At 40.8% G+C, this 1051129-nt stretch overlaps 7 protein-coding genes, 3 long non-coding RNA genes and 1 other non-coding gene across 30 annotated transcripts in view; 6 read left to right on the forward strand and 5 right to left on the reverse strand.

The window, feature by feature from the left end:
* Positions 1 to 24553: 24553 nt before the first annotated feature.
* Positions 24554 to 92154, reverse strand: PITPNB (phosphatidylinositol transfer protein beta). Of its 2 annotated transcripts, none has more exons than XM_063662671.1 (9): positions 92010 to 92154; positions 87153 to 87183; positions 83816 to 83961; positions 69428 to 70763; positions 67433 to 67516; positions 46588 to 46665; positions 32975 to 33085; positions 31244 to 31366; positions 24554 to 26546 (listed from the first exon to the last, which is right to left on the reverse strand). In XM_063662671.1, the coding sequence occupies exons 4-9, from the start codon at positions 69491 to 69493 to the stop codon at positions 26496 to 26498; spliced, it is 513 nt and encodes a 170-aa protein (XP_063518741.1). In that variant the 5' UTR covers positions 69494 to 70763; positions 83816 to 83961; positions 87153 to 87183; positions 92010 to 92154; the 3' UTR covers positions 24554 to 26495. The 2 variants fall into 2 exon arrangements, with proteins under 2 accessions (XP_063518741.1, XP_063518742.1); XM_063662672.1 differs by lacking the exon at positions 24554 to 26546 and adding an exon at positions 27737 to 27828 and having other exon boundaries at positions 92010 to 92123.
* A 121-nt stretch (positions 92155 to 92275) lies between these two features.
* LOC129023593 (uncharacterized) lies at positions 92276 to 98702 on the forward strand. Its single transcript, XR_008496854.2, has 3 exons — positions 92276 to 92385; positions 94850 to 95073; positions 97150 to 98702. It is a non-coding gene; the product is annotated as an uncharacterized LOC129023593 (long non-coding RNA).
* Positions 98703 to 109010: 10308 nt separating this feature from the next.
* On the forward strand, positions 109011 to 159946 carry LOC134739229 (uncharacterized). The gene is made up of 2 exons (XR_010125835.1): positions 109011 to 109052; positions 159249 to 159946. It is a non-coding gene; the product is annotated as an uncharacterized LOC134739229 (long non-coding RNA).
* TTC28 (tetratricopeptide repeat domain 28) lies at positions 151600 to 891774 on the reverse strand. 4 transcript variants are annotated; one of them, XM_054470478.2, is made up of 23 exons: positions 891502 to 891774; positions 846607 to 846885; positions 495654 to 495801; positions 485962 to 486234; positions 484574 to 484704; positions 343306 to 343813; positions 280776 to 282117; positions 278992 to 279515; positions 274908 to 275017; positions 272656 to 272785; positions 269907 to 270125; positions 267800 to 267965; positions 203862 to 204002; positions 187673 to 187817; positions 174894 to 175073; positions 172071 to 172791; positions 169700 to 169824; positions 166850 to 167081; positions 166150 to 166226; positions 164355 to 164378; positions 163441 to 163570; positions 158809 to 158916; positions 151600 to 157414 (listed from the first exon to the last, which is right to left on the reverse strand). In XM_054470478.2, the coding sequence occupies exons 1-23, from the start codon at positions 891601 to 891603 to the stop codon at positions 155784 to 155786; spliced, it is 7446 nt and encodes a 2481-aa protein (XP_054326453.2). In that variant the 5' UTR covers positions 891604 to 891774; the 3' UTR covers positions 151600 to 155783. The 4 variants fall into 4 exon arrangements, with proteins under 4 accessions (XP_054326453.2, XP_054326454.2, XP_054326455.1 ...); XM_054470479.2 differs by lacking the exon at positions 164355 to 164378 and having other exon boundaries at positions 891502 to 891738; XM_054470480.2 differs by lacking the exons at positions 846607 to 846885; positions 891502 to 891774 and adding an exon at positions 639808 to 642638.
* LOC134739228 (uncharacterized) lies at positions 172236 to 173328 on the forward strand. The gene is made up of 2 exons (XR_010125834.1): positions 172236 to 172369; positions 172962 to 173328. It is a non-coding gene; the product is annotated as an uncharacterized LOC134739228 (long non-coding RNA).
* Positions 421042 to 421109, reverse strand: LOC129023758 (small nucleolar RNA SNORD42). Its single transcript, XR_008496905.1, has one exon. It is a non-coding gene; the product is annotated as a small nucleolar RNA SNORD42 (small nucleolar RNA).
* A 7848-nt stretch (positions 891775 to 899622) lies between the features above and the next one.
* CHEK2 (checkpoint kinase 2) lies at positions 899623 to 954543 on the reverse strand. Of its 10 annotated transcripts, none has more exons than XM_054469839.2 (15): positions 954424 to 954542; positions 947106 to 947430; positions 938002 to 938126; positions 937736 to 937883; positions 932179 to 932269; positions 923760 to 923868; positions 921854 to 921907; positions 915405 to 915466; positions 911687 to 911786; positions 908766 to 908852; positions 907552 to 907715; positions 906969 to 907084; positions 905875 to 905960; positions 901010 to 901090; positions 899623 to 899865 (listed from the first exon to the last, which is right to left on the reverse strand). In XM_054469839.2, exons 2-15 carry the CDS (start codon positions 947422 to 947424, stop codon positions 899776 to 899778), a joined length of 1632 nt encoding a protein of 543 aa, XP_054325814.1. In that variant the 5' UTR covers positions 947425 to 947430; positions 954424 to 954542; the 3' UTR covers positions 899623 to 899775. The 10 variants fall into 10 exon arrangements, with proteins under 10 accessions (XP_054325814.1, XP_054325816.1, XP_054325818.1 ...); XM_063662674.1 differs by lacking the exons at positions 899623 to 899865; positions 901010 to 901090 and adding exons at positions 904867 to 905692; positions 950961 to 951192 and having other exon boundaries at positions 954424 to 954500; XM_063662675.1 differs by lacking the exons at positions 899623 to 899865; positions 901010 to 901090 and adding exons at positions 904867 to 905692; positions 950961 to 951092 and having other exon boundaries at positions 954424 to 954490.
* Positions 954544 to 954663: 120 nt separating this feature from the next.
* Positions 954664 to 974637, forward strand: HSCB (HscB mitochondrial iron-sulfur cluster cochaperone). 4 transcript variants are annotated; one of them, XM_063662680.1, is made up of 6 exons: positions 954664 to 954986; positions 956533 to 956629; positions 957253 to 957342; positions 958517 to 958661; positions 964037 to 964084; positions 974299 to 974637. In XM_063662680.1, exons 1-6 carry the CDS (start codon positions 954751 to 954753, stop codon positions 974400 to 974402), a joined length of 720 nt encoding a protein of 239 aa, XP_063518750.1. In that variant the 5' UTR covers positions 954664 to 954750; the 3' UTR covers positions 974403 to 974637. The 4 variants fall into 4 exon arrangements, with proteins under 4 accessions (XP_063518750.1, XP_063518751.1, XP_054325822.1 ...); XM_054469845.2 differs by lacking the exon at positions 974299 to 974637 and adding an exon at positions 969879 to 970319 and having other exon boundaries at positions 954668 to 954986; XM_063662681.1 differs by lacking the exons at positions 964037 to 964084; positions 974299 to 974637 and adding an exon at positions 961524 to 964026 and having other exon boundaries at positions 954665 to 954986.
* A 13274-nt stretch (positions 974638 to 987911) lies between these two features.
* Positions 987912 to 1003923, forward strand: CCDC117 (coiled-coil domain containing 117). Of its 2 annotated transcripts, XM_054468980.2 has the most exons (5): positions 987912 to 988304; positions 988989 to 989039; positions 996209 to 996433; positions 998124 to 998261; positions 1000730 to 1003923. In XM_054468980.2, exons 1-5 carry the CDS (start codon positions 988120 to 988122, stop codon positions 1000965 to 1000967), a joined length of 837 nt encoding a protein of 278 aa, XP_054324955.2. In that variant the 5' UTR covers positions 987912 to 988119; the 3' UTR covers positions 1000968 to 1003923. The 2 variants fall into 2 exon arrangements, with proteins under 2 accessions (XP_054324955.2, XP_054324956.1); XM_054468981.2 differs by lacking the exon at positions 988989 to 989039 and having other exon boundaries at positions 987959 to 988304.
* A 4958-nt stretch (positions 1003924 to 1008881) lies between these two features.
* On the reverse strand, positions 1008882 to 1014917 carry XBP1 (X-box binding protein 1). Its single transcript, XM_054468978.2, is given in 6 exon segments — positions 1008882 to 1010053; positions 1010368 to 1010451; positions 1010454 to 1010513; positions 1011405 to 1011533; positions 1013371 to 1013467; positions 1014632 to 1014917. Coding segments are annotated over 6 exon segments (1158 nt in total). The 5' UTR covers positions 1014862 to 1014917; the 3' UTR covers positions 1008882 to 1009495.
* A 100-nt stretch (positions 1014918 to 1015017) lies between these two features.
* ZNRF3 (zinc and ring finger 3) overlaps positions 1015018 to 1051129 on the forward strand; it is a 263907-nt gene continuing 227795 nt past the window's right edge. Inside the window, exons 1-2 of one of the 3 annotated variants that reach the window (XM_054468974.2) lie at positions 1015018 to 1015067; positions 1036326 to 1036532. The gene's annotated coding sequence lies outside the window, so the exon portion shown is untranslated. Of the gene's footprint in view, positions 1015068 to 1035749; positions 1036533 to 1051129 lie in introns of those variants that run through there. The other 2 variants (XM_054468972.2, XM_063663051.1) reach the window with 2 other exon arrangements.

Consider the following 1051129-nt stretch of genomic DNA (forward strand, 5'->3'; position numbering starts at 1 on the left):
GCTCACGCCTGTAATCCCAGCATTTTGGGAGGCCGAGGCAGGTGGATCACAAGGTCAGGAGATCGAGACCAGCCTGGCCAACATGGTGAAATCCCGTCTCTACTAAAAATATAAAAATTAGCCAGGCATGGTGGCAGGTGCCTGTAGTCCCAGCTACTTGGGAGGCTGAGACAGGAGAGTTGCTTGAACCTGGGAGGTGGAGGTTGCAGTGAGCCAAGATCGTGCCACTGCACTCCAGCCTAGGCGACAGAGTGAGACTCCGACAAAAAAAAAAACAAAAAAAAAAACACCAAATGCCACCTTTTGGAGGACTGGCTAGAAGTATGGAAGCTGGCCAGGTGCGGTGGTTCATGCCTGTAATCCCACTTTGGAAGGTGGGTGGCTGGCTTGAGCCCAGGAGTTCATGACCAGCATGGACAACATGGTGAAACTCCATCTCTACAAAAAAAAAAAAAAAAAAAAAATTAGCCAGGCATGGTGGCAGGTGCCTGTAGTCCCAATTACGGAGGAAGCTGAGGTGGGAGGATTGCTTGAACCCAGGAGGTCGAGACTGCAGTAAGCCATGATTTCACCACTGCATTCCACCCTGGGTGACTGAAGGACACTGAATCTCAAAAAATAAAAATATAAAAGAAGTATAGAAGCTGAGTCTTGGCTAGATACTTAGCAAGAAAGCCCCATGAACGCTGAACATGCATCTATCTGCACACAGTAGGTACTTCATCTGACATCATGCAGTGGTGGTCTATATTTTGGAGTCAGGCTGACCTGGATTCAAATCGCTACTCTCCAGTAATCAGTACACTGACCTTGAACAAGGGTCTTCCATTTCTCTGAACTTGATTTTTCTCCTCTGCAAAATGGGGATAATAAGAGGACCTGTTTGTGAGGAAGAAATAAGATAAAGGAGAGAAGTGTCTCACCTGGCACCTGGCATGTAGTAAGGACAAGATCACGGTGAGCTGTAATGATCACAGGAAAAAGCCCACCGCCGTTGAGGAAGCAGCCAGGAGACGGGGCCCCTGGAAGTTACACCAGGTCAGCCTCCAATTTCCTGTAACTCGGCGACTCCTACTCGCCTGGTAACTTTGGAAAATATTATCTTAGTGTTTGCAATTCTTGATCTGGGCCCAATACTGAAATTATTGCAGACTTTCTTCTTTTTTTCTTCTTCTTCTTCTCTTTTTTGACAGTTTGAGCAAAAGGAGTTGTTTTTGAACTTCAGGAGGGGAAAAACACACGCGCTCATGCACACGCCCCAAACAGCATCATTTTGCAGGACAAAATGTCCCCTGTGCTCCAGAGCAGGCAGCCCCAGCCCCACTTCAGCAGGCCTCACAAACACTTAGTGTCACTGCGGGTTATGTAAGCGTGGTTTGGGCCTGTGAGGTTGGACGTGGCCTTGGGTTTTGAAAGGAGGCAGGGGAGTTTGGGTGAGGAGCCGTTTGGCTCAAAATAAATCCAGGAACTCAGTGCAGAAAAAAAATAAATAAATAAAATCTCCTAGACTCTACTGAAAGGAATATTTAGATGTATAGTCTGGAGTGTCCAGAACCGAGAAAACACAAGCCAGACTGTGGCCAAAATGGCTTTCTTGGCCCCATCACGCACATGGGTGGGGCTGAGAGGTCGTGGAGTGTCACAGCGTGACCTGTGCTGTGGGGCAAGGGTAACATACAGACCACATCACTGCTGGAAGGAAAATGCCAGTCCTTAGTATTTTCAAAACTGGTTGGTCCTTTTGTTCCCGGAGTTCCCTGCCTTTCCATTGTGGTGCCGGATTTAGTGATTCCTACTGAACAGTGGGGTCAGGGCAGGCAAGCAAGATCTTTGTCCCAGGGAAAAGAAAGAAGGAGATGCAGGGTAACCAACTCATCCTGATTTGCCTGAGACCTTTCCCAGTTTCAAAACTGAAAGTCTCACATTCAAGGAAACCCCTCTGTCCTGGGCAAATGGGGACAATGAGTTGCCCTGCAAGACAGCATAACCCTAATGACCATCATAATCACTCTGGAGCCCTGACTAAGTGTCCCTCGACAGGGTTATATACATTGTCGCACTTCATCCCCCCAGCTGCCTTTCCAGGTAGGTTTCTCATACCCATTTTACAGACAAATGAGGCTCAGAGGAGGAAAACACATGGGGCAGTGGGGGAGAGAGGAAGATGCTCAGGGGTCTTATTAAAATCAGAGATTCGGCAGGGAATGGTGGTTCACGCCTGTAATCCCAGCACTTTGGGAGGCCGAGGCAGGTGGATAACCTGAGGTCAGGAGTTCAAGACCAGCTTGGCCAACATGGTGAAACCTTGTCTCTGCTAAAACTACAAAAATTAGCCGGGCCTGGTGGTGGGCACCTATAATCAAAGCTACTCGAGAGGCTGAGGTGGGAGAATTGTTTGAACCCAGGATGCGGATTTTGCAGTGAGCCGAAATCACGCCACTGCACTCCAGCCTGGGCAACAGAGTGAGACTCTGTCTCAAAAAAAAAAAAAAAAAAAAAAAAAAAAAAAAAAAGATTCCTGGCCCCCACTCCAGAGAATCCAGCCCAGTAGTTGGGGGGAACTGCATTTATAATGCACACTCCTGGTAGTTCTATGAGCAAGTAATTTCAATGTGCAAAACCCAACCCATCTCCATTGGAAATTACCTTGGAACTGAGCATGGAAGGTGAAGTTCAATGGGGACAGGCATTTGAGCTGAGGGAACAGCATGAGGAAGGGCACAAAGGTGTGGTGACAGGGGAGTGTAGAGCTGAATCTAATGTCCTTGATGGACAAAGTGGGAAAGGAGGCTGCCATTGACAGATCTAGTGCTTGAACACCAGACTAAGGAGTTCAGGCTTTATCCTGAGGGGACTGGGGAGCCTTGCACGGCTTTAAACAGTTGTGACAAGGTCAAATTTGTGTTGTGGAAAGATGATTCCAGCTCTTATGCAGCAGTTATGTTGCACAGGAGTATGAGTGGAGGCAATAGAACAGTCAGGAGTGACAAACCCAGCGCAAACTGGCTGACACCAAAATGGAAATTCATTGACTCATATAATTGACTCCTGCTTCAGGTATGGCTGCATTCAGGTGCTCAATTTAGAAACCAGCCTCTCTCCATGTCTTGGCTATGTTCTGGCTTCTTTCCAGACAGGCCCTCCTTCTGTGATGACAAGATAGTCTCCGGAAGCTCAAGGCTTGCCTCCTGTGGCTTAGCAATCCCACCAGAGAGAAAATCCCTCTTGCACAGAACTTTCAGCCAAAGTCTTAGAGCTGGCACTTGCTGGCTCTAATGGGCCCATCCCCCAGCCAATTACAGTGGAATCTTGTTGGCCAGGTCTGCATCAAGGCCCACCCCTAGAGTTAGAGAGTGAGATCAGCCCTATCCCAAATCCGCAGTCTGGAATGGGAGAGCGGGTGCTGGGCCCCAAAGGAAAATCTGGAGTCTGTCCCCAGGAACCTTGATCATGGACCATGTAGGGGAGAGAGCGAAGTGCCCCAGCTTGGGCTGGAACCCAAGGATTATGGATTACCATCACCACCTGCCTGAAGTGGAAAGACAGCGATGAAGTGAGTGGCAGAAGGACACACAGTGACAAAAGGGCATCAGGTCTCAAACTTCCTTCAGACAACCACTAAGGCCAGCAGTTTGTGATGGGGGCCCCTGCAGGGTGAGATTTCTGCACACTCCCTGGAAACAGAGCACAGAAGCTGCTCAGTGATTCTCAGAAACTTAAGAAGTAACTTCCACAGCTGCTATCTCAAAAGCCCCATTGCAATCTTTAATAACTGCAATTTTTTTTTTTTTTTTGAGATGAAGTCTTGTTCTGTCGCCCAGGCTGGAGTGCAGTGGCGCCATCTTGGCTCACTGCAACCTCCACCTCCCAGGTTCGAGCGATTCTCCTGTCTCAGCCTCCTGAGTAACTCGGACTACAGGCACACACCACCACGCCCGGCTAATTTTTGTATTTTTAGTAGAGACAGGGTTTCACCATGTTGATTAGGCTGGTCTCGAACTCCTGACCTCGTGATCCACCCGCCTCAGCCTCCCAAAATGCTGGGATTACAGGCGTGAGCCACCGTGCCCAACGTGTATTTTTTTTTTTGCATTAATTTCTTTTGATTGATTGAACGATTGAGCTAGGGTCTCACTCTGTCACCCAGGCTGGAGTGCACTGGTGCAATCATGGCTCACGGCAGCCTCAAACTCCCGAGCTCAAGCAGTCTTCCCACCTCAGCCTGCAGAGTAGCTGGGACCACAGGTGGGTGTCACCACGCCTGGCTAATTTTTAATTTTTTTTGCTATGTTGCCCAGGCTGGTCTTGAACTCCTGGGCTCAAGCGATCCTCCCACCTCAGCCTCCTGAAGTGGTGAGATTACAGGTGTGAGCCACCGCACCTGGCCTTTATATTTAATTGACAAACAAAAATTATATGCATGTATATACACACACAAGGGAATACTATTCAGCATTACAAAAGACAGAAACCCTGTCATTTGCGACAACATGGATGAACCTAGAGGACATTATGCTAAATGAATAAGCCAGACACAGGAAGACAAGTACGGCATGATTTCACGTATATGTGGAATCGAAAAAAGTCAAACTCACAGAAGCAGAAAGCAGGAGACTGGTTACCAGGGGCTGGGGGTGGGGCATGGGGGAATGAGGAAATGTTGATCAAAGAGTACCCAGCAATTAGGCAGGAGGAATCAATTCTACAGGTAAATATTAAAAGGGGAGAACCCTCAAGTAATCTCTGGTCTAAAGTCAGGATTGAACGGAACAATCATATCTCACGCAATGGCCTCTCTGAATTGTAAGGTCACCAGGGGAAGACAGAGCCAGAGGTTGATGGAGCTGGTTCCCTGAAGCATAGGATACCACGGTCCTTGCCCAGGCACCATTCATCCAGACATGCAGAGCCGTGGCTGCCTGGAGTGCGGTCCTCACAGCATGAGCCGGGGAGTCACCAGTCCTGAGCTTCCCCAGTCCCTAACCCTGCCTGGTACACTGTGAGACCCAACAAATAGTTGTCAGATCAATGGATTGCTGCCCCAATTGTCTTGCACACCTCTGGGCATGGGAGGCTCACTGCCACCCAAGGCAGCCTGCCCCTTTGTTGAACAGCCTGCTGGAAATGCCGCTCTTCACCCCAAATGGCAAAATTACGGAGCAGCATCCAGGGAACTCTGGCTTTGGAATTTATCCTCACGAGAGAATTCAAAAGCAGTAAAAACAAGTAATCAATAGGAAGGTGTTCATTCTAGTGTTGTCTATCATGGTAGAAATCTAGCAGTGATCTGAATGCCTCACAGATGACAAACATTCTCTCTCTCTCTCTTTCTCTTTCTCTTTCTCTCTCTCTGTGTGTGTGTGTGTGTGTGAGAGAGAGAGAGAGACAGAGACAGAGAAAGACAGAGACAGAGAAAGAGTGTGTGTTACTCCTGAGACACCACCACAATGAACAACCTAGCAACCATTAAAAACGTGAACTCTGAGAAGCATGTAGAGACATGAGGAACTGCAATCTAACGGAAGGTTAAGAAAAGCAGAATGCACATTGTACCTGCAGCCACGTAAGCTAAATGTGCACAGACAGGAGGGGGTGGAAATAAGCAGGAAAGGAAATAGCTGTGTGGTCAGAGTGGCTGCACCTTAGGCTGTTTTAAAAAGCTTATTTACAATTGTATCTCCTCATTTTCTATGTACCATTATTCCCATTTTAGAGATGAGGAAATCGATGCCCAGAGAACTGAAGCCATTTGCGCATAGTGGCTGCAGGGACAAACCTGGCAGTTGACTCTGAGCCCCTTTATGATCCTGTTTGTCATCCCCTACCTGGGCCTGCAAGTTCTGCAGCCCTTCTGAGAGCTGAAGGCAAAACCCTTGCCCCGAGAGCCTTGTCTTCTTCTCGATGACCATTTCTGTGCCCTCATGGTCCCCACTTGCAGACTTGGTCTCAATTCTCCCTATCACAGACCAAGAAGGAGACATGGCCAGAGATGCCTCCCCGATAGACAAGAATTGCCTGGAAACATTCATGCTACCACAGCCCGACCTTTGCATGAATCTCGGGAACAAAGACCCCTTGCGCCCACCGGGGCGACCTTGCCAGGCGAGCCAACAGAGTGATGTGTGGAACCACCCAGCATGGCCATCTGCTCTCCAGGATGCTATTAAATCTGACCTGGCAATTATAACTTTGCAATAGGTGACGGCCTCATAACCACAGTACATCCCTGGGCTCCAGGCTCTGGGCTCTGTGGAGAATTCTAGAGCGTCAAGGCCAGGTAAAGAGCCCCTTCTCTGAAGAAAAGTAGAAGACATAACCTACCTGCAGATAGAGCTGGCTTTGCTGAGCTATGTATTAGGTGGTGCCAAAGGAATTGCGGTTTTTGCCATTACTGTCAATGACAAAAACAGCGATTACTTTTTTTTTTTGAGACAGAGTCTCACTCTTGTTGCCCAGGCTGGAGTGCAATGGCACGATCTTGGCTCACCGAAACCGCCTCCTGGGTTCAAGCAATTCGATTCTCCTGCCTCAGCCTCCTGAGTAGCTGGGATTACAGGCATGCACCACCACACCTGGCTAATTTTGTATTTTTAGTAGAGACAGGGTTTCTCCATGTTGGTCAGGCTGGTCTCGAACTCCCGACCTCAGGTGATCTGCCCGCCTCGGCCTCCCAAAATGCCGGGATTACAGACCTGAGCCACCGTGCCCAGCTGTGATTACTTTTGTACCAATCAAACCACAATACTTTTTCACCAATCTAATACTTACCTCCTCTTCCTGACAACTAGCTAAGGTGCATGTTATTCTCCCTGTTTTACAGATGAAGAGCCTGAGGCTCCATAGGTGGGCAGCATCACTGAGCTTGCAAGAGCCATAGCTGGGCTCTGAACACAGGCTCATCAGGCCCCACAAACATGCCTCTTTCCTCCAGCCTGGACTAAACAGCTGAAACAAACACAACTCTCTTCCCTCACCCACCCCAGCCCAAAATTCTTTACATTTGAGCCATATGTTCAGGAGTTTCCTGAAGCCACCTAGTTAGACATTCACTTAACAAACATTCATTGGGCATTGATGGTATGCTAGAATCTGCATGCAGAGGTAGGTAAGCTTTCACAAACCAGAAAGCCATGGCCCCTGCCCTCTTGGGGCTCAAGCTAAAGGGAGAGGCCACCTCCAACAAGCACGTGAAGCTGTATAGTTGGAACAATGGGAAGGAAGGTTATGAGATGCCATTTGGATGTCAGGGTTCTGGAGGGCTTCCAGGCAGCAGAAACAGCACATGCAAAAGCCCTGTGGTGGGAACAAAATAGGCCAGTGTGGCAGGAGTATAGTGAGTGTTGGGGATAAAATACATTTTGATTAACTCCTCATACCAGTGGTTACAACATTGCCACATGGCTACTGCACACTGCCTCTGAGCTTCTTATACATAACCTCTAAATCCTTACAGTGCTTTCATGGTGAGGATATTTGCCCCCACTTCCCATTTTACAGGTGAAAGAAAATGGAAACTCAGAGAGACATTGAAAGTTCCTGAACCCAGCAACTGACTCAGCCTGCACACCCAGCCTCCGTGGTGAGGGTTTACCATGTGCCCGGCTCTGTATGAAGCACTTACACATCTTATTGCAACAAGTCCTTTCAGCAACCTGTGATGTGGAGACTCTTGCACAGACAAGAAAAGTGAGGCTCAGAAGGAGATACGACCCACAGAGCCCAGCAGCTACGGGGCTGGAATCTAAACCCAGGTGGGTCTGACTCCAAGCAAGCCACGGCTGTTCCCCAGAACCACAGTTGCAGCAGCTGAGGTGTCTCTCGGGGCCTCGGGCAGAAGCCAGCCCTACTCTGCACACAGACATGAGTGATGAATTCACCCGCAGTTCCTCGTCTGGCCACTGATCTGCAGCCTTGGCAGATCCCCGGGCTTAACAATCTCCAGCCACAGAACTAAGAACTCTCTTGGTGACTGGAAGCATCTTTCTGTGAGTCATCTGAGGGCCTGGCCCCCCTTTTCATCCTGTAGGTCCCCTTTATCATCAGCCAATCATTTGACACCTGCCACTACCTTGGCTGGCACCATCAGGTTGAACTCCACTTCACCACTGCCTCAGTCTGGGTTCCCCCAAAAGAAGACCCTCAGGCAAGGATTTCGGGGTGAGCCCTTTGTCAGGTAATTCCAGGAGTAGAGTTGGGAGTGGGGAAGTGAGAGAGGAGGAAACCAGCGAAGGATACATTAGGGAGTGGCTGACCACTGTGGGAAGTGGGCACAGTCCTGCTGGGGACCTCTGGGAGACTGTGCGCACTAAGCTGCAGCTGCCCCAATGGAGGGGCGAGGGAGCTGGGGTATTTACCCACCAGGACCCATCCCTCTCTGGCTGAGGGCTGCTCCTGGGGTCGGGCTGGGGGTGTTAACTCTCCAGCCCTTCTAGCCAGCCTGTCCAGTCACCCGGCCAAGAGCACAGGGACTATCTCTCCACAGATGACCTGCAGGGAGCCGAGACATGTGAGTGGGGCATTGATTAGGGGAAGTTCATCCATCCTTCCAGTCCGTCGGGCAGCAAACATTTCTACAGCTTCCATCCTGTGCCTGGCAGTGCTACCCCTGGAAGGGCAGAACAATCAAATGCCTACTATGCGTGAGGCACCACACTGGATACTTAAATATGCAATCTTTTCAAAATACATGTACATGTATAAGCGTCAACACCACCTCACGGGGCCATGTGTGGTGGCTTACACCTGTAACATCAACACTTTGGAGGCTGAGGTGGGAGGATCACTTGAGCCCAGGAATTTGAAACCAGCCTTGGCAACACAATGAGACTACAAACAATAAACAAAACTAGCCGAGCATGGTGGTGCGTGCCTGTGGTCCCAGCTACTCGGGAGGCTGAGGTGTGAGGATCACTTGACCCCAAGAGGCAACAGTGAGCTGTGATCACACCACTACACTCCAGCCTGGGTGACAGAGGCAGACCCTGTCTCAGAAAGACAAAAACAAAAGCAAATGCTTCAGCATATTTTGCATTCCCTACATACTGATTGTGACCAGTATGAGCATGTGAATCCCCCTTGGAACCCTGGCTTTGCCATCCATAAAATGAAACCCCATCTCCTAGGGTTGATGAGAGGGTTACATTGTAAAGTTCACGGACAGTGCCTGACACAGAGTAAGCACTCTTGTGCTTGGTAGCGATTGGTAGCTATTCTTCTATTTTTCTCTTCTTCATCATAGTTCACCAAATCTAAGACACCGCCAGCTGCAAACCACATCACAATTTTAGAGATGTTAAAATGACGGAAGAAAAGCACTTCTTAGAATTGATGGGATATGGTCTTGTTCCCATTTTCCAGATTAAGGCGTTATTGAGGCTTGGGGCAGGAATAGCACTGGCCTGTTTTCCCCCTATGATCCCTGCTTCCCGCCCCTGGGACAGGACCCTCACTAGATCACCCTGGTGTCAGGTTCAGGCAGACTTTGCTGTTCATGCTAAGCTACAGGAGGAGAATCAACACTTTTCAAGTGGTGGATTAACTTATTTCAGTGCTGTGTCAAAGAGAACCAGAAGTCTGGAGCAATTATGCTGATGGGGCCCACACCCACCCAACACCCTCGTCCCGGCCTCCACCAAGATGACTCAGCCCAAATTATCCCCCTAATTGTCTCAACCTGTGTGGACTCCAGCTGGGGCCCTCCTTCCCCCAAACCCGCATGACTGGATCCCTGAGCGCTGCAGACAGGCAGAGCGCTCCCCTCTCTCTGAAATGGAATGTTGCTTTCCAGGCCCTTCCACCATTGCTCATCAACTCAGTTTCCACTTCCCTCCCGCTTCAGCCCACCCTCCTCTGCGCACAGGCCTGGTTGTTGATGGTCTTTACGAAAGTTGCTGGGCCAGGCATGCACTTTGGGAGGCCAAGGCGAGAGATTGCTTGAATCTGGGAGTTTGAGACCAGCCTGGGCAACATAGTGAGGCCCTGTGTCTTTAAAAAAATAATAATACATTATTTATTATTATAATTTTTTTTTTGAGACGGAGTCTCACTCTGTTGCCAGGCTGGAGTGCTGTGGTGCGATCTTGGCTCACTGCAACTTCCGACTCCCTGGTTTGAGCGATTCTCCTGCCTCAGCCTCCTGAGTAGCTGGGATTACAGGCATGCGCCACCACACCCAGCTAATTTTTATATTTTTAGTAAAAACGCAGTTTCACCATGTTGGCCAGGATGGTCTCTATCTCCTGACCTCGTGATCCACCCGCCTCGGCCTCCCAAAGTGCTGGGATTATAGGCGTGAACCACTGCGCCCAGCCAATAAATTAATTTTAAATTTTAAATTAATTTTTAAAAAATTTAAAAAGTAGCCCGCATGGTTGCATATGCCTGTGGTCCCAGGCACCTGGGAGGCTGAAGTGGGAGGATTGCTTGAGCCCATGAGGTTGAGGTCGCAGTGAGCAGTGACTGCACTGCTGCACTCATCCTGGGTGACAGAGTGAGACCCTGTCTAAAAGAAAAAGAAAGGAAGGAAGGAAGGAAGGAAAGAGAAAAGAAAGAAAGAAAGAAGGAAAGAAGGAAAGAAAGAGAGAAAGAGAGAAAGAGAGAGAGAGGGAGGGAGGGAGGGAAAGAGAGAAAGAAAGAGAGAAAGGAGGGAAGGAAGGAAGGAAGGGAAAGAAAGAGAGAAAGAGAAGAAAGAGAAGACAGAAAGAAAGTTACTTCTCTAAATAGACCTCCCTTTGGAGATTCCTGTTTCTTCACGGCTGACCCTGCCTTACCCTGTTGCTAGGCCTGGGGGAGGGGAGTACTGAATTTTAAGTCCCTTGAGGGGAAGAACTATCTTGCACTGCCATCTGGATCCCACCCAGCAGAGGTCATGGCACAGAGATGATGTTCAAGGTAAGTGGGATTGGATGGAGAGAAGGAAAAAAAAAAAGAACCAAAGAAGTTTGATCATGGAAGAACAAAGGAGGCCTCTTAAGAAGGAGGGGATGTGCTAAGGCTGAATCAGCCTCCCTTAGCAAGAACAAGAAGACATAACAGCAAAAACAAGCAGACACAGTGATGTTCCACATAAACCAAACAACATACAGGATCTCCAGGCAGACGGGAGAATGCACTCAGGGGTAGATTTTTATATTCAGGATTCAAAAGAGAATTTTTTGTTGGCTAAGAAAGCTTTCCTAGTATGTTGATTTTATGAATGCAGAAGTCTCATGAATTGGACAGGTGTTTTTTGAAGACCCATTGGGGAGGCAGATTGGGAGTCATGGGCCCCTGGCCCAGGCTGTGTTCATTGCAGGCTAGGAGACACTGGGAAACTTACTCACTTATTTTAATTGGCAGGGACACAGGAATGAATTGACTCCCTCAAGGACACTTGTCTGTGAGAGGCTCAATATCATCATTGGTCTAGAGAGCCCCTCAAACCCAGTCAACTCCCCTCCCCATGGCCACAGACATGGGCCATCCTGTATTCAACACAGTTTTGTTCTTCCAGGCTATCTGCCACCCTTTTATGTACACACATGTATATATCCAAGAACTGCCATGGGTAAACAGTTTTTAAAATGAACATAAGTGATATTACCAACTGTGGCTCCTTTGCAACTTTCTTTTCTTGGTCAATATTAATTTTTAAGATTCATCCTTGCTGGTAAGTGTGGTGATAACTCACTCCTTTTCATTGCTGTATAATAATCCATTTTACAAATTATCCCTTTTAAAAAAAAAAGTTTAAGAGACAGGTTCTTGCTTTGTTGCCCAGGCTGAAGTGTAGTGGCATGATCATAGCTCACTATAACCTCGAACTCCTGGGCTCAAGTGATCCTCCCACTTCGGCCTCCCAAGTAGTGGGGACTACAGATGCACTACCACACCCGGCGAATCTTGTTTTTTAGTTTTTATAAAGACGGGGGTCTCACTCTGTTGCCGAGGCTGGTCTCAAACTCCTGGCCTCAAGTGATCCTCCTGCCTTGGCCTCCCAAAATGCTGGGATTACAGACGTGAGCCACTGTGCCCACCCAGTATCCGTTATTATATCTATCCATTTCCCCACAGATGAACATCTGTTTCCAACCCTGACCCACTAGACACTTCACTTCTTCCTTTCATGGTCTCATCTATAAAAATGAGATGCCACAGATGACTTCCAAGTTGCCACAGGCTGGCTGCTTCAAATGCAGACTTCACCCCCAGGAAGTTCACAGTTCAGTCAGGGAGACATGATTTGTACATAAGTGAAAGAAATCTCACTCCATGACTGAATTGGGTGATAACTGGCGTCTTAATCCTCATCTCTGTTATTGGCCTCTAAACCCTTGCCACCCTGAGAATGCTTTGCACAGTGTCTGGCACTCCTGGAAGAGTGGGTGAGGCCAGTGGGTGGTGTGGCATGGGTGAGAGAGGGAGGAGTGGGGTGCAGCTCCGCCAGTTGCATCAATTGCATCAGGGGGCCCTGCCTGGTGCATCCATTGCAGCCCAGCCTGGGCAGCTTCCTGTCCCAGCCCGGCAGGATGCACTTCACATCACACAGCGGGAATCCTCTTGCTGTTATTTACATTGCTTGCAAAATCCAGGAAATCATCCCTGAATATGTGGCCCAATGTCTTCAGATTAAATCCTTTTAGCAGGATTCTCTTTCTCCATTACTCTCCTGTGATCCAGACCACAGAGCCCGCCTGATGGTGGATCCGGATTTGATGTTACCAGGAACAAGAAAGAAACCGTGTTGCGAAAGCTCGGAATCAGATCTCCGGCCCGGTGGAAACACTGCCATATGCTTAATTGTGCTCCAATTACACAGAATGCTCCAGAATCGCTGCTCTGGGGTGGAGAGACGCTAATGGCCATCATTACATTTGGACAGCCCCGTTCAGCTTTATGTGATGTTTGCAACTACTGTGTGGTTCACTGAGAGTTGCTGGCCTATTTTAACACGGGAGAGACGGTGGAGTTCCTCATTTGCAAAAGCTGACTGAGCACCTAGGATGGACCAAGCCTGGTTCCAGGCACTGAGGACAGTGCAAACTAGGCTCTCATGGAACTTCTAGTCCAGTGGGGAGACAAGCGACACACACACAGACACACACACACACACACACACACACACGCACACTGCCCGTAGAGATAAGTGCCGTGAAGAATTAAGAGCTATGAGAAATGGGAACAGGGCCTCAACAGTGGTCCAGGGAGGCCCCCTGCAGACGAGCATTTGGGTACCTATGTGAGGTGAGGGAGGGAGCTGTGAGGAGGAGATCTGGTGGAAGAGCGTTCCAGGCAGCAGGAACAGCCAGTGCAAAGGCTAAGGGGACCTGCTTGGTGTGTTGGACAGCCGGTGTGGCTGGAGTGGGGAGAGGGACTAGAAGATGGGGAAAGGATGACACTGTGAGGGCCACAGTAAGGAATCTGCACTTCACTATGAGTTGCATGGGACAGCTTTGAGCAGAGGAGGGATGTGACCTGTTGGATACTTGGAGGAATCTCCCCCACTTTTATTTGAGACAAGGTCTTGCTCAGTTGCCCTGGCTGAAGTGCAGTGGTGTAATGATAGTTCACTGCAGCCTCAAACTCCTGGGTCTCAAGAAATCCTCCCACCTCAGCCTCCCAAGTAGCTGGAACCACAGGCATATGCCACTGCGCCCAGCTAATTTTTAAATTTTTTGTAGAGATGGGGTCTCACTTTGTTGCCCGGGCTGGTCTTGAGCTCCTGGGCTCAAGCGATTCTCCCACCTCGGCCTCCCAAAGTGCTGGGATCACAGGCATGAGCTTTAGTGCATGCATTTGAACAAGTATGATGACTGCCACTAAATCCAGTGGGTTCGATCCCTTGTTAAGGGGGTCACTTGGCTTCTTTTCCATTTGCAGACTCTATTCCTCACCTCCATTCTCTCTTGCCAACAAGAGGATCTTGGGCAGGGTGTGGGTCTAGGCCCCTGGGTCAACTGCAGTGTTTCACGGAAAGATAAAGCCCATTCAAATAATCCTGTATGTGTGCACCTACTTTGAAGCCTCAACTCAAGAGAAGAGAAGGGTCTTTTCATCTTCACTGCACAGACTGGAACAGAAGTGGCAAAATCTGCTGCTCAAGGCAACAGGGCAACTTGGAGTGATGGGGAGACAGTCAGGACCTGGGTGAGCCCTGTGTAAGTTGAGTGAAGGATCATGGTACTGCGATCCTGCTGGACCCAGACACTGGTTCCCACTCCCTCCCCATGGCTTGGCCTATTTCCCAGTTCCCACTGCCCGGCCTGGAGACCTCACACTTGAGTCCACCTTCATGCACAGCTGTACTGGAGGAGCTTCGAACTTTAAACATTTGAAAGCACTCAGGAATGTTGAACTTCATTAATCAGGTACAAGGGGTCTGGCTTCTTATTCATTCTGCCAACAGAAGCTCCCGTGACGATTAAGGAAGAGAGCAATTCTATCTCAGAACATTCACAGTTCTAGTCCATTCTGTCTTTGAATCTCTTAGATCTAATTCCTTATCTGTTCCATCTTAAAACTTTCAAGGTTTTCATTCCTTTGAAAAAATAGCCTAGATCAGATGCCTGCCCTACTAGAATTTCCGTGATCTAATTTCTAATAGAGTCGACCCCAGAACTTTGGAAAAGTGTGTGGCAAAGAATTGTGTGTCCCGTTCTCTACCATGAATATCTGCTTGTATCCAATTATTCCTCCAGTCAATCTTTCCTGAGTGGTGACTGCAAGCCAGGCACAGGGCTGGGAACTGAGAACAGAAAAGGGACCCAGACAGAGGGAGACAAACACCGTAAGTACATGATGATGGTGTTGTGTACTAAAATCATAAGAACGTCCTCTAAGTCCACTGTGTGCCAGGCACTGGAGAGAGATAGCATGGGTCCTGCAGGCACCTGTGGCTGATGGGTTTTAGAATCACCATCAGAATTACACATGAGAACAAATTAAAATGTAGGTCTTCAGGCCTGAGCCCTCAGAAGTTCTTGATCTGCCAGTCTGGATCAGTAGGTGGGTCCAGCTAGGGTGACCTATCGTCCCAGTTTGCCCCCAATCTAAGGGGTTCTACAGGAGGTGGGGCTTTCAGTGCTAAGACCAGGACAGTCCTGGGCAAAGTGTGGTGGTTGGTGCCCCCGAGACCCAAGAGTCTCTATTTTTAACACACTCCCCAGTTGATTCAGACACAGGGAATCTGCAGGGCCAGGTCAGGACAGAGAGGAAGCCCTGAGTTCTCATCTTCCCTGGGACACAATCTGAAATCCAGATGAGTTTGTGCGGGCAAGGCTGGCTGGCAAAGGATGGGTAATCCAGGCAGAGGGGGCAGCCAGGGCCCCCCGGAGTAAAAGTGCTGGTGAGGTCTAAGACCCCAGATCTGCTCACCTAGATCTGCTTCAGAGCATTCCCAGCACAGCAGACCAGTGTAAGAAGAAGTAAAAATTAAAAAGGATTTGATGAGCCTGAGCGGAGAGGTCGAAGCTTGCCCATACTGCCAGGCCAAATTTCCCTGCAGCCCCCAGCTGGGCACAGCTGAGCTATGGCTTCCGTGAACGGCAGGATATTTGGAATAAAGGCTCAACCTTGGAAAAGTACTAATGAAAATGTCACAGGCACTAAAGTCAAAGCAGATGTGAAGCCAGCTCCATGGGCAGACATAACTGATAAGAAACAGCCCAGGAGAGAACAAAACCTCTTGAGACTAGGTCAAGGGCAGACAAAAAAAAAAAAAAAAAAAAAAAAATGACATCCAGGGGTCCCCCATGGCAACTCGGAGGAACACTGTCGCTCCTGTGGAACAAGCTGACATTTTTGTGCTGCTGTGTTATATATTGACATCCCAACAGGACAGCGTTCAGAGGCCTCCACATCAGCAAATAAATATTACGTCTCCATCTTCAGCTAAGCAGAGCTGTGGTGCATTCCTATTACTTCATGTGGATTAACCATCTGGAAGTTGAATCAAGCCACAGAGTAAAGAATGAGCTCCAATTTTGCATTCACCAAAATAAGCCGTACTAGTCTCAATTTATGGCAGATGGTTATGCAGTCTCAGCGGGCCAAAAAATCTCTCTGCAAAAGAATAAAGTTTATGCCAATTACTGTAATAGGAAACAGCACAACAACTGTGTGGGGTTGACTAAGATCGCAGATATTGCTGTACAGCTCATAAACTGCGGGGGGCCAGGGGAACTGTGGGGACCCAGTTAATTCATTAAGATAACATGAGAGAAATGAGGAGCAGAGTTCGTCATAAAACAGAAATATTTCCCTGCAAAGGATGGGAGGGAATCAAGGTAGAGGGGCTCCTATCGGGGTGGGGCCTGGGTCATGCTGCAGGCAGGGCCAGGGAAATGGTTAATGGTCACAGGGAGGCTGCCTGGTGACCAGTGGGAAAGGTATAGGAAGAGAGCCATTAAACTCTGGGCTTCTCCACTCCATTCATTCAAAACAGGTCTGTTGAGCATGGGCTAGTCTGTGGCAGGCAATGGGCAGGCCTGGAGCCCACCGTGGCCAGTGCCCTGCACTCCTGGGATCTGCCCTTAAGGAGCTCCCAGCTTGGTGGTGCCCAGGAGGGAGGAGGGTCAAGTTGGAAGGTCCAGGGAGGCTTCTTGGAGGACAGGGCCCTGGGGCTGAGGATGAAGGATGAAGAGGAGGGAAAAGGGCTCCGGGCCTACAGGACATACTGCGGGCTTTGGTCTCAGAGAACCTGGAAGAAGGCTATCGTGGCTGCAGCCTGGTGGTGAGGGGCAACAGCTAGGCAAAGATGGAGAGGGTGGCTGGGCCTCTTGGGCCCAGAGAGGTTTGTCTGTGTCCTGAAATCAAAGATGGAATGATATGCTCTCTCTTCCTTTTGGATAGGGATCTTTGGCTACAGGAGCTCTTGACTCTTTGCAGCTGAGAGCAGCTTTTTAAAATTTTTTTACTTTTATTTTGAAACAGTCTCACTGTTGCCCAGGCTGGAGTACAGGGGTGTAATCTTGGCTCATTGCAGCCTCAACCTCCTGGGCTCAAGCTATCCTCCCACCTCAGCCTCCTGAGTAACCGGGACTACAGGTGTGCACCACCACACCTAGCTAATGTTTTATTTTTTTTTGTAGAGATGGGGGTCTTTCTATGTTGCCTAGGCTGGTCTCGAACTCTCAGGCTCAAGTGATCCTCCCGTCTCAGACTCTCACAGGGTTGATATTACAGGCATGGGCCTGGCCTGAGAGCAGCTTCCTGACCTATGTGTGCTCAAGGAGATGGGAGGGCAATAACTCCTCACTCCCCAGGGTGCTGTCAAGATGGAATGAGGCACTATAACACAGAGGAGGGATTCACTCTTTCTGCATCATCCTGCCTGAGGAAAGCGCTGCCGGCAACCTCCTGGCCAGCACCTCCTGGGATAACGGCTTCCATATAACCTGTTCCCCACCCCCACCCTGGGAACTTTCGTGCCCTGCTAGGACTCAAGTGGGAGGGTGTAGGCAGTTGGTCTGGGACACATCAGGTTTCAAAACAAGGTTGCCCGTTTCCTATACAATGTTGGTTCAGCTCTTGTATTTGTTTTTAAATGAATGCTGACATTTGGGGTTCACAATAGGGTGACCAACTGTTCCAGTTCCCCCAGGAATGTACTGGTTTTAGCACCAAAAGTCCAGCCTTCCAGGAAACCCTCTATCCTGGGCAAACCAGAATGGCTGGTCACCTTCGCTGAATAACAGACCAACCAAGAGGCAACCCCAGTGTTGCAGAGATTTCCACACATCACTGTGGCCATGCCTGTCGCACGGCCACATTGTGTGTTGGTATAACGACCTCGAGTTCCACCAGCAGGACACTGAGGCTCAGGGGGACTGCGACCACTTGGGGGCCCGTTGCTTGGTAAGTGGAGGCAGTGGGCTTGGAATGCAGATGTTGGATGCTAAAGCCCCAGCAGCAACGTCAGTCACGACCACCAAGCTGCACATTCTCGAGATAGGTTGACAAGTAATGGAACGAAGCTCTTCCCAATCAACAGCAATCCCACTGTTCCTTGCTTGGCCAGAGGTCTCTTCCCTGTTCCCATGAAGGCCTGAGCAGACAGAGGCCATCTCCTCTTGGTGGCCCGGAGCCAGGCTGGGGCTGGCTGCCTAGTCACCCACAGAGTCCCCCTCCTGCCCACCCCCCCATCCCCAAGGATACTGGGTGCCCTGCGGCACAACCTGCGGGGACAGTGGACCAACGTGAAGAGTGAATCGCAGGGCAAGTGGGAGAAGCCCCTGCCTGAGGCGGGGAGCTCCCCAGCAGGAATGCAGGAGCTGACCTCAATTGCACAAGTGGAAAATCTGAGCCTGTCGGGTTGGAAGAGGCCAGGAGCAATCCTGAAATACAGCCCCCACCCCCACATGGGCTTTCTGGCACGCAGCATGCGGAGGAAGGGGAGTGAGCTCATGGGCCATAAGATGCCAAACTGAAAAAATCTGATCCCCCGTGTTAGAAGGCACCGCTGGACAGTCACATATAGAAAGGGTTCTTGAGGCCTTGTGCCTTACAAAAAGTTTTAGTAAGATTCTCTTGTCAAGTAAAACACTGAAGACAGTTCTGGGGGTAAGGGAGGCGTCTACCCACGATCCCCCCACGCTAACAAAACCACCACAGAGGCTCCCTTCTGGATGCTGGCAGGCCGGGAGACTTCCTGCCTGGCCATGGCAGGAGTGGCAGGGCAGGTATTCTGATTTCTCACCCCGCTGCAGCACAGTTCCTGTCTCTGCATTTCATTATCATTAAACCTTGCCCTCCAAGTACTCTGAGGCGGCTTACAATAGGAGGCATGGATACAGGCGACCTGAAACCCTCGAGCCTCCTAGCACCATTGCAAAAACCAAGGATGCGGGGTGGGAAGGGGGAATGAGGAGTTACAGCAGAAAGCCTTGCCTGAGGAGGGTGTCTCGGTTGGATGTAAAATGCAACATGGGGGTTCCTGACACCAAGACTGAGGGGATGTTCAACACTGTCTAGGAAGAAATGTTTTCTTGGCTGTGGGAAGAATCAGCCACGGAAGTTTACTCCTAAGGGGTGTTTGGGAGCCTAGGGTGTCCATAATAGAATTTTTGTCATTAGGATCGCCCTTTGCTGAACGCCACAAGCATGGGGCTTTGCAGTTCTCAAGGACAAGGCAGCAGGATGAGCACCTCTGGAGCAGCCCTTGGATGACAGCCCTGGCTCCACCACTTTTAGTAGTAAAATCTGGGGCAAAATATATTAATCTGAGCCTCAGCTTCCTCAAGCATAAAAGGATAGTGACAGCACCCACTTCATAGGGTGATTGTGAAGATTAGAGGCCAATTATGTGCTGTATCTGACTTACAGTAGGTGCTAGCTATTAAGTGCTGGTTGGTACTGCTATTATTGTTTGCAATCTGATATGTTAAGAGGAATAACCATGAAAAGAATCTTAAAGCAGGGGTTTGGGAAACTGTGGCCCTTGGGCCAAATCTGGCCTGCTGCCTGTTCGTGTGAAGTTCTGTTGAAACAGCCATGCCCATTTAGGTAATGTCTATGGTTATTTTCCCACTATAAAGGCAGGGTTGAGTAGTTTAGTTGCAACAGAGACCGTATGGCCCACGAAGCCAAAATATTTACTATCCAGCCCTTTACAGAAAGTTTGCCGACCTCTGATTTAAGGGAATGAATGGATTGAGTGATGTCTATGCATGGCTGTTCTGGGCTTGATCCTGAGCCTCCCTCCAGCCTCACTTGGAAGAAGTCTCTCGTCCTACACAGCACCTCCCTTAGAATGACACTGGGAGAGAAGGCTATAGGACACATTGGGTGGGGAGCACTCGCGGCACCTCTTGGTAGGCTGAAAAGTTGTTTCAGGGACTCCCCGGGCCACGGGAAAGTGGAGACAGCGCTGACAACCTGGCATCAGTATTCTGGGCTGCAGAGAGCCAGCATGCAATGGGATGCCCAGAGGCGAAGCTTTTGTTTAGCACATACATTAATAAACACAGGAGGCCACTCCTTCGTTCCACTTCATGAACCTCCCTCAGTCTGGAGTGCAAGGCAATTCTGCTATTGACTGATTAGCAGGTGGTGTCAGAATATATAAGGGACCAACAAGGCGGAAGCATGTCATGGCACTTTACTGCTTCCTAGAAATCCAAGAAGTAAACAGATTCAACCCAAGGTGGAGTGTCACTGACTCGCAGAAACTCTGGGCTCATTTTCTAAGCAAAGGCCTGGCCTTAGCACATCCCATCAGAAGCCAAGATCCCAAGCCCAGGGTAAGGCGTTCATATAGGGAGTCGTATTTCAATCGTGGAAAAGGTCAGGATAGCTATGAGCCTTTTAATGAGTGTAGGATTTAGTTTAACAGCCACAGACAGCATTTTCTGGACAACAGATGTAGAGAGAAACTATGCCAGTTGAGAAGAGTTTAATCAGAATTATCTTCTTTTTTTTTCTTTTTTTGAGACAGAGTCTTGCTCTGTTGCCCAGGCTGGAATGCAGTGGCGCCATCTTGGCTCACTGCAACCTCCTCCTCCAGGGTTCACACCATTCTCCTGCCTCAGTCTCCTGAGTAGCTGGGATTACAGGTATGTGCCACCACGCCCGGCTAATTTTTGTATTTTTAGTAGAGATGGGGTTTCATCATGTTGGTCAGGCTGGTCTCCAACTCCTGACCTTGTGATCTGCCCACCTCGGCCTCCCAAAGTGTTGGGATTACAGGTGTGAGCCACCGCACCCAGCCTATCTTCATTCTATTCCATACATCAACTGCTTTTGTTAACCCATCATAGCTTTGCCCTTCAGCTTTCTGTGCTATTGGTGGGGGATCAGGTGCTTAGAGCTATTTCTGTGGTCAATGTGCATGTTTAGGGCAGCAGAGAAATCAGTTTGATTCCTTCCACCTGTGACTGGCCCTGTACAGGCAGTGAGACTGATGAGCCTCATTGGCTTCACTTTAAGAATGGCAGAAGGACACTGGCTTTGGCTGCAGTAGTTGTTTGGGCCTCAGGAAGTCATGCAGGTGTTCCAGAAGGGGCACAGCACCAAAGCTAACTCTGGCAGAGACTGATCATCCACACAATGCCCTAACCAACGCTTGGCAAACGAGGCATGGCCTCTCCAGTCAAATCCAGCCTGCCATTTCTTTGTGTAAATAAAGTTTTATTAAAACAGGTACAGTGCTCATTTACGTGTCTTCTGTGGATGTTTCTGCATTGTGAGGGCAGAGCTGAATAACTTGTAGTAGATCATATGGCCCACAAAGCCTAAAATCTTTTACAGGAAGTTTTCAGACCCCACCCTAGATGAGAGGATGGTGCATCAGAGCATAGTTTGCATTGGACCAGGACATACAAAAGGGGCAGGATTTCAGTCATTTGGGGGCGTTTTTTAGACTTAGGGGCCAGTTAGGATTTCTGGCTTGGGCAGCACAGGCAGTGATACAGTTAACCGATAGTAAATGCAGACAGTACATTTTGGGGAAGGAGGAAGGACTAAAAAGAGTTTTGCTTTAGATTCATTTAGTTTGCAGTCTCTGAAACCTCTGGTTTAGGTGCCTGGAAAGGAGGGAAATGCAGACTTGGAGCTCCCTCCTCTGTTCTCATCAAATTTTCTACAATCAGCTACCAAAACTACTACTTCCCTCTGCTAGTTGGTAGGCTTCAATTCTGAGGGCAGAAGTTACATCTTACTAACTTTTTGGTTATTATTCCCTCTGCTCGAACCCCAGGACTCAAAAGGGGCCTTGGTACAGGGCAGGCAGATATCTGTTACAGGTAAAAAGGAGCAATTTTCAGAGTCAGTTTCCATCAGGGAAAGTTACTTGGGGGCACAGCTGTGGCACCTACCTCTAAGGAGCTCCCAAACTCTTTGGGACACAAAACACACAGAGATCTAAAGATGACATCTATTAACCAAGGCATAGTCTATATGAGCCAAATGAGGGGTGTGGACTGCTGCAGAGGGAGTCATTCCAAGCTAAGGCCTCCTAGAGGAAGTGCCACTCGACGCCAGAGCTTTGAAGAATGGGTAGGGGAGAGAAGGCAGTCATCTCAATGATCTTCCAGGAAGAGAGAATGGGAATTCTCTTAGCAAGTTACCCCGTCCTCTGAACAGAGAGCACACCAAACCCAAGCCACAGAAAGACAACTGGTAGATAAGTGTTAAGTGATATTTTCTTTTCTTTTTTTTTTTTTAGACAGAGTCTCACTGTGTTGCCCAGGCTGGAGTGCAGTGGCACAATCTTGGCTCACTGCAACCTCCACCTCCCGGGTTCAAGCAATTCTCCTGCCTCAGCCTCCCAAGTAGGTGGGACTACAGGTGCCCGCCACCATGCCTGGCTGTTTTGGTTTTTTTTTTTGTATTTTTAGTAGAGACGGGGTTTCACTATGTTGGCCAGGCTGGTCTTGAACTCCTGACCTCATGATCCGCCCGCCTCGTCCTCCCAAAGTGCTGGGATTACAAGCATGAGCCACCGCGCCCGGCTGATAAGTGGTATTTTCAAAGGCTCCCCACATGGGTTCCCCACAGGGTGGAGGGCACAGGTTTACACAAACTGAATTTTTTCAAACCAGTCTTTCTAGCATAACAGAACTGACAAGAGATGAGAGTCCTGAAGACACAGTCTGGGTACAGTGAGAAGAGCCCAGAATGGAGGAAGCATTCTTTTTTCCTCTAGGGACAAATTTTAGTTCATGATTTAAGTCAATAGAAGAGAAAAATGTAAACGCCTGAGGAAGTCATGAAGCAGCGATTCCTCCTAAGAGGCTGTAACCCCCAGTGGGGAGTGTATGTGATCTTGAGGGAGTGGGGGAAGTAAAAATGAGTCCTAAAATATTTTTAAAACAACAGATGCCTTCCAGTGGGCGCCCTTTTGGATGGAAGAAAGGGATGGCCACCAAAGCATCAGGTATCCCAGCTGCTGAGTACTGCATTCAATATTTAGCCTGGCTTTGGAACTTCTGTGGGAGGCAGTTTTAGAAGAGCTGCAATCTCTGCTTTCCCAGGGCAATTTGACTGAAGAACCAGTTCTGAAGAGACCTGCTACTGCTTAATGTTTCCAAATCAGAAAACATAACCCCAAGTGACACTGGCAGGGTTCCTGGGAAGCACTCCGGGTTGGCAGGAGATGCTCCAAGCTCAGCGGGACAACTTTTTACCTGTTCTCCAGCACTCCCTCTCCCTCCCAATCATGCAAAGTCCCAAATCCTAACATTGGCAGTAAGTCTAACTTGAAGACATTCCTTCTGTATCCACAGAACTCCACCTTGCAATATTCTATGGCTCTCACATGAGAGCTGAGGGTCTAAGAACAAAGAACATTCTCCTTCCAAATGAGCAAGAACGGGAAATCCCACATGGTGCCCTTGTCAACTAAGCTGCTGAGAGGAGAGGTACAAAACAAATGTTAACAAATGTCTCTTATTTCCTGAGACAAGATTTGTGGAGGTTGGGCTGCAACGCTTTTCAATTCAGCAAGTTGAAGAGCAGACAGAAAGTTAACTTTAAAAGCCAGGTGTTAGGTCCACAAAGACAAAAGATCCAAGTGATTTTAGATCATTTAGGAGGTCATTTGGTAAATGAATGAAACAGGAGGGAAGAATCATCCTGTGCTAGAGGATATAGTGTCTCAAGTGATGCTGACCACCTTACAGCTGGGCATCATGGCCTCCAATTAGAGACAAAGAGTCCAAGACTCAGCCAGGAACCAGGAGGGCCCCAGGTGTGCCTAACCCCACACTGCCCAAGGACTGGCACCCTAGGCTTCTTGGGTCCCAGCTGTCAGGCTGCCTTGTGACTTTTGCTTTCTCATCTATACAATGAGGATGGTGTCTAAGATCTCTCTCAACCAACTCTCTACTCTTAATCACACTGCCTTGTAATTTACCTGTCCATGTGTCTATCTCCCACACTGGAATGTACACTGCTTTCATTCATCTTGGCAGAGAGACCCGAGTGCCCGCTGTATCCACGCTCAGATGGCCAAGTGCATGAATGATAGTGTCACCATAAACGCAAACACGATGTCTGAAACACAACACTAAGAAACTTACCTCAGAAAACAAACCACTAAGATATCCCAACATATAACATTATATATTAAATCCAACTATACAGCTGGCTACCTCTCCTTATGTTCAGCAGTTCTACAATATGAGCCAGAACCACAAGAATATGGTTGTGACATGCACAAAAAGAGCAGACTGGAAAGGACTAAATCCTAAAAGGAGAGGTAAAAGGTGACCCCGCACCAAAAAGCCCTAATCTTCAAACAATCAGAAACAAACAGCAAAATCCTAAGTGCTTTACAAATTCGATGGGTTTTCCCTGTTTTCCCCTTTAAAAATAAATCTAAAAACCGCTGAGACTAATAATATATAATCCTTTGGTTTACTGCTTAGCTTTTAAAGACAGAAAATTACTTAAGAAATCAAATGTAACCACTTAGTGTGGCACAGGTACATTTCAAGAATAAGAATTTGCAATTAAAACAAAACAATTTTCCCAGACTGGTAGTGCTGCGAATTACAGAATTCTTGAAAAACAGAGTAGTGGTCTGAGGTGTTTTGAACCAGACATGGCTCAGGGAAACAACCACTCAAGCACACACATGGCATTTTGTGATCAAATTTATTTTTTGTTTAAATTTCATTTACTTTGTTTTACTGTAATTTACACAAGAGACTGCCAAGTAAACTAGGTATTTTACATTCACCACACATTCCCTCAAATCTCCACAGTTGTTAGAAAAACATTAAAATCCATGCGCCGGGCTCTCATTTCCATGTGCGCCTAAGCTCCCAATGATACTACAGATGCCAGCGAGAGTTAAGTTCATTAAAAGGAGAGGGCTAGACTCTTTATTTCACAAAATTAGCAATAATCTTCCTCGCACCAAACACTTTGCAGACAATGATTATGCTCTGACAAAACCTATCTTACAACAGTGCCCAGAGAGTAAACATCAGTCTTTATCCTGAGTACACAAAGGATGTATGAAATGTGGGTTTTGTTGCTGAGGATAACAGGGTATTGCAATGCAGTAGTGATCCTACACATCCTTCCTTGTCTGATTCACTGAAATCACTCCAGTGGGGGAGGGACGCAGGACATGTGGGAAAACGAGGAGCAGGCAGGGCAGGACTGTCAGCAAATCAGATTACTAATGTGATTTGACTGCAGGGGTTGGCGTGTTTTAGGAGGGACAGGAGGTTAAAAAAGACAGTTTGTGACCTGAAGGCTTCGACAATATAATTCTATTCAAGCTTCCAGGACTGACAGAGGAAAAACTGGATTCAGACAGAGAAAGCTGATAAAAATCTTACCTAGCTATTGTTCCTTCCTTTAAATAAAAAATAAAACAAAATAAAAAAAGTGGCAGCCGTTTCTGACCAGCATTCTCATGATGCCTATTCAGAATCTGTTCTGATGACGTCCTACTTGAGAGCACATCCCACAGTCGGAGGTCCACCAGCCTCTTGGCGGGGCCTCCTCACTGCACACAGGCCAGACTCACACTGCATCTTAAACTGTTCCTATCTCAAAGTCACCATCTCCCCCTTGAAGTGTGTGTTTCCACAAGAAGAGCAAAATGTCATCACTAACTATATCCTATCATGTGAGCTCCGAGGAATCTAGACCATTTGCATAGTTTCCAAGCTGCAGTTACAGAAAACTGTCATCTTCAAAACAGGACTCCATGAAGTGCTATATTTCCAGCTTTTCTACACAGCCTACAATCCTATTAAGACTAATTTCTTCATCAATGTGTTTGTCTAACAGGAGCCTGAAAATTGTCTAGTGTTTATTATAAATCAGAAACCATCATCTCCATTTTTGCTAGGTTTGATGTAGAAAAATATTTGAAATTTAAAATACAAAAATCCAATAAAAACCAGAATTTTTTTTTAAAAGGATTTTTCCCTCAGGGCAAACAAGTAAAAACTGGCCTGTAACTTTGCTCCTTACTTTATATTGTCAAATTTGGCTATAAGATAATGACCATCCAGAAATAAATAGTTATAAATACATTCAGAGTTTACATCCCAGATTCACTGGAATACCAAAAAATTTTGAAGAAATTTTCTGTGGGAGTCTACTGCTTATGGGACTAAAAAAAAAATTTATAAGAGACTGACTTAAAAGAAGAGAAAAATAATAAAAGGCTATATATGTTGGTCCACAACTTGACATTTATGAAACATACCAGCTAGTATTACATTGCAGTCAATTTGTCCATTAATGGTATTACTCTGATAATTATTAAAATCTGTTCCAGGTATATATATTGAAAATATTTTCTTTTGCATTCTTGCTGAAGATAGGTACAGTACTTTGGAGAAATTGTACTAATCCCTTCAGTATGTCTGTATGTACATATATACACAAGTGTGTGTATCTGGATCTGTAGCTCTACATGCGCTTTATATACAGCTACAGACATATGCACACATACATATATACACACGTGGTTGAGAACCTGTGCATGTGTGTGTATCATCACAAGCACACATCTGGGAAACGTCAACACTGCAAGATACTGGTCAGATTCTTCTTCACTCATCACTGGCTGCGCTTGTTCCCCTCACTTGACCTTGATTACGTAACTGTAAGAAAAGTGAAAGACAGTGCAAAATGTGTTAAAATACAGAGACAGGAAATGTTAGACAGCAGCTTGTCACACACACTCTCCAAATGCATCAAAACTTTTGGCAGAAAATGTAGCCCAACTACTGCATCTTACAATTTTCATCTGTTTAAAAAGATTTTGGTCTTACTACTAATGCCACAATATATTGTCTCATCAGAGGGGAAAATAAAGTTGAGGCAGAAATAAATCACAAAAACTTAGGAGAGTTTAACAAAAGTAACAATAACTTAATTTTTTTTTTTTTTTTTAATGAACATGGAATTTAAAAGTGGGGGGAATCTTGTAAGAGTTACTTGATTCTTATTTGGCACAACTAGCTTTTCTCACAACTGAACATTTCATTCATCCCAATGTTCAAAAATTAAAGAGCAGGTAGCTCATGTGGGGCAGCAAAGAACTACAGTGGAGGGAGGGGAGTGCTACATCTCGTTCTCTTTATAATAAACATTATAGTTCAGTATAAACAAATGATGACAGCATACTGTTGATTTTTGTTTACCCACACTGGTTTCAATTTGTGAGGTAGATTTTGATTTTTTTTTTTTTTTTGCATTTCTGGGAAAATTTGTTATATGGGTATATAATGTGTTAGAGAAATAAGACCACAGAAATGTTTTACACCATAAATTAAAACTAAAGTGCATTTATGCAGAGTAAAGCTAACTGTAACAAATGAAAATGAAATATCAAGGAAGACTTTCTGGTGCACAGAAAATATTGCAGCCAAAATAAATTATTGAGGTTGGCTCGTATGGTATGGGATAGAGGATCTTTATTTGATCTCAAGTGACTTTGCATATTTCCTTACTAACCACAAATGGTTCTACAAAGAACCAGGTCAATTAACTCGGTATTGAAAAATCAGCTAGCTTCTACGACAATGTGCTACATGATGAGTAAGAGCACCTGGCAGCTGGGTTCTAACCCATAACACTAAAAACTAACCCAGGATTACTAAATTCAACCTGGTCCACAGGTAAAATTTTTAAAGACTATTAATAAGTGTTCACTATTAATTTCTAAAATATTTATCTCTTAAATTCTAAAAATAAAACCACATTTAACACTTAGAGCTTCTGCTCAGCAAGTTAACTGCCCATCACCAAAAAGGTATAGGTTTTGAAACATCTTTTTACCCAGGTCTTCACTTACACAGTTTGATATTGTCTCTGACCCTACAGGGGACTCATCTAGACATCAGCAGCCGACGTGCCTCGAACGGAACCCCTCTTACGCATCTAAATGTAAAATAAAATTGTGAGCTGCTGAAATCAGACTCTAAATAGGGGTTAGTAAGCAAGGGGAGAAAAAAGATCTAGAAGAGATTATGAAGTGACCGCTGACTGTTCATAACCATATCCACATTAAGAATGAAGTTCTGAGGCCCCTCAAATAACCTTGGTTGAAGGACATTCTTGCAAAAGGCTTTTCTTAGCACAAAAAAGGTTTATCTATCCTTAACTGTAAAAAACAAAAGCCTGCAGACTGATTAAAAAATTATCAAAAACAGCCAATGGGTAAATAAATTGTTTGCCAATATAATGTGAGAAAATGCCCCAAGGGTCTGGTCCATATTTGCATAGTCCCTAGGCCAGACAAGGAAGCCATGAGGGTGTGGGCCACACCTCTTTGCTGCTTCTGAGAACAGGGTCTCTTAGTGGAGTCCTTTAAAGGAAGTTTACTGAAAGGAGGGAGAATGAAAGGGAGAAAAGGCAAGCACAGAAACAATGTATGGCAAACCATGAAGGGCACACAGATGTATTAGAAAGGACAGGCATTCATAACAATAGCCTCCAGACAAGCGACACCACTCAATGAGAAAACAAAAAACCAAATGAACAGAAAACAAACAAATGCAATAAATACGTTAAAACTCAACACATCCTCGCCCCCACCCCCATAACCAGTTAAGAACAAACAGGCAAAATGTTAACCTAAAGTCCTCCTTCAGTTGCTGAGCCTCAACCCCAGGGCAGTTCCCTGCAGATCATAGGCAGGGGCATTCCTCGTGTGCCTAACCTCTCAAGATGCTAGTTCTCTCCAGGGCCAAAACCCATTTGAGAGAAATCCAATTATTAAAATATTTGTGAATTAAGAGCATCATAATGTCATTAAAATCTATCATCAGGTGTCAGGGGTCAGGACCTCAAGGAAAAAGAAATTCCTGTGTGTGAAGAGGACTCTAAAATGGGATGCCTCTTCAGGAGACAGGTGCTTTCTGGGTAGGCATTCTTGGCCTGCAGGCTTGATGCTGCCCAGATTCTGAGGATGCTTTCACAAAGCCACCATTAGGACTCAAAGCAGCAGCATCTTGATTGTGTGTGTGGAATCAAGCACTCCCCAATGACCTACAGCAAAATAACTTAAATGGGATTCAACGTTAAGATGCAGCACTTAATGGTGAAATTTGTCTTAAAATGTTTTTGAGATACTTGACAAAGCAACTGCTATGTACCCTCACTCTGAACCAATGATAGATTTTCCACCAGCTTTATGAGGGGGTTAATCAGTTTCAGCAATGTAGGTATAAGAATGGTGACACTAAGGAATTGGGCTTTTACTTATCTATCTTACACCTTCTTCTTGAGTGCAATTCCCAACTCACAAATAACTGATCTGCATGGAGCAGCAGCTGCACCTGCAGGCCCATTGCCATAGGTGAGAGCAAGAGTCACCAGCTCCACAGTGGAGGGTCACAGCGTGTTCAGGCTGGGACCATTCTGTGTTCAGGTATCGTGAGGCTGAGAAATTGTTAGGGAAACAAGAGCACTTCCCTGGGGGAAGAAATTTCAGTCAAGTTCTGTCCAAGGGGTCCAGAGATAGGTAGGGTTTAGAGTCCAAACCAGATAGGGCTTATCACCTGGTCAATGGTAACTACTCTTCCCCATGTGACACACAGTTCTTCAGCATAAAAATTAAAAACTGAGAGAAGGGCTCTCTCCCAAGGGTTGGAGCTGTTGGTAAATCCTTGTTGGAAATGCCAGCGCTGCATCATGGGCTTAGCGTGGATGGGTGTCTCTTGCTCCTTCTGTTTCATGTTCAGTGGACACCCACCAGCTGCTTGGAAGGGCCAAAGGCAGAGCTGGCAGGTATTCCTGAAGCCTTGTGCACTTGGAGGGAGTAAACCTGACAAAGCAAATGGGACTAAAACTGGATAGGGTATCAAGGGCCACAGGGGTGCTTGTTAGAATCAGAGAAAGGCACCTGACTCTTGAAAAACGGAACACAGAAGTGGGAGAGAGGCCTAGAAAGAAAGGTAAGAAGTGCCCATGACCTGCTCTTGCCTGTTTAAATGTTTTGCCTGTGGCTAGGCTAAAAATAAGGAATAAGGGGGGTATCTTCCACTCTTGCCATCTCATCACCCTATTCCCTATATCCAGAACTCAGAGTCCTAATATTAGTATGAGAAATTGGGGTCAAAGAGGCTTATGCTGGCTAGTCTAGAAACCGAACCCTAATTTATAACATTGTCTCTATGGGAAAATATGTTTCAAATTTCAAACAATCAACTTAAAATTTTTTGGAACAAAATCCATTCATAAGTTGGAGTCTGCCTATAGTTTACTTTATGTATAAGATAAGGTTAAAATATTTTATTGCCTTATAAAGAAAATATGTCCTAGTCCTCTCAGAAGGTTTATATAAAACTAATTAGAAGCAGATCTGCTGTAATCACCAAAAGTAAGCAATTTTAAACAGATTCTTTACGATGCTATGTGCCAGAAAAATAGGTTTCCTTTTGTGCCAAAGAATCTGATTTGCTGCCATTCTCCTGTGATTAAATGGAGTTTCTGCCTCACACGCAGGCATTTGTCAAACGCTCACACCTGCAGGGCTTCCAAAACTGGGCCTGCTGGCAGGACTCGAGTTGACCACATGGAAACCACTAGCAGGCCCTGGACATTCCTTGGGTTTGTTTCACCCATGGGGCCTTACTGCCAACTGAAGACAAGCATGGCCCAGGGCAAAAACAAAACCAGACACATGCAAGAGGAAGCCAGGGAAGAATCCATCCCGAGGAGAGAGAAGACGCCCACTGGCTGCCGGCCCTGCCCACTGATAGTGGGGAGCAGCTGGGATGGGCTGTAACACTGAACTGTGGCATGCTGACCTCCTGCCCAAGGATCACCTGAATCTGCCTAAAGCTTAGGAAGAAATAAGGATTCACTGCTAGTTGGGGGAAGCAGAGGAGGCATTTCCAGAATTAGTAACAATACCATTAGCCTTACCTTTTCTACAAAAAAAGCAAACTAAGACTTATTGTGTTAACATTTGTAAGCTTGCTGTGATACAAACTGAGCCAAAAGCAACTTAGTCTGACAAAGTGTCTAAAAGGACTGTGAACCAGGAACCAGCATACAGAACTAAAGCTAGTGTGTAAGAAAGAATACAGAACCATTAGATATTTAACAGGTAACAAATTCTAGACTGAGAAAACGCTAGTCTACCTTCACGCAAGATGCTCAACAAAAGAGAGATCAGAATATGTGAAGGAATAGCAGTGTCTAAGAAACTCCATTTTGATGAGAATAAGTAGAATAGGGAATGGCTTTTAACAACACTCTTCCTAATTCTAACTCTGTATTTACCAAGCATGTATACAGTTTTAGAAAAGGGAAAATTAGAGAATTGCCATAGAACAGCCAGTCTTACTGTTTCTAGTTCTTTCTGAGTCTCATCTTCCATTCTCCTAATGTCTTCCATCGTGAGATCGATCCACTTGTCAATCCAACAAAAAAGCTGGCGATGGAAGTTTGTAAATATCCGTTTTTCTTGCTTTTAAAACAACAAAAAAGTAGCATAAGATGACAAAAACCTAAGATTAATGACACATTAACTTTACATGTTCCAATTAACCCATGAAATTTACACATTTGGCTCAAAAAGACTACTCTGTAGATTTGTGGAAATCATAATTCCATTTAATTATCATTGTGTCCAGCAAAATTAAACAAACAAAAAAAAACTTTCCCTGTGAAATGAAAAATAATCTCCCAGGCAAAGGTGTCATGATCTAGTAGAAACTAAAAAAATGCGGTGTGTATGACCTAATCCAACACATTCCTGCTGGGCCTGATTTATTTTTACCTTTTTCTAAATGTCAATGAGCAAAGGTCAACTAGATTTCTTCTGCTATAAAACTATATATTGTCATTCTTAACATTCACTATGAGGTGGAATACAATAATGCATTGAAAGAAAAGAGTCCTGGGTTCTTTTACTAAATTAAGAATCATTACAAACTCTCCCTTAATTTTTCTACACAACATGTTGCTGCTACTATTATAAATATATTTTAAAACCATGTATATAATTAGTGGTTTCAATTGCTGGATTATTTAAGTTTTATTCAGCTTTCCCAAGAAGAGAGTAAAGTGTATGGAACAGTAAGTACTTCTGGACAATCTTCAACTTAAAAATCTTCTTCCATGAATAGAAAGGACTTTATCAATTACATATGTGACTTCTATTTATCAGAACTGGATTGTTAATCTATGATTATGATCCAAGAGGAAGGAAGAAGGCCAATATTTACAGAATGCCAACTGTAAGCAGGCCCATGAATAATCAAAGTTTCCAGCACTTTGAGATCCTTGTCTTATAAAATATTACAGCAGCTATAGCTTAAAAATAGAAAAGTTATGATGAAACAGACATAACTAATTGTGGAGATCTGAGATATAATGAGGGCTTCTTTATGATATTAACAGAATAAATATTCACCCTACAGGAAAAGTAAACACCAAGGAAATGTTTCAACATTCCTAGGTAGTAACAACCGTGTGCATTTATAAAATTCCAATTCTCCCCTCCTCCTAGATCTAACTTGCCCACATTACTTTCACTTTAATAAAGAAGACATAAAAAAGAAACAAGTAGAATCTGGATCCTCAGATTGTGTGCCTTAGTTCACAGTGTGCCTATTTTTCAGTAAAGACCTCTAAAGAAGACATCCCCTGTGACAGCACAAGGCACACATACATATTCTGAGAGATAGGGAGGGTAGGGGGAAGGAAGGGTCCAGGGAGTCCTTCAGCAGGCTGGGCCCGCTCTCTCCCTCCAGCCAGGATCAGAACACCAGGTCCCCTTGGGGACGTGCTGTATGGGGAAAGGGCTCTCTACAGAAGCGCTGGGCAAACCATAAGGTAAGCACTTTGAACAAAAAGCTGCTGTGCTTGTCCCCAAAGAAAGTCCCTTAAAACCTCTGCTGCCATCTGTCTTTGCTGCTTCGAGGTATAAAGAAGGGCTGAAATGAATTATGTAGGGACAATAATTTTCATATCATAAAGGAGGGAAAAAAGTAACAACAGAGAAGATATCCCATTAATAGCTAGCTCCGATCTCATCCTAAAACTAAGTTGCCACATTTTGAGTAGATTTTACCTTTTGAATGAAGTTTTCTACTTTGCTTTGCAGTCCCCACCACTTGAATTTGATGGTCACCAGCTTATAGGCACACATCTGGGGACAGTCAGGGCTGTTTGCCAGCTCCTTCTAGATGAGAAAAATTGAAAAGGAGAAATTATGACTTAAATATTTATGTTTTCATTAAAATTGACTGTTGTGTAACGACATCACAGACATACATGAAGAAAATTACAATCTCATGTGTTTAATTCAGATATTTGAAAGGTTGAAATCATTTTAGCAAAAGCCGCAGTATTCCCCTGCTGTAAACCCTCCTTCCACAGACCAAGTTACTTCCTAGCTCTAAAGTTTAATAGGTATGTTGCTCTGCCTCAAATTACACTATTCAGATTTCATATTAAATATCAAATTCTATTCACATCAAACCAATAGTGAGCCTTTAATACGTAAGAGTTCTCATAACACCATTACCGCACTCCCACTGTGGATGTGGTGAGGCACAATAAAAAATGACAAGGAAGTTCAGCCTTCTTCTGTATCTTCAGATATTGGCAAGTGGAGCCGTACTGTTTATTAACTGAGGTATTTTCAATAGAAGGGAGATATGAAAAGTGACGCAACAACAAAAATAATCTGTAATTACCAAATATTTGGAGGTAAATCCTATACATACAGACTTCAATTTCCACAAATGACTACACCTCACAGTTTAAATAGTGTAGTCAGGAATCAAATCAAGACTTGTTCTGGTAAACAAGGGAAAATAAACTATTTTTTTTAAAGAGCGAAGAGATGCTGGGCACACTGGCTCATGCCTGTAATCCCAGAGCTTTGGGAGGCTGAGGTGGGAGGATCACCTGAGGCCAGGAGTTGGAGACCAGCCTGGGTAAGATAGCAAGACCCCATTTCTGGAAAAAAAAAAAAAAAAAGGCCGGGCACAGTGGCTCACACCTGTAATCCCAGCACTTTGGGAGGCCGAGGTGGGCAGATCACTTGAGGTCAGGAGTTCAAGACCAGCCTGGCCAACATGGTGAAATCCCATCTCTACTAAAAAATACAAAAATATGCTGGGGGTGGTGGCGGGAGCCTGTAATCCCAGCTACCAAGGAGGCAGAGACAGGAGAATCACCTGAACCCAGGAGGCAGAGGTTGCAGTGAGCTGAGGTTACATCATTGCCCTCCAGCCTGGGCAACAGAGCAAGACTCCATCTCAAAAAATAATAATAATAAAGAAATAAACAAACTGGGGTGGGAGGTGGGGCACTGCAACCTATGTTATTATTGATGATTTCTGTGAGTCTTACTGAGGCTTTGCCTTACTTAGTGAGTTCAATATACTAGCATGTTTATTTTCAGGAAGGAGTGACTGGGTGTGAACCAGGAGCTTGCAGCATACATCAGTGACTTAAATATACAGGTCCACTTCCAAGGTGATGTGTGAAGACCAAAATACCTCTGAGCTGACCCAGAAAAGCCTGGAACAGGTTCACAGCAGTGAGCAAACACAGGCATGGTCGTGTCCTCAGGGGCTCAGTCTACTGCAGAAGGCACATATCAAAGCACCACAGACAGCAGAGGCAGACTGCAAGTATGGTCTGGGGAAAAGAGCCATTCTGTAAACTTGAAGCCCCAGTGTTGGTGTGCTTACAAGACGATTTAAAAAAAAAAAAAAAGGGACATCATCTTAGGACTGTTGTGAGGTTGTGCGGACTGAGTAAGGCAGTGTAGTAGGTGCTTAGTAGGTGAGACTGAAGGGCTTAATACACATTAGTTCTCTCTTTCCCTTGTTCTTTAATAAATGTTGTATTGACCACTATTGAATCTGCAAGACAGTTTTAAACAAATTGCCTCATAAGAGAATAAAGTCACTGCAACACGACGGGGACCCCTTTTATAAAAACTAAATCACTGAGTCAAAGGCCAAAGCAGCCTCTCCCACGGGCTCTTCCCTCTTCACCGCTGTCCCTGTCTTCACGCGGTGGTGCCCAGACTTCGCCACTGATCCAGTGATCAGTCCCACTGGGTGCTGCCACCACTGCTTGTCAGCTTCAACTCATCCCACTTTCAAAAAGCTGCGTGTGAGCAAAGACTCTTTCTCAAATCGGCCACATACATTCAAAACATGATTAATTTCTAGGTCTTATTCTAAACCTCAAGATAATTTTTCCTTTATATGACTGAAGCACCAGACTACATTTTTCCCCATTATCTACCATGGCCCAGTTTTAAGTTAATTCTAGGGATATACTATATGAAAAATTATTATCTTGGTTATTATTAATGCAACTGAATGTTCTATAGAGTCCTACATGATTGATCAACTTTTCTCAAGATATTTGTTCTGTAGTAACATTTCATCTTCTGAAGAATAACCTGATACATGGGCTAAATCAACAAGGTAACACCAGTAAGCAGTTAAATAAAAGTATTATAGTAAACTGTCCTATTGCAGGTGAGCTCTGTTAACAAAATATCTTGGCTAGCTTAGCTCTATTTTTCCATGACGTTTCCCCCATAAAACAGAGTACCAATGTGAAAATTCAGGATGTGCATGTGTATATGTATACACACATACAAACCCATATTTTAGTAATATAATTCAGCAGGTATTAAGTGGGCACCATTTACCCTTTACTCTGTGCTAGGTGCTGTCAGGGGACATAAATGTAGCTAATAGAGAAGAGGATAATTATGTAAATAATGCTGCCCTTGGTGTCAATATTCTCACCCCGGAAACATCCTCCTGTTGTGGATGCTGGCTTGGGCTAAAATCAAATATTTACATACTACTCCCCTTGCTCTGCAGGCCCCTGGCACTTAAGCTGGGCTCCTGGATGCAGAAGCAGTCAACAAGCCTTCCATAAGACACAGCTAGCTTCTAAGTGCCCAGCTTTATTGAAATGACAACAAAGTTGGTCTTTCACAGATTGTTTGATCAATAAACAACGAGCCAATGCTGAAGTACTTCCTAATCCAATGAATGTCACTGAAAATCCTCATATGCAATACAACTTGGGTATATGCAGAATATGGCACTTAATTGTGAGATATAGCTGCCAAACAGTAGCACTAGACTAGGAGTAAGGGGACTCGGGTTGCAAGGTAACTTCCTGTTTAACAAAGGGCAGGATCCTTAACCTCTCTCTGGGCCTCATTTCTCCATCTGTAACAGGAAAACTAGACTCTATCAGGACTTTTCATTCTCCACTGAGAAAAAACTAAAAGCAGGAGTGAACGAACTAAGGTCCTTGAGGGCCAGGATTGGTCTAGGGCTGTAGGTGGTAAACATTACATATCCTTGACATCCAATGACTTGTCCTAAAACTTCCTACAATTTTGTGTTTTATTCTGTAATATGCCTGGACTTCAGAAAATATTCCCCTGCCTGCCACCCACCCATAGTGAATTTCCTCTATGACTGAGTACCCCACCAAACCGCTGATGAACTCTAAGATACTTTCCAGATTGAACATTAGAAGGTCCTATTAATTATGAGCTCCTGAAAGCTTTCTTTTACAACTTCAAATCATTGGATACTTTGTACTAAATGAAAATCTTGGGTGTACCTAGAACACTGACGCTTCAGAATTCTCCAGCAATTTTATAAAAACAGTGGGATGAAGCATGGTTCTAATTAAAGGAGTAAGCTAAATGTAATACAAATATGCCTACACTAAACTTGAGCTCCAAGAACAGAGTACACATACGTGACTTCAACAATTAACCAAGTTTATTTCTCACATTCTTTCTAGTGACTCTGGCAAGCTGCTCAAATCAATTAATACTGGTAATTCATAAAGTAACATTGGTCTATAAAATTCATTTTAGAAACTATAAGCCACGGGACAAAAAGGAACCAGTTCCCTCAGCTGTCTTTTCAGATCTAAAATGTACATTCAGTCCCAATCTGATTTTTGTTTTCCATCCAATTTACAAGTAATTATTTTTTTAAAAACCCTTCAGAGAAGACCACGTACCCAACTAAAAAACAAACAACTAAACAGCGTGCTGCCTAAAAACATAAATATTACCAGAAGAAAGTTGAGAACGCACAAGCTATATATATTTTTTCAATCATTATTATTATTAATGTATACACGATATCTAAAAGTTCTCATACAATTCTCAAAATGATTTGTGGGAGTCATCTGTTAAATGTGAACTACAGTTTTTTAAAGTACTGATTAAGTTAAGAATATGGCTTTGAAAGTCTCCATACTTATGATGGCACAGAAAATAGTGAAAATGTCTGAATGTCGTACATTAACCTAAAAGAATCCTTTTGGTATCTTCTCTCTGGAGTGAAATCTGACACTAGGTAATAAAAAGTCTTAAAAGCTGTTCATATCCTACCCTGTACCCTTTAACCTGGTAATTCCACTTTCAGAAACATATCCTATTAATCAAGTAAAGAAATGATACCACAGATTTATCTGTTAACAGCAAAAATCTGGACTTATTAATTATTAACTGAAATACCCACTACAGGAGACAGGTGAAATACTTCATAGGCCTTCCATACAATGGGCTATTATGCATACAGCCATTAAAAAACATTTTTTTCCAGCCGTGCAGTGGTTCACACCTGTAATCCCAGTACTTTGGGAGGCTGAGGCAGGTGGATCACCTGATGTCAGGAGTTCCAAATCAGCCTGGCCAACATGGTGAAACCCTGTCTCTACTAAAAATACAAAAATTAGCTGGTCACGGTGGCGGGTGCCTATAATCCCAGTTACTCAGGAGGCTGAGGCATGAGAATTGTTTGCACCCAGGAGGCGGAGGTTGCAGTGAGCTGAGTTCGTGCCATTGCACTCCAGCCTGGGCAACAACAGCAAAACTCAAAACAAAAAAAAAAAAAAGAAAAAAAAGAAAAAAATTCAAATAACAGTCAACAATGTGGGAGAAAAAAAGGAGAATTAATATAAATAGGTATCTATGTATGGTATAAACATTCCTAACAAAATAAACTACAGGAATCAGAAAATATACCAAATAATAGTAATTAAATGAGACTACAACTAATTTTTTTCTTTTGTGTACAATTATTTTCAAAATTATCATTTAAAAATTTAAAAAAACCTAATACACTGAAAAACAAATTGACTCTAAAAAAGTTTTTTTGCCCTCAGCAGAGTATTTTCAGACAAAGACTGACTTTACCCTAAATTATCTGGGCACTATTTCAAGTCTTCATTCTTCTTTCACTATAAACAATCTGGCTTTTGGCTTCTTTTTTCTGATGTTTAATAAATTAAATCTAAACAAGGCTAAACAAAATCAAGTTAAAAGCTGAATTAAGATCTTTAATATGTAACTTTAGTCCAACCCATATTTAATTTTTCTTGAAAGCAATCACAAGGTATACTTGCAAAATAAAATGATCAACTCTTCTAGGTTATCAGCAACATGCTAGTGAAGAAATGTGTAACCTTCAAAATGTGAAAAATCTCAATGGGGCAAATATTTGGGACCCCACTCTCAGAGCAATGTTCTAGAATCCACAGGACCCAAAGAAGTTCCAGCGTCTCTGCCCAGCTCTCAAGAGGTTCACAGCCTGTGGCAAGGCAAAGCTTTCTCTCTGGCTTTAAAAAAATACAAATGTTGCACGGAGGGTGAAAGGAGGGAGAGGAACAAAAAAGATAACTATTGGGTATGGGCGGGGCGGGGCGGGCAGTGAGAAATACTATGTACAACAAATCCCCGAGAGATGTGTTTACCTACATAACAAACCTTCACATGTACCCCCAAACCTAAAATAAAAGTTTTTAAAAAATGTTTTCTGATTCTTTCTTCTTCATTGGCTAAAAAATAACCCCAAAGCAAATAAAACCAAAATCTGAATTAAGATCTTTAACACATAACTCCAATCCAGTCCAAACCTGACATTTTCCTCCTCTAAGGCAAAACAGTTAACTCTTTCCTAATCTGAGAATAAATAAAATGATTTTGCTAATAAATTGAGTTTTACATAAAGCATGAAAATTTAAAAGGACAACTTAAAAAGGTAAAGAATGGTTGATTACAAAGAGAACAATCAAAAGTTCTACAAGATGAACATCATGGGCTAACAAGAACCTCAAATTATGACTCACTGCTACGTAATTTAAATTTCATCTGAAATATAGTAAGCACTAGTTGTGAAATGTTTCCAAAATTGTATTTAAATAGTTGGTATATTCACTGAATTCCTTACATTTCATGTTTCTAACTGTAAATGAAACTCCCAAGCCTGAGTCATGTTTTTAATTTAACAACACATATTAGGTTACTCTAAGGTATGTGGATGAGGTCTTAGGGGGAGTAATGTATACTAGAGGCACACAATGTAACTAAACAAAACACAGTGTGTTTAACTGGAAGAGTGAGCAATCAGTACATGTTATCCACAAGAACTAGTTTCTCGAATCTGTGACAAACAAATATAAACAAACGTAAAAGAGATTTAACATTTTTTAAAAAGAATCCAAAGGCATTCTGGAAATGTATTTTCTAAAAATACAGTCCCTTCAGTTTCATGAGACTTGTCAAGTTTACACATACTTTTTCCTATTTAAAACTGTGTTGGGATGAAGATAGAATAGGTATGTGCTACACTGAACCAGAGTTAACGCTTTGCAGACACAGCAGTTTCTATAAGGCTCATAACTGTCTTCATATTTTCATTTTTCAATTTTAGGCAACGTGAATGCTTAATTTCAGCTGCTGATTTTGTGATGTTAAGTTTCCAACCCAGATTTCACCAAGAAAGTTAAAAATAAATGCACTGCTGGGAGTGCTGCCAGTGTGTGTGCATCAGTAAATATCAACACAAGATTACGAAATATATGTGACGTCTATGTACTGAAATTTCAAGCAGAACCCCATTCCCCAACTCAGCTATTCTCTCTATTTAGGTAACCTAAACTTTATTTAGGTAACCATTTATTTTAGTAGCCATTTGGACAGACCTACATTGGACATTATATTTCTGTAAATACATGGGAAGTCCAATATTTGATTTTTATTTGGTTTAAGGTAGTTAACTTGAATCTAGCAAATACTTACAAGTCCCTACTATGAGCAAACCTCCCTGCTTGGCACTGACCCATATCAAGGTAAGTCAGACACAAAGCCTATCGTTTAAAATTCAGTGTGAACAACAGGAGATGGAGGAGGTGGGGGAAAGGAAGACAGAGGGAATACATAAACCACTGCCCTGACCCAAGACACACTGGGAGCCATGAGAAGGTCATCGGCAAGACTCTAGTGGCATTCAAAGGTGGGGGAGTCCCATCTGGTGGGGCAAATGGAAAATATTAAATGGAAGAAGTAAACGTGAGATTAAATGTGAGTTTAAAAAGACTGAACTAATTGTATGTTAATCTAATTTCACAAAAATAGGGGAAATAAGATCCAGACAGGAAAGCTTACTGCCTGTGAGAGGATAATCAGTCACATTTTCCATGTTCCTCCAAACTTAATTTTTTGTGTGGCTCACACCCATTTTACTAAAGAGGACTATGTTAAATGCTTCTTGCTTGTGTGTGATTACTCCAGGAGTGACACTATTTTCAAGTAAAACCCCAAGTTCACCTTCAAATGAAACTCATGAAGAAAACTTTGTTTCTGGAAGTGTCTGGAAGAATCTGCAAGAAGCTCCCACTGCCAAATCACTTCTTGAACCTGAATAAGACATTCATTCGTCTGTGCCTGAATCCTTCAACTCTGTCTGAGAACAGAGACATTCCATAGCCAAGATAAGGTTAGAATTAATCAGTTTCACTCTTTGGGCACTTAGCTTCTTAAAGACATGGAACAGCTTTTTTTTGGTATCTTCTGTAGGAGTTAATATAATTAGTACATACTATGTGCTATACATTTATTTTAAAAATCAAATAAAAATGTAGTCATCAAACTAGATATTAAAAAAAAAAATCAGCCATGCTTGAAGGTCTGCTTTATTATACATAATCCAAAATGTGGTCTAACCAGAAACTAATTACTAAGCCTCTTTATGCCACCCACTATGGGGTTTCAAATGTGAGATTACAGGGAGGGAACATGTTTTCAAATGCTTCATATCCTCCCTGGACCTCAAAGACATGTCGAGGCTAAGAAACAAGAGAGCACCTCCCAGTCTTTCCACTAGGGCGGCTAACAAGTAAAAAACACTGCCCATAAGCCACTTGAGCCTCTGGGTGGCTTTCCTGCCACTCTCTATCTCAAAAGAGATTTCCACACCTGAATTTCAACTTCTCCCTCATCACTCACTTCTACTCCTCCTATCCCTGGCCAAAAAAATTTTGCAGTTTCCTTATCTTAGGTCACTGACACCAAGGGTACCAACATCTTTTCACAGACATGGGGTAGAAAAAGAAAGAAATCTTGGTAGCATGGCAGTAAACAAATTAACATCTCTATAATGCACAAACATGGTTTCCCTCCACTGGCATGAAGGATCCAGATGGCCTCTACGGCTGTTCTAGAATGAGTCTAAAGCTGACTGAGCAGCTAAACAGTATGAAAACTCGAAAGGCCAAGCTCGGACTGCTGGAGCATTTGCTCAGGCTAGAGTTAACACAGAGGACAAATGGGGCATGCCTTTATGATGAGAAAGAACATGTACGTAAAGATAATTTAAAAACCACCATAATTTCTGGATCAACTTATTTATTTGACCTGATCCCCTTATATATTCCGAAGTTCAGAGCTCTGGCTGAGACTTCCGAGACACATCAAGCCCTATAAGGAAGAGACGCTTTGACAAAGCCTTTTACAAAGACCTTTAGAGGCCTAATTATTAACTATCATGTATTTGTAGACACAGAAGCTTAAATCTTCAAGAGGTGTCTGGCTTAAATGAAGGAAGAAATGAGGCCTTGCCATGGGATAAAAATGAAACCATAATCTTCAAAGGTAGTGTTTCAATCTGTTCAAATGACAATTCCTCACCCAAATCAGAGAAGGGAAACTGAAAAGCTAAAAACAAATGGAAACAGGTACACACACACACACACACAAACACACGTGCACACAGTGCTATAGAGAAGCAAGACATTTACATCCATCAGAAATGCACAATTCTGCCTTGAAGCAAAAATCTTAATAGGTTATAAATCGCTTTCCTATTACTATGCACACAGTCACTTCATCAAGTGCTGAACCCTAAGTAACAAAAATATAATTTATGCACTCAGATTTTAAAAATTCTTTCTTCAGAGGGAAAATAAATATACAACTGAGGCCTGCATCTCTGGGTTTGTAGTTTTTTAAAAATAAAAGATATGTATCACATCATAGGCTAAAAAAATTGTCTGTACTCTTAACAATGTGGAAAATATGAAAATATATTCCTTAGCAACGTCATCATCCCCTGCAAATGAATCCTCTCTATACCGTGTGGCTCTCTGCTTTACGGATGATCAAATAAAATCACTCATTAAACATATATAACCATGAGGGGTAAAGACACGTGAATCCAGATGTGTTTAACAATCCCTAGATACCAGAATGAGGGGAACACATTCTAGAATGAGGGGAACTCTCTGGATACTAGACAGATAAGAATTATGCGTCATAAATACAGGGGCACATTTATAGATCTCAGCAACCCCAAGAGACGAAAGACAAAAGCATGATGACAATAACGGTTAACATTGATTGTGCACTTCTTCTGTGCTGGGAACTCAACATTATTTCACCCAGTCTTTACAACTACCTTCTGAGGTAGTTACTAAAATCGTTTCCATTTTGGAGATGTGGAAATCAAGGCTCAGAGTGAGGGGTTAAGTTACAACTTGTGTAGATTCCCAATGGCTTTTTAATGGATCTCCCTTAGTGCCTCCGACACTTACAGATTCCCTGACCATTGAAAACGTACCACTAGTGTAACAGAAATTATCAAATTCTGGCAAATACCATGAATAGGGTGTCACACAATTGCCAATGATGCAACAGGGCATAAAAGGTACAGAACGGTGATCTAGGAGTCACTGGATTAAGAGTTAAAATCTGCTACATCTCTATACCTTGCGCACTGCTGTAACTACCACCGAATCAGGTGTTCCAGAAATGGCAGACATTGTGCTGTTTCTCCAACAACTATTACGTGTGTTTCTCTGCCCAAGTTTCTCAACTATATAAAATAAAGCAGCTGAACTTACACCACAGGAAGGTTGTAAAGATTAAATGTAACCTTGTATAGTACCTGGTACCAAGAAAAAGTTTCTTTACCCCAGTCAGTCTGGTGCAGACAGGAAGTAAATACTGCAATAATTCAGGGGGAATATAACACCATCAGACAAGTAAGGAAAAGTTTCAAAGAAATCATAGGATTTGCATTTAGCTTTGAATAGGCTTTGGAATCTGTACTGGTAAGGCAGGTTTCTGCTGAAGGGTATGTGTGGGATGGCTCACGGAGGCCTTTTGAGAGAGAGACTGTGGAACTACCAGGCAGCTCTTCTATAAGAACATTCTTCCACACTACCCTAGTTAAGTGGGTCCACAATAAGATTTCTTCTTCCTTTAAGCCATAATTATCATGTTTGTTCCCTATTTCTTCCTTGCATTTCAGAAGTATAAAAATTTCCAACTATTATTGTTCCCTAATGCTACCCTCAGTGCCTCCACCAGGACAGTAATTGGCAAAGAGGGCCTGCTGAACATGTTTACAGAAGACACTGGTAAGATCAAGTCCAAAGGTTCCTATTTGCCTGTATGCCATATTATCAGCTATCTTCTTACTCTTTATTTCCCTCCACAGCAGCAAGTGGATGGCTTAATTATTATCAGTTATTCTTGACTGCACTAGTTATTTCTGAGATCACGGTAATTCACAGAAATTCAGTCAGGCAGTAGCTCAATTTATAAGAGTAGCTGGATCCACCATCATCTGGATAAAATGAACAATCAACAGGCAAATGGGCAGAAACAACCAGCACCCTACCAGCCTAATAAGTTACTGTTTAACACGGGGGAAAATGGAAAAAACTGCAGTTCTGCAATCTGCAGAAATACAAAATTCACATTATTTCTAAGAACTAAACCTATTCTAGAATTTCAATCATTAGTCAATAATAAAAGACAAAGCAATATCAGTTAAAAATCAGGCCAGACATGGTATATATTCCAAGTTCCTAAAAAGTTAGAAATCAGTACAAGTCATAGTATCAAACTACTTTTGCTGCCTGTTATAAAATCAGGAGTTCCTACAGAAAGGATCTGAGCCCAAACATAAAGCCCACCACATAATGTAGCATTGTCTTTTAATGTTTATACTTGAAAAGCTAATAATTTCAAGAAAATACAATATTTAATTCACCTCTGGGTCTCAACCTCATGCCCCTTTACTCCCTGTAAAAGTATTGTCAGCTAGAGCTACTACTCACTGGAACAAGATGTACTTTTTTAAAAGTTACAGCACCAGTGGAGGTAGCCACCATCTGGGCTGCCCTCTGGCATGGTGTCCTTGTTTAGAAGACCAGTATGAAATCTCAAAGGGCTTCTCCTCCAACTAAGATTGAGTTCTAAAGTCTGAAGCTAGAAATCTCAAAAAGGCTGGGGACATTTTCTAAATCCATTAAAGCAAATTTACATCAAGCAGGCTGAATTTGTTAATTTATAAGTGGTATATATCACTTTCTGGGTAATATAAATTTGTCCCTGCTCAAATCTCATGCTGAAATGTAATCCCCAATGTTGAAATGCAATCCCTAATGTTAGAGGTAAAGCCTCTAACAGGTGTTTGGATCATGAGTGCAGATCCTTCATGAATGGCTTGGGCCATCTCCTTGGTGATAAGTGAGCTCTCACTCTGAGTTCACATGAGATCTGGTTGTATAAAAGTGCATGGCACACTTCCCTGCCCCACTTCCACCATGTGAGGCGCCTGCTCCTCCTTTGCCTACCATGACTATAAGCTTTCTGAAGCCTCCCCAAAAGCAGATACCAGCACTATGCTTCCTGTACAGTGTGCAGAACCGTGGGCCAATTAAACCTCTTTTTTTTTTTGGGGGGACGGAGTCTCGCTCTGTCACCCAGGTTGAAGTACAATGGTGCAATCTTAGCTCACTGCAAACTTTACCTCCCGGGTTCAAGTGATTCTCCTGCCTCAGCCTCCTGAGTAGCTAGGATTACATGCAAGCACCACCGCGCCCAGCTAATTTTGGGATTTTTAGTAGAGATGGGGTTTCAACATGTTGCCCAGGCTGGTATTGAACTCCTGACCTCAGGTGATCCACCTGCCTCAGCCTCCCAAAGTACTGGGATTACAGGCGTGAGCCACCGCGCCTGGCCCAAGCCTCTTTTCTTTATATATTACCCAATCTCAGGTTCCTTATAATAATGCAAGATTGGCCTAACATGCTAAGTATTAAAACTGGGAGAATTGTGAACTAAACTCTACCCAGAGAACAAATGTGAAAATAATATAGTTATGAATCATTTCTTATAAACCAAAGTCAAATTCATTTTTCCTTTTAGTTGATGCACAAGACAGTCCACAAAACAGTCTAACACCCAGGGAGAACCATTCAATGAGTTCTCTGTGGGGCTGTAACAGTAATCCTCTATCTGCATGCAACAACTAGTACCTAGACATCATTTATCGATGACCTGTAACTGGCTTCAGCACAGACAGGTTGGTTACCAAGTAAGACCCTGTGAGTGGAAAATCTGCTCTGGGCATGTTTAAGTTTTTATGCTCTTCTCTTGTCAAATTAGCTGTAGTAACTTGCCAATAACACATTAAGACTTCTTTAAGGATCTGTCATTTAGTTTAGTAGATGTCTTTAAAATGCATTATATTTCTGTAACAATTTAAATTATTACCTTGACATTACCTTACTTCCATGAATAAAGTAAGGGTGTGCACTTTATTTAAAAACAACTACTAGCTGGGCGCGGTGGCTCATGCCTATAATCCCAGCACTTTGGGAGGCCAAGGCGGGTGGATCACCTGAGGTCGGGAGTTCGAGACCAGCCTGACCAACATGGAGAAACCCCGTCTCTACTAAAAATACAAAATTAGCCAGGCATGGTGGTGCATGCCTGTAATCCCAGTTACCCGGGAGGCTGAGGCAGGAGAATCACTTCAATCCAGGAGGCAGAGGCTGCAGTGAGCCCAGATTGCGCCACTGCACCCCAGCCTGGGCAACAAGAGTGAAACTCCGTCTCAAAACAAAAACAAAAACAAAAACAAAAACTGCTTGCCACAAAAATTGCTCGCTCGTGTCCTGCTTTCCAAAAATATAACTATTAAAAGTCCAGGAATATGAGCTTGGGTGAAGGGAGCTTGTTCAGTTTTTACTAAGACTAAAGTTAAACTATAAACCTTCATTTAAAATGGATTTTTATACTGCTTCAGGTCTCAAAAGAGAACATTACAATCCCCAAAGACTAAATCACTTGACTCTTTTAAGAGTTATTGGAGCAGCATTATGCTGAAAGTGACAGTCTGGCTCTGTTCTGTTTGTTAATGCAGCACAGATTTGCTGGCCAACTGCAACTGGCTGTAAGTCCTTATCGCAAATAAAACTATTTTTGTGCCACTTCTATTTTTCACTTAAACGTCACCAGCTCTTCAAGACTCAGGACCTGTCAAGTGTTCTGTTGCCAAGACTCTGCCTGTCAGAAAGGTCAGCATCCAGTACCTTCCAGTTGGGTCCCAAAGGGCCTCTCTTGGTCTTGACTGACTGGAATAATGCTGGGTCTTCATCAGCTTTGTAGTCCTGCAAAGCAAAACAAAATCAGAGGCAGAGAAGAAAACCAGAGAATATTCTTTAACCTTGCCAGAACAGCTCTTTGCAGCTACCAAAACACAGGACAGAAATCAATTAGACTCACTGTGCTTTTGCGTAAAAGTAGAAAAATGCTTCTTTAAGACATTGTTTTCAGTTTGGTTTCCTTTGCTGTAAACTTTTACCTTGGGCTAAATAACTACGTAATAAGAAATAATAAAAGTCCTGGACTAGCAATCCATTCTGACTGGTTACTGGACAGCTGTCTCCAATAACAAATCTTCCAACAGTTTTTTTTAATAATTCAAGCATTTTGATATATGGATAATCACATTCAAAGAATAAAACATACCCATCCCAGTTTTGACACTACAGGTAGATGATGACACTGGGCTGTTAATGCTGGCCAGAGCAACTACTGTGGCTGGGAACAAAATCAAAACTACCGATTCTGCAGCATTCCCCAACCTCTTCCTACAGTTGGGTCTGTGGTGGACATCTCAATTTCTTGACTGGCCTCTCCAAACCCTTGTTCAGAGAGCCTTGGGGTACACATGGCTTGGCTTCCTCATAGAAAGACTGCACTCACGTCAGCCCCTCACTGTCAAAGGAGGCGAAGGAGGGGTGTCACGGGACTGCCTCAGTTATATACCACAGGGGAAAGGCTCTAAAATGAAGGTTTTATTCAGGTTCTAGTGTGTGTAAATTCTGTTTCCCTTAGTATATCCTTTTCCTGACAGAATGGAGGAAATGAAAAGAGAAAATCTTTTAAAATCTATCTGCTTTACAAAAGTTCTCTTGTCATTACACACACACACACACTCTCTCTCTCTCCAGAAAAAAAGATAAAATTACTTTTGAAGAGCTAGAGCCCAGATTAATAATAATAAGAGAGACTTGCAACAATAACTTGACCATGGTTGGTTGGTCAGTTTAAAGCACTGCAAAGAAAGAGACAGGCAGGGAGAGTCCCTTCCTTCTTGAGCAGACTTTCTGACTCTCGGGTCCTTCATAGAATTCGTGAAGAGACCCCATACTTAGTGAAAAATGCCCAGATAAGTCAGATATGAAAACCTTAACTAAAAATCACTGTTCTAGAGATAAGGGCAGTACAAGCAAAAGCAAGAACTGAACATGCTCCACAGTATAATATGAACTTTCCACAAATCAAAAAACACAAAAAAAAACACGTTAGGAAGCAGTCACTCAAAACTCAACAGTTACTCAGTAAGTGCATATGCCATGTTAGTAATTCCTAAAGTTACAAATTATGTGAGGAAGGAAAAATGTTCAGTTCAGAGAGAAAACAAAACTTTAAAGAAAGATAAGTCTGTAAATATGTGACCCAACTTGAAGCCTCTCTAAAGGTTGTCTACAAAAAGGACCAACAATAAGCTCAAATGATTAAACAGCAAATAGGTCTGGCTATACTGGGTCTTAATGCTTTACAATATGCAATGTGGCATAGCCACAGGCATCAGCATTACCCAGGAATGACAAACTGGGATGGACAGTCTGCAAGGAGCTGGACAACTGGACTTACTTCCTATGTCTGGGTAAAGCAGCAGAAAGATCAGTTACTGTCAGCAAGTGTGAATTCTTAAACTACAATTTTGAACTGCGTCCTAAAAATGAATAACTCCACTTCTGACTGACAAAAGAATCAACTGTGTGTACAGGTGGTTTCAAGACCTGGATTCACAATGAGAAATAAGCTACTCTATTAACATAAATAAACCTGTAACACCATAAAACATTTTCTTCTAGGTCAGAGGCTTGGAATTAAAACCTAAAAGCAAGCTCATTTTTTTTTCAAACATTGCAAGTATTTAACATTGTATCAAATAATCACTTTCAGCATCATTTCCCTCAATCAAAATCTAGTTACTGAACAGCCACCATATAGAAGGTAGCGCACCAGATGTTATTAATAAGAGGTAATTCAAGGAAACAGATAAAGTAAAAGAGAACTAACACAGTTCTGGCTCCTAAAGAATCAGTCTAGTTGGGATAAGGAAAGAAGCAAGCAAAGAACAGGTAACTCAAACCCCAGGAAGTACCTGTTAACTGCCAACAGAGAATGGAGACAATTACTGTCAGAATCAAAACCAAACAAAACTGGCAAAGGAAACGCACTTTTAAAATGAATTTTAAAATCATGTTTAACAGGAGAAAAATGTGAACTATGGATTCACAGAATCATAGAAGTAAAGTGAACCTTAAAGACCACCCAAGCTCCTTCATTTGACAGATGCTAAAACCACAGTCTGACGAGGAAGTGGTAGGGCTCACCTACCCCAGCACTTCAACTCAATCCTCCTTAGCCTCAGTCCTGGGCACATTCTGGTACACCTCACAGGATGATGGCAAAAGGCGTCAACAAATGCCAGACAATCAAACCACATTTCAAAAATACCAAGAAGCTGCAGCACTAGAGATATCAAAGTAGATTTTCCTATGAAGCACAACTGTATGTAAAATATTATACACATATACATATGTATATATGAAATGAAGTCTTCCCTTCTCTGTTTTTTCTCCTCTTGAATACAAAGCAGAAAATATTAAAGATATTATACTGAAAACGTAACAAAACCCAATTATTAACAATAGCACTCTAACCTTGAAAGATAAGAATAATGAATCTTGTCAAGACCCAGGAATTTCTGTTTTACATTAGTTTGAATATGAAGAATACGTAAATGTTTAATCAGCTGAATTAAGTGGCAAGATATTAAGAAGCAGGAAGTAGCTTTTTAACAACCTCAGTTTTGTATTTCCACGACAAACACCTAATTTTTTGAACAGTATCTTCTTTGCTACATTTTCACTGTTGGGTATCTCGTTTGGTCTTGCTGTATCTGAAAACTGGCCAATTTATATCCGTATCACAATGAACAAATATATTCCTTCATGTATGACAGTTTCAGCATACAGAATGCAACCTCAGCTACCAATTATAGCTGCAAATGAGCAATAGTGTGGAATGAGACAGCCTGCTGGCTTTGTTAGTATTCTGTCTCCTTTGGGATCCCATGGGGAAAGGGGAGGCTCTGATGAAGAGAAGCCCTTGGCTCACGGTTTATTGTGCTTGCCACCAGCTGCAGACTTCTCATCTCATTAGTTCTTTCAGAATACTGTGGGTGAAGACAGCTGTAGCCTACTTGAGTCTTCAGCTCCTGGGTATTCTGAAGGCTGAATTTGCTATGCACTTTCTGTAATCCTTGGGAAAAAAAGAGAGCAAATTCACCAGGCCAAGGAAATGCATTTTTAAAATGGGTTTTAAAATCATGTTTAAAAGTAGAAAAATCTTATTGCTAAAGTGCACTGTGTTTAAAATTTTTTATGATTCAATTTTAATTATCTGTATAATGCCCAGAGGCCTGGCCAGGATAAGGGCTTAGTAAAACCATCATTATCAAGTTAGGTGTAATATCCCTAGACACTACTTGCTCCACCAATAATAGTGCCTGAACAACGAAAAAATACAATAGTATCAGCATAAGGTATATTCGGATTAGTGTTAATACAACTCTATTTAATTGAAAACTCTTATTTAAGAAAAAAAGGCAGGATAGCCTTCGAAGAACAAAATAAAATATAATATGGTAAATAAATGGATTACTGAGTCTCCACACTGGAGCCACAGAATACACTCATTAATTTCTTATAAATAACTGTTTTCTGTCACTGGAATACAAAAGTTGTGCTACCTCTCGGGTGTACATCTGTTACTACAGATCTCAACAGAAACTCTCAATAGAAACCAGATTCATTTTGAATACAAAGAATATTAGTTTCATGAATCTTTGAGCATAGTGGCTGCCCCCAAAAATGAAAGTACAAAATCTGTCTGTGCTGAGCCAAACTAAATGTCCCTGAGCCCAGATTTAACTCCTAATTATGAATGGGGAAGTGAGTAGGAGGTGGGGGGCAGGCTGGTAGGAGTTTCTTGACAGCTTGTGGAAAAATTGAGATGAGCTCCAGACACCAGAAACTACTTAAATAACCATGCATGGGTTACTAGAGGTGAGGCTAAGTGTAAACTAAGGAAAAGAGGACCCAAACCACAAGCATTAGCAACTCCTTGGCACCTGCTTATAAAAGATCAACCCCTATTTTCTATCCTGTGGAGAGGGGGTGTTTTACTGGGCAAACATAAAAGCTTGAGAGAGACATTAGGATCCTGCAGCCTGTTATATAAAATGCTTTCCTTTAGCGTACAATGATTAATTAGGTATCTATTAAAATAGCTCAAAGATAATCATTAAGTTTTAAATGCATGGGTATTGCAGTTCAACTTAGCAAGCCTTATTTCCTCTAATCACATCCTAAAAATAAAGCCCAGGATGGGGGATAAAGCTGAATTAAATATGAAGATAAATAATAAACATCATTTATTAGCACTGCCCTGAATTTTCCAGTATTGTGGCACCTAAATGAGTTCCTGGATCCTATCACTGTTGACCCTAATGCCAAACGAATAACTAACTCAAGCTGACAAAATTCAAGCGAGACTCCAAAGAGTAAGTAAGCCCATTAAAAAAAAGTTTGCACTAAATTTTGCAAAAGCAAATAACAGAGGTGTAAAGAGAAATAACATTTACTAACTTGTTTAAGAAACTGATTTCAACAGTTATTTTCAAATAAGCAGCTTTCTTTTCTATTTTTAATTACATCTCCCCAGTGACTCCTCAACCTTTCAGGTTCCCACAGAGTACCATTAATATAGTATAAGTAAATCTCATTAATTCAGGTCCTACTACCTTGGAATACATAATCATTCGGACAGGGGCTGGGCTGAAGTTTATCTTTGCACGATCTATGAAAAAAAGATTTGCTACACAAATTAATAGAGTAACAAGATCTCAGGAGGGCTGTTTAAACAGTTCAGAAGTGTTTTAGAGCAATTCAGAAGCATTCATTTGCATATAATTATTATGCTAATTACAAATCATTCTTATCTATTCATTAAAGCAGATTCCCAAAGGACCACTAATTGTCAATAACTTGTTGGCCTAGTTTCTGTTACTGAATGTACCTCAGAGGGACAAAACTGCATTAAAAAATATTCTATAATTCAGCCCTCTCATTAAACCTTACTGGCTTTCCACCAATGAATCCTAAAAGCTGAATTTTAAACAACTGTATTGAGAACTGAGAAATGCAGTCAAATCTACACCCCTGAACATTAACACTTTTTTTTTTGGTAATCTTTCTGATCTCAAAGAGACCCTCCATAGAGTCCTGAGATGGTGGAGGTGAGCCTGGCATGTGGGTGGTGGGAGCACTGCTAGGCTAGAGCACAACTAAACTTATCGCTCATTCCACTCTTTCTGATCTTATCCTTATCACCAACACTGTCATGTTTATGAAGGCAGACTCCTAAAGCCTTTGGAAGGATACAAATTAATAGAGAAAGAGAAAGAAATCAGAATTTCAGCCCCAAGAAAAGGTTATAAACAGATGGCTATGTGACACACTCCATATCCTACAACACAGCAAGGAAACCAAATAGCTGTGCTCCAGGATAAGATGAGAAAGTGAGGCCCAACGGAGCAAGCTCTTGAGATTCCTATATCCAGAGCTTCCTATATCCAGCTCCAGAGCTACTGGAGCTAGTGAGCTGCCTTAAGCAGCTGCCCATGGGCTACACCCCAGCACTCTCCTCAGGGGGAGGTGGGTTCCTGCTTTGGGCAGTTCATGCACAAATATAGAATATATTTATTATTGTAATATTGTATTTATTACTAGTATATGTTTATATATTATAGCACTTAAAAATGAAGATATTTCAAACTCTATTACCAATGAAATGAGTTTTAACAAAAAAGTTAATCCCATAAAGGTGCTTGTTAAACATTACATATTTTAAAATTATACTGCATATACCTGAAATGTAAGTGATACGTTTAGTTTTATTCACAAAAAGTTTTATTCACAAGAAGGCATGTTTCCTTAAATGACGATAAATCACTGAACATATTATATCAATTTCCTTAAACTGAAATGGGGGAAAACACCCTATTAAAAATTCAGAGTGAGCCCTCTCTCACTCTGAATGTTAGTTCATGATTTGGCCTTTAGCTTCTAAGTCCCAAGATTCCATTTAGTCCATTAGCATTAAGTTAACAAATATTCAACATGAAAAAGTTAAAATATGAAAAAAATTAAACATTTTTTTAAAGTAAGAACAAAATCCAATAAGCAACATCATTCCTGCTACCATTTTGAAGCACACACTTATGTGTCAGGCCCCCACATTCTCCCAGTTAATGCTCAAAAACTTGAAATAAAGGTACTGGACTATCACCACCACTAGGGGCAGGGAAGTGAAATTCTTTGCCAGAGTCCACCATCACTGAGCAGAAGAGCCAGGACTCAGATGCTGCCCTGTCTGACACCAAAGCCAACCATGATCCTTTATTGAAAAAATGTGATTTACATTCTACCATTTGATTAGACTCAAGTACCTGAAGGGATGCTTGCTCCCTCTCAGCCTAGACAGCCTTCCTTAAAAAAGAGTTTACACGGCTGAAAAGGGGCTTTTATAAGAAATGCACTTTAAAAACTTGACTTGGAGCTCTTTATGCTTATTTCTTTACAAATATCTGCCATGAGCTGCTCAAAAACATTTTCTGGCTCTCAGAGAATTTTATCCCCCACCCAAGGAACTAGAGCAAATCCTATTCACACCCCCATCACCTCCATTACCCTCCCCGCCTTTTTACTTTTAAAACATGGAAATTAGGAATAAACCTTAAATTAATAATGGTTTCCAGTGAAAAAGCATTTTGTACAAAACATGCTTGTACACACCGATTTTTTTTTTTTTTTTGAGACAGAGTTTCGCTCTTGTTGCCCAGGCTAGAGTGCAATGGCACGATCTCGGCTCACTTTAACCTCCGCCTCCCGCATTCAAGCGATTCTTCTGCCTCAGCTTCCCGAGTAGCTGGGATTACAGGCACGTGCCACCATGCCCAGCTAATTTTGTATTTTTAGTAGAGACGGGGCTTCTCCATGTTGGTCAGGCTGGTCTCGGACTCCCAACTTAGGTGATCTGCCTGCCTCAGCCTCCCAAAGTGCTGGGATTACAGGAGTGAGCCACTGCACCCAGTTAATAAAATTTTAAAATCCTTGCTAATGTTTAAGCAAGCACGACGTAAGCAATATGTTGTTTTCCCACAAGAGGGCACTATCCAACCATGCCTTTGAATATAGTGGACATTCTCTAAATCTACTACTGGAAATGATCTGAAAGCATGTGACCATGTAAGGCAGTGGAATAATGTAGGAAACATTTTCACATTTCTTTTTAATAGAAAACATGCCTACATTTATTTATATCTTCTTTGAAGATGGGGGAAAAAATCTCTAACTACAAAAGACCTTGACAACAGTCTGTTTCACAGTGCAGTAAAGGCAAGATGAGACAAGCGTTTGACAAACAGAAATTTCTTAAGCATAAGCAAAATCACTGCTACCACAAAACGTGTATTTGAGGTGCTTTCCCCCTAAGTTCAGGAAAGCTACTATCACATGCATTCATCTTGAGTTAGGAGCTGGGTCACAATTCTCATGTTTTTAGTATGCACACACTTCAATAAAGAGTTTTTGGATCACACACCCTAGTGATAAGTAACACATTTTTAAGATAGAAATGAACGTCTAGGTTCATTTTAACAGCAAAAAGACATGGTACTCTACTGAGATCAAGTGTGTCTCTGCTCATGCTGAAGAAAACAACCAAAGCAGCATTTGGCAACCATAGGCCCTGCTAGGACTGGCTGGATCTCAGCCACAGACTTCTAATAAACAAAAGCTCTTTTCAGGTCTAAAGAGCTGGGTAGCCACTGCACAGCTCCAAGAAGCAGAAAGCCCTTCTTAGGAAATAAGAAGCAGCAGTTGGAACAAATGTAACATCTAAAACACAGGAGCTTCTTGAAAGCTGTGAGAGAGAACCAAAAGGACTGCTGACCATTTAGGGTATCATCCACCAAAAATTACTTTGGAGGATATATTAGGTTGACCCATAAGAAAACGTCATTTTTGCAGCTCAAAAGCTTACAAATATTAACAACTTCACATGGCTTCAACCAATATTTAACTTTTTCTGGTCATGTTCCATCATTCTTTTTCATTTTGAAAAAAATTCTACTATTATAAAGATTATTTAGAGAGTGCAATTACGAAGTTTTTTCTAAAGGCAGTGCAGTGAAGCATGTGTTACCAAGACTATCTACTCAAGTATGTAACATCTGGGCGTTGTCTCAGACAATGTGTGATCAAAAGAAAAGATACACCAAATCCTTCTGAGAGCACAAGAGACAAGCACTGCTTAAGGTGTGACCAAATCTTACTTGCCTCTAAGATTCAATCCAAATAAATTAAACCAAGTTTCATCAGTTTGCCAACTTTTAGAAAATAATATGTTTAAAAAGAGCAAAATACCTTTTTTTTTAAACAATATATACCCATGGTTTAAAACAATTATGAAGTGTCAGATTGCTCACTAAAAAAACTCAAAAAATGGAATGGTATGTTCAAAGTGAAAAGAACTAAAGGTATGGAAAAGCAAATCATTTATGTTCATTCCCAAAGGCAACTGAAATTTCAAAAAAACAGGTACTGGCTTAGTATATTCCTGCCCTCAACTAAAACAGGACACTGTTCTTCCTACCAAGACGTACTCACCAAATAAAGAACAAGCAAAAAGTACAAACTTTAAAAACCAATTCAGTTTCTCTGACATCACAGTCCTTAAAAAGATTAACCTGAGACTTCTACAAGCTGCTCAGAAACAGTTTAGATAAGCCCAACAATCCCATTATAGTCCTTTGACAAGCAATTAAAATGTCTGTTCATTTAGTAAACTGCAAAACTCTAAAACTCGTGCCTCTGATTAGTCTTTGAACTTTGACTATGGCTGCAGCCTGGTGCCCAGCACTGGTCTGTATCAGCTGGCAAGGAAAAATAACCCTCTGGTGAAGGAGCACTCACATACTACACAACCAACAGTTGGAACTTGTAAGTCACTTAGACACACTTCAGCATGTCCGTGATTAAGAATCTCACTCTCTTTAGACAGATACAATTGTTCCTTTAACTGGAGAAAGATTTATCCACAGTAACACAAAACAAATAGTAAGTTCCAATAAATGTTTATTAAATGAACAAATGAGAAAATGTACGAGTGGTGTTCCCTGTAAGTACCCACACCAAAACACATCTTTGGGTGTCCAATCCTTTTACTCTATTGCACTATGCGAACTTCAAAATACATCAGAGTTCAGCAGTTGTGGGAGGAGGTGACCAAGACTATTACTGATAAAAACTGGGGTTTCAGGGGACTAGGGAAGAGGGATGGAAGAACAGCTGCTGCCTGTTTCCTTCAAATAAATTAAGAATGCTTTTAATCAACATATTGCAAAGGAAGAAACATCATACAGCAAAAGGTGTTCTAGAATGACAAAAATAAAGTCAGCAGCTCTGCAGTAGAGTCCTGGCTCCCCTTCCACTGCTTACATGGCTGGGGAGTTACAGCAGTTCCCTGGGCTACAAATTCTTTTAACAGTAAAAATAAAGGTTGAGGGGAATATTGTTGGACCATGGCCTCCAACTGAGATTCCTTCTGCTTCCAAAATCCTAGAAGGGTGCCTACACTACAATCTTCACCATTAATAATGTATACTAGAATGCAGCTTCTCAAAGGTGGGCATGCACAGGAATTGCCTGGAGGGCCAGAAAGAGCCTTGAGCCCTACTCCAAAGATTCTAAACACGGAAGGGGCAACAAATTTGCATTTCTAATAAGCTGCCTGTGGGCAGACCACACTTGAATGCAAAGGGACTCAGGGTTTTGGTTTGAGTCCTAATAAAGTCTGACAGGCAAGCTCTGAAGTTAGCTAAAAATGCTCCCCAGCAACCCTCAGGGGCTCTAAAAAGAACCACCTCTTAACTTCCAGGCAATCTTCAGAGAACTGGACTAGTGGACAGACCCAACCCACAACTGGAACTCATGCATGTACAGACCTGCCTAATGACCATGGTCTCCAAAGGAGACCAAACTGGGGACAGGACGGGGGAGGTGTGAGTGAGCTGGACTCAGCAGAGGTGATTCGGGTGTTGCAAAGGAGGCTGAGCTGATTATCAGCAGCCTCATCCTCCCACTTGGGAGTGCCTGTGTCCTCTGGGGTATTAAGAAAAAAAATGTGACTAGTGAGTGGACCCACAGCTTTGCTGCAGAAGCTGGTGCTGAAAAAGCTGCTTGCACGAAGTGTTTCTGCTGGAAAGAGATGTTGCAGACTGGTCCAGAGTCTCAGCAGCAGCAACAACCCAGGGACCACAGTGTAGGGAGGGAAGGCTGGCTGCCTGGGGCAGGCAGGAGGGCTGCAGTACTCGAAGCCCGTAATTATGTCCCCATTACCCCCTGGGGGGGACATCTGCAAATGAGGAAAGGTACCAGAAAAAAGGATGGAGATTGTGGGTAAATATGACAGTGGAAATTATATTCATGGGCAGATAAGGAAGACGCACATGAGAGTAACAACTAGGGTGAAGTTAAATAGGACAAAAAGATGAACGTGATATGAATGAAATCTGAGCTTTATCTTAGGAGCACAACAAACTTACTGCGTAGCCCACAAAACAGGGGTCCCTCCTACTCTGCAGGGAAGTTCCCTATCAATCAGAGCACACCCTGCACATTCTGTGACCCAAAACCAATATGGCACACGGGTTTCTAGCTATGTCTCTTCCTTTCAAGAACATCATCCTTCGTGATGCTGAAAAGCCATGGTCATGGCACTGTGGTCACACAATGCTAATGCTTGATCTTGAACCATCTCATTTAGGAAAAATTTCACCATGAACTGAAGCATTACACTCAAACATGCTGAAAGACGAGGGGAAAAATTTCATTCTCTCTTTAAATTTGCTTCAACATTAAATGGATCCTGATTTTTAAACTACATCTCTCAAACAATTTAATGCTTTCATATCATTAATATTTCCTTATTATTAACATGTAAAAAACACTCAGATGTTAAGGTGCATCACTTTTAGGTACGTAAGCCTTAAAATTTTGGATTAAACATTGTTTCTACTTAAAAAGTACCTTGAAAATTGTACAAATAAAGTCACATAGTATGTACTATAGAGGAAGGCTGATACAATCCTTTCTTGTTATACATAAATATCTAAAAATGTGGTTCCAATTTCTCTTTTTTTCTAAACCATGCTCATTTTCTTTCAAATTACTTCCAAAAACGAAGGTCTCTCTGATGTTAATCGTGTGTATACGTCAGCTTACACTTTAAAGAGTCTTCCTCTCCCGGGAAGTGACTTTTGTATACAAATCATGGAAAGCTACTTAGACAAAGTGCTGGAGATGATTAAAAAGAGCCAGATTCAAATTTATACCTTAAAAAAAAAAAAAAAAAAAGCAGAAGCAGATGTCAACTGACTCATTTGTGTATATTTTAGAAATGTGCTGAAGATATGCATGTGCATCTCATCAGGACATTTAAGGAATCCTAAACTTTTTACTGTGGTTGTGTATCAGTGACAACTTTAGAAATTAAAAAACTTTAAAACTTACACTGTGGTGTTTTATGCTGGATACTCCTGGCTCTTACTACAATTTGATCTAACCAAAACACTTTTTAATCTGACCAAAAAGGTATTTGCTCATTTAGAAACAACACTCAGAAATTTTATTTTCTTGAGACAGTCTCTGTTGCCCAGGCTGGAGTACAGTGGCATGATCATAGCTCACTGCAGCCTCGAACTCCTGAACTCAAGCAATCCTCCTGCCTCAGCCTCTCGAAATGCTGGAATTGCAGGCATGAGCCACTGTATCTGGCCAAAATTTTTAGAATTTAAGGCATATAATATATATCTTATCTAGAATTACTAAAGAAGGAATTAAAGTAGCATTTTATTTTTTCATTTACTATTTGAACAATAAAAACTTCAACTCCTCCAAAAAGCCTTTTCTTCTTCTTTTTTATAATACTAGACAGAAAAAACATTTGCAAATTCTCTCTGATCTACCAAACCTTTACGGAAGAGCTTACTCCACGCCATGCATCCAGCATCTTGCTAGGTCCTGGAAACAGAAATGATGAGTACAGTACAATCCTGACCGCCAAGAGGCATCTAGCTTACTGAGGAAGACTTTTAGAAGTGATGCCTGGGTTTAAAACAAGGGGCTCTGAGGACGGAGAGGGTGTGAGGTGTGTCCTGCTGGAGCATGGTGTACTCTGTGACCGCTGGGATGACTGGCAGACGGACGCTTCCCTCTTAAAGGACATAACACGTTAATGACACTTCACTACAATGTCACTTTCTCTTGAAACAGGAAATCCATTTCCTATGGTAGGTACATTCTGAAGGGACAAAAGATACTAAGTGAGGACATTATGCAGAAATCCCAGACTACTTGGCTTGTTTCATCAGGAAGTGATGTCGCTTCTAGAAAATTACAGAGAACAGTGGCTAAAGCAATAGTCATATATAGACTTCCCACAAGTCATCAACAAAAAGTCCTAATGACCCATATATTTAAATACATATGATTTCTGTAGCAAACTACCCTGTGACCCTGGGTCACACTGACAGATTTTTAAAACAAATCCTTGTTCCTAGAGTTATTGTGACAATGTCACCCTCCAATTATGTAAACATGTCAAAGTACCCACTCAAGTATTCAGTTACGCCATGAGTCAAATCCCATCTCTTCTCTGCATGGTGAAGTATAGTTCATAAACACTACCAAAGACAGCAAATCTACAAGAGTGGTATACAAGCCACCTGACAACCTAGCTGAGAGAGTTAAATCTTAAGAGTAATCAACAATCACTCTGAATTAAAATATTTGGGGCTGCATTTGTATTAAATCCACCTGCAGTGACAGAAAGCCCCCACCAGGTGGAGTTTCAAATTCTTGGTTTCTTGTACTCCCAACTATTTCATGTTTGTCCTGACTCTGAGGACTTGCCTACCGATCACTCAAATTTAATAATGCAGTTGTTTTCTTTCTTTTTAAAAGCAAGTAATATGAAAGAAACTCAACCATTTAACTTGTTTTTTTTTTTAAATTAGCTCACTCAAGAAAAACCAGAGGTCATTAAATACAGAATGAAAAATCACTGATTAAATCCGACTGAGACAAAAATCTCCAGGAGTCAAGGTGCCACAAGTACGAACGTTGAGGATCACTATACCTTCAGGTCTTCCTAATTTTCTTTTTCCAAATCACCACCAACACATTCATTTAAGGGAGAAAAGGTCATATCATGAACTTTTAAACTGGGTAAGACTATAGACAGTGATTTACCTGACTTCTGGATAGTCACAACTGCATAGGTAACCAGATTCTGCATATGAGGTGTTACCACCAAACAGAGGCGCATTAGAGGAACATGCATTCCCAGTAGTCACATGATCTCCCATTCAGAAGGTGCTGCCCTTTGGTCATAAAAATAGTGTTGAGAAAAACGCAGGTTCTAGCTACTGCCTCCTAGTACAGGCCCAGACATGATGGTGGTCTCATGAAAGGGGATCATTCCCTGTTTACAAAGCAAGAGAGTCAGGCTCCCAGCTGAGCTGCAGGGTAAGAGCTGGGGCTGACTGAAGGGGTAGGCTCTGGATCTGGCCATTAACCATTCCCCACCTAACCTGAGCCTCCACAAGCTGTCCTCTGGTCCCTAGAACAAGACAGACTCAGCAAATCTAGGAAGGAGATTCTGCTCCAATATCCCCACCCAACCCACCTCCCCAGGTCTAACAGGCGACCCAATCCATCGGGTGCAGCCCCACCCCCACTCAATCCCACACCCACTTGCTGGCCTATTCATAGTTACTAAGCTCTCAATTCTAGTGTCACTCCAATCCTTACGGAGCAAGTTTTAGGCACTAAACATTGACTGCTGGTATGGCAGATGCATCCTAAAGTGAACCCCTCCCCGCCATAAGTCACCCTCATATAATTCCTTCCCGTTAAGTGCAAGCAGAACCGCTAACCTGCTTCTAAGCCACAGACTGTGGCAAAGGTAATGGAGGCCATTCCCTTAATTAATCAAACTAATCAGTCACATTACCCAGCCACTAAATATGTAGTGACCTGTTATGCAGCAACAGAAACCATACAGTGGGTGAGAGGAATTTATCCCCTGATCCACTGCACACATCTCTGTCAGACCTCAACTCTTCCATCCCATTCCTGTCCTAAGGGAAATCACTATTAACAGCATCTTATGCATTCTTCTTGATAGTCCATACATAACTAAGCAAACTATTTTTCTCCCTTTTAATATAACAAATGGAAGCATACTACACATACTTCTTTGTCTTTCTCCCTCCAGGTTGTCTTGAAAAGACAACCTCCATCAGTACAAATAGAGCTCACTCCTTTTTAATGATCGCACTGAACTCCATCATATGAGTGTGCTATAATGTTTTTAATCAGTTCCCGATTGATAAAGAAACGCTTAGACTTCTGAACTTAGGTTTATACACCTGTCACTTTTCAGTGGGTAGAGTCAATTCCTAGAAGCAGAATTTTGCTGGGTCAACAGGCTATGTACACTTGTAATTCTGCTAGACTAGCACCAGTTCCACCAATTTATATTCCCACAGAAAATGTATGGGAGTGCCTGCTTCCTCATCCCTTGCCAACCCAGGTGTTATCAAAAGGACATCAAATTTGATTTTGTATTCCAGTACAAACTCTTGGCTCATAGTGTTTAGTTTCGTCATTATTCTCAAGCTCATCAGGTTCATCTGACCGATATTTATGAAGGGCCTACTCTGTAAAAAGGGAACAGGTTGCTAAACAAAGAGAACAAAACACACCAATGAAATGAGCAAAAGCTTCTGAAATTCAGCAGAGAGGAAGACTGATTTCAACTTGAAAGAAATCTCCCTGGAGGAGGCAAGCTCTGACCTACCTAGATCCTGAAGGACATGTCAACTTTGGACAGAGAGAAAGGAGTCCCAGAAAGGAGGTGAGAACAAGCAGTGTGTTGGAACAGGAAAGCACAGGGTATGGTCCATGGCACAGCAGTGTGACGAGAGGAAGACAATGCTCAAGTGGCAGCTCGAAGAGTGACTGCCCTGGCAAGGCCTGAGCTAGGGAAGAATCAGTCAGGTGATCTGAGAATTGGGATTTCCACTTTAGGCATTAGCTAAGTGATCATGAGAAATACTAGCTTACCTGGGCTTCAGGAGGTTAGCCCTGAAACCAAACTTTCTGTAGCTGCAGAACTGTGTGTTCAAAGTAAATCTTACAGTCAAGACTAACGACAAGTAAGCACAACCGTGCTGGCAGAGGGAACAGGAAGGAACTCAGCCCCTTATTCTAGTCGCTCCATCATGATAACCTGAGGGAGGAGGGGGGCAAGAAACTCTTAGGATTATGTGAAGCACAGTCTAAATGCAAGGAGGCCTAGGTAGCTAAGGTTCCCTTCAGCTCGAAAAACTACTCCAATTCAATGTCAGATGGTACACCTGTACCTTCATTTCTATTCTGCTTGCCTATGATTCATTTATTAACAGGAATTCACTGAGTACCTACTATATTTCAGACAGTGTTACAGGATCTGGGGAGACATGGGCTAAGGTTACAAAGACTCTTCCCTCTCAGGTTTAATTTCTACTTGGAAGGGAGAGAGAAAAATGAAGAAATAAACGTATAATGTGTCAGAGCAACAAGTGTAAGAGGAAAAAGTGTAATGACTGTTCCACTCATCAAAACTCTACACATCCTCATGTCAGGAGTCTTCCCTTCAGCCTTTTCAGCTTTGCATTCTTAGAGATCGTCTGTTCTCTTCTCTGAAATCCTACAGCACTTTGGACCATGCTATAAGCCTCTGCCACTTGTTAACTACTTCACTGTACTGGGCTTCTCTTGCTAAGACTGTAAGTCTCTTGTGGGTGCTATACAAATCGACAGCTACCACAGTGCTGCATGCACAGCACTGGTACACACTGCACAGGCATTCAGTACTATTGATTGCTACGACATTACCATTTTAGAATAGCAAATGTGTTGTGCCTTTTCTCTACACTGTAGACTATTCAAGTGACAAAATTACCTAAAAGGGCAGAATGAAATGAACAAATTAACAGAAAACCAAATTGGATCTGGTAAGAAGTAGTGACCTCCAGGTGGTCCAGGTGTTTGGGATAGAAGCTAATCCTAAAACACTAACTAGTCAAGGCCCAAACAATGGGGCGGAAATTAAAGGGATAGAGTGTAGAGGCAGCTGTCAATGCCTGTGAAAGTGGACAGACAAGGATGTGCAGAAGAGGAGACCCAGGGTCCCTGCACCACTGGATTTCACAGTCACCTCCTCCCTGAAATGGGGGTCTGGTCCTAGCTCTCCTGCCACCACCCATACCTGCCTTCAACACCGCCCACCCCCACACCCTCCATCCCAACCCTAGAAGCTCAATGCTCTGCTCCAGGCTTAAAAACTGTCAAGGGCACCTTTGCCACCAAAAAGTTCCTTTCCCTTTCTTTTTGTAACAGAGAAATATGCATACTGGAATTATTTTTTTTTTTCACATCAAAAGCTCTGATAATCCTTACGTAACAGTTCTTTAATTATCCCCAAGAGAGCACATTAGACAAAAAGCTCCTGTGACACAAAGGTCTACAGTAGCACTAGTCACAACAGCCAAGAGGTAGAAAAAACCCAAATGTCCATCAACAGACAAACGTATGAAGCTGGGCGCGGTGGATCATGCCTGTAATCCCAGCACTTTGGGAGGCTGAAGCAGGAGGATCACAAGGTGAGGAGATCGAGACCATCCTGGCTAACATGGCGAAACCCTGTCTCTACTAAAAATACAAAAAATTAGCTGGGCGTGGTGGTGGACACCTGTAGTCCCAGCTACTCGGGAGGCTGAGGCAGGAGAATGGCGTGAACCCCGGAAGCGGAGCTTGCAGTGAGCCGAGATCGCGCCACTGCACTCCAGCCTGGGCGACAGAGCGAGACTCTGTCTCAAAAACAAAACAAAAAACAGATGAATGCATGAACAAAATGTGGTCTATCCATACACTGGAATATTATTCAGCCATAGAAAGGAATGAAGTACTGACACACACTACGAAGATGAATCTTGTAAATCAATGCAAAGTATAAGAAAGAAGCCAGCCACGAGGAGGCTGTGCGTTGCATGATTCTATTTATATGAAATATCCAGAATAGGCAAATCCCAAGAGACAGAAAACAGGTTAGCAGTTGCCAGAGGTTAGGGGGAAGGATAATCAGGGAATGACTGTTCATGAGTACAGGGTGTCCTCTTGGGGTGATGAAAACGTTTTGCAGCTAGACAGTGGTGATGGTTGCAGGACCCTGTTAATGTACCAAATGCCACTGAATTGTACATTTAAAAATGGCTAAAAGGGTAAAATTTAGGTTATGTGTATTTTATCCCAATAAAAAATAGTTCCTGCAAATTCAATAAACTTTAAAATAAATTTATATCTTACTAATCTCTAAAACATAATGGGAAATTAGGAGCTATGAACATCAAAAAGCCACATATACGCAGGTTGTGGTTAGTCCCCAAACAATGCCTGGTGTGACCACAGACTCTCGGAACTCTTGTACAACTGGAGCTAATAATAATGATAATTATAGCTAGCATTTACTGAACTACACACTGGCTGTATGATAAGATCTGGCTCTGTGTTACCACCCAAATCTCATCTCAAATTGTAATTAACACATGTCAAGGGAGGGACCTGTAATCCCCATGTGTCAAGGAAGGGAGGTGACTGGATCATGGGGGCAGTTTCCCCCATGCTGTTCTGGTGATGGTGAGTTCTCACAAGATCTGTTTAGGAGTTCCTCCTCCCTCCTCCTCTCTCTCCTGCCGCCATGTAAAACGTGCCTGATTCCCTTTCCACCATGACTGTAAGTTTCCCAAGGCCTCCCCAGCCATGCAGAACTGTGAGTGAATTAAACCTCTTTCCATTATAAATTACCCAGTCGTGGGTAGTATCTTTACAGGAGTATGAAACAGACTAATATACTCTTAAGTGCTCACATTTAATCCTATAATTACTCTCATTTCACACAAGATAATACAGGCAAAGAGAGGCTAACCAACCTGTCCAAGATTAAATAGCCAGTAGGTGGCAGAGCCTCAGAATGGAAATCTGAAGCCCGCCTAGTTTCAGAATGTATGTTTTTAGTCAAAGCTCCATGCTTTGACTAAACACAGATCCTCCTCACTTGGGCTCAATCCAGTCTTTTTCACTAGCTATCCACCCCAAACATCACGATCATTTTCACACAGAGAACTACCTACTCAGCCTTTGCATGTGTGGTGCCTTCCACCTGGAGCACCTATCTCAAGTGCTGCTGTCATGCATCCAGTGCCTCCTCTCCTCTCTGAAGTCTGTGCTGAGGTGGAGGGGATGGGAACCAGGGCCTCCACAGTTCTTGTGCAATCAATCTGCCCTTACACTGCTCTTTCCACCAGCATTCATGCCTGTAAACACTGCCCATTTTCGCCTGAGGACAGGAACAAAGAATTTTTATGCCTCCAGCAAAACCAAAGGTATCTTGTACTCTGCTGGTGAACAACGTAGACTGAAAACCTATGGACCATAAGTCTGAGTCAGTCGAGCCATTTTGTTTGGTCATTATAGCATTTTCAAACACCAACAACATAATGGGAATGCCTTCCCCAGGGCACCCGATCCTGGTGTGGCATACTGTTGCTTGGTATTTTAGTGATGGGCAGCTCCAGGCTTGTAAGCTGTCCTGACCTAGTCATTAACTGACTCACTCATTACTCCCAATTACTTCTCTTCCCATCATTCTTTCACATATAGTAAATCTTAGCTGTAAACAATACCAAGAGAAATAAAAGGGCATAACAGAGACATCATTTCATTTCTACAGACTGAAAAACTCCCTATATAATTTCAGAGGTGGAAATATCCCTAAAATTGAAACAATTTCAAATCACATCAAAACTAAAATTTAAGAACTTCTAGAACAAAAGTCCTTTATCAGTGCTCACACTTCTAAGCAGGAAGGGGGCCCTAGCAGAGTTGGCCCAGCCTGGCACTGGGTCACTGCTGGCAGTCTCAACCCCAGCGACATCTGAGAAAAGGTCGGGGACCTTTGTTTAGGCAAGATTACCTTTAAATTTCAACAGCAAAACCAGACATTTAGTGTTTGACTTATTTCTGTTTCACTTACAACACTGCTCAAGTTCAGGGAATAAGCACCAAAAATAGAAATGGAAGGGGATGCCTACCGAACACACCGTGCTTGACCATGACAAAACAAAGGGTACCACTCTTATTCCAAAGCTTATAGCTCTCTAGATTAGAGGAAGAGGACCAGTGCTTGTATTTACACGTGCTGTGTAAAACCAAAGCAGCACTTAGCACATTATCAAGTAAGAACCACATTAATATTCACAAACTTTGGCAAGATGAGACAGTGGTCTGTTTTTTTCTTTCTTTTTTTTTTTTTTGAGATGGAGTCTCGCTCTGTTGTCCAGGCTGGAGTGCAGTGGCGCAATCTCGGCTCACTGCAAGCTCCGCCTCCCGGGCTCATGCCATTCTCCTGCCTCAGCCTCCTGAGTAGCTGGGACTATAGGCGCCCGCCACCATACCGGCTAATTTTTTGTATTTTTAGTAGAGAAGGGGTTTCAACATGTTAGCCAAGATGGTTTCGATCTCCTGACCTCGTGATCTTCCTGCCTTGCCCTCCCAAAGTGCTGGGATTACAGGCGTGAGCCACCGTGTCCAGCCTTTTTTTTTTTTTTTTTTTTTTTGAGACAGGATCTCGCTCTGTCACCCTGGCTGGGGTGCAGTGGTACAATCACGGCTCACTGCAACCTCAAATTTCTGGACTCAGGCAATCCTCCTGTCTAAGCCTCCTCATGTAGCTGGAATTACAGGCACATGCCACCACGCCCAGCTAATCGTTTTTTTCTTTTTAGAGACAGGATCCCACTATGTTGTCCAGGCTGGTCTCAAGCTCCTGTGCTCAAGTAATCCTCCCTCCTTGGCCTTCCAAAGTGTTGGGATTACAAGTGGAAGCCACTGTGTCCAGCCTAAGATTATTCTATTATGCTTACATATATAATCTTTATCTTGAGTCTTAATCTGGCATGAGGAATAAGCATCTTTACTTGTGAAAAAGAAATTTTTTTATTAAGTCAAAAGCCAGGAGTAGAAATATTTACATCTTAATAGGATTCAAAATAGAAAGCTAAACAACTGTTAAATTAAAATACTCTATACCTACTTCTGGAATCTAAAAGAACATTTTTAAAAAGATACTCTACACCAACCATTTTCCACAAATAACAACTGTAGCTGAGTTACTAAATACTTGTATGCAAATTAAATTTTTCCTTTCTTAATCACATTTGAAAAGTAAAAGGGACCTAGCTCGAGGGAGAATTATTTTGTAAACAATGTGTTTTGTTTTGTTTTTCAATGAAAACAACCTACATTTCCCAGGTATACTGGGATTTCTTAAAGGGATCACTTGCACAAAGCCAAAATCTACACAGAAAACAAATCGCCTTCTCTCTCACTCTGGTCTCTTTGCTGCACAGATGTACTAGACTACACTCCAAGCTCATTTCGGCATAGAAATGTAGGCTGTACAAGAAAGAAAGGAAATAATTTTTTTAACTTAATCCCAAATGTGATAGTAGAAAATAATTTTTAACTGTAAAAGGGAACAGGTTAAATGTCATTGAGTAATACTTACTGCTGGTTCAACTTGACTTCTATCTGCAATATCTATATGGACAATTTCAACAGTTTTCCATGTGTTTGGATCTAAACCATGTACCTACCAATGACAAAGAGAAAAGAAACAAAACAAACTGTAGATTATTCTATTATGCTTACACATATAATCTTTATCTGGAGTCTCTCAGGGTACATTATAGGGAATTAAAAGACCCAAATTATTATTTCATTATATTAGCTGTCTGACATTTTGCAGGATCTAGAAGTCTTTTATTACCACTTATAACTCCAAATAAGGAAGGAGAGAATGAGGATGCTGCCAAATGAATAGAAACCTGTCAATATTATCTTCTGACAGTCCTCACAGATGATTTATGTAACTAAATATACGAGACCTATGTTTAACCCAAATGATACACAACAAAGTACTTATAACCTTTGTAACCAACAAAGTCCTATACAAACATAAGGTGACATTACAAGAAGAATTCAAATGATGCACTGTATGGTCTAAAATCTCTCCAAAATTTGATTATCCTAAAGCTATTCAGTTTCAGTATGATGCCAACTCCTCTCTACTGCATGTTGATCAATCATTTATTTCTGAAATGCCATCTATGAACTAATTAGGAATTGTTTGAAAACTGCCAAAGATATGCCCGTTTAAAAGCTGAAAATATCAGATTAAGTCATACAGATTAATGCACACCAAATAATCTTATCTAGATTATAAATTACAGAGGATTACTATGAAAAACAACATAAAGGCCGGGTGCAGTGGCTCACACCTGTAATCCCAGCACTTTGGGAGGCTGAGGCAAGCAGATTACCTGAGGTCAGGAGTTCAAGACCAGCCTGGCCAACATGGTGAAACTCCATCTCTACTGAAAACACAAAAGTTAGCCAGGCATGGTGGTGCATGCCTGCAGTCCCAGCTACTTGGGAGGCTGAGGCAGGAGAATCGCTTGAACCCAGGAACCAGAGGTTGCACTGAGCAGACAGCGCATGATTGCACCCCAGCCTGGGCAACAAAGTAAGACTCTGTCTCAAAAAAAAAAACAAAAAGAAAAACAACATAAAATGTCAAATGATCACTTGAAAGAAAACTCAAGTCAAATACTACATATTAAAATTCAAAGTTCTATTAACTGGCATCAATAACATAAGAGCACAGTAATAGAACAGTAAAAACACAATCTGCCACAATCATTAACCTACTCTCCTGGAATGAATGCGCACCAGAAAACAGAAACTGCTGAGTCCCACCCCTAGAGATTCTGGTTCTTGGGTGAGGTCAGAGTATTTGCATTTCAAACAAGTCCTCAGATACTGTGCTGCTGCTGGCCCATCCAAAGACCACACTTTTGAGAACCCCTAGACCAAGGGCATCAACCTATACAACAGGACTTCCCAAGTTCCACGACAAACCTTGTCAAAAGTTAATGATTACATTTTTTTAAGTCCTAACTCAAAGATGTTCTTGAATCTTAAAGAGATAAATGTGAACCAACTTATATAAGTCAACAGCTTTTCAACATTTTTCTAAGTTATTCAAGTACTTTATCCCTCCTGCCTTTTGGCCATTTCTCTAACATGAGCCCATACCCTAGCAAAGCAGACAGGAGGTAAAAATTAAAGGAATCAATCCTGCTATGCAGAGCAGCTCTGACAAACACTCAGATATAAAAGCAATCTAATTAGCAAAACTAATGGCTAAAATTGGGCTGGGGATTATCTGTGAATTTTGTTTACTCATGCTCTCCTTGTCTCGGATAAAAAGAGTTGCTGATCAAAACAGCAACTTTACCAAAGTGTCAAGGAAAGGGGACTGACAGGGAAAGCCCATTTGGTTTCTGGCTGCTTGCCCACCTCATCTCAATTTGACACAGCTTGGTGCGGTCAGATACTAGTCTAACACAGGTGACATTACTTTGATGATGACAAAGTGAACTACATATAGTATTCTCGTTTCCAGGGGCTTCTGTACTAAAAGTGCAGAGTTGAAACTTACATTTTCTAATGTTCCCAAGTCTGGTTTGTGCCATGTTTCGATTTTAATGAAGAAATCATCTTTCATATATTCATTCTGCAGAAAACACAACAGGAAAATGACAGTGATCTTCTACCTGTTCCTTGGTGCCCACGTCTGAGGGAGCTTTTCCCAGTATAGGCATCCATGCTTTGACTCTACAAGGAGACTGATCCTCAAGTGACAAAGAATCATTAGCTACCGATTTTTATAGACTTGTCAGGCAAACCAAATGCTGCATGCTTTTAAATAAACAATTCTACTTGCCACGCGGCATACTGGGCTAATAAAGAAGCTGTGAGGTCTGATAAACAAATATGGCGTTTGAAGGGAGTAACAAAAGCAAAATAGAATCAATAGGGAAATTTTGAGACAAGGGTGGAAAGGGCCCATGAACACTGGGAACATGTGGTAGAGTATGGGGGCTGGTTGGCGGGACACAGGAAGGAACCATGCAGTGAGGGGCAGTTAGCAAAGAATGGTTGAAAATAATTACTGTGTAAAACAAAGTTTAAAGATAAAGAAAGTATGAGACACAAAAACAGTTTTACTCACCGTTACAACTGAGGCATAATGGAGAGGTAGGTAATGAAAGGAGAAAAATTTCAGAATATTAATTGGAGTCAAAACAATCTGTCCCAATACTTAATGTCACAAAGACTAAACTATCTGAAAACAGAACATTTATTTGGTAATTTATGTCTGCAAAACTGTTTCTACACAAGTGACACTACACAGTACATTAGATTATGGAGTACAAATAAAATATGAAGAATAATCTAATTTTAAAAATAATGCTAAAAAGAATAATAATGTCACAAAAGCAAAACATTATTTATAAGGTCAATTTAGCAAATGATAGGATGCTGTTTCAGAACTCTGTCCTATTCCTCCTCTATTATGTAGCAATTTAAGTAAAATACTGTTGAAACGCACCAAAACACCCTTCTGAGTGTAAACGACCTTTCTTTTGGCTTACCCCTGGAGCCAGCATAGTCAGCTAGGACTCCAAAGTGGCTGCCATGTGGGAATGAACTTATGCCTGTCACAAAGTTCTGAGGGGAAGAACCCAATGCAGCCCTTCCTCTGCCATCATTCTAGCAGTGACTATCCAAGAACCCAAGGAAGACCTTGCTCAGTGTAACCCTTCTCAAAGACAATGGTACTGGGAATCCCTTTCATTCTCAGGGTGGAGGGGTACAATGGCTGCTGGGGGCCAGGCTTACTTGTTCTACAGTAGGGGTACGCATTCCAGGCTTTCTCATGAAACACCAAGGAGCCCTCGGGAGCAATCATCCTCACGAATGCAGGAACTTTGCTGGGAGAAGAGATATACTAGATATATTTAACAGCACCATCAATTCTTTCTTGGTATCTATCAAACTGCTTGAAGGAGTATGGCAATCAAAGGTGACCACGTTCTAAGTCTGATGAACTAGTTTATTTCAATCCTAAAGTAATCCAGTAGAAATGAACACATAATTTTTTACATTTTAAATAAAAATGATTAAGAATATTTAGCTGGGTATGGTGGCTCATGCCTGTAATCCTAGCATTTTGAGAGGCTGAGGCAGGAGGATCGCTTGAGCCCAGGAGTTTGAGACTAGCCTGGACAACATGGTGAAACCCTGTCTCTACAAAAAATATAAAATTAGCCAGGCATGGTGGCACATGCCTATAGCCCCAACTATTCAGGAGGCTGAGGTGGAAGGATCACTTAAACCTGGGAGATAGAGGTTGCAGCAAGCTGAGATCACACCACTGCACTCTAGCCTGGGCAACAGAGCAAGACCTTGTTTCACAAGGAAAAACAAAAAAGTTAACTGTATAAAAGGTTTTGTGTGTGTGTGTGGTTTGTTTTTTTTTTTTAAATAGAAGCAATTATTTCTTAAGAACTTCTGATCTACTACCCCAATGTGAAACCTAAGAGTCAACAGCTATTCATCCCGCACGTTAATACAATGTAGTTCTTAGAGTTAGATGACATTATACTGTTTCTTAATGCAAAAGGCCCCAGAATAAGGAGATACCTCTGAATAAAAGTCTGAATACATTTTACAGAACAGACCTGAAGAAAAATGACAATGTAAAGGACCCATGCAGAAAATGAGAAATTAAAGCGTATCCAAGTATAAAATTTTGTAGGTACGGGAGATGAATGTCACTTGCCTCAAGTATATTCAGAGGAAGATAAACGTTCAATACATGATTAATATATGAGAAGCTTGTGCAAGCATATGATAATCAGAAACAATCCCAACATATAAAGGGGCAAAACTCATCCACAGGCCCATTACAAATAGAAAATGTTACTCGTTAACAAACAAACGGGAAAATCAGTCTTAACAGTCTTCAAATAAATGCAAATGAAGTGACTGATTTAGTGACTGGAGCCTACTGTAAAGAGTAGTTTTGTTTGCACAGACTTTTCACACACATCGAATTCAAATCCCAACATCACCATTTAGAAGCTGTGTGACCTCAGGCCTGCTACTTGGCTTCTCTGAAATTCCTCATGTGTTGAATGGAATTCCTATTACCTGCTCTGCAGGGTTATTAAGAGAATTAAATCAAATACTGGAATGTGTTTAGCACATTGCACAGTACAATGAGCTAAAAAAATGGTAGTTACTGCTTTTTAATTATAAGCTGACACGGAGGTGGGTACTTTCATATGCCTTTCTTCATTTAAATCTTCCTTAATGTCTTCACAGCCTTAAAAATGAAAGGAGCTAATTCTTTGTTCACTTATTTCTTTTTTCTTTTTTTTTTTTTTTGAGACAGAGTCTCACTCTGTTGCCCAGGCTGGAGTGCAGTGGCAGGATCTCGGTTTACTGCAAGCTCCGCTTCCTGGGTTCACGCCATTCTCCTGCCTCAGGCTCCCGAATAGCTGGGACTACAGGCCGCCGCCACCACGCCCGGCTAATTTTTTTGTATTTTTAGTAGAGACGGGGTTTCACCGTGTTAGCCAGGGTGGTCTTGATCTCCTGACCTCGTGATCCGCCCGCCTCGGCCTCCCAAACTGCTGGGATTACAGGCGTGAGCCACCGAGCCCGGCCTGATCACTTCTTTTCAAATGGTGGAACAATTCATTCAAACTTCAGAAACACCAAGCCAGGATAACTGAAAATAACATCACTTTAAAAGTCAAAGAGTATCTAGCTGTCCAAAAAATTTATCCCATTGCTAAAGAACTAGAACCAAAATCCCTTTAAGTGTGGGTGAGGTCTAATCAGGGTACAATGGAACACATGAGGATAATTTTTTAAGCCAAGCTACAAGACTACCTATTCATCTGAGAGTATGACAAACAGATCTATCAATGGTTCAGTTGGTCAACTTAGAAAAAGCAGGAGAGGCCAGGCGTGGTGGCTCACGCCTGTAATCCCAGCACTTTGGCAGGCAGAGGTGGGTGGATCACCTGAGGTCAGGAGTTCGAGACCAGCCTGGCCAACACGGCGAAACCCATCTCTACTAAAAATAAAAAAATTAGCCGGGCATGGTGGTGGGTGCCTGCAATCCCAGCTACTCGGGACACTGAGGCTGAATTGCTTGAACCTGGGAGGTGAGCTGAGATCATGCCATTTCACTCCAGCCTCGGTGATACAGCAAGACTCTGTCTTAACAAAAAAAAAAAAAAAAAAAAGAAAGAAAGAAAGAAAGAAAGAACGAAAAGGCAGGAGAAACAATTCTGTATTAACTCAGACACATATTTTAACTATCCATTTATTCCTATAGTGCCTGATATGTGAAGAACCTTAATATTCATAAAATGTTCTAAAATTTGCTGACTCAAATAGAAGGAAATTGGCATTTATCATTAAAGGCCAACATGAGACAAATCTATATGAAAATTTTACTATTTCTTTATCTCGCTCCCAAATGCCTACTATCTTATTTCTAAGATACTTTTCCCACCATGTGAATTCCAACGATTCATTTTATGTTTTGACTGAGTTAATAAAGTCCAAACCTATAAGCTAGATTTATTTCAAATTTACTTTTTTTTTATGTTTAATGTGAGAACATTATCAAATACATCTCTCCTCAATGAATCTAAGTAACTGACTAAACTTGAGGAAAATGTATATATGGAGTAAATAAAATTAAATTTCAATTCTACTTCAAAGGTTAGAAATGTTCATTAATGGCAACCTTAATATATTCCTAACATGGTAGTTCAAGTGTGCCAGGTATATATTATTGAGAGCATATACATCATTTTGGCACCACAGTTATCACTTAGCAAGATACTTTAGTAAAATGCAGCAGATTCCTGATTTGGAAGCTTAGAGAGCCTCCGAAAAGAACAATTATTAACTGAATGAACAATAGTAACGCCCTTTAGTAAAATGTAGTAGATTCCTGATTTGGAAGCTTAGAGAGCCTCTGAAAAGAACAATTATTAACCGAATGAACAATAGTAAGGCCCTTTAGTAAAATGTAGTAGATTCCTGTTTTGGAAGCTTAGAGAGCCTCAGAAAAGGAACAATTATTAACTGAATTAACAAAATGGGAGGTAGGCCTTCAAAAACAAACACGCAAAAAGGACAATCCTTCTCTTGTCCTCCCAAACTATTCACAAAATGGTGCTCCCTCAGGATAAACCAATACTCGGAACAGCGCTCACTTACCTCAAGGTAAACATGGCTACATTTCAGCTGCTTAAGAGTGAAGAGTTAAGAGTTACTCTTAGCACAACGCCCAGGACCATGAAGACTCTTCAGGAATACATACCCCTTCTCCCACTCTGAATAGTACTTTAAGACTATTTAACTTCAGGGTAAAATATGACCATAAGGTACACTGAACGCCTGATCTAGGCGCATTCCTTTTTTAATCCTATTCCTGAGATAAATAATACCATGGCAAATCATTTCTAACTGCACTTTTCCCTGGAAATTATTACATCTATCTGTAAACCACACAAGCAAGACAACTTTTCCCACCCTTCTCCTTCCCACTGCAGATGAACATCAAAACACACAAAAATATAGGGAAGAATTTGAAGACCAGATTAATTTACCATAAATAAACCAATTAATCTTTCATTTTATGATCAACTGAAATATCCCTTCAATACACTGTGATGCCTTCTCTTCACTAGTCAGGAAAAGCTCAGCTGAGAAGGCAAGAAAAGAAAAGAAAGGGCCAGGTGTGGTGGCTCACGCCTGTAATCCAAGCACCTTGCCAGAGGTCAAAGTGGGAGGATCACCTGAGGTTGGGAGTTCGAGACCAGCCTGGCCAACATGATGAAACCCTGTCTCTACTAAAAACACAAAAATTAGCTGGACATGGTGGCAGGTGCCTATAATCCCAGCCACTTGGGAGGCTGAGGCAGGAGAGTCGCTTGACTCAGGGAGGTGGACGCTGCAGTGAGCCAAGATCACACCACTGTACTTCAGCCTGGGGACACAGTGAGACTGTGTCTCAAAAATAATAACAATAAATATATATATACATACATACATAAAATACTGGGTACCTCATTCATTCATCCACTCAAGTATTTCCTGTGCCCACTGTGCCAGGCCAGGGGCTATATAAATAATGGTGAGTACACAGGGACAACTCCTACTCAGAACTTATTTCCAGGGATGGAGGCAGAAAACAGATTAGTACACAACAAAACACAAAGAGAATTACTTAACAAACAGTGCAGTGAAATTAAAGAACAGGGTACTGGGCAATCAGTAAGTGAAGCAAGGGTATTCGGGAAGGCCTCTCTGAGGAAATAATATTACAGCAGTGATCCAAGGGTACGGAGGCAGGGAACAGAACAGCAAGCAGAGGGAACAGCGTGACTACAGGTCCTAAGACAGCAAAAGACTTAACCTGCTTGAGCCATTCTTAGGCCTCCAGCATGGCTAGACTGCAGTGACCAAACATGGAAAGAGGGCAGAAAGACCACATGGGCCCCACCTTATAGGTCACAGAGTTTAGATTTTATTCTTTGTATGATGGGAAGCCACTGAAAGCTTTAAAAAGAGGAATGGCACAACCTGATTTCAGTTGTATGACCATTCTGGCTTTGTGTGAAAAAATTAACTGGACTGGGCAAGAAAGGATGGTTGCAAAAATTAACTCAAAATGGATAAAGACCTAAATAAAAACTAAAGCTATAAAATTCTTATAAGAAAATACAGATGTAAATCTTTATGATCTTGGATTGGGCAATGATTTCTTTGATGACACCAAAAGTATAAACTACAAAAAGAAAAAATAAATCAGACTTCATCAAAATCATAAACTATTTTTTTCTTTGGTTTTTTAAGAGACAGGGTCTTGCTCTGTCACTAGGCTGGAGAACAGTGGTGTAATCATAAATCACTGCCACCTCCAACTTCTGGGCTCAAGCGATTCTCCCACCTCGTCTCCTGAGTAGCTATGACAAACAGGTACGCTGTACTGTGACCGGGCTAATTTTTAAATTTTTTTGTAGAGATGGGGTTGCAGTATGTTTTGCTATATTGCCCGGGCTGGTCTTGAAATCCTGGCCTCAAGCAATCCTCCCACCTCAGCCTCTTAGGTAGCTGGGACTACAGGTAAACACCAAAATTAAAAACTTTTTAAGCTTCAAAAGACACTATCAAGGAAGTGAAAAGATAACTCACAGAATGGGGGAAAAATCTGCAAATCACCTCTATGATAAGGAACTAGTACCCAGAATATATAAATAAGACAACTTAACAAAGAAAACTCAATTTCAGAATGGACAGCCAGAGGCCAGGCGTGGTGGCTCAGGCCTATAATCCCAGCACTTTAGGAGGCTGAGGAGGGTGGATCACCTGAGGTCGGGAGTTCGAGACCAGTCTGACCAACATGGAGAAACCCCGTCTCTACTAAAAATACAAAATTAGCCAGGCGTGGTGGCGCATGCCTGTAATCCCAGCTACTCGGGAGGCTGAGGTAGGAGAAGCTCTTGAACCCTGAAGGCGGAGGTTGTGGTGAGCCGAGATCACGCCATTGCACTCTAGCCTGGGCAACAAGAGTGAAACTGTCTCAAAAAAAAAAAAAAAAAAAAAAAAAGAATGGGCAGCCAAGGCCAGTGGCTCACACCTGTAATCCCAGTACTTTGGGAGGCTGAGGCAGGAGGATAGCTTAAGCACCAGGAGTTGGAGACCAGCCTGGGCAACACAGGGAGATCCCCACCTCTACAAAAAAATAAAATTAGCAGAGCACAGTGGTGCACACCTATGGTCCCAGCTACTCGAGAGGCTGAGGTGGGGGGATTGCTTGAGCCCAGGAGTTCAAGGCTACAGTGAGCTATCATCAAGCAACTGCAGTCCAGCCTAGATGACATAGTGAGACCCTGTCTCCAAAAAAAAAAAAAAAAACTAAAAAGAAAGTGGGGGTACGAGATTTGAACAGATATTTCTTCAAACAAAGAAAATATACAAATGACCAAAAAGCACTTGAAAAGATGTTAACATCATTAATCACCAAGAAAATGCAAATCAAAACCAAAACCACAATGAGATACCACTTCACACACACTAGAATGGTTGTAATAAAAAAGATAATGAGGATGTGGAGGAACTGGAACCTTCACACACTGCTGGTAACATTATAAAGTGGTGTAGTTGTTTCGGGAAGCAGATTGACAGTTCCTCAAAAGGTTAAATACAGAGTGATCATATGACCTAGCCAATTTCAGTTGGAGAATTTCAGTTCTCCAAGAGAACTGAAAACATGTTCACACACACACAAAAAAGTATGTACAAATGTTAACAGCAGTACAAATGTTACTTGTAACAGTACAAATGTTACTTGTAACAGCCAAAAGTGAAAACAACCCAAATGTTCAACAACTGATGAATGGATAAACAAAATGTGGCAGGCCTATACAATGGAATATTACTCAGCAATCAAAGCAGTAGTGATACATGCTTTAACACAGACAAGCCTTGAAAACACGCTAAGTGAAAGAAGTCAATTACGAAAGGCCACATATTACATGATTCCATTTATATAAAATATCCACAGTACATCTACAGAGACAGAAAGTAGATCAGTGGTTGCCAGGCACTGGGAGGAGGGGGTAATAGTCAGTGACTGCTAATGAATACGAGATTTCTTTCTGGATTGTTGAAAATGTTCTGAAATTAAGTAACAATGGCAGTTGCCCAACTCTGAATATACCAAAAACTACTAAAGTGTGCATTTTAAAAGAATGAATTTTATGGCATATAAATTATATCTCAATTAATTTTAAAGCCAGAAAAAGAATGGATGGCAAAATATCAGCCAGGGGGCAAGTCTAAGAGAGAGAATGGTAACTTTGATTGATTAACAGTAGTGATGGAGATGGAAGAAAGAAAAGAAGATACATGAGGAGGGAAATTACAGAAATGATTTAAAACCCCAGTTTGTGGGAAGGGAATAAAATAATCAGACACAAAGTGCCTAACTTCTGGGAGACAAGAGACTCTAAAGTCCTGGAGAATTACAAAAAACAGAGAAAAGTATTTTTCACACAATAAAAGGGGAATAATAAATGAAAAATGAGATACACCATCAAGAGGAAACAATATATTTCAGAAAATACTTCTGATATTTTTCAGAAACAGCATCACTCTTGATTTGGAAAACTTTGAACTGTGAAAAATTTAGGACTAAACTACATATAATGACAAATAACGTGTCTATGATGGCTAATTCTTGACTCAAGAGCAAATTATATTTGGCTGATATTTATAAATTTTTCCTCTTCTTTTTTTGTTTGAGACGGAGTCTCACTTTTGTCTCCCAGGCTGGAGTGCAATCATTATCTGGGCTCACTGCAACCTCCGCCTCCCAGGTTCAAGCGATTCTCCTGCCTCAGCCTCCCAAGCAGCTGGGATTACAGGTGCCTGCCACCACATTCCGCTAAATTTTTTGTATTTTTAGTAGAGACGGGGTTTCACCATGTTGGCCAGGCTGGTTTCGAACTCCTGACCTCAAATAATCCACCCGCCTCGGCCTCCCAAAGTGCTGGGATTCCAGGCAAGCCACCGCACCCAGCCTATTAATTTCTTACATGTGCAAGATGCTCTCTGAATGTGAAGAAGTATATTACAATCAATCCTTTCATTTTCGGGTGATTTAAATTTCTCATTTTTAAACATAATTTAAGTTCCTGGCAAATGACTCCTTTTGCTTACAAAAATGTACTCTTACCTTGGAACCACATGAAATTTTAAAATAACGATTTTTCAATAAAAACCTCTTCTGTTTCGACCTTTGGGAAACAAGGTGGTTCTGGAGTTGGCAAAACTTTATAAATTCCCCATCAATCAGGACTGACTGAAGATGGCGAAAGTGTAACACTTATGCAGAATAAGGAATAATAAAGCTGACTTTCCTCAAGAAGGGTGAGCAAATAAACCAGCAAAAAGGACTCGTCAGTGTGTTCGTACAGTGAGGTCTCAGGAGAGCTACAAGCTTTTCTCTGAAATACCATCTGAAAGTTACAACACATTTCTTTGTCTTGCTCCAAAATTCTCTGCCCAGTAAATTCCTTCCTCTTTCACTACCATCCACTACTAAGTGAGTATTAAAGAAACAAACTTTAGTGGAAAATGGGATACAACAAGACAAACATGCACATATGGAAATATATGACTAGGTATCAAAATGAGTAGAAATGACAAATAGGATGGGTTTAGGGAAGAGGGATCTAAGTGAATAAAATCAGCCATGGAATGCCTCTACATAGGATAGTTCTGGGGTGTACTCAGAAAACCAAGCAGGTTATGAGAGACCCCAGCATAAGGGGCTGAAAAAAACACTCAGGGTGGGCTGAACAGTTTATGTGAGGAAGACAACAAAGAGACTGGCTTGCTTACAGCCAAGGGTTTTTGTTCTGGATGGACTTATACAATAGGGAATCTTAAATACCTTGTTAAGTTTAGCTTTATTTTGGAAGAAGACTTTAGATGTTAAAGACTTCAGAGAAAGTAAGAGATGGTGAAACCTGTGGTTTTGGAAGAATTTTTCTGTAAACTCCCAAGGAGTTAACTTCAGGAAATGGAAAATAACTCTTCCACAGGATTCTGACGTAGAGCAAAGTGGTTAGTTGAGCAAAGTGGTTAAGAGGGCAGGTTCTGGAGTTGGTCTGTGTTCAAGTCCTATCTCTGCTACCAAATAGCAGTGAGACATGGGGTAAGTTAAACCTTTCTGGACCTCAGTTTCCTCACTATAAAAAGCTGCTGTGAGAAATAAATAAACTCCCACCTAAAACACTTCCAATAACCCAGTGACCAGCACACAGTAAAAATACATAAGTACTAGATCTGTTCAGAATTACTATGGGCAAACACTCACTGTAAGTTATCAAACAAAATATGGACAAAATCTCATTATCCCATGAGATGATGTATCACCTGAGATTCAAGGAAACCAGACATTTCAAATGTCCCGTGCAATGAGTCACCAACTTTCGGATTTTGTCGATATTCACAAAGACTGTTTCTCAACCTTCTGGTTGAGATTAAGCGTATATATGCTACCAAGAAGTGTTTTGCTGAAATCGGAAAGCATACAGGTCAGGGAATCCAGAGACTTGAGTTATACTGGCTAAAGTAGATCTCAGAATTTCAAGTATCTCAAAAGTAAAATAAGGCCTTGGTGGCCTTAGTCAAGTTTATAGTTTTATTGATGTTATACAGTGACGGTGCACCCAGCTTAGGATAATTTATGGAGTAAATGTTGTTGAAAAAGCAAACATATTACCAGACACAAATTTAACTTCCTCAGGGAGAGCTCCAAAACTAGCTAGGGATTGTGGGTATGTCTTCAGCATGCTGAGCTGATGCCCTAAAGAAAACCGTAAGTCTGATGGGGCTGCACCTTTAGGCTTGCCTTGGGATGGAGGTCTTTCCTGCAGAACAGTGAAGGCCTCAGCACTTACTACTAAATGATTCTTTGCCCTTTCATAATATAGTTATCCTGTGGCTGATGTGCTTTCAATGTTGACACTGACAAATTCATCAGTGTGGACATCTGACTGCCCCATAGCCATTCCCTCCTCCAGAGGACAGCAAATGGGCCCTGTTTTGCCCAGTTTATTTACTATTGGTTAGGTTTTTGTTCCTCACTACTGTCAGAATAGTCATTATTTGCCATGCTGCCTGAGACTCATTACTGCCACCCTCTTGCCTTTTTCCCTTTCCTGTCTCATTCCTCTCTGTGCTTCTGCCCACAGCTGCCATCTTTGTGTGATAAGGCCAACCTTCTATGGGAATCAACCCTCGCCATCCCATCAGATCCCCTCTCCCCCTTCTCATGGGAGTGCCTTGTATTCATCAGCCATCTGGGACAAAAGGGTGTAGGATTTGAAATCAGAGCACCTAGGTCTCTGTCACCATTCTGTCACTTATTAGCTGTGACTTTGGGTAAATATGTGCCTTAGTGTCTTAGGTACAATATGAATATTGTCTGTTTCTCAGGATTGCAATGACAAGTAAATGAGTGCACGAGAGGGTAAAACCACAGGGTACCCCGCTCCTCCTAGGAATGGAGTTGTTCTAGAAGCCCAAATGTGCTGGAAGGTTGGCCACCGAGAGCCAAAATCTTCTTTTATTTAACCACTAAAAGCCTGAGAGGAATTCTGAACCTCATCCCCAAATAACCTCTCCGGAATAAGAATATCTCTTGCACTAACCATATTTATCTAGCCCTCTTCAACTTACGAGACTCCTTATTCATGACTGGAGTGTTACCTAAATCAACTGTTTCAAAAATCATATTTAACATTCCTTTTCTTTCTCATAAAAATGAAAATACAGAAGAGAATATTTATCACCTGGTAGTGGGATATGGATGATTTAAGTGGGATTTTTAAAATCACCCATATCCCACTACCAGGTGATAAATATTCTCAACATTTTAATGTACCTCTTTTAGGCTTTTTTTTTTTTCTGATTTTTTTCAAAACACATGTAACATATTATGTATTACATATTATTTCAAACTGTTCTTTTCCATGCAAGAATGTATCAAATACTTCCTCAACATTCCAACTCTTAGATTTCAACCAGAGGACATTTTGAATCTATTTCAAATTTATTTACTTATAGGATAGGGATCTAAACAGAACATCAGAGGCCAACAAAAAATTTTATACATCAAACTTTTTGGCTTATTTTAGAACCCCCAGGAAGAGTCCAGTGTCTTTAAGAGGAACTTTTATACGTGGTGGTATAATTCAATTAACAGGTAAATGCAAAAATGCTAGAAAAAGAAAGCTGAGTATATATAAGCAAATTCAAAACTTTTCAATATATATAGACTATACCATCTGGAATGCCAAAATCTTCTCTCAATAGACATATTTTTCAGATATACTTAGGGTACTAACAAATTAATAGAAACCATGAAAAGACCTTCTCTATGGATAATTGATTGATCAGAGTTACTGCCTTATTTCTCAAGTCAAACCTGCAACAGAAGCAAAGAAATGCTGTATTCTAAGACAAAATAATGATAAAATTTAAGTTTCTATAAAGAGATAAGATTATGTGTCACTATAAACCAAGGATGAATAGGTTATGGGTCACTGTAAACCAAGTAGCAGAGTTAAGCTGAGGAAATATAAAAAAAATCTGATCATGACAGCTACAACTTTAAGGAGTCCCACAAAACATAAGTATGATTCATTTCAATATGAAGAGAATAGAGGCAAAAGATCCCCCACCTGTAATTAACTAGGCAGACTAATGACAAAATGGACTCTTAAAAGCCATTACTGGTCTTCTGCCCTTAGATAAATACTGGTAGTACTTTTTTTTTGGCTTGTTTTTCCTTTTTGTGGAGATGAGGTCTCACTATATTGCCCAGACTGGTCTCAAACTCCTGAGCTCAAGCAATCCTCCCACCTCAGCCTCCCAAGTTCTGGGATTATAGGCCTGAGCCACCGCACTTGGCCAACATTTTTTGTTTTAAAATATTTATGCCAAAGATACAGATTAGACTGCCAAACTTAGGGGAATGTGCAAAAAAACTTCAACAAACCAGAGGAAAAAAAAACAATGAAGAAAGCATATGAAGAGTCAAAAGTCATACAAGAAATTCAAACGGTCAATTAACATAAAAAGACATTCAACCTCACTAATAAAGAAATACGAATTTTAACAAGAGACTATCTTTTGTCTATGAAATTAGCAAAAATTAAAAAGAAAAATATGGAAAAATACTATCAAACTCTTGAAGGGCAATTTTGGCAGCATCCGTCTTGTTCTTTCACCCAGGCTGAGGTGCAGTGATCATAGCCCACTGCAACCTCTAACTCCTGGGTCCAAGTGATCCTCCCACCTCAGCATCCCAAGTAGCTGGGACCATAAGCGTACACCACCATGCCCCGCTAATTTCTTTTTTTTTTTTTTTGAGACGGAGTCTCGCTCTGTCACCAGGCTGGAGTGCAGTGGTGTGATCTCGGCTCACTGCAACCTCCACCTCCCTGGTTCAAGCGATTCTGCTGCCTTAGCCTCCCAAGTAGCTGGGACTATAGGCGTGCACCACCACATCCAGGCTAATTTTTGTATTTTTAGTAGAGACAGGGTTTCACCATGTTGACCAGGGTGGTCTCGATCTCTTGACCTCGCGATCTGCCCGCCTCAGCCTCCCAAAGTGCTGGGATTACAAGCGTGAGCCACTGCGCCTGGCCAATTTTGTTGTTGCTATTGTTGTTGTTGTTGTTGTAGAAATGGGGTCTCCCTGTGTTGCCCAGGCTGGTGTCGAACTCCTAGGCTTAAGCAATCCTCCTGCCTCTGTCTCCCAAAGTGCTGAGATTAGAGATGTGAGCCACCACACCTGGCCAGAAACATTATTTATAACAGACAAAAACTAGAAAATATCTAAAATACCTAAATGGACTTACGATGTAGGGAATGGTTAAGTAAACTATACTACGTCCAGAAGAAATTTTACTTAGCTTTAAAAAGAATCACACAGATATTAAATAACAATATGGAAGATGTTCATCACAAATAAAGCAAACTGCAAAACCATTCATATGGTCCATTTGTTGTAGAAAACTAAAATTGATACAAGTAATACATCACTATGTTTTAAAAATTCCTTTGAATATATACAGAAAATGACCTAGAAGGATAAACTCTAAGCTGCTTCTAGTGTTTCTCTCTGTGTTACAAATATTTGATGGCAAGGAGCAGGGACTAAGTTTTTATCTGAATTTTTGTTATAAGCAGATATAATCCTTTTCTAATTTACAAATAAATAAAGGAGGAGGTTCTCTCAAAAAATTAAAATGCAATATATTATCACACTGAAATTAAAAATTTACTTCACATCTACTAGTTAAGTTAGCTAGTTACATGCATCATAAGTAAGCCAGGTAGTTACAAGGCGTCAAATGTGAACACCGCTTACCTCTTTAGGTGATAAATTTTGTGTGTGTACTGTCCCTTTTCTCCATCCTTCTCATAAGGTTCATTCTTTAAGACTTCAATTCCTTCTCCACCACCAGTCTCATTCTTACTAGCTTCTGCAACAGAGTAAAGCTGCCCAACCTGATACTGAAATTTCAAAGAACACAGAAACTGAGTAAGTCAGTAGTAACTGCAGAAATTTAGTATGCTAAAATCTTAATAATATAGACGATATAGAAAAGCATATCCAAACAATTCAGCACAACCGTGTTCAATATGAAAACACAACTCAAATTAGAAATTAATATGTTTAGGAAGACGAACCACAGATTATTATAGTTTTAAAAACCTGTATTTTATAGAACTTTCATTATTCAAAAAATTTGCCAAACACTTTGGTGCCTTTACACTATCCATTTATCAAGAAAATGTCTTGAAACTTGGGTCAACTTTTGAACAATATATATTTGTACTTTACAAAGCATTTTCACCTCTATTATTTCTCACTTAACTTCACAAAATTCCAAGAAAGGTATGGCAAAAATACAACTGGCACTTTGCCAACTAAAGCTGAGCAACCAGCATATCGTTCTTAATGATAAAGGGGAGGGATGTAAACTGTAATAACAAAGGCCTGGAGATTCAAAGAAACATAATAGATAGTCCAAATCTTAGTAGACTTCTGGGGTCATTTTTAACTTATGACTTATTTATGATACACCCAATTTGGTCCTTCTTCAGCTAACCAGAAACAGTATTGGGGGCCCAAGATCAGAAATGGTTCATTGTGAGTCCTCAAGTAAAGAGAATAAACAGAAACTGTTTTTAAAGTAATATAAATGTATACATATTACCATAAAAGGTAGGAAATTGCTGACAGTAGTTTCTATTTCATTTAACGTGAATCAGAAATCTCAGAGGCCTGCATCAATACCTGTAAGTCAACTGTATTTTATACGCCAATCTGGAGTCGCTAGTTCCAACAAATGTTGGAAAAAGTTCTCGTGTTCTAATTTGTTACAGTGACCCAACCATGGTACTATCTTCCATCACTTCAAATTTGGCTAAATTTCTTCCTTCTAATGAAAACAGCTTGAAGAAGTGTATTTCTTCTTTATAAGCATATTTTCAAAGAAAAGCTACAAAAATCTACCTCTAAGAACTGTAATTTCAAAACTAACATTTTATGTGAGGGACCAAAACAACAGGTAGTTTAAGCTCAGTAAACATTCATATCTACAAATCACATGGAGATATGATACTATCTTGCCTATTAGTTAAATTTAAAAACACACCCACAAACACACTCTTACTCAATTTGGAAGTGTTTGGGAAGTTGAAACCAAACATATTTCTTAAATGCTCCCAAAATAAATTTCTGTAGGGCCTGCAGAGAGGACTGTATTTCTCCTTTCGGCTTTCCATGATACAACACTAGGGTTAGTCTAATAATGCCACAATCCTTAAGTACCTTCAACATGCACTTTTAAACACTATCATATTCTAAAACAGGACTAAAATGAGTCTAAGTCAAAAGATAAATTTCATTTTCATCAGGAACACACAATAACAAAATTCAAATGAACTGTATCCAAAAAAATGTTAATGGACTGACATTTCATGGCATGCTACTTAGTTTTCTCTCATTCTCCTTTTTTAAGAATAAAAAATTAAAAAAAAAAAAAGAATAAGAAATAGACACAGAAGGCATGTTTTAAAAATGTGCATATAGGCCTGGCACAGTGGCTCATGCTTGTAATCCCAGGGCTTTTGGAGGCTGAAGCAGGTGGATCACTTGAGGTCAGGAGTTCGAGACCAGCCTGACCAATATGATGAAACCTGGTCTCTACTAAATATACAAAAATTAGCCAGGTGCGGTGGCGGGTGCCTGTAATCCCAGCTAATCTGGAGGCTGAGGCAGGGAGAATTGCTTGAACCCAGGAGGTGGAGGTTGCAGAGAGCTGAGATCGCAACACTGTACTCCAGCCTGGGCGACAGAGCAAGACTCCATCTCCAAAAAAAAAAAAAGGAGGGGGGGCGGAGTATAACAAAAAGCCGAGAACAGTATTTTCAGTGACAATACCAAGACTCAAAAAGATTTCGACAAGCTGATTCAACCAGCTGAAATCAAAAGAAAAAGTCTAACAGAAACAAATGTCAATTTCCACATTCAACTTCAAACAATCAATTGTGCAAATAGAGAATAGGGTGCCTAGCTTCTCTGGAGTGTTTTAATACAGTGAATCCTCCTGAGATATATACAACTGTGTTCAAGTCTACACTAAACAGTGCCAGACAGCTACTTTTTTTCACTTCCTGCATTTCTTTCTGTCTTCTGTCAACTGTCACTTCTTAGGTTATCAGTTTGTTTTGTCCCACTTCCAAGTCACTGCTTCTAATCTACTGTCAGCTCTAGGAAAACCAGATAACTGAGCAAATGGGAACTGTGTGCAAGTTACAGAAGAGCCTAGAGGGTTTTATGGGTTTTGCTATATATATCTTGATTTCTCAGAAGCTGTTTCTGCTCTTATCTTCATTCTTGGCTACAATACACATGGCTATAACTGCAGGACATACAAGTTCTGAATAGGTGATATATTTCTGTATCATGTCCAGACCGAGGAAAACAATAAGCTCTTACAGTTATGTGCTGGTCATACCATGTCTGGAATATTGTTTTCAGTTCAGATCAACAATTACAAGACATACAGTAATAGGACCAGCTGGTAGCAAGTCCACATATCATGCTGTATTAAGCCAAGTGAATGTGCTGGGAATGTTTAATCTTGAGACTTTCTAAGATGAAATAAAAGTGCTTGTGGGGGATGGGGTGGGCTGGAGGGGAGAGCTGCCATCAGAAAACCTGAAGGATTAACCACTGCAAGACAGAACAGGCTTATTTCCCATTGCTCAAATGGGATAAACTGTAAACAAGAGTCAAGCATTATAGGAAAAGCAGATTTTGATTCAAACACAAATGTTTAAAATGTCCAACAGTAAAGCAGGCTGCATCTCTAAGTAGCAAGCTACTTAACCTTAAAGTACTTAAGGCTGGAGCCTCATTTCTCTGGGATGTTGTAGAAAGAATTCCTGCACTAGACAGGAGGTTAAACTACATTCTTTAGACTCTTCCAAAACAAGGCAGTGTAGCAAGAAATTCATTATCATTCATTTAATTCATTTTGCAATTCATTGCAATTATCATTCATATAATTAATTTTGTCACATTAAGGTGGAATGAAAAGGTAAATCAATACTACGAAAATGTGAGTTTAGAGTAACATATCAAAGTACAGTACATATACCAATAAAATGATGCAGAAGCACAAAAAACTTACCTCCTGAACAGAACATGGCAAAACCACACGGCTAAAAAGACAAAAGAAAAAAATATATATATTACATATGAAATAGCTTTAAACACAGATCTCTGAAGAGGTTTTACCTTAAATCCAATGATAACAGAGACAGGTCTCTTAAATCAAAAAAATACAAGGGTGTCGTTTATGGAAGAGGGTCTTTGCAATGCCTACACTGTAATTGGGGAACTAAAACTATCATTCCTGGGTCTCAATGATCATTTGCATTTAGTGTTCCCAGGACCCCAAACAGCAGCTGCAGAGATTCTTGTGAGTAAAGAAAAAAGAGAAAACTCAACATTGAAAACTGCAGGGTACAGAACGTATTATTTGTAGATTGTCTGGTCAGGTTGCCCTGACTAAATTTTTAGTATGGTTTCATTCTCCACCTACATACTGTGCATTTTGTTTTTATGATGCTTCTTACAGAACACGTGTCTTGAATCTCACTGAATAAATGCTTCCAGAAACTGTTCCCCCACTATTCAATTATTCCTCCAGTTTACTAAAAGAAAAATAAGGAGTCTTGTAGAATTAATAAGAAAAATTTTACTATGGAAACTACTTGAACCTTATAATAATCCCTTCCAGCATATATACAATATAAGGTTGACATGTGTCTGATCCTGTCCAAGGGTTTCTTATTGTATATACCAAAAAGATGTCATTATAGCTCCATTGCAAGCAGTCTTAAAAGATAAAATCCAAAAACAGTATCATGGTATATTATTTTATCAAAATATTGCATCTCATCTCTAGATTTTATAAGAAGAGTCCTTAATTTATTTCCACCATAAATCCTGAAAACCAAGACCATCCCTGTATATCAATGGTCTCATAATTATAGTTGCTTCCAAGACAGCAACTTCCTTTTTTGGGGGATGAGGGTATACGATCCTTCTCATACTTTCCTAATCTTACCTGTCATTTTATGGAAAATTTTCAATAGTTTTCCTCATTCCAATTTCTTTTCAGCTATAATTTCTTTTTATTTTTTTCTTGCAGTAAGAGTCATTTAGTTTATTGTTTGTATTAGTGACAATCTTTTTGGCCTGGGCATTCTTTTTTAATAGTCTTTCTTATTCGTAAGTATGAAGAGAGTAATAGAACCAGATCATATCTAGTTTGCATTCCAGCTACACTTTCCATCCACTCCTTTCTCCCTACTCTCCTCAAACATCTATGTCTGAATGTTCACATTACCTCAATCTCCAACATGTACATGTCTGTTACTCCCTCCCCTTTGACTACTGAGTTACTCGCCACTCTTTGTCTTTCTGATAATGGTGATTCAAAAACAATGAACACTCTCAAACCCACAATGGTCACTAATTTCTACTCTCCATCAAGAATAAACTTCTTGTAAGTCCTTCTATACCTAGAAATTCCGAATCATTTTAGTTCTCTTCTCAGTACACACTAACTTGCTCACTGTCCCAGAGCATAAAATGGGGGAGGGGAAGACTAGAAAGCTATAGGTTGGGAGCAGATTATCAGGACCTGGAATACTATGGTAAGAAATCCATTAAATTCATTAGGCAATAAGGAATCCTAAAAGGTTGGTCCAAGAGGTAAGTGACAACTACATCTGATCTGAAGAAGTCATCTGCAGGTGGCTGAAAACACTGACAAGCAGGAGAAGTGGGGAAAGCTATCTTTTGGGAGGCTAGGCAAGAACTGTCACAAAGGCCTGAACCAAGATGATGGACTGCAGAGGGAATGGAAGGGAGGGATAGAGAAGGAAGAGTTAGTCTTCCCTTAAGTTTCACAAAACCAAAGAATCACTGCTGAGTAATTTTACACTCACTAACAGGAAGATCCCTATTTTTATTTAAGAACACTTTCAAGGAAATTTCTTTCAAAAAATGAAAGTGACTGATTAAGACATTCAGAACAATGAGTCAAGTAACTTCTTCAAGATTTGCTTAACAAGTAAAAGGGAAAAGGAACATACAGGCTTTGATTTTCTGTTGTTATTCTAAAAGCAGTATTCAACTTTTAGTGCCAATCGAAAATGTTCAAATGTCTGAAAATCCTCATAAAAATAATTTCCAAATGGAATCAATAACTAATTCTTTAAAACCAGGACTTTACATTAATGGTAACTTCATCTACTGCTTAAATAATAACTTGAAGGGAAAGAGCCCACCTCAAAAGTCATTTCTAACATTTTAATTCTTATAAAAACATAAATATAGGGCCAGGCGCGGTGGCTCACACCTGCAATCCCAGCACTTTGTGGGCGGATCACCTGAGGTCAGGAGTTCCAGACCAGCCTGGCCGACAGGGTGAAACCCTGTCTCTACTAAAAATACAAAAAATTTAGCCGGGCATGGTGGCGTGTGCCTGTAGTCCCAGCTACTTGGGAGGCTGAGGCAGGAAAATCGCTTGAACCTGGGAGGCGGAGGTTGCAGTGAGCAGAGATCATGCCACTGCACTCCAGCCTGGGCAACAGAGACTCCGCCTAAAAAAAAAAACCAAAAAATAAAAAATAATTTTATAAGACAACAAACATTTGCCAAAGTATTTTAGTTACCAATATCTGGCTATTCATTGCTCCTAACCAACAAGAATTTTAGAAGGTTGACTTGAGAGTAAGAAGCATCAATTTTTCATTGAACAACACTGAATACTTTAGAGCATGTTAGGACTAGATGCTGCGCTAGATACTGACATTACTTAAGAAACAGCTACTACCTTCAAAAAGTCTAGGAGGAAAAAAAAATCTAGGGGAGATACACATAAAGAGTTAACATCGAGAAACTTAATTTATAACTCTTTGGGAAAAATAATTAGACTTTGGGCACGTGTCAACATTCATTATCTGGGTACATTTAAATCTTCATAATGAAAGCAAATGTTTGCAAAAAGCACAGTGCGCAAATTCCCAATAGGAACTGCTTTCCAAGAGTTAGGGTTAGCTTCATACTACTCACATACTGTTAAAGGGATCTACTGAATACTGTTTGTCTGTAACATTTTTGGAGGGTGGAAATACTCCAATGAAAGAAAAATGACTGGATCTATTTAAAATCAGTTCTGCAACTCACTTCTGTGTAACTTGGTCCAAGTCAATTTCCTTCTTATTTTCTCCATTTGTTTTAGTGTCTGCCACCCATCTACCCACATCATACAGAAGTCAGAGTAATGAACACTTGTTTGATACACTGTATAAACGACTTGGAAGAAAAGTTTTATATAAACCCAATATTCAGTACTATAAATAAGCTTTAATTGCGAACTTTCACTCTACCAACAAAAGGCAAAATGTCTCTTCTCAAAATCCCTGTCACTGACCAAAGTTATCATTTTTCATCAATTCATTAACAAATATTTACTGAGCACCTATTACATGCGAGGGACTATTCTAAAAACTGGGGATATGAGAGTGAGCAAAACAAACTAACGGCCCTTACATGTAAAAAGAGAATACAACTAGTAGGAGAAAAAAATTAATAATAAATTGTATTGCATGTTGGATGGTGATAAGTACTATGGAGACCGACAAAGCAGGGAAGGCAAATACCACTCCAAATAGTGGGAACTACAATTAGGTCTTCAGAAAGGGATTCCCTGAGAAGGTGACGTCTGAGCAAAGACCTGGAAGGAGGTGAGTTAGTGCGCCAAGGGAAGAACACTTCAAGCAAAGGGAACAAAAGCAGGTGGAAAGGCCTTGAACTGAACTTATTCTAGAGTAGTAGAAGAACAGCAAGGAGGCTTGCGAAGATGGAATGGGCAAGGAAAAGGTAGTAAATGAGATCAGGGCAGGAAAAAAAGTGTAAAGCCTTGTAGCTGTTGCAGAGACTTTGACTTTTACTCTGGGTGAGACGGAGTCTTTGGGAGGTATTAAGTCTTAGAGAAGTGACATCAGTGACTTTTTAAAGGTTTAAGAACACTAAAAATAAGGTGTCTGAAGAAAGCTAAATTAAGCCAAAAACATTTCTAAGAATTTAAAATGAAGAATTTGAAAACCAACGAATGGGCCATACTCGACCTCCCTAGCTGCCCAAAGGATGCTGACGACACGAACCAGCTGTGACAGACGAACATTCAAAGGCAAGCGGATTTCCGTAATGTTTACAGTCCTTGCCAGTGGGAAAAGCCGTGACTTTTCAACAAAAATCACTTGGCCAGTCGGATGCACCTCGAAATCCCTCCATTTGACAGACCACGTGTTAACTTCTAAGAAAGTAGGTGGGGCCCGGGATGTCACCTCATCTTAAAACATGCGGAAACCAAAAAGATAAAAGGCTCTCCCGTCAAGTCAACGGAGCTGCCCAGCAGAGCAGAGGCTTTCCGGATTCCCGGCTCCACCACGAACTTCAGGGCGCCAACGTCCCACCGCGAGTACTGACACGAAGGCTGTCTTCAACCGGCAAGCCCATCTCCCGCTGGTTACCAGCGGACTCCACCCCGGACGACAAATCAGTCAGAACCAACGTGTCTCTCCCACCCTCGGACTGCGGCTCCTTCCCACCGGCGGGCCTGGGGGTGGGCCCAGACTCAGCCTGGGGGTGGGGGGTTGGGGAGAAGGCGGGTCCCAGCGGAAACTCCCGGCCGCGCCTTCCCGAGCCATGCGCTCGGGCCGGGACCCAGCCGCCTTCGCCCCGGGGAAGGGAGAGGCCGTGTTACCACGGCAATGCCTGGAGGACCGAGGGGCGCACTCGCTGAGGGGCTTCGAAGGGGCCGGGGGCGCGTGTCGGAGGGAGGGGGAGCCCGCAGGGAGGGGCTGACACAAGGCTGACTCCGATTTAGGAATATCCTGCCACTTCTCCATCAACAAGTCTCCCATCACTGCCGTCCCACGGCCTCGCTCGCGCCCACGGACCCACTCACAATTCTTTGATCAGCACCATCTTCCCGGAACCCCCTCACAGCTGCCGCCGATACCACCGCCGCCGCCGCCACCGCTACCGCCTCTCACAACGCCTGCGCGGCCCCGCCTCCCTGCCCCCCGAGCCACCATCGCGCCTGCGTGCTTACACTCTTCCGCCGCGACCAGTCGCGTCAGCGCGCGAGGGGGCCTAGCTCCGCCCAGTTTGGTGCCCCACCCCGGGCACACGAGGCCTCCACTGCGGTTGCGCAGCCCGCCGAAGAGCGTGCGACTTCTACTGCGGCTGCGCAAGCTCGACGCGCGCAGTCTTGTCTGCTTACCAGGGCTCCTCCCTTCATCTTTGGTCCCTCGGGGCGTCTGGGCAGCCTACGCTTTCCGGTGAGTTTTCCAGTTGGTTCTTTGGAAGCCGTTTTGCGGTGACCGGTTTTCTGCTCTCTCTTGCTGCTCTGAGTCAGGGCCCACCTCCTTGACCGACACCTCACCTCTATAGTCCACATAAAAGACTCCTGACAGGTTCTGGAGGCAGCCGACGCCAGCTTCTGTTCCCCTCCCCAGCCCTTGGCAGCTCAGGTTCCGTGGAAGGACGTTCACCTGCTTCGCGGTCTTGTGGAGGTCCGCCGGGGCGGAGAATCCTAAACCTCACCTGTGACTCGGCAGGATGAGCGACCAGCACTCCCGACGAAGGCCCTCTGGGGGAAAAGAGGCGCTTGGCCTCGAGCCCAGGAAAGGGGCTATTCAGGAGTTGGTTCGCGCAGTTACAGCGAAAGCGCCGTGAGCCTCAAAGCCGCAGGCCGGAGGTCGCTGGCTTGCTCTGTGCCAGACACGGTTCTAGCAGTGGGGATGCATCTAGAAGCAGACACAGTCCCTGTTCTCAAGAAGCTCACAGTCTAGAGGAGACAACTCACTTGGAAAGAAAGCAGGGAGAATTCGGGGTGGTGGGGAAGTGCTATGCTATGGATGCAGTGGAGTACTGGGAGAGGCAGAGGACTCAAGACAAGGGCTGTCTTAGGAGGCGGTGTTTGAGCCTAGCCTGTTAGGATGTGAGAGGGGCATTCCAGTTGGAGGGAAATAGGACCCGAGGATGGAATAAGCTTAGGGTGTTTAAGGATCAGCTAGAGGGCAGATGTGGCCAGAACATCCTAAGTGAGGGCGGGAAATGAGCTGGGACCAACTGGATCACTAGGCCATAGTAAAAATTTGTCTTCTAAGAACCATGAGAACCTGTTGAAAGGCTATTAAGACGATTAAAATATCACGAAAACATTTTTGTATAAACATCTGGTGTATCTGTTACTGGAATACATCTGTGGAGTTAGGGCTGCCTCCAAAAAAATAATGGAAATGAACTGACTCAGTGACTCCCAGGGACTGCCTTAGGAGAAAGTTTCTGGAATGTCAAAACTTCCAGAAACTTTCTCCTAAGGCAGTCCCTGGGAGTCACCGAGTTTCTCTTATGTGTGAATAATGCTAGTTATTGTGAGGGCAGAGATTTAAGAAAATGCACGCTCTTTCTTGCAAGAGTTGAACAAGCTTAGAATCCGCTTTGTTGATTGGACATTGGATTTTATGCCAAGTACTGTGCTGAGTAATGGAGATATTTTATCTCATTTCACCCTTAGAACATTATGAGATGTATTTTAGCATGCTTTACGAGGGGGAATAAAATGAGATTCAGGGAGCTATGTTAAGTGACTTGTACTAGCTTGTTTGCAGAGTCAGGTTTGAAATCCAGATTTTAAAAACTTCAAGGTCTCGTCCATTTATTTCACTAATTTCCTAGATGAAAGTTAAGTTGGGGCATGCAAACCATCTTTATGACAAATAATTGTTCTCAATTATGGAAAGGAGACTAAAGTCAAATTCTAGAAGATACTTAGAAAAATTAAGGGATTGAATACTATAAATCTGTATGCTTAGGGAGTGTTCTTTAAAGTCTAAGGAGGCGATATTAAAATTAATTGCCAAATTTGTGTGGTATGGAGTCATTGTATGTTGTAATCTCTCCCCACATGTTATGCTTGTTGAAAAAATATAACTTTAAACGTTGCAGATAAATTTATGGTTGACATGCTTTATCATTAAGAAATATGAGGACATTTTACGTAATTTCTCTAATTTTTGAAGTCTCCCACAAGTGTTTACTAGTTCTTTTGTCTGCATAACACAATTCTTCTCATAGTACTCAGATGTTTGTGAAATAAACGAGACAGTATGCTGGACGGAGCATACCTCCAAATCATTATACAATATAGACGGTGCCTCCCTTTCCTATTGTTTAAAAAAATTATTTGATGATGATACTTGTCCAAGTATAGTAAGGCAGACTTTATTCAGGACTTTCGAAATAAGTATACGGACCACTGTAATGGGATTTTGTAGTGGGGGAAAGAGATTGGGCTCGACTCTGAGCATAACATGGGCAAGTGAGAATTTATAGCCAAGGAGCAAGATAGTTGGGGGTAGGGCGATCAGTTGACGGAAAATTATTAAGAGGATACATCAGGGAGATTCTGGCTAAAGTAACCTAACATAATTCTTGCTGAAGACGTGATCAGACATCATCTGGGGAATGGTGGAGGATGAAGAACAGATACCAAGGATTGGGGAGGTTCTTGTTAAAACTAGATTTTTTAACTGTTGCACAGATAAGCCTGGGCTTGACTAAAGTTTGGTCGGGCAGTGTATCTTTGTCATAATCAAAAGATTCATATTAAAATACTCAATTGAGAAACAAGGATAGATAAAGTAACCAGTTTAGATGTATTTATTGACCGAAAGATTAGGTTGCTGGAAAACATGAAATCTATATAACAAAATAATCCTACATTACATCTATTTACAGGATAAAAATGGCAGAATGAAAGAATTATGAGTGGGACTAGAGAATAGGAAAGACACGAACCAACGCCCAAAATGAGAAAGAAGGACATATAAAGAAAAAGACAAATAGAAGTGAAAAAAATAGACTAATGGATTAACATCCCTGTTGTGTGACATTTTCTTGTATGACAGCTGAAGATGTTGAACCCTATGGTGCATTTTTGCAAATAGTCTATGAAGTGGGATGTAAGTTTTACCAGTAATTGTCTATAGATACAAAAAGGAGCCAACCTCTTTTTTTTCTCCTTTTAGTGTGATGTTCCTTGTTCTATCTTCGAACTCTCAAAGGTAGCCTTTACACAGATGTTCAGTTAAACTAATTCTACCAGTGTCATATGTCTACCAATCTCATTACTTCCCTTGTATGTACTTCTAGAGCAAAGAGCTCATTACAGTAAGAATGATGGTAAATTTTACTGAGGCAAACAAAGATTTCTGAACACGAGCAGTGTGTGAAACGCTTATGCACTAGCTGATAGCATAACTCTGGTCAAAGAAATTTGGTCACTTAAATATTATAATTGAATTTAGCCCCTAAAGTAGCCGTTCTTAACCTGGAATCTGAAGAAAGACCTGTCGGTGGGGCTCCCAGGGAATTTGTGAACCACTGAAATTATATACATAATTTCATGTCTGTGTACTGTATACATTTATTTTTCTTACTTTTTTTTTGAGATGGAGTCTCTGTTGCCCAGCCTGGAGTGCAGTGGCACCATCTCAGCTCACTGCAAGCTCCGCCTCCCGGGTTCACACCATTCTCCTGCCTCAGCCTCCCAAGTAGCTGGGACTACAGGTGCCCGCCACCATGCCTGGCTAATTTTTTGTGTTTTTAGTAGAGACGGGGTTTCACCGTGTTAGCCAGGATGGTCTCGATCTCCTGACCTCGTGATCCGCCTGCCTTGGCCTCCCAAAGTGCTGGAATTACAGGTGTGAGCCACCGCGCCTGGCCCTGTTTTTTCTTTTTTTTTTTTTTTTTGAGACAGAGTTTTGCTCTTTTTGCCCAGGCTAGAGTGCAATGGCACGATCTAGGCTTACTGCAACCTCCGCCTCCCGAGTTCAAGCTATTCTCCTGCCTCAGCCTCCCGAGTAACTGGGATTACAGGCACCTGCCATCACGCCCGGCTAAATTTCTTTTGTATGTAGTGGAGGCGAGGTTTCACCATGTTGGTCAGGCTGATCTTGAATGCCCGACCTCAGGTGATCCAGCCGCCTTGGCCTCCCAAAGTGCTGGGATTACAGGCGTGAGCCACCGCTCCCAGCTCATGTGTACATTTATCTAGGGGAGAGGTTTGTAGCTTTCATTTGCCTTGCTTTCTCTGCATTTTGCCATCCCATTTCTTTTTATCTTCTGCACATTCCAGAATGATCTTGATTGAGGATCTTTCTATGAAAACTAGAAGTATTCCCAAGAATGCTTTAATTTTGTTAAATATCAGGGCGTAGGTTATAATATTGTATCAGTCTGGGATGGACAGGGTTAGGCTTTGGAGTAGAAAGACCCTAGCCTCAATCCTGCACTTACTCTGCCACTTACTGTTCTGAACCTTGAGAAAATGACTTAATCTCTCAGAGATTCAGTTTACACTGAAACTCAGTTTTACACATCTGAAAAAAGAGGACTATTAATATCTGCAACAGAGTTAAGAACTAACAAATATGAAATATATAAAGCACCTATGTTATCTACTTTACTGGATACATAAGTGTTCAGTGAATGGGAACCATTTAAAAGCTTACAAAAAGCAGGAACAGTAATTGAAGATATCAATCTGTAGAGTAACCACTATGTTTATTCATTATTTGTTACTCTAATACATGCATAAGAATGTATATGTGCATTCATGCATGTATACATATTGGCCATAATTACCTTTTGTCTGTTGTGTATAATACAGATTCTTGTTCTTCTGTGTCATCACCCACATGTAATATTGTCAGAATTTTTATTTTTTGTCAGTTTATTGGTTTTAAAACTCTTGTGTTCACTTTGCATTCCTTGCAGGTTGAGGATGTTTTGTTTTCTGGTCTTATTCTCATTCTTCCTTCTTTTTCCTGTTGGTCTTGTTCTTTTCTTTTTGATTTGTAGGGTATATTAGGATGGTGCAAAAGTAATTGAGGTTTTTGCATCATTGAAATTTGTCATTTGATACTGGAATACCCTCTTAAACCTTCTTAAATGTGGTTATGTTATACATCATTTTAATGGGCAGTTCTCACTTTTTTTGCTAATGACTTATTACTTGCTGTTTATATTTATTTTAGACTATGGAAATGATATTAGACAAAAAGCAACTTCAAGGGATTTTCTTATTTGAGTTCAAAATGGGTCATAAAGCAGCAGAGACAACTCGAAACATGAACAGCGCATTTGGCCCAGGAACTACTAACGAACATACAGGGCAGCTGTGATTCAAGAAGTTTTGCAAAGGAGACTAGAGCCTTGAATATGAGGAACACCGTGGCCGGCCATTGGAAGTTGACAACAACTAATTGAGAGCAATTGTCGAAGCTGATCCTCTTACAACTACACAGGAAGTTGCCTAAGAACTCAACGTCGACCAGTCTGTGGTCATTTGGCATTTGAAGCAAATTGGAAAGGTGAGAAAGCTCAATAAGTGGGTGCCTCATGAGCTGAGCAAAAATTTTTAAAATCGTCATTTTGAAGTGTCGTCATCTGTGCAACAACAACAAACCATTTCTCAGTCAGATTGTGACGTGCAACAGAAGTGGATTTTATATGACAACCGGTGATGACCAGCTCAGTGATTGGACTGAGAAGCTGCAAAGCACTTCCCAAAGCCAAACTTGCACCAAAAAAAGGTCACGGTCACTGTTTGGTGCTCTGCTGCCAGTCTCATCCACTACAACTTTCTGAATCCCAGCGAAACCATTACAGCAGAGAAGTATGCTCAGCAAATTGATGAGGTGCACCGAAAACTGCAACACTTGCTGCTGGCATAGGTCCACAGAAAGGGCCCAGTTCTTTTTTTTTTTCTTTTTTTTTTCCGAGACATAGTCTCACTCTCACCCAGGCTGGAGTGCAGTGGTTCAATTTCGGCTCACTGCAACCTCTGCCTCCCAGGTTCAAACAATTCTACCTCGCCCTCCCGAGTACCTCAGATTGCAGGCGCCTGCCACCACGCCTGGCTAATTTTTGTATTTTTAGTAGAAACAGGGTTTCACCATGTTGGTCAAGCCAGTCTCAAACTCCTGACCTCAAGTAATCCACCCGCCTCAGCCTCCCAAAGTGCTGAGATAACAGGCGTGATTCACTGCGCCTAGCAGGTCCCAATTCTTCTCCATGATAATGCCCAACTGCATGTTGCACAACCAGTGCTTCAGAAGTTAAGGGAATTGGTCTATGAAATTTTGCCTCATCTGCCAGATTCACCTGACTTCTTGCCAACCAACTACCACTTCTTGAAGCATCTTGACAACTTTTTGCAGGTGAAATGCTTCCACACCAGCAGGATGCAGAAAAATGCTTTCCAAGAGTTTGTTGAATCCAGAAGCATGGATGTTTACGCTGCAGGAATAAACAAACTTATTTCTCGTTGGCAAAAATGCATTGATTGTAATGGTTCCTATTTTGATTAATAAAGATGTGTTTGAGCCTAGTTATAATGATTTAAAATTAATGGTCCAAAAATGCAATTACTTTTGCACCACGAACAACACACACACACCCCCCTATACATTCTGGATTTGAATTCCATGTTGATTATGTGCATTTGGAATATTTCTTTTCCATCTGTGGATTGTTCTATCACTTATTTTCTTTAATAAATGGGTTTCTGAACCTCTGTTGTATTGACGTTTTGGGTCAGATTATTCTTTGCTGTGTAGGCTGTTCTATGCCTTGTAGGATGTTCAGCAACATCCCTGGCCTCTATTGGCCAGGTGCCAGTAGTACCCCTCCAGTCATGACCATCAGCAATGTTTCCAGACATTGCGTAGTTTCTCCTGGGGGGCGCAATTGCCCTAAGTTGAGAACCACTGGTTATAGTGACTTTGTCGTGCAGTTATCCTGCTAACATTTTTTTGTTTTTATTATATGCCAGACAAGCCTTAAGTGTTTCATATGAACTAATCCTAACTCATTTACTCATCACAACAACATATGATGTAGATATTATTGTCCCTATTTTAAAGAGGAGAAATCTTATGTCCTCTAATATGCAGAAAATGTTAACTTTACCAAGCTATAACTTACATATAAAATGCACCTATTTGAAGTGTACAGCTGTAGGGTTTTGTTAAAGGTATACTCAGACTTCTCTAGAGTTTCGTATCATTTATCATATAGTGCTTTTTGTATCTTCTAGCATAACGGGTCTAAGATTCCTGAATGTGTGTCATTCAGACCTTTTCATTGCTCAGTGGTATTCCTTTGTGTGGATATACCAGAAATTTTTTATCCATTTACCTAGTGATGGATTTTTCAGTGCTATACAGTTTTTGGTCATCATAAAGTTGCCATGACTAGATGTATAGAAGTCTTTCTGTGGATATATGTTTTCATTTCTCTTGGATTATAAGGTAAGTGTATGTTTGACTCTGGGAGAAGTGGCCAACAATTTACAAAGTGGTGGTACCATTTTGCGTACCCAGCAGCAATGCATGAGAGTCCAGTTACTCCACCTCCTCATCAACATATTTTAGCCACTCTAGTGGAAATGTGGTATCTCATTGTAGTTAAATCTGCAGTTCTCTGAAAACTAATGATGTTGAGCACTTTTTCATGTACTTATTGGTCATTTGTACATCTTTTGTCAAGTAACTATTCAACTCTTGCCCATTTTCAAATTGTTCTTTTTCTGTTTTTGAGTTGGAAGAGTTATTTGAATATCCTACATATAAGTCCTTTCTCAGATGTTTGTTTTATGAGTATTTCCTCCCAGTCAGCTGCTTGCCTTTTCATCTTAGTGGTATATTTCAAACAGCAGAAATTTTAAGTTCTGATGAAGTCTAGTTTCTCATTTTGTTTTATGGTTTATGCTTTCTGTGTACTTCCTGAGAAATCTTTGCCTAACCCAGAGGCACAAAGATTCTTATTTTACTATGTTTTCTTCTAGAAGTTTTAAAGTTTTGGCTCTTACATTTAGGTCTGTGAGCCATTTCAAATAAGTTTTGATGTATATGTGAGGTAAGAATCAAGTTTGATTTTTTTTTCATATGTATATCCAATTGTAACCCCCATTATTAAAAAGACATTTCCTGTACTCATTTGTTGAAAATCAGTTTACTGTGTGTATGCGAGTCTATTTCATGAGAGTGTTCTGTTCCATTGGTCAATATGTTTATGTAATACCACACTGCTTTGATTACTATAGCTATATAGTAAGTCTTGAAATCGGGTGGTTTATTTCCTCCAGTTTCTACATTTTCAAAATTGTTTTGGCTCTTCTAGGATTTCATTTCATTAATTTGTTTAAAAAAGAACCCTGGTGGAATTTTTATGGGACTTTTCATTCAATCTATAGAACAATTGGGAAGAATTGACAATATTGAATCTTTATAAATGGTATATCTCTTCATTTATTTAGATCTTCAATGTTTCTCGGCTCTTGGCAGCATTTTGTAGCTTACAGGGTATAGGCTTTGCAAATATTTTGCTTTATCCTTAAGTATTTTGTGGTTTTTTTTAAAAAAAATGTAATTTTAAAAAATTCCTCCAGTATTGATAATATGTAAAGATAGACTTGATTCTTGTTTATTCCCCTTGCTGGACTCATTAGTTATGAGTGTTTTTGTGTGTTTTATAAGATTTTCTATATAACAGTCTCTGAGTAAAGACAGTTTCATGTTTTTTTCCAATCTTTATGATTTTTATTCTTTTCCTTTATGGCACTGGTTAAGAACTCTAATACTGTTGCTATAAGTGGTGAAATCAGTTTATTGATCTTTTTTTCCCACCAGCCCATGTAGAGAAAGTTTACCAATTGGATAGATGTTTTTACCCCGTTCTTTGATTTTTCTCTACTTATTTTCAATTTGATTGATTTTTACCTTTTATTACTTACCTCTGCCTAGTTAGTTTTGGTTTAATTTTTTCTATTTTTAGCTTTAAGATAGAAGCCCATATCATTGCTTTTAGACTTTCGTCTCAAATATAAGCATTTAAATCTATAAATTCATCTCTAAGTTCTGGTTTAGCTGCATTTATATTTTTATGTTTTCATTGTCATTCAATTCAAAATATTTTCTAATTTTTTTTTAACTTTGGACTATTTGGAAGTATATTAATTAGCAAATATTTCAATATTCTCCACATTTTTAAGTTTCAGTTTAATTTGGTTACAGTCCAAGAATATACCCTGTATGATTTTAATCATTTCAAATTTATTGAAACTTTTGGTCTAGTTTGTTCTTGCTTTGTGTATTTTGAGGTTTTGTTAGTAGATCCCTACACCTGTAGGACTTTTATGCCTTCTTGATCAATTATCCTCATTATAGTTGTGGCATACTTCCCTTTATCCTTGGTAATATTCCTTGTTCTGAAGCCTATTTTGCCTGATATTAATGTAGAGTTTCAGCTTTCTTATGATTTGTGTTTGCAAAGTAGGTATCTTGTTATTCCTTTTAACCTTTTTGTCATTGTAGTGATAATTTGTACACAACATATAGTTGGGCCTTGCTTTTTAATCCAGTCTGATACTCGACCTTTTAAGTAGAATGTTAGGCCATTTATATTTAATATAGTTATAAAATGGTTGGGTTAAATCTACCAATTTTTTTATGTTTACTGTAGAGCTTATAAGATGTATCTGTAACTTACCACAGTCTACCATTAACCCTTTTCTTAGGAAAAAAAAAAAAAAAAAAGGTGCAGCTCACTGCCAGCACTCATTTAATTTTACATAAACATGCTTTTTGAGGATGAAGCAAATCTGATTTCCAATGTGAAAATAAAATATAAAAACTGTTCTTGGAGTTATTTCTAAATAGAACTAACATCAGAATTGTATGAATCATTAGAATCATCTATTTCAGAAAAATTGGATTTATCAAATTTTTGGCCAACAACTGTTCAAGAACAATGTTAACATCACTCATAGGAATGCTGTGTATTCTAGGATTTGACATTTTCAGTGATTGAGAATTACTATATTTTATAAATGGAAATACCACTACTAAAAACAGAATGCTATAAATAGAATGATGTCTTTTGTTTCCAGAGTCAATATTACTAGAGCAATGCAACAATAATTATAAAAGTGAGATATTTTGTGGCAAAGGTATCTCACGGTAAACTGTAGCTACAAGTGCTGCCAGCAAGTATTCTTGGGGCAAATGGAAAAAGGGTTAAATGGAATTAAACTGTTTCACATAAAATGTAAGAAACAAGAGTATACTTTTCATGTCTCTTCTTGTTTTTACAATCTCACAAAACATCATTATTTTGCTTTAAAACAGTCAATTATTGGCCGAGCATGGTGGCTCATGCCTGTAATCCCAGCATTTTGGGAGGCCGAGGCAGGTGGATCACTTGAGGTCAGGAGTTCGAGACCAACCTGGCCAACAGGGTGAAACCCCGTCTCTACTAAAAATATAAAAATTAGCCAGGCATGGTGGCACCTGGCTGTAATCCCAGCTACTGGGGAGGCTGTGGCAGGAGAATTGCTTGAACTTGGGAGGTGGAGATTGCAGTGAGCCAAGATCATGTCATTGCACTCCAGACTGGGCAAAGAAGTGAGACTCTGTCTCAAAAAAAAAAAAAAAGAAAAGAAAAAAGTCAATTATCAACCAGGTACAATTTCTCATGCCTGTAATCCCAGCACTTTGGGAGGCCGAGGCAGGAGGATCACTTGAGGCTAGGAGTTTGAGACCAGCCTGGGCAATATAGCAAGACCCTATCTTTCAAAAATTTTTTAAATAAAACTGAGAAAATAGTATTTTCTATTCTCTTGCTAATATTTGTTCAGTATTTACTTTGTGCTGGGTATTCTAAGTACTTTGCATGATTTAAAACATTTAATCTTGTAAGCAAACACATGATGTAGGTACTACTATCTATTTTACAGTTAAGCAAAGTGAGAGACTGGTAATTAACCGAAATTTAGTCAACTAGCTGGAATATGAACCCAGCCAGTCTGGTACCAGAGCCTGAGTTTTTAACCACTTTGCTATACTACCTTCCTAAATTGGCCATGGCCTCCGGTATAGTTTCAAGCAGAACATATAAAAGTAGGCGTTTTTTTTTTTTTTTTTTTAAGAGACAGGATCTCCCTTTTTCACCTAGGCTAGAGTGCAGTGGCGTGATGGTAGCTCACTCTTGCCTCAAATTCCTGGACTGAAGGGATCCTCCCACTTCAGCCTCCTGAGTAGCTGGGACTACAGGCATGTACCACCCCACCTGGCTAATTTTAAAACTTTTTTTTTTATTACATGGGGTCTCACTGTGTTGCCCAGGTTGGTCAAACTCCTGGCCTCAAGTGATCCTCCCTCCTTGGCATCCGAGAGTGCTGGGAATATAGGTATGAGCCACCATGCTGAACTGGACTGGCATACTTATCTTGATCTCGACTTTAAGATGCTTCCAGAATCTAAGTATGTTTGCTACAGGTTTTTGGTAGCTGCCCTTTATTAGATTAAGGCTGTTTTCTTCCTAGCTTGAGTTTTTGTCATTGTTCAGTATTGAATTTTGTGAAATGCTTTTCTGTGTTGAAATAATGATGTTCTGCTTTGTTCTGTTCCTGTAATCTATTCCATGACTAGATTTTCTGATGTTGAGCCATCCTTGGATTTTCAGAATAAACCTTAGCCAGTCATCATTTATGTTACTTTTTTTTATTTTCCATTGGTCAGCTGTGATGTTAGGATGGGTTTGCTCAATAGTTCAGGAAATTAAAATTATGAAGATGAGACAGATTTATGAATAGTACTGATTTTAATTTCAAATAATAGATGAATGGCTTATTAGCTGGCTTAAAATGAAGATGGCCTATGTAAGATATATCACTAATTTTATTTGAGAAGTCTTCTTAAAGCACCTATTTTTGAATAGATAACACAATCACATTTCATAATTCAAATTGTATACAAGAATGTATACAGTGATACCCCTCTTCCATTCCTATCTCGACATCTCCAGAAACCAGTATTACCAGTTTTTTTGTCCTGGAGATTTTGCGTATATAAGCAAATATATTTATTTTCTTTGTCCCTCTTTAAAAAAAAAAAAAACATGAATTGCAGTATACATGCTATTCTGCATCCTGCAGTTTTTCTTGATCTTGAGGAATGTATGAGACAAGGTTCAGTCAGAGAAGTGGAGCTACTATGTGTGTTAAGACATATAGCATTTATCAAATGAATTGGCCTTTACTCAATTGTAGGAGTTGCTGAAGAAATGAAGGTCCAGAAGGGAGAGGTGGAGAATGAGAGGAGTCACTAACCAGGCTTTCTGAAAGATTAGTGTGGTGAACAAGTCAGAGCTTGTTAGGGAAATCTGGGAAACAGGCACATCCAGCTGCTGAGGTGAGATTGCAGAAAGGATGATTTGGGAAACTCTTGCCTCTGTTTAGTTAACTGGATTTGATAGCCTGGGGCTGCTGATAGTCTAATGGAGTATGCTTTCAGGAAGAGCAGGATGTGAAATGGAGGAGAGTGGGGACAACCTAAAACTTTCCACATACCTTTGTGAATGTCCATCACTATCCCAATCCTGAAATCTTCATTGAGTCACCTGTTGCATTGCTCCTGCCTTCTAAAATCTTGTGCAAATTCCTTTTGGCCAAATCTTACTCAGAGCCATACAAGGAAGGGGATTCTGGAAAACAGTTCCAAGCTTAACTTTACTAACCCAGCACAGTTCAGCACCAAGAGCATGCCGTATTGATATGTAAGGGCAGCTTTATCCCCCTGCCCTTTTTTTTATTGTGGTAAAATACACATAACATAAAACTTACCGTCTTAGCGATTTTTAAGTGTACAATTCAGTGGTTTTAAATACATTCATCATATTGTGCAACTGTTACCATCCATCTCCAGAATTCTTTTCATCTTTAAAACAAATTCTGTGCCCATTAACAATAATTCCCCATTATAAGTGGAATCGCAGCATTTGTCTTTTTGTGACTGGCTTATTTCACTTAGCATAATGTCCTCAAGGGTCACCCATGTTGTAGTGTTTTGCAGAATATCTTTCTAAGTTTGAGTACGATTCCATTGTATGAATATACCACATTTTGCCTATCCACTCACGTGGATGGACACTTAGCTTGCTTCCACATATTACCAATTACAAATAATGCTGCCATAAACATGGGTGCACAAATATCTCTCTGAGACCCTGATTTCAATTTTGGGGTATATATCTGGAAGGAGAATTGCTGAATCATAAGGTAATTCTATTTTTAATTTTTTGAGGAATTGCCATACTGTTTTCCCCAGTGGCTGTTGCAATTTTACATTCCCACCAGCATGGTGGGGATATGGATTACTCCACATCCTTGCCAACACTTATTTCTGTTTTTTTGATAGTAGCCATACTAGTGGTTGTGAGGTAGCATCTCTCATAGTTTTGATTTGCATTTCTGAAATGAACAGTGATGTTGAGCGTCTTTTCATTGCTTTTTGGCCATTTGCTTATCTTTGGAGAAATGTGCATTCAAGACCTTTGCCCATTTTTAGTCAAGTTTTTTTTTAATTGTTGAATTCTCTATTCTGGATATTGTTCCCTTATCAGATATATTATAAATATTTTCTGCCATTCTGTTGCATTTTTTACTCTATTGTGATTTTTAGATTTTATAAAATCCAGTATGTTTCTTTTTTGTTTCATTGTCTGTGCCTTTGGCGTCATAGCCAATAAGTTATTGCCAAATCCAGTGTCGTCACACATGTAGGCAATTATCCATTTCAGGTTTTGTTTTTTTTTTGTTTGTTTGTTTTTGTTTTTTTTGAGATGGAGTCTTGCTCTGTCACCCAGGCTGGAGTGCAGTAGCGCAATCTTGGCTCACTGCAACCTCTGCCTCCCAGGTTCAAGCAATTCTCCTGGCTCAGCCTCCCGAGTAGCTGGGATTACAGGTGTCTGCCACCATGCCTGGCTAATTTTTTTGTATTTTTAGGAGAGACGGGGTTTCACTGTGTTAGCCAGGATGGTATTGATCTCCTGTCCTCGTGATCCACCTGCCTCAGCCTCCCAAAGTGCTGGGATTACAAGCGTGAGCCACCACACCTGGCCTTTTTGTTTGTTTTTTTTTTAAGAGATGCGGTCTCACCCTGTCACCCAGGCTGGAGTATAGTGGTGCAATTATAGCTCACTGTAATTTGAACTCCTGGACTAAAGTGATCCTCTTGCCTCAGCCTCCAAAATAGCTGGGACTGTATTTGGGACTACAGGCGTTTGCCACTATACCCAATTAATTGTTTTTGTTGTTGTTTTGTTTGTTTTGTTTTGTTTGCTCTTTGTAGAGCCAGGATCTTGTATTGCCCAGCATTGCCTTGAACTCCTGGCCTCAAGCAATTCTTCCACGTCAGCCTCCCAAAGCACTGGAATTACAGGCATGAATCATGGTGCCTGTCTCATTTTAACTTTATTTTCGTATAGGGTATTAGGTAAGGATCCAGCTTCATTTTTTACCTGTGGATATCCAGTTTTCCCAGTGCCATTTGTTGAAAATTCTGCCTTTTCCTCATTGAATGGTATTAGATAAAAATTATTTGACCATATAGGCAAGAGTGTATTTCTGGGCTTTCTATTGTGTATATGCAGTGTGATTTAAATTGTCTCCTGTTGGTACCCACTTAGGCTGTATTCAATAGTTGCTATTATCAGAGTCCTGCAGTAAATACTCGTTTACATAGATCATTTCATGTAATGTATAAGTGTAACTATAGAGAAATTTCTGAAAGTGGAATTGTTAAAGGGTAAGTTTAACATATTGCAGTTTTTACATATTTTGTCTAGTTTTCCTTTAAACTGTACCAGTATACACTTCCACACACAATGTATGAGAGTACCCATTTCCCCAAGCTCTTCAACATCATGTTTTCAAACATTGTTTAAAACCTTTTGGTTGTATGATATAGTACTGTAAGAAACACACTCACCTGTCCAAACCCAAAGAATGGACTTAGAGGCACGAAGAACAGCGAAAGTGAGACTTTAATAACGATCTTGCAAGGTCGGGTGTCTGAGCAGGTACATCCAGGGAAGTCACAACAGGTAATTTATCTCCTAGCACACAAGTCCCTCCACCAGTTCTGCATTGGTTGAGTACTATGGGGTTACGATCTTCCAAGGCGTTGCCTAAGTTTCATGATCCCCCTTATAAGGTTATACCCTGTCTCTTTCCCTGCTTAAGTTTCGATTTCCTGATAACGAAACTTTCTTTCCTTTTATGGGCTGAACCCTCCTCTACATTCTGTTTGCTTATCGTGACCTAGGTGCATTAGCCAGGCGTTTTGTCACATTTGCAGGCTAGCTGCCAATACTTAGATTTATCATGCCTTGAAAATTGACCATTTAAAATGTTTTCTTACTGTACAAATACAAAAAAATTACATAAAATGAATTAGTTATTGTAGGGAGATCAACAGTTGTTACCTCCACCAGGTCAAGAAATAGACCTTTGCCAGTCTTTCCATAAGTCCTTCATGTACTCTGTTCTAGTCACAATTCCCTCTTCTCTAAAAGTAACTGCCTAGCCAGGCATGGTAGCTCATGTCTGTAATCCCAGAACTTTGGGAGGCCAAAGAGGGAGGATCACTTGAGCCCAGAAGTTCAAGACTAGCCTGGGCAACACAGTGGGACCCCATCTCTACAAAAAATAAAAAAAATTAACTGGGTGTGGTGGCATATGCCTGTAGTACCAGCCACCCGAGACAGGAGGATGGCTCGAGCCCAGAAGGTCCAGGCTGCAGTAAGCAGTGATGGTGCCACTGCACTCCAGCCTGGGTGGCAGAGTGAGACTCTGTCTCAAAAAGTAACTGCCTTCTTGACTTTTATGGGAATCACTTCCTTCATGCTTTTGATCACCCTACTGTGTAGCTCCTAAACTCTATAGTTTCTTGTTTCTTTTAACCTACATGTAATCCTGTTCTTTCACCCCACTCTCCCACCTACCATACAACTTGTTGAGGAAATCGAATTGTTTGATAGAATTCTCTGCACTCTGGATTTTGCTGCTGTTAGATCTTGTTATGGTTTGGCTGTGTCCCCACTAAAATCTCATCTTAAATTCCCACGTGTTGTGGGAGGGACCTGGTGGGAGATAATTGAATCATGGGGATAGGTCTTTCTCGTGCTGTTCTCCTGATAGTGAGTCTCATGAGATACAATGGTTTTATAAGGGGGAGTTTCCCTATATGAGCTCTCTTCCCTTGCCGCTACCATGTAAGAAGTGCCTTTCGCTTTCCGCCATGATTGTGAGGCCTCCCCAGCCATGTGGAGTTCTAAGTCCATTAAACCTCTTTCTTTTGTAAATTGCCCGGTGTCAGATATGTCCTTATCAACATCCTGAAAACGGACTAATACAGATCTACAGGCTTGACTAGGTCCAGTTGGAATATTTTTGGTAAACTTATTTCATAGGTGGTAATGTGTTCTGTGAAAACACATATATATATAGCCAAGACAATGGGAAAATTAAAAAAAGAACAACACATGTATATTGTCTCTGTGGTGATAGCAACCATTACTGCTAAATCCTTAGCTCCATTAATTTATTATGGACTGGAAAATGGTGACATTCCTAATCATTTCTTAATTTATTGGCTGGAATATTTCTGCAAAGAGAAGCTAGTCATTTACTAGTGCAATTTATATAAGAAAGGCAGAATAGACCCTTGATTTTTGTCCCATTATTTACCAGTTCTCAAAATGCAAATGTTTCCTGTTATCCTCAAAAGGTGATCAATTACTGTTTCTTAATGTGGACTTAAACAAATCTGAAATACCGATGTCAATTTCACTTACTGCTCTTACTGCTCTGAATGTTCTATCTTTGGCCAGTTGGATCCCTTCAAATTGTCTCCTGAATCCTGTTGGTGTGTTCCTGGTAAGTAGTCTTTGATAGCTTCATTGGTAAAACAAGATCTAGCACAAAAGCTTATCTCATATATTTTCTGTCATTGCAGACTGGAATCAGCCATTTTACCAAGAAAGTTGGGTTTCTTTTACTGGCAAATAGTACTTCAAGAGCACAGTCTTATGTGAGGTATGTCATGGCTTCTGGATTTGTCATCGTTTTTAGGCCTTTTTAGTTGCTAGGGCGAAAAAATTTTGTACACTTAAATATATAGATAATGCATAGGGATATTGATTGTATAAATATGACAGGAACACTTAATGTATTATATGAATACAGTTGACCCTTGAGCAACATGGATTTGAACTGCACAGATCCACTTATACGTGGATTTTTTTTCAATAAATATATTGGAAAATTTTTTGGAGATTCACAATGATTAAAAAAAGAAAAACTTGGCCGGGTGTGGTGGCTCATGCCTGTAATCCCAGCACTTTGCGGGGCCGAGGCAGGCAGATCACGAGGTCAGGAGATCGAGACCATCCTGGCTAACATGGTGAAACCCCATCTCTACTAAAAATACAAAAAAATTAGGTGTGGTGGCACACGCCTGTGGTCCCAGCTACTTGGGAGGCTGAGGCAGGAGAAGGGCGTGAACCCAGGAGGTGGAGCTTGCAGTGAGCCGAGATAACGCCACTGCACTCCAGCCTGGGCAACAGAGCAAAACTCCGTCTCAAAAAAAAAAAAAAACTTGCAGACTGTGTAGTCTAGAAATATTGAAAAAATTAAGTTTAGTACGTCATAATGCATCAAATGTGGATATTAGTCCATTGTATCATTACTGCCATAAGATATACACAAATCTATCATAAAAAGCTAATGTATTAAAATTTATACACACACAGATCATACATGATGCCATTTGCAGTTGAGAGAAATGTAAACAAAGATGCAGTAATAAATCATAACTGCCTAAAGTTAGCTGTAGTACATACTGTGCTACTGTAACAGTTTTGTAACTACCTCTTATCTTTATTGGTGTGAGCTCAAGTGTTGTGAGTATCTGCTTAAAATGTAATGCTAATCATCTCCGTGTGAGCAGTGTGTCCCAGTAAATTGCATATCATAGTAAAAAGTTATGCCTTGTGGTTCTCTAGTATTTTTTTTATCATGTTTGGTATAATACTGTAAACTTTGAGTAACACATTGCAAAGTACCACTAGTGATGCTGGAAGGGTTCTCAAGAAGCAGGAAAAAGTCATGACATTATAAGAAAATGGTGAATTGCTTGATGTGTACTGCAGATTGAGCTCTGCAACTGTAGTTGCCCACCATTTCAGACATATACTTCATTTTGTGACATAAACATATGGTATCAGTAAATACATAATTAATATTTTCTGTACCTAACTTTATTGTAAGAATACAGTATATAATACAGTATAAGAATACAGTAAAAAATATGTTAGTTATCAGTAAGGATTCTGGTCGGCAGTAGGCTGTTAATAGTTAAGTTTGCAGAGAGTCAAAAGTAATATTAACAAATGGATTTTTGACTGCACAGGGGCTGGCACCCCTATACCTAGAGTTGTCTAAGAGTCAACTATAAAATTTATATATCATCTAAATATGTGACTTAACATATTTTGTTATAAATAGGTATTATGTACAAATAGACCAAGCATACAAATTATAAAGTATATAAAAATAGCCTTTTTAAAGATGAAGTACTTTATGACTTTATACTGACTTCTAACTCAAGTCTAAGACCTCATGATTTTTTACTCAACCTGTTTTATATCTTCACCTTCTTTCCCCAACACTGAGAATCCTAGTCCCTTCTAAAGAACCACAATCTTGGATTTCTCCATTCCCCATCCTTCTTACAGTTCTCTTCCACAAAATTCTATAAATATTCAGCTTCATTATTTTCCATAATTTAAAGGACCAGAATTTTTGTAGCTAAATTATTTATTTGTGTGCTGTGAGACATACTAACTTAAAATCATAGAAGTTTTAAAGCTGTAAAGGGTGTAGGAAATAATCGCTTTGGGTTTTCCCAACTTGGAAGAGCAGTGCCACTTAGAATAGCCTGAGGGATCTTAGCAAGCTGGAGTGAAGGCAGAGAGATCAGCTGTAATGTTTTACATCCATGCATATAGGTTTTCATTTTTTCATTCAGGAAACATTTATTGAGGCCCTCGTGTATTCTAGGTGCTGATGACACTTTCATCCACAAAGGATGCAGATCACTCAGTATGTGTGGAAGGAAATTTTTATTTATTTTTGAAATGGATGTTGAATTTTCCACATCTCATATTTTATGGTAGAATGTGGCAGTATTGTGAGATTCAGGTAGTACTTTACAAAGAGGGACAAGTGATGCTTAGAGAATAGAAGCTTGAGATGGTTTTTTATTTTTATTTTTCCTGGAGGACTATGCTGAGATGAATAACCTCTGTGATCTTGTGGCTGTATGGTTGATGCTGCTTCTGTGGCTAGATCTAGGTCAGGCTTACCTGGACTGGACTCAAATACCATGTCATTTTTGTTGTATGTACACATCTTTTAAAGACTGGTGATCATCCTCATATATGCATCTGTACCAGCTCCCTCTCTTGACTATGTCTGTTAATACCCACATGTTACACAGTACTGGGAAGAATATTGGCTTTGGAGCCAGGAAAACTGGCTGCACTATTTATAGTATCTGAGACCTATCTTTGATATAGTAATAATATATACTTTAAAGATTAAATTATTTAAAGCATATTCCCAGCACTTGGGAGGCCAAGGCGGGCGGATCACTTGAGGGCAGAAGTTTGAGACCAGCCTAGTCAACATGGTGAAACCCCATCTCTACCAAAAAATGCAAAAAAAAATTAGCCAGGTGTGGTGGCACATGCCTGTAGTCCCAGCTACTTGGGAGGCTGAGGCACGAGAAATTGCTTGAACCCGGGAGGCAGAGATTGCAGTGAGCCTAGATAATGCCACTGCACTCCAGCCTGGGTGACAGAGTGAGACCTTGTCTCAAAAAAAAAAAAAAAAAAGCGCACATATAGCATATATAGGCACCATACAAAAGCTAGTTTTCTACTCATTGTCTTATGTTCCATATCTTTTTTTTTTTTTTTTTTTGTTGGAGACAGGGTGACTGCAACCTCCCAGGTTCAAGCGATTCTCCTGCCTCAGCCTCCCAAGTAGCTGAGACTACAGATGTGTGCCACCAGATCAAGCTAATTTTTGTATTTTTAGTAGAGATGGGGTTTCACCATGTTGGCCAGGCCAGTCTCAAACTCCTGGCCTTAGGTGATCTGCCGGCCTCGACCTCCCAAAGTGCTGGGATTACAGGTGTGAGCCACCATGTCTGGTGTATTTTCCATATCTGAAGAGATGTTAATTACTCCCACTTCCTCTTCCCTCTAACTAGGATTTTCTTTGTCGAGTTTCTCATATACCTTTCTTTTCTGTTTGCATGGGTACCATCTAATCCATTTCACCCTAATCCTTAATCTCATGAATGAACTGTTGTCATATATTGCAGTAGTAGAGATGAGTGTTTGTTCTGTCTCTTTTTATTCACATTTAAGAATTCTGGCCCCACACAGTGGCTCATGCCTGTAATTCCAACACTTTGGGAGGCCAAGGTGGAAGAGTTGCTTGAAGCCAGGACTTCAAGGCCAGCCTGGCCAACATAGTGAGACCCTGTCTCTACAAAAAATAAGAATAAAATTAGCTGGTCATGGTAGCACACACCTGTAATCCAGCTACTGAAGAGGCTGAGGCAGGAGGATCACGTTTACCCAGGAGTAGGAGACTGCAGTGAGCAATGATCACACCACTGCTCTCCAGGCCAGGTGACAGAGCAAGACCCTGTTTTGGGGGTTGGGGGGAGGAAGTACTTCTAACATAAGAGGTAAAAGACTAATATAATGGACATCTGTGCACATAATAGCTAAGAAATAAAACATTTCCAGTAAAAGTGAAGCCCCCATGCTTACCTTCCTGATGGCATCTCTCTCTCCCATTTCCTTCCCCCTCCTGCAAGTTTCACAATCCTGAATTATTTTAGATTAAGCTATCATTTCAAAATTAATACATGTCTCTGGCTGGGCGTGGTGGCTCACACCTGTAATCCCAGTACTTTGGGAGGCCGAGGCAGGCAGGTTGCTTGAGGCCGGGAGTTTGAGACCTGCCTGGCCAACATGGCGAAACCCCATCTCTACTAAAAATATAAAAATTAGCCAGGCGTCATGGTGCGTGCCTGTAATCCCAGCTACTTGGGAGGCTGAGGCCCAAGAGTCACTTGAACCCAGGAGGCAGAGGGTGCAGTGAGCCGAGATCGCGCCACTGCACTCCATCCTGGGTGACAGAGCAAGACTGTCTCAAAAACAAACAAAAAAAAGTAATACATGTCTCTGTCCTGAGGTCATAAAGCTATTCCATATTCTAAAAGTTTTAAGTTTCACATTTTATGTTTGGGTCTTCATCTGGATTTACTTTTTGTGTTTTTTTCCCTCACATGTATAACAAATAGTCTTAGCACTACTTATTGAGCAGTCTATCCTCTGACATAATGTACTAACTTGACATATATCAATTTTTTCCAGGTTCTCTGTGATATTTTTATAAATATTCCTATTTTTGAAAAAATCTGTTTTCTCTCATTTTTGAATGCAGTACTCCATCTATAACTGCTAGGTCAAGTTTATTGTGTTTGAATACTCTACCTTCTTAGTGATTTTGTGTGTGTATATACTTGATACAACAGTAACTGAAAGAGATGTGTTATAATTTCTCAGTACAGTGACTGATGTGGTTTTTATTCTTGTTCTATTTTTTTGCCATATATTTTCAAGACTGTGCTATTAGTGTGTAAAAAGTAGAACTTTCATATGTTTCAGGTTAATTGATCTTAGATGCCATGCCTCTCAAGATATGTTTTTGTCTTATGTCTGATATTCAGGGAGCTGTACCAAGTTATTTTGGGTCAGAATTCTCCTGGGATATCTTTTTTCTTTGCCTTTTTAAACTTGTTTATTATAAAAACAATGTTACCATATGCAAAACTAGAAGAGTGTAATGAATTCCCGTGTGTCCATCATCTATCTTTAACAGGTATGAATTTGGCATTCTCATTCATTCTCCCTCCCAATTTATTTCTTCTGGGGGGTATTTTAAAGCAAATTCAAAACATCATATAATTTCTTCTATAGGTATTACTAACTTTCAACTTTACCTTATGTTCTAAGTGTGGCTCCTGTTAACAGATTATAGGCAGATTGTGTGGTTAACATTGACTTTCTAGGCTTTTTTAATACGTTCTCATATTCTTTTAATTGATTGTCTATTTCATTTATTGTGGGCTTATTTCTACAATTAATACATGTAGTATTGTAGAAATTGTAGAAATGTAATACAAGTTTATATTCATTCCACATATTCCTTTTGTTCCCCTGTGTTATCTTTTTGGTTTAAGAGTTCTTCCCCCACGCCACTTACTCAGTTTTGCTTATCTATTTTGTTAGAATTCATATGCTTTTGTCTATTTTTTTCAATTATTATACTAGCTTTAGCAGCCATCCAGTCTGTCTGTCTTTCTCTCTTTCTCTTTCTCTCTCTCTTTCTTTTCCTCTCCTTTCCTTTTTTTTTTTTTTTTTTTTTTGAGACAGGGTCTCACTCTGTCACCCAGGCTGGAGTGCGGTGGCACAATCATGGCTCACTGCAGCCTCAACCTCCTGGGCTCAGGTGATCCTCCCACTTCATCTTCCCTCGTAGTGAGGACTACAGTCGGGCACCACCATGCCCAGCTAATTTTTCATTTTTTTTGGTTTGTTTTGTTTTTCATAGAGATGGGGGTTTGACATGTTGCCCAGGCTGGTCTCAAACTCCTGAGCTTAAGTAATTTGCCTACCTTGGCCTCCCAAAGTGCTGGAATTACAGTCATGAGCCTCCACACCCAGTGTAAAAATTTTTGTTGGGCTAGGATCTCAGTATGTTACCCAGGCTGATCTCAAATTCCTGGGCTTAAGCAGTTTATCCACCTCGGCTTCCCAAAGTGCTGGAACTACATGCATGAGCCCCTACACCCGGCCTACAAATTTTTGTTGAGATGGAGTCTCACTGTGTTACCTAGGCTGGTCTCAAACTGCTGACCTCAAGCGATACTCCCATCTCAGCCTCCCAAAGCGCTGGGGTTACAGACTAAAGCCACCACACCTGGCCTTCTTTTTTTAATTTTTAGAGATGGGGTATGTCTTTGTCACCCAGGTTGAAGTGCAGTGGCCTCCTGAGTAGCTGGGACTATAGGCATGCACCACCATGCCTGGCTAATTTTTTATTTTTATTTTATTTTTTAGAGATGGGGTCTCTCTATGTTGCCCTGTCTGGTCTTAAACTCCTGGCTTCAAGCAGTTCTCCCTCCTTGGCTTCCCAAAGCAGTAGTATTACAGGCGTGAGCCACCACACCTGACCACATGCATGATTAGTCTAAAAAACATTATTTTTACCCTCCTCATGAACAATGCAAAGACCTTAGAATGCTCTAACCTTGAACAACAATTTGAACAATATACTGGACTATATATTGGCCCCATCCTGTTTTTCTCTTAGAAATCAGGCATCTCTGTATCAGAGATGTTGTATCATACAACAAATTAGACATTTATTGTATGTTTTATACAATAAATATTTAGATTTGCTCACCATTCCCTTTTGTATCTCAGCCCTTACATCTTGGTTAATTTCATTTGAAATTTGTATTCAAAAGTTTAATGGGTTTAAACTTTTGAGTTTGCACAAAGGGCTTTTGGTGGTAAATTATGGGATCTTTTTGTCTGAAAATGACTCTATTTTGTCCTTATTCTTTAAAAAGTGCTTTGATACAGAATTCTAAGTTGAGATTTGTTTTCTCTTGGCATGTTTAAGATACCATTGTTCTGTCTTCTGTCTCTCATTGAAATAATCTAATACCTAGTCCTTTGTAGGCAATACAATCTTCTTTCTAGTTTTTAAAGAAAAGTTTTTACAGAAATATAACATGCATACAGAAAAGCACAAAAATTATATGCTTGGTACATTTCCAATAGTAAAAGCACTCAGGTAATCATACCTTGATAAACAAATAAATAAAGCATTATCAGAACCCCAGATCTACTTCTTTTAGGCCTTCCCAGTATTTACCACCCAAAGTTAATCAGTGTTTTATCTTATTCCATGGTAGATTAGTTTTTCCTTATTTTACACTCTTACATAAATGGAATGTTAAGATGAACATTTAACAACTGGCTTTTTTCTGCTCAGCACTACATGAGATTCATCTGCAATAGTTTATTCATTCTCATTGCTATCGAGCATCCCATTATTGGAATATACTACTATTCCATGTGGTACTATCACCATGAGGCGTGGTGGCCTGACCTCAAATGACTTTTTTTTTTTTTTTTTTTCCGAGAGGGAGTTTTGTTCTTGTTACCCAGGCTGGAGTGCAATGGCGTGATCTCGGCTCACCGCAACCTCTGCCTCCCAGATTCAAGCAATTCTCCTGCCTCAGCCTGCCGAGTAGCTGGGATTATAGGTATGCACCACCACGCCTGGCTAATTTTGTATTTTTAGTAGTGACGGAGTTTCTCCATGTTGGTCAGGCTGATCTTGAACTCCTGACCTCAGGTGGTCCACCTGCCTCGGCCTCCCAAAGTGTTGGGATTACAGGCATGAGCCGCCACCACGCTTGGCATTTTTTTTTTTTTTTTTTTTTTTTTGAGATGGAGTCTTGCTCTGTCATGCAGGCTAGAGTGCAGTGGCACGATCCTGGCTCACTGCAACCTCCTCCTCCCGAGTTCAAGGCATTCTCCTGCCTTAGCTGCCCGAGTAGCTGGGATAACGTGCACACCACCATGCCCGGCTAGTTTTTTTGTATTTTTAGTAGAGACGGGGTTTGAAATGTTGGCCAGGCTGGTCTCAAACTCCTGACTTCAGGTGATCCCGCCCACCTCAGCCTCCCAAAGTGCTGGGATTACAGGTGTGAGCCACTGTGTCAGGCCTCAGATGACTTTTAACAGTAAAGTGTTATCCCATCACTTTCGGAGGCCTAGGCTGGCGGATTGCTTGAGCCCAGGAGTTTGAGACCTGCTTGGGCAACATGGCGAGAACTCATCTCTACAAAAAATTTAAAAATTAGCCAGGTGTGGTGGCATGCCTCTGTAGTCCCAGGTACTCAGGAGGCTGAAGCAGAAGGATTGCTTGAGCCCAGGAGGTCAAGTCTGCAGTGAGCTATGTTTGTACCTGTGCACTCCAGCCTGGGCAACAGAGCAAGACCCTGTCTCAAAAAAATAAAAATAAAAGTCATTTGAGTTGTTTCCAGTTTTTGACTATTACAAATTGTGCTATTTGTCTTTTGGTGGCATTTGTGCTCATTTCTCGTGTATATACCTAGATATGAAATTGCTGGTAATAAGAAACTGCCAAATAGTTTTCAAAAGTGGTTGTGTCATTTTATGCTCCTACTAGAAATGTATGAGAGTTCTGTTTACTCCATAAAAACTCATCAACTATGCTGCTCTCAATCTTATTAGCTTTAACCATTTTGCTCGATGGGTAATGGTATCTCATTGTGGTTTTAATTTAAATTTCTCTGATGACTAATGTGCTTGTTGGCCATTCATATATCTTCATTTGTGCAAATCTCTCATTTTTAAAATTGGGTTATTTGTCTTCTTGAATTGAGCTATAAGAGTTTTTTTTTAAAAATATATTCTGGAGGCCGGGCGCGGTGGCTCACGCCTGTAATCCCAGCACTTTGGGAGGCCGAGGCGGGTGGATCACGAGGTCAGGAGATCGAGACCATCCTGGCTAACGCGGTGAAACCCCGTCTCTACTAAAAATACAAAAAATTAGCTGGGCGTAGTGGTGGGCGCCTGTAGTCCCAGCTACTGGGGAGGCTGAGGCAGGAGAATGGCGTGAACCCGGGAAGCGGAGCTTGCAGTGAGCCGAGATTGTGCCACTGCACTCCAGCCTGGGTTACAGAGCGAGACTCCATCTCAAAAAAAAAAAAAAATATATATATATATATATATATATATTTTCTGGATATGAGTTTATTGTTAGATATATGTTTATTTAATGGTGTTTTTTAAAGAAAAAAATTTAATTTTGATTAATTCCAGTTTATCAGTTTTTTAGATCTTATTAGATCTAGTTATAGTTCATGTCTTTTGTCTTCTAAGAAATCTTTTCCTACCTCAGAGTTGCAAGGATTTTTCTCTTACGTTTTCTTCTAGAAGTTTTGTAGTTTACTTGTTTTATTTAGATCTTCAGTCCCTTTCAAGTTGATTTTTATCTGTGATCTGAGGTAAAGGATGTGGTCATTTTGTTTTGTATAGGCATATTCAGTTGTTTCAGCGGAATACATACATATTCTTAAACCAAGAAGACAGCTTTGCTTACTCTGTTTATAGTAAGTCTTGGCCAGGTGCAGTCACTCAGGCCTGTAATCTCAGCACTTTGGGAGCCCGAGGCATGATGATTGCTTGAGCCCAGGAGCTCAAGACCAGCCTGGGCAATATAGGGAGACCCTATCTCTGTGAAAAATAAAATGATTAGCTGGGTGTGATGGCACACACCTGTGATCCCAGGTACTCTGGAGGCTGAGATGGGAGGATTGCTTGAGCCTGGGAGGTCAAAGCTGCAGTGAACCATGATCTTGTCACTGCACTGCAGCCTGGGCGACAGAGCGAGACCCTCGGGGGTTGGCAGGGGGTGGTAGAGGGAGAGTTTATAGTAAGTCTTGAAATCAGTCCTCTCTCGGTTATTTTTCAAAATTATTTGGCTGTCCATTTTTATATACATTTTAGAGCTTGTTAATTTCTACAAAACAATCCTGCTGGACTTTTGAGTGGGATTGCATTGAATCTGTTAATTTGGGGGGAATTGACCTCTTCACAGTATTGAGATTTGCATTCCACTAACATATCTCCAATTGTCAAGTCTTCTTTGATATCTCTTGGCAGTGTTTTATACTTTTTATTATAAAGGTCTGAAACATATTTGTTCCTAGCATTTTATGATTTTGGATGCTATCATAGGTGATATTTTATTTCAATTTCCAATTGTTATTACATATATACACAATTATGATTGCTACATCTTCCTCATGCATTGAACCTATTATGAAATGTTTTTATCTCTGGTAACATTTTTTGTCTTGAGGTCTTTATTATCTGATTTTAATATAGCTACTTCACTCATCTTGTTCATACTTTTGTTCTTTTGAATAGTAACCTTTCTGTGCATTTACATCCTGTCCTTATTTAAAGAGCATCTCTCACATCATCTTGATGGATAGGGTCTTTTTTTTTTTTTTTTTTTGAGTGGGAGTCTCTCTGTGTCACCCAGGCTGGAATGCAGTGGCACAGTTATATAGCTCACTATAAGCCTCCCACTCCTGGTCTCAAGCAATCCTCCCACCTCAGCCTCTTGAATAGCTGGGTCTACAGGCACAAGCCACCACATCCAGCTAGTATTTTTACTTTTTTTTTTTTTTTTTTTGTAAAGATGGAGTCTCACTATGCTGCCCAGGCTGGTCTCAAACTCCTGGCCTCAAGCAATCCTCCCACCTAGGTCTCCCAAAGTATTGGGATTGCAGGTAAGAGCCACCATGCCCAGCCTTTTTAAAAAATAAAAATTGATTCTGACAAATATCTGCCTTTTGGAGTGTTTAGTCCACTAAGTTTATGGAATTATCAGTACAGTGTTATTTAGTTGCTTTTTTGGTCATCATTGTTTATCTCCTTTGTTTTTTGTTCTTCTGCTTTTCTGTTTCTGCTTTGTTATTCTTCTGTGTTTTTTAAAGTGGTTGCTCTAGGAATTAAGTTGTATGAACTTATTCATAATCTACTTAGACTTAAGATTTATGTATCACAGCACATGAAATATACGAAACTTTTAGCCATACAGGCCCATTTATTCCATTCCCCTGTCCTTAATGGGATAATACACCTAGAAATGTGCTCAACCGCCATTATACAATGTTATAACTTTTGCTTTTATAGTCATATGTATGCTAATGAAATTAGTAGGAAGTAATAATGTTTTATATTTATCCTTGTATTTACCATTTATTGTCCTCTTCATTTCTTTGTGAAGTTCTGTGTTTCTATCTAGTATCCTCTGCTTTCTGCTTAAAGACCTTCCTTTAGCTCTTCTCTTTTTTTTTTTTTTTTTTTTTTTTGAGACAGGGTCTCGCTCAGTCACCAGGCTGGAGTGCAGTGACGTGATCTTGGCTCACTGCAACCTCCGCCTCCCAGGTTCAAGTGATTCTCCAGCCTCAGCCTCCCAAGTAGCTGGGACTATAGGCGCATGCCACCACACCCAGCTAATTTTTGTATTTTTAGTAGAGATGGGGTTTCACCATGTTGGCGAGGATGGTCTCAATCTCTTGACCTCGTGATCCACCAGCCTCGGCCTCCCAAAGTGCTGGGATTACAGCAGTGAGCCACCGCGCCCGGCCTCCTTTAGCATTTCTTGTAATGCAGGTCTACTGACAATAAATTTTCTTAGTTTTCTTTTATTTGAAAATATCTTTATTTTACCTTAACTCTTGGAGAATATTTTTACTAGATGTAAAATTCTGGTTTAATTTTTTAAATTCCCGTAGAACTTTAAAGATGTTTCATTGTCTTCTGGCTTTTATTGTTTCTGTTAAAAATCTGAAGACATTTTGAATCATCCATTCTTCCCTGTATGTTAGAGAACGTGTGTGTGCATGCGTGTGTGTGTGTGTGTGTGTGTGTGTTTCCTCCAGCTGCTTTAAGGATTGTTCTCTTTAATTCTTGCTTTATCACCTTGGTCCAGGCATATGATGTGCCCAGGCAAAGTTTTCTTTATATTTATCTTTCTTGGGGTTCACTGAGCTTACAAGTTTATGTTGTTCACCACTCTGAGTCAGTTTTTGGCCATTATTCATTTCTTTAAATATTTTTTTCTACTACCCTTTCTCTTCTCTTTCTGGAACTCCAGATTTGTGATACCTTTTGTTTTTGTTTTTGTTTTGTTTATAGTTGCATCAAGTCCCTGAGGCTCTGTTCATCTTTTGATGTATTTTTTTTAAAGTTGGCTAATTTCTATTGCTCTCTCTTCTTGTTCACATATTGTCTATCTTCAAACTGCACTAAACCAACCCAGTGGTTTTTTATTCAGATATTATAATTTTCTAATCTGAAATGTCCATTTAGTCATTTTATATAGTGCATATTTCTCTGCTGAGATTTTTAAATCTTTTCCTTCCTCATAAGTATGTTCTCTTTTATGTCCTTGAACGTAGTTGTATTAGCTGCTTAAATTCCTTGTATGTTAATTTCAACATCTGGGGTCCTCCCAGGGTAAGTATCCATTCAAAGTTTCTTGAGCATGGCTCACACTTCCCTGTTTCTATTTATGTGGCATACTTTTGGATTGTATCCTAGATACTCTGAATGAAGCATTGTAAAGACTTTGGATTGTGTTATCTTCTAAGAGTACTGATACTTTTCTGTTTTAAAAGAATTAAGTCGGCAGGGCATGGTGGCTCATGCCTGTAATCCCGACACTGTGAGGCCAAGGTGGGTGGATCACCTGAGATCGGGAGTTCGAGACCAGCTGTCTCTACTAAAAACACAAAATTAGCCGGGCATGGTGGCACATACCTGTAATCCCAGCTACTTGAAAGGCTGAGGAAGGAGGGTCGCTTGAACCTGGGAGGCAGAGGTTGTGGTGAGCCGAGATGGCGCCATTGCACTTCAACCTGGGCAGCAAGAGCGAAACTCTGTCTCAAAAAAAAAAATTATGTCATTAGGTTGGAGGAACTGGAACCTCTTATTCCCTCTACGGTAGGCAGCAGCTAAAATTTTAGTTCAGTTCGTTTAGCCTTACCTAGGCTACTTGGAGACAGTCCTTCAGTGTTTACAAATACAATTTGGGAATACTCCACTCTGACTCTTACCTTAATAGCATTTTCCTCCTAACTAGCTACTGTGTTTGCCCTGAAATCTGTCCTCTGGGACAAGAAAGTCAAACTATGGATTTTAAAACTGAGTTTTAACATCTATGCATGGCATGGATTGGAGTCTGCCCAAAGAAGAAAATGGAATTTATTCCAGTGCTCAACTCTGCCCCTCTCCTGCAAAATCTTCCTCCTTTGATTACTCTCCATTGGTAGTTTTGGGTTTTGTTTTTCATTTTTTGCTTTCCTATTTTGTTGAGGGTTTATAGTTGTTCTTTGTGGAATTATTATTCTGATAGTGGCTACTCAGCCACGATTAGAAGCAAAGTCGCCTGGTTCTTTTTGATGCATGCAGTTTTATAAATACTCATATGAGGACAGTGGTCCTCACAAGTCCCTATTTTAACATGTGAATTACATGACAGGTAGCATTAACATTAGCCATGACTACCCCGGGCTTTGGCTGTTAGATTTGGCTGTAGTAACTGGATCAGGAACCCTCTATTAGAGTTAGTTAGATCAAGTCAAGGTATTCCTCCAAACTGTGTGATGCGAACACTGCAAACATAGAGTGCCAGTACGTTTCAACAAGTCTTAGGTTTCATATCCATGTAGAGCTGAATACCAGAAAAGCCCAGTTCATGTGATCAGTAAATGTTAAATCATTATGATAAACAGCTTTAGTCCTTGTAAATGATTTTAAAATAATATATAATTTAGAGTAGTGATGGATTTGGGTGTGCCCAAGGAAAAGAAAATTGCCTACAGTATTAGGAAGTTCAAAATACATAACCATCTGTGACTTGATGGAGGGGGGTGTAACATAAAGATGTATGATGCCATTTGTAAAACTAATTTCTCTTTCCATTTAATCTCTTGTTGCCTAAGAAAATGCAGCTAGTAATTAAGATACCATTTTGGTCTTGCTTGTAAATGCTGTTGCCTTCATTAAATTTCACACTTGTGAAAAGGAGCTATTAAGAGACAGCCTAAGGTAACACTTTTGAATAGCTAACTTTGTTAAAAATACGTTTTCCAAATTTCTTGCAATAAAATGTAATTGCATTTTCTGTTTTCACTTGTGTAGAATCTTCTCACATATTATCTATTAGAGATAAGACTTGGTGCTAGAGGGAATATTTTGGCAAACTGGAGTAGTACAGTGACTTTTAAGTTCTTTCCTTGCCATTCATAATAAATAAAGTTTTCTGGTTTCTCTGCTAGTATTTCTTAACATTCACTTCTCATAAGGTTAAGGAGTAGCACTGAGAGGTTCCAGGATATATGCTATTTTGAAACAGTGTCAAAAATTTGAAAGATTTGTCATTAAGTTATGCAAAGTGATTAGGAGGCAGTCAATAAATAATCATTAAGCCTGTATTGCAACACCAGTGTACCTTGATAGCACAGCTACTGTGTTAAACAAAAAACAGGGTGGGGGAAGAGGAAAAAACTATGTAATCTTTTGTCGTTGGTAATACAAAATCATAGCCAATGAAAATATGTTCTATTTTACAAAACTGGATACATAGTAAAGGTGTTGCTATTGTATACATGAACAATGAACTTATGACATGTATTCTTTATCCTTTCATGTGTTTTAATATTTTCCATTGGATTTCTACGTCTTTATTTCTGTGACTGGTCTATAGCAAGACTAATATTAATAGATAAAAATGTTTTGAAGTTGATTGTATAACCTTTAAGCTTCCCGCATCAGTTTACCTTAAGACAGATCTTAATTCACATATCCTTATTAGTAGCTTAGTCATATATAAGAAACATTGAGTGCTCTTTTCCACTAATTTTAAGTCCCTTTCATGTATTTTCAAAGTGACAGTATTAACATGCTTGCTTCTAAAGTTCTTTTTCCAGATACTGATGTAAAGGTTCTCCTCTATCATACATTAATTTTAACCTCAAAAGATCACCTTGAAGAAAAAAATTCTAGTTTTATCATTTAGGTTTATTTTGGCCTTTGCCTCTTCCTAAAATTATTAATAGAATGTAGTTAGTGTGACTGAATTTTGTGATATGAATACTTTCTACAGAGAATAAGACCAAATCTCTAAATTTGCTTTGAACTGAAATGTAAAATGCTTTTGAATCCAACAATTTTTAATCTAGTTTGAGATCAAACTACTACAGATTGTGCAATTGAAAGTATGTTTTCTTCAAATGAATACACAAAAATCTATAACCTACATATATATACAATCAGTCAGTACCTAGAAGATACAATTTCAGTTAGAATAAACTCAAGAGCTCTATTGTACAACATGGTAGCTATAGTTAAAAACAACGTATACTTGAATATTGCTAAAAGAGTAGATTTTACTCACCAAAAATAAATGATAAGTATGTAAGTTAAGTACTAAATAAATAAATTATTTTTAATACTAATAGAAGGAAATACCTAGGAATGGAGTTAATGCACATACTTTAAAGTTATATAAAAATAACCTTCTACCATTCCTGAAAAATACACAAATGTAGACTTGAACAAATGGAAAGATAGTGTTCTTGAAAAGGATGTTTCATTACCACAAAAAATGTCATTTTCTCCCCATGTTAAAAAATAAACATAGTCCCAGTAAAAATACCAACTTTTTTTTCCAGGAGATAGAAAGCTTAATTATAAAGGCATGTATAAATAAGGAAGAATAACCAAGAAATCACTGAAAAACAACGATAACAGGTGAAGTGTGGCTAGCCCTAGTGGATGTTAAGACATACTATAAAAGCCTCCACAACTAGAAGAGAGTAATGTGATCACATTATAGACAAATCAACGAAACAGAATAGAAATTCCAAAAATGAACCACATACTAATGGAAATTTGGCATATAGATATGGCCATCTCAAATCACTGGAGGAAAATGGACTTTTAATAAGTAGTATTGAGATCACTGAATAGCAATTTGAAAAAAAATTGAATGTAAACCTCATATTGTATGCCAAATAAATTCAAGTAGGTCAGAGAGATAATATAAAAAATGAAACTATGTAAGAACTAGAAGGAAAGAAATGGGAGAATCCTTTATAGCCAGGGAGTGTCAAAAACCTTAAAAAAACACATATTCATCATTTATTTGCGGTGGGAACACTTAAAATCTCTTTTAGCAATATTCAAGTATACATTGTTATTAACTACAGTCACCATGTTGCACACTAGATCTCTTGAATTTATTCTTTCTAACTGAAATTTTGTTATCACTTCACCATCATCTCCCCAGTCCATACCTCCAGCCCCTGATAATCTTACTCTCTGCTTTTGAGTTTAACTTTTTTAAATTCCACATATTGGTAATATCATGCAGTATTTGTCTTTTTCTGCCTAGCTTATTCCACTGACGTTGTCACGTAAATGGCTGAATAGTATTCCTTTGTGTATATATACCACATTTTCTCTATCCATTTTTGTCTATTGATAGACACTTAGGTTGATTCCGTATCTTGGCTGTTGTGAATAGTGATACAGTGAGCATGGGAGTGCAGATAACTCTTTGACATACTGATTTCATTTCCTTGGGATGTATACCCAGTAATAGGATTGCTAGATCATATGGTAGCTCCATTTTAAATTTTTTTGTGGAACCTCTGTACTGTTTTCCATAATGGCTGTACTAATTTACATTCCCGCCAGCAGTGTGCAAGGGTTCCCCTTTCTCCACATCCTCTCCAGCACTTGCTGTTCATCTTTTAAGTAATAGCCATTCTAACAGGTGTGAGGTAATGGCTCATTGCAGTTTTAATTTGTTTTTCCCTGATGATTAATAACGCTGAGCATTTTTTAATATACCTGTTAGCCATTTGTATGTCTTCTTTTGAGAAATGTTTTTTATTCAGGTCCTTTGCCCATTTTTTTAAAAGACAGGATCTCTCTCTGTCACTTGGGCTGGAGCGCAGTGGTGTGATCACAGCTCACTGCAACCTAAACCTCCCAGGCTCAAGTAATCCTCCTGCCTCAGGCTCCCAAGTAGCTGGGACCACAGGTCTGCATCAGGCCTGGCTTTTTAAAAAATGTTTTGTAGTCTTGCTATGTTGCCCATGCTGTTGTTGAACTCCTGGCTCAATCAGTCCTCTCATCTCAGCCTCCCAAAGTGCTAGGATTACAGGCATGAATGTGAGTCACTGTGCCTGGCCTTTTGCCCATTTTTAAATTGAGTTGTTTTCTTGCTATTGAGTTGAGTTCTTTATATACTTTTTTATATTAACACCTTGTCAGATGTATGGTTTGCACACGTTTTCTCCTATAGCTTGCCTCTTCACTCTGCTGATTGTTTCATTTGCTGCGCAGAAGTTATTTGGTTTAATGTAACCCCATTTGTTTATTTTTGCTTTTGTTGCCTGTGCTTCTGGGGTCCTATTCAAAAACCCACTGCCCAGATCAAAAGCCTTTCTAACTCTGACTCAATCTAATACATTAAAGAAAAGGTTAATAAATGTGACTACACAAACATTAAAGAACATTTGTATCCAAATACTTTAAGGAGTAAACGTAAAGCATTTGCCATTTGTCTTTCTGTGCCTGACTTATTTGTGTCACAAGAAGATTATCTCAGTAACGTACAATAACATACAATACTCTTAATCTCAGTAACGTGCAGTAACATACAAGGAACTCTCACAATGTGAGAAGGATAAAAACTCAGAAACTTGAACATTCAGTTCACAGAAAGAGACAAATGGCATTTGAACATACGAAAAAATGCTCAGTCCCACTCATAAGGAAGTTCAAATTAAAGCTACACTATGATATCAAGCAGTGAAATACTACTCAGCAATTGCTGATGGCAATATAATGTTATGTGAAAGATGTCTGAAAAAGGCAATAGGCCAGAAATCAGCGGTTGACAGGGAGCAGAAATAGTGAGACATGAGGAAATGGGTTGCTGAACGTGTTCTGTGTCTTGGCCGTGGTGGTGGTTACATGAATATGTGTTTGTCGAAACTCGTTGGACTATACACCCCAAAAAGGGGAATGTATTGTATGTAAATTATACCTCAGCAAACCCGAGTTTTTTCTTTCTATCACTGTTTGATTGGAAATAAATCTAAATTTTAAAACAGTCAAAAGCCACACTATAGTATTCCTTACATATAGCTTAGCAAAAATTGAAAAGTTCCCAGCACTGTTGGAGATGCAGTGGAGAAACAGGCTCTATCATACATTACTGGTGGATATACATCTGTTAGGGAGGCCTGTCCTTTTTGATATTAGTGGCAAATATTTTTCCCACTTTGTCAGTTGTGTTTTGGGTTTGCTTATGTGCAAAATGTCACAATCCTTATCTGGAGGAATTTGACAATATCTAACAAAATTGCACATGCATTTATCCATTGGCCTATCTATTCTTTTTCTAGTCTATTCTACTTTTATTGCTGTCTATGTCCTACCTCATCCCACAAAAGAGACTACTGTTGTTGAGTATCAAGATTTTGTTTAATGCATATACATGTAAGTAGAAGTGAACATTCTTCCCCTTCCCCCTTTTACGCAGATACCTGCTCTACACACCATTCCATGACTTGTTTCCTTCACTTCTGAGATCTCAGATTTTTACATATCAATACATGAAAATCAGCCTCTCTGTGGGTTTTCTTTCAGGGGAGTAGGGAGTTAAGATTTTTTTTAAATTAACGGTCTAGAGTATATTTCACTGAGTGCATAATTTTTTATGTAACTAACCTTATAGTGGACATAAGATTGTTTACTCTTTTTCTATTACAAAGGATGCTGCAAGGCAGAATCATTATGTTTATTATCTCGTGTATGTATACTACATCTATAGGATACATTCTAAGAATTAGTATTGCCTAGTAAAATGGAAGGTACATGTGTAATTTTGAACGGTATTGACAGATTGCCATCAACAGGGTTTGTAGCCATTTACACTCTTAACCAGTGATGTCTGAGAATGCCTATTTCCCCTCAGCATTGCCAACATGTTATCAAGATTTTAGATTTTGACCAAAATCTTATTTTAGTTTTAACCTTTGGTCAGTTCTATATACTAGGAAGATTTGTCCTTTGTGATACGAGTTGCAAATATTTTTTCCCACTTTATCATTTGTTATCGTTGAGTGTTTTATTTTTCTGTATTTTTTCTTTTGAGTTAGGGTCTCACTCTGTTGTGTAGGCTGGAGTGCAGTGACACGATCATAGCTTGTTGGAACCTCCACCTCCCAAGCTCAAGCCATCCTCTCACTTCAGCCTCCCAAGTAGCTGTAACTATAGGTGTACACCACCAGACCCAGCTAATTTTTAAATTTTTTTGTAGAGATGAGGTCTCACCATGTTGCCCAGGTTGGTCACGAACTCCTGGGCTCAGGGGATCCTCCTTCCTCGGCCTCCCAAAGTGCTGAGATTACAGGCACGCACCACTGCACCCAGCCTATTTTTATTTTTCTTATGTTAAATATCTTTTCTTGTATGGTTTGTGGATTTTGAGGTCAGTTAAAAAGGCTATTCCCAGCCTAAAGTTATTAAAGAACTTTGCTCATTTCCTTCTAGTGTCTTTATTATTTTATTTTTACATTGAACTCTTGGTTCATATGGAATAGATTTTGATGTATAGTATAAGATATAGATCCAGCTTTATTATTGTTTTAAAGTAGTGAGTTGTCCAAATCCTAGAATAGTGATTTGATATACCATCTTTACCCTATATTAACTTTCTGTTTATCAGAATCTGTTTCTATTCTTTCATTTCATTGGTCTGCCTATTACGTGCTAGTACCAGCTTTCTTAATTGATTACTGTTTGGTATGACTAATCCCCCTGTTATAGTTATTTTTCCCCTTGAGAGTTTTTATAGATATTTCTACATTTTGTGTTTCCAAATGAACTTTAGAGTCACCGTATCTAGTTCAGCAACAATAAAAGCTTCCAAAACAAAACTCAGTACTATCCAGAAGCTTATTGTTATTATTATTTGTGTTGCCAGGCTAGAGTACAGTGGTGCGATCTCGGCTCACTGCAACCTCCACCTCCTGTATTCAAGTGATTCTCTTGCCTCAGCCTCCCAAGTAGCTGGGACTATAGGCGCATACCACCATGCCTGGCTAATTGTTTTGTATTTTTAGTAGAGATGGGGTTTCACCGTGTTGGCCAGGCTGGTCTCAAACTCCTGACCTCAGGCGATTTGCCCACCTTGGCCTCCCAAAGTGCTAGGACTATAGGCATGAGCCACCGTGCCTGACCTGGAAGCTTATTTTTTAAAATAAAACTACCTTAGATGTGTATATTAGCATCAAGAGAATTTATATTTTCTTCCCAAACAAGAGCATAGCATGCTGTAAACTTTCAATACTAGAATTTTGGCTTTGCATTTGAAAATTAAAATACTAAAAATAACATTAAATACTGCAGCATTAGTTTATAACGTCACAGTATCTGTAAAACCATTCACAATTATATTCACTAAATTGCTTTCAGCAATATACCCCTCTTTGACCACAGTTATTTACTTCTCTGAGTCTCTCATACATTCTCATGGAGCAAAGGTTATTTTCATAAACACTCTTAAGTGTTGGCCTGACATTATGATACAGTTTTTAACCTCCTACTCAGCATATTGTCTCCTTCTATGCTTTATCTCACCACTTGCTTAGGTCATATTGCAACAGATTAAACACAGATATTTTTTGGGTATTTTGAAAATCCAAATGAATAGAAAAAGCAGGAATATAGCCAAATATTAGCAAATATTTTAATTACTGTTTCTGTATGCTAGAAATATCAGTTTAGAAAATACAATGGGGAAAATGTCCCTTTTAAATAACAACAAAACTATAAAATACCTAGGAATACATTTAATAAGAAATATACAAGGATCTATTTGAAAAACATAAAATTTTAATAAAGGAAATGAGAAACATTTGAATAAATGGAGAGACATACTTGAATAAGAAGACAGTATCATCAAACTTCACTTAAATAACATTTATACTTAATGCAATTCCAACAAAAATAAAAACAGGACTATTTGGAAGTTTAAGAGTTTATTTCGAGGCCAAAGTGGGAAGATTGCTGAAGCCCAGGAGTTTGAGACCAGCCTGGGAAACAGTGAGACCCTATCTCTACAAAAAAAAAATTAAAAAATTAGTTGGATGTGGTAGTGCACACCTGTAGTCCCAGCTACACAGGAGGCTGAGGTGGGAGGATCGCTTGTAAGTGGGGGAGTTGAGGCTGCAGTGAGCCATAATTGTACCACTGCACTTCAGCTTAGGTGACAGGGCGAGACTCTGTCTCAAAAAAAAAAAAAAAAAAAATTGAAATTTTTAAAAATTAAATAGGATTTTTAGCTTAACACATTCATTTTGAAGTTCATTAAGAAGGAAGAACTGGCCGGGCACGGTGGCTCAAGCCTGTAATCCCACCACTTTGGGAGGCCAAGGTGGGTGGATCATGACGTCAGGAGTTTAAGATGAGCCTGGCCAAGATGGTGAAACCTCGTCTCTACTAAAAATACAAAAATTACCCGGGCCTGGTGGCAGGTGCCTGTAATCCCAGCTACTCGGGAGGCTGAGGCAGGGAGTTGCTTGAACCCAGGAGGCAGAGGAGGTTGTAGTGAGCAGGGATCGTGCCACTACACCCCAGTCTGGGTGACAGAGTGAGACTCCATCTCAAAAAAAAAAAAAAAAAAAAAGGGAAGAACCTTTAAAATCTTGAAGCAGCAGCATGAGGACTTGTCCTATAAGATATTAGAATGTAATATAAAACTGCAGTATTTAAAACTGTGTGGCAAGAACAGGTTTAATATTTTTTTTTTTTCCAGACAGAGTCTTGCTCTGTCACCCAGGCTGGAGTGCAGTGGTGCGATCTCGGCTCACTGCAAGCTCCGCCTCCTGGATTCACGCCATTCTCCTGCCTCAGCCTCCCAAGTAGGTGGGACTACAGGCACCCGCCACCACTCCCGGCTAATTTTTTGTATTTTTAGTAGAGATGGGGTTTTTCACCATGTTAGCCGGGATGGTCTCGATCTCCTGACCTCGTGATCTGCCTGCCTCGGCCTCCCAAAGTGCTGGGATTACAGGTGTGAGCCACCACGCCTGGCCCAGGTTTAATTTTTAAAAAGCAGAAGAAACCACTAAAGTACCAGAAATAAATGTGTTTTGCTCCACCATTGTATTATAAAAATTTGCAAAAGTACAAAGAAATGAAACCTAAATGAATGGAAAGACATTCTACGTTCATGGATCAGAAGATTCATTGTTGAGATGACAGTACTCTGTAAATTGATCTAAGATTCAATAGCAAAATTTCAGCTGGCTTCTTTTCACAAATTGACAAGCTATTCTTAAAATTCACATGGAAATTCAAAGGGCCCAGAATAGCCGAAACAATGTTGAAAAAGAACCTTGGGGGTCTCACACATCCTGATTTCAAAGCTTACTACAAAGTTATAGTAAGGAAGACAGGGTAGTACTGGCATAAAGATAGACATATGGACCAATGGAGTTCAATTGAGAATCCAGAAATAAACCCATACATCTATAGTCAGTTGATTTTCAAAATGGGTGCCAAAACAAGGATGCAGAAGAATGAATTTGGGCACCTACCTCACATCATATTCAAAAATTAACTAAAAATGGATTACAGACGATGTTAGCCAAAACTATAAAACTCTTAAAACGTAGGCATAAATCACTGTGACCTGGTGGTCACAATGTTGGTTTCTGAGATATGATACCAAAAGCACAAGCAACAGAAGAAAAACCGAATTGGACTTTATCTAATTAAAAACTCCTTTGCTTCAAAATAATCCATCAAGAAAATGAAAAGACAACCTACAGAGTGGGAGGAAAGATTTACGTTTGATAAGGGATTTGTATTTTTAATACTTAAACTCCCATAACTCAATAATAACCCAAATAAAATATGGGCAAAGGATCCAATATGGTCTGGCTGTGTCCCCTCTTAAATCTCACCTTGAATTGTAATAATCCTGGCCAGGTGCAGTGGCTCACACCTGTAATCCCAGCACTTTGGGAGGCTGAGGTGGGCGGATCACTTGAGGCTAGGAGTTCGAGACCAGCTTGGCCAACATGGCGAAACTCCATCTCTACTAAAAATACAAAAAAGTAGCTGGTTGTGGTGGCGCATGCCTATAATCCCAGCTGCTCAGGAGGCTGAGACAGGACAATCACTTGAATCCAGGAGGCAGAGATTGTAGTGAGCCGAGATCACTCCACTGTACTCCAGCCTGGGTGACAGAGCGAGACTCGGTCTCCAAAAAAAAACTCATATCTCAATAGAGCTATTATTAAAAAATCAATTTGCATGAGTTGCTCTATTAATAAAAAAAAAGTGACCATATTAGATACAGAAAAATCATTTGACAAAATCTTTTCTTTTTTTTTTTTTTTGAGATGGAGTCTCGCTCTGTCGCCCAGGCTGGAGTGCAGTGGCACAATCTCGGCTCACGGCAATCTCCACCTCCTGGATTCAAGCAATTCTGCTGCCTCAGCCTCCCGAGTAGCTGGGATTACAGGCACCTGCCACCACGCCCGGCTAATTTTTTGTATTTTTAATAGAGATGAGATTTTACCATGTTAGCCAGGCTGGTCTCCATCTCCTGACCCCGTGATCCGCCCACTTGGGCCTCCCACAGTGCTGGGATTACAGGCATGAGCAATCGCGCCCAGCCTCGTTTTACAAAATCTAACTTTCATGTTTGATAAAAATTATTAGCAAACTAGAAATAGAAGGGAATTGCCTTAACATATTAGAGGCATCTTCAAAAACCCTGAAGCCAGCATGATACTTAATGGTGAAAGACTGAATGCTTTGCTCCTAAGATTGGGAACAAGACAGGATGATTCTCTCCTCATCATAGGTCATAATTTCATGTTTCTTTGCATGCCTGATTGCTTTTTGTTGGATGTTATACATAGTGACTTTTACCTTTTTGGTGCTAGGTATTTTTGTATTCCTAACATATTCTTGAACTTGTTCTGAGACACATGTAAAATACTTGGAAACAGTTTCATTCTTTTGGGTCTTTGAGATCTGTTCGGCAGGACTGAGCTGTTGTCAGCCTTGAGCTAATTACTGCCCACTATTGAGGCAAGACTGTTGTTTACTTCACCCAGTGCCTCATGGAACATGAGTCTGGCTGCTGGTGGGAACAGGCACTTTTCTTGCCCTTGTGTGAGTGCTATGACATCTAATCCTTTCGGGTGGTTCTTCCCCAGGCCTCGGGTAGTTTCCTCATGTACATGTACGGATCACGAGTGACTCTGCCGACCTCTCAAGGTCTCTCTCTGGGCAGCTCCCTCCTCTCTGGCATTCTGCCCTTCGTATAAGTCATTCAGTCCCCCTCACACTCTCATTCAGCTCTGTCTCCTCAACTCCGGGAATCCTCTGGACTCCCTGTCAGAGGGAAACTATCTCCTGTGCCAGGTCTTGGAAACTATCCAGGCAGTAAGCTAGGGCAGTGAGAGCTCACTTCATATGTTTCCCATCTCTCAGGGTTACTGACCTTTGTTGTCTGATATACCTCAGGTCTTGAAAACTGTCGTTCCGTGTATTTTGTGTGTTCTCTGATTTCAGGCAAGACAGTAAATGTGGTCACTGTTATTCCACGTTGGCTGGAAGCACGTGATTTTTCTCTTTACAAATCTGACAAGGTAATTCAAAGGGGAAAAGCTGGTCTTTCCAACAGATGGTGGTAGAACAATTTGATATCCATATGCAAAGAAAGGAAAGAAGGAAGGAAAAGGAAAGAAAAGAGAACTTAGACCCTTACTTGGCACCATGCACTAAAATAAATTTCAAAAGGATTATTCATAGGCCTAAATGTAAGAGCTAAAACTATACAACTTCTAGAAGAAAAAATAGGAGAAAGTTTTTCAGCCTTCCGTAAGGCAGTGATGCCTGAGAGAGGACCCCAAAGCACAATTCATAAAAGAAAAAAAGTAGCAAATCAAACTTCATACCCAGCAATTCCACTCTTTGGTATATACCCAAAATGACTGAAAGAAGAGACTCAGATACTTTTACACCAATGTTCATAGCAGCGTTATTCATAATAGCCAAAGGTGGAAGTAGCCCAGATGTCCATCAACAGATGAATGGGTAAATAAAATGTGATCTATACATTATACAGTTGAATATTATTCATAAAAAGAAATAACATTCTGATAAATGCTGCAACTTGGATGAACCTTGAGAACATTACGCTAGTGGAATAAGCCACAGTGGACAAATACTGTATAATTACGCTTCTGTGAGGACGTGGAATAGGCAAATTCATAGAGACAGAAAGCAGACTACAAGTTACCAGGGGCCATTGAGGGAGTAATTGTTTCATCGTGTGTTCATTTCCTGGGCCTGCCATAGCAAAGCACCACAGATGGGTGATTTAAAATCTAGAGATTTATTGTCCCACAGTTCTGGAGAGTAGAGATCCAAAATCAAGGTGACAAAAGGGCCATGGTCCTCTGAAACCTGCAGGGGAATTCTCTTTGCCTCTTCCTCACTTCTGGTAGTTGGCGGGTAATCTTGGCTGCAGATGCCAAAAATCTGACTTGCAGATGCATCACTGTAATCCTCCATCTTCCCACGGGGTTCTCCCTGTGTGTCTTCCCTCTGAGTACGTCTGCGTCCAAATTTCCTTATGACGACACGAATCAGATCAGATTAGGGCCTACCTGCTGATCTCCATGTGACTACATCTGCAAAGACTCTGTTTTAAGATCCTGAGGTACTAGGAGTTAGGACTTAAACATACCTTTTTGTGTGTGGGATGCACTTTAACCCGTAACAAATAGGCACAGAGAGTCTCTTTGGGATGATGAAAAAATTCTGGAAATTTGTGGTGGTAGTGGTTGCATTACACTGCGTGCACTTAATGCCACTGAATTTTACACTTAACAATTATTTAAAAATTCACCACAGTAAAAAACAATGCCTGGAAAAATACTCAGCAAATGTTAAAAGTAGCTTTCTCTGGGTGGGGTGGGATTTGGAGTGATTTTCTTTCTTCTCTGTATGTTTATGTACTGTGTATAAATAGAAAATTTTAAAAATAGAGTTAATCCTGAAGAAGAGCATATACAAAAACCTATTTTTCTCTATTCAAAGTTCACCCTTTAGTGGAAAATTAAACCCAGTTACATGACCTCTAGTTTGATAAGATAGCGGCTCAGTGAGAGTTTTCCTGCCCCTAAAATGTTTGTTTTTGTTTCTCTATTTTAAGGAGTCTGGATATTTGTAATTCAAAACTCTGTACATTTAAAAACAATCTCTTTTTCAAAATGAGAAACAATTTTCTTTTAGGTGTTTGTAGGGGTTGCCAATTCGTGGGCCAGTGCACTATGTTAGAAAAACAAACCTAGAGATTATTGTAAAATTCAGCTCTCATTCTTTACATTTAGGAAAAACTGAGGGATACGCCAAATTTCTTTCATTCGGTTATGATGAATCCAACCTCTACATATGTAGATATGACAGACCCTACCACTACTTTGTGCTTGATTGTTCTAGAGAAGTGTTATTTAAAAATTGTCAGTTTTCATTTTCCACTGTCAATTTTCAGGCATAATTACTTTATTAGAATTAGAGAGTTGACAAAAATAAGATTTAAGGTAACGTCATTTTGATTTGGTTAGTTTTGTTTGTCTATATAAGCATTTATGAATATAATTTGATTCACAAAAGGAGTAAATATTGTTTTGAAGGACAGTGCTATCTCCCTTTCATGATCAATTGAGGAAAATTGATCAAGTCAGGTATAAAATGTCTGCTTTATATGAACTGTGGAAACCAGGCCAGCAAATCTCAAGTTAGGGAACCAGGAACAGTCTGGATCTTTCTGTAAGTCACACTGAATGTTCTTGTCTGCAAACTATTCTGTGATATTCTCTGAAAGGGATTCTAAGCTTATTTGGAAAATAGAAGTAGGGAAATATTTGTCTGTTAACCATATTCAAATCCTGATGAATTAAAAAAACTACCCTGCTATGTGAGATATAACTTTATAGTTCAGCTTCATTTTCAGAAAATGGAAAGTACGGATACTATTTATTGGCATTTAGCCCTTTAAAAAAACTTATTAATACAAGATTAGCAAGATATTAGAACCGTGGTAATTGGATGTCTTTCAGGATAATAAACCATTAAAGTTTATGAGTCATGTTAACAGAAAGCCTTCTCAGTTCCACCATTTCCCTTGATCAGTTCATTCTCCAATAAACATAAAATCCTCCTCCTGGAGTTCAGAGCACAGCAAGGGAGAAGAGAAAAAGCTAAAACAAAATCCAGAAAGCAGTAAGTGGGAAATGTTAATAACCTCCTGAACCTTGGGCTCGTGACAAAGGTCCAGGACTCAGGGCACTGCTGGCACCAGCAGGATTTGGCTGTGGGAAGTCTTCTTCACAAGAACTTAGTCCCTAGTTTGTGGTCTCAAGATTCTTGGAGACAATCAAGATGTGTTTTCTTGAAATCATCCCAAAGCCATCTTAGTAGTTAAAAAATAATAATAATGATTAAAAATAGTAACAGAGCAACATTAAGGGCTCTAGTCCTTTGTGTGGGAGGAGTCAGTTGACAGTTCCTTGATGTCTGGGACAGCTGCTGGAAGCCTCTGTTGTGTAGACAGAGCAGGGTGTGGACCCCAGGCCAAGTCTCTGAGCACAGAGAATGGATGCCATTTGTGGCTGGTGTGGACTCAGAGCTTGCCAGCAAGAAGAGTGCCACGCTCTGCCACTGACATCATCCCTACTCAGGGATGCCTTGGATGTGCGCTGGGGGAGCAGCTGTGTGGTTGATAATGGAACACAGTCTGATTAAAAAAACCCTAGTGTAAGTAACTCAGTTACTGTCTTCCTTTGCCCTTTCAATACTTGACTCATTTTATTTTTGTTTTTATGAGTTTTATGCTGTGCTTTTATTTTGAGCTCCTTAAAACCTTTATAGAAGTTGAAGAACATATATGTATATATTTCTGCATGTATTAGTGTAACAAAAATATCTGAGTTTACAAATAAAAATAGGTTTCTGTCATGACTTATGAAAAGCATTATGCAAGTCCTGTTGCATGTGAATTTTCTTTTCAAATAATTCTTTGAGGCTAGGCGCAGTGGCTCACACCTGTAATCCCAGCACTTTGGGAGGCCAAGGCGGGCAGATCACCTCAGGTCGGGAATTTGAGACCAGCCTGGCCAACATGGTGAAACCCTGTCTCTACTGAAAATACAAAAATTAGCCGGGCGTGGTGGCAGGTGTCTGTAATCCCAGCTACCAGTGAGGCTGAGGCAGGAGAATTGCTTGAGCCCGGGAGGCGGATGTTGCAGTGAGCTGAGATTGCGCCATTACACTCCAGCCTGGGCAACAGTGCAAGACTGCATCTCAAAAAGAAATTATTATTTGGTTACAAGTTTTCAAAGAAAATAAAGCCATTGTTTGCATTTACTATTCAAAAATAGTGTGCGAAATGCCAGAGGTTCTTTTGTGGTCAGGAAGATGTATCAAAAACAACATCCTCCTCTAGGAACTGCAGCATTCTTCTGTGAATTCTGAAAGTTTGAAAAGTCACATTTGCAACTGTGTAAGTGTCAGGATTCAGAGGGCTGGGCATGGGCATGACCTCAGGAAAGCCTGTGTCTACTTGATCAGTTGAGGCATTTTAGAGCCCTGTGCACTTCACTACTTTTAGTGAGTTTTAAAGATTAAAGTCAAAGTAACCATTCTTTAGCCTCCATAGTCAGCCTAAAGGAAATTTTCACTTCTCAAGGTTAGAAATACAATAAGGTTGGTGAGCTAATTTTCTTTGATGCAGTTGGCTGTGTATAGCTGTGTACAACTCCATGGCAAATAGCCTGTGTACTTATTACCAGCCAAGGCTGGTCGATAGGGTTATACCACCCAGTCTTTCAGAATGGTGAAAGCGTCATCAGGCCAGGTGCAGTAGCTTATGCCTGTAATTCCAACACTTTGGGAGGCCGAAGCAGGCAGATCACTTGAGGCCAGGAGTTTGAGACCAGCCTGGCCTACGAGGCGAAACCCCGTCTCTACTAAAAGTACAAAAATTGGCTGGACGTGGTGGCGCGCACCTGTAATCCCAGCTACCCTGGGGGCTAAGGCATAAGAATCACTGGAATCTGGGAGGCAGAAGTTGCAGTGAGCCGAGATCACACCACTGTACTCCAGCCTGGGCCACAGAGCAAGACTCTATCTGAAAAAAAGAAAAAAAAAACTTCATCAGTTACTCAAACTGGATTAATCAACTTGGTCAGGTTCCAGACAAATTTTTATTTTTGTTTTCTTGAGACAGGGTATCTCGCTCTGTTGCCCAGGCTGGAATGCAGTGGCATGATTACGGCTCACTGCAGCCTCAACAACCTCCTAGGCTCAACTGGTCCTCCCACCTCAGCCTCCTGAGTAGCTGGTACTACAGGTGCACACCACCATGCCTGGCGAATTCTTGTAATTTTCGTAGAGATGGAGTTTCACCATGTTGCCCAGGCTGGTCTCAAACTCCTGAGCTCAAGCCCTTGCCTGCCTTAGCCTCCCAAATTGCTGGGATTACAGACATGAGCCACTGCGCCTAGCCCCAGACAAAACTGACAGCCTTGCTACACTGTCAGAATTAGTCAAATGTTTTGGAAAAATTATTTGTTAATACAATGAAAGTTTACCTGACATTACCTTCATAGGACCTCCTTATGGGTACATTTCTCAGAAAACCAATGGTGTGCTAAAACAAAACTATTTTAGCCAAGTTTTTATTTTAACCGTTTTGGATGGAAAATTTTCAGCACAGATAATTAGCATTTTTTTTTTTTTTTTTTTTTTTTTGAGATGGAGTCTCGCTTTGTCGTCCAGGCTGGAGTGCAGTGGCGTGATCTCAGCTCACTGCAAGCTCCGCCTCCCGGGGGGTCACGCCATTCTCCTGCCTCAGCCTCCTGAGTAGCTGGGACTACAGGCGCCCACCACCACGCCCAGCTAATTTTTTTGTATTTTTAGTAGAGACAGGGTTTCACTGTGTTAGCCAGGATGATTTCGATCTCCTGACCTCGTGATCTGCCCACCTCAGCGTCCCAAAGTGCTGGGATTACAGGCGTGAGCCACTGTGCCCAGCTGATAATTAACATTTTTTAACCAAAGTGTTTCAGACATAAAGGTACAGAGAATAACAATGAAAACCCATGTGTCTACCATCTACTCTAGGAAATAAAACATTATAAATACAATAGAAACTGTTGGTATAGTCCTTCCAGATTGCCTTCTGTCCCCCAGGCCCACCCTTTATGTAAATGTGCTGTTACCCTTCTCATGCATAATCTGTAATAGATTCTTTTTACTGATCATTGTTGAGTGGATTTATCCATGTTGGGATGTGTGGTTCTAGTTCATCCATTTTCACCACTGTACATTTTGTCATTCTCTTCTTGGTATTTAACTTGATTTTAACATTTTGCTAGAGTAAATGATACCATCACGGACATTCCAGTAGGTCTCTTGTTCATATGTATGCTTTTCTCTTGACTGTGTACTTAGGAGTTGAAATGATGAATCATAGGGTATAAACATCTTCCATAGTTGTCAGTTACTTTCCAAAGTGTCTCCCCAGTTCACAGGTAAGTCATGTTTCAGGATGTCTTTCAATCTGGGTTTGATATTTCCTTATGATTAGATTCAGGTTGTACATCTTTAGCAGAAATATCACCAGTAAAGCTGCCATCTTCTCAGTGCATCCAGGAAGTACCTGTATAAAATTGGCACATGATTCCAATTTGTCCCATTTCTGATTATGTTTATTTTAGTCACTTCATTAAAATGCCATCTGCCAGGCTCCTATGTAAAGTTAAACTCTTTTTCTCTCTGTAATTGATAAGTATTTTCTGCAGAGGCACGTTGAAACAATGTAAAATCCCATTTTTCACATCCACTTCCAGCCACGAGGGAATTACAGGGACCAGACTTATCCTATGTCTTAAACAGTAACAAAAAACTACTGAGGTATAGGACACAGCAGTTTGCAGACACTGGAGGCTGGGCACCACCAGCTGTGGTGCCCTGAGCGGGGGAAGTGAATGAGGTGAGTGAGCCCCAGGAAGGCCCCCGCTTACCCCCTGGAGTGTTCAGGCCTCAGCGCTGGGAAGGAGACCGAGACTGAGCTTGCAGTTGTGTTGAGGTTGAGGATTTGGGGAGGTCAAGGTGGCAAGAATTAACAGGACAAAGACCAGAGAGGAGAAGGCGGTGCAGAGGACCTTCCTGGGGCTTCAGCAGGCGAGTGAGGAGACCACCTGAGGCCAAAGAGCCGCGGTAGAGGTGCAGGCAGGACAGTCTGTGGAATACAAAGAGATGGGAATAGTTCATGTTCCCAACAGCCAGAGTGGAGAAATCTCATGATATGTGGCATTAGACAGGGTTCCCAGAACGGCTCATCTCAGTGCAGGGGCTGGCTTAGCCCGGGCTAAAGGCTGCACCAGCTGGTCCCACCTAGCGAAGCTTACAAGCAAACCCTGCAAGATCAAACTGGAACTTAGCCATGTCGTAGAACAAAGCTCAGAAATATTTAAAAGAATACAAAAGATCAAAAACCCTGCACCCTACAATTTAAAAGTCACCGTGCCCAGCATCTAGTCAATAATTGCTAGAGTTGCAAAAAAGTAGGAACATATGAGCCTTAAGGAGGAGAAAAATGCATTAGAAACTGACCAAAATGGCACAGATGATGGAGACCTTGGCATTAGAAAGGCAATTATAAATACATATCATGTGTTCTAGGAGGTGGAGGAGCAGGACAGGAACCATGGAAATTGGGTTCAAAGAACCAAATATAATTCCCCCAGATGGACACTATCCTGTTCCTCACCCAACCTTCAATTAATTCGTCACTATGGACCCAGTTTCCTACTTTATTCGATGGGTTATAATTTGTTACTAATATTATTTATTTTGATACTCAAATTGTACCTGATTTGGCCAGTGGGAGCCCCTTCAAATTGTCACCTGTGCCCTTTTGACATGGCCCAGTCATTCTTTGAGTACTTCTTTCCTTCTGATATGCAAGGTGTTCCAGCTCTGCCTGAAACCAGTCATTTTTCCAAGGAGCCCTGGTTCCGTTTAGTGGAGAACAGTTTTTAGAAGCCGAGTTCTGGGTGTTGGGCGCTTTCTTACTATTGGGGCGTTGCTGCTGCCAGGCTCTCCCTGTCAGAGCTAGGGAACATATCTGTATGTCTAGATTGATTGATTGATTGATGCAAACCATAAGCTTATATCAATATTTCCAATTCTAATACATACCACATAGGGTTCATTCTAGTTCTCAACATTTGTAATGACTCCAACAGTGAGAAGCCTCACTCCCATGATGCATCATAGATTTGTGTATTTGAGCAGTCTCCTGTGTGTAATGCATCCCCATTGCAGCCACCACTGCCCTGTGGGGACCCTCCCTCACCCCACTCAGGCTTCCACACCACACACGGGTGTGGGCCACTGTCACTCCACATGGGCATTCTTCTCATCTTGCCTGTGCTCTGACATCCTGCACCGCCATCCCGACCCTGGGCAGGATGCCCTCCTCACCCTGGCCAGCCTCCATCATCCCTCCCAGGCTGCCACAGCTCCCCCACAACTCGGCTGCCTGCCTTGCTCACAGCCACCTAAGGGCTTTGTTCTGAATGTTTTGGGAAGGAGTAGAGGAAGTGCCTTTTGATGAACAGAAGTTCATCTTATTTATGGTTTGTGTGTATATTTAAGAAATCTTACTTTGAAATTATAACTATTCTATAAAGCTCATAAGTTTTATTTTTCATATTTAAGGCTTTCATTCAACTTTTTATATATGGTAAGAAGTAGAGATCCAGTTTTTCTTCTTTTGAAATGAATATTTCTTAAGAAATGGTTCTCCACATTATTTATTGAATAGCCGTATTTTTCCCACTGATCTGCAAATACCAACTTTACATACACTTGTGGGTCTAATTCTGAGCTATTAGCCTGATTTCCTGGGCTAATAATTACCACATTATCTTATTTACCATAACTTTGGAATCAGCCAGGGTCTACTCAGGAAAACTAACCTCTCTAAGTATGTCAAGCAAGACTGGACTCAGTGTGGCCAAACCATGGCCAGGAAGGAAGACACGGGAAAGTAACAGCTACTTCTCAGGTTTGCTTCTGACTTTCTGAGAGATGGGAAGATGGAGACACCACGGAAAAATCTCCGAAAAACCAAGCTGTCCCCAGTACCTAGGCCAGCCAACACTTTATTTGAGGTACTCATTCAGGTTGTTACACATTGCCATAAAGTATTTTGTTGTGTAAATACACTGTCATTAACTTATACGATAGTCAATAGTCCATTTTCTCAAATATTTTCTTTATATTTATCACTTTTTATGTCCCATTTAAGAAATGTTTGCTACCTTAAGGTTATGATGGTAGGTAGTCTCTTGTGTTTTTTTCTAAACAGTTTTCCTAGATTTTTCTGCCTTTTCACCTTATCTTTTATATTTAGATATACAATACACCAAGAATTGATTTTTTTTTTTTTTTTTTGAGATGGAGTCTCGCTCTGTTGCCCGGGCTGGAGTGCTGCAGTGCTATCTGGGCTCACTGCAAACTCTGTCTCCTGGGTTCAATTGATTCTCCTGCCTCAGCCTCCCAAGCAGCTGGGACTACAGGCACCCGCCACCACGCTTGGCTAATTTTTGTATTTTTAGTAGAGACAGGGTTTCACCATGTTGGCCAGGATGGTCTCAATCTCTTGACCTTGTGATCTGCCCGCCTCGGCCTCCCAAAGTGCTGGAATTACAGACATGAGCCACCGTGCCTGGCAAGAATTGATTTTTTATGTATGGTATGATATAGAGGTAAATATTAATTTTTTAAAAATGCATATTCAGTTAAACAAGCTCCATTTATTGCAAAGTGTGTTCTTTCCCCACTAGACAGCACTGTCATCTTTGTCATAGGTCAGGTGACCACATATGCGTGGGTCTGCTTCAGAACTTCCTGTTGTGTTTCATTCATCTGTCTTTTTATCCTTGCACCAGTTCTACTCTCTTAATTCTCATAGCTTTATACTAGAGCTTAGTTTCTGGCAATGTAACTTCTCCAGCCTAGTCGTTCTTCTAGACTGACTGCCTTGGATATACTTGGCCCTTCTGCATTTCCATATACATTTAGAATCAGCTTGTTAATTTCTACCAAAAACAAAACACTGCTGGGGCTTTTAATTCATTTATGCATAATAAAATGCAAAAATATTAAGGGTACAGTTTAATGAGTTTTGACAAATGCCTGCACCATGTAATCAACACTCTAGTTAAGATCTAGAACACAGTCATCACCTTAGAATGTTCCTTCATGCTCCTTTCCAGTCAATCCCCATTTCCTCCTAGAGGCAACCACTCTGTTGAAAGATTTCTGTCATCGTATGTAGTTTTCGATTATTCTAGGACTCTGTATAAATAGAAATGTATGAACTCTTGTTTTTTACCTATTTTGCTCAACATACGGTGTTTTATATTCACTCATGTTGGTGGGTATATCAGTTCATTCCTTGTTGTTGTTGAGTATTCCATTGTACGACTATACCAAAATTTGTTTATCCATTTACCTGATAATAGGCATTTTGGTTTTTTCCAGTTTGTGGCTGCTATTGATAAGGCAACTATGAACATTCTTAGATGAGTCTCTTTGTTGACATCTTTTTTCATTTCTCTTGAGTGAATACTTAGGTATAGAATTTGATTGGGTGATAGAGTGGGTGTATGTTCAATTTTATAAGAAACCATCCAGCTGTTTTCCAAAGTGGTTGCATCATTTAACACTCCCACTAACAATATGTGTGAATTCTAGTAGCTCTATATACTCATCAACATTTGATATGGTCAGTCTTTTTAATGTAGCCATTCTCAAGGTGTGAAGTGTTTTTTTTCATTGTGGTTTTAATTTGTATTCCCTGATAACTAATGAGTCTGAGCACATTTTCAGTGCTTGTTGATCATTTGTATATCTTCCTCTGTGAAGTTTTTGTTCAAATCTTTTGCCTTTATTTTATTGTTTGATATTTTATTGTTGCAGGAGTTTTATATATATTCCAGATACAGGTCTTTTGTCAGGTAAAGGTATCACAAAAATGTAGCACACATTTTGTCTTCTAAGCTGTGCTTTCCTTTTCATTTTCTTAATGATATCTTTTGAAGGAAGACAGTTTTAATTTTGATAAATTCCCATTTATTAAATTATTTCATGGTTAGTGCATTTCATGTCTTAAGAAATCTTTGCCTGACGCAAGATCAAAGACATATTTCCCTGCCTGAAGCTTTATAGTTTCAGCTTTTACATCTAGGTTATGATCCACCTTGAACACATTTTTGAGTATTATTTGAGGTAATTGTTAAGGTTTATCTTTTTCTAAATGATATGTAGTTATTTTCATGCTATTTGTTGAAAATATTCTTTCTTTGTTGAATTGCCCTGGAACCCTCTATTGAAAATCAATTGACTGTATGTTTGGACTCCATTCTCTCCATATATTCTGAACTCTATTCTGTCCTCTAAAATATTTGGTTATATGCCAGAACCACGTAACTTTTACATACCGTAGCTTTAGAGTAAGTCTTGAAGTCGTCCTCTTTGCAAGTTTGTTTTGACTTTTCTAGATTCTTTGCATTTCTGAATAATTTGATTTAACTTGTCAGTTTCTAGTGAAAAATCTGCTAAGATTTTTCCTGCTAATATTTTGATTGCAACTGTGTTGAATCTATAAATCAATTTGGGAAGAACTAACAGCTTAACAATATTGAGTGTTCTATCCATGAACATTGTATATCTCTCTATTTATGTATGTCTTTAATTTTTCTCAGCATCATTTTATAGTTTTCAAAGTAGAAATATTGCATGTCTTTTATTAAATTTATTTATATTATATATATTTTATCAACTTTGAGGTATAATTTACATAGTAATTTACAAATGCTCCCATTTTAAGTATACAGTTTATATTTTTAATCAATTTTTTTATGTTTATTGATGCAGTGGTAAACAGAATTGGTTTACATTTTATTTTCCAGTATTGTTAGAATATTTAAAAAATTACATTTACTATTGGATGTGATGTCTCTTCATTTTTTTACTCTTGAACAGTAAATATCCTCTATTTCTTTATGACATTGATGTGTTGAAGCAATCAGGTCAGTGGTCTTATTGTGTTGTTCATTACAGTGGTCATTAGGCACATATGGCCATATCCATGTAAATAAAATTAACATTAAAATTTTCCTTGATCACACTAACCTCATTTTAGTTGCTCAGCAGTCACATGTACCTAGTGGCTACTGTATTGCACAGCACAAATTTTCATTATTTCAGATAGTTCTATTGAAAAGCACTGTGTGGAGTGGTGGGGTGGCCCCACCTTCTGGATTTGCTTCACTGTTCTCTTATGGTGTTGTGTAACTCATTAAAATAATCCCTGTTATATATATATATATATATATATATATATATATAAAACAGTATAACAGTTATATATATATAAGCATATATATATATATGCTTACTTAGATCCAGATTAAACTTGTATTTCAAGACTACCTTAGGTGATACTGTACCCTTTGTACTGCATTACAAAGAACTAAGAATTAACCACTAGATTTTGCACCATGGATGTAGCTATTGGTCTTATGTGGGGCCAAAAACCTGATTTGAGGGGGTAGTTCAAGAAAGAAGGGGAAGAGTGGAATTGGAGACACCAAGTATAGACCAGTTGGGAGCTTTGTACTGAAAGGAGAACAGAGAAATGGAGTGTTAACTGGATGGGGATATAGTACTGAGTTGGAGAGCTATAGCGTATTTATGTGCTGATAGGAATGATTCATCTGAGAGGGAAAGCCTGACAATGCAGGAGAGAGAGAGGAGAATTATTAAAGCACTGTTCTGCAATAGGCAAGGGAGAGTGAGTGGGTCTGGGCTAGTGGACGTGTTGGCCATGGAGAGGGGCCCAGAGGCTCTGCCCACAATAATAGGAGGGAAGGCAGAGCATAAGCTGGTAAGAAGGGACATGGGACTTCTCTATTTATTTCATGTCATACTGTCCAAGACTGTACAGTACTGTAGTGGCCTTCATTATAAGGCCCCAGACCTTCATGTTTTGTGCGCCCTTTTATGACCTATGTATAGCTCTTCTTCCTTTGCTGTCATTTCTGTCTCAGTTTGCCTGACTCTACAGCCTTCCTCCCCACCCCATTTCTAACTTGCTTCTATTTATGCCATAGATTCAAACATCCACAACTAAGGCCATTAAATTACAAAAGAAAAAAAAAGACTGCCATGTAAGTTACCCTAACTTGGAAGTAGCTAATCCTGAAACTAGCATGGCGTGGAACTTGGCTACTTTGGAGACTTTCTTGGTCTCCCTCCTAGTGTCTTTGCATCTGTTCTGTCTTCCTCTTCGCTTCTCCTCTCTCTGCTTACGCACGGCTTTTGCACCTCTGTCACTCTGGGCTGCACATGGTCATGATGGCCTACTGACCTCAGTTTACGTCACCAGCTTTTGGGTCTTGCTTCAGCTGCAAATACTGGATCTTGTCAAGATGTTCTGGATTGAATTCATGAGAAAAGGAATCTGGTTGGCCAGTTCACGGGCATTTTTCTGACCTGTCACGGGGTTGGCTGGGCCATGCAGTCTGTTTCCTGCTCTTGCCTAGTCAGCTGCAGCTGGGAGAGTAGAGTCCTCCAGTAGGAAACACAACTGCCCGGGTTCACAACTCCCTAGGCTGGGCCGAGGCAGTTGTGGGAAGGGGTGGTGAGTGGGTGGGAAGGGGTACAGTGGTTGTGTTTTCATTCATCAAGGTGTTTAAATTGTATCACGAAGACAATGGCATGTAAGTGAAGTGCATAAGCGGTATTTTATGGACTTGCTTTTCTCTTTTTTTTTTTTTTTTTTGGAAACAGGGTCTTGCTGTCACCCAGGCTGGGGTGTGGTGGCATGATCATGGCTCACTGAAGCCTTAACCTCCCAGGCTCTAGTGATCCTCCCACCTAAAAGCCTCCCAAGTAGCCGGGACTACAGGAACAGGCTACCATGCCTGGCTTATTTTTGTATTTTTTGTAGACACAGGGTTTCACCATGTTGCCCAGGCTGGTCTCGAACTCCTGGGCTCAAGCAATTCCCTCGTTTTGGCCTCCCAAAGTGCTAAGATTAAGGTGTGAGCCATTGTGCTTGGCCTGTTTTATGGATTTTCTAACACCTGTTTTAACTTTATGCTTATTTTTTATTGGCTGCATTCTGCTTATCATAAACTCTGAGCAAATATTTGTGGAATGAATGACTTTTGAAATCACAGATAAGAACTGCCTTTTTCATTTTGACCACATATTAATTTTATTTTACTTTTGCATTTTTGGTTTAGAATGAAAATGGCTATAGTTCAAGAAGATCTGTATAGGAAAAAAAAAATTAGACTGTTGGCAAAATGCTGCCAGGCAAATCAGAATTCAAATCCCTTTACCTGTCTTAATTAACTGAAAGTATAGACTTTGAGTTCTGCTCCTGGGATTTAAAGTTTAAAACTTTTTATTTTAAGTAAATATATTGACAATATTTATATACTTAAGAATATTATTATTCCCTGAAGCCCAAATGCATAATTGCTACAAATTTAATAAATATCTTAAGATTGGATGAAATTCATTTGAGAAGCAAAATGTTTCCTTAATGCCAACGTGTCCCTTTAATGTGTTTGGCTCCAGATGTTTGGCCTCATTTGCTGGAGTGGATGCAGCATTAGCCTGTCAGTTCCCTGCTGTTTGCCATTATTTAGGAGTATTAGAGGCTGTAAGCATGCATGCTCATTGGGAAAGTTAAAGAAAGGCTTTAAATAGAGGAAGGTACCAAGCTGCGGCCCCTGTCCAGAATATCTGAGGTTAAAAGCAACACAACAAAGTGACTATAAATCAAGCATTAGACTCCTAAAAGTAGATGCAACAGCTAAGAGCAGTCCTACTTGTAACCATCTTTCATATTAGCTGTCAACTGAGATCCCGAAGCACAGAATCAAATCTTCATTAAGGGCCATTCTCTCCTTCAAAGGACGTGTCCAACAAAATATGTATTCTACAATGGAATATGCAAATTCTTTAGCAGTAACAGGGAACATAAATTGGATTTCCTCAAGTATTGGGGCCCACACTATTGTGCTCATAAATCCTTGCATTATGTCTCATTAACCTTTCATACTTAGATATAGTCTGTAGATTATTGTATTATACTAAAGTAAAAGTCTACTTTAATACCAATAGCAGGGTATAGTTCTTATACTGTGTCTTAAGAAATGGTAGAACCACTTGGAATTCCCTTTATATTGACATACAAATTTTATTTTCTTACAATGGGAAGATTAGATTTTGCCTCTTGTATAATTATAGTGTAAACCATAGAAATCATCCAACCCAGTTCTCAGGGTCATAATGTTTTCCAGAATTTCATGCTTATTATAAGGTTTTCCGCATATGAATGTGTTTATAGGTACCCGTTTAGGGCCAGAGCTCTGGTCCCTTAGGAATACCAGTTCTGTGTATATTAGCAAAGACCAACACTCCCAAGTCACTAACACATAGATCCACTTTTCAGTTTGTGTTTTCTTAGTTTTCGAAATACAGAGGTTTGCTGGGGGCGGTGGTGCATGCCTGAGGTCTCAGCTGATCCAGGAGGCTGAGGCAAGAGGATTGCTTGAGCCCAGGAGTTTGAGGTCAGCCTCGGCAACATAGCGAGAGCCCCATCTCTAAAAGTAAATAAATAATAAAATAAAATGCAGAGATTTAATGGCCAATATTTTCTTTAGGATTTTTATGTCTAGGTTCACACATGGGATGGTCCTATTGTTTTCCTGTACTCTTCAGTGGTTTCAGAATTAAGGATAGCATCATGAAATGATTTGGACATCATTTTATATTTTCTAAACAGTGCATTTTGAAAAGAGAGAGACTAGCTGAAAAAAAACTCCTAAAAGTTTGGTGAAATACATGTAAAACCGCCTGGGCCTGTTATTTTTTGCAGAGTTGGGTAAGGGCAAAGAGTTGTGATTACCATTTTAGTTTAAGTTTCTTTTCCTTCTTACATCAATTTTGGCATTTTATCTTTTTTCAAAACTTTTAATGTATTTTTCTAAAAGTTTCTGTAATCTAATTTATTATTGTATAATTGCTAATGATATTTTTCACTTGTTCTTAAATTTATTATGAAGTAGTTCAGATATATAAACAAGTAGAGTTGTAAGTCACAGTGCTTTGCGGTTGAAGTCGCCCACATACCACTCCTGACGCTAATTCCATCACCTTCCCTCCCGCACAACGGTACCACTCCCGCGTGTGACAGCCCTCATTCCCAGCATTTCTAGATACTTCCACTGCATGTATGCACCTGGACCCTGAAAGGCGTTATTTTGTATTTTCATATACTATTGGCATAAAATAGTTCATAGCGTTTTCATATTCTTTGATCTCGGCTGCATCTTCAGTTAGATAGCCCATTTTCCTTCCCTTTCCCTCTCTTTCTGACTCACACACACGCACGCCCACACCCATTCACACACGATTACCATTCCCAGAAATCAGTGTATTTGTCTTTTTGGCAAACTTTGCCCTTAACCTTCTTATATTGTCTTCTTTTATTTCTGACCTTTCTTATTCCCTCTTTTATTTTCTCTCTGGGTATATTATTCTTTTTCTAACTTCTTGAATTGGTCACCTAGCTCAGTAAGTAGTTTTTGTTTTTTCCTAACATACCTCAGTACTCTAGTGTCACAGCACCAGTGTCCTTCTTCGTCGCTTGGGGCTCTTGCAGTTACATAATTTAAATATTACCCTTGAATATAAACATTTAGGGCTATAAATTTTTCTTTAATATGTTGTATTCCACTAGTTTTATGGAATTATAAATTAATTTTCTTTATAATATAATGTATACATTTTCTGAAAATACCACGTAAGCAGAAATAAAAATAATTGTAATTTTATTTTATTGGGTGAAAGTGATAATGTTTGTAATCTACTGTGCAAATTCTAGGCGAGTATAGAATAAATAAGAAACACCACTGTCCTTAATAAAAGAAAACCTCAGATATTCCCAAGGTAGATCTGGAGGCATCCACCTGTTTTGATATGTTGTGTTTTCCCATTTCTATTTTGAGTTCTTCCATGGGTCATGTGCTATGTGGTCCATTTTAAAATGTCTAAGTGATTGGCTACTTTTTAGTTATCCTCGTTATTGATGCCTGACTTAATTGTATGGTGCTCTGATTATGTGGTAGTAATTCTTCGATATTTGCTGAGACTTGCTATGTGGCCTGTGCATGGTCTATTTTCATGAAATATTCCATGTGTGCAAGTGAAGACCGTGGATTCACTATCCGAGACTGGGTTCTCCTTAACCACATTTCAGAAGCCTGTTCACAGAATTGTTTAAACCTACTACATGCTTCCTAACTTTTCGTCTGCTTGATCTATCAAAAGAGTAGTGGCTTAAAACTTCTCATTATGATGTTTTTTCAAACTTGTAGTTCTGCCAATTTTCTTCATGAATTTGGAGGCTATGTAGTTAGCTGCATACAAATTTAGAATTTTGCCTTTTTGCTAAGTTTATCATTAGTAAGTGGATCTTTGTTTTTATTAGTGCCCCTTACTTTAATATCTACTTTGCCCGTACTTTTACCATCAGCCATTTGGGGCCCTTATGCTTTGGTGGTTTTCTTTTCAAATAGCATATAGCCTTTTAAAGAGCATGTGGCTTATTGCCATCATCTGTCAATCTACTGCTTAATTGTTTAGTTCACTTACATTTATAATGAATACTGATATTTTTCTTTTGTCTTATTTTTAATTGTTGTGGGAACATAGTAGATGTATATATTTATGGGGCACGTGAGATGTTTTGATCCAGGCGTGCAATTCGTAATAATCACATCATGGAGAATGGGGTGTCCATCCCCTCAAGCATTTATCCTTTGTGTTACAAACAATCCAATTATACTTTTAGTTATTTGAAAATGTACAATTAACTTCAGCTTATATTTGTCCTGCCTTTTAGATGGTTTTTGTTGTTCCTTCCTTTTTCTATTCCTTTACATCAACCAGGGTTTTACAAAATGAATCTGTTTCTCTTCCACTAACTAGTTTGGAAGTATAACCCTCTACTTCAATTTGTGTGTGTGTAACTACATATATTTAACTTACTCTAAAAATAATCTACAATTTGTTCCTAAACTTACAGCACTTTAACTCCCATATTTTACATATTATTGTCTAGTATTTTTTGTTAGCCAAATGAAACATTACTCTTTTTATAACAGCAATATTTGTGTTCATTTATGCACATTTACCCAGTTCTTCCCTATTCCTTCATGCTTCTCACACTTTTGCATATAGAATTAGCTTCCTTCTTTCTGAAATACTACCTTGGAAGTTTTGTTAGATGATATAGGGATCTGGTGGTGATGAACTCTGTTTTTGTTTGTCGAAATACGTATTCAACTGTAGAACTTTCTGGCCCTCCAACTATGAGTAGCGTCTAAATCACTCCCCACCAACAGTGCCCCCAGCCCAGAGACGTGCAGGACAGCTCTGCTGCATGCACGGTCATGCTCTCTGCTTGGCGGATGTGAGGCTATGGTGTAGGGATGGGGTTAAAACTAGAGAGATACGTGCTCAGTAATGACACACGGCCACTCCATGTACTGCAAAGAAACCTAGACAGTGTGGAAAGAGTAGAGAAAGTGATCCAGATACAGCACTTAAAACTGAGGGAACTCATGCTTTAATAGACACTGAAAATCACAAAGGAGGAAGGCCAAGTGCCTTAGCAATCTCAATAAAAATATGAAGTTCTTTTTACATGGTAAATTTCATAATATAAAAAGTTTAATGTCTGGAAACTGTGTAATTTACAAAAAAAAGTCCACGTAGGCCAAAGATGGCTAACACTGCATATAAGGAACATGAATGCCAGTGGGAAGGTGTCTGAGGAGGGGCAGGGCCACAGGTGTCCTGACAGGGAATATCTTTGAAGGATCTGGCACAAACAAGGGCCCAGTTCACAAACCACAGGTACACTCATTTTAGATAGAACAGCAGAATAGGTGATGAAAATTATACAGTCTTTACTTGTTGCCTACTTACTGAAAACAAACCAGATTATTGCATGGCATTTTCCAACCTGAACTGAAATTATCAAGGCTACAGTTCTTCTTGTGGGTCTGCAAGTGTGTATGGCTCGGGGGTGGCAGAATCTGGGCCAGGGACTGGCTGCAATGATCATATGCCGGAGGGTCACTGGGACACAGAGAGCAGGATCAGAACAGCGTGGATGACACCTTTGTCTCCTGCTAAAACCCAGCAAGTTTCAGTGTGGACCGTGAATTTTTAAAAAATGGAATGGAGGTGAAAACTTTCATTTTGTGTTACACATCAGTGTGGATCAAAATGTAAGTTTTAGTAGCAATTTTTCTCTTGGTATTTTGACTTAATTAAAAAAATCAAATTAGTTGAGTCATTTACTGGAGAGAATTAAGAAAGCTTTGACTCCCTTGCTCTGTGGTCCTGCTGAGGTTTCTAAGAGAGGGGAGTTGTACGGCTTATCGTCATTGTATTTACATCTGATGGAGTAGCAGAGGGTAGGGCATGCCAGTTTCCTGAGCTAAAAGGAAATATATGCAATGCTTTCTGCAAATGGTAAGCAAAAAATTGTTTTGTAAATATTACATCCATGGACTCCTCCCAAGTGGGACAAAGAGCCAAGGGCTATATGCAGGAGGCATTTGCCTCCATCCACATGGCCCTCACATACCCTGGGCTCCCCGGACGCCAGTCAGTCTAGCCACTACCTGACTTGCTCTTCCTAGACTGGAGAAACAAAACGGTATTCCATTTTCTGTCATCCATACCAGGAGTCAGGAAACTTCTTAAAAGGGCAGGTACTGGCTGGGCGCAGTGGCTCACCTGTAATCCCAGCACTTTTTGGGAGGCCAAGGCGGGCGGATCACCTGAGGTCAGCAGTTCGAAACCAGCCTGGCCAACATGGTGAAACCCCATCTCTACTAAAAATACAAAAATTAGCAGGGCATGGTAGTGGGTGCCTGTAATCCCAGCTACTTAGAGGCTGAGGCAAGGAGAATCGCTTGAACCCAGGAGGAAGAGGTTGCAGTGAGCCAAAATCACACCAGTGCACTCTATCCTGGGCGACAGAGCGAGACTCTGTCTCAAAAAAAAAAAAAAGGCCAGGTATTGAATATTTTATGTAGTGTGGGCCAAAGGCAAAATCAAGAATATGATGTAATTACTTATATAACCCTTTAAAAAGGTAACTTAGCTCATGGCTGTGAAAAACCAGACCGCTGACCAGACTTAGCCTGTGGGTCATAGTTGCCAACCCCTGATCTACATAAAGAAATCTTGGTGAATTATACAATTTCCCTTAATTCTAAGTGCATACTTTTTCCAGTGTAGCCTGAAACATTCACTGTGATTTTATGATTTTACATCCATTTTAGTCATACAGGAACACCAAGACTGACATACACAGAAAGTGGCGGTGACTTTACAGTGGCCTCTAGACTGTTCTATCATTTTATCACTTTTGTTTTCCCTTCCTTGAAACTTATATTTAAGACAGAATAAAACCACATAAACCATTGGCTCTTCAGTATGAAACCTAAAACAACAATGTACATGGGACTAAAACCAGGTTAGAGTCCGTGAGTAACTCCTAGCTGGCTCAATAACCACAGGAAGCGGCAGGGTGGTGGGGGTGTTTGCTAGAAAGGGCAAATAGGGCCACACCCTTCCCCTCACAGAAAGAGAGCACAGACCCCAGAGCTTTACTCCAGGGATCCTTGGCACTTGGGAAAGAAGGAGGCTGAGAGATTTGCTGAGAGGGACAGCCTAACCATCTGCATATGGATTTAGAAACTTGAGGTTTACTTTTCATTGTTAAGAACCTGATTTTGCTATCTAATGCACAGTGCTATAAATTTGGTCTTCACTTGCTACACTGGTACTTTTATTACCATTTTTTCCCCTTCTAACATAAAGAAACCCTCATAATTGCTGGCTACTTTAAAATAAAGTACTTCGCTTTCAATGTTGGGATCAGGGCTAGAATAAGACATGCTTATTGTTGGCTTTTGTCAACATGGCTGTTGGTTAAATTAAAAACCCCTAGGATGGAGCTCAGGAGAACACAGATTGGATAAATATTATCCTTTCTTCTTTTCAGAGGAGTACACTGAGGAACAGGTGAGATTGTCAGTGTATGCTCAGAAGCTGAGATCCCACCCATTGTTAAAACCCCCACCTGGGGATCCTGAGGTCAGTGCCCCCTGCCAGGCCCCTCAGGTCTGCTCCATGTGCTGCTTGTGGCCCAGGCCAGGTGGCCGCCCCCCTTCATGAGGAACCCTGTAGTGAGGTGGGTAGGATTTTAATTTTAGAATTACCTAAAAGATACTTATCTAAATTCTCCAACTAAACTCAGTACTAATACGACTTTCAGCATTTCCTTTCTTTATAAAATAAATTAATGGTTTCCCCTAACTAGATGATTCCCTTGTCTTGCCTCAAGCTGGCAACAATTTAAGTTACCGTCAGAGCTGTAGGAGAAGTCCACCTCCACTTTTTAAGATACATCTCCCTCTTCCCGGTTGGCCATAATCCAGGCATACATCCCAGCAAAAGGCCCTGTTTCTTAGGATCTGGACGTGTGGCTTCAGCGGTGGGGGAGGGGCCAGTCCTTCAGACAGCAGGAGCACAGGAGGCTGGCCAGGGCCAAGGTGAGGGCCTGGGGACAGCTCACAGAGGCAGGTGCTGGGATTGTGGGGACCTGGCAATGGATTTAGATGTTTAAGACAACTGAGGGACCTGGAGTTGGGAAAAGAGAATAAAATTCAGCAGCTAATAAAAGGGAACAGGAGCTGGAAGGCGGGATTCTGGTTAAATCTAGTTAGCCATGGAATTTTTTTTTTTTTTTTTTTTTTGCTTATAAGGAAACTGAGTCATTTCAATCTTTCCTTCCAAACTTGATAATTACTTATTGATGACTATTCAAAATTTGACATTTTAAAAAACGTTTTGAGCTTTTAAAAATAATAGCTATAAATGCAAAGTACTATTGATAATAAAACCAAGTTGTTTATCCATGTACAAAAAAGGTCAATAATGTTTTAAAAGCACAAAGTTGCATTTTAAATCGCAATTGCATAGTTCTAAAATGCCTGGATAAGAGTTACATAATTTTTTTTAAGAAAATTCAAGTTTGGTTGACAGCGGGACCCAAAGGACATTTGCAGAGCAGAGTTCAGAATGGAAGCACTGTTTCAATGTGAATTATTGCATTGTGGCTGAGATATTACACTATCATGAGACCAAAATTGCTACAATTTAATTACAAATCATTGGCATTTTAAAAACCATTTTTCTGTTTTGGCTAATATAACACTTTCCTATAGAATTCAACTGAAATTTCATATATCCCACCCCCAACCAGCAACTGAAAGCCTTAGAAAAAGCTCTATTTGTATTTCTGTGTATAAAAGGTACTGCATATATACCTCTTAGCAAAATATGTGCTCCCTTTCCTCTCCCCACCCCAGAACCATGATCATTTTTGTACAAAATCCTGGTGAAGAATCATATCAAAGATGAGAAGCAGGGAGTTCAAAGGTAAACAAACATTTGGTGAAGTGTGTAGGAAATTCCATGAGCCTCTTGTACCAGCCCCACAGAAGTTCTGGCTTTTGGTGAATGTGGCCCAGAAAAGCCACCAGTGTGTGTGGCAGCCTTTGGACGTGGTGGTGCCCCTCGCCTGCAGAGCACAGCATCATGAGGGTGCTGGTGGCTGTGGGCGGACTGCACTCAGGGAACGGCTGAAGCAAACGCCAGGCCCCCATCTGCAGGCTGCTCAGAGTCAGTGGGTATAAAAGATGCTTTAGCATTTGGAAGAAGGGAAAAATCTTCCTGGGGACAGGAACTTGTAGCCATTTCCAGAAGGAAGTCTCAAAGGGCGCGCAGGGGCTGCGGCGGGAGGGCCGGCAGGCAGCGGCAGTGTGCCCAGCGAGGTGGTCTGGGTGCGCCAGTGTCCGTTGGGAGGGGCTTTCGGGGGAGCTCCGTCATGCTGCTGCAGGGACAGCTCCTTCAGTTCAAGCTTATCCACTCCCTCCTCCTTCTTATTGTGCCGTGGTGACAAATTCAACAGACTGAGGACATCTCTTTTGGAAGTCATCGTGCCAGGAGCCCCCCGGAAGATCTTCATTGGCCCTGTGGAATGCTGGGGTGTGCTCTGCCAGAACATCTTCAGGTTATGGACAGCCTGCACCTTTTCATCAATGGCTGCCATTTTCAGTTTGTCTATGTCGGGAGCGTCTGCTGGACTTGAGCGAGCAGATCCAGCCGAGGAGTAGGAGAGAGCTGGGGAGGGTGCACTGCCAGCAGGAGACTGGTGGCCGGAGCTTGGGGACATGTTCCTTGGTGATTTGGAAATGTGAGCGCTGTAAGGAGAGCTGGGGTACTTCAGTTTGAAGAGAGGCTGGTCCAGCTGGGAAGTCTGTGAGTCGCAGCCGGGCGATGGCCGGCCACTGTGTTGGCTCGGGCTGTCTTTGATGGACGTCTCTGAGGTGGTGGGGCTGCTATATCCAGAACTCACCTTGGGCAGGGAGGAGCTCCTGGCTGGGGGCTTTGGTTTAACAGTGACTGGTGATGGCTGACTCTTCTGATGGGAGAGAACAGGCCTGCTGAACGCGCTGGTTTCTGACGCTCTGAAGACAGCAGTGCTGCTGGGCACCTGAACGCCATCTTCAGGGTTATTACTCTTGCTCACCTGGCCGCCGCTCCTCTGGAGACGCTCCACCGCAATGAGATGACTCTGTGTCTCCTCTAGAATTTTCTGGGCTAACTCTTGTGGATCAAGTTTTGGGTTGCTTTCTTCTTGGGATTTCACGGTACTGTCCGTTTCTGTGCTAGACTGGTCTGATTCTCCTGTATCTGAGCTTGCTAGTTTTCCCACCTTTTGGAAGGGTGAGTTGGGGCTGGGAATCAGAGTCATTTTCACTGGAGAATTTGGAGTGCTGATGCTTCCTTTGGAGCTCACCGAGACTCGCATGCCTCCGGCTGTCCCAGGTTGGGGTTGTTTGTGGTCTGGTGAGAAGCATGTGTTTCGGTTTTCTTGGTAGGTCGCCAAGGGCTCGTTACTGATGATAGAAAACCCTTCATATTCTTCTTCATCTTTGTTGCCTGCAGGGCGGGTCTGGGGAGGCAGCTGGCTCCGAGGCAGGGTGGATCTCTGCAGGTAAGCGTTCTTGGACCGGTCATGGTCCTGCCGTCCTCCGGGGCCTCCACCCTCTGATCCACCCTCGGGTTTGGAGACAAAGCTCATTGAGGAGGCAATGGAGCTCAGACTGTACACAGAGATGGCATCTGAGGCGATGCTGTCTGCACCGGTGGGAGAGAAGGGGGGTTGCTGGTAGCCCAAGGGCAGGGCGTTGGAAACAGACTGAGCAGAAGCAAGAGACTCCAGGGAGGAGGAGCTGTCAAGGCTGAGGCGCTTGGGTAGCTCAGTAGAATCTAAGCATAAAACACAAGGGCCCCAAGGGCAGTTAGAATTCTATATGGTTTTGATTTTTCTTTCAAAATTTACAACATCTTTATATGCATAGAAGCTAGCAAAGAATTACGCAAGAGCTACTCATATTAATCTTAACAATCCTCAAAAACATGGTCCTGTTAGAAAAAGTAAATCTAACATAGGGACAAAATCACTCTAGGAGAGCTCACAGCCACACCCACCCCAGACCCACCATGGCCCATCTCCACTCTGCTCCCTGTCGCATGTGGGGTCAGGGTAAGCAGCACAGGTCTGTATCCACCTTCCTCTGAGCAGGGCTGGCCGTGCTCCTGGGGTGGGGGCCCTTTGCTCAGCTGGGGCATGTGAGCAGTCTGTGACATCTCCTGCCCTCCTTTCCAGCTCCATCCCAGCAAGTCCCTCTGGCATCCTCTACACTCGCTCTCCACACTGCCTCTCCCCCATTCTCTCAACTTACTCCATTCAGGTTTTAGTCCCTATCAATCATTCTTATAAAGGTCACCAATGAGGTCCACACTGCCAAATCCAGAGTCCATTGCTCAGTTCTGCAGTGAGACACACCCTGCCCTCACCACCCCCTCCTCCACAGGCCCCTCCTCATCCTTGTCACTCTGAACCCTGGAATGCCCACAGGACACAATCTTCTTCCCCTCCGACCCGCATGCACCCCAGGTGATGCCATGCATGTTTCTGTCTCCATGCCAACCTCTCCCCTGAGCTCCAAACTCACATACCAGCTGCCTGCATGGATGCCTAATGGATATCCCCAAACCGAATGTGTCCCAGATGGAACTCAAGCCCATTCCTCCTGCCACTTTCCTGACCTCAGCAGACGGCAATCCCATTTTGGCAGTTCTTCCAAATAAAAAACAGGATACCACTTTGACCCATCTGTCATAACCTTCAGCAGACCCCGTTGGTTCCACCTGCAAACCATAACCACCTTCCAAGCCAGCATTTGCTCTTCCCACTGTAGCCAGCTCGGCCCTCAAGAACATCAGTCGCGCTGGGTGTGTCCCCAGGGCCTGGAAATCTCCCAGGTCCATGTGACCTGAGTGTCTGCTCCCGTCAGGCCCCGTAGCCCCATAGAGGACAGGCACACCTGTCGCCGCGTTCCCATCTGCTCTGCCACCACCCTCTCACTTCCAGTCCCTTGCCTTGCTTGAGCACGTGCCACCACCATGTACATTCCAAGTTCCATGAGAGCAGGGAGTTTTTGTTTCCTGCTCTTGAATAGTCCTTAACTGTTCCCTAACATACACAAAAAATGTTGATTCACTTTTCTTCTGCTTCCCAAAATGTATGTGCTGGTGTCGGCCCCCAGGGAGAGCGTGGCAGGCCCTGGTGGAGAACTGGTCTGAGGGCAGGCTCTTACCAAACAGAGACAGCAAGGACTGGAGTGCGAAGTGCACGGTCCGTCGATTAGCTTGCTTCCCAGTTTTCAGGATTACTTCCTCCTGACCAACTTCACAGAGATCAAAACCTAGAGGAACAAAGAATATAAGCATCTGCTTCCTTCGGGAAGATTCCAGATCTGAACATGAGCGCTATAGGGCTCCTTGTGTAACTTCATGGAATGCATGCAAGGCCCTTCAGCAAGCATTTGGGCCTGGGGCTTCCCCATGTCTGCACAGAGGTTGGTCATGTAGCAGAGGGGTCGGGCTGCCCCACCCAGAACATCCACTCTATGCAGCCCCCATTTGGCGTGTGTGTGGCTCTCACTGCCTGGCTCTCCTCTGTCCCTTCACGGAAAGCACTATGGACCACAACTCAGTAAGGCTCACTCACATGTTTTTTTTTCCATTTTTTTCACAGAAGTACAGTCTATATAAAGACTGTCCAGGACAAAAACTGGCCACTCCATTCAGCATTGACAGCAGTATTTAAAGCTGGTGCATGGTAAGGTGAAGTTTCTCAAGGGCAAAGACAATGCCTTCATGCATGTTCATTGTCTGCTCCCGTGGGCTTTGAAATGAGCGCTGACAATGGGGAATCTGCAGTGACTTCTCTGCCTCTGCCAAAGCCCAGGGGTGCTGCTCCCTAATTCTAAGGATTCTAATGAGACTCAGAGCAGGTGTAACACAGGGCATGGAGCTTCCTGAGAAAGAGGCTGGCTAACAAACTGTGGACGTGGTACTTAGATGCATTAAGAGACATTATGGGGACACAAGCAAGTATGTCTCCCTGGGGAGAAGCCAAGTGCAGATGCTATGGCCACAGATGATATCTTTTGGCTCTGTGTCCCCACTCAAATCTCATCTCAAGTTGTAATCTCTGGATGTCGAGGCAGGGACCTGGTGGGAGGTGATTGGATTGGTTCGCATGATAGTGAGGGAGTTCTCACGAGATCTGGTTGTTTGATAAGTGTTTGGCATTTCTCCTGTGCTGTCTCTCCTGACACCTTGTGAAGAAGGTGCCTGCTTCTCCTTCGCCTTCCGCCATGATTGTACGTTTCCTGAGGCCTCCCTAGCAATGCAGAACTGTGAGTCAATTAAACCTCCTTTCTTTATAAATTACCCAGTCTCGAGTGGTATCTTTATACCAATGTAAGAACAGACTAATACAGACGGGGACCACAAAGCAAGAATTTAGGGCCTGAAGAGTCTTCAGCATTGAAAATCTTCACTCACGATCCCTGGTCCCTGCATTGAGAGCACTGGGTAGATCACTGAGCTCCCCTGACAACACTGCAAAGTGCTGGGTACCTACGATGCCACACCCTCTCCTCTGACCTCACAATGTTAAAGTAAGGGGGCCCATAGTACACGATGTTACTGTCAGCATGCTGTGTGTCATGACTCAGCAACAGCATATTCACCAAAGGAGAAACCCCTCCGTCTCTCTATCTAGGCAGCCAGCCTTTTGACTTGTACTCGGGGATTTGGAGACTATCATTCCCTTAGGAATTAGGTTCACTAAAGGAGCATTCTGGTCACTATGGGACATTTTCCTCTCTGAATTTGAAAGTAAATAGCCCCTGAAAGCAACAGGAAGACATAATCAGAGAACTCAGCATTAAAAACCAATAATGAATAGTATCAATGTAATGCTTCCATTAGAAACCTCTACTTTTACCAAAATGATTTAAATGGGGTTGCTCAGAACTGAGTCCTCTCCATCTCTGACAGCCCATGCTGGGTTGTGAAGGTGTGTGCTTATTGCTGAGGACTGGAAAGGGGGCATTTCTTGGAGCCTTGGAGCCCTGGGAGCGAGTCAGCCACCTCTCTCCAGATGACAAGCCTGCCGGACACCACTCTCCTCCCTGAGCTGTATGTCAAAAGGCCATAAAGGTTGCAAATGCATGCAGACCGACTCGCCCCTTGAGTATCAGTGGCTCTTGGAAAATACAGAGAACAACTGGAACATCAACTAAAGTCCCCCACAATCCCAACACCAGAGACAGCCTGTGTTAAGAGTTTTTGGGTTTCCTTCTGTACTATTCTTGATGTATCTGGCAAAGGGACCTCAAAAGCAGGGAGTGTGCAGGGGAGGAAGGCTGGCTCCACCACCCCCACACCAAAGGGAGGCTCAGGCTCCATGAGGAAGAGAGCTTTTCCTTTATAAAGCAAGGTCTTGGCCAGGTGCGGTGGCTCACACCTATAATCCCAACACTTTGGGAGGCTGAGGCAGGTAGATCACTTGAGCTCAGGAGCTGGAGAACAGCCTGGGTAACATGGCGAACCCCTGTGTCTACAAAAAATACAAAAATTAGCTGGGTGTGGGTGGTGCGTGCCTGAAGTCCCAGCTACTTGGGAGGTGGAGATTGCAGCGAGCTGAGCTCGCACCACTGCATTCCAGCACCCCAGCCTGGGTAATAGAGTAAGACTCTGTCTCCAAAAAAAAAAAAAAAAATGTTGTGGTTGTGGCTTCATCTTGCTGACTCACTTGTGGCAATGCCCCCAGGGCTTGCCCTACGGCTTCTCACTGAAGTGACAAGAGAAGCATCCCGGATGGGAACCCGGCCCTTCTCAGTCTAGCCTCCATCTGCTGCTGCCTACATAGAAATTTACTGTGTTTACACCAGGAAAATGATGCTTTAAACCCACAGAAGAAAAGCATGTAGTCCACGAGCGGTGGCTCACACCTGAATCCCAGCACTTTGGGAAGCTGTGTGGGAGGGTTGCTTGAACCTAGGAGTTTAAAAAGACCATCTTGGGCAAAATGGTGAAACCCAATCTCTACAAAAAAAGTTAAAAAAAAATAAAAAACCAAGTAGTGCAACCTGTAAAGGATGCCAAGCTTCTAATCCAAGGGGATTCAGAACCCCTGTGAGGCACTGTAGCTCCCCACTTTACCTTCACAATAAACGATGTGTCTGAAAACACATGGAGCCAGCCTTGAGTTGAGGTGGTTGGGGAAGGTCATCCACAAAACAGGTTAGACAGTGGGACCCCGAGCGGGAAGAAGCTTTTTTTTTTTTTTTTTTGAGACAGAGCTTTTGCTCTTGTCGCCCAGGCTGGAGTACAGTGGCGCGATCTCGGCTCACAGCAACCTCCGCCTCCTGGGTTCAAATGATTCTCCTGCCTCAGCCTCCTGAGTAGCTGGGACTACAGGCATGCGCCTCCATGCCCGGCTAATTTTTCTATTTTTAGTAGACACGGTTTCTCCATGTTGGTCAGGCTGGTCTCAAATTCCCAACCTCAGGTGATCCACCCATCTTGGCCTCCCAAAGTGCTGGGATTACAGGAGTGAGCCACCACGCCCGGCAAGAAAGAAGCATTTTTAAGGATTCTCTGTCTGGCCATGTCTGACAGCTCATCCATATAACAGTGAGGTCAGACAGTACCATCTTCTCAAGGTTGTCCACTTCTCTCAGTTTAAAATTGAAAGGCCTTCCCTGGCATCACAGCCCACAGATCTGCCCTGCCCCCTACCCCACCCCGACCCCTCCGTGGCTGTTCCCTCAGCCTGGCACTTTCTCCTGCAAACATCCCAGTCTCTGTGGGCCTGTCCTGGCCCTGCCCCTGCCCCCACCCATCTGCTTCTGCCTGCCATGGTGCTCCCCGGCTTCCTAAGGCGTCCCTTAGACACTGTATTAGGTTTGTTCGTGTTCTCCCAGTAGAGTGCAAGCTCTAGGATGGTAGGAATTTAGTCTTTTGCTCACTGCTGCATCTCCCGTGCCTGGAACATTGCCTGGCACATAACAGGTGTTCAAAAGAAACCTGTGGAGTGAATGGTTCCCGAGCCAGTCACTGGGCCCCTAAGTGGGGCAGGAGGGGAGTGGCTCACAGCCTCTTGTGTTCTATTAGCAGATGCACTATTATAGGTACACAGCAATATGTCAGGAGTCACATCTGCATGTTACAAATGGTAAAAAAAGGGAAATCAAGTGTCCTGCACTGACTGAGGCCCCTGCTATGTGCAGTCCTAGGTACCCATGGTCTCTCAGAGGTGGTTTCAATAGTACTGTTTTCCTGCCAGTTTTGAGTACCCAGTGACAGAGGACAACACTGAAACCATCATCATCTTATGACTCTAATTTTAGTTTTCTTTAGCTCCTAATAACACTTGACCTCCAATAATACTAGAGTCCAGCAGGTTCATGTTAAGGTAATGGGCACAAATGACAGAGATGAAATCACAGTGCAGAGGAAATGGCACAAAGCCATTTGTGCCATTTGGGAATCCTGCTAAACCACTAGAATCTAAGTTAACTTTTTTTTGGAAGAAAAAGAAAGAGAGATCCTCCTGCCTCAGTCCTCCTGAGTAGCTGGGACTACAGGCATGCACCACCATGCCCGGCTAATTTTTTTAATTTTTGTAGAGATGGGGTCTCCCTGTGTTGCCCAGGCTGGACTCAAACACCTGGCTTCAAGTGTTCCTCCCCCTCAGCCTCCCAAAGTGCTAGGATTACATGCGTGAGCCACTGTACCCAGCCTGAGTTAACTGTTTTAAGATAATATTTAAGAAGACACGGAGATACTTTGCCCAACAGAAACCAGGAAGAAAAACAGAGATTTAAAAGATGGAATTCAAGAACCCATTAAGTCAAGGATGCTCTGCCTACCTAGAGCTGCCAGGAACTCGTGGCATCCCGGGAGCCGCCACAGCTGGACGCTGATGGAGACCTGAATGGGAGCTGATGCCAAGTCCTGCTCCTTCTCGCCAGCCTGGAGCTGAACCAGCACCTGGTGGAGCTGAGGAAGGGGAGACAGCGTGAGCACCCTGTGTCTCCTTCCCCTCCAGCCCACCTCAAGACTCGACCCATTATTCTTATGTCACCTGTCACTGACATCGCTAATGACCCTCTCACGAGTGTAGCATTTAAGACTCTTTTTCAGGTGCATTCATACCTACTGTCCTGCCGTCCTCTCTGTGGGAAGCTCATGGGGCAGTGGGGCAAGAGGCTGTGTGGCCTCCTGGGGCCGGGTTCTGCTTCCAGCCTTGTGTCTTCCCTCAGGCATGGGAGAGCCTCACAGGAGAGGCCATGGAGAGAAGGGGTGAGTTAGGGGACCAGCCACCTCCCACTTTCTTAAGTCATCTTTAGGACCTTGAGGTGGATGGCGAAGAGGAACCTGGTTACATCTTAGAGCCTCACAGCTCGAGGAATTACCCACATGGCCCACTCAAGTGTCCATTTCCTTTCAGATTTCAGGGTCTGTGGCCTCTCCTCAGGGGTCTGTGTGTGGGTTCACAGAGTGTCACTCACTTAAAGCTGGTTCTGCCCCTGCTGTTCTGGTGGACCTTAGGAGGTCAAATCAAGGACACAAGAAGGGTGGAGCAGGAAGAGGGGAGGCAGAGCAGAGAAGGGGACAGGCCGCCGGATCCAGCAGCAGTGGGCACCGGCCTGGAGCACCGCAGCCCGTGTGGCTCCATTTGACAGCACGTGCACCCCGAGCTCAGAGCCTGCCCAGGGGAACTCGGGGGTGGGTGGGTTGAGGGGCTCACCTGACAACAGTTGCTACTTAAAGTAGTACTCACCATTCCAACCATATTTTTAACAGCCTTCGGCCAGCAGATTATAAGAAAAAGAAAGAAAGAGAGAAAGAAGAGAGTTTAGACTCAAGCACAGGCTGTTATGCAACATGAGCTGATCACTGTTTAGGAAGCGCCACACCAGGCCTGCGGCTCTGACTGGGAGGGGAGAGGAGCAAGAGTCAGCAGGGGACACACAGGAGAACGGACAGCCACACCCAGGCCAGCCGCGTGCGGATCCAGGGGCTCAGGGGCAGCATCAGCCAGGCCTCCCTTCCCAGCCAGTAGAGGCTTGGGAGGGAAAGAGCACAGCGGGCGTTTATAGCCAGCTCAGGAAACCAAAGTTCCTGGTTCCTGAGTGACCCAGGAAAGGTCCACCAGCTGCCACCACTGGGGGCAGCCTCGGGACATGTCCCTAGGGCCCGACAGCGTATCAGGCAGAAAGTCCCTGTGCTCCCATCAAAAGCAAGAAATTAAGCAACTGGCTTTTTGGCCTCTCAGCACAGCCTCGCAAATGGAGTATAATTTTGGCTTTCAGATTTTGTAGAACACAGACCTCTAGACCGCCTGGGTTCAGGATGCTTTAATATGCAATGTTCTGGAAATGTCTTCCTGATGCTATTCAACGAGCAGGCGTAATACACTTATTACAAAATGAGCAGGGACTCAGCCAAGGGGACAGGTCACTGTTGGTTCTAAGTTCCAAATCCAGGTGGAAACAGCCCCAGGTAGCACTCAGCATTTCAGAGGCTAATAGTAGATGGAGCAGCTTTATTTCTCCATAGAAATATTTCCACTTCAGTAAAATTTGCTGGCAAATATCTCTAATAACAACATATATTACTTTTTCAAATTGTTACACTCCAAAATGGCCAGAAAAAGCAGCTCTGTGCTCTTCAAGGGCTGCTCCAGCCTCCAGAAGTGCTCCCACAGCTGTCCCTCAGGGGCTTGGTCCAGACCCTCACTGGCCAGAACGCAGTGGTACAGCATGGGTACTGAGAAGCTCCCAGGCCAAGCTGCAAAGGACCTACATGATGCTAAGAACTGGAACCCTCCGAACTCCTGAACTAGATCTGTATTTTCCTAAAAGAAAGCGCATCTGCTAAGCAGTATCTTGCATTAGAGTTGCTCCTGTGTTCACTGCTTTGTCTTGGTGACTATCTTGTTTCAGGCATGGCTAAGTACTTTGATCAAAGAAGTGTGGGAACACCTGCAGCCGTCCTGGTGGGCTGGCCCCACACCTGGTGGCTTGGGGAGGGTGGCTGTAACACTTGTCAATCAGCTGAAAAAGTTGGTGGTGAGCAGGACAAGTTTCAGGAGACCACCGAGTGGAGATTTCAGGAAATGTCCTGAGACCACAGGTGACAGGGGCCCCATAAGCATCCTCTGAAGGCCCTGGATGCTCAGCACATATGAGAACACTATGCAAACCTGCCCCTCTGTGCCCCCCTGAGTCAAGCACCCAGCTTCACCCTGGGGTTGTCCGCACAGCTTCATCAGGGCCACAGCTGCCCATGACAATACCAATAGCAGCCAGTGTCTGCCGGCACGACCTCCCATCATCCTGGTAAGGGGCAGTGCCGCTGGCACGGATGCCTTGGCATCATAAATGGAAACAGCAGGTAAACAGCACTTGCCAGGGAGGGCTATTCTCTTACTCCCGGCCCTCACCTTCTCCTTCGAATCACAAAGGCGGTGAGACTGCATTCACTTACAGGTTCCTATTTAGGGCCAAGTTGCTCTGCCTTTCCAAATCAGCATGGGCCTCAGGCCCTGGCTCAGCCCTCCAGGCTCGACTTACCCGGCTGATGAGCTGCTCGCCCGTCTCGGAGGCAGTGATGAGTTTGCAAAGGGCTTGGAGGGCATTATTGGGCAGGCCTAGACCAAGAAAAAAGGGTAGAAGTTATTCAGAAGGGCCTCTGCACCCAAAAGCCTGCCACCTTCCCAGGGGAAAGAACCCTAAATCCTTGGCATCGGTGGCATTTTTCAGAAGCTCAGCACAGCTAGACATGTATGTCTGTGTATGACTTGGAAAAGGACAGCGTGGTCTCCCAGGAAGGTGGGTGGAAGTGGGGTGAGTCCTGACCCTGCCACAGTCCTCTAGGCATGGCCGCACTCCCAGGACCCAGGCAGCACCACCCCGAGTCAAGCACCCAGCTTCACCCTGGGGTTGGCCGCACAGCTTCACCGGGGCCACAGCTGCTGATGACAATGGCAGTAGTGGCCAGTGTCTGCTGGCACGACCTCCCATCATCCCAGGAAGGGGCAGCGCCAGCGGGGCACAGATGCCTGCCATCACAGATGGAAACAGCAGGTAAATGGCACTTGTTTCCTCCAGGTGTGGAGATGCTTGTGTCTGGGACCTCCTGCCATTTCTCAGGACACCATCCTGCTCCTAGCTGGGAGATTCAGCATCCTCATGAATGCGGGGCCCAAGGCCACCAACTGTTCCACCTGCTGTCAGCCAGGCCTGTTGCCCCAGCCCTATACCCACAGCTCACCCAGCAGGGACTGGAGTGTGCTGCTGCACTGCTGGAGCCGGTCGCCCGGGTCGGAGGTTGGGAAGAAGACAGCCGCTGGCAGGCCGCTGGTTGGGGGGTCCAGCCGGAAGCCCACAGCGGTGAGGAGGGCCTGCCAGCCAGGGATGCCACCCACTTTGTTCTCCACACTCTGCTGGGATGTGTACATGGCATTGCGCTGCCCATTCTGGATGCGCTGCAGGGACTTCTCCACCTGGGGGGGAATTGGGGGTGAGTCAGAGACCCAGGCCAGCCCTGGTTTCCATCCGCATGGCTTTGAGGGTACACAAAGCCCCGGGGTGAAGCAAGGCTGACTGCTGCAACCCCACATAGCCCCTGTGGCCAGGCCTGAGGATGTGACACTGGGGCACTGACTAGGCATCTTGCAGGGGAGGGCACAGAAGGGAAGGATTTTACAATCAGAGCCCTCGAGGGCTGGTACAACAGAAGGATTCTGTCCCTCCCCTAAACCAACTCCTTCCACACTCTCCACAGACAGTAAAGCAATGCGTCCGAACACACAGGTCAGGGGCCTGCCTCAACCATGTAATGGCTCCTGTCCACTAGGATAAACCCTCAGGCCCTTCAGGAACCCCCTCACTGCCCACAGCCCAGCCCCATCATGGGGTCTTGGCTGGCAATGCCCTTCTTCCCCATTCTTCCCACTCAGCTTTGGTCCCTCCGCACTGGCCTCTGGAGCCTATACCTCCCTCCACCGGGAAGTGCCCTCCTGTCATCCAGGGCCTGAACAGGTGTCTGGCACTTCTATGCTGAAGTCACCCAAGTCACTGCTGCATGAACCACATGAGTGAGTGTTTTAACAGTAGTGCAGGGCCTCAAGGCTAAGTGGCGGCAGCTGAGAGGCGTGGTGGCTCACGTCTATAATCCTAACACGTTGGGAGACCAAGACGGGCAGATCACTTGAGTCCAGGAGTTCAAGACAAGCCAGAGCAACAAAGCGAGACCCCAGCTCTATACCCCGCCCCCCAAAAAAACACCAACAAACAGTAGTGCAAACAGCTTTCATCGGGCCTCCCTGGGCCTCTCTCTAGTGGAAACCCCTGTCCACTCTGGGATGTTGGGTGCCCTATGAGGCACATGTGCCCTCACCGGAGGGGCATGAGTGGTCCAAGATGTCACCTGAGGTTTTTTTTTTTTTACAGTAAACACTGGGATGCTGGAGCTCAGGCATCCCAGACAGGAGGAGTGTGTACTCACACCAGCCAGGAGGAAACAAGCCTGCCTGAGAGGACAGACGATCAGCCCTGGCTGTCCCTCGGGAGCGGGGGGCCTCCAAGGCACACTGCCTACTGGGTCAAGGAGTATCCAGGAGGAGTTAGAAGGTAGGGGCTGGGGAACTTGACCCATGGCCCCCACACCCACCCCAGGAGATAATACCAAGGAAAAAGAGGAAACCCTTAAGTGGGCCTGAGGGGCCTCAAGGCCATGTAGGGGCAGCTGAGAGGCCTGGCCTGGGAGGAGGTGGCTAATGAGTAGAGAAGGCAGTTCCACTTCCCCAAAAAAGCAGTGTGCAGTGGCAGCAAGGATGGAGCGACTTCGGGGGTGACGGGACCTGAGAACCGAAAGGCTCCAGACAGTTTCCAGATACAGGGTAACAATGGAGAGGGCCTCCCAGCACCCTGGGTGTTGGCCTCCTCGAGCCAACTGGGGGCACGCTGGGGGCTTGCTGGTCAAGTGTTCACATTACTGATTACTTTCAGGCCTGAGGACACCCTAAGCTTAAGAAATGTGTGTGACTCTATCCTCAGAAGTACATGTAGAGCTACCACGCCCAGGCCCAGGTGCCAGGGGTCTAGAGGGCCCTGTTCAGGCCCAACCCATGGGCAAGAAGTTTGCACAGCCCAGGAGACATGCTCACTCCCAGGCCTGCATCGACACTGCCCCCGGTCCTCCATCTTAACCATGGACAGAGCCAGGCTGTGCAGCAACCAGCCTGCAAGGAGGCCCTGGGGTCCGTGGCAAATTTGGAAGGAGCTTGGCTGTGGCATAACTGTTCACCCACACTGCATGGGCCCCAGGCTGGCACTGGGCTAGGAAGATGTGGGGTGGGCCAGGGCTGGTCTTTCTGGCACAGCACTCTAAATGATTTGAAATGGCCTTCCAGGTTGTTCCCGAGGTAGAAGGATGAAACAAGTTTGATGTCACTGCTTCTTGACTCAATTGATAACTTTTTTACACATGTAGCTGTGGGTCTTCCATTTGTGCTCTCACCTGGGCTCCACAGATGTTGGGGCAGGCTGATCAAGGGCATGATCAGACTTGGACTCATTAGGGGCAGACTGGTATCATCTGGTGGTAAAATAGGACTCTGCGCCAAGGACTCGCATTTTCTCAAATCCTCACGATAACCTCGAAATGTTCAACTTTTATCACCCTTTCCAGATGAGAACACTGAGGCTTGGAGAGCCAAAGTGACTTGCCCAAAGCCACATGGCCTGGAAGCTGCTAGGGTGTGGGTTAGTGTCGTCAGCTGCCCTTCCCCCAGGGTCCTGGCGAGTACTGCTACAGCCACCTGTATGGCACCACACACCATGCCCACCCCTCAGGCCAGTGGGCTCATCCCGGGGACGTCTGCAGAAGCACCCTGGGGATACTGCCCACTTTGTGCATCACGCTTTGCTGGGACACGGGTCTCCCAGCAGGCTTATCCCAGGGAGGTCTGTGGAAGCCGGTCAGTGCCATCCTGGACACGGCCCCAGTCATGAAAGTCCTCTCCAACTGCTCACATCCCAATGTAGGGAAACCCTTGCCTTCCCCTTCTCGCACAGCACTGCCAGCTCTCGTTGAGTGGAGGGCGCCCGACCCCCTTACCAGGTGCAGCAGCACTCGCAGGGCATCCCGCGCACGCTCCGGGTGCTGCAGGATCTCTGTGAGGGCCTGGCCGATGAGTGATGAGGGGCTGTTCAGCTTAACGTCACTCCCGATGAGCATGAACCCTGCAGAGAGCAAAGGACGGCACCTCAGCAGGGCAGCTGGAGACCCCCAGCCCCACCCCGGCTTCTAGGGCTCACTTATGCCTCGAGGTTAACCCAGCAGAAAGAGCAGGGCCTGGCAGGGGAGCAGCTCACAGGCTGGCCTGGGGCATCTGACTCACTGGACAGTGATGTGGCACCCTTTTGTCCCCTTCCTTTTAAGAATCAATATTGTTTAGCTGTTCAGGTTAGTGGGGCCTGCTATTTTGCAGAAAGGAGCCGAGGGAAGTGCAGTGGGAAAACCTGCCTTGTTTTCTCTGAAATTCATCTTTGTCCATCCTTAGGCCTTTAGGGGGGAACACGCCAGGAGAGGGGAGGTGTGCTCATCTCCTCCTTGCCATGGGGGCCATGGGGAGGCGGGGAGCATCTACTCCTCCAGTTCTAAACCAGCAAACCGAGTTCGGCTGGGAAAGACTTTCCACACTCCCTTCCGAAACAGGGCCTGGGGGAGCAGGTTCTCAAGCCCACGGGCAACTTTAGGACCAACCTGCCCCCAAATCATGTAGGGAAAGGGTTTTCTAAGAGAATGAGCTGTTTTTAAAGGTAACAAGAAAGCATCACTAAAAATGGTTTTATCCAGAACAAAGTTGTGACTTATCTATCAACAAAACTAAACAAACAAAGACCCTTTTCAAAATGCCATGCCCGTAAGCACACTGGGCAAACCTGCAGAGACAGGAAAGGGGCTGGGTCCCCACAAGCCCTGCAGTAGGTTTTGTGGGATGCTGTGGGGCCCAAAGCCCCTTCTGACTGCAAGGAGCAGGTCGCACAGGACTTGTATGATGAGGACAATAATGGAAACCACAGGGGTCACCTCTACTTTCTGCATCTCCTAAGAGCAGGAGGAGAAGCAAGTGAGCAGCCCTCTGTGCCTGCCTGTGCATGCTTCGCCTGGCAGAACCAAGGGACGGCCGTGAGGTGACTAGGCAGGGCAGAGTATGTGCCTGTTGGACCAATTAAATGCCTCTTTTCAGCCACATGAAGAAACAGGAACAATTCTATTTTGTTTTTTGAATAGCTCTGTGAAAAATACTACAGTTGTGTTTGTAAAGTAAGCAAAATGTTTCCATCTTTCAACAGCATGACCCATCCGCCTGGCACCAGCACCTGGGGCTGCCAGGCAGCCACCCCTGCAGCTGTGTTGACAGGGCCTGGCAGAGGGACTGACCCACCTTTGGAAAATGACACCAGCAATATCAGGATGTGTCAACTGGATTTATGTTAAGAAAATAGGATTTTTGGCGTTCCTCTGTTTCCCAAAGTTTGAGACACTTTCAGACACTCTGCTTTGCGGTTGTGGCCGATGTTACCCATGGGTGGGACTTTTGCTTTGCTCTAGATTTTTGTAATACCCTGGGGAGTTTCAGGGGCCAATGCTGAGAGAAGACCACAGGCTGACGCATCATGAGGTATGTTGGTAAAACAGTCCCGGCTGGCCGAGAGGCCACTGAGGGAACAGGCCCAGGGTTTGGTTTGTACTCTGTGAGTCTTGGCCTGGCAGGGTCTCCTGCACAGCAGAGCCCTCTGAGTGGGACCCCAGGGGAAGGAGGTTGTTGCCTGGAGCTGAGAGGCAGCTCTGTATTCAGGAGGGGTGCCTGCCTTCCCATCTCCCCTGTCACCAGATGTCACAGAAACATTCTCTCTTTACTCCCTAGACCCTCTGGGCAGGTCCACTAAGAGCATGTATTCTAGAACATGCAAGGCCTGAAGCTTCACAAGATACTCAGTACACTCCTTACAGATCCTCTCAAATGTGGACCGGGTGGTGTCATCGCACCACCATCATCCCCTTGTTACCCCTGAGAACACAGCTTCAGAGAGGGTAAGTAACCTATCTCAGGCCACACAGCCAGGACAGGGAGCTAGATCGATCCTAAGTCTTTCTACCACACACTCCTTTCCACAGTCATGGGTTAAATGAGGGTGCCATGGAATGGGTCATCCAGTGTACACTGACATCAGGAGGAGTTTCACATTCATACTCTCATGGCAAATGGTTCTGTTGCTCCATGGTCCAAAGATGATCTTAATAGTAGGAAAAACTCATTTGGTAGAAAAAAGACTCAGCACACAGGCTCTCTCCCTGAGTCTTCTATGGCTGGCCCTGCCCTGCCTTCCCCTCCCCAACCCCACTTGCAGAATAAAGTCGGGGGGCTGTGAGGACTGAGCCCCAGGCCTTGACAGGCACCCGCAGCCGGCCGAACTCCCACCTGCCCAGTTGGAGGGGTGCGAGAAGGCCTTGCTGCTCTGCACCACCTTCATGGCCTCCCCCAAGGCGGCGCTGGCTTTCAGGCCGTTCAGCAGGGATGAGTAGAAGGCATGGATGAACATCTTAGAAGCAGCCACTGGCACAGGCCACAGAGACACGAGGACACACTGAGCGCCGGCAGCCAGGAAGGCCCTTGTCAGCGCGATGACCCCATCGGCTGTGACTTTGCTGTTGGACTCCTGGGAGGAGCCAAGCACCACCAGCTTCACAGGCAGCTGCAGGTCCAGGACGTCGGCGGCGGTAAGCAGCAGCTCCTGCAGGGGCGGGCAGTCCGAGATGCTCTCCCCATCACTGGCATCGTCCTGCACCCGCAAGGACTCAGGGATTGTGTAGGGGTGGCCGAAGGAGCTCTTGCTGCTGGCAGGGTTGCCGTCCATGCTGGGCGTAAGGACCAAGGCCGACAGCTTCCAGGAGATGTGGGTGGCAAAGTGGACACATTCAGCCTGGGTCAGGGCACTCATGACCCTCTCCTTGGTGGCCACACTGCCCACTAGGGGCTGGCAGCCCAGCAGCTCGGACACCATGTAGGCCTCTTCCTCGGCCGATGGCATGGGCCCCCATAGCCACCTGTCCATCACGGCCGATGGTAGCTTGGGGTTGCCGATGACAGCCGCCATGGATGTGGAGCTGGAGTATGTGGGCGGGTTCTTCCGTAAGTGAGACTAGGAGGGGAGGGGACAAAGCAGACCACCCGTCAGACAGAACAGCCAGGCTGCCCGGCAGTGGTCGGCCGAGCACAGGGACGGCCAGCTCTCTGTTGGTTGAGCTTGAATCCACCTGTTTCCCCAGTCACCACATTCACTCTTATTTTTCAACATCTTTTTTGACACAGGTGCCTAACTTACTGAGAATCATGCCTGCTGTGATGCGCCCTTGAAAATCATCAGGACTGGATGGTAGGGGTCCTGAGAGGATTGGGGGAGGAGGCCCTGATATGACAGAGTGGACAGAGGCTGTGGAACCCAGGATGGCCAGCCTGCTCCACAATCCTCATCCCTACAGACCTTCCTGTGTGGCTCCTAAATAAGAGGAAACCCACTCCTGATAAGTCAGGAGCTTTGAAGAGTGATTTTGTTTAAATGGTGCAAACAAGCAAGCCAATCTTGGGGAGACAGGGCTAAACTAAGTCCTTTAAGAAGCTCTACATACTGACAAGATTCTAGTTCCCTTCCACCTTATATGCTGCAAAGTAAAAAGTATCACTGAATGAGAAAATCAGCATAAAGAAGCCCAATAATGTCTGCCTGAGTTTCCCCTATGATGACTTTTGGTACTTTTTGGGGAAACATTAAGTATGAAGTTATTTCAAAATAATTTTTTGGTGCCTCTGCTTGGTGATGCCTTAAACTCTGGGTAAGAGAAACACCAGGTGCCTGTCAGGAGATGGCCTCTTCCAGGTTTCTAGTTAGGCTACAAACAGCTAGCTGGCTGTTGTCATCAAAATAAAAGCTTTCTGAAGGTGGAGGCATCTGATACCCAGAGTGCTGCTATCAGCCGGCACGGTGGGCCGCTGGGTGGCAGGAGCGTCAAGAAGGCCAGCTCGCTTCCTATCTGGGATTCAGAATCAGCCATGGAAACTTGAGAGACCTAGAGAAAATAACTTCTTTCACTTTGAACTGATTCTTTGCTTCATAAGAAAAGTATTATCCAGCCACAAAAATGGTCAAAATTCAGATCTACAAAAACCTGTCAGGCAGAAACTGACCCCACTTAGGCCACGCCAATGAGCAAGTCATCAAAGCAGCCAAGACAGGTCCTGTGGGGGCCACCCATGCACAGGGCCCAGCCTAGGTTCCTAACCCCGCCTATGCTTTCCACCACCGTAAAGAGGCCCATCTAGGTAAGACCTGTCCTGCCTGCCATGGGGTATTAGGGCAGATGGGGTCTGAGGGCTCTGAGAGCAGCTGGCAGCTCAAGGGCATCCGGAGTTGGAGGATGGAGCAATCCAGGCCCTTGTGGTAAAGACAGTCCTGCAGCCGGGCAGGCAGGGATTCTGCAAGTGGAGTGCAAGGCGGGTGTGGAGCCCTGTGGGACCGTGGAGGGGTCAGAGGGAAGCCAGGATTTTGGGGTATCTGAGAGTTTGGAGAAGGGGAAGAAGATTAAAGCTTGTTTCAAAAGTTTCTAATCAGGTGGGCAGGGCCAAGGGTGGCTGTGGGGTGAGACCCATGACTCAGAGTGGCCCACTGTTACTCTCTTGATTTTGGGGCATTTTTTTTCCAAATTGATTATTCTTGCTGAATGAGACCTGAGTCCTTGACTGTCCCCTTAAAGCCACTTGACTTGTTTTCAGTTCCACTGGCCTGTCGAGGTGTTTTCCACTCAACTCCACTCTTGCTTGTCTGCCCTCCCTGCCTGGGGCCCAGCCAGCAGTCAGCTCAAGGGCCAGGTGAATTGGGTGGCTGTGCTCTGCCCACTGGGCATCGTGTGGATGGTGGGTGACCAGCCCCCTCAGGTGCTCAGTCAGGCCTCAAGCCTCGCTGTGTACCTCAGAGCAGCTCAGTACCCTGATGTCACAGCAAAGAAACTTAGACATGACACAAATTGGCTTCCTAAGGCAGCAAAGAATGGCCAGGGGTCATGAGGGCCGTGCCCCGCTTTTGGACAGACCTACTCTAAAGTCACGCTACCTGCGTGCAAATCATAAAATCAACACTTTTGAGGAGATCACAGCTATGTCTTAGTAACACAGCCCAGTCCGACCAGATAGACGGTGCCTCGTGACCCAAGAACAAGCCCCCAGCCCCCCACCGTGTGTGAGCCTTACCTTGGACTGCACACTGAGGGAGCGGATGGAAGGGACAGCAAGGAGGCCGAAGCGCTCGTAGAGGTACTCGTTGGAGGAGCTTCCCTTCAGGAGGGCGAAAGGAATGAGGTAGAGCTCCCCCTCCAGAACCAGGATGAGCTGCCGGTGCCGGCCCACGGGGCCACTGGAGTGCATCAGGCCCTATGGAGCAAGCACGGAGAGGCTGACATGGGTGGCCCAGCAGGCAGGGGTTTCAGGCACCAGGACAACCCTAAGCCCTAGCCTGGATGACACAAGCACGAGCAGGTGAGGCCTGTGGGTGTGTGGGGCGCCATGGGGTGTGGGGTGCCATGGGGCATGGGCCGAGTTGCAGCCCTGCAGGAGTGGCACCAACTGGCATGCTCGCTTGTGGACTGGCAAGGGCTGGCCTGGCAGCATCCATCTGCCTCACAGTCCTGAGAAGGTTAGAGGACAGTTTCTTGAAGTTCACACGAACCTGAAGTGGGTAGGAGACCGGTCTGTACCACACAGGCACCCTGAGAAGGGGTGGGAATGGCCCCTCTCAAAACAAGATCTGTTTTCCATTTCAATGGACAAGAGGCTAGAAAATCACAGTGAGGACGGGAGGTCTGGGGGTTGGCATGACAGCCCCTGTAGAAGGGGACGGGCTGGATTCCAGGACCTTTTGTGACCTCCTCTGAGAAAGAGTGGCCCCTTGGCTCTGGGCTTGGGAGGTGCTGTCCCCACTTGTTCCCTCTGGGGATGTCAGGGGACCCAATGCATGCATGACTGCCATCCCTCTTGAAAGGCCGAGCATGAGGACTCGAGGCAGGGTGCGCACGGGGCTACAGCAGACACAGGCTCATTCCCGTTCATTGCAGAACAAGGCAAAGGCCACGGGCATCTTAATGAGAGCAGCAGGCAACAATCCTGGAAGCTGGGTCCACACAGATTGAGGTGAACAAAGAGGTGGCGTGGAAGCTGCTGCTGCAGCCCAGAGCCCGCCAAGAAGGTCCCAGGTCCACAGAGCCCGCGCAACACTGGGTACCAGGGGCGGGGCTGGCTTGCCCCCCAACCCCATCTGCTGAGGAGTGGCTGACAAGCGGACACCCACCAGGGTGCCACTCGCTTGTGCCTGGGGAAGCAAATGTGCTCGCTTGACCCATCTGATGTGCTGCCGTGGGCACTTGACTGAGAGTGGCAGGGCACTAGGCTAACCCAAAGTGACACATGCCTGGCGGGACATTCAGTCTCTGTAAACCCCTATGTTTTTTTTTTTCTTTCTTTTAAAAAAATTTCTAGCTCCATCTGGCAAAAGCAGAAATATAAATTATTAGGCCAATTTGTTTTTCGTTTGTTTGCTGTAAGAGCTACAGTATGGGCCAGGCACGGTGGCTCACACCTGTAATCCCAGCACTTTGGGAGCCCAGGGTGGGAGGATTATCTGAGGTCAGGAGTGCAACATGGTGAAACTCAATCTCTACTAAAAATCCAAAATAACCGGGTGTGGTGGCATGCACCTGTAGTCCCAGCTACTCAGGAGGCTGAGGCAGGAGAATCACTTGAACCCAGGAGGCGAAGATTGTAGTGGGCCAAGATTATACCAGTGTACTCCAGCCTGGGGGACAGAGCGAGACTGTCCCTCAAAAACAACAACAACAAAAGAGCTACAGTATTTCCCAAGAGGAGGTAAATTAATCACTGTTCAATTGTGCAACCTAGACAGGAAGAAGTAGGGGTGTGTCAAAGTGACCCTGACACTGTCTGTGGATGAGCTCTGGGTTAGCACAGGGAGGAGAAAGAACTGTAGGCACCTGGGCCCCATGGCCTGCCATGGGCCACACCTGAGCTCCCTGGCCGGCTCCATAGGTAGAGGTGGCTCAGGGGGCTGCTCTGGAGGGCAGTGCCACCACACCGTGGAGGTGTGCCAGTGAACCTCGAACCAGCCGCAGTGGCACAGCTGATGCTGCCCTGACCCTGGTGACAGGGTCAGCAGCTGTGACAGTGATGACCACCTGCTGCTCAGTGGGAACTGTGCTGCCTGAAAATGGGTAGTGTGGGGCTTGAGCCACCTGCCATGTGCAAAACTGGACCCACCTCCACTGTTCTAGAGTCGCAGGGCTTTGTTGTGACAAGATGCCAGCCCCAGCTCCAGCCCCAGGCCTGCAGGTCCTCCCTGGGCTCCTGCTGCCTAGGCCCAAACCACAGTAAGTTTCTGTCAGATGTCATCCCACAGGCTACTGCCTTCACCAGGACACACGCCACTCATAGACAAGTCCCTGGTCATGACAGCACCTAACTGTGTGAACCGGAGGGAAGCTTGGCAAGCTGAAAAATGGAGAAGTGAGGCTGGAATCCACGCAGAGCAAACATTCCCTGGCAGCCCATCTTTGTAGAACTTTGCTAACTCTACCCACAAAACCTCATCTGCAGCAGAAGTCTGTCTTCTCCGACACTCCACCAGGGGTGGGGGGCATCTCCTGTGGCCCTATTGTCAGAAGTCTCCCAAGCTGGGCCTCAACTTTCCCATCAGCCACTGAGTGGTGTCCATCATGTGCCTACTGGGGACTGTAGGGAAGTCAGATAAATTTAGGACACGGTCCTTGCTTGCAGACTTATGATGATGTACTTAGAAAACTAAAATGCATACAAGAGGCCATTGCTGAGTGAAACTCAGTATTGTCAAATGTTAACACCTTTATGGCAGCATGGCAGCCCCAGAACGGGGAAAGCCTACCCAGGCTGACGTTGGGCCCACCCAGGAGGGTCCGTGAGGGCTGGGGAAGGCCTGGGCAGATGCTGTTGCCAGGTGAGCACAAGGCTAAAGAGGGACATGGGAGCCAGACTGTGGGGGTGCTGAAGATCAGGCAAGAAAGTGTGGTTCTTGTTGGCTGTCAGGACCTGCCATGCCTTCTCAAGCTGAGCCCTGCAAAGCATTGAGAGGCAGCCTGCCTGCCTGTGGGAGAGGGGGCTATACCCGGGAGTAATTCAGACCAGGGCATGCCCACCAAGAGAGGAGACAAGGAGACTTGCTGGGACTCAGTGAGAGTGACCTTAGCAGGTGAGGAGAAGTCTGAAGTCCAGGCTGGGAGATAGGGAGGCTGTTCTCTGAACCTCATATCCCAATTTGGAGGTCTGGGTCCTCCCTGCATCATGCCTAGGAGCTGGTACCGAGCTTGGCTCATGCATACAACCCTGGGTGAAGGCCCCCAAATGGGACCCCTGTCCAAACTCTGTGAAACGAGGCAGGTGGCAGCCACAGCTGTTCTCTGAAATGTGTGGGCTTGTGGGGAGACGGGTAGAACAGCAGGCTGACAGCTCCCGTTCAAAGGGGGAAACTGATTGGACATGCTAGAGATAATGCCCAGGAAACTTGTGAGCTCTGCCTCTGGTGTATGCGTGCTGTCCCCTTGCACTGAAAGATTAGCTATAATCCAACGTGAACTTGAAAAGGGGAAAGCAAGCGACATCTCTATTCAGCTTACATATCATCAGTCAGACTACAAAGGAGAGACATTCAAGGAAATACTATTCAGCACCTGGGCCTGTCAGCCTCAGAAAGGGAGTCCGCTGGCCTCTTAAGGCTTAGGGTTGAACAATAAAGTGGCTCACGCACCAGCCTTACAGCAGCAACTACCAGAGTCTCCAACAGATTCCATAAAAAACTCAGATGTTCTGACCTCTGCAGTTTCTAGTAATGGGATTTCTGAAAGCAGAAGATGACAGGGCCAGGTGCACTAGAATCTGTCCCTTCCCCAGGGGTGCCGCCCTGCGCTCTCACCAAGGGGCTGTGACCCTGACTGTGGCAATGTGAGTCCAGGCAGCAAATGATGCTTGAGAACTTACAGTGTTCCAGGCCAGGTGAGAGAAAAGGGGAAAGACACAGTGCTGGGCAGGCAGGCCATCATGCACAGCACTGTGGGGCTGCCCTGGGGCACGGTGATGACACGGGTACCGTGAAGGTGCAGTCTTTGTACAAGGAGAGGGTTGTTCCTTCTGACATGGTGGGCAGTGAGTGCACTGGAGGTGGCTTTGCGCGGCTGTTGTCAGTTTACTGCCTCTCAGGTTCTGAAGCCCTTGTCACTCTCCACTCTAAGACAGGCTGCATTCCTTCGGCTGTTTCTCCCACGATATGCAGGGTGCTGCGCTGTGTCAGTGGAGTGCACTGAGGAGGCAGGAGCCCTCCTGCTGGCCTGGGTCAGTGGTGGGTGAGGACATCCAGAGGGGCCTGCCCAGCCACAGGCCCAGAGCGCTGTCCCGTTGCCACCTTGCAGTCTCGGCCTGGTGATAATCTTCCCACACTCCCAAGGCCTCCTGCCTCTGCAGGTCCCTGGACTCCCTGGCACCCATCACCGCTGAAAGCTGATGGCTGCTCTCCTGCCCACACTCAGGGGGCTAGCGCTTGCCAGCAACTCCAGACTGGCTCTGGCCTGGCCAAACAGTGGACATATCTCTGTGTCCTGTGGGCTGAATCACACCTCCTCCCATGTTCATTCTTTACTAGGTACACACCCTCAGCCTTAGAGAACCACACAGCTTCCCTATATCTTACAGTTACTTGCCTCTCATAGGTAATAGTTCTCTATACTAAATGTCCCTGGTTAGCCTACGATGTGGTTTCTGTCTCCAGATGGACCCAGAGGATGAAAAGCCATGTCCAGTGGCCCAGGAAGAGATGCTGCATGCTGGGGAAAGAATAGGGGGTCTGAGGGGAGGCCCTGTCACGGAGTCTGGGTCAGCCTGCCAAGTCAGGGTGCTCCCAGCGTCTGGAATTGCTAGATGGGAGGCGAGGGGTGAGAAACCAGTAGGGTTGGGGGTAGGAGCTCTGCGCACTCCAACAAGACACTAACCTCTCTGCACCTTGGTTTCCAAACCCACAGGACAGCGCTAACATCCATTCCTCACAGGCCTATGAGGCCAAGGTAGCTGCACAGCGGGTAAAGCATCTAGCCCCATGCCAGGCACTGGTGTGCACTCCAGACATATTGGTCAAATGCGAATTTACAACTGTCTTCAGTGCTTGTAATAAAGTGGCACTGCCCCTATTATTTATACTATTCTTTTCTCCTGGCCCATAATCATTTTTCCAGTATTACTCATTCCCTTTCTCTCTGGCGTTTACAAACATTCATGTGGCTAAAACAGACAAATGGCTTCTCTGGAACATCCAGCTCCGAATTTTAACCCAGAGACTATGAGAGACAGAGATCGTCACATCCCCCTCACCTCATCTTCACGTCACCATCGCTATCCTCCACACCTACTTACTGAGCCACCACCAAGCAGTTACCCTGAAGTCCAGTTTCCAAGCCCACAGTTCTCCCAGGCAACCCCCAATGGATCCCGAATGTGTCTTTGGGTGGTGAATTCTGATTGGATTGCCGTTTCGGTCAGCGGGACCTTCTGTACGTGCCCTGGTGAGTACAGGTCGAGCTCTTCAGAAAGCACTCATAGCAAATGTTATGTTGATAATGTCCTAAGAAAGACGTGCTTCCTGTGTATCGCCAAGGTTAGAGGATCTGCAGGCAACCTCCACGGGGCACCGGGGAGTTTCCTTTTTACTGGCGGACACGGCAGGCCTCTCAGGGGTTCACAGTATCACAGGCCAGAGGAATGAAAATCTCTGATCTCCATGGGGGAGGGAAAGAAAATGCCTGGGTCCATGAGCTTTCAGACTGATTAGACTTGGGATGAAATGGACTTTACTGTCTACAGTAAGGATTCCAGAGGCAAAGGGCTGCAGGGTATCCAGATGCCCCAGAACTGTGTACAGGGCTTCACATTTTTTCCTGACTCATATTTTTGATGGAATAAATTTATCAAACAGAACTGTTTAAGGTAGAGGAACCCTTTCTGTGATGCTTCTGGGAAATCCTGTCATCATGGGTGGATACATACAGTTTTGGCAAAGATCACACACCTCCTGGAAATCACCCTCAACCATGACTTAAGCCCACCAAGACTGTAGATACTGTATTTCAGCCAGAAATGGAAAAGTGAACATTCAACCCATTCAACTGTATTCTTTGGCCAAACAACAGCCCACTGGTTTGCCTGAAGAACCTAAGAAGGTATTGGAGAAACGTGACCAATGGCCAGCAAGAGCCAGAAGGGCCTGCCTGAAACCCAGGGTCCAACTTCAGGCAAATCAGCTTGAAGGGACTGTTCAAGCTGCAGGAGCCTCTGTGCAGTGGGCAGGGTTGGAGGGGCGGAGGGGAGCCTCTCTCTCTATCTTGGCTGACCTGGTAAAAATGATCCCTCCACCCCTAGTGGCAGAAGACCCTGACCTGCCTGGAACCTGCCAGGGTAAGGCTAAGATGGCTGCTTGTTGAACACCAGCTAGAATACAGCCAGCACGCAGATGACACTCATGTAACAGCAGCCATCCAGGTGAGAATGCCACTTACCACGTGAGATCTTGCTGGTTATCCTGGGTGCTGCCACCACTGGTTTTAGTCATACAGACAGCTTGCAAGTAATTGCCTCCATTTTTCCTCCTCCTAATCAGTTGTGAAAATGCTTGTTGTCCTTGGGTGACGTCTGTCCTCATTTGAATATCACTACAGATGTCTCAATCAGAAATCAATTAGACAGCCTGATGGTGGGGCTGCCAGTCTCAAGGGCCTCATCCTCTACCTCATACTGGAATCTAGGTCTGATTGTTTCTAACGACAAAAATTCCCTGGCTATACCCAAGCCTCCCAATCTATTTAGAAAACAGGCAGCCACGTGGTCAGTCTCATTCCTGTTGCATCTGTTCTAGGAGAGGCCGACTTATCCTGCTACCTGATTTTGCAAGGGGTATTTTACAAAACACAAGGGAGTCCTTTCCCCCAGGGCAGTGATTACAGTCATGACCCAACCAAGGCCAAGCCACTCTCATGGCTGAGCCCTTGGCAGAGCTAGACCCCTGCTTTCACTCTTAGATGAGAAGTCTCAAGTGAAATCCCTGAGCTCCAGTGCTTGGAAAGCAGTTCAACAGCCTAACAGACATAAACAAGTTTTGAGTAAGTTTCTAGGATTTTAAACAGGTGACTCCACACTTCGTGAATCACAAGCTGAGGTGAATGAGATGTACTTTTCTTTCTGATCAAAGTCATTTGCTCTTGCTACCTGTCCTGGAACCTTGGTTTTTAAATTTAAATATAGGAAACAGGAATTTAAATAAAGGGAAATAAAAATAAGGATAACAGAGACTCTATAACTAGAGCAAGTCCAAACTCCAAGGATCCTGAAAGATCCCCAAATCTGGACCTTTGAAGAGTAACTTGACCAAACGTAAGGTATTCCTTAAATCTGGTTCCTTGATTATAGCAGCTGCTGGCTCTGGACGAAGGGCCCAACTGAAAACTGAGGGATGATTTGGGATCTGAGTGGACGAGTGGCTTTGCCTACAGCAGCCCTGCAGAGCCCTGCCACAAGTTTGCTGCTGAGGGAGGGACGCTGGAGAGAACTCTGAGGCAGCCCTGTGCCTTGGTGTGGTGGGGACACGACTGGTCCAGATCAGTCCAGGGCAAGAAGCAGGGAAGTCCAGGTCAGAGACATGGGTTACTATCCTTCACTCTAATTTGATTAAAAACTAATACCACAGACACAAACAGGTCCCAGTAGTCCCTTTCATGCTAAACACTTGCAACTTTTCTTTAGTGACATTTTCTCCTTCGGGGACTACACAGGATCTGACTTAATGTTTGATGATGGCTCGTGCAAATGCAACCGGGCCCTCCTCAAAGATAAGCGGACATGCTCGCCCCGTCCTGACAGCAAAGGACAGCATGGTCCCAGCAAAGGGCCACGACAGTGTTTCCCTTAGGCCAAATTAAATCACATACTGGCGTAAGGCCTATGGTAAAATATTATTCTGTTCCACTTTTCATACTGTCTGACCTAGTCCCTTAGCAATAGGACTGCGGCTAAACAAAGGCAGTTGTTCAAATAATTATATGCCCCATGTGAAGAGGCTAATCGTTTTAGTCTTGAAGTGTCAGTGATTCACAATCTTGGACTTTTGGCTTTGATGTGTATTCTCACTGAAAATGTGGAGAAGGGTCTGGCTCTGCCTGGCAGCTGACAGCAGCAGCTCTGGAGCCGGCTGGCAGTGTTATATCGCCCTCTTGTGGCCTCTGGAGCAGTGCGTGGGTGCTTGCAGCCAGAAGCAGAATGATCCAGGCCTCTCGCTCCATCTGGGCAGCGCAGGTGACGGGTGCCAGACCCTCCCGAGATGACAGGCACACTGAGGCTGACCAGCCACAATTCGGCATGGCCCACTGGCCTCGGGTGCTGGCCTCCATCACCACCATTAGCAGTCTGTGAGTGACCAGACATGAGAACACAGGCCCCTGGCCCAGATTTTCACCTGTCTTCCCCAGGTTTAGGACAGTGTGTGCCTGGCACAAGTCAGTAAATACCTGTTGAATGAATGGATAAAACTGGGGATGGAGAGGACTCCTAATTAGACTCCAACTTTTCAGTTAAGTGTTTTTACTGATACACAATGGATCATTTTAGTCAGCCAAGGAACAGTGCTTGCTCTGATGATTTACTTTAATATCTTTAAAAAGGTTTCACTCTCTCTCATTTAAAGCAGCCAAACTCCTTCCCCTGTGTTCAAATACCTGACTCACAAAAGATTGTATTTGTAGATATCAAGAACTAAGGATGTGCTTTCCAACTGCATGCCTCACCTCAAGATAAGACTGCAGCCTGCAGGCGGGTACAGGGGCCCCTTCACATTCTCCGCACAACCAGCTCTGAAGGGCAGCAGAAGCACAGGGTGCTGCTGGCAGCATTTCATTTTTTGAAATGCTGGTGACAGGGCTTTTTGCTTTTCCTAGTGTATAAAGGCATTATTCTGATCATTGTTCTAACTTGTTTGAGGCTTAAGTCCATAATCTTCCCCCTTCCTAGCACCCCTACAGGAAAATTAGGTTGTCCTGAAGCCAGCTACCACTAATCCTGATAGCATATTCTTTAAGTCAAGGGAAAGTCTGCAGGGAGAAAAACTCTAAAACACATGGCACAACTTTTATACACTCAGAGGACCCCTTTCCAGGATGACCTGTGACGCTGGGGAAGCACTGGGATGGGTCAAGGTAGGGCCACCTCCTGCCCTCCACCTCTTTGTGGCCTCCACCCAAGCCGATTTCTGCCTCAAGTACAGAGCCCACAATAGTCACTGCCTTCACCTGGCTCAGCGTGGATACCTCGGCCAGTGAAACCATGCTCAGGGGTGGGGCCTGCAGGCATGTCGACTGGAGCATGCCCCCACCCTGAAACCACTGTGCTGGCTGGCAGAGGCAGGGGGCTCACTAGATTCAAAGCTCCTTGAGAACAGGCCCAGCCCCTTCCTTCTGCTTCATCCTCTTGGGAAAGCCCCCAGGTTCAACCCAAGAGCGGCCATGGAAAGCCTATTGGCTGATTTCTAAGTTGGCTCTTCTGCTTTCTATGCCACTAGACCCAAAATGCAATGCTGCTTTGGACCCCATACCATTCCAGAAACTTTACTGACCGCCAGCGTGTACCAGGCCTTGTGACAGCTGCTGGGGACACAGAGATGAGGGGCAGTCTTTGCCTTCAGGGACTGTAGCGTGGGCAGCAAGCACAGAGCTAAGTCCTGAGTCCAATCAGGCACAGTTGCCTCTCTGTATCCCCCAGGACACCCCTCAGATACCAAAATCCTCAGATGCTTAAGTCCTTAGTATAAAATGACATGGTGTTTCCATTAACCTTCATACAACCTCCTGTATACTTTAAATCATCTGTAGATTATTTATAATCTAGATTACCTAACAGAAGGCCTACATGTCACTTCATTCACATGGACTCAGTGTAGTAGTCAGCAAGTAGCAAATTCAAGTTTGGCTTTTCATAACTTCAGGGAATTAAAAAATATATATTTTCGCTGGGCATGGTGGTTCACGCCCATAATGCCAACACTTTGGGAAGCCAAAGCAGATGGATCGCCTGAGCCCAGGAGTTTGAAACTAGCCTGGGCAACATGGTGAAACCCTGTCCCTACAAAAAATATAAAAATTAGCTGGGCGTGGTGGTGTACATCTGTAGTCCCAGCTACTCAGGAGGCTGAGGTCAGGGGAGTGCTTGAGCCTGGGAGGTCAAGGCTGCAGTGAGCTATGATCACTGCCACTGCATTCAAGCCTGGGGACAGAGCAAGACTCTGTCTTAAAAATATATATGTATTTTTTCAAACCATGGCTGAATCCAAAGATAAGGAACCCATGGATATGGAGGGCTGATTGTCTCAGGTACCATAAAAAACATCCAGGTATGCAAGGGGCCCAGTGGTGGGGAGGGGAATGAAGGGATCCAGGAAGGTAAGGAGAAGAGGCAAGGAAGGTTTCAAAGAGGAGGTGACACCTCAGCTGGGCCAGAGAGATGAGAGGAGCCTGCCAGCCCCAGATGACCTGAGCCTCATGGGGGCAGAAGTGGCAGTCACAGCCAGTCTCCATCTTTGCCCTCTGCTCTCCTCCTGGTCCCCAAACACCAATGCAACATTAATGGAACAAGTAATCTGGGGACCTGAATGCAAAAGGAGAAATGCAAAGGGAGACAGGCAAAGGCCTCAGAAGGCCCAAGTGGGTAAAGAATGGAGAGTCCAAATAACCTTCAGAGGAGCAGGGATCCCTGGGAAATGCAGGCCTCAGTGCGAGCAGGAGGGAAGGCTGGTAGTAAGTCACTGAAATGGTTTGCATGACAGTCAATAGCAGTAAAGAAAACTTGGAAAAGCAAGGGAGCTAGGTTTATATTTCTTCCTCCAAGGTATGGCACATAAATCAGGGTAAGTGATTATGGTATCTGAGAAGCTTTAAGCTGGAGAATTCTCTGCAGTTTTGGTCATCTCATTAAAAGGAGGACGCAGGAGAGGGTCATAATCCTAAGAAGGGAAGGACAACCGAGCACGTGCAAGGACTGCAAGAATGTGCATGCAAGGATGTGATCAGATCCGGGAGGCCCAGGAGCACAGGAAAGGCTTGGAGGGACAGTGGCAGTAACCCGGCACTCGGAAGAGGTATCTGGGCACAAGAAGCCACTGCTCGCCAGGCACACATTCACTGCTGCTGCTGCCTCAGGGGCTTTATGCACCTTTATGTTTTTTTTGAGATACGGTTCAGTTCTGTCACCCAGGCTGCAGTGCAGTGGTACGATCATGGCTCATTGCAACCTCGATCTCCCAGGCTTAAGCGATCCTCCTACCTCAGCCTCCTGAGTAGCTGGGACTACAGTTGTGCACCATCATGCCTGGCTAATTTTTGTGTTTTTTGTAGAGACAAGGTCTCACTATGTTGCCCAGGCTAGTCTCAAACTCCCGGGCTCAAGTGATCCACCCAGCTCGGCCTCCCAAAGTGCTGGGATTACAATCAAGAGCCACTGTGCCTGGCCAGGTGCTTTACACATTTGTCTAACCTGCTCTAACCTGTCGCATTGGGTGTTATCATCCTCATTTTCTCATGAGGAAACAGATACTCCAGGAGGGGAAGCAGCTTTGCCATTGTCACCCAGCCAGAAAAGGGCAGTGCCAGATGCAAATCCAGCTCTGCTGGTTCCCAAAGGCTCTGTGCTTTCCACCACACCCTGTCTCACCAAGCCAGAGAACATCCAGAGGGCACTGGCAGGTAGTGCAGCCTCCTGACAAATATTAGGCAAGACACATCCTTGGAAGGCCAGGCAGGGAAAGGTATAGGCATTTTCTGGGGACAAAGAAATCATTGTGCAGATGTGGTTTCCCGGGGATACATTTCACCTCCGTCATTTGGCTGGAGCAGAAGAGAGAGCTGCTGAAGGCCACTCCAACAGCTGTGAGACAAATCTCCCACCTGCCTGCAGACTGCTGGGAAGAAGGGGCTATGCAGCCTGGCTAACAGCAGCCTGCTCGCCTGCTGCAGGCTCCCTGGGCTTTCCTAACAGTCTACGCAAAGGCATCTGATGGGCTCACCACTGGGATTTGCCAAGATCCTGAGCCCTCCAGCACTCTCTGCTCAGTCAGAGGGCTGTGTTTGAATTAAAAAGTGATGTACAAAGACCAGGGCAGGTGAATACACACCACAGAAAACCTGTCTGTGGCAGATTATGCAAGGGTGTCTTTAACATTAGACTCTATGGTGGAGTCAGTGATTCCCAACAATATCTGAGGCTGAGGGAAAGAGGGATGTGGGAATTGATTCTCTGAGACTCTATCTCACCAGAAAGCATTGCCCTGGCTTGAAGTTGCTCAGACAAGATTCTAGGATGAGAGGTGGGGAGGTGGGGAAGCATTCATTCCCAGCAGGGTGTGGGCACAAGGTGCAAAGAAGCCCTCTGGGAAGGGCACAGCCACAGCCACATCCCCGAGGTGTCTGCTAGGTGGGAAAGGGCAGCCTCGGCCTCACACTGATTCACGGCCCCTACTGACAACTGCTTAGATGTGCACCTGCACCTCCCTGAGCCGCACCATCATTCTGTTGGGCAGGCTGGAAAGGGAGCATCATTTCATTTTGTACATGAGGTCACTGAGGCTGAATGTACCCGGCTTGTAGGGAGCAGAGCTAGGGCTTGAAACCACATTTGCAACTTGAAGCTCAAGGCCTCATCCAACCAACCAACCAACCAACCAACCAACCAAGTCTGTGCTCCACCTTATTTTTCAAATGCTCACTGAGAAGCTGGACAGAGCGGACTTGTGTTCTGGAAAGCCTCCGGTTGTCTCGGGAGCCCATTTTGGTGTCTAAGAGGGATACATGTGGGCGCTGACTGGTAAGCGATGTGTTCTGATGCAGAGGAGCCTCGTGCCCCCAGGAGGTGCTTACCCCTTCCATGGGCGCGATGAGCAGGTCATACAGGGCACGGAGCGGGGGCTTGGCGAACGAGCTCTGCCTCCTGGGAAGAGAGGAGGTCCCGTCCTGGGTTGGTGACACAGTGTTACTGAACAGGCTCGTCATGCTCTGGCAGCTCCTGGGGAAGGAAGGGCCGAGGGATCAATCAGGGCCACTCAGACAGGCAAAGACTCACCCTGGCCCTCCCAGCCATGCCCCTGTATGGAAGGCAGGCTAAGGCTTCACAGCAGCACCCCCGCCAGCCTCCCTCCCAGCTCCATTCCCTTCTCTTCCCTTTCAGGTAATTTTCACACTACAGTGAGCACTGTCAGAAACTGCAGGGTAAACCAGCTGCACACAACGGCTTACATTTCTATGGAGTTTTTCTACATAATCAAATGTCCCTAAGTGCTGTTCAAAGGATTTAATTACATCCTGTGTGGAGCAATTGTGTGCAGGCAAACGTGAGGACCATTAGGAATCAGCGACAGCCACCAAGCTGATGAGGACAGTGCCCCAATGCCAATTAATGTACCACGTGGGGGCTGCAGACAGAACCAAGAGCATGTTGGCCCCCACCTTGGGCTCAGAGCAACCGCTAAGCACCCACCTGAGCCCCAGCACGGGCTCTGTGGCAAGGCAGTAGAAACCCCTGGCCCCATGGCCTCATTGGGAAGATGCTATGACCAGGCAGCAGCTGCAGAGTGGGTCGGTTTGAGTATGGCTATGTAGTTTTGTTTTGCTTTTAAATTTCTGTTCCAATGTTTCCAGGCATAGTTTTATTAATACAGAAGCATTTTCAACCCCAAGGACCCCAAGCTTCATACTTCCAACATGGGATGAGAGCATTCACTGATTCATTCATTCACTCATTCATTTGGAAAATTTTCCCCAAGCGCTGGCTGTCTGCCAGGCACTGGTATAGTCTCTGGGAACCTACAGAGGACAAAATGCACAAGTGAGCAGAAGAGGTACAGGGAGGGGAAACGAGTCCATTTCCAATGCAGCAACAAGGCTGCCCACGCGCATCCTCTCAGCACCTGCCCTGTGGCCTGGCCACTGTGGCCGCAGCACAGCCATCAGTGACATTCTGTGCCTGATTATTGGACAGACAGTGATTTTTTTTTTTTTTTTTTTTTGAAACAGACAAGGTATCATCCTTCCTGTACGAGATAGCAAAAAAAAAAAAAAAAAAAAAAGACAAGGTGTTGCTCTGTGACCCAGGCTGGAGTGCAGTGGTGCAAACATAGCTCACTGCAGCCTCAACCTCCTGGGCCCAAGTGCTCCTCCTACCTCAGCCTCCTGAGGAGTTGGGTCCACAGTTATGTACCACAACACCTAGCTAATTTGTAAATTTTTTTTTTGTAGAGATGGGGTCTCACTGTGTTACCCAGGCTGGTCTTGAACTCCTGGGCTCAAGCAGTCCTCCCACCTTGGCCTCCTAAAGTGCTGGGATTACAGACGTGAGACACCACACCCCATCATCAGTGATCTCTTAACCTCGATTTAGACACTGTGCATAGTTTAAGAGTTTCTGCTACATATTCTAGGACCCTTAAGGGCAAAGACCATGCCTTAAACCAGATACACTACTGAGGTTCAGTAGTTACTCTGGCTACTGGCAGTGACAGCAACTAGATTGTTGCCCAAGAAAAACACAGAAGGCTGCTCCTCTCTGCTGGTCCAGGCCAGGAGCTGTGACATCAAAATAAATTATTTGAAAGATTCAGTGATGTGTTTTCCAGGTAAGGTTTCTACCCCTAGCTCTCTCCCACTCCTCCCAGTGATCTTGGCAATGCACCACTTGACCTAAATTCTAGGGTCATGCCAAGCCAAGCTCTCAGCACCCTCAGCCCCCAGCCTGGTGCCTGTGAGAGAAAAGCAGAGCAGCGGGACTTGGAGGGCCAAGGAGCCCACTCACGTCCGCTCCCTGGCCTCACTCACTCCGGAAACATGTAATGACAAGTGACAAGGGCTGCAGCATGTCTTTGCCATCAGAGCCAGTGAAGCACAGATAACCCTGGAGTGACACTCAGAGGCTCACTTAATTCCACAGAATACACTGCAAAGAGCAATTCTCCCCTCAAGGAGAGATTACCAAATTGCTCTCCCGAGGAGATGCTTTGGCACGACATGCGGTGTCTGTCACGGCACTGTTGGTCACCACACACACGTGTTCTCAGCAGACAGGCAGCACGGCCCCGAACAGCCTAGGCTGCCATCCAGACAGCAGATGGGCAGCAGCAGGAGCACTAGGTGCCCTCTTCCTATGTACCTCAAGTTTCACAATCTAGATGATGGTCTGGACTGTGGGCTCATGTACCCCCAACTTGAGGTGCCTGAGTCTGATCAGTCCAGCCGGGGGCGACCAGGGGGAGTGCCGTGCCCCCAGACAGTACTGTGGCCCAAGGTCCTCAAGATGACTGATGGGGACACTCCACAAACCTCAAGGCCCTTCGGCTTTGAACTAAAAAGGCTCCTACTAGAGAAAGAGACCCCAGCTCTAGGGAGTTCTCAGGACAGCCCCAGCTGTCCAGGGAGACCCAGGAGTTCCTTCAGCTGCTCCAAAGCTCGGCTACTTACTCCAACAAATCAGAACCAAACACCCGGCCCATCTGACCCCTCCCTGAGGAGCACAAGATGTCAGGTTGGGCAGTCCCTGGAGGTCTGGGCAGGGCACCCCTACTGGCAATGCTGAACTACACAAGGAAGTGCCAGGGAAAGGCTGGAGTCTGATGCCAGCCAGCAATTCAAAAGAAGAAAATGTCTGGAAGAAGTGGTGGACAGACCAGCTGAGCTCGAATCCCAGCCTTGGGCACTGCTTCATGCCCTGCAATCAGGGGCAGTGTCACCTAGGGGCAGGGAGTGTGGGGCCTGGAGAGGAAGGCTGCAGCGCATGGAGAGCCAGGCAAGGCTTGGGCATGTGAGCTAGAGACAGGCCTGGGGCGGGAGGGCAGAGACCAGGCTGTGGATTCCAAGGCCTAAGTGCTAATGGCGGTGGCATCTTTTTATTGAAAATGCCATGAGTGCCAGAGGCATCTAAGGGGCCCGGTGGCGCTAACCCATCCCACATATGTCACTGCCCATGATGTGCCAGGCACCATGGGTGCCACCCAGGCCACGGGCCTTTGCCCTGGGTTCCAATGGAGGTGGGGCAGCACCAGGGATAAGTCCCTGACTCCCACGGCTGGTCGGGCTGAGCTGAGGAAAGGCTCTTTGGGACAGCACCATTTGATCTGGGCTACAAGGGATGATTTGGTGGTACCCCACCTGGATAAAGTGGAGGAGGTCATTCCAACAGAGGAACAACATAGGGAAATAGAGACTGGGGTACTTGGGGCAGTGAGTGTGAAGAGTCATGTGGACAGAGGGCTGGGGATGCAGGCTGAAGAAGAAAGTGGGCCAGATGGGCCTGGGCACTGGGCAGAGGATCTGGGGTTATCTATGGGGAGAAGCAGTACCTCTTAACTCTTTAAACAACCAGGCTTGCCTGATTAGGAAGTTCCTCCCCCCAGGTGCTACCAGTTGTTTCCTAGGGGATGAGCATAAGGAGGCCACCTGTGTCGACACCCCTCCCCTGAGAACATTCCCCCCCCCGTCCCCGGGGCTGTGTTGCAGAGTAGCCATGAGCAGACCATATGCCACCCTCACCCTGGGCTAACTTCAGTTGGGAAGCCAGTCAGGAATCTTTGACCAGGGCTGGGAAACATGCAGCCATTCAAGGCACCTGTCTGATCTGGGAATATTTCCTGGAAGACCCTCTCTAGGCATCTGGGTATGTGCCCAGGCAGTGCAGATTCTTCAAGAACCAGAGATTAATGGGGTGGCCAGGGCACCCAAGCTCCAGTGAAGGCTCTGCCTCTGAGTCTCAGCTGAGCACCCCCTGCCTGGAACTTGATCTTGTCCTGCTCTCTCCAGGCTGCCAAGCCCACCTGTGCCCCATTGGCACTTGCTGGCCTCTGCCCCCCAGATGCCACATCAAGTGCTGGCTCTCAGCCTCCCACCCTGGCCCTTCTTGCAACCTGGCAGCTCACAGACCAACTCTCTCCGGAGCAACAGTTCCTGGGCACTGACCCTAGCCAGCCCAGTCTGGGTGGGCCCAGGAGGACCTGGCCATGGGGCCCCTTGCACTCAGGCAGGCGGTCCTTTGAGAATACTCCTCTGATCTGTGCTGCGTGTGTGTGTGTGTGTGTGTGTGTGTGTGAGAATACTCCTCTGATCTGTGCTGCGTGTGTGTGTGTGTGTGTGTGTGTGTGTGTGTGTCGGGGGGGAATCTGTCCCTAGAGAGATCCTTTTCAAAATAAAAACAAAAGCCTAGAAATAGTCAATTGATAATTATGAAACAACAAACCACTGAAACCGTGATTTGAGGTCAAAGTAAATCCATCAAGACTTTCTCCCTGAGCAGGAGGCATCTGTGGCTAGCCATCCGGCCCCGCAGCAGCAGCCTTCGCAGGCCTGCATCTGCTGGGCCCAGTGCTGCCTTCCCACCCACGCCTCTTCTTTAGTAGCTCTTCAGGCAGCAGCTGCCTCTGGTTTCTCCACGCTAGTGGCCCTGGTCCACCTTGACAGCAGCCACATGTGGCTGCTCCCCACTGGGGAACTGCCCTGGGACTGATAGGCTCAGGGGCAGGGAATGGGAGTCAGGGGTCAGGGGGATGGTGGGCAGGAAACCAAGGCCAAGAGCTACTGATGGTCCCTTGAACCCTGGGAGCCCTCCGCCAGAGGTGCGCATGGTGGGAGGGTGTCAAGCTGGCACTCAGAGGACAGGATGTGGCAGGACACAGCCCCTCTCTGGTTGCATGGGCAGACCCAAGGTTTCCTTGTCTCCACCATCATTAGTGCTGCTGCTGCCTTGTGCAGACTGCTGGGAGCTGGTAAGGGTGAGCTCCCTTTCACATGCAGTATCTGTTCTCACTGCAACAGTTAAAGCAACCTGCTGCAGTTGTCTTACTGGGATACCTCTGCCTAGAGATCTGCCTAAAGATATATTCCCAATAGATCAAAAGAGCAAAGCAGTCAGCTCCTTAGCCCTGAGCCTCACTGTTCACAGCTGGGAGTGGACCACCAGTTTGCCTAAACATGTCACCAAAGAGCTGTGACTCTGGCAAGGAATGTCACTTTCTACTTCCCTCTTTTCCTTGCTGGTAAAATAAAGGGTTGGGCTAAAGTTCTTGTAGGGCTTCTTCTAGGGTTTAAAATTTTTTTTTTTTTTTTACTGATGATCAATCCAACTGGAACTTCTAGTTTTAGAAAATGAAAAATCTCTATCTAGGCAAGCCCTCAACCCCTCTGCTGAACCTCAGCCCTTCCTGTGTCTCCTCTGTGTGGGCATCAGGCATGGGACAGTTAGGGTGCAGGCTCAGCTTTCTGGTGTTGTCATTTGCCCAGGAGAGTTGGCACTGCCAATACATGTCCTTGTGGTGGTGTGGTTTTGGGCCTCTGAGTCACAGCTGGCTGGCAGCAGGCACCCCAGGCTCTGAGCCCCAGGTGGCAGAATGCTCGCAGCGGCTAACAGGTGTTCACTGGAGTGTGAGGGATGACCTGCCCTCTGCCGTCCACCTTCCTGCACTGTCACGACAACCTAGTCCTTTGTAGAAGAACGGCCACAGAGGGCCGGGGGCTTCTCAAGGCAGGACTTTAGAGTATATATAGTATTGCTCTGATCTCCACGGGCCTTTCACCCTGGCTGACTTCTCTGCTTCAGCTCTCTGGGCTCTAGAGAACAGTGCTTTTCGCTTGCTAGAATGGGAGCTTTGAAAGGGGTGGAAACATGCTTCCCACGTGGCAGGAGCATGAGCCGCGGCAGGGGCTATGCTGCCCATTTAGGAATGAAGACAGCCCAGAGTAGAGCACACATGCACCCCTCTGCTGGCACAGCCAGGCCTGCCACGGCGGCCTCACCGGCTCAGGGCCTGTGAGGTTACTCCTCCTCTTCAGATGAGGAACCAAGGACCAGAGAGAGCAAGAGAACTGCACAAAGCCACCAGGCTGGCAGGGCATCAGGCCTCCCACTTGGCAGGATACGGGCTTTTGCTGTGCCCTCCCAGCCGCTGTGTCCCTAAAGGTGGTGTGACGGTGGGTGGCCTCTCCTGGGGGCTGCGGCTCCGGACTTCACAGCTGCACCACCCCGGGGCTCCAGCAGGTGGCACTGGCTCACTTTTCTCACAGCCTGTCCCGTGGCTGCCGGGACCCAGTTGGACTGACAGCCTAGCTCTCAGCAGAGGATCTTCTCACCTCACACTGTCTTTATTGGTTTATTCTTCAGATGATGTTTATTAACCTACTTCAGGAACATTTTCATTTTCTCCAAAGCACACAGTCTGTGTGGTGGCGGGAAAAGGAGAGGGCCCAGCATGCATGCAGAGAGAGGTGAGCCCACAGAGGGTCTGCAAAGAGCAGCCAAGGGGCAGAGGGGTCAGGGGCGTGGCTCATGTCTCTGGAATGATGACAAATGCCAGCTGGGCTGGGCTGCCCTCACTGCTTGCAAATCTCCCCTTCAGGGAGGATGAAGGGCTCTATTCCTGAGGCAGGAGGAAGCCAGCGCACTGCTCACACTCCTTTGGGCAGTCTGTGCTGCAGCAGTGCCTGCGAGCGAGGATGAGCCTGTGTGCAGCTGCTCCCTGGCTTCCCATCCACACTCGGCTTAAAGAGGGGAGTTAATTCATGGTGCAGACAGCAGCCTGGGCAAGTCCCCCTCCCCCAACACACACACACACACACATGCACACACACAGAGCTTTCTCAGGCTCTCACACTCTGAGGTGGAGAGTGAAATGCACCCACTCTGCTTGGGCCAAACAAGCTCTTTCAGGCAGCTGGGACCCGACAGAGCTCCCTGTGGAGTCTGCCTGCCCTGCCTTCTATGAGGCAGGCTCTCACCTCAACCCACTCTGCTCTGTCACCCCTCACCTGGCTTCCAAGGCAGCATTTCTGCAGCAGTCTGGCATTGAGGAATCAGGTCTCCCACATGAAGAACACAGCACTGCCTCCTTGGCAGAGAAGCGTCTACATGGGGTCAGCAGATGAAGAAACAGGGGCTTGACTCTCCCTCAGCCAAGGCTAAGAAAAGGGCTCTGGCTCAAGCCTGAAGATGACCAGGATGGCAGGGGCCCACCTAGCCCTGAGATTCTGGCCCTCCTGTCTCTGCAGTAGGGCTGATCAGATGGCTGGGAGGAGGGAACAAGCATGCTAGAGCTTAGTGCAATCTCGAAGAACCTCACTGGCTGGCTGGGGCTGTCTGCTCCACACACATCAACCCAGAGGCAGCCACTACCGTGGGGCCAGCACTGTGAGACTGCCTGGGGGAGGGGCAGCTAGGAAGGGTGCCACCTAAGGAACGCATGAAGGGGCGACCTGAGGGAAGGCTTTGCCCCTCACGGCACCAAAGAGAAAGGTGGTGCTCATTCGCCCATTCAACACGGGCTAAGTGCTTCCTTGGTGGCCCTGGGTGAGCCGCAAGGGGGGAATTCAGTGAACAGGGAGATTTGGTCCTTGCCCTCGTGGAGTTCACAATTTGATGAGGACCAAGCAAGGCCCAATAGCAGCTGTGTACATGTGTGCTCACATGTGTGCGTCTGATCTTAACGCTTGAACACAGGTGGCAGGACCAGGCCTCTGGGAGTGTCTTCCTTTCTGCCTCTTCTCTGTGTCCCGCCCTCCTGCTCCTCTGGGGCTCAATTCCTCACCAGGCACTTGGTTCCTTCATGGTCTGTCTAGACATAGGACCAGGAATGCTCACCCCAGGGCACATCTGGCCATGACATCTTTAGGATGGCTGGAAGGGAGGGGTGAGAAGGGAACTAAACTGATATGGGGCATCTTCTAGAGTATGGACATGGAATCTCAGGGCCAGGTGGGCCCCCGCCATCTTCTGGGCTGTGATGGGAGTACACCACTCGCATCCTCTTCCAGCCCTCAGCCCCATTCACTGTTACTAATGAGTAAACAAAGATGCAAGGTTAAACATCACCTCTAAGGCAGCGACATCAGGGGCAAGGCCCCACCACTCCACGCAGTCAGGCAGCAGAAAGCCTGTGGCCTGAGGGGGGGCCCTCTGCTCTCTGGGGAGCCACAGGCCTGGTGCTGTGTGGCATCAGGCCTTGAACCCTCATCTGCCTCATCTGGTTTGTGCCCTCTATCCCAGAAAGGCAGACACTGCACAGAGCACCAGTCCAGGGGCCATCTGTGAAGACCCTGTCCCCAGGTCAGAGTTCTACAGGGGTCAGGGAGGGTCCTCGGTGATGGCGGCTCATTCGAGGTGTGGCTGCCATTTTTCAGCCCGTCATTTCTCTTCTGATCAGACACACGGTCCTCACCTTCTCAGGATGTCTTTATTGCGCATATTCACCTGCCATGCCCTTTGTGCTGCTCTGTGGTCAGGCTGCCCTGGGGGGAATCCTGCTTCTGCCCCTCATTTGCTCACCTGCTCACACTCACTCAGGTGAGCCCCTCAACCCCTCTGGGCTGCAGCTTCCTGCCTCACAGGCAAGGACTGCACCTGGCAGACAGTGAGCTCCTGCTCTGCTGGGATTGAGCTACCTGGAAAATCCTTTGGTTCCTTCCTCCCTCAACTGAGCCCTAACCAGGATGCTCCTAAATCCCCTCTGGGGCTCTCAACTGAGCTGCATCTTCTGAGGTAGCTGGCCTGAGATTTGAACCTGAGTTTTAAGACGTCAATGGAAAAATTAATTGGCAAATACATTATATTCAAGTAACCAGAGATGCCTCAATTCAATTAAAAAACAGGATTCTGAAACCATTCAGTGACTTCCCTCCATGAACATCCTCACACGAAAGGTTGTCTCCTCTGGGAGGTGAACCTGGTGAACACTGCATTTTAAGTACTTATGCAATAAGCTGTGGGCGCTTCTACCTGTTCCCCTCCTTAACTGCCATGTGCCTGGCTGCTCCTCCAGAGAAGAGCCACAAGGCTGGGCAGGCGCAGGCAAGGACCCTGGCTCTTCTGGCGGTGCCTGGCTCCTCTCAAGCCCAGGAATGAGTCTGGGGCTGCATGTGGCTTCTCTCCCCTTGCTCTTGGACTCTCCTGGGCATGTTGGGTCCATGGTAGGTTCCCTGCCTGGGCTAAGGGTTATGGCACATGCCTCCACCAAGAGGGTCTGTACCTGCCCTCCCCCAGGAGCCACGGCAGCAGTTGCTGGTGCCCGGCCTCTGCCCACTCTGGGCATTGTGCTGTGGCCATCTGCTCTTTACTGTAACGAGTATGAGGCTCTAGGGTCAAGCCTGGAGATGCTCACCTTGAAAGAACCTGATGCCCAGGCCAGCCTTGCACAGGCTTTTCCTGCTGACCCCATTCAGAGATCAGAACAAAGGCCCGAGCCAGGCAGTCATTGGAGTGGGCTTCTCAAGTGCTCAGGGATGGAGAGAAGAAAAGACAACCTTGTGTGTGGTAGCCTGCCCAGCTGATGCATGTCCAGCAATACAGCAAAACCCTCTTCCAAAGGACTTTGCACTTTCAAGCAATTTGTGGGTCCAAGCCTGTCCCTGAAAACAAACCTATGGGGTTGAATTCACTTGTTCACAGAGAACCTCCAGAGCTGAATGAGTCAGAGTTGTCTGAAGACAGAATATGCTGCCTCAGGAGGTACTAAGCTCCCTGTCAGAGGAGGAATTCAGGCAAAAGATGAGTGATCACCTGGCAAGGGAGTTAGATGGATGAGGGCCTGTGGGGCTGGAGCACTGTCTTTGGAGTCTGGCAGACCTGGCTCCTAATGCTGGCTCTGTCATTTTCTAGCTGTGAGACCCTGGGCAACTAACTTAACCTCTCTAAGCCTCGGTGTCATCATAGTACCCCTCATGGTTGCTGCAGGGTTTAACTAAGATAACACATGTAAAGCACTTAGCACAGTGCTGAGTGCTGGGAAGTAATAAGCAGACGTGCACTGCTGTCATTATCATCTTTGTTATTGGTGTTATAGTTACTTAATTTCCTCCCTCCCTCCCTTCCTCCCTCCCTCCCTTCCTTCCTTCCTTCCTTCCTTCCGTGCCTGTACCTACTTAACACACGGCACCCTGCTAGGCTCCTTGGGGATACAGAGATAAATCAGAACTGACTGAGCCTTGGGCGAGTGCACAGCCTGGGAGGGGAGAGGGCATGGACACAGGTGACAAATGCAAGGTGCATGGTTGTGGCTCCCTACCCGCAGATAAAGCACCAGGAAGTTTTAGAGAAGGGAGAAATGTTTCCAGTAGGGGCAATCCAAGATGGATTTGCGAAAGATGCTGTGTTTGAGACAGTGCCTCAGGGGAAAGCCCTCTTTGGCCATGTCCCCATGCCCAAGTGAAGACCCTGAGATGTGAATGGGCAGGTCTGGGGTTCCTCTGGGTTAGGACAGAGGATGGGGGAAAAATGGAACAGGAAATGGGAAGAATGGCAGGGTGGGACTGTGAAGTACTCAGATGACAAGCTCCACACTTCCACCCAACCCTACTGGAACTCCTGTGACTCCTGTCGAGAGAGGGACACAAACAAAACTGCGCCCAAGCCAGAGGGGGGACAGCGATGACCGTCAGCCTGTCCCAGGTGGGTGGTAATGGGATCAGTGTGAGGGACAAAGTCACATCCAGTGAGGGGCAGATTTCATCTCTGCCACTGACAAGTGGGCAGACTTGGGGCAATTCACCTTGCTGAGCACCGGCAACCGTTTGAGGCTGTTGATAGGCATCAAGATAGGCAGGGACAGGACAGGGGCTCCTGCCCAAAGCCTGGTGACTGGAACCAACAGCTGCAGCAGCTGTTGGCAGGGAAGATCCTTGCCCAGAATAGTCACAGCGAGGTGAGTATGGGTGGATGGCAGCCATGGCATGCTCTACATGCCCACATTTAATGTGGCACAGATGACCTGGAGGTCAGAGATGGAGAGAACACTCAGCTCCTTATTGGGGCCAGAAGCTAAAGAGGCACGAACAAGGAGCAGGGGACAGAGAGGCAGGACCCCAGCCAGAAAGCTGGGTATGCAATCTTGGGGGTTCAAAGCCAGGGCTATAGCTGTAGCTGACGGCAGATTGGGTCATCACTCTGCATTTATTCAAGGTGTTTCCAGTGGCCCAGAGAGAGGTTGTAGCAGGAAGAAGCATCAATCTATCAGTTTCTTGGTGGAGATTTGATCTTTTGGATCTTTTGAGTGGTTGATTCACCCCTCAGAAAAGAGCCTTTGGTGCCATAGAAACCTCAGACTCAAGGTGGGGAGAGAAAGAAACTACTTACTACACAGCAGGATTGATCTTGTCATCATTACCCTTATTGCATCCTAGTAACTACTCTATGGGTAAGCAAATGTAAAAAGCTCAAGGTCACCTTAACAAAGGGCAGAGCCAGGTTTCAAATCAAGGTCTGGCTGGCCCCAGAGCCCAAGATTTCTCCTCTGCACTGTGTGTCTCACCACAGACAAAGGCCTAGACCTAGGAAGACAGTGATCAGCAGATGGCCGGCCTGCACTGGGCTTTTGTAGCACTGCTGCAGCACGCCTCTGTGTGGCCCTAAAGCAGGGTGGCCCACATGTACGTTCATAAAGAACCACAGCCTGGCCAGGTACAGAGACTCACAAGGATCCCAGCATTTTGGGAGGCTAAGATGAGAGGATCGCTTGAGCCAGCCTGGGCCACAAAGCAAGACCCTGTCGCTACAAAAAAATAATTTTAAAAAATTAGCTGGGTGAGGTGGTGTGCACCTGTGGTCCCTGCTACTCAGGAGGCTGAGGCAGGAGGATCACTTGAGCCCAGGAGTTTGAGGCTGCAGTTAGTTATGATGGCACCACTATAACCCAGCCTGGGTGACAGAGTGTGACTCTGTCTCTAAACAAAAAAAGAACTACAACTACACATCCATGCAGACGCACACACAGCAGGACACGTGTGTGCCAGGTCTCAGCTTACTGACCAGGCTGGCCTTGTGGAGATGGCTCTCCTCTCCAGTCACTGCTCTCCACTGTCCTGCTGACACTGTCTTCCCTGCGCCTTTAGGAAGTCCTCCTGTGTATTATAGTCACTGCATTCCCTCCCACCTCCACTGCGGGCCAGGCTTTCATGCATGGATTTGCAGGGCAGGGCAGGCTCTGGGAGCACTACTGCCTCTCCACTTTCAGGGCCTGACCCTCAGGTGTTGAGGGCAGAGGGGGAAGGGGGCAGGGAAAAGCTCTGCAGGGTTTCCTCTGCACCCCTCAATGTGGCAGCAGCTCTGGCTCCCCCAGGACCCCTCCACTCTGCCACTGGCTGCACACTCCATAATGTGTGGCTGAGGTCCCTGCCCAGCAGACAGCCTCCTGGGTGGGGAACCAGTAAGGTGCTGGGCCCATGTGACCCACCCAGCGGGACACACACACACACACACCCGTGCCACGTTAAATGTGGGCACGCTGAGCATTGTGGCCGGCCCACTCCTAGTATCCTCCCTACTTTCTTCTCTCCCTGTTCTATAGTCATGGAGGCTGGGCCCATGGGATGGAGAGGCCTCTTTTCCCATCTAGCAGGACCCCAGTTTTTGCTGGTGATTCTCTGGAAGGACCCCCAACCAAGCTGAGGTTCTCTCTTGCTGATTCCTTATCCAGTCTTCTGTGAGAGACCAGAAGTGTCTCTCACAGGGCACTAGAGGGAAGTTGTCTAGCAGGGCACTAGAGGGAAGTTGCAGAGACCTGAGGGTGGGCTCTGGCCCTGTTGTGCACCTCTCTTTAGAAAAAAGAGACTTACTTCTTTGTCCTCTGTTTTGGCTCTAGTCACTGCTCTCTGGACAATAAGAAAGTCCCTCTCCACATTGTGTCACACACAGATATAAAGTGGAAAATTAAAGACCTAGGATGCTTTGTTGCACCAATGGTGGCTTACAGAAGTCAGGAAACTTCTCTGGAATACTGGCCCTAAATGACTCTGGATGGGTGCACCTTACTTAATACCAAGGCAGTCCCTGTAGTCCAGGATCCAGGATGCAGTCAAAAGCCTGTCCTGTTCTTCCTTCTCTTTTCTACAGCAAATGTGATCTGCTGACTGACCCAGGTCCAGTCACATACACACATATCATGTATACATACCACACACAAACACACATACAAATACAACCCTGCACATACAAATACATACATACATTCCCACAGAACCTCCCCCGACACACACACAGACGCTTACATGCATGTGCCGGCCTACCAGTCCTCAGCGTCACTCCCAAAGGGTATAGGGTTGCTGCTCTGCCCTCTGGGGCTCACACTGAGGTCAGGGTGCTAGCCAAGGGAAGGGTCTTTGTTTTTCATTCAATAGTTGTGCCTACCCTGGGTTCAAAATGCAAATGTGTTTTCTTCCAATAGGCAAGAAGAAAAATAGTGATTGCAGAGACCTCAAAAATGACAGCAGAACAAAGAGCAATTCCTGAAGTGGCAAGGGAGAAAAACCTAAAGCCGAGTCTCACTTGACTCGCATTAGCTACAGAGGCCTCATTGCCAAATCAGTCCAGCAAACCACCCAGGAACAAAGGGGCCAAGGAATCCATAAAATCATCGAGCTGGAGAGCCCCTGGAAAGGGGAGCCCTTACTGCTCCAGCACACAACGCCCTACACACATGGTTGCTTCCATATCACTTCTGTTGGCTCCAGGGTACGAGCACTCTGCAAATGCTAGCCACTATCAGCAATCTGCAGAAAAGCCACTTCTAGCCGCTCTGTTCAGTCACAAGCCAGTGCACTCTTAGCCCAGATCCCTGGCCATACATGGGACAGAGAGGGAGGCCTGGGACCCCACAGCAGGGCAGGGACAGGCTGGCAGGGAAGCTGCGAGGCATGTTTTGGCACCTGTTCACGGGCAGATCTCCCTCCTCTCTGGCCTATGTGTGCTCAGCTATAAGATGTGAGGCTGCACTGAAAGTTTGCCAGGGAAGTTTGCACTGTTCTAGCAAGGATGCCTTTGCCTCCGTGGTTTCCTCAGCTGTAGCTCCACTCTCTTGTGGATGATGGATGAAGGCCAGAACCCCCCTTCCTGGCTTCTGAGAGAGGCACCAGAGAACACACAGTGTTGCAAACTTTCCTGGGCCTTAAGGGCTTACCACATTGAAGCGAGAAGAACGCCGGCTATTTCCCTCATCCAAAGGGTCAGGGTTGGAAGAGTCTGCAGAGACCCCTTCAATTCCTTTGCTTTTCTGAGGGTGGGACTGGGTTGGGTCAGACCTTGCCAAGGGAGCTGGGTGCAAGCTCTGGGGCTGTGGGCCTTGCTGCTCCCCACTCAGTCCCCAGGGCTGGGCACAATACTCAGCCTGGCTCAGGGCGGAGATTGTGTTGTATAAGCGATCCGATAAATTAATCTACAGCATTGTGCTCACTGGAGCTATTGCAGGGCTGCTCAGAAAGACAGACACCATCTTTCCAAAATGAGCACTCCACCATTCAAAGTGCATACCACCCCAAGCCCAGGGTTGATAAGCTAGGGCCTAGATATACCTGGCTTGACCCTTTTCTTCCATAGTGCTGAGGTCCTGGGGGAACTGGTTCCTGACTGCTGGAGTGCCTGCAACCAGGTCACCATGGATGCCTGACCATCTGCTTTGGCAGCTCTCTCACGTGAAGGACTTGAGGTAGGAAGGGAAGAAGGATGGGGGAGGCTACAACCCAAGATGGCCAACAGCTGCTGCATAGGCACACAGACGTCTCATCCCTTCCAAAGTTTCTCCACCCACGTTAAGAATTTAAGTTTAGCACTATTCTTCCCACTTTACTCAAAACAACAGAAACCCACCAGTTGTTCAGTGCCTTCCACACATGAAGTCGGTCAGTGTGTTATTTATACATTGGCTCCTTTATTCCCACATTACAGGAACCCTGCAGGGTAAGAAGCCATCCCCATTTCACAGATGACGAGACCGAGGCTGACAGAGGTGAAATTGCCTCCCTAGTGTCCTACAGCTCGTGAGTGGTAAGGCCAGAGGCTGCACTCTAAGCTCTTCACACTCTAGTTTATCACCACAGCTTGCATCACCTGGCGGAGGTAAGTGTCACCTGCCTTCACTGGCTGAGAAGTTGGCAGAGCAAGAACATGTGTCCAGGCCCAATCCCAGGCCTCCGCAAACCTGGTTGCATCCCTACATGAAACCAAAAGCCATGAGGGACACCTGTGAAGGTGGCTGGGAAGAAGGAACTAAGGGTGAACTAGCTTGAAGTTTTGGCCTCCTTACAACCAGGCTGCCAGCTCCTACATCCCCTGCCCTTGGCTCCCTTCCCGCTCAACTCAGCCCTGGGAAAGTCAACACACATTTGTCACCCTGACAGCACAATAATGAGAGGAAACCAGGGCCTGGAGTAGGAACAGACAGGGCACACAATGCCCTGCACAGCAGGGCTGCCAAGCAGAGGCTGCCTCCCACCCAGTGCATAGTCACTTCCCGCCTGTGTTCTAGGGTCAACCAGCTGCCCTTTAAAGGCAGGCCTTCAGGCTGTGGCAGGGACCTAGGGAGTCTGTGATGTCTTTCCAAAGAGGTCTATCAAAATGTACTCCTAGGTTGTTGCCAGGAAACCAAACAACAGTGGGACAGGTGTCCCTCAACCCCAACTGCCTGCCCTGTTTATCCGGACCCAGCTCGGGCATCACTCCTAAGAAAAAGACGAAGGGGTGTGCTGGCTTGGACATTTCAAACTCGATTCATCTTAAAGCCATTAAGGCCTATTTGGTCAAGTGACAGGGAACTGAGGTCTTGGCACAGACGGGTGAGCCTGGGTCTGGACGAATGCATTCCTAGGCCCAGTTTCTCCCTCCGACAGCACTAGCATTCTCACTCTCCCTGACCTCCCTGAATCTCAGGCCGGGAAGTCAGTGCAGGTACCTGGCCCATGAGTTACCTGCAGAAGCTAGCAAAGAAGTATGTGAAGTTGCTCTGGCTTCTGCCTGATGTTTGGAAAGTCAGCTCTGAGGCTATGTGAAGAAGCAGCCAACTGTCCCCTGGGACTCCTATCCCAGCCAAATGAGGATTGTCACGTCAAGCCTGTCACTGTTTTTTCGCTTGAGCTGGAGATGCTGCTGTGAAGCAGAGGCCCTGACGGGCAAGGGGCTGTGGAAGCATCATGCTTGCTGCTGCAAATGCATGACATGAGCCAGAAACCTAACCAGCCGGAAGGAGCATCCACTGAAAGCACATTATCTGTGCTCAGAGCACCCTGCCCTGCACTGGGCCTGGGGAAAGCGCCCCACACGCACCTGTTAAAGAGGTTATTGCGGCGAACCATCCGCAGAAAGCCAGTGGGGTCAGTGACCGAGTTGAGTTTGTTGTTCATCTCTTCAAATTGCTGGTCCATGATGTCTCCCGCTTCACTCTCTGTCTCACTGCTGGCACAGGCCCTGCAGGAAAAATTGCAGAAAAAGCCAATCAGAGAAAGGAAGCGTTGAGCTATGGAAGTCAGCTCTGAGGTCTTGTGCCATTCTGTCACCAAACGAACCTCTAGTACTGTTGTCTCCATCCTCAGTGTCCCTGAGGCCCTCTTCCTGAACTTCTTTTGTCCACTGCTTCTCAAGATGAACTCTGGTTGGTTGTTTATGGGCTGTCACCCCCCACTCTGCTGTGAACTGTCTACAGGCAGGAGCTGTGTCTGAATAAGAACTGTATTCCCAGCACCTAGCATATATATGACAGACTAGATGAGGTGCTGTCTGTGATGGGCTGGTCAGGCACTCTTCCCAGGGTACAGCTGAGGCAAGTGCAGCTGTGAGGCAGTCCTCCCTGCACAAGCTGCAGTCCAGTCCATTCCAGAAACAGTAACTAAATACCTACATTGTGTTGGGTACTGTCCTAGGCAAGGGGGACATGCAGCCTAAAATGGCATTTTCCAGATGAGGAGACAAACATGCTGACAAGTGGCTGAAATGCTAGCAGGGCAGGCACTGCTGGAAACACAAACTTGAGAACTGCCGCTGATTTGGCCCATTTTCCAAGCTCAGCATGAGGAGGTGACCATTTTTGAATTAATAAATTCATACTTCCCCTATGACAGACTTTAACAGAACATCTCACAATGTGTTTTAAGTAAACAGAAATACCCAGGAGTACCTTGATTCATCAGCATGATTAAAAAGGCAAAAGGCTTATTAAATGTAAAAGCCATGCACTGTGCCCTGATGAGACACGGACAGCCAGGCCGGGGCAAATGTCTGTGGGAGTGCCGCCAGCCTGCAGCCATCTTCCTCCACGCCACACCATGCCTCCCAACCAACTGAGGCTCACAAAGGCACATCTCTATGTTGAGCCCTCACCTATCCTAGGCATCAGGACCACATTCAGACTTTGCGGAGATGCTTACTGATACCTTGCCCCCAGATAACTCTAAGCCCACAGGAAAACTACTTTCAGACCTTCCTGCTAAGGACCGGTATGAAGAAGTGGAGGGCACCAGGGCACTGCAGGCAGCAGACAGAGTTGCAAGCCCCTCATGTGCTAGGCAGGTGGGACTCTGGAAAGGGGCAGACCTCCTGTCGCTGAGAGGAATAAGGCTTGGTGCATAGAGATTTGGGTTTAGGACAAACATGACCCACTTGAAATGGCCAAGCTGGCGACACCTGTGACAGAGAAGGGAAATAAGCCCCTCATTCTGGGGGCCAAATGAGACATGGCATGTAAAGCTGCTATGCAAACTTGAATGCTCTATGTGAACACCAACCCTCGTGTGATGGCTAAATTTATGTCAACGTGACTGGGCTGCAGGGTGCCCAGATATTTGGTTAAACATTATCTGGGGTGTGTTTGTGAGGGTATTTCTAGATGAGATTACCATTTAAGCTGGTAGACTTAGTAAAGTAGACTGCCCTCCCCATCGTGAGTGGGTCTCATCTGCTTATCCATTGAAGGCCTGGATAGAGCAAAAAAGTAGAGAAAGAGAAAATCTGCTCTTTCTGCACTGTCACCAACCTAAGGCATCAATCTTTTGCCTTCAGGCTTGGACTTGAACTGAAACTTACACTACTGGCTTTCCTGGGTCTCCAGCTTGCTGTGGCAGATCCTAGGGCTTCTCAGCCTCCATAACCACATGAACCAATTCCTTATAATAAGTTTCCTTTATCTCTTTATAAAAATAAATAAATAAATATACAAGCACATCCTATTTATATCTACTTAGTGTATATATATGTGTATATATATAGTGTGCATGTGTGTGTCTGTGTGTGTATATAGTGTGTATATATCTCTTTTATTGGTTCTGTTTCTTTGGAAAACCCAGATAAAAACATCTAGTAATTATCTCAGAACCACATTGATGACTGGTAAAGTCCTGGCTATTAGTCTGCTTTTCTTTCCAGCCTTCACAGTCTGGAAACGGCTCTTTCAACACAGCGCGGTACCTGGCATGCAGCAGGTATGCAATAGGGAATTGCTGAATGAATGAATGACGTATGCTGGAGAGAATTTTATAATGTGCAAAGTATTTTTACACAGATTTAATTTTATCTCTATGAAAACTCTGTGAGGTAGCTCTTATTATCTGTATCTTATATCTAAGGTGACAGAGGTTTGGAGAAGCCAAGGAACTGGGCTAAAGAGTATTAGGTGGTAGAGCTGGGTCTGAGTCCAGCTCAGATCTGTGGCACTCACTGACCTCCCTCCCCCTCCCCCTAAGGCTCTAAGCTTCTCACAGACTCTATGCTTCTCTCCTGGGGTTTGACTTCAACAGGCAGGGGCTGAATACAGGAATTAGGATAAACCAGGAAACTTCTAGCCTCGAAACAAATCACCAAGCTCCCATCATGCTGGAGAGGTTTTATACTCCTCTCACTGCCTCATGGACGTCAGCTGAACAGGCAAGCAGGTGAAGGCTTGAAAGGCTCCTTTGGGAGCTGAAGGCCCTTCACGGAGACCTTGGTAAATATTACTCAACAAGCTCCTCTGTCCAGGGACACATTTATCACCTGAATGCAACTGCCTGCTTGGAGCTGAGAAATCGGCTTGTCATTCAGTGCTTTGCAAAAGGGAGAAGAATTGCCTGGGATCGGTATCAGCCTCCATTATCTTGCAGCTCTGTTCTTACTATCAGCCACAGACTGAGCCCTCAGTACCTCCTGCTTAATGGGGTTGTTTCCTATTTCCTGACCCTTCAAAGTATTAACACTGAAGGGAAAAACAAACAGGCGATGTCATAGATAAAAGAATCTCCCATTTACAAAACAAGCCTCATATCTGTATAGTAGGAGTCCCTAGTGCCTTGCCACCAGTCCTCACAGCACACTCACTCTCCTGCACCCATTTCTCTGAGTGACTTTCTAGAGATGGCACATCTGGTCACCATAGGCCCTGATTCAATTCACATTGCTTCAACAATGATTACCGGGTAGGACCCATGTGTAAGAACTACAGGGGCTAAACAGATGAGGGTCACATTATAGCAGCCTTCAAGGCGCTTACTATCTGGTATGATTAGTATCCTTTAGTTCTTCCTTCTTACTAGCCAATCCCTTTTACTCCAGTCTCTATTAGATTTAACAATTCTTTATCTTAAACTATCTCTGTTCAAATTATTGTGTGGTTTCTTATTCTTGTTTTGATACTGACTGATACATACTGTATGTTAAATTAAAAAACAAAATAAATCCTGCTATTCCCAAATCCTGGGAGGAAGTCACGAAAGTAAGATAAGCTTTGGTGCCCCTCACTCATTCATGTGGTCATTAGGCTGACCAACCCTCAGAAACTCACTGTGCAACCAGTACATCCCAGACACTCAGCTGGGGCTGAGATTACTCAAAGGAGGAACACTTCTGCCCTGAGAAGCTGCTAGACAGGCACACTAATCTCTGCAACATGAAAAATAAATTATTACATAGTAGTACATGTATGTATATAGAAAGACTGAATGAACAATCAGTACAGGATGAGCAGGGCAGACAGCAATAAAAGAAAGAGAGGAGAAGGGAATGAAATATGAGAATGTGAATAAACAAACAGTGGCTGCGCAGAAAGAGCCCCTAAAGCATTTAGTCTCATGGCCTGATTTTAGCCACTGCTCTGATGGCCATGATCTGAAACAGAGAAGAAACAATAGAGACACATTGGCTTTGCAGACAAAACTGGTGGTCATAGCTCAGCAGCGGATAACTCGAGGGAGAGAGGGCCTATGAGCCGAGTGGCAAGGCAGGAAGAGTGGAAAAGGAGGGCACTCCTGGCCCACCAGCTGCTCAGCACTGGCAAGCTAGGGAGGCACCAAAAGCTAAGATTCCGCCTGTCTTTTCTTCCCAGTCTGCTTACGTTCCACTCCTGTCTACCCAGCTCTGGACCCTTGGCCCTGCCTACCTGTCTTGCCCTCCAGACTTGGCCACACGATCAATTTCTCCTTCCCTCGTGGTTCTCTGGGCCTGAGAATTCTGGCTCAGACGTCCTTCATGGGCCCTTTCTACTCCTGGACTCTGGAGGGTAAAAGAGGACTCTGTTCTTTTTCCAGGGGCCTGACTTGGCACTTGCCCATCAGCCAAAGTCCTGGCTGGACCCCGCCCTAGTCTTCTGCCGGAGTTAGGTAGAAGGTTGAGGTCTGGATTATTACGGTCATGGAGAACAGTGAGGGCAAAAGGTCAAAGTCAGTACAAGCTGGCCTAAGCAGAGAGCAGCAAGGTATACCTCCTGGCGAGGGCTGAGAGGGGAGGTGGAGAGAGGGAGCAGTCCAGAGGCAGGCAGTAGCTGCTTCATGGTACCCACCTGCCCTGCCAGCATCTGTTCCAGGGACCCTGTGAGAAGCCCAGATCCTGCCTGCTCTGGGGAATATAAATCATGCCGTCACCAGAGGCAGGTTCCAAAATGCTGTTCATATGCAGCTTTCCCCAGAGAGATGGAAATGGCTCATGAATCAAGCACCTCGGAGCTGTGCCAGAGCTCATCCTGTTCTTGGGGACAGGGCTTGGCAAGAGGCTCCAGATAGGATTTTCATTTGCAAGCATGGCCACCTGATCTCTCCAAGAACATACTTGCTCTCTGTCATTCCCCTGACAGTTGCAACTGAAGCTCCACAAGGCATACTTTTATTTATGCCTCAACATTCTTTTACTAACTCATTCTGTCTCCATTCCCCACCCCCCACTCCAGGCTTCTTGTGCTCTGATAACCAGTTACTTGCCAAAGACCAACCAATTGTGACCCTGAAGCTGAAAACGACAGGCGAGAAACTCCATCTTCAGTTTCTTGTGCACAGGGCAGTGAGATAGCTCCTACACCGCTGGCCCCACGCCCGGCGGGAGCAGATCAAATGCAGCAAAACGCTCCTTCTTTCAAAGCAAGGATCTTTTTGCAATTAAAACTTCAGAAAGCAAGAGTTAGTGAATTTGCAGCCACTGCCTATAATCATTTTGTGCCTTCTGATTCTGAAAGGCCAGGTCTAACTGTGCCAGCACCCTATGTTGGGGATTCACAACCAGGAAGCAGAGGGTATCTTTGGGATCTGAAAAGGTACACAGATGACAATACCATGGGCACTTACTAGGTTTTGCATGGGCCGGTCTGCCAATAGCTGAAAAGGCGCACCCATTTTTCCCAGTAGCCACTTAGCAAGAGTGCCAGAAAATGAAGACATGAGACTTTGGGAACTCTAGATTTCTGAGACCTTTGAAACTTTCCCGTGTGACTTACTTACCAGTTTCTGTCTATTTTTTCTTACTGACAATTAGTAAACTTTTAAGATGAAAAGAGCCTGGGCTAAAGAAAAAAAGCAGGGGTTGCAATCTTAGTCTCTGATAAAACAGACTTTAAACCAAAAAAGATCAAAAGAGACAAAAAAGGCCACTCCATAAATGGTAAAGGTATCAAGTCAACAAGAAGACCTCACTCTCCTAAACATATATGCACCCAATACAGGAGCATCCAGATTCATACAGCAAGTACTTAGAGACCTACAAAGAGACTTAGACTCCCACTGTCAATAATAATGGGAGACTTTAACACCCCTCTGTCAATATTAGATAGATCAACGGGACAGAAGGTTAACAAGGATATCCAGGACATGAACTCAGCTCTGGACCAAGTGGACCTAAAAGACATCTACGGAACTCTCTACCCCAAATCAACAGAATATACATTCTTCTGAGTGCCACATTGCACTTATTCTAAAATTGAATAATAAAATAAAATTGATTTACTACAAAATCGGTAGTAAAACACTCCTCAGCAAATGCAAAAGAACAGAAATCACAACAAACTGTCTCTCACACCACAGCGCAATCAAATTAGAACTCAGAATTAAGAAACTCACTCAAAACCGGACAACTACATGGAAACTGAACAACCTGCTCCTGAATGACTACTGGATACATAACAAAATGAAGGCAGAAATAAAGATGTTCTTTGAAACCAATGAGAACAAAGACACAACATACCAGAATCTCTGGGACACATTTAAAGCAGTGTAGAGGGAAATTTATAGCACTAAATGCCCACAAGAGAAAGCAGGAGAGATCTAAAATTGACACCCTAACATCACAATTGAAAGAACTAGCGAAGCAAGAGCAAACGCATTAGAAAGCTAGCGGAAGGGAAGAAATAACTAAGATCAGAGCAGAACTGAAGGAGATAGACACACAAAAAACCCTTCAAAAAATCAATGAATCCAGGTGCTGGTTTTTTGAAAAGATCAACAAAATTCATAGACCGCTAGCAAGACTAATAAAGAAGAAAAGAGAGAAGAATCAAATAGACGCAATAAAAAAATGATAAAGGGGATATCACCACCGATCCCACAGAAATACAAACAACCATCAGAGAATACTATAAACACCTCTACGCAAATAAACTAGAAAATCTAGAAGAAATGGATAAATTCCTTGACACATACACCCTCCCAAGACTAAACCAGGAAGAAGTTCAATCTCTGAAATAGACCAATAACAGGCTCTGAAATTGAGGCAATAATTAATAGCTTACCAACCAAAAAAAGTCCAGGACCAGATGGATTCACAGCCAAATTCTACCAGAGGTACAAGGAGGAGCTGGTACCATTACTTCTGAAACTATTCCAATCAACAGAAAAAGAAGGAATCCTCCCTAACCCATTTTATGCGGCCAGCATCATCCTGATACCAAAGTCTGGCAGAGAAACAACAAAAAAAGAGAATTTTAGACCAATATCCCTGATGAACATTGATGCAAAAATCCTCAATAAAATACTGGCAAACCGAATCCAGCAACACATCAAAAAGCTTATCCACCATGATCAAGTGGGCTTCATCCCTGGGATGCAAGGCTGGTTCAACATACACAAATCAATAAATGTAATCCAGCATATAAACAGAACCAAAAACAAAAACCACATGATTATCTCAATAGATGCAGAAAAGGCCTTCGACAAAATTCAACAACCCTTCATGCTAAAAACTCTCAATAAATTAGGTATTGATGGGACGTATCTCAAAATAATAAGAGCTATTTATGACAAACCCACAGCCAATATCATACTGAATGGGCAACAACTGGAAGCATTCCCTTTGAAAACTGGCACAAGACAGGGATGCCCTCTCTCACCACTCCTATTCAACATAGTGTTGGAAGTTCTGGCCAGGGAAATCAGGCAGGAGAAGGAAATAAAGGGCATTCGATTAGGAAAAGAGGAAGTCAAATTGTCCGTTTGCAGATGACATGATTGTATATCTAGAAAACCCCATCGTCTCAGCCCAAAATCTCCTTAAGCTGATAAGCAACTTCAGCAAAGTCTCAGGATACAAAATCTATGTGCAAAAATCACAAGCATTCTTACACACCAATAACAGACAAACAGAGAACCAAATCATGAGTGAACTCCCATTCACAATTGCTTCAAAGAGAATAAAATACCTAGGAATCCAACTTACAAGGGATGTGAACAACCTCTTCAAGGAGAACTACAAACCACTGCTCAACAAAATAAAAGAGGATAAAAACAAATGGAAGAACATTCCATGCTCATGGATAGGAACAATCAACATCATGAAAATGGCCATACTGCCCAAGGTAATTTATAGATTCAATGCCATCCCCATCAAGCTACCAATGACTTTCTTCACAGAATTGGAAAAAACTACTTTAAAGTTCATATGGAACCAAAAAAGAGCCCGCATTGCCAAGTCAATCCTAAGCCAGAAGAACAAAGCTGGAGGCATCAAGCTACCTGACCTCAAACTATACTACAAGGCTACAGTAACCAAAACAGCATGGTACTGGAACCAAAACAGAGATATAGACCAATGGAACAGAACAGAGCCCTCAGAAATAATGCCGCATATCTACAACTATCTGATCTTTGACAAATCTGACAAAAACAAGAAATGGGGAAAGGATTCCCTGTTTAGTAAATGGTGCTGAGAAAACTGGCTAGCCATCTGTAGAAAGCTGAAACTGGACCCCTTCCTTACACTTTATACAAAAATTAATTCAAGATGGATTAAAGACTTAAATGTTAGACCTAAAACCATAAAAACCCTAGAAGAAATACTAGGCAATACCATTCAGGACATAGGCATGGGCAAGGACTTCATGTCTAACACACCAAAAGCAATGGCAACAAAAGTCAAAATTGACAAATGAGATCTAATTAAACTAAAGAACTTCTGCACAGCAAAAGAAACTACCATCAGAGTGAACAGGCAACCTACAGAATGGGAGAAAATTTTTGCAATCTACTCCTCTGACAAAGGGCTAATATCCAGAATCTACAATGAACTCAAACAAATTTACAAGAAAATAACAAACAACCCCATCAAAAAGTGGCCAAAGGATACAAACAGACACTTCTCCAAAGAAGACATTTATGCAGCCAAAAGACACATGAAAAAATGCTCATCATCACTGGCCATCAGAGAAATGCAAATCAAAACCACAATGAGATACCATCTCACACCAGTTAGAACGGTGATCATTAAAAAGTCAAGAAACAACAGGTGCTGGAGAGGATGTGGAGATATAGGAACACTTTTACACTGTTGGTGGGACTGTAAACTAGTTCAACCATTGTGGAAGTCAGTGTGGCGATTTCTCAGGGATCTAGAACTAGAAATACCATTTGACCCAGCCATCCCATTACTGGGTATATACCCAAAGGATTATAAAACATGCTGCTATAAAGACACATGCACATGTATGTTTATTGCAGCACTATTCACAATAGCAAAGACTTGGAACCAACCCAAATGTCCAACAATGATAGACTGGATTAAGAAAATGTGGCACATATACGCCATGGAATACTATGCAGCCATAAAAAATGATGAGTTCATGTCCTTTGTAGGCACATGGATAAAATGCTGGAAACCATCATTCTCAGCAAACTACTGCAAGGACAAAAAACCAAACACCACATGTTTTCACTCATAGGTGGGAATTGAACAATGAAAACAGTTGGACACAGGAAGGGGAACATCACACCCTGGGGCCTGTTGTTGGATGGGGGGAGGTGGGAGGGATAGCATTAGGAGATATACCTAATGTAAATGAGGAGTTAATGGGTGCAGCACACCAACATGGCACATGTATACATATGTAACAAACCTGCACGTTGTGCACATGTACCCTAAAACTTAAAGTATTAAAAAAAAAAAGAAAACTAGAGAAGGAAGAGCAAACAAATTCAAAAGCTAGCAGAAGGGAAGAAATAACTAAGATCAGAGCAGAACTGAAGGAGATAGAGACACAAAAAACCCTTCAAAAAAAATCAATGAATCCAGGAGCTTTTTTTAAAAGATCAACAAAATTGATAGACCGCTAGCAAGACTAATAAAGAAGAAAAGAGAGAAGAATGAAATAGACGCGATAAAAAATGATAAAAGGGATATCACCACCGATCCCACAGAAATATCAACTACCATCAGAGAATACTATAAACACCTCTATGCAAATAAACTAGAAAATCTAGAAGAAATGGATAAATTCCTTGACACATACACTCTCCCAAGACTAAACCAGGAAAAAATTGAATCCCTGAATAGACCAATAACAGGTTCTGAAATTGAGGCAATAACCAATAGCCTACCAAACAAAAAAAGTCCAGGACCAGACAGATTCACAGGCGAATTCTACCAGAGGTTCAAAGAAGAGTTGGTACCATTCCTTCCAAAACTATTTCAATCAACAGAAAAAGAGGGAATCCTCCCTAACTCATTTTATGAGGTTAGCATCATCCTGATACCAAAGCCTGGCAGAAACACAACAAAAAAAGAGAATTTTAGGCCAATATCCCTGACGAACATCGATGCAAAAATCCTCAATAAAATACTGGCAAACCAAATCCAGCAGCGCATAAAAAAGCTTATCCACCACAATAAAGTTGGCTTCATCCCTGGGATGCAGGGCGGGTTCAACGTAGGCAAATCAATAAATGTAATCTATTACATAAATAGAACCAATGACAAAAACCACATGATTACCTCAATAGATGCAGGAAAGGCCTTTGACAAAATTCAACAGCCCTTCATGCTAAAAACTCTCAATAAACTAGGTATTGATGGAATGTATATCAAAATAATAAGAGCTATTTATGACAAACCCACAGCCAATACCATACCGAATGGGCAAAAACTGGAAGCATTCCCTTTGAAACCCGGCACAAGAAAACGATGCCCTCTGTCACCACTCCTATTCAACATAGTGTTGGAAGATCTGGCTGGGGCAATCAGGGAAAAGAAAGAAATAAAGGGTATTCAATTAGGAAAAGAAGAAGTTAAATTGTCTCTGTTTGCAGATGACATGATTGTATATTTAGAAAACCCCACTGTCTCAGCCCAAAATTTCCTTAAGCTGATAAGCAACTTCAGCAAAGTCTTAGGATACAAAATCAATGTGCAAAAATCACAAGCATTTCTCTACACCAATAATACACAAAGAGCCAAATCTTGAGTGAACTCCCATTCACAATTACTATAAAGAGAATAAAATACGTAGAAATCCAACTTACAAGGGATGTGAAGGACCTCTTCAGGGAAAACTACAAACCACTGCTCAACAAAATAAAAGAGGATAAAAACAAATGTTAGAACATTCCATGCTCATGGATAGGAAGAATCAATATCGTGAAAGTGGCCATACTGCCCAAGGTAATTTATAGATTCAATGCTATCCCCATCAAGCTACCAATGACTTTCTTCACAGAATTGGAAAAAACTACTTTAAAGTTCATATGGAACCAAAAAAGAGCCTGCATTGCCAAGACAATCCTAAGCAAAAAGAACAAAGCTGGAGTCATCAAGCTACCTGACTTCAAACTATACTACAAGGCTACAGTAACCAAAACAGCATGGTACTGGTACCAAAACAGAGATATAGACCAATGGAACAGAACAGAAGCCTCAGAAATAACACCACACATCTACAACCATCTGATCTTTGGCAAACCTGACAAAAACAAGAAATGGGGAAAGGATTCCCTATTTAATAAATGATGCTGGGAAAACTGGCTAGCCATATGTAGAAAACTGAAACTGGATCCCTTCCTTACACCATATACAAAAATTAACTCAAGATGGATTAAAGACTTAAATGTAAGATGTAACACCATGAAAACCCTAGAAGAAAACCTAGGCAATACCATTCAGGACAGAGGAATGGGCAAAGACTTCATGACTAAAACACCAAAAGCAATTTCAACAAAAGCCAAAATTGACAAATGGGATCTAATTAAACTAAAGAGCTTCTGCACAGCAAAAGAAACTATCACCAGAGTGAACAGGTAACCTATAGAATGGGAGAAAATCTTTGCAATCTACACATCTGACAAAGGGCTAATATCCAGAATCTACAATGAACTCCAACAAATTTACAAGAAAAAAAAACAACCCCATTGAAAAGTGGGCAAAAGATATGAACAGACACTTCTTAAAAGAAAACATTTATGTAGCCAACAGCCATATGAAAAAATGCTCATCATCACTGGCCATCAGAGAAATGCAAATCAAAACCACAATGAGATACCATCTCACACCAGTTAGAATGGTGATCATTAAAAAGTCAAGAAACAACAGGTGCTGGAGAGGATGTGGAGAAATAGGAATGCTTTTACACTGTTGGTGGGAGTGTAAATTAGTTCAACCATTGTGGAAGACAGTGTGGCAATTCCTCAAGGATCTAGAACTAGAAATACCATTTGACCCAGTGATCCCATTATTGGGTATATACCCAAAGGATTATAAATCATGCTACTATAAAGATACATGCAAATGTATTTTTATTGCAGCACTATTCACAGTAGCAAAAACTTGGAACCAACCCAAATGTCCAACAATGATAGACTGGATTAAGAAAATGTGGCACATATACACCATGGAATACTATGTAGACATAAAAAAAGGATGAGTTCATATCCTTTGCAGGGACTTGGATGAAGCTGGAAACCATCATTCTAAGCAAACTATCACAAGGACAAAAAACCAAACACCACACATTTTCACTCATAGGTTGGAGTTGAACAATGAGAACACATGGACACAGGGCAGGGAACATCATACACTGGGGCCTGTCAGGGGGTGGGGGACTGGGGGAGGGAGAGCATTAGGAGAAATACCTAATGTAAATGATGAGTTGATGGGTGCAGCAAACCAACATGGTTGTATACCTATGTAACAAACCTGCACGTTGTGCACATGTACCCTAGAACTTAAATTAAAAAAAAAAAAAAAGAAAAGAGCCTGGGCTTCCTTTTAGGGATAGCAAAGAAAGGCTGGGAGACATCCTACTCCATGGGCTGCCTCACATAGGAGAAGAACCCAAGAAACAGAGAAGCAATGAGAGTCTTTAAATCAGGAATACAAGCTACACGTTGGGGATGAGGAGAAGGGGCAGTGTAGTAGACAGCTTTGGAGCAAGCTCTGACCATAAACATTCTACTTCTAGAAATTGCCTCCCTGGGCCAGGCACGGTGGCTCATGCCTGTAATCCCAACCCTTTGGGAGGCCAAGGCAGGTGGATCACGAGGTCAGGAGTTCAAGACCAGCCTGGCCAAAATGGTAAAACCCTGTCTGTACTAAAAATACAAAAATTAGCCAGGCGTGTTGGTGGGAGCCTGTAATCCCAGCTACTCGGGAGGCTGAGGCAGAGAACTGCTTGAACCTGGGAGGCAGAGGTTGCAGTGAGCCAAGATCATGCCACTGCACTCCAGCCTGCGTAACAGAGTGAGACTCCGCCTCAAAAAAAAAAAAAAAAAAAGAAAAGAAAAGAAATTGCCTCCCCGATTCACAGGGTCACATATGGTGACCATCCTTCCTGCACTGGTGATTGTATCAGACGTGTATTACTGCCCTAAGCTAGGCCTATCAGATTCCTTTCCCCAAAATTTGTGCACTGGAATTCAGGGGAGCTGAATGTAACTTCCTGTGGCTAGTTCTATACGCTGTGGGTGAGCGCAGGAGCCATCCAGTGTGGCTATTTTCCCACTCTGGGATAGGAGCAGAGAGCAGTTTGCACCTCCAGCTGCAAACTGGAGGTCTGCAGCGGGAGGTGCCAAATGAAGCAGCTGAGCAGTGATGAGAACCAGACTGCCTCCCACAGCCCAGGGGTTCCCACAGCTTTCCTTTAGTGTTCCAAGTTTGCCCTTGGATGTCATGGGACTCCTCACCCATATAACCTGATTAGAAATCCCCCTCTTTGGATTAAGCCAGGTTTGTGGAGGACTGTTGTTGGGAGAGAGGATGGGCAGGGTGGAGATGCGTCCTCAGGGACCTGTGTGTCCTTACTGCCCAAAGCCACGGCTGTCTAATTGCTCTGGCATCATTCAAACTTATGGGCACGTTGGAGAGTCCGTGGGTAGAGAGAGTATGAGCTGCACACCAGAGCAAGATGTGCTAGAACGATCCATGACGGCAAAGACAAGTGAAAGCCATTCTTCTCAGAAAATTCCTCCCAGTTGGCCCAATATCATGCCAGAGAAAATGTGGTACTGCCAGCACAGTCTCTGAAGTCAGATCCACTGGTTCAAACCCACTGTAGGGGCTAGCAGTGGGGGCCCTTCCAGCATTTGCTGTTGACACTGCCCAGAGCTAAGAAGTTTCTCATCAGAAGGTCAGTCCCTATCATACATTCACTGGTCTCTCTGGAAATGCTTATATTTGAATGAGGCTAGATTTAATTCCTTTCTTTTCTTGTACATCACTTTAGAAATTGCTTTTCTCTGTATCCTCTCAAGGTTGTAATTTATACTATTATCTAACAGTTGTAATTTATAGAACAAACCTTCTGTTGGTCGGAAGGCAAACGATTACATTAACCTGCCAAGAATCTATACACACAAGAACACAAAACACACCTATGAACAGTCGATGAATTCTGTGTGCTTTGTTAAACTGATAAAAGTCCTCTTCCAAAATGCTTTCTTAAGAGCATTTGAATTTTCTTTTTTTTTAAATTATTATTATACTTTAAGTTTTAGGGTACATGTGCACAACGTGCAGGTTTGTTACACATGTATACATGTGCCATGTTGGTGTGCTGCACCCATTAACTTGTCATTTACATTAGGTATATCTCCTAATACTATCCCTCCCCCTTCCCCCAACCCCACAACAGGCCCCGGGGTGTGATGTTCCCCTTCCTGTGTCCATGTGTTCTCATTGTTCAATTCCCACCTATGAGTGAGAACATGCGGTATTTGGTTGAATTTTCTTAAAACAACAAAGCCTTCTGGCCTCTGGGATCCAGAACAATTGTGTATTTTTAACTCAGAAGCATTTTTTGTACATATCCTTTTTATCTCATGGCCTGGAATTATCTAGTCTATACTTAAGTGTTAAAGGAGAAATACAGGTTTTCCCCTAGCTTTTCTTTGTTAAAGGAGAAATACAGGTTTTCCCCTAGCTTTTCTTTTTTCAGTAAACACAGTGATCAAATAAATAAATAGGTTTCACTTCCGTTAGCTCAATAGTCTGTGTGTATGAATACACAAAGACTGTAATCGATTGGAAGGCCCCATTACTTGGTGTCTTATTTTTGAAATCTTTGCCGAGAAAGTGTTGGCAATGGAGTTTTCCCCTCATGATGTGGCTCTCAAACCCTCTCTTCCACCAATTAGGTTTAATCACATCAATAAGGCTCAACTCAACCAATATGAATGCTGTCTAGTACAGGTTGAGTATCCTTATCTGAAATGCTTGGGACCAGAAGTATTTTGAATTTTTGATCTTTTTGGATTTTGGAATATTTACCAGCTGAGCATCCCAAATTCAAAAACCTGAAATCTGACATGCTCCAATGAGCATTTCCTCTGAGCATCATGCTGACACTGTGAAAGTTTTGGATTCTGGAGCATTTTGGATTTTCGAATTTGGGATTCAACCTGTAGTAGAAAGAGCCCAAGCAAGGCCTGGAGTCTAGGATACATTCCTTCTGGACATCACCTATGGCACTCAGAGGAAGCAAACCTTTCTTCTTCATAGGTAAAATAGAGATAATAATAGGATTAATGAAATAATGTCAGTGTATATAGCACCTATCACATAGAACCTGGCACCTGCTAGGTGCTCAGTAAACTCAATGGACATTTTTCTTTTTTGAATTCTGTGAATGTGTTTTATCTAAGAATTAGATACGTGCACACTCACATATACAGATATATCCAATAAAGAAACATCCCGGCCAGGTGCAGTGACTCATGCCTGTAATCCCAGCACTTTGGGAGGCCAAGGCAGGCAGATCACTTGAGGTCAGGAGTTCAAGACCAGCCTGGCCAACATGGTGAAACCTTGTCTCTACTAAAAATACAAAAATTAGCCGGGTGTGGTGGTGCGTGCCTGTGATCCCAGTTACTCTGGAGGCTGAGGCAGGAGAATCACTTGAATGCAGGAGGTGGAGCTGGAGGTTGCAGTGAGCCGAGAAGGCACCACTGTACTTCAGCCGGGGCAAAAGAGCAAGGCCCTGTCTCAAAAACAAAAAGAAAGTCATCCCAACTATAAAGAACTGTTTTGAGACCCAAGCAAGAGCATACGTGAAAGCTCTTTGTAAAAGGCAGACTATACAAATGAAAGTTGTCATTGTGTTGTTATTAAAAGTACTTAATGAAATTTTTAGCTGTACCAATATTTAGTAGCAATGTGTGTTATCCTTAGTGAAAATGCCATAGGCTAGAAAAAAATAGTGTGGTAACTTAATCTACTTTCTTTTAATTCTGAAAGTAAAATATACTTGTGGCAAATACAGTCATATGCCATTTAATAACAGGAACATGTTCTGAGAAACACATCACTAGGCAATTTCATCACTGTGTGAGCATCGGAGAGTGCACATGCACAAACCTAGCTGAGACAGCCTACTACACACCTAAGCTACCAGCCTATTTCTCCTAGGCTACAAACCTGTACAGCATGTTATTGTACTGAATACCATAGGCAACTGTAACACAATGTTAAGTATTTGTGTATCTAAACATAGAAAAGGTACAGTAGAATACGGTAGTATAATCTCTTAGGATCACCATTGTGTATGATATTGTTGACCAAAACGTCATTATGTGGTACGTGACTATTTAAAATTGATTCTAAAGGTAACCAAGTAAAAAAGTAAAAGCCCCTCTCTCCTCCCACAAAGTGAGCACTACTACCACTGTGTACATAGGCTGCCTGTACACATATGCTATATACACGGCAATATATACACAGGCTGCCTGTACACATATGCTATACACACGGCAATATATACACAGGCTGCCTGTACACATAGGCTACACACACAGCAATATATACACAGGCTGCCTGTACACATAGGCTACACACACAGCAATATATACACAGGCTGCCTGTACACATAGGCTACACACACAGCAATATATACACAGCCTGCCTGTACACATAGGCTACACACACAGCAATATATACACAGGCTGCCTGTACACATAGGCTACACACACAGCAATATATACACAGGCTGCCTGTACACATATGCTACACACACAGCAATATATACACAGCCTGCCTGTACACATAGGCTACACACACAGCAATATATACACAGCCTGCCTGTACACATAGGCTACACACACAGCAATATATACACAGCCTGCCTGTACACATAGGCTACACACACAGCAATATATACACAGGCTGCCTGTACACATAGGCTATACACACACAGCAATATATACACAGGCTGCCTGTACACATAGGCTACACACACAGCAATATATACACAGGCTGCCTGTACACATAGGCTACACACACAGCAATATATACACAGCCTGCCTGTACACATAGGCTACACACACAGCAATATATACACAGGCTGCCTGTACACATAGGCTACACACACAGCAATATATACACAGGCTGCCTGTACACATATGCTACACACACAGCAATATATACACAGCCTGCCTGTACACATAGGCTACACACACAGCAATATATACACAGGCTGCCTGTACACATAGGCTACACACACAGCAATATATACACAGCCTGCCTGTACACATAGGCTACACACACAGCAATATATACACAGGCTGCCTGTACACATAGGCTACACACACAGCAATATATACACAGCCTGCCTGTACACATAGGCTACACACACAGCAATATATACACAGGCTGCCTGTACACATAGGCTACACACACAGCAATATATACACAGGCTGCCTGTACACATAGGCTACACACACAGCAATATATACACAGGCTGCCTGTACACATAGGCTACACACACAGCAATATATACACAGGCTGCCTGTACACATAGGCTACACACACAGCAATATATACACAGGCTGCCTGTACACATAGGCTACACACACAGCAATATATACACAGGCTGCCTGTACACATAGGCTACACACACAGCAATATATACACAGGCTGCCTGTACACATAGGCTACACACACAGCAATATATACACAGGCTGCCTGTACACATAGGCTATACACACAGCAATATATACACAGGCTGCCTGTACACATAGGCTACACACACGGCAATATATACACAGGCTGCCTGTACACATAGGCTATACACACGGCAATATATACACAGGCTGCCTGTACACATAGGCTATACACACGGCAATATATACACAGGCTGCCTGTACACATAGGCTATACACACGGCAATATATACACAGGCTGCCTGTACACATAGGCTATACACACGGCAATATATACACAGGCTGCATGATTGTTGTATGTGTGGATATACGTGCATGTGTGTGTTTGTATATGTGTGTGTACCTCTTTAATGGAGGTGTCAATGCAATAAATATCAGATACAGGCACTCTGCCTCACCTCCCCATGTCCAGATGCACATAGGAAATGGCTTTGAGAACCTGTCTCAGGACTTTTGGGTCTCCACCTAGATCACTGGTCAGAGATGGCCAGAGAGAAGGGAATGAGGAAACTGGTGATTACTTTGGAGAGAGTTACCACCATCCAGTGAGCCCCCATCCCAGCCCCTTTCGGAGAGGAGTGAGGGGGCACCATGTTCCACCTCAAGCCTCACAGGAGGTGTTGTCATGGCACCTCACAGGGGATACCACTCAGAGAGCTTGGAAATGTGCACCCTGAAGTCAGGGGAGAGACATGGAGAACTGAAGCCTGACCCTTGCTGAGTGGAGTCTCACTGTCCCGTCCTGCTTCTGCCCTGCCAGGAGGGTGAGGGAGGCTGGGGAGGGGATAGCCTATGCTGCTAGATTTCACTGGGGTCAGGGATACAAGAGTGCTTCCTGGGGACCAAACGTGAAAGAGCAGGCAAAGCTCATCTTGAGTTCTGTCCTGTAAAGTCACCTGGAGAGGCCATAGAAGGTGCACAACCAGATGCCAAGGGCTGAGAAGAAAAGTGGAAGACTAGAGAGGCACCTACCCGGGTCCAGCAAGCTGCAGGGCCCCTCTAAAGGGCCCACAAAAAGCAAGGTTCCACTTTAACCATCTAACAGGCCCAAAGTTCGCAAAGCCATGTAGCCAAGCAAGAATGATCCCGTCTCCCTCTATCCCCTTGCCATAGCATCAAGTGGGTGACAGAGGAGGTGGGCCTGTCCTATTACTCTCAGCAGGCTTCCAGCCCAAAGCAGGCCCAGGTGAGTGTGATGCTCTCTTCTCCTTGGCAACAATGGAACAAACCCTGGCTGCTGCATATGACCACATACAAGTGAAGCAGAAGAGGGATTTCAGTGGCCTCATAACTTAGTTGATAACAAGAGTATATCCTGGGCTCAGTTTTTTCTTCTGGTCCAGGAAATCATATTGCCAGTAGGCACGAAGGAAGGGAGGTAACCTTGTCCTCCTCCTGGATCCTTTCCTGGAATAAACCTGTTGCTCAAAGTTGTAGAGAGAACTGCCCTGATCCTTCCCACTCCTCAAAATGAGGCCCTGCACTCAGAGCCACCATCCCGTGCAATAGGACTCTGGGGCAGGTAGCCATTCTTGTCAACCTAGGAGGCTTTTTTCTGCTTGGGTAAATCCATGCATGATGGGGCTCCTGGCCTCTGAGAAGTGAAGGTGAGGAAGCTAAAGTGTCCAGAATGGAATGTACTCATTCACCCACATATCCTGGAGGCCCTGTAAAGTACAAGATGCTATAAGAGATCCCACCAAGTGTCAGAGTCTGTGCCCTCAGAAGTTCTCAGTCCTGGCGGGGAGCGGAATGCAGACAAACATGCCTCTAGCACAAGCCAGAAGCTAGCAAGTGTCCAATGCAGAGAGACACAGAGCTTTGGAGTGGGAGATGTGCCACCTAGTTCAGGGAGACCCTTTATGTCCTCTCAGAGGCAGCAGCAATTGAGACGAGTTGAAGAATGAGCCAGGATTGGAGCAAGTTAGTATGGCAGTGTAGGATATCTGGGTCGGGGTGGGGCTAAGAAACAGCTAAAGCAAAACCATAGACATGGCATTAAGATAAAAGACATAAATGCTTTCAAATTAATCTTCCAAGAACTAGCACATCAATTAGGCCTTAACTGCCTGAGTCCACATATGCTGTCCACCACCCAGAGGACAGTGCAGAGCCTGGTGTGAATACTGCTGTCATCTAGCACCAGTCTAGCTTTCGAATCTTATCTCCCATCAATGCCTGAGACAAGCCTGCTCCATCTAAGACAAGCACTCTCCATTCCACAAACACATCTTGCAGTGGGCCACCTTCCTGCCTTGCCTAGGCCATTCCCTTGACCTAGACTCTCCCTTCTCCATCAACCCTGACCTGCCATGCATGTGAAAATTAAGCCTCTCCCTCCAAGACAAGCTCAAATGCCTTCCCCTCTAGAAAGCTTCCCCTGAACACCTGTGGCCAAAAGGGAGCTCTCCCTTCTCTGTGCACCTCCAGCAGCACCTACTAGGTGAATAACTCCTTAAGATCCAGACCATAAGGAGCCTTCAGTCTGCCCATCTTTGCCCCTGATTGCATGGACAGGTGTGGAGGCACGGACCCTGTCTCATGTCTCTGATCCTCATAAGGGCTAGCATCAGGCCTTGGCTACAGCAGAGCTCAGCACAAGCTGGGTGGCCGTATAAGGACTCCTGAAGGCCTCCTTGACCTCATCACCTACACCTGGGAGACGTGCCACAGGAGCGGCACACCACCTTCAGAACAGCTGCAAAGTGGTTTTAAATCCCACCATACAGGTTAACTTCTGTCCCCTCCCAAGGAGAACTAAGTCAGTCACTGGAAAAATAAAATCGGCACCTTTAAGTAAACAGTGGCTTTGCAGCAATTGTAAAATGCCTTGCTTCCATTTCCTTTTTAGAACCTTAAACTTTCTTCCTGTGAGGCGACCAGAGAGAAGAGGAACTGTTACAGAAAGGAATTTAAAATTTTTTAAATTTTATTTTAGCAGGGGTGGTTTGGGGTCAGGTTTCTGAAGCAGCAGGGGACTAGTGCTCTTGGAGGCTGGTCCGAAATCCATGGCACCTGGCTATTCCTTCCCTTCCCCCAGCTGGTTGGGGACTGTATAAGGGGCCACGATGGCCCCACTGAACTTAATGGGGTGTGTGAGCACATACGCATAATGTGAGGTGGTAAGCATATGCAGCTGTGAAGGTGGGGTGTCTACAGTGTGGTAGTAAGGGCACAAGATGAGTGTGTGTGAGGGATGTGTGCAAGCACACTGGTGTGTGAGGGGGTGCAATGGGCTTGGCACGTGAGAGCTGTGTATGAGTGTATGTTCATGAAGAGTTGTGTAGGCGCAAGGGCCTGTGGGGAAAAGCATTCTATCAGGTGAGTAGCTCTGGGCCCTTCCACTGGGCCTCTGAAATAAAGTACCCATTCTGATCTGGTAGGGCTCTCCAGTTCCAAACCTAAAGGGCAACAGAGTTGAGACATGTTATTAATGACAGCTGAAGTCAATTACTGAGTGTCATGGTCCTACTTGCATATTACCATGAATCCTTATAGCTGGGACAGCTATACGGGTACAGCTGGGAGGTAGAGCTTATCTTTGTTAAAGATCCCTAAAGGGAGACTCAGAGGAGCTCAGGCACTTATCCAGGGTCCCACAGGTAATAAGCAGCAGAAGTAGGCCCCGGAGCCAGGTGAGCTTGAATCAGGTCTGTTCATTCCCCTGTCACCATCCCAGCCTCTAAGGGCTCAGAAGCTGCCTAATCCAGGAACACATTTTCTAAAGGCAATCAGGGGCTGAAAAGCTCAAAGTTCACAGAGGCATTTCCATTAGCACAGCCCTCCTTAGCAGCATCAGCTCCCATATGCTATGCATGCTTTTAAATTTCATTTGATTCTGTGTTCTTGTAGAAAACACAGGCTATTATAACTGAAAATGGCCTTCAAAGATCACCATGAGGTCCATTTCCCTTGTTCACTAAGAGCCAAGAAGGTCTCTGGAAAGAACATTTGCATATATTACGTACATGCTACATATTATTTAGAAGCATTTATACATCAAGCATTTATACATGGGTTGGAGACACATGATGGCAGAGTGTGGGGAGTATGGGCATAAATTTTACCAGCTGTTAGAGAGACTTGCCTGAGTCAGTGTTTAAAGATTTTTGTTTCCTACACATGCACTAATACAAGTTATATTAAAAAGCCAAATGACCCCTTTAACAAATGAAAAAGAGATGAGGGTTTAGGATAATGAGAATATTATAGCAAAACTCATACTGTGCCGCTTCTAATGGGAATCCTACAGCTAGACCTCCACATAATGCTTTGAGAATGCCCCCCTCAGAGTTGTTATAAATACAACAAACCCCAATATGTCATAATGAAAATGCATATTCTAACACAACATGATCTCCTTAATGAGGCAAACTGGAGGGGGTATGTGGTAGCTTTATTTATAATCCTCTAAATTTAGGTAAATTGCACACATTTTAAATTTCTATACAAATAGTGTCACCAAGAGCTATCAAACTGAGTCTATTTGGTCTGGATAAGAGACCACTTAACAGAGACAGTCAGGGTGTAACCAAATGCTAGGCAACAACCGGGGGGAGGGAAGTTATTTTTCATATGGGATATGGTCCTTAAAAGCTAGAAGTGACTTTTAAAATTATTCCCTATTCCCTAGATCTTTTGTAAAACCACCTGAAACTGAACAAGTCAGAGGGAGAGTGTGACTCCAAGGCTCCTGGCAGGAATCATGGAAAGCCTTTGCAATCCCCATCTCTGATGTTTTTTGAACAGTCATATTTGTTATTGTCTAAATTGAACTTTGGGTGAAAATAGTTTCCTGTTTGCCTGCAGTATTTATTTTCTGAGAGGATATTCAGAAACATCAGTTTTCTGAAACAAGTCAAAATAATATAGGATTTCCTTTGTTAATATCAAAGTCTTTTACCTCTGGGATAGAGCCTGTTTTCTCTTTCTCTCTCTCTCAGCAAAGCATATTTCCTTCTCTCTCTAATTGGATTTCTACAAGGATCTGTTTCCCCTTCTCTCTACCAGATGCTCGAGACAGAGCACTGTACAAAAAGCTGCTGGCTGATGTCGTTCCTGTCTTTTTCTGCCACATTAACCCAGTAGGGGGTTTAACAGCCCGAGATTTTGAAAAGCTGTTGTCAAGTCATGAAAGCCCCCAAACACAACTTAAATGGTTATTAGCTAGTGGGAAACGTTCCCTGCATTCTAATCCTTCCATTTAAATAACAATAATAAAGAAAATAATAACAATAAGAGTAAACTCCATGCCTTCGAAGCCATGATTATACCCTACCACCCATCGTCCACACTGTCTACAGCGAATTTATATGGGGCCTAAGGGTGAGGTGTATGGCTTTTGGCTTGGTGGGTACGTCTGATTTTGCAGCCAGCCAGCAGGGGTCGCCCAAGTCATCTAGCAGTTAAATTGGAGCTTCCATGACATCCTGGATAATTCCTTTAAAAAATCCAAGGCACAGACAAAAGAGCCAAGGGGGTTCCTTGCTGTATTAAAAGCCCTGAAACACATGTATTTGCCAAATAGAAAGGTGCAGAATTAATTGGAAAAGAGATGGAATTTGTATTTCCAGTTCCCTTTGGGGTTTTATAATTAATAAATATTTATTAAGTCTTTAATAAGTATAAAGTACCATATATGTGCAGAACAAAACAAGCTTTTGCTGGCATCAGAATGTGGTGCATTCTGTACTTGATCAAAAGACATAAAAGTTAAGAATAAGCAATGACAGCAGTGCCATATAGTGACCCTTTATCAGGCGCCAGGCATTTCCTAAATTTCCTCACAATGACCCATCATGGTAGATCCTACTATTATTCCTATTTCGTAGATTTTTGTTAAAAGCCCCACAAAGCTCTGCAAGATTCAGTAACTTGCCCCAGGAAGCCCAGCCAGTAACTGGAAGAGCCCAGATTTAAACTAGGCTTTATAGCTAATACATCTTCTCAACTCCCAAACTGATGTTCTTTCTACAGCCCTATTGTATAGCCAGCGTAACAAAATTTATGTATTCCTTATGCCAAGGATACTAAAGGAAATGCTACCACAGAAAAAAAGACCAGCCATTTTCAATAATAATTAATGAAGTACAAATTGTGTAGGTAATACAAAAAAATTGTGTTGGCTATGGGGCTTCTGAAATAATGTCTCGAGTGTTTTATTTCCTTATGTATATTCAATACTTTATAAAATGTCTACAGATGTGAAAATTATAGTAAATATGTTCTGCAGTCTTAATTGCTAAATGATTACAAAGTAACTAAACAAGAGGTGGCAGGTTGCCCTGTGGCTTTATTCATCTCTTTCTGGAGAGCAGCAAAATCATAAAGTCTTCTCCGACACAACAGGTTTCTATGGTTACAAGAGACGTAAATATATTATAAGTCCTGTGCGATGTGAAAGGACCAGCCAGGCGCTGTGTGTGCAGCAGACCCCCAGAGGGAGAGCACTCATGTGGATGGCACTCCACAGCCAGCTAAATATTTGTTTCTAGGTTTACAACGGGGTAGAAGCAGGAATAAAAGCTGTTGGTGCTAGAGAAACTGTCTACATAGCTCAGCAAATGTATCGGCATGTTGGCCGTAAAGAAATGCAAAGAACGAAATGGCTTCTGCTTTGTCAGCCTTGAAAACCAGTCCTTAGTGAGCTGTGTGAGGCAGAGGCTTTGTCCATCATCCCTTCTGGATGCAGGATGGCCTGTTGTCTCCTACTGCTGGGCATCTGCACAGAATCTACACAATCCAAATTATTCTGTTGGTGGTTTATGTATTTTTTTAACCTTAAAGAAGCATAATCAGATAGTGGCTACTGAGAAATCAAATAAGAAAAGTAGTTTCCATTCAAGATAGGATAGGGTCAGAGACCTCTGTCTGAATCCAGGATTTACTATATGTATCATAAGAAGTGACAAATTGCAATAATCTGCATCATTAAGACTGAAGACAGAATACTGGAAAATCCAAATTCAAAGAGCAAGGGAAATAACAGCTTAGATTTCTCCAGAGTTATTTTCATTGCATAAATTGTGAAGCAATGTTAAATGAAGAAATGCTGTTGTCCATTAAATAGAATCCCTAAAACCCTGAACTGTACCCTTTCCTTGTTTAATTCTGAAGTCTTTCACAGATCACCTGCCTTTGACTGCACATATTCCAGGAGCCCTGGAATCCAGAAAAGTAGTTACTGGGACAGCTACATTCCTTTTTTCTTTCTTTTTAATAATTAGAGAAAGGGAAAACAAGGACAGGCTAAAAATCCCTAGGAAAGAAAGAAGCAATCTCTTCTGGAAAGACAGTATTTACCTGAAGAAACTGTTCATTGGTATCCTTTAGAGCAAAAAATAATGACTGTTCCTGGCCACTTTTGCTTTTAAGGTTTTTAAGAACACATTACACATTCTTATTTTAAATATAAATGCATCCTGATGTTTGTTAGCTAAAGGAAGACCTAATAAATCCCTGATATGCTTAGTGAGTCAGAGGGGGTGATCTGGGTTAGGAAAACAGAATAACAACCCCATATGGGGAAGAAAGGGCACAAATGCTGGGTATCTGACCCTTCTCGAGAGAAAGTAAGGAGCCTGGTTTCCTGCAGCTATCCTTCATGATCCAGAAATGTGGTGAAGGCAAGAATGGAGAGGGAATGATGAAATGGACCAAAGGGAAGACTGTGGTGATCCCAGGATGGTCCCGCATGCAGCAGATTGCTTGACGAAATGAGGCTGCCTAATGAGTAGCTTGGATTGACTTGAAGACATGGAAATATCAGGCTGAGGCTGTGCCAATGGTCCCTCCCGGGGTTTGGGTCATGTCAGCTGGCTGCTATGTATGCCAAACACAATGCAAAACCAATATTTCCAGGCTGAAATGTAGGGTTCCAAATGTGTCATTTGGGTTTCATTTTAAAATCAGGGTTTGAGCCATGTCTTTGGCCCAGATAAAAGGATAAGGAGGTCAGGACAAAAATCAAGGATAAGAGAGGGGTGTTGCAAAGGACAGAGCAGAGAGGGAGTGGTGATGGCTTCCAACTCATCCACCCGCCATCTTGTCCCCTTTATGTAATGTGATAATCCTGATATACAGCCAACGCCCTCCCTGTGTGGGCTCCCCTCCACACATATCTGCTGCCATCTCCAATCCCCAGCTCATGTCACTCTACACCCTTGGAATGTTCCATCCTCTCTTTAGACAACCCACATCTTTCCCCATCAATAAACTCTGCTTAATATTTACCTCCTCCATGAAGGCAATCTCTCTGACTAATCCCAACTGGCTTTGAACATACAAATCCTTTTCATCACTTTTAGCATTCAAGGGTTTGGTTATATAAAATCAAACATCATTTCCAGCTCTAAAATGTTTAGTTTCACAGAATAGCTGAAAGAGCACTCACAGTAAAGACAAGTTCCCTGTCTTTGAGTCCAGTGTGTTTCTGGAGCCACACCCTGCAGCAGATCAGGGTTGGGCTCACACTATTCCATCTGTTTGGATAAGTTCAGCAAGTCTGGCAGTATATGAGGGATGGGTAAAAGCAATGATAAATCAGTGTGTTTATCAGACAGTACTGAGTTAAAAAGCAGTGAAAAACAGGTAATGTCTATTCTTTCATTCACTCATCAAATATTTGCTGAGCCCCCATGCAGCGAAAAGATAGGGAGTAACAGACACAGTCCCCACTCTGCTACGAGTCAAGAAAATACTGGGTAACAACTGAGCACAGGGATACTCAAAGCTACACTTTGAGTCCTCAATAACCTGTAGAACGATTAGTGAAAGAGCAAGATTGGTATACACAAATCAATACTTCTAAAGGAGCTCTATGTATGAGACAAAATGGGATAGAATGGAATGGCTAAAAGTGCTAAAAGTCTTTGAAACAAAGGAAAAAGATAGGTTGTTCTGGAGTTAAAGAAGTCAAGCCCCTTGAAGGACATCGAAGATTTAGATGAATAGAAGAAAAGAAGAAAAATAGACCTCCGCTTAATGTCTACCAAAGATTAAGAGCTGTGCTAGGAATCTCCCAGACACTATTTAGTGTTAAGGCTCACAACAACTCTATGAGGCAACAATCATAACCCCCATTTTATAGATGAGAAAAGTAGGTCTAAAGAATGTTAAACAACTTGTCCCAAATGACATAGCTAGTAAAGTGCAGGGCCAAGATTTGCCTCTAAGTTTAATGCTTTTCCATGCACTCACCTACCCCACTCCCTTTCTCCCCATGACCATCATTAATCCATGCAAGGCCATCTATATCACCACCCATCTGTCACTCATACCATCACCACTAGGCCCTACTCACATTCCTTTCCCCCACTGGCCACCATTCTAATGTGTTTATTGTATATAATTTTGCCTGAACTTCGCCCTCTAAATCTGTATATAGGTATTTTAATCATGTATATGATATCACCTTATATAGTTCATTCTTTCTTATTTTTCCATGACACCCTATATTTTTAAGATCAATATGTATATGCTGTTTTATATATTTTCCCAAAATTTTACAGTAAAAAGTGAAACATACAGAAAAATTTAAATAATTTTATAGTGAATACCTATATTTTACTGCCTTGATTCTATCATTAGCTTTTTTTTTCAGACATGAGGTCTCGCTATGTTGCCATGGCTGGAGTGCAGTGGCTGTTCACTATTCACAGGCATGATCCTACTGCTGATCCACACCAGAGTTCTCACCAGCTCTATTTCTGACCTGGGTCAGTTCACCCCTTCTCAGGCAACCTGGTGGCCCCTCACTCTCAGGAGATCACCATATTGATGCTGAACTTAGGGCGGACACCTGATCAGCACAGCACCCTACAGCCCACAGCTCCTGGGCTCAAGTGATCCTCCTGCCTCAGTCTCCTGAGTGACTGGGAATACAGGCCCATTATCATTAACATTTTAATAAAATTGCTTTATCACATACCTGTCCAAGTAGTTTTCCCTCTTTCCATTCATCAACTCATTTTGTGTTTGAATGTAATTCAATGTAAATTACAGGCTTCAATTAAGGTTCCCTTAAATACTTCAGAAGGCAATTATTAGCCATAATACATTTGTTTATGGTTTTTAATATAAAATTTATATACAATAAAAAATATAAATAACTATATAAAATGAACTGCACAAATCTTAATGTACATTAAGGAAGTTTTGACAAAGGCATGCACTTGTGTTCATAACTCTATCAAGATTTAGAGCATTACTTTCATCCCAGAAAGTTCCTTCACGATCCTTCCCAGTCAATTTTTGGCCCAGCCCTGGAGGCAACTCGCCTGATTCTCTTCCACCAGAGATTAATTAGGCTTGTTCTACAACTTCACATAAATGGAATCATACGGTATATGCTCTTCTGGGTAAGGTTCCTTTTAATTAGCAAAGTATTTTTCGGATTCATCCATGTTGCTGTTTGTATTTACAGCTTGTTACTTTTTACTGGTGGGTACCACGCCATTGTATGACCATAGCACAGATGAGTCATTCTCCTGCTGATAGACATCTATGCTCCTTTATAATTTGGAGGTATTATGAATAAAGCTGCTAATAACATTTATGTAGAATTCTTTTTGTGAACATATATTTTCATTTATCTTGGGTAAATACCTCAGAGTGAAATTGATGATCCATGGGGTAGGTATGTATTTAGTTTCATAAAACTGTTCAAACTTTTTCCAGAGTTATTACATATTCATAGTCACTCCAATAATACATAAGCATTTTAGTAACTCTACATCCTCACTAACATTTGTATTTTCAGTTTTTAAAATTTCATCCTTTCTAGTGGGAATGTAGTGGTATCTTCTTGTGGCTTAAAGTGGACTTCCTGATGACTAAATCATGCTAGATATTTTTTGATGTGCACACTCCCATTCACAAAACTTTTTAAATCAAGTGTTTGTTTAAATCTTTCCACGTTTTAAATTGGATTATTCTATTAATTAAATTTTAGGAGTTCTTTACAAATGCTGGGTACCAGTATTTTATCAGATATATGATTTGTGGCTTGCTTATCCGTTTTCTTCATGATGTATTTTGATGAGCGTAAGTTTTAAATTGCGATATCTAATTTATAATTTTTTTTCTTTTCTGGCTATTGCTTTTTATGACCTGCGTACCTCTAAGTCAGAAATATTCTCTTCCATGTTTTCATATAACAGTTTTATAGTTTTATTTATTATGTATAAGTCTATGATCCATCTTGAATTGATTTTCGTGCTTGGTATGAGGTAAGGTTCAAGACTGTTTTTTTCTATAGATATACCCAGTTGTTCCAGCATGATTTGTTGAAAAGACTTTCCTTTCCCCATTGTACTGTTTTGGTATCTCTGTCAAAAAATCAAATGACCATATAAGTGTGGGTCTATTTGTGGGCTCTCTATTCTGCTCCACTGATCTACTTGTCAATTCTTATGTGCCACACTGTCTTGATTACTATAGCTTTATAAGTCCTGGAGTCAAGCAGTGTACATTCTCCAACTTCACTTTTTTTTCCCCCCCAGATTGCTTTGGATATTCTAGGTCAAAGATCAGCAATGCTTTTTTTTTTCCTTAAAGGACAGATAATAAATATTTTAGGCTTATGGGCAATATGGTGTCTGTCCTAACTACTCAACAGTAGTGTTGTGGCATGAAAGTAACCATAAACAATATGTAAACAAATGGCTGTGGCTGTGTTCCAGTAAAAGTTTATTTACGAAACAGTAGCTGGTCTGCAGACCACAGTCTCTGAACTTCTGCTAAGCCTTGGGCATTTCCATCGTATTGTAAAATCACCTTATCAATTTGGAGATTATGACTGATATAGTGTTGAGCCTAGAAGTCAATTTGGGAAGAGCTGACATCTTAACAATGTTGAGTCTTCCAATATGTTAATATGGCAAAGTATACTGACTGATTTTTTAATGTTAAACCAGCCTTATATTTCTGGGATAAAGCTACATGGTCATGCTATATTTGATTTGCTAATGTTTTGCTAAATATTTTTATACCTATATGCATGAGTAATTTGGTTTGCAATTTTCTTTTTATCTAATATCATTGTTAGGTTTTGGTATTAGAGTTATAATACAAGTTTAATACAAGTGGAACTGGTTCCTCCTCTTCTATTTTCAGCAGTTTGTGTAAAATTGTAGGGTTTTTTCTTAAATATTTGATAGAATTCATTAGTGAAATCATCTAAACTTTGAGTTGTTGTTAAAAAGGTTTCTGATAATGAATTTAATAGATATAGGGCTATTCATAGTTTGCTTAATCTAGTATTAGTTTTGGTAAAAGGAATTTTTCAAGGAATTTTTTCATTTCATCTAAGTTGTCAAATTTATTGGTAAAAAGTTGTTCATAGTATTCTCTTATCCTTGTTATGTACATAAGGTCTGAAGCAATAAGGTTTCTTTCAGCTCTTATAGTCATAATTCATGTTCCATCTCTTTCCTTAGCCAGTATCACTGAGGGTTTGGTTTATCAATCTTTTGCTCTTTTCAAAGAAGTGATTTTAGCTTTATTAATTTTTCAATATTGTTTCTCCGTTTTCTCTTTCATGGATTTCTGTTCTTATCTTTATCATTTTCTTCTTTCTACTTAATTTTGGGTTTACATGCTCGTTTTCTAGCTTCTTTAGGCATAATTTTATGTCACTGACTTTCTACTTTCCTCTTTTTCTACTATAAACATTTAAAACTATAAATTTCCTTTTATCTATGCTTTAACTTCATACTTTAATATGTCAATTTTCTTTATCATTTATTAGAAACATATTTAAATTTCTCTTTGTTTTCTTCTTTGACCTATGGATATTTTAGTAGTGTGTTTAATTTCCAAGTATCTGTGGTCAGAATATGTACCCTATAGTATTTTAATCATTTTAACTTTTATCAAAAATGTGTTTTATAGTCTATTTGTTGACTGTATCATGAGCACTTGAAGAGAATATATATTCTTCAGTTTGGGGATATAATGTTCTATAACTATAATTAGGTCAAGGTGATTGGTGTTTTTGTATCATCTATGTTTTACTGGCTTGTATTTTTTCTAATTATTCTATAAATTTCTAATTATAGTTACTATTTATCAATACAGAGTGGTGTTAAAATTGCCAAATACAACTGCAGAAATATCTATTTCTCTTTTTAATTTTATCAAATTTTGCTTCATGTAATTTGAAACTTGGTCACTAGGTAAATATACATTTATGGCTTTTAATGTCTTCTTGGTAAATTGATTCTTTTATCATTAAGAAATGTCCCTCTTTACCTCTGGTAATACTCTTGGTGCTGAGGTCTGTTTCATCTGACTGAAGGCACTCCAGGCACCTCTATGATTACTGTTTACATGGTATATCTTTTTCTACCCATTTATTTTCAATCTATAGGTAAATATCAGAGATTTTGGTTCTGCTTTTTAAAAAATCCATTTAACAATGTCCTTTAATTGTACTATTTAGTTCCTTAATATTGTACTATTTAGTTCCTTAATATTTATTGAAAGTACTAATATTTAATAAAAGTACTCAACTTTTTTTTTTAAAAGATCCTTTTGTTATTATTATACTTTAAGTTCTAGGGTACATGTGCACAATATGTGCAGGTTTCTTACACATGTATACATGTGCCATGTTGGTGTGCTGCACCCATTAACTCATCATTTACGTTAGGTATTTATCCTAATGCTATCCTTCCCCCTTCCAACCCCACGACAGGCTCCGGTGTGTGATGTTCCCCACCCTGTGTCCAAGTGTTCTCATTCTTCAATTCCCACCTATGAATAAGAACATGCGGTGTTTGGTTTTCTGTCCTTGTGACAGTTGCTCAGAACGATGGTTTCCAGCTTCATCCATGTCTCTACAAAGGACATGAACTCATCCTTTTTTATGGCTGCATAGTATTCCATGGTGTATATGTGCCACATTTTCTTAATCAAGTCTATCATTGATGGACATCTGGGTTGTTTCCAAGTCTTTGCTATTGTGAATAGTGCTGTAATAAACATACGTGTGCATGTGTCTTTATAGCAGCATGATTTATAATTCTTTGGGTATATACACAGTAATGGGATGGCTGGGTGAAATGGTATTTTTAGTTCTACATCCTTGAGGAATTGCCACACTGTCTTCCACAATGGTTGAACTAGTTTACAGTTCACCAACAATGTAAAAGTGTTCCTATTTCTCCACATCCTCTCCAGCACCTACTGTTTACAGTTCACCAACAGTGTAGAAGTGTTCCTATTTCTCCACATCCTCTCCAGCACCTGTTGTTGACAGTACACCAACAGTGTAAAAGTATTCCTATTTTTGCACATCCTCTCCAGCACCTGTTGTTTCCTGACTTTTTAATGATTGCCATTCTAACTGGTGTGAGATGGTATCTCATTGTGGTTTTGATTTGCATTTCTCTGATGGCCAGTGATGATGAGCATTTTTTCATGTGTCTGTTGGCTGCATAAATGTCTTCTTTGGAGAAGTGTCTGTTCATATCCTTCATCCACTTTTTGATGGGGTTGTTTGATTTTTTTCTTGTAAATTTAAGTTCCTTGTAGATTCTGGATATTAGCCCTTTGTCAGATGGGTAGATTGCAAAAATTTTCTCCCATTCTGTAGGTTGCCTGTTCACTCTGATGGTAGTTTCTTTTGCTGTGCAGAAGCTCTTTAGTTTAATTAGATCCCATTTGTCAATTTTGGCTTTTGTTGCCATTGCTTTTGGTGTTTTAGTTGTGAAGTCCTTGCCCATGCCTATGTCCTGAATGGTATTACCTAGGTTTTCTTCTAGGGTTTTTATGGTTTTAGGTCTAACACTTAAGTCTTTAATCCATCTTGAATTAATTTTTGTACAAGGTGTAAGGAAGGGATCCAGTTTCAGCTTTGTACATATGGCTAGCCAGTTTTCCCAGCACCATGTATTAAATAGGGAATCCTTTCCCCATTGCTTGTTTTTCTCAGGTTTGTCAAAGATCAGATGGTTGTGGATGTGTGGTGTTGTATCTGAGGGCTCTGTTTTGTTCCATTGGTCTATATCTCTGTTTTGGTACCAGCACCATGCTGTTTTGGTTATTGTAGCTTTGTAGTATAGTTTGAAGTCAGGTAGCTTGATGACTCCAGCTTTGTTGTTTTTGCTTAGGATTGTCTTGGCAATGCGGGCTCTTCTTTGGTTCCATATGAACTTTAAAGTAGTTTTTTCCAATTCTGTGAAGAAAGTCATTGGTAGCTTGATGGGGATAGCACTGAATCTATAAATTACCTTGGGCAGTATGGCCATTTTCATGATATTGATTCTCCCTATCCATGAGCATGGAATGTTCTTCCATTTGTTTGTGTCCTCTGTTATTTTGTTGAGCAGTGGTTTGTAGTTCTCCTTGAAGAGGTCGTTCACATCCCTTGTAAGTTGGATTCCTAGGTATTTTATTCTCTTTGAAACAATTGTGAATGGGAGTTCACTCATGATTTGGCTCTCTGTTTGTCTGTTATTGGTGTATAACTCAACTTTAAGTCTACTATCTTTTTATTTATTTTATTTTATTTTTTTGAGAGTCTGCCTCTGTTGCCTAGGCTGGAATGCAGTGGTGAGATCTCAGCTCACTGCAACCTCTGCCTCCTGGATTCAAGTGAGATTCTCCTGCCTCAGCCGCCTGAGTAACTGAGATTACAGGCATGTGCCACCATGCCTGGCTAAGTTTTTTGGATTTTTAGTAGAGACGGGGGTTTCACCATGTTGGTCAGGGTGGTCTCAAACTCTTGACCTCAAATGATCTGTCTGCCTCAGCCTCCCAAAGTGCTGGGACTACAGGCATGAGCTGCTGCATCTGGTCTACTATCTTATTATTTTCTGTTGTGCCCTGTGGATTTTTTTTAACTCTTCATTTTTTTTTGAATTATTTGAATATTTTCTAGAATTCTACTTTATTTTGGCTTTTTATTTTTTAGAGACAGGGTCTCTCTCTGTCACCTAGGCCATAGTGCAGTGATGTCATCATAGCTCACTGTAGGCTTGAACTCCTGGGCTCACGTGATCCTCCTGTCTAGCCTCCCAAGAAGCTGAGAATGCAGACGCAAGCCACTGTACTTGGCCTGAGATTGATACTTTCTATTGATCTATAAGTTCATTCTTTTCTTTGTCATTTCCCTTATGTTGTTAAGCCTATCCAGTGAATTTTTAATTTTAGATATTATAATTTTCAGTTTTAGAATTTCCATTGTGTTCTTTTTTATAGTTTCTAGTTCTACTCTGACAAAATGCCCTATATTTTTATTCATTGTGAGCATAGTTCATTGAGCATATTTATAATTGCTTTAATATTTTTGTCTGCTAATTTCAACATCTGAGTCATTCATCAATGGTATCAGTCTTTTCTCTTAAAAATGAATCACATTTTTCTGGTTCTTTAAATGTGAAATAAATTTGCAATGTAACCTGGACATTGCAAAGGTTATGATGTAGATTTTGTTATACTCTTCTAAAGAGTATTTTTTTTCAAAACAAGTAATTAACTTGATTGGATTCAAATGGAAAACTCAGTTTCTTGAATGGCACCTCCAATCTCAGTTTAGTTCTTGTATCTTTAGCTAGAATCTGTCCCATGCATTTGTGGTTCAGGGTTCAGCCAGAGATATGGGCAGAGTTTATACACAAAATTTGAGTTTTCCACTCTCTAGGTCTTTCCATTCCAAGATATCCATGTCCCCCTCATTTTCCAGAGGCTGTGGTTGTCCTGAATGCTGTCATCTGGTTCTTCAGAACAGAAAGGCTGTAGTTTACTATTGGAGATTGAAATGCCAAATGTGGCCATTGGCCATGTTCAGACCTTAGGCTAAAAGCCATAAAAATGGGAAACATACTCTGCCATTCCTTTCTTCCATGTTTTGACACCCCTCCAGAATCTGTGTCCTTTAGGATCTTGTGTTCACGATCTAGGACCCTCAGGCGGTTGGTATTTCCCCCACCCCGCCCCACTGCGCACCGCAAAGAGTTTTTGCTATTTATGGGAAGGTTATCCTAGACGGAGCTTATTTCATTATACTGAAGTGAAACCATTGTAATATGCATTGCTGCATAATATGCCATGGCATGTATCCACCACATTTTACCTGTCCACTCTATCAGTGATGGATGCACAGCTCAGGTTGACTCCAACTTCCCATCCACACACATAACACAGTCCAGGGCCTTTTCTACCACATGTCTCTGTAGTGGGAAGGCATCTGGATGAAGATATTATCCCATGCAAAAGCCAAGAGGTAGGTGTGTGAACCTAGCATGTGAGGGAATGGAGAGAAGAGTAGCACAGCTGCAGGGTGGCCGAGCAACAGCTGATGTGAGGACCCACGAAGAAATTAGTCAATGAAGGTTTAATTGGGGGAGTCACAGGAGAGCTGTGTTTTAGGAGGGTTCTTGTATCTGCAGAGCATTTGTTGAAATGAACTGTAAAGAGACTGGGGTCCAGGAATCTAGTTTAGTGTCCTTTTTTTAACCCCATATTTGATGGAATATGAAATAGGATAAGCATGGCAGACAGGGTAGGGGATGGATATGAAAGAAGTGACATGTGCTTATTAACTTTCCTATGGATGAGGGAAAAGTGAAATACTGATGGTCACGTTATATTTAGTTTGCAAGGCTGCTCCTCAGGAAACTGGAGATGAAGGAATAGAAAGAATGCACTAGAACTCCACGTCTGTGGGTTTGCTGTCTTGGGAGGCTGGTGGTATCACTGACACACAAATCAGAGGGAAAAGGATGACTTCAGGTTTGGATGAAGTCTCTAAATAACCCTCTGGGCCTCCCTACTTCAAACCTCTCTGATTCTGTCTTTCCGAGTGTGGTTTTATGACTCCCTTCTAGAAAGTGGAAAACTCAAATTTTGTGTATAAACTCTGTCCAATCTCTGGCTGACCCCTGAACCACTGGACAGAAGAGCGTGGAAAACTCAAATGGGGATAATAATACCTGCTTTTGTTTATTTTCTATATAATAAAGGTAAAGTGAGATAATGGAATAAAAATATTTTACTACCACAAAAGATCATATATAATAATTTATTGTTAGATAGACCCAATTATACCCCTCCCCCAAATAACATCATACTTTGAGCATCAGCTCTACATTTAGAACTAAGAAGGCAAAGCAGTTTTACCGTATTTATTGCCAAACACTATTGCTGCCCTCAAGAAGCAAGGAGACAGACATATTAAATGAGTGAGACTATCTTGGAAAAGGTATCCAGTAAACTATAACACTGGCAACTCCAGGGAGGAAAATTAGGTGGTGAGAAAAAGAGATGGGAGGGAGACTGCTCAGCATTTTTTTCTTTTGAACCTTTGAATTTTGTACCATGTGCAAGTATCACTTATTCAAAAACTAAAAAATGCAAATAGTTAATGAGTACATGCACATTAGAGAGCTATCAGTGTATCGATGCATCATTTTGATACATTATACATAGGAATGCATGACTTTCCCTATAGCATCCAGAAACCAATAATGCCACTGGTATTCCACCCAGGCCACGCCCCTTGCATAGCGGCTTGGCAGCAGCTGCAAAACCTCATTGGGTCAGCCAGGACAGACTCTTACCATGCTAGGGTATTTCCTTTCAGTGATTATGGACACACGTTCTCTTCCCACAGTGGTATACGTAAGGATAATTATACTTCCCACCAACATGAGATTCTTCCAAAGAAGGAAGTGAAAATCCATGGATACTAAAGAAAGTATGGGTTACTCTGCCACAGTTCACAGTCTACATACTTAGTCCTCAATTCTTCTTTCTCCACTGACTTAGCGTATGCTTCGAGGTCACTGATAATCTTTAACCTAAGTGAGCTGACATTCTTTCCACACTGCTGTGCCATAATAACATTATTCTTCTTCATAAAATGGTCGGGCCAGCAAGAGTTAGGCATGCTAACTGTGATCATTTTTCATTTAAGAAAACACCCTATAAGGCCAAAATAATTTAAGAAAACATGTTTTCTATGGTTAAACTGAGGGCCAGCGAGCTCCTTTGACTACTCTACTGCTGCAATACTTAACACAGCTAAAGTGTCACAGCCTCAGGTGCCCTTCAGGAAAAGGAGATAATTTGTTTTCTTTTTTACTTATTTTGAATGATAGCATGACAAAATTATTCAACTTTAATTCTAATAGAAAATGGAGTAAAAAAAGAAAGAGTTCTACACCATTTCAGACTGTAAGCTTCCAATGAGTTAGGCTCTGTCCATGTCAGAAAGGTTTAGAGAAGGGATTTTGGCTTGGACAGTGCACAGCTAAAACCTTGTCTCCCTGAACATTTATTCATTAGGTAATTTTCTGCCAACACAATCAAAGACATTACTAGGAAATGTACATATTTCATACTTGATTTATTCTTATAGCATTTGCTGGACCAAACCAAAATATTAATTTTCTAGTTTTCTCTACAACCAGAAAGTGAGTCTTCTCCCTTGTACGCACAATATTTCTTGCTTAAAGGCAGATACTCAACAAGACTTTTAACTGTTGGCCAGGGTTTTTTATTAAGACAGAGATATCTCTATTTTTTTTCCCAGCCTTACTGAGGCATAATTAACAAATAAAAATTGTATATATTCAAAGTGTATGTAATACTTTGATATATGTATGTACTGTAAAATGATTATGATTACCACACTCAAGTTAATTAACACATTAATTACCTTACCTAGTTACCATTTGTGTGTGTGTGTGTGTGTGTGTGTGTGCACGTAGGACACTTAAGATCTACTGCACTGGCAAATTTCAAGTGTACGATACAGTGTTAACTATAGTCACCATGCTGGACATTAGATCTCTAGACTCACTCATCCTACATAACTGAAAGTCTATATCCTTTCACTGACTACTACTCATTTCCCCCACCCCCAAACCTCTGGTCACCACCATTCTACTCTCTTCTTCTATGACTTAGATTTTTATAGCCCACATATGAGCTCATACAGTATTTGTCTGTCCAGCAGGTTTTAAAAATGGTTCTTTATTTTCCCCTTAAAATTACAGACCTTGTGGAATATTTAACCAAAAAGACCAAGACAGAACAGGCAAAATGATCTTGAGGTGTCTCACTGGACAACTTGGAACCATGGGGTCTTTCTCAAATGCAAACCCGCCTATTCCACACTTCTGGCCCTGGCTGCAGGGTGCATCCCCTTAACCCCCTTCATGGCCTCCTGGGGTATGTCCCCAGGCACCTCTCCAGCCTGTTTCCAGTGGTGTGCTTGATATTCCTCCCTGCATCTCCCTAAGTGTGGCACTGCACCCCCTACCTTGCTTGTACTGCTCCTTCACCTGTGTTTGGCAGGGCAAAAACCCACTGCACTTCCCGCGTAGATCAAGCAGCCCTTTCTCCAGGAAGCCTCTCCTGACTGAGCCCTCCCCAAAGTACCAGTAGCCCCTTCCACCTCTGTGTGCCTGTGGGAACCCAAATCCTCCTTCCACTTTTCTCATAATAACCAACAGTGGCAGCAGCTACATTAGACTTCTTACATGCCCAGCTCTATCCTCCTGCTTTTCAGGTATTAGGTGTATTGTAACAAAAGTTCCATGAGATTAAATTGCTTGCTAAAGGTCATGTAGCTAGTAAGTGGCAGAGTCAGGATTGGGCATATTTGTTTATTTTTTTTCTCTCCTATTAAAGTGAGAACTTCTTATAGCAGGAAACATATTGGCTTCATCTCTGTAGCCCCAATACTCAGCAGAGGCCCAGGCATGTAGTATGCATCTGACAAACATTTCCTGAATGAATGAATATTTCAATAATTAGGTTTCTTGCAAGTTAGACTGATTGCAATATCTCTTATAACATGAAATACTGAAAATTCCAATGATAAGAAAATAAAAGATTTGGAAAATTGGGGGGCAAGCAAACTTGGTGCCCATCGTAAGACGAACGCTAGATGTTTGTGAAGCTTATGCTTGTGTTTCTAAGTGTCTTTACTCGTGACATCTACAAACCTACAAGCTCCTCAAGGAAAGGAACTGTGTTTTTGCTCTGAATCTTTGGGGCTCATCACAGCCACTGGCACAACAGAGATATTCACCAAATAGTTGCTAAGTGAATAAATGGGTTAAAAATAAATGAATACTAGATTTCAAATTCTATTTGGGTACAAGGCTAACTTACTTGGAAAAACGCTTTTAAAATTGTCTGTTATATTTTCATTATAGACACTTCACAGCTGTTCTTTTAAGCAGAGTTATATCACACTAAGTGATATTTTATTTATCTCCTCTTTGCTACCTGCTTCTTAGCCCATTTTGATTTAGGCAGCTTCAGATTTATCCTGGAATCTACATGCCTAAGCTATGTAAAAGGTGAGTAGACCAATTTATTCATATACTATTAACTTAAACTTAGTTCATCTCTAATTTAGTGTTACAGCAGCAAATAATTCAGAACTTCATTATTGCAGGTCAAATTCCATTTCTATAAATACTGTTATAAACCCCAGGCAATACCCACATGTCTCAAACATAGGAAAAACTCCATTACAATTAAAGACTTTTCATGAGTCTTGACAGAGCTCTAATAAGAGCTTACCCACAGTAAATGCTCACCTCTTAAGAGACATAAAAGGCTTGGTGGAAAAAGCGGTAAATTGGCACTTGGAGACCTGGGTTCAAGTTCTGACTCTGTCATCTTTAGCTGTGTGACCTAGGATAAGTCAGTCAGTCTTCTGAGACTCAATTTTCTTGTTTCAAAAAGAGGGGTCGTAGTTGTTCTGCCTCTCTCAAAGGACTGCCATAAGAATTAAACCAGGTACTATGTGCAAAAACGCCTGGTAGGTGTTAAAGCACCACTGTGTAACAGGTGATATTTTTATTGTTAGAGCTGATACTTCATTCCATTCTGGGCTCCCACAACTTAATCTCTTTTTTTTCCTGTTTTTTAGTCTCAGTGGGCAAGGAGTTTATATTCCGAGGTCTCTATTTCTTTAAAATTGCATTTCTCTTTCAAACGAAGTCAAATATGCAACAGATCCAAGTCTGTTTCAAGGTTGAGCTAAAATCACCAAAGCAATTACTTAGGGGGAGTTCAGGGAATTGTATGTAAGATTAAATGATCACTTTAATGTTTGAATAGAAAAATAGGTAAATTCTCAAGGACTGCTTGATTATTTCTTTCATGATGTGGCTTGATATGAATTATTTTTATTTCAAGAACTGTCCAGGGTAATGAAGGATTTATTTTTTGAAAATATTCTCCAAGCCAAAGGACTTTTATTTCTCAATGAGAAATCATTTCCCTTGCTCTCAAATTCACTACAGTAAGATTATTTAAATGATATGTCAGATTGCACTGTGACAGAAGATTTCTCTATTTTTCATCTCATATATATTTCTAAGTTTTTCTCTTCTCTGTTGTACTGCTGATGTCAGTGGGACTGGGGAATACCCAGTACTTAGAGACCAAAAGGAAGTTTCCAGAAGAGGAGGACAAAAGTCTACCAAAACCTCCAAAAAGACAGCAAAAGTCTGGAAAGGCAGTGAGTGAGTCATTTTCTTTTGATCTTTTTCTCTTCCTCAAACAAAATCATTTAAAAGCAATTTCAGAGCCCCAGGAGGCATGTTGGCACTCTGTTTTTGAGAAGTCTTTTTTAAGGGCCCATGTTTGTATTCTAGTTCCATCATTTAATTAAACATGAATCCTTGGACAATTCACTGAAGAGTTCTGAGCTTTGACTTTGTGCTACGTAAAACAGAGACCACAATCAGCACCTCAGAGGATGTTGCAAACATCTCGTGAGTTCATACACCTATGTCTGACACATGGAAAGTGCCCAAAGAGGTCATTTCTCTCTTCTTTGTCCAAAAATAAGCAAGCTGACAGGCTCTAATAGGAAGTGAGAGCTAAAATGTGAGAATTAACTTGGCATAACAGAGCACTCAGCAAAGCATCTTATATATCTTGGCTTATTAATATTATTCATTAGCATAAGATGAAATAAAAATTGTATCTATCTACTGAGAAATTCTGTCTGCCATGGGAAACCAAAATGACAAGTATTATATAGATTCTGGATTCTCTTGCCTGTTTGACTCATTTTCAAAGACAAATTAGACAAGTAGCTTTTTTTCTCCTTGAAACTTTCATCCAACTATTAATTATCTATCCCTTTTCAACCTAGCCACTTCTAACATTCAAAAACACCACATTCCAAAGTCCTTACTATAAGCTCCACAGAGTTTCTATTTCTAGGATTTAAAGCACAACACTGAACCAAAGTATGAAGAAGCAGACAAGAAGAAAAATACAATAAAGCATTAGCCTACACTAAATTGAAAGGTTGTACACACACACACACACACACACACACACACAAATGCTCCTTGTTCTTTTCCATTTTACTCTGGTATTAACCCAGGTTGCTCATTCTGTATCCTCCTTTGGAAATAAATTTTTTGCCTGTATATAGTCAGACCCATTCTAGCAATGATCAGAAAACTTCTAAGCTTCAGCTTTAACATAATTATAAATAAACAGTGCTTATATGGGGAAAAAAGGTAGAACTACTTCATGTAATCATTCAATGAATATTCCCTGAGGCCCAGCTACATTCCAGGTTCTGTACTGATGTAAATTGAACAGATCAATCTCTGCCCTCAATGGGCCTCCAGTCCAATGGGAGAGTGAGAAATTACAAAGTTAACCTCCACATAATAAATACTACTGTAATTAGGGACAGCCAAAAAAGGAAAGACACAAGGTGCTGAGATAGACAAAAACAGTAGAAACCCAAAAAAGTAAGACTACTCAAGCCTAACAAATAGCTTTTTTTTTTAAAACAACCCCAAAGAAATTTCTGTAGAGAACAGGGATGTGGTATCCAAAACATCATTAAAAGGCAAGTCTAGGTTGGGTGCAGTGACCCACTCCTGTAATCTCAGCATTTTGGGAAGACAAGGTGGGTGGATCACCTGAGCTCAGGAGTTTGAGACCAGCCTGGGGAACATGGTGAAACTCCACCTCTACAAAAAATACAAAAATTAGTTGGGCAAAAGAGGTGGTCTGGTGGTAAAAAGAGGAAAGTCTAAAAGAGATAATTTAAAGTGGATAATATCTAAAGGAAAGAAAATCAATGTTGTGTGTCATTCAGTCTTTCCATTTCATCTTCATCAGGAAAAGCTGTGTCTAACCTTGAGGTGATAATCAATATACGTGACACAGTTTCAACCTATTAAGCCTAAATTAATAAATATACATATTAACTTACAGTATAATTTTCAAGCTATCCCACAGCTATATTCTTTCGAGAGCACAGTATGTCAACCCAACTTTGGGCTTTAGCTGCAAGCATCCATTGCTACTCGATTCAACTAAGAGACAGGAGGTGAGGGAGCAGCAAAAGAACTAAAGCCTCTATGAGTAACACACTTGAGGAGGCCCTGGTGTCAGGGCATGGGAGGAGAATGAGTGCTGGACATCTGGAGGCCAAATCCAAGGGTGGGAAAGGTAGTCAGTCCTTTCTAAAAGCAGGAATCTTTTAGTAAGGCCACCAGAAAATGATGTGTTATCTCCTGACATCTCTAACTGGCAAGAGGCACACACAAAAATTAAGAAAAAGACAAGTTTACGATGACAACTTTGTCTCCACCAGCCAGAATATTTTTGGAAGTGACAGATCCTTAAATCAAGTCTGTCTCTCCCTGCTTATTAGCAGGAACTCCTCACTGCATTAGCATAAGCCTATCAAAAGCTAGGAAAGAACATCTCATCACTTGTGAAGCCTTAACGAGTCTTAATGTGTTACTAGGAATCGGAAGAGTTTCATAAGCTGGCCTTGGGGTCAAGTTTTGAGATGTGGATGTTAGCTCAAGGTCTGTCATTAACTACCTGATCTGGATTAAGTCCACCTCTTTGATCGTCCTGGACGATACTATATGTTCATGGCATTTCACAGGAGTGGAAGTGGGTAGGAAAAGGCTACAGAAATGTAGGAAATAACTATGAAATGCATGTTATCACTGAGTCACGCTTTGTCATGTAGATGATTACAGGCTAACCACACATTAATGATGCTATGTTGACCGTGTGTGCCAGAGAAGGTGTGGTTTATTCTACCAGCCCCCAGTAGTTTGTTCTCTCACACCCTTGCTCATCCACTCATCCAGTAAACATTCACGGAGGCCTCCTGTATACTAGGCATGGTCAGGAGCTCGAAATGCAGACATTAGGCATGATCACTGCTAAGTCATCATCTGGCCTGCAGGGACATTCATCAATGGGACTAAGTTCAATTGTCCATCTGTATTATTGAACTAGTTAACCAACAAGTATCCATTAGGGCGTTATGTATTGTGTACCCAGACTCTTCTAAATCCTGGTCAGGAGGCAGAGAAAGTGGGCAAACATGGGTGGGTCAGCTCTACAGCAGGTATCCTCCACTTCAGCCAGTTTGGCCCCCATTTTTGGCTCTTACCCACCTGTGTAAGCAATTCCTCCCTTCAATGCATACTCAAGACATCTAGGAAAAATGATGCCCCAGGGAATACAACTCCAGGGGATCCCATGCTATCAGAAGAAGAAAGTAATTGCAAGCTTACTAGAATGAGCATGGTGCAGGGGGAAGCCGGCTCCTGTTGGAACAGAGGGTTTATACCAGGAGACAGAGTGGGACATACAATGGGGCCTCATAGTCAACTTTATCTCCAGGCACTCCTCCGTCACTATCCTTCTCTGGGGCTGATGTGTGCAGGAGTGCTTGGATGACAGTGACCTCTTAGAAAATGCCTTAAGTAGCAGAAAGCCAGAACAACTGAAGGAGAAGAAGATAGGAGGCAGGCAGCCAGGCTAGTTCTGTGGGCATGTTATCATAAGAGCCCAGCCTGGTATGGGAGAAAAGAAGGGGTGATTCTAGAAGCAAATGGGTAATATCAAACAGAGGTTAGTGACTGATTAAATCAACAGCAATAAATGAAAGGGAGATTTAAGGACAAATGATTCAAAAGCCTCAAAACTAAGGAAATTGAGAGAGAAAGATGGAAGCTTTCAAATAAATGGGAATAAATATGCACCTGATTGAGGAACTGCATGAGAAAAGGTCTGATTTTGGATAGGCTGACTTTGAGGTGAATTCCAAGGGAAAGTCAAGCTTAGAAATCAAGGGAGACACTGAGCCAGGGACATATATCTGTGTCCTTGGGATAGATCAAATTTCTAAAGGAATGTCCATTAACCAAGAGTGCCCATAATTTTGGAGCAAAACGAAGATGAGAAGCCACGGAAGAAGATGGAGGAGTGCTTGCAGATGCTCACCCACACAGGGGTGTGTGCTATGTTAAGAGAAGAAAGATATAAGCAAAAAAATGGTCAGCCATCAGGTGCTGAAGGAAACAAGGAGCGTAAAGCCTGAGAGAAGATGATCCTTCTCTTTCTCCAGGTCTCCGCAGACAGTGGGTGTGAGTGGGAAACTGGATCATTGTTCAGCACACATCCACTCCTGTGGGAGGAATATATTCTCTGCCCTACTGATGTTGGGCTTGATGTGAGATTTGCTTTAGCCAATGAAATGTGAACGGACAAGAGGTAAGCAGAGTCTTGAAATGTGTCTCTTTATTTTGCTTTGTCTCTTGCAATCTTAACTTTTACCATCTCGACTTGTGGACACAGAAGGAGCTGACTTAAGCTTAACAGGCAGTATAAAAAACAGAACCACCCCAGTTTACCCACAGACCCAGAACAAGAAATACATGCTTGTGGTTAAATGTCTCTGAAACTCTGGGATGCTACATGGCATTATTGGAGGAAAACCTGGACAGTACTGTGTGAGCTGTGGGTCTGACACAGTTAAATGTGCTCCTTCAGGGATGGCACCCTCTGGGCCTCCTTATCACTGTGCTCAAATCATAAAAGTAACAAAGCCTATTTCAACCAGTTCAAAGAGGAACTTGGTGACTATATACTAGGGTTATTTTCCTCAAGCCAGAGAAGTCAAGAGTTACACATTAAATATCTTAAATATCGATTGTTACATAAAGTTTTATAAAATCAACCAGAAAAAAAAGACTGGGGAATTTTTTTATCTTGCCCTGGGGTAAAGTGCAAGATACACAAAGTCAAGGATATTGAGATTTGATAAGTTCAAATAATTTTTACAGAATTGGTTGTGGCAACATCCAGCTAGCAGCTGACATGGAACCAAGAGGGGAAGGACTGAATGTCTGAATTAATCAACAGATTCAGAATCCCACCCTGTCCCTTCTCCCTCCAGCTCCTGTTCTAATAGGAATGCCATACCAACCTTTGGGACCATGAATAAAGGATTTGGGACAAGAGATAAAAGAAGAAACATCTGGTGTTCAACAGTGCCTCTGCCAGGTGTTCAGGGCATCTAACAGATTGGTGTCTGCCCTATGGCACAGGTACAGAAGTGTCAGGCCCTGATACAAGACAGCCTAGATCATTCTGAATTCCAAGCCCTCACGCTTGCCCAGTGACAGGCTCATGACATTTTTCCCCATATCAATGTGGTCTGTTTTTTGTCTTTGGGCTGACACTACCATTCACCAGATTATCCCCCCCATGTACAATGGGATAACTCACACCTAGCAATTTCAAGAACTCTGCTTTTAAAAAAGGTCATGAGGCCAGACGCAGTGGCTCATGCCTGTAATCCCAGCACTTTGGGATGCCAAGGCAGGCAGATCACCTGAGGTCAGGAGTTCAAGACCAGCCTGGCCAACATGGTGAAACCCTGTCTCTACTAAAAATACAAAAATTAGCTGAGTGTGGTGGTGCACGTCTGTAATCCCAGCTGAGGCACGAGAATCGCTTGAACCCAGGAGGCAGAGGTTTCAGTGAGCCAAGATTGCACTAATGCACTACAGCCTGGATAACAGAGAGAGACTCTTGTCTCAATAAATAAATAAATAAATAAATAAATAAATAAATAAAATAAAAATTAAAAAGGTCATGAGAAACATAAAAGGAGATTCCATTTAGGCTATTTCAGAGGTCATTCAAGAAGACCAATTATAGTTATCCTCTTGCTAAGCTGCTGACTTACACTAAGAAGCTTACAAAAGCCTTCTGAACTCATTTTGTTCTCAGCCTTTCAGAAGGAGTAGAAATTCAAGAATCAAGAGCACAAGATGAGTCTACAGTGTGCCCCACTCATTCCAGCAACTTCATCTCTTTAGTGCTCTAGTCCCTAATGTGGCATCAACCTTTTTTTTTCCTCAAGCAGATACAGTTGAGCCTGAGTGAGTGACTTCACAGATAAGGCTATGCCTGCCTTTTGGAAGCCAGCTGTGGTAGGAGAGGAGGCCTCAACAAGACAGAACACAAGAGACTCAGCCAGGAAATCCCATCCTACTTGAGAAGGAGCCCAACTTTGCATCTTATAAGAAAGGGGTGAGCATCAGGAAGCAGAAGCTGGGAAACTGTGATGTAGCAAGCTACAATCTCTGCAGCAAAGGACAGACTATCTTCCTCCTGCAAACACCATTCAACATCTGGAATGTCTGGGCCCTTTCTTTCCTCCATGCCCTTGCCTGGTGAGAAACTCCTCTGCCTGGAATGGCTTTTCTCCCCTCACCCTTTAGGGCCCAGCTAAAATGTCACCTCCTTGGAAGCCTCTTGAATCATTGCCTCACCCCCCAAGTAGGCAGAGCAAGGCACAGGCCTCTTTGTTCCGACCTTTATCAGAGCACTTCTCAGGTGGTAGATTAATAATTTACACGTTTGTTGCATGCTCCACACCGTGAGCTACTGTAAGGCCAAGAATTCCAGCTATTATTCATGCATATATCTCCAGGCCCAGCAACAGCCCTGGCACAGACTACATGCTCATAAAATATTTTCAAAATGGCAGTACCCTAGTTTAGAATGAAATTGGAAACTCTTTGTTTTAAGGAATAAAATAAGTGCCAAAATATACTCTATCTACTTTTTATCCACAGAGTTCTGGAAAGGATTGGGGGTAAGAAAAAACATTTGTCTTGCAAAGTAAAACCTTATCAATTTGGATTAATTGGGAGGTCAGTCTCAATTAGCAAACAACCTTAATTAGAAATACCTATAATGATAATTTTAAATGTTCAAAGACCCACTGTACATTGAATGAGGCTAATGATGCAGCAATGGCATAGTCACCAGTGCATGGGGAGTGCTTTAAAGAACAGAAAGAAATAATTTGAATCAGTCTATCAACTGTTCATTTACATCGATATGTTAAAGATATCCTAGTTACAATCCTGCTTTTGTAATTCATTTGCTTAAAAATCCCTGCTTTTTTCCCTCTTTTTGGGGAGCTGAGGTAGGGGGGTAAAAGGGAATCTCTCTGGAATTGTATTAATCATACATAATCTTTGGATTGTGACACTCTTCCATCATGCACAACCTGTATTCATTCATGTATTCCTTCTTTCATTCACCCAGAGATGGGGTCTCATTCTGTTGCCCAGGCTGGAGTGCGGTGGCGCAACCATAGCTCACTGCAGCCTCAAACTCCTGGGATCAAGTGACCCTCCCACCTTAGCCCTGCAAGTAGCTGGGACTTCAGGTGTGTGCCACCATGTCACTGCTTTCATGCATTTATTTTGTAATTTTAAATAATATAATAAACATGCACAAAACCATTACCCAAAACAAAAGCCAGGATCTTGAGAATAACGTACTTCTAATCATTTGCTACTTCCCAGTGAGTCCATCCCCAGCCTGAGGTAGGTCCCATCCCTAATCCCATAGCAATCACTCCCTGGTTGTCCTTTCTATACAGGTTTTATTGCATCTATCTGTATTCTGAAAAGTATATTTTTATTTTTGTCTTTAACTATTAAAAAGATGTAATCCTGTAGGTAATGTTTTAGAATTTACTTTCTCACTTATTATTATAGTTCTATTATATAGCCACTATCTTAGGGTTCACTGTAGCTTATTTGTTGTTGAAACCTAATAGTCCATTTTAGGACTGCACCTCTATTTATTCATCTACTCTCTCACTAATGCCATCTGGGTTGTTTCCAGAATTTTGCTATTGTTTACAGCTTTGAAGATTCCTGTTCATGCACAAGACTCTCTCTTGGATATTACACCTCAAGTGTAAAGGGTATGTACATATGCGATCTACTTATTTATTTACTGAAACAGGGTCTCCTTCTGTCACCCAGGTTGGAATGCAGTGGTGTCATCATAGCTCACTGCAGCCTCAAACTCCTGGGCTCAGGTGATCCTCCCACTTTAACCTCCTAAAGTGCTAGGATAACAGGTATGAGCCACCTCACCCAGCTAATATTCAACTTTAGATGGTCATGACAAGCTTCTTCTGATGTGGTTATGCCAATTTACTCTTCGACCAGTCATTTAAAAGATACCTTGTGGACTGACATCTCCTCCAATACTTAACATAGTCAGACTTGTTAATATTTGCTACTTGTTATCAGTGTAGAATCAATGGGGTTGTCAGCACTATAAACAAGTATAATCTAAATTAATCGGTTTTTGATTACAAAAATAACTTTCACTGTAGAAAATTTGTAAATATAGAAAAACACCAAAAGGGAAAAAAATAACAGCTATAGTTTATCAAGGTTTAATATTCCTTTACAACGAAGGAACATTTACGCCATTAAAAGGGCAATCTACAATTGCAATTTATTTAAAACCCCTTGGGAGTGCTCCTTCCAGACCTGACCTACTACTGAACAAAGCCCTACCCGTCTTAGATTCCCTAAAGTGCCACTGCACCGTTCTAGGAGCCCAGGGAACAATTTACATACTGCAACATGCTGGCTAAATATCAGTGTTAAAAACTGAAGATGTGTTTTGAAATTCATAACATCTCCCTTATGGGAGGCTCATGTTCTACACAGTGGTTTCAATCTACACCTCTTTTGATCTGGGAGGAAGGGACTGGAAGTTCTTATTAAACACTTAATAAAAGCACTTCTTTTATTTTTAAATCCATTTTCAGAAACTCCTTTGTAGCATTTTACTTCCTTTCGGCAGCAAGATGCCATTAAGGAGAGCAAAAACAGTCTGCAGAATAACAAGGACACCATGGCTAGGCTGTGGGTAATTGAATAAAGGTGTCCCCCAAGGCATAGAGACTCAGTTTCTAGGGGCACAGTGCATTTTACAAACACTAGCCCAGCATAAACGGAGTCTGCTTACAGCACCTCTTCCGGTGACTAAATTTCAAACTTACTGATGTCTAACCATGTGTCAGGCACTGTGTTAGTGAGAACTCAGAAAGAAGGACACAGCATCTACCCTCTAGGGCGTCACCATCTGCTTGGAAAGACATACAAACTACATAAATATAAAACTGGAAAAAACAAAATAAGTGCTATTATTAGGTACACAGAGGGGAGCAAAGACCTGATTTGGATCAACAAGGATGGGAATAATTCTGATGAAAGCAGTGTGAAATATAAACAGAGCTCCAAAGGGTGATTAGACTATCTATAGGAAAATACAGTCTATAAAACAAATTCAGGCAGAAAGGAGAAGCGCTTCATTCGGAGAACTAGTCAGTTGTTCATGCAAACATTTCTTAAGCATCTACTATGTTCCTGAGCTGCCCTAGAGACTGGGAACACAAAGAGGTGAATGAAACTAACAATGGAGCTTCTGAAAGGCTTTTCAGAGAAGATAGGAATTTGAAGGATGAAAGGAACCAGTCACACCAAGAGCAGGGGGCAGAACTTTACTGAGAGAAGGAAGAGCATGTGGATAACTCTAAGCTGGGAAAGGCCTTGGTGTAAACTAGGAGGTGAAAGGAGGCCAGGGGGCCACATGGAAATGCCAAGCTGAAGAAGGATTATAGGTGCTGTTGAAGGGTGGGCAGAGGCTAGACCACACAGGCATACAGGTCAGCATAGGGAAAGTGAGCTGGAGTCTAAAGACCATCAGAAACTCTGAAGACATTTAAGTGTGTTTGGGGAGCTCTGTGGTGGGTAGGAGGGCAAGGAAACAGAATCCCAAATATATCTTTGAAAGACCACTCTGGCTAATGGGTTTGGAAAGCCATGAGAGACAGAAGGAGAAGACAGATCAGATAGGAAGTGGTAGCAGTGGTTTAGGATAGAGATGATGGTGACCTGCACTGTGCATGCAGCAGTGGTGACAGAAGTGGATTGATTAAATATGTATTTTTAAAATACTTTAAAAATTGTGATAAAAAACATGTCATAAAATTTATTCTCATAACCATTTTAAGTATATGGTAGTGTTAACTATATGTATCTTGTGTGCAACAAATCTCGAGACATTTTTCATCTTATAAAACTGAAGCCCTATATCCATTAAACAACTACCCTTTACTCCTCCTACCCATCCCTGAGGACCACCATTCTAGTTCCTGTTTCTAAGAGCTTGGCTACTTCAGATACCGTAATGTGAAATAAGCCAATCACACACAAAAAGACAAATATTACCAAATGAAATCATGTAGTATTTGTCTTTTTTTGTGATTGGCTTATTTCACTTAGCATAATGACCTCAAAATTCATCCACGTTATAGCATGTGACAGGATTTTCTTCTTCCTTTTCTTCCCCTAGTACAGAGTCTCACTCTGTCACCTAGGCTGGTGTACAGTGGCACAATCACAGCTCACTACAGCCTCGACCTCCCAGACTCGTGTGATTCCCCTACCTCAGCCTCCTGAGTAGCTGGTACTATAGGCATACGACAGCATCTGGCTAGTTTTAAAAAATTTTTTGTAGAGACAGGGTCTCACTGTGTTGCCCAGGAAAGTCAGGAACTCATGGGCTCAAGCGATCCTCCTGCCTCAGCCTCTCGAAGTGCTGAGATTATAGGCATGAGCCACCATGCCCAGCTGATTTTCTTCTTTTTTAAGGCTGAGTAATATTCCATTGTATACACCACATTTAAAAAATCTGTTTATCCATAGATGGACTTTCCGGTTGCTCCTACCCCCTGGCTATTATGAGTAGTACTGCAATGAATATGTGTGCCAATATCTCTGAGATCATGTTTTCAATTCTTTTGTGTATACCCAGAAATGGGATTGCTGCATTGAATACTAATTCTATTTTTATTTTTTAGAGGAGTGTCCATACTGTTTTCTATAGCAGATGCACTATTTTACATTCCCACCAACAATGTACAAAGGTACAAATTTTTCCACATCCTGGCCAACACTGGTAATTTTCCATTTTTTTTAAAGTGACCATCCTAATGAGGAAAAGGTTTCTCACTATGCTGTTGATTTGCATTTCGCTGATGATTAGTAATGTTCAACATCTTTACATATGCTTGTTGCTCATTTGTATACCTCTTTGAAGAAATGTCTACTTAGGTCCTTTGCCCCTTTTTAAATTGGATTTTGTTGTTGTTGTTGTTGTTGTTGTTAAGTTGTAGGAGTTTTTATATATTCTGGATATTATCAGATACATAGTTTGCAAATAATTTCTCCCATTCATAGGTTGCCTTTTCAAAATGTTAATTATTTCCTTTGCTGCATAGAAGTTTTTAAGAAGTTTGAAGTAGTCCCTTTTCTCTCTTTTTCTTTTGTTGCCTGTGCTTTTTGTATCATAACCAATAAATTATTGCCAAATCCAATGTCAAGTGGCTTTTCCTCTATGTTTTCTTTTAGGAGTTTTATACTTTCAATTCTTATGTTTAGGTCTCTAATCCATTTTGAGTTAATTTTTGTATCTCGTATAAATAAGGGTCCAACGTTTTTCCTTTTGCATGTGGATATCCAGTTTTCCTGACACCATTTACTGAAGGAATTGTTCTCTTCCCATTGTGTTGCCTTTGTACCCTTGTTGAAGATCATTTGACATACACATAAGGGTTTATTTCTGGGCTATTTATTCTATTTCATTGGTTTATATGTCTGTCTTTATGTCAGTATCATATTGTTTTGATAACTGTAACACAGAAATACACATGTACATATATATTTATATATTAGAATTATATATATAATATGGACATACATACATACACACACACACGTACACATATTTATGTACATATATATTTTTTGGAGACAAAGTCTCTGTTGCCCAGGCTGGAGTGCAATGGCACCATCTTGGCTCACTGCAACCTCTGCCTTCCAGGTTCAAGCGATTCTCATGCCTCATCCACCCAAGTAGCTGGGATTACAAGTGCATGCCACCACACCCAGCTAATTGTAATAATATTTTGAAATCAGGACGTATGATACCTCCAGCTTTATTTTTTTTTTCCTTAAGATTGCCTTAGCTATGTGGGGTCCTCTGAGATTCCAAATGAATTTTAGAATTTTTTTCTATTTCTGTAAAAGTATGCCACCAGGATTTTTTTTTTTTTTTTTTTTTTAGGTAGAGCCTCACTCCGTTGCCTAGGCTGGAGTGCAGTGACACAATCTTGGCTCACTGCAACCTCTGCCTCCTGGGTTCAAGTGATTCTCCCCCTTCAGGCTCCTGAGTAGCTGGGATTACAGGCATGCGCCACCTTGCCCAGCTAATTTTGTGTATTTAGTAGAGACGAGATTTCACCATGTTGGCCAGGCTGCTCTCAAACTCCTGACTTCAGATGATTCACCCGCCTCAGCCTCCCAAAGTGCTGGGATTACAGGCATGAGCCACTGAGCCCGGCTGCCACTAGGATTTTGCTAGGGATTACACTGAATCTGTAGATCACTTTGGATAGTATGGATGATTTTTAACAATATTAACTCTTGTAGTCCATGATCATAGGATATCTTCCCATTTATTTGTGTCTTCTTTAATTTCCTTCAGAATTTTTTGTAGTTTTCAGTATATGAGTCTTTCCCTTCCTTGGTTAAGTTTATTCCTGAGTATTTTGTTATTTTTGATGCTTTGGTAAGTGGGATTGTTTTCTGAATTTCCTCTTCAGATTGTTCATTGTTAGTGTATAGAAACACACTTGATTTTTGTTCATTGATTTCATATCCTGCAGATTTACTAAATTTGTTTATTAGCTCTAATAGTTTTTTGGTAGAATCTTTCGAGTTTTCTACATATAAGATCATGTCATCTGTGAACAGAGATAATTTTACTCTTTTCTTTTCAATCTGGATATTTATTTCCTTTCCTTATTTAATTGCTCTGGCTAGCACTTCCAGTACTATATTGAAGATATGACAAAAGAAGGCATCCTTGCCTTGTTCCTGGTCTTACATGAAATATTTTCAAATTATTGCTCATTAGTATGATGTTAGCTGTGCATTTTTCATATATAGCCTTCACCATGTTGAGGTAATTTCCTTTTACTAGCTTGCAGTGTGGTTTTTATCATGAAAGGGTGTTAAATTTTGTCAAATGCTTTTCTGCATCAACTCAAATGATCACGTGTTTTTTGTCCTTCATTCTGTTAATGTGGTGTATTATGCTGATTGATATTCATAGGTGAACCATCCTTATATTCCAAGAGTAAATCCCACATAGTCATGGTGCAGAATCCTTTTAATGTATTATTGAATTCAGTTTGCTAGTATTTTTTGGGGATTTTTGCATCAATTTTTATGATAAATATTGGTCTACAGTTGTTTTACTTGTGGTATCTTTGTCTGATTTTGGCATCATAGTAACTCTGGCCTCATAAAATGAATTTGTAATGTTCTTTACTCTTTAATTTTTAAAAAGAATCTGAAAAGGATTGGTGTTAATTCTTCCTTAAATGTTTGGTAGAATTCCCCAGTGAATACATCTGGTCCCAAACTTTTCTTTATTGGGAGATTTTTGGTTACTAATTTAATTTCCTCATTAGTTATAAATCTGTTCAGATATTTTATTTCTTCATGATTCAGTCTTGGTAGGTCGTTCAAAATGTATATTACAGAAATATATTTCTATAAATCTGCAAGATTAATTGATTAGAATGAGGAAAAGAGAAAATAATGGATGATGATTCATTTTTTTGTCTTAAGCAACTAGTTACATGATGGCGCAGGAACCAGGATAAAGATTAAAGTAGAAATGGAGACATTAAAGAGTTAGGCTTTAGGTGTTTTAGACCAGAGGTGCCTGGAAGATATTCAGATATAGATGTTTATTGACAGCTACACATACAGATCCAGAGTTCAGAGACCCCTGAGCTAGAGTAGAGAGACAGAAATTACAGGGTACATTTAGAGAGCAGAGAAGAAGGCACAGTGGTTGAAATACAGTATTCACCAAGAGACAAGAATGGAAAATAAACCCAGAATACCTTCCTAGAACTAGATTACAGTGACAGGCTCTGACACTGGGGTTTTATTCTCTGTAAAGTCAAATTACAAAAAGGTTTCTTCCCCCTTTTATATGACAGAATTGTTTATTCATGGCTATTTATTTCTCATTTAAAAGTACTATATGCAAATTCAGCGGTGGAGCCAAGACGGCCAAATAGGAACAGCTCCAGTCTACAGCTCCCAGCGTGAGCGACACAGAATACGGGTGATTTCTGCATTTCCAACTGAGGTACTGGGTTCATCTCACTGGGGAGTGCCGGACAGCGGGTGCAGGACAGTGGGTGCAGTGCACCATGCGTGAGCCGAAGCAGGGCGAGGCATCGCCTCACCCGGGAAGCACAAGGGGTCAGGGAATTCCCTTTCCTAGTCAAAGAAAGGGGTGACAGACGGCACCTGGACAATTGGGTCACTCCCACCCTAATACTGTGCTCTTCCAACAGGCCTAATAAACGGCACACCAGGAGATTATATCCCGCACATGGCTTGGAGGGTCCTATGCCCACGGAGCATCACTCTTTGCTAGCACAGCAGTCTGAGATCAAACTGCAAGGTGGAAGCGAGGCTTGGGGAGGGCCGCCCACCATTGCCAAGGCTTGAGTAGGTAAACAAAGCGGCCAGGAAGATCGAACTGGGTGGAGCCAACCACAGCTCAAGGAGGCCTGCCTCCCTCTGTAGGCTCCACCTCTGGGGGCAGGTAACAGACAAACAAAAGACAGCAATAACCTCTGCAGTCTTAAATGTCCCTGTCTGACAGCTTTGAAGAGAGTAGTGGTTCTCCCAGCACGCAACTTGAGATCTGAGAACGGGCAGACTGCCTCCTCAAGTGGGTCCCTGACCCCCGAGTAGCATAACTGGGAGGCACCCCCCAGTAGGGGCAGAATGACACCTCACACGGCCGGGTACTCCTCTGAGACAAAACTTCCAGAGGAACGAACAGGCAGCAGCATTTGCGGTTCACCAATATCCACTGTTCTGCACCCACCGTTGCTGATACCCAGGCAAACAGGGTCTGGAGTGGATCTCCGGTAAACTCCAACAGACTGGCAGCTGAGGGTCCTGACTGTTAGAAGGAAAATCAACAAACAGAAAGGACATCCACACCAGAAACCCATCTGTACGTCACCATCATCAAAGACCAAAGGTAGATAAAACCACAAAGATGGGGAAAAAACAGCAGAAAAAGGGGAAACTCTAAAAATCAGAGCGCCTCTCCTCCTCCAAAGGAACGCAGCTCCTCACCAGCAATGGAACAAAGCTGGACGGAGAATGACTTTGACAAGTTAAGAGAAAAAGGCTTCAGAAGATCAAACTACTCTGAGCTAAAGGAGGAAGTTCAAACCAATGGCAAAGAAGTTAAAACTTTGAAAAAAAATTAGACGAATGGATAACTAGAATAACCAATGCAGAGAAGTCCTTAAAGGACCTGATGGAGCTGAAAACCACGGAACGAGAACTACGTGACGAATGCACAAGCTTCAGTAGTCAATGCGATCAACTGGAAGAAAGGGTAGCAGTGATGGAAGACGAAATGAATGAAATGAAGTGAGAAGAGAAGTTTAGAGAAAAAAGAATAAAAAGAAACAAACCCTCCAGGAAATATGGGACTATGTGAAACGACCAAATCTACGTCTGATTGGTGTACCTGAAAGTGACGGGGAGAATGGAACCAAGTTGGAAAACACTCTGCAGGATATTATCCAGGAGAACTTCCCCAATCTAGCAAGGCAGGCCAACATTCAATTCAGGAAAGACAGAGAACGCCACAAAGATAGTCCTTGAGAAGAGCAACTCCAAGACACATAATTGCAGATTCACCAAAGTAGAAATGAAGGAAAAAATTTTAAGGGCAGCCACAGAGAAAGGTCGGGTTACCCACAAAGGGAAGACCATCAGACTAACAGCTGATCTCTTGGCAGAAACTCTACAAGCCAGAAGAGAGTGAAGGCCAATATTCAACATTCTTAAAGAAAAGAATTTTCAACCCAGAATTTCATATCCAGCCAAACTAAGCTTCATAAGTGAAGGAGAAATAAAATCCTTTACAGACAAGCAAATGCTGAGAGATTTTGTCACCACCAGGCCTGCCCTAAAAGAGCTCCTGAAGGAAGCACTAAACATGGAAAGGAACAACCGGTACCAGCCACTGCAAACACATGCCAAATTGTAAAGAACATTGATGCTAGGAAGAAACTGCATCAACTAATGAGCAAAATAACCAGCTAACATCATAATGACAGGATCAAATTCACACATAACAATAATAACCTTCAATGTAAATGGGCTAAATGCTCCAATATAAAGGCACAGACTGGCAAATTGGATAAAGAGTCAAGACCCATCAGAGTGCTGTATTCAGGAAACCCATTTCATGTGCAGAGACACACACAGGCTCAAAATAAAGGGATGGAGGAAGATCTACCAAGCAAATGGAAAACAAAAAAAGGCAGGGGTTGCAATCCTAGTCTCAGATAAAACAGACTTTAAACCAACAAAGATCAAAAGACACAAAGAAGGCCATTACATAATGGTAAAGGGATCAATTCAACAAGAAGAACTAACTATCCTAAATATATATGCACCAAATACAGGAGCACCCAGATTCATAAAGCAAGTCCTGAGTGACCTACAAAGAGACTTAGACTCCCACACAATAATAATGGGAGACTTTAACACCCCACTGTCAACATTAGACAGATCAACAAGACAGAAAGTTAACAAGGATATCCAGGAATTGAACTCAGCTCTGCACCAAGTGGACCTAATAGACATCTACAGAACTCTCCACCCCAAATCAACAGAATATACATTCTTTTCAGCACCACACCATACCTATTCCAAAATTGACCACACAGTTGGAAGTAAAACACTCCTCAGCAAATGTAAAAGAACAGAAATTATAACAAACCGTCTCTCAGACCACAGTGCAATAAAACTAGAACTCAGGATCAAGAAACTCACTCAAAACCACTCAACTACATGGAAACTGAACAACCTGCTCCTGAATGACTACTGGGTACATAATGAAATGAAGGCAGAAATAAAGATGTTCTTTGAAACCAATGAGAACAAAGACACAACATACCAGAATCTCTGGGACACATTCAAAGCAGTGTGTAGAAGGAAATTTATAGCACTAAATGCCCACAAGAGAAAGCAGGAAAGATCTAAAATTGAGACCCTAATATCACAATTAAAAGAACTAGAGAAGCAAGAGCAAACACATTCAAAAGCTAGCAGAAGGCAAGAAATAACTAAGATCAGAGCAGAACTGAAGGTAATAGAGACACAAAAAACCCTTCAAAAAATCAATGAATCCAGGTGCTGGTTTTTTGAAAAGATCAACAAAATTGATAGACCGCTAGCAAGACTAATAAAGAGGAAAAGAGAGAAGAATCAAATAGACGCAATAAAAAATGACAAAGGGGATATCACCACTGATCCCACAGAAATACAAACTACCATCAGAGAATACTACAAACATCTCTATGCAAATAAACTAGAAAATCTAGAAGAAATGGATAAATTCCTCGACACATACACCCTCCCAAGACTAAACCAGGAAGAAGTTCAATCTCTGAAATAGACCAATAACAGGCTCTGAAATTGAGGCAATAATTAATAGCTTACCAACCAAAAAAAGTCCAGAACCAGATGGATTCACAGCCAAATTCTACTAGAGGTATAAAGAGGAGCTGGTACCCTTCCTTCTGAAACTATTCCAATCAATAGAAAAAGAGGGAATCCTCCCTAACTCATTTTATGAGGCCAGCATCATCCTGATACCAAAGCCTGGCAGAGAAACAACAAAAAAAGAATTTTAGACCAATATCCTTGATGAACATTGATGCAAAAATCCTCAATAAAATACTGGCAAACTGAATCCCGCAACATATCAAAAAGCTTATCCACCATGATCAAGTGGGCTTCATCCCTGGGATGCAAGGCTGGTTCAACATGCACAAATCAATAAACGTAATCCAGCACATAAACAGAACCAAAGACAAAAAACACATGATTATCTCAAAAGATGCAGAAAAGGCCTTCGACAAAATTCAACAGCCCTTCATGCTAAAAACTCTCAATAAATTAGGTATTGATGGGACGTATCTCAAAATAATAAGAGCTATCTATGACAAACCCACAGCCAATATCATACTGAATGGACAAAAACTGGAAGCATTCCCTTTGAAAACTGGCACAAGACAGGGATGCCGTCTCTCACCACTCCTATTCAACACAGTGTTGGATGTTCTGGCCAGGGAAATCAGGCAGGAGAAGGAAATAAAGGGCATTCAATTAGGAAAAGAGGAAGTCAAATCGTCCCTGTTTGCAGATGACATGATTGTGTATCTAGAAAACCCCATTGTCTCAGCCCAAAATCTCCTTAAGCTGATAAGCAACTTCAGCAAAGTCTCAGGATACAAATCTAAGTGCAAAAATCACAAGCATTCTTATACACCAATAACAGACAAACAGAGAGCCAAATCATGAGTGAACTCCCATTCACAATTGCTTCAAAGAGAATAAAATACCTAGGAATCCAACTTACTAGGGATGTGAAGGACCTCTTCAAGGAGAACTACAAACCACTGCTCAATGAAATAAGAGGATACAAATAAATGGAAGAACATTCCATGCTCATGGGTAGGAAGAATCAGTATTGTGAAAATGGCCATACTGCCCAAAGTAATTTATAGATTCAATGTCATCCCCAACAAGCTACCCATGACTTTCTTCACAGAATTGGTAAAAACTACTTTAAAGTTCATATGGAACCAAAAAAGAGCCCGCATTGCCAAGTCAATCCTAAGCCGAAAGAACAAAGCTGGAGGCATCATGCTCCCTGACTTCAAACTATACTACAAGGCTACAGTAATCAAAACAGCATAGTATTGGTACCAAAACAGAGATATAGACCAATGGAACAGAACAGAGCCCTCAGAAATAATGCCACATATCTACAACTATCTGATCTTTGACAAACCTGACAAAAACAAGAAATGGGGAAAGGATTCCCTATTTAATAAATGGTGCTGGGAAAACTGGCTAGCCATATGTAGAAAGCTGAAACTGGATCCCTTCCTTACACCTTATACAAAAATTAATTCAAGATGGATTAAAGACTTACATCTTAGACCTAAAACCATAAAAACCCCAGAAGAAAACCTAGGCAATACCATTCAGGACATAGGCATGGCCAAAGACTTCATGTCTAAAACAACAAAAGCCAAAATTGACAAATGGGACCTAATTAAACTAAAGAGCTTCTGCACAGCAAAAGAAACCACCATCAGAGTGAACAGGCAACCTACAGAATGAGAGAAAATTTTTGCAACCTACTCATCTGACAAAGGGCTAATATCCAGAATCTACAATGAACTCCAACAAATTTACAAGAAAAAAACAAACAACCTCATCAAAAAGTGGGCGAAGGATATGAACAGACACTTTCCAAAAGAAGACATTTATGCAGGCAAAAAACACATGAAGAAATGCTCATCATCACTGGCCATCAGAGAAATGCAAATCAAAACCACAATGAGATACCATCTCACACCAGTTAGAATGGCAATCATTAAAAAGTCAGGAAACAACAGGTGCTGGAGAGGATGTGGAGAAATGGGAACACTTTTACACTGTTGGTGGGACTGTAAACTAGTTCAACCATTGTGGAGGTCAGTGTGGCAATTCCTCAGGGATCTAGAACTAGAAATACCTTTTGACCCAGCCATCCCATTATTGGGTATATACCCAAAGGATTATAAATCATGCTGCTATAAAGACACATGCACACGTATGTTTATTGTGGCACTGTTCACAATAGCAAAGACTTGGAACCAACCCAAATGTCCAACAATCATAGACTGGATTAAGAAAATGTGGCACATATACACCATGGAATACTATGCAGCCATAAAAAAGGATGAGTTCATGTCCTTTGTAGGGACATGGATGAAGCTGGAAACCATCATTCTCAGCAAACTATCACAAGGACAAAAAACCAAACACCGCATGTTCTCACTCATAGGTGGGAATTGAACAATGAAAACACATGGACACAGGAAGGGGAACATTACACACCGAGGACTGTTGTGGGGTAGGGGGAGTTGGGAAGGATAGCATTAGGAGATATACCTAATGCTAAATGACAAGTTAATGGGCGCAGCACACCAACATGGCACATGTATACATACGTAACAAACCTGCACAACGTGCACATGTATCCTAAAAGTTAAAGTATAATAATAAAAAAAAGGTACTATATGCCTGATTGTAAAAAAAAAAGTTAAAAATAAGGAAAAGTAAAAAGAATAAAATAACAAGCATCTATAATTCCAGCATTCATTTATAATCACCACTAAAATATGGCCTAGTCTCCTTCTGAGAATTTTTCTTTTCATATCCATATTTTGTATAATTACAAAATATAAATTATACTATATACAGTAATTCTATATCCTATTTTTTCACTTAATATTTTGTCTATGTGATTAAACATTTGGCTATTTGATTAAAAATTCTTTGTAAAATTTTAATTGCAACATAACACTGAATAGATATAAAATAATTTGTATGTAATTCAATTATTGTTCTATATTTAGGTTGTTTTCAATGTCTTCTATAATATATAAACCTAGGGCAGATACTAGTATGTACAGATCTTTGCTCCATTTCTATAATAAAGAATTTTGAGATCAAAGGGCATAAACATGTAAGAAGATTTTTTATACTACTGGCAAATTGTTTTTAGAAATGCAAAATCAAGGTATATCCCTACGATATGAGCCTGCTCATTCACTGCATCCTTACTCTCACTGAGCATTATGGTTTTAAAAAATATTTACTAAATTTATAGATGAAAAATAATATTTCAGTGAAATTTTCTTACTGTTTTCACGAAACTATGAGACAGGAATCGCTCTCACAAACACTCCATTCCAGTAAATTCAAACCACGCCAATAAAGTGTTTAATTTTAATATTATAATCCACAATATGAGTTTAAGCTCACAAAATATGAACAAATCTCTAACAAGAGGACTCCAAAGCAACAGGAAAAACCTTATTTCTAGCAGTCTAAGGGGAAGATCTAGGCTACTGAGGGCAGCCCAACAAAGTGATGCTGAGTGTCAAGCCACATAACCTGCTAGAGATCCTAAGGACTCATTAGAACTTGTTAGCTCTCTGTATAGAGCAGAGGGGAAATGGTTAACATGGGAAACATAAGCAAGTTGAAGTCTTTCCTCTCTCTCTGCCATTGATGAAGAGATGAACTATAACTCAAAGGACATTTTTCAATTCAAAAGGCACCTGGAAACAGAATTACTCAACCTCCAGTATCATAGAGAAGAACTGCTTAGCCACATGTATTTAAAGCTCAACCATGACATCCAATGAGAAGCATGGAAGAGTGAGACCAAGGGTAATCCTCTTCTTTCTCCTGGTGAACTTTAATCTAGATATCTGGAAATTTGGATTAGGTGAAATATACATTTTCATGCAGGCTGAGCCCCATGAATGTTTGGTTTAGACTGAGATGACTTGGATGTGGTCCCCACATTGCCATAAGGGAGAGGCCACCTTCACATACGCAGAGGTTTCAAATGGCAGGTGTCACATACCCAAGTACCTTTATAATCTTGGTGGCCAGCAGTAGAAACACGAAAAAGGGAAAGCTAGCAAGGCAGACTCTGGCAGTGCCCATTTCTAACACTATGGAAAGGAGGGAGAGTCTTGGCTTAGGGACACAAAGTCCCATCGGCAAGGCTGACCCCATGGTGGACATGTGGTCACCGTGCTCTCTTAGATCCCTGCTGTCCCTCCTCCCACAAGTATTTGAGTGCTCTCTCTATAAGGTACTATGCTAGAGATTAGGGATCCTGATGAATAAGGCAGACATAGCCCCTGCTCTCACAGAACTGAAAGAGAGTAAACAACAGAGTGTATAAAATCTTTTAATTAAAATTGTAGTAAGTGCTTAAATGAAAATGTCGGGTATAATGAGAATGTATAAATGGGCATAAGGGGTAGGGAAAACTATGTTGGGAGTTGTAGAGGCTTCCTTAAGGAGGGAATATTTGAGCTGAGCTCAGAGGATGAGGAGAATTAAACTGCCAAAGGCTACCCCAGGCAGTATGCACAAAGGTCTTCAGCAGCCTTTAGTGAAGATCTCTCAGATGGTCCTCCTGCCTTCCCTTGTTCAGGTCCCATGCTTCTTGTCAACCTTTCTAACTATCATTTGGTTTCTCATGTAAATATACTTGCAGATACAGAATGTACATAATACCGGCATTCTAGTTTGAACAACTTTCTTTGAGCTTCGTTAATGAAAGTTCGCTCCCAAGAGGCAAACCCTCTTTGGGCATGTTAGCAACATCGATCAGGTTTTCAAACTTAGAAGGCCACACTTCAGAGCTTGCCCTCAGTTCTGGGACAGTAGGGGCTATGTCTCCTTGTTCATCAGGATCCTTAATCTCTACCATAGTACCTTATACAGAGTGAGCACTCAAAATACTTGTGGAAGGAGGGACAGTGGGGGGACTAAGAGAACATGGCGACTGCATGTCCACCATGGGGTCAGCCTTTTCAACGGGACTTTGTGTCCCTAAACCAAGATTCTCTCTCCCTTTGATAGTGTTAGAAATGAACACTGCCAAAGTCTGCCCTGCTGACTCTCCTACTTTTGGGTTTCTATTGCTGGCCAGCCATGCCCCTCTAACTCTCACTTTGGACATGCAATAGCTTTGGTCAGGTTATAGTCTAATCACACTGGCCTAAATTTCTGTCTGCCGAAGCAGCTTTGTATACCTCTGGTCTAATGTCTAACCTAGTTTATTATGGTCATTTATAATTTCAATCTCAGAGGGCAGTCTTACTTCCAAGTTCTTGGGAGTTACCACCCTGTCAACCCCTGTAATTGCCAAACTGTTGCCTGGGTTGTTAAGGACAGGGATACTTCAGGATGCACAGCAGTCACAGGATAAATAAGATAAGCACGTGTGCATGTGGCTAAAGCCTGTTCCTACTTCATAAAAACAGAAGCTAGAAATGAAATTCTTATATTTGGCTATTTCCTCAAAATATGATATTAATTTTAAAAATTAAAAACAGAACAAGCACTGGCCTGGAAGTCTGGGTGAGATCTAGACTGTTTTGATCCTGGCTCTGACACTAACTTGGCTGTCAGCAAGTCCTATTTCAGTGTTAACTTCTGTTAAATAAAGGGGTTGGACTAGATGACTACTATAGCCCCTTCCAATATTGACATTAAATTATTCAATAATCATTTTTCACCTAAGAACTTTTTCTTCCCCAACTTAATAAGCACCCCAAAGATCAGTCCAGCTGCTGGCAGCAACCACTACATACTTGGAATCTGGGTGAAGCATCTCTAAACAAATCACAGAATTACCTAAGGATTTTCATGATTACAAATGAAATCATTCAGGAGATGACCAGAGATTCTTGGGACCTGATACAAGCTAACATAGCAGATTCTCTGACACACAGATCTTCCGAACCCTTGGTAATCACTGGATGGAGAACGGAGATGCCTGGGAAATCTGGTTACAACCCAGCTCTAAGGTACCCTCTTCCTTTGATTTCCCCTAGAAGCAGGGTGCTTGTGGAAATTATTTTTTTCATATGTAAAATAGTCAATCATTATGATAAAATATTTCCATAAGCTTATACCTTTTACAACCTTTGCAAAAAGCAGTTCCCTTATCTATTCTTCATATTTGAGAGTTCAGCTCCTTTCACCTCACCCCTCAGCTCACAGATCTGTGCACATATCCTGTCACTGGTACTAAATTACTCTCTCAAATAGGCGTTCAGCTATAGTACAAACAAACTCATTATAATTTGTTTATAACAAAAAATAATCTCAGTTTTAATTGGCCAGTATGTTAAATTCAAAGCCATGTTTATGTTTAAACAGTTTACAAATCCTGCTTACAGAATGGGCATGTCTGATGAGGCCCTTCCCCATCTGATGGAAAATCACCAAAAAGAATAAAGACAGACCACTAAGAGGCTTACACTCCAGAGACACATATTTGTTTCTGCTGCAGCAGCTGTGAACAGACTGAGCGCAACCACATGAATTCCAAAAGATTTCTTCTGTTAGCTCAAATAGGATGTTTACAAAAAATAATACCCTGAGATTTATCTGAAAATGGGCTTGGGGATGTTTTACTACCTACCTTGAGTAGTGAGACTCCACCCCCAGGGCCTCCCGGACACTGGCAATGTGCTGCTCCAGGGCTGAGCCGGTTGCTGTTGGAAGGGTTGCACTGCTGCTGGCCTGGAAGTCACTTGAGTTTTCCACTGTGTTCTCACCCAGGTAGTGTTCATGAAACTTCAGAATTCCTGAAGCAAAACAGGCACAGCCAACATTATACACAATTAGGGTCAGAGAAAGGAGAAGTTAAAGGCAGTGGACAGGAATGCCAATGTTATGTGACTTCTTTGACAAGCATGCCATCCTGCAAACCGTGTGAAAAAAATCCTGAAATCCAAGGTCTCAAGAGGGCTTTCTCTATTTTGGTCAGTATCCTTTTCACAGCTTTTAGCATTAGGTGTGGTGCTTGAAACCAGGGAATTCAAGATACAGCCTCAGAAGCTCCTGGAATTATCACTACTTCATATGTGTTTCAAAACAGATGCTTCTTAGAAGCACCAACTAGGGAAAGTCTCCTTTCAGGAACAGTGCATGAGTATGCCAAGATATATTCCTTATAGAAATTGAAATCCCAAAGAAAAATATAATTGGCCAAGTGGAAATTGTGTTCCAACAGAGCTTTCGTTTCAGAAAAGCAAATTATAATAAATATGTAGTATAAAGGCCAGATAAAAACATTTTAAACCATTTTTAAATAAGACTAACTGGTCAATGGTCATTAATTAATTAAAGGAGCAAAAAATGATGGGTGCATGAAATTGAGGCAGTCCACAGTGGTTTTCTGGCAATAAATAGGATATATTCTCAAATGGTAATGAGGTGTGTCAGCTCTGGAAAACGCCAGTCCTCTCTGATTGGATTAGCGCCCCCAGTGAAAGCTTCAGAGCCTCATTAAGAGCAAAAAGGAATGGAAAAAGAAACAATAGAAGCCTCATTATACATGGCTCATTATTACAGGAATTCAGATATACCACCTGTCAAATCATGTCCCCAAGATGTAACAACCACAGAGAGAAGGAGTTTGATACCTCCCAGTCATCAACTGTGTCCTCACAAGTATCAGTACCACTCTGGGAGCTGGGATCCACAAAGATTCCACTGTGGCCAACATTTATTAACCAAGTCACTGTAAAAATCACAATTTAAAACCTTTAGCATTAAAAAGGTCAGCTGTAAGAACATTCTTTGGGGAAGCCCATAAAGAACATGGAACTAAAGGGAAAAAATTATTAAAAACAATGCCGAGGCATAGAATGTATAGGCACAAATGCTCAGAGTCTAAAAGCATCTGGGAGCTGTCATCCAGCCATCATTTTTTTTTTTTAATCAAAGGGATAGAAACATAATCAAGAAAATCTTGTCAATTCTCGCTGGCAGTTAAAGTTTTTGAAACTGGCTTACAGATATTCAAGAAGCTCATTCGTTAAGATGACCAATTATAAGATCCACTTCCCCAGTCAATAAACTCTAATTGGATCTGGTGTGTCTCCAACTTGGTAAAGCCATCAGCATTTTATTATGCAAAAAATATGGCCCTAACAGCTAATTAGTGTTTCTGTATTTAGTGAAACTGTTACAGCCTGAACATTTAATGCTGATTTAATCAAAGGAGATTTTTACTTCTGAAATAGATTTACAGCAGAACTGGTTAAAAATGGGTTCTGTTAAACTCAGAAATTTCAAGCATAAGACTTATTTATAACCTGTGATAGAGTTGCCATTATCATTTTAGTCTCTTTAACTTTGCCATGACAAAGGGTCACAATTATTAAACCATGCCTAGAAAGAATTCATAAGGACTTGCAGTCATTGCTTTATTAGCTAATGAACAACAGCTGCCTACACACAGGGCTGCTAGTGAAATTAATTCTTCTGCTCTTAGTCTTCCTTGATAAATGCTTCCACATTTAACAGTGAGGAGCAGCAATTTCTTGGGGGAATGTGAAAGCTGGGCTGTCTTATTAATTGAATGTCCCACCACGGCATATCCACTGCGGCTGAGGTTTTGCTAAAATCTGACATCAGTTACTTAGTATGATCTATGATAATGCACCTATTCCACCTCTATTCATTAGACTTTCACAGGTCTAGTCTTCTAATTGCCCTGTTCTCACAGAAAGAGATCTTACCTGCCCCAGGAGCCAGCAGCCAGCTATACAGATAGCCTGCAGCCAGGGAATAGTAAAGCACTAGTCCCCTCTGGCCATTTACCATCTCTAAGATCTGATCAATAGTGACTGGGGAGTAGGGGTCGGAGTCTTGTTGTCCTGTTTGTCGTTCCACCAGAAGATCAGCAAATGCCCTTGTCCGTCCCCTTTCTGCCACAGCCAGGGCTTCATCATGATGGCCTAGGAGACAAAGAGATATGCTGAGGAGTCCATAGTGAGTGTGCTTACTTAGAGAGGCCTATCAGGGACGGCCATCAAATCCTGGGCAGAAACCTCACTGCCTCTGCTCTCAATATGTGACAGAATCTCAGTCACACTGCTTCAAATTCAATTCCCTTCCTCAGATGGTGGGTGCAGTGTCCTGCATGACTGATTCCACACTACCCTAAGCCATCAGGCCTTCGCCTGTCTTGCAGCCAGCACCACAAGAGAGCTGATCCAATTCAGTGCACTTGTCCTTAGCCCTGCTCCATCTCTGCTCAACCTCCTGAGTTGCTCCCTAACCTGGCTTTTTTTTTTTTGTAACCTCCTGCCTGGCTTCTGACACCAGGTTTATTGGTGTCACTTGGCTCCCTACGTGTCTTTTTTTTTTTTTTTTTTTTTTTTTTTTTTGAGATAGGGTCTCACTCTGTCTCCCAGGTTGGAATATAATGGCATGATCTCAGTTCACTGCAATCTCCGCCCCCCGGGTTCAAGCGATTCTCCTGCCTCAACCTCCCGAGTAGCTGGGATTACAGGCACGTGCCACCATTCCTGGCTAATTTTCGTATTTTTAGTAGAGACAGGGTTTCGCCATGTTGGCCAGGCTGGTCTCAAACTCCTGGCCTCAAGTGATCCACCCGCCTCAGCCTCACAAACTGTCTATGCGTCTTCTGACTCTCTCTCCTCCCTCCATGCAACCCCTCTATGCATAACATTGTCCAGCCTTATCCATTTCTCTCCAAATTATACCTCCATCCCTTTACGTATGCCATCCCTCTCCTGGGCGTGCCCTTTTCCCTTTCACTGGCCTTGTCTCAAGAAGAGGGATGCTAACAGTTGTCCTGCCTATCGCAAAGGGCTATTTTAAAGATTAAATGAAGCACTACATGTAAAGATGGCTGGCAGGCCTACTTACATCACCACATGTATAACAGGTAGTAGTAATGTTGTTGGAGCTGATATCTCATTCCATTTTGGGCTCCAACACACTTTTTTCCTTATCCCCATGGGCAAAGAGTTTAACCTCTCAGGTCTCTAGTTCTTTAAAATTGCTTCTCTATCTCAAGCTTTTCCCATCTTTTAATCGAATTTTGAATTCCACTTTCCTTAAGGAACTGGTCTATAATCTAGTTTAAAAGCTAATGTACCAATATGAAAGCACAAAAAATGTAAAGGAATTGTTTATAAGTGCGGATGGAACACAATGCAGAGGATTTACTTTTGTCATAAATGTAAATATGGAAGAGTTACTATAACCAGAGTCCAAAGAAAGCAGACAGAAGCAGACCAGATGCTGCAGCTGTGACAGCACTTCAAGGATGCCTTGCTTCCTGCAGTTTGGGTATCAGAAGCAAGTGGAGATTTGTATGTGTGTATGTAAATGTATCCTTTTACTCTATTAAGTTATTAACTGGAACAGCAGGGACAATTTCTGTGCCCACTGGAAAATCGGCCCCTAAGTGCTAGACAGACTTAACACTATGATTATAACAGATAATAAACTGTAATCCCAAGCAATGAACACATTTAATAGATACATTTTTCAAGAGGAAATTTGAGTCCTTCCTATACATACAGCAAAAGACAGGTTACCGAAAAGGCCTCAACATCCAAATTCAAAGCCTTTGTTAGTTCCAATAAATATCTCCTGGGAAGAGGCAGATGACAGGGAGCTGGAAGGGACTGGCTGACTAGTTAAGGCCCGTGTGAAAGAAGATGCATGCTGCCCCAGTGTGATGGGGCACATAGGCTTGGGAGAATCATCACGGACTATGCCACAGCCTAGGAGGCAGACCCAGGTGGCAAAAACATTTATTAGACAGCAACCTTGAAAGATGTGTGGATGAGGAAATAGAGAAGAGGCCAGGTGTCTTCTCAGGTACTTCCTCTTAGTCAGATGCTTGAACCACATGCTAGTGGTGAGAGGGAACCTAGGAAGGGCACACCTGGTTCAAGCATCCCTGTCTCAAGGACACTTTCTCTGGCTCCTGGACCCACCAGACAAGAGACTTTGTTTCAGGCTGGGTGTGACGGTTCACACCTGTGATCCCAGCCCTTTGGGAGGCCAAGGCAGGAGGATTGCCTGAGCCCAGGAGTTCGAGACCAGGCTGGGCAACACAGTGAGATCTCATCTCTATTTAAACTTTTTTTTTTTTTTTTTTAAAGAGACTTTATTTCCACAGCATCTGAGTTTATCCTAGTGCCAATCAGCACTGTACTGGATTCACTGACTTATGTCTCTCCACAGGCTAAGCTTCTTCGGGTCAGGAACCAGGACTTCTTGACTGTAACCCCCAGGGCAGGCACTCAGCACATGGTAGGAGCTCTACTAATCTTTGTTGAACAAATGGATGAATGTTCAATGACTGGTTGTAGTTGTGGCTTCACAGTCTGTTGTCACAACAAATCATACTTCTTCACCGCTGTCACTAAACAACTTGGACACACGGACGCGCACCCGTCCGCACTAGTGCACACGTAAGCAAGGAGTAACCCCGGCTGTTCTCACCTAGGCTGACGAGCACCCGCTGCAAGGCCTGGTAGGATGATGTCTGCAGGTCAAAGAGGGAGAGTTTGTAGTCCGTGCTCAGCTGCGCCTCATGTCGGATCGTTTCAAACAAGGCTGATGCCCTATAAAGCTGCAAGGAGGGAGGAAGAACATCATCCATTCCCCAGAAACCAATGTCCAGCTGTTTACAGACTAGAGACAACTTTTGCTCATATCTTTGTGCACAACCTAAATATCTTTTACAGATTTGAAAGGAAGAGTCTTATGTCCAGGTGTAAGGAAAAATGGACGTGCTGCGGTCAAGAATAGGCCGAGGCAGACATCCAGTCCAGCATGACCCAGTGAGTTTGGAGCACAAGCTCACAACTCCACTCATTATGTAATGACACCATGTGAGGCGCATTAGGTGATCACGCATGTGAGCTCGTGCTTGGCTCAGAGCCATTATTGTCTTTAAAAGGTATAATTACCCTGCTAACACCATATACATGGCTTGCGCCCATGGCTCGTGCCTGGGCTCACTAGCGTCCAGAGAGAGTAAAGCCATGGTGAAACTGTCTACGCTTCCTCGAGTGTTTTTCCAGCTACCTGCCACTCGCCCACTGACTCCCCTCGGACCTCAGTTAGAATCTGACACCAGGTAGGTCCTTGTGGACCTAAAAAGGCATCAGATCATGCCCAGTAAATTACAGTTTATATAATCGATTTTTGACAGACAAGGGGATCTAAAAGACAGGAATTATAGACTTACGGTCTTAAAGATATTAAAACAGATATTAATCCACCAAGTGCTGATTTTTATTAAAACAAAAAGCCTCTCCTCTTGTCATCAGGCAACCACAATTCACCACCCTCGCGCCTCATGGTGAGTAAGGATGGGAGTGAGAACAGGTATGGTGAAGGCATCCTGGAAATGGACGAGCCTGAGGGGAAGAGAGCGCCACACTCTCTGAAGGGCGATAGCTCTTTGCAGATGGTTCAGTGTCCCAGGGTCAGATCATCACTGGGCAAGCTCCTCAAGGAGCCATGCCCACTCACATAGACACTCTGAGGACCAGACAATTGCCATTCCTAACAGAGACACTGTCCTGATGCTCTAACGGGCTTCTCCATCAGTGAGGCCATCAGACTTTTCTGACTCTGATATTTTCTTTTTTTTTCCCCCTCATGCCACACTGTCTAAGATGACTCTGATATTTATATGCTGGAAACTCACTATCAAATTTTAAATTTATCCAAACTTCAGAATTCTAAGACTACTTGCTTCTCGGCCTTTTGGCTAAGATCAAGTACAGAATTCTAAGACTAAGAGACATAGACCCGGAGAGCGCTAAGAGAATGTGTTCCTAACTCTGCCACTAATTGGCTGTGTGACTTTTGGCAAGACTCAGAGACTCAATTTCTTCCTCTCTATAAAGAGGATAGTTTCTACCTCACAGGGTTATTTTAAGGATCAAATTCATTGAGCTATAATAAGTACTTTGAAAATTGCAAATCACAGTATCAACACAGGTCTTACTTTTTATAACCAGGAAATTAGAGAATTAATCCTTTACATTGTCTTTAATCATTTTAAAAGTACAGTAAAACACCCTAACATTCTAGAATGCTATGGTACAAATTCAGTCACATCTCTTCAACTCTTGTGAGCACCTCTGGATAGGAGTCTGGATGTCTTTATCCTTGTTCCCGTCTGCCTAGCACAATGTCCTCTGCCGTCACCACTCACATGCTCGCGATCTGGATGAGTGCGTGATCTTAGATGCAGCCATCTCACTACTCCTCCAACCTAACAGAGGAGGCCCATAACTCGAGGGATCTTTCTCCTCTCCAGGGCCAGCATGACAAGGGACTTTCCTTCAACTACTTGCATATATGCAGAAATATGGCCTTATTGTAAAAGAGGGAGAGAGAGAAGTTATATCTATTAATATATCTAGAAACATGAAATTTAATTATGAATTCTTGTTTTGTCATGAAATGAATATAATTTCATATTAATGTTTAATGGGGAGCAATAGCAGTTAATACAAGAATTCTTAAGAAATTGAGAAATCTATCACATGAGTGAGCAAAAATCTTTACTGATTGTTCAAATACTTCTGGGCTAGTACAGGCGGGAAATCATACACATTAGCTCAAGGGTAGAAGTCAGTGCCTCTTGTAAATGCCATCACTACTAGGAGAGTAATCCTAAGGTCTCCCATGCTTCTGGAAACAAAAAATCCACTTCAGTCAGGCGTTCTGCTTACCTGGTGTTGGGCCTCCTCCAAGTTTCCACTAGCCCAAAGGGAGAGGCCAAGGCCATGGCGAATTTTTGCCTCATCTTCTCTTCGGCCCAGTTGCTCAGCTAACCTTAAACCTGAAACCAGATAGAGAAATTTAAGGAAACATAGAAGATGGATAATTCCACTATCCTAAGGAGTCCTGAAGGGTCATTTTACTTTTGTGTTTTTGTTTGTTTTGAGACAGGGTCTCACTCTGTTCTCCAGACTGGAGTGCAGTGGCAGCTCACTGCAGCCTGGACCTCCCCAGGCTCAGGTGATCCACCTCAGTCAGCCTCCGGAATACCTGGGACTACGGGCATGGGCCACCACAACCCGGCTGGCTTTTGTATTTTTTGGTAGGGACAGGGTTTCACCATGTTGCCCAGGCTGGTCTCCAGCTCCTGATCCACCCACATCAAGTGATCCACCCACCCTGGCCTCCTAAAGCGCTGGGATAGCACTGCTCCCACCCAATTTTGCTTCAGGTGTCTATAAAAGATGTTAACAAGAGCTACTCAGGAGGCTGAGGGAGGAGGACTGCTTAAGCCCAGGAGTAAGACTCTAGCCTGGGCAACTTAGTGAGACCCATCTCTTTAAAAAAAAAAAAAGAATACTAACAACACAGCTAGATAAAATGAGGACAAGAGCTGAATCAGCCAAGGTAGAATAAGCATTCTCTTCAAATTCTGTGTTGGTAGCAACATTTCCAGGATGTTCCAGGATGCCTCGGCAAGAGCTCAGGTGATGGCTATCAGCAGGAGACAGGTTTGCTGGGCAGGCAGAAACACTAAAACAAGTGAAACTTAACCTGGTCACCCTCCTAAATTTGAAATCCATAGCTTTGCAAAGGAAAACTCCTGGCTGATACATTATCTAACCTGATTCTTTCGCTGGCAATGCTTTTCCTGATAGTTAAATACAGAAGGCAAAAGAATATTCTTCCTTTCTCACGTGCACAGCATCCAATGAGTGTTAATAGAAGACACATACGATGTTCTCCTGAAAGCAGAATATGAACACAGCCTGACCCTGCCTTCTGTTACTGATGTTACTGACACATTTCATGTCTGATCTGTTTTCCCTTTCAGTCTAAGACTTTGATGTGCCTCATCGGGGTTGCAAAACAAGTGCTATTATGAGGCAAAAGCCTTAAATGAAACCATCCTCATTTTAATAGCCTTCAGGTAGGCACCTGCAGTTTGGGTCACTTACCCACAGCAAGCTTCTGGGTTTCAGGACACCAGCAACCTCGAGGGCTTTGTGAGAGTCAAATCTGAAGGCAACCATTTATTGTATTGGTCACTAGGCAGTTCTCAGCATCACTTTGCCCTCATTGTCCTGCTCACTGTACATAGAAGCTAGCTTGTGCAGAGACAGCATGAAGGCTCCCACCGTACAACTGCACACACAAAGGAAGGACTTCCTTCTTCTAATCTAATTCAGGGTAGATGGAAGCCTGCCTCTGATCATGCTGGGCCTGTGCAATTTCAGACTTTTGAAAAGGAATTGAGTCTGTTGAGACGGTAAGAAAAGTGACACTCAGGTTCAAGGTCATAAATATACATTTCAAAATGCTCATAACTCAGAAAACTTAGAAACAACATTTTAAGTCATGTTATTGGATAACAAAAATATTTGTAAATAATTCACATTTTTAAACACCTCACAGAATAAAAAACATATGAAAGAAGATGGTTCTTGGGAGAAAACCAGAAGGATACTGATTGTTTAAACCTTCAATAAGCTAAACACATTAGTTCTTCAATACAGATGTCCCTTCTAGGTCAAGATCTATGAGTCAGAAGTAAAATTCATTGAGACAACTCCTGCTTAGAAGCCATGTTCTATGAGAACAGGGACTTTGCTTTGTTCCTGCTATATCCTCAGCATGTAGGACTCTAGCTGAGGTTCAACAATGAAGAGTTAAAAGCCCACTGGATAGACATGGTATCTGTCCTGCCCCAGCTTCTCTCTGCTTCTGCCTCTTAGGAACCTGACTCACCCATCCAGCTCTCCTAGAACCTATAGTTTGTCAGGGACTGGTTCCAGGAAAGTCACCAAATTGATCCATGCTCCCTTTCTTCATTTGCAAGAAGAAGAAGGGCTGGGTGAGACCAGTGGTTTTATCCAGAGGTGTCTCCCTCCACAGCACCTGGAGAGCTTGTTCAAAAGGCTCAGACCAGGCCCCACCTGTGAGAGTCTATTGCACTGAAGAAGGGTGATGCTGATCTACAAGGCCCCACAGACTCATCCCCTCAGAAAGCCAGGGGAAAGGGAGCAGTAGGGTGGTTTCCAGATAAACTAGTCCCTCCTTGCCAGAGGCTGCAGACCTAACTCAGAGCATTCGGAAAGCACCGTCCAGGTGTCCTCCACTCATGAGAAGAGGCATCTGGTTTGGCCCACGAGGAAAGCCATCAGCTGCAGACTCTCTAGTGGACACATCCACAAGACAGACACTGTAGAGATGCTACAAATTAAGAGTTTTTAGATCTCTGCAAGACTTAAAAAATTACAAGAAACAATAAAAATGAACTTGAGAGTTTTCCACAAATACAGAATTGTGTTGCAATGTCTCAGGCAAACCAGCTGTTTCATGGAAATAGTATTTCAGAAAGTACAAAAGAACACAGCTGAAAAGTTGTCATATGACTGAATTTAATAGTTTTTACAAATTCAACTGAAAATTGCTCCTTGTCTGTCGTAATTTTACCACAGTCAAGTTTCAGGAAATTAGAAGCCAACATTCTCATTTAATGCATTGAGGCAGAGCCCCATGTGGATAGAAGGGGAGCTAGATAAGGTCTGGGAAGTGGCTTCCAGACTCTCTGTAACCTCTCAGACTGCAGGCCAGCACAGTCCCTGTCTGTTGCAAAGGAAACCAGCGAATCATCAGCTCTCCACCCACTCTCCTCTTTGCTTCCTGCTTCTCTCTCTCCTGGCTTCCCAGTGGGGGCTCAGGAGTAAAAGGGGGTAGGATGCCCAACCCTACTCTGCAATTGTAAAGTTAGAAACAACTTCAGAGAGGATCTTGTGTGGTTTCTGGGTTGGAAAACTCGGGCTGGGCCCTACTCCTTGACTAACTGACTACATGATCAGGATCGAATCACTGTACTTCTCTGAGCCTCAGGTGATTCAACTGCAAAAATGGGAATAAAAAGATATACCTCACAAGACTATTGTGAGAATTGAATCAGCTTAAATAAACTTTATGTGCAAAGCCCCCTGGAAATGAGAGTTTTTGCCTGAAATCAGTAACCATTCCTTTTACCAGTGAGCTATCTGCCCTTTTTCCCTTCTAGGGAGAGAGGATCCACCTGTGTGAGGAGAAGGACTTTCAAGAGCAGAAAGCCTCATCTCAATGTAAAGAGGTGGAGGGCAAATACATTGCTATGGGACTTCTGCTTTCGGAGGAAGGAAGCATCCAAGGTCCAACTGTGCAGCCTTCAGTTTCTAAGCCTGCCTGGAACAAGACCCTACTGTGGCACCAGCCCAAGCATTGTAGGTGACAAATGCTGAGAAAGAGGCCTGGTTTACTGCTTGAGTGCCCCTCAGACTGATACTTCTGGATTAGACTTCAGCTGCCATGTCAGAACTGACTTCTATAAAGTTTTAATATAGTTAGTTTAGATATTCTCTAAAGGGACAACAGAATCTGGAGCAGATGGGCATTTTCTTCTGATTTGAACCCTTATAATTTTTTAGGATTACATCTTACTTGATTCATCTGTGTGAGAATGTGTTGCTCATTCCTCAGATGGTTCTGAAAAGCAAGGAGGGTATCAGCTCCTTGGGCAGCTGGCGAGCAGTAGATGCTGTCACCGGGAGAGTAAGACAATCTGGGTCCGAGAGAGCAGGGCAAGGTGCTATGGACAATGAAACACCTTAGTGCTATCAACGGACACCTGGTGGGGACACCGTGATTCTGGAGTTGAACTGACAATGTGGCCTCTGAGACCCTTACTCCACACAGAGGTGGCCAAACTGTGCATACTTCCCTCTGAGTCTTGAGTTCTGACTCTGAACTTGATTTCAAGTAGGCCAAGAGAACACAATGGGCCTTTTCACCTACCTTCCTGTAAGTACATGACTGCTTGGGAATAGTTCTGCAAGGCATGATGGGTCCTTCCAAGGCTACTATATGAGACCGTCTTGGCCACCAAGTCATTCATCTGTGCAGCAATGCTCAAGTGCTGTTCTTGATAGACCACAGCCCTCTCGAAGGTGCCCAGGGATTCATAAGTCAGGCCCAGGTTCCCATAGGCTCGGCCCTGGCACGTGGGGTTGTTGGTTTCCTCTGCTATCTGTAGATCAAGCTGGTGATACTGCAGGGCTGTGTCATACTCCCCCATCTGCTGGTAAACGCCCCCCAGGCCACAGGCTGCATCACTCTCCAGGGCTCGGTCTTTCATATCTCTAGCAATGTTCAGCTGGCGTTCAAGGCAGGAAATGGCTTGTTCGTAATTCCCTAATTGGCTGTGCAGACTTCCCAGCTCTCCATAGGCCTGGGCTTTATTGAAGGCCTCCCCAAGCTCATGGGCAACCACGAGCCTCTTTTCAAAGCACACAAGGGCTTGCTGCAAGCTCCCCATTGCCCTGTGGGGATATAGACAGAAAAGCAATGATATTATTTCGTGCAGGTGCAGACATGCTAAAGCCCCTGAGAAAATGAAAAGCATTTGTCACTGTCACTTACTATAGAAGCTCTTAAATCCTCTTCTAGCTAAAATCTATCATGTGCCCTTAGAGTGAGATGCAGAGGAATTTCATAATCTGGAAAGCAATTCAAAAGTCATCCCTTAGTGACCTTCCCAAGAGCTTGAGATTCAATGGGATATATACCCCAGAGGAAACATAAAATATATTAATAGGCACAATGATAGCAAGTGAACTGTTTGGTTCTTCAGGCTTCCCAATTTCCACTACCGCTTAGACTATGTTTTTGAAATCACTTTACGGTGGCTATAAATCTTTCACCCTGAGCTTCTCAAGAGCACTCTGTGGGTGAAGATTTAGTTTGACCCTTGCCCTTCCTCCACTCCAGGAGCCCTAATCCCCTGCCTCTCTGGTGGGGCCATATATTCTGCAGACACAGGCACCTTCTTGGGTTCCCCACATTTAGGAGAAAGTATCACCTTGACCAACAGTGTGTCTTTTTGTGCTGCTAAGAGAAGACACGATAAGCGTGGAAAGAGCATGACCAAACCAGTTGTGTGGGGCACATGAATTAGTTCCTCTGAGCCTCCGATTCTGGTGATAATAAATCCCACATCCCACAGCAGATGATAATAGATGTAGAGTAATACAAAACTGTTAAAACTATTAAGATATTTGTGCAAGGGACCTTGCACAGATGATGCATGCAACATAGTACATTTATGCATTCTCCTATTATCAGGTGGCTTTTCTGAGGAGCAACACAATGGGGTCTAAGTAATTGGTTAGGTGCAGATGTTGTATTAATAAACACATTCATATAACGTGGGAGGTATTCAGAAAAGATCAGTGAAAGTGACTCGTTCACCTTCCCCATCCCTATTATCCTTCTCATTCTAATGTAGTCAAAAGGCACTGCATTTGGAGTCACAGAGCCTTGGGTTTAACTCTCAGCTCTCCCTTTTAAGCTGCATAATCTTAGGCATTAACTCAATTTCTCTGGGCTTTAGTTTCTTTGTCCATAACATAAGGGTAACAACATCAACTACTTAATTCAAACAGTTGTTGGAGGAATCAGATGAGATATGTATGAAAATGTTTGTAGTTAACAAACTGCCATGCAGACATGAAGTTGCCTTTACTGTCACAGATGCTCTTTTTGCAGAACTATAAACCACAATTGTCCTTGGTCATTTTTACCTGTGTCCATTTCCCAGGCCCCGGTAAGCCTTGGCTTGGTCTTGCATGCGATTCAGACTCTGCGCGACAGATAAATATTGTTCATAGTATTTGATAGCTTCCTCATAGTCACCCAGGGCTTCGTAGCAATCCCCCAGGTTGCCATATGCCCGGCCCCTGTCGAGCACAGACTCATTTCCACTTAGCTGCTGCAGCATGGCCAACTGCTGCTCAAAGTAGCCAATGGCTTCTTCCATCACATTCATGTTCATCTTTGTGATGCCCATGTTGCCATAGACCTGGGCTTCCAGACTCGGATCCTTCAGCTTTTGCCCTAGATCCAGTTGCTCTTCATAACACTTGAATGCCATTGTGTATTTCCCAAGGGCCATGTAGACAGCAGCCAGGTGCCCATGAGCTCTGCACTCCCCTGGCAAGTCGCTCAGCTCCTGATATACCTCCAGTTCCTGTGTGTGATAACCCAGGGCCTTGTCATATTTCTGGATCATTCGGTAGGCAGTGCCCAGGGCTGCATATGCACTGGCTTCTAATCTTCTGTCCTTTACCTGGTGAGCTAAGCCCAGCTGCTGCTCATAGAATTTTATTGCACCATTTATATCTTTTTTACAGATGAATATATCGCCCAGGTTCCCTAGGGCTCGAAATTTAGCCTGGGAATTATTCAGAGATTGGGCTAGGGACAGTAGGTACTTCTGACACTCTTCAGCTTTACTGAAATTCAGCAGAGCCTTGAATGCTAGGCCCAAGTTGCAGTAGGCTTTTGCTTGGCTCAACTTGTCGTGAAGGTCTTTGGCCAGTGCCAGATCCTGTTCATAGTATTTCACTGCCTCCTGATAGTTTCCAAGGCAGTAATGGGCATAGCCAAGATTGTGGCAGACCTTCCCTTCTCCTTCCATGTCTTGAAGGTCGGGAGCAAGTCGGAGGTACTGTTCATAATAGGGGGCAGCCTGGACATACTCTCCCCGAGAGCAGTGGAAATTGCCCAGGTTGCTAAGGGCCCGGGCCTCGCTCTGGATGTCTCGTAGCTCCCGGGCGATGTTCAAGTGGTTCTGATAGTGTTGCAGGGCCCGGTCATGGGCACCCAGGGCCTGGTAGGCCACGGCAAGGTTCCCATGTGTGGAGGCCTGTGAGGCGCGGTCATTCACTTCCATGGAGATCTGCAGCTCCTGCCGATGGTATTTGACCGCCTGGTCGTACATGCCCAGGGCATTGTAAGCATTGCCCATATTCCCATAGGCACGGCCCTGGGCAGCATAATCACTCAGCTCCTGGGCGATGCACAGGTGGGTCTTGTGGAGTTTCAGTGCAGTGTCATAATCACCTTTCATCTGGTGTATGATTCCTGAGAAAGAGAATAAAAGAACAGACTAAGACTGAAATAACTGATTTGCAATGTAGAAATATAATTTGCATCTCAATTTATAGTAAAATCCAATCCAGATGAATTAAAGAATTCAAAATAACAGAAGGTAGAATTAAATATTTATCAGCTCTCCAGAGGGAGGACAGCTTAAGTTTCAAAGCAACAGAAAAAAACATTTACAGATTTTATTACAAAAATAAGAATGTTTGTACTACAAATACATATCTAAAATTAAAAGGCAAAACAATACTGGAAAATATATTAAACATAAATGAAAAAGTTCAATAGCCACTGCGTGTAAAGAGTTTATTTGGTTTGATTTTTTAAAAATGAAGATCCCAATTAACTAAAATAGGCGAAAACCTGTAAATGTTAGCAGACAACTCACATCCAAAGAAATACAAAGAGTAACCACAGGAGAAAATGCTAATTTCCTTTAATAATCAATGAAATGCAAAATAAAGCAACCCTGAAGTACCATGTTACTTCGGCTAAATTAGCAAACAAAAAAATTAACCACAACTCCTACACTGATGAGATTGTCCTAAAATTGGTAAACATACCAACTGCTGGGGACATAAACTGGAACAACCTTTTTGCATAAGCAGCCTGGCAAGAACCACAAACGCGCCCCTACTCTGACCCAGCAATCTTACTGAAGGGAAAGTATCCTAAGAAAATAATCTGACAAACACAAAAGATTGCATAACAATACACGTAACAACCTTCAATGTGGCACTATAGACTACTGGAAAATCAGAAACATCTTAAATGTGAAACACTGGGGGATTGTATAAGTACATTTTGGTATATCAACTCAGTAGAGGATTATGCAGTCATTAAAAAGATAATTATGAAGTCTATACTGAAAAATGGGAAACAATGTTCTTGTAATCATATTAACTGGAAAAATCAGGAAAAAATGCTGCATGCTCCCATGACAATAACTAGGAAAGTAAGTATGTCCATACATATGGACAAGCTTTTGACGGGGTTATACAAAAACAAAAATAGTTGCCTTGTTAGGCAGTGGAATTTCGGTAATTTTTGTTCTAAAATCTCTTATAATTCTGCTATACTGCTTTTACAATCAACAATAACAGTGCTCCAAACAAACCTCATGAACCATATTATAGCTGCTAAGCTAAACTATTGTTTTAACAAGCAGTTTAAAAAAATGAGTTACATCATACATATCATAACTATAAAGTGGTTTCAAATGAGGGACAGCATACTGGTAACTTGGGAGCTGGCTTTAAGGAGAGCTTCGTCCATCCCAGTTGGGGCTAGAGTGAGGGCCACCACTAGAAAAGGTGGAGAGAAGCTAGTATGCAAACAGGTTTCTCCTTGCCTTTGGTTTTGAACATGCTTTTCCATGCATCAGTCTGTGAGCTTTCCAGTGGTGACTAAAACCTACAGAAGCCCCAAAAGTCGAAAATGCCAAGATGTGTTCTGTTAAAACATCTGAACTAAAAATAGAGGCTCTGAGAAAGAAAGCTGTGAAAACCTAGCCTCCCAATTTGTGTATCTCTCTGACACTCTTTATTTATTCATTCACTTATCCAGCAGACATTAGCTGGGCATTTATTGTATCAGAACTTGTGGTGGGCAGCAGGGGTAGAGAGAAGAATGAAGACAGAAGTCTCTGCCCCCAGAGAGCACACTGAGTGAAAAGGCAGACAGTATGCATGATCAAGGCTGAAGTCAGGGCAGGGTAGGAGCGGGGGTGCAGTGCAGGGTGAGTCTGTGGGGGCCACTCTGCTGGTCCTGACTCCTCCCTTGCATGCTGTGGAGATCTGCCCTGCCACAAGAGTCACATCTAGTCCTGGGACCCAGCCATCTCTTTGACTTAACTGGACTTAGGGTAAATCATTTAGTCTTTTTGAGTTTTATGTAGTTCATCTATAGTTCATATATTTTCTCATCGATAAAATGAGAAAAATAATAAATATAACACCAACCTTAGGAGGTGATACTGAGGATCAAATGAAATAATGTATGTGCAAGAGCACTGTAAAACTGCAGAGTGAAATTGCAATATTAGTTATTGAAATTATTCCCTTCCAGGAAAGGAAATTCTTGAGGTGCTGGAAATGAAATAAGCCATGGTAATTCTTCTGTATATTTTTTATGAGTAAAATATTTCATAATTTAAAAATAACTACATAAATCATGGTACATTTATACAACGGAATAAACATGGTGACATTAAAAATGGTGAGGGGCTGGGCGTGGTGGCTCACACCTATAACCCGTCACTTTGGAAGGCTGAGGCAAGAGGATCGCTTAAGCTTAGGAGTTCAAGAGAAGCTTGGGTAACATAACAAGACCTTGTCTCTACCAAAAATTAAAAAATTAGGGGGGCATGGTGGTGCAAGCCTGTAGTCCCAGCTACTTGGGAGGCTGAGGTAGGAGGATCATTTGAGCTCAGAAGTTCGAGGCTGCAGTAGGCCATGATCGCACCACTGCTCTCCAGCCTGGGTGACAGAGTAAGACCCTGCCTTTAAAAAAAAAAAAAAAAAAAAAAAAAAAGTTAAGTTTATTGACATAGGAAGAAATTTACAATATATTAAGGGGTTATATGATCACAAAACAGTACATTTTAATACATACTTTAGTAGCATTGTGTATAGACATACATGTTTATATTTAAACATATAGCATAAAATGTATTTAAAGGTTAAGAATAGTAATATTTGGGTGGTAGAATTGTAGTTTTTTTTCTTTTTACTTACATGTATTTTAATTTTTTTTCTATGACAAACATATAACCCTTGGTTTAAAAACAGTATTTTTTGACTCCAATCCAATAAGAAAGTAACATTCCTGGGGACTGGGTCTGGTCACTTCCCTGGGTTAGAGATGTCACCAGGATCCTTGCTGGAAGGATCAGAGTTTTTCCGAATCTGTCTCAAGGTTAGAAAATCTAAGCTTCCTGAGAGGAAATAATACCTTAGCATCACCTAGAACCCTCTTAATGCTGAAAAATTATTAGTGACAGAAACGTTTCAGTTCTAAAGACCTGAATTTAACATGTGGTCCTAAACCACTTTTATCTAAAGAGAAAAATTTCACATTTCAAATTTCCAGGTTTCCTCAGAAGAAATTTTTTTTTTTTACATTTCTCCCTCTCTCCTCATTTACTCCCTCTCTCCTCAGTTTCCGTATTTTTTAAATTAGGGTCAAAATATCTGCCCAGCCATGAGTCAATAATTATGAACAGAGCCGGAGCTGGGGAGGGCAGTAGGAGTGCCCAAATCTCCCTTGGAGCACTTTCTCCCACAATCATGCCTTTACAGTGATTTTTTTTTCCCTCACAGCTTTTGGATTTTATTGCAATGATTTTCTTAAGCCAATATAATCACTTGTTTGCTAAGATGGGGGTAAGAGGAAGCAAGTGGTGAGAGGCAACTGGAGGCAACTGAAGGAAGCTTGGCTTTCCTATATGGCCCATCACCACCAAAGATAGGTCTCCTTGGATGCTCCCCACTCTCCTGCAGGGTGGGACTTACCTCATCCTACAGGAAACTGGCTAAGCATCAGAAAGGCACAATATAATAGAAAAGGCACAGGACTCTAAGCCAGAAGTACTGTTTACAAGCCTGGCTCCCACCTCATTCAGCTGAGTGTCTTTGAGACAGTCAATACCTCTGAGCCTTTGTTATTTTTTTAAATTGAAAATATTTTGGCAATTTTTGTTTTCTCACTAATAAGGTCAGATTATAATCATTTCAAAGACATAGCTTGAGAAACATAATAGTATGTATCAATATACTTTGTAAACAAAAGCACGGTATCTAAACATAGTATGACCAGTATTTAGAGAGTGAGAAAAAGGAAAGGAATTCTGTCTCTCTGACTCTCACGACCTTAAGAGTCTGGGCTAGTTAATAGGGAGCAGTTGGGATGATAATGGCTACCCAGGGTTCAATGATTTGTGAAAGAAACTGCCTGCTGGTTATGGCAAAATGATCTGATCTCCAGCCAGCTTCCCTATGCACTCTCCTGTTCTTCTCCTGTCCTCCTTATCTTACTTTTCCAAGGGCCTGTAAAGAATCATAAGAAGACTCTCAAAGGCTTCCTCACACAGACAAGAGTAAGAAGAGATGGATGGGGCCGAACTGGGAATTCTTCATCCTCCCTGTGTCTCTACTGTCCCAGCCACTGCCAGCCTGGGGAATTCTGAATGGAACATGACACAGTCTTGGCAGCCTTTCTCTTTGTTGAGGCAACATAAAAGCGGCCCCAGAGCTGCCAGCAGAGTGACTGCACATGCTGAGGAGATAATCTGCAGATCCCCCTTCCCTTTCGAGACCACAGCTTGATTTTCCAGGGCTGTCATTCAGATGAAGACTTACAGAGGGCCTGTCAGCAGGGGCGTGCTAGGTGACAACGTGCTGCAGGGAGGGGAATTAAATGAAGATTAGTGGGGCAGAAGATCCTCACAAAGCTGAGTTCACATGAGGGTGTGTGGAGAAAGGACACGTGGTTATGAATTTATACATCGTCACAGCAGGTCTCCACCTATGGGTCAAGAATGGTCACTGCCATGGGAATAATAATAGCTACTTCAAAGGGCTGTTGTGAGGGCCAATGCGATCATGCTCAGCAGAGGCTGGCCTAAGTGCCTCAGACATAGTAAGTGCTCAATACATTTTGCTGTTATTATTAGCCATTACCAGCAAAGACCAAGGGAGGTGTGAACTGCACAAGCCAAGCAGAAAAATTACTAAACATAGAATGCAGTTCTGGCTGCCTTTTCTCTTATGAATTTTGTGGAGGTAGGGGCCTCGGTGTACCGCCACAAACAATGGAAGTGGTCTTCTCATGTATTGAAAGTATTACAGTCATGATTATTAATAGCACACAACCCAAATGGGGCTTTAAGAGATGATCTATTTTTTCCTCTACTTTCAAACAAATTGTTTTCTACTCCATCCTACTCAAATCACCATCTATTCTCAGAGGCAACATAAGATTTGGGAACTGGAAAAGGGCCTCCCACGGGTTCACTTTCTAAATGATGTGACCTGGCAAAAGTAATGGAGATTTGTCTCCAGTGAGAGGAAGTGAGTTAGTGGCCTAACTGAGGCAAGGACTCTCAGACCCACTGCCCTCAGCAGGACCAGCCCATCTCTGCTTTCAGCACAAGCTGGAGACATGAAGTAACTCTTATTAGTCTTGCTGGGTGTGACAGAGGACAGTGGCTATGCTTTATAAAGTTCTCTTCCATTAGAAATATTTATAGAAGCATTTTCACATGAAACAACATGGTGTCTATGATTTCCTTTAAAAATTGTGTGTGTGTGTTTATGAAAATAGATGAAACAAGATCAGCAAAATGTGGAAAAATGGGTTATGAGTATGTGGGAGTTCATTATACCATTTTCTCTACCTGTGTGTTCATGAACATTTCAATAATGGAAAATTAAATAATAAAGGTATACATAAAAGTTTGCACTGCATATATTCTTCTATAATCTTTTTGGATCAGGAAACTGTTCCTTGCATCTAAGTCCTGACGTGGATGTTTAAGTCCACTTTTATGTCTATGGGACAACAGTAGAAAGAAATTGGGTTGGTCAACAGCCTCTGTAGCTGCACCAGCCTCCATATCCTTTTCCAGGCTGGAAAAAGAACATGTAGAGACTGAAAACTACACAGCACTTTGTTCTATTGCCTTGATTTCATTTCAAATGATCTTAAAGGATAGGTTGATATTTTGTCTATCAAAGAGCCAAATGGCTGAGAAATGGCTAAAATGGCTGAGAAAATCTGCTTCACAGAAAAGTGCTGTGTACTCCCAAGTGTTCCTTCCAATCCTCCTCCTCATTGGGAGAAGTGGTCCCAGGTTTTCCATAGGACCCATAATTCTAACCCTAGATATCTTCAGGTTCCCTGAACCTTCTCCTTCGCAAGTTTTCACATATAAGTTCTTCTATATTGTACTTAAAATATTGCAAAGCTGAGAGTGAGTAGGAGGTGACAGACCTGGTTAGTAAACAGATGGCTAGAATCAAAGGCATGAGAGCAAAGTGCTCTGTGTTAGAAGTGCAACCAATTGGATGTCTTATCTAACACACTTGCAAGTGACTATTTATTAATATGCACCTGGAGACAAATCTCCATTACTTTTGCCAGTGATGGACAGCAAAGGTATAGATTTTTTTTTTTTTTTTTTTTTTTTTTTTTGAGACAGGGTCTCACTCTGTCACCTATGCTGGAGTGCAGTGGCATGATCATGGCTCACTGCAGCCGCAATCGCCCAGGCTCAAGAGATCCTCCTGCCTCAGCATCCCGTGTAGCTGGGACTACAGCTGTGTATCACTGTGTCCGGCTAATGTTTAATTAATTAATTTTTGTAGATGTGGGATCTCACTATGTTGCCCAGGCTAGTCTCAAACTCTTGGGCTCAAGTTATCTTCCTGCTTTGGCCTCCTAAAGCACTGGGATTGCAGGGGTAAGCCAACATGACAGGCCAATACAGATATTTTTAAATGCAGGTAATTCCAAAAATATGTATCATTTGACTTCAGCTACAAGCAACTTCCTGATAGGTAAGCTTTTCTTGAGAACCTCTCTGTGCCTGGCTCTCTACTCCATGATCTCATTCATGCCCCAAAACAAGGTTGATACTGTGGTCTCAGAGCCCCAAAAGGTTCAAGAGCTTACTCAGGCCAACAAGGCTCTAAGTGGCAGGATTGGTACTAAAACCCAGGTTTTTCTGACTCAGAAGTCCATACTCCACGCTTTTTTTATTTTTTAAGAGACAGAGTTTTGCACTCCAGCCTGTGACCCGGGCTGAAGTCCAGTGGCACAATCACAGCTCATTACAGCCGTGACCTCCTGGGCTCAAGTGATCCTCCCACCTCAGCCTCCCAAGTAGCTGGGACTATAGGCACACACCACCATACCCAGCTTAGTCCACACTCTTTTACCTTCTCCCCTCATCTGGAAATGTCGTCCAGTAAAAGATAGGCATGATTCTGTGCCCATTTCCTTTCCCTCACCATATACACAAATATTTGCATCATGTGCCAATTTCTTCTTTATTAACATTAGTATACTGCTGTGGCAAACCAAGCTCTTAGCAGCTACATATGAACAGATTGATGGCCTGGCTAAATCTGTATCTAGAGAGCAGAGAAGTACACATTAGATACAAGAAAATCCTAAAAGATTAAGAAATGTAGTAGGAGGATGCAGATGTAATCTGTGTGGGCATCACCTCTGGAGAACTCTTGGGCTATCGCACGTCTATTCTGCCATCCTTTAACTTAATTACATCTGTCTCCTTTTTCTACTAAACCCACCAGGCTCAGCCTGTCCCTTGAAGGATAAGTGAAGTTACGAGCCTGTTATCTTCTTTTGCTTCAACAGCAGTTTAGGATGTCTTCAGTGACATTGAGAGTTCGGTGGCACTTCTGTCCCAGATCCCAATTGCCCTTCCCTTCTGTTTCAACTCTGAGGAGCCTGCTATAATAAGGCTGGGAAATCTCTGTACCACCTCTCCCTCCTATAAGCACACTCCATTGGATGCTATCTACCTTTTAAACCAACTTTGGAGGAAATAAAATGTAGTATTTTTGTAGAGACTATATTTTAGAGTTTAAATGTATTATTTATTTGCTATACATTTATTTCTCCAAATGCAGAGAAATAGGTTCTATTGCTCACCCTCACCCCTCAAGACTCCCCCTGATGCTGACTGGGAGCACGGTCAGTTCCTCTGCAGTCCCCTCCCACCACCATCCCAAAGGCTTGGGCTGAATGAGCGGTGACGAGCCCACTGGAACCCACAAATATTCACTGCCTTCATGCATAGCCCTCCTTCCCACTTCCCTTGGATAGGTAAAGACGAAGACTACAGGTGAATAGCTCAGAGATTCCCTGGGCCTGTGCCACTGTCAATCCTGAGGCAGTGGGGAAGATTAACTGTGCCATGAACTAAGGGAAGCAATAATTAAACCTATTAAAAAGGAGGTGGCTGGAGACGGGTGCTGGTGATAGATGATGAGGTAGGAAGTGCTAGGCACAGTCATCTCTAACGGCTATGGCCGGGCCACTGGGAGAGACTTGGTGGGAAGCCCGGAGCAGAGTGAAAAATATGCTGGGCCTGCCTGGCCAAGCCCCGCCATTAGTCACTGTTTGGAAAAGGCAGAGTGTGCCTGGTTTTCATTCTGGATCACAATAAGAGGTGGGAGGCAGCCTCATAAGTTAGCAATGCAGGGAATGTTACAAGGAGTTAGCTTCAGTATGAAAAAAACATTTGTTTAGAGGCATGGGATAGAATCACTGAAATGCTGAGACAGCTGCTTCTGCTCCTCCCTTGAGCTAAGACCCTGAAAGCTGAACCAGTACCATCTCCTTGGAGCACCTTCTGAGGGTCTCTCTAGCCTACAAAGTGTAGTCAAGTGGAATTTATGGGCTTTCCTGATTCAGCCCCAACCCAGTCTTCCTATGCCAGCCACAGAGCAGTCCCATACTCCCTTCTGCTCAACCCTACCCTGCCTCTTCTGCCTGTGAGTATCCTATTCACTTGGCTTGGATTACCTTTCTTGCCCATCTGAGGTAGACTTTACCAATGCTCCCTGCTATCTGGTTCTCTTCCACGTTCAGGTATGTATTTCCCACTCGTGAGAAGTTAGGCATGGCAAGTGACTTGCTTTATCCAGTGAAAAGTAATGAGAAATGATTATGTTACTTCCAGACAGAAGCGTTGAAGAGCTGAAGTGCAGTATTCCATGCTCTCTCTTCCTCTGTCTCATCAACTGCAGAAGCTATGTATTGTATTCCAGATGGTACAACTATAGGAAGATGGAGCCGTGGCAGGCCTAGATTAGTGTGTTGCCCCTAAGGATTGCAGGGACCTGTGGTAGGCTTTGTATGAATATAATACTTTGTTGTATTAAGCCACTAAGATTTATGGGCTGTTACTCTATTAGCACCTAGCACATCCTGATAGATGTGCCCTCCAATATAAACCCTCCCAGCCCTTGTCACAGCCTACGGTTACAAATCATATCCTAACAAAGTCTGTGTGAGACAGACGTCTATTAACAGGAGTTTCCCAAGGAGCTTTTGAGCCATCCATGCGTCTGGATACTCTAAATTCTAGCCCTGGATCTAGGGAGACCACAAAAACCTATAAACTTGAACCAAATTACCTTGGACCCACACAGAATTGTGGGTTATCATGGTGCCCTCGGGTTAGTTAATTTGCTTTTGATTAAAGATTGCTGTTAGAAAAAGCACACTGAAGTCTATTACAATCTTTGCTGTAAAATTTTATTGATACCATACATTTTGTCACCAGAATCCCCCTATTTAAGTTCTCTCTTGAGAAATTTCTTTTAGAATTCAGCTACCCTTTCCCTGAGGAATGCTAGGCTCCCATCTTTTGAATAATAACAATTATGAAAAAAATAGAATGAATAAAATCTAGTATAGTAGTTGATAGCACAACAACGTGACTGTAGCCAATAATAATTTAATTGTATATTTAAAAATAACTAAAAGAGTATAATTGGATTATTTGTAACACAAAGGATAAATACTTGAGGGGACAAGTACCCCATTTGCCCCATGGTGATTATTACACATTATATGCTTGTATCAAAATATCTCATGTAACCTATAATTATATACACCTACTATGTACCCATAAAAATACAAAATTAAATTAAAAAAAGAATTATGGGCTGGGAGCGGTGGCTCACACTTGTAATCCCAGCACTTTGGGAGGCCAAGGCGGGTGGATCACCTGAGGTCAGGAGTTCAAGACCAACCTGGCCAACATGGTGAAACCCCGTCTCTACTAAAAATACAAAAATCAGCTGGGCATGGTGGCATGCACCTGTAATCCCAGCTACTCAGGAGGCTGAGGTGGGAGAATCAGTTGAACCCAGGAGGCGGAGATTGCAGCAAGCCGAGATCATGCCACTGCACTTCAGCCTGGGTGACAGAGCAAGACTACATCTCAAAAGAAAAAAAAAAAAAAGAATTATGTATAGTCACGGACAGACACTCAGTCAATGACAGACTGTAGATACAACAGTGGTCCCATAAGATTATAATACCATATTTTTAGCATACCTTCTCTATGTTTAGATACACAAATATTTATCATTGTGTTAAACATTTCAGTACAGTACCCTCCTATACAAGTTTGTAGCCTAGGAGCAGTTGGCTATATACCACGTAGCCTAGGTGTGTAGTAGGCTATCCTATCCAGGTTTGTGTAAGTGCACTCTGATGTTCATGCAATGAAGAAATTGCCGAATGATGCATCTCAGAATGTATGCCTATTGTTAAATGACACATGACTATATTTCTTTCTTTCCTTCAGCCACCAAGAAGCTCTGACTTAAATATGAAACTCTACTATGACAACTATATTAGCCCTTATATGCTGCATGTTTGGGCTCTTTGATCTTGATTTTCTATTTCTATTATATCATCATTTGATATTAGAAGTTAAATAAATCCTTTATGGATTGAAACAAGTTACAAACAAGCAAGCAATCAAAAAATTTTATATCTGTTGCATGCTCAGCTGACTTTGCCTTGGTAATTGGTGTATCCCCTGAGCCTGCCATTTCTCAACTTTGCTGCCTAAGCTCTGCAATTTGTTTCATGGGTCTTATTCTACAAGATTTAATAATCCAGAATTGCCAGTTATGTGGCACAGTGCTTTATGGTTGAAAGGCACTGTGAGCAGAATCAGAAGATCCCTATTCCCGGCTCTACTACTTCAAGTCATGTGCTCTTAAGAAAGTTACTATTAATACTTCTTCTGGCCTCAGGTTTTCATCTATCTCAGAAGGCTATTATGAAGATCAAATGAAAAAGTTTCTAGGGTACTGGTATTATTCCAAACAGCTTCAATTACCATAGTCCTCAATATTACAAATAACAAAATAAAAAACTGCCACTCCCTCTAGCATTATTTTGCTAGAAAACAACTCACTGTAAGTCTTAGATGCCATCATATTTCCTAAGTAAGTATCAAAGGGAACTTGACACCAGATCATCTCACCTAAGGACAGTGCAAAATTGTGGGCTCTGAGAATATTATAGCGAAGCTCTGCTTACGTGGGGATGGAACTCATTTCCTTAAGTACCAGAGTGTGTAGGTAGGGGAGGAAGTGCCCTTACAGGGCTTTTGCAAATGTGGTGGGGGCATTTTTGGTTGTCAAAATATCTGGGAGACCACACTGGCAGGTCTGGGTGGGGCCAGGGATACTAAACAACCTTCACCATGTGGGAAAATCCTACACAATGAAAAGACATCACACCCAAAACCACAATAGCACCACATTGAGTAACACTGGATGCTCTGAGGTAATTTTACACTCTGGCACTACTAATTAATAACCTGAAGAAACAACTTCATTTTTGTACTGTCACCCAGCTGAAGTTGTTAAAATAAATCATCAAAGCTAATTAATTGGGAAGTCTTTTGGCTGGTATCCAATAATTTAAGCAAAAGACTGAGAAACTGAAAACCTTACTTTAAAAATCTCATTTACTGACTGATCCTCCTCACCAATTTATCTGTGAAATGTAATGCATTAAGAAGACAGATTAAAAAATACCCAAGTATGGGCTTCCTCCTAATTTCACAATGATTATTAATAAGGGAGAGGGGAACTCTTCCCAATAATAAAAAACAGTAGTAGCAATAATAATAATAATGATAATATATAAAATTCTCTTTTGGTGATCTCATAACACGGCACAAAGTACCAAGTATGTGACTCCTAAATAGGCAATTCTAGCTCTGAGTTCTCTCCTAAGCCGTAGTCTTATAAATCTAACTGCTTTCTGAATATGTCTACCTGGATATACCTCAGATACCCTAAAATTCAAAAGTGTTTGTTATATTGTTGAGCTTAATTAAATTTAACATTTTAGGGCTCTCATCTGCTTTCAAAGCCCTTGGACCTTCATTATCTTATTTGAGTCTAGGACAAAGGCAGGGTGGCTGGGTCTGCTTTTGAAGACACTCACAGAGGCCATGTGGTCACTAAGATTCAGAGCTAGGACCTGAACTCACACCCACCACCTCCCAGCGCAGCACATTTTTTTCCCCAGGTTACTTTGCCTCTCTGAGAGTCTGAGACAGTAACTGCTACAGAATTCAACTGTGCAACCCAGGGTGAAGACAAAGCCCATCCCCCAGAGCAGCATCATGCCTTCAGCCCAGGGAGGATAAGAGGACAGCATGGTCTGCCCAGACAAATAGAAAGCCCCGAAAATGAACAGGAAAAGGGAGAAACAGCAGAAGAGCTGGTCAAAAGAGCATCCCTTTAAAATGATTTTACCTTGCAAATTCAATTGCAAAGACAGATGGATGTTTTAGCAAGGCTGGAGAGCAAATTATGAAATCTGCGTTCCCAAGGCAATCGGGTCTGAAAAGCTTCCTTTTAAAAATTCACACTGGATGGAAAATTCAAACTCTATGATTGTGTGAAGTGTTCTAGCTAGATTAAGCATAATGCTATCAAAACAAGTGATTCACATGTTCTGCTCATTTTTCTATTAGTATATGGGCTTTTGGTTAGGGCAATTTCAAAAACACTGAAAAGAGCAAAATGGGATTAAAATTGTGAATCCATTTACTGCTTTCAGTTTTTCTTCCGTTTCTGTTTAATTGAGAGGAACTTACATAGGAAATTGGAGGCTCCTGAGGCTGGCTCACTTATGCACATCACAGAGATGCTATTTAAACACATTTTCCTAGAAAGCTCTTGTAATCCACTTTAAATCGGAAACCCCATTTACCTCTTTATTTGAGCTGTAGACTCACAGGATTAAAGAAACCTGTGAAAATCACTTGAACTTCGGCTTCCCAAGACATTTGCTGGTTCACAGTGAACCTCAACCCTACTACATACATCAGGAAGGGTGGGTTCCTTTGCCTAACTATTCTGCCAGACCTGCTTGTCTACACGCTTATCTCCAGTCAACCACTTCTTCCATGCATATATAAATAAAGAAACCACCCAGTTTTTCTCCCTCTGATCACTTACAGCAACAGTGAGGACACTAAGGCAGAATATCACTAGTCTCAAGACCTAGAGCAGACAACTTTATTGCTTCTGTGGCTTTCTTTTAGTTTTTTTTGTTGTTGTGCATGCTTTTGAATTATTGAGATTGTATAGCAAATTCAAAATTGAATTAAAATTGAAATTTAAAAAATTTCTGTTATGAAAATACTAAATTAAAAAATAATGCTTGTGGCAGACAGCAAAGGCTGGTGCACCCAATATTCATTTTCAGCTTCCTCCTCCTCTCCTGCCTGCCTCTGCCTGTGGGGCTAGAAAGCCAAGTATTTACCTTCCCAGCCTTTCTTACAGCTTGGGTTAGTCAAGTGACACTACTGTGATCAATTAGACAAAAGCAGAACTTTTTTGGGATTTTAGGGTAAGCTTTTGTTTTTGTTTTGTTTTGTTTATTTTGTTTGAGACAGAGTCTTGCTCTATTGCCCAGGCTGGAATACAGTGGCACGATCTTGGCTCACTGCAATCTCCGCCTCCCAGGTTCAAGCAATTCTCCTGCCTCAGCCTCCTGAATAGCTGGGATTACAGAAGCACGCCACCACGCCCAGTTAATCTTTGTATTTTTAGTAGAGACAGGGTTTCACCCTGTTGGCCAGGCTGTTCTCGAACTCCTGACCTCAAGTGATCTGCTGTCCTTGGCCTCCCAAAGTGCTAGGATTGCAGGTGTGAACCACCACGCCCAGCCTGCTTTCTTGATAAAGGGATACAGAAGCATTCCTTTTACTTATTCGAATGAGTCACGAGGTTTGGAGCTTCAGCAGCAATGATGTGACCATGAGGCATAAGAGGCGAGAATATAAGAAAGGCCAAGAGGACTGCAGAGAAATTGGTTTTATTATCCTCAAACCTCTGAACCAATGTCAGGTGCCTCACAATTATTGTTTTGTGAGAAAAATAAGCCCTTATTTGTTTAAGCCATTGTAAGCCAGATTTTCTGTTTCTTATAGTCAAAAGATTCAATGTAGAAAATAATAAAAAATACAGAAAAAATCCCTATGTATCTATCTTATCTGGTGACTGAAGATAATCACTGTTAACATTTTAGAGTAGTTCCTGACAATCTTTTTGGGTTTTGTTGTTGCTAGTGGTTTCATTTTGTTTTGGTATGGGTTGTTTTGTTTACATTATTGAAATCATATTATATGCACTGATTTCAAAACATAAATATAATAAGACCAGGTTCTTAAAGGCAGATAATAATAAAAAAGACTTTGATGACAACTGTTTGCCATTAGGTCTTTGCTTAGATTTAGATCATTCGTTATAGATTTAAGGGATGTATACAATCATTTTCTCAAAGTTTCTAGGTAATAAAAATGATCACTATATTGTTGTCTACAGCTGTTTTGTAGAATAAAAATTGTTTTAGTTTAGTAACTCTTCTAATAATATTCTCACCATGTAAAAATACCTAAGCCATTCTTAGGAAGTCCTGGCACAGAACCACACCAGTTATGGCTTTTGGTTGTATTACACTGGACAAGCGATTTTATTGAAATGGGGTATGAAGGATGTAGACAAAGAAACACATCTTCTGGTACTAACAAAGGAGCCAAAGAAGGGCAGCCAACGGGAAGAGCAGGCCCAAACTTCTCTTGGCAGCAAAAGCCATCTTACGACACATCAGCCCACTGAAATATGGGAGCAAGATGAGAAACAGAAGACCTTCAAGCCCAGTATCAATGCTTTCCATCCTTTCCTTCTCTTTGTTCTTTTCTTCTGTATTCTACTGATTCAGTTTCCCACTGTTTCAGGTTTTTTTTTTTTTTTTTTTTTTTGACACGGAGTCTCACTCTGGTGCCCAGGCTGGAGTGCAATGGCATGATCGTGGCTCACTGCAACCTCCGCCTCCAGGGTTCAAGTGATTCTCCTGCCTCAGCCTCCTGAGTAGCTGGGACTACAAGCGCATGCCACCACACCCAGCTAATTTTTGTATTTTTTGGTAGAAATGGGGTTTCACCATGTTGGCCAGGCTGGTCTCAAATCCCTGACCTCAGGTGATCCGCCCGCCTCGGCCTCCCAACATGTTGGGATTATAGGCGTGAGCCACCACACCCAGCCTCCCACTGTATCAGTTCTTCTCAATTCTACCTTTATTGCACACTTTACATTTTACGTTCCTTACGATCTTCCTTCTATCATCCATCTTTTTTTATTCAACCCCTTTCTCCCGTATCAACCTGCCTTCTCAATATTTTTACTTCTGGCTGGGGGCGGTGGCTTACGCCTGTAATCCTAGCATTTTGGGAGGCCAAGGTGGGCAGATTGCTTGAGCTCAAGAGTTTGAGACCAGCCTGGGCAACATGGTGAAAACCCATCTCTACTAAAATACAAAAAATTAGCCAGGTGTGGCGGCGTGTGCCTGTAGTCCCAGCTACTCGGGAGGCTGAGGCAGGAGAATTGCTTGAACCTGGGAGGCAGAGGTTTCAGTGAGCTGAGATCACGCCACTGCACTCCAACCTGGGTGACAGAGCGAGACGCCATCTCCAAAAAAAGAAAAAAATATATTTTTTACTTCTACTTCATGTCTTTTTGTATCCTACTAAGGATGCCAAACTTTTATACATTTTTCTCTTCATTCTTACAGCAAGCAATTTTTAAAGGTCTGCTTGTCTTCTGAGAATCACTGTTGCCTCTCCCTTATTCTGTAGCAATTTTTCACTTATCTCTTTGTTGTTGTTGTTGTTGTTTGTTTTTTGTTTTTTTCCTGTTTGACCTCAAAGAAAGCAAGCTGTATCTAGGCCCAATATTTACCCAAAACAAAGTATGTGGCTTGTGCTCCAATGGAGTTTGGCCCCATTCTCCAAGTGGTTGGGTGCTAGCCAAATCCCTGTCTCAGATTTATAGCTAGATGATAGAATGATAATATATATAGTGCTCAGCTCAATTCCCAGTATATAATAATATCCATTCTAATAGCTAAAATTATTGAAACCTATCTGCCAGGCACTATTCTAGGCATTTTACATTTGTTAATTTAATCTCACAAGTGGTTTGTTAAATGCTGTAATTATCCTATTATTTCAGATGAGTCAGAGATGCTACAGAACTTGCCGTAGGTCACACATCTAGAAAGGGCAAGCCCAGGAAGTCTGATTCTATAGTTCAAGCTCTTAACCAGTACACTCAAATAGCATTAAATGACATCTGGGCAATAAACCAAGGCTTCTGTGAGCAAGATACAGGTAGAGAAGGCAGGATTTAGGGAGACACTATCTATGTCCAGTGATTTACAAATCATCTCTAGATAGCTCACCTGAGACCTAGTCATGGGTCTCCAGTTATCTCAGGCTGTCACTTCATGCTCTTAGAACTTGGAGTTGAGGTAGAAGGTAGAGGTAATTTTTTAGGACAAAGTCCTATAGGTTCCCCAATTTAGAAAAGATGTATTCTAAACTGGGCTCACTCTGCCTAACCAGTTTCATTTTCCATGTCTCACCAACATGAACTCTCTACTCCAGCTAGCTTTCTTCTGTGTTCTTCAAGGAATAAACTGAATACATTGCATACCCTAGAAAAATAATAGTGGCGATAATGATGACTGAGTGTTACATATATCATTCCTCCAAAGAGCTCACCATGCTCTCATGCCTCCCCTTTATCATTACAGTATTACTTGGAGGGGTGCAAAGCTACTAATCGTTTGTTTTCCAGATGGAGAATTGAAGTACAAAGAAGGGTCACAATCTACCCAACATTAGACAGCTGGCTACTGTTGGTATGAACCTGTTTCTTAGCTTAGCTCCTTAGGATCAGGTTCTCTGAGTCCTCCAGAGTGAAAAATACCTTGATTTATTAATCTCTGTTGGCTTGGACTTAATTAAAAATGCCTTTATCATTCTTTCAACAAACATTTACTGTAGTACTACAGGGGGCATCAGGGATAAAAGATGATGAACACAGCTTCCTGCTCACAACCTCAAGGCAGACCCAATCACAACTCCGGGTAATAACTGTAGAAATGGAGGCCCAAACACAATATGCAACACCCCCAGCCATCGCTCACTGTAATTACCACCAATGCTGCCAAAGGCAAAAGAACAAAGAATGCTTTTATACCTTGAACTTTGGAAACACAAAACAGTACAGATCAATACTGTGTAGGCTAACAACAAAAGGATTCATATTTCCTTTACGATGTGCTTCTTATAGGCAGTAGTTCATAAAGATCTGCTTGAAAAAAAGAATTATCACCAATCATTAATAAGACAAGCCAACTGGCTGAACAGTGATTTTTAAAAATCATTAATAAAATTTATTCAGCATAGAAATATGTTCATAAGTAATTCAGTAATGCTTCATCTGTTAAATAAAAAAATGTTGCATAGCTCATTACAAAAAACTGGATAAGAGACAAAAGAATGAGTTTTCTCTTATGAGGCATCTGCATAAAGTAGGTGAAAAAAATACTACTCTAGGGGCTTAGAAACTGCACATACCCATCTACAATCCTTAGAGGATCTGGAAAAAATGGAAATTAGAAAGCGGCAAAGTCACTGTATTCTCTGTTACTGAAAGACACTGTACCCCTGAGGCAAAAAACAACATATGAAACAAGAGAGGATGTTTTGGTCCTAGAGAGGATTGGAGAGGGCTAAAGAGAGAGAATGAATTTGGCTCTGTGCTCCAAATAGATATGAAATAATTTACTGCAGCATTACATGGTTTCTCCATTGATAAGAGTCCCTCTCCTTAACATCATAAAATAATCGAACCAAAGAATTGTTTAATTACTGGGCTGGACCCTGGATATGTCATTCAGATTGATCAAAATCATCACAAACGTAACTATGGCTGGGCTTGGCCACGGAGAACTACGAGTTTCCAGTGTTTTATAATCCAGTGTTGGGTGGCAATTTCACAATCTCATGGTATTTGAGGTTAATCTATGCTCTTCATTCTTCCAATCCTGCTCTCTACAATGGTTCACTTAAATACAGAGTGACTCTAGTCTAAGTAGTTGTAAAGACTGTACTTCCACAGAAATGTCAATTCTCAAGGTCTGCTGGACTGAATACCCACTCTCTAATCCCCACTATGTTGATTTAGATGGAAAAAGGAGTTCTGTGCCTTATTCTTCTAGTGGGAAAGGCAGTCATTATACAAATATAGGGTCAGCAAAGTAACTGAAGTGATCTCCTAGTTCTGTGTTTTCTGAACCTTTCTCCACAGAGCAGCTGTGTCTCATAAGATGTTAATACTGCACATGTCTTGAGAAGTGTGTGTCTTCCATGGTCAAGTGAGTATGAAACACTGGATTAAACAAAGTTAATACACGACTTCTCAGAGCCCTTCATATGCTAATATGCAGAATGAATTTCCTGGAGAGGAATCTAGAATTCCAAATCATTTGATTGCAGGGATATGACAGCCTTATCCACATGTCCTGGAAGAAGAGTTCTATAGAACACAATTTGTGATTTAGCTTGCTCATGTTGGCCTCGAACTCCTGGGATCAAGCAATCCTCCTGTCTCAGCCTCCTGAATAGCTGGGACTCCAGGCCACTGTGCTAGGCTCCAAATTTTAAAAATATCTTAATAAATTAAAGCAAAACACTTATTGTTTAGATTGATTTTTAAAAGGTTTGACATAATTATAACCATTACAAAGTCAGGCCCTGTTAAAAATATTTGGTACAGACAGGAAGAATGAGGCCCTACTAAAAATATCTAATACAGACAAGACTGGGCCTTGGCGATACAAGTAGCTTTTCTGTATGCTAGGCTAGAAAAAGGCTGTCATGAATTGAAATCTTAGTCGTTTTGCTAAAACTTTGATATATCAGAACATTTATATCTAAGGGTCTCTAAGAAGTGTAAGGCATGATTTCACTGGGTGCAGGGATAAAGCCTGGGGAACACAGCATTACACTTACTCCAATGTAATGGTAGCAACAACCAACCATCCTCCCCTAATCCTTGCTCCCCTCAACAATAAGGAAGTTGTGCTTTCCTCAGTGCTTCTCTAGATAATACTGTCCAATAACATAGCTGAGCACTTGAAATGTGGCTAGTCCAAACTGAGATATGCAGTAATGTAAAACAGACACAGGATTTCCAAGAGTTCGTATGAGAAAAGGAATGTAAAATGTCATTAATTTTCATATTGATTACATGGTGAAATAATATTTTTTATATACTGGGTTAATAAAATATATTATTAAAATTATTTCATCCTTTTTTAACTTTTAAAATGCAGCCACTAGAAAAATTTAAATTACATATGTGCCTCACATTTTCTTTCCATAGGCTCTCACCTAGGCTGGAGTACAGTGGTGTGATTATGGCCCACTGCAGCCTCAATCTCCAAGACTCAAGTGATCCTCCTGCCTCAGCCCCTCTCCAAGTAGCTAGGACTACAGGTTCAAATCACCATGCCTGGCTAATTTTTTTTTTTTTTTTAGGGGCGGGGTTTCATTATATTGCCCAGATTGGTCTAAAACTCATGGGCTTAAGTGATCCTCCTGCCTCAGCCTTCCAAAGTATTGGAACTACAGGTATGAACCACTGTACCTAGCCACCTTCTTCATTTCTAGATCCCTGGAACTTAGCTCAGAGTCTGGCTCACATCAGAGCCTCTGTAAGTCTGTGTTGAACTAACTTAAATTTCAAGGGTTGGCTGTTCAGGGCTAGACCCTCTTTCCTGTTAGAAAGTGGAGTAGGCTGGGTGCAGTGACTCACACCTATAATCCCAGCACTTTGGGAAGCCAAGGTGGGTGCAGATCACCTGAGGTCAGGAGTTCAAGACTAGCCTGGTGAACATGGTGAAACCCCATCTCTACTAAAAATACAAAAAAACTAGCCAGGTGTGGTGGCGGGTGCCTGTAATCCCAGCTACTTGGGAGGCTGAGGCAGGAGAATTGCTTGAACCTAGGAGGTGGAAGTTGCAGTGAGCCGAGATTGCGCCATTACACTCCAGCCTGGGCAACAGAGCAAGACTCCATCTCAAAAAAAAAAAAGTACAGTAAAGAGAAAAGAACATGGGTTATTTTGAATTATTTTGAGTTGAATCACAGTTCTAGCAAACTGCTTAATTTCTGTGAACCTCAGTTTGCTCACCTAAGAAACAGGGTAAGGTAAGGATTAAATGAATAAGTAAAGCACAGAGCCAATTCCTGTTAGCAAATTATGGAGCAGGATAGAACTTTGGTATCTTTTTTTTTGAGACAGGGTTTTGTTCTGTCACCCAGGCTGGAGTACAGTGGCTCAATCTCAGTTCAATGCAACCACCGCCTCCCAGGCTCAAGTGATCCTCCTAACCTCAGCCTCCCCAGTGGCTGGGACCGCAAGCACATACCACCACGCCCGGCTAATTTTTATATTTTTTGGTAAAGATGGGGTTTCACCATGTTGCTCAGGCTCGTCTCAAACTACTGGGCTCAAACAATCTGCCCACCTCAGCCTCCCAAAGTACTGAGATTATAGGTGTGAGCCACTACACCTGGCCTGGAATTTATTTTACACAATTTATCTAACATTGAGACTCACTTGCAGACCTAAACACAAGATTTTAAGTAAGTCGTGCCTGACAATGAGAGCTAGACTGTGTAAGAAGTAAGACAACTGAGGAAATCATCATGTTCAGAGAACTGTGCTCATAAAGATTGCAAAAGATGCCTAACTGCCTTGGACATTTAGCCAGATCTAGACAGCCATATTCAATCTCTCTCTCCCTGAACACGATGTGATTGTTCCGTGTAACAATGCACCAAATGCTTTAGGTACTTATGCCACTACTCCCAGTGACAGCAATCTCAAAGTTTACCCATATAATAAGTGAACTGAGGCAGATGAACTGTTCCCGATGGGAATCCCATTAACAGGGGCAAACTAAAGTTTAGCCAGTCCATAAACCAGAAATTCTCAACCTTAGGGTAGACATTGGGATTGCTGAGAAAGATTTTTAAAATCCCAATGTCAGATCTAGATACCAGACCAATTAAATCAGAATCTCTGAGAGTGGGCATTCATGTTTTGTAATGCTCCCCAGGTAACGCCAAAATGCAGCCACAGCTGAAATCCACCTCTGTAATCCCTTTCTCATTCCAAGATGTTCTCAAACACTTGCAAAGAGCAGGAGCTTGGCGGTCAAGGATTTAATCTGGCTCTGGCATTTCCTGGCTGTGTGATCTTAAGCAAGTTACTTACCCTCTTGAACTTCATTCTCCTCAACTGTAAAGTGGAGCTAGTATTACCTCCCTCACGAGGTGTGGTAAGGATGAGGTGGATACTTATGTAGAGTGCCTGGCACACAGTGTGGACTTAAACAGCAGTAGTTGCTACCATTATCATTATTCTCTTCACCTCAGGGGAAATGATTCCTGCATGTGGTAAGGTTGATGTCACTTTTTCCTATGTTCGCACTACATTGGCGGGGGAGATGATGCACGTAAAAGTATTTTGTAGACAGAGGCTCCTCTGAACTTAATGTGAGTAAGAATCACAGGGGACCTTGTTAACATAGAGTGGCTGATTTCCTAGGTCTAAGGTGAGGCCAACGGAGATTCTGAATTTCTAACAAACTCCCAGGAGATGAGACGCTGTTGATCCATGGGCCACACTTTGAGTACCAAGACTATAGGTGGTAAAGCTCTTTACAGAAGTAAAGCACTACTATTATTTCCTTAATATGCTTTTGGGAAATGCCACCATATTACCTATTTTGTTAAATCTTCTGTTTATGAGACTTTATAGCAAGCTTAAAACCTACAAAAGAACCATCTAAATCAGATATCCTATATGGAAAATTCAAAGTTTAAGCAGATTCCTTTTAAATTATAGTCTTTCCTTTCTCTTTTTTTTTTGCCATTAGTCAACATTTGACTCAATTTAATGAACACATACCTAAATCACAAGAGTGTGGAAAACACACTTGTCTTCCCCCACTCCCCAAATTAAATATATTGCTCCCTTTGCTCCCAAGGAAAAGCAGAAGATTCATTACAGTCTCTTGGGAGCTTGAGGCTTCTTCCACCACTTTATAACAATAAACTGCCACTTTGATGATTCAGAAACTTCCTAGTTGTATCTTCATAATGATATGATGTTTCTCAATAATGTCAATAATTTTGTTTTAGCATAAAATTATTAGCATTATTAGCATAATCCTGTGAGTACCCTATCAGAATGATAGTGACATTTTGTTTTATACATATGTATCTAGCTTTACATATAAATATGTCTTCAAGAAATTGGGCATGAAACACTTCTGGGTGAATGCAGATGCAGAAAGAATGCAGATGCAGAAAGATAGCTGGCTATTTAAGGTTTTCTATGAAAGGTAATTTTGAAAACCAGCCTTGAAAGTCTTTTGGAAAATCTGGATATTCCTTTTGCTACATGAATGGACTGGATCACCTCAATTGTTGATCACTTCTATAAGGCTCCTTTCAGTCCTGTGGGTTCTGTTTTCTGGGTTTTTTGTTTGTTTTTTACTTTTTACTCTGGTGACAACTTTATCTGTCACCAGAGAAGAGCAGACAGGATAAAAATTAGTTTAGATACTTTTTTCCCAAACTACAATATATAATTCTAAAACATATATAGCTTCTGCCTGAGGAGCCAAACGTCATTTCTGTCAATTACTCAGAATATGCTCAATTATCCCTTTTATCAAGCCCTTCTGTCATGAGGTGATTCTGACTAACAATGGCAATAGCCAGGGTAGCCAGCAAATACTGGTGATGCCTACTATGGAAGTATGTATCTCAGTGCTAGGTGGTGGAGATGTTCAGGCAAGGACAGTGAATTCAGAAATCCAATAAGGCCTTTTTTATTTGAAAGATTTATCTATTAATTTAGCAATATGTTGAAAGGCTTGGTTCTGTTTCTAAATTAAAAACACATTTTTTTTCCTCTAAGGTACATGTTGTTGGCTGAAGATCAGTTCCCTATTTAATTTTGTGAGATACAGAGATGCTGCTTGACTTGAGATGGGATGTCCCAATGAATCCATCATAAATTGAAAATACTTTAAATCAAAATGGTCATTTTGTAGACAATGATGGGCTATGAAAAACAAAATACAATATCCAGAAATCACTGGCAACACACTTCTGTACACTGTAGCATGTTGGTTGTTTACCTTCATGATCTCACAGCTGACTGGGGGCTGTGGCTCACTGCTGCTGCCCAGCATCTCAAGAGCATATCATACCACTTATCACTAGCCTGGGAAAAAAATCAAAATTTGAAGAATGGTTTCTACAGAATGTATCACTTTTGAACCACTATGAAGTCGAAAAATCTAAGTCAAGTCATCCTAAGTTGGGGACTGTCTGTATATGTACTAACTCTGTGACCTTGGGTATATTATTTGCCCTGTCAAAGTGTCAGTTTCTTCATCTGTAAAATGGTGGTAATACCTATTAGAAAGGGTTGTTTTATGGATTAAGTGAGATCCAGATTCAGGGTTTAGCACAGCTTCTGGAGTGGAATCAGGCTCAACAAGTGGCTACTATTATAATTTTTATTATTAATATATAGCCTGAATATTCAATTGTTTTTAATGATTATTTTCTTCAGCCCTTGAACTAATCCCTAAAACAGCACTGGAGAGGACACCACTCATTGTTCAAAAGATTCAAAAAATTCAATTTCAGAAATTTAAGGCCATTATGCCAAGTAAGCCACAGGAAGACCATTAGTGTTGTGATACCTTGTTGACCACAATTTCCAACAGTCATACTCTAAGAAAAAAGAAAAATGCTCAGCTATCTGCAATAAAAAGAGACACAAGGAAGGAATGAGAAGATACAAGACAATGAACTACAAAAGTTGAGATCTTGGAGTCCAATATGTGAATTGCTACAGATACATATCCTTGAAGGTGTCCTGTTGGAGGCCATCACACATTATCAGATTTGTAGCTTCATAAAGTTACACATTTTAATAAGACAAATCTTTTGATGTGGAAAGACTAAATGGAGAGACACATTTACTACCAGTCATCCAGCAGTCTCGATATACTTCAATTAGCACAATTCTCAGCCTGGTGACTTCAACAGGACACTGATTATGGTATAGCAATATACTAACAGCCAGGAGAAATGTGTTCTCTTCTTGGCTCAGTCATAAATCTGTTGTGTGATCTCATGTTAGTCAAAAAGCCTCCCAAAACATTACTTTTTTCATCAGTAAAGTAAGAGTTAGACTGAATATTTTTCAAAAAAGCCTTTCCAGTTCCAACATTCCATGGTTCTAAGATTCTTTTAACTCTAGCTTACACTAATGTTCTGATTTTCTAACACAACTCTGACAATATCAGGAAGTACCCCACTGAGAGCTTTATTCAGATCATTGGCTAACTGTACTAAAGGAAAGAAGCTACCTGAAATCCTTCAGCAAATACAACTGTACCGTAACAAGTAGTGTAGTCAAACCACTTACACAGCAGGTGCTAAAATAACATTATTTCCTTCAATGCCATTTTGTTGATGAGTAAAAATAATTGGCTGCTTCAAACATTGTTTCTCTAAAAGTCACAGTTTCCAAGAACCCTATAGACAATGTTAAATAAGGACTTACTATATATGAGATAATATAAATATATGAGACATTTGTAATGGCCAGGCATGGTGGCTCACACTTGTAATCCCAACACTTTGGGAGGCCAATGTGGGCAGATCACTTGAGGTCAGGAGTTTGAGACCAGCCTGGCCAACATGGTGAAACCCCATCTCTACAAAAAATACTAAAATTAGCCAGGTGTGATGGCGCATGCCTGTAATCCCAGCTACTCAGGAGGCTGAGGCAGGAGAATCACTTGAACCCAGAAGTTGGAGGTTGCAGTGAGGTGAGATCATGCCATTGCACTCCAGCCTGGGTGACAGAGTGAATGTGACTCTGTCTCAAAAATAAATAAATAGGGAGTTCCAAGACGGCCAAATAGGATCAGCTCAGGTCTACACCACCCAGCGTGAGCAACACAGAGGATGGGTGATTTCTGCATTTCCACCTGAGGTACTGGGTTCATCTCACTGGGGCTTGTTGGACAGTGGGTACAGTCCACCAGGCGTGAGCCGAAGCAGGGCGAGGCATCACCTCACTCAGGAAGCGCAAGGGGTCAGGGAATTCCCTTTCCTAGCCAAGGGAAGCTGAGACAGATGGCACCTGGAAAATCGGGTCACTCCCACTCTAATACTGCACTTTTCCAACTGTCTTAGCAAACAGCACAACAGGAGATTATATCCCGCGCCTGGCTCAGAGGGTCCCACGCCCACGGAGCCTCCCTCATTGCTAGCACAGCAGTCTGAGATAGAACTCCAAGGCAGCAGCATGGCTAGGGGAGGGGCGCCCGCCATTGCTGAGGCTTGAGTAGGTAAACAAAGTGGACAGGAAGCTTGAAAGGGGTGCAGCCCACCATAGCTCAAGGAGGCTTGCCTGCCTCTGTAGACTCCACCTCTGGGGGCAGGGCATAGCCGAACGAAAGGCAGCAGAAACCTCTGCAGACTTAAATGTCCCGTCTGACAGCTTTGAAGAGAGTAGTGGTTCTCCCAGCATGCAGCTTGAGACCTGAGAATGGACAGACTGCCTCCTGAAGTGGGTCCCTGACCCCTGAATAGCCTAACTGGGAGACACCCCCCAGTAGGCACAGACTAACACCTCACGCGGCCAGGTACCCCTCTGAGACAAAGCTTCCAGAGGAACGATCAGGCAGCAACATTTGCTGTTCAGCAATATTCACTGTTCTGCAGCCTCTGCTGCTGATATCCAGGCAAACAGGGTCTAGAGTGGACCTCCAGCAAACTCCAACAGACCTGCAGCTGAGGGTCCTGACTGTTAGAAAGAAAACTAACAAACAGAAAGGACATCCACACCAAAACCCCATCTGTACGTCACCATCATCAAAGACCAAAGGTAGACAAAACCACAAAGATGGGGAAAAAACAGAGCAGAAAGGCTGAAAGTTCTAAAAATCAGAGCGCCACTCCCCCTTCAAAGGAATGCAGCTCCTCGCCAGCAATAGAACAGAGCTGGACAGAGAATGACTTTGACGAGTTGAGAGAAGAAGGCTTCAAGTAATCAAACTTCTCCGAGCTAAAGGAGGAAGTTCGAACCCATCACAAAGAAGCTAAAAACTTGGAAAAAGATTAGACAAATGGCTAACGAGAATAACCAGTGTAGAGAAGTCCTGATGGAGCTGAAAACCATGGCACGAGAACTACATGATGAATGCACAAGCTTCAGTAGCCGATTCGATCAAGTGGAAGAAAGGGTATCAGTGATTGAAGATCAAATGAATGAAATGAAGCGAGAAGAGAAGTTTAGAGGAAAAAGAGTAAAAAGAAATGAACAAAGCCTCCAAGAAATATGGAACTATATGAAAAGACCAAATCTACATCTGACTGGTGTACCTGAAAGTGACGAGGAGAATGGAACCAAGTTGGAAAACACTCTGCAGGATATTATCCAGGAGAACTTCCCCAACCCAGCAAGGCAGGCCAACATTCAATTCAGGAAATACAGAGAACGCCACAAAGATACTCCTTGAGAAGAGCAACCCCAAGACACATAATTGTCAGATTCACCAAAGTTGAAATGAAGGAAAAAATGTTAAGGGCAGCCAGAGAGAAAGGTCGGGTTACCCTCAAAGGGAAGCCCATCAGACTAACAGCTGATCTCTCGGCAGAAACTCTACAAGCCAGAAGAGAGCGAAGGCCAATATTCAACATTCTTAAAGAAAAGAATTTTCAACCCAGAATTTCATATCCAGCCAAACTAAGCTTCATAAATGAAGGAGTAATAAAATCCTTTACAGACAAGCAAATGCTGACAGATTTTGTCACCACCAGGCCTTCCCTAAAAGAGCTCCTGAAGGAAGCACTAAACATGAAAAAGAACAACCGGTACCAGCCACTACAAAAACATGCCAAATTGTAAAGACCATCGAGGCTAGGTAGAAACTGCATCAACTAATGAGCAAAATAACCAGCTGACATCATAATAACAGGATCAAATTCACACATAATAATATTAACCTTCAATGTAAATGGGCTAAATGCTCCAATTAAAAGACACAGACTGGCAAATTGGATAAAGAGTCAAGACCCATCAGTGTGCTGTATTCAGGAGACCCATCTCACATGCAGACACACACATAGGCTCAAAATAAAGGGATGGAGGAAGATCTACCAAGCAAATGGAAAACAAAAAAAGGCAGGGGTTGCAATCCTAGTCTTGGATAAAACAGACTTTAAACCAACAAAGATCAAAAGACACAAAGAAGGCCATTACATAATGGTATAGGGATCAATTCAACAAGAAGAGCTAACTATTCTAAATATATATGCACCCAATACAGGAGCACCCAGATTCATAAAGCAAGTCCTTAGAGACCTAAAAGAGACTTAGACTCCCACACAAGAATAATGGGAGATTTTAACAACCCACTGTCAACATTAGACAGATCAACGAGACAGAAAGTTAACAAGGATATCCAGGAATTGAACTCAGCTCTGCACCAAGCGGAACTAATAGACATCTACAGAACTCTCCACCCCAAATCAACAGAATATACATTCTTTTCAGCACCACATCGCACTTATTTCAAAATTGACCACATAGTTGGAAGTAAAGCACTCCTTAGCAAATGTAAAAGAACACAAATTATAACAAACTGTCTCTCAGACCACAGTGCAATCAAACTAGAACTCAGGATTAAGAAACTCACTCAAAACCGCTCACTACATGGAAACTGAACAACCTGCTCCTGAATGACTACTGGGTACATAACGAAATGAAGGCAGAAATAAAAATGTTCTTGGAAACCAATGAGAACAAAGACACAACATACCAGAATCTCTGGGACACATTTAAAGCAGTGTGTAGAGGGAAATTTATAGCACTAAATGCCCACAAGAGAAAGCAGGAGAGATTTAAAATTGACACCCTAACATCACAATTGAAAGAACTGGTGAAGCAAGAGCAAACACATTCAAAAGCTAGCAGAAGGCAAGAAATAACTAAGATCAGAGCAAAACTGAAGGAAATAGAGACACAAAAAACCCTTCAAAAAATCAATGAATCCAGGAGCTGGTTTTTTGAAAAGATCAACGAAATTGATGGACTGCTAGCAAGACTAATAAAGAAGAAAAGAGAGAAGAATCAAATAGACGCAATAAAAAATGATAAAGGGGATATAACCACCGATCCCACAGAAATACAAACAACCATCAGAGAATACTATAAACACCTCTATGCAAATAAACTAGAACATCTAGAAGAAATGGATAAATTCCTCGACACATACACCCCCCAAGACTAAACCAGGAAAGCTGAATCCCTGAATAGACCAATAACAGGCTCTGAAATTGAGGCAATAATTAATAGCCTACCAACCAAAAAAGGTCCAGGACCAGACGGATTCACAGCCAAATTCTACCAGAGGTACAAGGAGGAGCTGGTACCATTCCTTCTGAAACTATTCCAATCAATAGAAAAGGAGGGAATCTTCCCTAACTCATTTGATGAGGCCAGCATCATCCTGATACCAAAGCCTGGCAGAGACACAACAAAAAAAGAGAATTTTAGACCAATATCCCTGATGAACAATGATGCAAAAATCCTCAATAAAATACTGGCAAACCGAATCCAGCAGCACATCAAAAAGCTTATCCACCACGATCATGCTGGATTCATCCCTGGGATGCAAGGCTGGTTCAACATACACAAATCAATAAACGTAATCCAGCATATAAACAGAACCAAAGACAAAAACCACATGATTATCTCAATAGATGCAGAAAAGGCCTTTGACAAAATTCAACAGCTTTTCATGCTAAAAACTCTCAATAAACTAGGTATTCATGGGACGTATCTCAAAATCATAAGCGCTATTTATGACAAACCCACAGTCGATATCATATTGAATGGGCAAAAACTGGAAGCATTCCCTTTGAAAACTGGCACAAGACAGGGATGCCCTCTCTCACAACTCCTATTCAACATAGTGTTGGAAGTTCTGGACAGGGCAACCAGGCAGGAGAAAGAAATAAAGGGCATTCAATTAGGAAAAGAGGAAATCAAATCGTCCCTGTTTGCAGATGACATGATTGTATATTTAGAAAACCCCATGGTCTCAGCCCAAAATCCCCTTAAGCTGATAAGCAACTTCAGCAAAATCTCAGGATACAAAATCTAAGTGCAAAAATCACAAGCATTCCTATACACCAATAACAGACAAACAGAGAGCCAAATCATGAGTGAACTCCCATTCACAATTGCTTCAAAGAGAATAAAATACCTAGGAATCCAACTTACAAGGGATGTGAAGGACCTCTTCAAGGAGAACTACAAACCACTGCTCAATGAAACAAAAGAGGGCAGAACCAAATGGAAGAACATTCCATGCTTATGGATAGGAAGAATCAATATTGTGAAAATCACCATACTGCCCAAGGTAATTTATAGATTTAATGCCATCCCCATCAAGCTACCAATGACTTTCTTCACAGAACTGGAAAAAACTACTTTAAAGTTCATGTGGAACCAAAAAAGAGCCCGCATTGCCAAGTCAATCCTAAGACAAAAGAACAAAGCTGGAGGCATCAAGCTACCTGACTTCAAACTATACTACAAGGCTACAGTAACCAAAACAGCATGGTACTGGTACCAAAACAGAGATATAGACCAATGGAACAGAACAGAGCCCTCAGAAATAATGCCACATATCTATGACTCTCTCATCTTTGACAAACCTGACAAAAACAAGAAATGGGGAAAGGTTTCCCTATTTAATAAATGGTGCTGGGAAAACTGGCTAGCCACATGTACAAAGCCGAAACTGGATCCCTTCCTTACACCTTATACAAAAATTAATTCAAGATGGATTAAAGACTTAAATGTTAGACCTAAAACCATAAAAACCCTAGAAGAAAACCTAGGCAATACCATTCAGGACATAGGCATGGCCAAGGACTTCATGACTAAAACACCAAAAGCAATGGCAACAAAAGCCAAAGTTGACACATGGGATCTAATTAAACTAAAGAACTTCTGCACAGCAAAAGAAAGTACCATCAGAGTGAACAGGCAACCTACAGAATGGGAGAAAATTTTTGCAATCTACTCATCTGACAAAGGGCTAATATCCAGAATCTGCAAAGAAGTCAAACAAATTTACAAGAAGAAAAGAACCAACCCCATCAAAAAGTAGGCAAAGGATATGAACAGACACTTCTCAAAAGAAGACATTTATGCAGCCAAAAAACACATGAAAAAATGCTCATCATCACTGGCCATCAGAGAAATGCAAATCAAAACCACAATGAGATACCATCTCACACCAGTTAGAATGGCAATCATTAAAAAGTCAGGAAACAACAGGTGCTGGACAGGATGTGGAGAAATAGGAACACATTTACACTGTTGGTGGGACTGCAAACTAGTTCAACCCTTGTGGAAGACAGTGTGGCAATGACTCAAGGATCTAGAATTAGAAATACCATTTGACCCAGCCATCCCATTACTGGGTATATATCCAAAGGATCATAAATCATGCTGCTATAAAGACACATGCACACGTATGTTTATTAGGGCACTATTCACAATAGCAAAGACTTGGAACCAACCCAAATGTCCATCAATGATAGACTGGATTAAGAAAATGTGGCACATATACATCATGGAATACTATGCAGCCATAAAAAAGGATGAGTTCATGCCCTTTGTAGGGACATGGATGAAGCTAGAAACCATCATTCTCAGCAAACTATCACAGGGACAAAAAACCAAACACCACATGTTCTCACTCATAGGTGGGAATTGAACAATGAGAACACTTGGACACAGGAAGGGGAACATCACATACCGCGGCCTTTCGTGAGGTGGGGGGAGGGGGGAGGGCTAGCATTAGGAGATATACCTAATGTAAATGACGAGTTAAAGGGTGCAGCACACCAACATGGCATATGTATACATATGTAACAAACCTGCACGTTGTGCACATGTACCCTAGAACAACTTGGGGTATAAGAAAAAAAGTACAAGAAGAAATAAATTATATATATGTAAAAAATAAATAATGTCTATCTATCTATCTATCTATCTATCTATATATATGTATGAGAGACATTTGTAATGTCATTCCCTGGTTTTGGTATCGGGGTACTATTTGCTTCACAGAATGAGTTGGAAAGTATCCCCTCCCCTTCAGTTTCCCAGAAGAGATTGCAGAAATGGTGTTAATTCCTCTTTAAATGTTTGATAGAATTCTCCAGTGAAATCATCTATGCCTGAAGATTTTTTGGGGAGGATCTTAATTATGAATTCAATTTTCTTATTAGTTATAGCACTATTCAAATCATTACTCTTAAGGGAACTGGTCTGTGTTATTTCAGTTGTCAAATTTATGTCTGTAGAGTTGTTTACACTATTTCCTCATTTCCCTTTTCATATTTGCAGGTGCTACCATTATATTCTCTGTTTTATTCCCAATATTAGTAATTTGTGTTTTTTTCTCTATTTTTCTATCGGTTTTGCCACAAGTCTGTCAATTTTATCGATGTTTTCAAAGAATCAGCTCTTAGTTTTATTGATTTTTTCTGTTGGTTTTCTGTTCCTCTGTTGTTATTGTTTTCAGTTTCATTGATTTCTGCTCTTTTATTATGTGCTCTCTTCTGGTTGCTCTTTCTTTATTATTTTGCTCTTCTATTTCTAGTTTCCTCAGGTGGAAACTTGTATCACTGATTTGTGATTTTCCCTGTTTTCCAAAGAGCATTTAGTGCTATAAATTTGCCTTTCAGCACTGCTTTAGTTGAGTCCCACAAATTTTGATATGTTGTATATTTTTTCATTTCCCTTGAGACTTTTTCTGTGACTCAAGGATTATTTAAAAGCATGTTGTTTAATTTCCAAGTGTTTGGAGATTTTCCAGACTTCTTTCTGTTAATTCATTTCTAGTTTGGTTGCAGTATGGTCAGAGAACATCCTCATTATGATTTCAATTATTTTAAATTTGTTGAGGTTGTTTTATGGCCCAGAATACAGCCTATCTCGATATATGTTCTGTGAGTGCTCGAAAAGAATGTGTATTCTGCTATTGTTGGGTGAACTGTTCAATAAATGTGAGTTAAATCCTTTTAATTGTGTAGTTGAGCTCTTTTACATATTAGTAATAGGAAAGTCTACTGTATTTACCCATATTTTTGCTCTTACCAAGTTCTTCCTTCTTTTTTGATGCTCCAAAATTCCTTCTATCATTTCCTTTCTGTTAAGAGCATTTCTCTTAGCCATTGTTTTAGAGCAGGTCTGCTGGTGACAAATTATTTAATTTTCCCTTAACTCAGAATGTCTTGATTTCAATTTTTGCTGAATATTGAATTCTGGGTTGATACAGTTCTCTTCTTCTGGCACCCGAAAAAACATTCTGCTACTTCCCCTGGCCTCTATGATTTCTGATAAGAATTTTTCTACCATTCTAACTGTTTTTCCTCCACGGGTTTGTCTCTGGTTATCTGCCATTACTTTTCTGAAGTTTGACTCCAGTGTGTCTTAGTGTTCACTTCTTTGGGTTACTGGAGTTCACACAACTTCTTGAATCTATAGTTTATGTTTTTGCCAATTTTGGAAATTTTTCAGCTACTATTTCTCCAAATACCTGTTTAGTCTCATCTCCTTTCTTCTCTTTCTGAGATTCAAATAACATAAACATAAATGTTGGATTGTTTATAGTTCCACATGTCCCCAAGGCTCTATTCATTTTTTTTCAGTCTATTTCCTTTCTGTTGTTCAGATTGGGTAATTTCTGTAATTTCTATTGTTCTGTCTTCAAGTTCACTGATTCTTTCCTTTGACCTCTTTATTCTGCTATTGATGTCATCTGTTAAGCTTTTCATTTCAGTTACTGTATTTTTTTTTCAGTTCTAAACTTTCCATCTGGTTCTTCTTTATATCTTCTGCATCTTTGCTGAGACTATATTTCTGTGTGGAAGTTGTCCATTTTTTCCATTTGTTTCAAGCTTATTCATAATTGCTCACTGACGCATTTTTATAATGTTTACTTTAAAATCTTTGTCAGATCTTTTGAGCATCAGTATCATCTCAGTGTCAGTATCCATTGGCTGTCTTTTCTCATTAAATCTAAGATCTTCCTGGTTCTTGGTATGATGAGTGATTTTCTATTGAAAACTAGGTATTTTTGATATTATGCTATGAGATTTTGGATCTTATTTGAATGTTGTGTTTTATCAGGTCTCCTCTGACACCACTCTGTTGAGTGAAGTGAGGTAGGGGTGGGGGACTGCCATCTTGTTACTACCTTGGGGTGGAAGTCAGGTTCTCTACTTGGCCTCTGTTGAGGGAACTCAACACCAGCAAGCTCACCACTACGTCATTCTTTGGGTTCTCTTTTATGGGTAAGAAAATGCTTATTTATATTATAATAGGATTATTTACAAAATATGCACAATAACTTATTAAATCCATTAATGAATTAAATTTCAAAAATTTTACCCTCTAAATGACTTACGCATAGCTTTGAATAGGCAGAGTCGTTGAGAAGTAAAACCCCAGGGCTATAGAAGGCAAGTAAAGGAGAAATCCCAGGAAGGCTGTGTAGCAGACAGGAGAAGGAGTTCAAATAAGTCAAGTAAGAGGACAGGTCAACTGATTTGACATTTAGAAAATCACTGATGACTTTAGCAAAAATAAATTTAAAAGAATAGTGGTGGGGGGAAAGTCAGATTTCAGGCAGTTGAGAAGTAAATAGAAGTTGAGGAAGTAGAACTTTGTAAAAGAGTACCTAAGAGAAGCAGGAAGAACATGTGAAGCCAAGTTGGAAAGTGAACGGGAGAAAATACAGGGAATTCACATCTGATGTTTTCTCTTACCACTGTAATTGTTATTATGTTAGGGTCATTTCAAAAGAAAGATCAAGAAATCTTAGAAACAGAGTAGATATATGAAATTAATACAAAAAAATCCAAAATTAATTACTCTTATATCTTCCTAAGACTGATTTGAATGTACATATTATAAAGCAGTGCTCCTCAAACTACACTGATGAAGGGTCAGTTCTGGGGTTTTTTGTTTTTCACAATCAATTGCAGAATAATACTATTGTAAAACACAATAAAATATCACAGCAATGACCAGTTGCTATAAAAGTTTCAAAATGCTTACTGTCTATTTTTTGATAAAATAAAATTTCAAAGCAATGACTAGTTGCTATTAAAGTTTCAAAATGCTTACTTTTTATTTTTTGGTATGGGGTCTCCCTCTGTTGCTCAGGCTAGAGTTCAGTGGTGTGATCATAGCTCATTCTAGCCTGGAACTCCCAGACTGAAGTGATCCTCCCACTTCAGCCTCTCAAGTAGTTGAAAATACTGGCATGCACCACCACACCCAGCTAATTTTTAAAATTTTTCTGTAGAGATGAGGTCTCATTATGTTGCCTAGGCTGGTCTCAAACTCCTGGCCTCAAGCGATCCTCCTGCCTCAGCCTCCCAAAGTGCTGGGATTATAGATGTAAGCCATAGCACCCAGCCCAAAATGCTTATTTTTGATTCTGCACTTCTCTCCTCATGGACAGGTAATATATAGTTCATGAATTGGCACTGGCCTACACTTGGAGCAGTCCTCTTCTCTAAAGCTGAACTCAGGTTGTCCAGACTTTAAATTCAAAATCTAACTTCTCAAATAAGTTCTAGATGTCCAGGGAAATGTCTAACATGAGAGCATTCCACTTCTGTGTCCCTGCTTGAATTAGTCAGGGAAGGAGAGGTTATGGTGTCACAAAGAATGCTCCAGTCTCAAAGGTTTACACGTTTAATTCTTATTCACTTTGCATGCCCAAGGTGATTCAATACAAGGCTCTGTTCTGTATACCCATTACTTTAGTGGCCATAGCAGGTACACAGAGACTGGAGAACTGCACACATGCTTTCCATGGCCTCACATTTTATCAGCCAGAAGTAGTAATATGTCCTTGCCGAGGAAGCTGGAAAACTTGGGCGTACTGCTTAAATCATAAGCAACACAGAGGATGGACTGCTGAGGCTCCACTGGAAAACAAGTATAAAACTACTTTTCTCCTCACTCTTCCAGGGCGCTGAATTAAGGGGCATGGAAAGATACAAGTGACTCTTACTTAACCAGTATTCTCATGGCTGTTGCTGGCTGTTAGCCTCAAACTGACTGGCCACTAGCATCCAAATGCTAGCTGCATTTGCTGGAGTCTTGTATAAGTTCTTTGGAGCCCCTATGGAAAGACCTATCCATGGCACAATTCCCTGATGTGAGAACTCTCAGATCCCACCTGCAGAGTTACATTCCACAGTCTCATGCTGCTGAGGCTTCCTCATCCTGAGGCAGCGCTCTTGAGAAGTATTCTAGGGAGTTGTCTCAAGCTAACTTCTATACTGATTCACAGGAAATTCATGCATCCACGACTGTCCAAAGAGTGCCAGTTCTCTTTACTGACCTCTCTCTCTCTGCCTTTCCTCTCTCCCTTCTCAGAGGCGTACGGGTAGCAGACCAGCAAGTTAACTACATAATCACATCTCTCTGTAGAACGTGACTACCATTCCTGCAAGAACCTTAAACACTACGAGTAGTTCTCTTGGAGGGCCCTCTTGGTTTGGAGGAAGAATATCCCATTCTGTTCTCCACAGGAGCTTGAGCATCCTTACAACATGGTGGATGAATTCTGCCTGCCTGAATAATCCAATAGGAAAAGTGCCAAGCAGAAGCTGTGTCCTTGTTATGACCTCGCCTCAGAAGTCATATAATATCACTTCTGCTGCATTCTACTGGTTAGAAAATAGTCACTATGGGCCAGGCACGGTGGCTCACACCTGTAATCCCAGCACTTTGGGAGACCAAGGCGGGTGGATCACCTGAGCTCAGGAGTTCAAGACCAGCCTAGCCAAAATGGGGAAACCCTGTCTCTACTAAAAATACAAAAATTAGCAGAGCATGGTGGTGGGCACCTGTAATCCCAGCTACTCAGCAAGCTGAGGCAGGAGAGGCACTTGAGCCCAGGAGGCAGAGGTTGCAGTGAGCCGAGATCGCGCCACTGCACTCCAGCCTGGGTGACAAGAGCGAAACTCCGTTTTTTTTTGTTTTTTGTTTTTTTTTTTTTAAAAAAAAAAAGAATATAGCCACTATGTCTGGCCCACATTCAAGGGAAGGAGAATTAGGCTCTACTTTTTGAAGGGAGACGTGTCAAGGAATTTGTGGACATATTTTAAAACCATCATGCTCCTTAACACTTTCTAACAAGTTTAATTCATTCTGTGGAATGAACTACAGTATCAATCAGCCAGAGTCTGAAACAAACAAATGTCTGACACAGAAATCATTATAATTTTGAGATACTGTCGAAAGCTGTTAGAACTCTTTGTTTTTATGAATGCTTAATAATAGGTAAAGGGATGCACTGCTAGACTCTTGGGGAATGAGATCCAAAAATTTTCAAATGCCCCAATAAATCTCTTTCTGTCACATATTTTAAAAAACACTAAGCAAATGTTTACAAGTATTTGCACAAAGGAAGCTTTAATGACTAATAAAATAAGAGTTAAAAGTGTAATATTCCTTATCTTTTCTTCTACCCAGTATCACCATCAAGATGCCTATTCTGGCAGAAGCCCATTCCTCCATCTGCATGGATGATCAGAACAGAAAACAATCCAGGAATATGTTGCTGTTTAGAATTCTAAGTATACTGATTTGGTCAGTACAGCCCTGGCTTTAATAGTTTGGAAAAATCCTGAGGCTTATCAAGGCCAAACAACTTGTCCATAGAAAACCCCACAGGCAGTACGTGAGAGACCCTGTGCCCCTCTGCCTCCACAGCTAGAGTCCTTTATCACTAGGTGGCGTTTCCTCTCCAAAACACCAAACATTAACTCAATGTGTAGGAAAGATCTGAGGTGGCTTCTATTCCATTAAAAGGAAATCAATATTGTTGAACTGAACTCAGATACGAACAAAGAATCGAGGACAGTTCAAGTGAATAGAGAATAACAATGGCCACTAGTTCTCAAAATACAGATACTTAAAAAGACAAATATAAGCATAAATCACAAGGCTCCAAATTTTCCTGTCTGTTAACTATTAGGATTGTATCTTGATTTCTGAGGTGGGGGGATTTTTATCCTGATTTTGGGGGTTGGGGGGAGATGGGATGGAGTTGAAGCGATTGAAGGAGATGGAGTATAAACATGCTACCAAAACAAACACATTTAATGATGCCTTCTGTGGATCATACACTGTGCTGGAGGACACAATCCTGAGTCTCGAAAGGCCTAGTACCAGGCCTTCAGAAGAAATTCACAGCCTGGATGTGAGGAGAGGCATGTAGGGAAATAAGAACAATGCATTATAATACATGAAACAACAGAAAACAAAACACAGTTTGTAAGAAAGTAGCAACTGCTTCCAGGACCCGGTGAGCTCCACTTCTGTGGTACATTCATGAATTAAAACGACATTGGTAAGGAGGATAAGTCCACAGTAACAAGGATAGAATGGCCTTAATCACTGTTCTTATTATTTTGATTAAGGGCATTTTAATCAGGACTGCTTTTAGGAACCACGAGCACTAGGATGAACAATTTAAAAATATCAAACTGTCAAAATTTAAAGGGCTTTCCATTGCAGCAGGGAAAATAAGGAGAGTAAACCTGATACCAGGAAGGAAAATACTGCAAGGAAGGAAATGCTTTTGCCCCAGCATTAGAAACATCAGGCTTCTACAGTACTTGGTCATAAACCAGCTGTGATTTAAATCCCTTAGCTTCTCTGAGCTGAAGTTCCTTTTTTTTTTTTTTTTTTTCCTAAACATTAAGGGGACTGGAGTATACAATCCCCGCAGTCCCTCTCCAGCTCCAAAATTTGTAATCCTAATGATGTTACAAGGAAAATCTCTTTCCCCTCTGAAGTGCCATCTCTCTCTGCACAGCTCCCTTTGGCTTCAGGGCCTGAGTCAAATCTCCTCTCTATAGGCTGAATTCATACAAATGACTGGGTTCACAACACCAACTATAGTCACCCACATAATTTCTGTAGAAAGATCTGCCATGTGTCAGCAGCTCCCATGATGAGGAGGGTTGTCTTTCCCAGCAAGGTGGCCAAGGTAAAACACTTGCTTATGGGCTCAGGTCTGGGTATAGTCCTGGCTGCCTGGGTGATCTTGGATGTGTAAGTTCCTCCCCCATACGGTTGAGAGGGTCTGCTCTGACTCTCTGCAGAGTTGTTGTGAGGACAAACCGAAGTGATTCATAAAGCACTGTACAAATTCAGAGTATCACAGTGATGACTGAACACTCTGGATTCAGGAAATCCTTCAGCTGGAAGTCTTGCTAGGACAGAGGTATGTGCTGTATTGCTCCCTGAGAGGAAACCTGATGTAAAACAAACTCAGCCTCAAGGCTGATGTGCCTCTGAATCTCCCCTCAGAGCATCTAACGGCTCTAGAACTAATAAGGTCCCAGTGGACTTTTTCTTTAAAGAAGCTTTTAATGTTACCAGGAACTGACAGTAACGCTGTCCACATCAATCCCACTCAGACCCCAGCCTCTGGAAGACATGACCTTAGAAACTCTGACTGCAGAACTTTTCTGTCACTTTCCACTTAGGTCAACATTCATGCCACCCACTGTCCCATGTCGAGTTCTAAGAAGTTAAGATCTGTGCCTGTTAAAATGGACTTCTAGATTTCCAGAAAAGAGTTTCATGGGACTGTGGGCATTTCACATAGTTAAGCTATCCATGGGCCTGGCCTTTCCAGAAATGGTCAACTTCATGTAATCTTCTTATCCATAAAGGCAAAGATTAATTAAATGTGTAACTAAATGTAATTAATTTTTATAACTCTCTTACATATTTATTTAAATAAACCCATAAATCAGAAATGACGGTTTTTTTCCTCAGACTGATCTTCTTGAGACTTGACTTTTTTACTTGGAAAATATAGTTCCTGTAAATACTATAAACTCTGGTTAATCCGCATGTTCAGAGAATAGAAAGCTGTAGTAACCTTTTAAATGCAAAGGAAGAGGAGGAGGAAGAGTGATAATAAATATCAAATACATTAATACAAGCAGGTTTTATTAATTGTACTTTTAACAGATGATGAAACACATTCAGAGAGACCCAACAGCAAGTAAATTACAATGCCAGAATTAGAACCCAAATTTGGCTCACTCAGAAGCACTCACTCTCTGCTTCATTCAGGTTTCTGCTCAAACATTACCTCCTTACAGAGGCCTTCCTTGACCACACGACTGAAAGTGTCCCAGCTGTCAGCCTGGCTCCCTCCTTCCCTGCCATCAACTTGCTGTCCTTTTCAGTCCCCTTACCTGGCTTTAGTTTCCTTCATAGTACTTAGCTGTATGTTTGTTTAAAAACATGTCTCCTGTTTGATAGAATGCAAGTTAAGCAGGGATTTTAAATTATTCACTGCTTTATCTCTAATGCCTAGAATAGTGTCTGAGACATAATTGGTACTAAATGAAGAAATGAATAAAAGACCCTAAAATGCATGCATTTTTCATTATGTCTCACTGAAAGGGAATAGTAAGAAAGCGGATACATATATACACTGCATTATGTCATAATCCTTTCATGATCTGGGTGGTATGATTATAGAATAAAGGTTCAAATTGATTGTGGAGATCACTCATTAATATTTTTACTAAGGGAAAAGAGTAGCTGTCTCCTAGAAACTGAAGCAAACCTTTACAACTGTAGCAGTGTGCTCTTTTTCACACTAACAATCTCTCCTTCCTATCAACTCTGATACAAGAGTACACAGGACTCTTTTCACGACAAGTCCAAGAATTTGGTTAGATTATTTTTGCCATATAAAGGACAACTTAACACCAAAACAAACCCCCCACATCAAACAGTTAATTCCACAACCACGAAACCTCTTCTGACTCACCAAGAAAAGCCACATCAACACAGGGACAAGGGATTCATGTATTACACCAAAAGAGTCTCCAGTACTTCTTAAGTAACTATAATTTTTGGTCATTTAAATAATTTTGCATTTAATGTAAGCTCTACTTCCAGATTTTTCTGAAATTGATGGAAGACATACCTAATAAAAATGCATTTCAAGAAAAAGAAACAGTTTATGAACATCTCGTTTCATCTGGGTTTATGTGAGACTTAACATTCGCTATTCTTACCAGACATTCTCCCTGGGAAGGTAAAACTTTTTAAAAAAAGTAATGCCTCCAAGGTACATCGTGAAGGCAGACATCTGCTTTATTCAGGCAAAGTAAGTGCCCAGTAAGTGTTGGCTCACCAGATCATGTATGTCTTTCACATAGCAAATATTCCGAGTTCTAAGTCACAAATCTAATACTCAACAATTCTGCCTAGAATAGAGGAGTAACCATGTCTGTGGGAGGGGGAAGGGTTGGGAAGAGATCTGTTCTTCTTCCTGATACCCATGAGCAGAATACTGTCACAAAGACCTATTTCGTGTTTTTATAATTACCCAAATTCTCTTCTTTTGTCAGAATTCATTCTCAGTAACAGCTTGAGCAATGTAGCAATCGTGCTCTGAAATGACTTGTAAACCACAGACACAAATATTTGGGCCAAGAATGTGGAATCCATTGCTGTCACATTCCATTATTTCTGGTGGAGCAATTCACTAACATTTTGGAATCTAGATCATAAATTATGCAGAGCCTCAGCAAAAGAGCTGAGGAAACAAACTGCTGTAATAAAACTCCTGTTACTGGAGCCATAAAAACAGAACAAAGGAAAGGCAAAGAAGAAAAATCATGGTTGGACTCTTCTGACATGCCTTGTCCACCATTGTTACTGGTTTCAAAAATGATAATGTAACATTCGGAAAACCATCAGGCAAGCCAAAAATGATACAATAGGCATACTGTCATTCATAAACATCACCACCACCATGAGAGTCCCCAGAATAAAATTAGCTTTTTGAAGAATGCCTGAATGTTGACATAAATTAAAGTGCCTAAATGTACATACAACCAAGCCGTCTGTACATTTTTCATGACTCTCCAGGGGTGTGAAATGTCCTTCAACAATAGCACTTGGATAGTGGTCACATTTTCTGTTGGGACATATCATAAATGTCAGAGGAAGAAAGAGATCTGTGTCACATGTGAACTGAAGCAAGTCACTTTCCCTCTCTATGGAAACTGACTTAATGGCAGAGCTGGGACTAAAACCCACATCTCTTGACTCCCAAGATAAGAATGACTTTTATTTTACAGTATGATGCCTCCAGCATGGTAGGGGCTCAAAAATTACTTTGTGAACGGAAAAATGACAGAATGAATGGATAGGTGAGTAAATGAATAAATGGACAAATGAATAAAGAAGTAACAGAACCATTCCCTGTGGTTTGATGCTTATAGTCAGAAAAGGTCAAAAAGGGACATATCATTGAAATACTTTAGAAATAAAATAGAGAACTGAAAAGCCAGATGGTCCATGCTTAGCAACCATTCCAAAAAGCCACTGCTAACTCCAAGAACTCTTTCTTTTCAATTATAACATTGTGTTGGAGAGCACTGGTGTATCTATCTCAAGAGAAATAATGAATGTGAGAATAAAAATGGGTGAACATGTTTCTTAAATAAGACTGCTATAATTTAACACCCATTTAGTATGACTCCCTTTTTCAAGATTTACTGTAAATGAGGGAGAATAGAGAGGGTGAGGGAGGGGCCAAGGACAAAGAGGGACTAAAAGTCAGGCATGAGCACAGCACTGCTTGTGCAATTATTACAAACATATTTAGAAGAAAACAAAATGCTTTTCAAGATCACACAGAAGGTCTAAAATGTTAAAACAGGGAAAAAGGGCTCAGCAAAAGTTAAAACCATATAAGGGAAGAAAGTTATTTTTTCACCAGCAAAGGAAAAAATTTTTCTGCTAGTGAATCTTACGGCACAAAAGACACTGGCCTCAATCACCTGTTTAAGTCAGGAATCTTCAAATTTTTTTACGAAGAGAAACTACTTAAAATTTTCCCAGAGCCTTGACATTATTCAGAGAAGGAGGGAAAGAGAGTAGAGAAAAAGAAGGAAAAGAGCCTAGTGGTGCCAGTGGTACCCCCAAGGCAGAAGGAAGTTTCAGTCCAATACCAGCCACTATTTCCTGAGCCTGTACTGTGCCAGGCACCATGCAAAATGCTTCACATACATCAACTCATTTAATCCTCACAAGAGCCACACCCTTCATTGCTATCCTAGAGATTCTAGTCTTAATTCTGTTTTACATCTTACATAACTTTCCCCAGGCCACACAGCTCATAAATGGCAGAGCTACAATTCAAACCAAGGCCTGTCTAATACCAAGGCTCAGGTTTTTCTGTCTCCTGGCTGCCACAGACTCCTTCTGAGAGAACCTCAGGAAGCCAACCATGGCTTTACCAGGCTTAATAGTGGGAGATGGTTTGGAAATCTATCAGGTATACCGTCAAGTTCTTTCAAAAATATAATTGGAGATATGAGTTTCAGAAATCTGGGTTTACCATTACAAAACAACTGGCAGTTTTCTTTCTTTGGTAAAAATGTTCTGGAAAGCCAAAATTGCTGTGCTATGGTCATTCCTTAGACAAGTCTGCATTTTAACATCCAACTAATTGAGATGAGTGGAGACATCTGTGAGCTTATTTTAAAAAAGACAAATCTCTTGACGTGTAATAACAGCAGTACCATTTACTGAGGGCTTGCTATGTGCTAAGCACTACTTGTCAATTTACGTGGCATCAAAGATTAACAAGCTGAAAGCTAAGCACTAGGAATACAAATGCATCAAATGGGGAGCCCATAGCATAGCCTCTTTGGAGGCTTACAACCTTAATGGGGAGACAGGCAAGCAAGTTGACCACTGAAGGGGAATATGCGAAGGGTGCGCCTCACCATCTGGGCACAAAGCACTGCAAGGCGCAGAAAAGCACTGGTTTGGATTTGAAAAAGCTTCTTAAAGGAAGGGGTGTTTCCTCACAACGATCCTATGAAATTGGAAGGAACCTGATGGTCAGAAAGGTTAAGTAATGCAAAGGTACATAGCTATGAAATAAGTTGAGCCCAAGGTCACCTCACTTTGAAGCCACATTTTCCATCACTTCCTGTGGCATCACAGAAAAATAATCTCCTTAAAGCTCTTGCCACATGATTACCTTTACCTTACAGGGGAAAAAAACAAAACAAAAACTGACACTAACTTCTAGGTACTCCTTAGAGTCATATTAATATGGCTCTAGTCATTAAAGCATTTTCACATTCACACTTTCATTTGAGTCTAATGATCTTGTGAGAAGCAAATATATTATTATTGTTCCCCTTTTTAACACATTACAAAACTGAGGCCCAGGAAAGTAACATAACTTGTTCAGGGTCATGCAAAAGGTAAGAGCTCACGTTAGACCACTTGAATGTCTAACTCCTAGTTCAGCCATCTTGGCACCACTAAACATTAGATACACCACCTACTTGAGTCTCTCCTTGTTGGTACCTACAATTGATTGCCTTACTCCGAGATCAATGAACGGTGGGGGCAGAGTTAGAATCCGGGGTGGGTTTCTCCTGGTCAATGTTTTGATTTGGATTATTTTATGGATCTCTTTCATTTAAAATGTCTTGTCAGAAAAAATGTCAGCCAGTCATAATGGAGAGTTTGTCAGCAAGAGATGAAGACATCAAGTAACAACATGTACTTCTAGCCCCTGATAACCACCTGCAACTTTCAAGGGATCAGAATATTGTGAAGGATAAGAAATGTTATGTATTTCAGTAGCATTTTCACCTTTCTTTTAGCACTTGGTTTTGTGTGAACAAATGATATACTCTTTCCACATAAGATACAAACTAAAATGATAATAATGATTACAACAATTTTGAGTGTTTATTATGTGTCATTGTTCTAAGGGCTTTATACATACTAACTCATTCAATCCTCACAGCCACCTCATGAGATGGGTGCTATAATTGTCCCTATTTGGGGAGGATGAAGAAACTGAGGCAGAAATCAGCTAAGCATCTTGTCCAGGCTCAGGAAGCCAGAAAGCGGCATAGTTAGGATCTAAAGCCAGGCCATCTGACTCAAAGCTCACGTTCCTCACAGAATGCTACATGTAGGGGGATTCTATATCCCAGTGGTGTGTGGGGCTATCCCAATGGTGTGTGGGGCTGTCCCAGTGATAAATGATAAGGTCACCCTAGCTTTAACAACACTGTAAAAGCCCCTAAAATTGGCTTGTAGGCAAAATATTTGTTTACAGGCTTCTTGGTAATCAAAATGGAGAGAAATCAGCACTGAAATCCAGTAGTTTCTCTGCTACAAGAAGGGAAAAGAACAGTCCAATAGGATGTTTACACAGAATACCAGAGCCACAGGGGAGAACGATCATGAAAACGCTTAGTAAAGGATTTAGCACATAGGTGCTTCTTATTCCCTCTCTCCCATGCACAGTTGTGTGAGTTCTTCACTGACGAACTGACACAAAGAGGATGTCTTTCTCCATCAGGCATTTAAGAAGTACCAGGAGTTGTCAAGGCAGACATGCCAGCGCGCCGGATGGTGCCATGAACCGGAGAATGCCATCTGTTTTGTCAAGGTTGACAGTCTGAAATTTCTGGTTAAACTCCAGATCTCCTTGTGGTGAAGGGCTTGATAACTTTTAGTCCATTACCTTCTGTTTACTGAGTCACAGAGCATATTATATCTCCCTCTAGAGCACTCCAACAGCTGGGCCATGTTATAAGCTGTCTTTGTCTTATTCGGGATTAGATAATGGATTGGTGGAACGTTCCATTTGAATCAGGGAAACACAATTACAGAACAACTGTTGTTTCAAATAAGTGGCCAGCTCTGACAATCTGGCTCAAGAACACAAATCCATTACTTTTTTTTTTTTCTTCTTGCCACTGGGGCTGTTCTGATGAGGGCTTGCTTTACAAGCATGTTGGGCACATAACAAGAAAGCATTTACTTCACTTTTTAATTGCTCTTGGAAACATTTTAAATGGCACCAATGCAATGTTTACTAGAAAATGAAAGCATTCACCTCCAGAGTAACTTAACTCTTCAGTAGGATGGCATAAAGGACCACTTTCAGAAATCTGTTGAAAACTGAGAGCCTGTATTCAGGAGCTAACAAAGCTATTTGAAAGTCAAGTTGAGAACAGGCTTAGTCAGCAATATGAACCAAAAGTTGCATTCCAGCTTTCATCTAATTCAAGAAATGTATTTTCTGCTGAGTCAGAGACAGCCTTAAGAAGAATTTCTGGAACAACATGCAGAAACTGGTTCTCAGTAAAAAAGCTACTTTTGAAGTTACCATGAAATTACTAATTATGCTGAAGAGTCTTAAACACTTGCGTCTCTTGTGGATTTCATGCTGGAAAAGAGGGGAGACTTCAGGTGGCAGTGTATGAGCAGCCACGTTTCCACCTTGCATTAGGTCTGTATGTGTGCTTAAGTATAGCCGTTATGAAATAGGGATGAGTGAACGAGGATGAAAATAAGCTGTGGGTAAAGAGAAATGCTCAGTTTCCAATTACAATGTCACATTGTCCTACTCACTTAGAAATGCTAGAGCTTTATCTCTTTTCTCAATAATTTTAGCCATTTTCTTTAAAGAGGTGGTGTAACATAAAGAGCACTGACTTTTGATTCCGACAGCTCTGGGCTAACACCCCAGCTCTGCCACACACTTACTACGAGATCTTTGGCAAGTTAACCTCTCTGTTCTTTGGGTTTTTGATTTCTAAACAGGAATAATAAGCCCTATTCTTTCTGAATTATTAAATAATGAATCGCTGCATAAGAAGCTACACCAAGTATAGTGTTCACATACTGGAGGCATTCAATAAGTGTCATTCCTTTGTTATTATTATTGTGACTTCTAAGCTACTTCAAAGGTGTGTTGGAGAGATCACAAAGGCCTTTTCATATATTCTCAATGGAAGCTGTTACTTGAATATCTAGAAAAGTGGAACTGCATTAGTTTCCTAAGACTAGATGTTAAATACAGAGGAGAATAGACTATTAAGTTCATGTACTTAAAAGAAGAAACAGTGTGATATCCTAGTGATTTTCTTGTCCAAAAGTCATAAATATTAGGGTTCTTCAAACCTGCACAAAAGACCTCATTTTAGTCATGCTTTGTAAACTTCTTGGATGAAGATCCAAAAAGGTTAATATATTATTTAGTTAGCCTGCTAATCAGACTCTCATTTAGCTATAGGGCAAAGGACCATGCAAAGGAGGGAGAAAATTCTGCTCAATTCAGTCTTCCTACTAACTGTAAGGAGTAAAATTAAAATGATATCATAAAACCTAATCACTGCCTGCTAGCTTAACTATTTCTCAAGTTCATTATATTTCTGGTTCACGTAAAAGGCTTTAAGAATGAAGTTCTAGGCTGGGTGCAGTGGCTCACGCCTGTAATCCCAGCATTTTGGGAGGCCAAGGCAGGCGGATCACGAAGTCAGGAGATTGAGACCAACTTGGCTAACATGGTGAAACCCCATCTCTACCAAAAATACAAAAAATTAGCCAGGCGCGGTGGCAGGCACCTGTAGTCCCACCTACTCGGGAGGCTGAGGCAGGAGAATGGCATGAACCCGGGAGGTAGATCTTGCAGTGAGCCGAGATTGCGTCACTGCACTTCAGCCTGGGCAACAGAATGAGACTCTGTCTCAAAAAAAAAAAAAACAAAAAAAAAAATCAAGTTCTAGCTTCTATATACATTCTCTTTCCATGGAAAAAATCATAGAATTTTGGTTTTTTAGAGTAGTAAGGAATTTTAGGTATTGTTTACACCAATGAGAATGTCAAGGATAACATAAAATGTACAGAAATTGCCATTGCTCCCAGAATTAGTCTCCCTGGTCTCTGGGGTCAGAAGCAGCAGGAATGATATCTAGACTTAATGACAGTAGTAAGGCACAAATAGATGAACATAGTAAATATGAAAGATATGGGTAATTATTTGAACTTTAGACTCCAGTTATAAGTCCTAGCATTTCCCATAGTTCTTAGCTCTCACCATCCTTCACTCATTCAAGACATACACAGTAATTAATGAGTCACTTAACAATGAGGAATACATACTGAGAAATGTGTTGTTAGGTGATTTCGTCATTGTACAAACATCATCGAGTGTACTGACACAAACCTAGATGATATAGCCTATTACACACCTAGGCTAGTGTTCCTAGGCTACAAACCTGTACAGCATCTTGCTATATGGAATATTGTAGGAAATTGTAACACAATAGTAGATGTTTTAGCTGGAAGTCAGATCTGGTTTGGAAAGTTGGTGCACCATGGTGAAAACCACAGGCATGAAGGGGATCAGTATGTGGAGGAGATATCTGCACTTCCATGTTCACTGAAGCATTATTCACAATAACCAAGATACAGAATCAACCTAAGTGTCCATCATGGATGAGTGCATAAAAAAATGTGATATATATACACAACAAAATACTAAACAGTTTTCAAAACAAAAAATTCTGTCATTTAAGACAATATGGATGAACCTACGTAATGCTATGCTAAATGAAATTAGCCGGGCACAGAAAGACAAATACTCTGTGATATATGTGAAATCTAAAAACTTGTTAAACTTGTTAAAAACTTAAGACATGAACACACACATTAGCCTAGGCCAATGCAGGGTCAGAATTATCAATATCATTGGCTTTCACCTCCATATATTGTCCCACCAGATGGTCTTCAGGGGCACTAACACACATGGAGCTATCATCTCCTATGATAACAATAGAAGCAGACAATAGAATGGTGGTTACTAGAGGCTGGCAGTGGGAGGTGGGGGATGCAGAGAAGGGAGACATTCATCAAAGGTTGCAAATTTCCAGTTAGACAAGAGGAATAAATTTTAGTGATCTGTTGCACAGCATGGTGACTGTAGTTAATAATGTATATTTCAAAATTGCTAAAAGGGTAGATTTTAAATGTTCTCACCAGGAAAAAAATGGTAAGTAGGTGAGCTGATGAATATCTTAATTAGCTTGATTTAATCTTTCTGCAAGGTATACATATATCAAATATCACATTGTATCCCATAAAAAGAAATTTTAACTTTGTCAAAAGTTAAAAAGGAAAAAGAAAAAAGAAAGGCATATGATTACAATCCTACTCTGCCCCAGAGTGCATGTGTTTTTAAAATTAAGCCTTTAAATAGAGTATGTAATATTGTCAGGAAGGTATAACATCATAAGCGTAGAGCTCAACACATTTTCATAAAGTTGAGGACAGCTATGTAACCCTACCACTCAGATCAAGAAGCAGAACATTACCAGAGCCTATGAAACATACTTCTTCTTATCATCAAAGACATTTACTGCCACAATCATGTTGGTGGCTTAGAAACTTGGAATCTTCACCTCTAAATATTATCTTCAAATAGAATTCTCCATGAAGGAGAACCACAGAGGTGATCTGAATAATCGTTTGTTAAATCACCTCCAAATGTCTACCTAAAAGATCTGATTCTGATGCTCTATATTTTCTGCTGTTATTTTGATTTTCTCAAAAAAAAAATCATTCAAAAGCAAATTCCTCTGAAGTCACCCCAAAACAGATGGATTCCTTAAGGAATGAACATAAGACTAAAAGCAGAGCCAAATGATTCCAGAAGAAAGACCCCAAAGCTCAGTGCAGTCATGGCATAGGTCCAGTGTGCAGTGTCCAGCACAGATGGCAGAACCCAGGGTCACATCTGCACTCACCATTGCTGGCAAAGCAAAGGGCTACACAGGACCCATTGCAGATGGAAAGATTTAGGGACAGGCAGGTGTGGGAGGTGCCAGTGCCAGGTGTGGGTTCAGGAGCCAATGACTAACACCATTGCAAGGCTCCCAGGTTCAGGCAGCACTGCTCACAGAACATGGCCAAAGAACAGCTGAAGGTAGGGTGAGCACCAAAGTGGCAGTACCCCCAGGAAGTAGTGCCCACCTAGGTCTAGGAAAACAAAACTGTGTTCAGAAATAAATATTCTCCAAAGTGATCACTCAAATATTCCTTTCTGAAGTCCTAACGGAAGTGTTATCAATGCTCAGAACTGGGCTGCCTAATGGGAAAAGTCCCCATGGGGGTTTTTGACTCATAAACCTATTCAGTCTCATATGTTCATAATCATTTGTGTAAAGAAGAAAAAACCTCCAAGCACTAACTAGAAAGATAGAGCTGTTGTGTTTTCCTCCTGATCACCTTATCTTCTTTATTCAGTTCTTGAAGACTCAGCTATTAAAAGAAATTAAGTAATTCATCAAGCCCATTTCAATTACCTGCTGCTGATAACATCAGATTACAATTAGCATCTACAAATGAACCAAGTGCCAACTGCCAAGCTGAAACATAAGCTAATTTACTGCTAGACTCTGCCTGCTGGAGACACAACTCTGGGACCTGGCAGCAAGCATCTACTTCATTATTCCAGCAACAGTTTTGCAGCCTCTCTTGCAACAGTCCAAAGTGCAGCTCTGACCAAAATTTACTGCCCCATCTTCCTCTGCTCACATGTTTACAGATGCACCGTATCTGTAAGCAAATCACAGCTCCTTTTAAATAGCAATGTCTAGACAACCTGGGTGACAAATCTTGACCTAAAGGAGAGAATAAATATTATTAATATGTATTAGGCACTGATAGGTGTGGGGCACAGCACAGGATGTGCATGTCATAACCTTAATGAGGGTGTGAATCATTTTCTGCGAGGCCTCTGGTGCTTGGTCAGAAAAATCTCCTGCTTTGGTTGATGCTCTCCATTTCTCTTTTCTCCTTTTACATGGGGATAGGACATTCTCGTTCCTTTCTTTTAGAGGTCTAGAAAAATCTGTTTCAGGGCCTGTGACATCTCAATTTTTTACAGTTATATTTTCCCTTTTCATGGCCCTTAATAGGAACTGCTTTAGATGAAAAGCTGAGGTGTGCAGTTTGGCTTCCTATATCAAGGGCATTATTAGACTTTGACAATTTGTGTAGTCTTGTCTATGCCTCTCAAGTAGAAGAACTAACTGGTCAATAAATGTGTGGGGCTCTGAGGGGGCCCGCAGGCTGTAGCAAAAGACAACATGAAGATCTGAATTTGGATCCTGCCTCTGCTGCTTATAAACTGTATGAATTTGGGCCAGTACCTTTACTTTTATGCCTACCACATAGCTTTGTAGTGAGAATTACATGAAATAATGTTTGCAAAGTGCCTAGCTCAGTACAAGTAATCAATAGACAATAGCTTCTCTAGGAAAAGAGGAGAAAGGGCCGCTCCCTCTTGGTGGTGCATATACTTCTCTAGGAATGCTTGCTGTCTTCTCCCTGGGCATGAACAGGGACCACTGCCTCAGGGTGGCCCATAACTCTTCTAGTGGTGCTTCCTCTTTTTCATCTTCTTGTGGATGGAAGAAGGGAGAAGGAGCGTCTTTGGCCTTTAGCCCTAGCCCAGGTAATCCTAGCATGGCTCCCACTCAGATCCACAATGGGGATGTTCTCTTGTGGAAAGATCTGTGGACATGGAATCCAAGAACTGAAGTCTTATCCTGGCTCTCCCTCATACTCTATAATCTCAGGTGAGTCACAAATCTCTGAATCGTCATCACTAAAATAGAATAATAATGGTTTACCTCCCAGGGCTACTGCGAGAACAAATAAGTACTATAAAACACGAATATCATGGATACACTTCTATGTGAGGTCTCACAGACCTTTTGACATATTAAGAGGTTATTTAGAATATGACCCCATATATCATTCTGAGAATCTCCAAAGGAAAACATCCGGTTAGTGTACTGACTACCTACAATTAGAAACATTTTACCTATAAAGCTAGGCCTCTTTCCATAGAAAGATTCCATAAAATATCATCGGGTTTCCACAGATTTCCATAGCAAGAAAATCCAATGTATAACAATTAAAATGTAAAAAACATTAAAGAGAGTTATTGCTATATTATAGAAAAATTTTTCTCCTACAAAAGTAATTTTTTTAATTTTTATTTATTTAGGATACTAGGTTTTGTGTGTGTTCACAGTAATGATTTCATTCATAAACTCTATTTAGGAATAAAATATAGCTAAGGTACGATATGTATGTGTATTATATAGATAATATGTAACATTATTCCACCTGACCTTGGGAATCCAGAATTTTCTGATTCAGATTACCAGATTTTAATGTTCAAATATGATTTTATAAAAGTAATTTCGGTAATATTTCTTAAACCTTTGACTTAGAACAGCTGAGAGTCACCATTTCTGGTGACTATCATTTTGCTGCACTGTAAATAAGAGGAATAATACATAACTACCACAATTGCTACCAAACTTTTACTCCAACACATGACTCCCAGGATGGTTTGAAAATAGGAGAAAAACAGGCTAAGCATCATTTTATGAGATCTTAATGAGCTTTTTATGCTTTGGGTATCCAGAAACTCAAGGAATTAAAAAAAAAAAACAAAAAACTTGGTTTGTTTTTTTTTTTAAACTTACTTGGACCTTGATTTTTCTCATATGTAAAATCAATTAGTATTCTCAACCTCATAGGTTTTGAGAAGAATTAAATATGAAAATGAATATAAACATGTGACACTAAGTAGGTTTCAATAATTACTTGTTGAATGAAAAACCATAAGCTCTATGGGGGTAGGAGATATTAATATGTCGATTTTATTCATTAAAAGACAGCACAGTATCTACCACATAACTAATGTTCAACAAATATTTGTTGATCAAAAGAATGAATGAACAGGTGAACAAATGAACTAACACTAGTCTTGTTTCCCTTTTCTTCCCAAATAAGTTACTTTCTAGATATAAAATGTTTTTCTGACTAAAAAGAGACAGTTGTTTTTAAACTGATTGTTTTCCATAGATGAATTATTAGGTATCTGACCTCAGGCCTTGGTGGGAAGCACCTTCTACCTCTCGTATTTCATCCAATACTAGAGGCGATCAGGCCTGAAACTGATGTGTGTGGGAAGTGACTCCTGAAATGTACTCACCTTTGTATCTATTGCAGGTGTATACTAAGTCACCTTCATCCGAGAGAGAAAGAGAGAGGAGAAATTGAGTCATGATTCTCATTGTCTCCCTACTAACTTTCCTAATTGCAGTTCATCCTAAAGCGAGATGAGAGGTAATTCTGCCTGGTTTCCCAGTAAATAAGATTCATGGTTTTCAGTGTGAGAGGACTTTAACTGAGCCTTCAGTCTAGTAACCTACTCTGCAGCACATCTGAGGTTTGACTCCAAACTGCCTAAATTAGAATGAGAAAGAAGGCCACCAAAAACCAGAGGCTATAGAATCATTGTTATGCAACTACAGTTGTTTTGAATATAAAAGAAAAGATGGCCGGTTTTTTTTCCTTTTCCCTTTTTTTTTTTTTTTTTTTTTTTTTTTTTTTGAGACAGTCTCGCTCTGTTGCCCAGGCTGGAGTGCAGTGGTGCGATCTCCGCTCACTGCAAGCTCTGCCTCCCGGGTTCACCCATTCTCCTGCCTCAGCCTCCGAGTAGCTGGGACTACAGGCGCACACCGCCACGCCACGCTAATTTTTTTTTTTTTTGTATTTTTAGTAGAGACAGGGTTTCACCGTGTTAGCCAGGATGGTCTCGACCTCCTGACCTTGTGATCCGCCCGCCTCGGCCTCCCAAAATGCTGGGATTACAGGCGTGAGCCACTGCGCCCGGAAGATGGCCATTTTCTAAGCCAAAATTTATATTAACATTATTTTCACAAGAAGGACAGGCATAGAAAATAGCTAGGCTACACTTTATTGTTCATAAGAAATCTAAAGACTTTAAATCATTTTTAATTATTTTATTATAAAACAAATAAAAGGTGAATAACAAATATTAGTACATGCTGACCACCAAAGAACAAAGACTTCCTGTCATCTCTATCTTCTTTCTTTTTCTCCATCTCCACAAGTTCTAACCACTTCACCTTTACATGTGCACAGGAAGCTTCTATTGTCCAAAAACCTTCTTAGTGACTTAAATCTCATTTTCCTTGGCTTCTTTGATATAAATGTTACATTATCTACATCGTGGAAGTTCTCTTCTCCCTGAGCTCTCCCTGGATTCCCCCGACCCTCTGTGAGCCTGATTCAGTCTCCCTGGCTGGCTTTCCTATGTATCTCATAGATGTTATTAGGATGATGTTATCTTAACATTTGTTTCCAGTTCCATTTGCTTACATTTCACTAAGTGAAAGAAATACATACCAGGAGTATACAGAATCAAACAAATCATGTGCTTTCCCTAACTAGTTGCCCCTCTTAGCTTTTCTATTTCTTTCCAAAGGCATGACCATCTTCCAATTATCCCAATCACCGTGGCACAACATCGTGATATAAGCTTTAACTCATTCAATCTAACCATACAAATATTTTTGTGTAAGGAGTTACACTCATTGATATGGAAACCACAGAGTAGAACACAGTTCATAGTTCCAATGAACTTCAATTCAGCAGAGGTAACTATACAAGTATACAACTACCTATAATTTATGTTCAAATTAAATAGAATAAGAAGAGAATTTTAAAAGTGTTATTAGGGCTCAGACTAAAGAAGTTATATTGTTACTAAGAGAAGCTTCAAGTAGTGAATGGTATTTGGGATAATCCTAAAAAGATGGGTGAAGTTTAGACAAGCAAGACAGGAACACAGGAATTATATGTGGAAGAAAGCTTAAGGAAATGTATCGAAGCAGGAAAACATGGCCAATGTGGTGAGATTAGTGAAAATGGAACACCTCAGTTTTAGGTAAAGGGTATATACAAAGAAGTAGTGGAATTTAAAAATGGAAAATCAGACATGTCTGTAATCACGACAGCCTTCATTTAGGGTGAGGACTCTAACTATAATGTGGCATACAATATGTGGCAATGAATGACTTGAGTACAGCTTTAGGAAGATCAATCTAATACTGATGTGTGGGATGGAAGAGACATAGGAAGAAGGGAATGGTGATAAGGAAAACTCAACTAGTATGTTGATGCAACAGACTGGGCAGCTAGGATGGGGCAATAATAAAAAAATAATCTTCATGAGAAAATTTATTTGGCAACTGTTAGGTTGGGAGTCAACTGAAAAACAAGAAAATAAATCAAATGATGACTTCAAAGTTCTAAGTCAGGATGGTATGGCAGGCTGAATAATGACATCCCCTGCAATGTGTCTATGTCCTAATCTCCAGATCCTGTGAATGTTACCTTACATGGCAAAAGGGACTTTCCAAGTTAAGAATCTTGAGAAAGGGAAATTATCCTAGACCATCCAGGTGGGCCTGATGTAATCACAAAAGTCTTTATTGGAGAAACGGAAGTCAGGGTCAGAAGAGAAGGTGACGTGATGACAAAAGCAGAGACTGGAGTGATGTATCCTGAAGGAGGAAGATGGCAGCTGACAGGGGCAAAGAAATATATTCTCTTCTGGACTCTGAAAAAGGAACTAGCACTGCGAAGCTGATTTTAGACTCGTGACCTCCAGAGCTGTAAGAGAATAAATTTGTGTTGTTTTAAACTACTAAGTTTATGGTAATTGGTTATACAGGAATAAGAAACTAAGGCAGATGGCAAGAGGAGTGGGGCTGTCAAGGGAATTAAGAAAGCTAGGAGTTAACCTAGAAAAAAGGATGTTTCACACGTGGGCTCACTAACTTTAACAGATCAACCTCAAAACGGAATATCTACTAGGCAGTTGGAAATGTGAAAGTGATGCTCGGGCAGGAAAGAAGTCAGAGCTGGTAAATATAGAGTTGGAAACACTGTGTACTGGAGCAGTTGTCAAAGGCTGGGGGTACAAAACCTGTGGGATGCAGCAAAAGCAGTATTAAATTTATAGCTATAAGTGCCTACCTCAAAAAGGAAGAAAAACTTCAAATAAACAATCTAATGATGCATCTTAAAGGACTAGAAAGCAAGAGCAAATCAAACCTAAAATTAGTAGAGGAAAAAAAATAAAGATCAGAGCAGAAATAAAATTAATTTGAAATTAAGAAAATACCAAAGATAAATGAAATAAAAGTTGGTTGTGTGAAAAGTTAAACAAAATTGACAAACCTTTAGCCATACTAAGAAAAAAAGAGGGAAGATACAAATTAATAAAATCAGAAATGAAAAATGAGACATTGCAACTGATACTGCAGAAATCCAAAGGACCATTAGTGGCTACTATGAGCAACTATATGCCAATTAAGTTGGAAAATCTAGATGAAATGGACAAATTCCTAGACACATACAACCTGCCAAGTTGAACCATGAAGAAATCCAAAACCTGAACAGACTGACCACAAGTAATGAGATTAATGCTGTAATAAAGTTTCCCAGTAAAGAAAAGCCCAGGACCCGATGGCTTCATTGATGAATTCTAACAAACATTTAAAGAGGAACTAATACCACTCCTACTCAAACTGTTCCAAGAAACAGAGAAGAGAATACTTCCAAATTCATTCTATGAGGCCAGTATTACCCTGATACGAAAACCAAAGACACATCAAACTACAAGCCGATATCCCTGATGAATATTTATACCAAAATCCTCAACAAAATACTAGCAAACCAAATTCAACAATATATTAGAAAGATTATTCATCATGATCTAGTGGGATTTATCATAGAGATGCAAGGATGGTTCAATAAATACAAATCAATCAATGTGATACATCATATCAACAGAATGAAGGCCATTTCAATTGATGCTGAAAAAGCATTTGATAAAGTTCAACATCTCTTCATAAAAACGCTCAAAAAAATGGGATATAGAAGGAATATACCTCAACACAATAAAAGCCATATACAAGAGATCCACAGCTAGTATCATACTTAAATGGGGAAAATGTGAAAGCTTTTCCTCTAGTATCTGGAACACGACAAGGATGCCCACTTTCACCACTGTTATTCAACATAGTACTGGAGGTCCTAGCTACAGCAGTCAGACAAGAGAAAGAAATTTAGGACTTCCAAACTAAAATGGAAGAAATAAAATCATCCTTGTTTGCAGATGACATGATATTACACTTGGAAAAATCTAAAGACTCCATACAAAAAAAACCACTAGAACTGATAAAGTCCACAAAGTTGCAGGATACAAAATCAACATACAAAAATCGGCAGCATTTCTATATGCCAACAGTTAATAATCTAAAAAAGAAATAAGAAAGTAATCTCATTTACAATAGCCATACATAAAATTAAATGCCTAGGAATTAACCAAAGAAGTGAAATACCTCTATAATGAAAACTATAAAACACCCATGAAAGAAACTGAGGAGGACACCAAAAACTGGAAAAAATGTTCCACATTCATGGATTGGAAGAATCAATATTTTTAAAATGTCCATACTACCCAAAGCAATCTATAGATTCAATGCAATCCATATCAAAACACCAATGACATTCTTCAAGGAAATAGAAAAAACAATCCCAAAATTTACACGAAACCACAAAAGACCCAGAATAGCCAAAGCTATCCTAAGGAAAAATAAGAAAACTGGAAGAATCACATTACCTGATTTCAAATTATACTACAAAGCTATAGTAACCAAAGCAGCATGTAATGGTATAAAAACAGACACATAGACCAATGGAACAGAATAGAGAACCCAGAAACAAATCCACACACCAACAGTGAACTCATTTTTGACAAAGGTGCCAAGAACATACACTGAGAAAAAACAGTCTCTTCAATAAATGGTGCTGGGAAAACTGGATATCCATATGCAGAAGAATGAAACTAGACACTTATCTCTTGTCGTATCTAAAAATCACATCAAAATTGATTAAAGACTTTAAATCTATGACCTCAAACTATGAAAGTACTATAAGAAAACATTGGAGAAAATCTCCAGGATATTGGTCTGGGCAAAAATTTCTTGAGCAATACCCCATGAGCACAGGCAACAAAAGCAAAAATGGACAAGTGGGATCATATCAAGTTAAAAAGTTTTTGAACAGCAAAGGATACCGTCAACAAAGTGAAGAGACAACCCACAGAATGGGAGAAAATATTTGCGAACTACCCATATGACAAGGGATTAATAACCAGAATATATAAGGCACTCAAACAACTCTAGAGGAAAAAAATCTAATAATCTGATTTAAAAATGGGCAAAAGATTTGAATAGACATTTCTCAAAAGAAGACACATAAAAGGCAAACAGGCATAAGATCTGATCACTACAGAAATGCAAACCAAAACTACAATGAGATATAATCTCACTCCAGATAAAGTGGCTTATATCCAAAGGACAGGCAATAACAAATGCTGGCAAGGATGTGGAGAAAAGGGAACCCTAGCACACTGCTGGTGGGAATGTAAATTAGTAAACCACTATGGAGAACAGTTTGGAGGTTAATTAAAAAAAACTAAAAATAGAGTTACCGGCCGGGCGTGGTGGCTCATGCCTGTAATCCCAGCACTCTGGGAGGCCGAGGCAGGCAGATCACAAGGTCAGGAGTTCGATACCAGCCTGGCCAATATGGTGAAACCCCATCTCTACTAAAGAATACAAAAATTAGCTGGGCGTGGTGGCGTGAGCCTGTAGTCCCAGCTACCCGGGAGGCTAAGGCAGGAAAATCGCTTGAACCCAGGAAGCAGAGGTTGCAGTGAGCTGAGATCACGCCACTGTATTCCAGCCTGGGTGACAAAGTGAGACTCTGTCTCGAAAAAAAAAAAAAAAAAAAATAGAGCTACCATATGATTCAGCAATCCCACTGCTGGGTATATACCCACAAGAAAGGAAATCAGTATGTCGAAGAGATATCTGTACTTCTATTTTTTGCAGCATTGTTCACAATAGCTAAGCTTTGGAAGCAATGTAAGTGTCCATCAACAGATGAACAGATAAAAGAAAATGTGGTACATATACACAATGGAGTACTATTCAGCCATAGAAAAAGAATGAGATCCTGTCATTTACAGCAATATCAATGGTCATTATTTCAAGTGAAATAAGCCAAGCACAGTCAGACAAACATTGCATGTTCTCACTTATTTGTGGGATCTAAAAATCAAAACAGTTGAAGTCATGGACATAAATAACAGAAGGATGGTTACCAGAGGCTGGGAAGGGTAGTGGGGGCACTGCAGGGAGAGGTGAGAATGGCTAATGGGTATCAAAAGATAGAAAGGATGAAGAAGACCTATTATTTGATAGCACAACAGGATAACTATAGTCAATGGAAATTTAATTGTACATTTGAAAATAACTAAAAAAGTGTAATTGGATTGTTTGTAACACAAAGAATAAATGCCTGTGGGATGGATACCCCATTCTCCATGATATGATTATTTCACATTGCATGCCTGTATCAAAATATCTCATGTACCCCACAAATATATATACCTACTATGTACCCACAGAAATTTTTTTAAAAAGGTTGAGGGTAAAAATGATAAAAGGACATATACAAAGAAATAACAGAAAAGAATCAAGAAACAAAATATGACAATTCTCACATTTAACAAGTGGCAATACAATGGAAAGGAGCCATTAAAATAATGTAGGATATCTGAATAACGAGATAGAGGGAAGCCTAGGAGAGGAGGCAGAGTAAAAAAGGCAGCTTCAGAAAAGTATGTATGTTACAATCCAAGATTTGAAAAGGGAACACAATCTATACATGCATGTATATATTTATATATATGATTGCACTGACATGTGTTTATGAATATAGTAAAAAGGTCTGAAAAGATTATAACCAAATTATTAACAGTAGTTGACTCTGAGGAGTGGGACAAGGGAAGATATTAATGTGAGGAGGTGAGCCTCCTTTTTCTATTTTATACATTTTTATATGGTAAGAATTTTTTACAAAACTAAGTGCCACTTTTGTAACTTTTAAAAATTGTTTATTTTTTGAAGGGAGCATGAAAAGCCAATGCAGAAGATACAGAAGGAGCAGCCAGGAAGAAAATCAGGACAGTGGTGTTTCACAGAAACCTAGAGAGAAGAGAATTTCACAGAAAAATTAGCAAAGCATGTCAACTACTGATACTGATTAGGGAAATTTAGAAATGTCAAAAATCTTTCAACTCAGCCATGAGGAAATCACTGCTGATTTTCTGTCAGGGAAAAACCCCGAATATTTTTATATTAAACACTTCATGAGTCAAAGAGAAATCACAAATCAACTCAGAAGATTTTAAAAACTCAATAAAAGTGAACATAATACATAAAAAATTATGGGATGCAGGTCAAGCAGTGTTTAGAGAAAATTTTGTATCTGTAAATGCTTGTAATATAAAAAACAAAGAATCACCAAGTGCAGTGGCTCATGCCTGTCATCCCAACACTCTGGAGGCCAAGGTGGGAGGATCGTTTGAGGCCAGGAATTCGAGACTAGCCTGAGGAACATAACAAGGCCTCATTGCAACAACAAAACAACAAATGAAAATTAGCTGGGCATGGTGGCTGATGCCCATCATGGGCAGGTTGCTTGAGCCCAAGAGTTTCAGACCAGCTTGGGCAACATAGTGAGACCATGACTCTACAAAGAAAGAAAGAAATTAGCTGGTCAAGGTGGCATGCACTGCACCTATGGTTCTAGCTATGTGGGAGGCTGAGGTGGGAGGATCACTTTTGCCCAGGAGTTTGAGGCTGTAGTGAGCCATGATTGCGCCACTGTACTCCAGCCAAGGTAACAGATGGAGACCCTGTCTCAAGAAACAAAGAAAAGGAAGAAAAGGAAGGAAAGGAGAGGAGAGGAGGGGAAAAGAGGAAAGGAAAGAGGAAAGGAAAAAGATAGGACAGGACAGGACAGGAAGGACAGGACAGGAAAGGAAAGGAAAGGAAAGGAAAGGAGGAAGGAAGGGAGGAATGGAGGAAAGGAGGGAGGGAAGGAGGGAAGGAGGGAGGGAAGGGAAGGAAGAAAGTTAAGAAGTAAGGAAGAAAGAGGAAGGAAGGAAGGAAGGGAGGAGAGGACGAAGGGAAGGAAGGAGGGAGGGAGGGAGGGAGGGAAGGAGGGAGGGAAGGTAGCTAAGTTTTACATTCTGCTGCTACTCATATCTGATAAGCATAACAATAAGGTCACCTTCTCTTTGTCCTCTCCCCATCCTGAATCCCTATGGGCAAAGAACAAATCATGTGGTTCCAGGCACAGGGATAAGTTTAGCTCATACTTCCAAACACACCTTCCATTCATTATGTACCCACATCTGTTTGAATACAGGGATAAGATAATATCTTCTAAAACATTGCCAGTTACCAATTACTTGTCTCTTATCGCTACATATAAATTCCCCCAAATTATAAATGTTTTAATTGTAACCAAGTACTATCAAAACAGTGAATGTAAATTATCATCTTTAAATAGATCTTTCACAAAAATAATTTTGCATTTACATTAAAACTATCAATATTATTTTTTGAATACACATAATTTTGAGGAAAAAATGCATTTCCTGTGGGGTTAATTCACCAAGTAAAGAAATCCCTGTAAGCAAAAATCCTTTCATGTTCTCATCTATTGATGACTGCTTAGCAGCTTCTCTTTCATTCAAACCAAACATAGCCTATATCATCATTTCATGCCTCTTCTCTCTAATTAGATAAATCTGGTTGCTCTTCTCTCTCTACACATTAAAAGGTTGGGATGTTTTGTTTTTCCAGTATCTCAGAATTCTAATCCTTACAGCACTATGATGACAGGAAGAATTGTGTGATTTAGAGAAGGCAGGCTCCAAGGAAATATATCTAAAGAAAGAGGCCAGGCACAGTGGCTTATGCCTGTAATTGTAGCACTTTGGAAGGCCAAGGTGGGACGATCGTTTGAGCCCAGGAGTTCGAGACCAGCCTGGGCAACATAAGAAGACGCCTGTCTCTACAAAAAAATTTAAAAAATAGCCAGGTGTAGTGGCGTGTGCCTGTCGTCCCAGCTACTCGGGAGGCTGAGGTGGGAAGATCACTGCAGTGAGGTGTGGTTGTGCCACACCATCCTTGGCCTGTGTACTCCACCCTCAGTGACAGACGAAGACCCTGTCTCAAAAAGAAAAGGAAAAGAAAAGAGCACACATAATAAGGATATTCTTTTAAATATAAACACACAGATTCCTATAAAAGATAGTGATCTACTCCAGCTATTTCGAGCTCATGACTTTGACCTGGGCTCTTACAGGCAACCCTGTTCTTACCCAGATTGGAGGATGCTCGCCCCTCTGCAGCCCGGTCCTTGAGATCCTCAGCAATGCCCAGCTGCTGCTCATGGTATTGTTTAGCTCTCTCCAAATCCTGCATGCACCTGGCAGCATGGCCTAGTCCAGCATAGGCCCGCATCTCAATAGCCTTTTCCATCAACTCCTGTGCCAGCTCCAGGACGTAGTTATGGTAAGACATGGCCTTGTCAAAGTTCCTCCGGTAGTGATAGGCACTGCCCAGGTTGCTATAGGCCCGGGCCTCTTCTCGCTTGTTCCCCAGGTCCTTGGCTATCTTCAGATGCTGCTCATGGCACTGCACAGCATTCTCAAAGTCACCCATGGCAATATACACAGCTCCCATGTTGCCAAGTTCTCGGGCTTCAGAAAGTTCATCTTTGGATTGCTTGGCAAGAAGAACACACTGTTTGTGACTGGCCAGTGCATTGGGGTAGTCTCCAATGGCTGTGTACACGTGGCCCAGACTGCTCAAGGCTGATGAAGCTGCCTGGAGAGAAAAGGATAAAGTGGAGAAATGAAAACACATCGGAATGGTTTTGGTATGTTTTGGCAGATAAAATTTTACAGGTTGCAAGATGGCTGAATAGGAACAGCTCTAGTCTACAGCTCCCAGAATGAGCGACACAGAAGACAGGTGATTTCTGCATTTCCAACTGAGGTACCGGGTTCATCTCACTAGGGAGTGCCGGACAGTGGGTGCAGCGCACCGTGCATGAGCTGAAGCAGGGCGAGGCATCGCCTCACCCGGGAAGCACAAGGGGTCAGGGAATTCCCTTTCCTAGTCAAAGAAAGGGGTGACAGATGGCACCTGGAAGATCGGGTCACTCCCACCCTAATACTGCGCTTTTCCAATGGGCTTAACAAACGGCACACCAGGAGATTATATCCCGCACCTAGCTTGGAGGGTCCTATGCACACGGAGCCTTGCTCATTGCTAGCACAGCAGTCTGAGATCAAACTGAAAGGCAGAAGTGAGGCTGGGGAAGGGGTGCCCATCATTGCCAAGGCTTGAGTACGTAAATAAAGCAGCCGGGAAGCTCAAACTGGGTGGAGCCCACCACAGCTCAAGGAGGCCTGCCTGCCTCTGTAAGCTCCACCTCTGGGGGCAGGGCACAGACAAACAAAAGGCAGCAGTAACCTCTGCAGACTTAAATGTCCCCGTCTGACAGCTTTGAAGAGAGTAGTGGTTCTCCGAGCACACAGCCTGAGATCTGAGAACAGGCAGACTGCCTCCTCAAATGGGTCCCTGACCCCCGAATAGCCTAACTGGGAGGCACCTCCCCGTAGGGGCGGACTGACACCTCACACGGGCGGGTACTCCTCTGAGACAACACTTCCAGAGGAACGATCAGGCAGCAGCATTTGCGGTTCACCAATATCCGCTGTTCTGCAGCCACCGCTGCTGATACCCCAGCAAACAGGGTCTGGAGTGGACCTCCAGCAAACTCCAACAGACCGGCAGATGAGGGTCCTGCCTGTTACAAGGAAAACTAACAAACAGAAAGGACATCCACACCAAAAACCCATCTGTACGTCACCATCATCAAAGACCAAAGCTAGATAAAACCACAAAGATGGGGAAAAAACAGAGCAGAAAAACCAGAAACTCTAAAAATCACAGTGCCTCTCCTCTTCCAAAGGAACGCAGCATCAGCAACAGAACAAAGCTGGACGGAGAATGACTTTGACAAGTTGAGAGAAGAAGGCTTCAGAAGATCAAACTACTCCGAACTGAAGGAGGAAGTTTGAACCAATGGCAAAGAAGTTAAAAACCTTGAAAAAAATTAGATGAATGGCTAACTAGAATAACCAATGCTGAGAAGTCCTTAAAGGACCTGATGGAGCTGAAAACCACGGCACAAGAACTACGTGACAAATACACAAGCCTCAGTAGCCGATGCAATCAACTGGAAGAAAGGGTAGCAGTGATGGAAGACGAAATGAATGAAATGAAGTGAGAAGAGAAGTTTAGAGAAAAAAGAATAAAAAGAAATGAACAAAGCCTCCAAGAAATATGGGACTATGTGAAAAGACCAAATCTATGTCTGATTGCTGTACCTGAAAGTGACGGGGAGAATGGAACCAAGTTGGAAAACACTCGGCAGGGTATTATCCAGGAGAACTTCCCCAATCTAGCAAGGCAGGCCAACATTCAAATTCAGGAAAGACAGAGAACACCACAAAGATACTCCTCGAGAAGAGCAACGCCAAGACACATAATTGTCAGATTCTCCAAAGTAGAAATGAAGGAAAGAATGTTAAGGGCAGCCAGAGAGAAAGGTCGGGTTACCCACAAAGGGAAGCCCATCAGACTAACAGCTGATCTCTCGGCAGAAACTCTACAAGCCAGAAGAGAGTGGGGGCCAATATTCAACATTCTTAAAGAAAAGAATTTTCAACCCAGAATTTCATATCCAGCCAAACTAAGCTTCATAAGGGAAGGAGAAATAAAATCCTTTACAGACTTACAGACAAGCAAATGCTGAGAGATTTTGTCACCACCAGGCCTTCCCTAAAAGAGCTCCTGAAGGAAGCACTAAATATGGAAAGAAACAACCGGTACCAGCCACTGCAAAAACATGCCAAATTGCAAAGACCACCAAGGCTAGGAAGAAATTGCATCAACTAACAAGCAAAATAACCAGCTAACATCATAATGACAGGATCAAATTCACACATAACAATAATAACCTTCAATGTAAATGGGCTAAATGCTCCAATTAAAAGACACAGACTGGCAAATTGGATAAAGAGTCAAGACCCATCAGTGTGCTGTATTCAGGAGATCCATCTCACGCGCAGACACACACATAGGCTCAAAATAAAGGCATGGAGGAAGATCTACCAAGCAAATGGAAAACAAAAAAAGGCAGGGGTTGCAATCCTAGACTCAGATAAAACAGACTTTAAAGCAACAAAGATCAAAAGACACAAAGAAGGCCATTACATAATGGTAAAGGGATCAATTCAACAAGAAGAGCTAACTATCCTAAATATATATGCACCCAATAAAGGAGCACCCAGATTCATAAAGCAAGTCCTTAGTGGCCTACAAAGAGACTTTGACTCCCACTCAATAATAATGGGAGACTTTAAACCCCACTGTCAACATTAGACAGATCAACAAGACAGAAAGTTAACAAGGATATGCAGGAACTGAACTCAACTCTGCACGAAACGGAACTAATAGACATCTACAGAATTCTCCACCCCAAATCAACAGAATATACATTCTTTTCGTCACCACACCTATTCCAAAATTGACCACACGGTTGGAAGTAAAGCACTCCTCAGCAAATGTAAAAGAACAGAAATTATAACAAACCATCTCTCAGACCACAGTGCAATAAAACTAGAATTGAGGATTAAGAAACTCACTCGAAACCACTCAACTACATGGAAACTAAACAACCTGCTCCTGAATGACTACTGGGTACATAACGAAATGAAGGCAGAAATAAAGATGTTCTTTGAAGCCAACGAGAACAAAGACACAACATACCAGAATCTCTGGGACATTCAAAGCAGTGTGAAGAGGGAAATTTATAGCACTAAATGCCCACAAGAGAAAGCAGGAAAGATCTAAAATTGATACCCTAACATCACAATTAAAAGAACTAGAGAAGCAAGAGCAAACACATTCAAAAGCTAGCAGAAGGCAAGAAATAACTAAGATCAGAGCAGAACTGAAGGAGATAGACACACAAAAAACCCTTCAAAAAAATCAAGGAATCCAGGAGCTGGTTTTTTCAAAAGATGAACAAAATTGATAGACTGCTAGCAAGACTAATAAAGAAGAAAAGAGAGAAGAATCAAATAGACGCAATAAAAAATGACACAGGGGATATCACCACCGATTCCACAGAAATACAAACTACCATCAGAGAATACTATAAACACCTCTACGCAAATAAACTAGAAAATCTAGAAGAAATGGATAAATTCCTCAACACATACACCTTCCCAAGACTAAACCAGGAAGAAGTTCAATCTCTGAATAGACCAATAACAGGCTCTGAAATTGAGGCAATAATTAATAGCTTACCAACCAAAAAAAGTCCAGGACCAGATGGATTCACAGCCAAATTCTACCAGAGGTACAAGGAGGAGCTGGTACCATTACTTCTGAAACTATTCCAATCAACAGAAAAAGAAGGAATCCTCCCTAACCCATTTTATGCGGCCAGCATCATCCTGATACCAAAGCCTGGCAGAGAAACAACAAAAAAAGAGAATTTTAGACCAATATCCTTGATGAACATTGATGCAAAAATCCTCAATAAAATACTGACAAACTGAATCCAGCAACACATCAAAAAGCTTATCCACCATGATCAAGTGGGCTTCATCCCTGGGATGCAAGGCTGGTTCAACATACACAAATCAATAAATGTAATCCAGCATATAAACAGAACCAAAAACAAAAACCACATGATTATCTCAATAGATGCAGAAAAGGCCTTTGACAAAATTCAACAACCCTTCATGCTAAAAACTCTCAATAAATTAGGTATTGATGGGACGTATCTCAAAATAATAAGAGCTATTTATGACAAACCCACAGCCAATATCATACTGAATGGGCAACAACTGGAAGCATTCCCTTTGAAAACTGGCACAAGACAGGGATGCCCTCTCTCACCACTCCTATTCAACATAGTGTTGGAAGTTCTGGCCAGGGAAATCAGGCAGGAGAAGGAAATAAAGGGCATTCGATTAGGAAAAGAGGAAGTCAAATTGTCCGTTTGCAGATGACATGATTGTATATCTAGAAAACCCCATCGTCTCAGCCCAAAATCTCCTTAAGCTGATAAGCAACTTCAGCAAAGTCTCAGGATACAAAATCTATGTGCAAAAATCACAAGCATTCTTACACACCAATAACAGACAGAGAACCAAATCATGAGTGAACTCCCATTCACAATTGCTTCCAAGAGAATAAAATACCTAGGAATCCAACTTACAAGGGATGTGAACAACCTCTTCAAGGAGAACTACAAACCACTGCTCAACAAAATAAAAGAGGATAAAAACAAATGGAAGAACATTCCATGCTCATGGATAGGAACAATCAATATCATGAAAATGGCCATACTGCCCAAGGTAATTTACGGATTCAAGGCCATCCCCATCAAGCTACCAAAGACTCTTCGCAGAAGTGGAAAAAACTACTTTAAAGTTCATATGGAACCAAAACAGAGCCCGCATTGCCAAGTCAATCCTAAGCCAAAAGAACAAAGCTGGAGGCATCAAGCTACCTGACTTCAAACTATACTACAAGGCTACAGTAACCAAAACAGCATGGTACTGGTACCAAAACAGAGATATAGACCAATGGAACAGAACAGAGCCCTCAGAAATAACGCCACATATCTACAACCATCTGATCTTTGACAAACCTGACAAAAACAGGAAATGGGGAAAGGATTCCCTATTTAATAAATGGTGCTGGGAAAACTGGCTAGCCATATGTACAAAGCTGAAACTGGATCCCCTCCTTACACCTTGGACAAAAATTGATTCAAGATGGATTAAAGACTTAAATGTTAGACCTAAAACCATAAAAACCCTAGAAGAAAACCTAGGTAATACCATTCAGGACATAGGTATGGGCAAGGACTTCATGACTAAAACACCAAAAGCAATGGCAACAAAAGCCAAAATTGACAAATGGTATCTAATTAAACTAAAGAGCTTCTGCACAGGAAAAGAAAGTACCATCAGAGTGAACAGGCAACCTACAGAATGGGAGAAAATTTTTGTGACCTACTCATCTGACAAAGGGCTAATATCCAGAATCTACAATGAACTCCAACAAATTTACAAGAAAAAAACAAACAACCCCATCAAAAAGTGGGCAAAGGATATGAACAGACACTTCTCAAAAGAAGACATTTATGCAGCCAAAAAACACATGAAGAAATGCTCATCATCACTGGCCATCAAAGAAATGCAAAACAAGACCAAAATGATATACCATTGCACACCAGTTAGAATGGCGATCATTAAAAAGTCAAGAAACAACAGGTGCTGGAGAGGATGTGGAGAAATAGGAACACTTTTACACTGTTGGTGGGGCTGTAAACTAGTTCAACTATTGTGGAAGTCGGTGTGGTGATTCCTCAGGGATCTAGAACCAGAAGTACCATTTTACCCAGCCATCCCATTACTGGGTATATACCCAAAGGATTATAAATCATGCTGCTATAAAGACACATGCACACGTATGTTTATTGCGGCACTATTCACAATAGCAAAGACTTGGAACCAACCCAAATATCCAACAATCACAGACTGGATTAAGAAAATGTGGCACATATACCCCATGGAATACTATGCAGCCATAAAAAAGGATGAGTTCATGTCCTTTGTAGAGACATGGATGAAGCTGTAAACCATCATTCACAGCAAACTATCGCAAGGACAAAAAACCAAACACCGTATGTTCTCACTCATAGGTGGGAATTGAACAATGAGAACACATCGACCCAGGAAGGGGCACATCACGTACCAGGGACTGTTGTGGGGTGGGGGGAGGGGGGAGGGATAGCATTAGGAGATATACCTAATGCTAAATGACGAGTTAATGGGTGCAGCACACCAACATGGCACATGTATATATATGTTACAAACCTGCACATTGTGCATATGTACCCTAAAACTTAACGTATAATAATAATAAAATAAAATAAAGAATCTGATTAAATTTGGGAATTTTAAAATAAAAACAGGAAGCACATCGTACTCTTAAAAAAAAAAATTTTACAGGTTGCTTGTAATTATCCAATCCAATTGCTAATGGTACTTCTATCAGTTTTCCACAGACCTACGCAGAATTGATAAAGAACACATCCAAACAGCAAGTTCCTAATAAAAAACAATCGTACTTTAATCAGTAACTTTCTATACCTCATCTCCTAGAAACAAGTTGTATTACATATAGCCTTCATTTTAAAGACTTGTTGACATTTCTAACATTAATTATGATATTACATCTCTATTAATACCTATTAACCTCTGTCATATAAGAAAATCGAAATTGGGCCGGGCGTGGTGGCTCATGCCTGTAATCCCAGCACTTTGGGAGGCTGAGGCAGGCAGATCACGAGGTCAGGAGGTCGAGACCATCCTGGCTAACACGGTGAAACCCTGTCTCTATTAAAAATACAAAAAAAATTAGCTGGGCATGGTTGCGGGCACCTGTAGTCCCAGCTACTCGGGAGGCTGAGGCAGGAGAATGGCGTGAACCCAGGAGGCAGAGCTTGCAGTGAGCCAAGATCGCGCCACTGCACTCCTGCCTGGGTGACAGAGCGAGACTCCGTCTCAAAAAAAAAAAAAAGAAAAAAAGAAAATCGAAATTAATTACTACATATAACAGACCACAGGAAATTCACAGGAGAAATCCATGCTTGGCTTTTTGCACCCCTGGGAATATCTCTCTTCTTGTCTTCTTCCATGGTAAATGGATATCTTAATGGTAAGAGAGATGTTTACCATGATGACTGATGATTTTGTGACCGAAGGCTCACTGGAGAGGGTCCTGCTCTCTTATCTTTGTTCCTTCAATGTAACTTCATCAGTGTTGGTTACTCTGGAGGGCTTAGATTTGGATGAGTCTCAGAGGAAAAAAAATGGGTGGGTTACAACCTGTACTGCACTCTGAGTGGGGTGGTCTCCATTAAGCCTCACCACCCCTTCTCAGGCTCACGCTGGCTCTTCAAGCATTTCTTTTCCTGCCTAGAAGCGCTTCTAACCCCAGCCGCTCTGTGCGGAGAGATGCCATCTTCCTAGTCCTCTCACATTGCTTGCCACTCATTCTTTTTTTTTTTTTTTTCTTCTTATTTTGGCCAAGGAAAAGCATGCAAACCCTTTTTGTCTTAAAGGTTTTAATGAAACCTCTAGAAAAGGTAGCCATGTGGCTGCCTTTCTTCATGATGCTCCCTCTTAGTAAGTGAGCCTGTGATCCTGCCAGAACAAAGGGTGTACTCTGTTACACACAGAAAAGTAATTTTTCTAAGGGCCTCCTGGCTAGGGAATAACAATGAGGGGATGCTGTCCCTCCTGGAGTAAGGGCATTTCTTTACGAAATGTGTTCTATGTCTGTGCACTTCCAAATACTTTTATTAATATTTTACAGATATGAGTGATTTTCTACCCTATTTTCTTTGCCTGTTCTTGATCAAAATGACTGAGGAAACTTTTTTTAATGGTGCTTGCAAATGGTATATTCGCAAAAAAAAAGCCCCATATTGTTTTAAGTTGCTTTTATCATTTCACAGATGTTCTAACAAAAAGACTTAGAAAACAGAGAGGAAATAAATACTTAGAAATTTACTTTTCTGTTTCTTTTTTTCTGAGTGGTAGAGAGCAGAAACAATTCCACGCAAGTCACAATGCTGCAGCAGTGTGCTTCTGGCAGAAGCAGCAATGAAGTCAACAAAGAGCATGTCACTTGGATGTGTACTGGCCTCAGGTTCCTACTTTGTGAGCCTCTTTGGGGCTGAGGTTAGGACTTCAGGTCAGCACATTGTACAAGGAACTTTCTACTGCTTCCACCTCCACCCATATCCTATCCCCCAAATCTTTTCTTCCTCCTTTGCTTCAGGCCTAGAGACTCAGCCTCTTTCCTCTACTTCAGTAGTTGGCCCTCCCCACCTTATTCTTTGTGGGTTCTTCTCCACCACCTGGCTAGGGAGGACACAACCCACTCCCACCCAGAAATCTTTGTTAGCCTCAAAGCGAAACATGCAGGCTCTTTGACTATGGAGCTAGTGTAGCTTAGAATCAGATACACTTTGTTCAGAACTGCACTGCACTTTACTAGCTCAGAGAGCTTTAGCAACTTAACTTCTCTGAGCCTTGGTTTTCTAGATATTTTTAGGCCCAAGCAGCAAGCCAGGAACAGAGTATTTTCAAACCCAGCCATGAGCCCCTGTCAAATACGTAAACCATAAATAATTCACTAGATAATTCCAAATAGTAGATCTGGTTGGAGGCAATGAGCCTTTGAACACTGCATGGGATGGATTTATAAGTCTCAGGGCGGGCACAATACCCCAGGCTTCGCTGTTCTCAGGAACTTCTGGTTTATGGCAACTCCAAATGATAGCCCTGGGATCTTCTGCTTCTGGTTCTTCATTTCTCTAAATGCCAGGGAGACATAGGAGCTGCTTACTAAAGCTCTCTGAACATAAGGAAGGGAATATTTGGGCATTTCCCCTCCGGGGTATGGGAGAAAGAGGGAAAGACTATTACATTGGCTCTTTCCTGGCATCCTCCAGTTACCAGGCAGTGCTGTCAGGCTGGGACTCTTTGTGACGGGTGTCCTAGAAGTCAGTATCTCTAGAAAGGATGTAATTTATGAAGCACACATCATTGCCTCTGAAACTAGAGAGGCAGCTTGCTATAGTATAAGAATGGAATAGGATTTAGCATCAGAGGCCCTGGCTATGTAACACTAATAAGTATTTTACTTCTTCACTCCCGTTTTCTTTATTTGTAAAATGTTGCTAATGACAATACTGTACATACTTCACAGGGCTGAGATGGCATCAGATGAAGCAGTGCATGTGAGTGCCTTCAGTAAACTATAAAGTGCTCTGTGAATGCATCACTAAGGTGTGGATGGATGTTTTATGATTGCAAGATGGCTGGGCTGAGTTCTGTCACCAAGCAGAAGCTAGTAATGGCAACTGAAAACATCAATCATTATGACCAAACATCTATATTGCTGTCAGTTGCTACAGGAAATAAAGTCCAGTGTTTTACAGCCCCTGGGCAAATAACATGTGATGATACTTATCAACTAAGTGAATTACAAATTAATCACTTGTCTTTGTTCCTGTTCCTGTAGAATAAGCTTAGATCTGAAACATGGTTTCAGGCTGTTAATGAGAATCTGAAGACCCACTATCTATGGGGAATCACAGGCCCCACCTCAAGCAGATGCTGCATTTGCCACTAAGGTTCATGCTGCCTTTGTATATTAATCTCTTTGAGATTTCTGTGCTAAAATAGCAGCAGCTGCTTCCTACAGTGGAAATACTCTGTAACATCTGTATTTGAATACTAAAATGCATACAAACAGTTATGCTAACAAACTATCTGGTTGGAATAAGACAATACTTTTCTCTTTCTACAAGATATAAATTACTCATGTTCTTGCCAAAGTATAATTTCCAGCTGCAGATTTAGGCACACAGGAGTCAGTCACCTCTTGCTCTGTGACCTGAATATTTGCAGAAGAAGTGCATATGACAAGTTAGTTTCATGGGACATAAAACCAGAGTAAGAAATTTGTTCACATTTCTTCAAATCACCTTTAAAGGTTTTTAGTTTGAGAAATAAAGTTTAAACTACCCAAACTATAACCACATCGATGACACTACCATTAAATATTATGCTGAAGATTTAAACACGTTTTCCTTCCATCTAGCACGTTTTTCCCTTACCATATGTATTTTTCATAAGGGTTATATTTTGTGGGAGGATTACATGCTTATAGTGTTATACACAGAATATTCAATATAATTGCTGATTGATTCACTACATGTCATTGGAAAAATGGGAAATGTACCTGCGGCTAGTACCAGACATATTGCATTTCTTTTTTACTGCTCAAATCTACATGCTCCATGTATTCTCTGCCAGTTCAGCGCCCATAAACCCAAAGTCCTAGATTACCCACAACCCAATAGGCAGAGATACATAGAAGAATAAGGACAGACTCTGGAATCAGGCACGCACTGATTCAAATAACACACTGTGATAACACACATTTGTAACATCTTTGAGACTTAGTTTCCTCATCTGTAAAATGGGAATATTAATATCTCACAGAGCCTTCACGAGTACTAAATAATACAGTATTTATAATTACCCTGGTTCAGAACTCAGCAATAAGATGCTCAAAAATTTTAGATTTTAGTTTTTCTTCCTATCCCAACCAAGATAATACTCACTCAGCTTTTATTCATTTCAAAGATGTGATAGAAGATAACCAGAAAACAAACCATAAGGTTATGTCACCACAACTAAAAAGACAACACAAGAAGTTTGCCCCACTGATGGTCAAAAATGTCATCAACTTCGTATACTGAAGACCAGCATATGATTCATACTGCTCTTCTGCATATATATGCATAAGAAAATTCACCCTTGTAGCGCAGCACTACTGGTGGGCACCTGTAATCCCAGTTACTTGGGTGGCTGAGGCAGTAAGACTGTTTGAGCCCAGGAGTTTGAGGCTACAGGGAGCTATGATCACGCCACTGCACTCCAGCCTGGATGACACAGCGAAACCCCATCTCTTAATAAAAAGAAAAACTAAGAAAAATCCACCCTTTACTTAGGACATTTTGGAATCCAACACATATCCAACACATAATTCAACACATGTACAATTAGGTGTATATCCAACACATAATCTTGGTAAATACACTTCACTTCAAGCAGTGAAAGTTTAGGCCGGCATTGGAGTGTTTGGGGTCTGTTGGTTGGTTCCTTTGTTCATTCATTCTTGCATTCAAGAAAATTATCTAGGCCCAGAAATAAATTCATGTACCTATAGCCAACCGATTTTTGACAAAGTTGCCGAGAACATGCATTGGAAAAAAAGGTAGTCTCTTAAAAAAAAAAAAAAAAAAAGTGCTGGGAAAATTGAATATTTGCATGCAGAAGGATGAGACTAGACTCCTTCTCTTACCATATACAAAAATCAATTCTAAATAGATTAAGAACTTAGCTATAAAACCTGAAACTACGACACTGCTAGAAGAAAACAGTGAAAAAGCTTCACGAAATTAGGCTGGGCAAGGGTTTTTAAAACATGAGCTCAAAAGCACAGGCAACAAAAGCAAAAACAGATAAATGAGATTACCTCAAACTAAAAACTTTTCACAGCAAAGGAAACTATTAAGAGAGTAAAGAGACAACCTATACAATGGGAGAAAATATTTGCAAACTATACACCTGATAAGGGGTTAATATCCAGAATATATAAGGAACTTAAACAACTCAACAGGACAAAAACAAAATAACCCAATTAAAAACTGGGCAGGCCAGGCCTGGTAGCTCATGCCTGTAATCCCAGCAGTTTGGGAGGCTGAGGCGGGTGGATGCCCTGAGGTCAGGAGTTCGAGATCAGCCTGGCCAACATGGTGAAACCCCATCTCTACTAAAAATACAAAAAATTAGCCGGGCGTGGTGGTGCATGCCTGTAATCCCAGCTACTCAGGGGGCCGAAACAAGAGAATCGCTTAAGCCAGGGAGGCAGAGGTTGCAGTGAGCCGAGATGGCACCACTGCCCTCCAGCCTGGGCGACAAGAGCAAAACTCTGTCTCAAAAAAAAAATTTTTAAATGGGCAAAAGACCTTAATAGACATTTCTCAAAAGAAGCATACAAATGGCCAACAGGTATAAGAAAAAAAATGTTCAACATCACTAATCAGGGAAATGCAAATCAAAACCACAATGAAATACCAGTTACAATGTCTACTATAAAAAAGATACATGAAAACAAGTGTTGGTGAGGTTTTGGAGAAAAGGGAATGCTTATTCACTACTGGTGGAATTGTAAACCAGTACAACTATTATAAAAAACAATGTGGAAGTTCCTCAAGAAATGAAAACTAGAACTACCATATGATTCTGCAATCCCAATACTGGTTATATATCCAAAGGAAATAAAATCAGTATGTCAAAGAGATTACCTGCATTCCCATGTTCACTGTAGCACTATTTACAATGGCCAAGATAGGGAATCAACCTAAGTGTCCAAAAAGGGATAAATGGATAAAGAAAATGTGGTATACATATACAATGAAATACGATTCAATAATAAGAAGACTAAAATCCTGTCATTTGTGACAACATGTTCGAACCTGGAGAACATTGTGTTAAGTGAAATAAGCCAGACAAAGAATGACAAATTATGCATGATCTCATTCCTATGTGGAATCTGAAAAAAAAAAAAAAGTTGGTATTATAGAAGCAGAGAGTAGAACAGTCCTTGCCAGAGACTGGAGGGGAAGAAAAAAGGGAGGATTCTGAGGGGTTGGTTAAAAGGTACAAAGTTACAATTAGATGGGAGGAATAAATTCTGGTGTTCTACTGCACAGTAACGTGACTATGGCTAACAATAAAATCCTGTATATTACAAAACAGCTAGAAGAGAGGCTTTTGAATGTTCTCACCACAAATAAATGATAAATGCATGAGGTAATGGATACACTACTATGACTGGATTATTATACAACATAGGTATGTATCCAAACATCAAATTGTACATCATAAATATGTACAATTACAATGTATCCATTAAAAAGAGAAATACATTGTTTAATGAGAATTCTCCAGACTCACATAAATATAACTAATCTTTGACAGGGTACAAAGGTAGTTACATGGAGAAAGGATAGTCTTTTCAACAAATGGTGCTAGAACAACTAGACATCACATGCAAAAAAATGAATTTAGACACAGACCTTACACATTTAACAAAAATTAACTGGAAATGGATCAGACCTAAATGTAAACTGCAAAGCTACAAAATTCCAAGACAACATCAGAGAAAATCTACATGACCTTTAGATATAAGACCAAAAATATGTTCAATGAAAGAAAAAATTAAGTTGAACTTCATTAATATTTAAAACTGTGTTATGCAAAAGATACTGTTAAGAGAATGAAAAGTCAAGCCACAGACAGAGAGAAAACATTTGCAAAACACATAAATGATAAAACACTTGTATCAAAAATATAAAAGCTCAACAAGAAAACAAACAACTCAATTAAAAAATAACAAAATATCTGACGAGACAGCTCATTAGAGAAGATATGCAGATGGCAAGGAAGTATATGGAAAGATGTTCAACATCATATGTCATTAGGGAACGGCAAACTAAAACAACAATGAGATACCACTACATACATATTAGAACAGCTAAAATCCAAAAGAACTGACAATATCAAATGCTGACAAGAACATGGAACAATAGAAACTCTCATTCATAGTCGGAAGGAATGAAAAATGATACAGCCACTTCGGAAGACAGTTGGGCAATTTCTTAGAAAACTCAACATGGTCTTACCATGTGTTCCAGCAACTGTGCTCCCACGTATTAACTCAAATGAGTTGAACACATGTCCACACGAAAACCTGTGCATGACTGTTTATAACAGTTTTATTCATAATTGCTAAAAACTGGAAGCAAATAAGATGTCTTTCAAAAGGTGAATGGAGAAATAAACTGTGGGATATCCATACAATAGAATATTATTCAGGGCTAAAAACAATGGTCTATCAAGCTGTGAAAAGACATGGAAGAAATTTTAAATGTATCCTGCTTAGTCAAAGAGGCTTGTCTAAAAAGGCAACATATTGTATGATTTCAACTATATTACATTCTAAAAAAGTCAAATGTATAGAGAAAATAAAAAGATCAGCAGTTGCAAGGGAGTTGGGGGAGTGGAGGACAGATGGAGCACAGGGGATTTTTAGGGCGATGAAACTATTCTGCATGATAATACTGGACACATGACATTATAAATTTGTCAAAACCCACAGAACTGTACAATACAAAGAGTGAACTCTAATGTAAATATTGAACTTTAGTTAATAATTATATATCAATATTGGTTCATCAGTTGTAATAATGTACCATACTAATGCAGGATATCAATAACAGGAGAAAATGACTTGGGGAGAGAGAAAGGGTATGTGGAAACTCTATACTATTTGTTTAATTTTCTGTAAACCTAAAACTGCTTGAAGAAAAGTATATTGGGCTGGGCACGGTGGCACGCCTGTAATCCCAGCACTTTGGGAGGCCGTGGTGGGCAGATCACCTGAGGTCAGGAGTTCGAGACCAGCCTGACTAACATGGTGAAACCCCGTCTCTACTACTAAATGCAAAAAAAAAAAAAAATATTAGCCGAGCGTAGTGGTGCATGCCTGTAATCCCAGCTACTCAGGAGGCTGAGGCAGAATAATCACTTGAATCTGGGAGGCAGAGGTTGCAGTGAGCTGAGATGGCACCATTGCAAACCAGCCTGGGCAACAAAAGTGAAACTCTGTCGAGGGAGAGGAACAGGGAGAGGGGGAGCGGGAGGGGGAGGTAATTTGAAAATATATAAATTGGAGTTTTCCTCCTTGGGGGAATGGCTAATTCTAGGAAATGGAAACAGCATGAGCAAAGACGCAAAGTATGTCGGAGTGTGTTACGATTGGAGAATAAGAAGGCATTTATACCTGGGAGCAGGGGTAGTGGCTGGAGAGGAGTTTGTAAAGGTAAGTTTAGATGAATTCTGTCTGTCCACCAGTTTGTAAAATCTAAAGCATTTTTCATATATGTTGTTTCATTGATCATTATAATAAACTTTTTAAGTGTATGTTATTATTACAACCATTGGTGAGATAAGGCTAGACTCAAAGAGGCAAAGACTCAAGAGATAAAGTGGCATGCCTAAAAGTACACAATTAATAACACCACCAGAGTTCAGATCCATGTATGTCAGACTCTAGCCCTTGTGCTCTTTTGACTACATAGTTTAGCCTCTATTGATTTGCAATCCCCACAGATGGGGAATGGGAGCCACAAAAGGTTTCAGTGGGGAAGCGACATGACCATTTGTACTTTCACATATTTCCATGGAGTAGACGAAAACTAGGAAGATCTGTAATAACAACAATAAAATACTGTATACAATAATGACTAATTAGAATACAATTGGGTCTATTTTAAGCACTAATGGTACTTAAAGTAGTTTTTTTTGTTTTGTTTTGTTTTGTTTTGTTTTGTTTTGTTTTTTTGACAGAGTCTTGCTCTGTCACCCAGGCCTGGAGTGCAGTGGTGCAATCTCAGCTCACTACAACCTCCGCCTCCCAGGGTCACATGATTCTCCTGCCTCGACCTCCCAAGTAGCTGGGATTACAGATGTGTGCCACCATGCACAGCTAATTTTTTTTGTATTTTTAATACAGACAGGGTTTCACCATGTTGGTCAGGCTGAAACTCCTGACCTCAGGTGATCTACCCTCCTCGGCCTCCCAAAGTGTTGGGATTACAGGCATGAGGCACCGCACCTGGCCTAGCGCGGTTTTTAAGGCCACTCACAAAGGCTGACTTCTCTCTGTCCAGGCAGGTAAGATTGCACATTGCTGCCTGCATGAAGTCAGGTGTGGGCGGCTATGTGACCTGCTGTGGCTAATAAATAGGATCACTTCCAGGTAAAGCTTTAGAAATCAACGCACGTGTCACCACATTCTCTTTGCTACAGACTGTTCCAACAGAGTTGATCTTCAAGGGAGAATCATGGCAATGTGGAATAGATCCCTGGCTGATCTGTAATGAATATACAGTGGGCACAAGAAATAAATCCTTGTTGTTTTAAGTTACTGAAATATTGAGATTGTTATTATAGTATATCCTGGCCAATCCTGACCAATACAATACTAAGCATAAATTAATAATTTCATGCTCCAGTTATCATAGTTATAGTTGACACTATCTAGTGATTCTATATGTGCCAATTAACACAGATTTCTGGATGATAAAATTTTGTACATTTTTATAGAAAAAACAAATTTAAGAATTAGGTTCTAAAATCAGAGATTTAGCTAATCTTTGAAAACTTGTATTTATTAACAAAGGTCTGCCTGGTAGTAATTTATCTTTGCATAATTAAAAGAAAGCCCCCTGATTGCAGGGCTTTCATGGGGAATCAATAGCTACTCAAAAATAAACCTGTAGAAACAGAAAAATCCTGTTCTTGGAGTTTAGTCTTAAATGATATATACTCTCTATTTAATGAGTGTATTACTGCCTGAAAATCTACCCTTAAATCAGCAACTGAGCTGATGAAATAATTGTATATAAAAGATTAAATAATGTTCATAAACTTTGAGTTGCTTACTCAATAGTCACACAAAATTAATTGCACAACAATAACCAAAGAAATTTTATAATCTATATTGTTGAAGACATTGGCCATGATATCACCCAATATCATCTTTACAAAGATGATGGAAAAATTTTTCAGATCTCAGTGCTTCCACCGAGCAGCTACTGTGATTTTATCTTAAGAAAAATGTGAATCTTTGAAGAGATCACATTTACTTCTTTGTCGGGGACACCAGAAGGCTTGTGACCAGATGCAGAGCCTCCCTTTAACAACCAGATAGAATCCCAAAATATGTACATAGTCTGCCCTAGTTTCAGCCCATCATTTGATCCTAATCCCTTCATTATTCTGATCTCTCCCATTTTAGGATTTGCTCCCACCGATTCTTCTTGGATCAAAGTGGACCAATCAATGAAATACACACAAAAAAACACAATTAAATACTAAGAATCTTGGTAGGGAAAAAACTTCCTGAGTGGGATCTCTAAGAACTGTGAACTCACATCCATGGCCTACAAAGAAGAGGCTTAAAGACCACATAAACAGGGAAATTTTTAATTACATGGTCTTTAATGGTCTTAAATTATTTCCATACTGTATGTGCTCAGTAGCTGGTGTCGGGTTTACTACCATCAATCTAACCAGTTTGTTCCAATGCCTAAGCCTAGGGTTGGAGGGATATTTTGCAATCATTACTGAAAAGAAAACAGTGATTTGTACATATCTAAATTCTTTTCTACCTTAATAGTGGGAACAGTTGGTTTGATTCTATTACTCTAAGCTTAGAGAGCTGTTAGTGATAGTTACAGCTTCTCCATGGTAACCTGTCAGCCTTTTCTAATGCTGTGGGACTAGAGGAGCTTTCATAATAATTATTTTTATCAAAATTATATTAGGGTTGGAAGAACAATATGTCAGAAAGATCTATTACCTAGACCTAAGAGTTACTATCACAGGTGATAAATTATTTATAATGCACAGCATTAATACAGCAATGTTTTCAAATCAAGAATTTGTAAATGTCCTTTGCAGATGTAAATTAACAGATTAATAAGAAAACAAGCTTTCTGGTATGAGAAGCTGGAATGACAGATTAGCTATTAAGAGCAATTTATAGGTCATAAGATATGAAAGTTGGCAAGAAACACTATCTCTGCTGGCTCTATAAATAGTAAAACTGCATTTAGTTTCCCAGAGGTATCCTGTTAGACATTTTAATTACACCATAAAAACTGCCAGAATTTATAATGATTTCATTTTTTTTAAAACTTGATGCTCAATGTAAACTTAATGCAATACAACAGGCATCTGTGCTATGTGTTATAAATGCCAACTTGCAGCCAATGAAGAATGCATGCTACTTCCTCCTGAAGGACTATAAATGGTGAGGCTGAAGAAAACATCAGAGGAAATAAATGTTACTTCCTGACACCTCCTCCAGGATACTTAAGGATTCTCCTCTCTCACATGCTAACACCTTCCACTGTAGCCATGCTATCTATCTAGGAAGACGTTTACAAAAGACTGCCTTCTAGCTGGGCATGGGGAGGCCGAGGCTAGAAGGATTGCTTGAGCCCAGTGAGACCCTGTTTCTCAAAAACAAAAAACAAAAAACAGAAAACAAAAAATGAACTCCGTTCTATGTAGCTCTTTGGCCACAAAATGATGACCAAGTAAAGCTTCTAAAGACTTCATACTTCTATTAGGGAGAAACAACTGAGAACTTCTGGCTTCCATCCATGAAATATTAGGGAGTCGAGTTTGTTTGGGGTTAAATTCTCTCACTCACTTGAAATAATTAGTTAAGATTATTTTTGGAAATTTATTTCCTACTCTCAGTCTCACCTACATTTTCATTTTTACTTGGGGGAAGTGGAGGGTGGGTAACCTAGCTTCATAAGCATTTTCAATGACACAATTCACTAAAGTTTCCTATGGAATAATTTGACCTGGATTAGGAAACATATTCTATCACAATACTATCCAATCAAAACTGTTCCAGTCCACACTTGCCAGCCAACCTGAATTTCAGTGGGCTATAAAACATTATTCTGTAGGGGGTTGGAATGTAGTCAATCACCCTTCAAAGGCAGCATTTACACCAAATCATAAAATCTGGCTTTGGCAGGGCAGGATATATTGAAGAAACTCAGAGAGAGAGAGATGGAAAACACACACATGTACAAGTGCACATATGAGAGGCAGAGAAAACGTTTCTGGAAGGAAGAAACAAGAAACCTTTAAATTGGGTGGAATAGGATCCTCAAGGATCCTGGAGATATTTTAGAGAATTAAGAAACAACTGAGAACTTCTGGCTTCCATCTATGAAAGAATATCATTACAGCCTCCCTGCTAAAAAAGATAGCTCCTAACATAGGCTAAGACCTCCTGAAATGCATGGCTTTTGAATGTTCAGGAACAAATGACCCCCAATCTCAGCTCTCTGTACTTTCACTAATTCTAGCAGGTTTAACCTCTATCCCCTGTTGAATGATTCTAAACCCAGATTTCACAACAAACAAGAGACAGAGAATTTTATAGCTGGAGGAGGCCTTACAGATCACCTAATCCACAGATTTTCAAACTTTGTTTAAACCAAATTACAAATACATGTGATCTGTATTATTAAAAGTATAGCTGTTTAGGTGAAGTTGGACTAGGATCTACTTTTCTCCACAAGCAGCCCTTAAGGAAATCTGTGGCACTCTGTAGGACTCTTCAGAGCAGAATTTGAAAACCACTTAGCAATAAATCCCTTCAATGTCTTTTTTTTTTTTTTTTAATGTTGTAGAGACTGAGTCTCGCTCTGTCACCCAGGCTGGAGTACAGGGATGTAATCATAACTCACTGCAGCCTCGAACTCTTGGGTTCAAGTGATTTCCCCCATCTCAGCCTTCTGAGTAGCTGGGACTACAGACACACACCACTATGCCAAGCTAATATTTTTATTTTTGGTAGAGATGGGGTCTCACTATGTTGCCCAGGCTCGTCTCCAGTCTGGCCTCAAGCAATCCTCCCACCTTAGCCTCCTGAGTAGCCGAGATTTCAGGTGTGAGCTATCATGCTTAGCCCCTCAATGTCTTTAGGTGTAGAAACTAAGGACAAGAGAGTTCAACTATCTTGGCTGAAGGTCAGCCTACTAATGACCAGTGAAGGCAGGACCAGAGCCAGGTCTTCAGGACCCCAGCTGGTACCCTCCTCATTCTGCTTTGCTGACATTCTATCAGGCCATTTCCCTGTCACCTCAAATCAAGTCCTCATTGTCTTTGCCAAGTCTCTTCTACTCTTTTGGCTTCCATAACTAATATAACAAGCAAGTGCTGTCACTATTTCTTCCAGTCAAAAGCTCAGCATTATCATTGCCTTTTTCCTGTTCTTTGACACTTTCATTCAGCAGCCATCCAAGACCAGCTTTATTAGACTCCTGAAATTATAATGATACTAGTTTTCATTTAATTATATTTATTTTAATGCCAATTATCTATATGCAGGATCTATTTAGAATTTCTGACAGTTTTATTTTAAATAATAATTTAAAAAATTAATTTAACAATGTTAACAGATGGTATTTTAATACATTTTAAAACATAGTGCTATGTTCTTTAAAATCCCAGCCAGCTATTAGTGGCAAATTCAATGGCAAACTTAGATAACTTCAATTAAACTTTAGTAACTTTTCTAACAACTACTGATTCTGTTCCCTGCATAATAATGGACTTAGCAATCATAAGGTAATACAGTGATTAAAACTGCCTAAGTTTGAATCCTGTGTCTACTGGCTACTTTCCCTTAATTAAGGAAGTTACTCTTTCTGTCTTTGTTTCCTTATCTATAAAATGGGGGTAATGATATCCACCTTATGGGCTTGTTATGACCACATATTTAAAGAGCTTAGAATTGTGTCTGACACATAGCAAGTATTTAATCACTAGTAGCTATTATGACAGATAGTAAACACCAATAAAACTGAGTACATTGAGCAATTTTAAAGTCATATATTTATATTAATCTGTTTTGTACAATTTAACATTTAAATGTACCAAATTACTGCCCTCCTTCTTCCTCATTATATTAATAAAAAATCCTAGAAATGTCATTTCCCTTGTGTGGCATTTGTCAGTGTTCCTTTGGCACAGAAATTATTTGGGCATGCAAGCACATAAATATTCCTTTTGGAAATCCCCAAAGAAAGGAGTCATTATGCCAAGATCTTAAAATGGAACATAATATGTTCACTGAAGAAAAATTAAATTTTTAATTAAGATCCTAAGTTACATTTTTAAATTTTTCTTACCAATTTCCTCAAGTAATTCTGATACTAAAATTATTATTTTTGATTTGCTTACCATAAAAATATACAAGCTAACATTAAATATAGGTTATACTGATACAATTTCTAATTACAAGTATGATCAAATTATTCATCATATTAATTTTAAATTTTTCAGTGGTATGCTTGTTCTAAATGAAAATGAACACTAAAAATATGTGCTAAGTTTCAAAGGAAATATGTTCACTAACACAAAAGAAATGATTCATGTATATTCTATTTAACATAATAAGAAAAGGTATAGGGTACAGGTGAAGGGAAGGAGGCACAGCATGAGACAGATGAGATGGGAGCTTCCTGATGCCAAGGGTTGTCTTATTCATCTCTGTAACTCAAGGTCTAGCAAAATGCCTGGCACTTAGCAGGTGCTCAGCAAATACCTGAGGAATCGAATCAAAAGTCATGGGACTTTAGGTCTGAATAAGGATATAAAAGAAGAAAATTCCATCCCGCCAAAGTAAAAATGTCAGAATGAATATGTGGTACCAATGTCTTTCAACTCCTAGTCATCCTTAAGCAAAATTCAGTTACAAAAAAATTCACTCTTGTTTATTTTTCCCTACAGCTGCAAGAATATGAAACCCATAAACATAGGCTGTTTCTGAGTTGCCATCTTGTCTGTCTACACAGAACTCACGGTCCCTCATATCTGCTCTTGTTCTTCTACCCGCTGCTCTCCACACTCTTGATCAATCTTATGAAATCTATTCCTTTTCACCTTTGTACCGTGCATGAGGCATGAAATGATTAAACAGGAGCTGCTATTATGTTTGTTATAACGCTCTTTTTCCTAATAATTGTAATGGTATCCAAAATCATAGTCTGAGAAAATTAATACAACACAAATTCTTACTAGGTATAAATAAAATCTTTCTTAGAAAAAAAGGATCTAATACTAAGTATGACTACTATTCATTGAGCACCAGGCATACTCTGTATTTAATAAAATCAAAGTTGCTGTCAATTATAAGAATTTTACAATATGTACCACAAAGGAAAAAATTGTTGTAATTAAATCATTACAGTATGTTTACTTACAGATTATAAGACCATCCTGATTTCAGAGATATTAAAATGTTAAAAAAAGTATATCTGAGAGTCAATGAATTATGATATATCAGATGCTTTATTTACATTATCTTAAATACCCACAGGATCCTCAGAAGTAAGAATTTTACCCTCATTTTGCAGATGAGGAAAGAAATATTAAGTTACTGGTCCAAAGTCAAATAACTATTTAATAAACAGCAAGTTTGGGATTTAAATCCAGGCCTACCTGACTTTAAATCTGTGCATTTGCATCATATTGCATTCCTTCCTCCAGAAATCCCACAAGAAAAACAAAAAATGAGAAAGGCAAGGACATTTTCTCTAAAAGGACTCTATTAGCTCTATTTACAATTAAGTGCTTAGAATAGCTTAGCAAGCAAATGTTTCTAGTTTGTAATTTTTTTTTAAATAGTATTGTCAAATCCTATCACAAAATGGATATAGACTTAGAATTTTATTAAGACTAAGGAAGAAAAAATCTGCAACAATTCTATTACACTGATGTTTTTTAAGCAACATACAATTTTTTACTGCCTCCCCCATAGATATAAAAATTACCTGTGGAAGTCTTCAAGTTTGCCAACCTGCCCATAAGTGTAGAAAGAGATGCATGTTATTTGATTAATAGTATCCTCAGGATTATATATAAATGCAAAGATATGGAATGAAAAGCTTTGAGAATGTTCCTAGCCTAGGTCTGGTTAATGTGTCTGGCTTCCCTGAAAAATCCCTCAAAGCTGCACCCGAATGCCTGTAACTACAGACATTAAGAGGATGGGCTATATGCTTCAGGTATAAGTTTATTCCATTCAGGGATACAGATGGTTTTCAACAGTAACACTGGGCTGTAAGTTCAGAGGACCATTTAAATGTGCCTTAGTAATACATCTGTGATGGGAGCTCTACAGGAAGAAAGAATTAGATCAACTCCTAGAATGGCAGGGCACATTTCCAGAAGGCTCCATGCAAAGTATTATGGTATTAAATAGAGACTGCTGGAAATCATGTAGTTTTATGGAAACCTCAGAAGCCTCTTTCTGAAAAACTCCGGGATTAGGAATGGTTTACTTTGCTGCTAGTAAATGGTGAAAGGAGAGGTGATGACTGGGTCAGTATTAAAGAGAGAAATCAATGGAACGCAGAGGTGAGGTGCTGAGTGATGGTAGCTCTGATGGTGCCCCACTCCAGATGGGAGTAGGATACAGCCGTTTCCTGTTCTGGCTTCTTTCCAAGAAAGTAGCAGCACATTTTCCCCACAAAGCACACGTTGTATCATTTCTAATTACACCTAATCAGCTTATTAGCTTATTTTACCTAATTTTATAGTTCAAAACAGTGGGAGAGAGGGAATAAATAAAGAACAGGAGGGTAAATAAATCAGTTTTGTTTCCCAAATTCTAAGATTACGCTACTGGTAGTGACTTCATTCTGTAGTTGTTTATGTGGCTGTAATATAAGAAAAATAGGTAGAAATGCTGAACAGAGGAACTATCATTGAGCAAGAGTGACAGGAACTATCATTGAGGGAGGGTAAAAGGTTAAGGTTAACTTCTTATCTATAGAGAAATGCAAAATAAAGCCTGGAAAGAAGTGAAAAATACCAGTCCTAAAATACTAACCTATCAAAATAATTTGTCATAAATATTGAAGTATGATAATTTGAATTTCATTTAAAAAACACAGAATCTTTATTTGCATTTGATGAGCTATCAGAAAGACAGAACTTTGATTTTAACATAATTTTTGGTATAACAAAATTAAACCTCCTGAACCAGTGGTAAAAGGCAGAGGCCACTATACACAACCACTATATGCTATACACACTATACACAACACTATACACTGTAGGCTCCCCTCAGAATTTGTCACTGTTTCTCAGCACATTCAGATGTGTCCAGGTGGGTTACATTTCCCCCAGGATGCTTCTTCCAATATCATCTCTCTAACAAGATAAATAGTAGTCCTCATACTTCTCATGGGTGCCATCAAAGGCAAACCAGAGTACAGCATTAAACACATGTTAGGTACTTGAGAGCAATGTGGTGATTAAGTCAGCTGGGGGCATCAAGGATGTGCTTCAGGGGTTTGGTAGTAAGAGTCTGGGAGATATATTCATCATTGGATACTTAATAAAATCCTCTGCATAACAATGCCCACTGGGAGTGCTAAGTAACTTGCACATACTGTGAATACCAGCTGTGTTCAAAGGCGATCAGCCTCATCACAATGGCAGAATCTAGATTTACATTGTAAGCACTCTGCTTTAAGAAACATCAAGAAAACAAATGTTTGCAAAGCAAGGTTTATTCAGTTGATGTATTTACCACTCAACAACATTGAGTGCCTACTATGTGCTAGGTCCGGGAAATATAAAAATAAATGAGACAAGGTATCTGCTCCAAACTCGCTCACAGTTTAGGCGGAGGCAGACTAGAAAAAAGTAAGTGCAAGAGACTTCCAGGTAAATAGGGCAAATGGAAACCCCTAGTTTGCAACTTCTGCTAGAAACCCCAGTAAAATAATAGTGATAAAAAAGGTTTTAAGGCTATAAGCCCATAAAAACAAAAAGACTGAAAAAGATGACAGCAGATGAAAGACATCCACAGAATTTTGGAAGATGGAAAACAGATGGATAAATGGTAGCTAATTTAGTAGGACAGAGAAAATGGAAACCAAACTGCCTGCAAGGAAAGGTGCCAATACAAGGCAAGCCAAGCCCAGCTGCAGGACCCTGGAAAGGAGCAGGAATTGAGGCACTAAGGGCTTCTGAAGTTCAGGGGAAGGGGTACAGGTCTGAAAACAGAGGATAGGATATAAACTTATATAAAAAGCAACTTATATAAAAAGGACCCTAAGTCTGCTCCCCTAATCTGGCAAAAGATGGGGGCCAAGATGGGGGCCTACTGTCTGATGATGTTTAGAGATGAAGACGGAAACGAAATGCTACACTAAAAACAGGGCAGGGGGGTCAGTGAAAGTCTGCATCTTGAATGGTGAGATTCTCCTCACCCAGTATCCTTCTCACATTACAAGCCTCTTTGTTCTGCTCAGTTTCCACAATGCTGGCAGTCATGCTGGAAGCCCCTGTGGAAATTGGCCCAAAGAAAAGATGTGCACATACTAACATGAGGGGGATTCCCCAAATAAGAAAAAGTTCACCATCGTTTCAACCTGCATTGAAACCATCTGCGAACAAGACCCACCCAACCACACAGAGGCACTAATTCGTTTTTAGTACCTCACTCCTCATATGAGCAAAGATTACTAGACATTTGAGGAAAACTCTAATTTGAAAGACAGTGATCAAAATGAACAAACAGAAAAAAGAAACTCAGGGGGAAATGAAAGGGCTGAAAAAAAAGACCTTCAAAAAAAAATACAAAGTATTGCTGGGCACAGTAAGCACATGCCTGTAATCCCAGCACTTTGGGAGGCTGAAGTGGGAGGATCACTTGAGGCCAGGAGTCCAAGACCACCCTGGGCAACATAGCAAGACCTCATCTCAAAAATAACAAATACATATGTATGTAAAGTCTTCAGAGACATAACATACTATAACCATGCACCTTTTGAGTGCCATACAAAAGGAACATTCAGAAAACAAGACAGAAGTCTTCAGAATTTTAAATGACAGCATAAAATAATACATGAAGTAGAACAAATCCAAGAAGAATATTACCTCAAGGGAAATAGGATTTTTTAAAAATCCAAAGAAATCCTAAGGAAGGGGGAAGAAAGATAAAATGAGAGGATCGACCCAAGCAGCCTAACATCTGACTAATACGAGTTCTATACATAGAAAACAAAGAAAATGGTGAGGAAGAAATTATCAAAACCTTAAGAAATTTCTTCCTAGAAATTGAACACATGAGATTCTACGCAATGAAAAAAAAAATGAAAAGGAAAAAAAAGACCTTCTGTGAAATTTCAGGTCACCAGGGACAAAGGAAAGATCTCCAAATATTCCGGTAGAATTTGGCTTCTCAACAGTAACTGAAAGGTAAAAGACAATGGATAAAATACCGTCAAAATCCTGGGAAAATGGCATTCCAATCTAGAATTCTATTCCTAGCCAAACTACCAATCAAGCTTGAAGACAGAATTAAAGAATTTTAATACACTTAAAGTCTCAAAAACTTTACCTATATTTTGCTAAGGCAAAAAGAGAATATTTAAAGAAAAAAAAAGAGTGCCATCATAATTAGTCAATTAACTGAGTGTAGCACTCAGCTTTACTTTTCTTATTAGGAAGCTTAAGTAGTTTCAAAAAGATTCAACAAATCTACTTATTACTAGAGCATTGTGCTGGGCACTTTATAAGCAACAGAATTAAGAAGGTACTGTTATTCCCCATTTTACAGTTTAGGCATAAAGAGGTGAAGTAAATTGCCCATGGTCACCATGGTCACACAGCTGAAAGATGTCAGAGATTCAAAGCCAAGCTGGCTGTGCCCACAACCTGTTCTCTTACATGCAGTGTGCATTCTAATAACTTCTTAAAATAACAGTTACCATCTGCTGAGGGGGTATTTTGTGTTAAGCACTGGCCTAAACATTTTACATGTATTAATGCATTTAATCTTCACCACAATTCTCTACGACAGATACTATTTTCATCCCCACTTTATAGCAGAGAGGTTAAGTGACTTGCCCAAGGCCATCCAATTAGTAAGATGCGGTGCTAGGATTTGAGCCCAGTCATTCCAGCTCAAGATCTTATGTTCTGTCACCACTACGCCACATCACCTTCTCTGAAGTTATTTGGATTCCTCTAAATCTGTTTCCCTATATCTAATGATGAGTATGTATACTTCTGAATCTACCTCTGAGGTATGTTAGCGTAGCAAATGGTGGCCAACAAACATGTTTTATTTGGTTCACACAGTATGTTGTTTAATTAGGAAACTCACATGAAAATCCAGCTTTCCAATTTCCGTGGAAACAACAACAATAAAATAACAACAGATCTGACAACACTGACCCATATTCCCACATAGGAAAAGCCACCTAACTAAATAGTGGCTATCTCTGTTAGAGAGTATGTATGCATTTTCAAGTTCCCCACGGACCCCATCACTCCCCATATCTAAACACATTTCACTCTTTTTCAGTACTGCCTGGTTCCTTTGGGAGCTCGTGTTTTGAGTCCCCTGTTCTTATTTTGGGTCTGTCCCACTCTGGGCCTCTTTTTCTCTCACCTGCGTAACAGCCTCTACCCTCTCCATTCTTCTATTCTACTAATATTCCTAAACTATACCTCTGAACATGCCATCCCCTTGGTTCAGAACCTTTGATGATTTCCCAGTGCATATGAATCTAACCCCTGGGCCTGACAAATAACGATTTTCACAATGTGATTCCAACCTCCTTTTTAGTATCATCTCCCTCCTCAGAACCTAGACCACCTGGCATATTTGTTGTTCTCTGAACATCCACCTCATTTCCTGTTTCTAGGCCATGGTTCACATTTGCGTTAAAATTTTAATTAAAAGAAACATGTTTAAATGCAGATTTACTTGATTCAAATTATGCTAAAGGTGCCTTCAAAAATCCTGGTTATAAAATAAATGGAGAAATAAAGAATTACCAACTAAATACAGATGAAAACAACTGGCTTAGAAATTACACAGTTCTTGCGAATAGAAACAGCTCCAGTCTATAGCCCCCAGGGTGAGCGACACAAAAGACGGGTGATTTCTGCATTTCCAACTGAGGAGCCGGGTTCATCTCACTAGAGGTGTTAGACAGTGGGTGCAGGTCAGTGGGTGCAGCGCATCGAGCTTAAGACAAAGCAGGGCGAGGCATCGCCTCACCTGGGAAGCACAAGGGGTCAGGGAATTCCCTTTCCTAGTCAAAGAAAGGGGTGACAGACAGCACCTGGAAAATCGGGTCACTCCCACCCTAATATTGCGCTTTTCAAATGGTCTTAGCAAACGGCACAACAGGAGATTATATTCCGCGCCAGGCTCGGAGGGTCCTATGCCCACAGAGCCTTGCTCATTGCTAGCGCAGCAGTCTGAGATCAAACTGCAAGGCAGCAGCGAGGCTGGGGGAGGGGCGTCTGCCATTACTGAGTCTTGAGTAAGTAAACAAAGCAGCCAGGAAGCTCAAACTGGATGGAGCCCACCACAGCTCAAGGAGGCCTGCCTGCCTCTGTAGACTACACCTCTGGGAGCAGGGCATTGCCAAACAAAAGGCAGCAGAATCCTCTGCAGACTTAAATGTCCCTGTCTGACAGCTCTGAAGAGAGTAGTGGTTCTCCCAGCACTCAGCTGGAGATCTGAGAACAGACAGACTGCCTCCTCAAGTGGGTCCTTGACCCTCGAGTAGCCTAACTGGGAGGCACCCCCCAGTAGGGGCAGACTGACACCTCATACGGCCGGGTACTCCTCTGAGACAAAACTTCCAGAGGAACGATCAGGCAGCAGCATTTGCGGTTCACCAATATCCGCTGTTCTGCAGCCTCCGCTGCTGATACCCAGGCAAACAGGGTCTCAAGTGGACCTCCAGCAAACTCCAACAGACTTGCAGCTGAGGGTCCTGACTGTCAGAATGAAAACTAACAAACAGAAAGCACATCCACACCAAAACCCCATCTGTACGTCACCATCACCAAAGACCAAAGGTAGATAAAACCTCAAAGATGGGGAAAAAACAGAGCAGAAGAACTGGAAACTCTAAAAATTAGATTGCCTCTCCTCCTCCAAAGGAACGCAGCTCCTCACCAGCAACAGAACAAAGCTGGATGGAGAATGACTTTGACGAGTTGAGAGAAGAAGGCTTCACATGATCGGTAATAACAAACTTCTCCGAGCTAAAGGAGGATGTTCGAAGAAAAGAAGCTAAAAACCTTGAAAAAAGATTGGACGAATGGCTAACCAGAATAAACAGTGTAGAGAAGACCTTAAATGACCTGATGGAGCTGAAAACCATGGCATGAGAACTACGCGACACATACACAAGCTTCAGCAGCCGATTCAATCAAGTGGAAGAAAGGGTATCAGTGATGGAAGAGCAAATGAATGAAATGAAGCAAGAAGAGAAGTTTAGAGAAAAAAAAGTAAAAAGCAAGGACAACAGCCTCCAAGAAATGTGGGACTATGAGAAAAGACCAAATCTACGTCTGATTGGTGTACCTGAAAGTGACGGGGAGAATGGAAACAAGTCGGAAAACACTCTGCAGGATATTTTCCAGGAGAACCTCCCCAACCTAGCAAGGCAGGCCAACATTCAATTCAGGAAATACAGAGAACGCCACAAAGATACGCCTTGAGAAGAGCAACTCCAAGACACATAATTGTCAGATTTACCAAAGTTGAAACGAAGGAAAAAATGTTAAGGGCAGCCAGAGAGAAAGGTCGGGTTACCCACAAAGGAAGCCCATCAGACTAACAACTGATCTCTCAGCAGAAACTCTACAAGCCAGAAGAGAGTGGGAGCCAATATTCAACATTCTTAAAAGAATTTTCAACCCAGAATTTCATATCCAGCCAAACTAAGCTTCATAAGTGAAGGAGAAATAAAATCCTTTACAGACAAGCAAATGCTGACAGATTTTGTCACCAGCAGGCCTGCCTTACAAGAGCTCCTGAAGGAAGCACTAAACATGGAAAGGAACAACCGGTACCAACCACTGCAAACACATGCCAAATTGCAAACACCATCGATGCTAGGAAGAAACTGCATCAACTAACGAGCAAAATAACCAGCTAGCATCATAATGACAGGATCAAATTCACACATAACAATATTAACCTTCAATGTAAATGGGCTAAATGCTCCAATTAAAAGACACAGACTGGCAAATTGGTTAAAGAGTCAAGACCCATCATTGTGCTGTATTCAGGAGACCCATCTCACGTGCAGACACACACATAGGCTCAAAATAAAGGGATGGAGGAAGATCTACCAAGCAAATGGAAAACAAAAAAAGGCAGGGGTTACAATCCTAGTCTCTGATAAAACAGACTTCAAACAAACAAGTATCAAAAGAGACAAAGAAGGCCATTACATATTGCTAAAGGGATCAATTCAACAAGAAGAGCTAACTATCCTAAATATATATGCACCCAACAAAGGAGCACCCAGATTCATAAAGCAAGTCCTTAGAGACCTACAAAGAGACTTAGACTCCCACACAAGAATAATGACAGACTTTAACACCCCACTGTCAACATTAGACAGATCAACGAGACAGAAAGTTAAAAAGGATATCCACGACTTGAACTCAACTCTGGACCAAGCACACCTAATAGACATCTACAGAACTCTCCATCCCAAATCAACAGAATATACATTCTTCTCAGTACCATATTGCACTTATTCCAAAATTGACCACATAGTTGGAAGTAAAGCACTCCTCAGCAAATGTAAAAGAACACAAATTATAACAAACTCTCAGACCTCAGTGCAATCAAATTAGAACTCAGGATTAAGAAACTCACTCAAAACCGCTGAACTATATGGAAAGTGAACAACTTGCTCCTCAATGACTACTGGGTACATAACGAAATGAATGCAGAAATAAAGATGTTCTTTGAAACCAATGAGAACAAAGATACAACATGCCAGAATCTCTGGGACACATTTAAAGCAGTGTGTAGAGGGAAATTTATAGCACTAAATGCCCACAAGAGAAAGCAGGAAAGTTCTAAAATTGACACCCGAACATCACAATTAAAAGAACTAAAGAAGCAAGAGCAAACACATTCAAAAGCTAGCAGAAGGCAAGAAATAACTAAGATCAGAGCAGAACTGAAGGAAATAGAGACACAAAAAACCCTTCAAAAAATCAAGGAATCCAGGAGCTGGTTTTTTGAAAACATCAACAAAACTGATAGACCACTAGCAAGACTAATAAAGAAGAAAACAGAGAAGAGTCAAATAGATGCAATAAAAAATGATAAAGGGGATATCACCACCGATACCACAGAAATACAAACTACCATCAGAGAATACCAGAAACACCTCTATGCAAATAAACTAGAAAATCTAGAAGAAATGGATAAATTCCTGGACACATACACCCGCCCAAGACTAAAACAAGAAGTTGAATCCCTGAATAGACCAATAACAGGCTCTAAAATTGAGGCAATAATTAATAGCCTACAAATCAAAAAATCTCCAGGACCAGACGGATTCACAGCCTAATTCTACCAGAGGTACAAAGAGGAGTTGGTACCATTCCTTCTGAAACTATTCCAATCAATAGGAAAAGAGGGAATCCTCCCTAACCCATTTTATGAGGCCAGCATCACCCTGATACCAAAGCCTGGGAGAGATACAACAAAGAGAATTTTAGACCAATATCCCTGATGAACAATGATGTAAAAATCCTCAATAAAATACTGACAAACCGAATCCAGCAGCACATCAAAAAGCTTATCCACCACGATCAAGCTGGCTTCATCCCTGGGATGCAAGGCTGGTTCAACATACACAAATCAATAAACGTAATCCATCATATAAACAGAACCAAAGACAAAAACCATGATTGTCTCAATAGATGCAGAAAAGGCCTTCGACAAAATTCAACAATCTTCATGCTAAAAACTCTCAATAAACTAGGTATTCATGGGACGTATCTCAAAATCATAAGAGCTATTTATGACAAACCCACAGCCAATATCATACTGAATGGACAAAACCTGGAAGCATTCCCTTTGAAAACTGGCACAAGACAGGGATGCCCTCTCTCACCACTCCTATTCAACATAGTGTTGGAAGTTCTGGCTAGGGCAGTCAGGGAAGAGAAAGAAATAAAGGGCAATCAATTAGGAAAAGAGGAAGTCAAATCATCCCTGTTTGCAGATGACATGATTGTATATTTAGAAAACCCCATGGTCTCAGCCCAAAATCTCCTTAAGCTGATAAGCAACTTTAACAAAGTCTCAGGATACAACATCGATGTGCAAAAATCACAAGCCTTCCTATACACCCATAACAGACCAACAGAGAACCAAATCATGAGTGAACTCCCATTCACAATTGCTTCAAAGAGAATAAAATACCTAGGAATCCAACTTACAAGGGATGTGAAGGACCTCTTCAAGGAGAACTACAAACCACTGCTCAATGAAACAAAAGAGGGCACAAACAAATGGAAGAACATTCCATGCTCATGGATAGGAAGAATCAATATCGTGAAAATGGCCATACTGCTCAAGGTAATTTATAGATTCAGTGCCATCTCCATTAAGCTACCAATGACTTTCTTCACAGAATTGGAAAAACTACTTTAAAGTTCATATGGAACCAAAAAAGAGCCCGCATTGCCAAGTCAATCCTAAGCCAAAAGAACAAAGCTGGAGGCATCACGCTACCTGACCTCAAACTACACTACAAGGCTACAGTAACCAAAACAGCATGGTACTGGTACCAAAACAGAGATATAGACCAATGGAACAGAACAGAGCCCTCAGAAATAACACCGCATATCTACAACCATCTGATCTTTGACAAACCTGACAAAAACAAGCAATGGGGAAAGGATTCCCTATTTAATAAATGGTGCTGGGAAAACTGGCTAGCCATATGTAGAAAGCTGAAACTGGATCCCTTCCTTACACCTTATACAAAAATTACTTCAAGATGGATTAAAGACTTACATCTTAGACCTAAAACCATAAGAACCCTAGAAGAAAACCTAGGCAATACTATTCAGGACATAGGCATGGGCAAGGACTTCATGTCTAAAACACCAAAAGCAATGACAACAAAAGCCAAAATTGACAAATGGGATCTAATTAAACTTAAGAGCTTCTGCACTGCAAGAGAAACTACCATCAGAATGAACAGGCAACCTACAGAATGGGAGAAAATTTTTGCAATCTACTCATCTGACAAAGGGCTAATATCCAGAATCTACAATGAACTCCAACAAATTTACAAGAAAAATGCAAACAACCCCATCAAAAAGTGGGTGAAGGATATGAACAGACACTTCTCAAAAGAAGACATTTATGCAGCCAAAAGACACATGAAAAAATGCTCATCATCATTGGCCATCAGAGAAATGCAAGTCAAAACCACACCAGTTAGAATGGTGATCATTAAAAAGTCAGGAAACAACAGGTGCTGGAGAGGATGTGGAGAAATAGGAACACATTTACACTGTTGGTGGGACTGTAAACTAGTTCAACCATTGTGGAAGTTGGTGTGGCGATTCCTCAGGGATCTAGAACTAGAAATACCATTTGACGCAGCCATCCCATTACTGGGTATATACCCAAAGGATTATAAATCATGCTGCTATAAAGACACATGCACACGTATGTTTATTGCAGCACTATTCACAATAGCAAAGACTTGGAACCAACCCAAATGTCCAACAATCATAGACTGGATTAAGAAAATGTGGCACATATACACCACGGAATACTATGCAGCCATAAAAAATAATGAATTCATGTCCTTTGTAGGGACATGGATGAAGCTGGAAACCATCATTCTCAGCAAACTATCGCAAGGACAAAAAACCAAACACCGCATGTTGTCACTCGTAGGTGAGAATTGAACAATGAGAACACATCAACACAGGAAGGGGAACATCACACACCGGGGACTGTTGTGGGGTGGGGGGATGGGGGAGGGATAGCATTAGGAGATATACCTAATGCTAAATGACGAGTTACTGGGTGCAGCACAGCAACATGGCACATGTATACATATATAACTAACCTGCACGTTGTGCACATGTACCCTAAAACTTAAAGTATAATAATAATAAAAAAAGGAATAGAAATTACACAGTTCTTCAAAAACCAGATGGACAAAAAAAGATAAACATAAAAACTAGAAGCAAATATATGTGATTACTTCATCTCTAAATGGAGAAGGACTTTTAAAGCCTAAAAATGATAAAAATCACAAAGAATAAAATAAAATGATATGACTAAATAAAACTTTTAAATTTATGTCAAAAACATGAAAATATTGTTTAAAAAATTTAGTAGCAAAAAAATTTCCTGAAAAAAGTATCTTCCATAAATAAGGACTGGGAGCAAGAACAGAAAATTCACTAACAGTGTGGGTGTGCTGGCTCACACGTGTAATCCCAGCACTTTGGGAGATTGAGGTAGGAGGATCTTTCGAGGAAAGGAGTTTGAGGCCAGTCTGTGCAACACAGCAAGACCCTGTCTTTATTTTTTAAAATTCACTAACAGAATATTTAAAAAACCCATCAAACATATGGAAAAATTCATCTTCATTAGTGATTAAGGGGTCATAAAGGAAAATAAGATTTCACTTCACCTTTCAAACAGCAAAGTGTGAAAAAGATTTTAAAAATCTCACTATGTTGATGAAAATGGAGTGATAGAGGTACTCTCATGTACTGCTGGTAGAAATATAAACTGATGAAGCTTTTCTGACAAATTCGTCAGAACAAATCAAAAGTCTGAAAATGTCTTTTGATGAAGTAATCTTTCTAAATTCAAAACCGGGAATTTTCAACTTTGGCATTACTGAAATTTGGGGCTAGATAATTGTTGGTTGTGGGAGGCTATTCTGTGCCTTTTAGGTTGTTTAGCAGCATCCCTGTCTGACCTCTAATCAATAGATGCCAGTAACACACCCCCTCAAAGTTGTGACAATCAAAATGTCTCCAGACATTGCCAAATGTGCCCCTAGAGGAAAAATATTTCCCAGTTGAGAGCCATTGCTTTATACAAACAAAGTAATGAGAAAGATGGATAAGGATTTTTGCAGAAAAGTTGTCACATTATAGAAAAAAATTATAAAAATGTTAAATGCTCACTAATAGCAGAATGATTAAATAAATTATGGCACAACCATGTTATGAGATATGAAACATTTATTTAAAATAATATTTTTAAAACATTTAATGACATTTAAAAAATGCTCAATCAGTTAAGATAGTGCTAGCTGCTATAACAAGCACCAAAATTTCACTTAACACACAAAGAAAGTTTGGTTCTTGTTCATGAAACAGTTCAAGGTGGTGCCAGATTAACAGGGAAGAACAGGCTGGAGATAGGGCCCTGTTGCACACACGTATTGAGAGACTCAAGCTGCTAGGAGCTCTGCCATATTTATTTGGTAACTTACAAAGTTACCCTTAGTGTTGGTATCCACCTAGCAGTTGGAAAGAGCATGGATGATTACAACAGGGTGGTTTTTTATGTGCCAGGTCTAGAAGCAGCAAAAATCACTTCCACTTACATTCTATTGTATAGAACTGAATCACAGGCCACAAGTACCTGCAAAGTGGGCTGGGAAACAGTCTAGTCATGACTCCAGAAAAAAAGAGAAAACAGGTTTGGTAAACCAATAGTTCAGTCCCTGTCAGTGTCACAACATAATGTTAAACAAAAAGAGTAGCTTAATACAACTGTATGTGCAATGCAATCCAAATCTTTCTTTAAAAGCATATTTCTAGAAGTAATATCTTGTAACCCAGTGTTTCTATTTCTAAATACACTCTCTAGAGACATACAGAGGAACATGTACAAAGATATTTAAAAATCTAAGAAATGGCCTAAATGACCATAAAGGGAACTGACTGACTAAAATATTGAAAACTCATATTCTGGAATACTATGCACAGAAGAAATAAGGTAGAACTACATAAACTGAGTTGGAAATATCCCTAAGGTATACTGGTAAATGCAAAAAGCAAGAAGCAAAACAATACTTAAAGTATAATGCCACTTACATTAAAAATTATATATATATATATATATATATATGTAACTATTCCAGGAGTTCAAGGTTTCACTGACCATGATTGTGCCACTGTACTCCAGCCTGTGAAACAGAGCAAGACTCTGTCTCTTCAAAAAAAGAAATACATATATATATACACACACACACAAACAGTAAATTATTTGTGTGCCTGTGTGTGTGCATGCACTATGTATGTGTATGTTCATAAAACAAGCTCTGGAGGAGGGTTTGTGATAGTGACACTATTAACATTTTGGGCCAGACAGTTATCTGTAGCAGGAGATGTGTGGAGAGTTCTGTGCCTTATAGGATGTTTAGCAGCATCCCTGGCCTCCACCCACTAGATGCCACTAACAAGTCTTACTGTCTTCAGAAGAATATACACCAAATGAACAAAAGTGTTACTCTGGAGGAAAAATGGGAGAGAGGCAAAGGGTACATTCATTTTATCTGTAAAGTTTTAAAAATTTACGAGGAGAATCTATCCATGTATTTGCTATATAATTTTTACTTTTTAAAATGTCATAAGTAAAATACATAAAAACATTAACAATAATTATCTTTGAGCCATGAAACTATAGGTGACATTTGTTGTTCTCTATATATTTTCTATAAATATGTATTGTTTTAGAAAATTAAAAAGAAAACAAACTTTATTTTTATAAAATAAAAGAGAGACAGAGTCTCGCTATATTGCCCAGGCTGGAATACAGTGGCTATTCACAGGCATGATCATAGAGTACTACAGACTTGAATTCCTGGGCTTAAGAAATCCTCCTTGCCTCAGTCTCCTAAGTAGCTGGGACTACAGGTGCATGGCACCATGCCTGGCAGTAAACTTTATCATTGAAGAAAAGGACAAAGATTAAAAAAATACAAATTCTCAACAGTGCTTACAAATGGGAAATAAAATGACATGTCATTTTTGTTTGCCTTTGATTTTTGCTTTACAAATTTCCTACAACAGCATGTATTAATTACAATTCAACAAGTTTTATTTTCTTTGAAAAAATCCTAGTCTTAATACATCTGAATTAAAAAGAATGGCCCTAAAAGAATAAATTAGGACCAAATGGAGTGAGAGATAGTGTTGGTACCTGGCTCCCCTCCATAAGACCGCTGGAAATCCTAGCTACAGAGATCAACCACCATAGTTGGGAAAGAAAAGTTTAGAACTGGGGTTTAGAATCGGAGGGCTAGATAGATAGCTCCACTGAGAACATAAGAGCCATAGGAGAATGCTCATTACATGTGTAACAAACAGGTGGAATACAGTCTTGAACACCTTCTCCAACTAGCAAATAAGGAGCAGAATGGACAGAATGTCAAGTTGGGAGACTAGAAATGGCCTAGGAGCACTGCTAGGTAGGAGCAGGATTATAAACCTCTGCTGAGATAAGCCCCTGATAATAGGTTCTCAAAGACTTGCTATATACTTGGATTTATAAGCAGAAAGCTATATTGTGTGCTACTATCTAAATAAGTAATATTTTTGTTTTTATATTTAAAAAGCACACTTAGATTTCTTGGAAAATCTCTATTGTTCTTGTTTTCCCATTTACAAAGGAAAAATAGTATTCATTCAGTCCCCACTATGTGCCAGGCAGTTTATGTCCATTGGCTCACTTGTAACTCACAACACATTAGAGTTAGATAGTGTTATCTCACTTCAGAGGTTGGAAAACTGAGGGTCAATCAGGTCATTAACCAAGAACACACATTGAGAAAAGTATAGGAGAAGGACTTGATCAATCTTAAAATTCATTCATTCATTCATTCATTCATTCATTCACTCAACCAAACCAACATGTATTGAGCATCTATGATCTGCCAGTTAGGCTGCAGATATAAGTGACCATGATGCACTCTGTTTTCATTAAATGTGCAGGGCGAGAGTAGAGCACAGACTTCAAACACGAAATTATAATACAATGTTTGATGAAGACTGGAGAAGGGCAGGTGAGGTCAAAACACAGCAAGAAGACTTAACCTTCTTAGGGTGTCAAGGAAGGCTTATCAGAGAAACTGAGATTTAAAATGAAACCTGAAGAATCAGTAAGAATTAGAAAGGTTACTTAGAGCAAGGTGAAGGGGAAGAAGGACAAGAAGCAAGAGATAAGAGAGCATATGGAACTTTCAAGTTACTAAGGAAATTCAGTATAGGTGAGGCATGAAATGCAACTTCAGTTGCAGTAACAGTGGTGAGAAAGAAAATGAGAGAGGATGGCAGCAACAGCCAGGGGAGTTCTCAAAAGGGAATATAAAAGACTGAAATAAGCAAGGAAAAAAGAGTGTGGTCTAATTTGTGTTTGTGAAAGATCTGATTACAGAAAGCAAAAAAAAAAAAAAAAAGAGGGGAGCCAGTGTGAACAGAGAGAGAGATAAGTTAAGAGGCCATTTATGAGGACTAGGTGAAAGAGAGGAATACAGCCTGAACAGGGGTGATGGCCCTGGGAATACAGAGCTGTGAACAGACATGAGGAATATTTAGGACATAGAAATAAATGAAATTAATATTTGTACAGAGCTTCAGAAGCCAAATGAAATAACCTACTATGAGTACCCATCATATGCTTCACTCTTTACAGGTCATCTTTAACTGCCACAACAATCCTAGGAAGTTGTCTTATCCTCATTTCACAGAAGCAGCAGAGGCTCAGAGAGGTTTAGTAACTTGTTCTTAGTCTCAGGGTATCAAGTGGCAAGGCTGAGATTCAAATCTCAGTCAGTCTAACTTCAGAGCTCAGGTTCTTTTCAAAATATCATACTGCATTTGAGTAGATTCAGAAACTTCAAAATCATGCTTTTATTCAACAGCTTAAAAACAACAGAAACAAGGCCGGGCGCTGTGGCTCACACCTGTAATCACAGCACTTTGGGAGGCCAAGGCGGGAGGATCACTTGAGGTCAGGAGTTTGAGACCAGCCTGGCCAACATGGTGAAACCCCATCTCTACTAAAAATACAAAAATTGGCAGGGCATGGCGGCAGGCGCCTGTGATCTCAGCTGGGAGACAAAGGTTGCAGTGAGCCAAGATCACACCATTGCACTCCAGCCTGGGGAACAAGAGAGAGACTCTGTCTCAAAAAAAAAAAAAAAAAAAGAGAAACAAGAATAGGTAGAAGAATTTTCTTTGAATCATCATTCTGTATCTTAGATTTATAAAGCTATAAAGATGTCAAACCAGCAGGGACCTTGGTCATCAGAAAACCACAGAATTTTACAGCTGGCCTAGAGAGACCTTAGAGGTGCACGCACTGTCTAGCTCTTCCCTCCTTCCAATGCAAATGCCACCAAAGCTTTCTATCTGGTAATTTAGGCCTGATTTTGTTTTTCATCTTTTGAATGTTTCAAACAGAGAAAGTATAAAAAATAACATAAAATACCCATAACCCAGCTTTAACAAATTTTAACATTCTCCCACATTTGTCTCAAATTTTCTCTTCTCTTTTTTTTAAAGAAAAATAAACACTACGGATACAGTTTATTCCTTCCTTCCCTTTACAGAGTGACCAGAATGCTAAATTGGATGTTTACCACTTTTATGAACATTTGACATGATTATTGTATAGTATGAATACATAAAAATGGATAGTTTTTGTTTTCCAATTTTGTATAAATAATAACATACTGTATACATCCTTCTGTAGATTTGGTTTTCTATGCTTATTTGCACTTATTAAATTTTTTTAGTGGAAAAAAACATGGTAAAGTGAGGCAAACATGGACTTTAGAGTCAGTCAGAAATTGCGGCTTTTTCATGTAGGCCCTCAAGCAAGTCACTGAATCTTCTGGAGCTTATTTCTTGATTTGTAAAATAGGGGTAAGGACCTACCTTGCAAGGCTATTGAGAAGTAGAAGATAGTACCTATCTTCAGGCCTGCCACAAATATTCAATAAATGTTAACTATTATTTGTCACAAAAAATAGTACACACTCAATAAATGGTAGCTATTTTTACTGTAACCTGTAAATAATAGTTGTTCAGGAAATTAAGTCTTACAATGGCCCTAAGGTCCCCAGTGCCTGACTGTGCTCATATAAAAGGAAGTGTGATAATTTCCAGGTCAAGTCTTTGTGAATTTTTATGAACTCCCCTATCCAGTTGGGCTTGACTTATTTATTTTCATAGCAGAATTAAACTACCAATTCTTAGATTTCTACTGAATGCCATTCTATATCCCTGTGATCAGGAGTCTAACGTGCAGAAGATTTTTTAAAGCTTAACTGTATTCTCCAGCCCCAACCACTCCCACCCACCTGCCTCTGTGGATTAACACCTTCTCAGTACAATTTCGTTATCCATAAATTTATCAAGTGTTCATCTTAATTTTCAATAAAAATGCTAAACTCGGGCTCAGGAATGACACCAGCAGAAGCACCACTGTTTATGTTATCTCTGCCTCACTCATCACAAGGAGACTGATGTTGTGCCTTCCAAAGGTCTTTTGATTATGTTATTGTTATGTTAAAAACGAAAACACTAAAAAGCAAAAGAAAATATGTTTATTCATTGCCTTATTGTTAATACCTTGATCCCACTCCTTATACCTACCTCTGCCTGTCAAAACTTCACCCATTCTTCATGATTCCTCTCAAGTGTAAACTTTTTCATAAAATCCATCCTGACTTCCCCTTCCCACAGGGGCACTCTCTCTCTTCTGAACACCAAAGCATGTGCCTGTTGCATAGACTTCAGCAAATAGTTTATCCCTATGTATCCCGGATTAAACCGCAAGCTTCCCCAGAGAAAGACATCCCACTCTCTTCTCTTACAGGCACTTAGAACTGAACTCAACAACTATTAGGAATACACTGTGATAGGATATCAGCCAGTAGGCAAACCATCACTGACACACAGAGTACGGCAACCTGCTTATTTCAGCGGTCACACAGATTCAATATCTCTGTCTAAAGGGTAATAGTAACAGCTATCTTTATCAGGAGACTGTCCTGCCTGGTCCTTTACATGCAGTAGTTCTATTCTCATATTAATCCTGCAAGAAAAGTGAAATTGTGCACATTTTCCATATTGCACTAGAACTGTAATTCAAATCCAGCTCCATCTAACTCTGAGGCCTATGCTCTTTCCACACCATGTGTCCAATACAAAAAACAGTAGCCTGACTCTCATCACTCTGTGAAAGACTACCCTGCCACACAAGGAACATATTGAATAAGTAAATCAGGATGCCCTCACACACAGCCAAACAGTAATTCATAAAAAAAACACTTAATCTTTGCCACAGATTCCTAAGCCTCCAGTTATACCACCCCCCAGAGAAAATCCCAATCCATTTGGGATATTAATTATGATAAAAATGTATTAAATACTCATAAATGTTAGACACTACAGGGAACACTAGAGAAACACAGTCATGTATCTATGCTTTCATTCAAAGAAAATTAAATGTCTAAATGATGAGGACTCCTGGTAGCAGTAAATATACTTTATTACTTGCATTTTCTCTATCCTTGTCTTAAAGCTGCTTATTATTTATCTAGTCTCTTGATTTTTGGACCAAATGCCAAAATCTAATATATGTTTCAGGTAAAATACGATCTTAGCAGAGGAGCATACAACCAACTCACTATCAGCCTTATCTCCATCATAATGGTCCTTATGAAATATTACCTATAGTGTTTTCATGTTTCTTTACTCCCTCTTAGACTGAAACAGGGAATAAAAATAGCCTAAACCTTTTAGATGAATACAGTGAAGATAAAGAGATGCTCTTTTGTTTTAACGCAACACACACACACACACACAGAGACGGGGGGAGAGAGAGAGAGAGAAATGACTCCATTCAACCTCATTTACTTCTCCATAGTGAAGTTAGACATTTTTTCCTTATAAATATCCTCAAATTTCTATGGCCTATTTTTCTCAGAGCCTCTGTTGAAGGTGGTGCAGCACAGTCATTAATACACATGACCAAACCAAAAAAGATCATGGGCACCTGAAGCCCAGACTACAATTTACACCTGATGATAATTCTGCCAACTGCCCATACTCCAGGGTCAAGTTGATATTAAATTTCAATAAAATGACACTTTCATCTAGTGGCTTCCAAAGGACTGAGTGAAATGAGATTAACATAGAAAAATGTCAGACTGGTGAATGATTGACCTATTTGGCTAGTATGAATTAAATGAGAATTTTCAATGATGATGTCAAATGAACAACAGAATTAAACATTTGATGGGATAAATATATATAAATTAAACTTCTGAAAGCAGAACCAACTCTGAAATGAAGGTATGATTTCTCAGATAGGGGAAGGAGCCCACATAAACACAAACCTTTTCCTTTCCCCGTCCATGAATTCCTTTTACGAGTTGCATTTATTTCACCATTAGAGATCAGACTTAAATAGAAATAATACCCTGGAAGAAGTAGTACATTGATTTTCATGAAATAACATTGATTTCCACCATCCCTCCACAACTGATTCACACTAAGGTTTAAGTATCTGATGAACAGAAAAGGCTTATTACAGGCCCCGGCTGCACAAAACCCTATGTAGCCATGGGGTGTCAAAAAAAAAAAGGGGGACATTATTGAAAATTGGGAAAGGCAGAGGTTAGAGTCCTAGCATCTAAAGCAAAACATTAAAATTCTGCCTAAGTCCCCGGGAAGCCAGCTTGCAAAGTCTACTCCCATGATTATTCTAATTATGCACTGGGTCAGCTGTGAGATACTCTGCAGTAATTGCTAATTAAAATACAACAGCCAATGATCACAGACTGGTAAGTGATGATAAATGTATGCATTTAAAGGAAGAAGGGAGAAACTTAAGAAGGTTGTGGTTAACAAATGCTCTGGCCCCCTCAAATTTCTTCGTATAAAATATTCATTCACTATGGGCTCTGACACAAGTTATGGTCCTACACACCTCCTGATCTTCTGTTTAATTCTGTGGAGAAATGACGAAATATGTCCACTTTCTAATCATCTTTCAACTATAATAACATTAGATGCTAATTACAGTATTTGTGCTAGCCCAAGAAGCAGTTAAGTGTCCAGAGCCAGTGCAAGAGAACCTAGTTTATCACGTTGCTCAGACATTAGGCTATAAAGGAAAGGTTAGCCTACTTTGCTGATATACAAATCTGGTTAATATGTCCCTTGTAGTAGATGAGCTCTGATTAGTATTTTATCTGTTAAATCATTTAAGAACTAGGAGCTACATTTTGCCTTGACTAGCACTAGGGTTTCACGAACAAAAGAAATGGGTCCTCTCGTTAGGGGTTTGAAAAGTCACTGAATTTTAGCTATGGGAGGCCAGGAAAAGAAAACATGCATTTCTACTCTAGGAGCCACACTACATTCTAGTTGCCATCCTCATTAGTACTTTACTCAGCACTATGGAAAGAAAGCCATTCAAAAGTAATTTAAGTGCAACTGACTCACGTTGTTACAGATAATGGGGAGAAGTCCGTACCTACTCTGGACGGAATCAGGTCGGGGTGGGAGGTGGCAAAGACAATAAAACTCGAAGGACAAGACAGACTAGTCAGGACACGTAATTCATTCCAACATTTCAACACTGGATAATATAAAACGTTATTAGGAAGGTAAATTTGGGATAATCCCTCAAATGTAAATGACATTTAGATTGTCCCAGCTGAGGATTATCTATCACCAAGGTTATCTACAAATTGAATATAGTACCCTTAAGGGGAAAATACTGAGTGCAAATAACTGACAAGCCACTAAGCCCTTCAAAAAGAATGCCATTTGATTTCAAGGGGGCTAAGCAGATGAAAAAAAAAAAAAAAAGCACAAAAAAACAGGCCTTCAATAAATAGTTCTTTATAGCTGTGATATCATTGTGGGTTAATTTATCCTAAAAATCACTACAAGCATTCCACTAGAGGAACATAAAGAGATTTGAAAAACACTGACCCAAAAACACTATGCTTGGCTACATGGCAGAATAAAAAGGGCAAGGGGCCACCTTTGGAATTAGAAAGATGTAGAAATGAATCATGGCTCTACTATTTAATATGAATGACCTCAGACAAGTTACTTATCCTTCCGGGCCTCAGTTTATTTGGGCTATAAAATGAGGCCAACAATATCTGACTCTTACAGTTTCTTAACTATGTAAACCCATAATGGAGTACCCAGAACACAGTAAGTGTAGAGAAGAAAAAGATTTTTCTAAATTCAGTATTAGAACCATCAAAATCAGCATCAAAGGATGGGCTTTAGAGACACTGGAGAGCTAACATAGGGACATGATCCAGGGACACGTGGGAATGGTCTCTATTTTCTCTCCTTCAGGGAGGATTTGGCCTTGCTCACACTGATCCTGGTAGAGGATCCAGGAGAGCCCCATGTTTATAAACATGTACTTAAATGAATCACATAGACTGTAAATGTAAGCTCTTCAGAAACGGTGATAAAAAATCCTAAAAAGGGTGTGGAGTATGAGGTACTCAATATGGCAGAACTTGACTCGCATGAGGGTTGTCTCAAGAAGCTGGGTACCCTGTGGGCAAGGGGCAAGAAAAACTATATGCTGCATCTATGACTACTCTGTGCAGCTACCTTGTTTCTACAAGTCCTATACCCATGATCACTAAACCCAGAACCTATAGTAGGTATATGCTTTTAAGTATGCATGTAATCTCTTCCCACCATTTTGTAACCTGCCCAAAATGCTGCAAGGTGCTTGAATACTTGCTGAATGAATAAAGGACACATAGGTTTCCCCAGGAAGCACACACTAAATACACAAACCCTAATTTCATAATGACTAAAGGCAACGTAACTTAGTATTAGTCAAGCCTAATGGTGCCTTGCTGTGGTTCAGATCTCATTATCACACTTCACCAGCCCTGGTAAAACTCTACACTGCATTAGTCTCTTCATCCATATAGTATGCAACTAAAAGAACATAAATGGCAGAGACTCCTAGAATAGCTACAAACTTAAAGGGTGAGTTGGTGAAAACAGCACCACTCCAGAGGAATCAAGAGAACCAGGTTCAAGCCCTAGCTCTAAGTCTCAACAGTTTCTAACCTTTTTGTGACATGAGCCAGAAAACAAGGAAGTTCCAAGATCTGGGAATCTAGGAATAAAAATGGCCTCACATTCACATATGACCATATCTACCCTATGGCTTACCAGTCATAGCTATAGTCCTCACTCATACAATGTTAACTTGCCTTTTGCTCTATATAAATTACTATGCTATGAATTCAAGCTATCACAATCCATGGCCTTCCAAAATATAGTATTTTAACTATATATATATATGTATATATTTTTTCCAAACCTTCAAAGGTGAAGAAAAGTTGTGGCCAACACCTGGAACTGACTCTGAGACTTGATAGATCTGAAACCAATTTCGGCCTCTGGGAAGAAGTCTGTCAGAAAATTCTGTGCTCAGATTTTAGGCTGAAGTTGCTTATTCTCTACATATTAGAGGGTCAATCTCCAATCATTCAGAAGAGCAACTGCTCATTGGAATCATCTGGGATCTGCCAGAGAAAATTACTTGAAAACCACTGACTAAAAACAGGTCAGCTGAATTAAAAGGTTTTTCAAACATTCAGCCCTGCAAACAGCCTTAGCATACATCAAAAGGCCATTGTTCTCATAGTTTCAAATTTTCATACTCTATAGATCACCTACCACTAAACTAGCTCAGAGACTTTAGATAAGTGGTTGTACTTCTCTGCACTTCAGTCTCCTTAGCCATAAAAGAGAAGACTGGGATGGCTGCATAGGAACAGCTCCAGTCTACAGCTACCAGCGTGAGCGACACAGAAGATGGGTGATTTCTGCATTTCCAACTGAGGTACCGGGTTCATCTCACTGGGGCTTGTTGGACAGTGGATGCAACCCACAGAGTGTGAGCCAAAGCAGGGCAGGGCATCGCCTCACCCAGGAAGTTCAAGGGGTCAGAGAATTCCCTTTCCTAGTCAAGGGAAGCCGTGACAGACGGTACCTGGAAAATCGGGACATTCCCACCCTAATACTGCACTTTTCCAACAGTCTTAGCAAACGGCACACAAGGAGATGATATCCTGCACCCGGCTCGGAGGGTCCCACGCCCACTGAGCCTCACTCACTGCTAGGACAGCAGTCTCAGATTGAACTGCAAGGCAGCAGCGAGGCTGGGGGAGGGGCGTCTGCCATTGCTGAGTCTTGAGTAAGTAAACAAAGCAGCCAGGAAGCTCGAACTGGGTGGAGCCCACCGCAGCTCAAGGAGGCCTGCCTGCCTCTGTAGACTCCAACTCTGGGGGCAGGGCATAGCTGAACAAAAGGCAGCAGAAACTTCTGCAGACTTAAACGTCCCTGTCTGACAACTTTGAAGAGAGTAGTGGTTCTCCGAGCACGGACTTTGAGATCTGAGAACACACAGACTGCCTCCTCAAGTGGGTTCCTAACCCCTGAGTAGCCTAACGGGGAGACACCTCCCAGTAGGGGCCGACTGACACTTCATACAGACAGGTGCCCCTCTGAGACGAAGCTTCCAGAGGAAGGATCAGGCACCAACATTTGCTGTTCTGCAATATTTGCTGTTTGGCAGCCTCCAATGGAGATACCCAGGCAAACAGGGTCTGGAGTGAACCTCCAGCTAACTCCAACAGACCTGCAGGTTAGGGTCCTGAGTGTTAGAAGGCAAACACTGAGTGTTAGAAGGCAAACTAACAAACAGAAAGGACATCCACACCAAAACCCCATCTATACGTCACCATCATCAAAGACCAAAGGTAGATAAAAACTCAAAGATGCGGAGACACCAGAGCAGAAAAGCTGAAAATTCTAAAAATCAGAGTGCATCTTCTCCACCAAAGGAACGCAGCTCCTCACCAGCAACGGAACAAAGCTGGACGGACAATGACTTTGACAAGTAGACAGAAGTAGGCTTCACACGATTGGTAATGACAAACTTCTCCGAGCTAAAGGAGGATGTTCGAAGAAAAGAAGCTAAAAACCTTGAAAAAAGATTGGACGAATGGCTAACCAGAATAAACAATGTAGAGAAGACCTTAAATGACCTGATGGAGCTGAAAACCATGGCATGAGAACTACGTGACACATACACAAGCTTCAGCAGCCGATTCAATCAAGTGGAAGAAAGGGTATCAGTGATGGAAGAGCAAATGAATGAAATGAAGCAAGAAGAGAAGTTTAGAGAAAAAAAAGTAACAAGCAAGGACAACAGCCTCCAAGAAATATGGGACTATCAGAAAAGACCAAATCTACGTCTGATTGGTGTACCTGAAAGTGACGGGGAGAATGGAAACAAGTTGGAAAGCACTCTGCAGGATATTTTCCAGGAGAACCTCCCCAACCTAGCAAGGCAGGCCAACATTCAATTCAGGAAATACAGAGAACGCCACAAAGATACGCCTTGAGAAGAGCAACTCCAAGACACATAATTGTCAGATTTACCAAAGTTGAAACAAAGGAAAAAATGTTAAGGGCAGCCAGAGAGAAAGGTCGAATTACCCACAAAGGAAGCCCATCAGACTAACAACTGATCTCTCAGCAGAAACTCTACAAGCCAGAAGAGAGTGGGGGCCAATATTCAACATTCTTAAAAAAAGAATTTTCAACCCAGAATTTCATATCCAGCCAAACTAAGCTTCATAAGTGAAGGAGAAATAAAATCCTTTACAGACAAGCAAATGCTGACAGATTTTGTCACCAGCAGGCTTGCCTTACAAGAGCTCCTGAAGGAAGCACTAAACAAGGAAAGGAATAACCAGTACCAACCACTGCAAAAACATGCCAAATTTTAAAGACCATTGATGCTAGGAAGAAACTGCATCAACTAACGAGCAAAATAACCAGCTAGCATCATAATGACAGGATCAAATTCACACATAACAATATTAACCTTCAATGTAAATGGGCTAAATGCTCCAATTAAAAGACACAGACTGGCAAATTGGTTAAAGAGTCAAGACCCATCAGTGTACTGCCTTCAGGAGACCCATCTCACGTGCAGACACACACATAGGCTCAAAATAAAGGGATGGAGGAAGATCTACCAAGCAAATGGAAAACAAAAAAAGGCAGGGGTTGCAATCCTAGTCTCTGATAAAACACACTTCAAACAAACAAGTATCAAAAGAGACAAAGAAGGCCATTACATATTGCTAAAGGGATCAATTCAACAAGAAGAGCTAACTATCCTAAATATATAGGCACCCAACAAAGGAGCACCCAGATTCATAAAGCAAGTCCTTAGAGACCTACAAAGAGACTTAGACTCCCACACAAGAATAATGACAGACTTTAACACCCCACTGTCAACATTAGACAGATCAACGAGACAGAAAGTTAAAAAGGATATCCACGACTTGAACTCAACTCTGGACCAAGCACACCTAATAGACATCTACAGAACTCTCCATCCCAAATCAACAGAATATACATTCTTCTCAGTACCATATTGCACTTATTCCAAAATTGACCACATAATTGGAAGTAAAGCACTCCTCAGCAAATGTAAAAGAACACAAATTATAACAAACTCTCAGACCTCAGTGCAATCAAATTAGATCTCAGGATTAAGAAACTCACTCAAAACTGCTGAACTATATGGAAACTGAACAACGTGCTCCTCAATGACTACTGGGTACATAACGAAATGAAGGCAGAAATAAAGATGTTCTTTGAAACCAATGAGAACAAAGATACAACATGCCAGAATCTCTGGGACACATTTAAAGCAGTGTGTAGAGGGAAATTTATAGCACTAAATGCCCACAAGAGAAAGCAGGAAAGTTCTAAAATTGACACCCGAACATCACAATTAAAAGAACTAAAGAAGCAAGAGCAAACACACTCAAAAGCTAGCCGAAGGCAAGAAATAACTAAGATCAGAGCAGAACTGAAGGAAATAGAGACACAAAAAACCCTTCAAAAAATCAAGGAATCCAGGAGCTGGTTTTTTGAAAACATCAACAAAATTCATAGACCGCTAGCAAGACTAATAAAGAAGAAAACAGAGAAGAGTCAAATAGATGCAATAAAAAATGATAAAGGGGATATCACCACCGATACCACAGAAATACAAACTACCATCAGAGAATACCAGAAACACCTCTATGCAAATAAACTAGAAAATCTAGAAGAAATGGATAAATTCCTGGACACATACACCCGCCCAAGACTAAAACAAGAAGAAGTTGAATCCCTGAATAGACCAATAACAGGCTCTGAAATTGAGGCAATAATTAATAGCCTACAAATCAAAAAATCTCCAGGACCAGACGGATTCACAGCCCAATTCTACCAGAGGTACAAAGAGGAGTTGGTACCATTCCTTCTGAAACTATTCCAATCAATAGGAAAAGAAGGAATCCTCCCTAACCCATTTTATGAGGCCAGCATCACCCTGATACCAAAGCCTGGGAGAGATACAACAAAGAGAATTTTAGACCAATATCCCTGATGAACAATGATGCAAAAATCCTCAATAAAATACTAGCAAACCGAATCCAGCAGCACATCAAAAAGCTTATCCACCACGATCAAGCTGGCTTCATCCCTGGGATGCAAGGCTGGTTCAACATACACAAATCAATAAATGTAAACCATCATATAAACAGAACCAAAGACAAAAACCACATGATTATCTCAATAGATGCAGAAAAGGCCTTTGACAAAATTCAACAGCCCTTCATGCTAAAAACTCTCAATAAACTAGGTATTCATGGGACGTATCTCAAAATAATAAGAGCTATCTATGACAAACCCACAGCCAATATCATACTGAATGGACAAAACCTGGAAGCATTCCCTTTGAAAACTGGCACAAGACAGGGATGCCCTCTCTCACCACTCCTATTCAACATAGTGTTGGAAGTTCTGGCTAGGGCAGTCAGGGAAGAGAAAGAAATAAAGGGCAATCAATTAGGAAAAGAGGAAGTCAAATCATCCCTGTTTGCAGATGACATGATTGTATATTTAGAAAACCCCATTGTCTCAGCCCAAGATCTCCTTAAGCTGATAAGCAACTTTAACAAAGTCTCAGGATACAAAATCGATGTGCAAAAATCACAAGCCTTCCTATACACCCATAACAGACCAACAGAGAACCAAATCATGAGTGAACTCCCATTCACAATTGCTTCAAAGAGAATAAAATACCTAGGAATCCAACTTACAAGGGATGTGAAGGACCTCTTCAAGGAGAACTACAAACCACTGCTCAATGAAACAAAAGAGGGCACAAACAAATGGAAGAACATTCCATGCTCATGGATAGGAAGAATCAATATCGTGAAAATGGCCATACTGCTCAAGGTAATTTATAGATTCAGTGCCATCCCCATCAAGCTACCAATGACTTTCTTCACAGAATTGGAAAAAACTACTTTAAAGTTCATATGGAACCAAAAAAGAGCCCGCATTGCCAAGTCAATCCTAAGCCAAAAGAACAAAGCTGGAGGCATCACGCTACCTGACTTCAAACTATACTACAAGGCTACAATAATCAAAACAGCACGGTACTGGTACCAAAACAGACATATAGACCAATGGAACAGAACAGAGCCCTCAGAAAAAACACCACACATCTACAACCATCTGATCTTTGACAAACCTGACAAAAACAAGAAATGGGGAAAGGATTCCCTATTTAATAATGGTACTGGGAAAACTGGCTAGCCATATGTAGAAAGCTGAAACTGCATCTCTTCCTTACACCGTATACAAAAATTAACTCAAGATGGATTAAAGACTTAAATGTTAGACCTAAAACCATAAAAACCCTAGAAGAAAACCTAGGCAATACCATTCAGGACATAGGCATGGGCAAGGACTTCATGTCTAAAACACCAAAAGCAATGGCAACAAAAGCCAAAATTGACAAATGGGATCTAATTAAACCAAAGAGCTTCTTCACAGCAAAAGAAACTACCATCAGAGTGAACAGGCAACCTACAAAATGGGAGAAAATTTTTACAATCTACTCACCTAACAAAGGGCAAATATCCAGAATCTACAAAGAACTTAAACAAATTTCCAAGAAAAAAATCAAACAACCTCATCAAAAAGTGGGCAAAGGATATGAACAGACCCTTCTCAAAAGAAGACATTTATTCAGCCAACAGTTACATGAAAAAATGCTCATCATCACTGGCCATCAAAGAAATGCAAATCAAAACCACAATGAGATACCATCTCATACCAGTTAGAATGGTGATCATTAAAAAGTCAGGAAACAACAGATGCTGGAGAGGATGTGGAGAAATAGGAACTGTTTTACACTGTTGGTGGGACTGTAAACTAGTTCAGCCATTTTGGAAGACAGTGTGGTGATTTCTCAAGGATCTAGAACTAGAAATACCATTTGACCCAGCAATCCCATTACTGGGTATATACCCAAAGGATTATAAATCATGCTGCTATAAAGACACATGCACACATATGTTTATTGTGGCACTATGCACAATAGCAAAGACCTGGAACCAACCCAAATGTCCATCAATGATAGAATGGATTAAGAAAATGTCGCACATATATACCATGGAATACTATGCAGCCAGAAAAAAGGATGAGTTCACGTCCTTTGTAGGGACATACATGAAGCTGGAAGCCATCATTCTAAGCAAACTATCGTAAGGACAGAAAACCAAACACCACATGTTCTCACTAATAGGTGGGAACTGAACAATGAGAACACTTGGACACAGGGTGGGGAACATCACACATCGGGGCCTGTCGTGGGGTGGGGGGAGGGGGGAGGGATAGCATTAAGAGATATACCTAATGTAAATGACGAGTTAATGGATGCAGCACACCAACGTGGCACATGTGTACATATATAACAAACCTGCACGTTGTGCACATGCACCCTAGATCTTAAAGTATAATAATAAATAAATAAATAAAGAAGACTGGATCAGATGGTCTGCATGGTGCCTTCCAGCACTGAGTTTCCATGCTCACTCACAACTGCAACCTCTGTGCTACTACCTCACACACTATGAAAAGAAGGTAGAGGTTCCAACAATGGATCATATTAATTGGGTTTTGCTGTGAAAAATAATGCCTCCTCTGTCCTCTCTGTTCCTTGCCTCCTTATTTGGTGATAAATTTTCTTCTGTATAAAAATAACTTCATTATGGAATTCATCTCTATGGAAATAAAAGCAAGCTTATCTTGACAAATCTCTAAAATGATTTTAAAGCATGCACACATGGTGTGTGTGTGTGTGTGTACGTGTGAGAGAGAGGATATGTTTGTGAATGTAGGTAAGTTGGTGTTAAATCAGAAGACTAGGATCCTAGTGACGTTCTATCGTTCATATGCAAAATGAGGACAAAACCATCTTCCTTACTGATCTTATGGTTACTATAACAATCAAAGGAAATAAGCATGGGAAAATATTTTTAAATAATTAGGAATGGTGCAAATATAAGGCATGTTTGTATTAACTTTTCTTAGTCTTAGGTACAATGGTTTTCTTGAAATCAGAGAGAAAAAAGCCATATTTGCACAAAGTACAGGCTCATTAAATTTTGACTTGCTTAAAAATTAAATACCAAAAAGTACTGAGAATGAAAAGCATCCTACACCATGTAACAGACATTTGTTATGCCCTTACTATATAACAGAACCTATAGGGCTAGGCATTAGAGACACAATTGCCTAAATTCTGCTCCATCCTCAGCCCCCAGCAATGAGATAGAGAGGTACTCAACATTTGCAGAATGAATGAATGAGAAATGGTCTCTGTCTTTGAAAGGCTTAGAGTACACTATGAAGACCTGGCATATAACTAGTATAGTAACTATCATAGCTGATTTGAAAGAAGTCCATATCATCAGGGCATGAAGGAAGGAGTGGTCAATTCAACTTGGACTGTGTTCAATGAGTGGGAGTGCAAAGAAAGTAAGAAAAGCCTTCAAAGAGGAGGTGAGCTTGGCCTGAACCTTTGGTGCACAAATTCATTAATAAGTCTAACTCTCCTTTAGCCATAAGGTATTTGGAGTGAGAGACATGTTAACACATGAGTTATGTGTTGTAAATTGGGGAGTAGTAAGGAATAGATTGTGTTTATATCATCTTTGCTACATGTAATTCTAGTGAACTGAATTTACATGACAGTCTCATTCACATACAAAGGAAAGGTTAAAAAAATAAAGCAAGAGGCAGTCAATAAGGAGGAAAGGATATTGACAACATTTACAAAGGTGCAGCAATATCATAGTCATTATTGATCCTGAGGTCCTCTAATGATGTTGATGACAATAAATATTTTTTAGTTTGAAAAAAATATTTTTAGAGACGCAGTCTCACTCTGTCACCCAGACTGAAGTACAGTGGTGTGATCACATCTTACTGCAGCCTCAATCTCCCAGGCACAAGTGATCCTCCCACCTCAGCCTTCCAAGTAGCTCAGATCACAGGTGCATGCCACCATGCTTGGCAATTTTTTATTTTTTGTAGAGACAGGGTCTTCCTGTGTTGCCCAGGCTAGTTTTCTCCTGGGCTCAAGCGATCGTCCTGCCTCAGCCTCCCAAAGTGCTGGGATTACAGGCATGAGCCACTGCACCCAGCCTTATTTTCAATAATAAACATTTCATGTGATGAAACGTTTAGCTTCAGTGTGGGGAAAATAACAAATACCCTCAGATATAGGCAAGAGATTTGCTGTAGCAAGTTACAGCATATTCGTTAGGTGGTATTAAATGGTCCAAGTCAGAGAAGCCATCTCTCCTAATAGCTGACTGTTAATGACTACACAAGATACACATTGCATATCAAAAGATCTCATGTACCCTATAAATATACACACCTACTATGTACATGCAAAAAATAAAAATAAAAAACTGAGTGCCAGAAACATCTAGATTGCCAGAAAAATCTACAACTGACCTAACAATAAATTCAGACATGAATATCCAATGAGTTTTGCCATATACCTATTACATCAGTTCAGCCAAGTCACATCTAATTTATGGATTCCATTTAGTATAAAGGAATTGTGGTGATAGAGGAAAGTGATAACTGTATATAATCTCCTAATATCAGGAAATTTATTTTCCAACAGCAAAATCAAGGCTAACAGGATAAAGGCAAAGCACATTTATTGTCATTAGTGAAATGATATGCATCTTTAAAGTGACTTATCAAGTTAGTCTGCTTACAATATTTTATTTTAGTTTCAGCATAGGCATGTAAGAACAAGAAGCAACACAGTATAATGCATCAGTTCTAAAAACACTTTTTAGTCTCAGGATCATTTATATACTTAATAAGTACAATTCCAACAAACTTTTGTTTATGTGGGTTATGCAGTACATAATAATGTTTAATGTATAAGACATTAGAATTTTTGAATATTTGTTAACCCATTAGAATTATAAATCCTTTACATGCTTATATAAATAACACATTTTTATGAAAAGTATATCCTCTAAAACAACAACAAAATAAGGAAAGGAATGGCATCACTTTACACTTTTCAAAACCCTTAATGTTTTTGCTTAATAGAAGACAACTGGATTTTCTTATCTGCTTCTGTATTTAATCTGTTGAAATATGTTGTTTAGGTTGAAATATATATTTTTAAAAAACAGCCTCACATAGATATGTAATTGGAAAATAGATGATGTGAATATCATTCTTTACCATTATACCAAAACTTGACACACGCTTTTTTTTTTTAAGGTTAGCTGCAATGTGGAATTTAAGACTATATCAATGAACTTTCTGTACTCTGTTACTTTCAAATGCATTGGTTTATCTTGCACTTTCAGTGGCTCTTTTGCCCACTCATAATTTTATAACATTATGCATTGGCTATTGGAAAATATTGTTCAGTAAGACTACAGATCTTCCAAATGTTGACAATTTCATTATACAATATCAAAAACTCACCACCATTTCATCAAGAAAATAAGTGTTGGGAAGTTGTCAAGCTCTCACAGTCACGGTGGTAAATACAAGTTTCCCCAAACTCTATCTTTCCCTTAAAAGCATGAATTGGCAGCAAATACTGTTTTCCTTGAAGTGACAGGCACATTCATTCAGTTTTTTTCACTCATTCAGTTTTGATAACATTTCTCCAAATATTAAGTCTGGAAAAACCACAGTTTTCTTCAGTCATTCTTTCACATAAAAAAAAAGTTCTATAAAAAATACCCACTCAGTTCACAACTCAAGTGCACAGGCACCTTTTTTTTAGACAACCACAGTGCTTAGTTGGTATGCAACACAGGTGCTTTACATGTACTACCCATTTAATCACTATGAATACTAAAAAGATCTACTCAAGGGTTGAGATTTATTAAAATTAATGCTTATAATAGCTTCCTTGAGGACATTTTTAAGTCAAACTGGCTCTCCCACCTCACCCCACTCCAGCCCTTTTAACTTCAAGTTTATGGCAGTCAAAAATACAATGACTTCTAGTGCAGCTTGGTGCCACTGTCCAGATTCATGTTAAGGCTCCAGCAGTTTTTCCCACCATTGCTTTTATACCGTCAGTGCAAACAACAACACAGTAAAAAAAAAAAAAAGACAAATAATATCTTAGTATTATTATGAAAATAGTTGTGACCTCATGGATTCCCTGAAAGGATCTCAGGAGCCCCAAGGAATCCATGAACCATACTTTGAGAACCACTGATGTCATGGAAAGACATTTTTGAAGTCAGTGGGATTAAGTTCTGACTCTGAGACTTACTGGCTGTGTACTTAGGCACATTACTTAACGTCTCTTGGCCTTGGTTTGCTCACTTAACAAAAATAAAGAAAAAAAAATACCCATTTCGTCTGGGCGTGGTGGCTCACGCCTGTAATCCCAACACTTTGGGAGGCCGAGGCAGGTGGATTGCCTGAGGTCAGGAGTTTGAGACCAGCCTGACCAACATGATGAAATCCTCTCTCTACTAAAAATACAAAAATTAACAAGGCATGGTGGCAGGCGCCTGTAATCCCAGCTACTCGGGAGGCTGAGACACGAGAATCGCTTGAACCTGGAGGCAGGGGTTGCAGTGAGCCAAGATCTCGCCATTGCACTCCGGCCTGGGTGACAGAGCGAGACTTCGTTAAAAAAAAAAAAAAAAAAGAAAAAAAAATAGCCATTTCATAGACCTACTGTGGAGAAGCTCATTGGAGATGCAAAACAACTAGCAAAGTACTCAGTAGATGTTCACAAAATGTTATTTTTAACTCTCCCCTACATAAAATAAGAGATTATCCCATTTTGACACCTAACCAAAGATCAAGAGAGGTTAAATGACTGACGATCAAAAGAACAAAATGGGAAAATTAATATGAGAATGATGCATAAATAACAGATCAACCTAATACTGTTATGAAACTGAGAGATTTGAAAAATGCATTAGAAAATGTTTGTATTTTCTGCCAGTAAACCTTTGTAAAGTGTCTCAATTTCAAAAGGGATGATAAACATTCATCCTGAACCATTTATCACTACACTTTAGACACCACTGACACCTTTCGAACACTCTCAAGAAACTCTTTAAGAATTCTTTTATTTTTATTTCTTTTTGTCCTCTATTACATACAAGGTTACACTCAACAGAGTCTCTGTGATTCCAGAGTTTTCCTACTCCAGGTGCTGGATCCCATCTGGTGTCCTTTATCTAGGACACCTGTTTCAGGAATAAGACAATTAAGGTGATGAACCAATTCCATGTAGAAAATAGAAATTTCCCATTTCCTTAGGAATGTTAGTAGGAGAAAAAATGTTTGATAAAGCACAATTATACATCTAATTACCATATGGTAAGCATTTAGCCAGAACAGATATTCTAATTGCTGCATGTTGTTTTGCTCCACTGAGACATTGTATTAGTTATCTATTGCTGAGTAACAATATTTCCACAGTTTCAGTAGCTTAAAATAACACCCATTTATTATCTCACAGTTCTGTGAGTAAGGAGTCCAGGCATAGCTTCACTGGGACCTCTGCAAGGCTGCAATCATGGTGTCAGCTAGACCTGGTTCTCATGTGGAGGCTCAATTTGGGGAGGATCTGCTTCCCTGCTTGTGCGGTTGTTGACAGCATTCAGTTCCTTGCAATTGTAGAACTGAGAGCTTCAGTTTTTTGCTGGCTGCCAGAGAAGACTGCCCCCAGCTTCTCAAAGCCACCTGACGTTCTTTGCTACATGGGGTTCCCCAATATAGCTACTTGCTACCTCATAGCCAGCAAGGGAGAGAGAGACTCCAGCAAGATGAGGGCTACAATCTTACATAACATAATCATATACACAAAATAATGTATATTCTGTCACTTTTGCCATGTTCTATTGGTTAGAAGCAAGTCACAGGACCCATCCATACTCAAGGGAAACGGATCACACAAGGGCATGAAGAAAGGCAGGAATCATGGGGCCCACCTTAAGAGTATGTTTGCCACAGACATGCTGGAGCATGCAGTGTGACTAGTAGAGAATAGAAAAATTTGAAACAAGCCAAGAACAGGGTGAGGAGAATGAATGAGCTTGACAGTATGGAGAGAAGGAATACAGGCCTAGTATCATCTAAATCTATATCCATAGAGAGGCAACAAATGTGGATAAAGGTGAGATAGTACAGATAAAGAAGTCTGATTTGGTAGGTTGTATACAACTATAAGAGTTAACAGGGACTCACAACGAGCAGGTGACGATGGTGTGGCTCCAGGAAAGTTGTTAGTTGGAGAAGGATCCCAGCATGCAGCTGGAATATGGAAAGAAGAATACAGGCCCTAGGAGGAGGAAGAGGACTGATAAGAGACAGACTCAGTGTCTGGACTAGCTCCAGTACTGGGAATTGGAAGGCTAATCAGAAAAGCAAGCAAAAGCCCAGTCACAAAAACCAGGAGAACAAGGATAGAGTGAGGGTCCAGTTACTGAGCTCAGGGAGCTTATGAGAGTGTCTGGACATACCACAGTTTAGGGTAGCAAGACTAATTCTAAATTCCAATAGCTAATAACCCAGGGTTACCTTTGCTCCAGAGACTCACCTGGTCAGGGATTGACTAGGTGAAGCTTAACTTTAAGGTATTGGTGTTGGGAGCTAAGCAAGAGAAGACAGGAACTGGCTTTGATAGTTTCTCATTGCTTAGGACACTGGGTAGATTCTAAATCCACAATATGGTATGGACCCCATGATAACACAGCCTCAGTCTGCCCATCTAGTCTTGTCCCCCTGCATGCTTGACACTCCTTAGACTGAAACCACTGGAATACCCTGCTGTATCCTAAACATGGCACGGACGTGCATGCTTCTGAGACAACCTCTGTTTACCTTCCCTAAAGTGCCCTATCTCTTCTGCCTCTAACTAGAGAATTCTACTTAACTTCTCAGGACCTAGTCCACATGTTACTTTCTCTGTGAAATATGTCCACTCTCCAGACCTCTATTGTGGCACTTATCATCAAGTTATGATTATTTATTCTGTGTGTCTTCAACCTAACAGACTATGAATATGAGAAGCAAAGGACCATATCTATCCATTCAACTTTGTATCCTTTGAACCTGGAATAGTGGCTGGCATTTAGTGGTTACTCAATAAAAATTATTGAAACAAATGCAGGAAGTAGTTAAATAATGCTTTATTGATCTTGCCTTAGGAGCCTAATTTAGCTCCCCAACTCTCACCTCCATTTCCACCTGCTATACACCCACTTCTTGCAATATTGATGGGAGCTCTGTGTATATGCCCGGGTTCACCTAGCTGCTGCTCTTTAATGAGCATTGACGCAGCTGAAGCCTGACATAGAGGGCTGAAAAAACAGCACTAAATCTTTTATGGACAAACTGCAAATCTGTATGTACAGTCAGACATTTCCCCTGTTGACCTAGAGCTCTGATCACCAGATGTGAGAGGTAAAGCAGAACATAACACCCACATGTTTTCAAAAGAGGGAAAATCCCAGGTTTAGTTCATGGCTGCCACTGTGGGTAACCCAGAAAACCTACATGACCCGAAGGTGATTTTAAGTCCCTATCCTTTTGCTGAAAAGAAAAACATGTCTTGGCACTTGGTATCTTAATGTCTAAAGCTACAGTAAAAGTATTTCCTCTTTAAAATTCATTCTGCAGTGAGAATGGCTTCCTTCTGCCCTTGCATGTGAGACTTTAATGAGTAAACCTAATGTACACACACGAAGTTGGATCACAGATCCAGCAATTACTACTTCTGAGGCTGGCTATTGAGTTCTGCATTAAGAAATGTTCAGAAGCTATCCACCTCCTATTGGGTGAGAGAGAAAAGGGCTATTCATCATCCTCAGACATGCACAACAGTATCAGTCAATTGTCTTCTATGGTGAAAGATTTTAAGTTGAAATGAATCTTTCTAATCCAATTGTTCATACTCAAGGTGACCCCAACAAGGAGTGGCTAGAAACAAGGCCTGAGCTGATCTGTACAAGCCCTTTTCAGCCTTTTAATATGGACATTAAACCCTAGAAATGGGAACAAATTATGCACACATCTTTTCATTTTAGTTTAAAATATGCACAGATCCATGTTTTAAAATGGCTCTTTGGCCTAAGACAATGAAAGAACTCCATTCATAATGAGGGACAAGCATTAGGTATGCTGACAAAAAGGGAATTAATTTGCTTAATATGTCCTTAGAGTCAGACTTTTGGAGAGAAAACATCCAGGAACTGAAAGGCCCTTCTGTCCAGACGCTCTCAGCATGACACTGAACACAACAGTTGTGTTCCATGGAGAGGGGCAGCCAGAGCCAGCATGTCGTGCAGCATCCTGGCTTGTCTGCTTGCTCTTTGGTCCTTCCTTCTTTCCATCCCACAAATACTCATTGAGAACATATCAATGTGCTTACTGAAATAGGCTCCTTCCTTTCAGAGAAGAATTTATACAGTAGCATAAGAAGCAAAGGATGTGAAAAAGAAACTTTTACTCCACATTAGGTGAAGCCAGCAAAGTCCCTCTGGAAAGGATACTTTGGTTTCTTCTTCAAAAGAAGAAATTGAAATTGAGAAAATATTTACTTCTCCTATTCATTGTTAAACGTTTACAGGAAGCTACTATAATGATTTCAGCTTTTATAATCTATTTTGATGAGCTTCAAACATCTGTGTTTTAGAACGTAATTATCTGAACTGGATTTGATCTGTTTTTGCATCCTCACAGTTGGCCACAGCAGTGGAACATCCTGAATGATTATAGCCTGAACTTCCCAAAGAGATTTCTCTGAAAAGGTCTCACTGTTCAATAACAGAAGGTATTTTATAGTAAACAAGCACAATTACACAAGTGGCTAGGTTCAAGATTTAATGTGTACATGGTACCTACATGAATAAACATTTTTTCCACTACATCTCAAAAATGGAAAATGAAAAGAAATGGCTTTCCAAATTAATATAGTAAAGTTCACAAGAAAGTTATAAAACCTGACATTATAAAGAAATAAAAACTCACAAAAGCCTGATATTAAACCTACCCTTGTACATGGGCTTTGGATTTTGGAGGGCAAATCCCACGAGACTGACTAATATTTGTACAGATTAAAAGTATATAAAACACTTTATATGTTATTTCTTTTCATCCTCTACAGCAATGATTCTCAACTAGGGCAATTTCCTCCCTCCAGGGACATCTAGCAATGTCTGGAGACATGTTTAGTTGTCACAACTTGTGGTAGGAGAGTTGCTACTGGCAACTAGTGGGCAGAGGTCAGTGATGTCGCTAATCATCCTACAGTGCGCAGAACAGACCCCCACAATAAAGGAGGACCCAGGACCACATGTCAGCAGTGCTGAAGTGGAGAAACTCTTCTCTATAGCAGTGCTTCTTGAGCTTTAAGGTGCATGTGTCATGTTAAAATGCAGTAGGTCTGGGGCAGGATCTGAGATTCTGCATCCCTCACCAACTCCCAGGTGATGCTGATGTTGCTGGTCCACAGAATACCAAGGTTCCATAGCACATGTAGTATGCGATGTGCCTGTCTTATACAGCCCTTCTCAAGGGCCGCTCTGTTCTCAAACCCCTAGTGAGTAGGTTATATGACCACCCTTTCCTTCATGGCTCTTAATACCTTGATGGACCCCAGAACCCAAGTAAGCCAGTCGAATAACCTCTCAAGAATTTGTTATCAGGTCTCAGGAACTCTAGAAAGTTTCTGCTGAAAACTAGGAGCTGGCAATCAATTCTGGGAGCTAGAAACTGATATAGGGCTAGGTCCAGAATGGATATGTATTTGGTCCATATGCACAGAGAAACAGAATTTTCTGAGCTAAATGGGCTGGTGGAGGGGGTCATGGGGGCAGGGAGATGACTGATGAGAAGCAAATATAAGAAAGTGATCTCACCTTCATTCTACAGTTCCTCCTGAGGCCCCAGCTGAACTTCTTGCCCCAGCATTCATTAGAAACCTCTATATAGTGTGACTACATTCCCTTTTTTGCTTAAACTAGTTTAAGAAGGTTTATTCACTTAAAACAACTGATTCTTGACCAAAATATGTTCATAATGATTGTCCTCAACCCTGAGATACATAACTATCACTTAGAAATTCGGCAGCTTTCTCAATGTTAGTAAGAACCAGTAAATGGCAAAGCACAATTTTTTATGCCTCCAGATCCCATGCTCCTTAAACAGGCTATCCATTAACAATCAAATAATAAACCTTACAGACTACTGCCACATCTCACAGAAAAACAATGGTGCTGGCTGGGCGCAGTGGCTCACCTGTAATCCCAGCACTTTGAGAGGCCGAGGTGGGTGAATCACCTGAGGTCAGGAGTTCGAGACCAGCCTGGCCAACATAGTGAAAACCCATCTCTACTAAAAATACAAAAATTGGCCAGGCGTGATGGTGCATGCATGTAGTCCCAGCTACTCGGGAGACTGAGGCAGAAGAATTGCTTGAACCCGAAAGGCGGACGTTGCAGTGAGCCGAGATCATGCCACTGTACTTCAGCCTGGGCAACAGAGTGAGAGATTCTGTAAAAAAACAAAAAAACAAAAAAACAAAAAACAAAAAGAAGAGGAAGAAAGAAGAAAGAAGAAGAAAAGAAAAACAATGGTGCTACAAATTTTCATTCCATTTTCCCAAGTTACCCATTCCTGCTTCCACCAAGGGAAATGTCTCCAACTCTTCAAATTGAGATCAACTTTTCTGCCACGGACAAACAGCAACACAATTACAAAAAGAAATAATAATGACCTAAAGAAGGGTAGAATTGCACAGATAATTGAAAATAGCATGCAATTTATTTACTGAGGTAATTGACAAAAAATCAATAACATATATTGAAGTGTACAACTTGTAAGCTCTGACATGTGTACACTTGTAAAATCACCACAGCAGGCAACATAGTGAACATATGCCATCCACCTCCCAAAATTTTTCTCGTGCCCCTTTGCATTCCCTACTTTTTGTCCTACCTCCTTACCCCCATTACCAGGCAACCACTGATTTGCTTTCTGTGCCTACAGATTAGTTTGCATTCTGTAGAGCTTCATATAAGTGAAATCATTTTGTATATACTCTGTCTTTGTTGGGTTTCTTTCACTCAACATAATTATTTTGAGATTCAACCACGTTGTTACACGTATCAGTAGTTTGTTCCTTTTTATTAGTGAGAAGTATTCTGTTGTTTGGATATACTACCACACTTTGTTTATCCATTCACCTGCTAGTGGATATTTGGATTGCTTCCAGTTTTTGGCTATTATAGATAAAGCTGCTATGAATGTTCATGTACAAATCTTTGTGTAGACGTATGCTTTCTTTTCACTAGTGTAAATTTGTAGGAGTGAAACGTTTCGGTCATATGGTAGGTATGTGTTTAACTTTGTAGGAAACTGCCAAACTGTTTTCCAAAGTGGTGGTACAACTTTGCATTCTCAGGAGCAGTGTATGGGAGTTCTAGTTCTTCCATATCCTTGCCAAAACTCAGTGTGGTCAGTGTTTTTAATTTTAGCCATTCTAATGGGCATGTAGGCTTGCTCACTGTGGTTTAAATTTGCATTTCCCTAAATACTATTGATGTTGAGCTTTTTCTGTTCTCTTCTCTTCTTTTCTCTTCTCTTTTTATGAGACAGAGTCTCACTCTGTCTTTCCAGGCTGGAGTGCAGTGGTGCAATCTCAGCTCACTGCAACTTCTGACTCCCAGGTTCACAGGATTCTCCCACCTCAGCCTTCCGAGTAGCTGGGACCACAGGTGGGCGCTACCGCACTTGGCTAATTTGTGTATTTTTTGGAAGAGACGGGGTTTCACCATGTTGGCCAGGCTGGTTTTTAACTCCTGACCTCAAGTGATCCACCCGCCTTGGCCGCCCAAAGTGTTGGGATTACAGACGTGAGCCACTGCACCCGGCTGATGTTGAGCATTTTTTAATGTTGTTTTTGTCACTCAGTGCCATTATTTGACCAAGTATCTGTTCAACTCTTTTGTCAAGTTTTAAACTGTGGTATTTGTTTCCTTTTATTTCTCAATTATATCTTTCAAAGAGTAGAAGTTATTATTTTGATGAAGTCCAGTTTATCCATTCTACAGGACTATTCAGGTCATCTGTTTATTTTTTGTTTTGTTTTGTGACAGGGTCTCACTCTGTCACCCAGGCTGGAGTGCAGTAGAGCAATCATAGCTCACTGTAACCTCAAACTCCTGGCTCAAATGATCTTCCCACCTGAGGTTCTCAACTAGCTGGAACTACAGATGCACACCTCCATGCTCGGCTAATTTTTATTTTATTTTTATTTTTTTAGAGATGGGGTCTCACTATATTGCCCAGGCTGATCTCAAACTCTTGGCCTCAAGTGATCCTCTGACCCTGGCCTCTCAAAGAATGAAGTGAATCTTTACCTTACACCATATATAAAAATCAACTCAAAATGGATGAAAGACCTAAACTCAAGAGCTAAAACTATAAAACTCTTAGAATAAAACATTGAAGAAAAGCTTCATGACATTGGATTTTGCAGTGCTTTCTCAAATATGACACTTTAGCATGAGTGACACAGCTAAAAATCAATGAGCTGAACTTTATCAAAATAACTTTTGTGTATCAAAGGTCACTACCAAAGAAGTAAAAAGACAACACACAAAACGGAACAAAATATTTGCAAATATACCTAAAAAGGGATTTATATCCAGAATATGTAAAAAACTCCTACAGGGGGGAGGAGCCAAGATAGCCGAATAGGAACAGCTCCAGTCTACAGCTCCCAGCATGAGCGACTCAGAAGACGGGTGATTTCTGCATTTCCATCTGAGGTACCGGGTTCATCTCAATAGGGAGTGCCAGACAGTGGGCGCAGGTCAGTGGGTGCACGCACCGTGTGTGAGCCGAAGAAGGGCGAGGCATTGCCTCACTCGGGAAGCACAAGGGGTCAGGGAGTTCCCTTTCCTAGTCAAAGAAAGGGGTGACAGACGGCACCTGGACAATCGGGTCACTCCCACCCGAATACTGTGCTTTTCCGACAGGCTTCAAAAACGGTGCACCAGGAGATTATATCCCGCACCTCGCTCAGAGGGTCCTACGCCCACGGAGTCTCGCTGATTGCTAGCACAGCAGTCTGAGATCAAACTGCAAGGCGGCAGCGAGCCTGGGGGAGGGGCGCCTGCCATTGCCCAGGCTTGCTTAGGTAAACAAAGCAGCCGGGAAGCTGGAACTGGGTGGAGCCCACCACAGCTCAAGGAGGCCTGCCTGCCTCTGTAAGCTCCACCTCTGGGGGCAGAGCACAGACAAACAAAAAGACAGCAGTAACCTCTGCCCACTTAAATGTCCCTGTCTGACAGCTTTGAAGAGAGCAGTGGTTCTCCCAGCACACAGCTGGAGATCTGAGAATGAGCAGACTGCCTCCTCAAGTGGGTCCCTGACACCTGACCCCAAGCAGCCTAACTGGGAGGCACCCCCCAGCAGGGGCAGACTGACACCTCACACGGCCGGCCAGGTACTCCAACAGACCTGCAGCTGAGGGTCCTGTCTGTTAGATGGAAAACTAACAAACAGAAAGGACATCCACACCAAAAACCCATCTCTACATCACCATCATCAAAGACCAAAAGTAGATAAAACCACAAAGATGGGGAAAAAACAGAGCAGAAAAACTGGAAACTCTAAAAAGCAGAGCGCCTCTCCTCCTCCAAAGGAACGCAGTTCCTCACCAGCAACGGAACAAAGCTGGACGGAGAATGACTTTGACGAGCTGAGAGAAGAAGGCTTCAGACGATCAAATTACTCCGAGCTACGGGAGGATATTCAAACCAAAGGCAAAGAAGTTGAAAACTTTGAAAAAAATTTAGAAGAATGTATAACTAGAATAACCAATACAGAGAAGTGCTTAAAGGAGCTGATGGAGCTGAAAACCAAGGCTCGAGAACTACGTGTAGAATGCAGAAGCCTCAGGAGACAATGCGATCAACTGGAAGAAAGGGTATCAGCGATGGAAGATGAAATGAATGAAATGAAGCGAGAAGGGAAGTTTAGAGAAAAAAAGAATAAAAAGAAACGAGCAAAGCCTCCAAGAAATATGGGACTATGTGAAAAGACCAAATCTATCTCTGATTGGTGTACCTGAAAGTGACGGGGAGAATGGAACCAAGTTGGAAAACAATCTGCAGGATATTATCCAGGAGAACTTCCCCAATCTAGCAAGGCAGGACAACATTCAGATTCAGGAAATACAGAGAATGCCACAAAGACACTCCTCGAGAAGAGCAACGCCAAGACACATAATTGTCAGATTCACCAAAGTTGAAATGAAGGAAAAAATGTTAAGGGCAGCCAGCGAGAAAGGTCAGGTTACCCTCAAAGGGAAGCCCATCAGACTAACAGCAGATCTCTCAGCAGAAACTCTACAAGCCAGAAGAGAGTGGGGGCCAATATTCAACATTCTTAAAGAAAACAATTTTCAACCCAGAATTTCATATCCAGCCAAACTAAGCCTCACAGGTGAAGGAGAAATAAAATACTTTACAGACAAGCAAATGCTGAGAGATTTTATCACCACCAGGCCTGCGCTAAAAGAGCTCCTGAAGGAAGCGCTAAACATGGAAAGGCACAACCGGTACCAGCCGCTGCAAAATCATGCCAAAATGTAAAGACCATCGAGACTAGGAAGAGACTGCATCAACTAACGAGCAAAATAACCAGCTAACATCATAATGACAGGATCAAATTCACACAAAACAATATTAACTTTAAATGTAAATGGGCTAAATGCTCCAATTAAAAGACACAGACTGTCAAATTGGATAAAGAGTCAAGACTCATCAGTGTGCTGTATTCAGGAAACCCATTTCACGTGCAGAGACACACATAGGCTCAAAATAAAAGGATGGAGGAAGATCTACCAAGCAAATGGAAAGCAAAAAAAGGCAGGGGTTGCAATCCTAGTCTCTGATAAAACAGACTTTAAACCAACAAAGATCAAAAGACACAAAGAAGGCCATTACATAATGGTAAAGGGATCAATTCAACAAGAAGAGCTAAATATCCTAAATATATATGCACCCAATACAGGAGCACTCAGATTCATAAAGCAAGTCCTGAGTGACCTACAAAGAGACTTAGACTCCCACACATTAATAATGGGAGACTTTAACACCCCACTGTCAACATTAGACAGATCAACGAGACAGAAAGTTAACAAGGATACCCAGGAATTGAACTCAGCTCTGCACCAAGTGGACCTAATAGACATCTACAGAACTCTCCATCCCAAATTAACAGAATATGCATTTTTTTCAGCACCACACCACACCTATTCCAAAATTGACCACATGCTTGGAAGTAAAGCTCTCCTCAGCAAATGTAAAAGAACAGAAATTATAAAAAACTATCTCTCAGATCACAGTGCAATCAAGCTAGAACTCAGGATTAAGAATCTCACTCAAAACCGCTCAACTACATGGAAACTGAACAACCTGCTCCTGAATGACTACTGGGTACATAATGAAATGAAGGCAGAAATAAAGATGTTCTTTGAAACCAACGAGAACAAAGACACAACATACCAGAATCTCTGGGATGCATTCAAAGCGGAGTGTAGAGGGAAATTTATAGCACTAAATGCCCACAAGAGAAAGCAGGAAAGATCCAAAATTGACACCCTAACACCACAATTAAAAGAACTAGAAAAGCAAGAGCAAACACATTCAAAAGCTAGCAGAAGGCAAGAAATAACTAAAATCAGAGCACAACTGAAGGAAATAGAGACACAAAAAACCCTTTAAAAAATTAATGAATCCAGGAGCTGGTTTTTTGAAAGGATCAACAAAATTGATAGCCCGCTAGCAAGACTAATAAAGAAGAAAAGAGAGAAGAATCAAATAGATGCAATAAAAAATGATAAAGGGGATATCACCACCGATACCACAGACATACAAACTACCATCAGAGAATAATACAAACACCTCTACGCAAATAAACTAGAAAATCTAGAAGAAATGGATAAATTCCTCAACACATACACCCTCCCAAGACTAAACCAGGAAGAAGTTGAATCTCTGAAATAGACCAATAACAGGAGCTGAAATTGTGGCAATAATCAATAGCTTACCAACCAAAAAGAGTCCAGGACCAGATGGATTCACAGCCGAATTCTACTAGAGGTACAAAGAGGAGCTGATACCATTCCTTCTGAAACTATTCCAATCAACAGAAAAAGAGGGAATCCTCCCTAACTCATTTTATGAGGCCAGCATCATCCTGATACCAAAGCCTGGCAGAGACACAACCAAAAAAGAGAATTTTGGACCAATATCCTTGATGAACATTGATGCAAAAATCCTCGATAAAATACTGGCAAACCGAATCCAGCAGCACATCAAAAAGCTTATCCACCATGATCAAGTGGGCTTCATCCCTGGGATGCAAGGCTGGTTCAATATAGGCAAATCAATAAATGTAATCCAGCATATAAACAGAACTAAAGACAAAAAACACATGATTATCTCAATAGATGCAGAAAAGGCCTTCGACAAAATTCAACAGCCCTTCATGCTAAAAACTCTCAATAAATTAGGTATTGATGGGACGTATCTCAAAATAATAAGAGCTATCTATGACAAACCCACAGCCAATATCATACTGAATGGGCAAAAACTGGAAGCATTCCCTTTGAAAACTGGCACAAGACAGGGATGCCCTCTCTCACCACTCCTATTCAACATAGTGTTGGAAGTTCTGGCCAGGGCAATTAGGCAGGAGAAGGAAATAATGGGTATTCAGTTAGGAAAAGAGGAAGTCAAATTGTCCCTGTTTGCAGACGACATGATTGTATATCTAGAAAACCCCACTGTCTCAGCCCTAAATCTCCTTAAGCTGATAAGCAACTTCAGCAAAGTCTCAGGATACAAAATCAATGTACAAAAATCACAAACATTCTTATACACCAGTAACAGACAAACAGAGAACCAAATCATGAGTGAACTCCCATTCACAATTGCTTCAAAGAGAATAAAATACCTAGGAATCCAACTTACAAGGGATGTGAAGGACCTCTTCAAGGAGAACTACAACCCACTGCTCAAGGAAATAAAAGAGGATACAAACAAATGGAAGAACATTCCATGCTCATGGGTAGGAAGAATCAATATCATGAAAATGGCCATCCTGCCCAAGGTAATTTATAGATTCAATGCCATCCCCATCAAGCTACCAATGAGTTTCTTCACAGAATTGGAAAAAACTACTTTAAAGTTCATATCGAACCAAAAAAGAGCCTGCATCGCCAAGTCAATCCTAAGACAAAAGAACAAAGCTGGAGGCATCACACTACCTGACTTCAAACTATACTACAAGGCTACAGTCACCAAAACAGCATGGTACTGGTACCAAAACAGAGATATAGATCAATGGAACAGAACAGAGCCCTCAGAAATAATGCCGCATATCTACAACTATCTGATCTTTGACAAACCTGACAAAAATAAGCAATGGGGAAAGGATTCCCTATTTAATAAATGGTGCCGGGAAAACTGGCTAGCCATATGTAGAAAACTGAAACTGGATCCCTTCCTTACACCTTATACAAAAATCAATTCAAGACGGATTAAAGACTTAAATGTTAGACCTAAAACCATGAAAACCCTAGAAGAAAACCTAGGCATTACCATTCAGGACATAGGCATGGGCAAGGACTTCATGTCTAAAACACCAAAAGCAATGGCAACAAAAGCCAAAATTGACAAATGGGATCTAATTAAACTAAAGAGCTTCTGCACAGCAAAAGAAACTACCATCAGAGTGAACAGGCAACCTACAAAATGGGAGAAAATTTTCACAACCTACTCATCTGACAAAGGGCTAACATCCAGAATCTACAATGAACCCCAACAAATTTACAAGAAAAAAACATACAACCCCATCAAAAAGTGGGCGAAGGACATGAACAGACACTTCTCAAAAGAAGACATTTATGCAGCCAAAAAACACATGAAAAAATGCTCACCATCGCTGGCCATCAGAGAAATGCAAATCAAAACCACAATGAGATACCATCTCACACCAGTTAGAATGGCAATCATTAAAAAGTCAGGAAACAACAGGTGCTGGAGAGGATGTGGAGAAATAGGAACACTTTTACACTGTTGGTGGGACTGTAAACTAGTTCAACCATTGTGGAAGTCAGTGTGGCGATTCCTCAGGGATCTAGAACTAGAAATACCATTTGACCCTGCCATCCCATTACTGGGTATATACCCAAAGGATTATAAATCATGCTGCTATAAAGACACATGCACACGAATGTTTATTGCGGCATTATTCACAATAGCAAAGACTTGGAACCAACCCAAATGTCCAACAATGATAGACTGGATTAAGAAAATGTGGCACATATACACCATGGAATACTATGCAGCCATAAAAAATGATGAGTTCATGTCCTTTGTAGGGATATGGATGAAATTGGAAATCATCATTCTCAGTCAACTATCGCAAGAACAAAAAACCAAACACCGCATATTCTCACTCATAGGTGGGAATTGAACAATGAGAACACATGGACACAGGAAGGGAACATCACACTCTGGGAACTGTTGTGGGGTGGGGGGAGGGGAGAGGGATAGCATTGGGAGATATACCTAATGCTAGATGACGAGTTAGTGGGTGCAGCGCACCAGCATGGCACATGTATACACATGTAACTAACCTGCACATTGCGCACATGTACCCTAAAACCTAAAGTATAATAATAATAAATAAATAAATAAAAATTAAAAAAAAAGAAATAGAGAAAGGGTTCTGGAACACAAATGATGAAAAGAAAACCTGTTTTCTCTGTTAGAGCACCATTAAATTAACTATTCATTTAAATATCCAAAAAAAAAAAAAAAGAACTCCTACAACCCAACACAACCCAATTCAAAAATGGACTTAGAACTTGAAGACATTTCTCCAAACAAGATACATAAATAGCTAATAAGCACATATTAAGTATCTATTTAATATCACTAGTCATTAGGAAAATGCAAATCAAAACCACAATGAGATACCACTTCACACTCATTAGGATGTTATTACAGATTTGAAAAAAAAGAAAATAAGTGTTAGCAAGGATATAGAGAAATTGGAACTCTTGTGCACTGCAAGTAGGAATGTAAAATGGTACAACCATTGTAAAAAACAGTACGGCAGTTCCTCAAAATGTTACCTATAGAATTACCATATGATTCAGCAATTCTATTCCTGGGTATATACCCAAAAGAACTGAAAGCAGGACCTCAAACAGATATTTGCACTTCCATGTTTATAGCAGCATTATTCACAATAGCCCAAAGGTAAAAGCAACCCAAATGTCCATTATAGATGAATGGATAAACAAAATGTGGTATATACATACAATAAAATATTATTCAGTCTTCAAAAAGAAGGAAATTCTGATGCATGCTACATGAATAAACCTTGAAGACATTAAAAGTGAAATAAGGTAGACACAAAAGGATGCATACTGTATGATTCCACTAATACGAGATACCTAGAGTAAACAAATTCACAGAGACAGAAAGGAGAATGACGGTTGCTAGAGGCTGAGGGGGAAAGGAGAATGAGGAGTTGACTGTTTAATAGGCACAAAATTCAAGTTGGGAAAATGAAATTGTGCTGGAGATGGATGGTGGTAGTAGTTGCAAAACAATGTTAAAATATTTAATGTCACTGAACTGTATAGCTAAAATGGTTAAAATAGTAAATTTTGTTATGTATGTTTTACCACGATAAAACTAAATTTTAAAAATACACGTTTGGCCAGGTGTGGTAGCTCATGCCTGTAATCCCAGCACTTTGGAAGGCCGAGGCAGGGGGATTACCTGAGGTCAGGAGTTCAAGACCAGCCTGGCCAACATGGCGAAACCCCATCTCTACTAAAAATACAAAAATTAGCTGGGCGTGGTGGTGTGTACCTGTAATCCCAGCTACCCAGGAGGCTGAGGCAGGAGAATCGCTAGAACCCTGGGGGCAGAGGTTGCAGTGAGCTGAGATTGCGCCAATGCACTCCAGCCTGGGCAACAGAACAGGACTCCATCAAAAACAAAAACAAAAACAAAAAACACACACACACAGTTTAGACTTCACTCAAGGTCTGAGGAAGGTCACTCTAAGACACTGAAGATCCTTTTATTGGTAGGAACTTTAAAAATTTTTTCTTTTTTTTTTTTTTATTATTATTATTATTATCATTATTATTATTATTATTATACTTTAGGCTCTATGGTACATGTGCGCAACGTGCAGGTAAGTTACATATGTATACATGTGCCATGCTGGTGCGCTGCACCCACCAACTCGTCATCTAGCTTTAGGTATATCTCCCAATGCTATCCCTCCCACCTCCTCCCACCCCACAACAGTCCCCGAAGTGTGATGTTCCCCTTCCTGTGTCCATGTGTTCTCATTGTTCAATTCCCACCTATGAGTGAGAATATGCGGTGTTTGGTTTTTTGTTCTTGCGATAGTTGACTGAGAATGATGATTTCCAATTTCATCCATGTCCCTACAAAGGATGTGAACTCATCATTTTTCATGGCTGCATAGTATTCCATGGTGTATATGTGCCACATTTTCTTAATCCAGTCTATCATTGTTGGACATTTGGGTTGGTTCCAAGTCTTTGCTATTGTGAATAATGCCGCAATAAACATACGTGTGCATGTGTCTTCATAGCAGCATGATTTATAGTCCTTTGGGTCTATACCCAGTAATGGGATGGCTGGGTCAAATGGAATTTCTAGTTCTAGATCCCTGAGGAATCGCCACACTGACTTCCACAAGGGTTGAACTAGTTTACAGTCCCACCAACAGTGTAAAAGTGTTCCTATTTCTCCACATCCTCTCCAGCACCTGTTGTTTCCTGACTTTTTAATGATTGCCATTCTAACTGGTGTGAGATGGTATCTCATTGTGGTTTTGATTTGCATTTCTCTGATGGCCAGCGATGGTGAGCATTTTTTCATGTGTTTTTTGGCTGCATAAATGTCTTCTTTGGAGAAGTGTCTGTTCATGTCCTTCGCCCACTTTTTGATGGGGTTGTTTGTTTTTTTCTTGTAAATTTGTTGGAGTTCATTGTAGATTCTGGATATTAGCCCTTTGTCAGATGAGTAGGTTGCGAAAATTTTCTCCCATTTTGTAGGTTGCCTGTTCACTCTGATGGTAGTTTCCTTTGCTGTGCAGAAGCTCTTTAGTTTAATTAGATCCCATTTGTCAATTTTGGCTTTTGTTGCCATTGCTTTTGGTGTTTTAGACATGAAGTCCTTGCCCATGCCTATGTCCTGAATGGTATTGCCTAGGTTTTCTTCTAGGGTTTTTATATACATTTTTTTCAGCACCACACCACACCTATTCCAAAATTGACCATATACTTGGAAGTAAAGCTCTCCTCAATAAATGTAAAAGAACAGAAATTATAACAAACTATCTCTCAGATCACAGTGCAATCAAGCTAGAACTCAGGATTAAGAATCTCACTCAAAACCACTCAACTACGTGGAAACTGAACAACCTGCTCCTGAATGACTACTGGGTACATAATGAAATGAAGGCAGAAATAAAGATATTCTTTGAAACCAACGAGAACCAAGACACAACATACCAGAATCTCTGGGATGCATTCAAAGCAGTGTGTAGAGGCAAATTTATAGCACTAAATGCCCACAAGAGAAAGCAGGAAAGATCCAAAATTGACACCCTAACATCACGATTAAAAGAACTAGAAAAGCAAGAGCAAACACATTCAAAAGCTAGCAGAAGGCAAGAAATAACTAAAATCAGAGCACAACTGAAGGAAATAGAGACACAAAAAACCCTTCAAAAAATAAATGAATCCAGGAGCTGGTTTTTTGAAAGGATCAGCAAAATCGATAGACCGCTAGCAAGATTAATAAAGAAAAAAAGAGAGAAGAATCAAATAGATGCAATAAAAAATGATAAAGGGGATATCACCACCGATCCCACAGAAATACAAACTACCATCAGAGAATATTACAAACAACTCTATGCACATAAACTAGAAAATCTAGAAGAAATGGATAAATTCCTCAACACATACACCCTCCCAAGACTAAACCAGGAAGAAGTTGAATCTCTGAATAGACCAATAACAGGAGCTGAAATTGTGGCAATAATCAATAGCTTACCAACCAAAAAAAGTCCAGGACCAGATGGGTTCACAGCCGAATTCTACCAGAAGTACAAGGAGGAGCTGGTACCATTCCTTCTGAAACTATTCCAATCAATAGAAAAAGAGGGAATCCTCCCTAACTCATTTTATGAGGCCAGCATCATCCTGATACCAAAGCCTGGCAGAGATACAACAAAAAAAGAGAATTTTAGACTAAAAATTTTTTCTTTAAATCAGTAAATGGAATATAAATATTTTCTAGATTGTTTAAAAAACTACACCCCGGCCAGGCGTGGTGGCTCACACCTGTAATCCCACCATTTTGGGAGCCTGAGGCAGGCAGATCACAAGGTCAGGAGATAGAGACCATCCTGGCCAACACAGTGAAACCCCATCTCTACTAAAAATACAGAAAATTAGCCGGGCGTGGTGGCACACTCCTGTAGTCCCAACTACTCATGAGGCTGAGGCAGGAGAATCGCTTGAACCTGGGAGGTGGAGGTTGCAGTGAGCCGAGACCGTGCCACTGCACCCCAGCCTGGGCGACAGAGCAAGACTCCATCTCAAAAAACAAACAAAAAAACTACACCCTCTCCAATAGGAAAATAAAGTCAATTTCAAGGGAAAAAGTAAGCTAATTTTGTAGTTCTGGGTAGAATACCTACTGTCTTTAAAAAATCACAGACAGAATAAATAAGTTCTCCATTTGGCTTTAATAATACAAACCAAAAAAATTAAGTGAAGCCAGCTAAAATAAAGGGGGACCAAGTGGATCAAGAACATCCTTAACTTTTAACAGCTATCATAATGAACTGCTATCAACCGTTGCCAGCAAAAAGCTAACTCCAAAACTATTCAGTTCAACCTTATAGACCTATTCTAGTGTAGATAAATAAAATATGGAAGCAACGAGCTTGTTCAAGTACTCCAGATTCAACTAATTTCACTATTTTGTTATCCTTCTATTTTAATAATATATTTGAGGCTATGTAAAGTCAAGGGAGGTCCTCAAAACAATGTTATACACTAGTAATATGGAGGCAACAAGCAGCTTCCTAAGAGCTGCTAGTCTTAAAAGCTTATTCCCCACCACCCCTTTCAATTCTACAAGCATATGAATCAGGAATTAAGAACAGTCATCCAGCATTCAGAGTAGTAACTCAAGCCTCATTCTGAGCTCTGTGGGTTAGACACAGCATAACTGCCCAGAAATGTCCACTGCTACCAGACAGAAATAATGATGTGTTCCTTTCTCTATGAAAGGATTTTGAGAATTACAGTTCTTTAAAACATTTTGAGATGCTTAAATTAAAAAAAAAAATCTAAAAAGGGCAGAATTCCATTTCTAATGACCGCTTCATGAAGTGGTAACAAATAGAATGCACACATGCAACGTGTCTGGTCTCCAAGCAGAATATTTGAATAGTGGGAACCTGCTATCCAGTTTGGTCCCCAGCTGACAGATACCAGTTGGAAATGAAAGAGTGGAAAAAGCCATTGTGGCAGTAGTCTGCATCCTGCAAGAGTAGATTCTGACTGGCGTCACTTCCACAGTGAAAGGTAACAAAATCTGACAAAGAAAAATTCAGGCTCCTTTTCTACTTGTAATTGTCACATCAGCCCAAGTGGAAGTATGTTATACGAGAGATACAGCAAAGAATGCAAGCAAATATCACTGGCCACAGAAAGGCCCCTCTCAGCCAAACCAAGGCAGAATTTCTCAAGGATGAGCAGTATTCCACAGAGAGATCTGTTGGCTGTAAAAAGCTTATTGATCCTGCTGAAGCTTTCTGTCGATTATTAAAATTCAAGAGATCCAGATGAGATTTGTTACAATCCATTCATAGGTGACTACAACATAAGACTGAGTCTTCACATAGAGGGGAAGGGTCTTTGTCTTCTTATTGCCCAGGAAAGAAAACAACCCTTTTATTCTCCTGGACATCAGAGGAGATTCTTCAAAAGAGGTTCCTCCACATTTCCTTTACATTCCATGCCAGATTCATCCAGGCGCCTTCCCTGAATTACACTGATGTTTTAGAATACAGAGAGAGACTGGGGGAGGTTCGAGAGAAATAGGATATTTTCCCTTAGACGTATATCCTATAGTAGCAGCTGGGAAGGGTCTGAACATTAAGTCAAGTGTGAGTTGAACCAAAATTTTTTCTGTATGGGCAGAAAAATTTTCTATAATTGTAAACTATTGAGTTCTCATTCATTCCAATTCCAGGATTTTAATCCTCCTCAGCCAAGAGAAATGAACTAATAGGAAGTCTAACCTCATTACTCAGTTCTGTGTGTGAGGTTTTGGCAAAATGTTTAAGAGAGATGTGTGCACCTATGTGGGAAGCCTGTACTGATGAAAAATGTATCAAGTGTTTTATGGGTATGAATTATAATAAATACTAGTATATAATTTGGGTGATGCCCAAGTTATCCCCAAGTACCCCCAAGTACTTATTTAGGTATGTTCTAAAGTTAGCATCTTTCAACAATCTTTTCTTTTCTTTCAACAATCTGTTCACGCCACAACTACTGACTACATATCTAGCACGTATAGGTACTGTGCTAGAAAGAGAAGCTGGAAGGTGGGAATACATAGATAAATTAAACATAGTCTCTGCACTTGAAGAACCAACAGTCTACAGCAGGAGATAGATATGTAAACAAATGCTTTAACACATGGGATAAATGCTTTAATACATGGACTGAATACATGGATAAGTTCTTTAATACATGGAAACACAAACAGAAAATCAACATCTAAGACTAAGGTTTGTTTGTTTGGTTTTTGTTTTTTGTTTTGTTTTGTTTTTGTTTTTAAACACAAGGCAGGGGATTGAGCCTGGAGTCCTATTTTTAAATTTTAAGTCCAAATCCCTGAAGAGGTCAAAATATACAATTTGCATTTATAACTCTTCTAATTCCTCCTACAGTCACAAGATAAACCTAATACAAGAGTGGCTCATGTCTGTAGATCACAGCAGGGAACTGCTCTTTGTTCTATTTGGTTTACAAGTCCTATGTGGGTTGTGGAATGTTAGCAGTTTACACATGGCTGGTGAGGAGCAGCTATGCAAGAGTTGTCAGGAACTCAGCTGTGATAGACCAGGCATGGCCATTAGGAAAGCACATGAAAATAAATGTCTGGAAGGAAGACAGTTGTTGTTCCAAAGAATCAAAGTCAAACATCAGGTCATTTGTCCATCTAAACATACACTTATTCCAGCTTTGATAACAGCAAGAAAACAACTGACAATGGTTTATTAATATGAAACAAATAATCAATGGTGTGAAGATTTAAGGGATGTTTTCTTTCTGATTTGATACAAGCCTTAAATACTTCATCTAGACTTACATACCTAGGGGCCACAGTAGTTCATAATGTTTGAGAAAGTATCCAGCAGAGAGTTGGGAATTATGGATAATTTTTAGAAGGATTACCCTACAACCATGGAAGTCAGGTATTAGCTTTCTTTTATCAGACAGTGATGGGGAAATGCCAGCCCACAGCCTTTTTTAAGGAAAACCACTTCTTCATCCCACCCCTGCTGAGAGCCATAGCTGCTCATGAAGTACCACAGGATTTCAACCACTCCAGCACAGCTGTTTGAGTCAGATGTGGGCATCTGACTGAAAGCCAATCAATTGAATGATCAATAACATATTTTGTGACCTGGAATGAAGAAAAGAGCTCCAACCAATCAGATTAATCTACTTTCAGGAATTTAATAAATATTAAAAGAATGTGGCTGTTAAGAGTGATCTAAAGCCAAAAGAATGCAAAAAAAAGAGGCCTCATGGGGCAGCCTTTCAGGCATAGGAGCTCATATCAAAGCCTAGTGGTAAGGGAATAATCCTCAGCAAGCAGCAGCAATCTTGACAGAGAGACCCTAGGTGGTCCATTACATAGAGAAAGCTGCTGGTCCTTGCTGGAGTTTCCATTCCAGGGTACACGTATCCTAATAATATGCTCCCTTTCTCTTAACATTTGTTTTGCAAATGTCTGTTTGAAACCAACAGAACCCAACTATAATGTATATCTCATAAATGAAAAAAACCACAACTCAATGTAATTAAATAATCAGTTGAGTGGTACACCAGCTAGAATCCTGTACATGGCTCAAGACAGAACAGATGGATGGATGAATACATAAAATAACTAGTGTCTCTTGCAGGTTTATGAATAGTTTTTATTTCTCTTACTTAGGGTTCCTTTGATGACATCACATTGTCTAAGTAATTTTAAATTTTTTCCATTTTAGGGCTGGGCACGGTGGCTCATGCCTGTAATCCCAGCACTTTGGGAGGCCAAGGTGGGTGGATTGCCTGAGGTCAGGAGTTCGAGACCAGCCTGGCCAACATAGTGAAAACCTGTCTCTACTAAAAATACAAAAAATTAGCTGGGTGTGGTGACGGGCGCCTGTAATCCCAACTACTCGGGAGGCTGAGGCAGGAGAATCGCTTGAACCTGGGAGGCAGAGGTTGCAGTGAGCCGAGATCACACAATTGCACTCCAACCTAGGCAACAAGAGTGAAACTCTGTCTCAAAAAAAAAAAAAATTTCATTTTAATTTGCAATTGCTTTTCCCTTGTTGCTTTATAATTATTCATTCTTCAATATTATTTGAGCATTAAAATTCTGGATTTTTTTCAGTGATAATTTTAAAGAAAATCAAGTACACTGGTAGAAAGAGTAGTCTAAAGTTCTCCCAATTCAGTTATATTAGAATTCTAGATAATTTTTCTCATAATTTACTGCTTTTAAATTTGACCATATATCTTCACGTAATTTTGCTCATATTTTAATTATTTTCATTTCTCTTCATTACAGGGAGATATCTCTATACCTCATAAAATGTACACATTTTTATTAATGCATTATTTATACACTCTTCTAGAATGCTGCCATATTGTTTAATATGTGAATATCTGTCCATTATACAACTAGTGAAATAATGAAAAATAAAATAAAATGATAAAAAATAACCCAGAGGTTGATTCCCCAGTTAGACATATGTATTCCAAGTATTCTTCAGACATTACAGACTCACCAGCAATACATTACACCACTCAAAGGCATGTATTGCATTTGTTACAAGAGCATAATAAGCCATAACTAATGTGCATACTACAGTCTAATAGATCACGAGTTAAATGACAATGGAAGAATTTACTAAAATTATTAGAAAAAAAGGACCTTTTTTGTTTTTTGGAGACGGCGTCTCATTCTGTCGCCCAGACTGGAGTGCAGTGACGTGATCTCAGCTCACTGCAACTTCTGCCTCCTGGGTTCAAGCGATGCTCCAGCCTCCTGAGTAGCTGGGACTACAGGCACCCGCCACCACACCTGGCAAATTAATTTTTTTTTTTTTTTTTTGAGACAGAGTCTTGCTCTGTCGCCCAGGCTAGAGTGCAGCGGCATGATCTTGGATCACTGCAATCTCTGCCTCCCGGGTTCACGCTGTTCTCCTGCCTCAGCCTCCTGAGTAGCTGGGACTATAGGTGCCTGCCACCATGCCCCGCTAATTTTTTGGATTTTTTAGTAGAGACAGGTTTCACCGTGTTAGCCAGGATGGTCTCGATCTCCTAACCTCGTGATCCGCCGGCCTTGGCCTCCCAAAGTGCTGGGATTACAGGCGTGAGCCACCACGCCTGGCCAAATTTTTTGTATTTTAGTAGAGATGGAGTTTCACTGTGCTGCCCAGGCTGGTCTCGAACTCCTGAGCTCAGGCAATCCGCCTGCCTAGGCCTCCCAAAGTGCTAGGATTATAGGCGTGAGCCACCACTTACCAGGACCTAAAATTCGACTTTCTATTACATTAGCCTCATCTTCTAATTTTTTTTGTTTGTTTTGAGAAGGAGTCTCCCTCTGTCACCCAGGCTAGAGTACAGTGGCACGATCTCAGCTCACTGCAACCTCAGCCTCCTGGGTTCACGTGATTCTCCTGCCTCAGCCCCCTGAGTAGCTGGGATTATAGGTGTGCACCACCACACCCAGCTAATTTATGTATTTTTAGTAGAGATAGGGTTTCACCATGTTAGCCAGGCTGGTCTCGAACTCCTGACCTCAAGTGATCCACCCACCTCCGGCTCCCAAAGTGCTGGGATTACAGGCATGAGCCACTAACGCCTGGCCTCATCTTCTAATTTAAACACTATACAGAATTAGGGAGAAGCTGAGATCCCTTGAAGTGTTTATCTATATATAGTCAAATAAGGGTGTGAGTAAAATTCCTGAACCCTCAGAGGCATACTAGGTAAGTGGCCTCCACTATGCCCCACAAATAGAATTTACTTCTAAACTAGAATTGTGATGCTAAATTGTTCCAGTGGGAATGTGAGCTTATACACAATAAGCTCCTAAAATATACTCACTGATAGACAACCAGCTAATGATTACCTCCAACTTGAGTTGTGATCTTTTATGTTATTGCCAAGGAAGGGGACTTTTTGATACACAGAATTATGAGGTTTAGTCATATAATATTAGAAAAGGAAAGACTGAGATGTTTAATCTAGCCCTCTTATATGGCAGTTGGGAAATTCAAGCCCAAAGAGATGAAACAGCTCTCCCAGAGTCACAAGAAATGTCAGTGGCAAAACTGCTACCAGCCCTCAGATCACTTTCTTTTAGTCCAGACTTTACTGCTCTTTGAGTTATTCTCATAATGTCCTTATTGTTTTGTTTTTATTTTTTTATTCTAAAATAGGCAAGATGAAGAGACCGGAGAAGAAAGTAATATTTGTACTAGCATTTGATGCCTGGTCTGTTGCCTTCCCTCAACTCCATCTAGGAAAGAATAATTACCTTCACCTTCACTAAAACTCCATAGTAATCAGTGGCAAATCTAACTGGCCTCTAAATCTCAGATTTCTCCTTTCCATTAATAATTCCTAATATTCAAGGTAAAACACTGCTGTAAGTGAGGTTCTAGCAGTCTTATCGACTGCTTCCTGAGATAAGAATGGGGTTTAAATACAGGCTTTTAAACTATAAAGGAAGACTAGCCCTGTCAGATAAGAAAACATTTTATAAAGTTTCTAGAATAGAACAACATGGTAGTAGTGTCTGAACAGACAAAAAGAACACTGGAATAGAAGATGAAGTCCAGAACACACACAACTACATAAGGAAATTTAGAATATGGTAATGGTAGCGTCTCAAAGCACTGAAGCAGATTTTAATAAATGTTGATGGGGAAAACTGAATAGTCTTTGGAAAAAGATAAAAATTAGATCCATACCTCCTACTATACACAAGGATAAACTCCAAATGGATCATAGATTAAAATGTAAAAACTGAAACCATGTAACTGTTCTACTGTTAACTTCGTTGAGTTGGAACTACAATTCCTGGAACCCTCTTCTTTGTATGGGTTCAGGTTAGAATATGCCAAAAGAGGAACTTTTAAGAAACTTGGGAGGTGGAAGTGAAATAGTAGCTACTGCTTTCTAAGAGTCTTCATTGACTAATATGATGGTGCCTGGTAAGTTCCAGTTTTTCATCTTTCTCCAGGTGACTGCTGATCTTGCTGACCTACAGCAGTCCCAGGTCCATCACCAAATGCCTCATAATGATTACATGGAAGCAACATCTTCCCCACAGATTCCCTCCCCACCACCTTCACAATCCTAGTTCCGCAGCTAGACATGCTTGGCTTCTCAGGTTTTTCTGCCAGCTCCAGTTTGTCCACTTGCACCAGCTTCAGGAAGAGAGATTGGTGACTTTTGCATCGATCCTCCAACACCCTCTTTTGGACTTTCATTTCTTTAGCTATTCCCACATTTGCATAATGTCTATCCTGTATTAAATTCCTTATCCTGTAACATGCATAGTGAATTTGCTTGCATGAGCGATATAATTATTGGCCTTCGGAGTAGAGTTCCAAGGTGAAGAATGAAAAGGATGGGAATCTGGAATTGGTTCTTTGATCTGCCTAGACTTAAGTCTTTAAAGGCATTCGTGACCCCATTGATAGTGATAAATAGGACACTGGTGATAGGTGGCAACAGTGGCAAACAGATAATACAAGTATTGCCTCTAGTCACCTGAAGTCAAGTGCCAATAAACTGCAAAGCTTCGGGTGACCAAGACGCTGATGCCATTGTACAACAGTACATGTTAGTGGAAATAGAGTTTAAGGATATGGGCTTGGTCGACTGCTTCCTAAGCATGCTGGAGAACTTGAGGAAAAGAAAATTATTATCTCAACACTTTAAATTCCAGCGTACGTTCAGAGAAAGGAACCAGAAAGCTTCTCTATGATTGTCCTGAAAGATGTCCTTATTTTCTGAAGCCACAGGTTCAAGATTTCAGAAAACTAATTAGGAAATAGAAGGAACGGAACTCTGAAAAATAGGATAAAGACATACAAGCAAATTCTAATGAAGCTGAGGACCTCAAACCCCTAAAGGTTAATCTTTCCTTGCCTGAGAACCTATAATGGCCTCTCCCAAAGTAATTACCTGATTAAAGTAATGGCTGACTAAAACCTGGAACTCCATTTCTCCTTTGTTCCTTTTTCCCCTCTTTATCCTGCCTTCTTCTGGATCAAGTGAGCATTTTTTTAGGATCTAATTTTACCTCCTCTATTGACTTTGTGTTCTTGTTCATGTGCTCTCGCTCGCTGGTGCATTCTCTCTCTCTCTCGCTCTCTCCCCACCCTTTTCTCTCCCTTTTTCTTTCTCAATGGTTGCTCTCCACAGCCCTCTTCAACTGAGATTCTATGATAGAATTAAACAATAATGTCCTAACATGTCCACTGTATGTAATGATCTAACCCCTCTCCCACGCATCCTAGAATAGTACTAGTTACATTCCATTCTTAGGAGAATTGAGACAGCAGTTACTCAAATCATTTTCTGTGTTTCATGGTTGAACTCCAGTTGAGAAAGACTGCTAGGGTTTACAGTACACATCTTTAAATTAGTACAGTCTACCTTTAAATAATATTAACTGCTTCGTGTATAATGTAAGAATATTACAACGGTATGTACTTTCATTTCTCCCTCTTATACTTTGAGCTATTATTGTAATGTATTTTTTTTAAACATGTTATAAGCCCCACAATACACTGTTATCACTGCTGTGTTACCTAGTCAATCATCTTCTAAATAAAATCTTCAAAATACATGAAAAAATGAGGGCTATCACTTATATTTATCTACATATTTACATTTTGGCCTCCCTTCTTTCCTTTGTATAGAATCAAGTTTCTGGTATCATTTTCCCTCCACCTGAAAAAATTCCTTTAATAGTTCTTCAGTGCAAATCTGCTGGCAGTAATTTTTCTCAGCCTTTGCTGAAAATGTTGACTTCACCTCTATTTTTGAAGCAGATTTTTGCTAGATACTGAATTCTGGGGGGAGAGTTTTTCTTTTAACATTACCAAGATGTCATCCTACCATTCTCTGGCTTGTATTGCTTCTAATGAGAAGTCAGTACTCATTCTTATCTTTGTTCCTCTTTAGGTAACGTAGTTTCTCCGGCTGTTCTTCAGATGCTCTCTTTTATCATTTATTTTCAGTAGTTTGATGATGTTGTGCCTAGTTGTGACTTACTTTATGTTTTTACTGCACAAATGGGGTTCACAGCTCTTTGGGTATGTAATTTTCATATTAGGAAATTCCTTCATCATTATTTCTTCAAATATTTGTATGCCCACTTTCTGGGAATTCAATTACACATATTCTAGTCTACCTAATAGTATCCAATGGATCACTGAGGTTTTATTAATTTTCCTGGGTCTTTTTTCCTTTGCTTCAGTTTGGATGTTTTCTACTGATGCATCTTTAGGTTATCTGATCTTTTCTTCAGCTGTATCTAATCTCTTATTAAGCCCATCCAGTCATTTTTCATTTCTGAAATTGTATTTTTCCACTCCAGAAGTTTCATTTGGTTCTTCTATCAAATGTTCTCTTCTAAATCTTTGAAAATGTTTATAATATCTGTTTTAAAGTACTTGTCTGTTAATTCCATCATCTGTGTCATTTACTTGCAAATCAGTCTATTCTAAGACTTGTTTTTAAGTTTTTTAAGGATGAGTCGAGCATAGCCTTTACCAGGGCTGTTTAGTTCTACTCCTAAGATACAGCCTTTTTAGGGTCTCTATTAAGTGTCCTGGGTGTTCAACAAGGTCTTTCCGTCTGGCCATGTGGTAGTTCTGGTAGTTGTTCAACTCCCAGGTAGTTGTTCTTTCCCTCAATAATTATTTTTTGCCTGGCTTTGTGGAAACCAACCTCACACAAGTATAGCACAGTATTCACCCAAATAGTGAAGAGGACTCACATATAGATTTCTGGAGGTCTTTATCTTTGTTGCCCCTTCCTGTCTCTGTTCCACAAATTCCAGATGGTTCAGACTCCCCAAACTAATATCTATTTTTCCTCAACTCAATGAAACCATTGTGCTCTATGAGGTTCCTCTCCTTACGACATGACCTGCAAAGTATTCTAGGTAGAAACAGAGTAACTGTAAGGTTCAATGCTCTATTTCCCTTCTGTCAGGGATCACAGTTCTGCGTGATTTGCTCAGGTCTGAAAACAGTATTTTCATATATACTGACCAATGTTGTAGTTGTTTACAGTGGAAGGACTAGTTATTCCATCATGAACAAAGCAGAATTTTTACTCTTTTTCTTTCCTTTTGCTTCAATTTCCCTTCTATCTAACAGTCCTGTTCAACGGAACTTTCTGCAATAATGGACATATTCTATAATCTTCTTTGTTCAATATGGTAGCCAATAGCCACATGTGGCTATTGAGAACTTAAAATATGACCAGTGACTTTTTATTTCAGCTTGGAAATATAAAACTGGAAAGAGCACCACTCTACCGTACAAGAAGAAAAAAAGCTGGACAAAGTACAAATCAATGACTTTTCTTAAATCAATCAGAGAAGTGAAGTCACAGGGTAGACAACTAACCTAAAATATATAGAGAAGCAAGCAACTACAGACAGAATGAGCATTTGCTTACCTGAGATAGGTGCTGCTAAACATCATAAAAGCCAGTAGGAAGATTGAACAAAACAGTTTTACCAAATGCCAAAGGTTTAACATAGTCTAGCATGAGAGCATGAAGCCTATGGAGAACACAGACAAAGAGAGGTTATTGCTCTCATGTAGGTTTTTTGTTTTTTTTCCCCAGGAACTCTACCAGCTCTCACAGGAAACACTGATTAGAAATGAATGGGACTTGAAAAAAGAGATGGAGACATATGGGCATATTCTGATGAAGATGAGGACCTTGAGCCCCCAAGATCTCTACTTGCCTAAGAATCTGTAACAGCCTTTCCTGAAGTAACTGTCCTGAAGGAGATCTAATCTTCTTTAGACTTACCTCTCATTCCCTCATCATCTCTCATTGCTTCTAGACCAGGGTTTCTCAACAATGTCACTACTGACATTTGGGAATAAATAATTGTTTGTTGTGGGAGCTGTCCTGTGCCTTGTAGGATGTTTAGCAGCATCCCTGACCTCTATCCACTAGACGACAGAAATGAATGAATCTGACTGTATTTCAAATGAGTAATAGAATCATATTAAAGAATAAGAACTAACCCAAGAAACTTTTCAACCCAGTATTTTGACTATGTGCCCTCAGGCAAAGACAAAAACAATCCTTAGGAAATACTGAATTTGTTAGGGAGTTTGTTTTACAGTGGTATGAATTAGTACTTCTGAAACCATATTCTGTATATTAGAGGACTGAGATAATATACAGAGAATAACAGAAAGTCATGTTCCTCACTGTTGGAGAAGCGAATGACAAATACAGAAAGAAGAAGACTAGAAAGAATTCTGCTGTGGTATTAAATTGGAATTGGGGGTATCTATAAGGATTCATAATCTTTAATACTTTTTAAAAATATAATACAAAAATAGCTACAGATATATGTATATAAATGGTGTATACATACATGTATATATAAACATGTATCTATAGGTATACATATGTATATATCTGTATACATCTATATACACACAGATACATGTATACATGTATAAATATATATATTTTCCCTAGCTTAATCTCCAGAGAGGACCCCAAAACATTGATACCTCATTAGAAATGAGCATACCTAGCACAGAGATCTTGATTTCTAAACCATTCTCCCTTAAAGGGAACCAGGGCTAACTAAAGAAATGGCAGCTTGTGGGACCTGGGCAGGGAAGGCAAACCATAAGGCCGGAATATCTTGATGCACCACAAAGTAAATAAATGCTCAAAGAATAATGGAGACAAGTCAAAAGAATGTAGTAATTAGCTTAAAAGGACTCCCAGTCTGGGACAATTTGAGTAGCAAATCAAATTAAATAACAATAGAAATAGTCCTTTAACCCATTTAGCAAAATAAGAAATAAAATAATTCATGAGATCACATTGATACAAATGAATAAATAAATGGTGGAAATGGGAAAGCTCTTTCTGGTAAAACATCAATATAGAAGGAATGAACAGAAAATGCACAAAGTCTAGTCTCAAAATGTCTCCCCACAAATAACTTATACATTACAAAAGAAAAAAATAGTAACTTCACGGTAGAGAAACCCGGCAGACCCCACCTGAACCACATGATCAAAGTTCATTTCCCCAGGTATGAAGTACCCCAATACCATGTGTCTCTTGATAAGATGTACTGAGAAGAATAAGTATCACTTCTGTAGTATTTTTGCCCCAAAATGGAAAACGAGGATCTAATCATGAAGAAACTTAGATAATCAAATTAAGGAACATTCTATAAAATAAATGGCCTGTATTCTTAAAAAGTGTCAAGGTCAAGGAACATAAAGAAAGGCTGAGGTTCTAAGCTGACATGAAAACTAAATGCAAAATCTAATCCTGGATTGGATCCTGGACAAGGAAAAACAGCAGGTCAAACATTTCTGGGATAATTTATTTAATATTAATATAAAATTTGAGTACGAGCTATGGATTTGATAACTGGACTATGATTATGTAAGAGAATACCCTTATTCTCAATAAATACAAATTTAAGTATCTCAGGGCAAAAGGGAACTGTATGTAATTTACCTTCAAATGGTTCGAGATTAAAAATATATATAGAGAGAGAAAATATGGTAAAACAAATAGGGAAAATAATTATTGAATCTGGGTAAAGGGTACACAGGAGTTCTTTATACTAATCTTACAACTTTTTTGTAAGTTCAGAATTATATAAAAATAAAAAGTTACAAAAATAGGCTTCTTACTCCCTCATGCTTTAGGTATGGGACTTAAAGTAGTTTGGTTATGACAATGTAACAAAGTGATAATGAAATTAGAGGAAGTATAGAGAAAGGGAAATAAAATAATTAGGATGTGTTTTGTGGTTATACACTAAAAAATATCAGGCTTTTTTGTAAATAAAAATGCTAAGTGAGGATATAAATGAAGCATTTCTAATCATAAAGAGACGGCCAAAAAAAGACTCATTCAACAGAATTCCAGGAGTACTACAAGAAGCTTAAAAGTGATACTTTGAAGATAAGAAAAGAAGCATTGGTAAGTAAAATGACATAGCAGAAACTATTTCAGGGGATCTTCGTAACAACTCACAGAGAGCCGCTGCTTTTTGTTCCCTCAGTGGAATACACTGCCTGTGCCACAGCACACCAATTACCTGTGACTACTGTCTACTCTCCAGCATTCCCCGGCCCTTTACTCCTTCTAATGGAGTGGGTGGTACACTTTACCAAGAGTCTGTTATGACTGCTCCCAAATAAGTTTATATCACATTTACTCATTACAGTAATTATGCCATCTGACAGAAACTGATGAACTACAAGTGCAGGAAAAAAGCTCTTGTTTCTCTAAAAACTACAGTGAATACTTTCGAAAGACAATGAATCTGAGGCAAATTTGATATAGAAAAAGCCATAAAAATCTAGAGAGGTTGTGCACTTAGATTTCTTTTTAAGTGATGCACTCAATTTTTACAACTCTTTGAAGAAAATGAAATTGTAAATGGACGTGGTTTATGCAGGAATTATTTTACAGAACTCTAAGCCTTGAATTAAAGAAAAGTCATTTGTTCTATATCTTAAGGTTATTGGGTCAGTTTTTTTAATGTTTAATTGAAATAATATGTTTGAATATGTATATATCTTTGTTATAATTTCTATTTTAAATGATTTTTTTCCATTAACCAACTAATTACTGGTGCTGACTGGATTAAATAAGTTTCAATTTTACTTAATGTCTGTGACCAATAATATGAAAGAGGCTGGAAGTAATAATAAGCAGATTCATTTTAGAGGACATGTTAAAATTAAATTGACATCGAATTGGGCAGGCATGACCTGATACACTGCCTCTCAAACTATGTAGAATGGTGCTGATGTGCAAACTATTACTGGTCTGTGACAAGATAGGTACAGAAAATGAGAGTAAATATTTAAAATCCTTTACAAATCAATTTGACAGAGTCATTTTAATCTATTTAATCTAATAATTAAAAAAAAAAAAAATGGGCCAGGCGCAGTGGCTCACACCTCTAATCCCAACACTTTGGGAGGTCAAAGCAAGTGGATTGCTTGAGCCCAAGAGTTTGAGACCAGCCTGGGCAACCTGGCAAAACTCCTTCTCTACAAAAAAAAAAAAAAATACAAAAACTAGCCAGCCACACTGTCACACACCTGTAGTCTCAACTACTTGGGAGGCAGGAGGATCGCTTGAGCCTAGGAGGCAGAGGTTGCAGTGAGCCATGATCGTGCCACTGCACTCCAGCTTGGGTGACAAAGGGAGACCCTGTCTCAAAACAAAACAAAACAAAACAAAAATCTGGAGTTTTCATACTTGGCTCCTTTTTTTCCCTTTTTTTTTTTTCATTTTTCTCTGTGTTTTTATTTGTATTTTACAAAAGTGCTAATCTATAATTTAAGACTGATGTTTAACCACAGGGAGTTTGAAAAGTACTCCCCTTATACTGTGTGAGTTTTGATGCTATCATGAACTACAGACTACAGAGCTAGATAAAGTAAGATCTGGCCCAGCAGCGAAATTCTTAAGAGTTTGAGGCTTGAGTTTTAGAGAACGTGGATTATATAGCTACTGTAAGCCTCACTCCTTTAGTGGCATGTGGGGTGGGATGGGGTCCAGGCATAATGAGAATGTCCTCTGACACAGAAAAAACAAGCAGGCAAAAGGTAAAAGGAGTGGAAGGTGGGGAGAGGACATAAGGATAGAGAAATAAATGTAGAATAGCTGTCCTCCAACTTCCTTGAACACAGACAGTTCATTTGATTCATTCAACAAATATGTACTGAGCACTTACTATGTGGTAAGCACTGTTACAGGCACTAGAAATACAGAACGCACAACATGAAGAGAAATCGTTGTCCTTATGGAGCTTAGATTTTAGAGGTGAGAAAAAGACAATAAGGAAAATAAATTATACATATTTATTTTGCAGAATCTAAGATGTCATTGATTATTAGATACATCGATTTTAGAAATGCTAAAATGTGAAAAATATATATGCCAAGAATCAATAAACATGGCAATAAGTTAGACCAGGGTAAGATCTGAGGGGAAAATAAAGTAGTAAGGAAGGAGGATAAGCAGAGTTGGGTGGGTTTGAGTAAAAGCCTGAGGGGAGTGACAGAATGAATTAAGCAGATCTCTAGGAGAACAGAGGGAAAAGGGAAAGACTAGATGGAGAGAAGCCACTGCTTTAACACAGAGAATGCTTTCATAAAGACCACATGGATTCCACTCAGTGAAACCTCCTTCAACCACTACATTTACAGCTATCCTTCGTCTCCTTTCAAATATGAGGAAAATAATTTACTGAGAAATAATGTATCTTGATTTTCTAATCAGAAGGTAGGCCAAGGATGATTCAACTATAGAGAAGGAAAAAACTCAAGAAAACACACTGTTATATCTAAATCAGTGAACTGATAGGCAAGTGCTCTTGAATGATTTAACTGACTTCAGAAATTGTTCTCTTGCTATCAGGGTATAAAGAAGGCAAATAAGCTTCAAAAGAGAAACCTAAAGCTCTGTATTTTCTCTTCCCCGAGTACTAAACAGCTGCTCTGAATTCTCAGCACCTCTGCTTCCAGGGGCTTTTGATCCATTATTCAATGTTTTTAATTCATGACAAATTACATCTAAATTTTCTTGCTCATGTTCATTTATGGGACATTTTTATCTTGTCATCTTTTTTCATGCACCGTGCAAGCAAGAAGAAAATATCCAGCACAACATACCCTTCAGAAACAAGCTAATGGCACAATTTGGTGTCAATTTCACAGCTCAGTGAAGTGAAAGTGATCTAGCTGGTCATCCACATACACCTAGAAGGAGGTCTACTGCAAGTGCCCAGCCTTCATGTTGCTTGTGTCATGCCTACAAGCAAGATAAGTTCAAGTAGAAACACTATGTATTCAGAAAGAAAGCAGTTATCATTCAAATGCCCTTAGAGCTAGCTAGAACAGAACGTGGAGAGATAAAGCAGAGCCAGACTTTCATTTTTATATTGTGGAGAGTTGTTTTTCAGAAGTCATGCCTATATTCACAAATGGTAGGGAACAGTAGCTTCCCTTTGGGATTCTGATAATGTTTAGAAGCAGAAATTTTATTTAACGGATGCATGAAAATTGAATAACTATCTCAACAGTTTCTCATGCTTTATAATGGAGGCAAAATCACAGACTTTCAACTAATATAAAACCAAAATGCCGCAGGAAGAGTATGCAGCTCCTATTATTAACAATTACAATAATACCAATATCATTATTTACTAGCACATTGTAATGACTCTATTTCATCCTTAGGCCAATTCTGTAAAGTAAGGCGGTACATACATATTAATGATTTTCCCAGTTTTATAGATGAGGAGGCTGAATCTAAGGTCACACTGTTAATAAATGGTATAGTCAGAACTTAAATCCTATTTTTTAGGGTGGACTCCAAAATACCACAAAAGAAATGAACATCTCACTATACTTCAAACTTATGAGCTATAATTACAATGTTCTTAGCCAAAGTACCCTATGCATTTCACATGATGCACTAAAATAAATGCAATTCACAAATAAATGTTAAACACTGTAGTCTTTCGCATTGGCACTTTTGTCTTTAATGTTGGATCAAGCTAATGAGACTGCTTTCAGTGACTTACCACACTACAGACAAATTAACATTTACCACTGCCTCTAGAACAAAGGTCAAGCTCTTCAACCTGGCCAGTAAGACCTTTCACAATCAGGCTCCTTTCCAATCTTAGCTTCCTATACAGACTTTTCACTGCAATCAAAGAGTGACAGTAAATATTCATGAATATGTCTTGAATTTTCCTGTTTCCTAACTTATGCTATTACTTCATCTGAAATGCTTCCTATGTTCTTCTATCAAACTCTTACCCATCCTTCAAAGGGAAGCTTAAGTATACATCTTCCATGAAGCTAAAAGTAAATAGTGAGCTGTGTTCTTATTATTTACTCTTAGCTTTAATGGTAGAAAAACTTCCTCTTTAAGAGCCCAACATTGTCCCTTACACATACTACACATTCATATATTTGTTAAACAGAAGGAACACAATGTTTAATAATAGAAAGAACATGGCATTTGTACACAAGAGACCTGGGTTTAAATCCTCCTTTTCCACTTACTGAGCAGATCATTTGGCCTCATCTCTAAAATAGGGAATAGAAATATCTACATCAGTGCTGTTTTGAGGTTTGAATGAGTTATGATATGCCAACACACCACCCCAAGGTCTGGCATAAAACAGGTGTTCAAGAAATGTTTGCTGAATCTGTAAAATAAAGAGGCTAGACTAGATGGACTCTAAGGCTTTTTTCTGGTCTATAATACTCTGTGATTCTTTGAGAAGCTAATCTTAATACTTTTCATGTAATATCTTATATTGCTACTTGTTTCATGTGTCAGTATTTTATGCAACTATGCTAGGAATAGACCCTAGCATAGCTGCATGTGGTAATGATCACAGTGACCAAGTATTTGGCACCTTACATATGTAAATTATCTCACTGAATCCTCATACCAACTTAATGACAAAGGAACTATCTTCATTTTCAAATGAGAAAACTGAGGATCAATGGTGCTAAGTAACAGACCGAAGACCACAGTCTAGTAAGTGGTGTAGTTCAGCTTTCACCCCAGGTCTCTGACTTCAAAGCTCCTATTATTCTTAGTGTGCTATGGGGCCTCTTGAAAAAATGTCAAGGAGAAGGAAGACCCAGCATCATAAATTAGTAAAAATAAGGCAGATTAAGAGATGGGGATGTGCTACACTTCAATGAAAATGGCTTTTTAAAGGAAGATCTATACACCCCAGCACCTGGTTAGGAAAAAAAAAATGCATTTCTTGAAAGTAAACAGCATGCAAGCTCACACTGAAGCAATGGGAAACTTTTACTAGAGCCCTACCTGAGGGCAAGATCTGTCTGACCCTGGGCAGTTATGCCAAACATAAAAGAAAAATTATTAAGATCAAGATACGTGGCATTCTTTCTAAGACACTACTTTTTTCATAAGTATAAGCAATAGATGATGCTGCTGCTGGGTGCCTGCTAGGACTGCCAGGGACAACACTCAATAAAGAGTGTCTCTAGTGACAACACTCAGGAAGGAAAACAGACTGTACAGTTTGTATATCTGGGCTCTTCAATCATAGAAAATTGAGGGAGTCACACTGCCAGCCAGCTCTTCAGTATGAACTTTCTCATGGTGTGGGTGTGTAAGTCACTGGGATAAGGAATATAATGAGAATCATATGTGACTGCCTGAGTGAAGCTGAGAGTTGCTTACAGTTCAACTCAGCTCAAGAATCACTATTGGCTGCCCCTATGCTGCTTGAGGCACTGGGCTGGGCACCCAAGAGCAGGTGAGAAAAGAGATGAAGTCGAGCCTTTAGGCTGCTATACCATGAGACAGAGGTGGAAACAGATTGCTTCACTACAGTGGGATCAGAGCTACCTATAACAGACGACATCTCACCATTCTCTGAGCACACAGAGGATACCAAGCCCAGACTGGGGGAAGAGAAATAGAGAAGCTTTGCTGGGGGAAAGGGAGGTGATGTCTGACCTAAATCTTACAGAATGAGAATACTTTACCTTGACAAAGAAGGCAGAGAAAGGCCTTGTCAACAAAACAAACAGAGGTCAAGAAAAGGCTAAAATGTATATGATATATGTGGAGAACTAAAAGCAGTTAAGCTTTCTAGAGACAACAGAAGGGGATGAGGCTGCAGAGAAGGGAGGATCCCATCTTGAATGGTTTTGACTACCTACCATGAGTCATTGAAGGGTTTAAGTAAGGTAGGCGCATGGTCACATTTGCATTTTTAATACAAAAAAAATCCCTTTTAGAAGCAGCTAGTAAACCCCTTCTTTGCAAATGAATTGTGAATTGTTAAGAAACAATATCATAGTATGATAAACATTCTAAAAGAACTCAGTCACACTGTTTGCTGCTTACTCGTAGCAGGGCCTGAAGCCCAGTCAGTATTAGTAAGTGACCTATGATAAATGACCCATTCAACTCTGCAGTAAGGCTGGGGACAGAGAGGGGTCTGAAGTGTCCCTAATGGAAACAGCATGTGTTCTTGTATTTGTATTCACTGAACACACCACATGTGGTGCCCACACATGGCTGAAAACTCCAGGAAACCTTAGAGCCCCTATCTATCTCCTTGACAGTTCTCACTGTAGCCAGCCTGGAAACTAGGGGCCAGGCTGGGGGCTGAATTTACCTTATTGTCCGCTACTTTCTCAGGCTCTTCTTCATCATGGAAAAATAAGAGTTAATTCCAAAGGTGCTCTTAAATTAAGGAGGATATTGGAATTTAAAACAGAATACAATTCTTAACACTGACAACTAAAAAAATATTGTGAAGATAACCAATATACACCCTACATCATACACTACCTAAATAAGTGGCTAATTTTTTTTTCCAGTTCAATAGTTAAGAAAGAGGAGGAAAAACTTGGAATATGATACCACTTTGCTGATTGCAGCTCTGTCCTTCATAATACAGACCTACTGAAACCACAATGGAGTTGCTTACTCAAGGAGATAGAAAAGATCCTGCCCAAAATATCTTGTAAAACTATAGGGCTAATCTATGGGGCCAAGAATAAAGGTCTACACTCTTATTTCAAGTCATCGTTTTTCGCAAGTTTATTTCCTACCTCTTTCCGTGAGGGCTTGGTAATTCACTGGCCTAATTTCTCCCCTTTTCCACATAATAAGAACAAACTAAAACTTAAAGCAGTATTGGGGCATTTAGCAGGGGGGGGAATCCAGAACCATACAAACTGCTTCCTTGTATAGCAGCTTTATCATGTGAGTAAATACTTACTGTACATGTTAATTAATAACAGGTAGGACTCAGAGGAATAGCATTAATTCCTTAATCCTCCAAATCCCTCGATTTGTACTGTATTATATAATTCTTTATATACCCTAATAATAATGTATCCCCTGAAGAGAACCACAATAAGAAGACAAAGCAAGTACCATAACTGGAGGAGGCAGAATAACCCAGAGGTCGAGAGCACAGCTTTTAGAGGAAGACAAGCCAGCGTTTCAAATCCCCACTCTGTCACTTGGGAGCTGTGACCTTGAGTCTTCTTATTTGTAAAATGAGGACAAGAACAGTATCTGCCCCACTGGGTAGCTCTGAGGATTAAATAAGTAAATGCACAGAAAGTCTTTATTTCAGTATCTGGCACGCAGGAAAAAAAAAATGCTCAATATATGTAAGCTCTAATTATCATCACTTCTCATAGGATAGCAAGGCAACTCACTATCCCTACAGATCTTAGGAATAGGTAGAACAAAATCTCCCACAGGTAATTTTTAAAAATCTTTAAAATTAATTTTTAATTATACTAGTAGTACATGAGGACATTCTCCTTTGCCAGAGATAATTTAAGTGAATTCCTACTTGGAGTCAGAGGGCTGAATGAGATAATGTCTTGCAATCTCTAGTAGCTCTAGGAACTGATGAATTTCCCAAGGACAAGGGCAAAAGGTCAGCACCTCCACCAGGACCTGTAATGCAACTGGGATTCAGCCAAGCTTCACTTCCCCCTGAGGCAGGGTTTCATGCCCTCCGCGTTGCCTTGAGCTCTCCCTGAGACAGGCAGACCCTTAATGGTAAACACATTGTCCAGCAAAATGAGAGGATGGATGTGTTTCCAGCTCAGGAAACTTAATAAAAATTCTTTATCTATTTTATTGAAAACTCAGTTCTGAGACATTACCTCAGAGGTCAGGCCTGAAGACCAGCCATTCATTGTTTCAAGTTGAGACCAATCCACTGTTCCTCAGAGCGGCTTCTTTGAGGATTTCACTCCTCTTATTGTGATTAAAATGAGGACTCTCAGCTACTTACATATAAAATTTCAATTAACACCCAACTAAAAAATTAATTCTACACATCAGAGAGGTGTCTAATGTAAGCAAGTGGCAAATCTCAGTCCCAGGACAGTCATGGAGATACATAAACCATTTTCAATATTTGAAAAGGAAATATAGTTTCTCTAGGAAAAACTATGCAGTCTAACAAAAAGTCACATTTCTTTGCTGTTCCCAGAATTCTATCAGCACAGTACAGCCATTCTGATTACTCACACTGATCACTTCAGTGTGAGGTTTTTCTTTTTAATGTCCTGGACGACATAAATTGAAAAGACTATTTAGGCACTCTTTGGTTTATTTATCCATTTGTTATATTCCAAAATTTAAAACTCTACATCTCTCATAAGATTTTTAGCCTTACTATTCTTAAAAGAGGGATTATTATAATTTAAATACTTTAATCTACATTCACAAATGTAATATATTCCAGTTAGTCATCCTTTGGTATCCGTAAGAGGTATCCGTGGTATCTGTGGGAGGTTGTTTCCAGGACTTACCAGCAGATACCAAATTCCAGGATGCTCAAGACCCTTGTATAAAATGGCACAGTATTTCCATATAACCTATGTATATCCTCCCTCCCTTCTAAGTCATCTCTAGATTACTTAAAATACCTAATTTAATGTAAACTCCATATAAATAGTTTTTATGCTGTATTGTCTAGAGAATATTAGCAAAGGAAAAAAGTCTGTACATATTTAGTATAGACACAACCATTTGTTTTTCCCTCAAATATCTGCAAACAGCAGTTGGTTGAAGCCACAGATGCAGAACCCATGGATATAGTGGGCCAACTATATTCTAGTTATCTGACTGACAAACAAACCCTTAAGGGACTGGAAACAGTGGCTGAGATGCAAGCCTAGAGATGCAGACATCAGAGAATTCATCTCATAACCTGATGGCAAGGAAGGCCCCTTTCTGTGGTTGGCATGTAACATGCTACAGAAGCTAAAGAAAGAAGTGGTAAAGTAGCCGAGAGTTATATAATTTTCAAGTCATCAGCTAGGTGGCTATGCCCTTAATAAGAAATTGAACTCTGGGTATCACAAAGCTACTTCTGACTCAATGATCACAGCTTTTAAGAAGGATGGCTATGACTGGTTTTGGCTATCATTTATTTACGCCTCTAATTAATTAAACATGGGAGTATGCACTTATTATAATTCAATATTGAGTTTGTTTCAAAGTCCAACTTTCAAAACATGGGAGACTGAAAGGAGACACAGATGGGAACGATAAAAGGCCTTTTGTAAGGAGCAGTTTGGAAGTTAGTGGTTTAGAGCAGGAGTCAGCCAAATCATACTCACCCCTATTTTTGTAAATAAAGTTTTATTAGAACACAGCTGTAGCTATTTATTTATTATCTATGGCTGCTTTCATACTACAATGGCAGAGTTGGTTAGTTGTGTCCATTGGGCCTGAAAAACCTAAAGTATTTATCATCTGGCCCTTTACAGAAGAAGTTTGCTAACACCAGGTTCAGAAGTACAGCTACAAAACTGGAAATGTGAGAACTGGACTCTATACCTGGCTCTATCACTATTAGGAGAAACAAAAATAGGATATGTATGAATTACTAACTGAAGTGTAAAGTGATTCGCAAATATAGGGTGGCATATGATTAGTAATTAATTTGTGATCTTAAGCGATTTATTTAATCTTTTTGAGCCATGTACCACAATCTAATGTGTGGAATGTTAACATTTATCCTAAGCAATCATATGAAAACCTGAGAAAATGTATGTTTTGAAACATTAAAAGGGCTAAGAGATAGGGAAGTTTCATTTCACTCTCCATTAAAAAGGATCCTGAATCAGAAACTCTCTCTCTCTCTCAGTATTCCATATTCCATGTGATTAAAACCAAAATATACAGGACTACAAACATTTATCCTAGATCCCTAAATCAACTGATTATTAGCCATGTCAACTAGCTACAAGACATTCTCCATTCAGCTAATAATTTTTTTAGAAGAGGAAATTTAAGTTGTATTATATATAGTGGGGACATAACTCAGGAATAGCCACAAAATTATTTGGTATCATAATTTGTGCATATGAGATGGCTACATGGTAACATGCTATAACTGCCTTTCCAGAACAGCCCTGGGCCAATATGGAATAATTTCTATCTTATGCTCCAACTCATTTGATAGGGCAATTCCAACAGATTTTCAACAGCTCCTTTCCTATTATCCAGGAGTAGCCATAGCCAGTGGGAAATATCAGCTATAACTCCCTCACAAAAACAGAGCTTTAACATTTCACTGTGAGAAAAAATGAAGTCTCTAATCATCATTTTAACCTGATACACCTGTTATTCTCTATTCCAACTACTGAAATGTGCTCAGCTGAGAATGGCTGCAAGATCAAGAAAGGAGGGGAAGAGGTAGATGATGGTATATATTTCTACAAAACTGAAGCCAGATAGTTAAGCTGTAACTACCATGATTAAATTCATAAATGCAAATGGTGTTGTCTCATCTTCCAAGAAGCATTTATCTAAATGAAACAACTGAAACCAGAGAGAAGCCGTTTACTTGCAATAAGTTAGATGCTAGGATCCTTTTTTCTTCTCATTTCAGACTGCCAAGTTCATCTCCATTAGCACTACCAGAGTCTTTTAAAGATGTGGACATTATGGGAAAGACTCGGATTTGTGTTCAAAGGCCACAAAAGACCTGGCACCATCTTCTGGCAGAACTTGACTATGGGGACAGGTGTGATGGTAGTTAGCTCACCCAGCAAGCCTAGATCAATGTTCTGCCGCTCCCCCAGTGAGAGTTATTAATTACATGGTTCAGCTGCTGGTTTTAGAAACATGTTGACTGATTCATTACCAAATGTAGCAGGCCCAAAAGAACAGCATAAAATGGGTAAAAAGACACCCAAATATACATCCTTCCTGTCAAATACTGAGATGGGATTTAAGTACTCCAGTATTCACTCAACTCAGTAGCTATAGTTTGTTTTTTTCCTGAAACACTCAAATCATTTTAAAGACACCTATAGAAAGGTTACACAGATATTTCAGAGAATGGACTGAAAATAAAATATTATATGAAAAGAAAATTATAAATACTCTTGAGGGGGAGTATATATTGAGTATATATTTCCACTTCTGGGACATTTTCTAAATATAGCTTAAATAAAAAGCAATCATATAAAACAATGTATGCAATCAAATTCTTTAAGGAATATATTTCAACAATGTAATGGAAACAATTGTTCAGACTTCCAAATCAATTGAAGTAAATTTATTTTTTGCACATATAAAACTCAGATAAATAGTTATAGTTCTGGTATTTAACTTTAATTATAGATGGAACCTTCAAGAGAGATTTTATTCACATTCCAATAAACAAAGACTGCAAATTGCCTAAATCACCACTAGGTGACAATGTGAAATGTTACTGCAATGCACTAGCTTATTTTCTAACATCATATTATACATTATATATTTATTTGTTTGCTCTCTCCTACATGCAAATTAAAGCTCCATGGGGTCAGGAACTTTGCTGTATTAGTCACAACTGTAACCTCAGCACCAACCACACAGTACCTGGCACATAGTATCCAATATATACTTGTTAAATGAATAATGATGACTCAACTATGTATTATGGTAGGAACAGGAAGAAGATTACTCCACATAGGGAGGAGCTAGGTGTCATATTTAAAATATTGAGGCGGTAACACCAAGTCCTGGTATCTGAGTAGAAGAGGGACTGCAGAAGAGGAGTCCAGGATGATAGGGCAGGTTTCCTATCTGAGTGACCAGGTAAATGATGGTATCATTAAGCAATATAAAGAATTTATGGGGCCGGGCACAGTGGCTCACACCTGTAATCCCAGCACTTTGGGAGGCCAAGGTGGGTGGATCACTTGAGATCAGGAGTTCGAGAGCAGCCTGGCCAACATGGTGAAACTTTGTTTCTATTAAAAATACAAAAATTAGCCAGGCATGGTGATGCATGCTTGTAATCCAGCTACCTGGGAAGCTGAGACAGGAGGATTGCTTGAACCCAGGAGGCGGAGGTTGCAGTGAGCCGAGATAACACCACTGCACTCCAGCCTGGGTGACACAGTGAGACTCTATCTCAAAAAAAAGAAAAAAAAGAATTTGAGTTTTGAAAGGAAAGTAATGAGTCCACAATTAGATAACCTTAGTTTGGGGTACCTAAATGCATGTGTCCAGCAGGCCACTGAATATATGAGGAAAGGAAAGGATGAGGCTGGAAATATACTTTTGGTAATAATTATAATCATGAAAATATATGGGATCACACAAAGAGAGAATGTAGAGAAAACCACAATGGAAAAGAACATAAACTTGAAGAACATCAACATTCGGTGAGTGGATATATTTGGGAAAGCCCCAGGAATTAAAGTGAAGAAGCAATTACAAGGTAATAAAGAATCAGAAAAGTCAAGGAAGAAGAGCACTTCAAAAGAAGTGTTTATTCAGGAATACTTAATGGTGCAAAAAAAAAAAAAAAAAAAAAAAGTCTGGTTAGATAAGAGGCTGAAAAGAATTCCTGGGATTTGATAAAATGAAAGTCAATTAGAAGCCATTGGAAAAAAAAAATGCTTCACTACGGTTGGGGAAGAAATGATTCAAGAGTGACTAAAGCCTAGATGTGGACTCCCTCCCACTACAACACATATTAATGTCGGATATAACAGCATGTTAAAATCCCTAGGTGCTAGAAACAAAGAGGGAACTCAATACCAAAGCGTCAAGTATGAGAGCCAAAAGAGTAGTGGCTGAGGAACCACACATGAATGGGGAGGAGGAAACCTGGTTCACAGAAGGCAAAGAATCAGAATTGATATTCCCATATAAAGCAAGGACCCTGGAAAGGCCTGCCTCCTCCATGAAACCAGGACCAGGAAAACTATCCCTGGAAAACACAAGAAACCTTGTCATCTGCCTTCTGTATAGGAACACTGTATCCAGTGATAAATTAAAACCCCAGGCCTATGTGATGCACAGATGTGGAGTCTGAATTTATATACCACAAATTATACAGGATCTCAAACCACAAAATAAACATTAAGAACAAGTCCTCAACTGGTGAAACCCCTGAGTTTCTTCACCAGAAGAAAATGCAGAGCCATTTTGTAGGAACTCTTCCACAATCATGCCCAGTAAAAATGACCTTGCAATTTTTTTAAAAAAAGCAAAGACCACCCGAGAAAGCCATTCACCAAGAGGGAATAGACGCAATAAATTGAGAATTAGCACCCTGAAAGGGTGACATAACTGTGGCTATCATTAGTGCAAACACTATTTTCAGCCCTTTGGGCACCTAAGATTACACCTCTTGGCCCACTTGAGGGAGGAGAGCTAGATGAACAACATGTGTATGACTTGTATTAAAAAGACAAGCAGCCCGGGCGTGGTGGCTCACACCTGTAATCCCAGCACTTTGGGAGGCGAGGCGGGTGGATCATCTGAGGTCAGGAGTTCGAGACCAGCCTGACCAGCGTGGTAAAACCCTGTCTCTGCTAAAAATACAAAATTAGCCAGGCGAGGTGGCACGTGCCTGTAATCCCACCTACTCAGGAGGCTGAGGCAGGAGAATCACTTGAACCCGGGAGGCAGAGATTACGGTGAGCTGAGATCATGCCATTACATTCCAGCCTGGGTAATAAGAGCAAAACTCCATCTCAAAAAAAAAAAAAAAGGCAGGTTCTAGTATGAGATGCTCTTTTCCTCTAGTATGGCAACTGGTGATGCTTAAGATGGTGGCTGACTTCCCAGTCTGGGTCCCTGAGTGACTATAGTGAGCAGAGGCTTTGATGACCTGCAAAAAAAAAACATACATTAATAGCATACATAAAATATGCACCTTTGTTCTTCCAAATGACTATTTTTGGATTGTTTGTTATAGTAGGATAAGCTAGCCTGTCCTGTCTGATATTAGAATAATTTAAGATCATTTATAAAATGTTATATATGTTTAATATGACTACATATATTTTTTTAAAAAGGAAGAGTGACTAGTCAGGAAATGTCAGTCATAAGTGTAAGTTATGTTTTCAAAAACTGTGGCTCACATTAGTAGCAAAGAAATAGTATAGTGGCTAAAAGGGGACACAAGGTTGAGGCCTTTAAAAAAAAAAAATAGTAGAGGCTGGGTGTGGCGGCTCATGCCTGTAATCCCAGCACTTTGGGAGGCCGAGGCAGGCAGATCACCTGAGGTCAGGAGTTAGAGACCAGCCTGGACAACAAAGCGAAACCCCGTCTCTACTAAAAATACAAAAATTAGCTGGGTGTGGCGGCAGGTACCTGTATCCCAGATACTCAGGAGGCTGAGACAGGAGAACTGCTTGAACCCAGGAGGCGGAGGTTGCAGTGAGCCAAGATCATGCCATTGCACTCCAGCCTGGGCAACAAGAACAAAACTCCGTCTCAAAAAAAAAAAAAAAAAAAAAAAGGAGAGACTTGAACATATGCAGAGGCTGATGGTAAAGAGAAAGAGATTAATGTAAGAGTTAAAGAAAATAAGGATTCAATGCATCTCTATCAAAATGCCAATGACATTATTCACAGAAATAGAAAAAAAACTCCTAAAATTTAGATGGAAACAGAAAAGAACCTGAATAGCCAAAGCAATTCAGGGTAAAAAGAACAAAGCTGGAGATATCACATTACCTGACTTCAAAATTTAGTATAAAGCTATAGTAATCAAAACAGCATGGTACTGGTAAAAAACAATGACAACAACAAAAAGCAAAAAAACAGACACATAAGACTGGGCATAATGGCTCATGCCGTAATCCCAGCATTTTGGGAAGCTGAAGTGGGAGCATTGCTTGAGGCCAGAAGTTCAAAACCAGGCTGGGCAACAGAGCAAGATGCCATCTCTACCAAAAATCAAAAAAATTTGCCATGCATAGTGGCACATGCCTACAGTCTCAGCTACTCAGGAGGCTGAGGTGGGAGAATTGTCTGAGCTCAGGAGTTTGAGGTTACAGTGAGCTATGATCACACCACTATACTCTAGCCTGGGTGATGGAGTGAGACCCTGTCTCTAAAAATAATATAAGGAATAAAATACAAGAAAATGACTTGTATTAAAAAGACCGGCAATAACAGATGCTGGTGAGGATGTAGAGAATGAGGAACCTTTGTACACTGTTGGTGGGAATGTAAGTAAGTACAGCCACTTTGGGGCAGAGTATGGAAGTTCCTCAAAAAACCAAAAATAGAAATACCATAAGATCCAGTAATCCCACTATTGGGTATATATCCAAAAGAAAGGAAATCGATATATCAAAGAGATACCTGTACTCCCATGTTTACTGCAGCACTATTCACAATAGCCAAAATATGGAATCAGCCTAAGCATCCATCAATGGATAATGAATGAGTAAAGAAAACATGGCATATATATACAATGGAATATTATTCAGCCATAAAAAGAAGGGAATTCTGTAATTTGCAGCAACATGGATACAACTAGAAGACATTAAGTGAAATTAGCCAAGCACAGAGAGCTAGATATTGCATGTTCTCATTCATATGTGGGAGCTATTAATAAAAAAGCAAATCCCATGAAAATAGAGAGTAGGTTGGTGGTTATCTGATGCTGGGAAGGGGAGAGTGAAAAGAAGAATAGGAGGATGAATGGAGAAAAAAAGAATATAAATATATTTATTACCACTGAACTAACTGTATACTTAATAATGGTAAAGATGGTAAATTTTATATATATGTTCTACTTCAATAAAAAAGAAAAAAAATCCAGCTTTGTCACATAAAAAAGACAGAAAAGAAAGACTACATATAGTTTATTAACCTTACCTAAGCCCTTCAAGCAAATCCTACAAAAACCATCAGTTGATTTTTATCACCACTGTCCTCAGAAATCTTACTCCCTTTCTTTATACTAATGAAAAAACTATGGAGTAAAAGGCCCTCAAAATTTCCCCTAAAGAATAAAATATTTGCCCTCTGAACTTTGTCAGTCCTCCTGTCTTCTATCTTCATAGCAGAAACCAACTATAATTTTATAAACATACTATAGTTGGGATACTGAAGTGGCGAACATTACTTGGCAATGTCCATGTATTGGTCCTTCAAAGAGCTGTGCCTGACTTTTGATGCGTAATTTGTTCTTCAAAATGTGAACAGGTTGAACGTGCACAGGTCACACAATGGAATTTCATGTTATATAAGGAATCCTGTTAGGATCTTCACAGATACATTTTCAGGATTTGCATGTTCTTCAGTCTTGTTATTTTCCTTCACTTACCAGCAGAAGTCAAAGAAATATTAAAACTGACAGTAAAGATGTACTATTTTGGGCACACCAATAATTTTCTATCTTTATCTCAACTGTATTAGATTATTAGACCTACATATCTTTTTGCTACTATTAGTACCTTTATATTTAAATTTCCCAATTATTTTTATAAATAAGGGAAAAAATGCAATAAAATATACATATAGCTGCACAAACTCACAACAAAGATGGAAATAAGAAAGATATACCAATGTCTAAAACCGGCAAGTTATCTGAATCCCAGAGCATATCAGAAATGCCTGCAAATAAATGGGACAGCAACCCCAATAAAAAATGAGTCACACTTTACAGAAAAGGGAATTCAAAGGCTAAGAAGCATATGAATAGATGTTCAAATTCATTAGTGATGAAATAAATGCAATTTAGAACAACAATAAGGAAGTATATTATACTTTTTAGACCAACAAAAATTTGAATGCTGAAGAATGTCAAGAGCTGATTAAGAAGAGGGACATAGAAAACACATTTGTTGAGGTGTAGATTGATATATCCACTCTAAAGGAATCTGGCAGTGTTTGGTTAAAGAGTGTGTGTGTGTGTGTGTGTGTGTGTGTGTGTGTCCTACAACCTCACACTTCCAACCCTGAGTATATATTCCAAAGAAATTCTCACACAGGTATTTCAGGGAAAAAATACAAAGGTGACCTCTGAAGTACTGCTGTGGTAGTGGGAAGCTAGAGAAATCTGGTTGTCTATCAGTGGGGAAGTCATTGGCAAAATATGGTGGATGAGCATATATGATGAATATGCACGCAACAGTTCTTTTGAAGCAATTTGTTATTGCTGTAATTATAATTTCTCCATTCGCTCATCCACCTTTTTCTCTGGACTATGAGCTCTTCAAGGGCAGAGATTGAACCTTGTTGATCTTTGTTTCCAAGTCATCATAGACTGTTCCTAGCCATAGTAGGTATTTATTAAATACTTAATAAATGAATAAAAATGGATTTAATAAAGCTTTTAAGATGAAAAACCAAATAGTGTATACATAATATGAGAACACAATTTTCACTTCTAAGTAAAACAACAATTTGACAGTAACTGCAATAATGGTGGCAGTTTAACATTTTTCTTCAGTTTGGACTTACAGAGTACTAGAGATAACAGAGTAACTGATGTTAGCCCAGAAATGCTCGGGTATGTTACAAAACTATGAGAAATGGCTTTATTTCTAAAATATAAATGCTAGAAAAATCTAGTATGGACTACTGTAGATAACCTCAGATCAATGTATGTTTCTATGAAAAAATGTGTCGCATGTTCAATGGATGAAGCATTAAATATGAAAAGACAGCTCAATGGTTTGTATTATTTTTTAAAAAGAATTGGCTAGCCACATTTATGTATGATGTTTAGAATCCACTCAGAGCAGCTATAATGGAAATGTCAGTTGAAACTACTTCACTATTTGCCTTTAAAAGTGTTGTACTGCATTTTAAAGACACTTAGATATTTGGCATTAAAAACTATAGTGACATGGTCACATGATTTCTCTCAGAGGAAATTGCAAGGAGAGGAGGAAAAGGACAAAAGGAGACACTGGCAGTAGAGGCAGAAAGTCAGTTTTCGGCTCCAACCCTCTGCTCCTGAGTTTTTCCTCTAATCACAACAAGTCAACTGTCTATGCATTTATCAGGAAAATGTCTTCCCACAATTCTTATATTTTCAGTTGGTGCTGTGTTCTCTTGGATGAACACTTCAGAGAAAAGACGGGAACAGATGTGAAAGATGTAATAATTTATTAGGAACTAGTGGAGCTTGTGCTTTGTTCAGGGCAATCAGATGTCCTAAAGCATAATATCACAGGACATAAACATGCCTCTAAACAATTCACTTTTTATGAAGCAGAAGTGGAAGAAGTAGAAAATCAGTAGTAGTTGTAATTTTGTACTATAACATTTTGCATTAAAGGGGACACATTTTGAACTAACTCCAAGATACTGCTATATCCATTCTATTTCGCTAATGGAACAGGAGTCTATTTTAACCATCTAGAAAAGAATGGGATTAAAAGTCTTTCTATTACATATTTTTATAAATGCGTGATACTAGAGAGGAACCTTAACAGGCCAGACATCTGGGGAAAAAAACAATTCCATATTTTTGTGACAAGAACTACAGTTATTATTATAGTACTAAGTCTTCAACCTAGCCTTCTACTATTCTTTTGAAAGAAAAAAATAGAACTCATTTTTAACATGATAGATTCAGAAAATAAAAGGTGAAATGATCAAAACCCCTAGCCAAATCCACAAACTTTGCAAAACAAAACAATCAACAGCAATAAAACCTTTCACTAGAAAAACAGCATCACCAAAATTAATCTGCTCCTTGTGTAACTTGTTTGGCATGATTTGGCACCCAGTAAATCTGTACCTAAAGAATGATAGGCCAGTGATTCCTGGACTCAGTACCAATTCGGCTCTAGACTAATGGGTCACTGTCAGGCCAAGCCAGAGGGCTGCCCTTGTCCTTTCATGTAACACTGGTTATAATTCCAGAATAATGTAGCACAGTAAGATACGCACCATCACCTACTCCTACTTCCTCTTCTCACCCTCAGTCCTTAAAAGGAGACTGTTACCACATTTATTGTACAAGATCATAATAAGACTCCAATTTTCTCATACTTCCTCTAGGAAATCCTCCTACTCTGCTTGTGCCTCTGTCCCACTGCCTGGCCCACTCAGGATGAAGGAGGTAAAAACCTGTACCTTTCTTCCTAGCCTTAGGTGTATCACCCTAATTTAGGCTCTTTTGATTTCTCCCAAGGGCAATTAAGCTCATTCAACAAAGTTATAGAGTGCCTACTATGTACAAAACAGTATTCTAGGTTCTGGGTATATAACATAGAACTAAATACACAAAAAAGTCTGTCATCATAGAACATTCTAGTAGGAGAAAACAGACAATGAAAAAATTAAGTAAAGTAATGATATAGTTAGTACAGTAGAAGGCTGAAACCTGTGCAGGAATCGGGAGAATATTAGCAACAGGGTGATCCCTGGAGGCCTCAATGAGAAAGCCCAAGCATGGTGGAAGTCGCAGGAGAGGAGGTTAGAAAGAGAGAAGGAGCTCAAGCTCCGAAAAGTCTTGTAAGGCCACTCAAAGGATCTTGGCTTTTATTCTATGTGAGATGAGAAGCTACTCTGATAGTTTTGAGCAGCAAAGAGGCGTACTCTGTCTGACTTACTATTTTAACTGATCCTTCTGATAGATGTTAATAGGTGTTCCACATAAAAAGAATTCAAATAAATTTGAATAACCCTCTCTACCGAATGCCTCCCTTTATGATTAACAAAATGCCTTAGCACATTTAAAGCTCTCAGAGGTCCTGCAGAAAGAAGTCAATGCTTATTTATTTATTTTTGTGACTGGGTCTCGCTATATTGCTGAGGTTGGTCTTGAACTCCTGTGCTCAAGCAATCTTCCTACTTCAGCCTCTCAAGTAGCTAGGATATCATACATCTAGTCCCATAGAATCATCTCACTATTGGAACACCTTTTAACATCTCACAGAATATAGTTCAGATCTAAGGCCAGGAAACACTGGCCTAGATGCTTTGAGATCTAACATTCTAAGACTCTGTATCAGAAACATTTAATAGAAGACTCCTAACTAAACTGACATTATATAGGGCCAACAAAGTTTGTTATGAAAAATAGATAACTTCAGGCTTTAGATGTCTATCCTTTCTCTTTCTCTCTCTCACTCTCCCTCTCTCTGTCTCTCCAGTGAAATAATAACAAAGAGAAGGAGAAGGGAATCAGGAATACCTGGAAGCAAAGTCAGGCTAAAATATCCCTCAAAAGACTGTGATACCATGTATACATATGTAACTTACCTGCACGTTGCGCACATGTACCATAGAGCCTAAAGTATAATAATAATAATAATAATAATAAAAAGAAAAAAAAAGACTGTGATACTAGGCAAAATAAAAGTTAAGGTCATCAGTTCAAGCAGAGACCCCTTGGTGTCTCATTTGTCACATAAGAGTAGTTCAACAGCTTGAACTGTTACAACTAACACAACCCTGCAGCCATTTATATCCGATACAATGTTTATTCATCTCAGCTACTGACTTTATAAATTAGGCTTTATGCAAGCAATAGTTCGGAGTTGCTAATCTAGAAAAATAGTTTTCCATATGGCGGTATGGCTTCATTAAAGTTACATCTTTTAAAGCAATATAGTCATCATCCAATTTGTTTCTTTGATCTTCTCTTATTTACATCAAAGTATCTCAAATAAGTTTCCTATGTCCATAATATTTCTTAGTCACTGAAGCTTAATATAAACTAACAGCCGATTTCTATAGCTTCCCCTGTGATATAATCAACTACGAGATTTCTGTCTTAAAATGAAAAAATATGAATAAAATAAAATCAGTGCTAATGAAGAGACTAAACTGACAGATCTAGGAGTAGGATTGCTATTTGTTGAGTTCCCCAAGGAGCAGTGACTGACTCTCTCATTTATTATACACATAAAGAGGGCAAATGTGTCATCCCACAAGGCCCAAGTAGAAATGGAGAACTAGGGCTTTCCTTATGGGGAGCAGATGGTTCCTACGATGAGAATAACTACCAGAAGCCAGACCTTTATGAGACTACCAGAGGTCCAATGTGGTTGACAGAGAAGCACACCAAGAACAGAGTGGAAGCGAAGCTACAGAGCCCAACAAAGGGGTGAGAGGCATGGGTGGATCATGAATTAAAACTAGCAAAGACCAACAAGAGGAGACCAAGCAAGCCAAGAAGGCAGTCTGGAAGAATTCTAGAATCAGACTTGAAAAGTCCAAAGTGGTTTTTAAGAAAGCCCTAAAATTGGCTTTCATGGTGAAGCTTTACGTGAGGTGTTGACTGAGATGAATAAGAGACAAATGACAGTTTTTGACATCAAAAGATCAATAATAATAATGACTAGCATCTATTACATCCTTACTATATACTATACATGATGTTAATGTGTTACATTCATTTAATCTCTTTAACAGGCCTCTGAAATATGTTTTAATCCGCATTTTACAGAGGAGTAAACAAAGGTTTAGAGAGATTGAGCAACTCAACTTTTTAAAAACAGTAAAACTCTATTGCATTTCTGATTCACATATTATAATACATTACATACAACAGCCCAAAATTAACATCTCATGCCAGTGACACAAAAATGAATAGCAGGCAAAAAAAAAATCAGCAATAAGTACATTATTGCTTTCTTTAATTATAAACATTCAATTCTGAATGAAGACAATTTACTACATACTGATGCAGTTTTCTTTTTATTTCATATAATCATCCTACTCTCCTATACCTACACTATTCAGTACATTCCTGTGGTAATTCTTACACATGTGTGGAGCAAAATGATAATAATAGTATAGTATTTTGCATTTTTAATGGGGTGATATTGATAGATCAGTCCTTAGAGTCTGTATGGCAAGGGATCACGTTGATGAAGCATTTAGAGAAGGCTGACCAGACAGGACAAGCTTGATCTAAGTTTTGATCTCAAAACAAAAGGAGTAGGGGGTTAGTCAGGATAGAGGATAGGATCCACAAACAGAGGAGCAGTAAATGATAGTGGAAAGGCAATTAGGAGCTGGATCACAGACGGCCATGGCTAAAAAGTTTAGACTGATTTGTGGGTTATGGTGACTTGTTGGTAGATTTGATACAGGAGGATGCTATGTTTAGATCCGCACTTTGAAATTCTACTCTAAGATCTTAGGGAGAATGGGTTAAAAAAGGGGGTGGGGAGGCAGAAAGACCAATTCAGAGGTTATTGTTATGGCCATGTGGTATGGTTTGGCTGTGTCCCCACCCAAATCTCATCTTGAATTATAGCTCCCATAATCCCCATATGTCATGGGAGAAAGCTAGTGAGAGGTAACTGAATCATGAGGGCAGATTTTTCCCATGCTGCTCTCATGAGAGTGAATACATCTCACAAGATCTGATGGTTTTATAAAGGGGAGTTCCCCTGCATATACTCTCTTGCCTGCTGCCATGTAAGACATGCCCTTGCTCCTCCTTCACCTTCCACTATGAGTGAGAGGCCTCCCCAGCCATGTGGAAGTGTGAGTCCATTAAACCTCCTTTTCTTTATAAATTACCCATTCTCGAGTATTTCTTCATAGCAGTATGAAAATGGACTAATACACCATGCCTCTTCCATCATGTGGGAAGCAACACAGAACATAAATTAAAATGTTTAAATGTGTTCAGGAGAAGATGATGAGGGTGTCCATTACAGGCTCTGGGAAGGAGAAGAAAGGATATTTGGAAGAGGGAGATACATAGATATTTCATACATATGATATATAGATATAAATAAATATATGCACATGTATGTGTGTGTACACGCATACACGCATACACGCATGCACGTGCGGGCACGTGTGCTTAAATGAGGTCTGAAGACTGCCTTGGTTGTGGAGAATGTTAAAAACTGCCAGGTTTCTGCATGGAGCATCAGGGGAGTCAGAATGACCACATGGGAGGGAAAAGAGATGAAGAACACAGGTTTAGACCTGCTGAATTGAAAGTACCTGTGATATACACTGAAGACTGCGATATGAGTGTAAAGTTTAAAAGCAAGATCCAGGGTGAAGGTATATCTCTAGAGACTTCCGAATGATTCCTTATTTTCCCCCAGAGATAACAGTATCGAATATTAGGCTGAACTATACGGAACTACCAATATTCTATGTTTTCGACCTCTAAAAATGACAATTTCAATATGAGAATCTACCTTATACATGAATTCCTTGAAAATAAAGCAATATGTAAATATATAAGTATTTCTAAAACAGAATCCACAACAGATAAGTCACAAATATCCTGGAAGAATAAAGAATAAATAACATACATGTATGAATCCTGTGCTCATTGTTTTTATGTGGTTTTGTAAAATTATTATGAAAATTTGCATATTTTACACAATTAATAGAACTATAAGACTGATGTATTGCTCGATTGTAATTTCAAGCAATTGTCTTTTGTGGGGTCATGCACACCATGTATCCATCCCACGATTTTCTGCCTATGTGAGGAACTAGTGATTATAGTTTTTCAAATGATTTATCAGTGCTCATTAGTTCACTTACTCCCAACCAGTCTTTGTAGAGGGAGAAATGAGAAGAGGTGGGTACCAGATCACCAATGGAAATGTTTTCTCTAAGAAGGCACCTCAGTTTCCACATCTGCAAAGTAGAGGCAATATCACTTGTACCTGCGGCTGACTATAAGGATTAGAGGAGATATTGCACGTACCGCATGGGACACAAGAGACGCTTAGTAAATGGGTGCTTTTGTTACTATGTCAGTGTTGCCAAATGACCAGCAGCAACTATTCAAAAATCATCTCCTATGTCAGGTTGCTGATGATTGACTATACAAGCTTGTTTATACGCTTAAAATTCTTGGGACAAGAATTCAGTGAAAGCAATGTTGACACAAAAGCCAGCCATAGTAAATAAGACATACATTCAGAAAAACTACGTAGTAACCATTGAATCACAAAGATCTTAGAACAGAAAATGGCCTTTAGAAGTTATCTCATCATTATTCCTTCAACAACACCCAGATAGAGGTGAGGAAGCCTAAATAATTCAGGGATGGAAATACTTGTTACAATTATTTTAAAAGTTTCTGCTTTTTGCATGGTATGGTGGCTCACGCCTGTAATCCCAGCACTTTGGGAGGCCGAGGAGGGCAGATCACTTGAGTCCAGGAGTTCAAGACCAGCCTGGCTAACATGGCAAAACCCTGTCTCTACTAAAAATACAAAAATTAGCCAGGCTTAGTGGCGTGCACCTGTAATCCCAGCTACTCAGGAAGTTGAGGTAGGAGAATCACTTGAACCTGGGAGGTAGAGGTTGCAGTGAGCCAAGATCACACCACTACACTCCAGCTTGGGCAACAGAGCGAGACTCTGTCTCAAAAAAAAAAAAAAGTTCTTGTTTTTGTGGGGCTTAAATTAAAAAATATGTATGAAAAAGTTAGCTGATTCTAGTTACTCTTAGTCCCGTTTTCCCTTCTGACAACATGGACAGCAAGTTTATTACTTTCTCAAAAGGAATCATAGGAATACACATTAAGGTATCTTCAACCTGTGTGTATCATTTTCAGTCATGCTCATTTATCAGATAATTAAGCCACCACACTGAGGTATAATGATTGCACTGATAACCCCAAATCTTCACTGCTTCCAATAGGGATGTGGGTTGACTCTGGGTTCAGCCTCGTTCACTTGCCTAGACAAATAGATGTTAGCAAATGTGATGCTAGCATAAGATTGACAAGCACTTGCTCCTTGTTTTCATCATAATAGTGCGACCAAGGTGATCTGTTAGAGGATGACAGCCTGGTGGGCACTTGTCCCAGGGAGGCCTCAGATATGCAAGAGAGGCTGAGCATAACCAGGGAAATTGCCAAGCCACTGACTTCAGCTGACTACAGACAAGTAAGTAAGCCCCATGGAACCCAGCTCAGGTCAAAGATGTATAAGCAAAAATAAATGTGTATGGTTTTATGCTACCCATGTTTTGTGGTTATTTTGTCACAGAGCATTATTATAGCAATATAAAACTGATACAATGACCGTTAAGCATCCGAAAATTGTCTACTTACTAACCCTATAAAAACCCAGACTTCACCAGAATGACTACATACGGCATCTCAATGACAACGTGAGTTGTATGTACAAAAACCACTGTTCTCCAGGTGTTTATAAACAGTCTGATTTTAATACAGAGTTAAATATGGAAGCTTTCCAATTATACCACTTTTAAACTCAAAATTAGAAGGCATCAACAATATTGAATTGCTAGGATTATATCCACTTGAGAAAACTGAGTAACAGTTGATCTCTAGGTGCATGTGGGGGACTAGTAGTGTATTGTACTACACACTGGGCTAAGTGACCTACAATATGTTTCCTATGACCAATTTCTGTGATTTCTTACTCTATATCTTGAAAGAAGCTAGTTACCTAACTACACAGAAACACTGGTTTCTAGTGAGAAGAAAGAACAGTTGGATTTCTATTCCTGTTTCCTGGCAAGGTTTCTCCAGTAGGTTTCTCAAGAGTCTAATCTTGGCATATCAGTGTGGAAGAAAGTTTATAAGCTGGTAAATCTATTCCTTTTAATAGTCACTCAGGACACTAAAACAGCTAGGTGCCAGGGCAAATCACTCTGTAGAAAATGGGAACAAGACAAGCCTAGTATCTGTTTCTGGAATTTGGTGGGAGAAGGACCAAAGTCACTGCCTTCTTTTGATCCTTTACCTAGGTCAATTCTTTTGTAAACAAGAGAAATAAAATGTAACAAAAAGTAAATATGGATGTCTGACCGTCATAATACTGAATATGCTAACATGTATAAAACATTTTTTAGTTCTTCACAGGAAGATCATCCTATAAATTAAACCTAGTACTATTAATCCTATTATCCAATCAACACACATGAATTAAACCTGCAGTACCTAATTAGAAGTAGGCACTCCCTAGATATATTAAAGCCAATAATATCAATTAGAACATTTATAAATCCAAATGTCTTTGCTCAAGTGTTCAGTAATTATTTTTGTAGTCTCTCTAAAATGATTCATATGTCACATTCCAATGTAATAGGACAGGACAGAGATCAAGTCTTTTGGGACTATGACTGGTCAGCTGCACTGAAATCCTTTTACTGACATTTTCAAAGTTTAATATCAGGTATTTTACCTTATTTAAACCTAAAGAGTATGTCAACACCTAGTGCACCATCAAGAACAGGCTCTTTATTGTCCTATTAGGGTGGAGATGCATACTCTGTAAAGAGATTAAAAGCAAATGGAGGATATGAACCAGATTAATGGTCTGGTCCCTGCAGCCTTACTGGAGAGTTTACTTAAAATGAAAGCTTTGGATGCTGATCCAACTTTTTCGATTTAATTAAGGTTTTTACTTGAATGGCTCTCATAACAGCATTAGTACTGAAATCCTCTAGCTCATTCTTTCCAGGGCTTCTAGAAAGAATATTGCAGAGAAATGTGATCCAAAGTACCGCCTGCAGTGGGCGCAGGAAAGGAGTGCTACAAGTTCAACAGCAGAGACAGTGTGGGGCGTGTGCCAACAAATGTCCTTTTAAAAGACTGATTCATGAGGTTATGTAAAAATCTTTTCATCTAGGTCACTGAAAAACATCCTTGAAGGCAGACTGACTTCGAGACACATCTATGTTAATGATATATGTAGGAACAAAAGCCAATTGCCACAGTAATGCATACTTAGTAGTAAGAACCATTGAACCAGAGCGGGCTCTGTGACATACTAGTTTGGAAATATCTGATTCTAAAAGAGAATCAGTTTTCCTTTCAAGTGGTAATGAGAATTCCAGATCTTCTATAAGTATGCATTTAATGGGAAATGCAATGATCCTCACCATACCTTCATGTCTAATTCCTACTTTTTTCCCCTTTGCAGATTACCAGAGAATTAGGTTTTTGGTTGTTGTTCCTCATCTAGACATCTAGTTTCTCAGATGTTAGCTCCTAGACACCCTTCACTTCATCATGGTCTTTTTGAGAAATGCAGAAATATTTCCTCTTCAGTCAAAGTTATTTAATTTCTACTTCTATTTTGGTGAGAAAGAGTAACGTTTATTATGACAATCTATTTTTTCTGACACATTTTCTATTACTTAAAAACTTTCTGCACTCACAATCATAAAGAAAGTACGCTATATCTTTAATAACATGCCTAATACAGGTCTCAATGTGCTGGCCAGTGAATGTTTGAATACTGCCAACACCCAGCGGCCTTCTGGCAGCACTGGGCCTTCTAAAAGCTGTTCTCTGGCAATAGTCTTTCACGCAAGCACTAATTTTATTATAGCTAGTTTATGATTTTCCCTCATTTCCCTGCTATTTTTAAATGTGGGGCTGTAATAGGAGGTGTCTAGAGGCCTAGGAGATGAAGGAACCATTACACACTGTTGGGTCTCTGTGGTATCAGTGGCCTTTGGAAGCTAAGGATTCAAATGCGATGTCAAAGGGTATTTGAATACAGGGTCCCTTGGGAACTGTGCCCAACGAGAAACACAGTGCTTTGCTCTCTTTATTTTACTTTTAATTTCTGCTTTCAAGTTGTTGTGGTGTCTCAACACTCTTCCCAGTTTTGTTCTTCAGAGTTATTTTTGTACATTGCCCACTCTAGCCAGACCTATTTAGCAACATTTAGCAACACTGTCTTGGGAGATGAGTTTTTGACACCCAGCATGATGTACCAGTACTGACTGCTATAACACAATGTTAAAACAGCTCGTAATGTAAATAAAACCCTGCATGAAAAAATATCAATTTTACTTGATGTTATTCCACATGTAACCCTGGGCTGCAAGTTTTCAGAAAGACTGGCTAATCAGAAAAAAAAGTTTGGAAAATTAGTTTGCAAGGATGGTTTACTGGGATGAAGAAAGACATTTATGAAACAGGAGAGGAGGGAAGCCATGTGCTTTTCTTAAATTAGGCTTACTGCTGATAACTGGGATAAACAAGTCTCACATAAGAAGGGGACAACTAGTGTTCTGGATCCAAATCCAACCTGTACCATCCCAATCAACCTCTATAGTCAGAAGAGTGAAGGGAAGAAAGAAGCACAAGATAGAACACAAGCAGTACAATGATAAAGATGAAAACACCCTCACTTTAAGTTGCAAGAAAACACATGCAAAACAGTGGGGACCACTGGTAAGAATTGTGGACAAAAAAGCCAAACTCTGTAAAATATTTGAAGAGACTTATCCTGAGCCTAATGTGAGGACCATGACCCGTGACACAGCCCCAGGGGGTCCTGACAACATGTGCCCAAGGTGGCTGCGTCACAGCTTGGTTGTATATGTTTTAAGGAGACATAAAACATCAATCAATGCATGTAAGGTATGTATTGATTCAATCCGGAAAAGCAGGACAATTCAAAGGGGGAAAAAACAAAAGGCCGATGACAAAAAGAGACACATTGGGAAAGCATTTGAATCCTAAAACTGTATTTTTTAAAAAGAGCAAATATTGCAAATGTGACTATTCAGGGTTACATTCATGCTAAAAACAAAATAAAGAGAGATAGGAAAAGTCACAAGCACATAAAATGATGGCTCTAGCAATACTATTAAATAGTAGCAATCCCTAGATCAGACATTGCCTAACAAATGTGCTTTACCTGAAGAAGACTGAGAACCCAAAGCAACTCTAGACTTCTTTTTCAGATTGTCATAAATGCAGATTACACTCTGATATTAAAAAAAAAAACCCACAACTTTAAAGTAGCTTTAATATGTACAGAGGTCACTCAGCAATATTTATTCCCCATTAATGTTCTTTTCTATTAATTTATTTCCATATGTGTTTCACTTTTCCTAACATAAAAACTAAAGGGCAAAGATAGGCAACCCAGTCATACATCCTTGTACAGTATGAGACACCAGGTAATCAAGCTGTGTTACCATAAAAGTCACTGTCAGCCAGATCCAGTGGCACATGCCTATAGTCCCAGCTACTCAGGAGGCTAAGGTAGGAGGACTTCTTGGGCCCAGGAGTTTGAGACAAGCCTGGGTAACAAAGCGAGACCCTTGCCTCAAAAAACAAACAAACAAACAAAACAAAAGCCACTGTCAATGGCTCTTCTATGGGATCCATAAACCAGATCAAACTCTTAAGCCAGAGTCAGCTCCATTCATTCAATAGTGTATCCTCTGAATTTACAAATATGTTTATCTCTTTTTTATAAAAGAAGCTATCAATTTGACTGATAAGATTACGACTATCCAAGCATTCTTAAAGTAAATTGCAAAAATCCAAGACAATATTCTTTGTGGTTTTTTCAGTCTTTTTTTTTTCTTTTTAATAAAAGGCAGGTCTCACTATACCACCCAGGTTGGTCTCAGGCAACTCTCAACACCTTAGCCTCCCAAGTAGCTGGGATTATAGGCATGCACCACTGCACCCAGCAAGACAACATTCCTTGGGTTAGACTGCATACTCTTTGACTGTGTGTTATTCCACAATCGTATATACTGTACCTTATTCTTCTCTGGCATGCTCATTAAGTTGAGCTGCTCTAGTTAATAAATACTTCTTTAGAGCACTATAGATGAACATAATCTGGCAGTATTCTTTATTAATTAACCTCTCTAGATTGGAAAAAAGAAAACCCTTTACATGTAGTTACATGGTTTGGCTGTGTCCCCACCCAAATCTCATCTTGAATTGTAGTTCCCGTAATTCCCATGTGTTGTGGGAGGGACCCAGTGGGAGATAATTGATTCATGGGGGTGGTTTTCCCCACACTGTTCTTGTGATAGTGAATAAGCCTAACAAGATCTGGTGTTGTTTTTTTTTTTGAGACAAGTCTCGCCCTGTCGCCCAGGCTGGAGTGCAATGGCGTGATCTTGGCTCACTGCAACCTCTGCCTCCTGGGTTCAAACGATTCTCCGGTCTCAGCCTCCCGAGTAGCTGGGATTACAGGTGCCCGCCACCATGTCCAGCTAATTTTTGTATTTTTAGTGGAGACGGGGTTTCACCATGTTGGCCAGGCTGGTCTCAAACTCCTGACCTTGTGATCTGCCCACCTCGGCCTCCCAAAGTGCTGGGATTACAGGTGTGAGCCACCACACCTGGCTGATCTGGTGTTTTTATAAGGGTTTCCCCTTTTGCTTGGTTTTCATCCTTTCTTGCCTGTTGTTACGTAAGACATGCCTTTTGCCTTCCACCATGATTGTGAGGCCTCCGCAGCCACTTGCAACTGAGAGTCCATTAAACCTATTTTTCTTTATAAATTACCCACTCTGGGGTATGTCTTCATCAGCAGTGTGAAAATGGACTAATACATACAGAGTCTAACAAAAGGGATTAAAAAACAAACCTTAGAGTCTTGAATGTACATGTATTGTCTAGCACAGATGGGGCTTCACAGATGTTCCCAAAATTTGACAATGTTAGCACAACTTCAAAATGTAAGCTCCATCAGAGCACTATTATCACTCAACCAAATCAAGGTTGAATTGATTTTATAGAATGCTGGTTAGACATGGTTTATGACCTCAGGAAGTGAGTAGAAGACACAAATACTACATTATCAGTGATGCAGTGTAAAAGCCAATGGACTACAAGTTGGAAGCCCTGATATGAGAATAGTCATTAATTAGCTGTATGTCCTCAGGTAGGTATCTCTATCAGAGCCCTAGCTGTCTCAGCTATAAAATGAGGGCAAGGTGCTCTCTAAGATCCTTATCTGATCCAAAAGGTGTAATTCTAAACAAATAAATATCAGGAATCAAAATATTAATAAAAATCACATAAGAAACTACTTCCTGTTATGACAGACTAGTCTGTAGCAGAAGAATTCATTTGCCAAAAACAACTTTTAAAATTGTATAATTTTAAAAAATCCATTTAAAGGCATTGGAGTGGTATCAAAGTATCTGGGATGGAAGGGACCAAATCCAGCACAGGGGAACTCACAGAAACTTAGCAGAGCTTTCAGCAATCCCCAGGACTAGGGAGATAAAACCTGAAGTTCAGAGCTACCAAGGAAGCCAAGATTTGACATGCCATTACAGAAACATGAACTCAAGTGTCTGAGCCACCACTACCTTCAAGACACTATTTTATAAGTACCATACACCTAGAGGAGAAGAAGACAAATAGAAAGTAACTGCAATAAATCAAGTTATTGGCCTTCTCATGGTACTAGAAAGATAAAAGCTAAAGTTCACAGTCCATCAAGGTGGTGGGACCTGGTAAGTACCTCAGATTTAAAGCTGAGACAATTAAAGGACTAAAGCTTAAGAATAAAGTTGAACCAGAAATTGGTTTAAATGAAACCCAGCTTTGAAATACCTCATTCTTGACTGGATTAAGATGATCTACTCCTACTCTAAATACCTGCCAGATATTAAAGGAAATTTTATCTAGAGGAAGATAATACCATTGAGATTCTCATAACATATTTTATATACAATGGTCAACATTCAGTAAGAAACTGAACCATGCACAACCAACAATAGGACTAAGAGAAGAAATAGAAAATATAAACGAACCCACAAATTATTAGACATAGAATTTAAAATAACTTATTAATATATTCAAGGAAAAATGATAAGCTAGAGAATTTCATCAGAGAACTGGATTCTATTAAAAAAAAAGAAATTGAAATTCCAAAAAAATAACTAAAATTAACAATGTGATATATAGGCTTCATAGCAAGTTGGACATAGCTAAAGAGAGATCTGTGATCTAGAATATAGGATAGTAAAAAAAAAAATTTAAGCTGAAAGACACATAAAAAGGATAAAAAATCCAGTACAAAGTATAATGGACATATGGAACATGGTACAAAGGTATAATATATGCAGTTAGAAGACCTAGAATAGACAGGAAGAAATGGAGCAGAAGCAGTATTTGAAGAGATGGTAGCCAAGAATGTTCCAATACTAATGAAAAGCATCAAGCCATAAATTCAAGAAGCTCAGTGAATCTCACACAGAATACACAGCAAACCACACCTACACTATTTTACAGTAAAAGTGTGGAAAATCAGGCAAAAGAAAAAGCAAGAATAGAGGGAAAAAGATACTATCTTCAATAACAACAACAACATTGAGACAGTTTCCAATAGAAAAAAATGGAAACAACCCAAATGAATACATAAATAGTATATATATTCATTTAACAGAACACTATACAGAAATGAGAATACATGAATTACTGGTATAGCCATCAACAATAATAAATCTAACAAACATAACAATGAGCAAAAGAAACCAGGTACAGAAGAGGATATACTATATGAATCCATTTGTATAAAGTTCAAAAATAGGAAATACTAGCCTATGCTGTTGTAAGTCAGAATAGTGGTTATCCTTTGAGTGTGATTAATATTGGAAGGAGGCAAGAAACGCTAATGAGTTACTGGTAACTCCAGTTTCTGATATGCAGAGAGGGTAAAAGGATATATTTACTTTGTGAAAATTCATTTAAAAATTATTTGTGTACCTTTCCATATATAATACTTCAATAAAAGTTTATTTAGACACATATACACATCAATGAATAACAGCAGTCTTTAAATTGCAAATTCATTTTACAAATGATTCATACACAACTTCTTTCCTTCTTTCTACTCACTGCTTAATGTATCTTCCAACTACTCCTTCTTTGGGTTCAAAAGACACTAAGGGACGGGATAGTCTCAGAAATAGGAGCTTAATTTATAGTACATTTATAGATTATTAAGTAAGAACCAGGCTGGGAACTTGGTCTCATTTAAGACATTTCTGTGGTGAACCAATTTAAACACAAGCAAAACAAAAACAATCTAAGACAAGAGAGATTGTTTCTTAAGAGTGACCAAAAAAGAAGTATGGATTGCCAGATTGCAGAAAAGATGCTATTAAGAATGCATTAGGCTGGGCCTGGTGGCTCACACCTGTAATCCCAGCACTTTGGGGGCGAGGCGGGCGGATCACCTGAGGTCAGGAGTTCGAAACCAGCCTGGCCAACATGGAGAAACCCCATCTCTACTAAAAATACAAAGTTTGCCAGATGTGGTAGCGCATGCCTGTAATCCCAGCTACTCAAGAGGCTGAGGCATAAGAATCACTTGAATCCAGGAGGTGGAGGTTGCAGTGAGCTGAGATCCCACCACTGCACTCCAGCCTAGGCAATAGAGTGAGACTGTCTTAAAAAAAAAAGAGAGAGAGAGAGAGAGAAGCATTAGGAATTTGATAGAGTAGATCAAGAAAATAAATGTAAATACAATATCTTGAATCCCACAGCAAGGAGCCTGTTTGTGATAGATTAAACATTTAGCAATCACTGGAAGAACCAGAAGAACTTTAAAATAGGACAGACTATTCAGTCCGCATTACGGAAGTTCTATAAGAAATTTTACACTTCTAAAACAACTCAAGAAAATCCATCAGTCTGGTAAAAGCTTTGGCAAAGATTTTTCCAACTTCATGCATGTTTCACCTGAAATAAGGAGAGAAAGCCCTCAAATTTCCATCACTACCATGAGTTTGCCTCAAACATTAAGACCATTACATAGTTTGTGGTACAGTCTGTTAATAAAACAATCTTAATAATTTGGTAGTTGTTTTTCTTACAGGATCTCATATGCGGTGAAGGTGGCTTTAAAACAAATTGGACAATGTTAGGAACCAGGAAGCTAGTCCAGGTTTTACAGTATTGTATATTTTTTCCATTCCAATAATTCTGCAGACTCTGCTGAGCCTTTGGAAAGACAGTTGCTGATACAAATATGCATGTTTGAACTTATAATTGTTTTACATGAAAGTGCCCTTTTCCTTATCTCTTTTGTGAAAAAAGATACTCCAGCTGCTTTTTTGGAGAGAGTAAAGGCATTCAGCAATAGAGTAAAGCAATCATTTTTTTTTTTAACTCACAGTAGGAGGGAGGAAAGGGGACAAAGTTTAAACAAAAAAAAAAAGAAAAAGAAAAAGTGTTTTTCTAACTATGCCGCCTACCCCTACACTCCATTCTGATGCTGAAATGGTGAGATGATTGTCAGTCAATGGGCATGTGGGGTGGGAGCTGGTAAGTTTGATTTCCAAAGAGTGGCTAGGTGATCCTGACCTCCCAGTTGAAACAGCATTGGACTAAAACTGATCTACAGAAAGTGACAGGCTTTAGAGGACAGTTTTATAGATGACTAAGAGATAAACAAAATAATGACTGTCACCAGTAATTTTTTTTTTTTTTTTTTTTTAGAGAGGGCCTCACTGTCACCCAGGCTGGAGTGCAATGACTTGATCTTGGCTCACTGTAGCCTCGAACTCCAGGACTCCAATGATCTTCCCACCTCAGCCTCCTGAGTAGCTGGGATCATAGGCATGCACCACGACGCCTGGCTAATTTTGTGTATCTTTTGTAGACACGGGGTTTCGCCATGTTGCCCAGGCTGCTCTCAAACTCCTGAGCCAAAGTGATCTGCCTGCCTCAGCCTCCCAAAGTGCTGGGATTACAGGCGTGAGCCACAGCACCTGGCCCACTATTTTTATTATAGGAACCCTTCTTGGTTAGCATAAACCATTGGGATCATGAGCTCATGACTAAAGTAACAGGATAAAATTGTATATCAAAGGAAAAATAACTACCTGACTGATTTGGATTCAGGAGAAAGATGGATCTGAATTAGTAATAAGATTTGATTAGATAGATGGGTAGAGTTATGCTACTGCCAAATATATACAGTAACTATTAACAGAACTTCTCTAATGGCTTTCTTGGCTAGGGGAAGAGATTAGGGATGATAGTCATGGCAGCAACTGCTGTGGCAGCTAAAACTTACTGTCTACATGCTTTATGCTAAACACTGTGCTAAATACTTTATTGCAGATTACCCATTTTATGGATTAGGAGACTCAGGCTTAAAGAAGTTTAATAACTTACCTAAGATCACAAAACTAGATTAAGTGTCAGACTGAGGACTCAACCAAAGTCTATTTGATCTTAACTATGATCTTAACCACATTCTGCTTATAAATTCTGATCAACATAGTTAACTCCTTATATGTCTAATATTTCTGGAGAATCTATGAATACTTATTAAAATACTTAATAAAATACTTAAATTATATTAGTATTTTATTCATCCTGTAATCATTTTTAGCTTCTTGATTTGCCTAGGCAAGCCTCCTAAAAAATAGTTAAAAGGTAAAATTTAGACTCAATCAATTACCACAAATTCTAACTAAAATCAGTAAAATTAATTAGTGAAGTGTTATCAGAGACTAAAATAATTTAAAAAATTTAGAAAGTTCTTGCCACTCTCAATCTCTATTTTCCAAGAATGGGTGAAAGACATGTTCTAACACACCTCCAAAAAGCAACGGACACCTGGTTAGCGAGTCTGCAGAAGAATATGTATTATGAAATAAAAGCAATAAGCAATTCAATGGTGATTTCTTTGCAATGTGATTTCCTTGTAGAAAAGGAGAACTTTGGGATTCATATATGTTGCATGGTAATTAGAGAAAAGTACCTTTATTCAGGGAGAATAAAAGATTCTGATTACTGCTTAGAAAACAGACTGTTTTTAGTGAGCTAAAACTGAAATAAGAAAGGATTCCTAATTTGGATCATCTGTATCAGTGAATGGGAAGGGCATTGTTCTACAAACTATTTTAATCAGATTTTAATTATTCTAAGCCACAATGACAAAAATTAAACAAACCTCAGTGATGGTTTTACAAAATTAAAAAGGACTGTAGGAAATTATCATTTCTGTTGTTTTGTTTTGGAAATTATCTTTCTAAAAACTGGACACACGGTAGATTTTGTTTCAGCAAGGATAACTCCTTTGTATCAATCATATTCCAAGTAGCTAGCAGAACATATTTCACGTTATCTTAGAAAACCATAAGTATAACACTTATTATTAGCTGTGTAATGTTATGAAAAATCATCCATTCTCTTTAAACTTTAGTTTTCTCATCTACAAAACAGAAAAACTACCATTAATTTGCTTCAGTTTCTCCAATCTGGCCCCGAGGATCCCAAAGTTAAAAATCAGGAAAGTGCAAGCTTACCTAGCAGCTGTTCTGGTGGGGCAGGCTGCCACCCATTATACCAGAATGACAGCATCTTAGCCGCAAAAATCACACTCAGCCTTACAGATTGTCATTAGTATCTTTAGGAACAATACCACTCAAACTCCTCTCAGTCCCTGAATGATGCTGCAGACTCTGGTATGTCAGGTTATATGTTTCTCAGTCTTTTAATTTTGGTTCTTTATGCTTAACTCTTAGCTATTGGTTCAATCTACAGTCCCTAATATGGGTGTAGCATATGCATTATCAAGCAGAAGGCTTTTGGTATATCTCAGGAAGCCTGTTTCTCTGGGAAACTACTGAATTATATCAAACTACATAAAAATCCACTCCTGAAATCCAAATACCTGCTCTGGGTTTTTGTGGGAATGACATGAAATAATGTACACAAAAATGAGAAATCTATTTGTCAATGGTAAATATTAATCACATGCAAATCATCCATTATCAATGGTAATCACTATTTTAAATGACTAGGATCCAGTTAACATTCTATAAATTGTATCATTATGGGTAAAATAATTAATGTAGGATCTTTAGAAGTCCTAAAATTATGACAAAAGAAAACTACTTTTAGATATAACAAATTGAAGCAAGTCACTTGATGATGGTCAAATCATATCATTCCTACAGGCTTCCTATTTTTCAGGATAAAATTAGAGGGTCAGCCCTGGTGATTTCTATTAAATTGCATAAAGTACTTTCTCCATGGGACCTATATCTCATTCTCTGCTTCATCTTAGCACTTTCTTGCAAGAGAGAGGTGACTCCCCACGGCAGATGCTGTAAGAAAAGGCTCTGGCCATACAAATCAAAAAGCACTGCCACCATTGCTAAAGCAAAGAAAGACAATGAGTCTGCCACCTCCTCCATCCACTCATGCCACCCAAACTGCACTTGTAGGATAACATGCACTTCATTGATTTTGGACATCTAGTTGAACCGGGTTTCAGCCATATATGAACATGTTGTTGTGATATCGTTCTAGGATATGCGGGGTACGTACAGCCAGGAAAGAGATGGGAATTGTGAAGTGGTTTTGTTTTCATGGCATAGGGAGGCAGAGCCAGGGCTACCCAGTGAAATTTCTTCCACATGGGTCAGCTCTCATCAAGAATTCAAATCACTAGAATTATTGCTCATCCTTCTTTCACTACCAAGACTTTTATTTTTTATTTTTTCTAAAATTTTATTGTGAAAATTTACAAAGATACAGTCAAAAGAACTGTACAGTGAATAACACAATCCATAGTAAGATTCTACAACTCCTAACATTTTGCTAAATGTGCTTTATAACATATCTATATATCTTTTCATCAATCTGTTTTTTTGATACAATTTAAAGTAAGTTTTAGACATTAGTATAGTTTACCCCTAAATACTTCAGCATGTATATCACTATTTATATTTTCAGATAAAATTTATAAATAATAAAATGCACAACTTTTAAATATACCATTTGATGACGTTCTGTTTGTTTGTTTTTTAAACAGAGTCTTTCTCTGTCACCCAGGCTGGAGTGCAATGGTGAAATCTTGGCTCACTGCAACGTCCTCTTCCTGAGTTCAAGCGATTCTCCTGCCACAGCCTCCTAAGTAGCTGGGATTACAGGCATGTGCCACCACGCCTGGCTAATTTTTTGTATTTTTAGTAGAGTCAGGGTTTCACCATGTTGTCCAGGCTGGTCTCGAACTTCTGATCTTGTGACCCACCAACCTGGGCCTCCCAAAGTGCTGGGATTACAGGCGTGAGACACCACAACCGGCCCATTTGATGAGTTTTGACACACACATACACCTAGGTAACCCAAACACATATTAAGAGATGAAACATTCCCATCGCCATATAAAGTACCCGTATATCCCTTCCTAGTCAAACCTGTCCTCACCTCCGCTCCCAAAGACAACCACTGATCTGACTGTTTTCACTACGGATTAGTTTTACCTGTTCTAGAATTTCTTATTAATGGAATTATAAAGTATGTCCTCTTTTGGTATCTGATTTCTTTCACACAGTCTAATGTTTTGGAGATTTATTCCTGTTGCTACATATATTTTAAAATACACAGTTTTTACATCCATTCTTCCATTGAGAAACACTTGGGCTATTTTCAGATTTTGCTATTATGAGTAAAACTGCCATAAACATTCTTATACAAGCCATTTTATGGACACATGTTTTCAATTCTCTGGAGTAAATATCTAGCAGCAGACTTGCTGGCCACAGGGTTAGTGTATGTTTAGACTTTAAAGAAATGCAAGACTTTTTCCAACATAGTTGTACCATTTCATGCTCCCAACAACAACATATAAGAATTAAATATAATACATAGATGTATGCTGTAAATCCTACAATTCAATTGTATACTTTTTGCTTCAATTAGCCATATGCATTTTTTAAAAATTAAAAAAGAAAAAAGTAAAAAAAAAAATTTTTTTTTTTGAGATGGAGTTTTGCTCTTGTTGCCCAGGCTGGAGTGCAATGGCGCGATCTTGGCTCACTGCAACCTCCACCTCCACCTCCGCCTCCTGGGTTCAAGCGATTCTCCTGCCTCAGCCTCCCAAGTAGCTGGGGTTACAGGTATGCACCACCATGCCCGGCTAATTTTGTATTTTTAATAGAGATGTGGTTTCACCATGTTGGTCAGGCTGGTCTCGAACTCCTGACCTCATGTGATCCACCTGCCTTGGCCTCCCAGAGTGCTGGGATTACAGGCAAGAGCCAACGCGCCCGGCCAAGAAATCTTTTATATTTACCAACATACTTATTATTATCTCTGCAGTTTCTCCTTTTTTTCCCTTGTAGGTCTGGGTTTCCATTTGATGTCATTTTCCTTCAGAATGGAAAATCTTCCTTTAGCATTTCTTATAGCACAGGTCTGTTGATAATTTTCTTGGTTTTCCCTATTTTTAAATGTTTTTATTTTGTCTTCACTCTTGAAAATTATTTCTGCTGATTATTGAATTCTGAGGTTGACACATTTTTTTTTCTTTCAGCACGTTGAAGATTTTCTCCCACTGTCTTCTGGTGGTCTCCATTATTTCTGATAAGAAATCGGCCATCATCTGTATTATTGCTCCCCCTCTATCTAATGTGTCATTTTTCTCTGGTTGCTTTCAAGATTTTCTCTTTATACTTGGTTTATAGTAGAATATAAAACATTTAGGTATTGTTCTCTTTGTATTTATGCTGTTTGAGAGTAGCTGAGGTGTTAGAATCTGTAAATTTATTTTTTACTAAATTTGGGGAAAATTTTAGCCACTATTTCTACTAATGCTCTCTTTTGCATCATTATCTCTGTTTATCTTTTTGTAACGTGTATATAATTATACATATGTAAGACCATTTGATATTGTCCCATAAGACACTGAGGCTCTTTTTATTCTTTTTAATCTATTTTCTCTCTGATTTTCAGATTGGATACTTTCCATTGATCTGTCTTCAAGTTCATGTCTCTTTCTCTGTTATCTCTAATGTTTTATTAAGCCCATCAATGACTATTTGATTTTAAATATTATATTTTTCCATTTTATTTTCTTATAGTTTCTATTTCTCTGTTGAGATTTCCTATCTACTCATTATAAGCATATTTTATGTATTTGGACATAGTTACAGTAACTTTTAAAACTCTTTTCTATTAATTTCAACATCTGGGTTATCTTGGGGCTGGTTTCACTGAATGTCTTTTTTCTTTAGTATGAGTCATATTTTCCTGTTTCTTCATATGTCTAACAACTTTGGACTACATCCTGGACATTGTGAATGATACACTGTATACACTTGAAATTTTGTTATATTATTCTATACAATATCAACTTTTCTGTTTCAGCAGTTAACCCTGATGAACTCAAACACCCAACTGTTTCTCCTGAAGTGGGCAGCAGGTGAAATCTCTATTTAGTTCTTCCAGCCTTACCTGAGTTGCTTGGAATCTGTCCTCATATGCCTAGGAGCTACCTAGAGATCTGATCAGAGTTTATACATAGAATTTGGGACTCCCCTACACGGCTCTCCCCTTTACAGGATTTCCCACCTCACTTTCTGGTTGTTTTTGTGGCCCATACTCTGCCCTCTGATTCCTCAATCAATAAGGCTACAAGTTTCTATATAATTTTAATAGCACTGTGAGGACTGGGGCCTACACTCTTACGAAACCAAACAAAAAATATAAAACCAAGGAATTCACTCAGTGTTATTCTCTTTTTCCAAGTGTTAATTCTCTTCCAGTTTCTGCCTGTTTGGTTATTCTCTAGTACCCTCATATAGCTGTTTGTTTTATATTTTGCCCACAGTTTATAATTGTTATGTGGCTGTGCTGATATGAGCGACTTTGCCAGAAGCAGAATCTTCTCTCTTTCCTTTGTGTAGCTACAGGGGATAAAAATGATCCTAATATAAATAGCATATACTATATAAAAATGAAAATAGTCTATGATTCATATTGCTGCACTTTTTGTCTTCTGATTAAAGAGTCAATGTACAAAAGACTCTGGAAGCACTATCCAATAGAATTTTCTAAGATGATAAAAAAAATTTTCTGTGCTGTCGAATATGGCCGCTACTAGCCACATTAGTCTATTTTTGCACTTAAAATGTGGTTATTGTGATTGAGAAACCAAATTTTTTACTTTATTTAATTTAATATAACCACATGTGGCTAACAGCTACTATACTGAGCAATCCAGCTCTAACAATCATGTAATCTGGTCTTCCTGTTTTACAGGTGATGAACTAGCAGCCCAAAGAGCTTCCACAAGAGGTCTATCCATGTATACATATGTAACTAACCTGCACATTGCGCACATGTACCCTAAAACCTAAAGTATAATAATAATAAATAAATTTTAAAAAAAAGAAGGCCTCTAGTGGCAAAACCAGGATTTGAATTTAGATCTCCTAATTCCTAATCTCAAGTTGCTTCTACTCTACATATGAAGAAACTACAAAATGTTATGACTGAAAGAGGAGAATGAAAAATATAATAGATGGAGTGACGATAAAGTAGAACTTTGAAAATTACAGTTGGAAAAGATGAAACAGCTGAGGGCAGAATGATTTCCAAACATTATCATACATTACACATATATATACATATATTCCCTGCGTGTACAATTTCTTTTGAGGTGGTAATTATTTTATCAGCAGAAGAAAAATAGCTTTTTATAACTCACTACAGGCCCAAAAAGTCAGACTCAGCCGATTTATAATACAAAGTACAAAGAACACAATCAAGAAATTGATGTCCTGTCTCCACTCTTCACAAGCATTTCCAAGTCCTACAGTCTTCAGTGATTTGAGAGTTACTGTTTAGCAATCCTATTTGTTTCTCAAAAGCCTGTAAGATACACACCCCAGAAAAGTTGCCAAGCCTTCCCCTCATGAACTTAATACTCCCTAAGAGGATTTGTTTCTCTGCTAAAATGGAATGCTTTTACCTTTTAACCCACTCTCCTGTACTATTAGAAGTAAAATAATTACCTCAACTACATTCTTTCTCTCTTACACACACACACACACACACACCCCCCCCACAAGCCTTTGTATGGATTTCATATTAGCATTATTGCAAATTATATAATAAAACATATAGTGTAGAAAATGTCTGCAAAAAGGTCCAAGAAAAATAGCACTGTTTTCAGAGAAAGTGCTGTGGTCAGGATGATGTCATCAAAAATCATCTAATTAATTTCCTGTAGCTACATCCTAAAGGAAATCCAGAAGGCTCAATTTTCTCACAAAGTCAAATAGTCTTTTCTTTTGGTCAGTAACTGTTCATGCAAACCCACAGGTGTCAAATTGATAATGATTATGATTCACCTTTATTCTTCACAATCACAAAAAATGAAATTTCATTTTAAAAGATTTTTCATGTGAAAGGCATCATCAGAATATAAAAAATATCCTTTATTTTAGAGATAGGGTCTCACCATGTTGCTCAGACAGACCTTGAACTCCTGGTCAAGCAATCCTCTCACCTTAGCCTCCCAAGTAGTTGAGACTATAGGTGCATGCCACTACATCTCATTGGAAGTATCCTTATTGAATGTGAATTTTAGATTTTAGTTACTAGGAGCAAAGTAACTGCAGAAATGACCAGATGGTTAAAGTGAGTTGGTATTTACTACTTGGCTTTATATGATAACTTCTCCAGCTCTGAGTAAAATAAAGATTATCACTCATAAGAACCAAGGAGAGAAGAGCACTTTTTACCTACTACCACCCTCAATATTCTTCCTCCAAACCAACAGGCATTTATCATGACTGGCCTGGAATACCATAGGAGGTTTGCCAGGAGATGTGAGCTCCTCAAAGGCAAGAATGATGGCATATTCATCTTTATATCCAAAGGCATTACAGCACCTGGTACATAGTAAGCACAAGCATGTTGAATGGATAAATGGATGAGATTATTAAAATAAATAAACTGTGCCCCTTTCCCACCAGAAGCTCCCAATTCTACAGTGGGGGGAAGAACACCATTACAAACAAATATATGGGAAGTGCTGTAACTAAGGGATCACCGAGGGCCACAGTTTGTCAATCCAGTTGAAAAAACAAACTAACAGATTGATATCAAGTGCTAAGGTGTTTAGAGCACCCTTTCTGGTAAGCAATTTGGGTAAATCTTTTAATTTAAAATATGTATTGGATATGACACCGAAAGCATAGATAACAAAAGAAAAAATAAGCAAATGAGACTACATCAAACAAAAAGCTTCTGCACCGCAAAAGAAAACAATCAACAAAATGAAAAGGCAATCTACGGAATGGCAGAAAATTTATAAAATACATATTAGATAAGGGAATTCATACAACTCAATTGCAAAAATAAAAATAAAAATAACCCAATTAAAAAAAAGCAAAGGACCTGAATAACATTGTTACAAAGAACACATATAAATAGCCAACGGGATTATGAAAAAGTGTTAAAACATCACTAATCAATGAAATGCAAAACAAAACGATCATAAGATATCACCTCATAGCTCTTATGATGGCTATTATCAAAAACAAGAGAGATAACAATTGTTTGCAAGGGTGTGCAGAAAAGAAAATGCTTGTGTACTGTTGGTAGGAATGTAAATTGATACAGCCATTAAGAAAAATAATATAGACATTCCTCAAAAAATTAAAAAACAGCTACATTATGATCCAGCAATTCTACTTCTGAATATATATCCAAAGCAAATGAAATCAATGTCGAAGACATGTCTGAACTCTGTTCACTGCAGCATTATTCACAATAGCCAAGATATGGAAACAACCTAAGCGTCAGATGAATGGATTCAGAAAACAGAGTGTATGTGTGTGTGTGTTTGTGTGTGTACAGACACACATACATATACACATACATACAAAAATATATGTACAATGAAATATTATTCAGCCATAAAAGGAAATCCTGCCATTTGTGAGACAGCAGAGACAACTCTGAAGAACATTATGCTAAGTGAAATAAGCCAGAAACAGAAAGACAAATACTGTATGATTTTACTTACATGGAATTCCACTTATATATGAAACTTTTAAAAAGTCAAAGTCATAGAAGCAGAGAGTAGAACAGTGGTTGCCAGGGCTTGGGGTGAGGGAAATGGGGAGATGTTGGTCAAAGAGTACAAACCTTCAGTTATAAGACGAATAAGTTCTGGGGACTCTAACACACAGTATGGTGACTATAGTTAATAATACTCTATTGTTTACTTAAAATTTGCTGAAAGAATGGATCTTCAGTGTCTTCACCACCCCCAACTCATACAAACGATAACTAAGTACAATACTTAATTGTTAATCAATTTGATTGTGGTCATTTCACAATGTATACATACATAAAACAATTACATTGTACACCTTGAATACATATAATTTATATTCAGCAATTATACTTCAATAAGGCTGAATAAAATGTTTTAAATAATATAATGTGTAAGACACCTGTTGACCCAGCAATCCCACTTCTCAGATGCTATTCTAGTTCTAAGTGTATACAAAGAGACTTATATATGGTTTTTTACTGCAACCATGTTTGTAATGGCAAGAAAACAACAACAACAACAAAACCCAAACAACTCCCTGAATTTCAACAGTGGATGAATGGCACACCCATAATACATACTAGCACACAGTACAAAACAATGTAGTTGATCCATGTGTGCTCACATTAAAAGAGGTTCAAGATTATTATTATTTTTTTTTTTTTTGAGACAGAATCTCACTCTGTCACCCAGGCTGGAGTGCAGTGGCGTGATCTCGGCTCACCACAAGCTCTGCCTCCCGGGTTCACGCCATTCTCCTGCCTCAGCCTCCAGAGGTTCAAGATTATTAAGTAACAAAAAATCATTTGGAGAACAATACCACATTCCCATTTATGAAAAATAAAACAATACATTTTTAGACATGTATATTTAAATCCATAGAAAATGGGCTACCACCCCACTAACAGAAAAATAATAAAAGCCACAAATATAATTTAAACTTTCTAGTAATCCATAAAAATGTAGAAAGTAAAATTAACCTTAATAACACATTTGAATACAATGTAGTCAAAATATTATCACTATATTAAACAATATAAGAAATTAATGAGATACTTTACATTGTTCATTCTAAGCGTTGAAGTCCAGAGCGTATTCTACATTTACAGCACATCTCAATTAAAACTACCCACATTTTAAATGCTCAATAGCCACATGTGGAAGTAGCTACCACAATGAGCAGTATAAATCTAGGAGAATACATTTCAAACTGCTAACAGTGGTTACTTCTGGAAAAGACAGTTTTTAAATCTTTTACATCAATAACTAACTCATACATTACTTATGTAATGATAAAACTATAACAATAAAAAAACAAGTAGTATGGGAATACAGATGGCTGAGCAAATAACACTGTCCCCAGGGTTGCTGAATATCTGGATCAAGGAAGGGAACCAGGGAAAAATAAAATTTAAAAATACCATTTACAATAGTGAGGATGCACACACACACATATACACACACACACACACACACACACACAAAACCTAAGGATAAAATTAAGAAATGATATGCAATAGTTCTACACTGAAAAGAATAAAACACTGTTGGAAGAAATTCTACAAGGCCTAAATTAATGGAAAAATATACCATGTTTATGGAATGTAAGATTAAAATATATTTATAGATTCAATGCTAACCCAGTCAAAATTCCAGCAAGATGTTTAAGCAGAGGAAAGGAGAACTGACAAGCTAATTCTAAGACATACATATATGTAAAGAACCTGAAATATCTTCAGCAATCTTGAAGTAGAACAAAGCTACAAAAATTACATTATCAAGTATCCAGACTCATTAAAAAGCTATAATAACTAAGAAATTTACTATTGTCATAAAGATAGACAAAATTATTAACAGAGCAGAGTCTTTATATGTATACCTTATATCTTACCTACGACAAAAGTAACATGCAGTACAGTCTCATGAATATAGAGTGCTGGGTCAATTGGATATCCATGTGGAGAAAAAACATGAACTTTAATTTCTACCTCAATGCAAACAAGTTAATTCCAAGTGGCAGTAAATCTAAATGCAATGACCTTGGGATATACAAACATTTTCTTAAACAAGTTACAAAAGGCCCTAACTAATAAACAAAAGTACTGATAAATTGGACTTAACTAACATTTAATATGATATTAGGTAGAGAAGATGAGAATTGAGAAAGAGAGCTTCAATGTAGCAGAAATGACAACTAAACCTGAAAAAGGAAAATGTTGCTAAGGAGTCAAAGATGAGGCCTTCTATGCAAAGAGACCAGAAAGAGCAAAGGTACAGAAGGGTAAAAGCAGAAGGCCAGTAGACTTGCATAAACAGATTAACAGGTGTACAATATACAGAGTAGTTGAAGAAAAGTAATAAGAAAAGGTTATGAAGGGGTTTGGACTTTATCTTGGAGGGAAAAGGAAGGTGTCAAAGGCTAAATTTAAGCAGGCTTTTTCTGATGATGTAATTCATGATCAGAATTGAATTTTAGAAGGATAACTCAAAGAGCTTATAAAAGATGGACTAGATCAAGAAGAAACTAGAATCAGGACAGGGTTAAAACAGGGCTTCATAAATTAGAATATTTATACACCCCAGTGTGACAAGAGGTATGCAAAGCTATCTAATAAAATCTACAGCACTTTTTCAAGGAGTATCTTGTTTACTTGAATATTTAGGGAAAAACAACTTCACACTAAAACAAACACTGATATAATGTAGTCATATGCAATATTCATATGAGTAAATAATGATGACAATAACATCAATAATAACAATAGCATCCCTTTTGCATCCTAATTATGTCTAAGGCACTATCCTCATCAAGCACTTTATATGAACTAATTTAATTCTCACAACAATAAGCAAAATAGATCACTTTTTGATCTAAGCAAAATAGCAATAAGCAAAAAATAGATCTAAGCAAAAAATAGCAATAAGCAAAAAACAGATCTAAGCAATAAGCAAAATAGATCACTATTAGAATCACTTCCTCCATTAAACTACACATACAGAGTTATGTGCTCAGATGTGTGTTTCCATATACCTTTTTCTTTTTACTTTTTAAATTTTGTAATTAAGGTTTAACAACTCTTTACATTGCTGATGATATAACTTGGTATAACCACTTTGGAAAACTGGCAAAAACTTCCTAAATCTAAACATCATATGTATGACCAAATACCTAACAGAAATAAGTGCTGATGCTCATCAAAAGATATTCACAAAAATTTTATAGCAGCATTTTTATAACAGCCCCAAACTGGAAACAACTCATGATTCCATCAGTACACTTAAAAGAGTTATACGGGCTGGGCGCGGTGGCTCATGCCTGTAATCCCAGCACTTTGGGAGGCTGAGGCAGGCGGATCACGAGGTCAGGATATCAAGACCATCCTGGCTAACTAACACAGTGAAACCTCGTCTCCACTAAAAAATACAAAAAAAAAAAAAATAGCCAGGCGTGGTGGCGGGTGCCTGTAGTCCCAGCTACTCGGGAGGCTGAGGCAGGAGAATGGCTTGAACCCAGAAGGCGGAGCTTGCAGTGAGCCGACATCACACTACTGCACTACAGCCTGGGCGACAGAGTGAGACTCCGTTTCAAAAAAAAAAAAAAAAAAAGCTATATAATTTTTAGGTCACATGGTAATAAATGGCAGAGCCAAAATTCAAGCCCAAGTTTGTTGAATATCTAATTTCACACTCTCAACCACTATCCTATATTGGAAAGAAATTATCTACTCACGGCAGCAGCTTCAGACTTTGCTCATAGGCCCAAGTAGTATACATCCTTTCTCCTCCACTTGCATAAGAATATCTATTAAAAGCTGTGAAAAGTTCTTAGAGGAGGGTACTGCAACAGTCTAGGTAAAAGAGATGGGAGGAGGCAGGAAAGAGATTTCTAATACAGAAGAAGAGAATCGAGTAACTAAGCAAATATGAGAGTGAGGGGAGGAGGTAGTTTGGGCAACAGGACAGTGGTGAATGCAGAAATAGGCACAGATTGAGGGCTCAGTCAACAGAGTTGAAGGTATTTATCCAGGAGGCAGGTGGGTAGAGAGTATGAAGCTCAAGAGACAAATTAGACTGATAAAAAATACTTTGGAGTTACCAGCATATTTGTATATCAGATTTCCTGAATAGAGAACACTATCTCTAATCCTATGTAATTTATGTACTCTTCTGACAATTCATATTAACTCATAGGAAGGCCTCTGTGGGCAATTAAAATTAATTTTGAAACCATTAAAGTAGACAGAAAGTTAGTCAGAATAAAAAAATCCTGTGGAGAAGATACCACCTCCCCTATTAAGTATCTGAGAGCAACAGTAGAAAAGAAAACCTATTAAGCTATGCATTGGTGTGCCTGTAGTCCCAGCCACTCAGGGGGCTGAGGCAGGAGGACAGGAGTTTAAGGCCACAGTGCACTATGATCACACTTGTGAACAGCCACTGCACTACAGCCTGAGCAATGTAGCAAGACCTCTGTCTTTAAAAAACAATAAAATTTAAAAAAAATTTTTTTTTGGCCAAGCACAGTGGCTCATGCCTGTAATTCCAACACTTTGGGAGGCCGAGGCGGGTGGATCATCTGAGATCAGGAGTTCGAGACCAGCCTGGCCAAAACAGTGAAACCCCATCTCTACTAAAAATAAAAATTAGCTGGGCGTGGTGGTGCGCAACTGTAATCCCAGCTACTTGGGAGGCTGAGGCAGGAGAATCGCTTGAACCTGGGAGATAGAGGTTGCAGTGAGCCGAGATCGCGCCATTGCACTCCAGCCTAGGCGACGGAGCGAGACCCCATCTCAAAAAAAAAAAATTGTTTTTTAAAGAAAACCTATTGCTTTTTAAAGGTAGGCAGACAAACTACTTTCAGGCTGCTATCTAGCTACTTTGGAAAATCCTAAAACTTATTATAGCCAAAGATGCATGAGGTAGAAAGATGCAGTTTAGTATCCTTCCCACGCATAGCATTTACAGTATTAATTTTTGCTTCAAAAGGAAGTTTACTGTATTTTACTTCACTATCAAAATGATGCAAAAGGGCAAACAAGGTATAATATAGGATCACAGGTACAATGTAAGAATAGGATAATCATAAAATCTGTATTGCCTGAACTTATAAAAAACTTATATAAAACTTATATAAAATTGAAGATGGTAAGACTGCTGCTTGGGAGTGTTCTAAAAGATCTAATTAGTGCAATAATTAAGAGGAAAAAATAGGAGTGTAACATAAGAACAGAGATGTACAAAATTATCATTATCTTCAAATAATTTGTATTACAAGAGAATCAACAAAAAATTATGCACTAATATAATTTTCATATGATAATTTTCATGACAAAACATGCAAGATGAACACCCTTCCTACATACCATCAAAAATTATTTTTTTAAAAAATCACAATGAGGGCCTGGCGTGGTCGCTCATGCCTATAATCCCAGCACTTTGGGAGGCCAAGGTGAGGGAATTGCTTGAGCCAGGACTTCGAGACCAACCTAGACAACATAGTGAGACCTTGCTCTACAAAAATTTTTTTCAAATTAGCCAGGCATGGTGGCATGCGCCCGTAGTCTCAGCTACTTGGGAGGGAGGATCAATTGAGACCAGGAGGTCAAGGCTGCAGTGAGCCATGATTGTACCACTGCACTCCAGCCTGAGTGACCCTGTCTCAAAACACACACACACACACACACAATGAAAAAATATCTCATTTCCAATAAGATACATGAAGTGTATAGGAAAAGAAAATCTCCCTAAAAGTGTAGATCAGTGAGGGGACATGTAAGAATAAATGGAGAGACAGACCAGGCAACTAAATGGAAGACTAACTATTGAAAATACATCAATTTATTCATAAGTAATATGTAAATTCAATACAATTCCAATAGACACCCCAATGAATGATTCTCTAAAATCTAACAAAATGATTTTAAAGTTCATTTATGGGGCAAGGGGACAAGAATATCCTAGACATTAAAAAAAAAGAATAATGGTATAGGACTTCTCTAGCAAATACAATGTATTATAGGGCAATAATAATTAAACCTGTGTGTTATTCGAACACAAAGTGCCTAACAGCTCAGTGGGATGACACAGCAATGCCCAGAATCAGACCAATACAAAATAACCAATACCACTATAGAAGAAAACAGGTTAAGAGTATTAAAGTTCTTTATAAAGGAAATATAAACATAAAGCTCTTTATAAAAGAAATTTTAAAAAACAGTTGACCCAAGTAGTGATCAAAGAAATGCAAATTAAAACAATAAGATATTACCTTTTTCTTAACCTATTAAATTGACTTTTGGTTTTAATATTAATGTCCAGTGTTGGCCAGGGCAGGGAAATGAAACCTCTGATACATTGCTGATAGGCCTGAAACAGATGCAGCTTTCCTGGGAGCAATCAGTAATAAGTATAAGAAGCCTTACTATGTTTATTCCAAACCAGCCCACTTCTAATAATTTAACTAAAGGAATGATAAAAGATGTGTTTAAAGATTTACCTACAAGGATATTTTTCCAGATTTTATAATACCAAAACTTTTGAAACAACCTAAATATATAACAGTAAGAAAATAGATGAAATGAATTAAGAGAAAGTCATAAGAATTTCAGTAGAACACTTAATAAAATGAAGAAATGTGTTATAAGTGGAAAAACATAAGTGCAAAAAATTATAAAACAGCACTCCAAGAGGATTTCCATTTTGGTTTCAATAAATATAAACAATTATAATTACAAATATGACTAAAAGAGCATACCAAAAATATTAACAGTATGATAGGCTTATAATTAGTTATTTTCATGCAATTGTTATGTAATTGGATAAAACTAATAAATATTAACTTTTTTTTTTTTTTTTTTGGAGACAGGGTCTCTCTCTCTCTTGCCCAGACTGGAATACAGTGGTGTGAACTTGGCCCACTGCAACCTTGGCTTCCCGGGCTCAAGCAATCCTCTCACCTCAGCCTCCTGAGTAGCTGGGATTACAGGCATGTGTCACCACACCCAACTAATTTCTGTATTTTTTGCAGAGACGGGGTTTCACTATGTTGCCCAAGCTGGTCTCAAATTACTGGGCTCCAGTAATCTGCCCACCTCGGCCTCCAACTCCTGGGCTCAAGCAATCCGCCCACCTTGGCCTCCCAAAGAGCTGGGATTATAGGCATGAGCCACTGTACCCAACACTATACTAACTTTTATGAAAAACAAGATTCTGTGACTATATTGAATAGGACTGTGGTAAATATCTGGTTTTTGCTAAAGCCATGAACTCTCTTATCACTCAGCAAAACATGACTGATACGCTAACCAGAGCTTAGGATCACATTCCAAGTTTCACCTGTTTCACAAAGCTTCCTCAAGTTTATATCAGTCTCTGCCCCTCTAGAATTCCAGAATTTCAGCAGTGATTAAGACAGCATTCATCATTTATTGCTGAAACAATGTTTTAATATTTTCATGTATTAAAGCTTGCCTCAAAAAGAAAGTAAGTCCCTCAAAGGGAGTAACCCCACACCACACTACCCAGACCTTGAACCCTAAGCACAGTATTAGGTGCCTTATGAGAAGACATCACACCTAACTGAATTAAATCTCAGAATGGCCAACTAAAACCCTGAACCTAGATAAAATACATATTGCTGAAATAGTTCCCTTTAGATATTTTGTACATTCCTGTAAGTTCTAAACCAATATTAACTCCAGTCTTAACAATTGGTGGCTGGTTTCAGGGATACAGGGATAAAGATTTCCAGTAAAACATGGGCAGGTAAGAAGCAGCACTCAAAAACAACCTTAAAAATTAAAGAAATGCTCTTGTTCACTGCAGCATTATTCACAATAACCAAGATATGGAAACAACCTAAGTATCTATCAAGAAATGAAAGTGTAAAGGAGTTATAGCTCACACACACAGACACAAACATATATTGGAATGTTATTCAGACTTAAAAAAGAAGGAAATCCTGACATTTGCAACAACATGAATGAACTTGGAGAATATCATGTTAAGTGAAATAGGCCAGACACAGAAAGAAAATTACTACATGATCTCACTTATATATGGAGTCTAAAATAGCTGAATTCATGCAAGCAGAGCATGGACAGAATGGTGGTTACCAGCGGGGGTTGAGGGAGAGGAATGGGGAAATGTTGGTTAAAGGGTATACAGTTTCAGTTATGTAGGATAAATAAGTTCTAGAGCTCTAATGTATACCAGGAAGCTACAGTTAATAAATCATATTGTATACTTAAAATTTGCTAAAAGATTAGATCTGAAATGTTCCCCCCACCCAACAGAAAGTTAAAAAGAATTACTGAATGCATACTATGTATCAGATACAGGAAATAAATTTATGAATAAAAAACTAAGAAAAATACATTAATTTCTCATGAAAATGAATGGTACTTTATAATTCCAGAAGCAAACACAATAGAAGAAACACAGTAGGAAAAGGGAAAATTCCATAGGTCAGTCAAGGAATCAGATAAACATGCTTGAGCAACATCAAGCAGGAGCATGGGCTAAACAGGAGGAACAACTCAGGAGGCCTCTGCAATAGTTGAGCTATCTATGGCTGACAACCCAAATGGGCCACTGTGAAAAGGGAATGGCCAGAAGAGGTTGATTATTAAACTCTTAATAATCAGAAACTTTGAGGAGAATATTATTAAGCTTAGAAAAGGAATGTGGTAGCTGGACATACTCTCCTCACATAAGGGAAAAAAGAAATTCTCCTCAGTGGGAATTTTAAATCAGCCCTGGAGTCTATTACTTATACATAAGGAGAATATCCCAATAGGCAGGCTTGTGCTACTGCAGTAGCGGCTATGCAAAGGGCAATTTTGGAAGGGCTTAGTTAGAAGTGACTGTGGTAGGTGGCAAACCTAAGATGTGTAGGTTTGGGGAAGGAATGGGTACCAGTATTACTTCAGGGTCCCTTCTATCCTCATAATTCAATGATTTCTTAATAACATATTGTACAGCAGAGGTTATAAAACATGACATAAATGACACTATTGAGAAGAGGGAAGGCAGAAAAATCTCATTCCTCCTGTTTAACATCTATAATATAACATCTATGATATCATAGAGAATGTCCTACAATGATATTTCTTTACCATTATGATTCAGATATCTTAAAAGTCTTTCTACCCTTTGTAGTAATTGGGCTAATACATACACCTTGAAGGTTAGGAAAAAAGAGTATAAATGCAGCTCTTGCCTTTTTTTTTTTTTTTCTTTTCCCCCAAGATGGAGTCTTGCTCTGTCACCCAGGCTGGAGTGCAGTGGCGCAATCTCAGCTCATTGCAACCTCCACTTCCCGGGTTGAGGCAATTCTCCTGCCTCAGCCTCCCAAGTAGCTGGGATTACAGGCACCCACCACCACGCCCGGCTAATTTTTGTATTTTAAGTAGAGACGGGGTTTCACCATGTTGGCCAGGCTGGTCTTCAACTCCTGACCTCATGATCCGCCTGCCTCAGCCTCCCGAAGTGCTGGGATTACAGGCGTCAGCCACCGTGCCTGACCAGCTCTTGACATATTTATAGCAATCTGTCCCTTCACTAAATGGACCTATCTGGGCAACTATGCTGTTTTAGTTCTTAAACCTGGCTCTCACTTCTTAATGCCATTAGTATATCTGTCTCTAGGAGTCTGATCTCTCATTTCACTCCCTGAACATCAAGAAATCAGATCATCTGGCTTATAAGAATTGTTTGTAATGTTAGTTATTTGGGCAATAACAAAAGTGTTCAGGTAACTCTCTAGAGAATAAAATTGCCCAAAGTCCATGGCCCTTCAATAGTCTGTTTTGGTGGCTTTCAAAGGCTTTTCTTCCCCAATTCCTTCCTAGTGCCTGACCATGTTCCTGAGACACGTAGTTGCTGGATCATTTAAACAATATAATTAATCTTTATAAGGTCCCATAGTAGAATTCTTAGATGTAAACATGACTAAACATATTTCTCAACACATAGATTGATTTATAAACTTATTGTTGCCTCTGCTATTAACCTTCTCTTCCCTATTAATAATATTATAATAAAAGCTATCATTTATGGAATTCCTTTGTGGAATGCCATTATGGAAATCCTGGCACCATGCTGGGCACTTTACATATATTATTTATAATCCTACCACAACTGTGTTTGGAATAAATAGAATAATGATTTCCTGAATAAGAAAACGGAGGAAAAAAAGAAGAGTTAAGTTATAACTACCCCCAAGATCCCACAGCCAGGAAGTACTGCAGCTGGGATTTAAATCTGGGCCTATCTGACACCAACCTCACCTTCTTTCCACTCTGCAGACAGTCTCTAATCATGTTACATCTACTGAATATTAACTCTTTGAGCATATTATAGTTCATCTCTTTAATAAAGACTATGATGATGTTTCTTTACCAGTATGATTCAGATATCTCAATCAAACTCAGTATGCTCCTGAGTTGAAAATCCACCAAAGCAACAATGTAAAGAGTTTGCGGTAATAATATCTGATCTAAAAAAACAATGTTTGCTTTTTACAATTTAATGAGTATGGCATAATGACATAGCTTTTTTCTAATTTTACATAAACTTATGCACATTTGAACATAATAAGAACAAAGCATCTGACAAAGCTGTTAGATCATGAGATCAAGAACAAAGTCTTATCTATTTCTATATATCCAAGGACTATGCTTGGATATATAGAACACTCAATTGTTGATGAAAAACAGAATCAGTAAGTCTCAAGTAATACTTTCTTCTGAAAGTAATATTTTAAGATACCTGAAACAGTTTGTTTTTTAACAGAAAATAGAGCTCCACATTTCCAAAAGAAAAAAAAATGTTTTTGGTCTGCAGATAAACTTCCTACCTCTCGATCTTTGAGTTTCATGGCGAGTACCAACTGATGCCTGTGGTTAGTGAGAGCCTCCCGGTAATTTCCTTTGGAGAAGAATGCAGAGCCCAGATTCCCATGAGCTCGGCATTCTCCTGTCTGGTCACCTGGATTGAATTGAGAAAAAAAAAAAGATAAAATTTCTCTAAGTTATAATGTTATTTATAACATATAATGGTCATCTTAATTTAAGAGCCACAGATTTATTAGCTAAGATTTCACTTATCTTCTTTTAGAAAAGTATTTGTTTCTTCCACAAGACCCTATGTGGGGAGTTACTGTCCTAGAATTTAAATCTCTGGATAACAACTGCTATTATTGTCATAACATACAACTGCAGACAGGGACTTAGGTGTCTTGGAAACAAAAGGTTAAAGACCTTAACACAAACTAGCTGCTGTTTGAGTCCTCATTGCCCTGCTAATGACCTTTGATTCTAAACAACCATCAGCTTGTTGGTTCAGTCATTTGACTCCAAATCTACAAAAAAAAATCTTTACAAGTATGCTGGTGGTAGATGCACCATATCCCTTCTCTTACTCCAATCCTGTAAGTCCTTGAATAATCACCATAATGACCATCATAATCATAAGCCATACTTATTTTACAAATGAGAAAACTGGGTCACAGAGAGGTTAAGAAACTTGCCCCAAGTCACACAGCTAGTAAGTGGCAGAGCCAGGATTCTAAACCCAGTAGTCAGGCTCCACAGTATACACTCTTAACCTCTATACTATACTATCTCCTTCAACAAAATGATGATGCATCCTAATGAAGGAAAAAATTAAAACTAAGATGAAAGATTCACCCAACAATGTTATCATTTGACATATTTTGTAAGCCCAAATCTCTGAAGAGGGCAATGAGTATGTTATTCCACATCTCTCGGCCTTTTGGGAGTGCTGGCACCTTGTTATATGAGAAAACTGTAAAGACCTGAATAGTCTAAAACAGAGAATGTTCTAGAGGCACTCACTTTTTTTTTCTTTGTTTTATTTTTTGTTTAAGAGACAGGGTTTTGCTCTGTTGCCCAGGTTGGAGTGCAGTAGCATCATCATAGCTAAGTGTAACCTTGAATGCCTGGGCTCAAGCAATCCTCCCACCTCGGCCTCCAGAGTAGCTAAGACACAGGTACACCACACCCAGCTTTTTTTTTTTTTTTTTTTTTTTTTAGAAACAGGGTCTCACTATGTTGCCCATGGTGGTCTCAAATTCCTGGCCTTAAGCAATCCTCCCAAAGCACTGGGATTACAAGTGTGAGCAACCAGGCCACCACTTTTCATTGCACATTATTCTCATTCATGTCATGTTACTCAGCTTTCTTTGTTCCCTTTCTGCACTGAAATAGAGAAGCATCACTCTACCTAAGGTCTTGGCTACATCCAAGTCCTGCTGCATATATCCGGTGCTCTTCTCTGTATTTCCAAGAGACCAGTAAGCACTGCTCAGGGCAGAGAAAACAGAACCTCTCAGTTTGAGGCTGCAGGTGCCAATCTTCAGTGCGGCTTCTAAGACAACCACAGAGGCCCCATGATGGCCAGCTGTCAGGAGTTCCTGCCCAACCACAGACACGACCACAAAGGGACTCTTGTCCAGTTTCATTTTCTGAAGCTGCTGATAAGTGGGCTCGAGGGAGTCTGAAAATAAACAACAATAACAGCAACATAATAGGAGAATGTAGGATGATACAAAAACAATCTTTTCTAATATGCTCTAGAAGCAAACGTTTATCGTATCTTTTGTGGCTTATTTCAAGTATAAACTCTTCAACCTTTATTCTAGCACCACCCTAACTGTCCACTTATCTCTTTGACTAGTATCACAAACCCCAGTCCAGTAATTTCCTTCTCCTCACTTTTGCATGTATATGTCTTATCCTTTCTTTTGGCCATTGTGATCATCATGTGCCACTTTCCCTGAATAGTTCCCTCTCTTCTGTCCTGTTCCCCTCTCAAAATATTACAGGCACATCCCTCAAGTCCTACTTGTACTGGGAATATCCCCAGGCCCTCCTCTGGCATACATTAATCTGTGTATCCAAACTTGTGCTGCATTTTAATAGTATTGCACAGTTTGGTCATTAACTATTTTAGAATTGTTCTACACATATTAATTTTTTAAATATTTTTCCAGCTAAATCTAAAGACTGCTATAGGACTACCGTAACTCCATAGCAAGTGGCACAATGTGGATACTCAGAAAACTCATCATGAATACAGGTGAAAGTCCCTAACATGTCTGGCATTTGATAAGAGGTTTGTTTGTGACAGGTCTTGCTCCGTCACCCAGGCTGGAGTGCAGTGGCATAATCGTGGCTCACTGCAGGCTCAACCTTCTAGACTCAAGTAAATCCTTCCACCTCAGCCTCCCAAGTAGCTAGGACCACAGGCACACACCATCGTCTGTGGCTAATTTTCAAAAAATTTTTGTAGAGATGAGGTCTCATTACATTGTCAGGCTGGTGTCAAACTCCTCGGCTCAAGCGATCCTCCTACCTCGACCTCCCAAAGTGCTGAGATTACTGGTGTGAGTTACCACGCCCAGGCTGATAAACTTGAATCTGAATGACAGATTAATAAACCCTGTCCATATTTCTTCCTAGAAGATGTAATAAAAGCTCTCCCAACAAAACCCTTGTCATTCTCACTGGTAACCCAGTATCCACTGCTGCTTCTGAGACCAGTAGCCCCCGACTAGAAGAATATTATGCATTTTTGTTGTGGTCATAAATGAAACCATAAAGAAATCATCTGAATTTGTTTATTAAGATGGAAGATAAAATTAATGTTGGTCTCATTTTATTTTCATATGGTATTAAAAGAACATAGATGGGGTCAGTAAGCCACAGGAGATTTTTTTCCCATTTGAAGCTAAGTTTGAATGTAGATAAGCTCCAAGCTCCTTCTCCCAACTCTTTTCTTCTTTAAAGACAACTGCAGAGGTATTAATGATAGCCCTACAACGAGATGGCATTTAAAAAGCATTTATTATTAGCTTTCCTGAAAAACTATTTCACATTAGTTTTTCCACTATGCACATGTAAAAAAAAAAAAAAAAAAACTATAAAAGGGGCGGTCTCTTTAAATCTTGAGTCTCCTAGCCAACAGCACTGCATTAAAATGTAATTTTTACAATTTATGACTTTGAATCTAAAGTCCCCACTAAAAAGCTCTTGTCTGAATCAACAATGCCACAGAAATCTTGAAACCTGGAAACCTGGAAACCTGCGGGTGCCTAAAGCATTTTTTTCCTTCAATCAGATCACTAACAGAGAACAAAGAACATTTTTACATCTGTCATGATTCAAGCCGTGCAGAGTGCTGGTAAACACTAGCTAACCAATGGGGTTAAGTACAGGCACAAGAACCCAGGAATTGCTAGAATACAAAAGCACAATACCATAATGAAATACTGTGAGCAGAATTTTGGTGGTGTCTGCTGATGAGTTTGGCAGTCAATGTTGATTACATCAGCATCCCACTGGCCAATTAGCAGAAACAAAAATAACAGAATTTTAGAGTTGAAAAGACTTTTAAAATATGCTCTCTTAGAAATGAAGAATCTGAGTATTTAAGTGACTTACCCGAAGTTGGAAAGCTTGGGACATAACCAAGATAAGAACACACTGCAGGGCTCTAAGCCCAGGTTCTATGACATCACACCAGGCAAGATTCTTAGTTGCTAGCAACATCACCAATCTTGGCTGCTTGTAAGCAGAAAAGAAACACACTGGTGCTGGAGAGGATGTGGAGAAATAGGAACACTTTTACACTGTTGGTGGGACTGTAAACTAGTTCAACCCTTGTGGAAGTCAGTGTGGCGATTCCTCAGGGATCTAGAACTAGAAATTCCATTTGACCCAGCCATCCCATTACTGGGTATATACCCAAAGGACTATAAATCATGCTGCTATAAAGACACATGCACACGTATGTTTATTACCGCATTATTCACGATAGCAAAGACTTGGAACCAACCCAAATGTCCAACAATGATAGACTGGATTAAGAAAATGTGGCACATATACACCATGGAATACTATGTAGCCATAAAAAATGATGAGTTCATGTCCTTTGTAGGGACATGGATGAAACTGGAAATCATCATTCTCAGTAAACTATCGCAAGAACAAAAAACCAAACACCGCATATTCTCACTCATAGGTGGGAATTGAACAATGAGAACACATGGACACAGGAAGGGGAACATCACACTTCGGGGACTGTTGTGGGGTGGGGGGAGGGGGGAGGAATAGCATTGGGAGATATACCTAATGCTAGATGACGAGTTAGTGGGTGCAGTGTACCAGCATGGCACATGTATACATATGTAACTTACCTGCACATTGCGCACATGTACCATAAAACCTAAAGTATAATAATAATAATAATAATAAATTTTAAAAATCTTAAAAAATAAATAAATAAATAAATAAATAAAAATAAAAATAAAAATAGCTGGTCAAAAAAAAAAAAAAAAAAAAAAAGAAACACACTGACTGACTACTGGGAAAGGTGGAAAACCAGGCCTCCAAACCCTCAGTCAAAATCATACCACAAAATCTGCCTGGTGAAGGCAACATAACCATTGCAACCAAACACAGGACACCACAGTTTACCATGCTCCTTCCCACACCACCTCACTGAATGCCACCCTTGGAAAATGAGTGTCACCATTGCCACCTCCACCACCAGAACAAATTCTGTGCTATCCTTTCTTCTTTGAACCTTTAGCTTCTGATTCAAGGATGGGGTCCCAGCTGCTAGGGAGAATGGGAAAATTAGGATCTGATGCTTTCAGCTTTTATTATAGACGGCAGAAGCAGAAGTGTATGATGGAGAATGCCCTAAACTGACAGCCCAAATTGACAGATAGCTAGCAAAGACACTATGCTTTACTTGGTGATATCTTTTCCCATAGCAACCACAGCTAAGTTAGAGAAATAATCATCTAATTGAGCCTCTAAAATTCTACAACAATGGTAGAAAGAAGAGTGAACATTGCCACAGAAAGAAATATCTGGAAGATTCCCAAAAGAGAAAGAAATCTTTAATTGTACACATTTTCACTAGAGGAAAATGAAACTGATGAAAGAGAAGTAAAAGATAAAATTTCCCTTCTCGGTATATAGGAAATACACTTCAAAAGATAAATTATAATGCAAAGATCAATGCAAGGATAATATACAAAACATGCTATAAGAGTTTGGAAAAGGGAGGGATTATCAGGGGCAACTGGAAAGCTTCATGGAAGCACGAATTGATCTCTTGAAAAAAGAGTAGGGCTTAGACAAGTCTTTGCTATTTTCTGAGAGTAGAAGGCATTTTATGCAGAAGATTTGTCCTAACAGAAGTGCCAGAGAAGATAGATACATGAAATGACAGGGATTGCTGAATAGGCCAGCTTGAACTGACCAAAGAATACTTGTAGGGAAGGAAGTTGATGTGAAATAATGGGGAAAACACTGAGCTAAATACATACAGACACCTGTATTTAAAAGTCACATAGCCTCAGTCTCTCACTTGGTCAAATGTGTAGGTTGAAACTGGTGATTGTTACACAAATCTATTCATGTATATATGTATGTCAATGTGTACAGATATACACACACAAAAGTCCATTTCACTGTATATAAATTTAAAAATTTTTTACTATCAAATTTCTCTGCTTGGGTTGTAATTATGTCTCATTGGTCCACAACCACAATCAAAAGCTCTAGATATACAAGCGGTAAGATAAGTTTTCTAAATGTTTAGGTGATCACTACAATTATTTCCAACTCTATTATTCTAACTCCGATTTTAGAGTAAACTTGGGCTATTAGCAAAGGAACTAATTTTGTGATTTTATCAGGCTAGGTGAAACACAGTTTTGGCAGCCTATAGCTATTAAGATGCTTTTCTTTGTAGAGCCTATGGATAATACATGAAATAGGCAATGTCAAACCAACTCCATAAGAACATAAAGCCCTTTGCAACATCAATTCATCAACCATTAAGTGTTTTTGAAATGTAAAGGCTTTAAAAATTTAACATGAACAAAATCATATTTCCTAACACTTGAAGAGCTTGTAGGAATGTAGCACAGGCTAATAATAAGCAAAATCACACTCAACTAAGAGATATACTGTATTTCATCAGTTCAGAGATGCACATTTATTCACATATTAACAATCTCTGAATTTGGGATTTAATACCTCTGAACTCAACAGTGCTATGAAATGGTGTGTCACTTTTATATCTAAAGGGGCCTAAAAGAGCTCTTTCGGAAAACATAAAATAAAAATATGTGTCATCATAATAGTCGGTAGTTTTTTTCTTTCTTTGTAATACATAAAATAATGAGACCAGGCATGGTGGCTCACACCTGTAATCCCAGCACTTTGGGAGCCAAGGCCAATGGCCCAGGAGTTCAAGACCAGCCTGGGCAACATGGTGAAACCTCATGTTTATAAAAAATACAAAAATTAGCCGGGCGTAGTGACACAGACCTACAGTCCCAGCTACTCAGGAGGCTGAGGTGGGAGGATCACCTGAGCCCGTGAAAGTCGAGGCTGCAGTGAGCCATGACCATGCCACTGTACTCCAGCCTAGGTGGCAGAGTGAGATCCTGTCTCAAAATAATAATAATAATATAACTTTTAATCCAGAGTTCTTAGAAGTGGTAAAATGTGCTATGGGACCCCAAAAGAGAAAGTTGTTATTAACTCTATCAGGGTAGGTCTGGGAAGGCTTCCCAAAGGAAGTGGTACCTGAATAGAAATCAGAGACGGAGAAACCATAGTGTTTTCTAGGAACTGCAGGTAGTTTTAGTTGAGAATATCTGGAGATAAGAAGGAAAGAGAAGCAAGGTCTTTTCTACTAAGGCTTGAGAGAAACTTCTCCAGTGAGTGCTCATAAAGAGGACCTTAGGTACTACGTAGTGTTCCTTCCACATCCACACCACTATGCCTGCCCTAAACATAAGAGCAATTTGTACTGCTGCTGCTTCCACTCCTCGGTGAGAAGAATGGCAACACACTGCAGAGGAAAAAGCATCCTACAGAGGCCTGCCTTTAGACGCTAGTTCTTGACCTTCAAAACAACATTAGGAGATGGATATTATAATTTCTCTCTATGGATACAGACTGAAGTATAGAGAAAGGAAGCAACCTTGCTCAGCCAATGGACTAGCAAATGGCAGTGCTGGAATTAGAGTCCAGTCTTTTGGGGGAAGAAGCCTATGTTTTTGTTTTTTGTTTTTTTAAGACGGAGTCTCACTCTGTCTGTCACCCGGGCTGGTGTGCAGGGAGACGATCTCAGCTCGCTGCAACCTCCGCCTCCCGGGTCCAAGCAATTCTCCTTCCTCAGCCTCCCAAGTAGCTAGGATTACAGGTGCCCGAGCCTATGCTTTTAACATAACATTTCAGAAGGAAGCCTCCTGTGAAAAGTGACTCCCACCTAAAAGAGAATCAGAGGGAATGAGCCCACTTAGGGTAGACAATTAGGCAAATAAAAGGTGAGCCCCAACTTGACCCTGCAAGAAAAGCTTATACATTTAACAGGCATTTTCCATCAGCACTTCATAAAATCAGCTTCCCTGGGTCCCCAGGAGCTGGTGGAAACACCACAACAGGTGATAGACCATAAATGTAATAGTTTTTAGATTGCCAAATTAACAGGAAGAGACACAATATACACAAGAGGTCCTCAGCAAGAAGCAGCCCTAGCATCTTTAGAGGAACAAATAAAGGTAAACTCAATCTCACTTGGTAATTACATTAATAAATCCATGGTTGGCAGTAATAGTACGCTACAACACCCAAATTTGCTTAAATGTTTGTAAGATACAATAAACTGAAATTGCTGAAAGATTATCTTAAAAAAGAAATAGAATATGGTAAAAGGATTACTTGAGAAATCACATATAAGAAAGTATCAATTTATATTTATTTTATATTTTCATTAATGATTTAAGAGAAATACATCATATAAAATAATGTAAGTATACCCACAGGAGAAAAGGTTTAGCTGATATCTGATTTGTGTGCATGAGTGAAACTAAAAAAATAAAGTAAAACAGATTTAATCAGTTAGAAATACAGGTAACAATAATAAAAAATCAAATGAGCATCAGTGTGGAAAAATGTATTTATATGGGAGAAAGGGTATATTAATATAGATTGGCCCTGCCTTAAAAGAAATAAAATCTTAAAACTTCCACAAAGACCAAACCACAGGAACACTGTGCAGGTCATGAGAGTTTTGTCTGCTTGTAGAAGCACCAGGACCAGTTTTCTCTGCTGCATTCAAGGATTACAAAACAGGCTGGTCTGAGTGCAATAGTAGTTACAACTAACTGATCACAACCAGTTACAGATTTATCCTTCTCCATTCTCACTGCTTCACTTGACTAGCCTTTAAAATACAAAAAAAAAAAAAAAAAAAAACAAAAACAACTGACATAACAGATCAGACGTATATGTAAAGTGACCCAAACTGCACAGCTCTGCAACAATGGCAAAACTTAGGAAGCTGCACGAGGCTAAAATAAACAACGGCTAAAAAAGTGGGCAGCAGCCGGGCGCGGTGGCTCACGCCTGTAATCCCAGCACTTTGGGAGGCCAAGGCGGGAGGATCACGAGGTCAGGAGATTGAGACCATCCTGGCTAACACGATGAAACCCCGTCTCTACTAAAAATAGAAAAAATTAGCCGGACGTGGTGGCGGGCACCTGTAGTCTCAGCTACTCAGGAGGCTAAGGCAGGAGAATGGCGTCAACCCGGGAGGCGGAGCTTGCAGTGAGCTGAGATGGCGCCACTGCACTCCAGCCTGGGCGACAGAGCGAGACTCCGTCTCAAAAAAAAAAAAAGTGGGCAGCAAATGATGAGAAATTTTGTCAATTACAACCATATGACAAAAAGAGAGGTCATTAAGATGTGGGATGATGCACAGAACAATACTGTGCAATGTAACATACTCCATAAATTGTTGGTAAGAAAAGCCCACCTGGAATAGATACAGTGGTAAAGACAATGCTAAAAATAAATCAGATAAATTAAATTGCCTTAAGGGAAGAGAAGAAGATATTGAAGCACTCCAGGCACCAGTAAGAAGGTGCTTTCTCCAGGTTCAGCCTTAGGTCACTTACATAAGATGGGAAAGAACCTGGTAGAGAAAACCCTAAGGGTGACAGCAGCTCTGAGCTATTTCCAGCAGCGCAGGGAAGATTTCCCTACATTTATCTAAATAGATCGCTTCAAAGGCAAAATGGTAAGTATGATTCTACTGATCTCAGTACATTCACTCCAATATTCTAAGGCAGCAGCAGAAGCACCTCAGAATAAAGAGGTAGTATCTTCATGAACTAAATAAAAAATGTTCCATGTAAATTCCTTGTGGAGGGGTGTAGGGAGAGAACAAGAAAAAACTAGAAAATGGAAAGGAGAGATAGGATGATTTTTTTCTTATTGTCCATTCTGCCCCTGCTCCCTAAGCCCTGGAGCTCCAAAATGCATCTGCTCTAAGTCAGAGTTTGTTTATTATTTATTTATTTATTTATTTATTTTGAGATGGAGACTCACTCTGTCAGCCAGGCTGGAGTGCAGTGGTGCAATCTCGGCTCACTGTGACCTCCACCTCCCAGGTTCAAGCGATTCTCCTGCCCCAGCCTCCTGAGTAGCTGGGATTACAGGCGCGCACTACCACACCCAGCTAATTTTTTGTATTTTTAGTAGAGACAGGGTTTCACCGTGTTGGTCAGGTTGGTCTCAAAATCCTGACCTCGTGATCTGCCCACCTCAGCCTCCCAAAGTGCTGGGATTACAGGCATAAGCCAACATGCCTGGCCAGTCAGAGCTTATTAACAGCAGGTCCCCAGGAGGTTTCAGCCTGTGGCAAAACCTCAGCTTTGTAGAGTTTATAAAATCGCCTGAAGAGAGAGGTTTTCTTAACACTTTCTTCCTAAAATATGAAATCCCTGAATTTCAGGAAAATATTTTTTATAGCTATGAATTACCCAGAGACCAAATGAGTACCGTTTAGTTTAGCAAACTTTTATTTGGCACATACTTTGAGCCAAGTATAATACTAACTAGTATATTAAAAATATCTAAGGCTGCGAACATTTTCAAAACTAGATAAAATGTTGAATGATGCTGCCATCAAAAATTTTAGGTTCATTTTTCCATATGAAAAATTCAAAAACATACCACTTCAGACTGAAAAACAGAGTTCTGCTTGACATACCCTGATTAAAATGAATCATTATTAGCTGTCTACTGTCTACCATAAATCTGCTTCGGTGTCTCCATCACTCCCCAAAGATAGCAATTGCTATACATACTTTTAGTCAAATCTTCCCAAGAATTCATTCCTCAAAAATCAACATTCCTCAAAATGAAGCCAATCTGTTTTGGGCCTCAGAACTCCTCCAACCTACAGTACCATTTTCAATCCATTCTTTTGCTTGTTCCAGAATACCAACCAGTGTAAAGTAGAAGTAAGAACAGGGAGAAAATATGTAAACTGGTATCTGTCTTGTTTCTTTCTTCTTTTAATTCAACATAATCTTTTAATGCTCCTCTGAAAAATTTGAGACACAGCCTACAATTAGATATGTATTTCTTTTATGAAATATAAGAATGTCAAATGTCTTCTCTTATTTGAGTATTTCTAGAAGGCATATGTTGGTCCATCTGAGAATCAATTTCCTACTAAAAGTGTTGTGGTTTAGAATTACAGAATTTCAGACTACAGAAAAACTATAAGGGTTTTTAAATAATCCCGAAAGCCAGAGAAGTTGATCCATTTACCCACTGTCATACAGTTAGTTAATGAAAAATTTAAGAATGTAATATAGGTCCACAAACTTCTAGGTGAGTGGCCCTTCTACCATACTATTCTGCCTCATTAACATCACTTGTTGACAGTGATTCTTGATCTTCCTTGGTCTAAAATATCAAATCTTAGCAAATTTGATAACCTATCAATTCTCTGTGCCTGAGCCTAAAGTCTTGGAAGGCTAGAAATGATCTTCTTTAAATTAATGTTATACCAAGTACTTTTATCATATTTACCTCTCATGGGAGATTTCATGGCGGCTTCCACCATCCCCACCAGAAGCTGGAGACTCTTGGGGTCTTGAGCCAGTCCAGATGCAAAGGCTGCCAGGGCATCGGCATGACGTCCAAGGTACTGGAGGGCAACACCCTGTCGGAAGTACGCCTAGAAATAAAAGATATAATGCATGTTTTGCCTGTGCTCCAACAAGGCTGATGGTGATTCTTTACTAGAACAACAGGTCAGAAGAACTAAGATTGAGATGTACTTGATTTAACAACCTAGTGAACAGTTCGTAATGAAATGAACTAACTTCTAACATCATAAGCATACTTTTATCAGGCAACTTCTATTTAAAATTTTCATCTTTTCACTTCTAAGACACATGAATTTTATCACATTCTTTGGTATTTATTCACACGTTACATTTATTGTTTTTGAAGTATTTTTAAAATATTTCTTATCCCACCTTTAATGCCATAAGCTCCTCAGGAAAGGGACTTGAAGATTTCTTTATATCTCACCTAAGTATCTAGTACAGTGCAAAAATAAATGAGATGAATTCTACTTATTTTCTATTTCCCCCTCTTAAATAATTACAAAGGAACAAATGAGTGTGTGATTACTGTTAAGATAATTTTAATAATGAGTAACACAACATGGCTACTTACTTTTAATGTGTTGTTTCACACATAATATTTAAAAGCAATTACCTATATGTGTGCTTTGCTTAGAAACCAAAAGAATTCTTTGTATTCTTTAAGTGAATTATTTTAAAAACTAGTATTATCAATTGTGATTACAGGAAAACATTCCTCCTTCTAACTAACTGCAGAAAAGACCAGAGAATTAGTAAGATATTTAAATACTTAAATTTTAGAATTTTAGAATAGTTTTAAGAAACTGCCATTTGTTTTCTTTTCTCTTTTTCATTCTTTTAATAGACAGAGGGTCTCACTCTTTCAACCAGGCTTGAGTGCAGTGGCGCAATCCTAGCTCACTGCAGCCTTGAACTCCTGGGCTCAAGCGATCCTCCCACCTCAGCCTCCCAAAGTGCTGAGATTACAGGCATAAGCCACTGCACCCAGGCTGCAGTTTGTTTTCAACTACACAGAGTAAAACCAAGCAGGTGACAAAGTGTTACTTGTATACAACCAGCAAATTAGGTGTGTACCTAATTAAATAATACATACAAATAACATATAATTAACATATTCATTGCTTATATGACAACATCTTCTTCTAAAATACTTGGTCTCTTATTCAACTGAAATATTCTTACAATTCTATTTATAACACAAACTTATTTTTTTTCAACCCAATATACTTAGAAATTGTCACAAATTGTATTCATGGGATCTAAATGAAGTTTCAAACTCTTAAAACTACCACTCAATAAAAAATACATAATTTAAAAATTTTATATTACAAATGCATATACACAGAGAGTGAGAAAGCACCTTTCGTGTTTACAAGATATATTTACTTATCTTATTTTTATAATGACTATTTAAGGTAATTTAAGAGAGGCAACACCATTCAGTGTTTCTATTAAAAAACAATCCATAAACAGAATGAATACTCAAATTATTACAGACTACTCAGGCTTCTATTAAAGTACCAGCAGCTGTTAAAACTCAGACCCCAGTAAGATAATAACCTGTAAAAGCACTTTCATTACTAATTCATAGGATCACTTCCCTTCACTGGACTCAGCCACTGTTTTAATCTTTAATGTGTTTACAAACATTTTTCATTACCTTTTTCATTTCACTTTTTAGGTAGTTTCTATATTGCAAGAGGCAACAGTATATTCCAACTAAAAATAACTATAGTTTACATAAGTACAGAAATGCTATATTAAAACTAAACTAAAAATATACATATTTATGTTTTTATATACAAATATGCCAAATAACTGTAAACTTATTAAGAGACACAAAAAATGTCTTAGTTACTGATTTCACATATTATAAGAAAAAAATCTTAAGTTAGTATCAATGAATTCTGATAACTTCTTACATATTTGAAGCAAAACATTACTTACTTGAGAGGGCAACTAATTTTCCTGTCTGCCAAATAAAAGCACTGAAAAGTATGATTTACCTACTGCTAGGGAGGTAGGTAAAGTTCAGTGTTAAATGCAAGCTTTGGTCTCATATTCACACAGGAGCTCAAGGAGAAGGTGCATGTTTTGTTTTCTTAGAACGCTTATAAATTAGATAAGAAAAGGTAAGACTGGACCATGCCTCCCACAATCTTGGTTTCCTTCCTTCAAGAAAAGATTTTAAAAAGTGGTAAAGGAGAGAAGGTTCAAAGGTCATCTTTGGTCTTCCCTTATGCCCTTCCAGAATCCCTAATCCAACTTTGTAAGATTTTACCTGTTAAAAGCTTAGGGTTGTATCCCTGTAAAGATAGCATAATGAGTATAGCTCTGACAACTCCCTGTTCCAAACTCATAGAGTGGGGCTCTCCCAACATTTATCCATGCAATATTCATTGCGTGTACAAATGGCTGTTGAATAAAAAATGAGTTCTTTATACTTTTGTGAGAGATATGCCACTATGGAGTTCAAGCTGATGATAAAACCTAGATTGTGAGTTATTGAAATAGAATAAAGAGAATCCAGTACAGTACTTGGCAAAGAGTTAAGCACCCAATGAAATTAGCTATTTTTGTTATTAGCTAATGGGAAAAGAATCTTAATAAGAACACATAATTATAGACTAACAGAATACAAGAGAGTCCAATAAATATTTTAAATATTTTAGCATTCAATATAATATTATTCAATTTCTATCACTGTCTCATTCATTCTTTCTCTTGTTCCATAAAAGACTAAGAGCAGTCAAGAAACTATATAATTGAGAATTCTCATTGCTGTAAGGCTCCCAGACAAAATCTAAGCCACCTGACTAAAATAAATTGGTATTACCAAGTTCTGAGCTAGATAACAGCCACCCATAGGCTTGCCAGCCTTCTCCAAAGCAAAGGTCAGGATATGTTGAGATTCACAGCTGTTTATCCAAGCTTCAGGAAAACTGATGTGACCTGCCAATAGCCTATCTGCTTCTCCTTCTATGGGTTCCAGCTACTAATGTTTATCTTATTATCACAGGTCTCACAGAAAGCCACTTCATCTGAGAGAAGTACAAACTTATATATACAGAGGCAGTATATGTGCAGCATGCCAAAGATGGGGGTCTCTAGGGCAATGTTGAATACTTGGTGCCCAGTCAACATCAGATCATATACACACTTACTTCATGAACTCACCAAACATACACCACATGCTGGTCATTGGTTTGGGAGCAGATGGAGAAGAAAGGGCAACATGGACTAACTGTTGAGAACACCTATACCCTAAGTACAATGATTTTAGGCTGAAGCGTTAGCCAAGAAGAAGAGAAATGTATAGGGAGCTAGTTAATACACTGGACTAAAAAGTGGGATGCCTAGATTTTCAAGTGTTCCATTCATTTATTTTCTTGTTGGTCACCACAAATACACCACAGTGATTATTCCATGCATATTACTAAATGACTTCACAAATCATATAAAGACAACTGGATTACAAGAATAAGTTTCCATTACTTCTTTCTCTCAATTAACATTCCCTAAAAATCAACAGTGCCAGGCACTGTGACACATAACACACACACACACACACACACACAAAGAAAACAAGACAAGAGCACCCTCAAGGTGCTCACAGTCAAGAGGGAAAAAATATAAAAAGCTCTAAGTGTCTTGACTGCTGGCTGCAGTAAATGATAACTAAAAGTAATTAATGCTGTAAAATTTCAGAGGTAACAAAAATGTAATTAATGACCAAAGTATTTATGCCCTATTGTTAAAATTGTTAGTATTATTAGCATTTGCTTTTTACTAAATGGCATTTCTCTCACCCCAGAGGGTTGAAATAAAAACACTGAAAGGCTAAATAAGTGAAACAGTAAATGATTCACTCAGCAAGTACCTCCGGAAGCAAGGAAAGACCTTTAGTCTTTACTTTCAACACATCATTCCTGGTTCAGAATTCCAAAATGTCACTGAACCAAACAATAACCTAATATCCTACTCTCCCTTGGCCTAAATGAGTAACGAGGTAAACTACTATGTTCACAGGTACTTGTGTATAACAACATATGTAATAAATATATGTAATATTTAATGATACATAGAATAGTATATACTCATATGTACAATGCATAACCTAGTACTTATTTCAAGTATTTGCAAATAATCTGCCTTTGATTTTATCTATATTTTCAAATGTTATACTTTAATATTCTTTTTTTTTTTTTTTTTTTTGAGACAGTCTTGCTGTCACCCACGCTGGAGTGAAGTGGCACAGTCTCAGCTCACTGCAACCTCCACCTCCCCAGTTCAAGTGATTCTCCTGCCTCAGCCTCCCAAGTAGCTGGAAGTTCAGGTGCACACCACCACTCCCGGCTAATTTTTGTATTTTTAGTGGAGGCAGGGTTTCACCATGTTGGCCAGGCTGGTATCAAACTCCTGACCTCAAATGATCTACCCACCTTGGCTTCCCAAAGTGCTGGATTACAGGCATGAGCCACCGCGCCCGGCCTACTTTAATATTCTTAGTCCATATTTCAAATTTGGAATTTGAACTTTTAAAATCTCCTGAAGAATAATTATTTCTAATTATAACATGGTTTTACATCTTCTAGTGAATATATGCTTTCCATATAATCACTATCTTTGTTCAATGTTCAAGTATACTTGTAAATCACATGACTTTTTTACTAAATTTTCCCTTTATTTTAAAGATGATTAGAAATGGGGAAAATAGAAATGCTGATGCTAGTTTTTAAAAAGCAGCACCACTGATTAATAATTTAACATAACTGGGTCAAAAGCAAAAATGATTATAAGAGGCCAAAACTAAAAATCTTTAATATCACTGTATGTATACAAAACAACTTTGTTCAATTGTGATGGAAAAGGATAAAATTAGAGAATATGTAAACCTTGGATTTAAAAGAAAAACTGATTTTTGAAAACTTTGTATTTTTAATTTTTACAGGTACACAGTAGGTATATATATTTATGGGATACATAAGATAGTTTAATACAAGCATACGACGCATAATAATCACATCAGAGTAAATGGAGTATCCATCACCACAAGCATTTATCCTTTCTGTGTTGCAAACAATCCAATTATACTCTTTTAGTTATTTTTAAATGTACAATAAATTATTGTAGACTATGGTTATCCTGTTGTGCTACCAAATACTAGATCTTACTCATTCTATCTAACTATATTTTTTTACTCATTAACTATCCCACCTTACTCGCCCCCACACACACACTACCCTTTCCCAGACTCTGGTAACCATCATTCTACTCTATCTCCATAAGTACAATTGCTAAATGCCCCCCAATTAAAAGACACAGACTGGCACATTGGATAAAGAGTTAAGACCCATCAGTGTGCTGTATTCAGGAGACCCATCTCACGTGCAAAGATATACACAGGCTCAAAAGAAAGGGATGGAGGAAGATCTACCAAGCAAATAGAAAGCAAAAAAAAAAAAAAAAGCAAAGGTTGCAATCCTGGTCTCTGATGAAACAGGCTTTAAACCAACAAAGATCAAATGAGACAAAGAAGGCCACTATATAATGGTAAAGGGATTAATTCAACAAGAAGAGCTAACTATCCTAAATATATATGCAACCAATATAGGAGCACCCAGATTCATAAAGCAAGTCCTTAGAGACCTACAAAGAGACTTAGACTCCCACACAATAATAATGGGAGACTTTAACACCCCACTGTCAATATTAGATCAACGAGACAGAAAATTAACAAGGATATCCAGGACTTGAACTCAGCTCTGGACCAAGCGAACCTAATAGACATCTACAGAACTCTCCACCCCAAATCAACAGAATATACGTTCTTCTCAGCAACACATCGCACTTATTTTAAAATTGACCACATAATTGGAAGTAAAACACTCCTCAGCAAATATAAAACAACAGAAATCACAACAAACTGTCTCTCAGACCACAGTGCAATCAAATTAGAACTCAAGATTAAGAATCTCACTCAAAACCACACAACTACATGGAAACTGAACAACCTGCTCCTGAATGACTACTGGGTACATAATGAAATGAAGGCAGAAATAAAGATGTTCTTTGAAACCAATGAGAACAAAGGCACAATGTACCAGAATCTCTAGGAAACATTTAAAGCAGTGTGTAGAGGGAAATTTATAGCACTAAATGCCCACAAGAGAAAGGAGGAGAGATCTAAAATCGATACCCTAACATCACAATTAATAGAACTAGAGAAGCAAGAGCAAACAAATTCAAAAGCTAGCAGAAGGGAAGAAATAACTAAGATCAGAGCAGAACTGAAGGTAATAGAGACACAAAAAACCCTTCAAAAAATCAATGAATCCAGGAGCTAGTTTTTTTAAAAGATCAACTAGAGAGACCACTAGCAGACAAATAAAGAAGAAAAGAGAGAAGAATCAAATAGACGTGATAAAAAATGACAAAGGGGATATCACCACCGATCCCACAGAAATACAAACTACCATCAGAGAATACTATAAACACCTCTACGCAAATAAACTAGAAAATCTAAAAGAAATGGATAAATTCCTCAACACATACACTCTCCCAAGACTAAACCAGGAAGAATTTGAATCCCTGAATAGACCAATAACAGGCTCTGAAATTGAGGCAATAACTAATAGCCTACCAAACAAAAAAAGTCCAGGACCGGACAGATTCACAGGCAAATTCTACCAGAGGTACAAAGAGGAGCTGGTACCATTCCTTCTGAAACTATTCCAATCAATAGAAAAAGAAGGAATCCTAACTCATTTTATGAGGCCAGCATCATCCTGATACCAAAGCCTGGCAGAGATACAACAAAAAAAAGAGAATTTCAGACCAATATCCCTGATGAACATCGATGCGAAAATCCTCAATAAAATACTGGCAAACCGAATCCAGCAGCACATCAAAAAGCTTATCCACCACGATCAAGTCAGCTTCATCCCTGGGATGCAAGGCTGGTTCAACATACGCAAATCAATAAACGTAATCCATCACATAAACAGAACCAATGACAAAACCACATGATTATCTCAACAGATGCAGGAAAGGCCTTCAACAAAATTCAACAGCCTTTCATGCTAAAACCTCTCAATAAACTAAGTACGATGGAACGTATCTCAGCATAATAAGAGCTGTTTATGACAAACCCACAGCCAATATCATACCATTCGGGCAAGAACTGGAAGCATTCCCTTCGAAAACTGGCACAAGACAGGGATGCCCTCTCTCACCACTCCTATTCAACATAGTATTGGAATTCTCGTCAGGGCAATCAGGCAAGAGAAAGCAATAAAGCGTATTCAAATAGGAAGAGAGGAAGTCAAATTGTCCCTGTTTGCAGATGACATGATTGTATATTTAGAAAACCCCAACATCTCAGCCCCAAACCTCCGTAAGGTGATAAGCAACTTCAGCAAAGTCTCAGGATACAAAACCAATGTGCAAAAATCACAAGCATTCCTATAAACCAATAACAGACAAACAGAGAGCCAAATCATGAGTGAACTCTCATTCACAACTGCTACTAAGAGAATAAAATACTTAGGAATACAACTTACAAGGGATGTGACGGATCTCTTCAAGGAGAACTACAAACCACTGCTCATGGAAATAAGAGAGGACACAAACAAATGAAAAACATTCCATGCTCATGGATAGGAAGAATCAATATCGTGAAAATGGCCTTATTATCCAAAGTAATTTATAGATTCAATGTTAATCTCCATCAAGCTACCACTGACTTTCTTCACAGAATTGGAAAAAACTACCTTAAACTTCATATGGAACCAAAAAAGAGCCCACATAGCCAAGACAATCCTGGGCAAGAAGAACAAAGCTGGAGGCATCACGCTTCCTGACTTCAAACTGTACTACAAGGCTACAGTAACCAAAACAGCATGGTACTGGTACCAAAACAGATATATAGACCAATGGAACAAAACGGAGGCCTCAGAAATAACACCACACATCTACCACCATCTGATCTTTGACAAACCTAACACACACCAGCAATGGGGAAATCACCCACCTTCTGCATTGATCTCGCTGGGAGCTGCAGACCAGAGTTGCTCCTGTTCAGCCATCTTACCAGCCACCCTCCCTATTTCTTTATACGAAAATTTAAAATATTAGTCAGATGTAGTGCCATGTGCCTGTAGTCCTAGCTACTTGGGAAGCTAAGGTGGGAGAATTGCTTGAGCCCAAGAGTTCAAAGCCATAGTGAGCTATGATGGTTCCACTGCATTACAGCCTGGGAAACAGAGTGAGACCTTATCTCTAAAAAAAAGAAAAAAAAATTCTCCAAGTTTGTACAGATTGGCTGTGTACTGGGGACTATCTGTAGTCTTCTGTATAGGTTGCTGGGGATTGTTTGTTTGCATTACAGTGTTTTTGAGGAATATTTGCTGCTTTTCTTCCCTGAGGGAATTTTGAGGTAGGTGAAACAAAGGCAGATACCTTGCATTAATAATATAGGTAGTCCCCAGACAGGTTAGATCAGATAAACACAATTATTTGAAGATAAAGTTTGCTCTGCTCCCTAGAGAACCAGAGACCTAGTTCTCACTATAGGAATGCAGAATGTCAAGTTTAAGACTGTCAACAAGCCAGGGAGGAGGATGGGACAAGGTGAAGCTAAAATGTCAAAGACTTTTATGCCATTTTGAAGTTGCTTTCTTCTGGATTTGGATTATTTTTTTTTTAACTGGTGTAAACCTGTGACTGTGTTCTACAGTTCTGACAAAGTTGGTATTGACAATTTTTCTTTAGTTTTTTATATTGCTTCAGAGGGACAGGCCCTTGGAGCTATGATATCTACTTCTCCATTTTTGCTTAGATTCCTCCTTGTTACCATGTTTAAGAACTTTTTATCTAACCCTTGGTTACAAACATTTTCTTCTAAAATTCTTATAGTTTTACTTGTTCACATTTAGATTTGTGGTCCAGTTTGAGTTAATTCTTATATAAGGTGCAAAACAGTGTTTTAGGTTCATTTTTATTTATATGAATGTCCAATTGTTCCAATGCCATTTATTGAAAAGAGTAAGTTCCTTTCTTTTTTAGTTCCTTTTCCACCTTTGTAAAAAAATCAATTGTTCATAGTTGTGTGGGTCTATTCCTAGACTCTCTTCTGTTCTACTGATATGTATCTACCCCTTCACAATATTACTGTTACAGTCTCACCAATGCACCACAATGTAGCAGTCTCAGTTGTGAGGTATTACCTAGAGTTCTTTATCTCATGACCAAGATAATTAAGGAGCATGGACACAAAGGATGAGGTTGGAGTGAAAGTTTCATAAGTGAAAGAAGAAAGCTCTCAGCTGTGGTGAAGGGATCCAGAAGAGGGGTGCTGTTTTTACAGTTAAATGCAAAGACTTTTATAAGAAACTGATGAGGGCTGGGTGTCTTATTTGCATAAGGCACGAAGTTCTGGTAGTTCCATCCCATTCTTTTAATGCGCATGCAGGCCCTAAGCTTGAGTTACTCCATATTGCTTTATTCTGCTTTCTGCACATGTGTCAAGGGATGGAATTTTCCATTGCAGGTGTGTTTGGGCAAGTCACCTGTGCAGCCTTTCTTATCTGTGTGGCTATGGGCATGTCTTAGGCAAGTCTGACTGTGCAAGTTCCCTTATCTATGCCTGCAGGCTGTTCTTTTGCTTGAAAGAATTCAACAGAGGACCTACCCTAACTGCCTGCCTGACCTGTTTCTTCCTTTCTCCTCTCTCATTACATTGTGTTGATTACTGTAATTTTTTAGGAAGTTTTAAAATTGGGTTCTATGATGCATCCAACTTTTTCTTTTCAAAATTGCTTTGGCTATTTTAGTTTCTTTGCTTTTCCATATAAATCTTTTTAGACTCAGATGTCTATATGTACAAAATATCTGTTTGATTTTTATCGGCATTATGTTAAATCTATTTGTATTGGTTCAATTTTGGGAGAACTGGCATCATAACTATATTTAGTCTTTCAGTTCATAAACAGGCTATGTTTCCCCATTTATGTTTTCATTTTGATTTATTTCATGTGCATTTTTTTAGTTTTCATTGTAAATCTCTTACACATATTTTGTTACACTTACATCTAAATAATTCACTTTTTGGAGCTATTATTTTTGAAAGTTCAGTTTTCAGTTGTTCCTTGCCAGTATGAAATATGATTGAATTTTGCATGCTATTATTATTAATTTTTTTTGAGACAAGTTCTTACTCTGTTATCCAGGCTGGAATGCAGTGGTATGATCATGGCTCACTGCAGCTTTGAACCCCTGAGTGCAAGTGATCCTCCCACTTAAGCCTCCTGCATAGCTGGGGCTACAGGTATGCACTACCATGCCTGGCTAACTTAAACTTTTTTTTTTTTTAGAGAGAGGATCTCGCTATGTTATCTAGGCTGGTCTCAAACTCCTGGGCTCAAGTGATCCTCCTGCTTTGGCCTCCTAAAGTGCTGGGATTATAGGCTTGAGCCACTGCACCCTGCCTGTTCCTGTACTTTTATGTTTTAAAACATTTACTTATTCATTTTTATATCTTTTATTTCTTTTCTGAGTGTTTCTGTCTTTCCATTTGTTATAAGGGTTGCCTTTACTTCTTAGAGAATGGTTGTAATAGCTACTATTAAAATCTTTGTGTGATAATTTTAACCTTTATGTCATCTTAGAGTTGGTGTCTATTGACTGATTTCCTTGTGAGTTGAGATTTCCTTGGTCTTTCATAGGCCAAGTAACTTTGGTGTTTATATTCTGGATATTTTGTTATTATCTTATGAATCTTTATATCCTGTTTATATTTTAAGAAGAACGTAGTTATTGTTTTAACAAACAATTTACCTAGTTAGATTCAGGCGATAAGTTTCAACACACATTTTATAGACTTTATTCCCAATGTCAGTTTACTTTTCACAGGTTTTGTTGTTCTACTAGGACCTGTCCTTCATATGCACCACTGAGTGTTCTGAGAACTGGATAGTGGCCTATCCTATACTTTTCACAGCCTTTGGCATGCTATTTAGGGCAAGAACCATACACCACATAATGGGATTGCTCTCATGAGCTCACTCCTATATCTGATATCTTCAACACTTTCCAGCTCTCTGACTGTCTTCCTTCCTATCTCCAGCCAAAAGGTAGGACTTTAGTTTCCCTGTGTTGCCATACATATCCTGTAATTATGTCTACATAAAGTATCAAGCAGTGAAAATGCAGAGAGAGGAAAAAAGTATTGTAAATCAATCTGTACCCTTAAGACCACAGCTCCTATAGTCAGAGAGAAGGGTCTCCTTCCTCAGAATTCAGATTCCTGCCCATTATACACCACTTTTGCTTGTTGTTTTGGGGTCTTGCTCTGTCACCCAGGCTGGAGCACAGTGGTGTGATCATGGTTCACTGCATCCTTGACATCCTGGGCTCAAGTGATCCTCCCAACTCAACCTCCCAAGTAGCTGGGGGTACAGGTGTGCGCCACCACACCCAGCTAATTAATTTTTTTTTTTAAGAGATGAGAGTCTTACTATGTTGTCCAGGCTGGTCTCAAACTCCTGGACTCAAGTGATCCTCCTGCCTCGGCCTCCCACAGTGCCGAGATGACAGACATGAGCCACTGCCCCGGCTGCCTCCACCGCTTTCATGATCCCCATTACTGCTGACTTGCCTGGAGTGTGGATTGTGAGAGAATGTTAAGAAAACCAGATTTTCTTTATTCTTTCTGACATTAAGAGTTCCCTTTTTTGCTTCTCTGACCAAAGAGAAGGCTTTTCTTGGCACACTTTCTGTTTGCACCCAGTAAGTGCATCCTCATTTGAAGCTGCCTTTGAATCCAAGCTGGTAACACCAGATGGGAAAGAAAAACCAAAACAAATCAGGAAACCCACTGCTGGCTTGTTGCTGCTTTGAATTCTGTTCTCCTCCCTTGAGTCACCTGCTACCATTTACTCTTCAGAGTCTTCAGAAAGCTGTACTATGAAGTCTTTTCAGGGTATAGTTGTGTTCAATGGAAAAGATTAAATGAAATGTACTTGTTCCACCTTGCTTAGAACTGGAAACTCTTTTTGAAAAGATATAAAACATGTTGTATTTTTATACTAGTAAGTATTGAGAGGCAGTCATTTTTCTTTTCTTGTTTTTTCATTTTGATACATGGTACCCTACACACGTCAATGCAGAAAGAGCATATAACATGGGACGGAGAAAAACGTAGGCTGGGAAGTGTATTCTTTTTTTTTTTTTTTTTTTTTGGACAGAGTCTCGCTCCTTTACCCAGGCTGGAGTACAGTGGTGTGATCAAGGCTTATGAAAGCCTTGACCTCATGGGCTCAAGTTAACTTCCTGTCTTAGCCTTGCAAGTAGTTAGGACTACAGGTGTGTGCCACCATGCCTGGCTAATTTTTAATTTAAAACATTTTTTTGTAGAGACAGGATCTTGCCATGTTGTCCAGGCTGGTTTTCAACGCCTGGACTCAAGCGATCCTCTCACCTCAACCTCCCAAAGTGCTGCAGTTACAAATGTGAGCCACCACTCATGGCTTCTAAATTTATTCTGTAGAAAAATGTGTGAAATATTTATGCAAGTGTTTTTGGGCGTATATTTCTGCCTTTCTGCCCTGTTCTCATCACTTACTCATGTCACCCTGTTCAGGTCCCTTCCTCAGATGCATGTTCTTTTCTGGAGACTCTTACTACTCACGAGCAATTGAAGCAACTAACAAAGGTATTAGTTGTCAGTAAGCCAGCAATATTTCTTGAACTTTGCTTTCCCAAACACCTAAAGTCAGAAGAGAGGGACTATTCCAAGAATTGGGGCTATAGGAGGAGTAGAGATGGGCATTTCTTTGTATTTCCTCTTTTAAAAAATTGTGTGAACTCTTCATTTTATTCTATAATTTTTATATTAAGATAATCCTCTATAGATTATAACAAATAATGTAACACTGTGGTGTAGGATGTCAATAATGGGGGAGGTTATACACGTATGAGGACAGGAGTATATGGAAACTCTCTGTACTGTCTGCTCAATTTTGCTAAACCTAAAACTGCTCTAAAAATAAAGCTTATTAATTTAAAAAATTCTCTTCTCAAAACTTCAAATAACTTTGACATTTCATGAGATGTGTCATATTAGCGTATTGCTTTGCTCTTCTTTCTGGTATAATGCTAGAGAATTCCATTTGAATAATTTGAAGGGAAAAGAAAGAGCTGATAGCCAGAAAGATCAAAAAAGTAAGTCATTAATGGTAGAATTTCATCTGCCTGAAGAAGCCTTATGCAGAGTGCCCATATCTCAGTGTATATCTACTTAGAGTAATAATTTTTCATAGACTGCTTTCTGGAAGGAGTAGATATCTGACATGGTTTGGGTGTAGTTACATTACGGTAGGCAAGATGCCACGTGTTTTTTTCAACAGTTGGTGAGAATTTTGGCTGCTTTAATTCCCGTGTTTTTGGCTTCACTGTTTTTTTCCTAATCCACCATTCTCGCTGCTACTACTATTTTTTTCCATTCTGCTTCTGTCTTACCATATTGCTCAGGACCAGGACCAGGCTACGTGTATAAAAGCACACATTCGCTGTGTTCTAGGGTCGGGAGAGGATTGGTAGGGCAGGGGCACAGGACTCATGCCAAAGACAGATGATTTCTTGGAGAATGTTCAGGTAATTCTCTAGGTTTTTTTTTTTTTTTGGCATGACTTTACACATTTCCTACACTACACCCATAGAATGAAGGCACAAGATATGGAAAATTCAGAACCATTGCTCTAGGGGACTGCAAACTTCTTTCATTGTTTAAAGTTTAGAAGAGAGAAACTCCAGTGATGCTATACACATTTTATAATCTGACATAAATTGTACTTCGGGATTCCCGCCACTGCTAGAAAATGACACCTACTTAGTTATTTAATTCCTGGTTGGCATTTTAGTCTTTTCTTTGGCTTCTTATCAAATTTCTAATTCCTTTTTAAAATATGATTTTCTCATAAACCTGTCACCTTAATAACACTTTTGATACAATTAATTTAACATTAATTTTGGGAAAAGAGTAGCTGATATATGAAACAATCAGAACTGAGAGCAGGTTTCCTTTAGAAATTGATTCTAAATGTACCAAAAGTCAACCTAAGAGAGAGAAACAATTCACAGCTGCAGATTTGGCTAGAACATTTATGTTTAGGGCATTTGGACCTCTGATTCTGGGTTCCAAACTAAATAACGGTGTTTTCTAAAATAGCTCCCAATCCTTTTGCATGTGCTTTCAGCATACAATATGACAGAAAATAGAAGTGAAAAATAGAAGTGTAGTTTTCTGGAGAGGTAGGAATATTTACTCCCAGCTGATCAGGTAAAACACATGGTGACATGAAGAATGTGTTCTTTGCTGATTCTCAAGGTTTTATTTTATTTTTATTTTTAATATAAACTGTCAACAAATAGAAGCAAGAGAAAATTCACTTGAAAATATCAGAATATAAAAGAAATATAGCAAATTATACTGCTGGTAAAAAATCCATTTTTAGGTACCAAACAAACAGGCATTGGCTGAGAAGCTTGCTGATGGCTTCTTTTGTTTCTCTTTGATTTAAAGCCTTATGCCTGTAATCTAATTAACATTGAACTGAGTTGCAAGTATAGTGGCCTGTTTGGTTCAGTAATAATACATTTATATGAAAGGTTAATGAAATGAATTTTTCCTCCATCCAATTCATTAAAAATTGTTCTACAATCAACGGTTGCTACTGGAATAGATATTAAATATTCATGTTCATAAATTTTCTGTGTCATTTCTGATTTTCCTTCATTTCTGCCTCCATATGTTGAATTTTACAAGTATAAGATTTTTAAGACAAAAAGCTGATTTAGAGGTTAACTGCACACCATTAATTCTTTTATCAAGGAAGCAGTGTGGAAAGTGGAGAGAGAGTATGACAGTAGACTTGTCTCACTTTGTAGCTCTGTGATTTGGGGCAAGTTTTGTAACCACCTCTTGTGTGCGATAGTTATCATAAGAACTTCTTGCACGGTATTGTGAGGGTTAGTGATAAACTATGGAAAGCACCCAGCACAGTGTCTAGTACAGAGTAGCTATCCCACAAATGACAACTTGGAAAAAGTTTTGGAAAATAAAATACCTAAATATATGCAGCAAAACTTAGGATCATTTATAGTGGCAGGAATGATATGACAATACTGGACTCTTTAATTCTAAAATAGTATCACGTTTGGGCCTTGGAAAACCCTGTAATAATTATTTTTGAGACTGAGTCTCACTCTGTCACCCAGGCTGGAGTGCCATGATCTTGGCTCACTGCCACCTCCACCTCCCGGGTTCAAGCGATTCTCCTGCCTCAGCTTCCTGAGTAGCTGGGACTACAGGTGCCCACCACCACGCCCGGCTAATTTTTGTATTTGTAGTAGAGACGGGGTTTCACCATATTGGCCAGGCTGGTCTCGAACTTGTGACCCTGTGATCCGCCCGCCTCAGCCTCCACAGGTGCTGGGATTACAGGCGTGAGCCACCGCGCCTGGCCAATAATTCTAATAATCAGTGTATCAGTATAAGTCTCTGATAGGAAGGAGTGTTTCATGTGCCTTTAGACAGATTTTTGTATTTCTGTTTTCTGGCACCTGTTTTTTTCTTTTCCATTCAAGCCAAAGGACATTATTTAACCTGCATTTAATGTCTTTTCCAAATAATGAACTTACTAGATAACTGCAGCCTGCCCAGTCAACTGCCAAAGTATAAACATTAAAACAAATTTTTTGACTGAAAAGTTTCCCTGAAACGTATTATCTATTATACAGGCTTTTGAAACAGAAAGTAACAAACATAAATTAACTACTTCCTCAATGACTCAGGGAGATCATTATGATCATTAATGTTTATTTTGTGCCTAATTTTTGTCACTCCCTTACCTACTTTACAAAAGGTGACTTATAATATGTGAGCTGGTGAAGAAGATGAGCCAACTCAAAAAATAGAGCGTAACAGTGAAAGAATCCCTTCTGTTCAATATTAAAAGTGCCTCGTCCATCAGCCCTATTCTGGCACTGAAGATACTGAGCAGGAGCATTTCCTAGGCACATTAGTTATATTTTGCTAATATAACAAATGATCAGAAATTTAGTAGCTTAAAACAACACACATTTATTCTCTCACAGTTCTGGAGCTCTTCAAATGCCCAAAATGAGTCTTACAGGGCTCTAACATCAAGGCATCCATAGGGCTGCTTCCTTCTGGATCCTCCAGAGAAGAATCTGTTTCTTGCTTCTTCCAGCTTTAGAATCTAGCTGCATTCCCTGGCTCATGACCACTTCCTCCCTTCACTTCAAACTTACGCTTCAGTCTTCAACATTTTCTACTGCTCTCTCTTATAAGGACCTATCTGATTACATTGGGCCCACACACATAAGCCCCCAACTTAAGATTGCTAATCACATTGACAAAGTCCTTTACCATGTAAGGTAACATTTCTTACAGGTTTCAGGGATTAGGGCGTGGACATTTTTGGGGTGCCATTATTCAGCCTACCATGCTGGGCAATCTCAGGCTAGTCACTTAACTTTTGCAAGCCTAGAATAAATACTTAACTCTTCAATGCCCAGACACTGATGAAGATCCACAAGCATCAAGATCATCCAGGAAAGTATGACCTCACCAAATTAACTAAACAAGGCACTAAGGGACCAATCCTGGAGAGACAGGGATATGTGACCTTTCAGAAAGAGAATTCAAAATATTATAGCTGTTTCGAAGAATCTCAACGAAATTCAAGATAACACAAAAAACAATTCAGAATCCTATCAGACAAATTTAAGAAAGGGGTTGAAATAATTAAAAAGAAGCAGAAATTCTGGAGTTGAAAAATGCAATTGATATATGAAAGAAGGCATTACAGTCTACTAACAGCAGAATTGATCAAGCAGAGGAAGGAATTATTAAGCTTGAAGACAGGCTGTTAGAACATAGAGAGACAAAAGAACAAAGAATAGAAAACAGTGAAGTGGGCTTACAGGATCTAGAAAACAGTCCCAAAAGGGAAAATCTAAGAGTTATTAGCCTTAAAGAGGATGTAGAGGGTGAGATCAGGGTGGAAAATTTATTCCAAGAGAAAATAACAGAACTTTGCAAACCTAGAGAAAGATATCAATATTCAAGAACAAGAGGGTTATAGAACACCAAGCAGATTTAACCCAAATAGGACTACCTCAAGGCATTTAATAATCAAACTACTAAAAATCAAGAATAAGAAAGGATCCTAAAAGCAGCAGGAGAAAATAAATAACATACAATGGAGCTCCAATACAGCTGGCAGCAGACATTTGAGTGGAAACCTTACAGGCCAAGAGAAAGTGGTATGACATATTTAAAGAGCTGAAGGAAAAAACTTTTACACTAGAATAGTATATCTGGTGAAAATATCCTTCAAACATGAAAGAGATATAATGACCTTCCCAGACAAACAAAACCTGAGGGATTTCATCAACAACAGGCCCATTCTAAAAGAAATGCTAAGGGAGTTCTTCAATCTGAAAGAAAAGGACATTGATGAGCAACAAAAAATCATTTGGGCTGAGTGGGGTGGCTCATGCCTGTAATCCTAGCCATTTGGGAGGCCGAGGTAGGTGGATCACTTGAGCCCAGGAGTTCAAGACCAGCCTAGGCAACATGGCAAAACCCTGTCTCTGCAAAAAATTCTACCACAGGCACACAGAGGAACTGGCACCACTCCTTCTGAAACTATTCCAAACAACAGAAAAAGAGGGACTCCTCCCTAACTCATTTTATGAGGCCAGCATCATCCCAATACCAAAACCTGGGACAGACACAACAAAAAAAAGAAAATTTCAGGCCAATAATCCCTGATGATCATTGATGCAAAAATCCTCAATAAAATACTAGCAAATCGAATCCAGCAGCACATCAAAAAGCTTATCCATCACGATCAAGTCATCTTCATCCCTGGGATGCAAGGCTGATTCAACACACACAAATCAATAAAAGTAATCCATCACATAACAGAACAAATGACAAAAACCACATGACTATCTTCAGTAGATGCAGAAAAGGCCTTCGATAAAATTCAACACCGCTTCATGCTAAAAACTGTCAATAAACTAGGTATTGATGGAACGTATCTAAAAATAATAAGAGCTATTTATGACAAACCTACAGCCAATATCATACTGAACGGGCAAAAACTGGAAGCATTCCCTTTGAAAATCGGCACAAGACAAGGATGCCCTCTCTCACCACCTCGTCTTCCTTATCTTTGGTCTTTGATGTTGGTAACCTTTGGATAAGGTTTTTGTGTGGACGTCCTTTTTTGTTGATGTTGATGCTATTCCTTTCTGTTTGTTAGTTTTCCTTCTAACAGTCAGGCTCCTCTGCTGCAGGTCTGCTGGAGTTTGCTAGAAGTCCACTCCAGACCCTGTTTGCCTGGGTATCACCAGCAGAGGCTGCAGAACAGCAAAGATTGCTGCCTGTTCCTTCCTCTGGAAGCTTTGTCCCAGAGGGGCACCTGCCAGATGCCAGCCGGAGCTCTCCTGTGTGAGGTGTCTGTCGGCCGCGCTGGGAGATGTCTCTCAGTCAGGAGATATGGGGGTCAGGTACCCACTTAAGGCAGTCTGTCCCACAGCAGAGCTTGAGCGCTGTGCTGGGAGATCTACTGCTCTCTTCAGAGTTGGCAGGCAGGAACATTTAAGTCTGCTGAAGCTGTGCCCACAGCCGCCCCTTTCCCCAAGGTGGTCTGTCCCAGGGAGATAGGAGTTTTATCTATAAACCCTTGATTGGGGCTGCTGCCTTTCTTTCAGAGATGCTTTGCCCAGAGAGGAGGAATCTACAGAGGCAGTCTGGCTACAAGGGCTTTGCCGAGCTACAGTGGGCTCCGCCCAGTCTGAACTTCCCAGTGGCTTTGTTTACGCTGTAAGGGGAAAACCGCCTACTCAAGCCTTATTAATGGCGAAGGCCTTTCCCCCAACCAAGCTTGAGCGTTCCAGGTCAACTTCAGACTGCTGTGCTGGTAGTGAGAATTTCAAGCCAGCAGAACTTAGCTTGCTGGGCTCCATGGGGGTGGGATTCACTGAGCTAGACAACTTGGCTCCCAGGCTTCAGCCCCCTTTCCAGGGGAGTGAACGGTTCTATCTCACTGGCATTCCAGGCGCCAATGGGGTATGAAAAAAATCTCCTGCACCTAGCTTGGTGTCTGCCCAAACGGCCGCCCAGTTTTGTGCTTGAAACCCAGGGCCGTGGTGGCCTAGCTACCTGAGGGAATCTCCCGGTCTATGGGTTATGAAGGCTGTGGGAAAAGTGTAGTATCTGGGCTGGAGTGCACCGTTCCTCACAGCACAGTCCCTCACAGCTTCCCTTGGCTACGGGAGAGAGTTCCCTGACCCCTTGCACTTCTGGGTGAGGCAACACCCCACCCAGCTTCGGCTCACCCTGTGTGGGCTGCACCCACTATCTAACTAGTCCCAGTGAATTGAGCCGGTTACCTCAGTTGGAAATTCAGAAATCACCTGCCTATTTAATAAATGGTGCTGGGAAAACTGATAGCCACATGCAGAAAACTGAAACTGGACCCCTTCCTTACACCTTATACAAAAATCAAGTAAAGATGGATCAAAGACTTAAACGTAACACCTAGGACCATAAAAATCCTAGAAAAAAACCTGGGCAATAACACTCAGGACATACGCATGGGCAAAGACTTCATGTCTAAAACACCAAAAAACAATGGCAACAAAAGCCAAAATTGACAAATGGGATCTAATTAAACTAAAGAGCTTCCGCACATCAAAAGAAACTATCATCAGACTGAACAGGCAATCTACAGAATGGGAGAACATTTTTGCAATCAATCCATCTGACAAAGGGCTAACATCCAGAATCTATATGGAACTTAAACAAGTTTACAAGAAAAAAAACAAACAACCCCATCAAAAAGTAAGCGAAGGATATGAACAGACACTTCTCAAAAGACAACATTTATGCGGCCAACAAAACATGAAAAAAAGCGCATCATCACTGGTCATTAGAGAAATGCAAATCAATTACCACAATGAGACACCATCTCATGCCAGTTAGAATGGTGATCATTAAAAAGTCAGGAAACAACAGATGCTGGAGAGGATGTGGAGAAATAGAAACACTTTTACACTATTGGTGGGAGTGTAAATTAGTTCAACCATTGTGGAACACAGTGTGACGATTCCTCAAGGATCTAGAACCAGAAATACCATTTGACCCAGCAATCTCATTACTGGGTACACACCCAGAGGATTATAAATCATTCTATGGTAAAGACACATGCACACATATGTTTACTGCACCACTGTTTACAATAGCAAAGACTTGGAACCAACCCAAATGCCCATCAATGATAGACTGGATAAAGAAAATGTGGCACATATACACCATGGAATACTTATGCTGCCATAAAAAAGGATGAGTTCATGTCCTTTGCAGGGACATGGATGAAGCTGGAAATCATCATTCTCAGCAAACTAACACAGGAACAGAAAACCAAACACTGCATGTTCTCACTCATAAGTGGGAGTTGAACAATGAGAGCACGTGGACACAGGGAGGGGAACATCACACACCGGGGCCTGTGGGAGGTGGGGGGTTAGGGGAGGGATAGCATTAGGAGAAATACCTAATGCAGATGATGGGTTGATGAGTGCAGGTAACCACCATGGCACGTGTATACCTATGTAACAAATCTGCATGTTCTGCACATGTATCCCAGAACTTAAAGTATTTAAAAAAAAAAAAGACATAGGGAGTATCACTTCAGAGACAGAAATTGTCAAAGGAACCAAAGAGAAATTGTGGAGCTAAAAAGTATAATAACTAAAATTAAAAACTCACTAGAGGGTTTCTATGGCAAATTCGAGTAGGCAAAACAAACCATAAGTGAAATTAAAGACAGGTTAGTTGAAATACAGTTTGAAGAGAAGAAAGAAAAAAGAATGAAGAAAATTGAACAATGCTTAAGAGACCTGTGGGACACCATCATAAATACCAACACAGGCATAATGAGAATTCCAGAAAGCAGAGAAAAAAAATGGATCAGAAGAATATTTGAAGAAATATGGCCAAAAACTTCCCAAATTTGATAAAGATCTGAATCTATATATTCAAGAAGCTAAACAATCTCCAAGAATGATAACTACAGAGAGATCCACACTGAGACACACAGTAATCAAATTGTCAAAAGTGACACAAAAAGAGAATCTTGAAAGCAGCAAGAGAGAAGTAACTTGTCATGTATAAGGGATCCACAATAAGATTAACAGCAGATTTCTCATCAGAAAGAATGGAGGCCAGAAGAGAGTGGGATGATATTTTTAAACTGCACAAGGGAAAATCTTTATGACCTTGGATTTGGCCATGTGTTCATAGATAAAACACCAAAAGTATAGGCAACAAAAGACAAAAATACATAAATAAATCAGACTTCATCAAAATTCAAAACTTTTTTATATCAAAGGACACTATTAAGAAGGTAAAAAGTGAATCTACTGAATGGGAGACAATATTCACAAATCATATATATGATAAGGGTCTAGTATCCAGAATGTATAAAGAATTCTCACAACTCATTAAGAATAAGACAACCCAATTAAAACATGGGCAAAGTATAATTGATCTGAATAGACATTTCTCCAAAGAAGATATACAAATGGCTAAAAAACACATGAGAAGATAGTAAACACCATTAGTCATAAAGGAAATGCACATCAAAACCACAATGGGATACCACTTCATACCCACTAGGACGGCTGTAATAAAAATGCCAAATAATTAATTTTTTAAATGACATAAAAATATTGGCAAGGGTGTAGTGAAATTGGAACTCTCATGCATTAACGGTAGGAACACAAAATGGTTCAGCCATTGTACAAAAGAGTGTGGCATTTCCTTGAAAAGTTAAATATAAAATTACCATATGACCCAGCAATTCCACTCCCAGGTATAGCCCCAAAAGAATTGAAAAAAGGAACTCAAATACTTTTACATCCATGTTTATAGCAGCACTATTTACAACAGCCAAATGGTGGAAATAATGGTGGAATAAACAAAATGTAATATATAAACAATTAAATACAGTCATGTGCTACATACTAATGTTTCAGTCAACAATAAACTGCATGTATGACAGTGGTCCCATAAGATCATAACACTATTTTTACTATACCTTTTCTATATTTAGATATGTTTACATACATAGATACTTAACACTGTATTACAAGTGCCTCAGTATTCAGTACAATAACATGCTGTACAGATTTGTAGCCTAGGAGCAATAGGTTATACCATACAGCCTAGACATGTAGGAGGCTATACCATACCTAAAAAGATGGGTTTGTGTAAATACACTCTATGATGTTCACATAAAGATGAAAGCAACTACAATGCATTTCTCAAAACATATCCCCATCAAGTGATGTATGACTGTATTATTCAGCCATAAAAAAGAACAAAGTACTAATACATATCACAATACAGATGAATCTCGAAAACATTATGCTAAGTGAAAGAAGCCAGACAAAACACATAACATATTATATTTAATTATATGAAATATCAAGAATATATACATCCAGAAAGACAGGAAGCAAGTTGGGGTTGCCAGGGTGTAGATGAATACGGAAAATTGGCAGTAACTGTTCAGTGGGTGTGGCATTTTCTTTTGAGGTGATGAAAATGTGGACTAGATAGAGGTGGTAGTTGCACAACATTGAGGATGTACGAAATGCCACTGAATTGTTCACTTTAAAACACTTCATTTTATATTATGTGAATTTCTTTTTTGTTGTAGTTGTTATTTTTTTATCTATATACTTTAAGTTCCAGGGTACATATGCATAACGTACAGGTTTGTTACATATGTATACATGTGCCATGTTGCTGTGCTGCACCCATTAACTCATCATTTACATTAGGTATATCTCCTAATGCTATCCCTCCCCACTCCCCCAACACTACAACAGGCCCCAGTGTGTGATGTTCCCCTTCCTGTGTCCAAGTGTTCTCATTGTTCAATTCCCACCTAGGAGTGAGAACACGTGGTGTTTGCTTTTTTAGGCTTGCGACAGTTTGCTGAGAATGGTGGTTTCCAGCTTCATCCATGTCCCTACAAAGGACATGAACTCATCCTTTTTTATGGCTGCATAGTATTCCATGGTGTATATGTGCCACATTTTCTTAATCCAGTTTATCATTGATGGCCATTTGGGTTGGTTCCAAGTCTTTGCTATTGTGAATAATGCCGCAATAAACATACGTGTGCATGTGTCTTTATAGCAGCATGTTTTATAATCCTTTGGATATATACCCAGTAATGGGATGGCTGGGTCAAATGGTATTTCTAGTTCTAGATCCCTGAGGAATCGCCACACTGACTTCCACAATGGTTGAACTAGTTTACAATCCCACCAACAGTGTAAAAGTGTTCCTATTTCTCCACATCCTCTCCAGCACCTGTTGTTTCCTGACTTTTTAATGTTTGCCATTCTAACTGGTGTGAGATGGTATCTCACTGTGGCTTTGATTTGCATTTCTCTGATGGCCAGTGATAATGAGCATTTTTTCATGTGTCTGTTGGCTGCATAAATGTCTTCTTTTGAGAAGTGTCTGTTCATATCTTTCATCCACTGGTTGATGGGGTTTTGTTATTTTCTTGTAAATTGGTTTGAGTTCTTTGTAGATTCTGGATATTAGCCCTTTGTCAGATGAGTAGATTGCAAAAATTTTTTCCCATTCTGTAGGTTGCCTGTTCACTCTGATGGTAATTTCTTTTCCTCTGCAGAAGCTCTTTACTTTAATTAGATCCCATTTGTCTATTTTGGCTTTTGTTGCCATTGCTTTTGGTGTTTTAGACATTAAGTCCTTGCCCATGCCTATGTCCTGAATGGTAATGCCTAGGTTTTCTTCTAGGGTTTTTATGGTTTTAGGTCTAACATTTAAGTCTTTAATCCATCTTGAATTAATTTTTGTATAAGGTGTAAGGAAGGGATCCAGTTTCAGCTTTCTACATATGGCTAGCCAGTTTTCCCAGCACCATTTATTAAACAGGGAATCCTTTCCCCATTTCTTGCTTTTGTCAGGTTTGTCAAAGATCAGATGGTTGTAGATGTGTGGTATTATTTCTGAGGGCTCTGTTCTGTTCCATTGGTCTATATCTCTGTTTTAGTACCAATACCATGTTGTTTTGGTTACTGTAGCCTTGTAGTATAGTTTGAAGTCAGGGAGCATGATGCCTCCAGCTTTGTTCTTTCGGCTTAGGATTGACTTGGCAATGCGGGCTCTTTTTTGGTTCCATATGAACTTTAAAGTAGTTTTTTCCAATTCTGTGAAGAAAGTCGTTGGTAGCTTGATGGGGATGGCATTGAATCTATAAATTACCTTGGGCAGTATGGCCATTTTCATGATATTGATTCTTCCTGTCCATGAGCATGGAATGTTCTTCCATTTGTTTTTATCCTCTTTTATTTCATTGAGGAGTGGTTTGTAGTTCTCCTTGAAGAGGTCCGTCACATCCCTTGTAAGTTGGAAGCAATTGTGAATGGGAGTTCACTCATGATTTGGCTCTCTGTTTGTCTGTTATTGGTGTATAAGAATGCTTGTGATTTTTGCACATTGACTTTGTATCCTGAGACTTTGCTGAAGTTGCTTATCAGCTTAAGGAGATTTTGAGCTGAGACAGTGGGGTTTTCTAGATATACAATCATGTCATCTGCAAACAGGGACAATTTCACTTCCTCTTTTCCTAATTGAATACCATTTATTTCCTTCTCCTGCCTGATTGCCCTGGCCAGAACTTCCAACACTATGCTGAATAGGAGTGGTGAAAGAGGGCATCCCTGTCTTGTGCCAGTTTTCAAAGGGAATGCCCATTCAGTTATGATATTGGCTGTGGGTTTGTCATAAATAGCTCTTATTATTTTGAGATACGTCCCATCAATACGTAATTTATTGAGAGTTTTTAGCATGAAGGGCTGTTGAATTTTGTCAAAGGCCTTTTCTGCATCTATTGAGATAATCATGTGGTTTTTGTCTTTGGTTCTGTTTATATGCTGGATTATATTTATTGATTTGTGTATGTTGAACCAGCCTTGCATCCCAGGGATGAAGCCCACTTGATCATGGTGGATAAGCCTTTTGATGTGCTGCTGGATTCGGTTTGTCAGTATTTTATTGAGGATTTTTGCATCGATGTTCATCAGGGATATTGGTCTAAAATTCTCTTTTTTTGTCGTGTCTCTGCCAGGCTTTGGTATCAGGATGATGCTGGCCTCATAAAATGAGTTAGGAAGGATTCCCTCTTTTTCTATCGATTGGAATAGTTTCACAAGGAATGGTACCAGCTCCTCCTTGTACTCTGGTAGAATTCAGCTGTGAATCCATCTGGTCCTGTACTTTTTTTGGTTGGTAAGCTATTAATTACTGCCTCAATTTCAGAGCCTGTTATTGGTGTATTCAGGGATTCAACTTCTTCCTGGTTTAGTCTTGGGAGGGTGTATGTGTCCAGGAATTTATCCATTTCTTCTAGATTTTCTAGTTTATTTGCATAGTGGTGTTTATAGTACTCCCTGATGGTAGTGTGTATTTCTGTGGGATCACTGGTGATAATCCCTTTATCATTTTTTATTGCATCTATTTGATTCTTCTCTCTTTTCTTCTTTATTAGTCTTGCCAGCAGTCTATAATATTTTATATTATGTGAACTTCATCACACTAAATGAAAATTTTTAAAAATTAACACTGAAACACGGTCCATAAAGGAAGTTTTACAAGCTGGGCTTCCTCAAAATTAAAAGCTTCTGCTCTGTGAAAGACATTTTTAAGAGAATGAAAAGTCAAGCTACTTTTCTAGAAGAAAATATTTGCAAAATACTAACACAAAAGAGGATGTATATCCTTTATATACAAAGAATTGTGAAAACTTACTGGCTAGAAAACACAGAACCCAATTTTTAAAATGGGCAAATAGATTTGAACACACTTCAACAGAGAGGATATTCAGATAGCAAATAAGCACATGAAAAGATGTTCAAAATCATTAGCCATTAAGAAAACACAAATTAAACTATAATAGAATACCACTATGTACCTATCAGCAAACAAATAAAAAAGGAAAAATGACAATACCAAGTGCTAGTGAGGACAAAGAGAACCTGAAACTCTTATATATTACTGGTAGAATACAAATTCTAGAAAACGATTTGGCAGTTTCTTGTGAAGTGAAATTTAGACTTATCATATGACTCAGCAATCTCACTCCTAGGAACTTATCTTAGAAATAACAACCTATATTCACACAAAACCAGTATATGAATATTTATAGCAGCTCTATTCATAACTTCCCCAAACTGGAAACGATCCAAATGTCCTTCAATGGGTGAATGGATAGACATGCTGTGATACATCCATACAATGAAACACAACTAAGCAACAAAAAGAAACAAAACTATTGATGCATGTAATATGGGTGAAACTCAAAGGGATTATGCTAAGTAAAAGAAGTCAGTCTACATACCATATAATTCCATTTATATGACATTTGAAAAAGGCAAAAGTACAGCAATTAGTTGTTGCCAGGGTTTTAAAGGTAGAAAATTTAGAAGTGATAGAACTGTTCTGTATCTTAAGTCTAGTGGTAGTTAAATGAATGTATACATGTGTTAAAATTCATAGAACTACACACACAAACAAGTCAATCTGACTGGAAAAGTTTGAGTAAATAGTGGTAACGATTATATGACTTTATGAATGTAATTCATGCCACTAAATTGTACACATAAAATGGTTAAAATGGTGACTATTACATTATATATATTTTATCACAGCATTGGCACGTGAACTTGTTGTTTTCACTAAACGAGTCAGTTAAGATGGGAATGCTTGTTTTATAATTAAAGAGTGAGAACAAAAGACAGATACCTTTTACTTGGAGATATTATCAGAAGAAAGCATTGACAGTTTTATGACAGCAAGGTCAAGGCATCTGCTAAAAATGTTATAAACCGATTTCTTTGCAAAGTCTGCTTTAACTTTTTATTTTCCAAGTCTGATTTTTATTACTAGCATTTAGCCCATTTGCCAATTTCTCCAAACTGAGTCAAACTATAACTCAGATAAAATCAAGCAATGAGTATATAAAGATCAATCCAGGGTTGTGAGACCTGTGGAAGACTGTTTTAAATATATTATATTAAAGGTGTTTTTAAAAGTAAAATAGTACTTTGGACATCTCAATGAAAAGCATACACAAACACACACACACACACACACACACACACACACACAAAGAGCAAGCCCTATTGTGAAATAAAAATAATACATAAAAATGAAATGTGCTTTGTATTCAAAAAGTGCCAAAAACCACCGTGGAAGAAGAGTTACTCATATGCATATTACACTTATGTAAATGTGTATTATTTAAAGCCCCAAAATTAAATTATGTGACTAGACATAAATAATGAATAGAAATATGTGCAGCTGATCTTATTATTCACAGATTCTGTGTCTGTAAATTCACCTAATTATTAAAATGTATTTGTAACCCCAGTTCTCATATTGTAAGGTATCCTTTTTGTTGATTTCACTGCTTAAAATGACCCCCAAGTATAGTACTAACATGTTGTCTAGTGTTTCTAAGCTCAAGGAGGCTGTGATGTGCCTTACAGAGAAAATACTAGTTTGGTAAGCTTTATTCAGCCATGAGTTATACTGCTGTTAGCCATGAATTAAATGTTAATGAATCAACAATATATATTAATCAGATACCTTTAAACAGAAGCACATATAAAAGAAGGTTATGTATTGATCAGTTGACAAAAAGGTTGTGACCAGAGGCTCACAGGAACCTAACCCTCAAACAGTTCAGTATTTGCTAACTCAGTATTTGCAGCAACTTCATATAAAATAACTACCGTAAATAACAAGAATTAATTGCATGTTTTGATTAGAGGAAAAGGAAACCATTTTCCCCTTGGCTTTGATTCCCAGTGAAGTGGCAAATGTGTAGGTGCCTACTGTTCACTGCCCTCTCCTAGAGCTCTAAAGCAGGAAGCAAAGAGTAGATACCTGCATCTATAAGTAGAGGTATAATATCTAACAGTAACCGTATCAGCTACTAGTCATTAAATGTCTCCAAATTTACCAACACTCTTCCAGGTGTTTTATATTCATTCACTCATTCTTTAAACAACTATGTGCCTGACAGCTCAGTGGTAGGCATTGTTCCAGTGAAAATTCAAGAGAGAAAAGATAAACGTGGTCCCTTGTCTACCTTAAAGCTCAATATCTAGTGCAAGAGACAGGGAGTAAACACACAGTTAATACAATAAAATAAATTGTAAAAGTGCAATAAAGAAATAAAACATGTAATAAAGAATTAAGGAGAAATACCTTATTTAAAAACATGCTCTGGGCTAGGTGAGGTAGCTCATGTCTACAATCCCAGCATTTGGTGAAGCCAAGGCGGAAGGATGGCTTGAGTCCAGGAGTTCAAGACCAGCCTGGGCAACATAGCAAGAACCCCACCTCTACAAAAATATAATGATTTAAAAAAACAGCCAGTCATGGTGGTATGCACCTGTAGTCCTATCTACTCTGGAGGATGAGGCAGGAGAATCGCTGGGCCCAGAAGTTTGAAATTACATTAAACTATAATCACACCACTCCACTTCAGCCTGAGTGACAGAGAGAGGCCCTGTTTCTTTAAAAAATATATAGAAAAATAAATAAATAGGGCCAGGCGTGATGGCTCACGTCTGTAATCCTAGCACTCTGGGAGGCCGAGGCAGGTGGATCACCCTAGGTCAGGAGTTCAAGACCAGCCTGGCCAACACGGTGAAACCACATCTCTACTAAAAATACAAAAATTAGCCAGGAGTGGTGGCAGGCACCTGTAACCCCAGCTACTCAAGAGGCTGAGGCAGGAGAATCACTTGAACCTGGGAGGCAGAGGTTTCAGAGAGCCAAGATCGTGCCACTGCACTCCAGCCTGAGCCACAGATCGAGACTCTGTCTCAAAAATAATAATAATAATAATAATAAATATGTTCTGAAGAGGTATAAACTGAGAACTAAGAATGATAAGCTAACCAAAGAAAAAGCACTTACAGAAAGGAGGTACAAAGGCCTGAGACTGGGAAAGGTATGATTAGGTTCATGGAATTCAAAGAAAGCCACTACATTAAGAAAGAATGGCATGAGATGAGTCATTTAGTTCCCATTTTCAAAAAGAGAAATCTGATTTCAGAGAGGTAAAGAAACTTACCCAAGTTGCACAGATAGTGGGCAAGAATTCAATCTCAGGGTAGATTGGTTCAAAACTCTATGTTCTTTTACCTACGTCATGCTGCATCCGACTTTCTTCCTGCTGTCCTATAACTTACCCTCAATAACTCTCCTGTAATTGTGTATATATACATATATAATGTACGTATAGATATATGTATGTATGTGCATGCATATATATATATAGTATTATACACACATGCAGACACAAAGCTTAAAGAAAAATTGGCATAGAAACCCAATAAATAGGACTTGATGCCAACAAGTACAGTTGAAATACACTGTTTCTCTGTCAGTGTACATCCCAGGATCTTATGTACTTTAAATAGTTACATCATACTGCTGACACATGTTCAGTAATTACATTATCATCCTCATTACATCTCTATAACCACTTAATGCCAGGGCTTTCTCTCAATCACAAGCTAATATAGCTTTCCCCTATGAGACAAAAGGAAATGGCTTTTATTTTACAAAAATAAGGTAAAGAAAGGTTAAATTTTACAATGTCTTCCTCTTAGCACTTTACAGTTGTCCTAACAGGCAGTTCTGTTTTGCACTTTACAGACACTTTAATGCTGAAATGTTCTGTGCCAGGGACTCAGGTTTCCCATTTTCCTTCTTTGTTTTTGTTTTTTTAGGTAGTTATTTATGTGACTGTCCTCCTAACTAAATGGACCAATCTGGGCATAAACCATTTTCTCATTTTCTCTGCTTATAGAAAGGAATGCTTTATTTCAGCAGTGCAGATAACATCTTGAGGTCTCAGGAGGATGACAAATTGAAACAGTTTCTTTCTTGCCTAACATTTCTTACCCAAGAGTCAAGTGATGATGGTGGGGAAAAAATCTCTCTTCTCCTGACAATTTGCACTTATTTTCTTAATAGCTCTGCTAAAATTCAGTGAATTTCATTTTGCTTAGAGCCTACTTAGTCCCTGCCAACAGGCACAGGAAGCTTTCATTCATCAGCACAATGGTCCTACTGGTGATGCATTCCTATGAAATTATGACAGCAATTCCAAAAACAAAACAGCAGGGATGGGGCAAATGAATTCTTTTTCAAAAAGAGCCATCAGAATAGCAAAGCAGTTCCTATATAACTGGAAACTTAATAAATAATTTTGATTGAGAATTGTTTAGAAATTTTATTCAGGTATAATATCAATGTAGCTAAAAGTGACCTATTCCCTAGTATTACCTATATTTCACAAAATCATTTGAAAACAAGCACAACCACGAAATACAACTGCATAACTCTTTTCATAAATTCAGGTATTGGTAATGCTGCACAAAGACAGTACCATTCACAGACAACTGGGGCCTCGATTGGCTGAACAGCTCCAGATTTATGGTCTTCTTTGACTTGTTAGGGTCCCTTGCACCACATGATTATGGTGTGCTATTTGACAGATACCTTTTGTGCATCAATGATGTGACTCCATACCTTTTCCAAAGACTGCAAATTGCTAACATTGTTCCCTTTGTCATTTAAGCTCTCTTTCTATAAAACGTAAATTAAAACTTACTATTTTCTAGTATTATTTGTTGACAAGTTTTAAATGGCAGTATCAAAACGATTTCCTATTTTTAATGAAAGGGATCTTTGGCATCTTATCTATAACAATTTCACCTTACATCAAGACTGTATTTTCTACCTATTATGTACAAAGATTTTCAGTGCAAAGGGGGTATATAAGAAAAGATAATATCAGCCAAAAAGCATATAATTAACTTGGGGAAATATATAAATGTGCACATTAACAATTAAAGAGTTGTTTCAAAGCAACATAAGAACAAGTGCATGTAAAAATTTAATGTGGGTCTTCCCCAGCTTACAAAGGAACTGTATTCCAAAATTGTATTTTTAGGTCAGCTATGTGGAATGTTTTAAGCATTTTTTCCATTTAAAAATTATGCTGTAAAGATTGGTTATATTCACCAGCCAATTCTAATGGCCTAGTTCATGCAAAATGTCACTGAATTATAGGACTAGCAATATTACAGAAAGGAGAAGAAATGGAACTGAAATTCATTGGTAAACTACAACCACCTTCACACGAGTAATCTTATTTAGTCTTAATAATTCTGCAAGGTAAATTATTATGTCTTCCTTTAAAGGTAAGGCTCCTGAAGCTGATAAAGGTTAAGGACTTGCCTAAGCTAAGAGCTTGTAAGTGTCAGAACAGAGATTCAAATCCAGAACTGTCTGCCTCTGAAGCCAGGACTCCACTCCTAGAATAAAGCATATATAAGGAAAACCTTTTTCCATATTCCAAATGAAAATGTTAGGAATATGCTCCACAGCCCCAAAGATTCTGGAGTACAGAAACAATGCCTTTTCATCTTTCTGTCTCCAGCACAGGGTTTGACACAGAATAGGTAGCCAATGATTACTGAATAAATAAAAAAATTAACAGGAAATGAGTTCCTCCAAAGTCAGGGTCATCTTTTATCCATATGTATATACAGCCTAATACAGATACATAATCTAACCATCAATAAATATTTATTAACTAAAGAATTCCATCTTACTTGTACACCTCCTCTCATTCTGCTTTTTATAAATAAGCACTCCTGACCACTTCCAAATGTATTAATTAAACTCAGTGTCTTTCAAACTCTCAGTTCCTTTCTCCCTCCTTGCCTTCAATGCTGAAATCCAGAGAGAATAAATCCATATTTACATCTTTTATGTGGCTAAGCATGCTCCCCAGCTAGGACAGAAATGAATCTAACCTAGCAAGCTTTACCCATAATACTCTTGGATCTCTGAGCTTGAAAAAGATGCACTACCCCTTGGGGAAAAATTATCCAAACTAATATCAATGAAGTGGATTTATCCTGTCCAGAGGAAATGCAAATGAAATTTGGTTGCATCAACTTTCTGAAACTACACTTCTAAAGCAAATTAAGAAACCCATTTCAAGCTATTTGAAAGGAATGTTGGCTGACACTTGCAAATGAGTCTTCCACAGAGAAGTAGCTCTGATTCTGCAGCTTATCATTTCAAATGGTTTTAGAGATGAATATTCAGATTTCACATCAATTTTTAATGTAATAGAATCCCAAATTCTTAAAAACTAGGTTCCACTTCATAATCTGTCATCCTCTCTACCTTCTTTCAGGATACATTAATTTTTTAATAAGCTCTTTTAACTTAGCTCCGAAGATGCATTTTTTAACCACTACAAGTAAAAAACAATGCATAAGGTCCCTAATTTAATTAATATCTTATGTAAAGAATCCTTGTTAATTATAAAATTGTGACCATAATGAAATAAAAATATAGACTTAATAGAAAAACAAGTTCTGAATTTCTCACATTAAAAGCCCTTGGAAAAAAAGTCAAATCATTCTCTTAAGCTCACAGATGACTACATTTAATGCCCTACAACAACCATGTTGATTATTTTCAAAATTATTATGAATATTATTAATGGCAAATGTTAAAATACCAAATATTCCGCAATACTGGTAAGTACTCTCTGAAGTCATGGCTCAGCAATTTCAGTGTAGACACATGGTGAAACAAGAAAACCAAGAACAACAAAATCTTCATTCACTTCAGTACAATAGGCTCAGAGCAATGAAACAGAAATACTCATTTGTAAAACATACTTTATCTCCACATTTAAATGCCTAATTAATCCTAACAATTAAATGCAACCACTAAACGTTTCCTTTGCAAGATATCTTTTTCATTTCCATAAACTTGAAATCTAATGGAAATCATTGTGTCATTATGGCTAGGGCAATAAATGCCTATTGGTCAATAAGCTCTGAACCTTAACAGGCAGTTAACTAATTCAGCTGGAAATAAGACCAATAGTTCTAATGGCTCCTAATTTCACTGGAAGAGTATACCTTTATGAACTATAGATGGTTTTCATGAGCTCTTCCTACAGCAGAGAACAGCAATTTAAATGTAAAAAACATGCATTTGAAATTCAAGTGCTTACACTGATTTCATTTGCCAGGGAGACCACAGATCAAAAGAGGTACTTCAAATATTTAAGTTAAACAGGCAAGACCAATGCAAACAAAAATAAAACAATTTTAAATTACAAGGACCGATTTAGTCTATTTCAAAATAATTCAGATTTTCTTTTGCTTATTTCAAACAATCTGAACCAAGTTTTAAAAAAACTGGACAAATGTAACAACTGTAAATACACCTTGTAATGAAAACAAAAAGGGAGGTTTAGAAACCTGATCTCTTCCTGCTGTATCACTCCTCTTCCCCTGAGAATGAGGGCCTCTTAATTTCAACATAAATAGATATAAATAACTTAGTATACAGATATCAGTACACTTGAAATCATAATAGTCGGGAGACATCAGTATCCACTCAAAATCTGATCCCTTCAGCTATATATCTCACATTGCAACAGCAGAGAAAGCATTTCAAGCAATCAGGTAAGAATGTCCCTTTGCTCTGTGATGCCAGGGAGTAACTTCAATATGAAAATGAACTAGGTTATATTTACTGTTCTGCCAATATTCAATTCTGAACTGATTATTTTGTGTTTCTAACCACACTTCTATAGCAGCTACACCAATTTCCACAAATGTCTTAAATTACACATTTCAGCTCCTCCTTCCAAATGACATTTAATTTAAAAACCATTTTGCATATGAAATTTTAAAACCCTATATTTATTAATCAATTACTTTGTTAATTATGGTGAAAAAAGTTAAATCAAAGTATTGTAGCATAATTTTGTACCAAACTTGTGACACACCTAAGGAAAATAAATCACTGTATTTTCTTTTTTTTTTTAATTTTTTATTATACTTTAACTTTTTTGTTGTTTGTTTTTCTTTTTATTATTATTATTATTATTATTATTATTATTATTATTATTATTATACTTTAGGCTCTATGGTACATGTGCACAATGTACAGGTAAGTTACATATGTATACATGTGCCATGCTGGTGCGCTGCACCCACCAACTCGTCATCTAGCATTAGGTATATCTCCCAATGCTATCCCTCCCCCCTCCCCCCACACCACAACAGTCCCCGAAGTGTGATGTTCCCCTTCCTGTGTCCATGTGTTCTCATTGTTCAATTCCCACCTATGAGTGAGAATATGCGGTGTTTGGTTTTTTGTTCTTGCGATAGTTGACTGAGAATGATGATTTCCAATTTCATCCATGTCCCTACAAAGGACATGAACTCATCATTTTTTATGGCTGCATAGTATTCCATGGTGTATATGTGCCACATTTTCTTAATCCAGTCTATCATTGTGGGACATTTGGGTTGGTTCCAAGTCTTTGCTATTGTGAATAATGCCGCAGTAAACATACGTGTGCAGGTGTCTTCATAGCAGCATGATTTATAGTCCTTTGGGTCTATACCCAGTAATGGGATGGCTGGGTCAAATGGAATTTCTAGTTCTAGATCCCTGAGGAATCGCCACACTGACTTCCACAAGGGTTGAACTAGTTTACAGTCCCACCAACAGTGTAAAAGTGTTCCTATTTCTCCACATCCTCTCCAGCACCTGTTGTTTCCTGACTTTTTAATGATTGCCATTCTAACTGGTGTGAGATGGTATCTCATTGTGGTTTTGATTTGCATTTCTCTGATGGCCAGTGATGGTGAGCATTTTTTCATGTGTTTTTTGGCTGCATAAATGTCTTCTTTTGAGAAGTGTCTGTTCATGTCCTTCGCCCACTTTTTGATGGGGTTGTTTGTTTTTTTCTTGTAAATTTGTTGGAGTTCATTGTAGATTCTGGATAGTAGCCCTTTGTCAGATGAGTAGGTTGCGAAAATTTTCTCCCATTTTGTAGGTTGCCTGTTCACTCTGATGGTAGTTTCCTTTGCTGTGCAGAAGCTCTTTAGTTTAATTAGATCCCATTTGTCATTTTTGGCTTTTGTTGCCATTGCTTTTGGTGTTTTAGACATTAAGTCCTTGCCCATGCCTATGTCCTGAATAGTATTGCCTAGGTTTTCTTCTAAGGTTTTTATGGTTTTAGGTCTAACATCTAAGTCTTTAATCCATCTTGAGTTGATTTTCGAACAAGGTGTAAGGAAGGGATCCAGTTTCAGCTTTCTACATATGGCTAGCCAGTTTTCCCAGCACCACTTATTAAACAGGGAATCCTTTCCCCATTTCTTGCTTTTGTCAGGTTTGTCAAAGATGAGAGAGTCATAGATATGCAGCATTATTTCTGAGGGCTCTGTTCTGTTCCATTGGTCTATATCTCTGTTTTGGTACCAGTACCATGCCATTTTGGTTACTGTAGCCTTATAGTATAGTTTGAAGTCAGGTAGCGTGATGTCTCCAGCTTTGTTCTTTTGGTTTAGGATTGACTTGGCGATGCGGGCTCTTTTTTGGTTCCATATGAACTTTAAAGTAGTTTTTTCCAATTCTGTGAAGAAAGTCATTGGTAGCTCGATGGGGATGGCATTGAATCTATAAATTACCCTGGGCTGTATGGCCATTTTCACGATATTGATTCTTCCTACCCATGAGCATAGAATGTTCTTCCATTTGTTTGTGTCCTCTTTTATTTCATTGAGCAGTGGTTTGTACTTCTCCTTGAAGAGGTCCTTCATGTCCCTTGTAAGTTGGATTCCTAGGTATTTTATTCTCTTGGAAGCAATTGTGAATGAGAGTTCACTCATGATTTGGCTCTCTGTTTGTCTGTTATTGGTGTATAAGACTGCTCGTGATTTCTGCACATTGATTTTGTATCCTGAGACTGCTGAAGTTGCCTATCGGCTTAAGGAGATTTTGGGCTGAGACAATGGGGTTTTCTAGATATACAATCATGTCATCTGCAAACAGGGACAATTTCACTTCCTCTTTTCCTAATTGAATACCCTTTATTTCCTTCTCCTGCTTGATTGCCCTGGCCAGAACTTCCAACACTTTGTTGAATAGGAGTGGTGAGAGAGGGCATCCCTGTCTTGTGCCAGTTTTCAAAGGGAATGCTTCCAGTTGTTGCCCATTCAGTATGATGTTGGCTGTGGGTTTGTCATAGATAGCTCTTATTATTTTGAGATAATGTCCCATCAATACCTAATTTATTGAGAGTTTTTAGCATGAAGGGTTGTTGAATTTTGTCAAAGGCCTTTTCTGCATCTATTGAGATAATCATGTGGTTTTTGTCTTTGGTTCTGTTTATATGCTGGATTACGTTTATTGATTTGTGTATGTTGAACCAGCCTTGCATCCCAGGGATGAAGCCCACTTGATCATGGTGGATAAGCTTGTTGATGCACTGCCGGATTCGGTTTGTCAGTATTTTATTGAGGATTTTTGCATCAATGTTCATCAGGGATATTGGTCTAAAATTCTCTTTTTTTGTTGTCTCCGCCAGGCTTTGGTATCAGGATAATGGTGGCCTCATAAAATGAGTTAGGGAGGATTCCCTCTTTTTCTATTGATTGCAATAGTTTCAGAAGGAATGGTACCAGCTCCTCCTTGTACCTCTGGCAGAATTTGGCTGTGAATCCACCTGGTCCTGGACTTTTTTTGGTTGGTAAGCTATTAATTATTGCCTCAATTTCAGAGCCTGTTATTGGTCTATTCAGAGATTGAACTTCTTCCTGGTTTAGTCTTCGGAGGGTGTATGTGTCGAGGAATTTATCCATTTCTTCTAGATTTTCTAGTTCATTTGCATAGAGATGTTTATAGTATTCTCTGATGGTAGTTTGTATTTCTGTGGTATCGGTGGTGATATCCCCTTTATCATTTTTTATTGCATCTATTTGATTCTTCTCTCTTTTCTTCTTTATTGGTCTTGCTAGCGGTCTATCAATTTTGTTGATGTTTTCAAAAAACCAGCTCCTGGACTCATTGATTTTTTGAAGGGTTTTTTGTGTCTCTATTTCCTTCAGTTCTCCTCTGATCTTAGTTATTTCTTGCCTTCTGCTAGCTTTTGAATGTGTTTGCTCTTGCTTCTCAAGTTCTTTTAATTGTGATGTTAGGGTGTCAATTTTAGATCTTTCCTGCTTTCTCTTGTGGGCATTTAGTGCTATAAATTTCCCTCTACACACTGCTTTGAATGTGTCCCAGAGATTCTTGTATGTTGTGTCTTTGTTCTCATTGGTTTCAAAGAACATCTTTATTTCTGCCTTCATTTGGTTATGTATCCAGTAGTCATTCAGGAGCAGGTTGTTCAGTTTCCATGTAGTTGAGCGGTTTTGAGTGAGTTTCTTAATCCTGAGTTCTAGTTTGATTGCACTGTGGTCTGAGAGACAGTTTGTTTTAATTTCTGTTCTTTTACATTTGCTGAGGAGTGCTTTACTGCCAACTACGTGCTTAACTTTGGAATAGGTGTGGTGTGGTGCTGAAAAGAATGTATATTCTGTTGATCTGGGGTGGAGAGTTCTGTAGATGTCTATTAGGTCCGCTTGGTGCAGAGCTGAGTTCAATTCCTGGATATCCTTGTTAACTTTCTGTCTCGTTGATCTGTCTAATGTTGACAGTGGGGTGTTAAAGTCTCCCATTATTATTGTGTGGGGGTCTAAGTCTCTTTGTAGGTCTCTAAGGACTTGCTTTATGAATCCAGGTGCTCCTTTATTGGGTGCATATATATTTAGGATAGTTAGCTCTTCTTGTTGAATTGATCCCTTTACCATTATGTAATGGCCTTCTTTGTCTCTTTTGATCTTTGTTGGTTTAAAGTCTGTTTTATCCGAGACTAGGATTGCAACCCCTGCCTTTTTTTGTTTTCCATTTGCTTGGTAGATCTTCCTCCATCCCTTTATTTTGAGCCTATGTGTGTCTCTGCACGTGAAACGGGTTTCATGAATACAGCACACTGATGGGTCTTGACTCTTTATCCAATTTGCCAGTCTGTGTCTTTTAATTGGAGCATTTAGCCCATTTACATTGAAGGTTAATATTGTTTTGTGTGAATTTGATCCTGTCATTATGATGTTAGATGGTTATTTTGCTCATTAGTTGATGCAGTTTCTTTCTAGCCTCGATGGGTTTTACAATTTGGCATGTTTTTGCAGTGGCTGGTACTGGTTGTTCCTTTCCATGTTCAGTGCTTCCTTCAGGAGCTCTTTTAGGGCAGGCCTGGTGGTGACAAAATCTCTCAGCATTTGCTTGTCTGTAAAGGATTTTATTTCTCCTTCACTTATGAAGCTTAGTTTGGCTGGATATGAAATTCTGGGTTGAAAATTCTTTTCTTTAAGAATGTTGAAAATTGGCCCCCACTCTCTTCTGGCTTCTAGAGTTTCTGCCGAGAGAGCCGCTGTTAGTCTGATGGGCTTCCCTTTGAGGGTAACCCGACCTTTCTCTCTGGCTGCCCTTAACATTTTTTCCTTCATTTCTACTTTGGTGAATCTGACAATTATGTGTCTTGGAGTTGCTCTTCTCGAGGAGTATCTTTGTGGCGTTCTCTGTATTTCCTGAATTGAATGTTGGCCTGCCTTGCTAGATTGGGGAAATTCTCCTGGATAATATCCTGCAGAGTGTTTTCCAACTTGGTTTCATTCTCCCCATCACTTTCAGGTACACCAATCAGACGTAGATTTGGTCTTTTCACATAGTCCCACATTTCTTGGAGGCTTTGTTTGTTTCTTTTTATTCTTTTTCCTCTAAACTTCTCTTCTCGCTTCATTTCATTCATTTCATCTTCCATCACTGATACCCTTTCTTCCAGTTGATCGAATCGGCTACTGAGGCTTCTGCATTCATCACGTAGTTCTCGTGCCATGGTTTTCAGCTCCATCAGGTCCTTTAAGGACTTCTCTGTATTGGTTATTCTAGTTAGCCATTTGTCTAGTTTTTTTTCAAGGTTTTTAACTTCTTTGCCATGGGTTCGAACTTCCTCCTTTAGCTCAGAGTAGTTTGATCATCTGAAGTCTTCTTCTCTCAACTCGTCATTGATCATCTTAAGCCTTCTTCTCTCAACTTGTCAAAGTCGTTCTCCATTCAGCTTTGTTCTGTTGCTGGTGAGGAGCTGCATTCCTTTGGAGGAGGAGAGGCGCTCTGATTTTTAGAGTTTCCAGTTTTTCTGCTCTGTTTTTTCCCCATCTTTGTGGTTTTATCTACCTTTGGTCTTTGATGATGGTGACGTACAGATGGGGTTTTGGTGTGGATGTGCTTTCTGTTTGTTAGTTTTCCTTCTAACAGTCAGGACCCTCAGCTGCAGGTCTGTTGGAGTTTGCTGGAGGTCCACTCCAGACCCTGCTTGCCTGGGTATCAGCAGCAGAGGCTGCAGAACAGCGGATATTGGTGAACAGCAAATGTTGCTGCCTGATCGTTCCTCTGGAAGTTTTGTCTCAGAGGAGTACCTGGCCATGTGAGGTGTCAGTCTGCCTCTACTGGGGGGTGCCTCCCAGTTAGGCTACTCGGCGGTCAGGGACCCACTTCAGGAGGCAGTCTGTCCGTTCTCAGATCTCCAGCTGCGTGCTGGGAGACCCACTACTCTCTTCAAAGCTGTCGGACAGGGACATTTAAGTCTGCAGAGGATTCTGCTGCCTTTTGTTTGGCTATGCCCTGCCCCCAGAGGTGGAGTCTACAGAGGCAGGCAGGCCTCCCTGAGCTACAGTGGGCTCCACCCAGTTCAAGCTTCCTGGCTGCTTTGTTTACTTACTCAAGCCTTGGCAATGGTGGGCGCCCCTCCCCTAGCCTCGCTGCCGCCTTGCAGTTTAATCTCAGACTGCTGTGCTAGCAATGAGCGAGGCTCCGTGGGCGTAGGACCCTCCGAGCCAGGCACGGAATATAATCTCCTGGTGTGGTGTTTGCTAAGACCGTTGGAAAAGCGTAATATTACGGTGGGAGTGACCCAATTTTCCAGGTGCCATCTGTCACCCCTTTCTTTGACTAGGAAAGGGAATTCCCTGACCTCTTGCGCTCCTGGGTGAGGCAATGCCTCGCCCTGCTTTGGCTCATGCTCAGTGGGCTGCACCCACTGTCCTGCACCCACTGTCTGACACTCCCCAGTGAGATGAACCCGGTACCTCAGTTGGAAATGCAGAAATCACCCGTCTTCTGCGTCACTCACACTGGGAGCTGTAGACTGGAGCTGTTCCTGTTTGGCCATCTTGGCTCCCTAAATCACTGTATTTTCTAACCTCCAGTTCAATCATAATCACACTTCCTGCAAAACATTTAGACTGTTCTCCCTAATGACACTAGACACAGCATAAGAAACAAACCTTGGGCTGGTCCTACCCTTATTATGGACCAGTTACGTGAACCTCAATTACTTTCCTTCTCTTGGGCTTGGTTCCATCATTTCTAAAGTGAGTGGTTGGAGTAAGTGACCTCTTAAGGTGCTTTACAACTGTAACATTCTAAAATCACATTTCTATGAAATATGATCTTCTTTGCCTTTAATTATTTATAGAGTGGGTAACTGCTAAGGCATCCCAAACGTCTCCTTATTTCCTCCAAATTCACTATAATTTGGGACCTTGTGATTACCACACTTGGTTTCATTTCAATGTCAACTTCTTTCCTTTTCAAACATTTTTTCCCTAAAAAAAAAAGAAAGAAAAGGAGAACACCTAATATAAAAATCTTGGATAAGTAATCTGTCACCACCATCCTCCCAAAGCAGGGCAACCTTCTCCTTTTAACAAAAACACATGTGATTGGCAACAAGGGTATAAGCCAGGCTATTTCTTTCCATGTGTTAATGAACTTATTGCCAAATGGAACTCTTTCCTTAATTCCAGACCAGCAAACACCATTTTCTGATGATGTAAAATGACAAAGTACTAATTACAAAGAACCTAATCTGAGTCACAATCCTCTTTAATTGGAAGTTACTGCAGTAATTATTAACAAGTCACATTATCATTAGACCAAAGAAAAAGTCCAAATTGATTTATACATACAGGAACCTCTAATAAACAGGGTCTACAATGAAGGTCCTTTATAAAATGACCAAAGCAGAGAAAATAACATTTTACATTTTAATATATGCTCCACATTGGTTGTTGCTCAGATACCTTTTTCCAGCATTAAAGATACCCTGAAATACCAAATTAAACTAGATGACTAGGAAGAAAAATTATTTTAATTTAAAGTCTCCAAAGGGTACAACATGTAGCATCTTTTGAGAAGCCTAAAACAATGCCAAAGATGACTAATGCCCTAAGGATCCTAAGATGCATCTATCTCTAAGGTCAAAAGGATATTGCCTTTGTTCCAAGTTCACTTGTTAATTAAGATGAATTGAAGATAAATGTAAACAGGAGTTGTGGGCAATTGGAGACAAATATATCAAAACAATAGAGGAAGAAAAAACTGCTCCATTAATTGCAAGGCCATAATAACAGGGGTAAATGTCTTGTTTCTTTTGGAATTTATTCAACTTCCTGATTCTTTTCTTACAAGCTTTTGCAATTTTGAATGAGCTCAGCTTATATTATACAGACATTTTTAGCTGGGGGTAATGCCTGTAATCCCAACACTTTGGAAGGTGGATGTGGGAGAATCACTTGAGGTCAGGAATTTGAGACCAGCCTGGGCAACACAGTGAGATCCCATCTTTACAAAAAATAAAAATTCGGCCAAGCACAGTGGCTCATGCCTGTAATCCCAACACTTTAGGAGGCCGAGGCAGGTGGATCACTTGAGGTCAGGAGTTCAAGACCAGCTTGGTCAACATGGTGAAACCCCGTCTCTACTAAAAATATAAAAATTAGCTGGGCGTGGTGGCATGCCTGTAACCCCAGCTACTTGGGAGGCTGAGGCAGGAGAATCGCTTGAACCCGGGAGGCAGAGGTTGCTGTGAATCGAGATTGTGCCACTGCACTCCAGCCTGGGTGACAGAGTGAATGTGACTCCGTCTCAAAAAATAAAATAAAATAAAATAAATAAATAAAAATTAGCCAAACATGGAGGTGTACGCCTGTAGACGCAGCTACTTGAAAGGCTGAGGTGGGAAGATGGCTCGGGCCCAGGAATTCAAGGTTACAGTGAGCTATGATCATGCCACTGCACTCCAGCCTGGGTAACAGAGCAAGATCCTGTCACTTAAAAAAAAAGAAAAAAATTTAAAAAATATTTTAATGTTAGTAAATTTTGCTATTTATTTGTAGTCTGAACATGTTTAAAACTCTGTAATAAAAAGTGATCTATCTTTGGGTTTCTAAGAGCTAAAATTGTTTTTTGTGTTAAATTTCCTAATTGCTACATGTGGTCTGGGTTAGAAAACTATGTTCTAAGTGCATGATTAACATGTTTCTGTAATGTTAAATAAAAAGCTAATATTACTTTAAATTATTTTACAGTTAAGCTTGAGATTCAGACTCAAATACTTTATGCTGATATATTTGTTGCTTTCATTAATCAAAAACATATCTATCAACTGAAAGAGAGTAAGTTAGATTTCCACTGCATTTATTTTAAGATTTATATTATTCTGATTAAATAATATATGTTCATTCTAGAAAATTTAGGAAAATATAAAAACACAACCATTGCCCAGAGACCATCACTTTCATTTTTGCTTATATGTTGCCAATATTTTCTATTCTGACATATGTTATTTCACAAAACTTGGAATTCATCTAAACTTTTATTTTCGGCTTAAATTGCTTTAAAATATTTTGTTACATAATTCTCATAGATAAAAATGGACAAAGCAGGATGAAATACATATGTATGATACACAAAAAATGGTGGTATATAAAATGCACATACATATGCATATATGAAAAATCATGTGTTAAGAGCTCATCTTTCATACAGATCCAATCAAATTTACATTTTAGAACTGAAATATCATAATTCTACCAAATAAGCATATCTACACAGTATGTCTAAGTCATAAGCTCTTGATCACATTATAGCCACACAATGCAGACTAACCAGACAAGAGAAGCTATAATAAAGTATAAAACATTTTCCAAATAAGTCTGAGAAATTAACATAAGCATGCACAGACCTAGACTAAAATTTTTATTAGATCCACGAGAGGAAATTACAAACCTTTCAATTCACATCAGTCTTTGCTACTAGAGAACCAACTACTCTCACAAAATAAAGTGAAAAGAAATATTTTCACTATGAAAACATCTACTTGGTGGCAGAAGACAACATACACACATAATGAAAAAGTATAACACCTTATGAACAATGCACACAAAATGTATTGATTTACCTAATATTAAGAAGTATCTCCAAAATGTATAATCCATGAAATTGTTTAAAAATAGAATAAAATAAAATACAATGGAGATTAGACAGAAAAAAATAGATGAGAAAATCAGATGTAACTTTGAAAGCTTCTGATACAGGCCAGGAACAGTGGCTCACCCCTGTAATCCCAGCACTTTGGGAGGCCAAAGCGGGTGGATCATTTGAGGTCAGGAGTTTGGGACCAGCTTGGCCAACATGGTGAGACCCCATCTCCAGTAAAAATACAAAAATTAGCTGGGCGTGGTGGCAGGTGCCTGTAATCCCAGCCACTCGGGAGACTGAGACAGGAGAATCACTTGAACTCGGGAGGTGGAGGTTACACTGAGCCAAGATCATGCCACTGCACTCCAGCCTGGGCAACAGAGTGAGACTCTGTCTCAAAAAAAAAAAAAAAAAAAGCTTCTGATACAAAGGGATAACAATGTCCTCTGCCTAATTCAAAAATTTCAAAGGATTACTTTTATGGAGTACAAGTAAGTCCTTTAAGTGAGATTTGTAGAATGTGACACTGAAGATAAATATACTTTAATCTGTAACATGTGAAAACATCTATAAACACCTACTGGAGCCTGTTCTGCCTTGCACCAACATTTTCATTGAGTACGTTCTGCCTACCAGATACAGCTGCTCTACAGCTTTCAAGGGCTGGTATAAAACTAGCTTTTACCTATTTTTTAAAATTACATGAATAGTAAAAACTTGGATTAACCCAGTATTCTGGTATTTTCAATTTCCTTGGGAGTTTAGAGGAAGGACAAAGAAAATGATTCTTTATTTCAACATCAAATATACGCTATTGTTTACATATGAAGATAACCACATATATGTATAAATTCAGTTACTTTTTAGCAATACTATAAAATCCAACAGAAAAAAATAGCATTTACTATTTTTAAAAAGTCTCATTCTTACAGTTATTTGATATCCGGCCTATGCCTGTGAAACAATGTATTAATCACACATATACCAATCCTATAATCACTAGTCTAGCAATCTAGTATGGTGTCTGGAAACACAACTCAGAAATTAAGCTATATTCAAAACAAGTACCTTCAAATTGTGTCTTGAAGCAGTGCTACTCACCGAAGAAGGAAACATATATTCCCTGAAGCAGCATTACCACAAAAAACCCAGCAAATTCAACAAGACGTCTGTTAAAATATTCTCAACTCAATAAGCTTTCTTCAGCTTTCTTTCCTGATGCAAAGGATCTGATATTAAGATCTTTTTGAAATATGCTTAAGAACTAAGACATGACAAATACCTTATTGTTAGTATTGAACCATGACACTGACACCACTAGCCAAATCCAAGAATATGAAAGCATTAAGGAAACTGTAGGAATGGATCTCTAACATGCTGAAAGATCTAGAAAGTTTAAAAGAAATATAATTGAAAATATGTATTCTTTTGATTGTTATTAAAGAATTATAACTAACAGGCACTACATTTATGCCCCAACCCAAAAATTATTTTATATTCATCCTAATTCTATAATCTGCGTGCAATAAGATAGAGTCCACTGTTAGGATAGTAAAGTTTCCTGAAGGTATCAGAAAACAAGTGTCCCTAACCTTAATTAGGAAAAAGAAGGAAGAGTTTTTCTCTCCTTTCATCTCCGAAGGAGCTCCTAAGGCTCTGTCCCCATGTGAAACCGGAGGTTAAATCATTCTTTGATTAATAAGGAGTGAAAGAGGAAGGAGAAGAAAGGAGGAGACTAATATGAGCAGACCTTTACATATCAGACATTTTACATAAATTAATGTTCTCAGCCACCCCAAAACATAAGAATTACAATTCATTATTTTCAGTGAAGGAGATAAGATTCAGATAGTAAGCAGCTTCCCTCACGTCACATCACACACATTTCTTACGCAATTGAGTTAGGATTCAAACTCAGATCTGACTTCAAAGCCCCCACTCTTTCCACTGTAGTATGCCGCCTCCCTGACTGAAGTTTTATTCAGCAAGGTTTAGTCATAATACCATTCTGTATCAAAATAAATAACTTTAACCAGCTGGTCTTAATATCATAGAAACTGAAATTAAAAAGAAAATACCACAACAGCCACAAATATTTGGAACCACAAAGGAATATGTCATACTACAGCCAATAAAGTTCTAGTTAATAGAACATCCAAAGCTAGACCCCCAAAATAAAAACTCACAGGAAGGAGAAAAAAATAACTGCTGCCAAAATGCTAATAATCACCCCCTAAAAATTCTTATACAGTGCATGGGACTATTGAATCCTCAAGTCCGGAACCATCTCCTTTCCAAGCCCTCCTTTTTTCCCATTCCCTTGGCCCTGCTCTTGTAAGAGAGCTAAGGAGGCTGGGTAGCTGAGGTGCCTGCGATGACCTTTTATGGATCTGCCTGAGCTTGCTCACAGAGCCCAAGGCAAAGCAACTTTGAGGGTTTGGCAAAGAAACTCAATTTTAGTTGTTTTTATTTTTAAAAGAAAACATCATCACAAAAACACTGATGCTCTGGTTACAAAAACAAGAAATATTTCTAATGAGGCTCAGTCTCCTTTTCAAAGACTTTTATTGAATAGAAATCAGAACTTAAAACCTAGGAAGGCATATTATATTGGTTTTACAAAAACAACAAAGAATCATGAAATTACAGGGCTTGAAGGGAGCCTGAACAGTAACGTAGTACAACCTCTTCATTTCAAACAAACTGATATTAAAGTATTTAAAATAAATGGGAATTCATTCAATATTAAAACATCTCAGAAAAAAAGTCACAGGTAAGAAATTATTTTCTATAAGTAACCTGAATCACTCAGTCTACCTTACAAATCTGTAAATTTTTATTCAGTCTTCAGAGTAGAAGTTGGTGGAGATGGTGGTTTGTATGAAAGGAAGGAAAACAAATATTATCAAATGTCAAGGCCCTATCCTGGATGCTTTTTTATATATGTTTTCACTTATTCTTGATAACAAACTGTAAAACAAGTACTACTAGCCCATTTTACTAAGCAGAAATTGAGATTCAAGAGGGTAAATAAATTGCCCAAGGCCATAAGGTAGTTCATAAGGTAGTTAAGATTTGAGACATTAATTCAGTTCTGTCTAACTTCCTACATGTTGGTTCATAGTTCATCATTCTTTATACCAGTTATCACCAAACTTGTCAAAACGGGGTACTAAAGTGTTGCATTACTTTCATTCTAATGTATCAGATTGGATTAGGGACCACAGCTTGAATATCTGGGGACAAAGACATGTACTGGCCAACAGCTCTTCTTTGAAACATTGAGGCTACTTTACGTTCACTGGAAAATTCTAAAAGCTAAGACAGGTGACACCAGCTCCAAACTCTCACTAGAGTTTGGCAGCAGGAGATCCAAGCTGGCTAACAATGAGCCACAGAATACCAGGGAAAGATCCAAAAGCTGTCACCACCTGTTAGGGCAAGTGACTGATAATAGCTCTTGCCAAGTGACAAGGAGTTGGACTTGTGGACATAACTTTCTTGCGTATACACGAAAACTGCCTAACAGCTATCCTTGGTGTACATTTAATAGATCTCCAATCTCTGTAACGCAAGACTCTTTACATGCAGACAATGTGTACATTTAGAGGAAGGGGAGCAAGGAAAGGATAGGATGAAATAAAGATGCCTGAACCATTGTTCTGGGAGATAGGGTAGGAAGTAGAGGAAGGCTGTGGTTAAGCACATTGCATTGCACAGTAATAAAGGAAGCAACTTAAATCAAAGGGGAAAAAATTGTCAAGGTACAAGCAAGCAAAAACAAACAACAAACAATATTCAGTGAGGAGATCAGGGTAGAAACAAATTAAAGCTTTTAAAGGAAAGACTATGGCCGGGTGCAGTGGCTCATGCCTGTAATCCCAACACTTTGGGAGGCCGAGAAGGGCAGATCACTTGAGGTCCGGAGTCCCAGATCAGCCTGGCCAACATGGTGAAATCCCATCTCCACCAAAAAATACAAAAATTAGCTGGATGTGGTGGTGTGCACGTGTAGGCCCAGCTACTTGGAAGGCTGAGGTGGGAGAATTGCTTGAACCTAGGAGGTGGAGATTGCAGTGAGCCAACATCATACCACTGCACTCCAGCCTAAGCAACAGAGCGAGACTCTGTCTCAAAAAAGGAAAAAAAAAAAAAAAGAAAAAGAAAAAAGAAAGGCTCTTGAAAGTCATTGCCCTTTTCTCCTCAATATATGCTCCTTCAGTTACTTCTACTCCTCTCCACTTATGGTGCACTCTATTAAATTTCATATTTCATCCCTAGAGTTTTGTTGATAGATTTTCATCACAGATAGCTTGAGAATGATCTGTATCTTACTCATTCACAATATAGATATATAAGCGCATAAAGTACCTAAAGCCCTGAGATCATCGCGTTTACTCCTAACCCCTGTAGGAGCAGGTAAGTCGCACTGAAAAGGGTGGTAGAAAGAATAGCACCTGGCTGAGCGCAGTGGCTCACGCCTGTAATCCCAGCACTTTGGGAGGCTGAGGCGGGTGGATCACTTGAGGTCAGGAGTTCGAGACCAGCCTGGCCAACATGGTGAAACCTCATCTCTACCAAAAATACAAAAATTAGCCAGGTGTGGTGGCAGACCACCTGTAATCCCAGCTACTCGAGTGGCTGAGGCAGGATAACTGCTGGAACCCAGGAGGCGGAGGTTGCAGTGACAGTGAGCCGAGATTGTGCCACTGCACTTCAGGGTGAGAGAGTGAGACTCCGTCTGAAAAGAAAAGAATAGCACCTACGCTGTCTTATGTATTTTGAGGAAGGAACTTAAAGCAGTGGGGTTTTGGCATCTCCCTTCAGACCTACCAGACTGGTATCAACCAATCAAAACCAAAAGCAGACTGGCTACTCAAGTAAGAAACAAGAAAGAAACAGCCTGGCACATGCCCTTTCTTCTACTGTTCCAAGTCAGTCTAGGATCTTCACCTTGGTTTCAGACAGTCAACCTAGTGCTTAGGGCTGTTATAGAAGAAGATTCCCCGTAGGGTAAAATTTGTAGAAGAAAACGGCCATTACTCTCTTAGACACTAGAACAATGGCAGAACTCACAGATGTGGTCTAAAAATAGGAGATGCAGCTCCAGCCATTGCCCACATGCATGGAGGCCCTCAAGTCTTTTCATATGCCTCTCATCCTTAAAAGATAGAATGAAGCTAAGGGACTAAAGAAAACAGCTGCTATCCAGGACTCCCTGGGGCTCTCAGAGGGTACTATGTGCAAGCCTACCTAGGACGCCTCCAGAGGCTAATTCTAAGGATCCTGGAAAGATCCTGGGGCGTTCCAAGATAAGCCAAGTGTGCTGAGGAACTGAGCTCAAAATAAAGCATATAGATGTTATAACATCCGTGGAATTAGCATTCACCTTAGAGGAGGTGAGGCTTCTCTGCAGCTCAGTTGAGCCAGACCTACTTCTCCATGCCTTCAAAACAGGACAGACCCACAAAGGCTACAGAAATATCCAGTTGTTTGGGAGCTGCCTCACAAACATGCGGACCTTTCATTCATGACCAAATGCTACTTAAGAGTTATAGACTACTGCTAACCAATCGATGGCTTCTGATCCCATACTCCCTGCTCAAGTGAACACAGAGAAATGAAATGTCAGGCTCTTTAAACATGTCAACTGGAAATCAAAGTGAAATGCTGAAGGAGAAGTGACAGGTCAGTGTTTCTCTCTAGTATAAATTCCCTGATGCTCACTCTTAAAAGAATCGTCCTTTTAAGGAAACAGTCCTTTCCTGTTTGACATTTCCTTCCTAGCTCAAGCTAAAGTGAGTCCTGTGCATAATCACTGATGAACTAAATGCCCACAAGACCACCTCAAATGACACACATAGTGCCCTGACAAAAAACAAAATCAATAATCTGCTGCTCTGTGTCACATGGAAATCCTGACTGCTGTCAGCAGACAGGAGAAGGAGGCTTGGGGGTTGCAGTAGAAACAATTAGGGCCTTTGGAAAAGCAGAGCAGAAGGTAATGAAACCTTCCCAAGTTCATCAGTTACACACACATGCACGTGCACACACACACACACAAACATGTACACACACATAAAATGAAAAGGCCATGTAGCCAGAGGTCATATTTTTTCAGCCTGCTAAATTGAAATGATTCAAAACCTCTGTAATTACATAGAAACAGATGAAATTGTTATCTTAACTAAATTGTAAAAGCACTTTAAATGTCATAAGTTTTGATGCAATTTAATATTTTAAATGGACATTGCTCAGTATAGTCACTGATTTTCGACCAAACAGATGGGAACATAATCCATGTCCATTACCAAGACTGAACAAATGCCCATCCATCTGCCTGAATGGTACTAAAGAATACTGCAGAGAAAGCAAAGAGCAAACTCTCTCAGACTGAAGTTACAGAAAAGAGCACTGGAAAGGAGCCAAGAGGCTTGAGTTCCCATCTCAGTTTCTATACCTTACTGTGACTTTAGGCAAGTCACAACCTCTCTGGACCTCAGTTTCCTCTTACACAAAATAGAAATAATCCCTGCCATATGTGTGTCACTAGTTACTGTGATACAATGAGATTGAATAAATTAAAGTGTATTGGAAATATTACATATAAACATAAGAAAGTATTATAATTTTGTGATTATGTATTGGGGCAAAATATAAAACTCATCATTTCTTACTGTAACCTAAAAAACATTTGAATTAACTTTATACTAACAAGTTGGCAAAAAAGCAAATGAATGACATGATCCCAGTGCGCTCCTTGTAACCCCGAGTGCCCAACACTTCTAAAAGAAATTAACCCAATGTTATGCTACAGTGAAGATGAGATAGTAACATACAAAACTCATGTACAAAATTGGCACAATTGTCCAGTGTGTATCTAGAAGGCTGAAAGAGTAAATGTACCTCTTTTCATATCTAACTCATTAGTAGAGAATGACATAAGCACTGGAGAGAAACAGGTCCATTATCTCTCACCTTTCTTTGTCCCTTCCTACACATATTTTACATAAAATAGCAACTAAGGAAGGCTATAAGAGCAGTACTGAAGTCGCAAGTTGAAATATTAACCACATTCCAGATAAAGTACATTTTTTTCTCACAGCTATATTGACTTATTTTCCTGTGCATCTAGCAGATTTACTAGCAATTTTAGGAACAGAATGTACTGTGTATATGAATTAATATTATAAGAAAATTTGGATCTTTATTCTTAGTTTTTAGCTTTTTTCAAGGACTAATGATAGCCCTTGAATTAAGTTATTCATCAAAAAGTTATTTTTCATGGTTTAATGTGTTTTGCTCAAATCCTAAAATTTGCTTTGGGGTCAATCACAGGAATGAAAAGTTTTAGCTTTGATGGAATACTTTTTGAGGTCTAGTTTAGGTTACACTAGAAGACATTCCATACTTTGAGCTGTAAGGAACTCCCATGGATGGAACTGTATTTCTGTAATCAGTTTATCTTGTAACCGTAGGCTCTAACAAACTGCTAAAGGGATCCATGGCATGCACGCACACGCGTGCGCACACACACACACAAGCTTAAGAATCCCTGAATTAGTGGAAAGCCATCACAACAATGCAATCAGAAACAAAGAGGGCAGGAGTTAACACACAAAAGTAGAAAAACAGAAAATAACCTAAGAGATATTTAGGAGACCCCCTTGCCTGACTTTAGATCTTAAAGTGCCAATCTATGCACACGTAGAAAATCCAATTAATCTTTTACAGTAAATAAAGTTTGAGAATCACTGTTATAATCCTTAAGAAACACTTCTCGGCCGGGTGCAGTGGCTGACACCTCTAATCCCAGCACTTTGGGAGGCTGAGGCAGGCGGATCACAAGGTCAGGAGATCAAGACCATCCTGGCTAACACGGTGAAACCCTGTCTCTACTAAAAATACAAAAAAATTAGCTGGGCGTGGTGGTGGGCGCCTGTAGTCCCAGCTACTTGGGAGGCTGAGGCAGGAGAATGGCATGAACCTGGGAGCGGAGCTTGCAGTGAGCCGAGATCGTGCCACTGCACTACAGCCTGGGTGACAGAGCGAGACTCTGTCTCAAAGAAAAAAAAAAGAAACACTTCTCCAGAGCTATCAGGAAAGGACTGGCAACACTGCACATAGAGAGCATCTCCTGACAACATGCATTCTACAAACAAAAGAGCTCACTCTCATAACAAACAGATCTCAGCTTTATGTGTGTAAAGAAATGGCATTTTAGTCCACCCAAAAAGAAAAATACTACCAAAACAAAAAGAAGATCATATCTTAATACAGTCTTCTATTGTTTCAGCCGTGGGCTCTCTTGATCTCAAGAATCCCATATATGCTTTGAGACATGAAAAGCCTTTGTGAATAATTGAAGACAAAATAATGAAACCCTAGAATGTCAGAGACATATTATAGTTTTGTAGAATTCATCACGGAGCTTTTAAATTCCCAAATACTACATGCTGAATAATTTATTCCTGTGTCAATATGGGGCCAGCAGATGTTCATTCAGAGCCAGTGTTAACCCTCCTCAAGCTGAAGAGCAGGAAAATGGTCTCTGCCTGAGATAGAAGAAGGCACTTAGTCTAAGTGAGATTACCTTGGTGTTTATGAGAAAATTAAAGTAGCTCTGGAAGTCAAGAAACAACATACTAGTCAGCAATCTTTTATCAAAGTCTGCTTTAAAGATAAGGAGGAGAATTTCACGAAGAGACACAAATGGTTCATACATAGGGAGCTGATAACACTGCTCTCTCCTTTCAGAAGGGTCCCTGGGGATTTTTCACTGATTCTGTCTAAGAATATCTTTTAGTGGCTTATTGATACTTACCTCCCTCTTTGGATCACTGATTCATGATACAATTTTGCATACTCTGCTGTGTGTTTGTTTCTAGATATTCTCCCCTCTACAACCCACCCTCTAATTCAGTTCACTTTAATTAACAGGTTACACAGAATTCATTTAAGAAGAAAAATAAGGCAGAAGAAAATTGCAAAATTAAGCAATAATAAAGTTTAAAGTTTCACCAATGATCTATAAACTTTCAAAACTGAAAACCAATGCCTTAGATCTCATCTACTTATCCCTTATTTAATAGCTTGTTATTGAATACCAACTATGTGCAAAGTAATATCCTAGGGCTGAAAAAAGGACCTGATTAATCAAATATTCTAAAAACCTATTAGAGATATATACATATATATATGTCCCGGTAAGTGCAGAGGCTTGCAGTCAGTACAGCAAAAATGGTTTATAGGGCTATTGTGGAAAGGCACAGCTCCAAATCTAAAAACAAAGAATGAGCAGAATATATGAAAATAATCTTAGGCTACATTTCGGAGCTCATGTTCAAGAAACGGAAATTCCTAAGTGCCAGAAACAATGAGGAAATAAAAGTCAGAGAGGTAAGCAGGAGCTGGAGCCAATAAAGCTCCCAGGAAGCAGTAGGACTTAGAGTCAGTCATTAGCCTCAACCACTTCGGGGTAGCCCACTGATACCCTCGCAGCAAGAGGTACCCAGGCTGCAGGCTTCATGCAAGCTGCTTGGTAGGAATGAGCCACCTGAATAAAACCAAGAGTTACCAAGGTCTGCCCATCAAATAGGGACTGGAAAAACTGTACCTGTCAACCAGGGCAGTGATGCAGATGGGCCAATTTGCACCACAAGAGTTAGATATAATTTAACAGACTAAAAAACAGTTTAAAACAACTATGTTTAAAACAACCATGTTTAAAATGTTGAAGGAGATAAAGAAAGGAAGAGAGGTAATAAGGAGAAAAAAAGGACAGCATGAAAAATAACAAGGCAGATTTGAAAAAAGAATCAAATGGAAACTCTAGAAATAAAAAAGAGGGGACTTCATTGGGGTAGGGAACCTCAACAGGCAGTCCAAATAATACACAGCTGATAACTAGTGGCTGGGAAGATTAACCTAATAAAATCATAATGGAAATCCCAAAACACAGGACAGACAAAGAGGTAAACACAGAAAATACGTTGAGACAAGAAAGCTAGAATAAGATGGGTCAAAAAGCATCAAACAAGAGTTCCAGAAGAAGTTAATAGAGAGAAAAATGTATTGCCTTATATGTTGCAAGCCAATGAGGCCTCAAGGATTGTATTTTTGGACTACTCACAAATTTTTTCAAGCTGTTATTTTTAAAATTTAAATGAATGTATGTATAAAAAGCAGACAGAACAAAAAGCCATCCTAAAACTCATATGGAATCTCAAGGGACCCTGAATAGCCAAAACAATCTTGAAAAAGAAGCGCAAAGTTGGAGTACTCATACTTTCTGCTTTCAAAACTGACTATAAAGCAATGGTATCAAAACAGTTGTTATAATGGCATAAAGACAGACATTGACCAATGGAATAGAACAGAGAGCCCAGAAATAAAGCCACACATATGGTCGACTGATCGCTAAATTTTCAACAAGGGTACAAAAGACCATTCAATGAAGAAAGGACAGTCTTTTCAAAAAATGGTACTAAAAAACTGGCTACCCACATGCAAAAGAACGAAGTTGGACCCTTACCTTATACTATATATAAAAACTCATTTTTGCACATCAAAGGGCACTATAAAGAGAGTAAAAAGACAACACACAGAATGGGACAAAATATTTGCAAATCATATACCTGATAAGAGATTAATATCCAGAATATATAAAGAACTCCTATAATTCAACAACAAAAGAAACAAGCAACCCAATTTTTTACATAGCCAAAGGACTTGAAGAAACATTTCTCCAAAGAAGACACACAAATGACTAACAAGCAAATGAAAAGACGCTCAATGTTATTAGTTATTAGAAAAATGCAAGTCAAAACCATAAGATATGGTCACTTCACACCCATTAGGATGGCTATTATTTTAAAAATGGGGGGAAAAGGTGCTGGTGAGAATATAGAGAAATTGCAACTGTGGTGCACCACAGGTAGAAATGGAAAATGGTGCAGCTGCTGTGGAAAATAGTTTGGTGTTCCTCAAAAAGTTAAACACAGAAATACCATATAATCTAGCAATTCCACTTCTAGGTATATACCCCTCAAAATTGAAACAGGGACTCAGGTAGTTATCCACCAGTGTTCATAATAGCATTATTCACAATAGCCAGCAGGGAGAAACAACCCAAGTATCCATCATCAGATACACAGATGAATACAATGTGGTACGTACATACAATGAAATATTATTCAGCCAAAAGAAATGAAATTCTGATACATGCTACATCATCACTGAACCTTGAAAACATTATGCTAAGTAAAATAAACCAGATACAAAAGGACAAATATTTTATAGTTTCCCTTATACAGGGTACCTGAAATAGGCAAATTTTTATCAACAGAAAGTAAAAAAGAGGTTATTAGGGGCTGGGGGAGGAAGAATGGAGAGTCAGTATTTAATGACTAGAGAGTTTCTGTCTGGGGTGATGAAACAGTTCCAGAACTGCAGAGTGGAAGGTGTTTACAGTTACGTATGTACCTACTACCACTAAATTATACACACAAATGGTTAAAATGGTAAATTTTATGTTATGCATATTTTACCACAATAAATAAATAAAAGAACAGATAAGAAAGCAAGCAGACAGCACTGGCACGTGACTCAATGTTGCCTCTTCCTAATGTTACTGATATATATATATCAACATGTCTTAACCATCTTCAAAAATAAAGAATACTCTTTACTACCACAAATATGGGTATAAGTACTTAAAAACACAGGATCTCTAAATAATCTCAAAATAATATGCAGTTGAAGAAAATAATAATTACTGTAATATTTATTGAGCACTTACACTGTGCTAGCCATCATTCTCACATAAACTTCATACAAACACTATGCTATGTATTATTATCCAGACTTTACAGATAAGAAAAGGATGATCCACAGAGGTTAAAATCTACTTGCCCTTGTTTAAATGAACACTATGGAGGAAAATATTTCTAAAAAATAAATTGAAGATATTTTCTCTGCAAAAGTATTTTTCCCCCTTTGGAAAAGGAGTTATCACAGAAAGCTTTATTTCGGTGTTAATCCCATCTAGCATATTTTACAAGTTTACATTGATTTTATGACCATCTCTGGTGCATCAAGGAAGGTATATCTATACAATACTTACCTTTTTAAAAAAGAGGAATCAAGATGAAAACTAATAATGTGTCAAACATCTAATCATGTGCCAGACATTGCACTAGGCATTTTACATATCTAATTTAACCCTTTCAACAAACTTGTGAGGTGTGGATTATTATCCATTTCACTAATAAACAAAAATACAGTAAGTCTAAATACTCCCATTCACTACTTGCAAGTTCTAATAAATATTCTATTAAAGTGGAAGCCAATTCATTCCAATTCCTCAAGGAATCAAAAAATAGTAGTCACGGCCAAAAGCTGTCCAGATCCCAGAAAGAGCCAATGTGACAGCTGCCCCCAGCATGTTGCATGGCTGAGTATTCAAAAGCCCAACAGATCTCACACCCAAATAGTGCTCAAGGGCAGAAGATCACCCTGCTTTACTATGGAGTCCAGAACAACAAATTATGTGGCCTTCTGCTCCAGCACCAGCCCACTGCAGCGGGGAGAAGATAGCCAAATATGGCTGGCCTTGAGCCACATTAAAGGGGCTCACACTGCCCTCCCCTATTTGGGTATAAAGAATAGAATCTAAGGCACTTTCTGTTGCTTTGGAAAATGAAAACTTTTGAACCTCAGTTCAAGTGTGAATAGCAAAAATGATATGATAGATTTTCAGTAAATATTCTGCAAATGACTATATTTAACTTTTCCTTCCCAACTAACCTCATCATATTAACATATAAACATGTTCAGTTCTTTCTAAAAAAGGAAAGGCAAATCAACCCCTCGCTCTATCTTCTACTCCAGCTACTACTCTCTTCCCTTCTCTTCAAGGCCAATCTTTTTAACAAGGTTTGTGTCAATTGCTGTCTACACTTCCCACTTCCTCATTTTTCACTTACTCTCCATCCACTGGATTCTCCTCTATTCTATCCCTACCAAAAGCCCTAGTCAATGTCATTATTACACAGTCCATGGGGTCCCTGAGAAATCTCTAGGGCTCTGAAGAGCAGAGCCAGTTATTTATTTCATAGGGCAGCCACATAATTTGGCTAGTGCAAAATGAAAATAAGGGGCTTCTTGTTCAAAAAACAGGAAAAACTTTTTCATTTTTCCCCATGGTCACGCTCTCTACAAGTTATACTTTTTAAAAAATATTTGCTACTTAATTTGTGCTCCCTCAGGCATGAGGATACTTGAAGGGCACTGTGGACTTTCACAGGCACCCAGGATACCACACATGACTTTGTGTGCAAGGTGCACACCCAAACCTACTCATTTTGTGTCCAAACCCAAGCCCTGTCAGGGGTGGAGAGTGGCAGTAAGTCACTGAGGTAGGCACAGGGGAGTGGGCAGCTGAGAATCTGTTGCAAGTAAGTAGGGACTGACAAAAAGCTGGCTCGTAGCGGGTTCACGTCCCAGCACATGCTCCATTATCTGAATTCAGTTAAAAAATATAAATTCAAAAAAATTATCATTCAGAATGTCAAGACAGCAACCATATTAATTTCCCAGCATAAGACCTCCTTCTGAGCATGAGACCCCATGCAACTACAGTGGTGGCATGCCCAAGAATCTGGCCCTGGCCATGCTATATAATAATAATAATAATAATAATATTAATAATGTCTGCATAGAACATCATAGTCCACAGAATAACTCCAATTTCATTTTAGTCTCACAATAAATCTATAAATACACATAAATAGGTATCCTCATTTTACAGATTAAAAAACTGACTCAGAAAAATGAAATGCATTGCTCAAGGCATGAAAGAGCAGATGCTAAACCCATGCCTCCTGGCTCCAAGTCCGGGATTCCCCACTATAATGTACCTCCCCAAATAAAGGGTAGATGGGAGAGGACCAGTATAGTGACCATTTCTCTGCATGAGCCACTGGTTTAATCATTAGGTGGAAATCACTTTTATCAAATTTCTTATTTTATTTTATTTTTATTTTTTATTTTTTGAGACAGAGCCTTGCTCTGTCAGCCAGGGGTGGAGTACAGTGGTGCAATCATAGCTCACTGCAGCTGTAACCTCCCAGGCTCAAACAATCCTCCCACCTCAGCCACCCAAGTAGCTAGGACTACAGGCATGCTCCATCAGGCCAATTTTTTAACTTTTTGTAGAGATAAGGTCTCACTATGTTGCCCAGGCTGGTCTTGAACTCCTGAGCTGAAGCAATCCTCCCACCTTGGCCTCCCAAAGTGCTAGGATTACAAGCATGAGCCACCAAGCCCAGCCACTTTTATCAAATTTCTGTCAATTCCACACAGATTTTGTTAAGTCAATTGAGTTTTTTACATTCTAAAATTCAAAAGCTTTATATAAACATGTAGTCTAAGAGAACAAAAAGAAAGATTAACAGATGAAAAGGTAGTTTTCTTCCCCAGTGTTCCCCAACCAATACACACACCTTGACCCACCAATGTGGACCCCTAATCACCAGGGGTGAGTCACAAAGGACTCCAGAGCAGGAGGCGACACCACGCTACACTGGGATGCAACATGACAGCTGATTCATCGATTTAGTTGGGGAAAAGTTCATCAAAATGCCAGATAGATAGTAAAAACAGGTAAGGTAGCAAAGTACTTGGCTAGGAAATATCAAAATCAAAGAGGGAGCTATTTTCTTTAAGCTCTTTTTTACCTTCATTCCACACACTTTATATAATTCAGTCTTCCCAGATAATGAAATTGTTGCTAAACTTCTTCATGTTAACATAAAGTACCTTATTTTGAGAATTAAACTCTCAATTTATTCTCAGTTTCCTAACTTGGTTATTAAACAATCTCCCTGAAAGCAAGAATAGAGCATTTTTTGGTTGAACTAATATGCATGTGTTACAACCATCCACAGCATCAACCCTTCACACTGGCTGATCACCCAGAAAATATCCAAGGAAAAGGAAGTGCAACTGAATGTTAGATCCAAATAGCACAATCTCTCAGCTCACTAGAGCAGAATCTGTCTCTAATACACTGGTCACAGGCTCTATTACTAGCTCTTTTTATCCATCTCGAGGTAGAAAAGCCATAATTTAAACTGACAGCATTACTTGTCATGAAGTCTGTGGGTTTACAATTTCTAAATGTCAGTTTGAACTTCTGACTAGTTCCTTAGAGCACTACACTTTGTTTCTAAATGAGGCAACATGTCAGCTCTGCATACATAAAAGCAGTTAATCAGCAATTTGCAGTGCAACACAAGAGGAATCAGCTGGTATGCTAATAGTCCCACAAAGCACCTTCAATTAGGAAAGAAAGCCTTGTCCTAAGCCAGTAATACCCTCATATATCACAAAATTCATTATTCTTCTACTTAGTAGATGAAACATTTCATGCCAAGGGGAACTTACTATTTTGAAGCAATTGTCTGCATTCAGCCTGAGGTACCCATGTGTCCACTGGTCTATAACGGAGGAGCTACAGGCAGTGGGTGAATGAGGACCACTATGATTCCTGACCCTCCTCACTTGTGACTTTCATTCAGTTTCCAATGGGTTCTTATTCTTTGCACTGTCCTTCTTTACTATCCTGCTCCTCCCTTTTCTATATAACCTTCACATCTCCTGTCTTCAGCTAAGTAATATGGGGATGGGTTCTTACCTATGAAGTACTTTGGTTCCCTTACCTCTCTAGAACATTACTGAACTATGTAACAAAATCAATTCCCAAGATATCACTAGTAATAACTTTAAAAATGAGATTACGTCATTAATAAAAACATTCCACTCCACTATAAGGGTAAAAACAGTTTGGCATAATTTTTAATTATCAATAGGCTTAAGTTTATGAACTGAATTCTAGAATATGTGTTGGAATAACTAAAATTAAATAGCAAATAAAGAAAAGAAGTAAGAAAAACTGTTTAAGAAAACCTCTTCCATTACCCCTAGTGGCTATCTATCTTAGGTATCATATAAGAATCATATAAGAAGAAAAAAATGGTTTGTTTGACTGTAGTCATGTACCTCACCCATTTACACAACCTTTGTCTGTGATAGCCTCTCAAATCAAATTTTAAATTGATCAAGCAAATTGGTTTAGTGACTGGGTCAAGGAAAACAGCTACCCAACTTAATCTAATAATCCACTTAGCCCAAATCCAATAATCCATGTTCTTCATATGAGACATATTTTATTGAAGTTAGAAAATAAATGCCTCTGTATATGCTTCAGAGTTTTTCTTAGTATCTAAGACATTTGGAGGAAAAGAAAAATCCTTTCTGGATTCAGTGGCATTCACCTGGTGTCAAGTAACAAGTGGTAAGTATATATGGATATATATAAAGAAATGTAACCTGGCTCATGGTAAGTACAAGCACCATCTGCCAAATGCCAAGCAGGTGCATGTTGGTAACAACAGAAGCTGTGTTTATAGATCACAATAGGCTACCCTACTGGGCATTTTGATTAATTCTGAGACACAGGAAAGATGTCTTATCAACGTCAGGATTAGATAACTCTTCACAATATCATTTGGCCTGGGGATGTGAGAGTGGCAGGGTCAGGGCACAGAGCTCAGATAGCTCCATTCCAAGCAATATACATGACATTATAAAAATACCATACACTTTGAGATAATCTACTTTAAACCTTCCTTACCCCACCCCACCCTGCCACATCTCTAATTAAGAGAAGAGAAAATCAAGGCCCAGAAGTAATTTATCCAAGATGACATAGAGCTTGCAGAGTCAGGTCTCATTCTAAAACATCTGAGTACTAAGCCAAAATATTTACCTCTCTTCTTTCCCTCTCTCCTCTCTTCTCCTCTTTCTCTCTCTCTCCTCCTTTTGTCTTTATCATCATCATCATCTTGAAGCAGGCAAGATCTTTCTTCAAACAAAATCTCAACCACAATTCCAATATAAAAAACAGATTAAAAAGGGCCTGCTTAGATGCAAACAGAGAAGAGAGGCAGAGCACAGTGCTAGAATCCTGCTCACTTAACTAAGCCTGCAGCTTCCTCTGGGATCCTGGGTAGAACACTGTGAACAAGGCACTTGAAATCAGGAGACCTACTTCCTTGATAGCCTGCAATAAAGCTATCTTGAAACATTAATTAGAATATTATTTTTACACAAATTTAATATTTTATAAAGCTTTAATAAAAGATATGTTGGAATGGCAGTTGCTTTTTTTAAAGTTATTTTCTTTGGTTGTTTTAAAAGCAAAGTACAACATTCTCAAAGCTGAGTACAAGGGTATCCTTCTCACTAAGACAACAATAGTAAATCTGAAACACAGAAACACTAATTTTCTTTTATCACCAGTACACATGAACAACTCTGGTGCGATAATTTAGCTGATATTCAAAATTGGAAAACAAGGTCATGAAATGACTGATTGTACAGGCATACTTTGTTTTATTGCACTTTACTTTATTGTGCTTTGCAGATACTGCATATTTTACAAATTGAAGTTCTGTGACAACCCTGCATTAAGCAAGTCTATTGGCACCATTTTTCCAACAGTGCTCACCTAGTGTCTCTGTGTCACATTTTGGTAATTCTCACAATTTCACACTTTTTCATTATTATTATATCTCTTATGGTGAACTACGATCAGTGATCTTTCATGTTACTATTGTAATTGTTTTGGGATACCACAATGCCTGTAGAAGATGGCAAACTTAGTCAATACATGTTTTGTGTTCTGACTACTCCACCAACCAGCCATTCCGTTGTCTCTCTCCTTCTTCTCAGGCCTCCCTATTGCCTGAGACACACAATATTGAAATTAAGCCAAGTAATAACCCTGTAACAGCCTCTAAGTGTTCAAGTGTAAGAAAGAGTTGCACATCTCTCACCTTAAATCAAAAGCTAGAAGTGATTATGCTTAGTGAGGAAGGCAGGTCAAAAGCTGAGATAGGCCAAAAGCCAAGACAGGCTAAAAGCTAGGCTTCTTGCACTGAACTGCCAAGTTATGAATGCAAAGGAAGAGTTCTCGAAAGAAATTAAAAGTGCTACTGTGGTGAACACAGGAATAAGAAAGCGAAACAGCCTTATTGCGGATATGGAAAGTTTTAGTGATCTGGATAGAGATCAAACCAGCCACAACATTCCCTTAAGCCAAAGTCTAATTTAGAGCAAAGCCCTAACTATTCGGTTTTACAAAGTCTGAGAGAGGTGAAGAAGCTGCAGAAGAAAAGTTAAAAGCAAGCAGAGCTGGTTTATGAGGTTTAAGGAAAACAGCTGTCTCTAAAACATAAAAGCATGAGATGAAACATTAAGTGCTAATGTAGAAGCTGCAGCAAATTATCCAGAAGATCTAGTTAAGATCACTGATGAAGGTGGCTACACCAAGCAATACATTTTCAATTTAAGTGCAACAGCCTTCTATTGGAAAAGAAGCCATCTAGGACTTTCATAACTACAGAGGAGAAGTCAATGCCTGGCTTCAAAGCTTCAAAGAATGGGCTAACTCTCTTGTTACAGGCTAATGCCGCTGACGACTTTAAGTCATTTTATTCACCATTCTGAAAATCCTAGGGCCTTTAAGAATTATGCTGAATCTACTCACCTATGCTCTACAAATGAAACAACAATGCCTGAATGATGGCACCTCTGTTTACAGCATAGTTTACCGAATATTTTAAGCACACTATTGAGACCTGATCAAAAGAAGATTGATTTCTTTTCACTGACAATGCATCTGGCTACCCAAGAGCTCTGATGGAGATGTACAAGGAGACTGATTAGTGTTGTTTTAATGCCTGCTAACACAATATACATTCTGAAGCCCACAAATCATGGAGCAATTTTGGTGTTTCAATATGGTGTGGCTGTGTCTCCATCCAAATCTCATCTTGAATTCTCATGTGTTGTGCAAGGGACCCAGTGGGAGGTAACTGAATCACGGGGGCAAGTCTTTGCTGTGCTGTTCTCATGACAGTGAATAAGTCTCATGAGATCTGATGGTTTTATAAAGAGGAGTTCCCCTGCATAAGTTCTCTCTCTTTGCCTGCTGTCATCCATGTAAGATGTGACTTGCTCCTCCTTGCCTTCTGCCATGATTGTGAGGCCTCCCCAGCCACACAGAACTGCAAGTCCATTGAACCTCTTTCTTTTGTAAATTGCCCAGTCTTGGGTATGTCTTTATCAGCAGCATGAAAATGGACTACTGCAGTAAATTGGTACCAGTAGAGACGGGTGCTCCTGAAAAGATAACCGAAAATGTGGAAGTGACTTTAGAACTGGGTAACAAGCAGAGGCTGGAACAGTCTGGAGGGCTCAGAAGAAGACAGGAAAATGTGGAAAAGTTTGGAAAACCCTAGAGACTTGTTGAATAGCTTTGATCAAAATGCTGATAATGATATGGACAATGAAATCCAGGGTGAGGTGGTCTCAGATGGAGATGAGGAACTTGTTGGGAACTGGAGCAAAAATGACTGTTGTTATGTTTCAGCAAAGAGACTGGCAGCATTTTGCCCCTGCCCTAGAGATTTGTGGAACTTTGAACTTGAGAGAGATAATTTAGGGTATCTGGTGGAAGAAATTTCTAAGCAGCAAAGCATTCAAGAGGTGACTTGGGTGCTCTTAAAGGCATTCAGTTTTATAAGGGAAGCAGAAGATAAAAGTTCAGAAAATTTGCAGCCTGACAATGCCATAGAAACAAACAACAACAACAACAACAAAAACACATTTTCTGAGGAGAAATTCAAGATGGCTGCAGAAATTTGCATATGTAATGAGGATCTGAATGTTAATCCCCAAGACAATGGGGAAAATGTCAGCCCTGGAGAAAGCATGTCAGAGTCTTCATGGCAGCCCCTCCCATCACAGGCCTGAAGGTTTAGAAGGAAGAAATGGTTTCATGGGCCAGGCCCAGGGTCCCTCTGCTGTGTATAGTCTAGGGACTTAGTGCCCTGTGTCCCAGCTGCTCCAGCCATGACTAAAAGGGGCCAGGGTACAGCTCAGGCTTTGCTTCAGAGGGTAGAAGCCTGAAGCCTTGGCAGCCTCCAAGTGATGTTGAGCCTGAAGGTGCACAGAACTCAAGAATTGAGGTTTGGGAACCTCTTTCTAGACTTTAGAGGATGTACAGAAACACCTGGAAGCCCAAGCAGAAGTTTGCTGCAGGGGTGAGGCCTTCATGGAGAACCTCTGCTAGGGCAGTATGGAAGGAAGGGAAATGTGGGGTCAAAGCCCCCACACATAGAGTCCCTACTGGGGCACCGCCTAGTGGAGCTGTGAAAAGAGGGCCACAGTCCTCCAGACTCCAGAATGGTAGATCCACTGACAGCTTGCACCACGCACCTGGAAAAGCCGCAGACACTCAATGCCAGCCCATGAAAGCAGCTGGTAGGGAGGCCATACCCTGCAAAGCCACAGGGACAGAGCTGCCCAAGATTATGGAACTCTTGCATCAGTGTGACCTGGATGTGAGACATGGAGTCAAAGGAGATCATTTTGGAGCTTTAATATTTGACTGTCCCTCTGGATTTCAGACTTGAATGGGGCCTGTACCCCATTTGTTCTGGCCAATTTCTTCCATTTGGAATAGCTGTATTTTACCCAATGCCTGTACCCCTATTATATCTAGGAAGTAACCAACTTGCTTTTGATTTTACAGGCTCGTCGGAGGAAGGGACTTGCCTTGTTTTGGATGAGACTTTGGACTGTGGACTTTTGAGTTAATGCTAAAATGAGTTAAGACTTTGGGGGACTGTTGAGAAGGCATGATTCTGTTTTGAAATGTTAGGACATAAGACCTGGGAGGAACTAGGGGCAGAATTATATGGTTTAGCTGCGTTTCCACCCAAATCTCATCTTGAATTCCCACGTGTTGTGGGAGGGACCCAGTGGGAGGTAACTGAATCATGTGGGCAGGTCTTTCCTGTGCTGTTCTCATGATGGTAGATAAGTCTCATGAGATCTGATGGTTTTATAAAGAGGAGTTCCCCTGCACAAGTTCTCTCTTTTTGCCTGCTGCCATCCATGTAAGATGTGACTTGCTTCTCCTTGCCTTCCACCATGATGGTGAGGCCTCCCCAGCCATGTGGAACTGCAAGTCCATTGAACCTCTGTCTTTTGTAAATTGCCCAGTCTCAGGTATATCTTTATCAGCAGCGTGAAAATGGATTAATACAATATTTAAGTCTCATTATTTAAAAAATACATTTTGTGAGGCTATAGTTGCCATAGATAGTGATTCCTCCGAAGGCTATAGACAAAGTCAATTTAAAACCTTCTGGAAAGGATTAGTGATTCTAGATGTTATTAGAAACATTCATGATTCCTAGGAGGAGGTCAAAATATCAACATTAATGCAAGTTTGGAAGAAGTCGATTCCAACCCTCCTGGATGACTTTGAGGGGCTCAAGACTTCAGCAGAGGAAGTATTAACTGCAGATGTGGTGGAAATAGCAGGAGAACTAGAATTAGAAGTGGAGCACAGTGAAGATGTGACTAAATTCCTGCAATCTCATGATAAAGCTTGAACAAATGAGGAGTTGCTTCTTATGGATGAGAAAAGTAAACGGTTCCTGAGATAGAAACTACTCCTGGTAAAGATGCTGTGAACACTGTTGAAATTACAATTAAGGATTTAGAATATAATACCAACTTAGTTGATAACGAAGCATCAGGGTTTTAGAAGATTGACTCCAATTTTGAAAGAATTTCTACTTGTGGGTAAAATACTATCAAACAGCATGGCATGCTACAGAGAAATCTTTTGTGAAAGGAAGACTCAATCAATGCAGCAAACTTCACTGTTGTCTTATCTTAAGAAATTTCCACAGCCACCCCAACCTTCAGCAACCACTGCCCTGATTAGTCAGCAGCCATCAACATTGAGACAAGACCCCCCACCAGCAAAGGGCTGAAGGCTTGATGATCATTAGAATTTTTAGTAATAAAATATTTTTAAATTAAGGTATATACATTGTTTTTTTAGACATACATTTGCACACTTAACAGACTACATTACAGTGTAAACATAACTTTTATATGCACTGGGAAACCGAAAAATTCATGACTTGCTTTATTGCAGTATTTGCTTTATTGCAACAGTCTGGAACTGAACCTTCAATATGCTAAGGTATGCCTGTAATGAAACATAAGCATCATTACTAACAGCTTAGCTACCAGGAAAAAAAGCACATGAACCTGAAAACACAGAAGCAAGCTTTGGGAAATTATTTGTAGCAAAAAACATACATGAGATTACCATATGCAAGCATAAGCCATCCATCTTACTCCCTTGGGTGACTCTTTTCATTAGTGCTAATGGGCTCAGGGCCCTGGTTTAGAGGCTGTTTCTGCAAATGCTGGAAGAACAGAAATCTTGTTCTCTTTGGTGAAGCCCATTCTTGTAAATAAGAAAAGAATTAAATCTGTGTGCTGATATTAACACATGTACACATGCATATTTGTCTGTGGATTACTTCTAATCACTTCTCCTTTTAATTTGAATTTATTAGTCTATTAGAAATATTGCCAAACATTACTAGTGAATGATACAATATAGAAATAGTACCAAAATTGGAGCCAGTGCACATTTCTAATTAAATCCTTCTCATAGAGATTAGGAATTTTTTAAAAATGATGTGCAAAAAGGCAGTAGCATTGAATGTCACTTACCACAAGTTGCTTAAAAGCAACACAAAATATGGTACATGTCGAATATTTATTAAACATCTATTTGCACATGGCTAAGTGCTAAATACTATGTAAAACTGAACACAAAAGGAAAGAATGTGCTACAACTTGGCAGCGGTTAGCTCAACAACTTCTTTCTTCTTTCTTTACATGTATGCATGTTGAAAATACCATTCTATATTCCTCTATCATTTACTAACTACATCTCACTATGTAAAGAAACAAGGCCAAATTTCAAATAAGAATCCTGTCTTGTAGGGTTTCTGTGGAGAGATCCACTGTTAGTCTGACGGGCTTCCGTTTGATGGTAACCTGACCTTTCTCTCTGGCTGCCCTTAACATTTTTTCCTTCATTTCAACTTTGGTGAATCTGACAATTATGTGTCTTGGAGTTGCTCTTCTCGAGGAGTATCTTTGTGGCGTTCTCTGTATTTCCTAAATCTGAATGTTGGCCTGCCTTGCTAGATTGGGGAAGTTCTCCTGCATAATATCCTACAGAGTGTTTTCCAACATGGTTCCATTCTCCCCGTCACTTTCAGGTACACCAATCAGACGTAGATTTGGTCTTTTCACATAGTCCCACATTTCTTGGAGGCTTTGCTCATTTCGTTTTATTCTTTTTTCTCTAAACTTCCCTTCTCACTTCATTTCATTCATTTCATCCTCTAGGGCTGATACCCTTTCTTCCATTTCACCGCATCGGCTCCTGAGGCTTCTGCATTCTTCACGTAGTTCTCGAGCCTTGGTTTTCAGCTCCATCAGCTCCTTTAAGCACTTCTCTGTATTGGTTATTCTAGTTATACATTCTTCTAAATTTTTTTCAAAGTTTTCAACTTCTTTGCCTTTGGTTTGAATATCCTCCCGTAGCTCGGAGTAATTTGATCGTCTGAAGCCTTCTTCTCTCAGCTCGTCAAAGTCATTCTCCGTCCAACTTTCTTCCGTTGCTGGTGAGGAACTGCGTTCCTTTGGAGGAGGAGAGGTACTCTGCTTTTTAGAGTTTCCAGTTTTTCTGCTCTGTTTTTTCCCCATCTTTGTGGTTTTATCTACTTTTGGTCTTTGATGATGCTGATGTACAGATGGGTTTTTGGTGTGGATGTCCTTTCTGTTAGTTTTCCTTCTAACAGACAGGACCCTCAGCTGCAGATCTGTTGGAGTACCTGGCCGGCCGTGTGAAGTGTCAGTCTGCCCCTGCTGGGGGGTGCCTCCCAGTTAGGCTGCTCGGGGGTCAGGGGTCAGGGACCCACTTGAGGAGGCAGTCAGAAGAGAGTGGGGGCCAATATTCAACATTCTTAAAGAAAAGAATTTTCAACCCAGAATTTCATATCCAGCCAAACTAAGCTTCATAAGTGAAGGAGAAATAAAATCCTTTACAGACAAGCAAATGCTGAGAGATTTTGTCACCACCAGGCCTGCCCTAAAAGAGCTCCTGAAGGAAGCGCTAAACATGGAAAGGAACAACCGGTACCAGCCACTGCAAAATCATACCAAAATGTAAAGACCATCGAGACTAGGAAGAGACTGCATCAACTAACGAGCAAAATAACCAGCTAACATCATAATGACAGGATCAAATTCACACGTAACAATATTAACTTTAAATGTAAATGGACTAAATGCTCCAATTAAAAGACACAGACTGTCAAATTGGATAAAGATTCAAGACCCATCAGTGTGCTGTATTCAGAAAACCCATCTCACGTGCAGAGACACACATAGGCTCAAAATAAAAGGATGGAGGAAGATCTACCAAGCAAATGGAAAACAAAAAAAGGCAGGAGTTGCAATCCTAGTCTCTGATAAAACAGACTTTAAACAAACAAAGATCAAAAGAGACAAAGAAGGCCATTACACAATGGTAAAGGGATTAATTCAACAAGAAGAGGTAAATATCCTAAATATATATGCACCCAATACAGGAGCACCCAGATTCATAAAGCAAGTCCTGAGTGACATACAAAGAGACTTAGACTCCCACACATTAATAATGGGAGACTTTAACACCCCACTGTCAACATTAGACAGATCAATGAGACAGAAAGTCAACAAGGATACCCAGGAATTGAACTCAGCTCTGCACCAAGCAGACCTAATAGACATCTACAGAACTCTCCACCCCAAATCAACAGAATATACATTTTTTTCAGCACCACACCACACCTATTCCAAAATTGACCACATACTTGGAAGTAAAGCTCTCCTCAATAAATGTAAAAGAACAGAAATTATAACAAACTATCTCTCAGATCACAGTGCAATCAAGCTAGAACTCAGGATTAAGAATCTCACTCAAAACCGCTCAACTACATGGAAACTGAACAACCTGCTCCTGAATGACTACTCAGTACATAACGAAATGAAGGCAGAAATAAAGATGTTCTTTGAAACCAACGAGAACCAAGACACAACATACCAGAATCTCTGGGATGCATTCAAAGCAGTGTGTAGAGGGAAATTTATAGCACTAAATGCCCACAAGAGAAAGCAGGAAAGATCCAAAATTGACACCCTAACATCACAATTAAAAGAACTAGAAAAGCAAGAGCAAACACATTCAAAAGCTAGCAGAAGGCAAGAAATAACTAAAATCAGAGCAGAACTGAAGGAAATAGAGACACAAAAAACCCTTCAAAAAATTAATGAATCCAGGAGCTGGTTTTTTGAAAGGATCAACAAAATTGATAGCCCGCTAGCAAGATTAATAAAGAAAAAAAGAGAGAAGAATCAAATAGATGCAATAAAAAATGATAAAGGGGATATCACCACCGATCCCACGGAAATACAAACTACCATCAGAGAATATTACAAACAACTCTACGCAAATAAACTAGAAAATGTAGAAGAAATGGATAAATTCCTCGACACATACACCCTCCCAAGACTAAACCAGGAAGAAGATGAATCTCTGAATAGACCAATAACAGGAGCTGAAATTGTGGCAATAATCAATAGCTTACCAACCAAAAAAAGTCCAGGACCAGATGGGTTCACAGCCGAATTCTACCAGAGGTACAAGGAGGAGCTGGTACCATTCCTTCTGAAACTATTCCAATCAATAGAAAAAGAGGGAATCCTCCCTAACTCATTTTATGAGGCCAGCATCATCCTGATACCAAAGCCTGGCAGAGACACAATAAAAAAAGAGAATTTTAGACTAATATCCTTGATGAACACTGATGCAAAAATCCTCAACAAAATACTGGCAAACAGAATCCAGCAGCACATCAAAAAGCTTATCCATCATGATCAAGTGGGCTTCATCCCTGGGATGCAAGGCTGGTTCAATATACGTAAATCAATAAATGTACTGCAACATATAAACAGAACCAAAGACAAAAACCACATGATTATCTCAATAGATGCAGAAAAGGCCTTTGAAAAAATTCAACAACGCTTCATGCTAAAAACTCTCAATAAATTAGGTATTGATGGGACGTATCTCAAAATAATAAGAGCTATCTATGACAAACCCACAGCCAATATCATACTGAATGGGCAAAAACTGGAAGCATTCCCTTTGAAAACTGGCACAAGACAGGGATGCCCTCTCTCACCACTTCTATTCAACATAGTGTTGGAAGCTCTGGCCAGGGCAATTAGGCAGGAGAAGGAAATAATAGGTATTCAATTAGGAAAAGAGGAAGTCAAATTGTCCCTGTTTGCAGATGACATGATTGCATATCTAGAAAACCCCATTGTCTCAGCCCAAAATCTCCTTAAGCTAATAAGCAACTTCAGCAAAGTCTCAGGATACAAAATCAATGTACAAAAATCACAAGCATTCTTATACACCAATAACAGACAAACAGAGAGCCAAATCATCAGTGAACTCCCATTCACAATTGCTTCAAAGAGAATAAAATACCTAGGAATCCAACTTACAAGGGATGTGAAGGACCTCTTCAACGAGAACTACAAACCACTCCTCAAGGAAATAAAAGAGGATACAAACAAATGGAAGAACATTCCATGCTCATGGGTAGGAAGAATCAATATCGTGAAAATGGCCATCCTTCCCAAGGTAATTTACAGATTCAATGCCATCCCCATCAAGCTACCAATGACTTTCTTCACAGAATTGGAAAAAACTACTTTAAAGTTCATATGGAACCAAAAAAGAGCCCGCATTGCCAAGTCAATCCTAAGCCAAAAGAACAAAGCTGGAGGCATCATGCTACGTGACTTCAAACTATACTACAAGGCTACAGTAACCAAAACAGCATGGTACTGGTACCAAAACAGAGATACAGATCAATGGAACAGAACAGAGCCGTCAGAAATAATGCCACATATCTACAACTATCTGATCTTTGACAAACCTGACAAAAACAAGAAATGGGGAAAGGATTCCCTATTTAATTAATGGTGCTGGGAAAACTGGCTAGCCATATGTAGAAAGCTGAAACTGGATCCCTTCCTTACACCTTATACAAAAATCAATTCAAGATGGATTAAAGACTTAAATGTTAGACCTAAAACCATAAAAACCCTAGAAGAAAACCTAGGCATTACCATTCAGGACATAGGCATGGGCAAGGACTTCATGTCTAAAACACCAAAAGCAATAGCAACAAAAGCCAAAATTGACAAATGGGATCTAATTAAACTAAAGAGCTTCTGCACAGCAAAGGAAACTACCATCAGAGTGAACAGGCAACCTACAAAATGGGAGAACATTTTTGCAACCTACTCATCTGACAAAGGGCTAATATCCAGAATCTACAATGAACTCCAACAAATTTACAAGAAAAAAACAAACAACCCCATCAAAAAGTGGGCGAAGGACATGAACAGACACTTCTCAAAAGAAGACATTTATGCAGCCAAAAAACACATGAAAAAATGCTCACCATCACTGGCCATCAGAGAAATGCAAATCAAAACCACAATGAGATACCATCTCACACCAGTTAGAACGGCAATCATTAAAAAGTCAGGAAACAACAGGTGCTGGAGAGGATGTGGAGAAATAGGAACACTTTTACACTGTTGGTGGGACTGTAAACTAGTTCAACCCTTGTGGAAGTCAGTGTGGCGATTCCTCAGGGATCTAGAACTAGAAATTCCATTTGACCCAGCCATCCCATTACTGGGTATAGACCCAAAGGACTACAAATCATGCTGCTATGAAGACACATGCACACGTATGTTTATTGCGGCATTATTCACAATAGCAAAGACTTGGAACCAACCCAATGTCCAACAGTGATAGACTGGATTAAGAAAATGTGGCACATATACACTATGGAATACTATGCAGCCATAAAAAATGATGAGTTCATGTCCTTTGTAGGGACATGGATGAAATTGGAAATCATCATTCTCAGTCAACTATCGCAAGAACAAAAAACCAAACACCGCATATTCTCACTCATAGGTGGGAATTGAACAATGAGAACACATGGACACAGGAAGGGGAACATCACACTTCGGGGACTGTTGTGGGGTGGGGGGAGGGGGGAGGGATAGCATTGGGAGATATACCTAATGCTAGATGACGAGTTGGTGGGTGCAGCGCACCAGCATGGCACATGTATACATATGTAACTTACCTGCACATTGCGCACATGTACCATAAAACCTAAAGTGTAAGAATAATAATAATAATAATAATAATAATAATAATAATAAAACAAATAAGAATCCTGTGAAGTTGATAAACCCATGGACAAACATGCAATCTTATCTAAGATTTCCTATAGCCCATGTGACATTCTGCCCACAAAGGCAAACCAAATCTAACACAATATATTTTCTTCTCAACAAGTTTTTCTCTTAAAATATTCACTTCTTCTGATTTCCTCTTTCTTCTCTCAATCACCCATTCTTTTAACATTTTTCTTACTTAGTGAGTTCTAGTTACTGGGATATAAAGATGAATTAGTCATAATCCTTGTCCCTGCTTTCTTAGATCATAGCTGTTAGGAAAAAAAAGATATGCAGATAATCACAATAAAAAGTAATAAGTACTTAATAGAGATCTGTCTATAGTGTTACAGTGGTGACGAGAAAACAAATGACAAAATGGCGGGAGTAAACCCCTACTTATCAATAATAACACTGAACGTAAACGAACTAAACTCTCCAATCAAGACATAGAGAAGCTGAATGGTTGAGAAAAACAAGATGCAATGATCTCTTGCCTACAAGAAACACAGTTCACCTATAAAGATACACACAGACTAAAAATAAAGAGATGGAAAAAGACATTCCATGCGAACATAAAAAAGACCAGGGTTAGCTACCCTTATACCAGACAAAATAGATTTCAGTACAAAAACTGCAAGAAGAGATAAAGAAGGTCATTATCTAAAGGCAAAGGGGTCATTTCAGCAAGAGGATATAACACGTGTAAATATATATGCACCCAACACCAGAGCACCAAGATAGAAAAAGCAAATATTATTAGAGCTAACAAGAGAGATAGACCCCAATACAATCATAGCTGGAGACTTCAACACCCCACTTTCAGCAGTGGACAGATCTCCCAGACAAAAAAATCAACAAAGAAACACTGGACCTAATCTTTCCTATAGAACAAATAGACATAATAGATATTTACATAGCATATCATTCAACAGCTGCAGTGTACAAATTCTTCTCCTCAGCCCATAGGTCTTTCTCAGGGATAGACCATATGTTAGGTCAAAAAAGAAGTCTTAAAATTTTCAAAAAAAAATTGAAATAATATCAAGTATCTTCCCTGACCACAATGGAATAAAACTAGAAATCAAAAAGAGGAATTTTAGAAACTATACAAACACATGAAAATTAAACAATATGCTCCTGAATGACCAATGGGTCAATGAAGAAATGAAGAAGGAAAATGAAAATTTTCTTGAAGCAAATGATAATGCAAACATAACATATCAAAACTTATGGGATACAGCAAAAGCAGTACTAAGGGAAATTTATGACTATAAGTGTTGACATCAAAAAGAAGGAAAACTTTGAATAAATAACCTAATGATGCATCTTAAATAATTAAAAAAGCAAGTGCAAACTGAACCCAAAATTAATAGAAGAAATAATGAAGATCACAGCAGAAATAAATGAATTTGAAATGAAAAAAAATACAATCAATGAAACAAAAAGTTGGGTTTTTGAAAAGATAAACTAAATTGACAAACCTTTAGCCAGACTAAGAAAAAAGAGAGAAGACTCAATTAAATAAAATCTGAAATGAAAAAGGAGATATTACAACCAATATCATAGAAATTCAAAGGATCATTAGAGGCTGCTATGAACAACCATATGCCAATAAATAGGAAAATCCAGAAGAAATGGAAATTCCTAGACCCCTACAGCCTACCAAAATTGAGCCATTGAAGAAATTCAAAACCTGAACAGACCAATAGCAGGTAATGAGATTAAAGCTGTAATAAAAAGCCTCCCATTAAAGAAAGGCCCGGGACTCGATGGCTTCACTGCTTAATTCTAACAAACATTTAAAAAAGAACTAATACCAAATATACTCAAACTGTTCCTAAAAATAGAGAAGGAGAGAATACATCCAAACTCATTTTATGAGGCCAGTATTACCCTGATTCCAAAACCAAAGACGCATTGAAAAAAAAAAAAACTACAGGCCAATATCTCTGATAAATATTGATGCAAAAATCCTCAACAAAATACTAGCATATTGGATTCAACAAGACATTACATATTGGATTCAACAATACATTAACAAGATCACCATGACCGAGTGGGATTTAACCCAGAAGTCAATCCATGTGATACATCGTATTAATGGAATGAAGGCCAAAATACATATGATCATTTCAACTGATGCTGGAAAAGCATTTGATAAAGTTCAACGTCCCTTCATGATAAAAACCTTCAAAAAACTGAGTATAGAAGGAACATGCCTCAACATAATAAAAGCCATATATGACAGACCCACAACTAGTATCATACTGAATGGAGAAAAACTGAAAGCCCTTCCTCTAAGATGTAGAACATGACAAGGTTGCCCACTTTTACCACTGTTATTTAACATAGTACTAGAAGTCCTAGCCAGAGCAATCAAACAAGAGAAAGAAATAAAGGGCATCCATACTAAAACAGAAAAAGACAAATTAGCCTTGTTTGCAGATGATATGATCTTACGTTTGGAAAAACCTAAAGACTCCACCAAAGAACTATTAGAACTGATAAACAAATTCAGTAAAGTACAGGATACAAAGTCAACATACACAAATCAGTAGCATTTCTATATGCCAACAGCAAGCAATCTGAAAAAGAAATCAGAAAAAGTAATCTCATTTATAATAGCCACAAATAAAATTAAATACCTAGGAATTACCCAAAGAAGTGCAAGATCTCTACAATGGAAACTATAAAACACTGATGAAAGAAATTGAAGAGGACACCAAAACATGGAAAAATATTCCATGTTCATGGATTATAACAATCAATATTGTTAAAATGTCCATGGTGCCCAAAGGAATCTACAGATTCAATGTAATCCCTATCAAAATACCAATGGCATTCTTCACAGAAGTAGAAAAAACAATCCTAAAATACCAATGGCATTCTTCACAGACGTAGAAAAACAATCCTAAAATGTATATGGAATCAGAAAAGGCCCAGAATAGCTGAAGCTATCCTGAGCAAAAAGAACAAAACTGAAGGAATCACATACCAGACTTCAAATTACACTACAGAACTATAGTAACCAAAACAGCATGGTACCAGCATACAGACACACAGACCAATGGAACAGAATAGAGAACCCAGAAACAAATCCATGCATCTACAATGAACTCATTTTCAACAAAGGTGCCAAGAACATACATTGGGGGAAAGGACAGTCTCATCAATAAGTGATGCTGATAAATCATTAAATTATTGACTATAGTCTCCCTGTTGTATCATTAACATGTGTCAACTACAGAAATCTTTGAAAAAGGTTATCCACTGAATGATCAGTCATCATAACAAGTATTATAATTAGATTAGTAACAGGTCATTCAAAATAAAAGACTGGTGTTAAAATACGAAGACTCCTTTCTTCATATGATCCACGTACTTCAGAGCATTGGTCATGTTTTTAAAATGAACTGGCAGGTTCTTCAAAGATTCATGCTTCATTTAAAATATCTTTCATCACCTTAAAAAGAAATGTCAACACTACCAACTAGTTCATCTCCTTTCCTTAAATATAATAAATGTTTACAGAAGTAAACAAAATCTAGAGAACAAGTTGAATTTGATGTTCCCGTTTATATAGAACTCCCTTTTTTTAAAGGATTCACACAGCATGGTGAAAATTACTATCTATAAAAAACTTTCAGAATAAATGTGTAAAATATATACATAAGAGTAATAGGAATATACAGTAGACATGAGATGAAATCATAGATATGCTTCATTTTACATTAAGACTGAATCCTATCTGTAAATCAAAATGTATCCGTTCTGTTCTAAATATGCTCTTTGCATAAACCCCACCCTCTATATCCAAACCCTGCCTTATCGCCTCCCTCTGTATACCAGGAAGCCAACCTATACAGACAACTGCACTCTCTTGCTCTGTGGCTTTGGGTGGGGCTTAGCCAGTGAGAGGCACTGGCAAGAGTTAAGAATGCAAGGGGACAGAGAGCTATCAAAGTATTTACTCCCCATCCCTTTCCCAAGACGCCTTACTCCCTCCCTACTTCACTGCAATTGTTTCAGTGGCTTCATTCCTCTGAAGCTACAGCTTCTATCACACAGTCCTTCTTAACAAGCTCTCATTAGACTTCAATCATACTATTTCCTCCTTTCTCCTCTGACCTAGAGAAGGTGGTAACTGCTTCCTTGGTGGGTGAGCTAGTCCCAGATATCTTACCATCCTGTCAGTTTCCTTAACCCTGCTCAAACCTCTATAAAGAGCACCTTCATTATATTCTCCTCAGTTAAACACCGAATTCCTACATACTGTATTTCTTTAAAGTGACATAATACCCATTTTGATAGGCAAATGAACATTTTACATAAAAACTATTCTATATCTTGTCCAATCTCATATTATCCATCTATCTGAACTCTCACTGTAATACCAATGACTGAACATAGACCAATCTGCATATATGACTACATTTATAATAGTATATTTATCCAAAGACTTCCCTGAAAAAAATTAAGACATCTCAGAAGAAAGGCAAAGATACAGAGAAGTAAAGACAGAAATAGTGAAAGAGAGTAGTAGAGAGAGAGAAAGATGGAGACACCCATGGTTCAAGAAACACAGAGAAAGAGAGAACTATAGAGAGAGGAGGGAGTAAGAGAAAAGGAACACTATAAATCCTTGCTTTTCAATGCTGTCCCTGGCCCAGCAGCATTAGTGGTGCATGACTTTGTTAGAAGGCGGAAACTCAGACCTTGCCCCAGATCTAATGAATCAGAATCCAACTTTTAAAGAATATCCCCAGGTGATTCAGGTGCACTTTAAAGTTTGAGAAGCACTGACACTAGAGTTAACTCAAGGTCATAGTAACCATTATAAAAGCAGTGAAACTGTTGCTCCTACATACTAAGCCATGAGGTTCCAACACTTAGAAACCCAGGACACACTCTTCAACCTCAGGACAGGTAGCTTGCATGTCTGTACAGATTCAACCTAACTATCTTTGCTACCAGTTTTTTTCACAGTGGGGTCACATGTAAGGAGTTAGTAACGGAACCATTTGTTTCCATACAAATTTTCTTTCAAGAGTTCAGAAAACAGATTGGCCAGGCATGGTGGCTCATGGCTGTAGTCCCAGCACTTTGGGAGGCTGAGGCGGGCAGATCGCTTGAGCTCAGGATCAGCCTGGGCGACATGGCAAAACCCCAGTTCTACCAAAAAAAAAAAAAAAAATTAGCTGGGCGTGGTGGCACTTGCCTGTACTCCCAGCCACTGGGGAGGCTGAGGTGGAAGGATCACTTGAGCCAGGGAGGCAGAGGTCACAATAAGCCCAGATTGCACCACTGCACTCTAGCCTGGGCAACAGAGTGAGACCCTGTCTCAAAAAAAAAAAAGAGCTCAGAAAACAGACAAGCTGGGGCAACATGGCAAAACCCCATCTTAACAAAAACAACGAAAAAAAAAAAATTTTTTTTTTTTTTTTTTTTTTTTTTTTTGAGACAGAGTCTCACTCTGTCACCCAGGCCACTGATCTCAGCTCACTGCAACCTCTGCCTCCCAGGTTCAAGCGATTCTCTGCCTCAGCCTCCCGAACAGCTGGGATTACAGGCACCCATCACCATGCCCGACTAATTTTTGAATTTTTAGTAGAGACGGGGTTTCACCATCTTGGCCAGGCTGGTCTTGAACTCCCGATCTCGTGATCCACCCGCCACAGCCTCCCAAAGTGCTGGGATTACAGGCATGAGCCACTGCACCCGGCCTCAACAAAAATTTTTTTAAAAATTAGCCAGACGTGGTGGTGTGTGCCTGCAGTCCCAGCTATTCGGGAGGCTAAGGTGGGAGGATTGCTTGATTCCAGAGTTTCAGGCTGCAGTGTGCTGTGATTGTGCCCATGCACTCCAGCCTGGATGACAGAACAAGACCCTGTTTCCCCCTACCACCTCCCCGCCTTAAAAAAGAGAGTTCAGCAAACAGGAAACCTTCAACAATGACAGATGATAGATTTAATCAGGTAACTCTGAATTGATCATCCACAGTTGGAAAACTTCTGAACAGCTACTACTAAAAACATCTAATTTCCTTTTTTAAAAAATTTAAGAGGTAGTACCCATCCCATGATGATATATGTATTTAAGATATGCTTCATTTCAAATACAGAGTAAATATGTAGTAATTTCGCTACAGGATATTTTTATTAAACAGCCAAGCACATAATTACAGAACTTTCAGTGTAAAATTACTGCTGCTTTGAAACTGCAGCATTTCACTCACCCACATGGCAATGTTTTTCTTTCCCTACAGTCCCAGCCATGCTCCCTGAATCCTCCACCAGCTTCCATTTTCCCTCCCCACCTCCCTATTGTTCATAGTTTATCCTTTTTTTTTTTTTTTTTAATTAGAAGGAAAGAGGTAGAAGACACTGATGTCTATTTGTTCCAAGATTACGCTCTTTGTGCTACATGCTGGGTGACAATAACCGTTCCCAACTAAAGGGCCAGGCCAGGGACTCGTAGATGCTGATGGTCAGCTTTTCCTTCTCCTTTCTTCTCAATCAATCTCAGTGGCCCCTAACCCCACCAACGTGGCCCAGCTGGCAAACATCTAATGTGGGGGAAAGCAGCAAGATTTGTGCTATAGGGGAATAAACACCGAAGTCAGAAGAATGGGGCCATAAACCACACACTGACTGACCAAATGACCTTGGACAAATCATTTCCAAACCTAGAAATGCCTCCAACAGTAAAATGTGGTTAGCTAAATCCCTTCCAGAACAGTATATGTTTCTAGCTGAAGCTTGCATTTAGCTGAACTCCTCTTTTCTTCTAATATATAGCAGAGGGATGAGGGGCAAAGAAGGCCATAACAGCAGGTTAGAGGAGCAAAAAGAGCAAGAAAAGAGAGAATGAGAGAACAATGGATACTGGTGACCTCACCCCTAAAGATAACTTTATACCTTGGAAATATTGTCACCTTATTCACTGAATCCTTTCATTTTTCAAATAAAATATATTTAGCAAGCACACCAGGTACTATGCCAGATGTTCGAGATAGAGAGGAGATAAAAACATAAGGAAGGTTTTATTCCTGTTTTACAAATGTTTAAAAAAAAAGACCCTGGAGTTTGGCTTTCATTTTTACTCCTTCAGATACTTTATGAGGCCCTTCATATGGTACACAAAAGTTTAATTTCTTACAAGCATCCAATGTTTTTTAAGAAATGACCAAATCAAGGGGAATATGCTAGGCTGCTTTGCTTATACAGTAACACTTACTATCCTAGGGGCTATTAGCAGAATTCATCTATTGGATATGAGACAGTGAAGAAGTTCAGAATCTACAGATTGCAACCGCATCTTCAAAACTACCACTGTTCAACATATGCACTCACTAGATATTTTAATTAATTAATTAATTTAATTAATTAATTAATTAATTAAAATATCTAGTAGATTAAAATATCTGTAGATTTATCATTTACAGTGATAGGTTTTATAAACAAGCTTGTTTAGTAGGTAATTATGAAGACTATAATCATTAGCTAAGAAAATATATAAGAATACTACAAAATAACTATACGAAGTTTACAGAGTGATGTGACCAAAACTAGCTTCTGAAAATGACAGTAATCCTCTGTCAGTAATCACTGCCCCAAAGAAAGTTCTCTCTCTGTAAGCATACTATAGTATAGGTAAAAAACATAAAATAACAGTTAAGGTATTTTGTTTCGTTTTGCTTCTGAAAGCAAACATGGAAGAACGAAGCCATTTTCAAAATAAGGACTATTTTTCAGAAAAAAATGGGAAACGTCCATCCTTTGAAACATCCTGCCTCCCTTCTTTGCTTTAAATTCCATATAAGCTATTTTGAGCTTACTGCTTTGATCAGATTTAGCTGTAAGTAACTATATTTAGTCATAGACACCTGATCTATAAATAGAATCTACTAGAGGAATTACTATAACTTCCTTGAAATTGGCAAGTAGCAGTTCCATTTGATGTGATTCTAGGAAAGCTTTACACCGAAAAGAAAATGCAGTAAATTTACCCACAGAGAAGACATTTGCTTTCAAAATTACAATCTCTCAAGAGTAAATTTACACAACTATGTTTTGAAGAAAGAACTGTCATTCAACAGTATCTTAACAAACATGTATTAATTACTCAATAATCACGCTCAATTTGGGGAAGTAAACAGTAACAGAAAAATTATGTTTTTCCTTTCATAGATATCATGTAAATAATACCTATATATTGAATGCTCACCACTAAGTGAAACACAAAGATAGGGTTCCTCATTATCCTTGCCTTGAAAAAATATAAAGTCTATTGTTGGTGAACAGTATTTAAATGTAGACACAAATAAAATATTTCACTGGGAAGCAATGTGGGTAGTGTAAAGAACACTTAAACAGGAGTTCCCAAATCACTGATCTAGTTGTGACTCTGTCATTCACCAGCTATTTAGCCTTGAGTTCATTGCTTCTCTTCTCTGACTCTGTTTCCTCATTGGAAAATAGAGACAAAGATTCAGACATCAAATTCTATAAAGTGATATACAAATATTATTAAGTTTTTTGTTTGTTTGTTTGAGATGGAGTCTCGCTCTGTCGCCCAGGCTGGAGTGCAGTGGCACAATCTCGGCTCACTGCAACCTCCGCCTAGCAGGTTCAAGCGATTCTCCTGCCTCAGCCTCCCGAGTAGCTGGGATTGCAGGCGCCCGCCACCATGCCCAGCTAATTTTTTTTTTTTTTTTTTTTTTGTATTTTTTTAGTAGAGATGGGGTTTCGCCATGTTGGCCAGGCTGGTCATGAACGTAAGTTGCATATTAAAAAAAAAAGGTGCCGGGAGCAGTGGCTCATGCCTGTAACCTAAGCAACTCAGCAGGCTGAGGCAGGAGGATCGCTTGAGCCCAAGACTTCCAGGCTGTAGTAAGCTATGATCCTGGCACTGCACTCCAGCCTGGATGGCAGAGCAAGACTCAAGAGTCTAATTCCTTGAATAAAAAAAAATAATAAAAGAAGAAGAAGAAAGAAAAGGCCACAAAAAAGAAAGGAAAGCATACCCTAGAGTTGGAGTTAGGGTCATTTCAGTCTTAGATCTCCGAAATGAACTTTAATATAAGTAAAGTTAATAATTACTACCATTTATTATGCCTGAACTATGTGACAGGCACTGTGCTGAAGGGCTTCATATGCACTAACTTATTTAATTCTCTCAACAACCCTATAAAGTATGTGCTGGCATCTCATTTGTAAAACTGAGGATTAGGAAGACAGAATAACTTTGCTGCAGATTAATAAAAGGGAAAGCAAGAACTTCAATCCAGACTGTGCTCCTAATTACTATACTATTCTGACCTAGAACTACAACAAAATGGTTTTAAAGAAAATTACTGCCTTATACATGATTTAGACTATTAAGATTCATGTTTTAGCCCTGGTAAAAGTAAATAATTAGGAGAGGGGAGGAAAGGGTTAAAAACATTTCCACTAATAGCTCTTGCTTTTTAATACTGCTGTGATGGCTAATTTTAGGTGTCAATTTGACAAGATTAAGGAATACCTAGAGAACTGTAAAGCCATTACTTCTGGCTGTGTCTGTGAGGGTGTTTCCAGAGAATATTGGCAGGTAAGTCAGTGGACTGAGTGGGGAAGATCTGCCCTCAATGTGGGTGAACCATACAAATGGCTGCAGACCTGGAGAAAACAAAAAGGGAAAGAAAAGGATTTCCTGTTTCTCTCCAGGAACTGGGATAGTCCCTTCCTCCTGTCCTAGGACATCAGAACTTCAGGTTCTATAGCCTTGGAACTCCAGGACTTACTTACACCAGTACCCCTTAGGTTCTCAGGCCTTTAGCCTTGGACTGAATATTATTACACCATTGGCTGCCCTGGTTCTAAGCCTGGTTCAGACTTGGACTGAACTACACTACCAGCATCCAAGGGTCTCCAGCTTGCAGACTGCCTGTCATGAGACTTCTTGGCCCCCATCATCTCATGAGCCAATTCCCCTAACAAATCCCTTCTCATCTATCTACCCACCTACCTACCTATCTACCTCTCTATCTACTATTGGTTGTGTCTTCCTGGAGAACCCTAATATAAATCAGAGAAAGTGAGCCAAAATGAAATAAATTGGCTCCTGATCCTAGTTGCTCAGACTGGCGTAAGCTATGCTCTCCTCTTTTTTGTGCCAACAATATATTGAGCAACTAACATTTACTGAGCATTCAGCATGTGCCAGGAACTATACTAAGTGCTTTGTGTGTATTATCTTATTCAATCTTCACAAACTCAGAGTATTATTTTCATTTTATAGATGAGTAAACTTGAACATAAGGAGATTAAATAACTTACTTAAATTCTGCTTCTGGCCAAGATGGAGTAACAGGGCAAGATTAACATACGTAATAACTTAAACAACTATAAAATTCAGGAAAAATATATAAAAAAAAATCTTCAGACATTGGACAAGGGGCAACAAAGGACAATAATCCTGAGAGAAGGGGAAAAAAGGGGTAAGCCCTACCTCTAAGTGCACTGCCTAGAGAGTTTTCAGGCTCCAGCTCTGGGAAGGGGAAGCAAAGAAGAGCCCACTGGTCTTAGTTGGGAAGGCAGAGTTGAGAGCTCAGAGAAGCCAAAGTGCCTAGAGTTCACAAGGCAAAATACTGGAATGGAGACAGCTGCACTGAGAGAAAACTGTAGAGATCCTCAGAGAGTCCCCTGACCTGACGTCTTCAGCTGAGAACCAATCAGCACATCCAGGTGAGAAAACTACCCAAGGCTGAGGAAAGAAGCACCAGAAAGAAACAGGCAGAACACTCTCCAGAGCTCACAGAAACAGGAATGGTCTTCTCGCAAGCCAGAGTGAAAAAAACCTTGTCATACATAGGACACAATAAATTCTAAAGTAAAAACAAAAACCTATGTAATACATAGGACGTAATAGATTCTAAAGTTAAAAAAAAAAAAATGTAATACACAGGACATAATAGATTCTAAAGTAAAAAAACCCATGTAATACATAGGACTAGGACATAATATATTCTAAAGTAAAAAAACAAACAAAACCTTGTAATACATAGAACATAATATATTCTAAAGTAAAAAAAAAAAAAAACATGTAATACATGGGACTAGGACATAATATATTCTAAAGTTAAAAAAAAAAAAAAACCTTGTAATACATAGGACATAATACATAGGAATTCCTGGGCTCAAGCGATCCTCCTACCTCAGCCTCCCTAGTTGAGATTACAGGCATGAGCCACTGCTTCTGGTGCCCTTTTTTTTTTAATATTCAACTTACTTTATAATATTTGTATATCACTTTATAGAATTTGTGTCTGAATCTTTGTCTCTATTTTCCAATGAGGAAACAGAGTCAGAGAAGAGAAGCAATAAACTCAAAGCTAAGGAGCTGGTAAATGACAGAGCCACAACTAGATCAGTGATTGGGGAACTCCTGTTTAAGTGTTCTTTACACTACCTATATTGCTTCCCAGTGAAAACTCTTCCCACTATTCCCTCAACAGTGGGGCAAAATTAATGTAGACCAAAGGCTACTCTGGTCCTATCTAACAAACATTAAAAGCAAGTCTGAAAAGGATCAAACCATTTCCAAGTAACTTAACAGCAACAAAGCTCCACAACAAAATTCAAAAATATTTCATATATATAAGAATATCTAGCATCCAACAAGGTAAAATTCACAATGTCTGGCAGGCATGCAAACAAGGAAAATAAAGCCCATAAAGAGGAGAATAATAAACCAATAAAAATGAAACTAGAAATGACATAGGTTAGTAGACAAGGATATTGTCTCCTAAAACAGTTATTATAACAATATTCTACATGTTCAAGAAGCTAGAAAAAAACATGAGCATGCTAAGGAAAGATTGGAAGACATTTTTCAAAAAGACACAAAGCAAAAAAAATGCAATGTCTCACATTTAAAAATGCAAAGGGGGCCAGGTGAGGTGGCTCACGCCTATAATCCCAGCACCTGGGGAGGGCCAAGGTGGGCAGATTATTCAAGGCCAGGAGTTCAATACCAGGCTAGCCAACATGGCAAAACTCTGTCTCTACTAAAAAATACAAGAAAATTAGCCAGGCATGGTGGTGCACACCTGTAATCTCAACTACTTGGGAGGCTGAGGCATGAGAATAGCTTGAACCTGGGAGGCGGAGGTTGCAGTGGGCCAAGATCATACCACTGCACTCCAGTCTAGGATACAGAGTGAGACTCTGTCTCAAAAAAAAAAGCTAAAAACCAGAGGAGCTGGGCACAGTGGCTCATGCCTGTAATCTCAGCACTATGGGAGGCCAAGGTGGTAGGATCTTTGGGCCCAGGAGTTTGAGACCAGCCTGGGCAACATAGGGAGACCCCATCTCTACAAAACAATTAGCCGGGCATGGTGGCATGAACCTCCCAGATACTAGGGTGGCTGAGGCAGGAGGATCGTCTGACCCCAGAGGTTGGGGCTGCAATGAGTTATGACTGCCACCACGCTCTACCATGAGCAATAGAGCAAGATTCTGTGTCAAAAAAACAACAAAAAAAAGCAGAGAGGATAGGATTAATAGCAAATTAGAAACCAAAACAGATTAATAGATTTGAAGATATACCAATTGAAACAATTTAAAATAAAACAGGACAGTGTTTTGATAGAGAACCAGTGAGCCAGGAGCAAGTTCAAGCAGCCGAATATACAAGTAATTGAAGTCTCCAAAGGAGAAGAGAGACAGGAGAGGGCAAAAAAATATATTTGAGAAAATAAGACCTGAAAATGTTCTAGGTTTAATAACTGTTATTGTTTAAATAAAAATTAATAAAAACTATACCAAGACACATCATAATCAATTTTTAAATACATTAATAAAGAAAAAAATCTTAAAAGCAGCCAGAAAAAAAATACAGATTTTACAGAGAGAAAGCTAAAAATGACAGCTGACTTCTCACTAGAAACAATATGTGACAGGTAAGTGGAGCAACATCTCTAAATTTCTGAAAGAAATCTCTAGACCTAATGAAAATATCTTTCAAACATCTAAGCAAAAAAAATATATAATTTCAGACATATAAAAGCTGATTTGGAAACAGTGTGATGGTTCCCTGAAAATTAAAAATAGAGTTATCATATGACTCAGCAATTCTACTTATGGGTATATACCTAAAATAACTGAAAGCAGGGACTCAGACATATATTTGAATACCCATGTTCAAAGCTGCCTTATTCACAATAACCAAAGGGTGGAAGCAACCCAAGTTTCTATTGAAGAATACATAAACAAAATGTGATATATGCATATAATGGAATATTATTCAGTTTTCAAAAGAAAGGAAAATATGGCACACACTACAGCATAAATGAACCTTGAAGACATTATGCTAAACGAAACGAGCTAGTCATAAAAAAGACAAATATTGTATAATTCCACTTATATGAGGTAGCTAGAATAGTCAAGTTCATAAGGACAGAAAGTAGAATGGTAGTTGTCAGAAGTCGACGGGAGGGGGAAATGGAGAGTTGTTTAATGAGTACCAAGTTTCAGTTTTGCAAGATGAAGAGTTGTGGAGATTAGCTGCACAACAATGTGAATACATTTAACACTACTGAACTACACACTTAAAAATGGTTACAATGGTAAATTTTATGTTATGTGTATTTTATCACAATTGGAAATAAATAAAAAGATTTTTTTAATGTGAAAGACTTCAGCAACAGCAGACCTTCACTACAAGAAATGTTACAGAAAAGACTGACAAAATCATGTATCAGAAGTGACTTAAGGAGATACCACAATTAAATGCAATGTGGAATCCTGGATTACATCTTAGAACAGAACAACGACATCCACGGGAAAACTAGAGAAATTTGTATGGGCTACAATTTATCAATAATACTGTATCTGTGTTAATTACACTATGCTTCTTCAAATGTTAACATTAAAGAAAGCTAGGTGAAGGGTATACAGGAAATCTCTGTTCTAGTTTTGCAGCATTACTGTAAATCTAGTATTATTTCAAAATAAAAAACTCAAAAAAGAAGAAGAAAGCCTGACTAGCATAGCACTTCCGACAAGAGCTGAAAGCCCCACTGTTAATATAGGTGAATAAACTCCAAGATGAGCACATTTTAGGTCTAACTCATAGGAAAGAGAAGCAATTGTGTTTTGTCTGTTTGTTTTAATTAAACAAGAATATACAAGAAAATAAGGGCAACAGACAATGCTGGAAACTATTAAAACTCACAGCCTACATATAACAAAATCAAAAATATCTCTTTCTCAAAGCTGTGACACATGTGACAGTGAAACAAATCCCAAAATAATCCAACAAATGTAGGAATTTAAGTATATAAAACATGTCAGAGGCATTAAGAATAAGGAATATGGTAATACAGGATTGGTTTGTGTAATTCTTATGTTGGGTACAAAATCCAGTCTCTTATAATCAATCCTTTATGCTGATGAATAATAATTTTCTGGATCAATTTCCATAAGAAAAAAGCATGTTTTTTTCTTTTACTGTTCCTGTCCATTGACATGCAAGTATTTCAATCTGAAGAGGCAGTTTTATGGAACAGAAAAAGCATGAAACTCAAATTACTATTTGTTGATCAGCTACTCTGTTCCAGGTACTGTTCTAAATGCTTTATACATGGATTATCTGATAATCTATTTAATCCTCACAACAAACCTAAGCAGGATGTGCTATTATCACTATTTTTACAGATGAGTGCTTGTCTTGGATCTTCCACTATGTCTCTGGAAAAGTTTACAGGAATCATAACCTCTCTAGGACTTAGGAAATTAACACCTATAAAATTTTACTTCTAGCATTTATTTTATGCCTGCTGTTTTGCCTTACCTACTATGAATTCCTACAGGAAGGGGCAGTATTTATCTTGGTATTAGACACATACATGTACTAGGTTTACAGTTGTTAAAAGAGAAAATGTCAGTGGGGAGGCTGAACTAGAAAAACAAGCCACTGAGGTTTCTTACATTTCCATCACATTCTCAAAAAAAACAAAAGTGTCAGGAGACCCAGTAGAAGGAATAGACTGGAAATGAGGAATCTGAGGTCTGCCCCCAGCTCTACTGATTGGCAATTTGGCCTTAGGCAACTCACAGATTTCTCTCTAACATTCTCAACCAGTCCAATAGAAATTATAATATCTGCCCTTGATTCAGCAGATTACTGAGAGGAATGAATGAGCCTACCTTAGAGGCTTCTTGCAAACCTAAAAGAGATAAAATGTGTGAAGCTCCTGGTATAAGATCAATGCCCAATGATAGCAGTTCCCTCCCTTCCAACAAGTATTCAAGGATGGAGCTGCCCTATTAGTAGATGGTGCCTTCCTGTCTGCTGCATTTTAGTAACCTGGCATTTTTACTCTGATGATATTTTTTGTGGTATCCTACAAATGTTAGTATAGAGAATGATTCATCATGTAAACTAAAATCACTGCTTGCAAGTAACTGCAAACTGCAAATTACAGGGAGAACAGAGGTTTAAAAATGTACTTTAAAATAATAAAAACTCAAGTGAAGTCACTTAATCCAGTATTTTATTGGAAATTGGACCAACTCCAATTCTCTTAAGGGTACCACAGTTTGGTAACCAGATGTTAATACTGTTCTTCTGCCAAAGAAAACTGCAAGATTTAAAGGGTATTTTTTCCTTTAAAAATTATGTTCTATTTATATTTCCAAAACATATATTTCTCTGATAATCCAATAGATTAGAGTAAAACCTAATTGAAGTATCTCTTCAATCTCCATGCTACTCTAAGATATATTTGAGGCGCACTGAGCACTGGAAGAGAAAGTGCCGATTCCTTGCAAATAGGCTAAAGGGTAAAATGGACAACAGTAGATAGCTAGCCCAACATTCAGATTTACAACTAAAAGACAAGCATTGTGGAAGCAGCCCAAACCCAATAGTAGAACTTAATTATTCCATTGTAACTAGCAACATGAGCCTCATTAAGGGATGGGAACAGTAGTCATGAAGAAATGTGACTGTTGGTATGATCCAAGCTGTCAAAAGAAATAAAGTAAACCCTCATCCAAACCAATCAAATTTCAAAGTAAAGTAAATTCTCTGTATTTTTCCCTCAAGATACAAATATAAGTATACTAATCTACAGTATCATAATAAAAATTATGACAACTATACAAAGAGCATTTTATTATTCTCTATTAGACTTGGCAAGAGCTCTAAGCTGCTTTCTCCATATCATCACTTGAGTATTCCCTGGGCCTCAAAGCTGTTTCTGATATAAATGAAGCACAGCAAATATGATATTCACCTTGTAACATATTCAAAGTGTAGATAATAGAGATTTGATTCTTTGGCAGCATTATCCATGGACTTGACCTTTGGTAATTGTTCACAAATTAATCAGTTATCCAATACAAGTAAATGATCAAATGAACAGAAAAGCTAGAACGCAACAACATTAGATCAAATCCATATCTTCTGTGTAAACACCTTCAACATACTATCTTAATTATCAAAAGAGATAAAAGCTAGAAAGCACAACACTAGACCAAATTGACATCCAAGTGGCTACAGCAAGTAGCTATAGTAGTATAAAATAAAGTAGACTGCAAAACAAAAGTAGAACCAGAGTTTATCTACATTTACAATTATAAAGGGGCAAATTCAACAGAAAGACATATCATCATAAATATGTATGTATGCCCCTAATAACAGAACTTCAGAATGCATGAAACTATTTGTACCATCACTATTTGGTCTCCCACTTTCTTGAACCACCTTCACCTAAATTCCTCTAAACAAGATCACAAATGACCTCTAGTATTGTTAAAAACGATGACCAATTCTCAAGCTCATCTTACTTGACCTATCATTTACTCACCTTCAAAAGACTGTCCTCTTTTGACCTCAATGGCTTCATTCTTTCTCCATTCTTCCAAAGTCTATCATAATTCCAGGTAAGAAGTACTGTACACAAGAGACTGGATGTAGACAGAACAATTCTATTCATGTATTCATTCACTGGCCATTATTTCTCAGTTTCGTTTCCTAATTCTTAACCTGATCTTTCTTTCTCAATATTGGAGTGCCCAAGATGTGGTTTCCAGACCTCTCCTGTACTTATTACATCTATTGCTTTATACCTACGTACTTTCTTTGGTGAAAATGGCATTGTTGAGTTTGAGACACTTTCCTTTGTCCACAGCAGCGATATGTTGATCCCAAATTGTCCCCTCACCCATTTCTACTTATTATTTGTGACTTCAGGGTAACTGGCTATGGTTATAATATACATCTCACAAATTTACAACTCAATTGAATTACAAATGTATACTCAAATCTCCACTTGGATATCTAATAGACATCAAAAACTGAACTCTTACTTCTAATTCCCTTCCCCCAAAACCTTTATCCACATTATTTCTCTACTCAATAAATGGCAGTTTCAGTCTACCAGTTGCTCAGGTCAAATGACTCTGCTGTGTTCTTTTTCTCATATCCCACATTCAATACTTTAGAAAATTCAGTTAGTCCTACTTTCAAAAAGATATCTAGAACGCACCTTTTCACCACACTATTGCTACCACCTTTGTCCAAACCATCATTTCTCTTGCCTAGATTACAACAAGGGCCTCCCAGTTGGAATTGGCCTCATGTATCTGGTGTCCTCACAGCCTATTCTTCACATAACGGCTAGGATGATCCTTTTGAGCATTAGTCTGATCATGTCAACACTTTGCTCAAAACCTCTGATGTCCTCCTATTAGAGTAAAATCTGAAGTCTTTACCATGGCCTTCAAACCCTATATGATCTGCCCTCCCCTAAACAACTTATTTGACTTCATCTTCTTCATTCAGCCCAGTCAAAACAAACCGTTCTCTTTGTTACTCTGTGAGCACAGTAAGCACATCCCCTCCTGTGGGTTTTTACCCCTGATGGTCCCTCTGCCTAGATTACTCTTTCCCCAAAAGCCACACGGCTTTTTCCCTTATTTCCTTCAGGTCTCTGCTTATACATTACTTCTTAAGAAACACCTTTATGTTCTATCCAAGATAAAATTGCACCCCATCCTCTTCATCACTCTTTTTTTTTTTAATCTTTTTTTTTTTTTTTTTTTTTTTTTTTGGTAGAGACAAGGTCTCATTATGTTGCCCAGGCTGATCTCAAACTCCTGGCCTTGAGTGACCCTCTTGCCTTGGCCTCCCAAAAGACTGGGATTACAGGCCTGAGCCATGGCACCTAGGCCCTTCATCACTCTTTATCTCTCCTCTTTACTTACTTTATTTTTCTTCCGAGTACTTATCATCATCTTCCATACAGTATGTTTACCATCTCTTTGTCCCATACTAGAACATAAGCTCCATGAAAACAGAAACTTTATTTTATTCATAAGCTCCATGAAAGCAGAAACTTTATTTTATTCAGCAACAAGTCCCTATTGCCTAAAGCAGTATCAGTTACATAGTAAGTATGCATTCAATACGTGGTGATCAAACAAAGGTATTCTCCCAGTTAACTGGGTATCTTCAATGCTTCCTCTGCCTTGTGACCCACATCCCATTAGTCCCTAAGTTCTTTCAAGTCTATAACTAAAATACTCCTTTACATCTCTCCATTTCCACTACCACTGCTAGGTCAGCCCCTCATCATCTGTCTTCTGCAACAGACTTATCACTGCACTTTCTGTACCCAATCTTTGTCTACTGCATTTCCTAAGTAGAAAGATGACAGACTTTAAAAATTAGACAGGTGGCTGGGCATGGTGGCTCATGCCTGTAATCCCAGCACTTTGGGAGGCCAAAGGGGGCGGATCATCTGAGGTCAGGAGTTTGAGACCAGCCTGGCCAACATGGTGAAACCCCATCTCTACTAAAAATAAAAATTAGCTGGGCATGGTGGCATGCGCCTGTAATCCCAGCTACTTGGGAGGCTGAGGCAGAAGAATTGCCTGAACCCAGGAGGCGGAGGTTGCAGTGAGCCGAGATTGCGCCAATGCACTCCAGCCTGGGCAACAAGAGTGAAACTCTGTCAAAAAAAAAAAAAAATTACACAGGTATAGACTTTACTTGAGCTGTCATTTCCAGCTATGTGACCCTGAACAAATTATTTGCAATTTTCTTTTTTTTTTCTTTGAGACAGAGTCTCACTCCTTCACCCAGGCTGGAGTGCAATGGCGCAATCTCGGCTCACTGTAACTTCCACCTCCTGGGTTCAAGCAATTCTCCTGCCTCAGCCTCCCAAGTAGCTAGGATTACAAGGCTTCAGTTTCTTCACTTGTAAATGTAGATAATAATATCTACTTTTAATAGATGTTAATTTTTTTAATATACTTTTTTACAGTTTACATTTTTACAGTTTTAGGTTCACAGCAAGATTGAGTAGAAGGTACAGAGAGTTCCCACACCCTCTCTCCACACTTATAATACCTACTTTTCAGGATTATCATGAGGAGTAAATAAAATAATATAAAATATATAATTTTATTAATAGTAGAAGTATACATAATAGGCACTCGCTTATTGTGAATTTTTTACTTTCCAAATTCCTCTGATCAGGTTATTTCATGCCTCAAAATTTTAACTGGCTTACCTCTATATAGGGAATGAATCAAATTATTTAGTCTGATATTTAAAATACTACAATTTGGCTCCATCCTAGCTTTCCAACTTTATCTTTCACTAAATATCCCCATCCACTAGCCCATATGCAATCTTTACCCACAACTCTACTCACTATGTCTGATCACATTCAGCATTTTCCTACTTCTGTTCTTTGCTCCACCTCTGCCAAAAACACTTTTTCCCTCCAGTAAGTCTGCCAAAATCTCCAAACTTTCTAAGCCCAGCTCGAGTCCCATTTTCTATAAGAAGGCTTCACCAGTTTTAGCAGTTGGCATTCGTCTCTTCTCCAATACTTTCACATTACTTTGCTTATGCCTTTTTTTCCTGCTGTCTCCTGATGGGCAGGGACCACATCTTATTCAGCGATTAGTACAGTGCTGTGCAATCCTTGGCATTCAGAAAGAGTCTGTTGAATTAAATGAATTAAATTTAATTTGCTGACTATACAATCACAAGTTACTCAATAACAGATGAGAAAGCTAAAGATTCATCCCTAAAATATTTGTCCTTGAATGGGTATAGGGTCAGACACAGGTATTTCTTTCTATACTATTACTCCATAGGGTCTAAGAGCTTTAAAAAAATGCCTTGGGGTAAAAGGGAGAAAGGGAGGAAGTAAAAGGGAGAGAAGACACTAAATATTTAACAGCTATAGAATCTTGATAATCATATACTACTGCATTTTGTCACTTCCTGCAGTGTTTCCTTGAGACATTTTTAAACTTTCATCATTTAACCTTAACTTTCTTATAGTTTTTTTGTTTTGTTTTTTGTTTTTGTTTTTGTTTTTTTTTTTTTGAGACAGGGTCTTGCTCTGTCACCCAGGCTAGAGTGTAGTGTTATGATAAACGGCTCACTGCAACCTCGACCTCCTGGGCTTAAGCTATCTTCCCACCTCAGCCTTCCGAGTAGCTGGGACCATAGGTGCAAACCACTATACCCAGTTAATTGTTTTATATTTATTTTTTGTAGAGACGAGGTCTCGCTGTGTTGCTCAGGCTGGTCTCAAACTCCTGGGCTCAAGCAATCCTCCTACCTTGGCCTCTCAAAATTCACATCTGGGAATACCCAGATGTGAGCCACCAAGCCTGGCCCTTCTCATATTTTCAAACTAGATGATCAGTTCTACGTAGGCAGAGTTCACATCTAGCCAGATCTAGCACTTTTACCGTCGATTCTTTTACAACACAAGCTTTCTACAGTACCACTTAGCTCATGTCAATAGCACATATTGTATTGGTTCATGGGTGTGATTTTTTTTTTTCCTAGGCAAGAGGAGCTAGAATAGAACAGAATTCAGAAAGAAAAGCAAAACAGGGCCAGATGCGGTGGCTCATGCCTGTAATCCCAGCACTTTGGGAGGCTGAGGCAGGAGGACTGCTTGAGCGCAGGAGTTCAAGACCAACCTGGGTAACATAGTGAGACCTCGTCTCCACACAAAAAATAAAGAACTAGCCAAGTATAGTGGTGCATGCCTTTAGCCCCAGCTACTAAGGAGGCTGAGACAGGAGGATCATTTGAGCCCAGAAGGTCAAGGCTGCAGTGGGCTGAAATCATACCACTACACTCCGGCCTGGGTGACAGAGGGAGATCCTGTCTTAAAAAAATAAAACATGAAAAAAAAAAAGCAAAACAGCTTCAGCTTGGCTATTGCACATACGGGCTCTTCATTTTATTTAAGAAAAATTCAAAGTGAAAGCTTGTATACAAGGCTAAAAGAGGTGTTAATTCTTGGTTCTCATCTTGGAGCAAGCCTTATTTCCTTCTGTGCCCACCTTAATGGCAACTCCACTGGCTCAGAGCTCCACTTACCTTTTTGTTTTTGTTTTTGAGATGAGGTCTTACTATGTTTCCCAAACTGGTCTCAAACTCCTTGGTTCAAGTAATCCTCTTGCCTCAGCCTCCCAAGTACCTGGGAGTACAGGTCCCACCACGCCAGCTCAGGGTTCACTTCCAAATAGCTCCACATTTATAAAAGCCAGCATTTTTTTACTCTTTTTTGTGCATTTTTAACTTAATATAATCTATGGCAACCTCCACCTATGCTGAGCTGCCTGCCTGGGCTGTCCAAGCCCTTGTTTTCTGGGTACCATGGGTCAATGTTGCACAGATTTTGAGTGGTCTGCACCCAACCCTATTTTTTAATAACCCATTATTTTTAGTATACAATTTTATAGAATGTACAAGTATCATGTTTTATTAAATATCTGTTTATCCAAAGCCACTAGCATAGTGCCTTGAATATAACACTTAAAAGTTTATTGGAATCGATTTGAAAACAACTAAAAACATTTTATTTTGCTATTGTTCCCCTGATCTTAAATCTAAAATCAATTTGTCATCTCCAAACTCTGGGATTCCTAAAAACTCTCAGCCCCACATAAGGAGTACTTCCCTGCTAAGGTTTCCATTCATCACACCAAAATCACTACTTAAACAGCTTCTGCTAATACAAGATTCAATTTACTGTTATAAAAAGATCTAATCTGCAACAACATCCGTATGACTGTCAAACCCCAATAAGCAAGGTGACCTCTCTGCTTGGTGATTCAAACTTGGGCCAAAATGAATTGAAAAGCTGAGACAAACAGAGACGGTTTTCTATTCAGTTTCACAGCTGCTTGGGCTACTGCCCAGTCTCCATAATGAGGGTGGTCTCTTGCTTTGTTTTCATGAAACCTATAGCATGTAGAACACACAGCATTTCAATAATGTACGAATTTCAGCCTTCAGGATATCATATTGTCCCCAGTTGCTTGATATTTTGTCTCTCTCCTCCTCAGAATAGTCAGAAACACACTGGAGCACACACATAGTAACACTATGACTATGTGCTCCAGAACACACATAGTAATACTATGACTTCTACTTGAACCAGCTTAAATGATCTGCTTATTGTCTACACAATGAAAAACCAATATACCATTTTAAGTGAAAGCCTCCATACCTTTATCTTTAATTTCAAATCCCCAGACAGGAACATGAGTTTCTATTTAAAAACCTGGAGATCAAAAGTACATTGTACTGTATGTCTAACGAGGGCTGACAATGCTCCTTTAACCCAATTTAGAGATTTGCATGCATATGTATGTATTTTCATGGATATGGCAACAGGATTTGTTTTTAATACATACAAATATCTGCCATATATAATTTTTACAAAGAGAGAGCAAATTAATCTTCCTCCCTTCCTTTCTTCTTTCTTTCTCTTCCCTGCCTCCCTACTTCCTTCCCTCCTTCTTCTTCTATCCCTTCCAGGGAGGCAAGTGTGGTACTAGAAAACATTTTCCTTATAAAACAGCAATAATCGGCCAACGTGGCCGGATCAGGAGGTCAGGAGATCGAGACCATCCTGGCTAACGCAGTACAACCCCAACTCTACTAAAAACACAAAAATTAGCTGGGCGTGGTGGTGGGCGCCCGTAGTCCCAGCTACTCGGGAGGCTGAGGCAGGCGAATGGCATAAACCCAGGAGGCAGAGCTTGCAGTGAGCACTCCAGCCTGGGCGACAGAGCAAAAGTGCGTCTCAAAAAAAACAAAAAAACAAAAAACAAAACAAACAAACAAAAAAAAACAGCAACAACCCCAATATTCATTGTTACTGTGTATTTATATAAACTTTGTGTAAACAGCCCACACATCCTTGTAGGACTGTTTTACCCCTGACATATGCTGCTCAACCTAATTATTTACATTACAAAATATATTCAAATAACAGCAACAATATTTTTAAACACCATGCACCCAAGGCCTAATAACCATTTGGATATGAACTATGGCTTATCTTTCATCAAAGCAAGCAAAATCAGGAAAGGCATTTATAAATTTCATATAGAAGCCCTAAGAATGTGAAAAATACTCACAACTATGACTAATGCAGACAAATAATAAACTCGGAGAGGTTAAGTGGTTTGTCCAAGATCACATAGCCATTTGGTAGCAAAGCTTATTTATCATTATTATCCAATGTTCTTCCCATTATTCCACATTGTTCTCCTCTGCTAATAGGTCAGGAAATATACTACTTAAAATAGTAATGCTAGGCATCAGATAAACAGTCTAAAAGAAAAACTTGACTTTGGGCAAACAGAATTTCTAAAGAGTGACACATCAAAGAATGAAGTATGTGTGTAATTTGGTGATTACATTTTCCAGAAACTGGCAGAAGAGATTTCACTAGTTCAAAGAAAGCCAAAGCCAAAGGTTACACTCTCCGTTAGAAAATAAGAGCGATTTCACTAGTATTGAAAGGCCCAATCTGACAACTGGTAGTAAAAGCAGTCTGTCCACTGGCTGTCTGTTCATACTAGGCCACGTAGCTCAATTTGTAAAGGTTGTAATTCTGAGTTATCAGTTTGTAGATGTAAGCCTTAAGCAAAGCCCAAAGCAGCAGCCCAGATCATTTCCTCTGTCCCCCTCTCCAACCCCTTTTTAATGAAGCCACAAATTCAGTGGAGTCTGGAGATTTAAATTCTAATCATTTTCCCTTTGCCCTTTAACATTGGTGCTCCCAAGGGAACCTTTACTTCCAAGCATTACTATTCTAGGACCCTGAATCAATAACCCACAGCTCTAAAAGGCAAGAATGCCAAGTAAATGCTGTTTTCTTCCTCCCTCCCCATCCCAATTAAGGAAAATGAAATTTATAAGGCTGTGGAAGAGTCTCCAATAGAGACACTATAATAATAAAACCACTCAGAGTATCTCAAACCAGACTAAACAAAATGCTGCATTCAACTTGCACACAGCAACCATGTGATAATCCACTTGACTACATTTAGGAAGAATGCTTCCCAAAAGAGGGCACTTCCGACTATGATTGTCTTTCTGTCCCTGCTCTCCATCCAAAACTACCAGGCACCAATACTCACCTTATTCCTCTGTACACAATGAAATCTACCAGACCACAGCTCGATACTGCTTTACACAGAGAAGGCTGGCTGTGCGGTAAACCAATCCAATATTAAGAATAAAAACAATAATTTTAATTTTCAATTTAATGAATATTTATTGAACATCTTTTATATAGCAAACAGTGAGCTACATGCTGGCGATAAAAGTTAAAAAGAAAAAAAATCCAGTCCCTGATCTCAATAATCTCATTAACTAGTAAGATAAAGAGACAAGGGAACAAACAAAAATCTAACAGAAATCCCTTAGAGTTCTATATAGCCCTTCATAACTTTCATAAAACCTTTGTATCCTTTAAAACTCATTGATCCTCACAAGAGTCCCGATGTAGGTAAGGCAGTTCTTACTGTCCTCACTTAACAGGTGAAAACACAAATTCACTGTATGGAATTGTCATGAGTAAGAGGCAAGAGTAGTAACACACCACAAAGCTAGTGCTCACAAAGAATGAGACTGTATTTAATGAAACCACACACACTGCCGCATCCTAATTACATGAGACAGCACAGGCAGAGAGTGAACAGCTCTTACAGCAAAACAGTGCTGAAAGGATGACCAAGTAAATAGTATACAAACCACGGATGCTTCTGATAGACATCAAGACTCTGTGATACTCTGTAACTCGACTGAACCATTACTGATTTGTTAGTTCTATTTTGAGTCTTTTATTTCCTTTAATAATGTCACCAAAATTCTAGTATTAGAAAATGTGCCACAAACATGAAAAGCTAAGAAACACTGACTTAAGAACATAAAGCTAATACATGGTAGTATAAAATCAAGTCTTTGATCCCACATTCTATGTCCTTTCTCCTATAAAATACAGCCCCAGACTGTACAAAGGAAATCCAGGTCATATGAATTTCACTTTGGAAAGGAATCCTTCAACACTCCAGAGGGCTTTGAGTCCAGAATCCCTGGGTGTATCCCAAGTCTCAAGTAGCCGCATAATAAGCCCTAGAATCCCATATATACTCAGAATGTATTAATTAGGTCTGAACATTTTAAAGGCACCAGATCAGGCTGGATCCCCCAAGAGCCTAGTTCAGATCTAATCTTCAAGGTGACACATGTTGCCCCCAGACTGACTCCTGAAACATAGGTACTGTAAGTTGCAGTATAAACGTGGTCAAGCTAGAACACTGGTCCCCGCCCCATTCCAAATCAAAGAGGATCTGGTTAAGTGCCTGAAACTGTCATCCTGAGAACTATGGAGCCCAAGTGGTTACAGCACCCCCACTTCTGTGGTCAGGAGAGATGAAGAGGTGGCCAGGGCTTGTGCTCAGGGGAGACAAAGAGGGGGCCAGAGGGGGCCACTGTGGATTAAATACAGTGGCCCCGCTTCTGTGCTCAGGAAAGATGGAGAGGGGGCCAGGGCCTGAGCTCAGGAGACACAAAGAGGGGGCCAGAGGGGGCCACTGTGGATTAAATACAGTAGCCCCACTTCTGTGCTCAGGAGAGATGGAGAGGGAGCCAGAAGAGGGGAAAGAGAAACAGACAAAATAAATACCAAGAAGAGAGGCAAGAAAACATGGGAACAAAAATTAGAAGCATGAGCATAAAGAAGGGATGAAAGATGTGAATCTGCTCTTCCTTCAGTCAGCCTCCATTTCTGTGAGCCTCTCACAGTGTGAACACTTTGACAAACTGAGGGTGACTCCAGCATGTAAGACATTATTCCTCTCTAAACATCATGGCCCCTAAATGCAAGCCAAGTATATCTAGGGCTCAACCAAATAAATGGTGCTTTGTTATAATGCTGCAGAAAAACCTGCTGTGCCTGCTGTGTTGAATTTACTGATCTCTAATATGGAATCTCTAAATGGATTTTTCAAGGTAATTTTGACTATTCCATTTTTCACTTTATATGCTAACTTTGGAACCTACCCCCCAAATAAGGTATAGCTTCATAATAATATTTTTCTCAAGGTAAACATGACCTATCGTGTGAGTATTGCCAATCTTTTACCATTAATCTTCTTTCTAATTTCCAGTTTATCACTTCTATATCCTTCTCGTTACTTCAATTTAAAATAACAGGACTACAATAACTGGTCCAGATATATGTGTTTTTAAACTTAAACATGGACTACAGAAATCAAAACAGTTGTTTGGGGGGTTTTTTTTGCCTTTTTTTTTTTTTTTTTTTTTTTTTACATTTCTAACTGTAGTGATCTGGCAATGAACATTCACTGCATCGGTGATGATCCTAATATATGATGTACTTCAACTCTACCAGACTTTTTCATTCTCCAGCCAACTGTCTCCTGTCAGCCTTTGTTTCAAATTTCTTAACTTCTGGGGATTGCTGCCAAACTCTTAATACCATGAACCCTGCATTATCTCTGAAAAATTTAAATCCCTGCCTGTATACTCCAGCTACCCAGCTCATTTCTGAGCCCTATCTAGTACAATCTTTGTATAAGCTGAGACTAAAGCCTTTTTTTTTTTTTTTTTGAGACAGGCCTGCTCTGTCACACAGGCTGGAGTGCAGTGGCACGGACATAGCTCATTGCAGTCTTGACCTCCCGGGCTCAAGTAATCCTCCCTCCCATCTCAGCCTCCCAAGCAGATGGGACTACAGGCATGCACCACCATACCTGGCTAATTTTTTTTCAGTAGAAACGAGGTTTCACTATGTTGCCTGGGCTGTTCTCAAACTCCTGGACTCAAGTAGTACTCCACCTTGGCCTCCCAAAGTGCTGGGATTACAGGTGTGAGCCACTGCGCCCAGCCTAGAAACTTGTATTATCAGCCTAAAACATAACTAGAAAAGTAAATTTCTATAATCATACAAACTGATAAATTTACCTTAAATACTATCAGTTCAAAGATAATAAGTTTTTAATTCTTGTTATTTCATATTATCAAAATCACTGTATTATTGGTCCATACATTATCCTTCAAAGCACTCCATCCCTTGCCTTGCCTCACGTAGCCTCACAACAATCTGATAAGCCATCCTCATCTACAACCAAGAGGAGAATTCACCAAATATTCATCTTCAACAGGCAATTTTTAAAACAGCCTTCCATAATAACAACAGAAATATGCACACTGTAGAAAATTAGAGAATACAGATGAGCAAAAAAATCTTAAAACACTTCATATTCCCATCATCCAGAAAGATCAGCACTGTCTGTATATCCCAGTAGTCTTTTCCCCCATCCCATATACACATATTTTTAAATATGCATTTTCAACAAAATATTTCACTCTACATACTTCTGCAATCTGATTTCCAAAGCCAACAATCTTCACCTTTCCATTTCAGTAACTTTTCATCTTGTCTAACTCCTAGATGAAATTCGGTTATTCAAGATGGACTCCAGCTGGTATGTTCAAATTTATACCAAACCTATAACCATCATCAACCAATTTTTACTTAAAGCCCTGTCTGCCATGCCAGGTATGACCTGTCTTCTTCCCTTTGCCAGTGTGTACAGCTCCAGTCCTGCTCAGCATCTCAAAGAGTGCCAGGACTCTTCCTTTTTAAAAAGATACAAATACATATTCATCAAGCATTGAAAAGGCACATATTCTATTCTTATTTTAAATTAATCTTTTAGCTTATTTAATTCTTGTTTATATTTGAATTGAGAAAGAAGATGGGGTATTAAGGGCAGGAAAGACCCAGTGCACATATAGTTCTATATAGTAGTGGTAGTAGTAGCAGTGGCAACAGTAGCAGCAATAATACCATCACCCTGCACTTGGAAATGTCTCCTTATCCCACACATACAAAACTTAAAGCAAAACAAAACCGTTTAAGTTTGTAAGCAGCCTTTCCCAATCTGGAAAAAAACAGAACCTTCAAGTTAGAGGCCATATTGTTCAAACTGATTGAGAGATATATGAATTTTGTGACTTAATATGTAAATATTGGCTAAAATATTTAGGATAGCCCAGATGGTAACAGCAATAGTGCCAATTCTGCAGGCCACTTTTTAATTCATTTCTAGTATTATTATTTTAGTCTTTTATATTCTAAACAAGTATACATAAGAAATCCAACAAGAGTCCAATCTAATTTCTTCAACTCTTAGATTCAAACATTTTTTAAAATATACAAATATATATTCATTGAATACTAAAAAGGCACAAATTCTATTCTTATCTTAAGTTGATGTTTTAGCTTCTTTAATTCTTATTCATATTTGAGTTGAGAAAGAAGATAGGAGTAGTAAAGGCCAGAAAAATGGAAATCAGGGAAGTATGATAAAGATGGTACAGAGCTGTTTATAGTCTAAAAAGGAGAAGTCTAAGAAGGAGAAGGAGGAGAAGGAGGAAAAGGAAGAGGAGGAGAAGGAAAAGGAGAGCAGGAGGAGGAGGACGACGACAACGACGACGATGACAACAACAACTACTAACTTCTTCCAGCTGAACTATTTTCAGCGGGCTAAAGTCTCCTAATAAAGACACATTCATTAAAAAACTAAACCAGGCCGGGCATGGTGGCTCATGCCTGTAATCCCAGCACTTTGGGAGACCAAGGTGGGCGGATCATCTGAAGTCAGGAGTTTGAGATCAGCCTGGCCAACATGGTGAAATCCCGTCTCTACTAAAAATACAAAAATTAGCCAGACCTGGTGGTGCATGCCTGTAATTCCAGCTACTCAGGAGGCTGAGGCAGAAAAATCACTTGAACCCAGGAGGTGGAGGCTGCAGTGAGCCGAGATCGCACCACTGTACTCCAGCATGGGCAACAGAGCAAGACTGTCTCAAAAAATAAAACAAAATAAAAAACTAAACCAGGTCAGGCACAGTGGCTTACATCTCTAATCCAAGTACTTTGGGAGACTAAGGCAAGATGATTGCTTCAGGCCAGAGGATTGCTTCAGGCCAGAGGATTCCTCCAAGCCAGACCAGCCTAGGCAACAAAAGCGAGACCCCATCTCTACAAAAAAAAAAAAAATTTAATAGAAAAATTAAAAATTAACCACTAGGCTCACAGGAGAGCACAGACATAATCAATTAATTTACTGATTGATGATGCCAGACCTAAATATTAACTTGTTGGAAAAAGTTCTATGCATTTAATTCACAACTGCTATGTTTCAGACACATGATTTTTAAATTGACCCTTTTCTTAGATAAAACCCAAGCTCTCCCTCCCATCTGTTTACTGGTCAAGTTCCCCTACCCTTGGTCCAAATTTAAAGTCTGACTTCAGCACTAATTACACTTAAATAGGTACTCCCAAAGAATACATCTATCAGTAAAGGCTGATGCACTGGAGACTGAAGTCTTCTCTTTAATCCCAGAAATGGCAGAATAGTAATAGCAAATACAATACCACCATTTTATGTGAGCTTGTCAGAGAAAACTTTGGTATGGTAGGCCTAGGAGGACACGTTTCCAGTAGCAGTGGCAGAGGGATGACACAGAAAAACAAGCTCCTGGTGTCCACACTGAATAATGCCTTACAAGCACTGTTATTTTATAAAGCATAGAATGTCAGTTCACTAAAAGTCCTGTGGTGGCACATGCAATAAATAAGACCTATTAACACTTTTCTTTACCTAAAATCACCCCCAGAGAGTTAGTTAAGTAACTCACTTCTTAATTCACGTTGATCATCACGTGTCATTGGTTTGTGATCTTTGATAACAAGCGCTTTCTGGACTTCTGTACCTTAAAATTTTTAGGCACTACTTTTTTTTAGGCCTATCTGTAATTATTTCTCATTTTAAAGTATCCAAGTATAGAACTGAGCAGCACATCTATGTCAGACAGATCCAGTTTCAAACTTCAGATCACTATGTAGTAATTCTGTGATTCTCGTCAAGTTACTGACCCACTCTTAAGACTCAGTTTCTTCCGCTGTCAAACAGTCATTCTAAAACTCTCACAGTACTGTTAAAATGTAAAGCAGTGTAGGCTTTGCACACAGGACACACTCAGTAAATGGTAGCTGTTGCTATCATTAGTGTTGACAACTTTTCTCCAGTAAGTCTATGCCTCTGTTTAACTCCATCTGTGAAACTAGTAACGAATTTCGAAAGTTTCATTTCGGTAGCCCCAGCTACTCACTCGGGAGGCAGAGGCAGGAGAATGGCGTTAACCTGGGAGGCGGAGCTTGCAGTGAGCTGAGATCGTGCCACTGCATTCCAACTCCAGTCTGGGTGACAGAGCGAGACTGTCTCAAAAAAAAAAAAAAAACCTCTCCCTCTCCCTCCCTCTCCCTCTCTTTGGTCTCCCTCTCCTTCTTTCTTCGGTCTCCCTCTGTTGCCGAAGCTGGACTGTACTGCTGTGATCTCAGCTCGCTGCAACCTCCCCGCCTCAGGCTCCTGTGATTCTCCTGCCTCGGCCTGCCGAGTGCCCGGGATTGCAGGCGCGCCGCCATGCCTGACTGGTTTTTGTATTTTTGGTGGAGACGCGGTTTCACCATGTTCACCGGGCTGGTCTCCAGCTCCTGGCCCCGAGTGATCTGCCCGCCTGGGCCTCCTGAGGTGCTGGGATTGCAGACGGAGTCTGGCTCACTTAATGCTCAATGTTGCCCAGGCTGGAGTGCAGTGGCGTGATCTCGGCTGGCTAAAACCTCCACCTCCCAGCCGCCTGCCTTGGCCTCCCAAAGTGCTAAGATTACAGCCTCCGCCCCGCCGCCACCCCCTCTAGGAAGTGAGGAGCGTCTCTGCCTGGCCGCCCATCGTCTGGGATGTGAGGAGCGCCTCTGCCTGGCCGCCACCCCGTCTGGGAGGAAGTGAGGAGCGCCTCTGCCCCGCCACCCCATCTGGGAAGCGAGGAGCGCCTCTACCTGGCCGCCCCGTCTGGGAAGTGAGGAGCGCCTCTGCCTGGCCGCCCCGTCTGGGAGGTAAGGAGTGCCTCTGCCCGGCCGCCACCCTGTCTGGGAGGAAGTGAGGAGCACCTCTGCCCAGCCGCCCCATCTGGGAAGTGAGGAGCGCCTCTGCCTGGCTGCCCCTTCTGGGAAGTGAGGAGCGCCTCTGCCCGGCCGCCCCGTCTGGGAGGTGAGGAGCCCCTCTGCCCGGCTGCCCCGTCTGGGAGGTGAGGAGCGCCTCTGCCCGGCAGCCCATCGTCTGGGAGATGAGGAGCGCCTCTGCCCGGCCGCCCATCGTCTGGGAGGTGAGGAGCGCCTCTGCCCGGCTGCCCATCGTCCGGGAAGTAAGGAGCGCCTCTGCCCGGCCACCCCGTCTGGGAAGTGAGGAGCGCCTCTGCCCGGCCGCCCCGTCTGGGATGTGAGGAGCGCCTCTGCCCGGCCGCCCCGTCTGGGAAGTGAGGAGCGCCCCTGCCTGGCCACCCTGTCTGGGAAGTGAGGAGCACCTCTGCCCGGCCGCCCTGTCTGGGAGGTGTACCCAACAGCTCCGAAGAGACAGCGACCATCGAGAACGGGCCATAAGGACGATGGCGGTTTTTTTGAAAAGAAAAGGGGGAAATGTGACGAAAAGAAAGAGAGATCAGATTGTTACTGTGTCTGTGTAGAAAGAAGTAGGCATAGGAGACTCCATTTTGTTTTGCACTAAGAGAAATTCTTCTGCCTTGGGATGCTGTTGATCTATGGCCTTGCCCCCAGCCCCGTGCTCTCTGAAACATATGCTGTGTCAACTCAGGGTTAAATGGATTAAGGGCGGTGCAAGCTGTGCTTTGTTAAACAGATGCTTGAAGCAGCATGCTCTTTAAGAGTCATCACCACTCCCTAATCTCAAGTACCCAGGGACACAAACACTGCGGAAGGCCGCAGGGACCTCTGCCTAGGAAAACCAGAGACCTTTGTTCGTGTGTTTATCTGCTGACCTTCTCTCCACTATTATCCTATGACCCTGCCATATCCCCCTCTCCGAGAAACACCCAAGAATGATCAATAAATACTTAATAAAAAAAAAAAAAGAAAGTTTCATTTCCAATCATGCTCTTACCGCAAGATTTAAGATGTCTTTTTTATTATAAGTCTAATTACTCTTGGGTCAGAAATCAGCAAGAGGCCTATCTAACTTCTATACAATCTCCCAGTCCCCAGAAGGTAATTTAACCTACGGAAGTAGCCAATCTCAAAAGCTAAAGATGCTGTGCTTTTGTATCTCCTTACTGGGCTTAATCTGTTAATTAAGCAAACCAGGAGAAGTACACAAAAGTTTACCTCAACCAACTCTTGCCAGACTTATAGAGGGAATACAGAACATGATCACCAGTCTTTGCTATTGGCCAATAGTCTATTGTAACCAGCGCTAGAGACCCAACACGACTATCTACAAGGCTGACACATGGAAAAACGATTGGTCCAAAACATTTTGTCTTCATCACAGATGATTCCATTATGAATAAAGCCGTTTTCCTCCTCAGAATATTAATAATACTGATGTCCAGAAGAAGATGTGGCTTAGAGAATGGGCAGGTGGATTCCATAGTGACAGTTCAACTCATAAAATGAACAATGGCCCTGCACCCTTGTTTAAATATGACGCCAGGATCTAAAGTCAAAGCTTTGCTAACATTTATTCATCTTACCTTCTGTTTTAGGTCCTCTATACAGATACCACCCTTAGCCTGATGTCTCCATGAAGGCTCATTTTGCTCTTCCTTCAGCTCCCTTACCCAAGTGCTTCAGGAGAAATATTAAATTGATGCCTTCAACTTCCAACATACCTGGCAGCCCATCAAAGCTGCCTCTTTAACTGTAAATGATATCCTGTCTCGCAAATGCCCATTTTGTCTGCTTCATGTATAACAAGGGTGTGAGAGGCTACAGGAGAGTATTAGACAGGTTTTACTCGGTTTCTTGCCATCAGAGGTAAACAGTTTTGTATTGTTCAAAACAGTCATGGGTCTCATTTCCTCATAAAAACAATCTCTACAGCTATTTACACCATAGGGCTAAGGAGGTCAGTCAGTGCTGGAAATGCAATTAGGGAAGACAGACTTTTTTTAAGTAAAGAAACATCTGCCCAAAAAGCTTAAGTAACAAGCCTCCATCATCATGTGGCTGTGGCTTGGCTTTTGATCTCTTTTCTCAAATGACAGGCTCTAGAGGCAAATGACATATAGCTACTAACAAAAAGACATCCTAAATATTAATTTAAAAATCTTTAACTAGAATATATGTTTTTTGTTTGTTTGTTTTTTGTGAGACAGAGTCTTGCTCTGTTGCCCAGGTTGGAGTGCAGTGGCACCATCTCGGCTCATTGCAAGCTCCGCCTCCCTGGTTCACACCATTCTCCTGCCTCAGCCTCCCGAGTAGCTGGGACTACAGGTGCCCACCACTACGCCCGGCTAATTTTTGTATTTTTAATAGAGATGGGGTTTCACCTTGTTAGCCAGGATGGTCTCGATCTCCTGGCCTCATGATCCGCCCGCCTGGGCCTCCCAAAGTGCTGGGTTACTGGCGTGAGCCACCGTGCCCGGCCTATATGTGTTATTTTTTAAGATATACACACAAAAAGCAAACGGTGTTGTTGGTAGATGTGGACCACTGTTCTACACACACTTGTTATCCTCTCCAAGCACCTGCCTATGTGTCAGCCCATCTGATTCCCTCCTCTTCTGTTTCTTACTCATGGCCTGCATCCCAGGACTTAACCTCCAGTTTCTTCTCTCTCTGTATCATTCTTTCTATCACCGCTTTTCCATTCACCCCTGATTTTCTCACTATCTTCTCAGGTGTACCTCTATGACAACTTATTACTAGAAGCATTAACAATGGCTTCACCATTAGGTGTCAAAGTCTCAACTTCATTTTATATATCTCAGAAGGGCAGAGTTTTAAGGGAGATGAAGTTTGGAGAAGTGAGGATGATAATGATCACCACCAAGGGTCAGAAAAGCTGGGAGAGAGCAGAAATTTGTTTTGAGTCATACGGGGCTGGGAATGACCAATGACTGATGGCAGCAGGGCTTGATTATGTTACTTTCTAATACCTCCTGAAATGCATGGTATTTTTCCTGTTTGCCCATTGGTTCACTATTTAATAGTGTGCATTGTTCAGACAAGAGATTTTATTGACAGCTCGGAGCAATTAATAAAGAATTCTATCTTCACACAGGGTTTTCTTGAAGAAGGCTCAATTTACTTGGTATTCAGTCTATAAGATCATGTTGATTCTGCTAAAAGGATCATATGTCAGTTTTTACTCATACACAATTCATCATGCAGAAGTTTTTTTAAATGATTTTGACAATGTTTTTGAGATTTAAAAAATTAAAACATCCTATATACCTAAAAATAATTTCTAAGTTCCTTCTTAAGACTATGATTATGATTGCATTAAAAATATTAAAATCTATGGTAAAATGTTATTTCTATTTGTCATTCACTCAACAAATATTCCTGAGCAAACCACAATGTGCAAATGATTGCAGTGGGCCCAGTGGAGACAAAAGGGTGGTCACAGAGCCTTCCTTCAAGGAGAAGCATTTATAAATGTGCATATACAAATAGCTATAGCAGAAGGTAGAAAGCATGACCTACCACAAAAAGGATACAGTAAAGCACTCAAAGTACAGAGGAGGAAGAGATCCATTTCAACTGAGGGACTCATGGAAAAGATAGTAATGGTGAGTAGTTCAGACAAGAGGCTAACAATTTTACTGTGTAGTAGAATTTCAATTTCTGTGAATTTCTCTGGGAAGCTAAATTTCCCATGGAATTTACAGGTACTATGTCTCTCTGAGGTAAGGGGCAGGACTCAACTCTGGACCAGACTAAAGACTGGCTGAAACAGGGAAGAGGTGCTGAAAGCACCTCTCCATAAGATACACCCACCAGCACCATGACAGTTTACCATTGCCATGGTAATACCCAGAAGTTACCACCCCCTTTCTAGAAATTTCTGAATACACCACTTCATTTGCATGTAATTAAAAGTGGGTATAAATATGACTGCAGAACTGTTCCTGAGCTGCTGCTCTAGGCACACTGCCTATAGTTTAGCCCTGCTCCACAAAGAACAGTACCTCTGCTGCTGCTATACACTGTCACTTCAATAAAAGTTGCTGTCTAACACCACCAATTCCCCCTTGAATTCTTTCCTGGGTGAAGCCAAGAACCCTCCTGCGCTAAGCCCCAATTTTGGGGCTCGCCTGCCCTGCATCTTGTTCTTAGTATTCCTGTCTATTACATCTCTCCAGTTACCTCTTCCATTCACTGAAATGAAAATATAAGGAAAAAACACAAAGATTTAACTCTTAAATTACAATGAATTAGTGAAGGGAATAAAATACAAGCATAATTCACTCAGCTAAGCCTTATGCCCTTTGTATTTGATAGCGATAATCCCACAGTAACTAGAACACACACTTATCTTATTAACAAGACTAGAATTATTTTAATTAGGTATCTCCACATGCACCAACTGTTAGAAATCAGACTGTTTTGAAACAGTTGTTAATGACTTAACACGGCAAATGTTTTCCCGAATTTCAGGCTGAAATCTATGTTTGAGACAGATGGGGAAGAGCCTGGCCCTGCTGTGTAGCGGAGGAATAGCCTGATGGGCCTAGAGATGCATTTTCTACTGGGATTCAGCTAAACAATCCTAGGGACACATAGAAAGATAATCATAAACTTTGATAACATCTGTTACATTAAAAGTTTGAAGCCTGGCACTAGTAAACACCTAAAAATTGGGGAAAATGCTTTATTTCAGAAACAAGTCTCTAAATTTCAAAATTTCAAAACACCTAATGAGAACATCAGAAGTCCAAGCTCTAATCCTAGTCTTCTGGTTAACCTGGGTGAGTCTGTGCTCGCCCTTTAACAGACCCTCCTCTTAGACAAGAATCAGGACTCATATGGAGTTCCTCTCTATGCTTTACTTCCTCTGGGAAATGATTTTGTTTTCAGTTTATTGTTAATTAATGGAAAAGCTTTAAAATTTTGGAAAGGCTATTAACAAATTTACAAAAAATTTTACTGGACCAATTTTGGCCCTCTGAGGAGGCACAAGCCCTAGAAATTCTAACCTGCCTTAAAGAGGTATGTGGCCTGCCTGAAGCAAGATCAAGATGTGTTGAAAAGCAGTAATTATAAAAGGAATAAATTTTATGTTTTGACAACTGGATAAGTTATATTCTCTTGGTACTTCTTAGAAGGTAAGTCTCCAACTGCCTATGGACAGCAAACAAGTTAAAAAAAGCGGGGACACAATAGTGGACATTTATTTATTCTGACTTATTTTAACCTAATTAGGGAGAAAATAAATAAGAGTTCCCTTCCAACCTGTCTAGTCTTTTCCTAGACCAAGACAAAGATAATTCTGGAGAAAGCAGGAGAAGAAAAGCAAACACAAGCACAGCAATACTAACTTCCAAGGCTTATGGTATTTTTGTGTCTGACGTTTCTCCAAGGTTCTACTGAACAAAGGCCTTTCCCCGACATGCTTGTCCAGTATGCCTAGGTTCCCAGGTTTGGGAATATGGAAGAATTGTTACACATACACATATACACACACACACGCACACACACACACACACAGAGTAATGCCTTATAAAAGGTTTTAGTGTTTAGATTACACAGATTGTCTTGATTTTCTATACAGCTGAGAGTCAAAGTAGGTATGGCTTAGTAATCCACTTAATTGCTTTACTGCCTGATTAAATTTGTCAGAGCACTAATCTTATTTTATAAGAAAGAAAAACATTACAGTTGTTACAAGTGACAATAACATTTAGTCTAGGTATTTTTGCAGTATTATGGGCTTTGTGACTTGCACATATAATGAATACAAGGATAGAATCACTCGCTGACAAATTCTTATCTCTCCTATTTTTCTAGTTCTTACATGGCCAACCACTTCTATTGGAACATAATGATCAAAGGGCCATTCTATTGGATCTGGCATTATGCCAAGTATACAACTCTAGGAATTAAATTGAATGTCACATAGTCAACATCCTTTCTAAGGCCACAGGATATCAATTAATTCTTAGAATGACAATACTCTGGAAAAAATTGTTTATAACTTCTTCCTAACCTCTCTTATATTTTAGTAATTTCTCTTATATTTGGGTTACATTATGGGACTAATGACTGTGCATTCAGCTTTCTGTTTTCTCCTTTTTTATAAACACATTTTTATAGAGTAGACTTAATTAATAAGATGCTAGGAAGCCGACTTCCTAAGAGTTGCACAGGACTGAAAAAAAAAACAATAAATAACATTTCTAAAACATCACTATTTTATGTGGCATACATACAACTTTCCAATCCCATTCCTCAATGAGTTGTTTTAGTTCCTCAGGAAGAACGAACCATGTGTCTTCTAAAGTCTGTTCTACCCAGAAGATTTCATATAATTCTCAAAGTAATGTTTCACTTCATAATAAACACAATTAGAAAACACTATGATGAAAAAAAGTCCCAACTTTCATTTTTTTTTTTTTTTTTTTTAGACAGAGTCTCACTCTGTCACCCAGGCTGAAGTGCAGTGGCGTGATCTTGGCTCACTGCAACCTGTGCTGCCCAGGTTCAAGCAATTCTCCTGCCTCAGCCTCCCGAGTAGCTGAGATTACAGGTACCTGCCACCACGCCCAGCTAATTTTTGTATTTTTAGTAGAGACAGGGTTTCACCATATTTGTCAGGCTGGTCTTGAACTCCTGACCTCATGATTCACCTGCCTCGGCCTCCCAAAGTGCTGGGATTACAGGCGTAAGCCACTGCATCCGGCCCCAACTTTCATTTTAAAACTCAATCTTAAGCCAGTGCTTTTCTACAGATGCCTTACAACGACTACAGGCCACCAACATGTGTTGGAAAGTAACCTGCAATTAAAATGAGCTCTTCAAATGAGTCTTGAACTACCACATCTGAAAGAGAGGTGAACAAAGTGAGCTACTTCTCATGTAGGACAGATGGTACAGTTACTCAGAGTCACTTAAGAACTAGGCAACAGTGTATCTTGCATAGAATTTTTTCAGATCATGTTTCATTACTCATTAAACTTAAGGCTGAATCTCTTCTGAGCTACTGCAGCATAGCGGAATCAGTTCCAAGCTTCTAGCTGCAATTTATGACCCTCATCCTTGCTTCCTTGTCCTCCTTGTAATGTTATACAATATCCACCTTCAAAATGTGGGAGTTTTACTCTGCCCTTTTCCTGCTGTGAAAAATTAGTGATAATCACGAGAAGAAAAATAACAATTCTTAAATACTACAGTTCTTAAACTTAAAACTAAAAAAGAGATCACTCTCATAATCATGTCTATTGTTTACTGACTCATATTATTAAAGAGCCGAGAGAAGTGCATCTTTCAGAGACAAAGAAATTCAACCTAGCAGTCATCTAATTCAATCTCTTATTTGAAGCCAAAATCCCATCAACAGTAACCCTACAATACAGAGCTGACCATGATGGAAAATCACAACTTCCATCAGCAAAGCATCATATCCTGAGACCATTCTAACTCTTTGAAAGTTCTTCTTAAATAAAACGAATAAGCCAAAACATGTTTCTGTCATTTCCATCACCTGCTCCTTGTACCACTTTAAAAAATGTACACGTTAATATATATTATATATACATATATATGTGTTTATAAATGTTATATATAACATATAAAAAAATATGGAAACATATATATGTATATATATAATTCATATGCCATAAAATTAATCTTTGTGCTTTTTTTTTTTTTTTTTTTGAGATGGAGTCTCGCTCTGTCACCAGTGCAGTGCAGTGGCACGATCTCAGCTCAGCGCAACCTCCGCCTCCCGGGTTCAAGAGATTCTCCTGCCCCAGCCTCCCGAGTAGCTGGGACTACAGGCACGCAGCACCACGCCTAGCTAATGTTTTGTATTTTTGCTAGAGATGGGACTTCACCATGTTGGCCAGAATGGTCTCGATCTCTTGACCTCCTGATCCGCCCAACTCGGCCTCCCAAAGTGCCAAGTGTTTTCTTTTTTTGAGACAGAGTCTCGCTCTATCACCCAGGCTAGAGTGCAGCAGCATGATCTCAGCTCACTGCAATCTCCACCTCTTGGGTTCAAGAGATTCTCCTGCCTCAGCCTGCTGAGTAGCTGGGACTGCAGGCATGTACCACCACAACCCGGCTGATTTTTGTATTTTTTGTAGAGATGGGGTTTCACCACGTTGGCCAGACTGGTCTAAAACTCTTGACCTCAAGTGATCTGCCCACCTCGGCCTCCCAAAGTGCTGGGATTACAGGTGTGAGTCATCATGCCTGGCCTGTGCTATCTTTTAAGACAATGCAGAACAAAGCTAATTCCTCTTCCATATGATAATCTTTCAATGACTTGAGGAAGTTATTATATTCCTCTTCTTCTTACTATAAACATAGGCATTTCCCTCTGTCATTCCTCATTTGAAATAATTTAAAATCACCTCTCTCATCCACTCTGTTGGCCTTGGTGACTATTGTGAACATATTCTGGTTTATCTATATTCATCTTAAAATTACTTAGGCTTTATCAGAAACATGCTAAATAATGAATAAAAATAAATTATGGAACTGTAGTAAATATTTCATTGTGAAAAGGAACATAGATCGTATTAGTGTGAGAGAGAAGAGGAAACTGTGAATCCTAAGCACAGACCTTAGTAATCAACAGAAGATGTGTGGGATTCAGAAAGAATGAGGTCATTCAAAAAGGGGGAATAGCCAAGTAGGCTGAAAGGAGCCCAAGAGAGACTAAAGCAATACGAGGAAAACAAAACTGGTATTCAGCAAGATTACAATCAGAAAGATATTTAAATGATGAATTTAGAATACATTTGTGAGGATGAAAAGATAAAATGCCTAGAAATAGAAAAAAATAGTAATTTAGTGAACCAGCAAATAACATGAATTTATAAGGCAGAACTCTATTTTTCAACCTTTTCTAAAGAAAAGAATTCCATCTTTAATGATGTAAAGTTCAATATACAATATTTTTCATTAATAATTCTTACCTTGGATGAAATTAAAACAAAACAAAACACAAAGATAAACTGAACAACTGTTTCTAAAATGGTAATTTGAGAATGAAAAAAATGAAAAAAAGACTTCATTTTTATTCAATTCCTTTATTTTCAAGTTTGCGTAAGAAACAGATGGACTAAGTTCTCTTGCTAAACAGGTAAAGCTTTTATATTCTAATGAACACCTGTTCAGTAGGTATTATTTTTTAAAAAATCGATACCCCAGAACGAATTCTTCTAATAGGTTTTAGATTAAAGCAGTGCATCTTTGTAATGTTTTGTCGCCTTCAAAAATTTCTCTCAAGTCCAGCTTTCAGAGTGAATAACAGAAACACTTGGAGAGCCTAGCTATCTGGTGCCAAGAAAAGCAACTCAGAGTTGTTCAACTCTTATGAAAAGGCATTCCTACTCACAGAATAGCCATGTTTATCACATCTAGAGATCTAAAAGAAAGCTTATTCCAAGAGTCCATTCTTAATATGTAGTCTTGGAAAAGAATTCTGATTCAGAAGAACGTTCTTATCCTTCCTCAGAAACTCAGGAAGAGGTTCTGCAAAGAAGATCTGAAAAAATTCATGAGAAAGCAATGCTTATAAGATAGTACCATGTTCCCTGACAACTAAATGAGAACTACATCCTTTCCAAAAAGGCATAGGATGAAATAATGCCTGCAGGAAAGTACTGGTTTCACAGCAACAGTTATAATGTCAGTTTAATAGCTTTTACTATTGATGATCTCTGTGCTTGCATAGGCAGTGAAAATAGTGCCTTAAGAAGAATAGTTCCAATCACTATATACCTAGCAGTGTATAAGGAGAAACAAATGTACTACCTGAATTATTCAGGTTTTCCTCACAAGAGATATGAGAAACAACCAAAACCAAAAATTCCTTGTTGCCATTCTGAGATCTAGCCAACAGAATCATAACATACAGGTTTGAGGATCCTGCTCTCCAGAAGTTCTATACCCTGCTGGTTGCCTAAAATAAAAACCCTACATCATGTTATTTCAAAATAATCAAATACTTTAAAGTATTACAATTTCAATGTAATAAAAATACTATGGTCACCAGAAGTAATGAACAAAGAATAGTAAGGCAAGTTCTATAAGTGGATTGACACGTCACTGATGCTTATCCCGTTTTAGTTGGTGAAGGAAGGTGGGATTACACAGGTTCTCCAAATATATGCCTTGCTAAAGGACACAAAACTGCCTTCAGATATCGGAAGATCTGTTCTTTAGAAGATGAATGGAGGCTGTGCCAGATGGCCACAGCCTTTGTCACTTCTTGGTTACAACTATTACAAACTGCCTCAGATTGCTTAGCAGACCTTCCTGCTACCCTTCTCCACAACAGCTCCTTTCCAGTTCATCCTCCACCATGCAACCATGCATCCTCCACTATGGGGAGGGGGGAGAGGGCAGAAGTGGAAGAAGAGCTCATGATTCTCTGCCGAGTTTGGAAAATGTCTGTTGAATGTTTGCTGGCTCCTAAAAACCAAAACTCTTTAGCCTGACATACCAGTCCTTCACAATATGACCCTATCTAGTTTTCCAGCCTTGCCTCCTTATGACTTCCAATCAAATGTATGATGATCCCACTATAATACTCTTCTCTCCCTACCAGATATACCAGGTGTTTTCACAATTCTGTGCTAGATATATGCTTTCCACACCCTTCTTCTATTTGACAAAATTTTACTCCTCCTTTAGTGCCAGCTCTGCTCTCAAAGTTAAAGTTTGTTAGTGTACTGTTCTTACGTTCATTTCACAATTTTAGCATGGACTGTGTTTTTATGTAGTTTGTGTATTTAGGCATGGTGATGCTTAGTGACAGAAAAGGGAGGAAATGGGGCAGGTGGGCTGCAGAGACAGGAATGTAAAACAGAGTGGTAGGCAAACTTTCTCCATTTAAAATATTTTATCTAAACCCTTGGCTATCAGCTTTACGATTACTAAGGTCTGTGCTTAGGATTCAGTTTTCTCTTCTCTCTCACACTAATACAATCTATGTTCCTTTTCACAATGAAATACTTACTAGAGTTCCGTAACTTATTTTTATTCATTATTTGGCATGTTTGTGAAAAATCACCTCACTCGCTGTGTTATTTATATATCTAATGCCTAGGAGCACATTCAGGTGGGTTTCTATGAAGAATCCAGGCATCGAAATGCCTAATCACTCCTTTCAGATTGGAAACTTTCTAGTCGTCTCGGCCGGGCGCGGTGCCTCATGCCTGTAATCCCAGAACTTTGGGAGGCCAAGGCGGGCGGATCACGAGGTCAGGAGATCAAGACCACCCTGGCTAACATGGTGAAACCCCGTCTCTACTAAAAATACAAAAAAAAAAAAAAAAAATTAGCCGGGCGTGGTGGCAGGCGCCTGTAGTCCCAGCTACTCAGGAGGCTGAGGCAGGAGAATGGCGTGAAGCTGGGAGGCGGGGCTTGCAGTGAGCCGAGACTGCACGACAGTCAGACTCTGTCTTAAAAAAAAAAAAAAAAAAAAAAAAGGAAAGTTTCTAGTCGTCTGATGTACTATCAAAAAACAATGTAAACTGGATTTTATTTTCATGAAATACTAAGCAATAAAATTGGATTTTATTGCTTAAATGTTGCAACGAACTCTGGTACTTACACCAATACCAGAGGCAGCTTGGAAGGCAGCCACAGGGGTTAAGGAGAATTAATTTTGCTATAGAAAAACATAACTTATTTTAAATTTATAATGCAGGAGAAATGCCTTACATTTAAAAACACTCTGTCAAAAATTATTTAGAATGCTGAAGAAATAAATCTATGTTTTCAGTAAATTTCAATTAAGGCTAAAAGTTAAAAAAAGGTGGTAACTTTCCACCACCAATGACATGGGCTGTGGGCCATATCATTAATGATGATACAGCAAAATAAATGAAGGAGGACTTTACTTGCTTTGGGCTGTGAAGAAGCAAAGTGTAATGACAGCTAAATGACATTAAACCCAAAAGAGAGGTGTAAACTATGTGATCTTCAAGCTTTGTGGAAAGTATTATAAACATGAAGAGAAGAATGAACAATTCAAACTCAGAAAAAAATTCTCTGTTTAATCCATTATGAAACCTAGACACATGTCAAAGCTTAGATGAGCTTAAATATTATTCTTTTCACCTATTTCTGTCTGTCAATCATTAATATGTCATATCATCTAATTTTGTGTGTTGTACACACGTTTGAAATAAGTCTTCATTTCTCTTCCAAGTAAAATGAGTAAGTACATAACAGAAAGAAGGCTGTACTCTGGCTTGATCTCCTTTGGTTGGAATTCACACCAGGAAATGACCTTTCAGAAACAAACACCCTGCACAGATACAGCATAGCTCTCTTGAGAGTAATAATAAATCTGAAGTTGATCAGACTGCAACTGAGGAGTGCCTGCAGGAAGGAATATTTGAAACATTTGGGATGCTAACTGCAACCCTCTAAAATAATGTAAGGTGATGGTGAGTATAAGGAGAGCCCAGTGTGTCATGTCCTAGGGAGATGGTTCTTGTCAGACTGAGATGTCTCAGGATTCTATCAACTGAGAAGTCAGTTCTGAGTTGAAAACTGCAGCAGAGTTGGCCTATGGTGGGAAAAGCATTCTGACTGGAGACAAGCAACCCAGAGACATGTGTGTCAGAGATGAAGTGGCAATGTAGATAATGAGAAAAAAGCAGCAGAAACAAGTATCTCAAAACCATAATTTTCTATCCAAGCATTTTTATTAGTGAGTGGATATGGGGAAGAATTGAAGAGGGAAGGACAGGACAGCGATGTAAGACAGTCCCTGAGGGAAGAAAAGTGAATACGCAATGATCTAAGAACCAAAAAAGGAACAATATTCTGCTAATTGTCTAATAAATTCACAGTCTGTATAATTCAATTTCTAATTTTGCATGGAAACTTCAAGAACTATCATCCTTTGAAATAAATGGAGTAATAAGCAATAATCAATGCAATATTTACAACTTTTAAAAAATTTGTCATGAGGTTAGACAGATTTGATTGGTCTACTTTTAATATTTTAATCGCATAATTTTTTCAATTATGGGAAAAAACCAATGATCTAATACTGTATTCTAGTAAAGTATCTGAGACAGGTTCTTACCATCTAGCTCACAAGTTTAATTAAAATTGGCCCAATATGAGCACTGCCAGATGGATTGGAAAGTGGCTCTGAGATCATATAGGAAAATGATCAAGGAAAACATGTCAAATGAGAGGAGGGTCTGCTGTATGTGCCAAGGTTGGTATTGGGTCTGAGTTTAACAAAATTCTTAAATGACAAAAAGATATTATCAGATAAATGGAATTCCCTTGAGATAAATAAAAGAAATTTTAAATGAAAAAAACAGTTAAAGCAAAGTGGAGACTATCCCTTGGAGGCATGCAGGTAAGCAATTACAATTTTTAATAGACAAAAAAAATGCAGTACAGATTTAAGAGAAAAATCATGTTGTTAAATCAGAGTGAAACATATTTTCAATGTGACTAGAATTATAGTAAGATCCTATTTGGAAATTAATAAAAAGAAATTTAAATACAGATTCACTTAAAATAGACCATAGTAATCAAAAGGTAAATATGATTTGAAACGTCCTTTTAGAGATAGAATAATGTACTGCTTTACACTTTCCCAAATGCTTTCACATATATTATCCCTTGAGATGTACACAACATTCCTCTGAGACAGGCAAAGTTCTATCTAATTTTACAAATAAGAAGCCTGAGGCTTTGAGTGGGTACATAATGGATACACAGCAGGAACACAGAAAGACCACCAGCAAACCTAAATTTGCTAACTTCTGTTCCAATGAGAGGAAAGGGATCACACCACTGTATAAAAAGCTTATGCTACTACAGTTGTACATCTTCCTTCAGTGCTTTATCAGGCATTTCAATCTCTCAAAATGGGCAAAATCTAAATAATGATACAACTTACTAAAAAAGGCCAAACTAATTTCATAAAATTTTTAAAATACTAAATGTATATGTTTTCTCCATTTTGCAACCTTCAATAAAAAGTTTCAGAATGTGTTTATCTAAAAAAGGCATTGAACTTTCAGAAAAGCCCTAGAGTAAGAAAGCTTAAAGGCTTTCTTTTAAAGAGGCTCCAACATTTCGACATTAAAATTGGAATTTTCCTAAAATTTTCCCTATCTATTCTATAAAAATTGCCTGATTTTTCTTTACACTGAACTCTAAAAAACACATGGAGAAGCCAATCTCATGGTTACAAGAAGTACATTCAAGAGTCTTATGCTCCCACCTCTGGTTCCATTAACTTCAGTGTACTCTATCACAATATTCTATGGATTGATTTGGGGTTTTTCTCCTTTACCCTTTGAAAGATTTCCTCTCACCAAAACTATGTATTAATTAAGAGGATATTAGAAGAAAATATCATACCCACACACAATTTCCTACACAATTCTGAACAGTCTCAGAAGATACTGATCCTCCATGTGTCAATCTGATGTGATGGAAATTATTTCAATATCATGTGGTTACTACCTACTGAATACAATCTCCCCACCTCCATCCCTAAAGAACTTTATACTTTGCTAGTGACAAATCAGAGGAAGATTTACCAGGCTGTAAAATGGAACTTGTTGTTGTTATTGTTGTTGTTGTTCTCCTAGAGATACTCTTTTCTTATGTCTATCAATCTTACTGCTTCAATAAAACATGACCCATTAGGGTGAGCTCCACCAACACGACTTGGCTCAGTTTCGTCACTCCAAGATTTTAGATTACCCTTACCAATCTTCACAAGCCATTTGGGAAAGCATAGCACACAACACTGAAACAAAAGGCTCAACGACATAGTAACATACTCTGCAAAGAGACTGGGAACATTTAAACAAAACCGCAAGACTACGGAGAAAACAAAGATCCAGAACTCCTATGATAAAACTTTATTACATTCATTTAATCAACAAATATTCACTGAGTACTTCATCTCTATATAAAGAACATATTCATAGAAAATGCCACATCCATAGCCTATCCATAATATTAATAACTTTCCATAAACAATTTTGCAAACAAGTGTCTTTTAGCACAGTTATTTTTTCCCAATTTAGACAGAGTTCAGAAACAGAGGTTTGCTTGCACAATTCCAATGAGAAGTATCTTATGCTGACATGGACCTTTGGAAAAATAATAAAATCACTGTTGAGGCACGGTGACTCACACTTGTAATCCCATCACTTTGGGAGGCTGAGGTGGGAGGATGGCTTGAGCCTAGGGGTTTGAGACCAGCCTAGGCAACAGTAATCCCCACACTTTGAGAGGCCAAAGTGGGAGGATCACATTAGCCCAGGAGTTGTAGCCAGCCTGAGAAACATAGCAAGACCCTATCACTACCAAAAAAAAAAAAAAAAAAAAAAAAGGACAGGTGTGATGATGCACACTTGTAGTCCCAGCTACGTGGGAGGCTGAAACAGGAGGATTCCTTAAGCCCGGGAGTTCAAGACTACAGTGAGCTATGAACATATCACTGCACTCCAGCCTGGGCAACACAGTGAGACCCCCATCTCAAAAACAGAAAAAAAATAAGGAAATCTGAAATCACTGTATTCTATGTCGGACAGACATTCTAAAAAGGTAGACGACATATGGCTGACTTAGACGGCTCAGGAATTTACAAGGTTTAGATTTTATCTATCTACCAAACACTGTGGTAGACATGTTCACATAGTTTTATTACCAAGGCATATGCACATGCATTTTCATTACATTAGTAAGTTACAATACCCCAAGTCAAGCAGTCAAGCTTCCTGACAGAAAAATGGCACATTTAATTACTAATCTACATATCAGGCAAAGCTGTGGAAACCCTAATAGCTCTGAGCCTAAATCTTCAAGTCCTCCCAATACATAGATGAAGGCCATTGTATGAGTCTAAACCCAGAAATCAAAAGCCAGCAATTACTGTGGCTTTGAAAATATTAGCCATCTCTTGCTCTGAACAGTACACTACTCTTTGGTTTCTCTAAAATACAGCCAACTTCTTATGGCACTCCCAATGCACTAAAATACAGATCTTTTACCTTTTGTCTGACTGTAACTAAGAAAACCCAGTTTTAAATAGCATACAAGTATAACCTACAATGGAGGCAATCTCTCAAGATTTGAGCAAAGAAGAATGAAGAGGGAAAACCTTGAGAAGACAGTAATTGGGCCATTGGAGTTTCTTCTCACTAATTATCCCAGAGTGGCCATTAGCTATGTAACCAAGGAGGAAAGTGTGTCAGACTTCAGCAAAGCTGTGTCTTCAGCATCTTATGGAATGCACCCTAAAGCCACTGTGTAATTAACTGCCAGGAAAATGCTGAGCAAGTAGAATAAAGAAGCTATAACAAATCAAATATACTGCACAGTTCAACCCCCAATGATGGCAGTTGAACTGCTTAGAACTTCAAAATACTCAATCAGCATGCATTCCCTTTTCAGAATCTCTAGAAATTAGATTGTTTGAAGAAGCAAAAATACATGCTACAAAAAACGCTTAAACTTACATAAATTCTCAGCAATATGACTTGCTTTATCTAACTGCCCTTAATAATGGTATAGGAACTTAGCAATCAGTGATGCTCAAAGTGTGGGTCACAAACAACCTGCAGGGCTTTTCTAAAAGAGCTTCATATACTGGAGTCAAACACAGAACAGACAAAAAAAGAGGCACACAGAGAGAAAGAGTCTCTTAAAGGAATTTACTGTGTAGTACTCTCCAATATAACCTTGAGATTTTTTTAGTATATTTTTATCTATTTAACAAATATTTATTAAATATTGAGCACCTACGTGCCTATCAATAATAGCTAACAACAAACATCAATATCACTTGAACACTGAAATTTCAAGGATCAAATAACTAAACATAGACTGAAACATGTCCATTTGCTTTGAATTTGGAATTGGGAAAATCAGAAGAAGAAAGGGATTTTTGTGTAAACAATGAAAGCTCATGCAGAAGGTTATCTTCCAAACCTGGCTGAACAAAATCAAAGAGCTTAAAATCAGAATCTGGAGCCCTACTCAAGATTTACTGAGACAGACTCCGTAAGAGCAGAGTCCGGGAATATGTATTTTTTAAAGATCCCTAGGCCTAGATTATTATAATGACCAGACAGGTTTAAGTATTAACATTTTGTTGAATCTGAGAGCCAAAAGAACCCAACAGCCAAAGGTTCTCTTAAGAACCTAAGAGCCAAAGAACCCCTATTACATAAGGAATCATAACTAAGAATCCTGTATAACTATCTGAAACTGCAATTTCTCACTCTGTCAATATTTCCTCCATATCTACTTGTTAAAATTCTATCCATTTTTCATGACAAATTAAGATACTATCTTTTCCAAGAAGTCTTCTCTGATTCCTCAAGCAGGAATTGTTCCCTCCTCCGTGTTCTACAGTACTTTATAATATGCTTCTCATATTCTGCCTTGTATTACACTAGGTTGTTTGCATTGATCATCTGATAAGAAGTTAACCTCTTTAATAAATAAAACCTCTCCTATTTAAATATCTGTATCCATTCCAGCCCTAATTCCTTGCCCAAAGTAGATGGTTCATTCATACTTGTTTAATTGAACTAAATGTACATACCAAAAGAGAACTTTAGTATTTTCTTACTGAGGGCATTATTAACAAACTGCTGATTTAGAACTCTTGCTGAAAGCATATGATGCTAAACAGCCTATCGACAATCTAAATAAGAAAACAACCACCTTTGAGGCATGGTATGTCTACGTGCTGATTAAACTAGAGCGCTCAATTATGAGCAAACTGATCATGACAAAAGAAACTATTTCACTTTAAATAAAAATCTCAGAATCATATTCTAAGTACAAGACTATATAGTTTCTCTTTCTTTTACTTCTTCCAAGTAACATAAATAGCTAGATACCTGAGAATGCTATTTTCCCAACAGAGGCTCTAAAATGAGACTAAGACTCACTGCTTCTCAAGAAAAAGGACTACAGATGATTGTAAATAAAAGGAAAAGGTCTTGAAATCCATATTACAGGATATTAATTCACAGATTTATCGGAATTTAAACAATTGAGTTACCAATCTTATCATGAAAGGCTGATTTTTTTCCTATGCAGCAAGTTTGATTTTGAAAAGTTACATTTTTGATTGCTTGGCAGCTGCTACCAGTGTTTGTACAGCCCTTGTCATCACCCCAGATGACTGCTGATTGACAGAACTAATAGACTTTGTTTTAATTATAAAAGAAGACAGATGAAAGCTTTTGGCTGGATGACTAAATGTTCATCTTGAGTAATAAACACACCTATTTCTCTACCTCTGTATAAAAAATCTACTTTTAATTCACAATTTAATAATTAGGGCTGCAGTAAAAAAGAATTAGTATAATACGAAAGTCCAAGCATATCTCTTTGAAAAATAGTTTTATTTTTCTGACTTTAATATCAATGAAAAATTACTAAACACAAATGCCACTTGAAACTTAAGTACTTTTCTGGTAGTTTCTCTTCTCTGTGGCTACAATAATTCTCAAAAACACACTTAAAGAGAGAGACAATGTAAGCTTTAACTCTTTGACCTTTTGTTTCTTTTTTCTCAAGCAGTTGAAAGAAAGCAATCCTAATTCTGCCTTTGTAGCCATAAAACTAAAAAATGCAAAAAAAAAAAAAAAAGTGGGTTTTTTTTCTGATTTTTTTTTTTTTTTTTTTTGAGACAGAGTCTCGTTCTGTTGCCCAGGGTGGAGTGCAGTGGCACGCAATCTCAGCTCACTGCAACCTCCACCTCCTGGATTCAAGTTATTCTCGTGCCTCTGCATCCTGAGTAGCTGGGATTACAGGTGTGCGCTACCACGCCCAGCTAATTTTTGTATTTTTTAATAGAGATGGGGTTTCACCATGTTGGCCAGGCTGGTCTCGAACTCCTGACCTCAGGGGATCTGCCTGCCTTGGCCTCGAAAAGTGCTGCGATTACAGGTGTGAGCCATTGCACCCAGCCAGAAATGCAAAATTTTAAACGCTATTTTAGCTGAGACACACTTGGAAAACAGATGTCTTCCCTCTTTCTGCAATATTTTATATTAACTAGTACATATTCATCCAAAAAGTATAATTATGAGTGATCTAATAAAATGGTCTTTCCCTCAAAATGATAAAAGCAAAAATACCTTATTCTGCTATAGAGTTGCAACCTGTAGAGACTGATAACTAACATGGACCCAAATTGTGCTCCCATATTTTAAGTATTTCTTTCTACCTCTTTCCTTTTATCATGGTTCAGCTAACTACAGAAAAGGAATCGAATGTACAGTACCCAATTCTGTTCCATCCTTATATGCATACATCCAAAGGCATGCATAACAGATATCTTGTATTTCAAAATTAAACAAATAAAACCACAACGCTGGAAAACTGATTTGTCTCAGTCTTGGAAAAAACAAATAACGAAGTGAAATCTTTACAAAGAATTGTTCTGATTCCATTTGTATGGTAATTAATTGACTTTTTGAAAAAAATTGCAAATCATTGTATCATCAAAAGACACCAGAGCCCCCAAAAAGGTATATCACATTTCTCTGATGACTAATGAGATTGGAATGTTGTCTTTCCATATATGTATTAGTAATAATTATCAATTAATGGATAATTATCTATTTAAAGATGAAGTTACCATTTATAGAAGAATTGATGAAATTTTGTGACTGTTTAAGACATTTAACAAAATGTCAATAATTGCTACTTCGGATCAAGAAGAGTTATGGGCCGGGTGTGGTGGCTCACACCTATAATCCCAGCACTTTGGGAACCCAAGGCAGGCGGATCACGAGGTCAGGAGATCAAGACCATCCTGGCTAACACGGTGAAACTAAAAATACAAAAATTAGCTGGGCTTTGTGGCACATTCCTGTAGTCCCAGCTACTCGGGAGGCTGAGGCAGGAGAATCACTTGAACCTGGTAGGCGGAGGTTGCAGTGAGCAGAGATCGTGCCACTGCATTCCAGCCTGGTGACAGAGCAAGACTCTGTCTCAAAAAAAAAAAAAAGAAGAAGACTTATGATAAATACCTAGTTAGGAAAGAAAAACAAAGAGTAAGAAATATAAGCTTTGAACAGATTTGATGGGGATGTTATGGTCTTCGGTGCATTTCTCTTTTAAAAAATTCCAGTGATAATTGTTAAAATGAAAGGAGAGGAGTAAATGAATATAAGTATCTCTGCTAAATCAGCAGAGCACAAAATGTTATACTCAACACAATAAAAGCAACAGTATAATGTTCAAAAACATGGAAAGAAGGCTGTCTTCCTCTCACTTTATACTTGAATGGTTTCCCTGCTAAATGGCTTTGACGAGGAGTAAGGGATTCTATATATAAATGGGCATGTGTATGAATGGCTTTTTTGAACCTACATAACGCAATACCGCAAACACTCTGATCTTGTCATCTTGTCACTTGTGATTTAAAACTTCAAGTACCTCTAAATTCTACACAGTCTTCCTGTCTTGCTATTTAATAACATTAAATAATTTTTTTTTTTTTTGAGACGGAGTATCGCTCTGTCACCCAGGCTGGAGTGCAGTGGCGCGATCTCAGTTCACTGCAAGCTCCACCTCCCGGGTTCACGCCATTCTCCTGCCTCAGCCTCCCAAGTAGCTGGGACTACAGGCACCACGCCCGGCTAATTTTTTGTAATTTTTTTTTTAGTAGAGATGGGGTTTCACCATGTTAGCCAAGATGGTCTTGATCTCCTGACCTCGTGATCCACCCACCTCGGCCTCCCAAAGTGCTGGGATTACAGGCGTGAGCCACCGTACCCGGCCAAATAAGTTAATTTTTATTCATACCTCTATAAGAAGTTTAAAAGCATTTTAAAAATCAGATGAATTTCTTATTTTGTATACACCAAAAGCCTAATTTTTATTTTAAAAATTAATGATATATTTTTAAATATGTATTGTTAACATTATTAATAATTCCTAACAATCAATGGATGGTATAAATTGCCATCTTCTTATTTCCAGTCACCTACTTCCTCACTTAAAATAGTGAAAGCAGAGTTTGGTTTTTTAATGAAGAAATACAGATAATACATACCATGTATCTGTCATGTAAAAGTTTTTAGATTAACAGTCAAAAACTACTGTAGATTCTTGACATTCCTAAAGATCTCTGGACAATTCTAAATCCCTGGGCACCGTGGCTCACACTCATAATCCCAGCACTTTGGGAGGCTGAGGCAGGCAGATTACGAAGTCAGGAGTTCAAGACCAGCCTAACCAACACGGTGAAATCCCGTCTCTACTAAAAATATAAAAATTAGCCGGGTGTGTTGGCACGTGCCTGTAATACCAGCTGCTCAGGAGGCTGACGCAGGAGGATCGCTTGAACCCAGGAGGCAGAGGTTGCAGTGAGCCAAGATTGCCCCACTGCACTCCAGCCTGGGCGACAGAGCGAGACTCCGTATCAGAAAAAGAAAAAAAGAAAAAAGAAAACAACAACAACAACAAAATCAAATTTGCCAATGATACTACAGCACATAGCTTTCCCCACAAAATTCAGTAAAGTATGACAAAATTTTAAGTAATCTGTTTCAGCCCTCTATAGTTCTATAACACTACTGGACTAAAGTAATTTATAATGCCACTAAAATAAATCTAGGCATGCAAATAAACTCTAAAGTCCATTAAGTTACATCATTACAGTAGTTACATTAACCTTACCTGCCTGTGCAAAATCAGAGCAATGCTTCCAAGTGCTGATGACAGTCACTGTATAGCACACAGGCCATTATGACAAAGAGGAGGATGATGGGTGGTGCACAGCAGGCAGAAGTTGGATTACACTAGCAGTAATCCAAATGTGGGCATAGTTATAAAATGGTTTGATATGAGGTTGCTGGGGAGCCAGCTATGTTCACTCATTAAACAACTTACAGTGTATGCTTCAGCAAAATCACAAATTTTGGGATCACTAGAGCAATTTAAATCTTGAATGCTACATCTGGAAAGGCCAAAATTTTTTAAACCACTCAACTCATATGAATTAACCTGATGAAATAACTTGGAAAAATACATGCACATAGAAAGGTACTATAAAGACCCAGGAAATACATTTTCCTGATTTATCATTTTTGGTACTATTTACATCAAGGAATACAGGAAATTAGGCTGTTTTCTAGGCAATTCCAGTATAATTGGCGAATAGAAATTGTATATATTTAGGGTATACAACTTGATGTTTTGATATACAAAATAGGCTCTTAATAATTACTTGCCCATAACACTTTACACTCCCACAATAAACAAACAAATAAGTAAATAAATAAATGTGTTCTATTGTTTCATACCTTCATGCCTTTGTCTATGGTAATGCCCTGCCTGAAACAAAACCCTCTACTCCTCTCCATGGGGCAAATTCCCACTCCTCCCTCAAGCATGGGAAACCTTCTCTACTCCCTTCACGTTCTTTTCTCAGTGTTCTCAAGATTTTACTACATACTTCTATTAGAATACTTGGAACATTGTATTATATTTAAATATTAATATATGTTTCCTAACTATACTCTGACAGAGATGATGCCTTTTTAGGTCCTTTTGAGGTATTATCTCTTTATCCAAGTCATAGTATAAGCATAATAACAGCTTCCTTTGAATACAGTACCAGGTAAAAGCATCTCATACCTAATTCTGTGTCAGCGTCGTAGTTGTTTCCAGTAAAGTTCTTACTATTTGGCTTCAATATGAGGTCATTTCTCACCTCTGGGCTTTATTATACCAAACTATAACCACATTTAGTCAAACATTTAGATCTTTGCTAATTTCCAGTTAGCCCCTATCCATATGTTCCTGTTTCACAAACCTCCTGGATTACATCAGTCAGGAATAGCTGCTGGCAGCTGTTTGCCATTCAATTTTGCTACCACTAAAGCATGTGAATATTTCATTGTTTAGGCGTTGTAGAGACTCTCAGCAAACATTTACTCTGGGTTCTTGGATTAGAAGAACATTTGTGGTAGGCAAAAGGTAAATAATAAACCACAATGCTACTCAACCAGTGACCTAAAAGCCTTTTGACATTTGACTCTATTGCTTACTAAGTCACTGTACATATAAACAAAGATCCAATCCTTTGTTTCTACTACAAATTTACATTTCTAAAACACAGTTCTTCAGTTATTTGGTTTATTTAATATAAGCTAAAGTAAGGCACAATAGTTCAGTGGCTTGCAAACTAACATAAAAAGTATCAGAATATGAATTAATCTGTTGCTGACATACTAAATACAGCTGGATGTGTCATTTAATATAACCTGTCAGAACTCTGTTTTCCTCCAATACAAGCCTATTATACAAATGTCAAATGATGGACCAATATCCAAGAATCTTCAGTTCTGCATGTGTCAGAAACAAAAACAAATATATTCCAAGGCACTGGCTAAATGCCTTTTACAAGTCAGGCACTATGTTGGGCATATGAGAGAAGATGAATAAGTGCCCATTACTGTGTCCTTCAGGGGTTTAAGATCAAGTGGGAGAAACCAATATAAACAAGCAAAACGAATGCATGATTAGCTCCTTGAAGACAGCGATAGAGTCTTACTCATCAGTACCCTCTCTGATATATTGAATGGCTCATACATTGCGTGTAATGAAAACATGTTGAATCAATAAACCAATCGATTCATTGATCAAGTGATCAAACTGCAATAATTGCTCTAATGAAGGTAAAAATAGTGCAATTAAAGAAGGGATTAATTCCAACTTGGTGAATCTAGGAGAGCCTCACCGTGAAGAGGCTTGGGCAAGGCCTTGAAGAATGAGTTCAACTTGGGCAAGCTGTGATGGAATGAGGGACTTTGGGAACACAGTAAGGGCAACTCTTCTGCCCTACAGTAGGGCCCAACAATATCTCCTCAGTCTTGCTCTCCCTCGAGGTCCATTTACTTTGACAGTGGCTGTCATCATCTCACTAGCAGCTAGCTTCCCTCAACAAAATTTTGGCTGAGCGCGGTGGCTCACGCCCGTAACCCCAGCACTCTGAGAGGTTGAGGCAGATGGATCACTTGAGGTCAGGAGTTCAAGACCAGCCTGGCCAACATGGTGAAATCCCATCTCTACTAAAAATACAAAAATTAGTCAGGCATGGTGGTGTGTGCCCTGTAGTCCCAGCTACTCAGGAGGCTGAGGCAGGAGAATCACTTGAATCCAGGAGGCCAAAGCTGCAGTGAGCTGAGGTCGCAACACTGCACTCCAGCCTGGGTGGACAGAGTGAGACTCCATGTCAAAAAAAAAAAAAAAAAAGAAAGAAAATTCAAAAGGCACTTAGTAAATATTTGTTCAATGAATGACCCAACCTAGTGGGGGTGGAAAACAACAACAAAACCTTCCTTTGGTTATCTTCAGTACAGCTGGTAACATTTTCAAAAACACTTAAAATGCCAAGGTTAACAAAACTAAACAGAATATTTAAACACACACAAAGTCAGGCTTACATAGTCCATTTTCTGAATCTATCTTTATATAGTTAGTTGGTTTGCTCAGGAGTTGGATCAGACCATTCTAAATTCCTAAAATAGCTACATTCTAACCCCAAGAGATCTATCTGTACAGCTTCCCAAGTTTTTTACTTCCTAGTTCCTAAGGCTGCACTGGCATAAGGGAAGCACTCGGTGATCCACCATGTAAGAGCTAACTAGTCTATTTTGACAAGACTTAGATCATGCTCTTTCCCCTCAGTATTCCTCTTCTTATCTAAGCTAATTGGCAAGACAAGGGCTGAGAAACTCAATGACCTTCCTTGACTTCTCCTCTAATCAAGTTCAGAAATGGCCTTTTACTTCCCCATTAGAGGTCCAAAAGAATAACAGTACCCCATTAAAAAAGTAACCAAGCAAAAATCCATACTTTCATTCAATACCTAGAGATGTTCTACTACAGTTCACACTATCACAGGCAGCATCTCACTTAGAGATTCTTTTCATACCACCTCAAACTTAACTGCCCTTCAACAGTCAGGAAGGAAAAATGCTTTCCCAATTGTGAAATTCACCAAGGGAACTATGCCCTCTTATCTAACTTTATATTGTTAAAAACGCTAGTCCTTTAATAATAAAGTGAAACCTACAGATAACATTTTTCAGGAAAAACGGTAATAATGTTCTAAGCACTGTAAAAAATTAAATGTGAGAAAAATACTTTGGCACTTAACAATATTGTCATGTCTCTGGGGAAATATTAAATTCAGAAACCTGATAAATGGATTTTACTACATCACATTTTAGTAACATTTTATAATTTTACAAGATATATTTTCTTTTTACCTTTCTGCTGCTATTAATATTTTTCTCTTACATCTTTCTGTTCCTATAGTCTTCTCATTTGATTTACTTCTCTTGCCTCCTTTCTTTCTTTCCAACTAATTTCAACTATAAGAGGAAAAAAGGCCGAGCGCAGTGGCTCATGCCTGTAATCCCAGCACTTTGGGAGGCCGAGGAGGGCAGATCACCTGAGGTCAGTTCAACACCAACCTGCCTAACATGGCGAAACCCCGTCTCCACTAAACATACAAAAAATTAGCCGGGCTTGGCGGCGGGCGCCTGTAATCCCAGCTACTTCGGAAGCGCTGAGGCAGGAGAATCGCTGAACCCAGGAGGCGGAGCTTGCAGTGAGCAGAGATAGCGCCACTGCACTCCAGCCTGGGCGACAAGAGTGAAACTCCATCTCAAAAAAAGAGGAAAAGAATATTTCCATATTGATTATGTGTATAAATTATTATATCTAATCCAAAAACAAAAATATGTTAAGAAAGCAATTCCCCAAATACAAATGTTTATGTTATCAAAAAAAAAAAGAAGTCAAATTCAGGTAAATTAAAGTCGAATTCAGGTAAATTAAGTCAAATAAAAGTAGCCTCTCTTCTCCTCCCCTCCTACCTTCCTTTTTAATTGTAGGACTTCTCAGAACCCTCACAATGTGCTAAATGAATCTCCAAGAGGGAGACAATATGTACACCTCTTCTAAACTTTTTTAACCATGGAATTTTTTCTTCCTCAGTAAATCATGTGGAGTATACTTTAAGAACTGCCTTCCTCAATTTAAAAAATGAAGAAAAAACAAATTAATATAGGTATAATCCTCAAAAGGTTTAAATATTAAAAGTATTGCAAAGAAAGAACAACATCGTACCATAAGACAAAAAAAAAGAGGTAGCACTCATTTTATTAATAATCTAACTGTGAAAACTAATCAGAGGTGAGTATGTAGGAAAATGCCCATCTACCTTGCAGAAGTATTTCAGAGAAAATCAAGCTATGGACAACAATATAATACCAAGAAAATATACGAATTTGGAATGGCAAATCCCTTTATTTTTGAAATCACTCTAGTAAAAATGAAGGGATAAATAAGTCTGTACTATGAAAATACAAAGTGGTTATTAACCTAGACAACTTCTACACATAGTTCAACGCTTAGCTCTTATCATTTCCTCCTCCTTTCTCCTGCTTTTCAATGTTTCCATAGCACCCTATCTGTGGTACCATTGTTATTGTACTGTATTGCAATAATTCATTTTCTATTCTGACTTCCTGTCTAGACTGTAAGCTCATTGAGAATAGGGATCATATTATATCTGAATCTGCATCCCCCAAGTTCTAACATTTCATGAATTATTTTTTATTTTATTTTATTTTATTTTATTTTATTTTTTGAGACAGAGTCTTGTTCTGTCGCCCAGGCTGAAGTGCAGTGGCACAATCTCAGCTCACTACAAGCTCTGCCTCCCGGGCTCACGCCATTCTCCCGCCTCAGCCTCCCGAGTAGCTGGGACTACAGGCACCCGCCACCACGCCCTGCTAATTTTTTTTGTATCTTTAGTAGAGGCGGGGTTCCACCGTGATAGCCAGGATGGTCTCAATCTCCTGACCTCGTGATCCGCCCGCCTCGGCCTCCCAAAGTGCTGGGATTACAGGCGTAAGCCACCGCGCCCAGCCCATTTCATGAATTATTAAAAAGCTTATAGTTACTAAATTAAATTCAGTAAACATTCATAAGGGTAAACTGAAGTATCCCAAATCGTGAAATAGTGGAGTCATCATTAGTGTTACTCAATTTGCCTCCTCATTATGATATAAATAGCCAGCACCTGGCACATAGTAAGCCCTCAGTAAACGCATATAGAAATAATTATTCAATCAATTAATCAAAGTTTGACTACAAATTCAGATCTTAGTGGAATGGAGCTACACACTTACAAATCAAAGAACAGCTCTCGAGTCACTTGCAGCTTTTGTATCTCACTACTTCTGCCTGATCCTACCTAAAAGCTGCTGTACTGAAGCATGGCTTCTGATCGCTGAAAAATGATGGCCAAAGCTACCTTTCTCCCTCCCAGGCCTCAAACACAGAAAAGTGTCTTCACAATGCAGAGCACTGCACCTGGCATCAAGGGACATAGAAATTCTAGCACTAAGATACTTGCCTCGATTTACTGAAGCCAAAGAAATTCTTATAAAATGTGAACAAATAGGTGCTAACTGAAAACTCAGAAATTTTAAAACCCCAGCAGCTCTGAAAATCTGAAATCATTTATTTTTGCAGACAATCATAGCCTAAGTTAATTTTCTATACTTAGTACCTTTGTCTCCAATCTCGACATACGTCCATCATTTCTTTTTCAATATTCTTTCCAATTAATTGTATTATACTGTAAACTCATTCTTCCCACTCAATTTCTCTCTGTCTTAACCTACACATGGCTTACCTTTCCCAGATGGTATAATTGAATACTTAAAAATTAAAAAGTAGACAGAATTCTGTCTTCACAAAAATGCCCAGAGACACAGCATTCCTTTTAAGCCACAGCAATTACCAATCAGCCTAAAGGCCATCTAAATTTTAAAGTCTTCAGAGAATAGCATGACAGGAGAATGCTCCAAGTATGAGTTAAAGATTCTTTTCACCATCCAGACTATGACTTCTCTGTGGGTTTATTCTCCCACAAGAGAATGTGGGATGTATTATTCTTTTACAATTTGCTTAGGATGGATGTGTAAGTTCTTTCCAACAAGGGCTCTGGAATATGATTTTTTTTTTTTTTTTTTTTTTTAGTGAAGACTGCATTTAGCAGAAATTCAAACAGAAGCATGAATTAAGGGGTAATTTCAGATGTAGTGAAAAGCTGTAATGTCCATTCAATGTAATGAAGGCACACGGCATTAATCTCCTAAAAAGATTCACATGCTATGAGTAGAGCAATTTTTTTTCTTAGTGGGAACAAATTAAGATGATTTCCCTTACAGAAATTGCCATAATTACAAGTAATTATCTTGTACTCTCTAAATTTACCACTATAGCACATTCTGCAAATATCATTCCCTTCAAAGACTTTATTTGGAAATACAGGAGAGACTGTTGCTCTGTGAATTGTGCTACAGATCTCAAACTGATTGTTTAACAGTACTACATAATATATGTAGTAAAGACATGGCATTCTGAAGTTGGAAGAGCTTGGAATTCCAAATACAGGAGAGTCCCTTCATCAGGTAACTAATATTACCCAAAGGAGTGCAAACAAAATGAGAATGGCAAACATTCAAAGATAAACTAGTCAAATGTGGGCTTATGCATGAAACAATGAGCAGAATCATTCTGATATGCATGGGGCAATCATGAAAAACATGTAAACAGCTGCTGTAGTATTTATAAAAATCCTTGCAGAGCCAAATAAAATCCCATCATTTGCAACCTACTCAGTTTTTCATTTTCCTTTAATAAGAAAATGGGAGAAAAACCAGTTACTCATTGGGCATTAAGAGGAGAATAAGCATGTAAAAACCTAATTTCACCATCTTTGAGGCCAATCACCGTCTGGATTTCAGCTGGCATTTGAAGTCTATTCTCCAGCCAAACTGAGATTCCTTACCATTGTAAAAGAAAAAAAAAAAAAAAAAACATGCCCAGAGCTTGCCTTTCCTCTTCTTGTTGCCTAGAATGTACTCCCTCATCTCTGCCTGGTAAAAACCAGCCTACCCTTCAAGTCAAGTTAAAATACTACTCTACCGTGAAGACTCTCTTGGTCCACTCATTCCTACCCCCAATTCCAAATACTTCTTCATCTCCCATCCAATCTAGCTGTGACCTCTCCTTTAATTCACTCTCCAGAGAACTTTGTGCCTCTCCGGTGATACTTAACATATGCCACCTCATATTTCAGGTATTTGGGGACTTGCCTTATCCCCACGACTAGACTGTAGCCTGAGAAATGCACTTTATTCATATTTGCATCTCCTGTAGCTATAGTAAATGTTTAATAATATGATCACTTAAGATCAATTTGATTTTTAAAATTATTCTAATTTAGAAGCATGTCATTGAAACAGTCTCTAAAATAGCTACACAGTCTATTAAGGAATAATACATATTTTAAACTCTAAACAAATATCCGGTTTTATTTAACAAAAACTGTACAATTTCATATTAATGTTTAAAACTCATCCATGGTAAGATTATACCTCTGTGCCTATTAATCTTACCTAGTTTATTTGGCCAATATAAATAGTAACTCTACTTGTACATGTAATTACACACAGTCAATAATCTGTTAACTTAAGATCCCTCCTTTAACTGATATCTCTTACAGTTAGAATTTTTATGCTTACATTTTAAACAAAAAGATAAAGAAATCTACTAAGTTTCTCCATATTTTCATCTTGTTTCAATCAATGTTTAAATATCAGTAGTACAGGCCAAGCGCAGTGCCGAACGCCTGTAATCCCAGCACTTTGGGAGGCCAAGGCAGGCATATCACTTGAGGTCAGGAGTTCGAGACCTGCCTGGCTAACATGGTGAGACCTCGTCTCTACTAAAAATACAAAAATGAGCCGGGCATGGTGGCATGCACCTGTAATCCCAGCTACTTGGGAGGCTGAGGCAGGAGAATCACTTGAACCCAGGAGGAGGAGGTTGTAGTAAGCTGAGATCATGCCACTGCACTCCAGCTTAGGCAACAGAGTGAGACTCTGTCTCAAAATAAAATAAAATAAAATAGGCCAGGCGCAGTGGCTCATGCCTGTAATCCCAGCACTTTGGGAGGCCGAGGTGGGCGGATCACGAGATCAGCAGATCGAGACCATCCTGGTTAAAACAGTGAAACCTTGTCTCTGCTAAAAATACAAAAAAATTAGCCAGGCATGATGGCAGGCGCCTGTAGTCCCAGCTACTCGGGAGGCTGAGGCAGGAGAATGGCGTGAACCTGGGAGGTGGAGCTTGCAGTGAGCTGAGATCACGCCACTGTACTCCAGCCTGGGTGACAGAGCGAGACTCTGTCTATAAATAAATAAATAAATAAAATAAAAATATAAATATAAATATAAAATATAAAATAAAATAAATATCAGCAGTAAAATGTATTGATTTGTTAATACTTTAAAAATTAGCTTTAGGAATTTTACATTCTCATTCATTCTTAATTCATATGAGACAATGCAAAGATATATTACAGATTCACCTTAAAAAATAAAGTCACCGAGTTCTGCTCAAATTAGCACAATTTGCCCACATTTACAGTTATTTACTGGAAATATTGGTTCTATAATAGCCCAGTTCTTCTAAATTGCTTGTTTCGTGAATACTATGAATAGTACAGCATTTATATAGTTCATTAAAATTTCTTGAGAACCACACTAGCATCAGAAATAATTAGAACAATGACAAGCATATGCAGTTATGATTTACTTATCAATGAGATCTATTTTGTATTTGTGTAAACTGACAAACTGCTTACTTTTCACCTAAGTTATTCTACCTTTATTGATAGTAGTCATTAATTTTTCTTCCCTTCTCTTGGTCCTTTGCATCATCTACAGTAACCTAGAGCTAATCCTCCCTTGAAATTATAAAGTATGTGAAGTTTTTGGTCAACATCCTCTATCTCCATTCTCAACTATCTTCTTCTCCTGTCCCCTCAAAACACAGACCCCTTAATGTTGTTTCTTGACTACCCCGGGTCCCCACCAAAGTGGGCCTGTCAAAACAGTTCACACAGTCACTATGGTCTTGATGTTTCATGAATCCTCCCTACCAGCTACATCAAGTGGTTATATGGATCTTGTTTCTCAACATCTTGCTGGATGACTGGCCAGCAAAGATAACAAAGAGCACACAAATGTTACTACCAAATTTGCATTTTACTATGATTTTTAAAGCCTCAGCACAAAGGAATTTTAGAAAAATAAGTTATAGAAAATGTATCTGAAAGCAAATAAATTTCTCGGTATCTTCAAAATATACAATCTATAAAACTGTCTTGTCTTTTATTTATTTTTTATTCTTTTGAGATGGAGACTTTTCTTATAAACAAACCGAACCCTAGATTGCAAACTCCTAAAGAAGCAGGAGAGAAGCCCTGTGGATACAGCCCTCCCCCTTAAAGTACCCAGGTCAAGAGCCAGCTTCTGAATAGCTATGTGATCCCAAGGGATCCAGTTTACCTTTCTGCTACTCTGCTTACTAGTCTGCAAAATCAAATGCTCCTTACGGTTCTTTTTCTTTTAAAAATGTTTTAGTCTAAGTATTATAAATACTATCTAGCAAAAGCCTAGGCTAAAACAAGAAGGATTCTCTAAAATAAATAATATTTGTGTCACTAAAAATAACATTTTAGTTAGTTAATATAGAACTAATTAATATTTAAATAAGTATTAATTATGTATTAATCACATGGGTTCCTTGGTCATTTCTTCTTAAAAGCAATTGCATATGCTCTCCAGGATATGTAATTCTACCCTTCACATAACCCTCTAATACTCGTTCCTTCCACCATGGTTTTGTATTGTGTGTGTTTGTTTGAATAAGTTATTGGGGGAAAAAAAGGCAAGTCAGATACACCAAAGCAAAAATCAGAAAAGGGGAAACTATAGTGGCATTTAGCCAATCATTCAAAATGTTTTCAGTCTCTGACACTGCATCCTCAAATATATCTAATTCTTGGTCATCAATACCACAATAAATATTATCTTATTTATCAAAAGGTCACTTATTTAACTACCTCAACTATTTAAAACATAGCCTAAAACCAGAAAGTATAAAGAGAGAACAAATGTCAAGCTTTTTGGGGTTTCTCAGTTTAATAAGTAGATAGTTGATGAATTTACATGACAACAGTATTACCTTCAGCAACATGGAAAGAAAAATAAAAACCATATAAAGAAGACATAAAATTATTTTAAAAGGAATAAAACATCAATCTGGGATCATTTAGTATAGAAATAAATAATTCTACATTCCTTAAAAGCTCCTAAAGATTTATTGTGTTAGAGCAGTAGAATAATTCATGCTTGTGATAATAATACTGAGTAATCAGGAGAAAGTTAAATCATGCTTAGTACCTTCTGTTTAAGAAGGCAGAAAATATGTAATATATTTTAGAACACTTCACCTAAAAAAATGGCAGGTATGGCGCAGTAGTAGCTCATGCCTGTAATCTCAGCACTTTGGGAGGCCGAGACAGGCCGATCATTTGAGGTCAAGAGTTCGAGACCAGCCTAACCAACAAGGTGAAACCCCATCTCTACTCTCCATTCCACCCTCTGTTGGGGAAAAAAAAAACAAACTAATTATTAAGCAGTAAAGACTCAACGCCTACCAAAATGATCATGTATCCACCATCACTCACTGTGACATTTTCTTTTCAAAAAAACAACAGTCTTACTTATGCCTGAAAATCTCTACTTCATAAACACAGCTCCCAAAATATCTAATACTGCTGGATTTCATCCTTCCCTACTCCCCTCTACTATCTTTATAGGTTCAAGCCTATATACATTGAGTGTTTGGAAGAGTGTGTGTCCAAACAATCAGTTCCCACAAAGACCTCCCGGCTCCCAACTCTACCAGGCCCCTATTCTAAATGTCAACTGCTCCACAACTCAGGCTTGCCTCAACATCTGTGCTTCTACAAGTCTTAGGCCCCCAATATGATGTAAATCTAAAATATTACCTCTCACAAAGTAAATGGTGCTGGAAATATGGGTGCATTCATGAATGACCATTGGCTTACTAACCAGATATAAGATAGATAAATTTCATTCTTTAATAGTTCAAATTGAGAGATATCTACCAGCAAAAAAAGCTTATATGCGGCTTTGACAACTGCCATCAAGCTTATTTCACAAGACTTCTCTAAAAATGCTGTTTAGTATACAGAAGGTGTAAGTCAAAGAACATAATTTTATGTCTTTTCTTAAAATGCATGCAAAAAGGACAGAATACTCAAAATAACAATGACAGAACACCCTAACAGAATACTCTAAATGGCAAAATATGCTGAAAAGGGAATACAGTTACAGAATTCAATCATGTGAGAATGTGAGAACTCCTCTTAGCTAGAAGAACCTAAAAAGGGTGGACTAACAAGGAAGTTCAGGACAAAGGTTTCCTATAAATCCTGAAAATGTCAGTTAAATGATATAATTCTTATAGCTTTCAATAAAATGACATGGTTTTAGCACATCAATAAAAGCAAAGTCTTAAAGCTGAGACATACATTGTTATTAATGATATAATGAATTCACTGTAGAAGCTAAAGCTGACAGGGCCAGCCGGGATTTCAGGTTTTCCACAGCATGTCATCACTGTGACTGACTAGCAAAATGAAGGTGGCTGCTGGTGCCCTTTCTTGAAGTTGGGCCAATTAAACTCTGTAGCCTCTCACACTGGCAATGTTTACTGGCTAGCTCCTGAATAGTAAAGGTGCCAACTCAGATTTCTTCATCACTGACTTCCTTCACTTCTTGTCAAGTCTATCAACTATTCCCAGCTTCTCAAATGTTTCTGGAAGTAGTTTTCTACAGATGACCATTCCCTACCAATTTTACAGAATCAAAAATATTTAGGACTAAAAGGAATAAAGATTTAGTCTGGTGATTTACAACCATGGCACTGCTGCACTGATATCACATGATCAGTTGTGAGCTGTGTCACAAATAACTGTAACTTTCCCGTCTCCTCCCCGTTTTTAATTGAAAGGAAGCTCACATAACATAGAGTTAACCATTTAAAGTATTAAATTCAGTGGCGTTTAGTACATGCACAATATTACACAACCACCACCTCGTAACTGTAACTTTAATTTTAATAGGTGCATAGTTAAGATTATCCCTTTAATGAGTCACCCTCATTACTAATGAATAAGTCACCCTCACTTATATTCAATATTGCATTTCTGAGAGGTTGATAAATGGATAGAGATAAATTTGCAAGCTTAGCATTTCTAATAACTGGCCAGTCAGAATACCTTGCCAACTGGCTGAAGATCACTGTGCATCTCATCCCATAAATATATTCATCATTTATACATTCATTCATTCAGCTTCTCTTCTGTGCCTATGCCCTCAAAACTTTAAACTGATAGAGACAGACTTACTGACAGCTTCAGTACCGGGCTACAACTGTGGCCTATAAAAATATAGTCAAAGGAGGGTATGGCCATCTATGCCTGGCGATAGAAGAACTGCTTACAGAAGGATTCACTAAGGAGGAGAAGGCTGAGTTAGTTCTTAAAGTATAACCAGTAACAAAAGGAAGGCAAGTTAAGAAGAACATGAGGAGAAGGCCCTCTAGAAAGGGGAAAGAAACTTAGTGAGCCATGTCCAGCTAGACTATAGAGTATTATCATACTACGAGGAAAAACATATTAAGTTTTTATATGCAAGGAACTCTTGTAAGCATTTTACATTATAACCACAGAGTCACACTAAGAGCTAAGTGCCATTCACATTAAATAGCTGAGATCTCTGAAGTACAGAGAAGTTAAGTAACTTGGCTACACAGCTGCTGAGAGGCTGGACTAGAATTCAAGCCCAGGCAGTCTAGCTTCAGAGTCCATCCTCTCTATCATGCTACAACCTATACCACAGTCTTCTTTTTCATCTTCTTCTTTTGGATAAAATTAATTGTTTAAGGTGGGTATTTTATGATGTAAACTACAATACGCCACAACACACTGAAAGTGAACAAATGACTTTAACAGTGAGTGGGCACCACTAAGAATCCCTTTGACCTTTCAGCAAATGAAAGCTCAAGTGACAAATCATATCAGAAGATCAGTAAAGCTTATTTTATTTCTTATTCTTTTAATTTTTTTTTTTTGAGACAGAGTCTTGCTCTGTCACCTAGGCTGGAGTGCAGTGGCATGACCTCAGCTCACTGCAACCTCTGCCTCCTGGGTTCAAGCGATTCTCGTGCCTCAGGCAGCTGAGTTGCTGGGATAACAAGCGTGCACCACTATTCCTGGCTAATTTTTGTATTTTTAGTAGTGATGGGGTTTCAATATGTTGGTCAGGCTGGTCTCGAACTCCTAGCCTCAAGTGATCCACCCACCTCAGCCTCCCAAAGTGCTGAGATTACAGACATGAGCCACTACACCCAGCTCTTATTCTTTTAGAATATAAAAATACATAAAAACATAAGCTCTCAGATTTTCCCATATCATCATTTTCCTGCAACCATCCCTTCTCACCCCAGCCCAGTTTATGCTTATCCCACTTTGGAGAACATATACTAGACAAGGAAGAAACAGGGTAGGGCTTTAAGAAGGTGAGTAATAGCAACAGATATGCATTTTTTTTGTTTGGGAGTTTGTTTTTTTGTTTTGTTTGATACAAGGTATTGCTCTGTCACTCAGGCTGGAGTGTAACGGCACTATCACAGCTCACTGCAGCCTCAACCTACTGGGTCCAATCAATTCTCCCACCTCAGCCTCCCGCATAGCTGAGATTATAGGTGTGCACCAGTGAACCTGGCTAATTTTTGTTTTTTTGGTAGAGATGAGGTTTTGCCATGTTCCCTAGGCTAGATGTGTGTTTTTTTAAATAATTATTTGGAAGGATTAGAGGGGGAAAAAAGAGGCCAGAAAAAGAAAATTCATTAGGATGACATTTGCAATAAATCCAGCAAGTGATAATAATGAGGCACTAACTATAACAGTGGGGAGTCAAATGTGAAAGATTAAGTGACTCCCCCAAGGCCAAGAGTCAAGAGATCCGCCAGAACCAAAACCTGGGTCTCTTGGTTGCACTGATCTGGGAATGGAGTATAGAATGGATTTGAAGAAAGACTACTATCATGAAATTTCTAAGACTTCTCTGTATAACTACTTTTGTCCACAATACTTATTTTTAAAGTCTGATTTTATACGATTAAATAAACTATGGCCCAAAATGAATAATATAATAATACCAACTAGCACAGCATTCTGGCAAGTAACTAAGTAATTTAGTATAGGCATATTAAAATGTAAGACTTAGCCTTATAATACAGAAACAAACTACTCCATCATAGAGAAAGCGTAGGGACTTGAAATACTTCTTTTGTAAAAGTAATAAGCTATTCTAAGACACAAATCTACAGGACATAATCCTCACAAATGAGCTTCCAAACAAGGCTTTTAAATGGAACTCCATCAGAGAAATCATTTGAGAAGCCAGATTCACATTTCATTAATGTGACAAGTATAACAAGATAAATATATCATATGACTCTCAAATGACATAATTAATGTAGCTTATGTCGACATTTTCCTGTTAATGGTCTTTTATTATGTGTGAACAGTAAAATAACATTAGATAAGCAATGAAAAAATCCAATCAGCAGCAGCTTTCCTGAAGGTTTTGACTACAGTCTTATTTACACAGTGTTATCTGATACTAATCCTTGGATCTTAAACAGTAGAAATAGCTTCAGAATTATAAACAAACATGTTCCTATGAGATGAGCATTTTAATTACTATCATTTCTGCAAATATAAGATAAAAATGTGATGCATGATATAGTCTCTTGACTAAAGGTAAAAACGGGAAAGTATATTTTTCCAGGCCAATAAGGTTATATGAATAAAAGAATCATGACACTGGATGGGGTACCTGGTTGACAGAGCCTGGTACTATGTTTTAACCATGACTTTCACTGAGATTTTGCCGAGAGTGTGATTTCCCCCTCCCTACTATTGTCTACAAAAGATTAGAAATGAGTGACAAAATATTCTGGTATTCTTTAACAATCCACTACAGTCTGCATCTATCAATCAACTGAAATATAAGAAAGCCTAAAAATATAGATTTTAAAAATATTTCTGATTTACTTTTATAACAAATAAGTATATATTGAGCAACTATATTATCCTTGGCACCAAAAAAAGAGTTGTAAAATATGGTTCCTGAACTCAAGGAGTTTTAAGTGTAATGAGGAGGCAAGATATATACACAAATAGAGATATATGCACAAGGAGACCAAAAGATTACAACCAACAAAAGACAATCCACTTACAGAGGCACAGACTCTAAATGCTCCAAGAATTCAGAGGTGGGTAAAATCACTATGTTTTTTTTTTTCTCAAGAGGAAAGAGGAATGGGAAGAAGAGCACCTTGGTGCTAGTATCTAGAAGTGACGGAGCAAAGCTGTGGCTAACTTTCATTTATTGGGATCATCTCAGCTTTATCTTTCTTGGATAAAAATCCCTGGTCAGAAAAATTCCCAAGTATAATGGTAAATAACACATGTTTTGAAGTAAATAAGGCCTGGTCCAATCCTAGCTGTGATCCTACCAGGCTATGTGACTGGGTAAGTCACTTCACCCCTCTAAACCTCAGTTTGCTTATCTGTAAAATGCAAATTATAACACCTACCACCTCACTGGATAAGAATTAAATAAATACATATAGAGCAATTAAAGATGACTAGCATAGAACAAGTGCTTTTAAAATTATAGCTGTTTATTTGTATGATATTAAATGCCATTCTTACCATGACAAGATTGGGTTAACTGCTCAGAATCTTGCTTTTTTATTTTAAACCACTTTTTTGTGGTATGATTGACACAGAAAAAGCTGTACACTTTTTTTTTTTTTAAACAGTTTCGTTCTTGTTGCCCAGGCTGCAGTGCAATGGCGTGATCTCAGCTCACTGCAACCTCCGCCTCCCAGATTCAAGCGATTCTCCTGTCTCCTCCTGAGTAGCTGGGATTACAGGCGCCGTCACTACGCCTGGCTAACTTTTTGTATGTTTAGTAGAGACGGGGTTTCACCATGCTGGCCAGGCTGGTCTCGAACTCCTGACCCCAGGTGATCCGCTCACCTTGGCCTCCCAAAGTGCCAGGATTACAGGCATGAGCCATCACGCCCAACCAGCTGTACACATTTAATTTATACAATTGAATGAATTTGGACATATAAGTATATACTTGTGAATCTTGCTTTTTAGGGCAATTACATGGCTCTTGGTGGGAGACCTATTGTACTCTAGAAGACTGGGACCTAAGGTCCTCATTGACACTGGGGGCAGAACATGATTAATTTTGTTCTGACAGTTTCTTTGTGAAAAGGTTGCAAACCCTAACTGAATATTACAGACTCACACCTTTAAAAAGCTTGTTTTAGTATTTAGATTAATCCAGCAGGTAAGCAGAGAAAAGAGAGGAGAGAGCTCCCGTTCAATCATATACCCCAGCTGCATGCTCCGTTAGAAACAAAGAAATCTAGAATCTATAATCACTCTCTTACAGTGAGCCTAGGATTTAGAAAAGCCGAAACTAGTAGTGACTGACAGGACACCATGATAGCAAGCTACCACAAATGCTGCTTGGGGCAGCACTCTTTGGATGATCTTCCTAGCTTTGTTAAAATCACATCAATGCAGTATCACTTTTCATCTGTAGGGTAAATGGTTTTTATGAAATTGTTTGGTAAAACACATGGCATGTGACTGTACCACTACAAATGTGTTAGCAGACCGAGCCAGAAACCATAGCAATGATCTGATCATGTGAGTATTCTGGCAAGAGTAAGAAATTAAATCTAATCTTTGTAAAGACTTACTGGTGCCCTACCAGAGTTGGATATCTAATCTCTTCCAAGGGAGCTCCTATTTCCAATGTAGAAGAAACAAGAATTGTTGTCAAGCTACCACCAAATAAGCATATGGTATTTGATGGCTCAGCTTATTTTTTAATCTTCTATGAACTCTGAAGAATTGTATCTGGATCTTTACAACATGATGATATGAGATTATGAATACAGTGAATAAATACAACCTTCTGGTACTGCAATTTAAGCATCACAGAGTGAGTAAATACTGCAGAGTGAATCCTAACACTTGAAACAGAATCTTCCAGAGTCCAGAAATCCACCTGACTGCCAAGAATAATACTTCCGTGGTTCAAGCAATACCAGTACCCAGAGGGGTTTCCACAGACATAACCACATGAGTTACTGCATATTGGGTAAAATAGAAAAAGCAGACGTTTACGAATGTAGAGTTTGCAGACATCTTAAAACTACTCATAAACATGCAATTACAAATATAGAAGAAATGGGGGACTTTAGGAATACGCAGCATCTGTTTAAATTGCTTAATTATATGGTTTCTTCTATGAGTTTTCCTCGTTCTGTCTGTATTGGGGTTGGAGGTGGGGGTGGGGAATATATGGGTCTCTCAACCAAAGTGAATGGAATCAATCTCACTGAAAGAAGCTCTGTGATGAGAACTATTATAATATATGAGAGACTCTTGACTTCAGGATGAAGTAGAAAAGACACAGGGTCAGAGGACAAAATCCCATCAATTAGATATCAAAGAAAACCTTTCAATTCACCAGGCTATGCTGAGGCAGGGTTTGTTAGATTCTCTAGCAATAAAACAAATGCACAATATCTTCTCATGCACCTCACACATGATTTCTATTTCAGTTCTGATATAAAACACGGTATCACACATCGTGCCACAAAGAAAAGAGTCAGTTTAGCTAGTTCAAGTAAAAACCAGGCAGCTGCTAACAGAGACAGGTCAAGGCTGGGGAGGACCACAGTACATTCAGTTTGCTATGTTTTCCTTCAGAAGAATGTCAATAAAAACCACGGCCAAATGAGGTATTTGAAGTTTAAAAAAAAAAAAAAAAAAAGTCCTGTTATGCAGTGAACAACCGGGTTCACCTAACAGTTAGGGGCAGTCAGACAAGTTGGCAAAAAGGAGCCCTAGCCAAATGTACAGCGGCCAACAACTTGAAGAAAGCTGTCTTTCTCCCTCGACGTCCTAGGGTAGGGACCAGTCCCACATTTAGAAACGTTATTTCTGGGACCAATAGCAATTTATTTTGATAGAACCGCTGGATTTTTTTTTCTTGAGTTCTCAACAAAGGAGCCATATTAGGAAATAATCTCGCAAAAAGCAAAGTGCCCCCTCCCCCTTTTCCCCATGATCGATTCACACACGCTGGTGCACGCTGACACGCACAGACACACGCCCGTGCACAATGGCCAGTGCAGGCAATCGCACGGGCCCGCGAGGCCTCAGGAGCCCCGCAGGCTGAAGGCCCGGCTATGGCCAGCCCCAGGCGCTCAGGCAGGAGGCTCCTCGGCCCGCCGCCCCGGAACCAGCTGCTGGGCTGGTGTGCTGGGGCTGCTCGCCCCCCAGCGGGGCCCTGGGGAAACGGCTGCCAGCGGCTCAGAGCCTTTTAACCCCTTGAGGAAATAGGTGTTATAACACCACCTGCGGGGCCTGTGTCAGGGGTGCAGCCTCAAATCCACTCCCGCCCCACGCCCCGCCATGGGGCAACACCTAGTAGGTCTTGGCTGGCTCCTGCAAAGCTAATCGTGTCGCTGTCTGCACAGGACTTCTAAAGCAAATGGGTGTTTCCGAGCTGTCACCCCTGGGGGTCCAGGCATATCACGAAGGGAAAACTTAGAGGGCAGTGGATGCAGACCAGATTTGGTAACTCGTCCCTAAGGGACTGATGCAAGTCCCAAAGGGACCAGGGCTGTTTGGACCAGCTGGCCCAGCAAACTACGGAAGGGGTGGAGAGACCTGAAGGTAACCGCCCCGTGTCACCCTTCCCCGGGTCGGGCTTTGGGGCCCCGTCCCCTCTCCAGGACACTTACCTTCTTCCGGGGCTGCCATTTCATCATATTTGTAAAGCCGATACGTGGAACATCAAGATGTTGGCTGGGGGCTGGGGGCAGATGCAGGGCAGCAACGACTGCAAGTCATGCTGCCTCCCTCCCACCCCCTAATTCTTTCCCATATTCACTGCGAAGGGAAAAGCCCCAGGAGAGTCCAGTCTTTTCGCCTTCAGTTCAGTGAAAAGTATCCCCAAACCACGAACACACTTCCCACCAGGCTAGGAAGTCCCAGCAGCCACCGGCGTACTCCTGCCAGAGCGGGGCATTTTCCCGGCCGGCGCCTGCAAAAGGAGCCTGCAGCAGGGGGTCTCCAAGCTGGCTGCAGAGGCCCTCCCTCAGAGAAGAGACTGAGAACGCGAGCTGCTACAGAATCCCAGCCGGGCTTCTGCCATCCAAACCCCTTTTGGTGAATTCTCCTCTTCTCAAAAAAGATTAGACAAGCAATCAAACCCTCACGCGCAGCCTGGAGCAATTCCCACAATTCTGGGTGTATTTCTCGTTTGTAAAATTTAGCAAAGAAAATTCCAAAGATCTGTAATCAGAGCTTCTTTACGCTGTTTTCGCTTCCTTCTTGGATAACTTGGGAAAAGGACCTGCCCTTCTCGAAATGCCTACCTTCCCTGAACACTGTAAATAGGAAAACTTGGTTTGTGTGTTTAGATTTTTTTTTTTAATTCCCAAGAACCTTAGTGGGGAAAGGCTGGAAGGAAATCCTGCAAGATCCCAACTCCACAGCTCAGTCTGCACTAATGACTTCCTTCCCTTCAGTGCGAGCACAGCCAGCCCAGCTCCAGCCACACAGAGCAAACGGTTTCTGGGTCTTAGTGCCACGACATCTGCTCCAACACAAAAAGTAAAGCATGCAGTTTCAGAGGCACCCAACGGCTCCTAAGGAATCAAAGCCAAAAACACCTAAGTGGTCAGGAAATCATTTCAAAAGACATACTTAGACTTGTAAGGCAGTTATATCTAGAGAAAAAAAAGGAAAAGGAAAGTACTCTAGGCCAAAATCTTAATTTCTGATTTGAAGAAAAAAGATATGAAGTATCTGACAGAATAAAATATTTTAATCAAGAATTTTACCCCCAATGAACTTTAATAGATTCCATTTCCTTCTCTAAATTTAGCACTAATTTCATTACTATAAAAAATATTTCTATGGGGATTGAGTTTCATTCATCTTCTGTGAAATTATTCCATCCTATTTAAGGAGATACATCTACAAATATAAAAATATTATATAATTCTACTATTTATCATCCAACATGTCTATCAACTAAACCACCATAAAGCTGTTTTGATAGCTGGGAATATAACAGGTAAACTACTAGAATACCAACTGATATGCATAGTAATAGTAACTGATGTACCAATGTTCCAACAATGTTTAACTTATTACCCTCAGACTTCTGTATGCATTCCCAGAATTGGCTAATGTGGGAGATTATATGCAGATTGATCACTAACTATATCAGTATAAGTAAGTCATTAAAACACCCAAAACAATTAGTTAACTCAAAGGGACTGCTTTTGAGTTCTTTTCCAAGCCTGAGAATCTGAAATTCAATAGAGGGCATTATCTTTATAATAATGATATTAACAATTTTAGCTGAATGAACAGGTACTATTTATTGAGCCACTAGTCTATGCTAGAACCTATGCCTATATTCATTATCTCACAGCCCTGCAAGGAAGGTCTTATAGTTCCATTTTCCAGACACTGAGATTCAGAGTGCTCATTTACTCAACCAAGACCACACATGTAGAGCATAGTAGGGCTAGAATTCAGACCCACAATGACCCTACTAGAGCTTATGCCTTTTCTAGGACATGCCTCATAGCTACATGCGAACTTCTCGTCTCAAAAAACTTACTAAGTACTACTGACTTAAGCACCTATTATTTCGCTGCCAGTCCCTGTTCCAAGTACTAGAAATATGAGTAAGATGTTGTCCCTGCTCTTGAGAAGATTACATAACTGCAGGCGGCAGTCACAAGTAACTCCAATACTTTGTATATGTTTGACATATCAAAATCATTCTGGACAACTTTACTTGGATATGCTACTAGCACAGAAAGCTAAATAAATTTTAAACCAAATTCATCAATCTACTCCAAAATCGGCTTCTTTTCCCAACTTTCCTTTCTCTATCTACAACACCATTATTATTCCAGGATCACAAACTAAAACCTAGACATCATTCCTTATGTGTAATCTATCACCAAGTCCTCTCTTTTTTCTTAGACATCGCAAATTCCTACTGCTGACATCTGAAGCCAGAGCCTCACAAAACAAACATACATTAAGTACCAACTAGATACAAAGCATCACATAGGATAGAAAGGTATAAGACTAAGTCCTTATGCTGGAGAAAGTTACAAAGAAGTTAGGACAGAACCAAAAACCTATAAGAAGACAACCAGGCACTCACTGTTTAGTCAGTTGAGCAACAAATGAATTAGGTGGTCAATAATTTCAGGTTCTCCAGGAATTACCAAGGATAAATCATCAAAAACTGGGATGGTCAAGGAAGATTTCACGAAGAAACTTGAAGTAAAAATTCAGAGGAGACACAGCTTAGTCTGGAGCCAAAAGCCAAGGTTCTTACCATGGACTGTAATGCCCTTCAAGATCTGGACCCCTCCACCTTTCTGAGCTCACCTTTTACCCTTTTCCTATTCCCTTACTCAGCACCTGCCATACTGCCCTCTCACTGTCCCCAGAACATGCCAACCATACGCTTGTGCTCTTTGCCTGGATTACTCTTCCTCCAGATGCCCTCTTGGCTGCCTCCCTAAGTCCCTTCAGGAGTCTATTCAGATATCATATAGAAAGGCTGTCTCTCACAATCTCACCTAAGATAATACACACTATGACTCTCACGCTGTTCCTTTCTACCCTACTTACCCTGTTACATTTTCCTTCATAGCCCTGATGACATATATATATCTATATACACACACACACACACACACACACACACACACACATATGTATTTCTAAAATGTTCATTCACAGCACAAGAACATAAATTCCAAGGGAGCAGGGACTTGACTGTTATAATACCAACACCCAGTGAACAGTGTCTGACACACAGCAGGCAATCAATCAATATTTGTTGAATAAAACAATAAAAGAAATAGAAAAAAGATAATGAAGAGAATAGTGTCAGCAAAGGAGGCAGACATATTTAAGATGTGTTCAAAATACAAAATAAAAATACCGAGCCGGTATCTAAAATACAAGTATGGGAATGTTAGAGGCAGGGACTTTGTCTTGTTCAACTTTGTAATCCCTACTGCCTAGAACAGTACCTGGAACAGACACTGGAACAAATACTCAATATTTTTAAGGCAAAAGAATGAATGGGGTGTGGGGGTGGGAGGATGGAGAATGAATAGTGAATAAATTCCATTCCATTCCATATAAAGATACTTTGGCAAGGTATGTTGGAACCAAATGGCTGGGAACGCTGACTGTAAGGCGATATAGTTTGAATGTTTATCCCCTCCAAATCTCATGTTGAAATATAATCCCCAATGTTGGAGGTGGGGCCTGGTGGGAGGTTCGGGTCATGGGGCTGGATCCCTCATGAATGGTTTGGTGCTGTCCTCACTCGGAGTTCACTTGAGATCTGGTTGTTTAAAACAGTGTAGCACCCCACCACCTCCCCCCATCTTGTTCCCGCTCTTGCCATGTGATGCACCATCTCCCCTTTTGCCTTGGGCCATGATTGTAAACTTCCTGAGGCCCTCACCAGAAGCAGATGTTGGTACCATGCTTCCTGTATAGCCTGCAGAACCATAAGCCAATTAAACCTCTTCTCTTTATAAATTACCCAGTCTCAGGTAATTTACAGCAATAAACAGTCCTGTATAGCAATGAAAAACAGACTAACAGATAAGGCAAAGAAATTTGGACTTTATCCTGTAGGATGCAGAGCACTGAAGCTATAAACAGTAGGAAAAGGGTAGAGTTGAAACTGCATTTTTAAGCAATCTAATATATAACAAAATATTAACTATGATTTTATAGAGCTGTTTTTTCTGAAAACTCTGTGCCTGATTAAAATGCTTATTATGACCACTTGACAGAAAACAAAACTGAAGTTCAGAGGACCTAAGTAACCTGTGCAATGCCACGGAGCCAGTCAATGGCAACAGAAGAGCTAGAATCCAGGGTTCTTTCTTATAAACCACTGCCTGGGTGATGGGGCTAGGAACCTACAATTGCTTTAAGAGTTAAGAGAGACGTTTCTACTTTCTTTACTTCTGACTTGCTATATAACAAAAGTTTTCAGAAAGGGAAGGCAAGTAACATAAATAAGTGAAACAGAGACAGGTTAAAAAAAAGGGAATTGTGAGGATTGTAAATCTAAAGATAACATGAATCATGTTAAAAGGGGCAACTGCTAAGCAACTCAATTGATGTCCTTTAGAAATATCAATTCAGCAATATCAGATCCTCTAAATTTTCATGAGAAGCTAAAAATTTCCTAATTTTTAACTGTTTGCTCAAAAATTCTAAAGCATCCTAACAGGCCAAACAAAACATGCCTATAGGGCTAAATTCCATCTGCAAGTCCTAATTTGTGACTGCTGATTTAAACCACTCAAGGCTTCGGTTTCTCATACGTAAATTAAGAGACCCAGTAGTTCCTAATCTGTTGGGGTGGTTTTTCTGAACGCATCTGTGAATCCATATGCATACCACACACGGTCTGTAGACTGAAGTCTCAGTCTTAGGCTCAGATGTTGCTGGACTTAATAAAGTTATTTAAACTGGGGGTGGGAATACAGAATCTGAGAACAGTAAACTGTATCAACAAGGGACAAAATATATTTATGTTTCTGTAGAAATAATTAATCTAAAACTTCAAAGTGATACAAGGCTTTAAACTGGTTTTCAATTTTTTAGGTATATTTCCTTTGGGTCGCTTATTTGTGATCTGTATAGCACTTCTTTCCCTGCTGTCTGGCTTTCGTTTAATAGGTACCACTCGACAGAGGACTATTACCTAAAGCCTTTAAATACCCACACCATCTTAAATCACCGTATTTTTTCTTCTTTCTTTCTTTCGCTTAATCCAAACTGAACCTGTATTTACACCTGAAATATTTACAGAATTACTATTGTATCAATATTTTTTCATTAGGAATGATTTATATAGAGCTACTAAGCCAGCATAGTTCAGAATGTTAAAATTTAACATTATTTTTCAAAGATCCAGCATCAAACAGTAATTACACGTTTTCCCAGGTCTGTAGGTATTTTTATGTCCCCTTCATTTTTTAACATAGCACTTTGCAGATCACTTCTCTAAATGCAAATACTGAAGAACAGTCAATTAAAATAGTATTTTACTAAATAACCACTTCCCTATTCAAATCCGAACAAAACGAAGAAAGAGAAAATGAAGAAAACACACCTTTTTCCATTGTAAATTTCTTCAAGATTTCCTAAGGAATGATGTATCTGACATTGATCAAAGGGTAAATGACTGAAAAGGCTAGCCTCATACTTATTTATATTTATTGTGTTTTAGGAGTAGAAATTTGAAAAATTTGTTCAAATTTTGAACCAATTCAAAATGTGTTCAAAAATTAACATATTTGAAAAATATGTTAATTTTCCTACAGACCTCTAAATTATGTTCAAGTATCTAAGGAGGTGTTAGGAAAATAAAGGGACAAAGGTAGAAGTGTATCTGACACCAAAAAAATCTTGCCTCATTAGTGACATTTCACACAGTTGGGTAATCCGAGAATCTCAAGGCTTCACTTTGCTAGAAAAGAAATTTAAAAAACTGTTGCAGGAAGAATTCTGCCACACAGCCCATGTGATGCAGGACCATGCTCCCATTCCCCTAGCAGAAAACTGCTACAGATCACTCCACAACATTCAAAGCAGATCACCTCTGACCTTACCCATCTTACTTCCTTCCACTATCAGGCAGCTCCAGACAGGCTAAAGTTCCACCCTTTAAATTCAACACATTTACTGAGTACTCGTTATGTACAAGGGAGTGTTGTAGACACTGTGAGAAAACAAAAATGAACCAGATGATTTTGCCCTTGAGGAGGCAGGAGTCTGGTGGAGGTCAAAAGAGAAGACAGGTACACAACTAATAAAAATAATAATAACAATAGCAGCTAACACTGACTGATCTTGCTATTTATCTGACTCTTAAGAGCCCAACTCTTAGCCCAAGCTAAGTGCTAGAAGAACGGGAATAATTAGTGGCATATTCTCTCATTAAGTCTAAGGAAGCCCTAAAGAGTAATTAGGTCTGACTGTAGTAACTGAGAACGGTTTCACAGGAGAGGTGGCACAGTATTCTCTCAACAAGCAGGGAACACAGCATGAGCCAAATCATGGAGGTATAAAAGTGTGAGCTACATTAGCAAGCATCTAATAGATCTGAAATCTATAATGCAAGCCAAGCTGTAATGACCTGTGGAAGGCTGTGAATGCTATTCTCTTAACGGTACAATAATAGCTATCATTTATTGAGTATGTGCCAAGCATTGAAATATTTTAACGTTTTTTATTTCATTCAAATAACATCTTCCTAACACTCTTATGTAGAGGAACTATTATTATGCCCATTTTATAGGAGAGGAAGCTAAGGCTAAAGAATTAAGCAAATTCTCAACGTATCATGGCTAGAAAGTAGAAGAAAGGAAATTCAAGTCAGTCAGATCCAAAGCCTTGCTTTTCACTTCTGACTTAGAATACAATGATTAGCCAGAACAAGATTTTAATTAAGGTATTGACAAATCTATCTGAGTTTTATGCTGATAATTCTGCAAGTATTGTGGAGGATAGAAAGAATAGGAAAACAACAAAGACAGGAAGGCCAAATAAGTTTCTGTTGCAACAGAACAATAAGGAATGAAGAGGCCTTGAATTAGGGCAGCAGAAAACAGAAAAAGGACCTTTCTGAGAGACATTTTACAAGTCAAACAGGTCCTAAGAGCCTGTTTCATGAAAGGAACCAAGAAGGATTTAAAGGTGATCCCCAAGTGTTTCACCATCAGTTAGAAAAAGAGACACTCCACTAATTGAAGTATAGATCACAGAAAACAATGTTGGATACTGAATTCTGTTTAAGACTTGTAGGATCTAAGGTACTTAGAGGCACAGGGATGTGAAGTTAAGTAGGTGGAGGTATGATCTACAGTTAAGGATATATATAGATGTAGATATTGATATAGATATCGATAAATAGAGCTATAAAGAGATGGGGGTCATTGACATGATGATGATGACATATATATATAAAGCCTTAGGTTAAAAAAATTCTTCCAGTGATGAAGTCTGGAGCAAGAAGAATTTTAAAAGGAGAGAAAAAGAGAGATCATAAAATTGAGTCTTGAGCAATACCATACTTCTAAACACAACCGACTTCACTGCTCAGATGGAATGTGAGACTTAACCAGTTTCCTGAGGCAGCAATTTTTATTTGGCCAATAATGCCTGGTTCAAACCCTAGATCCACCACTTACTAGCTGTGTGCTCTTTTGTTACTTAATTTTCCTGTACCTCAATTTCTAACTCTGTACATGGATATAATAATAACACCTACCTATGATTTTTGAGATTAAATTATATATGTAATTATCCACACACAAGCACACACACAATATATCTCATACATATGATAATCCTATATGTTTAGTATTGTAACTCTACTTGTTTTATTGCGCTAACTCTGAACTTTTTTCCTCTTTCATCATCACACCATGGACTTTTTACAAATTATAAGGGCTGCAAAGTACCAGAAATAATGCTCATGTGTTTCAGTGGTATAATCATTTTTCTAATGGGACTTCTGTTTCTGTCTACGACACAACAACTGGGACTAGGCTTACTCTCCTAACATAACTAAAAAACTGGATAAAATAAAGGAAAAATACTGCTTTCCAAATGTTTCAGACAATAGGCAGCACGGTACTATGAACCTTAAGACAAGCAAAACGAATGACATAAGCCCTATGATCACTCTGGCTTTCTGCTTGGAGGCACTTTCCAGACTACAGGGCAGGAAAGGGATCCCAAACAGAGCACGAGGATCTTGCTGAGCTGAGAAAACAGAGATCAGTGTTTAAGGAGGATAAAGTAGCTAGAACATTCATAGTACAGAATTGGAGCAGGCTACGCAGACATGGAGCTCCAGAAATCAGCACAGGAGTCCTCTTAAGTTTTGGCTGAACACTAAGTTGCCAAAATATGGTGAAACTCCACAAGGCAAACTTGGAGCCATAAGCTGAACAACTGCCAGAGCTCATCAGGACTGCAAGACTTCCAAGTGTCAACCAGACAGAGTGACGGGATATCATTGAATACCTGGGACATTCAGTAGAGACCTCAGAAAGGTCATGTCTTCGCAGAAGGGGTAAACTAGCCCAGACTAAAGTGTACTCTTAACTCACTCTAACAAAGCTTACAAACCAATCTTAAAAAGTGCAACACTCTTTGAAGGAAAACAACAAAATCCAGCACTCAATGAAAATGTCCAGCATTCAGTCATTTTCCAGTGATGCTTATGAGAGAACACAGGTGTTAGCCTGAAAATACAGTAAGTCTTCACTTAATGTCATAGATAGGTTTTTGGAACTACAACTTTAAGGAGAACAACATACAGCAGGTCCTCAAATAACATCTTTTATTCAACATCATTTTTATAATGTTAACGAAAAAAAGAAATTTGTTTCATTATACATTAGTTCACTAAAAGTCACAGTTTCCATGAACCTATCAACAATATTAAGTGAGGATTTACCGTACTTACTTGTTATCTCTTTGGCAGGCAGTTAGTCTTCATCATAACAATGCTATGACTATGTTATAAATTTTCTTATATAAATCAGGTTAATGGTTTGTAATACCTTTGGCTACAATCTTTTCTCTACCAGGTAGCCACAGCTATAGTGCATGTGTAATTTTGCTATTAAATAATTAACTGGGGGAAATTTCAGTATGTCATACTTAATTAAAACTTATCCGGAATAGATTCAGTGGTCACATATTTGGGCCAGAATATACAGCTTTGAAGTTATTAACTTTCCCAAAGAAACCCTGAGTATTCAGTGGTAGTGACTGTGTGTATATGTGTGTGTGTGTGTGTGTGTGTGTGTGTGTGTGTGTTTTAAATATGTACATTTCATTAAAGAAAGATGCTTGAAGTGGGGGCTTATTGACTTGTGTAACCAAAAGAGGCTGGCCAGGCACGGTGGCTCACGCCTGTAATCCCAGCACTTTGGGAGGCCAAGGCGGGTAGATCACAAGGTCAGGAGATCCAGACCACCCTGGCTAACATGGTGAAACCCGTCTCTACTAAAAATACAAAAAAATTAGCTGGGCGTGGTGGCATGCACCTGTAGTCCCAGCTACTCAGGAGGCTGAGGTAGGAGAATCGCTTGAACCCAGGAGGCAGAGGTTGCAATGAGCCGAGATTGTGCCACTGCACTCCAGCCTGGGCAACAGAGCAAGATTCCATCTCAAAAAAAAAAAAAAAAAGAGGCTGTATTTCTCTGGCTATGGTGAAAGAGACATAGGGAAAGTGGGTCTTTTCTTAATCCTCGAGGAGAAAACAGATCATGGGAAAAGAAAGTCAATAAGGATAAAATATTCTTGAAGTGCATCTGGAGGCCCTCTAATGACTTGTTGCTTAACTCTATACTTATGAATTCATAAGCAATCAAGTGCATTATATTCACAGAGCTAAAATATGGACGTGGCATGAGAGAATAACCATAGTCATTTTGTGGGGGAATGGGATGGGGGTGGTTAGGGAGGTACTTTTTACAGTTGTTAAAATGCCTAGCATCAGAATTGCCATACTCTGTTTTGGGGAACTTCCCGATTATCTGAGTCATGGTGGAATATAAAGAATATCTCATGACAGCAACCAAAAAGTTCAGATAATTACTTTCCCCTACCATCTGAGTTAGGATGAAGACACAATACCTAGCCCCAGTTCTTTACCAGAACATTGAATGTAAAGCAAGTGACACGAGGAATAGTGGCAAAGAGAACTTGCTCTGGAAGTAGCCACAGCAACATCCAGTTTCTAGGGTCATCAGTGCCAGAGGATCTCATGGGGTATCCTATATCCAGTTCCAACAGTGATGACTCAAGTTCTGGTAGCCAGGGTACAACAGTTGCTGTATACAGTTATGGATGAGATCCAGGTACCTGTTTTCCCTTGGATTCTGTCCATTATCTAAACCTGATTTGCCAGCCACCTTAATGATTCTATGAGCCACCCAAAATCTTTTCAATAAAGTCTCCTTTCAACAAAAACAGTCACAGTTGCTTTCTGTTACTTGTAACTCAGAACTCTGACTGACTAGCAAGACACATTAGATTTTGTTCATATTAAAACACAAATTTTTCTTGCATGAACATATCCACAGGTCTTCTGCCCTCTATTCTGTCTATAATTATTCCTCAAAGACCTCAGCCAGTCTCAAACCGCTAACTACCATCTCTTAATTCATGACTCCCATATTTATGCCTCAAAAACCTACTTCTCTACTGAGCTCCAGACTTGTAACTGCCTACCCAACATCTCCTCTAAGATGTCTAACACACATCTCAGACTTACACAGCCAACAAATCTGGTCCTTCTTCAATTTTATTTTATCTCAGTTAATGGCATCTCTATTCATCCAGAAGCTCAAGCCAAAAACTTTATAGTCCCCTTTGATTCCTCTCCTTTCCTGGCCTCAACATCCAGTCCACTAACAAGTCCTCAGCTCTCACCCAACAAAATCTAATCCAAATCTTGCCACTTTATCATCATCTCTACCCTTTCTCTTTAGCAACAGATGCCATCAACATCATCTGGTCTACTACAATATCTTCTGCTCTGCCTCTTGTGACCCAGTCTCTTAGCGTAGCCAGAATGATCTTTCTATAAATTGGGTTGTACATTTCCCCCTGCTTAAGATCCGCTTAAGGCTTCCGTTTGCACAAAATATAAAATCCAAAGGCTTTAACATGGCCTACAAGGTCATACATGATCTAGCCTCTACTTTTCACCCTCATTTTTTTACCATACCTTCCCTTAACTGTGCTGCAGCTATACCTGCCTTCTTATGCTTCCTTTATGACCTTGTTAATTGCAGTTATGTCTACCTGGAATATTCTTCCTGAGGGATAGGTATTTCCTTTTCCACATTCAAGTTTCCTGTCAAATAGCAAGTTCCCAGAGAGGCTATCCCTGACCAAAATTAACCCGCCCCCCCACTCCAAATGATTACATACCCTATTACTTTAGTTTGTGTTCTTCAAACCACTTATTACAATTGGAAATTACATTATTTCTCATTTAACCTCTGTGCATCCAATAGCTTATAAGCTCTATGTAGTGCTATCTGCATTTGTTATCCAATCCTTAAAACATTTCCTAGCATATTAGGTACTCATTAAATATTTATTAAACAAATAAATAAATATAATGTTGGTTATATGATAAAACTAAATATATAGAATTTCCTTTTGCAATAAAATGTTCAGCATGGCATTTATTCACTTGTCAAGGGATGCCTATAAATACCTTCATTCTTGAAAAATATACTCTCCCAAGTAATACAAAAAGAGGTCATTGCCCTTAAGACAGTTTTACACCCAGGAGTAAGTCAAAAGATACTTAACTGAAAGAAATATGTTTCTGAAAAGTAAGCAGTAATTATTCTGGAAATAATTATTGCCCAATAATGTCTTTTATTGCAAGAACTCCAATAGTATCACTTTCTGTCTTCATTTACACTGATGAGAATCTTGTATAATCCAAAGATGGGTAGATAAAATGATCTTTAGATAGTTTAACAAATAAATTTAACACACTTTGAAATTTTTAGACGAAGTACAAATCACTTGTCAAAAGTACAATCTTATTTGTCAAAACATGAAAATGAAAAAAGAGACGACACAGAAATAACAAGCTCAGAGCTGCCAAACTGACAGGCAGTCTTAAGTGAGATAGTCAAAACATACATATGCTAATTTTTAAAGTGCTGTCTATCTGGCCACCCATATGAAAACATGAGAAAGCTTTTTCTTCGTATTTCAAAAGTACATAAATGGGTCAGAGAGTGGACACTCTGATTACCACATTAAGCAAGAGAAATTAAGAGCATAAAGAATTTTCCATTTAAGTTCTGAGTGCACATATAAGAAAACTATTAACTGAATTTCATGGGAAGTAATTCAGAAGATCCAACCCCCACAAAAATATTCACACCACCTATAACATCTAACACAATCACTGGCAGTGTTCTGGGTATAGAACACAGTGCAAGAGATAACTTTCCATGTTAGCAGCTGAGGTTAGGTACATATCATAAATGGCAAAAATCATGCTTCCAAAACACTACTGAAATTGAGTTAAAGATTTAAATAAAATGTCCAGATATTATTTCTAATTATTTTCCTTCTTCATTTAATATAATAAAAGGTTTTCTTATTAACATTTCTCCTAAGCAGTCCTCCCTCTTGCAACACTACTGATTCTAAACAAAAGAGCATCATGGCCAGGCGTGGTGACTCTTGCCTGTAATCCCAGCACTTTGGGATGCCGAGGTGGGTGGATCACCTGAGGTCGGGAGTTCAAGACCAGCCTGGCCAACATAGTGAAATTCCATCTCCCTAAAAATACAAAAATTGGCCAGGCATGGCCTGTGCATGCCTGTAATCCTAGCTACTTGGAAGGCTGAGGCAGGAGAATCACTTGAACCCAGGAGGCAGAGGCTGCAGTGAGACAAGATTGCACCACTGCACTCAAGCCTGGGTGACAAAGTGAGACTCTTTCCCAAAAAAAAAAAAAAAAAAAAAAATAGCATTTCTTTGAAATGTTCCCTTCATTAGGCTGATGAATTTGCCATCATATCTACACTTACGTCTCACCCACTTTCTAAGATGTGGAATTCAATCTAGTGATACAACTAACTTTCTGCTCAAATTTGCTTTGTAAAGAATGCTGGACCAAGTATGCTGGGTCATACCTGTAATCCCAGCACTTTGGGAGGCAGAGGTGGGGGGATCACGAGGTCAGGAGTTGGAGACCAGCATGGCCAACAGAGTGAAACCCCGTCTCTACTAAAAATACAATAAATTAGCTGGGTGTGGTGGTGGGCACCTGTAATCCCAGCTACTCGGGAGGCTGAGGCAGGAGAATCACTTGAACCTGGGAGGTGGAGGTTGCAGTGAGCCGAGACTGCACCACTACACTCCAGCCTGGGCGACAGTGCGAGACTCTGTCTCAGAACAACAACAACAAAAAAAATGCTGGTATTTCTAGATTTGGATTCTGATATTCCGCCACTAAAAAAGAATGTGGCCATGTATAATCCGATCCCATTTACATAAAATGTCCAGAATAGGCAAATCCATAAATACAGAAAGTAGATTAGTGGTCACTGGGGGATGGAGGCAATGAGGAGTGACTGTTAATGGATAAGGGGCTTCTTCTAGGGGGAGATAAAGATGTTCTAGAATTAGATAATGGTGATGGTTGCATAATTTTGTAAAAATACAAAAAAAGTGAATTGTAACTAAAATATACAAATATTATTCTTAATTATTATCCTTCTTTATTCAAAAGGGTGTATGTGGTCAGCTTTCCCCAATTCCTCCCCAAAAAAAGGTTAATGTATAATTCTCTCTACTTAAAACTTTTTCTCTCATAATTTTTTTTTCTTTGAGACGAAGTCTCACTCTGACTCCAGTTTGGAGTGCAGTGGCATGATCTCAGCTCACTGCAACGTCCACCCCCGGGATTCAAGCGATTCTCCTGCCTCAGCCTCCTGAGTAGCTGGGATTACAGGCGCATGCCACCATGCCCAGCTAATTTTTGTATTTTTAGTAGAGAAGGGGTTTGACGATGTTGGCCAGGATGGTCTCAATCTCTTGACCTCGTGATCCGCCCACCTCGGCCTCACAAAGTGCTGGATTACAGGCGTAAGCCACCGCACCCGGCCCATAAATTTTTAAAATATGTGTCATGAGCTACCACTTGTCCTCCATACTAGACAACAAAAATAAACAACTAGCAAACTAATGTCAGCATAAAAAGTTGAGAAAACAATCTTAGTTGAATGGTTTATTTATGGGCATGTACTGATGCTATGAATTTATTATAAGTAAGACCACACAATACATTTCTATAATTATCATTGTCTGTAGCTCATTTGTAAGACAAAATAAAATATGTCAGTATTTCACAGCACTCTATTCAGAACACCACGGCTCTTACAGTGTCTTGTTTAGATACATCTGAGCCGATGAAATGGAACAAAGCTAATTAGGCCGAGTAAGATGAAACTAATCTTTTTCTTAATAACAGTATGTGTTACACTAACCTAATATATCTCAGCTATGACCATGAACTGTTTAAAAAACATCAACAACCAGTGCACAACCCTTTTCTCAATACCCTCAACCCAGGCCAAAAAAAGTAGGTGCAAAGGTTGTTTCATATAATCCTCAACAATTTTAGCACCACCACTTCAAAGATAAAATTTTAAAGTCTAATCTTAAAATACAACGACAATCCTATGTGTTAAAATCAGTTCCAACCTACAAGAAACTTAAAAAGAAAACCTCTGCTTTATGAAGCACGGTCATAGCTCATTGACAAGTAACAGTCACAACTTTTACACTGTATCTGAAAATCCCAAACCCATGTTGTTTATAGCAATTTCTAGCTTATCATAGTTATTTTTATGACTATGAAATTTAAAGTCTCACCTAATAATCAAATCAAAGAGTATCATACTGCTTTAATTATTGGTTTTTTAAAATTATCCTTTATTATGTGGTAGGATTAATCCCCTCTATCATTAGCTTTATTTTTTCAAAATAATCTTTCATATTTTTATCTATTCATTCTGCCACATAAATTTCAAATTAATCATGTCAACTTCCAAGAAAAATGTGATTTGATATTCTTATTAACATCGTATTGTCCAAAAATAGTCTTGGGCAGAATATATGTCCATTTATTCAATTCCCTTTTATAACTCTAAATGAAGTTTCGCCGTTTTCATTATCTAAGATTATACATGGTTTTTATTTAATTATTTTTAAGCAATTTTTGCATATTATAAATGTGTATCTTTTTTCCATTTTATTTTCTAACTTAGAATGCTAAGTGAAATGCTGCTTATTTTATGGAACTCTTATTTTTTCTAAAATCTCAGTCAACTTATTTGGATTTACTAGGTATAAAATATGTTTGCTGTGTTTTTACCTTAATTTGATATGAAAATCTGTTTTAAAGTTTGACTTCAAAAAGCTTAGAGTACAACCCAAAATAATAACAAAATACATTTAAATGAATATGAGAGCAACATCTGAGGATTTCTAGAGATACAAAAAAAAAAACAAATAAAGTAATAAATTCATCCAAACAGAAGTTCAAAACTTAAGAAAGTATATTTTACCTTGAAGGTAGTATGTACTTCATTTCAAATTTATATCTACAAACCACTCTGAAATGGGTCAATTTGAAAAATCCCAAATGTATCTAAGCCTATTTTTCAATAACTTCCTAGATAATCTCTCCTGAAATAGAAGTTGTTACACAAATCAGAATGTGGTAAAGATAAAAACATCTAAGATATGTTCCTGAATATGAGGCCTAATCTTTTTTAAAATTGGTTTCTGAAAGGTAATATAAAAATATTTACCAAAATAGGCCGGGCGCGGTGGCTCATGCCTGTAATCCCAGCACTTTGGGAGGCCGAGGTGGGTGGATCACGAGGTCAGGAGATTGAGACCATCCTGGCTAACACGGTGAAAACCTGTCTCTACTAAAAATACAAAAAATTAGCTGGGCGTGGTGGCAGGCGCCTGTAGTCCCAGCTACTCGGGAGGCTGAGACAGGAGAATGGCTTGAATCTGGGAGGCAGAGCTTGCAGTGAGCCGAGATCACGCCACTGCACTCCAGCCTGGGCGACAGAGCGAGACTCCATCTCAAAAAAAAAAAAAAATTTACCAAAATAATAATACTAATACCAATGTGCTCTAGTTTTATCAGATCATGAATGCATCATGCATCCCAATAAAAGATTATTGAACATAACATCCAGAGCCCAAAATGTCTCCCAGCTGCAGGGGTGGGTGTGTGGGTGTGTGGGTGTGTGGGTGTGTACCCGGGTGTGTGGGTGTGTGGGTGTGTACCCGGGTGTGTGGGTGTGTGGGTGTGTGTGGGTGTGTACCCGGGTGTGTGGGTGTGTACCCGGGTGTGTGGGTGTGTGGGTGTGTACCCGGGTGTGTGGGTGTGTGGGTGTGTACCCGGGTGTGTGGGTGTGTGTGGGTGTGTACCCAGGTGTGTAGGTGTGTGGGTGTGTGGGTGTGTGGGTGTGTGGGTGTGTGGGGGGGTGTGGGGGTGTGGGGGTGTGGGGGTGTGTGGGTGTGTGTGGGTGTGTGGGGGTGTGTGGGTGTGGGGGTTTGTGGGTGTGTGGGTGTGTGGGTGTGGGGTGTGTGGGTGTGTGGGTGCGTGGGTGTGTGTGGGTGTGGGTGTGTGGGGGTGTGTGGGTGTGTGGGGGTGTGGGGGTGTGTGGGGGTGTGGGTGTGTGTGGGTGTGTGTGGGTGTGTGGGTGTGTGGGGGTGTGGGTGCGTGGGTGTGTGTGGGTGTGTGTGGGTGTGGGGGTGTGGGTGTGTGGGGGTGTGGGTGTGTGGGGGTGTGTGGGTGTGTGGGGGTGTGTGGGTGTGTGGGTGTGTGTGGGTGTGTGGGTGCGTGGGTGCGTGGGTGCGTGGGGGTGTGGGTGTGTGGGTGTGTGGGTGTGTGGGTGTGTGGGTGTTGACAGAGGGGTAGTGGTAGTATTAAGTGTTTGGGTTTGAGAGTTTTTCATTCCTACTCCAAAGATCCTAATCTCCTTTTTTTCTAAAAGAAAGCCTGGGCCAGGCACAGTGGCTCATTCTATGCCTGTAATCCCAGCACTTTGGGAGGCTGAGGCAGGTGGACTGCTTGAGCTCAGGAGTTCGAGACCAGCCTGGGAAACATGGCGAAACCCAGTCTCTACCCAACAAAACACAAAAATTACCCAGGCATGGTGGTGCACACCCGTGGTTCCAGATACTCAGGCTGCTGAAGTGGGAGGATCACTTGAGCCCCAGAGGCAGAAGTTACTGTAAGCCAAGATGGCACAACTGCACTCCAGCCTGGGTGACAGAGTGAGACCCGGTCTCACAAAAAAAAAAAAAAATTAAAGAAAGAAAAAGAAGGCCTGAGGAAGGTGAACAGAAGCAGGCAGAAACTGCCTTGGTCTTAAACCCTTCAAAACAGAATCAAAGTGCCACCAACTTCCCTCCTTCAGGTCAAAGCCACCCACATCCCAAGACCAGTTCTTAATTTTCGCAGAAAGCATATATCAGCAGTCTGCTTTCCTTCTTGTTACTACCGTTACTCCACATTAACAATGCAGCTATCTTGCCTTTGTCCTCAGTCTTCTGGGCTGAGTCCTTACCCAAGTTTTTTTTATTCCTTGTCTCTGACTATCCAGAAATCAGAGTCAATGCCTGGCTCTTGCCTTCAAGAACACCTTGACAGCTGACCTAATACCTGGCTCTGATCTTTGGTATGTGTCTTGTCTCCTATTCTGGACTGTCCTCTGGTCTCAAACACTCCAGGGTTGGCTATAACTATCATTTTCAAGGTTGTGCTTTTAGGAAATGTTGGTTGTCCTGCGGAGAGAGAATGGGGAGCCAGGGAAACATATTCACTGAGAAAGTGCTAAATAAAAACAAATACATATACACTTAAAAATAGTTAAGATGGTAAATTTTATTTTACGTGTATTTTACCACAATATAAAATTTTCGGGAAAAAAAAATAATAGAAGTGAAACTCAGAGTCGACAGAATAGCTATTTGTCTATCTAGTTTTATCTAGGAGATACAACTAGGATTATCAGAACAAAAGTTGAATAAGCAAAAGAAGCCAGGTCGGACTCAAAGTATCTTAACATGAAGATTTTAATATCAGGATGTTTGAGTCCAGAGATAAAGTCGTGGGTAAAGGTTGATTGTGGTGGGATGCTTTTGTTGTTTAACTAGTTTTGTAATTACAAAGTTAAAATATATTGTGGTAAAAATGCAAGGAGATAGAAGGATATAAAATAAAAATTAAAAGTCGTTCTTCCCATCACCACCAGTCCTACTCCTCTTTTTCATACACTCCCTAAACTTTTCTATGCGTATACATTTTTTTCCAACTCACATGAGATAATATTTTATGTACAGACCTGCAACTTGCTCTTCTGCCCAAAAGAATATCTAGGACATCTCAGGAGCTATCTAATATGTATGTATATATGTATGTATGTATGTACATACATATAATAGATGGATAGATGATTAATGATAGACAGATAGATACACAGATAGATAGATAGATAGATAGATAGATAGATAGACAGATAGATAGATAGGCAGGCAGATTGAGATGGGGTCTCACTTTGTCACCCAGGTTGCAGTACAGTGGTGCAAAGAGGGCTCCCTACAGCCTTGACCTCCTGGGCTCAAGCAATACTCCTGCCTCAGCCTCCTGAGTGGCTGGGACCACAGGTGTGCATCACCACACCTGACTAATTTGTAAGTTTTTTTGCAGAGACGGGTTTCGCCATGTTGCCCAGGCTGGTCTCAAACTCCTGGGCTCATACTCTCCTCCGACCTTGGCTTATCAAAATGCTGAGATTACAGGCATAAGCCACCACACCTGGCCTCTTGTGATTTTAAATAGCTGTATAATCTACAAAATACAATAACTTAATTGACCCACTAGTAGGATCTGTTTATCTATGGTCTGCCTGTGAAAAAATATCTGGCATATGCCCATGCTTGTTCCTCATTGTGGCCTTCTTGCTTATGGTCATTATTTCATTTTCTATATAGTTACCTTCTATTTTTCTAAAACTTTGTTAAAGTCAGAATGTCTATTGTTTCATCTTTATATTCCCAGTATGTGCAGTGGTACATAGTAATACTAAATACTTGTTGAATGAATGACTATTGACTTACCCAAAGATAAATACCTAATAAATGACAGAAATGCCATTATACTTCTCAGTCTAGCTCTCTCTTTCCATTAGACTGTACGGTGTTGTAGACTATCCTTAAAAATTGATCAATTTAACACCCTACCACATACAATATCAAACCCACAATTCTTTCATCATTTTTTTTTTTTTTTTTTTTTTTTTGTCTTTTGAGACAAAGTCTCACTCTGCCGCCCAGGCTGGAGTATAGTGGTGTGATCTTGGCTCACTGCAGCATCTGCCTCCTGGGTTCACGCAATTCTCCTGCCTCAGCCTCCCAAGTAGCTGGGATTATGGGCACCTACCACCAGGCCCGGCTAATTCTTAATAGGGGCGGAGTTTCACCATGTTGGCCAGGCTGGTCTCGAACTCCTGACCTCAAGTAATCTGCCCACCTTGGCCTCCCAAAGTGCTGGGATTACAGGCATGAGCCACTGTGCTAGGCCTTCCTAAGGTTTTTGTTCCTCCATGATCTGGCCTATCCTCTCTCACCAATCCTGTCCTCCTTGACTTCAAAATAAGGCCACCTTACTCCATACATTGTGCTCTCTTCTCTGTCTTTCCCACCAGCCATGCCAAGCCCCACCCAGGTCATGACTTAATCTGTTGCTCTATTCTGGAATTCCTTCCCTTCTCAGGTCCTTCCGTCCCAATTACACCCATCATTCACCAACCAGCTTGTCTCAGAATCTTCTCTTCTCTAAACCCATGTCATAATTTTAGTATATATATCGTCTGGTACTAGCTGTTCTCTGATTGTTTCGTATTTGTTAGAATTTCCTCTCCTATTATCTTTTTAAGGTAGCAACTATATTTTAACAATAATAGCTACAATTTATTATGTGACTGTGATAGCTCATACTATTTGTTCAAAATATTCACTGCTTTTCTGTATCTAGCCCATTTAACTTCCCTTTGAGGTGAGTATACTTCCTGCTCCAGTGATGTCAGGCTTGGCCATGTGACTAGCTTTAGCCAATAGAATGTGAGTACAAGTGTTATATGCCACATCTGAACAGAATTTTAAGAGCCATAATGTGGTTCCATCATGCTTCTTTTCTCTCTGTCACGAGGCTGGGATCTCTCAGATAAGGGTGGGCCCAGTCTAGGTCCTAAAAGAAAGAAGTTGTGGAACAGGCCTACAATTGACCTACAGTCAATGTGAATAAGTAATGTAAGTGAGAACTAAACCTTTGTTCATTGAGATTTGGGGATTGTTACCCAGAATAATGTAAGCAAATAACTTTCATCTTGTTGCTGCTTTCCCCATCCCCACCTTTCCAACCTATACAATAATAATAATGACAACAACCACAACCTAAGAAATTTCAAGAAGTTACTTAGGAAGTTCTATGGCTTTCCTTACCTCAAGTCAAAGTGGGACTAGGGGCTTCCAAGAAAATTAGTAATAAAAATTGAGAAACCTGTAGTAAGAGAAGATTGGCATCTCATTCCCCATTTGAATTATGAGACCAGCTGTTCTCAAATTTTAGCATGCAACAGAATCACCTAGATGGCTTATTAGAACACAGATCATTAGGTCCCACTAGGCCCAAAAATTTTACATGTCTAACAAATTTCCAGGTGATACTAATATTCCAGTCTAGAGACCAGGCTTTGAGAAATACTAGGTTAGGCAATGAATATTTGATCTTCCATTATAACTTGAGAGAACTGGCAGAAAGAGGGACAACAGTACAATAGCTTAAATGCCCATAATTTGATATAGCAAAGATATGCAAATTTCCAAAACTTAGGCACCACAGATGGCTTGGGACATCTTCCTGGTATCCTACCCAAGAGGACTGCCAGAAGGCAAGTGGATTCCACAGAAGGAGGCTTTTGGCCGTGCCACTTGATGTGGATGCTGAAAGAAGTTGAAAGAAACAGAGCTGGAACTTACTATCTCACATTAAGAAATTGCAATGGTAGCGTGATGCCTCCAGCTTTGTTCTTTTGGCTTAGGATTCATTTGGCAATGCGGGCTCTTTTTTGGTTCCATATGAATTTTAAAGTAGTTTTTTCCATTGGTGGGACTGTAAACTAGTTCAACCATTGTGGAAGACAGTGTGGCGATTCCTCAGGGATCTAGAGCTAGAAATACCATTTGACCTAGCCATTCCATTACTGGGTATACACCCAAAGGATTATAAATCATGCTACTATAAAGACACATGCACACATGTGTTTATTGCGGCACTACTCACAATAGCAAAGACTTGGAACCAATCCAAATGTCCAACAATGATAGACTGGATTAAGAAAATGTGGCACACATACACCGTGTAATACTATGCAGCCATAAAAAAGGATGAGTTCATGTCCTTTGTAGGGACATGGATAAAATGCTGGAAACCATCATTCTCAGCAAACTATCGCAAGGACAAAAAACCAGACACCGCATGTTCTCACTCATAGGTGGGTATTGAACAATGAGAACACTTGGACACAGGAAGGGGAACATCACACACCGGGGCCTGTTGTGGGGTGGGGGGAGGGGGAGGGATAGCATTGGGAGATATACCTAATGTAAATGACGAGTTAATGGGTGCAGCACACCAACATGGCACATGTATACATATGTAACAAACCTGCACGTTGTGCACATGTACCCTAGAACTTAAAGTATAATTAAAACCATATATATATTAAAAAAATAAAAATTAAAAGAAATTGCAATGGGAAGCCACCTTAAAGGGTTAATATACATCATCTCACGAGAGAACTATCATTTGGATACCTGCCAATGTCAACCCTTAAAAACTGCAACGACCAACAGTGAGTAAATTACAACAGCACCAGTAAGGTAAGAGACATTTAACCCTTTCCATCATCTTCCTTCACATACTAACACATTGGAAGAGCTAGAGACTCAGAAGAGAGGGGGAGGAGACGTTTACAAAAAAGTTCCCTGCTAATGAAGTCTGGGCCACTGTCTCTGGAGAAAAGGGAAAGAAGGACTTTGAACTGGATGTGATATTGGAGTTTTAAATTTAACCGGAATTAATTTTTAATACCAAAAGTATGCAGAAAGTTATGGAATCTGGAATCTTCCCAGAAAGAGGGACTTGGCAAAGCATGGTTGAAGAAAGTGTTTGTAGGAAAATTAAGTCATGTATTTATAGCCCCATAAGACTGGTGAGGAAGCATATGTATATTTACCATTATCAGTAGCTTCATTTTCCTGATTACATCCATATTTTTTAAGATTTCTTGATTTTTATTTTTCAATTTTCTTTAGGAAAGGTTTTTTCTATCTATGAAAAATACTAAATTAAGTGGTGATAAAATTCTATCTGTCTTCACCTCCTCACTTTGGAAGGAAAAAAATCTTAAGCGCTGAATCTTCTTTAGAACAGAACTTAAAATGCAATATCCTCTTTCTCTCTCAGTATCAGGACTTGTATTTTATCTCTACTTTTTCTACTATCTCTTAAGTTTTTCCGTCTGTTATCACTTCATTTTCAATACTGGAAAAGATGATACTTACCCCAGTGTTAATGCTCCCAGAATTTTTACATCTATCTAACTGAACTGCAGCATTCTTCACTGCTTTAATGTCCTCTTCCAGAACAGAAGGAAGCAATACTCCTTGAAAGCCATTTATATTAAGCCAGATTTCAACTCACAAAAGAACTTGAAATGACCTGATATTGTGGTCTTTTACAGACTTCACACCAGATGCTTTCCATTTTTATAGACTCCCCCAAAACTTCACTTTCTTACTGGATTTCTGTACCTCTGTGTGTCCAATGATCATATATAACAAGCAGAACTATAAAACATCATAGATTTACATTTTCTGGTTACTAACTTAGGTTTACAAACTGGTTTGTCTCATTTGGTAGAAAAATATTTTCTTCAGCTAGCTTCCTAAAACACAATCAGGATAAATTCTGCATATAGGCAAACAGCCAGAGTACAATAAGTTAGACCTAGATAAGGAGAAGAGAACCAGAAGTTCAATTTTAATTTTTAAAAAATCTGAATTCCAGAAATGGTCAATTCCCCAACTTTATAGGAGGCACAAAATTATGCCTTATCCTGGACCGGGCACGGTGGCTCACTCCTGTAATCCTAGCACTTTGGGAGACCGAGGCAGGTCGATCACAAGGTTAGGAGTTCGAAACCAGCCTGACCAACAAGGTGAAACCCCGTTTCTACTAAAAATACAAAAATTAGGCAGGCGTGGTGGCGCGTGCCTGTAATCCCAGCTACTCACGAGGCTGAAGCAGGAGAATCGCTTGAACCTGGGGAGTGGAAGTTGCAGTGAGCCTAGATGGTGCCACTGCACTCCAGCCTGGGCAACAAGAGCGAAACTCCGTCTCAAAAAAAAAATTATGCCTTATCCTGATTATATTAATCAGGGTTAGATTTAGGTCCTAAATAATTCAAAGTAATAGTGGCTTAACATATGGGAGAAGTTTAATTTTCTCTGATATTAACAAAGACCAGACATCAGGAATCCAAGGTTGATATGCTATCTCAACTATCATCAAAGACCTGTTCCCCTATTCTCCTGCCCCATCTTCGACATATAACTTTCAATTACAGTCCAAGATAGCTACTTAAGTACCAGCTGTCATATCCATATTCCAACCAGGAGGAAAGAGAAAGGAAGAAAGGCACATTCTTCCCTATAAAGATATGTTCAAGAAATTGCACTTGATACTTCTGCTTCTATCCCACTGACCAGAATTTCATTTTATTCCTCTATACTAGCTGTAAAGTTGGAAAATGTAGCCTCTATTCTGTGTGGCCAAAGGTCTAGTTAATAATTACAGAGTTTATTGCTAAAGAAGAAATGGAAGTGATTATTGGGGGAACAGCTAGCAATTTCTGCCACAGTGATTATCACATTTTATTGTTTCTGAGCCCCAGGACTTAACTTGTTACCTCAGGCAAGTCAATTTACATTTTTCTAACAAAAGTCTCCCAATACTTCGCATGAAGAGCATCCACTAGAGAAATGCCAGAAAATACAGGGTTATCCTAGGAATGCCAAGAAATTCTCAACATAGAGGCAGCAGTAAATTTACTAAGAATTTTAGGTAGCAGTTGAATAAAACAATGCTGAGTTGATGCTCTCTGTTTCCTCTTTCCCCTTGAGATCCTTCCTCTATATTGCAGGTGCAGACAGCAAAAATTTCTATTACCTAGCATTAATACTATATAAGATATGGTATGCCAAACCAAAGTAATAAATCTAAAGAAATCACACACAGTACCAAGAATGTGAAATGTGACTTGGCACTAAGACTAGCAAAGAGCAGCACAGTGTGTGATTAATTCTGCATGGCCACATTTACATCTCTAATTTGCTCATATAAATGCATTAAGCCAGATGGTTTTAGAGACTAGCACTCACATATACTCGTGGGTCAACACCCACGTCTTATGTACTTTATGGGTGCCCAGGCTTGGGCAATACCCACCATTCACCCTTCACTACTTTCCTAGCATAAGCCCCCTTATTTTTCTCCGCTTCCCATAATCAGTATTTTCACATTATATACATACATACACACACACACACACACACACCCCTATGCCAGTATCTGTTGTGACCTTGCTAAGTAATACATCAGGAGGATATGAAGAGGCAACTGTCACTTTAATTTAGAACACATTAACAAGATAATTTTTTAAGTGGGCATTCTATTCTATTTGTGAAGAATTAGAACCCCTATCCAAAAATGGAGTCATATACTTTGTTAATATAAATCATGTTCCATCTACTAAAGAATAATCCACACTAATAACTGGAATTCTTGAAAATGTAATCAAATTCTAAACGAATGCCTTTATTTGTTAAATTTTAAAACTTACCAGGCATGGTGGCTCACATCTGTAATCCCAACACTTTGGGAGACCCAGGCAGGAGGCTCACTTGAGCCCAGGAATTTGAGACCAGCCTGGGCAACATAGTGAGACCCTGTCTCTACAAACAAAATAATAAATTAGCCAGGGTTGGTGGTGCACATCTGTGGTCCTAGCTATTCAGGAGGCTGAGGTGGGAGGATCACTTGGGCCCAGGAGATCAGGGTTGCTGTGAGCTGTGATTGCACCACTGCACTCCAGCCTGGGTGACAAAATGAGACCCTGTCTCAAAAAAATACATACACTGATTTCTAATTATTACAATAATTCTATATTTATTGATTTGTTGGCATCTACCTCCAACCAGACACATCATGTGAGCCTATTCAGTGAGGCAGCTATAGTAGCAATTTGTTTCTAGACTAACAATATATTGTTAAATATGGTCATTTTCTTCTATCTCAAGTGCTAGCAATTGACAGATTCTCAACTAGTCTTCACTATGGAATTGTAATATTAGGAATTGTACATGACAAGCAAATATAAAACTAAGACATGCCTCAGGCATTAGCAAACTTAGAATTTTTGTTATATCAGAAAAGTGAAATAAATCTGCAACATCTGAGAAGAGATTTTTTTTTTTTCCTTGAGACAGAGTCTTACTCTGTTGCACAGGCTGAAGTGAAGTGGTACAAACATGGCTCACTGCAGCCTCTACCTCCGGGGCTCAAGAGATCCTCCCGTCTCAGCCTCCTGTGTAGCTGGGACCACAGGCGCATGCCACTGCACCCGGCTAATTTTTTTCTTTTTTTTTTTCTTTCGTAAAGACAGGTTCTCACTTTGCTGCCCGGGCTGGTCTCAAACTCCTGGGCTCAAGCGATCTGCCTACCTCAGTCTCCCAAAGTGCTAGGATATTACAGGCAGGAGCCACTGTGCCTGGCCCATAAGAGATTTTTTTATTTCAGAGAAATAAGGTACAAAGTAAGAATGCTATGAAAATATGATCATAAGTTCAAAAAGAAAACATCCTCAAAGAATGTGAGCATGGTATGGGGGCAATGAACACAATCCTCTCTGAGAAAAAGCTGAATGGATCCCTGCAGCACGTCTGCAGCTGATCTACAAATGCTGGGAGCAGTTATAGGAGGGGATCTTCAAGTTCACAATGCAACTAGAAGAGGCCCAGGCTTGCAATCCCAAGACCCACAGAATCTATTTATTTCAGTGATGACAAAAGCTACTTAAATCAACAATCTGAGGGGAAACAAACAGTAAAGATACACAAGAATCTCATTCTCTACGTCTCCTCTCCCCCATCTAAGCTCAGGTTATCATTTCTTTCGTCCTCCATTTCTTTCATACTTATAAGAGTTCATCTCTCATAATGCTTTTTTTTTCTTTCTTTCTTTCTTTTTTTGAGACAGAGTCTCGCTCTGTCGCCCAGGCTGGAGTGCAGTGGTGCGGTCTTGGCCCACTGCAAGCTGCAGCTCCCGGGTTCACGCCATTCTCCTGCCTCAGCCTCCAGAGTAGCTGGGACTACGGGTGCCCGCCACCTCGCCCGGCTAATTTTTTTTTTTTTTTTTTTTTTGTATTTTTAGTAGAGATGGGGTTTCACCGTGTTTGCCAGGATGGTCTTGATCTCCTGACCTCATGATCCACCCGCCTCGGCCTCTCTAAGAGCTGGGATTACAGGCATGAGCCACCGCGCCCGGCCCATAATGCTATCTTGCGGGTTACAATTATAAGACTGGCTCTCATTTGGTTTTAAGAGCAAAGGGATGATAATCATTGAATGTCTAATACTACTGGTTAGATTCACCCTGCCTGGTGCAACCAAAACTCTCCAATTATTATTTTCAAGAACATGCATTTATTCTGCCTCTAATTATAGCTAAATTAGCAACTTTAATTACTCATCCTTTCTTCTCTAGAAACTGCACCTCCTCAACGACTGTGAAGTCTGAGGTCATGTTTGTTCTGCATGAGCCTTCCCCCTGGCCTAGGAAACTTAACCAGGGTTGGACACTTGACCAAATTAGAGTTTCAGACTACCTCTTGTGGGAATCTGGAACTGATACTCAACCATCTTGTTAGTCCGAAGTATTCTCTTGTGAACCCAGGACCCAAGGCCATCATTGTTGGTAATATATGCTTGGCACCTGTATGCCAAAGCAGAGAAAGCTAGTCTTCAGAAAAAGAGAGAACCATGAAGAACTGCAGAAAGAAAAGTAGCAATAAGAGACTATGGTAAACTAAATAACAGCCCCCAAAGATATCCAAGTCCTAATCTCTAGAATCTGTAATGCTGGTTTATATGGCAAGAGGTACTTTGCACATGTGATCAAGTTAAGGATCAAAAAAATCAAAAAATGGGGAGAATATCATGGATTAGCCAGGTAAGCCCTAAATATAATCTTGTGACCTTATAAGAGGGAGACAGAGGGAGATTTTACTACAGAAGAAGAAGGCAATGTGATAACTAAAACAAAATGCCATACTGCTTTGAAGATGAAGGAAGAGAATATGAAAAAAGGAAGGCAAGAAATATAGCTCTATATAATGGAAAAGGCAAGGAAACACATTCTCTCCTAGAGCCTCCAGAGGGAACACAGCCCTGGCAAGATACCTTGATTTGAGCCTAGTGAAATTAATTTCGGACTTTTGAGCTTCCAGAACTTTTAATTTCTAATTTTTTATTTCATTTATTATTTTATTTACTTATTTATTTTTGGAGACAGGGTCTCACTCTGCTGCCCAGGCTGGAGTGCAGTGGTGTGATCACAGTTCACTATGCACCTTGAACTCCTGAGCTCAAGTGATCCTCTTCCCTCAACTTCCACAGTAGCTGAGACTATAGGCATGCACCACCACATCCAGTTAATTTTTTTCTTTTCCTCTTTTTCTTACAGATGGGGTCTTGCTATGTTGCCCAAGCTGGTCTCTAACTCCTGGCCTCAAGTGATCCTCCTGCCTCGATCTCTCAAAGCACTGGGATTATAGGCATAAGCCACCACACTCAGCCTAGAATTTTAGAAGAATAAATCTAAGTTGCTTAAGCCATTAACTATGTGTTAATTTATTACAGTGGCAACAGGAAACTAATATAGAGACAATGTGGCCTTAAACAGAGAGACTAAGAGGTGGCTGGCTGGGTTCCTAACTACTTTCTATTTCATTCTTTCACGTTTTCATGCAGCTTAGCCTGAACATCTTGCCACTGGGCTTCATGAGATACCAGTGTTTCATGACAATAAATTCAACATTTTGCTTAAGCCAACCAGAGTCTTAGCTAAGATATAAGCAAGCCCAAGAAGAAGCTATGCAATGTAATTTGAAAAGAATCATAACTCACAGTCTCCAAAAAAAAATGCATCTGCCTCCAAGGTCTAAAACAGTGCCCCAAATTTCAAACATAGGAGTCACCCTTGTAGCTGTAGGTATTGTATGTAGAATGCCCTGTCTTAAAGTGTAACTTTATTTTTACCCAATAATAGAATTCTCTAATATAATTGCATAAACTGAATCAACATGCATTTTTTGACAAAATAATGTAAGAAAAACTTATATTTTGCCCTAAAGAATTGGAGCCCAAGAAAAGTACATTTGTAACAAGGAAGTTACAAGAAACTAGAACGTAAAACAGCCATCTGAGAAGGCAAAAATCAGTAAGGCAATAATATAGAAAGAGGAGGTTTTAGCAGGTGAAGAACAACACAAGAGAAGTGAGTACTAAGAGAAGGTTAGACTCGAAATGTGGAGATGACAAGCACAGATTTTGCCCACATTTCAGCCGAAGGCCTACAGATTTAGAGGATCAACAGAGAAGCCAAAATATGCTTCACAAATCAAACCTCTCTTAGACGCTCAGTACAAAAACTATACTCTACCAACATGAATCCCAGACCTTAACAGAATGAGGAAAGCAGTCCATTTTCAACAATGAAAAATGAGCAGGTTCACCAATACTTTCATCTTTCAAAGCTTGGAAAATTGTACTTTTGTGAATAATTATTAAAAGTCTACCAGTCTTTACTTTTCATAACAGTATGCAGAACAACTCTTTTCCAAAAAACCATTATCCTTCCATGTAGTACCTTTATGGAATAGGTCATTATGTGCTGGAACTCTTTGTACCTCAATCTTCAATCCACATCAAAAGGCAAAATGTCATTAAAAACTTTGATTAGCGATGCAGAAAAGCAAAATCCCAGTATAACAAAAACCTAATCCAGATTGAAATGTTACAGCTAAAATCATCAGAAATAAAGATATAATTTCCTAGAACAGTCTCTGTGACAAAAGACCCAGGAGGGAAAAATGCATGTTTAATATAAACTAGGAAGAGCTTGTATTATTTGGTGAAGAAAATGTAGAGTGTCCTGAACAATAAATAACTAAAGTATCATTTATCACTTGGAAACAACAGAGAGCATGAAAGGGCACAACAAGGGAGCAATCACCCAAACAGGATTACTCATGAACTCCAAATGCTCATCACTAATTACAAATTATCCCATAATACTCTGAAATGATCAAATAGGCTAATATAGGATTTGAATTAATCTTCCTAGGTTTAAGATTTTCCTCTAATCCACTGAACCTTAGAAGCAGTGGAGTGTGATTTCTGTATAACAAGAGAAAGAACACTAGGAACATTAACATAATATTCCAATCTTTGGCCAGGCCAGTATCAGATTCAGCTCTTTTGCGAGGGTAAAAACTTAATGCTTCATGTTCTGACCTTTATTAGGATATATCTCTTAAAGAAAGGTCTATTCGAAGCCAGAGAATATCTTTGAGTCTCTGGAGGGCAGTGACTGTGCTGAAAGCATCTTTGAATCTTCAGCATTTAATAAATGATGTATGATTGACTGATAAATGAATGATACAATATCACAAACCTTTCTTCAAAGATTCTGCCTTTCTTGAACAGCTAATAAAAGCCCCTCAATAAGACACCATACACTAATCAAACTAAGAAACACAAAAGAGCATCTATTTATATCTATTATTCTATTAATTTACATCAAACATTATATCTATCTATCATGTTTCAATTCTCCACCTTGTATGAGTTTCTTCTTGATTTCCCTATCACTCTTCTTTTTAAAAATACATTGACATTTCTTTAGTTAAATGGTTGCTATTATCTTTATAAAGCATAATGGTAAAGACTGACTTGTGTAACCATTCTTTAACAGTGAGAGTTATGAACCTTAAGCGGTGAAGAAATCATTCTTGGGGAGATAGGAGGCAAAAAGGAGAGGATAGAAGAACTGCACTTGATGACTTGTCCTGGGTGGTATTAATAGTTTCATAGACATTTGCTTACTAATAGATTATTGAATTATACATTTTGTTTTGTATACCTTCATGTTTCTAGATTACTTTTTGACAAAAAGAAAATGTGTGTGTGTGTGTGTGTGTGTGTGTGTGTGTGTGTGTGTATCCTCAAATATATAAAGAATGAAACTCCAACCGTAAAATAAGAACAGGTTACTTTTAAATTCAAAGACCAGTTCAGGAAAGTTATATCTGCATAACAAACATTCCTAAAAAAGGGAACAGAGAAAACAGGGAGGAAATGATCAAAGAAATAATTCCAAAAAATTCCCAAAGGACACTGTTTTCTAGATAGAAAAGGCCCACCAAGTGACCAATACCATGAATGAACACACACTCACATCAAGCTATAGTAACAAGAAGTTTCAGAACACTGAAAATCTTACAAGCTTCTAACAAAAGATATTAAAGGATTTAATATCAGAATGGAGAAAGAAAGGATTTGGAATTAGAATGGCTTTAGACTTCTCAATAAGAACACTCTATTTAAGCTAGTTTAGGCTTCTTGGTCCTTCCTAAGGCAAGCAAAAGAGCCTTAGCTAAAACATGATTAATCTCATTGTATTTGGAAAATGCATAATCCAAAAAAATAAAAAGAGAAGTTGGCTCATAATTATTCCTATAAACATGAAAGATTTCTTTACACTATAATGAAATAAAAATGAAAAAGGTATGCAGGCTGAAAAATAATAAAGTCAACTAACTTAGTAACTGTCAAAAATATTCTTATTATAGGCTGAATTAATATGTTGCAGTCCTAATCCTCAGTATCTCAGAATGTAACTGTATTTGGATATAATGCCTTTAAAGAGATAATTAAAGTAATTTCGTAAAATGAGGTCATATTGAGATAGGAAGTAGGATTCAAATCTGGAGGTGGGGCTTGAATTCGGGACCAGATAGAGAACTAGCTAAAACAAGGAAGAGGCAAAAACACCTCTCCATAAGACACGCCCAATGGTCAGTTTACTATTGCCATGGCAATAACTGGAAGCTACCACCCCTTTCCATGGCAACTACCTGGAAGTTGCCACCTATTTTCTAGAAATTTCTGAATAACCCACCCCTTGATTTGCATATAATTAAAAGTGGGTCTAAATATGACTGCAGGACTGCCACTGAGCTGCTACTTGGGAAACACTGCCTATGGGGTACCTCGGCTGCTGCTGTACACTGCCACTTCAATAAAAGCTGTTAACACCACTGCATGCCCTTGAATTCTTTCTTGGGCAAAGCCAAGAACCCTCCTGGGCTAAGCCCCACTTTGGGGGCTCACCTGCCCTGCATCAATATGAGTGAGCCCTAATCTAATATGATTGTTGTCTTTATAAGAAGAAGAGATTAGGGCACAAACATACCTGGAGGAAAGACAATGTGAAAGAAGCAGACCATCTAAAAGCCAAAGAGAGAAGCCTCAAAATAAATCAACCCTCCTGACACCATGTCTTGGTCTCCTATCTTCCAGAACTATGATAAAATGAAATTTTTTGTTGTTTAAGCTACCCAGTTTGTGGTACTTTGTTACAAGAGCCCTAGCAAACTAATACAATTCTATTAATACCCTGCCAAAATAATTACTACTGGTTAAACATGACGGATTAAACATGAATTTAGATCTTCTCTCTTCCAAAATCCCACTAAAATGACATTTTAAAAATATTATCAATGATATAAACTCACAAGGAAAAAAAGATCAGGAGAAGAGGCAAAGACAGCAAAGTTTTAAAAGTTAGAAAGCAGATGAACAAGTAGTAACTGACTTAGCAGAACCAAAGAACTGACTTGGCAGAAGCAAAACTTAAGCCAGTGAGGAAAGCTAAGAAGCAAACCAATGTATTTATATGTATATCAGAATCCCTATAAGGCTCAGAAAGTAGAAGTACCATGTACCTCTGGAACCTGAGATGAAGACAAGGCTAAAAACTGGAAGAGAGGTTCAAAGTCTGTTTAAGAAGCAGTTACACTCCCAGGAGACTCCTCCCTCTTATTGCAAAGCCTGAAGAGAGGAAAACAAAGTTCTCTGGGCTGGGAGATATTAGGTGTGGTTAGAGGGTTCCATAATGAAAAACATGTGGATGAATTAAAGGCTTACATGTTTGGCCCTCAGAACACTGACATCAAGCCAAACATGTACCCTCAGGCAGAAAAGCAGAAGAGTTGGTGCTGGAAACTGACTACATCTAAGGTAGAACAAAAGACTCAAAAGGATTCTATCAGGCATTCTCTAAGGATATCGTGCAGCCAGATCACCATGTGATAAACAGCGTTAGTCAATTGGCCCTGCCCTTGCTCAGAGAGCTTGCATTAAGTTTTATTGTACCTCACTCTTGAACAGAAGCAGAAAAGTAAGAATGACAGATGTTTTCTGGAAAATATCTAATATAAAAGGCAGGCACCAAAGCAAACGGAAAAAAAGTAATTTGGGGAAAATGGAGAATATGCACATATATGAGAATTTCAAAAAGCTAATCATTAATATCCTCAAGGATAATAAGAGAATCATGTTTGAATGAAAAAGGAACAGGCTTTACTAAAAAAGAACATTCAGAAAACAAAAGGAGATACATACCACAACATGGATTAACCTTAAGCACATTATAAGTGAAAGAAGCCAGAAATAAAAGGACATACATTACATGATTCCATTTATATTAAATGCCCAGAACAGGCAAATTCATAGAGGCAGAAATTAGATCAGCAGTTGTCAGGAAGTCAAGGATAAGGGAAATGAAGAACGACTGATGAGTAGGAGTTTCTTTTGGGGATGATGAAATTTTTCTGGAATTTGATAGTGGTGATGGTTGCACAATTTAGTTAGTATACTAAAAAAGCACTAAGTTGTACAGTTTTTTAAAATTAGTGAATTTTATGGTATGTAAAGTATATCTCAATAAAGAAAAAGGAATTATTGAAATTTAAAAAATAATAGAAGAAATTAAAAACTCAATAGAAGATTTGAAAGATAATGTTGAGGTGATGTGCCAGAAAGTAGAGTAAAATGATAAAAAGATGAAATTAGGAGAAAAAATGTAAGAAAATTAAAGGACAAGTCCAGGAGATCCAAAATCCCAGTAACAGCAATTCAAGAAAGGAAGACTAGGGAAAAGTATTAATCGAAAGAGGTAAACTGTCAAAGTTCAACCGTAAATGCTATTAAAAAATACCTGAACACAAGAAAATCAAAACAGATCCATATTATGGCATATTGTCGTAAAACTGAAAAATGCTGGGGATAAAGAAAAGATCTTATAAGCTTCTGATGGAAAAGGGGTAAAAAGAAAACTGTCATACAAAGGATCAGAAATCAAAAGAGCACTGATCTCAATTGTAACCGTGAAAACTAGAAAACAATGAACAATGAATCTATCTATGACTTAAAATTCTTAGGGAAAATAACTTCTAAACCAGAGTGTAAGTTAATTGTGAAGATAAAATACACCACTTATGTTCCCTGTCTTAGATACTGGAGAGTGTGCTCTACCAAACTTAGAGAGTACACCAAAACAAATGAAGACACGGGATTCAGGAAAAAGAATATACAAAAAGGTGAAAAGCAAATTGATCCCAGATGATGATAAAGAGAAATCCTGGGACAACAACTACGCAGCAGAGGTAAAACTAGTAAAAGGGAGAAAAAAAGCCTTAAATTACAAAGTGAAATACAATAAATCCTCACTTAACATCATCAACAGGTTCTTGGAAACTGTGGCTTCAAGCACATCGACTTACAACCACAGGCTAATTTATATAAACAAGAGTCAAGTTCCAATAGCATATTTCTTGTCACAAAAACATCACCAAACTTCTAAATAAAGACCAAAACATTTCTAATATTAAACATTGGGATAAATGTGAGCTATATTTACATTTAAGAAAGATTGATAGGCCGGGCGCAGTTACTCACGCCTGTAATCCCAGCACTTTGGGAGGCCAAGGTGGTCAAATCACGAGGTCAGGAGATCGAGACCATCCTGGCTAACATGGTGAAACCCTGTCTCTACTAAAAATACAAAAAATTAGCCAGGCGTGGTGGTGGGCGCCTGTAGTCTCAGCTACTCGGGAGGCTGAGGCGGGAGAATGGTGTGAACGCGGGAGGCAGAGCTTGCAGTGAGCCAAGATCGTGCCACTGCACTCCAGCCTGGGCGACAGAGAGAGACTCCATCTCAAAAAAAAAAAAAAAAGAAAGAAAAGAAAAGAAAGAAAGATTAATAAAAACAAGTAAGATAATTATTTAGCTGTTTATTCCAGTTCAGGGCTGCAGGTGGCCTGAGGCTATCCCAGCAGCTAGGGTCACAAGGCAGGAAACCACCCTGGACAGGATGCCCTCCCATGGCAGGGAACACTCACACCCACACTCAGACTGGGACCATTTAGACACACCAATTAAACTAATGTACACATCTTTGGAAATGGGAGGAAATCTGAGTACCTGGAGAAAACTCACACCGACATGGGGAAAGCATGCAAACTCTATCCAGTGGGCCCTGCCAGGAATCCATTTTTTTCCCTCATCAACTTTGTAACCAAACAACATTGGAGCAAACGATGTTACTCAAGGATGCACTTTAATGCTCTTCCTGGTTGACTCTTGTGTATGTGAAGAGTCAGGCTTAGTTAATCAATCCATCAGTAAAGATGTATTCTTATTTATATTCCAAGTAATAACATAAATCTTGTAATTAAGGCAATGCCAATCAGACACTGAATAAATGACAAATTAAATGCTATAAATGTACTTTAAGTAAATTATTTCCAAGTTTATAAATGCCACAGTAGTCATTAATGGAAATTTGGACCTACACACTGAAGTATGAATGGGAAATCACTAACCCAAAAACCATAGTGTACAGGATGGGTTGCCAAGCCCATCCACTCTTGTAAAATACAGCGTTCCTTTCCAAGGAAAAGGCTTACACTAGTTTTCTTCCTACAATAATTGCAAAAATTTCTGCTTTGAATGAAATCAGTCCCTCTTTTGCCTCATTTTGTCTCCATTGTTCTACACAAAAGCCAGAGTAGCTTTTTAAACTGTATAATCTTTTAAAATATGATACTTGACATACCAAGAGACACATTGAAGGTTATATTAAGTTATAAAGCAATCCAAGACCAGGACATTACCAATAACTTGTTTCTACCTCTCCCATGCCATCTACCTGCCTCCTGCCTGAGAAAATATTATTCTTAATGTTGTATGTATCATCTCCTTGCCTTTTTTGACATAGTTTTATCACATTATGCCTGAATAAAATATTATTTAGTTTTGCTTGTTTATTAACTTTATCAATGATGCATGTAATTATAGTTCATTCATTTTCCCCTTATGTATAACGTTGTGTAATATGTGATATGCACTGTTTATTCTTTATCTTGTCAATGGACAACTGGGTATTTTCCAGTTTTGTTCCTATTACAAAGTGTTGCTTTCAAAATTCTAAAACATAGCTCCTAGTGCGCTGGTATAAGAATTTTCCTATCTAGAAGTCAAATTGCTGGGTTATAAAGTTAAAGTTCAACTTTTAAAATATTGCCAAACTATTTTTAAAATCAGTTATTCCAATGTATGTTGCCACTAGCAAGATATGACAGTTCCTAGTCATCCCCCACAAAACTGTGTTAAATGGAATTTCTATAAATCTACTAGGTGGATATAGTATCTCACTATGGTCTTAATTTGCATTTTCTTGACTAGTAATGAGGTAGTACAATTTTGAAATAGAGTTTGACAGGTTCTTATAAAATTGAAATACACCAAGCCATATGACCCTGCAATTACACTCTTAAGTATTTGCTCAAGAAAAATAAATATATGTTTAAAAACAGACTTGTATATGAATGTTCATAACAACTTTATTCATAATAGTAAAAAAAATGGAAACAATTCAAATGACCATCAACAGGTGACTAGTAGTAAAGTCAAACAATTACATATTATGCAGCAATAAAAATAAATGAATTGCTAGTACCAGAAATAACATGGTGAATTGTACAGACATTATGTTGAATGAAAGCAGCCAGAAACAAAAGAATATATTCATATAATTCCACTATATAAAGTTTTGGAACAGGCATAACTAATTTATATTTGTAGCTGTACAACTCCCCATCAAAATCAGATCAGTGGGGAGGAGCAGCTGACTACAAAGGGACACGAACGCACTTTATAAGGTGATGAAATGTTCAACATCTTACTGAAGTAGTCGTTACATGAGTATATACATTTCTCAAAACTCATCTGTGTATTTTACTACATGTAAACATAATTCAGATTTATCAAAAACAAAACAGAAATCAGACCATGTCATTCCTGAGCTCCAAACCCAGCATGACTTCCCAACTGCTCTTAGAATAAAACCCAAACTCCTTCCCATGATCCATAAGACACTGAATGAATTAGCCTATACCCTCCAAATTTCACTTATCACTCTATCCCTCATTACCACATTCCAGCCACATTGGCCTTCTCAATGTTTGTTAGAAATGTCAAATTCTCTTTTAAAAAAAATAAAATACAAGGAAAAAAAGACATGAGGGCGGAATCTAGAAAAAGCAACTAATCACAATGTGTGGAGTTTATTTGGATTCTGATTCAAAACAAGATGGAAAAGAAAATCATTTACATCATTTGTGGTAGATAGATTGCATTAATAGATCCAATGAGTGGCCTTCCTGAATTCACCCAACTTTCCAGCATCTTTGTAGTCACTTCCCACTCTGACTTACTTTGACCAATGGGATGTCAGCAAAGGTAAGGCAAGCAGAGGCTTGAAAATCACTCATTCTTTCCCACCTGCCCTCTCGCACAACTGGTCTTTGTTCTTTCCCTTCTGCCTTCACCATGAAAACATGCCCAACACTGCCTGCTTAAGGAAAAGACATGTGGGACAAAATCAAGTCAGTCCAGTTGAAGCCCAAGATGTAGGAGACAGACAAACCAAGATTAATAAAAAGCATCTAGTCCAGCTGCAGGACTCACATGAGTGAGTCCCTCCAAGCTCTGCTTATAGCAACTGGACCACCCAGCTGACCCCTAGACTTCATGATTATTCTTGTATACCTCTCAAGTTTTGTGGATGTTTACTAAGGTGTGTAATTGCGACAACAGATAACATAAAGCACTTATGAGACAAGTGGAAGTTTAAACACAGACTAGACGTTTGGTGATATTAAAGAACCATTGTTAATTTTTTTCTAGCTGTAGTAATGGTAGTCATATTTTTTAAAAATCCTGGCCATGTGCGGTGGCTCACGCCTGTAATCCCAGCACTTTGGAAGGCCGAGGCAGGTGGATCACCTGAGGTCAGGTGATCAAGACCAGCCTGGCCAACGTGGCGAAACCCCACCTCTACTAAAAAATACAAAAATTAGCCAGGCGTGGTGGCATGTGCCTGTAATACCAGCTACTCGGGAGGCTGAGGAAAGAGAATCACTTGAACCTGGGAGGTGGAGGTTGCAGTGAGCCGAGATCACACCACTGCACTCTAGCCTGGGCAACAGAGTGAGACTCTGTCTCAAAATAAAATAAAATAAAATAGTCCTTATCTTTTAGACATTCATGTTGAAATATTTTTAGATAAAATACTATGTCTACAAAATAACATGATGCTAAAATACTATGTGGGTGGGATGGGGTGGGAAGGTTCATCAATGAAACAAGATAGGCTATGAGTTGCTAATTGTTAAAACTGGTGGTGATGAGCATATATGTTTGAAAATTTCCATAATACAAAGTTTCAAAAAAATCCAATCCATCCAACCTCAGGGCCTTTGCACGTGCTACTATTCCCTCTGCCTTAGCTCACTGAGGTCTCAGTTAAAATATTACTTTCTCAGACAGAACTTTAACCACCTTATCTAAAACAGACTCTCTCCCCAAGTCACTCTTATACCACATCACCCTCATTTATTGTCTTCTCAGGACTTAACACTATCTGAAATCACCTTGTTCATTTGTTTATGTTCTGTTTCACCACCACCATAATGCCAAATTATAAACTTCATTTGAGCAGGGACCTATCTTGCTCACTTCTGACTTCCCAGCATCTAGCACACATCTGGCTCATTGTACGTGTTCAAAGAACAAAAAAAAATCAAGCCACAGCTGACCAGACCAAGTTTCAAATGCACAAGTGAAAGCAATGTAGATTGGTTAAACACACCTCTGATATGTCTTCACAGAACAACAATTAAAAGAGGTACCCAATGCAGAGTAGCAAGCTAACCCAATCAAATTGTCTTTCTTGAAAATAGATACACAGCAGGTGGAATGAGGGGGCCACTTTGGATTGTTAACTATAAACAAGTTGGTTTATCTATAACAACTACCATCTTTCCAATGTTTGCATCAGAAATGACTACAAACCCATTATGATGACTTCCAGTACTCTGCACACATATCCTCACAACTAACTCTCAAACCAAAAATAGTAAGTATGTCTTTTCCTTGGGACTATAAAAATCCATCTAATCACAGAGGATGACAAATCTGAACCTTAATATGATTTTACACTAGTGACTGCTGTTGCATGTAACAGAATTTCCATTCTTGTAGATGCTCTGATTTCTCTATTTGGAATGAAACCTCTAGTTATTAGAGCTGATTAATCATAATTAATTAATAAACATTTTCACGGGAGAGTAGATAACAGGTGACAATCAGAATCTCAAAGCTTACATGAGCATAAGTATATATTCACTGATACTAACCTCAAAATAATCTTCCTTGTTCTCTCTTCCCATTCTCCCCTACCCTTAACTCCACACCCTAGTCTCTTCATCTTTGCCGTTCTACCATGAATTCTCAATTTATCTCTCCTTTCCCTGTTTTCTGTTCCACCATACTTATTCCAATCCTTGTCATATGTGCTCATTCTTCCCTTCCCCTGCAAGCCTCCATTAAAATGAAACTGATTCATATTTTTAAAACATTTATTGAATATATAAGAAATGAAAAATAAAACTATAAAGAGATACCATTTTTACCCATCAGACTGAGCATCTGCTTGCTGAGGGAGAGAAAAAGGCAAGCAGCAAGCTCCTATCACAGAAGATGAGGCAAAGCCAAATGGGGGTTATCAACATGCAGATTTTACAAGTCTCCAGATGTGAACTGTCAGTCACAATGATTACCACAGCAATCCCACAATGGCTATATAAGAGAAACAAGAGTGCTGCTACAAGCATTCATTCTAAAAGCATTTGTTTAATGAGAGTTGGGGAAATTTTTGCAAACATATCCAACATTTCTCTTTCTCTTGTTTTTCAGACACTTGTTTCTCATGTAACTAAGCTATACATAGATCCTAATGTTTCATGCCAACTATCTTGCCATAAAACTAAAATTTTACACTTGTGACCTCATCACCAACTTCTTGGCACTAATCTCAGGTCACAAACTCTACAGAAAGGCTCAGGAAAATAAACTCAGTAGGAATCTTGAAATGTTCAGAAAATTAATTAGTATTTGGCATGCTGTTTTTTAAAAAAGCCTTTCGTTCTAATTCTGTCAAAAGCAGTCTGGCACATTTCTCTAGTGCACTAACAATCTGATGATTGAAATCAATGTTTTATTTACATCCCTTCTACAGCTTTTCAGTGTTTCATTTGCATACATATGTAAGAACCAAGTCAAAAGCTGAGGTTCCAGAAGCTCGAGGAGGAAAGGGCATTTCATTAGCAGGCTAATTCTTTCTAAGACTGTTTCCTATCAAATGAAACAACAGTGAGAATAGCTAGAAAGAAAAGCAAACCAAGAAGGAAAAAAATACAGAAAAAAATACACTTTACTGTGTAAAGTGTTCACAGCTGATAAAAGAAGGTAATTTGCGTATTTTCTATTTTCAAAATCATTAATTTCAAACAATAATCACTTCTGACTGTATGTGAGGCCCTATTTTTAAAGGGGTTTATTATACCAGATAGGTTGATCATCCTCATTTTATAAATGAAAAAACTGAGGATTATCAAGGTTAAATGACTCCCTGAAGGTCACACAGCCAGCAAATAGCAGAGATGGGATACAAGTTCAAGTCTAATTCCATAACCCCATGCCTTAACTACTATGCTATTCTGTTATTCTATTATTTGTGATATATTGCATTACATATATAAAGTCAACTCAACATAAAATCAAGCTATTTCAAGACAGATACTTTTAAAAGAATGAAATGTTTCTTTTTGAACTTTTATTCCTGTCATTTATATGACAGAAGACATACCACAGAAATTTTGGTTGTTCATTATTAATTTACACAGAAAAGCAGTTACAATCTACATTTCAGAGTAACACTGGGCTTACTGTTAGATATTTCCCCATTTTCAGAGATGCCTATAATACAGAAACCATTGCTAATAATTAATCATATGGGGATATAAACTGAAAAGAGAATATGAGTAAAACTCAAAAGTTGTGTTTTTTTAAACAATGACTCTGTGTACTTTGTAGAACATACATAAAAGGATATACTTTAGTATGGAAAACACCAAGTCTGGATACTTGGTTATAATTTACAATAGTCTAAATTTTTCTAGATTCTGATTAACAAAATGCAGAAAGTCTTCATATGACAATCATTATGAAGCCCAACAAACTTACAGAATGAGATTAGGTGAATAGATGAGAATTGGAAATTTGTTCTATTTTGAAGTACAAGCTTTTCTGCTTGATGAGGTAAATGAGTAAATTCAAATGTTGAGATAGGATTTGGATTAATTTCTTGGTATTGTTCTCCTCCTTCATTCCTCTAGGAAGAAAGATCATGTCACTCAACAGCAATACTTCCAGCCAATTAAATGTTGGTTTTGGGCTGCAATGCTTCCACACCACCCCCAAGCTGGAAGGATTTCAGCTGTAATGTAGGATCCACAATAAGGGTAAAGTAAGGAAAAGCAGGTAAAATGAGCTCTGTCATACAGGCAGTCAGCCCCATGGGAAGGAAACAGCCAAAGGATTAGCATTTCTGAACTTGACAAGTGAATTTATATGCACACAGACTCCATATGCATCAGCTATCTTATTCTGCTCTGTCCCTCACATTACATTAGGTTTTAGCAACTATTTCTAAGTGTGTTCCATGTCAATCAAATATTTTTCTTCTCCCATACGAATCAACTAGCGCAGCAGATACTCTAGTCTAATCATTGCTTGTTCCCACTTCTCCATTTTGCTTAGCTAGTAGAGATAGTAATGGACAGTCTTTTTTTTTTTTTTTAGACGGAGTCTCACTCTCTCTCCCAGTGTGAGGTGCAGTGGCGCGATCTCGGCTCACTGCAAGCTCCGCCTCCAGGGTTCACGCCATTCTCCTGCCTCAGCCTCCCGAGTAGCTGGGACTGCAGGTGCTCTACACACCCAGCTAATTTTTTGTATTTTTAGTAGAGACGGGGTTTCACCATGTTAGCCAGGATGGTCTCGATCTCCTGACCTCGTGATCCGCCAGCCTCGGCCTCCCAAAGTGCTAGGATTACAGGCATGAGCCACCGCGCCCGGCCAGTAATGGGCAGTCAAACTGATCATATTCCTTAATCAAGCATTTTAAAAAATAATTTATTGAAGTAAAACTCATGTAACATAACAACCATTTTAAAGTGAACAACTGAATGGCAGTTAGTAGATTGTGCAATGCTGTGCAACAACCACCTCTATCTAGTTCCAAAACACTTCCATCCATAAAGTAAAATCCCATACTCATTAAGCAGTTTCTTCCTATTCTCCCCTCTCCCTTTGTTGCTGGAAATCACCAATTCATATTATGTCTCTATGGATTTATCTATTCTGAACATTTCATATCAATGAAATCATACAATATGTGACCTTTTGTGTCTGGCTTCTTTCACTTAGCAAGATGTTTTTGAGGCTCATTCATGTTATAGCATGTATCAGAACTTCATTCCTTTTTATGGCTGAAAAATTTTCATTATAGGTATATACCACAATTTGTTTACTCATCCATTGATGGATATTTTGGCTGTTTCTACCTATTACCTGTTGTGAATAGTGTTACTATGCTATATATTTGTTTGAATAGTGTTCAATTCTTCTGTATATCTAAGAGTGAAATTGTAAGGTCATATGCTAATTCTATGTTTAACTTTTTGAGGAATGGCCAAGCTGTTTTCCACAGTCAAGCAAGCATTTCTGAGCACCAGACATGTATTAGATAAAGTCTCTGCTCTCATGAAGTTTACATTCTAACGAGAAAAAATAAACAAGTAAATCATTAATTATATTATATATTTAAGCATACAGACATATAAGTGTCATGTCAGATGGCAGTAAGTACTATGAAAAGAAAAGCAGAGTAGGGTACAGGGAGCAATGAGAAGATACTATTTTATATAGGGTGGTCAGGAAAGGCCTCTCTGAAACATGAACAGTATGAAATTAGATAATTAAATAGTGACTCAACAGTCAATGAAACTTTTTTTTTAATGAAACATTATTTCTTTCATGACATTTTCCAAAGCACTCTCATCTTTCTGGTTTGAATAATGTTCCCTTTGTGACATTTTTCTGAATGTTAATTCAGACTGGTAACTTTACATAAAGATCCTTGTTATTTATTTTGTACAACATAAAATAAAACCCATCTGGTGAATTTTCTTGGTCACCAGTATACTCTGTGGCAACCCACCTACTTTTCTAATATGATTACAGTTAGAGGTAATCATCAAATAAAATCTTGTGGAATGTCAGGACTCTATAAATCTCAAACCATCAATTTTCCAAAAATAGCTCAAAGTATTAAACCCCACATGTGTGGCAAATACACTAGGCTAAGGGTTAAGAATCCCAGTTCTAGTTCCTGCTTTACCACCTTGGGCAAGTCAGTTACTTCCTCTGGATCTCAATGTTTGGCTTTACATACAAAAGTAATCTGAATATATACTGCTTTAAAACAGAATTGTTAAGTAGGTAAGAGGGTTGCATTTTTTCATAATTTATAATTCAACTTCGTAAAGATTGATAAAAATAGCTTTTCGTCTTGCTCTCTGAAGGCTCTGCTACAGTCATCTCCCATCACTCCCAAAGTTTTTTTTATTTTTTTATTTTGGGGGTTTATTTTGTTTTTGTTTTGTTTTGTTTTAGGTAGGGCCTGGCTCTCTGTCACCCAGGCTGAATGCAGTGGTGCAGCTGTGATCTCCCAGGCTTAAGTGATCTTCCCACCTCAGCCTCCCCAGTAGCTGGGACTACAGGCACATGCTACCATGCCAGGCTAATTTTTAAGATTATTTTTTATATGGATGGGGTCTCACTATGTTGCCCAGGCTGGTCTCAAACTCCTGTACTCAAGGCATGCTCCCACCCTGGCCTCCCAAAGCACTGGGATTACAGGCATGAGCCACCACACCCAGCCCCCAAAGTTTTATTAAAAGCTTTATGACTCCATCACTTCAGAATGTCAAACTTATTTGTACAAACAGGCAAACCCCATATTTGTCATTTTTAATATTTAGAGCTCTTCTGATCCCTCCCTGGAAGCCTCCAGGGTAGACAACCTCAACAAAACATCCTATGTACTCATCATAACCTAAGTACGCCTCTATAATTAGTCTCTTTCCCTGTTCCTCAGATCCTCTACCAAAGATCTCTCCCATGAACACTAAACTCATAATAAACAGGGCCAACAAGGAAAACCCTCCATAACTCCAACCCCAAAACAACCTAGAATGACAAAACTACACAGACTTAAAAGAGGAATAAGCAAGCAGAATCTGAAAGAATAGCCAATCAACCTCGTAACTATTCTCTGAAATCTAAAGACTCTTCTGGGTTATCTCTAGAATCCTCAAACATGATTGATATGCCTCATCTGTCTCCTCAGCTTGACACAAAGTACACCAAATAGCATAGCATCTGTAAATCTCCCTAATGAAAGTATCCATAAACTGCTCTCCCTAGAATGGTCCTCAAAGTCCAGTATATTTCTACTATCTTGTCAGTTTTCTTCCATGATATTATGACAGGGTTATTTCATTTTAAAGGTTACCATCCCTTCAACTGCCAGATATCAGCTATCACAGGGGCAAATAATGGAATATTTCTATAATCTACATAGAGTCAACACTTTTTAAAAGGTTGTGAGCGAATGAAATTATCCTAATGATTCAAAAACCTAGTTTGATGAGAAAATTAGAAGAGACTACAAAATCTCAGGAAAAATAAAATCCTTCCAACTGTTAAATCAGTAATTCACATCACAGCCGAATCAAGCCATTTCATTACATTTCATTTTTAGTTACATGAAAGTCAATATTCTATACATATTATAAAATAATCTAGAGACCAGAGTAATCTATAACAGTGATTTTCTCTTGCCTTTCTTTAATCTTAGTATAAATATATAAACTGCTATCTTAACATAAGGTATTTGCCTAATTCCTACTTAACTTCACTTCTATCCTGTATTTTCCATATCGTTTGTCATTCAGTTGACTTTAAATATATTCACATGCCAATTCTCCATGTCCTCACCAGCATGATTAAAAAAATTTTATACAGCATTGGTATGGGAGATGATTGATAACAATCTTACTCTTCTTAAAGTGATTCCTTGCTGGGTCTGTGGGGTGGGGAAAAAATGTTAAAAGTGATTTAAAAGCCAGATTTTCTAAAATCCTACTTTTTCAGATGAATATCAAAAGAGAAAGAAAATGAGCATGTAGTCATTCTACATTTAAAATGAGAAGTCCACACTGTGAAAATGGAGGAAAATATATTCACAAAGATTGAGTAACAAACTACTCAAGCCATTTCCTGAAAAGAAATTGCATTTCTGGTTATAATTGTTAAAATTATAGAAAACAATTCCTGTTCTTCAAAAATCACTCAAATGTGGCTCCAAAATCATAGGTATTATTATTTTTTAAAATGTAAAGGTATTAAGAGCAAAATTTTGGTGTTGATAAATTTAAGTAAGGAGCTATTGTGCTAGAAGATAATCTTGGTAAGGATACACAGTACTAACCCATCTTGCCAAAAAGAAGACAAAGAGTAATAAAGACAATTACAAGGGAAAATTGATTACATCATTTTAAAAAGGGCACTGGTACCTGTGAAATTCCTAGGAATTTTCTTCCTGTGGGATATTGTACAAATGATTTTGTCTTGTCTAAAGTATACTAAAATTACAAATACATACTCACACTAAGGAAAATTGCTTTTACTTATCAGGTTGAAAGAAACAAGGAAGGCTTGAAAAACAGATATTTCCAGGGAAGAAAAGTAAAGCAGAAAAATGAAGGTATAATAAAAGGACTATAATCAGAGATATGGAAGGAAGACAAACTGCATTAATTAATTTTCTTTAAGAAATGAGACTAGCTGTACACTGAGATGAATTGTCTCATTTGCCAAGTGTCCCAAGTGGCAAAATCAAACAAATAACTCCGTAATTCTTCATTAGTTTTTCATCAAATTTAACCATTTGCAGACTGCCAAAAGTGGGGGGGGTGGTATCCTTAAAATCTTAAGAGAATTATAACTAATCAACTTTCACGTGTATTTTTCAATACCTTCCTTTGTTGAAATAACCAAGTGCCAAATGAAAATGGTATAAACACAGAGCAAAGTCAAATAAGATAAACAGCAGGAAGGGTCTACTCTTCATGGGAGGCCAATTGTAAAGTGGACAGAGCAAAGCCTTTCAAATTACTCAGAGCTGGGTTTAAACTCTGACTTTTCCACTTCCTCGTTAAATGTCTCTGCCTCACATTTAATCTCTTGCAACTCCATTTTCACGTAGGTACAAAATGAAGGATACAACAGCACCAGGGTCGTTGTGAGATTAAAGATCATTATGACATTAAATACCACATATATAAAGTATCTGGCTCTTTCCTTAATAAATACTAATTCCTCTAATAAACTACATAAGTCAGGCAAATATTTAAATGTTTGAGATTTACTGTTAAATGATCAAAAATCTGAGTACACTACGAGACCTTCTGATGCCAAATGATCCTCACTTAACATTTAGTTGAGCAAGTGAGTGGAGGCCATCCTCAATTTTAATGTACTTTTACCACAGAGGTAAGACTTATGGAAAGATCGATGGTGAATTTTCTTTTCCTTTGGACATAAGCATTTTTTCCCCCTCAGCCCTACTAAAAGATAAATTTTTAAATCAAAATCTAGTTTTTATAGCACATGGGACTTTTTTCCAAAATGAATATAGCTTTATCATTTTTTAATAATAAGATTAATAAATTATCTTTGTTTTTAAATACTGGATATTATTAAAATGTCATAAAGAATACATTTTTAAAAATCCCTGGAAATCTTGCCACCCAGAGATAATAGTGGTTAAGATTTCAATATATAAATATACACATAAACACATATATCTTAGACTTCTTTCTCTTTATAAATGCACATATAAATTTTAATAAAAACTATAAAATTAATAAATGTTTAATAAAAACTGAGATGTTAATGCTCGTTGAGTAGATTTTGTGTATATTTCATTAGCTGTACAAAATCATGAGAATAACATTAGGATAAAACAAATAAGACTTTCACAATCCCTAACGCTAAACTATTTTTATTCTTGCCATGTCCATTTCTAATGCTTGCCATATGGATATATAACTGACATAATTATAACATAATTATAAGAGACATAATTTCATATTCTTTTTTCATCCATTGTAAGCATATTCTATGTTGCTGCATGAAAATATTTAAGTCAAATACAACAAATGAGATACTAATAATATGTACCAATATCAAAATACCCTCCCTATGACTTATAAAGCCAAGTCCTCATTTTTGGAAATGACAAATTTAATAGCAAACATACCTACCTTTTATAAAGGATTGAATATTTTATTGCTATGGAGATAAAGTGAGATCATGTAACCGAGTATTTTATATTCAAAATGCATTTTGAAACATATTTTTTCCTTTCTTGCTTTTAGCCTTGAAACATACTTTAAAACTTGGTTCCCCTCCTTTTCCACCAGACGCTCCTGCCCACAGTGCTCGCTTATCTAATTATGTGCTTGCTTACAAATTCCAGGGGCTAATTTTGAAACAATCCAGGCATAGAGAACCAGCTGCAAATCCTCTGGCTTAGGGGGAGTTACGAACAATTAGTCCACCACTACCAAGAAGTAGTCAAGATGATACCAACCGGACCACCAGACAGGAGGTTGCTCAAGATAGTCTACATGTCTCTGAACAATAAATGTAGATCTGCACCCTTCAGCACCACTCCTGCATATTTCTCACAATAAATTTTCCTTATTAAACCCTCCACTCAGCCCAAAAAGCTGGAATGGACTTTTTAGGGAATGTGCCTGGCCATTCCCCAACTGCTAGCATTTGAATAAAGTTGCTTTCCTTTCACCACATCTCACTTCTCATGTTCTGGCCTTCAAGCAGTGAGTAGCTAAACCTGAGGCAGTTACAGTAAGACTTGCTGAAACTCTTGGTAAACCTGCATTATATAAACACATCACACAACATTATTATCAATGGGTATGTTATGAATGAATATTGCAAATATATATGACATTTCTCAATATTCTCAGAAATTTCTTTTCTAGGACTTTTGCTTGAAGCAGAAAAAATAAGACTTTTCCTCTATTATACAACTAGATCCAGGACACGCTATTAAAAAGCATTTTAATATATTTATGGGCTTGTAGGTAAGGGAAAGCTCTAAGGGTGTAAAAAAGAAGTCTCAGGTCTATAGATCCTGGCTTCTGACAGAAATCAGTGCAAATCCTCCCTGAAATAAATAATCTCCAATTTAGGCCATTAGGATTCTCACAGATTAAGTTCAACTAAATATGTACTTGGTATTTTTTTAAATCACTAAACCGTGTAAGGAGACAAGCCACCATGAGCAAGAGACAGAATAAAAAACGAAACCCCAACACATTTAAACTTCCAAGCGTATTGCTTTTCCCAGGAGAGCAATATAGCGTCCCTCAACATTAAAAAATCATTACTTGGCCAGGCATAGTAGCTCATGCCTGTAATCCCAGCACTTTGAGAGGCTGGGGGGAAAGGAATGCTTGAAGCCAGGAGCTTGCGACCAGCCTGGGCAATAAAGCAAGACCTTGTCTTTACAAAATATTTAAAAATTAGCTGGGCACAGTAGGGCATGCCTGTAGTCCCAGCTACTCATGAGGCTGAGGCAAGAGGATCACTTGAGCCCAGGAATTTGAGGCTTCTGTTAGCTATGATCGTGCCACTGCACTCCAACCTGGGTGACAAACCAAGATCCTATCTCTAAAAAACAAATTAAAAATTAAAAAAAAAAAAAAACACACATTACTCTGCCTCCATAAGTCAGAATTCAAAAGCTTTATTTCTGTTTCCTATGATACAACCATAACTATCAAAGATGTGAAGACATATTCCTCAAAAATCTCACCCTGAAAGCATTTTAGAATTGCATCCTTTATAAACTGAAGCTTGACTTTTAAAATAGCCATAAAAATTTTTTCAAAATTAATCATCCATATCTTTTTGTTCTTAATTACCCAGTTGCTAGCATAGGAATCAGAGAAAACAGTAGGATATTTTTCTTAGAAACTAAGTAGTAACACTTATATTCACTCTGTATTAGTCAAGACAGGCTAGCTTAGCTAGGTACGGTGGTGCATGCCTGTAGTTCCAGCTATGTGGGAGGCTGGGGTGGGAGGATTGTTTGAGCCCAGGAGTTCAAGAGCAGCCTGGGCAATGCAGTGAGATCTCATCTCCCAAAAGGCAAAATAAATAAATACAACACATACATTAATTTAAAAAATAAAAAAACAGGCTGGGTGTATTAGGGTTCTCTAGAGGGACAGCACTAATAGGATAGATAGGTATATAAAGGGGAGTTTATTAAGTATTAACTCACTTGATCGCAAGGCAAGCTAAGGAGCCAGAGAGCCAGTCCAAGTCCCAAAACTGAAGAACCTGGAGTCCGATGTTCGAGGGCAGGAAGCATCCAGCATGGGAGAAAGATGTAGGCTAGAAGGCTAGGCCAGTCTAGTCTTTTCACGTTTTTCTGCCTGCTTTATATTCTACCTGTTCTGGCAGCTGATTAGATAGTGCCCACCCAGATTAAGGTGGGTCTGCCTTTCCCAGCCCACCGACTCAAATGTTAATCTCCTTTGACAACACCTCACAGACACACCCACGATCAATACTCTGCATCCTTCAGTCCAATCAAGTTGATACTCAGTATTAACCATCATACTAGGTTACACCAAAGTGATACAATCCCAAAATGTCATGGCTTTAAGTAACAACATTTTTTTTCTTGATCTCATTGCACCCCCATTGCTCTGCTCTGTAGTCGTCATTCAGGGATGCAGGCTTCAGGAGTCTGTATCACCTGGAACAACCAATGCAATGGAATAGAACATGGCAAATTGTGTGCTCATTCTTTCACATTCCTTTGATCAGAACAAGTCGTATGACTACTCGTAACTTCAAGGGAGTAGAGAAGTACAAGCCTACGACATGCCCAGAATGAAAAGAACCAGAAATACTGGTGGACAGAACTAAAGGCCACCACACACACTTATTTGGACTATTCAAATAGTAAGATAAACAAATAAATGCTGAACTGAATGCAGCTGAAAGTTTATATAATAATTCCACTGCTAGACTTTAATAGAGGACCACAAGATGGTCTCAAAGAAGTATAGGCCTAAAACTGGCCGTGGAGCCAAGATGGCCGAATAGGAACAGCTCCAGTCAACAGCTCCGGTCTACAACTCCCAGCGTGAGCGACGCAGAAGACGGGTGATTTCTACATTTCCATCTGAGGTACCGGGTTAATCTCACTAGGGAGTGCCGGACAGTGGGCACAGGACAGTAGGTGCAGTGCACCGTGTGCCAGCTGAAGCAGGGCAAGGCATTGCCTCAGTCGGGAAGCACAAGGGGTCAGGGAGTTCCCTCTCCTGGTCAAGGAAAGGGGTGACAGACGGCACCTGGAAAATCGGGCCACTCCCACCTGAATACTGCGCTTTTCAGACAGGCTTAGGAAACGGTGCACCAGGAGATTATAGCCCACACCTGGCTCGGAAGACCCTACGCCCACGGAGTCCGGCTGATTGCTAGCACAGCAGTCTGAGATCAAACTGAAAGGTGGCAGCGAGGCTGGGGGAGGGGCGCCCGCCATTGCCCAGGCTCGCTTAGGTAAACAAAGCAGCCGGGAAGCTCAAAATGGGCGGAGCCCACCACAGCTCAAGGAGGCCTGCCTGCCTCCGTAGGCTCCATCTCTGGGGGCAGGGCACAGACAAACAAAAAGACAGCAGTAACCTCTGCAGACTTAAATGTCCCTGTCTGACCTTTGAGGAGAGCAGTGGTTCTCCCAGCACGCAGCTGGAGATGTGAGAACGGGCAGACTGCCTCCTCAAGTGGGTCCCTGACCCCTGACCCCCGAGCAGCCTAACTGGGAGGCACCCCTCAGTAGGGGCACACTGACACCTCACACGGCCGGGTACTCCTCTGAGACAAAACTTCCAGAGGAACGATAAGACAGCAGCATTCGCAGATCACGAAATTCCATGGTTCTGCAGACACCGCTGCTGATACCCAGGCAAACAGGGTCTGGAGTGGACCTCTAGCAAACTCCAACAGACCTGCAGCTGAGGGTCCTGTCTGTTAGAAGGAAAACTAACAAACAGAAAGGACATCCACACCAAAAACCCATCTGTACATGACCATCATCAAAGACCAAAAGTAGATAAAACTACAAAGATGGGGAAAAAACAGAGCAGAAAAACTGGAAACTCTAAAAAGCAGAGCACCTCTCCTCCTCCAAAAGAACGCAGATCCTCACCAGCAACGGAACAAAGCTGGATGGAGAATGACTTTCACAAGTTGAGAGAAGGCTTCAGACGATCAAACTACTCCGAGCTACAGGAGGAAATTCAAACCAAAGGCAAAGAAGTTGAAAACTTTGAAAAAACTTTAGACGAATGTATAACTAGAATAACCAATACAGATAAGTGCTTAAAGGAGCTGATGGAGTTGAAAGACAAAGCTCGAGAACTACATGAAGAATGCAGAAGCCTCAGGAGACAATGCGATCAACTGGAAGAAAGGGTATCAGTGATGGAAGATGAAATGAATGAAATGAAGCGAGAAGGGAAGTTTAGAGAAAAAAGAATAAAAAGAAACGAACAAAGCCTCCAAGAAATATGGGACTATGTGAAAAGACCAAATCTGCATCTGATTGGTGTACCTGAAAGTGACGGGGAGAATGGAAACAAGTTGGAAAACACTCTGCAGGATATTAACCAGGAGAACTTCCCCAATCTAGCAAGGCAGGCCAACATTCAGATTCAGGAAACACAGAGACCACCACAAAGATACTTCTCGAGAAGAGCAACTCCAAGACACATAATTGTCAGATTCACCAAAGTTGAAATGGAGGAAAAAATGTTAAGGGCAGCCAGAGAGAAAGGTCGGGTTGCCCTCAAAGGGAAGCCCATCAGACTAACAGCGGATCTCTCGGCAGAAACTCTACAAGCCAGAAGAGAGTGGGGGCCAATTTTCAACATTCTTAAAGAAAAGAATTTTCAACCCAGAATTTCATATCCAGCCAAACTAAGCTTCATAAGTGAAGGAGAAATAAAATACTTTACAGACAAGCAAATGCTGAGAGATTTTGTCACCACCAGGCCTGCCCTAAAAGAGCTCCTGAAGGAAGTGCTAAACACGGAAAGGCACAACCGGTACCAACTGCTGCAAAATCATGCCAAAATGTAAAGACCATCGAGACTAGGAAGAAACTGCATCAACTAACGAGCAAAATAACCAGCTAACATCATAATGACAGGATCAAATTCACACATAACAATATTAACTTTAAATGTAAATGGACTAAATACTCCAATTAAAAGACACAGACTGACAAATTGGATAAAGACTCAAGACCCATCAGTGTGCTGTATTCAGGAAACCCATCTCACGTGCAGAGACACAAATAGGATCAAAATAAAAGGATGGAGGAAGATCTACCAAGCAAATGGAAAACAAAAAAAAGGCAGGGGTTGCAATCCTAGTCTGTGATAAAACAGACTTTAAACCAACAAAGATCAAAAGAGACAAAGAAGGCCATTACATAATGGTAAAGGGATCAATTCAACAAGAAGAGCTAACTATCCTAAATATGTATGCACCCAATACAGGAGCACCCAGATTCATAAAGCAAGTCCTCAGTGACCTACAAAGAGACTTAGACTCCCACACATTAATAATGGGAGATTTTAACACCCCACTGTCAACATTAGACAGATCAACGAGACAGAAAGTTAACAAGGATACTCAGGAATTGAACTCAGCTCTGCACCAAGCGGACCTAATAGACATCTACAGAACTCTCCACCCCAAATCAACAGAATATACATTTTTTTCAGCACCACACCACACCTATTCCAAAATTGACCACATACTTGGAAGTAAAGCTCTCCTCAGCAAATGTAAAAGAACAGAAATTTTAAGAAACTGTCTCTCAGATCATAGTGCAATCAAACTAGAACTCAGGATTAAGAAACTCACTCAAAGTCGCTCAACTACATGGAAACTGAACAACCTGCTCCTGAACGACTACTGGGTATATAACGAAATGAAGGCAGAAATAAAGATGTTCTTTGAAACCAACGAGAACAAAGATACAACATACCAGAATCTCTGGGATGCATTCAAAGCAGTGTGTAGAGGGAAATTTATAGCACTAAATGCCCACAAGAGAAAGCAGGAAAGATCCAAAATTGACACCCTAACATCACAATTAAAAGAACTAGAAAAGCAAGAGCAAACACATTCAAAAGCTAGCAGAAGGCAAGAAATAACTAAAATCAGAGCAGAACTGAAGGAAATAGAGACAGAAAAAAACCCTTCAAAAAATTAATGAATCCAGGAGCTGGTTTTTTGAAAGGATCAACAAAATTGATAGACCACTAGCAAGACTAATAAAGAAAAAAAGAGAGAAGAATCAAATAGATGCAATAAAAAATGATAAAGGGGATATCACCATCGATCCCACAGAAATACAAACTACCATCAAAGAATACTATAAACACCTCTACACAAATAAACTAGAAAATCTAGAAGAAATGGATAAATTCCTGGACACACACACCCTCCCAAGACTAAACCAGGAAGAAGTTGAATCTCTGAATAGACCAATAACAGGAGCTGAAATTGTGGCAATAATCAATAGCTTACCAACCAAAAAGAGTCCAGGACCAGAAGGATTCACAGCCGAATTCTACCAGAGGTACAATGAGGAATTGGTACCATTCCTTCTGAAACTATTCCAATCAAGAGAAAAAGAGGGAATCCTCCCTAACTCATTTTATGAGGCCAGCATCATCCTGATACCAAAGCCGGGCAGAGACATAACCAAAAAAGAGAATTTTAGACCAATATCCTTGATGAACATTGATGCAAAAATCCTCAATAAAATACTGGCAAACCAAATCCAGCAGCACATCATAAAGCTTATCCACCACGATCAAGTGGGCTTCATCCCTGGGATGCAAGGCTAGTTCAATATAGGCAAATCAATAAATGTAATCCAGCATATAAACAGAACCAAAGACAAAAACCACATGATTATCTCAATAGATGCAGAAAAGGCCTTTGACAAAATTCAACAGCCCTTCATGCTAAAAACTCTCAATAAATTAGGTATTGATGGGACGTATCTCAAAATAATAAGAGCTATCTATGACAAACCCACAGCTAATATCATACTGAATGGGCAAAAACTGGAAGCATTCCCTTTGAAAACTGGCACAAGACAGGGATGCCCTCTCTCACCACTCCTATTCAACATAGTGTTGAAAGTTCTGGCCAGGGCAATTAGGCAGGAGAAGGAAATAAAGGGTATTCAATTAGGAAAAGAGGAAGTCAAATTGTCCCTGTTTGCTGACGACATGATTGTATATCTAGAAAACCCCATTGTCTCAGCCCAAAATCTCCTTAAGCTAATAAGCAACTTCAGCAAAGTCTCAGGATACAAAATCAATGTACAAAAATCACAAGCATTCTTATACACCAATAACAGACAAACAGAGAGCCAAATCATCAGTGAACTCCCATTCACAATTGCTTCAAAGAGAATAAAATACTTAGGAATCCAACTTACAAGGGATGTGAAGGACCTCTTCAAGGAGAACTACAAACCACTGCTCAATGAAATAAAAGAGGACACAAACAAATGGAAGAACATTCCATGTTCATGGATAGGAAGAATCAATATCGTGAAAATGGCCATACTGCCCAAGGTAATTTATAGATTCAATGCCATCCCCATCAAGCTACCAATGACTTTCTTCACAGAATTGGAAAAAAACTTCTTTAAAGCTCATATGGAACCAAAACAGAGCCCGCATTGCCAGGACAATCCTAAGCCAAAAGAATAAAGCTGGAGGTATCAAGCTACCTGACTTCAAACTATACTACAAGGCTACAGTAACCACAACAGCACGGTGCTGGTACCAAAACAGATATATAGACCAATGGAACAAAGCAGAGCCCTCAGAAATAATACCACCCATCTACAACCAACTGATCTTTGACAAACCTGACAAAAACAAGCAATGGGGAAAGGATTCCCTATTTAATCAATGGTGCTGGGAAAACTGGCTAGCCATATGTAGAAAGCTGAAACTGGATCCCCTCTTTACACCTTGTACAAAAATTAATTCAAGATGGATTAAAGACTTAAATGTTAGACCTAAAACCATAAAAACCCTAGAAGAAAACCTAGGCAATACCATTCAGGACATAGGTATGGGCAAGGACTTCATGACTAAAACACCAAAAGCAATGGCAACAAAAGCCAAAATTGACAAATGGGATCTAACTAAACTAAAGAGCTTCTCCACAGCAAAAGAAAGTACCATCAGAGTAAACAGGCAACCTACAGAATGGGAGAAAATTTTCGCAACCTACTCATCTGACAAAGGGCTAATATCCAGAATCTACAATGAACTCCAACAAATTTACAAGAAAAAAACAAACAACCCCATCAAAAAGTGGGCGAAGGATATGAACATACACTTCTCAAAAGAAGACATTTATGCAGCCGAAAGACACATGAAAAAATGCTCATCATCACTGGCCATCAGAGAAATGCAAATCAAAACCACAATGAGATACCATCTCACACCAGTTAGAATGGCGATCATTAAAAAGTCAGGAAACAACAGGTGCTGGAGAGGATGTGGAGAAATAGGAACACTTTTACACTGTTGATGGGACTGTAAACTAGTTCAACCATTGTGGAAGTCAGTGTGGCGATTCCTCAGGGATCTAGAACTAGAAATACCATTTGACCCAGCCATCCCATTACTGGGTATATACCCAAAGGACTATAAATCATGCTGCTATAAAGACACATGCACACGTATGTTTATTGCGGCACTATTCACAATAGCAAAGACTTGGATCCAACCCAAATGTCCAACAATGATAGACTGGATTAAGAAAATGTGGCACATATACATCATGGAATACTATGCAGCCATAAAAAATGACGAGTTCATGTCCTTTGTAGAGACATGGATGAAATTGGAAATCATCATTCTCAGTAAACTATCGCAAGGACAAAAAAACCAAACACCGCATGTTCTCACTCATAGATGGGGATTCAACAATGAGAACACATGGACACAGGAAGGGGAACATCACACTCTGGGGACTGTTGTGGGGTGGGGGGAGTTGGGAGGGTTACCATTAGGAGATATACCTAATGCTAAATGATGAGTTAATGGGTGCAGCACACCAGCATGGCACATGTATACATATGTAACTAACCTGCACATTGTGCACATGTACCCTAAAACTTAAAGTATAATTTAAAAAAAAAAAAAGAAGAAGTGTAGGCCTGACAACAGCCTCAGGCATTGTTTCCAGATCCTAGGCTCCCTTATTAATTGAGTAAATGGTGCAGTTGTCTTCTAAGCAATTTACCCCACTAACTTAATATTTCTCTAGTCAGAGAAAAAACTGGCTGATATTCCACAACAGACAGAAGTCAAATAAAAATTACCATTATATACTATGCACTTAAAAAAATTCCTCTGATATCACTAGAAATGCCTCTTTGCCTAAAGCCTAAGTCAATCATACAGTAGTTTAAGCTGTTTATTCAAGAAGTTTTGTGATATTCAAGAAGTTTGTTTATTTGAGAAGTTTTTTGTGGGGAAATAAAACTATCAAGCCTTTAAGCTTAGGAATAATCTGTGAAATCTTCAACTTTGTCATTCCTTCTTGTCCACCTGCTTCTCTCCATCCCATCTCCCTCCCTCTCTTCCTCTTCTTACTGAAGTTAGGTGACAAAAGATACTTTTAGAGAGTTTCTCTTAAAGAGAGCACTGCCTTGGTTTAAAACAACAAAAGCAATGGCAACAGAAGCCAAAATTGACACATGGGATCTAATTAAACTAAAGAGCTTCTGCACAGCAAAAGAAACCACCATCAGAGTGAACAGGCAACCTACAGAATGGGAGAAAATTTTTGCAACCTACTCATCTGACAAAGGGCTAATATCCAGAATCTACAATGAACTCCAACAAATTTACAAGAAAAAAAAAAAACCCCATCAACAAGTGGGTGAAGGATATGAACATACACTTCTCAAAAGAAGACATCTATGCAGCCAAAAAACACTTAAAAAAATGCTCATCATCACTGGCCATCAAAGAAATGCGAATCAAAACCACAATGAGATACCATCTCACACCAGTTAGAATGGCAATCATTAAAAAGTCAGGAAACAACAGGTGCTGGAGAGGATGTGCAAAAATAGGAACACTTTTACACTGTTGATGGGACTGTAAACTAGTTCAACCATTGTGGAAGTCAGTGTGGCGATTCCTCAGGGATCTAGAACTAGAAATACCATTTGACCCAGCCATCCCATTACTGGGTATATACCCAAAGGATTATAAATCATGCTGCTATAATGACACATGCACACGTATGTTTATTGCGGCACTATTCACAATAGCAAAGACTTGGAACCAACCCAAATGTCCATCAATGATAGACTCAATTAAGAAAATGTGGCACATATACACCATGGAATACTATGCAGCCATAAAAAAGGATGAGTTCATGTCCTTTGTAGGGACATGGATGAAGCTGGAAACCATCATTCTCAACAAACTATCACAAGGACAAAAAACCAAACACCGCATGTTCTCACTCATAGGTGAGAATTGAACAATGAGAACACATGGTCACAGGAAGGGGAACATCACACACCAGGGACTGTTGTGGGGTGGGAGGAGGGGGGAGGGATAGCATTAGGAAATATACCTAATGCTAAATGACGAGTTAATGGGTGCGGCACACCAACATGGCACATGTACACATATGTAACAAACCTGCACGTTGTGCACATGTACCCTAAAACTTAAAGTATAATAAAAAAAAATTAGCTGTCTAAATAAACCAATTAAAAGACAAAAAAAAGAAAGAAAATAGCTTAATAGATGCTCTGAACAAAGTGAAATCAAGAAAGCCAAACTGTTGCTCATAAGAAATTAATGAATGGATGCCTTCTAGTTAAAGATAACAATTAAAGCTAACAAATTAAACATAAGTATTTAGCACAAACTGTAAAAATAAAATGAGATATTTTATTTAAAGTCATAAACCAACAAGGACCAAAAAACAAACAAACAAAAAAAAAAACAGGAAGGGAAAAAGGGGCAATTGTTGAAGCTGTAAAGTCAATGAATGAGTGATAATATACCATGCAGATTCAAGAAAGTTAAGTCAAAAAGGAGAAAGCTATGAAACAACCAATTCACATTTAAGAATCTCCTAAAGTTTTGGGAAGTAGCAATAGCAAGTACCTCTAAAAAAAGATGAGGAGATAGGGCTAAAACTAGGTTTGGTTTAAAGTTTATTTAAGAATCAATTAGCCCTTAGCATACAGACTGTGGTCTCTAAATTTCCTTTCTCCAAAAATGAACAAAATTCTTCTAATGAATAGTTGATTCCAGGTCTGAAGCAGAAAATACACGAAATGTTCCCAAAACATCTTGTCATTCCAAAAAGTAAAATAGTTTCCAAAGACCAGGGGAGTCACATCAAAATGACTCAGAAGTCCGCTTAAAGAGGCTTAATGGCCCAGAGATTGAGCACTGAAAAGGACAATAGATTCACACACCAAATCCATTTAAGTCCAAGGGTTCACGATACTTAAAAAAAAAAAAAAAAAAAAAATTTTGGCTGGGTGCAGAGGCTCACACCTGTAATCTCAACACTTTGGAGGCAAAGGCAGGTGGATCATTTGAGGTCAGGAGTTCAAGGCCAGCTTGGCCAACATGGTGAGACTCTGCCTCTACTAAATATACAAAAATTAGCTGGTCATGGTGGTGGGTGCCTGTAATCTCAGGTAGGCTGAGGTAGGAGAATTGCTTGAACCCGGGAGGCGAAGGTTGCAGTGAGCAGAGATAACGCCACTGCATTCCAGCCTGGGCGACAGAGCGAGACTGAGTCTCAAAAAAAAAAAAAAAAAAAAATTAAACTAAATTTTAAAAATCACTGCTCCCCTTTGAAGGATGTAAAGAAACCAATTCATTACTGTGAAAACCGGAAAATAAGGGAAAAAAACATTCATTCTGTCTTTCTACAGGAACCACATCACAAGTAACCAAACAGCTGGTGACATTGTTTTGTAGATGTTTTCCATCTAATAAATGCAGATGGAATGAAATAATTAGAATATCTTCATTTTGTAAACACAAATTAATTTTAGGATCTAGGCAATGGTCATCCGTGGCAACTAATATCACAAAAAGAAAAAACAAGATATTAGTGTCTCGTGATAGAAGTACAACAATACTTCTGAGACAGTGTTGTCTTCCCTCTGCTCCCCACCCAAAATATTGCAATTATGATTCTGACAAGGCATCTAATTTCCCTATCAGTTTCTAGGAAATAGAAAGGACACCACAACACATTAAATGGCACCACAAGGATGCAGTCAGTGAAGTCCAAACAGTGAAACACCACATCATTGATCCTGTCTCTTCAACAAGTAATTTGCGAAGGGAAAGAGAGAAAGATAGTATAAAATTTAAGACATAAAGCAACCAAAACAAGGATCTTAATTTAGATTCTAAGTCAAACAAACACACTGTGGGGTGAGAATGGAGAACCATTAATGAGACAATCAGGGAAATCTGAACACTGATTAAACTATCTGATAATACTAAGAAATTACTGTTAATTATATCTAGGGGTGATAATGGTGCAACCATATGGCCTTTGTTCTTTAAAAATGTCTTTTTCCTTTAGAGATACATATTGAATGTTTATGAATTAAATAGTGATGTCTGGGATTGTTTCAAAATCATAGATAAAACAAAACTGGCCTGGAGTCTGTACTCCACTCTTAAATATTAGACAAAAATCAAGGATCATCTGACATTTGAGCTGTTACAATAATTAACTGGGAGGCCATCAATCTAAGATGGTTCCAGCATCCTGGGTTCCTACTTACACAAACCAAAACTCAACTCCATGTAAATGGTCATAGTCTAGGCCAATTAGAAACTGTCAACTAATCTCTACCTAGGAACTTTCCCCTACTTAAGCTTAACTAATCAGAAACTGCCAACTACCCCTCACTAGAGACTTTCCACCACTTCAACTTAACCAATCAGAAACTGCCAACTAACCCCTCACTAGAGACTTTCCACTGGAATGAATTATTTGCCTTACTTCCTTGTTCACCCTATAAAAGCCTTCCCCTCATGCCCTTTTTGTGAAGCCCTGTACTGATTGCATTCTGGCTCTGCACAATTCATGAACTGTCAAACTCATGCTCAAACTCTAAAATTCTAATAAACTTCAGTTTATCTTTTAACAAAGCAATGCATCTGAATATAAAAGACATAGACTTAACATAGAAGGAGGAAAGAAAAAGAGGAGGAGGAAAGGAAGGGGGAAGGGAAGAGGAAAGGAAAGAAAACAGGAACAAACTGACTCAAGAAGAAAAAAAATTCAAAACAATTATAATACCCTCAGAGGGATGAGAAAATATTGCATTGATGAAACAAGAATGGGATACTAAGGAAAAAAGGAATAATCAAAGAGCAAAAATTTCAGAAATAAAAAGATAGGAATAAAAAAAGTAACCAGAAGAATTCTGGTTGAATATTAAAATTGAAGAAATGTTGCAGGAAACAGATTAAGTAACAAGAGAGGTGGAAAATGAGAGAGATATGAGAAAATTATCTCCTGAGATTCAATATCTGAATAAAAGTAGTTCAAGGAAATCAGAAAACAAATAAAACTGTGAAAATGAAATCATTAGAGAAATCATTCAAAGAAATTTTTCTAAATTAAACAACATGAGTTTTTAGATTGGAAGTTGTCCATTAAGTAACCTGCACAAATGATGAAAATAAAGCCTCCCTAGAGCATACTGTTACATTTCAGAACACTGAAGACAAAAAAGATTCTATAAGCTTCCAGAACTAAGAAGGTTTTCATATAAAGGATCAAGATTTTAAAGTGCATCAGAATTCTCAACAGCAAAAAGAGAACAGGACAATGGCTGAATCTCTTCCTCCAAAATTCAGAGGGGAAAATTATTCCCAACCTCGAGTACTACAATCATTCAAACTATTCATCTCGTTAGAGTAAAATAAAGACATTCTCAGACATACAAGGTTTTAAAGTTTTTCTTCCCATGCTTCATTTCTCACAAAACTGCTAAAGAATATGTAACTCAAAAACAATAAAGAAACTATGGGATACAAAAAATAGTGAATTAAATATAAGGGAATAAAAGGTATTCCTTGTTTGATGGTAAATGAAGATCTCAGGACAATAGTTGTGGAAATAATTCATTCAAATTGGAGCAGATCAGAAGGCTCCAGCCCAGAGAGATTTCTTCAAGAAGATAAAATTGTTCAAGTGCCTCCTGTGTTTGAACATATTAATGTAAGTTTAACACAACTGGGTAGATTTGGAGGACTTAATTCATAATATACTCCTCATCTCCAATTTTCTCTTCCCATCATCTCTTAAACGCACACCAAACAGACTTTCACCTCACCACTCCACCAAATCTGCACCCATCAATTCATAAGCTCCATGCTGCTAAATCCAATAGTCAATCCTCAGTTCTCATAATAACTGAATCCATTATCAGCATCTTATAGGCTGATTGCTCCCTCCTCCTTGAAACATAGTTTCACTTGGTTTCCAGGATACACCAAGCTTTCCTGGTTTTCCTCCTACATCACTGTTGGTCTTTCTCAGTTTCTTTTGCTGAATCCTCCTCATTTCCCCAATCTCTTCACATGTGAGTATTCCAGGTTTCAGTCCTTGGGCCCCTTTACCATTTATACTCCATTCATTTGTGTTTATTCACTTTATATGAATCTATAAATGCATATCTCTGGCCCTGTCATCTCCCTGAACTCCAGATTGCTATATCCAACCTCTCCCCTTAGGTGTCTAATAAATATCTTAAACTTAACATGTCCAAAACCAAGCTCAGATCTCTCTCAAAAACATCTGCTCCCCTGGCAGTCTTTGCCATTTTAATTAGCTAAAAGCCCATTCCTCCAATTATTCATGCCAAAAACCTTGGAGTCACCACTGACCCTTCTTCTGCTCTCACATACCACATCCAATCCATCAGAAAATCCTGTTGGTTCTACCTTTAAAAATATTTCCAATTAGTTAATATGGTAGCTAAAGAAAAAATTTCCCAGAACTTGACCACTTTTCACCAATGCCACTGCTAATTACCACCCTTGTCTGGGTCATCATCATATCTTGTGTAAGTTCTGCCTTAGCCTACCAACAGGCTCCTTACTCTGCCCTTGCCTTCTCCAGTCTATTCTCCAAGCAGAAGCCAGAGAAATCTTTTCAAACCCTAAGTCAGATAAAGTCACTCCTCTGCTTAGAAGATTATAAAGACTTCTCATCTAGCTCCAAATGAAAGCCAACATCATGACAATAGCCTCATAAGGTCTTACCCAGTCTAACCCTTGTCCTCCTCCTCACTTGCTCCAGACACACTGCCTCTGTCTACTCAAGAACATGATGCAGGATCCCACCTCAAGCCATTGCACTTATGAATCCCACTGAGAATCTCAAGCCATTGCACTTATGAATCTCACTGAGAACACTTTTACCCCCAGATATCTGTGTGAATATCTCCTTCATAGCCTTCAAGCCTTTACTTAAGTATCATCTTCTCGATAAAGTCCTCCCTAATGACCCTATTTGAAATTGTAATCCCACCCCACTTCCAATATTCTTTTGTCTCCTTTCTTGCTTTATTATTCTCCACAGAACTTATCGACATCTAATATATTATGTATTTTATTTAGTTTACTGTACATCTTCCCCCTTAGACTCTGGGAGAACAAGGAGAATTTTAATCTGCTTGTTCACAGCTATATCCCTAACACAGAGTAGAAGTTCAACATACTTTTACTGAACGTATAAAAAGGTACATAGAAAACTAAACAAATACAAAATAAATTATTTCTTAACACTAGGGGGAAAATATGAGCAAGAAAGGAAAAGTAATGACTTACTACATAGCTCAGCTATGCAAAGCATTTACACAGTCGTAATAAATACTGATTTATTTATTATTTACTCAGTGGTTCTCAAACCTGGCTGCACATTAGAAGCAACTGAAAACTTTTTTAAAAACACGGATACCCAGGATCCTCCCCAAAACACATAAAGCTGAATCTGTGAGGGTGAGTCTCAGGTATCTAGATTTGTTCACTCAAGTTTGCTAGTGATTCTAATGTACAGCCAGAAATGAGAAGCACTCATCTAACCAAAATTACAATATAACTACAGTGGGCAGCTAGGGAATCAGAAATACATATGTAGGTGTTAGATACAAGAGGTATGAGTTAAATCTTAAACTTCAGTAACTAAAAATCAATAGATAACTGCTAAAACTGAAAAATCAGTAACATCATAATTCAAATAGAACAAGCTACAAGAGTTGAAAAATGTTTGCTTCTGGGAGGAGTGAGGAATAGGGCTGAGGATGGCTGCTTTTTAAAAGTCAGGTTGAATAGTTTATTTTAGACTCCAAATTCATATAATTTTCAATTAATAAACTAAATTTATAATTTTTAATGGTAATGTTGAAGCTGGAACAATTAGCAAAAGAAGAGAAGAGTGGGGGCTGAGTAACTGGGGGGAGGGCTAGAGTCTTATAAAGACACAAATTTCCAACGACAGAGTAGCCATGGTTTTCACAGAAGAATGATTAATATTCCATCTTAAACTGGCTGTTGTCAAGGAAATAGAACATTGACCTGAGCCTTCCATTAAAAAAAAAAAAAAAAGGCAAAAAAGGTAGGAAGTGGTGGTGGTAGCAAGAAATTGGTGGTAATTCTCCTCACATCAGGAGCCTATCTTCTTTAAAAAAACAACGAACAGATCAACCACAATAAGTTTCAACCCTATAGAGGTAACATGACTGTTAGCAGCTATGACTACAGCAAATGCAGTTCACTTTGTTTGTTTTCTTTGTCCTTACACAGGTGACAAAGTAGAAAAATTTAAATTATGAAATCTCAAACACAGTCTAAAATGTGTTCAAATGTAAGTTGAGATAAACTATTTTGGAGTACTCCCTAAACAAGACATAAATAGGGACAAGGAGAGCATCTTCAAGGAACAGCTCATATGTTAATCCTTTATTTCTACTGTATTTTGATAGAACCTAAATCCAGGTTTCACTTGAAATGATACTCAATGTTTACCGAAAGGGGCTCCCTTGGTTTCACAATAAAATGATTAGATTGTAAAAGTCCCATTTGTTCAAAACCATTTTTTGATCTGAGGGAACATGAGCATGTTAAGAACATCTAATCATAATTCTGGGTCCCAAAGAGCCCCCAGAAAAGTCCCTACAATATTCCAGAATAAGCATACATTTAGTAGGAGTTCATTCTTATTGATTCACCATATGGGCAGTTCCAGTTGTAAACTTCTGTAAGAAATGTAGAGAAGTGTAATTTCTCTCTTTACTGGGCCAATATATTGACAATTTATTCATAAATAAATTTATTTACTGAGTGCAGTGGCTCACACCTGTAATCCCAGCACTTTGGGAGGCTGAGGTGGCAGGATTGCTTGAGCCCAGGAGTTTGAAACCGGTCTGGGCAGCACAGTAAGACCCCATCTCTACAAAAAAAAATTTTTTTAATTACCCAGGTGTAGGCACACGCCTGTGGTCCCAGCTACTTGGGAGACTGAGGTTGGGGGATTGTTTGAGCCTGGGAAGTTGAAGCTGCAGTGAGCCATGATTGTACAACTACACTCAGCCTGGACAACAGAGAGAGATCCCATCTGTAGAAAAATAAAATAAAATAATATATTTATTCAATACATGTTTTCTGTCTCCCTTGCAAGATTACTGGTCAGGAAGATGTGACTGTGAAAAAATGTGAAAATAAACGAGAAATTTCAGAATGTTTCAACAGTTTCAAATATCTAAAAGAAAAAGTAAACTTTGCACTTTAAAATTAACTATGAAAAAGTAAGAATTATCAGAAAACTAGGTAATTTTCACATCCTTCATTAAACAAGTTTATTGACTAAAGTTTGCTACCTTTCTCAGGGCAGGCAGACAAGTTGACAGTCTCTTAGTCCCATCTTACGATTACTATTTCTATTACAACAAAAAAATACCTTATTTCCTCTGGAAAAAAAAAATGCAGATTATAGCAATACAGTAAACTAATGGTCATCCTCATTAAACAAATGTTTACTGGAGTATATCATATAGAGAGATTACTAGGGCCTCAAAATAAAATGAAGCACAAATTCACTGCTTCTGTCTTGAAAGAAATAGCGTGTGAATTAAAATATAGTATGAAGATAGCATACATGAATTAAGATAGCATAGACTGCAGGCCTAAATTAGCTTACTGAGTAAACTCCAACACTATAATTTTTAATCTTTTTAATATTTTTGCAGAGTTTTTTAAATTGGCATACAAAAATGTACATATTTATGGGGTACACAGTGACATTGCAATACATATAACGTATAGTGATCAGATTGGGGTAATCAGCATACTAATCATCTCAAACATTTATCATTTCTTCATGTTGTGAACAGTCACTATACTACTTCTAGCCATTTGAAATTATATATTACTGTTAACTATAGTCATCTTACAGTACTATAGAACACTAGAATTTGAATAACTTTATTGAGATATAATTCACACACCATAAATTCACCCTTTTATACAATTCAGAGATTTTAGTATATTCACAGAATTGTACATCTATCACCACAATCAATGTAATTTATTTATCACCCCTAAAAGTTCCACATCCATCAGCAGTTATTCACCATTTCCTCCTACCCCAAGCTCCTGAAAACCACTGATCTACTTTCCATCTCTACAAATTTGCCAGTTGTGAACACTTCATATAAATCGAGTTATACAATATGTGGTCTTTTGTGTCTAGCTTCTTTCACCTAGAATGCTGTTTTCAAGGTTCACTTACCTTATAGCATGTATTAATCAGACACATTAATGTATTAAGATCATTTGTTTTAACCCTTATGTTCATATGGCTTTATCCATTTTGCTAACAAAACAGCAAGTGAAAAATTCAAAAGTGATGTTGAGTACATGTAATAATTTTTCAAAAATATTTTTCTTATACAAGAATCCATAATTACAGTGAGAAAATGATTACAAAATAGTAACAGTAAAACCAGTCTAATCTAGGTCTACTTTATCCTTAATATTCAGATTAATCTTTTGAATAATATACAATCTTGCTAGGACATAGCTAATTACATTAAAGACTACGATATGCAGAAAGCTTAACATTTATAATAGACAATTCTGTATCACAGCAATCCCATAATTTTCATTAGCAGTAACAATTTCTACTTATTAGCAGTAACAATCTTCTGTGTGATTCCTGACAAACTGAGTTTCATAAAGCTGTACAAAAAATAAAGATGTGGTCAGTAATTTCACAAAATGAGGCAAGAGCAAGATAAACTAGAAATGTATCAATCACTTGAGATGCTGCATTCTTCAGTTAGAATAAAAAAGATGTTGACTTCTCTATGATATTTGCCCTTAATTTGCTTGCAAACTTGCAAAACAGGACATCTAATTTGATAAAACATCAGAGTCCAGAAGGATATTTCTTAGTGGCATGAAGTTTGAACATCTTGAACAATATTCCTCAGTTTCTCTTTCTAAAGCTTGAGAAAAACTCATAAAATGAACATCTCTAGAGCACCTACTATATGCCAAGCACAGCATTATGTACTAGGTGTACACAAAAAGGAGCAAAATGTAACTGTTCTCAAAGAATTCACAATCTAGTGGATGCAGTAAATATAATTATTGGAAAAAGAAACATTTATTGAGCACTATCCTGAGACTGGCACTATATTAAAAGCTTTAGATGAATTCAAACCTAGGCTGCCTGACTCTGGAGCCTGTTATTAATTATATGAAGATGTGATGTGTAAGGTGTTCCAGGCAAAGGAAAGCAAATGAGTGTAAAAGTAGAAAATGGTATGACGTGTGAAGGAAACTGTGACGAGTTTGATGTAGTGAAAAAAGAATTTAGAGGTAAAAAGTAGCAAGAACTGGGGCTAAAAGTTTAGCAGAGGTCAGATCATAAAGGTTCTGGAATGTCATTCCAATGAAAAATTAAAGAAGATCTAAGTAAAGAGAACTTGAAATGTTCCCAACACATAGAACTGATAAATCCTCAAGGTAATAGATATCCCAAATACCCCGACTTATTCATTACACATTCTAGGCATGTAACAAAAAATCTTATGTACCCCATAAATATGTAAAATATTATATATCAATGCAATTTTTAAAATTATGAATTAATACCTAAGTAGTTCTTTTTCAAGTAAAATTAAAACATTCACATTTTCATGATAATGCAAGTAAATAGGACAGGAGTCTTTTTGCATTATGCCATTCTTTTTGCTTTTTAAACATAATTATGCATTGCTGGAAAATATACTTTTTAAAAATCAAGATTTGCCTATTTGTTTTTTATACCTATTCTCTTTTAATGCAAAGAATTTTTTTAAATGCCATTAAGTTTGAGGTTTTAACGTGTGTTCTGATGTTTTAAGCTGAAAAGCTGATTGGTACTAAAAGCATTCTCTAGTATCCATAAAAGCATGTTTTTTCCATCCTATCTTTATAAGACTTACATGGTTAATATATGACTCTCATACATATTGCTCAAATGAAACAGAATAGAATTACTATTTTTGGTGATGGTCTATAACTAAAGCCTTGGAAATCCAACTGATACCCGTTAAGAGATAACAGCTGTTTCTACAATAAAGTACCAATATCTGCCTCGTATAGCATAATCCCCATTATCCCTGCACCTGAGAGGCTTGAAGCTTGGAAAATGTTCATGAACTGATTTCAATATCACTAGATATCATTGGCTGGCTAGCAACACAGTAGGAATCGTGCAGGATCCTTTCTGAAGAAATTATAACAGAAAATGGGCCGGGCGCAGTGGCTCATGCCTGTAATCCCAGCACTTTGGGAGGCCGAGGAGGGTGGATCATGAGGTCAGGAGATCGAGACCATCCTGGCTAACATGGTGAAACCCTGTCTCTACTAAAAAAAAAAAAAATACAAAAAATTAGCCAGGCATGGTGGCGGGCGCCTGTAGTCCCAGCTACTCGGGAGGCTGAGGGAGGCGAATGGCGTGAATCCGGGAGGCAGAGCTTGCAGTGAGCCAAGATCGTGCCGCTGCACTCCAGCCTGGGTGGCAGAGCCAGACTCCCTCTCAAAAAAAAAAAAAAAAGAAAGAAAGAAAACGTAGAGGCAGCATCCTGAAGTCCTTCTAAAGAGCTTTCCTCAAGATTCTGACAATAAGGCTGTCAGTGCAGAAATCCTGGATACTGCAAAGATTCTCCAATTTTCACAAAAGTGAGAGGAAAGGCCTTAAATCCTTAAACCAAGGATTAAAAACGAGCATATCCTTGTTTGGGCTACATATCTTATTAATAAAAATTCATCATCAAATGCCACACTACCCACAAGAGTCCATAACTAGCTTTGGCTTTTTTTGGACACTACCTGACAGATTTTTTTCTAATTTAGGTTGAATGTTTATATTCTTTCATACTGCATCACATAATGCCTCATGGAAGGTAGGCACTGAACAATTTGTTGATTTTTTTCTACTAAAAAGAATGAAATTCCCTGACTACCTCACTAGACATCTTTACTACTCATTCTTTGTGTTCCAAACACACCTGCCTGATTTCAGTTTCTAAACCTAACAATATGCCTTTCCCCTCAAGCTGCATACGCCGCTCCCTCCACCTGGAACGCTCCCTACATCCTCTACTTTCTTCAGAACTCAGAGAGAATGAAATATTTCCTCAGAGAACCTCCGCAATAGGGCATGTCCTCCTGTCACATGCTCTCATCCCCAGTTGTACTCCTTTGGACCACTTACCATATGTAATTAAATAAATAATTATGTGATTGATTAGTTTAATATCTGGCTCTCCCTTAGGATATATGTACCATGGGTTTTCATATCTTTATCCCCAGTGCCTTTCACAAGCAAACTAAAGATGAATGTTTGTTGAATAAATGAACAAGTTTGAAAACTAGCTTTACAACTTACTAGGTAAATTTGAAAAACTCAATGTCATTAGGCTTCAGTTTCTGTTCAGTTTCTGTAGCTATGAAAAGAGAATAATAAAAATGCTACCTCACTGAGTTGTTGGGATTTATGATGAACTCTAAACTTCAAAATGTTACATAAAAATATTAATCTATTATTATTCTCAGCAAGGACATTTCACATTTAATATTGTCTTTAGCCAATCTTAATAGTATTAGCTAAGAACTTTAACGCATATTACAGATTATCAAGATGCTGATAAATAATGGAAGTATCTGGCAAAAATTAATAAGTAGTCATTAGCTCCAGTCAGTAGCAGCCTGTGACAGATTCCAAGAACTGATCTCACGATTGTCAGTTTAATAATAATAGTCCATCTCACAAGAAAGCATGTCAGGCCTACTGTAATTCATGCTTCAGAAAAAAGTATTTCCTATGGAGTTGGGCTCATGAACAAATACACCAGCTAAAGAATGGATCAACAGTGAAAGATGAGCTTCTCCAATTCACTCACAATTATGATTGAGTCAATAGACTAATGTAAATCAATAATTTATTATATTTGCTACATTTACAGACTTTGATCTTTAATATAAATCTGGCAATAAAACAACATACATTTCTTTTCCTATGTTCTACAGTAATCTGATCATGAATATGGTAAAGGAAAAAAACTATTTTCTCTCTCATCTGTGTAATAAATCTAAACCAAATTGTTCAGTAACCTCTTTCAGGTATATCCTTCTAGTAACTGTCTTCATAAGCATATTTTTTAAAAACAAGTAAAAGTGAGATATATAACAGGTAATTATTAATCACAAGTAATTTTGAGTTATATAGTTTTCCTAGGTATTCCTATACTAGCCTATATAGCTATGTGTGTGTATGTATGTGTCTGTTTGTGTAGCCATATATACACATATATACACATTCATCTCATAAATATACACACATATACACATACATACACATACATATATGTGTACATGTACACACACACCTATATATATATGAAATTCCACACTTCCTCTATTGTATTATAATAATGTAGTGTTTACCTGTAACCTCTCCTAGAAAGACAGCTCTTTGAAGGCATGGCCAATGTCCTTTAAATCTGTACCCTCAGCACCTAGTGCAGTATTTCAACGTGATAGGCATTTAGTGAGTGCTTGCTAAATAAACTGCACAGTCTTTTGCCAACATAACATTTTTCTGATGCCCGACTCACACTACCCAACAGCCAACTTTTGAGGTTGTCCATTCCCAGCTCTGAAGAAGATATGCTCTTAATAAAAAACACTTTCTTGATATAATGTCAGTTATTTGCTTCAAAAAAAAAATCCAGTGGGAGTGAGTGGGTACAGAGATTTAGCGGTGAAATAAGACTGTCTATGAGCTACAATTTAAACAATTTTTGATATAGGTTCATTATACAATTCTCTTTTTTTACATATATTTGAAATTTTTCATAAGTATTTTTTCTTAACTGGAAAAAAGTTTTAAAAGTTGAAAACTTTAGGCCGGGCGCCGTGACTCACGCTTGTAATCCCAATCACTTTGAGAGGCCGAGGTGGGCGGATCACAAGGTCAGGAGATTGAGACCATCCTGGCTAACACGGTGAAACCCCGTCTCTACTAAAAATGCAAAAAAATTAGGCAGGCATGGTGGCACATGCCTGTAATCCCAGCTACTCGGAAGGGTGAGGCAGGAGAACTGCTTGAATCCAGGAGGCAGAGCTTGCAGTGAGCCGAGATTGTGCCACTGCACTCCAGCCTGGGCGACAGAGCGAGACTCCGTCTCAAAAAAAAAAAAAAACAGTTTAAAACTTTAGAAGCTTCTCTTGCAAGATGGCCAATTAGAAGCAGCTGCGCTCTGCGGCACTCCGAAAGGAATGAAAGCAGCGAGTGAATTCAGCACCTTCAGCTGAAATATCCAGGTCCTCACAGTGGAACTGTCTAGGCAACAACTCGATCCAAGGAGGACCACAAAAAGCAGAGTGGGGTGACAGCCCACCCGGGAATGGCACAGAGCCAAAGGAACCCCCACCCCCAGCCAAGGGAAGTAGTGAGGGAACCACACTTCTCCCATGAATCTTTGCAACCCGCAGATCAGGAGATCGCCTCAGGAGCCCAGGATACCAGGGCCTTGGATCCAATACACAGAGCTATGTGAAGTATCTGCAGAGCAGCCACTCAGGCACACAGAGAAACCCAGAAGTTTTACCTACTTCAGCCCCAGAATCCCCCGCAAGGCAGAAGATCCAACCATGCATACCCCTAGGAACTGGGGCTGAATTTAGGGAGCCAAGCAGTGTCACTCTGCAGGCCCCACTTCCACGGCACGTCACTGGAAGCCAGTTAAGACCCACTGGCTTGGAATTCCAGCCGCCAAACAGCAACAGGCTGGAGTCGGCCGGAGTTGGAACGGAGTTCCCGGGGAAGAAGGGTGGCCACCGTCTCTGTGGTTCAGTAGATTCAGCTGTTCCAGCCGGCTGGCTTTGGAGAATACAAACAGTCCGAACTAGGAAGGGTCTCCCACAGTGCAGCACAGCTGCCTTGCCAGATCGTGGCCAGACTGCTTCTTTAATTGCGACCCTGATCCATTCCCCCTCACAGGCAGGACCTCCCTGCAGGGGTTTCAGTCACTCCAGCAAGGGTTCTACAGACAGTACTCTGATCTCTCCCTGGGACAGAGCTCCCCAGGGGGAGGGGTGGCTGCCATCTCAGCAGCCACTGAGTTCGGTAGACTCAGCTGTTCCGGCCTACCAGCTTTGGAGAACACAAACATTCTGGACAAGGAAAGGTCCCCCCCGAATGCAGCACACCTGCTCTACCAAAAAGCAGCCAGACTGCTTCTTTAAGCAGTTCTCTGATCCTATTCCTCCTGACTAGGTGAGACCTCCCAACAGGGGTCTCCAGTCACCTCCTACAGGCATGTTCAGGCCAGCAACAGATCAGTAATCCCCTGGGACACAGCATCCAGAAGAAGGAGCAGGCTGCCATCTTTGCTGTTTCACAGCTTTCACTGGTGATACCTCCGGGCATGGGAAAAGCCCAGGCAACTAGGGTCTGGAGCAGACCCCCAGCAAACTGCAGCAGCCCTAAAGAAGAGTGGTCTATCTGTTAAAAGAAAAACAAACAGAAAACAACAACATCAACAAAACAGACCCCACAAAAATTCCATTCAAAGGTCAGCAACCTCAAAGACTGAAAGTAGATAAACCCACAAAGATGAGAAAGAATCAACACAAAAATACTGAAAACTCAAAAAGCCAGAGTGCCTCTTCTCCTCAAATGACCCCAACACCTCTCCAGCAAGGGCACAGAACTAGGGTGAGGCTGAGATGGCTGAATTGACAGAAGTAGACTTCAGAAGGTGGGTAATAACAAACTTTGCTGAGCTAAAGGAGCACGTTGTAACCCAATGCAAAGAAGCTAACAATCATGATAAAATACAGGAGCTGATAGCCAGAATAGCCAGTTTAGAGAGGAACATAACCAACCTGATGGAGCGAGCTGAAAAACATAACATGAAAATCTCACAATGCCATCACAAGTAACAACAGCAGAATAGACCAAGCCAAGGAAAGACTCTCAGAGCCTGAAGCTATCTTTCTGAAATAAGACAGGCAGACAAGAATAGAGAAAAAAGAATGAAAAGGAACAAAACCTCAAAGACATATGACATTATGTAAAGAGACTGAACCTATGACTGACTGGGGTTCCTGAAAGAGACAGGGACAATGGAACCAAGTTGGAAAACATGCTTCAAAATATCATCCAGGAGAACTTCCCCAACCTAGCAAGACAGGCCAACATTCAAATTCAGGAAATGCAAGAACCCCGGTAAAATACTCCACAAGAAGACCAACCCCAAGACATATAATCATCAGATTCTCACAGGTCAAAATGAAAGAAAAAATGTTAAGGGCAGCTGAAGAGAAAGGCCAGGTCACCTACAAAGGGAAGCCTATCAGACTAATAGCAGACCTGTTAGTGTAAACCCTACAAGCCAGAAGAGAGTGGGGGCCAGTATTCAACATTCTTAAAGAAAAGATTTCCAACGCAAAATTTCATACCTGGCCAAACTAAGCTTCATAAGTGAAGGAGAAATAAGATTCTTTTCAGACAAGCAAATGCTGAGGGAATTCGTCACCACCAGGCCTGCCTTGCAAGAGCTCCTGAAGGAAGCACTAAATACGGAAAGGAAAACCACTACCAGCCACTACAAAAACACACTGAAGTACATAGACCAGTGACACCAAGAAGCAATCACATAAACAAGTCTGCAAAATAACCAGCTAGCATCATGATGCCAGGATGAAATTCACACATAACAATACTAAACTTAGATGTAAATGGCCTAAATGCACCAATTAAAAGACACAGATGGAAAGCTAGATAAAGAGCCAACACCCATCAGTATGCTGTCTTCACATCTCACATGCAAAGACAAACAGTCTCAAAATAAAGGGATGGAGGAAAATTTACCAAGCAAATGCAAAACAGAAAAAAACAGGGGTCTCAATCCTGGTTTCTGACAAAACGCATTTTATTTATTTATTTAGTTTTATTTTATTTTATTTTATTGAGATGGAGTTTCTTCTTGCCCCGGCTGGAGTGCAATGGCAGGATGTCAGCTCACTGCAACCTCTGCCTCCCGGGTTCAAGAGCTTCCCCTATCTCAGCCTCCCGAGTACCTGGGATTACAGGCACCTGCCAAGATGCCCAGCTAATTTTTTATATTTTTAGTAGAGACGGGGTTTCACCATGTTGGCGAGGATGGTCTCAAACTCCTGACCTCAGGTGATCCACCCACCTCAGCCTCCCAAAGTGCTGGGATTACAGGCGTGAGCCACCATGCCCAGCCCACAAAACACACTTTAAACCAACAAAGATCAAAAAAAAGACTAAGAAGGGCATTACATAATGGTAAAGGGTTCAATTCAACAAGAAGAGCTAACTATCCTAAATACATATGCACCAATACAGGAGTATCCAGATTCATAAAGCAAGTTCTTAGAGACTTACAAAGAGACTTAGACTTTAGACTCCCACATAAAAATAGTGGGAGACTTTAACACCCCACTGACAATATTAGATCATCAAGACGGAAAATTAACAAAAATACTCAGGACCTGAACTCAGTTCTGGATCAAGTGGACCTGATAGAGATCTACAGAACTCTCCACCTAAGCCAGGCACAGTGGCTCATGCCTGTAATCCCAGCATTTTGGGAGGCCAGGTGGGCAGATCACTTAAAGCCAGGAGTTCGAGACCAGCCTAGCCACCAACACAGCAAAACCCCATCTCTACTAAAAATAGTAAAATTAGCTGAGCACAGTGGCATGTGCCTGTAATCCCAGCTTCTAAGGAGGCTGAGGCAGGAGAATTGCTTAAACACAGGAGACGGAGGTTCCAGTGAACTGAGATTGCGCCACTGCACTCTAGCCTGGGCGACAAAGTGAGATTCTGCCTTCAAAAAAAAAAAAAAAAATACTTTCTACCCAGAAACAACAGAATAAACATTCATCCCATCACCATATTGCACTTACTCTAAAATTGATCACATAATTGGATTTAAAACAGTCTTCAGCAAATGCAAAAGAACTCAAATCATAACAGTCTCTCAGACCACAGTGCAATCAAATCAGAACTCAAGAAATTCACTCAAAACCATACAACTACACAGAAATTGAACAACCTGCTCCTGAATGACTCTTGGATAAATAATGAAACTAAGAAAGAAATCAAGAAGTTCTTTGAAACTACTGAGAACAAAGAGACAATGTACCAGAATCTCTGGGATGCAGCTAAAGCAGTGTTAAGAGGGAAATGTATAGCATTACACGCCCAAATCAAAAAGCTAGAAAGATCTCAAGTTAATAACCTAACATCTCAACTAAAAGAACTAGAGAACCAAGAGCAAACAAACCCCAAAGCTAGCAGAGGACAAGAAATAACTAATATCAGAGTGGAACTGAAGGAGATGGAGACACGAAAAGCCCTTCAAAAAACAATCAATGAATTCAGGAGCTGTTTTTTTTTTAAATAATAAAATAGATGACTGAAAGCTAGATTAATAAGAAAAGAGAGAAGAATCAAATAAACACAATAAAAAATGATAAGGGGAATATCACCACTGACCCCTCAGAAATACAAACAACCATCAGAGAATGCTACAAACATTTCTATGCACATAAACTAGAAAATCTATTAGAAGAAATGGATAAATTCCTGGACACATGCACTCTCCAAAAACTGAACCAGGAAGAAACTGGATCCCTGAATAGACAAATAACAAGTTCTGAAATTGAGGCAGAAATAAATAGCCTACCAACCAAAAAAAGCCCATGACCAGACAGATCCACAGGCTGAATTCCACCAGAGGTACAAAGAAGACCTGGTGCTATTTCTACTGAAACTATTCCAAAAAATTAAAAAGGAGGGACTCCTCCCCAACTCATTCTATGAGGCCAGCATCATCCTAATACCAAAAGCTGGCAGAGATACAAAACATCAAGTCAATATCCTGATGAATATCAATGCAAAAATCCTCAATAAAATACTGGCAAACCGAATCCAGCAGCACATCACAAAGCTTATCGACCACAATGAAGTTGGCTTCCATCCCTGGGATGCAAAGTTGGTTCAACATACACAAATCAATAAATGTGATTCATCACATAAACAGAACTGAAGACAAAAACCACATGATTATCTCAATAGATGCAGAAAAGGCCTTCAATGAAATTCAACATTGCTTCATGTTAAAAACTCTCAATAAACTAGGTATTAAAGGAACATACCTCAAAATAGTAATAGCCATCTATGACAAACCCACAACCAATATCATACTGAATGGGCAAAGGCTGGAAGCATTCCCTTGAAAACCAACAGAAGACAAGGATGCCCCCTCTCCAACATAGTACTGGAAGTTCTGGCCAGGGCAATAGAGCAAGAGAAATAAATAAAGCATATTCAAATAGAAAGAGAAGAAGTCAAATTATCTTCGTTTGCAGATGACATGATCCTGTATCTAGAAAACTCCACTGTCTCAGCCCAAAAGCTTCCTAAGCTGAAAAACAACTTCTGCAAACTCTCAGGATACAAAATCAATGTGCAAAAATCACTAGCATTCCTATACACCAATAACAGGCAAGCAGAGAGACCAATCATGAATGAACCCCCATTCACAACTGCTACAAAGAGCATAAAATACCTAGGAATACAGCTAACAACAGAGGTGAAGGACCTCTTCAGAAAGAACTACAAATCACTGCCCAAAGAAATCAGAGAGGACACAAAAAAATGGGAAAACATTTCATGCTCATGGACAGGAAAAATCAATACTCATGAAAATGGCCATACTGCCCAAAGTAATTTACAGATTCAATGGTATTCCTATCAAACTACCAGGGACATTCTTCACAGAATTAAGAAAAACCATTTTAAAATTCATATGGAACCAAAGGGGAGCCCAAATAACCAAGACAAGCCTAAACAAAAAGAGCAAAGCTGGAAGCATCATGCTACCCAACTTCAAACTATACTACAAGGCTACAGTAACCAAAACAGCATGGTACTGGTACAAAAACAGACACATAGACCAATGGAACAGAATACAGAACTCAGAAATAAGCCTGCACACCTGCAACCATCAGATCTTTGACAACCCTGATAAAAACAAGCGATGAGGAAAGGATTCCCTATTTAATAAATGGTGCTGGGAGAAATGGCTAGCCATATGCAGAAAATTAAAACTGGACTCCTTCCTTACACCATATACAAAAATCAACTCAAGATGGATTAAACACTTAAATGTAAAACCCAAAACTATCCTGGCCAGGGAAAGTGGCTCATGCCCGTAATCCAAGCACTATGGGAGGCTGAGGCAGGTGGATCACGAGGTCAGGAGTTCAAGGCCAGCCTGACAAACATGGTGAAACCCTGTCTCTACTAAAAATACAAAAATTAGCCGGGCATGGTGGCGCACACCTGTAATCCTAGCTACTCAGAAGGATAAGCAGGAGAATTGTTTGAACTCAGGAGGTGGAGGTTGCAGTGAGCTGAGATCATGCCACTGCACTCCAGCCTAGGTGATATAGCGAGACTCCGTCTCAGAAAAAAGGAAAAAAAAAAACAAAAAAAACCAAACCTATAAAACCCCTAGAAGAAAATCTATGCAATACCATAATTCAAGACATAGGCATGGGCAAAGATTTTATGACAAAAACACCAAAAGCAATTCCAAGTTTAATTAATTAATTAAACTAAAGAGCTTCTTCACAGCAAAAGAAACTATCATCGGAGTGAACGGAAAACCTACAGAATGGGAGAAAATTTTTGCAGTCTATCCATCTGACGAAGGTCTAATATCCAGAGTCTACAAGGAACTTAAATTACAAAAAAAAAAAAACCCATTAAAAAGTGAGCAAAGGACATGGACAGACACTTCTCAAAAGAAGACATACATGAGGCCAACAAACATATGAAAAACAGCTCAGGAGGAGGAGCCAAGACGGCCGAATAGGAACAGCTCCTGTCTACAGCTCCCAGCGCGAGCGACGCAGAAGACGGGTGATTTCTGCATTTCCATCTGAGGTACCGTGTTCATCTCACTAGGGAGTGCCAGACAGTGGGCGCAGGTCAGTGGGTGAGTGCACCGTGCGCCAGCCGAAGCAGGGGCGAGGCATTGCCTCACTCGGGAAGCGCAAGGGGTCAGGGAGTTCCCTTTCCAGGAGTGACAGACGGCACCTGGAAAATCGGGCCACTCCCACCCGAATACTGTGCTTTTCCGACGGGCTTAGGAAACGGTGCCCCAGGAGAGTATAGCCCACACCTGGCTCAGAGGGTCCTACGCCCACGGAGTCTCGCTGATTGCTAGCACAGCAGTCTGAGATCAAACAGCAAGTCGGCAGCGAGGCCGCGGGAGGGGCGCCCGCCATTGCCCAGGCTCGCTTAGGTAAACAAAGCAGCCGGGAAGCTGGAACTGGGTGGAGCCCACCACAGCTCAAGGAGGCCTGCCTGTCTCTGTAGGCTCCACCTCTGGGGGCAGGGCACAGACAAACAAAAAGACAGCAGTAACCTCTGCAGACAAATGTCCCTGGTCTGACAGCTTTGAGGAGAGCAGTGGTTCTCCCAGCATGCAGCTGGAGATCTGAGAACGGGCTGACTGCCTCCTCAAGTGGGTCCCTGACCCCTGACCCCCGAGCAGCCTAACTGGGAGGCACCCCCGAGCAGGGGCAGACTGACACCTCACACGGCGGGCCAGGTACTCCAACAGACCTGCAGCTGAGGGTCCTGTCTGTTAGAAGGAAAACTAACAGAAAGGACATCCTCACCAAAAACCCATCTGTACATCACCATCATCAAAGACCAAAAGTAGATAAAACCACAAAGATGGGGAAAAAACAGAGCAGAAAAACTGGAAACTCTAAAAAGCAGAGCACCTCTCCTCCTCCAAAGGAACGCAGTTCCTCACCAGCAACGGAACAAAGCTGGACGGAGAATGACTTTGACGAGCTGAGAGAAGGCGGCTTCAGACAATCAAATTACTCCAAGCTACGGGAGGATATTCAAACCAAAGGCAAAGAAGTTGAAAACTTTGAAAAAAATTTAGAAGAATGTATAACTAGAATAACCAATACAGAGAAGTGCTTAAAGGAGCTGATGGAGCTGAAAACCAAGGCTCGAGAACTACGTGAAGAATGCAGAAGCCTCAGGAGCCGATACGATCAAATGGAAGAAAGGGTATCAGCCCTGGAAGATGAAATGAATGAAATGAAGCGAGAAGGGAAGTTTAGAGAAAAAAGAATAAAAAGAAACGAGCAAGGCCTCCAAGAAATGTGGGACTATGTGAAAAGACCAAATCTACGTCTGAATGGTGTACCTGAAAGTGACGGGGAGAATGGAAACAAGTTGGAAAACACTCTGCAGGATATTATCCAGGAGAACTTCCCCAATCTAGCAAGGCAGGCCAACATTCAGATTCAGGAAATACAGAGAACGCCACAAAGATACTCCTCGAGAAGAGCAACTCCAAGACACATAATTGTCAGATTCACCAAAGTTGAAATGAAGGAAAAAATGTTAAGGGCAGCCAGAGAGAAAGGTCGGGTTACCATCAAAGGGAAGCCCATCAGACTAACAGCGGATCTCTCGGCAGAAACCCTACAAGCCAGAAGAGAGTGGGGGCCAATATTCAACATTCTTAAAGAAAAGAATTTTCAACCCAGAATTTCATATCCTGCCAAACTAAGCTTCATAAGTGAAGGAGAAATAAAATACTTTACAGACAAGCAAATGCTGAGAGATTTTGTCACCACCAGGCCTGCCCTAAAAGAGCTCCTGAAGGAAGCGCTAAACATGGAAAGGCACAACCGGTACCAGCCACTGCAAAATCATACCAAAATGTAAAGACCATCGAGACTAGGAAGAGACTGCATCAACTAACGAGCAAAATAACCAGCTAACATCATAATGACAGGATCAAATTCACACATAACAATATTAACTTTAAATGTAAATGGACTAAATGCTCCAATTAAAAGACACAGACTGGCAAATTGGATAAAGACTCAAGACCCATCAGTGTGCTGTATTCAGGAAACCCATCTCACGTGCAGAGACACACATAGGCTCAAAATAAAACGATGGAGGAAGATCTACCAAGCAAATGGAAAACAAAAAAAGGCAGGGGTTGCAATCCTAGTCTCTGATAAAACAGACTTTAAACCAACAAAGATCAAAAGAGACAAAGAAGGCCATTACACAATGGTAAAGGGATTAATTCAACAAGAAGAGCTAACTATCTTAAATATATATGCACCCAATACAGGAGCACCCAGATTCATAAAGCAAGTCCTGAGTGACCTACAAAGAGACTTAGACTCCCACACATTAATAATGGGAGACTTTAACACCCCACTGTCAACATTAGACAGATCAATGAGACAGAAAGTCAACAAGGATACCCAGGAATTGAACTCAGCTCTGCACCAAGCGGACCTAATAGACATCTACAGAACTCTCCACCCCAAATCAACAGAATATACATTCTTTTCAGCACCACACCACACCTATTCCAAAATTGACCACATACTTGGAAGTAAAGCTCTCCTCAATAAATGTAAAAGAACAGAAATTATAACAAACTATCTCTCAGATCACAGTGCAATCAAGCTAGAACTCAGGATTAAGAATCTCACTCAAAACTGCTCAACTACATGGAAACTGAACAACCTGCTCCTGAATGACTACTGGGTACATAACGAAATGAAGGCAGAAATAAAGATGTTCTTTGAAACCAACAAGAACCAAGACACAACATACCAGAATCTCTGGGATGCATTCAAAGCAGTGTGTAGAGGGAAATTTATAGCACTAAATGCCCACAAGAGAAAGCAGGAAAGATCCAAAATTGACACCCTAACATCACAATTAAAAGAACTAGAAAAGCAAGAGCAAACACATTCAAAAGCTAGCAGAAGGCAAGAAATAACTAAAATCAGAGCAGAACTGAAGGAAATAGAGACACAAAAAACCCTTCAAAAAATCAATGAATCCAGGAGCTGGTTTTTTGAAAGGATCAACAAAATTGATAGACCGCTAGCAAGATTAATAAAGAAAAAAAGAGAGAAGAATCAAATAGATGCAATAAAAAATGATAAAGGGGATATCACCACCGATCCCACAGAAATACAAACTACCATCAGAGAATATTACAAACACCTCTACGCAAATAAACTAGAAAATCTAGAAGAAATGGATAAATTCCTCAACACATACACCCTCCCAAGACTAAACCAGGAAGAAGTTGAATCTCTGAATAGACCAATAACAGGAGCTGAAATTGTGGCAATAATCAATAGCTTACCAACCAAAAAAAGTCCAGGACCAGATGGGTTCACAGCCGAATTCTACCAGAGGTACAAGGAGGAACTGGTACCATTCCTTCTGAAACTATTCCAATCAATAGAAAAAGAGGGAATCCTCCCTAACTCATTTTATGAGGCCAGCATCATCCTGATACCAAAGCCTGGCAGAGACACAACAAAAAAAGAGAATTTTAGACCAATATCCTTGATGAACATTGATGCAAAAATCCTCAATAAAATACTGGCAAACCGAATCCAGCAGCACATCAAAAAGCTTATCCACCACGATCAAGTGGGCTTCATCCCTGGGATGCAAGGCTGGTTCAATATACGCAAATCAATAAATGTAATCCAGCATATAAACAGAACCAAAGACAAAAACCACATGATTATCTCAATAGATGCAGAAAAGGCCTTTGACAAAATTCAACAACCCTTCATGCTAAAAACTCTCAATAAATTAGGTATTGATGGGACGTATCTCAAAATAATAAGAGCTATTTATGACAAACCCACAGCCAATATCATACTGAATGGGCAAAAACTGGAAGCATTCCCTTTGAAAACTGGCACAAGACAGGGATGCCCTCTCTCACCACTTCTATTCAACATAGTGTTGGAAGTTCTGGCCAGGGCAATTAGGCAGGAGAAGGAAATCAAGGGTATTCAAGTAGGAAAAGAGGAAGTCAAATTGTCCCTGTTTGCAGATGACATGATAGTATATCTAGAAAACCCCATTGTCTCAGCCCAAAATCTCCTTAAGCTGATAAGCAACTTCAGCAAAGTCTCAGGATACAAAATCAATGTACAAAAATCACAAGCATTCTTATACATCAATAACAGACAAACAGAGAGCCAAATCATGAGTGAACTCCCATTCACAACTGCTTCAAAGAGAATAAAATACCTAGGAATCCAACTTACAAGGGACGTGAAGGACCTCTTCAAGGAGAACTACAAACCACTGCTCAAGGAAATAAAAGAGGATACAAACAAATGGAAGAACATTCCATGCTCATGAGTAGGAAGAATCAATATCATGAAAATGGCCATCCTTCCCAAGGTAATTTACAGATTCAATGCCATCCCCATCAAGTTACCAATGACTTTCTTCACAGAATTGGAAAAAACTACTTTAAAGTTCATATGGAACCAAAAAAGAGCCCGCATCACCAAGTCAATCCTAAGCCAAAAGAACAAAGCTGGAGGCATCACACTACCTGACTTCAAACTATACTACAAGGCTACAGTCACCAAAACAGCATGGTACTGGTACCAAAACAGAGATATAGATCAATGGAACAGAACAGAGCCCTCAGAAATAATGCCACATATCTACAACTATCTTATCTTTGACAAACCTGACAAAAACAAGAAATGGGGAAAGGATTCCCTATTTAATAAATGGTGCTGGGAAAACTGGCTAGTCATATGTAGAAAGCTGAAACTGGATCCCTTCCTTACACCTTATACAAAAATCAATTCAAGACGGATTAAAGACTTAAATGTTAGACCTAAAACCATAAAAACCCTAGAAGAAAACCTAGGCATTACCATTCAGGACATAGGCATGGGCAAGGACTTCATGTCTAAAACACCAAAAGCAATGGCAACAAAAGCCAAAATTGACAAATGGGATCTAATTAAACTAAAGAGCTTCTGCACAGCAAAGGAAACTACCATCAGAGTGAACAGGCAACCTACAAAATGGGAGAAAATTTTTGCAACCTACTCATCTGACAAAGGGCTAATATCCAGAATCTACAATGAACTCCAACAAATTTACAAGAAAAAAACAAACAACCCCATCAAAAAGTGGGCGAAGGACATGAACAGACACTTCTCAAAAGAAGACATTTATGCAGCCAAAAAACACATGAAAAAATGCTCACCATCACTGGCCATCAGAGAAATGCAAATCAAAACCACAATGAGATACCATCTCACACCAGTTAGAATGGCGATCATTAAAAAGTCAGGAAACAACAGGTGCTGGAGAGGATGTGGAGAAATAGGAACACTTTTACACTGTTGGTGGGACTGTAAACTAGTTCAACCTTTGTGGAAGTCAGTGTGGCGATTCCTCAGGGATCTAGAACTAGAAATTCCATTTGACCCAGCCATCCCATTACTGGGTATATACCCAAAGGACTATAAATCATGCTGCTATGAAGACACATGCACACGTATGTTTATTGCGGCATTATTCACAATAGCAAAGACTTGGAACCAACCCAAATGTCCAACAATGATAGACTGGATTAAGAAAATGTGGCACATATACACCATGGAATACTATGCAGCCATAAAAAATGATGAGTTCATGTCCTTTGTAGGGACATGGATGAAATTGGAAATCATCATTCTCAGTCAACTATCGCAAGAACAAAAAACCAAACACCGCATATTCTCACTCATAGGTGGGAATTGAACAATGAGAACACATGGACACAGGAAGGGGAACATCACACTTCGGGGACTGTTGTGGGGTGGGGGGAGGGGGGAGGGATAGCATTGGGAGATATACCTAATGCTAGATGACGAGTTGGTGGGTGCAGCGCACCAGCATGGCACATGTATACATATGTAACTTACCTGCACGTTGCGCACATGTACCATAGAGCCTAAAGTATAATAATAATAATATTAATAATAATAATAATAATAATAAAAAAGCTCAACATCACAGATCATTAGAGACACGCAAATCAAAACCACAATGAGATATCATATCACACCAGTCAGAATGGCTATTATAAAACAGTCAAAAAACAGCAGAGAAAAAGGAACACTTTTACACTGTTGGTAGAGTGTAAATTAGTTCAACCATTATGGAAGACAGTGTGGCAATTCCTCAAAGACCTAGAGGCAGAAATACCATTTGACTCAGCAATCTCATTACTGGGTACATACCCAAAGGAATATAAACCATTCTATTATAAAGATACATGTATGCATATGTTCACTGCAGCATTATTCACAATAGCAAAGACAAGGAATCAACCTATATGCCCACCAATGATAGACTAGATAAAGAAAATGTGGTACATGTACACCATGGAATACTATGCAGCCATTAAAAGGAATAAAATAATGTCCTTTGCAGGGACACAGATGGAGTTGGAAAGCATTGTCCTCAGCAAACTAACACAGGAACAGAAAACCAAACACTGCACATCTCACTTCTAAGTGGGAGCTGAATGATGAGAATATATGGACACATGGTGGGTAACAACACACACTGGGGCCTGTCAAGGTTGGGGGACAGCATCAGGAAGAAAAGCTAACAGATGCTGGGCTTAATACCTAGGTGAAGGGGTGATCTGTGCAGCAAAGAACCACGGCACATTTTTACCTATGTAACAAACCTGCACATCCTGCACGTGTACCCCTGAACTTCAAATAAAAGTTGAAGGAAGAAGAAAAAAAAAAGAAAGTTCTCTTTTGAATATTTTAACCTGGATTTTTTTTTTTTTTTTTTTTTTTGAGACAGTCTTGCTCTACTGCCCAGGCTGGAGTACACTGGTGTAAACGTAGCTCACTATAAACTCAAAAGCTCCTGGATCAGGCGATCCTCTCACCTCAGCTTCCCAAAGCACTTGGATTACAGAAGCATGAGCCACCATGCCTGGTCTGGAAATTTTTTAATACTCGTACTGTAAGTAGTGCTTATTAACCAGCCCATACTTTGAATTTTTAATGAACAGTCCGGAAGATATTAGCTCTTGCTTTATACCTATACGAGTCATGCCCAAATGCAGAATGAAAAGAGCCAATGTAAGAGTTAATGTGTCATAGTGATAGCTTCAGCCACCTCACTATTTACTTCTACCCACTGCATCCTTGGTTAAAATTTTAGGAGCTGAAATGGACGTGGTATATTGACTTTTTCTAATCCAAAAAGCAGTATTTCCTTTACAAAACAAAAACCCCTTCCTTAAGGCCAGGCTCAATGGCTCACACCAGCAGTAATCCCAGCACTTGGAAGGCTGAGGCAGGAGAAGCACTTGAGCCCAAGAATTCGAGGCTGCATAAGCTATGATGGCACCACTGCACTCCAGCCTGGGGAATAGAATGATACCTGTCTCTAAATTTTAAAAAGTTTGTTTAATTAAAAAATTCATTCTCCATTAAAAAGGAGATTTCTAAAAACATTTTAATGACAGGAAAACATCAAGTTAGATTATTAAGTAAAAATAGCTGAGAAAAGTTAAAGAGTATTTCCAAATTTTGTAAAAATAAAAATATACATATATCTATACAGACATATATGTTTCTTATATGTATATATGTGTATATGTATATTAAAAATCTAAAATGAAATATCAAAATGTTAACAGAATTGCTATAACAATATATTTTATTATTCATATTTCTAATGTCCTATTATGAAGGGCAAATATTGCTTTTATTTTTAAAAAATTACTTAAAATCATACTGTTATAACAGGCAGTCTGTACAAAATACAAAAGAGATTAAGATTTAAGATAGCATCTATTCAAGCTTAAGAAAATGACATTTGACTTTTAGTAAGGACACTGATTTGCTAATAAAAATTTAAGAGTAAAATAACTGGCTACTTTACATTTTTATATCCCCATGTATTCTTCTACTCTATCTTATATGTCATAAATTTCTAATAGGAATCAATTGCTTTATTTATTTGACATATCTATTAGTGTAGCATTAGAGCATAATGTCTTAAATAATAGTAATGAGAATAATTACAACAATTATATTCTTTCTGATATATTAGTAAGTGTTACAATGATTAGCAGTATGAGTCTCTCTGATAAAACCCAACTCTACTGGGAAAGAGAACAATTTGGCAAGTTAGCTAAATCAATTAATCATTTCCATCTGCTGCAAACCATGCACACTAAAATATTCTCCCAGCTTTACTTTAATGGAGAAAATGGAACTTTCATTTGGTGTTCATATCATATCAAGAAAGAACATGCTGAATAAGGCCTTCTGAATAGACTACTTTTGAGAGCCAACAAAAGGCCGGAAGCTGGAGAATTAAGAAGAGAAAACCTTACACGGAGTGTTCATTCTTGGCAGCTACTGGTGATCTGATCAGGCTCAGGACAGAACATTCTTGTTTTACTTCTCTATATTTTCATAAAAATGATTTTTCCATTCCAACACTTACATATGCCTGTGCGCAGCAGTGAGAATAGCATTCACTGGCTCTCAATACATATGGTATGCATTCAATGACATCACTTACCACTACATTTGCCAAGTTGAACCTTTCCTATAGACCACCAAAACACTGTTTCACAGTCTCTGTGGGGCTAAGAGAGTAGTTCCAAAGCAATAGGTCAGTCTTGCAGAATACAGAGGTTATTAATGTTTCATCCCATATATACCATACCCTCCCTATCCCCTAATAAATAAAAATCTTTGTAATCCTGTAATGTATTCAGCTTTTATTAACTCTTTCACTGTTGTTTTGAATAACGAAGTGAATACACACTTGATGGCTCTTGTTGCTACAGTGCTCTGGCAGGTGCTGTTTACTTCTTTTTATAGAAGAGATTACAGAGTGAATTTTTATTATGGAGATGTATGAAAATTACTATGCAAGTTGTAAATAATAATTCATGTAACTAATATTTTAAATTAATTATGAAATAAAAAAGCAATTTTTCTATTAAAGAAAAGCTTTCAATAATGTTGTTTTTCCTAATTTAAAGTTAAATATCCAATTTAAAATACTTAAAAATTACTATATAGTGGATTCTATGATCTTTCAAAATAGTAAAAAACCTTCATAATTATTTTCAAAGAGGTATTAAAGGCTCTCCTTAATTATTTTTTAAAGCAGTGAAAAATTGGAGGAAAAAGCAACATTACTCACATCAAATTTTTTTTTCCATTGGTCTATAATATAAAACCACACGTGGGCATATAGGAAAACCAAAATTAAAAGATATTGCAGAAAGGGCTCCGGTGGGGTCTTGCTTCACAGCATGCTGTTTGCTAAAGTAGTTTAGCAAATAGCAGAGCTCTCGAGCACAAACTGTTCAGGGTTTTAACGTAAATGTCAAGAAATCTAATCTTTGGGCAATGCAACAGAGTAGAGCACTCACTTTGAAGGGCCTCAGCATCTCTTCATTTAGCCCTTCTCACATGAGGGTGGGATACCAGCTAGCCACTATACATGGCATATGCAGTGGGGTCTGAAATTTTATAAATTACAAAATAAATCAGGTATCATATAACTTAATACATCTTTTTATAAAAATGGATAGTAATAATTGCCATTTGCAAAATATTATGTTAAATACCATAAATGTATAAAATTTTCAAAAAATTTCAGTGACTTCGGCCGCGTACAGTAGCTCATGCCTGTAATCTCAGCACTTTGGAGGCTGAGGTGGGCAAATCACCTGAGGTCAGAAGTTCAAGACCAGCCTGGCCAACATGGCGAAACCCTGTCTCTACTAAAAAATACAAAAATTAACCGGGTGTGGTCATGTGCACCTGTAATCCCAGCTTCTCAGGAGGCTGAGGCGGGAGAATCATTTGAACCCAGGAGACGGAGGTTACAGTGAGCTGAGATCCACCATTACACTCCAGCCTGGGTGACAAGAGCGAAACTCCATCTCAAAAAAAAAAAAAAAAGCTGAGTGAATTCATGTGATTTGGAAAATAAATGATTTTATTATCCATATCTTAACATTTTTAAATAGTAAACTAATATGGTAATGTTATGAATTTTCTGAGGCATGAAATTATCTACTAGACATTGTGATGCTTCTTAAGAATTATTTAAGTATTTCAAAACCAAAATCTATCTAAAAAGTAAAACACAAGAATAATTCTGAAAAATCAATTCAATTGTAAAATAGGTGCCATGCTTTAGGATAATATAATGGTTTTCAGGTGTTATTAAGAATACTCATCATTGAGTTCATATCCTTTGCAGGGACATGGATGAAGCTGGAAACCATCATTCTGAGCGAACTATCACAAGGACAGAAAACCAAACACCGCATGTTCTCACTCATAGGTAGGAATTGAACAATGAGATAATTTGGACACAGGGCGCGGAACATCACACACTGGGGCCTGTCAGGGGGTGGGAGGGTTGGGGAGGGATAGCATTAGGAGATATATCTAATGTAAATGATTAGTTGATGGGTGCAGCAAACCAACATGGCACATGTATACCTATGTATCAAACCTGCATGTTGTGCACATGTACCCTAGAACTTAAAGTATAATAAAAAAAAAACAAAAAAGAATACTCATCATCACAAAAAATAATAAGCATGTGAAGTAACAGATATGTTAATCAGCTTGATTTAGCTACTTCACAATGTATTCATATACATATGTCAAAACATTATGTTGTATACCATAAACAGATAAAATTTTCATTTGCCAGTTGAATGTAAGTAATAAATAAATGATACTCACTACAACTTACTACTCTGTAGTGAGTAAATAATACTCATTATAACTCCTGTTATACTTGAGGAACTTAGACTCAGAGACAATACTCTCTTACCCAGCATTGCACAGTTAGTAAATCGCAGAGCTAGGTTTTCAAACCAAGCGTTTCCAAATCTAAAGCCCACCAGCTTTCCTCTACATCAAACTGATCAAACTGAAAAAGACTTACAATAAAGGTATAAAGCTCAAGTTAGAGCATGCGTGAGAACATGTGGTGTTTGGTTTTCTGTCCTTGGGATAGTTTGCTGAGAATGATGGTTTCCAGATTCATCCATGTCCCTGCAAAGTTAAAGCTAGAGATAAAATTGTTAGAGCTAGAGATAAAACTGTCTTTCCAAAGGTAAAAATTAGTAAGTCCTAAATACTAAAAAAATCAAGTTGCTGAAGAGTAGCTTCCAGTCAGCTTTTGCCTAACTATAGGCTACACAGAGCATCATTAAAGATTTGGCATACCCAGCATTATTAGGAATCTAAAGAGAAAAAGAAAAATCTTTACAAAAGATAGTCAAGTACTCCCCTTCACCCTCAAAAAATGGAATGCAGACAGAAAACTCTAGGCAGATCCTAGGAAGACAGAATTATGGCCAGTGAACTTCCAATTAATTCAGTATACAAGCCAATGGCAAGGCTATTTTCGTGGTAAGAAAACTTTTAAGCTACAGAATGTCTCAGTCTTCAGACTTCAAGAATTTCTCTTCCCGATGGAGTCCTACAATTCATCCCAACTGAAAAAAAACTTCATAAAGTCATTTAAATTTCTTGAATATGTTTACTAAGTACTTATTAAAGCAACATTCTGACTATTCTAATTAGGGCTGTAGGGTGAAAATATTTACAACTCTTTACATCAATATTTCATAATATATTAAACGCAAACGCATTCAAAGTGATTATTAAGCAATTTTTCTCTTTTCCGAAGTTTTAATTTTTTTAACATTTTTTAAATTTTTATTTTATTTATTGTATTTTTTTTTAGATTCAAGGTCCCACTATGTTGCCCAAGCTAGACTCAAACGATTCTCCTACCTTAACCCAAGTAGCTGGGATTACAGGTGTGCATCTTTTTTCTGCAGTTTTTAGAGAGGGTTTTTCAAATGTTTATTAAGCATTGATGGCATATCTACTATAAATACTAGATATATTATGCTCAGCAATTCTTAGCAGAAATTTTAAAATGTTCCTATCATTGGCTTTCTCTGCACAAAAATTTCAGATTCATGAAGACTGCTTTAGTGTTGAGCTGCATGGGGTTTGGAGAACTGAGATGTTATCTGGTTTGTTTATATTAACAAATACCTATTCTCAAATCACAGATGATAGACTTAAATTTTTGAAAATGAGTATACAAAGGCCAGGCATGGTAGGCTTGCATCTGTAATCCCAGCGCTTTGGGAGGCCCAGACACAAGGATTGCTTGAGGACAGAAGTTCAAGAACAGCCTGGGCAACATGGCAGAACCTCATCTCTATGAAAAATAGAAAAATTAGCCAGGGATGGTGGCACACACCTGTAGTCCCAGCTACTCAGGAAGCTGAAGCAGGAGGATCGCTCAAGCAGTGAGGTTACAGCGAACTATGATTGACCACTGCACTACAAGCCTACGTGACAGAGTAAGACCCTGTCTCTATTTTTTAAAAAAAGAATTACTATATAAGGCTAAATAAGTATAAACACCTACGAAGAATTAGTATATAAGATTAAATAAGTGTAAGCACACAAACAAACTTATGTGGAAGTAACATGTTTGGCAGAATTCATCTATCAATTAGGAAGATAGTAAAAAGATAGAATTCATCTATCAATTATGAAGGTGGTAAAAAGGTCTTCATGACTAATATGCTGTACTCAATACAGTCTCCTAGGCCGTCATTCAGGGACTAAAAATTTTAAATGATGAAAAAAATTAAAGACTATAGTACAGTACATAGAAGATTCTGTTTTTCTTGTCAAATGTGTTGACAGGCTGTGCATGTGCATTGGGCAAGTCACTTAATTTTTCTGGACCTCAATTTCTAGCCACCCTCTGAAATCCTAAGATGGTATTCTTATTTTTTTAAGATAATTTTTACAACCCTGGTTATGAAGTTTTCTAAGCAATAGCAGATCAGAAATAGTCAAAGAGAGAGAGCAGGGAGAAGTGTAGCAGGAAGCAAGCCATTGATAACATACTAAGTGGAAGGTAACAAAGAAGATGACTGAAAATTTTTAACAATCAGATCCAGGAACCGTCACAGTAACCTGGGTCCATTAGGAATAGAAGAACATATCTCTTCTATCTATGGATAATTCAAAGGTCTTATTTCTCTTCTGGCACTTCAATTTTGCTTTGGTCATTTTACTGAACTGGAGGATGAAGAAAAACAAACAAGACATGAAACTATGCCCCTAAAGAGTTAAAGACACCAATGACTAACAAATGGTTTGCAGGATGGCAGACAAAAAAAGAAACAACTTGCTGAAATGCCGAAACTCTCTCTACTTATAAGATAAAACTGGCTGAAATCAGTTGAAACCAATATGGCCAACTGGAGTTTGCACAGAAATAACTTGCGGACATCACGGTGTTCATTTCTACCAGATGTTTCACACTAACTCTCCCCCCATTTGCACATGGGACCCATGAGGAGGCATGAAGAGGTAACTGTGCATGCCTGAGGACTTTACCAGACCTCCTCTTTACTTTCACCAATCACCTGCTAATCTCAGCATCTACCCCTCAGCCTTTTCTTATAAAATTACTGCCTTAAAGTCAGCATGAGGAAACACATTTGAGCTGGACTCCTGCCTCCTTGTTAGTCAACTTGCAATATAAAGCTTTTCTTTTCTCAAAACTTGGTGTCACAGCATTGGCTTCTAGTGCATTGGGCAGCAAGCCCCCTTCTCTTTGGCTGAATAATAGACACAAGTAAAATGTAACACATTCAAGTGTTGACAGTTAAAGCAAAACACAAAACAATTTGTGAGCTTTACATTCTACTTAGGACAAAGTAAAGAGAGAGAGAGAGAGTCCTTTGAGTATATCTGTAAATAATACACTATTTTACAGTTCTAATATTTCATAGTAGGCAATAAGACAAATTGATTTACACAAAAGCCAGTTTCTATAGTTCCAAATGGATGCAGATGGGAAAAAATACTAGATGTGGTCTCATACAATCTAGGTTTGAGTCCCAACTTTACCCAAAAGCAGCAAATAGAAGACAGAAGGCAATAGTCTTTCCTAACTCAACTCTTAATTGAAGATAATAATGCTTATCCTTACAAAATTGAAAGGACCTAATGAATTAACATCTGTGAAAGTGCTTTATAAGTCTGTAAAGGCTTTTCATAAACTAATGTCTCATGTACACATCTTATGAATCTCCAAAACTGTCCCCTCTTACAGTGAATAACTGGAGATCAACTGCATATGTATGAATAAGCTATAAAATCTAGTGAGTTCCTCTGACCAACACTCAACTCACTCAAAGGCAAAAGCAGCAAGATCATCCAGTTAGGTCAAACTACTGATTTCAGGTAGGATGGAATCATTTGTGGCAGACCAACTCACCTATCAAAACTATCCTCCACAGCCTGGGTACCATCATGAGACCTTGTCTCTACAAAAAGTAAATGAACAAATAAACAAAAAATCAGCCAGGCGTGGTGGCATGTGAGTGTGGTCCCTGCTACTCAGGGGGCTAAAGTAAGAGGATTGCTTAAGCCCAGGAGTTCGAGGCTGCAGTGAGATATGATCACACCACCGCATTCCAGCCTGGGCAATAGAGTAAGACCATATCTAAAAAACAAAACAGGGCCTGGCAAGGTAGCACAAGCTTGTAATCCCAGCAGTTTGGGAGGCCGAGGTGGGCAGATCACTTCAAGTCAGGATTTCAAGACTAGCCTGGCCAACATGGTAAAACCCTGTCTCTACTAAAAATACAAAAATTAGCCAGGCGTAGTGGCACGTGCCTGTACTCCCAGCTACTTGGGAGCCTGAGGCAGGAGAATCACTTGAACATGGGAGGCGGAGGTTGCAGTGAGCCAAAATGTGCCGCTGCACTCCAGCCTGGGCGACAGGGCAAGACTCTATCTCGAACAAAACAAAACAAAACAAATTCCTCCAAAAATCCAAATAATATATATTTTAAAACTATGTTGAGGCCAGGGGCAGTGGCTCATGCCTATAATTCAGGGATTTGGGAGGCCAAGGCGAGAGGATAGCTTGAGGCCAGGAGTCCAGGACCAACCTGCACAACATAGCAAGATCCTATCTCTACCAAAAAAAAAAAAAACTAAAAAAAATTAACTGGGCATGGTAGTGTACACCCGCAGTCCCAGCTACTAGGAGGCCAAGGCAAGAGAATCACTTAAGCCCAGGACTTTGAAGTTATGATGAGCCGTGACCAAGCCTCTGCACTTCAGTCTGGGTGACAGAGGGAGACCCTATCTCTTACATTAAAAAAAAGCCTATCTGTGTAAAGGTGTTAGAAAGAGCTGATTAAGCAGCTACAATTAGAAAAGCCAAGATTACAGAGAGGAGAAAACAAAAGAGCTGAGCAGATATTCTGCTGCTCCTCTTTCTCTTGGGACATTGCTGATTCTGGGAAAAGGTCAAGAGGCTGAGAATCCATCTAGGCTCTCCCCCAGCCATAAGATTGCTTCTGGAAAACATAAAACAAGCAGAGCTTTGGTTGTCTCTTGGGGATAGTAAGACAAAATTAGAAACTTGAGGGGCCAAGATCCCAGGGAGTAGAGAGAGGTAAAGAACAAAGCCTGACATACAGCCAGCTTTTCCCTCAAGATATCTGTCAAATTGTGCAGGATAGGAGGCTGAGCAGGAAATCTTTGAAAAGCAAGACATTTTCAGCAGCCTCAGAATGCTGAGGAGACAGGAATTGGAATTCAGAACCTATTAGGGCTAGAGCCCCGGTGAACACCCAGAGCTCTTTATGGAAAGCTCTACAAGCTAGTCCTTAGCTCAAGGCTCTGATTGGATTAAAGTGATCCACCCAACACTCTGCCTAGTAGAAGGTAAAAAGTGGACTTCTCTAGAAGATAACACTGTCTGTTAACTCCAGAGCTTTTATACACAATGTCTATATTTCTGTAAGATATGCCAAGAAAGAGAATAATATGACAGACAACTATGAGAAAAAACAAACAAGAGAATCACAGGTAACTAAAAAAGTAGACTTAGTAAATAAGAACTTTCATAGTACCATGATTAATACGTTTAAGAAAACAGAGAGGCTGGGCGCAGTGGCTCACGCCTGTAATCCCAACACTTTGGGAGACCAAGGTAGGTGGATTACCAGAGTCAGGAGTTTGAGACCAGCCTGGCCAACATGATGAAACCCTATCTCTACTAAAAATACGAAAAATTAGCTGGGCGTGGTGGCGAGCACCTGTAATCTCAGCTACTCAGGAGGCTGAAGCAGAGGAATCTCTTGGACCCAGGAGGTGGAGTTTGCAGTGAGCCAAGATCGTGCCATTGCACTCCAGCCAAACAACTACTGAAATCTGAACTCAATAGATGGGTTTAACAACAGAATAGTGATGAACTAAAAAGCAGATCAATGGACAATAATGAACTGAAGCACAGCAAGAATAAAATACTAAAAAAGGTATGAAGTACTAATACACACTACCATATGGATGAACCTGAAAAACAATCTAAGTAAAAAAAAAAAAACCAGGTACAAAAGCACAGATATTGTATGATTACATTTCTGTAAAAAGTCCAGAATAGGCAAATCCACAGAGACAGAAAGTAGATTAGTGGTTGTTACAGGCTGGAAGGTAAAGGCAGGGGAGAGGGAGAATGGAGAGTGATCGTTAATGGGTAAAGGGTTTCTTTTTGGAATGATAAAAATCTCCCGGAATTAGATAGTGGTGATGCATGCAAAACTCCATGAATACATAAAAAAATCACTGAAGTATGTACTTTATAAGGGTAGACTTTATGGTATGTGAATTATATCTGAACAAAGCTGTTATGGAAAAAAGTAAAACCCAATATGTGACTTGTAAGAGATATACTTTAAATATAAAGACACAGAGAGATCAAAAGTGAAAAAACAGCAAAAGATGTAACATGTAAACACAAACCAAAAGAAAGCTGGCATAGCTACATCAGTATCAAACTTTAACAAAAGCAGCATTACTAGGCAGACATGCATAGTCAGAGCAATAATTTAATAGAAATAATTAAGAATAGTAATAAGAATAATAGTCACCGTGATAACAGTATTTCAGAATAATTCTATAAGTTAACTCAGCAAAAGGATTTCACAATTCTAAATCTATATACATTCATATGATAAATTAAGTTATTAAACAAATGGGAGTAGGGCTGGACTAAGATCTCCCATACTCACTCTGGGCAGTCATGGGGATCCACCGTTGAGCCCTTAACCACCGTTGAGCCCTTAACCAGTCAGAGCTCTAGTCTGCTCTCTCAGGCTTTCAAAGGGATGTCAAGGGAGGTGGAGACGAGGAAAAAAATCAGTATTTGAGAGCCTTCCATGTGCTTGGCCCTTTTTATATATTGTCTCAACAAGCCTCAAAATAGCCCAGTGAGAGAGATGCATCATCATTTCAATTTTATAAACAAGGACACAGACTCTCAGAAAGATTAAGTTATTTTTTCATGTACACACAGTTAGCAATGAACATAGTAGAGCCTGATTCCAGAATCTAAATAGCTTAAGATCTTTAAAAGTCAGGTCCTAAAGAAATCCAATAGAAAACAGGTATGTTTTAATGTTAATAATAATAGCAGTGGCAATAATAATACGTTTTATAAAATGCTTAATAAATGCCAAGCACAGTACTAAGAGCTTCACATTAATAATCTCATATTTTTCTTCCTTTTCCTCCTTTCAATCCCTTTTCCTCCTTTCTCCCTCTTTTCTTCCACCCCCTTAAAACTTACATGAAGGCAAAGTAGTACTTAGTAGGAAACTCTGGAGGAGAAAGACTGTGAAAAGGCAAATTCTGAGTAATTCACGATTTTACCAAAATTTACTTATATTAAAAACTATTTTTAATAGTCTGAATTTTTTAAAAGTCATTTTTTGAAGGGTGATGAGTAAACCTAAGTAGGTAATTATGCTCAAAAAATTAACGATCCCAGCACTTTGGGAGGCCGAGACGGGCAGATCACCAGGTCAGGAGATCGAGACCATCCCGGCTAACACGGTGAAACCCCGTCTCTACCAAAAATACAAAAACAAATTAGCCGGGCGTGGTGGCGGGCACCTGTAGTCCCAGCTGCTCCGGAGGCTGAGGCAGGAGAATGGCATGAACCCGGGAGGCGGAGCTTGCAATGAGCCGAGATCGCACCACTGCACTCCAGCCTAGGCGACAGAGCCAGACTCCAGCTCAAAAAAAAAAAAAAAAAAATTAACGGTATCCAGACAGGCACAATGGCTCATGCCTGTAATCCCAGCACTTTGGGAGGCTAAGGCGGGAGAATCACTTGAGCTCAGGAGTTCAAGACAAACCTTGGCAAAATGGTGAAACCCTGTCTCTACCAAAAATACAAAAAAAGTATTTAAAAAAATTAATGGTATCCAACAAATATATGCAAAATGTCACCCTTACAACAAATCAAACTAATACAAATTGACAAAGAAACCATTATTTACCTCATAAAAATAGGAAGTTTTTAAAATTATAAATTCCAGCATTGTCAAATGCACAGTGAAACAGGCACTCTCATATGTTGATGATGAAAATATAAATTCAGGTATATATTTTTGGAGGGCAATTTGGAATTACATATCATTGACAACAAAAATCATACTATTCTTTAACCATGTAATTCTAATTCTAGGTAAGAAATAATCACAGGCAAAGATTCATGCAACAATGAATTATTCCAATTCATATTTTGTTAATTTCAATAACCATAAAATGTGTTCAAGACTTATTATTGATAGAAAAAAGTTCATTGGGCTTACTGCTGGGGTTATATGAATTGTGATTTTTCTTCATACTTAGTATATCTTTAAAATGATCTGTGACTAAAATGTGCCATTATTAAAAATTTCTTTTAATCCAAAGTTTGGGTTTTTTTTTTTTTTTTTGGTTTTTTTTGTGTGTGTGTGTGTGAAACGGGTCTCACTCTGTCACCCAGGCTGGAGTGCAGCGGTGCAATCATGGCTCACTGTATGTACCTCGACCTCCCAGGCTCAACTAATCCTCCCACCTCAGCCCCTCGAGTAGCTAGGACCACAGGTGCACATTACCACGTCTGGCTAACTTTTGTATTTTTTTGTGGAGACAGGTTTTCACCATGTCGCCCAGGCTAGTCTCAAACACCTGAGCTCAAATGGATCCGTCTGCCTCCACTTCTCAAAGTGCTGGGATTACAGGTGTGAGCCACCTCATCCAGCCTCCTACGTTTTGTTTTTATTAGTTATTCCCTAGTACAAATCTTTCAGGCAGAAACACTCACGTCTTTTTAAACTAGATGACTGAAATTAAGATCACTCTAGGGAAAGGTGAAAATTTTTGAACTTAAGAGAACTTCATTTTTTCTTTTATAAATAAGTTTGTTTAAATAGCCTGGTTATCTATACTCCATGAGGCTTCCTAAAAATAGGACATAAATACTACAAAATGGAGTCTGTGCAGGTGCCACAAATATAATAAAATTCATTCTTGTATTCTGAAAATTAAACCCTATGGGAACATGAAAAAAGTCTGAAAACTAACAAAATACATATTTAAGAATCAACTGACCTATTAAAAACCTAAAAGCACTGTTATTTAGTAACTCCATAAGTAACAGGACTTAAAACAATTTGTATGGCTTTTTAGATGGAAATAAATCCATTTTAACAAACACTCTCTATAGTATCTACTATTTTCCAAGTATCACATGAATTCATCACAAAAATGAGATGGCACACCATTTCTGCACTTAAAGAACTAGAATTCTAGAATTCTAATGAACAAGTCCAAACAATTATAGTAAAGCTATCAACAAAGTTGTGCTTAGTACCATGTCTGTAAGTATGGGACGGGGCTGTGGAGTGGGAAACATTTGCAATCAAATACTAGCTCTGCTGTATATCTTAATAAAATAAGAACCTCTTCGAACTTCAATATTCTCATCTATAAAACTACTAACAATAATAAGTATCTAGTCTTAAAGCTGAAATAAGACAAACTATCTCATTTGATGTATAAATGTTCAATATTTCTTGGATATAATTATTCTAACATCTTTCACAGCTTTAGATTTTTTCGATAATAAAATGCAGTTTCCACTTCCAATAATGGTATAGTAGCTTATAAAGATCTTCCCAAAGATAAACATTACAAATTCTGAACAAAGTATTAAAAAATAACTATTTGAAGGCAAAGAATAACCAAAATCAGACAGAAAACAGAAGTGTCAAATCTTGAAAAAAGAGAAATGCAGTGGGCAAGTATAGCATGTATACAGCTATTTGAGAACACACCCAGTCCATGCAGTGTAGAACAGCTAGAACCCAAGTAGAACGCCACAGTCTTACAGGCCTGAGGAGTTAGAGCATGAAGGTTCTGTTCCAAACCCACCTTTCAATATCTGCTCTGTAATCCTCTACACAATGAACATGATATTGAGCTTTCTTCATAGAGGACGCTGAAGGATCACTACAGGAGAGAGGAAGAAGCTAATCTGTTTTTTTTTTCATTTTTTATTTTTTATTTTTGAGATGGAGTCTTGCTCTGTTGCCCAGGCTGGAGTGCAATGGTACCACCTTGGCTCACTGCAACCTCCGCCTCCCAGGTACAAGTGATTCTCCTGCCTCAGCCTCCCAAGTAGTTGGGATTACAAGCACTTGCCACCATGCCTGGCTAATTTTTGTATTTTTTAGTAGAGACAGGGTTTCACCATGTTGGTCAGACTGGTCTTGAGCTCCTGACCTCAGGTGATCCACCCGCCTCAGCCTCCCAAACTGCTGAGATTACAGGCATGAGCCACTGCACCCAGCCTATTCTAGGTTTTCTACCGGTTGCACAGGGAATCAGTAGTGTAAATATGAGGACACCAGTGGGACTCTGCCCCAGCCAAGTGCTGAGAACATATAGTCCATCAGCAAATTCACAACCGCAGCTCAGCCTGATGATCACCTCCCTATGGCCCACTCAACACAGATACTGCACATTTCAGGATTCCTGCCCACACTGGTGCCCCAACTCCCTCTACTCACTCCTTCCCCCAAAAGTTTGTCTCCTTCAAACTTCCTGATGCCACAGCCATACCAAAATGAACACCACATACTCCAGGCCTCCTGCATGCATTAATGCCGCCTCTTCCTCTGCACTCCCATGTGAGTCACGAGCTGAAGTCTGCCTGTGCCCAAGAGAGTTGCTTCAAGCTTGCCTAGCTACTGCAAAACAGTTCTGGCCTATGCAAACCAGAAACTTCTCTGCCATCAAATGGGCTCCAACTACATCTTCTCCAACAAGGTTTCAGATGTTGGGGAAGGGGCACTCTTTCCTGGGTACTCTCCCTAAGCTTTAGGATGCCCTACAGAGTTCTCTTAAATGTTACAGACACACTTATATAATATACTAAATATTTTTTTGAGACAGGGTTTTGCTATGTTGCCCAGGCTGGAGTGCAGTGGCACAAACACAGCTCACTGCAGCCTTGACCTCCTGGGATCAAGTGATCCTCCCACCTCAACCTCTTGAGTAGCTGGGACTACAGGCACATGCCACCACATCCAGGTAATTTTATTTTTTGTAGAGATGGGGTCTCACCATGTTTCCCAGGCTGGTCTTGAACTCCTAGCCTCAAGCGATCCTCCCACCTTGACCACCCAAGGTTTACAGGCATGAGCCGCCACCACCATGACATAGCAGGAGGCATCATATAGCAAGACAGAGCAAGTGTGCACGTAAGCTCAGGTCTCTTTTCCTCTTCTTATAAAGCAAACAGCCCCATCATGGGAGGCCCCACCTTGACAACCTTATCTAATCCTGATTACAACATATGAATTTAGGATTGTATTTCCAACACATGAAATTTGGGGGGCACATTCAAACCATAGCAATGGAGTAGAATGAAAAGCACAGGAAATGAGACATTTGTGAGTAAATATTTTTAAAACGATTATCTTTTCTTCAGTTTCATAAAAGACATATGAATGCTTAAACCAAAAAATTAAAACACTATTATGGAGTTTATAATTATGATGTAATATATATAACAGTAATAGCACAAAGGATAAGGGGTGGTAAATGAAACAATACTGTTGCAAAGTTCTTATCTTTTACTTGAAGTGGTTCCATATTACTTCTCAGTAGATCATTAAGGATGCATATAGTAATCCCTTGAATAGCTTTTGCAAAGAAGTCAGCTTAAAAACCCAGTGTAGGCCAGACACAGTGGCTCATGGCTATAATCCTAGCACATTGGGAGGCCAAGATGGGTGAATCACTTGAGGTTAGGAGCTCTGGACCAGCCTGGAGAACATGACAAAACCCCATCTCTAATAAAACTACAAAAAAAAATTACCCAGGAATGGTGGCATGCACTTGTAGTCCGAGCTACTCAGGAGGCCGAGGCACGAGAACTGCTTGAACCCAGGAAGCGGAGGTTACAGTGAACTGAGATCACACCACTGCATTCCTGATTGGGCAACAGAGCAAGACTCTGTCTCAAAAAAAAAAAAAAAAGGAAAAGAAAAGAATGAAAACTGAGAGGAAGTAAAATTATATTTGCAAATAATAAGATTGAATTCCTGGAAAACACAAAGAAATTAACTAGATGACTGTTTTTAAAGGCAATAAAATTAACATGAAAAACAAATGGACATCAGACACACAAACAACTATTTAGAAGACAGAAAAGAATGGGGAGGTTCCAAGATTGCCAAATAGGAACAACTCCAGTCTATAGCCCCCAGTGTGAGCAACACAGATGGGTGATTTCTGCATTTCCAACTCAGGTACCAGGTTCATCTCACTGGGGCTTGTCAGACAGTGGGTGCAGCCCTCGGAGTGTGAGCCAAAGCAGGGCAGGGCATTGCCTCACCCAGGAAGCGCAAGGGGTTGGAGAATTCCCTTTCCTAGCCAAGGGAAGCCGTGACAGACGGTACCTGGAAAATTGGGACACTCCCACGCTAATACTGTGCTTTTCCAATGGTCTTAGCAAATGGCACACCAGGAGATTATATCCCATGCCTGGCTCGGATGGTCCCACGCCCACGAAGCCTCGCTCACTGCTAGCAAAGCAGTCTGAGATCGAACTGCAAGGCAGCAGCGAGGCTCGGGGAGGGGCGCCCACCATTGCTGAGGCTTGAGTAGGTAAACAAAGCGGCCTGGAAGTTCAAACTGGGTGGAGCCCACCACAGCTCAAAGAGGCCTGCCTGCCTCTGTAGACTCCACCTTTGAGGGCAGGGCATAGCTGAACAGAAGGCAGCAGAAACTTCTGCAGACTTAAACATCCCTGTCTAACAGCTTTGAAGAGAGCAGTGGTTCTCCCAGCACAGAGTTTGAGATCTGAGAACAGACAGACTGCCTCAAGTGGGTTCCTAACCCCTGAATAGCCTAACTGGGAGATACCTCCCAGTAGGGGCCGACTGACACCTCATACAGCCAGGTGCCCCTATGAGATGAAGCTACCAGAGGAAGGATCAGGCAGCAACATTTCCCATTCTGCAATATTTGCTGTTCTGCAGCCTCAGCTGGTGATACTCAGGCAAACAAGGTCTGGAGTGGACTCCAGCAAACTCCAGCAGACCTTCAGCTGAGGGTCCTGTCTGTTAGAAGGAAAACTAACAAACAGAAAGGACATCCACACCAAAACCCCATCTGCACATCACCATCATCAAAGACCAAAGGTAGATAAAACCACAAAAATGGGGAGAAACCAGAGCAGAAAAGCCGAAAATTCTAAAAATCAGAGCACCTCTTCTCCTCCAAAGGAACGAAGCTCCTCGCCAGCAACAGAACAAAGATGAACGGAGAATGACTTTGACGGTTGAGAGAAGAAGGCTTCAGATGATCGGTAGTAACCAACTTCTCCAAGCTAAAGGAGGATGTTCGAAACCATTGCAAAGAAGCTAAAAACCTTGAAAAAAGATTGGACGAATGGCTAACTAGAATAAACAGCGTAGAGAAGACATTAAATGACCTGATGGAGCTGAAAACCATGGCATGAGAACTACGTGACACATACACAAGCTTCAGCAGCCGATTCGATCAAGTGGAAGAAAGGGTATCAGTGACTGAAGATCAAATGAATGAAATGAAGCAAAAAGAGAAGTTTAGAGAAAAAAGAGTAAAAAGAAATGAACAGAGCCTCCAAGAAATATGGGACTATGTGAAAAGACCAAATCTACATCTGATTGGTGTACCTGAAAGTCATGGGGAGAAAGGAACCAAGTTGGAAAACACTCTCAGGATATTATCCAGGAGAACTTCCCCAACCTAGCAAGGCAGGCAAACATTCAAATTCAGGAAATACAGAGAACACCACAAAGATACTCCTCAAGAAGAGCAACTCCAAGACACATAATTGTCAGATTCACCAAAGTTGAAATGAAGGAAAAAATATTAAGGGCAGCCAGAGAGAAAGGTCGGGTTGCCCACAAAGGGAAGACCATCAGACAAACAGCAGATCTCTTGGCAGAAACTCTACAAGCCAGAAGAGAGTGGGGGCCAATATTCAACATTCTTAAAGAAAAGAATTTTCAACCAAGAATTTCATATCCAGCCAAACTAAGCTTCATAAGTGAAGGAGAAATAAAATCCTTTACAGACAAGCAAATGCTGAGAGATTTTGTCACCACCAGGCCTGCCTTACAAGAGCTCCTGGAGGAAACACTAAACATGGAAAGGAACAATCGGTACCAGCCACTGAAAAAACATGCCAAACTGTAAAGACCATCGATGCTAGGAAGAAACTGCATCGAGTAATGAGCAAAATAACCAGCTGACATCATAATGACAGGATAAAATTCACACATAACAATATTAACCTTAAATGTAAATGGGCTAAATGCTCCAATTAAAAGACACAGACTCGCAAATTGGATAAAGAGTCAAGACCCATCAGTGTACCATATTCGGGAGACCCAGCTCACCTGCAGAGACACATATAGGCTCAAAATAAAGGGATGGAGGAAGATCTACCAAGCAAATGGAAAACAACAAAAAGCAGGGGTTGCAATCCTAGTCTCTGATAAAACAGACTTTAAATCAACAAAGATCAAAAGAGACAAGGCCATTACATAATGGTAAAGGGATCAATTCAACAAGAAGAGCTAACTATCCTAAATATATATGCACCCAATACGGGAGCACCCAAATTCATAAACCAAGTCCTTAGAGACCTACAAAGAGACTTAGACTCCCACAGAATAATAATGGGAGATTTTAACACCCCACTGTCAACATTAAACAGATCAACGAGACAGAAAGTTAAAAAGGATATCCAGGAATTGAAATCAGCTCTGCACCAAATGGATCTAATAGACATCTACAGAACTCTCCACCCCAAATCAACAGAATATACATTCTTCTCAGCACCACATCACACTTATTCCAAAATTGACCACATAGTTGGAAGTAAAGCACTCCTCAGCAAATGTAAAAGAACACAAATTATAACAAACTGTCTCTTAGACCACAGTGCAATCAAACTAGAACTCAGGATTAAGAAACTCACTCGAAACCACTCAACTACATGGAAACTGAACAACCTGCTCCTGAATGACTACTGGGTACATAACGAAATGAAGGCAGAAATAAAGATGTTCTTTGAAACCAATGAGAACAAAGACACAACATACCAGAATCTCTGGGACACATTTAAAGCAGTGTGTAGAGGGAAATTTATAGCACTAAATGCCCACAAGAGAAAGCAGGAAAGATCTAAAATTGAAACCCAAACATCACAATTAAAAGAACTAGAAAAGCAAGAGCAAACACATTCAAAAGCTAGCAGAAGGCAAGAAATAACTAAGATCAGAGCAGAACTGAAGGAGATAGAGATACAAAAAACCCTTCAAAAAATCAAATGGAGGAGCTGGTTTTCTGAAAAGATCAACAAAATTGATAGACCACTAGCAAGACTAATAAAGAAGAAAAGAGAGAAGAATCAAATAGACGCAATAAAAAATGATAGAGGGGATACCACCACCGATCCCACAGAAATACAAACTACCATCAGAGAATACTATAAACACCTCTATGCAAATAAACTAAAAAGTCTAGAAGAAATGGATAAATTCCTGGACACACACACCCTCCCAAGACTAAACCAGGAAGAAGTTGAATCCCTGAATACACCAATAACACGCTCAGAAATTGAGGCAATAATTAATAGCTTACCAACCAAAAAAAGTCCAGGACCAGACGGATTCACAGCCGAATTCTACCAGAGGTACAAAGAGGAGCTGATACCATTCCTTCTGAAACGATTCCAATCAATAGAAAAAGAGGGAATCCTCCCTAACTCATTTTATGAGGCCAGCATCATCCTGATACCAAAGCCGGGCAGAGACAACAAAAAAAGAGAATTTTAGACCATTATCCTTGATGAACATCAGTGCAAAAGTCCTCAATAAAATATTGGCAAACCGAATCCAGCAGCACATCAAAAGGCTTATCCACCACGATCAAGTGGGCTTCATCCCTGGGATGCAAGGCTGGTTCAACATACGCAAATCAATAAATGTAATCCAGCATATAAACAGAATCAAAGACAAAAAACCACATGATTATCTCAATAGATGCAGTAAAGGCCTTTGACAAAATTCAACAGCCCTTCATGCTAAAAACTCTCAATAAACTAGGTATTGATGGGACGTATCTCAAAATAATAAGAGCTATTTATGACAACCCACAGCCAATGTCATACTGAATGGGCAAAAACTGGAAGCATTCCCTTTGAAAACTGGCACAAGACAGGGATGCCCTCTCTCACCACTCCTATTCAACATAGTGTTGAAAGTTCTGGCCAGGGCAATCAGGCAGGAGAAAGAAATAAAGGGTGTTCGATTAGGAAAAGAAGAAGTCAAATTGTCCCTGTTTGCAGATGACATGGTTGTATTTTTAGAAAACCCCATCATCTCAGCCCAAAATCTCCTTAAAGCCGATAAGCAGCTTCAGCAAAGTCTCAGGATACAAAATCAATGTGCAAAAATCACAAGCATTCTTATACACCAATAACAGACAAACAGAGAACCAAATCATCAGTGAACTCCCATTCACAATTGCTTCAATGAGAATAAAATACCTAGGAATCCAACTTACAAGGGATGTGAGGGACCTCTTCAAGGAGAACTACAAACCACTGCTCAATGAAATAAAAGAGGACACAAACAAATGGAAGAACATTCCATGCTCATGGATAGGAAGAATCAATATTGTGAAAATGGCCATACTGCCCAAGGTAATTTATAGATTCAATGACATCCCCATCAAGCTACCAATGATTTTCTTCACAGAACTCGAAAAAAACTTCTTTAAAGCTCATATGGAACCAAAACAGAGCCCGCATCGCCAAGACAATCCTAAGCCAAAAGAATAAAGCTGGAGGCATCAAGCTACCTGACTTCAAACTATACTACAAGGCTACAGTAACCACAACAGCACGGTGCTGGTACCAAAACAGATATATAGACCAATGGAACAAAGCAGAGCCCTCAGAAATAATACCACACATCTACAACCATCTGATCTTTGACAAACCTGACAAAAACAAACAATGGGGAAAGGATTCCTATTTAATAAATGGTGCTGGGAAAACTGGCTAGCCATATGTAGAAAGCTGGAACTGGATCCCCTCCTTACAACTTGTACAAAAATTAATTCAAGATGGATTAAAGACTTAAATGTTAGACCTAAAACCATAAAAACCCTAGAAGAAAACCTAGGCAATACCATTCAGGACATAGGTATGGGCAAGGACTTCGTGACTAAAACACCAAAAGCAATGGCAACAAAAGCCAAAATTGACAAATGGGCTCTAACTAAACTAAAGAGCTTCTGCACAGCAAAAGAAACTACCATCAGAGTAAACAGGCAACCTACAGAATGGGAGAAAATTTTTGCAATCTACCCATCTGACACAGGGCTAATATCCAGAATCTACAAAGAACTTAAAACAAACTTACAAGAAAAAATCAAACAACCCCATCAAAAAGTGGGTGAAGGATATGAACATACACTTCTCAAAAGAAGACATTTATGCAGCCAACAGACACATGAAAAAATGCTTATCATCACTGGCCATCAGAGAAATGCAAATCAAAACCACAATGAGATACCATCTCACACCAGTTAGAATGGTGATCATTAAAAAGTCAGGAAACAACAGGTGCTGGAGAGGATGTGGAGAAACAGGAACACTTTTCCACTGTTGGTGGGACTGTAAACTAGTTCAACCATCGTGGAAGACAGTGTGGCGATTTCTCAAGGATCTAGAACTAGAAATATGATTTGAACCAGCCATCCCATTACTGGGTATATACCCAAAGGATTATAAATCATGCTGCTATAATGACACATGCACACATATGTTTATTGTGGCACTATTCACAATAGCAAAGACTTGGAACCAACCCAAATGTCCATCAATGATAGACTCGATTAAGAAAATGTGGCACATACATACCATGGAATACTATGCAGCCATAAAAAAGATGAGTTCATGTCCTTTGTAGGGACATGGATGAAGCTGGAAACCATCATTCTGAGCAAACTATCACAAGGACAGAAAACCAAACACCGCATGTTCTCACTCATAGGTGGGAATTGAACAATGAGAACATTTGGACACAGGATGGGGAACATCACACACCGGGATGTGTTGTGGGGTCGGGGGAGGGGGCAGGGGTAGTATGAGGAGATATACCTAATGCTAAATGATGAGTTAATGGGTGCAGCACACCAACATGGCACATGTATACATATGTAACAAACCTGCACGTTGTACACATGTACCCTAGAACTTAAAGTATAATAATAATAAAAAAAGGAAAGATGACAGCTCTAGGAATGCAACGGTTACTGTCCCTTAATAAAATCTGTGCCAAGTATATAAAAAAAAGTAATCTGGGAATTTTTATGACTCATGACTTTATGGTTGGTTGATTTAGGCAACCATATAGCTTTTGTTTCACTTATTTAATTTAAATCTAATTTATGGACTTGTAAGGGCATAAATATTAATTTTACAGCTTGATTTTGACACAAAGCAAGATACTGAACATTAACAACACCACAGAGGCCTACTTTGTGCTCCTGTCCCTGTTGTTACTTCCTCCAAAGGTAACCACAGCACAGATTCTTAGTACTATAAATTAATGTTGCCTGTTTTCGAATTTTCTTTAAATGAGATTACATAGTATATACTCTTTTTGTTGCTAAATTTTATATCTTTGAGATTTATTAATGTTTTTATAGATAGACAAAGTTTTCTTCATTGCTAAATTGTGTTCCATTATACACATATACCACAATTTATCTATTCTATTGTTAATGGGTCATATGGTTTGGCTCTGTGTCCCTACCAAAATCTCATGTCAAATTGTATCCCCAGTGTTGGAGGAGGGGCCTGGTGGGAGGTGACTGAACCATGGGGATGGACTTCCCCCTTGCCGCTCCTGTGATGGACTTCTCACAAGATCTGGTTGTTTGAAAGTGTGTAGCACCTCCCACTTCACTCCCTCTCTCTCCTCCTGGCCCTGTGAAGACTGTGCCTGCCTCCCCTTTGCCTTCCACCATGATTGTAAGTTTCCTGAGGTCTCCCCAGGAGCAGAAGCCTATACAGCCTGCAGAACGGCAAGCTGATTAAATCTCTTTTGTTTATAAATTAAAAAAAAGACTTAGGCCGGGCACGGTGGCTTACGCTTGTAATCCCAGCACTTTCGGAGGCTGAGGCGGGCAGATCACGAGGTCAGGAAATCGAGACCATCCTGGCTAACACGGTGAAACCCCATCTCTACTAAAAATGCAAAAAACTAGCCAGACGTGGTGGCGGGCGCCTGTAGTCCCAGCTACTCGCGAGGCTGAGACAGGAGAATGGCGTGAACCCGCGAGGCGGAGCTTGCAGTGAGCCGAGATTGCGCCACTGCACTCCAGCCTGGGCGACAGAGCGAGACTCCGTCTCAAAAACAAACAAAAAAAAACTACTGAGAAGCACTGAATAAATGTAATAGTCTGTCCTTTCTTGGACCGAAAGACTGAATGCCATAAAGGTGTCAATTCTCTGATCTATGACTTATTGTTTTACAAATGTAATGCAATCCCAACAAAATACCAATAGAATTTTTTAATTAGGCAATTGGATTTCAAAGTTAACAACAACAAAAAAACATGTAACACTGCGAAGATACTAGAAAAGAGAAATGGTAGAGTACTAGCCCAACTCAGATATTAATTTATAGTTACATATTGTAACTATATTATGTATAATTTAATATATTAACATTATAATATGTATTATAATATATAATGTAGCATAATTATAAGTATGGTTATGATGTAAGAATAGACAAATCGACCGGGCGCAGTGGCTCATGCCTATAATCCCAGCACTTCGGGAGGCTGAGGCAGGCGGATCACGAGGTCAGGAGATCGAGACCATCCTGGCTAACATGGTGAAACCCTGTCTCTTATTAAAAATATAAAAAATTAGCCGGGCGTGGTGGCGGGTGCCTGTAGTCCCAGCTACTCGGGAGGCTGAGGCAGGAGAATGGCGTGAACCTGGGAGGCGGAGCTTGCAGTGAGTCGAGATTGTGCCACTGCACTCCAGCCTGGGCGACAGAGCAAGACTCCGTCTCAAAAAATAAAATAAAATAAAATAAAATAAAATAAAAACAAGAATAGGCAAATCAATGAAAAAGAAGAGAAAGCCCAAATATGACACAAAGACATATGAGAATTTAGAATACAATATTGTTTCTCAGTAGGGAAAAGATGAATGGGTAGCCATCTCAGAAAAAAGTGAAGATAGATCCTCTCATACCAAAAAAAAGTTCCAGATTGATCAAAACTTTAAATACAAAAGTAAACATTTTTAAATCTTGGAGTAGGGAGAGGCTGTCAAAGAATGAAGGAAAGACCAAGAAGCATAAAAGATTGATAGATCAAAATGTATAAAAATTGAAATTTTGTACATGTTTAAAAAAATAGCATAAAAAATCTAAAGTAAATTTAAATTTTACAAGGAAATATATTCGTTATATCATTAAATGTAACAGCAAAAGCTGGTAAACACTCCATTAACAAAGAACTGTTAAACTACAATACATCTATATGTTCGCTATCAGACAGCTAATAAACTAGGGTAGTTCTCTATAAATACATATAGAAAGAAATTAAGACAAAGAAGCTGTGTGCAGTGTACACTTTGTTGCCCAGCTATGGGAGGCTGAGGTGGAAGGATCCCTTGAGCTCAGGAGTTTGAGACCAGACTGGGCAATATAGCAAGACACCATCTCTTAAAAGGAAAAAAAAAAGATATAGAAGGAAAGAAGGACATGGGACAGAATAATGTAGATAATATGCTATTCAGTATGTGTGTCATTGCATACATATCTAATTTTAATATTTATAGGTATATCTCTTTTAGATTATTTTAAGAGAGAAGGTCTCACTCTGTTGCCAGGCTAGAGTACAGTGGCATGATCATAGCTCACTGAAGCCTCGACCTCCCAGGCTCAAGTGATCCTCCAGCCTCAGCTTCCTGAGTAGCTGGGACTACAAACACATGCCACCAAGCCTGGCTAATTTTTTTTTATATTTTGTAGAGACCTAGGGTCTTGCTGTGTTGCCCAGGCTGGTCTCGAACTCCTTGACTCAAGCGGTCCTACCATCTCGGCCTCCCAAAGTGCTGGGATTACAGGCATGAACCACTGTGCCTGGCCTATAGGTATATCTTTATATGGATAGACTATCTGTGGTAGTATAAATAAGAAACTGGTAATGCGTGTTGCCTTTGAGAAGGAATTCTGAAGAAAAACCAGATTGCTGAAAGTTGGGTGTGGTGATGAGAAGATAAACATATTTCACTGAATTCCCTTTAGTACCTTTTTTTTTTTTTTTTTTTTTTTTTTGAGACAGAGTCTCTTTCTGTTGCCTAGGCTGAAGTGCAGTGGCACAATCTCGGCTCACTGCAACCTCGGCCTCCCAAGTTCAAGCAATTCTCTTGCCTCAGCCTCTTGAGTAGCTGGGATTACAGGGGTGCACCACCACATCCAGCTAATTTTTTTGTATTTTTAGTAGAGACAGGGTTGCACCATTTTGGTCAGGCTGGTCTCGAACTCCTGACATCAAATGATCCACCTGCCTCGGCCTCCCAAAGTGCTGGGATTACAAGCATGAGCCACTGTGCCCAGCCAAGTACCTTTTTTATTTGGTACTATGTGCATGCCTTACATAATCAAAAAGTGAATATTTTAAAGAACTTGTGCGAACTTTTTTTTGACTACCTGCTTCTCTGCTCAGTGGGTGCAAATAACTGAGGTAGATTCACCCCAATACATTATGGATTGTCTACTGTGAGACTATGTGAAAGGAAGGTCAACTTGCCAGACAGACTGCCTGTTGACAGGCCCAGGCTTCAGTCCTGCCTGAGGTCAAGTTCTGCAGAAGGTGGTAAATTTGATTGTGAACATACTAAATGTGATGCAACATCAGATTGTCCTAGTGGAAATGTCTGGCAGGAAGTTAGGAATTGAGGACTGGAGCTCCGCAAGGAGAGGAAGGTGGGGGCTGACAGGCTGGGGGGTAGATTTGAACTGGATGAGCTTACGGGTGCTGAAATGTAGAGGTTGCTAGGAGATAAAGTGTCAGGAATAGATTCTTGAGGAACACCTACATGGGCGGAGAGGCCAGGAGCAGTGGCTCAAACTTGTAATCCCAACACTTTGGGAGGCCCAGGTGGGTGGATCGCTGGAGCCCAGGGGTTCCAGACCAGCCTGAGCAACATGGTGAAAACCCATCTCTACAAAATATACAAAACTTAGCCAGGCGTTGTGGCATGCACCTGTACCCCCAGCTACTTGGGAGGCTGAGGCGTGAGGATTGCTTGAGCCTGGGAGGCTGAGGCTGCAGTGAACCGTGATTGAGCCACTGCCCACCAGCCTGGGCAACAGAGTGAGACACTGTCTCAAAAAAAAAAAAGGAAAGAAAGAAATAGACAGAGAAAGAGGAGATGGAAAGGACAGTCAAATGGGGAGAAGAATCAGAAAAGAACAAGCCACAAAGGCCCAGGGGTAGAGTATCAAGAAGAAGGTGGTCGACAGTGTCAGACCTTGCATCAGGACAAGAGGGCTGTGTGAGGCCGTTCTTGTGTTGCTATAAAGAAACACCCGAGACTAGGTAATTTATAACAAATGAAGCGTGACTGGCTTGTGGCTCTGCAGCCTGTATAGGAAGCACGGCACCAGCATCAACTTCTGGGGAGGCCTCAGGAAGCTTTTTTTTTTTTTTTTTTTTTTTTTTTTTCTGAGACGGAGTCTCACTCTGTCGCCCAGGCTGGAGTGCAGTGGCACGATCTCGGCTCACTGCAAGTTCCGCCTCCTGGGTTCACGCCATTCTCCTGCCTCAGCCTCCCGACTAGCTGGGACTAAAGGCGCCCGCCACCACGCCCAGCTAACTTTTTTGTGTTTTTTTAGTAGAGACGGGGTTTCACCGTATTAGCCAGGATGGTCTCCATCTCCTGACCTCATGATCGGCCCATCTCGGCCTCCCAAAGTGCTGGGATTACAGGTGTGAGCCACTGCGCCCGGCCCAGGAAGCTTTACAATCGTGGTAGAAGGCAAAGGGGGAACAGGCACATCACATGGTGAAAGCAGAAGAGAGAGAGAGTTGGGTCTGGAGGCAGATGTCACATATTTTTAAATGACCTGGTCTCACGAGAACTCCTTGGGTGAGAATTTTTAATGAGGATTAAGAATTTAATATCTATATATTCAGTGTGCTTCTCCCTGCAGGAAGTTGTTTCTAAATGAGGTCCTATGCAAACTCACAGATAACATAACAGCATTTTACCATCTATTTGCATAAAACACTGTCAGAGTATACAATATTTATGAATAAATGTCCTTTGTACTATAAAATCTAATACTTTAATACTGTTTTCATCCCTGATTTATTATTTAAGTTGATCAAATTAGGAGCAAATTTTACCAGAGCCAAAACCCATATTTTTCATTTTAAACAATGTTTAACTAGCTTCAGAGCTTAGCATTCAACCTTCAGTATCATTTATAGATTATAATATAGAATCACAGTATTTTCACCAGAGTAAGACTTCAGATCTTAGGTCAGTCTAATATGCTTCCTTCATTTTACAGGGGAAAAAATTGATATCTGAATAGTTTGGAATGTCTAAAACCACACATAAGTCAATGGACAGGTGAAATTGAATCTTTCCAGATCCAGTCGTCACTCTTTATAGCAAATGGAATCATCTCACTCCTGATTCCATTACCATAAAATAAGGGAGACTAGCCAAAAGGCAACAAGAAAAGATCAAACTATCTTACAGACTTTTACTCAAAACAGATCTGTATTAAAAATTATACTTGATATACTTGTTATTTACCACACCCTCCAAAGTGTTATGAACTACATGAAAACCAGTGGTGGCTTCCACTTTTGGCCATGATGGAGCAACAGATACCACATCTAGGCTCTGCCACAACAATAGAAAAATGAACAACATGTATAAAACAACTGTTTTTAGAAACTGAACAATAGGCAGCACAAACGTGTGATGGCTGAGAGAAGGGATACAAATGAATTTAGCCCCATGATTGCCCTGGCTTCTGCCTTTTAGGACTTGCTGGGCCATAATGCATGAAGGGAAATCCAAAACAAAGGACAGAGGTCTTGCTGGGTTGGAGGGTCAGAGGTCAGAGTTAGGAAGACTAAAGCAGTTCAAGGTGGCAGGGCAAAGCCTCCAAAAGAGGAAGCTACTCAGGAAAAGAGCTCAACAAGTATGCAAATAATTGCCTGCCAGAACAAAGCCAAACACTTTCTAAAGGAAAATAATAAAAACCAAATGCACAACAGGAAAACATCAACAATGTCCACAATTTAAATTTTTTATTCCAAAAATGTGAAAAAGTAGAAGAATGTAAAACATAACCCGAAGAAAAATTAATAAAGATTGCCAAAATGACTGATGATAAAATTAGCAGACAAGAAAATTAAAAGTTATTGTAACTATGTTCAAGTGTTTTTAAATATATATATATATATATATAGAAGAAAGAAGACACAAGAAAGAGTGAAAAGGAACTTCTAGAGATGAAAAATACAATATCTGAAATATGAAATTTACTAGATGGGCCAGGCACATTGGCTCATGCCTGTAATCCCAACACTTTGGGAGGTCAAAGCAAGATGATCTCTTGAGTTTGAGACCAGCCTGAGCAATATAGCAAGACCCCCATCTCTTAAAAAAAAGGTCTTTCAAAAGTCAGCTGGGCACAGTGGTGCACACCTGTGGTTCTAACTACTTGAGAGGCTAAGGCAAGAGGATCACTTGAGCCCTGGAGTTAGAGGCTGCAGTGAGCTATAATCATGCCACTGCACTCCAGCCTGGGTAACAGAACAAGACCCCATCTCTAAAAAATAAAAATAAAAATCCCAAAGTGCTGGGATTACAAGCATAAGCCACCATACACCAGCCATAAAAAATTTTTTAAAAATAAAAAATAAAAATAAAACTCACTAGATAAATTAACCACAGAATAGACATGCAGAAGATCACTAAATCTGAGGATGCAGCAATAGAATCTATAGAAACCAAAGCACAAAGACTGGATAAAAATAAACAGAGCATCAGCAGTCAATGGAACAATATCAAGCAGTCTACATATATATAATCGGAGCCACAGAAGGTGAGGAAGGAGGGAGGAACAACAAAAATCTGAATAAGTAATGGCAGAAAAATTCTAAATTTGATAAACCTGTAAATCCATATATCCAAAAAGCTCTATGAACCTAAACCAGGATAATCATGATAATTGTTACCTAACTATGTGAATGGACTTAATGCCACTGAACTGTAAACTTTAAAATTGTTAAAATGTTCAATTCTATGTTATGTATATTTTAACATAATTAAAAATAAATAATTTATTAAAATATTACATTAGACATCAATAATAAAGAGCTTTCAGGTTAATCCTGAAGTATCTGAATTAAAACACACTTTAGTAATCTAAGAGTCAAGGAATAAACATAAGAGATAACAGAAAAGATTTTGAAGTAGTTGAAAATGAAAACACAATATATCAACATTTATAGAATGCAGTTAAAGCAGTTCTTGGAGGGAAATGCATAGCTTCAGATGCTTATAGGAAAAAAAGTCAAGTCCAAAATCAATGATAGAAGAACAAAGTAAGTAGAAAGAAAACATAATAAAAATAAGAACAAATATCAATAAAATTTAAACAAAAAACAAATTCAACAATATTCATTCATGCTAGTAATCAAGAAATGCAAATTAAAGCAATGTTGAGAAATGTTTTGCACATTACCCTAGCCAAAAATATTTTTTAAAGAACTAATTCAAGGACAAATAGAGGCCAGGTGCAGTGGCTCACTCCTGTAATCCCAGCACTTTGGGAGGCCAAGTTGTGAGGACTGCTTGAGTCCACGTGTCTGAGACCAGCCCAGGTCTGAGACCAGCCTGGGCAACATAGCAAGACCCGATCTCTACAAAATAAAAAGTAACAAAAATAGCCAGGTATGGTGGTGCTCACCTTATAGTTCCAAATACTTGGGAGACTGAAGCAGGATCACTTGAGCACAGGAGGTCAAAGCTGCAGTGAGCCATGATTACACCACTGTACTCCAGGCTGGACAACATAGTAAGACTCTGTCTCAAAAAAGAAAGAAGGAGAAGAAAGGAGAAGAGAAAGAATAGGAAGAAGAAAAGAAGATGAAGAAGACGAAGACGAAGACGACGGAGGAGGAGGAAGAAGAGGAGTAGGAGATTAACAACAACAGGAGGGGGGAGGAGAGGGAGGAAGAGGAGGAAGAATAATAAAAAGAAAGAGAAAGAAAAGGAGAGAGAGAAAGAGGGAGGGAGGGAGGGAGAAGAGAAAATCTGAAGAACCTTATATCTATTAAAACAATTGAATTCATAATCAATTTTCCTATGAAGAAAACTCCAGGCCCAGACAGCTTCACTGGACAATTCTATCAAATATTTAAGGAAAAAATAACAATCCTACACAGACATTTTTAGAAAAGGTACTAAGAGGAGACATTTTCAAACTCCTTTGATAATGTAGCGTTATACTGACAATGAAAGCAGACAAAGACATAAGAAAACTACAAACCAGTATCTTTAATGAACACAGATGAAAAAATTCTAAATAAAATTGCAGGAAATCAAATCCAACAATATCTAAAAATAATAATAATACACCATGACCAACTGGGATTGATTCTCAAATGTTAAACAAACCTTGTGGCTGGGTGCGGTGGCTCACGCCTGTAATCCCAGCACTTTGAGAGGCCAAGGTGGGTGGATCACCTGAGGTCAGGAGTTTGAGACCAGCCTGGCCAACCTGGTGAAACCCCATCTCTATTTAAAATACAAAAATTAGCCAGGCGTGGTGGTGGGCACCTGTAATCTCAGCTACTCGGGAGGCTGAGGCAGGAGAATCACTTGAACCTGGGAGGAGGTTGCAGTGAGTTGAGATCACACCACTGCACTCCAGCCTGGGCAACACAGTGAGACTCCATCTCAAAACAAACAAACAAACAAACAAAAACACCTTGCATTCCTAGAATATTTCCCACAGGTGGCTTAACATTTGAAAATGAACCAATGAACAACAATCAGAATAACAAATAAAACCATGTAATCAATTAAACAGATATAAAAGAAAGCATTTGATAGTATTCAAGATCCATTCATAATATACTTTCTAACAAGTCTCATCAAACTAAGACTAGAATGAAACTTTCTTAACATGATATAAGGCTTCTATAAGAAAACAGTTAACATTGTCAGAGGCATTTGACCCAGAGCAACTCCATCTTGATTAGGGGATGGGTAAAATAAGTCTATGACTGGCTGGGCTGCATTCCCAGGAGGTAAGACATTCTTAGTCACAGGATGAGATAGGAGGTCAGCACAAGATACAGATCACAAAGACCTTGCTGATAAAACAGGATGTGGTAAAGAAGCCAGCCACAACCCACCAAAACCAAGATGGCCCCAAAAGTGACCTCTGGTCATCCTCACTGCTCATTACATGCTAATTATCATGCATTAGCTACTAAAAGACACTCCTACCAGTGCCATAACAGTTTATAAATGCCATGGCAACATCTGGAAGTTACCCTATATGGTCTAAAAAGGGGAGGAACCCTTAGTTTCAGGAATTGCCCACCTCTTTCCCAGAAGTCTCATGAATAATCCACCCCTTGTAGAGCATATAATCAAGAAACAACTGTAAGTATACTCAATCGAGCAGCCCATAAGGGTGCTCTGCCTATGGAGTAGCCATCCTTTTATTCCTTTAATTTCTTAATAAATTTGCTTTTGCTTTACTCTATGGATTCGCTTCAAATTCTTTCTTGTGCAAAATCCAAGAACCCTCTCTTGGGGTCTGGATCGGGACCCCTTTCCAGAAACATCACACTTATTAGTAATAGTGAATTTTCTCCTGAAGGTCAGGAACAAGGCAAGTATATAAATTATCATCACTTCACCGTACTACAGATTCTAGCCAATGCAACAAGGCTAGAGAAATCCCAAGAAATCTACAAACAAATTTTAAAAACCAATAGAAGTGGCTGGATGAGGTGGCTTACACCTATAATCCTAGCAATTTGGGAGGCCATGACAGGAGGATCGCTTAAACTCAGGAGTTCAAGACTAGCCTGGGCAACATAGTGAGACCCTGTCTCTACAAAAAAAAAAAAAAAAAAAAAAAATAGCCAGGCATAGTGGCATGCACCTATAGTCCCAGCTACTTGTGAGGCTGAGGCAGTAGGATCACTTGAGCCTAGGAGTTTGGGGCTACAGTGAGCTATGATTGTGCCACTCTTCTCCAGACTAGGTGACAAAGGAAGACTGTGTCTCTAAAAACAAAAAATAAAAAAACTAATATAAATAACAGGTGAATTTAGCAAAGTCATAGGATATAGGTTCAATATATAAAAATCAATTGTATTTCTAATACTAGCAATAGAAAATTGGATATTTAAATTTAAAAAAATATATATCGTTCACAATGTTATCCAAAAACATGAAATGTTTAACAATAAATCTAACGTAATACATGCAAGACTATATAAGAAAAATTACAGAATACTGCTGAAAGAAACTAAATAAGATATTTAATTAGAGAAGTATACTATGTTCACAAACGGGAAGACTCGATATTGTTAAGATGTCAGTTCTACACAAATTAATCAACAGAATTCAATGCAATTTCAATCAAAATTCCAACAAGGTTTTTTGTAGAAATCAGTAAGCTGATTCTATAATTTACATGGAAATGTAAAGAACCTAGGCTAGCCAGAGCAACTATGAAAGAAAAGAACAAAACTAGAAGACTTATGCTACCTGATTCTAAGACTTACTATAAAGCTACAGTAATCAAGATACTGTGGTATTTGCATAAGGATAGGTATGTAATAAATCAATAGAACAGAAGAGAAAATCCAGAAATAGGCCTCAAATATATGGTCACCTGATTTTTGACAAAGGTAACAGGTGCGGTGGCTCACGCCTATAATCCCAGCACTTTGGGCCTGGCCCAACATGGTGAAACCCCGTCTCTATCAAAAATACAAAAATTAGCCAGGTGTGGTGGTGCACACCTGTAGTCCCAGCTACTTGGGAGGCTAAGACAGGAGAATCGCTTGAACCCGGGAGGCGGGGGTTGCAGTGAGCCGAGAGGGCACCACTGCATTCCAGCCTGGGTGACAGAGCAAAATTCCTCTCAAAAAAACAACAAACAAACAAAATTGAAGACTGTCAACACCATGTGTTGGAGAAGATATCAAGTAACTGAAACTCTATATTGTTGGTGAGCATGTAAAGTGGTACAAACACTATGGCAAACAATACTGTAGTTTCCTTGAAGTTACCATGTGACCCAGTAATTCTACATCTAGGTGTTTACCTAGGAGAAATAAAAACTCATTTACACAGAGACTTGCACTTGAATGTTCATAGCAGTGTTATTCATAATACTAAAAAATAAAACTAACTCAAAGGTCCATCAACAAGTAAATAGATAAATAAATTGTAATATATCTAGAATACCACAACAGAATACCACTCAACAATAAAAAGGAGTAAATTACTTATATAAGAGCAATATGGGTGAAACTCAAAAACATCACAATGAGCAAAAGAAGCCAAACACAAAAGATTCCATGCTGTGCGACTCCAAACATATGAGATTCTAGAAAGGACAAATCTGATCTATAGTGACAGAAAGCAGGTCAGTGGTTGCCTCAGGTAGGGACAAGGGATGGAGTGACTAGAAAAGGGCAAAGGGAACTTTCTGGGGTCATGGAAGTGTTCTATATCTTGACTGCACAGTCAAAATATATAAATCTGATTGCACGGGTTCATTTGTTAGGTTCATTGAGCATTGAACTATATATTTTAAATGGATGTTTTATAATATTTGCATGTCAATTATACTTCAGTAAAGTGATTTTTAAGATCTCTCTGCGTGTGTGTGAGTGTGTGTGTGTGTGTGTGTGTGCCTTATGCACACATACACATGGAACATGGCAGTAATGCTACAATATTCCATGGCTCTGTGCAGTCCAGTGATTGGGACTGCCAAAGTTTTTCCCTGCACAAATGCAGGCAAAGATTCATTTAAGCACGAATCGTCCTCCTATACTTCAGCTAAATGAATGAAGGTGAAGTGGTACAAGACTCTACACTTTTCATTTCAACAAAGTGGTTCTACCATTAATAAACGATGTAAAACTACACTTAAGATTTTTGTCTCTCCCTTATAAAGTATGCAAAACATTTTCTGCCTCTCATACAAAGTGTCCTAAAGTGTCCTCTTTCTACCCCCAGTCAATGAATCTAGTATTCTGAGTCACAATTTTATACTGCAATCAAATCCAAGAAGCTGTCATTTTTTATTTAACATCCATGGGCTGTAGTCATGAAAAATTTACTCACTGTAATACGGTCGCATTCCTTCCATAGTCAGACTCTTAATGATATGATGCAATATTCTTAAGGACATTTTAATGCTGAAGCATGTTAAAGAAAAGTAGCATAAAATAACTCTACAGACACGTATCATTTAACTCTCCCTAGTTAAAAAAAAAAAAAAGTAAACAATGCAAAACCAGAGCCAACAGTTAAATACTCGCTAAAGATTAAATAATTTTAAGTAAAGACATATTTAATCATAGTTTCTTAGCACTACAATCACTCCATCAAGAATACTAGATACGAAAATTGTGGGTCATTAATCTATATTTCTAACCACCCAATACTGCTGCTCTCTTTTGGAACTCTCTTATGTCACATAATTCAAATGCACTAGTTTTTTATTATTATCTAAATATCATCTAATAAAAGACAAAAGCTCTATCAAGTGACATTTAATTTTCTACCCATATCTAAGCACTACATGTTTTTGACAGTGACTTACAGAGTGAGGGGAGTACAATTTGTGTTCACCCTGAGGGATACAGCCTAGCCCCATATCATCTTAGAACAAGGCCCCAAAGCAAATATGCATTTATAGCAAGCTGAGCATGAACCTTCTCTAAAAATACGTTTTAACCATGAGCAAAGAAATAATCAATTCATTCTGGTATCTCAGGGTGTTGAGGAAGTATGAGGTAGGGTAAGCGGAGAGACCTTCCAGCCCAGTATCAAACCAACATGGCAATCTCTGAACAATAAGGCAAGCCCAGCGTCTCCCACACCATTTAAAGTTACATTTTTTTTTTAATCTAACATCACCGCAAATCATCAGTTATAAAGCTCAAAGTCACACTGGTTTGCTAGCTTTCACAAAGGGCAGCTTTACTGACATTAACAGCACCATTTCTTACTACCTATGCATCTGTCAAACCATCTGAGCAAATAGCCGAGAGGCAGTGTGCCAGGCAGGCTCCTGGCAGATGGATGTGGCTGGAAGCATTCAGCAGATCAGTTTGGTGGTGAATGGTAAAACTGCCATTTGGAAATTTGAATTGTCTGCCTAAACACCACCTATCAATCCAGCATTATTAGAGTTTAAAGTTTTCCAAGAAGGCCATTTTTCTCATTGGCTCATAAACATGTTTCCTTACCCCCATGTCAGTCATGATGCTCCCCTACCTGTGATGGCTCTTTTATTCACATCCAAATCCTACCAATCCTTTAGGGCTTGTTCAAGTCTCACATTCTTTAAGAGGACTTCACCTGACTTTACCACTACAATAAGTTTTGTTAATAGTAGTCCAAATACCATGTTTGAAAACTATTTTAATGTTTCCTCCAAATTCTAACACCTCTAAATTCTATTTTTTTCTTTTTTCCTTTTTTTTTTCTGAGATGGAGTCTCGCTCTGTCACCCAGGCTGGAGTGCAGTGGCACAATCTCAGCTCACTGCAGCCTCTGCCTCCTGGGTTCGAGAAATTCTCCTGCCCCAGCCTCCCGAGTAGCTGGGATTACAGGCACCCACCACCACACCCAGCTAATTTTTTATATTGTTAGAAGAGATGGGGTTTCACCATGTTGGCCAGGCTGGTCTCAAACTTCTGACCTCAGGTGATCTACCCGCCTCAGCCTCCCAAAGTGCTGGGTTTACATGTGTGAGCCACCATGCCTGACCTCTAAATTCTAATTATTGAGCACACTATTATCGTCTATTGATCAGTCTGGTTTTCTGTACATTCATCTTATTATATTTAAGGGCTCTAAGTTTCTTGAGGGCAACTATCAGGTCCTTCTTTTTCACTTACTCATTCAACTAACCTTTAGTAAATGTCTACTGCTGCCAGGCCCTGTGTTAAACATCACGAATGTAAAAAATAAAAACAGTTCTCAAAGGATTTGGATTCTCTCCTTTTTAAGTCTATCTTAATTCTTTGGTACTCATTACAATGCCTAAAGTTAATACATAATGATTAATCAACTCTTTGCCAATTAATTGAACAAAAACATCTTTAAATTTTAAAATACATAACAACTATATTCTGTAGTTTAGATCCCTTTTCAAAAGAAGAGCTATGTGGTTATATACTTTTTACAGTTGAGACATTTGCAAAACAAAAAATGTGCTTGATTTGCTAACTGGAAGAGATAAGTCACTGTAAAATTCATGGTCTTCAATGTTTTTCTTCAATCTAAAGATTGGAGATCACCGATTTCACAAAATACAATTGTAAATTATTATATCATACCTTAAATCTCCAAACTTCTAAATTGAAAAGTCAAAGCTTTTAAGTTTCTTCTGCTCACAATCAAATAAGATCTGTACTTTAATTCCCAACAATTTTAGTCCAGTGAGGGTTGTGATCAATCCATTTTAAGATCAATGATAACCATTTTCTCTATGACTGTTTAGTGAAAAAATATCTTCTAGTGATGAGATGCAACAGTCTAACAGACAACATTTCCCATTTTCAAAGAGGTACTCCTCCCTACATCCCTGAAAAAAGAGATAAATGGTATTATTGACATTTTGTAGAAGTAGATCTTAAATTCTTTAAAAGAATTTTTTAGGGACAGAGACCCATAATTTCAGAATTGTGGCTACAATTCATTTTGAAATTTTAGCCAAAGCAGTTTAAGATCCCATTTCCCCTTGAAAGCATAAAATGTCAGTAAGGTTTATCTACATTACTATGGTTTCATTATCCTCATTCAAGCTACAAATCTTTAAAGACAAGACTATTTTAGTTTATTTCATCAAACACAAGAATCCTAAATGCCTACTTAAATAACTCAGTGGTCAGGGATTAACTGTAACTGCAATATACTATCCCTGTAACCATCACTGTTAAAGACTAATCAAGTATTCATGCTCTACTTCTATCAGGAGTGTGCGTCTATCATTTGTATCAGTAGCAAAGCTAATATAAAAAATTATCTCCAATGTTACTTTGCTCTACAAAAAACTATAAAAAGAGAAAAATGAAACATTAAAAAGTACCATAAATTCTATTTTATAGTATAATGACATAAATGCGAAGGTTTAATAGACTAGCACTGCAGCGAAACATTTGATAAGTCTTGACAGAATTTTATCTACTGTTCCAGAATCAAAAAATAAAAATTAAAAACTAGAAAAAAATTTGAATGGAGTTATTTTAAGTGATTTCCAAGGACTCACATAAACTTAAGGCAAAGGGGGTGGAAAAAGATATTCCATGCAAACGGACACCAAAAGCAAGCAGGAACAACTATTCTTATATCAGATAAAGCAAACTTTAAAGCAATAGCAGTTAAAAAAGACAAAGAGGGACATTATATAATGATAAAAGGAATAGTTTAACAGGAAAATATCACAATTCTAAATATACATGCACCTAACACTGGAGCCCCCAAATTTATAAAACAATTACTACTAGACCTAAGAAATGAGATAGACAGCAACACAATAATAGTGAGGGACTTTACTACTCCAGGAGATTGATAAATCCCTGGAAATATACAACCCTCCTAGATTAAACCGGGAAGATACAGAATCTCGGGACAGACCAATAACAAGCAGCAAGATTGAAATGGTAATTTTAAAATTGTAAACAAAAAAAAGTCCAGCACCAGGCAGATTCACAGCTAAATTCTATTAGACACTCAAAGAAGAATTGCTACCAATCCTATTGACACTATTCCAAAAGATAGAGAAAGAGGGAATCCTTCCTAAATCATTCTATGAAGCCAGTATAACCCTAATATCAAAACCGGGGAAGGACACAGCAAAAAAAAGAAAACTACAGACCAATATCCCTGATGAAAATAGATGCAAAAATCCTCAACAAAATACTAGCAAACCAAATCTAACAGCATATCAAAAAGATAATCCACCATGACCAAGTGGGTTTCATACCAGGGATGAGGATGGTTTAACATATATAAGTCAATAAATGTGTTATACCACATAAACAGAGTTGAAAGCAAAAATCACACGATCATCTCAATAGATGCAGAAAAAGTATCTGATAAAATCCAGCATCTCTTTATGACTAAAACCACCCTCAGCAAAATCAGCATAGAAGGGACATACCTTAATGTAATAAAAGCCATCTTCGACAAACCCACAGCCAACATTATACTTAACAAGGAAAAGTTGAAAGCATTCCCCCTGTGAACTGGAACAAGAAAGGATGCCCACTTTCACCACTTCTATTCAACATAGTACTGGAAGTCCTAGCGAGAGCAATCAGACAACAGAAAAAAATAAAGCACATCCAAATCAGTAAGGAGGAAGTCAAACTGTCACTGTTTGCTGACGATATGATCATATACCTAGAGAACCCTAAAGATTCATCCAAAAAGCTCCTAAAACTGGTAAATGAATTCAGCAAAGTTTTAGGATACAAAATTAATACACACAAATCAGTAGCTCTGCTATACACCAACAGCAACTAAGCTGAGTATCAAATCAAAAACTCAACCCCCTTCACGATAACCACAAAAAAAAATAAAATACCTAGGAATATACCTAACCAAGGAGGTGAAAGACCTCTACAAGGAAAACTACAAAATACTGCTGAAAGAAATCACAGATGACACAAATGGAAACACAACCCATGCTCATGGATGAGTAGAATCAATATTGCGAAAATGACTATCTTGCCAAAAGCAATCTACAAATTCAATGCAATTCCCATCAAAATATCACCATAAATCTTCACAGAACTAGAAAAAAAATCCTAAAATTCATATGGAACCAAAAAAGAGCCCGCATAGCCACGTAAGACTAAGCAAAAAGAACAAATCTAGAAGTATCACATTACTTACTTCAAAGTATACTATAAAGCCATAGTCACCAAAACAGCATGGTACTGGTATAAAAATAGGCACATAGACCAATGAAACAGAGTGGAGAACCCAAAAAGAAACCCAAATACTTACAGCTAACTGTTCTTTGGCAAAGTAAACAAAAACATAAAGTGGGGAAAGGACAACCTATTCAACAAAAGGTGCTGGGACAACTGGCAAGCCACATGTAGAAGAAAGAAGCAAGATCCTCATCTCTCACCTTATACAAAAATCAACTCAAGATGGATCAAAGACTTAAATCTAAGATCTGAAACCGTAAAGATTCTAGAAGACAACATTGGAAAAACCCTTCTAGACACTGGCTTAGGCAAACACTTCATGACCAAGAACCCAAACACAAATGCATCAACAAAATAAGATACATTGATGGGACTTAATTAAACTTAAAAGCTTCTGCACAGCAGAAGAAATAATCAGCAAAGGTCTGGCACAGTCACTCACACCTGTAATCCCAGCACTTTTGGAGGCTGAGGCAAGTGGATCACTTGAGGTCAGGAGTTCGAAACCAGCCTGGCCAACATGGTAAAACCCCGTCTCTACTAAAAATACAAAAATTAACCGGGTGTGGTGGCACACACCTGTCATCCCAGCTACTAGGGAGGCTGAGGCAGGAGAATCACTTGAACCCGGGAAGCGGAGGTTGCTGTGAGCCGAGATTGTACCACTCTACTCCAGCCTGGGTGACAGAGTGAGACTCCATCTTTTAAAAGGAAAAAAAAAGAAAGAAATAATCAGCAAAGTTAACAGACAATCCACGGAGTGAGAAAAAGTCTTCACAATCTATATATCCAACAAAGGACTAATATTCAGAATCTATGAAGAACTCAAACAAATCAGCAAGAAAAAAAAAATCCCATCAAAAAGTGGGCTAAAGACATTAATAGACAATTCTCAAAAGAAGATATACAAATGGCCAACAAGCATATGGAAAAATGCTCAACATCACTAATTATCAGGGAAATGCAAATCAAAACCACAATGTAATACCACCTCACTCCTGCAAGAATAGCCATAATGAAAAAATAATAGATGCTGGCATGGATGTAGTGAAAAGGGACCACTTTTACACTGTTGGTGGGAATGTAAACCAGTACAATCACTAGGGAAAACAATGTGGAGAGTCATTAAAAAACTAAAAGTAGATCTACCATTTGATCCAGCAATCCCATTACTAGTTATCTACCCAGAGGAAAAGAAGTCATTAAGCAAAAAGATACTTGCACACCTATGTTTACAGCAGCACAATTTCCAATTGCAAAAATACGGAACCAGCCCAAATGCCCATCAATCAATGAGCAGATAAAGAAAATGTGGTATATTTTATACCATGGAATACTACTCAGCCATAAAAAGGAATGAAATAATGGCATTTGCAGCAATCTGAATGGAATTGGAGAATATTATTCCAGGTGAAGTAACTCAGGAATGGAAAACCAAACATTGTATGTTCTACTCATATGTGGGAGCTAAGCTATGAGGACACAAAGGCATAAGAATGATACACTGGACTTTGGGGATTACAGGGAAAGGGTGGAGGATGCCGAGGGATAAAAGACTACACTTTGGGCACACTGCTCGGGCGATGGGTGCACCAAAATCTCAGAAATCGCCACTAAAGTACTTATTAATGTAAACAAACACCAACTGTTCCCCAAAAACCTATTGAAATAAATTTTTAAATGCAATATTTTAGTTATGTCTTTTTTAATCCCACAAATTAGATGTTACTCTTTTATATAGATAATTCTTCTTTACATTTATCCACGTTTACTAATTTTGTTGCTCATCATCATATATCAGACTTTTCTGAGATCATTTTCCTTCGCCATAAAATATACCCTCTAGTGAAGGGTTCATGGCAAACTCAGTTTTGGTTTATTTAAAAAAAAAATGCCCTATTTTTCAGCTGGGCACAGTGGCTCATGCCTGTAATCCCAGCACTTTGGGAGGCCAAGGCAGGTGGATCACATGAGTTCACGAGTTCGAGACCAGCCTGGCCAACATAGTAAAACCCTGTCTCTACTAAAAATACAAAAATTAGCTGGGCATGGTGGCACATCTTGTAGTCCCAGCTACTCAGGGGGCTGAGGCAGGAGAATCACTTGAACTCGGGAGGCAGAGGTTGCAGTGAGCCAAGATCGCACCACTGCACCCCAGCCTGGGCAACAGAGCAAGACTCTTTCTCAAAAAAAAGCCCTATTTCTCTTTCATTCTTAAAAGATCATGTTTCTAAATATATAACACTAGGCCAACTGATACTTTCCTCCACACTATGCATGCAGATACTAGTCTCTAGTTTCCACTTTTGCTATTGAGAAATCTAACATCAGTCCAAGTGTTATTACTCTCTAAGTAATCCATCTTTTCTTTCTGGTTACTTTTAAGATTTTTCTCATTGTCTTTGATGTTCTTTAGTATATTAGGTATCTAATGCTGCATGAGAAGTTATCCCCAAAACATAGTGGCTTAAAACAATAAACATTTATTATCCCACAGTTTCTATGGTTCAAGAACTCAGAAGCAGCTTAGCTGGCTGATTCTGGCTCAAGGTATTTTATGAGGCTGCAGCTGAGATGCTAGCTAGAGCTATAATCATCTGAAGGGCTGGCCAGGGCAGAAGGATACACTTCCAAGGTAGCTCACTCATGCTTCATAAGCTGATGCTGGTTATTGGCAGGAGGGCTCAATTCTTCTCCAGTCAGGCTTTTCCAAGGGTTGCCTGAGTGACCTCATAACATGGTGACTGGCTTCATCCAGAGTGAGTGATCCAAGAATGGGCAAGGTGGAAGCCACAATGCCTTTCATGACTTAACCTCCAACGTCACACTCCTTCATTTGCACAATACCCTATTAGTTATGAAAGTCAGTCCCATTAAGTGTGAGTGAGGACAATATAAGGGTGTGAAAGAAAGAATCATTCTGGATCATCTTGGAGGCTGGCTACCAGACACAGTTTCACCTACAATATCTTCAGGTGTGGGTTTAATTATTTTGCTTTGTAAAAGTTGAGCTTTTCTATATCTATAAATTCAAGTCTTTCAATAATTTTAGAAAATTTTCAGCCATTATCTCTTCCAATATTGTCTCTCCTGCATTTTCTTGTCTTGCTTTCTGGGATTCTGACTAGAGACCTGTATTAAACCTTCATATTCCATTTCTCTTAACCTCTCCGTCATATATTCCATTTCTCTGCCTCTGTGCTACATTCTATGTGATTTCTCCAAACCATCTTCTAGTTCACTAATTCTCTCTGAAGCTCGGTTTAATCTGCTATTTAACCAACCTGGAGGTTTTTATTCCAACAACTACATTTTTCATGTACAGACATTCTATTTGGTTCATTTTCAAATCTTCTTGGTCATATTTGATACTCTCTTGCTGCTCGCTCATTTTTGTGAGTTCCTATCTTGTATCTTTAATATTTTATGCATAATTATTTAATATTCTATATCCAATCCCTTCAATATCTTAAGTTCTTGGGGTCTGTTGTATTTTTCGGCCAACTCTTTAATAATGATTTGTTTCCTTCTGTATTTGATCATCTTGGACTGTGACTTCAAATCTAGTTGATCTTAAACAGAGAATCCTAGGTGGTAAATGAAGAAAGTTTTCCTTCAGAGAGAGAATTTATATTTGCTTCTTCCAGGAACTATGGGCTCTATCAATCTTCTCTGGCTCCCTTCAAGTGTCCCTGGCTTAAGGCTAGAATTTCATATTCAGCTTTCTTATCTTGTTACCTACCTAAGGCTTAGACTCCCACTGCCATGCTGATATAAACATTTACCTCCAAGGCTACCTTTCATGATCATTTTTTACTGTTCCAGTCTTAGTTCATAATTTTTAGCTGTAATTTTGTCATCGTTTTTACTTTGATTTTTTTACTTTTGATAAAATTGTATAATTTCACTTAATTTCTACAAGTCCAGCAATGCATTCGTCAGTGGTTTGTTGTGAAAGGTTCCTATAACCTAACTTGTCTGTTATTCTTCTGAAGGTGAAATACTCAAATCCTTTCCTTATCTATGCTCATCTTTTACTTGATAAATAATTCCAGAGGAACTATCATGGACTAATTTAACATTTATCATAAGTAATTTGTTATTCAGAGTTCATTTACATGGTAAGATGTAAACTGTCACCAAGAAACCAAAACTGTTGGGGTATTTTTGTCAAGTAGTACCTCACTGATGTGCATAAAGTGAGGATTCAGCATGTCAAAAATATTGGCCAGGCGCAGTGGCTAATGCCTGTAATCCCAGTACTTTGGGAGGCAGAGGCAGGTGGATCACCTGAGGTCAGGAGTTCAAGACCAGCCTGACCAACATGGTGCAACCCTGTCTCTACTAAAAATACAAAATATTAACTGGGCATGGTGGCGCATGCCTGTAATTCCAGCTACTTGGGATGCCGAGGCAGGAGAATCGCTTGAACCCGGGAGGCGGAGGTTGCAGTGAGCTGAGATCGCACCATTGCACTCCAGCCTGGGCAACAAGAGTAAAACTCCATCTCAAAAAAATAAAAAAGAAAAAAAGAAAGAAAGATATATTGCAAATACTTAATAATAGATTATCCTAAAGAATTTCCGTTTCTGGCCGGGCACAGCGGCTCACGCCTGTAATCCCAGCACTTTGGGAGGCCAAGGCAGGCGGATCACCTGAGGTCAGGAGATCGAGACCAGCCTGGCCAACATGGCAAAACCCTGTCTCTACTAAAAGTACAAAAATTAGCTGGGCATGGTGGCGGGCACCTGTAATCCCAGCTACTCAGGAGGCTAAGGCAGGAGAATAGCTTGAACCCAGGAGGTGGGGATTGCAGTGAGCAGAGATCACACCACTGCGCTCCAGCCTGGGCAACAAAAGCGAGACTCCATCTCAAAAAAAAAAAAAAGAGAGAATTTCAGTTTATTTATTTCCAAGTGAATGATGACCCAAAAAGAGCTGATATGTAGAGGGCCTGCTCAAAAATGACTGCTTGAAAATGGTTCACATGATTTCACTAATCATGCATGCCCCTAGATATCTTTATCTTATCCATATGCTTAGAAACAGTTTTTCTACAAAGATCAATTGATATGCCCTAATCCAAAATGTTGGTTAAAATGTCATTAGTTTCACTTAGCCAAACTTGTATAACCAAGATCAGTTCAAATAATACTAAAAACCTCAGTCTCCAAAGAATCCGAAGGTACTCCAGCCACAGTAACTTCAGTTTTTTGTTTGCTCATTCAAGTAGTATAGTTTTTAAAGTTCAATCATTTATAAAGTTAAACTTAAGACCTATAACATTCAGCCCATACCCAATTACCAAGTCTACTAATTCTGCCTGCTGAATTTATCTACCACACTCCATCCCAACTGCCACCACCCCGGCCTAAGACAATATTTATCATCTCTCCCCTAAGTAGGGCAACAGCATCTATTTCCCCACCTACAGTCTTGCCTCTCTGTAGTCCATCATCCATACTATAACCAAAGTGGTCTTTCTTCAGGACATAATCTTAGTATTTGACACAATGGGTCATTCCCTCCTTCACTTAGCTTCTAGGATATCACGTTCTCCAGTTTTTTCTCTTACCACATTGGCTGCTCCTCCTCAGGCTCCTTTGCTGATCTCCCCATCTTTTCCTAAATTCTGAATGTTGAAGTGCCACAAGACTCAGTCCTCAGTCTTCTCTCTTCTATACAAACACTTTCTAAGTATCTCATCAAGTTTTATTATGGCTTTAACTACCACCTATGTGCTGGCAAATCTCAGATTTATAGCTTGAGCCCTGATCTCTCCCATGGGCCCGAATACCTATTTGTCTTCTCCAATTGGATGTCTAAGAGGAATCTCAAATTTAATATCTAAAACAGAACTCTTGGCTTTGTATTACTCCCCTCCAAAAAAAGAATTTCTTCTTCATTCCTTCCTGTCTCAGAACTGGCATCAGCATTCACCCAGCAGCACAGGTTAAGGACCTCTGAGTCATCCTTGATTTGTCTCTTTCTTTCACAACCCAAATTCAAATCCATCCAAATCCTACTTGATGCTATCTGGAAAACATATCCTAATCCAGCTGTTTTTACCACCTCAACAGTTATCACCCTAGTCTAAGTTATCATTTCTTTCCTGGATTGCAGCAACAGCGCTCTAATTGATCTTCCTGCTTCTAGCCTTACCCACTTTGTACTTTATTCTCTGCCAGCCACCAGAATGACCTTTCCAAAACATAGGTCACTTTGGTTCTCTGCTCAAAACTTTCCAATGGCTTCCAATCATATTTAAAATAAAATCCAACATCTTATCATGGCTTACAAGGTCCTGTAACTTATGACTTGGGCCCTCCTACCTCTCTGACCTCATCTCTTATCTCTCTTCTCACTCACAAACTTTCTGCAGTTTTTCCCATACATCATCATTCCCATCCAAGGAACTGTCTGTTTTCTCTTCTGGGGACATGCTTTCCCCAGATCTTCATATGACTTCATATGACATTCAGGTCTCCACTCAAATGTTACCTAATTAAAGAGGCCTTCTCAGATGACCTCCTCAGGGTGAACTTCCCTGACAGTTCTACCTAAAATTGCTACCTCTCCTTCATTTTCTTTTTCTTTTTTTTTTTTTGTTTGTTTGTTTGTTTGAGACAGAGTTTCGCTCTGTCACCCAGGCTGGAGTGCAGTGGCATGTCTTGGCTCACTCCAACCTCCTCCTCCTAGGTTCAAGTGATTCTCCTGCCTTAGCCTCCCAAGTAGCTGGGACAACAGGCACCCGCCACCATGCCCAGCTAATTTTTGTAATTTTAGTAGAGATGGGGTTTCACCATGTTGGCCAGGCTGGTCTCGAACTCCTGACCTCAAGTGATCTGCCCACCTCGGCCTCCCAATGTGCTGGGATTACAGGCATGAGCCACCATGCCTGGCCTCTCTCCTTCATTTTCTAACTCCTTACGTTACTTTGTTTCTTCTATAGCACTTAAGGTTACTGAAAATATACTGTATATTTATTTGTCTGTTTCCTGCATAGAATGAAAATTGCAGAAGGCAGGGACTCTGTTATGATCACTTCTAGATCCCGTGTCTAGAACAGCACTTGACATGCGGTAGGTATTTAATAGATATAATGTCATTCCCCTGTGAAAACCCCCTCAACAGTTCCCCATCGCCTCTTAGGTAAATTCCAACCTATTTAACATGAATTATAAAACCCATTGTGATATGGTTCCTGCCTCAACTGGAACCACTGTCTTCACACTCTCAATGCTAAGCCTGGAACACTCTTCCATATCCTTTCCTCCTCATACCTAGCTAACCCTTACTTATTCTTTCAACTCTCGTCTTAAATAGTACTTCAGAAAGGCTTTTTTTTAATCACTCAACTAGGTTAACTATGATTAATCCCCTTGCCATATTTTCTTATGGTAGTTTGTCTTTTCTCTATCATAAAGTATTAGTTTTGTAATTACTCAGTATGTTGGCCCTGACAAAATACATATTCCTTGAAGGCAGTGACTATGTCTGATTTGTATACCATTTTATCTCTACTATCTAACACAGTATTTAACACATATGGCATACTCAAATACTTATGGAATTCCCAAGTGAATTATGAAAATTTACACTCACACAAAAAGGTGAATTAGACAATTAGATCACCTTTAAAATACTAAAGCATAGTAATTAAGTACTTTGAATATAAGTAATGAGGAAAAAAATTGCATGGAAAACAAAATTATGTAGTACATGGAGAAGACAATAAAAAATATAACCACTCTCTTTCAGGCTAATGAAAAATGGCTTCCTAGAGGATTAGCCATAGCAATGCTTTCAATTTCTCCATTATAGATGCTTTCAATTTCTCCATTATAGATGTATAAAAATATAGGTGTTTGAGCAAAACAAAAGTTATTTTTCTGTTTCTGATGTGTAAAGGTGAGTTTTAGAGACACTGTCATGAAGACTAGCTGGTGCTGGTATTTCTGAGAGGACAAGGTAAGGCTGGGTCCAAGGACAGTAAAATACAGAGTCTCAAACCAATTGCCACTGCCAGGGTGAAGAACCACCATAGAAGTGAAACCAACACACAATAAGTAAACAAGAATGAGCATGTACCTTCTCCTACTTTTTGACTTCATTATCTAAGCACCTTGTACTGGTAGAAGGGAGCAGCTGAAAAAAAAAGAAATGTAGTTTGTCCAGTCCCACACCAGTAACATAAAGAGAATAGAAGGGTAGGTTTGGAGCTGACAAACAATAGCTAAACAACCAGCTCACAAATCTTACCATCAAAAATTGCCAAAAGCACAAAAGAAGTCTTGCCTTCTGACATGAAAGTCAATTACTTCATCAGAGGAAGGGTTTTCAAGTGTTTTAAGGTAGACAGAAATGGGCCAGCACAGTGGCTCATGCCTGTAATCTCAGCATTTTGGGAGGCTGAGGCAGATGGAACACTTGAGTTCAGGAGTTTGATACCAGCCTGGGCAACATAGCAAAACCCTGTCTCTACAAAAAATACAAATATTTGCCAGGTGTGGTGGCGTGTACCTGTAGTCCCAGCTACTTAGGAGGGTGAGGCGGGAGGATCGCTTGAGCTCAAGAGGCAGAGGTTGCAGTGACCTGAGATGGAGCCACTGCACTCCAACCTGGGTGACAGGGCCAGACTCTGACTCAAAATAATAATAAGAAGAATAAGATAGACAAAATCTACAAAAATAGAATCTACAGAAATATTTTAAACTAAAATTTTTATTTTATTATTATTAAAGTTTTAGGGTACATGTGCACAATGTGCAGGTTAGTTACATATGTATACATGTGCCATGCTGGTGTGCTGCACCCATTAACTCGTCATTTAGCATTAGGTATATCTCCTAAAGCTATCCTTCCCCCCTCCCCCCACCCCACAACAGTCCCCAGAGTGTGATGTTCCCCTTCCTGTGTCCATGTGTTCTCATTGTTCAATTCCCACCTATGAGTGAGAATATGCGGTGTTAAACTAAAATTTTTTTAAAGTTTTTTGCTCAATGACCTTACATTGAAAATGTATATTTGTCATCCCTTTCTTACTGCCACAGACAATGTCAATGATGCTATGAACTTGCTAAAGATAACCTGATTGACTTGAGGAAAGAGAAATTAATACAAAATAAATTTAAATCAAAAGTCTTCTAAATTTCTTGGATTCCTTCATATAAGGTAAGTAATTCTTGGCAAAGCAAATAAGAACTGCAGTGATTTGCTGTGCAACCATATACTTGTGTGAATCAATTGTAAGAACTGCTTAATAATTCTTATAATCAAAACCAAAGATTAATCCAAAGAAAATAAACAAACAGCAACAAGCACATGAAATGATGTTCAACATCATTAGTTGATTTGCATCAATCAATGCAAATCAAAACCACAATAAGGTACCACCTTACACCTACTAGACTGACTATAATTTTAAAAATGGAAAATAAAAAGTGTTGGTTATGGAGAAATTGGAACCCTTGTAGATTGCTGGTGGGATGTAAAATGATGCAACTGCTGTAGAAAAAAGTTTGACAGTTCCCCAAAGAGTCAAACATAGAATTACTATATGAGTCAGCAATTCCACGCCTAGATATATACCCAAAAGAAGTGAAACTCAAACAAATACATGTACATACATGTTTATGACAGCATTATTATTCACAATAGCCAAAAGGTGAAAACAGCCCAACTGTCCATCAGCGAATGAATGGATAAATGAATTGTAATATACACATACAAAGAAATATTATTCAGCAATAAAAAGGAATGTAGTACACTATAATGTACATGAACCTCCAAAACATTACACTAAGTGCAAGAAACCAGATACAAATAATCACATATTACATGACTCTGTTTATATTAAATACCCAGAATAGGTAAATCTACAGAATGTAGATTAGTGGTTGCCAGGGGCTGATGGAAGAGGAAATGGGGAGCAAATGCTTAATGCATATGGGACATCCTTTTGAGGCGATGAAAATGTTTTGGAACTAAAAGTGGCTGTTGTATAATATTGTGAATACACTAAATCCCATGAATTGTTTACTTTAAAATGATTAATTTTGAGCAATGTCAATTTTACTTCAATTTTTTAAGTGTAAAATTTTTTAATAAATAATATCTTAAACTTAAGGTTGAAATCAGATAAATGTCAAAGATCTTACAAGATACCACATCAAACTTCAGAAAATACTCTTTAATTTTAGTGACTTTTCCACCACTAAATTCAGACTTTTGTTTTATTTGTCCAATTTGGTTTTATTTCAATATAAAGAAAGTTACCATTAATTTACTAATTTTTACATTATAATGACACTAACATATTATAGATAGTTGTTATATTTTTGTCTGTGATAGTAGTATTCCATGGTTTTCCACCCCACTCTGAACATCTCAAAAATACTACACAGTGCATTGAGAATAGTGGCTCACTGTAACAATGATTATCAAATATCTAGGTATACCTATCTAACAAGATATATTAGAATACTTCAAGGAACCCCAGATCATTCTGATCCCTCTCCTCTCCCCATGTTACACACCCCCCAATCATCTTACCTGGCCCCACCTCTGCTATCAATCTTGAGAACCACTGGTCTCAATTTATATATAATTTATAATTTTTTATATATTTATATATTTTTATATCTAAATTTATAATTTATAATTATATAAATAAATAAATTTATATATAATTTATATATAAATTATATAATTCCAATGCAAAAAACTAAAGTAAAAACAAATGTGTTTATGTACTATTTGGGGGTGGGAGGAGGAAGGCACAGGAAGGGAAGTGACCAATAGCCATCATCAGATTCTCAAAGAGGAATATGACTCCCTGCCAAAAGTGAAGATCCCTACTATATTCGATGAGGCTCATTCATATACAGTACAGTTCTCTAGGTTAATAACTTAATAATCTACAGCAGAAACCAAGTATTATTCTCATAAGCTGGGAAGACAATAGAAACAATATACCTAGGTAGGACATGGCTATGCTCCCTATGTCCCCAGAAAAAAAAATTAAGAAAAATTTTAATCTACCCAAGTTTCCACATGAAATTAAACTGCACCAAAATGTACCAAAGAGGCTACTTTATGATACCTGAAAAGGATATTAAAGAAATAGTAACATATAGTGCTTAGAGTGTTTAGTCCTGAAGTGCTAGAACACTATCAAAAGGGATTCCTTGATTACACATTTTGATATATTCTTCACACACATATTCACATAATCCATCTTTCAAAGAACTAGATCAAATCCAAGAGTTCCCAAATGAAAAACAGCTATAATGAAATCTGCACTTCCAAGCCAAGCTCTGGAAATGTCATAAGACTATAAAAAGAGTTCTTTACTAACTGCTTACTAATTTCAAATTTTGTTTTCAGATTACATTTCACAAATCATAACTGAGAATGGCTGATTCAAGTTTGGAAAAGTATATTTACTATTAAAGATGGAAAAAATTAGAAGTGCTGAAATCATTTTTAAAAGAGATGACAAAATTTTTCCTGCTATACAATGAAATGATTAATAAATATAACTAGAATAATATTTTTAGATTTTCCTTTAATGGAAAATATTTTTCCTTATACCACATCTGCCATTATGTCTCCAGTTAGGGGGCTGGGACAAACACTACTTTGGAAAAGAAAGGGCTATGAAATAAAGGACCTTCCAAACACAGGGGGGAAGTGGAAAGCTTACTCCATTTATCCCTAGTAGGTAAACAACGGAAAAATCAAAAGTAGGGGAGACTTTTGCCTAGCTCCACATGTGAAATACTGCATCTAGACCATCATGTAGGATGGTCCCGGGACACTATGGTTTGGGGGGAGGAATAACAGCCTTAACAGAGGAAACAAATGGGCTTGGGTCAATACCCCTGCTTTTGTATGGCCTCCATATATAGACAGAATCCATTAGTTCTATATGCTCCTAAGGGACAGAGAAATCAGTTCCATTTAGGCAGTCAAAACAGTTCAGGACAAGACTAGAGAAGCTTTGTAGAGCACATACTCCTTAATGACTGGCCACAATTCCAAGACACACTCTATCATCATCACAAAATCACATAGGGACTACCCTGTAGCACTTAAACAGCACCCTGAGGCACAGTGGAGGGAAAAGGAAAGGGAGGATACCTGAAAGACTGAGCGGATACCTGAAAGACTGAGCATATACCTGAAAGAAGCTGAATTCCCTAACGAGAAAGACATTAACTGGCAAATTTAAGCTAATACCTTAAGCCTCTCCTTGCCTACCACTACTCTAACTGAGTAAGAGGCTTTTGAAAGATTAGAGCCACTACAAAAAATAAGGAAGCTATATTTTCTTTGAACTTTGAATGCTCGAAGAGAAATTTTCAACTGTGCTGCATGAACAATAAGTTCATTGATTTCTCTTTCATTCCCTTTACACATCAATCAAGATTTTAAAATACTATCATTAATATCCTCAGATAAGACACTGCATCAATAAAACGAGAGTAATTTTAAAAATAAAAAAAGAGCAAAGAGAAAAAAAGTTCTTGAAAATCAGAAATAAGAAAGCAAAAATAAACTCAATAAAAGGACTGGAAGATAAAACAGATAATATTGGCCAGGTGCAGTGGCTCACACCTATAATACCAGCACTTTAGGAAGCTGAGGTGGCAGGATTGCTTGAGCCCAGGAGTTCGAGACCAGCCTGGGAAACATGGGAGACACCATCTCTAAAAAGGTAAAAATATAGGCTGGGTGCAGTGGCTCACACCTGTAATTCCAGCACTTTGAGAGGCCAAGGCGGGCGGATCATGAGGTCAGGAGTTCGAGACCAGCCTGGTCAACATGGCAAAATGCCATCTTTACTAAAAATACAAAAATTAGCCGGGCATGGTGGCGGATGCCTGTAATCCCAGCTACTCGGGAGGCTGAGGCAAGAGAATAGCTTGAAGCCGGGAGACAGACATTGCAGCGAGCCAAGATCGTGCCATTGCACTCTGGCTTGGGCGACAAGAGCAAGACTCCATCTCTAAAAAAAAAAAAAAAAAAAAAGTAGCCAGGCATGGTAACACACGCCTACAGTCCCAGCTACTCAGGAGGCTGATGTGGGAGGATCAATTGAGCTCAGGGGGTCAAGGTTGCAGTGAGTCATGATTGTGCCACTGCACTCTAGCCTGAGTGACACAGCAAAACCCTGTCTCAAAAAAAAATATATATATACACACACACACATATATATACACACATATACATACACACACACACCACACACATATACATACATATATATTATATATATATATATATATGTGTTTTTACCTATTAATGATTAGGATTCAGAACAGCTTGCAATTGAAGAAAAGGCAACCAAGGCAAAAACCAAGCAACATTTGAAGGAAAATTATTTCTAACCTAGCATTCTATAACAAGTCAAACTATCAAGAATTAGGCAGAAGAAGAAGGTATTTTTCAGACTTGTGGCATTCCCATTCACCCTTTCTCGGGAAGCTGCTTGAGAAAGTATACCGCCAAAACAAGGGAATAAATAAAGAATGAAGAAGATACGGAATCAAAAACCAGAATTCAAAGCAAAACATAGGCAAAGGGAATTTTCAGACTGATGAGGAAGGGAGATTTTAAGATGAAAAACTGTGCATAAGGGGAACAAGCGCTCAATCTGAATTAAACCCAATCAGAAAAGGTGTCATCAAAAAGATGACATTTACAAAATACTCAACGTGTTTCAAATGTAATGAGAGGGAAATTTAGATAATTGGGGAACAATTTAAAAATGAATTTGTGATAAATACATAGAAAACAAAAAAGGGGGAAGAATGATTATTAACTCAGGGGAAAACAAGGTTTTACAAGAAAGGAAAAGTTATCACGGTATACCAAATGATTCAGCTGTGAACTGCATTTTCAGAGTAATACTAATATAAACAATTCTAACAAGAATTATGATATAATTGTATTGGGAGAATGAAAGTACAGAAAGTGTGCATATGTGCCAGAAAAGGGGAAGAGAGTTAAATCCTCATCATTCATTGCAGGAAGACATTGGATAACACTTTAAGAAGTAACAGCAAAGGTGGTGATTGTTGCACAATAATGTGAATATGGTTAATGTCCCATAAACTTTAAAATGGTTAAAAGGAAGTCCTAGCCAGAGCAGACAAGAGAAAGAAATAAAAGACATACAAATAGGAAGAGAAGTCAAACTATCTCTCTTCACAGATGATATGATGCTATACCCACAAAACCCTGTAGTGTCTGTCTAAAGGCTCCTAGATCTGATAACTAACTTCAGCAAAGTTTCAGGATACAAAATCAATGTTCAAAAATCGGTATCATTTCTATACACTAACAATGTCCTAGCTAAGAGCCAAATCAAGAATGCAATCCCATTTACAAAATGGGATAAAATACCAAGGAATACAGCTAACCAGGGAGGCAAAAGAGCTCTACAATGAGGATTACAAAACATTGCTGAACAAAATTAGAGATCATACAAATACATGGGAAAACATTCCATGCTCATGAATAAGAAGAATCGATACTGTTAAAATGGTCATACTGCCCAAAGCAATTTACAGATTTAATGCTATTCCTATCAAACTACCAATACATTTTTCACAGAATTAGAAAAAACCTATTCTAAAATTCACATGGGCCGGGCGCGGTGGCTCACGCCTGTAATCCCAGCACTTTGGGAGGCCAAGGCGAGCAGATCACCTGAGGTCAGGAGTTCGACACCAGCCTTGCCAATATGGTGAAACCCCATCTCTACTAAAAATACAATAATTAGCCAGGCGTGGTGGTGCACACCTGTAATCCCTGCTACCCGGGAGGCCGAGGCAGGAGAATCATTTGAACCAGGAGGCGGAGGTTGCAGTGAGCTGAGATTGCGCCACTGCACTCCAGCCTGGGCAACAAGAGTGAGACTCTGTTCTGTCTCAAATGAATGAATGAATGAATGAATGAATGAATGAATGAATAAATAAATAAATAAATAAAATTCACATGGAACCAAAAAAGAGCCCGAATAGCCAAAACAATCCTAAGTAAAAAGAACAGAGCCAGGCAAATGACATTACCCAGCTTCAAACAATACGACAAGACTACAGTAACCAAAACAACATGATACCAAACCACATGATACCGGTACAAAAACAGACACATATACAATGGAGCAGGTTAGAGAATCCAGAAATAAAGCCACACACCTACAACCATCTGATCTTAGGCAAAGATGACAATAACAAGTAATGGGAAAAGGACTCCCTATTCAATAAATGGTGCTACAGTAACTGGCTAGTCATATGCAGAAGACTGAAAGTGGACCCCTTCCTTACACCAAATACAAAAATCAACTCAAGATGGATTAAAGACTTAAATGTAAAAGCTAAAACTATAAAAACCCTAGGAAAAAAACCTAGGAAATACCATTCTGGACATCAGTCCTAGCAAAGATTTCATGATGAAGACTCCGAAAGCAATTGCAACAAAAGCAAAAAATTGGCAAGTGGGACCTAATTAAACTAAGGAGTTTCTGCGCAGCAAAAGAAACTATCAATAGAGTAAACACACAACCTACAGAATGGGAGAAAATGTTTGCAAACTATGCCATCTGACAATGGCCTAATGTCTAAGATCTATAAGGAACTTAAATCAACAAGCAACAAACAACCTCATTTAAAAATAGGCAGAGGACATGAACAGACACTTTTCGAAAGAAGACATATACGTGACCAACAAGCATATTAAAAAATGCTCAACATCACTGATCATTAGAGAAATGCAAATCAAAACCATAAAAAAATGCTCAACATCACTGATCATTAGAGAAATGCAAATCAAAACCACAGTGAGATACCATCTCACACCAGTCAGAATGGCTATTATTAAAAAGTCAAAACATAACAGATGTTGATGAGGTTGCAGAGAAAAGGGAATGATTACACATAGTTAATGGGTATGTAAATTATTAATAGTTCAGGCACTATGCAAAGCAGTTTGGAGATTTCTCAAAGAACTTAAAATAGAACTACTATTCAACACAGCAATCCCATGACTGGGTATATAACTAAAGGAATACAAAGTTCTAACATAAAGACACATGCACATGTATGTTCATTGCAGCACTGTTCACAATAGCAAAGATATGGAATCAACCTAGATGCCCATCAATGGTGGACAAGATAAAGAAAATACAAACTCCATACACCATGGTATACTATGCAGCCTTAAAAAAAGAATGAAATCATGTCCTCTGCAGCAACATGGATGGAGCTGGAGGCCATCATTCTAAGCAGGAACATAAAACCAAATACCACATGTTCTCATGTATAAGTGGGAGCTAAACACTGAATACACATGAACACAAAGAAGGGAACAATAGACACTGGGGCCTACTTGAAGTTTGAGGGTGGGAGGAGAGTGAGGATCAGAAAACTACCTATTGGGTGCTATGTTTATTACCTAGGTGATGAAATAATCTGTAAACCAAAGCAATGTGACATGTAATTTACCCATGTAACATGTACACCCAATCCTAAAATAAAAGTTGGAAAGAAAAAAAACTTTTAATGGTTAAAATGATATATTTTATGTTATGTATATTTTACAATAAAATTTAAAAGTAACAGTAAAAGCATATGGACGGTAAGTTCCAAACAAAATGCTAAAAAAGTTGAGCCTTGTTGCCTCGAAAAATCAAGAAAGCTAGATGGTTAAGGGGAGGTCAAGGAGATAAAAGGCACTACAGAGGAGTGTGGGAATTCCTTGAGCCTTTGTATATGCTTAACTTTGACAAAAATGAAAAGTAAATTTAAAAAACAAATAAGGAAATTTTAAAGCTGGCATTTTCTTTCCTGACCGTAAGATTTTAGACTACTCTTTAATTTGCCCTTTAAAGTACAACACACAAAATGACAGTATGTTTAACATCTGAGGAAAGCATATGTCCTGAATAGGTCAATGCTCATAAAAATACATTTATGCCTATTCCTCAGTGCCAAGTATATGAGGCTATGTGGAATTTTGAACAGTTGCCAAATTAAGCAAAGTAAATCTTTGCTGAGTAAATCTTCGGCACCACTTCTACCTGACTAAACTTTCTACATCATAACTGAAGCTGTGTATATCTACTCTCACAGAGAGAAACAATCTAAATAATTACACATGAAATTACACAAACTCTCTATTGTATTTCCACTAACAATTCAAATACCACCAATTCAGAATTTATAATTCAGAAAAGACAAATTATTAATTTTAAGAATATGTTTAAAAATTAAGAATTTACTTTGCTCTCAAATCAAGACTCCACCATAAATATTAGAGGTTTAAGTAGTTAAAAATGCGCTGCAACTCATCTGATTGGCAAATAATTTAAATTGTGATAACCAAGTGCTGACAAGAATGTACAGCAATAAGAACTCTCTAATTTATCCTGAAGGGCAGCAGGATAACCTGAAACAAATCTTTGAAACATAATTTCATATTATGTAGTAACGGTTAACATAATGTACACTCAGGCTGGGCACCATGGCTCACGCCTGTAATCCCAACAGTTTGGGAGGCCAAGGCGGGTGAATCACCTGAGGTCAGGAGTTCGAGGCCAGCCTAACAAACATGGTGAAACCCCATCTCCACTGAAAATACAAAATTAGCCGGGTGTGGTGGCACATGCCTGTAGTCCCAGCTACTTGGGAGGCTGAGGCAGGAAAATAGCTTGAACCTGGGAGGCAGAGGGTTGCAGTGAGCTGAGATCACACCATTGCGCTCCAGCCTGGGCAACAAGAGCGAGACTCCATCTCAAAAAAAAAAAAAAAACCGATAATGTATACTCTGCCACCCAGCAACTTAACTTCAAGAGAAACTCGTTGTATAAAGAATTGCTCGGCCCAGAGCGGTAGCTCATGCCTGTAATCCCAACACTTTGGGAGGCTGAGGAAGGCAGATCACTTGAGGACAGGAGTTGGAGAACAGCCTAGCCAACATGATGAAACCCCGTGTCTACTGAAAATACAAAAAAAAAAAAAAAAAAAAAAAAAACCAGCCAGGCATGGTGGTGCATGACAAAGTCCCAGTTACTGGGGAGGCTGAGGCACAAGAATCCCTTGAACCCAGGAAGCAGAAGTTTCAGTGAGCTGAGATTGCACCAACAGAATGACACTGTCTAAAAAAAGAATTGCTCATAGCAACACTGAGAATATTCATGACAGCATTGTTCGTAATAGGAAAAACTATGTAAACAATATAAATGTTGAAATTACATAAATTATATCTATGTCACCTGAATTCTATAAAGGACTGAAAATGAACAAATTATGACTATATCATCAAAGTAGATGAATATTAAACATGGCCCTGACCTAAAGATGGAAGTCTCAGAAGAATACTTAGAGGATCATTCAATTTATTAAAAAATTTTGAAAACAGGCAAAAGTAGGTAATATTAATACATTGTTTAGGGAATCTACATATAGCCAGATGGCAAAACTATGAAGAAAAATAAGAGAATGTTTTATTACAAACATAAGAACTATTTATCGTATTAGGGGAGTGAGATGTGTGGGGAAGAACAGAGCATCTAAGGAACTGGTAATATTCTATATTGTTTTGGGATTGGTTACAAAACTGTCCACTTGGTGATTAACGTTTAAAGCTATGCCTGTAAGTTTTATGTACAGTTATGTAATGCTTCACAATATTAAAGGGAGGCCAGGTGCAGTGGCTTACACCTGTAATCCCAATAATTTAGGAGGCCAAAGTGGGAGGATTGCTTGAGGCCATGAGTCTGAGACCAGCCTGGGCAACACAGGGAGACCCTATGTCTACAAAAAGTTAAAAAATTAGCCCAGCTACTTGGGAGGCTGAGGTGGGTGGATCACAAGGTCAGAAGATCAAGACCATCCTGGCCAACATGATGAAACCCCGTCTCTACTAAAAATACAAAAATTAGCCCAGTGTGGTGGCATGCACCTGTAGTCCCAGCTACTCGGGGAGGCTGAGGCAGGAGAATCACTTGAACTTGGGAGGCAGAGGTTGCAGTGAGCCGTGATTGCGCCACTGCACTCCAGCCTGGTGACAGAGCGAGATTCTGTCTCAAAAAAATTAAAAATAATAATAATAAATAATAAGAGAAGCAATAAAGAACAGAAAAATGCACTGAAATTAATGTGAGACTTGTGAACAGTAATTTTTTTCAATTTTTATGGGTACATAGTAGGTATACATATTTACGGATACATGAGATATTTTGATATAGGCATATAATGCGTAATAATCACAGCAGGGTAAATGGGGTATCTACATCACCTCAAGCATTTATCCTTTCTTTGTGTTACAAACAATCTAATTATGTTCTTTTAGTTATTTTTAAATGTACAGTAAATTATTGTTGACTGTAGTCACCTGTCGTGCTATCAAATACTAGATCTTACTCATTTTATTTAATTATATTTGTGTACCCTTTAACCATTCCCACTTCCCCCCACCCCCACTACCTTTCTCAGCCTCTGGTAACCATCATTCTACTCTATCTCTGTGAGTTCAATTGTTTTAATGTTTTTAGCTCCCATAAATAAGTGAGAAGATGCAAAGTGTGTCTTTGTATGGCTTATTTCACTTAACATAACCTCCAGTCCTATTCACGTTGTTGCAAATGACAAGATCTCATTTTTTTTTTTTTAACAGAGTCCCTCTCTGTCACCCAGGCTGGAGTGCAGTGGCACAATCATAGCTTACTGCAGCCTCAACCTCCCCAGGCTCAGGTGATCCTCCCATGTCAGCCTCCCAAGTAGCTGAGACCACAGACGTGCACCACCATACCCAGCTAACTTTTTTATTTTTTTGAGACAGGATTTCACTATGTTGCCCAGGCTGATCTCAATCTCCTTGGCTCAAGTGATCCACCTGCTTCAGCCTCCCAAGGTGCTGGGATTACAGGCATGAGCCACTATGCCCAGCCAGGATCTCATTCTTTTTTGTGGCTGAATAGTACGCCACTGTGTGTGTGTGTGTGTGTGTGTGTGTGTGTGTGTGTGTGTGTGTGTTCGTTCCACATTTCCTTTATCCATTCATCTGATGATGAACATTTGGGGGGTGTGTGTGTGTGTGTGTGTGTGTGTGTGTGTGTGTGTGTGTTCCACATTTCCTTTATCCATTCATCTGATGATGAACATTTAGGTTGCTTCCAAATCTTGGCTAATGTAAATGGTGCTGCAATAAACACAGGAGTGCAGCTATGTTTTTGATATACTGATTTCCTTTCTTCTGGGTGTACACCTAGCAATGGCATTGCTATATCATATGGCAATTCTATTTTTAGCTTTTTGAGGAAGTTCCAAACTGTTCTCCAAAGCAGTTTTACTAATTTACATTCCTACAGTGTATGTGAGTTCCCTTTTCTCCATATACTCAACAGCATTTGTTATTGATTGTCTTTTGGATAAAAGCCATTTTTACTGGGGTGAAATGATAGCTCACTGTAATTTTGATTTGCATTTTTCTGATAATCAATGATGTTGAACACCTTCTCATATGCCTTTTTGCCATTTGTATGTCTTCTTTTGAGAAATAGCTATTCAGATTGTTTGCCCATTTTTAATTCAGATTACTAGATGTTTTTCCCATAGAGTTGTTTGAGCTCCTTATATATTCTGATTGTTAATCCCTTGTCAGATGGATAGTTTGCAAATATCTTCTCCCACTCTGTGGGCTGTCTCTTCACTTTCTAGATTGTTTCCTTTGCTGTGCAGAAGCTTTTAACTTGATGTGATCGCATTTGTCCATTTTTACTTTGATTGCCTGGGCTTGTGGAGTATTACTGAAGAAATATTTGCCCACTCCAATGTCCTAGAGAGTTTCCCCCAATGTTTTCTTTTAGTAGTTTCATAGTTTGAGGTCTTAGATTTAAGTCTTCAATACATTTTGATTTGGTTTTTGTGGCAAGAGATAAGGGTCTAGTTTCATCCTTCTCCACACGGATATCCAGTTTTCTCAGTTCCATTTATTGAAGAGTATCTTTTCCCCCATTGTATGTTCTTGGCACCTTTGTCAAAAATGAGTTCACTGTAGATGTATGGATTTGTTTCTAGGCTCCCTATTCTGTTCCATTGGTCTATGTGTTTGTTTTTATGCCAGTGCCATGCTATTTTGTTTACTATGGCTCTGTAGCATAATTTGAAGTCCTCCAGTTTTGTTCTTTTTGCTTAGGGCAGCTTTGGCTATTCTGGGTCTTTTGTGGTTCCATATAAATTTTAGGAGTATTTTTTCCATTTCTGTGAAGAATGTGATTGTTATTTTGAAAGAGATTGCACTGAATATGTAGACTGCTTTAGGTAGTATGGGTGTTTTAACAATATTGATTCTTCCAATCCATGTACATGGAATATCATTCCAACTTTTTGCGCCCTCTTCAGTTTCTTTCACCAGTGTTTTACATTTTTCATTGTAGAGATCTTTCACTTATTTGGTTAAGTTTATTCCTAGGTATATTATATGTAGCTATTGCAAATGGGATTACTTTTTTTTATTGCTTTTTCAGACTGTTTGCTGTTGGCATATTGAAATGTTACTGATTTTTGTATGTTTATTTTGTATCCTGCAACTTTACTGAATTTATCAGTTCTAATAGTTTTTGGTGGTGTCTTTAGGTTTCTCCAAATATAAAATCACATCATCTGTAAAAACAGATAATTTGACTTATTCCTTTCCAATTTGGATACTTTTTATTTCTTTCTCTTGTCTGATAGCTAGGACTTCCAGTACTATGATGAATAACAGTGGTGAAAGTGGGCATCTTTTCCTGTTCTAGATCTAAAATGAAAGTCTTTCAATTTTTCCCCATTCCGTGTAATACTAGCTGTAGGTCTGTTGTACATGGCTTTTATTGTGTTATATTCCTTCTATACCCAGTTTTTTTTTAGTATTTTTATTATGAAGGGATGTTGAGTTTTATCAAATGCTTTTTCAGCAACAATTGAAATAATCATATGGGTTTCGGCCTTTGTTCTGTTGATATATCACATTGATTTATTTGCGTATGTTAAACCATTCTTGCAACACCGGGATAAATTTCACTTTATCATAATGATCTTTTTAATGTGTTGTTGAATTTGGTTTGCAAGTATTTGGGTGAGGATTTTTGCATCAGTATTCATCAGGGATGTGACTCTGTAGGGTTTGTTTGTTTTATGAACCTTTATCTAGTTTTCGTAGTGGTAATATTAGCCTCATAGAATGAGTTTGGAAGTACTCCTTCCTCCTCTATTTTTCAAAATAATTTGATCAGGATTGGTATTAGTTCTTCTTTAAATGCTTGGTAAAATTCAGCAGTTAAGCCATCAGATCCTGGGGTTTCCTTTGCAGGGAGACTTTTTATTACAGCTTCAATCTTGTTCCTTGTTATTGGTCTGTTCAGGTTTTCAATTTCTTCATGGCTCAATCTTGGTAGGCTATATGTGTCTAGGAATTTATCCATTTCTTTTAGGTTTTCCAATGTATTAGCATACTGTTGCTCATAGTAGCCTCTAATCCTTTGAATTTCTGGAGTATCAGATGTAATGTCTCCTTTTTCATCTCTGATTTTATTATTTGGGTCTTCTCTCTTTTTTTCCTAGTCTGGCTAAAGGTTTGTCGATTTTATCTTTAAAAAAAAACTTTTCATTTCATTGATCTTTTGTATTATTTCTTTCACTTCACTTTCATTTATTTCTGCTCTGATCTTTATTATTTCTTTTCTTCTACTAATTCTGGTTTGGTTTGCTCTTGCTTTTCTAGTTGTTAAAGATGCATTGTTAGATTGTTGAAGTTTTTCTAAATTTTTGATGTAGACACTTATTGCCATAAACTTTCCTCTTATTACTGCTTTTGCTGTATCCCAGAGATATTGGTATGCTGTGTTTCCATTTTCACATTTGTTCTGAGAAATTTTTTAATTTCTTTCTTAATTTTTTATTGACCCACTGGACATTCAGGAACATAGTATTTAATTTCCATGTATTTGTACAGTTTCCAAAATTCCTCACTATTGATTTCTAGTTTTATTCCATTGTGGTCAGAGAAGATACTTGAGATTATTTCAATTTTTTTGAATCTTGTTAAGACTTGTTTTGTAGCCTAACATACAGTCTATCCCTGAGAACGATCCATATGCTGAGAAAAATGTGTATTCTGTAGACACTGGGTGAAATGTTCTGTAAATACCTATTAGGTCCATTTGGTCTACAGTGTAGATTAAGTCCAATGTTTATTTGTAGATTTTCTGTCTGGATGATCTGTCCAATGCTGAAAGTGGGGTGATGAAGTCTCTAGCCATTACTGTATTGGGATCTATCTCTCTCTTCAGTTATAATATTTTCTTTATATATCTGTGTGCTCCAGTGTTGGGTATATATATATTTACAACTGCTATATCCTCTTGCTGAATTGACCTCTTTATTATTAAATAATGACCTCCTCTGTCTCTTTTTATAGTTTTTGTCTTGAAATCTACTTTGTCTGATATAAATAAAGCTATTCCTGCTCTTTTTTGGTTTCCATTTGCATGGAATAACTTTTTCCATCCCTTTATTTTCAGTTATGTGTGTCTTTATAGGTGAAGTGTGTTTCTTATAGGTAACAGATGATGGTGTCTTGTTTTTTTATCCATTCATCCACCCTATGACTTTTGATTGGAGTGCTTAGTCAACTTGTGTTCAATGTTATTATTGATAACTAAGGACTTACTCTTGCTATTTTATGTGTTTTCTGGTTGTTTTGTGGTCTTCTCTTCCTTCTTTCCTTCCTTCCTATTTTCCTTTAAGTGAAGGTGATTTCCTTAGGTGATACTTTTTAACTTCTTGCTTTTTATTTATTGTGATCTACTGTATATTTTTTTATTTGAGGTTACCATAAGGCTTGCAAATAATATAACCCATTATTTTAAACTGAAGAAACTGATTGCATGAACATACAAATAAATAAGCAAAGATAAAACTATTGAAAACTCTACACTTCAGCTCCTCAATTTTTAACTTTTGTTGTTTATATTTGTATCTTATTATACTATGTCTTGAAAAGTTGTAGCTATTATTTTTGATAGGTTCATCTTTTAGTCTTTCTACTCAAAATATGAGTAGTTTACACCACTGGCATACAGTATGTTCTCAGTAGTTGTTGAACTGAACAAATTATTTAATTAAAATTAAAAAGAAACAAGAACTAAAGGAGGGAGCAAGATGGCTGAATAGAAACCTCCAGTGATCCACCCCTCCAACTCCACCACTACAGGAACACCAAACTGAAAAACTATTCAAACAAAAAATCACCTTTGTAAGAACCAAAACTCAGATGAGCAGTCACAGTATCTGGTTTTAACATCATATTAAGGAAAAACGTACTGAAGAGGATAGGAAAGACAGTCCTGAATTGCCTACTCCACCCTTCCCTTATCCCCTGGCAGTGCCCATGTAGCATGGAGAGAAAACATGTTTTGGGGGAAGGGAGAGTGCAGTTATTGTGGAACTTTACATTGAAACTCAGTGCTACCCTGTTACATTGGAAAGCAACACGGGGCAGAACTCATCCAGTGTCCACGGAAGGAACATTTAGACCAGCCCCAGCCAGAGGCAAATTGTCTATCCCAGCTATTGGAACCAGAGTTCCAGCAAGCCTCACTACCATGGGCTAAAGGGCTCTGGGATCCTAAATAAACTTGAAAGGCAGTCTAGGCCACAAGGGCTGCAATTCCTGGGCAAACATATATATACAAGTACATATATGTATATATACTATATAGCTATATATGTAGTTATATGTTTAGTTACATGTGTATATAGCTATACATACATACATATAGCTATATATATGTATATAGCTATACACACATACATATAGCTATATATATGTATAGAGCTATTACATACATATAGCTACATGTATGTATAGTTATATATACATACATATATATACACATACATACATACACATGTAGCTACACATAGATATGTATAGCTATATGTAAGTATAGCTGTATACATATATAACCATATATGTATATAGCTATATATATGCATGTATGTATATAGCTATTCATACATATGTATAGCTATATACATAACTATACATATAACTACATATATAGTATACATAGCTATATACATATATAACTATACATACATATGTATAGCTATATATAGTGTATATATGTATAACTATATACACAGCTATATATTATTAATTATATATAGTTATACGTATAGTTATATATAGTTATATGTATAGTTATATATAACTATATATTCATTTATCAATAATTATATAGTCACATATACAAATGTGTGTGTGTATATATATATATACACACAAAAATTATATAGTCACATATACAAATGTGTGTGTGTGTGTGTGTGTATAAATACACATATATACACACTCAAAAAAAACCTAAGGGCTGAGCACGGTGGCTCATGCCTATAATCCCAGCACTTTGGGAGGCCAAGGGGGAGCAGATCACTTGAGGTCAGGAGTTCAAGACCAGCCTGGCCAACATAGTGAAAGCCCATCTCTACCAAAAAATACAAAAATTAGCCAGGCATGGTGGCACACACCTGTAGTCCCAGCTACTCAGGAAGCTGAGGTGGGAGAACCACTTGAACCCAGGAGACAGAAGTTGCGGTGAGCCAAGATCGCGCCACTGCACTCCAGCCTGGGTGACAAAGTGCGACCCTATCTCAAAACAAAAAAAAAATTATACACACACACACACATACACAAACACATATACACACATATATATATAAAACTAGATAAACAGATCATTTCAATGTATTGTGTTGATAAAGTCAGCAATAAGGACACATACAGGAAAATAAGTAAACATAAAGAAGGGGCACTCTACCCAACCTGAAGATAGTTATTGACTTATTATTCCTTCTCTGCCAAATAACAGGTGATTATACAGGCTGAATGGATAACTGCACCTTCCTAATTTTCTCATTATAGGGTTGTGTCTTATAATATGATTCTTCAAATCTTATTAAGGTACCATACCATCTTTTACTATCTCCTTTACCTCCCTACAAAGATGTCCTTTATGCTATTTTTAATTTACTTTTTCATGAGTCCCATGAATTCATCTGTCTGCTTAGAACTAATTTTTAGTTGTATTTTTTTAAACTTTAATTAAAATAGAGGCAGGGTCTCACTATGTTGCCCAGGCTGGTCTCAAACTCCTGACCTCAGGTGATCCACCTGCCTTGGCCTCCCAAAGTGCAGGGATTACAGGCATGAGCCACCACATCTGGCCAACTAATTTTTAGTTTTTTTACACAAATTTCAAACATAGCTATATTTAAAGTAAGCATTTACTAGAGAAATTATAAAAATATTTACCAAATACCAGTAAGATACTAAATACTACGCAAAATCTAGGATTAAACATTCTTCCTACTGAATGTAGAATTATAATTATTTTTATCTGAATCTATTTGCTTTTGTTTGACAAATCTGGTATTAATTCCTAAAGTAATTCATAAAATCTGATATTTTGGGAGAAAACCACTGACTCTTCAGATTTCAGCTATCTATCTCATTCTGAAAGTACAGCAAAGGCTGTCTCAGAAAGTTAAAATCTCAGAAGTTTCAAACTATATCCTTTGAGACTAAATGAAAATCAGTATTTATTTAAATCAAATACTCTCATTCTATTATTACTTGACTTTGCAAAGGCTCTCTTCCTTAGTTAAGAAAAATATATTTATAAAAAATAAAGTAAAATTAATTTTAATAATTTTATACATCCAATATGGTTTGGATTTGTGTCTCCACGCAAATCTCATGTTGAATTGTAATCCCCAAATGTTAGAGGAGGGTCCTCGTGCGAGGTAACTGGATCAAGGGGGCAGATTTCCCCCTCGTTGTTCTTGTGATAGTGAGTACTCAGGAGATCTCGTTTAAAAATGTGTAGCACTTCCCCTTCACTCCCTCTTCCTCCTGTTCCAGCCATTTAAGATATGTCAGCTTCCCTTTCACCTTCTGCTATGATTCTAAGTTTCCTGAGGCCTCCCCAGCCACGCTACCTGTAAAGCCTGAAGAACCAACCTCTTTTCTTTATAAATTACCCAGCGTTAGGTATTTTATAGCAGTGTGAGAACAGACTAACACGACATCCTTTGAGATAATACACCCTGTAATGTCACAAAATAGGGATGTAGTAATGAACTAATATTAGGAGATTCCAAAGGATAAATAATACATTTTAATTCAGTGAAGAAAAGTCTAAAGTAATGGAAGTATTTAAGGAAGATAATTATCATGAGTAAATATCAAACACATACATACAATTTGAAATTTCAATCAAGTTAGGAGTATGATACCACTAATAAATAGAATTCAACAATTTTTATCTACAGATATCACTGCAAGAATATTTCTTCCCTCTTTGGGAGGCCAAGGTGGGACGATTGCTTGAGCCCAGGAGTTCAAGACCAGCCTAGGCTGGTGAGACCCCATCTCTACAAACAAACAAACAAAAGAACATTTCTTCCTTTTGTAATATGGCTTTTTTCATATGTATCTATGTTACTTGGCATAATCTTACAAATAAATCATATATCTGTAAGCTTGTAAACGATACATGGATATATGTGGTATATCAAATATCTAATACAAGGCCTTAAAGTTAAGGACTTTATAGACTTTTGAAAGAGTGTATTATTTGGAACACTTTGGCAAGCACAATGTTTTATCTCAAAATATTATTAAGTGGTTTCCTTTTGTGAAAAAAAGCAACATTACTATAATAATTTTATGACCTATAAAGCAAAAATTCAAACCTATAATTATCAAACATTTTTCTTAGATAATAATAGACGATTACTATACGTTTTCAAATTTATCTTACCAGAATATATTGGGATGATTAACTGACCAAGCTCTGTCTAGTGTTGGAACTTAGAATGCCTTAAATATTGCTACAGCATTAAGGGGTGATAGGGAGAAGAAGATCCCAAAACACAGAAGCAAAAATATTTATTTCTTAGTGCCACCAAGAAGACATAGTAGAGCTTAAAAGTAGAGCTTAAACAGAACAACTTTGAAATTACACATAGATTATGTCTCACAGAGGATAAGTAAAATGAACTAAATAATCCAAGATGTTGAAAATTCTTTCATATTTCTTTCAAGGAAGACATGGCTGGTAACAGTACTGTATAAAAACAGTCTAACAGCTGCAACTGTGTATTACTTAAGGAGGACTAAAGACACCATCTAATTATTTTTTAATATCAAAATAGTAAATATAAACATTAAAATGAGAAAAGGAGATTGAAATCCATGAAATGATATATGAAAAATTTCAGGGTAACCTAACATGACTAGAAAACTAACGAATCCCAAAAAAATCCATTAAACAGTTTTATGTCTGAAAAATTGGAATGCATCTTTTTTGCAAATTAAAGACAGATTGTAAAGGAGGGTTAGAGTTGGAAAGTTCTCTGCTCATCAAATTAAAACCAAGAACTCTATTCATAAAAATAAAAAAAATACTTATGTGGTCAAGTCACATTCTTTGTTTTAAAGTTTTTATATGCAACTTGGGGTAAACATTTTACTTGTGATTCATAATGAGAAATGATCAGTATAATGGGGGTTCCTAGAACACATGGGTACATTCCAGGTGATATGTAAGTAGCCATTTAAGATACCATAGGAAAGGAAGAAACACACCCTTAATACCCAGAGGAAAGAATGTGTTCACATGATCAACAGCTGGACTTGATTAAAAAGAAATACCAGGTTAGGCTAGATGGTGGTTCTTCCACAGTTACATGACGACACAAATGAGAAATGCTGCATTTCTCACAGCCTGTTGCCCAGCGATCTCAATGCCTGCCCCTCTACCCAACCCCGCAATGCAACCACCTCTTCTCCCTTTCTTCCTCTACAGCATTTCAGTATTTTTCTCATTTTATAAAATCATTTTTTTAAAAAATGAGGACATCATAAAAAAGATTGATGTCACTTATGATTTGTGATTCATTTTCATTTTCATAAGCAGGATAAATAGAAACTGAAATTTTTTCTTCAAGAATTAAGTAAAAGTTATAAATGTGTATAATATTGCTTTAAATAAAATAAATTGCACTGGGACAGTAGAATTCCTGCTTTCTGAGGATTGAAAGTTAAAATGCAGGATAAAAAGCAGATGACTAACAGTTCATTCTTCCTTAAAATCAGCTGTGCAATACAACAGAAGGTTAAGACAGAATGTAGTACTAAGGAAACAACACAGTTTTATGGAACTGTGAACTAAAGAGTTACATTAAATACCCATAATTCCTTGTGAAAATCTCTTTGTTTTTCTGCTTGTCAGCATCTGCATTTTACAGCTGCCTCTTTCAGTATGGACCATCTTGCAGAAGTTCAGGAACTTAAAACATTAATATCCAGGAGCTTTAAAAAAATCACAGCATTAATAACTTAGACAGGAGTAAAATAGTTAACAAAATTCTTGACTATAAGCTGAGCAGAAAATAAATCTGAAGACTGGAGATGACTATTTACAGAATATAAGAATAAAAATATCTCTTTCAACTTGGCGAAAGCATTTATACATGCAAAATTCTTTTAAACCCAAAAAAGCAGATGGGTCAACACCAGGTCTGAGGTATTATTTACCACAAGGTTAAAATCCCAAAAAACTAGTTATTCTTATAAATATATTCTACTTATCTCAATCATGTATTATTTTCTCTCTTTCTCTGTTTTTTTTTTTTTTTTTTTTTTTTTTGTGGCACAATCATAGACAGCTGACTGCAGCCTGAAACTCCTGGGCTCAAGCGATCCTCCTACCTCAGCCTCTCAAGTAGCTGGAACTACAGACACATTCTTTTCTCAAATGAAGACCATGTTTTTTTCTTCTGAAATAGCCTGATGCAAGAAACAAAATTCCAGCAGTATTCCATTTCTTTATTTCAACCTAATTCCTTTTCTTCCTCATTATTCCAACATAATGACAAAAGTAGCTCTCACATCTCCTGATACCACCATTGCTCCTACTGCTCATTCAAAATATTCGTCATTTCAAGACAGGCTTCTCCCCAGGAACCTGGACTCTGTAGGTTAACAATAGGATCTCTGTAGCATCACCACCTTTACTTCCTTTGTCCAACCTAGCTAAATCTGGTGTAATTCTAGTCTGTCTCTCTCATTTTTTGATACCTTGGATCCATATCAGCAATGTCCAATAGAACTTCATGTGATAATGGGAAGATTCTATATCTAAGCTGACTAATAAAGTAGCCATTAGTCACATGTGGCTATTGAATGTTGGAAGTGTAGCTAGTGTAACTAAGAGACTGTTTTTTAATATTGTATTTAATTGTAATTAACAAGTTTAAATTTAAATAGCCACATATATCTAGCACCTACCATACCGGACAACACAGATTTAGATTGAGACCTTTTATTCCACCAGAAATTATTTACTTCATTTTGCAGGTGATGGAGAGTTACTAAAAAGTTGGATTTATATTTTAGAAAGCTGTTTACATTTGGAAAGCTTTCTCTGTCTGCTTTACAAGAGAATGATTTTAAGAGTTGGAAAGAAAAATAAATGAAGAAGTTCTGAAAAGTGCTCATCAGATCTGACAATTAGGAGATCAATGGTAAACTTGGACTGAGAAGTTATAGAATAGTAGAGGTAGAAACCTAGACTTCCAGTAGTGACTACAAATATAGACTATTCTTTTAAGAAGTCTGGCTCTGAAGAAAGAGAGAAAGGAAGTGGGGAACAAACATCATGGAGAAACTATCCTGTGAGAGAATTTGAAATAAGGACCAGGACCTCAAATTAATTACTCTATTTAACTTTTTATCAGTAGTCCCCAACCTTTTTGGCACCAGAGACTAGTTTTGTGAAAGATAATTTTTCAATGGACCTGGGGTTGGGGAGATGGTTTCGGGATGATTCAAGAACATGAACATTTATTGTGCACTTTATTTCTATTATTATTAAGGTGTAATATATAATGAAATAATTATACAACTCACCATAATGTAGAATCAGTGAGAGCCCTGAACTTGTTTTCCTGCAGCTAGACGGTCCCATCTGGGGGTGATGGGAGACAGTGACAGATCATCAGGGATTAAATTATCATAGGGAGCACGCAACCTGGATTCTGTGCATGCGCAGTTCATGATAGGATTCAGGCTCCTTTGCGAATCTAATGCTGCTGCTGATCTGACAGGCGGCAGAGCTCAGGCAGTAATGCAAGCGATAGAGAGCGGCTGTAAATGCAGATGAAGCTTCGCCCACCGCTCACCTCCTGCTTAGTGGCCCAGTTCCTAACAGGCCACGTACCAGTATCAGTCCGTGGCCCAGGGGTTGGGGACCCCTGCTTTACATGATCCTCAAAACAAACCTGTAGTAAGCCTTATCTACATTTTATAGAAATTAAGCCTCAGAGGGGCTAGTTGATTTGTCCAAGGACACTGTAGTGGGGCTGGGATTTCAAACTAGGGTCTTTTTCATGCCAAAATTTATTGTCTTAAAGGTCAATAAAGAACTGAAGAGAAAAACACAGGATTAAAACAGTAAATAATCTGTAGAAAGATGGGCAAGGGGAAGGATAGCATTAGGAGAAATACCTAATGTAGATGATGGGTTGATGGGTTCAGCAAACCACCATGCCCCATGTATACCTATGTAACAAACCTGCAAGTTCTGCACATGTATCCCAGAACTTAAGGTACAATTAAAAAAAAAAAAAAAAAGAAGCCGGGTGCGGTGGCTCACACCTGTAATCCCAGCACTTTGGGAGGCCAAGGCAGTCAAATCACGAGGTCAGGAGATCAAGACCATCCTGGCTAACACGGTGAAACCCTGTCTCTACCAAAAATACAAAAACAAATTGGCCGGGCGTGGTGGCAGGTGCCTGTAGTCCCAGCTATTCGGGAGGCTGAGGCAGGAGAATAGTGTGAACCCGGGAGGCAGAGCTTGCAGTGAGCCGAGATTGCACCACTACATTCCAGCCTGGGCAACAGGCAAGACTCCATCTCAAAAAAAAAAAGAAAGTAGTAAGAGATCAATTTTAACTGTGTTTTAGTTACATCTGTATTGGACACAGTTTTACAAATAAAAGTAATAAAATCAATAATATATAGATTTTTAAAAAGAATCTATAGAAAGATTAAAGATAGAGTGAGAGAACAACTGATGGGGCAAGACTCCATAGATTTCTATCTATGGAAAGATAGACATCAAGTGAATACAAATGTGAGCATATTTACAGTATAAGGGGATGACAGGAAACAGATGAAATTAAAACCTGATGATCTTTCTTTTCCCTGTAAAGCAGAAAGCAAGACCCTGTGTAAGAGGATGAAAAGGAAAAGGAAAGTTTAAAGATTGATGTTTTGGCATAGTCACTATGGGAAACAAGAGGAATGAACCTCATACCTGAAAAATTATTGCCTGTTTATCACTAGGCCTTGGATCTTGATGTTTAGCTAATAATGCTGAGTACCTGACACATTTAAAGCATATATAGAAAGTGCTTCAACCAATATTTTTTATATGAGATCAAAATTCTTTGGATATATATATACAATTTTCAGCTATTTTGTATAAATAATACAAATATATGAAGTGTCACCTTTCATTGGACTTATTACAAATCAGAGGAAACTAAATGTGATTAATAATTTTATAACTGGCAGGGTGGTAGCTCACGTGTGTAATCTCAGCACTTTGAGAGGCCAAGGCGGGCAGATCACTTGAGGCCAGGAGTTCAAGACCAGCCTGGCCAACATGGTGAAACCCTGTCTCTACTAAAAATACAAAAATTAGCCGGATATGGTGGCGGATGCCTATAGGCCTAGAACTTTGGGAGGCCGAGACAGGTGGATCATTTGAAGCCAGGAGTTCGAGACCATCCTAGGCAACATGGTAAAACCCCATCTCTACTAAAAAATACAAAAGAATTAGCCGGGTGTGGTGGCACACATCTGTAATCTCATCCACTCAGGAGGCTGAGGCATGAGAATTGTTTGAACATCACTTAAACCCAGGAGGTAGAGGTTGCAGTGAGCGGAAATCGTGCCACTGTACTCCAACCTGGGTGTGAGAGTCTGTCTCAAAAAATAGTAATAATAATAATTTTATAATTAATAATGCTAAGACCATGCATTTGTACCACAATTTAAATTTTTATACAGGCCTTTCAGATCAATCATCTTGAATTCTGAACTCTAAAAGAATCTTCCTAATTTTTATTTATTTTATTTATTGAGACAGAATCTCGGTCTGTCACCCAGGCTGGAGTACACAATCTCAGCTCACTGCAAGCTGGGACTATAGTCGTACACCACCACGCCTGGCTAATTTTTCTATTTTTAATAGAGATCAGGTTTCACCATGTTGGCCAGGCTGGTCTCAAACTCCTGGCCTCAAGTGATCCCCCCAACTTAGCCTCCCAAAGTGCTGAGATTACAGGTGTCAGCCACCACGCCTGGCCTCAATCCTCTTAATTAAAACATTCGAAGTCAAATAGCTTTTTAACCTCTAAAGTGTTGGTGATTTTCCTGAAAATTATAAGAAAATGCACTTATAAAAACATGCTGTTATTATGGCCGGGCACAGTGGCTCAAGCCTGTAATCCCAGCACTTTGAGAGGCCGAGGCAGGTGGATCACGAGGTCAGGAGATCAAGACCATCCTGGCTAACATGGTGAAACCCCGTCTCTAATAAAAGTACAAAAAAATTAGCCAGGTGTGGTGGCAGGAGCCTGCAGTCCCAGCTACTCGGGAGGCTGAGGCAGGAGAATGGCGTGAACCCGGGAGGCAGAGCTGGCAGTGAGCTGAGATCACACCACTGCACTCCAGCCTGGGCGACAGAGCGAGACTCCGTCTCAAAAAAAAAAAAAAAAAAAAAAAAACATGCTGTTATTAACAGTAAAATATAATTTAAGATATATATATAAAGCTGTAAACTTCAGTAATTAAACATACTTTCTGTCATCAGGAACTATAATTTACCTTTAAATGTCATTTAAGCTTGGCTTTGATAGGAACAAAGCTTAAAATTTTAAAACACTACAACACTTTGGATGTGGAATACTGGAAATAGGGTTACTCCCACCCTTACAACAAGAAAAATGTAAATAATCTGAACAAATATAATTTTCTAGAAACCATCAGAGGGCTGAGGTTGCAGGACAATCAACTATCCTCAAATTTAAAGAAAGGCAGGTGTCTCCACGGAGAAATGGGAGAGGAGCACTTGATTACTGGAAGCAGACACCACTTGCTATGCATCTCACAGAAAAAAATGCAGCTAAAATTTATATCAAATCACTAGAGCCAAGTGTGGGCTAGCATGAAAGCAGTAACTTCTTTCTTTAAAAGGATTTCAGGTTCAATAGCATACAATACCAATTCATGGCCAACTTCTGGCTTTGGAAGGGATTTTCCTTTGCTCTGCAAATGAGTCTGTCTAGCCTCCATGTCCACAGTCAATATTCAGTCAAACCAAACCATCAGAATCTCGAGTACTACTTTGCTGGTTATCCACAGGACACCTGACCCTGACAGCCAATTTTGTTATAACATTTCAATCTAAGCCTCAACAGGAAACACCTCTTCTGCTATATTATCTCATCTAACACTGTTCTTGTCATTAATTTTTAACACATAGAACTCCAGGCCACCAAGATCAGATCCTAGAGGAAAAATTACCACCTTTCATTGAGTATCATACTTAATTTCTGTATATTGTATGCTTAAGCCTTCTTAGCCCTCATTTCTCTTTCTGATCTCACACAAGGAAAAGAAAGTAGCATTGAAGTACTCTGAAATGAGACCCTCCAATTCTTACCTCAAGCATTCCTAAATTCTAAAGATAGAACTACCAGTCCCCTATCTTCCAACCTCTAGTTTATCCAAATAATCCTGTTGTACAATCTTAGTGACTATTCTTCATGTTAAATAAAATTTAGAGGAGGCCCTTGATTTGAGCTGAGCTCTTGTACTAGACCCTAATAGACCAAACAGAAATGGAGTCACTCATGTTTAAGTTCTACATCGACAAACTGAACTACAACTAAGCTGTTTATCTGACTGTTCAAGAAATCAGGAGAGAAATAATGGCCAAATTCCCAAACAAGCTAGCATTAGCCACCATGATAAGGAAGTCCCCTCTACTTTAACCCTTACAAGGAAATTAACTTTAAAAGGACCCATCTGCTTTTTGTTCCTTATTTCTGCTTTCTTCAGCCTTTTCCTGTCTATATTCACTGCCCACATTGTGGATGGGAGCTCTCTGAACCTGTTCTGGTTTTGAGGGTTGCCTGGTTGTGAGTCATTCTTTGCAAACTCTGTTGAATTTATTTTGTCTAAAGTTTTTATTTTATCACTCAAGATTGTTATATGTAAATCTACAGCTATGGAGTCTAATGAGGTTTTTGGTAACCCTGCAGTTACCTCTAGTTGAATTATAAAAATAACAGAAAACGGTCGGGCATGGTGGCTCATGCCTGTAATCCTAGCACTTTGGGAGGCCAAGGCGGACAGATCACGAGGTCAGAAGTTCAAGACCAGCCTGGCCAAGATGGTGAAACCCCGTCTCTACTAAAAATACAAAAATTAGCCAGGCATGGTGGTGGGTGCCTGTAATCCCAGCTACTCCGGAGGCTGAGGCAGAGAACTGCTCAAACCCGGGAGGCAGAGGTTACAGTGAGCCCAGGTCATGCCACTGCACTCCAGCCTGGGCAACAGAAAAAGACTCCGTAAAAAAAAAAAAAAAAAAAAAACAGAAAACCTGAAAGTATAACTTCCTATTTGATTTGATCTCATGGGCTTCTTCCAATTTCTAATTTTTTTTTTTTTTTTTTTTTTTGAGACGGAGTCTCTCTCTGTTGCCCAGGCTGGAGTGCAGTGGTGCAATCTCAGCTCACTGCAAGCTCCACTTCCCAAGTTCATGCTATTCTCCTGCCTCAGCCTCCTGAGTAGCTGGGACTACAGGTGCCCACCACCACACCCAGCTAATATTTTTTGTATTTTTAGTAGAGACGGGGTTTCACCGTGTTAGCCAGGATGGTCTCGATCTCCTGATCTTGTGATCTGCCCACCTTGGCCTCCTAAAGTGCTGGGATTACAGGCGTAAGCCACCACGCCCGGCCTCCAATTTCTAAATCTTACAGGAGGCTTCAGTAATACCCTCTGGCTGGGTACAGTAGCTCATGACTGTAATGCCATCACTTTGGGAAGCCAAGGCGGGAGGACTGCTTGAGACCAGGAGCTCAAGACCAGCCTGGGCAACATAGCAAGACACCCATCTCTACAAAACAAAACAAAACAAATGTAATATTCTCCATGAAAAATTTAGAACAAATCTGTAAGAAGTCCTAATCTTTACAGCAGTGATCCAAGATATTCACTTATATCACAAATTAGCATAATCAATGAACTTTTATAAAACAATTACAGACAGTGGCTCAAGCCTATAATCCCAGCACTTTGGGAGGCCGAGGTGGGTAGATCACTTGAGGTCAGGAATTTGAGACCAGCCTGGCCAATGTGGTAAAACCCCGTCTTTACCAAAAATACAAAATTTAGCCAGGCATGGTGGTGGGCACCTGTAGTCCCTGCTACTCAGGAGACTGAGGCAGGAGAATCGCAACCCGGGAGACGGAGGTTGCAGTGAGCCAAGATTGCACCACTGCACTTAAGCCTGGGCGACAAGAGGGAAACTCTGCCTCAAAATATATATATATATATATTACAGAATTGTGACATTTTGTTGGGGGGAATTATTTTTTATTTGGAGACAGGATCTCACTCTGTCACCTAGGCTAGAGTACAGTGGAGTGACCATGGCTCACTGCAGCCTTAACCTTCCAGGCTCAAGTGATCCTGTCACCTCAGCCTCCCAAATAGCTGGGACCACAGACACGTGCCACCATGCTCGGCTAATTTTTTTTTTTATGTTTAGTCGAGATGGGGTTTCACCATGTTGCCCAGGCTGGTCTCTGACTCCTGAGTTCAAGCAATCCTCTTGCCTCTGCCTCCCAAGGTGCTGGGATTAGAGGTATGAGCCACCACACTTGACCCAGAAGTTGTTATTTTTAAATCTTTAATTAAAGGACATTTATAGGCCAGGCACAGTGGCTCAGATCTGTAATCCTGGCACTCTGGGAGGCTGAGGTAGGAGGATCACTTGAGCCCAGGAGTTTGAGACCAGAGTGGGCAACATGGGGAGACTCCACCTTTACAAAAAAATTTAAAAATCAGACCAGGTGTGGTGGCTCACGCCTGTAATCCCAGCACTTTGGGAGGCCAACACGGGCAGATCAATTCAGGCCAGGAGTTTGAGACCAGCCTGGCCAACATGGCAAAAGTCCGTCTCTACTAAAAATACCAAAAAAAAAAAAAAAATTAGGTGGGTGTGGTGATGCGTGCATGTAATCCCAGCTACTCAGAAGGCTGAGGCAGGAGAATCACTTGAACCCAGGAGGCGGAGGTTGCAGTGAGCCCAGATTGCGCCATTGCATTCCAGCCTGAGTGACAGAGTGAGACTCTGTCTAAAAAAAAAAAGAAAGAAAGAAAAAGGAAAACAGCCATGTATAGTGGCATGTGCCTGTGTGGTCCCAGATACATGGGAGGCTGAGGCAGGAGGACTGCTTCGGCCCCAAGAGGTCAAGGCTGCAGTGAGCCATGTTGGCACCACCGCAGTCCAGCCTGGGTAACAGAGAGAGACCCTATCACAAACATAAAAATAATGAACATTTACAGAAAGTGATCAGCAACTTCCACATCCACTTAAATTACACCTAGTACTTTCAGAAATTACAGTTACAAAGCATCTTTTAATATATACATTTTCAATATCTTGATCAGGCTCATGCCTAATTGATCCAATGATATTACTGTTTCCAGGATGCCACACTTCATTTCTATATCACTATTACTCCTCCTCCATTTCCTTTGCTTGTTGTTTGTCTTCTCCCTGCCCTCTGAATGGTAGAGTACCTCCAGACTCAGTTCCTAGATGTCTTTTTTCTGTCTACATCCCCTCAGTAATTCCATCCAGTATCATGATTTAAAATATAAATGTATTTCATATTAGAACTTAGGCCTCTTTCCCAAACTCTAGATTCAAATATTTAACTGCCTACTCAACATTTCACTTAGATGTCCTTTAGGTATCTCAAACCCAACAGGTCCAAAACTGAATTTATGATCTTCTTCCCAATCCAACTCTAACTGCAACTTTCTTCATCTCAGTTGATAGCAAATCTAGGTTATGCTGAGGCCAAACACCTAGGAAGCATCCTTGACTTCCTCCAGACTATCAGAAAATACTATTGCCATTATTTCAAAAGATATTCAGAATTTGACTACTGCTTATTACCATGATCATCTCTCATATGGATTAGTTCAATGGCCACCTAACACCTCTCTGCTCTTTATCCTTGACTCCCAAAGTTCAGTCTCAACACAGCAGCCAGAATATTTCTCTCAAAAGGTAAGTCAGATCATGCCACTTTTCTGCTCAAAACCCTCTAATGGCTCCATATTTACTGAGTAAAAGTCAGGGTCCTTACAATGGTTTAAAATGACCTACATGATCTAGTCCCTATTAACTCTCCCACCTAATGTCCTATTACTTTCCCTTTCGTTCACTCCATTCCAGCCATATGAAACTCCTTCCTCAACTATGTTAGGTTGTCTCTTGCCTGATGGTCCGAGCAAGGCCAACGGCATAATTAAGAACACTTTCCAACCTGGAGAACATAGTGATACCCTGTCTCTACAAATAAAAAAAAATTAGCCAGGTGTGCTAATGGCCTTGCTCTTCCCCCAGATAACCTTCATGGTTAACCTCCTCACATCCTTCAACACTTTGCTCAAATGTTACCTTCTGCATAAAACCTACCCTACTCCACTTCTCCCACCAGCACTACCTTTACTTTGCTTTTATTTTCCCCCCAAGCACTTAACACTTTTTAATGTATCATATATCTCTTTCTGTTTTATCTCATTAGAAAGCTCCATCTCAGTTGATGCAACTTTTTCTTTGGGGTCACAGATATATCCCAAGTGCATATAACAGTATTCAACATTCAATAGACACTCAGTTAACATTTGTTAAATGAAAGAACCAAATCTCATATGCCAGTGGCCTGTCAGTGGCTAAGGACCACAATATTGCTAAGAGCCATGAGGCCCTATTCCTTTTTGTTCAATCTAGCCTAATAAATAAATTATAAAACCTACTAGCCTTGCAAATAATGAAAAGCCTGGCAAACTATGGATTCAAGCTATTGTTCCTAAAACAATAAAAACATAAATATAATCCAAAGGGAACCATACCCCATTGCAAGTTTTCGGTCTACACATAGTATTGAGAGTACACTTATTGTTTGCAGGTAAAACAAAGTTTAGAAGAATTATAACTTCAGAAAGTAGAACTGAAGTTCAAAGTGATTTTAATGAGTTTGTGAAATGGTGTGTTAAAAAAAATGACCCTTAATAGGTAAAAGTATTCCTTTTATTCCTTGAGGGTCTCGCTCTATAGCTCAGGTTGGAGGGCAATGGCACAATCACAGCATCAAAGCTCACGGCAGTCTCGACCTCCTGGGCTTAAGTGATCCTCCTACCTCGACCTCCCAAGTAGCTAAACTGCAGGTACACACCACCACACCTGGCTATTTTTTCTTTTTATATTTGTAGAGACAGGGTATCGCTATGTTCCCCAGCCTGGAAAGTGTCCTTAATTATAAGAAGTATACAATTTTAAATAAAATTTACATAGAGCTCTGCTGTCTACAAACTGTTTTTATAAAGAATCTTGTTTGATTCTTATACCAAGCCTGTGAGAGATGTTACTAACCTCATTTTGTAAATATGGTAACTGAAGCTAACAGAAGTTAAATGACTTTCCTAAGTGACTCAGCTGGTAAATAGAGACTCCGAGACTCAATTCCAGGTCCATGTGCTTTTTAAAAATTTTTTGAAATAATTATAGATTCACAAGAAGTTATAAAAATAGTACAAATGACCCATGTACCCTTCGCCCAGTTCCCTCCAATGGTTTCACCTTATATAGATGTAGTAAAACCTCAAAACCATGAATTCACATTGGTTTCTATACCTTTTTTTATAGTGTCTGGGAATGAAAATGGACTACAAACAATATGACTCAAAGATTTTTTTTAATTCAGGTGAAGACAATTTACATATACGAGCTAGGAAGTAATTTCTAGGGATACACTATTTTGCTCTAAGAATTGTGGGAGTATTGAAGATGGCCGAATAGGAACAGCTCCGGTCTACAGCTCCCAGCGCGAGCGACGCAGAAGACGGGTGATTTCTGCATTTCCATCTGAGGTACCGTGTTCATCTCACTAGGGAGTGCCAGACAGTGGGCGCAGGTCAGTGGGTGAGCGCACTGTGCACCAGCCGAAGCAGGGGCGAGGCATTGCCTCACTCGGGAAGCGCAAGGGGTCAGGGAGTTCCCCTTCCAGGCGTGACAGACGGCACCTGGAAAATCGGGCCACTCCCACCCGAATACTGTGCTTTTCCGACGGGCTTAGGAACCGGTGCCCCAGGAGAGTATAGCCCGCACCTGGCTCAGAGGGTCCTACGCCCACGGAGTCTCGCTGATTGCTAGCATAGCAGTCTGAGATCAAACAGCAAGTCGGCAGCGAGGCCGGGGGAGGGGCGCCCGCCATTGCCCAGGCTCGCTTAGGTAAACAAAGCAGCCTGGAAGCTTGAACTGGGTGGAGCCCACCACAGCTCAAGGAGGCCTGCCTGCCTCTGTAGGCTCCACCTCTGGGGGCAGGGCACAGACAAACAAAAAGACAGCAGTAACCTCTGCAGACTTAAATGTCCCCGTCTGACAGCTGTGAGGAGAGCAGTGGTTCTCCCAGCACGCAGCTGGAGATCTGAGAACCGGCTGACTGCCTCCTCAAGTGGGTTCCTGACCCCTGACCCCCGAGCAGCCTAACTGGGAGGCATCCCCCAGCAGGGGCAGACTGACACCTCACACGGCCGGCCAGGTACTCCAACAGACCTGCAGCTGAGGGTTCTGTCTGTTAGAAGGAAAACTAACAGAAAGGACATCCACACCAAAAACCCATCTGTACATCACCATCATCAAAGACCAAAAGTAGATAAAACCACAAAGATGGGAAAAAAACAGAGCAGAAAAACTGGAAACTCTAAAAACCAGAGTACCTCTCCTCCTCCAAAGGAACGCAGTTCCTCACCAGCAACGGAACAAAGCTGGACGGAGAATGACTTTGACGAGCTGAGAGAAGAAGGCTTCAGACGATCAAATTACTCCGAGCTACGGGAGGATATTCAAACCAAAGGCAAAGAAGTTGAAAACTTTGAAAAAAATTTAGAAGAATGTATAACTAGAATAACCAATACAGAGAAGTGCTTAAAGGAGCTGATGGAGCTGAAAACCAAGGCTCGAGAACTACGTGAAGAATGCAGAAGCCTCAGGAGCCGATGCGATCAAATGGAAGAAAGGGTATCAGCCCTGGAAGATGAAATGAATGAAATGAAGCGAGAAGGGAAGTTTAGAGAAAAAAGAATAAAAAGAAACGAGCAAAGCCTCCAAGAAATGTGGGACTATGTGAAAAGACCAAATCTACGTCTGAATGGTGTACCTGAAAGTGACGGGGAGAATGGAAACAAGTTGGAAAACACTCTGCAGGATATTATCCAGGAGAACTTCCCCAATCTAGCAAGGCAGGCCAACATTCAGATTCAGGAAATACAGAGAACGCCACAAAGATACTCCTCGAGAAGAGCAACTCCAAGACACATAATTGTCAGATTCACCAAAGTTGAAATGAAGGAAAAAATGTTAAGGGCAGCCAGAGAGAAAGGTCGGGTTACCATCAAAGGGAAGCCCATCAGACTAACAGCGGATCTCTCGGCAGAAACCCTACAAGCCAGAAGAGAGTGGGGGCCAATATTCAACATTCTTAAAGAAAAGAATTTTCAACCCAGAATTTCATATCCTGCCAAACTAAGCTTCATAAGTGAAGGAGAAATAAAATACTTTACAGACAAGCAAATGCTGAGAGATTTTGTCACCACCAGGCCTGCCCTAAAAGAGCTCCTGAAGGAAGCGCTAAACATGGAAAGGCACAACCGGTACCAGCCACTGCAAAATCATACCGAAATGTAAAGACCATCGAGACTAGGAAGAGACTGCATCAACTAACGAGAAAAATATCCAGCTAACATCATAATGACAGGATCAGATTCACACATAACCATATTAACTTTAAATGTAAATGGACTAAATGCTCCAATTAAAAGACACAGACTGGCAAATTGGATAAAGACTCAAGACCCATCAGTGTGCTGTATTCAGGAAACCCATCTCACGTGCAGAGACACACATAGGCTCAAAATAAAACGATGGAGGAAGATCTACCAAGCAAATGGAAAACAAAAAAAGGCAGGGGTTGCAATCCTAGTCTCCGATAAAACAGACTTTAAACCAACAAAGATCAAAAGAGACAAAGAAGGCCATTACATAATGGTAAAGGGATTAATTCAACAAGAAGAGCTAACTATCCTAAATATATATGCACCCAATACAGGAGCACCCAGATTCATAAAGCAAGTCCTGAGTGACCTACAAAGAGACTTAGACTCCCACACATTAATAATGGGAGACTTTAACGCCCCGCTGTCAACATTAGACAGATCAACGAGACAGAAAGTCAACAAGGATACCCAGGAATTGAACTCAGCTCTGCACCAAGCAGACCTAATAGACATCTACAGAACTCTCCACCCCAAATCAACAGAATATACATTTTTTTCAGCACCACACCACACCTATTCCAAAATTGACCATATACTTGGAAGTAAAGCTCTCCTCAATAAATGTAAAAGAACAGAAATTGTAACAAACTGTCTCTCAGATCACAGTGCAATCAAGCTAGAACTCAGGATTAAGAATCTCACTCAAAACTGCTCAACTACGTGGAAACTGAACAACCTGCTTCTGAATGACTACTGGGTACATAACGAAATGAAGGCAGAAATAAAGATGTTCTTTGAAACCAACAAGAACCAAGACACAACATACCAGAATCTCTGGGATGCATTCAAAGCAGTGTGTAGAGGGAAATTTATAGCACTAAATGCCCACAAGAGAAAGCAGGAAAGATCCAAAATTGACACCCTAACATCACAATTAAAAGAACTAGAAAAGCAAGAGCAAACACATTCAAAAGCTAGCAGAAGGCAAGAAATAACTAAAATCAGAGCAGAACTGAAGGAAATAGAGACACAAAAAACCCTTCAAAAAATCAATGAATCCAGGAGCTGGTTTTTTGAAAGGATCAACAAAATTGATAGACCGCTAGCAAGATTAATAAAGAAAAAAAGAGAGAAGAATCAAATAGATGCAATAAAAAATTATAAAGGGGATATCACCACCGATCCCACAGAAATACAAACTACCATCAGAGAATATTACAAACACCTCTATGCAAATAAACTAGAAAATCTAGAAGAAATGGATAAATTCCTCAACACTTACACCCTCCCAAGACTAAACCCGGAAGAAGTTGAATCTCTGAATAGACCAATAACAGGAGCTGAAATTGTGGCAATAATCAATAGCTTACCAACCAAAAAAAGTCCAGGACCAGATGGGTTCACAGCCGAATTCTACCAGAGGTACAAGGAGGAACTGGTACCATTCCTTCTGAAACTATTCCAATCAATAGAAAAAGAGGGAATCCTCCCTAACTCATTTTATGAGGCCAGCATCATCCTGATACCAAAGCCTGGCAGAGACACAACAAAAAAAGAGAATTTTAGACCAATATCCTTGATGAACATTGATGCAAAAATCCTCAATAAGATACTGGCAAACAGAATCCAGCAGCACATCAAAAAGCTTATCCACCATGATCAAGTGGGCTTCATCCCTGGGATGCAAGGCTGGTTCAATATACGCAAATCAATAAATGTAATCCAGCATATAAACAGAACCAAAGACAAAAACCACATGATTATCTCAATAGATGCAGAAAAGGCCTTTGACAAAATTCAACAACCCTTCATGCTAAAAACTCTCAATAAATTAGGAATTGATGGGACGTATCTCAAAATAATAAGAGCTATTTATGACAAACCCACAGCCAATATCATACTGAATGGGCAAAAACTGGAAGCATTCCCTTTGAAAACTGGCACAAGACAGGGATGCCCTCTCTCACCACTTCTATTCAACATAGTGTTGGAAGTTCTGGCCAGGGCAATTAGGCAGGAGAAGGAAATAAAGGGTATTCAATTAGGAAAAGAGGAAGTCAAATTGTCCTTGTTTGCAGATGACATGATAGTATATCTAGAAAACCCCATTGTCTCAGCCCAAAATCTCCTTAAGCTGATAAGCAACTTCAGCAAAGTCTCAGGATACAAAATCAATGTGCAAAAATCACAAGCATTCTTATACATCAATAACAGACAAACAGAGAGCCAAATCATGAGTGAACTCCCATTCACAATTGCTTCAAAGAGAATAAAATACCTAGGAATCCAACTTACAAGGGATGTGAAAGACCTCTTCAAGGAGAACTACAAACCACTGCTCAAGGAAATAAAAGAGGATACAAACAAATGGAAGAACATTCCATTCTCATGGGTAGGAAGAATCAATATCATGAAAATGGCCATCCTTCCCAAGGTAATTTACAGATTCAATGCCATCCCCATCAAGCTACCAATGACTTTCTTCACAGAATTGGAAAAAACTACTTTAAAGTTCATATGGAACCAAAAAAGAGCCCGCATCGCCAAGTCAATCCTAAGCCAAAAGAACAAAGCTGGAGGCATCACACTACCTGACTTCAAACTATACTACAAGGCTACAGTAACCAAAACAGCATGGTACTGGTACCAAAACAGAGATATAGATCAATGGAACAGAACAGAGCCGTCAGAAATAATGCCACATATCTACAAGTATCTGATCTTTGACAAACCTGACAAAAACAAGAAATGGGGAAAGGATTCCCTATTTAATAAATGGTGCTGGGAAAACTGGCTAGCCATATGTAGAAAGCTGAAACTGGATCCCTTCCTTACACCTTATACAAAAATCAATTCAAGATGGATTAAAGACTTAAATGTTAGACCTAAAACCATAAAAACCCTAGAAGAAAACCTAGGCATTACCATTCAGGACATAGGCATGGGCAAGGACTTCATGTCTAAAACACCAAAAGCAATGGCAACAAAAGCCAAAATTGACAAATGGGATCTAATTAAACTAAAGAGCTTCTGCACAGCAAAGGAAACTACCATCAGAGTGAACAGGCAACCTACAAAATGGGAGAACATTTTCGCAACCAACTCATCTGACAAAGGGCTAATATCCAGAATCTACAATGAACTCCAACAAATTTACAAGAAAAAAACAAACAACCCCATCAAAAAGTGGGCGAAGGACATGAACAGACACTTCTCAAAAGAAGACATTTATGCAGCCAAAAAACACATGAAAAAATGCTCACCATCACTGGCCATCAGAGAAATGCAAATCAAAACCACAATGAGATACCATCTCACACCAGTTAGAATGGCAATCATTAAAAAGTCAGGAAACAACAGGTGCTGGAGAGGATGTGGAGAAATAGGAACACTTTTACACTGTTGGTGGGACTGTAAACTAGTTCAACCCTTGTGGAAGTCAGTGTGGCGATTCCTCAGGGATCTAGAATTAGAAATTCCATTCGACCCAGCCATCCCATTACTGGGTATATACCCAAAGGACTATAAATCATGCTGCTATAAAGACACATGCACACGTATGTTTATTGCCGCATTATTCACAATAGCAAAGACTTGGAACCAACCCAAATGTCCAACAATGATAGACTGGATTAAGAAAATGTGGCACATATACACCATGGAATACTATGCAGCCATAAAAAATGATGAGTTCACGTCCTTTGTAGGGACATGGATGAAACTGGAAATCATCATTCTCAGTAAACTATCGCAAGAACAAAAAACCAAACACCGCATATTCTCACTCATAGGTGGGAATTGAACAATGAGAACACATGGACACAGGAAGGGGAACATCACACTTCGGGGACTGTTGTGGGGTGGGGGGAGGGGGGAGGGATAGCATTGGGAGACATACCTAATGCTAGATGACAAGTTGGTGGGTGCAGCGCACCAGCATGGCACATGTATACATATGTAACTTACCTGCACATTGCGCACATGTACCATAAAACCTAAAGTATAATAATGATAATAATAATAATAATAATAAAAGAAAAAAAAAAAAAAGAATTGTGGGAGTATTACATTCCACTTTGATATTTATATTTAATAATGTAAACAACATAGCTGAAAAGTATTTGAAAATATGAATAAAAGATGGTAGAGGGCGGAGCTGGGGGGAGGGTGGGCCTGAATGAAAGAGACTGTCATGCGGCCGTCCAAGGGGCCACCAAGTGGAAGGGTAGGGTGGGTAGACTACCTAGGTGGAGCAGAGGCAAGGGCAAGTTGGGCATGGAAGGGCAAGGCCTGCACAAAGTTGGGTGTGGTAGGACATGAACTAGGTTATGAAGAGAAGCTATGAGTGGGGGACCTGCAGAGACAGGGTCTAGGGGGCCTGCTGTCTAATGAGTGGGATTTGCTAGGTGTGGTGGTGAGCACCTGTGGTCCCATCTACTTGGGAGGCTGAGGAGGGAGGATAGCTTGAGCCCAAAAGTGTGAGGCTACAGTGAGCTATGATCACACCACAGCACTCCAGCCTGGGCGACAGAATGAGACTTTGTTTCTAAAAAATTTAAAATTAGGCCAGGCACAGTGGTTAATACCTATAATCCCAGCACTCTGGGAGGCCAAGATGGGAGGATCACTTGAGGCCAGTAGTTCGAGACCAGCCTGATCAACACAGGCTTAAATTAAATCTGTAATTAAAAAAATAAATAAAGGTAAAGTGGGCCTAAGTTGATTTGATAAACTTCTCTTCATTTATGTGATTGGTTACATCACAAGATATCTCTGCTCTGGCTAGTTCATAAAAACAACTCTTGAAACTCATGAATGACGATCCTTCCATTTCAAACCCAGATTTTTTTTCCTCCTCCCTTCTGTATTCATGACAGTATTGTTACAATTAACTGCTTCATTCTTGTGGAAACTTTCCTTCATTGGCTTTTAGGACACTGACTCTCTTGATTCTCCTTTATTCCATCTTTTCTGTTTTCTATTACCAATTACCCTTTATCAAAAACCTACCCTTTTCTTAGAGCACAAGTAAGAATCACAGTCACATTTAGGACACAGCAATTTTTCCAGGTCAAAAATATTATTGACCACCATCTGGGCAACTTAGCACAACCATCCACTCTTCTAAGGTCTCCTCTATATTTCCCAGAATCCCTTTTGTTGTTTAGATTTGGGTTAGATTTTGCTAATGAAAGGAACCAAATAAGATTTGGAAAGAGCAGAAGCCATTGTTTTCTGAAGGTGGCTGGAGGCAGAGAAGCAAACATTAATTTCATAGTAGCTTTTGGGTAAGTCCTTGAGAATCACCTGCTTATTGCTATAGCCCTAAATATATGGCAGAAGCCTTCCCAGAGATGCTTCATAATTGCAGCAGTTTTCCAGTGAGCTTTTGAGAACACTGAAAGTGTTCAGTGTTCGTGTTCAGTGGTCTTCAGCTTTTGAGAACACTGAAAGTCTTCAGTGGTTCGTGTTTCAGTTGTAGCTTCTCTAATTGTCCAAAATGACTTATATGACATTCACTCCCCTAGCTCTTCCAATATTTATGCAATCCCGAATTCCCAGACTAAAACTTATTCCCAAAATATTTTAAATGCCTCTTTTTGCTGTCAGTTGCAGACTCTTAGCAACCAGATAGACAGACAGGTAGGTAGATAGGTAGGTAAGTAGGTGGATCGATCAATCGATCAATAGATGAAGAGTTTAGATTAATTGATTGGTTTATATGTTCATCAAATACCCCAGGGAGGATACAAAATAATCTAGTAATGGCAATTGCCTTTGGAGGGGAAAACTGAATGGCTAGAAGAATAGAAGGAAAACAGTTTTTACTGTACACTCTTTTTGTACCTTCTTAAATTTTATTGTATAAGTATGTATCAACTATTCAAAAAGGAAGTAATTATTTAAAAGAATATATTCATATAATTTTTGTTTTATTCCTTTAAGGGCCACACAAACCCAGAGGATTTTTCTATCCATGGCCATTTACTAGTTCTACTACATCTTAAATCCCTGTGCAATAGGTAGTGGTGGAGTAGGGAGGGGAAGAATGACTTTTCAGGAATGAGGTATTTTGCACTCTTAAGGAAAAAATCAGCTATAGAGCTATGGTCAAGGCTTCTTGAGTTTGGAAGAAATTGTTTTATTAATTCACTGGTACGTTAAACAACTACTCATGAAAGATACAAAGACGAAAACAAAAAGTTCCCAGGACTATAATTAAGGCACAGATAAAGTACTAGAAGCTGTGATGAGAGACACAGATGTTGAACTTAGAACTCTGAAGACAAAATGAATTTTAGAGATTTAGCCTCCAGCATTATTTTTAAACTAAATAATAAGCTAATCTTGTCTCTCATTCCCTAAGAGAACTACAATTAAATAAATAATAATTGTTTATTAATATAATTATATTTATTAATATAAGAATTAATTATTTATATTATTTATTAATAGCAAATAATATTATTTTTATGGCCACTAACCCTAATTCTGTAAAGATGCCTAACCCTAACTCTCCAAAGTAGTACTCTTTAATTAGATAATGTAAAATGAAACCTTCTGAGGTCTGGGGAAAAACTGCCATAAATTGAGAATCACTGAAGCGGCAAGCCACTGTTAGGATTTTAAGTTTACTTTATCCTTTGGTACCCTGGGGCAGAAAAAAAGGTTGAGACTCATTGTCATAATTCATTTTAAAGTAACATTCAATTTATAAAAATTTTCACCTCTCTATAACTTTCTAGAAAAATCTGTAGTACAGGACAGTAACAGTATAATATAGTATAAAGTGAGGTGCTCCTATGTGTATAACAATGCCTAGATATCATTGTACTCCAAGTACTGAAATAGATAGGATCCTCTCTTTGAGGAAGGAAAACTCTTGAATACAAGATAATACAATTCTATAGGAAAAGGAAAGTCAAAATATCTCTTGAAATCTTCACCATCTGATCAATAAGAAGGAAAGTCTCTGCATGTTAAACTGCCACTAATCACTAACAGACTTGCAGTGCTGTTTAACATGCCTAAGCACACAATCTTCTTGGTATACTACTGCCTCCTGGGGGTTACAGTACATTACTACTCTTCTGAGAAAATAATATCGGAGTGAATAGACAGTACAGATATTCTTTTCTTCTAACAATACAATGCAAAAAGTCCATGTTGTAGGCCTTTTAATAACAAGGAGGCCTTTCATAAATAATATTTTTTTAAAAAAGCATAGTTATTTCTAGCTGAATAATCGGGAACTAAGTACACAATAAAACTTAATTATAGAAAGTGGTTGTTAATATGATTGAGGACATCAGGGCTTATACAGCATTTTGCATTTTCAAAGCACTTAGCCAATATTAAATGATTAATCTTTACAACATTCTTGAAGGCAATATTACCACCATCTTTTTGCAGAAAAGTAAATGGCAAGGTTAAGTAAAGTATTAGAAAGTCAAGAATTGGTCAGTAACTAATCAGCAAAGTGCCTCAGGAGAATGGTTTAATGTAAAATATGAAGCACTAATACATTAATTCATCTCTAATAACCCTTGACCTACTTCTAGGAGAAATGAATTCTTTCTTATTTGTGACCCCGTAGCATTTTCTATATTCCTTTATTATAAAACCTAACACTTTTATATTATAGTTATTGGATTGTCAGTCTCCCTGACTAAACAGTGCCTCCACAAGATTTTGCACAGTGTCCAGCACATAGCAAGACACAACAATGAATCATTCAATCATTTGTTGAACAAACGATTACACATCTTTAATAAGTAATAATATGTGACCACGTGTGGTGACTCACGCCTGTAATCCCAGCACTTTGGGATGCCGAGGCAGGCGGCTCATGAGGTCAAGAGATCCAGACCATCCTGGCCAACATGGTGAAACCCCATCTCTCCTAAAAATACAAAAATTATCTGGGCTTGGTGGCACGCGCCTGTAGCCCCAGCTACTCGGGAGGCTGAGGGAGAAGAATCGCTTGAACCCGGGAGGCGGAGCTTGCAGTGAGCCGAGATGGCGCCATTGCACTCCAGCCTGGCGACAGAGCGAGACTCCATCTCAAAAAATAATAATAACATGTAAGTCCCTGTTCTACACACAGGGGATATGGTGGTGAATAAGAAAGCCAAGCTCCCGACTCTCATGGAGCCTGCATTCTACAAAGGAAAGGCAGATGACCAAAAAACAAAAACAATCTGATTGTAAAAAGAGCTTAAGAGGAAATTCAAATAGAATGATGTGACTAAAGGTGGCTAGGTGGTTATATCAGATTAGGCAGTTATATTCAAGCTGATCTCTGAATTGTAAGAAAACAACCAGTCATAATCACATGGAAAAAAGACAATTCCAGGTGTCAAGTACAAAAGAACCAAAGTGGGGAAGAAATGCAAATATTAAAGGAATGGAGGGGGGGGAAAGGCTGGTTAGAGTATAGTGGGCAAAGCAGTGAGTGGTAAAAGATGATTATCACAGAGGTGGGCAGAGACCAGATCAGGGTTTTCTTCGGCCATGATAAGAATTTTATTCTAAAAGAAAAAGAATTTTATTCTAAGTGAGATGGGAAGTTATTTAAGGCTCCATAATACTTATTCCTTATCTGAATTGCTGTATTTGCCTAGTAGGTGGCACTAAAAGGAAAATTAATACTTAGAAATGAAAATTACTATTCTATTGGTTAGGAAGCTTTTCTGTTTAATAAATTACTTTTTAGTGAAAAGTTATTTTATAATTAAATGTTCAGACTAAAAGATAAAGCAGCAGTGTCTACTAACATTTTAATAGAAGTTAGAATAATGAGATTTTGACAGTCATTATTGGAAGAAATTGAAGAGCTCCTGCATAAACTACTGTACATTATAGATGACTGTACTAGGATCTTATGCTAATCACTTATTAATTTTGCATAGCCTAAGATATCTCCAAATAGCTCATGATGAGTGCCAGCCAGACATCTGGAGAGGAGGCTCCTAAGTGAAAGTATGGAAGTGTCATTAAATATAATAAATCTCTTCCTCTTACCAAAGAAACCAGAATGAAAAAGTAACATATATTTAGAAGCAAGAACACTTCTCACCATATTAACTGAACAAAATACAGCAATAGCCTAGAAATTAAGGTCAGGTTCATATTTTACCTGGGATGATATAGGTACTACCGAAGCCTCAAGGGTAATACCGAGTCATACCATCAAGATTTAGTTAAATTTAATCTCACAAATAATCACTCCAGAGAAAATATTATCATTTGCTCATTCTAGGTGGCTTGAACATTTGTTGTATTAAAGTTTGTGTATTTTTTGCCTTTAATGTGTTTTTTAGTAGTCATAAAAAAACATAACACCAAAATTTACTATCTTAGTCATTTTTAAAGGTTCAGTTTAGTGGTGTTAAGTATATTAACATTGTTTTGCAACAGATTTCCAGAACATTTTCATCCTGAAAAACTGAAACTCTACACTCACTGAACAACTATCCATTTCCCCCTTTTCTCAGTCTCTGGCAACCACCATTCTACTTTTCTATATAACTCTGTTTTTTAAATCATAATGTTACATTGTAACAACACCCAGACCCCTTCAAAAGAAACTATGCACATAAGCATCTGAATTGCTGTTTTAGTTTTTGTTTAAACACAATTTCCTAAACCAAAATGTGTATATTGGAAAGGGCTAAGAATTGCCTCTAATATAAACAGGAATACAGAAGTGACTTAGAAATACACTGTAATATGTACTGCACTATTTCCAGTCCACCATGAATATCACCAATTATTATAGAGAAGCACGGTTACTGGTAACTAGCAGTAAGGCAGCTAGCCAATATATGATCTATTTATATGGAAAAAGTACATAAGGAGAATGAATACTATTTTAAAAAACTTAAATTTGAGAATAGCATAAAAGAGATTACTAAAATCCTCTTACCTTTTGCGGGGAGGTGAGGAGGGACAGGATTTTGCTCTGTCACCCAGGCTGGAGTGCAATGGCGCAATCATAGCTCACTGCAGCATTGAGCTCCCGAGCTCAAGCAATCCTCCTACCTCAGCCTCCCAAGTAGCTGGGACAATAGGCACATGCCACCACACCTCCTGAGCTCAAGCAATCCTCCTGCCTCAGCCTCCCAAAGTGCTGGAATTACAGGCATGAGCCACTGTGCCTGGCCCATTTTTAGCCTTTATATTTTAAAAGGAACTTCCACATACACGAATTCATTTAGGCAAGTCACAAGCCCTCCAGATCTCAGTTTTCTTAAATTGTTTTCTGTAAAACAGGGATAAAAATATTCGCCATGCTGACCTCACAGGGTTAAACCATGGAAAAACTGCAATAACAAATATAAATGCAACTTAAAAGTGACAAGCAGGCTGGGCACAGTGGCTCACGCCTGTAATCCCAGCACTTTGGGAGGCCGAGGTGGGTGGATCACCAGGTCAGGAGTTCGAGACCATCCTGGCTAACATGGTGAAACCCCATCTCTACTAAAAATACAAAAATTAGCCAGGTGTGGTGGTGGGCACCTGTAGTCCCAGCTACTTGGGAGGCTGAGGCAGGAGAATGGCGTGAACCCGGGAGGCAGAGCTTGCAGTGAGCTGAGATCGCGCCACTGCACTCCAGCCTGGGCAACAGAGCGAGACTACGGACCCCCCACCCAAAAAAAAAAAAAAAGTGATAAACACTACTGCATGGAGGTAAGCTACCTGAAGATCGCCTGAAGATAAATTTTTAAAATGCATTACTTCTAACCAACGAATAGTTACACATTTAGTAAACAGTGACGACATATATGGCAACAATTTATGTCAAATGATTTATAGATTATCCTGGATATAAAGAGTTAGTAAAATTTCCTCTATCCATTTGGGGTATAGGAAACAAATTCTCTTAAATCTGCTAATGGTGAGGTCAAAGTTAAAAGAAGATGAAAATATAAATCTACATACTACATATAACAAGAATGACAAGGGAGTACACTTTATTCCCATCGCATTAAGGATTCAAGACTATAAGTATAGTTATTCATGATACAGAGCAGCAAATCTTTAGAGAATTAGTGATGTGGTAGATTACAAAACTGTGAGTGAAATGCTTGTTCAAAGAAAATTACAAGAGCACAAGCACAGGCAAGATTCTTACAAGACAAACACACATCAAAATCAAGAACAAAACTACTTCTCTGTGCGCTATATAGTATAAAACTCTGGGATTTACATGAAGAATACTACATCTCACTCCTCAGAAGTAGATTGTATTAAATTTGAGAATATAATCAAGAAGGTCATATAAAATCCCTTCAACTAGTAAGGATTAAAGAAAAAGAATAGCCATAAATGGCAAGTTCTTTATCCCTACTTCTAAACTGTATAATTTAGCCTATATTTTGCCTATACAAATCAAATGTAGGAAGGACGATTTTATTATTATCAGTGAGCAGGTAAGGCATTATCAAATTCTGAACCTTTGGTAACTAATTTTTAGAATAAACTTTTTAATCCCTCCCCCATCTGAAAGAAATGCTTTGCTATGACACCATTTGCTGAATGTCTACAATCAGCTTGGCACAATGGCTCATGAACCTTTGGCAAAGCTGATCTGATTATGATGGGATCCACAAAATCCAAGTAATTCAGTCTATGAGCAAGCTGGGTGTGGTGGCTCATGCCTGTATTCCCAGCACTTTGGAAGGCCAAGGTGGGAGGATCCCTTGAGGCCAGGAGCTCACGAACAGCCTGGGCAAAATAGCGAGAACCCCATCTCTACTAAAAATAGTTTTTCTAAAAAAAGTAACTTAGTCCATGAAGGGTCCAAATAAGAGTAGCCCTAGTACCATGCCAATTAGAAGAAGGCTCTAGATTGAGACTTTAAAGCAGTTATGAGTACGATGAGGTATAAAGGTCCTATTTTCAATAAAATACTGACCCAAAGGTTAAAAGTCATTTGTTCCCCAGGTTCTTTGGAACCAGAGTAACAAACTCTGGTTGTTATTGGGTAACAAATTTGTCCCTCGGAATACAGCAATTTGGCAACCATCCAACTAATTTCATTTCTTTCAGTCCACAAAAAAATATGGGTCATCAGCCATAATTCTTCCATTCTTCCTTTCAACAAATATGTATTGAAGGTTTACAATGTGCTAGGCACTTAACAGTTTGATCAGCCAACATAGCTTACAACTGCCATAGAAACTTCAAATAACTGCATAATTAAATCTTGTTGCTTAGTCTTTAAAAAATAATTTATGGGAGAAGCGCGGTGGCTCACATCACAATCCCAGCCATTTTGGGAGTCTGAGGCAAGAGGGATGCTTGAACCCAGGAGTTCAAGACCAGACTAGGCAACAGAGTGAGACCCTATATCTACAGAAAGATTGAAAACAAAAAAAAAAAAACAGCTGGGCATGGTGGTACATGCCTGTAGTCCCCACTACCTAAGAGGCTAAGGTCAGGGGATTGCTTGAGCCCAGGAGGTTGAGGCTGCAGTTAGCTGTAATCACGCCACTCCACTCTAGCCCGGGCAACAAAGCAAGACCTTGCTTCAACAAATAAAACTAAAAATATGTTCGAGGACATATATCTCAATGAATGCATGCATTAAATACAACAAAAATTGATATAGAGCATGCAAAAGTAAATGTAAAAACAGAACCAGCTGAACACTTAACATTCTTTCCAATTGTGCAGTTCTACAAAGATGCTGTAAGACTGTTAAAATAATAAGACTGGATAATATGTATTGAATATTTATCATTATACTGAAAAATGTATAATATCTTCAGAGAATACACATATAACAACCAACCCATCAACCTACACAAGACTACCAAAAGCCACATAATGTAGAATAATCTTAACTATAAATTAAACACAAGAGGGCGCACAAGTCTGCAAAATTCTTCATAAAACCAAAGGCAAATTGCATTTTACTCAACAATTTGCAGCTCTTAAAGCATGGTCACAAGGATTTATAAAAGATTCTTCCTGCATGTACTTAAGGCCAATTGTACTAAAAATATGTCCTTTTCTCAATGTGCTTTCTAGAAATCAGATCACTGCTTCTGTAATATCTAAAATTCCAGGTCTAAATTGACTTTAAACCTAAATTAGTATTTTATCATCAAGAAAAATTATGATTCTTACTCAGTTTATACCATTTTTATGTTAACTTCTCCTTGGAAGACCTACTATTAGGAAATTAACCAACTCTTAAAATATTTATTTTCAAATATCACTAGAGCTTACCCATTGAATTATAATAAACGTGTTTATTATAAAACTAATGATCACAATAAACTTGTAGGAAATCTACAATTTTTAGAAATTTATGCAAATCTATATCAGCTGTTTAATTCTTGAACAGTGAATATTCTATTAATAATATTCCATTCCAAGAGTTGCCAACTGGTTACAAATGGTAGCCCATGATTTCATTAGTTCACTCCCTCATGAAATAACAAGACCACCTGAGAAGATTACATACAATAGCCCTCCATATCCATGGGTTCTGCATCTGTGGATTCAACCAGCTGTGGACTAAAAACCTTTTTGAAAAAAAATTTCAGATGTACTGAACATACAGACTTCTTTTCTTGTCATTATTCCCTAAGTGATACAGTATAACAACTATTTACACAGCATTTACATTGTATTAAATATTATAAGTAGTCTAGAGATGATTTAAAGTTTGTAGGAGGACAGAAGTAGCTTATATGCAAATACTACCTTATTTTATATAAGGAACTTAAGCATCCACAGGTTTTGGTATCCATAGGAGGTCCTGGAACCGATCTCCCAAGATACTGAGAGATGACTATACTAAGATTATAGAGCCTATAGGCAGAAGCATAATCCAAATAATTTAGAAGCACATTCTGCCTAGCTAACCCAAGATTCACAGCAGAGTAAACCCGAGACACACACACACACACACACACACAGAGAGAGTTCTGGGTATGTAGCTCTCTCCAGTTTTATATAGCACTAATGCTGACTGTTATATGTGAAATTATTCTAATGCCAACTCCTATTCTGATATATTCTGCCTTATTCCTATACAAAGAGACACCTGGCACAAGGATCTCTGGTAGACACAAGCACAAAAATATTAGTTATCCCTTACATATTATCAACCTAGGGAAACAAAGCAAGGGATGGACTGGATGCTAGGATCAAGAGAGTCAGGCAAGCAGTCCAGACTAGCAGCAATGAACTGCAGGTTAGGTACTATGGGCAAAGGCTGACAGTCCAAAGGAAAGCACAGGGAATATATTACAGTGGTCAAAGGTCAAGGCATCAAACAAGAAAATAACAATCAGGAACCCAAGAGTGGTCAAAATCCAGTCACCCAAATAAGTTGCCTGTAATGTGGGCACCTGGTACAGATCTGATACTACAGCTTAACTATATAAACTAGAGACTCCTAATATACTTCTTGCCACGTAATAGATCCTGGACCAGAAAGGAAAGGGTGTCTATAAAGGACATTACTGGAGCAATCATTCAAATTTCAAGGGGGTCTGTGGTTTAGAAAGCAGTACTGTATCAATGATAATGTTCTAATTTTAATGGTGGTACTGTGGTTTTATATCAATGTTACCAATACATACTGAAGGATTTAGAGGGTGATTGCACATCATGTCTGCAACTTACTCTCAAATAATTCAGAAAATAACAGTAATAATAGTAGAAAAAGAATTACAGGACAAACATGATAAAATGTTAACAACTGGGGGATCTAGATAAAAGATACACAAAAGTCCTTTGTACTAATCTTGCAAATTTTCTCTAAATTTAACATTTCCAAAGTAAAAATTTTAAAATATACCAATAAAATGTTAAATGCTTTGACAATGAAGTATAGTATATTTTAAAAGAAATATCTAAACTGTTCAACACAAGAAATTATTTCAAAATGAGAAGGTAAAAAATAAATGACATGCTTTAGCAATAGAATACATCGCAAAAATTAACTAAACTAATAAATACACAGAGCGTTTCTAACTTTAGTTCTTTTTATTTTTTGAGACAGAATCTTGCTCTGTCGCCCAGGCTGGAGTGCAGTGGTACGATCTCGGCTCACTGCAACCTCCGCCTCCCAGGTTTCAGCGATTCTCCTGCCTCAGCCTCCTGAAGTAGCTAGGATTATAGGTGTGCACCACCACTCCAAGCTAATTTTTGTATTTTTAGTAGAGACAGGGTTTCACCATGTTGGCCGGGATGATCTCAATCTCTTGACCTCGTGATCCACCCACCTCGGCTTCCCAAAGTGCTGGGATTACAGGCATGAGCCACCGTGCCTGGCCTCTAACTTTAGTTCTTAAAAGCCTTGCTGGACTTCAATGAACAACAAATAATATTTCATCATTTGGAAAGAAATGGGAGAAAAAAGAAGAAATAATATTTCCACTAAATTAAATTAAAAGGCACTCTTTCCAGAGAATTGAAATTAAGGTAATAACATAAACATTCTAGAAAGTTATATACAGGTTAATTTTCTTTTTTTTGTTGTTTTTTGTTTTGTTTTTTGAGACAAGACTTCATTCTGTAGCCCAAGCCAGAGTGCAATGGCACAATCACGGCTCACTGCAACTTCAGACTCATAGGCTCAAATGATCCTCTTGCCTCAGCCTCCCGAGTAGCTGGGACTACAGCTACATGCCACCATACCAGCTAATTTCTTTTTTTAATTATTTTTTATAGAGATGGGGTCTGGCTTTGTTGCCTAGGCTTGTCTTGAATTTCTGGCCTCAAGCGATTCTCCTGCCTCGGCTTCCCAAAACACTGAGATTACAAGTGTGAGCCACCATGCCCAGCCCACAGGTAGCTTTTTCAATATAATGTAAAAACAATCCTTGTAACAGTCCTCTTGAAAACTGAAAACAGTATAATACTTCTGAAATATTAGTAAATCTCTGTAAGAAAAAAAAATCACGAAATTTAACCAACGACTAAATTTATTCAATGACTTCAAGTGTTGCTATAACAAAATATAAGAAGAATGTTTCCATTTTAGTAATACTTCAATTTCCAAAAGAGACTAATTTTATTTAAGTATATTGGTCATCTATCTTATCACTTTAAAAACGTTTTGGAAAAAACTATTTCTTGGCCAGGTGTGGTGGCACACATCTGTAATCCCAGCATTTTGGGAGGCCAAGGCAGACAGATCACCTGAGTTCACGAGATCGAGACCAGCCTGGCCAACGTGGCGAAACCTCATCTCTACTAAAAATACAAAAATTAGCTGAGCGTGTTGGTTTGCACCTGTAATCCCAGCTACTTGGGAGGCTGAGGCAGGAGAATCTCTTGAACCTGGGAGGCAGATGTTACAGTGAGCAGAGATCATACCACTGCACTCTAGCCTGGCTGACAGAGCAAGACTCAGTCTTAAACAGAAAAAATATATATATATATATAATAAAAATATATATATTAAAAAATATATATATATTTCTTTACCACTATTTCTGGAGTAGCTTTCATAACTTTTTATCTGAAATGTTTTTTGAGAATATTAAAAAATGTTTCTATAAAAAGACTCTGGAAACTCCTGGGATAATTTTCTCGTTTCATTAAGATAGAAAATGCTGGCCGGGCACGGTGGCTCACGCCTGTAATCCCAGCACTTTGGGAGGCCAAAGCAAGCAGATCATCTGAGGTCAGGAGTTCGAGACCAGCCTGGCCAACATGCTGAAACCCTGTCTGTACTAAAAATACAAAAATTAGCTGAGCATGGTGGTGGGCGCCTGTAATCCCAGCTACTCAGGAAGCTGAGGCAGGAGAACTGCTTGAACCCGGGAGGCAGAAGTTGCAGTGAGCTGAGATCTCATGCCACTGCACTCCAGCCTGGGCTACAGAGCAAGACTCCAGCTCAAAAAAAAGAAAGAAAGAAAGAAAACAAAAAGAAAATGCTGCCAAATCTTTATTACAGGAGACAAGACTAGTAGAAACCTTTAAAAGTTGTGTCCTGATACATTTTATATATCACCCACAAAGCACCTATCTACATTTTAATCAACGTCACTGTCAAGTATATATGACAACAAAACTCTCACTTCATTTTAAAAAATGCATCCACACTCCTTAGTGATAAACATACATCTGAGAGTTGGAAATGAAATTTATTACTTAACATATGTTTATAACTTAGTCATTAGAATGAAACATTCTTAAAACAAATTAGGACAAACCTGAGAACATAAATAATTGAGCTCCTATTTTCTGAATTTCCTTCACAACATGATTTCTCTTCTTGCCAGACTTCCTGAATCACTTCCTAAGGACACAGCATCCATCTTAAAGTAGTTGTTTCTATCCCACTAAAGCCTGGTTTCCAAGGAGATGCTACGGACTCTAACATTACTTTAGGCTAACATTTATGAGAAAAATCCCTTTTGGCAAAAACTCTTAGATAAGAAATTCTCCTCTTAGATCAACAATAGTAAAATAAAAACTAAACGTACAAATAAGTAAGCAATGACCAGTGGCCTTAAGAGAGTTATTTCAATACCAAATAGAAAAGTTACCAATCAAATGGTGGCAGCTAGAAAACATACTTTTGTTTGTAGTTTTTTCTTGAATAACAAAGAAACAAACACTTCTTTGTGCCCTCTAACATGTACCCAAGAAGAGACAGAAACCTTTCAATCACTTTTTTATCTCATCTCTTATAACAGCACACTCAGTAAAAGAGGATGATTTTCCCCAACAGAGAAGGACAGTCCTCTGATGAAAGGTATAGAAGTAACTGCACTCCCCCTGCTAGAACCACCAAACAAGGGCTAATCTCATATTATAGATTTTTATCTTCTTTTTAAGTAAAAACTAAAAAATGTTAAATTGGTATAATCATAACATGAAATACTGTGAAGCTGTTAAAAGTAAATTATGTGTAAATTGCCAGAGAAAAATAAGCACATTGCAAATCTAACATTTAAAAAGTATCCCCTTTTAGGAAGATGTTGATCCAAGGATATAAAGTTTCAGTTAGATTGGAGGAATAAATGTTAGTGGTCTATTAAACTGCATGGTGGCCACAGTTAATAAAAATGTGTAATTCAAAATGCTAAAATAGATTTTTAATGTTCTCACCACAAAAGAAATATAAATTTGGTAAGGCAATGTATGTGTTAATTATTTTGACTGAATCCTTCTATAATGTATACATAGATCAAAACATCACATTGTACTCCATAAATATATATAATTGTGAATTCTTTTTTTTTTTTTTTTTTTTTTTGAGACGGAATCTCTCCCTGTTGCCCAGGCTGGAGTGCAATGGCACGATCTCGGCTCACTGCAACCTCCACCTCCTGGGTTCAAGCGATTCTCCTGCCTCAGCCTCCCGAGTAGCTGGTATTACACGTGCACGCCACCATGCACGGCTTTTTTTTTTTTTTTTTAATCTTTAGTAGAGACGGGGTTTCACCATGTTGGCTGGGCTGGTCTCGAACCCCTGACCTCGCGATCCACCTGCCTCAGCCTCCCAAAGTGCTGGGATTACAGGCATGAGCCACCACACCCAGCCAATTGTCAATTTTTTAATTGTTCTAAGTATCTCATTTCTTTAAAAAGTATGCAGGGGTATGTCTGTGAGTACATGTTTTTATGTGTATAAAGTTACAGATATATTGTAAAAGGTCTCAAAAAATATTCAAACTGAATAAAAATAGTTAACTCTAGGGACTGGAATGGGGAATGAGGTGAGCAACAGACATGAGGGAAATATAATTTTTATTGTTTGAAATTTTTCCAAAAGTAACTTTGAGTTACTTTTGTAATTTAAAAAATTTATATGGGTGTGTGTATGTATATACATGCAATGTACAGACTGACCAAAAAGACCTGAGCATAGATTCAAATGCATACAAATTATAAGCCTGTCATAAAATCATGTCTTTAACACATATAAAATAATGGACAATATAATAACAATAAACCATTTATTGCCAAAGATAAACAGGTAATAACAATTGTTCTGGTAATGAAATCCATAACATGAAAAGAAGTGCCCATTGCCTTTGATGGATTTAGCTTATGGTGATGACAGGTAGCTACTCCAAAATGCGGCACCTAGGCATATCAAATATTTTAAGCTGAAGTAACGAGAAATGGTAAGTGCTGGAAGAACTCTCTGACCTTCCTCTGAAGCAGCTCGTAAGACCCTCCTTAAACCTGATGGAAAGGAATATCCTTCTCTGTGAAGACAGAGGGATACTGAGAAGAGCCCAAACAGGCCTTGATAAGTTTCTCCCCAGTTTATTACCTCTAGCTCATACCCGCATTGTCCTGTCACATTTTTTCACAACTTTCTACTCCTTATCAAACCTAGCATAAAAATGCTCAAGCTTAACTATTTATTTGGGTTTTCATTTCCTTATGAAGGCTCTCATGTCATGTAAAACTTGTGTTAAATACACGTATAAGTTTTTATCTTGCTAATCTCATTTGTCATAGGGGCCCCACTTGAGAACTTGGAAGTGTAGAAGTAAATGTATTTTTTCTCTCCCATAGTTAGAATATAAACTTTTCCTTAAATTTAAAGAAAGCATCACTTTCTTACATATGAAAAAACTCCCTTTCCTGATTATCATTCCATCTATACAAAGCTGAAAAACTGAATTTTCATCTCCTTAAAAACAAGACTAAAATTATGCAAATAATTACATACGACAATTTTATTGTAAATATTTATTCTGAATACAGTGTTTGACTCATAACTGATTTTTTTAATGTCACAAAACAGCATGAACAGATGTTAAGACTTTTGGAATAGGTAAGTAGACGTTCTAATTCTGATTTTTTTTTCTCACTCTGTAACTCTGGGCGAACTACTTAAATCTCCCTAAATCTTACTTTACCTTTAAAATACAGATAGCACCACCTATAACAGATGATTGTTATGAGGATCTGCCTTTCACTCATGAAGTTCACTAAGTCTTTACAAAGCATATCCCAAATCCCTCAGGTTCTCTCTATTCCTACCACCACTACTCTAGTCCAAGTTAGCTTCATCATTAGCCTCCCTGCTTCTGCTTTCACTCTCCTACTTTCCATTCCCTCACAGTAGTTGTTTATACTTTCCCATAAATTAAACTGTGGAAAAGCACTTCCAAAATGGCAGAGAAAGCCTTCCAAAAATCTGCTCTTCCACAAAAGCAGTGAGAACACTAACAGAACTTGTCAAAATCAACTTTTTCAGGATTTTGGAAATTAACCAACAAACTGTACCAACCCAAGAAGTGTTTCTTCAAAAGAAACAGCTGAGTCTCAGTCAAAGCAGCAAGCTTTGTGGGGTTTTTAACTTGCACTATTTCTATCCCTTTTTCCCCACTATGTGATCGACTTGAAAAACAGCAGCCTTCTCACCAAAATGGGTATGAAAACCAAAAGCTTAGGAGTAAACAGAGGGGTCAAAATTGTTTGGACCTCTTCAAAATAACCTACCCCCAGAAAATTACCACTATTTTACCTGTCTGGCAGCTTCCTAGAGAAGTTCCATTCATAAGACTGTATTCGGCCTAACTCAGAGGTAGCTGTGTGAACAACCCTCTTCACAGGGCATCTGTCAAATAAAATCAGTGGCAACTGCTTAACATCACAACTGCCTGATGCAGCAATACATATCGGGTAAACAAGAGTTTAATGAAAAACTTTAAAAGAAAAATCTGGATAATGAGATGTCTCTAGGGGACTTTTAAAACTCCAAAATATCCCTGGGAATCTAAAAATGTGCAGTACTGTGTGCATACCCAAGAAGGACCTAAGAAGCTCCTAATCTCTCATCTGGCTGTCCTTGAGGTTCTACACAAATGGGAAGTGAAGGCTAAGAGTTGTAATCTACCAGAGTGCTGAAGGTGTGCCCAAACACACACAGGGAACTCTTTGGCAAAGGCTGGGAAACTTAGTAGTTCAAGGCATTTAAGGAATCTCTATCAAGCTGAGGACTATGCTACCTGAGCAGACTTCAGTAGATACACATGACAAAGACAGAGATTTTAAAGACTTAGTTTAGGAAAGTCACTAACACACAAAAGCCAATAACAACAACAACAAACTCTGGGAGAGGGGGAGATCTGATTTCCAAAGTTGCCACATTATATTACCTAAAATGTCCAGTTTTCAACAAAAAAAAAAGATGAAACACAAATAGAAACAGGAAAGTACTGCCCATACACTGGGGGAAAAAAAGCAGTAATAGAAACTGTTCATGATAAGAAAATCAAGATACTGGACTTACTAGACAAAGATACTAAATTAGCCATTAAAAACATGCTCAATGGAAACTATGTCTAAAGAATTAAGGGAAAACATGAGCAATATCTTACCAAATGGAGAATATCAATAAAAAGAAAGTATGTTTTTTGAAAACCAAATAATTCCAGAATTAAAAAATACATAATAAAAAATTCACGGGGATTGCTGGCAAGATGGCCGAACAGGAACAGCTCTGGTCTGCAGCTCCTAGCAAGATCGATACAGAAGGCAGGTGATTTCTGCATTTCCAACTGAGGTACCTGGTTCATCTCATTAGGACTCGTTGGACAGTGGGTGCAGCCCACAGAGGGCAAGCCGAAGCAGGGTGAGGCGTTGCCTTACCCAGGAAGCACAAGGGGTCGGGGAATTCCCTGCCCTAGCCAAGGGAAGCCATGAGGGACTGTGAACAGTGCACTCCAGCCAGATACTGCACTTTCCTCATGGTCTTTGCAACCCACAGACTGGGAGATTCCCTCCGATGCCTACGCCACCAGGGCCCTGGGTTTCGAGCACAAAACTGGGTGGCCATTTGGGCAGACACCAAGCTAGCTGCAGGAGTTTGTTTTTTTTTTTCCATACCCCAGTGGCGCCTGGAATGCCAGTGAGACGGAACCATTCACTCCCCCTGGAAAGGAGGCTGAAGCCAGGGAGTCAAGTGGTCTGGCTTGGTGGGTTCCACCCGCACGGAGCCCAGCAAGTTAAAATCTACTGGCTTGAAATTCTCACTGCCAACACAGTAGTCTGAGGTCGACCTGGGACACTCAAGCTTGGTGGGGGGACAGGTGTCCACCATTGCTGAGGCTTGAGAAGGCAGTTTTACCCTCACACTGTAAACAAAGCCACCAGGAAGTTCAAACTCGGTATAGCCCACCACAGCTCAGCAAGGCCACTGTAGCCAGACTACCTCTCTAGATTCTTCCTCTCTGGGCAGGGCATCTCTGAAAAAAAGGCAGCAGCCCCAGTCAAGGGCTTATAGGTAAAACCCCCATCTTCCTGGGACAAAGCATGTGGGGGAAGGTGTGGCCATGGATGCAGCTTCCGCAGACTTAAACGTCCCTGCCTGACAGCTCTCAAGAGAGCAGCGGATCTCCCAGCACAGCATTCAAGCTCAGCTACAGGTCAGACTGCCTCCTCAAGACGGTCCCTGACTCCCATGTGTCCTGACTGGGAGATACCTCCCAGTAGAGGCCAACAGACATCTCATACAGGAAAGCTCTGGCTGGCATCTGGCGGGTGCCCCTCTGGAAAGAAGCTTCCAGAGGAAGGAACAGGCAGCAATCTTTGCTGTTCTGCAGCTTCTGCTGGTGATACTCAGGCAAACAGGGTCTAAAGTGGACCTCCAGCAAACTCGAACAGACCTGCAGCAGAGGGGCCTGACTGTTAGAAGGAAAACAAACAGAGAGGAATAGCATCAACATCAACAAAAAAGGACGTCCACTTGGAGACACCATCAAAGACCAAAGGTAGATAAATCCATGAAGATGGGGAGAAACCAGTACAAAAAGGCTGAAAATTCCAAAAACCAGAACACCTCTTCTCCTCCAAAGGATCACAACTCCTTGCCAGCAAGCTAACAAAACTGGACAGAGAGTGAGTTTGACAAACTGACAGAAGTAGGCTTCAGAAGGGGGGTAATAACAAACTCCTTCAAGCCAAAGGATCATTTTCAAACCCAATGCGAGGAAGCTAAGAACCTTGAAAAAAGGTCAGACAAATTGCCAACTAGAATAACCAGCTTAGAGACGAACATAAATGACCTGATGAAGCAGAAAAACACAGCATGAGAACTTCATGAAGCATACACAAGTATCAATAGCTGAATCGATCAAGCAGAAGAAAAAATATCAGAGATTGAAGATCAACTTAATGAAATAAAGTGAGAAGACAAGATTAGAGAAAAAAGAAGGAAAAGGAATGAACAAAGCCTCCAAGAAATATGGGACTATCTGAAAAGACCAAATCTATGTTTGATTGGTGTACCTGAAAGTGATGAGGAAAATGGAATCAAGTTGGAAAACACTCTTCAGAATATTATCCAAGAGAACTTCCCCAACCTAGCAAGACAGACCAACATTCAAATTCAGGAAATACAGAGAACACCACTAAGACACTGCTCGAGAAGAGCAACCCCAAGACACATAATCGTCAGATTTACCAAGGTTGAAATGAAGGAAAAAATGTTAAGGGCAGCCAGAGAGAAAGGTCAGGTTACCCACAAAGGGAAGCCCATCAGACTAACAGCAGATCTCTCTGCAGAAACCTTACAAGCCAGAACAGAGTGGGGGCCAGTGTTCAACATTCTTAAAGAAAAGAATTTTCAACCAATAATTTCATATCCAGCCAAACTAAGCTTCACAGGTGAAGGAGAAATAAAATCCTTTACAGACAAGCAAATGCAAGAGATTTTGTCACCACCAGGCCTGCCTTACAAGAGCTCCTGAAGGAAGCACTGCATCAACTAACGGGCAAAATAACCAGATAGCATCATAATGACAGGATCAAATTCACACAAGATTAACCTTAAATGTAAATGGGCTAAATGCCCCATTTAAAAGACACAGATTGACAAATGGGATAAAGAGTCAAGACCCATTGGTGTGCTGTATTCAGGAGACCCATCTCACATGCAAAGACACACATAGGCTCAAAATAAAGGAATGGAGGAATATTTACCAAGCAAATGGAAAGCAAAAAAAAGCAGGGGTTGCAATCCTAGTCTCTGATAAAACAGAGTTTAAACCAACAAAGATCAAAAGAGACAAAGAAGGCCATTATGAAATGGTAAAGGGATCACTGCAACAAGAGAGCTAACTACCCTAAATATATATGCACCCAATACAGGAGCACCCAGATTCATAAAGCAAGTCCTCAGAGACCTACAAAGAGACTTAGACTCCCACATAATAACAGTGAGAGACTTTCATACCCCACGGTCAATATTAAACAGATCAATGAGACAGAAAATTAACAAGGATATTCAGGACTTGAACTCAGCTCTGGACCAAGCAGACCTAATAGACATCTACAGAACTCTCCACCCAAAATCAACAGAATATACAATCTTCTCAGCACCACATCACACATCACACTTATTCCAAAATTGACCACATAGTTGGAAGTAAAACACTCCTCAGCAAATGCAGAAGAACGGAAATCATAACAAACAGTCTCTCAGACCACAGTGCAGTCAAATTAGAACTCAGGATTAAGAAACTCACTCAAAACCACACAACTACATGGAAACTGAACAACCTGCTCCTGAATGACTACTGGGTAAATAATGAAATTAAGGCAGAAATAAAGATGTTCTTTGAAACCAATGAGAACAAAGACACAATGTACCAGAATCTCTGATATGCATTTAAAGTAGTGTTTAGAGAGAAATTTATAGCACTAAATGCCCATGAGAAAAAGCAAAAAATATCTAAAATTGACACTCTAACGTCACAATTAAAAGAACTAGAGAAGCAAGAGCAAACAAATTCAAAAACTAGCAGAAGACAAGAAATAACTAAGATCAGAGCAGAACTGAAGAAGATAGAGACATGAAAAACCCTTCAAAAAATCAATGAATCTAGAAGCTGGTTTTTTGATAAGATCAACAAAATAGACCGCTAGCCAGATTAATAAAGAAGAAAAGAGAGAAGAATCAAAAAAACGCAATAAAAATTGATAAAGGGGATATCACCACTGATCCCACACCTCTATGCAAATAAACTAAAAAATCTAGAAGAAATTGATAAATTCCTGGACACGTACACCCTCCCAAGACTAAACCAGGAAGAAGTCGAATCCCTGAATAGACCAATAACAAGTTCTGAAATTAAGGCAGTAATTAATAGCCTACCAACCAAAAAAAGTCCAGGACCAGATGGATTCACAGCCAAATTCTACTAGAGTTACAAAGAGGAGCTGGTACCATTCCTTCTGAAACTATTCCAAACAATAGAAAAAGAGGGAATCCTCCCTACCTCATTTAATGAAGCCAGCATCATCCTGATACCAAAACCGGGCAGAGACACAACAAAAACAGAGAATTTTAGACCAATATCCCTGATGAGCATCGATGCAAAAATCCTCAATAAAATATTGGCAAACCGAATCCAGCAGCACATCAAAAAGCTTATCCACCATGATCAAGTGGGCTTCATCCCTGGGATGCAAGGCTGTTTCAACATACGCAAATAAATAAATCCATCATATAAACAGAACCAAAGACAAAAACCACATGATTATCTCAACAGATGCAGGAAAGACCTTCAACAAAATTCAACACTCCTTCATGATAAAAACTCTCAATAAACTAGGTATTGATGGAACGTATCTCAAAATAATAAGAGCTATTTATGACAACTCACAGCCAATGTCATACTGAATGGGCAAAAACTGGAAGCATTCCCTTTGAAAACCGGCACAAGACAAGGATGCCCTTTCTCACCACTCCTATTCAACACAGTATTGGAAGTTCTCGCCAGGGCAATCAGGCAAGAGAAAGAAATAAAGAGCATTCAAATAGGAAAAGAGGAAGTCAAATTGTCTCTGTTTGCAGATGACACGATTGTATATTTAGAAAACCCCATCATCTTAGCCCATAATCTCCTTAGCTGATAAGCAAATTCAGCAAAGTCTCAGGATACAAAATCAATGTGCAAAAATCACAAGCATTCTTATACACCAATAACAGACAAACAGAGAGCCAAATCATGTGTGAACACCCATTCACAATTGCTACAAAGAGAATGAAATATCTAGGAATACAACTTACAAGAGATGTGAAGGACCTCTTCAAGGAGAACTACAAACTACTGCTCAAGGAAATAACAGAAGACACAAATAAATGGAAAAACATTCCATGCTCATGGATAGGAAGAATCAATATTGTGAAAATGGCCCTACTGCCCAAAGTAATTTATAGATTCAATGCTGTCCCCATCAAGCTACCATTAACTTTCTTCACAGAATTAGAAAAAACTACTTTAAATTTCATATGGAACCAAAAAGAACCCACATAGCCAAGACAATCCTAAGCAAAAAGAACAAAGCTGGAGGCATCACACTACCTGACTTCAAACTATACTACAAGGCTACAGTAACCAAAACAGCATGGTACTGGTACCAAAACAGATATATAGATCAATGGAACAGAACAGAGGCCTCAGAAATAATGCCACACATCTACAGCCATCTGATCTTTGACAAACCTGGCAGAAACAAGCAATGGGGGAAGGATTCCCTATTTAATAAATGGTGCTGGGAAAACTGGCTAGCCATATGCAGAAAACTGAAACTGGACCCCTTCCTTACACCTTATACAAAAATTAACTCAAGATGGATTAAAGACTTAAACCTAAGACCTAAAACCATAAAAACCCTAGAAGAAAACCTAGGCAATAGCATTTAAGACATAGGCTTAGGCAAAGACTTCATGATTTAAACACCAAAAGCAATGGCAACAGAAGCCAAAATTGACAAATAGGATCTAATTAAACTAAAGAGCTTCTGCACAGCAAAAAGAAACTATCATCAGAGTGAACAGGAAACCTACAGAATGGGAGAAGATTTTTGCAATCCATCCATCTGACAAAGGGCTAATATCCAGAATCTGCAAAGAACTTAAACAAATTTACAAGAAAAAAAACAAAAAACCCCATCAAAAAGTGGGCAAAGGATATGAACAGACACTTCTCAAAAGAAGACATTTATGCAGCCAAAAAACACATGAAAAAATGCTCATCATCACTGGCCATCAGAGAAATGCAAATCAAAACCACAATGAGATACCATCTCACACCAGTTAGAATGGTGATCATTAAAAAGTCAGGAAACAACAGATGCTGGAGAGGATGTGGAGAAATAGGAACACTTTTACACTGTTGGTGGGCTGTAAACTAGTTCAACCATTTTGGAAGACAGTGTGGCGATTTCTCAAGGATCTAGAACTAGAAATACCGTTTGACCCAGCCATCCCATTACTGGGTATATACCCAAAGGATTATAAATCATGCTGCTATAAAGACACATGCACACGTTATGTTTATTGCAGCACTATTCACAATAGCAAAGACTTGGAACCAACCCAAATGTCCATCAATGATAGACTGGATAAAATGTGGCACATATACACCATGGAATACTACGCAGCCATAAAAAAGGATGAGTTCATGTCCTTTGCAGGGACATGGATGAAGCTGGAAACCATCATTCTCAGCAAACTAACACAAGAACAGAAAACCAAACACTGCATGTTTGCACTCATAAGTGGGTGTTGAACAATGAGAACACATGGTCACAGGGAGGGAAACATCACACATCAGGGCCTGTAGGGGGGGTGTGGGGCTAGGGGAAGGATAGCATTAGGAGAAATACCTTATCTTGATGACAGGTTGATTGGGTGCAGCAAACCACCATGGGATGTGTATACCTATGTAACAAACCTGCACATTCTGCACATGTACCCCAGAGCTTAAAGTGTAATTTAAAAAAATTCACCAGAGGGACTCAAAAGCAGACTTGAATTAGAGAAAAAAATCAGTAAATTGCAATATCAGACTCTGGTTTATATTATAGGAAACTAAAATTGAATAGTCTCTGCAACATCATTTGGACATATTGGTATTAGAACTTGAAAGAGAATTCTGGATTCTCGAGTTCTTACACAATGGACTCCTTTGTCCAGGGAAGTAGTATGGTATAGTAATTAAGAACAAAGTCTTCAGAATCACATCAACCTGTGTTTAAGTCCAAATCTTCCAGTTACTAACTAGATGTCCTAGACAAGTATACAATCTCCCACTAAGTATAAATGTTCTCTTTTATAAAGTAGTGATAAAAATAATATCTACCTCATAAGATTATTGTGAGTATAAAATTGGTATCGCAAATAAAAGGATTTGAACTAGCTTGTCATAATAAGCATTCAATAAGAGCTATTATATTTTATTACTATTATAATACTAGGTAAACCAAAGGGAAACATGAGGTCAAGATATGTTTAAACATTTTTTCTTAGTGTGACACTGTCATCAGGTATAATACTTGACAGATAAAGTATAATATTCTGTATTCAGGTATTATACCTGATGATAGAATTCTGTCATCACAGACAGACACAGTGGTTCATGCCTGTAATCCAAGCACTTTGGGAGGCCAAGGCGAGTGGACTGCTTAAGCTCAAGAGTTTGAGACCAGCTTGGGCAACACAGTGAAACCCCGTCTCTACAAAAATACAAAAATTAGTCGTAGTGGCATGCACCTGCAGTCCCAACTACTTGGGAGTCTGAGGCAGAAGGATCACTTAAGCCTGGGATGTAGAGGCTGCAGTGGGCTGTGATCATGCCACTACACTCCAACATGGGGGACAGAGCAAGACCCTGTCTCAAAAAAAAAAAAAATCTGTCATCAGGTATAATCAATGAACAAGAATACAAAAAAAGCTTTAAATCCATGCAGAAAGAGGAGGTATTGTATCATGCACTTTAAAATTAATAGGAGAGTCCCACTATGAAATCTTCCTTTATGTAGTGTTATACCATATGAAAATTCACCATTCCTTTGGGTTCTTTTCCACTGATACCCTTGAAGATATCCTTGAAGAACATAACCATTTCTGTAACTCATTATTCACACTAAAGTAATAATAACTACTTCGCAACTGACTTATCTGAAAAGATAGGATTCAAGAAAATTCCAAAACAGAAAGATAAAGGATAAAAAAGTAAATTAAAGTAGATATAATTAAAAAGGGGTATGAGACAGGTCTTGGTGGCTCACGCCTGTAATCCCAGTACTTTGGGAGGCCAAAGCAGGAGGATCACTTGAGCCCCAGTGTTCAAGACCATGGGTAACACAGGGAGACCCTTTTTTTTGAAAAAAAAAAAATTAAGTTAGCCAGGTGTGGTCCTGTGTGCTAACAATTAGCACACACTGTAGTCCCAGCTACTGTGGAGACTAAGGTGGGAGAATCCTTTGAGCCTGGGAGTTTCAGGCTGCAGTGAGCTGTGATCACACCACTGCACTCCAGCCTGGCTGACAGAGTGAGACCCTGTCTCAAGAAAAGAAATAAAGGGGGCATATGATATGGTCTACAAATGAAGGTACATGAATATGTACCTTAATATGCATATGAACTGACAAAGAATACTGAGGTGAATTATAAGAACAGTCACAAATTCTTCCTCTTCTGCTTTGGGCTTGGCCATATGAATTGCTTTGGCCAACGGAAGAATAATAAATGTAGTACAAACAGACTTTAATAGAGCTATGCAATTGTGTTTGCATTCTCTTATGGTTCTTGGAATTTGACAACTGCCATGCAAAGAACCCCAGCAAAATCTGCTGGATGATGAGAGACACATGGCCCAGTTGCCACTGTTCTGGCCAAAAGCACACCAACTGCCAGAAATGTGAGACTGTCCTAGATATTCTAATCACCAGTCAAACTTCTAGTTTACCTGAAACACATGAGAAAGACCAGCAGAGATCAGTTGAGTCAGCCCAGTCCAGAAGAGTCACTCAGCTGACCTACAAAATCTTGAGCTTAATAAATGGTTGTTGTTGGCCAGGCATGGTGGCTCACACCTGCAATCCCAGCACTTTGGGAAGCCGAGGCAGGTGGATCATCTGAGGTCAGGAGTTCGAGACCAGCCTGGCCAACATGATGAAACCCCATTTCTACTAAAAATACAAAAAAATTAGCCAGGCGTGGTGGTGGGTGCCTGTAATCCTAGATACTTGGGAAGCTGAGGCAGGAGAATTGCTTGAACCCAGAAGACAGAGGTTGCAGTGAGCCAAGATCACGCCACTGCACTCCAGCCTGGGCAACAAGAGCAAAAACTCCATCTCAATCAATCAATCAATCAATCAATGGTTGTTATTTTAAGCCACTAAGTTTTGGAGTGATTTTTTATAGAGCAAAAGTTAGTGGACACAAGTGCAAACCAAAAATACATCTAAATAAAAAAATCGGGCCGGGCGCAGTGGCTCATGCCTGTAATCCCAGCACTTTGGGAGGCTGAGGCAGGTGGATCACCTGAGGTTAGGAGCTTGAAACCAGCCTGGCCAACATGGTGAAACCCTGTCTTTACTAAAAATATAAAAATTAGCTGGGCGTGGTAGTGCACGCCTGTAATCCCAGCTACTGGGGAGGCTGAGGCAGGAGAATCGTTTGAACCTGGGAAGCAGAGGTTGCAATGAGCTGAGATCGTGCCACTGCATTCCAGCCTGGGTGACAGAGCAAGACTCTGTCTCCAAAAAAAAAAAAAAAAAAAACATAGCAAAGAGGTAGGATATGGAAACAATGAAAAAGCTCAAAATGCCAAATTAATAAGAAAAAAAATCAACTAAATACCATTACCAGAGAAGACAGCAGCAAAATAAACAGTGCTTGCTTATAGTAAATGCCCAATCGATGTTTTTGAATTGAAATAAAGAAAATATATCACACATATTAAACAGCGAGCTACACTTATAGGATCCTATATTAATAGGATCTGATAAACTATTCACAAGCATATATATTCTATATATGTGGTGAAAAATAATTCTTCCTTTTCCCTCTGCAACAGAAATACCTGAACAGAATGCTTTATCCATTTTGGAATCAACACATTAAAAAACTTATAAAGCTAATCAATAGGAATTTTAAGGATTCAGAAGATTACTGAGATTATTATAAAGGAAAGAAAAATGCTCAAAAAATAACTGGATAGTTTTACTAAAAAGCATGTGTATATAAATACAGAGTGATTATTATCATCATGATGATCATCACATTAATAACCATGATGTATTAAATAACTTGTATATAAAAAACTCTGTGCTACGTGCCTAACATTTTATTTAATCCTCACTACAACACTTCAAGATATGTAATGTTAACCCAGATACAAATGGAAAAATTGAGGCTTAGGGAGGTATAGCAACCTGTCAAAGACCTCAGCTAATAAGGAGGAACAAACCTAGATTGAATTCCAAAGTACTAGCAGACCTCACTTCACATGTGTATTATGCCAATATACATGAATTTCAGTTATCACAATTAAATAACACCAGTCCCCTAACAATACAATTCAAATTTCAGTTACCACTGTACATCAACTGACATAAAAGAGGAGGAAGAAAAAAAAAGGAAAAGGAGAGCATGTTTGTCAGCAGAGTAGTAAGAAATACAAAGGGTCTTCAAAAAACTCATGGAAAATGTGTATTATGCAAAAACTATGCACGGATTTCAAAAAATTTCTGCATCAAAATAAACTCAAACTAACTTGTTATAACATGTCTGAACAGGATCTAGTTTGAGGCACTATGAAGAATAAAACATAAGTTTAGAAACAGTCCCTATCAGAACAACATAAATTCTGCTAAAATCAAAGCAAAGCAAAACAAAACAAACATCGAATTTATAGTAAAGCCAGGGTGGAAAAATGGTAAAATAATAGATGCTTTATAAAGAAGTTATGGGGACCATGCCCAAAGAAATCAACAGTTTACAAATAGATAACTTATTTTAAGAAGAGACAAGACCACGTTGAAGATAAAATCCACAGCAACAGATCATCTGCATCAATTTACAATGAAAAAAACCATCTTATTCCTGCTCTAATTGAAGAGGATCAACAACTAGCAAGAGAAACAATAGCCAACATCGGCCGGGCACAATGGCTCACGCCTGTAATCCCAGCACTTTGGGAGGTCGAGGCGGGTGGATCACGAGGTCAGGAGTTCGAGACCAGCCTGACCAACATGGTAAAACCCTGTCTCTACTAAAAATATAAAAATTAGCTGGGTGTGGTGGTGCGCACCTGTAATCCCAGCTACTCAGGAGGCTGGGGCAGGAGAATTATTTGAACCAGAGAGGCAGAGGTGGCAGTGAGCTGAGTCTGTGCCACCGCACACCAGCCTGAGCAACAGAGCAAAACTCTGCCTCAAAAAAAAAAAAAAAAAAAGAAAGAAAGAAACAATAGCCAACATCATAGACAGCTCAACTGGTTCAGTTTACATAATTCTGACTGAAAAATTAAAGTTGAGCAAACTTTGCACTCGGCAGTGCCAAAACTGTTGTACCAGATCAGCTACAGACAAAAGCAGAGCTTTCAATGGAAATTTTAAACAAGTGGGATAGAGATCCTAAAACAGTTCTTTGAAGAATTGTAACCAGAGATGAAACATGGCTTTACCAGTGTGATCCTGAAGACAAAGCACAATCAAAGCAATGGCTACCAAAAAGTAGAAGTGTGGTCCAGTCAAAGCAAAAGCAGACCAGTGAAGAGCAAAGGTCATGGCAACAGTTCTTAAGGGTGCTCAGGGCGTTGTGCCTGCTGACTTTCTACGGGGCCAAAGAACAATAACATCTGCTTATCATGAGAGTGTTTTGAGAAAGTTAGCCAAAGATGTAGCAGAAAAATGCCTGGGAAAGCTTCATAGAGTCCTCCACCGTGACAATGTTCCTGCTCATTCCTCTCCTCAAAAGAGGGAAATTTCTCAAGAGTTTCAGCTGGAAATTAGGCATTTACCTTAAAGTCCTCATTGGCTCCTTCTGGCTGCTTTTTGTTTCTTAATCTTAAAAACATATTTAAAGAGAACCCATTTTTCTTTAGTTGATAATGTAAAAAAGACTGTTTTGACATGGTTACATTCCAGAATCCTCAGTTCTACAAGAACAGACTAAATGGCTGGTATCACTGCTTACAAAAGTGTCTTCAACATTATTGAGCTTATGTTGAGAATTAAAGTTTGTACATTTTGTGTTTATTTTTTAATTCCAATTTTCCACAAACTTTTTGAACACCCCTCCTAAAGGAAGAAATGTGACCACTGGAGCAGAATCTTGACCATCAATCCAACTGACAGCACTGTGCAACAAAAGGTTTTGAACAAGAACAATGTTACAATAAAAGGTTATCACAACAAAGTAAGAATGAAACTATAAGAACCTGAACTATAATACTGGCTCTATTAGGTTGGTGCTAATAGAAACAAACTGTGTAAGATATATATGAAATACATTTAAGAAAAAAGGCTGGGCCCCATGGCTCATGATTATAATCCCAGCACTTTAGGAGGCCAAGGCAGAAGAATCATCTGAGCCCAGGAGTTTGAGACCAGCCTGGGCAACACAGCAAGACCCTACCACTAAAAAAAAAAAAAAAAAAAAAAAGTTTAAAAAAATAGCTAGGTATGATGGCACATGCCTGTAGTCCCAGCTACTCAGGAGGCTGAGGCAGGGGGATCACCTGAGCCCAGGAGTTCAAAACTGTAGTGAGCCATGATGGCACTGCTGCACTCCAGCCTGGGTGACAGAGCGAGGCTGTCTCTTAAAAAAAAAAAAAGAAAGAAAGAAGAGAAAAGAAAAAGAAAAAGAGTATGAAGGAATTATTTACCAGTTTGATGCAGAGAATGAAAATGAAATAAGATAAATATCTTAAATGTATGAGACTAGCTAACTGGAAGCAATGAACCTAGTGAGAGAACTCAAAACATCAAGAGAAGCATTAAATCACTGAAAATATATCACTTTTACTTCCAGTAGAGACTGGCTAGGCAAGATCCAGCTGGACTCACCCCAACCCAGAAAACAACTGTAAAGTCTAGACATAATATTTTAAAAAGCTACCTGAAAGTACTAACGAGTGAAGAGAAGCAGGCAGATTTTGGAGGAAGAGAGCTGTAAAGTGAGTCCCCATTTTCAAGGTGCAAGGGTCAGGTACTGTAAGAATGGTAAGAAAGGGTACAGAAATACTGGTAGAAAAATAGTTTTTCTGGCCTGAGGAACTAGAACAGTGAAGGTCAGGAAACCACAGCCGTTGGCCAAGGGGGAAGGGGATTCCAGAAAGAAAAGAATCAGAAAAGAAAGACTCAAATTCTGTCTACTCACATCTTTGGCTAACCGCTGAGTCACACATGTACGGAACAAATTTCAAAGCAGTTCAACAAAACACAAAATATTTTAACTGAGACCAGAGCTTCCACTTAAGAAACAGAGTTTGCAGTTCTAGTCTAACCAAGATAATTACCTGTCGAACATCAACAATTGAAAACTTTCTCAAGAGAAAAAAAAAATCAACTCTAGAAAGTATTCAAATAAACCAATAAATAGCATGAAAAGAATAACAGAGGGACAAAAACAGAGAGGACAAATTAAAAAGGAATAATACAATGGTAGACGCAAAGTTAAAAGCAATAATTGCATTAAAAATAAATGAAGAAAAACATCCAATTTTGGCAGAAATTGACAAACTTGATTTAAAAAGCAAGACACAACTATATGTTGTCCAAAAGAGATGAATTTTAAATGTAAAGGCACAGACAGGTTGAAAATATATAAACAGAAGAAAATATGTAATGCAAAGAGTAAGTAGAAGGCTGGAACATCTATATTAATATCAGACAAAATAGATTTTTTTTTTTTTTTGAGACAGAGTCTTGCTCTGTCTCCCAGGCTGGAGTGCAATGGCACAATCTCGGCTCACTGCAACCTCTGCCTCCTGGGTTCAAGCGATTCTCCTGCCTCAGCCTCCCGAGTAGCTGAGATTACAGGCGCCTGCCACCACGCCGAGCTAATTTTTGTATTTTTTAGTAGAGACGGGGTTTTGCCATGTTGGCCAGGCTGGTCTTGAACTCCTAACCTCAGGTGATCCACCCACCTCGGCCTCCCAAAGTGCTGGGATTACAGGCATGAGCCACCATGCCCGGCCCAAAATAGATATTTTTTAAGAGACATGATCTCACTATGTTGCCCAGGCTAGACTCCTCAGCTCAAAGAATCCTCCTGCCTCAGCCTTCCAAGGAGCTGGGACTACAGGCATGCACCACCACACCCAGGTCAGACAAAATAGTTTATAATACAAAATTTACTATCACAGATAAAGAGATACATTGCATAACGATAAAAGGATCAATTTATCAAGAAGATATAATAATGTTATGTATATATGTTAATAATAGAGCTTCAATATATATGAAGCAAAACTTGACAATATTAAAGGGATAAATAGCCAATTCCAAAATCTTAGTTCAAGATTTTAACTTCTTCATTCCAGCAACTCATAGAATAACAAGACAAAAAAGTCAGCAAAGACACAGAAGATATGAGCAACAAGATTAAGCATCTGGACTTCATTGATATCTATGGAACTACACCTCAAAACTATAGAATACATGTTCTTTCCAAATGTTCGTGGTATATTTCCCAGGATAAACCACATGCTAGGCCATAAAACAAACCTCAGAAAATTTAAAAGCATTAATATTATAAAGAGTATGTTATTTGACTACAATAAAATTAAATTAGAAATCAACAAGATAACTAAGAAAACACAAATATTTGGAAATTAAACAACAAACTTCTAAATAATCCATGGATCAACAATGTGTTTACAAGGAAAATTGGAAAATATGGAACCGAATAATAATTAAAATACATGTCAAAATTTGTAAGATGCAGCAAAAACAGTGCTTAAAGAGAAATATTCAGCTATAAATGCTCATATTTTAAAAAAAAAGAAAGATCTAAAGTCAATGGCCTATGTTCTCTTCTTAAGAAATGAAAACAAAGAGCAAAGTAAATGCAAAATAAGTAGAAAAAAGGAAATAATAAACAGCAGACATCAGTGAAAGATAAAATTCACTACAATACAGAAAATCAATGAGACTAATAACTCATTGTCTAGAAAGATGAATAGAATTGATAAATCTCTAGGTAGACTGACCAGAAAAGGGCAGATTAACAATATCAAGAATGCATCCTGGCTAACACGGTGAAACCCTGTCTCTACCAAAAATACAAAAAATTAGCCAGGCATGGTGGCAGGTGCCTGTAGCTCCAGCTACTCGGGAGGCTGAGGCAGGAGAATGGCGTGAACCCGGGAGGCAGAGCTTGCAGTGAGCCGACATCATGCCACTGCACTCCAGACTAGGCAACAGAGCAAGACTCCATCTCAAAAAAAAAAAAAAAAAATCAAGAATGATAAAAAGAACATCACTATGGATTCTTCAGATATTAAAAAGGATAATAAAGGAATATTAACAACTTTATCCCATAAAGTTGACAACCTAGATTAAATGAAAAGTTACTTGAAAGAAACAATTACCAAAACTGATCTAAAAAGAATTAGAAAATTTGAATAGCCCTACATCAATCAAAGAAATTGAATTCATAATTAAAACCTTCCAACAAAGAAAAGTAGATAAAGATAAAGATGGCTTGACTGGTGAATTCTATCCAATACTTAAGGAAGAAATAATGCCAATCCTACACAAACTCTTTCAGAAAATACAGAGAGAATACTTTACAACTCATTACATAACGGCAGAATCACTTCAATACCAAAACCAAATACATCATGAGAAAAAAAAAAAAGGCTATAGATCAGTATCTCTCCTAAACATAGATGCAAAAATTCTTCACAAAATTTTAGCAAAGCATTTCCAACAATATATAAAGAGAATAATACATAATGACTACCTGGAATTTACCCCCATGTTAAAGCAAAGTTGATTTAGTTGATTTAATATCCCCAAATAAATCAATTTAATTTACCATATTAACAGCTAGCTAAAAAATTATAATTTCAATAGATGAAGAAAAAATAGACAAAATTTGATACCCACTCATAATAGAAATTAAAGGGAATATCCTCCACCTGATTAAGGACATCATGCTCAACAATGTGAAGCTCAATGCTTTCCCACAAACATCAGGAATGAGTAAAGGAAGTTCACTCCCATGACTTCTAGTCAACATTGTACCAGATATGCTAACCAGCGCAATAGAGCAAAAAGAGAAGAAAAAGAAAGAGAAAGAAAAGGCATACACAAAAGAAAAGAAGAAGCAGAATTGTGATTACCTGCAGACATTATCATGTGCATAGAAAACCCCAAGGAATCTGCAAAAATCCTACTAGAAATTAAAAGCAAATTTAACAGGGTCACATGACACAAAGTACAGAAAATACATTGTATTTCTATAGATTCTCAATAGAAAGTTAGAAAATAAAGTTAATCCATTTATAATAGTATCAAAAACCAAAATACTTAGAAATAAATTTAACAAAAGACATGCAAGATCTGAACACTGAAAACTACAAAAAGTTGCAAAGGTAATAAAAGAAGGCCTAAGTAAATGGAGGAATACACCATGTCATGGATTCAAAGACTCAATAACATTAAGATGGCAATTCTCTCCAAACTGGTCTAATTCAGTGTAAGCCCATTAATTTCCAGAAAGGTTTTTTGAAGAAATTGATAAGCTGATTCTACAACTTATATAAAAATGTAAAAATATAGAATAGCCAAAACAACTTAGAAAAAAAAAAGAACAAGGTTGGAAGACTTACAATACCTAATAATCAGACTTACCATACATCTATAGTAATTAAGGCATTATGGTTAAGGCATTGAGGTATATACACAGAAATCAGTGAAATAAAATAGAGAATCTAGTAATAACTCCATACTTATATGGTCAAATGGTTTGTGACAAAGGTGCCAGGATAATTCAATGTGGAAAGGATAATCTTTAAAACAAATGTTGCTGGATTATGGTTACCATTATCTGGAAAAAAATTAACTTTGACTCTTATCTCACACAATACCAAAAATTAACTCAAAATAAATCATAGGCCTAAAGGCAAAAAACATAAAAATTCTAGAAGAATATCTTTGTAACCTCGGCGAAGACAAAGTTTTCTTAAATAGGACATAAAAAGAAGAAACATAAAGATAAATCAAAGAAAAAACATCTAGCATGCAGTTGGAGATAAGGTATCCACAGACTGAACTCACTGCTTGTGTGGGTTCCCATAGTGCTTTGTTCATACCTCTTTTACAGCCCATATCACATCAAAATCATTTTTTCATTTAGATAAAACAGACATGTATAAAAGATTCTCCATCTAGTCTCTGGAGCCTTGGGATCTTTACATAAAAAATTAATACTTACGGAGAGAGACAGAAATTGGAAGGTAGCTTTTCACACATCAGACTAGACAAAAATATTTCAGATAAAGACTTTAGAAAAGCAAAGCATTATAATAAAAAGTCAGAGTAGAAAAGCAAAAATTAAAAGAAAAAGGAATAGACAAAATTTCACCAGATATACATTTATAACAAGAAAATGTAAGTGAATCTTCTTTTACCTAATGAGTATATGCCTAGAAAAATAAGTATAAAATCAAGTTTTTATAAAAGGAAACATTCTTTTGCAGTACTGAACATTTCTTTATAAATTAATTTTATTATCATACTACCTCAAAAGAACCTTTTGTGATTTCAATTTTGAACTCTATATTTTATATACTTTAAATGCTCCTAAATTAGGTTTGCTTAAAGCCAAATATAGAACTAAAATATTAATGTAAAATGGACTATACAATAACTTCACTTACTGTGAAGAGAAAAAATCAGAAACCAATAATATAAATTATCCTAAAAGGGTGTTTTTTTTGTCTATAATAATAAAAGTACACTTTTTAAAAGCCATTTTTGGGGTGTAGAAGTCACAAGAAGTGCCAGGAGAAAGTAGAAATGATAAAGAAAAATGAAAAAGATAAAAGTTTAAAGGTGTTCACAAATATAGGAAAAACACAAGTGGATCAAAAAAGGACAAGAATTAATACTTAATTTGAAAATTAAGCTCTCCATATTTATAAGGCTCACTGCATCAATTAGAGGTTTAAAGAGAGAGAGAGAGAGAGAGGCAGATATATATGCAAAACCTTGCTAGAATAATCTACTAATTCAAACCTTCAGTAAAAATGTCACAATCATAGCTATTACTTACCAAACATCTACTATGTACAAGTTACAAATTATCTCTAATCCTTAAGCAACAATCTTCCAAGATAGGTATTATTATTATTCCCATTTATCTTAACTTCAGAGAGGTTAAGAGATTACTCAAAACCATATTGTCATTAATGGAGGAACAGGAATGTGAACCTAGGTTTATGCTTTGAAAATAGCATTCTAGTTCGCAAATGGTATCATACACAATTTTTCTTTTTCTTTTTTTTTTTGAGACTCTTCACTCTTGTTGCCCAGGCTGGAGTGCAGTGGTACGATCTCAGCTCACTGCAACCTCTGCTTCCCGGGTTCAAGCAATTCTCCTGCCTCAACCTCCCGAGTAGCTGGGATTACAGGTGCCCGCCACCACGCCCAGCTAATTTTTGTGTTTTTAGTAGAGACGGGGTTTCACCACGTTGGCCAGGCTGGTCTCAAACTCCAGACCTCAGGTGATCCGCCCACCTCAGCCTCCCAAAGTGCTGGGATTACAGGCGTGAAGCCACCGTGCCCAGCCCATATACAATTTTTCTCAACAATTTTTTGTTTCATTTAGAATGATTATGGTTACAAAAGTAATCCTTTAGGGAATTACAGAATAGTAAACCATTCACAAGGCAGCAGCAATACTAGAAATTCCATTAAATGAGGCCAAGAAGACCTATCAGAGTCAAAGGATAAAGTACTATCTCTTTTATTATTATTATCTGAGACAGGGTCTCATCCTGTTGCCCAGGCCAGAGTGCAGTGATGCAATCATGGCTCACTGCAGCCTCTACCTCCCAGGCTCAAGCAATCCTCTCACCTCAGCCTCCCAAGTAGCTGGGGATATAGGTTCGTGCCACCATACCTGGCTAATTTTTGTATTTTTTGTAGAGACTATGTTGCCTAGTCTGGCCTCAAACTTGTGGGCTCAAGGGATCCTCCCACCTCAGCCTCCCAAAGTGCTCAGATTATAGGCATGAGCCACCATGCCCAGCCCTTCAGCATATTATTAATAAGACATTAGAAAACTATTTTAAATCTCTAGGAAATATCCATTAACCTTTGTTAATGGGATGAAATGGTTTTGTGGTTCTAGAGAAAATATCTCAAATACTTCAATCACATCTCTTTTTATTGTATGTATTTAAGGTATACAACATGATATTTTTGTTTACTTATATGAAGTGAAGTAAGTATTGTAGTCAAATTAATATATTCATCATCTCACATAGTAACCCTTTTTGTGTGTGTTTGTGTCATAAGAGAATCTAAAATCTACTCTTAGCAATTATCCCTAATATAATACAATATTAACTATAGTCCTCATGTGGTGCATTAGATCTCTAGAATTATTCATCCTATATATCTGCAACTTTATATCCTTGGATCTACATTCCCCCATTTCGTCCCTCTCCTATCCCCCACCCTCTATGCTTCAGGAGCATCTTAAGAAATTGTTTCTGCTAGGCAAGGTGGCTCACACTTGTAATCCCAGCACTTTGGGAGGCTGAGGCAGGCAGATTGCTTGAGCTCAGGAGTTCGAGACCAGCCTGGGCAACATGGTGAAACCCTCTTTCTACAAAAAATACAAAAATTAGCCGGGCATGGTGGCACATACCTGTAGTCCCAGCTACTCAGGAGGCAGAGGTTGCAGTGAGTCAAGATTGCACCACTGCACTCCAGCCTTGGTGACAGAGTAAGACCTTGTCTCGGAAAGAAAAAAGGAAAAAAGAAAAGGAAAAGGAAAGGAAAGGAAAAGAAAAGAAAGGAATTGTTTCTAAAAGAAACTAGGGGTTAGGTTAGGAGTAGGCACACTGAAAATAAAGTATATATAATAAAAAACAAAGATAGTAACTTAAGGGGACTATTCAAGGGACTACAGATAATTACAATGCTTTATTAGAAAAAACAGAAATTTCCATGATTTAATACCATTCTGAAAATAGTCATTGACAGAGAATAAAATTAATTATTTTAAATTGAAGGAAAGAAACATCATCATACTTCATCTAAAATATTCATTCAAAAAGAGATGTTCCAAAACCTATATAAAGAACTAGAATGTATCTTACTTATCAAGTGGCACAGAGAAAAAATAATTTAAATCTCACACATACAGGAAAAGAATTAAACTTGCACATGGAAAGCACACTACAAAAAAACAAAGGAAGCTTTTCACTAGTGTACCAGCTCAAGGAAGTCATTTTATATTTTGCTGAAGTACAGATTATTAAAATATTAGTAAGTACACTAAATCAACAAAATATTAAAGTAAGAGGCCAGCACAAAAGATTCTATGAAAATAAATAAAATTTCTACCTTTGGCCATTTGGGATTGAGAAGTCGAGCTTTGATTGCATCATCCAGTGCCTTGTCATACTGCTGGATTTTCATGTAGGCTGCAGATCTGTTGCTGTATAAGATGCAGTTCTGAGGGTCAACAGCCAGGGCTTCATTATATAGAACAATAGCTGTGTGGAAATCTCCATCATGACAGGCCTTATTACTCTGACGAACTTTCTCAACAAATTCAGCTTTGCTCAGTACCGGTCCATCAGGACTTCTCTGGCCAATAGTGTCAGCACCAAAGAGAGGAATCTACAAACAAAGAAACTTTATCAGACAAAGTTCAGATAATTCAGACAGGTTCCCCATCTGCTAAGATTTGGATGTCTCTCCCCTCCAGTTGCACATTAAAATGTGACCCCAGTATTGGAGGTGGGGCCTAATTGGAGGTGTTTAGGTCATAGGAGTAAATCCCTCATGAATAGATTAATGCCCTCCCTTGGGGGTGAGGGAATTCTTACTCTATTATTTCCAGTGAGAGCCAGTTGTTAAGAGACCTGCCACTAGCCCCTCTCTCTCTCTTGCTTCCTCTCACTTTGTGATCTCTGCATGCACAAGCCAGCTCCCTTTGCCTTCTGCCATGAGTGGAAGCAGCTTAATGCCCTTACCAGGTACAGATGCCTAATACTGAACTTTCCAATCATCAAAATCATGAGCCAAATAACCCTTTTTTATTTATAGATTACTCAGCCTCAGGTATTTATTTTTTACTCTTATTTTTTTTCAGATGAGGTCTCACTCTGTAACCCAGGCTAGAGTGTAGTGGCACAAGTCACTGCACTGTTGAGGTTCACTGCAGCCTCAACCTCCAGGCACAAGCAATCTTCTTGCCTCAGCCTTTTGAGTAGTTGGAAGCAGAGGCACATGCCACGGCATGCAGCTAATTTTTTTTGTTTTTTGTTTTGTTGTTGTTTTTGTAGAGACAGGATTTCACTATGTTGCCCAGGTTGATTTTGAACTACCAGCCTCAAGAGATCTTTCCACTTCAGCCTCCCAAAATGCTGGGATTACAGGCATGAGTCGCTGCACCTGGCCAAGTATTCCTTTATAGCCACACAAAACAGACTAAGACATCATCTGAACCTCAATAAACACAAACAGTCTTCATGATCTGCTCTACATTATATTTAACTTTTGTGCCCTGGAAGATAATAATCTTCTCTCAAAGCAGCCAACAAAGGGCCTTGCATGCATATGTGTATATGTATGTTTAATAGTTACATACATGTATATTTGTATTTGTATTTGTTGAATGAATAAATGCAAAAGAGTACTCAGGTTTTTCCTTGGCAATTTAAAGTTATATACTATGGAAAAAATAAAATACAAACATATATGGACACTATAATCTCAACTATGTTAAGACAATTGCACTTAAAATAATGCTGAAAACCCAGGAACAGTGGCATGCACCTGTAGTCCCAGCTACCCAAGATGCTGAAGCAGGAGGATCACTTTAGCCCAGGAATTTAATACTATAGTGTGCTACAACTACACCTGTGAATAGCCATTGCTCTCCAGTCTGGACAACATAGTGAGACTCCATCTCTAAAAATAAATAAATAAGTAATGAGAGAACAAAATCAAAATATTAATCATACTAAATTATCTCTACAAAAGGTTGTGGAGCATTTTAATTTTCTTAAACTTATGCAAGTTTTAAAATAAAAAATAAGGTTTAAAAAATGTTTTCATGTACCAATGAATCTTTTTGGACTGGCAAATTTGGTGACTATAATTTGGCTACTACCATGAAATTTCAAAGACAAACACCAGTTTTTGAAGACTAGCAAAAACTATTCAGCTGTAACTATATTCTGGCAATTTAAAATCTGTTTTTGATGTTGATTTTTCAAAATTACTAAGTTTTCTATAATTTTATAGCAGCAGTGCAGTGACCTTAAAATCAAAGGAAGCAAACGTGTCAAGTGTTTTTGTTTGTTTGTTTTTGTGGTTTTTTTTGAGACAGGGTCTTGCTCTGTCACCCAGGCTGGAGTGCAGTGGTGTGATCAGAGCTCACTGCAGCCTCAAACCTCCTGGGCTCAAGCAATCTTCCCACCTCAGCCTCCCAAGTTACTGGAACCTCAAGCATGCACCACCCCGCCTGGCTAATTTTTTTATTATTTTGTAGAGACGAAGTCTCCTCATGTTGCCGAGGCTGGTCTCAAACTCCTGGGTCCAAGCAATCCTCCCGCCTTGGCTTCCCAAACTGCTGGGACTACAGATGTGAACCACAGCACCCAGCCTGTTACTCATTTTTAAAACATAAAAATTATGAACTGTAGAGTACGAAGGGAAGAAATTTAACACAGTAGTATCAAGGACAACCATTTTATACTTCTAAGCAAGCTTGCCCTAAGTGAAATTAAAACAAAAAGTATTTTTTTCCCTGTCTTCCTATAAGATCAAGTCCAGTACCTCCATTCAGAAGAGGATGCATCTGATTTGATGCAATAGGCCAACATATACAAAGAAATAGACTCCTCAAAGAAGTATTTTTATTAAAAAAAGAAAAAATTCCCCAAAGAAGGAAAGAAAGGCAGATCTAATCACACATATGAGCGACTGTTCTTCCTCTGCTCACAAGGATATTATATCCTGATTTCCAGGACAATTCAAAACATTAAAGGATTCTGTAAGTTTCAAATATCAGTGTCCAAGTTATATTCAACTTTTTTTTTTCTTTTTTTTTTTTTTTTTGAGGAGAAGTTTCACTCTTGTTGCCCAGGCTGGAGTGCAATGGCGCAATCTCGACTCACTGCAACCTCTGCCTCCCAGGTTCAAGCAATTCTCCTGCCTCAGCCTCCCGAGTAGCTGGGATTACAGGCATGCACCAATATTCAACTTTCACATACTGGAAGTGACCAACCAATAATGCACTTAAAGGTTTTTTAAAAAATTATGATCGTGAAACATATTGCTTGAAAGTAAATGTACTATGTAACATTTACCAAACAACCAGAATTTTCAGTCTTTGTTTTTAATTATTACAATATGTAAGACTTATTTCATTTTGGAAAATATGATCATCATGGTTCTGCTTAAGGTCAATACTAATAAGTTATAGAAACAAATTCTGTATCTGAAAATTCAGGGGCATGACATAAAAATAGCAACTAAAGACTTTTAAAGTAAGATAAATTGTTAGGTTCATAAGTAGCCTGTAAGTTATTAAAAAAAAGAAGAAGAAGAAGAAGAAGAATCCTACTATTAAGTATTCCCTACTTCTCATAAAGAATTGCAGAGTAGGCTGGGCTCAGTGGTTCATGCCTGTAACCCTAGCACACTGGGAGACTAAGATGGGAAGACTGCTTGAGCCCGGGAGTTTGAGACCAGCCTGGCAACACAGCGAGACCCTGTCTCTATTTTAGAAAAAAAAAAAATTATTTAAAAAATTTGCAAGGTAGGGCACCGTGGCTCACACCTGTAATCCCAGCACTTTGGAAGGCTGAGGCGGGTGGATCACCTGAGGTCAGGAATTTGAGATCAGGCTGGCCAACACGGTGAAACCTCGTCTCTACTAAATATACAAAAATTAGCCAGGCGTGGTGGCGGGTGCCTATAATCTCAGCTACTCAGGAGGCTGAGGTAGGAGAATTGCTTGAACCTGGGAGGCAGAGGTTGCAGTGAGCCAAAATTGCACCATTGCACTCCAGTCTGGGCAACAAAAACGAGACTCTGTCTCAAAAAAAAAAAAAAGAAAGAAAGAAAAAAATTTTTTTTTCCAAAAAGAATTGCAGAGTAAGCCAGGTACAATAGCTCATGCCTGTAATCCCACTTTGGGAGGCTAAGGTGGGTGGACTGCTTGAGCCCGGGAGTTCAAGAACAGCCTGGGCAACAAAGCAAGACCCTGTCTCTACAAAAAAGACAAAAAATAGCTGAGTGGGTGACACGCACCTGTAGTCCCAGCTACTTGGGAGACTGAAGAGGGAGGACTGCTTGAGCCTAGGGGGTCAGGGCTGCAGTGAGCTGTGATCGTGCCACTTGCACTTCAGCCTGGACAACAAGACTCTGTCTCAGAAAGAAAATAATGGCAGAGTATAATTTTGGTTCAATGCCAACACAGGTAAGAATCAAACTAAGAAGAGAAATCATCTTCATTCTATTACCTCCATGTACAGTAATATAAAGTAACATTTCCCAAAATATATTCTAAGGAAACTTTAGGTCCTCAGGAGACTAGGATGAACAACGTTAAATAAATCTCTTCTTTAGTGAAATATCTCTCACAGATCTTATTTTGCACACTGTGAATCTGAGAGGGGGAAATACCATACATTATAAGATCAAATCACCCTTATAGTGAAGGATCTGGCAAGTCCAGAAATTGCTTGAAACACTGATGTAAACCATTACTAAGGCCTCTAAGAGCAAAGAAAATACCATGGATGAGTCAGTACTAGTGCAGAAAGATTCTAAATACTAGAGGAGAACTCTAGTATTTAGAGTTAGTAGTAGTTAATCAAATGTTCACAAAACACCATCAAATGTTCACAAATTTAAAAGAAAAATGCACTGTAGTAAGTGCTCCACAGAAGCTTCTAATTTGTCGAAATATATCTGCGTCTACTCAGCTGGATACTGTGTGGTTGTTAGAAAGCTAAGAAACAGAAATTTCTGGCCGGGCGCGGTGGCTCACGCCTGTAATCCCAGCACACTGGGAGGCTGAGGCAGGCGGATCACGAGGTCAAGAGATCGAGACCATTCTGGCCAACATGATAAAACCCCATCTCTATTAAAAATACAAAAATTAGCTGGGCGTGGTGGCACAAGCCTGTAGTCTCAGCTACTCAGGAGGCTGAGACAGGAGAATTGCTTGAACCCGGGAGTCGGAGGTTGCAGCGAAAGATCGCCCCACTGCACTCCAGCCTGGCGACAAAGCGAGACTCCATCTCAAAAAAAAAAGAAACGGAAATTTCTATGTATGGCTAAAAAGAATAAAGTCCTTTTCTTTTTTTTCTTTTTTATTTGAGATGGAGTCTCACTCTGTTGCCCTGGCTGGAGGGCAGCAGAGTGATCTTGGCTCACTGCAACTTTCGCCTCCAGGTTCTAGCGCTTCTCCTGCCTCAGCCTCCTGAGTAGCTGGGATTACAGGTGTGCACCACCACACCCAGCCAATTTTTGTATTTTTAGTAGAGATACGGTTTTGCCATGTTGCCCAGGCTGGTCTCGAACTCCTGACCTCAAGTGATCCACCCACCTTGGCCTCCCAAAGTGCTGGGATTACAGGCATGAGCTGCCACGCCCGGCCCCAAGTCCTTTTCTATCTTATCTTCAATTGATAAACTTGACAGAGAAAAAAGACCTTTGCATATATTTTTCAGATTACATATATGTTGTACTTAAAATAACCAGCCATATTAAATTCAGGAACTAATTTAACGAGTTAGAATAGTACTCTGTAAGGGCCGGGCACGGTGGCTCACACCTGTAATCCCAACACTTTGGGAGGCTGAGGCGGGCGGATCACGAGGTCAGGAGATCGAGATCATCCTGGCTAACACGGTGAAACCCCGTCTCTACTAAAAATACAAAAAATTAGCCAGGCATGGTGGCGGGCACCTGTAGTCCCAGCTAGTCGGGAGGCTGAGGCAGGAGAATGGCGTGAACCTGGGAGGCGGAGGTTGCAGTGAGCCAAGATCGCGCTACTGCACTCCAGCCTGGGCAACAGAGCGAGACTCCGTCTCAAAAAAAACAAAACAAAGCAAAACAAAACAGAATAGTACTCCTTAAGGAGATAATGAAAAATCAAATGTTTAATTACTCATTTACTTAGATTAACTATTATTTATTCCCTCATGAGTTCCAAAATAGAGGAAAATATTGTGACTGAATTTCGTATACATATAGCATATGGATGTCAACATATATTAACACTGCTGATATTTTCCTCTGATCCTCTGACAAATTCATCTTAAAAGGGTAGAGGGAGTGTCAGTAACATGTGAGCCAAATGGGCTCAGTATATGCAGCCACATATAATTACTACATACATGGTATAATTCCAGTCCTGTTATAAATTTTTCTAGCTTTATTGAGGTACAAATTGACCAATAAAGTCATATATATAGAAGGTATATAATGTGATGTTTTGATATATGTATGCATTGTGAAATGATTACCACAATCAAGCTAATTAACATATCCATCACCTCACAGAGCTATCTTTTGTGTGTATATGGTGAAAATACTTAAGATCTACTCTCTTAGCAAATTTCAAGTATATATTAACTACAGTCACCACGCTGTATACTAGGTCTCCAGAACTTATTTATCTTATAGCTGAAGATTTGTACCCCTTGACCAATGTACCCCATTTCTCACACCCTTGTCCCCTGATAACCACCCTTCTACTCTCTGTTTTTATGAATTCAACATTTTTAGATCCTACATATAAGTTAGATCATACAGTATTTTTCTTTCTGTGTCTGGCTCATTTCCTTTAGCATGACATCCTCTAGGTTCATCCATATTGTTGCAAATGTCAGGATTTCCTTTTTTTTTTTTTGAGACAAGAGTCTCGCTCTGTTGCCCAGGCTGGAGTGCAGTGGCACGATCTTGGCTCACTGCAAGCTCCGCCTCCTGGGTTCATGCTATTCTCCTGCCTCAGCCTCCCAAGTAGCTGGGACTACAGGTGCCCACCACCATGCCCGGCTAATTTTCTGTATTTTTAGTAGAGACGGGGTTTCACCGTGTTAGCCAGGATGGTCTCGATCTCCTGAACTCAGGTGATCCGCCCGACTCGGCCTCCCAAAGTGCTGGGATTACAGGCTGGATTTCCTTAAGGTTGAATAATATTGTATTTTGTACATGTGCATTTTTTTTATTCATTCATCCATCAATGGACACTTAGGTTGTTTTTATATCTTGGTCATTGTGAATAATGCTGCAATATACATGGAAGTGCAGATATCTCTTCAAGATAGTAATTTTATGTCCTTCAGAGACATATCCAGAAGTGGGATTGCTGGATCCTGTGGTAGTGATGTTGAGCAGCTTTTCATACCCCTGTTAGCAGTTTGTAGGTCTTCTTTGTACAAATTATATTCAGGTATTTTGCCCATTTTAAAAATCAGGTTATTTATTTATTTGCTATAGAGTTGTATGAATTCCTTATATATTTTGGATATTAACCCTTATCAGGCATATGATTTGCAAATATTTTATCCCACCCCATAGGTTACTTTTTCATCTTTGTTGACTGTTTCCTTTTTTGTGGAAAAATTTTTAGTTTGATGTAGTCCCATCAACTTTTTTTGCCTGGTTTTTTGGTGTCGCATCCAAAAAATCATTGCCAAGACCAATATTAAGAACTTTTTCCCCCATGTTTTCTTCTAGGAGTTTTAGAGTTTCAGGTCTTAAGTTTTTTTTTTTTTGGTTTTTTTTTTTTTTTTGGAGACGGAGTCTTGCTCTGTCGCCCAGGCTGGAGTGCAGTGGAGCAATCTCCAATCACTGCAAGCTCTACCTCCCGGGTTCACACCATTCTCCTGCCTCAGCCTCCCAACTAGCTGGGACCACAGGCACCTGCCACCATGCCAGGCTAATTTTTTTTGTATTTTTAGTAGAGACGGGGTTTCACCATGTTAGCCAGGAGGGTCTCGATCTCCCGACCCCAGGTGATCTGCCTGCCTCAGCCTCCCAAAGCGCTGGGATTATAAGCGTGAGCCACCGCGCCCGACCACGTTTAAGTATTTAATCTATTTTGAGTTTATTTTTGCGTGTGGTGTAAGTTAAGGATCCAATTTCACTTTATAGCCTGTGATAGCCAGTTTTCCCAGGACCATATATGTTGGAAACTATCTTTTCTCCATTGTGTATCAGCTTAAAATAGACTGCTATAACTATGTTTTATGTAAGCATCAAGGTAACCACAAAGCAAATACCTATAGCAGATATACAAAAGATAAAGGAACCAAAGCATACTATAGAAAATCATCAAATCAGCAAGGAAGACAAAAAAGGAACAAAAGGTTTACATAACAGTCAGAAAACAATTGACAAAATGGCAACAGTAAGTCCTTACCTATCAATCATTACTTTAAGTGTAAATGGAGTAAGTTCTCCAATCCAAAAACAGAATGATTGAATGGATAAAAATTCAGGACACAATAAAATTTTTAAATTAAAAAAAAAACAGGACCCAAAGAGATGCTGCTACAAAAACTATATGCTGCTTACAAAAGACTCACTTCAGCTTTAAGGATGTGCACAGACTGAAAGTGAAGGGACAGAAAAGATATTCCATGCAAAATGGAAACCAAAAGACAGCAGGGATAACTATACTTAGACAAAATAGACTTTAAGTCAAAATCTATTAGCAAGAGACAAAATAATTTTTTAATTATAAAAAGGTGAATTCATTAAGAGGGTACAATTATAAATACATATACACCCAAAATCACAGCACCTATATATATGAAGCAAATATTAACAAATCTGAAGGGAGAAATAGACAGCAATACAGTGACAGTGGGAACTTCAATATGCAACTTTCAACAATGGACAGATCATCCAGACAGAAACCAATACAGAATACATCAGACTTGAACTATACTTTAGACCAAATGGACCCAACAGACATGTACAGAACATGCCATCCAACAGCAACAGAATATAAATTCTCCTATTATAAATTTTGATTATTCAAATGATATATAAAAAAACTTATCACCTCTATATAAAAAATCATAGGTAATTCAAATAATTAAATATTTTGAAATAAAATTATAAAATATTAAAAGGAAAGAATATTTTATTATGTAGAACTGAGTCCTAAGTACAACACATAAGCCACAAAACAGAATAGAAAAGACAGATAAATATGACAACATAAAAAATTTTAATGTCTGCATGGAAAATATGGAATAAGACCAAAAAGATTAGTAACAAATCAGTTAAAAAAATGCAACACATGATAAATGGCTAGTTTTCTTAGTATAGATAAAGCTCCTACAAATCAGTAATAAAATGGACAAACAATTCAATGGAAAAAATGGACAAAGGACATGCACAAATCACAAAAAAAGGAACTCCATGTGGCTTTTAAACACATTTTTTTAAATGTGTGACCTCAGTTAATTCAAAAGAAAATTAAAACTTAAAGACAATATTTTTTTTACCTCTCCTACTAACAGAAATAAAAATTAGCAATACATTTTGTTGGTTAAGGGGGTAAGGAAAAAGTTACACCCACACATTCATACATTATTGGTAGAAGGGGAGGTCTCGCTATATTGCCCAAGCAGGTCTCAAACTCCTAGGCTCAAGCTATCCTCCCACCTCTCACTACCTAAGAGTTGGGATTACAAGCCTGAGCCACCAAGCCTGGCCTGATACAATTTCTTACAGAACAACTTGGGAATATCTACAAAAATGTAAAAGTTGCATAAACTTTCAATTCTAGAAATTTTCTCCACTTCTGGTAATTTATCCTATAGATGCACTTACATGTGTAAACAAAATAACATATATTAATACAAGGATAGTCATAATAGCATCATTTGTATTAGCACGATGTTAGAAATAATTTAAATGTTAGACAACAGGAAAATGGATAAGCACAGGGCTTTGCAAGGCATAAATAAGTTTTATTAGATCCATGTAATTATTATAAATCCAGCCAAAAGAATAAGAAAGATTTTATATGCTGATATAGATAGAAAAAAACAAAAGGCAGAAGAAATTGTATCAGTTTACACTTCTACCAACAATTTATGAGTGTAACTTTTTCCTTACCCCCTCTCCACTCACCAAGCTATTCCTACGCCTAGAGAGTAGGATCTTTTTCAAATTCACACAAAGATGCCATATGGATGAGCAAAGGCATATGTTAGTTGTGTACTGATATGGTTTGGCTGTGTCCCTACCCAAGTCTCATCTTGAATTCCCATGTGTTGTGGGAGGGATTCCGTGGGAGGTAACTGAATCATGGGAGCCAGTCTTTCCCATGCTGTTCTTGTGACAGTAAGTCTCACAAGATCTGACAGTTTTAAAAATGGGAGTTTTTCTGCACAAGCTCTCTCTTTGCCTGCTGTCATCCATGTAAGATGTGACTTCTCCTTGCTTTCCACCATGATTGTGAGGCCTCCACGGGCAGGTGAAACTGTGAGTCCAATTAAACCTCTTTCTTTTGTAAATTGCCCAGTTTCAGGTATGTCTTCAGCAGCAGCGTGAAAACGGACTAACACATATATTTTCAAAGCAAACAAAATAGATGATAAGAGAAAATTTCACCAGAGAAATGACCATGTAACAAAGAATTCAATGTACAAGACTAAAATATATAATACATGAAATTAAGAACTGTGTGAATGGATTTAGCAAGATTTGATACAGCTAACAACAAGTTAATAAACTGGAAGATAAGAAATAGAAAAATCCTCAAAATGATGGCCAGGTGCGGTGGCTCAAGTCTGTAATCCCAGCAATTTTGGAGGCCGATGTGGGTAGACTGCTTGAGCCCAGGAATTCAGGACCAGCCTGGGGAACATGGCAAAACCCCACCTCTACTAAAAATACGAAAACTGAGGTGGGAGTATCACCTGAGCCTAGGGAGGTTTAGGCTGTGGTGAACCGTGATCACACCACTGCACTCCAGCCTGGGCAACAGAGTTAGACCCCATCTCAAAAAAAAAAAGAAAAAGAAAATCCCCAAAATCAACTATAGAGGAGAAAAAAAGTAAAAGGGGGGGAAAAGATGAGCACATAAGAGACCTAAGTAATACACCCAAGAGGTCTGATACACATATAATTAGAATTTAAGAAGGGAGAGAAGAGAGTTAGAAACAATATTTGAATACCAATGACAAAGAATTTTCTAAAACTGATAAGAGACATCAACTCATAAAATATTGAATCCATAGCTTTCAGATTTTCATTCAACTCCAAGATACCACAAAGAAAATCACACCTACATCTGTCATAGTCAAACTGTTAAAATAATAATAATAATAATAATAAACAGAGAAAATGTTAAAGCAGACAGAGGGAAATAAGACACATTACCTTGAAAGGAGCTACAACCTGCATACTCAACAGAAATGACGGAAGCTGAAATACCACCTAACATAAAATACTCAGAGAAAATACTCTTCAAAACTGAGAGTGAAATAGGAATATTCATACATTACTCGTGGGAATATAAAATGGTACAACCACTGTGGAAATAGTATGGCAGGTCCTAGAAAAGATAAACATAGAGTTACTATATGATCCAGCAATTCTACTCTTAGGTATCTACCCAAATGAACTGAAAACCTGCCCATGGAAAAACTAGTACACAAATTTTCATAGCAGATTTATAATAGCCAAAAAGTGGAAACAACCAAAATATCAATTAATTAGTGAATAAACAAAATGTGGGATAACCATACAATGGAATACTACTCAACCATAAAAAAGTAATGAATAGGCCAGGCACAGTGGCTCACATCTGTAATCCCAGCACTATGGGAGGCCGAGGTAGGTGGATCACGAGGTCAGGAGATCGAGACCATCCTGGCTAACATGGTGAGACCCCATCTCTACTAAAATGCAAACAATTAGCCGGGCATGGTGGCGCGTGCCTGTAGTCCCAGCTACTCAGAAGGCTGAGGCAGGGGAATCACTTGAACCCCGGAAGTGGAAGTTGCAGTGAGCCGAGATCGCACCACTACACTCCAGCCTGGCGACAGAGCAAGACTCCGTCTCAAAAAAAAAAATAAAAGAAGAAATGAATAAAACACACATTACAACATGGATGAACCTTAAAAATATTATGTTAAGTGTAAGAAGCAAGTCACAAAAGGCCATATACTGTATGATTCAATTTATTAAATCTCCACAGTAGACAAATCCATTGATATGGAAAGCAGATTGGTGGTTGTCAGAGGATGGAAGGAGAGGAACATGAAGATTGACTCTTAATGGCACCAGATTTCTTTTGAGAGCGAGGAAAATGTTCTAGAATTAGATAGTGGTATGGTTGAACAACCTTGTGAAAATACTAAAAACCACTGAATTGTATACTTTAAAATGGTGACTTTTATGGTGTGAATTGCATCTCAATTAAAGAAATGAAAACTGAGGGAATTAATAAATAGCAGGCCTACACTAAAAGAAATATTAAACAAAATACTGAAAGAAAACTATCCCAGACAGAAGCAGAGGAATGCAGGAGGGAATGAATAATACTGGAAAGAGTAAATATATGAGTAAATATAAATGAACATCAGCTATACAAAATAATAAGTTTAAAAATTTATAACACAAAATGCAGGAGATAATAAATGGAGCTAAAGTTCTCTAAGAAAGTATTTCCCAAACCTTAGTGTACGTATAAATTACCCATTCTGATTCAATAGGTTTGGGACAGGGCTTGAGATTCTGCATTTTAACAAGCTCCTGATGGCTTAGATGTTGCTCATCTATATGTCACACACCGTAAGTATCAAGGTTTTAAGTTTCTAGCAGAATCTGTTAAGTAGTAAAACTATTACTTTTATTAGACCATACTGAGTCAAGAAGGCATGTTGTAATCACTAAGGAAATAACAGGAGTAAAAAACAAGTTAATTTAGAAAAATAAAATCATTTTTAAATTTGATTAATCAAAAAAAAAAAAGTAGGGGGAGGAAAGGGAACATTAAAACAAGTGGGTAATGTAAAAGCTAAAACTCCTAAAAGAAAATAGGAAAAGTTTTGTCAACTTAGGTTAGGCAAAGATTTCTTAGCCAGAATACAATAAGATTATCTGTATGCCAGGCACTCTCCTAGGCACTAGAGATAAAACCTGTGAATAGATAATAACAGTATAAGCTGTTCGCCATTTAAAAAAAAAAAAAAAACACTAGCTTCACCTGTGAAAGGCCCAGGCAGTTTCTTTTACCTTGCAAAGCCCTGTGCTTAAAAGGTGAATCCTCCTAACTAGGTGGCAACTATTCAAACCAGTGATCCCAACTGGGATCCTCCAGATCAAAGAAAGATGGCTAATCAAAAGAAAGTAAAGAAGTTGGCCATGCAGATAGATATGGAATTAGGTCTCTAGAGAAAACAAAGTTAAGGCAATAAGGACCAGGCATGTTTCAGAAACAGCAAAGAGGTCAGTGTGAAAGAGGTGAGGGTACAAAGTAAAAGGTCAGAGAGGTAACTGTGGCCCAGTGTGTTTAGATCTGCACTGCCCAATACAGGAGCCATTAGCAATATGTGGCCGTTTAATTTTTTATTTTATTTAAATAAAATTAAAGATTCAGTTCCTCAGATGTATTAGCCACAGTGCAACTGCTCAATAGCCACATGGTAGCTAGTGGCTACCAGACTGTAGAGTGCAGATAGAGAACATTTTTTATTCTTATTTTTTTTTCCTAAAGAGACAGGGTCTCAGCCCAGGCTGGAGTGCAGTGGCGGCTATTCACCATTCACAGGTGTGATCCCACTATTGATCAGCAGAGGAGTTTTGACCTGTTGTTTCTGACCTGGGCTGGTTCACCCTCCTTAGGCAATCTGGTGGTTCCCGCTCCCAGGAGGTCACCATATTGACGATGAACTTAATGTGGACACCATCATAGCGTACTATAGCCTGCAACTCCTGGGTTCAAGCAACCCTCCTGCCTCAGCCTCCCAAGCAGCTGGGACTACAGGCACGTGCCACTGCACCCAGCATAGATACAGAACATTTCTATCATCACAGAAGGTACTATTGGACAGAGCTGGTTTAGAGCTTTTGTAGGCTATCATAAAGATACATAGAGAGGCTAATATAAGAGTGTAAGAGAGAACTAGACACACAACAAGAGGTTAGCAACTCTCAGAATGGCCAAACCCTAAAGCAGAATTGCCAATGATCCTTCAATAAATTCCCAGTCCTTGGGTCAATTAAGTGAATACTTCTCAAACGTTTCCTTAAAATTATCTTAGTAGGCATCCTTGAAAAGGTATTCCATGGTCAAACAATTTGGGGAAAATTAATGTAAATTATTTGGGAGCAATTCCTCACCCACATCTTTGAAAAAATTATTTCTTAAGATTTGAAGCTTCTTTTAGCTGATTCTAGGTCAATAGTTGCCAGTTCTTTCAAATAATTACTAAGAAAACAGATTTTGTTACTGTAGGTCTTCCTTAGAGACTTTAATATGTTAATGTATATTGTGAGTCTCCAAGAATTACATAGACTATACACTGCATCCAAATAAGGATAAGAATTATTATAATTATTGAGTACTTAATATGTCCCTGGCACAGTTCTAAGTACTTTACATATGTTAGCTCATTTACTCTTCACAAAACTCTATAAGATAGGTACTATTATTATCCCTAGTAGGGGAAGAAACAAGGCACAAAAAGGTTAAATAACTTGACTATCAAAAGGGGAGGGTGTGAAAGTGTGACAGGCTAGTATGCAGTAGAGGTGATTCAAACCCTTGTGCAGGCTGGCTCTGGAGTCCATGCTCTTAACCATTTTATACTTCTTCTCAGAATTATTTGAATATCTACTATGATAATACAGAACTTGGCCAGGCACGGTGGCTCACGCCTGTAATCCCAGCACTTTGGGAGGCCGAGGCGGGCGGATCACGAAGTCAGGAGATCGAGACCATCCTGGCTAACACGGTGAAACCCTGACTCTACTAAAAATACAAAAAATTAGCCGGGCGTGGTGGCAGGCGCCTGCAGTCCCAGACTCGGGAGGCTGAGGCAGGAGAATGGCGTGAACCCGGGAGGCGGAGGTTGCAGTGAGCTGAAATCACACCACTGCACTCCAGCCTGGGTGACAGAGCAAGACTCCGTCTCCAAAAAAAAAAAAAAAAAAAAAAAAATACAGAACTCTGTTCCTACAGTTTGGGAAATGCTAAATGACTACTTAGGCCTGTCTTTCTTGCAACCTGAATGAGCCATGCTAGAACTATATCCAAAGTTACTTTTGCCCATCTAAAAATGTTCCAGGCTGGGTGCAGTGGCTCACGCCTATAATCCCCAGCACTTCAGGAGGCCAAGATGGGCAAATCACTTGAGCTCAGGAGTTCAAGACCAGCCTGGACAACAAGGTGAAACCCCATCTCTACTAAAAATACAAAAATTAGCCAAGCTTTGTCACACATGCCTGTAGACCCAGCTACTTGGGAGGCTGAGGTAGGAGGATCGCCTGAGCCCAGGAGGTCAAGGATGCAGTGAGCCGAGATCGCACCACTGCACTCCAGCCTGGGCAACAAAGTGAGACCCTGTCTCAAAAATTAAATTAAATTAAAATTTTTTTAAATGCTCCAGTTCAGTGGGGCGCAGTGGCTCACCCCTGTAATCCCAACACTTTGGGAGGCTGAGGCGCGCAGATCATGAGGTCAGGAGATCAAGACCATCCTGGCTAACACAGTGAAACCCCATCTCTACTAAAAATACAAAAAATTAGCCGGGCGTGGTGGCAGGCACCTGTAGTCCCAGCTACTCGGGAGGCTAAGGCAGGAGAATGGTGTGAACCCAGGAGGCAGAGCTTGCAGTGAGCTGAGATTGCGCCACTGCACTCTAGCCTGGGCGACAGAGTGAGACTCCGTCTCAAAAAAAAAAAAAAAAATGCTCCAGTTCGTGCTGGGCAACAAGAGTAAAACTCCATCTCAAAAAAAAATTATAATAATAATAATGCTCCAGTTCAAGGGCATAACCAAAAAAGAAAACTACAAACCAATATCCCTGACGAACATAGATGCAAAAATCCTCAACAAAATACTAGCAAATCAAATCCAACAGTACATCAAAAAGATAATTCAGGCCGGGCGCGGTAGCTTATGCCTGTAATCCCAGCACTTTGGGAGGCCAAGGCGGGTGGATCACAAGGTCAGGAGATCAAGACCATCCTGGCCAACATGGTGAAACCCCCCTCTCTACTAAAAATACAAAATTTAGCTGGGCGTGGTGGCATGCGCCTGTAGTCCCAGCTTCTGAGGAGGCTGAGGCAGGAGAATTGCTTGTACCTGGGAGTCTGGGGGTGCAGGGAGCCAAGACCAAGCCACTGCACTCCAGTCTGGGCAACAGAGCGAGACTACATCTCAAAAAAAAAAAAAGATAATTCGCCATGATCAAGCGGGTTTCATCCTAGGGATGCTGGGATGGTTCAACATATGTAAGTCAATAAATGTGACTCATGACATAAATAAAATTAAAAACAAAAACCATATGATCATTTCAAAAGACACAGAAAGAACATTTAATAAAATGCGGCATCCCTTTGTGATTAAGGGGATGTGATCTCGGCTCACTGCAACCTCCACCTCCTGGTTCAAGTGATTCTCGTGCCTCAGCTTCCCATGTAGCTGGGATTGCAGGCATGAAGAAACACACCTCAAAATAATAAAAGCATGTATGATAAACTAACAGTCAACAACATACTGAATAGGGAAAAGTTGAAGGCATTCCCCCTCAGAACTGGAACGAGATAATGATGCCCATTTTCACCAATACAGTACTGAGGATCCCAGTCAGAACACTCAGGCCAGAGAAAGAAGTGAAGGGCATCCAAGTAGGAGGGGAGGAGGTCAAGCTGTCTCTGCTGATGATATGATAGCATACCTGGAGGACCATGAAAACTCCTCCAAAGGACTCCTAGATTTGATAGGGTTTCAGGTTGCAAAATCGATGTACACAGATCAGTGGCACTGCTATGCACTGGCAACAATCAAGCTGGGAATCAAACCAGGAACTCAGTCCTTTTTACAGTGGCTGCAGAGAAGATAAAATACATGGGAATATACTTGACCTGGGAGGTGCAAGATCTCTATAAGGAGAACTACAAAACACTGCTGAAAGAAATCACAGATGATGCAAACAAATAGAAAACTATCCCATGCTCATGGATTAGAAGAATCAATATTGTGAAAATGACCATACTGCCCAGGGCAATCTGCAGATTCAATGCAATTTCTATCAGGATACCAATGTCATTTTTCACAAAATTAGAGACAGCAACCCTAATATTCTTATGAAATCGACAGAGGGCCAAGTACGGTGGCTCACGCCTGTAATCCCAGCACTCTGGGAGGCTGAGATGGGGGGATCACTTGAGGCCAGGAGTTCAAGATCAGCCTGGCCAGCATGGCAAAACCCCATCTCTACTAAAAATACAAAAATTAGCCTGGCATGGTGGTGTATGCCTGTAATCCCAGCTACTTGAGAGGCTGAGGCATGAGAATCACTTGAACCAGGAGGTGGAGGTTGCAGTAAGTCAAGGTCACACCACTGCAGTCCAGCCTGGGTGACAGAACGAAACTCTGTCAAAAGAAAGAAAGGAAAGAATGGAAAGAAAGAAATCAAATCAAAAGAGAACCCAAACAGCCAAAGCAACCCTAAGCAAAAATGGCATATCTGGAGGCATTACATTGTTGGACTTCAAATTGTACTACAAGACTGTACTAAATGGAATGGCATGGTACTGGTATAAAAGTAGACACATAGACTAATGGAACACAATAGAGAACCCAGAAATAAAGCCAAATACTTACAACCAACTGATCTTTGATAAAGCATACAAAAACAAAAACTGGGGAAGAGGACGCCCTGTTTGGTATATGGTGCTGGGAAGACTGAATAGTCACATGTAGAGGAGTGAAGCTGGATTCCCTGTCTTTCACCATATACAAAAATCAACTTGAGATGGATTAAGGACTTAAATCTAGGACCTGAAATCATAGAAATTCTAGAAGAAAACCTAGGAAAAACTCTTCTGGACATTGGCCTAGGCAAAGAATTTATGACTAAGACCCCAGAAGCAAAAGCAACAAAGACAAAAATAAATAAATAGGACTTAAACTAGTGAGCTTCTGCACAGCAAAAGAAATAATCATCAGAGTGAACAGACAGCCCACAGAGAGGAAGAAGGCATTTGCAAACTATGCATCTAATGTCAAGAATCCACAAGGAACTCAAATAAATCATCAAGAAAAAGACAAATAATCCCATCAAAAAGTGGGCAAATGGGCCAGGCGTGGTGGCTCACGCCTGTAATCCTTGGGAGGCCAAGGTGGGCGGATCATGAGGTCAGGAGATCAAGACCATCCTGGCCAACATGGTGAAACCCCGTCTCTACTAAAAGTACAAAAAATTAGCTGGGTATGGTGGCGGGCGCCTGTAGTCCCAGCTACTTGGGAGGCTGAGGCAGGAGAATGGTGTGAACCCGGGAGGCGAAGCTTTCAGTGAGTCGAGATAGAGCCACTGCACTCCAGCCTGGGCGACAGAGTGAGACTCCATCTCAAAAATAAAATTAAATTAAATTAAAATTTAAAAAGTGGGCAATAGACATTTCTCAAAAGAAGATATACAAATGGCCAACAAATATATTTAAAAATGATCAACATCACTGGGCATGGTGGCTCACGCCTGTAATCCCAGCACTTTGGGAGGCCGAGGCGGGCGGATCATGAGGTCAGGAGACCGAGACCATCCTGGCTAACACAGTGAAACCCCGTCTGTACTAAAAATACAAAAAATTAGACGGGCATGGCGGTGGGCGCCTGTAGTCCCAGCTACTCGGGAGGCTGAGGCAGGGAATGTCGTGAACCCAGGAGGCGGAGCTTGCAGTGAGCCAAGATCGTGCTACTGCACTCCAGCCTGGGCGACCAAGCGAGACTCTGTCAAAAAAAAAAATGCTCAACATCCGTAATCATCAGGGAAACGCACATTAAAACCACAATGAGATACCACTGTATCCCAGCTAGAATGGCCATTATTAAAAAACCAAAAAACAACAGATGTTGACACAGATATGGTGAAAAGGAACACTTATACACTGCTGGTGGGAATGTAAATTAGTACAACATCTATGTAAAACAGTATGGCAATTTCTCAAAGAACTAAAAGTAGATCAATCATTTAATCCAACAATCCCACTACTGGGTATCCACCCAAAGGAAAAGAAGTCATTATATCAAAAAGACACATGCATGCATATGTTTATTGCCCCACAATTCACAATTGCAAAGATACGGAACCAACCTAAATGCCCACTGATGAGGGAAAAAAGAAAATGTGGGCCAGGCACAGTGGCTCATGTCTGTAATCCCAGCACTTTGGAAGGCCAAGGTGGGTGGATCACCTGAGCTCCGGAATTCGAGACCAGCCTGGGAAACAGGGTGAAAGCCCGTCTCTACTAAAAATATAAAAATTAGCTGGGCGTGGTGGCCTGTGCCTGTAGTCCTGGCTAGTTGGGAGGCTGAGACAGGAGAATTGCTGGAGCCTGTGAGGCGGAGGTTGCAGTGAGCCGAGATCACGCCATCGCACTCCAGTCTGGGAAACAGAGTGAAACTTTGTCTCAAAAAAAAGAAAGAAAAGAAAAGAAAAGAAAGAGAAAGAGAGAGAGAGAGAAAAAGAAAGAAAGAGAAAGAGAGAGAAAAAGAAAAAGAAAGAAAGAAAAAGAAGGAAGGAAGGAAGGAAGAAGAAAGAAAGAAAGAAAAAGAAAGAAAGAAAGAGAAAGAAAGAAAGAAAGAGAAAAAAAGAAAGGAAGGAAGGAAGGAAGGAAAATGTGGTATGTATACACCATGGAATACTACTCAGCCGTAAAAAAGAATGAAATAATGTCTGCTGCAGCAACTTGGACGAAGCTGCAGGCCATTATTCTAAGTGAAGATGATTCCATTCCAGAGTCAGGGAATGGAAAACGTAATCCCACATGTTCTCACTTATAAATGGGAGCTAAGCTATGGGTACACAAAGACATATAGAGTGGTATAAAAGACATTGGAGACTCAGGAGGCAGGAGGTGGGACAGGGCTAAGGGATAAAAAACTACATATTGGATATTGGGTACAATGTACACCACTCTGGTGATGATTGCACTAAAATCTCATCCATGTAATCAAAACTGACTTGTACCCCAAAAGCTATTGAAATAAAATATATATAAATAAAAATTTTTAAATAAATTAAAAATATAAAATGATCCAGTTCCCAGTTTATAGTTTTTATAACCTGCTGAGGTTTTAAGAAAGGCTAGGTCATATCACCTGCAAACTGCATTGACTTGTTAATTTCCATAGTTTCATGCCCATGAATAATAGAATCTTAACTACAAACTATTCAATATAAACTCTAATTTGGAGATTTACCAAAACCTAATTGTGATATTCTAGCCTTTGTATCTCTACATTGTTCTCTTGAGATGGTTACAAATAAGTCACTACCATTTTATTTGGTAAATAGCCAACTTCTTTTAAGGCTAATGGAGAAAATCATTTGGCTTGTTCAGTTATAATGACGGATATTCATATATACAAGGTCAAAATTAATTATTAAAATTTCAAATTCAACCAAGTTACAAATACATGCAATTTGAACGCTTAACACATAAGCATGAATAATTTATGTTATATGCCATTAAATTTTAAAAGCATTGTTTTTCAGCTCTTATGATAAATAATAAAAATCCCTGAGGCAATTACTGATCTCTGAACTTATTGGTACTGTCACACCTTCTTTTTTTGATAGGCTTTGTGAGAGGAGAACCAGTGAAATAAAAACCACTAAAGGACCCTGTTCCTATTAAAATATCAATTTTTGTAAAGGTATAATCATGACTGTCATACAAGCGTAAAATGAACACACATCAAAGACTTTAACTCATTAATTAATGAGTGATCCAGTAAGATATTACAACTAGTTCAGAGGAGAAGTCCAAGTACCACACATGAAAAGGCAATCAGGAACGCTGAAATGAATTTCTAAATACCAGATGCACAACTGGCCTTTGCAGGGGAGAAGAAAAGGAAAATTGATCACCCTTCCATTTGGAAAGAGTAATTTGCGTACCTATGGATGAGAATCACTTATACTGCTATCAGTTATCTACAATGTACAAAAATAGAAAATAGCTCAAAGACAATGAAAGGTGCAGACCTCTTAGAATTGGATAAAACAGAAGGGTAAACTGCATTCCAGACCACCCAGTTTTCCACTGAAGATACCCAGTAATCTTTTTGAGTGTTTCACAGTTTTTTCTGATGGCCTCAAAGTGCAATATACTAGAATCAGGGAAAATAAGCTATCTTTTATGAAATAAATATGATCAAAAGAAACCTGCCATGAGATAATTAGAAGGAAGTCGTGCTAGAAATGAACACAAACACAAAACACAGCAGGAACCTAGGAATGCATAATTAATGCAAATATAACTATTTTTCAGCATCATCCAAGAGAGAGAGAAACCTAGGTCTAACTATACAAGTATAGGATTCTAAACTTCACAGTCACCAGCGCTCTTACAAGACCTATATTTTACACCAATATAAGAGTCAAGGTTGGCAGCGATGATCTATGATCTCCTGACTGTTCTATGAGGTATAAAACAAGGTAGTAGTCTAACCTCTCCTCTCATTCCCATTTTTTAAAACTTAGGTCTTAGAATCTGAAACAACTTTTAGAAGATCTAGAACAGGGGTCAGCAAATGTTAGGTGTGAGTCAAATCTAGCCTGCTGCCTGTTTTTGGAAATACAGTTTTACTGCAACACAGCCATATCCATTCAGTTACCTGTTCATCTATGGCTGTTTTGTGCTACAGTGGTGGGACTCAATAGCTGCAACATAGACCATATAGCCCACAAAGCATCATCTAGCCCTTTATAGAAAGTATGCCAACCTCTGATCTAGCTCAACAGTTGCCAATATGTACTTTCAAGTCTCTTGATCTCTTTTGTTTGTTTTTAATTAGAAACAGAGTCTCACTATGTTGCACAGGCTGGTGTCAAACTCCTGTCCTCAAGTGAGTCTCCCACCTTGGCCTCCCAAAGTGCTGGGATTACAGGCATGAGCCACTGCACCCAGTCACTCTGTCACTCCTTTTTTTTTTTTTTTTTTTTGAGACGGGGTCTTGCTCTGTTGCCCAAGCTAGAGTGCAGTGGCATGATCTGAGCTCACTGTGACCTCAACCTCCCAGGATCAGGTGATCTTCCCACCTCAGTCTCCCAAGTAGCTGGAACCACAGGTGCTCTTTCGCCTAGGCTGGAGTACAGTGGCACAAGCATGGCTCACTGCAGTCTCGACCTCCTGGGTTCAGGCAATCCTCCTGCCTCAGCCTCCCATGTAACTGGGACCACAGGTGTATGCCACCACACCCGGCTAATTTTTTATTTTTTTATAGATATAGTCACTTTGTTGTCCAGGCTGGTCTCAGACTCCTTGGCTCAAGTGATTTTCCCACCTCAGGCTCCCAAAGTGCTGGGATTACAGGCATGAGCCACTGTGCTTGGCCCTTGCCACCCTCTTGACCTCTCTTAAACATAAAAAAGTTTTTCTGATCCCTTAATTATACATTTTAAGACAGCTAACTGAGAAAATACAAAGAAATAGCAAAGGCTACTGTGAATTCAGTTTTTGTTTGGTTTTTTTTTTTTTTTTTTTTTTGAAATGGAGTTTCACTCTTGTTGCCCAGGCTGGAGTGCAACGGCACGGTCTTGGCCCACCACAATCTGCACCTCCCAGGTTCAAACAATTCTCCTGCCTCAGCCTCCCAAGTAGCTGGGATTACAGGCGCTCTCCACCACGCCTGGCTAATTTTTGTATTTTTAGTAGAGACAGGGTTTCACCACATTGGCCAGGCTGGTCTCGAACTCCTGACCTCAGGTGATCCGCCCACATCGGCCTCCCAAAGTGCTGGGATTACAGGCATGAGCCACTGTTCCTGGCCTGAATTTAGTACTGTCTTTAAATACATTATATTCCATGCATCAAAACTGTATCTATACATATTTTAAAAAACAGAAGCATATATGTGAAAAAGTTATTTTATTTACCCAGTCTACAGATAATGCTTGGTGTACATGTGAACTGAATCATGGGCTCTGTTTGGAGTCCCCAAAACGTAGGAAGCAGTAATCTGGTTCAAGTTGCCTTGCTACAGAGAATAAAAGCTTATGCTGGTTAATCAATTCTGCAATCTAATTCTAATTGCTATCAGAAATAATGGCTTGACAGCAGCTACTCTACTGTTTTTGCCAGACATCTTCAAAAATCTTAATAATCTTAGTGTATTTAGTTATGTAAAGGAACATCAATGATAATACAATGTGACAAATTCAAAGGGAAGTTATATTGCTCAGAACTAAATGTCTATGGAAACATTTTGAGATTTTGTTCACCAGGTAATACAGATGTCTGGTAACACCTGTCTAGAAATTTTTCAGACCAAAATCTTCTTAGCTATGTTTTTATTGCAAAGCTTTGAGAATATAATTTGTTCCAGGCTGAAACAACAAATATTTCTTCAAAAAATTCTAGTTTTGCCTGCAGGTACTCCCTGAACCTGTTCTGTAAGCCAGCAGGATGGTCCTTCAATCAGATGAGACACCAGGTTAAGCATCTCAATATTACAAAAGGAAACTGACAGCATCTTTACCATTTGCCCACCTGATCCCTATTGTATAAATATGCACTCAGTATACACCACAGAATACCTATACTCCAAGCCCTCACCAGAAAATACCACTTTATATTATTTCCTGTTCTGAAAGGTTTTCCTTTCATTTACCTAAATCTGCCTCCCTAAAACTCCCATTGATCTGAGTTTTGTGCCTGTGTGGACTCACCAGGAACCCCAAAGTTAGTATGAAAATTATTTTAAGCTGAAGGCATTTGAAATTCCACAGATAGAGGAAGATTTCTCAGAGCTTCCCTGACTAAAAGCAGTGACTTCTGGGAAATAAGCCTGCCATAAATTCCCTCTTTGGAGCAGGTCTACTCCCAGGAGGAAGAATAAAAATAAACATACCATATGCTGAGCACGGTGGCTCATGCCTGTAATCCCAGCACTTTGGGAGGCCAAGGCAAGTGGATCACTTGAGCTCAGGAGTTCCAGACCAGCCTGGGTAACATGGTGAAACCCCATCTCTAATAAAAATACAAAAAATTAGCTAGGCATGTGTTGTGAGTCCGTAGTCCCAGCTACTCACAAAGCTGAGGTGGGAGAATCACCTGAGCCTGGGAAGTCAAGACTGTAGTGAGCTGAGATGGTGCCACTGCACTCCAGCCTGGGTGATGGGGGTGAGTCCTTGTCTTAAAAAAAAAAAAAAAAAAAAAAAACCAACCCTACCATAAATCCCGTCTTCCAGGAGTTATATGGCCCTGGAGAAGATGGAGAGACCGCTCATACCTGTACAGAATAACATTATCACAAACTTTCTTATCTCTCATTTGTTCTTCTAGAAACCCATTTGTTTTTCTGAAAGAAACCTATTTATTCCTCCCATCAAAGCTGTTTCTCCCCACTTCCCTTCCCATACTAGGTATATAAGCCTTTAACTCTACCCATCTAATAAGCCAGCTACTCCTTTTGTCAGCTCCCTCATACATACCACAAACTCTTTTCTCCCGTTAATGTTGTGTCAGTTTAATCTGCAGGGCCCCAGACCGTAAACATAAGATAGTAGAAGAAATTTTTTCCTCCCTTACATGTCCAAAAATGACGTAAGAAGACACTTAAGTCTTCTGTCTTCAGATACTGTGCACTCTCAAATGTCCTGTATGCCTCTGTAACATCTATGGTTTAGACTATTGTGTGCTGAACTTCCATTCTTGCAACATTTCTTTTTCACTTGGGAGAAAAAATGAGAGAGAAGAGAGAAGGATAGATGAGGACATTATAAAGGGATTGGCTAGATAAGCTAATCAGAGTACCTGTTCATTTGTCTTTGATAAGCTGTAGCTCTCCCACCATTTCTCCATTTAAAAGCCCAAGTGCCCTCAATTACTTGTTAGGGCTAAAAGGCAGCAATCTAATAAGTCCTTAATTAAGGACTATCTACACCCAAACCAGCTTATGCCTTCTCAGAACTGAGATTCTGCTAAGGGCCTGGTCAGGAACTGCTCAGAGGCGACACAAGGCTTAAAACAAAATTTTTTTTTTGAGGCGGAGTCTCACTCTGTCACCAGGCTGGAGTGCAGTGACGCAATCTCAGCTCACTGCAACCTCTGCCTCCTGGGTTCAAGCGATTCTCCTGCCTCAGCCTCCCAAGTATCTGGGATTACCGGTGCCCGCCACCGTGCCCGGCTAATTTTTGTATTTTTAGTAGAGACGGGGTTTCACCATGTTGGCCAGGGTGGTCTCGAACTCCTGATCTCGGGTGATCCACCCGCCTCGGCCTCCCAAAGTGCTGGGATTACAGGCGTGAGCCACAATGCCCGGCCTTAAAATAAATTATTAAATGCCCACTCTTTCTTTCCCTTCCCTCACTGTGAAGTGTTATCTTACATCCTTTAGGATGTTATCACAAATTTGTCACTTCAACCATCTTCAGTGGACCAGCAACTCCTTAGGTAGGAAGTGGGAAATGTTTCCTTAATGTTTCCTTTCTAAGCTAAATGCCCTAACTTCCCTCAAATGTTCATCATATGACCTAGTCCTTTTTAGGATGCTCTCTACTTAATATGTTCCTCTAAAAATATGATTCCTAAAACTGGACTCAAATTCAAAATAGAGCAGAACAGCTTTTTAGACCATAACACTCTATATTCATTAATGAATACTAGGACTATATTCTTTAGCTTTTTAGAGATTAAATATGGTTAGTTCATATTATACTTACAGATAACCTCAGTATCTTTTCCTATAAATTACTGATGTTTATTCATATGTATTTGAACGTAAATGCAGAACATCACTTATAACTGATGAATGTTGCCTTGATTTATCAATGTCTTCAACTATTGAGCACATGTGCTCTGTGCCAGGCATTTACTGAACATTGAACATAATAAAAGAAAATAAACATGGTCCCTACCCTATAGATTACAGACTATCTTGGTGATTTCATATCATTCTAGTATATCAATATATCTTAGAATCCTAAATCTTTCCATGTATTATCTATCCATTTCATATTTGTGAAAACTACAAATCCAATAAACTTGCCTTTTATGCCTTCATATAGGAAACTGTACTATTAAATAAGACAAGATTTTTTAAAAATAGTCCTGTGTCTTGGTACAGACTTCCTGCAAATTTCTATGAACTTTACGGTAGTCTAGTTCAATAACTTTATTATCATTGTCTATAAAATTCACATTATCCCTAAGATGTTACTTTATCAAATTATTTCAAAAAAACAAGATACACTATTTCATCTTAGAACTCCCCCGACCCTAGACCGGGCGTGGTGGCTCACGCCTGTAATCCCAGCACTTTGGGAGGCCGAGGCGGGTGGATCACAAGGTCAGGAGATCGCGACCACGGTGAAACCCCGTCTCTACTAAAGATACAAAAAATTAGCCAGGCACCGTTGTGGGTGCCTGTAGTCCCCGCTACTCAGGAGGCTGAGGCAGGAGAATGGCGTGAACCCGGAAGGCGGAGCTTGCAGTGAGCCGAGATTGTGCCACTGCACTCCAGCCTGGACGACAGAGTGAGACTCCGTCTCAAAAAAAAAAAAATTCCCCCACCCTCAAAATAGGTAATGACAAGTTCTTAAGTGAACCCAGGTTGACACCTACTCCTTATTACCTCTATCTCGTCAGGATTCAGTTAGAAGACAGAAACTACATCAGTTATTTGAACAGATAAAATGTAATACAAGAATTTGTTAACTGAGTTTGAAATTTTTAAGTAAAAAGCTGAAAGGACTCAAAGATAACACAGATAGCAACTGCAGGAAGCAGCTACCACCCCTAAGGCTGAGTTAACAAACGCTCAGAGGAGGGGCCCAGGGAACTTAGACTTCTGAGAGGGCACTACTCAGCTGTGCTGGTTTTTCTAATTTCCCAGGAGAGGCCCAAGGAGCCTGGGACTCTAGTGGTCTCTAAAGGAAGCTTGATAAAACTGGTCCTCAAATGTTGGGAAAACTGCTAACTGGATCCAGTAACTGCTACAGGAAGGTACTGCTGCTGCAGAGATAAAGAAATGTCATTAAGGCAGCACTCACAGGAACAGCAGAGAGGAAGGCCATGACGAGGATACGAGCAAATCCCTCTGCTTCTTCTAGATCTTTACCACCCACCACTCGCAACAGGGAGCAGCTGGCAAAGCAGAAATGTTGCTTGCAGAATCTCAGCCCCAGGATCACAAAGCAGAATACATAAGATATCTTTGCAGCTAAGAATAAACAAGATGGATGGATATGGAGCAATAATTTAACTGGCAAAATACCTTCTGTTCCAAGGACACACAAACTACCTGTTTAATAATCTACAATTTTGTGCAAGGGATGAAAATCAGTGACGCCAATCTGTATCCAACACTTAATCATCTCGTGCTACTCTGAAGTGTAATAATAACAAAAACAATATCTCATTGTTCAATTCCCACCGGCCTGTCGTGGGGTGGGGGGAGGGGAGAAGGATAGCATTAGGAGACATACCTAATGTAAATGACGAGTTAATGGGTGCAGCACACCACGACAGGCCAGGCCGGTGGGAGGGGGGAAGGATAGCATTAGGAGATATACCTAATGTAAATGACGAGTTAATGGGTGCAGCACACCAACATGGCACATGTATATTTATGTGACAAACCTGCACGTTGTGAACATGTACCCTGTAACTTAAAGTATAATTTAAAAAAAAAAGGAAATACAAAAAAAAACCAGTATCTAACGTTTATTTAACCTTATTTCATGCCTAGAACTGTTTAAATAGTGCTTACGTATTGCCTGATACTTTATTATGCTACACACACAAAAAAAGAAAAAATAGTATATGGGTATTGAATTCATTTAATGCTCACAACAAACCTGCGAAGTAGACAACCTAGTATTTTTACTTTATACATGGGACAATAAGATGCAGAAAAGTTAAAGGTTAAACTGTGTGACTTTTGCCCAAAGTCACACAGTTGTGGAGCGGCTTAGATTAAACCTAGGGAGTCAGACTCCAGAGTCCATGATTTGACCACTACATACGCCTCAATGCCACAATACACAACCTTCTCTAAATCTAAAGTAGCCTTTGAAATGTAACTCTTGTTGAACACAACTTGTTTACATCGTTTTTAAATTTCATATCTGGATTTATAGCTTCACAGAAAAGCAAACTCTCACAGATGGAGGTATTTTTACTCTCTACTGAGAACATCCAACCTGACAACACATTTCTGGTACCCTAAGCAACACAGAATAAAGTGGGCAGAATAAAGGCAACAAAATAATCTTCCACACTGCAAAATAAAACTACTACCTTCACTACTGTCCCACTCACAAATCAGAAGTAAATCAATTCATAGATGTGTACAATTTATTTTCTAAATTATTATTTCTGGGCTGGGTGCGGTGGCTCACACCTATAATCCCAATGCTTTGGGAGGCCAAGGTGGGCGAATCACTTGAGGTCAGGAGTTCAAGACAAACCTGGCCAAAATGGTGAAACCCCATCTCTACTAAAAATACAAAAACTAGGCGAGATGGCGCACACCTATTGTCCCAGCTACTTGGGAGGCTGAGACATGAGAATCGCTTGAACCTGGGAGGCAGAGGTTGCAGTGAGCTGAAATCACACCACTGCACTCGAACCTGGGCAGACAACAGAGCAACACTCCGTCTCAAAAAAAAAAAAAAAAATTATTTATATTGATTGAAGCTCAAAAATATGCTGGGTTTGAAAATACAAAATTAAAAATGGTCCATGTTCCTTAATATTAGATATTTGCCTTACATTAAAACTTTGTATAAATGGAAATTTAGTAAAGAATTTTTTACTTTCTTACAATATTGTTAAACATAATAATACGCTTTTCTAGTGTCATGATTAAGGATTCAGAATTACAAAAGGCCAATGTTAAAATACTGATGCATCTGAAGTTACTATGCACAAAAAGTAATAAATTACACAAGAAAAATTTTCAAAAAATTTTTTGAGCCAAATGAGTTCTTTTTCACAACTCCCTCTAAAATTAATCAAAATGTAATGACAATTGTGGGAAACCAAGCAAATTTGAAAAAGTTCTGACCAGTAAATATATGAAATAATTCTAACTCTTCCAACCTCAACTAGAAATACGTACTCTAAAGCAGAAGAGTAATCATATTTCATTATAGCTGCTAACATGTTTACAACCCATCTTGCAAGGAGTAAAAAAATCTTCATTAAAAATTTTTCTCTAAATTGCTTTGGGTTCACAAACAGACATGATTTGAAACATGGCAGCGTAGTCAAAATCATCGAGATGGAAAATAGAATGGTGGCTGCCAGAGGTTGGAGAGAGGGGATAGGGATTTTGTTGTTTAGCGGAGAGAGTTTCACTTTTACAAGATGAAAAGAGTTATAGAGATGGATAATGGTGATAGTTGCACAACATCATGAATGTATTTAATTCCACTTAACTGTACACATAAAAATGATTAAGATGGTAATTTGACATACATTTTACAATTTAAAAATTGAGTGCCGGGCGCAGTAGCTAATGCCTGTAATCCCAGCACTTTGGGAGGCCAAGGCGGGTGGATCACCTGAGGTCAGGAGTTCCAGATCAGCCTGGCCAACATGGTAAAACCCCGTCTCTGCTAAAAATACAAAAATTAGCCGGACATGGTGACGCACATCTGTAATCTCAGCTACTCAGGAGACTGAGGCAGGAGAATTGCTTGAGCCTGGGAGGTGGAGGTCGCAGTGAGCCAAGATCATGCCACTGCACTCTAGCCTGGGTGACAGAGTGAGATTCTGTCTCAAAAACAGAAAAAAACAATTGAGGAAAAAAAAGAGATGATCTCCCTATCATGTAAGAAAACAGCAGGAAGGTGTCTGTCTGCAAAGCAGACAGTGGGCCCTCACCAAAACCAAAATGACTGGCACCTTGACGTTGAACTTCCTAGCCTCCAGAACTGTGAGAAATAAATGTTTGTTGCTAAAAATAAGAACAAACAAAAAATAACTCCATCACAGTATAAAAATGTCTCTAAACATTCAACTGTTTCATCTCTTACAAGGGTAAGAAACGGGTTCAAATAAATTTTTTTTTTTTTTTGAGACAGAGTCTTGCTGTGTCGCCCAGGCTGAAGTGCAGTGGCACGATCTTGGCTCACTGCAACCTTCGCCTCCAAGGTTCAAGTGATTCTCATGCCTCTGCCTCCCAAGTAGCTGGGACTACAGGTTCATGCCACCATGTCCAGCTAATTTTTGTGTTTTTAGTGGAGACGAGGTTTTACCAGTTGGCCAGGCTGGTCTCAAACTCCTGAACTCAAGTGATCCACCTGCGTCAGCCTCCCAAAGTGCCGGGATTACAGGTCAAAATTACTATTTATTAATAACTACATTTCTAGCTGCACCAGAAATTCCTGCTCAAGTAAAGAATATGCCTGGTGTGGAGGCTCATGCCTGCAATCCCCACTACTTAGAAGGCTGAGGCAAGAGAATCACTTGAGCCTAGGAGTCTGAGGCTGGGGTGAGCTATAATAGCACCAACGAACTCCAGCCTGGGTGACAGGGCCAGATGCTGTCTCTAAATTTTTTTTTTAATTTTAATTTAAAAATAAAATCTGAAATGCATTTTTTTTTTCTTGAGACAAGGTCTCTCTCTGTCACCCAGGCTGGAGTGCAGTGGCATGATCATGGCTCACTGCAACCTCAACCTCCTGGGCTGAACTGATCCTCCCACCTCAGCCTCCCAAGTAGCTGGGACTACAGGCACACACCACCACGCCCAACTAATTTTTGTATTTTGGAGATGGGGTTTCATCATGTTGCCCAGGCTGACCTTGAACTCCTGGGCTCAGGCGATCCTCTCATCTTGGCCTCCCAAAGTGCTAGGATTACATGTGTGAGCCACCACACACAGCCTGAAATGCATTTTTTTAACAGCAAAAAAATATTTTCAGGAAATTATATATTTATTTCACAAACCTGGTCTAAAACTAAAATTTTGAATCAAAACACAACTTATAGTACTAACACATTTTCTCTTTAACTTTTATTTGTACTATAAAAATTGATTCTTCCTCATCGATAACCAAGGAATATACAAGTAGTGATTTTCTTTATCATTTCTTTCATCAGCACAGTAAGAAAAGGAAATTTTTTTTTTTTTGAGACGGAGTCTTGCTCTGTTGCCCAGGCTGGAATGCGGTGGCATGATCTCAGCTCACTGCAACCTCCACCTCCCAGGTTCAAGTGATTCTTCTGCCTCAGCCTCCCAAGTAGCTGGAACGGCAGGCACACACCACCACACCCGGCTAATTTTTTGTTTTTGTTTTGTTTTGATTTGGTTTGGTTTTTTGAGATGGAGTCTCGCTCTGTCACTCAAGACTGGAGTACAGTGGCGCTATTTGGCTCACTGCAACCTCCACCTCCCGGTTTCAAGAGATTCTTCTGCCTCAACCTCTCGAGCAGCTGATACTACAGGCATGTGCCACCACACCCGGCTAATTTTTGTGTTTTCAGTAGAGACGGGGTTTCACCACGTTGGCCAGACTGGTCTCAAACTCCTGACCTCAGGTGATCCACCCACGTTGGCTTCCCAAAGTGCTGGGATTACAGGCATGAGCCACCGCGGCTGGCCAGTTTTTGTATTTTTAGTAGAGATGGGTTTCACCATATTGGCCAGACTGGTCTCGAACTCCTGACCTCATGATCTGAGAAAGGGAAAAAAAAATTTTAAATATATAATTCCCTTTATTTCAAAGTTGCATAGGAAATTAGAATCATTCTTTTGCTATCTTAAAAACTATTGCTTTTAAGGCCAGCCCAGTGGCTTACACCTGTAATCCCAGCACTTTGGGAGGCCGAGGTGAGCGGATCACCTGAGGTCGGGAGTTTGAGACCAGCCTGACCAACATGGAGAAACCCCGTCTCTACTAAAAATACAAAGTTAGCCGGGTGTAGTGGCACATGCCTGTAATCCCAGCTACTTAGGAAGCTAAGGCAGGAGAATCCCTTGAACCCAGGAGGTGGAGGTTGCGGCGAGTCGAGATCGTGCCATTGTGCTCCAGCCTGGGCAACAAGTGCGAAACTCCATCTCAAAAAAAAAAAACAAACTATTGTTGCTATGTAGCCTCATTTCATATAATCCCTTCTTCATTATCTAATTTCCATCATCCAAGAAACATTTACATCAGGTACTGCATTAAGTATTAGTTTAATAACAGCTTTATAACATTCATTTATTCATTTATTTTTAGAGATTGGGTTTCATTCTGTGGCCCAGGCTACAGTGCAGTGGTGCCAACATAGCTCACTGTAGCTTGGAACTACTGGGTTCAAGGGGTCTTCCTGCCTCAGCCTCCTGAGTAGCTGGGATTACAGGTACATGCCACCATACCCAGCTAATTTGACTGATCGACAGATAGTTTTGTTTTGTTTTTTTGAGACAGAGTTTCTGTCACCCAGGCTGGAGTGCAGTGCCACGATCTCAGCTCACTGCACCCTCTGCCTCCCCGGTTCAAGCGATTATCCTACCTCAGCTTCCCAAGTAGCTGGGATTACAAGCGCATCACCACACCCAGCTAATTTTTGTATTTTTAGAAGAGATAGGGTCTCACCATGTTGGCAAAGCTGGTCTCGAACTCCTGACCTCAGGTGATCCACATGCCTCGGCCTCCCAAAGTTCTGGGATTACAGGCATGAGCCACCGCACCTGGCCTAAAAAATATATTTTAGAGACTGGGTCTCACACTATGTCACCCAGGCTGGTCTTGAACTCCTGACCTCAAGCAATCCTCCTACTTCAGCCTCCCAAACAGCTGAAATACAGAAAAGAACAACCATGCCTGGCTCAGTTTTGTAACTTTCAATACATAAAGAAATTACACTGCTCACATTGTAATTAACTTCATCTTTTCATTAAATTAATAGATAATAAAATTTGATAATAAACTTAATGTCAAATACTGCTTGTTCAGTATTATAGAGACAAATTCCAGAATGGTGTAAATAATAAAATTTGATAATAAACTTAATGTCAAATACTGCTTGATCAGTATTATAGAGACAAATTCCAGAATGGTGTGCCAACATAACTTTAAACCTCACAATAAAAACTAGGTTTTAACAATATCCACAGGGAAATTATGTTATTTTCTGGCAACAAGTCTAGCATTTAGTAGCAAAAGGTAGTTATAATTGATCACTATTTGCTTAGTGATCATACAAACCAAAGACAGTCTAATGCAAATGGTTAAGAACAGATTCCAGAGCCAGGCTGCTAAATTAGAATCCAGGGCAACTCAGTTTCCTAGCTGGATAGTATTGATAAAGTTACTTAACCTCTCTGTACTGCACTTGTCTCACATGTAAGATGGGGATAATAGTGCCTACTTCATAAAGTTGTGAGAATTAAATTAGTTAATATATGTAAAGTATTTAAACAGTACCGACACAGAGTATGCACAATATAAATGCTAGTCTAGCTATAATAATCTCAAACACCTATACTTACAGAAGGAAGAGTGCTTCCACACAAATACTCTATAATTTATATGGTTCTTCCAAATAAGTCTAATGAAAATTTTATTTTTCATAAAATATATTTGGAATTTGTGGCCAATTTCTTGAACAATTATTATAAATGGTTTTCATAAATCTTTGTGAATATTAGGAAGCAATGGATTCAACAAAAGCATTATGTGACAGTGGAGCAATATTCGAAAATCCTGTTGCTACACAAGCCAAAAATGACATGGAGACAACTCAAAACAAAAATATTACACATAGAACAGAAGCAACTGTACAGTATCAGGAAATGCAATACACTTTTTCTAGTGATAAGAAACTTCCACCGGGTGCGGTGGCTCACACCTGTAATCCCAGTACTTTGGGAGGCTGAGGCAGGCTGCTCGAGGTCAGGAGATCGAGACCATCCTGGCTAACACAGTGAAACCCCATCTCTACTAAAAATACAAAAAATTAGCCAGGCATGGTGGCGAGCGCCTGTAGTCCCAGCTACTCAGAAGGCTGAGATAGGAGAATGGCGTGAACCCAGGAAGCAGAGATTGCAGTGAGCCGAGATAGTGCCGCTGCACTCCAGCCTGGGAGACAGAGCGAAACTCCGTCTCAAAAAAAAAAAAAAAAAAAAAAGAAATACAAAGAAACTTCACATGGGGCCACATGTCTAATAAAGGTGACTGAATCCCAAAATTATATTGGTAACATGGAAATTCCTGATAGGGGAAGAATATTCCCAGAAGTGTGACCAGTTAGGGCCAAAATAAAAGGTACAATTTACCCAATTATTATACCTAAGTACCTGGCTTTATTAAATATATGTTCCTCAATATCAAATTGTACTAAAAATCAGGAAACTAAGCTCCTAGTAGAGAACTGGTCAAAGGGAAGATCTTTGTGGAGTCAACAGTTTCCTCTGTCCTACAATTTGGCAAAATAATCTCATAAGCACAAGAAGGTTAATATGCTTGCATTAAAAATGTTAAGTTACTTATAATCCAATTTAAATGTAAGTTCAGATACCTTAACATGTTCACATTACTTTTTTTAATTCACAAAAACGTTCTTATCTATCTTTATTTTAAGATGTTTTCCACATACATGCTTAGTGAATTTTCTTTTAGGAGATGTAAGAGAGTCTACAAATCTTTATTCTACTATTTCCCAAAATATACCCAATTACTGGCAAAAATGTTAATAATTATTAAACTGATGAGAAAATATAAAGGTTTATTACTGAATTAAATACGTTTTTCCATATGCTTGAATTTTTTATACACACAGTATATACTCTATTATATATATACACAGAATACAACTCTATCAGTATTGAACTTAGTTTGTCATTCCATAAAATGGCCATAGATGGCCAGATCAAGTAATCCTACTCATTTTACCCTGTATTACTGAAAATAAAAATGAGAGGGGGGAGGCAAATAAAGACTTTAATATCTTTAATGATGTTTTTTAAGGGTTAGACTTTCATTTTCTGACATTTTTCTACACCTCTAATGAAATACATTTCACATATCGTAAAACTTACCCATTTAAAGAATCCAGTTCAGTGTCTTTTGGTGATTTATTCAGAGTTTTGCCACCATTACCACAATCTAATTTTAGAATAGTCTCATCACCCCATACCCATCAGCAGTCATTCCCTCTTCCTCCCTACCCAACGTTCGTGACAAACACTTATCTTCTTTCCCTCTCTATGCATTTGTCTACGCTTAACTATTTCACATAAATAGAATCATTACAATATGTGATCTCTTGTGACTGGTTTCTTCCACTTAGAATGTTTTCAAGGTTCATCCATGTTGTATCATGCATCAGTACTTTTTCCTTTTATGGCAGAATAATACTCCACTGGAAAAAATACATTTTGTTTATCCAGTCAACAGTTAGTTGCACTTGTGGCTGTTTTCACTTTTTGGCTTTTATAAATAATATAGCAATGAATATTCATGTCCAAGTTTTTGTGTGAACAATTGTTTTGATGTCTTTAGGATATATATATACACACACATATACACAGGTACATATATACACACACACATATACACAGGTACATATATACACACACATATACACAGGTACATATATACACACACACATATACACAGGTACATATATACACACACACATATACACAGGTACATATATACACACACACATATACACAGGTACATATATACACACACACATATACACAGGTACATATATACACACACACATATACACAGGTACATATATACACACACACATATACACAGGTACATATATACACACACACATATACACAGGTACATATATACACACACACATATACACAGGTACATATATACACACACACATATACACAGGTACATATATACACACACACATATACACAGGTACACACACACACACATATACACAGGTACACACACACACACACATATACACAGGTACACACACACACACATATACACAGGTACACATACACACACACACACATATACACAGGTACACATACACACACACATATATACACAGGTACACATACACACACACACATACACAGGTACACATACACACACACACACATACACAGGTACACATACACACACACACACATATACACAGGTGTATATATATACACACACACACACATATACACAGGTGTATATATATACACACACACACATATATACACAGGTGTATATATATACACACACACACATATATACACAGGTGTATATATATACACACACACACATATATACACAGGTGTATATATATACACACACACATATATATACACAGGTGTATATATATACACACACACATATATATACACAGGTGTATATATATACACACACACATATATATACACAGGTGTATATATATACACACACATATATATACACAGGTGTATATATATACACACACATATATATACACAGGTGTATATATATACACACACATATATATACACAGGTGTATATATATACACACACATATATATACAGGTGTATATATATACACACACATATATATACAGGTGTATATATATACACACACATATATATACAGGTGTATATATATACACACATATATATACAGGTGTATATATATACACATATATATATATACAGGTGTATATATATATATACATATATATATATACAGGTATATATATATATATATACACCACCTCAACCAGCCTGTTTATTTTTAAATTGGGTTGTCCTTTTATCATTGCATAGTAAGTTATTCATATATTCTGAATAATAAGTCCTTTAACAAATATATATTTGCAAATATTTTCTTCCTTGGCCAGGCGCGGCAGCTTATGCCTGTAATCCCAGCAATTTGGGAGGCCGAGGCAGGTGGATCACGAGGTCAGGAGATTGAGACCATCGTGTCTAACACAGTGAATCCCCACCTCTACTAAAAATACAAAAAATTAACCAGGCATGGTAGTGGGCACCTGTAGTCCCAGCTACTCAGGACACTGAGGCAGGAGAATGGCGTGAATCCAGTAGGCGGAGCTTGCAATGAGCCAAGATCGTGCCACTGCACTCCAGCCTGGGTGACAGAACAAGACTCCATATCAAAAAAAAAAAAATTTTTTTCTTCCATTATGTGGGTTTTGTTCTCACTTTTTTTTTTGAGACAGAGTCTTGCTTTGTCGCCCAGGCTGGAATGCAGTGGCCCAATCTCAGCTCATTGCAACCTCCACCTCCCAGGTTCACGTGATTCTCCTGCCTCAGCCACCCAAGTAACTGGGATTACAGGCACCTGCCACCATGCCTAGCTAATTTTTGTATTTTTAGTAGAGACAGGGTTTCACCAGGATGCCCAAGCTGGTCTCGAACCCCTGACCCCAAGTCATCTGCCCACCTCAGCCTCCCAAAGTGCTGGGATTACAGGTATGAGCCACTGCACCTGGACAAAATAAGGCTTTTATCAGAAAATTAAAATAGAAATAAACCCTTTACAACTAAAACTAAAATACTCTTTTTTTTTTTTTTTTTTTTGAGACAGAGTCTCACTCTGTCACCCAGGCTGGAGTGCAGTGGTGTGATCTCAGCTCACTGCAACATCCGTCTCCTGAGTTCAAGTGATTCTCCTTCCTCAGCCTCCCAAGTAGATGGGACTATAGGCTAATTTTTTGGGTTGTTTTGTTTTGAGACGGAGTCTTACTCTCTCGCCCAGGCTGGAGTGGATTGCAGTGGGGCCATCTCGGCTCACTGCAAGCTCCGCCTCCCGCGTTCAAGCAGTTCTCTGCCTCAGCCTCTGGAGTAGCTGGGATTACAGGCGCCCGCCACCATGCCCAGCTAATTTTTGTATTTTTAGTAGAGACAGGGTTTCATCATATTGGCCAGGCTGGTCTTGAACTCCTGACCTCGTGATCCACCCACCTCGGCCTCCCAAAGTGCTGGGATTACAGGCATGAGCCACCGCGCCCAGCCAATTTTTTGTATTTTTATTAGAGACGGGCTTTCACCCTGTTGGTCAGACTGGTCTCAATCTCCTAACCTCATGATCCACCCGCCTCGGCCTCCTAAAGTGCTGGGATTACAGGCATCACCACCACGCCCAGCCTAAAATATTTATTACTAAAAATCAATAATATTTTCTTGCTGTTGAGAAAGAGAAAGCAACAATAATGTCCTTCTACTCTTTAACTACCAGGAATTATTTTGCCAGACACCAAAAGTAGTATTTGGAGAACTGAAGAGGTAATAATAGTAACTGGAGAGTAGAACAGAAAAAGAGGGCAAGTAGGTGTTGTAGTATGGCTGTAATTGGCCTCATTGTGACCACTACAGAAAAAACCCTTTTACATCATAGCTATACTGCCCCTAGGCAAGGATGTGAAGAACATACCTTATTTTACAAGATTAATAGCGTAAAACTAACATATAGTAATCTGGAATGTGATTTTTTGAGATCCCACTTGATAAATAATTGATTGTAATGAGGATGTGGTTTTATTTTGTGGATAAAGAGTAGGATTGCTAAGAAATAGCAAATAGTCTAAGCACAACAAACCTGACTTTGTGTTGTGGTTTTGCAGGAGTTAAAAAAAGAAGTTGGCCCGGGCACGGTGGCTCACGCCTGTAATCCCAGCACTTTGGGAGGCTGAGGCGGGCGGATCACGAGGTCAGGAGATCGAGACCATCCTGGCCAACATGGTGAAACCCCATCTCTACTAAAAATACAAAAATTAGCTAGACTTGGTGGCAGGCACCTGTAGTCCCAGCTACTCGGGAAACTGAGGCAGAAGAATGGCGTGAACCCAGGAGGCGGAGCTTGCAGTGAGCCGAGATCGCGCCACTGCACTCCAGCCTGGGCGACAGAGACTCAGTCTCAAAAAAAAAAAGTTAACTGTGAATGTTAAATAAGAGAATGCATTATTATTGCATGTAGTTTCCCCCCTTACCTGGTACATACTTGGCATTTCCATGCCATAGTGGAAGTCAAAAATCACCATGATATTGTTTCAACATACTATGGACGTAGTTCAGAAAATGTTAGGACAAATTTGATATCAACATTCTTTGCACTCACAGAATTGCATAAAGAGTATCACTTTGGTAAAGATGAAAATTACTAAGATTACTGTCCTCTAATGTCAATCATCATAAAATGAATATCAAATTAGCATTGATACTCATATTTTGCTAAAACATGCCTATAGAAAACTGATTAGTGTTTGTTTTTGGAAAACTATAGATAATACAGTGTGAATATACAAGAAACATGAGATGTTCCAAGCATCATATTTGTATCATACTATGTCTCTAGTTTCTCTTCTTAGAAAATAACAATGCATCCAGCTGCTGAAGAGACACCAAAATAAATGTTCTACGAAGTTTAAGTTCAAACATCAGGCTTCCCTCTAACAGTTTTAAAAATAGCAATAATTTAAAGGAAGAAAGATTGTAACCATGAAATTTAATGAAAAAACATTGTTTCTGCTTTCAGGAAAAAAAGTAGTGAAAAAACAGCACACAAAACAAGAATCGTAGAGTAAAAATAAAGAGCTTTCAATTATACTTTTATTATTTTTAATATTTAAAATTCACTGTCAAATGTTCTATATAGCAACCTTGATTTCACATGCATTTGCAATACAACTACGTGGTATGAGAGACTTGTCTTCTTCAGTGGTTCCTCAAGCACTCACAGGGATTTCTTGGGTCGTAGAAAGGTGATGGGGACAGGAAGAGGCTTGGGGTTTCTGTTTGTGGTTTTTTCTTTGCGGTTTTTTTTTTTTTTTTTTTTTTTTTTTTGGTCTGTGGTTTTGGAGTTTTTGTTTTTCTTGGTTTTTGATTGGGTTTGTCTGTTTTTTGTTTTGTGGCTCACTTTTAACTGGAATTAATTAGCAGAAGAAGATAAACAACAAATATCAAATCCCTACAACAGGCAAGGCATTGTTCTAAATATATACCTACATCCTCTTTTATTTAACAATTCTTTGGAATGGATATTACTATGCAATTATACATATGAGAACCATAAGATGCATAAGAGTTAAGACCTGTTGGCTGGAGCAGTGGCTCATGCCTGTAATTCCAGCACTTTGGGAGGTCGAGGCGGGTGGATCACTTGAGGTCAGGAGTTCAAGACCAGCCTGGCCAACACAGTGAAACCATGTCTCTACCAAAAATACAAAATCAGCTGGGCATAGTGGTGCACATCTGTAATCCCAACTACTCGGGAGGCTGAGGCAGGAGGATCGCTTGAACCCAGGAGGCAGAGGTTACGGTGAGCCAAGATCACACCACTGCACTCCAGCCTGGGCGATGATGGCGAGACTCTGTCTCCAAAAAAAAAAAAAAAAAAAAATTGGTAAAACATGATCATTGTAAAAATCCCAGCTGTCTTTTTTACAGAAATTGATAAGCTGATCCTAAAATCCATTTGGAAATATAAGGGACCCAAAATAGCCAGTCTTGAAAAAGAACAAAGTTAAAGGACTTACACTTAATTTCAAAACCTATTACCAAGCTACAGTAATGAAACAGTGTAGTACTGGCATAAAGACAGAAAGAAATACAGATCAAGAGAACAGAACTTAGAGTTCAGAAATAAATCCTTATATATGTTCAAGTGATTCTCAAAAAAGATGTGAAGACCATCAATAAAGGAAAGGACACTCTTTTCAATATATAGTGCTGGGATAACTTTTTGTATCCATATACAAAATAATAAATTTAGACCACATACCACACACACCTCACACCACACACAAAAATTAAATCAAAATGGATCAACAATCTAAATATAAGGGCTAAAAGCATACAACTCTTAGAAGAAAACATAGGGGTAAATCATAGGGCTAAATCTTCATGACCTTAGATTTGGCAATGGCTTCTTAGACATGAAACCAAAATCATGAGCAACAAAGAAAAAACAGATAAGCTAGCCTTCCTCAAAATTAAAAACTTTTTTGGCATCAGAGGACATTATCAAAAGAGTAAACCGGGTGTGGTGGCTCACACCAGTAATCCTAGCACTTTGGGAGGCAGAGGCTGGTGGACCACTTGAGCCCAGGAGTTCCAGACCAGCCTGGGCAACACGGCAAAACCCCATCTCTACAAAAAATACAAAAATTAGCCATGCCTGTAGTCCTACCTGCTCAGGAGGCTGAGGTGGGAGGATCAACTGAGCCCAGGGAGGTCCAGGCTGCAGTGAGCAGTGATCCCACCACTGCACTCCAGCCTGGGAGACAGAGTGAAACCCTGTCTCACACACACACACACACACACACACACACACACACAGAAAAAAAACGTAGAAAGAGGCATGAGCCTCTTTTATAGGTGCAGTGGCTCACATCTGTAATCCCAACACTTTCTGGGAGGCTGAGGTGAGAGGATCTCTTGAGGCCAGGAGTTCAAGATCAGCCTGGGCAACATAGGGAGACCCCTTATCTATAAAAAATTTTTAAATATTTGCCAGGTGTGGTGGCACGTGCCTGTAGTCTTAAACAATTATCATATGACCCAGATAGTCTATTCCTTAGGGATATACCCAAGGGAAATGAAAATGTACATCCACACTAAAATTTGTACACAAATGTTCATAGCAGCATTATTCATAATAGCCAAAAATTGGGAAAAAAAACTCACGTGCCTATCAACAGAGGAACTGATAAAATATGGTATATCCATTCAAAAGATTACTCAGCATTAAAAAAGAATGAAGTGCTGATATATGCTACAGCATGGATAAACCTTGAAAACACTGTGCCACGTGAAATAAGTCAATCACAAAAGACCATATGTAGTAAGATTTCATTCTGTGAAACCTCCAGAAGAGCTAAACTCAGAGACAGAAAGTAGGCCAGTTATTGCCAGGGACTAGGGGAAAAGGGAATAAGGATGACTGCTAATGGGTATGGGATTTCTTGTGGACTGATGAAAATGGTCTGAAAGTATCCAGATACCTGTCTTGTTTGTGCGACTCTGTGAACATATTATAAACCACAAAATTCTGCACTCAAGGGGTTGATTTCATGATAGGTGAATTTATCTCATTTATCTTTATCTCAATAAAGCTTTTTAAAGACACTTTAAAAAGACTTATCTGTATAAGCTACAAAAATAACACACTGAGAGACTAAAATGCCTAATTTTTCCATTTTTCTTCTTCAGCGCAATCTCAAGTCCAAAAGTCTTTCCTTCCTATATATGCATATTTTGTCCAGTGAAACAAGAAACTCTATTTTTTTATTAGAAATAAAAAAAAAAAAGCCAGGTGTGGTGGCTCACAGTTGTGCTTCCAGCTACTCAGAAGGCTGAGGCAGAAGGATCACTTGAGGTCAAGACTGGGAGTTCAAGACTAGCTGAGGCAACATAGCTAGATCCCGTCTTTAAAAATATTTTTTAGACCAGGCGCGGTGGCTCACGCCTATAATCCCAGCACTTGGGAGCTCGAGGAGGGCGGATCATTTGATATCAGGAGTTCAAAACCAGCCTGGACAACATGGTGAAATCCCGTCTCTACTAAAAATACAAAAATTAGCCGGGTGTGGTGGTGGGCACCTGTATTCCCAGCTACTTGGAAGGCTAAGGCAGGAGAACTGCTTGAGCCAGGAGGGTGGAGGCTGCAGTGAAGCCAAGATCATGCCACTGTACTCCAGCCTGGGTGACAGAGCAAGACTCCATCTCAGGAAAAAAAAAATATATATATATACACATATATATATATTTTTTAAGTTAAAACCCTACTGAAATGAAACCAATAAAATAAAATTCAACTTAATTAAAAAATAGTTCCTGAAATATTAATTTTCAAACAATTCTATTTTAGCTTTGACTCTGAACAAAATATAAACCTCAATTTCAAAATATCACAAAGATTGGCTGGGGGCAGTGGCTCACGCCTGTAATTCCAGCACTTTGGGAGGACGAGGCAGGTGGATCACTAGAGGCCAGGAGTTCCAGAACAGCCTGGCCAACATAGGGAAACCCAGTCTCTACTAAAATAATACAACAAAAATTAGCCGGGTCTAGTAATCCCAGCTACTCAAGAGGCTGAGGCATTAGAATCACTGCAATCTGGAAGGTGGAGGTTGCAGTGAGGGGAGATCATGCCACAGCACTCCAACCTGGGCGACAGACTGAGACTGTCTCAAAAAATAAAAATAAGGCCAGGTGCCGCAGCTCACGCCTGTAATCCCAGCACTTTGGGAGGCCAAGGTGGGCAGATCACTTGAGGTCAAGGAGTTTGGGACCAGCCTGGGCAACACAGTGAAACCTCCTCTCTACTAAAAATACATAAATTAGCTGGGCATGGTGGCACACACTTGTAATGCCAGCTACACCAGAGGCTGAGGCAGGGGAATCGCTTGAATTCGGGAGGTGGAGGTTGCAGTGACCTGAGATTGTGCTACTGCACTCCAGCCTGGAAGACAAAGTGAGACTCCGTCTCAAAAAAAAAGAAAATTTAAATTTTAAATTTTAAAAAATCACAGACTACAAATACTCAGGTTTAAGCAAATTCCCACCTTTCTTGAATTAACAGTAATTCATATTTGCTTTGTCAAAAATGTAGATATTTACCTGCCCCAATGGAATGAAATCCTAAAAGCCTAGTGTTCCCAAATGATGAAGAAAAAGAAACATGCATATTTTAATTTAGAATTTTGATTCAGAACTAATTTTAACCTAGCTGGAGTATACATAATCATTTATGTATTTATTTACTTATTTAAGAGACTAGGTTTCGCTGTGTTATCCAGGCTGGAATGCAGAGGCACAACCTTGGCTCACTGCAACTTGTACTTCCTGAGCTCAAGCGATCCTCCCACCTCAGCCTCCAGAGTAGCTGAGACTGCAAGTGCACGCTACCACACCCAGCTAATTTTTGTGGAGACAAGTCTTGCTATGTTTCCCACACTGGTCTCTTAACTCCTTGGCTCACTACAGCCTCAAGCCCCTGGGCTCAAGCAATCTGCCTCCCAAAGTGCTGAGATTACAGGAGTGAGCCACCGCACCCGGCCTAGTGGATAGTGTATACTAAGCAACATGTACCCTGCTTTTGCCTAGAACATACTGAAAACATGGCATTAAAAACAATCACAAAGTTGGGAGCTGAGAAAAATCATATACTGTAAAACAAATCTGAGATATTAATCTCAAGAAGCTCCTGAAAATGTCTCAAGAACTCCTATGCTGCACTCTCCCTAATAATTTAGACTTTCTACAGATATTTTCTGATCATCTACAGTGTGCCAGGCACCATGCCAGGTACCAAGATGCCATGGTGAGGTATACACAAAACCGGCTCCTGCTTGCAGGAAGCCTACTCTCTAAAACAGTGCTTGCCAAGCTCGCCTGATCACAACTTCGGAGCTTGTTTAAGTTCAAAATCGGCTTCCCTGCTTTGGTGAGCCACAGTCCGTGGCATTTTTATCAGGTGCTCCCAATGATTCCTACGCTCTAACGGGTTTGGGAGGCAAGGGTGGGGGTAAGCTCGAGAGCCCAGAGACATCCCGTTCAGCGGGAGCCCTACCTCTAAAGTCCATGTCGCTCAGCATCCTTCCCCCTGACTAGTGGCCCAAACACAGCACGAAACTGAGGTGGGTGGAACGCTTTCCAAAACAGCGCTCTGTGATGAGCCACCGACAGACTTGCTCGCCTCCGGGTACGAAGAGCTCACTCCTCACAAACCCCACCCGGGAAAGGTAGCACCTGAGCCTCCCCGGCTGCGCCGACACCTGTCTCCCCGCGGGTGCCGCCTACCGCTCCGGTGGACTCCAGTCCCCAGGTTCCGCCCCACGGGGGCTGAGCGTAAGGGGGAGGCGCCGCGCGCATTAGGCGCCGACTGAATACCGACCCCCTCCCCCCGCGGTGTGCGCAAGCCTCACACACCCACACACACTCGCGGAAACTGAGGCAGGCAGGCGGCGGACCAGGTCCCGCCGCCTGACGGCTCGCGGCTGGGATCGAACCCGGACTGCGAGACGCCTTCCGCCTCGCAGGCGCTCCTCAGCCGCTGAGGCCCGGCCCGGCTCCCACCGCCGGAGTTTCACAAAGAAAGTCTCCCGGCCCGAGCCCCTCACGCACTCACCGGCGCCGACGCCGGCGGCGACTCGGGCTCCCGCCGCCTTCGGCTCCTTGCGGGGGTCGGCCCTTGGGTCGACTCGGGCGCCGGCGGTGGCGACTGCTCCATCCCCACGGGGCCCGGGCCGCGTCCGCCTCGAGCTAACGGTCCCGCCAGCTAGGCGCGCGCGCCGGTTCCGCGCGCCATGTTCCCGCCGTGCTGCGCGCCGCCGCGGCGCCCCTCACTGCCCCACAACCCCGCTCGCGCCCCCGCGGGCCCACACACGCACCGCGCACGCGCGCGTTCGCCGCGCCCCCTCCCCGCGCGCCCCGCCTCGCGCCCTCTGGAGCCGGCCGCTGTTCCCAGTGTCTCGCCCACCCCCGCCGGGCCCGTCGGACTCGGCGGGTGAGCGCGCCGTTCCCGGCTCCGCACCGCCGCCTGCCTCTCTGCAGACCACCCCGGACCCGACCCCTTGGCCATTTCCCCACACTGCCGCTTTCGCTTCCCCCACGACGCGGGGCCTGGGACGAGGGTCCGGGCCAAGAGGAACTTCCCCGCAAGAAGTGCCGAGCTAAGGACGCTACTAAGGGGGCGGGATCGCCATCGTGGAGGTGTGCAAGCACGTGCCTGCATCGCGGAGACAGCCAGACTCAACGGAGAAGCTGAGTTCAAGTCCCACATATCCACTAACCCTTGCGTGTTAGGGTCAGGGCTTCGGGACTTGTTTCTCCTAAATTTTTTTTTTTTTTTTTTTTTTGAGACGGAGTCTTGGTCTGTCACCCAGGCTGGAGTGCTGTGGCGCTATCTCCGCTCACTGCAAGCTCCGCCTCCCGGGTTCACGCCATTCTGCCTCAGCCTCCCGAGTAGCCGAGTAGCCGGGACTACAGGCGCCCGCCACCACGCCCGGCTGATTTTTGTATTTTTAGTAGAAATGGGGTTTCACCGTGTTAGCCAGGATGGTCTCCATCTCCTGACCTCATGATCCTCTTGCCTCGGCCTCCCAAAGTGCTGAGATAACAGGCGTGAGCCACCGCGCTCGGCCTGTTTCTCCTAAATCTAAGGACTCAATATAATAATAAAGAGTAAGCCTCAGCACCGCCCCTAGCACTTAGTAGGTAGTGATCAAGAGAGAAGACCTCTTAAGTGGTTTTAATGGTTAAGGACCACAGGTTCTCAAGAAAGGTAAATCTCAATTCAAGTCCCGCCTCCATCTCTTGAAAACTAAGAAACCTTGAACAAGTCACTCAGAGGAGCCAAAGATCCTTGATTTCTACATGTGCAAAAGGGGAGTGTGGCAGTAGCACTGCACAGGGTTGACTGAACTTTCAGGGAGATGATGACTGTACGATCATGCCTCTCTTAATCACGAGATGGTTCTGAGAAATGCCTCCTTAGGTGATTGCGTCATTGTGTAAATGCAAAGTGCATTTACACAAACCTTGTATAGCCTTGTATAGCCTACTACACACCTAGGCTGTATGGCGTAGCCTATTGTTCCTAGGCTACACACCTGTACAGCCTGATACTTTACGGAATATACTATAGGCAATTGTAACACAATGTAAGTACTTGTGTACCTGAACATAGAGAAGGTACAGTAAGAATAGAGTATAAGAGATTTTAAAATGGTACTCCTGTATAGGGCACTTACCATGAAAGGAGCTTGCAGGACTGGAAGATGCTGTGGATGAGTCAGTGAGCGTGAAGGCATAGGACCTTACTGTACACTACTGTAAACTTTATAAACACCATAGGCTTAGGCTACACCAAAATTTTTTAAAGCTTTTCTTCAATAAATTAACCTTAGCTTACTGAAATTTATCTTAAAAAATTTTGCCAGTCGTGGTGTCTCACACCTGTAATCCCTGTACTTTGGGAGGCCGAGGCAGGCAGATCATTTGAGGTCAGGAGTTCGAGACCATCCTGGCCAACTTGGTGAAACCCTCATCTCTACTAAAAATACAAAACTTAGCCAGGCATGGTGATGTGCACCTGTAATCCCAGCTACTCAGGAGACTGAGGCAGGAGAATCGCTTGAACCCAGGAGGCGGAGGTTGCAGTGAGCCGAGATCGTGCCATTGCACTCCAGCCTGGGCAATAACATGCATGGAGCTGTCATCTCCTGTGATAACAATGCCTTCTTCTTCCAGAATACTTCCTGAAGGACCTGCCTGAGGCTGTTTTATAGTTAACTATTTTTTAATGTAAGTAGAAGACATACATTCTAAAATTATGAAAAACACTACACCAGGGCTGGGCACTGTGTCTCATGAGGGTAATCCCAGCACTTTGGGAGGCTGAGGCGGACAGATCATTTGAGGTCAGGAGTTTGAGACCAGCCTGGGCAGTGTGGTGAAACCCCATCTCTGCTAAAAATACAAAGATTAGCTGGGCGTGGTGGTGGGTGCCTGTATTCCCTGCTACTCAGGAGACTGGGGCAGAAGAATCGCTTCAACCTGGGAGGCAGAAGTTGCAGTGAGCCAAGATCGCACCACTGCACTCCAGCCTGTGCGACAGAGCAAGACTCTGTCTCAAAAAAACAAACCGGTAACATGTTGTTCATTATCAAGTATCATATACTATATGTAATTGCACATGCTATGTTTTTATAGAACTGGCAGCACAGATTTGTTTACGCCAGCATCACCAGAAACACAGAAATGCGTTACCCTAACATTACAATGGCTACGTCACTAAGCAATAGGAATTTTTCAGCTCCATAATCATCTTATGGTACCACCGACTTACATGTGGTTTGTCATTGACTAAAATGTCATTATACAACACATGACTGCACATCCCAGGGCCCAATGCCTGACACACACAAAGCTGAGTTTCACTGGTGTAATTTCCACTCTATCCATCCAAGACTCCTAAAAGTTTAATGAAAGGGGCTCTGCTCCCAAACCCTGTGGTATAAGTAGCTGGGAGGAGTTCGCCCAACTCGGGGCTGCAAGGACTCTTTCTTCCCACATCTTTGCTTTCCTTTCTCTTCCCCAAAATTCTCTGAAAACCCTCAAGTTGGCAGAAAAATGGAGAATGTTTTCCCTACTAACAAAAAGAATCTTCAAGAGTCTCTTGGAATTTGTAAATGGTTGCATTTACTAGTCTGGTGTTTTGGGTTTTTTTTTGGTTTTTTGTTTTTTTTTTTTTTTGAGACGGAGTCTTGCTCTGTCACCCAGGCTGGAGTGCAGTGGTGCGATCTCGGCTCACTGCAACCTCCGCCTCTCAGGTGCAAGCGATTCTCCTGCCTCAGCCTCCTGAGTAGCTGGGATTAAAGGCGCGCACCACCACGCCCGGCTAATTTTTTTGTATTTTTAGTAGAGGCGGGGTTTCACCATGTTGGTCAGGCTGATCTCAAACTCCTGACCACATGATCCACCTGCCTCGGCCTCCCAAAGTACTGGGATTACAGGCGTGAGCCACCGCACCCAGCCTTCTACTCTGGTATTTTTCTTATTCAAGTAACAAGGGAAAAAAAAAAATAACAACTCCACCAAGAGTAAAACAGAAAAAAGGAACAAAATTGATAGCATGACTGAAAAGGCCTGGGGTGGTACCTCACTTCAGGCGTAGTTGGATACAGGCACTTATACAACATAAGTCTCTCTCTCAGTGCTTGCTTCCCTTTGATTACTTCATTCTCATGCAGTTCTTTCCACATAGTGGCCTGAGCAGCTCCTAACTCACATCTGCCCAAGAAAGCAGAGGCTGTTCCCCAATAGTTCCAGCCAAAGTCCCAGGACTGACTTTCACTGGACCCCTTTGGGCCACATGCCCCTGCCTGAGCCAATCACCACATCCATCCTGGCCAGACCTGGCTTTCATGAAGCCCCTTCAGGAAGGGGTTGGGGTCATCCCCTCCAGAAGGACATGGGAAAAACTAGAAAGTGGGAGGACGGATGCTTCCTTCTGAAAAATAGGGATGCAATTACCACAAGAGGTATCAGGTATAGGGCTGGCACAAACAAGAGCTCTCCACGGCACCATCATGTAGGCATGCAGCAGGTCCACCATGAAGCAACCTGGCTGCTCCGCAAAACGGAGTCACAGTTAATTCAGCCAATGAGAAATATCCCTCTACCTGGGTTCCCACCATTCACCCCAGGCCTGGCATATCCCAAATTTGCTTGGTCAAAGGCAAGCAAATTACCCACCTTTTATGCTGCACAAAAAGCTGGAAAGATTATCTTACTTCTCTGGCTCAAGAACTTTCTATGACTCCCTCTGGCTACTTATGTGGCTCCCCCACCCTTCCTGATAGAAGCCAACATTCATGAATCCCTTACCACATGCCAGGTACTTTATGGACCTGCCTCCTCCAAACAGCATAGAAGAGGTTGGTACTCTTACTGCACCCATTTTATAAATATGGAAACAAAGGCTCAGCAATTTGAGGTAATTTACCCAGAGCCAAAGTTAGGACGTGCAGAGTTCGGATTAGCACAATATTGTTCTCGCCATTGCCACCCCAGCTCCATTTGTTCATGTTTCAAAGTCCTACACCCACCTCTAGCTGGGGGACCAGTGGGAACAGCTCCACAGCAGAAGAAGCCTCTAGGAACCCCTTCAGCTTCTGCATTGGTGGGGGTGGGGGGTAGGTGCAAAAGATACTTAGCTTTACCATCCTCTCCCATAACTTTTTTTTTTTTTTTTGAGATGCATTCTCACTCTGTCGCCCAGGCTGGAGTGGGGTGGTGCGATCTCAGCTCACTGCAACCTCTGCATCCTGGGTTCAAGCAATTCTCGTGCCACAGCCTCTGGAGTAGCTGGGATTACAGGTGCCCACCACCACGCCTGGCTAATTTTTGTATTTTTAGTAGAAATGTGGTTTCACTATGTTGGCCAGGCTAGTCTCAAACTCCTGACCTCAAGTGATCCACCCGCCTCAGCCTCCCAAAGTGCTGGGATTGCTAAGCCACCATGCCTGGCCCCATCTCCCATAACTTAATGAGACAGGGAAAAGAATTCCTCCAAAGAGAAAATTAGAGTGAGGTTAGGAGAGAAAGTAGATGCTGGGTAGCCTTAAATCAGCAGCTGATTTCTCCCATTGGTGAGTCAATTAGTTTTCTATGGCTGCTGTAACAAATTACCACCAACTGATTGGCTTACAACAACACAGACTTAATATCTTATTGTTCTATAGGTCAGAAGCCTCAAATCAGTTTCACTTGGCTAAAGTCAAGTTGTAAAGGACTGATTCCTTCAGGAGGTTCTGAAGGGAAAACCCATTTTCTTGCCTTTTTCTGCTTTTAGTGGTTACCTATATTCCCTGGATTGTGGCCCTTTCCTCCATTTTTAAAGCACACCACTCCAATCTCTGTACAGTGCTATGGTTTGAATGTGTCCCCCAAAGTTCATGTGCTGGAAATTTAATCTCCAATGCAACAGTGTTGAGAGGTGGGACCTTTAAGAGGTGATTAGGTCATGAACGATCTGCCCTCATTAATAGAGTAATGATGTTATCTCAGCAGAGGGTTAATTATCATGGGGGTGGGTTCCTAATAAAAGGATTGAGTTCAGCCCCCTTTCTCTCTTGATGTGATGCCTTCCATCATGGGATGACACAGCAAGAAGACCCTCACCAGAAGCAGGCCCCTTGATCTTGACCTTCCCAGCCTCCAGAACTGTAAGAAATAAACCTGTTCTTTATAAATTACCCAGTCTCAGATATTGCATAGCAATACAAAAAAGACTAAGACACTCAATCATCATCACATTGCCATCTCCCCTGACTGCTGAGTCCCTCTTAAAAGAGCACTGTGGGCTGGATGTGGTGGCTCACGCCTGTAATCCCAGCACTTTGGGAGGCCAAGGCGGGCAGATCACGAGGTCAGGAGTTTGAGACTAGCCTGGCCAACATGGTGAAACCCCATCTCTACTGAAAAAACAAAAATTAGCTGGGCATGGTGGCAAGCGCCTGTAATCCAACTACTTGGGAGGCTGAGGCAGGAGAATCGCTTGAACCTTGGGAGGTGGAGTTGCAGTGAGCCGAGATTGCGCCATTGCACTCCAGCCTGGGCACCAAGAGCAAAAAACTCCGTCTCAAAAAAAAAAAAAAAAAAAAACGCACTGTGATGGGACACTGGGCCCACAGGCAACATAGGATAAGCTCCCATCTCAAGATGCTTAATCACATCTGCAAAGTCCCTTTTGTCATGGAAAGGAACATAGTCACAGATTCTGGGGATTAAGATGAGGACACTTTGGAGGGGCGATTATTCAGCCTACCATGGAAGATATGAGAGGGAGTTAATATAAAATGCTCTAGAAACAGAGAAGGGCGGCCAGGCACAGTAGCTCATGCCTCTAATCCCAGCACTTTGGGAGGGAGGCGGGGAGATCAGGGGTTCAAGACCAGCCTGACCAACATGGTGAAACCCCATCTCTACTAAAAATACAAAAATTAGCTGGGCATGGTGGCAGGTGCCTGTAATCCCAGCTACTCGGGAGGCTGAGGCAGGAGAATCGCTTGAATCCAGGAGGCGGAGGTTGCAGTGAGCCGAGATCACACCATTGCACTCCAGCCTGGGCGACAAGCGTGAGACTTCATCTCAATTAAAAAAAAAAGAAAAAAAAAAAAAAAAAAGAAACAGAGAAAAGCTGGCTAACTCTCCACAGTAGGAAAAATGTCCCAGGAAACCACAGCCTCCACATTAAATATTCAAATGAGCTAAAACCCATCTAATTGGCAATCTCAGCCTAATTCCTTTAAACATGCAAACCACCCAAATTCCCATCAAACCCCCTACACCAGGCCAGCCAAGTCTCAGAATGCTTATATACCCTTTAATAGAAATTTCCAACCACCACCCCCATTTCCTAAGGAAATGGCTGTGTGCCCTTGACCCTGCCCTGACTGAATCGCCAGTGGCCTTTGAACCATGGCACTCAATTCATGGCATGGCCAGCGAGCTACAAAGTGTCCTAGCATCAACCAAGCAAAGTTATAAAAGCAGATTCAGTGGACAATAAGGAACATTAGTTTTAGAGTCAAAAAGACCTGGGTTGGGTCCCAGCTCTGCCATTTACCAGCTGTGCAACATCGGAAAAGTTACCTTCCTCTTCTAACTTTGGTTTCCTCACCTGTGACATGACAGTGGCTAGAGGACCTCACTCATAGAATCACTGTGAGGACAAGAGCAGCCAAGAGTAAGTCTTTGCACAGGGCCTCCCTGGTCATTATTGGGTCAACAAGACATAACCACATGCCTTATCTCCACTTCCAAAACCCAAACAGCTCTCAAAAACAAGTCATTGTAGCTCATTTGGAAGAAAAGACTGATATGAACCAATATGCAACTACCTATAATCTTTCTCTATCCCTCTTACTGTGAATATTTGCTGTGGAAATATTAACATGTTTGGTCTCCACTGGGGTAGAACTCCACATGTGTAGGACTCCACTGGGGTGCTACACATACACATAGTAGATATGCCTTACCACCTTCCTAAAACTGGATAATTAAATTTCACAACTTATCTAGCCCAAAGGTTTCAGAGAGTGTAGACCTGTATCTTTATGAGGGTAAGGATGAGAATATAACCTGGCCTGTTATTATGCACCAAGGTACCTGCTGTTCTCTCATGAAGATGTCAGCAGCCAGCCAGCCAGTCTCTACAAACTCCACCCCAAACCTTGCTATGCTCCCTTCCCTGGAACTTTCCAAGGGGCCCTTAGAATTTGTATTCAGCTCTCATAGGCTGAGACCAGGGTGACATCCTGGGAAACCTGCCTAGTGATAGCCAAGGTGTAGCTCCAGATGAAAGGCACACAACAACTTTAAATATAAAAAAGCCATTCAGGCTAGGCGCAGTGGCTCAAGCGTGTAATCCCAGCACTTTAAGAGACCAAGGCAGGTGGATCACCTGAGGTCAGAAGTTCAAGACCAGGCTGGCCAACATGGCAAAACCCTGTCTCTACAAAAAATATAAAAATTAGCTGGGCATGTTGGTGCATACCTGTAATCCCAGCTACTCAGGAGGCTGAGGCATGAGAATCGCTTGAACCTGGGAAGCAGAGGTTGCAGTGAGCCAAGTTTGCACCACTGCACTGCAGGCTGGGCAACAGAGTGAGACTCCGTCTCAAATAAATAAATAATAAAGCCATTCAACTAAAGAACCGATTATCAAGCAGAAGCACAAAGCCCAGTTTCCATCAGGTTTTTAATTGTACATCAGTGACTGTGAAAAAGCAATTATTCCCATAATTAAAATACAAACTATAAAAAACAGACTCAAAGAAAAGAAAGATGACAGAGTGAAAGAAGGTACATTTCTTTCATGTTCAAACCACAGAGTTCACAACACAGCAGCACACACAGCTGGGCGCTTTGTGGTCTCAGCACCCTCGGCTTCCCCTTCACGGGGCCGCTTTCGACTAGTAGAAGGCTGAAAATAAAGGAAAATGGAGAAATGTTCAAAAGAAAATCACTGGCTTCTTTAAGATTATCAGAGTTCCTCAATATACTTCCAGTAAAGTGGGGGCATTTGATGTGAAATTCTAGTACCAAAAATTACTGGTTGTCATCATTGACAACTGAGTCCTCACCACAGTCCCCAACTCAGACATGCTTATCTAATAGATATTCCTCTCCCTTATGGCTTCTGACCTCTGAATGATGTATATTGAAAGCAAGTAGCATAACCAACTTCCTCTTGATCATCCTCTTCTAAATATCAAGTTTAAAAGGACTATAATACCTCTCAGTTGAAGCCCCAAGTCTTGGTCTTTTGCGGGAAGACAATCTTTGTGCCTTAGTTGTTTTCCCATATATAAAATTGGGAGGAAGGCTGGGTGCGGTGACTCACGCTTGTAATCCCAGCACTTTGGGAGGCCAAGGTGGGCAGATCGCTTCAGGTCAAAAGTTCGAGACAAGCCTGACCAACATGGCAAAACCCCATCTCACCTAAAAATACAAAAATTAGCTGGGCGCAGTGCAGACACCTGTAGTCCCAGATACTCGGGAGACTGAGGCAGGAGAACTGCTTGAACCCAGGAGGCAGAGGTTGCAGTGAGCTGAGATTGCACCACTGCACTCCAGCCTGAGTGACAGACCAAGACTCTGTCTCAAGAAAAAAAAAATCGGGGGGTGGAAACAGTGGGAAAAAGGACAGCTACCATTCAACAACAACAACAAAATAAAAGCAGGACTGGAATTAACTTATACTCACAAAGAACTTTAAAGAATAAAATTGTAATCAAGGAATCAACTACTGACCCAAATTTTAATTTTTCCAACAAATTTATATTTGAGCCTCTAATACAGTCTTTCGAAATTGCCTTGCAGGTGACCTTTTGGATGACAATCCCTAGCTGTGCTTATCTGTCTATTATGTGTTAGATATTAAACATATCCTGCATTTTTTAATCTAAGGGTGCTGGAGTGAATCAAGTTAAAACAGAGTTTCTACTACATTATAACTGAAACAATGTTAAGCAATTGCTACTCAGGAAAATCTTGAATTTCATCATCTTTGCTTATCAGCTCCTTAAGCCCAGACTACATTTAGTGATCATCAGGAATACGAATACCTGGGCTAGAACCTGGGGTAGAGCTGTGGATTCATTTTCCTCAGACAGAAGATCTTGAAACTTTCTCTTCATATCTTCATCCTGTGAGGGAATTAAAAACATAAGTAGCTGCGTCTGAAGGATAATAAACTCCTAGAATGACAGGGCTAGCATGCCCCTGTGGAAAGAGGGAGGAAAAGATGTCCGTCCAAGAATCATCTCCTTGATGAAGCTCCCACAGTGAAGGCATTATGTGTTGCCCCCCTCTACCTTCCCAGAGGAGTCTAATTAGCAGTCAATACTCCATCAATCCTGGCTGACTCATATCCACATGCCTAAAAGCTCTCAGTGGGTCAATCACAGCCTCCAGCAGTCAAGAGTTTCTGAATTAGTATCCCAGATCCTGAGAAAGGTGGCAGTCAGGAGGCCAGAGGCTGGGCCTGACTCCGTGCAGCTCTTCAAATTCTTCCGGGACCACTCTCCACCTGCTGCCCCTGCCATGAATGAGGCCAGTCACCCAGACTGTCCTAACAACCAGCCCAGCACCCTAGGAAAATTCACCCAGCAGATGCCATACAAATTTTCAGAAGTACTTAAGCCCACAATATCCCAGAACTCAGGTCTAATGAGAAAGGGAGACAATAAACAGGACAAAGCATTACAGGTGTTTCATGCTGCAGGAGTGGGAGATGAGGAGGGCACAGACAGTGTGTACACGAGTAGCTCCCACCTCTCTGGATGCTCACTTCTGCAGGGTTCAAGGATTTGCATTAGGAAGCCCTGAGAGGTGGTCTGGTGCAGCTCTCCCCATCTTCAGCAAGGTGAAAGGAACATCTATAACTAGGAATGTGGCCTTTGAGTGCTGGCCAGAAGCCCAGTTCAGCCACTCACAGGTGGCATGTGCAGAATACAGACCCAGAGTTATCTGATTCCAATGCCTCATGTACTTTCCCACCCAACTCCAGCCCCTCCTCCCACTGAGCCAAGCGTACCACAGTGGGGAAAGGGAGAGGATACAGTAAAGTCCTCCACCATTTGGCAATTTGATGGATATGGAAATTTTACAACACTAGGTTGGGCATGGTGGCTCACGCCTCTAATCCCAGCACTTTGGGAGGCCAAGGTGGGAGAATTGCTTGAGGCCAGGAATTGGAGACCAGCCTGGGCAACACAATGGGACTTTGTCACTACAAAAAAAATTAAAAATTAGGCCAGGCATGGAGGCTCACGCCTGTAATCACAGCACTTTGGGAGGCCAAGGCGGGCGAATCACCTGAGGTTGGAAGTTTGAGATCAGCCTGGCTAACATGGTGAAACCCCGTCTCTACTAAAAATACAAAATAAGCAGGGCGTGGTAGTGCACGCCTGTAATCCCAGCTACTCAGGAGGCTGAGGCAGGAGAATCGCTTGAACTCAAGAGGCAGAGGTTGCAGTAAGCCAGGATCACACCACTGGACTCCAGCCTGGGCAAAAGAGTACGACTCTGTCTCCAAAAAAAAAAAAAAAATTTAAATTAGCCAGACATGGTGGCATGCACCTGTAGTCTCAGCTACTTGGGAGGCTGGGGCAAGAGGATCACTTGAGCCTGAAAGTCATGGTGCAGTGATCATGCCACTGCACTCCAGCCTAGGTGAGAGAGCAAGACCCTGAGGAAGGAAGAAAGGAAAGAAGCAAGGAAGGAAAAAGGGGAGGGGGGAAAAAAGAAGGGAGAGGAAAGGAATGGAGGAGAGGGGAGGGGGAAGGAAGGAGGAAGAAAGAAAGAAGGAAAGAAGGACCAGGCACAGTGGCTCACGCCTGTAATCCCAGCACTTTGGGAGGCCAAGGCAGGGCAGATCACTTGAGGTCACTCTGTTTTGAGTTTCTCAGTGTAGCTCCCCATTGCCATTTGACAGCAGCAAGCTCATCTGGTTTCCACTCCGCACCCTCTCACGGCCTTACTTAGGATCTCAATTATCTTGCAGTGTCACTCTCAAAAGTCCATCTCTTGGCAGCCCTTCAGTGAAGCCAAACACAGTAGTCACAAGCCTAGTCAGGCCTATATTTAAAACAAGTAATCAGGTCAGGCGCAGTGACTCATGCCTGGAATCCCAGCACTTTGGGAGGCCAAGGTGGGTGGATAACCTGAGGTCAGGAGCTCGAGACCAGTATGACCAACATGGTGAAACCTCATCTCTACTAAAAATACAAAAATGAGCTGGGATGGTGGCAGGCACCTGTAATCCCAGCCACTTGGGAGGCTGATGCAGGAGAATCACTTGAACCCAGAGGTGGAGGTTGCAGTGAGCTCAGATCACACTATTGCACTCCAGCCTGGTAGACAAAAGCAAGACTCCATCTCAAAAAAGGAAATAAATAAATAAACATTGATTTTCTTCATGATGTTTACAATTATTCCAAAATATTAAATTAGCCAGGAACAGTGGCTCGTGCCTATTATTCAAGCACTTTGTGAGGCTGAGGCGGGAGGATCCCTTAAGGCCAGGAGGTCGAGGCTGCAGTGAGCTATAATTGCACCAGTGCACTCCAGTTTAGGCAACAGAAGAAGACCTTGTCTCCAACAGTAAATAAAATAAAAATTAAATCATAATATCCCTTGAAAGCAAACAGAAGAAATCCTCTATTTCAGGCAGTAAATATGAGGCAGAGAGTAGATGTAAGGGATGCTCCCAAAACTGGGCACTCTGTTAATGACAAGACCAGAATCCACATTCCCAACACTCAGTCCAGCGCCTGACCCACAAAACCATTTGGTTTTTTCGAAAACACTGAATTTTCCCAAAATAAAACCCAAACTATCACTAACAGATGTTTTAGATGGTCAGTCTTCATCCTTGTCTTCATGCAATGCTCATTCCTCCTTTTACTGCAAAAACAAAAGGTGGCTAAAAGAGTATTCCAGGGAGACCCTGCAACAGAGTTGAACTTCACCTTCTCCTTGGTTGTTAATAAGTTTTCTTTGAGACAAAGAAGTACAAGAAAAATAGGCTACGCTTGCTCATAAATTTCAGGCAAATGCAAACCCTGTTTCCAGGCTCAACTGGCCAGCTCTATTTTTTTGTTAGAGATGAACACAGCTCCTGTACCTCTACATTTAGACCCAAGAGTTTCTCTATTAGGACACATGAAAAGAGCCAAAAGACATGTTTCTCTTTTTCATCAAAATTAAAATCCCCACATGCAAAGGCACCCTTTGTTTCCAAACCCCTTTCCTCCAGGGTCCCGCTGTTTCAAATCTGTGTGGTCTATTAAATGCTAAATCATCTGACAGATTTCTTCTGGGGAGACTGTAGTTTCCAGGGCAACATCCAAAACACATATATCTGTCTTTTTTTTTTTTTTTTTTTTTTTAAGTTTTTGTTGTTCTCAACCTGAGCTGGCCTGAGCAAAACTGTTAGGTGTAGAGGATTGGAACAGAGAACGGGGACAGTCTTCCCAGCGTCCCAGAAGTACGGGGCTGAGGCTGGATTGCCCAAGGAGTTCCTGGACGAGTAATCCCCAGAGAAACAGCATTTAGCTCAAGTAACAGCCTCTAGCTCAAGCTACCAGTTCTGTCCCCCATCTCCACAGAAAACGGATTGATACAGTTCGACTTTGTGTCCCTACCCAAATCTCATCTCAAATTGTAATCCCCAGGTGTTGAGAAAGGGACCTGTTGAGAGGTGATTGGCTCATGGGGGCAGTTACCCCCAGGCTATTCTCATGATAGTGACTGAGTTCTCACGAGATCTGACAGTTTCATAAGAGGCTCTTCGCCCTTCACTTCCTTCACACGCTCTCTCACCTGCTGCCATTAAGACATGCTTTCTTCCCCTTCCACCATGATTGTAAGTTTCCTGAGGCCTCCCCAGCCATGTGGAGCTGTGAGTCAATTAAACTTCTTTTCTTTATAAATTACCCAGTCTTGGGCAGTTCTTTATAGCAGTGTGAGAACAGACTAATACACAGACCAAAAGAAAATTAATAGAAAGGGGCATGGCTGTGCTGAATGGAACTGCTCGTTACAGAAGACCAGACATCTATCAGAAAAACCTGCCCAATGCCGTAGCTAATTCCAAAACTAAAGATTAACCCAGCAAAGCCACAATGTACTTCCAACTCTTGGCAGTTCCAAATGAGTTCAGTATTTAATAATGGCAGCCCTAACCCCTAGCAGGAGCACAGCGGTAATACAGATGAAAGGTGCAGGTGACAGCCTTCACTAAGGACACATTTACTCACCTGAATGAACAAGCAGTGGGACCCTTTATACCCAGTCACTTGGGCTTGAGAAATAGCTGGATTCTCCCCAGGGAGGCTGCTCTCCTCCCCCTCCCCCACTTCTCTGATTTAAGGTTGAAGATGGCTGGAATGCACCCCACCTATGAAGAGTGGTGGACATGGCTGGGGGTAGAGCCAGAACAAGCACTCAGAAGAACACAGGCCAAACTGGAGACTCAGGGCAGCCAAGTGGAACCAGAACAGGACATAAAGTGAGCTTGTACATCCAACAGCCATGAGTAATATCAAAAAGGTTGTAGCCTGGCCAACACGGCGAAACCCCATCTCTACAAAAAATACAAAAAGTAGCTGGGCGTGGTAGCATGCACCTGTAATCCCAGCTACTTGGGAGGCTGAGGCAGGAGAATCACTTGAACCCAGGGGGCAGAGGTTGCAGTGAGCTGAGATCGCGCCACTGCATTCCAGCCAGGGTGACAGAACGAGAACCTGTCTCAAAAAAAAAAAAAAAAAAGGTTGTAACCCATCCTTCAAGATACCCCCCATACATCTAAAACAATTAGATTAAACAGACTCAACAAAGTAAACATGTTTCTGTCCTCTGTCTCATGTCTCTCAAGCAGCAGGGCTTCTCATGTATTTTATGCTAGCAGGCACTGTCCCACACCCACCTGAAGCCATGGGTGTCTTAAGGCTTCTTCTGTCGTAAAACGTGCCTTTGGATCCACTACCAACAACTTCTTGACAAGGTCCAGAGCTAAAGCAACAATTGGGCAAATCACAGTGAAAAGGATAAATATATTATCAGTAATAGTATGCCAGAATTAACAGGCCACCATCCAGAAAGAGCAGAGAGGGTCTGAGATCATCACGGAGTCAGCAGACAGGGCCCCTAATCTTCCTCACTCTCTGTATTCAGAGTACCGTGAGAAGACCGGGAATGATAATGACACTCCCTGTCTCCTGCTGCTGGGACATCAGTCACGACCTCTTCGCTGCCTGTTCCCTCTCTTGTTGCTAGACTCAAGGTCAAATTAATTAAAGCTAAACTTCTATCCAATTCTAAGATACTTGGGATGCACAGCAAACTCTCCCTGACATCTACAGATGGATAGGTGACAGTTACTCAGCCAGGGAGAGGCTCCCTGGAACTGCAGACTTGTCAGAAATAAAACTTGACTACTCCAGCAAGCAACAAATGCACGCTGGCCTATATATTACAACATTATTATTCCTTAAATATTCTGAAATTTAACACAATCACCTATGTTATGTTATTTGACATTTAATTTTCTACTTTCTCTTCAGGGAACTAAAGTTGCCAGGATAAATTATAAAATACAAGGTAACTAATGACATCTAGTTTTTACATGCTTGCTTACTCAAAGAAAACCTTGTAACTAAAAAGTTACAAGTGCATTTATTTTGCTCACTAAAATAGATACCAGGCACTTGTGTACATTATACTTAACCCTCACAAAAACCTTTTAAGGTAAGGATTATTGAGGGTCCCTTTACACAGAAAGAAATTGGAGAGGGAGGTTAAATAACTTGCCTAAGGCCACACAGCTAAGTAGTAGCAGACCCAGGACCTGAGTGCATGCTCTTAATAATTTCCAGTGCCTCTCAAATGGTGTGAAACTAACAATAGAAAATAAGAACAGAATTGACAGGAGAAAACACCATGGAATTGGGGAAGAAACTCCCACCACAGCACATACACATTTTAGCATACCACAAATTCTTAACCCTTTCATATTCATACCTTTCTCTGAGACTTCGGCCCAGACTTCAGGAATGAAGTTGTATTTTCCACTGGTGATCTGATCCTTCAGTGACACTTGAGTCCTATGCTCAGAGAAAGGTGGATACCCACTAAGGCTTAATATTGGTAGAGAGAGAAAGGAAAAGAAATCAAGTGGCATTCTCAGTGGCATTCAGATATAAAGATTTCTTTTTCAGCATAATGAAAAGTCAGATTTTTCTTTAAATCAATGGTCAAAAAGTGAGCTAGGCTGGGCACAATGGCTCATGCTTGTAATCCCAGCACTTTGGGAGGCCGAGGCAGGAGGATCACTTGAGCCCAGGAGTTCGAGACCAGCCTGGGCAACACGGTACAACCCCATCACTACAAAAAATAGAAAAGTTAGCTGGGCAAGGTGGTGTGCACCTGTAGTCCCAGCTACTCGGGAGGCTGAGGTGGGAGGATCACTTGACCCAGGAGGCAGAGGCTACAGCTAGCCAAGATCAAGCCACTGCATGCCAGCCTGGACAACAGAGCAAGACACATTTGTGACTCCATCTAATCACCTTCTACCAGTCTGTGAAGCAATGAAAATATTTCTTACCAGATAAAAAGAATAACTCCTAAACTCCAGCAGTCCACAGCACGGTTATACCCAGCAGTCCCAACAGAAACAAGAACTTCAGGAGCCAAGTAGGTGGGGGTTCCACATAAGGTTCTCATGAGAGAGGTCTCTCCCAAAATCTTGGAGTGCCCAAAATCAGTAATCTAAAATTCAGTACAAAAGGGAATAATGTTGAACTTGTCATAAAATAAAAAGATTAACATAGTCTGCCAGTCCAAGAAGACACGTAGGCTAGATCAGTTTCTATTGTACAATTCACACCTGCCATTAATCTGGAATCTACAGATTCATGTCTTTGCAAGTTAAGACATTTAATTTTGCTTAAATTAAAATTCCTGAGCCTAGGAATCTCAACACTCAGGCTTTCCAACTTAACCTATGTCCTCTGTAGTCTTACAAAAAGCTTATTACCTTTATCACAGACACTTCAGGATTCTAATTAGTTCTACATGGTTCTTAGACCCCAGTGTCTCAAACTTGGCTGCGCTATGGAATACCTGGGGAGCTTGGAAACACATGCTTATACCTGAGTGCCACTCTCAGCTTCTGAGGTAAAGCCTGGGTGTCATAAATCCTAACAAGAGCTTCTAAAGTGATGCCAGGTTGAGAAACAGGGAAAGGCAGGGCATGTGATTACTCATTCATTCATTCATTCATTCACCTATTCTGAGATGATGTCTTGCCCTTTTGCACAGGCTGGAGTGCAGTGGTGCGATCTCAGCTCACTGCAACCTCTCCCTCCCGGGTTCAAGTGATTCTCGTGTCTCAGCCTCCCAAGTAGCTGGGATTACAGACACCCACCACCATGCCCAGCTAAATTTTTGTATTTTTAGTAGAGATGGGGTTTTGCCATATTGGCCAGGCTGGTCTCAAACTCCTGACCTCAGGTGATCTGCCCACCTCGGCCTCCCAAAGTGCTGGGATTACAGGCGTGAGCCATCGTGCCCAGCCCACTCGTCCATTTAGACCCTTCCTCTCTCTCTAAGCACAAAGGTCACTTGTATACAACAGAGCTCAATAAATGCTCATTCGAATCTGGGTAAGAGCAGTATCACCTGATCTCTAAAATAATTGGTAACAGTGAAAGGGTCAGATTCTCAACCTTTTTACGCTCCCACTTTTTATTTGAGGAATTAAAAGTTTCTGAACAAGAATCTACAGGAATAGCCACATACAGAATGCCAATTTCTTACCTTTATAAGACAGTCCTCTTCTTGAGATGACAGTAAAACATTCTCTGGCTTTAAGTCACGGTGTATAATACCGTTTTCATGAAGGTACTACACAGAAAGGCAGGCATGACCCTCAGATTCATGCAGTAGATACTTAAGTAGAATCAAAGTTACCAACACACACATCCCACAGCTGGGTGAAACCATAAGCCGTGATACACACAACCATATTCTCCAAAATCATAGAAAACTGTTGAGGTAAAGTTTACAAATTTGTTTGAGAAGATCTTTAAAAAGCAGGGAAATGAAAAAAGCAACTTAGAACAATTAACCTTTCATTTCACTTTAAGATAATAAAAAACTCTTCACATGGCAGAAATGTAAGTTGTCAATTTCAATAAAAATTCAAATGGGTAACAGAAAATGTTTTGAGAACATACCAAATAAACACAAAAATTCCACCAAAATGATATATTTGGTTATTGCAGTCCTGAGGATATTTTTAAAGGGAATCTATACAAATATATATTTGTAAATTATCTGTTTATGTGAGTTAACCTATTCCTCAATGCAAAGACTTTGTCTTTGAAAACTCTACTGTCTGAAATAGCATATAAAAATGAACACCAACATACTATGCTATATTTCTTTTCTTTTCTTTTTTTTTTCTTGAAACAAGGTCTCACTCTGTCCCCCAGGCTGAAGTGCAGTGGCACCATCTTAGCTCACTACAGCCTCAACCTCCTCGGCTCAAGTGATCCTCCCACCTCAGCCTCATGAGTAGCTAGGACCATGGGCACAACGCATGCCACTTCGACCAGCTAATTTCTTTATTTTTTTTGTAGAGACGGGATCTCACAATGTTGGCCAAGCTGGTCTGGAACTCTTGGGCTAAAGTGACCTTCCCACCTCAGCCTCCCAAAGTGCTGGGATTACAGGCATCAGCCACCATGCCTGGCCATATTTTTTTAGGAAACAAAATTTTCACATATCCACAAACTGTACTCAATTCATGTTAATATTCTTGGTTACTCAATATAAATAAATGGAATAAACCAATAAGGGAGCAATACACTGAGTAGGTGACAGCTGCCATTAAAAAGGGCTTGCATTGTACCCCATAAAAATGTACACCTACTATGTGCCCACAAAAATTAAAATTAAAATTAAATTTTTTTTAAAAAAGGCTTGTGGGCGGGCATGGTGGCTCATGCCTATAATCCCAGCACTTTGGGAGCTCAAGGCAGGCGGATCGTTTGAGGTCAGGAGTTTCAGAACAGCCTGGCCAACATGGTGAAACCCCATCTCTACTAAAAATCCAAAAAACAAAAAAAAATTAGCTGGGCATGGTGGCAGGCACCTGTAATCCCAGCTACTGGGTAGGCTGAGGCAGGAGAATCGCTTGAACCCAGGAGGTGGAGGTTGTAGTGAGCCGAGATTGTACCATTGCACTCCAGCCTGGGCGACACAGCGAGACATCGTCTCAAAAAATTAAATAAATAAAATAAATAAAATAAAAATAAATTTAAAAGGCTTGTGTTTATGGGCTTCAATCTTCTCTGGATGTCCCTCTGGGCTAGAACAAAAATTTTTTGCAAAACCTTCTCTGGGAAATGGATCTGGTGAAACCTCCAGGGAGGCCAAACCTAGGTAGATCAATCACAAAAAAATGTATCTCGATCCTCACTCTGTACAAGGATTGCTCCCAATCACTGCGTTTCCTGCAAGGAGTGGGTTTTCAAGAAGAGACTGTGGAAGGGAATGGCCACAACCACATTTGGTCTCGGAAATGGTGATGTTCCTCAAAGCAAGTGCCACCAGCTATTCTTTCATCTAACACTCACTGAATAGAGATGGCTATGTGCATGCCCTGCCGGCCCACCCACTGCAGTGAACAGGATGCTGCATCTGAAGGGAAACACCTAGTTCTGAGCCATGGGAGACCAACCCATCTGTCACAATCATCACAACTTGCAGCTCTGCCCTCAAACCTGCCCAGCTCCCACTGTGAGTTAAGAGAGACTTCTACAAGGATCAAGCAGAACTAATGAACTAATGATCAAGACCCCTCCAGAAATACCTCCAAGCTAAAGATAGGTGACATAGGGCCATGTTATCTCTTTTTTTAAAGACAGAGTCTCATTCTGTTGCCTAGGCTGGAATGCAGTGGCATGACTGTGGCTCACTGTAGCCCCAACCTCCCAGGCTCAAGCCATCCTCCCACCTCAGCCTCCAGAGTAGCTAAGACCACAGGTGCCCGCCACCATGCCTGGCTATTTTTATTTTTTGTAGAGATGGGGGTCCCACTATATTGCCCAGGCTGGTCTTAAACTCTTGGGCTCAAGTGATCCTCCTGCCTTGGCCTCTCAAAGTGCTGGGATTACAGGCATGAGCCACTATGCCTGGTCTATTTATTTCTTTAATTCCCTTTCTTACTTTCTCTTAAGCTACACAGTAAGAGCTTTTTCTTTTTTTTTTTTTTTTTTTTTGAGATGGAGTCTCACTCTGTCGCCAGGGTGGAGCACAGTGGCACGATCTCAGCACACTGCAACCTCCGCCTCCCAGATCAAGTGATTCTCCTGCCTCAGCCTCTCGAGTAGCTGGAACTACAGGCACGTGACACTACACCCAGCTAATTTTTGTATTTTTAGTAGAGATGGGGTTTCACTATGTTGGTCAGGGTGGTTTTGATCTCTTGACCTCGTGATCCACCCGCTTGGCCTCCCAAAGTGCTGGGATTATGGGCGTGAACCACCGTGCCTGGCCAGTGAGAGCTTTTTCATCTCAGTGAAAGGAGTAGGACATTTTTGCCAAGAAGAGAACTGCAAACACACAGATTCTCTTCTGAGTTTTAATCCACGGTCCCTCGATTTCTGCCTAATTCAGGGAGTAATTCAACTAAAAGAAAGTCAGCTGTCAAAAGAATTGAGGGCTTCTTTTACCTGCACAGCCAAGAGCATCTGGTAAAAATAGAGCTTGCAGGTAGCTTCTTTCAGGCGTTTATTCCCCACCACTTTGTCAAACAGCTCTCCCCCTTCCATCCTAAAACACAAAGGCAAGGTAACGGGTTCATTCCTGGGGGAAAACGCACTTGGACAGAAGACAATAAAACAAACAAAACAAATTGATTAAGACAAGCAAACAGTTGACATTTTTATTCACTTTTGACTCCCATTTTTAAAACTAATAAGGTAATAAGCCTTATTCACAATCAGATGTCCCAGTTGGAAACTAAGGAACGAGATGAAAGGAGTGGGTGTTGGAGGCACCTGGGGAACTTTGAAAAATCCAATTCAGTAGCTTGGAAGTGGGGCCCAGGAGTTGGTTTTTTTTTTTTTTTGAGACAGAGCCTTGCTCTGTCACCCAGGCTGGAGTGCAGTGGTGCGATCTTGGCTCACTGCAACCTCCGCTTCCCAGGTTCAAGTGATTCTCATGCCTTAGCCTCCCAAGTAGCTGGGATTACAGGTATGCGCCACCATGCCCAGCTAATTGTTGTATTTTTTTTAGTAGAGACAAAGTTTTGCCATGTTGGCCAGGTTGGTCTCAAATTCCTGGCCTCAAGTGATCTGCCCACTTTGCCCTCCCAAAAGTGCTGGGATTACAGGCATAAGCCACTGCACCCAGTCAGGAGTTTGCATTTTTATCACACCACAGATGATTCTGAGACTGACATAGAAGAGCAAACAGAAATTTACAAACAGACAACCAGGATCTGAACCCTAACTCTACCATTTCCCAGCTTTTGGACTTTGGGAAAGCTATTTAATCTCTCTGAGCTTGTTTCTACCACTTAAAAATGGGGATGATGCCATCTACCTTGATGGTTGTTATAAAAATTAAGAGATGACTGATGTAGGAAAAGCTCCTGGCACAGGTGCTTGGCAAGGTTATTCCTTTATTCATTTATTTATTTTGAGACGGAGTTTCGCTCTTATTGCCCAGGCTGGAGTGCAATGGCGCAATCTTGGCTCACCGCAACCTCCACCTCCCAGGTTCAAGCGATTCTCCTGCCTCAGCCTCCCAAGTAGCTGGGATTACAGGCATTCACCATCATGCCCGGCTAATTTTGCATTTTTAGTAGAGATGGGGTTTCTCCATGTTGGTCAGGCTGGTCTCGAACTCCTGACCTCAGGTGATCTGCTCACCTCGGCCTCTCAAAGTGCTGGGATTACAGGCGTGAGCCACTGTGCCCGGCCCTGTATTATCACTTTTATTAAACTGTGTTAACTGGATTCAGTCAGGTAACAATCTCCTATTTGGTAGCAGCAGATCCACAAGGGGCTCCAGGCTCTCCTAGTGCTGTGATCAGGGGTGATCAGGGGTGTTGTTTATCATATAGTCTTTTTTCTTTTTTCTTATGTTTGTTGAGACAGTCTTGCTCTGTCTATCACGGATCACTACAACCTCCGCCTCCCAGGTTCAAGCGATTCTCCATGCCTCAGCCACCCAAGGAGCTAGGACTACAGGCACATGCCACCATGCCTGGCTAATTTTTGTATATTTAGTAGAGATGGGGTTTTGCCATGTTGGCCAGGCTGGTCTTGAACTCCTGGCCTCAAGGGATCCGCCCACCTCAGCCTCTCAAAGTCCTGGGATTACAGGTGTGAACCACCACACCCGGCCTGTTGTCTATACAGTCTTAATGATCACCCTGCATAGATACGATTTGCCAACCAGGAGCAAAGCATTCTGTGCCTGCCACAATAGCTGCTCCCAGAAACACTTAATATTTATGCAGGAGCAGATATCAAGACAGGCATCTTCCAGAAATGAGACAGGAAGTTATTCTGATTACACCAAATAACACAAGACATTATCACCACTGAAATAAACTACCAAGACACTGAAAGATACTCAGGTGCCACCATGCAACCTGGTCCTGGGTTGAAAGGACCTGCATAGAAAGGCCTACCCAGGTAGACACTTCAGAGTAGAGTCATCCCCCAATATCCATGGGGGATTGGTTCCAGGAGCCCTCTCAGATACCAAAATCCATTATGCTCAAGCCCTTTATATAAAATGGCATAAGATTTGCATATAATCTATGTATATCATCCCATATACTATTTTTTTTTTTTTTTTTTGAGGCAGAGTCTCACTCCCATTGTCCAGGCTGGAGTGCAGTGGCACAATATCAGCTCATTACAGCCTCGACTTCCCAAGCTCAGGTGATCCTCCCACCTCAGCCTCCTAAATAACGGGGATTACAGGCACATGCCACCATGCCCGGCTAATTGTGTGTGTGTGTGTTTTGTTTTTTTTTTTTTTGTACAGATGGGGTTTCACCATACTGCCCAGGTTTCACCATACTGCCCAGGCTGTATCCTGTATCTATCCATCCTTCCTTCCTTCCTTCCTTCCTTCCTCCCTCCCTCCCTTCCTCCCTCCCTCCCTCCCTCCCCCCCCAGCTTTCTTTCTTTCTTTTTTATTTATTTATTTACAGAGTCTCGCTCTGTCGCCCAGGCTAGAATGCAGTGGCGCGATCTCAGCTCACTGCAAGCTCCGCCTCCTGGGTTCACGCCATTCTCCTGCCTCAGCCTCCCGAGTAGCTGGGACTACAGGCGCCCACCACCACGCCCAGCTAATTTTTTGTATTTTTAGTAGAGACAGGGTTTCACCGTGTTAGCCAATATGGTCTCGATCTCCAGACCTTGTGATCCGCCCGCCTCGGCCTCCCAAAGTGCTGGGATTACAGATGTGAGCCACTGCACGCGGCCTTTTTTTTTTTTTTGAGACTCTGTGGCCCAGGCTGGAGTACAGTGGCACAATCTCAGCTCACTGCAACCTCTGCCTCCTGGGTTCAAGCTATTCTCCTGCTTCAGCCTCCTGAGTAGCTGAAGTAACAGGTGTGCGCCACCACACTTGGCTAATTTTTGTATTTTTAGTAGAGACAGGGTTTCATCATGTTGGCCAGGCTGGTCTCAAACTCCTGACCTCAGGTGATCCACCCACCTCGGCCTCCCAAAATGCTGGGATTACAGGCGTGAGCCACTGCGCCTGGCCCTGGTTACTTTAAATAATCTCTAAACTACTTACAAAACCTAATACAATGTAAATGTTATATAAATAGTGGTTCTACAGTACTGTTTAAAAAATAATAACAAGAAAAATGTTTGTTCATGTTTGGTACAGATACAACCATCCATTTTATTTTTCTAAATATTTTTGATCTGAGGTTGGTTGAATACACGGATGTGGAAACCCACAGTTATGGCGAGCCAATTATAACAATATTGCCCCATGGTAAGTATACACATGTGCCAGGTGCTCTGCTGGGGGATTTCCATCCCTCATAGCATTTAATTCATACAAGGACTCTGCATGTGGGGGTTCATTATAATCCCCATTTAACACTATGAAGATGAGACTCAGAAAAGTGAGGTAAACTGACCCATGGGTGGTCAGCTAGTCAACTGCAGAGTGGAGTTCAAGCCCTGGTCACAGGTCCAGGACCTGGAATCCCATACCACCTATCTTTGGAAACATTGGAGGGTTTTTAGGGTTGATATTAACCCCCTATACATAGACTTTGTGGGCCCCACTACTACATACATATGTTGAGGTCCCCCAGGATGAGAAAGGCAAGCCTACATTAGATTCTTTGGTGGCTTTATAAGCATTTGAATGGGAACAGAAATTTTTAAAAAGTTTACTACTTACAATTCCAAAACAATATAATAATCTTCTGCATCAAAAAAGTTTTTAATCTTGATGATGCAAGGCTAAGAAGAGGGGGAGAAAAAAGGGAAAGTAGTGAGAAACTCCCAAGAGGAAAACCAAAGAGCTTAGAACATCTGCCCAGAGGGACAGGGAGGCCGAGACCAGGCATCTGGCCCCCTGCCTCCAGAGGCTTGGAAGTTCAATCAGGGGAGAAGGCCAACAGAATCTAGCCAACTCCTCAGTGAGAACATGCAAGAAATTTTCCACCCCGCCATGATGGTGAGAGACTAATTCATATTTCATATGCAAGGATGCTACCTGGGAATGAAGGCTGGGTCTCTTCCCAGTCTTCTTCCTCACTGCCCCAGAGCAGAGGTACTCAAGGACAGCCTAAGGAACCCTGAAGGAGACTGACAAGTAGCATGAATAAAAGTGGTCAAGTAGGAGCCCAGCCATGCTGCCAAACAAGGGTTATTTAAGCTCTGGGCAACTGGAACCTCCAGGCAATTGGACCCCATGGAACAAGATCCTACCATTTTTCAAAGGAAGAGGAAAATTCTAATTTTATAAGAACTCTAAAACACACTTGGGTGGGGGGGCAGAGAGACAGAGAGAGAAAGAGAGACAGACAGACAGACAGACACACACACACACACACACACACACCCCATGGCTGATAGTTCATGACCGCTGATCAATGCAGGGTACGTGGAGAACACTGAGGGTAAGGAAGAGAATACTGCACATTTTAAAATGCCTATACAATATCATGACTTCATACTTAGCACACCTATTTTTTTTTTAATTTTTATTTCTTTTTTTTTTTTCACTTTGTCACTGAGGCTGAAGTGCAGTGGCATGATCTCAGCTCACTGCAACCTCCGTCTCCTGGGTTCAAGCAATTCTCCTGCCTCAGCCTCCTGAGTAGCTGGGACTACAGGCGTGCACCACCACACCCAGCTAATTTTTGTATTTTTAGTAGAGAGAGGGTTTCACCATGTTGGCCAGGTTCGTCTTGAACTCCTGGCCTCAAGTGATCCACCTGCCTCAGCCTCCCAAAGTGTTGGGATTACAGCAGTGAGCCACCACACCTGGTGGGCACACCTATTGTTTTTATGATACAAAAGACAGAAGACAGTTAAGCTCAGTGGGTAAATAAAAGATTTGGTGAGTATTCATCAGGGACATACACCCCAGCACAGAGGAGGACTGTAGTTATATCAGAATTAAAAAGAAAAGAGTCATCAGATTTTTTGGTTTTAGATTCAAAAGAGTGGTAAAACTTGCCAGATTGATCTTCCCATAATGTGTATTTCATCATATTCATCACTCATCACTCTGATTAAGATCCTCCAATGGAACCTTCCCACAATGAATTGTTATATAGCAATGAATGAATGCCCAGTTTTCCCACCATAGATGGGTCTTGGAAGCATAATGCTGAATGAAAAAGGCAAGTCACAAAAGACTTCAAAGAGTATGATACAAGTTGAGTATCCCACATACAAAAATACGAAATCCGAATACTCCCAAAATCCAAATCTTTTTTTTTTTTTTTTTGAGACGGAGTCTTGCGCTGTCACCCAGGCTGGAGTGCAGTGGCGAGATCTCAGCTCACTGTAAGCTCTGCTTCCCGGGTTCACGCCATTCTCCTGCCTCAGCCTCCCGAGTAGCTGGGATTATGAGCGCCTGCCACTGCGCCCGGCTAATTTTTGTATTTTTAGTAGAGACATGGTTTCACCATCTTGGCTGGGCCGGTCATGAACTCCTGACCTCGTGATCCACCCGCCTCAACCTCCCAAAGTGTTGGGATTACAGGCGTGAGCCACTGCGCCCGGCCCCAAATCTTTTTGAGAGCTGACACAACACTCAAAGGAAATACTCATTGGAGCATTTTACATTTCAGATTTTTGGATCTGGAATATTCAACCAGGAAGTAGAATGCAAATGTTCCAAAATCCAAAAAGATTCAAGACCCAAAAACCTCTGGTCCCAGGCGTTTTGGATAAGGGACACTCAATCTGTATCATTTTTATAAGATTCAGAAACAAGCAGTAAAACTATATTATTTAGGGATACACATATATGTGGCTTTAAAAAAGCAAGGGGCCAGGTGCGGTGGCACACACCTGTAATCCCAGCACTTTAGGAGGCCAAGGCAAGTGGATCACCTGAGGTCAGGAGTTCACGACCAGCCTAACTAACATGGTGAAACCCTGTCTCTACTAAATACAAAAAAATTAGCTGGGCGTGGTGGTGCGTGCCTGTAATCCGAGCTACTTGGGAGGCTGAGACAGGAGAATCGCTTGTACCTGGGAATCGCTTGAACCCGGAAGGCGGAGTTTGCAGTGAGCCAAAATCGCGCCATGGCACTCCAGCCTGGGCAACAAGAGTGAAACTCCGTCTCAAAAAAATAAAATAAAATAAAATAAGCAAGGGACAGGCCAGTCACGGTGGGTCACGCCTGTAATCCCAGCCCTTTGGGAGGCCGAAGCAGGCAGATCACCAGGTCAAGAGATCAAGACCACCCTGGCCAACATGGTGAAACCCTGTCTCTACAAAAAATACAAAAATTAGCTGAATTAGCTGAGTGTGGTAGCACGTACCTGTAGTCCCAGCTGCTCGGGAGGCTGAGGCAGGAGAACCACCTGAACCCGGGAGGCAGAGGTTGCAGTAAGCCGAGATCGCGCCAGTGCACTTCAGCCTGGCAACAGAGCAACACTACAGCTCACACACACACACACACACACACACACACACACACACACACACACACACACAAAGGGACAGTACACACAGCATTCAAGGTAATGGCATTACCTCTGGGTAGGATGGGGAAAACATAAACAGGTAGCTCGTGTCATGTGGTCAGGTTTTTTGTATGTTTTTTGTTTTGTTTTGCTTTTGTTTTTGAGACAGGGTCTCACTCTGCTGCCCAGGCTGAAGTGCAATGGGGTGATCATGGCTCACTGCAGTCTCAACCTTCTGGGCTCAAGCGATCCTCCCACCTCAGCTTCCCAAAGTGCTGGGATTATAGGCATGAGCCACCATGCACGGCTGTAAAAAGTACCTTTTAAAGGAGAATAAAGCCAGAAGCATGGCTCACGCCTATAATCCCAGCACTTTGGGAGGCCAAGGCAGGCAGATCACCCGAGGTCAGGAGTTCGAGACCAGCCTGGCCAACATGGCAAAACCCCATCTCTACTAAAAATACAAAAATTAGCTGAGCCTGGTGGCGGGCGCCTGTAATCCCAGCTAGTCAGGAGGCTGAGGCAGAATCACTTGAACCCTGGAGGCAGAGGTTGCAGTAAGCCGAGATCATGCCACTGCACTCCAGCCTGGGCAACAGAGGGAGACTCCATCTCATACATAAATAAATAAACAAATAAATAAAGGAGAACAAGAAGAAAAGACACACATAGAAAAGGAACAGAGAGAAGGAAAAAGGGAACGGCTTGGTTCTGGTTGGCTTCATAATGGGCAGTGCCAGTACCTATCTGAAAATGGGTGGGGTCTGGAGCTACCAGAGTATGAAGAGGTGTCCGATAGTCAGAACCAGTATGAATTACTTCCTCTAGTGTCCGCTACCTCCAGGGTCACTGCCTGGGGCTGTCACAGCTAAAACGGTCTCTCTACCAGGAATCAGAAGCTACTAACCCACACCTTCCACTTAGGTCATACTGGGAAAGCAGTTCAGGGAATTAATGATCTCTGTCACTCTCCAAGTGTGTTGTCTGCACTGAAAGCTTTAGGAGCACATCTCATTAAATTCTCACACTGACCTTGTGACATAAGTATTCTTATTGTCTTCATTGTACAGCTGAGGAAACGGGGGCTCCAATAAATAAAATGAACTTCTCAAATGACTTCTCAGCTTATTTGACAGTACTGAGACAGGAACCCAGGTCTGCCTCCACACTAAAGTCACGTGACGGAAGGGAAGGACAGCTCTATCTGTGCTTACCACTGCCGGGGTCCACAAGACAAGTGGCATGATTAAGTGTTTGAAAACTAATCACATCAATCTCTGACTCCAAAGGTCAGGCTCTCTTGGCCACTAGACTCTACTTATTGTCCCCAAGCATCAAAATGCACTCATGGGCCCATGTTTAATTCCCAAGAGTTCCTTGTGCCCTTGTAAAATGCAAATAAATACATCTAGAAATCTTTTTTAGGGTTTTGAATTCTTCTCTATGGCACTGGACACCAGATTTGTACAAATGTTATGTTTGAAGATCATCTGACATCAGAGAAAATTCCCTGAGCATTTGTGTTTATCTTTTTTTGTGAGATGGAGTCTCGCTCTGTTGCCCAGGCTGGAGTGCAGTGGCACGATCTCAGCTCACTGCAAGCTCTGCCTCCCGGGTTCACGCCATTCTCCTGCCTCAGCCTCTCGAGTAGCTGGACTACAGGCATCCGCCACCACGCCCGGCTAATTTTTTTTTGTATTTTTAGTAGAGACGGGATTTCACCATGTTAGCCAGGATGGTCTTGATCTCCTGACCTCATGATCCACCCGCCTCGGCTTCCCAAAGTGCTGGGATTACAGGCGTGAGCCACCACGCCCAGCGCATTTGTGTTTATCTTAAGGGTAGGTCTGATGCAACCCCACCCCAGAAAATTGGAGGGCTCCTTTCTCCCAGCAGGGTATGGTGGCACATGCCTATAGTCCCAGCTGCTCAGGAGGCTGAAGCAGGTGGATTGCTTGGTCCTAGGAGTTTGAGGCTGCAGTGAGCTATGACTGTGCCACTACACTGAAGCCTGGGTAACAGAGAGAGACTGTCTCTAAAAATGTGTGTGTGTGTGTGTGTGTGTGTGTGTGTGTGTGTGCATGTTAAAGAGAGACTCCTAATCTCTTGGAAAAAGGACTTGGCAAATTCAGAGAGGACGAATAATTTGCAAAAGAAATAGAAGAAAGCCAAGCAGGAAGGTCAGCCACTCAGGTTCTCATAGGTTTTCAGGTCCACACTCACTGAGTTCTAAAGGAACCTGTTGAAGTATTGTATCAACAACAGTAATTGCTCCTCAGTTTCTACTGACTTTTTTGAGGGATTTGGAGAGGTAGAAAAACAAAGAAGAAACCTTTTGCTGTTTGGAGGCTAAAAGCCAGAATAAGGCAGGGCGCGGTGGCTCACGCCTGTAATCCCAGCACTTTGGGAGGCTGAGGTGGGGGGATCACAAGGTCAGGAGATAGAGACCGTCCTGGCTAACATGGTGAAACCACCTCTCTACTAAAAATACAAAAAATTAGCTGGGTATGGTGGCGGGCGCCTATAGTCCCAGCTACTCAGGAGGCTGAGACAGGAGAATGGCGTGAACCCAGGAGGCGGAACTTCCAGTGAGCGGAGATTGCACCACTGCACTCCAGCCTGGGCAACAGAGCGAGACTCCGTCTCAAAAAAAAAAAAAAAAAAAAAAGCCAGAATGAGATCATCATTAGCTGGACAGGAGAGAGGTCTTGCCTTGAGTTTAATGCCATTGCCTAATGAGCTTATGCCTTCATGGGCGCTCATGAATTAACGAAGAAACTGAAAAAAACCAAAAAAAAGCAAGATAAGATTAGGCCCACCCTCTAATTTTTCTTCTCACTTTTTAAAAGTGAGACATATTTTTCATTGAGACATAGTCATCACTGCACAAAAAGGTAGGAACTACTTGCACCCAACAAGGCCACAGACACCATTTAGTCAGATATAAGGACAGGATGTTGTCATACTAATGGATACCCTTGGATTTATTTGGATTACTCCAAATAAAAGGTATTCAAAAGTGTTAAAACTTCAGGTATAACTAAACCAAATTTACTAAAATTAACACTGTGTTCTCTAATATAACCAGTTGTGTCTATGAGATAGAATAATTGCTATGTCTTTTGGTCAAGAACTAACTCATAAGAAATACAATTTATTTATTTAATCATGAAATCTTTATACGGTATTGTTCACTCAGCAACATTTTGGGGTAAAACTCTTCCCAGCTGAATGACAGCTAGGCATGTGTGTGCATGTACACATAAGTTAAAGAACACAGGTTAATATTAGCTTTATTTATTCATTTAATTTTTTTTTGTTTTTTTTTTCTAAGACCGAGTCTCACTCTGTCGCCCAGGCTAGAGTGCAGTGGCGCGATCTCGGCTCACTGCAATCTCTGCCTCCCAGGTTCAAGCACTTCTGCCTCAGTCTCCGAAGTAGTTGGGATTACAGGCATGTGCCACCATGCCCAGCTAAATTTTTGTATTTTTAGTAGACAGGGTTTCACCATGTTGGCCAGGCTGGTCTCGAACTCCTGACCTCAGGTGATTCGCCCACCTCAGCCTCCTAAAGTGCTAGGGTTACAGGCGTCAGCCACCACACCCAGCCAATATTATCTTTATTATACTGAAAGGCTTTATACTCTTCTCATATTTTGAGATAGATAAATCTAAGTATGAGTCATATAATAATACTTACATGATTTAGCTTTTTCAAAATTTCTATTTCTGTTTCAACATTGAGAGCTGGGTCCTTTGATAAATAGAATAACAGAGTTTATTAACAATAATAATTGCCAATATTTAAAAAAACATTTACAGTTAAACTCAGTTGACTCAAGGCTGCCTGAGTTCCAAACCCAGCTCTATTCATACAAAGAAATCAAAGCCCAGAGGTCAATGACTTAAATACTTCACCTAAAACAACTTTGTGAAATGCTTGGCAAATAGTAAGCATTCAATAAATGGCCAGGCCCTGTGCCAAGCTCTTTATTTACAAAGATCATGTCTCATAAGCCTCAGAATCCCCATCTTACAGATGGGGCAACCAAGGCTCAGAAAACAGAAGCCACTTGCCCTAGTCTCCACAGTCAGAAACAAGTGTGTTTCCACTGTGTTCATTTTTAATTAGTAAACCCTACTTATTAGCTATGGAACTATTTACATTCATTAAAATGATAAACAAAAAACATGAACAAGGTGTTCAATTAAACTATATAAAGAAAATGTCAAGTCAAATTTCTGCTAATAGAGCAGATACAGGTTCCAACTTCAACAGCAGGCTCGCATATTTACTGAGACTCTGACAAGAGGAGGCTTCAGGGTACTAAAGTTGTTCTGTTACAATTCCAAAAGGATGAATCAAGTAACTCAACTTCCTGGGCTACACCCTCCACAAGCAAAGAGGAGATAGAATTACATATTTATGTAAAATGAACTTCAGCTAAGAAACCCAGATGTTTTATTTTAAGAGCCTGCCTCTTCCTGTAAGCCACTAAACTCATTACCAAGTCAGGGTATATACTCTGATAACAGAATGGTCACAAAGGATCCAATCTGATTCAAATAATGAAATCAAAACATAAAATTTTACTCCCAGTTTTTAACAATCTAGTTGGTATTTTCTTCTCCCCGAAATGGGAAACAAATCTTAGAATCATAGGGGAAAAGATCTATAACAAAATGAACACAAAAAGGAAATTCCTCTTGCCATGTGAGAATGCCATTGTCTAGGGGGAAAAAAATTGATCTTTAAAGAATATGAAAGTATAATAGCCAGAAACAGCTGGCCACAAGGGAAAATGTGATTAGAGGCTGTGTTTTACATTACTTTGTTGAGTCACATGTGGAAAGACCAATGCCTTTGGCCATCTCTCCCATACAGTAAATGTGGATTACAAAAAAGTAGTAAAATAAATGGCTGCTATAAAGAAAGGCTATTTCAATGATTTAATTAAAATTTTAAAAATCTGTGGCTAATCAATAAACCAGGGATACTCACTGCCATATTACCCAGAACAGCAAAGAATAAGAAATTACCTAAATGATCAGCCAGAGAAATGGTTAAGTAAATTACAATAAAGTTGATGACACGAAAACTCAGTCATCAAAAAGGATGTATTAGGCAAAAGTCTATGCCATAATGCATTTATGGAAAAGCAAAATACAAAACTGTATATACAAGATGATTTCAACCATCTAAAAACACGATTTCATCTGAACAAAACCTAGAAGGAAAAGGAAAACTGAAAACAGCTGTGGGGTTACAGTGGGGATTATGGCTGAATTTTTTTCTCTAATTTCCTGTCATTTATTGTAAAAACAATCTTGTAACAACTTTGAACTTGGAAGAAGAAAAAAAAAAAACTTCCCACTATGCTCATTATTATGTACAATTAAATACTTTTGGAACCAAATTATCTATAAGTAAAAGTTTCTAGATTAATCAAAGATGCCCCAAAATTTTCCATGTTCTTTGATACTCACAAATTCATCCATCTAAGCAGGGGGTTATTCCTGAGTTTAAAAATCATCAATCTAAGATTATTTTGGGAAGTTATAAAGACGTGCTAATAAAAGGTGATCAGCCTTTTATTGGTACTTACTGTCTCTCTTGCTGAACCAATAGCAAACTTCCTTTTGCTGATGATCTTTATGGCTACTTTCTTACATGTTTTCCTCTCGAAAGCCAGCTTTACCTCTCCACAGGCACCACTAGAGGGAAAAACAAAGACAGTGATTGTCTCAATGTTGTTAATTATGAGACCTACCACTCCTGGGTCCGCTTCAAGTATTAGAATTTACAGACATTCCATATAACAACCTTTCCATTGTCCCTGTTTGCAGAGGACACAGTGAAACTTCACCAATGTAAAATGTCAAGGGCTTAACAGCCAAAAACACTAAGTCAGCTCCAAATTCCATTTCTGAGCCGAGGGATACAAACATGAGTCTTACTGTAGCCCTGGATTGTGAAATTCCAAGAAAGATACTAAGAGAAAAATGAGAGAGAAACTACTTATCCAAGAGGTCAGAAAAACATTAACTAGAAACAGTCCTTCCTGGTCAAAAATGAGTGCCCAAAACAAATAACAGTAAACAGAATCTGCAAATGAATAACTTTAATGGATATATTTCTTTCCTTCTTATTCTCCATCTTCAGAGGAAGTGCATAAGCAGTTGACGACATAAGTTGCACCCTAAATCAAATCAGATTACCTAAGAAACCAAAAGTATTACACAATCAGCCTACTTTCAGCAACCTCTCACAGAGATTTGCAGTTAAATGGGATACTACTCATGGAGGAGGAATGCTCTCCAAGCCATTACCCAGAACACAGTTAATCCTGAGTAGGATCTGTCCTCCAAAGCTTGGGTCAGCCCAAGATAATGGCTACTAGGGCATCAATTACCCATTATGAAGTAGACTATTATAACTATTGTGGGTTTTGGAAGGGGTGAGTTGAGGGGTTTACCAAGGCATCTTTTTTATTGTGTTAAATATACATAACACAAAATTCACCACTGTAATCATTTTAAAGTGTACAATTCAGTGGCAACCATCAGCATCTAATTCCAGAACTTTCTCATTAGCTCAAATGGAAACCCTGTACCTGTTAAGCAATTAAGCAGTCACTCCTCACTCTACCCTGTCCCCAGCCCTCAGCCCGCAGCCCCTGGCAACCACTAATCTGCTTTCTCTATATATTGATTTGCCTATTCTGAATATTTCTTATCGATGTAATCATACAATATGTAGCCTTTTGTGTCTGGATTCTTTCACTTAGCATAATGCCATAACATTTGTGGTACTTCATTTCTTTTTACAGCTGAATAATATTCCATTATATGGAAGTATCATAGTTTATTTATTCACCTTCTGATGGACATTTATTTGGTTTGTTTCCACCTTTTGTAAATGGTTTCTTCAGTATGACAACAAAAGCATAAGCAACAAAAGAAAAACAATAGATAAATTACACTTCTTCATTATGACTAAAGCTGCTATGAACATTCATATACAAGTTTTTTTTTTTTTTTTGAGACGGAGTCTCGCTCAGTCGCCCAGGCTGGAGTGCAGTGGCGCGATCTCGGCTCACTGCAAGCTCCGCCTCCCGGGTTCACGCCATTCTCCTGCCTCAGCCTCCTGAGTAGTTGGGACTACAGGAGCCCGCCACCACGCCCAGCTAATCTTTTTGTATTTTTAGTAGAGATGAGGTTTCACTGTCTTAGCCAGGATGGTCTCATCTCCTGACCTCGTGATCCACCCATCTCGGCCTCCCAAAGTGCTTGGATTACAGGCGTGAGCCACTGCACCCGGCCTCATGTACAAGTTTTTGTCTGAACACTTGTTTGCTTTTTTTTTTTGAGATATAGGCTCGATCTGTCGCCCAGGCTGGAGTGCAGTGGCACAATCTCGGCTCACTACAACCTCTGCCTCCTGGCTTCAAGCAATTCTCGTGCCTCAGCCTCCTGAATAGCTGGGATTACAGGTATGTGCCACCTTGCCCAACTAATTTTTGTATTTTTAGTAGAGACAGGGTTTCACCATGTTGGGCAGGCTGGTCTCAAACTCCTGACCTCAAGCGATCCACCCACCTCAGCCTCCCAAAGTGCTGGGATTACAGGCGTGAGCCACCGTGCCCGGCCTGAACACTTGTTTTTTAAATTGGGGAATTTATATACCTAGAAGGAGAATTTCTGGGTCACATGATAATTCTATGTTTACCTTTTTCTGTTGTTGTTTGTTGTTGTTGTTTTTTATGCCCCATGCCCCATAGAGCTCAGATGTTTACCTTTTTAAGAAATCACCAAACTATTTTCCACAGTGGCTACATCATTTTACATTCCCATTAGCAGTGCATGGGGGTTCCAATTTCTCCACATCCTCACCAACAGTTACTAGTTTCTGTTTCCTTATTATGGTCAGCCTAGTACGTAGGTGTGAAGTGGTATCTCATTGTGGTTTTGACTTGTATTGCCCTAATGACTAATGATATTCAGCATCTTTTGATGTGCTTTTTGGCCATTGTATGTGTTCTTGAGAGAAATGTCTATTCAAGCCCTTTGCCCATTTTTTTTGTTTTGTTTTTAGAGACAGGATCTCACTCTGTTGCCCAGGCTACAGTGCAGTGCCTTTGCCCATTTTTAAATGGCAGGTTGTTTTTTTTTTATTGTAGCATTCTAAGATGTCTTTATCTATTCTAGACATAAGCCCTTATCAGATATAGGGCCTGCAAATATTTAATCATTCTGTTGGTTTTGTTTTCACTTCTTGATAGGTATCTTTTGAGGCACAAAAGTTTTTAATTTTGATTCAGTCTAATTTATCTATTTTTTCTTTTGTTGCTCTGCTTTTGGTGTCTTATGTAAGAAACCACTGCCAAATACAAGGTCATGAAGAGTTGTCCCTATGCTTTCTTCCCAGAGTTGTATAGTTTTACCTCTTATATTTCATTCTTGGTTCCACTTTGAATTAATTCTTACGTATGGTATCAGGTAAGGGTCCATGTAACTATTCTTTTTTAAATCAGCTCAAAGCACTTTCCAATTTCCCTTCTCCTGGAAACAGTCACCCTTTGCCTGGGAATTCCTCCCCAAGTCCATGCAGGTCTAGCTGGGTGTCTACTGTGGCACAACCCTTACTCCTAGAAACACAGGATAGCTACATAACCAAAACTGAGCTGGAGCAGTGAGCCGTGATCATGCCACCACACTCCAGCCTGAGAAACAGAGCAACACCCTGTCATTCATTCATACATACAGCCAGAGTTGCCCTTGAAATCAAATGCTGACATTGGGAGAGAGACTTCTCTCTGCTGTAGTTTCTAGACAAAGAAAATATCATTCTGCAGCCCCTGGTAGCCATTTTTCCTACCACATAGAACAATTCTATAGGAAGCCAACAAACAACTGAATCAAGAGATGGAGCTAGAGCCCTGGTGACACTGCGGGAGCTCTTAGACGCAGTCAACCAGACCATCAGAACTCAAAGACCATGAAGTAAAGCCTAATGACCTCCTAGATCCAGCCATGCCTGAAGTAAGGATTTGCCTGTTTATTTTTATTTTTATTTATGTATTTATTTATTTTATTTTTTTATTTTTTTGAGACAGGGTCTTGCTCTGTCACCCAGGCCGGAGTGCAGTGATGCCACCTCAGCTCACTGCAACCTCTGCCTTCTGAGTTCAATCGATTCTCCTGCCTCAACCTCCCAAGTAGCTGGGACTACAGACATATGCCACCACACCCAGTTAATTTTTATATTTTAAGTAGAGACGGGGTTTTACTGTGTCAGCCCGGCTGGTCTCAAACTCCTGACCTCAAGTGATCCACCAGCCTCGGCCTCCCAAAGTACCGGGATTACAGGCGTGAGCCACTATGCCCGGCCTGGCTATTTCCCAGTTACAAAAGCCAGTAAATTTTTTCTCTTACCTGACTCATTTGAGTTGAGTTTCTATCATTTGCTACAAGTTAGAAAATTAATATTAAATCCTCCCTTAGGAAAACATTGAATTCCATACATTTCTTCTTCTTTTTTTTTTTTTTTTTCTCCTGAGACATTGTCTCACTCTATCGCCCAGGCTGGAATGCAGTGGCATGATCATGGCTCACTGCAGCTTCCACCTCCTGGGCTCAGGTAATCCTCCCACCTCCACCTTCCAAGTAGCTGGGACTACAGGTGCAGCCTGCCACGCTCAGCTAACTTTTTCTATTTTTTCTAGAGAGAGGATTTCTCTATTGCCCACAGCTGCCCAGGCTGGTCTTGAACGCCTGGACTCAAGCGATACGCCTGCCTCGGCTTCCCAAAGTGCTGGGGTTACAGGCATGAGCCACCATACCCAGCCTCATACATTTCTTTCTTCTTTTTTCTTTTTTTTCTTTTTTTTTTTGAGACAGAGTCTCACTCTGTTGCCAAGGGTGGAGTGCAGTGGCGCGATCTCAGCTCACTACAACCTCCACCTCCTGGGTTCAAGATATTCTCCTGCCTCAGCCTCCCAAGTAGCTGGGATTACAGGCATGCGTCACTACACCTGGCTAATTTTTGTATTTTTAGTAGAGACAGGGTTTCACCATGTTGTCCAGGCTGTTCTCAAACCCCCAACCTCAGGTGATCCACCCACCTCAGCCTCCCAAAGTGCTAGGTGTCAGCCACCGTGCCCAGCCCATACATTTCTTAAGAAAGGGTTTGACGATTAGATTCCAAGCAACCAGTGCAAACATGGAAACACATCAGTTACTGAATTCAGTATCAGTAAACTAAAATTTCTCCCATATAATAAAGAGGATACTGTGCTTAACTATGTTGCAGGAATATGGATGATTATTTCCTTTTATGTACTTTCCTTCCATGTGTCCAAAAACACCAGTAGAAAGACCTTTGTGAGACGGGAAGGGGGATGAAGAGCATTTTGTAATGTGGTAACAGTATCCTGATACTTTCCTAAAGAAATGGTTCTCAAAGTATGATTGGATCACCCCAAGAGGACCCCAAGAACTTGCAGGGCATCCACAAAGCCACAACTGTGCTCAGAATAATACTAAGACATTATTTGTGTTTTCCATTCTCATTAGCTCATAAGTATGGAGATTTCCAGACACTACGTAGCGTGTGACAACATAACAGACTGAATGACGAAACAAATTACAGAATCTAGCCATCTTCTAACTAAGCCAGATGTTAAAAAAATTTGCAAAAATGTTCAACAGTGCCTCTCTTCTCACTAATCTTTTTAATAATTATTTTTTATAAAAAATGTTAGGCCAGGCGCGGTGGCTCATGCCTGTAATCCCAGCACTTTGGGGGACCGAGGCAGGTGGATCATGAGGCCAGGAGATCGAGACCATCCTGGCTAACACGGTAAAACCCCATCTCTACTAAAATTACAAAAAATTAGCTGGGTGTGGTGGCACAAGCCTGTAGTCCCAGCTACTTGGGTGACTGAGGCAGAAGAATCGCTTGAACCTGGGAGGCAGAGGTTGAAGTGAGCTGAGATCGTGCCACTGCACTCCAGCCTGGGTGACAGAGCGAGACTCCGTCTCAAGAAGAAAAAAATAAATGTTACTCATCTTAACATGTAGTAAATTTACTTAATGAATTAATATAAAAATGTCTTGGCAAAATACAGTGGTTCACACCTGTAATCCCAACACTTTGAGAGGCTGAGGCAGGAGGATAACTTGAGCCCAAGAGTTGGAAACAAGCCTAGGCAACATAGCAAGACTCATCTCTACAATAAAAAATAATAATAAAAATTAGGGCCGCGTGTGGTGGCTCACGCCTATAATCCAGCACTTTGGGAGGCCGAGGCAGGCAGATCACCTGAGGTCAGGAGTTCAAGACCAGCTAGGCCAACATGGTGAAACCTCGTCTCTACTAAAAATTCAAAAAAATTAGCTGGGTGTGTGGTGGCGGGCACCTGTAATTCCAGCTACCTGTGAGGCTGAGGCAGGAGAATCACTTTGAACCAAGGAGGCAGAGGTTGCAATGAGCTGAGACCACACCATTGCACTCCAGCCTGGGCAGCAAAAACAAAACTCCATCTCAAAAAAGATAAAATAAAGTAAAAATTAGCTGGGTGTGGTGGCACATCCGTGTAGTCCTAGCTACTCGGGAGGCTGAGGTGGGAGTATTGCTTGAACCTGAGAGACCAAGGCTGCCATGAGCTGTGGTCACACTACTGCACTCCAGCCTGAGGACAGAGCAAGACCTTGCCTCAAAAAAAAAAAAAAAAAAAACAGAAATCTCAATTGTAATGTCTAATACAGTAAATATTAATAGATTTAAGCCACATAAACAAAAGCTTTTTGGAGTCCTCGATAATTTTTAAGAAGGTGAGGAGTCCTGAGACCAAAATTTTTTAGAACTTTGCCCCAAGTAACATTCAATTGTAGGTTTCACTTCACATCCCAAGATGACAAAAATTCTAAACAGCACAGAAATGCAGTAACCATGTTTTTGGAAGGCGATAAAAAAAAAAATTCCAAAATTGATTGTGGTGATGGCTTCACAACTCTGTGAATATACTAAAAATCACTAAATTGCACACTTCAAATGGGTGCATTATATGGTATATAAATTATATCTCAGTAAAGTTGCCTTTAAAAAGTTTTCATGAGCCAGGCGCAGTGGCTCACACTTGTAATCCCAGCACTTTGGGAGGCGGAGGCGGGCAGATCATGAGGTCAGGAGTTCGAGACCAGCCTGGCCAATATTGTGAAACCCCATCTCTACTAAAAATACACAAATTAGCCAGGTGTGATGGTGCAAGCCTGTAGTCCCAGCTACTCAGGAGGCTGAGGCAGAAGAATTGCTTGAACCCGGGAGGCGAAGGTTGCAGTGGGCCAAGGTCATGCCACTGCACCTCAGTCTGAGTGACAGAGTGAAACTCCATCTCAAAAAAAAAAAGTTAGGCCAGGCGCGGTGGCTCACGCCTGTAATCCCAGCACTTTGGGAGGCCAAGGTGGGCGGATCACGAGGTCAGGAGATCGAGACCATCCTGGCTAACACGGTAAAACCCCGTCTCTACTAAAAATACAAAAAAAATTAGCCAGGTGCAGTGGTGGGCTCCTGTAGTCCCAGCTACTCAGGAGGCTGAGGCAGGAGAATGGCTTGAACCCAGGAGGCGGAGCCTGCAGTGAGCTGAGATAGCGCCACTACACTCCAGCCTGGGCGACAGAGCGAGACTCTGTCTCACAAAAAAAAAAAAAAAAAAAAAAGTTATCACCAATAAAATTCATGAGGCAAAAGAGTTAATTTCAATTAATCATTATCAAACACATCAAAAATACACCTATCATGATGTATGAAAAATGCTCAACATCTCTAGCCATCAAGGAAATGCAAATTAAAACCACAATGACATCACCTGAAGCCTGTTAGAATAGCTATTATCAAAAAGATGAATAATAACAAATGTTGGAGAGGATGTGAAGAAAAGAGAACCCTGGTACACTGTTGGTGGGAAAGTAAATTAGTACAGCCATTTTGGAAAATAGTATAAAGGTTCCCCAAAAAGCTAAAATTATAATTACCATATGATTCAGCAATCCCACTTCTGGATATATATCCAAAAAAAAATTTAAATCAGTATGTTGAAGAGATATCTGCACTCCCGTGTTCATTTCAGCATTATTCACAATAGCCAAAACAGGGAAGCAACCTAAGTGTCCATCAATGAATGAACGGACAAAGTAAATGTGGTGTATATATACACAATGAAATACTATACACATGGCCAGGTGCAGTGGCTCACGTCTGTAATCTTAGCACTTTGGGAGGCCGAGACGGGTGGAGTGCTCGAGCTCAGGAGTTCAAGACCAGCCTGGGCAACATGGTAACACCCCATCTCTACACAAAATACAAAAATTAGCCAGGCATGGTGGTACAAGCCCATAGTCCCAGCTACTTGGGAGGCTAAGGTGGGAGGATCACTTGAGCCCTGGAAGTGGAGGTTGCAGTGAGCCAAGATCATACCACTGCACTCCAGCCTGGACAACAGAGCAAGACTCTGACACACACACACACACACACACAAACACACACACACACAGGAAATAAAAAAAGAAATACTTGGCTGGGCGTGGTGGCTCACGCTACTAATCTCAGCACTTTGGGAAGCTAAGGCAGGAGGATGGGTTGAGCCCAGGAGTTCAAGACCAGCCCTGGCAACACAGCGCAACCCCAACTCTAAAAAACAAAAACACACATTAGTTGTGCATGGTGCTGCATTCCTGAACTCCCTTGACCTGGGAGATCAAGGCCACAGTGAGCTCTGATCGTGCCACTATACTCTAGCCTGGGTAACAGAGCAACACCCTGTCTCACAAAGAAATAAAATAAAAATAAATTAAAATGACTGTGTGAAATAACACACAAAAATAAAAATAAAAAATAATACACAAATAGATACCATACAAATGTTATCAATACATAATGAGTGTTATAAAATCAGAAATGAGAAACTACCAATCACAAACATATAGGGAAAAAATTAAGTGTAGTTATATAAGAAAATAATTTACCTTCCAAGAGTTTTTGACATGATGTATTCATCTCTTAATGCCTTAGGATAAACTGACTGATCATCTACAGTCAGATCAAAAAAGACAAAAACTAAGGAAAAAAAGAGTAGAAATGGGTTTCATTAATTTATTCACAAGAGGAGATCACTGATTCTAAAATGTATTAGTCATGTGGAATATAAGAATTGTTTTTAACTACATTTAACAAGTAACCTTAAAGAAATTAGTATGTATGTAATACAATAGGTATTAGTGGGCTAATACATATTGTAAAGCCCTTGAGAAATAAATGATAGTCAAATTTCATGCTTCAATGGAACTATAAGCATCACTCTGAAACTAGTGCAAAAAAATCCATAACACAACATTATTTATATTCCTTGACCTCAGAATATTAATCAATTACACTAATATAAAATGCCCATGCAGATTTACAACAGGCCCAGAATCAAAAAGCAATCAATCAGTCTGAGCCTAGAAAAAATGGTCTAGGCAAGTAAATATCCCAATGAAAATCAGGCCATCAGTATCACCATACTGGTATTATCATCTCTCAGCCATTTATATCTTTATACATCCGGTATTAAGTATTTTATAGTGCAAACCATATTCAACATATTTGTAAAGCTAGGTAAATAACATTTTCTAAACAAATTCCCTTTGTTCTCCATTATTTGGGCTGTATCTAAAACAAGGCAATTTTTTTTTTTTTTTTTTTGAGAGAGTCTCACTCTGTTGCCCAGGCTGGAGTGCTGTGGCATGATCTCAGCTCACTGCAACCTCCACCTCCCAGGTTCAAGCAATTTTTGTGCCTCAGCCTCCCGAGTAGCTGGGAATACAGGCTCACAGCACCATGCCCGGCTAAGTTTTGTATTTTTAGTAGAGACGGGGTTTTACCATGTTGGCCAGGCCGATCTCGAACTCCTGATCTCAGGTGATCCACCCACCTTGGCCTCCCAAAGTGCTGGGATTACAGGAGTTAGCCAATGTGCCCAGCCAAAAAAAAAAAAGTAAAACAGCTACTTTTTAAATTCTATAACCCAGGACAGTGCTGATCATTTAATAATTTAACCACCCATGTGGGCCAAGCCTGTGATAAATTATCAAATATTTCAATTCTACAAAGTCATCAATGACAAATTTGCAACTGCCTATGCTATGTTGAAAGGTGAAATTTGTTAAGACCCTTGAGTTTCCCAGATCTCAGGTGACAGGTTTTGACCTCCCTAGAATAACCTAAAGATCCAGTCTCTGGCACAAATCTGAGCCACCTGAGTATATTTCATTCCAGGCTGGTACACAAGAGGCAGGCACTTGTCTGGTGACAGACACCTGCTGGCCACCCAGGCACAAGTGTCCCTCTATGCTTGTAGCTATTCATAACCCTGTATGTTCCAGTGGCATCTGAGAATCTAGAAATTTGATGGGCTCTCATGATGTATTTCTCCTGTCAAGGTTTACTTCAAGGGCTCAAATGCCATTGCCCACACAAGTCAGGAAGGTAATGTAACAGGGTCAGGCTGTGTTGAGTTTAAGACACCATGGAGAAGTGGGGAGAGAAAACACACCTCCCATCTAAAGGAGACAGCCTCTACTCAGTGCCTACAGATCCTCCGGTTGTGGGACTACAGACTCACTGTGGCCACATATTACAACTTCTCTAAGACATCTGGATGTTCACATTACCACTGTTAAGTATCAGTAAATGCCTAATAAAATATCTATAGGCCAAATGCAGCCTGCAGAGGACTAGTCTGACCTACTTTAATAAGGGTCACCTTTAGCCTATATGATATCTTTGTTCAAATTAGAGAAAACAGAGATTTATTGTACAACATGGTGATTGTAGTTAACAATAATGTACTGTTTTTTGTTTGTTGTTTGTTTGGGGATTTTTTTTTTTTTTTTTGAGATGAAGTCTTGCTCTTGTCCCCCAGGCTAGAGTGCAATGGCGTAATCTTGGCTCATTGCAACCTCCACCTCCTGGGTTCAAGCGATTCTCCTGCCTCAGACCCCTGAGTAGCTGGGATTACAGGCGCCCGCCACCACACCTGGCTAATTTTTGTATTTTTAGTAGAGACAGGGTTTCGCCATGTTGGCCAGGCTGGTCTCGAACTCCTGACCTCAGGTGATCTGCCCGCCTCGGCCTCCCAAAGTGCTGGGATTAAAGACGTGAGCCACCACGCCCCACCGTATTTTTGAAAATCAGCTGAGAGAGTAGATTTTAAGTATTTTCTCTATTAAAAAAAAAAAGATAAATATGTGAGGTAATGCATGTTAGTTAGCTCAAATTAGCCATTCTACAATGTATACATATTTCAAAACATGTTGTACACGATAAATATATACAATTTTTTTGAGACACGTTCTCACTCTCTTGCCCAGGGAAGAGTGCAGTGGTGCAATCATGGCTCACTGTAGCCTCGACCTCCCAGGCTCAAGCAATCCTCCCACCTCAGACTCCCAAGTAGCTGGGACTACAGGAACACACCAGCATGCCCAGCTAATTTTTTATGTTTGGTAGAGATAGGGTCTCACTATGTTGCCCAAGCTGGTCTTGAATTCCTGGACTCAAGCAATCTTCCTGTCTTGGCCTCCCAAAGTGCTGAGATTACAGGCATGAGCTACCACGCCAGCCTATAATTTTTATTTATCTATTAAATAAATTCTTTAATGTTTATTTAATTTTTTAAAAAGAGGAAGAAAAGTGCCCTTTGGGTAGACCAATGAGAAGGTGGCACACAGCTTGTCAAGGAGAGGACAGACCAAATTTCAGCACCCAGTTGCCTCCTCCCTTAGGTACCCACAAACAGCAGAACCTAAAGCAGCTGCCCTGACTATAACTGTCAGATAGAAAACAAAATAGTCGCCGGGCGCGGTGGCTCACGCCTGTAATCCCAGCACTTTGGGAGGCCGAGGCAGAAGGATCACAAGGTCAGGAGATGGAGACCATCCTGGCTAACACGGTGAAACCCCGTCTCTACTAAAAATACAAAAAATTAGCCGGGCGCGGTGGCGGGCGCCTATAGTCCCAGCTACTCGGGAGGCTGAGGCAGGAGAATGGCGTGAACCCAGGAGGCGGAGCTTGCAGTGAGCCGAGATCATGCCACTGCACTCCAGCCTGGGCGATAGAGCCAGACTCCGTCTCAAAAAAAAAAAAAAACAAAACAAAATAGTAATAGTCAGAAACAGGGAAAACTAAGTTAATCATAAAATGTACTTTAGGATGCCCAACACAGACATAGTTCCAAGCTACCAAACTGAAGACTGACTGCATGAAAATCCCTTAGGCATGACTTTATTTTATTTGGTTAGATGGGGTCTCACCATGTTGCCCGAGCTGGAGGGCAGTGGCTATTTACAGGCACAATCATAGCTCACTGTAGCCTTAAAATCCTGGGCTCAAGGGATCCTCTAGCCTCACCTTTCTGAGTAGCAGGGACTACAGACTCATGCCACAGCCCCTATAGGTATGATTTTTAAAATCCCTACCAGAATCTGGAGAAGAGTGCTTATATGAACCTTTATTTTCAAAATGTCTCGCACACACATAGACACCCTCCAAGTCATTCGACTCTCAGATAAGTTTGGGAAGGTCTATGGTTTCTTTAACCAAAGAAAAATGGTATTCCTCCTGTCTAATCACGCTGAGCTACTTTTAACTCTATGGGTTGTTTTTGTCAGGTATCCTTTCTAGATATTACCCTGAAAAACAATTGTTCATTTTAGATGTTATTTTCATAGTTTCAGAAATGGATGCTTATAAAATGCTACCTGATGAGGCTGATAAACATCTCCATTTGCGCAGAATAACCTTGTAGTATTTACAAAGGTAGAAGCTCTAAAGTGAGCCTCTTACAGAAGCACTCATAGCCTAGTACCTGGCGTATAAAAGGAGCTCAACAGGCCGGGAGCGGTGGCTCACATCTGTAATCCCAGCACTTTGGGAGGCTGAGGCGGGCAGATCACGAGGTGAAGAGATTGAGACCATCCTGGCTAAAACGGTGAAACCCCATCTCTATTAAAAACACAAAAAATTAGCTGGGCGTGGTGGCGGGCGCCTGTAGTCCCAGCTACTCGGGAGGCTGAGGCAGGAGAATGGCGTGAACCCGGGAGGCAGAGCTTGCAGTGAGCCGAGATCACACCACTGCACTCCAGCCTGGGTGACAGACCAAGACTCCTTCTCAAAAAAAAAAAAAAAAAAGGAGCTCAATAAATGTATACAGAAATAAATGAATGGGGCTGGACGTGGTGGCTCACACCTGTAATCCCAGCACTTTGGGAGGCCAAGGCAGGCAGACTGACTGCTTGAGCTCAGAAGTCTAAGACCAATCTGGCCAACATGGTAAAACCCCGTCTCTACCAAAAATACAAAAAATTAGCCAGGCATGATGGCATGTGTCTGTGGTCACAGCTACTCAGGAGGCTAATGTGGGAGGATCATTTGAGCCTGGGAGGCAGAGGTTGCAGTGTCACTGAACTCCAGCCTGGGAGACAGAGTGATACCATGTCTCGAAAAAGAAAGAAAGAAAAAAGTGAATGGAAAAAATGAAGAAAGGAAAGAATGAGGTGAAGAGGAAGGAAAAATGAATTAATGTCCTGAAATAACAATTCATAGATATCTAAGACTGATGTGGTATAAACTGAATCAATCAATGAACTGTAACTTATTTTAATCACCATGATAATTCAATTAATAGTATATGGGCCAGGCGGGGGCTCACGCCTGTAATCCCAGCACTTTGGGAGGCTGAAGCAGGCAGATCACGAGGTCAGGAGTTCAAGACCAGCCTGGCCAACACAGCGAAACCCCGTTTCTACTAAAAATACAAAAAAATTAGCTGGGTACGGTGGCAGGAGCCTGTAATCCCAGCTACTTGGGAGGCTGAGGCAAGGAGAATCACTTGAAACTGGGAGGCGGAGGTTGCGGTGAGCCGAGATTGCACCACTGCACTCCAGCCCAGGTGACAGTGCAAGACTCCGTCTAAAAACAAACAAACAAACAAACAAAAAAAAAAAACAGTATATGGCATTACATAAAACCAATTAAACCTTAAAACCTTAAAAATCTGTCTGGATGGAACTTTTTCATAATTTCACAATGCAACTAGGACGGCAAAGTTGAATCTTGAATGCTAACTTACTCATCTTTTTTTTTTTCTGAGACAGAGTTTCACTCTTGTTGCCCAGGCTAGAGTGCAAAGGCACGATCTTGGCTCACTGCAACCTCCGCCTCCCGGGTTCAAGCGATTCTCCTGCCTCAGCCTCCCGAGTAGCTGGGATTACAGGCATGCGCCACCATGCCTGGCTTATTTTGTATTTTTAGTAGAGACAGAGTTTCTCCATGTGGGTCAGGCTGGTCTCCAACTCCTGACCTCAGGTGATCCATCCGCCTCAGCCTCCCAAAGTGCTGGGATTACAGGTGTGAGCCACCACACCTGGCAACTTAACTCATCTTTACTCACTTAAACCATACTCTGTAAGGACAGGACAAATTTTCCTCCTATGAGAGAGTAGAAAAAAAAAAAATCCAGTAACCATAAGATAATAATATTACCTTTATTTCTGCTTAGTGACAGTGCAATTTCAGAATTGTTATTCAAAGGACGGCGTTTTCCTTTCCCTACAAGCTCTGTATTTACAAAGGTTCCATTGCCACTGTGATCTTCTATGTATGCAATGTAAGAGTTTTTAGGACCCACTTCCTAAAATAGAGAACATTTTATTTCAAACTTAGAACAGCAGAGATTTATAGTGGGAAAATATCTAAAAACAATGACCAGATTACCAGCTCTCCTAGATACATGGGTATTTGTTACCTACCCTGAAAATCCGAAAGTGTTTCTTGCTATATGTCCGGTATTTATCTGTTCTTTTCAGCAGTGGTTCATCAAAGCAATATTCACAGCTTTTGTCCCTCCCAAACCAGTAGTTGTCATTCACACATTCTGTAATACAAAAGCATGCATCAGAGGGCTGTTGAATTTCATGTATTAAACGTTTAAAAATTGCTTATAAATGCTAATTGTAGGAAAATAGCCTAAGAAGGCAATCAGAATTATCAATCTGCTTATCAAGATTTTATAAGATTAAAAATTAGGAGAGAAAAAACAACATTTACCAATGAGTTCAACAAATGGCAGTTTATCTATAACCACATGGCCAGGAGCAGTGGCTCACACCTGTAATCTCAGCCCTTTGGGAGGCTAAGTAAGGCAGGAGGATCACTTGACCCCAGGAGCTCATGACCAGCCTGGGCAACATAGGGGGCACCCATCTCTACCAAGAATTTAAAAATTAGTCTGGGCAACATGGTGAAACCCTATCTCTACAAAAAATAAAAAATCAGCAGGGTGTGGTGGCGGGTCCCTGTGGCCTCAGCTACTCAGGAGGCTGAGGTGGGAGGATCGCTTGAGCCCAGGAGGTTGAGGCTGCAGTGAGCTGAGACTGTGCCACTGCACACTAGCTTGGGCGACAGAGTGAGAACCTGTTTCAAAAAAAAAAAAAATGGCCAGGTGTGGTGGCTCATGCCTGTAATCCAAGCACTTTGGGAGGCTGAGACGAATGGATCACGAGGTCAGGAGTTCAAGACCAGCCTGGCCAAGATGGTGAAACCCTGTCTCTACTAAAAATACAAAAATTAGCTGGGCGTGGTGGCGGGTGCCTGTAATCCCAGTTACTCGGGAAGCTGAGGCAGAGAACTGCTTGAACCCGGGAGGTGGAGGTTGCAGTGAGCCAAGATTGCGCCACTGCACTCCAGCCTGGACGACAAAGCAAGACTCTGTCTGAAAAAAAAAAAAAACAAACAACCAGATGTGGTGGTGCATGCCTGTAGTCCAGCCACTCAGGAGGCTGAAGCAGGAGGATCACTTGAGCAAGAGAAGCTGATGCTACAATGGGCTGTGATCCTGCCACTGTACTCCAGCCTGGGCAACAGAGCAAGACCCTGTCTCAAAAAAATAAATAAACAAAAATTTAATATATATTATATATTTATTTTGTATTTATTATATATAATATATATAGTTTGTATTTATTATACATGTTATATAAATTTATTTTATAAGTTGTCTTAAATATAATTATATATTTATACATAATATATTATATATTTATAATATATTATGTATAAATATATAATAAATAATATATAATATATATTATAATCTATTAATATATGTATTTATATACACAAACACACACATACACATACATATATATATAAAACTGTGAAATAACAAATAGTCATTAAAAGTTCTCGAGTAATTTTTAATGACTTGGAAAATTACTTGCAATACAGTAATTTCCTGCTTATTACCTTCCTGAGGTTTTCCACAACACTTAGCATAAAATCTGCACTCTTCCTCATGGCCTACTAGATGCTCAGGGTCTGGCCCCTGCTACCATTCCAGCCCCACCTCATACCCCTCTCCCCCTGCTCATGACACCCAGCACCACTGACCTCCTTTCACTGCCCCCAAGAATGCTGGGTTCAATCTGCCCTGTGGTCTTAGCACTTCTTCCCCAACTACACAAATGGCTCATTCCACCTTAACTTTTGTATAGATACTATCTACACAATACTATCTGCCTTTTGGACTCTACTATCATCTCCCACTCAGCTTTCTTTCTTTGAGATGGAGTCTCACTCTGTCGCCCAGGCTGGAGTGCAATGGCACGATCTCAGCTCACTGCAACCTCCACCTCCCAGGTTCAAGCGATTCTCCTGCCTCAGCCTCCCGAGTAGCTGGGACTACAGGCACATGCCACCATGCCCAGCTAATTTTTTGTAATTTTAGTAGAGACGGGGTTTCACCATGTTAGCCAGGATGATCTCGATCTCCTGAACTTGTGATCCGCCCGCCTCGGCCTCCCAAAGTGCTGGGATAACAGGCGTGCACCACCATGCCTGGCCTCCCGCTCAGCTTGTTATATAAACATTACTCACCTGTTATCATAATGTCATCCTGTTTTATTCCTTTTTGGGTATGGGCCACGGCTGGAAATTACCTTGCTTATTTGTATATTTTCTCCCTACCTCCCTGCATTAGAACATAACCTCCAGGAGGGCAGCTGGAGACCTCTTGTTTAACAGTACAACTCCAGCACTTGGGATATTGCACATGGCAAGTAATTAAATGTTCATTGCAAGACACACTAGGGAAAATATTAGCAACTCCTATCAGGAAAAGGAATAATTTCCCTAATAAATGTTAGGTTCCTATAAATCAATGAAAATGATAAACAGTCCAGTAGAAAAATGGATAAAGGATATGAAAAGATAATTTACAAGAAACAAAAATACAGCTGGCTCAAACGTATGGAAGGTGGCCAAGCTAACCCAATATAAGAAAATTTAGAAATCAAAAACACATTAAGATTTCATGTCTTACCTATTAGATTGGCAAAAATCCAAAAGTTTCATATCACCCTGTGCTGGCAAGAGGTATGAAAAAGTAGGTACTCTCATACATTGCCATTGGGAATATAATTTATACACACATTGTCTATAATTGTCTAGGGAGGACAATTTAGCAAGATCTATCAAAATTACATATGGGCTGGGCACGATGGCTCATGCCTGTAATCCCAGTACTTTGGGAGTCCAAGGAAGGAGGATCACTTGAGCATGAAGGTCGAGGCTGCACTGAGCTGTGATTGCACCACTCACTCCAGAGTGAGAGTGAGACCCTATCTCTAGAAAGAAAAAGAAAATTAACAAATCCAAATTTAGTTAGTTAAAAAGATCAACAAGTTGGCAAACCTTAGACTGAACAAGAAAAAAAGAGACAAGACTCAAATTACTAAAATTAGAATGAGTTAATTACTACTGATCTGACTGAAATAAAAATGATTTAAAAAGAATAATTGAACAATTGTGTGACAGTATTAGATGACATAGGTGAAATGGACAAACTCCTAGAAAGATACAAACTACCAAAACTAACACAAGAAGAAACAGAAAATCTGAATATACCCATAAGAAGTGAAAAGACTGAATGATAATCCTAGCACCTTGGGAGGCCAAGGCAGGTGGATTGCTTGACTTCAGGAGATCGAGACCAGCCTGTGCAACATGGCAAAACCCCGTCTCTACTAAAAATGAAAAAAAAAAAAAAAATTTAGCCAGGTGTGGTGGCGCACACCTGTAGTCCCAGCTACTCTGGAGGCTGAGGCACAAGAATCATTTGAACCTGTGAGGCAGAGGCTGCAGTGAGCCAATATTGTGCCACTGCACTCCAGCCTGGGTGACAGAGAGAGACTCTGACTCCAAAAAAACAAAACAAAAAAAAGACTGAGTAATCAAAATCTCCCTACAAAGAAAAGTGAAGTCCCAGATAGCCTCACTTTAGCTTGAGCAACATAGGGACACCCCATCCCTATCAAAATAAAAAAATTAGCGACACATGATGGCAGATGCCTGAGGTCCCAGCTACTCGGGAGGCTGAGGTAGGAGTTGGGCCTGGGAGGTCAAGCCTGCTGTGAAACACGATCGTGGGTAACACTCCAGCCTGGGTAACAGAGTGAGACCCTGTCTCAAAAAAAAGAAAAAAGAAACACATGGCTGGCTTCATTTTAAATTCTATCGAATATGTAAAGAACTAATACCAATTATTCTCAAATTTTTCGAAGAAATTCGGAACGGAACACTGTCAACTCATCTATGAGGCCAGCAATACCCTCATACCAAAACCAGACAGAGACATCACAGTAAAACCACAAACCAATATCCCTTGTGAATATAGATATAAAAATCCTCAACAAAACAGTAGCAAACTAAATCCAGCAACACATAAAAAAGATTACAAATCAAATGACCAAACAAGAATTAACCCAGGAGGTCAGGCGCGGAGGCTCACGCCTGTAATCCCAGCACTTTGGGAGGCCGAGGCGGGCGGATCACGAGGTCAGGAAATCAAGACCATCCTGGCTAACACGGTGAAACCCCGTCTCTACTAAAAATACAAAAAATTAGCCGGGCGAGGTGGCGGGCGCCTGTAGTCCCAGCTACTCGGGAGGCTGAGGCAAGAGAATGGCGTGAACCCCAGGGGGCGGAGCCTGCAGTGAGCCAAGATCGCACCACTGCACTCCAGCCTGGGCGACAGCGAGACTCCGTCTCAAAAAAAAAAAAAAAAAGAATTAACCCAGGAAAGCTTGGTTGATTTAACATCTGAAAACCAATTAATATAATACACAATAACAATAGAATATAGAAAAATAGACACAGAAAAAAATTTTGGCAAAATGCAACACCCTTTTATAACAAAAAATACTCAGAAAACTAGGAATAGGAGGAAACTCCTTCAACCTAAGAAAGAGCTTTTATTTTATTTATTTATTATTTATTTATTTTTAATTTAGAGGCAAAGTCTTGCTCTGTGGCCTGCAATCATAGCTCACTGCAGTCTCCAACTCGTGGCCTCAAGCACTTCTCCTGCCATAGGCTCCCAAAGCACTGAGATTATAGGGTGAGTCAGAGCACCCAGCCAGAAAGAATTTTTTTTTTCTTTTGAGTCGGAGTCTTGCTCTGTCGCCAAGTAGCTGGGACTACAGGCTCCTGCCACTACACCCGGCTAATTTTGTTTTTGTATTTTTAGTAGAGACGGGGTTTCACCATGTTAGCCAGGATGGTCTCGATCTCCTGACCTTGTGATCCGCCCACCTCAGCCTCCCAAAGTGCTGGGATTACAGGCATGAGCCACTGCACCCATCCCAGAAAGAACTTTTATGAAACATCCACAGCTTAGTCTTCAGATATCAAAGAGGAGAGAGGAGAGAAGAAGAGAGAAAAGAGGAAAGGAAAGGAAAGCGGAAGGGAAAGGAAAGGAAAGGAAAAAAGAAAGGGGAAAGGAAAAAAGAAAGGGGAAAGGGGAAAAGAAAAGGAAAAGGGAAAGAGAAAGGGAAAGACCCACAGCTAACATCATACTTAGATTGAAAACTGGCTGGGGATGGTGCCTCACACCTCTTATCCCAGCACTTTGGGAGGCTGAGGCAGGAGGATCAGATGACAGCAGGAGTTCGAGATCAGCTTGGGTAACATGGCCAGACTCTGTCTCTACAAAAACTAAAAATAAAAAAGTTAGGCCAGCCACGGTGGCTCACGCCTGTAATCCCAGCACTTTGGGAGGCCGAGGCGGGTGGATCACCCGAGGGCAGGAGTTCGAGACCAGCCTGGCCAATATGGTGAAACCCCATCTCTACTAAAAATACAAAAATTAGTCAGGCATGGTGGCATGAGCATGTAATCCCAGCGATTTGGGAGGCTGAGACAGGAGAATCGCTTGAAACCGGGAGGAGGAGGTTGCGGTGAGCCGAGATCATGCCATTGCACTCCAGCCTGGTGACAGAGCAAGGTTCCATCTCAATAAATAAATAAATAAAACTCAAAATGAATAAAGGACCTTAATTAAACACAAGAGCTAAAACTAGGCCAGGCACTGTGGCTCATGCCTGTAATCCCAACACTTTGGGAAGCCAAGATGGATGTATCGCTGGAGCTCAGGAGTTTGAGACCAGACTGCAACATGGTGAAACCCCATCTCCACCAAGAATACAAAAAGTTAGCTGGGAGTGGTGGTGCACATCTGTGGTCCCAGTTACTCAGGAGGCTGAAGTGGGAGAATTGCTTGATCCTGGGAGGCAGAGGCTGAAGTGAGCCGAGATTGTGCCACTGCACTCCAGCCTGGATGACAGAGTGAGATCCTGTCTCAAAATAAATAAACAAACAAACAAAAATAAAAAAAGGAATTAAAACTATGAAATTTCAGAAGAAAACGTAGGTATAAATAATCAACAAATAGTAATAATAAACAGCCTTGGCCAGACGTGGTGGCTCACGCCTGTAATCCCACCACTTTGGGAGGCCAAGGCGGGCAGATCACCTGAGGTCAGGAGTTTGAAACCAGCCTGGCCAACATGATGAAACCCCGTCCCTACTAAAAAAATACAGAACTTAGCCGGGCACGGTGGTGGGCACCTGTAATCCCAGCTACTCAGGTGGCTGAGGCAGGAGAATGGCTTGAACCCAGGAGAATGAGGTTGCAGTGAGCCAAGATCGTACCACTGCACTCCAGCCTGGGTGACAGAGTGAGACTCCGTTTCAAATAATAATAATAATAATGATAAACAGCCTCTATTTATTCAGCACCTACTTTATGCTGGTCATCCTATCAGGATCTTTGTTTGTTTACTTGTCTTTTTTTGTTTTTCCTTTTTGTGGAGAATGGGGTCTTGCTATATTGCCCAGCAGGTCTCAAACTCCTGGGTTCAAGCTATCCTCCCACCTCTGCTGCTCTAAGAGCTGGGATTACAGTTAAGAGCCCCTGCGCCCAGCCTCTTTGTTTTCTTACTTTTAAAGGTGATGTATCCCATTTAGCCCTTTCTCACCATTTCTATTTCCCACTCATCTAAACCTATAGGCCTATCTGAAAAAATATATTGTATTTTATTTATTTGTTTATTTTTTGGAGACGGAATCTCGCTGTCACCCAGGCTGGAGTGCAGTAGCGCGATCACAGCTCACTGCAACCTCCACCTCCCAAGTTCAAGCAATTCTCCTGTCTCAGCCTCCTGCATAGGTGGGATTACATATGCCTGCCACCATGCCCCGCAAATTTTTCTTTTTCTTTTTTTTTTTTTTGAGATGGAGTTTCGCTCTTGTTGCCCAGGCTGGAGTGCGATGGCAGGATCTCGGCTCACTGCAACCTCTGCCTCCCGGGTTCAAGCGATTCTCCTGCGTCAGCCTCCTGAGTAGCTGGGATTACAGGAGCCTGCCACCATGCCCAGCTAATTTTGTATTTTTAGTAGAGACGGGGTTTCTCCATGCTGGTCAAGCTGGTCTCGAACTCCCAATGTCAGGTGATCCGCCCATCTCGGCCTCCCAAAGTACTGGGATTACAGGCATGAGCCAACACGCCTGGCCTAATTTTTGTATTTTTAATAGAGACAGGGTTTCCCCATGTTGGCCAGGCTGGTCTCAAACTCCTGACCTCAGGTGATCCACCTGCCTTGGTCTCTCAACGTGCTGGGATTACAGGCATGAGCCACAATGCCCGGCCTGAAAAATATATTTTAAATCAGTAAAAAATAGCTTCAAGTGTCTACTTATAAATTTAAAGTTGTATATGTGGAATGCAGGTATATTGTTCCTCCATTTTTTATAGTTTTTTCAAGACATCAAAGTTAGACATGAAATAAAACAAGGATGGTGAGTGACAAAACACAAAATGATACATCAGTCCTTCATTTCTTTATATTAACATATTCTATCCTATTAATGCCAAGTTCAAATTTGTTTATTACAGAGGTCATTGTAATGTAAGAGAAAGGAAAAAAAACACTTTTTTTGGCTGGAGTGCAGTGGTGTAATCCTGGCTCATTGCAACCTCTGCCTCCCAGGTTCAAGCAATTCTCATGTCTCATCCTCCTGAGTAGCTGGGATTGCAGGCATGTGCCACCACATCTGGCTAATTTTTGTATTTTCAGGAGAGACAGGGTTTTGCCATGTTGCCCAAGCTGGTTTCGAACTCCTGGCCTCAAGTGATCCTCCTGCTTTGGCCTCCCAAAGTGCTGGGATTACAGGCATGAGCCACCATGCCTGGCAATGTTAAAATACACACATGCGTATTTTAAACATATGCATAGCGAAACCTACTATTGGAACCAGGAGGTGTCAGAAAGGGTCAACATGTTTAAATCACAAGGTTGGCTATTTTGAGACAAAAACAATAACAAGTAGTCAACAAATGGCCATCTCTATTCTGAACAGCTCTGATTCTCTGAAGCTGTGGCAAACCACAGCAGAGGTTAACTAGTGAAGCTTTTGTGATTAGGGGATAATGTTTGCAAGTTTGCGTGAATCTGCATTTTTCTAGGAAGAGGGTCCAAAGCTACCTTCAGATCCTTGGATGGACAGCACATTGTAAATGTCCAATTAATATTTGTTGAAAGAATAAATGAACAGAATCCACAGCAAGTAACAGCCAGGGCAACACCCAATACTGCCTCTTTGGTTTTACCTTTTATCACATTCAAACTCCAGAATTATTCTAAGAGTGGCTCAAGCATTCTGCTGCAACTAAGGCAGGAAAATAGGGTCTGAAGGCAGGGAATCTATGGCCAATTCACGCAAACTTCCTGGAATAGCTGGGCATGGTTGCTCATGCCTGTAATCCCAACACTTTGGGAGGCCAAAGCAGGAGGATCACTTGAGGTCAGGAGTTCGAGACCAGCCTGGCCAACATGGAGAAACCCCGTCTCTACTAAAAATACAAAAATTAGCCAGGTGTGGTGGTGTGCGTCTGTAATCCCAGCTACTCAGGAATCTGAGACAGGAGAATCACTTGAACCCAGGAGTCAGAGGCTGCAGTGAGCTGAGCCGAGATGGCGTCACTGCACTCGTCTGTGCGACAGAGCGAGACTCCGTTGCAAAAAAAAAAAAAAAAAAAAAAAAAAAAAAAAAAAAATCCCTGAAACTAAATAAAAAGGAAGAATTTGCACTCTGGCCTATGATCCGTCCATTCTAGGACCTTCATTTACATAAGGCGCCAATCCACACCAGTCTTGGAATGGCTGAGCTCCAATTCACTTTGGCCTCTAATGGGCTGTGAGCCAGCCCTTCATTTACATAGGATGTAACCAACGGGAGATCTCTAGAGGGTACTTGAACCCCAGAAGACTTTGCTACCAGGGCTCTGCAGCCACTTGCTCAGGCCTGCTCCCATCCTGTGACATGTACTTTAGCTTCTATTGCCTTCCACTTCAATAAATCTATGCTTTCATTGCTTGTTCATGCATGATGTTCAATTATTTGTTCAACGTGCCAAAAACCTGGGCAACTCCAAGCAGAACCTTCCACCTGGTAACACAGCAACTTTCTGTAAGTGTTTTTCTGAACAAAACATGCTACTATACAACAAAGGTCTTACCAAGATTGGCAAATCCATCCTGAAGGGCCCATAATCGAGCCCAGGGGGCAGGGGTAGGCTCCTCAGGTTCTTGGTCCTCAGGTTCTTGGTCCTCAGGAATAGAATAGAGTTCCTGAGTGGACACTGTCTCTAAGGAGCTCAGTGTCCCAGAGCTGGAGTGAGAGGACTGGCTGGAGTTTGGCATCGTGCTGGTAGAGGAGCTGGATATGCCCTGGGACTGTGAGGAGGAGCCTTGGGACTGGGTAATGCTGCCATGGGGCTGTGAACAGGCACTGCTGCCATGGGACTGCTGAGCCTCAACATCCGACTCCCGAGACATCACGACCTCAAAAAGAAAGTGTCCAACAACAAAGGTGATTTTCAAGGCACAAGACTTAAAATTCAAAAGTAAACGATGGGCCTATTACAACAGCAAAAGAAAAGAAAAAAGAAAAAAAAAATCCAGGGCAAACATGCTCTCCAAAAATTAAAAGTCCTAACAGCTCAGACCTATAGTTCTTCTGGCCTGAGCTTTTCACCAGATCATTGTCACCAGATCAGTTTTTTGTCTGACAGCCATAAACTACGGGGAAAAACAAATTATCTGAAGATTACAAATAAGTAAAAAGCAATAAAATTGAGCCGGGGGGGCTCATAAAAGCTTACATTTGTCCAATTCTTTTAAATTAAGACTGAAACCAAAAATGTACTGATACAATCAACACTACATTTAAATTTCATATATACAGGGGGCCAGGCACGGGGGCTCACGCCTGTAGTCCCAGCACTTTGGGAGGCCAAGACAGGCGGATCATGAGGTCAGGAGTTCAAGACCAGCCTGGCCAACGTAGTGAAACTCCATCTCTACTAAAAATACAAAAAAATTAGCCAGGCGTGGTGGCGGGCACCTGTAATCCCAGCTACTCGGGAGGCTGAGGCAGGAGAATCGCTTGAGCCCGGGAGGCAGAGGTTGCAGTGAACCAAGATTGCACCACTGCACTCCAGCCAGGGCAACAGTGCAAGACTCCATTTCAAAAAAAAAAAACTCATATATACAGTCCTCAATTTAACAATGCTTCTATTTAACAATGTTTAGACTTTCTCTGAAAGCAATCAGTAGAAACTTACTTCTCCAAGTCCTCACATAACCATTCTGGTTTTCACCTTGAGTACAGTATTCAATTAATTACATGAGATATTTAACACCTTATTATAAAATAGGCCACATGGCCAGGTGCAGTGGCTCACACCTATAATCCCAGAACTCTGGGGGGTCAAGGCGGGTAGATCACCTGAGATCAGGAGTTCAAGCCCAGCCTGGCCAACATAGTCAAACCCCGTGTCCACTAAAAATACAAAAATTAGCCGGGTGTGGTGGCAGGCGCCTGTAGTTCCAGCTACTCAGGAGGCTGAAGCAGGAGAACTGCTTGAGCCCAGGAGGCAGAGGTTGCACTGAGCTGAGATCACGCCACTGCACTCCAGCCTGGGTGATGGGAGTGAAACCCTGTCTCAGAAAAATTAATTAATTAATTAAAATTTAAAAATAAAATAGGCCAGATGCAGTGACTCACAACTGTAAACCCAATACTTTGGGTGGTGGAGGTAGGAGGATTGCTTGAGGGCAGGTGTTTGAGACCCCACCTCTACAAAAAATAATAATAATAATCTTTGTGTTAGATAATTTTGCCCAACTGTACTCTGACATAAGTGTTCTGAGCATGTTTAAAGGAGGCTAGGCTAAACAATGACATTTGGTATGTTAGGTGTATTAAATGTATTTTCAATTTAACAATATTTTCAACTTAGAATGGTTTTATTTAGACGTAATGCCATTGAAAGTTGAGGAGCATCCGTGTATTTTGGAAAGAGAAAGAAGACAAAGAATCAGGTGGCTTGATATAGAAGTCAAAAAGAAACTGTACAATAACCTGCTGCATTACTCCAAAGGGTCCATTTACATAAAATGTCACTGGTACCCCTTTTCCCCCAGGCTTGCTCCTAAAGGGAAACACACCTGTTCGTTCAATCTATATTCCCTGACAACTAAGGGCCCAGTGACTTAATGAGGCAGAACACAAAGGAAGACAGCTCTTAACAACTCCACCTATCCCTTTGTGATGCTAAGTAACTATAGGGCTTATCTTTTCAGCATCCTAAATAGCCTTCCAGCCTTGATGGAATCTTGCAGGAACCATTCTTTTATAAACTGGAGCCCATAACAGAGGCTTCCACCCTTGTCTTAGAATTAACCTGATAGACAGTTAGACTCTCATAACGGGTGGGCGCAGTGGCTCATACCTGTAATCCCAGCACTTTGGGAGGCCAAGGCAAGAGGACCACTTGAGGCCACGAGTTCAATACCAGCCTGGCCAACATAGTGGGACCCCCGCCCCCCGTACAAAAAATAAGAAAATTAGACATGGTGGCATGAAGCTGTGGCCTCAGCTACTCGGGAAGGTGAGGTGGGGAGGATCACTTGAGCCCAGGAGTTGAAGGCTGCAGTGAGCTACGATCATACCACTTACACACCAGCCTGGGTGGCAGAGTGAGACCCTATCTCCAAAGAACAGAAAACAAAGCAAGACTCTGATAACAGAACCACCAGTAAAATCAAAGTATCGTCCACTGCTGACCTAATCAGATTAACAAAAAAAAAAGTGGGGGAGAGGAGGACATTCTCTTCCTCCCCAAACTCAGGCTACTACTCCAGGAGAACACAGGAAACATTATAGTAGTCCCCACCATCAGAGGGGGATAAGATCCAAGACCACCCAGTGGATGCCTGAAACCTCACATAGTACAGAACCCTCTACAACTTATGCACAACTTTCTTTTTCCTTCTTCACAGTTTCACAAATAGAAGATTCGTTCTTACCATAGATGTTACCAGCCTCAGCATACAAATTTTTTTATTTCCTTATTAAATTGAGATCTTTCACCTTTTCAGTAAAAGGAAACACTTTACAGCTTCTCTTTGCAATATCGAAATTGCCAGCATCTTTTGCTTTGGGGCCATTATTAAATACAAGGGTGACTTGAACACAAGCACTGCAAAACCACGTAATTTAAGACTTATGAATTGATTTTTTTTTTTTTGAAACAGAGTCTCACTCAGTCACCCAGGCTGGAGTGCAGTGGCACAGTCTTGGCTCACTGCACCTCCACCTCCTGGGTTCAAGCAATTCTCCTGCCTTAGCCTTCCAAGTAGCTGGGATTACAGGCGCACACCACCATGCCTGGCTAATTTGTATATTTTTTTTAGTAGAGACAGGGTTTTCACCGTATTGGCCAGCCTGGTCTCAAACTCCTGACCTCAGGTGATCCTCAGGCCCACCTCAGCCTCCCAAAGTGCTAGGGTTACAGGCATGAGCCACCACGCCCAGCCATGAATTGACTATTTTTTATGAATTTTCCACTTAATAGCTTCAGATTGCAGCTGACCATTGGTAACTGAAACTACTACCGCTGATAAAGAGGGACTACGATACCCACACTGATTGTATTTACACAGCTTTCAAGATACAAAGGTTCTGCCAGGTGTAGTGGCTCATGTCTGTAATCCCAGCACTTTGGGAGGCCAACGCAGGTAGACTGCTTGAGCCCAGGAATTCAAGACCAGCCTGGGCACCGTGGTGAAATCCAGTATCTACAGAAAATACAAAAAATTAGCAGGGCATGGTGGTGTGCACCTGTAGTCCCAGCTACTTGGGAGGCTGAGGTGGGAGGATCACTTGAGTCCAGGAGGTTAAGGCTGCAGTGAGCCGTGATCGAGCCTGCACTCCAGCCTGAGTGACAGAGCGAGACCCTGTCTCAAGAGAAAAAAAAAAAAAAAAAAAAAAGATACAAAGGTTCTGATGAGTTTTCTTTAAAACATACCAGGAAGGTAATGCCAAAACTGAGTATGCCGCTCCAGGGACTGCTGGTCTGATACTACCTGAGCCAGGCTGAGTCTTCCCCACAGCTTTTTAAGCAAGACAGGACAACTGGAGAAAATGTGTCAACAAGTTGCTATGAGAGATTAGAGGCAAGCAGATCTGGAGTCAGACACTTGAGTGAAACTGTGCATGACTTTAGGTAGATCACAACTTCTCTAAACCTGTTTTCTCATCTGAAAATAAGTAGACAGACCATGAGGATTAAGTGAAGTGATGCATGTAATACTCCCCCCACCCACCCATGCTTGCTATCTGGGAGCTATTGTTATTGGAAAGCCATGCAGAGAAGTGAGTGAAAAACCAAAGTGAGGGCAGCAAAACTCCAGGACTGTAGACAGAAGTCCAGTCCCAAAACCTATAAAACTACTAGAAGAAAACACTGGGGAAGTGCTCCAGGACACTCATCTTGGGCACAGGTTTTTTGCGTAAGACCTCAAAAGCACAGGCAACTAAAGCAAAAACAGACAACTGGGATTTCATCAAGCTAAAAAGCTTCTGCACAGCCAAGAAAATAATCAACAAAGTGAAGAGACAACCCACAGAATGGGAAAAAACATTTCCAAACTAGCCATCTGACAAGGGATGAATAACCAGAATATATAAGGAGATGAAACTCAACTGCAAAAAGACAAATAATCCAATTTAAGAAATGGGCAAGCCAGGCATGGTGCCCCACATCTGTAATCCCAGCACTTTGGGAGGCCAAGGTGGGTGGATCATCTGAGGTCAGGAGTTCAAGACCAGCCTGGTCAACATGGCGAAACCACATCTCTACTAAAAATACAAAAAATTAGCTGGGTGTGGCAGCTCGTGCCTGTAATCCCAGCTACTTGGTAGGCTGAGACACGAGAATCACTTGAACTCAGGAGACGGAGACAGAGGTTGCAGTGAGCCGAGATCACACCACTGCACTCGAGGCTAGGTGACAGAGTAAGATTCTGTCTCAAAAAAAAGAAATGGGCAAAAGATCCGAACAGACATTTCTCAAAAGAAAACATACAAATGGCCAACAGGTATATTTAAAAAATGCTCAACATCACTGATCACTAGAGAAATACAAATCAAAACTACAGTGAGGCCCGGGCGCAGTGGCTCATGCCTGAAATCCCAGCACATTGGGAGGCGGAGGCGGGCAGATCACTTGAGGTCAGGAGTTTGAGACCAGCCTGGCCAACATGGTGAAACCCTGTCTCCACTAAAAATATGAAAATCAGCTGGGCATGGTGGCAGGCGTCTATAATCCCAGGGAGGCTGAGGCAGGAGAATCCCTTGAAAACAGGAGGCAGAGGAGGCAGTAAGCCAAAATCGCGCCACTGCATTCCAGCCTGGGCAACAGAGTAAGACTCTGTCTAGAACAAACAAACAAACAAAAAAACCCACAATGAGATACCATCTCACCCAAGTTAAAATGATTTGTATAAAAGATAGGCAATAACAGATGCTGGAAAGAATGTGGAGAAAGGGGAACTGTATAGAGTGCCCTTGACATAAGTAATTTTATCTTAGAAAAAGGCTCTATCTTATATTTTAAAAGGCATTATGCCAACAGAGACCAGATGTTTGTCTAATTAATAAAGACTGTACTGGCCATGCACAGTGGCTCACGCCTGTAATCCCAGCACTTTGGGAGGCCAAGGCGGGCAGATCACAAGGTCAGGAGATGGAGACCATCCTGGCCAACATGGTGAAACCCCAACTCTACTAAAAATACAAAACTTAGCTGGGCATGGTGGCACGTGCCTGTAGTCCCAGCTACTCGGGAGGCTGAGGCAGGCAAATCGCCTGAACCAGGGAGTCGGAGGTTGCAGTGAGCCGAAATCACGCCACTGCACTCCAGCCTGGTGACAAAGCGAGACTCTGTCTCAAAAAAAAAAAAAAAGACTGTACTAAACCAGATAAGGATATAAATATGTACACGCTTTTGCTATTAGTCCTCACCAGAAAATTCTTTGGTCATAAGAGCAGGACTTTCTTAGGTCAAAATGGCTGTCCTAACAGACACCATCTTGCTGTCACTCATGATTAACACCCAGCATCTGCCATCAAAGGCTCTGCCCACATCAAAAACTCTTCCTTACAAGACACCGACACCCCAGATAAAGCCAAAACACTCTCTTTGTCCACATTGCTCTCCTTGGACTGGTTTGATAACCACTTTCCCTATCCCCTTTTCTCCGAATGTTAAATGTTACTTTAATGTAAGATTTTTAATCTATAACATTTATATATTAAATAAATATACTATTGTGTACGGTTTACAATACTGACTGACTTGTGGAATGGCTTGACCCTGTGTGCCCATGGCTCTGACTACCAAGTAAACAGGGAGTACTACGGAAAATTGCTTCCTTGGGAACTCCATATAGCTTTTACAATTAAAATAAAACAATAAGTCTGATCTTGTGGAAAGACACAAATGTGCATGGACCTGCTTATGTCTGACCTTGCACTGTTCACATACACCATTGGTGGGAATGCAAATTAGTATAGCCACTATAGAGAAGAGTATTGTGATTCCTCAAAAAATTGAAAATAGGCCGGGCGCGGTGGCTCACACCTGTAATCCCAGCACTTTGGGAGGCCAAGGCGGGTGGATCACCTGAGGTCAGGAGTTCGGGATCAGCCCGGCCAACATGGTGAAACCCCGTCTCTACTAAAAATACTAGCCGGGCATGGTGGCGGGCGGGTACCTATAATCCCAGATATTTGGGAGGCTGAGGCAGGAGAATCGCTTGAACCCAGGAGGCAGAAGTTGCAGTGAGCCCAGATCGCGCCACTGCACTCCAGCCTGGCAACAGAGAGAGACTCCGTCTCAAAAAAAAAAAAAAGGTACAGATGGTAATCATATATGTATACTTTATATCAAAAATAAATAATTTTTTAAAAAATTCCAGAGGCTTTTCAAGTGAAACACAATCTTTTTTCCAAGCAGAAAACCTAAGTCCGAAGGAGGACTGATGCCCTCCTACCCACTTCTGGCCACCTCATCCCATACACTTACTTAGGGACTTATTTAGGGACAAGCAGAACATCCTTCTACACAGCTCAGTGCGTTTCCAGTCCCTGCAGCGCTCAGTAGCTAAGACTGGCCTCTCTATAAGTATTTTAGAGATTGAACCTAAAGAATGGCAATGATTACTAACATCTATAGAACTTTTTACGAAGTAACTTCGCTCTGTTCCTTCTTATCCTGTATGTTCAGGCCTGTTTCAGCTTGTAAGTAATACGGGAAGTGAACTTCACCTCCAGGATGATCTACTAAAAAGGAAGAGAGTCGCCCACACACTCCTCCTTCAGCTCAAAAATACAGACAAAGCGAAGCTCAGGAGACTCCGCTCGCACAAAACGCTTAAGATGGGATTCGAACCACCAAACACCCAACAGAAGTTCCCCATATGACTCACCGCGTGAGCCCACCTGGAGCCGCACACTCTCCGCAGCCTCAGCCAGCAGAGTGGCGCTAAACCTGCAGATACAAACTCCACCCTCAGCCAATCAAAACCCCCTCCCCTGCCGCCGGACCAATGAGGAGCAGCAGATGTGGTCGTCAGGCGTCGCCTCAATGCTTCCTGGGAGTTGTAGTTTAGAAGGCAGAGCGGAACTTAGAACCCGGGTTCCCCTCGGGTGATCCCGCCCCCTCGACTCCCCAGCCAATCAGTAGCATTAGTCTGGTTGGACGCTCTCTTTGCTTTTCCCCACGAGTGACCACGGCTAGATAGGCCGCCGGCCAGATGTGGCGGGGGAGAGCCGGGGCTTTGCTCCGGGTGTGGGGGTTTTGGCCGACAGGGGTTCCCAGAAGGAGACCGCTAAGCTGCGATGCTGCGTCGCAGGCGGCAAGCAATTATCCCAGCTGTTGGAACTGCGGCGGCCCATGGGGCCCCGGGCGGGAGGACAGGTTCTTCTGCCCACAGTGCCGAGCGCTGCAGGCACCTGACCCCACTCGAGACTACTTCAGCCTTATGGACTGGTACGAGCGACGGTTTCGGGAAACGGGCCCGGGCGAGAGAGACGTCGGGGTCTGGCGTGCGAGAGGGGAGGACGGATCTGGCTTGCGGAAGAGAAGGCGGGACTGATGGGGGGGCGGAGGTCTAGTGAGCAGGCGTGAGAGAAATGTCTTGATTTCTCAGGAGGAAATTGAGAGGCGGGGACTGAGGGAAGCAGCGTTGAGGTGTGGAGAAGGGAGACAAACGGGACTGGAGGGGCGGGCGCTGAAGTTAGAGGAAATAGGGGGGCCGAGGCTAGAGGGGAGGGAGATTTGAGGGGCGGTACCTACGGGAAAGGGAAGGAGAAGTCGAGGGGCGGAACTTGAGGAAAGGGTACTTGAGGGGCAGGGCCTGGGAGACTGGAAGACTTTAATGAATAGGGTCAGAAAGGTTTAAAGTTGGGTTGATGTATTTAAGAAAGGACTGCAGAAGTGTGGTCCGAGATTAGGGAGTAAAGCTTGAAAAGCTTAATATTGTGGGCGAGGCCTGAGGGAAAAGTGAGAATTGGAGGGAGAGGGTCCAATAAATGGTTTTTCCCCCTGAGGCTGAGGATCTTGGAGAGACGGGGCAGTGTGGATAGAGCTGAACTGGTAAGGAAATAGGACAGACTCTGGGAGTAGAATATGAAAGGGGTTGAATTAAACCGGGAGAGACAGGGATGAAGGGACCTGGGCCGTGGAAAAGATAGGGTGGTATTAAAGAAAACATGATTCAGTCACACTTGTTCAAGTACCAGAAAAACTTTCTTCAAGACCATCTTGTAGAGGGGCCACTGCAATAGGGTCTTGCAGTTGGGGAGAGAGATTGGTCTCAACTCCAAAAACAGCATGGGCAGAAGGAAATTTGTAGCCAAGGAGCAGAGTAAACGGGATTCTGGCTAAACCGACCTAACAGGATTCTTGCTGAAGACAGGCCAGGCTGCTCAGACACCACCTAGGGGATAGTAGAGGATGAAGAATCTGATCAGAGATCTAGGATGATCAAAAATATGAGGATCGAGGATTCTAGCTAAACTGTCTTAGCAAGATTATTTGCCAAAACTGGATTTTACAAGAAAGCATACATCTGGGCCTAGGAGAAGGTTCAGAAATCTGACTAAAGTTTGGCCAGGCAAAGAATCTTTGTCTGTGTAATTTAGGAATGTCCCTTTCCCTTAACTATGGGATCTGCCCCCACCAGTCACTGAACATGTATGAGAGGCTACAGTAACACTGATCTTTAAGTTCCTCAGGCATCCCCATGTTGCTCCCACCTCGAGGTCCTTGCTCTTGCGATTCTACCTGGATATCTCTTTCCTCTGATCTTTGATTACTCATCATCATTCAGATTTCAGTTCAGTGTCATCTCTTTGTCCACTGCATCTGCTACACTCTCTGACTCTGTTCTGTGTCCCTTCGTAGGACCTACAACTTTTTGAAATTATCTGTTTATATGTTATTGCATCTTCCCCATAAGAGCAAGAACCAGGCTCATGGTAGACAAACCTTTAAATATTTGTTGCATAAATTTAATCTCCCAATTTCCTTCCAGCAACCGTTCCTTCAGAGTTGATACTGTGAAGCTCCAGCACAGGTACCAGCAACTGCAGCGTCTTGTCCACCCAGATTTCTTCAGCCAGAGGTCTCAGGTAGCTTATTGGCCAACGCCAATAATCCCCAAATATGTGTGCACACTGAGTGGCAGTAGCCTTGTGGTTATGTGATTATCAGGGACCGAGCTGGAAAATCAGCTGTGTCTGCCCCATGGCAGTCTGACCCCAGCCTGGCAGACCCAGAGCTGCCATTCACTCACAGCTTTTGTCTGACTTCCCAGATAACTTAAAACCTATCAGCTGAATGTAAAGACACCTCATCCTACACCAGTTCTACTTAACCACTTCCTTAGGTGTCTGCCCATCAGAATATTATAAAACTTTGTGGGTCCGGTGCAGTGGCTCATACCTGTAATCCCAACACTTTGGGAGGCTGAGGCAGGCAGATCACTTGAAGTCGGGAGTTCGAGACCAGCCTGGCCAACATGGTGAAACCCTGTCTCTACTAAAAATACAAATTAGCCTTGTGCAGTGACACACGCTTGTAGTCCCAGCTGCTTGGGAGGCTAAGGCAGGAGGATCACTTGAACACGGGAGGTGGAGGTTGCAGTGAACTGAGTTTGCGCCACTGCACACTCCAGTCTGGATGACTCTGTCAAAAAAAAAAAAACACTTTGTGATTTGGATGGTAATAGTACTGTCTTCATCTCCACTAACAGACTGAAAAGGACTTCTCAGAGAAGCATTCGACCCTGGTGAATGATGCCTATAAGACCCTCCTGGCTCCACTGAGCAGAGGACTGTACCTTGTAAGGTGATTTCCCAACCCTTCTGTGCATGACGTCCTGATGCTCTTTATGGCGTAGGACAGCCGCGTCCCCTTTATTCAGCAGAAGAGTGCTTGAGGTTGGGCATGGTGGCTCACACCTGTAATCCCAGCACTTTAGGAGGCTGAGATGGTCAGATCACTTCAGCCCAGGAGTTCAAGACCATCCTGGGCAACATGATGACACCCCATTTCTACAAAAAATACAAAAATTAGCTGGGCATGGTGGCATACACCTGTAGTCCCAGCTACTCTGGAAGCTGAAGCAGGAGGATCACTTGAGCCCGAGAGGTCGAGGCTGTAGTGAGCTGTGATTGTACTACTGCACCCTCTCAAAAAAAAAAAAAAAAAAAAAAAGTCCAGGGACCCAGTAGTATTTAGCCTCAGAGCACAAGTATAATTTTCTCTGTGAATATTACTTGCCTCAACTGCATTTTTTAAATTGTGATTTTCTAGCTTTTTTCTATGAATTTCAAGGATTTGATGATGGTAGCTTTTAGTTAAGAGTCATTTTCTGTTTTGTTTTTTCTTTTTCCTCTCAAGACTATCTTAAGAGGCCAGGCATAGTGGCTCGCGCCTGTAATCCCAGCACTTTGGGAGGCGAAGGCGGGTAGATCACAACATCAGGAGTTCAAGACCAGCCTGGTCAAGATGGTGAAACCCCGCCTCTACCAAAAATACAAAAAAATTAGCCGGGCGTGGTGGCGGGTGCCTGTAATCCCAGCTACTCGGGAGGCTGAGGCAGAGAATTGCTTCCCCAGGAGGCAGAGGTTGCAGTGAGCTGAGATCACGCCATTGCACTCTAGCCTGGGCAACAGAGCGAGACTTCGTCTCAAAAAAAAAAAAAAAAAAGTATCTTACAATCTAGAAAATTTTATAATTGAATAGAATCTTTACAAACATCTAGTTCAACCTCTGAGTGGAGGAATGACTACCCCAAGATCACCCCAAGGTCACATAGTTTTGGGTAGCACGAGTGGAAATCCCATCCCAGCATTTCTGTTTCAGTCCAAGCTTTTGATACCCCTTAGTCTTTCATTATCGGGACAGTTCCAGTTTTCTCTATTAGTAGTATTATTTCCTAACGGATGAGTAGGATTTACATTACTCTGCCCATAGTTTCTTCAACTTATTTTTCTTGCTTTCTGCCCCAATAGCTAAAGCTCCATGGAATAGAGATTCCTGAAAGGACAGATTATGAAATGGACAGGCAATTCCTCATGGAAATAATGGAAATCAATGAAAAACTCGCAGAAGCTGAAAGTGAAGCTGCCATGAAAGAGATTGAATCCATTGTCAAAGGTGAAAGATAAAATAGCACCAAATGTATTTCATTGCTGTTATGAACACTTGTCCACGGATAAGTGAAAAATGAGCATAAAGAGTATATAATGGCCCGGGTGCAGTGGCTCAACGCCTATAATCCCAGCACTTTGGGAGGCCAAGGCGAGTGGATCACCTGAGGTCAGGAGTTCAAGACCAGCCTGGCCAACATGGTAAAACCCTGTCTCTACTAAAAATACAAAAATTAGCCAGGTGTGGTGGCAGGCGCCTGTAGTCCTAGCTACTTGGGAGGCTGAGGCAGGAGAATGGTGTGAACCTGGGAGGCAGAGCTTGCAGTGAGTGGAGATCAGGCCACTGCACTCCAGCCTGGGCAACAGAGTGAGACTCTGTCTCAAAAAAAAAGGAAGGTTATTTATTTTAAGGAATTAGCAATCAGCTCACATAATTGTGGGAGCTGACACATCTAAAATTTATAGGGTAGGGCTGGGCGCAGTGGCTCATGCCTATAATCCCAGCATTTTGGGAGGCTGAGAAGGGCAGATCACTTGAGTCCAGGAGTTCAAGACCAGCCTGGGCAACGTGGCAAAACCCCTTCTCTAAAAAAATACAGAAAAATCAGCCAAGTGTAGGCCAGGCACAGTGGCTCACGCCTGTAATCCCAGCACTTTGGGAGACTGAGGTGGGTGGATCACCTGAGGTTGGGAGTTCGAGACCAGCCAGGCCAACATGGAGAAACCCCATCTCTACTAAAAATATAAAATTAGCCAGGCATGGTGGCGCATACCTGTAATCCCAACTACTCAGGAGGCTGAAGCAGGAGAATCGCTTGAGCTTGGGAGGCGGAGCTTGCAGTGAGCCGAGATCGTGCCGCTGCACTCCAGCCTGGGCGACAGAGCGAGACTCCGTCTCAAAAAAAAAAAATCTGCCAAGCGTGGAGGTGCGCACTTGTGGTCCCAGCTGTTCGGGAGGATGAGGTGGGAGAATCATCTGAGCCCGGGAGGCAGAGGTTGCAGTGAGCTGAGATCACGCCACTGTACTCCAGCCTGAGTGACAAGAGTGAGACCCTGTCACAAAAAAAAAAAATAAAATCTATAGGGGTAGATAAGCAGGCTGAAAGTCTAGGTAGGATTTCTATGTTACAGTCTTGATACAGAATTCCTTCCCAGAAAACCTGTTTTTGCACTTAATGCCTCTACTTCATTGGATGAGGCCCACCCACATTATGTAGGGTAACATCCGTTACTTAAAGTCAACTGATTATAAATGTTAATTACATCTACGAATACCTTCACAGGATCATCTAAACTAGTTGGTTTTTGTTTTTTTGAGACATGGTCTCACTCTGTCACCCAGGTTGGAGCACAGTGGTGCAGTCACAGCTCACTGCAGCCTTGACCCATGAGCTCAAGCAATCCTCTCACCTCAGCCTCTTGGATAGCTGGGACTACAGGCGTGTATCACCACGCCTGGCTAATTTTTTGTGTCTTTTATAGAGATGGGGTTTTGCCATGTTGCCCAGGCTGGCTTCAAACTCCTGGGTTCAAAGCGATCCACCTGCCTCAGTCTCCCAAAATGCTGGGATTACAGGCGTGATTTAATGTACCTGGCATATATTCGTGTTTGATCAAACAACTGGGCACCATAGCCTAGCCAAGTTGATATATAAAATTAACCATTCCACATAGAAAAGATTCCAAGGTTCTCTGTTAGACTATATTCAGTTATGTACTTTCACAAATATTTGTAATGTACTACAAATGTCAGGCACTGTGCATGACACTGAGGATACATAATGGAACGAGAAAGACTGTGCCTTCTTGGAGTTTATATATGTCAACTGTGCCCAAAATGGAATTCCCAGGTGAATCCACTCCCCACCTTTCCCCCCAAAAAAAATCTGTTCCTCTTAGGCTGGGCACAGTGGCTCACGCCTGTAATCCCAGCACTTTGGGAGGCCGAGGCAGGCGGATCACGAGGTCAGGAGATCAAGACCATCCTGGCTAACATCATGAAACCCCGTCTCTACTAAAAATACAAAAAATTAGCCAGGCGTGTTGGCACGCGCCTGTAGTCCCAGCTACTCGGGAAGCTGAGGCAGGAGAATCGCTTGAACCCGGGAGGCGGAGGTTGCAGTGAGCCGAGATCGTGCCGCTGCACTCCAGCCTGGGTGACAGAGTGAGACTCCGAATAAAAAATAATAATAATCTGTTCCTCTTCCAGTGTTCCCTAAGAGAGTGACACCAGTTGCACAAGTGTAAATTTTGAGGAGGCCTTAACAACCTTCTTCTTCCTTATGCCCATAGTCAATCTATTATGTCTGAAAGAGCTGACTTAAATTTGCCTCAAATTCATCCACCCATCTCTACTTTCACTGCCACCAGCCTTTTCCTAGCTACCATTCACTCTCACCTGGACAACTGCAGTAGCTTTTCACTGGTCTGTGCGTACCTTCAGGCCCCATCTAACAAATCCCTTCACTGTCACTGGAATCTTTTTTGAAACCCAAGTCTTTTTTTTTTTTTTTTTTTTTTTTTTTTTTTTGAGACAGAGTCTTGCTCTGTCGCCCAGGCTGGAGTGCAGTGGCATGATCTCGGCTCACTGCAACCTCCGCCTCCCAGGTTCAAGCTATTCTCCTGCCTCTGCCTCCCGAGTAGCTGGGACTACAGGTGCGTGCCACCATGCTTGGCTAATTTTTCTATTTTTTTTAAGTAGTGACGGGGTTTTACCATGTTGCCCAGGCTGGTCTCAAACTCCTGACCTCAGGTGATCCATCCATCTCAGCCTCCCAAAGTGCTGGGATTACAGGTGTGAGCCACCAAGCCCAGCCAAAACCCAAATCTAATCACTACTCTTGATTAGAGTATTTTTTAAATTGACCAGGTGTGATGGCTTATGCCTGTAATCCAAGCACTTTGGGAAGCTGAAGTGGAAGGATCACTTGAGCCCAGGAGTTCAAGACTAGCCTGGTCAACATAGCAAGACCCCATCTCCATAAAAAATTTAAAAATTTTTTATTTAAATTGACCAGGTGTGATGGCTTACGCCTGTAATCCAAGCACTTTGAGAAGCTGAAGTGGAAGGATCACTTGAGCCCAGGAGTTCAAGACTAGCCTGGTCAACATAGCAAGACCCCATCTCCATAAAAAATTTAAAAATTAACCAGATATGGTGGCTCATGCCTATACTCCCAGCTACTCGAGAGGCTGAAGCAGAAGGATCACTTGAGCCAGGAGGTGGAGACTGCAGTGAACCGTGTTTACACTATTGCACTCCAGCTTCAGCAACAGAGCGAAAACACGTCTCAAAAAAAAAAACAAAAAAACTTTTAAGTGGCTTCTCACTGCTCTAAAACTCTTTAGCATCCCTTACAGGCCCTGGATGCCGTGGCCTCTGCTTCTCTCTGTTTTGCCTTCTCCACTCCAGCCACAATGACCACTTCCAGTTCCTCATCTATACTGGGCACCCTCCTACCCTAGGGCCTGTTGCTTCTGCCTGAAACCCTCCTCTCCTCCACCCCATTTAAGTTAACCCCTCCTTCTTCAGATCTGAAGGCAATCATCACTTCCTCAGAGAAGCCCTTTTTAAGCTATCTATTAGTAGCGGCTATTTCTTTTGTAGGACTAATCACAGTTATAACTTTACTGTTCTATGTGACATTAATTGATCAATATCAGCCTCCCTCATTAGACTGGAAGTTCTGCAGGAGAAATCATGTCTACTTTTTGCTTCCCTCACATCCTCAGCTCACAGAAAAGTACTTATAGTTTAAAAGGAACTTGGTAAGTATTTACTAAATGAGCAAACAATAATGAGAAAAGACGTTTAAAGCAGTAATATAGAATTTGTGGTGAGGGGACTGTCAGCTGGAGATACGTTGACAGCATTAGGGCTGGGTTATAGAGATAAGAGAAACTCAGGATTTGCAGTCAGTGGGCTCAGCTGCCCAATTTTAGATAGCAGGGCAGCATGAAGGTCTGGAGTGAGAGCAGCGTGCTACTGACTTTGTGTGACCTTGAACAAATGACTTCATTTCTCTAAGCCTCAATTTCCTCATCTGTAAATGGAGATAATATTAGTACTGGTTGTTGTGGGGATCAAGTTAAATGAGATAAAGCATGTAAAAGCATGTATTTTAGGCCAGGTGTGGTGGCTTATGCCTATAATCCCATTACTTTGGGAGGCTGAGATGGGCAGATTACCTAAGGTCAGGAGTTCAAGACCACCCTGACCAACATGGCAAAACCCTGTCTGTACTAAAAATACAAAATTAGCCAGGCATGGTGGCGCACACCTATAATCCCAGCAACTTCAGAGGCTGAGGCAGGAGAATTGCTTGAACCCAGGAGGCAGAGGTTGCAGTGAGCCGAAATCGCACCATTGCACTACAGCCTGGGCAACAAGAGCGAAACTCCGTCTCAAAAAAAAAAAAAACACTTATTCTAGCCCTGTAGTAAACATTTGACTTTGAGCAGCTCACTGACCTTAATTTAGGTTAATTCCTAAATTTTCTCCTACCAGGTATCTGCTATGGCCCAGGTAAAATGAATGTTCAAGGGCATAGAGCTAGTTAATTTTAGGGTCAGGGCTTAAGAACCTCCAGGTTCCTAGTCTGTTGTTCTTTTGTGGACACCACACTGCTACCTGAGAGATGAGTTTCAAACACCGGACTGGGAATCAAGTGACTTGGATTCTGTTCCCAGCTCTTCCACTCATCATCCATGGGACAATTCCCCTAATACCTGTCATTTCCTACCTTAGGGATATAATGTATTTGACAGTGCTTCGAAAGACGACACCGTATAAATGACTGACACTATTTATATCTGGAAAATGAGATTACTGGAAAATTCCTCATTTTCTAACAAGGAAACAAGAAATATGAGATAGCTGCTGCTTTATTTTGTTTGGCATCTTCTCTCTTATGACACAACAGGATGTAAATGTTTTCATTTTCCTGAGAGGCTATACAGTTTGCAAGTGGTTGCCGGAAACACTCAGTAATGCTTTACTGATAGGTGTTCCCAGCATGTTAATGTTCACCTTGCTGAAATGTCGAAGACCCAAACTGTTTCGTGGGTATAATCAAAGTATATCCTTGTTTGTTTGTTTGTTTGTTTGTTTTACTGATTCTATAGCCATTTTATAAGCCTTGGTGATTGCTCCTTAGACCTTTCATGGGTAGAAAAACAGTGTTATTAGGGTCAACCAGAGTTGTGCTAAACAGCAGCTGCCATCATGGTACACACAGAGACAAAGGTTATGAAGCCTTACCCTTGAATACAAACTTCCTCCTTTGTTGTGTTCAAACCAGCATGATTACAAAGTTTAAGTATTGTCTTCATATTATGAGTCTGTTTCAATGGAAAAATTAACAGAATGGTTTTCTTTTTCAGCTAAACAGAAAGAATTTACTGACAATGTGAGCAGTGCTTTTGAACAAGGTACTTTCTTTTCTTGACTTTCTTAAATATGGAAAGAAATTTCAAGCACTGAGGCATAGCCATTCATTCAATAACTAGCTATTATATACCTTCCTATGATAGCTATATAGGGAGATATGAAATACTTATGAGTCTACATTTCTGCCTTTAAAAAAATGCCTTTAAGAATCTACATTTCTGGCCGGGCACAGTAGCTAATGTCTGTAATCCCAACACTTTGGGAGGCCAAGGCGGGCAGATCACGAAGTCAGGAGATTGAGACCATCCTGGCTAACACGGTGAAACTCTGTCTCTACTAAAAATACAAAAATTAACTCGGTGTGGTGGCACAACACCTGTAGTCCCAGCTACTTGGGAGGCTGAGGCAGGAGAATCACTTGAACCAGGGAGGCGGAAGTTGCAGTGAGCTGAGATCGTGCCACTGCACGCCAGCCTGAGCGACAGAGCGACACTCCATCTCAAAAAAAAAAGAATCAACATTTCTGCCTTTCTAGAGAAACAAACTATATCAAAAAAGTGATCCGGGAACGGTGACTCATGCCTGTTATCCCAACACTTTGGGAGGGTGAGGTGGGCAGATCACTTGAGGTTAGGGGTTTGAGACCAGCCTGGCCAACATGGTAAAACTCCAGCTCTACTAAAAATACAAAAATTAGCTGAGTGTGGTGGCGTGTGCCTACAGTCCCAGCTACTCAACAGGCTGAGGCAGGAGAATTGCTTGAACCAGGGAGGCTGAGGTTGCAGTGAGCCAAGATCATGCCACTGCACTCCAGCCTGGGCAACAAAGCGAGACTCCCTCTCAAAACAAACAAAAAAAATACCTAAAGGAGGAATGAAGCTATTCTCAGGCAAATAAAAATTGAGGGAATTTGGGCTGTGCACGGTGGCTGACACTTGTAATCCCAACACTTTGGGAGGCCGAGGCGGGTGGATCAAGAGGTCAAGAGATCAAGACCATCCGGCCAACATGGTGAAACCCCATCTCTACTAAAAATACAAAACTAGCCAGGCGCAGTGGTGCGCCTATAATCCCAGCTACTCGAGAGGCTGAGGCAGGAGAATTGTTTGAACCCGGGAGGCGGAGGTTGCAGTAAACCAAGATCATGCCACTGCATTCCAGCCTGGTGACAGAGCAAGACTTTGTCTCAAAAAAAAAAAAAAACTGGGCCAGGTGTGGTGATTCATGCCTGTAATCCCAGCACTTTGAGAGGCTGAGGCTGGCAGATCACAAGGTCAGGAGATTGAGAACATCCTGGCTAACACAGTGAAACCCTGTCTCTACTAAAAATACAAAAAATTTTCTGGGCCTGGTGGTGGCCGTCTGTAGTCCCAGCTACTCGGGAGGCTGAGGCGGAAGAATGGCGTGAACCCGGGAGGCGGAGCTTGCAGTGAGCAGAGATGGGGCCACTGCACTCCAGCCTGGGTGAGAGAGCGAGACTCTGTCTCAAAAAAAAAAAAAAAAAGGAAATTTGTTGACAGGAGACCCGCTTTGTAAAAAAAAAATGTTAAAAGAATTGATTGGCTAGGCGTAGTGGCTCACGCCTGTAATCCCCACATTTTGACATTTTGAGAGGCCAAGGTGGGCAGATCACAAGGTCAGGAGTTCGAGACCAGCCTGACAAACATGGTGAAACCCCGTCTCTACTAAAAATACAAAAACTAGCCGGGCATGGTGGTGCTCGCCTGTAATCCCAGCTACTCAGAAGGCTGAGGCAGAGGAATGGCTTGATCCCGGAAGTCGGAGGTTGCAGTGAGCCGAGATCACGCCAGTGCACTCCAACCTGGGTGACAGAATGAGACGCCATCTCAAAAAAAAAAAAAAAAAATTATTTAGAGTGGAGGAAATTTATCAGAAACTTGGGTCTACATAACGAAAGGAAGACCATTGGAGAAAGGAATAAGTAAATGCAAAATCAAAACTTTCATTTTTTTTAATTGATCTAACAAAGTGTTTTCAAAATAATAAAAGCAACAATAGGCCAGGCGCGGTGGCTCACATCTGTAATCCCAGCACTTTGGGAGGCTGAGGCAGGCGGATCATTTGAGGTCCGGAGTTGGAAACCTGCCTGGCCAACATGGTAAAACCTCATCTCTACTAAAAATACAAAAAAATTAGGGCGGCATGGTGGCGGGCGCCTGTAATCCCAGCTACTCAGGAGGCTGAGGCAGGAAAATCGCTTGAACCCAGGAGACAGATGTTGCAGTGAGCTGAGATCACGCCATTGCACTCCAGCCTGGGCGACGAGAAAAACTCCAACTCAAAAAAAAAGGATAGAAATCCTGACACCAGCCGGGCACAGTGGCTAACGCCTGTAATCCCAGCACTTTGGGAGGCCGAGGCGGGTGGATCACGAGGTCAGGAGATCGATACCATCCTGGCTAACATGGTGAAACCCCGTCTCTACTAAATATACAAAAAGCCAGGCGTGGTAGCGGGCACCTGTAGTCTCAGCTACTCGGGAGGCTGAGGCAGGAGAATGGCATGAACTTGGGAGGTGGAGCTTGCAGTGAGTGGAGATCACCTCACTGCACTCCAGCCTAGGTGACAGAGTGAGACTCCATCTCAAAAAAAAAAAAGAAAGAAATTCTGACACAGGGCCGGGTGCGGTGGCTCACGCCTGTAATCCCAGCACTTTGGGAGGCCAAGGTTGGCGGATCACAAGGTCAAGAGTTCTAGACCAGCCTGGCCAACATGGTGAAACCCCATCTCTGAAAAACTAGCTGGGTGTGGTGGCAAATGCCTGTAATCCCAGCTACTCAGGAGGCTGAGGCAGGAGAATCGCTTGAAACTGGAAGGTGGAGTTTGCAGTGAGCCGAGATCGTGCCACTGCACTCCTGACTGGGCAACAAGAGCGAAACTCCATCTCAAAAAAAAAAAAGAAATTCTGACACAGGCTCCAACATGGATGAACCTTGAGGACATTGTACTATGTGAAATGTCAGTCACAAAAGGACAAATACTATATAATTCCACTTATATGAGGTACCTGTGGTAGTCAGATTCATAGAGAAAGTGGAATGGTGGTTGTGGGGGGATAGAGTCAGGAAGAGGAAAATAGAGAGTTATTTCATAAGTAGAGAGCTTCAGTTTTGCAAGATGAAAAGAGTTCTGTGGAAGGCCAGGCGCAGTGGCTCCCACCTGTAATCCCAGCACTTTGAGAGGCTGAGGCAGACAGATCATCTGAGGGCAGGAATTTGAGACCAGCCTCAACAACATGGTGAAACCCTGTCTTTACTGAAAAGACAAAAATTAGCCAGGTGTGATGATGCATGCCTGTAATCCCAGCTACTTGGGAGTCTGAGGCACAAGAATCACTTGAACCCAGGAGGTGGAGGCTGCAGTGAGCCAAGATCATGCCACTGCATTCCAGCCTGGGCAACAAAGCAAGACTCTATCTCAAAAAATAAAAATTAAAAAAAAAAAGTTATGTGGATGGATGGTGGTGATGCTTGCCCAACAATGTGAATGTACTTAATGTCATTGAACTGTACACTTAGAAATGGCTAACATGATGAATTTTATGTCATGTGTTACTACAACTTAATTTTTTTTTTCTTTTTTTTTTGAGATTGAGTTTTGCTCTTTTGCCCAGGCTGGAGTACAGTGACACGATCTCAGCTCACTGCAACCAGAGCCTTTCGGTTTCAAGTGATTCTCTTGCCTCAGCCTCCCAAGTAGCTGCGATTACAGGAGCCTGCCACCACACCCGGCTAATTTTTGTATTTTTAGTAGAGATGGGATTTCACCATGTTGGCCAGGCTGGTCTTGAACTCCTGACCTCGTGATCCGCCCGCCTCGGCCTCCCAAAGTGTTGGGATTACAGGCGTGAGCCACCGCACCTAGTCCTAAAATTTTTTGAATACAAAAAATATGTTAAATAGGACAGGCGCGGTGGCTCACGCCTGTAATAGCACTTTGGGAGGCGGAGGCGGGCGGATCACGAGGTCAGGAGATCGAGACCATCCTGGCTAAGACGGTGAAACCCCGTCTCTACTAAAAATACAAAAAATTAGCTGGGCGCGGTGGCGGGCGCCTGTAGTCCCAGCTACTCAGGAGGCTGAGGCAGGAGAATGGCATGGACCCGGGAGGCGGAGCTTGCAGTGAGCCAAGATTGTGCCACTGCACCCCGGCCTGGGCGACAGAGCAAGACTGCATCTCAAAACAAAAAAATATGTTAAATAAATTAAATTGAGAAATGAAATACGACCAAGGCCTTCCAAGTCCCTGGTTGACATTTTGCCATTACATCTCCTTTCAACAGTAACCACTCTCCTGAATTTTGTGTTACTCATTCCCTTGCTTTTCTTGATAGTTTTAACCATATCTGTACATAATAGTATATTATTTAGTCTCGCATATTTTTCTTTATATAAAATATATCCTTATGTGACTTTTTTGCTTAATATTTTATTTTTGGAGTCATCTGGAATGATGCAAATGGTTATAACATATCTTCATTTTAGCACTCTTCACATTGTGTTTTACTTATCTAAGTCAGGGTTTCTCAACCTTGGCACTACAGATATTGTAAGCCAGATAATTCTTCGTTTGGGGGAGCTGTCCTGAGTTCTATAAGATGATTATTAGCAGCATCCCTGGCCTGTACCCACCAGATGTCAGTACTACCTCCCAGCTGTGACAACAAAAAATATCTCCAGACATTGCCAGATGTCCCCATGGGGGCAAAATCATCCCCAATTGAAAATCACTGGTCTGGCCAGGCATGGTGGCTCACACCTATAATCCCAGCACTTTGGGAGTCCAAGGCAGGCGGATCATTTGAGATCAGGAGTTTGAGAGCAGCCACGGCCAACATGGTGAAACCCTGCCTCTATTAAAAATACAAAATTGGCCAGGCATGGTGGCGCACATCCTGTAGTACCAGCTACTCTGGAGACTGAGGCATGAGTATTGGTTGAACCTAGGAGGCGGAGGTTGAAGTGAGCTGAGATCACGCCACTGTACTCCGGCATGGGCAACAGACTGAGGCTCCATCTCACAAAAAAAAAAAAAAAAGGAAAATAAAAAGGAAAATCACTGGTCTAAGGGTGTCTTTCTTGGGAACTGTAAGCCCCTGAGGGTATCTTTGTGCCTCAGCACCTGGCATAGAGGAAGCATTCAGTGCTTTCATATCCTCAGTATACCACCACATGTGTTAGGGAGAAACTTAAAACACAACCCCCCACCCTTTTTTTTTTTTTTTTTTAAAGAGACAGGGTCTCACCCTGTCGCCCAGGTTGAAGTACAGTGGCACAGTCATAGCTCAGTGCAACCTCAAACTCCTGGGCTCAAGGGATCCTCCCACCTCAGCCTCCCAAGTAGCCAGGACTACAGGCATGTGCCACCATGCCCGGCTAATTTTTTATTTTATTTTTTATTTTTTATTTTTGGTAGAGACAGGGTCTTGCTTTGTTGTCCAGGCTGGTCTTCAATTCCTGGGCTCAAGCCATCCTCCCGCCTCAGCCTCGCAAAATGCTGGGATAGCAGGTATAAGCTCCTGCATCTAGCTTCCACCACCCATTTATTACTTGGCACTGTCCTGAAGAGAATCAACTTCTCTAATTTATGTGAATCCTGTACACATGCTCTTACACAACTCCCGCCCCATTTGGTTTATCCCTGTGTCTCCTTAACAATCCAGATGTTCTCCCTCTTCGTTGCTCAGTCTTACTGAGGAATTGATGAGCCCTCCGGACCCCACAGCTCCACTTATATATGGCTGCCCTAGTCATCAGAGTTGGTTTTATTCTTGCTTGAAATGAAGCCTGACTTCAGTGTCTCTGTCTATTTCAGATGACTTTGAAGAAGCCAAGGAAATTTTGACAAAGATGAGATACTTTTCAAATATAGAAGAAAAGATCAAGTTAAAGAAGATTCCCCTTTAATTGTGGATAGTTTAAAGTTTAAAAAATAAAGTTCTTGCTGGGCACAGTGGCTCACACCTGTAATTCCAGCACTTTGGGAGGCTGAGGTGGGTGGATGACAAGGTCAGGAGTTCAAGACCAGCTTGGCCAACATACTGAAACCTCATCTCTGCTAAAAATACAAAAATTAGCCGGGCATGGTGGCGCGTGCCTGTAGTCCCAGCTACTCGGTAGGCCAAGGCAGGAGAATCGCTTAAACCCGTGAGGTGGAGGTTGCAGTGAGCAGAGATCACGCCACTGCACTCCAGCTTGGGCAATAAAGTGAGACTTAATCTCCATAAATAAATAAATGAAAAATAAAATTCTTGTATATTTCTTTTCTGGCTTCTGGTAATTGGGAATAGAGAAGCTTTAACCGTTTATATCATCTTAATTAAGCCTATGGCTCAAGCATTAGTGGATGGCAAAGTTTGTCATGTGGGAAGAAACACAGCCTAGTCAGAGCTTGGGTGGTCAGTTCTTCATCTGATACTTGATACAATATGACCCCAATGTAGGCTAATGGATGAAGAGGTGGAGATGGGGCCAATTTGATGCCCTACAAAGAGGAATCCAAAAACTTTTTTCTGCAAAGGGCCTGGTAGTGAATATTTTCAACTTTGTGGACTATATCAAGGGTCCCCAACCTGTTAGGAACTGGACCTCACAGCAGGAGGTGAGTGGCAAGTGAGCGAACAAGGGAGCATTACCACCTGAGCTCCGTTTCCTGTCAGATCCGCTATGGCCTTAGATTCTCAAAGGAACATGAACCCTATTGTGAACTGCACATGTGAGGGTTCTAAGTTGCATGCTCCTTGTGAGAATCTAATGCCTGATGATCTGAGGTGGAATAGTTTCATCCCAAAACCATCCTCCGGCACCATCCCCATCCATGGAAAAACAGTCTTCCATGAAACCACTTCCTGGTGCCAAAAAGGCTGGGGACTGCTGGACTATGTGGTCTCTGTTGTAACTGCTGTTCTGCCATTGTGACACAAAATCAGCATAGACAATATGAAAACAAATGGACAGGGCTGTGTGCCAGTCAAACGTCACAAAACAGGTGATGAGCCAGATTTGGCCATGGCTCTGCCAACCTCTGCCCAAGAGCCACAACTTCCTAATGGCATGACCCTCCTCCCTAAGATAGGTAGTCCCCTTTGGTACTGTGGCCTTGGGGCATTCTGTTTGCTAACAAGCAAGGCTGCCTAAGGGTCTCTTTGGTCTAAATTTCAAATTGTAGATAATATTATAAAGAATTAATCTGGTATTAGGCCAGGTGTGGTGGCTCATGCCTGTAATCCCTGCACTTTGGGAGGCCGAGGCAGATATATTACCTGAGGTCAAGAGTTCGAGACCAGCCTGGCCAACATGATGAAACCCCATCTCTACTGAAAATACAAAAAATTAGCTGGGCATGGTGGTGTGTGCCTATAATCCCAGCTACTCAGGAGGCTGAGGCAGGAGAATCGCTTGAACCCAGGAGGCAGAGGTTGCAGGGAACCGAGGTTGCGCCACTGCACTCCAGCCTGGGCAACAAGAGGAAAAAACTCCATCTTAAAAAAAAAAAAAAGAATCTGGTATTAAGCACTAACCACATTTTCTGCTCCATCTTAGTGGAGTGGAGCAGTTGTGATTACTCTCTGGACAGTTGATGCACTTGTCACTATTTCCATGCTCTTCTAATTCAGCCCAGTGCAGCTCTACTTCCCCTTCTGTATCTTTGGAAATTCAGTTTAAGTTCTTGATCCCCTTCCAGAAAAACAAACAAACAAAAAAAACACTTAAAAAGTATCTGGATCAGGGAAAATTTAAATAGCAAACAGAAAATTCTGATTAAAAAATTCCAACAAGGCCGGGCGCAGTGGCTCATGCCTGTAATCCCACCACTTTGGAAGACCGAGGCAGGCGGATCACCTGAGGTTGGGAGTTCAAGACCAGTCTGACCAGCATGGAAAAACCCCGTCTCTACTAAAAATAAAAATAAAAAATTAGCCGGGTGTGGTGGTGCATGCCTGTAATCCCAGCTACTTGGGAGGCTGAGGCAGGAGAATCGATTGAACCCGGGAGGTGGAGGTTGCAGTCAGCCGAGATCGTGCCTCTGCACTCCAACCTAGGCAACAGAACGAGACTCTGTCTCAAAAATAAAAATTAAAAAAAAATTTAAAAATTCCAAGAAACAACATTTTAACTCTGGAGATAATTGCCTGTTTATAATTGGAAAAAAGACAGGGAGTCTGAACCAAAGTTTAAATACTACTCCAAGAACTTGAAACTGTAGCTCCTTTGCAGTTTCTTTTTTTTTTTGAGACAGAATCTTGCTATTTTCACCCAGGCTAGAGCTCACTGCAAGCCCCGCCTCCAGGGTTCAAGTGATTCTCCTGCCTCAGCCTCCCAAGTAGCTGGGATTACAGGCACCTGCCACCATGCCTGGCCATTTTTTTGTATTTTCAGTAGAGATGGGGTTTCACCATGTTGGCCAGGCTGGTCTCGAACTCCTGACCTCAGGTGTTCCACCTGCCTCAGCCTCCCAAACTGCTGGGATTACAGGCATGAGCCACCATCCCAGTTTCTTATCCTTGTTGAAAAATGTGTATCTTGTGAATCCCGAACCAGTTATACTCAGTTAACATTTTATAATTCACTGATCTTTAGAAGGCAAAGTAACCACAGCAGCTGTCGGGCTTAATGATACTTGGGAACATCAGTACAATTCCAACCCCTCACAATATACTACGAGAATGAATTGTCTGAAAACACACCAGGAGTCCTTTAAGTAAATAATTACAATGCAAGCATATGTCCTCATTAAATTGGGTGCTTCTGCAAAAAAAAGGAGGAAATGAGGGTTTGAAATACTTGTGTAGACAATCTTCATTCCTTCTTCAGAACAATCATCAGGACCAAAACAATCTGACCACAAAAATAAATCAGATCAACATTGCCACATCTTTGGAGGAACTTCAAAGAAACTTTCCCTTACCTGTTACCATCAGCTGGAAAGGCTGCAGGGCCTCCCAACAAACTATGTCTGATTTGGGGAATAAATTAAAAAGACATTATTTCTGAGTCATGGCTTCTGAGGTGAGTGGGCTTACTTTTTTCTCCCCTCTCTTCCAAATTCTTTCCCTTCTCATCTGAAGTTTAACTGCACTTCTAAATCCAGGAACCCTTACAAGTGTTCCCTAACAAAGCCCTGTGGGAGGTATGCTAATAGACGGCTGAAAAGTTGGCAGCCCAATTTGGTTTAAAGTTTCAGACCAACAATTGAAGCAAATGAAGCACCTCCTGCCCGCCCTCCCCAACACACACAGGCACACACACACAGTTCCCAATATAGTGTCAGAACAAATCAGAGGTTTCAACTAATTTGTGACTATGTCTTCCCAGAGTTTGGTGTCAGACAGTGCTCGTGTTGTGAACTGAATGATTTTGTCCCCCAAAATTCATACGTTGCAGTTCTGGCGCCTCTAAGGAAGTAATTAAGATTCTACAAGACAGGAAGAGAAACTGAAAGTGACCATGCTGGTACCTTGAGCTTGGACTGCAGCCTCCAAAACTGTGAGAAAATAAATTGCTGTTATTTAAGCTACCTAATACCTGGGTTTAAGTCCCAGTTCCCCTACTTATTTTCCATCTGTATATTTTTTTCAAGATGGAGTCTCGCTCTGTCGCCCAGGCTGGAGTGCAGTAGCGCCATCTTGGTTCACTGCAACCTCCACCTCCCGGGTTCAAGCTATTCTCCTGCCTAAGCCTACTAAGTAGCTGGGATTACAGGCGCCCGCCACTATGCCTGGCTAATTTTTTTTTTTTTTTTTTTTTTTTTTTTTTTGTATTTTTAGTAGAGACGGGGTTTCACTATGTCGGCTGGGCTGGTCTCGATCTCCTGACCTCGTGATCCGCCCACCTCAGCCTTCCAAAATGCTGGGATTACAGGCATGAGCCACTGCACCTGGCTGCTGTTGAGAGACAGGACTAGCTGGATTTCCTAGGCTAAGAATCCCTAAGCCTAGCTGGGAAGGTGACTACATCCACCTTTAAACATGGGGCTTGCAATTTAGCTCACACCCGACCAATAGAGAGCTCACTAAAATGCTAATTAGGCAAAAACAGGAGGTAAAGAAATAGCCAATCATCTATTGCCTGAGAGCACAGCAGGAGAGACAAGGATCAGGATATAAACCTAGGCATTCGAGCCGGCAACGGCAACCCCCTTTGGGTCCCCTCCCCTTATATGGGAGCTCTGTTTTCACTTTATTTCAGTCTACTGAATCTTGCAACTGCACTCTTCTGGTCCATGTTTGTTGCAGCTCGAGCTGAGCTTTCCATCCACCACTGCTGTTTTGCTGCCATCCCAGACCCGCTGCTGACTTCCATCCCTCCGGATCCAGCAGGGTGTCCTCTGTGCTCCTGATCCAGCGGGGCGCCCATTGCCGCTCCCGATCGGGCTAAAAGCTTGCCATTGTTCCTGCACAGCTAAGTGCCTGGGTTCGTCCTAATCGAGCTGAACACTAGTCACTGGGTTCCACGGTTCTCTTCCATGACCCACAACTTCTAATAGAGCTATAACACTCACCACATGGCCCAAGATTCCATTCCTTGGAATCCGTGAGGCCAAGAACCCCAGGTCAGAGAACACGAGGCTTGCCACCATCTTGGAAGTGGCCCGCCACCATTTTGGAAGTGGCCCACCACCATCTTGGGAGCTCTGGGAGCAAGGACCCCCGGTAACACTGTCATCTGTATTTTGTTTGTTTTTGAGAAAGGGTCTGGTCTGGCTCTGTCATCCAGGCTGGAGTGCAGTGGTGCCATCTCAGCTCACTGCAGCCTTAACCTCCCAGGCTCAATCAATCCTCCCACCTCAACCTCCCAAGTAGTTGGGACCACAGGTGGGCACCACCATGCCTGGCTAATTTTTTAATTTTTTGTAGAGATGGGGGTCTCTCTACATTGCCCAGGCTGGTCTCAAACTCCTGGGCTAAAGCTATCTACCCACCTTGGCCTCCCAAAGTGCTGGGAATGCAGGGGTGAGCCACCATGCCCAGCGTCCTCATCTTATTTACTTATTTAAGACAACATCTGGCTCTGTTGCCCAATCTGGAGCGCAGTGGCATGATCTCGGCTCACTGCAACCTCCACTTCCCAGGCTCAAGCCATCCTTTTGCTTCAGCCTTCCAAGTATCTGGGACTACAGGCATGCACCACCATGCTCGGCTAATTTTTGTATGTTTTGTAGAGACAGGGTTTTGCCATGTTGCCCAGGCTGGTCTCAAACTCATGAGCTCTAGTGATCTGCCCGCCTCGGTGGCCTCTCAAAGTGTTGGGATTACAGGCATGAGCCACTGTGCCTGGACATGGCCTCCTGATCTTTAAAAGGGTAATAATAGTACCTATCTCACAGTGTCGTTGTGAAGATTGAGTGAAATAAATTATCTATGCAAATTGCTTAGCAGGGTGCATGGCACATGGAACTCAGAGATAATAGTTTCTTTTTTTACTTTCAATTATAATTACTACTTTTATTATTTTTATTGGGAAACAAAATCATGCCTTTCATTGCACCATAAATACATTCTTTCAACAAAATTCCAAGCACCTACTTTGTGTAAGAGACCACTTAGCCCTGAGAGAGAGAGAACAGTCAGATGCTTCCTGTATATTTGGGGAAATCACTTTTCACCAAAAACAAAACAATAATAAAAGTTCTGGGCTGGGCCAGGTGTGGTGGCTCATGCCTGTAATCCCAGAACTTTGGGAGGCAGAAGCGGGTGGATCACTTGAGGTCAGGAGTTCGAGACCAGCTTGGCCAACATGTTGAAACCCCATCTCTACTAAAAATACAAAAATTAGCCAGGTGTGGTGGCGTGCGCCTGTAATCCCAGCTACTTGGGAGGCTGAGGCAGGAGAATCACTTGAACCTGGGAGGTGGAGGTTGCAGTGAGCTGAGATCACCCCACTGAACTCCAACTTGGCAACAGAGTGAGACTCCATTTAAAAAAAAAGTTCTGGACTGGGTATGGTGACTCACACCTGTAATCCCAGCACTTTGGGAGGCCAAGTGGGAGGATCACTTTAGCCCAGGAGTTCAAGACCAGCCTGGGCAACATAGTGAGACCCCATCTCTACAAAAAATGTTAAAAATTAGCCGGGTGTGTTGGCAGCCTATGGTCCCAAGCTACTGAAGTGGGAAGATTGCTTGAGCCCAGGAGTTTGAGGCTGCAGTGTGCTATGAACATGCCACTATACTCCAGCCTGGGCAACAGAGTAAGACCCTGCCTGGAAAAAAAAAAAAAGTTCCCATTTGCTTCATAGTTACCATATGCCAGGGAATATGTGCAGTATTTTGCCTGATTCCATCAAAATAAGCCCAATTTGACTCATTTTACAGATGAAGAAACACACTTCAAGAAGGTAAGAGTTAGCCAAGTGAGGTGGCTCATGCCTGTAATACCAGCACTTTGGGAGGCCGTGGCAGGTGGATCACCTGAGGCCAGGAGTTAGAAACAAGCCTGGGCAACATAGCAAGACCCCATCTCAAGTTTTTTTTGTTTTGTTTCGTTTTTTGAGATAGTCTCTCTCTGTTGCCCAGGCTGGAGTGCAATGGCATGATCTAAGCGTACTGCAGCATCCCAGGTTCAAGTGATTCTCCTGCCTCAGTCTCCCGAGTATCTGGGATTATAGGCACGCACCACCACGCACAGCTAATTTTTGTATTTTTAGTAGAGATGGGGTTTCTCCATGTTGCACAGGCTGGTCTCGAACTCCCGGTCTCAAGCCATCTGCCTGCCTCAGCCTCCCAAAGTGCTAGGATTACGGGTGTTAGCCACCGTGCCCGGCCACGTCTCAATATTTTTTTAATGTAAAAAAGAAAAATAGAAAAACAAAAGTAAGAGTATTTAAACCCATCTATCTGCAAAGCCTGTGCTCTTACAGGGCTGAACTCACCAAGATTAAGTACCAGCCAATGGGGTTAAGCAATTCATAACGAGAGGTGCCATTTACCAGGGCCTGTGCCATGCCATGGAGAGGTAAGATTTGTTAGGAGTCCCTATGTCCAAAGCCTGTGCATACAGCCTCACTGGGTCTAGGGAGGGATCATTTCCAGGTGTGGTAACTGAAGAAGAAGGGAAGAGGAGAAATAGAATCCAGACAAGCAGAGAGAAACTATGTCAGGTGTCTCTGAAACCACCCCGAGTTATGATGATTTGCCAGGAGATCTCACAGGACTCAGTATATGGTCCTACTCATGGCTATAACTTTTTTTTTTGAGACAGAGTCTTGCTCTGTCGCCCAGGCTGGAGTGCAGTGGCATGATCTCAGCTCACTGCAAGCTCTGCCTCCCGGCTTCACGCCATTCTCCTGCCTCAGCCTCCTGAGTAGCTGGGACTACAGGTGCCCGCCACCACGCCCGCTAATTTTTTGTATTTTTAGTAGAGACGGGGTTTCACCGTGTTAGCCAGCATGGTCTCAATCTCCTGACCTCATGATCCGCCCACCTCGGCCTCCCAAATTGCTGGGATTACAGGCATGAGCCACCGTGCCCAGCCTCATGGCTATAACTTATTATAGCAAAAAGATACAAAATGAAATCAACACAAGGAAAAAGCTCCTGGCACACAGTCTGATGCAAATCAGATGCAAGCTTCCAAGGGTCTTCTTCCAGTGGAGTCACATCAGACGCACATAATTCCCCTAGCAACAAGTTGTGACAACACATGTGAAAATGTTGTCTGTAAGGAAGCATAGATAGACTCAATACCAAGGGGTTGGCCGGGCACGGTGGCTCACACCTGTAATCCCAGCCCTTTAGGAGGCCGAGGAGGGCAGATCACTTGAGGTGATAACTTCTGACAACCCCAACCCTCATGGATCATTGCCATGAACAGTTTGGTATCATGTGTTTATTTCAGAGGGGATAAAGCTTAGTACTCTGCTATTATTTACCTGACTTGCTTGCTAAGATTGTTTCTTTTTTTCAGATGGAGTCTTGCTCTGTCACTCAGGCTGCAGTACAGTGGCACGAACTCAGCTCACTGCAACTTCTGTCTCCTGAGTTCAAGTGGTTCTCCTGCCTCAGTTTCCTAAGAAGCTGGGACTACAGGCGTGCGCCACCACGCCCAACTAATTTTTGTATTTTTTTGGTACAGACAGGACTTCACTATGTTGGCCAAGCTGGTCTTATACTCCTAACCTAAAGTGATCTGCCCACCTCAGCCTCCCAAAGTGCTGGTATTACAGGCATGAACCACCGTGCCTGGCCGCTAAGGTTGTTTCTTAAGTTCTACCAATTAATAACTATTATGTAGGCAAATTACTCACTCACCTCCCCACCAGCCCTGGCTTTTTTTTTTTTTTTTTTGAGACAAGCTCTTTCGCTGTCGCTCAAGCTGGAGTGCAGTGGTGCAGTCACAGCTCACTGCAGCCTCAACCTCCCTGGATAGTCATAATGGAGTTTCCTGCTGGATGGTATTAAGTGATTTTTATTTGCTTTTCTATACTTTTATCAGCCCCACCACTAACTTTCTAAGAAGCTGTGCTCATTTTATAACCAGAAAACATTGTTTAAAAAAAGGTAGGGGGGAACAGTGGAGATTAACCACCAAGGAAAAAGGAGTCATGAAAGGATTGTCTAAGTGTCTGTATGTCTCTGACCCCCCAACCCTATGAGAGGTGCACTGGAAGTAACCTCAAAGAGGCAGGGTTGGACAGTTACTAAGAAAAAGATGGGTCCAGGCGCAGTGGCTCATACCTGTAATCCCAGCACTTTGGAAGGCCAAGGCAGGTGGATCACTTGAGGTCAGGAGTTCAAGACCAGCCTGGCCAATATGGCAAAACCCTGTGTCTATTAAACATACAAAAATTTGGCCGGGTATGGTGGCTTACACCTGTAATCCCAGCACTTAAAGAGGCCGAGGCAGGTGGATCACTTGAGGTCAGAAGTTCGAGACCAGCCTGGGCAATATGGTGAAACCCCATCTCTACTAAAAAGACAAAAAATTGCTCCCCCTCCCCCTCCCCCTCCCCTTTCTTCGGTCTCCCTCTCCTTCTTTTTTCGGTCTCCCTCTGTTGCCGAAGCTGGACTGTACTGCCGTGATCTCGGCTCGCTGCAACCTCCCTGCCTCGGGCTCCTGTGACTCTCCTGCCTCAGCCTGCCGAGTGCCTGGGATTGCAGGCGTGCGCCGCCATGCCTGAATGGTTTTTGTGTTTTTGGTGGAGACGGGGTTTCGCCGTGTTGACCGGGCTGGTCTCCAGCTCCTGGCCTCAAGTGATCTGGCTGCCTCGGCCTCCCGAGGTGCTGGGATTGCAGACGGAGTCTCGCTCACTCAATGCTCAATGGTGCTCAAGCTGGAGTGCAGTGGCGTGATCTCGGCTCGCTACAACCTCCACCTACCAGCCTCCTGCCTTGGCCTCTTAAAGTGCTAAGATTACAGCCTCTGCCCCGCCGCCACCCCGTCTAGGAAGTGAGGAGCGTCTCTGCCTGGCTGCCCATCGTCTGGGATGTGAGGAGCCCCTCTGCCCGGCCGCCCCATCTGGGAAGTGAGGAGCGCCTCTGCCCGGCCGCCATCCCGTATAGGAAGTGAGGAACGTCTCTGCCCGGCCGCCCATCGTCTGGGATGTGAGGAGCGCCTCTGCCCGGCCGCCCCGTCTGGGAAGTGAGGAGCGCCTCTGCCCAGTCGCCCAATGTCTGGGAAGTGAGGAGCGCCTCTGCCCGGCCGCCCCGTCTGGGAGGTGAGGAGCGCCTCTGCCCCGCCGCCGCGTCTGGGAGGTGAGGAGCGCCTCTGCCCGGCCGCCCCGTCTGGGAGGTGAGGAGTGCCTCTGCCCGGCTGCCACCCCCTCTGGGAGGAAGTGAGGAGCGCCTCTGCCCGGCTGCCCCGTCTGGGAGATAAGGAGCACCTCTGCCTGGCCGCCACCCCGTCTGGGAGGAAGTGAGGAGCGCCTCTGCCCAGCTCCCCCATCTGGGAAGTGAGGAGCGCCTCTGCCCGGCCGCCACCCCGTATGAGAAGTGAGGAGCGCCTCTGCCTGGCCACCCCGTCTGGGAGGTGAGGAGCGCCTCTGCCCGGCCGCCCCGTCTGGGAGGTGAGGAGCGCCTCTGCCCGGCCGCCACCCCGTCTGGGAGGAAGTGAGGAGCGCCTCTGCCTGGCTGCCCCATCTGGGAAGTGAGGAGCGCCTCTGCCCAGCCGCCACACCGTCTGGGAAGTGAGGAGCGCCTCTGCCTGGCCACCCCATCTGGGAGGTGAGGAGCTCCTCGGCCCGGCCGCCCAGTCTGGGAAGTGAGGAGCGCCTCTGCCCGGCCGCCCCGTCTGGGAGGTGAGGAGCGCCTCTGCCTGGCCGCCACCCCGTCTGGGAGGAAGTGAGGAGCGTCTCTGCCCGGCCGCCCCATCTGGGAAGTGAGGAGCGTCTCTGCCCGGCCGCCCCGTCTGGGAGGTGAGGAGCGCCTCTGCCTGGCTGCCACCCTGTCTGGGAGGAAGTGAGGAGCGTCTCTGCCCGGCCGCCCCATCTGGGAAGTGAGGAGCACCTCTGCCCGGCCGCCCGGTCTGGGAAGTGAGGAGCGCCTCTGCCCGGCCGCCCCCTCTGGGAAGTGAGGAGCGCCTCTGCCCGGCCGCCCCGTCTGGGAGGTGAGGAGCGCCTCTGCCCGGCTGCCACCCTGTCTGGGAGGAAGTGAGGAGCGCCTCTGCCCAGCCGCCCCGTCTGGGAGGTGAGGAGCGTCTCTGCCCGGCCGCCCTGTCTGGGAAGTGAGGAGTGCCTCTGCCCGGCGGCCCCGTCTGGGAAGTGAGGAGCGCCTCTGCCCGGCTGCCCTGTCTGGGAGGTGAGGAGCGCCTCTGCCCGGCCGCCCTGTCTGGGAGGTGTACCCAACAGCTCCGAAGAGACAGCGACCATTGGGAGCGGGCCATGAGGATGATGGCGGTTTTGTTGAAAAGAAGGGGGGGAAGTGTGGGGAAAGGAAGGAGAGATCAGATTGTTGCTGTGTCTGTGTAGAAAGAGGTGGGCATAGGAGACTCCATTTTGTTCTGACTAGGAGAAATTCTTCTGCCTTGGGATGCTGTTGATCTATGGCCTTGCCCCCAGCCCCGTGCTCTCTGAAACATGTGCTGTGTCAACTCAGGGTTAAATGGATTAAGGGCAGTGCAAGATGTGCTTTGTTAAACAGATGCTTGAAGGCAGCATGCTCTTTAAGAGTCATCACCACTCCCTAATCTCAAGTACTCAGGGGCACAAACACTGCAGAAGGCCGCAGGGACCTCTGCCTAGGAAAACCAGAGACCTTTGTTCACGTGTTTATCTCCTGACCTTCTCTCCACTATTATCCTATGACCCTGCCATATCCCCCTCTCCGAGAAACACCCAAGAATGATCAATAAATACTTCATAAAAAAAAAAAAAGACAAAAAATTAGCCAGCTATGGTGGCACATGTCTGTAATCCCAGCTACTCAGGAGGCTGAGGCAGGAGAATCACTTGAACCTGGGAAGCGGAGGTTGCAGTAAGCTGAGATCATGCCATTGCACTCCAGCCTGGGCTACAAGAGCGAAACTCCATCTCAAACAAAAACAAAAACAAAAATTAGCCAGGCATGGTGGTGTGCACCTGCAGTCCCAGCTACTCGGTAGGCTGAGGCAGGAGAATTGCTTCAGCCTGGGAGGCAGAGGTTGCAGTGAGCACCACTGCAGTCCAGCCTGGGTGACACAGTGAGACTTTGTCTAGAAAAAAGAAAAAAATAATAAGAGGAGGGGCTCTTAGGGGCCACTGTCAAATTCTGTAGCTGCTCTCCCCAGGGTAATGGAGTAGACAACTAACTACAATCCTCTGACTTATGCTTCTGGGGTCTTAAGCTCCAAGGTCTGAGACACACTGTAGTGAAGCTTTCAAATTGATTCCCCATAGCCCTTTCTTCCACAGAATTCAATGAGATGAGTTAGACCCTACAAGTTTACGGCAGGATCTAGGGTCTCAGATTTGGGGTTGGGTACTGGCTAGTTCACATATAGCTGAGGGAATTGGGGACCATAACTTGCCTAAATTTCCTTATCTGTAAAATGGGGGTAGGAAAATCATCCAATTCACAGAGTTGTGAGGAATACTTAATCTGAGTAAAGAGCACTTGAAAATAGTTTATTAATATAAAAATAATAAATTATTAATTTTAGCACATTGCCTGATAAGGGGTATAACTTAGTATAGAATTATGAATTATGGCCGGGTGCAGTGGCTGACACCTGTAATCCCAGCACTTTAGGAGGCCAAGGCGGTCAGATCACCTGAAGTCAGGAGTTCGAGACCAGCCTGGCCAACATGGTGAAACCCCGTCTCTACTAAAAATATAAAAATTAGCCAGGCATGGTGGCAGGCACCTCTAGTCCCAGCTACTCGGGAGGCTGAGGCAGGAGAATCACTTGAACCTCAGAGGCGGAGGTTGCAGTGAGCAGAGATCGAGCCACTGCACTCCAGCCTAGGTGACAGAGTGAGATTCCATCTCAAAAAAAAATTTTTTTTGAATTAAAGAATGAAAAGAATGGTTGTGTGTGCCTCCCCTCCCAGGAGCTCAGGGCTGGGGCCTGCCAAAGGTGTCTCTACAGCACACCCCATGCTCCCTCTCTTCTCTCTCTCTCTGGCTCTCTGGCTTTCACTCTCATTCTCTCTCCCTCCTCTCTCCTTCCTTCCCTCTCTCCTTCTCTTTCTGCCATGTGATTAAAAAAAGAATGAAAGAATGAATTTAGATAGATATTCAAGAAATATAATTAGGTAGGAAAGCAAATTTCAGAATAATATGGAGTATGACTCTCTTATTTTTATTTATTTTTTATTTTTATTATTTTTTGAGACGGAATCTCGCTCTTCTTGCTCAAGCTGGAGTGCAGTGGCATGATCTCGGCTCACTGCAACCTCTGCTTCCCGGGTTCCAGCAAGTCTCCTGCCTCAGCCTCCTGAGGAGCTGGGATTATAGTTGCCCACCACCACGCCTGGCTGATTTTTGTATTTTTAGTAGACACAGGGTTTCACCATGTTGGCCAGGCTGGTTGTGAACTCCTGACCTCAGGTGATCCATCCACCTTGACTTCCTAAAGTGCTGGGATTACAGGCATGAGCCACTGCGCCCGGCCATGACTTTCTTTTTATAAATATATATTTATGGCTGGGTGCGGTGGCTCATGCCTGTAATCCCAGCACTTTGGGAGGCTGAGGCGGGCGGATCACAAGGTCAGGAGATCAAGACCATCCTGGCTAACATGGTGAAACCCTGTCTCTCCTAAAAAAAAAAATACAAAAAATTAGCCAGGTGTGGTGGCGGGCGCCTGTAGTCTCAGATACTCAGGAGGCTGAGGCAGGAGAATGGCGTGAACCCAGGAGGCGGAGCTTGCAGTGAGCCGAGATCGTGCCACTGCATTCCAGCCTGGGCGACAGAGCGAGACTCCATCTCAAAAAAAAAAAAAGAAAAAAGAAAAAATATATATATATATTTATATTTATACGTAGGATCATCTGGAAGTATCGTTTTTGTTTTTTTGAGACAGAGCTTTGCCCTCTCACCCAGGCTGAAGTACAGTGGCATGATCATGGTGCCCTGCAACCTTGAACTACTGGGCTCAAGCAATCCCCCGTCTCAGCCTCAGGAGTATCTAGGACAACAGGCATGCGCCATCATGCCTGGCTAATTTTTTAGGTTTTATTTTTTTTAGAGACTGGGTCTTGCTATATTGCCCAGACTTGTCTTGAACTTCTGGCTTCAAGCCACATCAGCCTCCCAAAGTGCTGGGGTTTCAGATGTGAGCCACCACACCCAGCCTGGAAAAATATTTTTTACTGTTGTTTTTTTTTTTCCCTAAACCCCAGAGTCAACAAGACTATTTGGTAGCCAAGGCTGGAAAAAAGGATATTTTTTAAGGTGAGGAATGAGGTGGCCATTTGTAGAAATTGCCCAGGAGAGTATCTTTTGTATCCAGTTAAGCAGGATTTTACTTTAAGAATGCAAAATTGAATTGCAAATGGCATTAAGAAAACTGAAACCTAATCCATTATCTTGGCAAAGGGGGTTCGTTAGTTTTCTCTTGGATCATCACAATGGCAGTAGAGTTAGGAATGGGGAGAATCTGGAAGCATTTTGCAAGTAAAGTCCATAGAACTTGCTAACTGACTAGATATGGGTGTGAACAAGAGAGAGGCATTAATGGTGATGTATTGGTTTTTGGACAGAAAGAGAAAAGTATCTTCTGACAGAGGAAACTTGCTTGATACTGGGAGGTGAAGCCAGCTGAGCTTCTGGGTCCAGTGAGGACTTGGAGAATTTTTGCGTCTAGCCAAAGGATTGTAAATGCACCAATCAGCACTCTGTGTCTAGCTAAAGGATTGTCAATGCACCAATCAGCACTCTGTAAAAACACACCAATTAGCACTCTGTAAAATGGACCAATCAGTGCTTAGTAAAATGGACCAATCAGCACTCTGTAAAATGGACCACTCAGCAGGATGTGGGCAAGACCAAATAAGGGAATAAAAGCTGGCCACTTGAGCCAGCAGCGCCAACCTGTTCAGGTTCCCTTCCACACTGTAGAAGCTTTGTTCTTTCACTGTTCACGATAAATCTTGCTGCTGCCGACTCTGGGTTTGCACTGCCTTTATGAGCCATAACACTCACCGCGAGGATCTGTGGCTTCATTCCTGAAGTCAGTGAGATCACAAACCCACCAGGCAGAACAAACAACTCTGGACGGGCCACCTTCAAGAACTGTGACACTCACTGTGAAGGTCTGCAGGTTCTCTCCTGAAGTCAGCGAGACCACGCACCCACCGGAAGGAAGAAACTCCGGACACATCTGAACATCTGAAGGAATGAACTACAGACGCACCATCTTTAAGAGCCGTAACACTCACCTCGAAGGTCCATGGCTTCGTTCTTGAAGTCGGCAAGACCAAGAACCAACCGGAAAGAATAAGTTCCAGACACAATACTGTTAGACTTCAGTGTCCTCCTGTTAAACATAAACATTTCACAGAGTGTTATCAAACAAGGCTATTCTGACCTCATGGATCACGATAAAAACAAGTTCACTTAATCCTATCCAAACACAGGCAAAAGCATAAACATTGTCCAAACCACAAAAATGGCCAAATATCACCCTACCCTAACTGATATGAAGGACTGTTGCTGCTTTACCAATTACAGGTTGAGCTTTCCTTCATTCCTCACACCTTCTAGAAAAGATTGGTTAACATACCCAATCACAGCCGGCAGATCACTTGAAGTCAGGAGTTTGAGGCCAGCCTGGCCAACATGGTGAAACCCCATCTCTACTAAAAATACAAAAATTAGCCAGGCAAGGTGGCACACACCTGTAATCCCAGCTACTCAGGAGGCTGAGGCACGAGAATTGCTTGAACCTGGGAGGGAGAGGCTGCAGTGAGCCAAGATAGCACCACTGCACTCCAGTCTGGGCAACAGAGTGAGACTCTGTCTCAAAAAAAAAAGAAAAAAAAAAAAGGACACCCAATCACAAATTTATCCCCATTTCCTGACAGGATTAATTCCAGAGCAAAGCTGTTTTCTTTCTTTTCTTTTTCCTTCCTTTTCTTTATCTTGCCCTATCGCCCAGGCTGGAGTGCAATGGCACGATCTCGAATCTCAGCTCACTACAACCTCTGCCTCCCGGGCTGAAGCGATTTTCCTGCCTCAGCCTTCTGAGTAGCCGGGACTACAGGCGCCCACCACCATGCCGGGCTAATTTTTGTATTTTTAGTAGAGACAGGGTTTCACCATATTGACAAGGCTGATCTTGAACTCCTGACCTTGTGATCCCACTGCCTCGGCCTCCCAAAGTGCTGGGATTACAGGTGTGAGCCACTGTACCCGGCCGAAAAGTTCTTATTTTTTTTGGAGAGGGAGTCTGGCTGTGTCGCCCCTGCTGGAGTGCAGTGGTGTGATCTCCGCTCACTGCAAGCTCCGCCTCCCAGGTTCACGCCATTCCGCTGCCTCAGCCTCCCGAGTAGCAGGGACTACAGGCGCCCGCCACCACACCTGGCTGATTTTTTGTATTTTTTTTTTTTTTTTTTTTGTGAGACGGAGTCTCGCTCTGTCGCCCAGGCTGGAGTGCAGTGACATGATCTCGGCTCACTGCAAGCTCCACCTCCCGGGTTCACGCCATTCTCCTGCCTCAGCCTCCCGAGTAGCTGGGACTACAGGCGCCCACCACCACGCCTGGCTAATTTTTTGTATTTTTAGTAAACACGGGGTTTCACCATGTTAGCCAGGATGGTCTCTATCTCCTGACCTCGTGATCCGCCCGCCTCAGCCTTCCAAAGTGCTGGGATTACAGGCGTGGGCCGCCGCGCCGGGCCTTTTTTGTATTTTTAGTGGAGACGGGGTTTCACCGTGTTAGCCAGGATGGTCTCGCTCTCCTGACCTCGTGATCCACCCGCCTTGGCCTCCCAAAGTGCTGGGATTACAGGCGTGAGCCACTGCACCCAGCCAAAAGCTGTTTTTTAAAACCTTCCCTCAAATCGTCGAACACAACCCCAAATCCTATAAAAAGCCTTTGTAACACCTCCTAAGGGAGACATTTCCTCACTGCAATGAGTGGATAAACCTTTCTTTGTTCAATTATGTGCAGGTGTGTGCTTTGGCTGAAGGGCATTGACATTGGCATAAGCAGTTTCGATTGGATGGTGGTGCTGTTGTGAGATGGAAAAAACAGGGCATAATCAGTGATTGGGGGTTGACCATCTGCCAAGCCCAGGCAGGAGATGCTGCCTCTGAATGCCCCAAAGAGGCTGGAAGGCTTGCCAGTACCTCTCACAAGCGCTCTGAGGCTTCTATTTTTGTTTAAGTCCTGAGTTTACTTTTTTTTTTTTTTTTTTTTTTGAGACAAGTTCTTGCTCTGTCACTCAGACTGGAGTGCAGTGGTGTAATTATAGCTCACTGTAACGTCAAACTCATGGGCTCAAGCAATCCTCTTACCTCAGCCTCCCCAGTAGCTAGGACTACAGGCATGCACCACCATGATGGGCTAATTGTTATTTTTTTGTTGCTGAGATAGGGTCAAGCTAGACCTAGGATGGACTCCTGGCCTCAAGTGATTCTCCCACCTCCCACCTCGGACCTCCCCAAGTGATGGGATCACAGGCGTGAGCCACCTTGCCGCGCAACTGAGGTGTTTTTTTGTTTTGTTTTGTTTCTTGAGACGTAGTCTCGCTCTGTCACCCAGGCTGGAGTGCAGTGGCAGGATCTTGGCTCACTGCAACCTCCGCCTCCCGGGTTCAAGCGATTCTCCTGCCTCAGCCTCCCCAGTACATGGGATTACAGGCGAGCACCACCACACCTGGCTAATTTTTTATATTTTTGGTAGAGACGGGATTTCACCATGTAGGCCAGGCTGGTCTTGAACTCCTGACCTCAAGTGATTCGCCCACCTCGGTCTCCCAAAGTGATAAGATTACAGGCGTAAGCCACCGCCCCCAGCCAGCAACTGAGGTTTTTACTTATTTTCCATGCTGTTCTAAGGCACCACCAACTTCATTTGTATTAAAATTGTTCCATTTTTATTAATAGAGTCACATATTAATAACTGATAATGAGCGTGTATTGTATGTCAGGCACTGCTTTAAGGGCTCTAGATTGCTTTCGTTTTGAGACAGGGTCTTCCGGGCTCAAGAGATCCTCCCACCTCCACCTTCCAAATTGCTGGGATTACACGAGTGAGCCACCGCCCTGCCCTGGCTCTACATGTTTAAATTCATGTACTCCGCACATCAACTCTATGATTATATGTACTATTATTATCTCATTTTACTGCTGTGGAAACTGAGATACGAAACTTGCGGGTGAGGATTTGAACCTAGGTCATACTCTTGGCCAGCCAGAGACACCCTAAGCCCCAGCTAAGAGGTCGAGAGGCAGCCATTTTGCTTGTAGTCCGGAAGGACTGCAAATCCCGGCAACCCTCGCGGCAGCGGCCCTCTACACACAACAAATCCCGGCATGCCTCCGAGCGGCCCGAGGTGGAGGGTTCTAGAAGGCGTGACGTGGGGTCGAGAGCGGGATCGGAGGCTGGCGGGTTTTGGCGGTAGCTGTGGCTGCGGCTGCCGGGCCTGGGGACGCGGGCGCCCGAGGCCGCCGTCGCAGCCTCCTCGTCTCGCCGGCTATGGCTGCGCTCGGCCGGCCCTTCAGCGGCCTCCCTCTGAGCGGCGGCTCGGACTTCTTGCAGCCGCCGCAGCCGGCCTTCCCCGGCCGGGCCTTCCCGCCGGCGTCTGACGACGCCGAGTTGGCCCCGCGGCCGGGACCTCGCGCAGTCCCTAGCAGTCCCGCCGGGAGTGCGGCGCGCGGACGGTGAGGAGCCCGTCGGGCGCAGGGCGCAGGGCGGGCGGGCAGGCTGGGCGCCCCTCGCGGCGGGCGCGGGCAGGGGCGCGGGCTCCGCGCTGGGGCTTCTTGACTCTCACTCCCTACGGCCGTCCGCGGGAGCTTCGCAGCCCAGTTTACAGATGAAGAAACTGATCCCTAGAGACGTTAACTGTAAGTCGCCTGGGGTCACACAGCCCAGGAGTCCGGTCCGAACCTCGGCCCGACTGCGTTCCCGAGAAGTGAGACTTTTCCAGTTGGAACCTGGGCGACTCGGTCTGGGTGCCCCCTCGGCGCGGCCGCAGTTAGTGACAACTTTCAGTGTCTCATCTGCAAAGTATGCCAAGCATGGGACAGAAATGGGTCCTCTTAGTGAGATTATGTAAATAAAGTGCTTAACACAGCGCCTGCCGGGAGGACGTTTCCCTCGTTTGGTACTCCCTAATCTGTCTTCCATTACGTTGACAAAACGACAAGTTGAGATTTCAGTGTCCAGTTATGTCGGGGCAATCCACCGTTACCCGATTGACCTGTGATTTGTACCCATCCCACTAGGCTCAGAAAGGGACGTTTGGTATGTGGGGATGAGCAAGATTATTGGAGCAAGAAAGAGGATACTGAAACCACAAGCTCAAGTACATTTCTCAATTGACTGATTTTTGTTTGTTTCAACAGTGTTTCTGTTCACTGTAAAAAGAAACACAAGCGAGAGGAGGAGGATGATGAGTAAGTTTCAGTGGTTGTTTATTCACTCTATGGTCACCGTTAGTTGAACCCATGTTATAGTCTAAATTAAGTGAAAAGGTGAAACATTAGATGAGTGTCTCTGGAAAGAGACACAGAAATTAGTGACATTGGTTGTCTTTTAGAGAAAGTAACAGTGGCAGGCAGACAGGTCAGAGGGAAACTTCGCTCTATAACAAGTTGTAATATTTGGATTTTGAGCCATGTTAATATTACATGCACAAAGTAAAATAATTTAAAGGATACAGATTGAAAAGTTTTTTTTTGAGACGGAGTCTCCCTCTGTCGCCCAGGCTGTGCAGTGGCGCGATGTGGGCTCACTGCAATCTCCGCCTCCCGGGTTCACGCCATTCTCCTGCCTCAGCCTCCCGAGTAGCTGGGGCTACAGGCGCCCGTCACCACGCCTGGCTATTTTTTTTTTTTTTTTTTTTTTTTAGTAGAGAGGGGGTTTCACCGTGTTAGCCAGGATGGTCTCGATCTTCTGACTTCGTGATCCACCCGCCTCTGCCTCCCAAAGTGCTGAGATGACAGGCCTGAGCCGCCCCGGCCTGAAAAGTTTTTTTTTTTTTTTTTTTTTTTTTTTTTTAAGTCAGAGTCTTTGTCACCCAAGCTGGCGTGCAGTTGTGTGATCACAGCTCACTGCAGCCTCAAACTCCTTGGGCTCAAATGATCCCTCAGCTTCAGCCTCCTGAACAGCTGAGACTACAGACTTGTGCCACCAGGCTCAGCTAATTTTTTAAAAAATTTTTTGTAGAGACGGTGTCTCACTATGTTGCCCAGTCTGGTCATGAACTTCTGGCCTCAAGCAATCCTCCCAACTCTGGGATTACAGGTGTGAACCGTCCCACCAGGCCGTATTACAAAGTCTTTTACTCCACACCCCTAGTTTTCCCCACTAGAGACAACCCTCTTACCTGTTTTCAGTGTCTCCTTTAGAAGATAATCTAAAAATTTACCAAGTTCACAAGTCTTTTTCTTTTTTTTTTTTTTTTTTTTTTTTGAGACAAGGCCTCATTCTGTCAGGCTGGAGTGCAGTGGCTGTTTTTTTTTTACACTTGTAGGAAGGTATGGTTCACACTATGCAACACATTGATCTTTTCATTTTACTCTTCTGTAGCTTGTTCCATGTCAACACATAGAGAGAGGTTTACGTAATTTCTCTTTCAATAGTTGAGTGGAGGCTGGGCGTGGTGGCTCACACCTGTAATCCCAGCACTTTGGGAGGCTGAGAAGGGCAGATCAGGAAGTCAGGAGTTTGAGACCAGCCTGGCCAGCGTGGTGAAACCCTGTCTCTATTAAAATACAAAAATTAACCACGGGTAGTGGTGCGCAACTGTAATCCCAGCTACTCAGGAGGCTGAGGCAGGAGAATCACTTGAACCCGGGAGGTGGAGGTTGCAGTGAGCCAAGATCACGCCATTGCACTCCAGCCTGGGCAATAGAGTGAGACTCCGTCTCAAAAAACAAAAAAAAATATAGTTGCGTGGAATTCTATTGTAGGACTTGGTATAGATAATTAACCAATTTCCTGTTGATGCATTTCTAAGTTATTTCTAATCTTTTGCTATTACAAATCTACCCTGACCATTCTTTTGAAGTTCTTTGTATATGTTTGGAAGTATATGAATGATTTCCTTGATGTGGAATTGCTGGGTCTTAAAGTGTATGCATTTTAAATTTTGAACATGAGTTTTTGCCAATTTATATGTCCATTAACATCCTCTGAACACAAGTGTGTTTTTAAACTTTGGGATTGCTGCCCAACTAATAGATGAAAAATTATATCTCATAAACAGGCAGTCTAATAGAAAAAGAAGTAAGGCTGGGCGCGGTGGCTCACACCTGTAATCCCAGCACTTTGGGAAGCCGAGGCAGGTGAATCACGAGGTCAGGAGTTCAAGACCAGCCTGACCAATATGATGAAACCCCGTCTCTGCTAAAAAACACAAAAATTAGCCAGGTGTGGTGGCAGGTGCCTGTAATCCCAGCTACTCGGGAGGCTGAGGCAGGAGAATTGCTTGAACCTGAGTGGCAGAGGTTGCAGTGAGCCGAGATCATCCTACTGCACTCCAGCCTGGGTGACAAAATGAGACTGTCTCAAAAAAAGAAAAAGAAGTAAAAAGGTTTCTCAAAGATAATATCCATGAACAACCAAATAAAGTGTTCAGCCTCATTAGTCTTTAGGGAAATGTGTATTAAAGCCACAATGAGATGCCACTCTACCTCCAGATGTTGGGATGCACGTGAAGCACGAGGAACTCTTAAATATGGGTAGGAGTGTAAATTGGGACCATTAGGATCATTAGGCATCCACATTAAAGTCCTGATTTGGCATCCGGTGTGGTGCCTCATGCCTGTAATCCCAGCACTTGGGGAGGCCAGGGTGGGTGGATTGCTTGAGCCCAGGAGTTCAAGACCAGCCTGGCCAAAATGGTGAAACCCTGTCTCTACTAAATACAAAGAAATAGCTGGTGTGATGGTGCGCCCCTGTGATCCCAGCCACTCTGGAGGCTGAGGCATGAGGAGAAGACAGAGGTTACAGTGAGCCAAGATTGTGCCACTGCACTCCATCCTAGGTGACAGAGCAAGACTAGATTACCATTTTGGGATGCTGGCAGTATTCTATATCTTTTTTTTTTTCCCCCCAGAGTTTTGCTCTGTAGCTCAGGCTGGAGTGCAGTAGCGCAGGCTCAGCTCACTGCCACCTCTGTCTCAGGTTCAAGCGATTCTCCTGCCTCATCCTCCCAAGTAGCTGGGATTACAGGCGCGTGCCACGACTCCCAGCTAATTTTTTTTTTTTTTTTTTTTTTTTTTTTTGAGACGGAGTTTCACTCTTGTTGCCCAGGCTGGAGTGCAATGGTGCGATCTCAGCTCAGCACAACCTCTGCCTCCCAGCTTCAAGCAGTTCTCCTGCCTCAGCCTCCTGAATAGCTGGGATTACAGGCATGTGCCACCATGCTTGGCTAATTTTGCATTTTTAGTAGAGATGGGGTTTCTCCATTTTGGTCAGGCTGGTCTGGAACTCCTGACCTCAGATGATCCTCTCGCCTTGGCCTCACAAAGTGCTGGGATTACAGGCGTGAGCCACCGTGCCCAACCAATTTTTTGTATTTTTAATAGAGAAAGGGTGGTGCCATGTTGGCCAGGCTGGTCTAAAACTCGTGACCTCAAGTAATTTGCCTGCCTTGGCCTTCCAAAGTGCTAGGATTACAGGCTTGAGCTACTGTGCCTGGCCAGTATACTGTAGCTTTTTTTTTTTTTTTTTTTTTTGAGACGGCATCTTGCTCTGTTGTCCAGGCTGGAGTGCAGTGGCGCAATCTCGGCTCCCTCGGCACAACCTCTGCCTCCCAGGTTCAAGTGATTCTCCTGTCTCAGCCTCCCATGTAGCTGAGACTACAGGCGTGTGATAATTTTTTGTATCTTTGGTACAGACAGGGTTTCACCATGTTAGCCAGGATGGTCTCAATCTCCTGACCTTGTGATTCGCTCGCCCACTCGCCTTGGCCTCCGAAAGTGCTGGAATTACAGTCGTGAGCCACTGCACCTGGCCTATTCTGTATCTTAAATTATATTGTCATCATTGTTTGTTTTGTAATTATTTGTTAAGCTGTATGTTTGATGTAATTTTGTTTGTAGAATTTTATAGTTAAAAAGGTTAAAGAAGTTTAGATTGCTGATTTAATTTATATTTGTTAATTATAAGTGATACTGGACATCTTTTTGTTTTTTTTTTGAGACGAACTCTCGCTCTGCCACCAGGCTGGAGTGCAGTGGCACCATCTTGACTCACTTTAACCTCCACCTCCTGGGCTCAAGCGATTCTCCTGCCTCAGCCTCGCGAGTTGCTGGGACCACAGGCTTGCACCTCCAGGACCAGCTAATTTTTATATTTTTAGTAGAAACGGGGTTTCACCATGTTGGTCAGGATGGTCTCGATTCCTTGACCTCATGATCCACCTGCCTCAGCCTCCCAAAGTTCTGGGATTACAGGCGTGAGCCACTGCTCCTGGCTGTTTATGCACATTTACTATTGGCTTATTGATCTTTTTCTTATAGGAATTTTTTTTTTTTTTTTTTTTTTTGAAACATATCCTCGCTCTGTTGCCCAGGTTGCAGTACAGTAGCACGATCAGGGTTCACCGCAACCTCTGCTTCCTGGGTTCAAGCAGTTCCTCTCTCAGCCTTCCAAGTAGCTGGGATTACAGGTGTGTGCCACCACGCCCGGCTAATTTTTTGCATTGTTAGTAAAGACAGAGTTTCATCCTGTTAGCCAGGATGGTCTCTGTCTCCTGACCTTGTGATCCGCCCGCCTCGGCCTCCCAAAGTGGCCTCGGCCTCCCAAAGTGCTGGGATTATAGGCGTGAGCCACCACTTCCCGCCAGGAAATCTTCATTAAGGAATGTTTTCTTCAAATTTATCCTTTGTCTTTTAACTTTGTGTATGATTCTTTTTGCCATTGGACACTTTGGATTTTCTAAACTTGTTGATACATAGATTCATAAAACATTAAATTTGAAAGTTCCCTTAATTTAAAAATGACTAGGTCGGGCGCGGTGGCTCATGCCTGTAATCCTAGCACTTTGGGAGGCCGAGGCAGGCAGATCACCTCAGATCAGTAGTTTGAGACCAGCCTGGCCAACATGGTGAAACCTCTTCTCTATTAAAAATACAAAAATCAGCCGGGTGTGGTGGTGCGTGCCTGTAGTCCCAGCTACTCGGGAGGCTGAGGCAGGAGAATTGCTTGAACCCAGGAGGCGGAGGTTGCAGTGAGGCCCACTGAACAGAAAATATTTATGTTCTTTATTGCCTTAGGATTACTGTGGATAGCACAGGAACCTTTTTGCTTTTATCTTTTGAGGTTCTCTCTTAAGATGTTATTATAGATGCTAAAATAAATAAATAAAAAGTTTAAAGTATAGAAACTATTGGCTTAAAAAGTTAACCATCTTTAATTTAGAAATGGAGAAGTTGAGGCCTTGGGAGGCAGTGGGATGAGACGTTTGGATAATATGAAGCGTGCTATCATATTATCTTTGGGACTTAATTATCAGTGATCTCTGTTTAGAAAGTGGACCTACAGGCATGAAATAACTTAGCCTAAATCATGATGTTGGAGGTCATAGCGCAGAACCCAGGTGTTAAACTTATTTGCATTTTATAGTGGAATTATTAGATGTGTGGGGAAATTACCTGTTCCCTTTGGATTTATTTTGCTTTTGGGGGATGTGGACTCTTACTGTGTTGCTCAGGCTGGTCTCAAACACTGGGCTCAAGTGATCTCCTTCCTCAGCCTCCCAAGTAGCTGGGACTATAGGCACACACCACCACACTTGCCTTATTCTGCTTTTTCTTAGCTGTTTTTTGTAAGTATAACTATTTTCTGCTTTTCAAAATATCACATACTTTATTTATTTATTTATTTATTTATTTTTGAGACAGAGCCTTGGTCTGTCTCCCAGGCTGGAGTGCAGTGACGCAATCTTGGCTCACTGCAACCTCCCCCCTCCTGGGTTCAAGCGATTCTCCTGCCTTGGCCTTCCTAGTAGCTGGGATTAAAGGTGCATGTCACCACACCCAGCTATTTTTTTTTTTTGTATTTTTAGTGGAGATGGGGTTTCACCATGTTGGCCAGGCTCATCTGAAATTCTTGCCCTCAAGTGATCCACCTGCCTCGGCCTCCCAAAGTGCTGGGATTACAGGCATGAACTACCATGCCCAGCCTAAAATATCCCATATTCTAAAACTATTGAAATATGACAGAAATATTAGATATGGCTGAACATTCTTAATGCTGTCTTAGGAGTTAAAACTAATTATAAACCAAACATTTTGTTTAATAGTTGACTGCATGAAAAAAATCTAGGTTTGAGAGATGTTACTTGTCAGATTTTATATTGCCAGAGACTTTAATGTTGGTTTTCACAGTCTTAACATGGAATAGAAATTTCTTTTTGTAAAATACATGCCTCTTCCTTTGGCCCTCAGTTTAAAGAATCAGAGGCTGTGGTAGCCATTAATGATTTTTTTTGGTTATAGAGCTGTATTCTGGCCTTTAGACTGTACTTGCTGATGCCCAGGCAATAAAGTACTTTTGGTCTACGTACATAATAGAACAGGGCCGATTGACTATTCAGCTTGCTTCAGACAGCTTTCAGCTAAACACTGGGTATATCATAGTGCTTGCAAACTACTTGGTGGTAAGCACTTGAACAGTTGAACCTCCCTAAGAAGGTACAGGGAGTTAGTAAAAATGGCATGGAGATATGATTCAGGAGCTCTGGTGTCTGGTCCTCAAGATACAACTCACTACTTTACTGTGACACTTTGGAGAAGGCAGGTTAGTTTTTCTAGGTCCTAGTTTCCAAATAAAAAAAAAAAAATGGATTTGATGAATTCTAAAGTTTGTATGAAGTACAAATTTGTTTAGGATGTGAAGACATTATGTTGCAGAGTGGGAGAAAATTGGACCCCACTATTGGTTGGACACTGATAGAGCCTCTGACATTTTGAAGGGGACCAAGAAATTAATGCTGTCACCCACACCTGTAATATTAATACTTTGAACAAACCTCATGAGACATATGTTTTTGCCCTAAGGGAATATAGACTTCCTTCCTATATGTTTGATGGAGCAGTAGCAGTATGACAAAATATGATGCTGAATTGCTGACTTTTGGTTTCTTTTTTTCATTCATTCATTCATTCATTCGTGGTTTGAATTAGCATCTCACTATGTTGCCCAAGCTGGTCTTGAACTCTGGGCTCAAGTGATCTTCCCACCTCAGCCACTCCAAGTGCTGGTATTACAGGTGTGAGCCACCACACCTAGCCAACTTTTGGTTTCTTTACTTCCGGCTTGACCTTTCCAGATCCAAATAAGCAGGAATGACTTTAAGATCCCACATTGAACACTTACTGTCTGAACAGGCAAAATTTTGCAGGTGCATCTTTATTTGGCAAAGAGCAGTAGAAGAAAACAGTTTAGTGTGGCTGTGAGAATAGCAGGAAAAATACGCAGTATTTTCCATCTTGTAACTACACACTGTCAAAACTAGTTTTTTTAAATATAAAAATTTGATTGGAGATAGGAATGATAAACATTTCATTTATATTAGTTGGGATTTTCATTGAATTTTTTTTCTTTTTTTCAGTTGTCCAGTAAGAAAGAAAAGGATAACTGAAGCAGAGCTCTGTGCTGGTCCTAATGACTGGATTCTTTGTGCACATCAGGATGTAGAGGGGCATGGAGTAAATCCCAGCGTTAGTGGCCTTTCCGTACCTGGGATATTAGATGTTATTTGTGAAGAAATGGATCAGACAACTGGAGAACCACAGTGTGAAGTTGCCCGAAGGAAGCTTCAGGAGATTGAGGACAGGTAAATGGGCAGTGTATATAGCTGTTTTTTTGCTGTTCTCTTGTAATAACTCTGCTCATATAAGCTAGTTCTGTTTATCATTTGGTGATACCTTGATCCTTAGCCTCTCAGAAAGACTAAGTCAGAGAATTCAAAGTGTATTTTTTTTTTGTTTTTTTGTTTTGTTTTGTTTTTTAGATGGAGTTTTGCTCTTGTTACCTAGGCTGGAGTGCAGTGGCGCCATCTTGGCTCAATGCAGCCTCCACCTCCCGGGTTCAAGTGATTCTCCTGCCCCAGCTTCCCAAGTAGCTGGGACTGCAGGCATGCACCACCACCCCTGGCTAATCTTTGTATCTTTTGTAGAGACGGGATTTCGCCATGTTGCCCAAGCTGGTCACGCATTCCTGGGCTTGAGCAAGCCGCCTGCCTCGGCATCCCAAAGTGCTGGGATTACAGGCGTGAGCTACTGTGCCGGGCCAGTATACTGAGCCTTTTGTTTGTTTGTTTGTTTGTTTGTTTTTTTAAACAGTGTCGCTCTGTCGCCCAGGCTGGAGTACAATGGTGTGGTCTCGGTGCTCACTGCAACCTCCGCCTCCCACGTTCAAGCAATTCACTTGCCTCAGCCTCCTGAGTAGCTGGGTTTACAGGTGTCTGCCACCATACCTGGCCAAATTTTTTTTTATATTTTTATTTTTGGAGACACAGTCTTGCTCTGTTGCTCAGGCTGGAGTGCAGTGGTGCGATCTCAGCTCATTACAATCTCTGCCTCCCAGGTTCAAGTGATTCTCCTGCCTCAGTCTCCTGAGTAGCTGGGATTGCAGGTGCCTGCCATCACACCTGGCTAATTTTTGTATTTTTAGTAAAGACGGGGTTTCACCATGTTGGCCAGGCTGGTTGCCTCCGCCTCCCAAAGGGCTGGGATTACAGGCGTGAGCCATTGCACCCAGCCTTTTTTTGTATATTTAGTAGAGACAGGGTTTTGCGATGTTGGCCAGGCTGGTCTCGAACTCCTGGCCTCAGGTGATCTGCCTATCTCGGCCTCCTCAAGTACTGGGATTACAGGTGTGAGCCTCTGCGCCCGGCCCCGAAGTATGTGCTTTTAAAGTGAACTCATAGAACAACTGAGCGTTTTCACTTACTGGCTCTGAATTTTGGTTTATGTGATAATTTTCTGAAAAATATTATTCAGATTTGATTATATGTAAAACTTTTTTGTTAAATGAAATGTTGAACAACCCTCTGAATATAGTTTTTTTTTGTTTTGAGACGGAGTCTTGCTCTGTTTCCCAGGCCGGTGTGCAATGGCACGATCTTGGTTCACTGCAACCTCCGCCTCCCGGGTTCAAGTGATTCTCCTGCCTCAGCCTCCTGAGTAGCTGGATTACAGGCATGTGTCACCACACCCGACAAATTTTTGTATTTTTAGTAGAGATGGGGTTTCATCATGTTGGCCAGGCTTTTCTCGAACTCCTAACCTCAGGTGATCTGCCCGCCTCAGCCTCCCAAAGTGCTGCGATTACAGGTGTGAGCCACCACGCCTGGCCTGAGTATACCTTTTATACTCAGGTATAGCCTCATTTTTTGCCTGGTCTATTGCTGTATTACTTACTGTTTTTATCCTTTTTTATTTTTAAAAGTTTGTCCAAATAGTAGAATATATAATAGCTTGACTAAATATTTTTTCTTTCTTGTGCTGCCTTAATTGATTTAGGATAATTGATGAAGATGAAGAAGTTGAAGCTGACAGAAATGTTAACCATCTCCCCAGTCTTGTCCTTTCTGATACCATGAAAACAGGTTTGAAGAGGGAATTTGATGAAGTTTTTACAAAGAAAATGATTGAGTCTATGTAAGTTTTGGTACCTGATTTCTATTTAATTCTGATCTTGGAGGGAAAACCCAATGTCTAGATTCTACCCACCCTGTCCTCATTAGCTCTTTTTATCTCCTGATGACCAGGCAGTTGGAGATTGGCTTTTTCCTAGTTCATTAGGGGTGAGCAAAGTGCTTTACAAGCAGGAGTTTGAAGTATGGGGAAGTTGCCTTGCCTACTTACTCTTTGGTTCCTTTGAAGACCTCAAATGGACTGCAGTCGGCTATTTGGAAATGGGATGACTGGCAAGAGAGCCCTCTCTCTCAAGTTCCTGTGATACAGGAACCACATTTTAAAGGCTCTTGTTTACCTGGCTTTTTAAGTGACCCAGGAACAACATTGAGGCCTAGGAAAAAAATAAAGTGGCCCAACAGTGAAAGTAGTTACTGCAAAGACTGCAAAACAAAGCTCATATTCTTGGCTCATAGCATAGTCCTTCCAGGCCTTTAGCAGAGCTGTTTTGTTCATAATCTAAACACAGTTTATGAGCTCAGTTATCTGGTTTCCTAGATCATCAGAGTAGAAGCAGAAACAGCAAATGAGAGCAGAACAAACAAAACTCCTAACAGGGAGCTGTGACTACACTGTGAGGACAAGAGAGGAAACTGGAAAGCAAACACAATAACCTAAAAAGTAAAGTGGCCTGGGGCCCCTGAGTAATGATTAGCCCAGCTCTGTAATCCTGTAGTCCGTGAAGCCTCCTTGATCTCAAATTGTCATTATTCACTATGTAAAATAGTAGGGAAGTTAGTTATAAAGTGCCTAGGAAAGACTTCAGATCGAGTTGGTACTCAATAAGGGTAAGTTTCAGGTATCTGAAAAAGCCTCTTAGGACACCAGTCTCAGTGAGGGCAGATAGATAAGGCATTATTACCTTTGGATACAGTGGAGATGATTTGTGCTAGAAGTTCAGCTGCTATTTGGTCTTTGATCACAGAGGTTTTGCATTAGGGTCCTATCTTGAGTTTATAATTAAGTACCCAGCCCTAAGGGTGGGTAAATAGCCAGAAGTAAGCTGGTCATGTTGCCCTCCAGCCTAAAATATAGCATTTTCTGCTTTTGGTAGTTTTCCAGAAGCTAGCCTTTGAGGGTATCTTGTGGTTTTTTTTTTGTTGTTGTTGTTGTTGTTTTTGAGATGGAGTCTCGCTCTGTCGCCCAGGCTTGGAGTGCAGTGGCCCGATCTTGGCTCACTGCAAGCTCCGCCTCCCGGGTTCACGCCATTCTCCTGCTCAGCCTCCCAAGTAGCTGGGACTACAGGCGCCTGCCACCTCGCATGGCTAATTTTTTGTATTTTTAGTAGAGTTGGGGTTTCACCGTGTTAGCCAGGGTGGTCTCGATCTCCTGACCTTGTGATCCACCCTCTTTGGCCTCCCGAAGTGCTGGGATTACAGGCGTGAGCCACCGCGCCCAGCCAAGGGTATCTCATTGTTTTATGTTTTATTTTTGCTTCATCTTTGGGCCCAGACACCATCCCTGCCACAGTGTGTGTGTAACATAGTCATTTTGCCTTAACCGTGAAGCTTGTTTTGTTTTGTTTTGTTTTGTTTTGTTTTGTGTTTTGAGACAGGGTCTCACTCTGTCACCCAGGCTGGAGTGTAGTAGCATGATCACAGCTCACCACAGCCTTGATCTCCCGGGCTCAGGTGATCCTCCCACCTCAGCCTCCCGAGTAGCTGGGACTATAGGCACCTAGTACCACACCCAGCTAATTTTTGTATTTTTTGTAGAGACGGGGTTCACCACATTGCCTGGGCTGGTTGCAAACTCCTGGGCTCAAACCATCTGCCTGGCTTTGCCTCCCAAAGTGCTAGGATTACAGGCATGAGCCACCGTGCCTGGCCCATAAAGCATTATACTTTGTACCTGTACTAAAAGGCATCTGAGATACTTTCAGCATGTTTGTCCAGTGTTTCCTTTTCATTTATAATGATTTAGTATGAGCTAGCTGCCTACATCTAATATTAACCACAATTTTAAAAAATTTCCAACAATCAAGGGCTCTGTGTTTTCATATTGGATTTTTAAATACTTCCAATCACAGCATCATTACAACCACTTGATTTGGTTAAATATACATGTTGAAGTGTGCAATGTTATGTATTTGAGGGGCCTTTCTAAAGATCAGTTGGAGCCAGGCATGGTGGTATGTGCCTGTAGTCCTAATTACTGGGAAGGCTGAAGTGGGTAGATTGCTTGACCCCAGGAGTTAAAGGCTGCAGTGAGCTATGACTGTGCCACTGTACTCCACTGTGGACAACACAGCAAGACCCCATCTCTTAAAAAAAAAAAAAAGGAAAGAAAGTAAAGATCAGTTTGTGTGTTCTAAATCTCCTGTTTTGCTATCATCAGTCCTTAAGATATTAGGTAATGTTGGCTTTTCAACCTACAGCTTTTGTTTTCATGTCCTAAAATTTTTTGATAAAAGTCTGTATTTTATGTCTTAGGAGCCGTCCTTCCATGGAGCTTGTTCTCTGGAAACCCCTCCCTGAACTCCTTTCTGATAAGCCAAAGCCATCCTCTAATACTAAGAACTATACAGGAGAGAGCCAAGCTAAGCATGCAGCTGCTGGCACTGCCTTCCCTCAGAGAACTGAACTGTTTTTGGAACCTCGGCAAACAGGGATGTCTCTTTATAATAGTTTGGAGACAGCTACTAGCACAGAAGAAGAGATGGAACTCTAGAAACCAATTTCTACACTAAAGTTGTCAAATGTTAGAAGAATCCTGTGTTCAGTTATGAGACTCTTTGCATAGTATAGGGACTTGAAAGTTTTATGAGACGGGTGTAATAATATCTCCACCTGTGATTTGGGGGTGGGACTCTTATTTTGGGTAGCCATTTATTGACTTCAACTTTTTGCCAAGGAAGTTTGTCTCAAGGGAAAAGCAGTTTTCTGTGGGGCTTATTAAAGGAATGTTGGTTTACATTCTCTTCAAAGACAAGTATAAAAGCTGTATGTGTAAGGGTGACTTAAATCATATATCACATTGTCTAAACTATTCAGACACTTGGAGAATATTATCCTTGAATTAAAAAAGATGATTAAGAAGGATGCTCCTACAACTGTATCCTGACAGTTAAGTCACAGCTTAGTGTGTAGATATGAGCTGTTTACAGTGGTGACTATGTATAATTGGGGATAAGGAGGGAAGAGAGCAGTAGCTTAAGCCTGTTGCTAAGAAATTTAATTTCTTAGCAACTTGTAATTTAGTTATCAATTCAGTATAGCTCTGATGATTAAATAACCAATAGTATTGTGGCTCTCCTCTTTGACTATGAAAATATGGAGGAAGTTTTTCCCTTAAGGCTTTTTTGCCTTGTGCCACTGTTGCTCCTTGGTTTCCCTTGCGTGATTGATAAGCCCAGTTATTCAGTAATGTTTACAAATTAATTGACTTTGGTAGTTAAAAGATTATGAGGTAACCCATCTGCAATTTGCCTGTGGGAGAAGCATCCTTTAGTTCATCTTAAGGAAGTGCTTTGTCAGCTAAACCCAGCATTGATAACTTTAGTAATTTTTTAAAAAGTTATACTTGTATTAGCAAGTTGTTTTTTTTTCCCCCCACCGCAGCCTCCACCTCCCGGGTTCAAGCAATTCTCCTGCCTCACCCTCCCGAGTAGCTGGGATTACAGGTGCCCGCCTCCACGCCCAGCTAATTTTTGTATTTTTAATAGAGACCGGTTTCGCCATGTTGGCCAGGCTGGTCTCGAACTCCTGACCTCAGGTGATCCGCCCACCCCAGCCTCCCAAAATGCTGGGATTACAGGCGTGAGCCACGGCGTGCAGCCAGCAAGTTGTTTTTAAATGTTAATATAGAAAACAGTGAATGATTAGCTGAAAATATATGAGCAGGTGACATTGAGGTTTACTGAAATAGCCAATTTGACTGGTGCTTAGACTATTGTGCAGTAAACCTAAAAGGTAGTGGAGAATTGCTTCCTGCTAGCAGGAAGCCTTCATCTTCTTGAGTACCTAAACCAGGCTTCAGGTGTCCTTTGAGAATAGCCAGGTTTGAAATTTTTAGTTTCTCAGGAAGAGCTCTTCTATGTGGCAGGGGCTGATAGGGCAAAATAAAATGACAATTTCTTTATTGCTACAGAGTATCCACTATAAGTTATTAAATGAGTGTAATAGTATAATGCCCTTCCATCACACAACAGGACACCACCCCAGTTTTGTTTTCTGGGTTTCTTCCCCGTTTGTAGCAATCAGATACCTTTTGTAGAAAAAAATGGCTTATGCCACGTAAAGGTGAATTTTTAGAAACCACCTCCTAGGCTTTTTTGGAACCCTTACTGAAATCCCTCCCCTTGTTACAGGTGGCGTAGAAGTCACAAGTCTGTTAATTGGACTGTTGCTTCTTTGCCTGTTCCTGCTTTCTCTTTCTGTCTGGATAGTCAGGAAAAGATTTAATGTTTAATATTTAAACAAAATAATGTCTATACAGTAAAATTATTCAAACTTCAAACCAGTATTGAAAGCAGTTGGAAACCAGCTAATAGTTTCTTAATCTCAGATTTTGAGATGAATGTAAACTGTATTCTTTTGAAATGTGCAAGTGTTTGATTCATGCCATTTGATAAACTTCTGCCTTGTAGTCATTGTTTGATGGGACCAACTTGTAAAGTATGAGCCTTAAATAAATCTCCATGCTAAAAAATGTGTTCTAGTGCAACATAAAACATGAAGTGACTGCCCAGAGGTAGAGTTAGTGTTTAGGTGGAAAGGGAGATGACAGCTTTCCAAAGAAGGACCTAAAACACACCAGGATTGTCTTCTACAGGAATTGCTGGGCAGGTCTCCGACTAAAGGTCTTACAGTGAAAAGGAAGAAACAAGCCCCTAACACAAGGCTCTGATACTACTGGTAAATGTAGGAGAGAATTAAGATTCTGTTAATTAAAATCCAAACAGAGCTTATTTCAGTAGTCAAGTTACCTGACATGATAATTATTTCTGCAGGATAATTGATGTTTTATGTTCTTTTATGGACTTTTATCTTCTTGCATATGTTTCTACAAAAATTGTTTTCTTCATCCTTGTGGTGCTTATTCATCTGAGCCGTCTCCACAGTCCCAATGCCTCTGCTTTTTGTTTTACTTTTGTAGCATAAGGTTTTTGCTTTTGCTTTGCCTTAAGATTTCCCTAGGGAGTTACCAGGGCTTTTTGTTTTGTATAGCTTTTGCAGCATGGATCAAACATTGGCTTACTGTGCTAATGTGTGAAGAGAAAAAATTCTCTAAAGCAGGTGAGCTTTAATGAACAAATGTGTATTTTATCTGAGTTTGAGTAGGGTGCGTTGTGGTTTTTTTTTGGGGGTTTTTTTTTTTTTGTAATTATATGAAGATAGTCCAGTTCTCATAAATATTAATCACTTAAAAAACCTACTCTTTCTTGAAAAGGTACACATGTAAAATTTAGGAAAATAACTAAAGTAGGGGCTGGAACCATAAGAAGAATGTTTACCAGTACGTTCATTTATTATTTTGGATTTGGAACTTGGCTTTGTTTTCAATAGTGACAAGAATGGTTCAGTTCTAGGAATGTTCTGGAAGATGCTGTTAATTTTACTTTAAAATGAGAATCTGGTGTTTCTGTATTTTATTGTTTTCAATAAAACTTCTTAAGTGTTTTGGACTTTTGAGATATTTGTATTACTCCACTTAAATGATGAAATCAGATATCTCCTTTCCTCTGAATTGTAGTTGAAGCAGCATTCATATCAGTGAAGGACTTAAATTTATCCTGAAGGGATGATTATGTTGGGATAAAGCTTAAGTATCATATTTGAATTAGCTGTTCCCAAAATAGGCAGGCTATGTGTTGCTATTCTAAAACCCATAGACTGCTTTCCACTCAGAGCAATTCACTGCTATTGTTAGTATTTAGATGTGTATTCAAAAATGTTCAAATGGGCCAGCTACGGTGGTGCACACCTCTGCCAGCACTTTGTGAGACTGAGGCAAGAGGATTACTTAAGCCGAGGAGAGACCAGCCTGGGCAATGTTAGCAAGACCTTTTCTCTTAAAAAAAAAAATATGTGTGTGTGTATATATATATATACTCATATATTCAAATGTAGAGTTGGAAGTGGCATACAGAGTTCATAGAGAGGGGGTTGAGGATCTTTGAAAATGGGGAATGGAAAACCCAGTGATGTTCACTTACATGGTTGTTTCTTTTTTTGTGTGTGTGAGACGGAGTTTTGCTCTTGTTGCCCCAGCTGGAGTGCAATGGCGTGATCTCGGCTCACCGCAACCTCTGCCTCCCGGATTCAAGCAATTCTCGTGCCTCAGCTTCCTGAGTAGCTGGGATTATAGGCATGTGCCACCACACCTGGCTAATTTTTGTGGAGTTTTTGTTGTTGTTGTTGTTGTTTTTTGAGACGGAGTCTCGCTCTTTCGCCAGGCTGGAGTTCAGTGGTATGATACCGGCTCACTGCAACCTCTGCCACCCAGGTTCAAGCGATTCTACTGCCTCAGCCTGAGTAGCTGAGACTATAGGCGTGCACCACCATGCCCAGCTAATTTTTTTTGTACTATTAGTAGAGACGGGGTTTCTCCATGTTTGTCAGGCTGGTCTCGAACTCCTAACCTCAGGTGATCTGCTTGCCTCGGCCTCCCAAAGTGCTGGCATTACAAGTGTGAGCCACCATGCCCAGCCGGTTCCTTTCTTTTAAGACTTGACAGGTCACTGGGTGGCAGTATTGCCTGCATATTTACATTCTTTGATAAATGCATTCGTGATTTGGTGGGCAGGGGGAGTTAAGTTTGGGATACAATTACAAAAAGCAAAGCATGGTGGGTTTTTTTTTTTTGAGACGGAGTCTCCCTCTGTTGCCCAGGCTGGAGTGCAGTGGCGCAATCTCGGTTCACTGCAACCTCTGCCTCCTGGGTTCAGGCGATTCTCCTGCCTCAGCTTCCTGAGTAGCTGCGACTACCCGCATGTGCCACCACACCCAGCTAATTTTTGTATTTTTAGTAGAGACAGGGTTTCACCATATTGGCTAGGCTGGTCTCGAACTCCTGACCTTGTGATCCACCCACCTCAGCCTCCCAAAGTGCTAGGATTACAGGCGTGAGCCACCGTGCCTGGCTGCATGATGTTTTGTTTTTAATCAAAATTTGGAAATCACAGCTAAAAATCTAATTACAGGTTTGGAAACTAAAGCTTAAGTAGATCATGTCATCCTGTTCCTCGGGTCAGTGTTCTTTCCACTTGACCAGTTGGTTTTAGAGTCTTTGCAGATCTAAGAAGTCATTTAGATTTTGTTGAAATAACTGATAATATAGTTCAGGCAGTCTAACATTAAACTCCTTGAGGAAACATGGTTTTAGTATGTATCAGTTTGGTACAAATCCTAGAGCTGTGTTAATTCCCTAATTCCTCAGACTACCAATAGCATCTTAGAGATGAAGTAGTTGTAATTAGAACAGTGTTTGGATTATAGCTCCAGCAAGACAATGATGTTTGGTTGGGTGCAGTGGCTCATGCTTATAATACCAGCATTTTGAGAGGCTGAGGTCAGAAAATTGCTTGAGTCCACACGTTTGAGACCAGCCTGGGCAACACAGTGGGACTCTGTCTCTATAAGAAATTTAAAAATTAGGTGTGGTGGCTGTTCCCAGCTACTCAGGAGGCTGAGGTGGGAGGATGGCCTGAGTCCAGGAGTTAGAGGCTGCAGTGAGCCATGATTGCACCATTGCAGCTCAGCCTGGGTGACAGTGAGACCCTGCCTCAAAAAAAGACTGATGTTTTCTTTCAACAACTGTTTGGTGGGTAAACAAGCCAGTCTTCCTATTTCTTTCTTTTTTTTTTTTTTCATTATTTATGTATTTATTTTTTAGAGATGGGGTCTTGCTATGTTGCCCAGCTGGTCTGGAACTGGGCTCAAGCCATCCTCCCACCTCAGCCTCTCAAAGTGCTGGGATTATAGACGTGAGCCACCGTGCCTGGCCCAGTCTTCCTGTTTCTTAATGAACTTTATGTCATAAGAAAATTGAATTCTTAGGAGACTGGCTGGAACGTAACTGATTATTTTAAAGTGTGCCTGGAGTAAGCAGTATTACCTTCTGTCTACAGTTCTGTCCCTACTTTCTCTCTGCTCCAATAGCATATCTAGTAGAAAAGCAAGGAGGGGGCCGGGTGCAGTGGCTCACGCCTGTAATCCCAGCATTTTGTGAGGCTGAGGTGGGTGGATCACTTGAGGTCAGGAGCTTGAGTCCAGCCAGGCCAACATGGTGAAACCCTATTTCTACTAAAAATACAAAAATTAGCTGAGTGTGGTCGCATGTGCCTGTAATCCCAGCTACTCAAGAGGTTGAGGCAGGAGAATTGCTTGAACCCAGGAGGTGGAGGTTGCAGTGAGCCAAGATCATGCTACTGTACCCCAGCCTGGGCGACAGAGCGAAACACAGTCTTTAAAAAAAAAAAAAAGAAGAGAGAAATAGATTGGTGTGACAAGGCCTAGGGAAGTAGCATGCAGGCATCTTACCACTTGCCTCTTCAATCTGAGACAACCCTCTGCATTTAATAGAACTCTTGCTTTGGTTTTGTGGGAATATCTTGATTTTTGGTTCTAACCATTCAATTTGGTGTTTCAGTATGAAAATGTCCATGAATACCAGGTGTTTTCTCAAGGCTGTTTAGTAATTTCCACCCATCTGTGCAGGAAATGAAAACTCTGATAATTTACACAGGTTATATATGTCCTGTCCTGTTAGTACAGCTGCCTCTTTCATGTGGTATCATTGAATATAAATAACTTGAGCCTCAACCTCCAGATGCTTGTGCTATAATGACAGAGGATAAAGTACATCTGTAATTACATCTGCCTATACAATCCCTAAATAGGTTCTTGGCCCTAAGGTTTGCAGAGTTATAGAAAATCAGGTAAGATAAAGTTTTCAATCATGGGGTCAGCTGGAGGCTGTTCTTATAATACAGAACCTTTTTTTTTTTTAGGCAGTCTTGCTTTTTCATCCAGTCTGGAGTGCAGCACTGTGATCTTGGCTGACTGCAACCTCTGCCCCCTGGCCTCAAGCGATCCTCCCACCTCAGCTTCCTGAGTGGCTGGGACCACCAGTGCACACCACCATGCCTGGCTATTTTTTTTACTTTTCGTGGAGAGACGGTTTTGCCATGTTGTCCAGGCTGGTCTTGAACCAAGCAATCCGCTGGCCTCGGCCTCCCAAAGTGCTGGGATTATAGGTGTGAGCCACCATACCTGGCCTGTTTCTGAAGAAACTTAAGAGCCTAAGCAAGTTTGTATTGCTGAGCACCAGGATTGGGCCCTGGCTTCAGCGACCGGATCTTGAAGGCAGCTGACTTGCCTCCAGTCACTACACGAAAGGCATTCTATTTTTTTTTTTTTTAATGGAGTTTCACTCTCGTTGCCCAGGCTGGAGTGCAATGGCACGATCTCAGCTCGCTGCAACCTCTGCCTCCCAGGTTCAAGTGATTCTCCTGCCTCAGCCTCCTGAGTAGCTGGGATTACAGGCATATGCGCCACCACACCCAGCTAATTTTGTATTTTTAGTGGAGACGGGGTTTCACTATGTTGGTCAGGCTGGCCATGAACTCCTGACCTCAGGTGATCCGCCCACCTCAGCCTCCCAGTGTTGGGATTACAGGAGTGAGCCACTGCACCTGGCCTACACCAAAGGTATTCTATAGTCCACTTTGCCTTGCTGCTTGGGGTTCTCTGAATCCTGCCTTTTTTCTACTCATTCATTTTGACCTCCCCAGAGTTAGTCTTTGTAAGTTGGGAACATAGCATTTAAATGCTAAATCGGCATAGAATGATTTCATCTACTGGCATAGGTGAAATTTTTATAAATAAATAAAGTCCTGTAAAACCTTGTAAGATTTCCAAGGAAAAGACGCTATGAAGAATGAGGAGGTTATCAAGTCTTTGGGAGTTGTATTAATGTCACTAGGATTTTTTTCTTGAAGAGGTTTATTCTTTGATGAAACAAATTCTTGAGTAAATATAATTCTGGAAGAGATTAAAACCCTTCCAAAGTGGATTAGGAGATAATAACTAACTTTCCAGTGTTTAGGATGGTGCCTAGCATATACTAAATGCTTATAATGCGTCGTCTCTTTGAATCTTAACCTTTAGAGATACCATTATCCAACTTTACAGATGAGGAAATAAGTGATTATATGTAACCCCTGGGTTACCCAGCTTACCAGTGGCAGAGTTGAAAATAGGTAGTTTGAGTCTAGAAAATGCTCTTAATTCCCATAATAAGGGCAAGAGAATCTCGATATGTGATGGTGTGTCCTTGTTTAACATTTATAAGAAGGTGTAGCAAATAGTGGTTAGGGTTCTAGCTCTTCCACTTACTAGCTGTGATATTGGTCAGTTAGGCTGAAGAATCTGTCTCAGATACTAATTGCTCAAATTACAGCTTATATCACTTATGGCAGTCCAGAATTAAAGCAGGCAGTAATTAAGGTGGAAAAGCCTTCAGTCACTTTAAAAAGTGTTAGGCTCACTTCAGTTGGATTAATTCCTACCACAGCACACAGATAAACATCTAGAGAGAAAACAAGACTTAACGGCCCTAGAAGAAATCAAACAACAAGGATGCTGCACTGTACCTTTTAATTGCATGGGTAGTTTTAAATAAATGGAGAAAGCACCTTTCAGAAGCTACACTAGCAGGAAAAAATTCCATCAAGCATTTACATAGTAAATTTCTATAATTTCACAAAAGATTCTTGATCTTACTTGAAGTATACATGAGGGAAAGAGCCCCCTCAGCAGGTGTTCTCGTTGCTTACAGAAGCAAACTAAAGGACCTAAAACTGGAGGCAAGCTGGGATGCCAAAAAGGGGGAAGAGAAATGATAACCATTCATAAATTCCATGTCTACTTCAAGACATTTGTCTAATGACTCTTACATAATAAGTATTTTAGGGAAAACTACCACCCTTTTAAGATAAAAGTACAATCTTAAAAGCCGTAGTTCTCAATTATAGTAATATTTCTTACTTACAGTAATATGTCTCAATACCTTGGACTGCTGGATGTCAAAAGACAATACCTGGGGGTCATCTATGAGATTTGAACAAATAGAGGAATTCTCTAAGACTGTATACTCTCTATTTTGGCTTTTTGAATGAAGCACAGACAGGCTTCTCTGCTATCCTCCAGGCAGTGTAATAGTCAAGGAAAAGGGCAACAGTATTGGATCATTCCTTAGACACTAATCAGCTGGGGAAAGAGTTCATTGGCAAAAGTGTCCTCCCAAGAATGGTTTACACCAAGCGGAGAGGACATGTCACTGAAGGGGGAAAGGGAACCCCCATATCCACAGTCACTGTAAGCATCCAGTAGGCAGGAAGATGGCTTTGGGCAGTGGCTGGATGAAAGCAGATTTGAGATACCCAGCTCCGGAACGAGGTCATCTTCTACAGGTTCTTCCTTCACTGAGACAATGAATTCAGGGTGATCATTCTCTGAGGGGCTGAGAGGTGCTTCCTCAATTTTCACTACCACATTAGCTTGGCTCTCTGTCTCAGAGGGTATCTCTAAGACTAGGGGCTTGGTATATATGTGGTCAAAACGAATTAGTTCATTAATGGCTTCCAGCTTGGCTGATGACGTCCCCACTGACAGAGAAAGGGAGGCTGGTAAGGAACTGGGTCCTTCTGGGTAGACCTCTGAGAGCTCCTCCAGGCTGGCAGGCTCTGGGGAAGGGCATTTGAAGAACATGATTGGGTCCAAGTTGTCCAGAATGCCCAACAGGATATCAGACTGCAAGAGGCAAAAATTAAATGAAGTACAACTGTCAGAATACAATGGAAAATCTAATTGGAACACTTTGTACTGGGTTCCATAATGTAAATTAGTCATTATGTGATAAGATGACCTCGGGACCCACCAGATCCATTTATCTACACTTCACTCCATGTCCTATACTACCTGGAGCTAGGAAGGTAGTTGATGTTCACCTCCAACCCCACCAAAAACTAACTTCAACCCTCATCTGTCTAGTTAGGGATGTCAACCATCAAACAGATGGAATTAACTGGTTATATAGCTCTTTAATAAGTCAGAATGATCCCTACCTCTGAATCTGAAGAGTCAATACCGCCAGAATCCATGAGGAGATGTTCTGGAGGGGTGACAACTGGGCCTGCACCTGCTGCAGAGGTGCACGTAGTCTGAGTGCTGCGGACTCAGCAGACCCGGCCACTGGCCTCACTTCATTCCCCTGGGAGGAAAGACCAAAGTGAATAAACAGCTTCAAGTTCCCAAGGAAATGCTTGCTAGACAGCTGTGATTATCAACTTTCAAGAAAACTGGAAAACCATTCTTTAGAGCGGAAATCTTTCCCCAACCATTGTTATTTCCACTTTTAAGTCCTCAAGAGATGAGAAAAGGGAGGTAAGACTTCCTTACACATTTCCTGCACAATGAAACATTTTTCCTCCTCCAGGCAAAGATTCAAGCAGAACTGGCAAATATCTTATCTTGCTCTTCTCAATAATAATAATGTTCTTAGATAATAAAGTTCTATAGCAATTTAACCCTAGAATCTTTTTGAAAAGTAATTCTTTAAATTCGTCCTGAACATTACCTTCACAGAGTAAAACTGTGCTATTGTCAGTCTTAGACCATTTGATTGTTGTCACTGAATTTGCCATAATCTATAGACTAAAACTCACATACTACCCTTCTCTTACCACAGAGATATCACTATCACAAAGAATCCTTTCCCTACTCATTCATATTCATCAAAGAACTACTTTAATTTTAGTAGCATTCAAAGTCTGGTTTGAGTGGCTCTCTTACTTTGGTTCTCCTTAATGATTGCATGGTAGGTAATCTTGTTGGCTACTGCATTTCTTAGTACTTGTTCTTAGGGAGCCATGTAACTTGTTTTCATTATTAGATCTTAGTACTGTTCACTACACACTTAAAAAGTGAGTAAGTGTCAAGTGCCTTTAGGGGAAGAACACTCTGCCTGCATGAAAATGTCTTAAACTGAAGGAAAATTTCAAGAACGCTCTTGATCAGAAGTCCAGACTGTAAACATAATCGCTGGGTCATGTCACTTGGAACCAGTACTCACATGAGGCATCAAATAAAGGAGATGATTTACCTTGGCTTCTGCCTCCTCTTCAGCAACCAGGGCATCCATCCCCAAGCGCTGTCTTAACTCCTGGTTCTCAACTACAAGGCCATGAGTTTTCTCTCGTAAAAGCTGATTTTCTAGCAAAAGTTTTTGGTTCTGGAAGAAAGTTCATAAGAGGCTATTAAAACATCTAATTATTTCAGTTAAGAATCTACCTGATTCAGTATAATTGGTTTCCTTTCCTTCTTGAACTTTTGGAAAACTCTATGCTTGTGGTGTTCATAGTAGGTTTTAAAAAGCTAGGCCATAATTACAGAAAAGCAAGCTACTTAATAAGTGCCACTTCATGGGGTCAAGAATAACACTGCTTCCAACTACTAACACTGACTGCAGCAAAGGGTGACTTGTGGCTTTAATGTAGATATAATTTTTTTTTTTTTAAACTATCTTGGCCAGGCTCGGTGGCTCACGGTTGTAATCCTAACACTTTGGGAGGCCGAGGCGGGTGGATCACCTGAGGTCAAGAGTTCAAAACCAGCCTGGCCAACATGGCAAACCCCATCTCTACTAAAACATCCAAAAATTAGCTGGATGTGGTGACGCGTGCCTGTAATCCCAGCTAATCTGGAGGCTGAAGCAGGGAGAATTGCTTGAACCTGGGAGGCAGAGGTTGCAGTGAGCCGAGATTGCACCACTGCACTCCAGCCTGGGCAACAGAGTGAGACTCTATCTCAAAATAATAATGATAATAATAATAATAATATAAAATAAAAATAAATAACTGTCTTGAACTGGCAGGTAATAATAAAAGTTGGTAGTGGTGACTATAAATCCAAAATAAGTTAAAAAAATCCCTGCTCCTGACTCATGATTCTTAGAAGAACCAACTAATGATTAAAACTTTAAAAAGATCAATATATGCAAATTGACCAAGGGGTTAAAAAAACAATATAAATAATCTCTATGTATTCAAGATGTGTAATTGGCAACAATTTAAGATTGATTAACAGGTGGACCCTCGAGGGGGAAAGGAACCTTTAGTGAATTTCTGGCCATGCCAGGAAGAATGTAAAGTTTAAGCAATTATTTCCTATTAGCCCTTGCTAATTTCTTACTACAAACTCAATAAACATTGTTAAATCCATCTACTTTGAGATACATCTAGCACCAAATGCCACAAAGTCAATCACTTCTGCCCTCAACAAGCTTCACCACTTCACCAACTATCTGTCCTTAGATTAACTTTTTTTTTTTTTTTTTGAGACAGGGTTTTTGCTCTGTCGCCCAGACTGGAGTGCAGTGGCACGATCTTGTGATCTCAGCTCACTGCAACCTCTGCCTCCTGGGTTCAAGTGATTCTCCTGCCTCAGCCTCCTGAGCAGCTGGGATTACAGGTGTCCGCAACGATACCCGGCTAATTTTTCTATTTTTAGTAGAGATGGGGTTTCACCATGTTGGTCAGGTTGGTCTCCAACTCCTGATCTCAAGTGATCTACCCACCTTGGCCTCCCAAAGTGCTGGGATTACAGGTGTGAGCCCCCGTGCCCAGCCAACTTTTTTTTTTCTTGAGACAGAGTCTCACTCTGTTGCCCAGGCTGGAGTGCAGTGGTGCGATCTCAGCTCACTGCAACCTCCCTCTCCCAGGTTCAAACAATCCTCCCACCTCAACCTCCCGAGTAGCTGGGACTACAGGCATACACGCTTGGCTTTTTTTTTTTTTTTTTTGATATATTTTTGGGTAGAGACGGGATTTTACCATGTTGGCTAGGCTGGTCTCAAACTGCTTGCCTCAAGTGATCTGCCCAACTCAGGCTCCCAAAGTGCTGGGATTACAGGCATGAGCCACCATGCGCAGCCTAGTTTAACTTTTAATCACATATTCAGTTGTATTCTAATAGGGGCTGAAACAACTTGGGATGGGAAGCAAGTATCAGAACATTCACCAAGGAAGGGTATACAATGGATGAAAGAGTTTGACCTTAAGTAGTTTTACCTCTTCTTCTAAATCTACCACTTGCTGTTCCAGCTCACTCATTCGAGCTTTCTTTCGATCTCTGGCAGTCTGAGCTGCTACTCTGTTTTTCAGTTTCCTAAGAAGAGAAGGAACATACCACACTGAGTCATTTCAAACCTTATTTATGTCTTTATTTGAAAACTTTACCAGCTGGTGCTTTCATTTTTATTTACAGTATAAGACAGACTAATGATAAAATACACTTCAGGCTCCTCCCCTCAATAAAACAAAATAAAAAATACAGTCTTCTGTCAATCTAGCTCGAAGACCTGCTTCATTCTCTCCTATATTGCATCATCCGTCCACCTCAGACTCATCCCCGTCACAGCACTGGGGCTGGACACACACACTATTCATCTTGCATCATAAGGAACTTTCCTCTTTCCCCATCTATTCCCCCGCTGCTTCCTGTCTCCAGTTCTCTTAAAACAAGATCCAACCTGGCCTCATTAATCTAGTGAAGCCTGCAATCTTGCTATGACATCAACCCTCCGTCCCCAAGTCCAGTTTAGAAAAGGGAGAGGCTGATGCCACTCCCTGATCTCTAGTGTTGAGATCCTAGGCAGTGACCTGCTGATGGGTGCGTGTCTGTTGGAGGAGACACTTTTTTTTTTTTTTTAAAGAATTAACTGAACTCAGAGGAGACACTTCATAAATCACAGAAGGCACAATGATCACAAGAGTGAACATTTACGGAGGACTAAGTGCTAGGCACATTATATGCAAGTCTCAATCTCCCCAAAGACCTCATGAAGTAGGTTCCATTTTAAGAACGCAGATACTAAGCTAGACCAGTGAGCCTCGCAGAATTCCCAGCCCTTTCAACATCTCTGTTATTTCAGCTCCGCGCCTCTCCAGAAATAGCAGTAAACCAAAACAGATTATTCGACCTCATGTCACAGTCCGAGTTGAGAGGCTGAACCACCAGTCTGCGGCCACACAACAAGAGGGCCTGGAAGACAGGTGCCCGCATCCCCAGCTCTGGTCATCTCTAACGACAGAGTTAAAAAGTACAGAAAAGAGCCCTGGGCCGCCCTGGGTTCCCAGCGTGGCAGATCCGGTCAGTCCGGGCTTTCTGCCCCGCCCCGCGCCACGCTGGCACCGACCCGCCATGCCAAAGGCGACGGAGCCCTGCGGGGCGGCCCGTGCTGGGTCCCCGCTCCCAGCCCCTGCCCTTGCCCCTGCCCCTGCCCCTAGTCCCGGCTTCAGACCTGGCCCCAGACCCCGGCCCCTCGCCCACCTCCTCAGCGCCTTCTCCTCGGGGCTCAGGTGCGTGAGGCGCTGTCGCTTGCGCGCCTGGGGCAGCCCCCCGCTCGCTGCCTCCGGGCTGGCCCCTCTCTGGGCTTGCACCATGAGCGGCAGGGCCTGGCCGGCCGGGGCTCCGGCGGCGGAGGCAGGCTGCCCCGGCAGAAGCAGAACTTTAGGGGTCCCGTCGGTCGGGCTCGGCGCGGCTGCCGCAACCACCACCATAGCCCCAGACTACGCACCGCGCGCCGCAGCCGCCCAGCGCCCAGCCTCGCCGCGCCCGGCCTTTCTACGGTCGTGGCCCTCCGCGATTGGCCAGCGTCGCGTGACGCACGGCCGAGCTCGGCGTCCATTGGTCCGGCCTGCCCAGCGGGGCGTTTCAGGAGCGTGGCTATGGAGTCCGGCGTGGCAGCGGCAATTCCTGGCCAAAGGTACTTGGGATCATTTTCCGCGGGGGGGGGTTACCTGCGGGACCGTGTCCTCCACAAACGGATTTTCCCCCCTTAAGCGTAATTATTTCCATCCGGAGTGACAGAATTTAATTCCAAACCGAGAGATTTCCAGACTGACGAATTTTTACCGGGACTAACAGAATTACCTCAGCCTGACAACATTTTATCTCGTGCGCCACTTCGGGCTCCGAGTGGAGCCCAAAGTCGAGATAGAGCGCAATTGGGCCTTGGGTTGGAAAAGACTGGACAGAGGTTTCAGTGAGCCGAGATCGCGCCACTGCACGCCGGCCTGGGCGACAGAGCGAGACTCCGTCTCAAAAAAAGAAAAAGAAAAAAGCCTGGAAAGAAATTCTGCGGAATGAAAGTCTTTTAAGAAATGAGATCGTACCCTTTAAAACTAAGTTTAACAATAGTGAAGGCTTAATAAACGATAAGTGTTATCTCTGGGTTGGAGGGGAATACCTATAATTTTAGTTTTTCGTTCCATTTCTAAACTTTGTACTATGAGCGTGCATTTTTTAAAATTTTATTTTATTTTTTAAATAGAAACGAGGTCTACTATGTTGCCCAGGCTGGTCTCGGACTTCTGAGCTCAAGTGAACCTCCCGCTTCGGCCTCTATTATTTTTATTTTATTTTTTATTCTTATTTTTTGAGACGGAGTCTGGCTCTGTCACCAGGCTGGAATGCAGTGGTGAGATCTCAGCTCACTGCAACCTCCGCCTCCAGGTTCAAGCAATTCTCCTGCCTCAGTCTCCCTAGTAGCTGGGACTACAGGCGCCCGCCACCACACCCGGCTAATTTTTTGTATTTTTAGTAGAGGCGGGGTTTCACCGTGTTGGCCAGGATGGTCTCCATCTCCTGACCTCGTGATCGTCCGCCTCGGCCTCCCAAAGTGCTGGGATTACAGGCGTGAGCCACCGCGCCCAGCCTCTTGTTATTTTAAATGAGGGAACAGGAAAACGTCACATGTAGAGACTGAGACCTCGGGGTTGACCCTGAGCCCCTTCTCCGAGGGGAGGTTGAGGCTCCTGCCTGGCCACTGTGGCGTGAGGGTGGCCAGGTGTTTGTTAAAGAGGGGCCCCCAGAGAGCAGCACGGGAGCGATTTATACACACGAATATTAAGATGGAGAAGTCCGAGAAACCCCCGTAAATATGCATGTCCACTTTTTTTAAAGCAAATTACAAAATGTGAAATTCCCCAGAAATGCACAGCAATACCTTCTCTAACAAGTAATTATTGCTTCCTCCTCTGCGGGCAGCACTATTCCAGGTTCTAAGGATGCAAACAGTAGTAAGACTGCTACCTGGTATTTGGAAGATATGCAAAAAGTGAAATGTTAAGATAGCAGGTTCCTAAGTAATTCTTTAGTGTTATTAAGTCGGATTAGCTGGTCAATTGTATTTCGGTAGGGAGGGAACAGGATGGGAAAAAGAGCTAAAAGCAAGCCGATCTCTTGATATCTAAGCCCTCTAAAGGGACACAGTTTTGGTTTTTGCCAGGAGTGGGCCACGAGTCTCCTAACGTGTTTTCTCCCTCTACGTTGGGAGGGAAATCAATGATTTTTTTTTTTTTTAACTGGGCTGTCCCAACTCCAGAGCCTCCTGAGCACGTGCTGTCCTGTGGGTTGGAAAAGAGGTGGGGGTGATTGGAGTGTCTGCCGGACCAAGAAACCAACTTCCTATTTAACTCTCATCAGCTTGGGCCACCTGGGTTCTGATGTGCCTTCAGATGTGGGGAGACTTACTCCTGGCCTCTGAAATGTTTTGGGAGAAGTCTGAAGGTGTCTTCTAGCTGAGACGTACAGCTTCATATTAAAAGACCTTGGAAAGCTGTAAGAGGCTCTTAGAAAAGTCATATCATGTCATGCCACCTTTTACCTTTTATTTTTTGATGCCTTTTTTTTTTTTTTTTTTTTTTTTTTTTGAGACTGAGTTTCGCCATGTTGCCTAGGCTGGAATTCCTAGGCTCAAGCGATCCTCTTGCCTTGGCCTCCCAAAGTGCTGGGATTGCAGGAAGGAACCACAGAGCCTGGCCCTTTTTATTTATTAAGTGAACATTTATTAATGCCAAGAGAATGTCTTGCACTGTGTAAGAAAGAAAATGCTGGAGGACCCTTTTAGTCCAGCAGGGTGTAGTGAGTAACTGAGTAGAGAAAGCATAGGGTGCGGGATGGGGAAAAAAGCTTGATGGATTGCACTTTGGTCTTAGTTAATGGGATATTGAAATTCACTTCCCCAGCTTGTTTTCAAGACTTTTATATTTTTGACAAACACTTTAAATCATACTAAAAACAATAATTTGACCCACTACAGATTGCTGTCCATGAAGTCTTGAACATGTGAGTCCAAACCCTTGGACAGTTTCATATCCTCTCTATAAAATGAGCCTGGTAATTCTTGTATCAGGTGCCATAAGTGTTTAAAAATATTTACTAGACACCTGTGATAAGAGCTATAAAATATATAAAATACAAAGTTCTCGGTCTTTGAGGCCAAACACGGTGGCTCACGCCTGTAATCCCAGCACTTTGGGAGGCTGAGGTGGGCAGATCACCTGAGATCAGGAGTTCGAGACCAGCCTGGCCAACATAGTGAAACCCAGTCTCTACTAAAAATACAAAAATTAGCCGGACATGGTGGGGGGCGCCTGTAATCCCAGCTACTGGGGAGGCTGAGGCAGGATAATTTCTTGAACCTGGGAGGCAGAGGTTGCAATGAGCCAAGATCGTGCCATTGCACTCCAGCCTGGTCAACAGAGCGAGACTTTCTCAAAAAAAAAAAAAGTCATTATTCAGAAAGAATCAATCAGGAAAGTGTGGATAAAACAGGAACAGAAATAAATAGGCATTCCAGAAAACATAAGGGAAAACAGAAAAATACTGTACACTGGTAAGCAGAAAACAGAAAATAACATGGCAGGAATAAGTGCAAATATATAAATAATAAAACATAAATGTGAATGGGTTATATTATCTTCTTAATCATGCTGTTTTGTTTTATGTATGTCTCTTTATAAACAACATATAGCTGGCTTTGGGGTTTCTCAGAGCTTCTCTCTTTTAAGAAGAGAATATAAATCATTTGTATTTATTTTTGATTATTTATTTATTTGAACTTATTTCTGCCATGTTATTTCACATTTTTTGTTTACTATGTTTCTCAAGGCAGGAGGATTGCTTGAGGCCAGGAGTTCAAGACCAGGCTGGGCAACATATTGTGACCTCGTCTCTATAAAAAATTTTAAAAAATTAACCAGGCGTGGTGACTTGCACCTGTAGTCTCAGCTGCTCGGAAGACGGAGGTGGTAAGATCCCTTGAACCCAGGAGTTCGAGGCTGCAGTAAGCTATGAGTTATGACTGAACCATTGCACTCCAACCTGGGAGACAAAATGAGCTCCTGCCTCTAAAAAACAAAAATTAAAAAAAAAAAAAAAACGGAAAATGACTTACCAGCCATTTTTATGTTTATGGAAATGTTTATGGAAAGAAAGCATATGTAGCAATATTAATATGAGACAGAATTTATCGTAAAGGCATTAAAAGGACAAAGGGTATTTCATGTTGATTGAAGGTACAAGTTACCACATATACATCTTTATGAACATAGCAACATAATTTTGAAATGTATAGGCCTAGCATGGTGCATCACACCTGTAATCTCAGCACTTCAGGAGGCTGAGGTCAGGGGTTCAAGACCAGCCTGGTCAACATGTTGAAACCCCGTCTCTACTAAAAATACAAAAATTAACTGGGCATGGTGGCACGTGCCTGTAATCCCACCTACTGAGGAGGCTGAGGCCCAAGAATTGCTTGAACCTGGGAGGCAGAGGTTGCAGTGAGCCAAGATCGAGCCACTGCACTCCAGCCTGGGTGAGGGACAGAGCAAGACTCTGTCTCAAAAAAAAAAAAAAAAAAAAAAAAATGAGCCGGGCTTGGTAGTGTGCACTTGTAGCCCCAGCTACTCGGGAGGCTAAGGTAGGAGGATCATTTGAGCCCAGAAGATTGAGGCTGCAGTGAGCCGAGATGGTACCATTGCATTCAAGCCTGGGTGACAGAGTGAGATCCTGTCTCAAAAGAAAGAACAAAAGAAAATTGGCTGGGCAAGGTGACTCACGCCTGTAATCCCAGCTCTTTGGGAGGGAGAGGTGGGGATCCCCACAGGTCAGGAGTTCAAGACCAGCCTGGCCAACATGGTGAAACCTTATCTGCCGAGACCAGCTCGGTCAGGAAGACCCTAACCCAGCGGCGCTAGAGGAATTAAAGACACACACACAGAAATATAGAGGTGTGAGGCCGGGAGCGGTGGCTCATGCTTGTAATCCCAGCACTTTCGGAGGCCGAGGCAGGCGGATCAGGAAGTCAGGAGATCAAGACTATCCTGGCTAACACGGTGAAACCCCGTCTCTACTAAAAATACACAAAATTAGCCGGGCATGGTGGTGGGCACCTGTAGTCCCAGCTACTCGGGAGGCTGAGGCAGGAGAATGGCGTGAACCCGGGAGGCGGAGCTTGCTTGCAGTGAGCCGAGATCGTGCCACTGCACTCCAGCCTGGGCGAGAGTGAGACTCTGTCTCAAAAAAAAAAAAAAAAAAAAAAAAAAGGAAATATAGAGGTGTGAAGTGGGAAATCAGGGGTCTTACAGCCTTCAGAGCTGAGAACCCCGAACAGAGATTTACCCACATATTTATTAACAGCAAACCAGTCATTAGCATTGTTTCTATAGATATTAAATTAACTAAAAGTATCCCTTAAGGGAAACGAAGGGATGGGCCGAATTAAAGAAATAGGTTGGGCTAGTTAACTGCAGCAGGAGCATGCTCTTAAGGCATAAATCGCTCATGCTATTGTTTGTGGCTTAAGAATGCCTTTAAGCGGTTTTCTGCCCTGCGCGGGCCAGGTGTTCCTTGCCCTCATTCCCGTAAACCCACAGCCTTCCAGCTTGGGTGTTATAGCCATTATGGACATGTTACATTGCTGTAGAGATTTTATTTATGGCCAGTTTTGGGGCCAGTTTATGGCCAGACTTTGGGGGGGCTTGCTCCCAACAGCTGTCTCTACCTAAAAATAACAAAAATTAGCTGGGCGTGGTGGCGGGTGCCTGTAATCCCAGCTACTCAGGAGGCTGAGGCAGGAGAATCGCTTGAACCCAGGAAGGGGAGGTTGCAGTGAGCCGAGATCGCACCATTGCACTCCAACCTGGGCAACAAAAGTGAAACTCTGTCTCAAAAAAAAAAAAAAGAAAAGAAATGTATAAAACAAAGACTGAAATGATGAAAATGATCCACAAATCACAATGGGAGACAAATACAATTCTCAGAATCAACAGAGGGAGCAGACAGAAAAAATTTGAATGGTACAACTTTCCTCCCAACCAAGAACTTATGTTTTTTCTTTTTTTCGAGACAGAGTCTCCCTCTGTCACCCAGGCTGGAGTGCAGTGGCACGATCTTGGCTCACTGCAAACTCTGCGTCCCGGGTTCAAGCAATTCTCCTGCCTCAGCCTCCCAAGTACCTGGGATTACAGGCGCCTGCCACCATACCCATCTAATTTTTGTTTTTTTAGTAGAGACAGGGTTTCACCATGTTGGACAGGCTGGTATAGAACTCCTGACCTTGTGATCCGCCCGCCTTGGCCTCCCAAAGTGTTGGGATTACAGGCGTGAGCCACTGTGCCCAGCCAGGCCTACGTTTTTTCAATCAAGAAACATTCCCACTTTTTTTTTTCTTTTTGAGATGGAATCTCGCTTTGTTGCCCAGGCTGGAGTGCAGTGGCACGATCTCAGCTCACTGTCTTACTGCAACCTCCGACTCTTGATTCTCCCGCCTCAACTTCCTGAGTAGCTGGGATTACAGGTACAAGCCACCAAGCCTGGTTGATTTTTGTATTTTTAGTAGAGACAGGGTTTCACCATGTTGGCCAGCCTGGTCTGGAACTCCTGACCTCAGGTGATCCATCTAAGTTGGGCTCCCAAAGTATTGGGATTATAGGCATGAGCCACCGGACCTGGCAAAATCTTTATATTTTCATTTCTCTTGGGTAAATACCTAGAAGTGGAATTGCAGTATCATATGATAAATACTATGTTTAAAATTTTTAGAAACTTAGCAGCTTTCCAAAGTGGCTATAGGTTATACCATTTTACATTCCCACTAGTGATGTACTGCTTTTTTATATTGCTATTATAGATTGTTATTTAACTATTTCATGGTTGTCCAACTTTTTATTGTTTATGTTGTATGTTTTTCCCAACTGGATTTCAACAAGCTCATTAGACGCAGAAGCTAGGGTTAATCATGGTTACATTTTTTGTGTGTTCTGTGCTTATGATAGTGCTGAGTACATACTAGACATTCAATAAATATTTTTGAATGACTATTGAATGGTTACATTATCTGCAATATGCTTTATTTTACTTTATTATATTTTGAGACAGGGTCTTACTCTGTCACCCAGGCTGAAGTGCAGTGGCATGATGTCGGCTCACTGCAGCTTTCGCCTCCCGGGTTCAAGTGATTCTCCTGTCTCAGCCTCCTGAGTAGCTGGGATTACAGGCATGCACCATCATGCCTGGCGAATTTTTTTTTTGTTTGTATTTTTAGTAGAGACGGGGTTTTGTTACGTTGGCCAGGCTGGTCTCAAATTCCTGACCTCAGGTGATCTACCCTCGTCACCCCCCCAAAGTGCTGGAATTACAGGTGTGAGCCACCGCTCCCAGCCGAACGTACTCATTTTTTTTTTTCTTTTTTTAAGACGGAGTCTCACTCTTTGTTGCCCAGGCTGGAGTGCAATGGCACCACCTCAGCTCACCCCAACCTCTGCCTCCTGGGTTCAAGTGATTCTCCTGCCTCAGCCTCCCAAGTAGCTGGAATTACAGGCATGTGCTACCATGCCCAGCTAATTTTGTATTTTTAGTAGAGACGGGGTTTCTCCATGTGGGTCAGGCTGGTCTTGAACTCCTGACCTCAGGTGATCCACCCGCCTCGGCCTCCCAAAGCGCTGGGATTACAGGCATGAGCCACCGCTCCTGGCCCTGAATGTACTCATTTTAAAGCACTAAGGCAACAGTTCTAGTTACCTACATAGCACCTATTATACTTTTTCTTCCTTATTAAAAAAAATCTATTTTGTTCAAGATGCCCACTTGAAAACACTCAGCATCCAGACTCCCTGGAGGTTATGGATAGTTACGTAATGTGGTTCAGGCCAATGTATACATACGTGGAAGTTCTAGGCACAGACGATTCCAGGAAAGTTTGTTAAGTGGAGGAGACTCAACTGGGAAGGCTTTCACCTTTTGCCTGTTGCTCTTTTCCTTTTTTCTCCTCTTCCTTGCCTGGAATGCTGATGAAACTTCCAAAGATTGAGAGGTTCAGCCGCCATCTCGCAAATATGCGGATTGGAGTCACATGCTAAGGACGTCAGAGGGGAAAGACAGGAGTCTGGTCTCCTGATGGCACCATGGAGTGGCCATTTAGCCCTAGGCTGCCCATTTCCAGATGTCACATTACATAAGAATTATCATTGCTGTGGTAGCTGGGTTCTTGTTACATGCCATTAAATACAGTCCTCGCTTTTACTGACAATTTTTTTTTTTTTTTTGAGACCGAGTCTTGCTCTGTCGCCCAGGCTGGAGTGCAGTGGCGCAATCTTGGCTCACTGGAAGCTCCGCCTCCGCCTCCCGGGTTCACGCCATTCTCCTGCCTCAGCCTCCCGAGCAGCTGGGACTACAGGCATGCGCCACTGTGCCCGGCTAATTTTGTATTTTTAGTAGAGACGGGGTTTCTCCGTGTTTGTCAGGCTGGTCTCGAAGTCCCAGCCTCAGGTGGTCAGCCTGCCTTGGCCTCCCACAGTGCTGGGATTACAGGCATGAGCCACCGCGCCCGGCTTACTGACAGTTTTACCTGCCACATTGCCCTTCGTTAGATTTCCCAAGTACCGTCTTTGTTCTCATCAATAAGCTACCAGCACTGCTGAGGAACAGGTAGGCTTGAGCAGGACAATTAGAAGTAGGTGGGACCCAGGGACACAATTTTTATCAGTGGCACTTTCTTCTGATACCAGGAAAAGAGGTGAGTCATTCTACATTATAGCATCACTGTTTTGTGAATGGGAAAATTAAGGTTCAAAAGGAAAAAATAATCAGCTTAAGCCTACAGATTACGTCACCAGCTTATCTGTCCATCCCTCACTCCTGTCTTACCATTTCCCTGAATTATTCTTCTCTGTTTAGTTTGTCTGGTAAACCCCATTTCTTCTGTTTGTTTAAACTACAGTTTCTCAACCTCAGTGTTATTGACATGTGGGACTGGACAATTCTTTATGGTGAGGGGCAGCTCTGTCCCTTGTAGGATGTTTAACAGTATCCCTGGCCTCTGCCCACCAGATACCAGTGGCACCCCTCCCCTCTTCCAAGTTGTGACAACGAAAATTGTCTTTGGACATTGCAGAATGTCCCCTGGGGGCCAAGATCTCCCCCACTGAGATCACTACTCTCAAGTCAGGTCAAACACCACTCCAATCTATACCTGCTTTGTTCCCACATGTCCCCCACAAACTTCCAGCATAACAGCTGCAGCACTGTTACCTGTCTGTATCTCCAGATTACACTGTATGGTCCTTGAAGGCTCTTTGACTCATTTCTGCATCTCCCTGTTTATTGACTAAATGAATTTTAAAATTGTTCGGGAAGCCAGGTGTGGTGGCTTGTGCCTGTAGTCCTAGCTACCTGGGAGGCTGAGGCAGGAGGATTGCTTGAGCTTGAGCCCAGGAGTTCGTGGCTGCAGTGAGCTATGATCATGCCACTGCACTCCAGCCTGGGCTATAGAGCGAGACCCCATCTCTAAATAAAGTAAAGTAAAATAAAATAAAAATGGCTTGGGCAAAGAATAGGAATATAATTCAGGAATTCTGGGTCCCTGATGCCATGATTTCAACACTGATTGTTAAGGACTCATGTGTCCTATGCCTTTGCTTGGCATTGTATTTTATAGATTCCAATGCTAGAGTCAAGAGGCAGATTCTAGCAAAGAAGGTATGTTGCTCATTGTTTTAAACATACCAATTAAATGGAAAAAGAGGCCAGGTGCAGGTGGCTCACGCCTATAATCCCAGCACTTTGGAAATCCGAGGTGAGCATATTCCAGGAGTTCTGGACCAGCTTGGGCAACAAAGTGGGACGCTGTCTCTACAAAAAATACAAAAATTAGCCGGGAGTCATGGTGCATGCCTGCAGTCCCAGCTACTTGGAAGGCTGAGGTGGAAGGATCACTTGAGCCCAGGAGGTCCAGGCTGCAGTGAGGCATGGTAGTGGTAGTGCCACTGCACTCCAGCCTGGGTGACAGAGAGAGACCCTGTCTCAAAAAAAAAAAAAAAAAGAAAGAAAGAAAGAAAGAAAAGAGAAGAAAAAAAAAGGAAAAGAATGCAAAGAGTTTAGGAAAACCTTTTATATTCTTACAAAGAAAAATGAAAAACTCTGAAATGTTTTGGGAGAGAATGAAGAGTAAATTTCTATACAATATTTTTGTTTCCTTGATGGAATCAAAGTTGAGTCAATCTCGCAGAAAATGCTGTGTACCCTCTTCTCAGTTCTAACTTCCTCTAATGTTGTTATCTTAAATTATTGTGTTACAGCCAGGCGCGGTGGCTCACACCTGTAATCCCTGCATTTTGGGAAGCCATAGTGGGCGGATCACAAGGTCAGGAGTTCAAGACCAGCCTGAGCAATATGGTGAAACCCTGTCTCTACTAAAAATGCAAAAATTAGCTGGTTGTGGTGGCGAGCGCCTGTAGTCCCAGGTACTCGGGAGGCTGAGGCAGAAGAATCACTTGAACCTGGGAGGCGGAGGTTGTAATGAGCTGAGATCGTGCCACTGCACTCCAGCCTGGGCAACAGAACGAGACTCCATCTCAAAAAAAAAAATTATTGTGTTACATTTGTCATAACCAAGAAAGATCTTAAAAAAAAAAAAAAGAAAGAAGAAAAAAGAAAACAACTTGAATGCATAGGACTTCATTATTCTCCAGAAATGGATGAAATCATTTTGGTTTGCTAGGACTACTGATCCCGTATTTCCAATTTTATTAGTATATTTCTAAAGAAAGACATCTACAAACTGTTCAAATAACGTTGAGACGCTGAGTGTGTGGGCAGGAAATCCTCTTGGTCCTGTTGATGGGTGTTTCCTTTGGTCCTGTGGCTGCCCACCACTTTCTGGAAAAAAAGTTGCAAAACTTCCTGAAGTTCACTTGTGTGCACTTGGGTTCTAAGAAATTCAGTACCTCTTTGGCATCTACAAAATGCTGCAGTTCATTTGCCCAGTCAATTAAAAATGACACTAAAAGGGCATGACAACAAAAAGAAAAGATTCATACAAAAAATGCGACGATATCGCATGGCTCTTTTTCACTTGGCACTGACCTGGCTCTGCATCTGGTTTTGCTTTTTTTTTTTTTTAAAGAAAGCACAAACTCTCCATTGTTGGTAACTATTCTTTATGCTGAGGTTCAAAGGTAGCAAGAGAAGCAAGCTTTATCTTGTTTGAGAGAAGCTTAGCCAGATGAGGTGGGTCATGCCTGTAATCCCAGCACTTTGGGAGGTTGAGGTGGGCGGATCCCTTGAACTCAGGAGCTCGAGACCAGCCTGGGCAACATGGTGAGACCCCATCTCTACAAAAAATACAAAAAATTAGCCAGCCATGGTGGCATGCATCGGTAGTCCCAGTTTCTCAGGAGGCTGAGGTGGGAGAAACACCTGAGTCCAGGAAGTCGAGGCTGCAGTGAGCCGTGATCATGCCACTGCATTCCAACCTGGGCAACAGAGTGAGACCCTGTCTCAAAAGAAAGAAGTGTAAGTGTTGCAAGCCCCCTTCAGTATTCCTGTAAGAAAGAAAACCAGTTCATTGGTACTGAAATTTTAAACTTTTTATTTTGGCATAATTTAAATGTACAGAAAAGTTTCTTTTCTTTTGAGACGCAGTCTCGCTCTGTCACCCAGGCTGGAGTGCAGTGGCACAATCCCAGCTCACTGCAACCTCCTAGTAGAGATAGGGTTTCACCATGTTGGCCAGGCTGGTCTTGAACTCCTGACCTCACGTGATCCACCCACCTCGGCCTCCCAAAGTTCTGGGATTATAGGCATGAGCTCAGCCAAATGTACAGAAATGTTTCAAAGCTAGCACAGATAATTCTCAGGCACGCCCTCACCCAGTTCCGGTTGCCCCAATGTTATCAGCTTACACCACTGTGGTACATTTGTCAAAACTGAGAAACCAACACTGACACATTGCTAGGAACTAAACTCTAGTCTTTATTTGGATTTCACCAGTTTTTCCTTTAATGACCTTTTTCTGTTCTGGGATCCTGCACTGGTGTTAATTACTTAGCTTCCGGATAGTACACATGAAACATCAGAATGTTTCATGATTAATTTCAGCAAACCGTATTTATCTGAAGAGCTTAATTTACTCAAGTTCAATCTTCTCAGACATGCACCCTGGGGCTTTGACTCCAAAATGGTAACAACTGATCCCTCCCTCCACCTTTGGTGAGGTGGCTTAGCCTTTAGGTGATGCTGAGAATTTGTGCATGATCTGGCTTGTAGGAGACTGAATTTCCTGAGAATGAATTAGGGACTCTCAGCATTTTAAAAAATATCCTGTTTTTGTTTTGTTGTTTTGTTTTGAGACAAAGTCTCACTCTATCACCCAGGCAGGAGTGCAGTAGTGCAGTCTCAGCTCACCACAACCTCTGCCTCCTGGGTTCAAGTGATTCTCCTGGCTCAGCCTCCTGAGTAGCTGAGACTACAGGCACCTGCCACCATGCCAGGCTAATTTTTTTTTTTTTTTTTTTTTTTTTTTAGTAGAGACAGGGTTTCGCTCTGTTGGCCAGGCTGATCTTGAACTCCTGACCTTAAGTGATCAGCCCGCCTAGGCCTCCCTAAGGACTGGGATTACAGGTGTAAGCCGCTGCGCCTGGCCAAAATATCCTCTTATTTATAGCTGACTTTGCACATCTGATATTCATGTGGGATAAGATAGCAAGCTATACTTTTTCTGTTCTTTCTTTCTTTCTTTTTTTTTTTTTTTTCATGAAAACAACCAGGATTTATGTGGTTCCAAGAGCCAGCTGGATAAAATATAGACCCATTCTGTTTTGGTGAATAAAGGTGATATGAGAAGAAAAAACCTCCAGGAACAGAGGAAGAAGTATAATTATGTTTGCCTCAGAGAAAACTGAGAGAAAAACCATTCATCTTCCATTTATTCATCTTCCATTCCCAGACCTTGGAAGAGTAGTCACTGTAACGTGGGGGCTAGAACATTGGCTTATGAAATAGACAGGAATAGGTAGGTTTTCAGCTCCACCACCTAGCTAGGTAACCTTGGACAAGTTGCTTAACCTCTTTGAGCCTCAGTTTTCTTGTCTCCAAAATGAGGGCTGAGCTTTGAATAAGATCCTGTATTTAACACAGCACATGACATAGAGAAAACACATATCTGTTACCTATTATTATTTCCAAAGACAGTCCACCCTAATTACCAACAGGCATTCCCAAACTCTTCTTAGTCTATCATTAATCTCATCCTTTCTTCCATCTTTAGATATTTGGTAGCCAAGGGCTGGACGCAGTGGCTCACGCCTGTAATCCCAGCACTTTGGGAGGCTGAGGCAGGTGAATTACTTGAGGTCAGGAGTTGGAGACCATCCTGGCCAACATGGTGAAACCCCGTCTCTACTAAAAATACAAAAATTAGCTGGGCATGGTGTCGTGCACCTGTAATCCCAGCTATTCGGGAGACTGAGTTAGGAGAATCGTTTGAACCTGAGGAGGTGGAGGTTGCAGTGAGCTGAGATCGCACCACTGCACTCCAGCCTGGGTAACAGAGTGAGTGAGACTCTGTCTAAAAAAAAAAAGAAAAAAGGAATTTGGTAGTAAAGAAGTTTGATAGTTCCCAGAGGTCTACGTGAAATAGTAGGGTACTCACATCTTCAAAATATGTCTAAGTATGTATAAAATTTGATCACTGGTCACAAGCAGAAATGGGGTCCACAAAGCAGGAAAAATGTCATAGCGATGGACCTTGGATAAGCTTTCTCCAGTTGCTCCCTCCTCCAAACTGGAAAGAAAATTTCCGTCTGACCAATGAGTGGGCTGGACCTGGTCACAGGCTGCCAAGTATCTGCCCTGTTAGTGTGACCTGGAACAAAATTCCCAGCAGCGGACAGCAAACATTTGCTGAGCACACAGACCTGTGACCCTCCTACATGAAATTCTAGGGGCAGGGTTTGAATTACGCCATAACTGGGGCTTGGTGGCTTATGGGGAAGTGCTCTATACTAAGCAAAGTGTGTGAGGCAGTCAGGCCCGGGAAAGAAGAGGTTGGCATCTGCAATTTGAAAATGTGACTCTGCTGTTTTATTTTTATTTTCAGAGACACTGTCTTGCTCTGTTGCCTGGGCTGGAGTGCAATGGTGCAATCAGTTCACCATAACCTCAAACTCCTGGGCTCAAGTGATCCTCCTGCCACAGCCTTCCAAGCACACTGCCTTGCCCAGCTAATTAAAAACAATTTTTTTTTTTTTGGTAGAGACGGGAGTCTTGCTATGTTGCCCAGGTTGGTCATGATTTCCTGATCCCTAGTGATCCTCCTGCCTCAGCCTCCCAAGCACACCACCACACCTAGCTAACTTTTTTCTTTTTTCTTTTGTTATTATTTAGCTCTCTTTATAACTGGCTTATTTTTATTATTTTTTATAGAGAAGGGGTCTTGTTATGTTATCCAGCCTGGTCTTAAAATGTGACTCTGTTGTTTTATACAAAACACAATCATTTTCCATTTGAAAACAAGTTGTATTTTCCAGCATAAAATTCCAGATTTATAGACTATAGTATAGTCCTTAGGACCCATAATGTGTTTCCAAAAAATACTCGCCAATGTCTGTACTTTCGGTGATCTGTAACCTCTTGGAGTAGTGGAGAGTTTAAGCAACTTGTCCAAGTTTACCTAGCTAGGATGTGGTGGAGCTGAAAACCTACCTTTGCCTGTCCATTTCATAAGCCAATGCTTCTAGCCCCCATGTTACAGTGACTGTTCTTCCAAGATCTGGGAATGGAAGATGAATGGTTTCTCTCCCAGTTTTCTCTGAGGCAAACATAATTATACCTCCTCCTTTGTTCTTGGAGGTTTTTCTCTTCTCATCTCCCTTCCATTCACCAAAACAGAGTTGGGTCTATATTTTACCCAGCTGGCTCTTGGAACTGCATAAATCCTGGCTGTTTTCGTTTTTTAAAAATTATGAGATTAACTACCAAACTTGAGATGTAAGTTGTGGGTTAGCTCTTGACTCTGCTAGATAACCTGGAACAAAGCATTAACTTCTTTGAGAGCTTCCTTTTTTTTTTCCTTCATTGCTGTTGTGTGTTTCTACCAGAAAATGTGGGAATGTGCATGAAGGCGACCTAGCAGAGTGCCTGGCACACAGGAAGGAGCTTGTTGAATTTATAGTTCCGGGCTCCAGAACAAAGGCAGCCCATCTTAGCCTGAGCCACTCTGACTTCGCTTTAGGAAATACTGCCTAGATATCTAAAGGAAAGTGATAGCAACTGCAACCAACTGTTTCTGAGGTCTGCCTGCCCACCAATGGCCCCCTCAGCACATGGGAACATGTGTGGAGGTACCTGGAACAGACACTGACTCAGGGGGGTTCTGTACAGAGGCAGTGCGGGTGAAGAAATTAATGCGGATTCCCCAACAATCCAGAGGTATATGCAAGAGGAGGGGCAGGGGTTCTTTCAAGTCACCTTCCAGGTGACCAGGGGCCTTTACAACTCTAAGGCTCTGTGAGTATGTTTTTTTCTTACCTTATGGAATAAAGGGGTAAAGAAGACAGCTGCCCTGGGTATGGCTTTGGGTCGGAATAAACATTTCTCAAATTGAAGTGTTTCAGCAATGTCTTGAAAAATCGGATTTGTTCAGGATTGCTGGAAGTGCATTATTTGATTCTAAGTTTCACTTAAAAGTCTTGGGGAAGGCCAGGTATGGTGGCTCATGCCTGTAATCCGAGCACTTTGAGAGGCCAAGGCAGGCGGATCGCTTGAGCCTAGGCATTCAAGACCAGCCTAGGCAACGTGGTGAAACCCCGTCTCTACAAAAAAAATCAACTGGGCATGGTGACACATGCCTGTAGTCCCAGCTACAGGGGAGGTTGGGGTGGGAAGAGGGAGGATGACTTGAGCCCAGGAGGCTGAGACTGCAGTGAGCCGAGATTGTACCACTGCACTCCAGCCTGGGCAACAGAGCAAGACACTGTCTCAAAAAAACAAAACAAAACAAAAAGTCTTGGGGAAAATCACTGAAAACACAGTTTTCTTTCTTTTCTTTTCTTTTTCTTTTTCTTTTCTTTTTTTTTTTTTTTTTTTGAGACAGAGTCTTGCTCTGTTGCTCAGGCTGGAGTGTGGTGGCACGATCTCAGCTCACTGCAACCTCCGCCCCCCAGGTTCAAGTGATTCTCCTGCCTCAGCCTCCCTAGTAGCTGGAATTACAGGTGCACGCCACCACGCCTGGCTAATTTTTGTATTTTTGTAGAGATGGAGTTTCACCAGGCTGGTCTCAAACTCCTGACCTTAGGTGATCTGCCTGCCTCGGCCCCTCAAAGTGCTGGGATTACAGGTGTGAGCCACCACACCCAGCCAGAAACACAGCTTTATAAAGGGATTCCTTTGGCCTGGTGCAGTGGCTCACACCTGTAATCCCATCACCTTGGGAGGCCAAGGCGAGTGGATCACCTGAGGTCAGGAGTTTGAGACCAGCCTGGCCAACATGGCAAAACCCTGTCTCTACTAAAAATACAAAAAATTAGCCAGGCGTGGTGGCGTGTGCCTGTAATCCCAGCTACTTGGGAGGCTGAGGAAGGAGAATCGCTTGAACCCGGGAGAGGGAGGTTGCAGTGAGCTGAGATCATGCCACTGCACTCCAGCCTGGGCAACAAGAGAGAAATTCTGTCTCAAAAAAAAATAAATAAAAACTAAAGGGACTCCTCTAATCTTGACCAAGGGAGAAGGGAGTGTCCCACATTCTCTCAGGTACCAGCATGAGAGGGAGAACAATTTGGTTTTGTGCAGACTTAAGGTTCTCCTAAAATTCACCATCCTTCACCTGTGCTCTATCATTTGCATTCAATGCTTTTTTATTTGGTGTCCAGAAGCTGGGTCATGACAACTGCAATAAATTGATATTTCTAGCATCATGATCATAACCACTGCCAGAAAACCTTGGATTTGGGGTCATGCATTCATCCGGAACACTGGTGCCTTTATCTTGCTCTCAGGGGACCAGAATCCAGAAGAGGAGAGAGGCATGCAAATAGTTCCAATGCAGTGTAACTGTCACCATCCCTAAGTGGTGGTACTGAGGAAAGAGAAAGACACCTAACTCCCCAGGGCCATCAGGGAAGGCTTCATAAAGGAGAAGATGTTCAAATGGGCTTTGAAGGATGAGTAGGAGTTTGCACAGAATTTAGCTTCTTTTCTTCATGCCTCTTTTCCCTGCCAAAGAAGCTAGAAGCCACCTGCACCTGAGATAGAATCTCAAGAAAGCAATAACAGTTCATCTAGTGCTAAAAATTACTTGAAACTAAAGAAAAAATATATTCAGCCTTTAACACCTGCTACTGTCCCCAAGGCAGTATAAGAAGATCCTTCTAGATTTATTTTTTCTTTTCCTTTTTTTTTTTTTTTTTGAGATGGAGTCTCGCACTGTTGCCCAGGCTGGAGTGCAGTGGCACAATCTTGGCTCACTACAACCTCTGCCTCTCAGGTTTAAGCGATTCTCCTGCCTCAGCCTCCCAAATAGCTGGAATTACAGGCATCCACCACCACACCTGGCTAATTTTTTGTATTTTTAGTAGAGGCGGGGTTTCACTATGTTGGCCAGGCTGGTTTCAAACTCCCGATCTCAGGCGATCCACCCACCTCAGCCTCCCAAAGTGCTGGGATTACAGGCATGAGCCACCATGCTCGGCTGATCCTGCTAGATTTCTGTATATACTTATTTTAACTCTTGTCCTTTGTCTCTTTCCTACCTTCACTCCAGCCCCTTCAAGACTCCCTTAATATTTCTCTTTTAACCAACTTCTCTTTTTTTTTGAGATGGAGTCTCGCTCTGTTGCCCAGGCTGTAGTACAGTGGTGTGATCTCAGCTCACTGCAACCTCCGCGTCCCAGGCTCAAGCGATTCTTGTGCCTCAGCCTCCCTAGTAGCTGGCATTACAGGCGCCCACCACCACGCCCGCCTAATTTTTGTACTTTTAGTAGAGACGGGGTTTCACCATGTTGGCAACTCTGGTCTCGAACTCCTGACCTCAGGTGATCCGCCTGCCTTGGCCTCCCAAAGTGCTGGGATTACAGGCGTGAGTCACCTCACCTGACCTTAATAAACAACTTGTTTTAAAAATGGGACGCAGGATGTGTGTGCGTGTGTGTGTGTGTGTGAGAGAGAGAGAGAGAGAAAGAATATCCTTCCCCCACCTCTGCAATTGGCCTTAAATTTTACACACTCACCATCCCTACTTCCCTGCTTTGACGCTGTCCCTAAAGCACTGGGAAAGAGCTTCAGGTCTCTGGGCTTGACCAGTGTTTCTGCTCTCCCTTGGAGTCCCAGGAAACGTATCTCTTGGGATCAGGAGCTGGGATGGAACCCAGGGCTCCTGAGATGGGACAAGGCTATGCTCTGTGCACCTGTCCTGCCTCCTCACTTTGTACAATGAGGTAGGCAACCTTTTGTATTTCCTCTTGTTTTCTTTCTGCACCCCACTTGGCTTGGCAGCCATAAATCCACACTGTTTCCTCCTTGGCATTTCTTAAACGTGTTCTGCCTAAATTAAAAACTGAAAGGGGGGAGGCCCAGTAGACCTTGAAATGTTCAGCTTGCCTTCTGTCTTTGGCTGCTGGCTTGACAGGTCCCACAAGCTCTCCTGGGAGAGTGAGCAGCTGACGAAATCCCAGAGGCCCTGAAACCTCCCTTCCAGTAAGTGCGCATGTTTGCATATCCTGGTTCAAGAATAGGAACTGCTTGACGGAAACTGATCAGGGAGCTAAAATTACTGATTAAGTGGATTTGCTTCCAGCTGCAGGCAGTGGCCTTCCTGAGAAAGAGGGAATCTGTAGGTCTGTTTTTACAAATTAAAATCTCCCTTGTTTGTTCACTTTCTACTTCTAAAAGTTCTTGGAACCCTTTTCCAGGAAGAAGCCAGGTAAAGTCAGAGTAGGGAAAAACAGTAAGCCTTGTTTTTGTCCTCTATACTTTAAAGCTTCCTTTATTTTCAAAGAGACATACATGAGATATCTGAAATAAGTCAGCTTTAGGAAGGATAGCTAACGAGTGTCGGATGTGTGCCAGGCACTGTGTGAGCACTTGGCATCCATTCTGTCTTTGGTCCCTGCAAGTTAGGAATTGGCCCCCTTTCTCAGAGGAGAATGAGCCCCTGTGAGGTTAAGCTGATGACCATGAAATTGTCAGTGGTGGAACTGGGATCTTATTATTATTATTATTTTGAGACAAGTTCTCACTCTGTCGCCCAGGCTGGAGTACAGTGGTGCGATCACAGCTCACTGCAGCCTCTACTTCCCAGGCTCATATGATCTTCCCACCTCAGCCTCCCAGGCAGCTGGGACTACAGGTGTACACCACCATGCCCTGCTAATGGAACTGGGATTCAAATCTAGATTCCTTGCCCCGTGTCCTGGAGGTTGCCCAGGCATGGAAAAGATCCAGGCCTGGTCCACTGCTTTTAGACACTTCTCAGGCAACCCCCTCTTTCAGTAATTTGCATTTTATTAGATAGAAACTGAAAACTCATGTCAAGGTGTCTGAAACCAGCAAAAGAATGTTTTTTCGTCTTTGTTCCCATTCCTTGGTTGGAGGGGGTGCTGGGTGATATTTGCTGTGCAAACAATAGCCCAGAAGCCGGGCAGAGTCCACATCTAGCTGAGTAAATAGCACCTGAAGGCCCTGGCAGGGCATGCAAGCTCCCCAGGGGTGCCTTGCTTTGAGAGACAACCATGAGAATGTGCCCTTGGACTGGAAGCCAGGAATCCAGAGCTCTAGTCCTAGTTCTACTGTTATTAACACTTGCACCTCTCTGTTCCTCATCTTTGAAGTGAAGAAAACCAAGTTGATGATGTTTGAGGCCTGAGGCTGCAGGGGTCAGTTTGACTTGGGCAGTGCAGCCTGGTGGTTAGGCACACAGAGAGTAGAATCCAGTTGCCTGGGGTCCAGTATGAGCTTCATGGCTGGACAAGGTGGCTCATACCTGTAATCCCAGCACTTTTGGAGGTCAAAGTGGAAGACCAGAGTGGACAACAGAGCAAAACCTCATTTCTACAAAAAATAAATAATTAGCTGGGCAGGGTGGTGTGCACTTGTAGTCCCAGCTACTTGGGAGGCTGAGGTGGGATGGGAGGATTACTTGAGCCCAGGAGTTCAAGACTGCAGTGAGCTATGATCACACCACTGCACTCCAGCCTGAGTGACAGAGCAAGGTCCCATCTCTTTTTAAAATTTTTTTCTGAGACAGAGTCTTGCTCTGTTGCCCAGGCTGGAGTGCGGTGGCACAATCTCATCTCACTGGAACCAGGTTCAAGTGATTCTCCTGCCTCAGCCCCCTGAGTAGCTGGGACTACAGGCAAGTACCACCACGCCCAGCTAATTTTCGTATTTTTAATAGAGACGGGTTTTACCATGTTGGCCAGGCCAGTCTCAAACCTCAAGTGATCTGCCCACCTCAGCCTCCCAAAGTGCTGGGATTACAGGTATGAGCCACCGCACCCAGCCAAGACCCTGTCTCTTAAAAACAAACAAACAAAAATGGCCAGTGCAGTGGCTCACGCCTGTAATCCCAGCATTTTAGGAGGCTGAGGTGGGCAGATCACCTGAGGTCAGGAGTTCAAGACCAGCCTGAACAACATGGAGAAATCCCGTCTCTACTAAAAATACAAAATTAGCCAGGCGTGGTGGCGGGCGCCTGTAATCCCAGCTACTTGGGAGGCTGAGGCAGGAGAATCACTTGAACTCGGGAGGCAGAGGTTGCAGTGAGCCGAGATCGCGCCATTGCACTCCAGCCTGGGCGACAAGAGTGAAACTCCGTCTCAAAAACAACAACAAAAACTGCTTTGGGCTGGGCATGGTGGCTCATGCTTGTAATCTCAGCACTTTGGGAGGGAGGCAGCCTGGGCTCAAGCGATCCTCCCATGTCGGCCTCCCAAATGTGAGCCATTGCACCTGGCCCCAAATATCACATTTTTAAACAAAGAAGGATCAGTAGTCTTGGTGTTTCCTTTTTCTGCAGGGTCTGATGTGGTGTGTACAGCACTGCTGTCCTGGGTCCCTTGGGGGCCTCTGTATTAGACGTGGCGTCACATTCCCCCAGCTAGTGTTCATCATTATCTCTCATGTGTGGTTTCCCCTTCCCCTTCCCATCAAGACCTTCCACGGGGACCAACTGGCCTTGTGTGCCCAGGACTGAGGGGTTTCCTGGGATGGGGGATTTTCAGTGCTTAAACTGGGACAGTTCCAGCAAAGCAGGATGGTTTGTCACCTGATTAGAGAAAAAGGCAGGGACTGGATTTTTTTTTTTTTTTTTTTTTTTTTTTTTTTTTTGAGACAGGATCTCATTCTCGCCTATGCTGGAGTGCAGTGGTGTGATCATGGCTCACTGCAGCCTCCACCTCTCAGGCTCATATGATCCTCCTGCCTCAGCCTCCTGAGTAGCTGGGACAACAGACATGTACCACCATGCCCAGCTAATAGGGACTGGATCTTATGTATGAACCTTTGTAACTCTCAAGCCACTTGATAGCCCTCAGTAACTATTATTGGCCAAATTTGTCCTCTTTGGCAGAGCACCTAGCAGGGACTCAATACATCCCTAATCAGTTGCTCATCTGAGGCACAGAAAGGTTAAAAGTGATGCAACCAGGACCTGCTGACAAATCCCCATGGCTCCAGCACCAGGCCTGTCTACCTCCTGAACCTCTGACCTACTGCTGCTCATCCATATCTATCTCCTGAGACCTCGAGACATGAATCCTCCTTGGAGCCTCCTGTAAAGGCTTATTTGCCTAAAACCTGCCCAGGAGTCTTAATGTCCCCATCCCGTTTTAATAGATGAACACTTTGCTTTTGGAAACTTTCTGTTCCTTGGACATTGATGGTCATATTGCTTCTGGAATCATTACAGTGTGCCTTCACCAAAAGCAGAACTGGAAACATCCTAAGTGGGCTGGTAACGAGGCTAGCTCTGTCAACTAGTTCAAGACCCCTGAGAGCTTTGGGCCTGAGGTTCCTCAGCTTCCAAGTGAAAGGCTTCGACTTGGCATTCTGGGAGACAATCTCTGTGACCATCAGTTTCCTCATCTGGAAAACTGGCATCATGATAACTTTGAAGGTAATTGTGAAGATTAAAGGGAGTCATGCATGTAAACCACCTTGCACAGTCCCTTGTGGGAGTTCTTGGTTTTTTGGTTTTTGGGGGTTTTTTGGTTTGTTTGTTTATTTGTTTGTTTTGAGACAGAGTCTTGCTCTGTCGCCCAGACTGGAGTGCAGTGGTGCAATCTCAGCTCACTGCAGCCTCCACCTCCCTGATTCAAACGATTCTTGCACCTCAGCCTCCTGAGTAGCTGGGATTACAGGCGCCTGTCACCACGCCCAGCTAATTTTTGTATTTTTAGTAGAGACGGAGTTTCGCCCTGTTGGCCAGGCTGGTCTCAAACTCTTGGCCTCAAGTGATCCACCTGCCTCGGCCTCACAAAGTGCTGGGATTACAGGTGTAAGTCACCTTGCCCGCCCAGGAGTTCATTTATTAGCTTGTTTTTCCTTCTCCTTCTCCTCTTAAGTCTAAACTGCAGTGATTTTATGATTCCACTTTTCGAGTCAATGCCCCCAGATGGTTTGCTCGCTCATTCATTCATTCACCCCAAAAAATGTTTATTGTTCACCTACTATGTGGTAAGCATCACACTAGGTACTGGGTGCTAAGCATATGGTGGTGGGCAAGAACCTGTCTAGAAAACATCAGAAATTGTCCAGCAATCCCCAGCAATGCAAAGAAAGACACAGCAAAAAGATCCATGATCAAATGCATCCAGAAGTCTGAAATTATAACTTTTATGATTGTTTCAAATGAATTCTGAGTAGATGCTACTTAACAGGTGGCCACAGTTCTCCCCAGCAGCTGCTGTTCCACTTAAGACACCTGCTGCTGTTTCCAGGATGCTAACATTTACTTTGGTCTTTATGTCAATGTCATTTGCAGAGAGAGCCAGCTGTGCGGCTTTTTCTCTTTCAACATTGCCACTGAATTGTGCTTTGTTGATAGAAATTAAACACTGCTCACGTAGATAGCACCAGGGCAGCCTTCAAGACTGGTTTGAACAGGAACCTTCTGCCCAAGATGAAGAGTAGACTCTATCTTGGGGTTAGGAATGTCTTCGTTCTTTGTGGCTTGATCATCTGGCCAAATTTTACTTTACCTAGTGCTGCTTTTGTTCCCCTGGCTTTCCTTTCTTGGAGCCCTTTTAAAATAATCCTCCTCTGCTTGTGGGATTTTACCAGACAGTAAAGAACTGATGAACCATAAAAAGAAAAGGTTAGACAGACAGCAGATTAGTGGTTGCCAGGTGTTGGGGGTGGGGAGAATGCTGAGTGCTTCACCGGAATGAGGACTCCTTTTCGGGTAATGAAAATGTTTTGGAACTAGACAGAAGTGGTGGTTGTGCCGAATTGTGAATGTACTAAATGCCACCGAATTGTTCACTTTACAACGATTTATTTTATGTTACATGAATTTCCCCTCAGTTACATACACACACACACACACACACACACACACAAACTAAACTAAACTAAACTAATTATATTAAATGAGAGAAGCCAGATACAAGAGTACGATCTATAAGCCTAGGTATATGAGGTTTGAGAACAGGCTAGAGTACACCATGGTGATAGAAATTAGAACAGTGGGATGGGTGTGGTTGCTCACACCTGTAATCCCAGCACTTTGGGAGGCCAAGGCGGGTGGATAACCTGAGGTCAAGAGTTTGAGACCAGCCTGGCCAACACAGTGAAACCCTGTTCTCTACTAAAAATAACAAAAATTAGCTGGGCATGGTGGCATGCGCCTGTAGTCCCAGCTACTCAGGGGGCTTAGGCAGGAGAATCACTTGAACCCGGGAGACAGAGGTTGCAGTGACCCGAGATCACATCACTGTACTCCAGCCTGTGTAACAGAGTGGGACTCCATCTCAAAATAAATAAATACATAAATAAATAAAAGGCAGGCTGGCTAGTGGTCAAATATGAATTTCAAAGAAACAAATTACTTTTAGTATAAGTATGTCCGACATATTGCATTGTTCATCTGAAAATCTGAAATTCAAATTTAACCAGACATTTTGTATTTTTACTTATTAAATCTGGGAACCCTATGTTTGAGACATTATAGAAAGTCCTATTGTCATTAAGGGATAAAATAGGATGATCTGTCTGGTAAAAAGAGAACAGATCTCTGTCTATCACTTGGTTCCCTAGAACCCTCACCTGTGGAGTTAAATTTGAAGTCTGGAAAAATTGAACCTAAGAAGCTCCAGATTTAGGTACCCCAGGCATGGCAGGGAATTGAGATAAGACTCAGAACTAAGAACTTTTATTGAAAGTCTGCATAATAAGGCTGGGTGCGGTGGCTCACACCTGTAATCCCAGCACTTAGGGAGGCAGAGGCGGGAGGATCGCTTGAGCCCAGGAGTTCAAGACCAGCCTGGGCAACATGGTGAGACCTTGTCTCTAAAAAAAATTTAAAAATTACCTGGGCATGGTGGCACGCCTGTAGTCCCAGGTACTTGGGAGGTTAAGGTGGGAGGATCACTTAAGCCCGGGAGGCAGAGGTTGCAGTGAGTCAAGATTGCGCCACTGGCGCCACTGTACTCTAGCCTGGGTGACAAAGCGAGACTCCGTCTCAAAAAAAAAAAAGGATTGCGTCACTGCACTCCAGCCTGGGCAACAGAGCCAGACTCTGTCTCAATAAACAAACAAACAAAAAAAAAACACAAAGACTTCCAGTTCCCTTCATTTCTCCTACTCCCAGAAAGTTTGTGCCCAGACAGGAGATTGTACGTTCTTCTCTAGAAGAACTGAGTTGTCTCAGATAAATGATCCCCACACACTCTCATTTTGGGAGTCATCAAAGGAAAAGGCAAGTTTCTCCTTGATCATACTGCAGGAAAAACCAAGCAATTAATAAGTCCTTCACATAGAAATGGAGAACTTCCCATCAGATTCCTATTTCCCTCATTCTCAACTTGGCCAAACACACTACTCAAGTGTCAGGATAGAATAAAGATTTTCTTCAGGGCCTGTGTGATGGCTGAAGCCTGTAATCCTTGCACTTTGGGAGGCTGAGGTGGGAGGATCACTTGAGTCCAGGAATTCGAGACCAGGCTGAGCTGATCATAGTGAGACCTCATTTCTACAAAAAATAATAAAATTAGCTGGGCATGATGGTGTGCACCTGTAATCGCAGCTACTTGGGAGGCTGAGCTGGGAGGATTGCTTGAGCCCAGGAGGTCAAGGCTGCAGTGAGCCATGATCACTACACTCTAGCCTGGGTGACACAGCAAGACTCCAGCTCAAAAAAAAAAAAAAAAAAAGACATCCACAGATGCATTTTTTAATAAAAATAGCAATAGGTATATATTTAAAAAGTAAAGAAATGAAGAAAATGAGGCAGGTTAAACAGGCGTGGTGTGGTGGCTCACACCTGGAATTCCAGCACTTTGGGAGGCTGAGGCGGGAGGATTGGTTGAGGCCAGGAGTTTGAGACCAGCCTGGGCAACACAATAAGATCCCCCCGACCCACCTCCGGCCCCCATCTCTATTTTTTAAAAAAGTTACAGGAAAAACAAAAAGTTATAAAAGAATGAAAGTGTAATCATCATATACTATGTGTCTCAGCTATGAATATTACATAATCACAATAGTGTGCACGCTGTATTCATTTAATAAAAATAGTGACAAAATATATTGGGAGAAGGGGAAGGTGGGAGTGGTGGTAAAAAGAAAATTCATCACTCATTTGGAAATCAATGAATAAAGTCAAAAACTGATAAATCAAGATAAAGCAAAGTAGACATTATTTAGAATGGTGGCAGCCAGATGCTGTGGCTCACACCTGTAATCCAGGACTTTGGGAGGCCGAGGCAGGCAGATCGCCTGAGGTCAGGAGTTCAAGACCAGCCTGACCAATATGGAGAAACACTGTCTCTACTAAAAATACAAAATTAGCCAGCCGTGTAGCCATATGTAGAAAGCTGAAACAGATCCCTTCCTTACACCTTATACAAAAATTAATTATAGATGGATTAAAGACTTAAATGTTAGACCTAAAACCATAAAAATCCTAGAAGAAAACCTAGGCAATACCATTCAGGACATAGGCATGGGCAAGGACTTCATGTCTAAAACACCAAAAGCAATGGCAACAAAAGCCAAAATTGACAAATGGGATCTAATTAAACTAAAGAGCTTCTGCACAGCAAAAGAAACGATCATCAGAGTGAACAACAGGCAACCTACAGAATGGGAGAAAAAAAATTTTTACAATCTACCCATCTGAAAAAGGGCTAATATCCAGAATCTACAAATAATTTAAACAAATTTACAAGAAAAAATCAAACAACCCCATCAAAAAGTGGGCGAAGGATATGAACAGACACTTCTCAAAAGAAGACATTTATGTAGCCAAAAAACACATGAAAAGATGCTCATCATCACTGGCCATCAGAGAAATGCAAATCAAAATCACAATGAGATACCATCTCACACCAGTTTGAATGGCGATCATTAAAAAGTCAGGAAACAACAGGTGCTGGAGAGGATGTGGAGAAATAGGAACACGTTTACACTGTTGGTGGGACTGTAAACTAGTTCAACCATTGTGGAAGACAGTGTGGTGATTCCTTAGGGATCTACAATAGAAATACCATTTGACCCAGCCATCCCATTACTGGGTATATACCCAAAGGATTATAAATCATGGAATTAGAATGATCAAATTACTTGGCTACTGAACTATTTTGCATGCTTATTTCTTATTTAGGAAAACTGGGGTTAGTTTTGGGGCTCAGAACACCAAGAGGGAGGAGGCAGAAAAGAAATGCTAGGATTGGGGGAGAGTTGTCCCAAGCAGGGGACATTCTCCTCCACCTTCCCCACTGTCTCTAAGTCCTGGAGCCTCCTAGAGGAACCACAGTACTAGGGCCAGCCTCTTTTCTTGCTACCCTTTGCCATTTGAGGTTACAGATTCCAGGCACCACACAGCGGCACCCTCCAAAATTCTCCTGCTCCTCGCTCCCTTATCTCTGGGAATCTTTCGGGCACTGCTTCCTGAACCTAGTGGCTGGTCACGCTTCCTCTCAGATGCTCATCCCTGGCTTCTGATCTGACTCTTGCCCAATACTTACTTTCCTTTTTTTTTTTTTTTTTCCTTTTCTTGAGACAGAGCCTTGCTCTGTTGCCCAGGCTGGAGTGCAGTGGCGTGAGCTTGGCTCACTGCAACCTCTGCCTCCCAGGTTCAAGCAATTCTCCTGCCTCAGTCTCCTGAGTAGCTTGGATTACAGGCACCTGCCACCACTTCCAGCTAATTTTTGTATTTTTAGTAGAAACAGCGTTTCTCCATGTTAGCTTGGCTGGTCTCAACTCCTGACCTCAGGTGATCCACTTACCTTGGCCTCCCAAAGTGCTAGGATTACAGGTGTGAGCCATTGCGCCTGGCCCAACACACCTCATCTTTTATGTATGCATGTACTTATTTATTTTTATTTATTTATTTTGAGATGGAGTCTCACTCTGTTGCCCAGTCTGGAGTGCCGTGGCACCATCTCGGTTCACTGCAGCCTCCGCCTCCCAGGTTCAAACGATTCTCCTGCCTCAGCCTCCCTAGTAGCTGGTATTACAGGCGTGTGCCACCACACTCAGCTAATTTTGGTATTTTTAGTGGAGACAGGGTTTCACCATGTCGGCCAGGCTGGTCTTCAACTCCTGATCTCAAGTGATCCGCCCACCTTGGCCTTCCAAAGTGCTGGGTTTACAGGCCTGAGCCACCGCACCCGGTCTTATTTATTACTTTTTTTTACACTTTATCTTTTAAGTGCAAAAGAAGACTGTATTCATTTGAGATTCCTCTTCCCAGATTCATCCCTATCCACTTTAGGACATCCTCAGACCCTAGTAGATCTGAGCTTTCTCAGCCAACCCCTCAGTTGTGCCACTGTCTGCAATGCACTAAATGTCTTCTCCCTTCACTTTCTCTAGAACCAACTAGAGACATATTTGTCTATGTATGTACCCCACGCATTTGTACCTTCCTAATGGTCCAATTGTTTAACCATTAATGTCGATATTTCCCCTAGGAAATTCCTACTGACTCTAAACTTCCTTGACATCTATCTATCTATCTATCTAGCTATCTATCTAGCTAGCTATCTATCTATCTCTTTTTTTTTGAGACAGAGTTTTGCTCTTGTTGCCCAGACTGGAGTGCAATGGCACCACCTGGTCTCACTGCAACCTCCGCCTCCCGGGTTCAAGCAATTCTCGTGCCTCAAACTCCCAAATAGCTAGGATTACAGGCGTGTGCGACCATGCCCAATTAATTTTGCATTTTTAGTGGAGACAGGGTTTCATCATGTTGGTCAGGCTGTTTTCCGAACCCCTGACCTCAAGTGATCCACCTGCCTTGGCCTTTTTTTTTTTTTTAGACAGAGTCTTGCTCTGTCACCCAGGAGTGCAGTGGTGCCATCGCGCTCACTGCAAGGTCCACCTCCTGGGTTCACGCCATTCTCCTGCATCAGCCTCCTGAGTAGCTGGGACTACAGGCGCCCACCACCACACCCGGATAATTTTTTTGTATTTTTAGTAGAGACGGGGTCTCTCCATGTTAGCCAGGATGGCCTTGATCTGCTGACCTCATGATCTGCCCGCCTCAGCCTCCCAAAGTGCTGGGATTACAGGCGTGAGCCACCGCACTCAGCCTTTTTTTTTTTTTTTTTTTTTTTTTTTTTTGAGATGGAGTCTTGCTCTGTTGCCCAGGCTGGAGTTCAACGGCATAATCTCTGCTCACTGTAACCTCCGCCTCCTGGGTTCAAGCGATTCTACTGCCTCAGTTTCCTGAGTAGCGGGGATTACAGAAATCTGCCACCACGCCCGGATAATTTTTGTGTTTTTAGTAGAGATGGGGTTTCATCATGCTGGCCAGGCTGGTCTCGAACTCCCAATTTCAGGCGATCTGCCCGCCCCGGCCTCCCAAAGTGTTGGGATTACAGGCGTCAGCCACCGCGCCCGGCCTTGGATCCACTTTTTATGAGAAGCTGGTATTTTTACCAATCCCAGGTTTTTGCAATTCACAATCCCACTTTTTAAAAGTGGGGAGGGGAAATGTGTCCAAAGCTAGGTCGATGTTTGCCAAGAAAGAATATTTGGCAAGGAGCAGTCATCTATTACCATTCAAAAGAGTAGGAAGAACATGATCTCAGAATATTGGATGGACTTTTAAATTTAGTACATTACGTTTTTTGAAAAATACCCTACATTGTGCTTATTTTTCTCATTTCTCTGCTTTCATGTGGCCCCTGGGAACCAAGAGGCCAATGCGGTTGGCGATGGCACCGCAAAGAGCTGCAGGGCCATCTCGTGGCCAATTGTCTTCACTGCACATGCAATGATGGTTCTATTCAGCAGATCCCCAAAACAAAACCCCGTAACCCACACCCAGGTTGATCCCAGTGAGGATCAACTTTTGCCACTTTCAAACATTTGTAAAATGTTTGACGTTTGTTTTGTAAACATTCCTTCAGCTTTGCACTTAAAAAGATTGCCGCACTATAAATCTGAAGATTAACTTTCCAGCCATTGAACCAGTTTGCCAAATCAGACAGGCCTGAGTTAGTGCTTGCTGTTGGGTGACTGGGCAAGTTACTTAATCTTCCTGACTTTCCGTTTCCTCTTGTGTAGCAAAGACAGGACTGTTCTGAAGATGAAGGCAAGTGTGCATGTCATGTATGTGCTACTGTTCCTGACAAATAAGTGTTTGCTACTGATTTAACACCTCTAGAAACAAAGTCCAGTCAAGGGACAGAAACCTAATCAAACAGGCTGAAGCGAAGGCTTGCTATACAAAACCTGAGCAGCCGAGTGCAGTGACTGACGCCTGTAATCCAAACACTTTGGGAGGCCAACACAGAAGGATCACTTGAAGCCAGGAGTAGTCCCAGCTATTCAGGAGGCTGAAGCAGAGGATCTCTTGAACCCAAGAGTTAGAGGCTGCAATGAGCTGTGATTACACCACTATGCTCCAGCCTGGGCAATAGACCGAGACCCTGTTTAAAAGAAAGAGAGGCCAGGCGCACTGCTCATGCCTGTAATCCCAGCACTTTGAGATGCCAAGGCAGGTGGATGGCTTGAGCCCAGGGGTGTTAGACCAGCTTGGGCAACATGGTGAAACCCTGTCTCTACAAAAAACAAAAAAAATTACAGGCATGGTAGCCTGGGCCTCTGATCCCAGCTACTCGGGAGGATGAGCTGGGAGGATGAACTGCGAGGAGCACTCGAGCCTGGGAGGCAGAGGTTGCGGTGAGCTGAGATCGTGCAATTGCGCTCCAGCCTGGGTAATGGGAGTGAAATCCTGTCTCAAATAAAAAGGCAAAGCACATTTTTATTAAACCAGAGAAACGTCACAGACATAAAACAGTAAAATAGATTATTCTCAGATTAAGCTTGGTGAAGACATATCCAAGTTCACATTTTTCTCTAATTCTTTCCCATCATCATACTGGTCCAACTCTATCCTCAGATTTTGCTTAGAACACTTCTTTATGGGCTGGTCACAGTGGCTCATGCCTGTATTCCCAGCACTTTGGGAGGTCAAGAAGGAAAGATCGCTTAAGTCAGGAGTTTGAGACCAGCCTGGGTAACATGATGAGACCCCATCTCTACTAAAATTAGAAGAAAAAAAAATCCAGTCATGGTGGTGTACTCCTGTAATCCCAGCACTCATGCAGCTGAGGCAGGAGGATCATTTGAGCCCAGGGGTTCAAGGCTATGATTAGGCCACTGCAGTGCAGCCTGGGGACAAAGCAAAACTCTGTCTCTCTTAAAAAAAAAAAAAATCAAAGAATATTTCTCTGAGGTGGGTGCTGTTGTCTCTATGGTGGGTGTTGTCTCTGTGGTGGGTGCTGGTGTCTCTGTGGTGAGTGTTGTCTCTGTGGTGGGTGCTGTCTCTGTGGTGGGTGTTGTCCCTGTGGTGGGTGTTGGTGTCTCTGTGGTGGGTGTTGGTGTCTCTGTGGTGGGTGCTGGTGTCTCTGTGGTGGGTGCTGGTGTCTCTGTGGTGGGTGTTGTCGTCTCTGTGGTGGGTGCTGGTGTCTCTGTGGTGGGTGCTGGTGTCTCTGTGGTGGGTGTTGTCTCTGTGGTGGGTGCTGGTGTCTCTGTGGTGGGTGTTGGTGTCTCTGTGGTGGGTGTTGTCTCTGTGGTGGGTGCTGGTGTCTCTGTGGTGGGTGTTGGTGTCTCTGTGGTGGGTGTTGTCTCTGGTGGGTGCTGGTGTCTCTGTGGTGGGTGTTGGTGTCTCTGTGGTGGGTGTTGTCTCTGTGGTGGGTGCTGGTGTCTCTCTGGTGGGTGCTGGTGTCTCTCTGGTGGGTGCTGGTGTCTCTGTGGTGGGTGTTGGTGTCTCTGTGGTGGGTGCTGGTGTCTCTGTGGTGGGTGTTGGTGTCTCTGTGGTGGGTGCTGGTGTCTCTGTGGTGGGTGTTGGTGTCTCTGTGGTGGGTGTTGTCTCTGCGGTGGGTGCTGGTGTCTCTGTGGTGGGTGTTGGTGTCTCTGTGGTGGGTGCTGGTGTCTCTGGTGGGTGTTGGTGTCTCTGCGGTGGGTGTTGTCTCTGCGGTGGGTGCTGGTGTCTCTGCGGTGGGTGCTGGTGTCTCTGCGGTGGGTGTTGTCTCTGCGGTGGGTGCTGGTGTCTCTGCGGTGGGTGCTGGTGTCTCTGTGGTGGGTGTTGGTGTCTCTGTGGTGGGTGCTGTCTCTGTGGTGGGTGCTGGTGTCTCTGTGGTGGGTGCTGGTGTCTCTGTGGTGGGTGGTGTCTCTGTGGTGGGTGCTGTCTCTGCGGTGGGTGCTGGTGTCTCTGTGGTGGGTGCTGGTGTCTCTGTGGTGGGTGCTGTCCCTGTGGTGGGTGCTGGTGTCTCTGTGGTGGGTGCTGGTGTCTCTGTGGTGGGGTTGGTGTCTCTGTGGTGGGGGTTGGTGTCTCTGTGGTGGGGGTTGGTGTCTCTCCGGTGGGTGCTGGTGTCTCTCCGGTGGGTGCTGGTGTCTCTGCGCTGGGTGCTGGTGTCTCTGCGCTGGGTGCTGGTGTCTCTGCGGTGGGTGCTGGTGTCTCTGCGGTGGGTGCTGGTGTCTCTGTGGTGGGTGCTGGTGTCTCTCGCGGTGCTGGTGTCCCTGCGGTGGGTGCTGGTGTCCCTGCGGTGGGTGCTGGTGTCCCTGCCGTGCGTGCTGGTGTCCCTGCGGTGGGGGCTGGTGTCCCTGCGGTGGGGGCTGGTGTCTCTGCGGTGGGGGCTGGTGTCTCTCTGGTGCGTGCTGGTGTCTCTGCGGTGCGTGCTGGTGTCTCTGCGGTGCGTGCTGGTGTCTCTGCGGTGGGTGCTGGTGTCTCTGCGGTGGGTGCTGGTGGGGTTGGTGTCTCTGTGGTGGGTGCTGGTGTCTCTGTGGTGGGTGCTGGTGTCTCTGCGGTGGGTCCTGGTGTCTCTGCGGTGGGTGTTGGTGTCTCTGCGGTGGGTGTTGGTGTCTCTGCGGTGGGTGTTGGTGTCTCTGCGGTGGGTGTTGTCTCTGCGGTGGGTGTTGGTGTCTCTGCGGTGGGTGTTGTCTCTGCGGTGGGTGCTGGTGTCTCTGCGGTGGGTGTTGGTGTCTCTGTGGTGGGTGCTGTCTCTGTGGTGGGTGTTGGTGTCTCTGTGGTGGGTGCTGGTGTCTCTGTGGTGGGTGCTGGTGTCTCTCTGGTGGGTGCTGGTGTCTCTGCGGTGGGTGCTGGTGTCTCTGCGGTGGGTGCTGGTGTCTCTGCGGTGTCTCTGTGGTGGGTGCTGGTGTCTCTGTGGTGGGTGCTGGTGTCTCTGCGGTGGGTGCTGGTGTCTCTGCGGTGGGTGCTGGTGTCTCTGTGGTGGGTGCTGGTGTCTCTGTGGTGTCTCTGTGGTGGGTGCTGGTGTCTCTGTGGTGGGTGCTGGTGTCTCTCTGGTGCGTGCTGGTGTCTCTGTGGTGGGTGCTGGTGTCTCTCTGGTGGGTGCTGGTGTCCCTGCGGTGGGTGCTGGTGTCCCTGCGGTGGGTGCTGGTGTCTCTGCGGTGGGTGCTGGTGTCTCTCTGGTGGGTGCTGGTGTCTCTCTGGTGGGTGCTGGTGTCTCTGCGGTGGGTGCTGGTGTCTCTGCGGTGGGTGCTGGTGTCTCTGCGGTGGGGGTGGTGTCTCTGCGGTGGGGGTGGTGTCTCTGCGGTGGGTGCTGGTGTCTCTGCGGTGGGTGGTGTCTCTGCGGTGGGTGGTGGTGTCTCTGCGGTGGGTGCTGGTGTCTCTGCGGTGGGTGCTGGTGTCTCTGCGGTGGGTGCTGGTGTCTCTGTGGTGGGTGCTGGTGTCTCTCTGGTGGGTGCTGGTGTCTCTCTGGTGGGTGTTGGTGTCTCTCTGGTGGGTGCTGGTGTCTCTGTGGTGGGTGTTGTCGTCTCTGTGGTGGGTGTTGGTGTCTCTGTGGTGGGTGTTGGTGTCTCTGTGGTGGGTGTTGTCTCTGTGGTGGGTGCTGGTGTCTCTGTGGTGGGTGTTGTCTCTGTGGTGGGTGTTGTCTCTGTGGTGGGTGTTGGTGTCTCTGTGGTGGGTGCTGGTGTCTCTGTGGTGGGTGTTGTCTCTGTGGTGGGTGTTGGTGTCTCTGTGGTGGGTGTTGTCTCTGTGGTGGGTGCTGGTGTCTCTGTGGTGGGTGTTGGTGTCTCTGTGGTGGGTGCTGGTGTCTCTGTGGTGGGTGTTGGTGTCTCTGTGGTGGGTGTTGGTGTCTCTGTGGTGGGTGTTGGTGTCTCTGTGGTGGGTGCTGGTGTCTCTGTGGTGGGTGTTGGTGTCTCTGTGGTGGGTGTTGTCTCTGTGGTGGGTGCTGGTGTCTCTGTGGTGGGTGCTGGTGTCTCTGTGGTGGGTGTTGGTGTCTCTGGTGGGTGCTGGTGTCTCTGTGGTGGGTGCTGGTGTCTCTGTGGTGGGTGTTGTTGTCTCCGGTGGGTGCTGGTGTCTCTGTGGTGGGTACAGTTGTCTCTGGTGGGTGTCTGAGAGGTTACACACACAGCTGGGGTGGCCCAAGGCCAGTGACTGACTAATGGGGTGCTGCATAAAAGCCAGCCCCTGACCTCGAGGTGGGGCCAACACTGCAGCACTCCCCTTGGAATCAGGCTGTGGTCAGACCTCTCCTGAAAGCACATGTTTGCTCAGCTCCCTCCCTGGCGCTGTTCGGCTTTCCTCACTTCCTTGCAGGTTTCTCCCTAGGGCCTCCCTCAATAAATCAATTGCATGGGAATTCCTGCCTCAGTCTCTGCTTCTGGGGAACCCGGCCTAAGCCTTTAAGAGTGGGATCCCAGTGTGAGCCGTCTGTAATCTGGAGTAGGGTTGTGGAGTTAGACAGCTAGGGAAGAGCTGGAGGTGATGATGCTAGCTGGGGCCACGGAGGGAGGGTATCACTAGAGTGCTATGAAGAAACACATCTTAGAGGGGAAGCTAAGTTTGGTGTTACCTCTGTCTGACTCTAAAGCCTGGATTTGTAACCACGACTTTGTACTACTCTTCACTCTCTGCTTATAAAATTTTTTGTTTGTTTTTGATAGAGTGTCTTGCTTTGTCACCCAGGCTGGAGTGCAGTGTTCTGAACATGGCTCACTGCAGCCTCGACCTCCCAGGCTCAAGTGAACACCTCAGCCCCCAAGAAGCTGGGACTACAAGCATGCACCACCACACCCTGCTAAGTTTTGTATCTTTTGTAGAGACAAAGTTTGGTTATGTTCCCCAGGCTGGCCTTAAACTCCTGAGCTCAAGCAATCCGCATGCCTCAGCCCCCCAAAGTGCTGGGATTACAAGCGTGAGCAACCATGTCCGGCCTGTAAAGTTCTTACAGTTTTAAACTGAGACTTTTCAAAAAATCGTAAGAAGTCCTGGTGCGGTGGCTCATACCTGTAATCCCAGCACTTTGGGAGGCCGAGGCAGGTGGATCACCTGAGGTCAGGAGTTCTAGACCAGCCTGGCCAACATGGTGAAACCCCGTCTCTAGTAAAAATACAATTAGTCGGTCGTGGTGGTGGTGCCTATAATCCCAGCTACTTAGGAGGCTGAGGCAGGAGAATTGGTTGAACCCAGGAGAGGGAGGTTGCAGTGAGCTGAGACTGTGCCACTGCACTCAAGCCTAGACGACAGAGCGAGACTCTGTCTAAAAAAATAATAATAAAAAAATAAGAAACATCTTCCTTCATTAACATAGCTTCTAAGGTGTGGGCAAGGCCAGTGTTCTGTGCCCAAGAAAGTCTGCTGGGCACACTGTGACCTTCACTGAGTCTGCTGGATCAGCCCACTTTGACTCAGCCCAGATATCAGAATAGCAGGGCAGTGGGGATGGTGTTGGATAACAGCTTAGTTATATGGGAAAAAAAATAGGAATGGTTTGCTCCATCACATCAAACTGTAAATAAATTTCAGATGCATCCAAGCACTATATGTAAAAATGAAATGAGGCCGGTGGGGTGGGTCATGCTTATTATTCCAGCACTTTAGGAGGCTGAGGTGGGAGGATCACCTGAGCCCAGGAGTTCAAGATCAACTTGGGCAACATGACAAAACCCCATCCCTACAAAAAAATTCAAAAAATTAGCTGGGCATGGTGGCATGTGCCTGTAATTCCAGCTACTTGGGAGTCTGAGGTAGGAGGAATGCTTGAGCCCAGCAGGTCAAGGCAATAGAGCAAGACCCTGTCTCAAAAAAACATAAAAAAGAGAAAGAAAGAAAGAAAGAAGGAAAGAAGGAAAGGAAGAAAGAAAGAAAGAAGGAAAGAGGCAAAGGAAGAAAGAAAGAAAGAAGGAAAGAAGCAAAGGAAGAGAAAGAAAAAGAAAGAAATAAAGAAAGAGAAAGAAAGAAAGAAAAGAGAAGGAAGGAAGAGAGAAGGAAGGAAGGAGAAAAAGAAAAAAGAAAAAAGAAATAACAATTTTAGAAGAAAGCTTAAGAAATATATTTGGAACATCAGGGTGGAGAAAGAGTCTCTTTAATAAGATGCAAAAAGTACCAATCATTAGGAGAAACATCATTTGCATCAAAATTAAAAGCATCTGAATGACAAAGCACATCATAAACAAAGTGAAAAGTGACAGCCTTGATTATTGGTAGTTGACAGTGACTGTTTCTGACCCAATCTGTGGTTCTCACTTACGAGTGTCTCATCCCTCAAGCCATTTCCTCCCCAGTCCCCGCATCTGTATCTATGCCACCAATACCTGGATGAGACTAAGCAGTAGACCAGACCCCCAGTCTGGGTTCAAGCACTGGTGAGGCAGGTGGACTCGGCTGGAATTATTTTCACTTTGCTTTTTTTTTTTCACTTGTTTTTTAGAGATGGGGTCTTGCTCTGTCTCCCAGGCTAGAGTGCAGTAGCACAATCATAGCTCACTGCAGCTTTGAACTCCTGGCCTCAAGGGATCCCCTTGCCTCAGCCTCCTAAGTTGCTGGGATCACAGGTGTGAACCACCATGCCCAGTGTCACTGGCTTTTCTACAGGACCTGCCAAAGAGCTGTGTGAAGGAGATACCTGAGACCAAGCATACTTCCTGGCCCTGGGCACAGATCCTTGGTCCTCAGACGTGCACTTGAAGTCTGGCCTCAGCTGCCCACATGGGATGAGGAATGTGCCCCGTCAGAAAGGTCTAGATCTCTGGGGGCTACTGCCACTTATCCCTTTTATTCTGGGAGAAGGTCCATGTCAG

The sequence above is a fragment of the Pongo pygmaeus genome, chromosome 23 (assembly GCF_028885625.2).
Source record: "Pongo pygmaeus isolate AG05252 chromosome 23, NHGRI_mPonPyg2-v2.0_pri, whole genome shotgun sequence".
In the NCBI taxonomy this organism is placed as follows: domain Eukaryota; kingdom Metazoa; phylum Chordata; class Mammalia; order Primates; family Hominidae; genus Pongo; species Pongo pygmaeus.

Excerpts from the sequence above, each read along its gene's own strand:
- PITPNB (XM_063662671.1), bottom strand. The coding sequence starts at position 69,493 with ATGAAAGATGATTTCTTCATTAAAATCGAAACATGGCACAAACCAGAC. Across the intron at positions 67,517-69,427 it reads ACTTGGGAACATTAGAAAAT|GTACATGGTTTAGATCCAAA; the intron begins GTAAGTTTCAAC and ends TGTCATTGGTAG. Across the intron at positions 31,367-32,974 it reads TAGAAAACTTCATTCAAAAG|CAAGAAAAACGGATATTTAC; the intron begins GTAAAATCTACT and ends TTGTTTTAAAAG.
- CCDC117 (XM_054468980.2), top strand. The coding sequence starts at position 988,120 with ATGGCTGCGCTCGGCCGGCCCTTCAGCGGCCTCCCTCTGAGCGGCGGC. Across the intron at positions 989,040-996,208 it reads CGAGAGGAGGAGGATGATGA|TTGTCCAGTAAGAAAGAAAA; the intron begins GTAAGTTTCAGT and ends TCTTTTTTTCAG. Across the intron at positions 998,262-1,000,729 it reads AAGAAAATGATTGAGTCTAT|GAGCCGTCCTTCCATGGAGC; the intron begins GTAAGTTTTGGT and ends TTTATGTCTTAG.
- CHEK2 (XM_063662673.1), bottom strand. The coding sequence starts at position 947,424 with ATGTCTCGGGAGTCGGATGTTGAGGCTCAGCAGTCCCATGGCAGCAGT. Across the intron at positions 908,853-911,686 it reads AGATGCTCTTGGCTGTGCAG|TACCTTCATGAAAACGGTAT; the intron begins GTAAAAGAAGCC and ends CTTTCTGTGTAG. Across the intron at positions 907,716-908,765 it reads AAGAGGACTGTCTTATAAAG|ATTACTGATTTTGGGCACTC; the intron begins GTAAGAAATTGG and ends ACTGAATTTTAG.
- HSCB (XM_063662680.1), top strand. The coding sequence starts at position 954,751 with ATGTGGCGGGGGAGAGCCGGGGCTTTGCTCCGGGTGTGGGGGTTTTGG. Across the intron at positions 954,987-956,532 it reads TACTTCAGCCTTATGGACTG|CAACCGTTCCTTCAGAGTTG; the intron begins GTACGAGCGACG and ends ATTTCCTTCCAG. Across the intron at positions 964,085-974,298 it reads GAGCAGTGCTTTTGAACAAG|CTCGAGCTGAGCTTTCCATC; the intron begins GTACTTTCTTTT and ends TGTTTGTTGCAG.
- TTC28 (XM_054470478.2), bottom strand. The coding sequence starts at position 891,603 with ATGGAGCAGTCGCCACCGCCGGCGCCCGAGTCGACCCAAGGGCCGACC. Across the intron at positions 279,516-280,775 it reads GGCCTGGGAAATGGACACAG|GGCAATGGGGAGCTTGCAGC; the intron begins GTAAAAATGACC and ends ATATCCCCACAG. Across the intron at positions 163,571-164,354 it reads TTAAAAATATGGTTGGAATG|CTCCACCAGGTGCTGGTTCA; the intron begins GTGAGTACTACT and ends CCCCTTCCTCAG.